This window comes from Pezoporus occidentalis, unplaced genomic scaffold, assembly GCF_034315485.1.
Source record: "Pezoporus occidentalis ecotype Australia unplaced genomic scaffold, CSIRO_AGI_Poc_V1 ctg17, whole genome shotgun sequence".
Lineage (NCBI taxonomy): Eukaryota > Metazoa > Chordata > Aves > Psittaciformes > Psittacidae > Pezoporus > Pezoporus occidentalis.
Genome location: NW_026913531.1, coordinates 2,653,825 through 3,807,257, shown reverse-complemented (window position 1 = coordinate 3,807,257; position 1,153,433 = coordinate 2,653,825). Strand labels below are relative to the sequence as shown.

At 39.0% G+C, this 1,153,433-nt stretch overlaps 5 protein-coding genes and 5 long non-coding RNA genes across 11 annotated transcripts; 4 read left to right on the top strand and 6 right to left on the bottom strand.

Moving 5' to 3' along the window:
- Nucleotides 1-256,736: 256,736 nt before the first annotated feature.
- Nucleotides 256,737-959,612, bottom strand: TRHDE (thyrotropin releasing hormone degrading enzyme). 2 transcript variants are annotated; one of them, XR_009963855.1, is made up of 20 exons: nucleotides 958,673-959,612; nucleotides 952,849-953,122; nucleotides 921,749-921,875; nucleotides 875,399-875,553; nucleotides 870,277-870,390; nucleotides 855,877-856,014; nucleotides 838,153-838,218; nucleotides 820,462-820,527; nucleotides 818,432-818,619; nucleotides 798,406-798,494; nucleotides 789,242-789,375; nucleotides 789,088-789,143; nucleotides 770,733-770,880; nucleotides 768,395-768,492; nucleotides 767,784-767,891; nucleotides 754,343-754,510; nucleotides 753,646-753,786; nucleotides 748,731-748,812; nucleotides 745,570-746,874; nucleotides 256,737-256,752 (listed from the first exon to the last, which is right to left on the bottom strand). XR_009963855.1 is itself a non-coding variant. In XM_062613752.1 (19 exons), exons 1-19 carry the CDS (start codon nucleotides 959,491-959,493, stop codon nucleotides 746,731-746,733), a joined length of 3,117 nt encoding a protein of 1,038 aa, XP_062469736.1. In that variant the 5' UTR covers nucleotides 959,494-959,612; the 3' UTR covers nucleotides 745,338-746,730. The 2 variants fall into 2 exon arrangements, 1 of the variants encoding a protein (XP_062469736.1); XM_062613752.1 differs by lacking the exon at nucleotides 256,737-256,752 and having other exon boundaries at nucleotides 745,338-746,874.
- On the top strand, nucleotides 272,472-292,135 carry LOC134161098 (uncharacterized). Its single transcript, XR_009963827.1, has 4 exons — nucleotides 272,472-272,629; nucleotides 284,255-284,355; nucleotides 284,549-284,674; nucleotides 291,976-292,135. It is a non-coding gene; the product is annotated as an uncharacterized LOC134161098 (long non-coding RNA).
- LOC134161082 (insertion element IS476 uncharacterized 39.2 kDa protein-like) lies at nucleotides 318,229-331,059 on the top strand. Its single transcript, XM_062613624.1, has 3 exons — nucleotides 318,229-318,388; nucleotides 318,577-319,263; nucleotides 330,955-331,059. Exons 2-3 carry the CDS (start codon nucleotides 318,673-318,675, stop codon nucleotides 331,057-331,059), a joined length of 696 nt encoding a protein of 231 aa, XP_062469608.1. The 5' UTR covers nucleotides 318,229-318,388; nucleotides 318,577-318,672.
- LOC134161096 (uncharacterized) lies at nucleotides 623,338-626,065 on the top strand. Its single transcript, XR_009963826.1, has 2 exons — nucleotides 623,338-623,431; nucleotides 625,918-626,065. It is a non-coding gene; the product is annotated as an uncharacterized LOC134161096 (long non-coding RNA).
- On the bottom strand, nucleotides 632,942-637,110 carry LOC134161095 (uncharacterized). Its single transcript, XR_009963825.1, has 2 exons — nucleotides 636,930-637,110; nucleotides 632,942-633,053 (listed from the first exon to the last, which is right to left on the bottom strand). It is a non-coding gene; the product is annotated as an uncharacterized LOC134161095 (long non-coding RNA).
- A 55,725-nt stretch (nucleotides 959,613-1,015,337) lies between the features above and the next one.
- LOC134161169 (uncharacterized) lies at nucleotides 1,015,338-1,016,689 on the bottom strand. The gene is made up of 3 exons (XR_009963854.1): nucleotides 1,016,573-1,016,689; nucleotides 1,016,037-1,016,105; nucleotides 1,015,338-1,015,689 (listed from the first exon to the last, which is right to left on the bottom strand). It is a non-coding gene; the product is annotated as an uncharacterized LOC134161169 (long non-coding RNA).
- A 13,104-nt stretch (nucleotides 1,016,690-1,029,793) lies between these two features.
- TPH2 (tryptophan hydroxylase 2) lies at nucleotides 1,029,794-1,082,834 on the bottom strand. Its single transcript, XM_062613751.1, has 11 exons — nucleotides 1,082,377-1,082,834; nucleotides 1,078,588-1,078,740; nucleotides 1,077,227-1,077,410; nucleotides 1,077,018-1,077,118; nucleotides 1,074,688-1,074,755; nucleotides 1,069,246-1,069,442; nucleotides 1,067,356-1,067,491; nucleotides 1,061,761-1,061,887; nucleotides 1,039,516-1,039,611; nucleotides 1,032,022-1,032,155; nucleotides 1,029,794-1,031,931 (listed from the first exon to the last, which is right to left on the bottom strand). The coding sequence occupies exons 1-11, from the start codon at nucleotides 1,082,479-1,082,481 to the stop codon at nucleotides 1,031,757-1,031,759; spliced, it is 1,476 nt and encodes a 491-aa protein (XP_062469735.1). The 5' UTR covers nucleotides 1,082,482-1,082,834; the 3' UTR covers nucleotides 1,029,794-1,031,756.
- Nucleotides 1,082,835-1,091,106: 8,272 nt separating this feature from the next.
- Nucleotides 1,091,107-1,123,665, bottom strand: TBC1D15 (TBC1 domain family member 15). The gene is made up of 17 exons (XM_062613753.1): nucleotides 1,123,641-1,123,665; nucleotides 1,114,734-1,114,832; nucleotides 1,114,406-1,114,480; nucleotides 1,113,540-1,113,678; nucleotides 1,111,766-1,111,976; nucleotides 1,107,359-1,107,461; nucleotides 1,106,164-1,106,361; nucleotides 1,104,543-1,104,671; nucleotides 1,103,347-1,103,450; nucleotides 1,102,943-1,103,037; nucleotides 1,101,472-1,101,588; nucleotides 1,098,660-1,098,760; nucleotides 1,097,302-1,097,401; nucleotides 1,096,828-1,096,925; nucleotides 1,093,809-1,093,925; nucleotides 1,093,160-1,093,246; nucleotides 1,091,107-1,092,470 (listed from the first exon to the last, which is right to left on the bottom strand). Exons 2-17 carry the CDS (start codon nucleotides 1,114,761-1,114,763, stop codon nucleotides 1,092,264-1,092,266), a joined length of 1,911 nt encoding a protein of 636 aa, XP_062469737.1. The 5' UTR covers nucleotides 1,114,764-1,114,832; nucleotides 1,123,641-1,123,665; the 3' UTR covers nucleotides 1,091,107-1,092,263.
- Nucleotides 1,123,666-1,134,836: 11,171 nt separating this feature from the next.
- On the bottom strand, nucleotides 1,134,837-1,148,225 carry RAB21 (RAB21, member RAS oncogene family). Its single transcript, XM_062613749.1, has 7 exons — nucleotides 1,147,911-1,148,225; nucleotides 1,140,678-1,140,737; nucleotides 1,140,386-1,140,493; nucleotides 1,138,835-1,138,898; nucleotides 1,137,957-1,138,011; nucleotides 1,137,430-1,137,518; nucleotides 1,134,837-1,136,534 (listed from the first exon to the last, which is right to left on the bottom strand). Exons 1-7 carry the CDS (start codon nucleotides 1,148,055-1,148,057, stop codon nucleotides 1,136,395-1,136,397), a joined length of 663 nt encoding a protein of 220 aa, XP_062469733.1. The 5' UTR covers nucleotides 1,148,058-1,148,225; the 3' UTR covers nucleotides 1,134,837-1,136,394.
- Nucleotides 1,148,226-1,148,492: 267 nt separating this feature from the next.
- Nucleotides 1,148,493-1,150,708, top strand: LOC134161166 (uncharacterized). The gene is made up of 2 exons (XR_009963853.1): nucleotides 1,148,493-1,148,571; nucleotides 1,150,261-1,150,708. It is a non-coding gene; the product is annotated as an uncharacterized LOC134161166 (long non-coding RNA).
- Nucleotides 1,150,709-1,153,433: the final 2,725 nt, after the last annotated feature.

The following is a 1,153,433-nucleotide window of genomic DNA, read 5'->3' as shown; positions in this document are numbered from 1 at the left end:
AGGTTTTGGTAGGACTCCTTCAGATAATGAAGGCCCAAGTGCAATCATTTCTCTACAGATTTTGAACTGCTTTCTTGTTTTTATTGTTTTGGTTTTATACAATCAAACTATTTACTTAGTATTTTCAATAACTTATTCAATATTGGCACTGACACATATTTTGAATTTATTAAGCAATGAAATCTGAACTCTTTTGTTATCCACTTGTGGGAAACCAGCTCAAATGAGAGTTTTTAAAACAAAAGCATTTACTATGGTATCATTTAAGAAGTTGTGACCTTGTACATATTTCTATATTTCATTTTTTGAGTAATTTTTTCTGTTCCCCCTCAAAATATAACAATTTAGAATGGCAGGTGATGGACAATTCTTCTTTTCTTCTTAATAAAAGAAAAAAAAAACAAAACACCCAAAGAAATTACTATTGTTAGCAAAAACCTCAGCAGATTTCACCAATTTCTTTTCAGGATGTTATGAATTAGAGGGAATTTTTTCTCAGTCAGCTTTAGCTGTCTCAAATTCCATTACGGCACAGGATATAACATTGGCAGAGCTCCAAAGGCCCCTTCTGGATAGAAAACAACAGCTATTTTCCACATGATGTGACTGTTGCAAAACTGATAGAATGAGTAAAGAAGCAAGTGGGAAGGATGTAAACACTCTTGTCTTGATGGAGGCTTTGGCCTTCAATTGATTTAGTGAAAAAGCTGCCTCCATGTCTACTTAATTTTAAAGTTTGTTATAGTAATGTTCCTCTGTGAGGAATACCCAAGTCCACTAGATGTTCCTCCAGCAAGATCTATCCATAATACAGACTGTGGTTCTGAAAGAAACTCGGACCTTTCTCTTCCCAAGTGGTTCCTGTGTTGGCTCTGCCCCCTGGCATCCTTCACATCTTTCTCTGCCTCCCAGTGCTTGTACAGCCTAGGGATGGATGGACTTCTGAATCTCATTACAAAAGTTTTGTGTCTATCTCCATGGGAAAAGAAGAGAAAACAAAAATAAAAGGGAAAAGACAAAATAAAAGAGAACACAGTGTATCTTCTTCCATCCTCTGCAAGAACTTTCTCTCCCCAAATGACAATTCTTCCTGCAGTCATGTTGTGTTTAGATATATTCAGATAAAAAGAAGAGGAGAATAATGAACAACTTGGCAACCTAACCAGACAGAGCTTCATCTTAGTAAAATGGATGGAAAATCACTCAACTTTTATAAGGAGTAGGAGAGGAAAGAGGGAGCAAAAGGGAATGAAGCTAGCAAATCAATGTCTCCAAACTGTAAGTGCCTAGCAGTGGTTCTTGACTAAATCTTGTTTTGCTGATCTGATTCAATTATTACAAGTAAAGTCCTCCCAGGGCTGCACACATGAATTAAAATCCTGGTTTTCTTTTACAAATGTAAGTGCTGTTGTCCAGCTAACCAACCTCTTCTAAAAGTCTTGAAACACATTAACTGCTCACTGGTCTGATGCCAGGTTTGTTCATTCTGGGTCTAGCACATGGTTGGTAGAAGCTTACCTGACTCAATGTCCTGCCATTTGGGAGCTCTTCAGGTCACAGCAGTGAGTGTTAGAACCTGCAAGAGAAGCTCAGCAAAGCTTCAGTCCTAGCCACTTGTACATGACGGGGCACAAATACTTATTGAATTAAGTAACTATTTCTACCTTTCTTACTGAATTAATTATTTCTACCTTTCTTTCTGAATGGCCAGATTAGCACTCGTGCTCAAATTAGAGGAATGACTAGTATAAAAGCATGCTGTACAGAAAGAAATTCTCATCTTGGAAGTCAAAATTTAAGAGATGTCCATCACTTTAGCTTATAGGAATTTGTCCTTATTTCTTTGTCATCTCTTTAATGGTTATTTCTTACCTCTAGAGATTAGACTTTCAACATATATACTGTATATCACAGTGCTGTCATTAATGTATATTATTATGCTGCCATGTAAGAGCAGGTGATTTATCTGTTCTATCTGGACTGAAAGACTATACATAGCAGGATTTAAATTCTTTTGTAACATACTAAAGATGGATATTCAGCAGCCTGAACAGTATTTCTTGTCTAATATTCATGTGATGTTCATAAGTAAAAACTACAATGATTTATTAAGTTTATAAGACAAACAGAAGAAACAGTACATGTAATCAATTTAGTCTTCTTATCATGGTCATTTGTTATATTTGTTGTTTAGCTCACAACAGCACCCTGGCTAGAAAAATGCCCAGTTGCTCTTGAAGATGGACAGACATCTTGCAAGATGTAGATGTTCCTGTCTAGAGGTTCAGATGCCAGTCAGAATAAAATGCAATAGGAAGAGTGTGAAGCTTTGCAACATGCACCTTTTTAGATATAAGAGAGTTTGAAATCCAACTTTAAATTCATTACTGCTCAACTTGCCTCATGGGATTGAGTCACGATTCATCATAACTTTTCCACTCACAATCAACAAAACAGAGGTTTCATAGCTGAGGAAACAGCATTTTGGCACCTCTATCCATGAATCATGATCCATGCTTTAATTATAGGATTCTTTCTGCTTTTTGATTTTATATTCCATCTGTTATATTCCATTTATTCCATTCACTGAAGGACAAGCTGATATTTCCTGTGACACTGAAAATCTCAAGGAATTTGTTTTTCCCAAAGAAGATGTATTATAACAACAGTTTGTTGGAAGATTGGTTGTGGTTGTTGTACTAAAAGATTCATGCTTAGAAAAGAGTCCTATTTTAAATGTTTAAATGTCCTTTATCAAGGTCCCTTTACATCCAAAAATCTCCTTGCTGCTCAAGCTGATAAAATGTGATCATAGAGATGCTAGCCTGTATATACTTCTTTTATCTGGGATATGATCCGTGCAACTGTGCCCTTTCTCCCATTTGACTTCTAAAGCTGATTGAAAGAACTTCTTGAAATAGCTTATCAGGCCAAAGCTGTGCAGAAATAAACAGTGTAGCTTGCATAAAAACTTTTCCTTTCAACTTTTTTTGCATTCCTGTTTGTGTATAGAAGAACAAGCAGAAGACTGAGGAAATAAGCCATTGCTGTGTCATTTTTTAAATAAAAGGCCACGTAATCATGACTAATATGACATCACTTTGATGATGTATGGTCTTGTAAGTCCCTGAACTCCTCCTTTGAGACATGAAGTCTATCCAAATAAATAAATAAAAGGCTCGTTGAGGTACATGAGAAGAGCACAGGTGAAATAAATATATCAGATTCCCTTTGTAGGCTTTAGGACACTGTACAGGCTTTAAAATCTTCATTAATTAAGAGATAATTTTTACTCATAGACAGATTTTCTTTCAGTGACCAGTGACTACTTTTGGCATTTTGGAGCTGAGTAATTTACAGGCTAAGATGAAATAGGACCTTGGTTTCATTTTGGAGGTGGTCTTCAGTTTCTTCAGATATTATACTCCAAACTGTAATTCTCGGGGGGAAAAAAAAAAAAGAGTTGCTCTTTTACAAATGGTAGATGAAATGTTAATATTTTCTTTTTCTTTTTTTTTTTTTTTTAGATTTGCATATATGTCTGACACTATCTGACAGCCTGAAAGCTGGTTTATCTGGAAAAGTGTCCTGGGTTCAGCAGCAGCAGCAGTCATTTTTAATCTTTCTTAGTAGCTGGTGCAGTGCTGTGTTTTTGACTTTCAGCCCAGGAACAGCACTGGTAACACCGATGTTTTTAGTTGTTGCTCAGTAATGCTTACTGTGACCAAGGATTTTCTGAGTCTCATGCTCTGCCAGGGAGGAGGGGAAGCCAGGAGGAAGCAGAGACAGGACACCTGACCCAAACTAGCCAAAGAGGTATTCCATACCACAGCACGTCATACCTAGTATATAAACTGGGACAGGTACCCCCCTGTAACTAGCCCCCAGAAGGGCTAGATCACTGCTCAGGTCAGGCTGGGTGTCAGTCAACAGGTGGTTAACGGTTGTATTCTCTTCCCTTGTTATTTCACTTATCGTTATTATTGGTGGTAGCAGTAGTGGTTTTGTGTTATACCTTAGTTACTGGACTGTTGTTTTCTCAACCCATGGGAGTTACATTCTTCAGATTCTCCTCCCCATCCCTCTGGGAGCAGCAAGAGGAAGAAGGGGAGGAGTGAGTGAGCGGCTGTGTGGTTCTGAGTTACCGGCTGGGCTTAAGCCATGACAAAGAGGAGTCTGATTAAAGCTGAAAAGAATCTATTACATGCATGAACATAAACCCCGTCTAACTTAAGCATAATACTGACCAAAAGACTCAGGAGTTTCAGAAGATAAAGCCTGGTCTCTGTTCTTATCCACTGATGGTCTGATAAGTATATATCTCATATGACTGGGTATGGGGCTTTCATTCTGCCCAGCTCAGGGGAATGTCAAATCCACAAGGCAGGAAACAGTCTCCCTCTTACAAGCCCACACCCACCTCTCAAAATGTTGTTCAAAGTTTTCACCTTTGGTTGAGCTCAGAATCTGATGAGCATTCACTGCAAGATAACTACACAAAAAATATTGTTGAGGAAGGAATCAAATGGGACATAGTGTCGTGATGGTATTGGGAGGTCAAACTTTCCTTCTCTTGTGGAGACTGCACCTGTTAAAAAGCAGGTGAACATCTATTGAATCAGTTCCATTGTTCTGTGAGATTTCCATGGTGGGAGGGATGGGCCCCAAATTTCTTGCAGGAATGGGATGATTGGTGTTTATGACCCTCAGCTTCATTGACTATGAAGAATCAGTTTAAAACAAATTCAATGGACAAAACACAAAACTAAATTAGATAAATAGTTCAGTTTTTAGAAGCAGGAGTAGTTTATATGACCTAAGAAATTTGAGCAGAAATGTTAAGAGCTGGTGTTTAATTATGGCTGACAAGATCTTAATTATTCAATCAAATAAGGTTTTATTACCAATGCATCTATCTTTAGAACACCGTGACAGAAGGAGAAGTTTTTCAAAGATGCTTGTATAAAAATGGAGGCTGACAAGTTCCAAATATGATAATGCAAGAAGCTTGATGTAATCTGTCGCCTTTTTTTTCTAACTACAAAAGGATATTTTCATGAAGCAGTTGGTCTTTAGCAAAACCTTTTCTTGTATCAACTTAAATAACTTTGGCTTCGCTTTTCTTGTTAAGAGTAGTGTTGGAACAAATTAGGTATGATACTGTGTGAAATTGCAGATGGTGCTGATATACGTTTTGCAGTGGCTAATTTGAAACGTGTTCCCCCTGTACAGTGGTTTCCTCAATTATGCTCCCAAAATACATAGATTAGAATTGAGAAATTAGGAAATATTTTGGACATCCACAAACTGGCAGTTTTGTAAAATAAATGATCAGCCCACCTATTACCTTGGATCTCAAAACCAAAATGAGGCTGATGTTATATCAAGCTCTGCTGTAAATCCCGAACTTGACATTAAAGAAGCTCAAAGTAATTTACAGATTGAAAGTGCACGGCTGTGAAAACACAGTGACTTCAGTGGAGGTGCTCCAAGTTGCATTGCTGCAGAAGAGAAGGTTGCTGCTTTTTTATCAGATGGGAGAGAGTTATTTAGATATCAAAAATGTTGATTAGGTATCATGAACATTAACTATCTTTTGGAAACATCTAGGGGAAAGAAGGGAAGCAAATTACTCTTACTTCCTGAAAAATTAAAAAAAGAGGCAGAAGAATATAGCTTGTGAAAGTACAGAAAGAACTAGATTACAGAGAAAATTATAAGCTCTATAAATTTCTTGCATAATTAAACAACTAGATTTTACCACTTGCACTGGATTTTGTACAAAATTTTGATCTTTTTTTTACATAAAATTTTGTCATCCAAAACTGAGCAGTTTCTTCAGTGCTATCAATTTATGACAAATTGTTCTCTTAGTTACACTCTAGCTGTGGGAAGGTGTTTGAGTCTGACAGGGATTTCTTCTATCTATGGAACATATACAAGTCACTGCTGGACCAAAAAGATAACATCTTTATGTCACATGCAAAAAATAAAATAAAATGCAAGAACTGGCACTGCCACATTAAGGTTTTAATTTTTTCAGCAAGGTTTTAATTTTCTTTTCTTCATATGCATGCATCTTTTTCCTAAGGGTAGTCTGACAATCATCACTGACAGAAGGAGCTGGTGAGCCCTTGTTTTACTCTTCTGCTACTAGTTGAGACTGAAAGGTACAGTTTACAGTTTTGTAAGGAATCCCATTGTTTCTTTTCTTTGGAAATGGAAATTAAACAAAAAATTCATAAACTGTGAAAAAAACATTAAAGACTATTGAAATGACTGAATTACCACAAACTGCTTGAACAAGCATTATCTTGATTTGTGACACAGTGGCATAGCATGAAAGATAAATTCGAAATTAAGGTCTATGACATCTACATAATGTTCTAGTAAACTTGACCTAAAGTGTTATCAAAAAAATAAACACAATTGCTATAAAACAGAAAACTCTTCTTGATAATCATAAGGGGTCCTGGAGACATAGCTGTCTTTGAGGTGGTAGGGAAGTGCAGTCAGACAAGTCTATATCCTCTGACCTCCTAAGTAGCAATGTGGGTGGATGATGCACATGTGGGATGATGCACAGCCACAGGCCTTAGTGTATCTGCTTTCAACACTACAGAGCCCTACAGAAAGGATTTTCCTGTTATGGGATATAACAAGGTATAAGTTTCATAAATCAATACTTTTCCATAAGGTTGTTACAGATATGTCAGATAGATTTCTAAAGCCTACTCAATAGTTAGCTTTTTTCATCCTGCCATGTGGAGGGTTTTCTATTCTGTGCAGTCTGTCACAGACTGGTAGTCAGGTATAAATAATATTGACTTTTCTAGTAACAGCCACAGACTTTGTATTAACCCTGCAGGTGCTCAGGACTGAGGCTTACTTCATCAGACTTTTCCTGAACTTGCCATGACTTGCCTTGAGCTTTTATTTTTTACCTAAATCCCCAATTTTCTAATAACCAGGTGACTCTTTCTGGTTTGTTTTACGTAGCCTTGTACAATTATGTAGTATAGCCATTATTCTTGATATAGAATTACGGACAAATCATTATACTGTGCAGAATGAAGTACAGAGTTCAGCTTAATGCTGTGGAGTACAGCCACAGGGCAGTAACCAGCTCTGTTGTTGCTCACCATGCATGTAACCAAGCAAGCATGCACAGCTCATCCCAGTTATGGATAGAGTTTAACCTGAAATTTAAAAATTGCTCCTGGCCACAATGAATTGGTCACCCGTGCTTGGATAAAAGAATAATAAAAAAGAAGTATCGTAACAATTAATAAAAATGCCCTCAGACTGAACTCTTTTTTTTCACCAGCTGACAGAAAGGGAAAGCGCTTCTGAGACCTTGTGTTTATTCTGCCCCTGGTGAGCTGACAAAACTGCAGGTATGTTTTCAATGTTTATTGCAATATCAGTACATCAGCAAAGTGTTTTCTAAGTAATGGAGGAAACTGAAGACCTTGGGAAGTATTAAATGCAACTACAGAGAGGTACTTAGATATTGGATTTAAAATATAAATGTAGTAATATTTTAAGTATAAAATAAATGTGCAGAAAAGACTTACTTTGAAGAGTGAAACAAGATGTAACTTCCAGGCCCTGTTTTGTTCACAAAACAAAATATATAAGTATGATGGTTTTCAGCCTAAATTCACTTTGAGCCTATTATATAGAATCATTTTGCAACTCAAAGGCAAATGACAGAAAACTTGCATGACTGTTTATATTTCATGTAATAACAGCCTTAACATTTCAGTCTTTTCACTTACATCTAATATTGGCCCTGCAGTAATTGAAATTGCTCGGACACAGTTCTGCACAGAAAATTGTGAACTGTGGATAAATGATCTACCAAGCATTTTGGAACTATATTTAAAATAAAGTTATTAGTCAAGTGACTACAGTATGAATCTCACTGTGTGTTAGGCTGGAGAATACTTACTTGATCGTGTTTGCTTCTCTGTTCTATCACACAAACATTTCTCATTTCATGATTCAGTGGTCTGATGCACCACAAAAGCCCCTTTGGAGATGTTGCAGTTGATCATTTCCATCTGCCTACCATACATGGGTGAACTCCACAGCTGCTATTTCCTAAAATCTGTATGGTATTTTGGATAAATACAATACCAGCTTAATAATACTACAGGAAATTTCTGCTATTTTATTCCTGTTTGTTCTGTCCTGTTTGTAGGAGTTCTGACACTTTTCAGCCCTACTGGGAATCAAGTAACTAATTCTTCTTCTTTAAAAGTTTTTACTTCTTTTCTGGTTAGTAACTTTTGCTTTGAGGGTTTCGTCAAAGACTGCACAATTGAAGGCACTGGGAGGAATGAAGAATTTAGGACCTTACATAATGACCAAAGTAGTAGGTGATTTGCATCATGTGACACGTCAGTGATGTCCATTATATAGTATTTAGTAGTCCTGGCATCCTCACCAGATTCAAGACCAGTGACAGCATATTATTTTAACATGGAGATCCTCTCTTTTCACCCATGCCTTTATAAATTGCAGATTCTACCACCATGAATCAAACCCTAGAAGTCTCACAGACATTTTTTTAGAGAGCAAAACTGTCCCTTTGCAGTTAGAATGACTTTTATTTCTTAGAAAAAAAAGAACAAATGCCATGTTACATTTTGTAATATAGCATTTCAGACTCTTGTGGGACATCCAGCAATAACATCAGAAATTACTTGCATTGAAGGCACTGACCTCTATGGGCTAAAACCCTGTCAAATTCCATGTCTGAACCACTTCAGAGGAGTCCTCTTCAGAGCACTGGTAAGCCTGCCTGTCATGTGGATCCTGTGCTCGTGGTGTTGCAGCCATGACTGGCATTTCAGCTCTCTGTGACATGTAGGATGGCTCCTGGGTCCAGGGCAGGTAGATTCCCCAGGGTCCTTCCTTGATAAGTGAGATGTTGCACCAGGTCTGGGAGCTGCTGCTGCGAGCTAGTAAAGAAGAGGGAGGTCAGGGGTGACTCAAGCCTGACCCTGTCCTCTGCCAGGGCAGAGGGGCAGCTCTGCAGAAACCTGGCCTTATCTCCCTCTCCCCTCAGTGAGTCCTCACTACACACTTTTAAAGATGAGCATGGGTTATACTATTCTGGGGGTATTTTTAATTGAAAAAAACATAATAATGTTAGTAGCATTTCTCTCCTTGCAGTAGGCTAATTCTTACCATCTCCATCTGTGATGTAAGAGAATAGGTGTCATTTCTATGAATCACAGATTTCTACCTGCTCTGATAAAACACCTGGCTCCCCAGGGACGCTCCCCATGGTGCCTGCTGTTTTGTGCACAAAAGCATGAAAATCCTGGAAAGAGTTTACGTATGAGCACAATTATGCAGTTAGAGCACTCCCTGGGGACAAGCAAACACCCAGGCTCTTGATGTTCTTCCATGGTCTATTTATGCATTTCACATGTACCGGTCTTAAGCTGCAGTGTGTAAACCATCCTTGGAGGACACATCACACCTGAGGCCTCCTCCAGCCCAGGGGAATACCCTAAAAAATGAGCACAGGAGACATGGTCCCTTTTGTACTCTGTTTAACAGTGGCACAGAATCTGTTAAACTTTGCACTTGTGGTTACATGGAGTGGAGGGTTAGGGTACTTTCCTGGAACGCAGGGGATGTGAATTTGAAAATTCTCAGGGAAAGGAGGAAAATGAACCTGGCTTTCTCTAATTATGACAGAGCTGGCTGTTACCAGCCCGGATTATGAGCAGCAGGGTGATAGTGACCTTTGCTAATAATTTGGAGGCAGGTTCAAAAATTCCCTTTGCAGAAAACATGCATTTATATTTCCAGAGTAGAGTGCTTCCAGGTAACAGTAGTCACTGTCAACCAGATGATAAAAGCATCCTTACTGGGGTCACACTGATGACTGGCAAAACACCCTTGTAAGTCAGATAATACAGATACATATTAAAGTGATAAGTGCAGAATGAAGAGAAAAGCTTTCCTGTCTGCTTAAAGACAATATTGCTATACATAGATGTGTGCCTTTTGAGAAAATAGCACTTGAAATATACCTTTTCAAATACCTTGAAAATGGATAAGGAGAGGTGCAATTTTAGTGACAGTACTCTGAAGAACGAGTAGGTTCCTTGCAAGAAAAGTAATGGATGCTGTTGCTGCTAAAAAGGAAAGGATGTTTGAGAATACTGAAGTTCCTAGAAGAGAAATCCATTCAGAACCACCAAATTCAGAAAAAAAAAAAAACAGGCTGACAATATTTGGAGGCTGAAAGAATGATAGGAGGAAGCAGGGTATATGCTCATCTTGTTCTTTTACTCTTCTGCAAACATGTCTTTATTGCTACTGATCAAGAAGTGCATTGTTTGAGCCAGTCTGGACAGTAAGAATCACAGACCCTGCTGAGAATTTTGGTTGTACTGGCTGATCATTAAAAATCACAAACATCTCCAGCAACACAGGTTCTAACAAATCTAGGAATAGTTATCCTAGTGGCTAAAGAAAGAACAGCTTGATATGATCTAGATCAGACAGAGCACTCTGGGCTTGTGTGATTTTTAAATAACCTGAGGATATGTTAGCATTCTTCAAAGGCAATAAAGGGTTCACTGTGAGAATAACTTACATTTGTTGTAATTTTCTCTTTAACTTCTTCATCTTTCTCCAATTTTACTAGAGGTTATTCTTTCTGTATATTATATTTTACCTGTGGACATGTCTTCAACTTTGGATGAATTATTTAAAAACTGTGTGTACGTGCATACCAGGGACTTAAGATTTGTGTCTTAAAGATTTCTATAGACAAAGTAGGGGCTGAAGAGGTCAAATTTGTGTAATTTTGAAGGTGGTGGTAGTTATTTATGTGAAGTAAGCAAAATGTCAATGGACCATCCAATACTTCCTTCCAATTTCAAGGGGAAACCTGTTCCAGCCCTATTAGATAAAATGTAATTACTTATTTGTTTCCTCTTTAGAGCTCTGGTTTAGTGCCAGACCTCTTAGAAAAGGTGCTTTCTGGAAAGGCTAAATTTAAACTGATAAATCAATATTAGGCTTGTACACTTGCCAGGGCAGGAGCTGTCTTTACATTCACTTTCACGCCACCCGGTGCAATCCTGTCAGAAGCTGTTAGACTGCAGAAACGTATTCATCATCTTTCTGCATTTTTTTTTGCTTAGTGTTTTACAAAAATGAGAAACAGCTTCAGAACACCAGTGCTCAGAGTGCTAGGACGCTATGAACACATGGTTATTTTTTTTTTAATCCTGATAATTTTTTTCATATTGACACAGTGCAGTAGAGTATTAGCAGGCCCCAAAAACCCACCCTAACCCATCTATTCCCACTTCAAAGGGCAATGGAAAACTTAGTTTAGAAAAATTCATTCAATCCTCTTCTCTTTCCAAACACACAAGCCTAAAAATGAGGCAAACTCAGAGCTTGATCTGAGGTGCTCTGGCTCTGGGCCAGGGCTTTTATGAAGTTGTTTTATTGAGGAATAGAAAGAGAGGGAAGTATGACAGCACTTGGTGTTAAAATGTTCCAAATGAATATGTTGCATGGCAGAGCAAGAATATTGTTCTTGTATAGTTGTTATTGCTGACAATAAGTGGGAGAAAAGAAAATCTCAGCTGTTTACTTTTATGACTGGCTTACTTATCCAAAACCTCACCTGTCTCACATGGAATTATAGATGACTGCTAAATAAGCAATATGTATGCATTGCATCTGAATAAACTATTGTTGTTAGAAGAAGGCGGCATACTGAACATCCCAGAGGCATAACAATGGCTCTTTGAGCTTCCATCCTCAAATTGGAGTGGTAAATACATCAAATACATCTGGAGATATACTGTGTTGATGAAAACATCACTGGCATATGTACGTTATATATTACACTTTACTGAGAGTCAGTGACTTTCTAAAACCGCTAAACCCATCAGGAAATAAATGGCAACAGAGAAAGACAGACAAAACAAGGTAAAATAGGACACAGCAAGAAATGAACCATTTTGTTGGTGGAACAAATTGATGCTTTACAGGAGATGCCCTCACAGAAGGTGTGACCAATTCCTGCTGAGCTGTCTAATAGCATCACTGTGCACCCTGCAGATGGTTGTAGGCCAAAGGCTAGAACAGAAAAAGACACAACATTCACAAAGAAAGCAGACAGATTTAAGAGGTAGGATAAAGTCACCTAGGTTATTCCTAGGAAGTCCACAGCACTTTGCATTTCATGACAAAACAGAAATTAGCACCTCTGTGTTCTTTTGAAACATTCTTCTGCTTTGATAGTACCTATGAGCCATAATGCAAAATACCCTGCCTAATGCAAACCAAGCGAGGTGTAACAATTTTCATCTACTAGTAGGGTGTTTTTTTCAGCATGATTATCAGAAATCTGTCACAAAACATGTATTTTTTTTAATGTTTTCTTTTATGTAAGCATTGGATTAGGTTCAGGAGACAACTTGAAGTCTCCCTTAGTCAGCCTCAGATCAGCAGGAACAATTGTCCAGGTGGAAGAATGTGGTCAACTTCACTCAGATCTCTAATATGTGGCCAGGATTAAGTCTTGCTCAGAAAGCATAACCATCACTATAAAGTGCAAAAATCAATGTAAAATCGTGCCCATTCCTGATATGCCTAGATGATCTGTTCAAAATAATATTTCCTCTTGTTTAGACATGGTGACTAGGACACACAAGGGGCAGAAATAAACAGAATCTGGTCTGACATGACATTTGCATTGAATGAATTAAAGTAGTTATAATAATTTTGATCAAAGTAAAAATGACATGTAATCTTGCTTCTGTAGCCAGTTTAAGCCAGGATAAACTGATTACAATTAACACTCCCTGCTTAAAGTATCTTCAATATTTTACAATTCCAGTTTGGCTCATTAAAGCTAGAGTGTATATTCATGTTTTAGGCCATGGGAATCAGTATGAATTCATCTGGCTTCAGCTTCTAGCCTTTTCTTTTTTACATTTTACATTTGCTTCAAGGTTGCTGAGAAAAAAATGTTCAATACAAATAATCCTCAAGGGTCCTTATTAGAAACACATCTGTTCAATGATGGTGAAAACTGTTTATGATTACTCTGACACCAATTAGTTAACCAGTCTTGAATCCTTTGAAAGCATGCAATGTTGATTTTTTTGTCTTTCATTTCAGTAAAAATACCATACAGAACAAAGCCAAAACGTTTCTGGACAGCATTAAGACGACACTGACTGCATTAAATTAATGACAAGCCTTAAGTTAAGCCTTAGATTCTCAGAAAAAAAAAACAAAACAAAAACAACAACAATCCCATATTAAAAGATCTCTTTTTTCCTTAAATCAAAGCAAATTTGGTTTGTTCCTTTCTTTAATTCTATATTAACAGATTGCTAGGTCAGCTCTTCATTGTTTGTCTGGGCTTATCCCAACATGATTAAACTATAAATACTTTTAAAAATGTTAACAGCATCATTTTTTTTGCAGTAAAAATTTTCTTGTTATCCAAGAGTATTAAAACTCAGTATTGATGCTGACACATCTCCCCAGCTTATTCTTACAAGACTCGCAAACAGAAGTTGTTCAAGCAGGTTTAATTTTAACAAGTTTAACACTGACTTCTGGGTTTTGTCCTTTGTTGTTGCTGTTGGGGACTACATCACACAACAATTATTTCCGTTATCTGCAGATCAAGAACGTGGTGAGTACAGTCTCTCTGTATCATGGACCTCTGTCGTGGTTTAAGCCTGGCCAATAACTCAGAAAAATGCAGCTGCTCACTCACTCCCCCCCTTCTTCCTCCCCCTGCTTCTGGAGGGATGGGGAGGAGAATCGAAATAATGTAACTCCCACGGGCTGAGATAAGAGCAGCCCAGTAACTAAGGTATAACACAAACCACTGCTGCTACCACCAATAATAATAATGATAAGTGAAATAACAAGGGAAGGGAATACAACTGCTCACCACCCACCGACTGGTACCCAGCCCGACCCGAGCAGTGATCCAGTCCTTCTGGGTAATTCCCCTGGTTTATATACTGGGCATGACGTGCTGTGGTATGCAATATACCTTTTTGGCTAGTTTGGGTCAGGTGTCCTGTCTTTGCTTCCTCCTGGCTTCACTTCCTCCCTGGCAGAGCATGAGACTCAGAAAGTCCTTGGTCAGAATAAACACTACTGAGCAACAACTAAAATTATCAGCATTATCAGCGCTGTTCCCAGGCTAACAGTCAAAAACACAGCACTGCACCAGCTACTAAGAGAAGAAAAATGACTGTTACTGCTGAACCCAGGACAGTATCCACCCCCTTATTCCACACCATTCACGTCATGCTCAGATCCCACATTTTTCAATATACCATCGCTCTTGTCTCATACATATATACATATATAAATATATACATACACACACACACACACACAGAGATCATTCCTTAGTGCATGGACCAATCCCCATAAAACTGCTGAGTTCATCCAGTCCATGATGTCAGGCTCCATCTCTTGTAACAGTTTCAGAGCAGGAGAAACCATGTGCAGTGTTGGATCATTGCCTGCTGATGACGCCGTGGAACTCGTCTGGTCACTGCTGAGCTGATCTGGTTTCATCAAAGTTCATTCTCTGTTGGGATGATGGTGGGAGGGAAGTCAAGGCTGGTCACTGGTGACCTGAAGACATCTAGTTGGTGGGCTATAAAAGTGCTACACAGCAGGCAACAGCATACAATTGAGTTCATTGGCTGTTTTCCCCTAAAATCAAATCCCTTCGAGGTACACATCAGACTTCCCCATCTTCCTGCATTCCCCATCAAGTATATCTGGGTCCCTGAGCAAAAGCAATCCCATGAGTGGGTTTGCCTTTACCTGAAGCAGGAATAACCCAGGCTGTCTTCCCCAGCAAATTCTTCATGTGCACTACAAGAATTTTATTCCCTTCTACAGTATGTAAAAGTTCTGACTGGGCTGGACCAGCCCTATTGGCAGATCCTAATGCTTGAAAGTCACAGCACCCATTGCTTTCAGTGTAGTTTTTAAAAGTCCATTGTACCATTCGATTTTCCCAGAGGCTGGTGCATGGTAGGGGATGTGATATACCCACTCAATGCCATGCTGTTTGGCCCAAATATCTATAAGGTTATTCTGGAAATGAGTCCCATTGTCTGACTCAGTTCTTTCTGGGGTGCCGTGTCACCACAAAATCTGTTTCTCAAGGCCCAGGATAGTGTTCCGGGCAGTGGCGTGGGGCACAGTGTATGTTTCCAGCCATCCGGTGGTTGCTTCCACCATGGTAAGCACATGGCACTTGCCTTGGCGGGTTGGTGGCAGTGTGATATCCTCTCCCCTTGTTATTTCCCTTATCATTATTATTATTGGTGGTAGCAGCAGTGATTTGTGTTATACCTTAGTTACTGGGCTGTTCTTATCTCAACTCGTGGGAGTTACATTATTTTGATTCTCCTCCCCATCCCTCCAGAAGCAGGGGGATGAAGAAGGGGGGGAGTGAGCGAGCAGCTGCATTTATCTGAGTTATCGGCTGGGCTTAAACCATGACAACCTCCTATCATCTATTTCCAACAGCTGGCCGCAAATGGCGTTAGGGTTTCTTTTGCCCCTTGCTCCTAGACAACTTGTTTCTCCACACTCTGTAGGCTTTGACCTGCTTTTTGTTTCTTGTATCTTCTTTTTCTGATTCCATATAATTTCAATTAATTATCCTTACCATCCAAGGCATTCCTTAACTTTTCATAATTTTACTCACCTGCTAGATGAGGCTGAACTATTAAATACTGTAGCATTCTCTTTGTATGAGATTTTGTAAATTTATTCTGCATTTTTAAGCTCGTTTCAATTATCGTTCGTTTTCTTATTAGAATTATTTTGCCCAACTGACTTAGCTTATGATTACTTTTAGTTTGGTGAAACCAAGTCCTCTGAAGCACAAAATATTCCTGCTGAAGGTTCATTCTGCTTGAAGATGACAAGTTTAATAAAATCATGATCATTTATCTCAGAAGGATAGTTTTGTTCTGTGATCAAGTCCTCTTTAGCTAGTGGGATGGGATATAACATAGGACTCCATACGTTAGATCAGAAATTTGTCAAAAAGATTTTTAGATGTATCAAGGGCATTTTAGATTTTGGCACTGGCAGAAAAAGACCTTCAGCCTCTCCTGTTTTTATCTTATATTCTATATGGTAATCCAGTTTCTTTTCAATATTTTATGGCAGGTAGAACTGATAAAATGTTTTTGACTGGAAAAGCCTGGTTGGAAAATTTTGATTGAATAAGTTTTTAAAAGCAGATCAATGAAAAATACTTGAATGTTGTTTTCATAAGATTAAAAGAGCTTCTTTTGCTCTGTTTGGTCTCTAGCTTTTAGAAACACATGCAAAAGGAAAACAGTTTGACTTCTAAACCGGAGGATATTAATAACATTTACTATAAATACTATATTCTTATGGCTGAAGGAACATAACTAAGCGCTCTTCTCGCTAAGAGAGAGCAGACCAGACCAATCCTCCTGCTGCTCCTATACATGTTGTTTGCTTCCCCAGGACACCATGTAGGTGGGAAAATCTGGAGTACGCAAAGCTGAAGTAGCAAAGGGCCTCATCCAAGTATTTGGATCCTCATATAGACCAGATTTGTTGAAGTGGGGTTGGATGAGACAGTCAAGGGCCCTGAGCAAAACTTCCTGTCTTTTCCCACCTGTTAGTACCTTGTGGTGCCACATAAGCCGTACTTCACATGTGGAGGCACATATGCTCTACTGCATATATGGCAGCTCCGGTGCCACTGGGTCCTGCAAGACTATTGCCCGTTATACAAATCATAATGATATTTACCTTGATTTATGTATTTACCCTGGGTTTATGATTACTTTGCTATGAATAAATAATGGACATTCATAGGGCAATTTTTTAAAAAAATAAAATGGCATGATTTTAAATAGCAATAAGCAAATAACAAAACATCATAGAATCATAGAATATGATAAAATATGAATTCTTTAAAGAAAAAAATAGGAGATACGGCTTTCAGTAAAAGACTGATGAGCATGTGAAGGAAAAGATAAAGTATGAAAAACTGTCAGAGGGCTTTATGTTACCCTCCAGCCAAGCATGCTTTTCCAGAGCAATTCAAACCAATGGTGTCTTGCAGCACTGTCAGTTCTACACACTGACAAATTCACTGAGCTAAAAGAGCAGAGTGGGAAGCCACCTGTGAGAAAGAACAGAGAAAACAGGCATCTCATCCTGCTGGAGCATGAACAAGAGCAATGCTACTTCAAAATTTCCAAGTCCTTCCTATGGCAAGAAGCAAGCAGCTATTATTAGCAGCATTTGATATACTGCAAATTGCCATGTTGTTGATGTGTTAATCGATGGTAATAATATAGTTCCCCAGCTATAGAGGTTACCTGGAGTGAGAGGGGCGTATTAGCAGTTTTCCTTTATAAATTACTTGGTAATTTCTCGTGGTTATGTATATACAGCAGCGGTCTGTGTTCTCAAGTATTTTATTGTCAGGTTATGCCTGAAAACAGACTGAATTTCAAACAAAGCTGATTGATAGTAAGAGTGCAAATGTTTGTAATTTCTGGAAGGCATTTCACAGTGACAAAGAAAAAAATATATTTCCATCATAACATACAGGTTTTAGCCTCATGGAATTTAACTGAAGTTTTGGCAATCTAAGGAGAGTTGTCACAGTTAGTAAAGACAGAATATATCACTGAATGATTTAATTCCCTGAAAGGGAATGGAAGGATATTATTTTTGTACATATAAATTCAGTAACATGCTCACCTCAGAAAATACAACTGCTTTCTATACAAGATGAGATTTATTAGTGCAGTGACATAAGACACTTAGGAGATATTAATTACCAAACCCAGAAGGAACTCGTTACAATAAATTAACAATGTAAACCTAGCTCCATGCCAAGGTCATGCATTGTTGGTCCTTTTAAACAGACCAGTTATATATTCTTCATAGTTTCATAAAATTATGTCAGTGACATCATCTCTCTGACAGACATATTGAAATAACAAAAGCAGACACATTTTTGGAAAAGCTTCCTGTTACTGGGTCATGGAAAGTTGCCAATTATGATACTTTCCAGGCAAAAAAAAAACCAACCCCAAACGTGGGGAAAGATGACGCAAAGTCTTGCCATCCTTGCTTTTTTTAATATGATTCTGTTCCTGATAATTAATTCACTCCTTTGCTATTCCTCTTGCTACTGTTATGTGGCTGCTTCAGCAAAGAAACATTAAGCGCTCTGATTGTTTCCCAGTATATTTAGAGGCAACAACAAAATGAGAAAAAAAAAGTGAGGAAAAAAAAAAAAGAGATATGCCTATTTATACACAGTTTAATTTGGATTCATCATAGGGGCTAGTTTGTTTTAATTCACAAATTGAAGCAGAGCCATTTAGGTTCATGGCGGCAATCTGTAAGGAAAGAGAAATACCATAAGCTCTAGTCCAAGAGCAGATTCCTGCAAATATTTAGTCTTATTATTTAGGTTACCAAAGCTATTCAAAATAAGTATGAATTAGCTGTGTAGACCACAGGTTTGATTAAATCAGTATTCGCATTTTATATACAGTTGTCATTCTAGTGATTTCAATATTCAACTTTTAATTTCATATTTCAGATGCATTTATAAACCAAATATTTATAGTAATACTTCCCTGTCTCCCACTAGATGTTGCTTCCCCATTTTGTATTATTGTTAGAATAACCACATGAATTAAACACTTGTATATTGTCTTTGTATGATATCATAACTCAAATTTAAATCAACTTGGATTATTATTGTAAATTAAATATATGAATATTTCACATTTCAGTTACTTAAAATGGGATTTATGTAAACCAGCAGTTCATAAAGTACCTTTTATTTCTTTTTTTGACATTATTTCAAAGTAATTTTAAATGTTAAAAAACCCTTATGTACCTATACAAACTGAAGGACTCCAGCTTTTTTAACAAAATGATACTGTCTGTAAAATGAAGATTATGCAGTCCAACTTCAATATTTAATAAGCCCTAAAACAACAGTATGGAAGCAAGACTTTAATTTAATTTTCAGGGAAAATGGATAAGAATCTGAAAAAGCAGCTGACCATGGCTTTCAAAACTAAAAGCCCAAGAAGAATAGAAGGATGGCTTGCAGAAAAACTGTGTGTCAAAATCATCCAAGAAGCCCTCATTAGATCATTATTTTCTACAACTGGGATCCTCCTCAAGGTTCAGCCTTTGCCTTCAGTTCCCCCCTATATTGGTAGGAAGTGAACTGTGGTCTAGTATGTGAGACAATATCTACAGGTGATATCTTAGAAATAACATTTATAGAATCATGGAATCATAGAATAGTTAGGGTTGGAAAGGACCTTAAGATCATCAAGTTCCAACCCCCTGACATGGGCAGGGACACTTCACACTAAACCATGTCCCCCAAGGCTCTGTCCAGCCTGGCCTTGAACACCACCAGGAATGGAGCATTCACAACTTCCCTGGGCAACCCATTCCAGTGCCTCACCACCCTCACAGTAAAGAACTCCCTCCTTATATCCAATCTAAACTTCCCCTCTTTAAGTTTTAACCCATTACCCCTTGTCCTATCACTACAGTCCCTAATGAAGAGTCCCTCCCCAGCATCCCTATAGGCCCCCTTCAGATACTGGAAGGCTGCTATGAGGTCTCCACACAGCCTTCTCTTCTCCAGGCTTCAACCCCAACTTTCTCAGCCTGTCTTCATATGGGAGGTGCTCCAGTCCCCTGGTCACCCTTGTGACCCTTCTCTGGACTTGTTCCAACAGTTCCATGTCCTTTTTATATCGAGGACACCAGAACTGTACACAATACTCCAAACAATCAGAAGCATTTCTGTCCTCACCTTACATTACTGCTGATCTTGGTTGGTACTCTGAATTAAGAAAGAAACGACTGACTGCACTGTAGATAACTGTCATGACAACACCACCACAGTGTGACAAAGAAGGTGGTCTTAATGAACAAACTCTCACAGTGCCTCTGGGGAGCAGTTCAGCAGTAAAGCTCCTGTATTAATATTTCAGGGACTGATATGTAAATGAACTGCTGCACTGAAATTTTAGTTCTGATGTCCTTCATGAGGCATCTGCCTTTTTCACACAAGGAAACCAGCACAATGTTTCTTGAGGGTGGCAAATACTTCTTGGAAAGAATATTTGAGCAAAGGACCGCAGAAGCCATTTGTTTACAGTAAGAACTTTGTGCTTTTATTGCTTCTGTTGTCTTTTGAAGAAGCAGCAAACTGGAAAAACACAGACTTAAATGACTCAGGCCTCTCACTAGTTTTTAGTCAGCTCTACCATCCAAATGATTGCCAAACAAGTTGCCAAGCACCTTCATTCATTTGTGCTGATGGTGAAAGAAGGATGCTGTTGTTTTGGTAGAGCGTGTGAATTAGAAATGTAGTGTTACACCTGTTTTATGCTTAAAAACAAACAGCACAGCTTTGGCATTCTCAGCTTTGAAAATCATCAGTGACCTTCTCCTCAAGGCTGGATTCCCTTCAGGGTGCAAAATACCATGTAGTGTGCGTTCATATTTTGTCAACAAATGGTTTATTTTTTACTTAACAGTGTTACCAGATGCAACAGTTTTCCACTGGAAACAGTAAGTTATTTACAGTGCTATCAGGGAATATAGAATTCATCCATGTATAGAACTTGCATGATCCTCCTGCAAGTTACATAAAATTGTAACTAATGCATTTGCTGAGGCCTTTTGGGAAGGTGGAAATAGTGAAAGGTTCAAACTGATACTCATAAGGTCACCAGCAGGAAGATGGTCAAAACTCTGGAAAGGTTTTATCTCTCTTCCAGTGGATCCCCTGTGTTATGCTTGCTTTTTTTCTACATCACATGGTCATCTTAAAGCATCAGCAAGACAAAGACCCATCTGGCCTCTTCCTGCTTTGCCACATGCTGATGAGCGGAAGACGTAGGATGCTTTTGTACCAAGGTACCCTGATACCTACCACAGCATTCATTCTGGCTGCAGCATGTAATGCTCTTCAAGGTGTTTGAACTTGTGGTATGAATGGGTGATTTCAAAGCATTGCATCTTTTGGAAATCTGGCTTCCTGTAGCAGTATCCATTGTCCTGTTTGTTGCAACAGCCTGAATGTGTGCCAGAACACATTTCCATAGTTTAGCACTAGCAGCTTGTTGGTCAGGGTGTTTCAGGTCATTGCTTGGATTTCTAAGCTTATCTACAACAGACCAGCAAGATACAGATGAAGAAGTTATCACAAAGGAGAGTGCAGTAACTAACTCAATCAGATAGATTCAGCTCTACAGAGTATAAATAAATAAATAGATAACACATATGGGTGCTTTGCAATACTAGATTCTTTATCTTTTGTAAATGATATGTATTTACTAGGTAGTGAATTTTCCCATTCCTGGGTTTGGAAATGTTTAGTCAACCAATCAATCAATAGATAAATGCTTAATAAGTTAGGGAGTCAGGTTGAGAAAGGGATGTATATTGTCTTTCTGACAGTAGTTCAGCCTAGAAGATGCTGAGACTTTCAGCTCCTGAAGTCCAAAGCCTGGGCTGCTTTGCCTCATGTGGATGCAGGTCACATAATGTACAGTGTGCACCCAAAGCACTAAATATTTATAATCTCTCTGCCAAAAGTACTTCATAAATTACATATCTAAAGTTCTGTCTCTTTCTGAACAGCAGCCCCTACCCACATATCTGTGTGCACAGGAATATATACTTGCTAAAGACAACAAAGGGAATCCTGTATTTTTACTAAGAGAAACTGGAGAGAGATTCCAGGTGCCTCTGAAGGGCACTAGTCTCTTATCAATCCAATATCAATAAGCAATTAGCTAAAGGTAAAACTTCCAATACACCTTACCTGTCCCTTCTGTAGGTGGTCTGGAATTCAGGTGACCAATTATTCCAGGTCATCTTTTTTCTACAAAGTGCTGGCCGAAAAACGACAAATATGTACTGAATCCAAACGTGCTGACTGTAAGAGAAACCCGGAGGCAGACTGTGACTTATGACTCAATCTCTTCCCAATTTGATGATGGGACCATTCAGCTGCATAATTCCTCATATGTGTAATTCATAAAAATGTCACAGTTTTTGTTTTAAAATACTATTGTGAAGATTTCTGCTTTCCAACACAGTGATGTAGATAGATATAAATGATGTCAGGTAGCGTGTTGACTGATATACACAATGGTAGACATTCATTTCAATGAGATCACTATTAATCATGAAAGAAGGGAAGAATAGTGCCTACAAAAGGGAATAGTAAACAGAAAAAGAAAGTATTTTATGTGAATGTGTATTTGTGACAGAGAACACAGAGAAATAAAATGTTTGAGAAACATATTTAATTCTCTAAACCTTTATTAAAAGTTGATTTACACATTTGAAAGGGCTCCAAACATATATAGCACAGCCAGACATGCCAAGTGTTTCTGATTTTTGAGTCAAGTTGATAAATTGTTAACAGCTAAATTGTAACAGCTAAATCTTATGCAAAATACACGTTATGGGATTGGATTTGTTAAAAAAACAAATTGGATTTGATGATGTTAAATATGGTTCTTGGGGGACAGAAGTTTTGTTAATGAAATGGAAAAAAATCTGACATAAAAAGTAAAATATTTTTGATAGCCTATTAAAAGGATTACCTGGATACTGTATCTGTTCATGCATCTGTTTTCTGCAGCTAACAAAATCAAAGTATTCACTGGAGAATTATAGTCAATATTTGCACTCAAAATATTTGAGTTAGCAATTTTAGCTCTTGTATTCTCTAAGAATTCCCAGGTACTTTTGCATAGATACTCAAATCCACTATTTACAAAAACTTTCTTTCTCTAAGAAATCTGTGAATACAATATGAACAAAAATGATTTTTCTCAGATACAGCATGATGATCTACTTTGATGATCTAATTAGGGTTATAATTACATTGGATGTCTTCAGGACAGGAATGATATGAAGTGCACTTATAGTGCAATGTATCCATCACACTTCTGATAAAAATAAAAAGCAATTAATTAATTACAATGGCAGCTGATGAAGATGCACAGATCTTAAGGTCCTTTCCAACCCTAACTATTCTATGATTCTATGATTCTATGTCAGTCTAGCCTTCATCACTGCATTTTTGGAAGGACTAGTTTTCCTATGAGAATGAGACCTACCCAGTTGTTTTAGTTTTGTAGCTGAATCTTGAGTGCCTTTCAACCTCACAGATTTCAAGCAAGGAGAGCACTTGTTTGATTTGTGATGGATTCAGTCAGCATTGCTTATTCATTCTGAGCTACAGCTTCACATTTTTCAGCAGCCCATGGTGTGTTGGTTACAAAGCACCTTTGCCTTGCCTTACACAAAACGAAGCTTGTCCTTTGCTCCAGGTATCTGGTGCTTTCTTAAAGGCTTGTGTAAATGATAAATGAGCACCCTTCAGACTGGACAGGGTTCACCACCAGGTCTGCTGTCTCTACTTAGACATCAGGAAAGTCATGAGTCCAGCCCAAATGGAGGTGATCCTCACTAAGCCATGAATGGGAATAGGCTGACACATCTTACCCTCTTCCAACCTGCCTGTATAAAACTATGTCAGGAACAGATGGAAGCAAAACTTGCTCCTGCATCCACCAACCTTTTACCTACACCGGAACTTGCAGAGCTGCTGCAGGCAACCCAAGGAGAGCCTTGGGAGCCCAAGGCTCGTACAGATATGTCTAGTGCTATATAAACACCCCGTTAAACTCTTGGGTGCTTGGGGATGTTTCTCTTCCAGATGAGGTCCTGGAGTTCCCCAACTGGGACTTGTTTCCAGACTTGCTGCCTGTTTGAAAAAAAACAGCTGATCTTGAGAAAAGCCTCAAAGGGACAATTTAGGAACGCCCACTGGAGCCATTAGAAAGCTCTGGGAAAATCTGAAACTGTGAGACAGCAGGAGTAGACTCTATCCATCCTCTGAAACAAATCAGGAATTCAACACAATTTGCTTTAATGTTAGTGATTACAGTGATCTTTTAATAAAGAAAATATATGTGGAATAACACAGCTCTTTTCTGAAGCATTTCAGTGGTCTTCTGCACTTGGTACAATCCCAGGAAAACCCTCTTTTCAATTTGTCTAGTAGATGAAACCATTAATCAAATTACTCATACCTTTTTAAACAGGAAACAAAATGCCACAGGTTTCCTGCTGCATTCAGGCTGCATATGATGAAAGGCAAGATCAAAAATGTTTTTCTGGTAGAGCTCTCCAAAACCCTGTCTTCTTCATTAAGCAAATTCTGCAATGTTTCATGTATGTGCACTTTGATTAGGAAAATTACTGTACAAAGGAGCAGCAACCTAAAAAAAACACCAACCTGTATTATTACTGTATATGTTCTTTGTGGCAAGAATCCATAAAAAGTTATTGATTTTCAATTATCACTTCTTTGTTGATCTTTGAGAAAACAAGTAAGCTGTATAAATAATCTGGTGGGTTAATTTGATTTTAACATAGGCAGGTAGCAGGATTTGCCATTTTTGTGCTACCAGTCTTGTAGTGAAAACAGAATGCATTAGAAAAATGCTATGAGACAGGGATGTTCCATTTGGGTTTTTTTTTTGCTCTATCTTACAAGTGACATCCCTCCTTTTGTGGAAGAAGCTGGAATGGGATAGATAGTGATTTTGAATATGATGTGACACTACTTGAACTGACAAGTGATTATCTAGTCCTCTCTTCTGTTTTTCTGTTAGGGGATATATCTTAGATTCGAGCACTGAAGTTAAGGTGAAGATCTCTTTGATGTAGTTTTCTCTTAGTGCCCCATTAGGGCCATACTGTTTGTCATAAAGTAGGTTTGGCATCTTCATTTTCATGAGCTGTTAAATTACATAGAAAGGAAAACTGTAAGCTAGAAAGGTTGCTTTACCTAGGGAGTTAAAAGAGACCTTCTGAGAACATGTGTCTCAGCCCACAACTGGAGTCTGTGATTCCCTTTATCTGAACACTCACTGGAACTAAAAGTGTTCAGTTCTACCTTGTGATGTGGACTACTTTCTATATTTAGTGAGGGAAAAACGCTTACTATCCGTTCTAGATGAATATGGATGAATGTGGATCCTTCCACCACCAGGACAAATCCAGCCACCCCATTCAGAGCTGGACAAATGGACAAAGTATTGGCAGAAAATAGGGGGATTGTCAGGTACTAGCAAGACTCAGCAGGTAACGTCATCTGGTCCTTTGATGAAACGGCAAAAACTTTTCCAAAAAAGGCAATAGTCATTGGTATATATGAAGCTCATCTTCAAAAATTTGTCTCAGAGCATTTTTCCTGGAAAACAAGACTGGAAAAGCTGTGGACATTTGTTGTTGTTGTTGTTGTTTCTTCTTCTGTTGTTTCAGAGTGGGAGAAGGTCAAAATTGTGTTCAAAATTAAGGTGTTTACTACTACTTTGATACATACACCCAGTTGCCATTGCCAATTAAACTTTCTTTAATGGTTACTCATCTTCTATGCCTCTCATCTCCCACATCTGCACTCTCGTAAGGGGGAGGTCTTTGTAGAGGACTTTGTCTCCTCTTTCAGACCCATTTTTATGACTACAGCACTATAGGAACACATTTATCAGCGTTCAAACATGCTTTTAAACCCACACTGCTGATGTACCTCATATTTGTAAAAATTCACAAGGTTTGGATAAACTCCCAGGCTGACTTAATTGGGCCTGAATTATATATCAAGAATTATAATATATATAAAGAATTATTATATCTATAAAGAATTAATAGCTGCAACTAGTTTCCAGAACCTGGAACAGAGTCAGCTTCTCCATCACATGAGGTTTCCAAGTTTTTTTTAAGGAGAGCAGTGAGCACAAATGCCATTTCTGGGCATGTTACCTCTCCAGAGAGAGACCGAATTTTACTGTGCACTAACTTAATTCCCTGACAGGGTATATGTAGAGCTTCAGTTATCATCAGATCAAACAGAATTCTCACTGCAAAATCTGTCCTCCACTATTGTCTGTCTGCTATCTGCATAAGGTTAGGAAGCCCATGTAGCCCATTTTACAGATGCAGGATGGAAGCAAACATATATTAAGGTTAATCCTGCAATACTGTGTCATGCACAGCTAGCTCTGAACAAGTTAATCAGTGCACAGGAGCAAGCAGAACTGCACAAATGCAATACTATGCTAGTCATGATGAAAAGTTGAAATGTCCTTTTATTTTGCCTGGGTCTATATTGCTGCTCTGCCTTGACCAGTTATGTACTTTACAGGCAATATCCTCAAAAATACTTTGTTACAGCTCAGCGGTTCAGTGATATGTCACCTTTCAGTGTTCATAACCTTAGGCTAGGTATTCAGGGTCTTATTGTCAGAGCTGCATTTCAAACTGCCCAACTGTTTACACAGGCAGTTTTTAAAACCCATGTTGAGCTTCAGGGTATATGACAAGACAACTTGGGATTGTTAATGATTTTATTTAGGAATATCACACCACAAGCTATTTTGAAAAAAGGATTGTACCCTAACCTTCCGTCTTCTCACAGAAGCCTTCTCACAGGCAATTACTGTGACTGCAGGAGAAATATCTTCTTCTAGCTAGAATTCACCATAGCCACCAACCATGTTCAGGAGTTATAGCTAGACTCATGTAAGGATGTGAGATGTTACTGATGCTGGGGCATTTTCATCCACTGTCAATGATTAGCTTGCTGGAGACTACATATGAAAGCACCTACTTATGAAAGCTCTTACTATGAAAGTAGAGTTCACTTGGGAAAGGGAGTTTTTAGATATTCCGGTTGAAGATGGAGATTTTCAGGGTATAGCGTATGATCCTAAAGTCATGTGGTGAATGCCTAAAGCTGAATAGACAAGCAGAGAAAGGAAGTTCCAGAGAACTTTTTTTTTTCCTTGCATGCCATTATTGTGCTAGAACTGTATTACAGATCCTGGCTCAGCTGCCTGATGTGCTATACATGCATACAATGAGACAGTCCCAGATTCACACTTCTTATGATCAAATCTACAAGACGGACATAGACCAAGAGTATAGTTAAGCAGTAGTATAAACTGGAGTGTTTTAAACCGTGGTTTAAACCCAGTCAGGTAATTCGTTCGCTCACTTCCCCCCCTTTTCTTGCCCTCCCCCTGCTCTCGGAGGGACGGAGAGGAGAATCGAAAAGAATGCAACTCCCACAGGTTGAGATAAGAACAGTTTAGTAACTAAGGTATAACACAAATCACTATTGCTACCACCAGTGATAATAATGATAAAGGAAATAACAAGGGAAGAGAATACAACACATCACCACCAGCCGACCGATAACTTGCCCCCCCAGCCCGACCAAGCTCTGACCGATACCTCCTCCAACCCTCCAGTCTCCCAGCCCTTCCGGCTAACTCCCAGTTGCATCCTGGGCATGACGTGCTGTGGTATGGAATACCTCTTTGGTCAGTTTGGGTCAGGTGTCCTGTCTCTGCTTCCTCCCGGCTTCCCCTCCTCCCTGGCAGAGCATGAGGCTCACAAAGTCCTTGGCCAAACCAAAACATTCTTGTTATCAGCTCTGTTCCCGAGCTGAAAGTCAAAACACTGCACTACACCAGCTACCAAGAAGGGGAAAAATGACTGCTACTGCTGAACCCAGGACACTGATAATGTCAGAAAATCAAGATCCTTTTTTACTACAGAGAGATCTTGGAGTGAAATAAGAGAAAATTCTGGAGCAAAAGCATAGATACAGCAGCTGTTGCTTCTTTTTCTTCTGGTCTTTTTTTTTTTTCCTGCTGCTATGGTCACTAAGACATCACATATCACAGCACTTTTAGGCCTATTGCTGCCACAAAGCTGAGAAAATGAGAGGTACCATAACAGGACAACGAGTTTCTCAAGTCTGAGCAACTCTCCAAGGACAATGTAGTGTTGTAAAATTGCAGAGCACCTGATATCTGATATGTGTTTCACGGTCCTAGCTCTACATGGACTTCCTGCATGATCGTGGCCAAGTCACTTTTCTTTTTTCTTCCAGGCCTCTCTTCCTCTTTTTAAGGTAACACCTTCAAAACAAATTTTTTTTTTTTTCAAAATGGAGTGTTTCTTACTGGTTGCTCTATGGGAGTCTAGTATTAGCTGAGTCATCTACCAAACTGTAATACAAATTTCAATTACTGATGCCTTCCTCAGGGGGGAAATATGTCTAGAAATGTTCCAGCCTTTCTATTGACTACCTGCAAATGACAGTATAAATCAGCAGTGGGATAGTAGCCAACAAATAGCTTATAAAGTAATTGTTGACTTTCAGGAAACTTCTGATCTGAACTTGAGAAACTTGGTCTTTCCATTTTCCATAAACTTGTATGAAAAGATCTCCAGAAAAAAGAGAAGTTAATTAAGCCCTTTATATAAGATGCCAAAACCCTCAGCCAAACTGAAGGTGGGATATTGCTCTGAATGAGGTATTTAGCTAAAAACATTGTGATGCAGTGCTTATGGTTCAGATTGACTGCAATGAACTAAGAAACTGTGAATTTATTATTACCTTTACGTTGTTTTTTGGCTAGTAGTACTCACAGAACAAGTCTGTTACTGCTATTAGGACACTCTTTAAAAAGTCAGACATGGTGATCAATGTGAGATTAAAGTCATGGATAATGTCCTCACTATCAGGTTGAATCCTAGATCCATCAAGACCCTCTTGATGTCACCTCTTGATGTCCAAACAGTGCAAAGTAGGTGAGCCCAGGGAGAGGGCTCTTACATCCCTTCTTTCTACCTAAATCCTGAACATCTGGGGCGTTCCCACGGTGACGGTGACCACTCCCTACTGCTTGCCTTGAAAAAGCCTCAGAGAGGGCAGCCGCTGCCCACCGGGTGCAGGGAGGAACAAGCAGGTCTTGTTGCTGGTGTCCCAGACTGCGGACCAATATGGTTGTCTCCAGAAAGAGAGCTTGCAGTAAGGTGACTGCAGCAACTCAGACGGAGACCCCGTCCCAAACCGTGGCTGTTCAGGTCTCTGGGTGCAGGGAGTGCCAGAGCCTGATGCTGCCGGGGGAGGGAGGACAGCATTCCACCTGCGTGAGGTGTGAGCAGGTAGAAGATCTGCTTAGCCTGGTAGCAAGACTTAAGGAGGAGGTCGAGACGCTGAGGACCATCAGGGAGTGTGAAAGGGAGATCGACTGGTGGAGTAACTCCCTGGCGTGCCGGTCGGAACGGTTCCAGGGAGATACCCCCCAAAAGGGGAAGGACCCCCTGCCCTCTCAGGCAGAGGGGGATGGCCCGAGACAGCCCCTGCCCTGTAGCTGTAGCGCAGAGGTAGGGGACCAAAAAGACGACGAGGGTTGGAAGCGAGTTCCGGTTCGACGTCGGGGGAAACCCTCCCCCCTTCCTGCCCTGCTTCCCCAGGTGTCCCTCCGTAATAGGTTCGAGGCCCTGGATCTTGAAGGAGAGGTAAGTGAGAATGAGGGGCAAGGCCAGCCCACATGGCCACGTAGGAAAAGGGGGTCGACTTTGCACCTCAGGACTGCCTCTGTTAAGAAAGAAAGAAGGGTCATTGTAGTAGGGGATTCCCTTCTGAGAGGAACAGAGGGCCCGATATGCAGAGTTGACCCTCATCATAGGGAAGTGTGTAGTCTGCCTGGAGCCCGGATCAGGGATTTCACCAGGGCGCTCCCCAGCCTGGTGCACCCGACAGACTACTACCCGCTGCTGGTCTTCCAGACAGGTGGGGAGGAAGCTGCTTCCCGCAGTCTGAGGGGGATGAAGAAAGACTACAGGGCCTTGGGGAGGATGGTGAAAGAGTCTGGGGCTCAAGTGATCTTCTCTGCACTCCTTCCATCTTCCACTGATGATGTGGGAAGGAATGGGAAGATTCAGTTCATGAACGATTGGCTACGAGACTGGTGCTACAGGCAGGGCTTTGGATTCTTTGATAATGGCTGGTTTTATAGGGCACCAGTCTGGACAATGTCAAGTGAGAAAGGTTTGTCTCACAGAGGCAAAAGGATGCTGGGGCACGAATTAGCAGGGCTCATTTGGAGAGCTTTAAACTAGATTCGAAGGGGGATGGGGTTGTTGCTGGGCTTGCCCCAGTGGGGCAGCACTCCAGAATTAATGAAGACTGGGAGGCCTCCTATAATCCTAGGGTGAAGTCGGTGTGCTCAGCTCGCTCCCTGAAATGTCTGTACACCAATGCGCGCAGCATGGGAAATAAGCAGGAGGAGTTGGAAACCTGTGTTAAGTCAGGAGACTATGATCTGGTGGCAATTACAGAGACTTGGTGGGACAGCTCACATGACTGGAATATAGTCATGGAGGGCTATGTCCTTTTCAGGAAAGACAGGCCAGCCAGGAGGGGTGGTGGGGTCGCTCTTTATGTGCGGGAGGAACTACAATGCACCGAGTTCTGTCTGGGGACAGATGATGAGCGAGTTGAGAGTCTGTGGGTGAGAATTAAGGGGCAGGCTGGCAGGGGGGATACTGTTGTAGGTGTCTGTTACAGACCACCAGATCAGGGTGAGGAAGTTGACGAGGCCTTCTACAGGCAGCTGAGAGAGGCCTCACAGTCACAGGCCGTGGTCGTCATGGGGGATTTTAACTTCCCTGATGTTTGCTGGAAGGACCACTCGGCAACCCAGCCGCAGTCCAGGAGGTTCCTCCAGTGTGTGGATGATAACTTCCTCCTGCAAATGGTGGATGAGCCGACCAGGAGAGGAGCGCTGCTGGATCTCATCCTCACTAACAAGGAGGGTCTGGTTGAAGCAGTAAGGGTAGAGGGCTGCCTTGGTTGCAGCGACCACGAGATGGTGAAGTTCAGGATCTTGTGTGGTAGGACTAGTAGAATACCAAGTAGAATTGCAACCCTGGACTTTAGCAGGGCAAATTTTGGCCTTTTCAAGCAATTGCTAGGGGAAATCCCGTGGGCAAGGCTGCTTGAAGGTAAAGGGGCCCAAGATAGTTGGTTGACATTCAAGGACTGCTTTTTCCGAGCTCAAGATCGGAGCATCCCGACACGTAGGAAGTCAAGGAAGAGGGCCAAGAGACCTGTGTGGCTAAATAGGGAATTGCTGGGTATGCTCAAGTGGAAGAGGAGAGTTTACAGGTCATGGAAGGAGGGGCTGGCCACTTGGGAGGAATATAAGGCTGCTGCTAGGGGATGTAGGAAGGCAGCTAGGAGGACTAAGGCTTCCTTAGAATTAAACCTGGCAAGAAGGGTCAAGGACAGCAAAAAGAGCTTTTTCAAGTACATGGCAGACAAAACTAACACCAGAGGCAATGTAGGCCCACTGATGAACGGGATGGGTGCCCTGGTGACAGAAGATACAGAGATGGCAGAGTTACTGAATGCCTTCTTTGTCTCTGTCTACTCTGCCGCAGGCAGTCCTGAAGAGCCCTGTACCCCTGAGACCTTAGATGAAGTCAGGTCGACGGAGCGACTTGCCTTAGTCGATGAGGAATGGGTTAGAGACCAGTTGAGCAATCTGGACATCCATAAATCCATGGGTCCAGATGGGATGCACCCGCGGGTGCTGAGGGAACTGGCGGAAGTCATTGCTAGACCACTCGCCATCATCTTTACCAAGTCCTGGGAAACGGGAGAGGTGCCTGAGGACTGGAGGAAGGCAAATGTCACTCCGGTCTTCAAAAAGGGCAAGAAGGAGGACCCGGGTAACTATAGACCGGTCAGCCTCACCTCCATCCCTGGGAAAGTGATGGAACACCTTGTCCTTGGTGCCATCTTAAAGTATATCAAGGATAAGAGGGTTATGAGGGGCAGTCAACATGGCTTCACCAGGGGGAAATCATGTTTGACCAATCTCTTAGCCTTCTATGAGGAAATAACACGGTGGATGGATGATGGCAGAGCGGTGGATGTGGTCTACCTTGACTTCAGCAAAGCCTTTGACACAGTCTCCCACAGCATCCTCACAGCTAAATTGAGGAAGTGTGGACTGGATGATCAGGTAGTGAGGTGGACTGCGAACTGGCTGAAGGAGAGAAGCCAGAGAGTTGTAGTCTATGGGGCTGAGTCTAGTTGGAGGCCTGTAACTAGTGGAGTGCCTCAAGGGTCAGTACTGGGACCAGTATTATTTAATATATTCATCAACGATTTAGATGAGGGAATTGAGTGTACTATCAGCAAGTTTGCTGATGACACTAAGCTGGGAGGAGTGGCTGACACGCCAGAAGGCTGTGCTGCCATCCAGCGAGACCTGGACAGGCTGGAGAGTTGGGCAGGGAATAACGGGATGAAATATAACAAGGGAAAGTGTAGAGTCCTGCATCTGGGCAGGAACAACCCCAGGTTCCAGTATAGGTTGGGGAACGACCTGCTAGAGAGCAGTGTAGGGGAGAGGGACCTGGGGGTCCTAGTGGACGACAGGATGACCATGAGCCAACACTGTGCTCTTGTGGCTAAGAAGGCCAATGGCATCCTGGGATGCATTAGAAGGGCGGTGGTTAGTAGGTCGAGAGAGGTCCTCCTTCCCCTCTACTCTGCCCTGGTGAGACCCCATCTGGAATATTGTGTCCAGTTCTGGGCCCCTCAGTTCAAGAAGGACAGGGAGCTGCTGGAGAGAGTCCAGCGCAGGGCAACCAAGATGATTAAGGGAGTGGAGCATCTCCCTTATGAGGAAAGACTGAGGGAGCTGGGTCTTTATAGTTTAGAGAAGAGGAGACTGAGGGGTGACCTTATAAGTGTCTATAAATATATAAAGGGGGAGTGTCACGAGGATGGAGCCAGGCTCTACTCAGTGGCAAACAATGATAGGACAAGGAGTAACGGGTGCAAACTGGAACACAAGAGGTTCCACTTAAACTTGAGAAGGAACTTCTTCTCAGTGAGGGTGACGGAACACTGGAACAGGCTGCCCAGGGAGGTTGTGGAGTCTCCTTCCCTGGAGACATTCAAAGCCCGCCTGGACACATTCCTGTGTAACGTTATCTAGGTGTTCCTGCTCTGGCAGGGGGATTGGACTAGATGATCTTTTGAGGTCCCTTCCAATCTCCAGCATACTGTGATACTGTGATACTGTGATCTGGGATAGGAGGCTTTTGATCCCTTTGCCCTTCCTCCTCATGACTCACTCACCTCTTTGATTATTCTTTTTGCTTCCTAGAAAGAGAGGATACTCAATGCACCCTCGCCCTCTGTAACACCTCTATACGCTTGTAAGTGAGGTAGATGGGAAGTGCCCTGCTCTGCTTGCGCATTTTTGCCAGGTCTCAGAGTAACTGATAAAGCAAGTGGTTGACTGCTCCTCCAGTGCAGCAATTGCAAAATCAGGTCAGGAACAGAGCTGAGACGTTCCTAACTCTGCAGCGTTCTCATTCTCTTCTGGGTTTCCTTACTGTATGAAAAAGAAAAAGAACAAAAATGTATGTGATCACATGAGCTACCACTACCTCTATTTAAGTTAAAAAAGTTATCATCTCTAATATGGCATAAAAGACTGAAAAGTAGTGGATTATTTCTTTAAATCTCTCTGCTGCTAAAGAGAAAGCAAAGAGAGCTAGTATTGTTACTATGGAAGCCTAATTTAATATAAAAAATATTGAGAGTTGTAGGACTAGTTTTCTTTCTCTTATCATTTTCCTTTGAAATCCCACAGGATTATCAAAATTTCCCCAGGAAGAGCTCCCCTGAGAAAGCATAGCTTTTCTATGCTACCAGAATGATGAACAAAAAAAGGCAGCCTAGAAAGAGAAATGCTGTTCATCTCATAAAGGAACATAGCACAGGCACTCAATTTGGTGTTATTGTGTTGTGCTGAGGTGTGAGATGTCTTTATCAGAGGTTATTGGGGTAGAGTTCTTTGACTGTACAAGGCTGGGATTAATAAGGAACAGCAGGGAGGTGACATTTTACCTCTGTGTGATGCTGCTGAGATCAATAGCAGAACACCACATTCGCTCTGGGTGGTCACCAGTCTAACAACATGTTGAGAAACTGGAAAGCACACATAAAATAGCTGCAAACTAACTAAAAGCACAGTAAAAAAAAAGAATTTTTTTTTTTCCCCTGTCCTGACAGGTTTAAAGTGTTCAGCCTGCTTAATTTAAATTAAAAAAAAAAAGAATAACTTCATCCTAATGGAAGTACTTATGCTGCATCACAAAGAGCTTTTCAGTCCATTAGTGAAACACACAGTAAGACTCTGTGGCTAAAATTATTTGTAACTAGAAAAGCCCAAATAGGAAGCAAGGCATGCTTTTTAATAATGACAAGGCATCTTCAAGGAAGATGCTGGGTTTACCATTTTTAGTGTTTTCTGACCAATACAGGATTTTGTCCCATAAGTATGAGGTAGCTTAGGTTACTTACCATCAGCCCCTTCCTGTGGTTATCTCAGGCTCTAAGCACTCACCCCACAGAAACTGGAATCTCTAAAGGACTGCCCCTTGCACACAGCAGAGGCATAACAAGCACGTCTTTGACTTTTTGCCAATCACAACACACTGGGACATTGCATCCCCAGGGCAGCTTAAGCATACTTCTCACAGGGAACCATCAGTTTAAAAATAGAGATCTAGTAAGGACCACATGTTGTAAGTGCATATCGGACAACTTTCACCTCGGAGTCCACAACATAGGACTTCTTGGTCTGTATTAATGCAGTAGTTCAGCACACTTTGTAGTCAGTTCTCCACATTATCAAAGGTCTATTCAGCTGGAGGCAGTGTTTTTATAGCTTCTTAGTGTTCTCCCTGGATTGAATCTTCTCTAGACCCTTTTCATCCAAAGACAGGGGGAGACTTTGGAGCTACCAAGTTACAGCCCGTCCAGGCTCAACAGAAGTGTGCTAAAATGCTGCCACCTCGTGCTGATTTGGCAGTAGACCTAGGCTTAGCACTCCGCTAAAACTTTCCCCAGGGTGCGAAGCTGTGCTCTGACGCAGGTCTGTGTGGAGGCAGGCCAGAGGACCCTGGGGCACTGATACCCCCTCCTCCCCTCCGCCCCACCTCCCGACCACACAGATCTCCTGGCTGAAGAAACAGAGAGGGACAGAAACCGCCCTCAATTTCAGCTCCCAGCCTGAGCGCACAGGCAGCTGGAAAGGAAGAAACTCTGATATGAACCAGAAGACTTCTATGTAGAGAAATGCAACTCATTCCTGTAACTCTCCCTTTTGTTACATTAATACCAAAATTAATGAACAAATTTCTTCATGTTGGTAGGAACCTTCCAAAGATGCAGAATAGTTCACACATTCAGCTTGACTCACTGCCTGTCCTTTTTAAAAGGGGCAAAAAGTAATTCCTGAGGAAGTGCCTAAAATTCAAGAGGGGAACCAAAGTTTCCCAGAGAAAAGATTATTTACCTTGCCTTATTCTTTACATTTAGCACTCTCCACTAGCACACTTATCCTTCCCTATTCCATTTACCTGCTTTAATTTGTTTGTTTGTTGCAAAACACCCTTCTAACACCCTCTGTAAACCATGCTTCACCCTGCTATAAGATGCATTTAATTCATGCAGAGCCCATAAGTCAATTCGTCCCAGCATTCTCTTTAATGATACTTTATTAACCAGTATCAGCTGCTGTTTCTCCCCCTGTGTAGCATTCCACTTTGCCACTCTCCTTATTTAAGCTGAAAATTGAGAAATTCCAAATAAACTGGAGAGATTTTATAGTGTCTGATCAGTAGATCAGACATTAATTAGCATTTGAAAGTTATGTATGTGAAATGTGAATTATCATGTCATGATGAGCTGAACACTATTTCATCATAGAATCATAGAATAATTAGGGTTGGAAAGGACCTTAAGATAATCTAGTTCCAACCCCCCTGCCGTGGGCAGGGACACCTTACTCTAAATCATATCACCCAAGGCCTTGTCCAACCTGGTCTTGAATACTGCCAGGGATGGAGCATTCACAACCTCCCTGGGCAACCTATTCCAGTGCCTCACTGCCCTAACGGGAAAGAATTTCCTCCTTATATCCAATCTAAACTTCCCCTGTTTAAGTTTTAACCCGTTACCTCTTGTCCTATCACTATAGTCCCTACTGAAGAGTCCCTCCCCAGCATCCTTATAGGCTCCCTTCAGATACTGGAAGGCTGCTATGAGGTCTCCACTCAGCCTTCTCTTCTCCAGGCTGAACAGCCCCAACTTCCTCATACTGTTAATCTAAAATTTACAAAGCTTATTTCCTTTGACCCAATAGGGAACTCAATCATCAGAGGACTGTTATGGTCTACCACTTTGTAAAATAACATTTCAGGCAAAAAAATATCAGTTGTTACTGTCACTGCTCTGGCTGTTGCTCCTTGACACTGGCACTGTTTTGGATGTCAAAGCTGGTTGAAAGGTTGAGGGTGTTTCAGCTATCTGCTTGCAAATTCTTTCTCCATGTCTAAATAATGGGAGACCTGAACTGCAGAGGGATGTCATCAATCAGATCATATTCCCCCCCCCCTCCCCCCCCTTATTTCTTGCTCAACAGAAGTCTAATTAATTGAGCAAAGCACGCATAAAGAAACAGGCAAGCACAGATATCTCCTGATTTGAGTAAAGGTCAGCGACTGACATTAGTATTTTTCTTCCTGTTTCATATAGTGCTAATCAACTGAAACACGAGTTAATTCCAGACAATTTTGCCAACATTAGTGAAATGACTGCATTAGTCATTGCTCTCTTTTTTGTGATGCTGATTTTGCCAGGATGCAAGCAAATTGCAACACTAGTGATCAGTCCAGATAATCTTCTTTGGATACTAAGACTACACTTGTGCATGAATAAGGGTGCTAGTCTGTGTCTGAGAGAGATTCAGACAGCAAGAGAACTGTATTGCCTGGTCTTTATGGCTTAGAATACCAGGCTGTTGTTCATAGCTGGGACCAACAGGGCTTATTTGGCATCTCCAGTTTTTTGCCATCTCCAGCACTTTTGCCAGTGGTACTATGGGAATGGAGAGGACCACAGGGAGGAGAAAAAAGCAGGGTCCTTCTCATTACAAGGAGAAGCAGGGGGAGAGAAGAAAGCTTCATTATATTTTCAGTCTCTTTTCCTCTTTGCACTTAAGAAGGATATGCTTTACCTGCTCTATGTCTCTGTTCCCCAGCTCTTTAGAGGAAGTCATGAACAGAAGAAAGCTATGCCAAGAGCCTGCAGTGTTGTATTTGTCTGCTTCCTCCACCTGATTTCGAGAGAAGGGCAATCATTAAGCTGCTCTTGTTGCTCTTTTCTGCTTCATGCCATTTGCTTCTGCAGCTTCCCCATCCATGCTCAACTTGCAGCTGCCACTTAAAAAGCTGGACTTTCCCAGTCTAATTCCTTCAGGTGTATAGTGAACTCCCAAGCACTGGCGTCTGTTTCCTTCCCTTTATTCTTCAGGCATCCTTCTCACCATTTCACTGTGAGCCTTCTGGCTCCTTTTGTTTTCTATACACCCTGGTTTCTGAAGTGATCAGTAATGGATCTCTCACATAGCCACTCACATGTAGGAGTGGGATAGGCATCTGCCCTGCCATTCACACACCTTTTCAGACATAACAATTTTCAAGTACCCTAGAGGTATGAACTTGACTGAAAGACAATGGCAGCTAAAAAGCTGGGTCTCCTGGATTTAAAGCCTTTAAGGTTTTATACTTTTCCCTCTGTCTAGACAGTCTCAACGAGCAGACTTCAATCGTACTTAATAAAAAGAGGGAGGACTCTGAAACAGCACAAGTAGTGAAAGTACTAACAACTCTGGAACATCTGACACTGGCCCCTTTGCTCAAAAGGTGGAAGTGAGCCAGCAGTCAATCTAACACTAACAATGATTTACTTATTTCCACCAATATGCCTGGAGGTGTCCATAAGTGTATGTGCAGGTGGACTATTTATGCCTCTCAGGGTGTGAGGTGAAGATCTTTGCCCTGGGGTTTTGGTCAAACACTCAGAACATTTCTCAGGTTGTCAGTTGCCTGTATATCATAGCTGTGATGCTGCAGGGAGAAAAATTAGATACACCAGGTAGAACACAAACAAAGACATTGCCTGATTCTTCATACTCTCTGGGTTTACCTAGTGCAAGTGTTACATGATTCATAAGGTTTTTTTCACACACTAAAGGGAAATCCCGGGCTATGGAGAGGAAGTCAAAGAGCAGAAAAGACAAAACCTACTTTAATTTCCAGTTATAGGTAGCTCTGGGTTCTAAATTATGATATTGGTAAAAGAAATAACTAGTGGGGGTGAGGAGATGGATTGCAATTTTGTATGGGTACCAACCGCATTTGGTGCACTCTCATTTTGTTTAACACTTCTGGTAATTTGTAGATTAAAAAAAATCTAATTTAATTTAATCTTATTTTTCATATTTAACACATATGCTTACCACACCTGTGTCAAGATAAGATAATGTCAGGAAAGAGGGAATCAGCTGAGGAACTTTTCTTTAATAAGGCTGTTGAGGCTACTTAACCTATTTAATTGCATTGCTCAGTTCTGGCTAGTCAATTCTGTCCCACTATCTTGTTTCTTACTCTAAATAGTGAAGAAACTTGCAAAGTTATTTCTAACAACAATGCAATACAATCAAATGAAAAATACCTTTAGGATTTAATAATGAAATTTTGAAAATTTCAAGTTTTACTGAGAGCTGTGCTAGGAGGATGCATTTGCCATTTTGGAAATCTGCTCTTGCTGGTGAGGGCTATGAGGTTTAAAATAAAACCACCCTACAGCCTGTCTTCATGGAAAGCTTTCAGACAAAATATCGATTCTCTCTTGAACATTACAGCTGTATTGACTTCTGTTATTACTGTTTCTCTTTCTAATTTTTCATTGGGCTGTAACATCTTTGATTAAGTCAGTTTTCTTTCATGTGTCTGCAGTACTTATAACTCAAGAAATGTTGTAATCGCTTCTACTCTCTCTCTTTTCCCTTCTCCCTCATTTATATTTTTTTGGGGAGGTAATTGCTGTGGTAATTCTTCTTTCTACAAAAATATATTTTTCTCTTTTTTCAAATGCTAAATTTATAAATTATGAAAGATTAGTGAATTTCAGTACTAAGAACTGTACAAATCCTGTACTGTCTGGTTCACTGCTAATGCATTGGAGCTGTGTTACATATAAGCCACTGATTTTTAATGGAGGGAGAGAGTTGCTGTCTTTAATCAAAAGAATAAAACCCACAGCATTTGGAGGGGGAGGGCAAGAAGCTTCAATGGGGGAGGTCATCAAAGATGTTGAAAGGAAGCACCTGACAAGCATATCTCTTATTTCAGAGGCTTCACTTGCCTTTCACAGAGAGTTCATATGACTGACTGAAACTGTGTTAGATCCCAAGTGACCATCCTTCAGCCTTGCCTGGAAACAAAAACAGCATTGTTTCTTGTGCAGATGTATTCAGCAAGACTCTGCTGGTAAATGTGCTCAGCAGGACGTGCTCAGGAGGATGGGGAAGGTAGTTTCCTGAGGTGTTCATGTCTTCAGACTGGCTGTCACTTCACTATTTTCAAGATTCATCAAAATGAAGGCTCTTCTATAAGTGACCCTCGTGGCACCAGCACATGGAGAGGTGCTGGATGCCTCACTGGAAATGGGACTCCAAAATACAGTGATAGAGCTCATGCTCTTACATCCCTACTCTTCATTTCTCAGGTAGTGTCTTGAGAAAACTGAGCGCTATGTTGAAAGGAATGCCTAATTACAGCAATAACATTCTGCTTGTGCCCAACAGACATGTTGGTTTCTTTCTGAGTGCCCCAGTGTCAGAAATGGGCAGTTATGAAAGCCACCTATAAGAGAAAGGAAAACTTGCACTCTGTTTTTTTTTGTTTGGGTCTTTTTCTGTAGATTTTTTTTCTTTTTTTTTTCTTTCATGATTCTACAGATAACTGCCATTTTAGCTGTCTTTTGCAGAATCTGCAGATTTCCATTTACATGAGAAATACAACCTGTTATTAATGGCCTAGCCCTATTCTGGGACATGTCAGCTACCCTACGCTCATATCAAGGGTTCCTCTGAGGAAAGCTGGAGCCAAACCTACTGATATCAGCAAGTGGCTGACTTAATTTACTTTGAAAGAAGCATGCAAATGCCTAAAAAGACAATAAAAGATGAGAATCTCGTCTCTTATCTCCTAACTATGGCATTATTTTGATACTGTATCACCTCCTTCATTAAAAGTACTCTAATCTGAAATTTTGCAGTCTCTTATTAGTCAACAGAAGTTATCAGTACCAGAATTTTGTCTGGATATCTATATGAAGATTGTCATGGTAAATTTTATTTTATGGTTTTTATACTGTAAAGGGGCTCAAACAGAGCTTTTGATATGAAACCAAGACAGAGAATTTGTTTGTAGATCTTTAAGAAATGGTCTCATTTTCCGTGGTAAATGTAACAACTTTTTTGTCATGTTCTCCATTGCAACTGGAATAATGGAGATCAAAGACTCAATCTCTTTATAAATTCATCGCATAATATGAGATGAATCTATGTATCTTTATAGATTCATCTCAGCCCTCTTTACTATCCAACCCAAAATTAAAAGTGCATGAGGTATTTAGTGGTATATATAGAAGTATATGAATTTGTAACCTGTGGAGGGCAAGAATTTTAAAATTTGGCAGTTATATGTGTACTATAATATTTTTCCTTGTCTGTTGGTGAGGGATATTGGACAGGATATAAACCCCATGATTACACTGCTCACTGATCTGATCTGTGCCTTTTAAATGAAGGCTGAACCTGTGATTCTCACTCATTTAAACTAAGTCCTATGTCATCAGCCACACTTACTAGCATTCGTAAATGGATATTATGCTTCAAAACAGTCCTTTGAGACTATAGGAGCAACGAATAATGTGTATGTATACTCATCTGAACCCCCTCCACCCCACATATACTTGTACACACATATATATGCATATGTGTATAAATCAACTTTACTGCTGTGAAGACATAGCAGTGAAGATTAAGAACATTTGTGAAAATAATGGATTTGCTGCAACACTGGTGTTCGACCTCTGTCTCCAACCATGGGGCAATGACCAAGCCCCTACGTGTAGCGACTGCTGTGGAGATGATACTGTAAAGGAGAGAGAGACAGAACACAGTCCAGCACAGTAGAGCTGTCTGGTGTTCAGCCAATTGGAGCAGAAGCATCTTGGAGAGGCGACTTCTCTGCAAAAGGCTGTGCATAGATATAAAATGTAATAGATAACACAGACTCAAACACATTTAAAATATGCCTTCATTTTATCTGTCATCCTGAACTTTTTCTTATCGATTGACTTATCCTTGTCTACTACCTTGCACACTTTTTCTTCCTACCTTCATCAGATACTTTCAGCCTCTGAGTTGCAGTGGTTTCACCTATTAGGAATTCCTGTTGTTCATGTACCCATATCTGCTTCCTGTATTTTAGGTTCTCTCTCAAGCATTTTATACAGTGCTTTTACATCATGGGTCTTGCCCTTTCATTCCTTTTTTTCAAAAATATTTGGTTTTGAATACTGTCAATATTGCTGTTATATACGCATGCAATATGTGAAGGTACAGTCTTACTGAAGTTGATGTGTTGAGGAGTGAATAATAATGAATTCTGAAATCATAGTGGTTTTTTTCCTATTATAGCCTTGCATGTGCCTGAAGATTATTATTATAGATATCACATACAAATAGCTCAAAAGCATTTAAATCAAACAATATATGTGCTGCTGAATGTTGAGGATGTAGCAGGCACTTGTCTTGGAAAACTTACAAGTGCTGCTTATGCAAAGCACCCAGAAGAGAGGCATAAGAGTTGCAACAGCTTCACCATCAGCTCCTTCAATGAAAGGAGAGCATCACTCTGTCTCCGTGACCTTGTCTCTGCAGCTGCACTACACAAATCTGTTTTTTGATGCTTCAGTCTTCTTAATCATTGGAATTGTTCTCCCTACTGTGTATGTGCATTTGGAGTGCAGACAAGACTTTACAGAATCATTACTGATGTGGGGACATTGAACACAAAGGAGACAAACCTGAATGCCAGAATGAATTTGATATATCCAGTCACACATGATCTATCTCCTTTTCTCAAAATTATTAGAGAATGCAATTAACACTCTCAAGCAGCTGAGAATTAAATTTAACTTGCTTTAAAATTGCTAGAGGACTGCATATTCAGCAGCTTGTATGATATTTACTGTCCAGGTTGTAGTTCATACTTCTCAGGCAGAACATGACATGAAATTCTCTGGGACTCCAGTGTGTTGTCTCACTTTGGAAAGCATGTAGTACCCAACCAGTTTTAAAATAAAAAATAGGTTTGTATAACTAGTTAGAATATTTTGTGAATGTTACTTTTCTTTGTGACTGCTGGTATACTGGGGGAAAATAAATTTTGGGAAAAAGGTTTTTTTTTACAAGAATTTCTTCAGATCCAGGGTGGAATTCCTGCTCCAGCATGTAAAAGCTACTTTGTTATGAGATACATCATTAATTCTGATTTATGAAAATTCCTCAGTATTTCATAGAGATTCAAACCAGTAGAATATGGATTTTGACCTGGGGCTGCCTACATTCCAATAATAAGTCAATTAACACTTGTACGGGGTTATCACAAGCTATCTTTCCAATATGAAATTTCATTCTGTTGGGAAGCCAGAAAAAAAATAAAATCCTTCACTTTCGCATTAAATAAAGGTCTTCTTTTATTTCACTGTCTAGTTCTGAGCAGAGCAACTTATTTTGTCAGAAGCCTTCAGTGCAGAGACATAATGATGTTGAGTGGTCTTTACGCAGAGCTACTGAAAAAGTGGAACTCTTCACCAGGAAGGAGTAAAGGGAAAAAATGAAATGAAAAACCCCAAGGAAATAGTGACTGCCATTTTGGCAGTGCAAGCATAGGATGGGCAACCACTATAAGCATTAAAGTCTTCCTATTTTCACCACCACCAGCAGATTTTCTGCTTTTGTGAGTAGGTCATGTTGCTGCCATTTTTTGTGAATGAAGTGTTAGCTCCAGCATTGTTCCCTGCAGATCTGAAGCTCTGGAAGATCTCCAGTGAGATGTCAAATGAGTAGTCTGCACAATGAAGACTTCATGTCTTAGCCTACCTCTAAGTGCGCTGAAACAGCCCATTCTAGAGAAGTCCCTATAAGCGCTGTAAGTGTTCCAGGGGCTGGTCATTGACATTCAATTCATGGCAATGTCAATGAGCACTAAACTTGTGCATGTCATGTTCTTTTCCTACCAAAAGTTCTGACTTGACTCTTCCCTAGCCACTGCTGTAGTTTAATATTTTTAATATTAAATGAAAAATAACAGCCAACGGGTAAAAGCAGATGTTCCATGTTTGCCTGTGTACAAGTCACTGTTCATTCATAAATCACTAGCAAATCCAGAGGACTGCACAAGTTAGATTTTAAAATGAGAAGTTGTTCTTAAAAGCAAAGAACCACATATTTGAAGGGGCAGAATGACTGCATTTTGAAAATCAGCATTTCTAATGGGACCTGTAACATGTGGCCCAAAATACAGGCATCCAAAATCATGAGTGCTGGTCAAGTCAATAGCATTCTGCTCAGAGCTTAGATTCTTTAAAAATCACACTTCCTGTTGGACCTTGAGCAATGCTGTCTGTATGTGACAACAGATAAGGGTGCATAACTTTGACACAGCAGTACAGATTAAATATTTGAGTAGCAGTCAAACCAATTAAAAATCAAAATAGAATAGCAAAGTTTAACTTTTAGTAAAACTTATGTTGTCTGGGTAAAAGATATATAGAAAGAAATAGTATAGACATTATTAAAACATCTGAGATACAGAAACTACCATGAAGCAGAAGTCTCACAGGTAGAGGGCAGAAATGGGTTATCAGAACTCTATAGAAGCAGTGTTGATACTGGCAGTTGAGCTAGGGAGAAATCTCACCTCACTCTGCATTACTTCAGAAAGTACTGAGTGATTTATACCTCAACTGCCTTATTCATTTGGCATGTTTACGGACAAGTCAAAACCAGACTGACCTTAAAACTAAAATATCCAGATTGGGAAGGAACGAATCATACTACATCACAGATTTGTAGCAGCTCTCGTTTTGATGGATTACAAAACCACCTTTCAGATTATGGGTGCATTAGTCACTTCAGCTGGCCTTATCTTTTATGTCCACAGTGTGACACAAAGCAAGAACAGAGTGATCTGCTCAGCATTCAGAAATGCAAATGAGACCACAGTGGCTGAATTAGTTTGTTCTCATAGCTGTGAAGTGTGACGTGGGATTGATAATTAACATATGTGATTAGGCCATCAGCAACAGCTCTGCATATGCTCCAGTAGCGACTAGAAAAATGAGAAAATGCTCACTAGCACAGTGAACAAAGATGCTGCACCGTTTTTTGTAATGTAAAGCATTCATATTTGGATCTATCTACACTGTAATGAAGCTGGATCTGCCCTATAGGGTTGTGATCCTGAAAACATTGTAAAGTTGGTTGTGTTTCTATAAGTCGGTGAAGTAGGAGTAAATAGGGGACAAAAAGTATGACAAGTCTGCAAGTCTAAATTAGGTTGCTATATATTATGGTTCATATCAGCCATTCTTAAGAAATGAGGTCTGAGTCAGGAACAGGAGCTTCACTAAAAGCAACCTTCTCAAAAGGAAATGAGAGGAATTCAGCAAGATGAATGACCAGTCCTTTTGACTACATTTTGTAATTTTAGTGAAAAATGAAAGAAGGACTAAAAAGAAATAAAAGATTACAAGTGAAGGAAGAACAGTTCTCTGAAATATAGTTTTCTGACAGGTATCCTCATACTTCCATAAATGTGAAAGATAACCCAAACTCATCATTTATATATAAAGGACAAATGATACAGAGCTTCAGTGTGTTTTATCCTTTCAGTTGACTCATTCTTGCAATGAACTCTGTTCCTCACAGTCCAGTTGTGATTAACATGGAAGAAACTAAAGCATGCTAGACAGAGACATATACAAGAAAATCTCAGCTGAAATCAGTGTATATCATCTGAGTACAACGACTACCTGCTAGTGTCCTCTTCTAAGGATCCCCATTAAAACGCTAGAGCCTTTTTGTTCTCTTTTGAATGTCAGCCAAAATTTTCATTTTGTATCATTTTTACAAATATTTTAAAGCTATTCTTTCCTGTGTTTTAGACAAAGAAAATTACACAGTTGTGAAGGCATTAAACCCTGAGACACAATCCCCTTTTGCCAAATTCTCTCTTACCCTGCTCGTTGCATTTGTTCATTCTCAGGACCCAGCTCTGTTGGTTTTCAGCACAAGCTCTTTTACATGCTCTCTCAGGTCAGCATCCTGCAACTCTGTACAGAATACAGTGTTTTTACAATATTTCTGTGCATAGCAATGCACAGAGAAAGGACTGCATTAACCCCAGCAAAGTTGCATGCTAACACAGACAGCTTTTCCTACCAGAATCCCCCCTATTCACAATGAATCTTGTCCTGAACAAGGCTGTAACAGATACTTTAAATTGTGCACTCTCAGTAGCTTGCGCAGGTTCTTCTTCTCTCATCAGGTCCTAAAGAACCAGTCCTTGATTGCTCTCAGAACTGTATTTTCAGAACTGCCTCTCCATATACCAATAATTTGTGTCTTGTCTGTGTGTACATTCTTGAATACATGCGTGGGAGGATGATGGGGTGCATGTACTCAAAACAAGGAGACAAGTGGCAATCTAAAGCAATCTGTGGTCAATGCAGCTGTGAGTGAGAACCTGGTTGTTTAAAGGCAGCAAGAGATGACATGTTCAAGGTTAGACTGGTTTGGGCTTTGACCAACCTGATCTGTCCTGACCCAATTTGTTCTCTGAAGAGCAGCTAAGGACTTTGGATTTGTCTAGTTTAAAGAAGGCTGAGGGTTGACCTCACTGCTCTCTACAGCTTCCTGAGAAGGGGAAACGAAGATGGAGGGAGGAGCTCATCTGTTCTGCCCACTATGAGTGCTAGGCAGCATGGGAATAGTTCAAAGCTGTGCCAGGGAAGGTTCAGGAAGTACTTTTTTTACCAAGAGAGTAGTCAAACGCTGGAACAGGCTTCCAATAGAGATGTTCAATGCTCTAAGCCTGTCAGTGTTTAAGAGACATTTCAACAATGCCCTAATTACATGCTTTAACTTGGTCAGTCAGACTTGGTTAGACAGACTAGATTGTAGGTCCCAGCTGAAATATTCTGTTTCCATTCCATTCCATTCTGTCTTGTTCTATTTATTCCCTCACCATGGTGGGGGGCTTGGGCTAGATGATCTCTAAAGGTCCCTTCTGACCCAAACAGAACATCTTTTCATATTGTCGGCTGTCCTGGGTTCAGGACATATAGGTGCTGCTGTGCCTGTATCTCATGTCTGCTTGAGGGACCATCAAGGCTAGGAAAATCTTTGGCACTGAGCAGAAGCATCTGTCACTTAGAAGCTTTTCTTCGAGAGAGAGGATCTTCATGAAACAGAGGCATCTCAGCTGTGCAGAATGAAATTAAAAAAGAGAAATGCATTTTAAACATGGCACATTTTGTTATGATCATATGAAAGATCAGCCTTCTTTGCACATTGCCCCTGCTTCTCCTTCCACGGTGCTGTATAAGGGCAGTTCCAGCAAGGAGGACAGCATGTTACAAACCATTGTGTATAAAGGAGATGCAGCTTCTAGAGGTTTCACAGGAAAAGCCCTGCTTAGCCAAGGAAGTTTTCTGCCTATCAGCAAATGCTTTCATTCAACCAAAATAATTCTCTTTTTCATCAACCAGTCCATAGAAAGGACTAACAGGGAGATATCTACCATCTGGAATCAGGTATCAGGGAAATATATCTATACTATTTGGTGTAAGAGTAGATTTTTAGAGAAAAACAGTTGGTGCTGATTATCTGACACCTACTCCCATCCCCAGCATTATTTGTTTTATTCTAGATTAGTTCTAGTCTAGGCCTCTGGTCTAAACGTCCATTTAAAGCTGGAATGTACTGCATGAACTCCTGAAGATTTTCTTCCTGTTTGGAATTTTTGCAAAAGCAATCCAGTACATGTACTTCAAATATTTCTCAGTCATGAGAACAAAAGCAGAGTAAGTGGAGCTACTGGGATAGTTACTTCAGAAGTGTACTTCTGCTTGCAACTAAAATACCTGTGTGGATAAGCTACAGACATTGTATAGAAAGATGCACGTGTATGAAATCTACCAAAAGTAGAGAGCTGTGCAAAGTCACTGAGCCTACTGACAGAAAATATTGCACTGAGACGTGTGTCTTAAACCTCAGAATAATTGCAATGTCTTAGCTTGGTGTTAAGAAAGGAATTTCCCACCGTTTGGAATCACAGTGCGTTATCCGAGAGGTATGCTCTCAAATACCTAGTGAACTTTTTTAACCTTATAGAACAGAATATACAGTTAGCAATATTTCTTTTTCATGTTAATTAAAGACCTATCTACAATTATTGTATCACAAGAACAATTACAAAAGAAAGCAAGAGGAAAGTCAGTTGTATGGGCAAGGAGCTACAGGATGGAGAAGGCATGTTGTTATCTTACTTAGCCCATTTGTGTCAAGGCTCTGAGGGCACTGCCAGGCACAGCTAGCCCTGATGACCTATTAGAAGACACGAGTTTGTTTTCTTGATTATTTGTGCTTTCTACTAATTTATAAATTGTAGAAAAGGTGGTGAAACATGTGCTCCACCATAAATTATAAATTCTAAACCAGAAGTTTATACCTTCTTACGGATCTGAATACACAGACTCTTTCTGGTACTCATCTGCTGTTGCTGGCCTGCTGCGAAGCATTGAGGGCATTCTGTACTCCTAGCACTTGCTCAATCATGTTAAAAGCCCATTTGCAAATTACCTCTCTCACTCTGACACTATTACCATTAGCTCTTCAAATCAGGTTGTGATACTCAAATTTCAAGGAAGGTCCCAGTTGTAGGAGAAGGACCTGTTCCCACTGTTTTTTGCAGCAGCTTCTGAGCTAAGGGAGTTTCCCTGGGAGATCTAGAAGACACTTGCATACCGTTTTAGAACATGTCCTGAGAAAATCTAGGCCTTTTTGCAAAGTGCATTAATTGCTGCATCTTCTTATTTGCTTATTTCTCTTTTGGCACTTTTTGCACCTGGGGGTTCTTTAGATGGCATTTTCTCCCTCACTGGCAAAACACGTAGTCTTCATCTCATTTTATGCACAATGAATAGACAGACCTTCATGAAATGAACATTGCTACCTACTTTACACATAGCATAGATATTTGCATATGTGCAGTTCCAAGTTTAGGCCTTCTTAAGAGGCCTGAGATAATGGGAAGTGCCAACATTTTTTAACCAGCTACTTTTACACTTAATGCATTTCATAAATGATGAGAAGGAGGACAAATTCTGCTCTGCTCTTCCAGAAGCTGGAAAAATCGAAACTGACATTGCAACAGAACCAAACGGAAACTTGAGATAATTTGTTAGCCTTAATGAACACAACAACAATTTCTGTGTCTATATACAAACTCATAAAGCCCGTGGGCTGGGTGAGACTTGGAAGAACTGTGTTCTAATCCTGGTAGCTCCTTGTGTTTACCATGGAAACATGGCTTTCATCTTTCTTCCCATTTGGTGTATGTATTTTGTCAGAATACAGCTTTAGCTGTCTAACAGCAAGAGCATATTGGAGCTGGCTCAGAACCTTTAAGTTCTACAGCACTACAGCAAAATAAAGAAAGGTAAAAGCAACAGCTATAGAATCTGCATTTGTAAAGTGAAAACCTGGGTTTCATCTTTTCCTTCTTTTTATCAACATGTATTAGTTACTACTTTCATGCAAAATCATGAAGCGGCAAACGAAATTCGGGATAAAATCTGCACTTGGGATTTGGCAGTAGTTTAGTGTAGAACATAATTTGCAGATTGAAGTTGAACTTCATTTCAGAATGAACATGTCTTAGAGAAAATCTTGAATATTGTTCAGGTGTATTTTATCCCATAGCCTGTCTTAAACTCCATGGTTTAAGTCATTATTCTGCTGTCTTTAAAACGGCATGGGTTTTTCAGTCAAGTGAATGAAGACCTGTCCCCTGGCAATAGAGAACACTGCACTGATTAATTAACCATGATGTTTGTCCAGACCAAATGTGATTAAATGATTAGGAAACTTGTGGGCTGTGTGCTATATTAGTCAGTTACCTTTTCTCTAAAATGATGGTATTCATTTCTACACAGGATGCTTGTTGCATCCTTCATTATTAACTTTTTCTTGGGTATCCTTTGAGTTCCTTTGTACAATTTAACAATAATGTCATCATAGGTAATATTTTACTTAAGCTGTTTATGGAGGCTGCTTCAGTGTCTTTGTAGTCAGAAACATAACAATCAAAAGCAGACTCACTAATGCTCACAGTTTTTTCCTTCCTATTATAAACTTGGTTTCAGTCTTCACAGCTTTTGGCTCTATGGGTTAGTTGCCAAATCCCTATCAACACACCTCACAATAAGAAGAAAACAAATGGCAAAAAAGCATCACTGAAACTGATTGCATGTAATTGAGAAATGGGATCTGATGATGATAACTAAACAATACTGGAACATTTTACAGCTGATGACTTCAGGGAAGCAGGAAAAACCTAAGGAAAGACCTTTGATCCTCCTACGTTGCAAATACTTATCTAAGGGACATGAGTTAGGTACCAGTCCTACAGTCCCTTAGTAGTCAGTCAGCGCAGGGAGACCACCAGCATCCCTGGTAACTGGATCAGTGCCCTGAGATATGAATAGCTTCTCTGGGTCATCCAACGCACACTGTGGTGTGGTCAGTACTACCAGAGGCAGCTTGTTTTCTGGAGTGTGAGAATTGGAAGATAATGAAAATGACCTACAAAAATATCAAAAAGGAACACCTGAGGCTTTGAGAAAGAAGGTGGTGGGTCTTGGTCTGTTAGGTAGTCTGTCGACAGGCTGCTGAAAAACTCCACTTTTCTTGATCTGACAAGATTTTTGCTTTAACCTTAGGCTCAAAATGTTAATTCAACAACTTAATGTTCTCTGAAGCTTCAAGGGTATCCTGATTTGGACAAAATGCTGAGGATAACCCAATTCACTAAGTGAATAATTCTATGCCTGCAATCGCCAGAAATAATCACCCAAGGGATTTCATATTTTCTCATTTTACAGACTGAGCAAGTTATTCTCTTCCTAGACTGTAGAATAAAACAAAGCATAGTTTACAGGGGAAGCTTTATAGTATTTACTGGGTTTACTATCTTCCTTAGAAGAAGATATTTCAACATATATTAAGTCATGATTATTCTGATACTAGTAAGATGAATAAAGAAAGCAAGGAGGAAGTGAAAATAAAATCACTTGCTTTCAAATGTGAAAGAAGAAAAATACTACAAAACCAAGCTTAGTCCCTAAAAGTGCTAAGAAAGAATTAAAAGCAAGAATGAAGCTTCTGCTCTTTCACATTATTTTTCTTATGTTCCAGAGTTTCTTTGGAATGTACATAGCAGAAAAAAACCTGCTCCATACTCAGTGGAAATGTCATGAGCTTTTCAGTCTTTCAGAAGTTCAAAACTGAAAAAAATGAGGTTAACTTAGCAATTTCACCCTCAAATTTGACTTTTGCTCATATAAAACCCACCAAAAACAACCCCCCACAAACTGCTAAGTAATTCAATACTTCTCAATTTCTGGTCTTGCCAAACACTATTGAAATTGCAGAGTAACTTCAGGTCAGAAATTGAGATTGTGTTTTTGCAATTAAGAGCTGTTTTCCTGTGTTATGTTGTGACCAGCTCATTGTTCTCTCTCTCTGTCCTACTTGTGAATGTTAGAGTTTGCTTGTCTCTTCTCTAAACAAAATATTTCAAAAGAGGGAAAGAGACTACAGAATGCTTTTAATGACCTCATGTTAACAGAACTGTTGACATTTAATAATCACCAATCATTGGTACTGTTCTCTTTCCGTTTTGATAATATTTTTTATTTATATGAATCTCCGTCTTCTGCTCTACTTGGAAGAGCCTTATATGATTTCCACAAAAATAGAGCTGATCACCACCACCACCACCACCACCACCACCACCCAACCCCAACAGGAAAGCTTTACTTAGTATAAATACTGTTGATAGCACAGTAGGACCATGGTTTAGATAAAATTAAATCACAAAGGATAGAAAGATTAATGAAGTTTAAAAATCAAACAAATAAATGAAAGCTGATATTTTATGTGTTGATCTACTTCAAATTCTCAGAATCAAAGAAGAGCAGAGTATGCTTGAGGAAAGAAAAATTAGTTCTGGATAAAACTTCCACAAAAATCTTTGAAATTCTAAAAATAAAACAAAGTATCCAAACTGTTTTCAGACTAAATTCACCTGTAAACATGCATGTTAAAGGCTAGACTCAGACATCCCTCCTCACTTTTCCCTCACCCACAATAGATACCATTCACAATGTGCAAGGGGTGATAGAATTAGTTCTTTTAGTGGCATCAATTCTTCAAGGAAAAAGTGCTCTAAAATCATGCTGGTATTACATACGTCTGTTTTAACACCCTCATTTGTTCATGAGAAAATAGTAAATAAAGAAAATCAGATTTATTAAGACATAGTTCAAACATTCAGATAACTCTTTTAACACTGCAAAGTTGACAAAGGGTTTCCTAAGCTTTCAGATGGAGATATCTGAGCATGCTTGCAATATTGTTCTTCTGGAAAGTCAAAAAAGTCAGTCAGGAATGACTTCAGGATCATATAATTATAGAATCATAGAATCATTAGGGTTGGAAAGGACCTTAAGATCATCTAGTTCCAACCCCCCTGCCGTGGGCAGGGACACCTTACATTAAATCATATCACCCAAGGCCTCGTCCAGCCTGGCCTTGAACGCTGCCAGGGATGGAGCATTCACAACCTCCCTGGGCAACCCATTCCAGTGCCTCACCACCCTTACAGGAAAGAATTTCCTCCTTATATCCAACCTAAACTTGCCCTGTTTAAGTTTTAACCCGTTACCCCTTGTCCTATCACTACAGTCACTAATGAAGAGTCCCTCCCCAGCATCCTTATAAGCCCCCTTCAGATACTGGAAGGCTGCTATGAGGTCTCCACGCAGCCTTCTCTTCTCCAGGCTGAACAGCCCCAACTTCCTCAGCCTGTCTTTATACGGGAGGTGCTCCAGTTCCCTGATCATCCTCGTGGCCCTTCTCTGGACTTGTTCCAACAGTTCCATGTCCTTTTTGTGTTGAGGACACCAGAACTGCACACAATATCAGTGAAGGCAAAAGAAGAGCTGGACTGGCTTTTTGGAGGATTACTGTGTGTTTTGCCTGCACAGGGAGAACTAAAGACAAGTACTGAGCAAGGTTTAGTTTGCCTCTTAGAGCCAAAGATCAAAAGCTACTCAACCAGGGCAACTTCTGTTAAAGAAAGAAAGAGCATAATGGAGAGGACTTAACCAGTCTCAGTAATGGCAAGCACTTGCCCTTCATTAGATGTGACACTATGTCTATTTCCATTTGATACGTCAGGTAAGCATAATTAAATGCAGCCTGAAAGAATGCCAGTGATTGATTTGAGGCACTGTTGAGTAAGCTGCTTATTTTTAGTTTGTTTTTTTCTGTTTTTTTTGTGTTTGTTTTTTTTTTTTTTTTTGTGTGTGTACAACAAATCAATGCTACTTTGGGTGTCTTTAAAGCTAATAACAAAAATATGGAAGCTATATATAGATATTTGGACTGTCTGATGATTTAGACAATATTTTGATATTACTTTAATTCCAAATTAGAAATGCTGAGATCTGGTGGTTGTCCAGCTTTGGGCATTCTTGAATAGTGCCTGCAGTACAATGCTGTAGGGTGTTGCTCCTCCACTGAAGAGCATCACTCCTTTGGGGGTCTGGGTCATTCCAGGAAAAGAGCCTGGGAACATCATACTATGTAGAAGGGGAGGCTAAATGCTCCAGAGAGAGCTATGGCGTAGGGAACAAGGTGGAATAAATGATTTAGTGTGAGATTCAGTCTTGGAATAGGCTAACAGACAACTTGTAATAGGCTAACAGACAGCTGAATGACAGGAGGACAAACAAGGCTATTTAGAAACCAGTCCTGCCATAGCTCAGATGGCCTGTAATGCTGAGGCACACTAGCTGCTCTGTGTTAAGTCTTTCCTACCCCTTTCCTACCCCTTCCTACCCCCCACTACCTTTGTAGTGGGGATTGAAGGGCCTTATATGTTTTTTGAGCACAGCACTATGTAGCAAACAGCACCCACTAGAAACACTCCCCCTAGTGCACCAAAACATAAAAATTTAGTAAAGAAGAACAAAAGACATTTGTACATCACAGTGGAGTTTATTTCCAGTTACAGGGGATCTATCTCATAATGGAAAACTACAGTAAGAATATATAAATGCCATAAGTGTTGAAAAAATAGTTAAAGGGCAAAGTCTGAGGTGTCAAAACCAACCTCAGTTATTCCTTGGAATGTTTCAGGGTATCTTAACTTCACATTCTTAGTGGTTAGGAAGAATCTTAGCAAACTGTAGCAGCATGTTCTGTTACTAAGTACTTGTACCTTTATCTTTGTCAGGCAAAGGTATAAAGGTGCAATCACCTGTGCTTAATGCAGTACACAAGTCTTTGATTACAAGGATCTTGTACTCTTTCTCAGATAACAGAACAGATGTGTAACAGAATGACCCTATTATTGTTAATGAGGACTGAATAAATCTAATCTAAAGTATGGTGCACTGAAATACTTATGGGGAAATTATGCTTAGCCAGATGAGAAGACAGAAATATTTTGGAAGCTTCTATTTTTATTATTTCTCTCAATAAGCAAGTGGTTTCTCTAATAGAGTACATTTTAACCAAATGAGGTTAAAATCAGCCTGCCTCAGTAGCTGTCCAAATATAGGAACAGAGCAAAGTATCTCATTGTTATGGTCTACTATGACTAGAAATAATGTGGAATGTTGACTAGGGATTTTGCATCTTAATCTGCTGAATGTATGGACAGAAGCACAAAGTGGTATGAGCTTGTGAGTGGCAGCAAATAGCAGTCTGTGTTCAAGTTTCTTTACATAACAAAACCATGAAACTTAAGATCTTAAGAATTCTAGAAGACATGTCAGGTTGAAACTTTAAAACAAAGAAATTTTTTTTTTTCAGACTTTAAAATTTCTGTGTTAATTTGCCCCATCTGGCTGTGTCATTCAGGTAGAAATATCTCTGTAAACACTCTATTTGCCTGCTGATCATATTTGAGAATGTCTCTAAACAAGTAAAATGCTTTAGTGTTATGCTTTTTTAAAGCCTGGTATCTCATAGCATGTATTCTTTGCATAATCTTTGCACCGATGTCTTTGGATAAATAGACATAATGACCCAGTTAGAGATCTCATGCAAAATTATTATTGCTGAGAGTCTGTGATTCAGTCACTTTTTTCTGGACGAGGAAAGTTAATGACGGTTTGTGTTCTTTAGGTTGCTTCTAGTTTTATATTTTTGGTTATGGTACCAGGAAATGTACTTGGCCACTGCTATTTTTACAAGTTTACTGCTATCTTCACCTCTCACGTATTCATAGCTTTGCCCTTTAGTCTCTGTATGACAATTTATGTCATATCTCACAGCTCAGTGAAATGCAGCTGTGTGCTATGCTTTTCTTTATAACATGATGATACATCGTCCAACCCCAGTACAGTAAAGGACAGGTACAACTGTGATCCTTGGTGGGAGAGGGCATCCTATAACATTTCCAGTTTTTTTGTCTCTTATCTGTCACTGAGTTGTACCAAGAGACTTGGGTTATGTCTGCCGATCTGAAACCTGCTTATATTTATTGTGAAAAAGATCAACCTTTCTGAGATGAGAGCTCAATCCCCCTTTTATCCACAAATGTAGGAAGTCATGTCCATTTTTTCAGGCCTAAGAAGATTTCAGGCTCTTACCGTGAGATGGAACAGTTTCATCTGGGTGGGTGGAAAATACTTCATGTTTTTGTAGCCTTTCTATCAGTGATTAGGACACTGACAAAGGAGATTACAGTCCTGCCAAACCAGGAATGAGATTGCCCTGGGGCATACCACATGTATGTACTAACTACTTGGTGGTTATGGAAAAAAGACAGCCTCGGCAGAGCACATGTATATGAGTCCAGAAGAACATTTCAGACTGTGAGTCTTAAGAATTATCTCCAAATGTTGCAGAAAACATAGGACTTTGATGTTTACTTCATCTTTTATCTGGTTTAAGAAATTCCCTAATCAGCTTTTGGACAATTCCGTGTTCTACTCCAAAGTACCTATTTCTACACATGCATAGAGTCCTGTTTTTGCCTGGCAAAATCTTGGGGCAGATTCTCCTGGAAAGCATGCTAAGGCACATGAAAAACAACAAGGTGCTTGGTGACAGCCAGCACGGCTTCACTAAGGGGAAATCCTGACAGACCAATTTGGTGGCCTTCTATGATGGGGCTACAGAACTGATGGACAGGGGTAGAGCAGTTGATGTCATCTACCTGGACCTGGGCAAAGCGTTCAACACTGTCCCACATGACATCCTTGTCTCTAAATTGGAGAGACATCAATTTGATGGATGGACCACTCGGTGGATAAAGAACTGGATGGATGGCTGCATGCAAAGAGTTGTGGTCAATGGCTCAATGTCCAGCTGGAGACCAGTAACGAGTGGTGTCCCTCAGGGATTGGTGCTGGAACCGGTCTTGTTCAACGTCTTTGTCGGTGACATGGACAGTGGGATTGAGTGCGCCCTCATCAAGTTTGCCGATGACACCAAGCTGTGTGGTTCGGTTGATACGCTGGAGGGAAGGAATGCCATCCAGAGGGACCTTGACACGCTTGTGAGGTGGGCTGATGCCAACCTCATGAAGTTTAACCATGCCAAGTGCAAGGTCCTACACCTGGGTCAGAGCAATCCCAGGCACAGCTACAGGTTGGGCAGAGAAGAGATTCAGAGCAGCCCTGCGGAGGACTTGGGGGTGTTGGTTGATGAGAAAATGGACATGAGCTGGCTTAAGTGTGCGCTCACAGCCCAGAAAGCCAACCGTATCCTGGGCTGCAGCAAAAGGAGTGTGACCAACAGGTCGAAGGAGGTGATCCTGCCCCTCTACTCTGCTCTTGTGAGACCTCACTTGGAGTATTGTGTGCAGTTCTGGTGTCCTCAACATAAAAAGGACATGGAACTGTTGGAACAACTCCAGAGGAGGGCCATGAGGATGATCAGGGGACTGGAGCACCTCCCATATGAAGACAGGCTGAGAAAGTTGGGTCTGTTCAGCCTGGAGAAGAGAAGGCTGCGTGGAGACCTCATAGCAGCCTTCCAGTATCTGAAGGGGGCCTATAAGGATGCTGGGGAGGGACTCTTCATTAGTGACTGTAGTGACAGGACAAGGGGTAACGAGTTCAAACTTGAACAAGGGAAGTTTAGGTTGGATATAAGAAGGAAGTTCTTTCCTGTAAGGGTGGTGAGGCACTGGAATAGGTTGCCAAGGGAGGTTGTGAATGCTTCATCCCTGGCAGTGTTCAAGGCCAGGTTGGACAGAGCCTTGAGTGACATGGTTTAGTGTGAGGTGTCCCTGCCCATGGCAGGGGGTTTGGAACTTGATGATCTTAAGGTCCTTTCCAGCCCTAACTCTTCTATGATTCTATGATTCCTTTGTGCTCAGCTAGTGGAGTGGATTTGTATCTATGCCTTGTCTATGAATAGATGAAAATAGAAATGAAATAGAAATAAAATAATAGAACTAAAATTAAATAATCAGACTCTTAAGAACCCATTTGGTAGCCTCAAGCTATTTATCAAAATCACAAACGCAGCTTATGGCACAAACCACGAGTCTTTCACGTTACAAGTTCATTTTCCTCTCAGTGGTGCAGATGGCTTTGTGTTGTGTGAAAAACCTAGGGTCCCACTAGACTGCACTTGCCATGAAAAAAATGGTGACAAAGGAGAAGTTTATTTAAGATGAACATGAAAGATGGAGGGAGGAAAGCAGACCTTTAAAGTGTTACTAAACTGGTCCTTCATGTGCCCTAGTAGATATGCAACACTCACTGGTCACACACTAGTTGTGAAATCATTCCTGGCGATGGCAGACACAGTACAGGAAGAACAAGGTCTAACTTTGTGAAATACCTGAAATAAATTTTTCAGCCACAGGAAACAAGTTAATGTGAGAGAAATGGAGGCATTAGGCTATATGCTACAATCATACAGATAAATATTTCTTCAGAAGGCCAATATGAGCTGAAGTCAAATACAGATGAGAGATTAAGAATTACCTTTTTGTAGAAATGATATGGAGAAAAAGACTGATCTTTCAGTATACACTATACTGATAAAGGCATATAATGTAAAGTGTTTTCCTAATTTTATTTTGGGTTGTAACAACACAGAGGTCTTAATTTTAAAAATTCCTGTTATTTGATGACGCTAAAGCAGTTTCTTACTTTCTCATTTACAGGGTTCATTGCATAAGAGTTCTACATATATTGTAGCTCTTACTTGAAAAATGCAGCTGGAAATATGTGCTGGGTTCAGCAGAAGCAGTCATTTTTCTCCTTCTTAGCAGCTGGTGCAGTGCTGTGTTTTTGACTTTCAGCATGGGAACAACACTGATAACTCCGATGCTTTTAGTTGCTGCTCAGTAATGTTTAGTCTGGCCAAGGACTTTCTGAGTCTCATGCTCTGCCAGGGAGGAGAGGAAGCTGGGAGGAAGAGGAGACAGGACAGCTGACCCAAACTGACCAAAGAGGTATTCCATACCACAGCATGTCATGTATATAAACCGGGGCAGTTACCCAGAAGGGCTGGATCACTGCCCGGGTCAGGTTGGGTACCGGTTGGCAGGTGGTGAGTTGTATTTTCTTCCCTTGTTATTTCTCTTACTATTGGCGGTAGCAGTAGTGGTTTGTGTTACCTTAGTTACTGGACTGTTGTTATCTTAACCTGTGGGACTTACATTCTTTCAATTATTCTCCCCATCCTTTCGGGAGCAGGGAGAACAAAGAGGGGGCAGTGAGCGAGCGGCTGCATGGCTGAGTTGCTGGCTGCACTTAAACCATGACAAAATAGTAAAACAAATATTAACCTCTGTACTTGGCAAAAGTTCTTTTCTGGAGTTCCCTAGTGAGAAATAAGAACTCTCATGGGAATCATGTTAATTTTTGGTAGAATTGTAGGACTACATGGAATAAGTAGCATGATTGTACTTACTTTGTGCTCTCGTGATCAGGGCATACAAATTTGGGGTTCTCAAAAATATTGCAAGCATCAGCCTAGCAGCTTTAGCAATACTAAGATACTAAGATGTGAATTCTGATGGCTCTCAGATTTCCCTTGTTGCCTCCTGGGAGCTGCTGAAAGAATGAAACTAGCTAATAGAATCATAGAATCTTTTAGGCTGGAAAAGACCTTTAACATCATCATGTCCAGCTGTTAACCTAGCACTGCCAAGTCCACTACTAAACCATGTTCAGCATCACAAGTGCATGGTAGAGTAAGTCATAAGATCCAGCTCTCTTCCATCTTGCCTTATTTCATTTCCAACATGATGGAGCAGTCTCTACTCTGGCTTCTCTTTTTGACCTGCATTTCTTGCTAGAGACTATTGCATGTAGAGCGATGAAAACATAGTTTTCTTTATTGATATACCATTCTAGTCCAGGTCTAAATTGGGTAGGGTTAAATAACAGGGGTTTTATCTTTCAGTTTTATCTACTATCACTATAAAGTAGTTTTTATGGGGCATATGTATTTTATAGCTACTTCAGCAGAAGGTGATAACAAAAGAGATTCGACAGCATTTAAAGAATTTTTTTTGCTGATGTCAGCTATAAATAGCAATTAAACTAACTGATGGCAAGCATTAGTGTTATGACAGCATCACAAATAAGAAGCAGCTTGGTGCTGAGAAAAGCCATACCATTATCTGCTGGTATGAACAGAATTTACCTCAAAAAGACAGTAGTTGAGAGCTATTCAGAGCATCAGGACGACTGATCAGTCTCCATAGCATTTATTTTCCCTCCCTCTACAGTAAATAATTATTTAAAAGATCTTGAGTCATAGAAACATATTGTAGAACAGCGTATGCAAAAGTTCACCTAGCTGAGGACACTCTGGTGAGGTGTTCTTCAACTTAAATTGGTGAGGTCTGTAGACATTGAATCTCAACTTAATTATGGACCAAAGAAACAATAGTTTCTCTCTTCTGTGGTCAAAAGATTTTAAACAGTTTTGAAGAATTTCATATTAATTAGAAAACGCAGCTGATAAGTTAGTGAGACAAGAGTGAATACATCTTTCTTTGCTTTTAAGAGGGTAATATTCTTTTTAAACACTCCTCTTAGTCAAAATAGGATATCAATATTTGTTTAGCTGATGTGCAGAGGAAAAGAAATCAGATTGAATTTTGCTAATCTAGCAGTGCAAAAGCTGTAAAATCTGTTTTACTAAGAAATCTGGTCAAACTTACAATGTGCACTTTCAACAATATGCTTTTGTGTCTTTTAATTGGTGGACTGGCCAGTTACAAGGTGCAATACAGTACTGACATTGAGACTGGTAGTGTCACTCAACTTTCAGGCTTTAAATAAAAACTGCTGCCAAGAAAGACATTCTAAAAAGAGTCAGATGGAATGTTTGTACTTCTCTTGAATTAGACAAAGGTGTATAAATAAAAATTCCCAAGACAAAAGTTCATTTCATCTCTTACCAATGCATTGGCTTTTGAAAGAAGAAACTGATTTTTATTAAGCAGCCACGTGCTAAACCTCACATATTTTTCATAGCTTTTAAAACTAAAGCTTAAACTAACATATTGGCTTTGAAATAAATACTGATTTAGCTTGAGTGAAACTTGGAGCTGTGGTAAAGAGATGCTATAAAACAGTCTGTATAACCTGACCTCTGTATAAGTCTGTTTTAGCCAATGTCATAGAGGCCAAGCAGATGAGGCTTGTCAGAGTTTTGCCACAGTCCTGTGGAGGAAATGATGATGAAATACTGTTCACGCACGTATTATTGCTGTTCCTGACTCAGGCAGGATAAACCATAGGTATGCAGAGAGCGTTTACTTAATCCTCAGCTTCAGTGTCAGGAAAATGGAATAGGTTCACTTACTCTTTCTTTGGTCAGTATTAACTATGAAAAGTGAAGAAGAAAGAGATGCCTCTTCATTCACCATACAACTGTAATTTGGGCAGTCAAAGAAACAAAGAATACAGCAGCCTGACATCTGATTAGGCTCTTCTGTGATTAGGAAGGAGACACTGGAGAGAACAGCAGGAGTCTCATAGCTGAAAGAAGAGAAGAAAGGAGCCTCTTTTATTCATCTTCCATTCAGGATCAATTAAGCATATTTTGAACCCTTGAAAGATCTTTTGTTAAGTTGTGCTGCATTTCTGAGACTTCAGATAAAATGTCAGTTGTTATTGTTAAAATGGCTGAAGGGACAGTAAAGAACAGCACAGCCAACTGCTCTTCGGGAATCACTGCTGTGGTGGTTATTTTAGGATCATCTCACAGACTATGTCTGTGCTGCTGAGCTGGGTATATTACAGTACCTCTCTGGTACAATAAGACTGGCCATGCTGTTGGGATAAAAGCTCAGTTGGGTACAGTAATACAGCTGGAGTAAAAACCAGTTGAGTAACTGAAGGCGTAAAATTCAGCCCTAAAAAGGGGTGAGGGTAAAGACTGCTAGCAGAAACCAAATAGGGGTTTCATTCAGTGCCTGACTGAATCATTTAACTTCAGCTGAATGTGACATAAAGAGAGTAGAAAAGAGTTGAAAAGCATCTGAAGAATTAATGAAATTTGCAATGGCCAGTCTGAAATCTTTGGCTTGTTATGCATTTGTATAACCAAAAACACTGTGATCTGACTTTTCCTCATGCTCTCAGCTTTCTAATTAAATAGACCCCATATGTCTGGGGTAATCGGGGTGGAGAAGAGGGAAAGAAATAATGATGAATGTGATCAAGAGAATCATGCTTTTAGAGTTGCTTGCAATCTCTCTGATGTTCTGTAATATGCTACTTCCCATACAAGTATACAAAGGCAAAACCCCAGCTAAATCAGATGTAGTCCAGCAACTATGCTCAAGAACCTGTTCTCTGTAGTTTCCCATGTACACACTCTTCTAAGTGAAGTCTTGTGACTTAGATCAAGCAGAAATTAGTAGCAGAGGCACAGTCACTCTAACTGTTGTTTAAAAATAGGTTGTGGACTACTCTTACTGAGCCTGCTTGTGGAATTAATGCAGTCTGGATACAGGGCTTGGTTGTCCTAGAGATCTTCTTCACCTGGCCAATGGTTGGGACCTTTGAGCATTTCCTGTCTCCTAAGCCTCTGTGTATTCTCCAGCCAAGTTCTGGTTGTGGCTGGAGAAGATCCCAAACCATAAAATTTTCCTCCTTTCCTTTCTCCTATGTCAGGGAAACTGGGCCCATGAGCCTGAAAGGTATCATGGTACATTTCTTACCTGGATTACCAGGAAGTTCAATTTTTTGGGTATGTGTGTGGGATTCATTCCAAAATAACGAGCTTTTTAGTAATCAGTTTTCTTAGCATGATTTTCTTGGCCTGCTATGTACAAGGTAAGCCTCTAAATTCCATTTAAAAACATTTTCATATTAATTTGGTTAATATTAAAAAAAGTCAATATCCAACCAGGGTGCACCTTCCACTTCCTGTCAATAAAATTTGTTGCTGCTTCTTCTTTGAAATCAGTGACTATATAAACTTGGAAACACTGTGCCGCAAGAGAGGGAGAGAAATATAAGCCAGCCTTTGGTAGTGCTTTCTTTATTATTCACTGTTACTAGTATCTGCTGCACCCCTTTTTCATTCTGCTAAAGGTAGGACGTTGCTGAGGGGCAAAATACAGCAGGTTCATCTTGCAAATGGAGGCCTTTAACTAATTATGTATGCAAATAATTTATGAAAGAGTGTTTCTGCCAGCAAAATTCCGTCTGGAATGAATCTCTGGAGAGGAATCCAGAGAACAGATTCAGTAGATACACCTTTTATTTTCCTTCTTCACTATGCTGTACTCCTGCAGAGATATTTTCATAAAGAGGTTGTTATTTTCTCTATTTATTGCTTTGTGTTAACCATAAGCTGCTAATGTCATGCTGGTCATGTCATCCCAGTCAAGTTTCTGGTTTTCCCCCTATCTTATCCAGTTAATGTTGTTACCTGTGCTACTACTACAAGTGGAGTCAAGAAACTCCTTTTGCAAAGGTAATTTATTCAGTACTTTTCTTGCCCGTCTTCTTTTCCTAATGTTTCTTCCTTGGTCACTTGAAGACATCTTATCTCTCTGAGCAGCTGGCGTCGGTGAGAAGGTTCTTCAGTTCTTCATGGAGTCATGACAAAAATAGCTTGCATGTAACCAGCCTCTAGGCTATTTTAGGATAAGGAAACTTCAGTAGGTCTGCAGAAGTAGAAAGAATCTTCAGATACTTGATGTCATAAAATACTGATGTGGCATATAATCAAAAAGCCATAGAGTTCCTATGCTCACATATACAGAATGACAGGTGAAAAAATGGCAGCAAGAACTAGTTTTTCATTGCAGTTCTCAAATTTCCACGCAACCTTTGCTTCAAGAATTTAAAATTATAATTTAGATCTGTTGTACCATGAAGGAGAAAGGATTCTTCAAAAGGATTAACATTCATAATTAGGGCTCTTCTGATATCCAAGTACCATGCAAAGGCACATGTCAGTTAGAGAGATGAAAGAATACTTTATTATTCATCAAGATTGACTTTTAAACTGAATTCACTGCCTTTTGTGGGGGAAGAAATAGAAAGTATTTTTGTCAAACACTTTATTTTTTTATCAGCTTTGGAAGTATCTTTTCATTACAGGATGAAACAATCAAACCAGGTATGTTAAAAATCACCTGTCATGTAGTCAAGTTATACTAAGATCAAAGACAGTCAAGTTTAATCTAAAATGCATGGGCGTTTTGTTTTAAATTAACAATTACCTGCTGCAGAAATCTCAGAACTTCTAATGAATGACAAAAAAAAAGCCACAACAAGACAAGTACCCCAAATGCCACCCATGTATAAGAACATTCTGTTGACCTCATGGAGAAAGGTGTGTTTCAAGAAACTTTCAAGTATGGTTTATTTTCAGAGTTGCCTGAAAAGCAAGGAATAGCATCATGTGAAAATACAAATTTCAAAGATTACAGTTTAAAAAGTGATAAATACCTTTGTGAATATGCACTTAAGAAAATATTTATATTAGAAAAGTTTGCTTTAAGATGTTAAGGAAACTAACATTTTAGGAAGATTTGAAGAAAAAAAATGTATTATTTATCCATTATTAATGAAGATAAATTAAACAGCCATTCATCAAGTTCCGGTAGGACAGAAACTATGCAGACAACAACTGACGCTTCATCAAGAAACATTTGCCCAGCCTTGGACTGTAGGATATATTTTCTTACAATAAAGACCCTAGGGCCCCAATTTGCTTAATGTTTGTAAGAAATTGCTTGTGGCAAGGATTAAATCAAACACAAATCCTTGAGGTTAGGCATATAGTTAAACACTTTGCTTATGAAGGGCCAGAGACACTATTCACACTGGTAATAATAATTGAAGAAGTATTGATTAAAGCATCTAGCAGACACATTAAAGAATTTATATTTTGTTGCACTCCCCTGCCATGAAAAACATAATTGGAGTTTACTCATAGGGCTTATGCACTTTACAGACAGGTGAAAATCACTAATGGAGAAGCTGATACCAGGCAGTGTCCTCCACCTCCAACCAATGTGCATGCCCCTTTCCTCCCTGTGCAGGACATACTGATCATGCATGATCAATAACTTGGGGTGAAGGAGCTCATGAGAAGGTAGCTGTAGCTCAGGTGGGATTGGGGATGGACTGGAAGAAGGCTGTGGTCGTAGGTGAGCACTGTGGGGAGGGAAAGTAGAGGGATGCGATGCAGTTGGGAGCAGGGGTGCTGTGATAGCAGTGCAGGTGAGCAGCTGAAGGGCAGCAGCCCTTTTCAGGGCTTTCCAAATTTATGGTCCCCTCCATGTGCCAGTTGGGTACTTCTCTCTTGTCCTCCTCATCCCAGCCTTGTTCCCTGACCCTGTCTCTCTCTCCAGCCTGGGAAGGGGATATGCATATTCCCACTTGGTTTTGGCTGCCTGTGAAATAAGGTATCAGCACCATTGCTGTTTGAAGATGGGACACTGTTCCACATACCAGAGCTTAATTTTGCTTATTGCAAGAAACGTGGTTAAAGCAGATGCTAGTAAGCCTCTACCTATGGTAGTCAGGTAGTGCAAGCTGGAAAATATTCTATATTAAGCATAGTCATAGAGCTGAGCTGCCATGACCATTGTGACTGTTTTTTCTTCATCATGCTGTAGCCAGTGAAATGATAGAAACACAGTATGAAAGAATCCTTGGGAATGTGACTCTTTTGCCTGTCATATCAAGTTTCTGACCAGGCTGAGTGTGACATTTACCTTGCACACACTACGCGTATCATGTTCACTGTCTCTTGTCACCTGCAGACCAACAGCTGGGTGTCTGAATATGGTGGATCATCTGAGAAAGCCCTTAGCCCTTCTGTTCCATTCCTTTTCCAAAGGAAATGGAATGGAAATTTTTCATAGACTGGGTCTGTAAAGGCCAGTGGCCAGAAACTGAATTCATACAAATCAATCTCCTGTGCCAGGTCAGTTTGGAGAGCAGTATGATGGCTTGCAGCTGAAAACTCAAATAATTTCTCAGATTGCTGTATTGATTTGTAAAGCCAAGCACCACATGGAACCTGATCATATAACTGAATTATTATCCCCCAGAAATACAAGTAAAATATAGACATGTATGAAGGGACATTCTAATTTAATCAGCTTTCTTTTATAAAAAAATAGGCCAAATTTTATTTATTTATTTTTTTAACAATGTAATTGTCAGGGCTTTTTGTTTTTAGATACCTTATATCTCCTACTTGGCTCAGAACAGCAAACAAAAGGCAGTAGGATGTGCATATTTAAGACAAGAACTGAGAAAATAGGTTCCCCCCAAAGAATTTAAAATTAGTTACAAGCCAAAGAAACTTAGAACCCCTCTATAAGAGCATAAAAATGCAATAATTTTTAGTTGCCTGCTCCTCTGAGAATATCATTAGTTATCTTTCGCCATTTCAACTTTTTTAAAATTGCATTTTGTTTTTATTTGTAATAAAAATTTTAAAGTTTGAATTGCTTCTTTTTCATCCAATTAACTTTATGTAGTCTTGATATTGTCATTTCCTTCACCCCACTTGGCTTGTGGTTCTTACTCTAATACAGAAATGAAACAACATAAGTGATATTTTCATTTTATTTTCCTAGTTCAGAGAAAATGTCTTGTGGTTTTGACTAAATGTTGTAAACAGCATGTCGTAAAATACAGTTGTGATGACTCACAGTCCAATTTAACTTGCTCTGTAGTCACCTAAGACATTTTCCTGTTTGCTAAATTTATGTTCCTGAATGTGCCCAAGACTTGTTTTATCAAGGCTCACTGAAGCAATCCCCATTTAAAGCCTAAAGCACTTTGTCTCCACGCCACAGAATTTTTCATTGCACATGTTGTCCACAGGCAGAGCCTGTTTGTACTTTCAGCACTGTGTTGATTGCCTTTATCCTGGCCAACAGACTAGGAGAAAAGCCAGTATTTATACACTCAGTGCTCTGCCATGAAGACCTATCTCTTTAATATTTTGTGGCTGTCTAAAATATTTTGGTAGCCTTTTTCTGTCCACAGAAAAGGTTGTTATGCTTTGTGGAGCAAAAAGCCTGATTCCTATGAAGGATTTTCAGTGTGAATGCAATGGCAATAAGTCCAGATTTGCAGTGGAATTAATTTCCTGGCAGCTCCTATTGTTCCCAGAACTCTTAATAGCCAGATCAATCATTATTTGTATTGTTAACTCCTTCTTAGACAAGAAGCTTGTTCTTGGTCTGGAACTGAGGTTTGGTGCCACGCTACCATGGCAAACTTCACATTCAGCAGGCAGACAGAAGTGCTTTCCTTAGCATGCGGTAGGCCCTTTGGTGGAGTCTGGGCCAATACATTTGTCAATACAGTTGTATTTCCTCTTAATTTAGTGCATGCTGTCAACATCCAAAGCAATCAGTATGCTTTGTTATTGGTGAAGACACAGGTGTCAATTATGAAAGTAACTGTTATTGATAAATACATCAATGAGGATCTGGTTTATGTAGCAGCTGGTGCTGTGAAGTGGAATCTGGTCTACTTAGAAATGGATGCTTTCAAGAAGTAACATTTTAAAGCTGTTATAGAAAAATATGTTAGAATTTCTCAAACATTTTAACAGGCAAGGTGATGTTTTCCTTTCTTGTCCCTTTAACAACATGTCCTTGCATATCCAAATTTCACTAGCAGAGTACTTAAGGAGTTTAAAGTGTTGTGTTGAATTCAATATGTTGTCAGATAAAAGTGCAAAGAATAGAAAAAAGATATTTTAAATAACTGGGAGGGAGGGGTGTGGAATGTAGAAAGATCATTAATTATTTCAGAAGGTTATAGGATTAAAACAATGTGGTTTTTTTAAACAGGTTAGAGGTACTTGCGACATAAGTCACAGACGCCAGATGGCTCCACCTCATTAGAAATCAGACTATCCCAGTCTAGCAAGAGGTAAGGTGGACCTGAGGGAAGGGACTGATCAAACACCTACCTTGGAAACAGAGTGGAATGGACTTATAAAACTGATTTAGTAAGTTTGCACTTTGTTTGATATACTTCAAATCAGAGCAGGGGGGATATAAAAAATTATGCTTTGAAATTAAGTGAAGAATGTAATTTGATGGCTGAACAAGATTAGAAACTCAATAAGGGAGCAGTCTGAAACTACAAGAAACATGCAAATTCCTGGTTTAAGAGCCAGGCTGGACCTACTTGACCTATTAATACTCCTTGATAGATAAAGGTTCTCCCAAATTAATATTTCATTATTAGTATTATTAATTAAGCTTTTATGGATCTGAAAACACCTTCTGAATGTGAAGTACTCCTGTGCAATTCTGTTGACTCCCAAGGAAAACAATGCATAATATGAAAATCAATGAAATATAAAAAATTATTTTGATTATAAGGATGCTGGGGAGGGACTCTTCATTAAGGACTGTAGTGATACAACAGGTAATGGGTTAAAACTTAAACAGGGGAAGTTTAGAGTAGTTATAAGGAAGAAGTTCTTTATTGTGAGGGTGGTGAGGCACTGGAGTGGATTGCCCAAGGAAGTTGTGAATGCTCCATCCCTGGCAGTGTTCAAGGCCAGGCTGGACAGAGCCTTGGGAGACATGGTTTACTGTGAGGTGTCTCTGCCCGTTGCAGGGGGGCTGGAACTAGATGATCTTAAGGTCCTTTCCAACCCTAACTATTCTATGCTGCAACAAAAGATAAGCTTTTTCTATATGTTCTGATGTTAGGGACTGAACCAAACGTTTGCCTATGTACCTTATATCTATTCTGTTTGTTTCTTCTCATAGTGTAAACAAAGTACAGAAGAGCAGCCTTTACAGCCCATTTTGTTATCATTGTGATATATTCAGTGGCTTCTTAACACACAGATATTGAAAACCTAAGGAACTACATCAAGGCATTAGATTTGATATAAGGGCTTTCCAATATTCATGAAAGGAATGAACAGTTCCAAGGAAACATTGTATCTACAAATACGAGGATGCCTCTTGGCTGAATGAATGAGTAGAATGTTGGAAGACGTGTGGAAGAACAGATTAAATACAAATTGAGTGCCAATGTTTCACAAGTGGGGAAATTCTAGATGATGAGTTCATACCTTCTGATTTATAAGTACTAAACACCTGCAGAAGAACTATACTATACATCTTATTGAAAATTTCCTCATCCAAAGATGAGTAATTATTTCTTTGGAGCGGTGAGTGGGAGAGAAAATGTTGTTAGAGCAGGGAGATAGTATCCAAGCTAAAGGAAAAAGCAACTACAGAAATCAACTGGACCATCAAATTGAGTGATTTTGTTTTCGCTTACTTGGGTCATCTGGCAGTCCTCCCAAAATCCCCCTGCTCACCATCACCCAGGGAGCTTACTTATAAACCTGCATTTCCTGTCTTGAGGAGAGCTGCTAAGATCTCAAATTAAGTGCCTGAATGAGTTTGTTGTGCTGAAAGTCCTTTTTACTCAGACAATAAATACAAACCCAAAAAGATTGATGTAGAAAAGTGACCTCTTATAACTGTTTCCGTGTATACATATATGAATGAGATGCTGTGGTATTTCACCCTCAATTAGGACTAGTAATAAAACTAGAATGAATGCTATTGCATTCAGAGATATTCCACTGGAAATTGCATGTACCTGAGTTAACTCTAGCAATGAGTTGGCAGTTGCGTGTACTAATTAATGAGAAATGTTGGTTATTTTAATAATGTCTGTTACTTTTTCATGAGCTGCCACATTTGTGCAGGGATTGCCTCTGCTCCCACCTTGGCCCTGCATGAGCATCCCCATTCTTGCTGCCTTGGCAATTTCTTTGCTATTCCCAGTGGCTGGGTTTCTTTTGCTCTTGCAGTGCTTTGTGAGTGAGTTGGATTTACTATGTATCATACTGTACTAGGCAGCTTGTTAACTTAATATCTACAGCAACTTTTCTATTACTAGGGTAATTTCTACTACCATCTGGGACTGGGCTAGTTTTATCGATTGGTAGAAAAATAATCTAGTATTTTTAAAACAAACAAAAAAATTGTCTCAGAATTATATAATGCCTTTTTCGTTGTTTTTGTTTTGTTTTGTTTTTTTCCTTCTGAACACTGTCATATGGTTAGAGTCGGGAAATTAATTATATTTTCTTTTAATACTAACATACCTATATAATGACAAAATTCCCCTGCAGACTATTTGGAAATATCACAGCTTTCCTTGAATTCCCCTTCATAAATACATTTGAAAACGCTCTAACATGTAAGGTGGAAAGAGCAGGCAAAGTAGATTTATATTCTTTAATACTGATGTCAGAAACTGAAATAATAAATGATCAGAATTTTGATAGACACATTACGAGAAAAGATCTGCCAAGCAACCTTCCTGCATATGCAACTATCTTGAGCTTAAGAGAATTCATGGCTGCCCGTGACAAGAGAAGCAATCACTCTATGTTTCAATAGTTCAGATTCAGATCCAGTATTCTTTAAGTTGGCTTTTAAAGCTGGCATTTTTGTTTGAGACCTGAAGGGCATGTGTTACTCCAAATTCCTCCTAAACACCCCACTGCAACAGCAGTACCCATTCATTGTTTAAGTATTATTGCAACAGTCTTCATAAATCTGCTGAAAACTCTAGCCAGATTCCTATTAACCTCAGTGATCTTTGCATTTTTTAGGGAGAAATTTCAACTTCAAATTTTTACATTGAAAATAAATAATAAATATACAGTTGGCTCTCATAAAGATGGGTAGCTGGTTATAGACTTATGTGTGCTCTAGAATTCAGTGGTTGGGAGGGAAAACAGTGGACTTCTGTTTTTCCTAACACAGAAAGGAAATCTGAAAAGATGACTAAAAAGTAATTATATTGGTGTCTAGCACAATATTTATGTAAATTACACTCCCCAGAAGAATGTGTGAACAGGGAGATGCTGTAGAGGGTAGCTCCGTTGGACTGCTTATTACAGAATAAATGATAACAAAAAAAAGTAATACAGCTCAATGATACAGGTCATTGACTTAGACTTCTCTGCTGGGAATGATTAAAGTGGCATTTAGCTTTACTGGTCTACTCTCCAGGGTGCTGAAAAAGATCATAACTATAGAAATCTGCTTAGCTGCTCACAGAAAGAATGACATCATGGAAACGTAAAAAAGTTTCTGACTCCCAGCAGCAGGAATAACAGCAGCTTTTTGGATTTCAGGAAATAATGAGTAGCACAATGGAAGATAAAACAAACAAGTTCATCAGGCCATCTCTGATTTGTATTGCATTGAGATACACCAATGAAACAAGGCACTAGAGTCTTCTTATGCATGAGTGAGGAAGCAAAACTGCTGCTACTCAAAATATGAAAAGTAACATAAAAGTAACATAAGACATAATAAAGGAAATGTTAGAGGTGTCTCTATAGATTACTCAACTGTAGCAGGAAGCATTATTGCCAGTAGATATATAAGCAGTGTATGCTATATTTAATTGAACATTGTTTCTACCACTGCAGGTAAAAATGCAGTATAATTATCAATAATTCTGAATAGGCTGTATCTCTTCAGGCAAGGGAAGACATCACTCAGCTGCTGTATGAAATAATTTCCAGTAACAAGATTCTGTGGGACTAGGAACTAAATTAAACTCCAGGCCTGATCAAATTTTTGTACAGGCAGATCTTGGATTAAGAATCACACTACTTTTTTTTTGTATTTTTTATTTTTTTTTTATTTATTTCATGTTACCAATCTAAAGTAGGAAAATTCGATGAAGGATATCCTTTTAGGATATTCAATAATTTTATTTTTCTCTGTTGTGCCTGGGGGCACAAAACCCCCCGTTTTTCTTAAAGTCTGAATTTGTTAAGGAATACAGCTAACTTCTGTTTTGCGACAGAGCTATATTTTCACAGAAGCACTAGGTGAAATTCTGTGGGTCTTATAAACATGTATACCTACACATCCCAAATGTCCTTAAGAAATCAGTCACAATTTTTATAGCTGGGGAGAATACTTTAAAAACCACTGAAGGCAGACTTTTTCACAGGAGACATCCAAAGGCTGTCTTATCCCTTTCCTGTGGGATCAGAAAATTGAATGGTGTTGCTTTAAAGAAATATGAAAAATCAATTTGTGTTTTAAGTTAAAACCCCAACTAATTATTCCTTTTAATAATACATTATGATATTTTTTCCAAGAAGTATATATTGCTTTACAATTTCAGTAATGGTAGAAGGCAAAAATAGTAGCCAGCTGGCAAGTAACCTCACCAAGGCACGGTAATTGTTGAATGTAAGGAGATAAGCAATAAGCATGAGTTAAATTTAGACAGTATGAGTTATATACTGTGGGGCAGGAATTAAAGTTTCTTGTACATAAAGATTTTTGCTGTCATTGCAACTTTAGCTGAGAAAATGCAAATTCTTCTACATTTGAATAGTATCAAATTAGAGGGACGATATTTATACATAGGTTTCTTCAGTATTGATCTTTGTAATTCTGCAGTGGGCTAACTTTTAAAACCAAAAGTAAGCCTCCTCAGTGCAAGAAATATTTTTTAGACATTTTGAAGCAATCAGTACCATAGGATGAGATGAGTTAAAACCCATGCATCTTCAGAGGAGTCCTGTTTCTGCACAGGACTACCTATTTATTATAGTCACTAGTGAAAATTCAACACTGCAGGGATCTTCTAGTTCATCTTTCTAGTACAGAGGTTCAGTCTGAAACAGAAAAAATCAGTGATCTTGCTGCCTATGTGGTAGAGCTGATATTTCATAAGAAAACTCTGAAGGCCTTTTAAAGTTTTTATAATCTAGACTCCCTTAAATGATCTGGACAGTCCTGTCAAAATGCTAAGAAAATAACACTTAAGTGGAGTAGAGTTACATTAAAGAAACATTTTTGTTATGAAATACTGCTTTTATTATGCAAAATTTTGTGCAATGATAATTTGTATAAAATGCAACTGTCTTCTTCAGAAGTGCTGTGTTTATTTGCACTCAGAAAGTGTGGTAATTTATAACTTAACAATGTGGCTAAGATTGTCTCAGTTCTTGTGTTCAGAGGTGTAAGGCTACAATTCATCTGTTTGTAGGCAGGAAAACAGTCATAGGTACTGGCTGCTTTGTTTGAGTACAGTCTTAGAGCTATCTCTACTCTGCTCTCTGAAGTGGAGATGCTCTTCCCAGGGATAACGAATGCAATTCAACCAGATGGAAAATGTGAACCAACAGAAATTACCTTTTCCACATACATATGCATGGGAAATTAAGACTTTTTCCTTAATGGGTAGGTGGAAAGAACAAGAGAAACCTTTGTTAAGGGTGGACAAAGTGACTTCGGGGAGAGGTAAAAATGAAGGATGGGAATGAAGCCTACTAAGTGTGTGTTTTTATGAGACAGATCAAGAACTGTTGCCTTTCCGCTGCTTGACCCAGCCTCTTCCAGCTTAACTTCATTCAGAAGTGTGGTGTACTGTTGCTGTAAGTTCAATCCATAAATCTTCAGGGTAACATACAAGTAGTTCCAGAATTCACTGCTGTCAGCCCCAGCAGGTGTGCAGGGCAGTTGTAGTCTGTGAAACAAAATGAGCTACCACTACATTACCTTCAGTTGTAGTGGAGGGATAGTAGTTTACCTTCTAGCAAATTGATAGCCCCTGAGATGACAGCGAAATAAGTCCACAGCAAAAGTGCATAGCACTTCATTGCTGTTGGGCTGATTCAAAGAGCTGTTATGTTGCACTAAGAACAGTGCTGAATTCTAATGACTGCTGTATAATAAAGGCATGTTTTGATTAGGTCTGTTGCATACTTTTCATCCAATATATTTGGTCTAATAAAAGAGGTTATTGGTCTAAATAAAATAAATAATTTGGAGCAAACTTTCCTTGAACCCTGTGGACCCTGTATGCATTTCCTCTCTCTCATAGAAAGGATGAAGTACATCAGAAGGAGGTCAAGCCTGCTTGAAAACTAACAGTATCCATGCACTTGTTCACCTACTTTGTAATTTAGTTATTTTGCAGCTGGGATGTTGTAAAACATGCATAGTGAATTACCACATCTTAGCTGATTGGGATGTAAATCTAGCTTTTTATTCATATGGTATGCTGCTGGTGCAAAATTTGCAGCTAGAACAGCTACAGAAAAGCATTATTTGTGAAAATTCATAGATGTAGTGTTATGACTGGGTTTCAACCAGATTCTGCTGGTGTAACTTTACATGACTTTTCATACATCCATCCACCTGAGTTCTTAGCTTCCTATCTGCCAGGTTTTCTTGAAGCACCAGTTCACCAGTTTCCTCAGCTCCACCACTTTACATTACATATCCTCATCTGTTTTCCTAGGTTGAAATGAAGACAACTTTTAATTAGTGTTCAAATAAAATTTCTTTCATAATCTAACCACACAACTGAAAACACAATACTTAATTTAATAGAAAATCTACCTAATTTGTACCTGATTGTCAAAATATGACACACAAAAGAATGCAGAAAAGAAGAATGACAAAATGAACTTCTTAGAGGGTAGATTTAAAATGTTATTTCATGCCATTTTTATTCCATAAATTTCTTATCTGGAAAAGGATTGTGCATCTGCTTAATTTTAAGTAAAGCTATTGGTGTTCTTGGCATTAAGTGTAAGCAGAAGACTTTGTGAGGTATTTTAGACTATAGTTTAGGGCTCTTCAAAGTATCTATAGGAAGCTGCAGGATATTTTTAGTATCTGTGAACCTTTTATGGATAAGAATGCACTACCTAATACAGCTTAACTGAATTTTAATATGTGTAACTGAATAACACCGTCTTTAAAAATTCATTAAAACAGCAAGAAACCTGAATAGTAATTATAATTTGACATCAGTACTGTCTCTGCATCCTTATGAAGTGCTTTATTCCCTACTTCTCTGTACTTTCTGCCAAGCAGGGAGAACTTATGCTCTCTGAGCAGCAGAAACATTAGTTTCTGGTTTGACAGACAGCCTCTCTGGTGTTTATTACAAACATACTTCATTGAGGAGGGAATAATAAATTCAAGTCAGGGAAATTATGGGTTGATCTCCAATCTCTAATTCCATATTAGTAAAGCATAACATCAACATATAAAAGTCTTCAGGCATTTTTCTACCACTGTATATAATACAACCTCCCCTCTAAAAGACAGTCACAGCAAAGAAATACAGAAATTCACCAGAGCACGCAAATGGTTCAAGAAAATACTTATAGAATGGAAAAACTGTGCACAGATTCTTCTGCATCTGTGTTTACAGTAAAGTGCTGTAAATAAATGCAGGATACACCAGTTCAAATATGCCCGTTTGGCAGCATATAGACCACTGATTTTAAATCACGTTTACCTAACATTGCAAGTTGGCAGTCACTGCTGAGTTGTCACAGTACGAGGACAATTAAAGAAATCTTTAGATCTGATTTTCAATCAGGTCAAAAGTTAAAATAGAGAGGGGGCAACTTTATTAAGCCATTTTTTTTCAAAAAGTGAGATAGAAGATGCTGAATTAATCAATCTGTAGACTTTGAAAATCTCTGGGTGCAAAGATCAGAAAATCCTGTTTCTGAAGGGGAATAAACAACCCCTCTGATGTCAGTGCAAAGAATTTGCTTTCTTCCAAACTTAGAATGTCATGACAGCCTTTTGAGAACCAAGTGCATAAAGTTTGTCTATGCCAAAAGGCAGCATATGTAGCTCTGCCTCAGTACTTTGTGCCTACTGTCATGTTACTTTTGGCTGCTCCGGGGCTTAGAAAGCCTGGTGAGCATTGATTCTTGATCTCTGAGTTGGTTGTGCCCTGCTCCAGCTCCCTGGCAGGTGCAACAGGTTTTGGCCACCTCCTTGGGTTCATTTTGCTACCTGCACAGAGCACCATGCCAAAGTAGGTGTTAGCTGCTGCATGTTTAAAGCTACCTTGGATACATCTTCATTAAGTGGTGGCCACAGTGACTGGAATTCATTCTTGACCAGACTTTGATGCCTGCACCTGAGCTAACTGCTTGGCCCTGCCTAAGCAATTGATCTCCATTATAGTCAGTGGAGAAAAATGTGCAGTTTCAGATCACAATTTATCTTATGCTAAAGCAGGCATTGGAGATAGGTGAGATGAATCACATGCTGTGAGTTCCTCTCTCAGTCTGTCAATTAAACCAGTGTAGGTGTGAGAGTCGACCCTGAAGATTTTTTGAGGCAGGTGAGATGAATATTCTCTCAGGCTGCAGAATGAATGTGCTTGGAATGGAAGAGTACCTCTTGAAATGTGTGAGTGGATAGGCCTCCTACTGTTTCCAGGACCAGGGAAGGACCCTGTCATGCTTGTACTAAGGAAGTTAGTTTTTCTCAGTGAGAATAGCACAAGGTTGTCTGTTAGAGTGTCTAACCTGCAGTGCATGAAATGCACTGACACTGAGAACTGAGGAAACATCACTAAAGATACAGAGCAGTTCAAGTCACAATAACTATCTTGTACTCCTCCAATCTCACTAATCAACATGTAAGTGTTAAACAGTTATCTATAGTCTGGTATAGGCTGAACAGAAAGAAAAAAGAATGGTTATGTTGAAGAAAAGAGAACCTTTGTGTTTAACTTTGCTATGTAACTTTTTACACATTTTTTTATGCTTTCTTAGACCTGTACAGGTTAAATATAAATCACTTCTTTCTCACTGCTTCTCCTGGCTGTCAAGACATTGTCCTGTTATGTATTTATAGACAATCACATGAATGTACTGCTCTGATTTTAACTACTCAATCCACATGTCAACCAGGCAAGAATTATCCCCATTTGCAAAGGAAGCTGAGGCAACATGAATAATAGGCAAATTTGTGCACAATATCTGTTTTATTTTTGACAACTCCAATAAAAGTAGATGCTGTCTAATGTAAAATTCCAGACAGCACAATGTTATAATAATCCTTATTTGTATTAAACTGGCTTCTTTTTTACAAAGATGCTTAGTTATTTAAAGCAAAAAGTCTTAAATTTCAGTGGAAATATTTTCATGTAAAAATACAAAGTAGAAAGTTAAATTCCAGATCTCAACAAATGAGAAATGCACTATCCAGGTCATATTTCCAGCTGTAAAAAAAAACATAAAACTGAATGAAGACTCTCCTAAAAAAATAGTTATTCTGTTCTTACTTGCTCAGGAAGAAGTTTGAATTAGAGTTATTCCTAGTGACTTCAATGAGCCTTGTCAAATGGTGTATTTTGGAGATGTTATGCCCCATGTTTTCTTTCCAGGCAAAAATACACAGGAAGATAAGTAAGAAACTGGGGACTTGAATCAAGCATGATCTGAGATTAGGGCAGCTCTCAATGCTTAACCCTTTCGAGGGGAAAGACAATAACATGAGCATTATTTTTTGTTACTAAAAAAACATATCCTTTCAACATTTCTTTATAGTGGTAAATATTTCTGGCCCTTTAAGTCTGCTAGGTATCTTTGAATTTCAGCTTGCTCTAATGTATGCAAAAGCTTCGCTTTAATAAATTTCCAGCAGTGCAATTCCTGCCAAAACCTGCCAGACTGCTCCTCAGCTCAATAGCATGTTTTCTTTGTGTAAAAGCAGGAGGACTGCTGTTTCCTGTGGCTGAGGAAGGCATCCCTGCCATGATCCCAAGAGCCTTTATTCCTGTAACTCCACATCCAAAACCATGTGTCTGTGACGCTGCACTTGGTAAAGCAGTGTGTCTGTCTCACTGATATTTTAATATCCTAATTTGCCTCAAAGGAATAATCCTGCCCTTTCTTTAAAGAAACCTCATTTTCCTGTCCCTCTCTCTTCCCACCAGTGACCATTTTCCCAGCAGTCAGCCATTCCAGGGACCTGTAGCATTTATTATAACTACATGGATTTCCATGTGTTTGAAATTAAATTGTCCCGGAGGATTGTTTAAAGAACAGCTGAACATTATGGTTTGCATTGAATAGACCAGTTTCTGTTCCTCTCATACTTTTCCAGCCTCCTCTCTCTATATAGCTTGTTGCAGTTAAAAGATAATAGAATGAAACTGTCTTTACCTGGTTGGTTTTGAGCTGCTTGCTTCAAATAGACCAAGCACAGAACAGTAATGAAAGACACGAGTTGAGTTTTTGTTGCTATTTTCATAAAATTTACAGTGATATAGAAAATTGTCTGCAAATTTCTGTTTCTCAGAATCAGTAATTCTCTCAAGGTTTTATACAAAAGTGATAAAATACCTTGTTACACAAGAATAAAAAAATGACTGGTGGTTCTCAAAAAAAGCCCATTTTCATTTGACTTTTACTTGTGTTTAAGTCAAAGGAAATTATTTTAAGTTATGCCATGTTTTTCATATATATTTAGAGTGATTTATCTTAAAATGCTTTGAGAATTTTTGAGAAATTCTGTGTTCAGACGCTTGCTATCACACCTCTAAATTTTAATCTGCATCTCTGTTAGTAACCATATGTACTCTTTGCTAGAGTAACAGAAACAAACACCAAGTGGTCTCTCTTTTAGCAGCGGAACCTTTGGTGACCTGCATTCAACATCAGCATCTAAGTCCCAGAGACTTCGTGGAGGAGATTTTAAAAAACTTTAGACTAACTCTTATCCATTTACATTGAAAACATGGCATATGTCATAGGAACACAGCTCTGCAAATGTGTTTCAAAAATTGATTTTTTTCCTTTTAGTTTTCTTCAGCTGTAAAACTGAATATCTCCATTACCACATGGCTAGTTCTGCAAAGACAGCCACAAAGATTTCTTAAAAATAACATAAAAGAGCTTGCTATATACTAAACCAATCAAAATATTCAGTCTCTTTCATCTTGCTAGTTTGCTGGACAAAAGTGATTGATGAGTCTCATTGAGAAACTAAGAAAATCACATCCACAGCAGTTTAAGGGAGCCATTTGAGATTTTTACACTTCTATGAGATAATAGTTTTTAAATACAGATACTTCAAAAAAATTATAAAAGGAGTAATTGGTTCAGAATAGAACCTTATTCTCTTACATCTTGATTCAGTGTAATGGTTTAGGAAAATTCCAGCACTTTTCATAAGAAAAGTGGGAAACATCTTTGTATATAAAATAAAATAACAAATTGGTCAAGGTTTTGGAATTGCAGTGAGCTGTAGTGGAGGGTCAATGAGCAGAGGGCAGCAAGGACATGTTTAATGTTAATGAGTTTACCCTAGCTTTTTGCAATCTTTATCCTTTCACATCTCTATAAAGACCAGAAAGCCCCCGAATAAAACCATATATTTCCTAGTAAAATTATTTCACTGAGAATTACTTCAAAAAGCCCAAGTTATAATGTCATGTTGAAAATAGGAATTGAAATCTTTTTTAAAGGAGTGTGTTGATTTTTCACTATATTGAATTAATAACTTCTAGGCTCTTTTGAAAATATTGAAGACTGTCTTGGGTTTTGTTGACTTCATGTATTCACAGTGAGCAGCCCTAATGTTGTAACCCAAAATCATTCAAATCTCATTTGACTGCCTGACTGAAATAATTTAGATGGATAGATGCTTCAGATCTTTCCTGAAGGGACTATTGTGGGTTACATCCAGGACTGAACCAGAGGTGATATTACATCCACATGAAGGATTGTCCCTGAAAGCTAGGCTGAAAGTCACTAAGAGCAATCATGAGAACAAACACAGAGGAAAATATTTTTTTCTGTAGCTTTCTCTGATAGGGCTGAACATATACCTTCTGTAATATTGCTGTGCTCTTAAGAGAAAAATTGCCTTTCTATTAACAGCAAAATCATGTTTTTCATTTTTTGAAGGGGATTTTGAGAATCAAAGTAATTTGGTCTAACAGTAGAAGATTTTAAATGACACAGTGAAAATTTAGTACCTGCTGCAATACCTGGGAAAAAGAAGCCGCACGTTTGTGTGTCTGGCAGTCTCCTTTGGAGAGAAGCTACAGCATATATCTATAATGAGGGAAATAAAAGTGTGAAATACCACATTCAGAGGATATGAAAGAAATAGCTTGATAAATGACTTCTGGTGTTCAGCATTTTGCTGAGAGTCATAGCCTATGGCTGCCTATAAGAAAAATGTCATTTAAAACATCAACCAGTTCAAGAGGTGAGCCCTGAATACCAGTATACTTGCTTGAATGGCTGTATTGCCATGTCAAAGAGGTAAAGGAATTAGGTGGCTCCTTTGAATGTTAAGATTTTTCTGAGAAAAAAAAAATATGGGAGCGTAATTGCATGATAAAATTACTGCCTTGAACAAATTTGGATGAACTCTGCTTCCTCAGAGTAGAAGCTGGTGAGAAAGCTTTTAGAAATATTAGACTAGAATTTTGCTGCTGTTGATAGCATGTTATTTCTGAACACTATCAAATTCCAAACTAAGACATATCTTACACTGTGGGACAGAGCAAGGTTGCTAGGCACCCCTGAAATTTATTTTATCACTGTGCACATCACAGGATCATCTGGGTGTGTCATTTTCAAAGGAAACAGCAAATTAACAAACTCCAGATCTGTCAGAGAGACTAAAATCCCAATGCTTCTTCATCCTTGTTTATTTGAAGAGAGAGTGAATTTTAGTTGACATTGAAGGTGATACAGCGCTGAGCATTTGCTTTCTGAGTGAATTACATCCTGGAATGAAAAAAACACTCTCCCCCTCATAAATATAGTCTTAAAATGAAATTTCAAAAATAGCAATAAGAGTGCAAGATGGAGAAACCCTGCTAGGTAAGGAAGCACAAACGTGCTGTAAGGGGAACTTTGAGTCATCCCTAACACTAGTTACTCACAGTGTGATGGAACAAATGCAGTTCAGGAGTGGCTCTGGCAGCGGTGATATCTCTGGCAGGCAGGCATTCTCCTCTTCAGCTCTGAGCAACTGGTTTTGCACCCGGGGCAGCTATCATGGGTTTTGTCTGGGGTGGATTTCAGCATAAAATTTTCTAGTATTTCCATATTATTTTCTAGTAATTTTTTCATTGTGTGTATGCGCACGTGTGTGTATCTACCAAAGAACTCAAAAGAGGCTTGAAATAATGGAACTGAACAAAATGAGACAAGTATAGGTTGCCCAGGTAACATATTTATTTGTTACATATAGGAAAACAGGAAAAAGAGAAGTTTCCAGAGAAGTGTCCTTCTCATGAAGGACTATTTTTTACGCTTTCAGTGAGGCATTTGGGAGCTTCAGTGCTTGTAGCACATACCTAGTGTGGAATAGTGCAAAGAGCAGAGCCTTAAGTACAGACTACAGCTTGAAGTGTTCAAGCTTGCCACCCCCTTTGTTGCAGTATTTCCATGGCAACTGGGTGATATAAAAAGATTCTCGTTAAATATATTGCTTGTGCTGTTTTCTTGCTCTATATTTTTCTTTTTAGTTATCAATTACTATAAAAAATAGCAATGATATTTTATTTATTTACACTTATGCAAATGGCCTTGTATTTATTTTGTTATTATTAGTGGCATCAATTTTGACTGCTCACATTACCAGAGAAGATAGGTAAATGATGAGTGACTGTGGTGAAACGTACACTCTGCTAATGAAAAAAAAAAAAAGCCAAGGTAAATATGTATGTCAGTAAGTATCAGGCACAGATGTTTTTCTTCACAGAGATTTCCTTTTCATCCCCAATCCACCATTTGCTGTTAGCTGTCCTATATGATCCTAGGTTAGCTTCTATCCAGATACAGCAAGACAAATCAGATGTGGCAGGGAGTTTCCCTTCAGTGCTCTGCATTACATGTGAGAGCCTGGTTGCTTCCAGCAAACAGTGACAGTGTAAGCCAGAAACGACATGTCAACCGCCTTTCAAGGAGTGCCATTGTTGTGCTCTCTATCTGATAGTGAAAGAGCTTCACTGGTGTGCCAAGGGTTAGCTAATGAACCACCACTGCTTAGCCATGGGGCATCCAAATATGCTCAACCGTCAGACACCACCATGTGGCGAATGAAAACTATTTAACAAGTTAAAAAGACTTGATTGCAGCTGGAGTGCCATTCTGTAATGGGCGGCAGACAAACCCACCACAGGCATGAGACACGACTCTTCTCTCATGCAAATCGTTAGTGCTGAGCCTGACTCAACTAAGCTGATATACAGAGATTAGTTATAGGGCCCATCACCTGCCTTTCTGCTTCATGTCCTTGAATCTGGGGTGCTGGTGACAAATTTTTTTCCTGCTTTGTATACAAAGGAGATGACATACATAAGTCAACGAGTCAGGCTCCACTGTCCGGCTGGGAATGATCATACTACTAACAACAACAAAATAAGATCACACACCTGTCAGTTCAAAGGCAAAATCTGGGTCCCTTTAGTACCAACAGTCAAATTGTTTCTGCAGCCAGAAAGAGAAGGTTCAAAGTTTCATAAACTATGAAGGGGAAGGCAACAGCATGAGAAATTCAGGCAGCACTGTTCTATTGTGACTAGGTATCCTGGCCCTTCATTTGTTTGAGCAAATAATTGGGAATTTATCAACTCTGTGCCAAAAAAGAATATGAATTCCACTGGAAGAAACTCTGTGTGTATAAATTATCATGATTTTTAAAAATTCATGTAGAAGTGGAAAAAATAATGAAAAATTAGACAAACTTGCATGAAATATGACTCCTAAAAGGATGAAAAAGGACCCTTCAATTTCATACCCCACAATGTATTAATTAATAATGCAGCAAATAGTTACAAACTATGTCCTGAAGATTTGATAATAAGATGATGAGAAGGTCCCAAAAATCTTTCCAGAGATTTCTTCAGCTTTGAGTAGGGCCTAGATATTTAGAGAACATGGCAGCAAAGCTCAAAGGAAAAACTTCTGGTAATGCCTTATTATTCATTATTCTTTTTGATTGAGTCCTGTGCCATCCATTCTTCTGCAAGAGCATAACACCATAATGCAGATAGGTGATAAATCATCTATTACAAGTAATTAAGAATTGAAGTTGCAATTAACATTTGTGAATAATCTCCAGACTCAGAAATTGAACAAGTTTTGTCAATCTATTGGATAAAGAAAAAGGGACAATGCTCTTCAGAAAAAACAGCATTAAAATAAGTACTGGTTTGTGAATGATTCAAGAAAAGTAGCTCAAGAAAATTCTTCCCATCCTTCAGTCATGCTTGACATTTGTAGGAGAAATTATGTTTGACCAAGATGTTGGACCTATACCTTTGTTTTGGTTTAGACATTTTGATTGCATGTATTCCCTTACTTTTTAAAATGCTAGAAAGCTACTATTCATTTTTGCCTCCAGGGCTCTTCAGGAATGATGTTTGCTTTTTCAGGGGCCTCTTGAGACTCTATCCCATACCTTGAGCAGAGTACTTTTCTAGTAGGTTTGAATGGAAATGAGCTGTGCTACTTTCACAATGCTCAAACCTGAAGTTCTTAGTATGTCATCATATCAAGTCTAGCTCTTCAGTAGCTGTCATGTGTGGTGAAATGTTTAGCTTTTTCTCAATGTGCAACTGGGTTCTGTCAGACAACTCACTTTGTTCAACCACTGAAGCACTCTGTTCACTTACATACAGAAATGTAAGTGAATATAAACAGAAAATGAGTGTTCATGATCACTGTAGTAATAAAAAGTATGTTGTAAAATTTGTCAAGATTACTTTACCGTATGTGCCTGATCCAGTAATATACTTCAGAACAAAATCCAGTAGTGCCCACGCCAAGTGATCAGTATGGGCTTAAAGTTAACCAGGCAAATGCTGATATAAATGCAGATAAAATCTAAAAAATATACCAAATAAAAGTCTCAATAGACATGAATGACGTAAGAGTCAGTGTCTATTAGCAGAAATAAAATCTTGCAGACAACTGACTTAATTAAAAATATTAATAAGTTTATTAGTGTGATCAAATTTATTTTTACTCTTGTTGCCTTAATTTAAAGGATAATAAACCCACAACTATATTGTTGGAAAGTAAAATACATAAATTAATGTCCTGCAATGAATGCCAGCAATGGACAATGATAGCGGTAAGAGATCTGAAAACTTAGAATCATAGAATCATAGAATACAATCATTATATAGTTAGGGTTGGAAAGGACCTTAAGATCATCTAGTTCCAACCCCCCTGCCATGGGCAGGGACACCTCACACTAAACCATATCACTCAAGGCTTCTTCCAACCTGGCCTTGAACACTGCCAGGGATGGAGCATTCACAACCTCCTTGGGCAACCCATTCCAGTGCCTCACCACCCTAACAGGAAAGAATTTCCTCCTTATATCCAATCTAAACTTCCCCTGTTTAAGTTTTAACCCGTTACCCCTTGTCCTATCACTGCAGTCCCCAATACAGAGTCCCTCCCCAGCATCCTTATAGGCCTCCTTCAGATAAAACTTGGGGTAACCCTTCCTCTAACAAAGGAGCTGTGTGCACAGTCTTGCCTCCACCATGTCCTACAGATTTTTCAAAAATATAAAGTGAGCCTTTACTTACTCTTTTCGTTCTACTCTCATGCTTGGCTTCCTACTGTGCTAGGGTCCTAAAAGGCTTAGAGATTTCATTCGAGCAGAACTAGTGAGGAATGTGGTCTTAGGGATAAACTAGGACCCTGCTGTGGCAGTTTCTAGCTTCTCTGAAGTTGAGACTTTCTATAGCATACCATCACTCCAGACTCTCTTCATGTATAAAGAAGGTATTGCAGCCCCATACCACCTCTGGGTAACAGAAGGAAGTCCTTCAGGATGATTCCCTTGCTGTCCTCTGCTGCTGGAACAGCAAAAGTCAGCCAAAGCTGATGACATGTACCTTTAAGTGTACTGCTAGTTTTGGTGTCAGTGGTATTCACCTGACCAGACTTTCACACAACAGATTTTTGCTTTGTGAATCTCTAAAGCACATAGAATCTTAGGAGCAGTACTAACCAAATTACCAGAAAATGACTGATAAGAGTGATTTTTACTGTAAATGGCTGATATAACATGTGTTTCATGAGTAATTTATCCTATTTTCTGGTAATCAGAAAAATCTAGGACAATTACTGTCTTCAAACATTAGTGTTTCTAAACACAATTATGCACTACACGACTATAGTGAATTTTCAACAGAGATTGATTGAGCAAGACTGAAGACTTCACATCCATGGAGTAAATTCCATGCCAGTATGATCTTTACTTCCTCAAATTGACTGTATGGTGAAAGACGTACAGTAAGGAATACAAGTCTTCTAAATAGGAACTCAGCATTTTTTAATCAAGCATGTGCAACAATAATATCCTGCAGAGAAGTGATGTTGGGTCCTCCACTGTGTCAAGGGAGATGAGAGAGTTTTTTCCAGCTGTTAGCAGGGCCTACAACAACACATTGATGCGTAACTGGGAATTCTCTCAGCTTAAGCTTTCAATATTAGTCCACGAATAAGACAGAGAGAGATGCTTTTCCTGAGTGATTCATGCTGCCTGAAGACAAATAGCCGTTGGATGTGCTTCTATTCCTCGGCTACATATGAAACCTTAAATGATAAACATAGGTCAGCTACTTTACTTTTAGGCGCCTAACTACACTTCTGTGCAACCAGGATCATAGCAATCATTCTGAGATGGCTCTTTCAGACTTACATCACTCTCTGACTAAGATTGGAACTGGTTTATTTATTCAATTATTTAATACTACTATAATTCAGCAGCAAAGACCATATATTTGTAAGTAAAGATTAAGAGCATGGTATTTGTGCCTTTTCATTTAAAGTATTGCCAAAACTTCAGTTAATGAAATAGTAGCTCAGCAACATTTGTTGTATTTCAGCTCCTATAAAAGAAACATGTGCAGTGCAACAGGTCTATTAAAAAGTGCCAAATGCAGTAATTATTGTATTGTTACCATAATCTACCCCCATTTAAAATACCCAAGGCATTTTAAAGACTATTTAGGTCAAGCAAATAAAAAATAGGAGTTGACCTCTATGAAAAATTTGGTTGCATTATTTAATAACATGTTTTTCAAGCACTAAAATTAATTATTGAATGAAACTGTCTTGTCTTTTCCCTCAGTTATAGTTTACACGTATTCATTAAGAGCCATTTATCTCGCTCAGCAACTGACCATCTGGAGTGGCTTCACTGCAAAAGTAATTCTTCACCATTGTTATTTAAACAATCTCAGTAATTAAAAGTGGCCCTCAATGGTCACACAGTATTAGTGGCACGTGGACTATCAAATGGTCTCCTGCATCAAGTGGTTTATATCAGTCCTTCCTCAGGGAGTCTGAGGTTTATGTAATTTAAAATTTATCCTAAGGAAAATCAGAGCTGGCTTAACTTCCCCTATCCCTCTTCTTATTGGTAAAACAAATAGAATGATGTGTGTGTCAAACAGCATCATGCCTGGCACAGGACAAAGGAGCGACCAGCTCAGCTGCTAGCTAAAGCTTTAACTTGTGCTCATTTGGGACTCTTTGAAGCAAGGTGCATTCTAGGAAAGCTGGCTTTAGCAGGACAGGAGGTACAGAGTCAGGAGTGACCAGCCTTGGAAGAAAAAAGGCATAGAAGAGCCTCTGTACAAGCCGGGACTTGAGTCAGAAATACTGAGACCAAGAGAGGCCTACAGAAGCAGAAGAAGGAGGGGGTGGATAGGGATCACTTTCTCACTGGCAGTATGGGAATGATGCAGGATCAGGTGAGCTAGCAGGGAGCAAGTCCCTTTTGGGACTACTCATGCTAGCAGTTAAAAAGAGATCTCTAACTGAACTCCAGTATGGGTAACTTTTGACTAGTTTTATGTTCTTTATTCTAACTTTCCCTTTGCAGGTTTACCAGCAAATCCAAGCAGAATCAGAATCAGTCCCTCTAGGTGCTGAGATGGATATTAGTACTCCCCATGGAGTAGGGGTAAGTTTGTTCTAGAGGCTCATGCAAAGGAATTGCTGCTAGAGAGCAAAATCTAAAGGAAAAGCTTTAGAATCCCACCTTTTTGTCAGATATTTTGCTGACATTACAACTCCTGTGTTGAATTTATTTATATCCCCTTTTTCTTGGAAAATAAATAGAATAATGTATGATACCTTGGTTAGTAATTTATGATGTACATGGATACTTACGTTGTAAGCAGGACTCAGTGCTCAGTACACAAGGTGTCTGAATTTGAATGTATCTTAGTGTCTCAAAGTATGCAGCTAGCAGTTCAGACAGGGACAGGATCCATTTATTGTGGTAAAAGTGGTATTTATTCAGTTTTTCTCCAGTTTTTCATGCTCCCATTTGATCTCGGAAGCACCTTGGGTTAGGTTTCTGATGTGTAAGGTATGTTTAACCACTTCTGCAATATGTCTTGCACTGAGCTAAGGAGACTGTGGGAATTCTGTTCTGTTCACTCTCTGAATTTTTGCAACTCTGAATAAAATGAACCTCTGTCTGACATGACAGTTTACAAACTGCCTCATGCCAGGGGCTCTGAAAAGGCCCAATCCTCCTTTCTTTTCAGCCAGACAAGAGCAATAAACACAAGTTGACACCAACACAATGCACATTTTCAAATATTTACAACTTTATTTTTAACTTAGACATGCTGTGTTCAATTAATGCAAGCTTTAAGGTAGATCCTTCTGTTCCTAAAACAACAGGGAGGACAAGCCTTTGTGCATTATGGAGTGTTTGCACTGTCATTGTGGTTGTTCAAAAAAGGTGCAGAGCTAATTATTACACCTGGGGGATGAGGGGGGCATGATTTTAAAAGTTCTGGTCGTACACAGGAACGTCAGAAACTATTGTCTGGTTTTTGGTTATTCTGTTTTGTTTTTCTCAAGCATGAGGTCTGATGGTTGTACTCTGTATTTCAAAACCTAATCCTTGCATACCTTTGAAGGACTGGAATTAATCTGACATCTTCAAGGCAAACTTGAATGGATTTAGCACTTGAAAATAGTTTATAGTCTCAAAATTCTTCTCTGTAAAAGTTATTATTCTTATGCTTATGTTTATTCTTGATATCTGTTGTGTTACTGTGAATTCAAATGACAAGTAAACATATCGTGTGTTTTATATGCCTCCAAAGAATGTCTCTGCCTCGTGCTAGTAGGTCTGTCATATAACCAGAAACCTCTTTCACCTTTCAAACACTCCTCTTTCTTCCTTGTTTATGTCTCCAGCAGACCACGTCTCCCTGCCCTCTCTGAAGCTAGCTAAAACCCAGCTGCATCCCTAAACTGCTCTGCAGAGTGGGGACACAAACCTGGCACAGCACTGCTGCAGCAGCGTTAAGAAGGTGCCACCTTCTGATTGCTTAAAGATGTGCATCTCACACTGCTAGTTTCTAAAGTTCCATGAACAGAACCACCGTCCAAATGCTGTTTTTTGCTCACCTGTAAAAATTCACAGGTCATTCAGTGACAGGAGCATCAAGATTTGGAGAGTGAGGAAACCTCTTTTCTATAGATGCAAGCCTGTTCAGAAATAACAAACTAACACACTTTGAGTTCTGCTTTAAAGATTCTTCAGCACTTATAAGATACTCAAATTTCAGGAATATTTCCAAAGTCCTCTGTTGATTTATAGCTTTGATATTTTTGCTGAATTATCTTAAATTTGTGATTATTGAGTTTTTTAGTGTACGTTTCTTTTCTGACTTGTTTTCATGATTTTTATGTTTTCTATGATTTTATGAAACAAGAGTAGCTGAACAATAATCTGTAGAACCATGCTATACCAAAGGTGTTAAGATTTTGTTTTCTTTGTGGTCAGGATGAAGGTGAAGGAAGGGTTCTTGCTCACTATCATCACTGTTTGTCAAGTAGAAGCTACTACATTCTATTGCTCCTGTAGGAAAGGTTGTTTCATGTGAATTCAGCTTCTATATCAAGGCCCACATGGGCAAACTAATAAGAATGGGGAAACTTTTGCATCAGAATCTGTAAACACGGCCAAATCTTTAAAACAAGCCATGCCTGACTTATTTGTAGCAAATTATATGGTGCGTTTGAGCTATTGATATGTGTTAGAATTAGATAAATTTTCAGATGCATGGTGCTTACCTGAAAGTGCCAATATAGGATGCCAGGAATAGGCATCTGGATGAAAAATTACAAGTCACTACAAAAAACCACTACAGAACTCTAAATACATCCAATGTTTCAAGTCTGGTTTTGAGAGTGGCGGTTTCCATGCCTCATTCCTTCTGAAGGCTGTCTTTAAAAATATCCTGTCAGAAAACTGATTTTTTTCTGTCCTTCTTCTGTTAGGAAAGAAGATGGTTGCAGCTACATATATCTCTTGAGGGCTGATCCCCTATGGGGTCTGTGAAAAGGGGCAAGCTGTGTGATTGGGAAGGTATTTGTGATAACCCAGCTTCATCACCAGCAGAGGAAAGCTGTTCAGCTCAGCAGCACCAGGCATTTTTCAATGCTTTTTTGCACTCAGCAAGAAAATGTCATTCCTTGCCATTCCCAGAGCTTCTCCTCCTCTTGGTTTTCCAGTTTTGGTTTTGTAGTTTGGTGCTCTTGGCCATGAGAAGACGTGGAGGGGGAGATGGTTCATGAAGGCTGATAAGCCTGACAACATGCTCTGCTTTCATTTACTGTTTCCAGACATCTGCAGAATCATATTTTTACTCAAGGTTATGGTTTATGGTATATGTGTGCATTTCAGTATCTCTTTATTTGAGCTGATGGGCTCTCCTACAGAATGCAGTGCCACAGGCTAATGCTTGTCCAAAGTGACATTTCTTTTGGTTTTTCAGTTTAACCTTTAGACTCCTTATGAGCATGCCAGTCAGTCATGGACCACAGACACCCTCTCTGCTTATAGTTCTCTGCCTCATTGTCTGGTGTGCAAAGATACTGCTCTTTGAGAAGCCTGAAAGCACTGGAGCGTGTACACGCTCCAGTCTTTCGCTACAGGCAGCATGTGACATATTTTAAAATACTGTAGAAATGTCCTGCTGTTCTTCTGTAAGCACATAAACCCCTCACAACAGGGAAAGCGATGTGGCCCTTGGACCTATCTTCATACCAAAGATATTGCCTGTGGAAATCTTATTCTTTCACTCAATTGGTTGGCTCCCAAGTTTTTCCAGGTAAAATAATCATATGTGAAGATTTTATTTCTAAAAGAAGGGAGTTGTGCATAACACCATACAGTGTCCTCTAACAGGGCTTCTAGCAAAAGTCCTCCTGTCATTTTCTACTTTCAGACAAATTCTCTCTCGGTTGCAGCTATAGTAATGAATTACCTTTGTATAAAAAAATGTACAGAGTGCTGAATCCCTTTCAGTCTAGCTTTTTAGGGAAGCCTGTGTGCCAAAGAATGTGCAGGACATGCTGGGAATTGCTGTCTACCAAACCAGAGCATGCAGTGGTTATCAGTTTCTGTAAAAACTAACTTTTCAGCCAATAAAAATGAAAATAATTTTACTTTTAGGAAAGCTTTCTTTAGTAGTGAGTCTATTTAATGTTTCAGTGGTATTGGTGTGTCCAGTTCTGGGACATCAAGCAGCTGGAAAGGGTCCAGCAAAGGGCCAAAAAGATCGTTAAGCACTTTGAAGAAAGGCTGAAAGAGACGAGACAGATTGTTCACCCTGGACAAGAGAAAGCTCAGGGCATCTTATCCATGTGTGTGAATATCTGACGGGAAGGTACAAAGAAGATGGAGCCAGGTTCTCTTCAGTGGTGCCCAGTGAAAAGACAAGAGGCAGTGGGTACAGACTGAAACACAGGAGGTTCCCTCTGAACACCAGGGAACACTTTCCTACTGTGATCATGACAAAGCACTGGCACAGGTTGCCCAGAGAGGTTGTGGAGTTTCCATCCTTGGAGATACTCAAAAACCATATGGAAATGGCCCTGGGCAGCTGGCTTTTGGTGACCTTACTTGAGCAGGTGTGTTAGACCAGATGCCTTCTGAAGTCACTTCCAACCTCAACCATTCTGTGATTCTGTGATCAATGAGACAATGTCTTGCATTTCAAAATATATGCTGTAAATCCTGTTTTTTGTTGTTGTTGTCATTATTCAGCTTTTGCAGCTTGCCTGCATCAAAGGGGTGGCTGAAATCAATTTGAGATGTGTGAAGGGAATATTTATTCAGACAGGATATTTCATTGAAATGTATAAAGAAATATCATTATAGATTACAAGAATCACTGTTTCTGGAAAAAAAAAATAAAAAAGCTCTACCATCAATTTATATAATCTTTACTGTTTTAAGAGAGATGTCCAAATGATTGGTGCCTGCTTTTAACGTGCAAATTGCTGGAGCAGATCTACGCCCATAAGAGGACACCAGTTATTGAAACAGACCTGAATCAACTGAAAGAAACAGATGGGTTTTCCTTGTGAAAAAAAGGGAAGGTTCTGATTGTTTAATATGTTTCAGAATAGCAAATTTTTGTCATGATCATTTTACTCTAAAAAGGGAAATATGTCATGACCTCCAGAACTAGTGTACTTGTATTTAAGCAAACTCTGAAAGGTATAAAGTTCCAGACATGGAATAGAATGAACACAGCATGTTAAAAAGAGTTAAGCATTCATTAATATTGACATTTACAGTCTACCCTTGAACATCAATCATTTTTTACCTTGCCCATGTAACCTGATTATATTACTCCTCCTTTTTTTCACATGCCTTTTAACGGTTCAGGTTTGGCCCAGGAGCTTGCTTGCAAGTTCCTACTAAGTATCAAGACAATATTAAACTTTTTTGGGGTAAACTTGATGCTACTTTGTTCTTTATTGCAATCAAATCAATCTATCTCAATAGTTCAGAATCCTGTTTTTTTATGGAATTTTTAAAGAGGCCAAACTTGTGAGGAGCATTTGAACCTTCATGTAGAGTAATACCTAATTACTACAGACATTACTACAGACTACGGTATTTGTGACCGATTTGCAATTATGTTTAGCAACAAAGCAAAAGCATGAAACTGCTCAGTATTCACATGATTAATGAATTGCTCTATCTCCTAGGGATCTAGGTATTATCAGAGCACCTCCTTCCTTCCAGTCTAGTACATTAGCAAATGACTAAACCATACATATACTTTGGCAATTCTCCTGATGTTTGACTGAAAGCTTCTAAGTTACACAAAGAAGGTCTTTCTCTTCAGAGCTTACTCTCTGCATTTTCTGCAAAAGTCTTGACTTAATCACCTTTCAACTGCACTTCAAATCTTCATATTTTTTTAAAATTTTTTCAATCTTTTCTACATTTAAACACCTGTACACATGATTTTAACTAGAATCTTAGAATCACTATTTAGTATTTTATTAATAAGAAATAAGCTTTTTTTTTTTCATACTGACAAAGTTAGAATATGAATAATTAGTCTCTGCTTTAGGTCACTAAGCACCTTGGCACATTGTTCATGAAGCAGATCATAATCATCTCTGAAAAATGATCATTAAGTCACCGGTTAACAAAATATTATATTTTTAAGGTTTCGCTGTGAACCTGCATTCATTTCTAAAGATGTCTTTGACAGTACACACGTTTGGTGCTCAGCAAACTGTGAAAATTACAGTGTTGAAAATCCATGGCAGAGTAGATATAGGCTCTGCCTGAAACTTTTGAATGCCAGGAGGTCCTTTTTATATCTATATCACTGCAGAACCAGGTTGGAACATTTGGACCATGTCTAAAATGGTTAGATGCTGTATAAGCAGGTGACAGTGGGACAATTCTTCAGCATGATTGCAAATCACACAGAATTTCCTCCATTTATCACTTCTTTACTATGATTTCTAACAGGAATTGATCAAGATGAACTTTATTTTATCATAGGATGGTATTTTTCATAATCTCTGCCTTCACTACTTATTGCTAGGTGCCAGTGTTGGATATTTTATTGAGTTACCGTACTGTTTCAGAGTAGTTTCTAAACTTTTAAAGTAATTCTTATAACATGCTCATGCAGTGACTATTGATCAAGTCAGTGTCTTTGAAAGAATTACCTTCCCACTGGTTTAAGAAGGTATCTCCTGCTCTGCCAGCTGCAAAGTGGTACCTGGCTGTCCTGTCATGTCCATTGTGATGAAGCGTGACACAAGTCAGCTGTAACTACAGTGCTCATAGCTGGGTAAGATTCAGGCTGAGAGCTGTAAATTCTATATAGCTGTTGCTTTTGTTGTTGACAGCCACATGTGCTAGCCTGAATTTACCATCCATGACTGGTGTTTGCTTAAAAGCATTGCTGTGAAACATTTCAGCTTACTTAGGAAAAAACCCACACATTTATTTCACTCCCAAGCTCAGACAAGAAGTGAGACTTCAGTTTTTCCTGAATCCACACTGCAATTTACCCCCAGGAAAACATATTCTGATTCCGTGACTGTGGGTTTCATGGGACACCATGCAGATGAGATCAGAAGACTTCATTGATTCTGACTGGTTTTTGCTTGTTCCAGAGCTGTCTGTGCTGAGACTATGGAGTAGCAACCGGTTTTGCTTCCCAGCCTTTCTCCTTCCTAACACATCCGTGGGCTCCAGGTGGCAGCACAGGCACCGTTTGCAGAGCAGGAAGGAAGGTTTTGGCAGGAAAAAGTCTGATGAAAATGATTTGTCTTTTCTGTTCCTGGGTGAAACTTGTGATGAAAACACAGCTGAAATTTGAGATTTAAATCGTTTTCAGATTTTCCTTCATGAATATTATCCTCAGAATCATATGTGGCAGTTTTCATTTCTCAAAAGCATGTTTTCTCACTAAAGAGCTATAGTTACTGAACTAAAGTGAAATAAGCCTTATGATAAAGCTATTGTGAAAAAGTTTCCACATGAGTCAGAAAATGTTGAAGCATATCCTTATTTTTTTCAGCAAGCTCTAGTAATTTTACTGCTAAGTATAGGACTTTGGCTTTTTGCAGAAACACTGACTGGCAAGGGATCCTGAAATCCTTCCATCTGCAGTTCCAGGCATATATTTCATTCCAACAAGAGAAGTATTGGTCCTGTATCCTCTTAAACCAGCCCAAACTAATGAGTCATGAAGACCAAAGAGCACTGAACATTAGCGGTGGGAACACAACACCAAGCAAACCCGTGAATCATGTTCAGATTGTTGGGGTTAGGAAAGAGAATGACCAAAGGAAACAACAGGAAGGAAGTAATATAAAGTATATATATGGCAATGTAAAGTAATATAAAACTGCTGGGCATTACTGCCCTTTAAATGCAAGGAAACACCTGTATGATTACAGGCTTTAACAAAGTTTTTGACGCACTGAGAAAGGCACCCTGCGTTTCAGATGCTTATATGTATTGGTTTGTACACTGTATGGTCTCCCTCCTGAACATAATTCTGCTTTTTACATCTTATTGACTCCCTTTCAAACACTCTGCAGGAGTCTGTACTCCTCCCTGAGGCAAAATTTGCTCTGAGGATCTTCTCTCATCCCCTTGCTATTACCACTAGCTGGGTCAGACACAGAAATGCATGTTTTCCCAAGTGTATCTGTTTTTTCTCTGTTCTTTCTCTTTGGATGGATATAAAATCTGGATGACAGATTAATTATTGAAAAGCAATGTCACCTCTCTCTTGTTTCTGTTAGCATCAGAAGAGACACATTTCATCCAGTTTTCAACATACGGAAAATAAAACACATAACGTAAAAACCCAAGAAGACTTTTATGTCTGCTTAGAACAGGCAAGGAACTCTGTTCTTTTTTCAGTTAGAGAGATGAGCAGGAAAAGAGCATCAGCTGAGGGGCAACAACAATAGAAGAATTTTAGTCACTAGAACACAGAAAAAATGCCGTATGTCCTTAGTAAAGACTGTAAAAGCAGTCTAAAAACAGTGAAGATATTAAACTAACAATAGACTTCCCTATTGAGAACTCTACTTCCAGCTCCTAATTCCAGGTGTTATGATACCACAGAATATCTTTTTCTATGAAATAAATAATCAAGGTGTGAAATCCTTATAATTTCAAGTTTTTCTAGGGGGAAAGTGGTATTATGTCAGCCTGCATGAGACTGAGCACAAGTAGTTTGAGTTATTTTTCTGGAAAGACAAATTTGCAGATAAATAGTCTTTGAATCAGGTTCATTAAATGGATCTGTGCTCTATTCATTCATTAAATAAATTAATGTGCTCTGTTTCACATGTTGGACTTTTGCCTGCCTCTGTTTGCGGTAGTCCATTCTGAGGGCTGCTCTCTGGGCTAACCTTATGAAGTGTTAAGGGTTGTTTTCTGCTTCCAGCCCCAGGAAGATCTATATGGGTTGCTTCCAACTCTTGCAACTCTCTCAGGAGAACTTGCAATCTTGGATGCTCTCTCTCTCTCTGGATTAGTACTCAAATAAAGACCAGATAATAGACTCTAATGATTTGCTTTACCATCAGACTTCATTATATCAAAACTCCTTTTGACTTTAGCAACTGAATTCCTTGAACCAAAGGTGAAAGGCTAAGCTTTGTATCTTAGTTCTGAAACTCTTCATTAGGTAACTTCATGGATCTGCAGATGAACTAATTTGTCTTGCTAGCAGTGCAGAACAAATAATAAAAATTTGCCTTCTTGTGCATGCATACTCCCAGAGCCTCTCTAAGCTTACTTTCAGTAAAGAGCCCCCACAATGCAAAAATCAAACCATCTATTGAAACTAGGTCTCTCTCTACCTCTTTCATTTGGGTCCCAAGCATATTGCAGCAGAGCTATATTGCTGTACCAGTTTGGTTTGGATTCTAATAGAACCCCATACATCATTTGAGTGATACACACAAGTTGAGGGCTTTTTTCAATGTCGTAATGACAGAATGAAGGAAAAAAATCAGTGAAATGGAAATGCTCAGTCCCGTTAAAGAAATGAGAAACACAGCTTAATTTTCTGCATTTGTACAAAACTAGTCATTTGTCTTACCCACATCAGTAATTTTGCACGGGTTACAAGCAGAGATTTCAGATTATTATCAGCAAAACAGTCTTTCTCTTTTTAGATCATAATAAAGTCAGAGAAAACAAAAAATAAAACTCTAATTTAAAAGCTTTTATATTGTCTGTCTTTGCATTCCAGAGCCCTGGGGAGCTCTTCCATGTGCTTCAGCAAAGGCAGAGTCAGTAGTGGTTTAGGATTGAGGATTGCTGGGAGCAGCAGATGACAGTTCTAAGGGAGAAGCTTGGCCCTGCAGCCTGCACAAGCACCTTTCACTGTCCTTGTTCCTACACCCTTGCTCTCCCCCAGACAGGCCAACAGCCACAGCACACCGGCGATGCACTCGCTTCTCAAGGACCACCAAGCAGTGGGCGCTAATAAGGTGACAGCTAAAATGTCAGAAAAGGATTGACAGTGTAGATAAAAGAGCTCTTTTGATCAATCTCCTAAAGGGAAAGGAAAATAAAAGATTGAGGTTGCACTTGGATAGCGATAATTGCAGAGCTAGTAAAAATATTACTAGGATTTCTGTCCTTTTGAAGTAGTAATTTCACAGAGCGTACAGAAGAGCAAATGGCGTACACATAAGTTTCATAAGCCATGTTGGTTAGCAATAGCAGGGACTCAGTGACCTAGCATGGTCTAATACTTTTGTCTTCCTAATGTGGTCACGAGCGAAATCTACCCAGTTTCCTTACCTAGTGAAGACAGATTATTGGATATATCCTCTGAGCTGTAATCTGTATCCCACAAATGGCCAACTGCTTTGCAAAATTTCCTAGGAGAGTTCTGAGATACTGAATAGTCATTGACCAGGAGAAAAATCAGTTAACTTTTCAAAAGCTAAATGTATGACACAGAGAGGTAAGTTAGTGCCTTGCTAAGGAAACATAACTCTCCTGAGGATCAGTATCTGTGTACTTGCTTTTGGCTTGAGGCAAACATCTGGGAAAGCACATTTTCTTACAGCTCAGGTTCAAGACTATTTTTTGAGACCACCTTCAAGGTGGTGGCAGCTCCTTGGGGATCATGGGGACTCAGGCCTGAGGTGGCCAGAGCAGGACCCCCACCCCAAAGGCATTTGGGTAATGGGATAGGCCCCAGCAGGTGAGGTCCTGCCATGGCCACCCCTTCCAGAAACTGTTCCTATAAATTACACTTTCAGCAAATCTTCATACCATCCCATATGGCAGAAGTTAGTTAGCAGCATGGTTTCCATTTTGGTATTTCTTTGAATTTGTGGAATGTGTTTAAGCTTCACTCTTGTTTTTTTTCCAGTAGGTTTAACCTGTATTTTTCACCAAGTCACCAGGAGAATTATTTCTTAAACATGAAAACATTATGACCTAAATTAAAGCTATTCATTTTCAAGTGTTAAGAAGGAAGACGGTGGTTTATGCCAGTGGAAAGACCAAAGAGAAAATAAGCAGTTGATCTTTTTATGTTATTATCCTGGGTTCAGCAGTAGCAGTCATTTTTCCCCTTCTTGGTAGGTGGTGCAGTGCAGTGTTTTGATTTTCGGCCTGGGAACAGAGCTGATAACAATGATGTTTTGGTTTGGCCAAGGACTTTGTGAGCCTCATGCTCTGCCAGGGAGGAGGGGAAGCCGGGAGGAAGCAGAGACAGGACACCTGACCCAAGCTAGCCAAAGAGGTATTCCATACCACAGCACGTCATGCCCGGGATGTAACTGGGAGTGAGGCGGAAGGGCTGGGAGACTGCAGGGTTGGAGGAGGTATCGATCAGAGCTTGGTCGGGCTGGGGGGGGCGAGTTATCGGTCGGCTGGTGGTGAGATGTTGTATTCTCTTCCCTTGTTATTTCCTTTATCATTGTTATTATTGGTGGTAGCAGTAGTGATCTGTGTTATACCTTAGTTACTAAACTGTTCTTATCTCAACAAATATCAAATCTTCTCCTCACCCGGTCTTTTCAGTTTTTCTCTTCATTAATTAATTTAAAATCTGCTTTACAAAGTGACATTCTTTTGGTTTCACATTCCTTTTGGGTTTTTTGTTTTGTTTTGGTTTTTTTTTCAACTCTTCTTTATACATAATTCTTCTCAAAAAATTCACTCCTGGAACACAATTGCTTTGGTAATGCAGTAAAGCCAGCAGTCTTCAGCCCTTCAAAGTGTGAAATGTCTGTCTTCTGTTCTCTGCATAAACAAGTATGAAAAAGGTAAAGGCATCCCCTTACAAAAATTTAAATTTTGCCAGTTTCTCTTGTGTGTAAAGTTGCTTCTCTTGAAAAAATAGCTCAAGTTACTGAAACTTTTATATGGAAGATTATTACCCTCCCCAACCTTGTGTGTCTAATAAAATTATAGAGAATTTTGTAATTTACACTTCTATTGCAATTATGTTAGAAAAATGGAGGGAAACTGACATCTGCCCCATATTTGAGAAGACCCTGAGGAATAAATTTGCATCCATGCAGGTGCAGGAGCAGGATCCATATGTTGAAAACTGTAAAGTCTACTTTCTTCTTGCTCCTGGAGCTCAACAGGCTCTCAGTGTGTATCAGCTCACACAACAGTCTGTGTCAGCTTCTGTAGTCAGTCTCTGCTTACTCTCATGCAAAGCACAGGCTGGAGAACCTCCTTTGTGAAGTCAGTATTTCTTTGTTGCCATAGTAAATGTTGCAGACGTATTCCTTCCTAACTGTAGATGTCAAAAGATGGAGAGGCCAGGTATCCCTATGTTCACTGATTTAGTACTATTCTGTTGAAAAATAAGCCTTTTATTTCTACTCAAAATTGTCTAGCTTAAGCTTCCAACCACTTTTCCTGCCATCTTAATGAATATCAGTTTTTCTTGTACCTGTAGGCAATACAAAAGGCACTTCTTAAATGCCTCTTGGGCCTACATTTTTTGTATTTTGATGTATAGTAGAGCATGCTTTCCAGATGTCAAATCCTTCTTTGAATTTTTTTCCAAATGTCAGTGCCAGAATATACAGAAAATTTCAGAGAATATAGAGAAAAAATACATAATGAACCCATTAGTGTCATCCACAGAGAAAAAGTTATCTGAACCTACTTGATATTTGTTATATTTTTGCATCCAAAGCCTTTATTTGCAGAATCAAACTGGGGTAAGATTCTTCATCAGGGATGGTAGTGATAGCACAAGGGGTAATTGGTTTAAACAGAGAAATTTCAGGTTAAATATAAGGAAGAAGTTCTTTACTGTGAGTGTGGTGAGGCACTGGAACAGGCTGTCTGAGGAAGCTGTGAATGCTTCATCCCTGCAGTGTTCAAGGCCAGACGGGACAGAGTCTTGGGCGATGTGGTCTAGTGTGAGACGTCCCTGCCCATGTCGGGGAGGTTGGAACTGGATTACCTTAAGATCCTTTCCACCCCAAACCATTCAATGATTCTGTGACTCCAGAGTCTCATTTATGGTCCTTCACTAGAGGGCAGAGTCCAGAATCTAAACTGTGTAAATCTATTCTTCTGTTCTGAGATGTTCAGTTTTACCTATTTGTTTTGCTTTTATTTTTTTTTTTAACCTTGGGTTCAATACCTAAGATTAGCTTGTTCTCACCATTATTTCTATCTTAGCTTGACCTATATCAGCCACTCTCAGTTTCTGAGTAGCCTCTGTTCTTTATGAAGCTCTGTGTAGCATCTTAGCCTTTATACACTTTATCTTCATCTCTACATTCAATGTCAGTAATGGTAATATAAATTATTATGAACTAAAAGCAAAACATTTTACTATACAATGCTTAAAGTATACCTATTTCTAAAAATTAATATAACAGGATAACAACATTTTTCCCTCTGTTCTCTTCAAGATCTATTTTATGACAGAATTTGATATTCAACATTTATATTCAGTGACAGCAAAATTTCCCTTAACATTACTGGCAAAATAGAGTAAAATTTGGACATGGATGCAAATTAATGCCCCAATTTTTCCTCCTACCCTTTATCAGTAGAGTAAATACATAAATCTTGGCCACTTGATACTCACTGCTCTAGTTCTGTTGTTGCTGGGGCGGTGCACTGCAAATGCTATAACTTCAGGGAGACTGCCAGAAGCAGATTATGAATGTTAGACTGAATCAGACTTCTAATTATAATAGCTTTTAAGGTTTTCATAGCACTGCATTAGTCTCTGTGAGTCTTGTAGGTGAAATATTGTGACATTAACTGGCAGCTCTGTTCACACTGAAAGTTATTTATCGCAGCAGTAAATTTTAAAGAAATTACATGATTACATATAACTGAAAAATTATCATACCTCTGTGGTTCTATCTGGTTACATCCTGTGCCTTGAAGTCTCCCAGGTGTGTGATTATCTAATAACCATCAATTGTTTGCCTTTTTGTTTCAGCACATATGTCAAATTGCAAAGGGAATGGTAATGATAAGAATTTACGCTTAGAGGGGGAGTTGCATGTGTATGTATTTGAACTCTTCCTTATATTTATTGAAATAGATAAGATTTAGGATTGCAATATACATTTGCTTTCAGAGATTCTGTTGCTTCAGATGATTTAAAGAGCACAGAATTCATTTTTGACGGTCTGATTTTGGCAGCAGTACCTTCAGTTCCTACTGATTCCAGATAATTGCTAAGCATAGATTTCTTTTTTGTGCCCCAGTGTGGATTTATATAAGTCAATATTACAGAACCATGTCTTAAAAAATTAGCTGAAAGCCTGTAAATCAAAGTCATAGAAAGAAGTAAAATCTGTTTTGATGTCTCACATGGTGGAAATTCTGCTCCCTTGGAATAAATTAAATTCAGCAAATCATCCTGTAATGCGAATTTCACCAGGACACATGTTCTAGCAAATTCTGGCCATAATTTGTACAAGAAAATAAAACCCACTTAAAATGAAACACAAAATACCCAGCCTTATACATAAGTCCCAATGTACTTCAGCCATGGGTAAGAATAGATCTTTGTCAAAAAGGCTGCAGGTCAGAGCAACCCAGCCTTGTTTTTCCAATGTATCATTCCTCCTGTGCACTACAGAAAAAAGAGTGATCATATAAATGTGGAATGGAATAAATAAATACCTGCAAGAACCTTCTTTACATATTGCCACAGGTGGTAGTTGGGGATTGCAGAGTTGTAGAGCAGTAGGAAAGAAGTAAAAAGGGTTATGCCTAAGCCCACTGGATGCCTCCACAGGGAAAAGGGTCCATAACCCTAGAGTGCCATACAGTTTCTTTTTGGTGCTAGCCATGCTTTGAGTCTTTCTGTAATGCTTTTCTGACAAGAAAGTGAATGACAAGTATTTCAAAATGGACATGAAAAACTCAGGGATATTTTTAAAATCTTAATATGTTTGCCTCTTTAGGATATTTGTAAAATGGGGAAAGAATACCAACCTGTCATTTCACAAAATATGAAAATAATTATTCTGTGTAGCATTCACATAATATAATGAAAAGTGCCACAGAAAAAAAAAACACAAGAAAATTAATATGTGTGTCCTCGGAGAATGACATGAATGGAGTGAATTAAAACAAAACTCGGGACTGCTCACTGAAAACTGACTGTAAAACCAAATGTTGAATGAGTGCTCATTAACTGAGTATCTTTCATTGTATGCTGTAAATGAAGCAGAATTCCCAGGAAAACATAAAAGTAAGATACCCCCAGCAGGCTCTTCACTCTGTCTGTGTCCTCAGGGCTGTGAAACAGAGACTGAGTTGGCAGGAGACACAGCAAGACAAAGAAAAGGTCTATAGAGATACATCTCTGAATCTTTGCCTTGCAGCATTGTTCTCTGTACATACTCAATGTGACTGAATTTGCACAGATAATTTTTTCCATCTAATAGTTATTAAGTTCTTGACTTTGTATCTTCAGTAATGCTGTGTATGTGTGCACACACCATAGTGTTATAGTGTAAATATCTCCAATGAACCAAGCAACAGTTCATAACCAAAAGTTCATAACAAATTTAATCAAGATATCTTCATTAAATTGCAAATTTGTGTAATCTCCTCTTTCAAAAAAAGGATGTTGGGTTCTTTAGTGCGCAAACTATTATAACTTCTGGGCCCCAACCTTCCATTATGAGAATATCAACTGGTTTATTACAATATTACTTCACATTTTGAGAATTAAATGCACTCAGTGCTGAAAGCCCATTTTATTATTTGATATACCAGTCCCAAAAGGAATTAAAGAAGTAAGACAGCCATGAATATACAATGCAATGCAAAATAAAAGGGGGCATCCTTCTCAGATTAATCAAGAACACATTCTTGAACCATGTTGGAAATTCAATTCAGATATGAGACTTTCAAGTAACACCTCCCCCCAGAAATGCCACGTTTTTATACATATTTTTATTAGTATTATTTGAAGTAGTTGAAAACAATCAAGAATTCGTTGGTCACCACCACAGCTAACTTACTTTTGATACCCTTATCATCTCAGTTTAATTAACCTTTCCTTCTCTTCTCCATGATCCTTTACCCTCTATCCTTAAATTAGACTGTGAACACTTTGGTACAGAGAAGTTACTATGTGTTTATTTTATGCTGCTTTTCAAGACCCATACTGAGACAGTAATTTCTAACCAAATGAATTAAACAAAATAAGCAAAAACTTCCTGGGAAAATCAGTTGTGAAGCTGATGTTCAATACTTCCTGTGTGAGAAGGTATAGGAGATAGATAAATATGCTGTCTACAGTGAAGTGAGGATTAGGGGGAAAGAACAAATTTTCTGGTTCTGCAGTGTTCTTTCTGACCTGTCTGAGAGCAGAGGCAGGCTTTGATTCACTCGTGAATTCTTTTTTTTTTCTCTTGATCTTTGGTTTTGGCCTAATCATAAAAATATTTAATTTTACCACCCTGCCCTCAAAAAAAGACTGTAATTAGCTGTTTTTCATTTTGTATTGTCAGGGCAAACTGTTACCTCACTATGTGTTATGTGAGGGCATTTTTATTTTTAATTTAATTTAATTTAATTTAATTTAATTTTATTTAATTTAATTTAATTTAATTTTTAATTGTTCAACAAAAAACACAAAAGATTTCATTAACTGCTCTTTTTTTTTCTTTTTTTTTTTTTTTTTGAGAGGGAATAAAAAAATTGCCAAGTGTTACCAGTTTACAGTAGATCAAAGCAACTTCATGCAAAAAGAGTATATCTTGTCTGTTATTGTAAAATCATAAAGTTTCCTGGTGTGAGTCATCTGTGCATTTATGAGACCTCACATAAATGGGAATAGGTGAATTATTGTACTTCCTCCCATTAAGTATTCCTTATATACTTATATATACCTTACATTGCATTTTAATTATTCTTAATTACTGGTATTTGGGATGAGCAATTGAAATGAAAGAGAATTTCTGCATTAAAGATAACCTGAGGGCATATTAATAAACAATATCTAAAAAAAACCAACAGAATCTGAGTATGAATATAGAAAGCATGGGGACATTCAGGAAACATGGAAGTTGAACTGAAGTATGGATATCAAAACCATTGAGTAGCTAAGAAATACAAGTATACATTTAAGAACATTCATAGTAACTCTCATTGCCTTTTTGATGAAGCCAGCTTCTAAATTTGATTCTGCTATATTAATTTTCAAAATGTTACCTTAGCTTACACATATACTAATAAAATTACCTGTACAAGAGTAGAGAGCTTAGTCACAGCATGGGATGATGCATGGAGCTCTTCTTCTAGCACAGTCCCTGGCACAGTTTGGCCTGGACTAACTGCTGCTCTCCAAGATAATACATGAGCACCAGTCAGTTTGCGACATTTGGAGACTAAAATAGGGTTTAGAAGTGGCTACCCTATTTTGAGCAATAAGGGAACCTTGGTGTATGGGTGTGTAGACACAGCCCAGTAATATTCCTTCCGCTCAGTTGTCCAACACAGCAGTGGGGTGCCTGGCGTGGCAAGGCAGTTTTAGCGGTCTTGTGCTTCTAGTGTTAGGTTGAATTCCTGCTTTTTGAGAAAAGTGGGTGGAAGAGATGCCCAGGTTTACCGATAACCCTGGAGCCTGAGAGATCTGCAGAGGTAGTGCCAACGGAAGCTGGCTTTGAGGCTGGCAGTCCCCATAATTGTGTAGCCTCCAATATTAATTCCTACTTATAAACTAGCCCTATAAACAATATTTTGCAAACCCCTGGTTTGCATGTTCTCCTAATCTAGGAGACAGAGGCAAATGTAGCTCTTTCACAAAGGTGTCTAAATAACGCCTTTGCCTGATCAAAATGCTGTTACCAGAATAATCTGTGTGGTGAAGATGCATATTTTGTCCATGTGTCCTGGGTTCAGCAGTAGCAGTCTTTTTTCTCCTTCTTAGCAGCTGGTGCAGTGCTGTGGTTTTGACTTTCAGCCTGGGAACAGAGCTGATAACACCGATATTTTTAGTTACTGCTCAAATGTTTAGTCTGACCAAGGACTTTGTGAGTCTCATGCTCTGCCAGGGAGGAGGGGAAGCCGGGAGGAAGCAGAGACAGGACACCTGACCCAAACTGACCAAAGAGGTATTCCATACCACAGCACGTCATGCCCAGGATGTAAAACTGGGGGCAGTGACCTGGAAGGGTGAGATCACTGCTGGGTGGGGGTGAGGCACTCGGTCGGGTGGGGTGGCACAAGTGGGGTGGTAAGGTGTTGTATTCTCTTCCCTTGTTATTTCCCTTATCATTATTATTATTGGTGGTAGCAGCAGTGGTTTATGTTATACCTTAGTTACTAAACTGTTCTTATCTCAACCCGTGGGAGTTACATTCTTTTGATTCTCCTCCCCATCCCTCCAGTAGTGGGGGGAGAAAGGGGGGGGGGAGTGAGTGAATGAGCTGCATGGCTGGGTTTAAGCCACGACACCATGGTAAGTATAACTTGTCCTTTATCCGGCACTCCTTTCCTTGGGATCACAAAAACCACGCATCGATTACTGCATATTTATGACATTAAGAATGTATAGATGGTCCTGGTTCGGCAGCAGGGAGTGCTGTGTTTCCAATGTAAGCAGGATGAAATATTGTATTTCATGCAAAAAAAGGGTGAGCGATTTACTGGGATTATTTCCCCTCATCCTTGTGTTGCATACAATTGGGATTCTCTGGTTTCTTTCTTTTTCAGAGCTACCATGTTCTTTGGATTTCACGGCATGAGTGTGGCTGTCTGCTAGATAACTCATGTCTTTCAGTTCAACATAAGCCAAAGAAGAAAGCAAACATAATTTTTAATCCCTTGATATTTTGTTATCTCAATTATGGCTGTTTTGCCTGCTACCATATTGCTCTGTTTGAATGTGCCATATGTCAGTCATAATAGGCAATGCAAATCCAAGCAGGAAACATTGCTTTGAGCTGACATAATAATAATAATAATAATTCTGAAATACTGCTTCTAGCCAGCTTAGAAAGCTGTGCCTATTACATAGCTCAACTTCCTCATAAAGAACATGGAGAGAATAGCGACACAGAAGAATATAATATTGGCTCAAATAGTCTTTGTCAGGGAACCCCACAGTTAAAAGGAATTAACTGACAGGAGATAGATCATCTAATCCAGAACTCATAATGGGCCATAAAGCACCCCCCACTGCCCCCCAACAAATATCTGTTTTGCCATGAACGACTAAAAATGATTATAAAGCACCACAGAAGGAGAAGAGGAAAGATGAAGTTCATTGTCCACATTAGAGTTGACAGCTCAGCCCTAAAATAGTGAGAGATTCAATCTTAGCTTCATTAAATATTTTTTTCCTTATGTGCCCAGAAGGAATCCATTACTGGCCCTCAAAACTGCATTTAAAAATCAAGTAAGCTGGTTCCTGGGGAACTGCAAGTTAGCTACTTTTTCCTATTAGGTGCTTCTTTTCCGGTACAGCCTCCAGTAACTATGAAATACATAAGGTCCTCTAGTCTCATTACAGGATGGACCTGAGGCAAATACTGGAAGAGGAAAGTTAAAAAATCCAACCAAAATCCATCAGCTGGATAGATTTTCTCCTGTTTCGCCTAGCTGTTCTTGGTTTTGCTTTTAGCAGTAGAATCAGGGTCAAGCAGTAATTGTTAATGACATTGGTGTTTTAGAAAATCATTTGAACATAAATCTTTCTGCAAACTTACGTTTTAAAACTTGGATCACAGCTTAAGTTTGCTTCATATTACTACACTTTGAGCAAAACAGATGCACAGTTGGCTGAGAAAATTGAGTAAAGATTAAGTGAAGCATACTGTAATGCTGCCCCAGGCCTGTGCCTACTAGCAGGAATTAGGTGAAAGCTATAGAAATCTGCCTATGCCCTGTGCAAATGTACCTTTTCCTGGCCCACAGTTTGGGTCCCCCCTATAAAACCCTAACTTCAGAGACGAAAAGGCATGATGCAACAGCTGTTAAGTATATGAAATGTGATAGATGAGCCTTAGCAAATGTTAACTTAGGAGTTCTTAACCCCAGGAAAATGTAAGATCATTCAGCTGTGCTTTGTGCTCTGAACTGGCTGAAATTACAGTGTATTTCAAGAAGCAGTTGCATGTGGGCAATTCCTCTATTACATGGTTAAATCATGGCCATTTATTTGTGCACAGATCATTTGAATTATAGATTTTGAGCCTGCCTACGTGAAAACCAGCATAAATCAGGTAAAATTTCTTGACATTGCATGTGCATTCAGTTTTTCTAAGAGATTAGAGTATCTAAATGGTGATATGCATGATCTAGAGTATTTTTTTAATGAAAAGGTGACTTTACATAGTATAATAGCTGTAACTCTTTCTGAGTTACTTTATTCAGGCATCTTTATCCATGTGCGAAGAGACTATGCAAGCAGAATATATACTGCTTAAAACCAATGATTATTAACTAAAATGCTCAGTTGAGAACTGGAGTTAGCAAGCAACTAAATGCATTATGCTTATCAAAGAGTCTTGCTGCAAGGCAGCCATCCATCAGGAGAGAAAAGTTTAAACTTCCTTGTCTCCTTGAGCTGGTTTTCAATGTTCCTAACTTACCATAAACTTCCCAAGTCTCTGTTTTACTTCAGTATTTTATACTTTGCCATTTTGGTGGCTATTACTACCCACCATCTGAACAACCCAGCCTCTGTAATTTTTCGTTTTTTATCCTGCAAGGCTCTGCTCTGGACTATTTAACAGCTTCCTTATCATCCAGCAGTTTCCTCAGCATGAAACCTCAATATGAGCTAAAAAAAACAGTGTCTTGAGCTGTGGAGAAGGAAGGGATTTGTAGAGGGTGCATCTCATGGGGCTAAGTGAGATTTAGAGAACACTAAAATTATTCTATAAAAGAAAAAAGCTCTTTATCTCCCTTCCCTGGAAGATGAGGCCCGGACTGGGTGTCAGCTGTGTTGGCAATTAAAGCTGCTACTTGACATGGAAACAAATTACCGTTCACCACTGCTTCATGGCATCTGGGTGCAGACTCTTATCCCAGTGCATGGTTGCAGTAAGCTAAGGTTGGTTGTGCCTCTAGAAAAGTCTTCCTGACAACACATAATGTCACATATCATTTGCCCCTTCCCCCCTCCCCCCCCCCCCAAGAAATGGACGCTTCAATATGTTTAGGGTAAAAAGGGTAAACTGTAAAATAGTAACTATAAAAAAGTAATTATTTCCTGAAAAAAAAAGAAAATCAATATAGAAAAGTTTCATGTTCTGTTTTGCTATCTTATTGACTGATACATTAATATGCTTTTCCATGTTAACCATAAAATCACAGGTAGTTCTTTATACTAAATGCCCTGTAGCAGGTTTTTAATTATACTACAGTAGCTCAGAAGCAGTACCTCAGATGTAGTCATATGGTTTACTGGTGTAATTATCTACTGAACTGCCTAAAAACTGATGCACTTTTCAGGGCTTTTTTGTCCTTAAAAAGCGGTAGTATGTCAAAAAGCAGTTCCTAATGTATATATTCAGAAAAGAACAAATCTGACTTTTTTTTTCTTAATGTAATTTTCTCTGTAAAACAAAGTCTGTAGTATTTGCAGTTGTTAATCTACGCAGTTCTGCCTCAGCTTTTTATTTTAGTTGAGTGATAAATCAGACTGCATGTTTTAGTACCAGAAGACCTAAGTCTTTAGGTAAAGTGAATCAAAATTCTGCACAGGCATAATGTAAGATGTGTGGTCACAGCAACATCTTTCCAATCCCTTCACCCAACATCAGCTACTTATCAGAATAGACTACATGTTACTTCAATCAACTTAATGCCAGAAACTGTAGTAAATTTGCTCCTAGCCATTTTCTGTCCCTTTCACGCTTCTGGACCACCTGTGATGCTGTTCACTGATGTTTTGAGCAATTTCTTCTAGAAATTACCTTCTTACTAAGGTTTCTAGTACAAAGCTAGTCCACTTTCAAGCTCAGACCACTGAGAGTCAAACGTGTTTATAGACAGCAAAATTAGTGAAGCTTGGTTTGTCAGTATGTGGAGATGAGTATGTACTCCTTAGAGTTTTGTAACAGCTGAACTCCCAGCAAAATTAACAGAGGCTCTCTCCTCTTCATGTACATATCTTTCCTCTTCATATAGCTTTTCTTTTGCTTACGGATGCTTTCACTATATGCATTTTCCCTTATGCAAGAGGGAAAATTTAGACTTTAATAACTAATTATAATGTTTAAACTACTAAGAAAATGAGAATGAGTCCCGGCTCTCTTGATAGTGAAGTTCAAAACTTTTTGCCTGCTAGGGATCAAGTGCCTATCACATAGGCGAGTTTACCTTTCAGGTATTTTGTCGTGACTAGTAAATCCATTAAGATGGATTAAGCTGTTTTCAGCACCCTCACTCTTAGCTCCTTAGAGGCTGCTTATGATCTATATCTTTCCAGCAGGTTTACCTTCGACCACACCACAGCTAATTCTCATTCTTGCCACTTCACAATTAGTGAGCACTAAAGGAATCGAATAATCTGTACAGTGCTAATGCAGCTGTTGACAAGGAATTGAAGATTAGGAGCAGAGTTACTCTTCTTGTCTATAAGAACAAGAATACTTTGATGAGTATTGAGGCAATGATTTTATGAGCAGCTGAGCTGACATAATGACCTCCATAATGATGTGGTCCTCCTGCAGTCTTGTTCTTCCTGCTGAGAAGGGTTCTACCATTTGTTTAAATATTTCTGTTTAAATAAAGACAACTTTAGATACAATTAAATTTTGGACATACACATGTTTGTCCAAACTCTCCTAGCTCCCTGGCATCACACATCTTGTGTGACCAAATAATTTGAGATGCCTGCCTCATGTCTAAGAGTGGTCAGCATGTGCAAAAATAATCAATGACGTGTTACAGACCAACAGGCAAAAAAAAAAAAAACAAACAAAGAAACCAAGCCTTTGTTTCTCAGGGAACTAGGTTGAGATTCTTGACCTTGGAAGTCGTTTCAAGTTGTAATTCTTCTGGTGTCTGGATTACAGAATACACACCTCCTGTCCTAGTGGATTGTTCCCTATGTGTGTTGCAACCTACTGCATTCCTTGGCTGTCAGTAAAACCACTGTAACTGCATACTCCAAATTGATCACTTAGAAGGTTTGTTCCTTGTTTTTTCTGCACATAGATCACTTAACCGCTCTGTTTCAGCAGAACTCTACAAACAGTAGCATTGGCATACTTTCAGGAGCAAATAAATAACTGAGAAGAATGACTGGAGAAAATGACTGTACACTATTTCATCCTGGGTTTTGCTCAAAAGCTCTTTCAAAAATCAATCCAGAATAAAATTTAAAATAGAATGTCTCTTTTTGTCTGTGCTTCTTAAAGAACGTGTGATTACTAGCCAAATAAAACTAGCCAAAGAAGTACAGGGAGAGAAAGGAGCTCAGAAGCGTATAAAGATCCTTAATTGTCATGTTGGTTCTGTTTTTCTGCAGATGGCGCACCCTTTCTGCTTTCAGTTTAATGCTATGCCTATAGTACGGATCCATGCTTTTAATTAACTTCTGTCCAGTAAATAGGTATTCAGACACGGTTTAGCATTGCAATTAGAAGTCTAAGGTTAGGTTTGAGCCCTACTGTGCTAATTAAAATACTTTTGAGATCTGTTGTTCATACATTAAAATGTCAAGTGATTGGCAACCCATAAGTGAAAAATTGATCCAATTATCAAGCTAGCCAAAATGTGCTGCTTTATTTTTTATTTTTTTTTTTCCTAAGAGTTAAGATTTATTATGGCCATTAGAAATACAGATGTTTATATGTCTGTGTCTTGGAATTCATTTAACTTTGCTGTTCCTTAATGCTATTCTGTTTGTTATATGACAGAATTACCAATGGCTCCTTCAGTGGAAGAAACTGATGAACTTCTTTCAATTGAAATTTTAATCTGGAAACACATGACCAACATTTCCCACATTAAGGGGATGGGAGGCATCAGCAACCTACAACAGTTCTGCTGGAACTGAGAAAATCTTACTGAGTGGTCCAAATATATAAAGATCCACCATAGGGTTTAAGTGCATCTACAGATCAGACCATTGGCACTTTTCAGAACTTATTCCAGCTTCACTTAAGCCTTCATGGACATGCATGGCCAGAATTGTACACAGCTTGAGATATTTCATATGAAGGCTCATCAGTACCCTATTGAATTGAAATTACACTCTCTCTCACTACTGGAAATGCCTCATCAGGAGCATAATTGGACCACATTTGCCTTTTTAATGACTGCAATACCCTGGTGACTCACAGTTGTCCTCTGTGATTAGGATACACAGGTCTTTCTCTTCCTTATTCTTTCTAGTTGATGGATTTTCAGTTGAGTTTATAGCAGAATTTTATGTTATCAGTTCCCAGGAGCTTGACTAGGCATTTTATACTATTGAATTTTGTACTATTGAATGTCATCAAAAATGAATTCCATCTGGTTTTATTTGCTTGCTTTTTATGTTCACTCTCAATAAGCACTGAGCAAACAACTGAATCTGCCTCACTGCTTTCAAATTGAGACTTTCAAAGAGTACTTTTGCATTCCCACTTGCTAATATACATATATATGTCTGCTAACAGAGCTTGTTTGCTCAGCTAATCAAAGAATGACAATAGCACAGTCTGTATCTTTGACCCAGTCGTTAGCCAAGATGCTTCCAAGTTAGTAAGTTAGGGAGAAGATGCTGAGATGTACTGTGAGCTACAGCCTGGCTGTAACAGTCAATAATAAAGTTCTTATTGTTTTCAGTAAAATTGAATGTGAGCTCTTTTGAATTTCGTTATTTGTCCTTTTATTTTCAGGATCCACAAAAATGTGAACATTTTTGCTGTGTATCAGTCATCTAGGATTATCTGCTGTCCTATATAGCAGACATTGTTCTGGATTATCTGTATGGGTTTATACAGCAAATTGCCAGTACTTTTTGTTGTTTCATTGACTCAGCGTTTAGAAGCAGTTCATGCTTTAGAGAGCAATGTTGTACCTCAATATTTATTTCTAATGCTTCTTTACAAAAGAATAAGAATTTGACCAGAAAGTATGTGAATACAACCAATTGTATGTTCACTGTAAGGTTATTTTTGTACTATTCAAAAATTTTTGTGCAAGTATATCCTTGTTCTCTGTGGGACAACATCATTTTGTGGAGTGTCAGTTGTGCAGGTATGGAAATTGGAAACAAGATCTTGTTTATTTAGGCACTCAGTGACTTTTCTTCTGCTTTATTTTGCCTTTTTTTCTCCTCTTCTTTTTTTATTTCCTATAGAAAGCATACCTATCTGGCCCTAATTGGGAATTGATGCTCTGAAGCTTTGCTGGGGTGAAGAGTAAGCTGAAACAAAAGAGATGATGGTAGAAGTGCAGGAGAGAAATTTGAATAAGTAAGCAGGAAATGTTGCATTTAGAAGTAGATTGAAGATGGTATGTGTCTAAAGAAAGAGATTAGGATGGTACGGTGAGGATAGAAAGCTGGAGAGATAGTCTGTTTGATTGGGTAAAAACAATGAATTTGGACAAGAAACTGTTGAAGTAGGAGGTGGATACATACGCAGCAGACATTGAATCATAGAATCATAGAATAGTCAAGGTTGGAAAAGACCTTAAGATCATCAAGTTCCAACCCCCCTGACATGGACAGGGACACCTCACACTAAACCATGTCACCCAATGCTCTGTCCAACCCGGCCCTGAACACCTCCCAGGATGGAGCAAATTGCAATGGGGTATGTCTTTGCCCTTGACAGAAATTCATTGTAACTGAAAGTAGTTTTCTGTATTTTTCTAACTGATCTTCCAGTTCAGTTGAGACACCTAACCCAGAAATCGAACCTAGACTAGCATAGTCATTAAAGCCTATGTTTACAGAGCTGGGTGGATTCACAGAAACTCCTGGGGAGCCACATTTTGCACTGACTCATCTCTGTGAACAGAACAGGAATCAAATGCCTGTTCAGTTTTCCTCTCCTGCTGAGTCAGATGTAGAAAGCAAAATATTCTCCATAGTGGAAATCCCTTCTTTTTTTCCTTTGTCCAGTTCTAGTTTCATAGTCAACACAGTCCAAGGAGTTGAGTTTCATCCTTCTTTTTTCAAGAAATTATCCTTTTTGTAATAGCAAGTGAATCTTTGACACCAAAATTTTCACTAAGTTCGAAGAGTATTCAGGTTTTGGTGAAGTGGTTTTGTTTGATGTTGTGATTTTATGTTGTTTTTTTTTCCCATTATTTTTTTCTACCTTTGAGTTCTAGATTCTGATTTCTGATGGTATTATTCAAAGCTGCAACTGAATTAGTGAAGTTGCCTTTTAAGCTACAGACAATATTATACACTATTAAATACTATAAAAAGTATGCCTGATAGTTATAGGAGAAGAAAAGAAGGGAAAACAGATACTCTTAGTATCCCTAGTATCACAGAGGCCTAAAATCAAGAGACAATTCTGGGTTTCATAGGGGCTAGTTATAAGTCCCTGAAATAGATGTCTATGAAGTAGCTGCTGAGTTGCTCTTTCCTTTGACTATGAAAAGAGTTGAAGGAAACTCCAAGGAAACAAACAAACAAACAAAAAAAAACCCCAAAATCGCCCCCCCCCCCCTCCCCCAGTCTTTTAATTTGTACAGGAAAAGTAGGTGCTTAAAAATTATTAAGAATCCCAGGTAAAAAAATGACTGACACAGAAAAGGGCATACTCGACTTCTTACTTAGTAATGAATGAGATTGTTACTTAGTAATGAATGAACAAGAAAGATAACCTAAATTATTCTTAGTTTGGAATCCATTTATTTATCTTGGTAATGTAGAATGGAGATTCTACAAACATTCTAGCTTTCACCTTACAAAAAATTAGTTTCCTTTGATAAAGTCTTCATCTCTTCTTTTTAAATGAAGAGAGACACCTCTTCATTTTCCTTTCCTTCTTTCTTTTCAGTTAAATTAAAACTTTGAAACCATTGTGAGATGAAGACCAATCATGTTTAAAATGATATTCGACAGCATCAGGCTCCAATATCAGCTTATTTAGAAAACAAACCAACAATGTCATCGTCTCCCCCTCCCCCCCGCCAACCCAAACCCTATTAGGAATAAGTAAAAAAGTTTCTCATTTGTGCAACAGACCAAACTCCAATAGTAGCAAAATATTTCCAGTTTCTGATTTTTGCTCTTGAAGTTATTCTTCTTTTTGACAAATGATGTAAGGCCAAAGATTGAGAATCCCTTGAGTGCACAAAAAGCTTTTCATTTCAACTTTTTTTGAACTGTTTGGGGATAGGATGTATTTCTTGCTGTGTGCTATTTTTAATATGCTCCTTGCACAATACAGAGCTGATCCCAAGTGCCAGGTGTCACATTTATTTTGCGACTCCTGCAATGTTCTAGTTCCTTCTGGTTTGGAGTGATTTGATTAAAAGCAAACAAACAAACCCCTAAACAAACTCCTATTTTCTCTTTGTCTACTTTTTTTTTTCACTTTTACAGGTATTATTGCTGAAAAAAAAGTTTACTGTTAAGATTGACTGCTAGAGGATGCAAACTATTTAAACTATTTACAAGTGAGAAACTTTGAATAGCACATGCATTTGACCCTTGTGAAATATCTGCAGAGAAGCGAAAGCTCAAGAGGCAAAACTTTATTCTTGATCAGATGAGTTTTTTACCCCTGCTTTATTTTCTAGATCATACTCTTGATTATAGAAAAGTATATTTAATGGTTGTCCAGCCCCCTTTAACTACTATATGTCTTCGTCTACTCTATGGCACCTAACTCAGGTAATTTGGCATCTTTAAGTACACCAGTTTTAAGTGACCACCAGGGTCCAATGCTGCCTTAAGCAGTGTGTGGTAATCTCTGCATGGACATATGAGAAAGGATAAGTTTCAAGTGCAAGATGCTGAATGTCACAGGAACTCAAACCCAAGTTAAATCTGGGGACTGCAGTTCTTTTAGTAAGTATAAGTGAATCAGGTAAGTATAAAAGTATCTTGGGGTCTTAATTTAAATGAAACTAATTGAAACATATTAAATGGTAATTCTAGTTTCCTTTGCTATGTTTTATGTTGTTTAAGTTATGTGCAGAATGTTGAAATCAATTACTATTAGGTGATTCATCTATAAAAACATGCATTGGGATACTTCAAAATTCTACTCAAATTCTACAAAACTCTACTCAATTCTATGAAATTCTACTTCAGAATTCTACTCAAAATTTAACTTATGTTAAATTTTATCCTCCTTGTAGTAAGTAAAAGCCTATATTCTGTTTTCCTCACATAGATGAATTGCCTACAGTTATTGCTAAGTTGTGGGTAAAACATTTAATCTGCACTTATACACTATAAAAAGTAGAAATACTTTTAATGGCTGGACTTTCTACCATACTGTGGCCCAAAGCCTATGGGTTGTCTGCTCTATGATGACCACGTAGAACCTCTGTTTTTGTGTACACAGCTCGTCAGACACAAAGGTTGTCTCTGAGAAAGAACAGTGAAGACATATAAACCCTGAGAAAGGAGAGCCCTGGAAGAGATGATTTAAATATTGTTGTGGCCACTTCAACCTTCTGGTGACCATTGAGATCCCACATTCATTATGAATTCAAGCTGAAATTTGTTTCCAGAAATCTCTTCTATCAGGTAAAAGCCATTGGAAAAAAAGGGTAAATCTTCTACCTTCTGCTTTAAATTACCACTTTTCTATTTTTTAGGAGAAATCTGGTGTACACATATGTGTGCATGTGACAGTGAGGGATAATGTAATTTATAGTTTTATGAAAGTTTCTAAAGTATTACTACTTTTTTGATCCTTTTACCTTAAAAAGAACTGTGTTCCAAATCTTATTTTTGTGTTGTGTGTGTTTCTTGAAAGGAGCTGTTCTGTTGATAGCAATGAGCAGGGAATCTAAGACACAGTAATGAGTAACAAATGTGAAATTTAAGGAACAAGAAAGTTGAAATGCCAGTTCTGAAGATGCATTTCTTTAAACCAAAATCAGGGTTTTCCTTGTTTGAACTGTAACACTTATATTAGAATACTGCAGCACTTAGCTTAAGTGTACATAGCACCTGTGAGCACTTACCACTTTCTCCATGTAGATTGACATACTTTATTACTAGAATATTCTTTGTAGTGTCACTTCTGTGTAATTAATAATTTAAGCCTATTCATGTTCTAGCTCAGTCTTAATTTCATCTCAAAATACAAGGAACAGACAGACATACAAGGAATGGTAAAAGGAAACTCACTGCAAACTCACAATCCATGTGGCTTGGTTTCCAATAAATCTTCCCTTCTTACACATGCAAAGTGACTCTAGAAGATTCATTTTTAAGAATTTAAGTCCTGGAAATGATCTGGGTTTTGCCTTGAGGAAACATATTGGTCTTAGGGCCTGTACCTGAAGATTAAATCTTGCAAGCTGCTGGTTTGGTTTTGACTTGGTGGCTGTAATTTGTCTTTCTTCAACACCTGTTAGTCTGTTGGCATTTATATCTTGCTGAACCTAAGAAAGTTTCAAGTTTTGCAAACTCCTATGAACCTGACACCTATTATCTGGGAATAAGCAAACAGGGGAAGAGCAAAGCAGCATAAATTATCCAACTAAACAAAACCCAGTGAATGTGATCAGGAGATCTAGATTCAAAGCACAAAGCTCATATTTCCTTGTCTGAAAACTGTATATTTCCATTGGCAACACAATGACGTTCAGTGGCTCATCATCAGTAGGTATCTGTCTCCTCCTTGTGGGAATTTGTGTTTTTCTGTTCAATTTGTCTACAGTCCCTATAATTGCAAATTTATCTATTATGAATTTAACCTTTTTTCTAAGTCTGTCATCTACAGGTACAGATAACCTGATGTTTGCTATTCATTTTTTATTAAGTATTTTAATATTTATGTTCAATAGCTGTTAGTTGCCAAGTAACTCAGAGTTTTATTATAAAATAGCACAATAATCAACATGTTTTCAGCTGTCAGTCACAGGGAAAGTATGATGTTTTACAAACTAAAAAAAAAAAAAAAAGGATAATTTACAATTCCACCTTGCCATTTAAGCACGTTTTATGAATTTCAGCATTAGAAACAGTATTATGCGATATATGCTTCACAAGCATAATGGCCAACCTCTACAGGAACTTCTTTAATTGCTGATAGGCAGGGTTGAGGAAAGACACAGCATGAAATTCAGGGGGAAGATTCAAAGGCTAAATCTTATATTATTTAATAGCAATTTAATGGATAATGCTTGTGATACTTTAGAAGTACACTACAGTGTCTTAAAAAGTTCTTCCAAAAAAGAAGAAATTGTCTCTCTAGATGCTGGGTGTTTCTCCAGAATATAAAATTGTTTAGTACTGGTTGCTGGCACCGTTAACAATATTTATTACAGCCTTTTTCATGATGATTGACACCAATAAGCTGGCACCTGCACAAATAAACAGATACAAGGAGAGCATGATGTGTTAAAATCGGAAATTGTCATGCTGCGGATTGCTGTCTAGGATTATTGAGTGGGATTTTGATCTCTAGAAACATTAAAACTATCTTTAGGTCTCCTAATTTGGCATTATTCTGCATTTTTATGAGCTCAAATGGTTGCACCAATAGGCAAGCTAGTATAAGAACTCCTGAGCAGATACAGCAAAGTGTTTCTTGCAAAGAGAGAAACACCTTTCATAAGTTAGTGAATAACTAACTACGTGGAATAGCAAGCCATCCCTTGGTGAATAGTCAAAGTCAAATTTAACACATTATTTCTCAGAAGTTCCTTTCTTTATGATATTTAAGGCTATAGCTGTAGTCTTTCCAAAGAAGCTGACTGAAAGACTAGAAACCCTGGTTGTCCTTCAATTTTGTGTAACACAAACTACACACGATGGTTTTCACTTTAAAAAGCTTAATTACTGACATTTTATCAGCTTTAAAAACATCTTCAAAATTAGTTTGCCAATTTATTTCAGAGACAGTTTCTCAGCAGTTTCTTTTCATAACAGAAAGACACAATGACCTTTCTGCTTAACTGTTTGGGACAAAGTCAATTTGTGCTCCATCTCCTGCAAGTGTAATTGAATGATCACTAGTCTGAGCTCTAAGTTACATAATTGTAATTAATTATATGACAATTGACCTGCAGTTCTGTTTCTCAGTCCTCCCTCATGTCCTTTTCAAACTGGAACCAACTTAACAGACAAATGATACCCTGCATATTTAAATTCAAAGTCTAAAACATCAATTTCAACAATAGTAAAGATCACACAGCAACTTTCAAATATCATCTTCTTTCTACCATTTTTAAGGTATATTGTTTCTTTGCTGAAGCTGCATTAACACCAACTATAGCCTGCTGCTGGAAATCAGAAGCAGCCTATCCTGACAGGACAGCGTGAAGAGAAAGCATAAGTGATACTCAAGTAGAAAGCTGATGTGGGAAATTCTGACTGATGCCTGAACGTGACTGATAAACAGATGAAAGGCAAGAGGAACAATGTCAGCTGAAGCTTAAAATAGCCTGGAGAAAATGAGAGAACAGTAGGATCTGTTGGGGATGGGTCAATGCTTTGATAGCATTTCTAAATCAATGTCACAGACTTCTGATGGCAGTACAACAAAGGACTTAAGAAGTCACAGAAGTCAAATTTCCTGTTAAGCCAACTTAAGAATTTCCTTATTATTAATCAAGGCCCATTTTTAATCAAAGGATAGGTTGCTATGGACTAACTCCTGTATTTTTCCAGCTTTGACATCTGGTATTACAGCCTTTTTTAAATACGATGCATACTCACTGCCAATTTAGATCCACTGTTTTCTCTACACTATTGAACTATTGTAAATCCTTTGCATGGATACTTTTTCTGTAGCTCACATAGCAGTTCTCAGATGCGGTGGAAACTCCATATCTTGTGAAGCTTCACAGAAACAGAAATACGCAGAATTTCAAAACAAAATAGTCTGCATTTTTATATTTTCTTCAGACATCAAAGACTAGCTATTAGTGTTTGAAAACTGATGAATAATCATATGGATAACTTATGATTTCATGACTAACAACACCTCAAAGGGTAGCACTAAAATTTCCATTGTAGTGCTTCTAATAAAAAGAGACTACCTTTTAAATTAAAGCACAGGACATTCTGATTTCATAAAAAAAAAAACCAAACCAAAAACCAAAAAACAAAAAAAAAACACATGCCACATATTGGTAGGAATCTTCCTTCTTAGGCTATTGTGGCTTTATTGAGTCTTGCTCCAGATTTATACAGTGATAAAAAAGAACCAGCCAAGAATTTTCATGTTTCTGATAACCACCTCAGTTTCTTATATATGAAAGTCTAAAAGTATGAAGGCTTTGATATGACCTTGAGGACATATATTCCTTCCTTTCACACAAAACTTATGCTGTGTGACAAACAGGAACAAGCACAAGCACAGACACAAGCCAGAATGCTATTTATAATGTAAGAAAACATTATTATCTCCTTTCTAAGGAATTAGTCTGTAACTGAAATACGGAGCTGAATCCTCACAGGGAGCATGGACAGGGCAGCACCTGCACATTGTGCCCCATGGTGAGCAGCACTGGCTTGGTGGCAGTAGACATCAGTGTCCTCTTTCACCTCTTTTGTGATGCCTTGCTGCTCAGAGGCTCCCTAGAGAAAACAGTCTCTGCTCAATATGCAAGTACACTAAATATATTTCTCCTCTACTGAAGTACGTGGGTCACTTTTTTTGCATGCTTCAACCTGTCATACCCTGGGTAACTCCAGAATGCACCCTCCCTGAGAGATTCTCCTTCCCCAGCCCAAATTTTCTGCCCAGTCCCAGCCAAGTGGCAGTCACATCTCCCTAAACATTAATGCTTTTTTTGCCTTCCCCTTATCCCAAGTGTCAGAGGTGCATGTTCACTTTTGCATCTTTTTTGGGCTCTCCTTCATTTCTAAATCAGTGAGGGTGGCTACAAAGAAGTAGTTTTGGTCTAAGCATGAGGGACTACAAGAGCTTTTGAGACTCTAAGGGTAACCTCCAAACTCTTACCATAGCCTTATCTATCTGTCCTCCTGCAGTGATGAGCCTTATACCATGTAGAGTTTATAGATAGGTAGGATTTCATTTAGGAAGGATTTACTATGAAGGAAAACCTGAATTCCTCACAAACAGGGGTGTTGTGGATGCAGAAGAGACAGGTAAAGAAATGGCGAAGGCATGACTATTCTGATTCATTCATTGGGAGTAATGACGATGTCAGAAAAGTTTAGGGGCAGGGTACGATACTCTGATCAAACTGATGAGAAGCTTTAAAACCACAGCTCTACAGACAAAAGTACCCCAGCATGCAAGGGCATATCTTGCTCCCCCAAGTTCAAAGAGAAGCCTGTCAAGGAAATCTCTGGACTGTAGACCATGCTTATATTAATTTATATCAAATATAGGCATATTTCTCCAACAGCAAGATTAGGAAAAGCCAAACAGTTCAATAATCTAAAAATTTAGTAGATGTATCTGAATAACATAAGAATGAAACAAATGTTTGGAGTTCCTAAACACAGTATGCTAGATGGCTGCATGCTAGGTTCTTTGCAGGCTATTAACAGCTTCACAAAAAAAAGCCTTGGGCCATTATGGTGCCTGAGGGATTAGATTTGGAAGAAAACCCCAGAAATTTGACTTTGCTGGGATAGGTTTGCATCAGTGTTCAACACAGAATAGAATACAATGTAATTTGGCAGAAGCACAGCACTGTGCATTTTATTTCAGGACATTACATTATAGTCTGTGGCAATTTAAAATTAAAAGCTATGTATTTTTGGAGGGGACTTAAAAGCTAATGCTGAGAACTTGGGATTCAGTCAAAAATATTTTGGGACAGTGTTTTATGCTTTCATGGTTAATCTTGAGTGCATTTATGTTCATATTCAGCTCATTCTTTTTCATGTACATAGTGTCTCTTGATCAGCAAGACTAGGCCTATATAATTTTTGAGAACTCCAATGATAGAAATAAATATTTATCTTGCTGTTTCTTATTATGTGTTCCAACAGCTATAAAATATGGTATTGAACTGCAGCATTACAGATAATAGTACAAAATGAGATCTCTGGAATGGTTAAATCTAGCTTTCTAAATCTGTCCTTTCAGATAAAAAGCTTTATGTCTACTGTAACTAGCCTGAGGCATATTTTATTTTTAGAAAACCTAGTTTAATACCATGTAAAGCTCTAATATTTCTTTCCAATCACAGTATCTTTAATTTTAAATTATTTTAAATGCCTTCTTTTAGTGTTGAAAAATCTTTATATTCAGATTGATTCAAATGGCTTTAAAGCATTCAAGGAATATATCCTTACATTTGATGCAACAACACACTCTGTGGAAAAGTGACTCACAACTTTCACGTTAATCATCTTTGTATCTTCCTTAGAAATTATTTACCTAAAATTTAACTGATTTTTCCTTGTCCAAACCAATGAAAAAAAAATTGCATCTAAATTTTGTGCCTCACCTGAACAGGTTATTTATGTCTTCTATTTGAAGATCTGGCTATTCAGTTCCCTTCCTATTTAAATGGTATCTGGTATTAAATAATTCCTGCATGTTGATGTGGCATGGATAAAGTCTTGCAGGTGGAGACAAGCAGTGTTTTGAAAGTACATGAACACATCTGTGGTGCTGTGACTTCTTTAACATCTTTGATGTAATTTAAGAAATGCTATAGAGTCACTAACAGGATGTGGATTGCATATAGGATGCTCAGACTGATGGGGACCCAATTTGGTCAGGTAAAGGCCAGTCTTAGTAACAGGTCAGGCACAATCATAAGTAAGCTTGGATATTATGCAGTCTTTCAGTAGTGTGCATTGAAAGCATGGCTCTAGGTACTTACCTAAGTATACAGAGTCTGGAAGGTAGCTGAAATTGTTTGGTTCAGAATAGCATCTAAAAATTAGTATGTGAGAAGTTTATTGATTATAGTTGTCTTTGATTAAAATTAGGTAAAACACTACTGAAATATGAATTATTTGTGTTGTAAATGTAGAGACAATATAGAACTAGCTCTGTAATGAAGAAAGTTCCTAATGAAAGTTATACCTTTAGCGATGACATTTCAAATTTTACAAAGTTCCCAACCTACTGATTCTAGTCCAGAGAAATTCATTTTATTCCCTATCTCATCAGAAGTTACAGATACATGTTCTGTAACTTCTTATACCCTTATACTGCGCACACATAAACAGGACACTGGCAGAATTTGGGAGAAGCTGCATGGGGTTAGATTATCTACCTACTTCAGTACCCACTCTCTGACAAGCATCCAAGGGTGGGCACAAGGTGAAGAGTAGAAAAACAAGGAGAGAGAATATGATACTTTTTCAAGCACCCTCCCTGCATCTATGACTCAGGGAGACCTTCAAGGAGGCTTTTTGCCTCAAACTGATGAAATTTGTTTTAGAACATGTATATTCTGCAAATCTTTGGATGAAACTTGATTCTGATTTTTCTTTCCTTACTTTGAAGTCTGAGTTTCTTCTCTTTTTATGGAATTGTTAACAATTATTTTTTAGTTAGTTTTTTATTTAAAAAAGGAACACAATCTTTCAATGTCATTGCTTCACTACCCTGGCCCTCCTGACTGAAATGCACTGAACCTAACAACTGCAATGAACTAATATGGATTGTGGTAGGACACATTTTCAGGAGGGTCAATAGGACTCTTCCTCTGTCAGTATGCTTCAGCAACTGAGGGAATGGGAAAAAGGAGGATTAAAATATTTCACTGACAACTTAGTGTGGTTAATATATATTCCTTCTTTCCTTTAGTGTTTATTTTTCTGGATTTCCCTTCTGTGCATGCACATCATAAATATGTTATTTGATGTGTTATATATCTGCAAGGTAGGACAGTGGGCTGTACACACTCACTTGAATGTGTGCTGAATGAACTATCAGCTCTGTCAAACTAGGTCTCTGCCTGGGTAAGTCTATGCTCCTCAGGATCAGTTAGCCAGCATGGAGTATTTGCTGCTTACACGCCTCTGTGTTTTGTTTTTTTCATACATGCAGACATCTAACAAATGAGAGAGACTGATCAGTACTTTAAAACAGGCTGCAATGTATATTCTGTTTCATTTCATTTACTTGCTCCCAGAAGGAAATTTACACAAGGCAAAATAAAAGTCTCTCATTCTACAGTTCAATTATCTAGTCAAAATTGTGCTTTTACTCTCAACAGAAAAGAAAGACTCTGGTGCTTAGGAAAACGACTATAAGAACTTCTTCTCCTACCTAAGCCACACAGAAGGGTTTTCAGGTGACAACTGAAGTACTCACACATCATGTATCACCTAACTCAAAGCTCAGTAGACATATTTTGATTTATATCAGCTGATCTTAGGTTAGACATCTGACCTGAACCTGTGCTTCCAGAGAGTTTGAACATTTCAAGCTTGAACAACTTTTAATAGCATCAACCCTGTGACCTAGAAATAAAAATATACTTTGAAAGAAAGTGAGAGCAAGCATAAAAATGAATAAATCTTACATCTGTAGGGAGCCTCCTGTGGCATTTGTCTCTTCTGGGATACAAGAAGAAAAGTCCCATGAAAAGCTCTGGTGACTGCCGTCATTTGAGTAAGTGCACAGAATTTTCTGAAGAATCAAGGACTTCAGAAAAATAATGATGGAAACGGAAAAGATTAGGAACATGACGTTTTGCAGAACTGGTCCCACATTAAGGGTAGTGAAAGCTGTTTGGCTATTTAGGATGCAACCATATGACTGCAAACTGCATTCCAAGTTAAAATGGGGAAGTTCTAGTGAGGATTTGTGATGGCAAAATTGCTATTAAAATGTTGGTGTTTACATGTTTCCATCTGTCTTTATTTCATTAAACACATGGCTGGGCATAAAACAAACTTCTGATTCTTTTGTTCTCTTCTTTTGTTTAATATATCAGAGTGCATTTCCCTCTTACCTAGAGTTTGTACATTAGGCCTTTGAAATAGGAAAAGCTGTTTCAATAAATCAAAGTTTCTCTTAACTTAGCTGGGCAGCTGGCATCCCTGTTTATGGCTTTAGAGGGAATTTGAAAACATCTGTGTCTGACAAATTTCCATAAATGCACAGCAGCTCCTGCAGCAGGAATAGTTCAAAGGTGCAGATAGCTGGTAATAAATAATTAATGAGCACCAAAGTAATATCTTTCTTTTATTGCTAGAGCTGGAGTGAGCACACAGTGCAAGCCATAAACCAAACATTACTTTAGAGTTGGTCTTTTCCATTCAGCTGGCTTTCTCTACTGATTACCAGCCAGAACAGCTCAGAATGCAGAAGAAATGTTCCCCAACTTGCACCTCCTAGTGACATCTGTAACCATTACTCACCTGAATAGTTTTCCCACTTAAGGGGAATGCTTGGGTGCTCAAGGGGTCTTTCTACGTGCGAGATCTGCAGTGTGTGTGAAACTATTCTGCCTCTTCTTATTTCAGAGTATAGACAGCTCAAAAGTCAGATTTCCCTTTGCTTCTGTCTTTTTCATTTCATTGTTTACATAGTTCATGTTATGAGGATAGAAGAGGAACTTTCATTGGTTTTTGGTAATGACTAAGACTGCAGGAAAGTCTTGACCACATGGCTCCCTGAATTCCTCCAGCTGGCAAATCTACAGGTGGCAGAAAATCACTGAGCACAGTCTGGCAGTATGTGCTGTCAGGTGCCTATGCACATTGGCCCAAACAAGAAGGGTTAGATTCTGTTAGCATATTGTTTAATGAAAATTAAGTATTCAGGTTTTTCCCTCAAAAATAAATATTTTTCTAATTTCACTGCAAGGACTTTGGACTGGAAAGGTTGTCTTTCCTCCAGTGGAAGTCACAGTGCTGTGGGGAGCCCTTTGCATTATGATTTTTCAAGTGTTTTTTCTTAAATGAGAATGTGTCACCAACCTTAAGATTTATTGTTTTGCCAGTCTATTATTCCTGCTGATTTTAGCAAAAGCTACTCACAGAGTAATGTACTGTGGTCCCACACATCTGCAGGGAAAATCCCTACTTCCCTCTAAGATCTCTTCGTCTCCTCAATAAGCAGGTTTTACGTCTGTGCTCCAGCCTGAGCACAAGCTCCTATTTGTCCCCTGCAGAATCTGCCTTGCTCAGACATAGCCTCAGCTGTCAATGAGATCTTTCAAGAATCTGTTTTGAAGGAATACTTTTTTCCCCATTGAATACCCGAACATATTCACATCTGTTTTGTTTCATTCTGACTTCTCAATAGTGTCCATATCAGCTCTGAAGGACTTAGGAAGTAGTAATAAAATGGTATGCTCTAGTGAGATGATGAATGTTGTTAAAAACTATTAATAGGGTTTAATGCATTCATATTTATGAGTACATATGTTATGGGCCTTGACTTTTCAGGAAGGACACGTAAGTTACCCTGAAGAACCTTTTATGTTCCACAGGCATTAATTTGAAATGTACTTTCTCTGGGACATTTGCTGATACTCTTTAGAGCAGTTCCCCTCAAATTACCAGGTGGGGATGGAGCCCATAAAACAAACAGCTCAAATTGTGCAGTCTGCTTTCTGATAACACAGGAACATTGGGAACATCTGTAGACTATTTTCATTTGAAGGTCACATGAAAAACATTAGTGGTTTCTGGTTTTGCTAATATGAAGTCCAAGTTCAATCCCCAGCTGTAATGGTGGTTAGCGTGTGTGCCTCAAGTTTCTGCTCCTTTGTATCTGGAACGAAACCTAGCACAGGGGAGCTGCGCTAACTGATGGCTGGGACAGGCTAGCTTTTGTGAATAGCCTAGCACACCAACGAAAGGCAATTAGCACAAGTGGCAGGATGACTGCTCAGAAAAAATCTGTCTGATTGAAGCAGAATCAGAGATAAGAGAGGGCATGGATGGTTGGGTTCCTTACCTTTGAAGTGAACACAGATAGTTGAATCCCTAATGGAGTAAGATATCAGGGAAAATATCTTCATTTGAACAGTTCATATACTGACTTTACATTTACTTATTTGTTCAAGCATAATACAGGTGTCAGGTGCTCAGACTTTTTAAAGTGCCAGGGAAATCAGTCGAACTTTTCGACATAGGTGTGGTAACAATATCAAGATTAGACCCCTGTATTTACATGAATTTGCCTGTGATAAAGGAAGCCATAAAAATCAAACAAGAATTTCACGCAAATTTCTTGCAGTTGTTACTCAGTTACTTACTGGTGTTCTGAGTAAACAGCGGTGCTTAAAAGAGTTCCAGACTGTAAATACATCAATATAAACTAAAAATAAAACACAGCCCTTTAGTCTTGCTGGACAATGGCTATATTAGTCCACTAAAGAAACTCTGAGTTCACCCAGATGAACCCAATTATGAGCAATTGTCTTGCTGATCTTACTGATGGGACCTGATTGTTTAGCTATTATAAAATGTTTCAACATCCTCTACCGTTTTGGCCTGAAGACAAGAAGAAATTATACTGTGACATGTATCATAGCTGGGGAATACCTGAGAAGGCTGAACTCTTAATAGGTAAGTACACCTTCTGTGTTTCTACTCGAGATGTGTCATTCCCACAGTGGCATCACAGTAGACAGACAGGGAACGCAGAATGGGGACAGAGGGTTCTCAAATGAAAAGAGCTCCATATGACCTGCGCAGAAGTGCTGTCTCTCTAGGTAACAAAACTGCATTCATCAAAGATTAGGATATTTTCTGCCGTGTGTCGTTAATTGACCATGGTGCAACATCTCTTTACGTCACAGAAGTTCCCTGACTGCTCTGCCTGTGACAGTGGAAACTACTCTGTGTGAAATATCAAAACACTTCAGGTGTTAGAGGAGCCTTTCATGTGTGACAAACATAGAGCATTCTCACTCTGATTCAGTGAGCATGATGGCAGTGGCTTTACTAAATAAAGAAAGAAGAAAGAAGTTTGACTCAAGTGTAACTATAGATACAGGAAGCCTTGGAACTTACCCAAAGTTCCCTAGAGTTGCTGGGAGTCTTTCACTTGGCTTTAATGAACACTGAATCAAGTTCCCTATCTTCTGATGTGCTTGCATCTTGCTCCAAATTTCCTTGCCATGAAAGCATTCTAGTCAGCACATCAGCATGTTCACATACTCACTTCCAAATAAAAAACATTAAGCAAATGCTGAAACTCTTGTTTATCATCAAATGTTTGAAATGCTGTACCATTAATCTCTGTAACTCTCAGCTAGCAACCACCACAAATTTTGATGCCACCATGGTACGATATAGGATGCAAACCTATTTTAATATTCATAGTGGATCAGTTCTTTCAGCTGACATTAGTGCTCCGTTCAGATCCCAAGGTATCAAAAAATTACAAATAAAGAGGAAGCTGTAAATCAGGTGACCCTTATGAGTTTTTATTTTCCATGTATTCTGTTGATATGGAGCTTATTCAGGATATGAAGCACTTTTCAAATTTAGGTATCAACAGGTAGTCACTTAATATTCTGATTTCCAAGTAAAGGGACTCTGGTTGTGAAACACGAAAATATATTTTTCAGGCACTGAGGATTTTTTAGTTATGTTCATAACTCCTGAAAAAAAGTTTTGTATGCAATTTTTATATGAAAGCAGCTCCACATCTTCACTTAGGGCTCTAGGAAGCACTAGTCATTGGTTCTGAACTTGTACTCCTTCAGGTTCAGAAATATTCTTATTTGAGCACATAACAGGAAGCAAAGCCCAGCTCTGAAGGACTTGGCTTCCAGTCACCTCAACAATCAATAGATAGGAAGCATGGCTTCTGTAATTCATGTTTTGTGCTATAACCAGCTCAGAACCTGGGGTAGATGTTCCAGCAGCTGGCCCAGCTTTAAACTGCTAAATTCTCAAGACGAAACATTTTTTTGAGTTTAATCCTCTGTTTAAAAACTCAGCCATTATCAATATTTTGTTCTATGGGGTAGATACAGAATTTACTTATTTATTTAGATACAGTTTGTTCTGTAGAGTTGTTTCAGATACTCTTCTGCTTAAGTGGTTATATAACCCTTGGGAATTTTTTCTGCTTTCCCATTATAGGCTTTCTGTTAGCCTTTGGCCAGCAGGATTTATAATCTCACCAGTACTGACACTCTACATGGTGTCAAGTGACTACATAAGCATTAAAAATAAAATCACAAGGTCTCCAGAGTTTTGTATCATTTTCTAAGTGGAAATTAACAGAAGTATATGTATCACTGGATATGCAACAGGATTTGGAAACTGACACTTTCCTGATTGCTATGAAAGCTGACAACGCTAATCAAGGACTTGTCAGTAATCATTAAGAAGCAATGTGATGTGATGTCATGCAGTTTAATCCCTAAATTTATTTCCTGCTTATCTTCTTCATGACTAGGAGAAAGTTTGATAATTGTTTATCTCCCCTCCTACCTCCTTTTACCCACCTCCTTTTTCTTCTCTTCTGAATGCAATCAGAAGTTTATAATAATGCAATTAGCTGAAGCACCATGAAATAGCAAGTGAGGTAGTTACCCTACGGCAAACACTAACAACTTTTATCAGGCACTTTTACATCATTAGCAATACTTACAGCATGTTTTCAATTTCTCAGAGAATGGAGGATGTGAGCTTGAATGAATGACCATATTGTCAGGAGATGTTATACCAGTGGTGATTATGGGTCATAGCTCCAAGCTCTGGGTCATAAACAAAATCTGGGCATATAAGCAAGGATACAAATATTCATCAGTACAGGTAATTCTTTCATGTAATACTAGTTACAGATGAGTAACCTGCTTAGCAAACACAATTCGCAGAAGCAAAAAACATTTAGACTCTGAGAAGGACATCACTAATTCTAGGAGCTGCCAAATCTAACAGCTCACTAGAAGTGAGGTTGCTGCAGGTCCATGTCCACAAGCTCAGCCAATAATGAGGCTGAGCAAGTGTTTCCAGTAGGCATGCGTGCATGTACATATGCTCATGGTCAACCACACAGAAAAAAGCACACTCACACAAACACAGCACTGACACCCTTGTCCTGTTCACCCCTCTCTGGCTGACTGGGAGGAAGTCCTGTTAGCGGGAAATATATATATTTAATTTACTTGGTTTTATTTCTCTTTCTCTCTCTCTTTCTCTCTCTGTCTCATATATATATATATATATATATATATATATATATGCTACACAACATGCACTCTGGTCTCTCTAGTTGCTGGCACCACGGCCTGTATGACCTATGATCTGATTTCCAGCCACTGACACTTAGACCTCCAGACTCACACATGCAGTCAGAACAGGGAGTCTCCATACCCACAAAAATAATTAATTATTTTTAATTACAAGAAAGATAAAAAAGATTAAAGGTTTTTTTTGTTTTTTTTTTGTTTTGTGTTTTTTTTTTTTAAGTCAGAGAATTACTATTTAGTTTGATTAGCTAACAAAATGAAGCTGTGGTCCATATCTTCAGAAAAGTGCTTAGGAATGTTCCACAGTATCTGTATGCTTTTCCAGATGTTCAGCCTAAAGCTAGGAAGTAATGCTGTCTAGAAACAGCATCCTTATGAGCTGCTGTATAATACTCATCCAGGCAGATTAAGGGTAACTTTTTATTTCTGATAGAGCATGGCCATCAGGAGCCATGATTGTCACTACATCAGAACACCGCACAATGCAAAACCAAGCCTCTCAGCTGTCTTAAACTTCTGTATTATTTTTCAGCACTTGTGGTAAATGAAATATTTTCTCGTGGAATTTTTAATAACTAGTCTGTGTCAGCATCAAAAGTGTGCTATCACGGAGGTGAGGAAAAATCATTTACAACCAGTCTGCAGTTAAAACCTTGATGCATAATTGTTCACAGTGAATAGGATTTGCTCTTGCAAGCCTTTTTATGAAGCACGTGTCTAGATATTATCTGTACCAAGGAGCACCACATAATAAGATGCTGTCACTTTTTTTCTATTAAAGTGGTTGTGAACATATAAATAAAAGTTAGAAAATATGGTATGTGTTTTGCTGGGTGACTAACCTATGCACAGTTCAGGAATGAGGCTGTTGAGGTGAAGCATATGACTCTATAAAAAAGGCAGTGTGGCGGATGATTTTTTGAGAAGCAGCCACTAGCATACTAGTGGCAAATGAGTGGGGTCTCATATTTTCTCTTACCATATTTGCTATTTAGTTTCTGACACACTACCAGTTTCACTGAAGCAATTGTAAGATTAAAAGAATATTCATCAGCAAGAACAGTTATAGGAGCTCTGCTTCATAGAATCAGAGTATAATGAAACATGGTGGAAAAGACTGTTCTAGGTCATCTAGGCCAAAAAGCTTCTCAAGGTAGGGCTGCTGTTCAGAACCTTCTTCAATCAAGTCTTGAAGCCCCACAAGGGTGGAGACTCTCCAGACCTTCTGAGCAAGCTGTTCCACAGTTTTGTCACTGTCATGGTGATAAATTTTCTTTATATGTGTCTGAGATTTCCCTTGGGTCAGCTTGTGTCTGCTGCCTCTTGTACTCTCACTGCAAATCCCAAGAAGAATATGCCTTTGTCTTCCCTATAGTCTCTCATTAGGTATCTGAAGACAACCCTAACATTTCTTCCTTTGCCTTTTCTTCCTAAAGCCGAACAAGTCCCAAAATGTCCAAAATCTCATTTTGAGTTCAACAGTGCAATAGGGCTTGTACACACTTGGTCCTTAAATCTGCTGCTCGCTTCCTATGAAAGACAAGCTTGGACTTGAGATCAAAACCAAAACCAGTAATACTTGGGGTCTGTAAGAAGCCAGTGCTGTGCAGAAGTCACTGGGCAGCAATGCAAGTTGCAGTAGTATTTTCAGAAAAGAGCATTAGCTCCTCTGAAAAGTTGCTTGCTGTCTGAGTGTGACATAAAGTTCCTAACGATGCTTCTTCCATGAGTGGCTTTCTGCAGACACACACAGAAAGTTGCCAGTGCTACTTTGTTTTGGAGAGATTGGATAGGATCCAAAGGTCATCCAAATGCTCAGTGCAGAGTAAGAAAATGAGTAAATGAATGTTAAGCAGAAGATGCATCACAAGGCAGTAAGTGATAATGGGTACTACAGGTACAAAGCTTCAAGTTGCCAGGAATAGCATTATACTAAGCCAGATACTGAATTCCAAACTGAATTTGATATTGAGGAATGTATTTATTGGGGGGGGGGGGATGTGAACAGCATACATTTCATGATCTGAGCCTACTCTCATAAAAAGATTTCTGAATCTGGACACAGAGGAGTAGGGGACTGCTCAGACATCTACCTCGTTACATTAAGAACTTCCTGATGAAGCTTTCTTCATGGTTCATCCTGAAACTTACATAGTCCAGTGCTATCCATAGTCATTTTACTGGTTTACTTGAAGAAGTGCAGGTATTCAAATTATATGCTGCACATCAAGAAAAAAACCCACCATGCCATATATATATATCATATTCTCAACCATAGCAGTTTGCTCCAAATCCCCAAAAAATTCACAATAAGCAGTGGCATTTTGAGATTTATGAAGCTAAATTTAGCTGCCACTGATGTGGAAAGAAAAAAGCTATAAATAATTCTTCTATGACAGACTGCCCAATGAAATGCAGAAAGTAACAAACAACACTGTTTGCAAGTCAATGTTAAGGAATTTAACATTGAAATTTTTATAGTAAATAACCTATAATTTGCAACTGTTACATGCCTAAAAGGACTTTTTCACTGGACAAATATTAAATATTGCATTACACGTTTAATGGCATCTTTTTTTTGTAACTTCTGTATTGAGGTAATAATACAACACATGGGCTGCTTCTCTGAGTTCTGTTTGGATATATCTCTTAACTTCTAAACAGTCATCCTATTCCTCCTGAGTTCTGTTCTTTTCATCCATGCATGTGGAAAACTCATTCTTTATTTTTGTTTCTCCATTTAGTTTAAAATTCTGGAGGATTTCTTATTAACTCTGCAGTTACGTTTATACAGATATAAACATATCTCTATCATATAGACATGTCTGTATCATGGACAAAGAAGCACAACATCTCCTTGAACTTGATGATCTTAATAGACTTTAAAACAGAGATCTTATATATATTATAAATTAAACATATTTCATAACATATACACTGAATCTTTGAGGTGTCCTGGATTTGTAAACTGTATTACATAACATAAGGTAAAAGTAGAAACAAGAAAATGCATTCAAGTTAAGGAATTACAAGTCATCCAAGCAAAATAGACCTTAATTCTTTTTGTTCAACATTGAGTAAAATCCATGATGATCACTAACCAATTTATCACATTCCTTGGTCACTTTAACTTATATTCAAATCTTTCCAACCCTTATTCTGAAGTAAAAAGCCATTAGGACTGAGTTTGTCATTCTTAGGAAGGAAAAAACTTTTATTGTTTTATCATAAAGTAATCACACTTTATCATGTGTATGCATAGGTGAATTTAGAAAGAATTTAGTATGAACTTAAATAAACTTAAGGTGGATTTTTTTCCTTTGTGCTTATGTCATGTACCTTGAATACTGTAATGTGTCTTCCAGTTTCCCAAAGCCAATAAGTACAGCTGTATAATTTGTGTTTATCAACAATAAGGAACATTCAAAGCAGTCTTGAAGAAAAGGAAATAACAGATGTTGCTTTCTAAAACCTATCGGCTTCTTTTGAGAACTGCTGTCAGAAACTAGGTTGATCAGGAAAAGATTCATAACCAGCAATAAATACTGCAAGTAGGAGAATGTGATGGGAATGATGCCAAGTGCTCCCTGGCTTCAGGTTTTTCATAGAAAAAATATATATTGAATTTTAATAAATTGTTAAGTCCATATTAAATATGGATAAATTTTCTATTTTTCTTATTCACAGTTAAACAGAAAAGACATGCCTCCTCACCAGATTAAAAGTCAAATATAGTTGCAAATTCAAAGTATGAAATACATTAGGAGTTCATAAAGCCACATTTTCAAAAAGAGGATTTTAAGATGTTAATTATGCTCTCTTCCCTAGGAGCAGGTGATTTGGATTCCACAGACCTGAGATGCAGATGGAAGGGTCTGGGACCCTGCTACAAAGTAAAGACAGTGGCATTGGATAAGCTACCACAAAAGGTATTATTGATAGAGAGCACTTCCAGTCTTGGTAAGCTCGAGTATGATGTTGCCTTTCTTTTAGCACATGAGGCGATGAAATGTGGAAAGTCAGTCTGAGTAAGGTAAAAGCAGACGTAGCCAGGCAGTCACACCTGGGAAAACACAGTGACAGAAAGGCATTATGAAAGGGAAGCATGTCTGATTAATGAGGAGAGAGGCAAAGAAAAGAAAAAACAAACAGCTGACGACTGAAATAGAAATCAGATAAAACAGTTCCCAGAGAGAGTTCAAAGTACACTGAAAATTGTGGTGAATGGCAAAATTACTTTGTGAAAAAGAAGCCCATTGCTAATTCGTCCTTCCCCCTAGGAGAACTGTCAGGAAAAGGAGTCTTTTAACAAAAAGCAGTAAGAACAGTCTCACTTGGATAGCTGGGATGCACTGTAGGTTAAAGTAATATGATTTACAAAACTCAAAGGGATAATATTGACTTACAAAGCAGCAGGCTAAAGGTCACTTAATTAAATTAATAGGCCACCCAGGATTCAGAGGGAATTGGGAAACACAAATGGAAACCTGAAGGATCCTCTTACCAATAGTGATTAAAATAAGTGAAAAACAGATTTTTTTTTGCCCTGGGAAAAAAAAAGAAAAGCAAACCCCTAAAACTTTGTCATTTTAATAGTTTTCCCCTTTTGATAAAATGCATGGTACCCCTCCTATTTGTGTGACACATTATGCCTCAAATGTTTTTTTCCCATATTAGCCATTGCTGGATAAGTGCTTCATCAAAATTCAATAGATGCCTCAGGAGTGCACTTATGAAAGCAACCCCATGGTGGGCCTCACATACTCTGCTTTAGTTCACATCACAAAACTGTCATGAAGCACGTTAACTGCATTTCTTTTGGGTGAAAGTAAGCTGGAAAATACATCCCAAGTGCTCATCTGATAAGCTCCAGCTGCTAACAGGCACCCAGGCTGTGGCACTGGACTAGAGCTGGTCTGCAGTGAAACCCTTTGAAATGGCTTTGGCATGGGCATCAGCCCTCAGCGTCAAGTGTTGTGCTGCACAAGTCTGCTCCCACTGGGCTTCTGTATTTGCTAACATAGATATACCCTTAGTGTGCACAAAGGCAGGCACATATAGTGGATAAATGTTAGCATTTGAAATTTTATATCATGGGCACTGAAAGCAAATTAAAGATCTTTGTTGAGCTATAGAAGGCAAAAAAAATCAAATTAAGGCTATTTGGAGCTGCTGACTTTAGACATCTCATTGTTTGATTGAAAATAAGTCATGTAGAGTGACTGAGAGACAGATGAGTAACTGAACCTGCATAAAATATGTCTTGTGAACATTTTTAAACCTGATATGTGAGTAGATTATTACCTGATCTTTAATATCAGTATATTTCCTACTGTATTTTCTTAAGCTTACTGCTGCCATAATACTTATCCAGATGTTTTTAAAAGGGATTGGCTGGCATCAAGGCAATAGTCAGGCGAAACAAAGGAAGGAAGAATGGTATATGTTCATGTTAAAGGTTTGATGGCTGCTCTGTCCACATGCTTTTACTTGCACTAGATTTTTCCTTCACACAAATATTGAAAACTGTCAAGGCTTATTCTGACAGACAGCAGCTTTTTCATTCTTTAAGCACCAAAGCAATCCTTGCACCGGTTATTGTCTCTCTTGTGAGAAGCACTCAAAGCAAACTCGTGCCTGGGTGAACAGGATAATGAACTACCTTTCTAGCATTTTATATGTATTTGATTAATATCTCCAGTCAAGAAACACTCATTGCTGTTATAAAGAAGTGCTCAGTGTTTGTCAGTCTTATCTTTGGACATGTGTCAGATGAAAGTTCGGAAAAGACAACAAAATTTGAAATATCAGTATCCCTGTTTTGTTGGGGAGACCCTGGCTTCCAATTTCAGGAAGGCAATGTTCTTCATGAATCAAACCAATGGACCATGGTTAGTCAAAGCTTCTGGTGCATATTCATATCTTTGTCTGGCCTTGCATAAGCCTGCTGTGGTATAAAAGTTTTCTAAAGGCCAGAGAAATGATGGTATAAGAGCTCCATGATATCCTCTTCACACAAGCACAGGGTCTATAACAAAGAAACAGGGCAAGGACCATGAAAACAATATACTGCAATGATCTCCGCATTGGATACTACAATCTGTGCTTTGTGGACTTCAGTACTCCTGTGCTTCAGGGAGCATATATGCACATTAATAACCGAGCTTGGATCAAAGGTACTTCTGTAGTGACTTTCTTGATTATTCCTATTTACTGGGCTTTGGTTCACATCTAGAGTTTGTAGCCAAAACAGAGACTATAGATTTGCAAATTAAAAGAAAACTTTTAATCAGGATATAATACATATTAGCTTTCCTTGACTTCATACAGAAGTGTACTAAGGTAGCATAGTAAAGAACAGAATGCAAATATTTTGTGACACAATGATGGCACAACCAGACACAAGGTGTAGGTGTTTTACTTAAGAACGTGAGTAATGTGATCACCACTGGAGTAAAACATGAAGCTGATGTGTGGGTATTTCTGTACCTTTACCTATATCTTTATCTATAACTATATATCATCTATCTGCCTATGCCTATATCTATGTCAGCCCCTGTATGTAAATGAAAAATGCATATTTGGTATGAAAATAATGTTTTTCCATTTACATATAGGTGAAATACATCCTCAGCGTCACCTATTTCACAATAGAGCGCTGCTCTTACTAATGCAAACACAATACTAATGGACTTACTCTTTTCTCCAGTAGAGTGATGTAGACACCATGTAGAACATCCTGTTTCACATAACTACCTTTTTTTCAGTATGTTTTTCATAATCAAAGTTCAGGTATTCCCTCTTTAGGAGCTGTTCCTAGAAAAAAGCAAAGAAAGAAGAAATAAAGTTGGAGAAGTGCCTAACTGATCGCACTGGGAGCTGTAGACTAAAACAAGAATTTTAGAAGTTAATGTGAATTTTATTGGGAATTTTTCATCAAAGGCACTTGAGCGCCAGGAAGGTGAATTTGACTTCATTGTTAGAATTAGCTACGTTATGAAAGCCAATTGCAAATAACCTTTCAAAGTTGCTTGCCAAGAATTCTGTCTGCTGTAATGAAAAACCTGGACAGAGATATATTGAAAACACAAACAGGTTTATGCCTAGATAAATTTCCTCAGGGAGAAAATTAAGGAAGTAAAGGTCTTCTAGCAGGAAAATCAATTATTCATAGTGGTACCACCAATGAGGAGGTCTAGTTAAATGCAGATAGCACAGCAGGATGAGGGTGAATGAGAGTTACTGAAATCTGTGGAAATTTAAGTGTTTAGGCTGACGTTCATGATGGGATGTTGGTATGATTGGCAAGTGGGATTTACAGTGCTGAATTTCTCCCTTGTCTTCTTAATGCTTTTCATGGGAAAGAGGCTGGTTGTTAGGAAAGGCATTTGGATTACCTAATACATTGACTCCTGGGATCCTTCAGTTCACCATTAAGACATGCCAGAAATTAGGATGTGTTTTACAAGTCTGCATGAACTCAGGTTTCTTTTGCTGACTTACAGTTAAGTATCTTGTAAAATCTTATGGATTCAGAGTATGAAGTCACTTCCTGTACTGAGGTATCTGTTTGCTTTTCCTGAATTGTTTCTGGAATTTGTTAGAAGGTAGATTTCAAATGAAATATTTTTTTTCTTATTTCTTTAAAGAAGTTTTACTTATTTTTTAATTATATGTATAATAAAAGTAATTCTAATACAAGGTGTCTTTTCTTTAAAAATTTCCAAGCAGCAATTCTGTTTTCATCAGTTTAATAAAGAGGTTGCTTCAACATTCTTAAAAAAAAAAAAAAGTTCCTCAATTAATAGAAATATTTTATGTTTAACTTGACTTTCATACGTTTGTAATCAATTATTTTTAAATTTAATTTTCTGAGGATTTTGAGGGCTTCAAGTACAGTTGGTGCCCAGTTGGTCTCTTGGTTATCCAGAGCCTGGGACAACCTGTCTGCTTGTCTGCTGTTGAGACACTGTTGCTCAGAACTTGCATAGCTTTCTGCTGCCTCTACAAAACAGTCAATTTTTGCTGACCCACTGAACCCTATATCAGCTCTCCGGTCCATCCCTGGGAGGAGCTGTGAAATGAGCAGTAACTAAAATACAGCCACTTGGCTGTGGCTTAAGGTTCAGTAAAGCATTTGTCATGCTTAAAAAATGAATCTGTTTTCATATGGATATATTTAGAAATTTGTGTGCATGGATGCATGTAGCATGTGTGTATAAAACTGTATTTACAAGAAGGAGGAGAAGGTCTTAGAGTCTTAAACAGTCTCAGTCTCAGTCTCATACTATTGTATACTTTACAGAATTTCTGGAATTCTAGTAACTTCATCCATGATTCACCATAACAACCACTTATTAGAGATTGGGTGTAAAGTAAAATTCCTAACTGCTAATGTTGAGAAGTGCCATCCTAAAAAAATAGAAAACAAAATCTGATATAGTCATAAATAAACAGAGTTTCTTAAAGCTATGTTCCTGAAGGGACAAGATTAAGGCCCAAGGATAATATTCATCATGGCTGGTGCTGGTGGGAGAAAATGGATGTTTCCTAAGAGTATACTTAATTGACCCAATAGTTCATTTTACAAAATCAGTAAACAAAAAGTCAGTAAATGAAATTATATATGTGTGATCTACTACCCTCCAAATAGCCAACCAAAAATAACCCCTACCATTAATGGAAGGCAAAATTATCATAATAAATTGTATTAATTTTGCCTACTTATTTGCACTTTCATACTTATCTGTCATGGAAAACATTCTATTCTGTGCATACAACTTCTGTCACCCATAAAGAAAATACTGTGGTAGAATCAACAATATTCTCTCAGAATTCCTGTTACAAACACCTATCTCCCAGAGGAACCCAATGTGTGTATAAGAGATATTAGTTACAGGGGAAGATGCATCTGCAGAAAGATACCAGCTCTCCAGTGTAACTTCAGAATGACAATTTTGTCACTGAGAAGTTAAATGCCAAGAAATGAATCATGATTAATTTGACCAAGCATCATGTCATAGAAGTCATCACTTCTGTGGTGTTAGACCCCACACGATCAGGGCTTGAAAATAGTTGAGGCTATTATTGTTTGGCCCCCAAATCTTTTTGTTGTGTGTATAAGTTATTTAGAGAATTTTTGTAGCACTACGGAATGCTTTTCATGACAGATGTTTAGTGCAATGAATTTAAAAATTACAATTTTCAGATGAATCTGGTTACATGATGTACTATTTTTTGAAGGATGAATGTTTCTACTTTAAACAATGATTATTTTTATTATTTAAATCTTTCTGAAAGGCAGTGACGTCAGTTACTCTTACTGAATGTGGTCAGTGCCATTTATTTTTCCTGGCTTTTCTTGCAGTTTAGAGCTCAGGCTGCATGTTTTATGCAGCTCAGCACTGACAACTAGACACGGCAATCTTTAACAAAAAAAAAAACCAAACAACCCTCAACATTCAGCAAAGAAAGCTGGAAGCCATTTTTTGTTTCTTTTTTGGTTATAAAAAGCCATTCGGAGATCTCTTTGCCCTGTGCTCCTTCACTGCAATGTAGAGTTTGAGTGCAGTAAGTTCCACACACTGAGTTCCCACATTTTTCTCTAGTGCTCTGGTTACTAATAAATTCTCCCTGACTTAGAATCATAGAATCATAGAAAAGTTAGGGTTGAAAAGGACCTTAAGATCATCAAGTTCCACCCCCCCTGCCATGGGCAGGGACACCTCACACTAAATGACTTTAGTGTCAAAATGGAAAATGGATGACCCTGGGAATTACAGACCAGTCAGTCTCACCTCTGTGCCCGGCAAAATCTTGGAGCAGATTCTCCTGGAAGGCATGCTAAGGCACATGAAAATCAACAAGATGCTTGGTGACAGCCAGCATGGCTTCACTAAGGGGAAATCCTGACAGACCAATTTGGTGGCCTTCTATGATGGGGCTACAGAACTGATGGACAGGGGTAGAGCAGTTGATGTCATCTACCTGGACCTGGGCAAAGCGTTCAACACTGTCCCACATAACATCCTTGTCTCTAAATTGGAGAGACATCAATTTGATGGATGGACCACTCGGTGGATAAAGAACTGGCTGGATGGCCACACACAAAGAGTTGTGGTCAATGGCTCAATGTCCAGCTGGAGACCAGTAACGAGTGGTGTCCCTCAGGGGTTGGTGCTGGAACACCTTCGTTGCTGACATGGACAGTGGGATTGAGTGCGCCCTCAGCAAGTTTGCCGATGACACCAAGTTGTGTTTTTCAGTTGGTACACTGGAGGGAAGGAATGTCATCCAGAGGGACCTTGACACGCTTGTGAGGTGGGCTGATGCCAACCTCATGAAGTTTAACCATGCCAAGTGCAAGGTCCTACACCTGGGTGGGAGCAATCCCAGGCACAGCTACAGGTTGGGCAGAGAAGAGATACAGAGCAGCCCTGTGGAGAAGGACTTGGGGGTGTTGGTTGATGAGAAAATGAACATGAGCTGACTTCAGTGTGCGCTTGCAGCCCAGAAAGCCAACTGTATCCTGGGCTGCAGCAAAAGGAGCGTGACCAGCAGGTCAAAGGAGGTGATCCTGCCCCTCTACTCTGCTCTCGTGAGACCTCACTTGGAGTATTGTGTGCAGTTCTGGTGTCCTCAACATAAAAAGGACATGGAACTGTTGGAACAACTCCAGAGGAGGGCCACGAGGATGATCAGGGGACTGGAGCACCTCCTGTATGAAGACAGGCTGAGGAAGTTAGGGCTGTTCAGCCTGGAGAAGAGAAGGCTGCGTGGAGACCTCATAGCAGCCTTCCAGTATCTGAAGGGGGCCTATAGGGATGCTGGAGAAGGACTCTTCATTAGAGACTGTAGTGATAGCACAAGAGGTAACGGGTTAAAACTTAAAGAGGGGAAGTTTAGGTTGGATACAAGAAGGAAATTCTTTCCTGTTAGGATGGTGAGGCACTGGAATGGGTTGCCCAGGGAGGCTGTGAATGCTCCATCCCTGGCAGTGTTCAAGACCAGGTTGGACAGAGCCTTGAGTGATATGATTTAGCGTGAGGTGTTCCTGCCAATGTTAGGGGGGTTGGAACTAGATGATCTTAAGGTCCTTTCCAACCCTAACTATTCTATGATTCTATGATTCTATATCATCTTCTCTGTTCTCAGCATAACTCTCCATATGTCTGTGTATATATATATATATATATATATATATATGTATACACACATACAATCTCCCATATCCTAAGAAACACCCCTATGTATTTATATAGGTTTGTGCAGACGTGTTCTTTGGTTTCTTACAGCCCAAGTGTCACTCTTTGGTAGATGAAAATATGGCATTTGTACAAAGGCCTTAAAGGCTCCCATCCCTGTGTGCACTAACCAGTGAGTGCATTTTCCATTATGCTTCAGGCCAAATGTGGATCCCTGACTCATGATTATAACTTTTGTTAATTCAGATAAGTAAAAAAAAAAAAATAAAAAAAAAATGTAGAGAGCTTATGACTCCATGGAGGCAGCAGCAGAAGTAGACAAAGTCAGTAGGAAATGGGTGAAGTACTCTAAGTCAAGAAAGTGGTTCTGTGCCATCAAATTTATAACACAAATACCTGCTGTAACCACAAGCCCTTCTTTTAGTCTGCTGTGAGTTAGTGAGCCCAAGCTTGTTCAACTATTGGCAATGACCATTATCACTTAGCTTTTTGTCTGTATGCACACTAACATTATTTATTAAGAGGCAGAAAAATAAGATCTAAAGGTAAATCACCATGAATTGTTAATTCTGGTAATCAAAGACTTCAGCTCTATCTCCCTGTCCCTGAAACTCAGCCTGGTGGTATGTCTTTCAATTAAATTGAAATACTGAAGTGTTCTTCAGGTATTAGTGGCTGTGTAAATCTTAATCCTGTTCACTTTCCCCATAAATTTCTGAAAGTTAAGATCAGAATGATCTTCAGGTTAACAGAAGGATAATTGACAGCTGGTATAATTAAAACCAATTAAAGAAGATCATTATCCAGTCTCAAAAAAAAAAAAAAGAAATCAAGGAATAGTGGAATCCTCAAAAAAGTATAAAGCACTGTATCTTGTTCTATCTTTTAAAAAATACATATAAATGTAAGTACGATTATTTATATACATAAATATATATATGTATGCGTATACAGTTTGCCCATAAAGTAGAGCATTTGTTACTCATGAAGTAAGGATAGAGAAACAAGATCACTAAAAGCTGCTGTGCATACAAATGATAGTACCCCATTGATCAGATGGACAGGTAGAAGTGACTAGAGATCTTAAAGCTAATCATCCAAGATATACCCTAAGGCAGTTATGTCAGCTCTCTGCTTAGCTGATGAAGAGAGATGAGTACCTCCAAAAGACAATTCATCTTTCTTGCTTGTTTCAGGATGAGATGAATCACCTCCAGGAAGTATCCAAGAGACCTCCACCAGCTACACAGAGAGCTCTGATGACTAAGTTAGGTGGCTAAAGCTAGGTGTGATGAACGGCTTTCTCTCAAGGGGTTGCTGACTTTGATGTCCATTTAATTGTACCTCACATAGAAACTGTTCTAACAAGTCACATATTATAAAGACAACTCCCAGAGGTCACTATTCATCTGGTTTGCAGCTAGACTTGGAACAGCACAGAACCAATTGGCATATGAATTGTGACCTCTTCAAATGATAGAAGCAAGTGACTCCTAAAAGAACATTAGTAAAGGAATCAAATGTGACTATAATGTACTAGAAGAACAATCCAACACACTTGCTTTGCTCTTACTAAGGTTTATTGAGTGCTCATGTAACCGAGTTAGCTTTATATTTGCATTTTTATTAGAGAAGATGACATTGAAAGCAAACTTCTGTGTAACCCACAAGTGCTCCATTGAATTATTTTCTTTTTACATCTATTGTGTGCAACTTATTTAACACCAGACAGGAACTTGGCAACATTTCTCTCTCAGTATGGGAGAAAGTTTTGAGCAGTGTAGTATTTATATGTAGGTACTGAATGCGTTATTGAGAAACTGGGGAGGCTTTCTCATATACAAGCTCACTTCCATTTTCCTGGTCTCTTTTTTTCCCATTGATGGCCCCACAGGGTGGCATTTTGCAAGCACTAAAGATCTTACACTAAATACACCATTTTTAAGATGTTAAACAGATTATATAATGCATTCACCCATGAGTATTTTGGTGGTATCTGTGTGTTAGATGAGCTATTTCTGATTCTACTCATCTCTATTTATAAGGTATCTCCAACAGTTCTCATCTGATTCATTTGTACTCAGTGAATCGGTATGTGGAAGCAGCAATATATCCTTCCTCTACTTCCAAAAGTTTGCAGTATGATAGATGAAAGAAGAAAGGACAAACAAGCACATCAAAAGCAATGTTCTTGTATAAAAGTCCACATTTGAAAAGAAAAAGCGGTACAGCAGTTCTGGTCCAACTCCTGTGACCCAGCTTGTCCCACCACCCTTTGGATAAAGACCCCTGTGAAGCCAGCTGGGCTGGCTCTGCTGTTCAGGTTACAGAGTCCAGCCCTCTGATCCAGACAGTCCTTGACTAAATATCGTGAATGCAGCTGCTGGTCCATTCATGCATGTCATGCGATGCCTTTTCACAGACCCGTGTCTCCTTTCCAGGATGGCTTCATCCTGTGGGCTCCTCTTCAAGGGATTTTCAAAGAAGGGAAAGTGATTAAAACAGGATTTTGGAGAAAGTTCCGGGTGCAGTGACAGCTGCTAGGCCAGCTGCAGCTCCTGCCCTAACCTTCTCTCCATCTGTAGTGTGCCTATTTTTAGAAGGCCATCCTTTTCTTCCCCTTCAATCATAGAAAGATGCCATTATACAATTCAACTTAAATACACAACCTTAGCTCACAGGGTAGATCTACAAGGTGTAGATAGTATAGATCCTGTATTCTTATAGTCGGTCGTAGGCACGTTTCTTTGCTGATGGTCCCAAAAGACTTCCAGATCCACATAAAAGCTTGTTGCCTGCTGTACTCCTGTACCCCTCTTACTGTAAGGCACTCTGAGAGCACTGCGCTTCCATGAGTAACAAGCACGAGCCACAGCACGATCTCTCCCTTCACAAATACCTGCACCACACAACATACCTTATTCTTGCCTAATGCATGCTTGCAGACAGAAACCTCACAACCTGCTTCCCTATCATGCACAATTCTCAAACACACACAGTCCTTCCCAGGCACCCAGTGCTGGCATTAATGTGTCATGGAGCACTTCTAAGCTGTTGCATCCAAAATCTCTTTTCCATATTGGTAATCTTGGAAGGGGATCCTGGAACAACAAAAAATGGCTGAAGTTTTCCAACCTCTTGAGGTCCCCTGCTCAAGCAAGGTCAAGCTAGAGCGAGTTGCCCAGGACTGAGCCTAGTCTGGTTTCAAGTATCTCCAAGGATGGACTCCACAACATGTCTGGGTAACCTGTGCTAGTATTTGACCACTCTCACAGTGAAAAAGTGTTTTCTTGTGCTCAGATGGCATAGATCACTCAGACAATGTGATTCAGGGGTAAGCAAGAGCTAGGAAAGAGCTGGAGCCAAAATTTTTAGTTTTATAGGGTTTTGCTGTCTCCAATGCAGGTATTTATACCATTCATATTCACACTAGCCAACCTTTAGAGTCAATGGAATGAAACAGGCAGAAAAATTATTTATGAGACCTCTGATTATGCCCCAGAAATGGCTATTTCTTTCTACAAGCTTGAAGCTTGGGGGGAAGTTTGAGGGACTTAAAGGAACTTGAAACAGTTCTGATGTAGCCACTTCTTTATATTTTCTGATAGCTAGAGATCAAAGGAAACTTACCCAAGTTTTTTTCAATAAATATTGTTTAATAAATAGGCATCTTCCATTTGGATCAAGCTCTGAAATTTTTATGCACCAAAATAAGTCTTATTTTCAGATAGAAAAGCACTTAGGCCTTGCTCTTTACAGTCAAAACCATTTTATTTCAAAACAGCAGGTAAAGGATTTTCTGTATAATTTGTGGAAAAACTACAATTCTACCCTGCTTTGTAGCAAAGACCTTTTATTTGGGTATTCCCATGAAAGAGTGTGAAGAAAATATGTATTAGGTTTTCTAGCAAATTACAGAAAATACTAAATTTGCTAATTAATCTTACAGTTTCACCAGGAACAATGAAAATGGAAATGCATTCTTGTCTGTGTATTTCTATACTTAATGATACTTGCTTCTTTTTCTGATTGCTCATCAAAGAATGAATTTGCAATTTTCATTATTCTGAAATGGGTGCTCTCTATTGTATGAATTAGCGATGTTTGACAAGGATTTTTTTTTTTTTATGAGAACTGCAGGAGAAGGAAGGATGTGTGAGTCAGAGAAGTCAGAATAAAATCAAGTCTAATTTTGGCAGATGAAGAGAAACTTGAGAACCACTTCACCTTTAAGCTGTGCACAAATGATAGATGCACTGCGTGATGAATGCATTTAGGATAATCTAATATTTATAAAGATTCAGGAATTAAGAGTCATTTACTGTTCACACATTTCAAGTATAAAATATTGATACACAGAGTTTTCATTAAGACTGTCCTTACATGATTCAGGCTTTCAAACATTCAATACTTCTGAATAGTTTCATGTCATCTATGCTGTAAAGGCAATACTAATTCTTTTTCCTGCTGAAGAGTGAATAGAATTATATCTTCACATCTGCAGCCATCAATAGCCCCTTGGCAATAAGTTCTGCAGTGAAAGATCTGCTAATTCTGGCCAACATGAGCTCTGGCATGTGATCCAAGACCCAGGCAGGCCAAAGAGCTTCCTGCAGAGCTAATGGGGTTTGCCATGCACTTCTGCAGAACAACCTCAAACAAGCTGTTCTGTTAGCATAGAAAATAGCAACACTTATGTCCCAGCATCTTCCTGACTTCTAGATGAGTTCTCTATGTCTAATGGGATACAAAGTCCAATTAAGGCTTTCTTACTCTTTGAGACTTGTGTTAGTGTTCTCATTAGCTGACACTTTATAGAGAGCTGGATTGGTAATTTCTCCCTTAGCTTGCCAAATATACCCATATCCTGCTTTCAGGAAACTCGTGGCGATGCAATTTCTCAGTCATCTCTTTTGCTGTCAGAAATCAGGAAGTGCCCAGAAAGATGGGAGAGAGGCTGGGTGTAATTTTTTTATTGAGATGGAATTATTTTTTATGGGATGAAAACTGGGTACTGATTTATGTTTGCATATAGATTGCACACATATGTAGATACACATAAGCATGTATTTTACATAAAATGCATGTGGCTCAGAAGCCACACTCTTTTAGGCTGTCAAACTAAAACTGCATGCTGGGGAGGGGTTCAGTCTGAACTAAACATAAGGGCTTGTCTGAAATTCTCTGTCTCTCAGCACAGGCACCTGAACCAGGGTTACTGCTACGTGCTTGAACCCAACCCCAATCAAAGTTGTATGTACACCCAATTTTCTGAGAAACCTAAGCAGAATTTCTCACATGGTGTAGCAGAGAAACCTGTCTTTTCATACCAATAGCCTAAGGCTTGAGGTCTGGGTCAGTCTCTCACAGATGGAGGTCAAATCTGTCACTTTCCTTCTGCGGGTAGCTGAGAAATGACAAAGAGCAAGCTGCATTTACGTGGGCAGACTGGGCAGAAGAGGGGGCTGGCATCACCATTCCTGCTGTGGTGATGAGGTTGCTCAGGAGAGGAAACCTTTCTGGTACTGGGAAGGATGCTGACAGACCACAGCAGAGCTCTTCAACCACGCGGAAGACCTGGTTTCTTTCTCATGGAAATATCTGCTTCAAAGGGAGCTGATGTATCAGTAACTCTCCAATGCCATTTAATTTTCACATATAAAAAGAGAAGAACTTTTTGTTAGAAAAACATTTTTATTGTATGGGTCAAAAAGAACTTGAGGTCAGAGGGTTAATTCTGACATGATTCCAGGGGCCTAATCCTATTTTATTAGCCCCAAAGTCAGCAGGAGTTCTTTGCACAAAAGCCTCGAGGACATCGATAAATCATCTCCAATTGCATTGTCTTCATTTGTATGCATACTTTGCTTTGTGCTTGCAGGCACAGCTTTCTTGAAGAATGGTTTGGTGGTTTCTGTATCAGGGGAGGAGAAGCAGGATGGATGAGATGAAGGAGATTGAAAGTACTTCTCATCCCTTCCACACAGAAGAGCTAAAATACAAACACTTGCAGGTATCTGACGTTCCTCAGGAGAAAAAATAAATAAATAAATTAATTAATGGGTTGCCCACCTGTTAAAAACAATGACAGAATTTTTCATACTGCTGACCTAATCCTCTATACCCTCTTTCCCAACAATCTTATTAATTAATTAATGTGTATTACTTAGGGTAGGTTATACCTTTAATGTGGTGTCAGTGAAAAGAGGGTTTTCTGTCTATATTGTGTCCATGCCTCCACATTTACACAAGTTCTACTTGTTTACAAAAACATCCCTTCTTTTCTGTGCAAGTACTGACTTTGTTTTGTAAGAAGTACATGTAGAATAAGGAGATATCTATATCTCATCCCAAAATCTTAGGAAAAACTCTGAAAAGGGAACTTTTCCCTCAAAGAGACTTTCTAGGAAAACTAATGAGAATTTAAACAGCTTTTCTGTAAATTAAATTTTCAAGGTCTGATTGTTCTTGCATGCTGAGGTAAGTAGCTCTCTGCTGACTATATGTGGATCTGAGGGAGCATTTAGGGTGCAGAAAGGAATGCCTAAATCTCATTGAATTCATAGGGTCTATGCCCCCTAAACTGCATTCTGGTGATGAACAGATCTCTAAATCATAATATTAATCCTGTGTTATTTAATGTATTATGAAATTAAGACCAGAAAATCCTCCTGTGTAATTCTGTGGAAAAATACCCTATGTCATAGGAGGTGACTCTCTGGACAGATTGAGTTTTAGCTCTCCAGCTTTGTAGCACAAGATTGCTCAATTACATGCATCATCATGCTAACTTTCACAAAAAGCAAGGCACAGCAAAAAATGTGCTACAGTTTCATTTTAATATTTTGCCATGTTAATTTCAATATATAAGACTAATTTATGATCATTTTACCACTCAGGGGCCATCTGTTTTTAATTTAATCCTAGAAATTAAGCACAAAAGCTAAATTAGACACAGTTGGTAAAGTAATTCTTGGTTAATTGTTAAGCAGACATGGAGGCATGTAAATGAGAAACTTTCAGTGTAACAGCTATCTAAGCTTTGAAAGCCAAGGTTATATCCTAACTAAATGCAATTTCTTCTTACAATAGTCTCATGACATGTAGAAAGAAACTGGGGTTTGATCTACAACAGGCTTATAATCTGAAGAGAGATGTTTTCATATAACTTTAGTTAAAAATTATAAACTTTATTGGAAAATAATTTCAATTAGAATTCTAAGGTGTCTCATCTCTTCAATTTTAAAATTGGAAGACTATAATGTAAATCAATTTGATATTAATTTACTTACTGGATAAATCTGAATTTCTATATCAACATTACCTGGGACTGTCTGACTAACAAGGGGAGAATTTTCCAGGAAAAACTAAAATCCTGAAGTATTATTTTTCTTCTAGTGTAAGCAAGTCATATTGACCCTTTCTCTTCTCCTACTAGAATATTGTTTTCAAGGACTTTATGACCAATAGAAATAACTTCCATTAATAGAAATCATGGAATGGTAGTTTTGTGGGGAGCACTAGAGATGAACAAATAATATGCAACTAAATTAAGTGGAAAAAATCACATTATCCATACATAAACTTAAATATGGCAGTAAATGAAAAAAAAACCCAACAAACTGTAGCCTGAAGAATAACTACTTCTGTATCAGTATTAGTGAATTTAAATACAATATTTCAATGAGAATATTTCAATAGAATATTTCAAAATCAATCTTAAAAATTCTTTTTAATAAAGTATTAATTTACTTAGTTGCTTGACATTTTACTACATGGATGTTTCTGAAGCAACTAAGAAAAGCAATGTTTTGCTTTTAGCAAAGGAGCAACTCTACTATTTTGATGACTTTTACAAAGTTTTCCTGAAATCATCAGCTATTTTTTGATTTATTATAAAGCTGTTTCAATGGACAAGTATTGTGGGAAAAGCTCGTGAAGTAAATGCAGTAGCTTTCAAAATGCAGAATTGCCTGCAAACCATAGAACAGTTTTTCACCCTTCTTAGAATTATTTTTTCAAGGTGAAAAATTAACTTTTGTGCTCCTCTACTCTCCCAGGAAACAGAAACGTAGCATGCAGTTAAAGTGAGGCATACATAAATGTTTACGTTACCTAAAGTTCATCCAGATTTATTACTGTATTTCAGAAATGATCCTGAAAAAGCAACAGTGGATGAAAATCTTCACTGAAGCTATTATGCATCTACAAATAATATCCACCAGATGGCACAAGGAAACAAATTTCAGTTCAGGCTCAGCATAAACCAGTGAGTGGTATTAACACGCCGGCATGGGGTAGGGAGAAACCGCAGGAAAACTCTAGGTATAGGATGCTCAGAGTTCGTAGGTATAGGTAGCTAATCTCTTCTCAATAAGATGCTGAAGGCAGATATTATAAGCTGTTTTTTCATGAGCAAAAGGAGAAGAAAATCGTCAGAAACTTATTCATTTTGGGGTGGTTTTCAGATAGCCTTTCAGGTAGTGTGTATTTGGTAAATGTGTGTACCCTGACCCACACTCGATGGAAAGAAAGGTTACATTTAACTGAGAGAAATTAAATCCATCATATGCTAAAATATTAACACTGGATGTCACAGAAAAATGTAAAATACATATGAGAATTCTTTTGACAGGTCTTTCATTCTTTCCTCTCACTTCAAGAATGAAGCCAACTAACCTTTGCCCTTAAATACTTGAACCCCTCACAACTTACGAGATCCCAATCTACCCATGGAATCTCAACATCATGGGATTTATTTGTCTGTTTTGATAGCTCAGAGATATTTGAGCAAAATTTCTTTTTATGCAAAGAAATTAGGATATTCTCTGGCTCTACCTATATCAGAATAATTATAGTTCATTTATTCATTCATTCATTCTCATTGGGCTTATATTTCTCCACCGAAGTAAAACCCTTTATGTTAAGTAAATCCTTTATGCTTGTGGCTTGTGTAAATCCTACAGATGTCCTTACCTGGTAATAAGGACATAAATAGAATAATTTTGTATACATCTCAGCCTCCAGCAGTGAAAATCAGATTTTTTTTACTTCACTTACATAACAGGCTCCTGCTGGCATGTGGAGGGAGGGGAAAGGGATTGGGAACATCAGTAAATTACAAGGAGAATTATTTAATGCAAATTAAAAGTGGATGCACACACGTACACAGTACCGTACACAGCTTGTTCTGAAGAGTTTCCTGGGATTGCTTATTAGTCTTCAAATGTCACCACACATGCTGTTTTCATGGATGTGTCAAACTATCAGCTGGATGTGGCTGGAGCAGCAGTTGCAACTTCAAATGTATTGTTCCCCTCTGATCACCCTAATTATACAAGCAAAAGGGTCAGGCAGCAGTAACTTCATTTGCACTTTAGTCCCCATGTGGTGCCATCTCCCCCATGCAAAGAGAGCCGGTGTCCAGCTGTGTCAGGGGATCACAATCCGGCTCCCTGGTGCCAGCCAGACATAAAAGGCACTTCAGCTGCCAGCTGGGCTTATTTAAACCCAGCGCTTTTTTCCAAGCTTAACAACGTGAAGTTCAAAACAGCTTTTTATGAACTCTTTTGGGTCCTGCTATTCTTTGACCAAAGCATGGTAGGTAGTACTGCGAGCCTTCCCTGAACCATGAGCAGTTCTCAAACCCTCCATGGAGTGGTCTGTACCTTTTTCACACCCTATTGCCCTTCCTGGTATCAGTGAAAATCTACAGGGCTATTTGTAGACCTAAGGCACCACCCTTCAAATACAAGGTAGTGTGACCTAGACTTCAATCAGTTAAAATCTCTGGTCCACTGTGTCTTTTTGGAAAATGGATATAATGCACCCTTCCCTTAGGAGGCTGATGGGGAAATGAGCAATTGTTCTTTTAGTTGAAAGCTGGAATTACAAACATACATGGTTTTGAGGTACAAAATGTTCTTGTCAGAAACAATCAAGCATAAATCTGAATTTTCCGAGATTTTTGTCTTCCCTAGTTGCATAGCACAGACTATTTCACTTCACTCCATCTGGCAGCTGAAAAACAAACAGTTAAGATCACTCATTTGTTGGATACCAGCTGAGTATTGTAATTAGTCTTACTTGGCACTCAGACATGCTGCATGCATTTTTTCAGTTCTGGTTTAGTAAAGAGAATTTGCTTGGTAATTTTCAACTCTGTTAATCACAGAGAATATGCACGCACACATGCATCTATACATATGTTTATGTATTTCTATATACTTGAAGTTAACTAACTTGGGTATCATTCATAAGGTTCCTGTTTCAGAAATCCTAACTTTTGGTAGAAATTCTGATGCAAATATTGCCACTTGTTTTGTAGAGTAATTGAGATCAGAGCAGAAATATTTCCCAGGTTTCATTGTATAAAGCAGTTTGCACATTAATGCATTGTGCAGGTAAGTCAGTATAGGAATTCATCTCTCTAACAAGTTTCTGTCATCTTTCTGGTGGCACAGAGTGGGTTTGAAATCTTCAAATCTTCAGAGACCAACTGGTTTCCTTTAACATGGGGGATCATCTTTATTGAGCAATTTGGAACTTCCATTTCTAACCTGTATTGTTCTGGCTGCCCTACTGGAGGAAATAGCTGAGCAATTGAAAGGGTTGTGTCCCTGATGTATTCTGAAATGCTGCGCCCTATAGTGGTCCCAGTGTGTCCTGAGGATACATGGTATATGGTACAGAAAAATGACCAGAGACTACCATTGCTCCAAAAATCCCAAATGCAGAAGGGGATGTATTACTTCATTGCTTTGAAGTGATGAAAAAACCCCCATCAACTGATAAAGTGAACAGTAAGTAACCCTTTTACTTATTTTAGTATTCATGCATTTATATGTTCCAAGATTTCTTGTGCTTCAGTGGAGACAGACTAACATACACCAGTATGTGTATAATAAGAGTGGTAAAATTATGCCCAGCATTACATGAAAAATTATTGTCTACATTTTTCCAGGCATTTGAGAGCTCTTAAAGGCCAAGTCTGAATTACAGTTCAGGTATTTTATAATGGTGTGAGAAAATGGAGCAGTGACTTCACCATTTTGAGGACAGCATGAGCTGATACAATTCCTGTCATCTGCTGACAGTGAATCGCTTAGCAATTCTAAAACTGTGCAATCCCCAAAATATGTTAAGGACATTAACTGCATGCAGGAGGATGAATCTTTTCTTAACAATATGAAGCATCAAGCACAATTTAGAGATGGGGCTTAAAATTATCCTGCATAAACCTTAATTTATCTGTCCTCCCATTTACTAACAGATGGTCCAGAGTTCCCATTTCTTATTCATGAGCTTCTTCACCTCAGTCCTACACCATTTCCTCAACTCAGGGACTTTGTTTCTGATGATTAGCAGTATACTGTAGATAACAACACATTCATGGTTGGGGGAAATAATTACTGTGAGGAAGAAAAGGAGCATTTGGGTGGCAAGCCCTTTGGAACTCTATGCTAACTAACAAAAGTTTTCAGTTATCTGGCTATAGACCACAGAATGCGTTTCTAGAAAGGACTGTACAATTTGCATTAATGTTATATGCTTAAGGGACCTATTGCCATTCTGGACTGCATCTAACTGAAAGCATAAAATATCTCTAATGTCCTTTATGTATCATCGAAGTATGAAGAGATAAAGTTTCTGCATAGGTTTTTACCTATGCAGAGCTGCAAAATATTTTAGCTGAAAAATAAATGTTATTCTGAACAGCAAGTAGTTTCAGCTCTAGCTCATAAACCTGAAATATTTTCAATGGCTGTGTAGTAACAGGCTTTAGTCAGAGCTCTGCAGTTCTGAAGGAAGCATCATTTATAATTAGAGTCTTTACTCTTCCCTGACATTATTAAAATGCAGCTTCTTTTTGCATGTCTCTGAGTGACTTTTCAGGTAGAGATTAAAGATCTCTCAGCTTAATTTCTTCCTTTCCTGGGGAACGCCTAGAACGCGGAGTACTCAGGAGTTCTGTATTTTTTTTTCCTAGCTCTGCTACTGTCCTTCTTCGTGACCTTGGCAAAGGACTGTAAAGAACCAGAAGAAATGCCAGATGACCTTCTTTATGAAGTGTTTTGAGGTCAGTGAAAAGTTCCACACATTGCTGTCACTGGAACAGATTTAAAAGGCTAAACATTTGGTAAATGAGACTGCAGATTTTGCAACCACAGTTGCAAATAAGGACTCATCACTGACCTGGGTGGGGTCCTGTGGGACTTTGAAGGAAACTTGAAGTCCTCACAGACAAAACCAGCAGCTGGCACAAATGCTAAGAAGACAGGCAAGTGATGAAAATGACAGGGCTCCTTTGCAAGATCATCTCTAGAGCAAGAAGACTTGGTGCAAAGAAAGAAGTGTGATTTAATTTGGCCAAGTACCAACACATACCCCTCAAAGCACAGGCGGGAACTAGCTCATCTTAACAAGCAGGGGAGCACTGTTTTCAAACTGGCAACTTAGACTGATCGCACTGGGTAGGCAGCTCAGGATAGGGGTAGGGCCGTTACATCTAACCTCCTGCTCCCATCATTTCTCATCTCCCACAAGCAGAAATACACACAAGTAGGCCAAGGCAGCTTCACGTTTTCCCTATCCTTAAGATGATTTTATAATATGTCCTTCTTTTTCTGTTATGTAAGTATTTCTTGGGGGTGGGTGGGGGTGGGGTTGTGTATATTACCTCAAGCCAAATAAGTATTTGCACAATCTGTTAGGGGACAAGGAAGGAAAGAGAAAAAAATAAAAAGAAGAAGAAAAAAGAAGCTTGTCTGAATATATTTATTACTCTCCTACAGTTTTCAGAGTATGATAGCACAAAGGTGATTTAAAAGGACACTTCTCAAATTACCCTGAGAGGATTCTGTTAGCAGCAACCAACCAAAGTGAGGAGAAAAAAACAGATACTTGGTGATGTCTGCCTGATGATATTCTGCTTCTACTAGCATGTGAAAGGAAAGGTGGAAGGAATTAACCTAGAAGAGGAGGAATGACAGCAGATGAGAAATGAAACAAAGCTACAAGTACTCAGGATTAGCTAGCAGCATACATTAGCTGAGAATTAAAAAAGGGATGTTGGCATTTCAGAAAGATTGTCAATACAAAAGCTGAAGGTTTATCACACATCTCTTTAGCGACTGGGGTTCAAAGTGTGGGAGTAAATGCCAAGGCAGCTTACAGCTTAATAAGAGAAATGAATGGCCAGGATTGTAATTTCCAACAGGAAGCCTCAGAAACATACATGTATGTAAAATCCTGTCTCTATGTATATTGAGATACTTGTTTAAGATTCAGTATCTCTGTAAAGCTAGAGTTGAGAAATAGGCTTAAGAAGCTGTGCCCTATTCTATTAAACTGTGACAATGAAAAGATTTTGTCTATAACACTAAGTAAAACAGCCCAGAAAAGAAACATTTGCCCAGAAGAGGATGTGGAGTGTCACAACACGCACTTACTTGGTTAAACTCTTCTTTTTTTCCTGCAGAGAAAAACATTAAAAAAATTAAAGAAAAGGTGGTCTCAAAAGGCGGCCTCATTTATTCTGACTATTGGGAACCACATCTGGACTGTCTTAGCCCTGAACCCTATAAATCTCAGCTTGATCAAAAGGTGCCATGGAACGTGCTAGCAGCTAACTAGAATGGATAATTATAGACAAATACTCAAGTTTGCATCCCAGAACTGTTTAATTTATTAGTATCCATTCATTTGTATATTAGTAGATATCTAAAAGACTTGACAAAAGAGGAGGAGACCTAGTTTTGGGAAATACTTGGTCTGCAGGGTTTGAGTTGTGTGTGAGCTGTGTCTGAGCTTTGATGGTGTATACAAAGCAGTGCAAAATATGTAAGTACAAAGGCAAAAGGAAACCAGGGAGAAAAAGAGTTAAACCCTCTGACTAGAGCACTCAGCTGGAAGGTAGCTGCCTCTCCTTAAGCTCTGTTAATGCTTTTTAGTTTAGACATTTTCTGGTTAAAAGCATTGCAAAAATGAGGGTTTCAGGACCTCAGATTCTCCCATTGCTCCAGCAACACTTGTATTCATTCTTTCATGTTTACCTTTATTTCCTAAGATAAGAGGAGCCTGCTTCTGAAGGTGCATTGCATTTTACGTCTCACCATATTCTGTCACTCCTTTTACTTTCCCTTTCAGAAAGTATAGCAAGAGTACGTAGTTATGGTACAGAGCATCTTCAGAAATAAATACGCAACCATAAGGAATACAGACCTTACATTTTAATATCTGGAAAAAAGGAGTTGTTTTTGCAAGATCTTCCATAGATATATTCTGGATAACAATGTATGTGATTTCCCATAACAGCCATTTCTTTATTTAGCACTCAGTCCAAATCTCACTGTTTTTCATAGAAATATCTTAATTGAGTTCCGTTGACTTTGGTTTCAAATGAAAGGAATTCACTTGGGCTCACTGAAAATGGCAAAAATTTCTGCTCTCATACTCTGCATTTTGGAGATGGGCTTTCTTGGGTTTTGTTTCTAGTGACCTTAGGTCAGCCACATCTGCTCATGCATTTAAATTAAAGTTTAAGATCTCTCTCTGATCAAATGTTGTTTTCATAAATTACATAAGCTTCCCTCTTCTGGAAACATTTGATTAATATAGTTAGTTCTTTTTTATCTGTCACTGATATTTTTATCTGTTTTATTCTAGTCTTTTAAGATGTGCTATGCATAAAACCAGCTTTATAAATAAAGATTGATTACTCAATGTATTTCATGAAATAAGGCATGGTCTTTTCAAAAAAAGCTACAAAAATATAAAATACATATATATTTATACATTAATGGTAGTCTCACATATCTGTCAGCTGTTTGGATGTAGTAGATCAAGTAACTCATTCTTTTATAGTGCCTTGTACATAGAAGATGAACTTTGGATTCACCAGAAGTCTGTAGGAAAGTATTTAGTTTTAAAATATTTATTTTCTTCCTAAAAAGAAGAAGGATTAAGTGTTAAGGAAAAATTCTGAGTTCAAGGTATTTGGTGTGGGTTTTTCTTTTTCAATTCTTTTGTGTTTCTGTTTTAATTACTCCTGTTGTTGCTGTTACTAATCAGCTTGTTTTGCATCATACTAAACAGCACAGCTGGAGAATTTTCTCACTGATTGAAAGTATCATGTCAGCAGAGAGAGTGGGCACCAGTGGGACTGCAGTGGAAATGAGTACAAAGAGATTTCAATGATGTTACATGAAAGTGACAATTTTTTCTGCATCTGGGGATGCTTGAGGAAGGAAAGAAAGAGAAACCCAGTGTGGGAGGATTAGAGAAGGAAAGATGCCTCTGGAAAATAAGAGCAAGAAAGGGATGATTTTTATTTACACCTGGATGGTCAGTTTAGCAAATACAGCTCAATGGCTGTGGCAGCATCATGCCCTATCTTAAAGGTGGAAAACTTCCATCATGACCAGAAAAAAAAACCAAAAAGGAGAAATACAGGAATGGATGACAAAGCACTCATTTGAATTTATCTCTGTTACAAGCTATTATAAAACCAATATCAGAATTAAAGTTCCTGCTGTTCTAGAAATAGCACCTGCATTTCACAGGCAATAGATTGTACTGAGACAATAGGCCTGCCTAGAACAGGGAGTGACTCAGTCTTAAGGGAACAGCACAGCATGCGCAGAAAAAGGGAATAGAAAGAAGAGGCAGTATTTAACTAATCTTTTAGACCCTTTGTGCAGCTTTTTGTACAACTCTTTTTCTGTATTTCTACAGTATCAAATAGTTAGTGTTGCCTGATAACACCAACTCCTGCCAGAGTCCCTCTTGATAGAAGCGTATGGATTGCTGTACAAAGTGAATTTTGGTGCATCTCTTGACTCTTGGTCATAAGGAAAAGAGCTAAAAAACTGACATAAAGCAAAACAGAGGTGAAATTTAGGCTAGTTTTCTGTAGTTTCTTTTGTACCGAAAGCATCAGTAGGTCTGCCTACAATTCACATCTGTTGGCATTTCCTATTTCAGGGTGGGTTTTTTTTTATTTTATTTTAACCTTGCCAGATTTAGACTGTGAAGGCTGAACTCTTCTTACCAGCTGCTGGGGCCAGAATGTTTCCTTTTGTTTATAAAATCTTAATATTAGCTCTTTTTCAGCTTATGAAAATGAAAAGAAGGGAAGGAGGGGTAGGGGGAGGAAAAAGTAGGATACAATGCACTGGTGGCTTAAGAGGCTAGCTTCAGGCAAAGGAAGGGGTAAAACAACTCTTCCTTATTCTCAGGGGATCTGCCTAAACAGGGGAAGGTTGGGTCGCGACACTGGGGAGAAATTAGAAAGAAAACCTCAAATAAAAAGAAGTTGGGGTTTGCAATGAGGATCCCTGAAGACCAGATTTGAAGTGGTATTGCAAACAGATGTGGATTGATATGAACATCTTAGACACCCAGTTTGGGACAACCTGAATAGAAAGGATCAGAGCAAGGGAACATGTAAGACAAATCAGGTGAAAAAGCTAAATCAAGGACTGGCTTGATCCTGCAGGAGATGGGGCAGCAGGAATAAGGAAAAACTTTTCCCACGAAAACATACTTGCTTTCTAATGCATAAAAGAAGTCAACTAATATTTGTGAGTTATGACCTGAGCTATGAGACTTAAGTTATAAGTAAGATACATAGTTGAATTATAGTGGTGGAACTAGTGGAGCTGGGTATCAGGGCTGTGCCTAGTGCACACCCAGCAACCTGAAACTATTAATTTTCTGTATGGTCCCCAGATCATCTCTGTATATCTGACACAATGGACTGGAATGAGGAAATTGGCTACCCTGATACCAGGTGATTGACTGAACTAGTAGCCACCTTCACAATGAAGCATTTGACTGTCACATGAGCTCTCCATCTGGGAATTTTGGATGATGCTGAATATTTTCCCCAGACTACTCTTGCTGTACCTAAATGCAACCGATGGGCATGACTTGTGTGCTGATGACTTTCTTAGGTTGAGACTCCCCAAGGCAGCTCTTGATGCAAAATTGACAGAAGTTCAATTAAAGCACGAATAAGTTAATTAAAGATGGTCAGGAGAAATTGTGCCTGCAGATACACTGATGGTCACATAGGGTGGAGATGTTTGGTATGTAGTTCAAGACAGTCGATAGTAAAGGTCATAAATTTATGTGAGCAGACATGTAGGGTGTAAAATTAATCAGAAGAGCTCTTCAATGTCTCATCCAACAAAGCTGAAGATGCCAGGTGCTTTTTGTCATTCAGGCAGCAACTGAGTCTACTCTTTAAGAGATTTGGTCCCCCAAGTTTTCAAAACCCTATGGGAAAATCCCAATAATAGTATTTTTGTCTTACAAACACTAAGTCTATGATTGTGAAAGAGAATCACTGTAATGATGAATATTCTAGAAATGTAAGAAAATGGATTTTCTTTGCATAAACTCCAAAGTTTATTTGTGTACCATAAATGAGGACAAATGAGACAGAGTATAAATTCTCATTTGGTAAGCTCTGTTCATCTTGTGAATTGACTAAGGCAGAGGGTCTGTGGGAAATACTAACAGCTGCATCATAGCATGTATACATGAGAGACCAAATTAAAGCTGCACAAACAATGCTAATGCTGACAGTCTTAAGTATTTGGCACATCTTTAATGTTCTTTTAATGTGCTTCTGTGTGTGTAAAAAAGCACTGGGGTTTGGATGCCGCATCAAAAAGTTTTTGCTAAAAAGAGATTATGATGTACAAGACAACACTGAGATAGAAGACAGACAAAGAGGGAAACAAAAAATTTACACAATTTATACACCAGTGTATAGTATGTTTCTCTCACTTTCTACTACCAACCATTTGTTCTGATAGAAAGTGTGACACAGTAAAATCAGTAAACCCCCTAAAATCAATAAAATGCTTCGCATTTCTATATTGGCTCAGGTAGTGATGTTTGATATGCTTGTATCCATGTATGATATGGTACATCACAGCACATGTTCCCATAGCAGAGGGATCTTGGGTGATGGAAAGGGAGACTTCTAGTCTGTGTGTACTTGCTGCTCTCTGAATGGGGCAGAAAGGGGAAGATGCTCTCCTTTTTGGGATCAGTGAGCTATGTAAGATGCAGAGTACAGCAAAGGAAAGGCAGCAAATGAGATGCAGTAGGCAACATGGAAAAGAAGCAAACAAACAAATCAGCAAGCTTGGAGAATGATGCACTGCAGAGCCTGAAGGTATGCTGAGCAAGCAGAGCCAATGAATGCCCAGGCCTTAGCTGGGATAAAGTGACTTTTGCAGGACTCAAATGGGACCGTGCACAACAAATCACAGTAAAAGACCTGTTCAACAGGAATGCAGTGAGCAGAGGGGAATATATCTTTCACCCTCGTTTGACATTTTGTGAGTTTTCAATGTAATGAAGAGATCTAATTGGACCCTCTTCAAATCCCTGGCCAGCTTGTCCTCTTGTTAGAAGCAATGACAAATAAATGAATGCTATTGAGGAAACCCATCAACTTCTGTATCAATCTTCACAATACAATTATTTTTTTTTAATATCTTTGGTAATTCACCCCTTTTCCTTTTTTTTTGGAGAGCGTTATTTAACCATACAGCTTCACTAGTGAAGAAAATTATTTGCTGGACTTGTAAGTCACAGGCTTATTTGCCAGGAAGAAAAAAAAACTAAAAACTGCAGAGGGAAGATTATGTATATGAGTGCTGAAAGAAAGAACAAACATATCAGTCTTGCAGTTATTAAACAAATAATGTAACACCCCAGCAATGTAGGATGTTAAGCGCCAAGTTCCTCTGTCAGTCCAAATGCTCTCCAGACTTCGGATGTACAGTTTTGGCCTAGTCAAAAGGTTGCCTTTTTATCTTCCCACTTGAAATCACGGAAAACATGAAGAAAACAAAGGAAATACAAAAAATGGGACTTAAGACTAAAACACTTCATCAAATAAATAACGTGTCAGACCTTAGTGTCCACTGACTGTGGAGAATGTTAACAGCGTTAGCTAGACTAACATGACTTCCACCAGCAGGCAGATTTCTTACAAATATGATCTTTCAGCTCTTTCATTAACCTCACACTCCTACACATGAAATTGAAGCTTAAAGGTCATGTTTAATGTGTTCAGTGTTTTCAGATCATTCTAATTCCAAAGAAGCTTATTCTTACAGAATAAGTCTGTTTACTAAATTTCAGCCTTGAATCTTTTATACTTTAAGTATATTTTTATTAGAATATTTCATTTCTGTTGTAAAGTATGTGCATTTTCTTTTTTACTGGCATGATTTCCTATAAGCTTATTGTTTTTTTTCAGTCAATAATGTGTTTTTTTAATAGATAAAAGAAACATTTTAAGAAAAAATCCATCAGAGCTAATAACATTGACTTTTTCTGTAACTAATACAGAGATAGTTTTAACACATGCATGCAAAATTTAAATATATTATTGTTGGTATTTTCTTGTTTACATAATCTAACCACTGTTTTCTTCTGCTGTTTCAAATCCTCTCAATGATTTCCAAATGGATGCCTCCCTGATTTTTAGTATTCTAACACTAGAGACTTCAAATATATTTTAGTGCCAAATTCTCATTCAAATGAATGAAAGTGATTTCTCCAAACAATAGGAGATACCAAATAAATATCTAGGAATCCAATTCAAGGAATTCCTGATTTTCAGTTCTGTATTGATTTCCTTGAAAAAAAGGGTCTGCATTATTTGTGTGAATTACTTCTAGAACTTTGTGCTTCAGTTTTTTCTCAGTGAATCTTTGTTGCTTACTTTTTACTTGTCTTTTTAGGCAGCCTTAATCACAGGTTTCAGCCTCCTATTGCTTATCTGTACAGGTAAAGGACCAAAATGCTAGTGAGTGTCAGAAATAGGACTTACTTTCTGCTTTGGAATGATTATATCTTGTTTAAATTAAGGTGCTTTTATTTTTTTTTAATAATGGATAATCTTCATCTTTCTGGCTTTAAATTTTCCATGGTAAGTGTGTGCATCAGCATACATTTATTTACTCACAATCTTTGTAGCAGGAATGCAGAACAATTTAATAAACCCACAGATTTCAAGTAGATGAGCTACAATTAACTCAGCTTACTGCTTTATAAGATCTTTTGGGAAGCTGACTGAAGGAGAGAAAGTAGTTAAAATAACCTGGAAGCCTTCTACAGTCATATTGACAAGGGCGCAAATTCTTTCTGATTATGGAAGAAATACAGAAAAAAAAAAAGATAATAATTTGGCTGAAGTCAATGATTTAAAAACACCATCTAGGAAGTGGAAACTTTATTGGACATTAAGGATGAGCACAAAAGCATATAAAGGCACACTTATAAAAAGCAGCTAATAGAACGATTCACCTAGAAGGGACACAAACTGCAAAAAAGAAATGGTGTAGAAGGATATTGACACCAAGAGGAAAACCAGACCAGAAAAAATTCTCTCCTACTTATTAAAGGAGAATAGCTATAAATAGATGATGTTAAGAAGGCTGAACTGTTTAATGACTTTTTAGCAGGCAATCAAGTGATTATCCTACCAATCCACTGACAAAGGGAAACGTCTGAGTATGGGACAAATAGTGACCCAATGGAGAGCCTTGAAGATGGTTAGGGAGCTGGAGTAAAGGATATCTGAATGAGAATTGGTTGTGCTTAACATGGAGAAGAAAATGTAAGAGGGAATCTAACTGTAGGCTTATAGAGAAGATGGAGCCAGATTCTCCCCAGGAGGCATAGGGAGAGGATAAACCCTCATGAGAATAAATGCAAGAAATTGTAATTGGACATAAGGAAAAATAATTCAGTGTAAGATGTTGCCCAGAATGGTTGAGTAATCTCTATCTTTGGATATTATAAACAACTGTAATGAGAAGGTCATGAGCATTCTGATCTGAGTTCTGCTCCCTTGTCCCCTAGGTCTAGGTACTAGATCTCTGGTGATCCCCTCCCTCTATAGTTCTGTGGTTTTATGTCCATAAGTCGGGTTTTTTGGACAAGTTAAATTTGATGACCTTTTTTTAAAGACTTTTTAATGTTCCAAGATCTGCTGAAATTTTAAACATACTGGTGGTATGATTAGCAATAGACCAGATCCTAGGAGCCCTAGAGATAAAGTATATGATTTTCTGAAAATTAGAGTCTAAAAGTCTTATTATTGTACCTTGTTTCAGTGATAACCTTAATCATTTGCAGTTCTTAGTATCTGAGTATATTTTAGCTTCAATTATATTGTTACTTTGTCAACCTTTAAAATGTACCTTCTGAAGTCACAGTATTATTTGTTTATTGCTATTACTGGGGCATAGAGTATATCATCATGTATAGTTTGAAGAGTGCTGTCTGTTGTGGTGCTCCATGATCCTTCTGAATTGAGTGGCCATGAACAGATTCCAGCAACAGGATGTGCTACCCTGGAGTACTTTGGAGAAGAAACAAAATGAGTCCTTTTTTGTATTTCCAGCAAATCTGCACTTCCTCAGCAAGCACTGGGACACTTTGTTTTGTAGGTTTGACTACATCCAATAGTGTAACTTTTGCTTCTCTCCTACAGGGACCCAAAATGTGATTAACTGATACAGATTTTTTAGCCTTCCAAGGACCTTCAGATGAGAATCAAAGTCAGGTCCCCAGTTAGTTATGTAAATAGTATTGCTGGAGTTTGTGTCTCTAATGTACCTGAAAGTAACCACTGAAGGAATGAATCCAAGTGAATATAACTTAGGAAATACACAAAACCAATCCACCCACTGCTCAGACAGAAAGGGTACTGCCTTAGCAATACTTCAGAATCCTGCTACCCAGGAGGGACTCATTTTAATATAAGGTTGTCATACAAGTCATGCAAGCATTTTTTTTTACTCTGCGATTCACTTCAGTGCTGAGGAGTCTGATTCACCTGTTCAAGACAACAGAAAGATTTGCAATGACTTCAAAAGGAATTAGAATAAACACCAGCTTGAGATAGCCAGGGGATGGCTTTTCCATTCAAATTTTAGCTGTGCACCTGTAAAGCAAGTGAATGATGCTCTACCTGCAAGTGACTATGTGACCAAGGCTGGGAACCATGGGAAAAACATGAAAGTGTTTATTGTGGCCATGAAATTCCATACCTTCATATATGACCATTTCAAGCTCCCTTCAATTTGAAATGCATTTGTATGATTCTTTCAAGTGACCTTTTTAAAGCTGTGGGGGTTATGTTTGCTTGGTTTTGATTTGATGGATGTATGATGATTGTAAACACAAGATTACTAAAGGTACACAGAAACTGGGATAATATCAGCAGTGTAAATCTATTTCTTTCTGGGGCTTTCTTCTATTCAGAGATGCCTTTGGTGAATCTAAACAGTTTTGTGCTAGGACATTGACTGATTATGAGAGCCCTTCCTGTCATGGTGGCTGCTGCTCAGGTCTGGAGGAAAGCTGCAGGTCATTAGTTCTAGGAGCTGGTACACATGAAATAGTGTAAATAACAGATCCAAATGAAGCAATTTAATTTGAATGGAGCCCACAGCTGTATCTCTTTTGATTTCAGTTTTACTGACTTCATGCTTCTTTCTTTCCTGCTGTTATTATCCACTACTTTACATGTGTATATAAACCAGTCCGGACACCACATTTGTATGGATTGCGTAGCATTTCACAGCAATTACATTTCTTTTCTTCGGTGATTGAGTAGAGCACTTTCACGAAAAACTTCTCTAGCATGAAAAAAGAGACACTTCTACAGGATGAATCATCATATTCTAAACAGCTTTCTGTAGTAACCACAGGTTAAGTACAGCACAGGTAGGCTGTGACCTACTCCAAATCTGCTGCTAGGTTGCTATTTAACTAGGGGTTAGTGCAAGGCAAGACTGTGCCCCAGCCATGATGGAGCTGCTCTGAACAGACTTCAAATGAAATTTGATATAATTGATCTCTCTGAAAATGTGGCTTTGTGTAGGGAAACCACACTTTAACAAATGAGATGAAGTATTACGAATATTGCCCTAAGAAAGAAAGGTCTTCATTGCATCCCTGTAGGCCAGAAGTGTGAGGAGGAGGAGTACAGAAAAATGAAAGACTGGTTTTAGGTTTTACAAACCCAGGAGATTCAGCCTTCACCATCTGGTCCGGACCCTGAGAAAGGGAAGATGGCAATGTTAAACCCGTTGACTAGTGTCCCAGGGTCTGTATTAAAATGAGGGCTTTTTATGTACCCTTGGTCCTGTTGGAAGTTGGGTTTAGAACTTCAGTACTCAGGTATTCAGAAAGTTTCTAATTCCTTCCTAAAAGTATTAATAATCAATGCAGTTGTAGTTGTTCTTAAGAAAACTTTATCTTCCTGCTCTTCTTCCTTTACTCCTCTAGACTAGATGCAGGTATAAATCAAGTTATTTCTCAGCCTTTATACTGCTGGATTTGAGTAGAAGCCAAAGATTTTTGGCTTTGTGTGCTTTTGTATGGCGCACTCTGCTTATACTTTTCTGAACAACTTTCACTTTGAATTCATATTCTTTGAACATTCTATGACTATCAGGGTTCAAACTTTCCATGAGATTTTGGATCAGGCCTCCCATCTCCTGCTTGAATGACATCTTTTTTGTTTAGTTGTTTTTTTTTCCTGTTATCAGAATACTCTGATAATTCAGTCAAGGAGTCCTTGACTTTTTTTGCTGGTACTTAACACTGAGGATAACTAGGCATCTAATGATCAAATCAAAGCACTTTCTATCCCTATCTACAGTTTACTATTTTATAGATTACCTGCACTGTGGAACTATTGTGCCTGATGCTGAATTTATTAAGTGCTAGGTAATGAGTAGTTCAGATTTTGGGTTGAGTTCCAGCTAGTTGTGCTGAAGATTGCCACATACATAGTTTTACTCAACGCAAATTATGAACTAGCAGTTTACCTTCTGCACAAAAGAAAAAAACTATCTTTAAGCCAGAATAAATTTTGTTTGTCGCTTTCACTCTAAATCACAACATCCTTTTATAAAGCATTAACTAAATCTTTATAACCTAGTAATTTGAACAATTATGCATCCCAAGGGCAAGATACAGCTATTTGAATTTACTTTGTGCTTGAAAGGACAGGTTCTCTGATGCTGAGAACAGTGAAAATGTTGTTGTTCAGAATGTAATGAGATTAAGTCCACAGGTCTAAGCTTCATTGTCCCATTTCTCCAGTCATTCACATTAGTGACAGACAAGAGCAAAATGTGAATCTACAGCAGTGGTAGTGTGCTTTTCCTTTCATTTTGCACTTCAGTTACAGGTGCATTGCAAGGTAGAATGGTTGCTGTACTCACCATATACATCTGCATGTATGCGTTTGTGCTCATACCCATATGTATATCAATTTAAAGTTTATATGAGACAAGTGGGGTTCTATGCAGATGATGAGGTAAGAGATTTCCCCATTTTATTTCACCTTCAAATGAAGTACACTGTTCCCAAGGCTTGTCTCTTGAGCCTTGTCACCTCTACTAGGTGATGTTTGCCCTGGTTACTTTCTGCTAAATCCAGTTTTTTATGACCCTGCATTGTATGTTGTTTCCTTCCATTTCTAGAAAGTGGCTCAGCTAAAGTGCTTTACTTATTCATAGCCTTCACTTAAATAAGTAACCTTCTGTTTCTCTTTGTGCAGCAGTAACAATCGATCATTTTCCTTTTAAAATAGGGCTTGTTTCTTGGTATTTCTTGTCAAATCCGCTGAAAACCTTTTCTAGCACAAAGAGTCTTCGGTTGCAAAATGTCCTGCCTGGCATCATTAATAAGGGTAACCAAGCTGAAGATTATTTTTCCTTTTTTGTAGAAACCTTTCAAAATGCAGAAACTTAGAGAAGGAAAAGTGAGGTCAGAGAAAAGCAGTGTAAAGTCCTCTGGAAAACTGGAAGTTAATAGGTCAGATTATTGAGTTTTGTTACAACTCTTGCTCGCTAAGGTGTTTTTATGTGGCCCTTCAGTCCACCTTTTTCACATGGCCTCCTGCACAGTCAGACTGGGAAATGGACATGAATTCCCTTTTGCTGGAGCTCTTTTAGGTTCAAACCATAGACCTTTTTCCTCTCATGAATAAACAAAATATATTCCACATTAACATTGTTCTGGCAGGATAGCAAGATGATGGTCACCAACTCTTTCCCTCCCGGCAGCAGCTGGATGGGGACAGGCTTCAGTGTGTTGGAGCTGGACCTCTTGTGCAGGAGTAAGTAACTCCCAGGAACTACAACTGAAATGAAGGAGAAAACACATACGTAGCATTTGCCAGAGTGCATCCTTAGAGGTGTTATAATAAGAAAGTGAAATTACCCACTTGGCATAGCAGCAGTCATAATTAAATATGTCTTAACAGGCAGTGAAGAAATAAAATGAGGTGGCAAAGAAACTCAGAATTGGTGACATCACACTTCAAAAGAAAGCCTGCCTAATGGTTAAAAATATGTTAGAAATGGTACAGAATTTAATGACTTTCAAAACACTGGAGAGTGATTAATTGGCTGGGTGGTAAGCCACCAGTTTGAATGAGCACATAAACCATGTTAGCGGCATGTTTGTCAAGTACTCTTTTCAGCCTTTTGCACTTCATTTTTATATCTAGAGATGCAGGACTACTAGATAACCATTGACAAAATGCCATCTGGAAAGGGGCAGAAACAAAACTGAACAACTCTTCACCCTCCAGCTCACTTTGTTAGCGTCGAGACAAACACATAACCACTGGGATGGTTATATGAGGTGCTTTATTGAGGTGCCGGGAACCAGGGATACGCACCCAAATCTGGTTCCGATTCCCATCACATCGCACTCGCAATTTATACGCTAAAATTTCGTAACTAATACATATTCAACACAGATTACATCATTGACTAATACATATGCATCAAAGATTGCTACATCAATCTATTATCAGCCGCTTCTGCTCTTGCGCAGCCCCCTCTGGTGGTCGCCCTGATGAAGTAAGAAGTCTTCCTCAGGTTGTCCTCTTCACCTTTTCTCTACTTGGCTAGGTCCCAATCGTCTTTGGATGTTAGCATTCTCTTATCTTCACCAGGATGCTTCTGGTATGCCCTTTTTGGCTATCTTAAACTTAGGTTCTGCTTGGGTAGAGTTTTACAATACATACACCCATACTCCCCTCACCATATACAGTTATGTTAGCTCTTGCTACCGAGACTACCATTGTATCATTTAGTTACAGAGTAACTATGATGCAAAATGGCAAAGTTACAACGTCTTCTAATATACAAAGCCTCACTATTGATTTATAAATTTCTCAAATATAATCATTTTACTATTTTATATGATTATTTTATTGTAAAAACTTCACCCTCTCTAACAACTCTGCAGGGAAAGCTTTTGCCTCAGGGTTTGCAGAAGGCCTGAGTTTTCTCCTCTTGGTGCAGAGGTCAGCAGAACACTCCTGTCCCTTTCTGACTTGGCTTTTGCCTCCTCTCTGATGGGGTATCAGCCTGGCCTTGCACACAGCAGGAAGGGCTGGAGAAGGAGCTGGAAAATGGCATCTGTTTCTGAACAGGGAAATTCCCTTATTGCCTCTGTGAAATTATGGAGAGATGCTGAATAGAGGAAGAGGCTAAATAATCAGTCCTTATAGGTGAGCACTGCGAGCCCAGAAGATGTGGGTAGACAGTTGTTTGTGCAGGGGATAAATACTTACATGGAAAAGATCTATGGAGAAGGAGACTAAAAACCCAAATCTTATCCCCTGAGCTTCTCAAATTTGACAATAGAGTGTTACTTAGTGACAATTTTAATTTTTGGAAGGAAACAAATATTTCATACAATATGTACTCTCTAGCAAGGGATTAGATGTCAGGATATTTGTGTATTCCTAAATGTGTTAATAATTTACACAATTTCAGAAGTCTTAACAAACTTGGTCTCTTTATTTCTCTGTTGTGTCCTGGAAAATGAATATAACAACTCTTCCCTTAGATAATCTATCAGTTCCTGGTCAGGCAAATCCATTTCTGGAAGCAGAGGGAAACTACTTAATTAAGGACTGTCAGCTTTTGGCCATAAGATGCTAGTATAAGCAACCCATGTGTATTAAAAAATGTTCTGAATGAGCCAAGCAAAAGCATTTAGCTTTGTAATCCTAAATAGTATGATTTCCCAGATGGAATTTTCCTAATTGAGCTTGTGATTTCCATTCATACTATCCAGGTCCCTGCTTCCCAGCTGGGATGACTGAATGCAGTTCAGGGAAAATATTAAATCATTTGAAAGATGGACAAAAGTAAATTAAGTATTTTTAACCCAAATATGGCAGTAGCCAGAGTTGTTTGTACTTCAAGCTTTATATAAGCCATATTTTGCATGTTGGATCTCTCAGGGTGGTAGCTATGCAGCAGAAAGATAGGCTAGAGACAAATGGTCAAAAAAAGCACAGAGAGCATCTGGCTTTCTGCCAGACACAGGCTAAAAACTCCAGTTAACACTTTATTCTCTCAAAACGAATGCACATGCCAGTTTGCTATATTTGTGGATAGTTATCCATTATTCATAGTCTTCTGATGGAGAGATGCTAACTGGAGGTAAGGCCAAGAGGCATGCCTCAGATCCAGATCTGGGTTCAGATTCCAGCCTGCTCCCAGACTGGCTTGGGTATCATGGAATTGTGAGAAACTCCAGCCTTTCAGCACTAATTTGTCATGTGATGTTCACAAAACAAAACAAAAAAAAATCTGGTCTCATGCAAATGTTGCCAGTAACAGAAACTAGTAGAAGTGAAATGTGAGACCTAACACATTGATGTGCAATTCCTTCCTAGTCAAATGCTTTTCAGTTTGTTTGAAGTGTTTGCAGCTGTTAAATGCAAAATTTTACAAGAGTGGAACGTGAACTTAATGTAGCAGGAGTAATTTGAAGGCTGGGAAAAGAAGTAATGAAAGTCTTTCGATGGTTCGTTAGGAGGTATTGCATGGGAGGATAACTTCTGATTAAAAGAGAATGGGTTTTGTTTTCTTGTTTACTGAAGGTTCAATAATGTTCAAAACTAGATCCAGCTGCAGGACTGTTTGGATTTTGTGTCATGAAACTGTGACTACTAGGATGCCTCTTTCTCTCTTGCACTACCCTACATAATCTGCACTTGAACACTTTTTAGGTCACCTAACTGAATGGTTATGAAACCTATAAAGGAGGTCAACAGGCTTTCTATTCTTTATTTGAAATGCTTGCCATTTCCATTTAAAGTTGGATGAAGCAGTATTGCATACAGATCGATGAGTATCTAGCTATGTCTAGGGAACTGAGTGGAAATATCCTTGCTAAAAATTTCAGCTGCAGACATGCTCATTTTTGTTATCATTTGGTCTCTTCAAACATAAATTTACTGCATTTATAATTTCTTTATAAAAAAATTGATCCACAATAAACAGAGTTGTCAATGTTTCAAATATTTTTTCCTGGACTAGGTAAAAATAAGACTATTTCCACAAATAAACATGACATACTTATTTCCTATGATTCATAACTCAACTAACTCAGCCCTATGAATTTTGACAACTATCTGGTCTTCACAGACAAATCTGCAAGTTTCTACAGTTTCTAAATCAGCTGCACACGTGATATCATGAAGTAAGCAGATACCAGTGACTTAATTAGAAAATTTCAAAGTCACTGCAGCTTTATCTAAAGATCAGATGAATGGGAAATTAAGTCCTATCCCATATAAAAATATGATGAAGACAGCAATGCCAAAATCACAAGAACCTTCGCCAAAGAAATTTAATTATTTTTCTGGCATTGTATATCACAGAGAAATCCATAGATAACTGGCATCATGTGACAGAGGAGTCTTTTAAAACCAGATTGGTTCTCTTCTTGAATTCTAATAATTATAACTGGATTGATACAACATTTTAAACATTGTGTAATTGGGTATTTTTCTTGTTTGTAAAAATGACATGTCTATGACTTACGAGGTACATATATTCATTTAATATATCTCATTTCCTGCTTGAAATATCAATCTTTCAGAGAACAGAATGAGTAAAATAATCATTCCTTCAATATAAATAATGGATTACAAATGTGGGACAGAATTGGAACCACTGTTTCACTCAAACTATTTAACAAAAGGTTGTAAATTATACTGTAGAAAAATGAGGGGGGGGGAATGTAAACAATATGTTAAACAAAAAGTAACTGAATATAATTTCTATGGAACAACTTTAGCATCTCTTCATAAAATGTTAATGTGGCTACAATTCTACTGATCAGATGCAAGATCTAGAGAAGTCAAACCACAAAGCTCATCCTTTAATATTTGCCTTTTATGATAGCTGATTCTTTCCGATTCATGTCTTCTTGACAATAAATAAATCTCTGTTTAGTAAAGCTGGTAACTGTTTGAAAGCTTCCATTGCCAACCAAGTATAACACAATGCAACGTGCCTAAGCATAAAAGTATCAGAAATATAAAAATGTCAGAAACATCATATCACACTAATGATACAGTTTAAAGGGCACTTACAATAGATTATTTAATGCCATATTTTCCACAATATTGAAATATACAGTGATGTACGAAGCACTTTTTAAGACTCCAATTTTTAGAAAAACAACTATTACATTGCTTTCAACCTACTTGTAAGTCTCAGTGGATGAAATGTCCTCTTGCAGGGTTATGTTATACTACAAGTTCAGTGATGTGAATAGTCCTTGGAAAATAGGAAGTTCAAGCATGATCTCAGACCAGTTATGATTCTGTCATGAGAGTGCTACACATCTATCTGCTTAAGCTTATGGATTCTCCATATCATGCTGGAATACAAGTTTAATTATCTACTTTAATGTAAATGGAGCATGAAGTTTTTGGAAAGATTGGTAGTTGCACCACACAGGACGTAACAGTTTTCCATTTATTTTTGTCATCTATCGTATGTTCAGTAATTTTTTCTGCCAGAGGAGGAGAGAGGTTGCAGATGTAGTGCATAACCATCCGCACAGGATAAGCAAATACTGAGGGCTGGGAATTTATAGGGCTTATCTTCTTGCCCATATTTGTCCTGTCCTGACTGAAACTTTTTCATTACAGGTTCAGGTTATCACTGTCTCAGACAGTTTTAGTAGTAAATGAAATACATTCACACATCTGAATGAAATTTTTGTTGTAGTAAATTTACTGTCCGTTTTTTTTCACAGCGCCCATATTACATGAACACTCTCTTTAGACAAGTGTTAAAGAAGAACATTTCTTTCTGTCAGCACCTGTGTTTGACCCTGTCCTGACACTGAACCTCAGTGGCCTTTGTGGTGGCCGCTTTTGTAGGCATGCTGATTTTCAGCTGCCTGCTAACAATATCCAAGGTCTCACAGGCTGGAGAAGTTTTCTCAGACTCCAGGCTGCATGCTGGAGCTTGGCAATAGTCGAACTATCCCACTGCATTCTGCTCAGGCTCATGAGCTCCCACAGGCATCTTGCTGTGAATCTGAAACAAAATATAGCCTTTGAATTGCCACTTGGAGTGTCCCAATACACATTTTAACTCTTCCAAATGCAATGTCATTCAACTAGGAGCAAAAAGTGCTTATGGTAACAAGAGGGGGGTTACATTTAGAAAGCTGTGACTCAAAAGAAATTAGGCATGATGGTAGGAAAATAGCTGACTCTGAAATGACACTTAGAATGCTAAAACAATTCTTAAGGGGTATCAGGAAAAACAAGGAAGCATTGTCATTTCTGATAATAGCGTTAGAGATACCATTATCAGAATACTGTGTTTAAGACTGTTTTCATTCTTTAAAAGAAAAGAACTACAAGACTTTTTGAATGTTGTAAACCAGCTTGTTCTGACAATGTGTTTCTTGTTTATCCAAGAAAAATTAAAATATTATAAAAAATATATCTGTGCAAGGAAGAGATTTTAATTGCCAGCAGTAAGAAAAGAAAATGCAATCAAAAGGTCATTAAAGTCCTTTGTATTCAGAATAGACAGAAAAGCACAAAAAGCTATGGTTAAATCTAAAGGGATTTTAGTTCTTTTTTAAAAAATCAACATCCACACCTAATAAAGATGCTTAAGGCACACAGTTTAAGAACCAATTGATAGAGTTATGTAACTGGTGCTAACTAAATATTCATAAGTACTGCATAAAGGATGTGTGGTTCAATAGCAGGAAATCCCCAGAGGGCTGCAGAAAATCCAAAGAAAACTCCGTGTGCTTCTCTCACAATGGCCACCCTTGTTATATTGATCTCCATGAGGCTGCACCTTTAATTTGCCTTCAGCAGAAAGAACTGGAGTATATGATCCAGTTCTGGGCCCCTCATTGCAAGAAGGACAGGGGATTGCTTGAAAGAGTCCAGCACAGAGCCACAAAAAATGATTAAGGGAGTGGAACATCTCCCTTATGAGGAGAGGCTGAGGGAGCTGGGTCTCTTTTGCTTAGAGGAGACTGAGGGGTGACCTCATCAATGTTTACAAACATGTAAAGGGTGAGTATTAGGATGATGGAGCTAGGTTTTTTCAGTGACGTCCAGTGATAGGACAAGGGGCAATGGGTGTAAACTGGAGCATAAGAGGTTCCATGTGAACATCAGGAAAAATTTCTTTACTGTGAGAGTGACAGAGCACTGGAACGGGTTGCCCGGGGGGTTGTGGAGTCTCCTACGTTGGAGTTATTCAAGGCCCACCTGGGCAAGTTCCTGTGTGCTGTACTCTAGGTTACCCTGCTCTTGCAGGGGGCTTGGACTAGATGATCTTTTGAGGTCCCTTCCAACCCTTGGGATTCTGTGATTCTGTGATTAGCTTTGCTCTTTTCTCTTCTAAGAGGATGAACGGCCATCAATTTCTTCCTGACAGCAACACAGATTTACCATTTTACTAAGTTTTTTTCCATGGAAATGAAATGCTAGTTAGACTATGCACTTCAATATCCCACAATTGATGGAGATAAGGATGATCTGTCAGGATACATAAACATTGACATGCAATGCAATAGCCTAAAGACAAAATCAAGGCTGTGGTCAGAACCTTGCTTGAAACCACCAATTAAATGAAAAAAAACCCTGAATATTGGAAGCATCATATGCATTTATGTGAACCTGCTTACTGCTTTACTTGCCCTCAGTTAAAGAAATAATAAAAACACAAAAATATAGATCAAAGGGATTTACTTGGTTGGGATATCAACCTAATCACTGACAAAGAATATAGATTAAGACTTGAAGAGGGTTAGATGGAGGGGGTGTTGAATAGATGATGGGGTCACCAACACAAGCATCTGTTCCTGTTTTGCTTATATATTAAGGCATCAGATTCATGAAGCCTGTCATATACAGATTTATTCTAGGAAGTATTCCAAAGCATATGCTGGATTTTTTCACATTAAGGCTATAGTAAGCAAAACTCAGTTTTTATACAAAGCTTGAGCTAGCTGACTTTTCAAAGCAAACAGCAGGTTATCTAATACCTCTGAAGGATACTCAGTTCACTACTTCAGTATCTGTAATATAGGTATCATTCAGTGATTTGGGCTGCCATGATGCTGTCAGTGTCTGAAATACTATCTGCATATATAACACATAAAGAAAACAAGCTAAACAATTCTAGTCTTTTTAGATGCATTGCTGCAAGGGTTCTAAACAAAAAGCCCAGCAGTTTTATTTTTAATTGTGCTCAGCAAAATCTAAAAATATGTCTTAGAACACTGTCAAATAAATTTCCTTACAACAGAAAATATTAAATGGTATGTTGGCTAATAAGGCAATTACGTGAAATCAACCAAAGTGAAAAGAAATAGTTGCTTCATTGTTAGAAAACTTCTAAAACATCTGTTTTCAGAAATGACAAAAAGAATTGTGGTGTGACAGTTAGTTGGATGGGATATGCCAGGGGCAGAGCTAGAGCTTCTATCAGTGACAAATACTGTTGATCTGGAATGAGCATCTAATAAGATCTGATAGCAGAGCTTCAGATCTCTTTCTGTGTAGAGAAAGGGGAATAATGAAAAACATTTTCTGGCAAAATTAATTGAACATCCTTTCCAACCTTTACAGTCAAATTTCACTTTAAGTTTGATATTTCTGAGTCGATTCTAAACTTTATCTAATTATAGACTGGTTTATGGAGAGAAAGTAAGATAGCAAGCACTAGCAACTATGGAAATTGTAAATACTGGAAAAAATACAAAAAATGCATGTTGGCAAATCCCTCTGTATTATTTGGTATAAACCAGTCTGGCTTGCCTAGCATATAAACGTATATTTTGGGGCTTATAAGCCTGTCCAGCAGACAGTGTTTGCAGGTTGCATGGATGTCCTTGGAACACTGTCTCATGGCTCAATGCTTCTTGCTCTGAGCAAACCTGGTTTGTAAGGACAACCGTAATTTAGTGCCAAATAGTATATGGTTTTGCATATCAGGGTAGGACAGCTAAAATAAATAGTGCTTTACATTGTAAGTAATGGTGCTGAAGTCAACGCAGTTTCTATGGAGTAAGTTACTACTTAGAGTAAATAAGAATTTTGGGTTTGTCATAATAAAACAACCAACTTTGATGAATAATAACAGGAATTCAAAATGCTTGACCTGAAGTCTAGACAAACTGAACATTTGTGTTCAACTTGGAAATTATCAAAGAAGATCTGTCTTTAATAATTTGAATACTATTGATACTGACATGCTAAAACAGCGACTTAGAGCTTTTACCTTCTGAGAAACCCTGTGCTACAGAATCATAAATAAGATCCTGTATTTTTACAAAGAATATTACCCAGCTAAGGGGTATGACATCTCACAATGCACAGATACAAACCAGTCCAATTAATAATCAGGTGACCAAGGTCAAAGGTCCCTGAAATGGGGACGAAGTAGCACTGCTAAATTTGAGACATTTATCAAACTGTCTCACAAAAGTATTGTTAATCTAAATGTGTCTGGTTTAAAGCACTGGTAATTTATTTGGCTGTTTCATCACTTGTGAAGTTTGTGCCATTAGTATTTAATCATCTTAGATTCATAACCATCCTTCCTTCCTGAAATATACCTCAAGGACAATAAAGTCCTGCAGTTTTGTCTTTGTGCTTCCTTTTCACCTTAGTCTTGATTTGTGAAGAAACATTCTACATGCTACATTCTGGAAGGCTGTAACTTTTGGCATTCTGAGGACACTTTTACTCAGAAAGTCAGAACATTTTTTTAGTTGCACGGGTTTAATTTTCCTGCACAGTTTGAAGATCCAATCCTTCTTTCCCCTGAGCTCCCAGAAGACTATCTGCAGAATGGGGAAGGTAGAGTCAGCCCCTTTTTTGCAAGATGCTCCAGCTATGTCAACCCATGTAAATATGTTCATTTTCAGAATATTCATACCTTTTTAACCACTCCCTATAGGAAAGCCCCATTTTTTAGGAAAAAAAAAAGTAAATCCAGAGGGAAACCTAGGAAAATAAAAATGCATTTGGGAATATATTGTCATGATACTGGGACAACAAAAGAAAAAAGATTGTGCAGAGAAAAGCAATTTCCATATGTAAATCATGTCAGAAATAGGAGATATATCACACCAGTATCAAAACTCTTGAACATGTCCCAGGAGGTTAAAATGAACTTTAGTTATGGGAACTTTACTTTGAATTAAGTGACACTAAATTGGTTCTTGTTTCACTTACAGTTCTCCGTAACAGAGAAGACTGAAGATATTTTCTTCCTGGACCTCTACAGAAAATGAGGAGTTAAGTCAGAAACCTCAGTGTTACTAAAAGCAACTTACTGATTTTGTGTTAGCTTTACACCACTGTAAGACCTACTCTTAAGAATAAACTGGAAAGACTCCTAATGCAGATTTTAGGATAATCTCAGATAGCATACTTTTAAAGAAACTTTTTTTATTTTTTTTCGCTAAAATGTTCCAGATAGTAGGAGAAGGGTGAAGAGCCTATCTGAAGTTGAGAGCAAGAACTGAAGAAATGTAAAACACTATTTACCAGAAAGGGTTAGGCAACATAGTGGTGTTACCAGGTGTCAGATATGACCCTATCTGATGCTTTAAATGATTCCTGTAAGTGTTCTTCATCTGTGCAGTCATTTAACTCCTAATTCAAGGAGAAATCTCAAGCTCCACAAGTTCCAGAATACTGACGTAGAAAATTAGCCTGATCATCTTTTAGCTATACTTTTCAGCAGAACAGGTAGACTGTGTTTTACAATATGTTAATGAAAATGAAAATACATATATTTTCATCAGTGGAGGGGTCAAGAACATCTCAAAAGAAGTAAGAAGTCTCTCCTACCTTTAGGAAGCTAGATTACTTCAGCACAAAAAAGAAAAAATATAAAACATAAATAACTTTCTTGATACTACATATTGCCATGGTGCAAATAGTTAAAATCTTACTTGTTTAGATAACTCTGCTGAAAACAAAATGACAACTATATCTCCTAACATATTAACACAGGCCAATAATCAGTTATGAATGTCATGTTTTACTTCAGCCTACACTTTAGGGGATGTTAACATCCAGATTTATGAAGGTATTTAAAAACGTCTGTGGTGAAAAACTAAAAATGCACAGCTACCCAATTTTTATTGAAGAAAATCACCAAAAGAGCTACCAAAGAGCTCAGACAATGTCACAGCTAATGCTCTTTCACCATTAGATATGTTATTACTTGTTTTCCACTTTGTTTTGAGTGAATTTTCCTTGTTTGGAAAGAAAAAATACTGGCACTTCTGTCTGGATTCGCTGTTTTTAATGACATCTATGTATTGCTCTGTACACAGTTAGCTTACACATATTGCATGTTTCCATTTGATGTAGTCAGAGCTTCTTCTGAGACCTGGCCCAAAGGCAAAAACTGTCTGACACATCCTGACATGGCTAAGCACAAAACATAACCATTTTGGTTTCCGTATGCAGTCAACAACAGCAGCAAAAGTTTCTCTAAAAGGCAATTTAGTCTCAGAAGCTGCAATTGATTCTTTTAGAAGAGGCATTCTCACTGTTGACTAAATAGGGAGTCTAGAGTGGCTAGAATTTGTATAGGTACTTAAGGATCTTGTATTATTTACTTCATGCATTGCTAGGGAGGTAGCCACCTGTTTTAAGTGCTTTTTTTGTTTGAATATACAGAAGGATATGTTAAACTGTTTTCTTGCACTGTGTTCGAGGTGCAAGCAAGCATCTGATTCTTAGTCTCTTGTCAGCTTGAAATGCTAAGTTTTGGGACAGAAAATTCAAGATGTGTGATCTAAAATGTAAATAAATCCCCCTACCTCAGAATTTGTATACATCTGGATGTGTAGTTGAAGAGTATTTGAGAAGACAGATTAGATTACTCTTAGTCACTTGTTCAACATGATCATTTTGTTGGATAAAGTAACTCTCATTCATTCTACAATGTTTCTGAAATTAAACAGCACATAAACTGATGCATAAGAGTCTCAGTGAAATTCACAACTGGTTATTGGCCTGCATATGCTTTTCTGAAGTAATTTAGCTTTCTAAATGTAGGTGAGACTTTTGGCTTCTTTCAAGATGTTCTTGACCCCACCCCCCACTGATGAAAATATATGGATTTTCATTTCCACTGACATATTTACTCTGTGTTATATCAGCATTACCTTTGGCCCCAAATCCTTTGAAGCAAGCATCTGTCTCTTTTTAAAAAGGTTTCTTAAATGGTAGTATGTTTAGAGTTATAGGGGAATCTTAGATTTCTGTTAGTCAGAATATCTTCTATTGTCAAGGCTCTGTACTACAAGAAGATGGTAAAGTCCAGGGGTTACAGAACACCCATGTTCTTTCTATAGTTAAACTATGCAGCTCTTGTCTGACTTTGAATAAAGTGCTTTACATATTTCTACATTACAGATGTTTATACTGCTCTTATAACCATAGTTTTAGAACAGCTGCCAGTAAGACACTAAAGAAGTAATTATACATCTGTTTCATGTCCTTTGAGGAAAGAGAAGTATGTTAGTGGAGTGTTTGCTTTGCAATTTTTATATCCATATTTCTATAGGTTTATATTAGAAGGGATAAAGTCAAAGAAGTGCCTTGTGCTTATAGCAAAGTTGTGAAGTTTGCCCCTGAAAGTACATTTCCAAGCTTTGGACTCTCACTGAGAAAGTTGCTTATTTTGTGACTTCATCGCCATTACTGTAGAAAGTTTAGTTGTACTAAGGAAGGTCATTACACATGATGGTCTCTTTCAGAGCCTGAGGTAATAGTGGGATATTTGATGCTTTAAAGATGGGGATTAGGAGCTTGCATTTGATTCATAATTGCATGATAACCCAGTGTGTGAAGGGAAAAATTTGTGCATGTTCATAGTTCTTTCAGATTTGTTCCAATTTGCCATAGTATGGGGACATCTATTGGGCCACATGGGAAATCTGATTCATATCACAGAATCACAGAATTGTTAGGGTTGGAAGAGACCTCTGGAGATCACCTAGTCCTACCCCCATGCCTCTTACTATTAAAATAACTGTTTTGTTTTAAAATGTCATTGATTTTCAGTGCATGGATCAGCTGTTCTTCTTCGCCAGACAATGCCAACCCACCACCTGTGGACTGTATGCCTTCTAATGAAGATCTGTCTTCTCTACTTACAGGAGTTTACTACTGTATCAGAGCAAACTCAGGATGCACCCATGACTAAGTAGAATGGGATTTTTCTCCATCATTTGCCTTTTGCCATTTGCCTTTACCTTTTAGCTGATGGAAACTGATATTTGAGGAATTATTTGCTAGAAACTTCTGTTGAAGCTCAGTTTTCTAGAAATCTGTATAGATTTCAATAATATAGGCACAGATTTCTGGTCATGCAGCTGTGTCAGAAACAGCTCTGCCTCAAGTAAAAATCCAAAAGCAGGACCAGAGCTCTTTTCACCTTCTTGAACTTTAATTCTCTTGATATGCGTACATGTGTGGAACTGTAGCTCTTTCCAAAATAATATATTCTACAGAAGTTCCTAAGATAACGCTGGAGGACTTCTGTTCCCATATTTCCCCATTAATGACAGGATACTCCACATGGCACCTCAAAGCACAAGCTACAGCTTGGTTTCCCAGAGAGGAACCACTTGGCTTTGACTGTCTATGTAGATCAGGGCATTGCAACCCTGCACAGTGGAAAGTGCTGCATCTTGAAAGAACCAAGACTACACATGGAGGCACCCATAGATGCTACAGAGGCACCTTTAGGTAAGGCAGAAGGGCTTCATATTGTCTTCTACCACTTTGAATTTCAGGGTTCATTCTTAATTACACTGCTCCGGCAGGGGGATTGGTCTAGATGATCTTTTGAGGTCCCTTCCAATCTCTAGCATACTGTGATACTGTGTGATATACTGATCTAGTCCTGCTGGGAAATGTCACTGAATACAGTTTATCTTTTACCAGACTGGGAAAGTCTAGAAACACAACATGATAACAGTCCTTTTGGGTGCCAAGCTGAGAGAGATTAGGGAAAGGACTTCCACAATGGACAAGTACGTATCTGTATTCACAGCCAAGGAACTTTATGCCACCCAGTTGGAGGGCTTCAGTACATTTTGGCACAATGTTTAGAATGGTTGTCATTACCCTCTCACCCAACAGCAGTATTTTATGGTTATGACCATATCAAATGCAATGGAGAGGCTGAGAACAAATGTTTTGTTGAAGGGGAAGCTATCTGTTGGTGCTACTATATCAGTTTCAGTTCTGCAGTCTGGATTGAATGCAATTCAGTAGGCTTTTAGGTTGTTTCTCTGCAAATTTTTCAGAAGGTTTTCCAAGGGCAAAACCCACCTAGAATTGTTGTACTTGTCTAGAATAACTTGACAATAGGTATAAATCAGTGCGATGACACAAGAAAACAAAAGTTCTTTCCCATCCATCTTTTTTATTTTTCCTGTTGGGTTGTCAGTTCTCTAGAGAAGTTTGTCACATAACTGCACAGTAATTAACACAAATATATTCTTGTTTCAGGTGGGCTCCACCGCTGCTGTTATTTTCCTTCCCCGAGTGTCAGATGTTGCTGACGTAAAAAAATCTGGCATTTGACAGATTAGAGAATTCTGTTAATAGGCTTTATGTTGCTACTTCCCTTAACTTGCCTTTTCTCTGACAACATTTGGATGTCATGTGAATTCAATTCCATTGCAAGAGATTCATATATCTAAATTAAACTATTGTGTCACCTACATGACATGGCTCAGGTCCAGAAAATCCAAAGGGACAGGGAGAACAATTTCAAACTGTGTGTGAAAATTGGTAAAAAAAAAAAAGAAAGAAAGAAAAGCAACTGAATTTTATCACTAGTTATGTCCTGTTGAAGACTGCTAGTGTTAAAGAACAGTGAAAGTCAGACAGGCAAGACAGAAGTTTGTACCCCATGCTAGCTGTTAAATGGACACTGGCTTCAAAAGAAGTCTGAGATAGAAAGCCCATTCAGCCATGTGGATAGTGTAGGCTCAGTCCTGCTCAGAGTTATGAGGTGTAGTGACCGCCTGACCCAAGTGGCCGCAAGGTACCCTAAGGGACAGGTTGCAGCCAGAGGACAGCCCTGCAGCAGGAGGTTGGTCTGGCTAGACCCAAACATCAGGAAGAAGCTCCCGAGTTCCCAGAGGACCAGGGAAAGCCATCATGAAAGTCCCCAGCTTCCTGCTAACTGATGCCTTGTGTGAAGCTCTGAAGGGGCAAAGTTGATTAACAGTCTTGCCTAAGCCACCGGCTTTTCTGCTTATAAATTGCAGAGAAAACAGTAATTTTGAAATTCCAGTGACCTGTCTGTGCATGAGTGAAAGCTAGATTGAACTGTAGTGAACTCACTCCTACCACTTTTGTAAATCTCTCTTTAACAAACATTATGACAGCCACTGCAACTGTCTGTGTTGCTTCACACACCACCACTTTTCTCATTAACCAAAAAGACAGATGTGGGGGTCACTGTCACGCTTTTTCTTTTATTGGAGATGGCTGCAGTCAGATTTTTCATGCTGCTGGCACTTTGTTGTTGTTTGTAACGCTGCTTTTGACAATAGCTGAGGCAGTAGACTGAGGCTATAATTGTGCTTTTTGGCAGCACAAGCATCTTTGAACTTGTAGAGACACTTTCTTTTCTCTTATGGTTGTAATTATTTGCTGTGGTCTTTTCATACTGTTTTCAACCCCCTAGTATCAAGTTAAAATGTTTTTGCTGAGTTTTTCTCTTGCCATCTTTACTTTTCTTCTATATTTGAGATCACAATAATTCTCCCAGGCCTTTCACTATTTCTTCCATTTCAACCTATGTCTTTGGAGATACCATCAGCTGTGATAATCATTGGTTTATGTTATTTTAAATTATGCCACCATAGATACCTATTCAGACACGAGATTGTTTTTTATAAGCATTTGAGCTCATCCATTTTTCAGGAGGAAAAGATAGGGTTTGATGCTGATATGTACGTATTATGCTTCTCTTCCATACAAAATAAAATAAATTGGGGTATCTTTTGTTAGACCAGTTTCTTATATTAGATCTAATTTAGCCCTACCTCCAGATTCTTTGTGGTACGCTACTCCAGCTGATGGCACGCCATCAGAAAAGAAGAAAAAAAAAAGAACCCCTCCCCACAAAACTAAAGCAGCCCAAACACCTGTATTCTGTAGCCCTTTTAAGCTCCTCTGCACAGCAAGCACTAAGAGGTATTTCTGCCTTTATACACCATAAGGTGGCCTCATAGCTACTAGCTTTTATAAGTGGGATGGTCAAAAGGAGGGGACAGGTTATAAAAATTAATCAACAAAAAAATTGTGTTCTTTTCTAATTTTTTCCTTCAGTTGCCCCATGTCCCTTCTGCCTTCCTTCTCGAAATCCACTGGATATGTTACCTGGGACTGATGTCCTCTGCTTCTATCCTAGATCCCTCCCTAGTCCCACAGCTTTCTCCTGTGCCATCTAGAAATATTTAATCAGTAGTTTGTAAAGACTCCTGTCTAAAAGTACCTTAAAATCACAATTCAAGTCCTTTCTGACTCTGACTGCTCAGTATCCTCTAAATGCTGTGACCTTTTCTTATAGACCCTTAACTCCCAAATATAGGTAGCTGCTGAAGCATTGAAATCTGGAAGGTGCTGTGAGAACAAGGAAGAGGTATGGAAGGAACAACCGAAACAAAAACATATGAAAGATTTTCCATTCTCTATGGCCAGGACAATGCACATGGGTTTATATTCATGAAAAAGAAAAAAGAAAAAAGGTCTGCCTCTTCACGTAGAAAGCGTCTTGCTGGAAAACATGACTCCTTGCTAGCTCATGAGGAAGGAGATGGCAAGCAGACTGAAGGATGCTGTAACAGCCACGCACAAATCACCCAGGAGAGCTGAGTAAGTTGTATCTGAGTGCCCCAGCAGAGACACTGGATTTTTATCTCTGCGGCAGCCCTCATTCTGGGCAACTGATAGATTATGCAGAAGTAAATGAAGAGTATAAAGTTAAAGGACGTGATGAGAGTTATGAAGTCCCCAAGCAGGAGGCTAGTCTAAATGCCACAGTAAAATCATCCTCCATGCACATGGGGACAAGAGCAAGTCCAAAAGAAAAGCAGAAAAAGAAAAGCAGACTCTTTGAAGACCTTTTTGTATGAAGGGGGGGAAATCACTTGACACTGGCTTGTCTCCTGTTCTTGCTGCCACAACTGAGACTCTTCTTTCACACTAATCTGGGCTGTTCTCAGCGTAAGAGGGGTGGATTAAAGCCTCATTTATATCCATCTAAATAAATATGACCGTAATTTTTACCAGCTTCTGTTGGTCAGCCTCTCTCCCTCTACACTTTTTTCTTTCCATGAGTAATTTAATTTGCTGAAATACATCAACATACTTCTCAAGTGTAGTCCTCCACAGTTAGCACAGCCATTTCACATAGATTTAACCCAGAAGGTTTAGCCTAACATTTTCTTCATGCTCGCCAGACATTGCAAGCTGCAAAACCACCATGGATGTGCAGTGTTTTTTAAACCGATTGATGTCACAAGAGAAAAGCAGAAGTGAGGAGTTAGGCTAAGTACAGCACACTTTCCTACCTTGGGATGTGATGTAGTTGTCTACCTGATTTCATGAATTGCTGATAAGCTATAGTTTGGGATGGGGTTATAGGGAGGGGTTACGGTTCTCAAAAGAGCTTTACCAGAAGGCACATGCTGTAGCTTCAGTCTTCAAGCACTGCTTGAGGAGGAAATCTTCTGGTAAGAAGGAATTTAACAAAGGCCAGACATCAGAAGCACTAGCTATGTAACACAACATACCAGAATCACTCAGAACAATCACTCAGAAACAAGAAAACTGAGAAATCTATGTAATGCCAACATCAACACAGGAATCACAGTAGAGGCATGAGATGATTCTCTCCACAAGCACTACAGGAGAGCAAAATAAAATCAACGAATGCCAGCAGATAACATGAACAGCACTGCAACATCACTTGATGCATCAAGGTTGATTTTCAAAGTTTGTCATATTGCAGAAAAGTACATTATAGGCTGCAAGTGTTTACTTTCAAGTGCAGAGTAAGGCCAGTGAAAGTTGCTTCTGTAAGTGTCACAGAGGCATTTAGGATTGCTAGCCTGGCAACCAAAACTATCTTCAACACATGCAAATCAGGAAAGAACCTGTACAAAATATACAATGCATCTAAAAATGCAAATTTTTGTTTCTAGAAGCACTGAGGCACTGGCAATTAGGTTAAAAAAAAATAGTAAAAAACAAGATTTAGCATTGAGACTTTTTCAAATTGTTTCAAAGGGCTCATTCAGATATGTTATGTTCAGCTATGTTCAGATACTGTTTATGCATACAGGACAAATTGTTCTTATTTTGCAGCTTGTACATAATGATTTTATGTACAAATGACAACAACGAGATAAATTATGAAAGTCAAAAGTGATGAGTAAAAAAACAGATGACATGGAGGGGGAATTTATCAGCATAATTGTATAGCCTTTTGGTTTTATTTGGCTTGCGTAGCACCTTGTCTCTTTTTTATCATCAAAAGCCTGTAGGACCACAAGGTGGCAGTAAAAAATTACTTATTGCATCATTTTTGACACCCAGTTATGTAAGCAATAAATACACCTATTGTCCCAGTGTTGAGCTTATGTAAATATCAAACCTATCTCACCTGTTATGAAAATGACATGTATGGTCAAATTCTAACATTTGTGTAAAAAAAGCGTTAATGTTAGTCAAACAACTAATCTTAACTCAGGGATTGTGAATTTTAATTTGCAATGTATGCAGAGTTGTTCATAGTATAAAATTTTACGTAGTTAGAATAATCAGCCATTCTTTTTCCATATGTCAATCAAAATCCTTGAAATGAGACAGAATAATTAGAATATTATGCCCATTTAATTTAGCCTATGTACAGAAAAATTGAAATTAAAATGAGAATGGATTGTGATGAATCTGCCTGTTTCTACCCAATACAGTAGAACTACGTGCCAAAGCAGTTTCCTGCTGAGCCAGTCAGTGGTACAATCTGCCTCTTCAGGAAAAAGAGTGAATAAAGAAGCACGAAATCTTGTTTCTGTCAGAGGCAGTTGGGATTCATTCAATATATTTGATATAAGAATCAGCTCCTAGAATGTTATTGGATATAAATGATTGCCCAAGCAGAAGGACATGGTCAGGGTCACATTGGAGGGTTTTTTTTTGCTGAGATCAGCCAGAATTTCCTCTTGTACATTCTTTGTTGAGTGCACAAGTGTCAACTCATCCATCATTTTGTTTTTCCTATGCCTAGTCACCTCTGTTAGTCAAACACTGTGGGGAAGGATTTGACTTTTCCAGATCCTTGTCTTCACTGTTAATTTAAAGTGTAGCTACCATCCCCTCTAAGGGCTGAGTAGGGTAAAGAATCACACTTTCAGCCAGAGATGTGCTTGGTAGCATGCACAAATAGACACTTGTCAGCCTCATATCACGAGAACATAACACTAGTTTCTCATGCACTGGTTATAATTTCCATAACCTAGGCTATATCATTTGTTAAATATTACCTCTGGGTTTGCTGAGTAGATGTTTCCACATCACACTACTACAAAATGATGTGCCTTTTCTGAGGATATCATAGAATACTAAGAAGTTGTTCCACATTCCCATCTTTGTGTTTGTCAGATAAATTAATCTACATTTAAAAAGATCTTTAAATGCATAGCAACACTAAAACTTATCTTCAGCTGAAATCACCATCTACAGTAAATCTTCTTATTTATAGAGAGCTATAAAAGCTGTATTTCCCAGAATGCTTTAATAGACAGGAGAGGTCTAACCCCCATCCTGCTGCCATTGGCATGGAGATTTGTGCTCCTTTCCTGGCACTTAGATCAGCTCTGAGAAGTGCAGACAGCTTTGAGTGGTACTGAAGAGCTGTTCCAAACCTGCTGATCTGAGCCTGACAGGCTGCAAAATTAGAGTCAGGTACTTGGCTGCCCTCCCCACAGGGCAGCTGCTAATGAACTACAGTTCTTTGCAAGGACCCATACAGCTGGTTCATCAGTAGCTGCTAATAAACTTTTTTCAGGCTTGCTAAGACTGCCAATGGCATAGACCCTTAGGACCTCCTACAGGGTGTGGAGATGGGCATCAGGCCCAGGACAAAGCTGGCTTTGTGGACTTGAAAGCTGGAGACAGAGCTGCTGCTGATGTTGCCAGATCCACATCACAAGGATGGATCATGAAGACAACCAGTGTACCAGCTTTTCTAAGGAGTGTCTCTGCTTTGATCTAGAGGAATAACAGAGCTATTTTTTAAAATTAGGGATGACAGAACAGCCCATGGCAAAGCAAAGCAAAATAAATAAACCTGAACAGAAGAAAAGCTATTCAAAGTGTGCAAATGTAGTGCATTTTAGCCACTGTCTTGCTCAGAAGAGAAGTAAAAATGGTATGCAGAAAAGGCTAGGTGGTAGCAAGAGGAGGTGTAAAGAGAAGGTACGAATTTTCTCCAATGAACTGCATCTGAATTTTTTTCAAAGAGAATCCTTAAACCTACAAGGCCTTAAGCAGATGTATTTCCCTGTGTGTTTGAATCATAGGCAGCTAGAGATTTAGATTTGCATGTCATAAAGCTGCTTTCCTCTCATAATGGCATACCACAGAACAAGGAATTGGGCTCATCTCCAAAAAGGTTCAACACCTGGAGCTGGGTTGCTAACCAGGACAACCCATGAGGTCAATCCATACCAGGGCTGTTTTCTGACATGGCAGAAGAGTACAGGGACCTTCAGAGTACAGCCACTCTGTCCCAGACTCAGTCCTCATAGCAAGCAGGGCTCATGGAGGGAAGCAGAGCTGTGGCAGACTGAAGGGGTGAAGGAAGAGAACAAAACCTGATGGAACAACTGGTACTTGAAGCCCCTGAGGTTTTATTACAACCAGGTAGTCTGTGGCAGGGCTACTAGAGCAGAACTGGAGGCTGCAAGATCAATTGCACAAGTGCAGATCTCACCTTTAAACTGGCTTTTGAGTACCCTTTCCTCAACTTGCAGACTCGGGGGGACAGAGGCTGGTGGCTCTCACTTCCATGTGCTCACTTGTGACAGCATGGATCCATGCTCATCTGAAGTATGGTCTGCAGGTGATCTGTACTGCATACAGTGTACTGGAAAATCTGCTACCATACTTCCATATGTGATCATCACAGCAGATTTTGTCAAAGCAGCCCCATGAATCCCAGATTACCACAGACACCTTTGAATCATGCAGACACCTGCTGAAACAAATAAACAGGATTTGGATTCTGTTATAAAAATAAGAACTTCTCCTTCTAGTGAGATGTGCTGAAATAAGTAGCTTTTTATCTTAATAGTCAGGAGCTTTTCTGTGTAATATTTATGAAAAGATGTGTTTTAGGCTATTCTGTACTCCCAGATGAGAGGTGCTTGAAAGAAATTAAAAAGTAATTATGTGTGTTGCAACAGGCAGAAAATGTGACTTAACCCTAGAGTGGTCCTTTTTCCCTGCATGAATAATAATACATTTGAATAGGAAGAAACTTCAAGATGGAAGGCAAATTTAAAGTTAAATGAAAGATATTGGCAATTTATATATGCTCTATAAAAGTAAGTAAAATTTGCAGTGCTAATATCTTCTCAAATGCTAGTAGTATTTTTATATATATATTTCCAGTTGTTTCAAAATGCTTCTCATCCCCTGCAGTGTTAATTAGATTCTTCCACATGAAGATATTTAACTTCTATTTGGCCCAGATTTGTCTCCCTTATAGTTCTGTGAAGAATCAGAGGACATCAGTAGGTGTTTGTTGTGGTTTAACCCCAGTAAGTAGCTCAGCCACACACAGCCTTTTGTTTGCCCCCCTCCAGTGAAATACAGAAAAGAATCACAAGAGTAAAACTGAAGAAACTAATGGGAAAGCAAAAGCAAAGCAAAATAAGGAATTCATTCATTGCTTCTCATCGGCACGCAGGTGTTCAGCCATTTTCAGGACAGCAGGACTCCAACACCTGTAATTATTACTTGGGAAGGCAGACATCGTAACTCCAAATGTCACACCTTACTCCTCCTTTCCACCACCTTTTATTGCTAAGGACATTATATGGCATGGGATATGCCTTTGTCAGTTGGGGTCAGCTGTCCCAGCTGTGTCCCAGCCTGTTTGCTGGTGTTGTAGTCTAAGGAGCAGAAAAGGCAAGCAACGATCAGCAACAACAAAAACAGGGATGTGTTATCAACACTGTTTTGTTCTTACAACCAAAAAATATCCTATACAAGCTGCTATGGGGAAAATTAACTCTGTCCCAGCCAAAACCAGTGCAATGTAGTCAAGGGAGATAGCAACGTTATCGATATTTATTCCTATCACAGCTTCAGACAGCCACAAACAAAACTAACTAGTGCCACAAGTTAGGAATAACTATAACTGTGACACATCGTAGTCTTTTTCAAAAGTATGACTTTCAATATACATGTCTTTCATGTTTGCTTACATGCAGTCCTGTGGCTCTCTGGGTTTCTCTGACTGCAAGACAGTCTGGTTCTGGTAGCTTCAGGAAAAATCTGAGAATACCAAAACCCAGCATGGATGTGGGCACTTTAGCTCATGACAGCTGGTGGGTACATTCTGCCCAGCTGGTCTGCAGAGGCTCAGGGTCTCCCCATGAGTTCTTCCCATGTGCTGCATGCAGCAGCTTCTGAAAGAGTAATGCCACTCAATGCCCATTGCAGAAGTGGAGCAGGGTGTACATTTTCTGTCCTGAGTTTTGACTGAAATCAATCAAGTTTCAGGGCAGAAAAACAACACTAAACAGACTGAGATGATGAAAGAACTGAAGCCCTTTCTATTATGAACTGTTCGTCCAGACATAGCCTGAAAATGCATCAGACTATGCTAGGACTGTGTTATCCATTTCTGTCAGAGCAAGAGTACTATTTACTGGGAAGTTCATTTGGAGACCAGGCTAATTATTGGACAAACTTTGAGAAGAAAGACAATGTCATTTATTGAAACAAAACACTGGCTAGGTAACTAATTGCAGAATTCAAAATGAAGAAAAAAGAGAAAAGAAGAAGGAAAAAAAATAATGAGAGAAAAGGAAAAGAAGAAAAAGGAGGGGAAGAAAAAGGAGGGGAAGAAAAAATATAATGAAGTGCCTGTCAGTTCTGACCTGAGATGATAGCTTTGTTCTTCAGCTTCCCCTCAGGATCTTTTCTGAGGCATCGCTCAAATATTTGGTTTAAGAGAGCTTCTAGCAAGAACTTCTCTGTCACAGTGTTACCATTGAGAATTGGTAGTTTCTTGTGATTAAAATTCTTGTTTATACTACTGCTCAATAAATAACCAGGGGTACAGATGCATAACTGCCAGTACCCCAGTGCTCTCTGATCTTGATATTAAGTTTGGAGAGAGCACTGCATCCCAGTATCAAGTGATTACATTTCTGCCCTCCTATCTCAATCAGGAAAGGTACACTGTCAGCTACATGTGCCAATAGCAATGCAAAGAAAACAGTCAATTTTTCTTTTGTGATCAGGCAGCCTGGTTCTTACTGATGATAGTCTCTAATGCAAAGGCACAGAGGGTATTTCTTTCATTAGATTCTATACTTCCATCATGTTTGCTAAACTAGCCTATTCTTTGCAATTCAGACAATTCCTTTTGCCTGTTACAGAGTTTCAGTAAACACATATTTTGCAACACAAGTAATATCTAGCCACCTTATTAATGCCACGTTAATCAGCTTGCGCACTGAACTCACATGTAGAACTAAATGGACTGAAGAGTGGGAGGACTTAGATTTTATACTATGGGGTTTTTTTTGGGGGGTACTTAACCTTCATATACTAACCTCTTTAAAAGAAATTAAGCAGTCAGCAAGTGCTCCAAAACCACAACAAATACATGATGGAAGGAATCTCCATTAAGTGGAATTACAGTAGGTTTTTTTGAATGCACTGGTTTAGGCATTACAAGAGAATTGGAACTACCACTGTTCATGTGTGCCCTTTCCCTCTGGTGTCACTTGTGTGTTGTGTTTTTATACGAAAAATAAATTCAAGAGTATAACCTAGTTAGGAAAGCTGGTGCACTTTGAGTGAGTTCACAGTCTGTCTATGGGGAATCTAGGATCTAGTAATCCTTTGCAGGCCAGTTTATACATCAGACAACCAGCTTTTTTGGTTGGTCTTTGGATTAGGGTGAGGGTCTCCCCCTTAGCAAAGATGTAAGCCTGTAAAGATGAACACATGAGGGCTCTGAAGTCATCTATGCTAACCCAAAGTAACATGTGATTAATTCTACATGACACTTTATTTGTAATTACACATTTTTATCAGTTAAGTTAGGACCTTAGCTCTTTCGAGAAAACTATAAATTAGGGATTTGAGAATGAGATCAGTTTAGGATATTAATTCACTACAGCACTTCAGAATATATCTATTATACTTTGACTCAGCTGTAACCCTCTAAAGTCAGCAAGATGAGTTCATCTACAATATGATCTTACATTAGAAATTTCATGCCTGGAAATCAGTGGTGATGAGATTTCAGTGGAGGTACTGTAGATGTAGCATATGAAACTTGTGGAAATTGAGGTTTCTGAACCTCTTAAATGGTATTAAAGCTTCCTAAAAACTTTTATGTATTTCAGTTTCTGTATGCCTATCATTTAAACACATATTTGATAATGATGTTTTTCTTTAAGAAAAACATTATAGTGTAACAATAAAAATTATAGTACTTTCTGGTGTTTGGTCTCCTGGAATGGAAAAGTGTTTGACCCGAACTGAGCTAACACATGTTCGACTGCCTATATAAATTAGGGTCACAACTGAATTCAGACTATCTGGTTCAGAATATTTTCCAGATATGTCTTAAAAAACCCTTCAAGAATGGATACGCTTCAGACTGCTCCACTGTATTGCTCCCTCGGCAATCTGTTCCACTGTTTTACTTGTGTGGATTTTTTTGTCCTTATATCCTGTTGGAGCCTGGTACAGTTACAGTTTACAAATAATGTGTCTTGTTTTGTCACTGTACACCTCAGTAAAGAGCCTGGCTCCACCTTCTCACAAATCTCCTATCAGGTGCCAGGCCGCTGTGAACAGGTCATCTTATAGCCATCACTTCTGCAGGGTGAGAAAGCCTCTGTCCCTCAGAGTCTTCTCATAGGGCAGGTGCTCCAGCCCTGAACGCTTTGGTGACCCTCTTCAGATATTGCCAATGGCTGTTGTCAGCACTGCTTCAAATATGAATTAAAAAATTCATGCGCTTTCGGAGATCTGCATTTCAGGTAATTGTCATACTGAGAAAAGGAATAAAATTGTGAAGATGCTTTTCCCCATTAGTGAAGGATATGGTTCACTCACTTCATAGAGAAGCAGTTCAGATGGCCACCAGGCCCAAGTTCATTTCATGTTTCTACCTCAGATATACTGGGTCTTACTTTGCCTGAGTATTACTTCAGTAGGTTGCTAATTTGAGCCATCAGAAGCAATATCCTGACTGCTATACGAACAGAGATAATCTAACCACAATTATTTACATACATAATGAATAAGAAAGTAACCTTATACTGGATCAGAACTTAGGTCCATGCCACCCAAAATCCTCTCTTCACCAATGTCCCCAAGCAAATACTTAGGAAAGAGTTCAAGAATGGTAACAGAACATGAGAAATCCTTAAATCTTTCCACATACTTGCTCTGCTTCCAGCAGTTCATGATTAAGGGTCTTACTGTGATAGAAGTAAGCTTCAAATCCTGATGTTTATTTTTTAAGTGGCTTCCAAAACACCTTCTGGTGACAAGTTCTGCTATTTAGTTATGCCATGTGAAGAACACTTTCCTCCTGTTGCTCTAAGTCTCCTGTTTCTTGATTTGACTGGATATTCATTAGCGTTGTGAGAAAAAGTGTGTAAATGCTCCTGTCCATCGTCTCCATGTCATTAATGATCTGATAGTCTTTTCATGTGTCTTCTGTTATTCTTCCTTAGTACTCTTTCTTTTAAACCAAATTATCAAATTACTTGAGCTCCTCTCAGATGAAAGCCATCCTATAGGATGTATCACACTTTTTACCCTCTTCTGTGCAGTTCTTTGTTTCAGTTATAGCTCTCATAGATTTTTTTTTTTTTTATATACTTTGTCTGGAGCTATGCTCAGCTGTCACTGAAAGCCTTTAATTTAACTACAGTGACACTTCATGTGGCAAGCTATCGAACTACAGTTTAGCAGGTATCTGTCAAAAGTGGGACACTGTCGTGGTTTAAACCCAGTCAGGTAATTCGTTTGCTCACTTCCCCCCCTTTCTTGCCCTCCCCCTGCTCTCGGAGGGACGGAGAGGAGAATCGAAAAGAATGCAACTCCCACAGGTTGAGATAAGAACAGTTTAGTAACTAAGGTATAACACAAATCACTACTGCTACCACCAATGATAATAATGATAAAGGAAATAACAAGGGAAGAGAATACAACACCTCAGCACCAGCCGACCGATAACTTGCCCCCCCTCAGCCCGACCAAGCTCCGACCGATACCTCCTCCAACCCTGCAGTCTCCCAGCCCTTCCGGCTCACTCCCAGTTACCTCCTGGGCATGACGTGCTGTGGTATGGAATACCTCTTTGGTCAGTTTGGGTCAGGTGTCCTGTCTCTGCTTCCTCCTGGCCTCCCCTCCTCCCTGGCAGAGCATGAGGCTCACAAAGTCCTTGGCCAAACCTAAACATCACTATCAGCTCTGTTCCCAAGCTGAAAGTCAAAACACTGCACTGCACCAGCTACCAAGAAGGGGAAAAATGAGTGCTACTGCTGAACCCAGGACATTATCCACCCCTTATTCCATACCATTCACGTCATGCTCAGATCCCACATTTTCAATATACCATCACTCTTATCTAAGTGCATGGACCAGTAGCTATAAAGCTGCTGAATCCATCTGGTCCATGATGTCAGGCTCCATCTCTTGTAACAGTCTTCCAGAGCAGGAGAGACTGTGTGCAGTGTTCACACTCGTGAATAACCTGGGCAATAGTGTCCATTGCTAAGTCCACCCCTCGATCATGAGTCCATCTCTATGTTGCATCTCTGCTCTGATGGCCTGAAGTGCCATGGGCCCACCAGGCTTAAAATAATTCACTGTCCCCTTCAGCAGTTTCTGCAGCTTGTTGCTGGGGACTCCATACAGCTGCCTTCCATCTCCAATGCTTCCAAAGCACTGGAGGGGCCCAGTGGACTAGATACTTGCCCATACTGTCCCACACACCCTGCCACTCATGACTGTCCAGCTTTGGGGAAAATCTCTTGGTCACCCTATATCGTTGTCTAACCCCAGACAAGGCCCAAACCTGACTCTGCTTAACTTTTGAGATCAGACAAAATGGTTGTGGGTAGAACACAGTCTGTGTGTGTGCCAACATGCTGATCCCCACCACAATCAGCAGGCATGTCCCAAGGATACCCAAAGGCCATTCAAAACCTTCAGAACTCTCAGTTGATGCTGCTGTACTTGTCACTGGGGCTGGTGCAGCTGCTGTACTTGTCACTGGGGCTGGTGTAGCTGCTGTACTTGTCACTGGGGCTGGTGTAGCTGCTGTGCTTGCCGGCTCTCCCACCGCCAGCTTCTCTTTTCCTGAGTCCAGCTCTTCCTCCTCCGCCTTGCTGGGAAATGCTGCGTGGTCTCCTGCATCCTCCTGGGGCTCGGCGGGCGGCTTCCGGGGAATGCTCTCGGCCGTCGCGGGGCTGGGCTCGGCCGCGGGGCTCGGCTCCGCCGCGGGGCTCGGCTCGGCCGCGGGGCTCGGCTCCTCCGCCGCCTTCTCCCGCTGCTCGGCAGCCGCCTCCTTCCGCTCCTCGACCGCCCCGACCTCCTCCACCGGCAGCCGTCCCCTCGCGGCCTCCGGCCCCGCTCCCGCCGCCGCTTGGTCCCCGGGGCCGCTCTCCCGGGCCGGTTCGGCTGCCGCCGGCTCCCGGGGCCGCTCCCCCTCTGCTCCCCGCAGCCTCACGAAGATGGAGAGTAGGGTGAGGGCCAGGGCGGTGAAGAGCAGCCGGACGGCCAGGTACAAGTCCACGGCCACGTCCGTCCCGCCCTGCTGCTGGAGCCCACCCGTATTACAAGCCATTGCCATAAAGCACAGTGAGACAAGAGCCTTAGCCCAGGCCCCATACTTGATAAACACTAACACAGCAAATACCGGCTCTACGTAAGTTACAACATTCTGAAGCTGTGAGATCAAGCGAAACAACTCTGAGAGCCAATAAATCAGCATTGTGACGAGTGACTATTAACCCAGTCAAATTTGTCGTTATCTCAACCCTTCGTGCCCCACGTTGGGCGCCAAAAAGAACTGTCGTGGTTTAAACCCAGTCAGGTAATTCGTTTGCTCACTTCCCCCCCTTTCTTGCCCTCCCCCTGCTCTCGGAGGGACGGAGAGGAGAATCGAAAAGAATGCAACTCCCACAGGTTGAGATAAGAACAGTTTAGTAACTAAGGTATAACACAAATCACTACTGCTACCACCAATGATAATAATGATAAAGGAAATAACAAGGGAAGAGAATACAACACCTCAGCACCAGCCGACCGATAACTTGCCCCCCCTCAGCCCGACCAAGCTCCGACCGATACCTCCTCCAACCCTGCAGTCTCCCAGCCCTTCCGGCTCACTCCCAGTTACCTCCTGGGCATGACGTGCTGTGGTATGGAATACCTCTTTGGTCAGTTTGGGTCAGGTGTCCTGTCTCTGCTTCCTCCTGGCCTCCCCTCCTCCCTGGCAGAGCATGAGGCTCACAAAGTCCTTGGCCAAACCTAAACATCACTATCAGCTCTGTTCCCAAGCTGAAAGTCAAAACACTGCACTGCACCAGCTACCAAGAAGGGGAAAAATGAGTGCTACTGCTGAACCCAGGACAGACACGTACTAACTGCCTTCTGAGACTATCTCAAAATTAACCATCATGAAAAGGTTGCCGTCCAAACAGTGAAATGGAAGCACAGTTCCACGTGCCTCAATGGCAGTATCCAAAGTATGTGGCACATTAATATTTTACTAGTATGGTCATAGTGTGCTGTCAGAAGGAGCTCCTAGGTCATCCTCTAGCACTATGCAACATCTTGCAAATCCTTCACTCGGATAGGAAAGGAATAAACTGGGAGCATATCATTCTCCTGAGACTTCCAGCGAGTTACTCAGCTACTCAGCAGACTCAGCTACTATGCGGAAGATCTCTGATGGGTATGTGTTTGTCATGATTACCCATTATCAACCTGGAAGCAGCTTGCTATGTACCAATACTTCAGCAGAAACTGGATTGAACTCTTTGTTATTAACTGTAGTAAACAGCGCACAGTTAGCAGCCTCCATTGTATTTCACAAGTCTGGCAAATAATATGCTTCCATTCAGCTTGTAAAGTGCTATCTATCTAACTTACTTAAAAACAAACAAAAAAAAATACATCTTATCCATTTCCATGATGTAGCGAAACTGAAAATATTTTCATCCAAGTGAATAAAATATCAATTTTTAAGATAAAAATATGAACATTTTGCAAATTAAGTGTGCATGATCTTGAAAAAAATGTGTACCTTAAAATAGATCCAGTAGAAAAATGTACCAGTCTACTAATGGTACAATATAAATTATCCCACACAAGAAAGAGGATGATAATTTATAGTAAGTGATAATGACATTGTGCTAAAACCTGAAATCCAAGTTTGGGTTCCTGCACGTGTCATTTATGATCTCAGTGTTGCCAGATTGAGAAGATAAGTTTAGTGTGAGAGAAATCCAGTGAACAAACAGTTGTGCTAGGGTCTCTTGGAGGGTGTGATTTATTTTTGAGACTATTACCTGTGATGATTCACAGTGTGAGAAGGTCTGCAGAAGACCAGGGCCAGAGTAGTACTACATTTGAAGATGATGGAGAATTGGCTCCCTAAAAATGTCTTTCCTGACTACTTCCATCCAGCTTCTCTGAGGGCAGAACACTTCTTCGACCTGCCAGTCGCATAAGTTATAGCATGTGCACTCTTCTGGCTAAGGCATTCAACCATGACTTGATTGTACTGAAGCTTTAAATTCTTCCTATTATTTTTCTGTTCTTCTATAAAAGGGATAAGTCAGGAAGTTCTCAGAAAGCTGACCTATTTTTCTCCTCTTAGGGGCTTGCAGTTAAAGTGACATGCAGGTTATGACATCTGTGTTGAGAGGACTGACATGGATGATTTATTCATGTTTTGGAACAGAATGAACTTCATAATACCATAAAATTCCCAGAGGTAAAAATTAAAAACATAACAGCAAAGCATGGTAACTTAAAGTTAATGTTAGATTAAACCAAGCCCAGGGATTTTGAAGTTATTTTTCTTTGATACAGTGGCAGCTACAGAAGCAGGAAGATGTTATTCTCCTGCCAGAGTGTGGATGAGAATAGCAGTAGATCCCAAGACACCTGCAGATGTTTTAAACCTGTGTATGACGGTAGCAGACTCTCAAACCATCCATCTTTCAAATATATAAATAATCAGCAGAGTGTAACACTGCAACCAAGATTCCTGAAATAATGATTTCTCCACAGGTAAGAGTACCTCAAGATGAATGGCTGACCAATAACTGAAAAAAAAAAAAAACAGATCACATGCTCATGAAAAATATTTGAATGCTTGAAGGCCAAGGAGAGAGAGAAGTACATTGAAAGGAAACGGCTGGCAGGGATGTGCAAAGAAATATGAATCAAAGCCAGTAGCCCAAACATACACAGTACAGTTTCCTCAGCTATGGTCTGGACAGCTAGTTCTACATGGCTGTAAAATAAAGGAAGACTTGCTTTGGGACACAGAAAATAAACAGTTCAGTTAATGAGGAAATATGATGTTGTGTGAGGAGTAGCTTCTTGAGCAGAGACACTAATAACTCAGCTCTCCAGAGACATCATCTTGGTAAGTTTTATTCTTTGAATTCTCATCCTGTGCAGGTGGTGACATGAATACTTTCAGATAGGGTAACTGGAGACTGCTGGTCAAGGCCTTTCAGGACACGGCAGGTCTGTATGCATTGGTTCTGCTGGCCAAGGTGGACTGAAGGCTTCCACCTTCCCTGGTCAGAAGTCACCATGATCTGGCAGGTACTCACAAGCGGAAGACACATTTGGCCTGAAAGTCACTCTTAGAGCTATCAGCACAAAGTAGTAAGATGCTTTGCTCTTTTGCTGAGTCATATGAGGAGTAGCTGCCTGAAGGGGCTCCCAATCACATGGAGGTCTTTGTCTTTTGGACCTAACCATGAAATCTGAGTATATACCTTAATCTCAGGAGATGACTCACGATTACAATGATTTCACATCCTTATCTCATACCAATAACATTTTTTTCTGAGACTAATAGTTAAAGCAGTCAGAGATTTTAAGCTGTCTCCATTAAATGACATTTTTTCTTGTTGTTGTCATTACTGCAAAAGAACAAACTAGAATTGCACAAATATGTTAATAAAAATTTCTAACTCAGTTTTACATTAGTTAGAGGGCCAACTGTGAAGTTTTTCCGAACAAAAAACCTCCAAAAAATTGTACTTTTGGGGCCAAATAAAGAACAAGAAAAGGAATTTAAAGAGGTGAGATTAGTTCATAGGATAATCCCTTTGAGGAAAAAATGTGATTAAATTTACTACAAATGACAAAATAGATCCACATGGAGAATTTATATAAATGTAGCTCTTTTTCCACTGGGCATCAAAGAGTTATTGCCAAGGGAAGAGGAGAGGAAACCGAAAGAATTAAAATTCAAAGTCATCAATGTTTATCTCTACTATTACACACCAAGCTGCTAAATGAATTTTTTTTAAAAAAGTCTTTTGTGGTGTTTCATAGGAAACTGACATTTATGTAGTGAATCCTGCCTTAATGCTGGGGCAGTTAATAGCAAATAGCATAATTACAGAAAGCAAAATCACTAATGTGTTTAATTCAGGAAAGACAAATTCCTGTTGATGATGGCTGCTCAGATGCATTTTATTTACATTGAAGAAAACATCTGTCCCTACTGATATTACAAGTTGTTAGCTACTGATTAACTATAACCTTCTGCTAGCAAAAAGCACATTCAGGATTCTGCTTAGAAGAATAATATCTATTATGTCTTTACTTTCATGATTTTTCCATCTTTTTCACTAATAAAGAGATTGCCATCGATAGTGAACTCCTGCTTTATCAAACTGCTTAACAGACTACACTATTACATACTTTCTCTGTATGTAGCTGATCTTTTTATCTTTCTGACTCACGGGACTCATTTCCTCCCAGATTTTCTCTCTGATATGGAAATGTGGCAGTGTTTCACTTAAAATTTAATTTGAAGGGAGACAAAATCTGAAATTAATGCCTCCAGATTTGTTATGTAATTAAGGCCAAAGGCAACTTAGATTTTACTTATAGATAATGCAACATTATCTTGTTTATTGCAAAGTGGTACCTAGACAAACAGTTTGGGATAGCAGAGGAAAGATTCAGTTCTCCTAGCATAAGGTGTCTTGTGATGAGCTGCCCTTAGGTATCCGGTGTGGTTTTTAGTTGCCAATACACGACTGGGAAGGTCTCCCAAAAGAGATCTCTCCATCAATGCAACTCTTTGTAATATCCCACTTAAATTCTAGTAGTTGCACATCGGCAGCCGGAAGCCCTTGCTAACGCACCTAAACATTGGTAGCTATGTCTGGGTGCTTACACATGAGCAAGCTCCCACTGCAGCCTGCACATCTGAGTGAGCCTCAGCTGCTGACTGCTGGGTGTCATTTCAGGATGATCTGACCAGCTAGGTTTGTGTTATGTAGAGGACTTTTGTGAGATCATATGAAATTAGCAATGTCAAGTAGCAGCACATCACCTATTTTAAACATGTGCAAATATTTTTTAAGCTTTTTGTCTTTCACAGAGCTTCATTCCCTTGTTCTGTATGTGCCTGTCTTCATCTGCTCTGCTTAACTTTTCTGAGACTGACTTACACGGTGCTAATGATCATACATAAAGTAAATAACCTTTCAGGAATGAAATAACTTTAATTATAAAATGCTTTCCTGCAAAAAAAGAAAAGGAAACTTTTCTTGGTTTTGCACAGCCAATTTTTGTTTTATAAGACCAAGTTTTCAGCTGGTTCACAGCAAAGACTCTAGGGACATTGTAACACTTATTCATAAGTATTTAATACCTAGTTTGCCTATTTCAAAGTAAATTATCCTTGGAGTGTACTCTGAAAATCCTCTGAGATTTCCAATCCCATAATGATCAGGTAGAGAAATAGTGTAATTCAGCTTAAAACCTTCATTCCTCACATAATCTTTTTTTCTTTTTATTTAGTTTTCAATAAGCAAAAATATAATTCGTGGCTCTTTACATAATTATTCTGTATGCAAACTTATTTTGTATTGTACCTTGCTACTAAACCCTTTACTGATAATGTGGGTCTCATAACTTCTTCCCAAACCAATCCATCTTTTCTCCTTGCCCATTTGCTACTTAGATGCAAAGCCAGTCACAAAGAAGTCTTTGGAGTCTCATTTGGCTTCAGCTTTATTTTCATATCAACCAAAGCATTCATATAGGGTAGTGTACCCCATGAGGCCTGAAGGGTAGTTGAGATCTATGACTGTAGGCCAAGGCTGTCCTGTGAGAGCATCTTTAGTCTTAGTAAAAGTGAAATGCTTGCTAACATAGCTGTTTATCGCTTTGCTTTTGAAATGAAGCTTTTTTTTTTTTCTTTGTATTTCTTAGGGTTGCAAGCTAATGTTTAGGCCAGGGACTAGGTCCCTGAGGCTTAATTGAACAAGATGCTTACTGAAAAACTGCCATATGTGAGAAGTTGCTGCATGTGCTGGATACCTGTGTGAGAAGCTGAGAGAAGTTAGTGCAATGAGCACTGGCTGGATTTCACAGGTTTCCAATGGGAGTTACATGCGTTAGCCAGACTTGACAGATACCTGGAGGGAAGCAAAATCTTCCAAGGCCAAGCAGTATCTGGATAACTGAAACAGCAATGAGTTGCAGGGCTGAGATTATCCAGGTAACTAGCATGAGAAATACTTCATGTGCGCATAGAAGTAGCAAAACTGAAACCAGTGGGGAAAGCATAACTGGGGCTCCATCTCACAGTCAAAGCTATGACATGAATAACAAGTAGCAACAGGAGAGTTTTGATAATGTGTAGTTCTGATTTTGTAGTAGTGGACCTCAGAAACTTCTGTGTTAAGATTGCTTGCTCTCCAGCAAGCTTATGGTGAGGGGGCTTGTGACATTGGACAGATCTAACAAGAGATCCCTCTGTCTTTTTCTCTGCAAAGACAGTGTGGTTCTGCTCCCAGGCTCCATCCTCAACCGTATTAGAAATCTGAGCATTAAATCACCTTCTTATGGGGTGAAAGGGTGGACCATGATAACAAAGAGAGTGAAGTTGAACACTGAAGGCTAGCACAGGAGTCTGTAGGTAAGGTTAAACTCTTTTGGCAGGTAAAGAGGTGTTTTAGAAAAAGTACATACAGATTCTTGGTGCATTCAGCTCCCCTTACAACCTGTAACAGGGACCAGTAAATGCGGTAGCAGTGTGAAAAGGGATAACCTCTGCTTGTGGTCACTCTCAGCTGTGCTGAAAGAAATTATAAAATGAACAAAATGTAGAGTAGCACATACAATCAGAAGCTAACAACTGTAAACTCTTTCTACAGAAAGACTGTAAGGGGAGCTTACTAATGGACAGGAATCTTAAATACTATAGAAACTTAACAATAGCAGAATACTGGTATTTGGATTTTGAAAAAAAAAAATAGGAAAAAAAGAAATAGTCACTGAATTCTTCTGCTCTGTTTTCAAATTGTGGATGGGGAGGAAGAAAATTTAATATTACTTCATAGTGATGTAGTATTTCCTACTCCAATATTGACTAAAAATAGTGTGAACTGAGGTTGCTGTATTTGGGTACTTTTGTGTATGAAAATAAGGAATTCTATTATTCCTATTCCATTAATATAAATTAATCAATTAATAGAATGAAACAGTAGACATGTTTTAGATGCCTGAAAGAATATAGGACCAATATTTATTGGGGAAAAAAAAAAAGTCAGAAGTGAAAAAAGTAGCTTATGCTGTGAGTACTAATGTGTGGCAGATAATCAAAGATGTGTTTCTGTGTCCAAAATTTTACTTCTGCTCTCAGGCAGAAGTCTGTTACCTGGCCACTACAACTGGTACAGGCTAGTTGTAAGTTTTTATGTTACCTAGACTAAATAAAAGTGGCATGTCCCAGCTCCTCCATTTAAAAAGGGGACATGAAATAATAGAATCATCCAGTTAAGGGCTAGTCACACATTGTGCTTATTAACACATAATTCAGACTGGAGAAAACCCAGGAGCTTAGGATGCTGCAAAGAAGAAGTGGTGCGCAGTAGGGTATATGAAAAAATAATGGTCTTGGAGTGAAGGGGACCTAGAAAAGAGACGGTGAATATCCTGGAAGTAGGAAAAGATCCTAAGATGGGATACCTACATGAAAACAAATTCTGGGGGATACCCAGGGAACTTGGCCAGTAACCCCTGCCAGTGGTAAGTGTAAGCAGCAGCACAGCGGGAACTGTCTTGATTTTCTGCCTGACCTTCACAGACCAGCAGCCATCTCCCTTTTGGGAAAGGAAGTTAATCCCTGGCAAAATGCTGTGGGATCAAATGAGTGCAATGCATGTGCAAGATAATCAAGTAGGTCAAAAACTCCGATCTCAGAAGTTCTTAAATTAACTGCGGTACCCAGATCCACTACGGGTTGTAATTTATTCTCTCCTGCCTGTGACAATGACCCAAGCTGTTATATGTCTGTTTCCATGATAACTTCCCCAGGAAAAAGTCTAAAATGACTGGTAGAAGATTCGACTCCTTAAACTATCATAGGACCATAATATAATAAATTTCCATTAAAACAGTTTATGGAAAATAGATTTTGTCAAACTAATTTGATATCTATTGATGAAAGTATTAGTATCAATGTAATATAATCTTTTATTGGTTTTGACTTAGTGCTGCCTGGCATTTCAATTAAAAAAAATAGTGATACAGTCAACATGACATACTTGCAATGTATTAACAGCTGCCTGACAGAGAGGTCTCCAAACGTCATTGGCAATGAAGACTTATCATCACATGGTGGGTTTCTAGTGGAGCTCTGCAGAAATCAGCTCTTGCTTTTGCCCTGTGCTGTTTAACAATTTTTTCACGTGTATTTTGGAAGAAAAGCTTTTAAAATCTTAGTTTCAGTAAGTGGATGACAGAACAGTTGCAAGAGTGATAAATAATAAAAAATACAGGTATCCTGCATCCTTTGAAAGAGGAATACATGAAAACGTCATGAAAGGATAATAATATACCGATAAGATGGTTAGGGTGCTGCAATGGGCACAAATACATCTTGTGCTCCTTTTTTAATTGGTGGACAGAAACAGACATTTCTAGATTGTGACTCATCCTAGACTAAAAATAAAGTAAGTGAACAGTATGGATGTTTTCCTTCCTTAATCATAAAGGGAGACAAAATCAATTAACTGGGATGTAGATGCTTCTTCTGTAAAGATTTACAGTTGTGTGTAACAAATCTGGTTCAGATAGGTTGGACAAGACCTCTAAAATCATCAAGTCCAAATACCCCAGGACTGCCAAGTCCACTGCTAAACCATATCACAGGGCATCATCTGCATGGTTTTTGAACACTTCCAGGGATGGTGATTCCACCACTTCCCTGAGCAGCCTCTTCCAATACCTGAGCACCCTCTCTGAGAAGAAATTTTTCCTAATGTCCAGTCTAAACCTCCCCTGGTGCAGCTTTAGGCTGTTACATTTTGTCCTATTGCTTTTTACTTGGGAGAAAAGACTGACACCAACTTCACTACAACCTCCTTTCAGGTAGCTGTAGAGAGTGATAAAGTTCCCTCTGAGCCATCTTTTCTCCAGACTAAACACCCCCAGTTCCTTCAGTTGCTCCCCATCACACTTGTGCTCCAGACCCTTCACCAGCTTCGCTGCCCTTCTCTAGACCCGCCCCAGCACCAAAATGTCTTTCTTGTAGTGAGGGGCCCAGAACTGAGCACAGGATTTAAGGTGCAGCCTCACCACTGATGATCATACAGGATATGAACGCTGCCCTAGTCCTGCTGGCCACGCTATTGCTGATACAGGCCAGGATGCCATTGGCCTTCTTGGCTGCCTGGGCACAAGCTGACTCATGTTCAGCTATCAGTCAGCACTCTCAAGTCCTTTTCTACTGAACAGCTTTCCAGGCACTTTTCCCCAACATTGCATGGGGTTGTTATGGCAATCCCAGGCACAGCTACAGGGTGGGCAGAGAAGAGATTCAAAGCAGCCCTGTGGAGAAGGACTTGGGGGTGTTGGTCGATGACAAAATGAACATGAGCCGGCTGCAGTGTGCACTCGCAGCCCAGAAAGCCAACCGTATCCTGGGCTGCATCAAAAGGAGCGTGACCAGCAGGTTGAAGGGGGTGATCCTGCCCTTCTACTCTGCTCTTGTGAGACCTCACTTGGAGTATTGTGTGCAGTTCTGGTGTCCTCAACATAAAAAGGACATGGAACTGTTGGAACAAGTCCAGAGAAGGGCCACGAGGATGATCAGGGGACTGGAGTACCTCCTGTATGAAGACAGGCTGAGAAAGTTGGGGCTGTTCAGCCTGGAGAAGAGAAGGCTGCGTGGAGACCTCATAGCAGCCTTCCAGTATCTGAAGGGAGCCTATAGGGATGCTGGGGAGGGACTCTTCATTGGGGACTGTAGTGATAGGACAAGGGGTAATGGGTTAAAACTTAAACAGGGGAGGTTTAGATTGCATATAAGGAAGAAATTCTTTCCTGTTAGGGTGGTGAGGCACTGGAATGGGTTGCCCAGGGAAGCTGTGAATGCTCCATCCCTGGCAGTGTTCAAGGCCAGGTTGGATGGAGTCTTGGGTGATATGGTTTAGTGTGAGGTGTCCCTGCCTATGGCAGGGGGGTTGGAACTTGATGATCTTAAGGTCCTTTCCAACCCTAACTAGTCTATGATTCTAAGTGCAGGACCTGGCACTTTGCCTTGTTGAACCTCATGCCATTGGCCACAGCCCATCGATCCAGCCTGTCCAGATCCCTCTGCAGAGCCTTCCTATCCTCCAGCCCAACTTGGTGTCACCTGCAAACTTGCTGGGGGTGCACTCAATCCCCTCATCCAGATCATCAGAGGAGATATTAAATAACACTGGCCCTAACACCGAGCCCTGAGAGACATCACTAGTGATTGGTCACCAACCAGATGTGACACCATTTACCACCACTCTTTGGGCTCTGCCATCCAGACAGTTTCCAACCCAGTGAAGAATCCTCCTATCCAGGCCATGAGCAGCCAATTTCTCCAGGAGGATGCTGTGGGAGACAGGGTTAAAGGATTTACTAAAGTCCAAATAGACAGTGTCCACAGCCTTTCCTTCATCTGCTGGGTGGATCGCCTTGTTGTAGAAAGAGATCAGGTTGATCAAGCAGGACTTGCCTTCATGAACCTGCACTGACTGGGCCTGATCCCCCTGTTTTTCCACATGTGTTTTGTGATCTCACTTGGGATCATCTGCTCCATGGCCTTCCCTGGCACCGAGGTCAGGCTGACAGGCCTGTAGTTTCCGGGGTCATCCTTCCTGCCCTTTTGTACAGAGGCGTCATGTTGCCCAACCTCCAGTCTTCTGGGACCTGCCCACTAGACCAGGACTGCTGATAAACGATGGAGAACGGCTTAGCAAGCTCCTCTGCCAGCTTCTTCAGCACTCTTGGCTGAAACCCACTCGGCCCCAAGGACTTGTGTACGTCTAAGTGGAGCAAGAGGTTGCTAACCATTTCTTCCAGAATTATGAGGACTTTGATAAGCTCCTCATCTCTGCCATCCAACTCAGGGAACTGAGTACCCTGAGGATGGCAGGTGTGACTATTAAAGACTGAGGCAAAGGCAGCATTAAGCACTTCAGCTTTTTCCTCATTCTCAGTCACTAGGTTTCCCCTAATATCCAGTAGGGGATGGAGGTTCTCCATCCTAGTTATTCTCTTATCCATTAATGAAAAGAAAAGCAATTCCAGAGGTCAGGTAGCACTGAAGGAACATGTAGTTTCCGCTCTGTGTTTATACTTGCTGTTTTCATCAAATATTTCAGGTGCAGCTCTGCAAAGCAATAAACACATAGGAGGAAAACAACCTGAAGTATATGAGAATCCGAAAATAACACTGGCAAAATAATAGTGAAAGGAGGAGAAGAAAATGCCATTAAAACAAATGTAGTGGTATTTCTCTTACATTTTTATCCAACCTTTTTTTATTTTATTTGAAATGGGAAGTTTATGTACCTGGAATTTAAAGACACATTGTTTCTTGGGATACATGACAAGGAACATTGCAGCAATTGTAAGCAGGTCAATGTAGTCGCTTTGCCCATACAGGGCATTCAAGGTAGCACTGCTCCAAAGAAAGTATATATGGAGGTTTGCTCCATTGTAAAGCAATGCACAGGAAAGCAATGACCCTGGGATACCAGGTGCCCACCAAACTGCTCTATAACTCGCCTTACTCAACAAGATAGCAGGGGGGAAATGCAATTGAAAGTTTGTGGGTAGAGGTAAAGTTGGGGAGATTCCTCACCAGTTATCATCACTGGCAAAACAGAATCAACTTGGGAAAAATGAATTTAATTTATTGACAATCAGAGTAGCATAACAAGAAATAAGAACACAGCTAAAAAATCCCTCCCTTTCCCCCCATTTCTGCCTCCACAGGCTGCAGCTTCCTTCAGGTCACACCCATCTGCTCCAGCATGGGATACTCCATGACCTGCAGTATGGACTTCCAGAAAGAGCTGTCATCCCAGCTGGGAGAGACAGGGCAGCTCTTGCTGAGTTGCAAGTATGGACCACAGCTGTGCTTGACTCTAGACTCACTTTTAATCAGCAGACACAAGGTTGTCTCCAGTTTACAGTATACAACAGGACAGAGAAGTTTGGGTTCATGTCACCTAGTAGTTATCTACATGCCCTTATGCACTGCATCTGTCTTAAAGGCAAAGTTGTACCCCTCATGTTAGGTAGAAAAACTGAGGGGGGCACTAAAATGACCAGAAAATCCAGTGGGATCTGGAAGCAGCTTGGGAGTTGGTGTCCTCACATGTCTGCATGGTGGTGTGAGGCTGCGCATCATGAATTTGCCTCACAGGAGCAAACAGTGCATGTGGGTAGGGCATGGACCAGGGATCACACATTACCTGAAATTACTCCCAGAGAATAACCATAGCCTGAGTAGAAGGAAAACCTTGAAAGAGAAAGGCTTCTGAAAAATAAAACCACCAAAACAAAGCAAAATACCCCCCCCCAAAAAAAAAAAAACACAAAACCCAAACCAAACAAAAAAAAACAAAACCAAAACCAAACAAACAAAACCCCTACCCCCCAAAAAAAAACCAAACAAACAAAAAAGAAACCCAGAGGTTTTCATAGCATAGAATTGCGAGATATTTTGATAAATTTTTTTTTTTTTTGGGTCTTCATGCCGAAGGTCAAGAGATTTCATAACCTAAGATGCTCTTTTCCTCTGACCAGCTCCTTTGTACTTATTTATTTTTAACCTTTTCTCTCTTTATAAAGAAGCATCACTAATGCATTTATAAACTCTAGTTGTGAGGTCTCTGCAGGAATCAATGTACCTAATTCAATTTTCCTAGGCAATCTTTGGATTGCTGTTAATGGAAGCTTCTGCAGGTAAAGAAATGATGATGCTGGAGGTATTTTAAAAAGGGAACTCTTTGGCCTAGCATTTCGATTAGATGTTTTACTGAGGCAGATGTTTTTCTCCAATACCCAGAAAATGAAGTTATTGCCTTTAGCTAACAATAATTGTACAAAAATGTATCTGCAAGTGAATGAATATTTACAGTGATGTCAATTTAACTGGAACAGTCTTTTTTCTCTAAGGCAATTAAAATATCTCATCTTACTCTAGGTCATCTCTTTGTCCCAGTATATGAATAATTACTCCAGACAGTTTCTTAAGAAAGCAAAAGAGAAAAGAAGAATGTTATTAAACAACTGCCAAAAATTTAGCAATGTAGCCAACTCTTCACACTTTCTAAAGGATTAAAAGGTCAAACCTGATTTAGTAGCACATTGCTTCATTTCATAAGGGTTTATATTGATTCATTTAGGGATAGGACAGAAATAGGCCACAACAATTACTGGTATCAAAAGTAAAGTGCACTCCTAAGGGTGGAGGGCCAGATGATATAAATTGTAAAGGCCAGTTAACACTTCTGTGTCTGAGTTTTCCCACACATCACAGCTAAACATTATGGGTAGGGGATCTTCATATCAGAAGAAATTTCAAGAATGTTTTGAAGGAAGAATCAAGGTATTTTACTAGGAATATAGAATACCTTTTATTTTTAAGCTACTTTGTAGATCTCCAGTTTCTCTTCAATTCTGTAAATCTGTGGTACCTCCATCGCTAAAGTTATAAGTGACACTCTCAGATGGGGGACAAAGAGCCCTGTGAGATTCTTGCTGTTATACTGGTTCTCTTGTAATGTTCAATGACGTATTCCTCTAGGAACTGTTTTGCGTCCAGACTGAGCATGTTATCCCCTTGTACCTTTTGCTTTAGGAGGGAAGATCTGTCCATTTTATTCTCTTGGTAAAAACTTAAACAAATCAAATGTACAGTTTTCCAAAGTATAGAATACTGACTTGACTTATTTTATTCCATAAATATTGTTTCTTTATCTAAAGTAAAAGTCTCGTTATAGTTTTATAACACTTAGATTTAGGTTATTTGCTCTTTTTGTTACCATTGTTACAGCTATTGTGAGCTGATTCAAATTACTAATGAAACATTTTCCCCATAAAACACTGAGATAAAATTTATTTATTTATTTATTTATTTATTGTGGGAGAGAATCAGTCTTGAAACAATTCCTCTACTGGGAACACAGAAGTTGAACAAGTCTTTTACATTTTCTGGCCTGAGTTTAATGCTTGATTTTAGATCAATGTTAATATTAGTATCTTCTTAAGTGAACATCATGATACTGTAGGAAGTAAGCAGAGTGCATTGTGGGAGAAATAAACTGGTTGACAAAGGGACTGGGGGCATGGCTTAGCTAAAACCTCACTCTCCATATGACATACTTGAAGCTCAGGAGAGGAAGCAGATTTCAACCTGCCTAAAGATGGTGTAGTAAGAGTTGGTAATAAAACCATCTATTTTTGAAAAATATCATAAGTGCATGCCTAGCTACTATTATGCAAATTTTAGAGTATTTTTTAAATCATATTTACTTTTTGCCTTTTTTTTTCAGGAAATAAAGGAGTCTTTATCTTCTGAAGAGAGCGAATTTTTTCATTTTCAATATTTATATTATTCAGTTAAATACTGGGCCATGTCTGGATGTGTAACAAAGGATTATCTCTTCCCCAAGGATCTCACAGGCAGGTTTGTGGAGATAAGCCTGATAATAAGAAATGATGAGGTGGGTCTCTATTCTAATGAAAAAGTTTACCTCTTCTTTGTATACATGGATAGAATAAGTAAAAAGAAGTAAAAATAACTGTATTTATTTCCTAGAATTTATAAAATTGCTACTTGTTTTGTATTCAGGACAATAATGTAAATTACATGATTTGTTCAATGCGGTAACAAGAATCAGTACTCTTTTTGTGAGAGGCCAATTAAACTGAATGGTTTCATTTGCCTTTAGCAATGGCTGTAATGAACAATAATGGAGTGGTCTGAGTTTCCTGTAGTTGGCATTTGGATTTTTTTCAGTTCACTTTGTGACAAATGGTTTTGCTTGAAAAGCTTGCCTTGTTTGGTTTGATTTGTGCCCAGACTGAGTACCTTAGGAAGTGAAGATACTTATCTATGTGGTTCACATGCTAATTAAATTGACTTTACCAAAGCATACAAATGTCTCCCATTATTTTCTTTTCTCTTACCTGTGTCAGTAGGTATCTATAATAAATCAGAAAATCTATATTCAACAGGCAGATAGTATTCAAGAAGTGCAAAAAATGCATCCATTTTGAAGGGGTTTTTTGCTTTTTTCAGATACTAGATTGCAAAGACAGAAAAGTATCAGCAAACAAAAGCTTTCCCATGCCAATTTCTTTATTTTGTACATCATGAAAAGATGAGATAAACTGATGGGTTGCTTATTCATAAACTGAAAAGGTAGATTTATATGACAGTTTAAATGAGGTCTGGCAAAATCCACCTTTAATCTCAGGTTTGTACTTTGTAAGAGCATTTTGACTAATCAAACAGGTGGCTGTATAATGAATAATTCATGGATATGTTGCCTGTGAAGAAGCAGGCTGCAAATACCTGCAGAGGGACTCTAATGGCACCATAATTAGCAGCTGACATTTGCTGGTTGATGATGTCACCATTGCTTTAATGTGTAATTGTAACATAACCTGCTGCGGCATGTGCTGTAACACTTCCTCTTGCTGGTGGCATGCTTTTACCCACACAAAGGAGAGGGGGCAGCCATTCCATCCGTACTTCCCAGCCCCAGCCCATAACAGCTGGTTGCACCTCTGTTTGCCTCTAAACACCCTGCATCACCTTGCATCCCCTGTTTTTACTTTTGCTCACTGTGATCTTCCTCCTCACCTTGTGCTATCATCATGGAAGGAATCTGCATTGTTGTTGTTCCCACACAGGATAAGTATGGGGTCCAAACTGAAGATCAATTCTCTGCTAGGCACAGTCCCTCCCCAAATATCCCATGAGTGAGTGGACCACACGGTGCTTCAGAGACAAGTTTCCTGCACAGTACAGAGATGACAGGGCATAAAGGAGGCTGTCAGGACCCCTTGTTCTTCAAGGGACATCTTTGTGGACCTGTGGTTCTCTGATTCCAGCAGCTGTGGCACATACCAAAGCTAATCAGGATTTTTTTTAATTGCTGTTTACTTTAAGATGTAAAACTTTACCAGTGAAACCCTAGCTGTTAGCAGAAAGGTATTGGTAGCCTAGCAGAATGAGGAGGAAATCTCTCACAAGGGTTGGGAATGAAAAAAGGGAAGTAAGATTGGGAGAACATGCATCCTCTAACAAGGTAGCACTCATCAGAGATATAGCAGGTCCAGATCAAGTAGCTGCAGAAAATGCAGTTGAGATTAGGACAAATACCATATTTTTCAGGGGATTCGATAATATGGACCATTTTTCATTAAAAAAAAAAAAAAACAAAAAACCCCACAAAAATAAAAAAAAAAACACAACAAACAAAAAAAACCAAAAAAACACAAACCAAAACTAAATTAAAACTAAAGAAACAAACAAAAAAAAAAGCTCCAAACAAACAAAAAGAAACCCCAAACCAAACCAACCAACCTACCCCCTCAAAAGAAAAAAACAACCATCCAAACAAACAAACAAAAAACCCCAAACCCAACAACAGAACCCCAGGGGAAAATATTTTTTGTCTTCATGCTGAGCATGTGATACAGAAAAAGTGCTCCTGTCCCCTTCCAAAAGACCTCATGTGAGACCACCACACTATGGACTAAACAACTCTGTCCATTGCCTCTTGTCCTTATTGCAGTGCATTCCCATCATCCCAGTGATGTCCTGGGAGGATGCTGGCCAGCATTTCTGTACTGTCAGGCAGCTGTAATAGATTTGGTCACTGTGAAAGTCCTTATTTCCACTAGCACTAGTAAACTAGTACGGTGCTGGTCTACAGGATCCAAAAGGCATCCTGCTCTGTCTTTATTCAGACCATTCCAAGGAATGTCACATTGGGGGTTGTATATATCTGTTTTGTATGACTGGAATGAATATTCAGAGATACCCTTGCTTCTGTAGAAAGCCACACTTAAGGAGGAGCACAGCAACTATACATTGTAAAAACGATCCCTCTCAGGTTGTTAAGAAATCTCACTGGGATACCTCTTGGTGAAGAAAGCCTGTAGGATGGGAAGAACCTCATGATTTCTCACAGAACATGAGTTTGCAGATGTATGCCTATAGGTACATCCATGTGCATGCTAAGGGACTTAAGGTTTTTTCTAATCACTGTGATGGGAAATGATTGCTTACTCCTTCCTGCTGTGTGTCTGCCCATTAATGAATCTGGTTAATGAGCCCAAAATACGCTCAACCACAATATCTTTGGGACGCAATGCAAAAGTAATTGGTCAAAAATTTGACAGCTGTAATTTTTTTTGCTATTATTTTTAATGACTCACATTGCTAACTTTACTTGTAACTGACATGGTTGAACACAATATTAGCTCTCCAGCTTTAACAGAGTCATGGTAATTTGTGAACCAGCAATTTCCTTTCCTTGAATCTCAGAGGTCTTTATTCAGCAGTGAATTGCTCATTTGTGCTGTAGCAATTTTATTCAAGGTATTGTCCTGGTCATTATGTGCTCAATGATGTCTTCCATAGGTGTTTAGGTTTATATTAGTGCTGGTTAGTCTATGATACGTGTTAATTTGGAGGCATAAATATTGGCCAGGGTTCTGTATTTTAACTGAATAGCACTCTGGGACTGAACTCAACTTCTTTCGATCACAAAGTGAGAAAGCTATCCACAGAGCCATAATAACACATGGGCAAATGGCAGTTTGATAAAGCAGCCTGAATAATATCTCTGTGTTTGGTATATCTGTTTTTTATAGACTAAAACTCATGTGTGTATTTATGCTTGGAAAGGAATATTAGCTGCAAAGAGAGAAGAAAGGAAACCTGTTCCTTTGCCAATCCTTCTAGTATTTCTAGAGATTCACATTTTCAGTAATTACAAGCAAGGGAATCAGCTTATAGCAGGTCATTGAAGGGGTGGGAGGCTTGAAAGGGTAGGAAACTTGCCTTCTGTATCAACAGCTCTTTTGTGTTGGGCAGTGGAACACCCTGCCTGGAGTTTCCATGTCAGTCGGTACTTGCGGATAGGAAGACAACAAACCCATTTTAGACCTGGATGAAAGGGTAAAATTTGTGTCTCACAGAAACTCAAAGGTTGCAGAACAGAGTGCAACTTTAATTTGCATGGAGCAGTGCTGAAGCGCTATCAACAGTCCCTTTGTCCTGTGTGTGGAAGTGTCATGCCTGGTAACATGGGACAGTAGCTTGCTATAGGGACTAGCTACCTTAGTCCTACACACAGTGCTATCCCTGGCTAATGATGACTAGCAACATAATTTTTGCTACTCATTTACATTTACTTTCTTTCTGTGATTTAGAAGCTTTTCAGGAATTTTTTGAGAAGTTTTAGTTTATGGTTTATATCATCATGTCAAAAGATCATGAGGAAGAGGTGGTGGGACAAGGAAATACTCCCTGGCTGGTGAAGAGTAACCTGCATTTCCACAGAGGCTGGGGCATCCAGAGACTGGTGCAGGAGCTGCCAAGATGGAAATCAAACTTCTTTCAAAAACAGCAATGCTGCTACGGGGTTGGAAAGTCTGCAACACGACTATTTAATTAGAACAATCCCTGTAAGTGGTCACAGAACTAGGTATTACCACAAACTGGAGGAGCTGATGTCTTGGATGAAGAGCGGTTTCCTTTAGTTTTGTTTGCTGGCTGAAGCTCAGCAAATGCCTGCGTGTAGCACAGGAGCACAATTCTGTGAAGTGCTGTAGGAGACCTGAGTGCAGGTATGGGGCAGACCTCTTTTCTGTGCTGAGGTGGTTCAATAGGTGAAGCTACAGGCAGCTCTTCTGCTTGCACAAGTCACTGGGCTGCAAAATCAGAGAGAATCTGCACAAATGAATACATGCTTGCTTCTGACTCTTGTACCCATCTTGGGGCAGCTGCATATTACAATTCCATAGACTAAATGGTATCTAAGTCCAAGAGTTAATAATAAGGCAAGTCAAGAGTTTGCATATATTTTTATTGCAGTAGTAACTGATTCTAACAGTTTAAGAAAAGCAAGAACAATGTAAAAACAGCAAACCAAAACAAAAAATAGATTCTCAAGAAAGATAATGAATTTTATTTTATGCCGGATGCTGTAGCTATCAAAAATGAATACTGAATTTGGGAGAAATTTATTTTATATTGACAGAAAACATGGCTTCTCAAAACAGCTAATGCTTTTCCTGTTATAAGAAAATACTAAGATCTAATCTTTCTACTTAAAGATGCATTCTTAATAATAATAGTTATTAATATTAACATTTTATTTAATGTAGTAAAATGTTAAAATGCTTTCCTACCTGTATGAAAAAAAAATGTACAGCAGAAGACAGGCAAAGTTACTTTTCTAGATTCAGGAAAACCCTCAAATTATCAAACCTAAATGACCTTTGTCTTTGTGGAAATTTGATGATATTGTGAAAAAAGTACGACTAATCTAAAGACTATCATAAAGATAGGATTTCCAATATAAATCCAATATATTTTTTCCAACTCCTTTAACCTTTTTCTCCTTCCTCTTCCCTTTTGGACTATCATTTTCCTGAAGAAGTAATTACCAGAGGGAAAAAACCTGTTTTCTCCTACATTTCAAGTTCATGTTATCACAGAGGTCTGGAGTGTTAATTACAGAACTCAATTATCTCAAGTTAATATTCTATTAATCACATAGGCAAGAAATGGAGTTGTCAAGTTAAGGGGAGTTAGGTTTCAAAAAGCAAAATGTGGGTTGGCAAGGGTGATAGGGTGGATACAGAGAGTAATCTGTGTTAGCATATTGCTAACTCTTCATACGGATTCAAACAACTTTAAATATTGAGTTGTTTTAATATTTAATTCTACATCTTGGATTAATGTATTTTTATACCCATTTAGTGATTTCCTTATCGTTTGGAAGAGGGAGAGCTAATCCTGTGTATTTCTTTTTTTAGAGAAATATTGTTTTAACTGTTAAACACTACTGTCTTAGTCAAAACATTAGATATTTCTGTGAAATTAGAATGTTTACTAGTACCTAAGTAGTCTGGTTGTTGCTTTTTGCTTGTCAAAAGTGTCTCACATCTTTTAGTTATATTTGGATGTACATTTAAAGCAGTGTGACAAACTAGTTGTTTGCTAGTGCCATTGCTTCACATTTTTCTCTAATTTTTTTCTAACTAAAAGAAGTAATTAAGCATGTGTTTTTTCTATCTCTCCTGAATACACTGAAAAATCTATACCAACATAAATGACTTTGCAAATAATATTTAATTAAGATATTGTTTGACTATATATTCCAAATCTATTGGAAACCTTTCTCTGTATTAAGCAATGATGAGACTTAAGAAATCTTTTTTTTTTTTTCTTTTAAGGAAACAGAACCACCAGGGAAAATGAAATATTATTATCCTGGACCTACAGCTTGCAATTTAGGCTGCAAATGTGGCTTGGGGCCATGTGAATAGATGCCATTATGGGATTGAAGGTCATAGTTTCTGGAAGAAGATTCTGACAAGATAAGGGAAGATGCACATGGCAATATTTTATCTTGTCAAGCTTTGAACTGCTGATGAAACAAAATGTGCTATTTTCAACAAAAATACCTAATTGATCTAGGAGCTTTTTTCTCTGAAGTTAATGTAATTTTATTTCAGGGAATGTTGATGGAAGTGCAGTTGTCTGATCTATACAGCATTTTTATAAGTTTTATATTTAAATGCTTTGGAAATTCATCTCCAAGGTTCTGAAGCCACAAACTTCAGAAAGCATTAACCCAAAAAGCTCCCCTTCCTTAATTCCACAAGAAAAATGTTATTAGTAATTATTATTAAAAATCCATAAAGTGACTGAAACAGGGTTATTGCTTTAACATTTTTAACAGCAGTATTCTTTCAAAAAAACCCCATATTTACTAAGTGTTCTAGAGATAGATCCAGGTTGCTTATTTTTTTTTTAACATCCAGAAAATTGATCTGATCCCTGAAATTTATCTGTGGTTTTGTCGTGGTTTAAACCCAGTCAGGTAACTTGTTCACTCACTCCCAGTGAGTGGTGCCGAGCTGACAACAATCGAGGTCCGTGTCCCCCCCCCACCCCGGGGTTCTCCCCTTCCCCACTCCCGGAGGAATGGGGAGGAGGATCGAAAAAAGTGCAACTCCCACGGGTTGAGACAAGAACAGTCCAGCAACCAATGTACAACACAAATCACCACTGCTACCACCAACGACAACAATGATAAGGGAAAATAACAAGGGAAGAGAATACGATACCACCGGCCAAGAAAGCGAGTTCCACCCGGATGCCCGTGTCCTTCCGGGTAACTCCCAGTTACCCCTCACCCTGGGCATGACGTGCTGTGGTATGGAATACCTCCCTGGCCAGCCCGGGTCAGGCGCCCCGTCTCTGCTTCCTCCCAGCCTCCCCTCCTCCCTGGCAGAGCATGAGCCTCACAAAGTCCTTGGTCAGGGTAAACATCACATAGCAACAACTGAAAACATCAACTTCACCAACACTGTTCTCAGGCTGGAAGTCAAAACACAGCACTGCACCAGCTACCACAAAGGAAAAAAAAAAAAAAAAAATGACTGCTACTGCTGAACCCAGGACAGGTTTTTACCTTTTGTACTTGTCTGAATTTCTTTCTGACAATGATGGAGTCATCTATCTATTTTTATAGTAGTTTATATGCTATATAGTGCTTTTAAAATGGATGCATAAAAATTCAAAGAAGCATATAATATTTTCTGTCAGAAATCACAACGTCTAATCCTCCTGTTGACTGAAGTTTGAAGTTATATTCTTGAGGTGGTGTAAATCAAAATAATTATTTGTATTAAGGCTCTTGCCCTAATTCATTTAATTTGTTCATGCAGATTTTCTGCTAACAGTTTTCCTGGGAGATAGCTACTTTTCTTCTATTTCCATATACCTGGGGATTTCAAGTCCTACCTTTCCCAGTCTTTTTAGAAAAATCAGCACAAGCAATTTGTTATAGAAGGTGTGACATGCATCTTGTATGAGGGAGGCTTTTGCTTTCTTATAGAAATGGAGCTTGATGGTGAACAAAATGTATTTGCAATTACCTTGCAAGTTGCTGAAATTCATTAATCTGCTAAAATGTAGCATTTTGCAGGATAGCTCAAAATATTTTCGAAGAAGCAACATAGTATCTTAGCACCAGGCTCTGATTTTAAGAAGTCAGACCAAAGTCTCTACAATCTAGTTTCAGCCTTCATAAATGAGTCTGTTTTTGTCAGGGCTAAAATATGTATTGACTTCAGCAGGACCAGTTATTCTTCTTCTGTCCTTTCTATCAACACATCAATAACCTGTTAATGTTAGACAGGTGATTTGAATAGGCAGTCATGTCAGGGGTAGAGCTGTGGATGTTATTATTAACTGGGAATACAATGGCATTCCACATTACTTTAAAATCTTTAAACTGCCTAACAATCTTTGAAAGAGGGCACAGATTTTAAAGCTTCACCTCAGCCATACTGCAAAACAAAGGGCAAATTGTAAAGCCAACAAAGCTCCACTGAAAAAAACATGTCAAAAGTAAATATCATTTCTTCTAGAATCATATGATCACTCCCTCTCTTCTGGGTAGCCACTCAGCTTGTCCATCAGCAAAGGGGATTTAAATTGGAGAAAAAGTCCCTTATTTTTTAAAAGTTTCCCCTGAACTCGTTTCCCTTTTGCATTCCAAGTATACTCATGTTCCACTCAAATACACTCCTCACACCTATTGCGCACTGTTTCCTATGTACTCATTTCTCACTTCAGTGCTGTCAGGAGGCAATGCTAATTTACTTCTATTTCTTTGTAATTATTCCTCCCTGATTGATATTGCTTATTATCAAAATGTTCAGAATGACTTCTTTCCTCGTTTCAGCTGAGAGACACAATCAGATACAATTGATAGGAGAAATTAGCTCTCTTCTTGATTGGCAAAATATTGCAATTCTGAAATATAAATTTTGCTTTCCAATTAGAATTCATTCCACAAGAGATAAAAAAGTATATTTCTGGATGTATTCAGCTCACAATAGTATTACACACCAAGTTAACTGAGAGTGCTTTAATGAGTGAGAAATAAAGACAGTAAGGTCATCTAATTCAGTACAGACAGTATAGATCAGACAGACATAATATCATCACTGAACAGCTTTGCAGAGCTGTTAGGAGATTTGTGGAAGGTATGAAAAGGAAAATCCCACGGGAATCACTGCCATGTTGTTGGGTCTTACTAAAAGCAAACAGTAGCAAATTGGCCAAATGCAAAACGTGTTCAAGTCAGTGGAAGTATTTCCATTCAGTCCAGATCTTGTGTAAATCTTGAGGGTTATTTTGTACATTTTCATTCTTACCCAGCAATTTATTAAGGAACACAAAGAATTTTGGTTTTCCTCACTAATTTCTGAGGCTACTTATTCAAACTTTCAGATGTTAATATTCCCTCTCCTGAGATAGTGTCCTATGTCATCATTAGTCAGAAATGAATGGCTATGTCATTGGCACTGTCTAAAGAGAAAAAAGCTCTATTTCCATCTAAGTGGTCACTGAACAGAAATGGATTTCCAAAAAAATATAGGAGAATAGAATCATAACAGTAAAACATACTAGCTTTGGTTACCTGCGCTTACCTTACTTTCAATTTGCTTTGAAACAGTAACTACTTTTCTATAAAACACATATTATAAAAGCACACAGTAGCTCTGAATGTAATAGCAGTGTAATTTTGCAAGAGGGTAGACGTAGCATCAGGAATTGAGATGCAACTGGAAGAATGCTGGGAGAGGCATCTAGCAGTGATCAATATGGGTAAGAGACCTGATCTGTCTTATGTTTCTAGTTGCAGCTTATAATCAGGACAAACAATGCAGAAAAATCTTGCTTTTTTTTTCCCTCCAGAAAGAAAGACTGCCTTGTAAAGTCTGCCAGCATGAGATATGTCGAATCTGGGCAGAACCACTGCATCTCTGTGGGATATAGCACAAGAAGGATTTTGGTCAGCCAGGAGTTAAGCACTATGCAGCAGTCAGCACTATGGAGCCTGGTACCCACACCTCCTCCTGAGGATCACTTTTGTATTGGTAAGTGGTACAGCTAACTCCTACTTTCTTCCCTTTCCTGGACACGTCTCTGAATATGACAAGTACCTAAATTCACTTGGGAAACACGGTTTAGAGTAACTACCAGTACTTATTTGGGTGCTGTTGTCACTTCCAATCCACCCTAGTAGAGTTAAAACATTAATCTAAAAATGTGGGACGCCAAAGTTCAACTCTCTTCTCTGCTGGAGAAAATTTAAATCTAAAACTCACCTTTTGTGTTTTGTCCCCGTTCCCCCGCCCCCCCCCGAAGCATCTCATATATACTAGGTTATATGGCCTACTGGTAGGGAAACCTCCATCCTTCCTGTTGGAACACTGCTACAGAGCAGAAAATCGCAGTTAAAAAAAAACCGGATAAATGGCTTTAATATTTTTTTTCCAATGTATGTTTTGAGATCTGAGCAGTAGAGAGGTATTCCTATGAGTGCTGCTGTATTGGGAATTTTATCATATGCAGGTAGACGTTCCTGGCCAGAAGGGTCAATAATAAGAATCTATTTAACTCCCTCTCTAAAACAAGCTGTACAAATACCCCAGTGATTCCCGCATTAAGACTGCTGTCTTAGATAAAGCTAGAAAAACCCCTTTTGGAAAACTGAATATCTGTGTTCTGACTATTGGTATCTGTGAGCTGAACTTTTTGCACTGGTTCTTCAGGTATCTAACTTTCCACCTCCAGAAAACATGGGCATGAAAATTTACCATTGCATCAACAGCAAACAGCACAGCAAAGCACAGCCCTGTGTGAGCACAGGAATGTCTGTATTTTCTGGGAATTGAGCAGATATTTTTATTTAAAAAATGATTTCTAGCACAGCTTCATTACCCCAGACCTAAGTAAATGTGGATATTAAAGTCACGATCTTTAATCGTGTATATCAATGTACAGAAAAGCTGTTGTCAGGCAGCTGGGAACATTAATAGTGATGGAAAACATTTTGGCTGGATTTTCCTAAGGCCTCTACTAGAAAATATATATAAAATATTATTACTTTGCTATTGTTAAATCAACATATTCCAGCTAAGGTTGTATTTGTCTCTGTTATGCCAAGGAATATATTTAAAAATAATAAAAAAATACCAAGTCTGTCTTTATGTGCCTCTTAAAAAATTGAGCTCAGCTGAGAGAGTCACAAAAGATTCAGGTTTTCCTGCCTTGAGGTGAAAGAGCTGAGAAAGTAAGCTCACTTGGCTTCTCTAACTGTTGTGAAACTCCTTCTCAGAACGGGATTTAAAAAAACCATAATTCTCAGTAAAAATGGTCTTTTGGATTCACATCTAGTGCTCCTGCAGTTTGAAAAATCATCTCTGTTGATTGTGCTCAAAGGGAATATTAATGCAACTTGCATCATCATGCACAGTTTCTTGTTTACTTTATTATCTTCCAAGAATCTTTTATCTGAGAACAAATATAACGTGTGTTTGCCATCACTGAATAAGACATACAGCTACAAAAGTAGAGAGGTACATGAGAGAAGGAAGACTAGCTTTCAAATGGAGATGAGTGAAAAATCTTTCAGATTGAAAGAGGAAAAAAAGAAATAGCTTTTGGGACACAGTCTGGGAGTCCAGCAGACTGTTACTAGGAAAGATATTCAATCAAGTTAAAATACTTTACTTATGATTAGCATACCTTTTTATAACCAACTATGGTTGCTGTTGTATCTGGTTAAGCGAAAGGTAAGATCTTAAAATTGGGGTTTAGAAGCAATGAACTTCTTGTGTTTTGTAGGACCACTACATTGATTGCACTAGACTGTGCCTCACTTGGCCAGCCCAATATGAAGAAAGCTGAGTTATACTAGCAAGTGCTAGGAAGCTTATTGGTCTTGCTAAAAGCTGTCAGCCTTTATAATTCAAAGTATAGTTTGGCTGATTTCTGGAAGCTTGGAGACTTTTGCACTCCTGAGTTTCAGTGGGACAATAGACCGAGAAAACCCCATCCATCTCAGGTGCCCTGTAGTGACTGCTGCAGTGCTCCCCAGATGTTTCCACCATCTCATCTACACCAGGGCTCTGACTGAAAGCTCCTGCAGCTGCCTGGCTTACCTGTGTTTTCTCTGTGCAAACATGAGCGAGTCTTAGGAATGCTTGGATCTCATCATGGAGTGGTGGTGTTAGGTGCCACCCTCTCTATTTAGCCATAACCTGAGAAATCCATACAAATCTGAGATATTTGAGATAAGGAAAAGAGTGTTCAGCTTCATGCATGGATAAACCTCCCCAGTTGTTTTCTGGTCAGTTTGCTTCCAGTTCCCAGCTTATATTTTCTTCTTTAATTCCCTCACTGAATATCTATGCATTTGAGCCTAGTATCTGATGTGTATGCCAGGGAGAGCTCTGCTGCACCACAGACACCATAAATAAGTATCACACATCAGAGGTAAAGCTGGTGCAGCTCATAATGTTAGCACTAAGTGCAAATGTCCTCACCCTTTATCTTAATTAGTGTTGCTTTTGATTAGAAATAAGCTATCTACTTTGGAATAAAAGAACTGAGCCACACCTCTTCCCCAGATTTGAATTATCCCTACAATTAAGTGCTCAGTATCTGTCTTGACACTTACAGAACCTTTATCACCATCATTTCTGAGTGGCTGGCAGTGAACTGCAGCATTCATTCACCCACCCATTCCATAAATTTTTCATTCCAGATACTAAAGATGTCTCCTGTGATGTATTTCAGGACAGCATTTTATGTGCTTTACAAAAGACTGACAAATTTCTCTTATGGCCTATGGTTGTCCTTTATACTCATTCTTGCGTCTTTTAAGAAGTTTTAGAAATTGATAATTTTGTGATACTGGGTTTTAAGCAACTTCTTTACATCTCCTTTTTCTATCCTCACTTCATACCTTTAGTACAGATACTGCTTGAATTTAGTGTAGAAATGTCACAGCTACTGGAGGAAAAAGAAAGGAAGATATATTTGGAAACAAGTTTTTCTATTTTATGAATGTAATGCAACATACAGTATATATTTGGGGTTTTTTGTATGTCTGTGCATGCGTAATATATTGAGACACTAGCTGGACTATTTGTTTTTGAACATTTAATCCAAAAGAGCCTTTACTTTAAATCTGCATTTCACTATCTGCTCCGGGTCTGATATTAGCATGTTGACTGTAACCTGAAGGTTTTTGGCCTGGCCTTTAATATTGCATATCCTATCTGTTTCATGGTGCTGTTTTTGGAGCACCTCAGCAATATCTTTTAAATAAGTTCTTTATGCAACAACAGTTTCACAAAATGCAGCTGCTTTTAGAGTAGGAAAAGATTGTAATGGTCTGGGGTAACTGTCTTGTTAGACTGAGATAATGAGCTTTTGAGGCCCTCAAGGACCTTTCTAGTGAGTTTAGCAACTGCAAGCACTTCACCCTAGGAATTAAGGTTTGTCTGTGCTTCCTGATATTGAGAACCAGGATGCTGAAACTGTCTCACATCATACAGTTACAGAGGAGATAGAGGCAATGATGCAGACTGTAGGATTTTATTCAAACCTCTAAGCAGCTGGAAAATAGTAGGGTGCTGTGAATTCACAAAGTGGATTACCTGAATCTTAATCAACTCTTTCTAATGGACACGCAACAAGGAAAAACTCAGGTCGTCTATACAACAACCTCGTTGAAAACATTATAAGCAAATCCTGAAAGCCATTTCAGGGGTTCAGATACTTTCAAGCAGCCAAAGCAGTGATCACAGGGCCACTGCTATGGGATTGTACATAGTACATCCCAATCTGTTTGACTTCATTTTACAGCTTTATGTTTCTAGATGGCCCAATGAGTTAGAAAACCTTAGGAAATGTTTTTTGCCTGTAGAGAACTGTCAGTAAAGTGACACAAATAAACCATGTTTACACATGCCCCCATCATAATCCAAAAGAAGAATGCTTTCTGAGGTCAGAAAGCACCCTTTATGGTTATTAACATCTTCTGAACAACTGAAGGCAAAAAGATTGGCTGTAAAAATATGGTACGAATGTATGTTACTTTCACAGTTCCAGGCAATCCACCTTGCCTTTGGTCTGACATGGCAGACTGAGTTTTGTTTGTTGCAAGTTTCATGAATGTATGAGGGTTTTTTACCTACAGAGATTAGTGTGCCTATACAGAAGCGTGTGTGTGAATTGTGAAAATGATTCTGTACAGTAATTCCCTTGTTATGATACACAATGTACAATAAAACACACAGTAAAGACCATATCATGTTTTTCTTTGAAAGTAACAAAGAGATATATGAAAAAAGTAAAACTGCATGCTTACAGCTGCTTTTTATGCTTCTCAAAATTATCTTTACTTCTCAAGAAAAGTAGGGTTTTTTTTACTGTGTTAATCACAGGTTTCTTTGTAAGGTCCGTATGAATTACAATATTAGTGAGTTAAAATTGTCTTTTAACAATGTGACATTTATTTGTATGAGACCAGGCCAGCCTGATGTTATAGAGAATCTGAGAGAGATTTGGGGCTCTTTAAGCTTGCAGTAATTTTCTTTTTGTAGAATGAGCAAAACCTAAGTGGAGAAAGTTGCAAAGCAACACAAGTATAACAGTTTCAAAACACTTTGAATTTGGCAAGTAAGAACAGACAAAACAGCAAAGTGTGCCAAAAAAAAAAGTGTTCAGAACAAGCTGAGTGCGCAAAGCATTTTCTTTACTGCAGCTGTTCCACTTACTTCTGGGACAAGAGGGCAAAGCAAGTCCAAATCGATCTAACAGAAAATCTTCCGGTTCAGTAAAAGCTTCAGTGAGAAGGAGCCTGTGTAGTCAAAAGCTGTTGTATTATACTGTACTGTACTGTTCACAATTGAAAACTATCCAGTACAGATATGGACCTGGCAGCCTCATCCTGAAACCCTCTGCCAACAAGATGTCTTTGGAAGGCCAAAACAAATGAGAAACTAAATTCTTCACAGCTTGCCGTGATAAGAGGTTCTTGGGAATTGCTGAGTGTTAGATTGTTGCCCTAAACTCCTCAATTTCATGCTCTCTGTATTGCATATTTGTTCCAGCTGACTCCCTACCTTGGACTCCACTGTATCCTGCTGGGTTAAATGTGATGGACAGTCTATATGAAAACCAATCAGTTATTTTGACAGGAGACTCAGAGAAGGTCAAGGCCCCCTCTTTTCAAAAACCTGTCTGGTGAGCCTTCAGCTGTCACAGATTAAATATCTCTGAGGCTCTTCTTCTGACTGGGCTATGTTTTCGTTTTGTCACAAACACTCAGGAATCCAGCTAGAGATGCCATTCCAGTGCATTCATCATGATATTTATTTCATTGTCATTGTCCAAATTTAGAAGAGGAAAATTATAACTCAAGTACACCAACTGTGTGGTATGCTGCAGTACCTAACCTATGAAGAAAGACAATTCAATTTGATGTTCATGTGAAGTACTCTTGATGGTAAAGCTCTGCTGGCACATAAATGTGCTATTATGAAACAATGCTTCTGGAACTTATGTAATATATGTCTATCATATAGGGATTGTGGTGGGAATCAGTCTTACAGGACACTTAACATATTCTCATTCATTTAAAAACATATGTTTAATATGCAAAGAGATTTACTTACTTTATTTAAGGTATATATTTTTCACTTTCTCCAAAATGTAAAGAAAAAATTTGCTTAGAGGCCATAATAACACATTCCAATCTCACAGGCACAGGAACAATTTTTCAAGCTTCATTAGTTCTAAAAGTTTCATGTTTCAAACACACATGTTCTGATCTAGGTGCTTAATATAAAAAAGTTATTTAATAACATTTAATTACAACTACCCTTATTTCTTGAGGTTTCCAATTCATCATTTCACTGTCCAGGAAGAGGCACAACCCACATTACACTTGAAGAGAAAGAGATGGAGAAGTAATTTTCAGTGCTGTATTCTACAGATTTTAACAACTGGTATATCCAGTACCTTTGATGGATTTTAGTATTTCCAGGTTTCTGCAAAACCATTAATTCAGTCTTGTGACCAAAGTTTACATTAGGAAGCACAGGAAGATCTAGTTTTGCAGTTTTCTAGCATTTTGGGTGGTGGAGAGTTTCCAGATGGTTCAAACGCTTACAGCTGTCGAATTATTTTCATTTTTTATATATCCATGTAAAATGTGGAAAAATTGACCAAAGTTACTTCTGATGACTTGGTCTATCTTATGCCAGAGAAAATTGAACAAAAGCTGCTTAAAAGTCTGTTGTGGTTTAAGCCCATCAGGTAACTCAGAACCACGCAGCCTCTCACTCACTCACCCCGTTTCCTCCCCTCTGCTCCCGGAGGGATGGGGAGGAGAATCGAAAGAATGTAACTCCCACAGGTTGAGATAAGAACAGCCCAGTAACTAAGATATAACACAAACCACTGCTGCTACCACCAATAATAACAATGATAAGGGAAATAACAAGGGAAGAGAATATAAAACTAAAAGGGGAAAGGAAAAGAAAACAATAAACAGAAGTAATGCACAATACAATTGCTCACCATCCGCCAACCGATACCCAGCCCTACGTGAGCAGCGAGCTGAGCCTTCCAGGTAAATCCCCTATACTTGGTGTGACGTGCTGTGGCAAGGAATACCTCTTTGGCTAGTTTGGGTCTGCTGTCCTGTCTCTGCTCCTTCCGGGCTTCCTGTGTCTTTCCTCACTGGCAGAGCTTGAGACTGAAAGTCTTTGATGAGAGCAAACATTACTTAGCAACAACTAAAATCATCAGTGTATTATCAGCACTTTTCCCAGACTGAAATCGAAAACACAGCACTGCACCAGCTACTAAGAAGGAGAAAAATAACTGCTACTGCTGAACCCAGGAGAAAGTCAGATTTCAATAGCAGGACAGAACAAACCTACTGTCATTGTACTAAAATGGTGCATATATTTTGCTAGAGTTCTGCTGATCTTTTTCTTTCGAAGGATGTGTGCTGGCGGCTATGCATGATCATTTGAAATAGTCAGAGTTGGTATGTGAAGAATGATATATTTATTAACTGTTCTGTTGAACACCCTGAGAAATGCTCAGTCAGTATGGTTTGTCACTACAGCTACTAACTGGGAATGAACCTAATTTTGTAGCTCATAAATTCAACATTCTTAATACAATATTAATCGCGCTCATTGTATCAGGTCAGTATTGAGCCACATAGGCAACCATTCTTTATCAAGAATTTCAAACAATGAAACTAGGAAAATGACCTAATCGTAATACCCTAATTTCATTTTGCCTTATTGAAACATTTATCATTCAAGGAACTTCCAGACATTTCTAATTTACTGAAACCATTAAATAATGACAAAGGTAATGTAACAGCAGCATATACAGGAAGAATGATAATAGGTATCAACCCACTGGTTTAATTAGGAAAATTGTATCTAACTTACAGCTTTGTTGTAGGGCTGATTGATTGAATTTTGCCTAGCTAATACCTGTATAAAACAGGACACAGTGTATGCATGCTTATGGTAGTGTTTCATGGCAGACACATGAATCAGGATCTGAGAGCAGCTAAAATATATTTGGTCACCTGAAGAGCACTTGAGTGTCTTTCAGAATACTGTGGCTCTAAAATATTTTGTGGGAACAGCATTAGGTGATGATTGCTGGCCAGATGATAAACCCATACAGATGGAAGGTAAGGAAAAACTATACTAGATCCAATGTCCCTGATCAGAGTCAGGTTTAGACTGAGTTACCTAAATACAGGCCTCTGGTACCACCCAAAACATCCTTAGCTTGGCCTCCAGCTGCTTTCCCTGAAAGGCCTGGACCACCTGTAGGTGCCTGGTCATATGTGCCAGCCTTGTGAGTGTGCTTCAGAAGCCCTGGAGCACCTTGGGTGGTGCAGGTACTTATGCATGTAACTGAGCCCCGAAGACCACTCAGTCCTGCAGTCTCTTTTTATCAGGACATTTGTATCAGTTCTAACTTTTAAATTCTTCTGTGTGCCATTCATTAGGTGTTTGTGTTTGTTATTCAGAACCTCAGAGAAAAACAAAGCCCAACTTTTTATTCTCTTCTGTGCCTAAAGCCTTTAATCTTTGGTCAGCAAGTTGGGTTTTTTTTTTCTCTTATATGTAAAATGGCTCACCAATGGTAATATACTGTTTCAGAAGAGCATGCACCTTTGTGTTCTGCAGTAACATATTCTTTTTCAAATTAATTTATATTGTACCCTCTGCTTCTTAAGCCAATGGAAATGAGACCTTTGGTTTTGATTTAGTGAAATACAGAGAAATGAAAGAAAAACAGTCGTCAGGACATTTCTGACCTGTTTTCCTATTCCTCAGAAAGAGGAGAAGCTGTGTGATTTCAAGTCTAACTTCTGCACACACACAAAAATCCTCTGAGGGAAGATGAAACCTGCTTTGAATAAGCACCTGAATTGAAACTCAGAACTTTGCTGAGGCTTCTCCATCACTAATCCTAATAGAATTAACAAGCAACCTTGCTGGCTTTGAGTTATCCACATACAGAGAACAGTATTACATTTATCACGTTAAATAATGCTTGGGCTGCTTGCAAACAATTAACAAAGTTAAGACGAGTATCCATTTACAATCTGTTGGGGTTTTTTATTTTTTAATATTTTTTATGGTGCTTCTTAATAGATGATGTCTTCCCTCAGTTATTCATATGCAATTCCTTTTGAAGGCAAAAGGAATTCTTTGAATATCTTGGAACAAAATTGATTCCTAAGTTTCCTTTATGTTTTAATGTCTTTTTTTTTACAACAGTATTAATTGTATGAAAACTATTGGAAGCACTATGTTGATTACAACCTGATTTTTTCTATTTATTGGTTAAATAGCCATTCATGTATTTAGGTGGTGCTTCTGATAACTCTTCTTGGCTTGAGAGACCTGATATTTGCTAGACTGCTAACATGTGAAGAGACGGCTGAAAACCAGAATTTTTCTCAGAGGGGAAATTCTGTCATTTCTGAACTTATTTTCATTCTCAACTGGAACAAAGATAACAGTAGAACTGTATGAGGAAAGAAAACTTTAAAAAAGTTCATAAAGAAATATGTATGTACAATTTCATTTCAGTCAGATAAAACTAGTTCCAGTGATGTGGAATTCTGCAATAAATAATCTATATATGTGTATGTGTACTGTGATATAATGCTTATATTAGACTGCATATTCTTGAAATGAAATTAAACAAGAAACTATTATGAAGCATTATTACTTAATTAGAGGAAAATTATTCTTGCTTTACTGAAGGAATCTCAGAAAGCTGAAGTAATTATACCATCATTTCCTTGTGGAAAATATTTTCACCTTCATGAAATGGAAGTAATGAAAAACTCTTATTTAGTTTCTGACTTGCTCAAACACAGAGGAGAGGCACACCCCTTAGATCATGATGCTTGTAGGTTTCTTTTACTATGAGATGTATTTCATTCTATCTATCAAAAGCTAGCTTTTTTTGTTTCAATTTCTTTCTTTGACAAAGTTTGTGTGTGAGCAGACAGTAACTAATATTGTGGTAATTTTTAAGTTTTTGTTCTGCATTGCAATTAAAGAAAAGCCGCCTTCAATCCTTTTAGAACTCATTATTGTGTTAAATAGACCATCTCTGTTAGAATATTTGGCCTTTTAGAAGGATGTGTGGCTTGGTGGTCTGATATGGTCTGGGGTCTGTGGTTAGGCATTACTATCTCTAATACTATAAAGCAAAGAAAGTTTTTTTCTCAGAGACAGGGAAATATACAGGGAAAATGAAGCATGGCAAAAATCAAGCTAAGTTAGATATTTAAATGATATCGAACAAATAACAAAATAAAGGAAGAGAGATGACATGGAAGAACAGCATGAATTGATGAATAGGGATTAAAATGCAGCTATGGTTTGAAGATAAATACGTACTCTACTATAGTTTCTGGTTGTTGAGCATGTGGAGGACTGATGGGAATGAATTTGTGGAAATGCAAATGGCTGAACAATCAAAATGGATACAAAATGCAAGGGGCTTTAATGCTCAGTATGTCAATAATTTAAAAAATAAATGGCACATGAAAATACAGGCATGATAACTGCACCCAGTCTGTCAGATCAGGGGTGTTATCATTTAGCCTGAAAATAAACCAAAGAATAATGTTTCGGAAAATGCGGAGGAGCATGAAAGCCATAGACATATTTAATGTAGAAATCAAGAAAAGTTTTCTCTTCATTAAATTTTGGGATGCTCTTTAAATTGGCAGGGAATTTGCTTTAAAATGAGTTTACTAAGAAGTTCCTCTGACACAGCTGACTATGGCAGAGGAATAATCCCCTTGACCTAGGCAGTCTGTACCAATTCTACTACACACACTCACTTGTTTCTTTTCCTGACAGATTTCCACCATCCTGCAATTGTTTATTTTTTTCTGTTGCCATTCCTACACTAGTTTTCATGCAAACATGTCCTCTTTAAGTATAAACTCTTCCGTTAAGCAATTAGAGTCCCATAGTGTTTCCTGGTATGTCATTCCAAATCTTGCATAATTTCCACTGTATGACTTTGAAGTTTTTCTATAGACAATCTTCTGAAATTCAAATATAACCCAGCTTACGCCTTTTAATGCCTCATACATTTAGAATTCTTTGAATTTTGTTTCCTGTGGTCGGTATTATCAGCATGTTCAAGCAAACATATTTAACACCAAATAGCAACTTGTAAATTTAGATCCCATACTGCTCTTAGATGGATGCAATTCTTGCCATGAAAGCACTGTGATGTTACTAGTGCAATGTTTCAAATCTGTCCATGGGGAAGGGGAGTTCACTTCACTTAACTTTTTATAGTCAGTGAGAGAAAACTGTGGTTTTAGAGTGTGTTTCATCTCATATCTTTTAAGCATGGATTTTACTGTGGACAGGTACCTTAGGTTTCCTGTTCTGGTGTAAAGTGACAATACAGGGAACCCCAGGTGACCAGCACAGAAGAAGGTGTTTCCCTTTTGATCCAGTCAACCCTACCACAATTATTTGTCTGTATCCCAACAGAGTATGTTCTGTTTTCCTATGAACTTCAAAAGTTTTGAAAAAGCAGTGGTAAGCCATCTGCTCAGCTGGCCAATGCACTACAAGTGTAACTTGATAAGAGCTGTGATATATCTGTCCCTGCTGCCTATGACTCACTGCGTGCTCAGGAAAAGCAGGGGCAGGTTTAAAACATTCTTCATCTGGTCTATTTATAGATATCTGGCTTGGCATGGGATGAAAGCTGCCCTAAACTATAGAAAGAACCTGTAGTAGTTAGATCAGAAACAGAGGGCTTAAGCTGCAGATCTAAATCCCACCTCACTGCTTATTAGACTCAGGCTTTGCTAGAGTTGAGTGGCAGCAGAACATATGTTTCAAAGAATAATATGTTAGGTATGAGCCTGTATCTTTTTGTATGCCTAGTCTTCACAGGGGTAGAAACTGGAGGAACTTCAGGTTGAAATAGGGAATTAGAGTGATAAGCTCTAATAATTGTAAAAAAATGCTGCAAATCTTCAGACACCCCTTACAACCCTAACAATTCTGTGATTCTGTAGGGGAAAAGTTAAAAGGGTACTTTGTGTTGCTTCTTGTTACTACTGTGCTACAGCCAGCTTGAAAGTCAAAGGCTGCATATTTCAGCTGGCTACATATTTTTATGAGCTGAATCTTACCTTCATGGTCACATGCTTTTTGTGCTTTGACCTCTGAAAAACATAGCACTTGGAGAAGGTGGATGACCAAACTTCTCTGGAGAGAATTGCTGAAACAGCTTCAAGATATTGTCTTATCATTGTAAGGTAAAATAGCTTAATAACCTGTATTGGACTTTGAATGTTTTCAGTTATTTTTATTCTGTTCGCCAGATAAATATTAGGCAGGTAATATTCTAAGTTTCCTTTGTCTGGTACAACGAAGCACATATTTCACTTTCCCATGGCAACAAAATGGGTTATCCCTCAGGGAACAATGATTCCTGAAGAATGTTCATTTTTTTTCTTATTCTTGTTCCTTGAAGGTTATACTTTCAAACTATGTAACACTGTTTTCACTAGGGAGCCTTATGGAAAGTCTGTCTTGCCATTATGTTGAATTAACTTAATCTCTAGCCACCTTATTTAATCCCTTTTTTCACTTTGCCTGCTCCTGTTTCCTCTCCTCATTGGGCCATAATGCTTCTTGGTAGAAGCAGGGTTGAATCTTTCTTATCATTTCATCTAAATGTTCTCTGCTGGATGTCCCAAATGTCATTTTATTTCAAGAAATATTCTATGAGTACCTTTGGTTTTGTTGAAGAAATTGGGAGTTTGTTATATATGTTTATATAAAAAGGTGAGCAAGAGTTTATAATGGAATTTGTTCAAGACAGCACTAGCAGAACTAAGCACAACTCAGTCTATAGTTTGCTTAACCTGAACATTTTCTAATAGAGTAATATCAATATCAGATGTGCTAATGAATGTTCATTTGTAGGCAGGAAGATATGCTATGGTACAGCAGGTACAGCCATCTTCCTCTTCATAAGCATCTTCCTCTTTTTTGTGTATCCCGAAGCCTACGTAAGCTCTCTCTCCATTAATTTTTGCCCTTAATGGAACATAATTCTTGCTTTACTGTTGGACCGCTTTGCTAATGCAGCTATTCTGTTCATTTGCTTTCTTCTAGTTTTTGAGATTTCACCAGCTTTCTGCTCTCCTGATCCTCCATGCCAGGCTCCTTTTCCATCTTCTTGGGAAGATGGGACAATCTGACAATGATATTTCTTAAATGTGCTTCAATTTCTGTGTGTTTGGACAGAAGGGGTAAAGTAACTAATTATGAAGGAAGCTTCTTCAGCTGAACAAAGGACTTATTTAAGTATACGTTAAAATCTGACTAATTTCATTAGTAACGAATAAGCATATTCATATGCACTTTACTGAATAAATATAATACTAAAAGCTAGGTGCAAACTGAAGCACACCATGAAGTGGGAAGGAAGAGAAAGGAAATGGCACCTTATTTGCTTACATTTTATGGTTCTCCCCCATGATGCTGCTGCTACCCACTAAGGGGAGTGACAACAGCAGCAGCTGCCTTCAGAACTATGAGAAGAGATAATAAATACAGTTTGACAAGCCAATAGTCTAAAGGTAACCAGAATCAGACCTGATCTGTCCCTGTTAAATGAGATCATTTAATGAGGTTGCTTTCGAGATGAGTTTTTGACCATCACAGCTCCAATGGGTGATGGCAATTTGGAAAAATCCAATACAATTTTCAAACATCAGGATGTTTTTTAAATCATGATGTGCTGCAAAAAATCTTAACACTTTAGAGTCTAAAGCTGGTAATCTGGCATCCAAGTGATACTGCTGATGCCTGGAAACAAACTGGAGATCTTGATTTATAATGTCCAAGTGTGGAAACTGGCTGGCAGGTTAATATTGTTTGTCAGGATGAGGTAATGAAAATGGCTCTCTTGGGTAGTAGTCAGTTCAGATTACCACAGACACCAGCTGGATACTCACTGCCTATCGACAGAGGAAATGTGCATCACTTGCTTTCTTCAGGCATGCTTGCTAGCTTTTAAAATGATATTTTGGTGATTATAACAAAGAAACCAGGCTTACAACCACCTCAAAAGGTTACTGCTAATAATTTCTAGATTAAATGTTTTTGCTAAAGGTAAAACTCAGAAAAGCCTGCCATGTTTTTAGAGGGCTTGGTACTGGGTTTGCTTCTGCTGCATGTTCTCACATGAGGAAGCGAGGGATGTGTGACAACTCGGAACATCTACAGAGGGCACAGTGGTTTGCAGCACAACAGCTAACACTGAAGATATATCCGGGATTGAAGCACTGATGCTACCATGCTCAGCTTGGTGAGATGGGTTAAGGCCTCCACAGACCCTTCCTCATAAATCTGGGGGGGATTATAACAAAATGCTTGAATTGGACAATAAATGCAGCCACATCTCAGGAGGATTTTTGCCCTACCTCTCAGGCACAGTAAACAGAGGATTTCTAGCACCAACAACTGGAGAATTAGCTCCTGCATGACAAAACTGGGATCTTGTCCCTGCAACTGCCACCCTTTTTGACAGAAGGCAGAATAGAGGGGCTAGGGAGAACTGTCCCTCTGACACAGAGATGGCAGGCATGACGGGAAGGAGATGTTGATGTTGCCACTTGTTCAAAGTCACCCTGTGTCCTGGGTTCAGCAGTAGCAGTCATTTTTCCCCTTCTTAGTAGCTGGTGCAATGCTGTGCTTTTGACTTTCAGCCTGGGGAACAGCGTTGATAACACCAATGTTTTTAGTTGTTGCTCAGTAATGTTTACTCTGACCAAGGACTTTCTGAGTTTCATGCTCTGCCAGGGAGGAGGGGAAGCCAGGAGGAAGCAGAGACAGGACACCTGACCCAAACTAGCCAAAGAGGTATTCCATACCACAGCATGTCATGCCCACTGTATAAACTGGGGGCAGTTACCTGGGAGCTCTAGATTGCTGCTCAGTCAGGCTGGGTATCGGCCGGTGGGTTGTGAGCGATTGTATTCTCTTCCCTTGTTATTTCCCTTATCATTACTATTATTGGTGGTAGCAGCAGTGGTTCATGTTATACCTTAGTTACTAAACTGTTCTTATCTCAACCCGTGGGAGTTACATTCTTTTGATTCTCCTCCCCATCCCTCCAGGAGTGGGAGGAGGAAGGGGAGGGAGTGAACAAACAGCTGAGTGGTTCATGTTGCCAGCTGGGCTTAAACCATGACACCCTGCCAGACCCTTGGTCCAGCTGAATGACTCTACCAGAGAGCAGCTGTCTGCACCACCTGAACTGTTGCTTTCTGTCTGCACCTTTGTGAAGAGGACCTGATGACACTAGTGCAAAAACATGGCAAGAAGGTCAAAGTTCACAGACAACATTTATCTAAGTAATTTTGTCAGAGAGTTGTAAGCTGTAAAAGCACTCAAGGAAAGCTTTAGTTTATGAAAATCAAGTGTAAATGGAATTTAGCACTAGAAACAAACTCAGTTGTTGCTGGCTTTTGAATGTGGTGAAGACATTTGACACCTCACAGAGAGCTCTGTCCTGCAACAACGTTCAGTGTCTTTCTGTGTAGGGATGCATGCACAATACAATTCAAAGGAAAGAGCCCACTTCAATATCTCTGCCACTTTTACACAGAGATTTCCAGGTTTAAAATGAGACCATTTTAACATATATTTCTACTCAAAAATATTGTTTTTAATTCAAAAGATTTCATTTCAAAAGACTGTGTTTTTTTTTTTTATTTACAGAATGAAACATTGAAACAAAACAATTAAAATAGCTAAACAAAATATTTCATTAAGTCAATCCAAGGTCTTTGTTCATTAACAGTAAACTGTAACTTTTAGGACAGTGTAGTTTTGTGACAATATGGGCAAACCCCTAAAAAATAGAGTTGAGGAAAACCATTTAAAACTATCTGTACAGTTACAGGTAGCGGAAATGAGACAAATTAGATACAGTTACATATCCTCTGGCAAAAAAAAAAAGAGACTGATTATAAACTTTTATTTGAATGGAAGGAAAAAATTCATCTTCAAATTAAAATTGTCATGCAGGCAAGAAAAAGAATAATGCAACAAATGGCTCTTGCTAGCATGACCTAAACGAAGGAAATGGAAAATAAGAGCCCTTCAAAGAAAAGAACAAACTGGTCTTCTACATTTGCAAAAATATTCAAGAACAGAAGTATCTATTAACTGGCTGATGAAACAAAATCTTTTTTCTATTTTCTTCCATAAATTATATCAATAATATCTAGAGAATTAGTCTGTTTTCCCCTTCTTTTGTTTGTCTACATGAAAATGAACAAATAAAATAAATACATTTGAATAATTAATTAAAACTCAGTGAAGAAAATGAAATCTTTTTCATTTTTTTTTTTCTTAATACCTTCTGTCTTCTGTATTCTACACATTTGTTTTGTAGAGTCCTATTCCACTGTGGATAGAAAAAAGCCCTGTATGAATAGCACAACCAGCAGTGAGAGAAGGTTATTAAACCAGTAAATGAAGAAAGAGCACAAAGAATAAGGACACCTTGCAAACAGAATTCCCTGCCTCTAGAGAGGAAATGCAGCAGGGTTGTTTGGCTTAGGGGATATGCATATTGTAGAGCACATGCTCAAACATAAAAGGCAAGTGGCTTTAGTAATGAAAACTCCAACATAAAGAAAGTAAGAGGATCAAATGTCACATGTACCCCCTAAGGAGCTTTCAAAGATGCTGGAGCTGCAACATGTGTAGCTGTCTTTGAACTAGTCATTTCAGGTTTGTATCCTTCAAGACGTAATAACTCCAAATAATAGTTCCATTGTGACTGTTTCATTAGTTTCTAATAAAATGGTAGGAGGAGATGCTGGCAGAAGGAAGAATGACTGGCCAATGAAGCTAGGTGTAAAGTAACCAGACAAACATGGTTATTGAGGCTTTTACTTAAGAGGTACGCAGGCAGCCTTTTGCTCTTTCTTTAAACTGAAATGATAATAGAGAAAAGCTGGAAGGTAAAAAAAAAAATAAAACCATATAAAAATTATATTGTCTCTCCTATCACCACAGAAATCTGTAGTGACAGATGAGGCTATGTAAGCGAAAGAAAGAGAAATAGTGAACATTTTATCCTTTTCTGTTTCTAATTGCTGTGAACTGTTTTTCCTGCTTAGAAAAAAAATTCAAAGAATCTAGGATTTTGGCTAAACAAATGTTTTCATGACTTGCATTTGCTTTCTGCAAAACAGACTACTGATACAGACACACTGGTGTGAAAATTTTGGAGACCTGCACATTGGGGTTTCAGTTCCTTCTGTCACGAAATTGCCATGATGAAGTCTTCAGAAACAGTTCCCTGCAGACAGGATGGGAGTAGTACTCAAGCTAAGTATCTCATTCCTTTTATTTTTCTTTCAGAGATAACATTGTGGTTAGTCTTTTTGCAATACCCACAGAGAGAAAGTACTTAAAAATCGAATCAGACAACTGGGTACTTTTTATTTCTCAAAATAGGAGGTATGAGATTTTACAAGCGTATTAACAGAATACTACTGTGAAGAAAAGCAACCTGAAGCCATGAATGTGCCAGTTACAGCATTCAATAGAAATATTTACTTACCCTTAAAGAAATGCCTGGACGATAAAGACATTCTTCCTTGAAAGTTTCCCCATGGCTGGTCACAAGAAACATGGATGTACATTATTCCAAGAGGAGTTCATACAATCCTAAAGCACAAAAGGACCCTACTTTGATTTCTATGTCTTTTTCTGACCCTCTGGGAAGTGAAAGTGGTGCCAAAAGTCATCTCAGATGATCACGACAAAAGAGACTTCATCTTAGGAAAGAATGGGAGACTCCAGCTTAACGTAAGAAACAGTGAGGTGGAAATCTGTTTGGAGACTGAGATAGTCAGTAGATAATTTTAGCATAAAAGCTAATGTTAACAATCGTTTCTTATTTTTTGATGGTTGTTCCAATACTTGAATGCTATATGTTTAAGCAAGCTATTAATTCTATTGCCCTTAAATCTTCTTTTGCCATATTGCCGCATAACCACGCAGAGAATGGGATGTTCCTAGTAGTGAGGATCTGTCCAGCTGCCCAGCTGAGACAGTCTAAAAGAGCACAGCTCCCTACCATGCTGCTCTGGGTTATTCACAGTATCCTGGTGGATGCATGGGCTGGTTTGCAATGGTGTAGACAAGCCTCCAGAAGGACACTGTTGCCACAGGTGCTGCCACAGGGGGAAAAGATCTCTGTCACCCCTACTGCTGTGATAATTAGTGACCCTAGTGCATCTCTCCTCAGATCTACCTTACAGTTTACAATATTCCATGTTTCCTCCTTTCTTTTGTAGAAATATTCTCTAAGCTAAAGTATTCTTCTTTCTCATTTATATGTGCCCGATCAGTTTTTCCCAAGTTCTTTATATCTTTTCTTGATTTTATGCTTTGAACGAGAGTAGGTGGAAGATATGCACGTCTTTATAATGCTGGATTCTAATCCAACATGTAGGAATATTCAGTATTTTTGAAGTTGGATACACTTCAGTTATGACCATCCCATTTGTAGCATGTTATTGCAAATGCATTCAAGGAGTTTACAGTAATGAGAATATTTTCATTTTTGGAGGCCAGTTCAAAGAAAGTAACATATGTCTCACTGGTAACAGGGAGAAGTAAAAAACACTCTGAGAGTCTGGGAAAGAAGCAGAGTAAAAAAAACAAACAGCAGTTTATGGTTAGGAAATTTAACTGAATATGGTGCCAATAACGCTGCAAAATAATAAATTGTTGCAGTTTTGGGGGAAGGCTGCAAGTGCCTATGCATTATGAGGAGAAAACTGTGAAGTTCCTTAAAGACTTTTTTGGTTCTGAAAAAAAACCCGCCATGCATTTATCTGTGCTAACTTCTGGAACAGTAACTAGATACAGTACTTTAAGGTAAGTTGGGTCAGATTTTTCTGCCATTACTAACGTTCTGTCTAAGTCTGACTTTAAACAGCCTTTGGGCATTTAAGAAGTGATATTTTCTGGCTAAAAAATCAATTCTCATCAAGACCTCCTTGGCTTATGTACTAGAATCTGTACTTTGAGGCTCAGAGGAATTATTGAGAATTTAAACAGGGGAACAGGGAAAAAGGGACACGAGAAGAATCTCAGAAGTCCAGTGGGGAAATAGCTTCTTTTCCCCATCCACTAAACATTACTGGACTCTGAGAAAAATAATTAAGCCAAAGGAGACCTGAGAGAAAGCTTATGGCTAAGCAAGATAAGGTTCTGTCCATTGAGAGCCAATTTAGGTGAATCTTCAGGCTGAATCTTTGTGACATTTTGTTTACTGAATGCTGCTCTCCAATTGTCTGATAGGAAAGTAAAACAAAATCCGTCTACTGCTGATGCTATGAGAAGGATTGGTACATCTGGCTCTTTCTAGGCAGTATCACAAGAGGAAAGTGAAGAATCAGCAGATGTCAGAGTTGAAATGGCACAACTGATCTTACACCTTATCAGGTGCCAGGTTCAAGAACAGACCTGGACCGCATTTCCAGGAATTTCTTATCACTAGACCAAGCTCTTCCTTTACCATGAGACCAGATTACAGAAGCTTTTCAAATAGAAGGATATACAAAGAAAGCAGAATTGGAGGAGGTGCTGAAGTTTGCTGTCTCCTGTGTGATGAGGATTCAAAGGCTTCATGGCCAATATCAATTTCCATTTAAAAAAGATTAAAAAATTCTTGAACTCACTTCAATTTCATGTATCACAATCACCAGTGGAAGAAAATGTCACTGGTCTAATTCTTCATTCAGGCAGAGTGAACATTAAAATGTAAGAGGGATGTTAGATATCATATATGATAATTCAGATATAACTATGTTCATATATTTTCGTATAGATAAAATTACTTTGCCTGCACTTCCACTTTAAGAAATTACGGTGGACATTGTTCCTATGGTTACTTGGAGGTAGAATTTAGAGACAGCTGATTTCTATAAAAGGAGCGAAAAAAAATCACTGCAACTGGAATTGTCTGCTGTGTTAAAAGTCACTTTGCACTACAATTTTTATTGGTTAAGAGAATGCTGAAGATTTTACGTCTAACCAGCTACAGTGTGACTAATTAAATATTTTAGATGAGTAACACAGTGTAATTAATTTTGTCAGCTTTTATCATTTTGCCCCTCCTCCCCCCAAAGGTTTGAGATTTAGAATGTCAAAAAACATCAAGATTTTAGAACTGCAAAGGACAGAGCGATCTTAAATGTGGTCAGAAGAGAATAGCTAAAAATAAAATTCACTATGTGTTGCTCTCTGTGGTACTAGCTGATCCAGATCAGAGAGAGGTGCATTTGGAAATATTGGCCTATCATAAAACACATTCACTGATCACATGTTTATAATAATCCATGCTACTTTTTTTCTTTTATTTCCCTTTTTGCCTTTCCATATATGAGCTAAAAGGAAATCTGGAATAATTTATATAGGGAAAGGAGTTGTTCTTCTTTTGGAAACTTAAACTAATCTTCAATGCAGTTCTAGTGGTTGAAACAAGGACAGGTTAAAATGTTGTTTTACCTGGCTGAAAGTAAAATGTTTTGTCAGGCTGATATAACCTGTTTCAGTGAGCCAGGTCAGAAATAGACTTGATCATGTTTTCAAATTTTTCAGCTCTCATTCACTGTGTCAAAAATCACTCAAATAAAAATGAAAATATTTTGTTTATTTGACTAAAATCTGTTACTCTGCCCTCATGGCAGTTCTGTTTCAAGGAAGTTTACACTGATAAAATGTAAGCTTTGTTATGTATTTCGGGTAAAAGTACCCCCAGAGTCAAGTTGGAGCAAATGCTATCTTTTATGTACTTTCTGCAGGGTCATAGATAAAAACATCTCTATGATCACAAAGTCTGGTTCTTATTACGTGATATAAATCACAAAGAATATTACCTATTTATTTCTGCATCATATCTATAACTTCTGTTGGACCTGCAATTTATATTTTAGAAACATCTTCAGTTATGATTTGGAAGAAAACCCACTGGATAGATTAAAAAAATGTATCTTTTTATATTCAGATTTGGTTTTCATATCACTGTTCTTTTTTCTGCAGGTTTTCCATCCTATTTTCCACTCTGCTCTCTTTTTCAACCCCATTGGATTATTTTCTTATTCTCTATTTGCTTGCCTAGCAGGGGAAAACAACAACGAAGCGAAGCAAAGCAAAGCAAATCACTCCTCAAATGGACTGAAAAGCCAAAATGTTAACACTTAAGACAAAATGTCAAAACTGTAATATTTGAATAGGTTTCAAAACTAGACAAAAGTTACTTTGGTTACTCTTATAGCTCTGAATGACTGATGATCTCAAAATTCATTTACTGTCCCAGTGACAGACTGGTAATTAGCTGAACACATTGCTCATTCCCGAATGTCCAAGTCTGACTGTTCTGAGGGAGTGAGGTGACTTCATTTTGCTTTATCTAGGGCTACACAACTGCTTTCCTCATACTGAAACATTATTTCTGGTTCATCTATGGATTTACACTGTCATTCAAAGCAGTCACCTGGGTGACATTTACTGTCAATATTGACCATAGACACCCTGTAAAATGTTTAAAATATGGTGGCCCAAATCTTACCTCTAACTCACACGTTCTCATAAAATGTGAGTGTCAGAGCACAGCAGCACTCATCAGTACAACAAAGCTCACTCCCCAGGCTCTGACAAGGAAACAAAAATCTTCGCAGAACCCACATGGCAACAAATTTATGCAAATGCACTAATTATGGCTCAAGAATTCAAGAAAAATTCACTTGAACTCTCTTACAAATTTCCTGGGTCTTTTCTTTTGGTCTGAAGGAGCTGTAGTTCTTTGTCTTTCAGAAAAATGTCTTGGGGTATGTCTGTCAGCAAAATATTGTCTATTAAAGAACAGGCAGGATCAACTTTACTGTGGAGAAGACTGAAGTTATTACTGGGAAACATTCTGCTACCTTCCTTATATTTCCTTTGGACTATTCAAAAGGAAATTTCTACTGAAGACCAGTTGCAAGAACCACAGGTTACTAAAAAACAGATTCTGTCACCAGTACTTGCCTTAACTGATTCTCCCTTCTTATAGAACATTAATAGGTTAACTCCATAAGTGGTGTAAACTGAAATAGTTCCATTATTTTCAGCAAAACATATAGGTGTATAACAATTGCAGATATGTCCCAGAAAGGAAACTTGACGAGTAAAATATTAGAGAAAATTTTGAAGGAAACAGGAAAGGAATTCATTAAGATTTAAAATGTACCTTATGTATGTCACTTATTCTACAGTAGTAAGAAATCTCACACTTCCCATAGCCTTTCACTAAGTACGATACTTTGGAAGGTAAAGGAAGAACAGATCTGTCATAACTGAATGTTTGGTACTCAGCAGAGTGGAACAGTGGGAGGACTACCAAACATCCTTACAAATCCTACCAGTGAAGAGTGGCAGGAACATGTCATCATTCAAAATCACCTGTCTACAAGCACACATCCTGCATAAAAATTACTTCAAAAAGGAACCTTGAAGGGACCAGAAAATGTTCATCTGCGTAAATGAAAGCTCAACCTGAGTTTAGTAAGGTTTCTAGGTAAAGGCTGGCAGCTTTTTTTGTTGGATAATGTGGATCCTGGGTGTGAATTTTTCTCAGAAAAGGCAAACTGCTCTCTACCACTTACTTCCACAAGAACGATGCTTTGTAAAGTTGTTTTACTGGTTTTTACACACATTCTGATGACCACAAAGGGAGAAAAAAGCAAACCCCAAACTCTGGCAGTGCTGAAAATGCTCCAAAGCCAAGACTACTTATTGTACTTCTTCACCCGCTACCCATTAATATTTAATCTGCACATGGATAAAATGTCAGCTGAGCTGTCCAGAAACATCTGGATGTTATGATACCTAACAAATCTAATAGGCACAGCTAATGAACCCAAAGATGGGGAATGCATTATGTGGTTGCAGGTACAGCCTTCACCCAATGAATATAAATGGGCTTTCGTTGATCTTTTGTCCTACTAAAATGTAATCCAGTTTACTGAACTGGTGAATTGCATTAAACATTTTGACATTATTTCCTTATAAATCTAAAATGGTGTCCTTGTTCTGTTCTTTGTCTGTACATACCACTAACCAAAAAGAAAGGACAAAATCCCACAGCAAAGGGGGATTCCAGACCACTGATGAATGTTGATTTAAATGGGAAGTGTTTTTTAAAGCTCAAAGAGAACACCACATATTTGCAGAATAGGGCTAGGAGAAAGGTGGAGGGATGCATTATAAAGGACATCTTTCATACTTAGAAGGACATGCCTTATAGGCTTGGAGCACAAGTAAATGAAGATTTGTAAGTAGAACTCAGGAAAGGCTTATATGTCTGAAGGATTGCCTACTTTTCACTAGTATAGTAGTTTATCATATATTTACAAGCCTCTCTTCACAAACTGAAGTCAGCATGGCTACGACAACATGAGATAAACATTTTTTTTTTTTGTTAACAGTGGTTATTTTACAGTCTATTTTAAAACACCTTAAAATAATTAATAAGCTGGCAGTTATGAACATGGCAAAAGAAATATACCAAAATTGGGGTTTCATATCTACCCTGGTGTCTGCTGTTTCTGTGCAAGTGACTGAAAGGGTTGAAAACGCAGCTGTACCTAACATAAGCTTATTCTCACACATTCTACTTTCTTCTTTATTCAGCTCATAAAGGACCCTATTTTGTTAAGTGCAGGATTAACTGTACTTGTGGTGTCATTATTGTTTACCGCACATATGCTGACATAAATACAGAATAAATGCTTTGACTATCTGGTTTTATAATAGCCATAGACAATATCTAGATTTTTTTTTTCTATTCTTTTTTAATTCAGAGCTTATAAATTTAAAAATTTTGACATAAAACCTTTCCAATGATGATAAGCATTTAGAACATTTCAGAGGCAGATTTTATTCCACCTACTGGTTTTACTCTCATACTGACCTGTGTCTCCCTTTCATTTTAAAAAGACACACATATTTCCAGATGACAGCAGCAAAATAGCCAAGGCAAAGGCACATTACAGAATTCTTGTCTAGCATATCCGAAGCAGACACATGCATCCCCAGGAATCAGACAGCAAGAGGAGGAAAGGTCCTCACAGCTCCTCTGAAAGAATAAGGAGGAGGCTCATCCCAAACACCTGAATCCACCTAAGTCCTTTCACCTGTAAACTTATTTCCATCAGTCTTCTGTGTATTTTCTTTTCCACAGTCATTCCTTCTGCAGCTTTGCAGGATATACAGATAGTTGAATACCAAGGGTAATGTTTCTATTATTTCTTCATTCTACCATTCAGACCCTGTTTATGTGAGCCTCACAAATATTGTCAGGCTGTGGTTAAGAGCAATGTATAGACAAAAGATTTAGTGAGGAAATGGTAGACAAGAAATGAATCCATAACCTTGACTAGGCTTATCCAAAAGACAGTTCTCAGGGATGAATGGAAAATATGGGTTTGCTTCCAATACCAAAATGCTGACATTTTTTTATAGAAAAAACTTTTGCCTCTACTGCATTTTCTTGTCCAAGATTTTTTTTTTTTCCCTTAAAAATAAGGTTAGGAAAAACATAAAACTACATATTTGTTTGGTTTGGGGGTTTTCAGTTTTAGAAAAAAAGCATCATTTGTTCTAAACCCCAGATCCTTACAAAACAGAGCTTTGACGTAAAAAGCCCAAACCACCTGATTCTACCATTATTGCAGTTTTCCATCCAAATGTTAGTATGCATTGTAAAAATAATTTATTACACTCTCACCCCTATAAATACCAAACAGATTTTTCCTAATGTGCAGACAGGATCACAGAAGGATGAACACAAATTTGGTAATTTGTATTATATTTGATAATTTGTTTTATAATTATTTAAAGTTTCAGGATATCTTAAGGACTATGAAAAAACAGTTGTGCAAGTTACTGTACAGAGGCAGAAGAGATAGATCCATGCATCAAAGAGGGGACACAAACAAAGGTCACAGGAGGGGAGTGAGCAAGCAAATTGCTGCGGCAACAAAAGCAGCATAGCTCAGAGGAGAAGCAGAAATTGCTGCCTGCTTTTCAGATAACCTGAGAAGAGGAATATGTAATTCAAAGAGAAGTAAATATCCTCATAACCTGTTTTTGAAAACAGAAACATAATTTATCTACTATTTTTATGAATCATCTGTTTTGAAATCAATTAGACTTTGGGTATTGTGATGGATATTGATGGTTCTGATATTACCATGTCTGCTATATAGGTAAGAAAATAAGGGTTTATAAAAAATAATAATAATAATAAAAAAGAATGGATAAGGTACGAAAGGAAATCACATAAAAAATCTTTAATATCTCTCCAAATACTAGAATCATTAAATGAACAACCCTTTGTTTAAGATTAGTTGTGAAAATTTAATATGATAAGAAAACAAAGTCTCTTGGATTAAATAAATGCTGCACTTGTAAAAGTTTTCACAAAAGCTAAGAACAAGAAATGAAAAAATTGTTTAAAAATTACTGATGAGCTTTTGTCTGTGTACAAATGGGTCAATGCACTTATTCTACACCTGCTTTTTTCTAAATTTGCATATGTAATATAAAGATAAGATTAAATAGTTTAAATTATTTTCCTCAAATCTTTGTGGGTGTTAAAAATTGTCAGGTATTTTTAGTGAAAAGGAAGATAGTAGATATTTACTATGCCTGTCTTTGTAGCAATGTACTAGAAAGACAAAGGAAATAAGCTTGGGTCCAGTGTTTAATATTGAATAATGTGGTAGATGGGAATATCTTTGCCCTCTGAAAATGTAGGAATCACAAATATGTCTCTGTTAGAGATGGCTTTGGAGCCAAAAAGAGATGACAGCAGAAGCAGCCATCTTCTGTCAGCATCATCCTTCGTGTATTCAAGAGGTCCCCAAATGAAGATCACATCTCGATAGCGGCTACCATGGCTCAAAAGGAAAAACAATAAATTCACATTCCAATATGTATTACAAAAACTGGTGATGGGAGACGAGAAAGCTAACACGTATGGGCTCAGCTCTGTGCTGCCTTTATTAGATGAGCATTTCCCCTTTTTGGCACTGTAAATCATAACCAAGGGAGGCTTTTTCACCTGTCAGGATAATTCAAGTGAGAGAAAAGTTGCTCTCTTTATTTCACAGAACAGCAGAAGCTCGAATGAGTGGGATGTGACAGGAAAATCACGCCTTTTTGGCGCAAGTTGTGTTTTTTTTTAAGAACCAACCTTCACAAGTATTATTAAGAATAAGAATATTAAATTACCACAGAGCAACGCTTTTAAAAACCTTTCTAAAATAATAGCTAGCATCTATACTTATGTCTGGATATTTTTTTTCTTCCTTTTCAGAATGATCTGTACAATATTGCAAATAGTACATATTTATTTTCTCTGCAGCTTTTTGCTAGTTGAAAATTAACTTTTGGATATCTCAAAGATGCAATGTCATCTTCAGATGTTTAAATTACAGTAATTACAGCACCTTCTCACGGCTTGTTACTGTTTGGTCTTTTTTTCTCCCTTTATTTCTGTGTTGTTTACTTGGCACAGAATTTGCTCATAACACTAAAACCTACACCTTAAACATGGTAAAATGCATCACTTTTTCAGCCTTTCCCTGCTTGCCAATTGCCATTTGGGATGCAACGCTCTTGTTAATTTCTGCTGCGCAACATATGGATAATTTCTTTCTATTTCCATTGCATTTGCTGTTGTAATAACTACTGAAAGTTCTGCCAGATAGTGTTGCCACTTGTCTTCTTTGCATGCCTAATATGACATGGTTGTTCTCTGCAGCATAGCTAATAAGCTCTTACATCAGATTTTAAACATATAAATTCACTCACAATATTTCAAGGGTTAATAGCATCACTTGAAAAGTTCTGTAGGTGCTAATTACAGCTGGCTTTTGTTTTTCAATAGTTCTTGCTTAAATACATTTATATACAATTCCCACTATGGTCATACCCTGCACAATCAACCAAATGCTGGAGGCTAGCCCAGATACACTGGAATCTCAAATAGTTCACATGCGATAGTCCTTCTGACCACCATCATTGGAGGTGAAGGTCAGGGTTGCTGCTGGAAGGGTTTTGGGTGAACAGGTTTTAGCGGGGAGGTACAAGCAACAAGGTGACTTCTGGGAGCATGTGGAAGCTGCAGGTGAAACACAACTGGCCTAACCTGGTCTACAGTTTATGTGGGCCCAGTTAATAATGAACCAGCCAAGAAGGATACGCTGAACAACATATTGGCTGGAAAATCAAACACAGTACACCAAAGTCCAAAGCTAGTTGCAGATGCCTATCTGCATAGTCTTTGTAAGCAGCCTGTGCTATTTCCAGCTGCTTCTGAGGAAACAAATGTATATGCTGCAACTGTTGAAGGGAGGCTTCATGTGAAAATCACTGGACAGCCACCCCAGCATAAATAGGTGGTCATGGGGCTGGCAAGCATACTGCATGTAAAAAGGGGTCTGCTACTTGGAAGAGCAGATGCTACTGTTACAGACAATGGTAGCAGGCAAACTGAGTTATCTTGATGGCAGTTAAGGTAACAGGCTCCAAGATCTGGTTTGCCTGTTTGGTTTGGCTATTAGATTGTGGTGATACAGGTTATAAAGACTACTTTGCACCCCCAGCAGGCCCAAAGGCTGACTCCAGGACTGGGAAGTGAGCTAGGTCCCTTATTCTATCCCCATGCAGCCCATGGTAGCCTATGGCAGTGAAATGCATGCTGCAAAAACAAGTGTGTATTTTTGAGGGGTTGAGGGCAACCTCTTTAGTGGGACAAAAATAGCCTCCTTGGTAAACGTCTTCACCACCATAAGCACTGCTACACATCCCTGACATGCAGGCATGTCCACAATGAAATTCATTGAAATAATTTGCCATGGCTGCTCAGGAGCTGGTTAGGGTTAGGATAAACGCTGCAGCCTTTGTGTCAGGGTCAAAATGAGAGGAAAATACACGCCATTTACAAGCTCTTGCAAGCAGTAGCTGGAAGATGTTGATGGGTGATAGATGGAAGAGGCAGAGGTCAGCTGCCAGCCAGTTTTATTAGCTCTCCTGAAAACTCACCGAGTGCATTCATAAACATAATATTTATAAAATATTTATGTCTCCTTTGCACAGATAGCTTGTAACCCTGGCAGGAACACCCTCTGCCCCAACCCTCCAAACCTCACTCTCCATGACTTTCAAAAGATGTCTCAGTAAATGAGCAAGACATTTGGACAAGAATATCCTCCCAAAAAGCATTGATGAGAAGCATAGACAATGCCAAGAAGAAAGAGCTACATCAAAGCTAGGAGAGCCTCTGCAGAAAGACTCTGTCAGATGCAACCAAGAAGAATGTTCTATGGAAATGGGACAAAAAAATCTCGCTGCATGTTATAATGCTAATTGCTGTGCTTCTCCCCACGGGAAGCTTGGCTAGGGCGGCTCTTGGGGAGAGCACTATAAAACATGGACTTTGCAAAATGGACTCCGTTCACAGATAAGACCCATGCCAGCTGGCTATAATCCTCAGCTAAGCATTCATATGTTTTAACAACTAATATGAAATTAGTCTGAGTAATTTATCCAGAAGTATCATGTATATCTTTTTTTCCAACTTAGTCTCTATGCTTATGGAGACCACCCACCTCCTTTAGAGAGAGGTTGTTTTTTAAAATTCTTTTTTTCTAACATTCATGATTTTGCCTCACTTTTTTCAGAGCTAGAACTTTTTTTATTTTAAACTTCTTTTTTTTTTTTCTATCTCCATTACAATTTGTCCAGCTCCACTTGTACAGCAGCAATTTCATGGACCAAAGCCTTCCACTGGGGTAACAGAATATATGTAACAATTTATATTGAGTTTCCATCATGTTGTACCAGTTGCCACATATGAATGAATTTAGGTTTGTAACATTCCTGTGAGGTAGGGACACATTGATTTTCCTTTATTATAGATTGGGAAACAAAGACTTTAAGCAACAAAGCTTCAGTCAATCAAAGAGCCAAGAGCAGATCCCAGCTTTCACAAAACTGGACTTCTGTTAGCTATTGCAAGGCTATTTTTCTACCTACAAGATGGTGTTATTTTTCAGATGAAAAAATACAAGGGACAATAACATTAATATCAGATGGCCAGATGTATGCATGGACATACATTTAAGGTGGTTTCTATAATCTCTGTGTTTTGGAGAGTGCAATATTGCTGACAGACTTGATATGCAATCATTTTGCAGGAGGTTGAGTGGAAATTTTGAAATGTTTACCACTGGACTCTGTTAACTAATTTTTTTGTGGTATTAAGTATCTCAACCATCATCTTTTCAATGTGGCAATTACTTCTGACTTTTCCATTCCGTTCTTTTTTTTTTTTCCCCTGGAAAGGAAGCCTTGTAACCCTGAGCTACAGTTAAAACACTGCTGAGTTCCTCACATCTCAAAGAACTAAAGAATGACAAATTGTTTCTAATAGTAGCCCTATTAGCCCTTTTTTTGGCTGTGAAAAGGCTAGTTGTACCTGCAGTGAACTGTATAGCTCAAGTCAATTTTAAAGGAATTTTAATAAAATGCTTGAAAGTTAATTTCAGTCATTGAGATCCTGAAGTTCCAAAGTCATTGTATTTTTTCACTTAATAGGCCCCTTTGTGATTACTTCTTGACAATTCCCCCTGCAAACATTTTCTAGGAAGTATTACAAGCTATAAGTGAAAAGTCAGAAGTATTTATGTTAATTTTTGTAAATCCTTGGGTTTTATTCTCTTATGTAGCTTTCCTCTTAAGTGTTAATTTCATCCAACCTGAAAATCAGCAGCTGAAAACAATATAATTTAGTAGTACGTTTACACATGCCCTTATATAGGTCAAGAGTTTTCTGAAATGCTGCACAGATATTGACTACATTTAAACAGCTAGATTCAAACAAATCCTTGATATTAAAATGTTGTATGCAGAATGCTACAAAACCAAATTGGATTCAGTCTAATCTCTGCATACATGCCTGTACTGAACTTCTACATGAAAATACAGTTTTATAATAAAACAGGGAAATAGAGACAAAAGTGAGAACAACAGTTTGCATTTACCCACTAAGGAATTCATGATCCTTGTAGCAATAAGTTCAGTGCTTTGACTACAAGCAGTTCCACCACTGGGACCAGCATGATGGGAAAAGCAGAGGAAAACACAAAGGAGAAAATAAGAGGCTGAGAGAAATCAGTCAAATATACCCTGTTTCCCATTTATTTAAATAAGTAAACTACAGAACAGCGGATTTCTTTTATTAGTTTCAATTATCAGTGTAGCAGCAAGAGACAGGCAAAATGAAAGCTGCAGAATGTTCGAAATGCAGATGTGCAATTAAATACACCTGTTTTGTATGAGTTTTTTTCCCAGAATTAAATAAATCCACACTAGAAATCTGTGGGCCAAAGTGCTGTGGTCAAACTGTCACTCAAACAGGACTAGAGTCCTGGATCATGACGGTTATAGGTTGTCATCATAACATTATAATAAGTATGGACCCCCGCAGCATATAGATCAGCTTCAGGTGTGGACAGAGCTACCCACCCACAGCCTAAAACACAGATGAACTAGTGGCAATCTGGTCTTTTATTTAGAAGATAATACAGCAACAGGTCTACAAGGTATGAAGAGCTCCTGCTATGCTACCAGAGTCAAACTGATTTAATGGTATAAAATAAAGCCACTTCTCAGATTTGCCCTGAAAAAAGGTCCTGCACAATAAGGCTTCTCTTTACAATACATCACACTAGTATGGGTGTAGTTGGTGAGCCTATTGGGAAATTAATGAGAAAATGGGTCACTGAGCTAAGTATTCGCTATAAGCAGATACTCATTAACAAGATAGTATTTCACACTATCCAACGTTTTATCATCATAAAACACTACTATGAACAACTGCATTATAAGAACATCATTAAGCCAGCAAAACCAATCTCTCCAAAGACACAAAATGCCAGAACTAAATCGACTTTTGCAACCTTAGTATAACCTCATCTTCACTACCTCTGCTTATATTACTCTTCAGCTGCATTATCAGGATCATGATCCGTGTTTTGGTCTCCATCAGAATTCTCCCCTCTTCAGAGAAGGGTTAACACTTTACTCTTAACTCGATGTTCTCTTTTCTTCTGTCTTAGCATCCAGGATTTTTTTTGGGGTGCCTGAGTCAAGCCCACTCCTGACTCAGAATTCTTCTTTTCAGTTTGGCTGGGTTATGGTGCTCACCAATGTGCTATCTGCAGTCACTGACACCACTTTGCATAACTGTCAGCTGTTGACGGGAATGATCAGAGCTGGCTCAGGCTCCCTGGGAGCTTAGACCAAATTATCTGTCTCACAATGCTGTTGCACAACCCTTGCTTTAAGGATCAGTGGCAATTCTTGAGAGGCAATGCCAAGCAATCTAATTTCCTGTCAACAGTGGCATCTTCTCCCTTTTTCTGCCTCCCTGCTTATCAGAAATGGTTCTCCTCAGCAGATATCTTGCCTCCTTCAGTGAGGTGTGAAAAGGCAGCTCTAAAGTTAAAGGCAGAAACAGAGCCCATGCACCAGCTCACAGCAGTGCTGTTTCACTCCCCTTCAACTTTCCTAGGAAATGTGCCACCTCATCCTCACTCTCCCATGCTCTCCAAACAGCATATCCCTCCCTCTCTGTTTGAGGTCAACCTTTCACTTCCTCTATTGAAACAAGGAGGCACAGAAGTACAAAATGTAATCAGTTCTAAGTAATGTTAAGTTTGATGGCTTTGTAATGGAAAATAACTGCGGTGCTTGAAGGTAGTTGACATAGTTCCAGGCCCTCAGGACCTCAGTACAAAAGGTGTGAGAAAAGCAGAATAGAAGGACAGGACCTGGGGATGGGGAGTATCTGGGACTAGCAGATGTCGAGGATGAGAGCAGTTAAACGAACTGATAAGTAGAAGGCCGGGATGATTGCTATGTCTGTAATGTTAATTAAGCTTGTTGGGAAAAGTAAACGACCCTTAAAGACCACCACATTTCTGTATGCATGCCGGAAACTTTTTGGAAAATGATGTAATATGCTCAGTGCCCATATAAGGATGACGTGTATAGCAATTCGGGGACACACTTTAGGAGGAGCTATCCCCCGTGTCTCCCGCCGCCGCAATAAAGAATACCTGCTGTTGGAGAGTTTGTTCCTGGAGTTTTCTCCGAATCACTATGCATTCAGGTCTTCTCCATTCAAAACAGGGTTGGCTGCAAGTGTTTACATGCTTCACAGCTAGGGTAGCAGCTTACTGAAAAAGAATCCATAAAGTTCAAAATGCAAGAGAAGAGAAAAGGAAGGGCAAAATGAATGAATTTGTAAGGGAGATGATTTACTGACCACTACACAGGCACTGCTGAGTATCCCTTCCTGTTGATACGCAGATTGACAGCTCATTAAAGTTGTAAAGTAGGTATGCTTTTATTCAGTATGCACACCCAGGGTCGTTTTTTCCTCTACATTTATTCTCTTAAGGTACACATATGCATTAGATTACTCGATACGCCTATACATATTTAGTATCTATCCCCACTTCATATCATAATGAGCTAGAAGGACCTTTGCGCCTGCGCAATGCCCCCTTCTGGTCATGGCCAGGGGTCTCAAGATGAAGTAAATGAGGCTTCCTCCTGTGAGTAGGGGTCTTCAAGATGAAGTAAATGAGTCTTCCTTTTCTTAAACTTTTCATCTTTTAGTTTTCACGTATGGCCTTAGGGTTTGGTCGGTGTCCCAGCCATAAACCATCTGCTTCTCCCCCTTATCAGGAGTCTGCTTTTCCTTATCTATAGCTGCTTATCAGTAGAATCAGGCGTCTGCTTTTCTTTATCAATAGAAGCAGGTGTCTGCTTTTCCTTATCGACAGTTAGTGCCTTTGTTTTATTTAGTAGGCATGATAGGTACAGACAATACTTTTGTTTAAGTAAGCAAATTCCTCTAACCCCCTTGTACATTGGTTAACCCTGTATCAGTGTCATTTCTGTGTTGTGCTTGAAGGGGACTTGGAGGGGAACAGAGTCCTTTAGAAAACCTTGACCTGGAAGGGGACACTGTGATCCCATTGCCAGATCCCCAGTGCTGCCTCCTATACCAGCTATGGGCAAAGCAGTTAAGCTCTTCCTCTGTTACCGTTTAATTTCTCCCACCATTCTGCTCCAGGTAACAACTAGTAACTTCTGCCTCTATGATTGCGAGCCCAAAGGGGCTGGGAGAGATGGCATAGAATGAGACACATGGAATATGAGACACATGGAAGCAGTGGCTACCTGTGCAATACTGGAATCCGGAACCTACTCTTCGTGACATAGACGCTTTCACATAAAACTAAAGATTTAACACAGTTCTCCATGACACCCTTTGCCTACTAAAGATTGACCTTTCTCTTCTGTGACTTGTTTCTTCCACTTCTTATTAACTTCTACAACAGTTGAGCAGGGAACTGTGATGATCAAGGGACCCTTTTAGTGTTTGTCTCAAAACAACTCGAAAAATGGAAGGAACTGACAGCTCATTATCACTTGAGCAAACAGCCCAGGGGCAAAACAGGAGATCCTGCCCACCAAGGTGAGGGATGCTTTCCCCTGTTGTCTGCCCTGAGGCCGCGAAGATCAGCTGCTCAGAGACAGCGACTTGACACTGGGGCGCCTGTCAGAGCACAACGTGAACTGTATCTGGGGGCTCTCCAGATACCCTGCGAATGAATATCACATTTGGGAGGGTTCTAAGAGAGCCTGACCCTATAAAAAGGAATCCATCCTGCAGCCATTTGGCCTGCATCCTTTCACCCGTGTTCTCACTGACTACAAGGACTATAGCTGAAAATACAGGACTGCAACTCCTCATATGATTTACCCAGTTGCTAATCTTACCTGCAGGAACATGCACTGAACATCGACACAAAACCTGGAATATTTTATGTGCCTCAAAGAAGGCTTTTTCTAGGAAGAGAACTCGAAAAACATTCACAGAATTCTATAGGAAATACTCAGTTTTATCAAAACTTCAAATTAAGGTGCAAGAGTGATTCTAGCATGGCACAGTATTGGCTCTAGAATTCTGGAGAAGTTGAGTATAATTACTTGTTAATCTTCACCATATGTACTGTGAAATGGACATAAGGACCCTTAGGTCTCTGAAGGCTTAACTGATTTTTTTCCATTGATTTCATTAGAGCTGGGTTTTCAATCAGAAGGTATCAAAGTCAGTTGATTTTTTTTTATTTTCCTTTGCCCAAATTTGATTAACTAAAGTTTAATATAACACAAATATCTGTTGTATGGTATAAAATGGATATTGCCATTTCCATTTCTTAATTTGGAAACTGTATGGTCTTCCCCTTATGAATTGGCATTTTGTGGAGGAATAAAATCTGTTTCATCTTGGCCCTAAGCAACACATTCATGCTGAGAAAACCTAATAGATTTAAGTTTCACTAAACTCCAGAGTTAAAAAAAACGAAGTAGAAAAGTAGAAAAAGGTTTCTGAATCTCTCTTTATAAAGTATGTATGTTTTTCAGGTGATAGATTAGAATTGACAGTCTTACAGGGTAAGAGTTTGTCACCCAGATTCTTTTCAGAAATGTGTATGAGTGAGTGATGTGAAATACACTCTGTGAGAGGAATTGAAGACTTCTCCTTTCCATTTGGGACTAATCTTTCAGTCTGGAAAAATAGTTTTCGAAAATGGAAAAGGATAGGTTTTCAGATTTAGGTTTATTTATAAAAAAGCTTTTAACATGTAATGCTGTAGGTTTACAGCATTCTAAAGACACTGGCAGAAGCTGGCAGTGCTGTAAGTTTTGAGGAGATGTCTGAGTCACTTCAAAAAACCTTGTGCATTTGTATTAAATATCTTAAAACACTGACTGCTGTGTAAAAATATCCCCACGTTTGTTTTGTTTTTTTTTTCCTTCATTGCTTTCAACAGAAAGTTTTGCATTTGCAATTACCACCATGTGGTGTGTAAAACATTAATGTATTCCACTGTCTACTCCTTAAATTATCAAGTTATCCCTGTTACATTCACAATAGTATTGGGCTTTTGTGCGAGATGTATGAAACATAAAACTGAAAACATCTTTCTAGTCAAATGAAGAGCTATGCTTGCAGTAGTCTAGCACTATCAAGTGGCAGTAGATAATCTGCTGCCACTTTGCCCTATCTTCAGCAGGACAAATTATGTATTGTAATTTGTCTTTTAGTGTTCGCATGCACTTAAAATGTTAATCTGCCAGAGAGATAGCACAACTTACTTGAGAATGAAGCAAATTTCTGAATGGGCTTTCAAGTCACAATGCATTTGACTGTAAATAAAATGAAATAGGAACTGTTAGCCATTACTCATGGGGAGATAACTCCTAGTTTCATGTGCACATGCTGGGTGAATGACATTCATCTCCTACAAGAGTATGTGGCTTGTGGATTTCTTAAATTTTTAAGTTCTCAGTCTAGAAAGCACCAATTCATCACCTAACCAGACCCCTGCTCTGTCGCTAGGCATGGAATTTCATCCAGTTACCCCAATGCTGAGCTCAGTAGTTTAGATTTATGCTGGATTGCAAATAGAGTTTCTATAACCGCATCCCTTCTTGACCCACTAAAAGAGAAGCTGTCCTTTCCCATGGGTGGTTTCATCCAGTGATTCATCATTTCCACTGCTAAAAGCATATGCATTTCTAAATTCTTAGTTATGTTTCTATGATGTATTGCTCCCTCTTTTCCCTGATGCAAGTCTAATTATTTCTAAATTCTTGTAGTGTAAATACAGAACATTTGATCAATTTTGATATCTCATACAGGTTGCTAAATCCTAGTCTTACCCTATTCAATAGGATTTATGAACCTAAACTTAGTTCACAGTGTCCTATTCAACACAATGCACATATTAATAAGAAGTCTGCCAGAAAATTATCTTCTTAACTATTGACAAAGAAAGACGTTTACCCTTATTTTGTTTGTCCTTATCTGAGTTCAGTATTAAAATAGAGTGCCATCTCAGCCATATGAAACAAAACAAAACACTGGCTTACAAGAAGAACAAAATTTTGAATTCTAAACTTTAAACTCCCATTCTGAGCACCAGAATTTGCAAAAATATAAATGTATCCTGAACTATAATTGAGGCACTGTTATCAACCTCCAGCCTAAGCATTTCTTCTAATCTTTCCTCTTTCACAAAGCTCAGATCCTGAAATATACAAATCCCACTGGCATGACAGTGGTCCATCCTCTGTCATGGGAGCTTGTGATTCAGTCAAAACTTGTTATTTTAGATAATGAGTACATTTGACTTCTTTTTGGGAAAATAAAAAAAAAAAAAACCAAACCAAAACCACAAAAGCAGATACAGAAGTGTTTTACTGAGTTTAATTTTTTCCATGCATTTGGGAAAAAAAATGTGTTCTTCTAAGCTAACCCTTGCAGTTATGCGGTCAACAGGGAGCTTTCTTGCTGTAGCACATGATTTAACACTTTTTCAGCTATTCCAGGTATCCAAATGCAAAATCCAGCATTCAGAGACATCATGTGGAGTTTTGACATTTCCAGGGCACCCATGGTCTGAGATCTGGTGAATGGATAATAATGAGACATAAAGATAGTATTCTTAATCCTGACAGATATAAACTAGTGCAGATATTTCTTATTTCATATAAGAGAAAACAGTATTCATACTGATCCACCGAAGAGATTAAAACTTTGTTAATAGAAGCAGCGTTTCCTAGGAATTATTAAAATCCTTTATTTTCGCTTTCACTAAGAAAGTGGAAAAATTGAATTTTCACAACATGTTCAACTTGAAGAAGTCTTTAACATCTTCTGAAATTTCAGACTGCTGGGTTGAGCAAAACAGGGATAGCCTTTACTGTTTCAGAATTTCAAAACCATGTAGGTCAATGCCTAACAGTAATGAAATTGCTTTTCTAAAATACAGGAGTGGGTTGCAGCTCCCGGTGGTCCATGCCATCCCTCTTTGTGAACTTAAAAGCATACTATGTACAATGGCTCTTCAAATATTTCATATAGGACATCGTACACTGCAAAAAGCTGTCGTACGAAGGACCTATCAACACAAAATCCTACAATCTTTATAAAATGTTATAATACATTTTGGCCTTGTACTTTACACTACTGGATTATTTATGTATTGGTTGTCTTAGCAGTCACAGCAGGATTTTATCTTCATTTAAAGGGGAGGACAACACCAAAACATTTTAATCTGCATTTTTTATCTTTTGTTCAGCATTTAGCTGGACAGTCTCCTGTAACAACACTCACAATTACCACAGCAATTTTGGGATAATGCCCTATAAAGAATAACAAGAAAACCAGCTGTGAACTGGAAATCTGTTAAAATATGTAGACAAGTATATGATATCCTGTAATGTTTGGTGATTGAATGGGCATCCTTTCTGGCCATATTTATGAGGTTTGAAAGCACACCACCCCAAAAATTGGTCTCACTAGAAAGAGAGCTAGAGCTAGCATGTGTGTGAACAGCGGTGTTCAAAAAAGCTGTTTACCCCTTTCACTGCTGTGTTGAGGAAACTTTTCTGGGAAGTAAAAACTGTAGTAGCTATTTCTGTGCAAAAGCTGGAACCAGTTATCTTGTTGATAGCTATGATAACCATTGGTGAATTCATTCAAAGTTTAACAGAAAATCTTTCCTTCAGTCCAGCTGCTGTAGGTGAAAGGAAATATTACAGAGTAAGATCTATTTTACTGTCTTCCACTCATCCAACTATTAGTAAGCTTGTTCTTACGTCCACAGAAGCAGTCTGAGATGAAATGAGGGAATAATAATACAAAATTACAAACCGAAGTCTACGTTCTGCTGCAAAACATAAGGGTTACATTAAAGGGAAGTCATAATTAGTATTCAGTACCATCAGTGTGTAAGAAATAGATGGAGATTTATATTAAGTGGTGAGATTAACTGGTGCAAACCAAACCATGTGCCAAACCCAAAGCCTTTTAGACTTTCTGGATTCTGTATAACCACGTCTGGCTTATCATTGATTTTGGGTCATTCCTTATGCAAAGCCTTCTTTGGCACAAAATTTCTCCAGTCCTAAAACCTTGAGTGTGCAATATATAACTTCTAATGATAACAATTTTAGGTCCTGACTGCATTGTGTTAACTGCTGTATGAACACCGAGAAAAATGACTTCTCTTCAGAGAAGTTCCTTCAAATTATTTTATAACAAGTTACAATAAAACAACGTGCAAATACTAGAGGGTGGAGGGGCTGAGAGACTGAAGGAAGCAACAATAAAAACCTGCACACATACTGGTCAATTGTCTGCACTATTTCAAATTTCTGCATAAGCTTATGTGTTTTTAAAATTATAAATATATGTACAGCATTTTCAGTATCCTTCTAACAATGTATTGTCAAGGGTAATTGATTTACAATAAGAAATACAGAGGTGACACAGACACTGATCAGAATCTCATGCGTAGTGTATCCGTTTCATTTTGATTTCTCCTTTTGTACGTAACAGTGCTTTTATAACACAAAGTGTTATTTATGATTTTCTGTTTGAAATATATATATGGAATGAAAGCAAACTCAAAATAAAAATCCTTTAAAGGAATAACTCTAGACAAAAAACCTGAAATATTCTGTTATTTTTACCTGACATGCTCATAATACAATTTATCATAAACAAGGCAACCAAAGAAATTCAGTTCCAGGGTTGGCTGTCTTTAAATCTTTTAGTTTCCCAGATGGCAGATCTCTCTGTCTTTCTTTCTCTGTATAAATAATATGTTGTGAATTAAAATATGAAAAAAGAAGATACCTAAATGAAGAATTTGACTGTATCACCAAGTATTAAAATCTATTGATGTCATGAAGAATATAAATTAATGAATCTACCCCATAATGTTTCTTTGCTATTATTGTTAATGATTGCATTACACTGGCACCCACGGGGTGATTGGTACTTCCCAAGCATATGGGACAAATATCCTGTCAGGAGAAGTGACAGATAAAAAATGGGACAAAAAATTTGATACACTGGCAAGATATTAAGCATGAAGTTTAGAAGAAATACTCTTAACTTCTGAGGAGCTTTTTCTCATTCCCTTGGGCTTAACACCCTTTCTTACAATTAAATACCCACCTGCTGTAATCAATTGTTATGTCTGAGTTCCTGTCTTAATCTCACCTACAAACTAAACTTTCTCAACTAGAAAAAATACTGGGGAGGATCCACAGTTTGCAGAATTCAATAGTTTTATAGCCATGATGAAATAAAAAAGGGATATTATCTGGTGAAGGGGTACTATGATTCACCCAGTCAGGAACACTAGAAAAGCAAAGCTTCTTCGTAAAAACTAGGATACCCATCTGATACACACCAGGTAACTGATAAAAAAGGGAAAGTAAACTCTGCAGATAACAGTTTGGAAAAATGTATTTAAGGAGTCATGTCAGTGGTATGTCCTCGAACTGAAGCAGATGTTCTGGGCCATTCAGTACTTTAATTGGCAACATTGGATAGTGGAGTAGAGAACTCAGCTTTTAAAAGTTGCAAATCATTCCATGTTGGAATGGAATAATTTCCAGTGTGGAAATCATGATGGAAGGACATTGAAGACAGGACTTTAGAAGGACTGGGTTAGAAGTCAAAATAATTTTGGCAAATTGGAGAAGTGGCCTGGGAAAATAGATGCAATTCAATCAAGATAAATATGAAGTTTTATACTAGGTAGGAACAATCATATGTGTAGAAAATGGGGAGCATCTGTCTAGGATCTGGGAGGTGTAGTAGACAACAGAGTGAACACACCTAAAAATATTTCAAAAAGCTCCCACAAAACTAAAAATAACAAAGCAAAATAGAACCAACTTATGAATATCACACTAGTATGTACAAATATCTATACAGTAAGATTTGGAATAAATCGCTTATTTGGATCTGATACAAAAGCAGTGGGAGAAGATCCAGCTGGAGAAAAACAACAGCAAGAATGATCAGAGGACTAAATAGCATGCTTTCTAAAGAAAATCTGAATGAGCTGAGTTTTCTAGTTTAAAGAAGTTATGACAGCAGATTTTAAATACATGGAGAGTTAATTTCAAAGATTCTGATGATAAACTGTCTTGTCATATTTATTTTAGCTAGAATAAGAAGCAATAGGTTTAATTTGCAAAATGATTAGGAATTAGGAAATGCATTATAGCAGGCAGAGTGGTTACTAGTAAAATGCTGTCTGGAGAAGTTTGTGGTTTTTTTTTGTCATGGTGTTTGGGTTTTTATTTTCTTGTTTATTTTTTTCTCTCTGAAAGATGGCTAGAAGAAATCAAATGACCTTTTAAAGTCTAGCAATAGGTAGGCTGCTCTTTTCTTTCTGCAGTGTAGATGATCTCCCAATCTCTTTTCCAATCCTATTTTCTATTATTCTATCTTCAGTCCATCTAATCATATATCCTATATTTCTGTATCATGATTGGTTGTAAAATGTATTGATGGCAACTGCTGTTTTCCAGGTTGTGAAATTAAGATATTCCAGTGGGGCCAGAAGAGCAGAACCAGAGAACAGCTCTGGCTTCTGCCCTGGTGGTAGCTGGAGAACAAAGGGAAAGTGCAGAGAGAAAAACTGATCAGAAAAGTGTCAACAAATCTGCAGATGGATTTGATAGGAAGAAAACCTGAACAGTTATGAGTCCTAACTCTCTATTTTCTTGTGAGTAGATAAAAGGCACACAAGTTAATACATATATATATGTGTGTGTGTTTATATATCTTTAGTAGATAGAAAATGTGTGTGGCAGGAGGATGGCATACATGTACATTTGTTAAGACTTAGATATTTCTCTGTCAGGGGAAGACACGATTCCCCATTTGTTGTCTTCTTACATGAACAGTTTGCTGGAAATCTACTGAATAAAAATCGCAACTCTTGCCCTATCGGATTAGTCTATTCCAGTCTTTACTCTCAAGTTCCAGGGAGAAGCTTTTGCTATTAAGGCTGCCACTGGTAGGAATTTTCTGCTAAGAAGGGTTTTTTTTTCACTGAAAAATGAAATTCCAGAAAAAAAACCCAAACCCCATCTGAAATGACTTAGTGTAAAATCTGAGTGACCATAAATTTACTGCTGGTCCAGGATTAGTGGTTTGGGGCTTTTTTGAGGCAGAGAAAGACAGAGACAGGAAGGACAACAGACATGATATCGGTAATTTATGATGCTTCTGTGACAGATCACTGAATTTTGAGTTCTTGTTTTCTGTTCTTTCACAGTTCTGCCCTGACTGCATCCCATAGCATGCTCTGATGCTGATCTTTCTTGTTCTGCCCTATTCAGGGGATAGTGGAAAAACCTTGCCTTTTGTATGTGCAATGGACCATTGATCTGAGAAAACCCTTGAGCCTGGTTTACTAAGTGACACTTGGTATCTATTTTCCCCAAAATTTCAGGACATCACACTATCAAGAAAACCCAAACAACCCAAAGCAACAAAAAGCCACAAAAAAATAACAGCCTACAAAAAGAAAATAAATGAGCTTTTTGTTTTACTTGTATTTATCATCTTCTCACATTTTGTGTGTCTCTTAGGCTTTCTCTTCTTTTCTTTAAATTTTAGTTTAATGATGTATCTTGTGTTTAATTAAACTTATTCAAATATCTTTACTGAAGCCCCAAACAAACAGAGGACCACTCCTGTTCTAACTTTAGTACATCGGAGCAGTCATATTGACTTCACTGGTAAAGGATCAAATTTCTTAAGGCTCCAGAGCACCAGAGTTACACTTTGATCCATTTTGTGCTAATAATACTTAATTTTCTTTAGCAAATGTAAGCTAACACATGTAGATAGTGGTAAGATGTCATCTGAAACTGAGTTCTCATATGTAGAAAAGATGATAAAAAATATTGCATTGGTTGCATTGTAGTTATAAGACTGAAAGGATACAAAAAAGTGCAGACTATTTATATGACAGAAACACCACATGCATATTTCTACTTCACTGCATTAACCAACCTGAAAAAAAATCACATTTTTCTAGTCTGTTCATAAACTGAGAAAAGAAGGCTGAAAGACTGGGGGAAAAGGTAGGTAATACGTATCTAAACATCTCATCATGGGACTAACTTTTCATTGTCATGTTTTTACCATCTTTTTTAGAGATAAAAAGCATTCTAGTGTATTTAGTGAATTTAGCAGTGGAAGTATATGAGGATACTTGAAAGCACAAACCAGAGACAGATTTAAACAGGTTTGATTGGTATGACTCACTGAGGCCCTGCATTCAAAGGGACCTGCTGGGATTACCACTTGTGTTATTTACTGAGATAGTGGAGGTTATGGCTCTAAGCATGGCCAATATGTACCCCAGACATGAAAATCTGGAAAGTAATTGTCTACACTGAATCTAGTCACCCCAGACTCTTATGAACATTAGAACTTTCTTTCTCTAATAAGCATTTAATGCTAAGAAAGATGAAAAAGATAGGTCAGAGGTGTTTCTGGAGTTGTTCCTCTTCCTTAACTATAAAGTAACTTTCAGATGCCTACATGAGATAAGGCAATACTGAGAGCTAAAGTGACTGGAAACTAGCTCCATCTCGCATCGCTTTCCCTGCTTGCCCCAGGACAAGGCAAGGAAGCTGTGCACAGCTATGCCATCTTCTGCTCTTCTCCTGCCCTTCTTTCCTCTGCTTTTCCTTCCCTGGCAACCTCTGCACCTGGCCACATCAGTTGGATAGCAAACATTTTTATACCAAGTATAAGATATACATTTTGGCGCCAGCCTTCTGCTCTTTCACTATGGAGCCTGCATTCACAGTACTATATTTCGGTGTCTTTTCTGCTCTGTGACCAGCAGTGCCAGTAGAAATCACAGGCAGATTTAGGGGCTGCAGAGCAGTAAAAAGGCTGCAGAACTGCACAGCACTGGGGAGTGTACCTTTGATGGGGACTGGTGCTTGGAAAGCTTTCTACTAATATGCACGTTAGTACCCAGTGAGCTTTGGGCTGCTATTGGTGTGTCTGTGGCAGATGCACAGGCACAGGCATGGCTGGTCTGACATGCATGTTCACACTGAGAGAATGTTCAGCCTGGAGGTGTTCAGGCCTTCCTGCAACTGCTGCTGCTTTGTCTTTTTTAAAAATAAGAACATACTTGGTTGCATTAAATACTAAAAGCATAAATAAACAGTAAAAGCTTACAGCCATATCATTTTGTAGAGCAAAGTCACTTTTCAAGAACATACTTTGGGAAAAGTTGATGGCTGATTTACTAGATAATTAGGACAGTATTAGGCAAGGTACCTCCTGACTCCAAGAAACCCCACAACAACAAAGCCCCAAGATTTCCTTCATAAAGTAAATATTTTCAGTGTCACAAGTCATCTATGTGCTGAACAATTCCAATAAATCTATTTCAGACTTGTGTTTCTGACACAACAAATTTCATTGGTCCCTTTTTTTCTCAGCTCTTCCTCTCTGTTTCTTGGACAGGAAACACATAGCAGATAATATTAATCTGACCTTCTTCTTGTCCTGGTACATAAAGTTTTTGTTCTCTTTTCGTTATCGTTCTTCATATACAACCACAATAAGTGTCAGGAACTGACAAGAGTAAAACAACCTGTTCTCTTCTATCTCTTGTGTACATTGGCCAACAGAAGAAAAGATGTCTTACAGTAAGATATTTTGCAGTCAGATATTTTTATACAATTTTTTGTGTATCAATAAGTGATGCTGCTGCTCACTTCCAGAGTGAAATCAAAGACAAAGCAAGGAACATGCTTCTGAAGTGCAGAAATGAAGCAGTGCTGTCTCAACGCCATACAACAAGTCACATGCATCCTATCCATTTCGGACAGGTCTTCCAGAGCTGTCAACCACCCATCTCTCCTCAAAAGCTTAATCTTATTAGAACACAATGTTCCTCACACTTCAAAGACTAAAGTACCGTTTTTATTTAAAATAAGAGGATTTTGTAAATGTCATGTTGTATTTTACTTCAGCAAAACTGTACTTCTCCTCTCCCTCCCCTTAAAACAAAACAAGCCTTATTTTTTTATATTTGTTGCTTAAATACCTTCTTTTATAAGGTAAGAGAATTTGCTTTTCTATCATAAGCTTATTCTACCATACTTTTAATATAAGAGTACGTGTAACAGTTTATATAGAGTTAATGAGTTATGAATAACTCTTTCAATAAATCTTTAATCAGTTGTTAAAAATCCCAGCAGGCTGTTAGGTTACCTATCACTTCAGTTTATAACCTTGAAGTGGTGGTCTTATAGATGCCTGTAGCAAGTATTGTGCATGCTCGTATTTATCAATCAATTACATATTAACACTTTGTTATGACTGCGCAGTTGTTCAGAAGTGCTACCTGATATTTTACTGTTCCACTCTCTATCTGTTGAGTTCCTGGATTAAGTGAAGCAGGTCGAGTACCAGAGGTTGCCTCCTGTCCCCAGAGAGCCCACATTCTTGGTATCATCTCTCAGCAGCCTTAGGATTTGTGCCAAAGTTTTTCTTCAAGTGAGAATTTTTTGTATGATGACTGGGACATAGAAGGGCTCTGAGTAGGGGCAGGGAATGATAGTTCACATTTTAGGATTCTAGGGTTTTACTGACAGCCTATTGACATTTCTCAGATATTCTCCCAGTGCAACTTTGTTTTCCACTTCCCACCACTCACTTTATTCAGGGAGTCTAAAAATAAAACAGAAAGTTACTTAGAGTCCTTCTTGTACAATGTTTGTGAATGTCAGGCTATAAAACCAACTAGTTGAAGGGAATAGTAAACTCCTCAGGGCACAATGTCCATGTAGCCACTGGAAAGGCTTCCTGGAATAAGCCCTTACACCCACACCTCCCTTCTGCTTTAGCAGTTTAGTGGTGTTGCATTGGCTATTTTAAACATAATGAAAAAACCTGTCAAATTTAGGAAAAGTGAAGATCAGAAATGAATCCAAAAGCAAACTTTTCCAGTTTGAGCTGATAAAGTAGGTTCCCTTGTATTTTCCACAGATAAAGCTGTGGATACTAAGCCATTTACACAATGCAAAACAACAGTTTCCATTTCTCTGTAACAGACAGGCTGATGTGCAGACATACAGAATTCCTAAGCTTAAACATAGACCTTTTTTCAAAGGCCCTTCTCCTCATCCAACCTTCCAGGGCTCCACTTTGCTATGTAACCTGTGCCTGGGAAGTGCTTCTGACATATTAGAGTCCTCATTATGGAATAGAGGCTCAGCTGGGTGGGGAGCTTAATGACTAGGTGAGAAGTTGGAATAGAAGAGAAGGAAGAGGGGCAAAAGAGATTGAACAAGTTGCCTGCAGGAACAATGGGAATAAAGGGAATAATCGGGATGAAGGGCCATTGATCCTGGACTATCCACTATATGAAACTTATCAGGGAGGTCAAGTACTTCAGCAGTATGGAGACACCCCAAATCAAAAGCAGAGTTTTTTTTCAAAGCAAGGATCAGTTGAAAAAAAAACAACAGTGGAGGAAAGACTTCCTTGCTTAAAGATGCTGTTGAAAATCTGTGTATATGGAGATTTGAAAGATGTATCTGGGTTTATTTTAAGAAGATATTTGGGGCTTTATTTGTTTTCTTTTTTTTTTTTTCTTTCCTGTAAAACAAAGCTTTTTGTTTTGTCTTAAGGTAGCTACCTTAACTTTGATAGTGTAACTTGAGAAAGGGTTCTTTGGCTGTCAAACTACCTTTCTGAAACATACCCAAGTCACATGCACCCTTTTGTAGCATAGAACAACTAGAAGGCAAAACTAGCCAGCCTTGGAAGTCCCCAGATCTAGCAGTCTGGAACCAGAAGATCTGCCAATGCAGTAGCTCGATCACCTGTGGGTGTCTGTGCTCATGTCTAAAGCCAGGAGCTGAGAGCAATCCCCTCCTGAACTGAGGGAATTTGAAAGCACATGGGGTCCTGCAGTTGACCCCATTCACAGCCAAACAGCATTCAGCCAGGAGATGAAACATGACTGTCCTAACTGAGCTTATTTCGTTCACGTCATACTGATGAAATACAGACTACCTAGAGGTAAGGTGTTCAAGGCCAGGCTGGACAGAGCCTTGGGTGACATGGTTTACTGTGAGGTGTCCCTGCCCATGGCAGGAGGGTTGGAACTTGATGATCTTAAGGTCCTTTCCAACCCTAATTATTCTATAATTCTTGGATTCTAAATGAAGCTTGACTCCAGGTCTTTGTTTTTAATTTTCCACTCTCTTTTCTGTACATATATTTGCAACAAATGTGGATTATGTAAAACAGTACTAATAAAGTTATATTGATAAATTCATTCAGTAGTTCATGATGAAATTGTTAACCTTTTGCAATTAATTTGTTAAACATGTCATAAAACATTGTCATGTTTAAGCAGTTTTAATTTGTGCACAAAATATTCAGGGATGTAACAAGTTCCCAAATTGACATAAACTGAGAAACAGATTAGTATATCAATGGAATACATGAATTCTAATATGAGTTAAAATTAAATGTAAATGAGCTAAAAACTGTTAATAAGGCATTCAGAGACACTAGGAAGGAAAACTATGCCAAAGAAATCTTGATCCAGTAACAGTCTTTCAGATTTGTAGTCCAGCACTTTGTAACTAATTATAGAAGACTAAAGAAAATAGAACTGCTACTTTCTGTAAATGAGAACACAGTAGATGAGATAATGTCATATAGAAAGGTCATTATGATTCAATCACAGAATCATAGAATCATAGAATAGTTAGGGTTGGAAAGGACCTTAAGATCATCAAGTTCCAACCCCCCTGCCATGGGCATCTCACACTAAACAATGCCCATATATTTTGGGGTTATGACATTTGTTCTGGAAACATAGACACAGACACAGTTTCATTATCCTCAGATTATGTCTCACATTCACCTCTAATATCACCTAGCTGACATCTGACACAACTTTGATTTCATATTCTTTATGTCACTTCTGCCTATAAGTTTATCAGCAATCATGCTCAAAAGACTAACAGAATTTTCAGTGATTCCTCTGCCAAAACTCTTGTTCATGATCCAATTTAATTTCCGCTTCATTGCTATAGATCCCAATCTACTTGTAGCTACTCAGAAGACAACATATACTACTCCATCCCTACATAGAAATAAGAGTGTTTCTCGTCCAACTTCTTTAATTTCATGTATGCTTTTGGAAGTAATTTTCATGTTACATCTATTATTGTGAGATAGCAAGTCTGTGAAGCTCAATCTGCTTCAGCAGAACAGTCTGTTAAAAGCCCCTCTCTAGCCAGCTCCCTCCCTGTTGCTGCTCCAGGGTTGTCTGGGAGATCTGCTGCTGATGTTTTACATGGCATGCATCATTCCCTGTTCTTTCAGGCTTGACAACGAAGTGCATGCTTTCTCCAGGTTATTTCCCTTACCTTTACTTCTTTATTCTCCTTCTTTACCACTGGAAAAGAAAAAGTTATTTTGGTGCCATGTTACTGTGCGCATGAAGGCATGGACAGGCTTTTGTGGTGGCTGAGAAGGGTGTTACTCAAAACAGATACGGCTGATGGAAGAAATGGATTCAAGGGCAAGAGAGAAAAGGACAAGGCCCAGCTTGTAAACACACAGAAAATAACTGCAATATTTTTCCCCCATCTTTAAAACAAAAAAAAAATTCTGGCTTCAGAACTTTGGATGTCAGGATAAAGCAGCATCTGTGTATGTTGCTACCCACCATCTCTCTATGGCACAGTATTTTTGCACAGTTTGGCAAATGATGACTCAGATGACTGAGCTTGTACCTCATTTAAGGATCATACATGTAGAGATATTTTACAGTCACTTGGAGACTACTTATTAACTGATAGCAGAAAAGTTTGGAATCTACTTTTTAAAAAATCTAGTTGCAAGGTATTCAGAAGAGGATTCTCTCCTCTGTCTAGTCTCCACTTACACCTGCTATGGGCAAAATGAGGAACTTACACATTCTCTACAAAGTCTCATACCTTAGATCTTCTTCTCCTTTATACTTGGAAGAGTCACAGGCTTTTATTCATCTCTTTTTCTATTTCAGAATCTTTCTCCTCACCTACATTAATCATTTAGATTCTCCATAGTATTTTTTCTCAGTTTCTTGCTGTGTTCTAATGTTTAAATTTGGCACATTATGGCTAAATATTTGCTAATTTGGGTTTATTTTTGTTCCTTTTGCAGAAGAATTTTAAATATTTTCTGTCTCTTATTGTTGTGGTTTAACTCTGGTAGGCAGCTCAGCCCCACACAAACTGTTGCTTGCTCCCCTCCAGCAGGATGGAGAGGAAAATCAAAAGAGTAAAAGTGAGAAAACTCGTGGGTTAAGAATAATACAGTTTAGTAGGTAAAGCAAAAGCTGTGCATGCAAACAAAGCAAAACAAGCAATTCATTTATTACTTCTCATCAGCAGGCAGGTGTTCAGACATTTCCAGGACAGCAAGACTATATCACACCTAATGGTTACTTGAGAAGATAAACACCATAACTCCAAATGTCCCACTTCCTCCTTCTTTCCCCCATATTTTATTGCTGAGCATGATGTCATATGTTGTGCAATATCCTTTCAGTCAGCTGGGGTCAGATCTCCTAGCTGTGTCCCCTCCCAGCTTCTCGTGCACCCCCAACCTGCTCTGGTGGGGCAGTCTGGGAAACAGAAAAGGCCTTGACCCTATGCAAGCACCATTCAACAAAAGCTAAAACAGCCCTGTTGTTATCAACACTGGGTTTGGTCACAAATCCACTAAATAGGCCCATACAAACCACCAGGAAGGTAATCCAGCCAAAACCAGTACGCTGATGCAACCTGCTTTGAAGTCTTACAGGTACTACCGAAAAAGCCATTTGGCTACTGCTGAGAAGGCAACATGTCTCACCTATGAACATCGCAGAAGATGATGGACAGAGAAACACAGCTCCTCTGTCCTCTGAGCCATTACTGATCCATCAACCCTGGAGGGACTGCGCTGCACCCTGTTCTGACTTCGAGGCATAAGTTTTGAGGAATGTAGGATGCAGTGATGGAGTTTGCTATGGTAAAAAAAGAGGGTAAAAGCCAAGGTTCCTGCTTACTTGATTGGGACTTCAAACTTTTTACGTTACTGGTGGTGTGGATGAATGAAGTAAAGAATAATTTCTATGTAGAGAAGTACTTCAGAACTCAAGCTTTTCTGGGAAGGGTGGTTCTCAGATTCAATTTGATCTGATTCGATTTGATCTGATTTGTTTTCATTCCATTATGTAAAATATCTGAGCATCTGGAAACATGCACTTCATTTGTCAAATAAAACTGGGCTCGCTCACTGTGACAGGATTACTTTGAGTGATGCAGTTTATACGACCACAGTAGAAATACTGGTTTCAGATTGCAGAAGCTGAGGCAAAACTAGAAACAGGGAAAAGTATTACTTGAAAAACAATGAACTGGTTGTAAATCCTTAGGACAATAGCATTGGACAAACTGAATTGACGACCTGGAAAATAGGTTCAAATTAAGAAACATTAGGCTATAAGAATATTGGAGGCACAGCAACAAAAGAAAAAATATTTTATGATGCATCATAAAAATGAGAAGACTGAGTCATTTTGAACTCTCTAGATGGTGCAGCAGTATGCTGTAATCGTGAGCAACCTAATTATGTAATGGCTTGCCAATGCTTCCTAAATGTGTGTCTGTTGGAACAAGGCATCATGTTTCTAAACTGCCACATAAATTTGAGTCTAATTTTCAGGGTTCAATACTTTTATTGAGATTGCAGTTTTTCTCTCTCAATGTCAGAAATGTATGAAAGCATTTATGGTAATTAAAAGAGGAACGAAAATATATGACCATAGAAGGGGCATTGCTGTATCCTGCCAACCTGGGAGTCTATGATGGCAGACTAATAGATGCTGAATTCTTCTATGTCACATACAAATGTCATTGCATTTCTGGAAAAGGTACAGTGTAGGAAACCAAGTGGAAGAGCCCTGCTATATACTACATAGTAAACCACCCCAAAATTGGCTCACCTTTGTTATGTTGACATTGCTCCAATTTTACAGTAACCCCATCAAAGGACGTCTTGTTCTGGCCCACTGGGGTCTTGCCCAGTCCAGCAGTTGTGCACGCCTTGCTAGTGCTCTCATACTTTGACAACTTACTGTGCACTATTCTACACAATACTTTGAGCTTTCTCCTGGTGTTGGTTTGTTCTGTATTTTTTTCTTTATTACTTTTGTCATCTTTCATCATCATGTGAGGTGGTAATGGCTGGCAGCTCTGGAGCATAATAACTGTCATTCCAACTCTTCCATAGAAAATAACAGCTGGACTTTTCTAAGGGTGTAATGCTGGGTGCTTTGATTTAAAGATTTACATTTGTCAATATTGGAAGCTTCCTTGCTTTTCTCTATGGATGAATTCATACCAACAAAATGTTTTGAAGTTGAAAACTGAATAATTGCTAATATATGAAATACTGTCCCATGGACAAATCTTCTGCATTTCTCTGTATTTGATGTGATACAAGGTTTAGACAAAGGAATTTTTAGTAGAGTTTCTGTGATGTTCTGGACAATTAAAATACACTTTTCAAAATATTAGCAGAGGTAGTTATGGTCTGTGACTGTTTTCTTACATTCTAAAAGTGAAAGTTTACATCAGAGAATAAATTGACACCTCATGGTCTAGTTATGTTAAAAAGGCTATGTGGAAAAACATGGAAAAGCTAGTACTGTTTTCTACATTTTTCTGATATATATGATTCATTAGAAGAATAGGATACTATACTCCTTAGAAAAATAAGCAAATCGTGTCATTTGTGCAAAAAGCGTTGATGGTGAAATAGTATACAGCTGCAGTAATTGTAGCTGTCGATGCAAGCGTGCAATAAAAAACAACCACTGATATGACAAAGCTTGCTTTTCGTATCCAGGCTTATATCATATAAAAGATGTAGAGGAAAGTATGGAAGCCAAACTGAGGCAGAGTACCGACGTAAAAAGAAAGCTGGCTGTATTAAACTTGTTGCTGGATATAGTATTCTGCACAAATCAGGCCCATTTGGTAGGTTCCCAATGCTTATCCTGATAGACAGCTTCACTCTGAAACTCCTGCAATGAGGATTAGTGATTTTCTTCACAGAGGCAATTAACGAATACCAGAATGTATACCCTGCCGCTGATACCGCAGTTTGGGGAGATGTTGCTGAAGCAGTCCTCAGAAAGGCTGAACAGCTGGAGTTTGACTCTAACTGTTCTTTAGAAGGATGTTTCTTTCCCAATTCTAAGCAATACTGGCGTTACCCTGCACACAGAGTAAAATCAGTGCTTCAGTACAAATTAAATACAGGAAATAATTATATGAATGCATGATGTGAAAAAGAAAAAAACTAAGAAAAGTGCTGGTTTTAAACTTGACTTAGTCAAGAAAAAAAAAAGCCTTTTTTATTTTTTTAGTTCTTTTTATTATTTTTTTTTAGAACAGAAGGGGAATGTGATTCTTCTGCAGAGATGCAGAGATGTAATACAGCCTGGCAACACCAGATTATTCTGGTAGCCTATTTACAGGGAATACATATTCAACCTTTCTGCTAAAGAGTGACCTGTTCCATGGAAAAAGCAGTTCAAAGAGGCCTGGGAGAGGAGAATGTGGTAGAAAGATGAAGTCTGGCATGTGGCAAAGTGGTAGAAAAGGAAAGAAAGAAATCTGAATGGTTACTCATCCTTTCTATGTTGAACCTCAAAGAAGTCCGCAACCTGAACACAGCAGCAGGGTGATGCTAATGAGAAAGTGCAGGGGACCACAAAAATACATTAGAAGTCAGACAGGTCCTGTGTAAAGCTCAGAGAATAGTGTTCTACTGTTCTGCTATTAAAAATCTCTTCCAGGAGCTGGGCTCCCTCATGGGCTGAGCTGTGGCTGACTAAGTTTCTCAATAGAGAAATTCTCCAGTAATCCCAACCTACCTTCTGACACAAAGAAAAGAGCGGTCTTGCTCTCCTTAAATGGGGCTCTGAAAGCCTCCAAAGGATCTCCCATCTACAGAAGTAGCAGACTGCCTACAGGGGCTCTGCTTATAATGTCAAATCCTCCCTCCTTCCTTGACTTGTGGTCTTTGAAGCTTTCCTCCTCTCTGTCTTCTCCAATATTTAATACACCTTAAATCCCTCTGCAAGCATAATGTAAAAGATCTGAATCCTTTTTGCCTTCCTGCCTCTTTCATGCTCACTGCCAGAGTTGTTCCCATGGTCAAGGTGTTCTCTTTCATCAGTAATTCCTCTTCTTCTGTTACAGACCTGAGCAGAAGAGCAGTAGTCCCCACTGCTGAGCAGCCCCACAGCCACAGCCTAGAGCTTATGGTCACTAGCAAGCTTTCACCCCATCACAGCAGATGCTAATGTGCTGTTGGTATGGTGCTGGAAAGGCAGGTTAGGATCAGAGGTATTATAAAGCTAGAGAAAGACCTAGCAGCATTCAGACCACTGCCCACTTGCTTCTGATCCAGGCCAGGATGAAGCTCAGCCTTCCAAAATAAACAACATGGGGAAAACGTTCAGGGACTAGTCATAGGTACTAATGTGAAAAAACTGCTGACAAAAGCAAGCAAAAATAACATGAGAGAAAAGAGAGAAAGAATCTGACTGGTCACAGACTGAATATATTACCAAAGCTATAGGCACCCATCAGTGTCCACAGGGTGTGCAAACTAGATGCCACAATCTGGCTAAGAAGGGAGGCCAGTGGGGCCCATAGTTTAAAGCTAGTTTTAGTATATCCTTGCCACCATGTTTGTTATATGGGCCTATTGTTAAAGTCTTTTGACATGAAGCTAGTCAAATGCACTGCATTGTATGCAGCAGATCTTGTGGATGCAACTAAATGATACTGAAGTCTATTTCTAGGGTGGTATACACCCTAAAAAAATGGTTTTTCATCAAGGTGTAGAGGATCTATTTTTCTCATACTTTCAGAGGGTTCCTAAGTAATGGAGAATGATCAGCAATTAAAAGAAATGTTTCATCTATACCTAAATTTGAATTCTAAATACACTGAGCTTATTAAGTTTTGATACACTGCTTAAAAAAATAAAAGTAAAGCAGTGTATGATTCAGATACCTTCATGGCAGAAAAATGTTCATATTTAAATAAATATTTTGTGGTTTACTTCTACAATTTTGCATGAAGAAAAGCCTTAAGGAAATAAATTTCAGAAATTTTTAGTAAAATTACTTTGAAAAGGAGCCTTGTTAGGCAGGCTGAGACTTGGTATCTGTGTCTACCTATGTTACTATTCAGTAGCAGATAATCAAATTATCAATCTCTTGTTTATGGCTAATAAAATTGATGAATTTTCGTCTTCATCTTTGCAGACATATTAAGGCTGACAGAAATATGCAGTTCCAGCAAGTTTTAACTGTGAGATGTCAGTAGACTCACAAATTCTGGATTTAGGCTATTAAAGATAGACATTCTTAAAAAAAAAAAATAAAAATAGACCCTTCCATTAAATCAAATAGTTTTCATTATTACTATAGCAATTTAGCTGAAGAAAGAGATAAGCATCTGCTGTTATTCAAAACCCTGTTCTTTAGAGCTCCTAAGCCCTGTATTTTCAGTGGGGAAACAATTGCAATGCCTCATCCTAGAACTAAGGGTTTTTATTTCTTGTATGGGATAGAAATAAATATTTTGCAGCTGCCAGATACATTATATATATATATATATATATACTGCAGCTGAGCTTTGATACAATGTCAGGTTGAAATGCAGCATGTACCATCCCTTCCTGTGTTTTCCTTTGGAAAGCATCCTGGTGCATGTGCTGAAAGATGACCACTGTCCCTTAGCATGTCCCCTGGTTGTCCATCTCTGGAGCTTCTGGAGGAAACTACCCTGACAGGAATTCGAGTGCTGTAAGCAGTCTGACTGGTTGTGATATGCGAGTGTAAGGAGAACAAGGGCAGGATATTGATCTGAGCATATCAAGCCCCATTTACCCTTAATCTGCACTGGTTACTTGTTCTTGCTAGAATTTATAACATATACTCCTACCACACACTGATCTTAGACCTGTGCTTTATTTTGACAAATCACAAACACGAGACTCAAAATGCTGTCACTGATGCTTAGTGGATTTTGTGCCTATGGTAATGTGAATGGAAAATCAGTGCATTGTATTTTACCCAGATTTCCCGCAGCAAACAGAATCCCATTACACTCCCTTCAATGAACATCGTTTTTTAGATTCTTGAACAGACAGGTCCTTTATTTCAAGTTTTCTCCCTGTAAGCAATGTGATACAACTCATCTGTGTTAAGCAAAATATACTTTGCTTAGCCTAAGCCTTTGTGTTTATTATCTAGTCCTTTCACCACCTGATATCTCTCTCTCTGCGGTTAAATCTGTCTATCTTTAGAAATGATTCCTTAACAAAAACAAGTCTAAACCTATTTCTGCAGGGTGTTTATTTGCAGTGACCGATGACCTGATGACTTACTGTATCTAATACTAATATTAGGCGTTATTCTGAAACTGAACTTCTAAAAACTGGAAGACCTCACTGTAGAAACAACACAGTTGCATTTTTCCTCACAGATTCTGCCAGTGGCGACCTTTGTCAGTCTTCATTCCTGTGTTTTCCCTCTCTACCATCTCTTTCTAGCTGAAACTTGCATCAAGCTGAAAGGTCCTATGCTTGAAAGGATTTGTGGAGATGCCTTAAACTACAGAAATAGACTAGAAATATGGGTGAGAGCCACCCATTCCTGCAGATGCAGAAAGCATCCTGCTTCTCTGCTATAGCAAGGGAATAGATGTATCCACCTCTTATCAGAAGGTGTCACTGTTGCCTCTGGCCTTCCCTGTGCAGCAGTGCCGTAGAAACGAAAGCCCCTGGGTCACTCATGAAGTTTACTTCTGCCCTACTAAAACGTCTTTCAACACCTGCACATATGGCTGCAATATTTAGTAAAATATTTCTGGATACCAGTTGGTCTCCGGGAGATGTATTAACATCACTGTTTCTGAATAGCAGAACAAGGTGGGGGTGTTGATGGTGGGGGTGAGAAGGCTGGATTTAACAGTGCTGAATATGATTTTTATACTACTGACTTTTAAGCTGCCAGGGCAAAAAAAAAAAAATATTTTAAGTCTAGTTCAGCTATCTTTTATCTGTCAAATAGCTAACCATACACACATGCAATCAGTTATGACTGCCCCAAAAGACTGTGAAAGTGTGCCAAAATATACTAGAACCCAAAATCTCTGCTCCTTATGTTCTCATTAAATCCTTCTGACATTGCTACCTGCAGCTCAGGGAAAGGGAAGGAAAGAGATAAAAGAAGATTGTTCCAAAACATACAAAGTATACAAAATACAGGGCAACCAAATCCAGCTGCCTTCTCAGATGAGTGGTGCAAAGGGATCTCTGAGGAGGTGAAGTACTGTACCTCTACTGGGTGAAATGGAAAGGTCTGGGACCTCTTTACTCTTCACTGAAGCCTCCCAGCAATAAAGCAGTCCTGCTATCAGCTGTTTTCATACCCTTCTTCTTGTTGGAAACATTACATCTATGTCTACTATACTTCCTGAAGCCCACCCTCCCCACACACCATTTAAATAATTTTTAAAAATTATATGTTAACAAGGCTAAAGGCATAAAGATTTTGGATGGACTTCATGTTTACATCAACCTTAAAGTAGCAAAATTTGCTATATTTGACTGGGATTTTTAATGATTATATAAGATATTAAAATAAGTCCTTGCATTCACTTATGCTCAATAATACTTCTGCACTGAATTAATTGTTTAAGGAAACAAATGAAGCAGAAGGAGCTTGTTATATAGAAATTTTGACTTTGCATAGTTTCTTTTCCAAATCTTCATCAGACTGTTTCTAAAACCTAAGAGAATTTTCAGTGAATTGCATGTTAAACATTGGGATTTTCTTATCATGGTTTGCATGTTTTCAATTAAAAGCTTTATTCACTGAAGTAATTGGCAAAATCCCCATCAGCTTCAACGCCTCTAAAGTGAAGCCCAAATGTTTCTACTATGACAGATTGAGAAAGGTATTTTGACATTTTTGACCTCCTCAGTTAAATAGCCACAGAAGTGTCCTGAACCCGACAAGTACCAAAACCAATACAATATAGTTTTAGGCAGATGACAGTAAATTTTTGTTTTATGCTCCCTTTCTCAAAGCAACTAGCATCTGGTGCACCAAAGACTTCATTAATTATATTTAGCCAACAGCATTACGCAACGCATATACTGAGGCACAGAAATTTTTCCTTCATTCTTTCAATAATCACTTTTTGCCTTGGAGCAAAATATATTATTATATTTAAATTTTGTTTGTGTAACAAAATTAATATATATACATAAAATCATTCAGCACACCTAAAACTAGAAGTCAGAAAATTGGACTCTATCCTCCTGTAAGACTGGATCCCAAAAGATGACTCTGGACAAAGACCCAGGTTTTTCCTCGGTTTTGTTCCAGTCCTGCGAGGGGAACTCTGCTCTCTCTGTTCAATGATAAGAAGTGATACCTAAGTAACCTGGATGTTAGTAGAGATGATCCTCCCCAGACACCTGACAGGCAGTTCGCTTAGAAAACAGCATTTGAACTAATTTTGTTTGCATACTGTTGTGCTAAACTGGAAGAACTTTAATGAAAGGGGCTCTTTGCAGGAGGTAGATTTCAGAGATACCAGGAGAACAAGAGGAGACTGATTATGTTCATATCACATCTACATAATCTTGGATTTCACATACGAAGTTGTCCCTAAGCTTCCTGTGTGTTGTCATAATGCACGTTGTCCATACTGCCTTGCTAATGACTGCAGCTCTCACTGCCACAATAAGCTCCAAGCAAAGCAGCTAATGATTTTTCAGCAACAGTGATAAAAATGGATTTTGCTGTTTCATGGGACCAGCTTGCCACTAATGTCATTAGGGGGCCTTGGAGGGAAGTTGCTGGTGGGGGAGAGAGAAAGGAATAATGTCTTCTGTTTCAGGGAAAAGGTAAAAGGTTCACTGTCTCTGGTCCAAGGTATATTTTTGATGTGGTACAGTGAGGGTAAATTGTTGTGTGACCCCCTCTGTAGCATCCCTTCCCTCACCATGGTTCAGCCCAGGTCTGGTATGTCCCAGATGCATATCTTTGGCTGAGGCTGCTGAAGAAATTGTGCAGTTGTGTCAAACAGCTGTGAAATGGTCTGTAGAGCAGAGCCACTTGAGATAAGAAAGGAAAATTGAAGAGAAAGGACTGTTGAGACAGGGGTAGGTTGCAGCTCAAGGATTCAAGAGGCAAATCAAGAACATGAAAAGCAGAAACCATTACTGGGGGTTGGATATATGGCAAGTCAGCCACACTGAGGATCAACACCAGAAAGCAGCAAGGACCAAGCCTTCCCCTCTTGAAAGAGTTCTGGCTGTCCTCCAGAGACATTATGATGGGCACACTAATGCTTCGTACAAGTAGTAGCTCCTCCTACTGAGTACAGAGCTCGTAAACAGTAAACCCATAAATAATTACTTGATACCTTTAAGTCGTATATACCGCACTTACTAAGTCTGCACATTGCTCAAGGTGCCAAGAGGGCTCCAAGGAGTGAGAGTTACAAGAGAAACCTTTTAGTTGCAGCTGCCTGCATGCCATGTACCCCATCATTCCTCCTGGCATCATCAGCAGGCAGCTCAGCTTTCCAGGGGGCAGCTGTGGGCAAAGCAGACAGGACAGAGTGTTGCTATCATCAGCTGCCTGCTTCATTTGACAGCATCTAGCTCTGACTATGCCTTGCATGACTCTTGCTTTCAAGCTGGCTGGTCTGAATGCTGCTGATAATGAGGAGGCTGGCTATCAGGCTATCAGGGTTCCTTTGCATCTGCCACCAGTGCTGTCCACTAGGCAATACCAGCATCATTACACTACAGCAAATGTTGCTCAAGTGCAAATTAATACATACCCCCTGCTCCATGCCCAGGACTCTATCTTGATTGATTAGATTAGATTAGATTAAATTGATAACACTTGGTGCTGAAAAACTGCAAGGATCCCTGAGCAAGCAAACAGGAGTAATAAAGGTTATGCACTGCTCAAGTAACTTGCTGAGGTACAGCTGATCTAAGGACGATGAACTGCAGGCTAAAAGAACCAACAACCCCTCTAATCTCTACCTAGGTACTAAACCTGTTGTCCTATTCTTGCTGTGTTATGTTGTCTTTCTGTCTCAAATATCTCAGGTACATGTTTAGCATAACTATTCTTGGTCAATAGCCTTAAAAGACTTGTGTTATTTATATGAATAAGGTTGTCATCTTGTTGTGATCCTAATCATCACATATAACTCTAAACAGTCTATTTTTTACCTAACATCTGTGTGAAGGGCTGCTTCCTACACTACCTGCATGTTAACTGGCTAGAGTTAACCGTACCAGGGATGCTATTCTTACATAATTACCAACCTCAGCAGCTGGTAGTTCAAGGAATAATGTTGGTTCATTAGTTATGAATTACAACAGATATTCACAAATCATTGAAATCAAGGTATGATTCTCCTACACTAAATGACTAGTAACTTGCATGTCCAGTTTGGTGGCCTTTGCTATTTTCCTGTCAAAATGCTGAAATAGATCTATATAAAAGGAATAATTGCTTACTACTGCTTAAGGAGCACATTAATCGACTGACAGTAGACTTATTTTCACACATTCCTTTTATTTTAACTCTACTGGACTACAACAGCAAAGGACAAGTAGGACTATACCCTTGTCTAGAAATTCAGGTGCCTGCTGTGTTTGGAATTGACTATGTCTCTGCAAATTTAACCAATTTAACTCAGAACAGGTATCACTAGGAAAGATGAATACAACACATTTGTGCAAGGAAACATTTCCTCTCCACTCACAGCCTTGAGCTTTGTATCAGAAAATACCCCACAGAAATATTATAAGTACGAAACCAAAACACCGCAATCAAACCACTAACTAGGGAAAGCAGTGAAAAGTAAATACTTGAAGAAAGCTAAAATGCTGCTGTGGTTTTTTGTTTGTTTTGTTTTGTTTTTTTCTTCTTAGAATAACCTAAATACTGTTCATTACTGCAATGGAAAAATACTTCAGAGAAAAACATCAAGTCATGACTTCCTCCCCTGGGTTCCCACACTCTCACTGCTGGGCAGATCTATAATTGCACTTTATTGAATGTGTGGTCAGGCTAATCAGGAACAAAAGAGTCCTGAGTGAGACTTTGCCCTTTGCAAAATAGTCTACAAATTATTTTAGTGCGGCTTTCTAATATATTGGGGAAGGGGAAAATCAAAGATAATTTTGTTTTAATATGCATTAACTACCAGCCCAAATACTTAAGGGAGGAAATGTCCTCTTTTCTGAAAAGGCATTTCTACTTAATCAGCAATGAGAAGCCAAAAGAAAAGGTAAGAGAAAAGATAAGGAAGAAAGGAAAATGGAAAAGAAAGAGAACTTGTGCTCTGATATTGTCCCTGATGCTCTGAGCTTCCCAGTGTTCCAAGGTGGCTAACTAATGCTGTCAGTAATGGTGATACTGAGGAATTCAGGGAGGCCCATTGCAGTCAAATATTCTGGGTGTCACACAAAACAAAGAGAGATAATATCAGAATTCGAGAGGGTATGTAGTAAAGAGGAGTATAGTTATACAAAAAAGAGCTACCAAAACCAACTCAAAATAGAGTGCAAGTGGAAAAAGGATGCTGAGAAGGAAGCAAAACCCAGACAATTATACAGGAAAAGTTTTCACAACCCCTGTCTCTCAAATGCTTCCCTCAGTAGTTTCAGAAGCTGAAATTTTAAGCTGTAAAAGATGAAACATTTTAGCCATCTATAATTAGTTAAAAAAAAATAATTGTTCAAATGGAACAGGAAGATTTGCTAATATTTTTTAATGACTGACCTTCTGTGTTCTTTCCAAGGAAAGGTGTGGTACCCTGCTCATAACACCTGGTTGTAAAGGTAGGAGATTGGTAGCTGTGAAGTTTACATATAATTTTTCAGTTCACTAATTTTGTCAAATACAGTGCTGTGGAAATCCAAAGTGTTGTTATAAATGGAGACACAGACACAGAGGAACATTTCTGAATGTATGGTCTGTACATAGGCCATCTCCTCCCCAGTGATTGTAGTCACAGTCCCAGACCTTTGGTTTTGGAAAAAAATTCTTACTGCTTGACAGAGTGAGGATTAAGGAATTTCAGTAGGTTGTTTAGACAGCTGTTTTCTCAGACTTTAAAATTTGTGGGTATATTCCACCCAACAGTTACATAACCTATGTCATTACATTTATTACAGATTGATATATAACCTGTTTAATTTTCTTTGTAGCCACATGGCAAAGCTTTTTTTCTATACTTCATTATCTTTCCAAAGAACACCCCCTCTTTCCATAGGTTCATGGACAAACATCTTTACAGAGGTTGGTTCATTAGAATTTTAATTATTTTCTAATTATATGATATTTCCTCTATTTTTTTTTCCCCTAACTGATGAGTTTCATATTTCCTCTTGACCTGACATGAAATCCACTATAATTATTTATATAATGGTAAATTGCCTTAAAGTTATTTACCAAGTTACATTACAAGAGAATATGTGTGTGTGACATACTCAAAGGGCTAATCTTAGTTGTAAGAGTGCATTACAGATAACTATTTCAAGTACTATTGAAGAAGTGTGTTTTTGCTCTGGGCAACATTTTACAATTGTAAATAGGCTGCATGTTTTCAGATGTACACTCACACTCAGCATGTCTGCAGGGGAGGATAATCTGTTTGCATACACAATCACAACAGTTCCATCTGCCAGAGAGCATGTGCATGCACACGTTTGAACAATGAACTTTGAACCTTAAAGGTAGTAAAATATACCATATAAATTCAAGCTTATGATGCAGTCAGATACTGTGCCTTTCAAAAATAAGGGCTGTCATTTCAACATGTTCTTTTTCATTTACCATGTCACTGGAGGGTTTTTGTATCTGTGGAACTGTGCACATTGCAAGTACATCTTATTTAAATCTGAAAAAAAAATTGCTATACCTTCCTTGTTGCTTTGTATTTTTTCTATTGTTTTGTCCCCATGAATGTAAAAATATATGCTACTTTTCCACGAATTCTACTTAGAGTCTGTGGCCTGAATCATTTTAAACTGGAATTACACAACCTGATGTGTGTTGTCTGAGCAGGTCCCCAGTTCCTGCTGTTGTTTATGAAACATATTTCTATTGGAATTCAGTAATTTGCCTGAGACCAGAATTTCTGTCAGATGAACATTTTTTTTCTGGGATAAAACTTGAAAAGTAGTCTGATTTTGCAGTCTTTAAGGATTTGAATTAATTATTTTGAAACTCAGCATTGTGTCAATCCCAGATGAATATTGCTCCTGCAGAAAGAAAAAGAAATCATCATGAATTGTGTGCTACTCTGGAAGGCTGTCAACTCCCATTCAATATCAGCCATGACTCAGGTGACCTTAGATTAGCCTGGTGTTACCCTACAGCTAAATGAGTTAGTAGCTATTAAAGCTGAAACACCCTACCTTGCATTATAAAAGAATATTTAGTGTTTATTCAGCTGTGGACAGCTTCTAAAACTAGTGTACAAAACTGTTAAACCTATAATGATCTTCCAACTTCTGAAAAGATCCTTCTTTTGTCTGATTACTTCTGGCAGTGGTAAAAACAAAGCATTTATTTAATTATAACATTTAAATTAAAGATTCCAATGACTCTACTATGTCTTTCAAATTGATTTTCATTCAGCAATGCAGGCAGTGCTTAAAACATCATTAATAGGGAGTTTACAAGTGTAAAGGAACATGCATTGAGGGTAGAAATTTCGGTTTGGGTGTATACTGTTTTCTCAGTTTTCAGTATGCATTTGTGCCTTATGTCCTCCATAACTACTTCTTCCTTTCAACCTGCATAGGCCCTGCAGTAAGAAGCAATGTGCAAAGCACTAAATGGATGGTATGGAAGAAATGCACAGACCAAGTAATGAAGGAAGGTTAATGTTCTGGTATCCCCCTCTTAGGATAAATCACTGAAACTGCCTTCTTCTTGGAATGAATAATGGGTAGCAGCAAATGTATGTTAAACAGAGGTGGTGCTGGAGTTAAACTATTGGAATTTGAGCATCTGTCCAAGGTCACATGAAGGGTTAGTATCTTTTGCATCTTGTCTCTGATGGTGGCCAACAGCAGGTGCCTGGGAGCAGTATGAAGCAGCACAAGCATACGGGAGGGATATTCTTCCTGAACAGTGGAAATCTAAATGAAACAGTCAGTTTTCAGCAACCTTTGTCTGTGGGATATTCTCACAGCATGGTACCAATGCTGTCTCAGAAAAGAAGATATTCTCAAGGCACACAGATTCAACTCAGGCACCTCTTCTCATCAGTGAGATGATCTTCTGGATCTCCTGCTTTTAACAGAGCTGACAAGACACTCTTACCCACTGTATGATGGGAATCCACTCTGTACTACAGTTCCTTAGCAGTTCCTCCACAGAAATCAAGTACCTGAAAGCTGACCACTTACCAGCAGCCACTGTGTAAAAGCGTAGATTCAATGTATTTGTACTTAGCTACTAAGTCTGGAGGCAAATGAAATCAATAAACCATGGTTCCCTAATGTTCTCTAAATACTTTGCTAGGAAAGGTCAAAATCTTGAGCAGTTGCATACCCTACTTGCACTGGATCTCTACTGAGATCTGAAAATGGGGTTGAAATCCCATTTATTTTTACCTCTAGAAGTTGCTTCATTAAGGAAGCCTAGAATACGCTTTTCAGGTCTAGCATCATGCAGTAGCTGTCTTAAAACCACAAGTCCAGCTTTAAGACCACTGACTGTGAATATAGTAAATTCAGGCTCAGCTCTGAAAATATTTTGACCTGCATCGCCTGCCTCCCAGATAAATGCTTTGGACATAACTTCTCTGACTCCTTCCAGCAAAAGCTATTCTGTTTTGTAGGGGTTCATAAAATACTTATCGTGCCAGGCAGAAGGCATGACCATAGCATTTTATGGTTAGGATGCCCACTGGGGAGAAAGCAAGCATAGCTTTGAAGGCTCCTGATGTCACAGGGTATTGACTGCAGGTATGACTGCTGAAAACAGAGAATGCCCACCCAGGCCTTTGCTGCCACTCAGTATTTATACTAAGTGATTTGACTGCTCTGCTTAGCTTTTTTCTTTAATGTTTTCCTGACAGCATTTAATTTTCTCTTGCTAGCTTCATCTGGACATCTATGCCACTGTCCAAGATTCTGATGTGTTATCCACTCCCTTCTGATTCAGCTGAAGCTAGGCTGCAGCTAAGGGTGCCTACATTCTCCATATTTGTCTTTCCCACAAATAACAAAAGGATTTAACACTTTCTACTGCATTAACACTTGGTTGACCTTCAGCTCTCTCAGATATGTATTAGCTATAAGGTTATAGGTAAACAAATTCAGCTTGCTTTTGCTGCTGTAAATTTTCTGTTTCTGCGCAGCTGTTTGAGTTTGCAATGCAGATATACCTCCTGTCTCTAATGATATTTTTTCATAAGATAGTACTAGGAAAATACTCTGATGTGTCTTCTGAGGTGGAGAATTGAAAGACCTTCTTTTATAATCCTTCATGTTAACTAACCCTTTACTTACCCTTTGTCAGGTTTTCTGTCCTTGTAAAAATAATTGATCAATGATACATTTCTGCAATCAAAGTTTGAATAGAAGGGTTGTGTTTTACCACTTTTTCTTGTTACTGTGCTTCTAAACATTAATACTAACCAGCTTTTCCACGTTGTACTGCTTTGTTTTACAATTCCTCAGTCCTACAGAGTTTTGTGGAGCTCAGGTCCTTAACATTTATACAATAAGTCTGAAGACAGCAGAATATAGCTTTTCATAGGATTGGTTTTAGAGCTGTCGTTAGTCTGCAAGGGAAAAGAGAAAATTATTATTATAGGACAAGAGGTAATGGCCTCAAGCTGCGACAGTGGATGTTTAGATTGCATATTATGAAAAATTTCTTGACAGAGAGGGTGATCAGGCATTGGAACAGGCTGCCCAAGGCAGTGGTGGAATCACCGTCCCTGGAAGTGTTCAAAAACTGTGTAGATGAGGCTGTCAGTGATATGGTTTAGTAGTGGTCATAGCAGTCCCAGGATAATGCTTAGGCTTGATGATCTTAAAGGTCTTTTCCAGCCTGGCTGATCCTATGATTAGCCAAGAAAACTCTCTAACCTAAAAAAAAGAAGTGGAAAATGCTCTCGAAGGTCCTTCTTTGTGACATATGGATTGCACAGGGCACTTCAGCCCTGAATCTATTCTTTCTTTATGTTTTGCACTGTTCCTTTCTTCTGTCCTTCACAATCATGTTTCAAATGACCTTCACTTCTCCAGAGCATGGTGTTACTGTTGGGTTTCCTGATAGTTTTTTATTTTTAATGAACAGGAGAAGTCTTACATTCTCCAGACTGTACTACTAGACAATTATGCTGGTTTCATTAGGACAGTGATGTCAGGTGCTTTCAGCACCTCTATTGTAAGTTTGTTGCCTCTTCTTTGGTTTTTTCAACTTCTGATTTCTACCTGTACTGCAAACGCCGAAGTTCATCCAGTGCAAATGCAAAACTGTTTGAGTTTACATGTCATCATGTGATGTTGAAATGGGACCTCGTGAAGACTCTGTGAACTCTTCTGTCTCATAGTTTGTTGTGTGTCTGTTGTTAGTTTTCCATTTTTTGTTCTGAAATTTCCCTGTGGAATTTTGGGCATTTTGGGAAATGATATGTAGACATCTACAGTCTAGATATCTTCATCTGAGCTAGTCGCTTTGGACTCTTCTTTTAGTTAACGAAGAGAAACTGGAGCTTTTAAGCCACCACTAATCTGATTTACTTTAGAGAACTTGTAGAAGATGTGGTGAGCTGCGCTTTAGAAGTGCTTATTCTCTGTATTGCCTAGAGGGCAAGCTAGATGAATTAGATTAGTTTAATCCCGGTATTTATTACTTTTCCCGCTTCCTACCATAAAAGCAACAATTCCCACCAAACCTTGAAGAAACCTATGATTATTTTTTCTTGCAGGGCTTTTCTGCTATTTCATGCACTTTCTTTCTCCTCCTTCCAATATTTTACTGGAATTAGCATTTAAGAATATGTCCTCCCTGGGTTCTTCTCTATTTCCTTGAGGCATGACATTTCTTCATCAGTTCTGCAGTTTTTGCTTCCTTTCTGCTGAAATCCAGTTGTGGTTGCTGTAACTTCAAATACATTGCCTCAAAGTGCCGGTATTTTTTTCTTCACTTCCAATCCTTGTTCATATTTCTATGCCTTTCTGACTGCCTAATGTGTTCCTCAGTTCAAAATAGAATTTCCTAGAGGACAGTTCTGGTTTTAGATTTGCACTGTTCATTTTCTTTTCCAGATTCTCTTTAATCCCCAAATTTATATGCGTTTTGGCATGGAAGGGCTGTGACAGCTGCTGTTTATTGCCTCCCTATGTGATCTTGAGTCTTAGGCAGAGGATCTGAATTTCATGTTCATGCAAATGTCATTTGTCCTTTTTTTTTTTTTTTTTACTATGACATCTGAAGAGTTCTGTGTTTTATTGTGTTGGAATGAGAACAAGAAAAGAAAACATTATTTGACCAACAATATCCAAGTCCCAGTTGTGTTTCCATGTTGTTATATGTTTCTTTGTCAGGACACTGTTGTGTCATGCACCTGTGTGACACCCGTCACTAAGAGTAAGTGGCTGCTATTCAGCTAATTTCTCTCTGAATGCAAATTATTTTATTTCAGGGATTTCAGGTTTATATTTGTGTCCTGGGTTCAGCAGTAGCAGTCATTTTTCTCCTTCTTGGTAGCTGGTGCAGTGCAGTGTTTTGACTTTCGGCCTGGGAACAGAGCTGATAACAATGATGTTTTGGTTTGGCCAAGGACTCTGTGAGCCTCATGCTCTGCCAGGGAGGAGGGGAAGCTGGGAGGAAGCAGAGACAGGATACCTGACCCAAGCTAGCCAAAGAGGTATTCCATACCACAGCACATCATGCCCAGGAGGTAACTGGGAGTTACCCGGAAGGGCTGGGACTGTGGGGTTGGAGGAGGTATGGGTTGGTGCTTGGTCGGGCTGGGGGAGCGAGTTATCAGTCAGCTGGTGGTGAGATGTTGTATTCTCTTCCCTTGTTATTTCCTTTATCATTGTTATTATTGGTGGTAGCAGTAGTGATTTGTGTTATACCTTAGTTACTAAACTGTTCTTGTCTCAACCCGTGGGAGTTGCATTCTTTTTGATTCTCCTCTCTGTTCCTCCGGGAGTAGGAGGAGGGAAAGAAGGGGGGGAGTGAGTGAACGAGTTACCTGACTGGGTTTAAACCACGACAATTTGTCTCTGTTTTGTCATGATCTATGACCTTTTTGCCAGGGCTGAGTTGCTTTTTCTAAGACATTAATTTCAGAGTTGGCAGCCATGAAGTAGATGAATAGGACAGGGCTGTGAGGAGTGTGAGGGTTTTACCCCACATCTGCAGAAGGGACGGGATATGGCTGTGATTTCTTGTGCCAGGAAAGCTGAAGAGGCAATGGAGGAGCTGCCTGGCAGGCTGATCATGGGAAGAGAGTAAATTTCAATTAGAAAAAAAGGACACAGTGATGGGAAACAGATCACTTGGCCATAGCAGTAACACTTTTGATACCAGAAACTTGTTTAATCACAGTCAGACTGTGGTTTGATCACAGTCCTGATCCTTTTTTTTTTAAATACTATTTCCACAAGTCAATAACAAACTTGGATTATTTTTCTTTTCCTGGTGCTGAAATTAAGCTCCAGATCCCTGGCTCCCAGAGACCAGCTTTCACCAGCAGCTTTCATGTGGTATGAAGAACCATAAAAATCTCTTATTAGTCATGCTAGTTGGACAACCAACCTTGACCAGTTCTGGAATGAGCTATATCATGGCTATACTTTACAGCAGAGCTCTCAGGCATGTGAGAAATGAAAGTTCAAGTTACTCCAAACAGATGAGAAATCAAACTTGCATAGACAAAGCCCTTTGTGAGGAGAGAATTACTGAGCTATCAGGTTCAGATCCTTTGAGAAAAAAGTACATGAATAGGTGACAAACTTTAGTAAAGAATTCTTAATTTAAGCCTAAGCAATGATAAAAATAGGCCAGAATTACAAAATTTAGTTTCTTATTCTGACACCCAAGTTCTGCCAGCAATATTGCAAGCAGCTTCTCCTAGGTGCTGCATGGACTTAAGCTGCTGGGTCATGCATGGCCATTATAGTGATATGGGCAGGAATGCAATGATCCCAGGAAAGGTGTAGGTGATTCAACTAGGAATTCCCAGGAGATCCCTTTTAGCAAGGCACATCCTTTTTTTAGCTCTGGAGAACAGAGGAAGAGTCATCACTCACGTAAGAATCTGGCTTATAAATGTCTGTTTTATCCCTTTTGGCAGAGTCTTCGTATGTTTGTAAGTGGACTCTCTTTAAAGCAGGTGGCCTCTGCAAAGGGCAATTGAGAGTTTATTCCTTGGGAAGAACATATATATTTCAAGTGAAGGCAGTGGCACTGATATTTCTTCTAATTCGCCTATCTGATAATGGTCACTCGTGGAAGGCATCTCTGTTCCCTGTTCCCATTTGCAGTTTGAAGAGGCTTATTGCTCAGGCTTATGACAGTGACAGCTTTTGAGGAAAAAAAAAAAGGGGGAGGGGAGAAAGAGGTGAAAAATTAGAACATTTGTAGTGAAAATTTTCACAAAAATGTGTTTCTTACATCAATTTCCTTTTTATTTTCAAATTTTATGGACAATTCTGACATCAACAGCTAAGTCATTCTTTGTGTAGACCTGCTTACCTTCTGTCTTGCTTCTTTTTTCATTGAAATAAATCTTACACTGAATCATTTGAAAGGATAAAGTTTAACATTTTTTGACAAATTGGGTACTTAAGGCTCCTTACTCTAGCAGATGAAAGTAGTGGAGCATTGTATCTTTTGGGCTGGTAGACAAAAAATTCTTTATATTAAAACAAATATATAAGTAAAATAGCTGCCTCTTTGCAATAACACTTCTCAAAGGATGAGTGGTACACATGAACAATATAAATTTCAGACACAGTCTTCAAAACAATTGCCTCTTGACAAGCTGAATTTGGGCATGTTACAAGCTGGAGATTGACAGAAGGTGGGGGTAACAAGACACAGACACTTAGAACCCTTAAGTATAAAGAAGAATTGCATCGCACTGAAATTCTCAGAAAGCTGAAAAGATTAGACACGTAAGGCTGCTTTCTACCTAATGTTGAAAGAAAACTTCAGAAGCAGAAACTGCCTAGTTCCTACCTGTGCTTTAACCTTTTGAAATATGGAGGGCATCACCCAACATTTGCAGTTTCTTTGTTATTCTTTCCTTTTCAATTATATTGAATTTTCATAATGCTTCACAGTGACATTTCTTAAGCTTCAGCTTTCTTATAACTATTTCATTATTCCAGAAAAAAGAAACCCAAAACACTGATACAGTAGAAAGCTACTAGCAAGGCCTTATACCACCAGCTCTGAGCTCAAGAATATGTTCAGTGGAAAAACACAGCATTTGGCTGTAGAAACACAAACCAGGTGGCTATAGGTCAGTTCACATTTTTGTCATCCCAAATTACCTTAACAAGTAATTCCACAGTGCTTAGTTTCTCAGCACGTTTCATCTATAATGTCACCAACTGGACTTTGAGCACCAAGTAGTTCAGCTTCAGGTTATTGCCGTCAGCTAGAGCCACCTGGCCAGATTTTAAGCAGTTTACAATTCCTGTTTAAATAGTAAGTAAGTCTACTCAGAAATGAAGCACAAGCTCTTTCTTCTTCCACACAGGCACTGTTGTCTTCTTCTGTAGATCCAAGTACATCACTGGAATAAAATAAAAAAAAGAACAATAATCAAATGTGTTATGCAAGTAAATTGAGAAACACGCCCCTGAATATTATCATTCTTCAGAAGGAATCATAAGGCTATGTGTCTAGAGTGCTAAAGGAAATCGTTAATATGTTTGGATGCTGCAACTGAATGTCAGAAATAACAATATTAAAGCCATACTCCTACTGCTCTCTCTTATTACCTTCCCACCTCCCCTTCCCTACTGAGAATTGGGATTAGTCCAAAAAGTAAAATTATAACAAAGATGATAAGTATTCCTCTGATTATTGGGAAAATGCATGCAGTTTAACCTCTGCCAACAATGCCACCTCTTTTCAACTTGTTTTACTCCAAGTTGAATCACTAAAGGCTGCTTTCATCTATTAAAGTTTAGAACAAAGAACACTCTTCATGACTATTAACCTCAACTCCTCTTAGATTTTGCTCGTTTTCCTAAGCAGAGCACCTGTGCAGTAAAGCAGCCCATCAGCTCTATGCAGTAAAAAGTATATTGTAGTATGTAATGTATTTTGGCTTGCTACTGTGGCATATCTCAGTGTCTTCAAGAACAAGTGGGAGCAGTTGGGTGTAGATCATTAACAGCTATCTAGTCATAGGGTGTCTAATTACCAGTGCGCACGTAATGGAAACCAATGACCTAAAGCAAAGAAGTCTTACTCAACATCCTGATCCTTCTTGCTCACCCTCTCACTTAGTGGTTTGCTACCAACCCTTCATCAGTAGTTCAGGGAAAAGGGGGGATTTAGCCTTGCTTTGCCCACAGCCCAGAATGTTTTCTTGGATTTTATGGAGGGCAAGCTGTTTCTCAGTTGAATTACAAAAGTATCTATCTTCTGACCTGATTCTACAGAAATATTCCACTTTTCCCTTTGGACCTAAAAATAAAGTAGTCAATTCAATCTTTCAGGTCTTCTGTGCATATTTGCTCCCTTCCTGTTTATCAGAAAAAAGGAAAGGAAAATCCTGCAAACATACTGCAAGAAGATGGAGAGGAAAACTGCAGGCTTGGTGAGAGAGCCTGGCAGTGTTAATGTTCTTATTCTAACACAAAACTTCTTAGGGGTTGCTAATGACATGTTAACCTACCACTGATCAGCTAATTTTCTTTATCTTCTCCCACCTTTCCTTCCCTGGCACATAATCCCTTGTTCCATTACTATTTTAATTTTTATTTTCTCTTTGTTCTTTTATCTGTCTTAAGTTTCTCAGGGTATTTATTTGTTTGCTTTTAAGATTATGAGGTCCTGGAGCCCAAGTAAGAATTTTCTTTGTGTGCAAAACATTCAGCACTGCTGGCAAATGTGAACAGTAACAGTGATAAGAGCTGGTAAGAATGCTTTGAACTGATCACTTCATGTAAGGAAAAACTTTTTGCTCAAAACAAAAGAATGCTCTATTAACTTGCTTTTAATGGCTTTGCCCATAGACATGTTTGTGAGGTGTGAGATAAAGTCTCCAGTAACAGACTGAGTCAGAAACCTTGTCTTTCCTATCTCAAAATGGGCATTTCAACACAGTTCCATTTTGTGGGGTTTTTTTTTAGAGTTTGCAAGTAATGTTCTTCCCAGACTTAAAAAAAAACACAAACAAAAAACTACAAAGTTTTCACAAAATTTACATTTTCCTGTTAGATCTGAATAATATTTTTAAGTAACCAAATGACTGGTTTTGACTGGTGTGTAATTCTGACCTGATTAGTCTTTTTGTCTGGCTTTTCAACTATTGTCTGATGTTCTGCTCATAATCTACTTTTCAGACCATGTGTTTTCTAAGAACCTTGATAAGACCTCTTTGACTAGTTCTTTTAAATGATTCACATTTTCCTTCACATTGGCTTTGCACTGTTCTCGAACAGGTAAGAAGCCTTTTGATTTCTTGGTTGAAATCCCGAGTCCTTTGAACTTAATATCATGCCTGTGCTCAGTTTCAGTACAGCCACAGCTTTACCCTTTATTATTTCTCTTCCTCCTCTTAGAAAAGTGCTGATCATTCCTACTTATTTACCTGTGGCTATTTACTGCCTGATGAAAGCTCTTTCCAGAGCCAAAGTAGAGGCCATTTTACACAATCACACATACCAGGAATACTCAGTTTACTGTGACAACATTAAATCATCCTTTCCTCTGTAGTGTATAAAGCATATATTGCTGAAGACCTGAAAGTGTAGGGACAATGTGCATTACATAAAGAGTACACCACAATTCAATCCCAGTCTGAACAAAACCTTAACTGTGTATTTATCCTAATAGTCTAGTTTTCTTCTCTGACTTTGAGAGAAGAGAGCTCATTTAGGAGATTTCCTTATTCACTGGAATCCAGTGTATTTACATGCATAAAACATTGGGAGTCACATAACCCTTCATTCCCCCACAAAGTCCAGGCTTGACACAGGTTTTGCCTGCTAATTTTTACCTTTTAGGAAAGCAAGCTAATTGAAAGCCTTGCTGTGCATTCCTGTACAGCTTGTTAGAGGCATTCCTCTTTGCCTATTCTTGTCCCTTTACTATGGTTCACATCCCTTTCTTCTGCATCAGCACAACCACAGGGTCATTATGCTAGAAACTGGGTTAAGAATATAATCCACGTTACCATAAAAATTTGAGAAGGGAACAGGTAGCAGAATTGTTTTAAATCTAGATAATTTTACTATCCTGAGCTTAGAGCGCATCGCCATTAACGGTTGCACAAATGCAGTTGAGGATGTTTGTTTGCTAGATTGTGTATTGGCAGGATCAGAGGGAGAAACTCCTGCAACAGCTCCATCACCAAGCAAAAGGACCATGGGAATCTAATAAGGTTTTTAAAATAAAAATACCAAATAATCTCAGGCATGAAAAATTCATGAGATCTAGCAAAATTGTTATTTTTGTTTTGGTTTCCGTCAACCATAATATAATGCTGTTTCTGGTTTCCTTCCCTACAGTACTATTACAAGTTTTAATTTACAAAATGTTTGCAATACACTTTGGGATGCCAAGATAGAAGGCAAAGCGTGTGCTGTTATAAAGAATTCTAAAGGTGTAAATTCTTTCAAAATAATGCATACAAACTTCCATGAAGCTGTTTAATACAGCACTTAACAGAGTTTCATTCTTTATGCCTGCATGTGAGCTACGTAGCTTATTATGACATCATTTATTTCATCTGCACATGCATTGTTCTACTCTTTACATAAAATGCACATTTTCTTAAAATAAACCTGACCTGTCACTGACTCACTGTTAAAACCAGAAAATTTGAAAATATGTTGATATATTCAGCTCTATGGAAATAAACAAACAAATAAGCAGGAAGAAAAGGTTGTGTGATTTGAATACTTTGATCAGTTTGAGAGAGCTGTTCATTTGTAGGGCATTGTTATATAGCCCTTGCATTGCCCTCTGGCCAGCAGTCAGAGCAAACAGATTCTTCTAACTTCTGCTTCACTGCATCTGCTCCAAGTTCCACCATGCACAGAAAATTAGTACTCTTGAAATAATATAAAAAAGTGTAAAAAAGTGGAACAGGTGTTCAGGTCAATAGTTTCATTTTAAATATGGATGCAGAAAATTTCCTCCTTCCTCCTTTCCAGATAATAAAACTTAACCAGTGCTTCACAAGACTGTTAGACTTTCTCTGAGTAATATTTTGATCCTTAAATGAACATATAGATATCTGTTTCGCTGTGTCCAATTTTTCAAAACATATTGGGAGGGATTTTTTGAAAGCTATAAAAATATATATGACTAAAAAAAACATGTTATTTAAACATGAACAGCAAAACTATTTTAATTAGCTATGACTCAATAGAAGTAAACCTGTACAGACTTGGATATTAAAAATAGACCTACCATATGATCATGTTATGCTTAATGTTTAACGAGGATACAAACTCAGATTAAGATCAAGCCTGCTTTGTTTAGATGCCTAGTTTAAAACCTGTTTTAACAAAACTTGCATCCATGGATAACCAGTGTGAGATCTTCTTAATCTCCCATGTTGGTCACCCTGTTTCCTGCACAGACTCCCTTGTAGACCTGAGATAGAAATTTCTACTTTGGGGACCTCCTTGTCTACTTTACCTATTTTGGGAGCAGTGCTTCTTAGAGAGATCAAGGACATTTAAATCAGAAACCTGTCTTCCACCAAGATCTCACAGGTTGAACAGGAAATTGATGATCCAGTCTATGCAGCCTTTTCTGAAGACAGCCATTAAATGAAGAGAAGACTGATGCTGCATTTTCAATACTAGCCTCAAGAATTAGAGCTCTTGCCTAAAATTGTGAATCCCAGATATCAGGACATCCCCTCAGAGCAGTGAGCAAGCATTGGTCATTACCCAGAAGGCAGCTCTAGTCTCCAGCATGACTGCATGGTCTCTCCCCAGCTCTCCTTGTCATAGACAAAATGGGACTGTGTATAACATGATCATTATGAGGCCAGTCAAGCAACAGGTACAAATGAACCTTGTTTCGGAACAAAGGAAAACTAAGGCTCCTGGCACTTTACCATTTTTGTTTTGTAGTCAGTTGTGTGCTAAGACAAAATTTATTTCCATGCCAGGGTGCTTTTACTCCCTTTCAGATCAACAGCCATTCATCTTAAACCGAGGAAAGTTTTAACTTCAGGAAGGGTGAAGCTGTGGGTGTGATGTAGGTCAGTTTAAACCTGGATCATAGCAGTTTTTAGTGGGTGATAAGAAACTGCATGGCTAATGCAAGCTCCTGAGGCTCAGATTCACCAAAAGACCTTTGAGATGAATAGGCAAATGTCCAACAAATGCAGGTGGTGGAGGTTACAGGGCTGGAAAACAGGCATCCTTGATTGCCCTCAGGGTCTTGCCCATTTTAAGGCTTCTAAATCCTACTTTCGTTCTACTGTAAAACAATCCAGGGACTAAAATATCCAAGAAGCAGGTCACAAGAAGTAATGCACTACTGGGTAGAAATCCCACAGTTGATTTGGGCTGACCAAGTCAAGCCAAGCTACTTCTTCCCAAAGCCAATACAGTTGGGTTACCTTGGTTCATTATCCCTGTTGAAGAATCACTTTGTACAACAGTACCACTTTAGTTGTAGACTTTGGTTGGATGGAGTTAGGGCAAAGCATCTTTATACCACTTCGCACTGGATGTGTGGGTGAAATAAAATCCTGACTCAAAGGAAAAGTAATTTTTGATCTTCACAGTGAATCACTGATTTTAACAATGACAGCTGCTGCATGCACCCTGTCAACCTGAAGTTACACAGCAAAATCACTGTAACTTTCAATATTGCAGCCCAAATTCTGGCTACAGCAGACCTGGTTTACAGGGTAGGAAATTTGGCCCCATGTCCTCTGTGAAAAGACTGAATTTTGTCCTTGTGAAGCTGTTGGCAAAACTCCTAAAGCAAGGTCCAGTAAGTACAGAGCTGCACCACTTACTGCTGGGCTGCTCTGCTACCCAGATTGATTACCTGAAACCAGAATCCAAATAAGGGGAAAGGACACCAGAATGCTGGTGCAGGAGAACTAATAGAAAATAAGGAGCAAAAAGAAAAAAGGAGCATTAAATCCTCAGTCTTAAAGGTAATTGTCTGCTTGTCTCTAGACTGGAAAGAAGCGCAGTACATGTAAAACTCGCTTCTCTCAAATAAGAAGCTTTATATTTTTGAGACTGGTTTTGTGACTAAGCAACCAATTAGCAAGATTCAAGTTTAAATCCCTGTTTTACTTAATTTGGGAAAGGTCCTGAAACACTTGCCTCCCTGTTTTATATAAGTGCCTCAACCATTATATTAGGGATATTCACACTTCTAAGTAAATAATATTTACATGCAACAACTGCTAAATATTTAAATAAAAGAAAGAGATGTTGAAATCAGAATAATCCAGGACACAGATATATCTGGATTTTATCTTTTGTTTCAAACTAACCCTAGTAACAAGTAAATGCTTACATTAAACTATTCAGGTATACAGTTTGTAGGAGTATACACATCACAGAACAACCAGGACTTCTGTGTTTCCTATAAGGCTTGGTGTGGTTGTGCTGCTTTGAAAACTGCTCTGAATATGACTCCACCAGTGCCATAATCAAAAGAATAATAAATTTCATAATCTAACTGGGTTTTACATTACAACTGAGTACTGCTAGAGCTTGTGCATTATATGATAAGCTAGGTGGCAGAAAGAGAGTTGTCATTAGGACAGGGTCAACGTTTAAATATCAAAGTGTTTTAGGCCAGGATTATGTAGTAGCTGACAATGTATGCAACTAGTTTTATTTATTAATTTTGTTAACTCAACTATATTTGGTCCTTATTGGAGGAAATCTAAGAGACACAAATTTCTTAACACAATCTGATTCTGTTCTTCCAATAAAGCTCAAGGTTATGCCAAAATTTACAGCTGTGGCTGTTCTCTTCTGCCAGTTCCCATTACAGTTTTATCATCAGCCTTGTCTTTTTTCTTACCGTGTTATCCTTTGATGATAGCCTTTGTCTTCTCATATTAATTTCTTTTTGCTGCTAATTACACACACAGTTCTTTTCAGCCTGCCAAAATAATCTGTGGAATTGAAAGGAAGCACCAGGCTCATTGGCATTATGGAAATTATGGCCTCAGACAACTGCATCCCATCTGTAAACTTACTTGAAAACTACCCTTTCCCCTGTCCCAGACCTGAACGCTTACTAAGTGTTACAGATCCCCTTCTTCTGACATTCAGCTGCTTTCTGCTTCTGAACCTATATTTATTCCTGGGCAGATTGTAACTGTCCTTTTCTGTTGACTCTTAAATATGGATGACTTCACACTTTATCATTCTGATTTATTCACTACCAAAGCAAGCTCAACATAGTTAAAAAAAATGAGTTTCTTATTTTCCACATGCATATTCATTAGCAGGTGGAAAGGATCATACACAATCACAGTGCTTACTGAGGCAATTTGCCTGCATCTGCCCACTGTTTAATGTTTTAGGTCACCTGTCCTTTAGAATTATTTCTGTCACTGCTGTAACACAGAACACTCTGCTTCCCCGGATACCATCCATACAAGTGATGAAAGAGTGGCTCCTCCAGAGCAAGGAAGAGGCCCAAAGGAAGGAAATTATTTTCAAAAAAAAAAAAAAAAGAAGTATTTAAATCTATGCTAGAGATCAGAGGAGAAGTTGGGGCAAAAGATTGACAGTGACACTGCCATGCCTGATCCACTCCATATTTGGAACACTGGAGGCAGTTCTGCCATCTGTATTTTCAGGTGGGAATATGCAGTAGGAATAAAGCACATTAGGGAAAAATATCTGTGGTGCCGGAGAGCTGAAAGTGTGTTGTAGGTAAGAATGATAACAAATTGCTTGGGCAGATGGAGTGAGCTTTTCCCAGAGAGGAAAGGAGAGAAGGAGCAATTTTACTCTTTAAAACAAAACAGGACCTTTGATGTCAAATTGTTTAGGGCATTAGTTTAATGTTTGACTTTTCTAAAGCCAGGCACTTCCAGCTCTTCACAAGGAGGCTTTAAAGACTGCTTTCTGTTGCACAAATGTGGTGCCTCTAATACCTTCTTTCTGTGTATTTTGTTGGACTTAAAAGTCCACTGGTTTTAGTGGAACGACATTGCCACAGAAGTGGAATAACCCAGGACTTGATGGTGTTAGGAAAGCTATTCATCATACACGTTGTACCATGTCAACTTCAGTGTGTGCTATTTTGGTACCTTCATGCTGAACAGTAGTTATAGCACACCTTTTCTCTAATTGTCTTCATGACTTCCACCTAAGTGAGAATCTATCATTTACAATAAGAGTAAGCACTAAAAATACAGTCACAGAAAAAAAAAAAACCAGACCCTTTGCTCTTCACTGATTCAGAAATGATTTCCTGTGTTCCTTGTAATGGGGTAAAATGTACTTTCTTAGTTGTAATGGGAACAAATTTAGTAGACTATTTACAGCACACCTGTTAACTTACTGTGCCAAGAAAGCTTTTGAAGAAAGAAATTTTTTCAAAGATCCTAATTTTAGTTCACTGGTGTTTCTTTCTAAATTTCTTCTGTACAGTGCAGATTTTCTTCATAATCACATTTCTAATAGGTTTTGACATGGGCAAGGTGATGTCACCACATTTTTGATTGGACTTCCAAATTTAATAGTTGTTAGCCCACCACATTTCCTGCTTCAGGGAGCAATTATATTTAATGGAGCAGTAATCCTGACATTCTCAAATCGGACTGCAAATCAGTTTCTTGTAATTGGATTAGCAGCAGAGTCTGAGGTGGAAGATCCTCTGACAACTTACATATTTATACCTAAACTTCTTCACTATGATTTACAATCTGATTATTTATATTTACACAGTTGGCTTGAGTCTTCCTAACGGGATGTCACCCCGATTTCACTGTTTACTGTTTATACTAGCCCAATTTTTGTTACTTGTCTCTGCATGGTTAAGATGGGTAGAGGGATTCTCAAGAATAACTACTGGACCTGACAGACTTCAAAAACTAGTTCATAACTCTTTAAAGATTTTTTTTTTTTCCTTCAGAACACAAAGGAACTGTCTCTGGCTAAGCAATCCCTTATAATGCTGCTTTATAGGACTTTTCCAAACTTTCTTAGTTTTTGTTTTCTTACTGGTGGCAAAGGTTTCTGATAAAATCCTTCTGCAGATCTGCAGGCAACTGCTTTCCTCTTCTGAAAGTCTTCAAGGGTTCCTTCCATCCTAAAGCACTAAATGCCTGCCATCAGCCAACTTTTGGAGATGACTTTCTTCATGTTTATATCAGATATTGTATACCCAAGCAGATCCTATAGAACAAACTCTACCTCACTGGTATCATAGAATAGTTAGGGTTGGAAAGGACCTTAAGATCACCTCACACTAAACCATATCACTCAAGGCTTCGACCAAGCTGGCCTTGAACAATGCCGGGGTGGAGCATTCACAACCTCCCTGAGCAACCCATTCCAGTGCCTCACCACCCTCACAGTAAAGAACTTCTTCCTTATATCCAACCTAAACTTCCCCTGTTTAAGTTTGAACTCATTACCCCTTGTCCTTTCACTACAGTCCCTAATGAAGAGTTGCTTCCCAGCATCCTTATAGCCCCCCTTCTGATACTGGAAGGCTGCTATGAGGTCTCCACACAGCCTTCTCTTCTCCAGGCTGAACAGCCCCAACTTTCTCAGCCTGTCTTCATATGGGAGGTGCTCCAGTCCCCTGATCATCCTCGTGGCCTCCTCTGGACTTGTTCCAACAGTTCCATGTCCTTTCTATGTTGAGGACACCAGAACTGCACACAATACTCCAGGTGAGGTCTCACAAGAGCAGAGGAGAGGGGCCGGATCACCTTCTTCGACCTGCTGGTCTTGCTCCTTTTGATGCAGCCCAGGATACGGTTGGCTTTCTGGGCTGCGAGCACACACTGAAGCCGGCTCATGTTCATTTTCTCATCGTCCAACACCCCCAAGTCCTTCTCCACAAGGCTGTTCTGAATCTCTTCTTTTCCCAACCTGTAGCTGTGCTTGAGACTGTTCCGACCCAGGTCTAGATGTATACACCATGGTAGCTATCTAACTGACTATGTTATTCCTACAAATGACATTTTGAATTCCTGTAGATTTCAGAAAATTGTTTCATCTTCATAGAAGTTTCTATTTGGCACTGACCTATTTCAAACAAAAGTCTCTCCTCACCTTCAGGGGAAAGAGCTACTGCAAACCCAATAAGAAGGCATATCCTGAGATCTACTAAAGAGTGAAAAGTTCTTAGCTTGAATAATTTTTGTTTTCTACTGACAAATGGGCCTTTGCAGAGGTTTATTACAAAACTGACTTATTTGCAATAGATTCATTAGAATATTAACCACTTGACCTATTTTATACAGCCACTACTCAAGCTGGCAACAGGTTGACCTGAAAACACCTGTGAGAATTACCAATGGAGCTAGGGCACAGGTTTATGGTAAGTGACCTGGGACTTTGCAAAACACTTTAGAATATTAGTTAATGCATTATGCTTATTGTTTTACTAAAAACTGGGGTCAGCAGAGGCCAGTGACATTTTGCGTGACTGCAGTAGCTGTAAAGGATAAACCATGAAAGACAGTGTTACAGCTTTTTCTAATATGCAGCAGGTCTTGACTAGAACTGTTTGAACAAGTTCCCAGTACTGATGAAACCAGACAAGAGGTAAATATTCCCCCAAGGGAGCAAAAATCAGTAATTTCAGGTTTGCTTGCTACATGTATTTTGGCAAAGGGCAAAAGTCTGACTCTGGACTGAAATGCGTTTATGTTGGAGCTGTATATATGCAGAGAAAGAGAATTTCTGTCTCAAGAATCTAGCCTTGCAGGCTAGATTGCAGACTGTTACAGTGACCAGAATTTCCTAGCTGAATTATTTTGTTACAGCAGAAAATTTGCCTCTCTTGCACAGTTCTGTGTATGACTATTAGAGCTAGTGACTTACTATTACATAGGTTGGTTTTGTCTGAACTCCTGCTCTCCTTTCAGTATTTCATTTCTTTGAATGCCTTGTTGATCACCATTTATTCAATCTAAGATTTAAAATACCTTTGAGACAGTTATTTTAGAGATTGAGTTATGTTTTGCTTTCATTCTATAGAACTTTATAAAATATGTAGAGTAAGAACAGGCACTGTTGTTTTAAAACACTGATGCCAAAAGAGATGACATTGCTGTGTTAGTACAGCTTCTCCCAAGCTAATAATGGCCAGCTGCTATCACTTCTCCTAGAGAGACATTTTACTGAGTGTCCTACAAGATGCAGGTCTAGTATATCAAAAGCCCATCAGTGGGTTCACCTGCTACCAGCGAGGAGGCAGAGTGAGTTTGGTCATGGAAGGCAGTGGGTCCAGGACTTTAGGAGGGGTTGGGTTCCTGTGTGTCACTCAGGTGAGGTAGGTGCAGTTCTCTCAATTAATTAGTGTCAATAACCTGTGATTTGGATACTAAACCTATGCTAACTCTGCTGCTGGGTGTCCAAGAATATGCCATCCACTGCTCCTATGATATGGGAGGGTGTGTAAATACAGAAGAAATTAATACTATGTGAAAAGGAGAGAACTGGGTTTCATATCTGCTTCATGCCTTGCTGGAAAGAGTTCAACTCACTACTAACTCACCTGCCTTAGAGTCTGTGCAGTTGAACAAGTATCAAAGAGAAAATTCTCATGACAAGGCCAGGTAGGCTGACATCAATATGAATTGTTTCAGGACAAAGTCTTCACAGACAAGATTATTTAAATCCATCTACCTTGTAGTCATATATAGAGTGACCACAATTACAGTTCACTACTGACTGGTAAAGACAGGAATGATTCCATGAGTGTGTTTCAGCTCCAGCACATCTAATAGTGATCACGACACTAAAGTTTGCTTACTATTTTTGTCAACAACAGTTTTTTTCCTGGCACTTTATCCGAAGATAAGATCGTTAAGCAAACAGCACCTTTTATCCCTAATAAATTGCATAATACTGTCTCAGTGTGTTTTTAAAAGGAGTCTGTTACTTCTTTGTTAGTATCTGGTGCAATGTTGCTTCATCTCATAGCTCACACTTTCCCCATTAAGAGCAGCGTGTCAGGCTTTCATAGTGTTTTTTAATCACAGATTTGCCACTCTCAAAGAAAAGAAAATAGCCTGTTGGGGATGAATAGAATGGTTATCTGCTTTGACATGAATTTCATGCTTTAAGTATATTTATAAAAATATATAAAACAAACACAGAAGTTAACATGATATTCTGGCTTTTTACTTGTTTTCTAGCATTTTCCTGAAGAGGAGACTCTTTTTCTCCTGCCTTTTCTTTATCTTCACCTGAAAATCAGCTTTTACAAATGCAATTCTGCATATTTTAATGCCTGATGTAATCAAGGAAATGCATAGAAGTCGTAATTGAACTCGCTCAGTTAAGTCTCCATGTACAGAACTGCCGTCTAGATCCCAAGTGCTGTCACAGCATAAGTGCTGCATCAGTGACAGTTTTCTCATTTGATCTGCTCACAATGGGTGATTGTACTTCTGTCCTGGTGGGCTTACTAAAAACTTTGTGAAAGCCTCCTCCTACCATATGTTGACAGATAAGAGAATATGCTGTAATCCCCGTTCTTTGTAGAAGTAGCTGCTTGCCACTTTGACGGGGAATGAAATCCAGGATCCCAAAACCACTTTATGATTGTTTAGCTGGTCACTGCTCTGGATCCATTTCCTGAACTATCAGTATTTTGTCCCTATCATTTTCAGCACTCATCTACCAAAACTGCTGTGTTGTTAATAAAGCAAAGAAGTTCTTAGGGGAGTAAAAAAATGTTTTTGCTATCTATTCTTTATGACTTGACAGCAATCCTCTCAGAAGCCTTAAGTAGTTAGGCTGCCTTTCAATTCAAGATATTGTGTGTAGAAAAGACTCAATGAGCTACATCCAAAACATGATTATTGGCCTAAACTGTGAACTAACTCTCTAAATCCCAAACAGTAATCCCGAATATGAGCGTGCAGTGTCCAGAATGCCCTGGGGGAATTTACATTCCTTATGCACCTTTTCCCAATATGTGATTTCCCAGGTACACCTTTATCTTATCAGGTCAGAAAGAGCAGCACTAAATTAAATCAGGTTTCATTTTCCAGTCATCATAGGGCACAGTTTTGTTGTGGGGTCAAGTCTTATAGAGGTTATCAGCATAGCAGTGCAAATCTATGATCTTTACAAAATGAAGTGGGAGGTGTCTCTTCAAAAGAGGAAAAGAAAGCAGTTTGAGGAAATGCTTAATACAACAACAGAGTGACTGTAAGACTGTTTAATTCTGTCACCTGCTGAAGGGATTCAGACCCAGCACTTTGTTGATTCTTCTCAAAGCTGTCTTAACCACAAGAATGGAGGTTAACCTCTGGTGCATGGTCAGTGTACAGCTCTGCAGCTGTGGCAGTGCTTTGGGGTGAAGGAGGAGGGAGAGGAGGAGGAATACTGGTTGTCACACTGTGAAGAAACACAGGAATAACCTTTCTCTTGCTGATCAGGATACACTTGAAGGACAAGCAGGCTAGTTTTCTAGCACAGGAATGCATTATTTTTTCTAATTATATAATGAAAACAAAAATTCGAATACTGGGATACTCAGTCCTTGTGTGTAAATGGGCAGAATATTTCCTCCTACTGCTGGGTCCCAGAAGGAAAGACAGGTTTCTCCTCCATTTGTGAAAGAAGTTTTGAAAGGAGCTGGAAGCCTTTTCTCAGAGGAGGGTTTAAAGCTACAAATAAAGGTGAGAGTGTGGTGCCTCTAAACTGTTATGAGAGTCCGTAACTAGGCCATACGCTTGGTGCTTCTTATTAAAAAAGTTTAATCATTGCCTCATATTTAGTTTTCTCTTTCTTAAACATATAAGGTGGTTTCTTTTTTTGTTGTTTTTTTTGTTTTTTTGTTTTTTTTTGAGCTTCTTACAGGTGGCTGGATGTACCTAGTATTAAATTATACTAAGTAATACCTAAGTATGAAAATGAAACCCAAGATGCCAAAATGGTTCCACTTTGGAGCCAGGCTCTTTCCAGCTGGAGACACTAATTCTCATCATCACAGTGTCTAAACTCCTTATTCAACTCGGCTTTATTTCAGTTGTTATGTGGTCTGACTCATAGATCCATCACTTCAACTGGTTCTGTACTGAAATTTCAGATTGACAATGACATAACTGAGACAACATATTCAGTCTCAAAATAGCATATGTGTGGGGAAAATACTGTTTGAGAAGGCTATTTTTATATTAAAACCTTTTTTTCTCTCTCTTTTAAACAACAAAAAGATCACATAAAAAGATAAATTTTCATGTTTCATTGTAACAGTCATATCTGATTTAATTTTACAGTTTTGTTTTACCTTTCTTTTTCATCAAAAAATAATGCAAGTTTGGAGGAAAAAAAAGAAAAAGGTGGGGGAAAGAGAGAAGTGGTCATCCAAGCATTTCCTTGCCAACTATTTCTTCCATACCTGGAACTTTAGTTCCAAAAATCTTTAAATATGATTTCTGCAGACTAAATATTCAACTGATTGATAGGTTGCTTAGAATTCTTTTAATCTTCTGCCATGGTATCTTTCGTGTGCTCATAATGTCAGCAAGTCAGATAAAAGAAGTCAGACTGTATCTTAGCTGTAATATTTGCTAGAAAAAGAAAGACCCAGCCTTACAGAACCAGTTGCATTAAAATGCATTCCATTACCATTCGTCTGATGAAAAAAAAATCACCTAAGCAGTCTCACTTTAGGAACAGAAGTCCTTCCTGTCAAACCTTCATATCTGCAAACTCCTGTCACTGGCAGGTAAAGCCAATTATGTTTCTGCTCAGGTCTAGTTCTTCTGCTTTCTCAAGGAACAAAGGAAGAATTCAAGTGCCTGCCTACATAACAATGATCACAAGGGATCATTAGGGTCACTCACCTATGGGGGTACTTCTAAACTTAACTTCCAGCACAAATAGGAAAATGCATAATGGATGTAAATCTCTGTAAGACAGATGATCTTGGACAGAGGGCAGACTCAACTGCAGTCTGTATTTAGATGGTATTTAAGAGGATCAGACCCCTGCCAGACTCCTGAAGAAAACTACACATTTGGTCTAGTATGTTTGAAAAGCTCTTATCTGTTATTAGACCCTGAGATTAGAAATGATATGCATTACACAGCAAAGGAATAAGAATCTGCAGCAAGAAGCAATTTACAATAAATAGGTAGTAGCTATTATGTATCACATTTGATGCTCCAAAAGAGAAATGAAGTATGATCCAGAAGGTGATAAGTGAACAAACACAATTGATTCGGAGGAAGAGGAGGAGGGAGATGGGTTGGAACATTGCTATTGACTTTGTTGTGTTACACCAGGGAATGGAGGCTGAATGAAATATGTTTAGCTTGAATCTGAACTGCCAGTCTCAATCCTTTGATTAAAAATAAAAACTATTGCATCATGACATGCAGCACTCTCAATCTACTATTCCTGATGAAAAAAAGCATTTTATGTAGCTGCATTGCATTTCATTTAAGATATAATAGATTATGTCTAGTTTTGGGCTATATAAATGGGCCTGGTAAAATACTGGTTACAGAAGAGTTGATATCTGGTATTACAGAGAAGGAAATAAAAGATGGGGGAAAAATATTCTTACAAACATCTAGATTATCTAACATGAGATAAGAAACTCGCTAATGACCAAGTGTTATTTCTGGGATCTGGTATTATTTGTAATTTGTAAATCCTATAATTTCTTACTAAGCATCAGCCACGAAAGTCTTTGTTTTTTACAGTGAAGTACCACAGCAGCACAGAAAGAAGATTGCTTTCTCAATTTAAAGGTGTAAATCTAATTAATTGATGTAAAACTGTATTTTTAAGAAAATTCATTTTCTCAAATGACTAAGGGTTACAGAATTGTTTCCAGGATGATTTATTTCTATCATGTAGATAATACATTCAAATTTGTTAGATTTTTACTGAAGAGGCTATAAATTAACACCTCAGGGTTATGATATTTAATTAGATGCGCATCAATATTAATAACCAGCTGTGACTGTCATCTACACTTTATCTGGTTTAATACCATACACTGTATTGCACTGAAAAATGTATGTATACAGTTGAAAAGGTAGGAAGGAAAGGAATGGGACTTGGAAGAAACCACACTGGAAACATCATCTAATTGCTAATTAGCCTCCCCAAATATCCAGTATCTTAAATGGTTAATGTGCTTTTAGCAATAGAAAGGAATGAGTCACGCTGGCATATGCAGTTGTGCTTAACAATAAAATTAATCTTTCAGTTTAAGGAGGAAATTGTTTATTGCACATTTCCTCCTTTCTTCCCTGATTGAAATGGAGCATGCTGAATGTCATTTGAACCACATTTTATTCTTACTTGGTGTTGTAGCCTGATCTAACATTTTGGTAATATATTTAAACTCCATGTAAAGGTTCAGTTATTCCAGGTGGCTGGAGATTTACCTATCATCATTTTCACTAGGCACTGAGAGCAAATCTTAGTTGGCCATATACTAAACTTCTCAGAACAGAGCCATTTGCTGTTATATTTGCAGGAAAGGCACTGGAGGAAAGTAATTTGTGAACACAGAAGCAAGACCTGGTTGAACAACCAAAAGATTCAACGTCATTAAGGTGGCCACAAACATTTCTTCTGGATGAAACTTCTTAGCCCTACAAAAAGTCAGCACTGCACTGTTGAAGCCCTTGTAGTGACACCATGGTTTGCTTGAGCTTCCCAGAAGAACTGCTGAAAGAGTCCCCACGCTGACACGTAACAAATATGGAAAACAGCAGAGTCAGAAGAAGGGTCAGCAGAATTATATTTATGGAGACACAGGGACCCAAGGACTTGGTGTGGATGGGTAGCAGCTGCTGTTCCAGCACAGGCTGCCAGCTCCAATCCCAGGCATGACGCTAACTCCTGCAGCCTGACAGACTCTTCTTCCACTCCTGAGACACAAATTTGCCATCATCTGCTGGCAAATTGCGGATTTAACAAAGTGACGTGTACTCTTTCGGAAAGAGGGGGATAAAGAGCTATAACCAAAAGAGGTGCCCAAAGAGAGGTGCGAGGTACTTAGGTGCCAACCCTACAAGTACAGAAGCTTTATAGGCTCCATACTTTTTGCTCAAATGCTCTTTGACCACTTTCAGCTGTTTTAGCATACCTGGTGAAGTTCTACAGCTGTCACAGGGCAGCAGTTTGGCACTGATTTCCTGCCAAAACCTGAAAGGCATCTGCAAACTAGTTGTTCCTTCGCCTAAGTGGTATGTGGACTTGGTATTATATGTTGCCCCAAGCATAAGTGCACATCTTCAAGAGACTTGACTTTTCCTATAACAGGTATAATTTTGTGGGGTTTTTGTTTTTTTAGTTTTTAGTTTTTAGTTTGGTTGGTTTCATTGTTTAGGTTTTTCTTTCTGGTGGCGGGCAGGGCAGCGCTTTAACACAACCACAGAAGAGGCAAGTATTGCTTATATTGCACAGTAGTTATGGTTCTTGTAGTAAAAGTACTTAAACTTATTTTTCCTTTCATAACAGTGAACTCCAGAACAGTAAATATGGTTTATTCAAAGCAGAATAGACATTCTAGTGCCTCTAAAAAAGAGTTGGAGAACAGCTGAAGAATGAGGAAGCCTCTAAAGATCCTCTAGTCCACCCCCTGCTTAGAGCAGGGTTACCTACAACAGGTTTCTCAGGGTTGTGTCCAGTCAAGTTTTAAGTATCTCCTAGGATGGAGACTTTATAACCTCTCTGGGCAACTGTGCCAGTGCATTGCTACCCTGACAGTTAAAAACCATGTTTTCTTACGTTCAGAAGGAGCCTCCTGTGTTTCAGTTTGTGCTGATTACCTCCTGTCCTGTCACTGGGCGCCACTGAAAAGAGCCTGTCTCTGTCTTCCTTACTTACTACCATTAGGTATTTGTACACATTGGTGAGATCCCTTGAGCTTTCTCTTTTCCAGGCCAAAGTCTCCCAGCTACCTCAGCCTTTCCTCATATTAGATGCTCCATGCCTTAATCATCTTTGCGGTTCTTCACTGGACCTGCTTGACTATGTCTCTCTTATACTGAGGAACCCAGAAATAGACTCAGCACTCCAGATATGTCTTATCAGGGCTGATAGAAGAGAAGGATCACCTCCCTTCACCCTCTGGTGACACTTCCTGGTATAGCCAAGGTTGCTGTTGGCCTTAAGTTGCTGTGGAAATGTATTTCTGTCTTGTCCATCAGGACTCAGCTCTTTTCTCACAAAGCTGGTTTCTGGTCAGTCACCCTGCAGCATACATTGGTGCATGAGCTTATTCCTGTCCAGGTACAGGGCTTTGTGTTTTCCATTGATGAAACTTCATGAAGTTCCTTCTGGCTGTATCTCGAGCCCATTAAGGTCCCTCTGAATGGCAGAACAGCCATCTGTCCTATCAGCCACTCCCCTCCCAGTTTTGTATCATCTGCAAACCTGCTGGGGGTGTATTTTGTCACATCATCCAGGCTCCTGATAAAGATGTTAAAATGTACTTATCACAATATTGGGTACATCTCCAGTGACGAGCTTCAAGCTGGACTCTGTGCTGTTGATCACAGCCTTCTTCCACTTCACTGTCCATTTATTTAGTCTGTACTTTGTCTCAATTTATTTATGAGGATGCTAAAGGAGACAATGTCCAATGTTGAAATCATTGCTGAATTGAAGATAAACAGTATCCCTTACTCTCCCTTCATTCACTAGCTAATAATTTCATCACAGAAGGCTATTAGGTTTTTCAAGCATGATTTCCCCTTGTAAATCCATGCTGTCTACTCTCAATTGCCTTCTTGCTCTTAATATCTTTGGAGATGGTTTCCAGGAGGATTTGCTCCATTACCTTCCCAGGGATCAAAGTGAGGCTGAAAAACCTCACCTTAAAGGTTGAACCAAAATAGCAACTGAGGAAATTCTGGTATGCAGCATATAGAACACTTGTTGAGATGGTTCCTGGGTAATAAAGCTGCTGCCTTGCCCTTTCACCTAAGCCAGCAGAAGAATCACGGCGCAGGACTGAGTGCCTCTGAGGGGGCCTACTGAGGGTCACATTTGTCAGGTACAAGACTGGCTGCCTTTCTAGTCTCTGACAGATAGAGAACTTAGCTTTGACAGACCCACTGAAGTGCTACTAATAATTCAGCAACTGGGATTTAATAGGGCTTGTGAGTCTGATGATACTTCTTTGGTGTTGGGGCTTCAGTTTTAATAGTTTCCTCTCTCAGTTTCTCAGGGAAATGGTGAGAAAAAACTTTCCTTCTTGCTTCAAAGAACAAGAGAGTGAAGGCACTGCTACTATAAGTATTGTAGAGAGGGCAGATTGTGTGTTTCCAGTATTTGATGCGACATAAGCCCTCCACACGTTCTAGCATGGCAGTCAGTGCTGGGAGTGCTGGTGTCAAATGCAGGGTATAGAGTTCACTGCTGGGGTATAGCCTATAATCAATGTGAGTTAGGTGTTTGAGCCCTGGAAAATCCTACTGTTGGTCCGTTTATGGCAGAACCACCAATTAGGTGATAGCATGTTTAAACAACTGTGGGAAAAGATACAAATTGTCTAATACTGGGAGCATCAAGCACCTCAGTGCACTGGTGAAACACTGGGGAAGAAAAGTAGAAAAATATTGGAGGAGAACAAATGCCTATCATCTTTGTGGTTAGTTTGCTACGCACTGAGTGTATTTATATGTAATACTCATATCACCAAAAGTAACCACTGCTTTGTAGTGCCATGCTGTGAAACATGCCCTACAGCAAGTGACTCCCCTGAAAATGATGTTACAGCATCAGTGTATCAATTGCTTTATTGCTCCACAGTGTCATTTTCAGCAGCTTGTGCTTCTGGGAGCAAAGCAAGGCACCACTTTCTTGCCAAGAGTGTTCTTGTAAAAATCTACCAGTATAGTTATAGGCTGGCAAACAATTTCCATTCTCAGGTGGATAATAGCCACTTTGCTTCTTCAGATCTTTTATTCTCTACCCTACAAGTACTTTCAGTGCTCTCTGCAAGCAAATAGATCTTCTCTGTATTTAAAAGCATGGGTGACTGGCTAATAATGTTGAAGTGTACAACATGCTTGAATCAACAAACAAGGGTAGATCTACTGCTTCTTGAGGGAGGAGTAACATATGTTTACTGTCTGGCTATAGTCACAGTTGATTAAATCATTTGCTGATGCAGAATAGATAGCACTAAAGACCCTTAGGGTTGTTTTTGCTTAATCATGCAGGGTACAATATCATCTATTGCATTAAACTATGAGATGTCTGAAATCCTTAAAGTATGCTTTCTGCCCCTCATTTTGTGCATAGAATCACCATAGAAGTCATCCATTGCCTTCAAGTAAAGAAGATAAAACAAAAGCAAAACAACAAACCAACCCCTGTCCCCTGCAAATTTGAGCCTGGCTTTCATAAGGAAAATCTGTCCTTTTAAAATTCAACTTTATATATTTTACTTATCTTAGGTATCCAAGAATTAAAGTATTTTTACATTAAATATTTCCATTTTACCCAACAAGCGGTTTAAAAGTAAAGCAAGAAAATGCTTTTGCAGAACATTTATTTTTGCTGCACACTTTATACTACTGTCAGTTAACTCAAAGTCATTCTTATAGGTCTTACTGAAAGGCTATAAAGAGCATTAAACCTTGAGAACTTACACATCCCAAGGCTGTTCCCTCAAAGATTTGCAATTAAACTAACTCGTATCTCATTTAACCAGGTAGGTGACAAAAGCACAGGTCATGCAATTCTGTACTAATGTGCATTCCCAGAACTGACTGAGAACATGGTGGTTGTATCCCAGGGACAGAGTTAGTGAGACATGAAAGAGAAAACGAGCTTGATGGATTTATCTGGAAAGTGTTCATAAAGGTATTGATAGTTCATAAAGGACTGAAAAAGTCAACATGCCACTGAAACAAAGGCAAATGAAACAGCTGATGCCAAAATCTATTGGAGAAAGGTTTACTCTTATAACAAAATGTGAAAAAGAAACCCAAGTCACACATTCTTGGCTGACTGAGGGACCAAACTAAAGCACCAGGTGGGTCCAATGATAAATGGACTTATTTAAATGTGACTTATCTCCTCAGTAATGTATCTCTCTAATTCAGGCATAATTTGCTGCATTTCACCTTCAGCTCATCCTGAAACTCCAGCACAGGAGAAAGGTTTCCAGGTCCTGTGGGACCTGCTTGATTGTTCACATGGGACAAGCTCTGGCTAGAAGGACAGGAGGATGTCAGTGTGGCAGAGCTGGTGGCTAGTATCTGACATGGGTTGACCAGATCCTCACTAAGACATCCTGCAACTTGCTCCCAGATGTTGAGTACTCAGGCTGTCAGGTAGACATCTCATCGCATATTGCCCAGCCAATCTGCCTGATGATGGTGAACCACCATGGAGAGTTGAGGTAGCCAAATGCTTCCCAGTAACATACTTGCCCTGGTCCACTCCTGAGGACCAGCACACTCCTGGGCACTCATTCACCATTCAGCAAGCAATGGCTGCTCCTGGATGACCAATAAAATTTCCAGGGATCTTGGAAGCTATTTGCACCTCAGAGGGGGTGACATCAGCAGATGGCATATCTTGCTCAGCAGAAACAGAACATTTTTTCCCCTCTCTCTGAGACCTGATGGTCCCCTCAGGAGCAAGTTACTGCTCCAAAGTGGGTGCCCATTCTTGATGCAGGGTATCAGAGACTGCTATCTCACATCTTCAGTTACGCTCATTACTCTTGCCCTGATTCTGGAGGATTATGAGCTTTTGGGCTCCGTCATCCGAATTGGTTACTTTAAAAAATGGATGTCAAGTCCTTAGCAATAGAAACACTTCAGTGCTCCCTAGGAAAGGATCAAGTGAGGTGAAAAGGATGAGACAGCAGGAATTGATAGAAATGTGGGGAATGAGAAGAGTGTGAAAAGTAACCCCGTGCACTGGTTTCCAGGTTGTTGTGCCTCTTTTTACAATGAGCGCAAATAGCTCCAGCCGTTTTTCTGGTAGCGGATGCAAACAGCACATCTGGAAGTCTGTTCCAGATTAAAACACATAAAGTTTTGTTGTGAACTAGTTTTCCAAGATCCCATTATAGTGTATTGGGTTTGCATGACAAGAATTTGATAGAGGGGGTGTTTACTGGGAGTGGCTCTGTGAGAAGTTGCTGGAAGTTTCCCCCATGTCCAACAGAGCCAATGCCAGCCTGCTACAAGACAGAGACACTGCGGGCCAAGGCCAAGCCCATCAGAGGTGGTGGTAGAGCCTCTGGGATAACATATTTAAGAAAGCAAAATAGTTGCTGCACAATGGCAACTGCAGCTGGGAGAGAAGAGTGAAAGTATGTGACAGCAAAGCTCTGCTGACACTCAGACCAGTGCAGAAGGAGGGAAGGACATGCTCCAGACACCAGAGCAGAGATGCCCCAGCAGCCTGTGGTGCAGCCCATGATAAGGTACCTGTGCCCGTGCAGCCCATGGGGGTCCACAATGGAGCAGGCCGATATTTGAAGGAGGATGTGACCCCATGGGAAGCCCACTCTGGAACAGGTTCTTGGCAGGACCTGTGGCCCTGTGGAAAGAGAAGCCCACACTGGAGCAGGTTTGCTATAGGATTGGTGACCTCACATGGGACCCAGGCTGGAGCAGTCTGTGCCTGAATGGTTGCACCGCGTGGAATGGACACACGCTGGAGCAGTGTGTGAAGAACTGCAGCCTGTGGGAAGGACTCACATTGGAGAAGTTCATGGAAGACTGTCTCCTATTGGAGGGACCTCACACTGGAGCAGGGGAAGAGTGTGGAGTCCTTCCCTGAGGAAGAAGGAGCAGCAGACACAACATTTGATGAACTGACTGCAACCCTCCTTCCCCATCCCACTGCATTGCTCAGAGGGAGGAGATGATAGAGAACTCGGGAGTAAAGTTGAGCCAGTGAGGAAGGGAAGGATGTGGAGAAGGAGATTTTAAGATTTATGTTTATTTCTCATTATCCTAGTCAGATTGGATTGGGAATAAATTAAACTAACTTTCCCAAGTCGAGTCTGTTCCACCCATAACAGTAACTCGTGAGTGATCTCTCCTTGTCCTTATCTCAGCCCATGAAGCTTTTGTTGTATTTTGTCTCCCCTGTCCAGTTGGGGAAGGGAGTGATAGAATGACTTTGGTGGACATGTGGTGTCCATCCATGGTCAATCTACTTCATCATTATAGCAGCGTAGATCTAGCCAATATAGTCTGTGAAGGCTAGGGAGCAGTTTGCTGTCCAGTATCTCAGGCTGAGATGGATCTGTCTAGGTGTGATGGACTGTATTGACTAGACGACCTTTGCCTATAGTGGGTGCCTCAGGAGCTCACTCACAGGTAGGTACTGATGTACACTTTAACATAAGTGTCTTTGGGGGTGGAATTTCTTTCCATGTCTCATATTCAGAGAGCTGGACTGGAGGGGCAGTGGCCCACAGTAGCAGTCAGAGTTTGTGTAACAAAGAAATGGGGAAAGTTTGCAAAATGACTGTGGTGGTAAACTGTCCACTCTGTGATGAGTTGTTCAGCATGTCATTCTGCATCCAGTATGCAAACACACATACACACATGCATATATCCACACATGAATAAATAGTCGCTGGGGAGCCTTATGTATTTTCCTATTGAAAGAATGTGATCTGTGCAGCTAATAACTTATGAACTATCCAACCCACTTTTGAGAAGTGGTCTACAGCATATAGCAAGAGCTGAGTCCACAGTGAATATTTATGACTGAGATTATAACCCAGTGAAAGTTGATGTTTGTAATACAAACACTGTTACATGTTTCAACTGTGTCTTTGCCAAGCGACGCCTGGGAGGCTAATCTGATTCCCATTTAAAGAAGTGGAAAGCTTCCCACAGACTTCAGTGGGTTTTAGGATCAGACTTGCAATGCCTGTGCATTAAACATCCATTTATCTCTCTGTTGCTCTGAATCAGTCGAAAGTCTACAATACCAAATTGGTTTTAACTGTGAGACCTGGGGGAGCAAAGTACTTTCAGCATAGCATGCAGGGAGTGATATGAACAGCTTCCATTAACACAAGGGGGCAAATAGTGTGTAATTCTGTATATGTTACAAAAACTTTTCCTCATAAAATGTACTGCATTACACATAAAAATTGCTCCTGCTATTTTCAGTTTCCTAGATATTTATTGGACATTTCTACCATCAGCCATTTCTTTGTGCAGAATGGTCTATCTGTTTTGGGGAATAGTATATTGACACATAAATTTTGTCCAAAATATGCAAGAACCGTATTTTAAACATGGGGCCTATTTAAGTGATAGACCATAGATTTAAATCTTCGACTTTGTGAAAGGAAAACAAATTGTACTTTTTCCTTTTCATTCTATAATACAAGAGTTTAATTGTTTCAGCAGAACCGATAGGCAAGTAAAGGCAACACATTTTACATAGGTCTTTCCAGAATGAACAAAAGATATCTAAATAGAATTTCAAATGGAAAATTGTGCACATAAATTTACAAGCTTTCCCTTTTGATATAAAATCTTTTGTCAGGTTTTTTTTTTTAACATTCCCTGAGATGTTGTGTTTTTCTTTTCAGTACAACAAAATACTAAAGGCTTGTGCAAGAAGGGTGAATAGGAGTTTTGTCAAAATTATTTATGAATATTTTTTTTTCTAGTATGTTGTGTAGAGTACCCCATTTCTGATCATAAGTAATTCCAGATTTCTGTTATTACTTTTGGTACACCACAGAAAACCATGTGGCTAATAGCCTATTGGTTACTTACAAAAAAGCAGCATATAAACTGTTAAAATGGAAGTATCTGGTGCATTTGGAGGCTAATGTATTTAAAATGCTCTCAGCAGAACTCTATGATGAACAGGGTTGATATATTGTGATCCTGTTTTTCTGCATGGCATCCACTAACAAGTAACAGCTCAGCAAGCAGATCTGAACTCTTTCAGACTAAGTAATATCAGCCAGGCCATTCATGTTCATCATTTCTGTCAAGGGGAAGAGGATACTTCATTATCTGAGAACTTTTTAATGGTCACTTCCGACATGCCTTCTGTGCCTGGGCAGCATTTATCCTTACTCATATTCAGCTTCAAGCTGACAGACATTCACAGAGAGAGGCTTCTGTGATTATCTTTTCTCTATAATAGCCACTGTAGGTTTCCATTTGGGTTGGGGTTTGGATTTTTTTGTATTCCTAAACATCATATTATCTTTTTATAAGAAATAAATCTTCATTTTTGAGCACAACTCTGCATAACTTCTCTGTCTGCACTAACAGGTATTTTTTGCACGTTCCAATTGAACAATTTTTCATGAAATAGATCATCAAAAGAAAGAGTTCTGCTAAGCTTTCTTTATTCTTGGACTTTCTCTCCAACAAAGTAAATAGAAAATACTATTTATGGTACGGCCTTATTGAGTGAGAAGCAAGTAGCAGATTTTTGCACGTCACTTTCTGAAATGAGTAATCTCTAACAAGCACTACACTGAAAAATGCTCCCCTAAACATGATTAGATTCCTGATATGTTCAGTTTGCTCCAGAAATTAATTATGAAAGTTGATCTCATCAGCTGTAAGTTGTTTTATCTGCACCTCCCACACTGTTGCTCTGGGCTCCATGGTCTGCATTGCTTCATGGGGCTGAGGATTCCCTCTCTACAGGTAGATATTAGTACAGTCTCCTCTTATGTAGCTCCGCTGATAACTTTGAACACCAATGCAGTAAGTGATCACAGAGCTGGCACTGGTATTTGGTAATTATAAGGGATAGAAACTCCGATAATTGAAGGATTAAGCTGAGCTGGCCAATACTTAACCAGGGGTTAAGATAAAATGCACCCTTCATGCAGCTTGTTTTCCAGCTGCATGAGCACAAAATTCCTTGCATCTGTTTCTGAAGCTCCAGTTCCTGTCAGTACTGGATTTTGTGATAGTCTTACTTTATTCCGGTATTGTTTTTCTCTTATACGGTCTGAGATATTACAAACCTCTTTTTCAGTATGCTGACTTGAAACCACTGGGAAAATTCTTCATGTAGTGGTATCACACTCTGTGGCTGCCAAATGTAACCTCTTCCATAAATTGTATGCCTTTAAGAGGCATATTCTATGATTCTATGATTCTATAAGAGGTATGTTTAGTGACTGAGGAAAATTGTTTCTGTCCTGAGTTAGAAAGAGAGTGTGTAAGATGTTAAGCATGATGCTTGTGACCTGGGACTTTCCCACCAGCAAGGTGCAAATACAGTAGAAAATTAAAATAATAACTTAAAAGAAAGAAAGAAAAAAGGCACATTGATGTGCAGTACTCTTCCAGAAACAAGATGATGCATGAACAATACTCCAACTGCTGCGCTTCTTGGATGGGACCCAACTTCTGCACTAACCAGAGGGAACCAGTTTTGTTTGCCAAGCTATATACTCCCATATAAAGGGTAGAGTTAACAGGCCCCGGTGGAGGACCCAGTGTTGGAGCAACAGCCCTGGGAAGCAACAGACACGGAAGCTCATTGCTCCCCAAAGCACCAGCCTCCACTTCTGAGCTATCGCTGTTGCCACACTTCAGGGAGAACACAAAGGAAACTGTGACTATTGAACTCAGACATTTTCATCAGAGCTAAGCAAATGTGCAGCAGAAGGATATACCCAGTTAAAAGAGATCTGCATCTGCGCAGGGAGCTTGAGAACAATCTGCGTTCTATGTGCGACATATGAATGTGGTTAGGAACTGTCCCCTTAATTGCCCTAAACCTTTCCACATGCAAACAATGAAAGAAAAGTTGCCTGTGAATTACTGTGCCTTGCAACCTCCATTTCATTCCTCAGGACAGTCCATTGCTGGTTTTCAGTTTCCACTTCATCAGTCCCTACCAGGACATTTTCATCTCTGATGCTTCCAGAAAACCCCTTATCCTGCCTACATGCAGGGTCAGCCAACGAGAAAACATACGAAATATTTCTGAAGCACTTTGAATGGTATCTTCTTTGGGATTGCATCTGTAATATATGATCCTCCCTGTTACAATTTGCTTCACAATTATGTTATTTTTAATTTAGTCTCAAACAAGCCCAGAGAAATTTTTTCTTGTCTGTTATTCACCACAGTCTACTGGATGCCACCTCAATAAAATGCCTAAATACTTGTAGTGGTTAAAGTGCTCATTCTGTTCAGGGTCTTGAGCTCTGTCACATTAGCTGAACGCTTGAGCATATGTTCACATCCTCTTGAATCACACCGTTATTTAAATAACATCTGTAATTTCACAAAGTCTTTTCTACTACCTTTAAAAATCACTCAGATTTAAAAAACTGACATAGGGGTCAGGTTTATTCCTAGCACGACTCCTCTCTAATCATTGAAACTACCCCAGAGATGAATTTGGGTCAAGGTCTTTTCTTCACACCATTTTCTTTAATAGTTCTATTACTTCTGTATATGCATAGTATTAGAAATATCTCAGAATTAATCGCTTCTGAAATAACCACAGTTCTTTCACAGAAGAGATGTCCTGGAACCCTGCATTTACCAAGACATTATGTATAGCTAACTAGCCATTTCTTCTAGTTGTCTGACCAATTAATCAAGTAAATCACTCATTGCTGTGCTTTTGTGAAACTCATAAAAGATAATGCACAGAAAAATGGACAAGATATTAAATTTCATTTAGCTTCTAGTTTATTGCCTATTTAATAAGAGAATGTAAATAAGAAACCAGACTCAGAGCTATCATATTTCTTGTAATTTAGGCAGCTGCAAGTTGCTTATGAGCTTTCAATTCTCTACTGTGTCTTACGCAGACATTTTACGAAGTGATGTGAACCAAACAAGCATTACGAAGATCAGCCAAAGTAAATCTACACTATCAGAAATTTGAAACAGTCAGAATGCCCTGAGCACAAAGAACAGGTTATTTATTTCCTTTACATGAAGGAAATTAGTAGGCACAGACACACTTTACAGATTTGCTTACAATACATGTAGTACTTGCTAAGTATAATCTTGAGCAAGTCATATTGAACAACGAAATCAACACAGCTCAAGTACTGGAGTTAAACCCCTGAGCTTGGAAATTGAATAGACTCATAGACCACTTAAGTAACTTAGCTAGGAAGAAATGTTGTTAAAACCCAAGACCAGTTAATATTCACTTTGAGCTTCACCACCAGTTATAATGAAGCAGTTATAAGTATTTAGATTAGGTACTCACAACAGGAGTGATGCTGGGATGGGCTGAAGCACAGAGGCTTTCTCCTGCAAGGTTCAGTGGGGGCTGGCAATCAGCTTTGGTCTGCTGTTTCCCTTTCTGCCCTTGTTTCAGTGTTCTATTTGACTTTCAATCACCCTCTAAGGTCCCTGCCTTTATTAAGACTGACTAAACATCTTTAGTGAATCTGCTCCTTATAGAGCTACTTCTTGTAAATACCTGTTAATTATTCAGGGATTTTGAAACCTTTTGGCTAGCCGATGAATTAGAAAATCTACTTGCTAAAGCAGTCTAGATAATATTTTTTTTATTTCAAAACAAAACCAAAAAGCAGTAGTCTTGAAAAAAATATTTTTTTAACAAAGAACAGAGTTTGTACACGTGCAGGCTGAGTATCTTCCCATGTAGTCTTTGCTAGGTAATAGGTTATTTGAAACTACAGACAAAAATGTATAGTACTATTATCTTTTGCAAATAAAAATGCTTATTTCCATTGATATTGTGATAAGAATACACTAAACACCAGTGTTTAGAAGGGACGCAAGTCCATATAGCATTTTATTTTCTAAGACAAGATGGATTTTTTAGTGTTGACAAAAATATGGCAACATCTCCGCAGAACTATAAGCAAGTCCTTTGGGTTCTTGGCCACTAAACAGAGAAGATTCAGAATTCTCAAGCATTTCAGAAACCATATACTCTAATTTTTCCATCTCACGAAAACTGCACATGAATTTACACTAGATGTGGGCATGTCAAGCAGAAGAGAGCTTGAAAAGTTTATCTTTCTGTGGTGAAATTTGAAGCTTTGTGTTAAAGTTTATTAAAAGATGCCTGCTTCCAACATACACTTGTCTATGGTTTTGGTAAGTTTAAGCATAACCAAAACAAATTCAAAACCTGGGAGCGCGAATGTGAGGTCAACTAAACAGCATTTAATTATGAGTCTTCAAATTTAAAAAAGTTTGTAGTTACTCTTCTTTTGGGATCTAAATGAAACTTTGCTTTTTAATTGGTTATTTTGTTTGTTTTCTGTGATTCAACTAATTTAAGTAAAGGATGAACCTAAATTTGTATTGATTCAGTTTTGTGATTATATGTTTTACACAGGAAAGTGAAAGTATTCCTTCTTGAACTTCTTGTAATATGCCCAGAGAAAAAAAGTTTTATTCACAGTAATATTAGAAATGAGATATCTCTTGTTCCTTACTGAAAGGGTCTGCAGGTGGGAGTAGACTAAAATAAAATTCAAGATAAAAATGATCTCAGAAGAAACCTGGTGGATGACGGTTCAGATTCTCAAATATTTGACGTGATGTGTCATAGTGTGACAGATTGACCTTGGCTGGACAACACATGCCCACCAAAACCACTTTATCACTCCCCTCCTGACCTGTGTTCAGCAGCAGCAGTCATTTTTCTCCTTCTTAGTAGCTGGTGCAGTGCTGTGTTTTTGACTTTCAGCCTGGGAACAGCACTGATAACACCGATGTTTTTAGTTGTTGCTCAGTAATGCTTACTCTGACCAAGGACTTTCTGAGTCTCATGCTCTGCCAGGGAGGAGGGGAAGCCAGGAGGAAGCAAAGACAGAACACGTGACCCAAACTAGCCAAAGAGGTACTCTATACCACAGCATGTTATGCCCACTATATAAACTGGGGACAGTTACGTGGAAGAGGTGGATCACTGCTCAGGTTGGGCTGGGTATCGGTCGACTGGTGGTGAGTGGTTGTATTCTATTCCCTTGTTATTTCCCTTATCATTATTATTATTATTATTATTATTGGTGGTAGCAGCAGTGATTTGTGTTATACCTTAGTTACTGGACTGTTCTTATCTCAACCCGTGGGAGTTACATTCGTTCGATTCTCCTTCCCATCCCTCTGGGAGCTGGGGGAGGAAGGGGAGGGTGGGGAATGAGTGATGGTCTGCATGGTTCGGGGTTGCCAGTTGGGCTTAAACCATGACAGTTCTTTTTGGTGAGCAACATGGGGCACGAAGGGTTGAGATAACGACAGATCTGACCAGTGTGTGTCTAATTGTATTTGTGATAAGCATTAATTGTTTTGGATTAATAGTCACTCATCACAATGCTGATATATTGGCTCTCAAAGTTTTTGTTCCTGATCTCACAGTTTCAGTGTATCGTATCTTACAGCCAGTATTTGCTGTGTTAGTGTTTATTGGCTGGGGGCCTTGGGCTAAGGTTCTTGTTTCATTGTACTTTATGGTAATGACTTGTAATACAATAGACTCATTGATCATGAAACTGATCTGGCTTGTGTTCCCAGTGTGGTCACCACCGCTATACTTTGGGAGGTATATAATACAAGTGTTTAGCAATTACACATCTTTTTTCCCCTCCTTGGATGGTCAACCTGTGAAGGAGACATTCCCTTACCTTCCCAGCCACCCCACCAGACCATTTATAGCATCATTTGAGAGTTCTGAAGGTTTTGAAGGGCCTTTGGGTACCCTTGAGACCTGTCTGCTGATTGTGATGGGGATCACCATGGTGGCATGCATACGGAGTATGTTTTATCCACGACCATTTCATCTGATCTTGAAAGTTAAGCAGAGTTGTGTTTGGGTCCTGTCTAGGGTTAGACAACGATATAGGAGGACTAAGATATTTTCCCCGAGGCTGGACAGTCATGAGTGGCAGGGTGTGTGGGACAGTATGGGCAAGTATCTAGTCCACTGGGCCCCTCCAGTGCTTTGGAAGCATCAGAGATGGAAGGCAACTGTATGGAGTCCCCAGCAACAAGCTGCAGAATTGCAGAATTGCTGAGGTGAGTAGCTTGAGAGAGGACGCCTTCAACACCGGAGCGGGGGGGGGGGGGGGGGGGGAGATCCGTCCAGGAGCCCCAACTCAGAGCGACAAGGGCCACCGAGGGAGCCTCAAGTCCTCGACAGGACCTGCCCGGAGCCGGCAGCTCATCTGACGAGAGCGAGCAGCTGACACACGGGGGACGGAGCCTGAAGCAGCAGCACCAGCCCTGACTGGTTAAAAACCTGCCCCAGGGAGCGCGGTGAGGCAGTTTGCGCAGCAGTTCGAGCGGGATGGCGAGCACTCGTCGTATGATCAGGGCCCCGTCTGGGGGCTCTGCTCTGGCTGCCCCGGTGGTGGCAGCGTAGGCACCCAGACAGAGCCGACGAGAGGGGAGGCTGCAGTGCAGAGCTGGGAGTGCAGAGAGTGCCTGCACTGGTCTGGTGAGGGGAGGGTGCACAACGGGCAGGGCTGCACTCGGTGTTCCCTGGTGGAGGTGCTCCTGCAGCAGGGGCTGAGCTGCGGGATGCTGTCAATAGACTGCGAGATGTCAGGGAAGCTCAGAGGAAGCAGGAATGCTTGCACCTGGCCCAAACTGTGCAGGGGCCTCGAGCTTCCCCTCTAGCTCATGAAGGAACGAAGGAGGCCGTTAACCCTGCAAGCTGGGAATCAGTGACAAAAAAAAAACAACAAAAAAAAGAAGGAAAAGGACAACCAAAAGCAAGGGGCTTCCCCCTAAATCCCCTGTCCCCACACAGAACCGCTTTGCTGTCCTGCAGGGGACTAATGAGGAAGCGCACTGGAGCCAGAAGCAGCCGGCTGGTGCACTGCTAAAGAAGATCTCTACTGGTGCCGCTAGGAAAAAGCGGCGGGTCGTAGTAGTAGGGGACTCTACTTTGAAAGGGACAGAAGCACTCGTCTGCCGGCCAGACCCCGTCTCAAGGGAGGTGTGTTGCCTACCGGGGGCACGGATCAGGGATGCAGCAGAGAGGCTGCCTGCTCCAGGAAGTCCCACGGACTATTACCCACTCCTGGTGATAGATGTGGGTGCTAGGAACACAGATAGTAGTAGCCTGGGGAACATAAAGAAGGACTACAGAGCCCTGGGAGAGGTAGTTAGAGGCTCTGGAGCTCAGGTGGTCTTTTCATCAATTCTCCAGGGTACAGGGGAGGACCTAAAAAAAGGTGGGAGGATTAGCCAGGTTAATAAATGGTTAAAAGGGTGGTGTCATAGCCAGGGGTTTGGGTGTCTTGAACACGGGACCCAAGTTTGTAGGCCAGGTCTACTGGGGGCGGGTGGAGCTGATAGGGGAAGAGCAGTTTTGGTAGGAGGCTTGCCAGACTGGTCAAGGAAGCTTTAAACTAGATGGGAGGAGGGGCATCATTCCATCCCAACACATCCAGTCGATTGGCAGCACCTATAATAAATGCTCAGAGCAATGTAGAGATATCCCAGCTGCTCCAGCCAATGAGCCGGCTTCAGTTGAAGCTCAGATGCCTCTATACAAATGCCCATAGCATGGGGAACAAACGAGGAATTAGAGACGTATGCACGTCTACGGGGGTATGATATAATAGGCATCACAGAAACATGGTGGGATGGCTCCTATGATTGGAGTGTTGGAATGGAAGGATACAGGCTTTTTAGAAAAGACAGGCACTGCAGGTGGGTAGGGGGAGTTGTCCTTTATGTTAGGGATAGGCTGGAGAGTATGGAACTGTCTGGGGACAGGTGAGCAGTCCACAGAGAGTTTGTGGGTCAGGGTTAAAGGGAAAACAGTGATGGGAGACATTACTGTGGGGATCTGTTACAGACCGCCTGATCAAGGAGAACCTGCGGATGATGCACTCTACAGACAGATAAGAGAAGCCTCACACTCACAGGCCCTTGTTCTCATGGGTGACTTCAACCACCCTGACATCTGTTGGAGGGATGGTACGGCCCGGCACAAGCAATCCAGGAGGTTCCTCGATTGTGTGGAAGACAACTTCCTTTTGCAAGTAATAAAGGAGCCGACAAAGAGAGGTGCCGTGCTTGACCTTGTGCTCACCACCAGGGAAGGGCTCGTTGGAAATGTGATGCTCCAGGGGAGCCTTGGATGCAGCGATCACGAGATGGTCGAATTTGAGATCCTCAGGACAGTGAGAAGAGCGTGCAGCAAGCTCACTGCCCTGGACTTCAGAAGAGCAGACTTTGGCCTCTTCAGGAACCTGCTTAGTAAGGTTTCGTGGGATATAGCCCTAGAGGGCAGGGGGGCCCAAGACTCTTGGTTGATATTCAAGGATCACCTGCTACAAGCTCAGGAGTGTTGCATCCCAACTAGAAGGAAGTGCAGCAGGAGGGTCAGGAGACCTCCTTGGATGGATAAGGAGCTCCTGAGGAAAATTCAAATGAAAAAAGGGGCTTATAAAATGTGAAAGCAAGGACAGGCAGCCTGGGAAGAGTACAGGGATGCTGTCCAGGAAGCTAGCAACCAGGTTAGGAAAGCTAAGGCCCAGTTAGAATTAAACTTGGCTAGGGATGTTAAGGATAACAGGAAGGGATTCTACAGGTACATAGCAAATAAAAAACAGACTAGGGACAACGTAGGCCCCCTCAGGAAGCTCTCAGGAGAACTGGCTACCCTGGATTTGGAGAAGGCTGGGGTTCTGAATGACTTCTTTGCCTCGGTCTTCACTGGCAAAGGCTCTGACCAAACCACCCAAGTCTTGGAAGGCAGACACAGGGACCGTGAGAATGAAGACCTTGCACCCACTGTAGGAGAGGATCTGGTTGGAGACCATCTTAAAAATCTGCAGGTGCACAAGTCCATGGGACCTGATGAAATCCATCCGTTGGTCCTGAAGGAGCTGGCAAATGAAGTTGCTAAACTGCTGGCCATCATATTTGAGAAATCATGGCAGTCAGGTGAAGTTCCCGATGAGTGGAAAAAGGGAAATATAACCCCCATTTTCAAGAAGGGGAAAATGGATGACCCCGGGAATTACAGACCAGTCAGTCTCACCTCTGTGCCTGGCAAAATCTTGGAGCAGTTTCTCCTGGAAGGCATGCTAAGGCACATGAAAAACAACAAGGTGCTTGGTGACAGCCAGCATGGCTTCACTAAGGGGAAGTCCTGCCTGACCAATTTGGTGGCCTTCTATGATGTGGCTATGGAACTGATGGACAGGGGTAGAGCAGTTTCTGTCATCTACCTGGACTTGTGTAAAGTGCTTGACACTGTCCCAGCCAACATCCTTGTCTCTAAATTGGAGACACATCAATTTGATAGGTGGATCACTCAGTGGATAAAGAACTGACTGGATGGCCACACACAAAGAGTTGTGGTCAATGGCTCAATGTCCAGCTGGAGACCAGTAACGAGTGGTGTCCCTCAGAGATCAGTTTTGGGACCAGTCATGTTTAACATCTTTGTTGCTGACATGGACAGTGGGATTGAGTGTGCCCTCAGCAAGTTTGCTGATGACACCAAGCTGTGTGGTTCGGTTGATACGCTGGAGGGAAGGAATGCCATCCAGGGGGACCTTGACACGCTTGTGAGGTGGGCTGATGCCAACCTCATGCCAAGTGCAAGGTCCTACACCTGGGTCACAGCAATCCCAAGCACAGCTACAGGTTGGGCAGAGAAGAGATTCAGAGCAGCCCTGCATAGAAGGACTGGGGGGTGTTGGTCGATGAGAAAATGAACATGAGCTGGCAGTGTGCGCTCACAGCCCAGAAAGCCAACCGTATCCTGGGCTGCATCAAAAGGAGCATGACCAGCATGTCAAAGGAGGTGATCCTGCCCCTCTACTCTGCTCTTGTGAGACCTCACCTAGAGTATTGTGTGCAATTCTGGTGTCCTCAACATAGAAAGGACATGGAACTGTTGGAACAAGTCCAGAGGAGGGCCATGAGGATTATCAGGGGACTAGAGCACCTCCCGTAGGAAGATAGGCTGAGAAAGTTGGGGCTGTTCAGCCTGGAGAAGAGAAGGCTGCGTGGAGACCTCATAGCAGCCTTTCAGTATCTGCCTGGGGCCTATAAGGATACTGGGGAGGGACACTTCATTAGGGACTGTAGTGACATTACAAGGGGTAATGGATTAAAACTTAAACAGGGGAAGTTTAGATTGGATATAAGGAGGAAATTCTTTCCTGTTAGGGTGATGAGGCACTGGAATGGGTTGCCCAGGGAGATTGTGAATGCTCCATCCCTGGCAGTGTTCAAGACCAGGTTGAATGAGGCCTTGGGTGATATGGTTTAGTGTGAGGTGTCCCTGCTCATGGCAGGGAGGTTGGAAGTAGATGATCTTAAGGTTTTTCCAACCCTAACTGTTCTATGATTCTATGATTCTAAACTGCTGAATGAGAGGGTGAATTGAGTCAGTTTGCTGAGGTGAAAGCCATCCAGCTGGTCTTGGACATTGCTGAACAAGAAAAGTGGCCAGTACTTTATCTCTATACTGACTCATGGATGGTGGCAAATGCCCTGTGGGGGTGGTTGCAGCAATGGAAGCAGAGCAACTGACAACACAGAGGTAAACCCATCGGGGCTGCTGCACTGTGGCAAATATCACTGTGTGGGTGCAGAACATGGTGGTGAAGGTACGCCATGTAGATGCCCATGTACCCAAGAGTCGGGCCACTGAGGAACAGCAGAGCAACCAAGTGGATAAAGCTGCTAAGATTGAAGTGACTCAGATGGACTTAGATTGGCAACATAAAGGTGAACTATTTTGGCTCGGTGGGTCCATGACACTTCAGGCCATCAGGGCAGAGATGCAACATATAGATGGGCTCGTGATCGAGGGGGGACTTAACAATGGACACTATTGCCCAGGTTATTCATGAGTGTGAAACATATGCTGCAATTAAGCAAGCTAAACGGTTAAAGCCTCTTTGGTATGGAGGACGATGGTTGAAGTATAAATATGGGGAGGCCTGGCAGATTGACTATATCACACTGCCACCAACCCGCCAAGGCAAGCGCCATGTGCTTACCATGGTGGAAGCAACCACCGGGTGGCTGGAAACATACACTGTGCCCCATGCCACTGCCTGGAACACTATCCTGGGCCTTGAGAAACAGATTTTGTGGCGACACGGCACCCCAGAGAGAATTGAGTCAGACAATGGGACTCATTTTTGCAACAACCTTATAGACATTTGGGCCAAAGAGCATGGCATTGAGTGGGTATATCACATCCCCTACCATGCACCAGCCTCTGGGAAAATTGAACGGTACAATGGGCTGTTAAAAACTACACTGAAAGCAATGGGTGGGGGAACTTTCAAGCATTGGGATACACACTTACCAAAGGCCACCTGGTTGGTCAACACCAGAGGATCTCTCAACAGGGCTGGTCCAGCCCAGTCAGAACTTTTATATACTGTAGAAGGGAATAAAGTTCTTGTAGTGCACATGAAGAATTTGCTGGGGAAGATGTCATGCCCCGTGTATAAAATGGGGACAGTTACCCGGAAGGGATGGATCACTGCTCTGGTCGGGCTGGGTATCGGTCAGTGGGTGGTGAGTGGTTGTATTCTCTCCCCTTGTTATTTCCCTTATCATTGCTATTATTGGTGGTAGCAGCAGTGGTTTGTGTTACACCTTAGTTACTGGACTGTTCTTATTTCAACCCATGGGAGTTACATTCTTTCAATTCTCCTCCCCATCCCTCTGGGAGCGGGGTGGAGGAAGGCGGGGGGGAGCGATCATCTGCGTGGTTCTGGGTGTCCGGCTGAGCTTAAACCACGGCAGTTCTTTCCTCAACTGGACAGGGGAGAGAAAACATGAAAAAGCTTCTTGGGCTGAGATAATGACAGGGAGAGATCACTTACCAGTTACTGTCACAGGCAAAACAGACTCGAGTCGTGGAAGTTAGTTTCATTTATTACCAATCAAGTCTGATTAGCATAACAGGAAATGAAACCAAATCTTAAAAGCTTCTCCGCATCACTCCCTTCCTCATCGGCTCAACTTCTTTCCTGATTTAGCTATCTCCTCCTCCCAAGCAGCACAGAGGAATGGGTGTTGCAGTCAGTTCATCAAATGTTGTGTCTGCTGCTCTTTCTTCCTCAGGGAAGGACTCCTCACACTCTTCCCCTTCTCCAGTGTGGGTTCCCTGCAATAGGAAGCTGTCCTCCATGAACTTCTCCAGTGTGAGTCTTTCCCACAGGCTGCAGTTCTTCCCACACTGCTCCAGCATGGGTCCCTTCCATGGTGCAGCCCTTCAGGCACAGACTGCTCCAGCCTGGGAACCCTGTGAGGTCACCAATCCTGTAGCAAACCTGCTCCAGTGTGGGCTCCTCTCTCCACAGGGCCACAGGCCCTGTCAAGAGCCTGTTCCAGCACAGGCTTCCCGTGGGGTCACATCCTCCTTCAGGCATCCCCCCGCTCTGGTGTGGGGTCCTGCATGGGCTGTAGGGGGTGATCTGCTCCACCATGGACCTCCATGGGCTGCAGGGGCACAGCTGTCTCACCATGGGCTGCACCACAGGCTGCAGGGGAATCTCTGCTTTGGTGCCTGGAGCACCTCCTCCCTTCCTTCTGCACTGACCTGGGTGCCTGCAGAGCTGTTGCTCTCACATAGTCTCATTTTTCTCTCCTGTCTGCAGTTGCAATTGTGCAGCAATTTTTTTCCCCGTCTTAAATACTTTACCCCGGAGGTGCTGCAAACAATCTCTGATGGGCTCAGACTTGGCCAGCAACACGTCTCTCTTGGAGCTGCCTGACGTTGGCTCTGCCGGACATGGCGGAACATCTTCTCACAGAAAACACTCCTGTTGCCCCCCATTACCAAATCCTTGCCATGCAAACCTAATACACATAGATACTGTGGTATAAATAAGAATAGCAAAAATGTATAAACTGGATGTTGTAGAAATTTTACTCTGAAGTTTTTCCAGTGAAGAAGATGATAGTCGTATGCAAATCAATATTCACCTTAAGAAGATATCACTTCTAATTATACTCAGGGGAAATATTGATGTAGAGGATCCCTAATCTAAAAAAACCCAACTAACAAGCTAAACAATAAAAATCATGAAAGTAGGGAGGAAATGTTCAGATTTTCTGTCTGAAACTTCTTGTCATGAGGAAAATAATTTATTTTATCAGCAGTTCCACTATGAAAATTAATACTGTGTTACAGCAGTAGCATTTTGTGTTGCTTAAAGCTCTAAGTTGGTGAGGCAGCAGCTTCAAAGATTTTAAAATCTAGAGAGAGTTGTAGTAAAGGATTAGAAGGAAGGTCATTGACTCCAGAGAGAAAATAGCGAACAGCATCTATTTTCAGAAGCATTGTGCATTAGGATAAAACAGAGAATAGAATGTTACTTTACATTTTTCACTCCATATGCTGGAATCTTTATTTCAGCATACGCTGACATCTTTATTTCGACATACTATCTAAAGAATTTTAGATGTCAAATACAGTAGTATTTGGTGCTCACCCCTGATGGTGGCAGTTCAACTGGAAATAAAACATATCTGTGAAATACCTGATCTTTGGTCAGAGAAGCAAAGAAAGACAGATTTTGCTAGCTCCTAACATAACAGAAAGAAGCAATCTTTGAATAAAATATGTTGATACTGAACTGATAGAAAATGTCACCTGGGGCATCTTGTGGAAATAACATACACATGTACCGAAAAAAGATAAAAAAGAGATTAAAGAAGGAACAAAAATTTTGTGATGATGAGAGCAATAGGTGAGGGTGATGAGAAGAATTTGTGCCCATTAGTGACCTTGGACAAAAAATCTCAGAGGTTGCTTTCTAATATAATATAATATCGTAAACTAAATCAAGTACAGAAATAAGTTCTCAGAATTATCTTCTCAGTGTTGTAGCTAGGAAAACTCTAGGTTCCACAAGTAGAAAAACTTAAAGAAATTCTAGCAGGAGCAAATTCAACTTGTGCTCTTTCTAACTTCCTTTGTAACGTCAACCTGTAATATGGCTTTGCCATTGCTAGTAACATGCAATAAGCTCTGTACAGAGTTTGCCAGTCTTTAGGACAAAGGCTGTCAGGTCCACTCTGCCTGAGCTTTTCTTGACCTGCCTGTGCTTTGTTTTACTTGGTTTAGCTCTAACAACATTTTTCTCTAATTCACCAGGTATCTAAGGTGAATTTGTTTTAGTTCTGTGTGTCTTTATACAGTATCACCTCTAGCATCAAGAAGTAGTGTGGACATAGCAGAAACTTTGGTAAAACAGCAGAAGCTTTGAGAAACAATGTCACCGTATGGGTTTGGCATAGAGGAGTGTAGGCATGGGATGGTAAGAAATAGGGTACAGGCTTGACACAGGATACCATATACTCATAAATAACTCACCAAAGCTCAGTTGAAAAAATGTATACCTGGAGCTGAACAAAATTGATTTTACAGATAACAAAGAAAAAAAGAGAAAGAGCATCTAATACATAACTGTTACCACATATAGTAAATTTGGATGCAACATGCAGCTGTAGATCAATGAAGAACAAGAGAGAAAAAACATGGTGTTAAATATATAAAAATCACACATAGTGAATCCTAGAGTGAGGGGAAAGAAGAAACTGTCAACAACATATGCCTCCTCATAAAAACATCAGAGGTTGACGTATCACCATAGCGCCACTATTTTATTTAACTACATTATTACTATTACTGAGTTTTTTTTCTGTATACAAGTATTCTTATTACATGCTATTATCTCTGTAACAACTATTTATAGATTAATAACAATTACTGAATTAGATTTAAATTATACTAACAACCGACTCTTGTCTTTATATACAATGTTTTTTTTTCTGCCTAACACCTTCAACATAAGATATTAAGAGAAGCTATATTACTTCTGATGCATAAGTTCATCTAGCCCAACTGCCTTTCTCTAACTTTAGCCAAACAGGGGAAGTGGTGAGTTCTCTTAAGGATGCTCTGTTCAGTATTAAAAGTAACTACAAGATTTGCTTATTGGGAAGGATCCTGACCTTAATGGAATCACTTTCAAAGCTTTCTGAGTTTACTCTTGACTTAAGAGTGCAAACAGTAGGCCAAAACTCTCAAACTTGGCTGCCTGAAACTAGGTAATAACAGTGATAAGGTACTGTGACCAGTATGCACAAGACAAAGCAACCCATCTCTTGACATGTTCTTCAGGCACATGTAGTAACTCTCTCATGCACTTCTCTGATAATTCATCCTTTTGTTTCTACTGCCCCCATCTCCCTAATTCTTCTGTATAGTTCTTTCTATTTCCTATGCATATATAGCCCAAAAAATTCTCTGTCCACCACTGATCATCTACCAACCCTGTACCATTTCAAACATTTCTAAACACAAAGTCAATTAAAAAACTCATCCTCTATTTCTGTTAGGTTTGAAAGATGCTATTGCAATTTCATGTTTTATTCTACTGGCAGAACTCCAACCTACAGGATTATCGCTCAGTCCTGCCTCACTTTCAGGCTCCGACTGTAGAACAGAATCTGTTTACCCCTCTATCATCTCCCTTTTCTCAAATCTGTAGGCTTTCTGGCTTTGCTTTGCTTCCCCTATGATCCTACGTCATAATTAATTTCTGCATCTGGATATAGTCTTTCCAGAAACTGTCAGGACTACCTCTTCCATTATTCTAGCTGCTGCTTCTTCAGTTCTTTTCTCTCCATCTTCAGGTGCTCCTTCTTCAGATAACATCTTTAGAATTGCTGATGCTCTTCAGGTGATCATAAAACCTTTTGTCAGGCTGCATTTCATAGATGCTTTTTCACTCTGACAGCTTATCCTATGCTCAGACAAACTCTCCTTGTAAACAAGCTGTGTCTTGCTATGACAATGTAGAAAAACTATCTTGATATAAAAATATGTGTTAGGAAAACATTAGTTCATTTGCTTGACTAAAGATCCAGTCTGTTTTTCCCTCAAGCTGGTAAAAACAGGGGCAGGGTTATATTCAGGCAAAGCAGTGCTCTCCCTTTATAAAGTGTGACCGCTGGTGCCTTGTTCTAAAAATCCCATGGGGAGATTAGCATCAAGATTTTGTTAAGGTGACATTTCTGTCCTTTTCCAGTAATACTTTCCTTCTTTTCCTCAACCCAACACCAAACATAAATTTCACAGCCCAACCCACATTGTTTACTGGCCCAGGTATTTGCTTCTGTTATCAAAAATAGCATTCACTGTAAAAGGTTTACACAGCTTTTTGAAGTTCTACTTTTCCTCTGAAATATGCACATGCTTTCTTCATCCTTTCTCTCCTCATCAAGATGGTTTTCATCCTTTCCTGGGGTATCCTCCACAGAAATCTCAAAATTGCCAGCTCTATATATGAGATGGTGGGAAGTCCTTTCCCTTTAAATGTGTACATACATACCTGTGTCTACAGATGCGCACACATAGAAGTTTTCATGTTTTTTGTTTCTATAGCAATAATCAAGAGGCATTATTGTGAAGTGACCACTGCATTTTTCTGTTTAGGGAAAGTGAATCTTTGAGATGCTGCAGTAATGAAAAGAGCACCTTTGAACAGGAGCGACGGTATACTGTCCTTGGAATAACAATATAAAAATAAAATAAAAGATCTTCTCAAATGCACTACCTTTCAAATGACCCTGGCTGGCCTTCTTATCTGAATAAATAACCCTAAATTACTGTGGATTACAGATTCACAACTAAAAGACTAGTTGTTCAAGAGACACCTTAAAATTCAAAAAAAAAGTAAACCTTCCACCTCTTTGGAAAGCCCAGAGGCTTTATGAGTTGCTCAAAGAAGACAACAAAAAGGAATGCCAACAGGTCATGTGAGCAAGCAGGATTATCTTCTGTGATGTGCTCTTTAAACTGTGACTATGTTTAACTCCTCACAAGCAGGTGTGATGTTTGACGCTTCTTTTCACACAAAGCCTGGCCCTGGGTCACCCATAAACATGCTACTAATAAATTTCAGCAGGTTCTACAGAAAAGCATTGTAAAGGGAAAAACGAGGGCTGAATTATGCAGCTGGTAAAGCTGACACATTTTGGAATGGAAATGGCAGTATTTGCAAATGGCTTTTTTTTTTCTGCCTCTCCCTGCTCTGCAAACTGACATCCCAATAAGGATTTAAAAGCTTAAGCCAAAGAAAAAGTGTTGACCTTCAAGTTAATGCTATTAAAAATGTAATTTCATTCAAATTAATGGAATTGAAAAGAATCTCTGCATAAAGTGCAACACTATCTTAATTAACAGTTCATTAAGGTGCAGAAGCAGAAGGTCAGAAGCATTAATGGATTTGTAGGAAAAGATTGACCAGAAGTCACAAATCCTTAAAATACTAAATGGTTTTAAAACTCTGATTTTACACAAAAGTCAGACACTTTATGTGCCAATCTACTTCAGCAAACAACTGAAATCCAGCCCCTTCAAACCATGTCAAAAAACCTAAATACAAACCATGATCTAGTCTATCCTTTTTGATCTGCAATGCTAACCATTACCCCTCCTTTTTTTTTCACCATTTTATCAGGTTTCAATGGTGCAGCCAGCACCATTGAAATATTATACCAAGGGTGTAATATTATCATTAAAAGAATTTGGGCTAAGCATATTCTGCCAAAAAAAAATTCTTACCTGGTCAAACTGAGGTTTTGAGAAAATATGTAATTTATTGTTTTGGGGGGTTGGGTTTTTGTTGTTTTTTTGGGGGGGGCTTTTTTTCTTTCAAGAAAACAAGGGAAATTGGAATAGCAGGAAGGCAAACATATTCTCTTACGCTTTTGTGCAAAATAATATTTACTTGGGGGAAAAAAGTAAAAAGGTCTGCTTATGTAGGTTTTGTAATTTTTCCCCCTGAAAACTGCTTTTTTTTGTTTTCTTTCCTTTTTCTTTTTTTTTTTTGACAGATTTTACTTTTTAATCCTATCTTAATTAAAATTCTTATAGTTTAAACCCAGATTTCAATCTTCTCAATTCAATTTCAATCTCCTCTATTGTATTTCCTCCTATTTCTCTTTCATTCTGCTATTGCCATATTAAATTAGTTTTGAGCCAAACAGCTGTACCTTAGTAAAAATCTGCCTTCCTGAAGGGAATGATGATTTGATTAGACTACAAGAAAAGCCAGAGTAGCTACTTCCTCTTCTGATTGTCTGTTCCAATGATTGATTACTAAGTGTGTAAATTTATGCTTATTTTTGAATTTGGACCTGTCTGGCTTTGGTTTCTAGCCATTCATACTTATTGTATTGTTGTCCATTGTAGTATTTTCAGTCCACAAGAATATTTAGGTGCTTAAACCTATCACTATATCTTTATGATAAAGTAGATTCCATTCTTTTAGATGGCCACTCAGGGGATTTTTGTCTAGTCTTCAAAGCTTCCTAACATATTAAAAAATTAAGGATGTCACTCATGTTGCCATGGCTGGTGTTGCTGAGCTGCATCTGAAGCTTACTAGCTTATGGAACTTACTCCATGTATTAGAACTGTGGAATTGTTATAGTTACAAACATCCTTTTCCACACATTTTAGTCATCTTTGTATCACCACAAGGCTGAAAACAGTTGAGATCTAGAACTTGTCATTGCTACGTATGTCAGATATTTCCTCGCCTGTCTCAGGCTTTCAGAATTGTGAGCAGCATTTACTACCTAGATTTCTGAATAAAAGCCCTAACGAGAGAGGGTTTTGTTATATAAAACAATTGTTTTCTGTCCATTTTCAGCTTTGAAGACAAGCAAATAGTATAATTTCCTGTTATGCATTTTTAATAGCTCAATTCAGAATACTCCAAAATCTGTTATGCTGCAACTTGTGCAAAATCTCCTTTAAAACAAGCATACCAGAGCTGTACACAGTGTTTCATTAAATTTGTATGTAAGTCAAGTCATTTCAATGCACTCATTTATTAAAGATCTAAAGATTGTATTAGCCTGGTTTTGTCACAAAAATACAATGAGCACCTATGTTGAATTATTTGTCCATGAAGACATGTAAAATCTATACAGATTTATTGGTGCAGATTATGTTTTTTTCTGTGTACAAGCTGCATCAGCATTTGTCTGTATTTACTTTGGGTTTTTTTCTGGTAGCTCCCAGTCTACAAAGCGAAGGAGGACCTTGGTATCCATGGAAAGGGAGAACCTCTCTGCACAATCATATTCTCTATAAAGTCAAAAGATAGAAGAAACTGTCCTCGGAAATCACTTCTCTGCTTCCCATTATTCCTTTTTTGGAAGGATTCATCCTGACCCATAGCTTTGGTTTGAATTTTGTGAGTCAATTCTAGGCTTTCAGTGTTTTCAGCAACATTGAACCAAGAACATAAACTAGAAAAGTGTTTAGTCCCATGCTTTGTCTTTTCTAAGACAAAAGGGAAGCTAACAGCAGGATCAGGACTCCAAATTGCCAGCAATTTGGTTTCTATTCTGCTCTGGCAGCAGCTGCAAATATGTGCTTTTTCATGTTGAGGGTTTGTGACCAAGCTACAATTGAATCCTAGATTGTTAGCAAAAATATCTATTTGTAAATGCACACATTCAGTACTGTCAATTTGCCAATAGGTGTTTTAGATTTCTGCTTGGAATTTCATGTGTATTACAGGAATAGTACATTCATAGGAAATAAAAGCACTATTGGTACATAGAGCTGTAACGATTCTACTGAAAAAAAAGAAGTGTTTGAGAGCCATGGCTGAGAAAGGTGTTGAAGAGCAGAATCACTAAAAGTTACTGAAAAAGCTTCAAGCTCTGTGAATACCTATGGTGGTACTTTTTCCTTAGAATTGAGAATGTGGAGCAGCATCTTTAGACCTCAAAGACCTGCAATGCAAACCCATTTCACTATTCAGCTCTGCAGAAAATAAGGGTGTATTTTACTCTGCAAACAATCTGTGATGAGTATACTCCTCATTTAATACCTCTTGTCAGCATCCAAAATGACAGTCAGTCAAAGGGATCTATAGGGCAGAGGGGAAGTGAGTGCAGGAGACAGAATATCCAACTAATTTATTATTCCAAGTATGTCAGACAGTCTCAAAATATTTAGCATTAAATCTGGTTTTGATAGCATGTTATTTTTTAAAGGAAATTTTCCAGGGAATTAAAATGCCTATTTGCTTCCTGCTAAGAGAAGATACTGATTTACTTAGGCTTTCCTTAATTTAAATATAATCTCCCTTTTTCTCCTTCATCTGTTCCATGTGGGATTTATTAGACTTCAGGAGTGAATGGTATTACCTAAACAACTGATGCATTCGACAGAATAGGCTCCTGGTGCCTCATGTCCCAGGCTTAAAGAAGCTATTAAACCTTCATGTACACTAGACAACCAGTAAATTAAGCTTTGACCAAAATCAAGTTCTCTGAAACTGTGGTACAAATATTAAACACTAATTATTTAGATATTTGTAGTTAATTCTGTTAAGTCAAGCTTCATTGCGACTACAAATCACATAGCTAATATATTTAATAAATAGGCTTTTTTTTTTTTTTGTATTACTTAATATCCTCTAGAGTATTTAACTGCATATGGAATTAGACGTAGGACAGCAATGGCCTAGTTGTGCCTTAAGACATCCTTTCAAAAAACACCAGTACCCATAACAGGGGACAAATTTTCAAACAGAGCTGTGATCTGATGTGATAAATTGTAGCAACAAATAACAGCAAAAAAAAAGGGCACTGGACAGCAGAAGGCAACAAGCTAAGAGGAAAAAGAGGAAAAAAACCATCAGAGTCACACAGAAGATTTTACAGAATAATCAGCACAGTATTTAATGAAAGCACTCTGAAAAAGGCTCAGTGGAGAGAAAAAAAAACAAACATATTTAAGGGGCACCTCATCTGTTTTAGACTTGGGTAAAATGAATGATATACATTAAGTGCTTATTTTTCTCCACTGATTACAAAAGGGAGCGACACCTACATTGTACACATATGCATTTTGTTAGATGAATTCCACTCTTTCTGTCTTTTACAAGGAAAGGAAAAACAACAACCTCCCCACCCCTCTTGTTTCATTGATGAACATGTATGAGGCACTATATTGTTAAAGAACTAGTCTTTTAGCAGAAGCAAACATGACATTAGCTTGCCATGTAAATCAAGCTTAGGTAAAAAGGGTGGCTTACTGCACTTACATTAGTATATTGAAGAGCAAACATGAGCACGTACCACACTGTAAAGCAAACACCTTGCTTTAAGTGAATTACAGAAAACCAGTGTTACATGTGAAGACATATTTGAAAGTGGGCGGTGGGCTTCTCTGGCCATGTTTTTTTTTTTTCTTCTATAAAGAATTACACAAGACTTTTTGGTCCCATAGCCATCTGGTACAGGCGGAAAGAACATCCTTTTCCTTTATTAGCATGGCATCCCGGGTCATTGTCAGTATTACCCAGCCTCCTGAGTGCTTCTCTGCTGAAAATAGCAAATTATTATAGTCCTCTTTTCAGTCTTCTGCTTTACTGTTTAACTGCTGATGCAGATCAAATTTCTGTATATTCTGTGTTCTGGACCATATTGTTCAAAAACCTATTCAGCCTGCTCTGGGTTTTGCAGTCCAGCTCAGAAGGCAAGTGTTCTGAGTTTCCTAGGTATTCCTGGTCTGGCTATGGTTTCACATTTGGGAGAACTTAGTGGCTCTTGTTACATACTGGAGAGTAGCTTGGAGCCATTTGCACTTGCTCGCAAGGCTGTATCACCAGAACAGAATTCACAGCTATATTATTTTCAAAATCCAAGTGTAGTCCTTGCATGGGTTCAAACCATGAGAGAAGAATCATGGAAAGAGATGTCATTCTAGGTCATTTGCTTAAAAGCACTTCTGGATTTTGAAAGTTCTTAAAGCTCAGATTTCTGAAGAGTATTCTGGGGAAGTAGCAGTACATGGTTGCTCTATCCTTACAGTTTGTAGGACTCTGAGAGTCCTAGATGCCTAGACCCCAGGCAATCCAGGGTAGCTCAGAGGGTTTCACAAGCTGAAAGTCTCCCATTCTCCCACTGATGACCTCTACTGGGATGGTACAAAGGCAGATTAGGACTGTATGTGTTGACCCTCTGCTGTGTAAAAGGAATATCTCCATGTTGTGCTTAAAAGGAATATCTCAGGGAGATGTTCTGGGTCCTGCGTTATTCATATAAGAGGCATGGCAAGAGAGTACCAGAATTTGGCTTGCTATTTTTAAACTGGCTATAAATAAAAGCTAAATTCTGTCATTTTGATTGTAAACTGGTAACTATGGACCTGTACTACAAAAACGCAGCCAGACTTTAAAAAAGCTATGTTTCTATCAATTTCAAGTCATGCTGCCAAGTCACAGTATTTCATGAAGTGTTCTGAGTTAATTAAATGTGATGGGAAAGAAAGATTTTTTTCTCTGATAATGTCGTTCTCTCTTTCAGCCAACCGAACTCTGAATGTTTGACCATGTTATTCAACCTCCTACAACCTGTCACTCAGCTTGAAAGAAATGCCTTTTTTTCCCCAACAATCATTCAAGATTTCTGGACATATGGTGTCTCCTTCTGTAATTTAATTTGATCTCGATAAAAGTCAAAACATTAAAGCTTTCTTTTTTTTCCTCCCCATTAAAATATAGCCCCAAAGAAATGTATTTTTTGTTGGAATGATACAGCAGTATCATCAGGTTATCGAAGTCTTAAATACTTGAGACAAAATGGTGTCAGGTAGAGCTTGTTAGAAGATTTTCAGCTTACTCTTCTGTTTAAAAAAAGCTTGAGTGTTTTGTTTTTTTTTCCCTTTACTAGAGTACGTTTCATTTCAGTGGCTTTGCAAATGTGTTCCTTTTAGGACTGGATTTTTTTCCCCTCATAAATGAGGCTAGAACATAATGTTGTCTTTAGCTTGAGAACAAAGTCTGCAGTTGATATCTTCTTCCTGATGCAAGGGATTGTGATTTGACCTAGATTATACAAATATACTGGATTTCATTTCCAACTACAAATATTCTTCATGAACCAGCTGTGAAAGTCCTTATGTAGATGATTTCAAAATTACTAACTTTTAAAACAAAAGCATACATTGCTGGCATGTCTTGGCGATACTATAAACACAAATACTGTGGGTTCACAATGTCATACTAGTTCTCATTTATGCCTTTACTTTTCTTGTTGCAGCATCAACTTAAAGCATCAGGTAGCACTAGTGTGACAGAAGAATTCATGGCTTTTGAAGGATTTGTTAGTTTAAATTACACCCCAATGTGGGATTTGTCTGGATGATTGATTTCACATTTCAACTTGCAGTATAAGAAAAAAGAACACCCAAAGACAATGTTCTGACTGTCCTCAATTAATCTTAAAATCCTTCAATGGGGTTGACCTAAATTACAAAGTCACTTGCTTGCTATGTGGTTGTGATATCCCATGGCTATAACAATGCAATTGTTAATCTCCAAAGTGAAGTTTATGTACAGAAAGCCATGATTTTAGAACTTGCTTCCATGATAGATCAGAATGACCTCAAACTTCACCATTACTGTTAAATGTTAAATACATTTTTTATCCTGACTTTATAGTAATAATATCTTAAAAAACATTCTATAAATCACTTGCTGAAAATAAAGGATGTAGGAAAAGCTGCAGAGATTTTCCTGTATGTGTTTAATATGCAAAGTATGATATGATAATATGATATGATAAGATTTGGAATTTTAATGGCTGATAGTGGATTATGTAATTATACTAAATGAAGTGAATATTTTGATGGAAAAGTAGGACAGAGTCGCTGAGGAATGCTGTAGTGTCCCTCAGTTCTATGGGGGAGCTAAGGAGAAGACCTGGAGAATCCACACATTGCTTTAATCATTCTACCTGGCATCTGTTCTTAGTGTTAAGTTGTTTCATAGAAAATATGAGTTGTTTCATAGGAAACATGTATTTATGTAGACAGAGTTCCTTGTAAAAGCATACTGCCTGCACGTTCTGAACCATCTGTGTTTCGGGCTTAGTACCTATTGCAGAGAAAAAGAAAAAGAATTGTAGGCTATCATAATCACATAGCAAGGAAGTGACTTTGTAAGTTAGGTCAACCCCATTGAAGGATTTGAAAATTAACTGAGGACAGTCAGAAAAATAAACAAATAAACATGACATTTTATTGTTTTTTTTGATAAAAGATGTACATGGACTTTGTAGTGTGCTACCATCAAACAGTATAAATTGTTACAAGATGGTCTGGTTTGTTTTACAAAGATATCGTTCCAAATAGGTGTCTGTGTCTTCAACAGGTTCCATTTGTCATACTGCATTTGCATGTTCATTAAAAGTGCTTTGTACTGCTATTCTGAAACTTTTCCATGTTAGCACTGGTCAGTATGAAAGAGTTGCTTAGCATCACAAAAAGTCTTGGCTTAACGGTGCTGGAAAACAGCTCTCTGTCTTCCTGAAGCCAAAGGACAGACCCTACAAAAGCCAATTCTTTCCCTGAAATGAGGCCAGGAATATTACAAAAAAGTTTTTTTCAGGGTGAAATATTATAAGAGGTGTCTTGATCTGGTATCTTAAAAATTCAGCCTTGGGAAGATAGATGGGAAATCTCAGGTGGAGGGCTGAATGAGGCCAGCAGGCAGGGGCTTTGCAGCACTGTGTGAAAGCCAGCTGTGGCTGCTGTGGTGCCAGAACAGCAGCATATGCAGCTTGCCAAAGAGGAAGACATTGCTTCTTAGAGAAGACTTCTCCAGCTTGGCACCTGTGGTGTGTGCTGTCTGTTCAGAAGGAAAAAAAGGAACATTGTTTTATGATGGCTTGGATTTTTTGTGTGACTCATTCTTTCAGATCCATCGGGGGAATTCCTTGTGTAAGGGTCAGGGAGCCAGCTGATGCTCTGTTAGTCAGATGGAGAATAGCTCCTGAGAAGGACTGTCGATGAAACTTGGCTGCATCTCAAAACCTGTGGGAAAAGCAGATTCAGCCAGCAGGAAAAGAAAGGATTGAGAATTGTGGAGGATTTAAGGGAGCAGTGGCTCAATTGTCATGTAATGCTGAATTGGTAGAATAAAACTTGATTTTCATCATATTTTACAATGAACTGATTGTATGGAATCTATCAGTGCAACAATAAGTAATGCCTTCACTATGATTATAGCATGTCTTGTATAAGTGACTAAAAGAGAAGCTAAAATTGCTGTGGCATAGGGATTTATATTACAATAGACATTTTTGCATAATGCTATGGTGATGCTTCAGTTTTCCCTGACATCCACATCTTTAGAGCATCCTGTCAAAGGGCTCTGAATTAATACTGCCAGTAGAGGAGGATAGCATTGACAAGATGGGAGTAAAAGAGACACAAAAATAGACAAGCCCTTAGATCCTGAAAGGAGGTAAAAGGAAAATGGTGAAACAGCTTAGTGCCATTAAAATGTAGGATTTCGTATGTACAAGAGATATGTAGAAAGGACAAAGATGAGATGTGAAGTTTACATTTTCAGTGTCAGAGTACTCACAGACACGCCTCCTCTCAGGAATGCATTTGCTTTGCTTGTTACTGTTTGTTTTCAAACCAGCAAGGCATTTAAACATTCAAAATTCATGAGTTTAAAGACAAACCTTATCTGAAGAGTTTCCAGTAGAGATTTCTGCTCTGCTCCATCTAGATGGAAGGGCAGCCTGGGATACCAAAATTTGGGAATGTTTATCACATTGCCTGAACTATAGGTAAATTCCCCACTATTGAGTAATTAGTGCTATAGCACAAATTTAGATGCAATTAAGGAGATGGGAAATGTGTCAGGATTATTAGTGAAGCATCTTCCATTACAGGCATGCTTGCAGCTAGTGAGGATGGCTGCCAAGCTAAAAATATCAATGATGTCTGAATGAAAATAAGTTTGATTACACTCTTTATTCACCCTTTCCATGCAAAAAGAATGTGACAGTTCTGGGTGAACACTCTAATGTCTGAGCCCTGGTTTGAGAAAAGACAGGAAAAGAGAGAAGGGAGAGGAAGGACACGGTAGGGCAGAGCAGAGCAGGGCAAGAAAAGGCAAAGAAAGAGGAAAGGAAAGGCTTGTTCTTATAGTACAGTGATAAGAGCAATCTTGTGGGATGGTGAATCATTATATTTGTCTCCATATTCATTATAAGAAGATTTTAACATTCCCTTCTTTGATTGGTAGTTACATCCAGCAGAAAAGTGCTGTATGTGTTTAAGGAAGTGTTTCAGGTGCCTACGTCTAGGTGTCTTGACCCATATCAGATATTTGAGAGAGACCCCCCGATATCTGTAGAGGTGTATAATAGATACAAAGTAGGAATCGGGGGGGGGGGCACCATTTTCTAATATGGAAACTGGTACTGGAATAGATCCTGTGGTGTCCTGTCTTTGGAAAGCATGTACCAACCTGCAGCTGCAGTGTTGCTTGCAAAAAGTACCTTTAAAGATGGAGACTTTGCAGTTTTAAAATTATTAAACATTTATTGATCTAGAAAGTAAGAATCAGAGAATCTTCCAGACTGGTGATTAGGGGACCCACCTGAGAGGCAAGATTGCTGGGTTTCAGGCATTGATGGGTGCAGATTTATGAGTAAAGGGGCAGTAAAAGGAGGGGCAAGGCAAGCAACACAGTGTCTGCTATCCTCAGGAAAGAGGAAATATGAGCTCCTGGTGTGCTGGAGGATGGTCATAGATGTGGTGTAACAGCTGCTGTCCCCTTTCCAAATCAGGAATAGCCAAAAAATTGAACTTGCATTTACTGACAGCTAAAAACCCTGCCAAACTACAACAAACTGCAGCAAACTGCAACTTAGTTTTCACAAAAATACAGCACTTCATCTACTAATGAATCCTTTTAAATTTCTGTCTTTGGAGGTTAAAAACAAGAAAGCAAAGAAAGAAAAGAGTAAAAGGCATGCAGCTATGGAAAACAGAAAATACTGAGGTATATGAAACCTACTAGAGATGTTGGTTTTTTTTTAAGGATAAAAGTGTATCTTATTATTTCTTTTTTTAACCCCCTTTTGTCTGGTCTTGGAAGTGAGGTAATCATATATAGCTTTTTGGTCAGCCATAGAACTAAGCAACAGAACACAGACCTTGTTTTCAGCTTCTGCAGATGAACAGACATTTCTCAGATCTCTTTCTTTGACTTTGTACTGGAATGAGAAGTACATGGGTACAACAAATCCAAGCTACAGTCATATAGCTAGCAGCGGTCACTTGAGCATAGCTCATCAACTACTTCAAAGCCTCATACCATGCCTTTCCTCCCGAAAGTCAGCTATTGACAATAGTAATAGCTGGCAGGAACTGACTGTTCAGAATCACTGGCACCTCACCAAGAAATGGAAAGCCTTTTTAGAGTGGATTTGGATGTATTGTAAATGAAGCAGAATATATCATGCTTTAAAGTCAAGGACGACTGTCAGTTCTGCAGAGGGGCTAGATGAGTCAAGAAGGACTTACAAAATCACTCGAAATTGTAAACATTCACAGCTAATAAGAAAAGAGGCCCAGCAGCAATGAAATGTGCGATTAGCCAGACAGCAATTATCCTAGTAATAATACGGTATATGTTTCTTCCTTACTGCTCTTGTGTGGATTACAAATGGATTCTAAAGCAGAGCTGGATAAGCCTGGGAATATTGTACTTATACTCAGTTTAGCAGCCAGCAGGAAATTCTACAGAGACTTCAAGTCTCACTGAGGCCTTTGCTCAGCCTTATAGACAAGAAACAATAGCAACTAAACATTAAAAGCTTAAGATGGAAGAAATAAAACCTGAAAAAAATCATGCTGGGTTTTCCCTGTTGAGCTCACTTATTTAGTGGACCAGATCCTACATTTCTGTGACCGTACCTATATGATCTAACAGCTTGCTTCTCTTCTACAGTCTTTTACTGTATCTATATAATGACTCAAAAAGATGAAAGCTGAGGGCTCATCTCCACTGACAGATTGTTCCCCAGAAAAAAAAAAATTCAATGGAAAATAAGAAAAAAAGATGTAATTCTATAATTCCGTTTTGTGTGTGTGTGTGACCTTCACCTAAAATCTTTTATCCAGCATAGTCTACAGTCACCTTTTCCTTTGTTTTGTCCCCGAAGTGCTCTAATGGTTGCTGCAATCCAGGCACCACATCAATTTATTTTTGTCGTGTCTGTCTTTACTGGAAAAGAAGCATTTCCCTTCTCATTTAGCTTTTTCTGTTGCCAAAGAACAACTTATCTCCCCTCCAAGCTGGAAAAGAAGCGGTAATTCTATTGACCAACTTCAGAAAATCAGAAAAGACACTTCTAAAAAATGTATAAATGTAAAAGTATTTGGTTTGGTGAACTCCCAGTATCAACCAGTCAAAAAGTTTTGATCTAAAAAGTCATCATCTTGCACTGCAAAGTGCACTATTTTTTTCTGAAGAAAATGATGATCAGTATTTCTCAGTATTATTTTTTTTTTTATCTCCTTTTCTTTTCTTTTTTTCTTTTTTTTTTTTCTGCCTGTGAGCTTTGGTGTTCAAAGTCATTTTGAGAGGGTTTGCATATGGCTGCAAATATTTTGATAATTTTCTGGTCTCATACTTGGTAGAAATCACAGCATCTAAATCTCTAATCAATGAAAAGTGCTGAAAATACATACCAAAATGTGCAAAAGTCAACAGATGCAGAATACAGATGGAAAGCAACTGGCATACTGCCTAACACCTTGTACCTATAATTGAGAAGCTATTTTGTCTTTATTTCATTGTTTTCCTCTTAACAAGATTGTTCTTCCAGATTTGTAAATCACGTATAACCAAATGAGCAGCAAGGTCACTTGCAGGTGAGTGCTCAGCTGTTTCGCTGGGGCTGAGAGTGGGGAACTGGTGCCTGCCTTAAGGCCATGCAGTGGCTGTTTGCAGGGTCAGGATAGCCCATGAGGGCTCAGGCACTGCGGTAGCTGCTGTGTCATAGAATCAACTAGGTTGGAAAAGACTCCTAAGATCATCAAGTCCAACCATTAGCCAGGCACTGCCAAGTTCACCATTAACCCATGCCACTGAGGGTCTTATCTACGTTTCTGAACACTTCCAGGGATGGTGATTCTGCCACTGCCCTGTGCAGCCTGTTCCAACACCTGATCACCCTTTTGGTGAAGAAATTTTTCCTAATATCCAATCTAAGCCTTCTCTGGCTCAGCTTTAGGTTGTGACCTCTTACCTTATTGCTTGTTACCTGGGAGAAGAGATGGATCACCACCTCACTACAACTTCATTTCAGGTAGCTGTAGACAGTGATAAGGTCCCACCTGAACCTTCTTTTCTAAAGACTAAACACCCCCAGTTCCCTCAGCTGTTCCTCATAAGACTTGTGCTCCAGGACCTTCACTAGTTCTGTTGCCCTTCTCTGCACCTGCTACAGCATCTCAGTGTCTTTCTTGTAGTGAGGGGCCCGGAACTGAACACAGGATTCTTCCCTCACTTCATTTCACTGCTTAGCACATCAGCAAAACCTACCACAATTCTCAGGTTTGCATTAATACACCAGCCTATGAGTGGTTGTCACAGAGGACTATTGGTTGTTATAGTGAAAGAGATTACCACCCCTGGAGCTGAACCCAAGAGACATTTCTCTCTTCCCTTACTTAAATACATGTGATTAATACTTTTCAGCCCTTCAGAGAGTTTGAACCTTGCTATTCAAACTCAGACTAAAACTTGGTTAATTTGTCAGTATTTATTAAATGCACTAGGAGGTATCTGGTTGGAAAGCTTAATAGCAATAAGGGGCTGAATGAGGGTTCTGAGTTTCTTCCCTGATGACATAATAATAACCTGCTCTCACTTGTGCAGCCTTTCTTAGAAATGTTATATACCAATGAGAGTCAGATTGTCCTAACTACTGCATCCTACCTAGCATGAGACCTAGCTCTGGGCTTTAACAGTGGCTATCAAAAATGTTTCCCTTTTGCTCTCAAAATACTGCTACTAATAATATTCCTAACTTAAAAATCAGCTTTGGTGTCATTCATTCCCTCGTTAAAGGAACACTCTGCATTTGGGAAGTTAAAGCTGTGGGAGAAGAAACAATTCACAAAGGTACAGATGCTGAAAAAAAGAATAAAAATGAGGCACACACCAAAGGATGTTCAGAATGACATACCCCTGTCACCCACATGAGTGTTTGGAACCCAGATTTATATAATCTGCAGCCAGATCTCTCCAGTCTTGGCTGTCTTCTTTCCTTTCAAATGGATGTTTAGTGAACTATTAAATATAGAATGATTGCAGGTGTTCTCTGACTGCTTCTATGTTCCATTCCATCCGGATAGACAGTCTCATAAGTTCCAAAATTTGTTTTTCTGTTACTCAAAAGCAGCATTTCTAGACCAAAAAAAAAAAAAAAAATCTAATTGCCAGTGCCAGTTATAACAAAAGTGTCCCTATTACTGCCTAAAACCAGAATGGGGAAGAGGCTCTTAAACAATTGAATTATATTGACACAAGAAGCCACAGAAAGCAGCAACTAATTAGCTTAGTGGTATTGCTGTAATGTATTACAGTGCTTTCCCATAATTTAGACATCTTTGGGTATTTAAAATATACCTAGACATTTGCTGGTTTGTTTCTTCTAGATATGAAGTCAATAGGATGACCACTGACTTACTGAAAACAGCATTTTACCAATGCTGATGCTTTTGAAAATCTCATCTTTAAAGCATTGTGGAAGTAATTGAGTAAGCATGTTGACATGGACTGGGGAAAGGAAACCAAACTGCTTTTTAACACCACCTAATGGTCTGTAATGGACTAGATTTAATTAGAATCTCTAAGGAATTGCTGACCAGAACAAAAGAGACTATTCGGCTTTTAAGAAAATAGGTATTTACAGAAAAATAAATGTAAAAAAATCAAACCCAAAATAATATCTTTAACTCTTCAGCAGATACCTCTGGGTACTTAAGAAACCCTAAACACCTCCAAGAAAATGTTTGTTGCACAATGTCACCATTCTGCCAACATCCCGTACCAAATATGTATGAAACTTATGATTTACAGACAAAAGGACACTGCTGTCTATAGTTTCAGGTAGTAAAGCTGTTATGATCTGCAGCTGCAACACCAAAACACTTGGAAATATGGTCATAATGCATACTTCTGCTTGGTGGTTGAAATTGTAGCATCCTTGACAGATTTCAGAAAGTCAGGATATTCATTTTTGTTGAGGGAAACTAAGGGTTTTCTGGTAGTGCAAATATTTCTATGGTTTGTACCAAAGCTAAATGAGACCCCAAAAATCACATTTCCTTCCTTTTCTCACCAGAACTATAGTATCTGAATTTTTAATTAATTTCTTCATTTGTTTGGATGGTTCTGTACAATGATTAGAGACAATAAATGTTTTATTTAAGCTGTTTCAATTTTCTCTAAAATCATTGTTAACTTTAGGACAAGATGATATACAAAATCCAAAATTTTTTTCTGAAAATGTTATGCTATGCCATTTACCAGATCAAGCACTTCCAGTTCTCATCAGCCTTATAATGAAATATTCTGGGGTTAGGGCAAATTGTATCTATTCTATTATGGATATGTCATTTTACTTAAAATTGTTTTTTCAACCAGTATCTAAAATATGGCGAGCCTACCAGACTTGGCTTAAAAATAAAAACTCTCCATTTTATCATTTTACCTTTCCCAATGTATAAAATAAATATGGTTTCTGTTGTTGAAAAGTAGTCCTATTTAATTAAATTAGCAAATAACCAGAACAACAAGATGCACATTAACTGTTTTTCCCCTGCATTTAAAGACCACTGACCTTCCAGCTGCTCAGCCTTACATGTTTCTGCAATTCTGTGATTGCCAAGCTTTAAGTCAAAGTTATACAATGTGTAGCCTCTTCCATCTCATGTCTTGTTCCAGCATGCCCTCAGTTTACATTTCTTCTTTCAATTTACTGAGAATATTGCACTTTTTTCCACTTTTGGAAGTGTCCTGGGTTCAGCAGTAGCAGTCATTTTTCTCCTTCTTAGTAGCTGGTGAAGTTCTGTGGTTTTCACTCTCAGCCTGGGAGCAGCGCTGATAACACCGATGTTTTTAGCTGTTGCTCAGTAATGTTTACTCTGACCAAGGACTTTCTGAGTCTCATGCTCTGCCAGGGAGGAGGGGAAGCTGGGAAGAAGGAGAGACAGGACACGTGACCCAAACTAGCCAAAGAGGTATTCCATACCACAGCACGTCATGTCCAGTATATAAAGTGGGAGAAGTTACCCAGAAGGGTTAGATCACTGCTTGGGTCAGGCTGGGTCCCGGTCGGCAGGTGGTGAGTGGTTGTATTCTCTCCCCTTGTTATTTCCCTTATCATTATTATTGGTGGTAGCAGTAGTGGTTTGTGTTATACCTTAGTTACTGGACTGTTATCTCAACCTGTGGGAGTTACATTCTTTCGATACTCCTCCTCATCCCTCAGGGAGCTGAGGGAGGAAGGGGAGGGCGTGGAATGAGCGATGGTCTGCATGGTTCTGGGTTGCCGGCTGCACTTAAACCATAACAGGAAGTGAAATAAAGGAAATGAAGATTCAGTAAGAAGCTAGAGCTACAGCTCACTACAATAGCTAGCTGGTCTTTATTGATTGTTCATTTCTTTATTTCTCCACTGTGGTTTATTTTATTTCCTATTGTAAATAAATGACAAACTGAATGAAAGAAAGTGTTAAAATAGCAGTAGAGAAAGAGAAAGCCAAAGAAAATTGAGTCAATCCAACTGGAATACAAGATATAATCTTTAAGTTTTTATATTTCATGAAGTTATAAGGCAAGAAGGTGAGTACATTAATTCTCTCTCAAACTCCCTATTGTAATGAAACAGCAAATATATTTGACTTTTGTACCTTCAGTGTGGCTGTTGCCAATAGAATAATTTTTCACTAGGATCTACAAAGCCTGTCTGTCATAGGCTACCCATACTGCAAAATTCTGACACAGTCCATCACTGTGCATGTCTTTGTTGCTTATTGGAGATGGATGGATTATTCTTGCCTGGATGTGAGCTGTCTTTGAGCAGATTCTAAGTGGGATTTTGGTGCACAGGATGGCCTTCAGACTCCTGCCCTGGTCACTTTGAAAAAGCCATGGTAATACACAATTTCTACTGAATGAAATGCTTTCACATTATCTGTGCCTGAGCACTTCTATTAAAAGCTCACATTCTTCCTGTACAGTTAAAGTTGCTTATTGGCTAATCTCATCAAAAAAATCTGTAAATATTTGTACAAAGTTTTGCTTGCCATGTAGGCTAGATTTTTTTTTTTTTTTAGTGCTTTAAGATGTCGTATTATTCATGAACCTATGATGCGTAAGTGTTCCTTCTGCACACCACCAACATAACACATTTTACTTACATCGTATACATCCCACCTTTTGTTTAGAGTTTAACTATGTCTTCATTTAGTTGTTATGGAAATAGTTGTGCTACTGGCATATTACTGACTCTACCAAAACACAGAATTCAATTTATTTGTCTAATGTTTTGAAATGCAGCAAGCTTACTAATTATTATCCTTTTCTTCCATCTGTAAAGCCAGTCTCATTGAAGTGCTCTTTATGTTCTCACCTCCATTGCAGTGAGACCAAATAAAAGCAAAATCAAAAAATGCTTGATGTCATTCACTAAAAAAAATTATATGATGTCATTCTGACAAGACATTTAATATCCCTCCTTATTAATCTTCTTCCACCTCTGAAATATTTCATTACTGTATTTTTTCATCATATGGATTTTTTTAATCAAATAAGGGACAATACTTGGTAATTTCGTGGCCTTGTTCTTACTAACAAGGAGGGGATGGTGTGGAATGTGAAGTTCAAGGGCAGCCTTGGCTGCAGTGACACCAACATGGTGGAGTTTGAGATCCTTAGGGTGGTGAGGAGGGCATGCAACAAGCTCATTACCTTGGACTTCAGGAGAGAAAACTTTGGCCTCTTGAAGGACTTGCTTGCTTGGTGAAATACTATGGGATAAAGCCCTGGAGGGAAGAGTGGCTCAAGAAAGCTAGTCAATATTAAAGGATCACCTCGTCCAAGCTCGGGAATGATGCATCCCAACAAAGTCAGGCAGAAATGCCAGGAGGCCTGCATGATGAACAAGGAGGTCTTGGACAAACACTAACACAAAAAAAAGAAGCCTACAGAAGGTGAAAGCACAGACAGGTCCCCTGGGAGAAATACATAGAAATTGTCCAAGCAGCCAGGGATCAGATCAGGAAAGCTAAAGCCCTGATAGAATTAAAGCTAGTCAGGGACATCAAGGGCAACAAGAAAAACTTCTATAGGTACCTTGGTGATAAAAGGAAGACTAGGGAAAAAGTGCCCCCCATCCAGAAGGAAACTGGAGACCTGCTTACCTGGGACTTGGAGAAGGCTAAGGTAGCAACAATCTTTGTGCCTTCACCTTCACCAGCAAGTGCTCCAGCCACACTGCCCAGATCACAGAATACAAATGCAGGGACTGGGAGAATGAAGAACCACCCCCTGTAGAAGATCAGGTTTGAGACCATCAGAGGAACCTGAAGGTGCACAAGTCCATAGGACCTCATAGGATGCATCCATTGGTCCTGAAGGACCTGGCAAATGAAATTACTAAGCCACTATCCATCATATTTAAGAAGTTGTGGCAGTCTGGTTAAGTTCCCAGTGACTGGAAAATGGGAAACACAACCCACATTTTTATAAACAGAAAAAAGGAAGACCCAGGGAACTACAGGCCACTCACTTTCATCTTGGTGCCCAGCAAGGTCATGGAGTAGATCCTCCTGAAACTATCCTAAGGCATGTAGAAAAAGCGTTAATTTATGACAGCCAACATGGCTTTAGTAGGGGAAAATTGTGTCTGACAAATTTGGTGGCCTTCTATGACAGGATTAGAGAACTGGTGGATAAAGGAAGAGCAAATTATAATCTACCTGTATTTTGCAAAGAGTTTGACTCTATCCTGCATGACATCATTGTCTTTAAATTGAAGAGACATGGATGGACCACTCGGATAAGGAATTGGCTGGATGGTTTCACTCAAAGAGTTACAGTCAATGGCTTGATGTTCAAGTGGAGACTAGTAATGACTAGTGGTCCTCAGGGGTTGGTTGGTATTGGGACCAGCACTGTTTGTTTAACATCTTTGTTGGTGTCATGGACAGTGGGATTATGTGCACCCTCAGCAAGCTTGCCCACAACACCAGCCTGTGTGGTGTGGTTGACACACTAGAGTGAAGGGATGCCATCCAGAGTGACCTTGTCAAGCTTGAGAGGTGGGCCTATGCCAGCCTCAGGAAGTTCAACAAGGCCAAGTGCAAAATTCTGCACCTGGATCAGAGCAATCTGAGACACAAATAGAGGCTGGATTGAGAGAATCCCTGAGGAGAACTTCATGGTGTTGGTCAGTGAGAAGCTAAACATGACCTAGAAGTGAGCACCTACAGCCCAGAAAGCCAACTGTATCCTGGGCTGCACCAAAATAAGCGTGACCAGCAGATCAAGGGAGGTGATTCTCCACCTCTGCTCTGCTCTCATGTGACCCCCACCTGGAGTACTGCATCCAGCTACAGGGCCCCCAACATGACAAATATGAACCTGCTCAAACGAGTCCAGAGGAGGTAATCAGAGCACCTCCCCCATGAAGACAGGCTGACACTTGGGGTTGTTCAGCCTGGAGAAGAGAAGGCTCCAGGGAGACTTTAGAGCAGCCTTCCAGTGCCTAAAGGGGGCTTACAAGAAACCTAGAAGGGGGTTTTTACAAGGGCATGGACTGATAAGACAAAAAGGAATGGCTTTAAACTGAAAGAAGGTAGATTTAGATGAGGTATCAGGAAGAAGGTATTTGCTGTGATGCTTGTGAGACACTAGAATAGGCTGCCCAGAGAAGCTGTGGATGCCCCATCTTTGGAAGTGTTCAAGGCAAGGTTGAATGGGGCTTTGATCAACCTCGTCTAGTGTAAGGTGTCCCTGCTGATGGCAGGGATTTGGAACGAGGTCATCTTTAACAGCCTTTCCAACCTAAAACATTCTATGATTTCTCCCGTGGCCTAGAATGAAGGCAGCATTTTCATCTCTCATTCTAATGTAAAATGTGTAATGTAACTCATGGAATCAATAAAAATATTCAATACATGAACCAAAAATCAATTCGTCGCAGATAAGAGAGCAAATCCCCAAAAGTTGTATTGTAATAGCACCAATGGTATTTATTGAGTTAATACATTGGAAAATGCATTCTATTGAGAGCAAGGCATTTAAAATGGACTTACATATTGATCCAAAAGAATAAATCTCATTCTAAACTGTTCTGGCCTTCATTTTGAATTTCTTGCTCTGTATTCCATAACTTGTCAAAGAGACAAGCCCAGCAGTGTTCATTCCCTGCCCAACCTGTTAATAAGTTTACCCTTAAAATTTATTATGATGGCTATGACCTTTGAAAGATTGCACCCTAACACCTTCTATATCTATCATTCTACAATCCCAACAAATAAACCTGCAAGCCTACAGAATGAGCAAAATTCCCTTCTAGTAAATGTTTCCTGAAGCTCTAAAACCTGAGCTTTTCTACCTTGAATTTTTAGCCAGTATTTAAGGATAGAAGGAACAGTCAAGTAATCTAGCTTGAGCTCCATCAAAAACATTATATTTTACCCGAGTGAAGCTACAGTACCATGTACTTTTCATAGACTACAAAATTCTTTTTGGATGAGGCCTCTAGTTATATTTTTTCTCTACATTTATGCTGGATTAGAAATCTAAAATACTGTGACAGACCTGCCTCCTTTGGCAACTCCCAAACCAGTAATTCTGATGCATCTCACATAAGAGTTTCTGATGTATCTCACATAACACTTCAAAAAGACCTTGGATGACTGCAGGAAGTCTATATAATTGATAGTTCCATTGCAGGATAGAGATGGTAATGGAGAACAGGTGAGCATAATGAATGAATCCCTGGCTGCAGAACAAAGTAGAAACAAAAGCAAACTCTATGTCAGTCTGACCCAGAGAAATTCCTTTTCTGGATCATAGTCTGCATTCTCATCTGAGTATTTGACACAGCTGATATTAAATATTATCTCCTACGGTACAAGTCTTCATAGCACAGTAGTCCTACTGCTGTGACTGTGTGCCTTGAAGATGGTAGAATGAAACAAAGCAGAAAATATTTACCTAGCTTTATATTCTCAGGAAAAAAAACATCTTCCCACATAGGAGTATCTATCTGAAGCCCTGAAAAGGATTGTGGAAGAGGTATAAGCTTACTAAGGGAATGCAGTTCCTTCAAGGTCTTATAAAAAAAATGTGTGGTACATGCTCCACAGACTCTATGTTTGAAAGGAGCAGGTTTGTCTTCCATTTTGACAGAGATCACTGGATTTATCCAAGATTTGACTAAATAACATTTTTAAATGGATTATTGTTGGCTTCGTACTTCAGATTGTGGTAAATCTCACTGTCCTAACAGATTATGCTGTGCTTGCATGAGAGACATGCCTCAAAACTAAGAAATATCAACATGACAGGGTATTTTTTAAATTTTGACTTTCAGTGACAGGAACTCCTAAATCCTAGGCTGTGAGTGTAGAAGTTCTGTATCTGCTAATTTTCAATTCTTCCTCATATACAACCCTATCAAATTTACCTCTTTGTTTGGCAAATGAAATCCCCTATCATGCTTTCTGAGTTGCATGGTAGCTGCTTTATATCTTCTGTCCCTGTTTGAAGCTGTATCACCGTATTTTACCTGATGTATGTAAAAGCAGCTCGTGGTCCTGTTACAGTTTTGGTCTTACCAAAACATTCCAGAACTTTTTTGGTAGAATCATCTGGCTGTTTACCCCAGCAAGATGTGTCTTCACATATTATTAACCCAGAGAAAAGCTTAACATTGATCCGTGGATTCTGTATAATATGGGTTTGATCAGATGGCTTCTGTCCTTCTCAGTTCTACTTCATCTTCCCCCTTTACATAAATTAAAAGGTATTATTAACCTTTCTTGCCATAGAAATGTGCAAAGTGATCCTGCTGAGGTGTCTAAGATCTTCTATGAATTCTTGCTTTACAGGAAAGACTCATTCTCTTGCACTAACCCATGTTCTTCATTTCCTAGTACATTCTCTTGGAGGTTGCTGGATTAAAATGACATTAAAATTACTCGATTTAACTTGTGACTCAAGACTGTTTGAAAAATAAGAATATTATTTCTATTTACCAGCACACCAGCTCCTGGATTAGTCTGGAAATGTACCAAAACATATTGCATGTTTGTCAAAGAGATCACAAGTAAACGTTTTTAACATCCTTGGGGTAAGGCCTGTTTCCTGGGTATGTTTGTATTATGGTTTCCAATAGCCATCAATCTCAAAGGCTGTCCAGTCGCTGATTATTTAGAAAAAAAAACAGGATAAGTGGAATCCCTGGCAACTCTGAACAATAGGCATGGCAAGACCACATCAAAGCCATGGCCTTCAGATGCCTACACTGCACAGTTTATTAGGAAGGCGACAGGAACATGGACACAGTGCTGAACAGTTATTTCTTTCATTTACTTGAAAAAAAAGTAGTTCTCAAAACATTTAGGTTTTCTCACTTCCAAGCATGTTGTGGTTGTTTGCTCAGCTGCTTGCTCACCCTCCTTTTCCTCAACCCCTCGCCCCCCCTCAGCAGGATGGGGAGGAGAATAAAAAGAATGTTAAACCTGCAGGTTGAGATAAGAAAAGTTTAATAACTAAAATAAAGTACAGTACAATACTACTACTACTACTAAAGGAAATAACAAGGGAAGAGAATATAAAACCAAAAGAGAAAGGAAAAAAAATGGAATAAAAACCAGTGATACACAATGCAATTGCTCACCACCCAGTGACCTGCGTCCACCCCAACATGAGCAGCAATTGGTCCCTTCCGTGTAACTCCTCCCAGTTTATATACTGGGCATGATGTGCTGTGGATGGAATATCCCTTGTCTAGTTTGGGGCAGGTGTCCTCTCTTTGCTTCCTTCTGGCTTCTTGTGCCCCTCCTCACTGGCAGAGCGTGAAAGACTAAAAAGTCCTTGGTTATGTTGCTATTTAGCCACAATTAAAACGCTGATGTGTTATCAGCACTGTTCTCAGACTAAATCCAAAACACAGCACTGTGCCAGCTGGTAGGAAGAAAATTAACTCTATCTATCTCAGCCGAAACCAGGACAAAACAATAACAACCTTTGTCTTAATATTTCTATGGAGCCTCATTAGAACTTCCCTCAGATAAAACCAGATCACTGCACTGAGGCATACAATTAGCCTAGACAGAGACCTAACAAATGAATATTTCTGTTTATGTAAAACATTATCTCCCACTGAAATTTTACCTTTTTAGCCTTTGCAAAGTAAAGGACCTTTTGTACTGTCAGAAAGCTGGCTTACATGCCTATGTAGGCTCTTATCTACCAGTCTGTTGCTGACTTTGCAATAGCCTGTGGGTAGCTGTAAGATCTGTTTAACATTTATGATTCATCTTTAGACTTTCTTAGCACCAAGTTAGCAACAACCAGCATTTCAGTGAATAATATACTTGATTCAGTTTTATTCAGTCACTGTGGTGTAAATGCCTGATAAAATACCATCTCTCCTTGCTAGTGTTTGACATTTTAGTTTTACTAGGGTTCACCCCACAAGAAGAAAATGATTCAAAGACTGAATTTCTGAGTACAGAGATCTTCTCGAAAGGAACCACCTATCTGGCAATGACAAAACTGCCCATTATCTACACCACAGATTCACTTGAGGAGGAAAAAGAATATTCACATCTTAAATTGCACTGTCATCTATGTTATGTAGTGTAATGGTTATTCTGATTTATTACTTCTGCCACTGGCCTATCACTACAGCAATATGTTCCAAGAATAAATGAATAAAAGAAGGCTGAAAGTTTCAAAGAAGCTCAGCTTCCAAATGGGAAGGTCTGAAATCCAGAGCAGGGCATTCCGACTTTTTTCAGATTGCCAATGAAGCTTCAGACAATTTTACAAATTTCATGGGGTTTTGTAGCTATAAGTAGATATTAAACTGATTTTCCTTGTTTCCTTTTATTGGAGTTGGTCTAGAGTTGGACTGGTTGGTCAGACGACACTTTGAAACATCCTGATGTAGAGCAGATCAGCCTGTCATCTGTAATGGGAACCTTTGTATTCTACGTATCATAGTACACACACTTACATAGAGCAGTGAAACAAATTCCCTAAAAAGACAAGTTCTTGGCAAACAGATTATAGGAAAGACAAATGAGGAATCATAAATATTAAGCAGATATTACACTTTCTGCCTACATTTTCTGTGCAGGTAGTTAGCCTAGTTATACTGTTTGTTTGAAACCAGTGATGCCTCCATATTGTATGGATCTGGCATATCTTACTCAGGACTTTAACTTTTCAAGAAGTCATGACCCGAATATGTCCCTACTTTCCATTACTGATCATTCAGAGGGCATCTGCTCCTCTCATACTATACAGACTGAAGAAATGCAGATACAGTATATCAATATGCTAAAGCCACACATCTGAGTCCTAAAATGAGATTATCTTTTTCAGCATTTATCGTGGATATATTTGCTTGTAGACCAAGTTTCATCCTAAGTCTTAATATTGAGGGTGTCCTGAAAATGGATAAACATCCCCCTCTTTAATTAACTGAATAAATCTCTATTTATTTTAAAATACATTGTAGCTGTAGATGCCAATATTCTCTACAGATGGCTAATTTTTTTGTTAACGTAATAAATCCCTTGTATAGAATGATTTGAAGTGGTCATGAATCCTATGAGTTAATGATATCTCCTGTGAAAATAATTTTATGTCTGTGCATTCTGATTACCTTTCACTTTTATTCTTGTTTCATGCATTAAAAGAAAAGTTGAGTGTAATCTCATTTTAGTATTTTTCCTCCTTCTGTTCTTGTAGAGACACATTTACTGTAGCGTTTCTATCCCTTGTGATTTTAAAATGATACTTGTGATATTTCCTTCCTTATTGTTAACTTTCATGGGTTATAATATCATGTGGAAAACTTCCAAGTTTCTACACTGTGGCTGTGGAAAAAACTTTGTAAATAGGACCTAGATGTACTCTAAACAAGCACAATGCCTCTCTCTCCTGTAATCACCTCAGTAAATTGTATGGGTTTTAATTCAATCTTATGGCATTACTTCCTGGGAATGGAGAACGGTGCCTCTGTCTATACTGGACAAACCTGATCTCTTCATGCATGCGGTGTATAGGAATTTCTTGTGTTTCTACCCTCTTTGTTACCACTCTGAACACATTCTATTTCTGCCATAACCATTGCTTAGCCAATGTTCTGAGAAAATGCCTAATGTAAAGATAGCATCTCACTGCCAATTTATCTTTGAGTTGTATCACTGTAATATATAAATATATTATTGATGTCTTGATCATTTTATATTTCACTGAGACACTGGCTGAAGATTTTATGAAAATGCATATAGTCTCTATTATAACAAGTAGCAAAAAATATTTGATGTATTCCACTGTGGAAGAGAATTAATGAACAGAGTTGGAGAAGAGTAAATGCGTAACTCTGCTGGAAGGAACTGTTTGTGCTAATCATGTTCCCTCATATAATCAACAACAAACCTTGGCATGTCAGTGAAAAGGACAAAAAAGAGGGGATAGACAAAGCAGCACATGCTACATGAAACCCTGGACCAAATCCTGTATAAAGTAATAGGAATATCTGTGTATGAATGCTACCAGGTTTGTCCATTAAGTTCATCTGTTACACGTACAAAATAACTCAGCACCTTAAATTTGCCTGGACATTCTTCCAAAGCAAGAGGAAACTCTGGATATATTTAACTTGGGGCGTGTAAAATGAGAGAAGTAACAGTTCTTAGGAGAGCTGTTCTGCCTTCTGACCACTTTATGCATGATCTCATAGAGCACCATCAGTGTGTATCCGGCCGCTTAGATGAAACATGGGGGAATGCTTCAGGTTTAGCTTTGATTACTTTCATAGAAGCTTTGCAAGTGAGTTTACTCTGCAGTATTAAAGGAGATGCACTGCTATAAAGTGAAATTTTTGAAAAGTCTTTTGCTCGCCAAGTCACATAGATTATTCTACAGGACAATATATTAGATATATGCTAATGAACTTCTGATAAACATCCAGTTCAACAGTTTCCAAATGTGGCTTAGTCATAGTTTAGATGTACTGGAGCTTGCTATGAAGAGTTTCAAAAAAATTTATGATGCTCCATAAAATCTCACTCATGGCTTCATGTTGATAACAGGAAGAGATTCTATAGGTATATTACAAATAAAAGACAGACTAGGGAGAACATGGGCCCTCTCCAGAAGCTATCAGGAGAGCTGGCTACCCTGGATTTGGAGAAGGCTGAGGTTCTTAATGACTTCTTTGCCTCGGTCTTCACTGGCAAATGCTCCAACCACACCACCCAGGTCTTGGAAGGCAGATGCAAGGACTGTGAGAATGAAGACCATAGGCCCATTGTAGGAGAGGACCTGACTCGAGACCATCTTAAGAACCTGAACCTGCACAAGTCCAGGGGACCTGATGAGATCCATCCATGGGTCCTGAAGGAGCTGGCAAATGAAGTTGCTAAGGCACTGTAAATCACATTTGGAAAATCATGGCAGTCAGGTGACGTTCCCAATGACAGGGAAAAGGGAAATATAACCCCCATTTTCAAGAAGGGGAAAATGGATGACCTGGGGAATTACAGACCAGTCAGTCTCACATCTGTGCCTGGTAAAATCTTGGAGCAGATTCTCCTGGAAGGCATGCTAAGGCACATGAAAAACAACAAGGTGCTTGGTGACAGCCAGCACAGCTTCACTAAGGGGAAGTCCTGCCTGACCAATTTGGTGGCCTTCTGTGATGGGATTACAGTACCGATGGACAGGGATAGAACAATTGATATCATCTATCTGCACTTGTGCAAAGCATTTGACACTGTCCCACACGACATCCTTGTCTCTAAATTGGAGAGACATCAATTTGATGGATGGACCACTCAGTGGATTAAGATCTGGCTGGATGGCCGCACACAAAGAGTTGTGGTCAATGGCTCAATGTCCAGCTGGAGACCAGTAACGAGTGGTGTCCCTCAGGGAACAGTTTTGGGCCTGGTCTTGTTCAACATCTTTGTTGGTGACATGGACAGTGGGATTGAGTGCGCCCTCAGCAAGTTTGTCGATGACACCAAGCTGTGTGGGTCGGTTGATACGCTGGAGGGAAGTGTCGTGGTTTAAACCCAGTCAGGTAATTCGTTCGCTCACTTCCCCCCCTTTTCTTGCCCTCCCCCTGCTCTCGGAGGGACGGAGAGGAAAATCGAAAAGAATGCAACTCCCACAGGTTGAGATAAGAACAGTTTAGTAACTAAGGTATAACACAGATCACTACTGCTACCACCAATGATAATAATGATACAGGAAATAACAAGGGAAGAGAATACATCATCTCACCACCAGCCGACCGATAACTCGCCCCCCCCAGCCCGACCAAGCTCTGACCGATACCTCCTCCAACCCTGCAGTCTCCCAGCCCTTCCGGCTAACTCCCAGTTACATCCTGGGCATGACGTGCTGTGGTATGGAATACCTCTTTGCTCAGTTTGGGTCAGGTGTCCTGTCTCTGCTTCCTCCTGGCTCCCCCTCCTCCCTGGCAGAGCATGAGGCTCACAAAGTCCTTGGCCAAACCAAAACATTATTGTTATCAGCTCTGTTCCTGAGCTGAAAGTCAAAACACTGCACTGCACCAGCTACCAAGAAGGAGAAACATGACTGCTACTGCTGAACCCAGGACAGGAAGGAATGCCATCCAGAGGGACCTTGACAAGCTTGTGAGGTGGGCTGATGCCAACCTCATGAAGTTTAACCATGCCAAGTGCAAGGTCCTACACCTGGGTCAGAGCAATCCCAAGCACAGCTACAGGTTGGGCAGAGAAGAGATTCAGAGCAGCCCTGTGGAGAAGGAGTGGGGGGTGTTGGACGATGAGAAAATGAACATGAGCCGGCTTCAGTGTACGCTTGCAGCCCAGAAAGCCAACCGTATCCTGGGCTGCATCAAAAGGAGCGTGACCAGCAGGTCAGAGGGGGTGATCCTGCCCCTCTACTCTGCTCTTGTGAGACCTCACCTGGAGTATTTTGTGCAATTCTGGTGTCCTCAACATAAAAAGGACATGGAACTGTTGGAACAAGTCCAGAGGAGGGCCACGAGGATGATCAGGGGACTGGAGCACCTCCCGTATGAAGTCAGGCTGAGAAAGTTGGGGCTGTTCAGCCTGGAGAAGAGAAGGCTGCGTAGAGACCTCATAGCAGCCTTCCAGTATCTGAAGGGGGCCTATAGGGATGCTGGGGAGGGACTCTTCATTAGAGACTGTAGGAACAGGACAAGGGGTAACGGGTTAAAACTTAAACAGGGGAAGTTTAGAGTGGATGTAAGGAGGAAATTCTTTCCTGTAAGGGTGGTGAGGCATTGGAATGGGTTGCCCAGGGACGTTGTGAATGCTCCATCCCTGGCGGTGTTCAAGACCAGATTGCACAGAGCCTTGGGTGACATGGTTTAGTGTGAGGTGTCCCTGCCTATGGCAGGGGGTTTGGAACTTGATGATCTTAAGGTCCTTTCCAACCCTAACTATTCTATGATTCTATGATAGATTCACAGCCAATGAAACCTTTAAGTTCACGTGCCCATGTTTATGGACCATTAAAACTAGGATTGTTTTCCAGTTCTTTAGAACAGAGTTTGCATCTACACACACAAAAAAAAATATTGCCTATGTCTTTTTTTTGAAGCTGCCAATTTTTAAACTGTTTCCATGAAGCATCATTATTCTTCAAGTTTCTTAACACTGTGCTATACTATGTGAAACACCTTGTACGTATTAGGTAAGATCATAGACAGAAAGCTACTGAATGGTTAAATATATGACCTAAATTGAAATTCAAAATTAGCTATCAAGATTACAAGGGGGTCACATATTTATAAACTGTTGATTGGTCAGATGAAAACAAGGAAAAGGTACTTGGAAATTTTGCAAATCTAATTTGGACCTGATTTGCCAAGGCCAGTTATTCAACAAGTGTGTTGACAGGTCTAATGACAGGAAAAGTAGAGAGACAGATAAAAACATTACTGCTGAAAAATAAGGACAGCATAGCTCATAGCGTATTATGTCTTCTGCTGTATAATTTTGTTCGTACTATCTTTTGATGTAATGTTTTGTATACAACAAACCCCACAACATTTTACACTTGATTAAGAACTTCAAGACTCTAGTGGCTTTAAAAATGCAAAATGGATATCACTCTCCTCTTCCTTTTCTTTTACTCAGTAAAGGCAAAAGTTTATGCAGGTTCCAAAAATGACTCAACAGGTCAATGGAACAAAACCCCATCAATAACAACTTACTGCAAAGACACCATCTATTGTTGGGGAATTCTCTAGAATATGAACTGGTGGAAGCCAAGAGACTATTCTTGATATTTATCACTACCTGTAAGAGTTTTCTTCATGCACCCTTTCTTCAGCTATTGTCAAATCACTGAACCTTTGGATTTTCTGACGTACATAATTTTAATTGGATTGTCAATCTATAGGTTGATTTCAAGCAAAGCACTTGGTCATCAATTCAACTTCACGCACAAAGATATTCTCTTTATTTTGCTGGGACTGGTCAAGTATTTGGATACTTGCTTAATTCTTGTATTGCTACACAAGTGGCAGCTCTCACAATAAAGGCATTTTAGAAAACTAATGCTTTTACTAAAACATGTTGTTGAGGGGGCAAACTTACATGAAAAATAAACTCATCATATTAATGAAATGGCATTTTGCATGCTTTACTTAACTAAAATAATTAACAGATAATATTTGTGTAATTACTTAGATTTCAGATTGCAGCTGGCATCTTTTAAATATTACATAACATCATTTAGTGTAAAATATGGTAAATTATATAGCAAAATGCTTTGAAATCTAAGCCAATCTGCTTAATGTTTATATAATTATCTGTCAAATATCATGTGCTGTATGAATTTCAACATTTTCCCATACGATATAAATCTGTTGATGGCATGCGACAAATTAACATACGGGTTACAATTATAAATATAGATTTATGTTTTAAAATATAGATTTTACTAATCTATAATTAGTAAAAATTTATACATGTTTACATAGCCTTTGCATAGCAACAATTTGGCTTATGTTTTTTTTAAATTTGGTTTACCGTGCATATGGGTACTGAGTTATTAACTAATACAGTATTATCAGGTATTGCTTATGTCTCTTGAATGTGTAATATTAATCTGCACTGTTCAATTTGCACTACATATTCACTGTGGAACTCAAACTCCTCTGAATGCTGTAAACAAATTTTTGGTTCATGTTACTGCTCTATAACTATTCAGTACGAAAGGTCAGCAGCTGAAAGACAAATATATTTGTTAGAACAGGATTGAGATCTCTTTGTTGTCATTTAAAGGGTCACAATATTGTTGAATTTAGAAGACCATTTCAAGCACCATTTTGTTTATTTGAACCTTTTCTTTACCAATCATATGGCATGTGCTTATTGATTGCTAATTATTATACTTTAAGGATGACATGGAAAAACATGCCTTCTACTAATACTGCATGTTCTGCTGCATTTTTCTTTAAGTCTCTAATTGCTGTGCTAAAGGCCAGTTCCTCCGCTAACAGAATGGAATGAGTTATACTCTCAGGATTTGTGACTTTCACATGAAGTTATTGGTAATGATGTATTAATTCTATAACAGCACTGACTTTCTTCTGTGATATTTAAAAAAAAAAAAGACTGCTAAATTTATCTGAATATTGATTCAAGAAAGTTACTGTGGTTCAAAATGTTACTTAATGGCTTGCATTATAGGATCCTTTCAGCTAGGGAGGAGGAATCTGGCGTAACCTTATGTAGCATTAATGTCTCCCACCTGATTTAGCAAATCATCTAAGCATTTGTGTAACTTTCCTTTTGTGATTAGCCCTCTTGCATTATTTAAAGTAAAGCATGAAGTAACATATAATCATTGAGAATAAACAGGTTTAAACATGTCCTAAAGTTGTGATGCAAGTTACACATTAATCAATTTGTGTGGTCAATGAGTACATTGAGTTCATTCAAAACCTTTGCTTTCTACACACATTTTAGCAAACAGCTGTTTCTGGAGTATAAATTAAAAAGGTTGTCCAAGTAATTTGGAGAGGAGTGTTCAAATTCCATAGGAATGTTTTGGAGGTTTTTTAACATTCTTCTGCAATATTCACCTGTCTTTTCTCCAGTCCTTCTACAGTAATAATACAGATCGTATAAGCATTGCGGTTTGAATCAGCATCAAAGACTCACAAAGGCAGCATCTAGCTCTGGTGGGAGGAGGTTATTTCATCATAGTACTGCTATTTTAAGGACTGCAGAATTGACAATGAACAGAGAGCCTTATAATCAGATGTTCTTATTAGATTGTTCATCATGGAATAAATATATTGGTTGGAAAATCACAAATCTCTATTTGTTTCAGTAGACTTGAAATCATTACAGTTATCAGACTGATAGTTGTTTATGCATTTCTTCAAGCCTGTTGAAGGTATCCAGGCAGAATACCATGAAATTGCATATTCTCCTTAATGAAATTTGAAGCCCTTTCACATGTGATGTAAATACTAATAAAAGTAAATAACTTTATTAATTTGTTATTGATGGGGCTTTTTTTTTTCAATTTATCTGAGCAGGAAAGCTAGCCAAGCGTGGAAGAAAGGGAGCATATAGGTGTGGAAAAATTTGGGGACATCTGAATAAAGTGGTGACAGTGCTATTAATAAAATTCAGGGGTGTTAAATTAAAATGGGCTGTTTGCCAATTACAATGAAAGGTAAAATTGTCTAAAAGCCAGTACTAATTAGTGAAAGGTGAGGAAGAGGAGGACTACAAAATACTTTGAGATCCAGTGTAGAATGTACTGGTTTATCTTTTTTTGGGAAACAGTCTGGGCCAGATTTTGCTTTCTGCCCTCCAGAGCTATCTGTATATTATATTAAATGTTAGAAACAGAAGTTTAGGGTTCTAATTTTTCTGATTTAGGGTAAAGATTTGATCTTAGAATCTCCTACAAGTTAGATGATATACCTACAGGTATTCCTATTATATGAAGTAATTCTTTCATTCCTTCATCCAATAACTAAATGAAATTGCATCATTTCATGAAATTAATGCTACTGTATTTTCATTCAGTTTGTTATTTCGCAAATAAATAACATCAATCATCCTAGAGATATGTTGCCATATCTTAGAATGCCAAATGTGTCCTTAGCCATTCTCTGTTCTTAGCCACATCTTTTGTCCCCTGGAAAATAAGGACTGAGTTGAGCAGATTACCTTTTGTTTTCAAAGGTCTGCATTTTGCTTGTAAATGTTCTTGCCTCCACTTGCCTTAAATTAACTAATCATAAAATCACCTAAGCCCTATGTTTGTTTGAGTATTGGCACAAGGGTGATATTCTTAACTATTCATGTCCATAGCTCAAATCATCAAATTTTATAAGAAAGGAAGGAAAAAGTGATCGTATCTATTCTTTTTTCTTAAACAACACCCCTTTATTTCTCTTTCTCTCTTATTTTCTTTTTTATTTTTCCTTTTCTTTTTTTTTTTTTTTTTTAGGGGACCAGAATTTGGCTTTACTTCTGACATTTGTTTAAACTGAGATTCAACAAAATCACAACTTTATTTAAATATGTCTTTAAGACTCTCTTATATAGAGGAGACTATTTAAACAGAGCCTAGTACTGAAATGAAGTTTATAACTCAAGTATCTGATATTAAAATACATCAATTTAAGATGGATAGAACTAGTTAAGAAAAGTTGAGATATCCTTATTTTGGATCTAATGTCAGGTCAGTCACTTTGATTACTCTGCACATAATCTTCTTTGACATTTCTTGAATGGTGTCATTATTAGAAGTACTCTGCAGCTGTCAACATATGCTTCGGAGAATATGCCACAATGCAAATTGGTTGCAGGTTTAATACTGGCTGCAGCTGCTGTATTTTACTTAGCAGTAAAAAACAGAATCTCTCCTGTTTCTGGAATAGTTGCATTTAAAATACACAGAAGTAGAGACTGTCAGATCTCCATCAATATTTCCTCAACACTTTGGAGAGTAAGTTTCTGAGGTTTGTTTTCAAAACCATTTATAGTTTCTGTTCTAAACTCAAAATGTTTGTAAACCCACAGTGTTCAGCCAAACCTCCCCTAATAAACCTCTTGTTTTTTGTTTTTGTTTTTTTTTTAAATAGGCATATCTTCTTATCTGAGTATCACGTAGGTTTACTAACTGAAAAAGAGATGGCCAACATAATTTGTTACCCACAGAATTTGCAATAGCTTCTCCTCTCTGTAAATAACCACGGAACAATGTACACTCAGTCTCAATGAAAAACTGTATCAAGGTCCCTGATGCCCACTGAAAATCCCTTTCTTTTTAGTTAAGAGATGCTAAATATGCAGTAAGCAGGTTTTCAGATGTTAACTTGCTGTTTGTTCATAACAAGATATTGATAAAGAGACAAGCTGTGTCATCTGAAGACCTACAAAAAATGTCAAGGATGAGATGGAACTTGTCATCTTTGTCCTCCAACTTATTCTGTGTACAACTTCTAACTTGCAGTTCCTTCTCTGTGTTTAGATCTCACTTCAGCCAAACCAGAAAGATTGACAGAGTGCTTCTGAATATGGGTAGAGAATCTTACATATGGGTAAATATAAGGATTGTGCTAAAACAACAAAATCATTATATATATAAATGAAGTGGCAGAAAACATCTTTCTCCTAATTTATTTCTAAAGCCTTGGTAAATGATACATGAAACTCTACAGGAGGTAGTCACCTTGTGGGTACTCCCATGGAAAAATATCTGCTGTGCAAAAACAAATAAATAAATATCTGTGCAAAATGCTAACAGAAATTTAATATTTTCTTCCTCTCTGTATTCATGCAAACTTATGACTTATTGGAAATATTAATCCGGAGAGCTCAGAGACAGATATTTTTTTATATTTTGGGTTTTTTTTATAAATGAAGTCCCTTCATAATTTAGCTGATTACAGTTTTAAAATGAAAATGTTTGATTTATTGTAAACAGTGTACTGAAAAATGTAAAGACTGATTTGTTTGAGAGTTGAGATTCATTCCAGAATTTTTCTGGAGGAAATTTTTCTGAAGGAGATTTTTTTCAGCTGTCTTTTTAAGTGCAAGATTGAAGTCTCTCAACATGTTCTCATGCTTGAGAGATTCTCATTAGAAGAAGTCATAGCAGCTGAATACAAGGTAGCAGATTTTGGAATTTATATGTTTCAGCATGAGCATTTTTCCCTAGCTCTTTTTTGTCAAAAGCTGAGTCTGATGTGGAAACTATCAAACACCCTACTTCTTGTATGCATGAAAAAACGGGCTCACTTTTTTCTCCACGATAATACGCACTATTAAAATTCCTTAGCCAACACCCCACTACTTGTAATAACCACAATATCCTCCTGTATTTAGAATGTCAAATGACACTTTAAATGACAAATGCTGAGCTCCTAATATCTCCAGCTCTATCAATGTATGAAGCATATTATTCCTTCTGCAGCAAGACACTGTGGGAATTGCATTAATGAAGTCCTGGCGAGATAAATCAGTTTTACTTCCCACTACTGTGCCATACCTCTGGCAACTCAGATTAAGCCTTTGAGAAGATATCTTCCTTCCTTCTCCAGTGTTGACTGATTCCCATCTCTGCAAAAGTGCCTCTGTGTAGTAAGCAGAGAAAGGGAAATTGTAGGTTATGGCTGCAGCATCTGAGATAAAGGATGCCAATGGCAGCATAGCCATGAGCTACCTTTTCATTGAATGAATGTGGATTCTTGGTGTTTGTCCTTGTCCTGGGTTCAGCAGTAGCAGTCATGTTTCTCCTTCTTGGTAGCTGGTGCAGTGCAGTTTTGACTTTCGGCCTGGGAACAGAGCTGATAGCAATGTTTTGGTTTGGCCAAGGACTTTGTGAGCCTCATGCTCTGCCAGGGAGGAGGGGAAGCCAGGAGGAAGCAGAGACAGGACACCTGACCCAAGCTAGCCAAAGAGGTATTCCATACCACAGCACGTCATGCCCAGGATGCAACTGGGAGTTAGCCGGAAGGCCTGGGAGACTGGAGGGTTGGAGGAGGTATTCGGTCGGAGCTTGGTCGGGCTTGGGGGGCGAGTTATCGGTCGGCTGGTGCTGAGGTGTTGTATCTCTTCCCTTGTTATTTCCTTTATCATTGTTATCACTGGTGGTAGCAGTAGTGATTTGTGTTATACCTTAGTTACTAAACTGTTCTTACCTCAACCCGTGGGAGTTGCATTCTTTTCGATTCTCCTCTCTGTCCCTCCAGGAGTAGGGGGAGGGAAAGAAGGGGGGGGTGGGGGGGTGAGTGAATGAGTTACCTGACTGGGTTTAAACCACAACAGTCCTGAAGATGGGGAGCTGTCTCTCCACAAAGCCTGTAGTATGCATGAGAAAGCAAGCCCTACCATTTCCTCTTTTTCTACTGTTTTAAATCCACCCCTATGTGGTAGGATTTCATTAGAAATTCTGAGATTGACAAAAAAAGCTTTTTAGTAAGAGTAACCACCAAAGCATATGCTGACAAATACACTGGGATGAGTCAGGATACAGAGACAGAATGAGGGGGACAATGGATATGTAGCATCTGGGTCACCAGCAGAATGAAAAGGAGAACCTGCATCTCCTGGGAATAAATGAAATTATAATGTCCTGAATATGAAGGCATATCTCAGCAAAGATGGAAAGGAAAAGACCCAGAAGTCATGAAGAAAACACTGAGCTTGATACTGAGAAAGTATTTAAAAGAAAGAAGAAATTAAGCATAGAATCTCTTTATTAGGAGAAGGAAAATGTTGATCTTTATAAGCAACACAGTGAAGTGAAAGGGCTTTAAAACATTTGTGTAGCATGTCTGATGAAACCTAGTCTGAGATCCTGGTATAATAATAATGATGAGAAAATGGAAGGAAGTTAGAGAGAAATGTGTCCAGATTAATTCAAATCCTTCACTTTGCAAGTTGCAGTTCTTATTGAACTGAAAGGAGTAAAGACTAGAGGATTTGACTCACTCTGAGGACATCAGTTGCATGTTACTCTGCCCCCATAGTCCAGAAACACACAGGTGGGTAGAGAGGCATTAGCAGGATTTGTACTATGAGCAGTCACTAATGGAAGTTTTATACAGAAATTACTTAACTTGTGAGCGTGAGCTGCCTACCCTGAATGCCAAAATAATATGAGCTGAGCGTAAGCTATCTTACCTCAGTAAACTGAGTCTGAACTACACCGAAACTGCACCTGAATGTCAGTGCTCAAGAGATGTTAGCACAAAAAAATAATTTAAAATCTAAGGCCCTGAGGCCACTAGTAAACAGCTGAAGCCCAATTTGTTGTCCTTTCTCATCTTCCATCAGTTATACTCTTTTCATTAATTAAAAAGAAAACAAATGTCTCCTATCTATGGTGATGCTGTGTTTCATGAGTTGTTGAATCTTGGAATTACTATAGCATCTTCAGTCCCGAGCACAAGTCCTCAATCCTAATTATTGCAGAAAGGGTAAACACCAGGGAAATAGTATTCTGTGATTCCTAAGCTCCAGTGTGCTCAGTTTTTTATTCAGCTTGGAAACCTACACTGTGGCACAGGTGGGTTGATATGTTAATCTCTGCAGCTTTCAATTGTATAACCAAAGAAAGAATTTAATAACTGAAATACACCCACCTCTCCCAATACAGAATAGGACAGACCTAATTCTACGCTCTTCATATAGACAAAACTTCTGTGGTTATTATCAGAGGTGCACATAAGGTTGTAATGTCATTAGTTGTGCTAGCTCTGGAGACTTTTCACAAGTGGCATGTTATTTGAAGTCTTACAGAAAACATTATTGTGTTCAACACGTGTGTATTTCTTCTCACCTTGTCTCAGTGATCCTTTCTTAAGGCACAATGAACTGAAAGGTACACAGCCTTTCTTTTCAAGTCGAGTTCTAATAAAGAGGGCATCACATTTTATATTCATTGGTGCTCCTTTCTGACAGGCAAAGATTTTTTTTGTCCCTATTATTCCCATAGCACTCACCTTACTGCTTTGTTTGTTAGGTTTAAATTCCCAGCCAATTTACAGATTCTTAGCCCTTCTCCTTCCCCGATGTCTTCTTCACTGATGCATTTCTAAAAAGATACCATATCTCCTCTCAGCCTTCAGACCAAAGATGACTGCCTTTCAGTTGCTCTGTGTAAGAAAGACTCATTATTCCTCTTTTATCTTATCACAGACCTTCTTGACTCTCAAGAACAGCTTTACATTATATGAGTGATTAGGAACACATACAACATTCCAGCTGTGTTTTCTATAGTAGAAGTAACTTTTTCCTACCTCCTGCCCCTAGCCACCTGGCTCTTCACTACTCCTAAACCTTCCTCTGACTGAACTCCTTTACCTTGGCTGGTAAAAGCCAAGGAAAATAAAAGCATAAAATATGGTTGGCTGATAACAAATGACTTGGACATATATACATGTCTTGCATCTCCCAGCTTGGAGTCGCAGTCCTACATTCCTCCCCTACAGTGGCAGCTGCGGGAGGGAAGGTCTGCCTCCATTGATGTGTGGAGCCAGGGAAAGAGGAGGCAGCAGCCTGTTAATAACTGGGACTTGTCCAAACTTGCTTCAGGGCCCACAGAGCTACTCCTCGTCTGCCAGAAGCCTCTTGCCCTGCTCTCACCGCATTGGCTGGGGGATGAATTCATAATGTCAGAGTCTCACTTGTTTCCCACTCCCTCAGTCCAATGGGAGCACTAGTTTCTGCATGATCTCCCTGCTGCATGTTTGATATGATTAACTTTGTCTCCAACCAAGTGCCAGATACACACGCTGTGATCAGTGAGACAGCTTCTCAGTCTGCCCAGAGGCCTCTGTTCAAACTGTTCTATTCAGTGCAAAGTGCCAGCTCTTCTCCAGGAGCCCCTGCAAGGAACATTGTGTCTGAGGAGGCCACAGCTGGAGAGTGACACACATTCCCACACCAGCACAGCAGTGTCCTCTCCTGTCTCTTTGAACACCTTCAGGATTACATTTGACTTAAATAGTCAGAAAGTATCTCTTCAGGCCTAGGTCTTCCACAGGTATAAACCAGCATAGCCCTGCTGACTGTGGAGGAGCTATGCTAAGCTGCTGGAAACAGATCCGGTCCTGGAATTGTACTTGCAGAGATTTGGATTTGGGCAAAGCCCCAAAGGCAGACCTGCCACCAGCTAGCAGAATTTCTGCTCTACATTTATGACACTAAGTCAGAAATCTTAATGTGGCAATTTAACTGAGGGGGGCCTGAATACATAATCCTTTCTAGGAGATGGGCAACATATCAACTGCCAAGTAAGTGTCCCTAGTGGACAGCTAAAATTTTATCACTCTGTTTCCTTCGCACCACTTTTTTTCCAATGCTTAAGAAACAAATTGCAACCAACAGTCTGCATTTTTCACTTCAATTACCCATCTTCGGCTCCTCTTTTGACAGTGCAGATTCAATCAGATTTCTGTATTTAAAGTGACAATTTAGCTACAGCACAAAACACGTGACACTGACTTTGACACATAATTCCCCTTTCACTACTGGAACCCTGCATTCAGTACTCAGTTTAGGATGTAAGATTTGCTGTTTCATTTGAGTCTCCCCTACTTGATTACCTGCATCACAGAACCTGTGGCATGTGCCAGTGTCATTTCTGTTTTAAAGGTGCAGTGACCAGCTTCCTTCCCCCTAGACAATTCTCATGAGTCACTTCCCCAGCACATTTGTCATTACAAATACTCAAGTTCAGCAGAAATCAAATCCTCAGCTGATGCAAAATCAGTGTCCTTTCATGAAATGCAATTAACTATTCTGATTTATGCCACAAAGCATAAAACTGCCAACAAGGGATTTGTATCAGTTATGGCCTCTAGGCTTCTCAGATGCTAAGGCCTGGAAATAACAATCAGTTCGAACACAAAGCTTGTAATTGACTATCCTTTCCACTAAACTCAGGGCTCATTTACAAAAGGTCCCTATTTCTGTGAGCATGGCTGTGAACACTCAATGCAAGATAGCAGCACATTTTCCCATTTGTCTTATAGCAGAAGAGATCTGTGTTTAAACAGATTAAACACATCAAACTAAGAACAAAAATGTATACAGGTACAGTTCATTTTGTATGTATTTTGCTTCAAATTCACACCTTGCTGAATTCCCACATGACTGTCCTGTCTATGAAGTCTTGAGTCCATTCATGGTCACTGCCAATGCCTGCAAAGGTACCAAGACTCGACTAGCCCATTCAAAAGCGGTACAAAAGCAAATTTAAAGCTTCACCCTTCCTAATTCCTCAGATGTTGTGCAAAAGCATGGACCTTTTCTAGGCTTAACTCAAGTTTTGACTTCCAGGTTGATTTAAACTTGATGTCAGAGCAGAAGCAGAGCGTTTATTAAAGAAGTCAGCATTATGTCTTTTTTCCATGTACAAGCTCTGAACAGTTCCTGGGATACTGAATCACTAAGTGAAATGCTAATGCTATGGCACCATCCATATCATAGCTTGCATGAATGGAGCTTACAGGAAGTTTTAGGTTATGTGGGAAATGAGTTACTGAACCACTTCAATAGTCCCTTGCTGGTTAACTAACATGGAGTGATGAAGGAAAGAAGCTTTTTCTTCTTGCTCACTGTAGTTCCTGAATTACTTATTGTCTAACTTTCAGTCTGCAAAAAACCACATTTTATTATGCCTTTGGTATACTAAATAGAAAATACTGTGAATGTTATGGTAGTTACATATAAGTGGGTTTCTATATAAGATTTGAGGCATTTATTTTCTGAAGTTTTTTTATTGTTTGTTACAGCTGAGTGCTGAGTCTCTTTTAATCTCTACTTACAAAGCAATCCCTCTATCTTCATGATTATTATCCATTGCTCTTCTCTCAACTCCATCCAGTTTGTCTACATTTTTCAGGAAATGAGGTGCCTAAAGCTTTCAGTGCAATATTCCAGGTTTAGTCTCACTACATAGATAGAGTCTATTATCTCCCTGCTCCATGAGAGCCATAAATATATCTACTTTATGCAGCTCAAGGTTGAAATGGTCCTTAGCTGCCATGTTACTTTGCAAATATATCTGATAAATAAGATTAAAAAAAAAAAGTTTTAGGAGGGAAAAAAAAAAAATCCCCACAATAAAAAGCACCAGGTGCTTACACAACTGGCAAGTAATAATTACCATTCTGACATTAAAAGAAGGTTATCAGCCTTATATACTTTCACAACAAACATCCTGGTATAAGCTGATTTAACTAAATTAGATTTTTCCTAGTGTTAGTGACCTGTGATTTAACTTCTCTGCAAATGATCTAAAACTCTTCATAAAACTTAGAATCACTGATAATTCTTAATTAATCAGAAGTAAAAAATACAGCTTAATAATTACTAAAAATCGCTGATTCCTGTAAATTAGTGCATGCAGCATATGTGAATGAATATTCCTGAGAACACTGAGCCAGATAACATCACATATGAGGACACTGATTGTGCAAACAAAGCTGTCCCAAAGTTATTTAAGTCTTTTATCATATCACAAAATTAAGGGATTAAAAGAACAAGCTAAAAAATAATAATAATAAAAAAAAAGTATTCTGATATTGCCACTAATTGGCACAGGATCCAAACCCCTCAGCTGGAATTTGAGACTCCTGTTTTAGCTGCTGTCCTGAAGAGTCTACGTTCTGGAAGTGAAGTCCTGCCTTGACCCACCCATGGGCTAAGTGGGGCTATAGAGGATCAAGATTCTCTTTGTGCAGTTTTATGTTTATATTACAGCCAAATGGTTCATAATTGAAAACGTTATTCCAGTAACTGAATTTAAATACCAAATGTTGATGCAAATATGCCTAGCTTTACATTCCTCGCCCTGCAAGGGGCAAACTGTTAAAGCTAGTGTTTAATTTACCCATAGGAGCAGCACAAGAGTTAAATCCTTTACCCTCTCTGGAGGTAGAACAGCCCACATAAAACTAACACTTTGTCACATTCTCCACTGGGTTCCTAGGGAACAGCAGGGAATGTCAGACGTTTTTGTCCACAGGTACAAGGTTATCCTGTTAGGGAGCTGCCTCTTTGGCTAAAACTATTCCAACTCTCCTTCCACAAGAAATGCCTGGCAATGTGAGGCCCTGCCTGCTCACCCACAGAATGCATGAGCTTCTGGACTCACCACAGCCTCAGGCATCTCCATCCATCTGTATGCTCTGACCTCCTATTCCCCATTTCTTAAGCCAAAACACTGTCCCTCAACACAGCCAGGAACGTCAGCATGGCAGTGAGCTGAAGGGAGCTTCCAGGAGTCAGATTTGGGTTCCAGGGTTTGGCATGTGAAATGTGAGTGGGTATTTTCTATCTGATTCACTGCTGGAATTAAAACCAAAAGCACTTCTGGAAAAAGGAGACCAAGATGTAACAACAGCTCTGTATCTTTGGCCCGCACCATTTCCTGGAGAGAATGGAGCTGCTTTGCTCTGCTAGAGTTTAAAAAGCAATAATTTCCCATGCCCACCTCTACCTGCAATGATTATGTAGAAGAAACAGCAATTAAAAAAAACAATGCTGAAGGACCAAAAGGACTTCTCATGCTCAGCACAGGTATCTGGGCCAGGAGCACACTGATTTATATGTTGTATTTCTGCTTTCCGTCACATGGGCTTTATGAGGAACCATAAAAGAGAAGATAGAGTAATTAAGAAAGAAGGCATAAAGGAACTGTGAATGAGTTGTTGCTTCTGCTGCTTGGCATCTCCGCATATTCAACTAGATCATACAGCAATTCACTGGGACTCCTACTCATTACATGCATAACTCTTTAGTTATTCAGAAAGAAGCATTATAGGAAAAAAAAGGAAAGAAAAAGAAAGGACTGGAGAAACCCAGTCAGCAAAGACTAAGACAGAAAAATTTTCCCCATTGTGGCAGTTGGCACAGGAAAAATTAAATAAAGTGAAGAAAATAAAATATTCCTGATAAATAAGCTGTTGAAAATTATTCCCTACTAGACCACAAGAAAGGAAAACAGACTTAGGCTTTTGTGATTCACAAATTATTCCCTGGAATGCTCTGGACCTAATGTGGTGCCTCTCTGCTCCTTATTCAGAGCAAAATTGTACAGATACTATTTTTTCTTTAAAGACTTTTCACTCCTGCAGTGCAGGCAGTGTTGCAAAATATAGGTAAGCCCTAAAATGCAGTGAATTTTAGAAGATAATTCAGATGAGCTCAAAGGGCAGTTTACATGTTCCTGTTAGCACCCACCTACTGTGGAGAAGGGGAAAGGTGAATAAAGGATTATAAGACTGCAGAATAGAACACTTTCTGCTTAGTGTCATGCTTTGTTTTGGAAAACTTCCTGTTGTCTTATCCACAATAAACTATCTCTTAAGGAAGCGACTTAGTGTCTGGTTTTGGGAAGCAGTGCAATTTATTGCCACATTTTGCAGATGACTGGCACTGGTAAGAAGCCACTTTCTTAGAAAAAAACATTCAATATTTTAAGTATATTATGTCCTCAAGCATAAATGCAGAGTTTTATCTAAAATGTTATCATGAACCAGATATGTACATAGGAGGTATTAAGAGTAGTCTGGATTTTATAAGTTGAAACTTCCTATTTTCATTAAGAGCTTCATTTCTTTTACTAGAAAATGGAGCTATTGTGGAAGAAAACTGATTTGTTTGTTTGTTTGAAATTGTGACACTTCTATATATGTGTGTATTTTGTTAAGAAAGTTGTACGGTTTTGCGTGGCAAGGTTTCAGTAGGAGGGGAGCTACAGCAGAAGTTTCTGTGAGAAATTGCTAGATAGCAGCTGATCCAATCCCCTGTGTCTGATAGATCCAAAGCCAGCCAGATCCAAGGCAGATCCAAAACTGTTCGAGGCAGAGCCTATCAGGAAAAAAAATGGCAGAGCAACAGCAGCAGAGAGAGCAGTGAGACTATGTGAGAGCAGCAGCTCTGCAGGCACCCAGGTCAGTGCAGAAGGAGGGGATGAGGTGCTCCAGGCACCAAAGCAGAGATTCCCCTGCAGCCTGTGGTGCAGCCCATGGTGAGACAGCTGTGCCCCTGCAGCCCGTAGAGGTCCGTGGTGGAGCAGATCTCCCCCTGCAGCCCATGCAGGACCCCACACCAGAGCAGGGGGATGCCTGAAGGAGGCTGTGACCCTGTGGGAAGCCCACACTGTAGCAGCCTCCTGGCAGGACCTGTGGCCCCATGGAGAGAGGAGCCCACACTGGAGCAGGTTTGCTACAGGACTGGTGACCTCACAGGGGACCCAGGCTGGAGCAGTCTGTGCCTGAAGGGCTGCACCCATGGAAGGGATCCATGCTGGAGCAGTGTGGGAAGAACTGCAGCCTGTGGGAAAGACTCACACTGGAGAAGTTCATGGAGAAATGTCTTCCATGGAAGGGACTCCATGCTGGAGGGGGGAAAGATTGTGAGGAGTCCTTCCTTGAGGAGCATCAAAGACAACACATGATGAACTGACCACAACCCCTATCCCCATCCCCCTGCCCTGCTTGGGGGGTGGAGGTAGAGAATTTTGGAGTAAATTTAAGCCCAGGAAGAAGGGAATCATGGGGGGGGGGGGAGGTTTTTTTTTAAGATTTGGTTTTATTTTTCATTGTCTTAGTCAGATTTGGCTGATCATAAATTAAACTAATATCCCCAAGTCAAATCTGCCCCTGATGGTAGTTGGTGAGTGATATTAGAATAACACCACATCACATCTCTTGTCATAGGACTTGGCTTGAAAAACTATTTGAAAATAAAGGCCAGAAAACCCCTAACTAAATTAAAAATATTCCTTTTTTTTTTATTTGATGGATATGCAGTCAACTGCAACCTTCATCTGTGGGACAGGACTTTCTGTTTCATTATCAGTTACTTTTCTGTCTTTTAGTGAATCTCACCACTCTTTTTCTGGTTTTCTCTCTCCTGCACAAAATATGCACCTGCTTTCTAGACTGTTGAATTACATATGCAGCTATAGTGATGATAATGGGATGAGATGAATGAGGTGTTTTCATGTTTCCATGCAAGCATTTATAAAAGTGAATTTTAAATTTAACTTGATTCCCTATAGCTTTTAATGGTGGTGGCTGCTAAAGAGTACTTTTAAAAGTGGATAAAGGATTAAAATAAATTATTGTGTCCCTATGGCACCAAGACAGATAGAGTGGGGTCCTGTAGACAGAGTGAGAAAGGAAAATGAAGGAAATTTATTGCTAACTAATTTTATTATGAAATCCTCTTCTTTTACAATTATCTTGTTGGTCTTTTGAAATCCATCCAAGTCTAGAGGCTGTTAAAGTGTGTGATTTACTACATGAAAAGTTATAAAATAAACTCCCACCCATACAGGATTTTTTTTTCAAGAAGAAAAAGAAATTGAATATTCAAGTATAAGAATATTTTACAGGTTATTCTCCATATATAACCCTCTTCTCTGTTTTCAGGGTGCATGTACAAACCTGCCTAACAAGGAAATTAGATATTTGGGTGTTCTCCAAGTCCTTTCTGTCGCTGGAGTGGACTGATGTGAGGCAAAGGAGTATTTTGCTGTTCATAATGTTTTCCTGAATGGTCAACCATGCTGAAATCAGCTAAATACCCATTGTAAGTCAAAGCATCACTTGACTAATATAGTCCACTTACTATATTCCAAAAAACATTTTTATGGCTGACCAAACGCCAAATAACATGAGGGGGTTTTGTGCTTTACCATATATTGCCTTCAATACTTTCTTTTTCTTCCTCCCCACAAAAATATAACATGTTATCAGGATAGGAGAGACACTAAGGCAGAAAATAATGCATCTAATTAAGCTTTTAGAAGGGACTGCATTGATGGGTGTACCAGAATTCTGAATACAGATTACAGACGCTATTCCAGGAAACTATAACTCATGATAATCTCACTGTTTTAGAGCAGTTGTAGAAAGTGCAGAATTTTCTCATATGGCAACTGATTTCTGCAATGTTTTAAAGTTCTTTTCCTTTCTGAGTACCATAGACAGATTGTCTGTAGGAACAGGAAAAAAAAAAAAGGGGCATTAAGGGCAAATTCTGGCCCACTACTCATTTATCTATATCATCTGTAATGGAATAAATGAGTGTGTGTACCTCAGGGCAAAAATAGTTGTAATTGCTAAAAAAAAATACAGCTTATATGTTCCAGATAGGTTCTATTATAAAAGACATACTTGTGTTTCTGAACATACTGCTGATGTTTCTATGTTTGACTGCATCACTTAGAGGACAGAATGGGACTGTTATGAGGATCTGGTAAGAAAATAAAGAATTACTGGTAAGAAAATAGTCAACTAACATTAGTCTGTCGTTCTCTTTTTCACACTGAATATGCATCACAAAATAAGTAAAAAGAACAGATGTTATAATAAGAAAGCATTGACTTTTATGATAACCTTTAACCTCTCCATATGAAAGAAGTTACCTTCAATGTACCTAAAAAAATCAGCCCATGACTCCCTATCAGAGAAGGAGCAACATCTTGCCTGGCTCTGGCTTTAACATATGATAGCATAGTTTTTATTCCAGTGAATTTCTTTATTTACCTAATTTTAGATTTTCCATTAAGAAACAAGAAAATAATCTGTTTCTAGCAGGAATATTAAAAGTTGAGGCATATATCTGAGATATGCATCAAAAACATTTTTTTCTGATCATCTATCCAGTCAATAAACAATTTTCCTGGTCAGTTTCCTCTATAGGAAATATTTCTTCTAGTTTATTTTTTGTCATTGATGTTCTCTTTTTTCATCTTCTAAGCAAAAAGCTTGTTTGCCACAAAGGTAATGATAAGGAAAGAACAGTAACTAGAACAGACCTAGCCAGTTGTGTTTTGAAGATTATTGAAGTGGCTGAGTAGCAGGGTATAACTGGGGTGATGTGCTCATTTGCTAAAGGTATCTGCAGTTTATCTGTGGTTACAGGGTATTTAAGTTGTAGATTCAGATAATAGATAAATAAAAAAGGAAAAAACCAACAAGGAATCACAATTTAAAGCAGCATTGTTCTAGGAAGATTAAAATATTCAACTACTAGGAATTGTATGAGACCAATCAAATCTTTCTCTGCATTTTCTAATAGGAGACAACAATTATTTGGACCCTCGTCTGCAGATAGATAATTTGAGTTATAATGAGCAAGGGTGAAATCCAACCCTATTTCCACTGACTTTAGCAGAGACAAGCTTTCCACCGATCTTCCAAATAATTAAGTACATATAATAACCCCTGGAAGTCTGAGACCTCATGACTTTGCATCTCAAACCAGAAACATCACAGATAGACTGATAGTCAAAACGAGAACCATTTGGGCAAGACAAGAAATGTACATTTCAAATTAGAAAGAGTAGGTGTACTTGTTCTCTCTACCTGAAGTACATCATAATTTTCAGCAGAAATTATCAAAAAGGTCACCAGGTTTGTAAATATAATAATACACCTAAGCTAAGATGCTTGGACAGAGAAAAACCACATTATATATAGTTATAAATCATTTAAGAATATTTAAAGTTAAGATTCTAGACCCAAATGCTTCATTCCTGCAGTGATTTTACCAATGATATATTGACCAATATAAAAATACCCTGCTCTTGCTTACCACCTCTTTGCAATATTTCTAAATGTAGGCCTTGGGTTGGGTTTTTTTCTAAGGTTGGCAAAAAATCGGTTATCTCTGTCAACATTGTAGATTTTGTCATTGTTATATCTCTTTGAATCAGCTCACCAGTGCAATAAAGATGACCTACGTTTTTGTCTTAGGTGTATGCAAATTTGTATCTGGCTGAATTTACAAACTTCAGATGTCTGCACAGAATTGTAATACAACTGCTTTTATTATGCTGTGTAGCATCATATATTTAGGTGCTCAGGCAGACCTGTACAGTAAAGAAGTAAAATGTATTTTCTTGCACAGTAACTGTGCAAAGCTTTCATACAAGTAGAACATTTTGTCCTGATGCATAAAATACCAGTTTCATCTGGGCAGGGATTGTCAGGATGAACAATGACCAGAGGACAATGGTATTCTTAGGGATGATTACTAAGAATTCCAAGCTAAATCTTGTAGTTGGTTCTTTCTATAAATAACAACAATTATTGAAAGAAAATGACTCAAAGGGTGTCATGGAGAACATTTGTACTCCTCCAAACTGCTCTCCAAATGACTGCAATAGTCCAGGTTATTTCCTAAGGAACTGTATTTCAGCCTAGAATGGTTGTAGATGTATAATTTAAAGGTCTAGACAAATTTAAAGATCTAGATCTTAATTTTTTCCCAAACTTTAAGACATCCTAGTGTTCCAAAAAGTAGTAACAATTTTGGCTTCATCTTGCTGAACCACATTATCAATAATTTAATTTGACAAGATAAATTATTTTCATCAAGCATTATGCTTGCTTCTGTGTTGTGTAAATTAGAGTTGTAGGTATCTGTACCAGATATGTTTTAATTTATAGAGATTAATTTGTACTCTCCAGTTATACTACAGATGTCTTAAGGGCAGATGTACATTTCCAAAGTTTTCTTAAGGAGATTTACTCATAGGGCTTTGGGTTAGGGTTAGGGTTTCAGAAATGGTTTGGCTTTTTAAAAGCATCCTTTCTATAAGGATAGTAGTCACAATAAAGAGATGTTGAACTCTCAATACTTAATGTTCTCCTCCAATAAATCACTGAATTCTTCTACAGCATGTCAGTTTTAGCTACCCACAAATCCAAACATTTCTCATATTTACAAAAAAGATAATTATCGTCACGACAAAAGTTAATGTCTGCAAGACATTAATCTTTTCCCCATTCAATTTCTTTAGTGAAAAACACTATTGCTTTTGAAAACAGTTATCTTGCTGGGATTTTTAAGTTAAAGAGAAAACAAGAACCCAGTAAAACAGAAATCCTCTTCTCAATTCTTTCCTCTCCTCTTGCAAAAAAATGAAAGTGAGAATATGATACAGCAGAACAAACAGACTCTCTCTCTACCAATCCTGCTTATAATTCAAAATATGGCAGGATTTTGTCTAGCTGGAATTGTTCATGTAGAGATAAAAATTGCGTTAGTAATTCCAGAATGATTAAAACCAAAAGGTTTCTGGTCTAAGCATTTCAAGCAAAGGAAAAAACAGGGTATAATTTGCAAAACTGAAACCATTTTGCCTTATAATATTTTCAGCATGAATACCATGTAACATACACTTGAGTGAATGGTACTTCTCCAGGTGTCCAAAATTACACTTTTGCTCATAGTCCCCATGATTTTTATTAGTTCACTTATAATGATTATTTTACACCAGCAATTACCACTGTTTACTGCTTCATCTCAGAGAGGTGATGGCAGACCAGGAACAGTGACTGCTGACTTCCAGGTAGAATGTACCCTTTCAAGCCAGCTTTTTTGATAAAGTAGCAAGGGCAGGAAAGGAAATGCCATGCAGAAAATTACAGAAGCAATGTGCAGTACTCAGTAACTCTTGGTTCTAACAACCGCCCTTAACCACTTCATGTTAGCACAATTTGTGCTTTTCAAGTACAAAAACATACTGTGTTACCCAACAGTTAGGTATGCCATAGGACAGCAGTAAAGCAAAGAACTTGAAATCTGTAAGGTGTAGGTGTTATTTGAAACAACAACCAATCCCTCATGTATAATTTACAGGTAATTACTATCAATCAACTACTTAAGGCACTGAAATTTTAAGACATAGTAGCAGTATGAAGAAAAAATGTCTAAATGCAACACAAAATGGCTTTAGGTAGGCCCTGGGATATTGCACTAGCTTGTCAAACTTTCCAAAGTTTTTTTGTTTTTTTTGGATGGAATAGCTTGCGTTAGAAGAAAAAGACTCTGTGAGGCTGCAGAAATCAGTAAGCTCTTGAGAGCTGAGGAGAATAAATATTTGTATGCATGTTGGAATGTGAAGTAAAGGAAATCTCTTGCTTTAATAAAAAAGTGTTTAAATTGGTTTTAAGGCAAAAGCAATTAAAAAAAAAATACCCAAAACCTTTCAGTTAAAATTATTCTTTTGTGTATTCTTCTGCAGCCAAATCATAATAACAACATTAGAGGAAGAAAGATTTTTCTTTTTCCCTTAAGCAATGTTTTAGAGCAATTGCATCCAGAGTCTGTCATGGGGCCCAATCTTGCCATCATTGCTTTGAGACTGCTCTCACTACCATTATAATAGCAGTAAAAACCATTTCATTTTTCCTGAGATGTTTGGTTGGTTGTTTCTTGTGTCACATTTGTGTGTATGTGCACAGTTTTCAGCCAAGGGGACTCAAACATCTACATTTAAAGTCAGTGAGAACTTTGCAAGAGGAAAAAGCAAATTCAGGTAAATTTTTGACAAAAAGACAAGGAATAACTTATTATGCAATAATATTCTCATGGATTTATAGCTTCTTGTTATCCCCTCTGGGCAATTTCACAAACATATTCAAAATAATTTCAACTAGAGCTGCAGATGTACATCACATTCCAGCTGTAGACAAATCCATTTATCTAAGTGTGGGACTGCACACAATATTCCCTCACCATACTGACTGGACATCTTGGACAGATGGCACATTCTTCAGCTCTTTACAAACCAGAATTTGTAAAAGCCCCAAAAGCCTGATGTAACGAAGGCCTGAAAGAGTGAGTGCCAAGGGGACACTGTTAACAGCAGGAAATGTTTTACTATATTTACAGTCTTCTGTAATGCCATATTGTGAAAATTGTCCTGGACATCCAAAATCACACATAAATATGGTGATGAACACCTTGATATCTGAAATGCTTTGTGCTTCTGAATGCCATGTTGCCATACCATATTAAATATGGTATGTTGCCATACCATACTAAATAGCAGAAGAATGATGAAATAGGTCATCAAAATCAGAAAGGATTTCACAATAGCACTGTCATTTCTCTCCTTGATTTTTATTTTTTATTTTTTATGTGTGTTGTAGTCACGACCATATGAACAGGCCATGTAAAGATCAGACAACTGAGAAAACATAGTGTGCATAACAGAGTAAGTTTCCTCTACCTACTTCCAGCCCTCAGCTGTAATCTCTCTCCTGTTTATCCCAGGAAAGCAAAGCATAGCCTTGCTGGTACACAGGGGTGACCATTAGAAACTTCTGAAAACTCTTACAAACACAGAAAGAGAATTAGTTAGTCCCCTTGCAGATCCCCTTGGAGATACAAACACATCAGATACCTCTGCTATCATATAGGTATATCATTTAGTCAAATACTCCTGTCCATATGATTATGAGCTAAAAAAAATAAAAAAATTGCTGCTTGACACTTTTCAAAGTGGCTTTTCAAAATTCTACTCTTTGGAAATATAAGAGTCCTATTCAACTTTTCAGTCAAAGTTAATTCTCAACTAATATGTAAATACTTTAATCACAGTAGCTGTTTTGTTTCCCTGATATTTGCTCTAAATATGAAGAGTCATAAAATTTCTTATATTTAATTTGATCAAACAGGGCTGAATAAACCAACCTCTTTTAATACTTCTTCATAATACATTTATTTCAGTGTTCTGATTCTTTCACTAACCTCTTCTAGAATTTGTTCAAATTACTCTGGTACATGGGAGCACAGTGCTCTAGATGAAGTATCACCAGTGTCACATAGACTGATCTTTCCCACCTCTGATCCTGAAAGTATTTTACCTATTTCATCCTTGAATTTCATTATACCTTTTCACAGCTGTTTCATAGTGATGGTTCATAGCTGTTAAATGATCACACAAAACGGGTAGGTCTCTTTCTACCTCTTATATTTCTAGACAGTTAATTTCTACTTTGGAATAAAAGTGCTTGCCCTGTGAGATTTTTGTGCTTTATGCCATTAATTTTCTAACCCTTCAGTTGGAAAGAACTTTTCAGTCTTGTGCAGCGTTCTGGTTCTGCTTGGCACAGTCAAGAGCTACCGTATCAAAAAGTCACAGGAAAATGTGTTAGTTCATAACCTGAAGTTATATATGAAATAGGGACAATCCCAGAACCAACTTCTGAGAAATAATATTCCTGATAATTGGCCTTTGCCATAACTATGATAGCCACTTTAGCCAGTTTTTCATACAGTTCCTAATTCTTTTATTATTCCAGGTAATTTCCACCTTAATAATTTCATATAGAACAGTATAACAAAAGATTCAGTCAAATTGAGACAGATGAAGACCACTGAATTAATTCCATCTAAGAAATTAGTCATTTTAGAAGAAAAGAACATAAATTAGTCAGACACAATTCACCTTTGATGGTCAATATAGCAATTTATCCAGATTTAACACTTCTCTATTAACCTTGATTATTCTTTGTTTCAAAATGTGTTCTAAGACTCTGAAAATTATTGAAGTCAACCTAATAAACTAGATCTATCCAGAATATGCCTATCTTGTATTCTGTTATTAGAAACATATCTCACGCAAAATTTAGCTACGATTAAGTCAATATCATCACTGTAAAAATCCTGGAGGGATGTCAGACTAAGGTACCACTGTTATAAGTCTTGCACTGAGCTTTGATCATTTCCTTTTAAGTCATATGTTTCTGTGCTGAAGTAAAAATATTTTTCTATGGGAACTGTTCTTATTGTCTGGAAGGCCAGAATTAGAAAAGATTCCCATCAAAGTCTTAGATTCAAAAAAAAAACAACCAAACAAACAAACAAAAAAAAAACAGTGTTTTTATTTTTCCCCCAAAGCAAATTTGACCTTAATAAATTTTTGGGTTTATATAGAGAGGTTCTTCATGGAACAAATAATAGGCACAACAAAAATTAAATTTTTAGCATATCAGTGGTTTGAGGTTTTTTGGGTTGGTACAGTTTTGGTTTGTTGATTGGTTTGGTTTGTTTGTTTGTTTGTTTGTATGGCTTTATTTCTATCTGTGAGTCATGGCACCGCACAAAACCATGATCTACATGACCAAATTACCTCTTTCTAAGCAACTCATTATACCACAGCTGTCTCCTGATCTGGGGTCCTGTTTTGCAGTGAACACATGATATGACTATTTTAAATATGTTCATAATCATTGTGAAATCTTGGATTTACATCTGCTTCACCCTACAAGATAGAACTGCTTCATTTTTGTAAGATGAACACCAGGTTTTTAATCCAGTCTCTCCAAAAGATGTGTTGGTTTCATTTGTTTTGTTTTCTTGGGGGGTATCCTGGGTTCAGCAGTAGCAGTCACTTTTCTCCTTCTTAGTAGCTGGTGCAGTGCTGTGTTTTTGACTTTCAGCCTGGGAACAGCACTGATAACACCGATGTTTTTAGTTGCTACTCAGTAATGTTTACTCTGACCAAGGACTTTCTGAGTCTCATGCTCTGCCAGGGAGGAGGGAAGCCGGGAGGAAGCAGAGACAGGACACCTAACTCAAACTAGCCAAAGAAGTATTCCATACCACAGCACGTCATGCTCACTATATAAACTGGGGCAGTTACCCAGAAGGGTTAGGTCACTGCTCGGGTCAGGCTGGGTATCAGTCGGTGGGTGGTGAGGGTTGTATTCTCTTCCCTTGTTATTTCCCCATCATTATTATTATTGGTGGTAGCAGTAATGGTTTGTGTTATACCTTAGTTACTGGGCTGCTCTTATCTCAACCAGTGGGAGTTACATTCTTTCGATTCTCCTCCCCATCTCTCCAGGAGCAGGAGGGAGTAAGGTGGTGGGGAGTGAGCGAATGGCTGCGCGGTGCTGAATTACCGGCTGGGCTTAAACCACAACAGGGGGTGGTGGTGGTGGTGGTGTGTGTTTGTTTTGGTTTTGGTTTTGTTTTGTTTTTTATTTTCTTTGAAATCTATTTCAGGCATATATTTATAAAAATAGTACTATTTACTTTTCTATTTTGTACTGGAGAAGTATCCAAAGTTTCTTTATTGCCATCAGGAATGAAATGTAATACAGATACAAGTATTACATCACATACTGTAAATTCTAATCTACCTGTGAACACCTTTGTTGTTTATAAGTAAATAACCATCGCCGTGAACCCCACATTTACTGTGTGTCTACCATGAACTCTAGCTGCTTTACAAATTTAGCATTAACATTATTTTGAGGGATCCATAAGTGCATTTAATCAATACTATTTAACAACTTTCCTAAGAAAGAGAACATTGACTGTCTCTCAGTATGAATCTTTCCACTCTATCACTTTTCAGTACAAGAGATGATTTCACAGACTGCAGCTACCTCACTCAGGTGTCACACACAGCTTCTTCCATATGATGCCCCTGTCCACTTTCAGCTGTGGACACTTTCTCTGAAGAAGGCAATAAGGTCTGTTGCCAAAAGACCTGTCATATCGCAGGGGATACTAACTGCATCCTGTTATTCACACAGTGGAATATCAGCTCATGGACCACCATTAATAATAACTTTTAATTCATAGAAATGGAGAAACTATTAATAGGTAAAGATTACTAACAATAAGTAGTCTTCTCGCCTTTTTAGTGCAGGTATCTCACAAGTACATGACGTTTTAGCTATACTCTCCTGAGAGTAGGTGATCATTCAAAGGGTCAAAACTACAAGGACATAAAGCAGTTTTGCATAAAGCAGTTTTGCAAACACAGTTGTAATAAAGAATTCTACACTAATTAAATGTAGATGATTACTGTAATTCTACCCTAATTTGTTAAATTGCTTGCTAACTTCAATAATCTCTTGCCATCAAGAATCTTTTGCAGCAGACATGATTTCAACAGCATACGTTTTCTTGTTGTTGGAAGATATTCAAGAATATATTTTTCAAGCCACAGAGCTATGATACTTTTCAAAAATGTAATCATATCATTTGATATGGCACAGCATAAAATCAATAAAGTAATACAAAATAAGATAAATGAGTTATCTTTCTTGGGAATCTGTTGACTAAACATATGACAAGCTTTGTGCAAAAAGGTGACTAGCTGATGAAAATCTCTCTTGAGCATGAGCAAATTGGATTATCAATTAGCTGTATGTCTTCAAAAATCTCCTTTTCTTCTGGTCCACTCTCATTTGTCAAGTGCCAGTGAAAAATGTCTGTGATATGCAGCAAAGCCATGCTTGCAGACTGCCATTTTCTTCTTGAAAACTAAAGCTTGGTAAGCTTCACTAAACCTGTCTAGTAAATCCCTTGCAGCAAAAACAAAGCATGAAGAATTTCTTAAAATTAATTATTTCAGTGATTTAAGCTAATATTAAAGTCAAACTGAAAAATTGTCAGCCACTCTCAGGTCCCAGGGCAAATCCCCATGCTTAGGCAATAACAAACTGGGACCACAGAACATAATCATAGACCTGGGGCCTATAGGTTTGGGGTTGTTGTGTTGAGTTTTTTTTTGTTGTTGTAATTTTTGTTTTGTTTTGTTGTTGTTTTTGTTTTTGTTTTTCTCTTTCTTTCAGCTTCTGTTAATACCCAGAAGCAACCTATCCTCTTTTCACCTTGTGATGGAATGGGACTGTTCCTTCTTGTTTTACTCAGTCCTTATGTATATACATCAGAAAAGAACATGGTATGTCTCAACAGCAAAAAATATAGTAGTTTTGATATGGACAAAACTTAATTTTGTATGTCTGATTTAACAGAAAATCTTTGTAATAACAATTTTCCTGAATCTGGGCCTTACCATACCGTCTGGGAATTTAGACTGATTTGTTTTTTCCTTAGTGATACTTTTTAGACATAAAAGTACTGAGAAACATAGTGTTTCAGTACCTAATACTAGTCTGCTTTCTTTAAATTTTGTACTGACAGCAAATGTTTCATCAAAATAAGACTACCTCCATATGCAGTATTAGAAAATGATTAATATTGCTATTAACCAAATCCTTTGGCTCCCACACAAAGAACCATTTTAATTCCCCCTATATTTATTGACATGAATTTTCTCTGTTTTTTCTCCAACTTGTTTTTCATAGTGGATTTAATTGCATACCAAGGCTTATAAAGTAAAGGCAGACTACTAGAGAAATAGCCATAAACCTGTTACAATTTCATCGTATTTCAATGACATGCTATTTTTAATATTAACTTCATGGCTTCTTGTGCTTCCTGGTTATTTGCATCTCCAAGACTACAGTTACCTCTTTGTCTTATAAGCAATCAGAATATTGTCTGATCTCAGGTCTGCATATGCTGTTTTATTTTAAGCACAGTTTAGTACCCATAAAATATGTCATCACCAGAAATGTTAATGTTTTGTTTATCCTGAAACTGCAATATCACAGAGGGTAAAGACAAAGGCTTCCTTAGGAGATGTCCAGTGATTGCTTCTCTGCAGTGGTCTGCTTGGACCATATGTAGCAGTATTGAAAAGTTTGCAAATCCAGTTATTTGTTAAGGTGAAAAATTATGTTCTATACTCCTTTTCACAAATCCATCAAATTCTATGAGCTAATGAAATCTTTTACTGCTTTTCCTATTGGAACATTGTTCCACAACCTCAGTGCTATAAAGGTTAGACTATTTCCAGCCTGAATCTATTTTACTTCAGTAGCCAGGTGCTCCTGTGCCAGTATAATGTATTCACTTAAGCAATTTTTCCTCATTCTGCAGTTTAGCCCAGGAAGTTATTCAGAGACAGTGGTTGTATTCTTTCTCAGCCTTTCTTTTTCTCTTCTGAATAAACCAAACTCGTCAAGTCATCTTTTAAGAGACAGGCTTTCCAGTTCTCTTAATAGCCAGTTTCAGTTTTAAGATGAAGACTGAGTACTGTTATTTTCATTTTACTGTTAAAGAAGCACCATTAAATCAAGTTCAGACATGAGACTGAAAGGAGCTGAACCTTCTTCTGGAAGGAGTTTAACCTAAATTTTCTATGTCTCCACTTTTTCAAAAGCGAAAGTACTCTTATTCTCTGGCATTAGTATTAAGACTAAGGGGCTTCACCCCATGTCTGTTTAGGCTCTGGCACTTCAACTGCTGTTTAAAAGCTTTCCATCCATTCCAGTAGTATATTAAAAATCTTTTTGGCAGGAGCTATCTTGAGATCATCTTCCTATCAGTCTGTAAGACTATGCACTTTTACCAGCCTTCAGCTCCTCCTAAGGAAGTCCTGCTTTGGCTGGTCCTCTATCTATCTGTCACAGCTTCTGGAGACCTACCTTAATGCTTTACTAAAGCTTATTTACCCGTAGTAATCAGCACTCCAGCAAAGCTACAGTTGCCCAAGGCACAAAAAAAAAGAAAACTGAGCTTGGTAGGGATTACTCAGAAACCAAACATGGGTCCTTGTAAAGGCTCAAATCCCGGATGATTTTCTAAACATTAGAGGAAACAATCTGAAATACAAATACCTAGCTATATCCATAGATACAACTACCTGTAGATACCTATATGAATCTCAGTACCTCAAAATGGCAGATAAATCTGCATTAGACATAAATTTTCTGACATAGTTATCACTAGCATAGTCTTGTCACTGCTTCAGTTTGGACAGTTTGGACAGGCACATTTCAAAAAAAGAATAGAAACAGCAGAAACACTGAAGACAGTTATAGCATCAGAATTATTTCAAGCGCAGTTTAAACCGTATTTGGTCATGAGTGTATCTGAAAGTGATTTCAACCGTTATTATTATTAGTCACTGTGTGGTGGCAAGGCCAATGTGTCAGCAACCTGGATGGGATGGCAGAACATTTTTCTTTCCCAAGAGACATATGTCAGTATCTCCAAAAGAGGAGAAAAGAGAGAGTGAACTATTTCTCAGACTCTTTTTATTTCATCTATTTCAGACTTTGAAATACAGAAGAAATGAGTCAGTGTTTGGCTTCATGGAACTATCACAAGAAAAACCTTTCACTCTTATCTCAGATAATGTTCAAATTGCAGCCAGACAACAGTAAAATGGAAAATCACCACAAATGAAAAATAATGGTTTGGAAATGAAGATATGAGGGGAAAGCTGTTAAAAATGCAGAGCTTAATTATGCCCAGTCTCTCTCCACATCAACTTATTGTCCATTAAAGTCAAACCTGGGGAGATATCACTGCTCAGGTTAGAAAAAATTCAGAGAAAACGTAAAACATCTTGAGTTTTGGGGATCCTGTTTTGCTACATATTTACGGATAAATTTCCAGATGATGTGACTGGAATAGATTGACAAGGTTTTATTTTCTCTAGAACTACTGTATGTTTTATGTAGGAAGTCTCACTTTGTTTAAGACAGTTATGCATAAATTATTGCTAAAGAGCCATTAAAATTAATAGCTATGAAATACTGAGAATAAGTTTACATTTCTGTGATTAAAAGTTTATTTGTTTCTGATAAGTATCTGAAATGCACCCCTATATTCAGGTCTAGATATGCATCCCAATTAACCTCAAAGTAAGAACAGCATCACCTGATAAACTGTAGGTAAATTATATAAATTGTGAACAGGTGCACAGACTGTCAGAATGGGAACAAAAGAGAGTTACCAAGCACAGGGTAACCCAGTGCCCTGGGAGTAGTGAGGGAATGTGAATATTCAGTCCAAGATGTAAATGTAGTATAATTTGTTTGCCTGTTGCATAAAAAAGGAATTATAAACCATATGAACTCCTTCTTAGCAGGGTGAAATGTTCCTTGACTGTCTTCCCTTGGCATTCACGTATTAACTCTTTGCTGGAATAACCACAGGAGATGGTTTCTATATTATGAATCTGTTCAACTTCTTTCCACCAAACCTGTGGCAGTATATCATAAAGCCGGGTTTATATCTAGGTCTTCTGACAATAGACAGGCACTATTGTCTCTGGGATTACAAAACTGATTATACAAGTGCACTGCTCTTTGCACACATGTGCACAGGTCACTGACAAGAATAGCACAGGTCATCCTGACAGCTTACACTGTGAATAAGAGAATGGCCACTTTCACTTCTTCAGCTCCTTTAGGAGAATTGGAACATTGTACAAAATATTCTATCAGCAGGAAAATTACTAGCCTTTATATTCTTCTTTTCTGCCTCACAAATGCTAGCAAACAGTCATGGAGACAGATAGCCTCTCCTTGTTGTGGAACGTCTCCCACAAGGAGAGGTTGGATGAAGGCAGTGGTCACAGTTACTATTTTGTTTTAGTCTGACATCTATCTGAGACTTTCTCTCAAATAACAAACAAAGCCTAGCCAAGAATACAGTTGTTTTTTGAAAGCAAATAATTTCCCAATATTCTAGCTACATGGATTTAGCATTATCCGTCACAGCCCAGTTTCCAGTGTTCATTATAGTTATGTCAGGATAGATGACAAATAATGAGTAGGATGAATTTTTCCATAGTAACAAATTGGCATCTATGAAGTGGGGTTTTTTTTAGAGGTATGAATTGTTTTTCAGTAGTGGAAAAGATAGATTACTTCTGTGTTCCAAATTCACCTAGTCTTATCCTTTCTCTAAAATTGTAGAATCATAGAAAGTTTTCAATTGGAAGGGACTGCAAAGATCATCCAGTTCCAACCACTCTGCCATGGGCAGGGACACCTACCAGTAGAACAGATGGCTCAAAGCCCTGTCCAACCTGGCCTTGAACACAGCCAGGGATGGGCAGCCACAGCTTCTCTGGGCAACCTGTGCCAGTGCCTCACCACCTTTACAGTAAAGAAGTTCTTCCTAATACCTTATCTAAATCCACCCTTTTTCAGTTTATATGTGAAAATATATTTTATAGTCTTGCAATCAGTGATATAAATTTTTTATGCATTAAAAAATACTAACAGAAATCTATACCAGGTACATAACTTCCATGGGAAATGTCAAATTTTCATTCTAAAGATAAGTATTATCTGCTACATTTTTAATGACCTTCAAATAAAATTTTTTTAACCGCTTCTCATGGGATAGCTACAATAATCGTGTTTGGTTGCCGTTAAACACACTTTATTCCCTATTGAATTCCATTAAAAAAATCTGATTAGTAAAACAAATAAATAAGCTATTATTAAATAAACTTTTTACTACTCTTTTGATAGCAGATAATCAAAATATGTACCCTCTGTATTACAAATACTCTTCTGTTATCTGAGTATGATGATGTATCCCCTAAGGTGTTAATTGCATGACTGTTTTATATAAAGCATTTAAATGTAAATTACAAACATTAGCTTGCTCTTTTTAAATTTTTCCCTGGTAAAATGCAAGCTACACCGGGAATACAATTATGATGGAAATCACTGCTACAGTCCTTTTTTTCTAATATATAGTCTTCTTTGTTTCATATTTCTGAGGACTTATTTTTATGGCACTGCTCCTTATTTTCATATATCCATGATATGGAGTTATCTATTTCATGTTATATGAATTCTATTCATATCTGTCACTTTTTGTTGTATGAAAAGGCTAAAAAATTCATAAATAAGGTAAAAATAATAATAATAATAAAAAAAAGTAGAAAGATTGATTTCATTTTCCCAGGGGGTCTGGCAGGTCTACATTAAATATGAAAACAGTTAAAGGAATGCTGTCTGTCACTAGCATTTGATCTTCCAGAAGGCACTTTCAAAGACAAAACAGGTAAGAGTTCTCTTAGCTATGTTCAGACCATTTTGTATTTAGCAAGCAGGAAACACATTGTCATTTGTTTCTGTCAGATTATTCTACTGGGTGACAAGAACAAATGCTGATGAAGCGCTAAAGAAAATGCACCAAAGATATGTACCTTAGCTTTCATCAGGGAGCACTGGATTGTTTCTGTGAGCTGCAGTAAAGTGGTGCCTGTGCGCAACACAAAGGGCTGTCAAAGTAATCTGTAAAACTGGGAAAATGCAGAGTTTGGCAGTTGCCATATTCTCAGGGAGCTGTGAGTAGTCATTATCAACTTAATTTTCTTAATGTTTCCTTCTTTCTACTTGAGCAAGACCTTGAATCAACAAATGGATTCTAAACGAAAAACTGAGAGGATAATGGAAATATCAATATAAAATCAATATGCCAACATTGCAGGTAAAAAAAAGAAATGTTTACAGGCTAATCCTAAATCCTCAGGATACTATCCTTCAATGATACTACCACTTATTAGGCCTTTATACTCATTACAGGAATCAATCCTCATCCAGCTGAATAAGTTACCTACCATTTCCTTTTTTATACAGGCTTTTCCTTTTACAACCAGTCTCTTGTGGTTTCTTCAACATTCACTACATAAAGGTGGCAAACACAATTTTTACAAAACAAATGACTGTTCAGATTTACACCTTTTCCATCTTACAAATGTAAAATTGATTTTTGTGACCACTCTTTAAGGACTAAAATAAAACTTTTATTCTGCCACACATAGACTTGGAATGCCTTTTTTTTTTTTTCCCCTCAAATTTGAGTTTATAAAATCAATTAGAATATGAATAAGTATTGCAAACTGAAATTGGTTTGCATTCTGAGCAGTGAAGCCTGGAAGAATACAGCAATGTGTCATTTGCCACATGTTTAACAGAAGCTAGACTCCAACAATGCATACATACCCTTTCACCCTATCTGAGATTCAGAACAAACGTTACGCACAAACAAAAGTCCTTCCACAAGATTGCATTCTTCCTAAGCACTATTGTTAAAAACACTGATCTTAACAAGTACTTCTCCCTAAACAGAATGAACCTCAAAATTTCTAAGATTTTTCAGAAAGTGAAGCTGGATAGTGATGCAGTAGTACTGGCAAGTGACTTCATAACCCATGAAGTCATGCACCTGAAGTCTGATTACGTTTATCCTGGTAGCGCAGGTCAGATTTCCTCAGAGGCAAGGGGAAGGCAAGGGAATATGTGACTCATTAGATGCTGTCTTGTAAAGGGACAGAAAAGCGTGCAGAGCCTGTTTCAACTCTCTAAAACCTATGTCTTAGTGTATTCCCATGATGGAAGACAGAGACCTATCCACCTTAACTTCTAAAAAAGCCCAGTCTGCTTATGTTGCTCAATGCTACAAGGGATACATTGGCAGAATGTAATAGATTTCAAAGTAATTTGAACTTTCTCACATGATTTGTATTTACTCAAAGAACAGGAGGACACAATTTTACATAGAATCATAAAATCATAGAATAGTTAGGGTTGGAAAGGACCATGGATAAAATATACCCTAAACTATATTCAAGCAAGACTTTTTCTTACAACTGTGAGTACATGTGTTTGTGAGGTCAAGCAAGTTGAACTTTTATTTAGACATCCACGGATCAGGCCTATTTGTCTTCCACCCTTATTCCATTTTTTTTCTTTTTGTCTTTTCTCATAGAAATCTTTCTTTACAATTTCTATGCAAAGGAAGTGTAGGTGTGAATAATTCTTTCTCCTTGCAGTTTCCCATGTATTAAAGTAGAAGTAGACAAAGTTCTGATTATGGTGTGTAATAATCCTCTGTGTATCTAATGTCTCTACCAAAAATCTTCCTTAGAAACAGATTGGGGTTAAAGAAGCATATTTCATTTGATCAAAAGTAAAATTATCAGTGGTACCATCACAGAATTTATATGTAGTGAGGCAATTTCCTAATGCCTTTCCCTCTGAGGCAACTATTTTCATGCCTCACACCCCAGTGCCTGGCTTCCTGGAATGGGAGATTATTTCATAAAGGATCACTAACGACTGGCAATTTGCAGTAAGGCCATAAAAGTTCAAAAGGCCAAACTTGAATTTGAATAGTAGAAAGTTACATGTATTTGATGCACTGTGAGTACATTAAACTGAAATGTCCAAGTGGAATATCTTTCCTACTCCTTTCCTCTCTCCCAGAAGGGACCCTGAAAGCGAAAAATTATGTTAAAAACTTTATGTTTTCAAAAGAAACTAAGAGAAGCTACCTTTCAAGCCCAGTATCAGGAATGTAATTCTCACATAGAATCTGCTAAGCAACTTCAGACCTGGAAATCATAAAATGTATGGTTCATGCAGAAGACAAAATCAACACTTTCTCTCTTAAAAAACAAACAAACAACAAAACCCCCAACAACAAAACTACACAATATTTTTGTCACTCAGGCATTTAATTGGAATTTTGAAAATAGATTAATTGTAATTGAAAATGTAATAAACTATAGTTTGGATATTTTTCTAGGGAAACCTAAATTAGCATAGTTAATGAAATTACTTTACTTTTTTGCTTTGTCAGTAAACTAAACTCCTTCCACAGCTATTTGAAAAAACAAATAATCTGCTGAAGCAAATGATCTTCTTTTTTCTACCCAGGGATTATAAAAGCTATTAAGGCAAATTTCAGTGAACTACAACAACAGTACTTTAAAATGAACTTTTAACACCTTACAAATGCTATTTTATTGGATAAAATGACATCAGTTTCTCCAAATTCCCGAGAGATTTCAACTGTGGTAAGCTAAAGTTAGTGGTTTTATGAAGTGTGTTATCTTCTGGGTACTGGTTTGGTGAAGATTTTAAAAGCATTATCTGTCACTAAGCTCACAAGTAATACTAAGAATGCCTATGAGCTTATTTTAAGCTGATCTGAAATGTAATAAGGAAAACCAATATAAATCTTGCAACAACTGAAGATTTAGAAACTATTAATCTCAGGAAACACTGGTTTCATCTCTAGTGACAACCAGTATTGCACATATATGGATGAACCAATAGTGTACATATATGCCTCTTCTCCTGAGTAACAAGAGGGAGATAGGACAAGAGGTAACAGCCTCCAGCTGCTCCAGGGGAGGTTTAGATAGGGTATTAGGAACAATTTCTTCACTGAAAGGGTGATCAGGCATTGGAACAGGCTGCCAAGGGAAGTGGTGTAATAATGGACCCTGGAAGCTTTCAAAAACTGTGTAGATGAGGCCCTCAGTGCATTGTTTTAGTGGTGGTCTTGGCAGTCCTGGGGAAATGGTTGGACTTGATGAACTTAAAGGTCTTTTCCAACTGAGTTGATTTTACAATTCTATGATTTTCTTGTAAATTCCAAACTAGCATGAATAAAATAAGCCACTCTGGAATGTGGAAAAAAAGAAGCCTGTAAAGATCAAATCAGAGTTTGCCTCTAATGATACAGTTCTGGGCAATTACATGCGAAAAAGTTCTGATAAGATTCTCTGTTCAATAACTCAGTTTTTCTCAGTTCCTCCAATGTTCAACAAAATCTAACTTCAAAATATCAAACAAGGCATAGAAAGTAAAAGAATCCTTACATTGTCTGGAAGGGACAGAATGCACAGCTAACTAGAACAGTGCTCAGATGGCATTAAATTTTCTAAAAGATTTTCATATGATTTTCAAAAATCCGTAAATCTGTATGCTTAAAAAAATACATTCAAAGACTGGTTTTGGATCAAAGCATTTGTTTCAACAGAATCAAACCATTATGTAACACTCAACTATTTAAATAATTTCGATGTTAATTAAAATGTTTCATTCCTTTAGTGTGAGGATGGGATGAATATTTTGTGTCTATCTCTTTTTTCCTGCTATATGACTTCTTTGAAAAAATTGGCATGGTTCCAGAAAGCATATTCATTTCCACATCAATGAGAAAATGTCATCAAGGATTTTCTGACCAAATCTGAGACACATAATTGAATTTTTTTTTTTTTTTTTTTTAGCGTGAAAATAACATTAATTTCATTGTGGATATCTTTTGTCTATTTCTGTGTCTAATTTAGCAATCAATTTTACTCAAATCTCTCTCCTTTAATACTTTTAATAGAGCTTTTGTTTTTTTCTTAGCTGACCATATTATTTATCCACCTTATTATTCTATATTCATCCTTGCACAGTTTTTTTTCAGGGTAGTCTGAGTGCAGGAAAAAATCAATACTTGTATGAAACATATTATATATATCTTTGATGTATAGAAGAGAAGTCAAAGTATTACCAAATCCCTTTTCTTTTGATAGTTTTACTGATTTGCAGTAAGACAATTCTTGTCAACTTTTTAAATAAATGTACAGAGTTTTATTGGTTAATATATTTGCATTTAAATAATTTGCTAATATAGATGATAAATTAGTATGAAAATTTCTGTTTCTAAACCAAGCCTTATCATGAAATTGGCTATTTTTAGGGTAGATTTGTCAATCAAATGACAAATGGTTGACACAAAAAATATGTGCAGCTATCTAAATTATAATCTAAATATTATTTTATTTAAAACAAACAAACCCTTATTGGATTAGATGCTGTAAATGGTGACTCTATTTCTAATCAAACTAGTGGGAATCCTATTTTAATATTTCCAGCAGAGAACATAATTTTCTAAATTAGTAAGAAACAACAATTTTTTTTTAATGTATTCAGAACAAACAAAAGAAAAGCAAAATTCCGAATGGATTTATCATCAGAAACACAGCTCTGTGACTGAGTAGCTGTGGGGTAGATAGCAACACATTTCTAAATGAATTACCAGGAAACATCACTTCATGTGGTGCTTCAAGTAAGCTTTTCTTAAAAGATAGATCCATTTGCTTTGAATATTTTAAACTTCACAACACTAACGTTTTGACATTGTTGTTGTATCAGAAGATGAAATGTCTGAATGCTTTAATTTAAAGGCAGAGTTTTAGTTTATTTTTTTATTTCAGAATTCAAATTTCTTTTATTAACATAAGCAGTAATATTGCTATTTTACATGAATATTGCAAGGAAGTCTAAAAGTGCCAAAGGTAAAAGGTATCTAGAGATGAGGAATGTATTACTGGTTATGAGGGAACTGCTAATATTTTTACAATGAAAATGTGGGGACCATATCTATTTTCAGACACATATGGCTTGTCTATAAGAAAATATGATTTGCAATGAAACAGACACAAGCTTATTATTGATTCTTATTTATCTACTTTTATGGTTTTTAGTACTGTGAAATCATCTCACTTCCCAAACATTATGACTTTAATATCACAACAGAAATGGAAGGATATGAACCATTATTATTATAAAATTTAATGTATTTGTTTGTGGGAGATTACATCAAAGAACTTTAGGTTTTAATTTGTTAAAAACTTCCTGTGTAATTTTGAAAATCTGCCTATAAATGCTTGGCTCTAAACTTACACAGACAGTGTGTACTGTACAAGTAAAATAAACCGAGATCTTTCTCAGACATCTCACTTAAAAAGACTAAATTCTCTTCATGTTGTGCTTTCATATATTCACAAAATAGCATCTTTTTTTAAAAAAAAAAGGAGCTGAGAATTTACTAAATTTGGAGAAACTATGGGAAGAGAAATTAATAAAGAACATGTGTGTATCCTATCATGTGAATAGAAACCTGGATCCTTTAGTTGGTGATGAGAAGTCTATATTTGTACTCAATCTACAGCCCTTACTCAATAAAGTCTCAAAAGTGGGATCAGGAACCTTTTTTAACTTGTTGAGCTGATTTTACAGAAAATCTGAATCTTGACAATCTCTCTGTGCATGCACACTTACATCTGTTCATCTGTGCCATTCTATACATCTTTTTTGTGCCCCTTTTGATGTATACGAAGAAATTAATAACATGCTTTTTTGATAGACTCTGCAAATTTTATTTAATGCTAAGAGTGCTTTAGAAAAAGTTACCAGAAGAGTGCTGTTAAAATCTAGCTTTGAGGCGCCCAGCTTATGCTCATTCTGATCTCATCAGTTTTCACTCACATGTGACACTTTGCCAGCTTACAGTTCTGGTAATAAGAACTTGTAATAAAAGGTGGCCCAGTGGGAAGATAAAAGCCAAGATGGAAAGAGCTTATTGCTTGAAATTAATTCTACATGGGACTGATGGCTTTTAGCAAGATAAGTAGCTGAGACTGCTCAATGACAGCAAACTCTTCTTTATTTACAGTAAAATCCTATTTATCTGAAGTTCTTGGTGAACAGCTTAAATTCACAGTTAACCAAAAGGACTTGTCACACAGATCTGATCATAGGGATTGCTCTGTATATTCTAAAGTGTGACAGTTAAAGAGTCATCTTTCCTGCACAACTGGTAAAGAAAAGGACATGAATTCTTACAGAGCTCAACCTGGTAGGTCCCAGAAGTTGCTCCTGCCCAAGGCTACAGTCAGCACTCAATACAGTCAATTTTCAAACAGTGAAGTGCGCAGATAAATTCTGGCATAGGTATGCCAACTAATAGCACTACATAACAAACTTATGTACACTAAATGAAAGGATGCTTCTTTCTAATGAAATTGCAAGAAAAACCTTGTACATAGAACATAAATATCCATGCTTCACTACAACAAATCAAGCTCTATTAAGACAGTGCCCTGTAAATCTTTCTATTGCTTTATTTCCTCTCCAAGTAGCCACCTATTGTAAGGGTTTCACCCTACATTTTCCTCTCTGTGACATTTGTGCCTTTGTTTCTGTGATTCATACCAACTTTGCTACCATTTGGGCATCTAAATCGAGTGCTACAATTAAGATTGCATATTTAACATTTCTGTTTGAATATAGTGTGTAAGATTGTTTCTCTAAAGCATCTATATACCTTTCAGTACTGACTCATGTACCAATTCATATACCTGTGAATGTAAAACAAGCATTAGACTGTCCTGTAATGTCTAGGGTTGACTTCAGGCTTATAAACTGAAAGAGTGGTATTTATAAAACAAAATCTGGGTGGAAGAGTTGTCCTCACAAAAATGGTTTTGCCATCTGACAGGACTAAGGAAGATTCTGATTGTTTCAAACATTTTGCAAGGTGATGTATATACCTGCTTTGCACCTTCAGTAGAGTGGTGCTTGCAGGGATGTCTGTAACTGGCTGGTACTTTCAGTGATCTTAACTGTCACAATGGAGGGTATGGAAACATACCCTCCACAGAAAATAACTAAAGGTGATCTGGGACAAGCCATAGCTTCATCAGTCCTTTGGCTTGAGACTAGGCAATTGCGTCTATAAGCATATTTTTACCTTACATGAACACAATATTCCTGATCTTTTTTAAATACTACAAGAAATCAGGCTGCTTTAAACTCTTCTCTCCTGCACTCTGTTGCATTTTTCCTACCTGTGGTGAGTTTACTACAGCCAAAACTTCAAGATACAAGAAGATTAAAACCTGAGAGTGTGATATTCCTGTGAACAACCAGATTAACTGTATATATTGTTCAATGTAGTACTGAAAGCACATTACCCTTAATTTCTTGAAATAATTGAGAATCACTGCAAAAAAGTTAGAAACTGTTCTGAATACACTAATTAACAATGGTCAAGTCAGAGCATGGCCTTGTATAACTTCTGCAAACAATCTGGAACAAATTTCTGCAAAGTGTGAAATGCCTTTTGAAGCACAACTTTAGCAGCTTCACGGTTTCTTCCCTCAAGACTTCTTGGTAAAGAAACCTGGCTTATAAGGAAAGAATAGCATCTGTATTAAGAAAAGAAAAAATGGTATTCAAAATCTGCCTCTAAAACAGAGCTCAAAATCTCCATCACACTTGTCATGGTTTATGAATAGAGAGTTCAATACTAATACATGATAAAACCAACAGGCTTATCATTCTTCCTTGTTCATGGGGCTATGTGGATAAAGCTATTCCAGTCAAGTAACACTGGGACCCAGAGCATTCAGAATCTAAGCTGGGATGTAAGATGTTTCTTTCACACCATTTTGACACTGGGCCGGTACACAACACCAACAGACAAAGGTTCTTTACCCTGAATCCTGAGCACTTGACATTTTAGATGTACAGAAAATGGAAACCAAGTCAGGCTACTAAGAGGACAGAGCAAACATGCAGGGATAGAAATTAGAGAGAAGAAGATGGTAGGAAAATTCAGAGATTCTGAAAATTCATTCCAGTATGTTATGCAAAAAGAAGAGCAGAGGTGCTAGTCTGTTACTCCATGGTTTGGAAAGATGTTGCTATATGCTACTAGACATCTGATAGTATTTACCAACCTTTTTATCTGCCTTTATTGAAAAAATCATCACATGGAAGTAGATTATATTAATCAAGTAGGTAAAAAGCTATTGCAAAAAGTAAAGGTATAATCTCTTCCTTACAGATACATATTTGTATGTATGTATGTTCCTTCCATACCTACATTGTGTAGGTATGGCAGGTAGTAGTGGAATTTAACTTCATCAGGAAGGATTCAAATTAGGAAGCAAAAAAAACTTTGAAAGCCTAGTCCAGGTAATGAAAAACTGGATTAATTTGCCTGGGGAAATTGTGGAGTCTTCATCTTTGGACTTTTTTTAGGACAGCTCAGGCAATCATTTGTCAAGAATAACTCATGATAGGAACGGCATCTGTCACAATCTAACTCTGCCCTGGGGCAGAAAGAAAATCTAGATGATGCTCTTGAGGCTCCCTCAGTTCTTATTTTTCTACGAATTTTATAGTTTACTCTTATTCAAAGAGCTAATAAACAAAATTGTAGCTACTGGCTTTTTGTTACATGCATACCTGCAATCTGCAGAATTCCCAATTGCTTTTGTGATGAATTACATGGCTACTGTAGCTACGTCAATAACTTTTATATCATCTGTGGGACAAATTAGCATTTGTAAACAAACATATTGTCAGACAAATTGAAATTGGTCCTTCCTTTGACTTCAAGATGAGCTCAATTGCATCAAGTAGACTCAGGCAACTAGGCTGGCAGCTGATTTCCCAAGGCTCCCCTTGTATTCAGCACATAGACAGGCACTTTCAGGGAGCAACTGAGAGCATGAGTCTAATTTACGTGCTGTGAAGACTAGCCAAAAACTGAACAGCTTAAGTAAATTAAATTGGAAACAAGTACTTGGACAGTATTAATACTCTCCTTCCACACTTTCATAATGCTTAAATTACCAAGCAAGTGGCTCTTATAAATAACCAATATTTAGAGAGAAGATATGAAAATATATTGTGGAATAAACAGCAAGAAGTTAATCACATTCACAGTTTATAGATTTTGCTGCAATCTTTCCTCCCATTTCTGTGCAATAAATAATATCAGGACAAACTAATTGTTTCCCCTAACAGCTCAATGTGAAAATATCTAAAATAGGCTGGCTATGTAAATATCTAGTTACAAGTAAGAGAAAGAAAACCTGCTCTATTCTATCCCACTCAAACTGGTAATAAAAATAATATAGTGTTAAATAAACATGTTTTATTTATTTAGGGCTTTTTAGAAGTGTTTTATAGGAACAGCATAATTTCTTTTGAATTTTTTTTTGAGTTATATATTCCCACTTTTAAGTTGCAGAACACAGAATAAGGTTTATCTACCCTTCAGCTCCTGGTATGCATCAATTAAAATTATCCTAGGATCAAGAGTTCTTCTGTTTCTATCCATAAGGTTCAATATTCTTTTTCTTATCTAGCAAGTTCTAGCTGATTAACTCTGTGACACTGAGGGAATATTGATGAGTGACAAAATAACATTTTCTTCCGCTATCCACTAAAACAACCGTTTAGAAGACTGTCAGGTAGCCTTCTGCAAAGCGAGAAATTTTGTAAAGAGTAACCATCAGATAGTGGCTGAACAGCTCAAGAAAGAACCCAGGACTGCTTTGTTTGTTTGCTTTTCACAGGATAAGTGTACCATCATTTGATCAATTTTTAAAATGGCTATTTATATTCCATCTCACTATTTCAACTGGATATCACATTTCATTGAAACATTTTTTCAGCACAGCCTCTCTAAGCCATTGGGTAACCAGTCTCTCACTGAACAGTGAAAACTGACGATGTTTAATAGAAAAAGGAAATGTTTGGTATGTACAAATAATGGGAAAACTCATACAGTTCTCAGGGACTACTGCTGGAACTGTGTTATTTAGAACTTCTAAGTACAGCCATGACAGTTTTGACCCATCTAGTTAAAAGGATAGGTGCATATTAATACCATCATTACTGTGTAAATATATCTAAATATCCTTATTATTCTTTCATTAATGCTCCAAATACTCTTTTAAATCAACATTTCATGTGAATGTAGAAAGATGTTAGCTTGTATTATAAAATGCAATAATAAAATTGCCATATTTTTTTTTTTTGTCAAGCAGACTGTGAACTCTTTGTCACCATGGCAAAAGTATCTTCGATAGGACTGCCTTTCCGGATCTCCCTTGTGCTTAGAGTCTTTTCTATAAGCATATAAATACAAAGTACTGTGTATTGAGGGTGCTATTGCACCCTGCTTCTGCTACAAGGGAAGTACTGCTTGTCCCCAAGATCTTTCATAAAAGGATACATTTCTGGACTGCTGACAGAAATGTTCAACACTACCCCTACTAGTGCACTGCAGAGTTATGGAGGTTAACAGCTTCCAGGGCTTAGATAATGCTGCAGGAATTGGTGATGAATAAATAATTCATGTCTACATTTTTAGGATTAAAAGAAAATAAAAACTTGTGTATCTTAACTGTCGTGGTTTAAACCCTAGCCAGACAGCTTGTTCACTCACTCCCAATGAATGGTGCTGGGCTGAGAGCAGTTGAGCCCCTTCTCCCCCCAGGGCTCTCCCCTTCCCCGCTCCCGGAGGAAAGGGGAGGAGGATCGAACGAGTGCAACTCCCACGGGTTGAGACAAGAACAGTCCAGCAACCAATGTACAACACAAATCATCACCGCTACCACCAACGACAACAATGATATGAGAAAATAACAAGGGAAGAGAATACGATGCCACCGGCCAAGAAAAAATTCCCACCCGGATGCCCCTCTCCTTCCGGGTAACTCCCAGTTACCCCCCACCCCGGGCATGACGTGCTGTGGTATGGAATACCTCTTTGGCTAGCCTGGGTCAGGCACCCCGTCTCTGCTTCCTCCCGGCTTCCCCTCCTCCCTGGCAGAGCATGAGCCTCACAAAGTCCTTGGTCAGAGTAAACATAGCTTAGCAACAACCAAAAACATCGGTATCACCAGCACTGTTCCCAGGCTGGAAGTTAAAACACAGCACTGCACCAGCTACCACGAAGGAGAAAAATGACTGCTACTGCTGAACCCAAGACATTGACTCAGTTTCAAGCTCCTGTTAAGTATTTGATTTTTATTGTAAATGTCATTTTTGCCCTTTTTATTTCTTTCTGTATCAGGACTTCTTCCTGAAGCTTGATAGCAGAGTAATTGAAAGTTAATAAACAGATCAGTACAGTGTTTTCATTTTTTCCAGATGTTTTCTTCATTATGCCAGACACATTACTTCCTAAGCAGAAAGCTGCAAAGAGTGCAAATTTTAGAATATCTTAAAAGATACAGGAAGATGCACAGTTCAGAAAACAGTGTGCATCCTTGTTTGGCTGGGAGAAAGCCGTTTCCATGATCTTTATTCTGGCTAGAATAGGATACACTTCAAAGAAGTTGGATACAGGAAACCTTATTATATATGGTTTTTACTGTAGCTGAGACAGCTACTATACTGGCTACTTCTTCCTGATGTCCACAGGTATCCAGCAAATGCTTTTGGTTAGTGCTGCTTATTATTGTATTGCTTCTGCCAGGTGTTTTAATCACAGCAGGCTAGACAGAAGCAATGTTAATAAACACTCTGTAAAATTTCATCGCGTCTGAATTTAGAGTGTGCTTGTTGTTTGTCATGGTTTAAACCCAGTCAGGTAGCTTGTTCACTCACTCCCAGTGAGTGGTGCCAAGCTGACAACAATCTTGGTCTCCCCTGCTCCCGGAGGAACGGGGAGGAGGATTGCAACTTACGGGTTGAGACAAAAACAGTCCAGCAACAAATCACCACCGCTACTATCAGCTTGATAAGGGAAAATAACAAGGGAAGAGAATGCCACCGGCCAAGAGAAACGAGTGTGTCCTTTCGGGTAATCACAGCCCTTCACCCCGGGCATGACGTGCTGTGGTATGGAATACCTCCCCGGCTAGCCCGGGTCAGGCGCCCCGTCTCTGCTTCCTCAATCCCCTCCTCCCTGGCAGAGCATGAGCCTCACAGAGTCCTTGGTCAGGGTAAACATTTCAACAACCGAGAACATCGGCTTCACCAACACTGTTCTCAAACTGGAAGTCAAAACACAGCACTGTACCAGTTAACACAAAGGAAAAACATGACTGCTACTGCGGAACCCAGGACATTGTTTTATAGGGTGTAGATGCAAAACTGTAAATTACTTTTTCCACTGAATAATGGAGAATAGGATTATATAGGAACATTCAAACCTTTAGTAATGAATTGAAGAGCCTAGACTTTATTTGCCACAAAAATTAATAAAAAAAAAGTCACAAATAAGCTTTATTTCCTGACTTTATGTTATGTAACCCATTACCCGTTTGGAAATTGGAAGTTACTATATACTGAAGTAGTTCAGGTGGCATTTGTATATGAATTTAGAAACATTGGATAATTAACCTATCACTACAGAGGTTACTTCAAAATTACTGTCATTATCTCTTTGTGTGGTTGTCATCATGTTTCTAGATACAAATATGTGGGATAGGTGAAATAATTTTTAGCTTTTGAACGAGTTTTTCTCCTTTCAAAATTTGCTTATCCTGCAATGCCCAGCTTCAAGCCAAGTACCTATTTCCTCACATGAAATCTTTAGTCTACATTTAAAATGTATTCCTATTTATTGCGACCTTTCTGTGCAGCCCTGGATTTTTGGTTTAACCACTTAGTGTGAAACCTGCAGCCTTATCATCTCACTTCATTCAAGAATATAGAAGCCATCATTCTGCAGAGCTGGCGGCTTTTCTGCTTCAGAGCTCATGTAATTTAGTTGGGTCCTCTAATAGGGTTATGTTTCATATACGCTGTATACACCCTTTATGCTTGTGTTGCTCCTCAAGGAACTTAGAGATGAATATAAAGTAGTTTATTGCATAAGGAATAGTGGCTGTATTGGCCATTAACCTCAATAACTTGCATAGGCTATAGTGGAACACATAAAACACCCATAGCAGTGAGATCTGAATCAGTACAAGATGTTTATTCAAGCCAAAGTATTGCTTATAGAAAGAAGCCTACAGATACCTGCACTACGCTGCCATCTTCTCCAGCCAAGTAATTTGTATTCTGCCATGTACAGTATTTGGATGTTATGCCTCAGGCAGCTTATTTTCTTGCAATGTTTTCCTTTTCTCCTATGAAAATAGCACTGAAAAAAAGTCATGCAAAATACCTGCTGTGCCATAATTAACTTATAAATGAATTTTTGCCCATTAGTATTGTACTTACAACTTCAAATGCAATTATAATAAAATAACTACTGGGATATACATTATACAGATTATGCAAAAACAATTATCTAAAAATTAAACCCATTTCACATTCATTTTGCATGGAAGAGCACACTCAGCTGTTGTGTTCTTTAAAACTTTTGAACACTGTATTAGATTTTCAGAACAGGAAAAAAGAGATATTTTCATGATCAACTTCCAAGATTTTGATTGAATTCAAATATGAGTTTATATTTTTCTAAAACTTTATGTAAATGCATGCAACTCCAAAATATTTTGGAAAAGTGAATTATCAGCTTAGAGCCCAGTGATAAAAATCCTCTGTGTTGCTAGCTACTCTTTCAAATCTAGAAGAATTGGGCTGTTTATAGATAACACTTTTTTAAAAAATGTTATGTGAAAATAAAATTGTGCATATTATAAATTCAAGTATTTAGAAGTTAAGAACTGTCAGTTTAAGACAGTTACATTCACTCCCTCTGTTTTGTACCCTTGCATGAGAACGTAGCCAACTTTCCTGGCAACACACAATTGCTTTCTGCAGGAACCCTGCTTCCTCTGGTGAGTCAGGTTTATGCTATTGTTTGAGTGTGGTGATGTACAGTTTTTATCTCCGTTATTGAAAGTATCCCCTCATCTACTGTTTCCTCAGTGCTGCCTCAGTCTTGAATTAATTTCCTTGAAAATCTTTACATAATGTTCTGGAAAAAAGGTCTTACACTTCTGTTCCAGAAGGGACTTCGGTCAAGACCTCAGAGCTACCCAGCACTCTTTTTGAATGTCCTAAACCTCATCAGTCTTGACAAAATTAAAATGCTTTGTTCTTAATCCATATATAAATCATGAAGACTCTGGGGAGACCTTCTGCCAGCCTTCTAGTACATAACAGGAGCCTACAGAAATCTGGAGAGAAACTTTTTACAAAGGCATGTAGTGACAAAGGTATGTACGGCTGAAGCTGGGAACAGGGTGCTATAATGGGTCGGTGGGAAACGTCACTCATACATAAGAAGCATCGCAGCAAGGAAAATTCATTATAAATCCCTTTGTGGGTGAAACTGTTCTAAGGATGGAAAAATGGGGATATAAAAACTTGTCCCTGAGGCTTGCAGGATCTACATCCTGGGAAATAAGGAGTTTGAAAGCCAAGGGACTATCGCAACACTGCAGGAGTTTAAATACAGGTTGGATTGGGGTATGTGCCTTAAACCCTGAAGTGGGCACAACATACAGTGGGAGGTCTTTATAGAAGTACCTCATCCGCCTCCAGGAGTGGTGATGTGTTTGTTTCAGTGGCACTTCACAGCTTCATAGGTAAAACAGTAGGGTTAATAGCCTTTTTATCAGTTTTGTTGATCTGTTCTTTTTTCACCATTTTCAGTTTTACATTAGAGCTTCATAACATCCAACTTCTTTTAGATTTAGATCTCAAAATGCAGACAGACCCAGCTGGAATTCTCTGATGAAACTGGTTTTCATGGGAAAAAAATAAGATCAATTATAGAAACTTTAATTTTTCAGAGAAATGTGTTAGTTTCTTCTGATGAAACAACAGAGAAGACAGCTTTCTGATAGAAACCTGCTGATTGCTTGCCTGCTGTCAGGGATCTCAGACTTCCCACCTGTGCCCTTCCCACCACAGCTCTGGATCACAGAACACACAAGCCTTGCCAGAGAGATTGGCAATCAGCCTTGAATGAGTGGAAAGCAGTTTTGGAGCTAAGGGAATATTGTTCCAAACCTACTATCTAAATGGAAGAAGCTGTGAAACATGCAGATGTATCACACTATGTGTGAACGTTTGAAACCCAGTGTGCAGCTCTAAGAACTGAAATATGCTTTGATCCTCTTTAAAAGCCTACATCTGAACTCTTCTTTCTTGTAGGCTTCCTACCATGGAGCAGAATACTTCAGAGCTTCAGGTCCCCATCCCAAGTCACCTGGTTCCCAACTTCCAAGCACTGGCTGTCCAACAGCCTGTATGGACTCCCATAAAAGAAACAACTGCACTACAAATTGTCACTTTCACTATTCCAGGATACAGTACATTTTGGAGACTTTCTGTGAAGGACACTGGCTAGTGCTGGCATTTTTTTTTTATTTATGCTTTTATTTCCTACAAGAAAAATAAAACATGTGGCTTATTTGGAATTATAACTTTTTCTCCCCTCCTCAGAATAACCATTTTTTCAATGAATTTGCTATTTGAATCTTGTTTGGATGATTGTGGGTAAGAAGTGGATATTTGGCCCTGTTTTTTATTCTCCTTTATAAGCAATACTTTTTTCTTCACCACATATCTTTAAGGAGGGAGAAGATGGTACTGTTCAGCTCATTTTATGAATTGGAACCTGGAATAAAGAGAATAGAGGCAGAACTGTAGACTATATTTAAGAGTAAATTTGAATACTTTATATATACAAAGAGGTCTTATTGACCTGATTTGCAAAGCTTGACCTAAAATCTTCTGAGCATCAGACATCAGATTTGGGTGGCCAGAAAGCAAGGAATAACTGGGGAAAATTTCAGTTCGTGTGACCTTCTCACTATTTCTTTGAAAGGCAGAAGTAGCAGTGAATCACCATAACCGTGAAACCATTTTAACCCAATTTGCTAAGAAACATTTGTACCTCTGTCTGTGTATGGGCATTTGCATCTGTCCATTCAGTGAACTTTCTGATCAATTTAAACTAAGACCTGACAGAAAAGTAGAGTTCAGAAGTACTGAGGTATTTATTAACCTACAGTTACAGTTAGCAGCTAATTACAAGTTTTCAAAAAATAGGATAATAGGAAAGGGTATGGAACCTTATGAAGGAAGAGGAAAAACTAAAACATGAGCATATTTAGGTATTCAGTTTTCAGTGTCAGAGCATCTTCATGGGAGAGGAATCTTGACTAGAAGACAGAAGACTATAAGCTTTAATAGTGCTGTTTCTGGGTTTTGTGACCCTGTCTGCTAGACCACCTGTCTCACAAATTTCACAGCAGAAGAGATAGAGGTCCCACAAAAGCTTATTGCAGTGTATGACCTAACCTACTACCTGTTCAGTCTGCACTGTGAATTGAATGATGCCTGGGCTATGGAGAGAAAAAAAGAAAAAAAGTGCTATGCTTATATATTAAAAATATGGGTAACAAAAATGCACACACCAATGGATTCTGTTGATAACTTGGTTACTGCATCTCTCCAAATGTGTGTGCTTTTGTCTGTGTGCGCATGTGTATGCATGCATGTTTTTTTTCCAGAGAGATCAGAGTAACAGACAGGGATAACAGTTACCTCGAGGACCTCCCTAGGAGAAGCTTATAGCACCCACTAAAATCTCAGTCTCATTTTATTCCTTCCTTAAATGCAAAGCACACATATGCCAGCACTAGCCAAGCCTAATACTGCAGCGCACTGGGGCAAGAAGCACACCCTGCCTGTGCTGCAGTCCTCAGTGCAGATCCTCATCAGCTAAAAGGCATTATGGCTTCCATTACTAATTGGAACAATATTGATTTCATGCTTTGATGTTACAGTCTCCTCCCCAGGCATTAGTAGTTATGTTGGAATACTGATATCATCCCTACTGTCACTGATAAAGTCAATGGGAGGTGGAGGGATGAGCTGCTGGCACTACCACACTGTGGTCCCTCACCTATTAGTCAGAGAAGATCTTGAAGGCTCAGGAATGATGATCTCAGTTCCCTTCTATACAAGAGAGTGGATCTCATTAGTTGGACTTCTGACCTCTTACTCCTGTAAGTAAAAGCTTCAAATAATGCCCTGCTCTGCCTCTACAGCCCTCAGGTGGAGCATGTTCGTTTGCTCCTGGACATGCAGTCTTTCTGTCAGTGCAGGCTACAAAGCAAAGGAACATGTTCCCTGTCAAATAAAACTGCAGCGAACTGGCTGGCAGACTAACAACTCCCCTCTGAAGTTATGAAGAAATCATTCTATGGGCTTATAATTTAAGCAAAGGTGAACAATTTTTTTTTAAAGTATGAGAAAAAAGAAACCTCGTTTTTCTCATACTTCAGTTCATGTTCCCAGCTCTCTCTGAAGTACTGCAGGTTCTTACTTAAGGGCTGCAACAACCAAAAATGGTTTAAACATGGCCTTTCACACTGAGAATACATAATAGATGTGCTTTTGCAAATCAATGGAGTTCAACAAAGGTACTGAGTACCAACAGAGGTACTGGATAAATCCTCTATGGTACCAGCTCAGCAAAGTCTTATCAGTGAAAGAAAGCAGGGCTTCATTATGAAAGTTTCGGGTGACTTGGCACAAGGTTTACCCTGATGGTAGACAAAGACTACTTCAAAGGCATGTGGGCACAATCATATAACCCCAGGCGAGCACCTGAAGAATGCAAATTTTGCTTGTATGGCTACATTTAATCTACAGTGTTTATTCTAGAAAGGAAGCTAAGGGTTGTATATGTAACAATATGTTACCTCAAAATATTTGAATAGAAAATCAAGTACTTGGAAAGATGGGAACAACTATACCATCAATACACTACATGGCTGATTCACTGAATGTGTCAACAAAACACAGGACGCAGAAATTTTTGGCCACTGTAACTTCATAACTGGAAAGTCAAAAGATGCATCAGGAGCTAGGGTAGGACAGTTTATGCTGTTGTGTTTGAACTACTTTCAGGATCTTAGGAAAAAACCCAAACAATTTAGCAAGTGTTATACTGTGCTTTACTGCCCAGTGTAAATGCATGCTCAGAGAGTTAGTGAACTAACATAAACATTTAAAGGGCTGTGAGATGGACATAGGTATCTAAAAGCCACCACAAAAGCCATCATCAGAGATGGGAAAGAGGTGAAGATTGACAGCTACAATAGGACAAGTGTAATAAAGTCACAGAAAAAATTAAGTTATCTCTGATTTATGTAGGTTCCTTTGGAAAGTAATTTGCAGTTATGAATAGTAACATATAATGGATTGGTATCACTGCCATATATGACAGATTATCTGTTTGATCCTATTATTAACAATGACCTACAGAAATTGTTTGCACAACTGGATTCTGCTTCACATAAATATATAAATCTAGCCGTGATTCCTAAGAATCTAAGTTGCCATTTACCAATTGAAATGCCATAGTTTAAATATTTAACAAAAGATACTAATCCAATTCACAGAGCTTACCCTTCTGAAATCAGATGAGGCCTGGATTTAAAGATTTCCCATGAAGCATATATGAAAATAATTGTAGTGGCTAGTGGCTTTGCTTTGAAAAGACTTGCCTCAAGCAAACAGGCCTCTGTTATGGGACACAGTCAAAATAGTTCAGTTCATTTCAGCCTAGACAACCTTAAACCTTAAATATCTCTTGCATCAGTTATCTGGGGAATTACTCCACTCTCATGAGACCCCACCTGGAGTACAGCATTTAGCTCTGGATCCCCCAACATAACAAGGACATGGATTTGTTGGAGGAACTCCAGAGGAGGACTGTGAAGATGATCAGAACTCTGGAGCACCTCTCCTGTGAAGACAGGCTGGGAGAATTGGGATTGTTCAGTCTGGAGAAGTGAAGGCTTCAAGGAGACCTTAGGTAGAGCAGCTTCCAGTACCTAAAGGGGACCTACAGGAAAGACAGAAAGGAACTTATTACAAGGGCATATAGTAATAAGAAAGGGGAAATGGCTTTAAACTGGAAGAGGGTAGATTTAGATTAGATACAAGGAAAAAGTTCATTACTGGGGGAATGGTGGGGCACTGGAACAGGTTACTTAGAGAAGTTGTGAATGCTCCATCCCTGGAAGGGTTCAAGGCTAAGACTGAGCTTTGAGCAACCTAATCTAGTGGAAGGTATCCCTGGCCATGGCAGGGGATTGGAATTCAATGATCTTTAACATCCCTTCCAATCCAAATCATTCTATGCTTGATGAAATGAGTTCTTTAAACTTATATACTTACCAACACTTCACTGATGACATTGGTATAGGATCTACACTGTTCAGGGGATCTGTCATGTCTCTTGTGCTGAGGTCATATCATAAATAAGAAATTAGTATCTTTATACCTTGCAAATTGAAACTAAAATATAAGGGGCAACCAACATGTAAAAAGAGAAGGAAGAATGTAATAACAAAAAATCAGCCAGCAAAGTGTCAGCACCACACAACTCAGCCTCAGTTCTGCTCTTCTTCTGAACTGAGATCAGTTCCTTGTTTCAGGATGAAAACTCTAGTGTAAGCTGCACTAGGTTACACAAAGCTTTGCTGTATTCAAGCAATGGCATTGTTAGATCTGGTCCTTATCTTCATGAACTTTCTTCTGCTCGTGGACCTTTTAATTTCTGTGGAATCTCTCACAAGAATAAGTAGCCTCCAGCATAAAGTCTCTACCACCTGGCCTTAAAATTGTGGCCATCTGTAATTTAAACATTTGTAAGAGTTATGCTTGCAAAAACAACAGTAAAACTTCTAGGATGAAACTTACTTTTATGCAACTGATTGCAAAATTATAAGATTTCATACTATAGCTTATTGCAATAATTTTATGGCATCCAATTTACTGGAACTATATTACTTTACAATTTATGTTGTTTGCTAAAATAGTTTTTTATAAAATTGTTAGGTCATATAGAGGCCAGGAGACATTTTATATGTTATGAATATCAAAATTAACAATTAATATTAAACAAAAATGTCTCCAATAGCATAATATGTAACTGGTTTAGTCCATTTATCAGGGAATGACTCTCTGCAAATGAGACTTTCTTTATATAATCATATACATAGCAAATTGTCTTAGAACTATTAGTGTAGTCTTTAGGAACTCTCAAGTGTATTTTTAGCATCAGAGATTCATTGTATGTTGGCATTTGCACAACTGTTGGCTTTAAAATCAAGTAATGTGAATCATCACAGCAACGATTCCTTAGAGAATGCTTATTTCTACCATGATGTATTCTATTTTTCTGTGAAAACTTGGAAATTAAACTGTTCTTGGTAATTGGATTTAAACTCTTGAAAACTTAGGCCTTGTTTGCATTTGTGCAGTTGGAACACACCTGTACCCAGAACATTGCTTTTAATTAAGAAAATCGGCTATTTTCAGTAATTACATGCACAATCATAGCATATGTGAGTTCCTGAATCACATTCATTTTTTACAAATGTTACATCTACATGTTAACTTACTTACACCTTTTTTTTAACTGCTGTAGCAGATAAAATTTCCCATATTCACTATTTCCTAAATTAACCTTCACAGAATTTCTACACTTACTGAGGAGACATATAACATATGTCATATTGATCCCAACAGATTTTAGGGACAAGCTTGTGACACTTAATTCAGAAAAGGCAAATGCAAATACACACCAGCTCAAGATGTGCTTCTGGAAACAAAATACTTCATGATAAATACTTTGGAAAGAGGAGCACAATACATGTGAAGGTGATGTCTCTAAAAGTAGTCAACTACGCCATATTCACATATAGATAAAAAAGAAATTGGATAAGGAATGGTTCCACACTCTTCTCTTACTTTTTTCATTCTTCTTCAGAGAGGAAAATTTCATAAGAATATGAAATATCTTGTTAACTTATTGATACTGTTAGAAAACCAGACAGGTTTTCAGACTCAGAGTTCCATTACCAGATTAGAAATATCTAAATAGATAGGTGGATTCTTAAAATAATAAATATTCTAATTATTGCCACTATTCAATCTGGCTTCTTTTGATTTCATGTCACATGATCGCTGTTGTAGATAAACCGAGCTGGTAACTCAGTACCACACAGATGCTTGCTCCCCCAGCCCCACTTGCCAGGTGGGGTGTGGAGGAGAATCAAAAGAATGTAAAACCCATAGGTTGAGACAAGAACAGTTTAATAACTAAAGTACAATATACTACTACTACTACTGCTGATAATAGGGGAATAACAAGGAAAGAGATATAAAACTAAAAGGAGAAAAGTAAAAGAAATCCCAATGAAAAACAGTGATGCACAATTTCTCACCACCTGCTGACTGATACCCAGCCTGTCCCTGAGCAATGATAGGTCCCTTCCAGGTAACTTCCCCCAGTTTATACAGCTAGCATGATGTGATGTGGTATGGAATACCCCTTTGGCTAGTTTGGGCCAGGTGTCCCATCTCTGCTTCCTCTTGGCTTCTCGTGCTCCTCCTGACTGAAAAGTCCTTGATCAGGGTAAGCATTACTCCACAACAACTAAAACATTGGTGTGTTGTCAAAATTGCTCCCAGCTTAAAGCTGAAACACAGCACTGCACCAGCTACTGGGAAGAAAATTAACGGTTACAGCTGAAACCAGGCCAGTCACCAATAAAAAACCCTTCCTACCAGGCATAATCTTTAGACTGTCATGGCTGTGACAACAGTGCAAACACACAAAAAAGAAAAATTCTTATTTCTTTTATTTCCGGATGGCTTATGCAACTCCAGGAAATAACAATACCAACAAACCAACCTGTAAGTACCTGGTCAGTTTAATTTTGTACTTTAGGTTGTAGAAATGGAATTTAAAATATAATCTTACATCTCGTATTTAATATCTTATTTAAAAAAAAATAGTAATCTCAATATGATAGAAGAAAAACTGCATGTCTTCTTAAGGTGTAGAAAATAATGAATCAATTTCACTGGAATAATTGATTTCAAGATAACAAGACTACTTCATTTATTTCTTCAGATTTTCAAAGGTGTATCAAAAGGCCAAGCATTAAGATGATGCTATACATGCATTTGAAGAGTTCAGATTTTGTGCTATAAACAATAAGCCAAGAATAGGAATGGGATAACATGAAAACACACATTTTTTTAAGTGGCTTCAGAACGATACTGCTCCTTTTTATTTTGAAGATTGTTGTTCCATCAAACCCTAAGTGTAATATATTTTTTCCCTAAACCAATGGAGATTCAGAGTTTGTGTTTGATTAATGCATTGCACAAAAATGCAGGACAGACTATAGAATGAGAAAAAAATCCCAACTGCATTTCAGAGTTGATGAATGAGAAGCTGCCTTGTTGCTGTAAGGACTCCACTCTGGTACACTTAAAAGTATGATACACCACACTTGGCCCATGACAAGTTACAGGATTTATACATAAATAGACTTGAAGACCAGAAGTGACTGATGTGATCATCCTGTCTGACCTTTTATACCCCGTGACAAACATTCTCAGAAATAGGATTAGTGCCAGAACTTGAATCATATTTCATTTCATTTTGAAAACAGTATTGTCATATCCCCTAGGAAGTCTGTTTCACTTGTTAATCGACTTTCCATTTGGAAATTGTGCCTTATTTAATCAGGTCATTGGATCTAGTTATGACTTTGCCTGTCATACTAAAAAACCTCTCTTTTCACATCTTTTCAATGTGCAAGTAGCAGGGTATCAAGTAAGTTCTTGATCTTCCTTATGATATGGTAAAAAGAGGAGTTAATATCGGAATAGCAGGCCAATGTGCTCAACCTAAGATCAAAAAATAAATAGCATAATTCCATAAAAGGCTCATTTCTATGCTATGTAGGAATATTGGTGAGGAATCAAAACTGGCACCAGTGATATGACACCAGCAAAAAATCCAAACACCGCAAGATTTTGGGGAATTGAAAACCACCAAAGAAAGCACATGGAGGATCTTTGTAGAAATTTCTGACCAAAAAATGGGAAAGAAAATAATATTGTAATTGAATACTGTAGGTAAACAGTAGTGTCCAAGGGGATTTTCTTTCATATAATCATAGAAAAGACAGTATTTACGGTTCTGGTGCAAGACAAAACTTTTAGAAAATCCTCTTTCAAAAAACTAAGCGTAGCAAAATTTTCAAAAGTTCAGAAGCACGAATTCAAACGTTTTCTTGCCCAGAACGTGCTTGACTGTTTTGAAAAGTTGTTCATCTCCCTTTCATTCTCATTTTCCCCTTAAAAGACAGAGGGCATAAACTCAATTTAAAATGGAAAATATTTCCTGGAACATGAAGGGTCAACCATATAATCACTGGCATCAAACAGAGTTAGATTGAACCTTTAAACATAGAGTCACTGTGTTAGCATCATAATATAATTTTGAATCCTTCTGCATGAAAGTAATTATCATTATTATTGAATTTTATCCAGTTAGAGCATGTCCTCTAGGGTGTTGCATTAATTGGCTTTTTCTGTAACTGCAACTGTATTTTTATGTGTTATCAGTCATATTAATAAATAAGCGTTATAATTTTAATGGTTCCAGCTGGGACTACTTTAATCAAAGGTCATGTTTTGTACAAAAGGTGTATATTTTAAATGTTGTCAAGTTTAGAATTAAGAAGACAAAATGCAATTAAACTTACTTTTATCTGAACTGCTCCCCCTGAAATTATTCCAGGATGACGATAGTAAAAAGCATAAGCAAATTCAACTTCTAAAGTTAGGTTTCATGTGTTTTGCATTGAAGTCTTGTGAAAGACTATTCTTCCATAAGTAAACATGACATTTTAGACAGAAAGAGAAAATAAATTAGGACAAATTTAAACCTTTTCTATTGAAAAGACCAAAATGAAAGAAGACTAGTGAAGTTTCTTCAGCAAAGACTACACAAGCAAAGCTGATTCCTGAGTTTCTTTTAACTACATGTTTACCTCAAACTAAATTTTAGGTTTCCAGAGAACTCATTCTTTCTTCAAGACATTGACACTTCAGCAGTAGCCATTGTATTTGGAACCTGAGCACTGGAATTTACAATACCAAACAACTTTTATTAACCTATGTGGTTGCCCAGCATAGGATTACATTCATATTCTAATAGCAGTTTAGAAGGTGAAGTCACCAAACTGGGAAAGGAAAGCCAAACCAACTTTCACTGCTTAATTCAAATCCACACAATATTATGATAATTGCAATAAACTGAAATTGTTTTATAATAGGAATTTCTAAAAACCCACCAAGAACAAGCTGAGCTCACAACAGTTTTTAAGGCATTGGCAAGGTTGTATAAAGGGGTTATCCTGCTTTTCAAAACCTTTCTTCATCATTTATGTCAAATGCCTCAAGGTGGGTGGGACACAGAATATTTCTGAAAATATAATCTGGATATGTATGAATAGAGCACTGCCAGAGAGCTGCCAGAGAGGTCACAACTACAACACAATGGCATAGCCTCTACTGGAGATCAGCTTTCTGAATATGAATCCAGTTGTGGGAATGAGTTCTATTGATTCCAGCCAAAAGCTTGTGAATAATATTGTATTCCTGTTTAAAACACTTATTTCTGCAAAACCTACAGTTTGAGAATAAAACATATGAGTTCTCAGATTATGAATGGAAAATAATATCTTCCAACTAAAGTCAAAGCCAAGCTGGGTATGCTGTGGGAACACAGAATCTGCTAAAGTGCAGAGCAAATGAATTTTCCTTCCTATTTATAATTGATGTGTTGAATTTAATTGTCCTGTGCATTTGGATAATCATAGAGCAATCTGTTTCATATTGGTTTGTCTGATACCGATGTGGCTGTAACTTCCACATATAGTTTAATAAAGTTGCTGATTTTCACTCATTTGAGAGCCTCTTGGTGTCACTGTATTTTAAATTTACTGTGATTACTACTCCACTAAAAAGGCATGACTGTGTATAAGTATTTAAAATATGAGACACTGGGATCCAATAATTGGCTGCTACATCTACTGTTTTCTGATTTTAGACACTAAGCTGTATCCCTTATTTACACAAATGTTTGATTTCGACCTCACGAGCCCTATTCTCTGACTAGTAGAGGATACTCTCTCTCTTAAATCCCCTACAAAATCACACAAAAGACAGGAAAACTGGGACTATTCTAGGGTCTTTTCCTTTCTAAAAATGGTATTTCTATATAGTGTCACAAAAAGAGGGTGTAGGGGGTGACAAATCCCTGCACAAAATAGTGAGGAATAGCATAAACTGTTTACTAACAGACACACCACAGACACTAGAGATTAAGTGTTCTCATATGTGCTAGGAAACTCTGAAAAGCCTGTTCTGGAGACTGCTTTTGCCAGTCTACCTCCAAAGAAAAGTCGCAGTAGAACAACAGAAGCCACTAAAGCCATCCATAACATACCTTTGAGAATGCCTGAAGCAGCATATGGTGTGCCTTTTATGCACCCAACCAGGAGCATCACTACATTAAAATAAATGTGATCCCATTAATTGCGATATCTTCCAGTAATGTTGTGTTGGAAACAATGGCCTCAAATAGTCTAATCAACTCATCCTCCCAATGGGAGAAGTGCATGCAATCCACACAGGTACAAATGAAGCTGCATCCTATTAACTAGAGGAGATACGAATGCCTGAAGATATTGGGTTCTGTGCAAAAATAAATCCAAAATACACAATCTTACACTATTTATTTTGCTCTAAGTTTGCCTTATTTTGAAGAAGAAAATATAGCATTAATTAGGGTAGAGTTATTTTGCTTGAGTTCCCATAAAGGGTCCCTTCTTTTCCTGAATCTGAGAGAAGAAAGAATTGTTAGTATGCCAAAACAAAAAGTGGTTCTGGTGACAGGCTGGTGGCATCCTGGTTGCACTGCAAAGAATTTACCTTTGATTTCCACTTATGTGGCCTGCAGTGTGACAACTCCATTGTTTCCTGAAGAAAAATCCATCTGCTCTTTCTTTTGGACCGTAACAAAAAAAAAAACATGTAGTCTTGAATTTGTGTGCTGTAATATCACTATTGTATGGAAATACTTAAGAAGCTTTACACACTGAATGAAATCAAGAAAATGTGTGTCTCTGTCATCAAGTTTAATTTCTCAGAAGTAAACCTGCAAGGCTAAGCATTTTCGGTGACAGTACATAACTGGAAAAACTGAAATGAGAGATAGTTATGCTCAAGCATTAGCAAAAGGTAAGAGTGATGCTAAGTGTAATAAGTTTGAAACACCAGGAACATGCAATTGTTCTGAAATCCCATTATGGAGATCTATTATTATTAGGTTCTGCTGTTGCCTCAGTAAGGGAAAGCATATAAAATACAAGTCAGCAGGGACAAAGGTTGGGCTGAAATCTTAAGACGTCAGTTTTCTAAACAAACTCATAAATCATTTCCTCTGCTTGGGAAGGCAGATGCACCATTTTGAAGAGCCCCAAGAAAGAGGATGTAGAGCACATGTCTTGCTGTTTTAGACTTCACAATCTAACTGGAGAAACTTACTTTGTGCCAATAGGCATTGAGAACAACTCTCTCCACATCTCTGCCAATATGGCAATTTGCATAGCATTACCCATAATGCTTCTCATTGTGCCTTTGCTTTGAAAACAGATTTAATTGAGCCTTGCTGAGCTGCATTAATGTGTCTGTTTAAATTGAGCAAATCTAATTAGCTCGCATGAAAGTTATGCCACCTCTGGTGCAGCAGAGCTAATGCAATTAAAGTCAGCCAGATGTATTGAGTATTGTAAACATGCAGTCTGACTGGTAGAGAATAGTTCAGTATTCATCAGAGACTGGTCAGTTTTGTAAGACAGTAACAACAGCTGCACTTTTTACAGCATACAAGTGTATATTATGCTGTATATATAACTATTTTAAAATGTCAAAGATCTGCATTCTACAACACTACATGTTCTAAGATCAGAACAATCTCATCGACATCTGTGTAAACCCAAGTCCGGTATACTTTTTAAGAGGTCACTACTTGTATATATAGCATTACTACAAAATCAATATTTACTAAGCATTACATAAGGACTATTTATATTGAAAATAATTTATGAAGTCCTTGACTATTTATGTGCCTTTATGAACTGGATTTCTCAAAAAAACTGGATCAGGGCAGTAATTAGAGTAACTGAGAAAAGTCCAAGATGCTCTCTGAAAACAGTCAGAAGATGTTTCATAAGCTAAAAATTGTATTTTATAAGAATGATTAATTATTTTCACTACAGATTCCATGGTTCTGATTCCATGTTCTAGTTAACTGCTATTTATAAACAGGATAGTGATTGAGACGCTCAGATTTCTTATACTGATTTGTTTTTAATACTGATCTTAGTCTTTGGTTCTGTAGATGTCACTTAAAAAAAAGTATTAATATTTCCTGAAGGTCAAATGGTCTCCCACCAATAAGACAATTTGCATAGCATTACCCATAACAATTAAAATCATGTTTTTTGTTTGAAAACTTACTTAGGAGAGGTGCAGAGTTGCATGTATTCTATGCAGCTTCTGCTTCATTGTTTCTGCTTTGCATTCCCTCCCCAGTGTGTCAAAATGACTGAAAAAACCTGACTTTTCCCCTGCTAATCGATAATCTTCTTCTTCCTCATTTATTCAATTAAACTATAATTGCTGTCAACAGTAATCAAGTCTAGTGTTTCAGACTGTGGAAAAGGCGCTCTGTGGGAGATAAGGTAGATTGTGTTTTCTTTATTCTTCTTAGATCTTCAACATACCACTTTTTAACTTTTCAGTTTTCCTGACTGTAAAATGGACATGGCAGTACCTAAATGAATTATTAATTTGGTTTTCCTGTCATCCCCCCAAGAAAGCCTTAGACGCATAAACAGTCTAAAATGAGAGAAAGTGTATAATTGAGTTATTCAGAAATTTAATCACAGAGTAGAAAAATAACTAATCACAAATCATCTCATGGTATGTTTTAAAAATCATCAGGTTTAGAGAATAGGAATAAAAACTATAAAAATATGGCGATATAGTGTGGAGTTTGATTCTTTTAAACTAACAACATTTACACTTGAGGAAGAAATTAATCTTAAATATGTTCAAGAATAATTTTCCTGTATTTACACGCCTCAAGTTCTATAGTTCTTGTCCAGTGGTTTGTAAAGGTGGCAAGGTAGCAAACACCCACTTAAATGCTTCTTTACTGGATTTTTAGATTTCTCTATAGAATCTTCACTATAAAGAAGGAAAGGGTTTGACGAAGGAATGCCTAGAACATCCTTTATTTCTTCGCTATTCTTCCTATCTGGGGTCTCATGTCCCTGAAATAAGTGATAAGAGCTTAGAAGACACCCTAAATGCTTTTTCCAATGATCCACTGGTTTGTTACTCCACGTTGGTGTGCCTTCCTTCAGCACACAACCACTTTAAGGAAGGTCCAGGGTATGTGTACAGTCTTTCCACCATTCCTGTACTGAGGGTGTTTTGTACTTGCTTTGCTCCCACCTCTCTTCTCCCAAGTCAGGTCATGGCAGTGGGCTTGCAGTGGTATCAGGGTAGTAAGAAGGTGTTTCCTTGAGCCAAACTATAGAAGGAGCAATGAGTTACACATAAAACCATAGAATCATAGAATGGTTTGGTTTGGAAAGGAGCTTAAGATCATCAAGTTCCAACCCCACTGCCATGGGCAGGGGCATCTCACGCTAGACTTGATTGCTCAAGGCCTTGTCCAACCTGGCCTTGAACACTACCAGGGATGAAACATTCATAACTTCCTTGTGCAGTCCATTCCAGGATGGATATTTTTCTTTTTGTTTGTGTGCTGGTTGTACTGGAGACCATACAGATTCCTCTGGTATTCTTAATTTATTAAAAATGTCATCTGTTGAACACTAACGGATGTTCATTACCACAAATTATTAACTGGTTTAGCCATCTCTCAAGTCACTAATTTTAAGAAATATCAAAATGCCTGGCATTTCATAGAATCATAGAATCATTTGGATAGGAAGGGACCTTTAAAGGTAGTCTAGTCCAACCTGCCCTGCACTGAGCAGGGGCCTCTTCAACTGGATCACTAGATATAGCAATCATGAAATAGATTTTCTGTCAGTAGAGACAAAAGACTATCTCCAAAAGTGGAAGAGTAAAGATCACAGCATGTGGGGTTTGTTCATCCACCACTCTGGCAGCAATTTGGTGTACTTTTCACTTATGCAGGAGTGCATTTCATGAAATACTAATACCGTTTCTAAGCTGTAGTTTGCACCAGGAACTGAACTTCTACTGGACTGCTGAGCAAGCTGATTCAGTGTCCTGTCACTGATTAGCCTTTCCCTGAAAAACGTCTTTCTTTTGCAGAATCTATATGGTGCTTGTGAAGCACCACTGGGATAAAGGCGATTTTTTTTTTAAAAAAAGGTATGGGTTTGAGGAAAATACCCGTAATCCAGAAAAATTAACATTGTTTTGGTACTTAAAAGCAGAAATGGAAAAATAAGTGCAACGTAAGAAAGAAGCTTTCATCTTTCACAGTAGCTTCCTTATTCTAAAGAAACATCATCTGAAGGAAATTCAAGCTGCAGGAGGAAAAGGAGAAAATGCTACACGAGGAACAGAGTCACTGAACTGAGTGTTAGTTAAATAACAAACCCAATTATCTTTAACTAAGCAGGATGCAGCTCTCAAAAAATGAGAGAAAAGAACAGTTACAACTTGACATCTACTGCTGCTGGTCAGCCCTGCCACAGATCCATTAATATCTTCAGAAAGGCCCGGACTTAGATACATAGGGGTCTTTTTTTTTCATGAGGAAAAAGGTGCATGCTGTACCAGTTAAATAAAACAGGTAGCATGTAGCAAACAAAAGAAATACTGGAAAATTCAAGATCATTAAAAAAATTATGGAAGACTTGTAAATGGCTAAAATATAAAAGTTTCTCTCACTTAACATGTCTTTTCTTTTCAAGAGTTAGTATCCTAGTTATTTGGTAATTAGTAATTGACACATCATATTAGCTAGTCATAACTCCAGGGAATTTACTATCTCCAGCCCTTAAAACATGAAAAGGATTAAGTTTTTGTCCTGATAGTGGGCTCAAAGCTCCAGGGTGTTTTCCTGTGTGGCTGGAGGAGGGAGATGCTCATCTTCCCTGCCATCTCTTCACAGAATCATAGAATGGCTTGGGTTGAAAGGAAACCTTTAGGATCATCTAGTCCCAACCCCCCTGCCATGGGCAGGAACAACTTCCATGAGACCAGGTTGCCCAAAGCCCCATACAACCTGGCCTTGAACATTTCCAGGGATGGGGCATCCACAGCTTCTCTGGGCCACATGTGCCAGGGGCTTACCACACTCACAGTGAATTTTCTTCCTCATGTGTAGTCTAAATCTCCCCTCTTTCAATTATAGCCGTTCTTTATTGTCCCATCACTACAGGCCTTTGAAAGAAAAAAACTCTCCACATTTCTTGTAGCTTCCCTTTAGTACTGTGAGGCTGCTCTAAGGTCTCACTGGAGCCTTCTCTTCTTCAGGCTCAACCACCCCAACTTTCTCACCCTGCCTTAACAGGAGAGGTGTTCAAGCCTCTGATCATCTTCGTGGCTCTCTTCTGGACTTGCTCAAGCAGTTCCATGTCCTTCCTGTGTTAGAGTCAAAGAGATGGATGCAGTACTCCAGTGGAGTCTCATGAGAGCAGAGGGGCAGAATCATAGAATCATAGAATGCTTAGGGGTTGGAAAGGACCTTAAGATCATTCTAGTTCTAATCCCCTTGCCATGAGCAGAGACGCCTCACACTAAACCATGTCACCCAAGGCTCCAACCACCCTGGCCTTGAACACCGCCAGGGATGAACAGTTTACCACTTCTTTGGGCAACCCATTCCTGTGCCTCACCACACTAACAGGAAAGAACTTCTTCCTTATATCTAACCTAAACTTGCCCTGTTCAAGTTCGTACCCATTACACTTTGTCCTATCAGTACAGTCTCTAATGAAGAGTCCTTCCCCAGCATCCTTGTAGGCCCTCTTAAGATAACTTGAAGGCTGCTATCAGGTCTTCACACAGCCTTCTCTTCTCCAGGCTGAACAGCTCCAGCTTTCTCAGCCTGTCTTCATACAGGAGGTGCTCCAGTCCCCTGATCATCCTCATGGACCTCCTCTGGACTTCTTCCAACAGTTCCATGTCCTTTTTATGTTGAGGACACCAGAACTGCACACAATACTCCAAGTGAGGTCTCACGAGAGCAGAGTAGAGGGGCAGGATCACCTCCTTCGACCTGCTGGTCACGCTCCTTTTGATGCAGCCCAGGATACGGTTGGCTTTCTGGGCTGCAGGTGCACACTGAAGCCGGCTCATGTTCATTTTCTCATCGACCAACACCCCCAAGTCCTTCTCCGCAGGGCTGCTCTGAATCTCTTCTCTGCCCAACCTGTAGCTGTGCCTGGGATTGCTCCGACCCAGGTGTAGGACCTTGCACTTGGCATGGTTAAACTTCAGGAGGTTGGCATCAGCCCACCTCACAAGCTTGTCAAGGTCCCTCTGGATGGCATTCCTTCCCTCCAGAGTATCAACCGAACCACACAGCTTGGTGTCATCAGCAAACTTGCTGAGGGCGCATTCAATCCCACTGTCCATGTCAGCGACAAAGATGTTGAACAGGATCAGTCCCAACATCGATCCCTGAGGGACACCACTCGTTACTGGTCTCCAGCTGGACATTGAGCCGTTGACCACAACTCTTTGTGTGCGGCCATCCAGCCAGTTCTTTATCCACCGAGTGGTCCATCCATCAAATTGATGTCTCTCCAATTTAGAGACAAGGATGTCGAGTGGGACAGTGTCGAATGCTTTACACACGTCCAGGTAGATGACATCAACTGCTCTACCCCTGTCCATCAGTTCTGTAGCCCCATCATAGAAGGCCACCAAATTGGTCAGGCAGGATTTCCCCTTAGTGAAGCCATGCTGGCTGTCACCAAGCACCTTGTTGTTTTTCATGTGCCTTAGCATGCCTTCCAGGAGAATCTGCTCCAAGATTTTGCCAGGCACAGAGGTGAGACTGACTGGTCTGTAATTGCCAGGGTCATCCATTTTCCCCTTCTTGAAAATGGGGGTTCTATTTCCCTTTTTCCAGTTGTCAGAAACTTCACCTGACTGCCATGATTTTTCAAATATGATGGACAGTGGCTTATCAACTTCTTCCACCAGCTCCTTTAACCTCCTTGTCATACTTCATTTGATGCAGCCTGATACAGTTGGCTCTCTGGGCTGCAGGCATACATTGCTGGGTCATGTTGAGCTCCTCATGACCAACACCCCCAAGTCCTTCTCTAAAACAGGACTGCTCTAAGTCCAGTCTCAACCCAGTTTGATTTTTGCTTGGGAATCTCTGGCTTCATTCACTAGAGAAAAGCTGATGAATTTTCTTCCCTTTCTGACAGCATTTCTGGAGAGGTAAAATGTGGTGCCTCACTCCACCATCAACCACTGTTTCCTTGGATTGTTTGTTTTAGAAAAACTACAACGTGATCCCATAAAGGGATGGGAAAGAGTACATTTGGTTTAAAAATCTTCGCTGGATGCAGTTTAAAAAGCCAGCATTAACTTTGACATAGAAATTGATAGAATTGAAAGTCTGCTAACAGATAACGCTATCCTTTCACACCACTACTCGTGAAGGGATAAAACCCTAAACCTAAACAACACAAAACCTACTGTTTTATAAAAGTTGTGGGAAGAAGAAAAGTCTGGTGAGACTCTGAAGAACTTGGAATTATGAAAAGAATTATCTTTTTCTAGAAAATGATAGACTAGATATATGCATACATGGAGGACAAATAATTGGGGTCCTTTGTCAATGCTGTTAAACATTTGCCAAAATTCTGACAGTACAGTAAGCATAAAATGCTGTAGCAGTGGTAGGGTTCACACAGAGAAGTGCTTCAGACTGGATTGAGAAGATGTAATCAAAGTGGTTTGGAATTTAGTAATTTTAAAAAATAATCAAGAACCAAGGACCTAAACACATGGCTTACAAAAAAATCACAGAGGAATAGCATTTCTATGTACTTTAAGAGATGAAAGGAAACTTTGGTATAACAATAAAGAATAATGTTGTAAGAGGATTATAGTGGAACACAAAGGTGAAATGAGGCTCTGAATTAAATTCTTGACTGTGAGATAATAAAGGAAGTCTATACTTTAGTACCTAACAGGTTTTTTTCCTTAATTTGCTGGGCTAATTGCATGCTCACCATAATGCTTAGATCTTTTCTTCATCTGCATTTTGCTGTATTTCTAGCATATATACATATGTCCAAACACATGTGTAAGTTTATTAATACAAGCATATATAAAAGGAAACTGAGTTCCAGATTTAGCTTTAGGAAAACACTTGCTGCAATACTTTGTACTGCTTTAAGCTGATAAATAGCCTCAAATACTGTTCCTGCTGGCTAGTGAAGTCACCGGATTAAAATATTTGGTACTCCAGTACAACAGAGATTGCATAAGCAACGAGATGCACTACATGAAACTTTATTAGGAAAAGCAATTGCAGTTAACTAAGAAAGCCCTGTGTCATTAACATATAACGATAAATTTTATCTTCCTCCAACAGCAAAGGAATCCCTCTTGCTTATCCTGCACAGAAACTGATTAAAAATGAAATTGCTCCAGATGTTAAAACTTAACAAAGACCTATCCAATATAAAAAATAATTTAATATCATCATTATTTGCTAATATAACCACAGAGGTCATACTCATTTTACTTATTATAGTTATACAAATTGGTTTTGAGTCATTTTGTTATGCAAATCCAATTAGAAGATTGCTAGCTTATAAATGAAACAGGGCATTGTCATCCTGTCATACTTATTATGAGTAAAGTATAGAAAATAAACTGATTAAGCATTAGTTACCAAAACACACCAGCGTACAGGGTACAAGATCAGACAGCAGAACTTGACACAAACGTAATGATCAGGGCCACAGGACCACAGGTGCACAGGAAAAGCAATGGTACTGATTAGCAGAAACTAGAGGAATAAAGTGACTAAACCACAGGACAAACTGAGGGAATGACATGGATAAAATGCAATAAACTCATCTCTCTTTTATCGGCAGCTAGGTCTTAGTCTTTGAAAATAAAATGAAAAATAGTTTACTGAAATAAATTTTCAAGGCAGCCTTAGGGAAATGTGCACATGCCATTTGAGAAGATTCACTTTTGTAAGGTACATCAGATCCTGGCAACCACATTAGTTGTTAAGAGAACACATTAAATTATTTACACAACACTTTCTCTAGAAAAAAGTGAGAGTGCATACTTAAAGCAGCTAACAGACAACAAAAATAAAATTAGCTTTTCCCAGCAGATGCAAAATTTGGTGTGTACTTTATATCTAGTTCAAAGCAATAATCCAAGTGAGAACAAGGTTGAAGCTCCTGTTACTTCCATTCCAGCAGAGGAGCAATATCACTTAAGTTGCATAAGGCTGCAACTGACTGTAATTCGGTCAGTTGTAAAGCTTATTAGGAATATTTTGACAGAAGCTACTTTAAAAAACAAAACAAAACAAAAACTAATAAAATAAAACAAAATACCCACTGACCAAAATGTAATGGGAAAATGTCACCTATTAGATGTAATCTCTTTGCAAAAGTTTTTTGGTGTTGATATCAAGAAAATAAAATCTTTCAAAACCTAGATTTTTAAAACATGAATTAGTATTAAAAATAATTTAAGAAAGACATTTGGAAAGTGAATGCTGCTTTAAGTGATCCAGAATACATTTACTTTCATCCCTCAAGGTACAGCATCAAGCTTTTATTTCTCTTTGGGAATGGAGGTAAAGAACTTGAAAAATCTATCCCAAGGCAGCTTTTTACAGCCTTTCTGGCTTAGGTGTAACCTCAACTAAGTCAACGTGCCTACCACAGTTTTAAATAAGCTACATCTAGATCTTTGATATTCCTTAAAGGATTTACAGAATTTATTCAGCATCAGTTTAACATTTTTGTGCAAGAAAGCTCTCTCTGTAACCTTTCCCCTCACTTTAGTATTTGTGGTTTTGTTAAAAAAGAACACTCCCATAGAAACTATGAGCACCACAACCAAATGGTGCCGTTTCAGAGCTTTTTCTGCCCTGATGACTCCGGAGCATCACAAGCCACAAATATCTAGAAAAACAGTTGCTCACCAGACTAAACAAATACTTTTCAAAAATACTTCAGCTCTTTAGAATGTGAAAAAACTTTTTTTTTTTTTTTAAACCCAGCTCCATTGCATAAGCTTTTCCTTGCACACAATGTAACTGTTCAGAAGTTTAACACTCCTTAGCCAGCAGATACTTAAAACAGCATTTTCCTCATCTAAGCTTCTATGTATCCCTATCTGCATATTTAACACATGAAACAAAGTCTCTACTCTCATTTTCATAATCCCATTCCAATCAGAGGGACAGCTTGGGGGGTCCCAGGTGCATCCTATAAAATGAACAGGATATAACTATTTTGAATTTCATGGGAAATTTATTCTTTTTTTTTTTGACAAGCTCAGCAAAAATCTGTTTTCCAGTGAGAGACAAGAAAACATTCTCTGTTTTTTCCTATGTTACTAGTAATTCTGGTTTCTCCAGTTATGAAATACTGTTCTTGAATCTGTGTCATTTTTTTTAACAATGCCTTGAAGATAGTTGTAGGTCTCCCCTGCATCTCCCTTAGCTTTATGTGGAACACATAGATGTTTGAAAGCTCTCTTAACAGGGTAATTATTGCTTGGTGCAATTTGCTGTCTAATATAATGCTCTGAGAGACATTAGAAAAAGCAAGAACTCACCGCAGCTGAGACTCAGCAAAACGTGCCTATAAATGACACCAAGTGGATTATCTGTTGTATAAAAGAGAAAATATACAAGTTTCAGGCAAGATTTGTCAAACACTTATATAAAACTAAGTTGTTTTTTTTTTTTTGCTTTACTCTCCATTTTGTGTGTTACTTTCCTGTCGACGCACTCTATTGTAGAAGTATCCTGGCTGTGACAAGATCACTTTTTTTCCCAGTATAACTTTCAGAAGAAAGATTTTAGGAAATCTTTTAATGAGAAAGCTGAGAGTGGCTCTTGCTTCTGAATGTCCCTCAATAACCAGTGCCTGTGCAATAGTAATTTCACTGGCTTTACATAAACCCAAAGGACTGGAGACTTTCAAATGAGGTGTGGGTTTGTGCACGTCAGAGAGTAGATGCTCTCTGTGGGCTATGTAGTGAGTTATGAGAGAAAACTGAAGGGAAAAGATGAGGCAGAAACTTCCATTGGCAGAAAAATCAGCCTCTATCTTAGAGAGTTAAAAGAGGTGAGATCTACCTCAGGGTAGAAGTCAAGACTGCATCCTTTCAAAGATGCATGCACATGCAGTGCTTTTAGAAGCAGTAATGACTACAATTCAGAAACTTCCTCCATAAGTCTTACCTCCTGTTAACCTATTTTGATGCCAGTTTGGGTCAATTAGGGAGTTCAAAACAGCTGCAGTTGGACTCCTGAAGGGATGTATGGGAAGCGGAAGCTCAGTAAGCTGAAGCATGAGATCCAAGGTTTGTGATGACAGCTGAGACTTGTACCCCCAGGAAGAAGTGCAAGGACTGAAACCTAAAATTTGTCTGAGAGGCTCAGAATTTAATATTGATCCTGATACCCAGCTAGCTCATTAGCATGTGTGCTTTGAAGTTGTCTGTACTCCCTCTTTTAGGTAGTACAAAGGTGCCTGAGAGAGCGAAGACATATGTTGGTCCTAAATGGTAAGCCCACCTGGCCCAGCACTAGGGGAGCGGTACTAAGTTTGGTTTGCAAGGCCTAAGTACTGAGGGAATGAGCCCAAGCTTATCAGCAGAGCTTGTTCTCTTGCAAAAGTTTCATAATGCTGAACTGCATCTGGATTTACCTGCTTTATGCCTTAGCGGCTTAGGTTTCTTTGTGCTTCCCAGGATTCCCAACCTTGCAGCGAGGGCTGGGGTAGGAAAGAAGCCATGTTTACAGGTGTCGTGGTTTAAACCCAGTCAGGTAACTCGTTCGCTCACTTCCCCCCCTTTTCTTGCCCTCCCCCTGCTCGCGGAGGGACAGAGGGGAGAATCAAAAAGAATGCAACTCCCACGGGTTGAGATAAGAACAGTTTAGTAACTAAGGTATAACACAAATCACTACTGCTACCACCAATGATAATAATGATAAAGGAAATAACAAGGGAAGAGAATACATCATCTCACCACCAGCCGACCGATAACTCGCCCCCCAGCCCGACCAAGCTCTGACCGATACCTCCTCCAACCCTGCAGTCTCCCAACCCTTCCGGCTAACTCCCCTTTACATCCTGGGCATGACGTGCTGTGGTATGGAATACCTCTTTGGTCAGTTTGGGTCAGGTGTCCTGTCTCTGCTTCCTCCCAGCTTCCCCTCCTCCCTGGCAGAGCATGAGGCTCACAAAGTCCTTGGCCAAACCTAAACATCACTATCAGCTCTGTTCCCAAGCTGAAAGTCAAAACACTGCACTGCACCAGCTACCAAGAAGGGGAAAAATGACTGCTACTGCTGAACCCAGGACATTATCCACCCCTTATTCCATACCATTCACGTCATGCTCAGATCCCACATTTTCAATATACCATCACTCTTATCTCAGTGCACTCTTATCTTAGTGCATGGACCAGTCCCTATAAAGCTGCTGAGTCCATCTGGTCCATGATGTCAGGCTCCGTCTCTTGTAACAGTCTTCCAGAGCAGGAGAGACTGTGTGCAGTGTTCACACTCGTGAATAACCTGGGCAATAGTGTCCATTGCTAAGTCCACCCCTCGATCATGAGTCCATCTCTGTGTTGCATCTCTGCTCTGATGGCCTGAAGTGCCATGGGCCCACCAGGCTTAAAATAATTCACTGTCCCCTTCAGCAGTTTCTGCAACTTGTTGCTGGGGACTCCATACAGCTGCCTTCCATCTCCAATGCTTCCAAAGCACTGGAGGGGCCCAGTGGACTAGATACTTGCCCATACTGTCACACACACCCTGCCACTCATCACTGTCCAGCCTTGGAGAAAACCTCTTGGTCACGCTATATTGTTGTCTAACCCCAGACAAGACCCAAACCTGACTCTGCTTAACTTTTGAGATCAGACAAAATGGTTGTGGGTAGAACACAGTCTGTGTGTGTGTCACCATGCTGAACCCCATCACAATCAGCAGGCAGGTCCCAAGGATACCCAAAGGCCATTCAAAACCTTCAGAACTCTCAGTTGATGCTGCTGTACTTGTCACTGGGGCTGGTGTAGCTGCTGTGCTTGCCGGCTCTCCCACCGCCAGCTTCTCTTTTCCTGAGTCCAGCTCTTCCTCCTCTGCCTTGCTGGGAAATGCTGCGTGGTCTCCTGCATCCTCCTGGGGCTCGGCGGGCGGCTGCCGGGAAACGCTCTCGGCCGTCGCGGGGCTGGGCGCGGCCGCGGGGCTCGGCTCTTCCGCGGGGCTCGGCTCCTCCGCCGCCTTCTCCCGCTGCTCGGCAGCCGCTTCCTTCTGCTCCTCGACCGCCCCGACCTCCTCCACCGGCAGCCGTCCCCTCGCGGCCTCCGGCCCCGCTCCCGCCGCCGCTTGGTCCCCGGGGCCGCTCTCCCGGGCCGCTTCAGCAGCCGCCGGCTCCCGGGGCCGCTCCCCCTCGGCTCCCCGCAGCCTCACGAAGATGGAGAGTAGGGTGAGGGCCAGGACGGTGAAGAGCAGCCGGACGGCCAGGTACAAGTCCACGGCCACGTCCGTCCCGCCCTGCTGCTGGAGCCCGCCCGTATTACAAGCCATTGCCATAAAGCACAGTGAGACAAGAACCTTAGCCCAAGCCCCATACTTGATAAACACTATCACAGCAAATACCGGCTCTACGTAAGTTACAACATTCTGAAGCTGTGAGATCAACAAGAACAACTCTGAGAGCCAATAAATCAGCATTGTGACGAGTGACTATTAATCCAGTCAGATCTGTCGTTATCTCAACCCTTCGTGCCCCACGTTGGGCGCCAAAAAGAACTGTCGTGGTTTAAACCCAGTCAGGTAACTCGTTCGCTCACTTCCCCCCCTTTTCTTGCCCTCCCCCTGCTCGCGGAGGGACAGAGGGGAGAATCAAAAAGAATGCAACTCCCACGGGTTGAGATAAGAACAGTTTAGTAACTAAGGTATAACACAAATCACTACTGCTACCACCAATGATAATAATGATAAAGGAAATAACAAGGGAAGAGAATACATCATCTCACCACCAGCCGACCGATAACTCGCCCCCCCAGCCCGACCAAGCTCTGACCGATACCTCCTCCAACCCTGCAGTCTCCCAACCCTTCCGGCTAACTCCCCTTTACATCCTGGGCATGACGTGCTGTGGTATGGAATACCTCTTTGGTCAGTTTGGGTCAGGTGTCCTGTCTCTGCTTCCTCCCAGCTTCCCCTCCTCCCTGGCAGAGCATGAGGCTCACAAAGTCCTTGGCCAAACCTAAACATCACTATCAGCTCTGTTCCCAAGCTGAAAGTCAAAACACTGCACTGCACCAGCTACCAAGAAGGGGAAAAATGACTGCTACTGCTGAACCCAGGACAACAGGAGTAATATCTGTGGAGATGAGAGGCTGAAAATCATTACGTCTATATGATTCTGGCCTAAGATTCATTAGCTCCAGAAAATTGCTTGACATGTCTCAAACTACATTACGTTACCAAACGGTGGTGCCAGAGTGCTGTGGCCAGGTAAGGGATGATGTACTAGTCAGAGATGTGCCATGTTGCAAGGAGAGCATAGTTATTTATGTGAGCTAATGCACAGAGGTGTGATCACTTTTAAAATCAGTTCAAAATCTTTCTTGCTGCTGAGCTCAATTTTGGAATCTAGTGCATTCATTAAACATAAAAATCTTCAGCCCTCATATCTAGGCACTGTGCTGTAAGTCTTCATCTGAATGACCTCCAGCTCAGAGAAAGGCTACAATTTTACCTTCTACAAATTAATCGTACACAAACACAGGATGATACATGAATCACGTAAAAATCTTTCCATAATGTTTTTAAGGCCTAGGGAGACACCTGTTCAGAGGATTTAAAAAATAACCTGATCTTTTCAACCAGGATTTATTGAATGTAGTTTTTAAAGATGTTGCATTTAACAAACACTACTGAATGGATGCATGTTGCCTGGAATTTTCCAGAGAATTTCTAGTTGCCTATAGGTTTGTGGTTCAGATGTTGAGTCCTGTCCCAAAAGCAGAGAGACAGATGGAGAACTGATCTTCTGAAGACTTCTCCAGAATCCTTGGAGTAAAGCCTACAGGCAGCTTCACAATGATATCTTCAGGAAGTGCATGCTTAACCAGGGAAAATACTGGTGCTCTAAATAGCTAATGTTTATTTGGGTGTAAGAGGTAACCCCAGCAGGGATTTGGCACTCTGATTTACAGAACCTTTATACCATCTCCAAACAAAGTGCTGTTCAACAAAGGCAAATGTCTGGCTTTGTATTTTAGCAGATAATTTAAAGATTATTATTTAAAGATCCTAAAGATGTAGGCCAGCCACATTTAAACCAAGAAAATTTTAAGTCTTGGATATTCTTCAGGTATGCTATAATCCTTCGGACACACTCAAGTCCTGCCCACAGGGATCACAGCAGTAACTATAAATAAAGAATTTGGAAATGCAGATATATTATCCTGTTGGAGAGGGTGAAAAAGAAAAAAAAAAAAGCAAGAATTCTGCTGCAGGTTTAGTGCTGTTGTAGTTGAACCCCACTTACTTCACTTTCCATGGCATGTTAAGGATAAGCAGAATTTTATTCAAAGCCTCCAGCTGAGACACATACGCTCTCTTGTGGACAGCTAACAACGTGGACTGATGAATGCCGGTCAGTTCTATAGACAACCATTTAGCTGGATGAATAATCTAATGTGAGTAAGTACCACATTTGTGTAAACTGTGATCCTCTTTGAAAGAGTTTGATAACAAGGCAACAAAAAGCAGATTTTCTGGCCTGCAGTGTCTGTTCTGCAGCTTGTATAGCTCTCAAACAGCTTCTGTGATGATTCAGCTTTAGGAATCACTTTCAGGCTCGTCAGGAGGTTGTCAGGAGAAACCACCATTATAAAAGGCTAATTTAATGGTTTTCTCTGCTGATAAATGAAACACAGCTAATGAATCAGGCCTGAGTCCTGAGCCATGATTGTTCAAACCATTAGTGTAATTCTAGGCATGAGTGTGAATTGTGTTAACTAGGACTTACCCAGTCCTGGAAAAAACCCAGCCATGATTTGGAGGTTAGTGTAGACCAAGAACCTTTCTCATTACACAGATTAGGTGTATTCATCCTGTGTCAGGGGATAACTTAGCATAACTGCAGAGACGTAGCTCGGACATAACAGTAGACTTCAGTGCCGGAACAGTTCTTGGACCATTTGATATGAGTTTATATACTGCATAAATTAATGAATATAAGAGTAATCTGCAAAATTCCCAAAGATGTGTGTCTTGCTTTCCTGCGCAGAAATAGATCTTGTACTAACACAAAGTTGAGGGTCACTTAGACAAACTTAATTTTCATCAAAGCTATAAAAAGGTTTCCGAAAAAATGTAGAGTCACTGGTCAGAAGCCTCCTTTTCCATAATCCATGTGCTTGCAGCTGTCCCAGGCCTCCAGCAGTATAAACTGCTGGGTCTCCTCCTAGAGCAGAGATCTGGAGATACATTTTTCTTTAATCCCAAAGGAAACAGAAAGTTGTAAAGAGAACCAGATAGCAGTTACAAAAAATCATGCTTCAGCCACACAACGCTGTCTGAGACAGTTAGCTCATTAATTTTTCCTAGGCTGCTTTCTCAAGGAGAAAGATCATAGACTTACACCTTCACAAAGAAAACTGCGATTCTCGTTTGTCACTTTCAGCCTTTCAATGAGTTCCAATAATTTATTTTGACCATGGAAAATCTGAACATTTTTAAGAACAATCAAGTTCCCTTTTCTCTGGCTCAGCCATAATCAACTGATGTCAGATTGCTTCTTTGAATAGAACAGAATATAATTAGCATAAGAATAAACATGCATTTACTACCAGTTAGCAAATTCATGGTGAGCTTTATATTTAGATTTTAAATACAGATCTTATTGTTTCTTATATGTCAAATAAGTCTATGTATTTAAAGAAGAAGCCTATTTCACAGTTATGATAAACTGCTTCACAGCAAGCCACATCAAACTGCTGCAGGATGTCACTTTAGTATTTTTATTAAATAAGATTAGCATACTTGATACTCAGACCCTTATTGAGGTACATTCATATGAATTCAGAAATAAAGTGGTCCCTGCCATGTTTGTTGTTAAATTGAGAGAGGGCAAGCATGGACATTGGAATAGTCCTCTAAGAGTTTCACTTCTTGAAATTTCTCAGATTTCTTTGATATTTCTCCTAGAATGAGAACTTCCTATTTTTCTCCAAGTTTTGACATCTTTACTTAGTGAGAAGCCAAGAATATTGGTGAAATTCCCCAAAATTGTGATGCAGTCCTTTTTCAAATTAGTTGGTTTTATAAATGGTTAAAGGAACAATACTTTGCTGCAAATAGCAAAATCCAAATGAGAATAAAAATGCATTACCTTTAATGTTTTAAATTTTATTTCTACTATTTTTTTTAATACAGGAAGATTTGTAACAGCTTTGCTAGTATGTTCAGGTAAGGTAGCACTTCATTTTTGCAAATCTGGAAACTCTCCATCATTAACCATAAAGTCTAGCATCATTTGAGCATAAGGTTTAATAGTCTGGGTACAGTCTGGGGGTACAGTTGCAGAGAAAATAGTGCTAAATTATTTTCTCTGTTGTGACTTTGGCTCTGTTTTATAGTGGGGTTACTATACCTATTAATCTAAACTAGTATTAAATTAGAGATTTTTCTGCTCTGACTTCTCATCAGTCCTCTGAAGAAGATCCTCAACAGCCAAATGCCCACTGCACAAGGGATAGTTTTTCATTAGATTAAGGTCCAATTGTATGCTAAAAAGCCATGTAATCAAACAAAAAGGTTTTAGTCTTAAGTATCTAACTGAACTATTGTGTGTCAATAATGCTGTTTGACAACCTGCTGGATTTTTGTCAGGTAATTCATGCTTTCTTCTCATTAGCTGTGGCATCTTTTTCAAGTATTGTAAATTACAGAATGTTTTAAAGAAATTGGAATGGTAGAAGAAAACAGTCAAATGCTTAGATATGGAGACTAAACTCATCACCCAAATCTGACCACTTTTAATGTTTTGGGGCATAGCAGTGATAAATGCCAACAGAAATCCAGTGTCATTTTTCTTAAACATGAGAGAGATGAATCATGCAACATGACCTTAATAATGCATATGTGCATGTGAGTGTGTGTATAGGGGAGCCAGATAAAATAATGAAGGCTTTCAAGTATGATGATTTAAAACCAGAACTTTCAATTGTTTCACACAATATGTATTTGGAATGATACACCAACTTGATATTGCTACACCTTCTCTTCATTGATTAGCACCACTCTAATTTTTAAAGTTAGAACTTAAAGCATGTGCCATATGTTTTCTCTGCAGTGTCTTCTTTCTTCTTTCACAACTGTGCACCAGATGGATGAAGGAGCAGAAGTGGACAAGGCATGAAAGTGTATTCATCACACTCAGTCTCCTGTCTCAGTGATCAGTTTATGTATACATAGGCAGATCCCTGACTTAACTTGCTGTATATAACATGACCTTGTCCCACCTATTGTTGCACAAAAACTGAGAGTCTTGTGAATGTGGGTTTCCAGACTACTGGAAACTGGAGAGTTCTTCAGCACTGAAAAGGTACTTATTTCAAAGTTGTTCAATATTTTGATATATGCTACAATGAATTAGTAATATTTAGTATGAACAGTAAGATAGAAAGCTGAATAAAGAATATTAACTCTATCAATCTAACCTGTAATCTGATCAAAATTGATATAAAATATTAATTAAATGGAATTGTCCTTCCATAACCTTATATTGATTATTATTAGTTCTATTACCAAACTTAATTTAATTTGATGTTTTATTTTTTATTGCTTTCAAATGGCAATTTGGTTTAAAATTTGTTCAGACTTTCCAAAGATGTTTCTTTATACCATACATGTACAGAAATCTCTCTTACAAAATGAACATTTTGGGCATGTGGGAAAAGCCATGAGGAAAACCTTTGCTGTTGTTCCTTCTTAGGAAAATTTAATAACAGAAACACCACATACTTAAGAAAATGGCAGGGCCAATTTTTAGACTAATTCAACCCAGCACTTTGTTATATAAATGGAATCAAATGATGAATTAAGCAGATCTGCTTAAACATGTGCTTAAATCATAGAATCATAGAATAGTTAGGGTTGCAAAGGACCTTAAGATCACCTAGTTCCAACCCCCTGCCATGGGCAGGAATACTTCACATTAGACCATGTCACCCAAGACTCCATCCAACCTGGCCATGAACACTCTCAGGGATGGAGCATTCACAACTTCCCTGGGCAACCCATTCCAGTGACTCAGCACCCTCACAGTAAAAAACTTCTTCCTTATATCTTCTACATATATCTTCCTTATATCTAACCTAAACTTCTCCTGTTTAAGTTTTAACCCGTTACCCCTTGTGCTATCACTACAGTCCCTAATGAAGAGTCCCTCTCCAGCATCCTTATAGGCCCCCTTCAGATACTGGAAGGCTGCTATGAGGTCTCCAAGCAGCCTTCTCTTCTCCAGGATGAACAGCCCCAGCTTTCTCAGCCTGTCTTCATACAGAAGGTGCTCAGACCCCCTGATCATCATCGTGACCCTCCTCTGGAGTTGCTCCAACAGCTCCATGTGCTTTTGGAGGACACCAGAACTGCACACAATACTCCAAGTGAGGTCTCATGAGAGCAGAGTAGAGGGGCAGGATCACCTCCTTTGACCTGCAACATAGTTTGGGTTGGAAAGGACCTTAAAGATCATCCAGATCCAACTACCCTGCCATGGACAGGGACACCTTCCACTAGACCAGGTTGATCAAAGCCCCATCCAACCTGGCTTTGAACATTGTCACGGATGGAGCATATACCACTTCTTTGGGCAACCTGTTCCAGTGTCTCCCCACCCTCAAAGTAAAGAACTTATTCCTAATATCTAATCTAAATAAACCCTCTTCCAGTTTAAAGCCATTCCTCTTTGTCCTGTCACTACATGCTCTTGTAAAAAGTTCCTCTCCAGATTTCTTATCGGCTCCCTTTAGGCACTGGAAGGCTGCCTAAAGGTCTAAGGTCTCCCTGGAGCTTTCTCTTCTCCACGCTGAAGAATCCCAACTCCTTCCACCTTCCACTCCTTTCACAGGAGGATTGGTCCATCCAGGATTTTTCCAGCCCAGGTACAGGAACTTGGCCCTTGCACTTAGCCTTGTTGAACTTATGAAGAGAAGGCTGAGTGGAGACCTCATAGCAGCCTTCCAGTATCTGAAGGGGGCCTATAGGGATGCTGGGGAGGGACTCTTCATTAGAGACTGTAGTGATAGGACAAGGGGTAACGGGTTAAAACTTAAACAGGGCAAGTTTAGATTGGATATAAGAAGGAAATTCTTTCCTGTTAGGGTGGTGAGGCACTGGAATAGGGAGGTTGTGAATGCTCCATCCCTGGCAGTGTTCAAGGCCAGGTTGGATGAGGCCTTGGGTGATATGATTTAGCGTAAGGTGTCCCTGCCCATGGCAGGGGGGTTTGGAACTAGATGATCTTAAGGTCCTTTTCAACCCTAACTATTCTATGATTCTGTGATTCTATGATGCTTACACTGTCTACCTCTCAAGCCTTTCAAGGTGCCTCTGGATGGAATTCTTTCCCTCCATCATATCAACCACACTGCACAGCTGTGCTGAATTGGAAATTTAGCTTCCAGCTTCTCAACATTTCCCAGAATTAAATCCCATATTTTCTGTTTAAAAGTACAGGATAAAATATCAGAGTATTTTTACAAGTATGGAAAAAGCTGCTTCTCAAGTCAGTAGGACAAATTCTGATTGCAGATATATCTTGGAGAGCCCATAGTCATTCCTAAGACATCTTATTTTGCACAAGTGAACATAAGAGCCCAGAATAGCCCAGATGAAGCCATGTGTACTTACACAGGAGCAGAAATCATGTTTTCTCTTTGAAATGATGAAAAGCAATGTCAGAAAGTCAGTATATGAGACCAAGAAAATCAAATCAAGTCTTATTATTTCTCAATTATCAGCTAAACAGGATGAAGTTAATCTTTGAGGGAATACTTAATTCTTAATACCCATTAAGATTGAAAGAGAGATTTAATGTTGAGATACTTAAATACGCTGCATTTATACATGCATTTCAGATAATTCTTAAATAAAAATTTTTACTCTAGCTCTTCAGCCATCTGAAGTATAATCTTAAAGTGGTACATTGTAGCTAGCTGAAGAAACATGAAGTACAGAATTGAAATGCTTGAGTGTTTAAGGTTCAACCGTAGAAATTAGCTAAAGCAAACATTTATCCTCTAGATTTTTTTTTTTTTGGTGGAGTAAATAAACACCTCAGTGTCTCTACAACTCTTAACAAAACCATGAAGAAATACTTGCAATTCATTCCTATCATAAATATAACAGTCTCTCCAGCATATCTGCTCTTATTTCCATCTACCCTTGCTATAATTCTTCTCTTCTAATAAAGAAGAAAATCACTTTGGATCTGGTTGATATAAATATTTAGTTTTGAAATGTAAAATTAAAAGTGTTTATAACTTTAAAAGATCAATATTAAGGCTGCTAAAGACCACAGCTGAATTTAAGAGATGTGATCCTTACCTTCTGTGCCACATTGGTGGGGCACATATGAAGTGCTGGGTCCAGTCCTGGGCTCTCCAGTACAAGACAGACATGGACACACTGGAGCAGATCCAATACAAAACCACATATATGATTAAGGGACTGAAGCATCTAATGTAGAAGGACAGACTGTGCAAGGAGGTCCTGTTCAGCCTGAAGAAAAGAAGGCTCAGGGGGATCTTGTCAATGATTAAAAATACCTGATGGGGGGCAGTAAAAGAGATGGGGTTAGACTTTTTTCACTGGTGACCACTGACAGAATAAGAGACAATGGGCACAAACTGAAATGCAGGAAATGCCACTTAATATAAGAAAACAATTTCTCTTTTGTTTGTTTTTTTTTTACTATAATAGATGCCAAGCACAGGGGTTGCCCAGAGAGTTTGTGGAAGCTGCATTCTCTGAAATATTCAAAACCTGACTGGAAATGGACCTCAGCAACTGGCTCTATTTGATCCAGCTTTGGACAGGGGGTTAGACTAGAACATCCCCAGAGGCCTCTGCCAACCCCAGGCATTCTGTGATTCTGTGAAGAAAAAGTTTAATTTTCATTTCTGAGCCCAGATCCTCCATCAAGATGCAGCTGTCTAGCCAGTATCAGGACTGCAGCATACACATTCTCACTCTGCTACAGCCTTCTGCGATTGAACTAACATGCATGAATGGACATGATAAAGGTGAAGAGAATTTTCAAATATAAGAGGAAGGAAAATTATAAAATGGCTAATAATTCCAGTTTCTTTGATTATTTTCTGAGAAAAAGAAAATAACATTTTTATTTTTATCAATTTCTCTACTTCCTAAATTTGTGTCTGTTCCAGAAGGAGATACAACTAACTTCTTTTCCCCATTTTCTTACACATTTTGTTACTCAGAGAGTAAAACCAGCCTTTGTCTTCCTACCAATTCAGCATTCAATAAGGAAAATAATGATATAGAAGTAAGGTTTACTCCTACCACTTTGTTATAGTAATATGTGACAGTGTGGCGCCCACAGTATTCTTTCCAGATGTACTCACAAACATGATTATAAATGTTGTTTTAGGAGTAACTTTTCAAATATGCAAGCAGATGGAGCATCTGCTTCTATTAAGTCTATAAAGAAAGTGGGGTGTTAATAAAGGCTTCATTATTGGCACAGCAAATGTGAGAAAGATTATTGTTGCTTGTAAAAGCAGTAAACGCTGTGAGAGGTGCAGTCTGCATATGGATGGTGAAACCTTTTCAAAGGTCTCTGCCTCTCTCACCATTAGTCTATTAACAGCCTAGCAAAACAGGAGCTCTCTATTAAAGAGACAGGAGCAAAGCAGGGTAAAATGCTGGGAGAAAAGCCACATGGCAGTAATCATGGTGAATAGCTGTAAAATTTCATTAAATTAGATTAACTTTACAGTCACAATAAAACTGGAAATAGTAAAGGGCATGTTCTTTCTGGAGAGAAAAACCTAGTTGTTTCAAGTTTAGAGGGAACCACATAGGCGTTTGAGAGTGTCTGCAAATGTACTATTAAGCCCTGAAGTTCAACTACAATGAACCATGAAAGAGGACCTACATAGAGGTGTAACATAAGGTCTAATCATATTAAAATTACACGAGATCTATGAATCTACGTGTGCATGTGCATGTCCACAGCTGCAGGTCCCAGTAGGGGAAGCTTCAAGTATGTTGGTCTCTATTACTATAGAATATGACATGAATTAGTCTACTAATCCTCTTACACTGTATCTATCTTGCTATTCACTAGGTCACTGTTGCCCTCTCCTTCATTAAATGTAATGACTGCAATGAGAATATTGTCAACATTTCCCTTGTCTCCTTGCAGCCCCATCAACTGCAGTCTCTTGTGTGAACTGATATTTAACGGCAGTGCTTTCTCTCCTTACAAGGAGTTGTGTTCAGCATATTTTTAGAACACCTAATAAAAAATTGTCATCACTCAAAGGCTTAGACATCAAAGTTGGGACAGCAGAGGTTTCTGGATTCCACCCCCAGCCCTGTTGTGCTGTTCAGAAAAATAGCCTGAAATCCTTGCTCTCTAAATATGTAAGACACATGGTCATTTTGTTGTTCATTTGAATATTCACCAAAATGTTCTTATTAATATTAGTTATGATTCGCATAGCAATGACTTATTTTTGAGTGACTCCTCTCCTCAGAACCAAGTCTTTTGTTTACATCTGAAACATGCATACAAAGGGAAGGGAGGTTCTGGTCATGAGGGAAGAACAGTGAGAATTTGCCAGCCAGATTTCTTATTTATTTATTATTCCTATTTCTACATCTAAAAGAATGAATAAACTCATCAAGGTTGTAGCACCATTTAAGTTACTTGTAATTCTGGCAGCATTCCCTGCAGGGCAGTTCTGATTGCTGGTGTCCAATAAAACATCAGAACAGAAAAGTTCACAGTAGAAAATAGATAATTCAGACTTCATCAAAATTTTTACTCCAGAAAATGGCATTTTATTAACTCTGATGCTTCAGATATTCTTTTAAATCTTTGCAATCTTATAGTTTTATCGACATAAATAAATTTTAATCATGTTTTCAATGACATTTTTTTCTTAAACAAGTCGTCTACATTAAAAAGCTTATAGGAGAACACATAAAAAGTGTTCTAAAAAGTTTTCCAAGCAGCTAAAACTACTCCTGAAATGGACAAAAATGGAGTAGAAACCATGGGCCTTTAGTTCAGGGAAGAACAATGGTACATTTCCATAAAACAAATGGAAAGTTCTTCAGCTAGTATGTCATCCCAGTGACAATACTCCAGCACTAATTTTTCTTCCATATCTCCTTCATATGACTCAAAATGAACAGGATTATACTGAATGTATACAGTTAAATGCTTAACTTCCATCTCTCCTATTCCCACCTTTTTTGCTTTTTTTCATTTCCCCTACCAAACAATTTTTTCCCTCCCTCTAAATCAACATCGTGTACAGCCTTCTGTCATCACTCCCATTTCCTATTTACCTCCAAACCCCAAAAGAGTGGAACTCCTGCGTGATTATTTTTTTTAATTATTATTATTGCGTTCCTTCTTCTTTTGGCCTACTGTTTTTCTTCAAATATCAAAATCTCTTCCAATCTTGAATATTTGTATTATAAATTATTTGGGCCAGGAATAATTGTCTTATTCTATGATTATGCTTATAACAAGGTAATTTCATATTGATATAGTCTTTGTACAACACCAGAATAAAATGAGTCAATCAGTGACATTTTATGATAATATTTTAAGCTTTGCTATGCCATAGAAAGGATGCTACATTTTTTGTCCCCCCCTCACTTACGGATTTAGAATCAACATTCCTTTTATAAACAAAAACTGACTACAATTTAGATATTTCCTATCATGTATGGGGACAGCCTTTTTGATTATTCATCTGATAACACCATCTTTCTCTTAACACACTGTTACTATCAACTTTTCTCTTTGCCATAAACAGCATAAAATGAGCATAACAATACATTCAATTGTGCTGGGTTTAATTATTATTAAGCAAAGGATTGTTGACTGATCTCCCTCTCCACCCCTTTTAAGAATGAACAGCTACAGAAAAGGTAATCTTTTCCCAGCAATCAGTTTTATTATTCTTAAACATATTAACAAGGAGAAAGACTCAGTGAAACAAGCTGTGACACTGATTATGGAACAGTAAGTCTTGAAAGACTCCTGAGAGCCATGACCAAATATAAAAATGTGTATGAAGCAAAAATGATGAAAAAACAATAAATATTTTAAGGATGAGGAAGGGAAATACCTTGTGCTCACTCAAGTAAGCCTAATTTGAATGTGAGGACAATGCAATCATGAAGAGAATGACAATCAAACCAGTATCCACGACACCTACAGTTTGCTGATTTTTTCTGTTCTTTTTGCAATAGTATACTCTCAGGTAGATTTCACATAGGAATCCATGTGTTTCAGAGGAAACTGTGGGGAGTATGTCTGGGGGAGCACATACTATATTCTTAAACCTCAGTGGAAAAACAGTGGCACTGGTAAGCCTTTGGACACAGCAAAGGAATCAGTAATAGTTTGAAGAAGATGACACTTCTTTTGGCTTAAGAAAATTCTTCATTAAAAAAAGTGACTTTTTTCTGCCTGTGAATTGGGCGCCTCCTATCACTGTGAATTTGTGGATGAGCAGCATGGTGATAAGGAATCATCAGGCAGGCAGGTGGTCTTGGTGATTTGCAGTGCTATTTTAAAAGTTTATCCACAGATTGTCAGCATGAGTGATGTTCCTTGGAAGAGTAACTGTCTTAGGAAGCATTAGGATCATCAGAAACTCCAAATATTACATAAGACAATTAGAATCTTGTTATAAAGAAGCTCTTCATTGCACTTTTTTTTAATGTGGGTCAGAGAATATGAACATATGTAAAATCTGTGACAACCCCTGGGAGATGCAGCTGTGCAGTGACCCTACTTATTACTAAGGCAAGCCACACAATATAAAGCGATGGTGAAGATGAGAGGGAATAGTATACCTCGTACAGCAAGTCTGTCATCCAGACTTCTTAGAAGACAATAAAGGTGTTGGGCTGCCTCAGCTGACTGAAGCTCCACCTCCTCAATAATGTTCCATGCAGATTTATGTGGGCAGTCATGGGCACTTTGCCAAAGGGAACTTTAGGGAACCCTCGTAAGACACTGGCCAAAAAGATGTTCCTTCTGACTCATTGGGTCTCCTTACTTCCAGCCAGCATAACAACAATAGTAACTAGGGAACATCACAACTGTGAGAATTCGTTGAGCACCTGTTTTTATCTCAGTCATATTGCGTCACTTCTAACTGCGCTGGAAAAGAAGGGACAAGCCACTGAAGTGAAGAATAAGCTCACAAAAGAAGCATTTAGAAAATAAAATGGAAAATTTAAAGCAAAATTTACCATCACAAGTCCACTCATCTGTTTTTGATATCTGGTTGCTGAGCAACATATTCATTCCTAACAATCACTGAGCTTGACTAAACATGGTTTGTCTCTTTGCTGGAGGTGATATAAAGATTTCTCAGCCTGTAATCAAGAGACAGACAAACTTTGGAAAATACATAATGAACCAGCATGCTTCATCTGAATTCAAATTGGTTTCATACTTTCTGACAGCAATTTCTATAACCAAGTCCTAGAGGTTTGGTCAATCTTACTTCTTTGCTTCATGCTTTGCAACTCAATTATGCTGCTATACAAGGAGATAATTATAGCACTTGAAAAGCACTTGGTATTTCCAAAGCTCTATTCAAAAGTTAATTACTAAAAAGTGATATAGCTTGAGCCCTCTGGCTGTATATCCTGGCAGGGTTACACTCAAGGGACAGTTCTGCAGGGTTAGAAGCCCTTACAGTCTGTTGTGAACTGTGACACAGGTTTTCTGAATGAGTCTTGTGAGATAACTTAGGTGAAAATTTTGCTGATCCTAGTCATACTTAGTCTAAACAAATAGCTTACAATTAGTTAATTAGGATTTTATTAGTCCAGCCAACTAACACGGTACTCTGTGAATAGCCTCATGGTCAAAAGAATAAAAACATAATACACAAATTGAAAGAAGAAAACAATTACCTATATTTGGATATTAATATATTTTTTACTTCATATAAGTACTGAACAGAGTAAAAATATATTTTTCAAGACTTTTCAGCCTGAAAGTATTTCCTTAAAACCTTCAAACGTTCACAGAGCTAGTTCTATAATCATTAAATGTGAAAAACTCTTTGCATGGCTATTATAACAAAAACAGAAGACACATGATAATTATGGTACAGATAGAAAAGATTTAATCTTAGTGCATGGTCTGGCCTCTTGGTTAATGTTTGTAAGCATAAGAGTTTTATCTGTTACCTGTAAGTCAAACCAATGAATAATATTCCTTTGCACTCACTACTGGAAAGAAAGTCCAGTATGTGTATATATTCTCATAAATACTTTGATGCATAAACTATCAGAAAAAATCTTTTCGCTTTCCATACATTAAGTGCCTTAGAGTATTTCTAATTTTGACAGAGGAAATTTGCAAAATTGTAGGATCCCTTGTACTCATATTGAAGATTGGGAAAGGCCTCTTTCTGAGAGAGACAGCGTATAGTCACTTATTCCTAAGAAAATAGCAAAGCTCTCTGGTAGGCAGAATATAAAAGTAAAAATTCTAACAGCACTGGCCAGTCTATCATGTATGATAATATTTTTAAGAAATTAAAATATGGGGGGGGGGGTGATAATTTTGAGAATTTTAAAGGCACACTTGATCAGCCTGACATTTTCTTATTTATGCTAAGATACTTTCCAATGCAAGACCCTTTGTTGAATCTTCAGTTGTCCTTCTGGAGATATGATATGTGACTGTTATGTCTCTCTTTCTTTATGATTATTATTTTGCTGTTTGTTATGAAAGAATAACTCAGAACTGGATGATTTTGTATGCCTGGATGAAGTCAGAAGATGGCTTTAGGTGACATCCATTATCAAGATGCACAGGGATAATATAGGTTTCAGACCTTGCACATTATAACTCTGAATATACTTTCACACCTGTAGAAAAGGGTGCGAAGAAAAGACCAGAAAAGAGAAATACTGAAAAACTCGGCTCCTACAAATACTGGGAAGAGACTATCTCTGGAGAAAAGCAAACTGCTTTTGTAGGAAGGCTCTTCCTTCTGATGTGTCCATCTTATCATCCAGTTTGGTGGTTGGTGTCGCCAGCAAAATGACTGATGCTGATTTCAATCCCATCATGTACATTATTTATGAATGTGCTGAACGTTGATCTCCATGATCTGTTAGCTAGCATCCTATCCATTTCACAGACCACTCGTATCTTGCCAGTTTGTCTAGGAGAAGTTTTGTACTTCTAGGGGAAGTTTTACGGTTTTATAAATCTCAGCTTTCTAGCATATTGGATATTAGGCAGTATATAGTGCCAAGGCTAATGGCTGCACTCCTAACTAAAGCAAACGTGAAAAACTAACTGCTATTTGAAGCCATCATTGAGATTCAGTCCTACAGTTTTCCATGAGAGGTGGTATTCTTTTTTAACTCCCTGGAGAATTCTTTCAAATGCAGAAAAGACACACAAATATCTTAGTTTGCCATATGCTTTCATGTTCACTAAAATGAATTTGGGACAAAAACTAGCTAGAAAACACAATTTCTGGTGTGTCTGCACAGTAATAACCCTGCTTGTAATGAACGAAATCTAATCTTTCAATCAGTTTGCACTCTGTGGCTCAGTACGACACATATGGTAAACTGATGTAGCCTCAAATAAATACCAGTAGTATAATAAAAGGGAAAGATCCATAGGAGAAGAGACATATTATAGCATGGTTCTGCCTTACTATTAATTTTAGATACTGAGTCACAGCATTAGGCACTAGTGCAAGTGAATCATGTGACTAGCCAGTCAGAAAAGGCAGATTTGGGAATAATGGCAACTGAATATTAGAGAAGAAGTGCAAATCAAGTGTACATCCAGAGCCAAAGTGAATATAAAGTCATAGCAAAGTTTCTTAAGCAGTAATGTTATTGTTAACTAATGCCTTAGAAAGAGCTGTGCTTGTATAGGTCTCTTCAGTTGCTGGGTGGAAGAAGCATGATCAGTTTGGGATCTTCATTTCTCCCATACTGCACCACAGTTTAGACAAACATATACTACGCAGAGGTAGGTACTGTTGTGTGATGTCATTAGCACAATTGGGATTCTAGTCCCTACACAGCTTATTATTTTCTTATTCTTAGATGCTCAATAAACTATATGCTAGACCACTTCAGAAATACAAGGCTGTATTTGACGATACAGTACTTAAAATACAACCTTTTCCCATGAGAAATGAGTTTATAAAGTTGCTTTGATGATGAATCTCTGTGTCAAACACTTGGACTGTGATTTCTAGCTTTGCACTTCAGAAAAAAAATTGTTGGAACCTTGTTTTGAGATCACTCTTAAGCTTAAAGTGTGCATTAAATTAGGCATGACTTAGAATATGACCTTGGAGTGGTCTTCCTATACAAGAAGTTAGACATATGAGAAGTATAATCAATAATGATCCAGAAAACTTGGAGGTAATTCAAAGCAGTTAATTTAAAAATCCATTGTCTGACAAATTAGTCATAAAAACTTTCTAAAGAAAAAATATTTGGAGAAATTCAAGTGCAGAAAATTCATTGCTCTGGTCTTCTGTGAGTAGAAATAGGTAATATCATGCAGGGTTTATATTTGATTTCTAAATTCCATTACAAGTCCTACATATATAGATGTCCAATGAGAATACTAAATGTAAATGAAAAGCACAATGATGTTCATGGGAAATCTTGGACATAAGAGATGTTCTCCAGACTTACAGCAAATTCTTAATTCCCCCACCCCCAATCCAATCATGATATGATAGCTGTAAAATGCAGCTTAACTTCTCCCAAATGTTATTTTGTGCTCAGACTAAGAAGTCAAAACATAAAGGAATACATAGCCATAATACACCAAATGAAAAACATATGGGATTCTCAGTATATTAAACACACCTAACATTAACTTCCAACTTTTTTTTTTGTCAACCTGTACTTTAAATACAAGATCCCTTGTATTCAGATTCGATTCTGCAACAGGAAAGAATTACATGATAAGTTCTAACAAACACTTTTGGATAACCACAAGTACATATGGGCTACTTTTGAACTGCATATTAAGTCCAATAAACATCTTAATTTAAGCATGTTATTCAGATTTATTGACCTTGTTACAAATTTTAATGTACTGCAAAATTGTGGCAAAGCATAATTGCATGTGGAAGTTGTCCTGAGGGAAATCTGGGAGCTTTTTCTAGGTTAAGGAAGCTGAAAATTTTTACCACAAGAGATGGCTATATCTCTTTTTTTTTCTTTCAAGCAAGCCAGGCTGTTACATAGCAAAGTGGTTTAGCAGTGAAATAGCTAGTGTAATTTAAACTATTGTTCTGTTTTTGTGGGAATATACTATTGAGCGAAAATGCAGCTGTTGAAACTGTTGCAGAACAACTATTTCAATCTAACTCCAGACCTTGAAAAACAATTCTACTGAAGTTTCTGCTTGTCAAGCAATACTGGTCATTCAGATAGAGGAAAACAAACAAAACAAAAAATTTGTTTTCTGGAGTCAGTTCTAACACAAGGAAGAAGGTGATGTACATCCTGCCAGTTGTCGATATGTATATTTTCACCTTCAATTAATCCTCAGAGCGATACAAGTCCATGGCAAACAGTCAGTTAATAAAGTGAATAACCTGGTTTTTGTATAAACATAAAAATAATTAAGTAATGAAAAATGCATTAAAAGGAATTTGAAAGATTTCATTAATAATTTTGCAGCATTTTTCATAACCATTTCCAATTAGTATTTCATCAGTGTAATCAAGAAACCCAGAGGTCTTGAAAATTATCTAATATTCTGCTTTGTGATTTTGTGACTCTTTTAATGAAAGATATGAAAGGTATGTTCTGAAAGTCTCCTGAAAAGGAACTAAATTGGCAATTGGTTTTCAATAGTTCCTTAAAGCCAAGCTGTAAAGTCAACACTATGATTTCTTGTTTGCATGAAAAGGGAAAGGGAAAGAAAAATGAAAATAAAAGAGAAAAGGAAAGGGAAAGAGAAAGGGAAAGGAAAAGAGAAGAGGAAAGGAAAAAAAGAAAGGGAAAGGAAATGAGAAAATGATTAGGAAAAGAAAAAAGGGAAAGGGAAAGGGAAATGGAAATGGAAATGGAAATGGAAAAAAGAAAGAGAAAGGGAAAGGGAAGGAAAAGGAAAGGAAGGGAAGGATTAAAATTTTCATCAGTAAGATAGGCAAGCTCTTAGAGGGAGAAATATTATCTGATGTTATCAGAGCTACAGAAAAGTATGAAAAGTATGGAAGTTTAGGTTTGATATTGGAAGTTTAGGTTGGATATAAGAAGGAAATTCTTTCCTGTTAGTGTGGCGAGGCACTGGAATAGGTTGCTCAGGGAGGTTGTGAATGCTCCATCCCTGGCAGTGTTCAAGGCCAGGTTGGACAAGACCTTGGGTGATATGATTTAGCATTAGGTGTCCCTGCCCATGGCAGGGGGGTTGGAACTGGATGATCTTAAGGTCCCTTCCAACCCTAATGATTCTATGATTCTATGATAAAATTTAGACACATAAAAGAAAATCAGATAATTTGAAAAAGAAAAAGAAAGATTCCCTACATGTTGCCATATATGTGATGATAGCTCAACCTCTTTCTCAGTCCAACAGACAGTGTTAGCACAGTTATCTCTTATTTCACTGAGATACTATTATGAGGAGCTGAGACTTCATGTCAGTGTTAGAGAATATTTCTCTATACATGTTTAACTGCTATGTTCTGTTGAAAAGGTCAGTTTTCCTCTTTCTATGCTGCTCTTGGAATTCATTGAAAAGAAGTGGAACCAGCGTTAACATATGATATGAGCATGGTAATTCTTATCTCACTGCCAGAAATCAAAATCAAATTGATTTTGGAAGCTGTGTTTGACATACGCCGATGTACTTTGATCATTAAAATAAGCATCCTGGCAGTCAAAAGTAGAAGAATTCATCCAGACAAGGGCGATTACTTTTAAGTGATAACAATTAGCATTATTCCATTGTATGAATTGTCAGGTATAAACCACTCCCCAAAACAGAGGAGAAATTTCCCTCTTCGGTCTCAGACACTGGTTTTAGAATAGAACAAATCTCCATCTTAAGGAAAATTCCTTCACCTTGTGTATTGTGTAGAAAGGGACCAGCTGTGACTATACAAGTAATTTTTAAATGGCTAGCATCAGACGGGATAAATCCTACCCAATAATTTACCACTTCCACAGTGAAAATTCTTCCATGTTAAACATTAAATACACTGTATAGTATCCCAAACTCATTTGTATTTCCAGGCTTTATGCTTGATTAAATAAATGACATTGTATTTATTGCAAACCAACTATAAGCCATTATGCTTTGCATCTGGGGACGAATTCTAAAAATCCCATAATTCCTCTCTTCCATACCAGGATCCATCTGTTTCTGGATAGCCACAGTCTTTCTAAAACTCCTAAGCCACCATCTGAGATAAGGTTACCGTATGTCTAGATTTTCCACAACACTTTGTTTTTTCCAGCTGGAAGTTTTACCATGCAGGATTTTGAATACTTCTGTTATTTGTCCAGGAAAACTGGGCATATAGCTGCTCAGTAACAGCTAACTATTTCATTCGGAAAAATCATAGTTTGAAATATGGCAGCCCTAATTAGGGGTAAACCATCTGTCGTTGCTGTAGTGCTTGAATTTGAGCATAGCTAAATATATTTATCTGGACAGCTGCAACTTTGCAGTTGCTGCACTAATCAATAGGTTTTGGCTGCAATTCTTGCAGCAGCAGCAGTTACATTTACATTTTCTTTCCCAGATGCAGCTGTACCAACAAGAGAATGAAAAGAGAGGAACAGCAAGGAAGCAGAGCATCCGGAGGTGATGATTCAGAAAACACTTTCTTTAGGATCTATTCATGTTTTAGTGTGTGAGGCTCAGGAAAAAAGGACTGATCAATGGCTACAGACTTCAAGACGACAATGGGAATAGCAAACTGCACAGCTACACAAGGCTTCTCTGACTTAAAAAGCCAGCTCACTGCTGTGAGAATTCATTGTCTGTTTGCTGGAACGTAACCATTGCCATACTGAGTCTCCTAACTATAGCTTGACACTGACACTTGCTGCCCAGTTTGGCAGACGCAGATCAGCTGTTGATGTTGTTATAGTGGGAATGAATAATCCTATTTAAAATGTTCTGTTGCTGCAAACTGTAAAACTCTAAAACTCAGAAATCTATGGGTGTTTTGGCACATGGGAATGGAGTTATCTAATTGCACTGGCAAAACTGCAGGGACCCATATTTCTATAATTTTTCAGTGCAAGACTTGAATTTACAGCTGGAAACTGTCTTGTCAGAAGAAAACTCTTGGTAATATGCACTGGGAGACTAAATGGCAATGGCATTTCTTTAGGACTACTGATTTGTTTTCCTTTTTCAGAAAGACTACTTTGCTAGCACTGCAACAACACAGATACTGATGATTAAAATTCTACTTTTATTCAGAAAAGTTTGCTAACCTGCCTTCCCTATGGTTTATGAAGTGTGCTAGTGGATTACAGGATAGAATTGCCTAAATATTTGTAAGCTGACAGTAGAATATCCACTTCTGCTCTGATCTTTTTATTTATACCTGCTATATCTGAGATCTCAAAAAGTTACAGAAGTTGTGGAACCTTCTCCATAACCATTTCTTGGTTGTAGCCCAGCTGATCATCCATTTCACCAAACTGAGGGACCTGGGAGACACTGGAGATCCTAGAGACTATAAGAATCCTTTCTTCCCCTCATATTGTCATAAATCCATGCAAAGCCATCTCAGAAAACATGCACTGATCCCTGGACTTTCAGGAAAGAGAGTGAGCTGTTTTGATCTTCTACTCGATGTTCTCTAGTCTGCCTAAATTTATAACCATTTTATCCTTCTGCCCCATTTCAACACTTCATTTTTTTTTTCCTAAAAAAAAAAAAATCATCATCTGCCATAATTATCTGGTTATTCCTTGTTTTTCTGTTGTTCCCAGGAATGGGCTGATGCCTGTCTTCAGGAGAAAAATCAACAAGGACACAACTGTAAACAGTAACATAAAGGAAGTGTTAAAAGAAGACATGCTCATTTAATTGCCTATCCACAGCCCCAGACAGTCCCAGTGTCCAGCTTTCTCTGCTGAATAGATATAAAAATATTTGGTAACTTTTACAGGTCAGTGACCAGTCTCCTCATGAACAGTGTGAGCATTTGGCACACCAAAACTTATTTTTTCAGGGCATTACACAGCTTTAATACTTTAGCACAAGATTCCCCTGACAATGGCAGGGGAGTTGGAACTGCAGGATCTTAAGGTCCTTTCCAACCCTAGCTATTCTATGATTCTATGATTTATTTATATCTGTTCTGAATCTGCTCATTTCACTGATGGCCACTAATTCTTGTACTGTTGGAAAAGATGATACAGAGATTCCTGTTCACACTCTTGGTTTTATAGATTCCTATTACATCTTCCTTAGATGTGAGCATTCTCAAATGTGATTTCGTACACTTTGAACTGAAAAAGGAGTACTTATTCATGATTTATCACCACAGGAAAAGGCATGAGGCACAGGAGAGACCCAGAGATACATACATTTCTCATGTCTGTGCTACTTCACCTGAGGGTCAGAGAACACACCCCAGTCTTGCTTTCCTTATTCTTTAGATGGCTGTTGAGGGCACTGTTCTGTGTTTGGTTTTTAGGATCAAGAAGTTCATCCTTGTCATTTTCAGAACTAGGCTAAAAGGAGCTACAAGTGTTCAAGTAAAGAGTTTTCAGTTAGTCACACTCCCTGCAGTCTGTCATTTGGGATTATCCTGGTGACAGATGCAGTGAAGGGAGGAAAAGAAATAGAAGACAAGAAGTTGTGTTGATTGAATGTGCTTTCCATCTGAGACACATCACTTCTCTCAGGTGCATCTGCTTGTCCACTTATATAGGAAAGCCTACTGCGGCTTACATCCAGCCAATACCATGCATGCAAGGCAGGATGGTGAGGAGAATAGAAAGAATATAAAACCCATGGGTTGAGACAGGAACAGGTTAATAACTGACACATTAAAATATAGTGATAATAGAAAGAATATCAACAATAATGATAATAATAGAAAACAACAAAACAAAGAAATGAAACAAAAATGATGCAGAGTAAAATTGCTCACAACCCACTGACCAATACCCAGCCTGACCCAATCAGTGATTGGTTAAGGTTACAACTGAAACCAGGACAATACCTCACTACAATTTCACTCCTTTTATGGCCTGCTCTTCTTCCTCTAATCTCTGAGAAATTGTGAAGTGTTTTCTCTTCTCTCCTTTTTTTGTCCTGTGCTCCTCTTGTTTCTCAATGCAAATCTTTCTCTCCTGGAACAGCCTTCTGAAGGCTTTACAAAGTTCTCCAAATGTTCCTGACTTGCCTCTGTCTGAGAAGACCTATGCCTGTTAAAAAAGAAAATAAACAGACAACAGTTACTACTGGTTCAGTTTGTGTGAAGGAAAATTATTAGGACATTTTTGCAAGTCTAGGACTATATTTTCAGGGCATCTTTCTCTTATCTTGAGAGACCTAAGTAATGGAGCATCCTTTTCTTCCCTGTCTGCTATGTGATCTGTGCAACAGGGAATTTCCTTCGCATAGGGAGATTATAACGGGGAAGATAGGTGATCACTGTAGAGGATACATTTAATTGCTGCTGTGCTTTATTCCACCTAACATCCAAAAAACCAAATCAGCCTGAAATACCTGGGACAAACATTCCTATTAAGAATGCCTGTGACTTTACATGGCAGAGGTTCAAGTGAAATGGAAGCTGCAATCAGAGCTTTTCTATGCAAAGCCTTTATCACTGGTGTAAACATATGGGTCCAAAGTAATTTCTAGCCTGATGAAGATAATAAATAACTTCAGTTAGATCCTCAAATGCTACAAAAGCTAATGGAGGTAGTCTAATTGCACCTTCTGAGATACATGCTGCTTCAGAAATGATTTTTTTTAATGTTTATAAACCAGAATTCATGTTACTGAAGTGTTATATTTACAAACAGGGGATATAATGCAATTTTGCATTAAATAGCAAGAGAGAGATCTTGCAGAAAACTAAGAAACCAGTATCAGGTTTCTTGCATAAATGGGTACACCACACTGCTTAGAGGTCTAGACACTGTCATACTCAGTTACCGTTTTTCCTAGTTAGAACATGTCAGATTAAGTCTTTTATCATCTCCCAAAATCCAAACAAATATGAACTTGCACATCTACTTCTGTTCCATATGACACAAAATTGAATGCAATTTGCTTTGCTTTTTTTTTTTACATGTCAAAACACTTAATCTTTCTAGAGGTTATAGGTCATCTATGATCCGATGACAAAATGAACAGTGTGCGTGCGCAGCCCAGAAAGCCAACCGTATCCTGGGCTGCATCAAAAGGAGCGTGACCAGCAGGTCGAAGGTCATCCTGCCCTTCTACTCTGCTCTCGTGAGACCTCACTTGGAGTATTGTGTACAGTTCTGGTGTCCTCAACATGAAAAGGACATGGAACTGTTGGAACAAGTCCAGAGGAGGGCCACGAGGATGATCAGGGGGTGGAGCACCTCCCGTATGAAGACAGGCTGAGGAAGTTGGGGCTGTTCAGCCTGGAGAAGAGAAGGCTGCTTGGAGACCTCAGAGCCAACTTCCAGTATCTGAAGGGGGCCTATAAGGAAGTTGGGGAGGGACTCTTCATTAGGGACTGTAGTGATAGCACAAGGGGTTACAGGTTAAAACTTCAATAGGGGAAGTTTAGATTGGATATAAGGAAGAAGTTCTTTACTGTGAGGGTGCTGAGTCACTGGAATGGGCTGCCCAGGGAGGTTGTGAATGCTCCATCCCTGGCAGTGTTCAAGGCCAGGCTGGATGGAGTCTTGGGTGACATGGTCTAATGTGAAGTATTCCTGCCCATAGCAGGGGGGTTGGAACATGATGATCTTAAGGTCCTTTGCAACCCTACCTATCCTATGATTCTATAAAATATATTTTTAAGTCTTTACAATGTGTTTTTTTAGTTATTCAATAAAAATACCTGACAATTATCAATCATTAATTTCTCAAAGGCTCCTTTACCTTTAAATCACTGTAACGATGCTCTCATAAAACATTGCTTGTTTACTATTACATTTTTATATGCTTTGTAGCTGACATGCCATTACATTTACCTCCTATCTTTGCCATCTGGAAAAAGGGAGAACTTATCTTCTTTGTACTGTATGAAAAACAATTGCCAGTGATGTTCTGTATCATAACCAAAGGAGAATTTTTACATCATAACTCGATTGCTGTCTAATTTCATAAGACAAATGTATTTAACAATACATACTACAAGACCTTATATATGCTATTATTATGACATTCTTCTAAATTTCAGAAGTGAGTTCTTCCGTCTGGACAATCACATAACATTTCTAAAGCCTTAATAAATCTCTATTAAACAATAAAATATTTTTAGCACCCAGATATGATGCACAGGGTCAATATATCTGGTTACTATGATATATAGCTATAATTTGAAGAAACAAAAAATTTTTTGGCAAAACAATTCCATTGTGTCCTTTTAAACATGATTAAAAAAAAAAAAAAGGTAATTAGCAATAACAGTCAAATCCCAGTAGATTTAGAACCTTATTTAGCTCATATTAGCATCTGAAATTTTGAATATTTATCTGAATTTAGTCAATCTCCTCATATATAATGAGTAATTATAATAAATCCATTCAGTCAGCTTGGGCAGACTCTTAAACATGCACAGAATCTTCCTAAGAACGGTGGGGCTCCTATGAGGATCAAAGGTCTGACCACATGCATTTTACTGCAGGAAGTGTCTCCTCATGAATTATGCAGGTATCTCTCTAACCAGAAATCCTTGAAAACAAGTTCTTTTGTGGCATTTTGCTCCTTGCCATTCTAATCTCAGAACTGGAACAAAAGTAAAATGTAGACATACAAATGAATAATAGGAGGCAGCAGACATAGCCAAAACTTGTATACATGCAAGAACTAAGATATTTCAGTGTGAATTGAAAGTGTGAAGAATTCCTTGACTCATGACCAGAAAAAAAATGAGTTTCAAAGACCTATGTGAAAAAATGACACTGAAAGGGTATTTTATATTTGCCACTATAACATAAGAGGCAGGGGATCTACATATAAAAGCACAATAAACTACTGATTGAAAATTCCAAAATATCCTTGCCATCCCTCAATCATAATTTATTGTCATAAAAGGAAACAAGTTCCATATCTCTGCATGTTAAGAGTGGTGACAAATATAAACACCTATGTTTGTGTAGAAATTCAAAATTAATCAAATTTTGATGCCTGCAGGGGAGAGAGAATCTATAATCCAGTGCAAACAATGTCAAAGAAATAGGAACAGACATGGATCAAATTTCTGATAAAAATAAATAGCCCCAGGGAAATTCAGATTTTTTTTTATGATGGTTTTACATCTTTACACAATGTAAACACCCACTCTTCATTGGGCATGTATGTGATCTGTGGCAGTAAAAATCTTCCCATCCCTGGTCATTACCTGGTATGGAGATTAAAAAAGAACAGCAAAACAAACATCTGCAAGAAGACTCATTTAAAAGATTAATATAAAATTACTTTATCTTGTCTTGCAACTAGCAACTATTTGGAAGCTCATTAAATTTACAACAGTCACTTCATATGGAAATTACTTCTCGCCCCTGAAGAGACTTAACTGTAGTCACATATTTCATGTCTGCGATTATATGAACTTGCCCCGTTTCAGCAGAGACTGAAATCTGTACATTTATGCAATGACAAGGCCTAAGTATGGAGTTCATAATGCCTTACTTGCCTTTTCTTTATATCTTCCTACAGAGAGGCTGACAATGCATGTATTGCCTTGCTAATTGAGCAGTAGATTAAGTGGACTGGTGTATTTGTTGACTGGATTTCAGCAAATAAGTGGAAGAAGTAATTGCCATCATAAGCACAGCAACAAATCCTCTTTACATTTTAATTTAATGTGTTTGCATAGGATCTTAATCCTTAAAACAGTTACACCCTACTGTAGCTGGCTATAAATGTGAGGCATAAAGTGTCCTTCTAATAGTGTGTCATCAGCATTTGCATTTTCAGCCTGAAAAAAATCATTTTTGAAAGGTTGATGCATTTGAAAATATTATGGTCAATATTTTGCAAGTTGATCAAATACTGTATTTTCTAGGAAGAAAAGTGCAATTCCATTGCTCTTTATGAAAGTGTTTAGACAAGAAAGCCAGAGAATTTTAAATAATTCCTGCAATGAAGGGTAGTCATATATTTAGTAAATAAAACTATCCTCTTGTAAGCAGTTTTAGGAGCCAATACATTCTAATGTTTCTGTGTAGTTTTTGCCTATCAAACCTGTTAGAATAAAACCAAACAAATTCTTGAACATATTTCTTAAGAGTATCATTATCTTATATCACATAATGCTTTCACTGGTGAATAGAATTCTTAATCTAGTGGTTAAAAAGATGTACTAATGTTTTGAGAAATTCACCTATATTTTGAAACAATACGTTGTCCATGTGTCAGGACCTGGAAGGCACTGAGAGAGCTGCATGTTCCCAAGCAGGGCACCCCATTTATGGCCAAGTACCCCAGCCTTGCACCCAGCCCAGGGCCCCTGAGCACAGTGGGTATCCCCAGATGGACCCCTGGCCTACCTCATGGGGCAACCCCATTCCCGTTTCTCCCTGACATCATGTTGCGCAGCTTCCCATTGTAACTGCTTTTGGATGTAAAAATTACTTAGATCTTCTTGCACTACAAAAAGCTAAGCTCTGTCAAATTACCATCTGGCAAGAATGTATGTTCTTCCATAGGAGAAATCCCACCTCTAAGCTACTATATTCATTTTCATGTGAGTTAACTCATCATATAATGGCCGCAGCTGCTCTGACAACTGCTCTAAGCAGCACAGATGAAATCAGGAATAATATTGGTTTGAAGTACAGAATTTGTAGATATAGGTCTAGAAAAAGAAGTGCAAACTCACTTCACATAATAAACAGAAGGTTTAACAGCAAAGCTGAAGAAGAACTGTACATAAAGGAGGTGTGCAAATCACTGCCAAGCAAACACATAGCTTGCTGAATCTGAGTAGACAAAGCGCTAGTGTTCACTGGCCTACAGAGCACCTTTCCAATACAGACTTACCCTCTTTAGGATTGGACAACCCAGTGCCTGGAAAGCCTTATGGTACTTAGAGCTCTGTCTCTTGAGGAACTCTCGCAGATGCTTCTACTATGGAACTGAAACAGGGATGTAAGAGTCCAAAAGAAAAATGCCAGTCTGGACTCATACACAATATTACACAATTTCCTCATATCAGGTAGAACTGACGCTGCAAAATTGCAAATTATGAACTGCAAGAACAAGGACTATCACACTTGATCTTCATGAAGTCCCTAGTCAAGTCCTCCCAAAATGTGGAAGATGTCATAGAATCTTAGAATCATAGAACAGTTAGGGTCAGAAAGGACCTTAAGATCATCTAGTTCCAACCCCCCTGCCTCACACTGAAGGGACAACTTACACTAAACGATGTCACCCAAGGCTTTGTCTGGTCTGGCTTTGAGCACCACCAGGGATGGAGCATTCACAACTTCCCTGGGCAACCCATTCCAGTGTCTAACCGCCCCCACAGTAAAGAACTTCTTCCTTATATCTAACATGAACTTCCTCTGTTTTAGTTTAAACCCATTACCCCTTGTGCTATCACTACAGTCCCTTATGAAAAGTCACTCTCCAGCATACCTGTAGGCCCCTTTCAGATATTAGAAGGCTGCTATGAGGTCTCCACACATCTTTCTCTTCTCCAGACTAAACAGCCCTAGCTTTCTTAGTCTGTCTTCATACAGGAGGTGCTCAAGCCCCCAGTCATCCTCCTGGCCTCCTCTGGAGTTGCTCCAACAGCTCCATGTGCTTCCAATGTTGAGGACACCAGAATTGCACCCAATACTTCAAGTGGAGTCTCATGAGAACAGAGTAGAGGGGCAAGATCTGCTGGTCACGCTTCTTTTGATGCAGCCCAGTATACAGTTGGCTTTCTGGGCTGAAAGTGTACGTTGCCTGCTCATTTTAACCCTCTAATATTAACAGTTTTAATCTCCTTTTCTATTAATACCTTCTGTAGGGAGATGTTATCATTGCTTGGCTTTTTCTTTGCAGATGGCTGCCTTTCCTTGACATGATGGTTCAGTTGTTATTTTGTTTTTGGCTCAGTTTTCTAGCTCCCATATTACTATATGGAAATTGTGTTCAAAAGTGTGACCCTAACTGTTCTAGATAGCTTTTAGCTGCTGAGGAGAAGAGTTTTGTTGTTGTTGCTGCTTTTAAGATCTACTTAAACGTAATTAGAAAAGTGGAATAATTTGTAGACTGTGATTCCCATGCTTCATGAAGAAAAAAGCAGGTTACTCACACTACAGGCAATTTAGGCCTCTGTTTCATTCCTTCTACCTAAAATGAAGAGGGTCAACAGAATCATCAAGATACAAGTTAGTGGCAATACATCATTGTATGCAGTCACTGTACCATGCTTAAAATGTTGGTAAAACATCTTACGTTTGGTTTAAGAAAACAGGGGATCAAGAACATCCCCATACAAGATGCCAAGTATCTGAATGAGACGCGCTGCTGATGTAAATGAGTGTAATTGGCTTCAGTTAGACATTCAGGTAAGACCAGAATGAATCTTTCCCTCCCAAGTAGAATTCATGAAATCATAATGCTACATCACAGATTGAGTTCTAAAATGTATTATTTATATCTTCTAAGCTTGTATGGTTGAGTATCTGATTTTAATTAGCCTGTCTATAACCTGTCTATAACCAATGAGTGGATAGGTATAGTCAGACAAATCTGCCGTTATTTATAAATGACCTACAAACAAAATCTGCCCTACATTTGTGTTATTACAATGGTTTGGTGGTACTTCACTAATACGTGTATTGTCTCAATATCTAGGATGAAACACTTTCTTACCTATTTTAGCTGTCTTGTAAAGTAACCTAAGATATTATTTCTTTCCTCAGGGGGTGCTCCATACAGTGGAAGGATCACATAGTGTCAGTGGATTAAAATACGTATATTTCAACATTACAGTGCTTCTGCCTGCCACAGTCTTGTACGGCTTGCTTGATGCTGACATACTGCACCAGAAATGTAGCCTATCTGGTAAGTAATAGCAAAAGATAGAAACATTTATCATTTGATATAGTAGTTAATATCTACACATACCTAAATAAGCAGCTGCTGTAAGAGGCTATTATAGATTGAAAAAAATACTGACAAGACTATAGAAACTGACATACATATAAAACCAAACAGTAAGATAAGTGAACGGTGGGGAAAAGTACATGCCTGTATAGACAGGTTGATATGAATGTGCATGAACACATTTTCATACATATATACAAATATTGCTTTGAGTAGGAAAATTCAGAATACAGTAGAGGTCTACTCATTTATATATCCTGCAGCTTTTTACTTACACAAGTTGTCAATATTTATATAGAGTGGAATCAGTGATCAGAAAAAGATTGAAGATACAAGCTTACCTTGCCAGTTCTCAACTGCTAAAGATCTTGCACAGAGAAATATCATTTGTTGGATGAACACTTAAAGCAGATAGAACCATTGTTCAATGTGCAATCAAACCAGACCCTTGTAGACTTAATTATGAGTGACAGCTCCAGCCAAAACTTCAGTGCTGGTTCACTTCACTCCTTCATCTGTGTACCCTAAGGGATTAGAATTCTAATATCTCTGTCACTGAGGAAATTACATGATTAAACTAGCTTTTGCAGGAAAATCAATTACTCCCCAAATTTTTAAGTTTATTTTTACATCCCAAAGGCATCGTTGGGACTTCATATTGAAACAACACATCTACAATATTATTAATATTACTTTCATTTTTCATTACCTTAGAAAACTTGCTTCTGCTTTTCTATCCCTACCCTTCCATAACAGCCCCAAAATAAACACCTGTGCATTGTTACTTTACGATTTACTTTAATGTTTCTGATAGGGCTGACATTATACTTGCATTATCAATATGTCTATATGCAGATAAGAATTATTTCTGTTTCAGAAATGTCATATGCACCTGTGTACTGTACCTCTTATTTTATGATTATTCTTTCAGTCACTCTTCCATTTGTGTGCACACATATACCTGTGTGTGTTTAGTTACATATAGGGGGGTTTGTGTATATATATGTGTATATACATATGTATATCTGTAAGAAAACTTCATGTCTTGCCTGGTGAGATTTTCTTATGTAGTTCCAATTTATCCAGTCTAATGAGACAACTTCTAGCAGCAGTCATGTTGACAGTAAAAGTAATAGCTTTACAAAAGCATCAACCTGTTGCTGTACATTGCTATATTGAAAAATGGATGCTCTGGTTTGGAGCACATCTTTTTATTGAGCAACTACACTCCGTGATGGAAGATACGTGTGAGAGAAGGACATTCCTAATCATCAAATGTTCTGATAAAGAGTACCAATTAATCTTTGTCTATTACAAATGAAGATAGGAATTAACTCCTATAAACTAGTGTGAAGACAGAGTTCAAATAAAACTTGACAATATTAAAGTTCTTTGCAACTCTTCTTTCATGCACCTACAAATTACTTTGCATTCATGTCAGCCTATAACTTAAAACTATTTTTGAGATCAGATATGTAACTAATTCTGAGAAAAGCTGAATATATAAATTATCCTGACAGTGACTATTACCTAAACCTCACTGACTAGTGGCATTTAGATTAGTTCATCTTTTCATGTGATTATCTGTAGGGAATTTACCTTAACACAGCCAGCCTTATGGAAAAGCCAGCTGGTTTTGCCCTAGCCATTAGTGCACAAAGATTCAGGAACATCGAGAGCTGGTAGTCTGATCTATAGCAAATCCTATGTGCAGCTTTTTGGCTGACCACACAAGTGGTTAAGAAGCTTTTGGTTCATTGACATTACGGTCTTAGTCTTCATGAACTAGACCAAGGCAGAGTGCTTTTCACTGGCTTTCTTAATGCCACAAACAAAATTCACTCATTTGCTCATTCATGAGCATACTCACAGTGTTTCACAAATCATGGGTGATGATTTAATACTTCATATTTCCAAGCTCCAAGTGAAGTCAGTTAATGAGAAATTTAAAGCCATTACCTTCAAAGAAAAATAAAAAAATAACAAGAAATTCACTCTTTTGCAATATGTATGATAGGCTGTCATGGTTTAAACCCAGTCAGACAGCTTGTTCACTCACTCCCCCCCTTCTTTCCCTCCCCCTACTCCTGGAGGGACAGAGAGGAGAATCGAAAAGAATGTGACTCCCACGGGTTGAGATAAGAACAGTTTAGTAACTAAGGTATAACACAAATCACTACTGCTACCACCAATAATAACAATGATAAAGGAAATAACAAGGGAAGAGAATACAACACCTCAGCACCAGCCACTCGATAACTCGCCCCCCCCCAGCCTGTCCAAGCTCTGACCCATACCTCCTCCAACCCTGCAGTCCCAGCCCTTCCAGGTAACTCCCAGTTACACACTGGGCATGACGTGCTGTGGTATGGAATACCTCTTTGGTCAGTTTGGGTCAGGTGTCCTGTCTCTGCTTCCTCCTGGCTTCCCCTCCTCCCTGGCAGAGCATGAGGCTCACAAAGTCCTTGGCCAAACCAAAACATCCTTGTTATCAGCTCTGTTCCCGAGCTGAAAGTCAAAACACTGCACTGCACCAGCTACCAAGAAGGAGAAAAATGACTGCTACTGCTGAACCCAGGATATTGGCTTTTGAGGATTAGATTATTTGAGTAACAATATTACTACGGGATTAAAAAGACAGACCATCAGATTAAAACATCCATTAAGATTAGATGCAGTACAATCCACAGGTGACATTCATTTCACTTGCATGATATCAGTTATCAAGTTGTATGCAAGAGAAGCCTGGAGGCCTCCAGGTACTTCCTTTTATCCTCCCAACCCTCTGCCTAAACTGCAGCATCTAGAGCTTCCCTAGAGCCATAATCTGCTTGCAAACTATAGAGAATATCAGTGCATTACCCAGACCCATGGGACAAATAGACTTGCATGAACCTGCCTCCCTTATCAATCATTCCACCTGTGCCTCTCCTGGAGTTGCACAGATGATACACTCAAGCAGAAATGGAACATGACACTGAAGGGTTTATCATTCCCTTCCCTGACAGCAGACATTTTTGGCTAATAGAATTATGGGATAATTCATGCCTTTTTTAAGTTTACAAATTCTTTAGGGTGGATTAACAATGCGAAAATGTTGAGCAGGTGGAAAATTTACATTGTCTAAAAAATCTGATTAGTACTATAATTTACATACTATACCAAGGATATTTTTTAAATCCTACATAACATGAACAGGGACACTAGCATCAAACAATTCCCACCAACCTTTCAACTTATGAAAAATATTTTTTTTCACTAATATTTAGTTGAAAATATTTGTTATATTTCAAAAACATCACCAGTCACCAAAAGAACAAACTGACCACAGTTTTTACTTTCACTGACATTACAGAGCACCATTTTTTGATGCAATGCTACAGCTCCATTTAAGTTTTGCTTACAAATCACCACAAAATTCACAGGAGCCTAAAAAGAAAATCCCTGTCATGTAGTAAGCCCTAGTCAATGGTATGTCATCCACTCTGGGTCTCAATTTACTTTAAAAAGGCTTAACAACTGTCAATTTGAAGAAACAGGTTTGGAATAACAATGACCATCTCATCCTGTTTATTGATTTTAGCAGTTTTATTATGTTTTATCCAGTGTGCTAAAATTCAGAGCTTCCCCAGTAGCTTTCAGGTATACTCACAGAAAAACTTTAGCACAAGGGTATGGATTTAGGGTGCATTTTTCCTGGCTATCTATCTATTAACAACAACTACTAGATGGCAGTCGTCTCTCCTTACTAGAAGCATTGTCAACTATGAAGCTATAAAATAAAGATTGCATATAGTCAGTGTTGGCCTAAGAAAGAAAGTTTCTCTTCAGTACAAAACTGGAGGAAGGGGCTGGTCATCTTGGAGTTGACTTAAGTTTCTAACCTGCTTCTCAGTATCACTGAACTCTCAATCTGGAAGAATTCATGACTTACTTACACTGAATTATCATGATGGATTAGTTACTCATTTTTCTGTAGACTATGTATTTGCATTACTTGTTTTATCAAATTTTTCTTTGTGCCACCAGAGATCTCAGGCTTTCTTCTGAGTTCAATGTACATCTTCACCCACCCACTGATGTCTTGTCATTTCTGTAACACCTTATAAAATGAGAGAGTGCAATAGGAATTTCATTATTCCTCTGCCACAAAGACTGAACTGTTCTGGGTAATTTAACAGCAGAGGACAAGGTGTGAAGGGATGTTGGACTGGCAGCTTTGAACACTGACAAAGTCACAGTGACAGAAGGAAAAGTCCTTGGGAATGAGGAACTAAACATAGGGAGAAGCAAAACCAAGTGAACTATAATAATAAAGATTTCAACAGATTCCCAAATCAGGACTGAAGGTGCAAAAAAAAAAAAGGAATAATACAAAAAATCACGTCTGCCAAAAGGGGTTAGCTGCCTTTTTTTATAGCGTTCGTGTGAAATCGACAGTACCATATCAGCTGAATACAGCAGTTATATGTTTGCCATTTAGGATTTATATCATCATGTGTCCTATCTATCAGCTTGGGCTTGAGAGCAACTGCTATGACATAAATCACCACCAAACGTTTGCATAAAAAGTAGGAGGCATTTTTCCTTTTTTTTTCTTTTTTGGGGGAAGGAGAGGGGTGAAGAAGAGAAATGGAATAGGATTAAAATAAGGAAGAAATCAGTCTTTAAAATTTTACTTCATTCTCAGCTTTCAGAACACAGCTCTTTGCAAAGTTTTATGAGCCATCTAACCTTTTGAAACTGGGATGCAACAACTGTGCAACCTCTGTTCTGAAACTGCAAACAACCAGGGAAGAGCATATGCAATTGTTAATGGATCATCTTTTTTGTGGATAGTGTCTATGATATAAGACTAGATAATTATTGCTAAATATTCCAGAACACCAGTGGGGACAGCTGTTGCTGTTGCCATTGCTACCTAAATAGCTGACCATGTAACAGTTTTTCTATGTTCACTCAGGCACTATTTCCTTTTGTTGATGTCAATCTATCATTTGTCGCTGTGCTAAGTGAGTTAGAAATACATGGACAAAACACATAGCTTCAAAGCTAGTAGTTCATCAGAATTTCCACCTGGACTTAATGTTCCTTGGGTCCAATTCACCCAGTGCTGCCTGAAAGTCAGAGAGTGTGAGCTAGTGATTGGTCTTCCTAAGTGGTCAATGAACAGAGACAAGAACCTTCTTCCTATTTATCTTTTTCCACTGACTCTAGAGGAGGATTTAATTTTTAGGTGGCTAAGTTAAGTGGGATGAAGTCCATCCTTTGAAGGTCCATTCATGAAGACCACTGTTTAGAGAGCTGCCTTTATCAGGTACTGAAAGAGCCTGTAAATGGGCAGGGACAAAATGTACCAATAATGACATCTTCCATCTCTTTTGCTTTGTACCTGAGGTGTTGACATATAACTTGTATTCCTGCTCATATTTTTTAACAAAGCAAAACTCTGATTTTAAATTACAAGGAAGAGGAGATATGTCAGGGTGAAATGATCAAAATGTTAATGCATGATGTTGCAAATTATGTGTGCTTCATAAAACCCCAATCATTGTTTGTACTTATTTTATTCTATCAATAAGATCAAAACAAAGCTATAAATACATCATACAATTTAAAGTACACAACTGTGAGAAATTAAAGAAGTGCTAGTAAATATTTCATTACAAATTAAGGGGTTTGTGCCATAACTATTTCTTTCCCTAGACTCATCTAGACTTTCAGCTATGCTCATTTAGACTTCCTCCTTATCCTACCTTTTAACAGTGAAGGTAAAACAGGTTTAGTCTGACAACTATAGCTGTTAATTTTGGGGACTGGGTTAGAACTGAGATCCACCTTGTTCAACAGTGCAGTACCCTTAGTCCAGTAACATGATGGAAAGTTACATGCAAGTGTTTAATAGAGATTTGAATGGATACATTTGAGACAGTTTTGACTAATCTGTTCTTGTACTAATATATTCATTTATATTCGGACAGTAGAGTTGTGTTCTTGAAACTACAATACCGCATTCTGGCATCTTGTAATATTTCCCCCAAGTGTACCTTCTCCTTTTTTTCTCCTTTCTACGCTCCTAACTCTTATTTTCTTGTTTAAGCATAGACATGATTTTAACCTTAAAATGTTTGAGAATTTGGTCGGGAGGAATTACGACAAAAACACCATTCCTGTTTTTCCGTCTTGCTCATTCAATCCTTCTGCTGTTAGTGGGCAGCTGGGACAACAAATGGTGCCCATACAGATGAGTGGTCTCCTAAGCATGCATAGCTAATTTTATGACTTGAGATCTGTAGTTTTTCCTATGGTTTTGGCTTGAATGTCCCTTCAGACTAGAACTACTCTTACTCCAGGACTACATTCAGTTGTGGGAACATGCTCATCACTTTAACCCTGTTATATAGCTATTAATGTCTTCTCCTAAACGGAATTGTAATGTTTCTTTTCTTGAAAAGTGCTATATCAAAGAAGAAAATTGCAATAAATGTCCACAAAGATAGATAGGGTTTTTTTTCTGGACAGCAGTGGCAGGGGGCAGAAAAACTCCTTATGTCAAGTAGAACTAAGATTGCATTCAGCAGCTGGCTTCATAAAGTGTGTATAAAATATGTGGTAAAAACACAGGAAAACCCACAGGATTCCACAAGTACCACCACAGGAGTCCAGCACTGTTTAGTAGAAAGAGGTTGTTTAGACATTGTTTCTACTGCAGGGAGAAGAACAAAGGAAAAGCCAAGAGACAGTCTTCATTTCCTGCACTAGGTCTATTAAATATTAAGCATTTGGATGCAAGAGTTGTAGCAGACAGCAAAAATTCTGTACAGATCTGCTTTTCATCCAGAAATGTTAGGGTTTTTTTAAAGAATTGAGTTATGTAATATTCTGTATTTACTTTTTGATTAAAAGAATAAATTACAGGCCATTTGAGAGACAGTATTAATCTTTCTTATTACTTTGTTCCACTGGAAAAAAAAAAAAAAAGTTAGCTAGGAATCTTTTCAGCAATGTAAATGACTCTTTTGGATAATTTTATGTCACAGATAAGCTGTGAAATTAGTGATTTTTTTCCCCTTAATTATTCCTCCAGTTTGCCAACAGCGATTAATACAGCACCCTAATTATCCATGTCCCAGTAGTTTCATATCAGTAACAGAAGATCCATGGTTTAAAGCAAAAATCTGATGTTGAAATAGTCACAATTTAGCTTTACTAAGAGAAAGTGAAAGGCTTCTTTCTTTGACATGTATGTGGTGGTGGTGAAGTGTTACCTGGATCTGAAAGCTAAAAGTCTGTATTCCAACCATGAAAAAAAAGCTAATATTTTAAAATCTATGATTTTGTTTTTCAGAGATGTTTCTCTCACTAAAGGCATCTAGCTGAAAGTTAAGGCAGACATATAATAAACACAAAGTGGCAAAAAGGATATTTATATAAAATTTAAGAGTCTAACACCAGGAAAATTGAGCCACATTGTGTCAAGCATGAGACATGTTAAATCTCCTTGTCTCCAAGTATTTACTGCTGCCTGTGACCAGCTAAATCCCTTCCTTTGCTAAGCCAAATACCTCAGCCTTCATTTGGGTCTATCTGAAAAGCCTCAGGGTATCTGAGACATTCATACAAGGATAACAGGTATAATACAGAATTTATGTACACCATTTCATAGCAGCAGCTGATAGCTAAGGCAGGGCATTGCACAGCACTTGATACCCCAACTGCTACAGAGAAACAATGCCCAATGGATTTGTAGAATCTTACCACTGTAATCATAAGTAGTGAGACAGCTTCTTTCACAGAAGGAGTCGTGGACTTCAGTTGTCTGTCTAGAAGGAATTTGAACCTATAGTTTCAAACCCCTTGAAAGCTGCCCATCAATCCAGTTACTGAGTAGACTAAATGTGTCATCTATCCTACTGAAGTCTGGATGCTGATGAATCAAGAATATGAGAGTCATGGATTTAGGTGGTTGATTGATTGTTGAGAAAACATGACTCTATCTTAATGAATCAAGGAGTTGCTTGGTAAGAGGTAAACTGATCTGCAAAGTATTTATATATTTCAGGTGAAGTAATCCTGAGATTATTACAAAGCAAATCAGGATTTATCATCACCAAATGACTTTAGTTTAAAAGTCTGGAAAAACTGAAAGTACAGAAGACTGTGTAAAACTTTGAATGCCAACTTCAAATGGGAAAAAAGAAAAAAAAAAAGGGCTAAAAAATCATAGACTATAACTATGTCTTTTAAAGACAATTCTTGTGTCTGTAGGCAAGTTAAGATGACATTTCAATAAAAACAACACAAGGATCACTAAAAGAAGATCTATTGAGCAGCTAGAGGTAAAGAAGGTCAACATCTTTACCTACAGCAGTTATATGGCTTTATCTTACTATGACATTCTACTGGCTTATGTTATTTATTTGTTCCTCTCAGGAGTGGAGTAGAGCAGCATAGATATTGAGGGAGGGTAGAGAAAGGGACAAGGAGTTGAGAATTAATGTTAGATTTTGCCTGGGTTGTAATGCAATATCTTCCATATATATAGAAGTATTACTATAGGAAACAACTGTCTTGTACAAAACCATGTTTGTTTTAGGAAAAAAGAGACATGAAAGCAGAAATTTAGAGCTCCTTAAGGATATCAGCTGTTAATTCCCATGAACTGGTGTTGTGGAAGAATCAGGCACTTTGATTATGAAAGAAGCAGCAAGGTACTTTATTGATATAACAAAATCTAATGGTAAAAGTGACAGTAGTTTAATGCAATTTAATCACAAAGTTCACTTGATTATTTACTGCATAGAAGACAGGGTCAGAGAGAACTGTCATGGAGACCCTCTTATTGAGTCATGAAGTTCTGAGAGGACCCCTTTGCTTTCTAAACTTCTCAGAGGGGAATCTAGGTGCAACTGGATCTACTCTTAGTCCCAGACTTTGGTCATATATATATATATATATGCAGAATCAGTCCTTTATGTGATTTTGTCAAAATTTCAAAGTTTAGCATGCTATTAGTCACTGTCGTGGAGGCCAAAAAAATTGACTGAGGTAGGTTACAAGTCCCGAAGGAAACTTATCCTAATAAAAAAAAAAATCATTTAATACTCTGACAACATTAGTAAATCATAAGTTCTAGATGTCAAGTGGAATAAAATACTACACAACTGACTTGCTTAAGTTTTAAGGGGAATTAACACATTTTACTCACCAATCAAGATGAGGGCTCTCAACCTCAAGGAGTTACCTCAGGCAGCATCCCAACCCAAGAGCATAGTCCTTGACTACAGATCTGCTTCTCCAAGAAGTACTGACTAAACTCTTGCCCTCCAGCAGGACCCCATTTATACTCTGGTCAAATCTGATCTGTGGTCAAAAAAATGGTCTGAGGGCTCTTGGTTTTTGACCAAAGTGTAGGGCTGGCAACATCCAGTTGTGCAACCTTGTTGTAACTAAATTTGGCAGATTTTGTTGTTACCCAGGCCAGACCGAAGCCAAAGGATACCTTTTAGCACTAGCAGATATATTTTTATACTTGTCCAGAGACCGGAGTCAGCAGATACATTTCTCAGCAATTATTGTGGCTCAGTGGTCCTTCCATTAGTGTGGGTACAACTGTCACAGATGGGAATCCAGAGCTTTAGAAAATTACTGCCACTTCATGTGTCTAAAAAATTGGAGGGTATCCAAGGACAAATACTTGGCTGATGCTCCATGGGTCAGATGTGTGTGTGTGTGACAGAAGAAGAGAAGCATTCTCAAGACATAGCAAGATAGCTGATGTTTACAGATGATATGCAGGAAAAAGCCATTGACAAAACAAAAGGAAATTATTCCCAGGGCAATTTCTGATGCAGTCGAGCCACTTTCAGCAACTATGAGGAGTTGCTTTAAAGGAGTCTACCCAGATTTTTCATGTTGGGAGACACTGACAGCTGTTGGCAGCTGCTTTTGGATGTGGTATCTGAAATAAATTGCAGAAGGAGACAGAAGAAAGCATGCCTCATGCAAGAAGGAAGAGGTAATCCTCCAGAAGAGAAGTGTCCAAATATGGTGGAAGAATAAGAACTCTGAAGTTTATACTCACCATGCAGAAAGAATCCCAACTGAGTTACATACACATACACACAGAGTTTCCTTATGGTATGTCTATTTTTTCCTCAAGACCTGAGTATTTTGTAATCATCTCACTCTTTGGTCCAATAAGCAGGCCTGGGCATGAGAACAATAGTGCTCTATTAAGTTATGGCTGGTGTACCCTTGACATGGCTTCAGAATTCACACAGCTGGACGCAGAGCCCTGTCACTAGCAATCATTTTCACATTCTCTATTACTGTTATTATCTGAAAGGAGAATTGTACTCATGGCTGCGCATGATAACTCCTCCAGCAGAAAGCACTGCATTTCAGTGTACTTTACCTTCACTTACGATCACTGATCAGAGAAACTAGAAGAAATTTAAGTTCTTTATGTGCATCTGGAAGTTGTAATAAACCAATGAAGTATCTGATTTCAATGTAAGGAACTCAGGACTGATCTGGGTGCATGGAATCCGTAAGTCGGACATCAGTATAAGCTGCCTGTGAACTCAGTGCATTGCAATACACAACCAAAGTGCTTCATAAAGATCAGGTTACAGGTAAAAAACAATAGGTCTGGGTAAAGAGCCCTGCTGAAAAAATGCTGAACATTTTCAAGACAACCAATGTTTTCAATGAAATCAGGGAAACAATACAAAAGCAGGGTCATATATATAAAGAACTTGCTATTTGGAACTTGATTGTTACAGCTGTATTAGAGGTGCCAGACTCTGTAAAGAAACAGAAGTGTTATGCAATGTTCACTTTGATGCAGAAGGTACAAGAGTTAGTGACTGACTGCAGCAAGCCCACAGGGAACTACTTGAAAAGTGAGCACAAACAGAATACACCCTGCTGCAGTTTTTCTGTGATTGGGTCTCCAATGCATTAAATTTGAATAGCTTCTCTTACACACAGCTCATAGAATGAGGAACGAACTTACTCAAATTCTTTGGAATTACTTTTTCATTTTTCCACTAACTGCTTTAGAAATGTGACATAAAACATACAAAATTTATTTTGCTATTCTATCATTTTATTCCTTTCTGTAATGTAACCTCAAGATTTATTTTAAAAAGGGGTTCAAGTGGATTTGTAAAGTTGTACTATAATTCTATATCAGCTTTGATTTACAGTTGCAATTGGGATTCCATTTAAATAGAGGAAGTAAAAAAAATCAAAGATATGGTCATTCTTTTAGTGATCACTAAAAGAATTATCATCTCTGAGGAAACTGTATTTGTTGTCTTTTGATCTGTCTTCACAATTATGCTTCAAAAACAGATCTGAAGATAACCAATGACTCAAACCCCTTCTCCTCCTAGAGAAACAGATATGTTAAAGTCTAGACAAGTAGTCTGTACAGTGGGTGGGAAACTGTCTGACAGACCACATCCTGAGGGTGGTGAGAGATTGCTCCTATTCAAACTGGTGACCTGTAGCTAGTGAGGTCCCTCAGAGATGCATAGTGGGCCCAACACTGTTTATCATCTAGAAGATGGGATTAAACGTACCCAGATTTTCTGATGATACCAAACTGAGTGGGGAAGTGGACACTTCAGAAGGCAGAGCCAGACTGCAGGAATACCTAAGTAGGCTGGAAAAGTGGGCTAACAAGAACCTCATGAAGCTCAACAAGGCAAGTGTAAGATATTGCACATAGGTAAACACAATCCAAGAGTGCAACACAGGTTGGGATCTACCAGCTGGGATCCCAGATGGGGAGTAGCAATGTGGAAAGGGACCTGGGGGTCCTGGTGGACAGCAAGCTTAATTTGAGTGAACAGTGTGCTGCTGTAGCAAAGAAAACCAACAGGATGCTGGGTTGCATCAACAAGGGCATCAGCAGTGGAGATAAAGAAGTCACTATCCCAATCTACTTAGCGATTGTCAAGCCACACCTGGAATACCATGGGCAGTTTAGTATCGTGGTGGGATTTCTGCCAGAGATATTCCTGAATGCAGGAAGAAATTCAAAAAAAAGCAAATACTGTAGAACAGTCATGATTGGCACATAGCCTGGTAGAATTTACGATAGGAATACTGCTAGGCTGGAGTCAGTGTACCATGGATGCAAACTGAAACACAGCCATGTATTTGCAATCTGTGTCTGACTTTCATGTAGTCACTTCTCTCCATCATTTGTACCAGGAAGCTAAAGCAGTCTACTTGGAGACAATCCCAAGCTAGTACAGAGAAATTGATTTAGAGGCTGTACCAGAGTAAGGAGAATGACAGAAGACACAGTATTGCAGGGAAAATCTTCCATCAGAGCTACAATGAACTACACCATCAGAAGTTAGTATTTACAGTAAAGAAAACTCTTCCAGAAAGTCACTTCTCAATCACCATGTATTGCTAAGTGAAATTAAGAGACAAGACCAATAAGTTAATTATATTGTCGTGGTTTAAACCCAGTCAGGTAATTCGTTCGCTCACTTCCCCCCCCTTTCTTGCCCTCCCCCTGCTCCCGGAGGGACGGAGAGGAGAATCGAAAAAAGAATGCAACTCCCACGGGTTGAGATAAGAACAGTTTAGTAACTAAGGTATAACACAAATCACTACTGCTACCACCAATGATAATAATGATAAAGGAAATAACAAGGGAAGAGAATACATCATCTCACCACCAGCCGACCGATAACTCGCCCCCCCAGCCCGACCAAGCTCTGACCGATACCTCCTCCAACCCCTCAGTCTCCCAGCCCTTCCGGCTAACTCCCAGTTGCATCCTGGGCATGACGTGCTGTGGTATGGAATACCTCTTTGGTCAGTTTGGGTCAGGTGTCCTGTCTCTGCTTCCTCCTGGCTTCCCCTCCTCCCTGGCAGAGCATGAGGCTCACAAAGTCCTTGGCCAAACCAAAACATCGCTTGTTATCAGCTCTGTTCCCGAGCTGAAAGTCAAAACACTGCACTACACCAGCTACCAAGAAGGGGAAAAATGACTTCTACTGCTGAACCCAGGACATTATCCACCCCTTATTCCATACCATTCACGTCATGCTCAGATCCCACATTTTCAATATACCATCACTCTTATCTCAGTGCACTCTTATCTTAGTGCATGGACCAGTCCCTATAAAGCTGCTGAGTCCATCTGGTCCATGATGTCAGGCTCCATCTCTTGTAACAGTCTTCCAGAGCAGGAGAGACTGTGTGCAGTGTTCACACTCGTGAATAACTTGGGCAATAGTGTCCATTGCTAAATCCACCCCTCGATCATGAGTCCATCTCTATGTGGCATCTCTGCTCTGATGGCCTGAAGTGCCATGGGCCCACCAGGCTTAAAATAATTCACTGTCCCCTTAAGCAGTTTCTGCACCTTGTTGCTGGGGACTCCATACAGCTGCCTTCCATCTCCGACGCTTCCAAAGCACTGGAGGGGCCCAGTGGACTAGATACTTGCCCATACTGTCACACACACCCTGCCACTCATGACTGTCCAGCTTTGGGGAAAATCTCTTGGTCCCCCCATATCGTTGTCTAACCCCAGACAAGACCCAAACCTGACTCTGCTTAACCTCTGAGATCAGACAAAATGGTTGTGGGTGGAACACAGTCTGTGTGTGTGCCAACATGCTGATCCCCATCACAATCAGCAGGCAGGTTCCAAGAGTACCCAAAGGCCATTCAAAACCTTCAGAACTCTCAGTTGATGCTGCTGTACTTGTCACTGGGGCTGGTGTAGCTGCTGTGCTTGCCGGCTCTCCCACCGCCACCTTCTCTTTTCCTGAGTCCAGCTCTTCCTCCTCTGCCTTGCTGGGAAATGCTGCGTGGTCTCCTGCATCCTCCTGGGGCTCGGCAGGCGGCTTCCGGGAAATGCCATCGGCCGTCGCGGGGCTGGGCTCGGCCGCGGGGCTGGGCTCCTCCGCGGGGCTCGGCTCTTCCGCGGGGCTCGGCTCCTCCGCCGCCTTCTCCCGCTGCTCGGCAGCCGCCTCTTTCCTCTCCTCGACCGCCCCGACCTCCTCCACCGGCAGCCGTCCCCTCGCGGCCTCCGGCCCCGCTCCCGCCGCCGCTTGGTCCCCGGGGCCGCTCTCCCGGGCCGCTTCAGCAGCCGCCGGCTCCCGGGGCCGCGCCCCCTCGGGTCCCCGCAGCCTCACGAAGATGGAGAGTAGGGTGAGGGCCAGGACGGTGAAGAGCAGCCGGACGGCCAGGTACAAGTCCACGGCCACGTCCGTCCCGCCCTGCTGCTGGAGCCCACCCGTATTACAAGCCATTGCCATAAAGCACAGTGAGACAAGAACCTTAGCCCAGGCCCCATACTTGATAAACACTATCACAGCAAATACCGGCTCTACGTAAGTTACAACATTCTGAAGCTGTGAGATCAAGCGAAACAACTCTGAGAGCCAATAAATCGTCATTGTGGTGAGTGACTATTAATCCAGTCAAATCTGTCGTTATCTCAACCCTTCGTGCCCCACGTTGGGCGCCAAAAAGAACTGTCGTGGTTTAAACCCAGTCAAGTAATTCGTTCGCTCACTTCCCCCCCCTTTCTTGCCCTCCCCCTGCTCCCGGAGGGACGGAGAGGAGAATCGAAAAAAGAATGCAACTCCCACGGGTTGAGATAAGAACAGTTTAGTAACTAAGGTATAACACAAATCACTACTGCTACCACCAATGATAATAATGATAAAGGAAATAACAAGGGAAGAGAATACATCATCTCACCACCAGCCGACCGATAACTCGCCCCCCCAGCCTGACCAAGCTCTGACCGATACCTCCTCCAACCCCTCAGTCTCCCAGCCCTTCCGGCTAACTCCCAGTTGCATCCTGGGCATGACGTGCTGTGGTATGGAATACCTCTTTGGTCAGTTTGGGTCAGGTGTCCTGTCTCTGCTTCCTCCTGGCTTCCCCTCCTCCCTGGCAGAGCATGAGGCTCACAAAGTCCTTGGCCAAACCAAAACATCGCTTGTTATCAGCTCTGTTCCCGAGCTGAAAGTCAAAACACTGCACTACACCAGCTACCAAGAAGGGGAAAAATGACTTCTACTGCTGAACCCAGGACATATATGAATCTCCCACAGTGAAATTTAAGCCAGTGCAAGAGAGGTCTGAGGACATATGGTAAGGAAAAGACTCAATCTTACCTTTTAAAGTCAATTCCCAGCCTATTTACAAAAATAACATTACAGATACTGCCTCCTCATGACTTTTTAAAGAAAGCTAGTAAAACATCTTGATACTTTCCCTAAGCCTGGCCAGGCTTTGGAGGAATCCAATCTAAGCAACTACAAAGCTACCTCAGTATTCAGTATTCCTTAAAATTCAACTTCAGAAATTCCTTTTGCTGAAAGCTGCTACAAAAAATGAATTATCAATAAAGAGTACAGCACTAGCATAATTTTAGCCAGGTATTTCTGTCATTATCTATATTGCCTAGTTGATTTTTATGAACTTTGGACATTCTTGCCTATCTATGCACATCATACTTTTGTTCTCTGAGATAAATCATGTGGGGTTTTATTCAATGTGGCTTTGGTTTGTATCTATACAGTGTCTGGTATTAGTCCATTAAGGGATGTCACAGCCATCAAGATGATGATAAATCTTTTTCACTAGCTATGTTTGGATGTTGATGTAGGAGGTGAGACATTGCTAGACTTAGTTCATCATATATTATGCCAGAGAACAGTTTATTATGTTGCTTAAAATGCAACATGCTACAGATCTCACTAAGAAAACAAAATTTAAAAATCAAATAAATAAAACCCCAACCAAACATAGAACACCTAATAAGTTTTATTCACAACAGAAAATCCACCATCTGGGTATTGATGCTATGATTCTACTGATAATACGTATTATAATCCTCTAAAATGAATTTGTCAGTATGAAACCATGAGTTCTATAGATTTTTTGTGCTAAGCTTTTCCATATTATAGACTATACTTAAATTAAATCCATTAATTATTTCTACTCTTCAGGAGCTAAAACAAGCCCTTGATTTCTTCTCTGTCACTTGTTGATGTTAAAAGTTTTAATGAGCAATGTTCATATGATAAATGTATGCTAGCATTTTCCTTGTATTTATTTGCAAATATACAATGCAAGAAGGCTTCCAGTTTTTAATTCTAGTCTACTTTTTAAAAGTTCTATATTTAAGCCTGTGGAAATACAAAGTTAGCAAAATCTATCTTTTTACACCTGTGTAATCTTAGCTTCCAATTAATGTGTCTTGCATTGTCATATAAGGAGGCATAATTTGATAATGTGGTGGCAGTTACATGCAACTGCATTAGTTAGACCTAACCCAAATCTTCAATGAATTTCTTGCCCTTTTGCCTACCTCCCAAAACAAAGACCATTCTGTCTTTGTAAGGAGTGAACTGAGTCTGAAAAATGTTCACAAATATAAGTTCCCAGATGGCTGGCTGTACTGCTTAAAAGGAGTCAAAACAGTCAAAGCAGTCATTCAATAAAAAGAGATCTTCTTTTTGGACCTACATTTGCATGCATAATTGGGACTCCTGTGCATTTTCATATGCAGTAGAGAATGTTGTCAAAGAGATTTTAATTTATTTTGACAACTTGATCTTATTTGGAAGATAACGAAGACGAAAAACGGTGATGGAGAAAGTTAAACCACACAGAAGGTCAGGGGAAAGAGCCAGGAACTGACACATGTTTCTTTGAAAATCCCAACAAGCATCAGACTGTGAGAGGCATAAGACTGCAAAAAGTTAGAAACTCAGAAACTGATTCACCTTTTTCCCTTTGTCACTTCACCCATTAGACTGATAGCAGCTCATATGTCTGGAGTAACAAGTAGCAACACATGAAGAATTAACAATTGTGATAAAGTCACTTTAGGCAAGATTTAGATCACCTAACTTTAGCGATGTAGAAGCCACTTCTTGAGGCTTCTCACATAGCCAATGGAAGAACTACTTCCTGAGGGTGATTTGTTCTGTCAGTCTTGGACACCCAGATGAAAACAACCTGTGGGTACTTAACACCCTCTGTTAGATGGAGCCTACATAATTACAATATTTTGCCCAAGGTCTTGTATATTAGATTTCTTGATGAGATTAATCCTTATATGTTATCAGTAACAGACACTACGAAAGCAAATAAAAATTTAAATACAAGGCAAAAGTGTGATGCCAAAATAGATTTGATTAAAGATTAAACCTTATTTCATGATTTCCCACTTTTAATTTCTCTTAAGCACAGTAATTTCTATGTCCTAAGGAAACGTCTGGAAGGTTAAAGAACAGGATTATAGCAGGCTTCGAAGCTAAATGAATCATACATGTAAATTTGCCAGATTGGAATTGGGTTTGGGGAGAGTGGCAAGAAAATGTCTTAATAAATGATTGTTTATGGGAAAAGAAAGAATGAGAGTGACACAATGAACTGGTGGTTAAGTTCTTCCTTGTCTTTTCCTCAGTAGAAGGCCTAGAGCTATTTCCTCCACCTGCCACTCCAAGCACAAATGCATGTACTTCTGAAAAAGCTGCAGTAAAGTCATTAGAAAGTGAAATCAAAAGGCTTTTTCCCTAACAGGTTATGAAATCAATAATGCTTTTCAGCAGCATAGGCAAAGAACAGTGCAGAAGTAAGTACAGGATTTTTCTTGCACAACATCCCTCTGTTATCAGCACTGTTTTCAGCACAAATCCAAAACATATCCCATAGCTTTTATAAAACAGATTAACTCTACCACAGTTGAAAACAGCACATCAGTCCTTTTATAAATTCTTGTCCTGGGTTCAGCAGTAGCAGTCATGTTTCTCCTTCTTGGTAGCTGGTGCAGTGCTGTGTTTTGACTTTCGGCCTGGGAACAGAGCTGATAACAATGATGTTTTGATTTGACCAAGGACTTTGTGAGCCTCATGCTCTGCCAGGGAGGAGGGGAAGCCGGGAGGAAGCAGAGACAGGACACCTGACCCAAGCTAGCCAAAGAGGTATTCCATACCACAGCATGTCATGCCCAGGATGTAACTGGGAGTGAGGCGGAAGGGCTGGGAGACTGCAGGGTTGGAGGAGGTATCGGTCAGAGCGTGGACAGGCTGGGGGGCCGAGTTATCAGTTGGTTGGTGGTGAGGTGTTGTATTCTCTTCCCTTGTTATTTCCTTTATCGTTGTTATTATTGGTGGTAGCAGTAGTGATTTGTGTTAGACCTTAGTTACTAAACTGTTCTTATCTCAACCTGTGGGAGTTGCATTCTTTTCGATTCTCCTCTCTGTCCCTCTGGGAGTAGGGGGAGGGAAAGAATGGGGGGTAAGTGAGTGAATGAGTTACCTGACTGGGTTTAAACCATGACAATTCTGAACTGAGTGCTATGGAGACATCAAAATTTAAAAAGATAAACATCCATTTATTTGTGATGCTTATAATATAGCATAGGTGAAGCAGTACTGTGTTCAGTAGAACTTAAATGAATTTGAGACACAATAAATATAAGTTCTTTAGTGAGTTCATTGTAAGCCTCATATTAGAAAAGTTCTCTAAAGTCTAGAAAAATTGCTTTGACTTAGGTTAGCATCCTACCATGTCATAAATATAAAAGAAATCTTTCAACTTAACTGTCTCAGAAATTGCTACTGTTACTATGTTAATGAAATCCCTGTTACAATGCAGAATTATAGTTAAATGAATGGAAAGGTAGTACCATTTAATTAAAGCGGTTTTATTAGTACTTCATTCAAAGCAGAGGACAACAATTTTGCTTGTGACAAGAATCCTTTTAAATGAAAGTAAAATTCCTGAAATTCCAGTAATCATAGCATAGTATAATGAGAGCATAATATCTTTTTTGTTTGTACTATTGAGGATGCAGAGGGGGCAACGAAATGGTTTTGTGTTGATTAATAGTCAGTGGATAGTTGAAAGATTAATTTGCTTTTAAAAAATCCTGCCATAATTCATGCTAAATATTAATGACCTTACATCAAGATTAAAGGTATGATAAAGGAAAAAGTAATATTAGAGCTGATAAGCTATGAGTGATTTGACTTGAATTGTAATTTGTATTTTCAGGAAACAAGGATATAAAAAGCAATAAAATGCATCTTACACATGAAACAGAGGAGCATCCCATTTACAATACCTTTGAAAGAGCTCCCATTTTATTCCCAAGTGGCTAAGTGGTGTATTGTTTCAATGACCTTTTTATGGTCCAAGATTAAAATAGCATTATTAATTATTTCTTTCAAATATCACAGATCTATGGGAGCACTTGATTGCACTGCACAAAGAATCAGCATATTAGTTTCACTGAAAAAATCACTCTTAGTTTGTCCATCTTTTTTTTAACTCTTTTCCGAAGGTTGCAATTCCATCTCGGACTTTGGGACATCAGGGCTGTTTACTATAATTCCAGCATCTTTTCTTAATAGATGTGCTGGATTTTCTTAATCAATGGAAACTCTTCAGAAGAATGCTATACTATGGCTTAACACCTTGACTAACTCATAATAATTCTGAGAAGTTTCTTCATGTTCTACTGGAATTAACAGGTAACAATATGGGAATGCCTATGAAATTTAATAATCCTAACACTGAAGTAAGCCAGAGAAATATTTAGGAAAATGCAGAGAAGTATGCTGCATGATAAGCCATTCATCTACATCTGGAAAAAATGAGACTGGACAAGTCTAAACTAAACGAAATTAAAGAAAAAAAAGAACAACTATTAAATAAGATACAGGCTAGAGATAATTATTTTTGTTATATCAGGCTTTAATCAGTCATAATTGTTTTGGATATTAATCATATGGATCAGCAGGAACATAAAAATAGAATAGAGGTAATTCATTCTTCTGAATTGAGAATGTAATATGTATGTTGTGGGTTTGTATTAATATTATGCAAAGGGTAGGAAATGAAAAATCATTAAGATTAATGTTTAATTCTGAGACTGGAAAGCTTTGATGTAGATCTGTGAAAAGATCCTGGGCTTTTAAATACCACCCAAAAATTTAGCACCCATTTAAAAATAAATTTATGACCAAGTTCTAAAACAATTTTTAAGAAACTTAGAATCATACAATCATAGAAAAGTCAGGGTCAGAAAGGACCTTAAGATCATCAAGCTCCAACCACCCTTCTATGGGCAGGAACACCTCACACTAAACCATGTCACCCAAGGCTCTGTCTAACCTGGCCTTGAACACCACCAGGGATGGAGCATTCACAACTTCCCTGGCCAACCCATTCCAGTGCCTCACCACCCTCACAGTAAGGAACTTCCTCTTTATATCCAATCTAAACTTCCCCTGTTTAAGTTTTAACCCGTTACCCCTTGTCCTATCACTACAGCCTCTAATGAAGAGTTGCTTCCCAGCCTCCCTTCAGATACTGGAAGGCTGCTATGAGGTCTCCACGCAGCCTTCTCTTCTCCAGGCTGAACAGCCCCAACTTCCTCAGCCTGTCTTCATACGGGAGGTGCTCCAGTCCCCTGATCATCCTTGTGGCCCTCCTCTGGACTTGTTCCAACAGTTCCATGTCCTTTTCATGTTGAGGACACCAGAACTGCACACAATGGCATTCCTTCCCTCCAGCGTATCAACCGAACCACACAGCTTGGTGTCATCGGCAAACTTGCTGAGGGCACGCTCAATCCCACTGTCCATGTCAGCGATGAAGATGTTAAACAAGACTGGTCCCAACACCGACCCCTGAGGGACACCATTCATTTCTGGTCTCCAGCTGGACATTGAGCCATTGACGACAAGTGTTTGCGTGTGGCTATCCAGCCAGTTCTTTATTCACCGAGTGGTCCACCTATCAAACTGATGTCTCTCCAATTTAGAGACAAGGATGTCATGCGGGACAGTGTCGAACACTTTGCACAAGTCCAGGTAGATGATGTCAGCTGCTCTACCCCTGTCCGTCAGTTCCATAGGCCCATCATAGAAGGCCACTAAATTGGTCAGGCAGGATTTCCCCTTAGTGAAGCCATGCTGGCTGTCACCAAGCATCTTGTTGTTTTTCATGTGCCTTAGCATGCCTTCCAGGAGAATCTGCTCCAAGATTTTGCCAGGCACAGAGGTGAACTTCTTTTCACTCCATTTGTCTAAAGGATGCAAAGTTAGAACAGGGCAAAAGGGAACTGAATCTTTGCTGTCACTGAATGATTGTTCTTAACTTGATTAGTTTCCTCTTCTTCCAGATATGCTTAGGAAGAGAAAAGAGGATAAAAAGCAAAGGCTGCAAACATCTGCTTTTGGAGAAGTGATTCAAGGCATGTATCCCAAATGAAGTGACTCAATACCTAGTAGCACTGAGAGGCATAGACATCTGTGTGATTTAAGATGTCCTACCAACTTCACATTTCTCATTTGGCTAACTTAAGGGGGTGCTCATTCAATGTGTTGTGGGTTTGGCAAGTTATTCTAACATCCAAAATCTAAATACTTAACCCTTTTCATACATTAGATGTGGAGCCTGGGTACCATTTCCAGGCATGTGGACTCTTTTCTTAAAAATCAAACTCTGAAATAACTAAGTTTTCAGTATAGATTTAATATCAATGGAAAAACACAAGTTACCCGGAAGGACAGGGGCTTGTGGGTCGGACTCGTTTCTTGGCGAGTGGTATTGTATTCTCTTCCCTTGTTACTTTCCCTTATCATTGTTGTCGTTGGTAGTAGCGGTGGTGATTTGTGTTGTACATTGGTTGCTGGACTGTTCTTGTCTCAACCCGTGGGAGTTGCACTCTTTCGATCCTCCTCCCCATCCCTCACGGGAGCGGGGAAGAGGAGAGCCCCAGGGTTGGGGCGGGGCCTCGATTGCTGTCAGCCCAGCACCACTCACTGGGAGTGAGTGGACAAGCTGTCTGGCTAGGGTTTAAACCACGACAAATAAGAAGAAGATCAAGAAGAAAAAGACAATGAAACAATGACATCCACAATGACAACTTCAATGGAATTGAACTGAATTTGCTATCAAGATTGCTGGATGGATCTGTGCAGCTGAAGCTACAAATTTGAGAAGCAATGGAACATTATCTTTCAGACAGAAAAGCTGTTTGCATATTGCCAATTACAAGAATGACATCTTACATAAGAAATGGAGAATATGCTCTAAGTGCTGCATGAAAGGAAAGCCCCAACATCAAGAAACCAGCAGTTTCAGTATAAAAGAGGTAACCTTTCATATGTAAAAGGCCTCATCCTAAAACTTTTCAAATGTGTATATCTCAAAAAAAATATCCCGTAATTATTACTGACCCAAGTAAATGTTAGAGAACTGACTTCTGACATAAGGGCATTTTTCTAAAACCCACTGAAAACCATTTCTGGATATCAAAAGATTCTGAATGAGATCTTTAGTGAACACTGCTCTCTTAACAGTTGTCTAAAAATAGGTAGGGAATAAATGTTAAGAATATAAAGCATACACAATAGAGTACCACTTCTTTGCTTTATACTCTAACTGGCCTGATGTTTCACAATAGCTGTCAATGAAGAGCAAGAATAGAGGTGATTAAACAGAAATGGTTTTGATATAATACTGCAAAGAAAAATCCAATGTTATAACTGGCTATTATCATTTATTTCCCAGAAAAAAAGGATTCCTAACATAAGCAGAAGGCCTCATCACAGCTTCTAAATATTAATAGGCTACTGAAAACAAGAATAGTAAAGACACTCTTGGGTAGAAAGTGACCAGAGAAATCAAGAGCAAATATTATAGCTGCAACTTTTATCAGCTTCTCATATAATTCCTGTTATTTTTGAAGTATGCTTCCACTTCACTTTAACATAACAACCATTTATATTCAGGAATTGTTTATGTATGAATTGACCAATGGGAAAATAAAGTTATAATTATAAAGCATAAAGATATCCATTGAACACTTTACTCACTCTATTACAGATAAGCCTAAATACCTTGCACTGGATATTTCTAACAGTAAAGTATCCCAAATATGCTTACATACATAAATGTGTTCTCCTAATTGAAATATGTTTGTACCATGCTGATAAAGTCCAAGGAAAGATGAACAAATATTTAGCTTTGGGGCCTTTAAATTTCATCACATCACTGTTCATTTGGAAGACAAAGCGTGTAAATTTTGTATTTTTGTACATTTTGCAGCTTTCAAGCTTTGAAAAAGCTTGAAGTATAACAAATGTTTAGAAATCAATTTCTCCAGGACTACAATTTAAACAGCAAGAGATTTTTTAATTCACCTACCAACTTTTGTATAAAAGCCTTTTGCAAGTTGAGATTATCATTATTGATAAAATAATCATTGTAGATATTTTCAAATAAGCAGAATATTTCATCACATGAAAAAGAAGTGCATTCAAAACCATGAAGAAAAAATTCCAAAAGCAATGGAAGCAAACAATATCATAAACATCCCTTAGCAGTCAAAGTAAAGCTTAAGAAAAATTATCCAGAACATTAAGGTGTGATAAAAGGGCCTAAAAGGTGTGGTGAATGATACAGTTATGTATGGAGACAGATAATATATGACATGCATATAGGACTGAGGTAGCTGAGAAAAACTGCTAGATGGTACTAGAATAAGACAAATGTATCAACTTATTTTTGTATCTTAGAAGACAAACACAAGCAACAAACATGAAAGAATCACAAAGGGTATGTGTAGTATCAAGAGGTGCATTATTATTCTAAAAAGATTAATTATATTTAGAATTTCTTTGGAAAAATATGTTTCAGTGACTGCCTCAGTGTGAAATGAGGACCACAATACAGTGCAGACACTCAAGCATCTCACTAACCAAAAGGAAAGCTTGTCTTTCTCACTGCACAAATGCCTGGCTGAACATCTGTAAGAGGGATTTCCAATGTGAAAATTATTCTCTCAGGAGGATATAGCTTCTTTCTAATTTTCAAGACTTGCCACCTAGTGCCCAACTTTGTGAACTTTTTATATCATATTATTCTCTTATTTTCTTTTTTTTTTCCATGAGAAAGCCCTCAGATCACAATAAATATTTTTTGGACAATTGTTTTAACTACACTTTTTGCCCTCGAAGTTTCCACTGACTGAAAGCAATAATCACAACATGATTAAAACCAGTAATGATTCTGAATAATCTGTTTTAGTCATGCCTGAGCAAGAGAAAGCAAGGCAACTCCCTGTGTGAGAATTTTATCCAACTGTGCAGACACAGTCATATGCAGACAGGTTATGTGTAATGTGTGAGGTCCACTCAAGTCCCAGACAGCTAACTCTTTTCCTCTTTTGACTAGTAAAACTAAAGAAGACCAAGTCTTCTGCCACCACAGATGAAAGCCATCCAGCTCAGTGAAAATCTCTTTTTCAAAATGGATAGTAAAGAAGCAGTTGTTGGAATAACTCCACTAGTCTCTGATATCTCCTTATATCTCTTTACCTTTTTGGTACCATTTGAAGACTTTTAATTGCCTTAGAAATACAAAACATTTTGGTGCTCAAATTATACTAGAACATTATGCTCTTTTATTCATAAAGGGGGACAAGATGTATGTACCAGATAACCTCAGAAGGAAGAGAGAAGTTGCTCACTGAATATTCCACAGTTCAACAAAAACACTGCATTTTGGAACTTTGTCTGCCTAAGATTAGGTGAATATCCAAAAAATGGATATGCATAAATGAAATATCTCTACTTTTTTTCCCCTTTGTTTTTGTTGTGGTAAAGAAGGTAGGAGGAGAACAGAGCTCAGAGAACATATGTTGCTTCTTTCTATGTAATGCAGCAGGAAACTTTAATTAAGAAAATCAAAAATTGTTAGCAGTAGTATCTAAAGTTTAGCTGTTCAGATTTTTCATATTATTATGCTACCCCAGGCAAAAAAGTTCCAACTTGTTCTATTCAGGCTGCTGGAAACCCTGTCACACTTGTCCATAAAAAGGGCAATGCGGTCACCCCTGGGCTGAGCCTTCACCAAAGCTCTGTCACTGGGAGCTAAAGCAGCCAGACAGATAAAGTCATGGAGCTTTCAGAAATGTTTTGTAGACTATGCTGACTACAAACCGCTGGCTGCAGATCAGGTAGTTTCTGTCCTACCTCTGAGGTCAACAGTAGGGCTGGTATGGAGGGAGCTGTGGTCCTCTGTGGTCCAGCCCACCACCTCCATGCCTTGCCTTTCTACACTGAGTCTGCCTGAGCTGCTTCAGTGTGCTAACTGCTCCAAAACTGTTCATATTTACAATATTATTATTATATTTTACTTAATTTCAATTATTAAACTGTTTTTATCTGAATCCACAGATTTTACTGTTTTCTGGATTCTCCTCCCCATCCCACCAGGGGTGGAGTGAGCCAGTGGTTGCATCATACTTAATTGCCATCTGGTATTAAACAACCACACCTAGTAAAATGGAGGTGCTGGGAATCATGGCTGATGGTGGGCAGAAGTGAGGGCAGTCCTTGGTTAGACTGCTCTGACTGTTCCCAGAGGACTTTCTGGTTAAGCTTCAGCCCAGTATCAGGCAGTTAGCCATAGCAGGGCTTGAGGATGTAGCTTCACAAACTTTTTTTCAGCAGTACTGCTGTTTAGACACCCTCCTTGTCCTGGCCTTTCCTGCTTCCCCCGCCTTCTTAAGCTGTCACATCAGGTGTGCTGGTACAAGCAGTCTGTTCAGCTTTGCATGCAGCAGACCACAGTTAAACACAGTTAAAAATAGCTCCTAAAGTTCTGGGGTTTTCAGTCTGGTGATATAGGGTAAAGTTATATGAATGCCAGATTTTGACAGTCCTCCCGCTGTCCCAGCCTGCTACTTTTCATTTCCAAGAGATCGCTTAGGTCATCTATTTTACAGTCTAGCTCCAAATAAGTTCTGTTCTGCACAGTTCAGGGGAAGCTGTGAGCTTCAGCAATAGGTCAAGACCCTATAAAATGGAGCAAGGGAGGACTAAAGTGGCTTACACCAGCTTGTGTCAATGGCAGGGCAACACTGAATGCTGCTGTTCATGCTGGCTCATTTCCTACATCAGTTTAAACTAATATAAATAATGGAGAACTTAAGTAGCCAGTATAAGGATCTGCCTTCCGTTCTACCAGTTCTGTTGCACAGAAGTCATCTGTGGTGATGCAGGTATGAATTTAAACACTAAGAATATATTATCCAAAACTTATAAACAAGGTTTTCCTATGCTTGTCTCTCGGATCTTTCAGGCACTTAAAGCTTTAGGTAGAAACTGGGACAGGGCTTTCAGCATCTAAATTTTGGGCATACGCCTTAAAGGACTCCTCAAGGATCATTTAAGTACTTCAGTATCTTTGCTTCTTTGCATCTCATTTAATAGGAAATACACTTTTCTTGACAACACCTATATGTAGGTAAGAAGAAGAAAATAATCATTAGTCCTGCTCAAACACTCTAATGTGACAATAGCATTTTGAAATATATTGTTTCATGGAAGCCCGAGTGTCTTATGGAAACATATTCATTTTGGTGAAAAAATTCAACAAACTGTTGAATTCAACAGAAAAAATTCAACAAACTGTTTTTAGATGGCATTGAAATATTTCATTTTGAGGTGTTCAGGGTACTTTCCCTTGATTTTTGCATTTTGACCTTAATGTTATTATTTGTAATTAATAAAAAATAAATAAAAGCTGAAGTGTTAAACTCAAAAGGAAGTGATACATTGCATCAAAGTGTTTTATTCTTATCAAAGTGAAGCAGGACCATAAAACTTTTTGGCATTTCTGAAATCATATATAGGGAAATTCCATTGATCAGAAAACATCTACTTGTGTTCCCACTTATCTTTTGACTCAGTCAAAGGAAAATGTCAGAATATTGTAGTTTCTTCATGACCACAAATTCTGCCATTATTTTAATATGGCTACTTATGACGCAGACAGCCAGATCCACAGGTAAATAACGCAATGATATGCTAGGTATGGTTTCTGTTAATATATTGTGGATGTGTAGCTGCTTTATTAAAACTGGTGGCAAAGCAGTTTGCCTTCTCAGCATATATTAAAGATTGCTCTTCTGCCTCTTTTTTACATGATTTCCATAATTTGAAGTATCCTTCATTACAGCTTGATGCAAACACCTACACAAAGGTAGAGAATAAGGAGAAGAGGTCAATTAGATAAGGACTTACTAGCTGAAGAAGAGCCGGCTGATGTGAAGGATACTGCAGAAGTTCATAAAATCATGGCTGGCACAGAGAAGGTATTACATTGGAACCTGCTCCTCACAATACAAAAAAAAATGGACAATTAAGATAGAATATTTTTTCACACACATCAAATTTAATTTGGGAGTTCATTACCATTCAATGCTGTAGTAAATCAAGTATAAATTGTTCTAGAAATGATTAGAAATGTCTCTCATGAAAGAAAAGTCTGTCAAGAGCTGTTAAACACACCCGGGCAAATGTAGCCTCTGTCTCAGGTGTAAGTTGATAGCAGGAAACTGAGAACAAATATTTCGGCAAATGTTCTGCACTTAGCTCTTTTTGTAAGCACCTGCCATTAACTTCTTGAATATGATACAGGTTCTTGATTGCTCTCAGTGTGATTCTTCTACTATTCTGTGGGAATAAGGCTCTTTAATATAGAAGAAAAAAAAAAAGATCAGTGCACTATGATCACTGGATAGCCTGCATACAATTCAGAAACTCTCTGACAAATATGAATGGTCGGTGCTACTTCGGAAAATAAAATGCTGTCATCTTCTCTGTGCACCAATGATGAAAGAGGAGTGTCAACTTTTCATGTGAAGAAATGGCTCCCTTCTTTTCGCTTACTTTTCTTAGCTAAATGACTCCTTTATGCATCAAAGCAGTCAGAGACATCTCTTGTGAAAGTATGATGTTAAATGCATCGAGTTATTGGATATTCAGATGGAACACTCCCTTTCAGAAGCCCCATGTACCTGTGTCTATCAAAATTAAATGAACAAAATCTTTCAGCAGAGAATTTTGTTGATAATTATTGAGAAATTAGACGTGCCAAGTTCAGTGGGTAGTTCACTGAAACTGCAAAAAACATTCCTTTTCCTCAGGTTACAGCTGGTACAGTGTGAAGTCAGGAAAAAACCCTCTTGAATGCACCATGCTGTGCTAATTATCATAGTTCTTCTAACACTATTGAAAGTGGTATAATTAGCAGTGCTAGCAAGGGCATTGTCTATGAGGTCAGTTTAACCATGCTGCTTCTGTTATAAATACTACCATACTTCTCTAAAAATTAAACCTCTTGCACTTTCTTCTGCCCCCTGTTCATGATGCTTAATTATGAACAATGGAAATTGTTCAAGATTATTTATCGTGTGTAGGTAAGTATCTTGTCTACACACCCACAGTATATTAACAGAAACCATACCTAGTATATCATTGCATTATTTACATGTGGAGCTGACTGTCTGCATCATATCTAGCCATATAAACTTCTTGCACTATCATCTCCTGCCCCTTCTCCTTTTTAAATCTGCAAATGTGAGCTCTGTAGTGAGTATACATGCTGTTTACTTTTCTGTAAAGCTAAAATTAAAAGTACTTCTGCCTGCTTTCTCTTTCCTCTTTGTACAAGGGACTGAGTCTTAAAGCTACTAACAGGGCATTTTGGTTAGTACAAATGATGGCTACAGGGAATGAGGAAAATGGCCCCATCATTGGAGCTAAATCTTCTTAAAAAGAGTGGAAACTATCTCCTGGGTTGAGAAACCCTGTAACCAAGGCTGTTCAAGAAAATGATACCATCCCTCTGAAACCAGTGAAACTGGCTGCTCTCATTATTTTATTCAGAAGGCTATTCTATAATCTCACTTGTTTTAAGGTACAGAAAAGCCTTCTAATTTTCAACCTAGTTTTATTCAGGTAATAGCCATTTCTTTTTGAAATAAAAAGCAATCGGACCTTCAACAGAGGGCAGAATGGCAGTGTTAACAATTTCACTGAAGTGGCACACTTTATGCAGGGGGTTACTATAAATTCTTGTATGCACAGCTTTTCTGTTTTCTGTCTGTTTTTCTGGGCTGGTTTTTTTTTTTCTTGTTTTGGTCAAAGTTGGGTTGGTTTGGATTTTTCCTTCCTATTATTTTTCTTTTACCATTTATTGGAAAGCCAGGAATAAGCTATTACATTATGACCTTTCTGTATCATTTTCCATTGGGACATTAATGGTAGGTTATTTATCATTTTGCTGGGAAGGAATAGATTTTCTGTCTCTTCTCTTGGGGAAACCTTGCTTTCACTTGTTTCATTGACTAAATGTGCTCATTATTTAGTCTCAAGTGTATGCCTGGGGTATAGCCCCTGTAATGATTAAGTTTTCCTGGCAAATCAACACTATGGCAAATGTTTATGGTACTTAAATATGTCTCACAGTTCATTTATTTCTCTGTCTTCTCTTGATTAACTTCAAGCTTGCTTTTTCTTTTGTTTGTTTGTTTCTATATCCACTGGTGACATTTCAGCTGTAGCTTTCACGATTTCTTGGTATTGTTGTGGTTTTATTATCAGAAGCACACAGGACAGAGAAATCCTTTAATGAATAATTTCCTAAGGGTAATTTTCACATGTTACTTGTCTTTCTATCATGAGCTTTGCAGGTTTTACAATGAAACTAGTTATTTAAAATCTTGCACAGTGAAAAAAAAAAAAAAAGGAAGAAAAATCACAGTCTTCCAATATTCCTATCACATACACATTCACACACAATATGCATAGAGTATTATTCAAGTATTCAGATCCACTTTTCCCAAGTACCTAGCTATTTAATTCCTGTGCAAAACTCCTTTAAAAAGCTGGGCCTCATTTCTTCCCTTGAGACAATGTATATTTTAAGTCATATAAATTATTGGTTTGATTTAATGATGCAATTATTTTTAATAATTTAATGAATAATGTCATTTTATTATCCATCTCACAGCATAGTGTCACGCATTCCAGGTTCCCAGTTTTCCTTCTAGTTAGGGATTAAGTGAGGCCAATAGAGTACTAATTATAAAGATCTCTGCTGGAAATTATTTTATAAAGATAAATCTTGATTTAAACTCACAGCTCTTTTTCTAGTGCTTTCCATCTCAGATTGACATTCAATATTCATCTTTCTAAACTAGAGCCAAAATGACCAGTTTCTCCTTCTGTCAGCACAACTCAGCAAAATAGCCTATAGGCCTCCAGCTCTACAGTGCAAGCTTTCTGTGACGTAAGTATATGGCAATGTATTGACAATAACAGGTCCTGGAAATGAGCTTGCATATGAAACCCGTAATTTTATCTGCGCTATTTAATTTTGAGCTCCCTCTCTCATTTTATTTCAGACCATCATACCAACTTCATTACAGGATGAATCTGCTACAGATGGGAAAGGCCTGAAAGGCTCATGAATACCAGCTCATTCCACTTGGCCTTGAGGCCAGAAATCATTCCCTGGGCCTCTCCTGTTTAACGTTATAGATAGAGCACCAGAGACTGTAGGTGCACACAATACTATTTCAAGGATTTTAAAAGAGTAATGAACAAAGAAACAGTGTTAGAAGGCAAAACAGTAAAACAAACATAAAGAAAATAATTTTTCACTGTTTTTCGATTGAAACTTAAGCTACAGATTCTTCATTGTTTCACAAAATAAGAAAGAGGCTTTGATAAAACAGAAATGGTAAGAGCTGTAATAAGCTACTAAATATTTTTCCACATGAAAAGAATAAAGAGAAACTAATTTGAAAGGGAAAATTTAAAACTAATAAATATACAATAAAAAATTGAATTAATTATTGGAGGATGACACTGATCAATATTTATTGCTACTTGTGATAGAAAGGTAATGATGTGTAGGGAAAAAATCTTGCAAAAAATTTAGTTTTGAGTGTTCAGTGGTTAATTTGTGAAAATTTCAAATTTAGACCAGCATATTCTTGGTTTTTATATTTTCAAAGCACCAGGACTACTTGGAAAGCTGACACTGGGCAAGATCAAATCTGAGATTAAATTTTTTATTGCTGGAACTAGATACTTCCCTAAGAGTATAGGAAGAAAAAGTATTGGACACTTTCAGGTGTAATCTGCCTTTTTGCTAGCAAAGGCTAAGATTTTTCTATTTATTTTTTTAGAAGTGTAAGATTCATTATTTCTTTGCTTTCCTATAAAAAATGCAGCTTTCTCCTAAAAAAAAGCAGTGGAGTCTGACCACTATTGGATTCAGATACAGAGATGAACTCAGTCCCTACCTGAAGGTATAGGGCAGGAAATGAAGTTGTATAACCATGATAGAGCAGCCACACTAGAGAACCAAGATATGCCCCTTCCCAGACCCATAAATTATAAATGATATGTCAGGAATGAATAATGACCATCCTCGTCCTAGATGGCAGTTTCTGTATTTTTGCTTACAGTTAGTAGATAAAAATATTTCAAAGGATTAATACAAGCATGAGGACTACCTGGATCTCCATCAGTTGAAGCTGACCTAAACTGCCACTACCATCATTTGAAGACATCCCACCTCTGTACTAGTCCCTTCTCTGTACTGGTCCTAATAGTTACAGCCATGTGGCAAAGTAAATCAGGGCTTGATCCTGGGAAAATTAAACCAGAGAGGAAAATGTTTATTTTTCTGCCTGGTTAAAATCCATGATCAGTTTGCTTCCCACAAGACTCAAGGCAGAAGTACCGTTTTTGCTGGGAGAGATACCACGTTAACCTGACTGTGAAACTGCAGCTTAAGGAGCAGAAAGTTTCACAAATAACATTTGATCATTGATTCAAGCCATCAAAGACTTGAAATTGGTTGAAATAGTGAAGTGAAAACATCTATATATATATATATATAGACACAGTAAAATGTCTTAACCTCTTATGAGGCATCTGATGTTTTCCTCTGGACAAAAGAAAAAGATAGTTGCCTTATTAAAACAGTATAAATTGTTTGGCATCTCTCAAAAAAATTCTCTTTGGGATATGAGAATAAATCCTAATCGATAAGTAATTCTCCAGACTTCTCTGGTTTCGTGGTAGAGTGAGACATTGTACCTAGCATGAAAAGTAATCTTCATAGAAGCTTCTATACACAGTATGTGCTCTCGTTTGGTAAGCTTAGACAAATTGATGCAACTCTACAGTCAAGAAACCTACTGATCACCTGCAGTTGCACAGCATAGGTAATTCGATTAATTATTTATTCTAGGATATTAAATTTTTGCCAAATAAGTTGCAAATAATTTTAGTGCAAAATTGTTAATACTAGCACTAGGTTATCTTTCTTTTAGAACTCAGCACTTAATTCAGTCAAAATCCAGGTATTCTCCAAAGAGCTAAACATACTGTAGTCATTAATCAGAGAAAAAATCAGTTACTAATGGATAAGTCAACTTCATAAGTTACAGGTAGAATATGCTGATTCATCCTCATCAAAGCTGAAATGTAATATAGGTTTTCTCTAGTACTTTTTTACACTTATGTGCCATTCTAAAAGAAGAAATATACTTAAGCAGTAAGATTTTTTTGAGCATGCTGTCAGTATGTACATTAAAGAAACTCCTTAGTGATTTATGAAGAGGTAGGGAATAGATGGATGTTCTAGCAATCACATGACACTAGCAGTAATTAGGGCAAAGGTTTACAATATAAAACAATTTCAGTAGAAAAGATTTCTTTTTCAGAGTTCTGTCTACAAATTTTTTTAGGGTAAATTTGAATGGCGATGAAAATATTTGAAATCTCTTTTGCCCATTGAAGACACTTATTTCTGAGATGTCTTCATTTTGATAGTTTTTACAATAACCTGTAATTTCCATATTGTTCTCTCCACAGGCCTTGTTATGTACCAATTTTCCTAAAAAGAATTTGCCACCTTCTGCATAAAACACTACTGGAATTGACAATGTAATGAAAAGGGCTTACTGACTTAAGCATATGCCATTGTTTTTCTCTTTAAGTTATGAACAGAGTACATAGCAAAGGGTGAAATCCTTTTCACCAAAGCATGAAATGTATTTAGGAGCTACAAAGCGCTGTTTGAACCTCCTTACTCTTAAAACATGGAGGTAGAATGTAATCTAAAACCCACAAAGTTAGGCATCCCTACAACATATTTTACATTAAACAGCCACTTCACAAAAAGAAAAACAAAACCTGAAGGAAGAATCTTAAATCCAGGATTTCCTCCTTTCGAGGGACTAAGCTAAGCAACAAGCTATAGAGCTTGTCTTCTTTTGAACTTTCCATTTCCTAACTCCACAAGTCTTGTGTTAGCTAACTATGATGAAAGACAGGAAGAAGGTGAAGATTGTGATCTATCCTTCAAATTAATTTTGGAATCAAATGCTCTTAAGGGAGAGATGGGACTTGCATCTTTCACTCCAGGGAGGGTACTGAAACCTGGTGTCCAAGTTCCAAACAAATGGAGAGACCTCAATTTGATGGATGGACCACTTGGTGGATAAAGAACTGGCTGCATGGCCACATGTAAAGAGCAGTGGTCAATGGCTCAATGTCCAGCTGGAGACCAGTAACGAGTGGCGTCCCTCAGGGATCGGTGTTGGGACCGGTCTTGTTCAACATCTTCATCGCTGACATGGACAGTGGGATTGAGTGCGCCCTCAGCAAGTTTGCCGATGACACCAAGCTGTGTGGTTCAGTTGATATTCTGGAGGGAAGGAATGCCATCCAGAGGGACCTTGACACGCTTGTGAGGTGGGCTGATGCCAACCTCATGAAGTTAACCATGCCAAGTGCACGGTCCTACACCTGGGTCAGAGCAATCCCAGGCACAGCTACAGGTTGGGCAGAGAAGAGATTCAGAGCAGCCCTGTGGAGAAGGACTTGGGGGTGCTGGTCGGTGAGAAAATGAACATGAGCCGGCTTCAGTGTGCGCTTGCAGCCCAGAAAGCCAACCATATCCTGGGCTGCAACAAAAGGAGCGTGACCAGCAGGTCGAAGGAGGTGATCCTGCCCCTCTACTCTGCTCTCGTGAGACCTCACCGGGAGTATTGTGTGCAGTTCTGGTGTCCTCAACATAAAAAGAACACGGAACTGTTGGAACAAGTCTAGAGGAGGGCCTCGAGGATGATCAGTGGACTGGAGCACGTCCCATATGAAGACAGGCTGAGGAAGTTGGGGCTGTTCATCCTGGAGAAGAGAAGGCTGCGTGGAGACCTCAGAGCAGCCTTCCAGTATCTGAAGGGGGCCTATAGGGATGCTGGGGAGGGACTCTTCATTAGGGACCGTAGTGATAGGACAAGGGGTAACGGGTTAAAACTTAAACAGGGGAAGTTTAGATTGGCTATAAGGAGGAAATTCTTTCCTGTTAGGGCAGTGAGGCACTGGAATGGGTTGCCCAGGGAAGCTGTGAGTGCTCCATCCTTGGCGGTGTTCAAGGCCAGGTTGGACAAGGCCTTGGGTGATATGGTTTAGTGTGAGGTGTCCCTGCCCATAACAGGGGGGTTGGAACTTGATGATCTTAAGGTCCTTTTCAACCCTAACTATTCTATGATTCTATGAAATGTTCTTTATCATATATAACTAGGTAAAGGTAGCTAGCATTTAGCTACTAGCATATTAAAAATAATCTGCCTATATGACAGCCTGCAGGAAAAAATAATAAATTAGGCCCTGATGCATATAGGTGTAAAGCCTTCAGCTGTCAGATGGAGATTTCTTGCTTATGTTACTGTTTGGGCTAACATGCAATTAAAGGGATGGTGACTGTAAACTATGTTTTTGAAAAGATTATTTTGCCATTATGTGCTAAAATAATGTAGAGATTATTCAAGCCTCATAAGCTTATTATTTTTTTACACAGTTTTAAAAAAAGCCAGGATTACATTGGTCTGAGAAAAGCAACAAAAATTCAACCTTTTAAGAACAGATTTCTTTGGTGTCAGATTTGACTTGATGGAAAGTCGAATACTTCCCTGAAGAATAAGAGGTTATTTTTAAAAAGGTGAAAACCATAGACTACTCATACCTTCATATATATACAATATATTGTAACTGTCTGTTGTTCACAGGAGTGAAGAAAGAAAGAAATATTTTTGTCATACTTGACAAATACATATTTGCTAGTTTGCTTGACAGGCATTAGAGTCCAACAGTGAAATTAAATTCAATGTCGTAGGCTGAACAGTAAGTAACAATGAATGTGGCAAATGGCCTTCTCCAGAAAATGTTTACATATCAAGACCAACCTCTTCCATGTTAATTTATTTAAGGGAGAAGGTAGGAAAATGGATATTACCTTAATTCTGAATTTCCTAGTGCCAGAGTGTTAGGGAGAGGTGGAGGTGGAGGTGAAGGTGAAGGAGTGAGTGGGAGTCTGCCTTTCTTTTGATCTCTCTGAACACCTGTCTCAAGTAAATTCCAAGTTATAAGACAGAAGAGAAATCTCATTAACCAACAGACTGAAAGAAGCAAACTTTTGGCAAAAGGCAGAAGAGAGGACAGAGGGAACATATGATGGAGAAGTTGGTTTTTAAGTTGTTTTCTCTGTGAACGCAGCTTTTTTAGGACATCATTTGATAAACAGATTTACAGCCTACTGGTTAGCACAAAACCTAGTTTGACGAGAATGCCAGTTCTTTTATTCCAGTTTCAGGAAAGCATGCTCTTTTTATTTCCCCTCAGCAAATTAGACACTTCAGAATAGAGAGACACACAGCAGGAAGACCTACACAAGCTGGAAGAGTGGGCTAACAAGAACCTTATGAAGTTCAACAAAGACAAGTGTAAGGTCTTTCACCTGGGTAAACACGATCCAAGACTGCAGGACGGGTGGGATCTACCCAGCTGGGGAGCAGCTGGGGGTTCTAGTAGACAAGCAGCTCAACATGAGTGAAATTCGTGCTGCTGTGGCAAAAAAAACTAATGGGATTCTGGGTTACACCAACAAGGGCATCACCAGTGATTGGTGTATGGAGAATCTGGTGGCATGTGCTCTGAAAGTGGAAGGGGATATGTATGAATTGGCAAACAGCAGGGCAGAGTACTATCACTTGCTAGCAGAGATCTGTAAGATTCAGAAGTAGCTGGAGGAGGAATGAAGAACCAAACTGCAGAAGCAGAACAATACTGTCCTAGGTTCAGCAGTACCAGTCATTTTTCTCCTTCTTAACAGCTGGTGCAGTGCTGTGTTTATGACTTTAGCCTGAGAACAATGCTGGTAACACACCGATGTTTTTAGTTGTTGCTAAGTAATGTTTAGTCTGATTAAGGACTTTCCAATCTCATGCGCTGCCAGTGAGGAGGAGCATGGGAAGCTGGGAGGAAACAGAGACAGGGCGCTTGACCCAAACTAGCAAAAGGGGTATTCCATACCACAACACATCATGCCCAGTGTATAAATTGGGGGGAGTTACCCAGAAGGGCTAGATTGCTGCTCAGGTCAGGCTGGGTGTCAGTTGACAGGTGGTGAGCAATTGTATTCTCTCTCCTTGTTATTTCTCTTATCATTATTATTATCAGTGGTAGTAGTAGTAGTTTTGTATTATACTTTAGTTACTGGAGATAAAATTGTTACCTCATTCTACTCAGTGCTTGTCAGGCCATACCTGGAATACTGTGGTCAGTTGTGGTCCCTGCTATACACAAAAGATGTCAACAGGCTGAAGAGAATCCAGAGAAAGGCCACAAAGAGGATTGAAAGACTGGGAAGCTTGCTGTATAAGGAAAGGCTGAGAGAACTGGGTTTGTTCAGCCTTAAGAAAAGAAGTCTCAAGGGAGACTTTATCACCATTTTCCAGTATTTAAAGTGTGGTTACAAAAGTGGAGACTCCTTTTTTACAAGGATTCTTATGGAAAGGATAAAGGGTAGTGAGTACACACTCAGTTAAATCACAGAGAGATTCAGCTGGACAGAAGAGGAATATTTTTCACAATGAGAATAATCACCCATAGGAATAATCTCCCCAGAGAAGTGGTGGATTCCCCAAATTTGGACACTTTTAAAATGTGTCTGGACAGAGTGCTGGGACATCTTTCTTTTGCAGAGAAAGCTTGGACCAGGTGATCTTTGAGGTGCTTTTCAACCCAGTAGTGTATGTTACTCCATGGTAATAAGCTCATGTAAAATAGCTCTTTAATATTAAAAGTATGTAAAAGAAAATGACAGCTTTCTTTTCTTGATTAATTGTGAATGATGAGATGCACAAAGTAATGTTTAGATGCTGAAATAACCATTACAAAAATAATCTAGGTCTGAAAAAGCAAGTAAAATTATGTAAGTACAATGGTTGGTGTCAACAAGAGAGTCTAAAGAAGGATTTACCTTCTTAGGTATGTTTTTTACTCCATCTGGATGTGTCTAGTGCAGTAGGTAAAACACTCTCCAGAAACTTTAAATTACTTATTAGTAAGATGAACAATTTGTCTTCCAAATCGTTGGTGTATCAAATAACCTACCAAACACTGTATAAAGCTATCACTGAAGGACACAGTAATCCAGAATTTATCCAGTCATGCCAGATGAAATAACAGGCCACTGACTGTGCTGTATGTGGAATCACTGACCAGTGCCTGGGACTGAAAACTAATTTAATTAAGTGCATGAAAATGAGAAATTCCCAGCTGCTGGAATACTCTGTTGAATGTATAGCTATGACAAAGATCTTGCATACTGGCTTTTTCTCAGGTTAACATTAGCTGACATGCCAGATGACAGCAAACCCTCAGAGAGAAGCAAAACTCATTCATCTTAATTGCTGATGGACTACTTCTATTTTTCCAGTCTGTGTTGCAAAAAAGATTTTTTCCTGTGTGCCAAGGGATAGTGAATTTAGAGGACATCTTGACCCCATTGCTTAATAGTGTTTGCCAGCCTGGTAAAAAGGCAACAAGAGTATTTTTGAGGAACTCAATCTTTGTATTTTATACTATTTTGAATGCAGACCCAATAATTATTGGAGGGGAGTAGGTTTCATTTTCTGCCCTTTTCCAGGAAAAAAGGTCTCTAGACTTCCCAGATGGCAACTCATCTTCAGAGTTTAAAATCATATTTCCATCTGCACTTCAATCATCACAGTCCTTTAGAAACATTTAACTTTGGCAGAGAACTTATTTTCAAGACCATTTGCAATGCACGTGTTTTTTAGAATAAATTTCATAATAAATATTTCTGAGAGAGGACAAGTATTAGTGTTGACAATATGCCTCCAGATTTTGCCAGTGTGTATCAGAACTCTTTGAAAATAAAGACAGCCATACATTAGGAAGAATGTACTTCTGGAAACTGATTAACAAATTGTTTCCATACTACACCTTCTAATTTTCCCTTACCAATTGAGCTGTACAATTTGCAAGCCTGTTATATGATGATATTAAAACAATGTCATATTAAGTGGATTATATAACTGTAACATGCACAGCAAATACTCCTGGAAATGATATACTCATAGAATCGTCACTTAAGATCATCAAGTCCAACCATTAACAGTCATGGATTGATGGATTCCAATTGTAGTGTTTGGTTACTGTTCAGGACCAATGACTGTGGATTACTGTCTGGAGTTACCCAATAGCCATCGTTCAGGTAGATGTGCAGACAAGCCTGTCTGGTTGAGAACAGCAGTCCTGAGATGCGTGTGCAAATTGCTCTTCCCAGTGAGCTGCCCTCATTCTGAAGAATAGGATCAGCTAACCTGAACCACTCCTGACATTTGTGTTGCTCCCACTCATGTTGGCAAGGTGTCTAGAACCTAGCTGGGTAATGAACATCTTGGGATATCATAGGTAAGTGAAAGTCTTGAATAGCATAACAAGAATTGAGAAATGTTTTGTGTTAGCCTGGATTTTTAGGAGTGTTTCTTTGCAGAACTATCTTGCTCATAGATGTTACTAATACTTGATCACTTGCTCTCTTTAATTCTTGATATTTGCTGAATTAATCTCTGCTTGGGTCTTGCCTTATACAGATTGTTTCAGAAAAGAAGACATGTTGAAGCTCAAAGAAGGCACCGCTGCTTTTCTCCCCTAGAACAGGAGATCTAGAAGGGGAAAAGGTCACCAAAAGGGAAAAAAATATTTCCTTTTTTTTCTTACTTTTCCAAAAAGCAGAATTCCACATGACAAAGTCCCTTAAAGAAAATCTTTATTTATACAAGCCAGATGGTTACTCACTGCAATCTGTTCTATCAACAACTAAATTAATGGAAGAACTACTCCTGTTTTGTTTTGGTTTGCTTTTCAATAAGTCAAGCGCATTACATTGATGTCGTGTATATTTCTGTTTCATTGAATATCTAGTAAAGAGTTAATAGTTTTGTCACTAACTACATAGATAATGATAATAGTTAACTTATTTCTCCTCAATTATCTTTTCTTCTAAATATTTTCTCTAAGTTTATGCAACTAATTCTCTACTCTCTCATTGTACAAATCTACATGCCTATAATAAAAATGCTTATATATAAGTAAGTAACTTGTGTTTCCTTTTAATGCTAATAGAAACCTCATCACTGAGGTCAAAAGAGAAGTTCATTTGGGGCTGTAGTAGGCATCTAAAATAAATCAGATGAGTCACTGCCTAAAATTTTCTATAAATGGAGTATGTTACCTTGTTCAGCTGTTGAGACCTACTCTCTAAGCATCTGAATTATGACTTTGTATCTTTTGTCTTATGCTGTTTTTTTATTTATGGTATAAGTCCTGAATTTGCCTAAAACGAGTAATTTATACACTTACTGTTTTGTAGCTGTATCGCTGCACTCTAAGTAAGTATCAACACAGATCAAAGTACCAGAGGTTATACTGACAGAGTTTGAAGTTAGTGAGGAAAGAAAAGCAAGTACCCAAAGATGAAGTCTGGGGCTGTTGGAGAACAAAGTATTGAATGTTATTACTCCTGAAAGGTTTTGCTAGGTAATGCAAAAAGAGATCAAGAACAGAATAACTTGTGATTAAAAGTACACAGGTTTATCTGATCTAGCAAACAGGGAAATTCAGCATACAATGACTATCTACAGACACATCAGAAGAAATCAATAAAATGGGCACAAAAGTATTATAAGTTATTTAGGCTGGCAATTAAAAGGTTTCCAACTATCAGAACAGTAAGTATAAAAAATTAACATTCCGACAGGAGTGGGGAGGGCAGAAAAAAAACCCAGTTTTTAATCATGGCTGAGTATAAACCATGAGTGAGCATAATACATGATGCCAGTGATACCAAACCAACCAGACTCAGTGATCGAGGACTTTTTCCCAGCTCTGTGCTCTTAAGACACCTAAGCATCCTGAGCCTGACTCTTTCTTCCCTACCTCCATCTTCCTAGAGCTTCCCTCTTAACTGGTGAGTTACTGAGAAAAACCAAGATACCAGTTACAACGCACACAGTACTTCCAACAAGCAGAATAACAAAGTTGTAAAAGAAAAATCAATTTCTTTGAAACAGAACTTGGATTTGTATTTGTTTTCATAATAGCAACAAGAGAAGAAAAGAAAACAGCATTTAGATTTTTCTCTTTCTTTAATGAGAAACCTTGAGTGATATTTTCTGTATTTCAAGTCAATGGGGAATTCATGAATACCAAATCATTAAAAAAATACTACATCTCATTGTTTGGAACCTGCATTTGCTGCTGTCCTTCTAAATCTAGAGGTCTTCATGCAAAAATAATGAAAAAAAAAAGCCAAAACCAACCAAAGAATAATTAAAAAAACCAACAAAACACAGACACACCAAACCAAAACCAAAACCCATTAATCACTGAAGAGAACAGTTAGACATGATTAGTATGCTGCTTAACGAAATGGTTTGTTTAAGGAAATAGATATGAAAGTCTTTATAATGAATGTGTTTTGAATGTAGAAAAAGGCAGACAAAACAAGAATAGACCAAAACTAAGTTAAACATACCAGTGTTTTTGTACCTGATTTCAGTAGACCCTATAATCCCCTTTTGCCTTTGGCTGGGCTATTTCACTTTTGTTCTGCAACAAAACTGAAGATAACTGACAATATTGGTATCAAATTATTATGTTCTGTTGTGGCTGCTGAAGTAGAAATAGAAAATCTTCATATGAGACTGACATTTTTAATTCTATCACCTTTCAAAAGGCCTTCCTCTTTTTCAGCATTTTTATTTTTTCATGTCAGGGAATTTGTTAAAATAAAAAAAAAAAAGGGAAAGAGAATTCTCCCCTTTGTTTTAGAGTTTCCATAGATATCCTGCAGAAGAAGAACATATTAAGACGGCAAAAATGTGCAAATAGACAAGGCTTAAATAGGAATAGCATGGAAAGCAAATTATACTTTCAATTTAATAAAATTGCCTATACCGAATCCCACTTGTGTGGACCTCATAGCAGTATGTTTCCATGAGAAATTTTCATTTCGGAAACATAAACAATAGTTAGGAAAATTAAATGTTTGGTGGCACAGGACACTTTCTATAAATTACTTTGAAGCCAATGGAGGTGAAAGAAAATCATGTGATATGCATGTAAAAAGAATTTCTCACATATTTCAAAGGATTGGATAATTCACTTTTTATAGTTTGTGCAATTTCTTTGTTCTACATGCAGGTTTGTACTTAACCACTATATGCACTCTTTATCTAGGATAGCAATTAAAAAACCTCTCCTCATCAAATAATTATATCTCTGGAGACAATTATGTATTCCATACTTACATTTTTAGCCTTGAATATAATCTCCTGGTTCATGTGTCTAGGTCTGCACAAACTTCAAGTTCAAATTATTCTGCCCTTGAAAGTGAGAAGCAGGAGAGATATCACCTGAATAAAATGTCCATAATATCTAAGATAAAGTGAGCAAAAGAAAAAGAGTAGTATGAGATGCAAAATTACTGTTCTGTTTCTTAAAAATTTTGTGATGTGAGCCACAAAAGATCTAAAGACATGAGCAGTTATGATACTTCTTTTGTTCAAAGTTGATGTATATGATAGAAATCATTAAAGGGATCAAATGTATCAGAGGACCTACATTTTATTGATTTCAATCCTTTGAATATAATCCACTGCAGCTTAGACTTCTAAAGTGCAGGGTTCAGAGTATTTAAGAATTGTATCCTAACACAGAAACAACTTCCACAATGACTTCTAATGAAGAAAATGTTCTATAGTTTAGATATGTAATTAACTATTGACCGTAGAGCTCATTTGGTACATGGATTGAGCAGATTTTGCTTCGACTTTTTGCAAGATTGAAAGTTAAGGGCAGATAAGCTTCTGAAAGACTGCTGGTGTTATTTTTACAAAAGACTGCTTCTGTTATTTTTACAAAGTGTGATAATACAAAAAAAAAACCCCAAACCAAAACCCAAGACCTCATAGGCAGAACTAAAAAACAGAAATTAGTCAAAACAGAACTGTCAGAAGTGGTGATGGAGCCATAATAACTTTCTCTGACACCAGACCATGCTCCTTATCTTGACAGCTTCTCTTTCAACACCAACTGTTTGGCTCAGCAGTCTACATAGTACTTTCTCTCCTTGCCCCTTACGGTTTATCCCAAACCATTGCAGTAAGCAATACTACCTGGGTAAACATTCCCACAGTGAACTACCTGCTCTGAGGAGCTGGAACAGAGAGCACAAAGAAGATGTAGCAAAAGTGCAAAGACTATGGATAGCCAGAAGAGAGGTGAATATGGGGTTCAAATGTTGTTTGTTTTAATAGCAAAAATGAGTGTATATTTTAACAATAAATTACACCTTGCCTGTTAAAATATATTTTAAAGAGTTTACAAAATGCTATTTTGCTATTTGTAAGCTTTTCCAGGCTTTTAAAATGTTTTTCAAAAAGTCCTTTCAAGGTCCTGTTCAGAGAAATATGGTAACCTCCGGCTAAAATATAATGTTTAACATATATATAGCATAATATGGTGACATATATATTAAAAATTAGTTATAGGAAAGAAAGTGAAGAGTAGGAATAAATATCTAATTCTCCAGAAAGATTTTTTTTTTATCTGAGATGCCTTAGGATTAGTACAATAAAAGTAAGAGAACCAGTCTTGGCATATACACAAGATATATTGACGTACATGAGCTATTCGTGTAGAACCACGAAGGAGTTTTAAATTCTCTTGAGTTCACGTTATAATTGTATTCATGAAATAAGCATTGTTTTTCAGATACTTTTGTGTTATGGATTGATCACTAAAGGTCTGTGTGAGTTTCCTTTAGATTCTTACAAATTCTTTAAGGTTTTCCACTGCATTTCAAGGTCAAGTGTCAGGTTGCCTGTCTGCACAAAACAAGTCATATATCAAATATCTTATATCTCTTTAAAAAATGTCAGCATAGTCAAAATCACTTTATCTTTAAAAACATAATTTAATTATACTGGACATGAGATCTTGGTGGAAACAAGAAATCACAGCAAAGATTTACTTTCTTTTTTTCCCCTCTCTGTTTTGAGACATGACTTTGGCAGTGATAACTTGCAATCTTACAAAAATAATATTACAGCAACCAACCCCCAAGGAGTAATTTGGGGGAGTATCAACAAAAACTGGAAGAGAAAAGCAGTACCTAATTCCTTCTCTTCATCAGTAAAAAAAAAGTATGAATGAATAAATGCTTTACAAGCATCTGTTCCATGATAGTAGCTATCTCTGAGGAGCAATCAATAAGCCAGGACAGAAATCTGTGCATGGAAACAAAGACGGATTTGGGGAAGTTGCCTTAGCTTTCATAGAAAAGACTGACAGAAGTTCTCTAGAACATAAAAGACAGGGACATTCCAAAATTCGTTATATAGCATATAGCTTGTTGTAAGCAAGCTGTCCTTGTCAGATGAGAGTCTGAGATGAGACTACCTGTCAAGTTAAAAGATAATGATCACCTTGCTCAAAGAAAGGTCATGAAACATCCATAAGTTTACATGGAGTAAGTATACACACACAGGAGGCTAGTGTTCAAGGAGAGAAATTGACATTTTTTCCAACATCATAACAGAATTGAAGAAGATATGTGGTAATATTTGAATTCAACTTTCCTGTTAGGATTCTGGCTGACTGAGAAACTACTAATAGAAAAGAAATCAACTTGAACTTCTGAAATATAATTCAGAGTTCATTAACAGCTATGTAGATGGAGACTTGGGTTTGGCCTTACATGCATGTCGTGGTTTAAACCCTGTCATCAAGTTAGCCATGCAGTCTACTCCCCACTCCTGCCCTTTCTCCCCCTCCTCCCCCGCTCCTGGAGGGATGGGGAAGAGAATCAAAAGAATGTAATTCCCATGGGTTGAAATAAGAACAGCCCAGTAACTAAGGTATAACACAAACCACTACTGCTACCAGCAATAATAATAATGATAAGGGAAATAACAAGGGAAGAGGGGAAGAGTGTACGATACCACCTGCCAACTGAGCCCGACCAAGCAATGAGTGCCCTTCCGGGTAACTCCCAGTTACATCCCAGGCATGACGTGCTGTGGTATGGAATACCTCTTTGGTTAGTTTGGGTCAGGTGTCCTGTCTCTGCTTCCTCCTGGCTTCTCCTCCTCCCTGGCAGAGCATGAGGCTCACAAAGTCCTTGGTCAGACTAAACATTTGATCAGTAACTAAAAGCATTGGTGTTACCAGCTCTGTTCCCAGGCCAAAAGTCAAAAACACAGCGCTGCACCAGCTACTAAGAAGGAGAAAAAAATGACTGCTGCTGCTAAACCCAGGACAATGCATAAGCATAATCAAGGTCCTTAATTAATTATAAAAGATGTGTGTATCACTTAAATGAAAAAGGTAAATGAATACTAGAGGATTCATGTAGATTTTACGGAAGACTGGCATAATTTAGAAACACGACAAGGAAATACTTCATAGACAAAAGACAATGGGTGACTATTCCTTCATTCTTTCACCTAGAATGTAAAAATTTACCTAAAGTGTCTGAAACATAGAATCATTTAGGTTGGAAAAGACCTTTAAAATCATGAAGTCTAACCATTAACCTAGCACTGCCAAGTACACCACTAAACCATTTCCCTCAGTGACACATTTACCTCCAGGGATGGTGATTCAACCACTACCCTGAGCAGCCTGTTCCAGTGTTTGACAAGCCTTTCGGGAAGAAATTTTTCCTGATATCAAATCTTACTTATTACTTGGGAGAAGAGACTGACACCCACCTCACTACAACCTCCTTTCAGTAGTTGTACAAAGTGATAAGGTCCCCCACTGAGCCACCTTTTCTCCAGACTAAACACCCCCAGTTCCCTCAGACACTCCCCATCACACTTGTGCTCCAGACCCTTCACCAGCTTCACTGCCCTTCTTTAGACACTCTCCAGCACCTCAATATCTCTCTTGTAATGAGGGGCCCAGAACTGAACACAGGATTTGAGGTGCGACTTCACCAGTGCTGAGTAGAAGGGAATGACCACTGCCCTGGCCCTGCTGGACATGTTATTGCTGATACAGGCCAGGATGCCATTGGCCTTCTTGGCCATCTGGACACACTGCTGGTCCGTATTCAGCTGACTGTTGATCAACACTCCCAGGTCCTTTTCTTCCGTGCAGCATCCTGGCCACTCTTTCCCTCAGGACATGGCACTGAGCCTTGTTGAACCCCATACAATTGGCCTCACTCCAGCCAGCCAGCCAGCCAGCCTGCCTAGATCCCTCTGTAGAGCCTTCCTAACAAGCAAGCAGGTCAACACCCCCCACAATTTGGTGTTGTCTGCAACCTTACTAAGGGTGCACTCAATCCATTTGTCCAGATCATTGATAAAGATATTAAACAGAACTGGCCCCAGTACTAAGCCCTGGAGAGGACCACTTGTGACTATCTGTCAACTCCATTCAGCAGCACTTTTTGGACTCAGCCAATCAGCCAGTTTTTTACCCAGATGTATTGGATTTGAGTTTCCAGGTTTTGGTAGCAGAGGGTTCATAGGGGTGGATTCTGTTGAGAAGCTGATAGAAGCTTCCCATGTGTCTGACAGAACCAATGACAGCTTTCTCTAAGACCTACTGCTGGCTAAAGCTGAGCCAATCAACAATGGTGGTAATGTCTTTGGGATGACGCATTTAAGAAGGGGTGAGGGCAAAACCTTGGCAGCCTCAACTGCAGCCAGAGAAAGGAGTGAGAATGTGTGAGAAAAATAGCTCTGCAGACACCCAGGTCAGTGCAGAAGGAGGGGAGGAGATGCTCCAGGCACAAGAGTGCAAATTCCCCTGCAGCTGGTGATGCAGCCCATGGTGAGGCAGCTGTGCCCCTGCAGCCCATGGAGGTCCATGGCAGAACAGATCTCCACCTGCAGCCCATGGAGGACTCCACACTGGAGCAGGGGGATACCCAAAGGAAGATGCTACCCTGTGGGAAGCCTGTCCTGGAGCAGGCTCCTAACAGGACCTGTGGCCCTGTGCAGAGAGGAGCCCACACTCGAGCAGGTTCACTGCAGGACTTGTAACCTCACAGGGGTTCAGAGCTGGAACTGCACTGGACCTGCACTGGGAAGTGGCTAAGGGAGGGAAGGTCTGTTGGAAGAGTGATGCCCTTGGTGGGGACCCTTGAGGTGGGCAGCACTGCCTCTTGCATCTCGGCAGCCTCCCTGCTCTTTGCCCCAGCACCTCCCTGTGGGGGATTGTCTGTTTCACAGCTTGGCTGTTACCTTTCCAGCTAGGGCAGGAGAGGGGTTTTCTTTCTGGTGTCAGTGCCTGCTGTTTAACCACAGCTGTTAACCAGTGGCAACAGCAATTTGAACAGTGTACAGGAGACTCTAAAGAGATCTCTGCCCACAGCAGGGGGGTTGGAACTAGATGATCTTAAGGTCCTTTCCAACCCTAATGATTCTATGATTCTATGATTATTTGTATCCATTTGCTAATGAAAGCTGAAATAATTACTTATTTGCAGAGGAATAAATAAACTGAAACCCATTGGTATTTCTGACAATACTAGAAACCTCTTTGTCAGAGGGCATCTCAAGATGCTGTGACATCTCTTGAGTACCAGCAGCAGAAAGTGGACTAAAAGAGGGGGTGATGTAGTATAACGCTTCAACATATTAAATATCTGAAGGAGCCCTGCAAAACTTTACAAATTTCCCTACAACAAAGAATGTTTTACTTAACTATATGGTCATTCAATAACTAGTTTTTTTCCTGAATGGTACTGTGGAGTATTTTCTTCTTGTTTTCCTTTGTGGATACAGAAACATGGTGGTTATTATGAAAAATATTAGTTATTAAGTAAGGTTAATATATTTCCTTCATTTAAAGAATAAATCAAAAGTATTTCAGTAGTTGGTTTCAAGAGATTACTGTTTGAACCTAATAATTTTGTCATCTGATGGTATCTGCTGGGGAGTTCAGCTTCTATAGCTAACAGTAACTAGCAGTCTTTGTTTTGAAGATCCATGTGTACTAGAAGATGTGGTCAGAAAAGTTTCTGAAGAATACCTAGATAGGTTGATTATGGCAATATATATGATGTAATGAAATAGCTAACGTTAGTAACTGTTGGTGACCAATATCTGATTACAGAGGACACTGAATGTGCGCTATGCTGGTTTGCTGGTTTTGGTTGGGGTAGTTATATTCTTCATAATAGCTGGTATGGGGTTATGGTTTGGATTCTTACTGAAAACAGTGTTAATAACACAGGGAGGTCTTCTTGACTTAGAGAGTCAAGACCTGTTGTGCTTCTCACACAACCCCACCAACGAGCAGGCTGGGGGTGCACAAGAAGCTGGCAGGGAACACAACTCAGACTGTTGGCTGACCGCAACTGACCAAAGGAATATCCCATCCCATGTGACTTCATGCTCAGCATATAAAGTGGGGCAGGGCAGGGCGGAGGAAGGAAGGAAGGAGATGTTCGGAGAGGTAGCATTTTACTTCCCACATGATTATTACATGAGATAGAGCCCTGCCTTCAGGGAGATAGCTGAACACTTGCCTGACAATGGGAAGTGGCAAATGAATTCTTTGTTTTGCTTTGTTTGCATGCACAGCTTTGGTTTCACTTATTAAGTTGTCTTTACCTCAACCCATAAATATTATCACTTCTACTCTTCTGACTCTCTCCCTCCTCCCACCAAAGGGGGAGTGAGCAAGTGACTGTGTGGAGCTTAGTTGCTGGATGGGGCTAAATCACAACAAATGGGAATTAGTAACTTTGGCAGTCTTCAAGGGATGAAATGCAGTATTTGAGTATGTGGAAGGAGACAAGAATAAGATATTTCTAGAGAGCAAATCATCTCCCAGAGTAGCATATATCCCAGAGAAATACAGTATTTTCTCTCTCCTTCACTGGCCTTGATTTAAGCTTCTTATAAAATTACAGAATTTGAAGATCTATTTTAATAAAAACCCTATTAAACCTTAAATGAATGTTAGCAAAGGATTTTTTTGGTGATTCAAGTATTTCTAAAATTAGACACAGGTATCCAACTGAGTACCATACATTATGAGTCTGTAATAGGAGTATAATTTATTCCATAGCTTGTAAAAGCTTTTACTATAATATGTAACAAAGGATATATTCAAAGTTTGCCAAAAACTTTTATTCTTCCAAGGATATGATGCACTCATCTTTGCACCTTTTCCCTTGTAAATTAATGAAAACATCCAATATTATTTTGACAGCATTCGTTCTGAGAGTAAAATCACTTCCCTTTTTTATGGAAAATGAGAAAAAGATAATCAAAGTGATAAAAGGAACTGTCACATCTTATTTCTTTAAAAATGCAAGGATAATAGCTGCTTGCTATCATATTTGCCAAGGTTCTGACAACCCATGAAGTAGGAGGAAATCAGAGTTTGGCCTAAACTCTGAACCAAACTTCTGGACTGTGGGATCAGTGTGGCCCTAATATGTGTTCTGGCACCTTGTTAAGGAACTTGTATGTGCACGCCAGACTCACTTTCCCATATTATCAAATTTCCTTTTTATGGGAGATATCTGATAACTTTCAGCTTCTATTATAGCAAAAGGTTTTTATTTTTATGAAAGAATTTGTTCCCAGTTCAAATCTGTGATCAGATATTGTCTCAATTGGAGTATGAACATCACATACAGCTGTGAAGTTATAGCTTGAAGACTTGGACTGGACTAACAACTAGGTTTTTACTTTAAGTTAACCTTACACTTTCTTAGTTAGACAAAAATAGTTAGAATCTCTATATCTAAAAATAAGTAAAGTAAAATTGTCATGTCTTTTACAAAATATCTTATTGGATACTGGGAGAAAAACCAACACATGCAGCATTTTAATTAGAATGTTTTGCACAACAGGCATGGAATATTTATTTTAATCTTTTGCATTCAATTACACCTTAAAGAACAATGAGTTCATGCATCTGTACATTAAAATGAATATATGTTTATATATTTATACATATGTTTATATATGTATATAAATATGTTTATATACATATAAAGTTGGGGCTGTTCAGCCTGGAGAAGAGAAAGCTGAGTGGAGACCTCATAGCAGTCTTCCAGTGTTAGTTATGGTAGAACTGTATTCTTCCCAAGATGACTACTCAGCTCTGCTCTGGAAAATAACAATCAACATACTATGGATTATTTTCGAATTACAACAACCTCTACTTACAAGGGTATTCCTATTTCTTTAAAATAGTATATTTCTTTCACTTAGGTTACCCAAAAGGTTGTCCTAGGAGAGTAGTGAGGTTGAGATTCTCACTAGTCTCTTTCTAGTCCATGGGACCTGACGAAATCCATCCACAGGTCCTGAAGGAGCTGGAAAATGAAGTTGCTAAGCCACTGCACATCACATTTGAAAAATCGTGAAGTTCCTGACAACTGGAAAAAGGGGAATATAACCTCCATTTTCAAGAAGGGGAAAATGGATGACCTGGGGAATTACAGACCAGTCAGTCTCACCTCTTTGCCTGGCAAAATCTTGGAGCAGATTCTCCTGGAAGGCATGCTAAGGCACATGAAAAACAACAAGGTGCTTGGTGACATCCAACATGGCTTCACTAAGGGGAAATCCTGCCTCACCAATCTGGTGGCCTTCTATGATGGGGCTACAGAACTGATGGACGGGGTAGAGCAGTTGATGTCATCTACCTGGACTTGTGCAAAGCATTTGACACTGTCCCACATGACATCCTTGTCTCTAAATTGGAGAGACATCAATTTGATGGATGGACCACTTGGTGGATAAAGAACTGGCTGGATGGCCGCACACAAAGAGTTGTGGTCAATGGCTCAGTGTCCAGCTGGAGACCAGCAATGAATAGTGTCCTTCAGGGATCAGTTTTGGGGCTGGTCTTGTTCATCAATTGGGCACTCTCCTCTTGGTCGGGCTCCTTTCGGCAGGTGGCATTGTATTCTCTTCCCTTGTTATTTCTCTTACCATTACTGTTATTGGTGGTAGCAGTAGTGATTTGTGTTATACCTTAGTTACTGGACTGTTCTTATCTCACTCCGTGGGAGTTACGTTCTTTTGATTCTCCTTCCCAGGAGGGAAAGAAAGAAGGGGGGGGGGGGGGTGTGTGGTGGTGGTCTAGATACTGTGTGGCTGACTGGGTTTAAACCACGAGAGGTGTCCCTGCCCATGGCAGGGGGGCTGGAACTTGATCATGCTAAGCTCTTTCCCAACCCTAACTATTCTATGATTCTATGATTCTAGTGAGAGAAAAATGGAGTGAGATCACCAGAGAAAAAAAAAAAATGAAGAGGAAGATGACTGCACATCTGCTGGTTAAGGTGTGTTAATGGTTGGGTGCCTGGGTTCAGGCTCCTTAAGAACCATTTACGCTTTTTACACTGACTTACTATGCTTAGATGATAATTTAGAAATACTTTTGGGCAATGAAGACAAAACACAGGTCTTCCATCTCCCAACCATGTGTCCTACTTTCTGAAAGAAGTAGGGCTTGAGTTTTACATTAAGGGCATGGCAAAGCATCTAAAGCACAACACTGCAGTCAGCTAAGAGCAACTGTTTGCCCCCCTCAATGCAACCTCACACCCTGCAGCTTCCTCAGTTCTCCTGAAGCATACCGTGAATGGTAGGATCACTTCAAAAGGATAGACTTGCCAGTGGGGTGAGCTCTCCAAAGGGGTAAATTTGGGGGCACCCCCAAGTCTGCCAGAACATATAAAGCATATTCCCATTTCAGCTGAATCTGGCAGCAGTCAAGTGAGAGTTTTTTTGAACCACGTTGACTTTTTGCCTTGGCATCTTAAATGCTCTCAAAGAAGCTCAAATTTGCTAAAACTCAGCTTTAGCCCATTTGTGGACTTGGTTCTTAAAGCTGCATCTAGGTACCTAAATATAATGCCCTGTTTTTTAAATAACTGAACAGGTCTGATGGAAATGCTAATTGCATTTCCAGCTAGCTTGTGTACAAGTGTAAAAACAGATTTGAATTTAATAGTTCTCTAAGTAAAGCAATCTGGAAAAGTTGAGTTTCTTTGGACAAAAACATTCATATTAAATGTTTTCTCTGCCAACTTAGTAAATATTCATCCAAGAAAATAGCTTGGAAAAATTAATTGGCCCATGAGGAATTGTCATGTTAAATTTGTATGCTAGATTTAGAACTAGAAACTGTGAAATAGAGAGTTTTCTGTTCCTTTTAAAGGGTAAATTTAATGTAATCAGGAGACAGTAAAGTGCCAGAATTAATAAACCAGTTGTCAAACAAGCAATATTACCTATTTGGACTGGGTTGTTTGTCTTAATCTAAAATTCCTAACAGCAGTTGCCCATTAATAGAACACATACAAGTTAAAGTGAAATGAAACTACTATTCATTAAATATTTACACAAACTTATGCTACTGTAGAAAGTGCGACTGAGTGGACAGTTGATTATTACTGAGCTGCATTAAAAGGAGAGTGACCAGCAGGCTGAAGGAGGTGATCCTGCCCCTCTACTCTGCTCTCGTGAGACCTGACCAGGAGTATTGTGTGCAGTTCTGGTGTCCTCAACATAAGAAGGACATGGAACTGTTGGAACAAGTCCGGAGGAGGGCCACGAGGATGATGAGGGGCTGAAGCACCTCCCGTATGAAGACAGGCTGAGGAAGTAGGGGCTGTTCAGCCTGGAGAAGAGAAGGCTGCGTGGAGACCTCATAGCAGCCTTACAGTATCTGAAGGGGGGCTATAGGGATGCTGGGGAGGGACTCTTCATTAGGGACTGTAGTAACAGGACAAGGGGTAACGGGTTAAAACTTAAACAGGGGAAGTTTAGATTGGATATAAGGAAGAAGCTCCTTACTGTAAGGGTGGTGAGGCACTGGAATAGGTTGCCCAGGGAAACTGTGACTGTTTCATCCCTTCCAGTGTTCAAAGTCAGGTTGGACAGAGCCTTGGGTGACATGGTTTAGTGTGGCAGGAGGGTTGGAACTTGATAATCTTAAGGTCCTTTCCAACCCTAACTAGTCTATGATTCTATGATAAGAAGGCTGAGACACTTTTCTGCACCACAGCTGCAGTGGAAGATGCAGTAGTGCCCACCCCTGCCCTGCATCGCATATCTTAAGCCACTTCCTGATGGCATGGGAAAACACACAAGCTTTGCTTTGTTCACAGATTGAAAGTGGTTCTGGCTCTCCTGTTGCTTAAATGCTTTTCCTGGCCACGGTTTAAAGAGAGTGATTCCTCTCTCAGCTAGAGTCACCCAGAAGAATCAAAAATCAATTCCAGGGTCTCCCTGCAGCCCTGAAAGCAGGGACAACCTCTACTCACTGCTTTTGCTTGGTATTTCCAGCTGGCTACATCCACTGGGCTGTGTATGTGCTAGTTTAAGGTGCTTCTCAGCATGTTGGTTAGCTCTGAATTTCATTTCCAGGCATTTCTCTTTACCTGCAAGTGGTGTCTGCTAGGCATGGTGTGTTCATGCCTCCATCAACATTTGGATTCTACTCTTAAGCAAAAGTAAGGAGAAACACACAAAATATCTAAGAAACTTTAATTCTAAGTTTGGATCTGACTATACCTGTTAATGTGGGAATCTAGTTTTTATCCTCTCCTTTCCCATAACTCATTTGTTTTGATTAATGTTAATGGAACCTTGATCAACTTTAAAACAGAAATTTTTATCTCCAAATTCTAATGGCTGCATCCCTTCAGCCTCTTTGGTAGCACCCAGCTCTTCCACAAGGTTCAAAGTCTATAGACCTACTCTGGTGTCAAAGTAAAACATTTGATAGTGCAATTAGCCTTTCCTTTTTTATTTCACTCATATTGGGGGTTGTGGAAGATTCATTTCACCTACTGTTAGAAAAAAACAGAGGATGGCTTGTCTTTTTACGTACCTTACTTGTGTTTTGTGTTTTGCAGAGTCTTCCTGTGAGTAGAAATGGAAAATGATATGCCTAGGTAGAAAACGAAGCAGAGATGCTAAGAGGTTAGTTTCCAGTTTCTTTTATGTTAAGCTCACTGACTGAAAACTGGCATGATATTTTTACTTCTCTACAAACTAATTAGGGAAATTTCTTGAAGAAACATATTTTAAGCAGCAATCTGCTACTGTACTCTGATGAAAAATTGTAACAAATTAAAATAGTCATTACCTAAGTGATGTGATAAGAAATTATATGATTTCATGAAGTTAGTATTCCTAAAAAGCAGTGAAGAGTGAACAGCAAACAGTTTTTTTACAGCTCTGGAGTTGCTTGCAGACCATAAAGAACTAAATAATTAGATAGCAGATAATAGCAATACTGATACAGAATGTAACAAATATTCTAAACATGCCTAATACAGAAAAGGCAAAATTAACTGAATAAGGTAGTCAATCAGATTTCATTAATTATCTATATTATTCAATTAGTTTCACTATGATTTCTGTATTTTTAATATGCAATATTATAAGTTAATTTTACTGTGGATTTATATGCCATGCTTGTGCTTCCCTTATAGATGTTATGTAAAGCTAGTTTAAGTTCTCACCATGCAAATGAGCAATGGTAGTTAAACTAACCCACTAAAAGCACAAAGGTAATGGTATTTCTACAGCCGTCACTTCAGGAAAGGTTCCTGTGGGCCTAAACATGGAAAATATTCAAAGGATAATAAAGATTTCAGTACTAAGGAATTGTTAATGAGTGCAAAATCTTCCCCTTTAGGTTGTGCAGGCTCAGATTGACTTATTATTTCCTATGACATGTCTCTAGCTAGAAATGTTAATGCTGTGGGCAGCCTCAGCTAAATTACCCTAGATAGGTGTCCACATCTTTAAAGCAGCATTGAAATAGATGATCATTACTAGGGTATGTCTGCCCTCACAGGTGAGTTAGCTGGATATGGGCCAGCTGAAACTTTGGAAAAGCCGTAGCTACATAAGCAACTTCTCTTAGTTTAAAGACTGGTTTTCTGCATGTTCCAAAATTCTGTAATTACTGGTTTGCCCCGAAATTTGGTGGCTTTGATAGGACCAACCACCTTGCAGGTTTCCAGTTCCAAATCTGAGGTCATATAAATACCGTTTCCCTGAGGTACGGTAGTATGACATACCAAGACTGAGACTGAGCAGGCAAACACAAAGCTGGAGATGCCTAGCTAAAGCAGAGCAGCAAGTGATGCTTGTTGTAAAAGGAGGTATGAAACAGAGGGTGATTCAGGTTGTACAGCTAGGTCAATGCTCAACTATTCACCCAACCAGTATTTCCCATACATACATGTATTCACATTTGCAGACAAAGACAGAAAACAAAAGAATTGGTTTAAAGTGCAAATTACGTATAAAACTCTTTAACAGGTGACTGAAAGAGTAGAATCTTTATGGTAGCAAGAGAGAGACATGAAAGTATTTGTGGTTCTAAGAAGAGGAAAAGTGCAATAATGTTTCATCTATCATATATTTCAAGTTGCTATATTCCTTATTAGTCAAGTTTGTAATACATGAATCCCTTTGGTAGCCTGATAACATCAGAAAGAATTTTTTGTTTGGCCACACCACCCCTGATGAAATACATAGCGAAACTAGAATTTAGAACGTATCAGTGGCTGAGAGAATAGAAACATCTCTTTACTACTTCTTTTCTTTTTGTAAAATAAAGAGTAAATTAAAAAAATAGGAACCTAGAAATTCAACGGCAAAAACTTTGTTTACATGAATGTAGAACTGCAGAGTGAAGCAGAGTTCAGACCTCTGACAACTGTGAAATAGTTGCCTTCTTTGATCTGTGCTGTAAAACACCAATAGCACGTATTCATTCCTTTTGTCTTTGAACAGTTTTTAACACTAGTACCTATACCTTTTTCAGTGAAGAGGCCTACTCCACCAGCTGCACACTGAATAAAGGTAAATCTCACAACTTCTTCTGTTCCTTTTACAAACACACAACTATATTTACTACCATGTTTCTAAATATCATGACCACAGTCTCTTCATCCAGAACTGCTGTCAGTCTCCTTGGCAGTCCCTGTTAGCACAGCACTGAAACATGGGAAATCAAAACTCTCAGATCATGTGTAAGTCTTCCCTTTGGTTACCCAGTTTGAGGCCAAGACAGCACTGAGGACAGGAAGCATCAGACCCTTGTTAAGCAGGCACAGTCCATCCTCTTGGCTTTAATTTAAAAGCGTATTTTTTCGAAGCAGCTCCATGGCACCCTTCAGTCAGCCTTATCAATTAACACAGGGAGTAGGACAGTGACTATGTTTTAATCCTTGCAAAGATATCGTAGGGTTTATTTTTTTTATTGCACAGCCATTTCTGTTTTTGAAGAAGTGAATTCCATTATGGAACAACAAAACCTGTAGTAGAATGACTCTAATTGTGCAAAAATTAACTATGATTATTTTTTTAAGCAATAAGTTGACTTATTTTAGCTTTTTTTCCTTCTGTATTTCACTGAGTCTTCACAAAGACTCCACTTTCTTTGCAGAAAAATGTATGGAAAACAATTTTCAGATTAACACCTTTGAGGAATTATTGAAATCAAGCCTCAGCTTTGCATTTAGGAGCCCCTGTGTTACATTGTGCTGACATAAAAGCACCACCTTGGCTGCTGAATGAGTACTTCTGGAGATAAAGGTATGAACTGCAGCAATCTGTGCTGCAGCCATCTGTCCAAATTACAGCACAGCCTTGCTTCCTGCATGTCGGGTGCAAAAGGGGAAATGCAGCTTTATCGGAAAGTGAGCTGGCTTACTAAGTAAAGGAACAGGAACAACCTCACATAGCCATTTTTCGTCAAGCAGCACTGCCAGAATTTCCAAAACCATCAATCTGAAGAATATTATGTTTGACATGTTATTTGTTGAATAAATGTGAGGAAAAAAGAGAGTCTAGACTATTGACTAGATTATTTGTTGTGATTCATTTACTCAGACCTATTACCCAGTGCCTGAAAAGCACCTGTCTTGGTGTTGATGTATGTCTTATGGGTTTGGCATAGGTACCCTTAAGACTTGACCAGCTGAGCTCTTTCCTAAATTAAATTAAAGAGAAATAAACAAGATTAAAGTAAATATCAATAAAGGAGCAGTTCACAAATAACCTAATATGTCAAGTAAAATATAGGAAATGAAGATCCCTGGCAGTGTTCAAGGCCAGGTTAGACAAAGCCTTGGACAACGTAGTCTAGTGTGAGGCACCCCTGCCTATGGGAGGGACATTGGAACTAGATGATCTTAAGGTACTTTCCAACCCTAACCATTCTATGATGGCAGAAAATTAATAGATGTGCTAAAAACAACTTCATAACCTATTACTCAGTGCTGCAAAATTTACTGTCATGCAGTTGCTGTAAATTTGTGACAAAATACAGGAAAGGAAACAAATGGGATACAAACCAGCAAAGTCAGTGCTGAAATGCATGCAATATTGGAAAATGTTTACTACTCACCAGACTGCTGTGATAGGTGTGAAAAATTCTAGTGAATTCCACAGAAGCATATAAGACTGATTTAAAGTCTAGCAGGAAAAAAGTGTATTAAGAGAGAAGATATATCTTTCAAGATAGATATAACAACTTTCAAATTTTTAACCTTAAGAATTTAACTGCAAGGAGTATGATTAAATTTTATTTGCTATAAGGCAAAAATAATAATAAAAATCTTCCAGTGGTTTAAGTGATTGGTTGAGAAAGATATTCTGAAATTCTAAGGTCTCTATGAGGCTTAAATTATGAATATGTGTTTAGTTCATATAAGCACCAATTTATGATAAATTAAAATTCATGTGTTTTTCCTAGGAGTTCCATTTTTTCAGTTAATTAAGAGAAAATAAAAAATTCTCCTTTTGATCTCAGGGAAATCAGGATGCTTTTTCTATATGAACTTGGGGATTGTCTGTCATCCACAAGAAACACCTCTGTGTGCTCCTCATTTCTGGCAGTGCAAAAGTGTTGGCAGTGGCAATTTTCACGGTTAAACTGCAGGCTGTTGTGTCCCCTGCCACACTAACATTGGGACAACAGGCTTTCCTAATGTATTTTGACCTGTCAGTCATCTTCACTAAATGCTAAAGACAACAGTCTGTGTCTGTTGACTGTGCTTAGGGATAGGTTCCACTGCCCTAAATACATGGAAGGTGACGGGTCTGCTCGTTGCTGGGTATTAAATTTGTCAGAAAGTGGTCTGAATGCCTCAGAGGAAGCTCAGGGTGGGATTCAACCCACCTAACCAGGCATCTCCAGTGCAGATATCTGATCACAGGTGACTCATTCATTCTATGCTCATTTTGTAATCAGGGAAAAGAAAAAAGCAGTGATTCATCTGACACCTTTTAGACATCAACTTCCTGCTGAATCAGTCACACTATCCAAGTGCTTATATCTCTTAATTAGTTAGGCAATTCAGGTGACTAGCACTGATCTAGACATGTACAATGAATCTTTAAGTTTCTTGATTCCAGTTGAAAGATTTCTCCTTAGGGCACTCAACAAACATGGATCCTGGCAGAGCTGAGGGAATCAGAAAAAAAAATAAATATATCTTTTTAGGCCAGAATGTCTTCTTTTGCCTAATCAGTAGGTATTCTGTATGGTCCTTTGAGGTACTATATTATGGGACTACATCGTTGTGCATTCATCAGGCTTGTAAGAGTTATGTTCTGGCCCAGCAGTCTCTGACACAGACGGTTCAGGCAGATCCCAGTTCCAGCTTAGATCAGTACTAGAGCCTTAAAATGCTTACTGATGAGCTGGAATGTCTGAATAAAAAATCAGGCTGGATTATTGCAGTGGCACCTGCTAATTTAAAATCTGGGAATCTGTGTGGAAAAGCATAAGCTCATCATATAGTAACACTTCTGCTTTGTGATATTAGCCTTTCCCAAAACCTCCCAGGATAAGAAAGCTGGGGTTGTCCAGACTGGAGAAGGCTGCGTGGAGACCTCATAGCAGCCTTTCAGTATCTGAAGGGGGCCTACAAGGATGCTGGAGAGATACTCTTCTTTAGCGACTGTAGCTGGAGGACAAGGGGTAATAGGTTTAAATTTAAACAGGGGAAGTTCAGGTTAGATATAAAAGGAAGAAATTCTTTACTGTGAGGATGGTGAGGCACTAACAGAGGTTGCCCAAAGTGGTAAATGCTCCATCCCTGGCACTGTTCACTGTTTCACTGTTGGAAAGAGCCTTGGGTGATTTGGTCTAGTGTGAAGCATCCCTGCCTGTGGCCGGGGACTTGGAACTAGAATATCTTTCTAACCCTAACCATTCTATGATTCTATGTGTGTCTTTCTATGCCACTTTATGTGTTTGGAGTATACATATGGATATGCACATATAGCTGAGGGGTTTAATGTAGATTGAACTGGCAGCTGCAGCAGTCAAAATCCAGAGTCTTTCTTGGCTTTCTCACAGATAGGCACACCAGAGAAGAGGTATACTCCCAGCTTCCTAGCCTGCATTGCAATATGAGCTGCTATGTCTTGTCTGATACTGACAAAAAATATGGAGATTCCTTGTGTCTGCATTTCTCTGCCTATAGAATGGTTATAATACGTCAGCCTCATAGCAGTGTTGTTTTATGCTTATAAAATGCTTGAAGATATTTGGAAAGAAGAAAAGTGTAAAAAAAAATATATATTGTTATTGTAGAAACATTATTTTTTTTTTCCTATGTTTTTTTTCTCCTTGGTAAATTATAAGTATCTATACATATAGTTATAACATGTATAAGATTAAAAAAGAACAAAACAAAACAAGTCAGTCAGTTTTGTTAAGATCAGTCAGCTGATCGGAGCTAGCCTAGCTAGAGCCACAACCACCACGCTTCAGCGACCGCGAGGGTCAACGGAGATGAGGAAAATCAGAGGGGATAGCGCAGAAACATCGCGATTCCCCACAGCTCCCGATCCCCGAAGCCACAGCAGCCCTTGCGAGAGAGAGGCTGACGTGGGGGGGGGCGTTCCCACGGTGACGGTGACCACTCCCTGCTGCTTGCCTTGGAAAAGCCTCTGAGAGGGCGACGACGTCGCTGCCCACCGGGCGCAGGGAGGAACAAGCAGGTCGTGTTGCTGGTGTCCCAGACTGCGGACCAATATGGTTGTCTCCAGAAAGAGAGCTTGTAGTAAGGCGACTACAGCAACTCAGACAGAGACCCTGTCCCAAACCGTGGCTGTTCAGGTCTCTGGGTTCAGGGAGTGCCAGAGCCTGCTGCTGCCGGGGGAGGGAGGACAGCATTCCACCTGCGTGAGGTGTGAGCAGGTAGAAGATCTGCTTAGCCTGGTGGCAAGACTTAAGGAGGAGGTTGAGACGCTGAGGACTATCAGGGAGTGTGAAAGGGAGATCGACTGGTGGAGTAACTCCCTGGCGTGCCAGTCGGAACGGTTCCAGGGAGATACCCCCCCAAAAGGGGAAGGACCCCCTGCCTTCTCACACAGAGGGGGATGGCCTGAGACAGCCCCTGCCCTGTAGCTGTTGCGCAGAGGTAGGGGACCAAAAAGACGACGAGGGTTGGAAGCGAGTTCCAGTTTGACGTCGTGGGAAACCCTCCCCCCTTCCTGCCCTGCTTCCCCAGGTGTCCCTCCGTAATAGGTTCGAGGCCCTGGATCTTGAAGGAGAGGTAGGTGAGAATGTGGGGCAAGGCCAGCCCACAAGGCCACATAGGAAAAGGGGGTCGACTTTGCACCTCAAGACTGCCTCTGTTAAGAAAGAAAGAAGGGTCATTGTAGTAGGGGATTCCCTTCTGAGAGGAACAGAGGGCCCGATATGCAGAGTTGACCCTCATCATAGGGAAGTGTGTACTCTGCCTGGAGCCCTGATCAGGGATATCACTAGGGCGCTCCCCAACCTGGTGCACCCGACAGACTACTACCCGCTGCTGGTCTTCCAGACAGGTGGGGAGGAAGCTGCTTCCCGCAGTCTGAGTGGGATGAAGAAAGACTACAGGGCCTTGGGGCGGATGGTGAATGAGTCTGGGGCTCAAGTGATCTTCTCCTCACTCCTTCCATCTTCCACTGATGATGTGGGAAGGAATGGGAAGGTTCAGTTCATAAACAATTGGCTTCGAGACTGGTGCTACAGGCAGGGCTTTGGATTCTTTGATAACAGCTGGTTTTATAGGGCACCATTCTGGACAGTGACAAGTGGGAAAGGTTTGTCTCACAGAGGCAAAAGGATGCTGGGGCACGAATTAGCAGGGCTCATTTGGAGAGCTTTAAACTAGATTTGAAGGGGGATGGGGTTGTAGCTGGGCTTGCCCCAGTGGGGCAGCACTCCAGAATTAATGAAGACTGGGAGGCCTCCTATAATCCTAGGGTGAAATCGGTGTGCTCAGCTCACTCCCTGGAATGCCTGTACACCAATGCGGGCAGCATGGGAAATAAGCAGGAGGAGTTGGAAACCTGAGTTAAGTCAGGAGACTATGATCTGGTGGCAATTACAGAGATGTGGTGGGACAGCTCACATGACTGGATTATAGTCATGGAGGGCTATGTCCTTTTCAGAAAAGACAGACCAGCCAGGAAGGGTGGTGGGGTTGCTCTTTATGTGCGGGAGGAACTACAATGCACCGAGTTCTGTCCAGGGACAGATGACGAGCGAGTTGAGAGTCTGTGGGTGAGAATTAAGGGGCAGGCTGGCAGGGGGGATACTGTTGTAGGTGTCTGTTACAGACCAGCAGATCAGGGTGAGGAAGTTGACGAGGCCTTCTACAGGCAGCTGAGAGCAGCCTCACAGTCACAGGCCGTGGTCGTCGTGGGGGATTTTAACTTCCCTGATGTTTGCTGGACGGACCACTGGGCAACCCAGCCGCAGTCCAGGAGGTTCCTCCAGTGTATGGATGATAACTTCCTCCTGCAAATGGTGGATGAGCCGACCAGGAGAGGAGCGCTGCTGGATCTCATCCTCACTAACAAGGAGGATCTGGTTGAAGCAGTAAGGGTTGAGAGCTGCCTTGGTTGCAGCGACCATGAGATGGTGGAGTTCAGGATCTTGTGTGGTAGGACTAGTAGAATACCAAGTAGAATTGCAACCCTGGACTTTAGCAGGGCAAACTTTGGCCTTTTCAAGCAATTGCTAGGAGAAATCCCATGGGCAAGGCTGCTTGAAGGAAAAGGGGCCCAAGATAGTTGGTTGACATTCAAGGACTGCTTTTTCTGAGCTCAAGATCGGAGCATCCCGACACGTAGGAAGTCAAGGAAGAGGGCCAGGAGACCTGCGTGGCTAAATAGGGAATTGCTGGGTATGCTCAAGTGGAAGAGGAGAGTTTACAGGTCATGGAAGGAGGGGCTGGCCACTTGGGAGGAATATAAGGCTCCTGCTAGAGGATGTAGGAAGGCAGCTAGGAGGACTAAGGCATCCTTAGAATTAAACCTGGTGAGAAGGGTCAAGGACAGCAAAAAGAGCTTTTTCAAATACATGGCAGACAAAACTAACACCAGAGGCAATGTAGGCCCACTGATGAACGGGATGGGTGCCCTGGTGACAGAAGATACAGAGATGGCAGTGTTACTGAATGCCTTCTTTGTCTCTGTCTACTCTGCTGCAGGCAGTCCTGAAGAGCCCTGTACCCCTGAGACCTTAGATGAAGTCAGGTCGACAGAGCGGTTTGCCTTAGTCGATGAGGAATGGGTTAGAGATCAGTTGAGCAATCTGGACATCCATAAATCCATGGGTCCAGATGGGATGCACCCGCGGGTGCTGAGGGAACTGGCGGAAGTCATTGCTAGACCGCTCTCCATCATCTTTACCAAGTCTTGGGAAACGGGAGAGGTGCCTGAGGACTGGAGGAAAGCAAATGTCACTCCAGTCTTCAAACAGGGCAAGAAGGAGGACCCGGGTAACTATAGACCTGTCAGCCTCACCTCCATCCCTGGGAAAGTGATGGAGCACCTTATCCTTGGTGCCATCTTAAGGCATATCAAGGATAAGAGGGTTATGAGGGGCAGTCAACATGGTTTCACCAGGGGGAAATCATGTTTGACCAATCTCTTAGCCTTTTATGAGGAAATAACACGGTGGATGGATGATGGCAGAGCGGTGGATGTGGTCTACCTTGACTTCAGCAAAGCATTTGACACAGTCTCCCACAGCATCCTCACGGCTAAATTGAGGAAGTGTGGTCTGGATGATCAGGTAGTGAGGTGGACTGCGAACTGGCTGAAGGAGAGAAGCCAGAGAGTTGTAGTCTATGGGGCTGAGTCTAGTTGGAGGCCTGTAACTAGTGGAGTGCCTCAAGGGTCAGTACTGGGACCAGTATTATTTAATATATTCATCAACGATTTAGATGAGGGAATTGAGTGTACTATCAGCAAGTTTGCTGATGACACTAAGCTGGGAGGAGTGGCTGACACGCCGGAAGGCTGTGCTGCCATCCAGCGAGACCTGGACAGGCTGGAGAGTTGGGCAGGGAACAGCTTGATGAAATATAACAAGGGAAAGTGTAGAGTCCTGCATCTGGGCAGGAACAACCCCAGGTTCCAGTATAGGTTGGGAAACGACCTGTTAGAGAGCAGTGTAGGGGAGAGGGACCTGGGGGTCCTAGTGGACGACAGGATGACCATGAGCCAACACTGTGCCCTTGTGGCTAAGCAGGCCAATGGCATCCTGGGTTGTATTAGAAGGGGGGTGGTTAGTAGGTCGAGAGAGGTCCTCCTTCCCCTCTACTCTGCCCTGGTGAGACCCCATCTGGAATATTGTGTCCAGTTCTGGGCCCCTCAGTTCAAGAAGGACAGGGAGCTGCTGGAGAGAGTCCAGCGCAGGGCAACCAAGATGATTAAGGGAGTGGAGCATCTCCCTTATGAGGAAAGACTGAGGGAGCTGGGTCTCTATAGTTTGGAGAAGAGGAGACTGAGGGGTGACCTTATTAGTGTATATAAATATATAAAGGGGGAGTGTCACGAGGATGGAGCCAGGCTCTACTCAGTGGCAAACAATGACAGGACAAGGGGTAATGGGTACAAACTGGAACACAAGAGGTTCCACTTAAACTTGAGAAGAAACTTCTTCTCAGTGAGGGTGACGGAACACTGGAACAGGCTGCCCAGAGAGGTTGTGGAGTCTCCTTCCCTGGAGACATTCAAAACCCGCCTGGACACATTCCTATGTAACATTATCTAGGTGTTCCTGCTCCGGCAGAGGCATTGGACTAGATGATCTTTCGAGGTCCCTTCCAATCTCTAGCATACTGTGATACTGTGAAAACAAAGCAAAACAAAACAAAACCAAATACAATAAATTTGCTGCTGTATACCAAATGTTTTGAAATCAGAGAAAGAATATAGAATAACAGCTATAAAATGAACTATCTGGTAGAACAGTTAAGCTCTACAGTCTGCTTAGTCTGAATTCCACATCTGTGTGAATATATTTCAACCTTTTTAATACCAATCAATTGCTGTCTGAGTGTGTATATGTCCTCATAAACTTGCCAGTCTTCCCTCACATGAGGAATGTGTGATACTTACGCTTTAAGATACTCCTTGTAAAAGCTGCACAAGAAGGGGATCAAAAGAAGAAACCTCCACTGATTTGAATGTCACTTTCTTGTCATGGGTTAATCACCCATAAAAATTTACAGTTAAGATTAAAAGATGAAACTTCAGATAGTACCCAAGAAAATGGCCTGTTGGTACCTAAGTATGTGAACTAGCTTATAAATGGGATAATACCAGCTTTAGGAGGGCTGGATTTTCTGGCTTGATAAATTGAGGCTTTTTGTTCTGCATGTTTTTTTTTTTTTCCTCATTTTATCTCCATTTGACACTGTTCAGCAGATTGACATGAGAAATGGAAAACATTTTTGAAGAATATTCTAGAATATCTCATAAATAAGGGGAAGGCAGATGGAACAGATGCAGTTCAGTTATACTGTGAGTCATACCAGTAAAATTTAGGCAAGTCCAATAGGTCTTTGTTGCACAGTGAGAATCTGCAGATTCCCAGGCAATTAAAACCCCAGAACGAGAATTTACAGACCACCTTCTCAGCAACACTGCACAGCAAATGCGCAGTGGTATCTAGAGATGAAAGAGATGAATTATAAATATGGTTTTGTCTTGTTAAGTCTGCGTGGTTAAGAAAGTGCAGTCAGTACAAAGAAACAGAAGGCTGCCTGCCTTGCGTTTGAATCTCTCCGAAAACAGCTTGGATGGGCAGTTGACACACTCCTGCTTTTGTAAGAATTATATATACGGAAATATTTTTTAACATAAGAAAACCTGCTGCATTAAATGCCCAATGTTGAGTTCATCTCAGTCTGGAACAGAGAAACACTTTTTAAAGATATTTTCCTCATTATCTTCTGTACTATGATTTTCTAAGCAAAAGTTACTTCTCCAGTAAACTGAAGATCAGCAGAAACACTAATCATCATTATGTATTAAAAACTATAAGTATAGGAAACCAGGATGATAAAACTTGCTTGGATTAGGTTCTAGCTGCTTACCTAGCTCATTCATATTGGTATACCTTTCACAGATATTTGTAACTAGAACAAAAGGAAAAAAAAAATGAATTAAAATTACTTTCCTGGTAAGAAAGCTGAGAAAGTGACACAACATTCCTACAAACATTCCAGTTAATGTGTCTCTTTATAAAATTATTTTTTTTAAATATTAACAACAGTTGTTCTAATTAGAGTCAGATGAAAACATCACTCTACATCCTAGTTCTTAACTGGAGTAGCTCCTATTTTTAGTATTCTGAGGGGATCAGGAGATCTGAGGAAGGTTGACAGCTGCCTCTGACAGTAGGTCTCCACCGCTGCAGGTAGCATGGATGGGGACTGAGTGTACAGGTGGTCCTAGGAAGCCTTTGAAGCTAACAGTGACTTCTGCAGCTACCTCATTGGCTTGTTTCCTCCTTCAGCCAGGGCTGTGGCATGTGCAGCAATCTGTGTGCCAGTACAGCATGCTGCAGTTGCGTGATACTATTCCAGCATATAAGCCGTATTTCATCTGCTTAAGTGCCATATGCAACTATATAGCCATGAATTGGCTATTTTTGCCTCAGACGCAGAAGTCAACCATAACTAAACGTACACTGCTTCCAAAAGTAAAATTTAGCCCAGTGCAACCTTCAGAAAAAGTACTTGAATGTCTTTGATCCAAGGCTACACAGTATTTTGATATTGTAATGCTGTGAAGCACACCTTCAAAGACAATATAAGAAAATCAGCCCCCAGTTTTCTATCTAGTTATCTTTTACATATGTTCAGTGCCTGAAAAACTACCCTTGCACATGTGTATAGCTGGCAGTGCATTCATTAGACTAGATATTCTTAACTGTGGCATCTTAATCTGATTATTCCAGGTCATATATCCTTTGTATGAACTATAATCAATCTATTTGTCTCTCTGAATAAACTACCACTATCGTTGTCATGATAGTATTTGCCCTGAAAAATAGGACAGCAATTGTGTCTTTTCCAGCAGCTTTCTTGTAGCTTACCCAAGAGGATGGCAAGAGGTACTTGACTGCATTTTTCCCTCCAAAAACATTGACTCTGTTCAATATCTTGAATCTGGAATTTAATAGCAGTAATAAGCATAGCACTTTAGTGTCTGTCTGTAAATATCTTTTATTTTGAGAGGCAAAGTGCTATATGTGACAGAATTACTAGTTATTCACTGAGGGCCATAAGATGTAAGAAAGAAGGTAAAAACTTTTGAGAACATTAGACCTGTTTTCTCACCTTTATCCTGCATTATTAATACCTTATTTTAGCAATATCGATGAATTCTGTCAGTGAATTGGTCATCATTTTTATAATGCAGTGTCGTAGTTAGGGAGTTTTAAAGTGCAGGTAAACTGAGAAAGTTGTTGAACTTTTGAATGTTGAGAACTTTGAATTTGCAGGCCTAATGAGCATTATTCATTTCACTTTATAGTCAGTGAGGAGACATAAGGATATTTAAGGAACAATTAACTTGATCCTAAGCTAAACACCTAAAATAGTCACAGATGAACCATGTTCTAAATGTGCCCACTTCTCTCCATTGCCTGCAGTTGAAAATTTGATGACTAATCCAGGTTTAGTGTCTACTGTGTAGGTGTTCAAGGCTACATAATGCTAATTCATTTGACTTGGCTCCCCATAAAGCAGCATGGTACTAACAGGCATGGATATGCCAGGCTCAGTTTTCAATTAGAACAGGTTACTCACTCTCACTTTAGAAACAGAGTTGCAACTCTATGGGGAGGAAGGATTTTCACTAAACTTCAACATATATAAAAGGCTAATGGGGTTATTTAAGCTACATTTTATTTTCCTTTCCTATATTGGCTACCTTAATTTTACCCATGTGACTCCATGACAAAGTACTAAGATTATTTTCTTTAAGCTTTTTGTTTTGACTGATGAGTTTTCTTTTGAAAGAATATCTACTTGCTGCATCCAAATGGGTAATAACTTAAAGATGTATTTAATTGCTTAGAACTCTTCAAGACTTATCCCTTTCTAGTTTATTGTACTGACAGCTGAGAAAATGTAAGAAATGGAACAATTGCTAATATGCACCCTCTTGGAGGATAAAGGGCTTCAGAGTTAGACCTAGCTTTCAGGGACTGATAAGCCTATCTTTTGTCTTGAGCCCAATCTAAAAATATTGTTCTCCTAACCTATTTTACTTCAAGAAGAAGCAAAATGCTCATCGCTGACACAAGGCTGCATAGAGATACCAATTTATTAATAAAATTACTAATACTGAAATCTTGAGTCTCTTTTCACTGGTGTAGGTTAGTAGACTGTACTCAGGGGAATTACGGTATTGTACCATGGATGCAAGTGAGAATGTTTTAGCGCACAGAATATGCAGGAGAGAAAGAGAGTCATTCAATAGGCCCCACTGACACATATGCCTGAACCAAGACCAAAAGGAAGTGGAGATTGTGTTTTTTATTTTTTTTATTTAAATGAGAAATTATCTGCTTTCATTTGTCTTGATAGTAGATATTCGGTACCAGGCTGCAGTTCAATATATTGCTGCTGGTAGTCTCCCCTGCCCAAGAAAAGTTCAGAATCAAGGCAGGATGGGGCTGCAGGGAGCTAGTTGCATCTCACCGATCTTGTAATAAATTAAGCAGCTGGGGACTACCTCTCATTTATGTCAGAAGTTTTAGACAAATTCCCCTGAATCTTGAAAATTCACTGCTAGACAAGGTTACCACTGAGAAGCAGAAGCTCTACTATTAAAGTCTTAACGGGTCAAAAATTAAAAGGAATTCTACAAGGAAATGCTCTGATATATCCATTTCTGAATGGATATATCCATTTATACTTAGGTTTGTTTCCTCACTAAATGCAGGACAGGATCACTAATTTGCAATCCACATGCTGTGTAGAGGTACTTCTCTCACGACTAGTTACAGGTCCACTAAAAATATGTTACTGTGTCAGATGGAAAGCCTAAATAGATCACCAGGGAGAAAGTGTTACACCAAAAGAGATACTAGAAAGCCATATTCTGCCTATCCCAACTGAGACACAGACTCTATGAAATACAATGGGAACAAAATCAGAATATCTCACAGCAGAGCTGGCTCAAGGTTTGAACTTCTTGAATGCTGTTTGAATGGAGACACACTGGGACATAATGCACACAATGTTTGATGCATCATTAATACTCGTGCGAGCTGTAAGGCTAAAGTCTTCACTTAACTTCCCATCATGAACATCCACATTGAATAATACTGTGAAAGTCAAAAGCTGGGTCAGCAAACACAGCCCTTTGAAGATTTAATGAGCAATTTCAATTTATTTTGAAGGGTATAACAACACATCTGAAGAAGAAAAACTCAGGTAAGTAAAACCTGACACCTGGTCAACTTCTGTCTGACAGGAACTATTTTAACAAATTTCAGTACCACTGCAAGTGATTATTTATACAGTAAAAATTCTTGCTCTGTCAGCCTTTCACAAAACAATTTTATCCTCCTTTGAAAAAGTGCATTCTTCCTAGCATGTGTGTGCAACACCCTGACCTCAGTTCCTATGGTAATGCATGAAGTTCTGTAGATGAAGGAACAAATTTAGAGGTCAACACTACACTGTATATTTTAAAAGAAGATTCTCCAATGAGCAGTGTATGCAATATGAGAGTAGTTACAATCTTTTCAGTCAGCCCAATTCAATTGTATTCACTTCTTCCCTTTTTCCCTTCATGTACACTAAATGGTATGTATATAATATATTGTAATCTATCAGCCTTTTAAGAAAATTTCCATCCAGATATCAAAAGAGAACTTTTTAATGTTTTTATTAATTAACTTTTGACCAAAACTAGAGTATGCTTTTGGAATTTACTGAAGTCATAGTCAAAAGACATCAGGACAAAGGAGAATTTAGTTATTATAGAAAACGTGACTGGCATTATGGACTGTACTAATAGTATTGGTATGAAATCCAGCAGTGCAAGTCCATGCTTTTATGGATCAAATAAAGATTCCTGCTTCAGATGTAAAGGTTTTCAACTGAAAAATTACTAAAACCACTGAAACATTGGGCATGAGCCAGCAATGTGCACTTAAAGCTCAGAAGGCAAATCATATCTTGGTTTCATACAAAGAAGGGTGACCAGCAGTTCAAGGGAGGTGGTTCTCCCTCTCTTCTCTGGTGGGACCCCACGTGGAGTACTGCATCCAGCTCTGGGGTCCTCCATACAGGAAAGACACAGACCTGTTGGAGAGGGCCCAGAGAAGGGCCACAAAAATGATCGGAGGGATGGAGCACTGCTCCTATGAAGAAGGGCTTAGAAAGTGTTGTTTGGTCTGGAGAAGACTCCATGAAGACTTTACTGCAGCCTTGCAGTACCTAAAAGGGGCCTATAAGAAAGATGGGGAGAGACTTTTTATCAGGGCTTCTTCAGATAGGATGAGGGGTAATGGTTTTAAAGTAGGAGAGATTCAGGCTAGACATGAGGAAAACATTTTTCACAATGAGGGTGGTAAAATATTGAAACAGGTTGTCCAGACAGGTGGTGGATGTGCCATCCCTGGAGACACTCAAGGCAAGGCTGGATGTGGTTCTGGAAACCTGATCTAGTTAAAGATGTCACTTCTCATCGTAGAGGGGTGGGATTAGATGACCTTTGAAGGTCACTTCCAACCCAAACTATGCTATGATTCTATGAAAAGGCTGGGATCCGATTCGACCCAAGAAAATGATCAGCTGTGTTATAATGTCGGTTTTCAGGAAAAAAAAACAAAACAAACAAAAAAACCCCAAACCAAACCAACCAACCTACCAACAAAAAAATAAAATAAAATAAAAAAACCAACCAAAACAACCAACCAAATAAAAAACAAACCCAAAAATAAACAAGACATAAATAGGATATGTAACGGACTGTTTTGAGAAACAAATACTGCTTGCCTGCTGAAAAAACATTTTCCTTAAGTAATTTCCTTAATTTTCAACTACCTTCATTAGGAAACAAAAATAAATCAACAGCAGTTTTTCCCCCAAGTAAATGAATGTATATATTTAGTTATCTAATTAGATAGTCAAAAGACTTTTTTAATGATACAGTGACAAAAAATTCATCATAGTACTGTGTAATTAATCACAGAACATTACTTATTGTGTGTCTATTCAATCTGTGTGGATGTTCACACACACTTGTTATGGAGTCGTAGTTGAGCAAAGAGCCCATCAATATAATTGAGATATTCTGGAAAATAAAATAGTTCAGTATAGTACTCCTGGGAGAGTTTCTGTGATATAGAGAGAGCAATCCCGTCATGATGTGCCATTGGCCTTGACTGATAGCAGATTTCTTTTAGCACACTTTTTTGATAACTGAAAAGATTACTTGATAACTCACAAGATTTCATTTTCTTTGGTTTGATGGGGTTTGGAGTTTTCAGCAGAGTTCCATTAACTTATTTTCTCTTGCGTGTTTTTATTGTCTGTATGAAACAGTATTTGGCTTTTCATAAACTTTAAATTTTATTTTACAGTCATATAGCTGGATAAACATGTATTGGTATATGCCAGATTATTTTTTGTAATCTTACTTTCACAAATATCATGCTTAACACCTTAGGTAGGAATTAACTGAAAAAAATTGTACGTTGCCTTTTACCCACTCTTCTATAAATATTATTAATAACAAGTCATTTGATATCTAGCTAAAAATAGTAATTACATTAGGAGTAAGAACAGATAGTATTGATGTCTTTAATGTTGCGACAAAAATGCTTTAGATCAAAATACAGCAGTGGGAAAAATGTAAATACCCTATACATAATTAATGCCAACTACTGAACTACTTTGTACGTGGATATAAATGGAAGACTAAGGCTTGAGTGCCTAGGGTGGACTTTTTGTGTTTGTCGTTCAATTTCTTGATTCAAAATTATTCCTCATCCATTCAACTATAAATAAGCCCAGACATTCCTAAACTTCACTAGTGCCTTAGTTATCAAACCTTCAACATACCTTAGCTGCCAAGAGCTTCATTTTTGTTATGCCTGCACAGCTGTTCCTCATCCATGGTAAGTATGACCAGCCCAGTATCTTCTTCACACCTACACCTGATCCAGGTAGCAAAGGTGTGCTTCAGTTGGTTAAACATTGATGACAAGTAACTAGTGCAATGATGTGTCTCGATAGCTTCTAGCTGTTGCTTTGAAAGATTTTGGGTCTCCAAAAAGTCCTATGACATAACTGTCAACACCCTGTTAGGTGTCTAATGATATTAGACATCTACATTTAGACAACTGATTCACAGGCAATTGATAAACTTAGATCCAGATGAAGAATGCAGACATTTAGAATTGGAGATCTCTATGTGAGCTACATGTATAAGTTCCTATGTTTCAATTTTAAACAATGAGCAATTATGTTGAATTATGTTCAAGATCAAAGGTGCACATCTCCCAGGAGTATGCTGACTGGGTTCCAAAACTGAGTTGTTTTAACACAGATGGCATACCATATGCTATAAAGTAGCTAACACAGAGTGGATTCTCTTCATGTGTCAGCAAGTGGATTGGTGAATAAATCTCTGAACCTCAGTTCAGGACTGGATCTTGAATCAAACCTGTGCCTTTTCTTTTTGCTTTGTAGTACTGAAGACTCTTCTTGAAACTTTGTCTTCTCTCTTTGCCATGCCACCACGCATCAGTCCCCTAGACAACCATGCTCATCAGCTTCAAATGGTGAGCTTTAATTGGAGCCCATTCTCTTCTGAAACCTCTCTCTTATTTCCAGTTTCAGGGAAGAAGTAGGTGAGTCACCTACACATTCTTTGTCATATTGAGAGTACTGACTTTTACCATTGTTCTTCCATAAACTCTCTCTTCTGTAGCCCAAATAGTTCTAGATGGTCTTTCTGACTTGATTACCTGTAGTTCATCCAGTCTTAGAATGCCTTTGCTTCTTCTCACATGGTAGTACTACTTTGTTAGATTCTAATTGTTATTTTTAAATTCATGTATGCTTCTGAATAACCAGAGAAGAATGGTGGTGGAAATCTAATTTACAACATGCACTATTTTTAAGGATAGCCAGGATTATAAATACGAAAGAACAAAAACTGTAATACCTCCTTTTCAGATTAAAAAATTGTTGTAAATCTTGAAAATGGCATAGCATTATAGTGATTATAAGCAAAATGAAAAATGGTGCTAATTTTACCCATCTTCACTCTATAGATTTAAATTGTGAGGCTTTCTCTGTTCTACAGTGAAGAAAGGAGACTATACTTCTACATGATTATTTATTAGTACCTGGTCCAAATTAATTTAACATAATCATAGCATACTAAGAATGAAAATACATCTTTTACAATGAGCCATATACACACACATACACATGCATACAAAACATTAACAGTAAGAGATAATTAATATTTTTAATTGTTAACATAAGAGTTCAAGTACCCTGAAATTTTTTGTTAACTGTAAGCGATCTGACTGTCATGCCATGGTACAATGCAATGTATTATCATCAAATTACTGTCTATTATGTTGAATCATGACAAAACACAGAATGCATTGCAACAAGACAGAGCTTGTCAGTTGATGGGTTGCTTCTTGACATGATCCATCTGTGCATTAAACAAATGCAAACCTGTTAGAAGCAAGACTTCCAAATCTAGCAATATCTGTCACTTGCAGTAGTGGTTGCTTTTAGCTGGCTGTATTTTCTGAATATCAAATATTAGCAGGAAGAGGGGTAGAGAAGACTCCTGTGCATACTGTACAGGAACCACTGTCTTGTCGCAGTACTTCATTTTCCAGTTGTTCCATATTAAGCTATTTATTTGCATGTGTTGAAGTATGGCCCTAGCCTAAGTAATTATTTAAAAATATCCTTTATTTTTAGAATTGAATACTGAATTGAATCAATTGAATATTGATTTAGAATAGAATTGATACTTCCCTTAAGTAATTCTCATATTTTTCTTGCTCCTCATGTGCACTAAAAACACAGAGGCTGCTGGAGGAACACAGCTCTTGGTTTCCAGACAGATGTTTGGGACAAACAACTATCTTGGTTGCAAGTTTCATCATCATCTTTTGTGGATTACAACAAAAAATACAACAGTGTGAGAGTGGTCAATGAGAGACTTTTTTACAGCTTGTAGCTCCTCAGTTGTTTGCATTTCAGCTAAGTGTGAGTGGCAGGGACTTGCAAAGTGACTGGGAAATACAAAACATGGAAAGGTAGATGGGCTTTAACATCTAGCTCAAAACAGGATATCTAATGAATTTTCTGTCTTTATGACTGAGACCATGTGTTGCAGCAGCTCAGACACATAAACTTTCTTCTAATCTTGGGGAAGTGTCATGGTTTGGTATGTTACTCATTGTGACCTTTCAGTGTTTGCTTAGGTTGTTATGTCTCCTCAGCTGCACAAAAAGGACAGAAATTGCATGCTCTGGATTTAGACCTTCATTTACTGATGTCTGTATTTTCTATGCCCTCATTGCTTCATTTTCAAGTTTTCATGGAGGTTATAGAAAGTTTAGGCTAAATAACTGAATTAGCCAGAGCAGAATATGTCCCAGATTACCCTCCAATATCAGAAATGTTCTTTAGCCTTTCATTATAGCTGGTTCAGGGCTGGTTTATGTCTCACTTTACACGGTGTGTGCCAATAACATGATGTAGCCCATCAAGGGGTGAGAGAGTAAGTCATATATTTTATTTCTGAATAAAATTAACTTACATCATCAGCCATCACTGTCAAAGTGAAGTCCAGAAAAGAGAGGAAAACCTGATGCAACTTCCTGAGAAGAAGCAGGAATGTAAAAAGCACTCTTCAGAAAAGAAGACTTTGTTTAGGAATCTGCCTTAAGAATCCCATGGGTTACAGCTCTGGAGAGAAGAGGCGCCTGAGAAAGCTGGTTGATTTTCAAGCATTATAGTGTGGATGAGGCCCTCAGTGACATGGTTTAGTGGTGGACTTGGCAGTCCTGGGGTAATGGTTGGACTTGATGATCTTAAAGGTCTTTTCCAACCTAGCTGATGCTATGCTATGTTATGTACAATTCCACTTGGAAATGTAAGATGAATGGAAGGTTTGAAGGAAGACTTTATTTTTTCAATTTAAAAAGCAGAAAAATCTAGCAATGTTACTTCAGTTTATTTCCAAAAGATGTCTTCGGGAGGGGGAAGGATTTACATGGAAGTACTGAAAAGTGTGTACGTTTAAATATACAAGCATCTGCAAACATAAAATTCCAGTTAATATATTACACAACAGACACTTTTCCCTACAGCTGTATTTGCATGTCAATCAGAATTTCAAAGCTCTGAAAAGAGTTCTGTTTTAAATAGTGTTTCTGAGGGGCTCTTAACTTGCCTCTTTAAAAAAAAAAAATCACTCTGGCGTGAAAGTTGATATATATAAAGTTTGCAACCTGGGAGCCATTTTTTAAATAAAGTAATACACCCTCATTTTTTTTTAATTAAATTGTACAGCCTGTTAACCTATAATCCTAAGTATAGTTATGACATTTTCTCTACATGTATCAAAGGAGTGTTTAATTACACATGGAAAATGTCGAGCTAGTTAAGATAATGCACATTTCTGAATTTAAAAAGACTGAGAAAAAGATTTTAGCCCATCAAGTATTAGAGAAAAATAGTTAACAGACATCCAAGTTAAATATTAAGTCCCAGATCCAAAAAAGAGATTTTTTTTCCAACTAAGCTCTGTCCTAAGTTCACATTCTGATGAGCTGTCTTCTTTCCCACACAGAACATAGAAGACGTGATCAGAAGAAATATCATAAAAAGTATCTCATGGCATTTACTGGAAATTATCTGGTAGAAGAAGAATAAGTTGGGATACTTCAGAGAAAAGGCCAATGGCTCAATGTCCGGCTGGAGACCAGTAACGAGTGGCGTCCCTCAGGGATCGGTGTTGGGACCGGTCTTGTTTAACATCTTCATCGGTGACATGGACAGTGGGATTGAGTGCGCCCTCAGCAAGTTTGCCGATGACACCAAGCTGTGTGGTTCAGTTGATATGCTGGAGGGAAGGAATGCCATCCAGAGGGACCTTGACACGCTTGTGAGGTGGGCTGATGCCAACCTCATGAAGTTTAACCATGCCAAGTGCAAGGTCCTACACCTGGGTCGGAGCAATCCCAGGCACAGCTACAGGTTGGGCAGAGAAGAGATTCAGAGGAGCCCTGTGGAGAAGGACTTGGGGTTGGTTGTTGAGAAAATGAACATGAGCTGGCTTCAGTGTGCGCTCACAGCCCAGAAAGCCAACCGTATCCTGGGCTGCAGGTCGAAGGAGGTGATCCTGCCCCTCTACTCTGCTCTCGTGAGACCTCACCTGAAGTATTGTGTGCAGTTCTGGTGTCCTCAACATGAAAAGGACATGGAACTGTTGGAACAAGTCCAGAGAAGGGCCACGATGATGATCAGGGGACTGGAGCACCTCCCGTATGAAGACAGGCGGAGAAAGTTGGGGCTGTTCAGCCTGGAGAAGCGAAGGCTGCATGGAGACCTCATAGCAGCCTTCCAGTATCTGAAGGCAGCCTATAGGGATGCTGGAGAGGGACTCTTCATTAGGGACTGTAGTGATAGGACAAGGGGTAACGGGTTAAAACTTAAACAGGGGAAGTTTAGATTGGATATAAGGAGGAAGTTCTTTACTGTTATGGTGGTGAGGCACTGGAATGGGTTGCCTAGGGAGGTTGTGAATGCTCCATCCCTGGCAGTGTTCAAGACCAGGTTGGATGAGGCCTTGGGTGATATGGTTTAGCGTAAGGTGTCCCTGCCCATGGCAGGGGGGTTGGAACTTGATGATCTTAAGGTCCTTTCCAACCCTTTCTATGATTCTATGTAGCAGGAACCTTGATTGTGCAACCATTAGAAGACAGTCTAAAGAAAGTATTAATTTCTAATTCTGTGGCTAGGCTGCAGAATGCATTGAACTATTAAATTTCATCAGTGACAAGTCACAGTGGAAAATTCTAAAAGATATTTAAAATTACTTTGCTGAATTAAGAAGCCATCAGCTTCAATTTTTTTTTGTGTGTGACCTATTACTGAATGATTTATTAAAGTACAAAGGATAAAAAGTAGCAAACTCTTAGCCACCCCCTAGCAATGGTTATCACAAATAATTGTGGTTTCCTCCCTGATTCCTGGCAGAGCCCTTACCGTACTTGTTAGAAATAAAGGGCATCTAGAAATTACCCTCAGTTCCCTGCTGTATTTGCTGGGTTCCTTGCTTATTCATGGCTAAATTTAAAGTCTGGACTTGTAGCTATAAGCTGCAACATATAAGCTCATTGATATCAGAGGAAAGAACTAAGAAAGGAGAAAGTAGGTCTGCCTCTGACACTACTGGACTGCTAAGACTATTTATATTGCCACCCTTCGCACTGATGCCCTGAGGAAAACATTGCATTTCAGCACAAGCAGTTTGGAGGAACAATTGCTCCTACCCTGAGGAGTCTGGAGAATAGAACCTTAACACTGTAGTGTCAGTTTCTCAAAATTGTGGCTTATTCCTGTCTGCACCATTTCCATCACATCAAGCCATCCTGCAGGAAGTAAATGTTGTGCCAAATCCCATTTGGTTACAGCAGTGACTTCCCAAAGAGTCTGCAGGTTCAGCTTGACTGCTAGAAGAACTTCAGAGTTCTTCCATCTGAAGCACCATAAGGCTAGATAATCTGCTGGCACACATTATCTTGCAATCTTGTACCTACATAGTAAACCAGAATATCTATTCTTAGGGCTGAATTCCATATTTAGAGATGATTTTTTTCTTCTTTTACTCAATATATCTTTATTTCAAGTTTGGCTTTACTGAAATCCAAACAGCTGTTTACAATTATAAGGCCTCAGACCTGCCAAGACACCACTATGTACTCAGCTCCGTACTGTGAGGGTAGTCCAGAGAAACTACTCACAGTAAGTACACTTTAACTATTGATATTTGTATTGTCATAGAATCTAAGCAGACCTACTCAGGGTATGTAATGGAATCTAACCATAATAAACATTGTTTCAAGCATGCTCTTCCAAACAGACTGATCTCTTCATTCCTTTTCATAAATCTGTGTTATCAGTTTGAGCAGACTTTTGTTCCTCCATTTTTAACTGGTTTTATTTCACATGTTGCTAAACCTGCTTTTGTAGGAAGCCATAGTATTTCTGGGGCTTTTTTTTTCTGGGGTTGCTTTTTTTTTTTTTTTTAAGATTTTTCTGAAATCTACTCCAGACAGTTTTTAGTAGTTAAGAGTTTTAAAGCAATTTTGGTACCTTCATCAGTTCAGTAGCATTTTGAGCCTATGCTGTGCTCAGGCAATTGACTGTCAATACCAGCTGCTACCACAGCAAATGTAATGGAAACAGATTAGAGGAAATGGTTTCCTCCAGATAACCACAGCCACCAAGCTGGTGGTTTCTGGTTTTCAGCTGATTTATTACCTTGTAAGAAATTTATCAGTTATGTTTGTTTACTTGTGTTTGCTTTTAAAATGGGTTTGGGGATTATGAGCTTCTTTTAATTAATTTGCTTAAAGAATTAGAAAATATCTATGAATTGCCTGGTGTCACCTTGTTCTATCACAATATTTATACAAAGGATGTGAAAGGAGATAGATTTAAATCAATTTCCTTTTTCTATATGCCAGAGATTATTCTAGACATATAATATTCTCACTTTTTAATTGCATAAATCTAAGAAAACAAAACTATATTTCAGGTAATTGTAGTTTAAATTTGATTTCTCTAATGAGAGGAAGCTCAGAGAAAAACTGCTGCATCTTCACTATCTGGACTGCAGCAATAACCACATATCTAGTACAATTAAAAGGTAAAGAGAACGGGCTGACAAGATCAGATTACTGGGGACCTTTCAAGTATATGACCTGTTTGCAATTTCAAGGGGCTTTTATATATTTCCTTTTATATGCAGAGATCTGTGTCTTCCTCAGCTGACTCCCTCCATTCTTATTAAAATCTCCAAGAGTTTTTTTTTTTTATTCTGTGACATTTTTGTGACAGTAGAGGTTCCATCCTTGAAAATTATAAGCATATTTTTTGTACGGTTTGTAGCACGTTAGACTTCAAGCTTTCCACTCTCTTGGAAGAGTCCTTTCTGAAATCTGTGTACAAACAATCTCATGAAAACAAACAGAAAAGTGAAGTTTATTTTCAATTCCTTATTTCTCCTTAGAGATCCTGTTGACATCATTGGTCAAGTTCTTTCTTTGAAAACGCTGGCTGGGTAAAGTGAAATATTTCATTCAATAAGAGGCAGTTCTAAAGCAGATAGCATATGATGATGCTTGGATTTTCAGTGGATCTCCGGAGAGGCTGGGAACTGGTACCCCCAGGGGAGTACAGCTCCCAGGACAGAGGTATAGGTGAATTGGCCCACAGCTGGAAACCTGCAAGTTCCAGACAGCTGCTCAGGGAAAAAGCTGTCAGGTTCAACAGAGGTGTATTTGTTTCACCAACCTGTTGCAGACTAGGCAACTTTACCTTGCCTCGATATTTCCAGCAAATTCAGGAACTGAATTTAGAATTCATATTTTTATGGAAACCATGGGGTTTAGAGTAAATTTATCTCTGGAAGTTTCGTGAGACATAGCACCAGCTGGAAAGAAGCCAGTGTTTACTGCAGCTAAAGGAGCTGCAAAAATCACAGTGACAGACAGTTTTCCTCTCTTTTAGAGTAATAAGAAATAGTGACATTTACTCTAATAAAAAAGCAGGAATGTTATCATGGATGTCCTGGGTCTGCTGCTAAAAATCGTAGAATCTGTGGCTTGAGATAAGGATGAACACAACTCCTGTAAATTAAAAAATCAGGAAGATGATTTCCACAAATATTAAACAAAAAATCAGCTTCAACAATCATCTCCTCTCCCCCACTCCATCACTGCTCTGATGAATTATCTCTATCAATGCTAGGATATGCTAACCATGTAATATAAATGTCATTTTCATCCATCTTTTTCCTTCGGCTTTATCTCTTTCTGAAGCAGGCTTGCCATGAACTTTAAATGCGTATTGTTCATGATAGAAAGTGTCCTTTTTCCTTTCTTTATGACATAGTCCTTCTTTTGGACATGAGAATAATGAACATGAGAATAATAATGTGAATGATATTATGTACTGAAAAGCTGCATTTCTTGTGACTAAGTAGTTTTCTTGCTACTAAGATATTTCAGGATTCTTCAAATATTTTTTTCTCTGCAGCAATGTGCTGATAACACCACCACAAACATAATGCTATAGGTTAGTAATAAAAATAATCTAGAAGAAGGGTAGGAAGAAAAAGCTTAAAAAAGTACTAACTGAATGCAATTCTTACATATTAAGGAAGAAATGATAATGCAGTAGAGCCCCACACTGGCTTCAACTGATCTTTTTGGAGCTAAAGCAATTAAAAAGACGTGAAAGGAATATTATAACCATTTAGAGGAACATTTAAGGTAAGAAAATTAGATTTAATTGGCATAGAGTTCTCTTGTCAATGTACTATGGAGAGAACAAAGGACCTCAAGAGAATTGAAAGGCTGCAGAAATGTTCCACCTCTGGCTTTTAAAAATGAGATTTTCAAACAGGAGTAGGACCACATTTTAAATAAATGATCCCTGGATTTTATATCATTCATTAATGATGAAACAAAGAAACTAGTAATACAGGGCACATTTCAATTTTCAGAGAAAAAACTTAGACCAGAAATAATTGTCAATTCAATTGAGTAAAAATTTTTGAAATATTTTGAAAGAATCAGAAGCATAAAATGTCAAACACTGTAAAGAGAAACATTGAACAACATCAGATCATGGATGCCCAGAGTCATAAACTACAATATCTGTTTAGGAGAAGGCTGGTCAAAATCATCCTCATGCAACGAGATGAGTATATATACAAATATATGCAATTGGTCGTCTTTAAAAAGAGATAATACAGCTGATCCTAAATGGATTATTTTCTCAATACTAGATGATTTGCAGCTGGCCTTTCCCTTGGTTCATAAGAAGAAAATTAAAAAGAGATGCTAGAAAGAAAAATTTGTAAATTAAAATTATAATTTAGATGAGAATGATAATCACTGGAATTACATTGTACCTTTGCTGCAAGAACCAATTGAATCAATGCCTTCAGATAAAGTATTCTTTATATACAATTTTGAACTGATAATAAATAACTAATTTGACTTCACTGAAAAAGTTTAGGTCAATTCAATGATCTGTCTAATTCTCATTAAAGGATATTTGTGATGCAAGAGATCTTTTGTCATGTTGGGAAAAAATTACCTTTCACTTTAGTTGACTTCAACCCTTTTCTCATTAGGGTTGTTATGTTATTGGGGAGGATGTCTTCTGTCTGGCAAACTGACCAAATAACAAACAAAAGAAATAAAAAGCAATCTGCAGAAAGCTTACTGTATAGTACAGGGGAGCAACAGGATATGTAAGAATTTAGCTCACCTGATGCTAGGTATCTACTGTTTAAGCTGTCTTAGCCACTCCTTCAATGAACAAACAGAGGCATCTACAGCAAGTGCCTCTCCTTTCATTTCTGATAACAGGAACTCAGGAAATTACTTGCATTTGATAAATTTAAATTAAATTAGTTGAATCCTGGAAGTTTACCTCACTAGTCAGTAAGTCAGAAATTATTCTGTGAAGCCCTAATTATATCATATCAAAATGCATAAGTCTAAATAGGATATTTAAAAACAAATCTAATATTACACTTCAATTTTTGGAATTACAGTTCCCTGATCAATGAATAATTGAAATTTCATACTTTTAATATTTCCTCTCAAGAATTGGAATTAGCAAAATTCCTTTGTGACTGTTGCTCATTCTTTGCAGCTTGTAATTTTTTGTTTAAGGATTTATTTTGCAGTGCATTTCTATCATTTGTTGTATTACTGGTTAAACATGTTTGAAAGCACTTCATGTTAAAAGAGCAGATTTCCATGCTAATAAAAACCATTTCAAGTGGCTATTTATCTTATGCATTCTTTTGCCTTCAGAGTAATCCTGAGTGATGTCACCCAGTGAATTTAGGGCACTTGGAAGGATGTCTGAATGCTTGGAAGTGCGTCTTGAGTACCTTAGAAGTTAGGTGTGTTCAGCTTTCACTTCATAGTGCTAACACCCACAGTATATATCTACAAAAGCAGCAAAACTACATTTTTGAGACATGAATGCACTGAAATTTGACTAGCAAATGCATCATCAAATTTCAAAAGTAGCCATATGTGGGCAATGTATATTTCTATGGGTGATTTGCTATCATGATTGATTGTTTCTCCTTCTCAACAAGCATAGCAGGTGGAAGGTCAGATTCACATCAGTATCTATTGCCACAAAAACAGGGAAGAGGAGACAGTGGATGCAAGTTTTGTGCCAGGCTCGTACAGTGGAAGTTTTGTCCAGACTGAACTAAGGCAGGAAATTCACTATCAAAATCTATTCTTGATTATTCTCAGATTGCACATAATCTCAAGTTTTACTTGGGAATCTTATTTACTTTAGATCTAGAATACTTGAAAATAATGTTTTAATATCTATTTCACCATAACATATAAAGTACAAAAAAAATGAAAAAACCCCACAAAACAAACCACATCAACTGTCATATAGGCTTCTATTTTTTATCTGAACTATTTACAGTGTAGTCTGGAAATATATGTACATTTCTGAAAAAAAAAACCAAAAAAACAGCAGTAAAGTTTTGATACTTTGCAATGCTGAATGAAATAGTTGTTCTGTTAGGACAAGGGCCCATCACATTTATGGGCTTACACAGGCTTATTTTTTAATGAACAGAATAATATGTCACATCATAAGGATACAATTCAGAGTTGCTTAGAAAGCTAATTACAAGAGGTTTCTTACAAGCATCCTTGGCATTCTGGGGTGTTGCTCCATATCTAATGATGCAATAGATTCCCTTATAGACCTGCTCTTGGTTTCCTCATTCTTTCTAGGTTTCCATTAAGAAAGGAAGGTGACCTCTTATGAGACTGATTTGTTTTTAGAGAAAGTGTGCATGAGATAGGTTTGAAATAACTATGCTGACAGGTCACACTTTTTATTAATTTTGGTTTCATACTATTACTCTTGTTGAAAGTTCCTTAATACAGGGATATGAATCCATCCTCCTAAACTTTATCTTTGCTCTAGAAAATCTGTGCTGATTGCTGAACTTAAAATGACAGTTATGATTTATTTGACTGTTAGCTCCGTTCTCTGGAGCTACTTAAGGAAAGCACAGGTTTTAGATAGGAAGCCCTGAATAGTAAGCACAGAAGCTGGTAACCACTCCATCTTAAGGTCTGTGCTGGTAGCAGATATATCTGCTGGCCATAACAGCTATAAGACCTACCATGGGACCTCTGGTGATTAAGAGCTGCTGACAGACCTTTTAAAAAGCCTTGAACCCTGCATTGTATGACTTCTGGGGAGAGGCCAAATGATTAATTGGCCAGGACTTCTGATAAGGTAAATCAGCATAATATCACTGAATTCCGCTGATTTTTGTCAATTTTCAGCTCCCAAGGATCTGACTAAAGTCCAACAGCAAACTAAATTTATAATTCACTGAATTTTCACATTGGTAGAAATATATAGCTTCTAAAAAGGTATGTATTAATAAAGGCAGAGGTAATGTTCCTGGACAGCCCATGTCTTTTTCTCATATAATGCAGAGACATATTCAATTTCCAGATCAGACACTTTCAGACATAGTGGGAGTCTATGCTCTCCACCTTTTCCTGTGACAAACTGTCAGTAGGAAAGCTTACACGACAGAAGCTCAAAAAATGCCAAACTGAACAGAATCTAAGTGACAGATTCAAAATTACACTGGCATTACCTCTTGCTCAAAGCTAAATGAGTACATTTCACTCATATTGTGCAAATACAGGTTGAGAAACCACTTTTTTTCGTACATCAGTTAGTAAGAAATTATTCCCTCTCCTGGAAAATATTCAGTTTTGTGTTTTTCTCACCATCCTGATGCAGCTGTGACCTACAATGAAAACTTAAGTAAAATAGCCTTGTAAACTCCACTGTTTTGATTAGTGTTTATTTAGGATTTTACCAAAACAAGCTGTGAGTGAATACAGTATACCAGTTTAAAACACACAAAAATCCTTACAGATGTTACATGCTTTGACAAATACCATGCTATTCAGAATATCCCAGTTAGACAAGACAGCTGAAACTGTTTCTTTTGGCACTTTAATAGCCATGGGAGCAATGCAGCAGTGATAAAAGGGGCAAATGCAGACCTGTGAAGAGACAGTGGATGTTTGAAAAGCTAATCACTGTGAAGCTGAGAATTGAGGTGAATTTTTAGATGTTTTTTGTCTATTAAGCATAAGACGTAACTATTTTGTTCTTTCTATTTAGATAGTGTCCTTTCAATGAAAGCTTCCTGCAATGTGTTCTGCAACTCCAGGGACACTGAGACAAAATCTTGTTAATATAATGCTACTAATGATTGGAAGGCAGACACAGGGACTGTGAGAATAAAGACCCTAAGGCCACTGTAGGACAGGATCTGGTTCGAGACCATTTTAAGAACCTGAACGTGCACAAGTCCATGGGACCTGATGAAATCCATCCACAGGTCCTGAAGGAGCTGGTGAATGAAGTTGCTAAGCCACTGTCCATCATATTTGAAAAATCATGGCAGTCAGGTGAAGTTCCCGACTACTGGAAAAAGGGAAATATAACCCCCAATTTCAAGAAGGGGAAAATGGATGACCCTGGCAATTACAAACCAGTCAGTCTCACCTCTGTGCCTGGCAAAATCTTGGAGCAGATTCTCCTGGAAGGCATGCTAAGGCACATGAAAAACAACAAGGTGCTTGGTGACAGCCAGCATGGCTTCACTAAGGGGAAATCCTGCCTGACCAATTTGGTGGCCTTCTATGATGGGGCTATGGAACTGATGGACAGGGGTAGAGCAATAGATGTCATCTACTTGTGCAAAGCATTCGACACTGTCCCACACGACATCCTTGTCTCTAAATTGGAGACACATCAATTTGATGGATGGACCACTCGGTGGATAAAGAACTGGCTGGATGGCCACTCACAAAGAGCTGTGGTCAATGGCTCAATGTTCAGCTGGAGACCAATAACGAGTGGTGTCCCTCAGGGATAAGTTTTGGGACCGGTCTTGTTCAACATCTTTATCGCTGACATGGACAGTGGGATTGAGTGTGCCCTCAGCAAGTTTGCCGATGACACCAAGCTGTGTGGTTCGGTTGATATGCTGGAGGGAAGGAATGCCATCCAGAGGGACCTTGACAAGCTTGTAAGGTGGGCTGATGCCAACCTCATGAGGTTTAACCATGCCAAGTGCAAGGTCCTACACCTGCGTCAGAGCAATCCCAGGCACAGCTACAGGTTGGGCAGAGAAGAGATTCAGAGCAGCCCTGTGGAGAAGGACCTGGGGGTGTTGGTTGATGAGAAAATGAACATGAGCCGGCTGTATTGTGTGCTTTCAGCCCAGAAAACCAACAGCATGCTGGGCTGCATTAAAAGGAGCGTGACCAGCAGGTCGAAGGAGATGATCCTGCCCCTCTATTCTGCTCCTGTGAAACTTCACCTGGAGTATTGTGTGCTGTTCTGGTGTCCTCAACATAAAAAGGACATGGAACTGTTGGAACAAGTCCAGAGGAGGCCACGAGGATGATCAGGGGACTGGAGCACCTCCCGTACGAAGACAGGCGGAGAAAGTTGGAGCTGTTCAGCCTGGAGAAGAGAAGACTGCTTGGAGACCTCATAGCAGCCTTCCAGTATCTGAAGGTGGCCTATAGGGATGCTGGGGGTGGGCTCTTCATTAGGGACTGTAGTGATAGGACAAGGGGTAATGGGTTAAAACTTAAAGTTTAGATTGGATATAAGGAAGAAGTTCTTTACTGTAAGGGTGATGAGGCACGGGAATGGGTTGCCCAGGGAAACTGTGAATGTTCCATCCCTGGGGGTGTTCAAGGCCAGGTTGGACAGAGCTTTGGGTGGCATGGTTTAGTGTGACGTGTCCCTGCCCATGGCAGGGGGGTTGGGACTATACAATCTTAAGGTCCTTTCCAACCCTAACTATTCTATGATTCTACGATTTTGTGAGCTGTCCCTCCATTGACAAGTCTTGTTCTAGAATACCCTACATTGACATTTGTAGCTTGCTGGAATAAAGACACCTTAGTGTTAAGATTCCCAAATTTGTCATTTTTGCAAGTATTCTAACCTGCTATCTGCAATCCAGCTTTATTTGTATTCTTCCAACAAGGGTGAACAAAATATTGGACTGGATGCACTGAGATTCTTCAATAATAAAAAAGCCTAGCAGCATTCTTGCTAAAAATGATGAGTAGTATTTTACTTAATTAAATGGTCACAGTTTTTGCAAGTGGAGGAACATAATTCCAAGGGAGCACATACAGAATAAACATCATAGCAGTCTTCCCTCCTGCTGTGTCTTGATTGAAGAACATGAGCAACAAACCCAACAGGACTCTCTATTGGGAGTTTTGTGGTTTAGATTACAGGGACTCTATTTGGGGTTGTACTCCCCATAACAGAACTGTATCAAGTTACCAGCGACTGCAAATGAATACAAAGAGTAACACCTGGGGGACTTGTATTTTTATTTTCTTCCCGATAACTAATCTATTGAAATTAACTTGGATAAAGATGGACTCTGTAGCTAACAAAGAAACAGAGTAGCAAAACTTCATGAGATGTTCGTAGAATCATAGAATAGTTAGGGTCAGAAAGAACTGTAAGATCATCAAGTTTCAACCTGCCTGCTATGGGCAGGGAAACCTCACACTAAACCATGTCACCTTAGGTTCTGTCCAACCTGGCCTTGAACACTGCCAGGGATGGAGCATTCACAACTTCCCTGGGCAACCCATTCCAGTGCCTCACCACCCTCACAGTATAGAACTTCTTCCTTATATCTAGCCTGAACTTCTTCTGTTTTAGTTTGAACCAGTTACCCCTTGTCCTATCACCACAGTCCCTAGTGAAGAGTCCCTCTCCAGCATCCTTTTAGGCCCCTTTCTTGGGACAATAAATAAAAGCTAAGATTACTTTTTATTTCCCCTTGACTACTCTTCTTGAAGGACTGATCTCCCTTTCATATTACTGCCTTTCCCCTGTTCTTGTAATATTCTGTGTCAAAGAGAAATACACTGAATTATATTACAGTATGAACTGGCACATATGATGATACGGTTGATTGGCTTAATTGAGCCTGTATTGAAGTTGCACAGTGAAGAATCCTATTGTCAAATCTGCTGTTGCTCTTCCTCAGTGCCCACCCCCTTCTATGGTAATGGTGCCTGTATGTACAGAAGTAAAATAAGTCATTATTCTCAGCTGTTCAAACCTCTTTATATCCTCCTACTAACTTATGATAGCAAGCTATCTTAAATCAAATCAGTTCCTCTGTTCTTTCCTGATACTTAGCTCATCTTAGTTGTTTGTTAAGCTTTCCATTTAGTTCCCTTTATTTACCAGTATCAGGAAAAATAAGAATAAAATAATAAAATTTTAAATCATAAAAAATTAAAATAAATGTTCATTTATCATACTTCCAAGAAAGTTAACGGAATGTTTTCCATAAGTATTTCAGAATGGCAGTTTTATTATTTCAGAGTATGTATCATTTACTCTCAAGTAGAGTTCCCATAACAGCTGAATAAACAAAATTATCTTTTGGTTTCTAAGAGCAAAGAAAGCATCAAAGTTTATACCATCTTTTTTAATGCACAATATTAAGTTTTCTATTAGGATTAGCAATTTTTTTACTTGTTTTTCCAATAGGATTGGACATCACATATCTGGTGCATCCTAAGAAATTGTAAGACTACTAGCAAACAGAACTACATTACAGGAGGATTTGGAATGCACCACAAGCAGAGTGAGGAGCATTTGTTCTTGTCAAGAATCTGTCTCTTGAAGCAAAATCCAGATGAAACAGACTTTCCCAGCTGTGCTGTGGAAGAGGAGAGTTACTTTTCATATGATCCTCTGTGATGGTTTTGGCTGGGGTAGAGTCAATTTTCTTCATAGTAGCTAGTATGGAGCTGTGTTTTGGATTTGAGCAGAAAAGTGTTTGATAACACAGGGATGTTTTAACCGTTGCTGAGCAATGCTCACACAGAGTCAAGGCTTTTTCTTCTTATACTACCGATCAGCAAGCAGACTGAGGGTGCACAAGAAGCTGAGAGGGGATACAGTTAGGACAGCTGACCCCAACTGACCAAAGGGTTATTCCATCCCATATGATGTCATGTCCAGAATGTAAAGATAGGTGAAGAAGAAGGAAGCGGGGAGGGACATTTGCAGTGATGATGTTTGTCTTCCCAAGTAACTGTCATGCATGATGGAGCCCAGATTTTCTGGAGATGGCTGAACATTGCCTGCTGATGGGAAGTAGTGAATGAATTCCTTGGTTTTCCTTGCTTGCATGCAAGTCTTTTGCTTAACTCATTAAATTGTGTTTATCTCAACCCACAAGTTTTCTCACTTTTACCCTTCTGATTCTCTTCCACCTCCTCTGGGAAAAGGAATTAATATGCAGCTGCAGGGTGCTTAGTTGCAAGTTGGAGTTAAACCACAACAGTTCATTGCTAGCCTCTTTTGTCTACCCTGTGTATTTAGACTTAAAACACTCTAGGTCAGAGAATGGCACTGTATGCCCCTAGAAGCAAAGTGGGACCCCCAGCTGTGGTTGATAGAACATAAATAAGAGCATAGTCAAACATGGCTAATGATCAACTTGGAGCAAAACTGAACACTAACAAAGGTGTGAATATTGCGCAGCTATGGTATGTCAAAGCTGAGGTCTGATTGATTATTATTTTTAAAGCACACGCAGAGCTTGTGAACAGCTTTAACCTTCATGATTTTCTAGTTCTGTTTGAATTGTAATGTCACTAAACAAAGTCAAAATCAAAAGCCAAAAATTCAAAGGGAGATGATGTTCTACATTGATATTCAACACACACAATCCTGCTTTTAACAGGAAAATCAGACAACAGCTGTAAATCTACATTGTACCAAAAGTATGTGTCTGAAACAAATCCGTCTCAGAGCAAACTGAACCTCTTACTGGATCTATTAGAAGGATGATTCAGTTGCCCACAGATAAGCGCTTAGTGTAGTATTAAATTGCTTAGGGCATTCCACCCAGACTCACCTGCCATTCTAAAAGGACATGGGTCTCTTGAAGGATACATGTTTTCTTTGCCAGACCCTTTGGCCATCTTGGATACCTAAGCTGGTCCCATATGTCGGACACCAGAATCTGACACCAAGTTAAATGATTCCTATACTGAAGCCCTAGCTCTTCATTAACTATAATGGAGCTTATACTCTTATGTTGATACATAGACACTCAAAATTACGGCAAATAAAATCCTACCCTAAAATCACTTATCAAAAGAATCAAACCACAGAATTTGGTGCAGCTTTTTGTAGGAAAATCAGGCAGCTAACTCATGTATTTGTGAATTGTATCATTTGTATTAATAAATTCTAAAGTGTCTGTGTGGACTTGTGGGTGGAATATGGTCAAATGTGCCCAACTTAATGAAATGTAGGTGTACATAAAGGTTTCCAGAATGACTTTACAGAGGCTTTTGATTGTATCAGCTGGTGTTGGCTCCATTTAGATTTCCATAAAAAAGCCATAATGCATCTTAAGTTTCCCTAGGCTGTATCACCTGGCCTTCAGCACCAAGTTCACAAAGGCATTGCTGTATTGTGATTGCTGTCATATCCAGACAACTCATGTATCTCAGGGCTTCACAAATGGCAATACCTCCATTTTATTGCAATGGTAGTAAAATAAACCATTATCCTACACGTCACTACCCAAATAAAGACACAAGTCTTCAGTGGTTATGAGGAAATCCTGAGCACTTTTTCTGCATCTAGACATCTAAATTTAGATGCCTTAGTCTGAAATTTCATCCCACCCCTGGTTTCATTCATTGCTCATAAAACTATTTCCATGCAGTTTCTGGGCTGAAACCAAAAAGCCAAAATCCTGGAGGAATACTATGAGTCCAGGTACTATAAGAGATGTTTGATCGTGGTTTCAGGAAGACTGAAACCAGGGAAATAGCTGGAGAAACTGTATCATTGGAAGCTTCTTATGATAATAGCTTTTTTTAAAGTAAATGGACACCTCCAGGTTTTGCTGACATAATCTTCCCCATAAAGCTGTTACAAAAATCCACCTTTCACAAGTTCTAAGTCCTTTCTCAATTAAATGCCCAGCTACAGAAATCAGAAAAAATAACTAGCCTACACCATCATTACATTTGATTTCTGTTTGCCTACACAGCCAGATTACCTGTAATTGTTCTACTTTGTTATGGATACAATTTGATTCACAATTAAATAGCAATCACAGTGGTGTAAGTATTTTAGCTGCAGGTAGGAATGTGAGGATTTCTGCTTCTAAGAGATTTGCTGCTACTGCCAGGTAGACTGCAGCTGATTTTCTAGCCATTGTTCTATTTTTGAACTTATCTGTTCAAAAGCTGATCTAGGAATCCAAGAATGGGCATTCATTGGTCTTTCTGTGGGCTCTCCTGGATTTAAGATCAGCTACCTTTTTGTCTTTGTCTTGGAAGCCTCTTCCAAGCTTCTGCTTTCAAAAATTAAACTGTAACTGGAAATGCTTTATTATATTTAGGTAGATTTAGCTTTATGGGACCAACGTGGTATCTTGTAGAAGAGTTATAGATATGTTCTCTATACTGGCAGCCTCACTTTGCCTGTTAGGACCACAGAAGATAACCGTTGCTACACGTCATAAACTCTTTAGAGAAAGGGGATTCTTAACGATCCTGCATAACTACCAAATTACCTCTTCTTTTTCACTGTTGAATTTAAGGGCATGAGTGATTCACAAGGAAGAAAGTAAAGATAATGACACAAAATTGAAGTCAGACAGAAGAACAATTTCAGTTTCTTTGGACTTTCATACTTAAAAAAATTCTGAGTTCTTTCATTTCCAGGGCGGTGCATTGTGCTGTCTGCCTTAATACAAACCGTATTCAGAAGAGCCTTTCAGTAAACTGTAACTTTTTAAATAGGCAATATTAAGTTCTTAAATAGGTGAAATTACTTTTAGAAATTATAGGAATTTTGCACCTTGGATTGAGCAAGTTCCTTAAAATTATACTGCACATAAAACAAAGACCTATTTCCCATCCAGACTCTGAGTAGCAGGTGTTTTACATATGATATGCAGAATCATTCTATATCATTCTTATTTTCTTATAAATGTATGAAAGATAACAGGTTTTTCATCTATTGGACTGAGCAATAACAAGTTGTACCTTGTTACACCATGATATGAAAATATTTAGTTCCATCCTTTTAAAAAGACTAACAGCTTCCTTTCCAATATTTATTAAGCTAAAGAAAAGAAAAATAAATACTAAGAGATTAAACGAATAATTTTACACACGATTACAGCTTGAAAGGATGAAAGTCTAGCTGCATCACTGATGTGTTCCTTAGCAGATTTTACTGAGTTCTATTAATAAAAGACATCATTTCTTCAATCAGTGGTAAGGATGAATTCTCACACATTTGCATAAGGAAATTTGAAGCTGCTTTGTCTCACAATGAAAAAAGTATATGCAAAAATTTTTCAATACTTTGAAAGGAATGAGTTTATCTGTACTTTGTTATATTGAAGGATTTTGCAAAGTTTTGTCACATTAAAATGAGTCTCAAAATCAAAATGCTTATGAGATGATATAAAGAATTTTAAGGCATTTAAACTAAATAGTAAAAGAAATTTCAAAACATCAAAGCAAGGAGATTTTCTATAATGTGCTGTTGCTTTATCTTCTCTGGTTTTTTTTGTGCAAATATTTTAATCTCATAGTTATGATGCATGATCAATGCTTCCAAACATCATGCATGTTCATTTTAAAACTAGATTTGATGAAAAATATTAGAGCCAGATCTACTATTTGAGCTGCTATTTCACTGCAACTGTATCAGAACACAGCTCATTCCCTTGCAAATGAGTTTTCACTAGATTTCCTAGTAGCTGTGCACTTCAGTTGGCTTTTTAAAATTGTTAGGGATGGATGATCTGGACACAACTATAATAGAAATAGAGAAGAGAAGAGATTTTGAAAGGGAAATGAGTCTTTGCTATCATGTAGAATACTGCATGCAGGAACCATGGATAAAATAGGCTATGAAAGCAGAGGTACATACATATGCACTTCAGCAAGATTGTAACATCAGTAATTAGTATTTCTGACAGAAAATTTTACAGATCCAGAACACCCAGGAATTTTTTGTTGTGCTGCATACAGCTGTACTCCTTGAGGCAAATATTGTCTTAGTGACCGTCCAATATACAAGACAGTTTAAAAACAAATCAAGACAGAAATAAAACAGAATCAATATTCATCTCCCAGCATTCTGCTTAGTAGAATAGCCTTATACTGGTAGGGGAAAACCCTCCATTTCCAGTGTTAGGCAATCGTCCTGTGTCGACTATTCTAATAATAAAAAAGTTTCTGTTTATCCACTTTTTTGTGGACATCGTGGCAAGGGTTAATATTTCAAGATTCAACAATACAGATGTCACTCAAATGTCAAGATACTCGAGACTTCTAGGGCTGCTCCATCAACACTGTAAGATGACAGGACAGGAATTAGCATATCCCAACATTAGGAACTTAAATTATTCAGGAGAATAAACTTCCTCTAAATGGTTGTTGTAAAACAGCAACAGCATCTTGAGCTCTTTCTTTTTTTTTCTTATAGTATTATAGGGAATATCAGACCAAACATCAGATTTAGCAAATTAAGCGCAATGTCTAAAATTCTGCTGAACTGGAGTTGTACTGTCCCCATCTGACATTTTCTGGTTTCTACACTTTTTGCAAGGCTCCCCCAAAAATCATACCTCTGGTCATCCAAGTGTAGGATTTTGAACTTACATTATGTGGCAGTTTCTCATCCCCATAAAAGCTGTTGCTACTTCTTCAAATTTTAAATGTTTCCAGCCACAAGTTTGGATTATGACAAGCCCATATGTAAAATAACAAGATGGCTAGGATTGTATTTTGCAGTTTGCAATAGCGAGAAAAGGAGAGCCGTATCAGGGAATAGATGGTAACAAAGCTCTTTAAGTTCTGTTAGGAGGAGTGCCACAAAGTTTGATTTGAATCATAAATTGTGAGGGTTTCTGCCTATTTGTGAGGTGCAGAGTATATATATTTTGTAAGTGGGAAGTAGAACCTAGCTGAAAATCATTCTCCCCTGCTCTGCCTTAGAATGAAATGGAAATACTTTTTATTCTCTTAAAAAAAACAACCAACCAACCAAACTATAGACTCAGACTGCAGTCAGTCTTTCTACTGTGTTGCAGACATTTCCTAAATGTTAAACTATGAACACTATATCATTGTATCTGTCCAATTTAAATATAGTTCTTTACTCAAAACCACATATTTATTTTACAAGCAAATTAAAGGAACCAAACATAAAAGAATAGGGACATTTATCTGGGAGGTGAAAAAGCCTGTCATGTAGTTGACATCAATCTGCACAAATATTAGGGAAGTCTCATATTCTCTTAAGTTTTCTGGATCAGAAATCTCATCCTAATTTGAGAAAAATCTCAGTGAGAGTTTTGTCAAAGAAGCCGTTTTCCCAAAAATAGTTTCATTATTTGATGACTAGTTCTGGTAATAAAACATAGTAAATATGCTTATAGTACAAAGTAAGAGGCCCTAAGTCAATTGAGGCTTATAAGGGTTTATAAATAAGGAAATATGTTTCAATTTTTTCAAGTAAAGTTTCAGCAAGATATTTAGCTCATTTTGTAAGCCATCTTGACTGTTTATTTGCATAGCATAAAAAAGAACATGACATGAACTTTACACCTGATTCTTAAGTGCTGTGTATTGAAAGGAAAAGCTGATAGAAACCACTATGCAAGATGTTTCTGTAAATAAATAAAACAAAACAGAACAAAAATCAACCAAAAAACAAAATAACTTCAGGAAAGTATTAATGTAATGATTAGCTTCTTTTTAAAAAAGATAAATACTTCAGTTACCATGTTTTTAGTCAGAATTCACTTAGCTTCAGGACTTTTATAACTGTCAAAATATTATTCTCCAGATAAATATCTATCTGTGGACAGTGATCAAGTCTAATCAGCGATTAGTCTTCTCTGGAATAAATAAAATTATTTTGATTACTGAGGCATTCATTGTATAATACATTTCTCACACCTTCCTGAAAGGTCATCTTTACCTCATCATAGGTTTTAAAAATCAGGCACATACTACCAAAAAAGAGCCTGGCTCTCTCTGCTGGATATTCACCTACTTTTACAGCTAAACATGGTTTATATGTCTGTAACTCCTGAAGAGTTCTATAAAAGAAAGAGCTCATCCTCTCTTTCAGACATGATATCACAGTAGAAGTTAATCTTAAGTTAGTTATCTCACTCTGTCTTTAGGTTTTCTTACTACTGCTGATATCTTTAACTTCTTATTGCTTCCGAACTGGAAAGCTATTTCAATCTTGAAATTCAGGAATAAATTGAAAGTAAAAATATATGCAGAATTTTACAGTTCAAAATTTTCCTTTTAATATTCATCAGAAGAAAAACAGAGAGGTAAAAATGCCACTCTTGTATTTCTTTTTGCTGATTTTCTCTTATCTATTGGATTCCATCATATAGAGATCTGACCCTTTAAATTTTTCAATTGGCCAGTGACTGTCTCTTCACGCTATTTTTCAAAAACTGAGGATACATTGCAAGAAATTCCACAAACGACCAAATCTTAAACAAATACAGAGCAATATACTGTCAGTAGATAGATACAAATTGAAATCCATTCTCCTTGTGAGTCTAGCCTATGCATAAGGAGGAGTCTCCTTTCTTCTTGCACACTGTGATGGGCACCCCAGCTGCCCCTTTTCCAAAGGCAACAAAGGTTACTGGGCAGCCATGTATTTCCTTCTAAAACTGTCTAGTAGGTACAGGCTTGGCTACTGCTCCACTTCCAAAAGGAGACACTCCTTGCATCTTCCCACTCCAGCATAACATCCCAGTTGTACAATACTAAAGAAATATTGTCTCAGGGGATGGGATCTAGGTGAGTGTGGACAATATTCTGCCAGTCCATTGATTATGATATTGTGCTAACAAGAGCACATGTATGGACATGATTCCAAGAATAGATGCCTTATTTAAGAGCAAAACATAGCAATTTCTCCTAAAATTACCAAATAAAAAGTAGTCTAGAATACATAGAATGTTTATATTTTGTATTTAACTATTCTATTTACGGAAAAATAATAGAAAAATACTGTAGCTGATTTTATTTTTTTTGAGGGAAAAATGTAGTATAACACAATAAGGTAATTGTACACAATACAAAGGCCCTTTGCTGTACAATAACGTATGCAAACAGTTGTGGTTTGAGTGTTGCACAGGATTTCCGCTTCTTTCTAGTTAGTAACAGGCTCTTTCTGGTATTTTTGTAAATAGTTAAAAATTGAAGGCTTATAGGAGTACAGGAAAAGGATTACAAAATTGAGCATTTTGTCTGAAGGAATAAACAAGTTACCATAAAATACTTTATTCTGCATCTACCATTCTTATTCATGCATTGGCAATACTTAAAACAGGTATTAAATAACAGAAAAGGAATTGGTACTGTATAGCAGTTTATAAATTAACAGCATGGTTATACAGCAACTACATAAGCAAATTTGACAGCAGTTGTGCATTCATGTTCTATCTTGGTCATAAAAGTTCAACACATTCAATATGGCGTCCAAAATGAATGCCCATGATTTTTGTTCATGAATGTAATCCAATTTAACTTCAGCTGAGATGCAAACATCACTTTATGTGCAAACTGGTAAGTCCAGATATGTTGAAAGTTATGTGACTTCCTCTGACATATACCTGGGCAGAAAACTATGAATGTAAATTCAGGAGATATATTTCAGATATATTTCAGGAGAAATATATGAATGTAAATTCAGGAGATATATTTCAGCCTGTGAAAGAGAAAAACACCGGTCAGAGAAAGGGCATTTCTTCTCATTTTTATACGAAGAAAATGTTTCCTTCCTCTGTAGAGCTTTTCTGAGGTCAGGAGTTCCTATTTTTTTCTTTAAAACATATCTTCCCTGTATTTGGAGGTTAAAATCTGATCTCAGCTTCTTAAAATGTCTTGATGTTTTCTCATGGGTAACTAATAAGTTTTATATCTAGGCGTCTAAGGATGCCTTAGAAGAATACGAGCATAAAATTGATAAAAATCAATAATATTCTAGTATTTACTATGAGAAAAATGGGACAAATGCATGCCTCTTACAGGCTCATTGACATTGTAAAAATATGAAGAACTTTTATATTTATGACTTGGTTAATGAACACTTTCAAATATAGTTGAGTGTCTCTTGGTAGAAGCTCTATTACACACTCCTTTGGACAAGTTTGTCTTTATCTGAATTGAAGTGTAACTGGACACTGAAGCATGTTTCATAGTTTGGGTACATCATGTTGAAGGAAGATTTTGGTCCCTAATATTCACTGATGTACAGTACATATAGCATTTACTGTGATGCAACTTTCCCTTATAAAAAGTGAACTGTAGTTGGCACCCATAGGTCATGTTAGAAATGACTGCTGGGTAGGATTATGTGACTCAGATGCCTGTGTCTGAGTCAATTCCTTTGTAATCAGAGGAGGTCAGCTAGTCAATATAGTCAGTGCAGTCTAGAGCACAGTTCACCTCTCTCTACATACACTACGATCACCCATTACTCAGAAAGACCTGAAAGGGGGTTCAAGGGAATAGAGCTTGTTTAGTCTGATGAAGAAGATGCTAAGGATGTAAGACCTTCAAAGGAATCGCAAAGACAGCGGAAACAAACATACCTCAGCAGTGGAAGGCAATATATCAAGGAGCAATCAGCGGCTACAGTTTGAGGAAGCAGCAGTTCATGTAATGTTTAGCTGGAGATACAAGAAGATGGTGGAACAGGCAACTAAACAGGGCAAAACAAACATATCTTTCTGGGGATGAGCAAGGCTGTTAAATGGTGCAAAAATATATATATTAATTCTTCCAAGGAGAAGGGTTTGCTTGCCCTTTTGTAGCAAAGCTTCTCATCCTGAGAGTCAGCCTTGAATGAAAATTTCTGTTTTTCTCTTTTCAAGTGTAACAGGCAGAAAACAATGTGACATCCTGACACTCTGACTTCTTATTCTCTCAAGCATTTACAAGCATTTTAGAGCCATCAGACATTTGTACATCAGCAAAAATAAAGCTGGGTGCTTTCTGTTAGCTTAACTTTCTGATGGGTGATGTTTTGAGCAGTACAAAGGGGTCTAGGTAAATTTTTGATATATATTCCTAACTGTTTTGTTGTAGTGTGAATGCTTTAATCAGAGATATTTCCCTATTGCACCCACAAAAGATTTGCAGGGATCACGTTATATCTGTGGATGAATCAGATACATAATGACTTATGAGAAAATATGTCTAAGAGCACTAAAATAAAAGACATTCACAGTGAGCAGTTAATGAAAATTCATTCTATTATATTTGTTACTGTCTATAAGCAAGCTTAGGCTTATTTTAAAAAATGGAATATTCACAAGAAAAAGTCATTTTATACACACAGATAATATTTAGTTCATAAATTATAGATGAAAAGCTTTCTGAAATGATTCAGTGTCCAAAAATCAAGCTGTGTTTCTAAATTTCATTGAATACAACTCAGATTGTGATGCCTAACAAGAATATGGATGGCCCCTGAATCTGGAGAAAACACAAACTGCTGGAAGTAATTTTTTACTTCTTCTTCTGTGCTGATTCTTGCACAGCTGAGCTGTCATTCAGGGTCTGGTTCCTAATTTAGATTTTCACACATCTTGGTGATTACACTGATAAAGGGAGTACCAGTTGTTGTCTACCACTATCATTTATAGTTCATTTGGACCTATTAGGCCCTGCTGTACACTGGGAATGAAGTCAAGCCACACTACATCAGCCACTGAAGATTGCCTGTGGTTTCACAGGGAGCAGAGAGGGCCTAATTACTTCTGCTTTTCCTTTCAGAGTGTACCTAGTCCGAAAGGTCCCTCCAGCTGCAAGTGCTTTTTGCAACAAAGGGATACCCAAGAGTACTCCCTCAGTAACCCTGAGTATTGAAAGAGCCAGCTGAAGTGCTCACCAAGCCATTTTCAATCATTTATCAGCAGTCCTGACTAACCAGGAAGGTCCCAGTTGACTGGAAGTCAACAAACGTGACACCTTCATCTACAAGAAGGGCCAGACTGAGGATCCCAGAAATTACATGCCTGTCAGTCTGTCTGGGGTGCCAGAGAATGTTACGGAGCACATCACCTTAAGTGCCATCATATAGCACATATAGAACAGCCAGGTGATCAAGCCCAGTCAGCACTAGTTTATGAAAGGCAGGTCTTGCTTGATTTACCCACAGGTAAATCAAGACCTCACTAAGCAAGTCTCCTTCTATGAGAAGGTGACCCACTTAGTGAGGCTGTGGGTGTTGTCTGCCAAGAGTTTAGTAAAGGCTTTGACACTGTTTCCCACAGCACTCTCCTGGAGAAAATGACTGCTTATGGCTTGGACAGGTGTACTGTTCTCTGGGTAGAAACTGGCTGGATGGCTGAGCCCAAAGAGTGGTAGTGAATGGAGTTAAATCCAGTCAACAGCCAGTCACAAGTGGTGCTCCCCAGGGCTCAGTACTGGGGCCAGTACTGTTTAACATATTTATCAGTGATCTGGACAGGGAGATAGAGTGCACCCTCCATAAGTTTGCAGATGACACCAAATTGGGTGGGAATGTTGACCTATTTGAGGTTAAAAAGTCTCTACAGCAGGATCTGGGCAGGCTGGATAGATGAGCTGAGGCCAATTTTATGGGGTTCAACAAGGCAAGAAGCCGCGTCCTGCACTTAGGTCACAATAACCCCATGCAACAACACAGGCTTGGGGAAGAGAAGCTGGAAAGCTGTCTGGTGGAAAGGGACCTGGGGGTATTGGTCCACAACTGGCTAAATACAAACCATCAGTGCGCCCAGGTGGCCAAGAAGGCCAAGAGTATTCTGGCCTGTATCAGAAATAGCATGGCTAGCAGGACTGGCGCAGTAGTCATATTCACTCAGTATTGGTGAGTTCGCACCTAAAACACTGTGCCCAGTTCTAGGTCTCTCAATACAAGAAAGATGTTGAGGTGCTGGAGCATATTCAGAGAAGGGCAGTGAAGCTGGTGAAGGATCCGGAGCACAAGTCTGATGAGGAACAGCTGAGGGAACTGGAGTTGGTTAGCCTGGAGAAAAGAAAGTTCAAGGGGACCTTATCACCCTCTACAGATACTTGAAAGGAGGTTGTAACAGGGTGGGTGTCAGTCTCTTCTCCCAGGTAACAAGCAATAGGAAGAGACGAAATAGCTTCAAGTTGTGCCAGGGAGGTTTAGATTGGTTATTAGGAAAAATTTCTTCACAAAAAGTGCTGCTAAGCACTGAACAGGCTGCCCAGGGAAGTGGTTGAGTTACCATCCCTGAAGGTATTTAGAAGATGTGTAGATGTGGCATTGAGGGACATGGTTTAGTGGTGGACTTGGCAGTGCTAGGTTAATAGTTGGATTCCATGATCTTAAAGGCCTTTTCCATCCTTAATTATTCAACGATTCTATAATCTGATAATAACACAATAGAGTGAAACACACAGTATATCAAGAAGGGAAATGCTTCTGTACTTAACTGCCTCTAAGTAAGTCATCCTTATTCAAACATTTTTCACATTGCTAAGTAAATATTAGCTGCTACCAATAGCATTCTGACATAAATTCAAAATACCAGGAATGGATGCTACTGTGCATGTAGAAATGATATTTTTGATTATTCTAATGTGTGCATTTATTTTCTTGCTTTCAAATAAGTTAAAGAATAATACAAATTGGAAGATTTCATGCAAAATTCAGTGAAAAAAGAAGACTGTGTAAGAATTTGATATCAGAATTGAAATCAGAGTTGTTACCCTGCCCACAGAGAGCTTGAAAAGCTGCAGATTGTGAGGAACAGCCAATTTAACAGTAAACTGCTATTGTGTGCCCTCCCAAACACACACATTTGCTTTCTCCCAAGACAGCTTAATAGTTTTTGCCTAAATGTCTCTGCATTCAAAAGTACAAGGCTAAGCATAGAAAATATTAGCCAGAAAGAGACTGATTTAACACAATGAACAAGTCCTAGGAGGAAGGTCCTTCTCCAGCTGGTAAAATCATTTCAGTTTGCATTGGCTGCTGTGTAGCAACAGTAATCACATCATTAATGACATTAATTCTAATGCTTATAGTACCAGGTGTAATAAGATCACAGTACTTGCTACCTTGTTATTAGGTACTTTGGTGAAAAGCTCAGACCTCAGGCAATACCTGTTAAAATGTGAAGCATACTATTCATGTACCAGGTAATTAAGGTGCTCTGTCTTTATGAGAGCACCAGGGCATGTTTTACCTAATGCTAATTTTAAAAATCCACCCTCACATACACAGTTTCTTAAGGGCTTCATCCTAAACCCATGAAGAGGAACCAGTAGAAAAGAACATCAGAATCACCTTCTGGATCAGAATTCAGATCCTACTCACCCAGGTTCAATGTTGCAAAGAAAAGTTCAAAGACCTCTAAGTACGCAAATTTAAGATTGATTTGCTGCCACACAAGTCTCCATCTGATCAAAAATAATTAAAGGTGGGCTTCAAGCTTCAAGCATGAGGTTTAACAACACTTCCTCATGATTTCAGTTAGCATTAACAAGGATAATGGGATATTCTTCATATTGACAAATCTGTCAAATGGCATTGGAATCCTATTAATTCCTGCCCTCAGTTACTTCCCCTGGCCATAATTTACACTGCATAAATACATGCTTTATATGCAAAAAAAAAAAAAAAAATTACTGATTTCAAAAGGATAGATCTTTCCTTGAATTTTCTCATTTCCATGGCCCACTATATACTCTCATCACCTAAATCTGTATTTTCATTCCTTATTAATCCCCCTAACTGCTCCCTTCATCTCTGCTTATTGGATTTGTAATTAATTAATCACTAATAGTCTTCATTCCCCTGCTTATGGAGACATTTTGATGAAGTGATAATTCAGCATTGCATGGAGATTATTTTTGGCTGTCAACAACTCCTTCATAAACTATTTAGAATCTCAGTCACCTATTTTGACTGCACAGCACTGAAAGATGCTTCTTGTCTCATTTTCTCTCACAGCACACTGTAACTTTCAAAGGAAGCAATAGATTGGATGTGGTATTCATTATCACCTGATAATTACAGGCTAATTACATTCTTTGAATTATTTGTTTTCTTAAAATGACAGATAGGAAAATATTGATTGCAGTTTTCCTCAGCATGCAGGGACAAGGGGATGAAAAAGTTGTGTTTTTCATCACACAGTCATGGCACATAACAAAAAGAAAAGCTCACTATTGTTACCACTTCCCTAGATGCATCTGACTAACCTTTCCTAATCCTTTCTTAGCTTAATTTTCTAGTTAAGTGGCTCTGAGAATTTAAGCTGGGACATGAAAATCATGGGAATTTCTCAGAGGAAAAATAATATATTTTATGCTGATACTGCATTTTATACAATACTAGAAAATAATAAAAGGAATATTTTCTCTGAAGTGTAAGCATCTGAAAAGCATATAAAACTGTAGTGAGATTTTTGCTCAAAGCTGCAGACTCCCAGAGCAATAGCTCTCTTCAACTTCTTGTTGGAGAAGATTGAGGACCATGGCTTATACTGCACTTTCCCTTCCCACTATCTAATCCTGAAATGTTTGTAACTTTTCCCACTTCAGTGCATACAGGGCATGATGGCATAATGTTTGAAGGCACTTTACCAGGCAGAACCTAGAGACAACCTACCATTTCTTTTAGCCCAAATCTTATAAACTCTGGAGGAACTAGAAGCATATTATGAAGCTATACTCTTATTTAAGGTGCTGATTCCCATTGTACATAGTGCGTGTTACAGAGCTGTCACAAGATGTTCTGCATAAGTGTTTTTTGGTTCAGATCAAGACCGCTCACCAGAGTGGATCAATTCAGCACCACTTTCCACTCTTGTGCTCACATCATGGGCAGGAGCAGAGCATAAATAATAGACCCTTTTTGACCAAAGCTAAGTCAGAAAGATGCATTTCTGTGGCACATGGAATATACTGCAGCTGCCAATAGGCACTCAGATCATGGGCTTAGACTAAAGCTAGCCTGAGGCTAAGTAAATGAAACAAATTCCATGTGAATATCAGGCCCTCAGCCAATAACTATTTTGCCATGCATATTCAGTAACACCACTGTACCCTATCTGCTAATGTGGGCATCCTCTATTTTCTTAGACAACAAGACTCTAGGTGCGTGGCTAGTACTTAAAAAAAAATAGTTTAATAGGGCTTTTCAGAGTTTTAAGTCTTTACTTTCAATTGCTCCCAAAATAAGAAATAATACAAGAAAAGCAACGTTATTTGTTCTGTAGTGTTTACAGGGTTTAAGGTCTATCTCAAAGTGACAATTTAATTCTTATATTGCAGTATTCCCAGCAGAGATATTAATATAAGGTTTCCACCTTAAAAGACAGGCAAAACACAGGTTGCCTTTTCACCAGATTCAAATGGGAAAACATGCATCCAATTACTACCTTCAACAGAGATTCCAGAAACAGCTTTAAGTGCAAAAATAATGTGATTGCAAATTTTCTTGACAATAAATGACTATATGTTTTCTTATTAAGGACAAAAAAAATAAATTGCAGTTAATCCTCCATGTATCTCTCTACCTTTTGTGTGTCTGTGCTTCCACCCTATCTACATTGCAAGCAGGTTATTTCAAAGAAGGATTTAGTGAGTTCAAGGGAACATTAGGGAAACTGATGGGACTGCAGCATAAAAATTCCCCTTATATTTTCTAGACATCTAATATACACACTGAATAAAAGTAGTGAAAACATAGCCTTGCATTAGGAAGTCTTTCAGGTCACTGGAACCCACTGAAAGGAAAAGGAAGAGTGGTTTTCATTTACTCATAGGAGTACAACTGGGCTAATAATAACATTAGGTGATTAGTATGATTAGTAGAATAGTTTGCTATAGACATAAATCAGTATGCACTACTGGATGGCTGCCCAATGTCCAAAGGATTTCATTAGCAAGGGACATCGTTGTTGTCCCACTATTATAGTTCTGCTTTGAACCACAGAGCGTTGAAAGAAGTCTTTTTAGGATCCTGTAAGGGTCATTGCAGATTGATTTCTGTGGCTTCTTTAAACAAAAAAATAGTCTGAGAATTATGACAAATGGAATTTTCCAGGCTAAATACCTCACCGATCTCTCCTTCTTTTGTACATGGTGTCTTTGATCCCTGTCAATGCAGAACCTGAGCATCTGAGACCGAGAAGCAAAATATTATATTCAATATTATCCCTAAAGTAGTAAAGATGGTAGCTCTTTCTTCTTTTTTAATTTCCTTTTTATTCTAAACTATCCTCTCGAAATGACTCATTCATAACTCGACAATCCAGGCCAAGCTGCTAGTTTAATATAGGGTGTTTTCTGACCTTAGCTATAAAATCTATACATTCAAAAAGCCATAAGTAAAGACAGTGAGGGTGACCTGGTTCATTAGTTTTCCTTTTCCTTTTGTAACAGAATTAAATTTCAAAGGAACATCTCTGCTTTATTTTCAGCTAATATTTTCTTGTCAGACAAAATGTCACTTTTTCATTTTATCCCCTGCTCTTCACTTGTAATTATCTGGGCTCTAACTCTTGTGCACCAAATTATGATAATGCAAATACATTCAGCTAGAAAACCCTTAAGAAATCATGGGCATAGCTAGCTATCATTACTGATTAAATGCTACAATCTGTTTCCAAGAATTAATACTTCTACAAATCTTGTCATTTGGTCCTGGTACAACTTTGTAATATTTTAACTGTATTAAATAAAGGAAAAATGAAGACCCTCAAAGGAAAGTGTTAATTGCACATAACTAGCTGGAGCCATGTGGGAACACTTCCTGGATGTCTTAACAGTCCTCTCTAAAAAGTATGTATCTCTTATTTATGCCAAACTATGTCTATTGGATGAAAACCCGATGGAAGTCACTTCTGGTACCAGCTATTATTAATTAATTCCCTATAAAAATATTTTGGTTGCCTATACATATAAAATTATTTGAAATGAAGGAAAAAAAAAACAAAAAAAACCCAAAACCAACCAACCAACCAAACCTCCCCCCCCCCCCCCGAAAAAATACCCTAATTTAATCTTGAAACAAAAGACTTGGAAAGTTGTGCCGTTTTCTAAGTACAGCCCTAAAAAGCAACATTTTCTGTGGAAAATAAAATCACACTAGCTACTCAATGAAGCAGGAGGAGAAAAAAATCAATCCTCACTGCCACCCCTTTAGTTCTTCATTGTTTTTGCCACTGTACGTGAAAGTATGTGGCAATGAGAGTCCTTTACCTTCACAAAATAAAAGGAACTGTCTGAAATTGAGTATCAAAAGAGGAGGTGCTGGAACAAATTGGAAAATTAAATGCTGACTCGTCACTTGGACTGAAGTTCTGAAGAAATTTAAGAATGAAACAGATGAGCTGCTGGCAAGAATATATAATGTGTCATAGTCAATTGCTCTATACAATGCCTGGAATTCAGCCAATGTTTTGCCTACCTTTAATATAGCCACAACAGTGACATTTGCTATTCCCATAACCTAGCTTTAGTTCCATGCTGAAAACTGTGTGAAATTACAATAAAGGATACACTTAAGAAATGTCTTAAGGAGTAAAAATTAGACATACACCACAATGGCTTCCATAAGAAAGAAGAAAGGCTTGTGCTTCACTGCTCTTTTAGAATTTGTGAGTGTGATAACAGCATAGAGGATGAAGGAGAAGCAATTAATATATCTTAGTAAGAAGTTCCAAAACCTTTTGACAGATTTTCTCAAAAGATATTATTATGGAAATCAATCTATAAAGCACTGATAAGGATAAAACTGGCTAAGACAAAACTAAACATTTACAAACAAATGATGGGCTTCCAAGATGAAAATTTTCACTGGTGTGCTGAGACAGCTGAACTGGCTTGCACTTAAATTATAAAGAACTGTAAAATAGCTTTATAATAGTGGCTAAATTTTCAGATCTCCTGAAATATTTAAGGTAGCTTTAAATGAAATTACTGCATTTTTCAACTGTTACACAGAACTTACTTGAATTAGAAGAATGTTTTCTCATCCTCCTTTTTCTCCCTATTTCCACCCTAACTCATCATCTCATATGCATTAGTCAAAGATGTGAGATGCACTGTGTCAAACCTGCCAAGTACTGACACATTTCCATTATTTTTCTTTGTTGTTTGGTACAATGGAATCTGGCATGAGACTAATCCAAACACAAAACCATACAAGAAACCTAGGTCCCAGCAAAAAACTCCTAGAAAACAAGGAAAGGGAGAAGTTTGCTAAGTCAAGCCCTGCCAGATGGCTAAGTGCTCAGGTGCTGTAAAAAATCTCATGCATACTATATATGACAGTTTGGATGGGGCTTTGAGGAACCTGGTCTAGTGGAAGCTGTCCGGGCCCATGATAAAGGGGCTGGTACTAGGTGATCTTTAAAGTCACTTCCAACCCAAACCATTCTATGGTTCTATGATAATGATAAAGTTTGGTTTGTAAGCACTCTGTCTCTTGTCACAGATTTAGAAAGTAACAAGAAGAGCAGAAGTTACTGTAGTATAAATATAATGCAAATCAAGGAAAATATATGCTTCACTTGTAATCTAAAAAAAATGGTTTCTTCCAGTCATTTCCTATATTTATTCACATTTCAGAATATGTTTTTTCCCTTTGACTATTTTGTTGTGAAGCTGAAAGTACTGCATGAGGCACCTTTGGCAAAGGAGCTAAAATTCAAGGGCTAGCACTAGATTTACATTTTTGCTCCTGGAGCTTCATAGTACTGCAACTGTTACAGAAAGAATTCAGTCTCAGATAGTCAGAGCACTGCTGAGAATGCATATGATAAGAACTGTTTTATAATAACTGCTATAATGTGCTTTCCAGACCAAGGAAGCAATTTGTTTTGCTTAGCAGGCATCTGAACTCCAAGATCAGAATCTATCAAACCCCACGTACAATGGAAATAAATTTATGCTTTGGAGTAACTCTGTGAACTGTTTGTATTAAGATTTTTGATTCCCTTATGCCAGTACAAATAGCTTTCTGGCATTCCCTCAAGAAAAAGGATTGGGCCAAAGACATTGACTGTCCTTTGTGATGTACAGTGCAAAATCGGATAAGACTTGATTTATGGGGAGAGTATCCCTTTGCTGTGCCTCTCATACTTTTCTCCTTTAAACGTACCTTTTCCTATTTTAACTGCACTTTATTTTTCCTTACATTTCATAAATGAAAGGTGCAAGTGCTCATATTTCATCACATTTTTTTAGAGGTACCTACAGCCTAGGTCAAAGGTTGTACCCAAACAGTAGATCCAAAAAATAACCTGGGAATCTACCTTCCATTTAGGCATCTAATCCCAATTTATAACTTCAAAACTGCTAATTGAAGTTTTTGCAGCTACAGAAAAGCTGCCAGAATGTTGCAGTTTGTACCAGACTTTTACATATATATTGCATCAGACTTGTCCACAGGGAAAGCATTGAGTACTATGGTCAGTATCACCACCTACTTGCTTTCTCATTTAATTTTTAAGTAGCTGAATCAAGGAAAAATAAATTCAACTGCACTCTGTCAACCTCTCTGAAACCCTGTAACAGAATTCTTGGTATAGTCTCCAGGAGGGTCAGGCATCTGCATTGAAACTCCTACTTAGAACAAGAGTGCAAATTTCTCCCACTTCTTTTCCTCTAATTCCTTGTATTCCTCCTTTGTGTGAGTGTCCTACCTACCTCCAGTAAATAGTTCACATCTGTAAATTTAAAGCAAAGCTCTGAGCTATAAAATTTAAGTCTCACAGTGTCTTCTTCAGCCCTTCACTATTTATACCCCATGTCAATGCTTTTGTCACATTTTCTTTTGATGCCAGTCTGAAGTGTCCTGGTATATAACTCCTGGAGAGCTCCTGGTGTATAACAGGAGAGATACAGAGATGCCTGACTCCAGACCATGGGCTCTATTAAAACCTTCTTGTAGGACACCATGGCATTTTGATGAGAAGCTTATGCCAAATCTGCAAGGCTGTACCTGCTAGCCTTCCTAGCTGGTAAAATCCAGCTGCCTGCTGGACCCCCCAGGGACTGCTTTCTTTCTTGCCCCACATACCTGTAAGCAAAACACAGACTCAAGGTTTACCCCAGGATGCAGCCATGAAGCTCCTAAGTTGAAAGCTTGGCCCTAGAAGCTGTGAGATGCTTACAGGTCCCGTAGTACAGACATAGTCTGCAATACTAAAACTTGTCATACATATGCATCTAACTCCCATCACCCTCTTATTTAAACTTCTTGCTTCTGTACTCTTTGTTTTTTTTTTCTCCTGTAACTTAACAGCAACTTAAAAGACATCCTTTACTTTGCCTGGATTCTATTTAACTCTCACCAATAGAAAATAGTAGCTGGGCTGTCAGAAAAGGTAAACTGGCGAAAATGCTCTGAAGCCAGGAGGAATCTGTCAGTTTTCACCTGAAAAAGAAGCAGCTTTGGTTCTCTAGTCCCTCTGTTACCCATGAGTACACAGGGTAAAGGAATTATGCATTTTGTGCCTAATGGCTCAGTGTTATTTATAATAAGGATTTCCAGGAAGAAAAAGAATCCATCTTCCATAACTCTGGGAAGCTCTGCTCACTGTTGAACTGGGATAGCCCACTTTATTTTCACTCTTGCCTAATTTTATGTATTTTACTAATCCTTCCTAATTTAAATTTACTTCAGGCTAACAGTGGAATTATGCTATTTCAGCTGCATGGTCTTCCGCCTTTCTTTTTTGTTTTTCACTTTTCACATATTTTAAAGAACACATCTCTTAAAGGATAATTCAGATGCTAGAAAAAATTCACAATTAGGGTCTTGGCTCAAATGTGGGTTATTCTCAATAATCTAGTATAAACAGCAAATTAAATGTCACAAATGCAGTAGGATTTCAGATTACACAGACTGCACCTGTGAGTGGTGAAGGCCATGGACTGCTGTCTGCAGAAATAGTGGATAAACCCTTTCCTTTGATAGACAGGGATGCTGATATGAAGCCCTTAATAGATAAAAACTCCCCCTTATTAGTTCTTTTAATATTGCTGTACACACCAGGAACAGTTTGAGGATAAATGTCAGGGATAACAGGTAAGTGAGGTGAGACTAGGTACTTGACTGTAAAGCAGGGACAAATATGTGGATACCTGAAGCATTTGGGGCAGTCCATATACATATACTAAAGAGAGTATAGATCTAAAATACAGACAGACAAAAGAAATGGTGCATTGAAAAATAAGTGGACCTGAGGTGGGATGATGTCCCAACTCTCATGTTTCGCTGACACCCCGTAAATTCTCACTGAAACAATAGACGAAAACAATTGGTGTTTTCCATTCCCTGACAATGAATTCTTCACCCCCAGCTCCGAAGGGATGGCACCATACTGGCAAAGGAGATGTAATTTTCACCAACAGAAGTAAATTGGAAGCTGCAGCTTGCCCCTTATATGCTATATATGATTTACTTACTTAGGTTTTATTAACAAGAATAGCAGTCATTACAGCTTGATAATGTTCACTGCCAAAATCAGAACATCTCACAGCAGTGGAGCTGTGGAAACCCAGATCTACAAACATTTCATCTCTTAAGACTTACTCTACTGTTAATATTTTAACCAGGCTATTTGTCTGAAATTTAGGAAAGGGTTGATTGACTAAGCAATCTAATTACAATAGTATGTGAAGCAACAAAATATGCTTTTCCCTGTGACTTCTAGTTTGCAGATGGCCTTGTACCTTTCAGAAGACAATCCGGAATTGATATTTTTCACAAAGCTCATTTCTATTCCATTCTGTGCCACGCTAACTCCACAGTTTTAATTGGCTTTCCATCTGCAGAATATAGACTTTTCTTCATACCCCGCCAAGCCTGGACTATGAACAACCTCCTTCATTAATGTCAGTTGCCATTCAGGGCTACAGGTGACATTGATTAATTGTCCAATTAGTTTCCTTATAAGGAGGAAAAGATGTGCAAAGCAACAAATGTATCAGGAATGTCTAATGTACAATAGACATGTAGGCAAATAAGAATATAAAGATTTTTGCAAATCAGTAAAAGCAGAGGAGATTTAAGGGGTTTTATTGTCACTTTTTTATACATCATTTAGAAAGTACAAAAAGAAATTACAACAGAACTCTGCAGCCATTTTGAAACAGTTTGTGGAAAGTGTTTTAAGCATTGTTTTTTTTGTGAAAAATCTCACCCCAACAATACAAAATGTATACTTTTAAATTATTCTTGAGTTAAAAGCTGTAATGGAGATGCTTAATTTTGGAGCCTTGTATTTTATTTTATTTTTTCTTTACATTTTGGTCATCTTCATGTCTTTTTAAAGATTGTGGTGCTCCTTTAGTAACACTGCAGGAAATAGAGAATCTGTGATTTTCTCTATTTTGTTGATAATTGTAAACAGGAGGTAGTCCTAGCTCAGAGATTTGTTTGTGTTGAGCTAGATTCTTTTAAACTTTGATGGTAAAAGCAAAGCTATTATCCATGGTAAGAAAATGCCACCCAAGACAAATCTAAAATTCTTCCAATTAAGTCAAGTAATTAGTAATTGGAAAATCTCCAGTGAACTCCTCATACTCAGTCTAAACTGAAAAACGAGCGCAGAAGCTAGTGGTGCTCAAAAAGGTGTAAAGAAACAGAACCGACAGTGCCCACTGACAAGAACATACAGATGTGTTCCTGGCACTATCTGCTATGCAGAGAGCTCTATGCTTCCCCATATGGCATAGCAATAACTGTAGTACCAAATGTTTGCACTGCTAAACACTTGACACACCATGTTTTTAAAGCAACACACTGTGCACACCATCATGGTTCAGCCTTGTGTAACTCATGCAGAACACACTGCTCAGAAGTGAATAATGCAGTAATAACTATGTGCGCACTGTCACATATGAGAGCTTGTTTGGTTCAAACTCCTGGTAGCTTCAGTGAGTAGGGATGTGAAAAAGCTGTGGCAGGACCCCTCCGCCTCACTTCAGCTTAGGGCCATATCAGCAGGAGATTTCACAGTGCTTACACCCACATCACGAAATGTTCAAAAAACACACTGCCACCTGGAATTCAGCTGAGGATTAGCACAGGATGTGCAGATCTGGCTTACCTCCTGAGTCACAAACTAATGTCTAAACAAGTAACCCATCTCACCCCAGAGGCAGTTTCCGTCATAGCAGCTTCCCACGGAAGCATCCTACTTGTACTCCCTTTGAATCACCCTTTTGTGTTCTTAGGTCATTCTAAAGCTGGCAGCAGTGCTGAGCCGGGGCTCGCTCACTCACTTCAACTGCATTAGCTCAAAATCTGCAAGTCATATTTCCACTGTCATTTCGTCTGTGTAGAGCCCGGTCCTAGGCAATGCAAAATGTCTCCCTCCCTCAAACTTCTGGAAGCCAACATGCTCAGCAGTTCCAAGGATATGTTCTAAAAGTTACATCGCCAGCTGTCTAGCTGTTAACTATATACATATAAGTATATATATGTATATACGAAAAAATAAAAGAAGCTACGTTTAAAATCATTACAGTCACTATAACAAATTATTTGGTAGGAAGAGTCTGAAATTGCTTGACTGCACTAAGTTTGTTTTTAAATCAGTAAACTGGCCAGAGAATTAATTGGAGGGGAAATTGTATGTCTTTCAAATGTATTGCCGATTTATGTCAGAGCTATGAATATCATTAGTAGAATGATTTATAGTGTATAGGAAGGTAAAATGGAAAATCAAATCAAGAAAAAATGAGAAAATTCACTGCAATTTGCAGTGCATGTTGTGTTGTTTTATATAGTCTTTTTATTCTCTGATTTAAAACTCAAAAGTATGTTCTAACATGTAATCGAATTACTAGTATGTTTGGTTATTTGATTCCTACATCCTCCCCAAGAACACTTACATGTAATTGTTGTACTGCAAAAGGTTGTTGGAAACATCATCTGATACTCTTCACAAGCACAGAGATAATTGTGTTAGGCTCAAATTAACCATGATGTGATAATATTTGATCAAAAATATAACCATTCGCATTTTAAAAGATTATGCAAAGACAGTAAGTTTTTTTTTGCTAAGATTCATGAGCATTTTAGATTAAATTTCCTATAATCTAAACATTTGTTAGGAACAGTTTTCTTAAAAAATTAGATTGGAATCTTGACTGTAGTCTAAAGAATTTGTTGAGCATCTAAGTTTTCAATAAAATAAAGTATCCAAAAATGGGATCCAAGAATTTTTGCTTGTGTAGTTGGTGATTTGAGAAAATACACCCTTGAGCACATAAAAAATTCTGCCTTTAAATCATCTTATTCTGGGCTGAAGGAAGAGCCCTTTTCAGATTCACATGCTTCAGTCTTCTTCAGTAAGTAGTCTAATCTGCTCTTCCTCATAATGATCTGGGTAGATCTTGCTCTTTTCCCTTAAAATGTGAATGCTGAAAAGGGGATGGACACGATGGATGAGTAGTGGTTAGGATGCCTTTAACATGTCTTCATGCAGTATCTTATAAATGTAAAGCATAGTAAAGAAATATAGCAAGGTGACAGATTAACTACCTGAATTTTAAGTTAAAACACTGCATAAAACAAAAGCAATTGTTTAAAGTTCAAACCAGAGCTTCTTGGACATACAAAGCCTTTTAGGGTATAGTAGTATTATTGATCAGCATTTATTCCATGGTCATTCACATCAACAAAAACCCCTTTAAATACTAAAATGTGAAGTCTGAGAAGCCAAGCAGGTTATATTTGTATACATACATATGTATACTAATACATATGCATACTAATACATATGCACATATCAAAAAGCACAGACGGATGCACATGTAAAACAATGTATTTTGGAAGTAAATGGAAAACTGGTGACACATACCGATAAGAAAAGTATAGAAAGTGATTTTCTGTGAGGAAATGTCCCTGTTTTAAAAGAACTTTTATTAAGTAAGTGTTGTGGTTTAAACCCTAGCCAGACAGCTTGTTCACTCACTCCCAGTGAGTGGTGCCGGGCTGACAGCAATCGAGGGCGCCCCCTCACCCGGGGGCTCTCCCCTTCCCTGCTCCCAGAGGAAAGGGGAGGAGGATCGAACGAGTGCAACTTCCACAGGTTGAGACAAGAACAGTCCAGCAACCGATGTACAACACAAATCACCACTGCTACCACCAACGACAACAATGATAAGAGAAAATAAAAAGGGAAGAGAATACGATACCACCGGCCAAGAAACGAGTCCCACCCGGAAGCCCGTGTCCTTCCGGGTAACTCCCAGTTACCCCCCACCCCGGGCATGACGTGCTGTGGTATGGAATACCTCTTTGGCTAGCCTGGGTCAGGCGCCCCATCTCTGCTTCCTCCCGGCTTCCCCTCCTCCCTGGCAGAGCATGAGCCTCACAAAGTCCTTGGTCAGGGTAAACATCACTTAGCAACAACCAAAAACATCGGTATCACCAGCACTGTTCCCAGGCTGGAAGTCAAAACACAGCGCTGCACCAGCTACCATGAGGGAGAAACATGACTGCTACTGCTGAACCCAGGACAGTAACTTTTAGGGAAACCACAGAAGAGTTTATCTGGTTTAACTAGTACATTTTAGAGTTCTACTCTGCACAGTCAAGCTAAATGGAAGAACAATTCACTTGTCAAGTGAAGTGGCCTTGAGTACCCTTTCTGAACTTTATATATACTATGTTTTGATCCTAAACATAAGGGAAAAATACTGACTATAGGGTTCTAGAACCCAAGGGAAACTTTCTAAGTATTACAAGAACTTAAGTTCATGAATGGGAAATTCCTCTCTGTACCCGGGGAGGAATAACCCCAGCCACCAGCACAAGCTGGGGGCTGACCAGCTAGAAAGGATCTGGGCATTCTAATGGAAAACAAGTTTACCATGAGCCAGCAACATGTCCTTGTAGCAGGAAAGCAAACAGCCTCCTGGGCTGCAATGGGAAGAGAATTCCCAAGCAAGTTGAGGGAGGTGATCTTTCCCCTTTATGCAGCACTGGTGAGCCCATACCTGAAGTACTGTGTCCACTTCTGGGCTGCTTACTACAAAAGAGACATGAAGAGAGTCCAGCAAAAGGCCACTAAGTTGTTTAAGGGACTGGAATATCTCTCCTGTGAGGAACGGCTGAGAGATCTGGGACTGTTCAGCCTGAAGTGGAGAAGGCTTAGTGGAATCTTTCTGATGTGTGTAAATACTTGATGAGAAGGACTTAACAGGACAGAGCTAAACTCTTTTTGGTGGAATTCAGTGACAAGAGAAAATGGGCACAAATTGAAATGGGAAAATTCAGTTAAACATAGAAAAATACTTTATTTTACTGTAAGGGCTGTCAGCACTGGAGTAATTGTGTTATCATCATTCAAGACCCAAATGGAGATGGTACTGAGCAACCTGCTGTGGGTGACCTTCATTTGAGCAGGGCACTTGGGAGTGGATGATTTTCACAGGCACTTTCCAGCCTCAGCTATTTGGTGAATCTGTGAGTCTATGAAGTGAACAAAAATCTAATGATCAAGGTCTCTAAATGAAGCAGACACAGGAATACCAAACTCCTCTAGATGAAAGTTAAAGCTAAATGAAGTCAGACCAAAACTGAAGCATGTTCCCATTTCTATTGTAATGAGAAGATGGTCTGTGTTATACATGCAGTCAGAGGAAGCTGGACAAGCTGTTTCTGATGGGCTTCTACTCAGCATGGGGACCAAACACAGCAGTTCAATCAATAAAAGATAGCCCTCTGCTTTTCCTCCCCCCTGCCATGAATCCACAGAGGAAATTCAGTGAGTGTAATTAAAAGATGTAGATTAAAAATAGCATTTATGGTTCATTAAAAATCACTTATGTTGACATCTAAGCCTGAATGTGGCCAAATATCCTCTGAATTCCAAGCTGTTTAAAATTTGTTTTGTTCTCAATTTCCTTATCTGTAATGTTTTAATGACATGGGGTAAGAACAGAAAAAGAAATATGAGCATCATCTGTCTACTACTTCCCCTCCAAGTCTTGGTAGATCTTATTTTCATGGCATGAGTGAGAGAATAGCAGTTGTCAGAGTTGCCTGCTCCACACATGCTGTACAACCAAAATACACCATTGTAGTACTTCTTTTTTCCCCAGCATTTTTTTAGCAGCTGGGGTATTTCTACACTATGCTGCTGCAGTAACACTGAAATTCTCTCTGGTTTTAGAGTTCTTCAGAGAACTATATGAACTGGAGGTGGTTAGTTACTTTTCTATTTGTTGGCTGACATTTTTCTTGTACTTATTCCTTGTGGTAATGCGGTTGATTAAATACACGGTCTGAGCCTCAAATGCTATAAATCAGTGCTGCTAAAGTGATCTAGCTCAGAATTTCTGGCCAGAACACCAGAAGTCCTAAAGTCATACTTTTCTTTGACATATTACACCAATGTAGCCACTGAAATCAGTGAAGTTACCTCGTATTTATAGCGTTGTAACACCAGAATTTGCTCTGTTATTTATAAAACCTGTTTTGGATTGATGGATCCCATACATGATGAAACGTTAGTTTTCCTTCTGGGGAAAAAAAAAAAAAAAAGAAGACAAAGAATATTTGTGCATAACACCTGCAGCTGAATGCAATATACTGGCTGTTAAAAAAGCTTTTCAATTGGTCATCAATTTTACTACTAACAAATAAAAAATGGAGCAAAAATATTGCAGGGATATATTTTTATAAATGTAATATCTATTTTTTAAAAACATAAGGATGATAATGTGTTTCACACCGTGCTTTTTTTCAGTGGGTTAATGACCTTCTTGAATTATCAACTTCAGCTTTGCTACCAGCCTTTAAGTACACCAAGTCATTAATGACTCAGAACTGGCGTGTTAATAGAATATTCACACTTTTCAAATAACCCAAACAGACACTAAACAAAAGTAGATAGTCCTTTAATAGAAAACTAACAAGGAGTTTGAGCGGGGTGTTTTGCATTTCTAGCTTGGCCATGGTCAAGTTCCAATCAAAAAATTAGTCAGGAATCATTCCCCATGGACCCCTATACCCCAGCCTATACCAGGCAGTGAGACCTAGGGGCATCTCACTGCCTTGCAGGAGAGGGTGTTCATGGCATCATACAATTTTTATACAGCATCACAGACTTTACATTGATATGTACATATAGATTTACATATAGATATAATATAGAATGGGTTTATATTTATTAATATTTCACTATTACATATTATATATATTCACTATTAGTGAATTCACTATATAATTCACGATTATATATATTATAGATTATATTATATCTATGTCACTATTATATATTATATATATTAATATATCACTATCAATATATAGTATGTTTATATATAATATATTGTTAATGGGAAAGAAGGAAGGGAGGGAGGGAGGGAGGGAGGGAGGGAGGGAGGGAGGGAGGGAGGGAGGGAGGAAGGAAGGAAGGAAGGAAGGAAGGAAGGAAGGAAGGAAGGAAGGAAGGAAGGAAGGAAGGAAGGAAGGAAGGAAGGAAGGAAGGAAGGAAGGAAGGAAGAAGGAAGAAGGAAGGAAGAAGGAAGGAAGGAAGAAGGAAGGAAGGAAGGAAGGAAGAGGAAGGAAGGAAGGAAGGAGGGAAGGAAGGAGGGAAGGAAGGAGGGAAGGAAGGAGGGAAGGAGGGAAGGAAGGAAGGAAGGAAGGAAGGAAGGAAGGAAGGAAGGAAGGAAGGAAGGAAGGAAGGAAGGAAGGAAGGAAGGAAGGAAGGAAGGAAGGAAGGAAGGAAGGAAGGAAGGAAGGAAGGAAGGAGGGAAGGAAGGAAGGGAGATAGGGACGGAAGGACGGAAGGAAGGACGGAAGGAAGGAAAGGAAGGAAGGAAGAAGGAAGGAAGGAAGGAAGGAAGGAAGGAAGGAAGGAAGGAAGGAAGGAAGGAAGGAAGGAAGGAAGGAAGGAAGGAAGGAAGGAAGGAAGGAAGGAAGGAAGGAAGGAAGGAAGGAAGGAAGGAAGGAAGGAAGGAAGGAAGGAAGGAAGGAAGGAAGGAAGGAAGGAAGGGAATCACAGAGCTATGGTGAGGATTTTGAAAGAAACTTCACTGTAACTGCTGGTATTTATTCTGATTTCTGTGAACTAAGCATTCAGCTAGGAAATGGTAGCAGACTCAGAATCAATATTTCTGTAAATACAAAATTGTGTGACATATTATTTCTGAGTAAGATAGATGAGATATTTGTTGAGAGATAGCATTTAAAATTGAGGACCAGAAGTGATTATTTTTTTTAATTGAAAAAATGCTATGAAGCTTGTTGCAACCAAATGGTATACCAGGATTAACTGATCCTAATAATCAAGAGGTAATTGCATAGAAGATAAGTGGTATATAAAAATACAATTTTAATTGTGGTCTGTTCTCCTTGAGTTAGTTAATAGTAAATGAAGTTTTGATACATTCACTTTTTACACAATATTCCAAATTTTCTCTCACTGGGAGATGGGGCCTGGTGCCTATTATCTAAATCTTCTCATTACTTTCCAAAACACACAACTGATGAACAAAAATTTTTATGCTGTTTGGTCAGAATGGGATGATAGTATTTAAAAATATACCCTATGGCCTGGTTTAAACCCAGACAGACAGCTCGTTCACTCACTCCCCCACCTTTTCCCTTTTTCCTCCCTCTTTTTTTCCTCCCACCCCCCACCCCCCCCCCCCCCACCTTGCTCCCGGAGGGATGGGGAGGAGAATCAAAAGAATGCAACTCCCACAGGTTGAGACAAGAACAGTTCAGCAACCAATGTACAACACAAATCACCACCGCTACCACCAACGACAACAATGATAAGGGAAAATAACAAGGGAAGAGAATACAATACCACCGGCCAAAAAAAATGAGTCCGACCCAGAAGACACCGTGCCTTTCTGGGTAACTCCCAGTTACCCCCCACCCCGGGCATGACGTGCTGTGGTATGGAATACCTGTTTGGCTAGCCTGGGTCAGGCGCCCCGTCTCTGCTTCCTCCCGGCTTCCCCTCCTCCCTGACAGAGCATGAAGCTCACAAAGTCCTTGGTCAGAGTAAACATCACTTAGCAACAACCGAAAACATCGGTATTATCAGCACTGTTCCCAGGCTGGAAGTCAAAAACACAGCGCTGCACCAGATACCAAGGAGAAAAATGACTGCTACTGCTAAACCCAGGACACCCTAAAAAAAACTTTTAGTATGAGCTGCCATCATCTCCTCTGTACATTTTCCTATCAAGCCTCCAATTAAGGTTTTTTCATTTTTTTTTCTTTTGAGTTCTGCACGTTCCCTCATGTTCTCTGTAGGTCAGGCTTTGCAATAACACCATCACCCTGGGACAAGACAGAAGAACATTGGCAGAAGAGAAACTTATTCCATGTTTAGTCACCTCCAGTTCTGAGATGTGCTGACACTCTTCTAAGATTAGCATGTGCATCTGCTAAATCCATAGGGAGTGGACATATCACCTTGCATCATGGGTTACCTTTGTCCTGCTGTGAACTCTGCATGAACTCTGACACTTATATAAATGTTGCTAAAATATTAACAGTATATTATATGTACACATATTGATATATTGATACTGAAATATTAATATATGAATATTATATATTATCGTATATCCACTTCAATCTAAAGTCTGTGATGCTGTAAGTGAGCAGACAAGAAAATAAATATACTGGCCCAGGAATATTGAAAGAGAAGAAACAACCATCAGAGGAAAAGAAACACATTAGCTCTGTTAAAAGGACTCACAAGCCTGTTGAAAATAGCCACATAAACATCAAGAGGACATTAGATTTTTCATCCTATTCAATCAATATCTTACAATTACGAGGTTTAGTCTAACTAGCTAGGCTGCCTAGCATTTGGCTATGATTTATTTTGCTTATATTTGGTTACTTTGATTTTCTCTCCATTTTCCATTACTTATGTCAAATAAACTCTGTTTTATTTAATCTAACTGTAATTGGTGCCTGTTTAATGAAGAACGTCCATCGGTAGGAGGTTGCTGGGAGACGAGAGCTGCTCTGGGACTGTGGGAGAGTCTGGATGTGGATAGTGGATGCCAGGGGATGGCAACTGGCTGTGCCAACAGGGAGCTGCCACAGGCGGGTGGGGGGAAGAAGGGAAAACCCCAGAGATAAGGGAAGAAACCAGACCCAGACTCACAGATTTCTTTGTCCATAAACAGATGTGCTGAAAAATTCAGACCTCAGAGGAGCTAAGTTCATCACCAGGATTGAGTTTGGTCCCAGATGTAAGCAGATCCTGGCACAAAACACAAAGAAATAACTTTCCCATCACATTAGAGGGGAAGAAAAGGAAAAAAAAAAACAAAACAAAAGGAAACTAAATTTACTCAATGGCTTTGAGTATTTTATCAGATATTAAAAGTTTCCATGATTCACATACTGCTGCTACTTTTCAGGGCTGCTGAAAATATTACTAAGATAAATCAGTGTGACTGTTAAGTGGAAAGGAAGCATAAACCTTGATTATAAGCATTAAGCCCCAAATTTTCATGGAACAAGGGTTTTGAAAGTGTTTTGCCTAAGCACTGATTTTGTAGTGTAATTCTTTTTCTCTCACTTTGCTGCTCTGTTCTTTAGTGTCTGTGCTATCACCACGACTTTCGTAGCAGAGCCTTGCAGAAACAGGAGCCCTTATTCCAGATTAAGGCTTCGGTGTGCTTCAGTGAGTAAATGAGGTCCTGACCATATTAATTGCATTCACTGGGAAGCTCAACATGCTACCCATGTCTTTGTAATTATTCAGTATGCTGAGTGTTATCGTAGCAGCCATGTGGATCCATTATCATTTTACTCCTCTAAATGCTGCTGATTTAACCATTAGCATAGCTGCAACTCATGCTCCCAAGGAATAAGAGAAATAATAGAGTTTAATTCCTCATCTCTTTTTCAATTTTTCATGCTCCCTATTGATAGGCTGTTTCTCTCATAAACATTTACTAGCTTGTGCATGAGTCTCCATGGCTAATTCTTACTCTTTGTACGTTACTTGTATAAAAAGATAAAACCCCATATAGAAGAAAAGATAGTCAAATTACCTTGCAAATATTATTTGTCGGCAAAAAGATCTCTGCTATTTGGACATATTTGCAAAGTAATATTAATGCTTTGTGCTTTGTAAAGATTGTACAGAAAAGCAAAGAAACAAGCCCAAACAAAGGAGAAAAAATGGGGAAAATAGGGTTAGACAGAGGTATTAATGCTATGGATAGACAGCTTACTGGTTCTTCATTTTTTTTTACTCCTTGTTCATGATGCCTGATTCGTCTCTGACACACATTATATGGCTGACAGCCTCAATGACTGGCATTTCCAGTCAGGAGACTAATGAATAGCAGAAATGAATAATCCTTTACATGTATGGTCATCCTTATTAGGATTGCTGGTAGAAGTACCAAAAAGAAGACATACCAGAAATATTCAAGCAAACACAAAAACCCCTACCCATCTAAATATTCAGGGAAAGGGAATAACAGCGGAACATGAAAACTGAAGTGACTGATGTGCTCACAAACACTGCTTTGCAGTTTTTATGAGACTGTATTCAAATCCATTCACTTTACTTGGCATAACCATGTAGCTACATTTTGAATGAGGTGAGTTTTATGCTTGAATCTTTTGCATCAAACAATGCTTCAATTAATCTTATTAGTTACTGTAAGAACTAATTTGAAATTATTCTCACGCAGCCATAGTATTATTGAAACACCCAAGATAGAAATCCGAAAACATTGTCTACGCAGGTTTGCTAGGAAGTCCTTTTTGTCACTCACTGTTCAGATACAGCTACAAATGTAATGAGAACAAAGAATTGCTGAGGGGCAGCCTTTCCATTTAATTAAAGATTTTGCAGTGTGAGGACCAAAATTTCTGCTGATTTAAACAGCTGTAAATCATTGGTTTGGCTTTGGTGATTACTGTCAAACTTGTCCACCTCCAGCAGGTAAGATACAAACATAAACAAAAATTAAAAAAGAAAATTAAAAAAAAAAAAAACAAAACACTGTTACATAGAACTGCTGGCAGAATTGAAACTGAAATTCTAGTTTTGAACCAGGATATCTTGTGAGGCTATATATAATGCCTATACATACAGAAAGAGAGTATGTATATATATATTACAAAGCATCTTCCATTTGTATGTACATTTATCTTATTTTGTTGAAGTTATCTTTTATTCTCAAGGTAATGAGAAAAATTCTTCCTAAAAATAGCAGTTATTGTAAAAATGAAAATCAAGATAGCTCACTGCTACTTTTAAAAGAAGTAAATTAATTAAAAAGAAATATCATTCTTGGCTAAGAACTATTTTTGAGAAATGCTGAAAATGAAACCTCAATAGGGCATTCATTCCTTTTGTCTCTTCTATGACTTTTTCTTCTGGTCTACCTTATTTTATATATATTACTTTGCTGAACCTCAATTGGGATATTTGCAATATAGATCTGTTTCTGATAGCACTATGAGGACAAAAGTCCAAATTTTAATTAAAGTTCAACCAAGCCTCCGGCCTAAAACACATGATAGTTAAAATCATTGCTGGTTTTATTTTCTCTTTGAGAAGCATACTGAGTTTTAAGGATACTGGTCATTTCATGTTCAACCAGAATCTTCACAGCCTGTTATCCCGCAAGGCAAATTACATTTTCTTAAACTGAGGCTGAAAATTCTGGAGTTGAATGTGGCAAGGGACATGAAGGGCTTCTACTGGTCTACCAGCAGCAACAGAAAGATGAGGGGAAATATGGGCTTGCTGCTAAATGGAGCTGGGGACCTGTGACAAGGAACATATGCCTGATGGGGGCAGGGAGCAAAGAAGACAGCAGCAGGCTGTTTCTAGTGGTGCCCAGTGACAGAGCAGGAGGCAATGGACACAAACTAAAACACAGGAAATTTCATCTAACAGAATGTTTCAAGTCTGAGGGTGGTTAAGTACTTGAACTGGTTTCCCAAAAAGGCTGTGAAGTCCCCTTCCTTGGAGATACTCAAACACAGGCTGGAAACAGTCCTGAGCAACTTGCTCTAGCTGATCCTGCTTTGAGCAGGACATCAGACTGAATGGTCTCCAGCCTCAGTTGCATGATTCTGTAAGGTGGCTTTCTCTCTGTTCAGCTATTAGAATTAGTCATTGGAGCAGAGAGCAAAACCACTTTGGTTTGTTGAATCCCACCTTTAGAGACTGTCTTTCTCCTTGGGCAGAACTGGACTCTGTCAACATGGGTGAAAGCAGAGCTACAGCCCCATTGCAAAATAAACCATTCCTAGCTGTTTATATGTCAAAGGGAGCATAAGCTAATTGAACTGAAGCTGGTTGAAGCTGCTAGGCAGTCAGTGGTGTTCCTCTAGTGAGAAATACTGCAGCTGAGTTGGGATCATGGCTGGTAGGATGAGCTCAAAGAGGCAAGAAGGTTGACTCTACCTTTGTGTAACATCTCAAAACAAAGCTATAATCTATTCTATAAAAAATAATCCTGCTTTTAGAGAGAGACAAGCTACATGATCTAACAGGAATTTTCCATCTTCAGCTCTTTGATTCTTGGATAAATAATGTATTATCAGTCTTGGACAGATAGAGAATAGTCAAGGATAGTCAGGCAAAAAAAAAAATACAAGTAATTTTTCTAAATGCTTTCTTTAAACTGAATTAAAATAAAACAAACAAATATAATAAAATATCTTTTTGAGTGAAGCTTATATGACACATTCGCCTCAGGCTGTAAATGTGATAGTGGCTAAATTACCTTCTTTCTCATTTAAGTGGTACAGAAGTAAGAACAGGAACTATTATTCAGTACAAAAGTAGAAGAAGAAGTGATTTTAATATGCTTCAGCACACTTTATGCCCGATTTCTATAGATGTGCAAGTGGTCTTGAACTGATGAGAAAGAACATGACTGCTACATTAATCATTTGGAGACATACACTAATTTATAAATGCTTCTCTTCCCTTCAGGTTTCTGACAAGTTTGAGTTTTTCAAATAGAATGGTAAGTGGAAATAAAGCTACAGGGAATGTTTTTATTAAATTAATTTTAAAAGAAATATTTCCACACCCACAGCTTTTCTTTTACATTCCCTCTGTCTATTTTTCATACATTTTTAAAAGTGTACTTTAAAAGGTATTTATCATCCCGGTAGTTAAGCTTTTTTCCTTTCAACGCCCTCTTGTCTGTCAGTAAAATTTACTGTCTTGGTGATACTTTCTGCAGTTGAATTACAGAGATCATTCAGTTTCTTTCCCTGACATCAACTCAGAAATGAGGAAATAAGATTAAAGGTTGCTTTTCTTTTTTCTTTTTTTTTTTTTTTTTCCATTCTATTCTCTTTTTTGTCCAGGTAAATGTGAAGTTAAAAAAGCGATCTGTTCCTAATATCAGTTCTACAGGTTGACACAGTGAGGCAAATGCTTTTTTGTTCATCTATACACTGCTTTAACTGGTATAAATATAAGGGAAGTGTTGAAGAGTTTTAGACCAAAATAGATGTGATGAGCTCATACCCTAATTCCCAGGGGAAGAGACTTAAGGTTTACCTAGGAGAGTCTTACAGAATTGAGACAAACAACTTCCTATTCCCAAACTCAATCCCAGGACCATATGGAAGGGGACAGCCACCTCCTGGCTGTGCTGTGCTCTTTGCATGTGCACTGGCTCTTCCCCTTAGCTGGAGCAAGAGCAGCCAAAACACCCTGCCTCTTTCTTCTTATAGGGCTGGCAACAGTTCAGCAGTAGCCAACACCTGAAAGCTAAGAAACAACCTGAAAAAGATGAGAGAGTTTTATTTTGTACTTCCTTCTGTGAAAAAAAAAATTAAATGCAGTGATGTGGAATAGTGAAAAGGCAAATGTGAAAGAAACTTGTGGAAGAAGGGGAGTCATAGGTTAAGAAAGAGAGAAGCTTTTGAGGGAGACAAAGACATGGAGAAAAGGACCTATAGAAAGATGGGGAAAAGAAATATTAAAGTTTCAGTTCTCTTATCCTGAAAGCAAACTCTTCTGTCAAAATGTGTTACATCTTGCTAGGGAAATACGAATCTTCACTGAAGATCTGAAAGAGTCACCCAAACACAGGCGTGTTCAAGCTCCTGGCATCGTTATCAGTCAGGAATCCTCAGTGACAGCTGTGGAACTGGAATGCTGAAAGTAAAGTGGAGTCAAAATACTCAAAGACTAAAGCAGCTTTTAGGCTTATATGAAGTTCTCAATCCAGAGCCTTGACCCTAAATAAATTTTATTGACCTCAGAAGAATAGGCTTTGGTTTATACTTCTGGCCTTCCTATCAATATCTGGAATTAATCAGGAACAGATTTTTGGTCTTTTCCTCCTTTTTCTAATATTCTTTCAAGGCTGTACTGTTTGGATAAAAATAGAAATGCTCTTTTGGGAACACAGCCAAACTCCTCTCTGGAGGGTATGTCAGAGACAAATATGCTTTCAGTGGTTTTCTTTCAGTTTGTGAATGGTGCAGCTTAGATTTTTTTCTGCAGTATCACCAGCACCCTCCCCATGTATATTCAGTTTCATCTCCTAAGCCCCTGCCAACTAATTTTGTTCAGTTTTTTTGTTTTGCTAGATTCGCCTTGTCTTTGGTTCAGCTTTAACAGTTATTTTTCTCCTTCTTAGCAGCTGGTGCATTGCTGTGTTTCAACTTTAGTCTGAGAACAGTGCTGATAATGTACCAGTGTTTTAGTTGTTCATAAGTAATGCTTACCCTGATCAAGGAGTTTTAAGTCTCTCGTGCTCTGCCAGTGAGAAGTCACACAAGAAGAGGGCAGGAAGCAGAGACAGCACACCTGACCTGAACTACCCAAAGGGGGATTCCATGCAAGAGCATGTCATGCCCAGTATGTAAACTTGGGGGAGTCACCCTTCCTGCTCAGATTGGGCTGGGTATCAGTCAGAGGGTGGTGAACAATTGTATTGTGCATCACTTGTGTTTATTGTTTTCTTTTCCCTTTCCTCTTTTAATTTTATATTCTCTCCCCTTGTTATTTCCTTATCATTATTGTAGTAGTAGTAGTGTTGTATTATACCTTAGTTCCTGGACTGTTCTTATCTCAACCTGTGGGATTTACATTCTTTCAATTCTCCCTGTGCAGAGTGTGTGGGGAGGGAAAGGGTGAAGAACAGGGAGAGCGATCAGGCATCTGAGTGGTTCTGAGTTACTGGCTGGGCTTAAACAGTGACAGTCCTTAGTGAAAAAAAAAAAAAAAAGAAAAAAAGGCAGGCAGGCTTGGTGGGCCCGTCTGGCTCAGTCAATAGAGCATGAGACTCTTAACCTCAGGGGGGAGAATATAAAACTGAAAAGGCAAGGGCAACTATCCCCAGTTTATATACTGGGCATGAGGTGCTGTGGTGTGGAATACCCCTTTGGCTAGTTTGGGTCAGGTGTCCTGGCTCTGTTTCCTCCTGGCTTCTTGCTCCCCTCCTCACTGGCAGAGCATGAGAAACTGAGAAGTCCTTGATCATAGTAATTGCTACTTAACAACAACTAAAACACTGGTGTGTTATCAGCATTGTTCTCAGGCTGAAGCTGAAAACACAGCACTGCACCGGCTGCTAAGGAGAAAAATAGCTATTACAGCTGAACCCAGGACACTCCCTAAAAAAAAAAATAAAATAAAATAAAATATTTAATTTAATTTAATCATTCAACCTGAACTGAAACCAAACATAAGTAACAGAATTTCTAGTTCATCCGCAGAAGCAGCAAACAACCCAAACAAAACAAAACAAAAAAAAAAAACACAAAAAAAAACAACCAAACAAAAAGCCCCCAATAACCCACAACTAAGAAAATTAAACATTTTCCCAGCTCTACCTTTAAGCATTACCTCAAAAATGCTATCACATTGTGTTGTTGCTCTGAACAAGACTATACTGTGCTCTAATTCTGAACATTACCATATGGTCTCAGCAACTGCTTTGATTCCTGAGCACGGTGTACTGCGAATTCCCCACTGGACTGGTGGTATGATTTCCCACCTAGGAATGTCATTCAGTGATTTCAAAGCCTTGCTATGTACAATATCATTAACAGGAGGAATGGCATGAATCAACACCATTACAATGAACTTTGTGAGCTGATCTCCAGAGGGGCTTGTTTCATAGACGCCGAATTTCCAGCAAACCACACACTGCATCCCTAACACACATCAAGCAATGTAAAGAGAAAAATAATAAAGAAATGTTTGCATATTTTAAGTTTAGTAGAACTACATTAAAAGTACATTGAATAGAGCTATTCATTCTATAAAACAGTGATAAATGGCATCAGGATTTCTCATTTCCATTCATTTTTATGGAAGATATTAGCAATTTTCCTATTGCATGGTGTTTTCAATATTAAGTCAAAGAACCCTGATTGACTCATTATTTTAGGGAAAGCCGGCATTCGTCTCTGTGATTGCAGTAACACTGAGAGGTGTCAAAGGTGTATGAACATAATACCAACATTTACTCATGTCCAGCTCAAACGTTCATTGTATGACTGCAGTTTCTTTCATCTTGTAGCTCTTGAAATTACAAATGTGAAAACCTCAAGTCAGTGAAATAAGAAGGAACAATACCTGTGAAAATAAGTTTATTTAGCTGTCTTTTTGCTGCAGATACTGTAAATAGAAAAAGACATAGTCTAAGTGCTATATGAGTCTCAGCTACAGGAAGAAGAAAATTACCAAAGCACTTTTTTTGGTAAGAGGAGGGCTTTCTTGGGTGATTTTTGTAGCATGTAAGGACCTGGAAGAGAAGTGTTAGCAATCAGTTTTGCCAAGACTATTAGTGATATTGGTTATGGAGCACACTGGCAGTGCTCAAGAATTTGTAATGTTTGGTACATTTAAGCATTCCACATTTCTTCAGTCATTTATGTGATAAGCACGTTATAATGCAATTTCTTTGACTAATTTTTTCTCTTTTATTTTTATTTTTATTTAAATTTAGTATTTGTGTGACATCTCAGATGCAGCAGCGATTTAATACAGAAATGCCTCCATACAGAACCCTGACACAGCCAGACTATTTTCCAGCTCGGGAGAGGTACAGAGGGTATCACCCTAAAGGACAGATTGGTTTTATTTTCTCTCCCCCCTCCCTTTAAATCCATAGTCACCCGCATACTAGGATAATTGGGTGAGGATTCCCATGACAACTACAGCTTCACAGGCAGTCATGGCAACATGTGACTGACTGCAGTCCCAGGACTAGTTGCATGTATGCTTGAAATCATGCACTACAATAAGTCATTGATGGTCTTCGCTCTTACCAAGAAATGCTGGCACATTTCTATAATTTGTAATTTATTTTCAATATACTCTACCTTCCTTCAGTGCTTGAATTTGCTTTGCAGACAGGTTAATATTTAGGTGGCTTGGGTTTTATTCTTTTTTCACTCACACCCATTTGAAAATGGCCTCTGTTACTTTCACTTTTTTTTTTTAAATTACAATTCCTTTTTAACTCACTTTATAGTGTTATCATTTTGCAGAAATAATTTCTCTGATTCATGTAGTTGCTATTCCCTTTGTTTCCTCATACTTAATATTCTATGTGCAGATATTATCAGTGGTACAATCTGTGCCAGTCAAGCACTACAGTGAGGACATACATAGATGTCTGTCATTTAAACTGAATATCTATCAATATAAAATGACAACTGATGACGAACACAAATTAAGCAGATGATACCCAAAAAAGTGAAGACAAACTTGAGTCAAGACTAGCTGTGTTCTCAAATTATTTTAAGGATGAAAGATAAGGTGTGAAATAGGGAAAAAAATTTTGCATGTGCATGTATGTAAATTTATGCTCATTTTATACATACTTATATATGTGTGTATATATTTATATATGAGATATTTAAAAGAGAGAGGGCAATGTTCCTGGATTCCAAAGAAATGTTTATATTTTGCATAGACTAAATGTAATAAAAGTACCTCCTAAGTCTGGATGGTTTAGACTTTGCTGCTGAAATGCTGTTAGGCTTAAAACCAGCAGTTTTAACACAGGGAATGGATTTCATGCTGTGTTCTGGTACATCAGGGAGAGCTACCTATAGCTATTACTGGCTGAAAGGAAGATAAAGATTCCTATTTTCTAAACAGGAATCCCTGCCCCTGGTGAAGTAGGATTCCCAGCTTCACTTGAAAAGAAAGTGCCAAATTCTGGCAGATATGGGGAGAGATGATTTCAGTGGAAACTGCCAAATCTGGGGGAGGAAGGATTGGAATTTGACCCCATCTTATTTGAAAGGTTTGATTTTAAAGTGACTGATGAAGACAAATTTATAATTCAGCAATTCCTTTATCAACACCCCATAGCCTGCTTTTAAGGCTATGCTTTCTCCTTTAGCAGTCTTATGCTGAGACTGTGATTAGCTTTGCGTTACCTATCTGTCCTTAAGATTTGGTTTGCTTCTTAGTCCAGTACAATCTGACTTTTTCAAATGCCAAAGGTTCAAAACTTCCAAAGGTTGATGATAATTTGCTGAATTCCTTTCTACGTATCAAACAAAGTTCCTTGGAGTCAGCTGTGTCAAATATTATTCCTTCCTTTTATAGAAGAATCACTTGAAAGGAGGAAAGTTCTTGACAGGAATCTTGTGGAGGAAGGAAAATTTTATCAGAAAATAAAAACAAAGCTGGCAACGTAAGGGGAGATGATTTAATCACATATGCAGTTGCTATGATAAGAAAGTCAAGTCAATACCGTGGCAGGCACCACCAGAAAAAACTTGGGATGTCATCTATAATATTAAATATTTGGATTATATTTAACAGAAAGGCAGAACACCTTCAAAGAGGTGCAAAAATGTTTTTCAGGTGGTAAAGCCCATAGCATTAAAATCCAGAAAGGAAAACACTGCGCTATTTACTTCTTAGCATGTCTTCTGGGACATGTCAGTTCCCAGTTCTTGCAGAAAACCAGGAGCTTTGATTTTCCAGAGCAACAGATTTCCTTAAATCTGTGAGGATTTGAAAGGATCCAGAAAATAAGTTATTTCACTAGCAACATGGATAGCTACGTGTCTCTTTTTTTTGGCTTCCTCCCAGACCTTTCTGGTGAAAGGTCTTCACCTTTCTGGTGAAATCACTATAAGCAGAATTTGAAGGGATCCAGATATTGGCCAGTTCTCAGCTCATCTACAGGAACAGCCCTGGACTGGGAGAACAGGGAAGAGCCACAGGCAGAACAATCAGGAAAAGGCTTAGTTAAATCATTTCCAGGAAGTCAATCTTTTGGGGCCTATCACCATTTCATGTTATTTAAAGCAGAGCTGCCTTATTCAAAAGTCTTAACTGTAATGGCAAATGAAAATAGCAGTAGAAGAATCAATGCAAACCCTACTCTCTATATTCCATATAAAAGTATCTTTTATTAGTTTGGGGAGTATGGAAGGAAGCAGTCTTTACCCTGTAAGTAATTATTGTCACAGTTCTTGTTTACTATTTTCATTTCTCAACTTTTTATTCAAACCCATTTTATAGCCCTATAAAGTTTGATAAAATTGTATTTGGTGCTTTATCTAAATATTGATCAGCATGTTTATGCGGAAATTACTGTGCCTTCAGCTTGAACTGCAAGAAGTAATAAATTAAACATTAAAAAATATCCTTCACTTACTGAAAATCTCATTTTATTTTGTAATCTATAATCCATAACTTTTCTACAATTAATTTACCTAAATGTGCCAAATATTTTTATCTAGAGTGTTACTAGAGCTCTATTCAAGTTATACATTTTTTAGTGAACAAGCGAAATAGCAATAGCTATTACTATACATTAGTCTGATTGGAAAGAGGTGAGGAGAGCTATGCCTATTTACATGAAATTCAAGCCTGATATAACTCAGAGAAAATGGATTTGACATTTTTAGTCTAGTAACTAATGTCAGGACCCACTTCATTTTGTCAAAGCCTTATTCCTGTTAGTCTTCATCCCACGGCTTTGTTCTTAAATACTTGTTCATGTCCATGGTTCATTGAGAAAACATCTCATAAGCAAAAAGGAATTTGAGTACTGTTGATCTGCGCTTGTTTTCTTTCTGCCTTCACGGTGAAGGATGGGTGAGAAATGGTATTCAGAATCACAGAAACACAGTATTGCATCAGTATTTTTCACTGAGCTCATGTGGCTTAAAAATACATTGTTTTATTTTGCTACAATTTGCCTGTATCTAAACAAGCTTCTGTTAGGATTTAAGTGATGTGTTTGACTCTTCAATAAAACCAAATAAATTTCACAAATATTTTCTTCAGTTAAGCACTGGTTTTCAACCTTGGCTTTATTAGAAGCTTCAAAGAAGAAATGTGGGAATTACCCATCTGCAATATCCCTGCTGCATTTTCAGTCCCTGGAGAATTCAGTGTCTAAGCTGGAGTAACCATTTTCTCATTACCTTTGTAGATCCTTTAATTCTGAACTTTTAGTGTAAATGTACACCACTGGTAAGGTCACTGCTTTATTAAATAGTTCAGTGATGCGATTTAAGCTTTCACACAATCCAGGGCTAATTGCGTGAAGAACATGGCATGTCCTCTGCACATAAATTGGGATGCTTAAATATCTGTGCTATTGACTGCTTAAAGCAATAAACTGGTACTATCTATAATCAGCATGAAGGGTGGACAAAAAGAAGCCTTCTGAAAGATTTTTACTCCAAGTTTGTTTAAGCATAAAGATAAAAATCTGCTTAGGGAGGCTGATGCAAACTATTTTACTAACCTGACTATAAATTGTTTAAATTTAGAATTTGATTACTCTTCTAGGTATTTTCTTTCACATATAAAAATAATATCAATTGGCTCATTTGCACTTTACAAAGCTTCATCTGTTCTACTAATAGATGTTATAAATAATTTAGGGCAAAACTGGGTATATAGACTTGTGTGTTTTCCCCTTGGGAAAGAATAAACGGTTTTTCTTACCTCCCTCTTTCCTCACTGCAGATATTGTTATATTATGCAACAAATATTTCACTCAAAATCAGAAAGAAATCAAACCCAGCAATTTTAAATAGCAGATAGACATATGATTTGTGTTTCCATTCATGGATTGGACAAGCAATTTAGGTTATCTAACATCTTCGAAGCCCTCACAGCCTTGTTACCCACTTTTGCAGACTCATAAAGCTAAAAGGGACCACAAAAGATCTTCTGGACTGACCTCCTACATATCAGCAGCTGTTGTATTTCAGTAGAGTCCAGCAATGCATGACCTGTGCTGGGTAACGCAGACAATTCTGAGCAGCATTCATCTTCGGATACCAAGAGACAGCAGCTCGTTTCTTCACCACTTGGTCACCCTAACTGTTAAAAATTAATATCTTATTCCTAATATTATTTTTTTATCTGCTAGCCATAATTTCTTGTCTCTGTTTTTCTTTACTAAAGAACCCTTTGTATATTCTTCCCCTGAAGGGACCATAGTTATGTTGTCTCAGTAATTTTCTTAGTTAACTAAGCACAGTTCTCTCAGGCATTTGTGAACCATTTTCCAGCATTCTCCCATACAGCTCCAATTTTTCAGCAAACTCAAAAAAGTATTTTCCTGTGGAGATTTAATTTAGTGAGCCAAGCTCTGGGAATCAAACCAAAAGGTGGTCCTCGGTCCCACAGACTTTGAGTCCTAGCACAAGCAGAGAGAGGGATACAAAGGCGGAGGAGAAGTACAAGAACCCAGTGGGATGCTGGAGCAAACATGATAAGCAGTTATCTCAGCACACCCAAAGATTAACTTTTGACAAGTTTTTTGTATACATCATGGCAAAGGAGAGCTTTAATGAGGGATTTGAAGGTGGATAATGATGTAGCTTCACAGATGTTTACAGGGAGCTTCACCCAAGCATAAATAATTAGCACTGATAATACTGACTCTCTTCAGTGGGTGTGGAGGTTTTAAAGGGGGTTTGAATGAGCTCACTTGGGTACCCTAGGCAGCAGACAGACAACAGCGTGACATACTGCTGCAAACATACCCAGCTTCTCTACACAGCTAATTAGCCCAAGCTGCAGTATCACATTACGCTGTTGTCAGTGTTCACAGCGTTATTCAGAGGTAGCAAAGCTATCTCTGCATGGCAGTATGCTGGTGCTGTGCAGATACTCCCTGACATGCCTGTAGAGGTTATGGATAGTGAAATACAGTAGGATTTTTTTATTTACTTTCTTCTGCATCTGGAAGTTTCTTGATAATACATTGCCTTTTCTGAGTCATATTTAAGAATGGGGAATAGCATATTGATTTTGTCATGCCAGTGAAGAAATGTGAACCTGTCAATGTCTATGGTCACTCCATCCAGCAAGCTGATGCTCCATTTCTCTGCCATGTGCTGAAATACTTTTATTGGAGGGACAAGAAAAAAATTATGTTGGACAATTAATCAACGCTCGGTCTGGCTGTAACAGTTCAACATATGTAATAAAATTGCTTTTTCTTTTCACCCAGAATTGTTCCCTTCCAGTCTGAAACGAAACCAATTTAGCACAAGCTCTGGGCAGCTGGAGTCACAATCAGTTCAATCCAGTATTAAAATCTTAAGCAAATATGATTTTAAACTACCCTGTGAGAATTTCCTTACTAAGAAAATGTTCTGCATTTTGGATTGGTCTGGATTTAGTCTATGTCTTTATGTCGAGATATTGTGGCTCAACACTCAGCCAATTATGAACTATATTGAAATTCAGCCACCAAACAGCACAGAAGTTCAGAAAAATTCACATGAAGCCCTGGGTCCCTTGTTACAGCTTGGATACTTCCCTGACTTTTACAGAAAAATATGATATTTCAAAAATTACTGCTGTCCTTGCTGTGAGTGAATAGCTTTTTTGAGCTGTTTTGCTATCTTTGCAGACAAGAAGAAATCTTAGGTTTTGTCCCTAGAGGTTTACTCTTTGTATTCATGTTATTTTCAAACCTGAGCTCAGAGCCTCCTGAGAGCTCCTCAGTCTTGCTACTTGGATGAAGGATGAAGGACTGGGCCTGTGTCCACAGTAGGAAGAGAAGAGGCAGGAGGAAGGCCCCTGTTATGGCTGGTGTACTGCTCTGGTGCCATGGAGGGGCAAAAGGAGAAGCAGGAGCAAAACGTATTGTTTCTAGAATACCCTCCCTTTCTTGCAACTATTCCAAACAGCACAGTACCTCTTCAAGTGGCAGTATCTGCTATATGTACAATTTCTAGCAGTCCATCAGAAACAGTCAAGAAATTGACTGTTGATACACCTCAGAAGGCTGTCAGTCCTGGGCGACTCACTGGTTTGCTTATACCTTCAGATAGCTCTGCATATATTTGCATGGCATGAAAATGCTGTCTTTTATCTATGCTACCGAATCTTTTATCAGAGTCAAATCTGAATTTAGGGAGGCTAGGAGGAAATACCAGCAGCCTTAATGTGAAAGACACACTTTAAAGACTTGAAGTGTGGGTTTGATTTATTGGAAATTCAGGACTGAATGGTCAGTAGAGATTTTCCAAGGTAGATATTCCTCACATTTACAGTAGAATTTGTCTCTTGGATTGAAATCCAATGTCTTTCTGCTCAAAGAGATCACCTTTGCCATTTGGTCTGATAGTGGATATTTTTAGCTCCCGGATCTCATTAACCTACATGGCTTTTGTGAGATAGTGGATTAAAACCAACAGAGGCAGCAAAAGGCAGTCACGTGCAGCTTTTTGAGGACTGCTTTTTCCGTGCTCAAGATCGGAGCATCCCGACACGTAGGAAGTCAAGGAAGAGGGCCAAGAGACCTGCGTGGCTAAATAGGAAATTGCTGGGTATGCTCAAGTGGAAGAGGAGAGTTTACAGGTCATGGAAGGAGGGGCTGGCCACTTGGGAGGAATATAAGGCTCCTGCTAGAGGATGTAGGAAGGCAGCTAGGAGGACTAAGGCATCCTTAGAATTAAACCTGGTGAGAAGGGTCAAGGACAGCAAAAAGAGCTTTTTCAAATACATGGCAGACAAAACTAACACCAGAGGCAATGTAGGCCCACTGATGAACGGGATGGGTGCCCTGGTGACAGAAGATACAGAGATGGCAGAGTTACTGAATGCCTTCTTTGTCTCTGTCTACTCTGCTGCAGGCAGTCCTGAAGAGCCCTGTACCCCGGAGACCTTAGATGAAGTCAGGTCGACGGAGCGGTTTGCCTTAGTCAATGAGGAATGGGTTAGAGATCAGTTGAGCAATCTGGACATCCATAAATCCATGGGTCCAGATGGGATGCACCCGCGGGTGCTGAGGGAACGGCGGAAGTCATTGCTAGACCACTCGCCATCATCTTTACCAAGTCTTGGGAAACGGGAGAGGTGCCTGAGGACTGGAGGAAGGCAAATGTCACTCCGGTCTTCAAAAAGGGCAAGAAGGAGGACCCGGGTAACTATAGACCGGTCAGCCTCACCTCCATCCCTGGGAAAATGATGGACCACCTTGTCCTTGGTGCCATCTTAAGGCATATCAAGGAGAAGAGGGTTATGAGGGGCAGTCAATATGGCTTCACCAAGGGGAAATCATGTTTGACCAATCTCTTAGCCTTTTATGAGGAAATAACACGGTGGATGGATGATGGCAGAGCGGTGGATGTGGTCTACCTTGACTTCAGCAAAGCATTTGACACAGTCTCCCACAGCATCCTCACAGCTAAATTGAGGAAGTGTGGACTGGATGATCAGGTAGTGAGGTGGACTGCGAACTGGCTGAAGGAGAGAAGCCAGAGAGTTGTAGTCTATGGGGCTGAGTCTAGTTGGAGGCCTGTAACTAGTGGAGTGCCTCAAGGGTCAGTACTGGGACCAGTATTATTTAATATATTCATCAACGATTTAGATGAGGGAATTGAGTGTACTATCAGCAAGTTTGCTGATGACGCTAAGCTGGGAGGAGTGGCTGACACGCCAGAAGGCTGTGCTGCCATCCAGCGAGACCTGGACAGGCTGCAGAGTTGGGCAGGGAGTAACTTGATGAAATATAACACGGGAAAGTGTAGAGTCCTGCATCTGGGCAGGAACAACCCCAGGTTCCAGTATAGGTTGGGGAATGACCTGTTAGCAGTGTAGGGGAGAGGGACCTGGGGGTCCTAGTGGACGACAGGATGACCATAAGCCAACACTGTACCCTTGTGGCTAAGAAGGCCAATGGCATCCTGGGGTGTATTAGAAGGGAGGTGGTTAGTAGGTCGAGAGAGGTCCTCCTTCCCCTCTACTCTGCCCTGGTGAGACCCCATCTGGAATATTGTGTCCAGTTCTGGGCCCCTCAGTTCAAGAAGGACAGGGAGCTGCTGGAGAGAGTCCAGCGCAGGGCAAACCAAGATGATTAAGGGAGTGGAGCATCTCCCTTATGAGGAAAGACTGAGGGAGCTGGGTCTCTATAGTTTGGAGAAGAGGAGACTGAGGGGTGACCTTATTAGTGTCTATAAATATATAAAGGGGGAGTGTCACGAGGATGGAGCCAGGCTCTACTCAGTGGCAAACAATGATAGGACAAGGGGTAATGGGTACAAACTGGAACACAAGAGGTTCCACTTAAACTTGAGAAGAAACTTCTCAGTGAGGGTGACAGAACACTGGAACAGGCTGCCCAGGGAGGTTGTGGAGTCTCCTTCCCTGGAGACATTCAAAACCCGCCTGGACACATTCCTGTGTAACATTATCTAGGTGTTCCTGCTCCGGGAGGGGGATTGGACTAGATGATCTTTTGAGGTCCCTTCCAATCTCTAGCATACTGTGATACTGTGTGAAGAAAGTAGCACAAGCTAGTGAACTATTTCAGTCATAATACAGTCTAAAGCCGGACAGAGCCTTTGAGCATGAGTAAAAAGAAAATAAGTGATTTTACTCATCTTAACTTTTTTAGCCGTGAGGATTAGATGCTTACTTTTTTACTAAATCCTCTCTCTGACTCAGAAATAAACCACTGTAACCACATTATTTTGTCTATCTTCTGAGATGCAGAGGCTGATGAGAGATAAGGTAAGCAATATGACTGGCCAATACATGGTCTTGATTTGCATAAAATAATTAGAGTAAGATATTAAAATATAAAGAATACTACTCATTAATAAGAATGATATAATAATGGTCTGTCTCTCTGCTTGACTGTGACACTAATCCAATCGTAGATTGATTTCAAGGAGAAAATAAACAGCTATCTTTACCATATCTTAGGTCATCAGCTCCTTCTAACATATCTTTCCCTGGGGAGAATTCTCTTAGCTGATATTGCCTAATTATATTTCACAATCTTGCCTTTTAGCAGATTGTCATCTATTTAAATAAAGATCTACTACCTTTTTAAATGAAGGGTCATTGTTCTATACCTGCGGATAGAAGGAAACAGTAGAGAAAAAGCTCTGAACTTCCTCCAGCTAATTAATAAACCTAAAGGAAGTGTTTAGGGTACAGCTTTTCCCAGACCATCTAACCTCAGCCCCACTGTCACAGAACTCTCTTTCTTTTCAGTGTAAATACTGCTGATTAAGGAAACAAAAACTTGTCTACTGATCCACTGAATATTTTCCAGATCCTTCCCCTCTGTCCCTTCATCCATCATTTTTTGAAGTGACAAAACTACTCACCATCTCATCCATTACATACAGTACCTACCAATGGAAAATTCCCACAAATCAGATTGAACTTGAAGAACATGGGCATTAATGAGCAGAAAATATAGAAATAACTCTAAAATTGAGAGCTGAGCTAGGGAATTGTAGCTCCCTAGTTTTAAACAGCTCAGAAGGCTGTTTTCTTTTACTTACTTCTTGAAAATATTTTACACTGGCTGTACTTTGTTTTCCAGCTGTCAGAGTTAGAAACAAATCTAGTTTATCTCTGGCATTTTTGTACTTTTCTTTGAAAATACTTCATATTAGACATTTTTAAGTCTAGAGTATGTTCTTTTTTGAACATTCAGACTGAATTTACGAAGCTGAAGGAAAATATTGCAATGCATCTTGTCCATGCAAATTTAACTGACTGCAAACATATAAACTGTAATAAGTTTTAAAAAAATCTTTGTCTAAATTAAATTCACTTTTGTCAAAAGTGTATTTGAAAGTGAAAGGGAAAAGCCTTTTACTTTGGCATTTTAACTTGTGGTGTTGTTTTCAATCAACTGTGACTTTCCCTGAAGGAAAAGTCCCAGTTTATACTGCATATAATACTTCAAGCTTCAGAACCTCTGATATTAGCATGAGTTGAAAAGTCAAATAGGTAGGAATTGTTTCCTTTTTTGGGAATTAACTTGCAAGAATTTTGTCTCTTTTTGCCACATCGAGAAGAGGGAGTCTTTTTCCTCTATTTTCCTTAAGGAAAAAAAAAAAAAAGCAAAAAACCTTGAAAATCTAGTAAGGAGGAAGCCAGCAGCAAGAGGGAAGAAGGCAGAAGAGAGCGTGAAAACTGCAATGAAGCCTTGTTTACTACGCTTATCAGTGCAGGCAATAAAACTGCTTTTCCTATGCTCAGTCCTCTAGGTTTCATGGACATCTTGGTTGAGGTCCAAACCAGACAAACTAGAGGAAATGCAAGAAACCACAGAGAAACCCAACAGTAGAGAATTTCCACTTCCCTGCAGAGGATAACTAGCTAGTTAACCTGATGATGACAGGACTGGAGACTTTGTATACAGGCACGCTCACATTTCTTCTCATTTGAAGAGTGAAAGAATCTATTAATTTTGTTGATTCTTCCACACAATGCTTAAAATTGTTGCCTACAGGAAGGTCCCTACTTCCTTAGATAAATTTAATTTTAAATGCGCTATGTCTTCACAGGAGAAAAATTACATAGCCTAATAAAGTTCTCTCTATTCAGTTCTCATATTCTTCTTTCTGTATTTGCAAGTCAATATGTGTATATTTTGTTGTTTATATGGACTCTCTGATATTTAATGTTCTTTCCAGTTACATTTCAACACTTTCAAAAAACAAATTCTTGAGAAAAAAAACAGTTTGCAAACATAAAGGAAAAGTTCAACTGAAATTTTCAAAGACCATTTTCTACGCTTCTTGCCTGTTATATAATTTTCTAATTTGTTTTTTTTAAACATCCATATTATTTTTTAGTTTGTACCCTGGCACTTCAGTGGCTACTTAAATGTATGATGTAATTGTTGAATAAATTGTCTAACAGCATATAATACCACTCTAGATCCTACATAAACATCTGTAGCTAAAAATTACAATGTAATTACATACAAATATATGTTTAGTTACCTGGCAATTATAGCGCAGTTGTTACACTGTTTTTTGCAAAAAAATGATGTATGGAAGAATGTTTTGGTACTTTCAGCACCATGAAACTGGCTATCATCTGTGAATTCTTTTTGTTTGGAAGTTTTGAATTCAAAAAGATGTTAACTGTTTAACCTACATTTGTCTTTATGTTTTCAAAAATTGTTTCCTACATCTACATTGAGTCTGTAGATTAGGCTGAATTTAAGCGTATAGTTAAGAAAAATCTTACCTCCAAAGTACTCAGGAAAAAAGTGTTTATTTGGGGTTATTTTCTTCAAACCAAATTCATCCAGTCAACAACAAATATTTGTGCAATATGGAAATATTGGTACCTGATCAATATAAGCAACAGCTTTTTACTGTAAAAGGCTGCAGAAATATACTTCCTCATACCTTTCCCTTTATGTTCATACCTTTGTCTACTAATGCTGCTGTGTATATCATGCATGTCTTCCATCATCATCATGTCTTGATATTAGCCAGTAAAATATTCATCTGTAGCGAAAGGTGAAAATGATTCTGCAGTCTCCCTAGCTAAACTCCAGATTTCTCTCTTATCATGATGCTGGGACCAAGATAATGGTGCTGATCTTATCAGCATTTTTCTAAGCCTCAGAAGACAAAAGTCCGAAAATCCTCAGACAAGGAGGGGATTGAAACAAAGTCTCTCTGGAGCTGGGTGGTTTTTGCCAGTAGATTTAACAGTGTAGGATTAAAGGGAAGCAGCTTTACTACCTCCTGGAGATTAGACATTAAAAGAATACACTGAGTCTGTGTTATCAGCTCCCACCAATTAACTGTAACTGCATCAGTCGTTTACCTGATTTGGCCAGTAAACAGTAGATAATTTTAGAAGGTTGGGAGAAAACTGTAAAAATTAACTCAGGTTATTAAATCAGATCCACATGCTGAAGAAATCTTTGGTGTTTCTGGGACACTTAATAATTTGACCAAAATCCATTAAGTAGAATTTATGAAGTTAGAAACTCATCAGAGTATAATCTTTGAGTTAGGGTTCTCTCCTTTCACCGTCTATAATTACAACATGGTATCAGGAGTAAAGGTTGAAAAAGAGTGACTTGAGAAATAGTGGAATAAAAGAGGAATAATTGGACAACGTGGGGCATGAATTTAAAAATCTAAAGAGGCTGAAACTCTCCAGGAGTACAGCAGATGACTGAAAAGATTCAAGTAAGATAATTGTATCTGTGTGAAGCCAGGGGGAAACCCTGAAAAGAAAAATGCAATAATGCAGGTTTTTTCATTTTAATATTCCAGAGTATGAGATTAATTTAAGAATCAACTGTTAAATGAGAAAGAGCAAGCTAGTTAATATATTATGCTACTGAATTTTACCAAGCATTGTAATCCAAGAAGTGGATTCATGTAGTACATATTTTAGAGTATTAAGACAAACAGACTGTTCTAAAAGCTTTAACAAATCCTTAACCTGCGAATAGCCTGTAACAGGTATCAGAAACCTGCCAAAACGTGTAAGAAATGCACAACTAAGGAAAAAAAAAAACAACAAAAACAAGCCCCCCCCCCAAAAAAAATAAACTCAAAACCCACAAAAAACAAACAAACGAACAAAAAAAAAAAAAAACAAAACCCACCAAAACATTATATTTACATCTTGGATTAGATGGCAATGCCAGGCTGCATAACAAACAGATTCGAATACAATGTCAGAGGGGAAAATTTTTTTTTGCAAGTATATCTGATACCATAAAAATTACCAGAAAACATCAGAAAATTGAGAACATGACAATATAAAACCTAATCAGATTAAGAGGACATGAAGCACAGTGAAAGAAAGTACAGACCTTACAGGTGCTCAGCCTCTCAGCAGAACTATTCTATTCAAGCGAATCCAAACATTGGCATAAAAGGACTGAAGCTACCTACGAAAAAGAGATTTTAAAAAAGAAGAAGAATTTGTGAAAATAATGCATGTTTCAACAACACCCTTTGGCTATTCTGAAAATTGGAGAAGTCCTCATTCCATATACATCCATTGCTCACAGAGAAGTTAATGTGATATCTGAAAATACAGTTAAAGCATAGTCTTATTTACAGGTGTGAATAAGAAATGTTCAGATAAGTCACAAGAGGAATCCTTTTTTATTGAGGGAAAATAAAAACAAAACAAAAGCTTGAAAACATAGAGTGTAAATTGTTGCAGGAGATGAAGAACATATTGCAGGGCTGAAAGAGTATCAGACCCTAAACCTCACTGAGAGGGGTTATAATGCAGAGGAAGGAGGCTGAGAAGATGGAAAGTAAAAATGTCAAAGGAAAAGTAGGACTAAGTGAAACTACAGAACAGCAAAGGTGTCATAGCAGAATTTAGGGGTAAGGTAGCTAGAAGGACAAAGCCACAGCACTCTGTCCCATAAATTACATATATTTACCCACCAGGATGAGTATAGCAGGTGGGTAGTTCTCAACACACACACTCGTGCACATGCCATACAGATACATCCCCACCAGCCAGAGCCTCAAGTTCAGCTTGAGCATCGCGGCAGCCTTGAACTCCTTACAACTGGAAAAAGTGCCTAAGCCGTAGCTGGTGTCCTGGCTTTCACACAGTGCTTCCACTTTGGGCTCTGCCTTCTGGGGTATGCTGGGGTCCTGGGGAAGTCTTCCTGTCAAGTAGCTTTACCTCTTTGTTGCTTCCTATTTTAAATGGTCAGACTTTCTAAGCACTTTGATGCTTCATGCTTTCAGGTAAGCTTCAGTACATCACACAAAGGAAAAAACATATTCTTAGCAAACTGGGGAGTTATAGACATACAATTCTAACATAATACTGACACATTTAAAAAATGGTGTTCACATCAGAGTGAGACTCAAAAATGTTATATGTGCCGCATAGGAGAACACGGAAACTTTGAAAATGGTCCGCAGTTCACGTAGACATTTTTCTATGTGCTGGAAAATACTTATTGATTTTGGATTAGGATTCCCACTTAGCAGAAGGATAAAGAATAAAAAACACAACCATTTCAAATTTGACTTCATGTACAAATCAATACTTGCAAGAGATGACACGTGAGCCGTGGTAATAACACATAAGAAACAGGTTTTAACACTTTGCAAAGTTTTTTATTTTAAGTATACTTTTTAGGTCCAAGACAAACTCAGTTAAATGGAAAAACAAGCAGACAATTTACTTGAAGGACTCTTTGAAGCCTGGTCTAGTAATTCAGATCTGTACTTGGTCCTGGTAGATTATAGGACGGTACTTCTTCAATGTAAATTCTCAATGGCCTGAAAAGGAAAGAAAAAAATTAGACCAGTGCTATTCAAAGTAGGAGTATGGTGAATTCCTTTTAAGCATAATGAAAACAACAAATAGAAATGTCCAGTAGGTTGTGTATCAAGACAGAGCCATCTGCCAATGTGCATTCACAGCACCTAAAATGTGGACTTTTTTTCCATGTAGCTGCCCCTTTTTTTTAAATTGGTTGGACACTAGTGCCTGATGCAAGAGCAAAATAAGAAGAACAGAGCTAAGGTGAAGAAATTCAGGCAGAAAAGTAGCAGGCAGATGAGGTGTTACCTAGGGAAAGGCTAAGCAGAGCAATACATGCACCAAGCACAGCTCTGTGCAGACTTAAATATATAGAGCACCTCAGAGATCTCAAAGATGAAAGATGCCAACTCAAAGACTGGCTAGAAATAAAGCTACCTATTATATTATATATTATCTATATACTGTGTATATACTGTATGTGTCTACTTCTTTCCTCTGGAAGGGGGATTTGTGAGAGTTTTTGTCTCTGAAGAAGCTCTGAGCACTTTGATTTGAAGAAGTCCTGCATACTGGAAGGCTGGGATACCAGGCTGTCTCCCTGACTCACAAATGACACTCTCACATGTTAGTTTCTTCATCAAAACAAGTTTAGACTCACTGACTTCAGCTATCACTCCCTGAGAACCTCTTTCTGACTGCATCATCTTGTGTGAAGGCCTGATGGGTCATGTGGCCTTGTACAGAACTTCTGATCTGTGCCTTCCCTTAGCAGACCAGAATTAAGAAATCAAATTAATACATCTGAAAAGACAGCAGAATTGCTTTTCATTTTCAACTTGAATTCCTGTCTCTTAATAAGGTTTATATGGAAATTATGTTTGTAGTAGTAAAACATCATAAAAATGCAATAACTAGGGTTTTTTTTTCTGGTTGTATACATTGTAGTAGTTTTTAACAATTCATATAAAATCAAACACATTAAAAATCAAGTATAATTATTTTATTGTAAATGCAACAAAAGAATTCAAGAGACTGAAAGTATAGGCAGACAATACATGGAGCAGAAATGCAGATCCCTAATGGTCAGGCTGCATCAAAATGAAACTGGAAGGATGTACCACAAGTATAAAACCCTACCAGCACCCATGGTCCCCAGGAATTCTGTCTTCACAGCACAATACCTCCTGCAGATGAAGATAGGCAGAGAAAAGGTGACATGAATGGACAAAAGGGGGAGAAAGGCTGCCATAAGAGCAAATGTGAAACTTTTACTTGCTCGGTTGCTCTGGGTGGAGTTCTGCATTTCTACCTCTGAGCAATTTGATGCTGAAACATAGCCTGAAAAGTTTCATTTTCTCCTTCCAAATCTGTGGACCTTCAACCAGAAACGGTAACTACGGTACTTAAGTTGACCCCAGAGAAGCTAACCTTCCCTAAGATATATAGAGGGTGCAGAAAAGACTGTTGCTTCTAAAGCTAAAAGCTAAGCACAGAGTAAGCTGTTCATCATGTCTTTAGCTACCAAATTATTTCTGAATAGAACTGAACTCAGAGTTGAAGTGGTCAAGGTTTGGGAAACTCCAAATAGCTTAAATTACCTGCTGACAAGCTTAGTTTTATTTAAAGTGCAAGCAAGGGTTCTGTACAACACAGGAGATATACAGGACCTTCAGTTTTCATACAGTGTCGTTTCCTGAAAGAAAGGACCATTCAAACATCCATACGCAAAGTGGTATTTTTTTTTAATCTTTTAAGAAGTTCCATTGTTAGGCCTCAAATTGTTCAGAAATGTTTTTTTCTTTAAGCAATTTCTAATGGCTGTCACTATGATTTAGAGTCTTCTACAGAATCTCTCACATAAGGTATGCCTGCCTAAATTACTTTGGACCTAATTTTAGATAAACTGCTATAGCAAGCGTTGAATAAATGCATGAGTAAGCAAAGAAAAGCAAAACAGATATTTAACATTTGTGACTGGTGTTATCTTTCCAGAGTATTTGAATAGAAGTAGTTTAGGTTTGTTAATTAGGTTCCACACAAAAAATTCATGTTCAAAGACATTACATTGTATTCATCATCTCCCTAAAAGGCTTGTCATTGCCCTACCACTGGCTAAAAAAACAACCTAATGCAGATCAATGGCAGATACATTTCTCTATAAGACACTTTCTTATCCCTTGACACAATAATGGTAAGTATGAGAAGAACTCTCAGGATAAACATGCATTGAAGTCAAGATCATTTTGCTTGGTGTAGGGGGAAGCACTCAAATAAAAAAGATGCTATGTTAGACATTGATATGTATTAAAATCGTATCTGCGAGGTATTCTGTGCTGGTCTTTTTTGTAATAAAAGTTGGAGGAGATTGCTCCATGACAACTGTCTTTTTCAGTCTGTTTGGTTAACTTTAAAAAAGCCTATAATAAAATGTTCTGGTATTAAATCTTTTAATTTGAGGAAGGAGACAAAAAAACAAGCAAGTGCACAGAAATATTGAACTCTGAGGTCTTTGCACACTCACAGGTTCCCTGAACTGTCACCCCGAGTTAAGGGATCAAGTATTCAGCCTAAGTCTCCTATGGCATATAAAAAGTATCTTCCTAGACCAAGCACGTATACCACAGTTGGTAATTATAAAGGACTCTTTGCTTTAGTTACAGGGTCACAGATACATATTATTCCCCTTATTTTCATTGTCAGTTTAATTTCACCCTTTGTTTTATCCAGTCAGAACCAATAAGAATCACATCATTTGCACTGGAAATCACACAGCATCCAACTTTATCTAACTTTCACCAAACACTGAAATTGTTTTTTAGAGCTATCATTCTGCTTGGCCAAATCCCTTTGAAATCAATGGGATTTTCAGGGCAGAGTGACTGGCAGATGGGGTCCCTAATCAATAGGGAGGGCAAATTTTGAATACAGATTAAAGGTACAAACGTCACAGGTCACAAGATAAACAACGTTCAACACTCTACATCAGTCATTTTTTTTTCACATATCAAATGTACCTAAAAAAAAACATCTTCTAAAAAAAATCAACAGCTGCATTTACTGTTGGAGCTGCATCTCTTGTTTGGTTGAACTGAACTGCACTTCAGCTGACATTGTGCAAATATAGATGGGTTGCAAGAGTGACACAAACCTCACCTTCTAACTCCTTGTCATGAGCTGGTTTCTGATTGTTATCAATTTAAGCCTCTGAAAGCTGCTGTGATGCTGGTTGCCAGAGGCAGCACAGCTTCAAATGGCAACTCTGGAGCAGCAAGGCTGGGAGATGTGCCTGGGGCCTTTCAGCCTATTTACAGTGCGAGCTGTGGATAAGGAGGGAAATGGCACAGCAGAGGAGAAGTAAGCTCTACACTGAGAGAAGACTGCTTTCAAAGAATCATAGAATCACAGAATTATAGAATGGTCTGGGTTAGAAGGGACCTTAGAGCTCAACCAGTTCCAACCCCCTGCATGGGCAGGGACACCTTCCACTAGACCAGGTTGCTCAAAGTCCCATCCAACCTGGCCTTGAACACTGACAGGGATGGGGCAGCCACAGCTCCTCTTGGCAACTTGTGTCAGGTCCTCACCACCCTCATTGTGAAGATTTCTTCCTAATAGCTAATTGAAATATAGCCTCTTTCATTTTAAAGCCCCTTGTCCTATCACGACATACGCTTGTAAAATGTCCCTTTCCGGATTTCTTGTAGGCTCCCTTTATGTACTGGGAGGCTGCTCTAAGGTCTCCCTGGAGCCTTCTCTTCTCCAGGGTGAACAAGCCCAGCTCTCTCAGACTGTCTTCATAAAAGAGGTGCTCCAGCCCTCTCATTTCTTCATGGCCCTCCGGTTCCACTGGACCGGGAACGGACATCACACCAATGGGTCAGTGATGTGCAGCTGGTTTTTTTTTGCAAGTAGGAAGATGATAATTTTGCAAACAGCAACCTGTTTACTTTGATCTTTTTATTAATAAAACATTGAGAATAATGAGGAATATCACCTCTCACACATCATCATAGGTGTTTACTGTGGACAAGAAAGCATACCTCCTGTGTATGTTAAGTCTTTACAGTATTTCCCAAGGGTATATTGGGTTGTACAAATGTTCAGCCACACAAAACCTCTAGTTACAGGACTCATTGACTTATGAATTCCAGCCTGCTGTGGCCATTTTTAACAAGGTCCAGGGAGCCAGCACTATCAACCTCTGGACCAAGTCTCCCTGTCAGACTAATACAAGCTCCTGACAGAGTAATCAAAGTATTCTTTCACTTCCTGTAAATAATTGCCATGATCCCATCAGGTAAACAAGTGATGTGCACCCATAACATTGTAGCCTTCAGAGGTATAGATAGAGGCTAAGTGCCCCAGCCGTCCAGCCAAGCACTGGGAATTTCTGAGAACATCTCAATCCCAGACTGTAGCTGGTGGGGAGCTGAGCCAGCTGGGGCTTTCACCTTGAATAACCTTTGGAGTAAGCTATAAGAGTACCACAATCAGCTGGCACATACTTATTATGGAGTTGTTGCATGATATGTATATACAAGGATTGAATACGGAACAGACAAGAAGGATGAAAAAGAAGTGCTATGGCAAGGCTTGTGGATAAGAGGCATCCTTAAAGAGCACTCCTGGAAGCAGGCATGACTTGTGTTTTCCAAAAGCATGCTGGCAGACTGCAGGTGCTGAAGGGATTCCTATGCCTGGTAGTGGTGGGACCTCAGGGAACAGTGTAGAACAGCACGGTATCCATGGCCAATCCCACCTGCTAGGAGCTGTGCTCCAACAGATCAAGGCACTTAATGATCAGTGTTCTGGTGCCACAGAATATTTCACTCTCTGTGTAGCCATAGGGAATATACCATAATGAGTACTCAAGACTTAATCTGACAAACTGATCATATCCCCCTCAGGTGACTGGGGTTTGATTCATCACTCTCTGATTCTCTACCTTTGTAACAGAGCAGTTTTAATTTAAAACAATTTAATTCTACATGGAGAACCAGTGCAATACAGAAATAAATCAAGTTCCCTGTATTTATATAAAGACCAATATCCTCAGCCGATGAAAACTGGAGTAATTCTGCTGAAGTTAGTGGAGTTGTACTGTTTTACACTAGCTCAAGCTCTGCTTTAATATTTTAGAAATAATGGTCTAAAGCGTCAGATAAAGTGTGCCAGAACAGCTCCATCAAATTTGTACACTGACTGAGGATCTGACTTTTTATTGAAATGAGTATTCAAGAATTTCACTTTGCTTTATTTAAAACATTGATAAACAATAACCAGGTTGTTGACTGGTAAGCACAGTAGTTCAGATGCTGTGTGCTAGGTATATGTTTGTAGCCAACAACACAGCAGAAGTATTTCAGAGCAGTGACAGAACGGGTAGTAAGGGAACAAATCTGCCCTATAGCAATCCTTCATGCGTCTCGCTTTGTCAAATTTCAGACTGAATGTTGCATATGTATTTTGCCCTCTGGAGCATAAGATCCCATTTTGGGTTTTGGGGGGAGTTGTGTTTGTTTCGTTGTATTGGTTTTGGTTTTTTTTTAGCTTTGATAAGTATTTCTTATGGATCAGGTGCCTAATAAAGGAGAAGGAAAAAGAAATGTGCAAATATTAAACTGAAGGTTCAGTGATATTCATAAGCTCTTGGCATTTTTTGAGGCGTCTTGATTAGGTTAGTTTCTGAGCAGGAGACACTTTATGTCATAGGCAGATATAACACATACACTTTTTCAGACTCTACAGGTGAGCTGCATTTGCAGAGCTGGAAAAACTAAGTATCAACTATCCAGCCCATTTTTCTCCCTCTGTACTCCTTAAATCTCTATGTGTTATGATGACTGCTATTACTGAATTAGTCCACAGTCTTTAGCAATGTATTAGACACTTGACAGAAATTCTAGCCATGTTCAGAAATAGCATACAATCTCAGGCATATTATCTGCAGATTCTCATGCGTGGGGTAAATTCTAATGAGTGAGTTCAGGGTTTTTTAACTCAATGGGTTTACTTATGTGAGCAATTAACTCATAAATTAATGGTCTTTGCAATGGTAAATTTTGGATTTAATCTCAAAAGCAAAATGCTGATGTCTTAAAGTCAAATAAAGAATTGGGGACACTAATTTTGGTGATACTATTACCACAATGGCAGCAGATGGGCAGGTCTAGGTGACAGAAATGCTAAATAAAAGAAATGAAGATGACAATGAGAAGGTAAATTCAGTTGTTCAGCTGAGATATATGATTGCTATGATGATCCAGTTAAATGTTCCGTTATAGTTTTTCTTCTTAAGGAAATACACATTGCAGAAAATAATAGCAGAACATAAAGAAGTTGGAAGAGGTCATAGTAAGGGCTTTTTTGCGTCCACCATATAATACAAGGATGTCTAGAACAGCTCTAGTCAGTGAAAAGTCAATGCAGGGAAGCAATTCTAAGGATAAGAATGCTAAAATGGCTTAATCATGAGTAATTACAGCAATAACCTTGCTTATGTATGTGAAGGAAATCTGAGTCACTCTACCAGCTTCAGTGACACTGTACTGATTAACTAACAAAGGACTTCCTGGGTCAAAACCATTTAATTTTTCTCATGATTTTGTGGAATACATTTGAATGTTTGTTTTCATACCTAAAATCGTCAATGTGTTTGAAACCAGATTTGACAGAACAGAACTGGAAGATGGTTTTGGAAGAATTTGTAACACAGATGACACTTTGATCCCATACAATCTGAGAAGCTTAGAAATCTCTTCTTGTACCTTTTTTTGTTCTCAGGAGAATAAATAGACAAAGCATTAAAATCTCTGAAACTGCTGAATGTCTGCCCTATCTCTCAGAGTTTGACTCAACTTGGCATATCTATACTTCATGTTTGAGTGCAAGCTGATAGAATTTTATCCATATTGTATGTGTGTAACACAAAATTATGGTTGCTGCCTGTTGCATTCCAATTTACCCAGATTCAGTGAGACACAATTTATGGCCACCTTAACTGCTCTAAAGTACTGATGGGAAGGTACATTGTACAGAAAATATTTTGTCTCCCATCACAGAGATACAGTCCACCATAAGCCATATCAAATACCTTATGCTTAATGCTTTGACATACAGGTGGATTTTGGTACCAGCTTGGAATCCCTCAGCTAATCAAGCCATACTAGCAACAAAAGGTGGCTATAGTAGGTTCTGCTGCATACTACAGAGCGTTTCAGCAGTGAGAAAAGAAATATTCAAATATGTATGTTGTGGTTTAAGCCCCATCAGCAACCCAGAACCATGCAGACGATCACTCACTCCCCCCCCCCCGCCTCTCTCCCCCCGCTCCCAGGGGGATGGGGAGGAGAATCAAAAGAATGTAACTCCCATGGGTTGAGATAAGAACAGCCCAGTAACTAAGGTATAACACAAACCACTGCTGCTACCACCAATAATAATAATGATAAGGGAAATAACAAGGGAAGAGAATACAGCTGCTCACAACCCACCGACCGATGCCCAGCCCGACCGAGCAGTGATCTAGCACTTCTGGGTAATTGCCACCAGTTTATATACTGAACATGACTTGCTGTGGTATGGAATACCTCTTTGGCTAGTTTGGGTCAGGTGTCCTGCCTCTGCTTCCTCCTGGCTTCTCCTCCTCCCTGGCAGAGCATGAGGCTCACAAAGTCCTTGGTCAGAGTAAACATTACTGAGCAACAACAAAAACATCAGTGTTATCAGTGTTGCTCCCATGCTGAAAGTCAAAAACACAGCACTGCACCAGCTACTAAGAAGGAGAAAAATGACTGCTACTGCTGAACCCAGGGCAAGGTAAAAAGAGAGCTAGAAACAACATACAAAGTTGCTGTGATACACACTGTTTTTCAAGTACTCAATTCCCAGCCCTTTTTTTTTTTTCCTTTTAACAGTGCTGCATCTGTATTTTTCTTTCTATTCACTCTCTAGGTCATGTTACCTTAGTTTTAATTTCATTGTTTCTCTCTGGTCTTTGCAGCTCTCCCCAAAAGATTGTAAATCTAAAGAAGGCCATGCTGAACTCTTCTAATCTCTAAACCCACAGGACACTATGTGCATTTTTCAATTACAAATACACTGAGATAGCCTCCAGTACTGAGTCCAGTCGCACTCTAACTACTTTTTCCAACAGGAATTTGTTGTTAAGAACAGGAATACGCTCCTAAATACTTTTTGGAAGCATGTTGTTGACACTGACATATCATCAGCCTGGAGACCTTACCTTTTCTAAACATCAACAGAAGGCTTGAGCCTGAAAGAACATGCTTCTCCCTGGTTAAATTGTTGGGACAAATGGTCCTGCAAGCCACACCTTAGCACGACTGTACCATGCTTTCTGTGCTGCAGGCAGGCTATTGGTGGGGAAAAAAACACTCCTCTCCCTTCCCTTCCCATCCCCAAAAAACACTAAAGTTCTGATGAAGTGAAACAGGAAAATAGAAGTTAAAAAAAAAAAACACCTCAATCAATATACCAAAATGAAACAGTAAATTATTCCCTTTGTTCTCAGTTCTGTGGGTGCAGGTGTATCTATTAGAAGATAATCCCCAACTGTTCCCTTCTTTGACAGGCTGATATGTGAGTGGATCTAGTCTGTAGAGAATGAAAATGTCACACATACCTGTAGGTTTTTTCCTATATAGCTGAGTTTGATGTGATTTGATGGCTCACAGAGCTGGTTTAGAATTATCATAGTCATGTTCAATACCTGACACCCCAAGGCCATGCTTATGGCCAAAAAGCACAATGTATTCTGTATACTCTCTCTTTTACTACTGCCTGTCACCATTAAAATAGTAGGAAAAAAATATATTTGAAAAAATTTAAGAAAGTTTATTTGCTTAAAGTTTTGATGGGGTATTTATTAAGTATCAAACAAAAGAACCCTAACAGAATTATCACTTTATTTTGTAAGAAAGAAAAAGGAGATTTCTTATTATGGTCAGCTTAAATGGCTGGTTTATATTGATATGCATGGGCATGTCATTTTTTGTTCTTAATGAGCATGACCTACAGTTTACTTCAAGTTCAGAAAGTATTATTCCTAGGACAAAAAAAGAAATAGCCGCTTCTTTTCGCAGTTCTAGTTTACCACATGTAAGATATGTCTCACATACATGACTAGTAGAAAAATATATCCTTTACCCTAACAAACCCTGGCTTTGTGTGTAATTATAACTGTGCAGATTTTGAATCTTATTCATATCATGCCTCTAGCATAAACCAGAGCTCCAGTCCTGCAAACATATGCCCATGCCTCACTTTACATAACCTCACATATGCCTAAATTTACACAGCTAATCTGTGCCACTGAGCACAATTTTTCTGAGAGAAAATAAATGTATTCATCAGTATTTTGGGGACCACTGATTCCCAAGAATTAGTCCAAGAATGAATTCAACAACGAATGCAAGATATCTAAAAAGTAGAACAGTATTTTTAGAAAAGCATGCCTGAGCTATTGTGCAAAAGCCAGGCTCACAGAATCTTATCTCACAAAGCACTGCTGACAAAGATTATCCGACAACATTAGGTGGAGGAGTCTGAAGGGATGAAGTGCTGTGATTACAAAAAGAAGAGGGGAGAAGGAAAAAGATGGGACAAATCAGATGTGTTTTTTTGGCAAATGGTTTGGAAGCAAGCCATCCTTTTCTTACTGTCACAGCTGGAATAAATGTGAGATGCTCTCATCTGTAACGGTGTTTTCAAGTCTGTGAAAAAACATTTCCCCACACAGTTGCCAAAATTATTCCTTAGGAAGGAAATTGAGGAAACAGCAATAACACAATTATAACTGTTCATTCAGCAGTGACAAATAACAACTATCTAATTGCCATCACAGAGTTAGAACAGAGCAGAGGCTTTTAAACAAAGAGGGCAGCACCATCACCAGTGAATGCTGGCCTTGCAAGTCTACTTGCCATTCTCCACTCCTCCCTAGGGCCATAGCCAGATGATTTATTTATGCACAGCTTGGTTGCACAACTGGAGGTGCTGTGCTGTGAAAAATTACCGAAAAGCATTTGTGGGTTTAAGTTATGGACATCTCCTCTAAGGTACCTTAGACGTAGTTAACTTCATGTGAGCAGATTTTCAGAGCTATAGAGAGCTTCTGCTGAGTGTTTGGGGGAGTCAGGTGTTTTGACCCTATTTCTGCCTTTAAAATTTTTGTGTGTTTGGGGCAAAATAATTATCTTCTGCCAAGACAGTGTACCCAGAGTGACACATTCTTTCTCAAAGCTTATTGCCTCCTCTTAGGTAAGGAGTAGCCAAAAGCTTTTAACATCCAAAGTTTTTTTAGGGATTAGTAGGAAGCAAATCTGTAGCTCTGAGACAAATCTATCCATACAATAAAAGTCATTGATCCTGAATATTCTTTCAGAGCTGAAGCATAAATGATTTCTTACCAAAAAAAAAAAAAAATCTACCTTTTTACCTTTTTCAGCCATCTGTACTGTTGTGGTCATTGTTTTCATGAACCAGCTATCCCACATAATAGAAGGCAAAGAAATGTGCTGAATGTGTCTCATCATTCTAAACAGTAAAACATTTTTGGAGATGAGTTCACGTCTAACAACCTCCAGTTATTAAAGGGTTTAGAGCCTCCTCATCATCCCTGTTTTATTTTCTGTCCAAGGTGAGCAGTGATCGTAAGTAGTCTTCAAGCAATTCTTTTAAAAAGTTTGAAATTCCCTCTGGGAAAAAAAAAAAAATCATCGTGCACATAGAGTGACTTTGATTTGAATATTTAATTATGAATTTAGTGTTTCAGGTAAAGGCGTTCATCTCTAAAAGGCTTGGGTTCCATTCATTTTGACATTACTCACTTTCCCCTACACATTCTCTTAAATCATGCAGTTTCACACTTAACAATGAAAATTGTACTGCACAGCACATTAAGTTGCTTATTTTCTATTAGGTGGTATTGCTTCTCTTTCAGCTGTGAAATGTTACACCCTGTTTCCTCACACAGATGGAGTAGATGCCACTAGGAGGAAAATATTGACTCTTATTTCTGCAAATATGTTTCAAAATATTGTGCCTTTGACAAACATAAAGCTGAAGTAAAATAATATTTCTGATAAAGATACAGACTCAATGCCATAAATGTTTATTAAATGAGAAGTTTTTCTCTTAGACTTGTGCATAATATGCACCATAAAATAGTTCCAAAACTGGACCTTTAAGTTACGCATCTGGAAAGATTGCACTGTTCTACCATCAAGGTGCATAAGGGGCAGACCAGGCAAACATATAGGTTGTTTACTAAACTCCTGAAAAGCCATTGACAATGCAGTAGGAAACTACTCTACTATTGGATGTGTTGTGACTATTGTACGGCTAAGTAAAAATTCCATAGCCCACAGTTTAACACATTTCCTGGAAAATATATCAGATGGGGCTAAATTAATTCAGTCCTTAGTTTTTGAATGTGTCAGTCAAAACTCCCAGGTGAAATCATCCTTTTGGATATTTTTTCAATTCCTGGCTGATTCTACAGTACTACAATTGGATGTAACAATAGCAAAATTTGGTCTTGCCAGACATCCAATGTGTATTTGACATGTCCAAAAGATCTGGAGAGATCTAAATGGGTTTGATACGACAATACTCATCAATCATCAGTTTTAAAATAGTGCCATACTAATCACCCCCCCTGATTCTGACAATTTCTTTTAACCTACTGATTTATGTTGTGGATACTGCTGAAGTTATTTCAAGTACTTTAAAAAGATTGGTGCTAAATGCAAAAGATGATTACTAAGAATTCTGACTTAATGACAGCCTGCTTTCATAGTAGAAACAAAACAAGGTGTGTATGGGTGGTTCTGTCTTACAATTGTTTATACTGGCAATTTTTCAATATATATTTATATGGAGCAATAAAAATGAAAATTGACTTGCTGCAGTGTTCTTGATTAAAGAGACAGTGATTATCATGAAATAAAAGTAACCTGAAATTGAAATGACCCTTTCAATAGACTGTGACTCTTCAGATAAAGACAGTTTAGTTTGCATCACTGCTTTTCCCACTAAATCTCGGTATTTTATTGCTAGACTACATAATGAGACTTCTTTTGAGTAAAGCAATGCCCAAAATTGCTTGTTTGTGATTAGAAATCAAGACGCTTTTTCACAATTTCTTTTCTCAGTATAGAACTGACCACAGAATGAAAATTCAATTTCACAACAAATTTTGAGGTTTTCAACATACGTTTTCCTTCCTAAGGAAAATCAATTCTGCAAACCTTTTTAGAAAAAATAGTTATTCAAACTGTGACCTCAGCTCAGTGCTCAAAAGTTATTTCTTCATCTGTAACTCTTTACTTTGAACTGACACAGAAATTTCACAAAAACTTCAGATAAAACCCCATTCTAAATCCATTCTAAATAACTGTCTGACCATAAAACCTCATATCACTTTTCTTTTTCCCATCTTCCTCCTTTATTCTGTCCCCAAGACAAAGTTCAAACATCCTACTAAAGAATAGAGCTGGTTAGAATTTTGTGATGAAGTGCTTCATTTCAGTAAATAGGACACAACCAGACTCTTTGACATTGGTGCCCAGTAACAGGACAAGAGGCAATAGACACAAACTGAAATACAGGAAATTCCATTTAAAGATGAGGAGAAACTCCTTCACTCATATGGTGGTTACCCAGAGATTTTATTAAGTCTCTATTCTTGGAGATATTTAAACACTGACCAAACACCATCCTGAGCAGCCTGCTCTAAACTACTTGTCTTTTAGCAGAGGAGTTGGACCAGATGACCTCTAGAGCTCCCATACAGCCTCATTCATTGCTGTATTCCACGAAAATGAACCAGGTTGTGTGTCAATTGCAAAATCAAGTGCATTACTGTGTGAATGTTTCCTAACAAAAGTAAAGGCCGTAAAAAAACAAGCCCTCTTTCTTTTAGTATGTTACTTTCATCTGTTTTTCCTGCTGATCTTCAGAATTGTGCTCTTTGTTGGAGATTCCGTTTATGAGTGTGACCTCTTGTGAATCAAAAGCATGTACTTTTTTCTAGGTGACAGGTTGTTGCTTCTAACTGCAATATCAGCAGAGAAATATTTAGAAAGGAGCCAAGGGGCCGGGAGCTAGACCTTTTTGCTTATCTCACTCCTAGGCAATCAGTGCACCCTGGAACTGTCATCTGAAGGCAATCCACCGGCTTTACAAAGTGCATGCAGCCTCAGAATTGTTTCCTCAGAGGATGCTGCATCTAGCAAACAGATTAGAATGAAGCTTATTCACCTGTGGGCCATTATAACAGCAGTGGCAACTTGGTAGGGTGAGACACATACAGCCAATTTAATCTTCAACTAACAGGCAAAAATCTACTTGGCATGGGAGAGAAATTAAAAAAAAGAAACAAAGGCCAACAGCTAAGGATTAAAGAAGAAGCATTTCATAGGAAAAGCTTTTCTTTCTCTGTCTCTAAGAAAAGGACCTCTTTTTATTCCAGGTGAGGTTTTGGGACAGTTGGTTTTGGTTTTGTTTTTTTTTTCCCTCAAGTGTGTTTGGTTTTTTTTTGACCCACTGTGCTTGTTAAATTGATTCCCAGAAATGGCTGAAGAGCATGAACACTCCTTTATTTGCAGGTGCATGAAGGTTCCCTCTAGGTTAGCTAGATGGAAAAGGCAGTGGCCTGTACAATAAGCAGACATCCACAGAAATACTTCATGATCCTCTAGGGGAGAAGAAAAGCTTCAGGCTTTTTCAGCCTAGTAGAAGACTACAGAGGTAGATAGATTCAAGTCTCAGTAGCTCTGAGTATCTCTGTGCTAAATATTATGTAGAAAGGAATAAGTTCTGAGAAATGTCAGGAAGGGGGTGGGGGGGAAGGAAATATTAAAATAATTTGGAGAACTGCTATGAATTCATATTTGTCCTGGGTTGCAATCATATGGCTAGTGATGATGACACTTTGCTACAGTTGGGTGAAGAAATCTTGACCTGCGTCTAACAGTTCTATGACTATCATAACAGTACAGGTATGCTGCCAAACCTTCCTCTTCAGATGTTAACCCCTCCAATTCCTCTGGTGGAAAGTCTTCAAGTACTGTTTCACAGCTATTTCTGGGTAACATGATTTATGTATAATGTAACACAGGCCATTTTCCCTCACGGGTTAACCAAATTAGCATATTCTATCCCACATTAAACAGAACATGAACATCACCTATGGCACGTGATCTACTTTGGCACATTGCTTTGGCACATTTTTGCAAAGGAAGTACCTATTACCCATCTATATCCTCTCATCCTTCCAACTGAGCTGGAAGTTTCAATTTTTTTTGCATTCCCTGGCTGTTCTCAGACACAAGTGTTACAAAGTATAAGGTGCATAATTGCATTGTTTTGCTGGTATTTCTTGCCTCATACTGAGAGGCTGAACGTAGCTACAGTAGGAGAGCCAGTGAGAGCTTGATACTGAGTAAACTTGTCCTAACATGAAAGGGAATCATGGAAAGCATGCTTTGAAGTTAAATCACTCCCTCGCAGACTGATGCATGGAAACTTCTAATGAGAAGGGAAAGGTTACAGGTAACATTTCTGTTTAAGAGGCTTCTCATTGTTTCCATGCACTCTGGACATTACCATTCAAAAGTCTTTATTTTTCTATGTCACTTTTCACTGAAGAAGACTGAATAAAAGGTCTCATGATGCATCTCAGTACTACTTCCATAAAAAGGGATCACTCTTGGGTGACATTAGACACTTTCATTTCCACTCCCTCTCTATCTGGTTTCTAATGAACAAAATATTCTTCCTCAAGACTCTGTGGCATGTTTTAGGACACAAATTTCAAGGCTTCTTGATGCATGACATCCCAGTTGCTTTGGCCTGGGCTATCCCATGATCCCACCTATGCCATTACTTCTGCTATCTCACTGTAATGTTGTTTTATTCTTCATTGGCTTTGCCTAATACCATGTATTGTTTTCAAAGCACTTCCAATATTTCATGTTGAAGAAAAACTGTTATAGGCACCGTGCATATCCCTGGGTTTCTCTTCTGTATCACATTTGTTACAGTCTAGGATGCAGGCTGTTTTGGAAATGTTATGGGAAGCATTTCATTTACCTGCTTTTAAATTCAGTTGTGTTATGCAGATCGTATCCATAAACTCTCACTGGATATGTTGCTGATATAATCCTGTGGCAACCTGTTTCTATTATGTCTCTTTATGCTTCTGAGTCCTGTGTATACTAATAACTAACTTCTGAGTGAAACTTTTAACAGTATAGGAGCCTCCTATGAATCAGACTAAATATCTATGTAATTATGTTCCTCAAAACCTATTGTTTTATATCAAAAATACAATTTAGTTGTGCCTGATATTAATTCAGAAAATACACAGCTTTTTTTTTTGACTAATAGATACAAATTACCTATCATTCTAAACCCAATATTAATACTAATATTGGTATCACACTACTGAGATGAACTTCCCTCTCATGAAGTGTTATCATTGCAGACATCTGGCAAATTGGTTTTTAACTTCTAACACAGTTGATGTGCCTTTTATTATTACAATATTCTGTTTCAACAAGAGAGTGCCTGTTTCCCAGTGATGAACCATTCTAAGGATTTTATGTAGAAATACAGCTAATGAAAAATAACGACAAGGGACTTCTGAACTCAGTTTTTATTCCCCATTCCAGCATTCCTCATTACAATATCACAGAATTATGTCTTATGAAGATGACACACAGGTACAGTTCAGTCTCTGTTTCAGGCTGCCTGCCATAAATAGGAAAAATTGTCGTAGTATCAGAAGAGTGTCCTACAATGCTTAGATTGTCCAGCAAATAGAAGCATTAGAATATTTTATTCTTCCTATTACATTTGGCATATGCATTACCTGCATATTTCCCAGTTACTGTTCTCTCTCAAAATAATCATCCAAATGAGGAAATGAGAGCCCTAACTTAGCTTAAATTTTGAAATCAGACTAATACTACTTCTAGGCTTAAGAATATGCATAAAATACCAGAAGTACAACTGAAACCTCTTATTATCACTGTCACTCTGTTATATTTCTTTCTTAGCACCAGCATGTGGCAATTATCAAAAAATACAGTGGCATAAAGTAATACAGAAATGTTCATGCTTGATCTGTTCAGCGCTTTATTCATTTCAGTATCCTGTCTTTATTAGCAGTTAATGACAGATGCTTCCAAAGAACGTATGGGGACTCTGTGATCCTGTAAGCTGTTCACCGACACTTTTTTCCCCATAAATTCTCTCATTTAAAGGGTTTGATTATATGCTCAAGTGTGATTGCTTATGTCTCTCTTCTACCCTTCCTTATCTGTCACAACATGGAAAATTATTTGACATTCATAAAGGAGATAGATTTCAACAACATTGTCGCTCTTCAGGCATGGGTAAAAGCCAGATTTTGATCCCTGTTCCCAAGTAAACATTTCCTTTTTACTATGTTAGTATTATTATTATTACTTTTTATTATTATTATTACTTTTTATTATTATTTAGTGTAAAACTATATAGGAAAGAACAAGGTGATGGAACATTTTTATGGCAATATGCCGCAGTCTGACACTTCCGAGTTGCATGTTAGATTACCTAAACTTTTCTGAATATACATAATGAGTTGATAGATTTTAAATGCACAGTTTATTTCCAATAACTATACTGACAATCGCAAAGAAAGTGATTCTCACATTAATCAGTTTCTGTATGGAAATGTTTTTATTCTAGTATGCAGAAAGAGGCACCAATCGCTATTTGCTCCACCTGTAACATGATTTTTTTCCAGCAGGTGGGTGATAATTAGCCTTTTTATTTATTTCAGGCAATTTAACTGATTCTAAAGTATGGTTCAGTGATCTCCTCTGTCTTGGATGGCATCCACATGGTTTCAAGATAGAGACACATTCACCACTTTCCAGTCCCACAGGATGGTAGTTGGTGTTAATGAGCTTTTTAAACAATTTCCTGATTAGGTCAGTATTTAGTCTGTTGTGGTTTTTAGTTGGGTTTGTTGTTTTGTTATTGTTTTTGGTTTTTTTTAAACCCAAAAAAGCATTCAGTGTTGGGAATTTACAACTTAATTTATCAATTTGTTCCAGCATGTCTCACTAGAGAGCTTGCAGGACTCTAAACACAGAGAGGAGGAAAAACACAGCTCTGCATGATGATAAAGTCCGGCACATTGCTGAATGGGCTTGTAAATGCAATAAAAGCTGAAATAAAGTACTTCTGGAAATTATGCAGTTTTGTCTGTGCTTTAGGAAGCACGCAATACATTCCAAGAACAGTGTAAATAGCATACTGTTCTGCACTGAAATAATCAGCAGTCTGATGGGGGTCCTGGAAAAAAAATATGGTGGGAGAGTTATGAATTAAAAAGAAGAAAAATCTAGTGAAGAATAGTGAAAAATCAGAGTTCATTTTCTCTTGCAGTAGACTACCGATAAAATCCCAATTTGGGCGGTTTGGAAGGGATTAGATTTTGAGTGGGAGCCCTCATATCATAAATATAATATCTTAGAACACAGTTTAACTGCATATGCAATTTTATTCAATACATGGCCTTTGAGAAAACTTGTTTATTGTGGAAGGATAAGTATAGGTTGCTTATTTTTATGTTACTAGTGGACAAACCAACCTCTATGTTAAACTCAGTTTTAATAGTAACTTGTGTTATTTTACTCTATCATCAGTAACCTGAAACCTGTGCTGAAAAACGTTAACAAACTAATTATTTTATTTTCTTTACCTTGTCAAATTAATTGACAGAATCCTATTTTGGATAACACAGGAATTAAAGTTTAGTTGATACAGGACAACATTAGCATAAAGGCAGTTTTCTATGCTTGTTGTGACAGAACAAAACTAACAAAATGAGTACTAAACGTCATATATTATTCTTTTAATACTATCATCCTATTCTGCCAACTAGCAAGTCCATTTACACTCAATTTTAAATCACACGTAAGCTGAAGCAAATACCCTGAAGTCAAACCCATAACAGCTATATGCAATGAATTCTATTAAGCTATATCATGTTTCTCTGAGGATAAATATCACCACACCATGAATCTTTTACTAAATAGACATTTCAAAATTGCCAGGAAGGAGTCAACATTCTGAATCCGTCAGGACCACATTAGGAATTGTGATACAGTTCATTACTTGTGAGATGTTACACAGCATTAGAGACTTCCATAGGCTTAATTTGACATGAAACCATCAAACTATGTAAAATAAATTATAAGAAAACAAACTTCAAATATATTTACCTTCCAAACAGATCTGAATTTTGCACACATATTTTCTTCCTGTGCATGCAAAGGTGGAATATGAAGACAGATGGATATTTTAATATGAAAAAAAAAGAAATATCAACTCTAATTTTTCTTAGTCACTTAACTCACAATTAAATGTGAGGAAAAGAAACACTAAAGCATTTTAGTATAGCAGTTACTGCTACTGAAGAATGCCAGTGCTCTTGAATATGTTTTCTACGCCAATCTTATACTAAAACTGCACAAATTATGTGCTACAATTTATTTGGAGAATTTTGTCTTTGTTGTCCATAAATTGTTGGTAAGAATTCAGAATATTTCAGTCTTTATATAACTATATTTTAGTCTTTGAATTTCTTGTGAGCTAAATTTGTGTTTGAAGAATTTTGTTCACTGAAGCCTACGTTCAAGGTTTATTTTCTATAACTCTAAAGTATTAAAGCATTAGCTACTGCTTGAGTCTGTTCAGAATGACATTAGAGATTTTTTTCAGTTCAAAAAGTCTCTCTTTTTTTTTTTTTTTTCCTCCAGTTTCAAAAAAGGATCATCATGGGTGTCATCTTCAGTACTTACTGAAAGACCAAAAGGTACATATGGGACATATAGACACAGTAATGTTAAAAATACACAGTGAGACAACACTTTGTAGCCTGTGAAGAGAAGTATAAAGGATAAGAAAGGAAGCTAGAAACCTCCCTAATCTTTCTAGTTAGAAGCAGATATCACCTCTGCTTATTCAGGTGAGTAAGTGGTACTATTGATTTCCAGAGGAAGGGATACAAAGATGAGAAGTAACCTGCTGTACTTAAGAGCTGAAAACAGATCATGATATTTTAGGGCATGTACATAACTCATTACCTGTAAAATCTTAAAAATTCTTTAATTACTCAGTCTTTGTCCTTGTCCATTGTACCCCTTTTTGTTCCGTTTCCAATTCTGCAAAAACTTAGAAAACTGTGTTGAATGTTAAAACTTAACAAGAGTGTCAATCACCTCAGTGGCTTTCTGATCCAGAGAATTTATTCCAGAATTCCAGAAGGGGAATATATTTTTGATCTTCACAAGCCTGAGAGTACAAATTTATATGGTTTGAGACAGGAGCTTCGTTTATGCCTCAGTCCGAGTATTGTTGTAACTGACCAAAATGCAATAACTAACATTGTATGGTACCATTTAAAAATATAACTAGTCAGATCAAGCGTTAGAGATCTGTTCTTGAGGCGCTGCAGATTAAAAATCCCCAAAACAGTCTTTTCCTGATGAGATTGTGCCATGGGACTGATGATTGTGTTTTTTGTCTGTAATGTACAGAAGGGCAGGGAAGGGCCAGTTTAGGGGGTCAGCAAGGTACAGAGCTGTCTGCAACAGAGCTCAGGTTATTTGCTTCTGTTGATATCTATTGCAAATCTCCCTTGGCTTCCAGCAGTCTGGGATTTCACTTCCTGAGTTGATAGGAACAGAATGAAAACAAAGTACCCTGCCAGAATCACCCCACTCCTATCTGCACATCTGACTTGCCATAGTCTAGAAAGGAATTAAAGGATAATTTTTCTTTCAGATAAAGTCTCTGAGAGCTACACATCATTTTGAGGTGGAATTGTTTGCACTTGATTTCTAACTTCTCTTTTTGGTGTCATTTGAAGGACAACAGACTCCTGAAGGTAGTCTTCCTATGTTTATTAATTCCTCCTTTTTCTCCTCTACAAGGGAGTACTCTTTTTTGACCTGCTTAGGGAAAACAATATTTATTGCTGTTTCTCATTTAGTGTGTCAATGGGTGTACAGTTCTTAATGGAAAAGCAACTTTCCCCCTCTTCACCTTCTACCAGCATTAGTCCTTATTAAGCTTCTTTGTGTGTACATGCCTGGTTTTCAGAAGAGGAATGCACCATTTGCTGAAGGAAGAGAGGATCTGCCTGCTTTCTGGTCAACAGATAACTAACCTACTTTGTAATAGCTAATAACTCATCAGAGAGCTGATGGACAACAGGATTAGCTGTGTAAATGGCCTAAAGAAAGGATATGGGAGCCAGGTATAAAGACAGGTGTCAAGTTCCATGCTTAGGCAGAAAAATCAACCCTGCAAATGCAACTTTGCAAAACAAATGAAGTAGCTGTTCTGCAGAAAGGTATCTGGTTACTCTGTGAAAATTAGTATCACCAACACTGAGTCATTACCAAAAGGGTAAAAGCCAATCTCAGGCATACAGAAAAGAGTATACAGATGATGCAGAAAGTAAACTTTCTGTTTGTTCAGCACTGACAAGACCGCAGCTGAAATCTTATGTCCAGTTTTGGGCACCACTCTTCCTGAGAGGCTTGCACCAGTTTGAGAGGAGGTCCAAGGCAGATCAAGAACAAGTGGTGGCCAAAAAATGCAACTTCTAAGGAAAGTTTGAAGAATATTTTATGTTTATTCTGAAAGAGAAAAGAAGGGTTTGTATAATGACATTCATCACATTTGTGAGAAGCTGTGGAAACTAAGGAGTTCTACTCTCCATATCTGTGAGAAAAGAACAAGAAGTAATTGGTGACAAGAGAGATTTAGGTTAGCTTAAAGTAAAAGGTTTTCTACTCAGAAGATGGATTCGCCAAAGAATCAATCCTGTGAAATTCCCATTGCTGGCAGGTTTCAAGTGTTCATGTTAGACGGGCATCTGTCCAGAATGAAAGAGCAAGTACAAATAGTTTGGAAAAAGCTCTCATATTCTGTTCCAGATTTACTTCGTAAAAGTATTGGTTTTTTTTCACTGTTTTCATTGTATTTTATTACAATTCTGCAAATCTTGAATAAAGAGTATTAGTGAAAAAGGCACGGGCTGAAACCATAGTCCAGCAAAACAGATTTAACAAAGCGTTTGTACTTCACAAAGCAAAATGCTTAGGTTCTAAAGAGACCTAAGTTTGACAAAAGTAGGTCAAAATCAAAATCAAGTAGTGATGATAGCGCAGCTGATGGATTGGAAAACAAACATGAATAGCAATTCTCTTTATGTCAGATAAGCAATGACTCAATTATGTCCTTATTACTATCCTTGAATAAATTATTAGTGAAAAATAGAGCCAGAGGCAATAATAGGGATTAGCATGGAGAAGTGCAATGCAATAGTAATTAGGATTCTAGTTTACTATTTTGTGTTGCATCTGCTGTATGACATCCAAAATGCAGTCACCTAGAAAGTATTTCACTCTACATCATATTTACAAAATCATTCTCCCTACAAACAAAAGGTTTTACAACTAGTATTGGGAAGATAATGTCATCTTTATGTTGCATTAAAAAAAAAATAATCTTTAAAACCTATCTACTTACCTGCTTTTTAAATAGAACCTTGAAAGGGATCACCTTTCATTTTTTAAACCAATTTTTGCAAGCAAATTATCTAAATATAATAATAAAGATCTTCACTAATAATAATGACAGTTTGCAAGCTGAGAGACATTTTGCATTCTTAGTTGTGACACAAGCACATTGCAGAACCCCAGACATTTTATATAGCTCTTGCAAATATATTTATCACAAACGTAAAATCTCTAGAGCCACTTATTTCATTTAATTTTAGCTTGCAAAGTGGAGTTTGAAATACCAGATTTGAAGTCTTTGTGCATTAAGGGAATGAACAGTCTCTCAGTTTGAAACACCATTGTCAGTTCCCTCACTAAAACCATGAATTTAAAGTTTGAAAAACTGGAAACAACTGAAGATTTGAGCTTCACAGCTAAGCCTCATCAAATATTGACAGCCACTGCATAAAATATATAGGTTATTCTGCAGTAGATAGTACATATTCCCATTGACTATGTGTTGTGGAACTAATTTGAAAGTAAATCACATGGGCTACAATAATAAAACCAAATAAAATATTGATTCAGATTTGTTTCTAAAAGTTCAAGCTTGGAATTCTCTTGTCATACTTTTTACTGCAAAGAATTCCATAGATCTCAGGGTTAACATGCATCATCATCTACCATATTACTAATAGAATGGTAATATGCTCTTACTTTTAATTTTCATAGTAATAATTGTAAATTGCATATAATTTACATAATAACTGGTATAATAATTTATATCAGCGGATAAATATGCATACTTTTTGGTTTAGTAATGATAGGTACCGTGAAGCATTAGATATTGATAAATATTTCATTTTATTTAATATTTGATTTGGTATCCTAAGGTATGAGGTCTAAAAAGGACAGACAGTTGTAGATATGTACATATACAGACAGTGTTAACTTGGGACTGCTTCTGAGTTTTGTATTCACAATATTCATCTTGGAAAGAGAGCATTCCTTCAGGTGATATTTTAACTTTTTATCAGGAGAAAAAATGTCTTAACTGTGCCCATTGCTCCCATGTAATGTTCAATACTTTTAAGCTATTAATGGACTACTGCATAAAAAAAAAGTACCATCAAAGAGGGTATGGCCAGTGAGCTGGGAAGCAGGACTGTTGTTTACACTGGTCTGCCTGTGCAAAAGCTCCTGGACAGAAGCAAGGAGCTTGAGTACAAAGAACTGCCCCAGCGAGTGTGGGAGATGCCTTGGGAGCCTTCTGGCATCAGGAACAAACACCCACCAAGGCAAAGAGGAAACTTCTGGATCTTGGAAAGAGCAGTGAAGGTTTATTTCAGTCCAGAAAGTTATCAATAGTTTTCAGATAGGAAAGCATGAGAAAAGGACCAGCACACACAGAACATAGTGTCTGTGGAAGACAAGTTTTTAAGCAGTTTATTTAATGTGTCACTTAACATATCTGATTTTTCTCTGTTCATAGCATTATTTTTTCTGGGTTATTAATTGTACTTTAGCAAAAGAGAGTGTTAGAACTCTTTCTGGTGGCTCTTGGCAACACATATCAATAAAATCAGCAGGTCTCCAGATAAGGGCTCTGTGCCAACAGCTGTTTCAGCCACAGCTCAGCTTTCCTGGGCACCCTCATTGCCTCAGCAAAACAAAAACCTGTCCATCTCTCCTGTGTTCAAATGGAAGAGTGCCAGTCCTGCACATTAAAAGTCATGCTGTAGGTCCCCAGACTAACAGAATACTTCAAGCATCATGTAGTTTAAAAGAAAAAAATATCTCTCATTCTCTGCCTCCAGCCTGTAGTCCCATCAGGTACATATGTGCTACATTTTTGGTTTATATTTAGTTTTTTCTGTGTTCCTTGGAAAATTTCATACTTTATTTAATTTTTTTTTTTTTTATTTAAGGGCTGTCATAGCTATCTTGATTTTTGTTTGTTTCTTTTTTTTATTTTAGCAGCTACATCTCTAAGAAATTTCAACTTAAAATCAAATTGTGTTATCATCCCTGACTAATTCTAATTCTACCTGCTCAGGATTCAGAACTCCCATTTAAAAAAAAAAATCTTATTCCATGTGCAAAATCACCACAGGACTTTTCAAAGGCTGTTTTTACTCAGTGTGTATTTTAAAGACCAGTTCTATTCAGAACAGTAAAAAACAACACATCTTTTCCCTTTGTGCATACAACGTCACTCCTGTTCCCTTCAATGAAGAAAATGAGTGTCTAACTCCTTTTATTCCTACTGGCCCTGAAAAACTAATCCCTCTGAAGCAGCTGACATGTGACTTGTTATTACCTGGACAATCACAAATTATTTGCTGAGTTCTCAGAGAGACCAAGCAGTCATGTGAACACAGTTTTATTAATACGAAGAAATAATTGTAACAAAAGATAAAATCCTTTTTGTGTGCTTTTTTTTTTTTTTTAATAGGAAAAAGGCAATGTTATCTGACTTGACTTTTGAGATCCAATTGGGTTTGAAGGACTCCGAGCTGAAAAAAGTCTTAGTTTTATGCCATTTAAAACAAGCACTTTCAATTTGGAACCAATTCAAAGATAATAAATGAGAAACATTATGATGATATTTCTACAGAATGGCTTTTCCAGATTGAAACTATGTTTTGAAGTCAAATTTGTCAAAACATCTCAAGAAAGTCTGTACAGCAGAAACTGAGGTGAGCCACATCCTTCCATTAAGCCATCATTAGAGTCTCAATCTCTTCCCTGCTCAGAGAGGGACAGATTACTCAGGTTCAGCACAGCGCTCCCTACCTAAGACATCTCTGGGCTGAGTTTTTCTTGGCTTACTGCTCAGAAATACAAACAGCAAAGTGATAAAAGCAGTTTCATTCATGCTGTTCCTCTGGCTATGGAAACACTGACGGAAAGAACTCTATTCTCTCATGTAGATGATATTATTAAGTGTACAAGAAAGCCCTTGATTATGAAACAGTTTCTCTTGTTGCTTTGCTGTTTCCTAACAAGCTGTTATAAGTTCTGTTCTAATTGAAATAGTAGGCTAAAATGAAGAAAAAAAGCCAAAACAACTAAGAAACAAACTTTGCATCTATGATTTGACAACATATTTCCCATTGTGACCATAAAAAAGTGCTATATTGAGTTAGATGCAAATTAAAGCTTATTGACAATTCACAGCTTTGATCAACAACTATTTAAACAGCTAAGAGCAATTTTTAACCTTCAAAACATATACATTTGTAGAGATAGCCAGCAAAGGTTAGAAATAATAATTGTTCATTTGAATAAGCAGCAGACTTCTAATGTGATTTCTGATTTACTAAAATCCAGAGGTGTTCTCTTTGGTTTTATGAGGATATAACTGAAATCAACCAAATAATGAAGTGCTTAATACATTTCAAGCTTCCTTTTCACTCCTGAGACAAAGTTAAAACAAGTGCCATTTATACTTCAGTTTTCCTACTTCTAGAACTACTGAGAAAAAGGTGTGGAAGCCTTTCTTAATATTAGGATCAATATGACTTCTGGATGGAAGCACACAACAAACTTGTAGTTTTCATAGAGAAATATGCAAGAAAACAGCTATTTGAGGAAGATTTCGTAAGTATGTACTGCACTTCACTGTATAAGTTGATTTCTTTAAAAGCATTTTCTGTGTAATACTAGAAACAATAAATGCTATAAATTATTATAAATCAGATTGCTTATTATGGATCACCTCCTTTTTGCCCTTTGTAAGGAGAAAAGTAGCAGCCTAAAGAGAAGGCAGAGCACAACATAGCCCAACACTTAGAATTACAAGAGAGTTGTATGTCAGTCTTCATAATCTCTTAAGAAAGGAGAAATGAAGTACAGACAACAAGTGATTAATTCTACTTATGGATTCCAGGTTCAGGTAGGGATGTACGCCTGGAAGCCTACAGCTTAAGTGAAAGCAGGAGAAGACCACCCTCACACTCCACTTATGAGAAATAGTGGATCTGAGGATACAAACCAGAGCACACTGGGCTGCCCACCACCTTCAAGGGGCATCCAGATATGCATGCAGCATGCCCTTGGGGGTCCTTATTCTCTTCTGCTGACTGGAAAGAGAAAAGTCAGTGTACAGTGGGAGGAAGAAAAACTTCAGTCCTCGAGCTGTACTTAATCTGTTATACATCAGCTATAAGCAGAGCACTTACTGTGGTTTGTTCCCCTTCTGTCACAATGACTGCCTCCTGAATAGCTTCCAGCATGCTACTGACATGACTGCCCTCATCCACCACGGTGTCCTGGGCCTGCAAGACCCTGCACAAAGGATGCTCTGGCAGTGCCTGTCACTGAATTCAAAAGTCTGGAAAACAGAAGGGTCAGAAGTCTGGTCTAAAGGGTCATCATCAGACCACTGCTTTAGAGACATCTAATCACTTATTCCCAAATCCTACCCCATAACTTTCTTTCCCATCTTGCCTTCCCCCAAAGGAACAAGAGTTGTACAAATTTGCATTTATACACAAATCTAAACTTTGGACAGTTGCTACAATTTCCTTTAATAATATTATTTGCACGTAACACTCAGCACTGGATAAGAAAACTGGATGAAAAAAGTGTAAAAGACTTTCCAGTGCTGGTCACAGGACAGATTTCTGTAGGCAAATGTTCATGGCTTACGTTCAGGTTTCTTGCACCAGAGATTTAGAAAGGGACAGGAGCAAAGTGAAATATTCTTATTAAATATTCTCACAGCTCTGTGGGAAAATGAATGACAGTACTGACTATTTATTTTGCATATATTTAATGTTTTTACTTACTGAAATCTTGGCTGTTTCATGCATTTCAGTGAAAGCAGAGAAGGGTTAGAATCTCCCATTAAATGATATGAAGGTCCTACAAGTTCTAGCTAGAAGATGGAAGCATTGGTATTTTTAATTTTAAGAAAGTTTCTTATCTGCTTGAATCAGACTATTCTTGCTGCCAGCTGTATGTAGCAGGTAAGCTATATTACTTCTTGTTCTGAAGGCAGGTATTTCCAGCTTACTATACTCTACTTTGGACCTCTGTTCTTGCAAAACAATTTACAAATTTTAATATTGTCTCACCTCATTCCACACTTGTCTTTGAAATTATCACACTGTGAAGCTCACACAATCAGCTGCAAGATACTGTATAAATACTGAAATTTAAATACAAGGCACATTTTACATTGTAATGTATCTAGTTGGATATGTTGGAAAGGAACAAAATGTGAAGACTTGGATATTAACTGAATCTGAATATAACAACATGACACCTCACTAATATAGTATGTCATTGTATAGCAAAATGTCATACCAGTACCCTTCTGTTTTCTGTGATAATAGAAATCATTGCACCTCTTATATTATTTAAGACTATACCAAAGTTAAAACTGGGGAAAATGCAGTAGGAAGGAAATTGCCTGCATGTGTTGATAACACATGGGTCTGCTATATTTGTCATATTTTAACTCCTTTACAAAAGAATTCAATCATGTATCCAAAGTAAACTAATGGTTGGTATAACAGCATGGATTTCAAATTCAGACTAGAACTGTAATAGACACACAGTAAAGTGAGAGAAAAAAAAAACAAAACAAAACAAGTGAACTATAGAATTACATTAATAAATGGATCCAAATAAAAATATGTTATTACTGGGTTTTGAATGCATGTTAAAGATAAACTATGTGAGAATAAAGACAGCAAAACCATGACTGGTTACCCTATCTCTGTTGTATTTACTACTGCATATGCTGAAGGTTGTGTTTGTGAATGTAACTTCAGGTATGCAGCCATTGCTGTCTGCATCTTTTTGGCTGTAGTTCCACAGCAAATCAAGCTGTGATCCTGCCAAAACTGGACAAGTAACACCAAGTGCTTCAGGAGGGTCATAATTTGCTGATCTTTAGAAGGGACCAAATGGATTGCTTTAAGCAAGTTTGCTACCTTTGTATTTCAAGCAGGTATTTCTTGAGGAGGGAAAATGAGAGATAGCAACAAGGTTCTGGACTTTACTTTCAGAACTTGTTATCCAAGAGAAATTTCATACAGGAGATATGTCATTGCAGGGAGATTTTCACCCCCGGCAAACTGGGGCTGTGGGAATTGCATGCTCCATCTGCCTTTGGCACAATCAAGCTGTAGGTCTCTTTCTGTCTAGGAGAGTAGCCCACCCACCTGACCATTATGCAAAAGTAGGTGGCACCAGCAAATACCATACTCTTTGCAAATGCCAGGAGGCTGCGCTAACCTGACTCAACCCGACTTGGAGCTGGGCTTCAGTGGGAGAATCTGGGTCATTCTCTGCACTTTAGAAATGACCATCTAATATTAGCTGCAAGGAAAATTTTCAGCAGAAGAAGTGAAGTTCTGTTGAATACAGGCATTACAGGGCTAGGCATTTTTTGATACAGTATCTGTCTGAGACATGGGAGGATTTTAAGCAGTCTGGTTCCCAATACTTCTGAACTTTCACTCTGAAATAACAACACTCTAAAGTATTGGGTATCCTAACAAATACCATATACTTAGAATGTGCATTTCGTAAACAGGACTTTTTATCTCCTTAAATCCTTTTAAAGTGTATACATGGATATGCATTTTTTAAAGCACAAAACCACAGTACCTCCTTCCTCTGTGCTTTGTGATGAAATACATAGGTAAATTACAGCAACAGGACGGTGATCTGTACACTAGCAGCAGTTCTCAGGCTCATCGTTGCCAGATTACTTATTCCATAAACTGGTTCCCATTTTTCACAGACAAGCATGTTAAGATTATTTCAGTAATTCTTATGGCCTTGTATAATAATGGCACTAGGTCCATGTGATAGTAACCTCTTTCTGTGGGGATGTCTTCACCCAGTATTGTCACCAGAAAATGTGTGTGAGGTTCAGTTACTGGAGCTGGCTTTTTCTTAAGGATAAGGGAAAAAAAATAAAAATTAAAGAAGATACTGCACATGAAATGAGTGACATTTTAAGAAAGGGCATGTATTCTAACTCATACCTTTGCCTACAAGAAAACTCCACCTATCTGCTTAGCTGTTCCATACTAAGTCTTCACATGTAATACTTTCTTACAAACAATTACACAAGTTTTGATGCCTAAGAAAAAAATAGATGTATGCATTATCTTCTCATTCACACATCAAAATAAACGTTTAACTCTAAAAGGAGACATCTGTGGAAATTAATATTCACTTAACAAAGTAATCCTTGTTTCTCTTTAGTGTTTTGAAACTTGTCTCTGTAGAAATGCAAAACTCCTTTAAAAAATTGCAGAACTTCATTAGAAAGATGAATAATATCAAATAAAGATTGTAGGCTACACTGTATACTTATGGTCATGTAAGTTTACTGAAAGTAAAACGCTAAATGTACTGCTTCTATGAGATACAGTTGTATCGTTCCTTTCTTTCAATAGAGTTGGGGGGGGGGGGGAAGCAAAAAACTCTACCACCCAATAAGTGCAAAAAGCAAAAAGCACTTGATAAAAACAAGTAGTTCCATAAGCATTATGTCAGCCTGGGGCTGTTGCTGGCACCTGCCAATTCAGCTAATAGATTCACACCAAAGCCTTTTATTCAGGAAGGTTACTAATCTGAGCCTCGCTCATCCTTCTTCAGGAACTTATTTTCAGAAACTTCTTGGAAATTGCTCTGTATTTCACTATCAAATGTATTTGGAATCAGTGAAGATGCTGAAAAAAAAATTGGGCAGGAAGTTTCCATAAAGGCACACAGGACCCTTTCTTACAAATGATTTATGTCCTTTAAAAGTCAGCAAAAAAATCAGAGGTGATCCGTTGTGTAAACTTCTGATTTTCTCAGCTCCCTATATTAAATCTTACTTTTTGATCAGTTTAATAATTTTTACTGCACTCTGACTTCAAAATTCTTCCTTTAGAAAAGGGCCCAGAAAATTTATGAAAAATAAAGATATGCTGAGTTCAGTTTTCTCATACAGCAGAGGAATTATTAGTCTTCGTAATATAAATTACAAACCAGACTGAGTGTTTAATTAAAAAAAAATTGCAAATGGAAAAGCACTTATATTGCTCTACTCCAGAGATCTTTTGATACAGTTTAAATGAGAAAGAAAATTCAAAATCTTTGACCTGCCTTCACCAAAGGTTTCGCTTTTATTACAGCTTTGTTATGCTCTCTGAGTTTGTTTGGCTGTAACAGCAACACACAGAACACATATTAACCACATGGAAACTTTCATCTTTTTGATGAACTAAACATATTGTCTTTGTTTCTCTTTCTCGCATCATTGACAACAGGCTTTTGTGTCCAACTGTGATAATGTCCCGTGTTCAGAGCATTCATATCTCTGTATGACTCTAACAACAGGCAATTGACATCTTGATGGCTTTCTTGTCCTCCATAAGGGGATAAACAAACACATGCATATGCAGCCCATGTTTAAATGGACAGAAAAACTTGCTCTGACTAGCAGGGCTTTTGTACACCTGTTATATTTAATACATATGTCAGGCACCATCTGTTAAAAAGACTCTTTTTCCCCTCTTTGTGCTTTAAACAAGACACAAAAATAAAGTGCTAAGAAGCTCAAACATTGCAGAGGTAAAGAAATGGGTGTTGATGGCTATCCATCAAAGCCTGGGGTTTCAACATAAAAACCACATTAGAGCAGAATGAGAACTAAATCAATGGATTGTTCTGTTTCCTTGCTGCTTGCATTATTCGCACAATGCCAGAATAAAATCACATTACTTTATTTGTGGTGACCTAATACTGCTGTGACAAAGAACTAATTGCTTTAAAATTTTGTGATCAAATATTCAGTCAGGAGTTGCTGTTGAAATTAACATTTGTTTTAAAGAAGTCTCTGTCCTCATATCTTTTTGATGTCTTGATTGATACACAATCACCCCTTATTAACAGGCAATTTTGTGAGCTATTGCTTCTGTTTAAAATACTCCTTTTATGTTTGTCCACCTGCCTTGATAATTAGATAACATAAAAAACATTAAAAAAAGGACAATTGCTAAATGTAATTCTTTTGGAATTTCTTCATGAAGTGTGACTTGTGTCTGCAAATGTATCTATTGCATATAAACCCCTTTTTAGCTATTTTGTTTCTTAGTTTGAATAAATTAAAATGAGTCATACCTTCTTGGTGTTTTTCTGAAAAGCACTGTATTGTGACTAGGGAATATTTTAAGAGGTTTTCCTTCCTTGCCAGGTGATCAGTGGATGCAGCCATAGGAATTTACTCTGATTTTCTATAGCCACTTGACTGTGTAACATTTCCTTTACGTCAGGCTTGGAATCTGGAAATTGCTTGGGTGGCAGATCATGACTGACTTTCTTTTTGTGAGATAGGGAGATTTCCAATTCCCACCCAATACCAGTGCAACAGCTGTCATGACAACATTAGTCTTCCCTAAGACCCGTTCATCATTCATTTTGTTTATGTTATAGGCAGGAGATTGCCTGAAGGAAGCCTAAGTGCAAGAAATGTGAGCTGCTTTAAATCAATGTTTTTTCTATATACATACCAAGACACATCAAAATGAAGATTATTTCTGAACCCTAATATCATTATTAAATAAGGTTCTGACTTACTCTGCTAATATATGAAACTATAAAAAGTAATGTGAGACCTAATTGATTTAGTAAAGTATATGGTTTTGTTCTAAAATATTCTTTTCTGCACTTAAACCTGGGCAGAAATGGAGCAGTTATTCTGCTTAATTTGTTTTGTCTTTATCTGTGATGTACCAAGTTGTGTGACTGTGCCAGCTGATATGCAGAAAAGTGGGAATACACTCCACACTTTAACTGCGGAGAGTGAGGATCTGGCTGACTGCTGGTATTACAACAATAACAGTGAGCTGAAACCTACACAGGGGTATTCCCAATCCGACTAACTACAGGAAAATATTTAAACTATGGGAAATTGTAAATATACGACAGCGTTTTGGAATTAGATGATCTTTAAGGTCCATTCCAACCCAAACCATTCTGTGATTCTATGCATGAATAAAGCTACCATGCTTTGTGGATGCAGCTTGTATTAGGTAGAGAATTGACTCAAATAGCATGTGTAGGGCTTAACTGTTCTAATAGTTGGAGGCAGATAAATGAAACCTTTCAAAAATCAGGACTGTCACTTTTGGCTCCTAAGTCTGCATACGTGTAGATCCACCTTGACTCCTAATAGAGATCTTCTTACTTCCAGCTTCCATGGAACTTTCTGAGCCACTATGGATGGTAGGTATCTCTTCTGGATTATGTGCTTTGTTATCCTGATTCAGAACTCTGTTGTGATTTTACTAGAGGTGGACAACTACTAAGACTCCACAGAAGTCCTCAGAGCTACCAAAGATACTGAGCAGAATGAATGTCAGTAATGAAGGAGGCTGCCTCTCTGAAAATATGCTTGTAATAAGAGAACATCTGGAGGAAGTGGTTTACCTGTATTCTGAGCATAGCCATACTACATGTTTCAAGCCAAATTGCTGGACCAAAGCCCTGCTTCGCAGTAATTCAGAATAAGGCCATTTGACATTTTCTGTTAACATAGAGCCGCTCTGCTGCCAAGAAAGTAAAGTTCATGGCACCAAACAGAGCTAGCAATAAACAACCTAACTGCAGTATAATGATTAGAGTAATGTCCTACTTTTCTGGGCTCTGTTCCCATGACTTTCTGTACCTTTATTTCTTCAAAAAATGTCAGAGAGTGTTGTGCTAGTGCTGTATGAAAATGGCCGTTCAAGACAAAGAAATAAAGAACCTTCAGCTCAGTCCTGGGCAAGCAGTTAGACTACAAGGTCAGTTTGAAAAGGACAAAAGCTCGGTGATGCCAAAGGGTATGGGGTTTTGTCTGGCTTTTGTTTAAGATCAAAAGCTATGCATAATCTCTTAAAAGCAGGTATGTGTGAGGCCTGGGTGCTGAAAAAAAGTAGGTGTCTAGCATTATGCATCACAGATAAATGAGAGAGCTAGTTTCCTGCTTTGGATGCACTATGTGACTTGTGGAAGTTATCTCTTGTGCCTTTCCAATTACATTTATTTTAGGCTGGATGTTCCCACTACTAGATGCTTAAATCTAGATATATGTGCACCTTATAGGCCCATTAAAACTAACCCAAGAATACTTGCACATCTCTTTAGGTTGGGCAAAGAAGAGATTCAGAACAGCCCTGTGGAGAAGGACTTGGGGGTGTTGGTTGATGAGAAAATGAACATGAGCCAGCTTCAGTGTGCGCTTGCAGCCCAGAAAGCCAACCGTATCCTGGGCTGCATCAAAAGGAGCGTGACCAGCAGGTCAAAGGAGGTGATCCTGTCCCTCTACTCTGCTCTCGTGAGACCTCACCTGGAGTATTGTGTGCAGTTCTGGTGTCCTCAACATAAAAAGGACATGGAACTGTTGGAACAAGTCCAGAGAAGGGCCATGAAGATGATCAGGGGACTGGAGCACCTCCTGTATGAAGACAGGCTGAGGAAGTTGGGGCTGTTCAGCCTGGAGAAGAGAAGGCTACGTGGAGACCTCATAGCAGCCTTCCAGTATCTAAAGGGAGGCTGGGAAGCAACTCTTCATTAGAGACTGTAGTGACAGGACAAGGGGTAATGGGTTTAAACTTAAACAGGGGAAGTTTAGATTGGATGTGAGGAGGAAATTCTTTCCTGTTATGGTGGTGAAGCACTGGAATGGGTTGCCCAGGGAGGTTGTGAACGCTCCATCCCTGGCAGTGTTCAAGACCAGGTTGGATGAGGCCCTGGGTGATATGGTTTAGTGTGAGGTGTCCTTACCCATAGCAAGGGGGTTGGAACTTGATGATCTTAAGGTCCTTTCCAACCCTAACTATTCTATGATTCTATTATTCTATGATAACTAAACAAGAACAAGAAACCGGTCTTTTTTACAAGGTCTGTTAAATGCTACCGTGATTTTCTGTGTAAATGAACTTTGAGTGATATAGACACTGCTTCTCAGCCAGCTTTGAAAAGATGTGTGAGTGGCTAAAAAAATTGTTCTCCCTTTATTCTTAGCCAAACAGAGCCTTCCAATCTTTCATGGCAAGCTCTGCAATTATAAGCTCTGTTTTAGAAACACTTAGTGCTTTCCCTGGAAAAATGTCTTCTACTTTTCTTCAGTTCATGGAACAAAGAAGTAGCACTCACCTCTCTGTTATCTCTACTAAATTCTATACTTCCAAACCTGTACAACTTCTGTAAAGTAATAAGCATGAGACAGGAGTATATGCATATTGACAACTACCTAAACTTTCAGGATAGAAAGTGACAATGCCGACAAAGAGAACAAATTCATAAAAGAAACACCAACAGTCTGCACAACAAAATAAGCCAGTGTGATGCTAAATAATAAAACTCAGCTCTGCTATTCACAAGCAGATTCCAGCAGAGTATGTTTAACTATTTAAACGATGTTACTTGCTTGACACACAATATTTTTTTAATTGAATAATGTTAAATGTGTTATTTTCCAACAGTATTCATTTTAATCAGGTGAAGTTCAGAGGAATATTTCTCTGCTATCAGAAGGCTTAAGTTCTAGGGATAATGAAATTGAGTTTGTATTAGAATGAGAATCATTCTTAGTAGGAAGAATTTATCAAACTCCTTGCTTTGCTTCCAGCTACAGGATTCCAACTTTGTCAAGTCTCTGAAACTTCTGATGCTCATGCTTCTTTTCTTCCTCACTTCTTTTGTACCAGTTATTTGGGATTTTAGTTCTAAGAATTTTAGAGGTTGAAACTCATTCATTTGAGAACCTAGATAGATCCTCTTGCAGATCATTCTGGACCCTGAGTGTTTTCTTGTGGAAATGTAGTCTTAAAAATAGTTTGTATTTTATATATATTGACAACACCAAGCTGTGTTCAAAACAGTGAACTTGTATTCTAAAGTTATTACTTAATCTTAATTATATTCAAATTAGTTTTAAAAAGGAAAAGAGAAGTTTTCAGGTTTGCAAAGTGAATAAAGGTAGCAGTATTTAATTTTAGACTAGTTCCTGTCTACACATTCGCTGCACATTGAGCATAGACACATTAAACACCTGTGACAAGCTAAATATGGCTTTAGATGAGCTAAAGCCTAAACATATCAGGAGTCTTAGAATAGGAAACATGTTGCTCTGACTGAGCCATAGAGTGTCTGGGAGCCTCTCCCCACCTGTCTTCCCTGTTCTTCTACATGTAAAATAGATTTTTTTATGCTGGTTCGTAATTTATGTACCATATTGCTCAAGACTTGACTCTGGATCACCATCTTTTGACCTATTTTTTCCCAGCGAAAAAAGAGGTTCCAAGAATGCATGGATTTTCAAGCAATTTTAGGTTGGAGCAGGAGAAGCTTGAACCAAAGGTCCAGTGGAAGAATGGTGGGGTCAGAGAAGACGCAGAGGAGGAACAGTTGAATAATAAATGAAGTCCGTCTTTGCTGTTGTTCATGACACATTCATTACAGAACAAATGTGTTTCTTCCTGATTAATTCTGTTTCTATAAAAGGGACCATTCTGTGCCAGCTTTTCATTCAGTATATTTTTTTCTGCTACTCCTGTCTACTTCTACACCACTATATGCAAACCAAACTTAATTTCAAAAAAATGTAGGAAACCACTTTCCCAATAAATGTGAATGATTCATTTACTGCTATTTGTACACAATTACAAATTATTAAGACAGATAATGTGTTCGGTTTTAATGATTTGGGTTTTACAAGCATAACACACTGGCACCATCACTGAGTATTTCAGAGGCATCCTGGTTACTGGAGTTCCTAGAACATCTTGCAAAGACTTAGGCAATCAGTCTGGTAGACAGTGTCTCTCCATGGCTAACATTACAAATGTACATATCCTGTCTGTCTATATGTTGCAAGCTTCTACACCAGCACATATATTGAGACAGAAGCTTGAGCCACCCTCAGTAAGGATGCAGAACTTTTCTTTCAGGTGGAAGTCCCACTCCTCAGTCAGCCTTTTGTCAGTTGTCCTTCTATGAGCTCACTATTCCACTGTAGTCATTAGTTTGTCCCAGTTAATAGGCACTGAATGAGATCAATGATACCAGGATAATAAAAAGCATGGAACAAGCATGTTTGGGTTTTTTGGTGGGTTTTGTTTGGTTAGTTGGGTTTTGTGTGTGTGTGTGTGTGTGTGTGGTTTTGTGTTTGTTTGTTTTGGTTTTGTTTGTGGGGGTTTTGTTTTGGTTTGATTTTGTGTGTGTGTGTGGAAAAGGTCTTCATGGAGATAAGATTTTCTGATGGCACTATAGCCTGGGTGAAACTGAAAGTCACCATTAATCATTATTCTTTGAAACTTTCTGGACCCTCCCCTTTATAAACCTGTAAAAGCCAGTACCCATATAAATTAAGCAGGCACTCTACGTTTTTAATAGCAAGTAATCTGTCTGTGTGTGTGGACAAATGTGTGTGCAGACAAAAAGTCAACCGTAAATCACAGAACACAAATAAAGGGTTCTGGTTAACACATGATGAAATAGCTACTATTCAGGAAAAAAAAAAAAAAAGAAGAAAAAAAACAAGCAGAGAAAGTAGGCCTACCTTTCTCTCAGTACACTATTGTCAGTAGCCTCTCCTTCAGAGTATTACCTTTAGAGTATTACCTTTTAAAGCTACTGTACAGTTTTGGGTAGAAGACAATGCATGCCTTTAAGTATGTGTCCATGGGCAGGTCATGTGTTTCTTCCCTGTGAATACGGATGTTAAGTTGCAGTTCATGTGGCACTGTGCTTCTTGAGCTAGCTTTTTATTTTCTTCGCAGTGTTTATTTTGTTTGCTGCCTGCTTTGGGATTTATTTGCATTTTCTTAATAATGTGCCTGGATATCCTGCATTGTTGATTTTCTTATAAATAATTTTTCAGCTAAACTCCCTGGTGTATGAATACTTGTGCAATAGATAGAGATAGCAACTTCAAAGCAGAGATTTTAATTGTAAATGAATACATAAAATTTATTATCTCAAGGGGTTACTGATACAGTACTTTAATGCTGTGCTCCCTTTATCTCACCACCTAAGATCAGAATCATTCTTTGGAAGTGCCTATCTCCATTGTAAATAAAGTTTGCCTAGGGCAAGTAGCATACAAATGTAAGCATTTCAGTGGCATGTCTAACATTAAATGGACTGAATCCAGGATCCAGGCCTAAAAATTTGTCTGACAAATAAGAATAATATATTGTCTTCAAATGTGAGTTATTTTATCTTCACATCATCCTCTACCTCTTGCCTGTGTAAACCATGTGTCAGCTACTAAAGGGCTAATACGTTAGTTCACAAAGTTATGATCAATCTTGGCTTTTGTCCTCCCTTATGGTGAATGAAATTCATACTAGGAGGTTTGAATGATTATCAATATTCACTAGCAGGAATAACTTAGAAAATTGGTTAATTCTTTTCATGGCTGCTGACCATGTCCTGTTAACTCTGTAAATAGATATGGGAAATAGACATAACGTTATCAGATTTAAAGAAAGATTTCATCAGTGTCTTTGCTAACTTTATACATTCAAATTAGCTCAACCATCAGCTTTGATTGTCCAGAAAAAAATTAAAATAACAATGTAGATGTATTCTACAATGGATTTACTAAGCATTCATTCCAATGTATAGCCCCGATTCTCAACCTTAATGCAAGAAATAGATGACAGCCCAGGTCATCCAGGATATTTATCCCTTTAAGATTGATGAAATAAATAAAATATAAGGTATGCTGGGAAATTAATTCACTGTATAAGTGCTTCTGCAGCTCCTATTGATGCAGAGGACCAGTATCTAATCATTATTCCATCTAAAAAAATCAATAACTTAACTTACTAATATATTTATTAGAACAACTGCAACATTATAGTGTAATGAATGAAATCTGTATAAAACATACCTAGGAAAGTCTGCAACCAAGAGAGAAGATTTTGTTCCTCCAGATAAAATGAAAAATTCCCCATTAGCAAGTGGAAAGTTATGGTTAAACCTGACAAGTATTTAAAGGAGTCCTTGATTAGCCTTTAGATTTGAGCTCTAAACCAGCCTGAAGAATATGTATCATCTCACTTACTACAACAAGCAATGTCATTGTCTTTTGAGATTATGTCACCAAAAGTCTACAATGAAATCATGGAGAATCCTAAATAATGATGGCCCAGATTTGCCCATATTAAAATAAATACTGATAATTCTACAGGTTTATAAAAAAACCTGAGACCATTGCAGAGTACCTTTGAGGTTGGCAAGTATGAAGACACATTCGTACTTTGAGAGTTCTAAATTTGTCATTTCCTCTGATGAAAGTAAGACCAAATTCTAATGCATAAAGCTTTTCTGAGCTACACACAAAATAGCTGCTTTAACAAAGAGACCAGGCTTATCATGCTACAATAATACATCTTACAAAAGCTTTAAAGAGAAATGCCCACATCAAAATTGACATTTCTTCATCACCATAATCCCTAAGTAACAGAGTATTATGGAAAAGAATCTTCAGGACTGTTTTGCAGAGCCTTAATTGTATACATCTACTTTTAACAAAATATTTTCCTTATTTTTAACTCTCAGCATTTATTATTTCTTTTCTTCTGATATTACTCTAACCAGGAGAAGTAGCTAATAATGGCAAACTCTGAAAAGAAAAGCATTAATTCATACCTTCTTATAAATAACCCAGAATTAGTAGCCTGCATGTAGGTGACCAAATGAGCAGCAGGTTGCTCTGGATATTGTTAGTACAAATCTTGGGCACAGTTCATATCTTTATATGGTGTATAGACACACAGTCTATGGGGTCAGATGAGATCCACTCAAGGGTACTGAGGGAGCTGACAGAACTGCTCACGGAGCCGCTTTAAATTATTTATCAAGCAGTTCTGGCTACCTTTGGAGGTTCTGATTGACTGGAAGTTAGCAAATGTGATGCACATCTACAGGAAGAGCTGAAAGGAGAATTCAGGGAACTACAGCGTCCTGGTTTGTATCAGAAATAGTGTGGTCAGCGGGACTAGGGAAGTGGTTGCCCACTTGTACTCAGCATTGGTGAGGCTATGCATTATGTACTGTGTTAGTCCTGGGCCACTCACTACAAGAAAGACTTGAGTTGGTGGAACGTGTCTGAAGAAGGGCAGCAAAGCTGGTGAAGGGTCTGGAGCACAAGGCTAATGAGAAGCAGCTGAGGGAACTGGATTGTTTAACCTGGAGAAAAGGAGGCTCAGGGGAGACCTTAGTGCTTTCTACAGGTACCTGGGAAATGAGGTTGTAGCAAGGTGAATGTCAGTTTCTTCTCACAGGTAACAAGTGATAGGACAAGAGGAATTACTCTCAACTTGCACCAGGGGAGGTTTAGATTGAATATCAGGAAAACTTTCTTCCCTGAAAAGGTTGTCAAGCACTGGAACAGGCTGCCCAGGGGACTGGTTGAGTCACCATACTTGGGGATATTTAAAAGATGTGTTGACGTGGCACTGATGGATATGGTTGTGGATTTGGCAGTGTTATATTAACAGTTGGACTTCATGATCTTACAGGTCTTTTCCAACCTAAATGATTCTAAAATGTTCATAAAATGATACCAAATCAGTACACTGCATTATGCCCGAAGCAGGTTTACCAGGAAAACAAGGGAAGTGTTTGACCTTCTGGCAGTGTCTAATGTGACACTTCCTCTGAGTAACATGATAAGGAAAGAAGACATCACTGGACAGCACTTGCAAGATCACAGCTGTAGCCAGGTATCTGCGTATTTGCATTTGTCTTGCGTAATCATTATCTAATGGTGCACAGCAAGAGAGAATCTGGTCCCCTATCTGAGAGTTCAACTGCTGTCATTCCTGGGAGAAGAGTTTACTCCAGACTTCTATCAGAGTTTAGCGAAAAAAGCTGTACTGTAACATTGGTTGATTAAAGAAAATTCAAACCAGTGATATGTGCACCGCTGTAAACATTTAATGGAGGCTGTGAAACAGAATCAGACCTGCTAGAGACTTTTGGGGGTATTCTTTGCCATGCTAATAAACAATTCTTTTGTCCAGTGTTTGAGTAGATAAGAAACACCAAAGGGAATCCCTAGCCAAAGTCTGTGCATTGCTATCCTGGCACTAGTAAGAGCAGCTACTTGCTGTTTCTTGTTTGATTTGGCTAAGTATGCATAGCAACACTGTAATGATTCCATACGTTAAAAATACAATCAATCACATGCAAGACCAAACTCTGCAAATTTAGTGTCCTGAAAAACAATGAAATTGTGCATGACAGCACTTGCTTGGGTTACTGCTAGACAGCAATATTGCTGGAATTCATTTCGTTCATCACAAATTAGTGTACAGTTTTCAAGAAAGTACGCCTAAAGAGGATAAGCTACTCTCTGAAAATCTAAGTCCTGATTAGTTTTATCCTTTAGTTACTGAGGCAGAAGGTGGAAAAACATATACCTGCATCTATTATAGCTCCTGGCTTACTAGGAGGTATCTTTGCAGACTTCGCTGTAAAAACAAGGCTTATTGAAATAGCTAGTGTATATTAACACAAAGTCCCGTCTCTTTTCTTAAATGTCATGAGTTCATTAAAGGAGAAAAAACTAGTAGAGTGGTTTGAAAGCAGCTTTTGGATCCTGATATAATCCTGCCACTGAAACAAAGTGTTTCTTATGCCTTGGATGCACAGCTTAATCTCTCTAGCTCACATTTTTCACACATTTTTGACAATGAGAACAATCAGCCATTGGACTAATCTCCCCAGGAAAGTGTTAGCTTCTCCAGCATTGGATACTTTCAAGATTTACCTGGGCAGGGTCCTGGGCCATCTTGTCTAGACTGTGTTTTTCCCAAGAAAGGTTGCACCAGGTGATCCTTGAGGTAGTTTCCAACCTGTTATTCTATGATTCTATGATTTTTATTTATGAAATTAGGATAACAATATTTAATTGTTTTCCTTACTGGGGATAATATAAGGATTCAATATTGAATGTTGAATTAGAGTATTTTGATTATGTAGAATTCTATGTAACTGCATTTAGTATTAATACCTTTAAAAAACAGCAAAAAAGTTAATAATATTTATATATTGTCTTCCACTACTTCAAATAAATAGAAAAGCATTATGGATTGGAAACATGTACAATATAATTTCACAACCAAAGTGAAAGCTAGCAATAAAGCACCATAAATCATGAGAAGTAAGCAAATATGCTAAATGGAATTTAATTAGCTTTGACATATTTTACCCGTACATATTATCCTTGACAAGACAAGCTGATTGTATAAACACAGTAACTTGAGTCTGTGACTTGAGATTTGATGTCTAGTTCCAAACAATGCATTGCCTTTTGGAAAAATCAGCTAAAACTGATTTCAGGCTTAAGCCAAAAATCTTTAGATTGAAACAGACATTTTTTGAAGTGGGTTTGTAAAACCACTCAGCAATGTCAAATCTCTTTCAACTACATCTGTTATAAAACTCCTAATAGATTCAACAGTGGCAAAATTATTGAATAACATGAAACACATTTGAAAAAGTTGCTCTATCATATTGCTGTATGAGAGGTTTCTTTTTTTATAATTTATGTTTTAGTATCACAAAATTTAATATAGTTAATTTCTTCTAGGTCTCTGTGTTGTTAATGATCTCCTGTAACTTGCTCTCTAATGCTGAAGAAAACCAAAATATACACTGCAATAGTGTGTGCTTCTAATGGAAGCTAGTGCAAGCCTATTTAAGGCTTTAAAGAAAGTCATCTCTACATTGAATGATGTCTCTAAAGGAACAGGAAGCTGTTAAAGAAATTGAAGCACAGGGGTCATCTGATCGTATCAATTGAACAAGAAGAACGTGTTGTACACGATCAAAAGACTTTGAACTGCTTTCCTGTGCACAAAAGACTAGTACAGGGCACATTACGGCAGATTAACCTGAAGTTAGCAATGGCATGGATAACTGTAACAGCATGCTTCAGAAAGGAAAACATCACCCTGAACACCAATTTACCACAGCCACCTGAAGATCAGAGCTGATGGATCCAGAAAACCTCTGAGCTGTCAAGACACCCAACGCAATTGCATCTCCCTACAATCTCCCTATAAAATCATATTAACCACTGCCTCCATGCATTCCTCCAGTACAATCCAGGACTCCCTATAATAAAAAAATAAAAATTACTGCATATTTACAGAGAGGCAAAAACAGATAGCTGACATTCAGCATGCTATCTCAGCTGAGAAAAAATATATCTCTGCTTTAGAGACAGGAATACATAAAACTGTGCATTATAACCCTGGAGGTTATATCACAACCATAGAAAAGTCTCAGGCTTTCTTCCTAGTGTATTTTTTATTTATACATAGGCATACATGTACACACTCACAAAAGTATTTGGCAGCTGTTTTGAACAGATGGAGTCCTGTGGATCTCCAGGGGAAGAGCCTGTGGAAACTTAGACAAAATACATATTAACATCCTTAAAATACTCTATGAAAGAAATAAACTACTGAAGAGAACTCTTACCCACATGTCCAAACTGAGCCATAGCTCCCAAATAAGCCACCAACACCTTTGGGTCAGATAAAGAACGGGGTGATCATTTAACATGTGGTCAGCTGCATAACCGAAATCGTGACTGAAGATTCCAGGCAACAACCACATCACAAACCCCATATTCTGGAAACTGAAGGCATCAAGATTATATTTTAAACCAAATTTTGCAAACAGAATTTTTAAAACTTTCCACAATGGAAGAGATTTTTAGATAGAATGGGAAATGAAATTCACATACACTCTTTCTCTTTTTTTTTTTTTTTTTTACTCATCCAGGAGAGAAAAAATTATCCAGTACCTTTGAGACAGATTGATCCTCAGGCAAAACAAAATCACACTAGGAAGCTGACTTTTACTATTCACTTAATTCTCTCTATTCAGTCTCAAAAATTCTATCTCAGAGATTATTTTGTTTTGCAACTATATCTCTGTGAATCCAAAATAAAGTGGCTTTAGAGTTCAAGGAAGCCTCCAACATGGATTATAATGTCTGCAGAGAAGCAGACATTTGCATAACAAAGTATCTATCTTGCTATAATCCTAGTTAAGAATGATTTTTTTTTTTCTTGGAAGATGGCTCACAAAGTTATTCTGTCAAAATGTAATCAAGAGCTGGATTCCTTTTTTCAAGTTTAGTAACTGCACGCAGATTTCAGAGGAATTTCTTAAATGAGCAAAAAAGCAGCGGCAGCGTGGAAAGACAATCCAACTTAGAGATATAGATCATAGCTTCTAGAAAAGTAACTTATGGTAAACTAAGCATCTTCAAGCTGTCGGTAAATGTACCTTAGAGGATTCTGAAGGATTCTAACAGGTTTTAATGATTAGGTACCCTAAGTAAGGAATAAAAATTTGTCCCTTTTGTCATTTTAAAAGTGCTATTTATGCAAACCTACTAGTCTACTTTATATAAACTCCTCCTCCAGATTTCTCTGAAAAAAAACTGCATTAGGTACGTAAGTCAGGAATAATTCTGTTTTGTTGTGTTTTACTCAGCTTCCTCCACTCTTCAAGTTTGTTTCTAGTAATCAAATATTTGATTCTATGGCTCATTTCCACCACTTAATTGTTTTCTGATTAGTCTTTAAACATTTAAAACTTGATTCAGTTGCTTGCCAGGAAATCTATAGTGCCACCTAAGACACTTGAGGATATCCATGGTCTCCACATAGGAATGACAAATATAACACAGGGCTTACATGAGGAGACCCCTTCCCTCTGAGGCCCCAGATGAGGGTTGAGCAGGATGCTACTATACCTTATACAATACTATACATATACTTGTGGGCAACAGATTAAAAGATTCAAGTGCAGAGTGCATATCAGATGTGCCCACCTCCTTTCATATTCTTTGCTCTGGGCCCTGGGATGGAGATATGTGTTTAATTTCTCTGTCTGCCTAACAAAAGTTCTTTCATGACCTTGAAAGAATATCCTCAAGGATTCAGGAGAGGCAAACAGTATTTTTTTCTTGTCTTGTATGGCCACATCCCCAGAATTATTTAGGTGTGAACTCTCCATGTATATTTCAGTGGGAAGACAAGTGTTCTATGAGAAATTAAGCATCCTAAGTCAGTACTTAGTGCAACTCTGATGCTTATGCAAAGAGCTGCATATGAGCACTAACAGTCCTGTCAATTTACATTGCATGTTTACGTCACACCATATGGCATGATGGTCATGAAAGCAAAAAGGCCTTCTCAGCTCACCTTTCTACTCTTTCCTCTCTCAGAAATCCATCTTTTTGGATCTAGGTCAGTTTATTTATGTGGTGCTTGCAATCTTGACCCAAGACACAAAGAAAGAAACATAAAGGAAAGTTTCTATATTTCTTACACAAAGAAAATATAAATCATAATAAAAAGACTAAATTCTAGCCATAAATTCTTAGGTTTATGAAATGAAGACGCAATAAGCTTATGAGCCTAGCAGAAAGCAAAATGAATGCAGACTTCATAGAATCACAGAATAATAGTTTGGTACCCTCATCTAGTTCCAACCCCCCTGCCATGGGAACAGACACCTTCCACTAGAACAGGTTGCTCAGTAGCTTGTCCAGCCTGACATAGAACACTGCCAGGGATGGGGCAGTCACAGCTTCTCTGGGCAACTTGTGCCAGTGCCTCACCACCCTCCCAGTAAAAAACTTCCTCCTAATATCTAATCTAAATCTATCTTCTTTCAGCTTAAAGCCATTCTCCCTTGTCCTGTCCCTACATACCCTTGTAAAATCTTCTTTTCCAGATTTCTTTTAGGCCCCTTTCGGGTACTAGGAGGCTGCTCAGAAGTCTCCCCAGAGTCTTCTCTTCTCCAGACTGAACAACCCTGCTGAAGCATTTCAGCCTTTTTTCATAGAAGAGGTGTTTCAACCCTCTGATCATCTTCACGGGCCTCCTTGAGACTCACTCAAACAGGTTCACATCCTTCTCACATTGGGGCACCAGAGCTGGATGCAGTACTACATGTGGGGTTTCATGAGAGCAGAGTAGGGGGGTAGAATCAATTCCTTCAACCTGCTGGTCACAGTCCCTGTGATGCAGCCCAGAATATGGTTGTCTCTCTGAGCTGCAAGTGCACATTTCTGGGTCATGTTGAGATTCTCATCAACCACCTGACTTCTTCTCAAAGCACTCTTTCTGCCTATTAGTAGAGAGCAACACCGTTTTTATATGTAGGATACAGCCAGTTAAGTGGCTGTAGGGAGCGTTGCTTATTCCTGCCAGGGCAGCAAACGTCTACGCTTTGGCCAAGCTGGCCCTCCTTTACTCTAGTCCAATCTAGCTGCTTAGCTTCTTGCCTGAGGTAAGTAGTATTTGTTACTCCCTGGAGTGCCTACTCTGCTCTACAGCTCATGAGAGTGAACCCATATGACTAGTATAGTATATACACTTAACTTTCAAGTGTCTAATGAAAAGATGCTTTTTTTAACCCCCATGTCACCTCCTTGAACCCTGTGACTTTCTGTCTAGGTTTGCACCATACAGGTGCTGTGCCTCAGACAGCAATCTAGCCAGCGCTTTTGTCTTCCCAGCCTTCCAGTGTCGAATGGGAAAGTATTAAAGAATGCATTTGTAATATATTTAAAACTGATTTCAAAAACCAATTCAGTTAGCTATCGCTCTTCTAACAAGGCACAAACACAAGCAAGGAAATGAATAGATGCCATTGCAAGCTGTCCACTTCTGCCTTAGAAATTAATACATATATCTCATCAAGTGTAATGAAATGCATGTTTCATTATAATACAGTGACCTTACCACTGACCCACAGAAAGGTAGGTATTATTAGATGGGTTTTTTTGTTATCTTGATTTTAGCAGCAGAATATTTTCTTTAAAGGAAAGTTCTTACATGGACAACACTAGCAGCTCATTATCTATTGACAGTAAAGTGTTACAGTAAGATACTTTCAGTACATTAAGAAGCTGTGTATATCCTCAAGCAAGGGCAGAAGGATGGTTCTAGTTCACCCAAGATTTATGGATGGATTCTGCCTACTGGCTTTAATTGTCTCACATAGATGTTACAATCAATACTTGAAATGCCCTTGCCTGGTCCTATCAAGATGACTCTGATTACCTAAATTACCTGCCTATTGTGCCTATACTCAGACTATAGTTTACAGAAATAAATTTAAAGAATAGGAAGACTTGCAGAGTGAATCAGAGTGGGATCATCTCTTTTGCCTTGTAATCAGACTCTTCCCAGCCAAGCCCTTTGTGCAGCTGCCCCTGCAGGTCTGCCAAAGAGATGAGCCTTGACTGACCTTGGTTGCTCTGTGTGCAAGGATTCCTGGCCGCAGGCAGGTCACCAAAATCCTCCTCCGATAGGGCACCTGGGAGGCTCACCTTAAGGTCTCTCCTCCTCGACCTTCGGGAGAAAAGTTGGAAACAGGTTCATTAACTTTGAAATGTTACAACCTGGGCAAGTGATAATTGGAGTAGTGCAAGGTCTAGCTCAGTACATTTATGTAAGACCTGAAAGACATTTCTGAAAGTCCTCCATGTCAGCATTGGTAAGCACTCAGATGCTTACAGGACTCAAACAGGTATTTTGATAAACAGTCTGTGATTATATTTGGTTGTTTTCTTAAGGTCTATGCTCTATTTACTACACAGCTACTGGTAAACATATAATATTATACATATGTATTTCACTTTGGTTTACAGTTTAAGTGTTGTTTTGCAATAAACTGTCTCTGCTCTTGGTGAGAATAATACAAGAGCACTGAAGCTGGTAGAAATACCTGCAGCTTAACTAAATTTGGGAACATTGTGTCTGTTTACGTGCACAGAAAACCAGGTCAGACTTGTTTGCTCATTCTTTAGCAGCACCAATCTTAGACTATTGCTAACTATTCTTTTATTTGCTCTTAGTTGTTTGGGATTTCAAAATGTATGACAGCTGCCAGCCTTACTGGTTTGCCTAGTAACAGTGAGGAGACTTTAAATACTGGGTTTATTTATGTATCTGGAAGTTTCCTTTTGTTTATTATTTTATTTAGATAAACAAAATGAAACTTGACATACATCTTTGCTTCTTTTCTTTATTCTTTTACTTAGATAGATAAAATAAAAGTTGACGTACATTTTTGTTTATTGGTGGTATAAATATTACAGATGTTCTGGCAGCACTTGAAGTTGCCATAATGATATGAAAGCCCTCTAGTCCTAGCTGCTGTGTAAAGATACTAAAATATACCGCCTACTGCCAGAAGAACCCTAAGACCTAAAGAAAAAAGCAGGATCAGGAAATGTTAGGCAGAGATCAGAGGTGTTTCACGTTGGTTAGACAGTGTTACCTCATTTCAACAGTATGTTTCCTATCTGTGTAGGACAGAGTATAATCGAAGTGTCTTGGTCTTTACACTCCTATTTGCATTCTAATTTTCATTTTCATGCAAAGTTATCTGTAGTGGAATGTGGTATGAGGGGTGGAAAAATATGGGTGTCAGTTACTAATACTTTTGCTTGCACTCAAGTAGGAAAGTACTAGGGGAGTGAGAGAGGAAGGGGGAAGGAAAAGAGAAGGGAGGGTTTGTGAGGAGAAGAAGGCCAAGAAGAACAAGGGGTCACTTAGCTGAGGTAATGCTTGGCGAGCAGCAGCACATGGTTTCACAGCAGCGTGAAAACAAAAGGCACCTGGAGGTACCAAAACCATTGTTAACACTGTGCAGTGTGTCAGCCTGTGTTGGGTTATTCCTGGCTGGATGCCAGGTGCCCACCAAAGTCATTCTATCACTCCCCTCTTCAACTGGACAGGGGGGAAAAAAGATAATGAAAGGTTCATGGGTTGAGGACAGGGAGAGATCACTCATTGGTTACTATGATTGGCAAAAAAGACTAGAATTGGAAAAATTAGTATAATTTATTACCAATCAAAACACAGTAGGGTAATGAGAATCTTAAAACACCTTTGCCCACTCCTGCCTTATTCTCCAGCTTAACATCACTCCTGATTTCTCTACCTCCTCCTCCCAAGTGGTCCCTGCTATGGGAAACAGTCCTCCATGGACTTCTCCAATGTGAGTCTTTCCGATGGGCTGCAGCTCTTCACACACTGCTCCAGCGTGTCCTCCTTCCATGGGGTGCAGCCCTTCAGGAACAGTCTGCTTGTGACCCCCAAGGGGTCACAAGTCCTGCAGCAAACCTGCTCCAGTGTGGGTTCCTCTCTCCATGGGGCCACAGGTCCTGCCAAGAGCCTGCTTCAGGACAGGCTTCCCACATGGTCACATCCTCCTTCAGGCATCCCCCTGCTCCAGTGCAGGTCCTCCATGGGCTGCAGAGGTACAGCTGCCTCACCATGGGCTGCAGGGGAATCTCTGCTTTTGTGTCTGCAGCACCTCTTCCCCTTCTTCCAAGACATGGGTACCTCTTGGAGTAGGCTGGCATGGGCTCTGTCAGACAAGGGGGAGGCTTCTAGTACCTTCTCTCAGAAGACACCCCTGTAGCTCCCATTACTACTAAAACCTTGCAACACAAACTCTGTATGCAACCCCATTGTCCACCACCAGCTTATGTCTTTGTCTCTCCTGTGTTGGTAAGACTTATTCTGTATCTCTTCTCTGACTCTTACCTGGACTTCAGTTTTAGCTAACTTTGTATCTGGACTGTTTATTATATGTTTATTTTTAATACGCCTCTGTATTGAAAATCTCTTCTTACACTGCTTCTGTTCCCCCTTTACCATCATCATTTCAACACCATTTCTTCATGCTTCTCATCCAATTTGTGACAGCATTTGCTTTTGTTGTTTCTTCATTTCTAAACTGTAATAACTAAACCCTGATTCTGATCTCATGTCCTCATGTAGAAACCCCAAACAGGAAGGTTTTAGTTAATCTGTTTTTTATCTTTCTACTAATCTGAGAGTTACCACTGTCAAAAAAAATTGGAATTTATTCCCGTAAATTAAAAAAATATGACAAAATCTCCATAATTCAATAAAATGACAGTTTTGCTGGTTCAGCAAAGTCCTTACACCATGCCTAACATTTAGCCTGAGCATAAATCTCATTAAAATCAAGCACGTGCTTACAGTCCTTAAATAAGCTCTCCTGGCAATAGACATCTGTAACTAGTTGGAAACATTTAACCATCCATAACTATCTTTCTGCACGGAGCTCCTGCTTCTATTGCTGCATTATCAATCTTCATTCGTGTCTCTTCGCCTGGACAGCAATTGCTTTGGTTCTTGAAAGTCTAACTCACTCAAATTTATTCCTATCCCTTTTCCTTCCTTCTTTCTGTGTGTGTAGAAATCTTTTTGTTCTTTCAGCAAGCTTCACTGAAAAGCAAACCAAACACACATCCTCTGTGTATCACAGTGACTTTGAGCCTTCTTTCCTCCATCTTTTGTAACTTTTTACCCTAGAAATTCTACATGCCCCCTGTGGGAAATATGGATAGTGCATGATTTTCAGCTTTTTACTTTCAGGTTATTCAGCAAGATATTCTGTGGACCCCATTAATGGCTTCAACCTCCACAGTACAAGATTTCAAATTGTGACAGGCTTTTGAAAAGACTTGTCTGTAATAGTATTTTTACCTCCTTTTTTTTCCTGGATTGCTTCTGTTGTAATCAGCAATCTTTTCAGACATCTTAAACCCCCTCCAGTAATATTTTCTCTTCACTAGGATTTTTCTATAAGGCTTCAAGCTTTGCTTTGTTTCCAGATTTTTTTTTTTTTAAATCTCTCTAGACATCTCAATAAACTGTATTCCATACCTAGAGCCTCCAAAGGGGATTACTAACAAGAGTAACTCAGATTGCTTTAGTCTCTATGAATTCTCTTAAATCTGTTTACACTAAAGCTAATTGAATCCTTCCCTCCTTTCCCACCATTATCCACAGCTGAACTTATGTTGATGGCACATTTGAACTTCAGGGCAGACGTTCTTAACCAGATGATGTGTTTTGCTGAGTTTTGCAAGCTGATTGACTAGTTAGATTTTATGGCAAACAGCAATCAGGGTGCAGAAGGTGGAGCCAGAGATTGGCTCTGCAGCCAGCAATTCAGCACCATTGATCTGATTGCAAGGCAGCAGAAAATTTCCCTTCTTTGACTTTTAGGAGCTTCCACATTGGTCCTTTATGCACACATGGTGAGACAATACGATGAAAGTGCATGATGTTTGTATTAATGCAGGGCAATAACACTATTCACTCAAATGTTTAAGAGAAAAGGAAGCATGCAGTCCTAACATGGGACTCTGTTTAGGAAATCTCTTTTAAATCACTTAGGTTCAGATACTTGGAAGTACTTTGCATTCTAATTTTCAATTAAAATCAGTGAAATCTCTCCATGAAATGAACTATTCTATGATCCTATGAATGGCTGTTACATATGTAAATACCATTTTAATTCTGGACCTTTGAATTTTGGTGGCCTTTTTATTGGCCTCCGAAGAGGTCAGGGAAACTAATGAAAAAACTAACATCAACCATTTTCAGTCAGGGCTGAAATGGACAACCTCTGATTTCCTGGTTGCATGGTGTTAAAAAGAAGATAATCCCTTTCATCTAAATATAGCTCTCTGCCCAGCATCTTCATATGTAAAATTCAGAAGCTTAACTACACCACTGGTATCAGTGAGATGCTTTTCCCAAGCCACTTTCAGAAAAAGCCATCAGAAATTGTTGCTAAATGTCATTTTCAGTATCAGTATTGCAGCTTCTGTCCACTGCAGATTAAAAGTCTCTTTCAAGCACTTCTTTGAATTAAGTAAACCACAGTAGCACTCTAGCTACCCCATAATCTCTACTGGAACACTTTTCTGGCATATTTAGACTACAAACATATTTCTATCAGCACCAGAGAAGTCAGGAGACTGTGAAACCTCTTTGCTACAACAAGGCTCCAGAGGAGAATTAAAGCTTTTAATTTTTAGCAACCTCTTTATGGAGTACAGTATTATGGTGGCAGTGATATTTTCCTTTTAGGGCTCAGCAAATCCAAGTTGGTAATAAAACTAACTTTTATTCTTTGTATTAAATGTTTGCTATTACTCAGTTTTATTTAAAAATCTCTTCTCCATGGTATATGTTGTTCAAAGTGTCTGAGGTAATAATTATTATAATTAATACAGTATTACAGTTTATATATTAATGATGAATTATTGATAATTAGCTATATATATTAAATATTAGAAACCAGGAAGTTTCTAAGCTGAATTTAGTACATTTCATTGGCTAATATCTATTGGGGATGTTTCATTTACAACTGTGTAAAACAATATATATTGCCTCCTTAGTACCTTTATTGCATAGAGTTTGGTATTGCGAATGCTATATTTAAAGTCCAAAGTAGGCACTACCGTGAGGACATTCACATGAACACATAATATCAAGTGTTATAGCCAGGATTCATGCCCCCAGCTTCAGGCAGTCACTGTTTCCATTCTATAATGTAAACGTAGAGAGAGAAGCAACTCATGAAAGATTCATGCCGCTGGCAGCTTAAGTCACCCTTTGCAGGTGACTAACTTGCATCATGGGGCAGTTTTATACAGATATTTAATCATTTAAGCTCATAACCTAACAGGCATTTAAACCCCTACTTTCTGTTGCCATAAATTTAACAAGGGCACCTTGGTTAGTCTGCCAGTGCCTAGCAAGACTTTCAAATGCAGATAGATACCTAGGGTAGGATTCAGCACATCTAACTTCAGGTATCTCCAGTGTAGGGTTCTATAGCTGAGCTGAACATACAGTCTCTGATTACCAAAAATAGATATTAATAACAAACTCAGTAAGGGCTACAGTGAGATTCCTACATTTGATGTAGATGTTTTCTTTAAGTGAGGTGCAAGCACCTACAGCAGCGACACTGAAATTCAGCAGAGCTGAACTCATACTCTTGGTGTGAATCAAAGTTCACGTAGAATTTACCTTCCACTTAGCCAATACTCTGCTAAACACCTGAACTGGTCCTTACAACCCAGCTATATTTCCACTTTTGATGGAAGCTGGGTCAGACCCTGACAATAGTTCACGCTAAGTAGTTATAAGTGTCAATCACTCTTTGGTTATGCCCAAAGAAAGCCTGGTCATATAAGCACGCAGAGAGGCAATGTCTGAGGCAAAATTAAACTGTGTTTGCTTCTCAGCCTGCCTTCTCAAATACAAGTCTTAGTAAAGTAAAGCCTGATTTGATCTTATTCCTGCTTCTAGACAGCAGTGACTTTATGGCTACCCAGCAGCATTCTCATTAATGCAGGGCAGAGTTTCTGTGTATTACTTGTCTTCTGCATCAATTTTTCATTTGCAGGTTATTCACAGAACTCTTTACCTGTGCCCTTGAAGAGTCATCTTCTTCAAATGACTGAACTGATTGCATTACACAAAGTACACCAGTAAAATATTTTTAGGCAGTGAAACAACATTTTACTGTTTTTAAACCATTCTTGATATTCATACTGCCAGATCCATCACTGGGTAGAAATGCAGCATGCTAGCAGCATGTTTATGCACTGGTTATCGCTCTGAAAAATTCTGCGTTCTGAAACATTGTGGGATTGTCTAATTGCGGACAAAATTAGGCTAGAAATAAAGTGCCTGCTTTTTACCAGAAGTGAACTAACTAATGCCTGTACTAGGTATATTATATGTTCTCTGTCATTCAAAGTCTTTATAATAAAAAGTCTTTATAAAAAAAAAAAGATGTGAAGTGCCTTGATCAGAAGCTGTAGTCTTGATGTATTTATTACTTGGTGAAATTATGTCTTGCATTTCAAGAACTCAGAATTTCTGGCCACTGTGATCCTTTCTGTCCTGAACATCTGAAGCTCCTTCTCATTTTGACCTTGAACCAAAGTCCAATGAATTTAGAGAGAAACTTTCCTTTGGTTTCAGATGACACCTCCCTGCAAACTGGCTATAATGGGCAAACTCACTTTTCAGGACTTCTTATGGCTGGGACAGAAAAGTAGGGTTTCTTTTACTCTCAGAAATTTGATTTATTTAGTGGAACAGAGGCCTTCTTTATGAATAGGCAGGAATTTTACAGAGCCTTCAGGTTTGCTGCCTGTTTCGCTGAGTAATGAAGTACTATGCAGGCTGTTCATTGAAAAATGAACAAAAGTTAAAATTAGCATCACAGCAAGAAAATTCATTTCCAGATATTGAGTGTTGTACCCTTAAAATTAAATGAGTATTGTATATAATCATGTATGAGGACCAATTTCCTGTCATCTTGAGCCCAGAAGTCATCTTACCCAAGATAGGAAGACTGGCTTAGAAAAGCAAGGAGGAATTGCCCTTTAAATTACTTTGGGCTTATCCTGGGGAGGAAATGGAGAATGTAGTTAATGATGATTGGTTTGCATTATGTTACTCATTAATAAATAACACTTTCTCATGCTCTGAAGCCCACCTTGCTGAAAAAAGCATGTAATCTATTTACATCTAATTTATATTGTTGAATCATTTCAGTCGACTATGTATGGCATTCCTCAAATTTTAGTTATCATGTGACTTCCCAAAAGTTCTCAAGTTGGTACATCCAAGGTTAATGAGACACTGGCTTTCTAGTGGGAAGCTACATAAGAATATGTATTTAACTATTATGAATTACTACAGGAACTAAGATAATCTGACTTTTTTATCAACATAAGTTAATTGAATGGTGTCTGGTTTACCCCAGTGTAAGGTGCCCAAACTGGACATTTTTAATGGACATTGTTCTGCTAATGACAGCACATCAGACCACAGGCAGAAAGGGCCAAAACTTCAAACAACAGTCTTGTGTTTTGGGAAGCACCATCTACACATATATTTTTGTATTTGGACCTGACTTAAGAGTGAAAGACAACAAACACAATTGTACAGGTTTATGTGTGAACAGCAGTTGCCCAAACAAATGGACATGTTCAAATATAGCCTTGCAAATGCCAAGAAAACACGTGTGGTTTCACTAGATACCCTTCTGAGTTCCCATGAGTAGCCTTCAGTTTTCTCTGAATACAAATGACCAGTTTCAGCTTGCACACATACTGTGGCAACACTCTCATTAATTTTAATGACATTAGCTTCTGAGTAAGATGCTATTCCATGAGTGTAAAGGTAACTATACCTGGTTCAAAGACATTGCTGCAAGCTGCTCCACTGTATCACTCCAGATTAGATTTTCTACTTTGTATGACCTGGACTTGTATTTTCATTTGGTTTGGGATTTTTTCTTTTTTGTTTTGGTTGGGTTTTTTTATTTCTTTTATTTTATAAACTTTTCACATGCAATAACATCAGAGGAAACATTTTTACTTTCTCTGGAGATTAAAAGGAATTGGATTTCTAGTTTTCCCATCATTTCTCATTGGAACAGAGAAAATGTTCATATTTTACTGATAGTGTTAGGACAGACAATATTTGGGGCATGTAATGTTTTAATTTCATCTCATTTGGCTTGCTCTTGCTCCTGCTGTTATTCATGACAATGTCACTCTTTGTCTCAGCAAAAGCCAGGTCTGGCCCAATCTCTGAGAAGATTCCAAAGTGCATGGAGAACACAAAGATATGTTGATAAAAATAAAACATTAATTTGTTGTGAGATTTGGGGAATTTTTAATTGACATCTGATGAGACTTTATTTCCAAAGATTAAACAGCTTTGTGTTTTCCAGGAGGAATATCTTGAAAGTACACATCAAAGCTAATGTAATTTCAGTGTTCTACTAGCATTATTCTTTAACTGCTAAGATCTAAAGCATGGGTAGTTGACTGCAATGGGGTGATCCCATAAAGTTCTCTGTGACATCACACTTTATATCACAGGCAATGGTTACCTGACAGCAGGCATTGCCTGTACAATTCTAATAATTGACCAAGATTTAATCCTCATCCATAAAACCCCACCAGCTGATAAATCCTACATGCGAGTTGTGAAGGCCAAACTATTTTCAGCCTGAGGAGTTATGCAAAACTGTGCACCTAAAGACAGGGAGCCGATAGTGTTACAATCCAGAAACTTGAAGGAATTGTCCTGGGTTCAGCAGTAGCAGTCATGTTTCTCCTTCTTGGTAGCTGGTGCAGTGCAGTGTTTTGACTTTCAACTCGGGAACAGAGCTGATAACGGTGATGTTTTGGTTTGGCCAAAGACTTTGTGAGGCTCATGCTCTGACAGGGAGGAGGGGAAGCCGGGATGAAGCAGAGACAGGACACCTGACCCAAACTGACCAAAGAGGTATTCCATACCACAGCACGTCATGCCCAGGAGGTAACTGGGAGTTACCCGGAAGGGCTGGGAGACTGCAGGGTTGGAGGAGGTATCGGTTGGTGCTTGGTCGGGCTGGGGGGTGGTGAGTTATCAGTTGGCTGGTGGTGAGGTGTTGTATTCTCTTTCCTTGTTATTTCCTTTATCATTGTTATTATTGGTGGTAGCAGTAGTGATTTGTGTTATACCTTAGTTACTAAACTGTTCTTATCTCAACCCGTGGGAGTTGCATTCTTTTCTATTCTCCTCTCTGCCCCCCCCCGGGAGTAGGGGGAGGGAAAGAAGGGGGGGCAGTGAGTGAACGAGTTACCTGACTGGGTTTAAACCACGACAGGAATACAGAAATTTAAATAAAACCGAGTTAGATGATACCTAAAAAGCTACATTTCACTCACTTTGATATCATAAAATATACTCCTATCCTTATATCTGTTGTCTAATTATTACATGGTTTTGATACTTGGGTATCCTTTCCTTACTGTCTGCATGGAATGTTCTCACTTTCCTTACACTTAACCCACACATTTATTTCTTCTGTTACTAGTTTCAAACCAGCTCTAGTTCTGGTCTCCAAGTAGTACGATAATAGTATGAGTAAAATGAATGTAGTCAAGATACAAGCATGTCTCCCATATCACCCACAAGCATATTTTATATGCCACTGTACAGATTTGTCACTCCAAGCCATTCCACTCTGAACATAACTATAACACCAGTTAAATTCAATTCCAAAAGTCACAACAATCTGGAATTATTTGTCTTTATTCACAAAACACTGAGCAATTATGGCAATATTATCATGACTGTATAATAGAGAATTCATTTGCAGTGAATTATAAGGGTCCTAAATAATTTGTTTTTTAACAGTCCTCTTACCTGTGACTTTTTGACTGCATTCAAGGCTGCCAGTGCATTGCCTTGGCAGACAGGCGTACCAAGAATTACAATAATCCAATCTGAGGAGGTCATGAGAACACGAATCTAATGAATCTAGGCTAATAATTACAGCTCATTTAATTACCTCTGAGGTAAAGCAGGAGCTGTAATTTTTTTTATAATTGATGTTGCTGACATCTTTGCACCTTTTAAATGTATTAGTTGTAAAATCTGCCATGTTAATGTTGAAGTTGATAAAAATGTCACAAAGTAAAGCAAAGATAATAGAACAGGAGAGTCTTTAAATGTCAAATAAGAAGAAAGGTATTGACAGATAGATACTTTACTGTTTTTATGTTGCACATGAGCTCTGCAATAAATGTACAACATGTGTGATGAAGTGAATCAGGAGCTCCCGGCTGAAATATTGTCAAGGTTTTGTTTGGTCAAATTTTCTCAATGCAGTTCTTACTTTTTATATTTGCCTTAGGCCATTATCATGAAAGCAGATGCATTAGGCTAGACACTTGTTGAAGGAGTCCATGTTATTATACAGACATCCATGCTAAAATATTGGATATCTTCAGGCCCTGAACCTGGTAAACTTGCAATTACATGGCAACTATATTCGGGTAAATTGCCTTATTGAAGTTTTGTATCTGACACACTAAGAATTTGGAAAATAGTTACTTTAACAATTAAAATATCTGGTTCAATAATGTTCTTTTTTCATACAGAACGATGATTATTCTTTCTCCATGGACTGAGCCTGCACCTCTACAACCAATGAGAGCTTTACAATCAATGAGATTTTTAACTTCACCAGGAATAGGAACAGGTCCTTGGTGCCTAATGGACCTCAAAATTAACACAACTTCCTTATATTTTTGCTTTTGCTCCAGCACTCTCATGCCAGCACAGGTTTCAAAGAGTTTTTTTCCAGCCCCGTGCTGGACCTTCAATGGCAGAGGACAAACCAAACTAAAGGTAAGTCCCACATAGATAGGAGTTTGTTCTGCATCCTTGGTTAGTTGGGTTTTGAAAGTCATGTTTGCCTTTGTCAATAATTTAGTATCCTTTCCTTCCTCACATCTTAGGCAATACCTTTATGGCCAGGGATATGACCCATGAATCCAAAGGACACTATGGGACTGTCCTGCAGAGCAAAGCTGTCAGCACAGTGGGGCCTCTGACAGTGGGCTGAGCACAGAGATGTTTTTTCTCCCAGCACATGGCATTGAGGTTACTAAGAAGCTGCATCTCAGAGAGTACCAACCATACTTACACCATAGCCCACATCTTCTCCCCATAATAAGGCTGTCCCCAGCCTTAAATGTATTAGTTGTAAATTAGAAGGTGGTATCCTTCACAAGGGAAGAAAGGGAGGTTTGTGGGAAAGACAGAAGATCAAGGTCTAACACAGATACCCTGCTAAAGTTATATATGTCTATTCATCTGCAGAGCAAGAGTAATAATTAATTTAGGTTTAAAATTCTTTGAAATTATTTCTTCTTGCATTAGTTTACCACATAGTGATACTACATTTTTTGATGCCTAACCTAACTATACCAGTCATGAACCATTATAAAAACAACATATTACGAATATTTATTATTTGTGGCATCATTTGGCAGATAGCTGAAGTGAAACATCCTTTTAAACAAAACACAAAAGTACGCACACATGCTATCCTTATATCCATTGTACAAATATAATTGATTTATGCATACATAAGAGAAAAAAACAAATTTTCTCCCTATGCTCCAACTTGCAGCTGATACTCCTTCAGGCTTTTGTTATTTCACACAAGATTTAGCTGCAAAACCTCCTCTATCTCAACAAAAGAAGAAGAACATTGATTCAGAAACGTAGTATTGACATGTAGCAGTGAAAACAGGGCAAATAGAGGTCTGATGTTACATAAAAAAAAACCACCACAAAACCAAAACAAAACAACAAAACATGTCTGGAAACCACAACAGTTCAAGAGGGAAGAAGTAATAAACTGTTTTCCTTACGCTTCTTTGATCTTGGATTATACTGTTGACAGCAACCAGTTGTAAGAAAGGAAAAAGAAGGTCATACCTAAGGGACACAACATAAAAAGTGAGAGGATTATCCACTTTCACCCCTTTTAGCAGACTGTTGTTATGCAGCGGTTTTAAAAACTCTGTGATGATAATAATAGAAAGAAACCATACAGACTCCTCCCTTTAATAATCTCATACAACTGATCTAAGAAGTGACATTTAAAGTGTTATTTAGATACTGCCAGCTAGCTGATGCAACCTAACACTTCAAAATAGTAATTTTAATGTACTGATGCACTAGAGCTGCTGTAACTTCAGTTATGGAGACATGATTTTGAAAAAGCAGAAGACTCAATGGTCCCATAAGATCTTGAACCAAAGCAGCAGTAAGTCTGTAGCTCCTACATGATATCATGATTACATTTGTTCGTCTTTAGAGTTTGCCATGTACCAGCTGTCTAAATTCCTTGGAACAAATCTTCTATTTGCTACTAATTTAAGACTTTACGAGGGCCTACAAAACGAACACAGAAACAAAGTTCCTCTATGTGAATGATCTCTCCCCAGGTATTTGAACACTCCAGCCCATTCAAATATCTTCAAAGTGCACTGATAGACAGACAAGGGAATTTTTATTACTCTGAACAACAGGAACATCATCATAACATTTCTCAGAACAGGAAGAAATTCAAATAAGAGCAAATCAAGAAAGAAGATGACTAGAGAGAGAAAAGAAAATAATACAGAAGCAGAAGATTTTAGTAACAAGATGTCTCTCAAGCCCAGTCCCATCTACCATCTACACTCTTCACCTGGAGGCACAAACTTATGTTCTCCAGTGCATACCTAGTGGAAAAATTAATGAAGCTCATATAACTCCAAATCCAGCTTCTCTAGCCAGAAAGGCTGGAGCTAAGCACCTTCCGGGCCTGTCCCCCAGCAAAGAACTCATTTATGATTCCTCCTGATTTTTCAGGTGACTTTTATCTCAACTAGTAGTAGACACCAGCTGAGATAACCCCTGTAGTTCACAGAAAGAAAGAGGTGCTTTAGAGACAAGAGTTATCTGATCTGATTTATATGACTAATTTAAGATGAAATTAATTGTATGCTGAAAGCATGATGTTCTGTACATTGGCTTTAGAGGGAAAACTTTAGAAGAGCTGCAAGCTTTGGTGTTGGCATCTGCACAGTGTATATCTACGTTTGGTCAAAGGAATTCATTCAGGGTATATACCTGAACTCAAAGCACAGCTTGGCTTCTAGGCATCTATGGATAGAGAAAATTCATGGTTCAGTGCATTTAACATGCTCCCTCAGTCTGCTCCTCAGTTAAGTTTCCATGTCCCATGATGCCAAAAGTAGCCAAGGAGCAGAAATTGACCATGGCTGCAGTTAATTGCCTAAATATCTAGCTAAGAAATATATGAGCTATCAAGTAATGGAAGTATAAAACTTATGTGCAAAATGCCATGCTGATTACTATTCTTACAAGCAGTAGGAGAATGGGTGTTTCATGCCTAGCAATTGAGCTACTGAGGTGGGTAAAGGATGCAAACAAGGAGGTCAGGAATAGACAAAGATTTGGAGACAGGCACCAAATGGGGAGAAATGCACCCATATCTTGCCAGCTGCCACCATGGTACCAACTGTTGCTCTGAAATGCAAGAAATTTAGCCCCTGCCTTGCACTTCACCAGCATTGGGAACTGTGAAAGACGTTCATAACACTTTTGTCAACAACTTTTCTATATGTAATTTCCACAGCTATTCCATAGGCTCATATATTCCTAAGCTAGGTACCTAAACCAGACAGATCATCTCAGTCCATTTTCCTTCAACTGTTACAAAGAGAGACAGAAACTGTACCTCAGATTTTAGGTTTCATTTTTTATGTATATAAAGAGGAGTGTGATGAAGACCAATGAATTTGAATCCTGTTTTCTTTTTCAGTAGCAAAATAAACTCTTCCTTATGTTAGCTTAAAAATTTTAAATGATTAATTTTGTTCAAAGGGAAAACTGTTGCAAGCGGTGGTACATATTCATTCTACCTTTACTCCTGTATCTGCCTGTCTACAAATGCTTGGAGATAAGCATGTGCCTGTTTTCCCCAAGAGGAATGCTTTCCTGAACCATAGCCTTAACAATTACACAGTAAAGAGACCTCATATGAGGAACATTTTGTATTTCATTGAAAATAAGCTGCCACTGGAATGGAAGAGACAGTTACCCAGCCATACACAGCACCATTATCCAATAGTTCATGGTTGAAGGTGCATAACTTCTTGCTCAGATTAAGTTCTCAGAGGAAATTTGAAGTAAAGAAAATATACTTTTCTGATACAGAATTTAACAGCTGTCTTTGCTTACTATTTTGATTTGCCTTTCTTTCTCTCTTAAAGCAAATAAAATGTGTTGAAAATCTCCATATTAGTGTCACAGAAATGTATTTTTCTTGGCATCCCATATCCTGTTTCCTTCTTTCCCAAGTTTGCTGTTCTCAGCTTTCCAAGTACTGCCAATCCCCCAGCTGCGTCTGATAATTCTCATCTGAACAACGACAAAAGAAAAAAAAGAAAAACCCTCTGCAAAAATAATACGCTCGTTTTCATGCCAAATTTAAAAGAAAAATAAGTATGTGAACAGCTGGACTACAGTAAATGATTTTTTACTAGTTTAAGTGAATTTTATATGCAATCTTCTCTAAGTGTTTCCTCCACACCTGCAACAGCCCCTTTTTCCTCCATCTTCTATTCCATTCTGACCGAGGATGATAATAACATGAAATCCTGAATCACCAGTTAATCTGGAAAAAAACCCTGTGCTGCAAGAAACACAGTTAACTCTATTTTTTGATTTGGTGCCTTTCTCCTTTTCCTTTCTCTATGATAATAAATCAAGGCTCTAGTGAATCTTTATATCAGAATAATGAAGAATTTTGCTGTGGGGAAAGGGTTTATTTTTAAAAAGTACTACAAAAACCGCACACCTTTTAGTGTAAATTGGGTTATTTTCATTTATTTATTGGAACTCAGGAAGTTCTTTCCTATATAAGAGTTGGCGGCAAGGAGGGGAGATGTCTGATTAGTGGAAGTGTATCCATAAAGAAACATTTCTCAAATGGTTCACCTCCCTAAAAACCACCCATACATGAATCACATTATTGCAGAATTTGCATAACCATGCATATTTTGGTTATTCTCATTGAGAACTATGAAATACATTATAGATATTTGTACAGCCCCTGTTGTATTATAACACAGAACATACCATTTTTCTCCCCCAGTAAACCTAGAAATAAACATTGACCTTGCTATGGCACCCTTCATTTAAATATCTTAAAATATGAAAATGGGATTAAGTGCATTTTAGAATTATGAGAAATGATAGTAGGCCTTTAAAGGAAAAATTACTCTAAATTCTGATACTGAGATAACAATGTATTATGAAAACCAGATTATTAGATTATTTTTAAAAATAAAAAAAAAACAAACTTTATTCACCTAAAAAGCCTTGACAGAATCAATTTCCACAAATCATGGGTACTATGTGCTTCTGGAAATAATAAATTTTGGTATTCAATAAAAATAAAGCTGATACAACCTATGCTTTTTCTTTTCTTTTTTCTTCTACACATTCTGTCACAATATTACTTGATGAGTATTGTTACTTCTGTTGACTGTTAAATTTCTCTGTGAGATTGGCATATCAACTCCCCTAATTGAACAATTTGTCAAGAGTGTTTGCCTTTTAGAATGAATATTCTAAAGGACAGACAAAAACAGAGTCAGTAAAAACTACTTACCTTGTAGGACACAAATAATACTAGTTTTCAACAAATAAACTGGAACCAATGGAGGTGTACTTACCTTCAAATGTAATTTGACTGACTGACATTTCAGACTTCATTATTCACATGTCAGGAAGAGAATAAGTGAGTTTTATAGATTTCATGTTAATTTACTCTGGCAGCTAATTTACTCTGGCAGCATTGCCTTCTGGAGCATTATAGTAAAGTTTGTACTGAAAGACAATGAAATCTCTTGCCCTCTACCCCCTTCCGTCTAACGCTCAGACACTTCAGTTTCTTCCATACTTTTCCAGTGATTTCATAAGATGGGAATCTATCGCAGTACAGTAGATATAAGAGTGCAAGTACATGTCTATATTACATACATAGAAATTTTTCCACATTTGCAGACCTGACAACATTGGTAGGAAAATTCACAGGAAAAGTACCTTATTAAATTTCTTGGTTGTATCTGTTGGACTTTAACTTTATGTGGGCTCTGCATGACCAGCACCTTGGGCTACAAAATTCTGCAAATAGGTAAAAAATTTAACTTGCTTGCCCACAGAGTGTGACTGTGACACCATAAGTCTCTTGCCAAAAGTGGAAGTGCTCACAAATATGTTTAACAGACCAGATATCCTTTGTTTTTTGTTTAGTCCTTAGTAGTTATTCTTTCTATTGTTTGCAGCTTTCTTTGTACTGAACAGAAACACATTCAGCTGGTTTGCATATAAAAGAGAATGGAGGTGCGAAAACCATACAAGTTTTCTTTTGTCCAATGTAAGGGCAGAAGGTAGCGGGTGGCAGGAGTCCCATTTGTTTTAACGGGGCTGGAGTGCAGCTGACCCAAAAAGAGCTCATGTTGCTTCAGCTTGCCAGCAAGGTCTGCCTAAACATGGTTTGGGTGCTGCTGAAAACCTGGAGAGAGGCACACCACTTGGTTCTGTTCACTTCTTTGTTTAACCTGGGTGTTTTCCAGAGCAGGTTTTGTGGTTTCATTGGTTTGTATATTGATTTTGTTTGCTTGCTTGCCATTTATTTTTTTTTTAAAGTTAATCTTTGGAAAAAGAGAAATTTGTTTTTTTGAAAATGTAAGAGGGACTTGAAGAGAAAAGAGTGTTTGGGAGATAAGAGATCACCTTTTTGTGAAGACCCTTTTCCTTTCTTTTCAACACTGAAGTTTTGCCCCATCCTTAGGTATCCACAGGGCAGTCTCCAGCACAGTTTCCTCCCACCACTTTCTGTAAATTGTTCTGAACCATGAATGGTTTCAGAGGAAAAGGACTGGTTTGGAAAACACTTGAATCTTTTAAAATTGAAAATATACCAGATTTGATCAAATATATGAAAATGTCAATAACGTCATTGCTGTTTTGCCATTAGGATGAAAGCAAGGCACAGCTGTTATTTTCCAAAACATGAGAAATCTTAAAATTTAAATTTAATCTTACCTTGACTTTAGTATTTCATTTGAATTATCCTTGCAGAACCATCAGGTTCCAGCCTTATTCACTACCAGCTGAATCAATTACCTTTCCTGATAAAACAATTTTCCAATGTTTCAGGTTTTAAAATACTTGATTTCACCAAGGCAACAGCCCCTGACTTCATAGCAAGAACCTTTTTTTAAATTACTATACACCCCATTCACCTTCTCTATAAAGAAATGCAATTTAGTGAGAGTAAGTTTGTTAAATTGGAGCAATAGGTGCATCAGACATTGGTAGGATTCTTTAAATGCTGTGTTATGAATCAGAGCAAATGTATGCATGCTGGAGAATTGTCCTTAACTCAGAGATAATAGAAGCATGCAACACAGTGATGTTTATATAGAAAATTATAAATTGCTTTTTGCAAAAGTGTTCCTCATCCAGTGGGGGAAAAAAATCTATCCTTAATCAAAATATTCTAAGGAGAATAGGCAAACTTTTGTTTATTTTTTTAAAGCTTCTTCTATCTGATATCTCTCCCCCCTCTGAACTGGAGGTTAAAGATCATTGATGAGACTGAGAAGTAACAATAAAAATATTTGAGGGAGTTTGCGCAGCCAAGCAGTGTAACAAGATGCCCGGAGTTGCTGTGCAGTCTTTATCCATGGTTATTTTTCAAGACCTAAATGGAGAAAGCCTGAGGAACATGGTCTGGCCTCGTAGCTAACCTTACTTTGAGTAAGAGATCACACAGACTACAGACTTCGTCAGGTCCCTTCTAGCCTGAATTATCCTCTAATCTTATGATGATATTGCCTCTATTTTTCAAAGACAAGGTTCATTTTTCTACGGCATTAATGGCTTTCTGAAGAAGATGACAGCCCTCACTAAAAAGGTGCTTTCAGAAAGTTCTCTGGTGTTCACACTCTCACACATGCTTAAAATTGAAGATAATTCTTGCTTTGCATTGTATGCTATAATTACACATAGAGGCTCAAGTTGCACAACTACTGCAGCTGACAGAGGAGGACCTATGCAATTAGTGTCCAAACATAGAAAGCATAAATGAGATATCTATGCTCACCCCCATATCCTAGCTGGGGGGAGGACACCTCACCAAAGTGAAACACTGATAATGCTCATGTCCTCTGTTCCCCTGCCCCTTACTTAGCAGGTCTTTTGAGCAGGGCAAAGACTGCTCTGCTTTGCTGCACATCCAGTGAGTTCCCTTTCACTTCTCCCTGGCTGAGATTGCTCTGGAAACATGAATCAAAGTGACACCACATACAGCTGATAGAAAAGTATTGACAGATCATTTTTCAATTCTGGCTATTTCCTCAGGTTTTATAGAGGCAGACAAAAATTAGCAAAATAATTGTTCAGGACAGGCCCCAACCTGGGAATTGGAAGCCATTAAAACAAGGAAAGCCTTTGATATTTTTTGCCAATTGGAAAAAATTCTCTGTATCTGTCTAAGATAGCACCTCTGCAGTTGGCAATGAAACAGTGCCAGTTTGCACCATCTGAAGTGCTGGCTTTGACGGTGTTTTGTCAATGGCTTTCTCTCGATGTCAAACCTTGCATCAGCAACAGCAGCACTGAGAAAACAGCTATGTCTCTATTTCTTTTGCCAACCAGAGGATGCAATGTCAGATGCAACACCTGTATAATCTCCAGTCTGGAAAGATTTTTGCTCTCTGTCTTTCTGAAATACTACATTTTACCATAACTTTCTGTTTTCTCTATTTGTTATATGTGCATTATGATTTTAGCTAGAAAGTTTATGGGACAGCAAAGATGTGGCTCAAGTCCAGCTAATGACACACATTTTCTGAATCTCTCAATGTCTGGATATGAGATCTGTGTTTACACAATCAGGAATACTTTCTTCATTAAAAATATATTTCTCTGATGCTGGCTTTTCTTTACCAGGAGGCAGGTGTTACTTAGCTATTGATTTGATCTGAGCACCTACTGTCAAAATTATAATCTCAAAACCTGCATACTGCTGCTGCCTAGATGTGTCTGAAGCCCTGCAGGAGCTTAAATTTCTGAATAACACTTCCCCAGGGACCTAATTTCTGCTTCAGAAGGGTTGAGTGTAAAGAGAAGAGAGCTATTAGCAGTCTCCAATTTGATAAGGCTCAATTTCACTGGGCAGCTTCAGATTTTGGGGAGCTATTTCATGCCCAAAACGTTTGTTTCCAAAAATTAATATTCTCAGAACTTCCACTCATGATGATTAAAGAAGATCATAGAATCATTAGGGTTGGAAAGGACCTTAAGATCATCTAGTTCAACCCCCCCTGCTGTGGGCAGGGACACCTAACGCTAAACCATATCACCCAAGGCCTCATCCAACCTGGCCTTGAACACTGCCAGGGATGGAGCATTCACAGCTTCCCTGGGCAACCCATTCCAGTGCCTCACCACCCTTACAGTAAAGAATTTCTTCCTTATATCCAATCTAAACTTCCCCTGTTTAAGTTTGAACCCATTACCCCTTGTCCTGTCACTACAGTCCCTAATGAAGAGTCTCTCTCCAGCATCCCTGTAGGCCCCCTTCAGATACTGGAAGGCTGCTATGAGGTCTCCATGCAGCCTTCTCTTCTCCAGGCTGAACAGCCCCAACTTCCTCAACCTGTCTTCATACAGGAGGTGCTCCAGTCCCCTGATCATCCTCGTGGCCTCCTCTGGACTTGTTCCAACAGTTCCATGTCCTTTTTATGTTGAGGACACCAGAGCTGCACACAATACTCCAGGTGAGGTCGCACAAGAGCAGAGTAGAGGGGCAGGATCACTTCCTTAGACCTGCTGGTCACACTACTTTTAATGCAGCCCAGGATATGGTTGGCTTTCTGGGCTGCAAGCGCACACTGCAGCCGGCTCATGTTCATTTTCTCATCGACCAACACCCCCAAGTCCTTCTCCACAGGGCTGCTCTGAATCTCTTCTCTGCCCAACCTGTAGCTGTGCCTGGGATTGCTCTGACCCAGGTGTAGGACCTTGCACTTGCCATGGTTAAACTTCATGAGGTTGGCATCAGCCCACCTCACAAGCATGTCAAGGTCCCTCTGGATGGCATTCCTTCCCTCCAGCCTATCAACTGAACCACACAACTTGGTGTCATCGGCAAACTTGCTGAGGGCACACTCAATCCCACTGTCCATGTCAGCAACAAAGATGTTGAACAAGAATGATCCCTGAGGGACACCACTCGTTACTGGTCTCCAGCTGGACATTGAGCCATTGACCACAGCTCTTTGCATGTGGCCATCCAGCCAGTTCTTTATCCACCGAGTGGTCCATCCATCAAATTGATGTGTCTCCAATTTAGAGACAAGGATGTCGTGTGGGACAGTGTCGAACGCTTTACACAAGTCCAGCTAGATGACATCAACTGCTCTACCCCGGTCCATCAGTTCTGTAGCCCCATCATAGAAGGCCACCAGATTGGTCAGGCAGGATTCCCCTTAGTGAAGCCATGCTGGCTGTCACCAAGCACCTTGTTTTTCATGTGCCTTAGCATGCCTTCCAGGAAAATCTGCTCCAAGATTTTGTCAGGCACAGAGGTGAGACTGACTGGTCTGTAATTCCCCGGGTCATCCATTTTCCCCTTCTTGAAAATGGGGGTTATATTTCCCTTTTTCCAGTCATTGGGAACTTCACCTGACTGCCACGATTTCTCAAATATGATGGGCAGTGGCTTCTCAACTTCATTCACCAGCTCCTTCAGGACCCGTGGATGGATCTCATCAGGTCCCATGGACTTGTGCACGTTCAGATTTTTAAGATGGTCTCCAACCAGATCCTCTCCTACAGTGGGTGCAAGGTCTTCATTCTCACAGTCCCTGCATCTGCCTTCCAAGACTTGGGTGGCTTGGTCAGAGCCTTTCGCAGTGAAGACTGAGGCAAAGAAGTCATTCAGAACCCCAGCCTTCTCCAAATCCAGGGTAGCCAGTTCTCCCGAGAGCTTCCTGAGTCTTCTCAGGAAGAAGTCCCTAGTCTGTTTTTTATTTGCTATGTACCTGTAGAATCCCTTCCTGTTATCCTTAACATCCCTAGCCAAGTTTAATTCTAACTGGACCTTAGCTTTCCTAACCTGGTCCCTAGCTTCTTGAACAATATCCCTGTACTCTTCCCATGCCACCTGTCCTTGCTTCCACTTTTTATAAGCCTCTTTTTTCAATTGAATTTTCCTCAGGAGCTCCTTATCCATCCAAGGAGGTCTCCTGGCCCTCCTGCTGCACTTCCTTCTAGTTGGGATGCAACACTCCTGAGCTTGTAGCAGGTGATCCTTGAATATCAACCAAGAGTCTTGGGCCCCCCTGCCCTCTAGGGATGTATGCCATGGAACCTTCCGAAGCAGGTTCCTAAAGAGGCCAAAGTCTGCTCTTTTGAAGACCAGGGCAGTGAGCTTGCTGCACGCTCTTCTCACTGCCCTGAGGATCTCAAATTCGACCATCTCATGATCGCTGCATCCAAGGCTGCCCTGGAGCATCACATTTCCAACCAGCCCTTCCCTGTTGGTGAGCACGAGGTCAAGCATGGCACCTCTCCTTGTCGGCTCCTCTATTACTTGCAGAAGGAAGTTGTCTTCTACACAATTGAGGAACCTCCTGCATTGCTTGTGCCAGGCCGTACGTCCTTCCAACAGATGTCAGGGTGGTTGAAGTCACCCATGAGAACAAGGGCCTGCGAGCGTGAGGCTTTTCCTATCTGTCTATGGAGTGCTTCATCTGCAGGTTCTCCTTGATCAGGCGGTCTGTAACAGATGCCCACAGTAATGTCCCCCATAGCTATATTCCCTTTAACCCTGACCCACAAACTCTCTGTGGACTGCTCACCTGTCCCCAGACAGTTCCATACTCTCCAGCCTATCCCTAACATAAAGGGCAACTCCCCCTCCCTGCTTGCCAGGCCTGTCCTTCCTAAAGAGCTTGTAACCTTCCATTTCGACATTCCAGTCATAGGAGCCATCCCACCATGTTTCTGTGATGCCTATTATATCATACCCCTGTAGATGTGCCCACATCTCTAATTCCTCTTGTTTGTTCCCCATGCTATGGGCATTTGTATAGAGGCATCTGAGCCGAGCTCCAACTGAAGCCAGCTCATTGGCTGGAGCAGCTGGGATATCTCTACATTGCTCCAGGCATTTATTATAGGTGCTGGCAACTGACTGGGTGTGTTGGAATGGAATGATGCTCCCCTCCCCCAACACATCTAGTTTAGATAATTAAATGGAAGAAGTAATTCCAGTTTTGTTTGGGTTGAAGCTTAATTTTCTTTCTTCTCTCAGAGCAGCTTACTCTGCACACAGCCATGACACCTGTAAAGCTCACAGTCTACCAACCCACATGCATGAAAGGTCAGCATCTGGGCAGATTTACTAATACGTGGACAAAATTCCAGCCCAGACAAGCTGCTTGTAACTCCAAGGTGGTTTTTCCATCATATCAGCTAAACTGAGCAAAATAAAGTCTGGGCACTTTGTTCATTGCTGTGTCCACCTCCAGCCTGCACCTAGCCTATAATGGTACACAGCGATCTATCCACTGAAAAGTGACATATGCTCTTAACTCATGGATACTTACTCATTTTGGATAGAAACACATACGTTGAAAATGTGGTACATCCACAAGCCCAACTGTCCACTAGAAGTGCAAATCAGCTATGCTGGTTTGCACAAAAACACTATTCTTCCTTTTGTTGCTAGGCCTCAGCTGTTAACAAACAGAAAAATTAATCTAAAATTTTAATGTTAGCACTCAGCTCACTACCAAGAGAGTCGTTCAACTTGGACATTTACAATTTCATTTCAAATATGGGTATTTGATTTGCTTTATTTTAGACTGCTTTGACTCACTTCATCTGTGTGCCAGCAGCAGTCACAAGGAGCTTTGAAAGCCACAGTGATATAAGGAAATATAAATGGGATTTACACCTAGAGTGTTTGTTTACACCATTTTTCTACACAATAATATGTAGCATTTGGAAGTGTTTGTTTCGTGTTAATCTCACAGCAGTATGGTAAGAGGGTGCATCTATCTACCTTAGCACTTTTGTTCAAAACAGGGAGAGACTTGTAAAGCAGAACTCCTGAGAATCAACCCCTTACTCTGCCAAGTTCAGATGGCTGAACGGTCTCGGAGTATACGACCTGTCTGCTGCTAAACTGGAACGTACACTCCAGGAGATACCTAAGAGTTAATGGCTTTCCATTTCATGGGATCAGACTAAGGTTAGACCTAAGTGCTACCCAATTCTTTCCTTCCTACCTCCTTAAACATACATAATGTAGATGTCATGTCCTCAGCATCAAATTGCTTTACAGATACATAGATCTAGTCTATGGGTCTATGTTACTTACTGAAAAAGACACAGCCTCAGCCAATTTGCCTTTAGCATCTGGTAAATGGGAAGATGAGCAAACAAAATAGCAACAAAGTCACCAAAATGCTGTAAAATAGATTGGAAAAGAGAGAAAATATCATCTCCAAAGTACCATTTACTATGAGCTGTTTTTTTTCCCTCTGCGCCAACAGTGGTTTTGCAATGAAGGCATATGCCTTTTTCAGACAATTATTTGGGGCATTATAAAAAAGCATTATTATTGTTGTTGCTGTTAATAATAATTATTGTTTGGGTGATTGTTAAACTCTTTGAACTGTCTGCCGAGCCTGCTTACTGGGGAGGGAAAGAAAACATAAAAGCATCCTGAAGGTTCTGTTTCTTTGAACTGATCTCTGGAGCTTTGATTTTTGGCGAGCATACCTGCCATCAGAACTTACTGAAAAATGAGCTCTCATTCTGTGCAAAAGATGCTCTTAATCCATGAAGATACTTTACTGTATTAATGACCCAGAACAACAGACGGCAAGGAAATTAGATGGTCTCACCATGTTTAATAATACTAAGGTTTATTGGACATGAAAACTGATGTCACTTTGGGATTGTGAAATTTTATGTTATTTTTAGTATATATGGGGAAAAAATGCATACAATTTATGCTTTAATATTGCCAGAAACATGTGACACATATGCACAACATGTTGGTGTAGGGCTTTTCTGAAATGGCGAACACTGATAAATAGTGTTTTCACCAGTAACTGGCCGTCAAGTCCATCCAGCATAGAACGGGCTGTAACTATGCTTGCAGGTTCACTGAGACTTTTATCAAGGGGGGCAATATACAACAGCCTACCAGAAAAGACTCTAGGAGCTCTCTCGAAGTGTTTGAGAATGAGTTAACTAGTACGGGTCAAAACCAGTCTGGGAACAGAAAATATATAGTCACACTGGAACGCCTAGAAACTGTCCCAGACAGTGTTTAATACACTAGTATAGTCATAATCTAAGAGGATGGCTGCCTCTTTGATTAAGTGAAATATTGTCTACAATCCTCCAGATTTTACTATATATAAAAACCAAATGGAAAGATGTATATAGAGGTGCAGCAGAATTTACTGGAGTGCTCAAGTCCCATACTTGAAAGATGTTAAACAAGCTCCATAGTGGTAATTTGCAAGCATAATTTAAGCCTGGTAGGAGCTGGAGGGCTCAATACCTTGTAGTCCTAGACCTTATTTCCTGAGCCAGTTGTCAACATACTTTTGAAGATCCTTTCTGAAACGCCTAGTTCACAGAGCATGGAAGGACAGATACTACACGTCTATATGTATGTAGGTCACAATAAGTATTTAAAAACTTGGCCCTAAATAACACATTAAAGCAAGTCCGGAAGAGGTCCGTGAAGATGATCAGAGGGCTGGAGCACCTATCCTATGAAAACGGGCTGAAAGAGATGGAGTTGTTCAACCTGGAGAAGAGAAGGCTTTGGAAAGTACTAGCAGCCTTCCTATGTCTAAAGGGAGCCTGCAGAAAATCTGGAGAGGGACTTATTACAAGGACATGTAGTGACAGGACAACAGGTAATGGCTTTAAACTGGAAGAGGGCATTCCACATGGGCAGGAGGTTTGAACTAGTTGGTCTTTAAGGTCCCTTCCAACACAAACCATTCTGTGGCTCTATGACATATACCAAAGAACTTAATGAGACAGCTTGTTGAGAGGGCTTGGTGACACCAAGCCCTGAAAAGTGCTTCATCCCACATCCAGATAGAGTCACAATTTCTGAAATGTCTTCTACATTCATTGAAAGGGTGGAGTTAGTTGGGTTTTGATGAGAAAGCAATTTTCTAGGCAACTCACAATGTTGCATTCTGGGAGGAGGTTTGTAATTTATGCCAGTGTTTTCTAATCTTTAGTTTTCTGTTGTTTTTTTTCACACATTATAGGAATCCAAAAAAAAAAACCAAAACACAGATAATAAACACTTGACTAAAAGCAGTGTATATTTGCCCCTACTCACCCACCATATTTACATAGGAAGAAATTAATTTTTTAAACTTTATTTACTGCGAGGTGAATTTTTTAAAACTCATGATGAACATGAGATATTTTTCAGTGAACATAACCCTAAACAGATTAACTTTTAAGTATTGAACCAGGGGTTTGGTCGTGCGAAAGTGCTTCATGCTGGTTACTACTGCAAGGAAGATCCAACACTAATGCAATTATTTTACGATATCCCTGCACTACTCACCACTGGTCTCACAGTTTCCACTCTCTAGTTCCCTAGATTTCTGAGCTTACAGGTAAGGGCATATGTCACAGCATGGTGCTGAATTTTCTCATCTAGTGTGGGGAACACTGGGGGCATCCATGGGGAGACTGTGTGAACCCACCCACGCTGATGTAGCCAGCTGACTGAGCCAAAGCAGCTGTCCTAAGTCTGGGTGTTACACAGGCCAGACAACACTGACACTTCCAGCTGGGATCTTGACAGCACACACTTCATCCCATGTTGAATCTTCCTGTGCATGGGTGTAAGTGAGAGAGGTAAAAGTAGTACTGAAGCTTTGCTGTAATTTATATCTGAAGCCTGCATGGTCTGGGACCAGGCAATTATAAATTAAGTAAAGGAAATGTAAATATTGGACCTTTGAAGAAGGAACAGTAGGACTGAAATGAAAAAACCTCTCCACAGGTTTGGGGTGTGATGAAGTTTGTGGGAAAGTAAGGCCCATATGTTTGTACATATCCCAAGTCCTCCCTCAGTTTTAATTGTAATGGAGCAAGGCTGACTCATGTTAATTTATTTCTTGTTCTGGAAATGTAACATTTTCAACATGGGCTGCAAGGCAAATAGAGACATGGTTTAGTGGTGGACTTTGCAGTATTAAGTTTACCGTTGGGCTCAATGATCTGAAAGGTCTTTTTTACCCTAAATGATTTTATAATTTCTCACAAAACTGGTAGTTGCATAAGGAACAGGCCAAGCCATGTGCCTGGAGGCCAAGCAAACAAAATCTAGTAGCTATATATATGGAATTTAACAGAGGGCTTCACTCTACTGATCTGTTTTGAAGCTGAGAATTGTCCTGAATACTTTTAGAAGAAACAATCTTAAAGTCTGTGCCAGCTTCCACAAAAAAAAAAAAAGGAAAATATGCATCAGCAAAAACAAACACAAAAAACACTGCAACACTTGATCAGCCTTCTCTTCAGCCATTGACAGGTACAAAAAGCTTCAGGAAGAGAAGAGACAGCCTTAGCTGATGCAGCCTTTTCTGAAAAGCTGCTGCCGTGGCTGTTTCAGATGCCAGGGCTGTGGCTGTGGTTGCTGGTGACAGTGAAGGTGACTGAGGAGGGGCTAAAAATATGAATTCTCAGGGGAACACACAAAGTACTTGCACTACGTGCCTGTCACTATGGCAAGCAAACATCAGTACTAATTGATCCAAACATTCATGCTGGAAGTGAATGAGATCAAAAGCTGTACAGGGTGAAGGCAAAGCATCCAGTCAAAGCCTGCCAAAAATAGCTGAACCTTTGTTTTGGGGTAAAATATAGTTTTGCATTAGGGGCAAGAATTATGATGGAAGTGGAAATAGGGTTGAGGAAATAGGGAGAATGTGTGGAAGGACAGCTGTGGACATGGCTCCTTACCAACTAAACTGCAGAAACGTCCTGCAGGGACAAAGATTTGCCAACCAGGTTGCATATGCAGGGGAGATCCATACAGCAATTCCCCTCTCTTAGGAAGGTGGGAGTTTCACTTTCCTAGGGGAAAAGGCACACTGTTCCTGCAGGAACTCCATGGATGGAGGTATTTATGCAGGCAGACAATACAAAACAGGAGGACCAGATCTGAAAATGCATTTCCAGATGAGATGTGCTGGATGTTAGCTGCCTTATAGAGGAACCACTACCATGTAATAGTTTAACGTACATTTGCCCTCCTACTCTCATAAAAAACAAGCCTGGAGTTCTTTTCCCAAGACAGGATCAATTCCCAACAAATGTTTAAGTCCTTTTTAAAACAATAGACAGATAATTTCATTTACCTGCACATTATTTCACTACTTGAGCAGATCAGACCTTTTCTAATATCTAATATGAAGATCCTAGATAGGTAGAGTTTAAAGGCACTATTTTTCATCCAAACACCCACGAACAGGAAACAGAGTTTCAAACAGGTTTAAATTAAATGGATTATTCTGTTCTTATTTGAAGGAGTCTTTTTCATATTTGGAATATCTTCCCTTCTGACATGAATGGTATGGAATACCTCTTTGGTCAGTTTGGGTCAGGTGTCCTGTCTCTGCTTCCTCCCGGCTTCCCCTCCTCCCTGGCAGAGCATGAGGCTCACAAAGTCCTTGGCCAAACCAAAACATCACTTGTTATCAGCTCTGTTCCCGAGCTGAAAGTCAAAACACTGCACTGCACCAGCTACCAAGAAGGGGAAAAATGACTGCTACTGCTGAACCCAGGACATTATCCACCCCTTATTCCATACCATTCACGTCATGCTCAGATCCCACATTTTCAATATACTCTTATCTTAGTGCATGGACCAGTCCCTATAAAGCTGCTGAGTCCATCTGGTCCATGACGTCAGGCTCCATCTCTTGTAACAGTCTTCCAGAGCAGGAGAGACTGTGTGCAGTGTTCACACTCGTGAATAACCTGGGCAATAGTGTCCATTGCTAAGTCCACCCCTCGATCATGAGGCCATCTCTGTTTTGCATCTCTGCTCTGATGGCCTGAAGTGCCATGGGCCCACCAGGCTTAAAATAATTCACTGTCCCCTTAAGCAGTTTCTGCAGCTTGTTGCTGGGGACTCCATACAGCTGCCTTCCATCTCCGATGCTTCCAAAGCACTGGAGGGGCCCAGTGGACTAGATACTTGCCCATAGTGTCCCACACACCCTGCCACTCATGACTCTCCAGCCTTGGGGAAAACCTCTTGGTCCCCCAGCATTGTCGTCTAACCCCAGACAAGACCCAAACCTGACTCTGCTTAACTTTTGAGATCAGACAAAATGGTTGTGGGTAGAACACAGCCTGTGTGTGTGCCAGCATGCTGATCCCCATCACAATCAGCAGGCAGGTTCCAAGGATACCCAAAGGCCATTCAAAACCTTCAGAACTCTCAGTTGATGCTGCTGTGCTTGTCACTGGGGCTGGTGTAGCTGCTGTACTGGTCACTGGGGCTGGTGTAACTGCTGTACTTGGCTCTCCCACCGCCAGCTTCTCTTTTCCTGAGTCCAGCTCTTCCTCCTCTGCCTTGCTGGGAAATGCTGCGTGGTCTCCTGCATCCTCCTGGGGCTCGGCGGGCGGCTTCCGGGGGATGCTCTCGGCCGTCGCGGGGCTGGGCTCGGCCGCGGGGCTGGGCTCGGCCACGGGGCTCGGCTCCTCCGCCGCCTTCTCCCGCTGCTCTGCAGCCGCTTCCTTCCTCTCCTCGACCGCCCCGACCTCCTCCACCGGCAGCCGTCCGTCCCCTCGCGGCCTTCGGCCCCGCTCCCGCCGCCGCTTGGTCCCCGGGGCCGCTCTCCCGGGCCGGTTCAGCAGCCGCCGGCTCCCGGGGCCGCTCCCCCTTGGCTCCCCGCAGCCTCACGAAGATGGAGAGTAGGGTGAGGGCCAGGGCGGTGAAGAGCAGCCGGACGGCCACGTACAAGTCCAAGGCCACGTCCGTCCCGCCCTGCTGCTGGAGCCCGCCCGTATTACAAGTCATGGCCATAAAGCACAGTGAGACAAGAACCTTAGCCCAGGCCCCATACTTGATAAACACTATCACAGCAAATACCGGCTCTACGTAAGTTACAACATTCTGAAGCTGTGAGATCAAGAGAAACAACTCTGAGAGCCAATAAATCAGCATTGTGACGAGTGACTATTAATCCGGTCAGATCTGTCGTTATCTCAACCCTTCGTGCCCCACGTTGGGCGCCAAAAAGAACTGTCGTGGTTTAAACCCAGTCAGGTAATTCGTTCGCTCACTTCCCCCCCCCTTTCTTGCCCTCCCCCTGCTCTCGGAGGGACGGAGAGGAGAATCGAAAAGAATGCAACTCCCACGGGTTGAGATAAGAACAGTTTAGTAACTAAGGTATAACACAAATCACTACTGCTACCACCAACGACAACGATGATAAAGGAAATAACAAGGGAAGAGAATACATCATCTCACCACCAGCCGACCGATAACTCGCCCCCCCAGCCCGACCAAGCTCTGACCGATACCTCCTCCAACCCTGCAGACCCCGGCCCTTCCGGCTAACTCCCAGTTACATCCTGGGCATGACGTGCTGTGGTATGGAATACCTCTTTGGTCAGTTTGGGTCAGGTGTCCTGTCTCTGCTTCCTCCCAGCTTCCCCTCCTCCCTGGCAGAGCATGAGGCTCACAAAGTCCTTGGCCAAACCAAAACATCACTTGTTATCAGCTCTGTTCCCGAGCTGAAAGTCAAAACACTGCACTGCACCAGCTACCAAGAAGGGGAAAAATGACTGCTACTGCTGAACCCAGGACACATGGCTTGCCACTCTGATGACAGTGAAAGTCAAGACAAAACAACTTTCATATATTGAGACATATACTTGAGAAAAAAGAGAAAGTGCAAGGACTGTATATATCATCAGGAAGAATACATATGGTATCTAAATGGACGATTATCTTCTGCTCTGTCTTCCTGGACTTGTTGAAGGCTCATCCTCAAGGTAGTAGAAGAGCAGGGACAATTCACCAAGTCCAACAGAAGGACTGTATAGAAAATTGCGGAGACTTGCTTGCAGTAAGGTAAGAATGCTATAAGCATTGTGTTAACCACAAGTCACCCAGAAGTGACATAGACCTCCAGCTTCACTAACAGATTGGTGTTCAGACTGCTGAAGAGTACAGATGTCGAAGAACTGCAGCCACCAAAACAGCACCATTGAAAACAGAGACCCTTAGGAATAAAAAAATGTCTAAATTTGTATGTAAGTGCTGCCTCAATACAGAGTTAGCATTTGCTTAGACAAACCTATTTCAGTGTAAGCTCTTACCTTGTGGCAATGAAGGCTGAAGAAGATGACTTTCTGATGGAGCAGTGAATAAAACAATTCACTTAAAATTTTTAGATTCAGTCAGATTTCAAGTTAGCTGACCTACAGCCTTGGGAAATTCATCACAACATCCAATACTCCTCAGGAGCTTCCAAGACAAGGAAAAGGTTTTTTTTGAGTCAGTTCACTAAAACCTGTTTTAGAAATTGGTTATGTTTCCATCACAGAAACTTCTTTTGGGTAAGGTCAGAGGAAAAAGAAGAGAGAAACAATACTCCAAAAAGTGATGCAAAAGTGAGAATTAGCTGTCAAAGTAATTCATGGAAGATGAATTAGCATTTAATAAATTCCATTGATAAATCCTTCAGGCATATCATTAAAGATGAGACAGAGTTCTTTGCATATCATTAATGGTGGACAAAATTTCAAATCAGGGACTGGCTTCATCAAAGGCATAACAGGTAGGTAGATTTCCATATAATGAATGCATTACTATTCATTAAACTCTGCAAGTAGAAAAATAATGAGTAGTGGAAATGCTCATTATCAGATACTGATATTTATAGAACACTACCACATTGTGAGGAAAAAATATAGTCCAAATCAATATTTATGAAAGACTGTTTTCCTGTAAATGGAGAAAAACTTCATTTTTTTATCATTAGTTCTTTGTTTAATTATCCATTTCTGCACTTTAATCAACACAAATGCACTGCGTTTGTTAACAACCATGTAACAGAAGTGCTCTACTCATTATTCCTTTGAGGAATTTACTCCCTTGTTGGAGTGAACTGCAATAACTGCAGTTCCCAGTACAGCACATATACATTCTGTCCCGTATTTACTATTTAGTTTGGTGTTCATGAAAATGTTTTTAGTCTATCAAAAACAAGCAGCTGGGACATTAATAAAGGGTGCTTGGAGAGAAATATTGTCAGGCAGAAAAAAGGCTTTGATGAGATCAGGCTTGAAATTTTTACTATTCTTTTCCTAGAAAAAATGTGATTGAAAGTGACCTTTAGGTATCTGTTATCATCCAAAATGAAAACAAGATTATTCAATTAATACTTTACATAGTACAAAAATGTTGGGCCATATCATGGGATTTAAATGCTTATATTCAATACACACAAATTTAATATTCATGCAACTAAATCCTGTGGGAGCAGAGTAAAACACAAACCATGGTATATAATGAGATTCCCTATCTGAAAAATGTGGTTATGGCTAAACCCCTTCTCTTTTACAAGAAATCTAATATTTGATTTAGGTTAATGATGCCTCTCCTCAAATTAATCTTGTGTCTTTAATTATTCAAATTTCAGCATTACTGAAACCATTCTAATTATTCCCATTGCTCAATGGTATTAGCAAAAATTATGCTTAAATTTAAAATCGCTTTAATGGAGGCCATATTATTCTCATGCTCATTTGACTGCTTAAGATTTCACCTCTGAGACAAAAAAGGTTGACTGCAGCCAACATCTCCTTTATTAAAATTATCATCTTTGCATTTTGCCAGTAACTTAATAAGAAGTGAAGTAGACCACATATTAGATTCTGCCCCCACCTTTGAACTAGCAAATCCCACCCCTCATATTATCTCCTCATTTATGCTTTTTAAAGTTTCATGATACTAATATTCTTTTATGATCAGTTTACCAGCTGGCAAGGCTTTATTTACTTTTTCTGGTGAATTGTCATTGAGAAATGCATATTGCTGTTTATTTCAAGCAAATAAAATAACGTGGGACTGCAATATTGAATGATAGTTTATCCACTGTTGTTTCAAGATGTCAGATATACGGTGCAAATATAGGTTCTAAATGCAGTAGAAGGAGAATCAGAAAAAGAAAAAAATATATGCTTTATACTTAATATATACAGTTTTATAATCTGAAGAATGTTTGAATTTTAAGATGTGGAACCTCCTTTTAGTGTGTTTCATTTTATTTAGTATTTTTGTCTCATTTGAGGACATACTGCTGTTTTCAGAAGTCAGGTTCTGTTCTGATTTCCTTTGTATTTTGGAAGTTACAGCTAACAACTCTCAGTACTGAGTCATCTAAAAATTGATTCAGATCACAGTCAGACTGAACACCTCCTTATGCAGGAGAAATCAGTCAGCACTGTGGCATTAATCTGGCACTCCAAAATGGACATCCATAACCCTAGGATTTATTTGCTGGGATGAAGATGGACCTGAGTGTTTATAGGTGAAATGTTTACCAGGACAGTAAGAAAACAAGCAGTTTCCTCATGAAAGTGAAAGGTAAAATGGAATATCCTCTTGACCATGGCTTCCATTCTAGGGGATAGATTCAAAAACCAGGCAGGTTTACTGTGGCCAGTCTAGACTTGACAGGACAGGTAATACAGTTTATACATCGTCTATCTTTCTGAGTACGTGATATGCTGTTATGTACCATTTTAAATGCAAGTGAGCATGCCTGGTACCTCAGGGCACAAGTTATAACATCATATTGGGAAGAAGGTGAACTAATGTCTATCTCTGCCTGCAAAGCAGGAACTGGAAAAGGATTATGTCTGTTGGATGACCATTACCCAGTCCCAGATTCCTTCTCATTTTCTCTCTTTCCCATTTAGCCACTGACAATTGGACAACATCCATATGCTTAACTCACATTTTGAGATGGGTTAGTGAATCCATTTCAACACCCCTAATCATGTGCCCTGTTAATATCAAGCTGAATAGAAGGAACATGGAACATTAGTCTTAGAAGGCAGATGCAGGGACTGTGAGAACGAAGACCCTAGGCCCACTGCAAGAGAGGATCTGGTTCGAGACCGTCTTAAGAACCGGAACGTATGCAAATCCGTGGGACCTGATGAAATCCAACCGCGGGTCCTGAAGGAGCTGGTGAATGAAGTTGCTAAGCCACTGCCCATCATATTTGAAAAATCATGGCAGTCAGGTGACGTTCCCGATGACTGGAAAAAGGGAAATATAACCCCCATTTTCAAGAAGGGGAAAATGGATGACCCGGGGAATTACAGACCAGTCAGTCTCACCTCTGTGCCTGACAAAATCTTGGAGCAGATTCTCCTGGAAGGCATGCTAAGGCACATGAAAAACAACAAGGTGCTTGGTGGCAGCCAGCATGGCTTCACTAAGGGGAAATCCTGCCTGACCAATCTGGTGGCCTTCTATGATGGGGTTACAGAACTGATGGACAGGGGTAGAGCAGTTGATGTCATCTAGCTGGACTTGTGCAAAGCGTTCGACACTGTCCCACACGACATCCTTGTCTCTAAATTGGAGACACATCAATTTGATGGATGGACCACTCGGTGGATAAAGAACTGGCTGGATGGCCGCACACAAAGAGTTGTGGTCAATGGCTCAATGTCCAGCTGGAGACCAGTAACGAGTGGTGTCCCTCGGGGATCGGTGTTGGGACCGGTCTTGTTCAACGTCTTTGTCGGTGACACGGACAGTGAGATTGAGTGTGCCCTCAGCAAGTTTGCCAATGACACCAAGCTGTCTGGTTCGGTTGATAGGCTGGAGGGAAGGAATGCCATCCAGAGGGACCTTGACAGGCTTGTGTGGTGGGCTGATGCCAACCTCATGAAGTTTAACCATGGCAAGTGCAAGGTCCTACACCTGGGTAGGAGCAATCCCAGGCACAGCTACAGGTTGGGCAGAGAAGAGATTCAGAGCAGCCCTGCGGAGAAGGACTTGGGGGTGTTGGTCGATGAGAAAATGAACATGAGCCGGCTGCAGTGTGCGCTTGCAGCCCAGAAAGCCAACCATATCCTGGGCTGCATCAAAAGGAGTGTGACCAGCAGGTCAAAGGAGATGATCCTGCCCCTCTACTCTGCTCTCGTGAAACCTCACTTGGAGTATTGTGTGGAGTTCTGGTTTTCTCAACATAAAAAGGGCATGGAACTGTTGGAACAAGTCCAGAGAAGGGCCACGAGGATGATCAGGGGACTGGAGCACCTCCTGTATGAAGACAGGCTGAGGAAGTTGGAGCTGTTCAGCCTGGAGAAGAGAAGGCTGCGTGGAGACCTCATAGCAGCCTTCCAGTATCTGAAGGGGGCCTATAGGGATGCTGGGGAGGGACTCTTCATTAGGGACTGTACTGATAGGACAAGGGGCAATGGGTTCAAACTTAAACAGGGGAAATTTAGATTGGGTATAAGGAAGAAATTCTTTACTGTAAGGGTGGTGAGGCACTGGAATGGGTTGCCCAGGGAAGCTGTGAATGCTCCATCCTTGGCTGTGTTCAAGGCGAGGTTGGGCAGAGCCTTGGGTGGCATGGTTTCATGTGAGGTGTCCTTGCCCATGGCAGGGAGGTTGGAAGTTGAGGATTTTAAGGTCCTTTCCAACCCTATCTATTCTATGATTCTATGAAGTTTTCCTTCCTCTGGGTTCACTCCCCGGAGAAAAGCCCTAGTGGGAGTGTCAGTTGGCATCATTATGACTGAGTTTTCAGTAATTGTGTCATTATGTGTATTTCCACAGTATCTGGTATTCTGAAAAAGAATTAGAAACACATCAGGGTACAACAAAAGGAACAATACTGTCATCTACTTGCCTCACCATAGCCTCTTTCTTAAATAAATTAAATCCTTTCTTAAATAGATCAAATCAAGATAATAACTTTCTTGGGGAGCATTGACTAGAATAATCAGATTTCTCAGGGGAAGAAACTGATAATTAAACATATCAGTGATGGACCTCTATCTGACATTCATAGATGCTAATTCTGAAGCTGAAATCCATTGGAATCGTAAGAATTCAGCAGGTTTCTCAGCTACATCAATCTATTTTTTAAAAATATTTCCTTTTTCTGGAGCTTTACAGAAAAGCTCTTTTGTTTTGCATTGTTTGTTTGCTTGTTTTTTTGAAGATAAAACTTACCTTGTTGACAATAAAAAAGTTGTCAGTTCTGAATTCATTTATTAATCGCACATTCAGCATTGCCTGGCATTTGAGAGCTTAGAAAACATGCAGTGCTGATGTGAATGAAGAACGGGTAGTACTCAGAACTCATCTGGGATTGTCAAAAAGCACCCCTATCCTCAGCACAGTTGAAATAGCAATGCTGCTGTCATAAGGCTGGTCATATCATCTGACAGTTGGTCCCAAAATGTTTGGAAGAACCCAAAAGATCAGATATGAGCCCTTTCCTGGATTATTATCACCTTAGAGTTGGCTACAACTTGCTTATTGATCCCTTGATCTCTAACAATATGGTAACATCTGATCTGATGAACATATAAAACTACCTTTTATATAGTTCTTAAATGTGGAATATTAATTTGATAGATTATATTAACAGCCATTCCTGCCTTGTTGATGCATATATATGGCCTTCTAAAAGAATTATTTATCCTTTAAACTCTAATAGATCTTGCATGCTTATGAACTCTTTCAAATATACACTATTGACCTGTATGTCTGCACTTTGTAAATGTGAATTATTCTTAGGAAATCTTTAAAGCATTAATTATTGACTACTAAATGCATCACTGAAGAACCTGTGGAGATCTCAGCCTGTTCTGTCAGGACAGCTGTCTTGAATGCTCACTTAGAGACTCTCATTTAGGTCTCATGTTTCAGTTTTTCATTAGAAATCTCAAGTAAAGAACAACTGTCTACTTGAGATTTGTGTTCTCCCAGTGTTTTAATGCACTGTCACATACAAGTGCTTGGTGGAGCTCAGCACACTAAAAATAACTCAGACAGGACCACAGAGAATCACACACTACAAGCTTCTCCTTTCTACACTAGTGACTGATTTGAATCACAAGTCAAAACAGAAAGTACAATGGGCCTAATAACAGTTGGAAATGATATGACTGTTACCTACACACATGGGCTAACAGCAAGCATTCAAAACTACAGTCATGTTCCCCTGTCAGGGAGGCTTAGACAGGGCTTTCCTTTAGGGTCCCACATGGACTTTACTGTGTGGACTGCCCTGGTTGCTTATTTCCATAGCTGGCTCGGCTGGGCCAGAACTTGCAAAGCCATTTACACAAAGTATAGGTTTTGGTGCAGAAGGTTAAAAAAGGAGACTTCTCTAAAAAGTATATTTAAGAAAATTACTATTATTCTACAGATTGGAAACATTATTCCTTCTGTTTCTTGTGCTTTCAGGATTTTTGGGTCCAAATTCTCTTCAAGTGTATATTACTGGAGAACAGTAATTTCAACAACAGCGTGCAAGCCAATTCTTTACAAATTACTTCTTATGTATCCAAATTCAATGCCAGTTTCAAAAAGACTCAGTACTTCACAAAACCCTGTGAACATTAGGTTCCATTTGAATTTTCTTGTCACTATGGATTTTTAGTAGAAAAGAAAACACAAAACCTTTCCTGAAATTCACATGGTTTGAAAAAATTTTGACTCTGAAAGCTTTTTGTTTAAGGAAAAATCAAAGTAAAACCTTTCAATAATGTCTACATTTGTTAAATGAAACTTTCCACTTTTTGCTTCTAGATTACTTTTGGGAAATTAAAGTCCCTTGTTGGAGTGAACTGCAGTAACTGCAGTTCCCACTGTAGCACATATACATTCTGACATGTGTTTACTCTTTACTTTGGTGTTCATGAAAATGCTTTTTAGTTGGTCAAACAAAAGCAGCTGGGACATTATGTAAAAGAACGTACTTGATCATTTAACCACTTCAATGCTGCTGAGCATATGGTGTCCACAGGGTAGGACACATTATCAGCTTCTTCCCTCTGTACCAGACAAATTGTTCTGAATCAACAAAGAGTTGGGGCTGGTACTTAAAGAAATGCTACTGCATCTCCCACAGCAGCCCTGAAGCTGTGACAGAGCGGAATAAAGATCCAGTGAAAATGCCCTGTGCCATACTCATTATTGCTGTTATAAAATTAAAATGCTGGGTAGGGGAATAAGTATAGTAGGGCACAGCTACAGTGCTGTAAATGGGGAATAACACCATTAAAAGCAACACAGTTTCACTACACTAAAATCAGAATCACCATTGTTGATTTGCTTGGGTGATATTATATTTTTGTAATCTGGTATACGTGCCTGGCTGTCACAGTCATGGGTCCTTTTGTTCTGGGATGTGTGCACGGAATAAAAGCTGTTCTTTGCCACAGAGAGTTTACATAGTTTTAACAATGCTTTGCTGAACTTCTCTAAATAATTAATCCACTGTAATCTACGTGAGCTATTCCAGTTTACCTGAATTATTTTACAGCACTCTACCTAGCTGATAATCATCATTACCTTTTAGAGTAAAATGCAACCAGCAGTAAGTTTGCTTCATGGAGCTTTGAATAGCTGGAATGTTAAAGAGCCTATTAAAGAACAAATTGACAACAGAAAATTGTATTTGCCACTACAGCTTATCTTAGGAAAAAAATAAAAATAAAAAGAAACCCACTATAAAATAACAATGCGTAAAAAGGAAGATTTACTTTCCTAATGCCTGAGCTTAGGGGGGAAAAAAGGGTGTATAATTTAGCTTCTCGTGTTTCTACTGGAATATTTAGAACTGAAGTTAGCACAGGAGATGACAAGCTAAATTCTGATCCCAGCTGACATCATTTTAGATCTCAGCATCTCAACTGAACTCAGTGTAATCACTCTGGCTTTGCACAGGTAACAACTGGGTCATAATCTGGCCCCAGTATACATATGTTTCCTACATATCATTTTAGAAAACTTATAAGAGTTTTTTTAGAGTACAGATAAAACCACGGGGTACCTCTCTTTCATATGTCAAAGTCCAAATTGTTTCTGGGCTTAGAATTTGTCTGACATAAATTCAGCCTCAGAGCCAATGTCTATAGCCATGTTTTGAAATTTGTAAATGACAGGGAAGTTAAGGGTAGATAGTGTTCTTGCCATTACAAGCAAGGAAAAGGGAAACTTCAGGAATGATTTTGGAATGGTTGCTATGGAATGATTTTAATAATTTTTCAAAAGGACACTGTTTCAAACTCATTACTTTTTAAATTCCACCATTTTTTTGCATCCTAATATCAAAGGCATTTTTGTAAACAAAAAATCATGCTCAGTTCTGGTTTTACTATATTTGAGCCTTGGTAGAATTATTAGCAATTTTAGGGTCAGCTTTGCCATAACAATTTTATGTTTAGACAGCTAGAGGTAAAGTTTCTGTTATTTGCTATGGTGCAGCCATGGATCTTAGCTCCTTTGATTTCAGCTAGCAGTCAAACTCATAATTGTAAGTGCTTTGCTGTGACTGTACGTTTTGTAGCATTATACAGAGCTTCAGCCCAGGCAGGGAACTGTATGAATAAGTCAGAAGGGAAGAAAAGATGCTTGCATTCCTCCACGCTCTACCTATGCAGGGATCTGTAAGGTTATCATCTCTGCATCTGTGCACTGGGTCATGATGAAGATGAGCTCATCACTCCTCTCATTACGTGCCTCAAATGAATGCTGCACTCTGCCCTGGAGATGTTGAAGGTTCTGTTATGCAACAAACTTCTTCAAAGCTTCTGGTTACATCAGGAGCCTCTGCAACCAAGCAGGCTCTCTAGGCTGTATTCCTACTACAAGCTATTCTTGATCTGTCACAATAAAGCCATCCGTTTTTTCCGTGTGGGGATTTCAAACATCCTTAAAACTGTTCTTTCTTTCGGGGTTTTTACCTCTCTGGGGAGATGTTATAAAGTCAATTATTCAATTTATTTTATTTCAAGAGGATCATTTTTACCTCCTCAGAATTGCATTAGTTTTGAGGTAAACAGCTGCTGCTGAGAGATGCACACTTTGACTCTCTGACCTGGTGTTTACATACTGGAGAAACTGTTAGAGGCTATATAGCCTCAGTCTACCCTAGTGATCTTATCCTACAGTATTTCAGACAGTTATTGTTAAAATTTACAAAATTGCAGTTACTGCAAAGGAATTGAAAGAGTTAGTAGACTGGAAAAAAGAGGGTAGCTATCTCAAACAAAAAGAGAAGGAGAAATATTGTGTGATTTCCTTTTGCCAGTTTGTTTTCTGTTTGTGGTTTGTTTTGTTTCATTTTTTCTTTCTAATTTTTCTAATGAACTTACACCAGCTGTCTGAATACTACAGAGGCTCAAAGAAAGTTGCAATTTCCCTAGTATATACTAACCTGATACTGTGTTTTAAATCTAGTCAGTGTGGGAAATTGTAATTGAAATCACCATAAATTAATTGCTCTGTTTTCAGGCAGTACAGAGAAAAATTATCACTGGATGTAAGCAGATGCAGAACACATGAATAAAGGTGCAAGTATATGTGCTGAGTGACCCCTATCTTTCTCTTTTGTCAGGAGGATTATTCATTAGCCAAGAAAATTTATGTTCTTAAATCAGTATTTGTGGCTATATTGTGCTTCCCCAGCCATCTTAGACAAAGATCCTGGTGCCATAGATACTTACATATATGTTTACATTTACTTAGAGGAATGCTTCTGAGTATCTTTAATGGGGGCCTTTCAGGAATACACTTTTTCTGCAGAAATGTATACAGCAGTGTATCAGATCTTGCCAGATTGGACTCACATTTATAATCAGTAATTTGGTGACTTTGATTTACTAAAGCAGGGAAGGCAAGTTCAACCCTTCTTGCCTTACCTAGAAAAGCCCTGATTACCAAGAAAAAGATGCTTACATAGGGAAATGAGAACATGGGGAAATGGGATGATGTTTCCACTGTTGTCTTCCGTATGACACACAAAAGAACTTGCGTTCTGAAAAAAGCATTCATGGAGAGTTGTGTTTTGTTTTTTTTGCTGTTCTGACCCATCATGCATGCTTCAGCCTCTGAGCTTGCCATCTGCAGAGAATTCCCTCTCCACCCACCTGGAAGAAGGTTGTGTTTCATTTTTACAGTGATTTCCTCCTATAAAAACTAGTAGAAATGTAAGATTAATTCAGACACAGAAGTAATTATAAGGCTGACAAAGAACTGCTAAGACTGACCTCCTCAAACCAGCAATTGCTTACTTTGTGTGCAAACACACTTATTAAAGTATTATGCTAAGTATCCACATTTTACTGATTATCATGATAGATTACATTACAAATGGTTAGCCTAAAGTACCCACCACAGACACAAAGACTGGATTAGTTAATCGTATTGTTGGACTTGTACAAATTAATCTCCTGCCATGGTTTTATTTCAAAGTGTAAGGCTAAACTGCCTCATCAAAACTTCAATTTTCCTAAGCACAACAATTAGCTGTGAAACATGGAGGAGAATTGTATCTCTCCTTTTTCTTTAGTCTTTCTTTTTTCTGAATAAACGCAACAAAAGTTAAATACTACCTTAATTCAGAATAAATGCGTAGATTTTAATGAGAAATATACAGTATGTGAAAAGTGAAAGCTTTAACCAGACGAGATCTGATATAGGGCATTCCATGTCAAACGGAAATTTTTAGAAATAGGTGGCTTAGTGCATTTAAATAAGGGAGAAGTTGATGAAGAAATGAAATGAGAGAAAAAGAGAAATATTTAAAAAAACCTTTTAGCCATGACTTTACTGTTATAATGTAATCTCACAGCATCCTACCAAGGGTGGATGGACCCACTGTCATTTTGTTGTTAGCATTCTTTGCTGGAATGGGATACATTGGTCTTTCAGATGAGGAGGACTACAGGGACTACTCATTCCACCACTCTCACAAACTATTCCCAAAGCTAGGGGTGTGTCAGTGCTGCATGGACATGTATTAGGTTGTTGGGCAGGACATTTGAAGAATATGCTTGTTTTAGGTCCTCCTCAGCTGGTTCTTCCATGTTGCACTGTTTGGGATGTGCAGGAGGAAAGCAGGTCCAGGTGAGCTGGAGGTGGACTCACTCACGGCAGCCAAAGTGACACAGTTCCCTCCTGGGGCTTTTTCATACAAGATGAGGCCTCAAACTCCAAATGTGGAAAAAGCTGAAGTACAAAAAGACCTCACAATCAATTAAATTATCTTGGTTCAAAAGTAGAGTGCATTTTATTAGGCTATGCACAAACTACATATTTATATTCAGCTGGGCAATGAATAGTAAATGGTGTTTTCTTAGCTTGCAGTAATCTCTCTGCCTGCTGTTGTGTGGTTTTTCCTATGAAATGTTAACAATTAATACTGAGTATTTCTTTCATTTTGCTGGCACCTCTGAATCTGTGAAAGAAACAAAACAAGAGCCATGAATACAGTAAACAAAACAGGAACACATGCTGTTTGTGGTTTTTCATTAGCACTCTGATCACTTATTAGGATTTAACACAACTGATGATCTCAGGTTGCATTCCTTAAGACAGTGACTTTTATGCTACAGTCTGCAAGCACTTTTCTGGTAACTTTTCTTAAAACAGACGCTGTACAAATGCAGTGGGGAAAGCTTTTTGTCTCTATCATTTTAGTCTAAACTGTTTCCTCCATATTATATATCCCTTTTCCTTCTGCCTTCCTTTTACAGCTACTACTTTCAAGAATAATAGCCTTTAGACCTCGAGGGGAGCTTGTTTATTTATTTGGGGTTGGGATTTTTTAACCTATTTCTAATAGATCATAATACCTATCCTGGACCAAAATAAACGATACATGGCAATTGGGAGGTGTCATTCAGCAATTCACAGGTGTAAGTCAGCAATTAAAGCACACTAGTTTTAAAACAGAGTAAAATATATGAGAGATAGGCACATAAAAGGCAGGGGAAGGCTTTCTTGTTTGTTTGAGAAAGAGTTACCAAACAAAGCAGTAGAATTGCAGAAAATAAAATATGCTTGATGCAAGTTTCTTCTGAGGACCATAGCAGAAGAAATTGCTGTACAGATATTTTTAGAGTTGGTTTTGGAGTTTTATTTGTTAATGCCACTTGTATTTCATTTCCTGCTAATTAAAAATTGTATCAAATATTAAATTTATATTAGTAGCACAGAACAATATTAAAAAGTAACTGAATTTCATCTAGGAAATAAATTAGAACTTCTAGTCTGGATCATATCACAGCTTCCAAAATTTGCTTTGTATAGATTAGAGAATGTATTGGTTTTGGCTGCGGTTTTAGAACAGGTGGAGTGTTTTGGTTTCGTTGGGTTTTTTCTTTTCTTCAGAAAGGCTGATTTTGCATTTAAATGGAAAAACACTTCAAACTACCAAACATTTCAGTTCAAGCTGCACTGTCTTCTGAAAAGCATTTCATGCCTTATATTTTGAAAAACTCTCTTTGAAAGGTTTATTTACAGGTACTGTACCTAAAGCCAGCCAGCAACAGAGGCAGTACAAAAAGGGATGGAATCCTGAGGAAAGGCACATTCTCAGTCTGTTTGCCTGCTTAATATGCTCAGCTGCGATGAACTTGTTCTGCACACAGACTAACCTGGGTAAGTATAAGACAGGTTCATTCTGAAACCAGAAGGCCCACTTTAGCAGAGTGCTCTGCTCAAACTAATGTGTTCCATCATGGATCTGTGGCTTCAGCAGAAAATGACAGCTAAATCTGTAAGCATCTTGTGGTAGATGACTGATATTACTGAAATCCAGTAATGTATCAGAAAAATGAAATTGGAACAATTAATATTGCTGTTCAACCTTCAGCCCTTCATCAGTTGGGTATGTTAGCTTTAAAAATGCTTAACAAAGGAAAAGATATGGGCAACAGTGAATCATTAGCCCTGCTCTGCTCGATACGGGCTTAGAAGATAGAAGTATCTTTGACTGTATCTTAATAAAGCAAAAGCAAAAACATTTTCAATCTTTCCAAACCTATTAAGGATGCATGTTGGTACTTATATAATTTGTATTATTTAGCTTTAACACTACAGTAGCACCTGCTGGCATTAAAGGTCATTAAAGGATCCCAAACTGCTATGCACTGTAACAAATACACGATAGAAGATGGTCCTTTCCTTGAGTGGCGGTATAAGTAGTCTTAACAAAAGAGTATAAGGAGAAAAGAGACATTGATGGTACTTGTCCAGGCTCACATGAGTTAGGATGTCTATGGAGGAATCAAAAGACTCTCAGGTCCAAGCTGTTGATGCTGTACCTTTTTAAAATTCTTCAAATACTATTTTGTACATTTTTTATAACCTTCTAGTTTGACTCAAGCTTTAAAGCATAGCAAGTAAGAGGGTTAAAGCTGACAGTCTCACTGCACACATGGCTCCATCAACTCCTACTGTTTCCATGGACACGCTAATTAACTCCTTGACTTCTTCTTGATGGTGTCTTATTAGAAGGTTATTTCAGAGGAAACTGGAAAGGTGAAAAGGGAGGAAAGTTGGTACTAGATAAGTACAGATTCTGTGAAATCCAGTAAAATCAGACTGATTTTATATGCAGTATTTATGCCCCCAGGAAATAGATAGCCTTTCTTTTATCTGTTCTAAGTATTTTCATCATTTACCTTTCATTCTTATTTTACTCTGCCAAATTATTTAATATGAGTGCTTGAGCTTTCAATTAGCTGCATAAAATAAAATATTATATTGTCATCTCATTTTTAATCTCTTTTGATTCTGTAAATTGCAAAGGCAAAAGAAGTAGTACCTAAAGTCAGCTCCTGGCAATGGCTACAGCCTTTTATGGCCCATGTTCACAGCTATACCCAGTCTCTGATTTCTACACTGTCATCATTTGCAGCATCAAAGGGACAGTTAGCTTGCTTCTGCTCTGTTTAAAAAATCAAAGCAAGTTCATTAAATTATATATACATGTACTTGACAGTTTGTTTTAGATGTCTTGCTTTAATACCCTGTGGAAAGTAGCTTGCTTTGCTTTAATTAGCACTTAACATGTTCCAAAAAATGAAAAGGATATGTTTTTATAAAGTTATTTTTTGCATCTCAGACTGAAATGTTGTCTCATTCCTCAAATGGTGAAAAAAGTGAACCCTTCACATCACTTTGCAAAACAAATAAAATCTCACTAACACCTATTTCATTCATCTAGAACAAGAGACAATTTATGAGACCTTGGATCAATAGCCTTCCAGGACACACAACTCATTACTCTGAAAAACCTTTGGGAGTAAAGGGAAAGTGGAAGTAACTGAAGGGTCTCTGTGGTCAAAAATAAATGAAGATACATCTGCTGAAAAGAAAACGTTAGGAGCTCCTTCTGAGCCTTTACTATGATCATACTAAAAAATCTCAGTCTCAGACAAAACAAACTGCAGCTTTGACTGCCTCATTTCATGTGAATATAGGCTTTGAAATGAAAACATGACTTAAGATGTAATGTTCAAATACAGGGTTTTTTGCAAAAATCAGAAAGTACAGAGCAGTAGCGCAGCCTTGCACCATAGGGGAACCCATATCCAGTATCAATTGCTTCACTTTATCCCTTTCAAGGAAGCATCAAGTGGCATATGAAGAACTGTGTGACCATGTCCTCATTAAGCAGCAAAGACCAGTGGGTGACACCCGACTTGCATGCTACTAGTCAGGCCACTTTATGTATACGTGGTATAAGCAGAAATTATCCCTCTACTTCACGGGATCCTTTAGAATATCACCCATTTTTATTCTGCCCTGCCTTCCCCTCAGCTGTATCCACAGGTGGAGTGAGCTGTTTGCTCTTCTTGAACACTTCAGGATAAAAAACTGTGTTTGTATTTCTTTGTGAGTTGTAAGCAAGTCTGCCATCAGCCAGGGGAACAGGGAGACAGAAAATAAATTTCCAGGGGTGTCCTCTGGCTGTAAATGTTGGCACTAAGAGACTTACACTAGGTCTCTGAAGTCCTGAAATAGCACACTAAGCACTGAGAAGTATAACTTCTCCTCTGCCTTACATCTGATTCAACACAATTTTAGTGCAGTGAACTCCCCTGCCATTTAGGGCTGCAGGGTTGAGAATCCATAGCAGTGAGGATCCTTTCCCAAGCAGCTTAGGCCTCAGCTTTGCTGGGAATCTCAGCTACTGAGACAGGCAGGACTAGACGGTGAAATGAAAGAGGCCAAGTCAACGAGCAGGCACAAATTCACATCGAGCTTCAGTCCACTCCTTCCTCACAAACACTCAAGGTTTGGGTATGTGTATAGAGCTCTAGTTAAAATAACAATGGTTTAATGGGATAGAGTTTGCAGGAAAATGAAATATGTTTTAATAGGCTGGTTATGTGTACTCTAGGGACCTTGGATAATTAGGATTTCCTAAGAAAGCAAAGCAGCAAGATAATTGCATGATTCCTAATGCGCATTGGCCAAGAAGAACTAACCTTGACTATTTTTAATACTCTTTCAGCCAGAGCTGGAAACAATTTCTCAGTGCAGTTTCAAACCGAAACCAAGTCTATTTATATTGACTGTGAATATTTGTCAACACAAATGTTAGACCCGGGAAAAAACTATTTCATCTCTTACAAATCTCAAGCACAGATGATAAACATTAAAATCTGAAACAAAAATTATTTTGAAAAAATCACATTTAAGAAGTTTTGGATTTCAGTAAATCAGGTTGTTTAACAATTTACACTATAACTTTTTATTATTGGAACTCATTAGTAGTAAATAAGTAGAACTCATAAGTAGTAAGAATACTGTCACTCAATAGTGTTTTCAAATAACAGTGAAAACAGTTCCTTAAAAAAGAACTTTCTGCAGTTCCTCTACCTACAGCTGCAGTCATAGTTGTTGCACATGATCAATATTGACCAGTTAAGCAAAAGATTTATTGCATGATGAATTAACAGCCTTACCACAGTAACAGTATTTTGCCTAGTCCTGAAATGCCTGAATTAATTCATGCCCTTTGGGAAACAACATTTTTTAAATTTACTGTACCTGTTGCTTACAGATCAATAAACATTTCAGTGAAGTATATGATTGCTGATTGTGACTGATATAACTTTAACCACTGTGATAAATATGAAATATAGTCACAATAAGAATAATGAAAATGTAATGAAAGGCAGACAGACTTGTAATAAAGGAAGGATAGTAAATGCCAGAAGTGTATGCTTATTAGAGTCAGAAATAGTGTCATAAAAAAGAGACAAAGTTAAATGCTTTAGCATTACTGTAATTTCAATTCAGAAAATGAAATTGCTAACAGCAGCTACTGCTGGAGGGTAGAAGATGGTTAATTAATTTAAGCTAGCTAACAGTGATTTCAGAAGTTCACCTGGAGTCCAGACTTGTTCCCACTGAAGCCAGTGACAGCAAGATGAGGTTCCTGTAGTCAGTGTGATGCTTGCTCAAGTTCTAATCAAGCAAATTATTAAAGCCATAGAAAATTTTAGCCATCTCCAAAACCTGTTTTTTTTCTCATAGCTTGCCTGAGCATGCAGGAACTTTTTGCATTACTGAATGGTTAAGTATGACTACATAAAAAAAAAAAATCGTCAAAACTATATTGTTATTGGAAGTAGGATTTTTGACTAATAGAATTTCCTCAAATAGCTTTGTTTCCATGGAAATGCATTACTTTTAACAAAATAAAAGGTTCTAAAAGCAGAAAAGCTCTCTCAGACATCCGTTCATGACCCTGTTGTCCAGCCAGCCACAATTCTCATTCGGCACAATGCAGTTCACCAGCAAGACAAACTGTGGTACCTGTAGCAAATAAAGCAGAGCCCAGCACTGGGGGTCATGAGAGGAGTGGGCACCTGAGCCACTGCATCAGTGCCTCCCAGGAGATGGTGTGGTGGGTTTCACAGACAAATCATCTTTTCAGGACTTAGGCATTAGACTTAGTGCTGTTTTGGGGAGGGGAGAAGTTGTTTTGGGTGGGTTTTGTTTGGTTGATTTGGGATTTTTGCCAAAGCATTGATATTTTCTACGGAGACACATTGATCAAGGAAAATAAATACAATTTTCTAATAACTGTAGCTGTGGTTTTTAATTAAAAATGTAGCTATAATTTTCTGGTCCCTTTTTTCTCATCTAACAGCACAGTGCTGGGGAGGATGCTTATCCACTGATTTGGGGTCCACACTACCTCAGGGACTCAGCAAGAAATCCCTCTATGTTTAATGAAGAATATTATTCAAAAAGTTGTTACTATCAATCTTATGCTGGAATACAGTTCACAGTCATTGCTCTGAATGTTAGAATATTTAGGCTCTTTTCACTTCCAACTTACCTTTCGTTAAACCCTTTTGTTCCTCATTTTAAACAGCTTTTCCTTTCCTGCTCCTTGCTTTCATCCTGAAGCAGTAACAGTAACATCCTCTGCTTAGTGGTTTAAACACCCAAGATCTTTTAGTCTTCCTAGCAAAGGGTTTTCTACTCCTCTGATCATCCCAATAGCTCTTCTATCTGTTACAGACTGAATTTATTCTTCGTACATATTTCTCAGGTAGAACAATGCTCAAACAAGTATATGTTGCTAATTCATAGTCATCCTGAGGTCCACTGCATTCCTTTGCACATTCCCTTCTAAGCTTTCTTTCCAACTCACACACTTTCTGCTTACTGCACGCATTTTCTTCTTCCCCCTTTAGCAAAAAATAAAAAACAAAAACAAAAACCCCAAACAAGCCCAAACCCGTACTGTTTTCATATCTGTGTACCATTTAATTTGTGTTAAACCATATCTCACAAAGCTTTTCATATGACACATCTCTTGTCTGTATGAAAGATGCCTCTGAACTTCACACCATCAACAGATTTCATTGGCACATTGACACTTCTGATGGTAAGACATTTCTGGAAAAAATTAAAACTCAATTCCACAAAGAACTTTTGAATTACTGAACTGATGACTTCCTACAAATGTGACAGTTTTTCTGTCATGAAACTTGTTCTCATCCTCTTCTAGCCAGTCCATTTAAAACATTACAGTTCTCCTAGTAATTCCCATCTTCACCCTTTTAAGTAATAATTTTCCATGTGCCTGAAAACTGTTGATGAGGGAGTCACGGACAATGAAGAGATGATCAATGTGATCAAGCGATTGCCAAATTTATTACAAAGCCTTAACTCCTTATATACTATTTCTTACATGCACTTACAGTGATTTGGCATATTATGATTGGATACATGTCTTGAAGACCCTTAGTGACTAACATATAATTGGTTAAGCACAGGTGTGAGAACTTGACCTCGAAAGCTTGCCAACAGTCCGCAGTTCTCATTAACTCAGTGAATTCCAGCTGCTTCTTATCTTGCTTGCTTAAGCTTCTTCAGGCCTCTCATGGCCTTGCTGTATCTTTCAGGATTATTCAGAGTTTATGTACTAATTATGCATTCTCCCGTGAGAACACTGTCTCCACAAAAAACACCTGGCATATCCTTTATTTGGTAAGCCTGAGTGTCATTTTTCCATTTACCACTCTGTTTACAGTCCCTCCCACTCTTCCCATTTCCTAAATATGGCTGCATGCATTTGTTACTGCCTAGTTGTATACTCTACCTGTCTTTACTGAACTGGTTGGCTAAAAATGTCTGAAAGCAAATCTATGAATTAATTCAATTGTATTACCAGATAATTTGTTGACTATTCTTTAGGAATAAAATTAACCTTTCTTTCCTTTTTCTGTTGTGTGCTTTGGGGGGACCAGAGTAAATCCATTAGTACCTCTATCTTCAAGGCTTTTCTTTCTCCTATGGCTCAGCCTTTATTTATTATTCATTACTTCTTGGCTAAAGAGAGATAGTTAAAACATCATACTAGACTAATAAAACAAAACTACTTTAGCTAATATTGAGTGGCTTACAAATTCAGGTAGGAAAAAAAATGAAAATCCAGTGCCACTTTCATTAGGTCTACCAGTTTGAGATTGCAGTGCCTAAAACTAATCCTTGCTTAGTGGCATACCCTCAATGCTGGAGATGACATTCTTCATCTCTTTTCATGAAATGTCTAGTTTAGAATAGGATAAACAGATGTTTCGACCAGTAACTTAATGGTGGTGTTTAGTTATTTCTATTTTAGAGAAACATTTTCAATCCTGATGGATTCAAGAGGTCCCAGGGGCCCTGAACAGCTCTCATCTTTGCTTCCTCAGACACATAGCGCTCCCGCTTATGCTGAGCATCTGAACTCCACAAGTCTCACCTCCCTGATTATCAGAGCAGGACTAACAGAAGTAGAAATGTTTTATAAATTCTGACAATTTTAATTGCATGGTTGTTGGTCCTTCTGCTGGGAAATACATATTGTTCACTTTCTGAAAAGCAAACCTGAAATCTATGCTGCACCTATCTCTGCAATTGAAAAGCTGGAAGGCTTTTGGTTGAATATATTTTCCCTAAGATGTGAACAAGTTTTCTCATCTGGAAGAGTCTCCTTTTGTAGGTCGGTCTCTACTTCTAAAAATATGAGTGCTTTTTACTTTGTGGTAACCTTTTTTTTTATCACTCTCATGAACAGATCAAGTGGATCAAAGATGATCTCTGAAAAGAACATCTCTCAAGAATAGTAGGTTTAAGATCTGCTTGGAGAACTCGTTCAAAATCCTCCATCCAAAAGCTCCAGGGTAATCTTCTGACAAATTCTGTCATAAATAGATAATTCTGATTTGTTTTGGAGTCATTAGCTTTGGGGTGGAGTGGGCATTTTCTGCGTCATGGGTACACTAAATCCTGTTTCTCTATCAGTAGTATCTCTACCTGACACTATATTCTGCAAGTAGTTACCTCCCAGCGACTTTTTTTCTTGATTTCTCTGGTAAGAATGTTTTCCTCTTATATCATAGGGCAGTTTATCAATGGATATATAATATTCCTAGGGCCACCTGGAAAGTAAAATAGATACTTTCTTATTTTATATATTTTGCTTTCCATAACACTTTAGTAATCTAGCTTCTTCACTTTATTTATAGGTTGTTACATATTCCTAAAATTTTAATATTTATGAATACATATAAGTGCATTTTCACCAGTAAAATAAGCAAATTAATAAAATGTTTATAAATTAAGAGGACAAAGGAGTTTCCTTATCAGTGCTCTTCTGGTTTTACTTCTAAAATAGTAAGTGGGCAATTTGAGGGGGGAAATTCTGCTCTCAGCTAGAAGTTTGAAATCCTCTTTCAAATTAATAAGAGTTCCTCACACATAGATTAGACTGGAATTCTGGCCGCACAATTTCAAAATCTAGCAATATGTCTCTTGTAAAAAATTATACATATATTATAAATATACAGAGTGATATAGCTATTCCACCATGGATAGCTGCTCATATATCACAGAGAAAGACTGCATTTTTATAACAGTCTGACTGAATACAGTGTATGTGATTATAAGAGTGTAAGTATCATAGAATCATAGAATAATTAGGGTAGGAAAGGACCTTAAGATCATCTAGTTCCAACCCCCCTGCCATGGGCAGGGACACCTCACACTAAATCATATCACCCAAGGCCTCATCCAACCTGGTCTTGAACACTGCCAGGGATGGAGCATTTACAACGTCCCTGAGCAACCCATCAAAGTTTAACAGGAAAAAGTCATAGCCTTAACTCAACACTTCTACTGATAAAAGCCTGTGCTTAAGCTAGGGTTGCAATCATGAATTTTAAGCCAATTTTTCAAAAGTGGATAAGATCAGTGCTGAACATCTTACACAACTAATTCAGAGTAAGCTCTTGGAAATTTAGGTCATCATATGATGATCTGAATAATTATTGTTTCTATCAGCAAAGGTAAGGGATTTGGGCTAATAAATTTTGTGGTTGTAGAAATGCATTTTTTACCGTTTAATTTTATTTGTTATGAAGTATTTTTAAAAATGACATAAAAAGATGGATAGACCTGGCAATACCATTGAAAGATCCTATACCCAGCAGATGAGAGTTACACCACATGACCACATACTTTTTTTTATCTCTGCGTCAGCTACCCCATGTTAACAAACAGAAGAGCAATCTATTCCCAACTCAGTGGAAATGTGATGAGCTTATACATACACCAAGCGTAAAAGCATTCATTTCACTGAAGGCAGTTCCACATAAATGCATTAATTAGCATTCCTATAGAGTGTCCCATCTCCAAAATCAAGTGATGATATGTATAAAAATGAGGAAAGGATTTAGCAGTACTTTATTCCTCTTTGCAAAAATGACTGCCAAAAATGGTTTCAGTACTGAATATTACTACTGCAGTAGATCAGCAGGGTTATGAAATATCTTAGTCCTGCAGTTTTTTCTGGTTTTGAGGGGAAGTATATTGCATTTCTAAAAGTCAATTAATTCGTTACAGAAAGAAAGTTTAGAAGGAAAAGTTTAAGTGAGTCTACAACTAACCCCTTAAATTTGCATAGAGTAAAGGTGGAAGGAAACTTCTTTTGAAATTGCTTCAAAGAAAAATAGGTCAGTATTATTTCAAAAAGCCTGAGGTCACATTGATTTTAGATAGCTCCACTTTGGTCATACTTGAAAAGGGCAAATAAATATTTAAGGAAAAATATTTCAGATGCACTTTACAGAGTGCTTCTACTTGAGCCAAATAGGGAAAAGAAAAATAAAAATCCCCCAATACCAAAATCGAGAAGGCAGCCACCATCCCTGGCATGTTCGGAGAGACAGATGATCCCCAAGGATGAATGCTCTTAACTGTGTCTGAAGTTCAGGAATATTATTTGCTTATCTGAGCTTCCATTCTTTTCACTTTGGCACCACAGATTGTTGGTTTGAATGCTTTTATTGTTCAAGCTATCAGGTATGAAATGAAGTCCCTAGTCATTTAGTACTTCACAAGTCAAAACCACTGTGATCAAGAGAATGTACAGCTTTAAAAATTGAAATCACCACAGAATAAGCTAAGGTCAAAGATGTACTTTCAGTGTTATTGAAAAATGCTAATATATAAACAAAATGGAAATTAAAAGAATATGCTGCACCCATACAGTCCAATTAGCCACTGATGACAATGTTTTCACAATTTCCACATGATATTCCCCACAAATTACTATTAAATCTCTTCAAATCTTATTATATTTATGGATGCTACAGAGTCTATATGAACTACCAGGAGATTTTTGCAGTAAAACTTAAAAGACATCAAGAATAATGCACATGCTAACTAGGAAATAAGATTGTCACAATGGTAGAAATTAACTCTCTTTAAGTTGCAGAAGATATGTGTCGCGGTTTAAACCCTAGCCAGACAGCTTGTTCGCTCACTCCCAGTGAGTGGTGCCGGGCTGACAGCAATCGAGGGCCCCCCCCACCCGGGGCTCTCCCCTTCCCTGCTCCCGGAGGAAAGGGGAGGAGGATCGAACGAGGGCAACTCCCACGGGTTGAGACAAGAACAGTCCAGCAACCAATGTACAACACAAATCACCACCGCTACCACCAACGACAACAATGATAAGGGAAAATAACAAGGGAAGAGAATACGATACCACCGGCCAAGAAACGAGTCCCACACAGAAGCCCGTGTCCTTCCAGGTAACTCCCAGTTACCCCCCACCCCGGGCATGACGTGCTGTGGTATGGAATACCTCTTTGGCTAGCCTGGGTCAGGTGCCCCATCTCTGCTTCCTCACGGCTTCCCCTCCTCCCTGGCAGAGCATGAGCCTCACAAAGTCCTTGGTCAGGGTAAACATCACTTAGCAACAACCGAAAACATCGGTATCACCAGCACTGTTCCCAGGCTGGAAGTCAAAACACAGCACTGCACCAGCTACCACGAAGGAGAAAAATGACTGCTACTGCTGAACCCAGGACAATATGTTAATGCATTTTGTTGAAGAATATCTCAATATACAGAAACACAGTAGAGATTCTAACAGAGTGGCCATTAAACAGAATTAAGCATGTAAAAAACACAGAGCATGAAAAATACTTACCATCCATATTGATTGAGCATATCCCTGGGAAGGTAGCCAGAAACCATATAAAACAGCAGTACTCAGAGAAATAAAATATATATAAATATAACCTTGTGAAATTAGAAGCAGTATATCACTTCCCAGCATTTGACAGTTCATAGCATGTACATTGCAAGAGTACAGCTCTCCTATGTAAAAGGTCAATAGAAACTATATTACAAATTAATTTACAAGAATAAATTACAGAACCCAAAATGAGGTCTGCATGAAGCTGGCTTAGAAGGCAGTGATACCTTCATATTCTGGCAGAGTTTCTGTCCTTATCAACATTTTGAAATGGTTAAGTTCCCAGTAAATTCTGGAAGCTGTTCTCATCCTTCCACCAGGGAGTAAATCAGACTGATTCTTCAAACCAGGCTAGAAATTCTTCATTAAATTATCACCCTTGTGAAGCTTGGCAGTGGACACAATGACACAGAGTAAAGAACTAACTATAAAGTTCTCATCAGAAGTTGTTTGTTTATATTTAGAAACTTCTTGCAAATTATTGTGCTAATTCTAGCATTAGAACTGGAACTTGCATTTCCTGAATCAGGTTTAAACTTCTCTACTGGACTTTTTAAAACTAAAATGACTGTAGATAAAGACAACCAGGAGTCAGACTGCCCCCTGCAGAAAAACCTGGCAGACACTGGAAACACGTTTTAGGATTGTGGGCAGATGCATCTAACTCCTTGGTAAAACATCAAATATAATATTCAGCTGCAAAATGGTGTTGTAACCTCATACGACATCACATTTTTGAGCAAGATCTCTGGTCATCTGGGCGTCAGCTTCCGTAATACACTTGTCTCTTCTTGTCTATATAGAAAACAGACAGATGAGCCTCTACTTACATTTCGTTTGTTTGCTTGTTTGATGAAATGATCAAACTGTATAAAGAAGGGAAACATTGTCATGTGAAATGTTTAATTTTGTCAGAAAACACTATTTTCTATCTAAAGAGCAAACAATCCTCCAACATATCAGCTTCCAGGCAAATTTCTGTATTGTAGCTGACCTGATTTCAGCTGGATTTAGATATTCCAGAGTAAAACATTTATTAAACATCGTGGGGAAAAAAGGATTGATGTTCTATCCATTTGTTATGGCCAAATTATGCAGCCCAGAAAGCCAACCGTGTCCTGGGCTGCATCAAAAGAATTGCAACCAGCAGGTTGAAGGAGGTGATCCTGCCCCTCTGCTCTGCTCTCATGAGATTTCACCTGGAGTATTGTGTGCAGTGCTGGTGTCCTCAACATAAAAAAGGACATGGAACTGTTGGAACAAGTCCAGAGGAGGGCCATGAGGATGATCAGGGGACTGGAGCATCTCCCGTATGAAGAAAGGCTGAGGAAGTCGGGGCTGTTCAGCCTGGAGATGAGAAGGCTGCATGGAGACCTCATAGCAGCCTTCCACTATATGAAAAGGGACCTATAAGGATGCTGGGAAGGAACTCTTCATTAGGGACTGTAGTGATAGACAAGGGGTAATGGGTTCTGACTTAAATAGGGGAAGTTTAGACTGGATATAAGGAAGTTCTTTACTGTAAGGGTGGTGAGACACTGGAATGGGTTGCCCAGGGAAGCTGTAAATACTCCATCCCTGGCAGTGTTCAAGGCCAGGTTGCACACAGCCTTGGGTGACATGGTTTAGTGTGAGGTATCCCTGCCCATGGCAGGGGAGTTGGAACTAGATGATCTTAAGATCCTTTCCAACCCTAACTTTTCTATGATTCTATGAAACAGAAGTAACTAATGTGTTACGTGACATCCACATAATATTCTGCAGTTTGGGTTTTTTTTCTTTTGTCAGCAGAAATATAGGGAACGCTTTCAAAAGTCATGTACAGAGCAGGCTAGATAAAATACTGATTTCCTTTGTTGTTGTTGATAACCAATACACTGTTTCAAATATGAAACAAACTATATAAAAAATGAAATTAAAAGAAAATGAGAACATATGAAGAGTGAAATTTGAGGTACAATGCAGATACTGCAGCAGAAGGATTGAAAGAAAATACAATTTTGCAATTACATGCCATTACATATGCCTGTATATATTAAATTATAAATTTGCTATTTTCTTACTATTATAAATCAGACAGGATTTATTTATTAATTTTAACTATACAGTTACACGTCTTCAGTCACACATAGATTTTATGTTTCTTTTGTACTGCTCTCTGTGTGATTGATAGGTTTTCCATATGAAATACTTTATTGGTCATGAACCAAATAGAAAATATCAATGCCTTCTCAATATATTCATTCTGCCTTGTAATTGGTATTTGCAAGTTAGTGATTATTCTCTTACAGTCCCCAAAAATATAATAGAAAACATTAGATGTTTCGAAATTTGTATGCACTGCTCCTTAAAATTGTATTCTTCTGTAGTGTAGAATTTAGCAGCCTGAGCTGTGTGGTTGATGGTTCATATTACTTTCCCTTACATTTTTATATCATCTCTTGTTTTTCAGCCACAAAAAACTTTGATTTTTTTCCCATGCAGTCATGGTTTAGGCCCAGCCAGTAACTCAGAACCACACACCTGTTTGCTCATTCCCCGCCTTCTTCCTCCCCCTGCTCCTGTAGGGACAGGGAGGAGAATTGAAAGGATGTAACTCCCATGGGTTGAGATAAGAACAGTCCAGTAACTAAGGTATAACGCAAATCACTGCTGCTACCACCAATAATAGTAATGGTAAGGGAAATAACAAGGGAAGAGAATACAACCACTCACTACCAGCTGATTGGTACCCAGCCCAACCCAAACAGCAATCCTGGCCTTCCAGGTAACTGCCCCCACTTTATATAGTGGGCATGACATGTTGTGGTATGGAATACCTCTTTGGTCAGTTTGGGTCAGGTGTCCTGCCTCTGCTTCCTCCCAGCTTCCCCTCCTCCCTGGCAGAGCACGAGGCTCACAAAGTCCTTGGTCAAAGTAAACATTACTTAGGAAGAATTAAAAAAACATCAGTGTTATCAACGCTGTTCCCAGGCTGAGGGTCAAAAACACAGCACTGCACAAGCCACCAAGACTGAAAAAAATAACTGTTACTGCTGAACCCAGGACACATGATTAAACAAATATTAACTTGTCAGCTTGTACCTATTTTTCACCAAGATTTGCTACTGCATTTGATTTTAAAGAAGAGCTTTGATGGTTAATATGTGTGTCTCCTGGAAAATGAATATGACAAACACACAGTAGTGTATTCCAACAGTGAATAATGAAAAGCTAATAAAGGTGTTAAATAAGAAGCATGTTTAAAATGTGGTTTATTTACTGTTGAAAGATCACGCTCTTTTCCCTTCTGTTATATACAGACGCCCGTAGTCTACAGCAAAACTTGGTCATAATGTATTCAGATGTAAAATGATGAAACTATAGGTTTCATCGCGTGAAGACAATATTGAAATCCTAATGAGTACTAAAGTTTTCTTTGGGTGGTGCAGCAATAACAAAGTCTCTTCGTGACTTATTTTGTGTTTGAACAGAGAAGGTAAAAGATTCTGATTCTTAAATGAACATGACTATAAGGACAAGGAATAGTCCCTAGAACTTCAGCTGTAAGTACATAGCCTTTCCTTCTCTCCTCCTTTGTCAGAAGGACACCAGTTCTGAAGGATATTTTAACTGAACCTTTGGAACCCTTCTATTGGGGTGCTGCTGTCCACCCATCTTTGCCTACATCACTGTGTTCTTTTGTATAGGAAAAATTTCTGATTACTGTGCCTAACAGAGAACCTCAAGAGCGCATTTTGTAACTCAGTGAAGGTCGCGTAAGCCAGCGTTTAGCAGAATTTATGTCATCCCATTTCTTACTGGCTCACAAAGCAGTGCTCTTCAGCTTGTCAGAAACTGCACTGGATTCATTGCAGGATTCTAGCTCTAAGTATTCACCTCTATCAGTATTTTTTAAAAGGTATCTGTCAAGCTACCTTTTTATCCAACTATTTTTTCATCAAGAAAAAAATAGTTAAAAGGTTACATACTGATCTGTGCTTTGCACCATAACACAGAAGTTAGAGCATCCACTGACATGCAGAGGAATCTGGGCTAAGTTCCCTTCGTAGCCTTATGGAACATAAATCTGCATCACTGGACCATCAGATATTCTGTTTAAGGTACCACCAGAAGTTGATCCATTTTGCATGGTGAACAAAACGATTTATTTGGTCAAAGGGGAATACAGAAAGAGAATCTTAAAGACATCTTCAAACTCCATCCAAATTACAGAACTGAATTCATGCGGAGAACTCCATCACCTTTTCTGATGGCTTATTAGGATCTTCCTGTGGGTTATTGTTAGGCCTCCTTCCCTTGGCCTTTTCTAGGAATCGTCCTAGAAACAACAGTTTAGAAAACTGTGTTGAAAGACTCAGCAGCCACTGGTGCTGTTCCGTGTCCTCAATCTGTACCCGGGGAAAGGATGGCTCATGGACCTTGGCAGCAGGTTTGAACTTTGTCCCAGGTGCACTCCTCTGACACCCTGGACTAAGCTGCCTCAAATTCATTCTGGGCTGCCCCGCCCTCAGACCTGCTCTGTCGGTAAAGGTCCCGCACATGCTGGTACAACACCACAGCTCAGGATTTCTTTGCCATTTGATATGTTAAAGAAAACATATTAGTAAAACTAGCAATTACTTCTGTCAACTTGTCTTGTATTTTACAGCTATGAGCTTCAATGAAATGTTATTAATAATGAATACCACAGACAAAATAAAAGAAATAATATTAATACATATTTATACTCCATAGCTTTGAATAATTTCAGATACACTTATTATCATAACAAAGCTATGGAATTCTTTAAAACTCTGATAAAAATGGAAGAAAGTGAGTACAGTGTAAGAACTTCAGATTGAGGTCATGTTTTTCAGATCAGCCAAAAGAGATGTCACCAGTAACCAGAATATATTTCAGTGGCTCCACCAATATAAACTGCTCAGGTTAGAAAATGCATCTTTTTAAGAAGTACTGCAACTTAACTATACCACTCAGAGTAAGGATCCAAAGTACCTCCAGCTGCAGAGTAGCAGATTGATGCAAAACAGTTTTGTAAATTAAAGTTGAATAAATGGCACACTGCGCTCTACAGACTTGCAATAAAAGCCCAGTTGAGCAAGCTTTGGACTAGGGACAAATCTTAGTAGAAATCTATTGGCAGTAATCTGGTAGGTGGCTAAAATTTAAAACCTGTAGAAGATGCAGTGAAAATACAGAGGCAATGGGATCTCAGAGCTGACAGGGATATGCAGGTCAAGCATTGGTCTGTTTAATTTAATAGCAGTGTCCCTAGGGTAGACCTTTAGGGGGTCTGATGTCCATGAGAAAAGTTGAATCAGATCTCTACGATGATCAGATTTCTGTCTTTCAGACTTTCTTCTCCCAAAGATAGCACCGTGTAAAGTGCACTATCTCCCTTTACATTTGCTGGTTATTGGCTTAAGCTGTGCCTTAGAACAAAAGGCAGAATCAATGCCTGTGAACTTTCTCTCTATGAAGGTTATATGTGTAAAAAAGCATGTAGGGATTTTACTTTTAAATGAGTGGAAGCCTTAAAAACTAGCTCAGAGTAGAAGCCAGCCACAAACTCTTCCAGCCTCACATAGTCTTAAACACCAGACAAACCCCACCGTACCTGAAGTACGACAACATGTCAATTTAGTTTGAGACAGCTTGTCAATGATTTCTTGCACTCCTGACACATCTGAGACTTTTAAAGGATCAATACAATACTCCTGACCAGTTCTGATACAATTTTCAAACTTGTCGAGCTTCCTCAGGAGCAAAGCTCACAGAATCATTGAATGGTTTTGGGTTGGAAGCAACCTTGAAGATCATCCAGTTCCAACCCCCCTGCCGTGGGCAGGGACATCTTCTGCTAGACTGGGTTGACTGAAGGCTGTTGTAAGGTCTCCCCTTGAGCCTTCTTTTCTCCAGGCTGAACAAGCTCAAGTCTCTCTCACTTGCCAATTCGATAAGACCATAGCCCAAGGAAGAAAACAAGGAAGTCTTCAGAGGTTCATCTGTAATTATCATGCAAAAATTGAATTTGCCTAGATTAACAAGTACCAACGATCATTCCTTGTTTTGGCAGTGTTTAAGCATGTTCAAAAAATTTGATGTTTGTAACTTGAAAGTTTTCAGAAATGTATCTATCTCTCAAGAAATATTAATCGAGTATATGTATAATTTAAGTGAAACCTTCAAAGCTTCTGTATCTGCAGAAATCACTGCAGAACAGGAGTATTTATGAGATATTTGAATTACTATTACAGTGCAAATGGACAAAATGAAAACAAGAGGAAAAGGTCAAGTAGAAGAAAGGAACAGGATGGATAAGAGAAGAGATAAACTATACTATCATGATGAAGGGCAGATTTTTAATTATGATTATTGTATACTGTTATATATATATCATGTATTACAACAATATATTAAGCAATGCATCAATATAGTACTGTGATAATTTGCACCCCTGAATATCCTGACATGTAAGGATGATTTACTATGGTATTTTTACCATTACTTTACTCCCCAAATCACCACTCGGTACGTTTGTTGTAGCTTGGCAAGATCCTGGTCTTCACGTTGTTTGAAACAAGGATTGTTCTTATTCTCTTCACCTGTTTGGCATCTAAATAGCATCGCTAGAAACCACATCAGTACAGGTAACTCTTTTGAGTTGACTAATTAGAGATGTGGTTAATAAGGTTATGTGCAGTGCAGAGCTGTAAATATCCTGTGCGTTGATAATCTTATCTGTTGCTCAAAGGTAGCTGACAAAGTAAAAAGAAGAGTCCCAAGTTAACAGAATTCAGATCTAAAGGTCAAAATTCTAGGTAATTGCCTAGAATTACATCAAAGAGCAGAAACTAGAGCTGAGCAAACAATAGAGAAAATACAACAGTCTATTTAAACTTAATTCAAGCTAACTCATACTGAACTTTTTGCATAAGAGAAAATCTCTGCTGTCAAAAAGATCATAAAAAAAAACAAAAATTAGAGTGGTATGAAATGAAGGGAAATGGTGTAAAGGAAACCCATTTTCATTCCTACGACCACTGGAACGCAGATGTCTAGTAACCAATAATTACCTAGAAATAACTGATGGGTTGAATATGTGTTCTGAATATGCAGCACAATGAATCAGCCAAGGAAAGAATATTATTTATTTTTTTTCCCCAAAGCTGAGATAGACTGCATAGTCCAATGAATTGAGCTACATTTTCTTTGTATTGCACTTACAGAAATTTCTTCACAGAGAAATGTATGAGCTTTAATAACAAATATTGTTGCAACTACTGTTGCAACAGCTTGTACAAGTTAGCAAAAAGCCTTGTTGTTTCTTTCTAAAAACAGCATCCTTACTTTTTTTCTTTTCTAGCTTTCATTGTATGGTAATATCTCAAATTGCTGCCAACTCTTCTTTACAAAGCAAGACACTTTTTCACTTCCTGCTGTACCGTGGGACAGAAGCATTCCCAAACCCAGCTCTGTAGGCATTGTATGACCATGGGGGGAAAAAAGAGATCTGTACCTGACTGCTTCATGAGATCATCAGATACATGGAGATACTGAAATGCTCCCCTGTTCCTTTTTACACCATTTATATGGAAAGAAGCACCACAGAAGAAATATTAGCAACCAGCTGAGGTGATCTGTGCACTGCAGAGATTTTTATGATTTCAACAGTTTTCTGTTTCACATCACAATTACAGTGCCCATTCTTGCCACAAGACATTGTGATTTATGGACCTCAGGATACCTGAAACACCACATTCACTTAGGATGGGGAAAAAATATAAACTGAGACACTGGGAATAGGAATATGCACTTAGAATAAGAATATAAACTCTGCTTTCATACATCATAGTTGAGTCTGTTACTATCAGCCCATGCAAAAAGGGTTTGCCTAGCATGGAAGTCTCAGCCACAGAAGAGAAATCATTTTTACCAAAAGTGTGAATAAAAGCAGTCCCTGCTACTAGGAGCTTAGGTTTCTATGGGCAGTATATTTAATCCTCAGCCAGCTCTAGTGCACCAATAGTCATTCTGTGCTGGTACAATAACTTGCTGAAGATTATTAAAGCAGTGAGCCAGGGCTTATACAGTTCTGTGTGAAAGGAAAACAAAAAATGCTTTTGCCAGTATAGTTTATTTTATTGGAAGAAATTACATAAATTATAGCACAACACTTCTCTTTCCTGGCACAGGCTGCTTCTGCAGAATAAACATTTACCACTAGAACTGCACTAGCTTAGCTAATTCAACAAACCTGTTGTAGTATGTAAGATGTTTCTGGTGCAAAAATGACCTTCAAATGCTTAACCTGAAATACATTTCTAACTTAATTACAATTCAGTCTCTATGAAGGATGATAATATCCTCACAATATGCTGAAAAGAAAGCAGTCTTTGTTGCGAAATATCCCTAGAACATGAAGTCAAGAATGGGTGAATAAAGTGAGCAATCCAGAAGAAATGTTTCATTCATGTTAAAGTTACTGTTGCTGCCTGCTACAGCATTGTTGGCATTTGTACGTAATTTGGCCTTCAGGCACTTTAAATTAGAACGTGGAAGAAAAAAAAAAGAAAGAAAAGTCTTACAAAAGGCAACAGAGAACATAATTTAGAAGAAAATATCAATTAATATTTTCCTATTCTTCACTCTCCATCTTGAAGTTTCACTCTTTAGTCTGCCTTCAGATTGTAAGAAATCAGGTTTTCCCTTGGTTTTCTTTGTTTCCTTTCAGAAAGAAATATTTCAAGGTCTAATGGAGATGAATAATGGAAATACAGAGTCTCAGGTATATTCATAACCAAATCGGTCAACTTCACTTTATTGGAAAACATGATATGAGTGTCATGCAGATCATTAAGAAGTCTCTGGTTGTCCTGGGTTTAGCAGTAGCAGTCAATTTTTCTCCTTCTTGGTAGCTGGTGCAGTGCTGTGTTTAGACTTTCAGTCTGGGAACAGGGCTGATAATACCAATGATTTAGTTGTTGCTAAGTGATGTTTACCCTGACCAAGGACTTTGTGAGGCTCATGCTCTGCCAGGGAGGAGGGGAAGCCGTGAGGAAGCAGACATGGGGCGCCTGACCCAGGCTAGCCAGGGAGGTATTCCATACCACAGCACGTCATGCCCGGGGTGGGGGGTAACTGGGAGTTACCCGGAAGGACATGGGGTCTTCTGGGTCGGACTCGTTTCTTGGCCGGTGGTATTGTATTCTCTTCCCTTGTTATATTCTCTTATCATTGTTGTCGTTGGTGGTAGCGGTGGTGATTTGTGTTGTACATTGGTTGCTGGACTGTTCTTGTCTCAACCCGTGGGAGTTGCACTCTTTTGATTCTCCTCCCCATCCCTCTGGAAGCGGGGAAGGGGGGGGGGGGGGGAGGGGGAGGGGAAGGAAAGAAAGAGGGAGGAAAAGGTGGGGAGTGAGTGAACAAGCTGGCTGGCTGGGTTTAAACCACAACACTGGTATACGACCATTCATATTTTTCAGGTTTTCATGGAAATGTTTTCAAACATGAAATGAAAGCAGAGAGTTGTTTATTGCTGCTTATTGATCCTTTTGTATTTATATCTTCTGTTTAAAAACTATCAGCCAGGAAGTGAGTAAAAACAAAGCTAACTGGACTCAGATGACTAACCACATGCCGTGAGTAGCAAAGAGTCAAAATGAACTGTGCCACTTCTGAGAAAGCAGCCTGTGCCAACAGTGAGTGGTTAAGAATTATGATCCATGAGAACATGTCGTAATCTCAGAATCATGCTGAGGGTCAGTGTGTTCCCAAAGTCCAAGACAAAGTAGTCAGGCTTAGTACAGAATGCTCCTTGGCTGAATATTTGTAAACACTTCAGGCCAGATCTCATCTGCTTCAATCAAGGCTTGATTACTGAAACCTGTTTCCATAAGGCCCTGCAGAAGGACTAGAACTCCTTAAGCCTTCAAAACATCCATCATTGCCCATCTATGCCCAGAAATACCTTTGCTGGATTTTGTGATTCAAAATCTATTAAATTTTTTTGGCATTTAAATGCTTTTCAAAAAAACACAAGTCACTAACTATGGCCTGAATCAGCTTCTAGGTGGTATAACTTTTGCTGGCTTCCCACTGTCAGAAGATGTGTGAGACTACCTTGGGTGTGGTAAATATAGGGTCACAACAGCAGCAGTCCTTTTCCTTCCACTGGGTGACACACTAGCCCTTGCTTCCCAGAAATACTTTTAAAAGAGGAAATAATTTCATCCTGTGAGATAAATTATCACTTGTACTGGTTTATACTATAGTGTCAGAAAGTGTCCTTCAAGTGTGAGTCCATTCAAAGAAAGGAAACCATAAATGAGATCAATGCATACTAATTGTGTGTGAATAAATAAATCAGATGGCTCTAAAATAAATCTTCTCTTTAAAAATGCACTTACATTCTTTCAATTACATAAATTCTAGCCAAGGATCAAATTAAAAAAAATGTTCATGAAAGTGCTGTCTTAAATCAGAACCATAAAAATCAATGTCAGCAGAAATAACTTAGAAAAGACACATGATGCTGCACTTAAGTCCAGTGGTATCAGCACTGGCATCAGACTTTTTAGACTGCCTCACATCCTTGTGTAAAAAACCCCATGATTTACAACTACGTAAACACGCTCTTCTGAGCAAAGAAGAGTGCTCTCTTCTCAGTTTGTCAGATACTGTTCAGATGTAAATAAAAAAGAGTTTGCTAAAGCAACAACAATGCAGATTTACCTTAGTTGAGAGCAGGGTTCACAATATATATTTTTTTTTTTATCTAAAGAAAGATAGGACTAAGTAATAAAAATAACACTATTGAAATTTTCAATGTTTTAAAGAAACCAGTAGCTTCTCACGCAAGAAATTGACAATTTCTATTTAAAGTTTTTTTCTTTCTACTCTGACAGAGGTCAGAGATCAGCTACAAGAAGGCTGAGAATGTTTCTTTTTGCAATTCCAAGTCTTTATGCCCTGAGCTGCTGCACTTCAAAAGCTTTACAGAGGAGATCCCCACCAGCTTACACTGATATTCTCAAGCACTAAAGAGACAGTGAATGCTTTACAGCAGGGGGAGACCTCACTTCCTTTACATCATGTAACTACATCTGGACTTCTCTACAGAATGTAAAACAAATCCCAGAATGACAAGTGAGACCCAGAGTCACAAGAAGATAAGCCTTCTACCATCCCTAGGTTTTCCATCAGAAAAAACAAATTTTCCAGTTCGTACAGAAATTTAAAATACATTTTCTAATAATTTATTTTCCAGGGTGTTTTAGGTTTGGTTTGGTTTTCTTCTACAAAGAATCAGTGGTTTGAATGGACATTGTCACTCATCAACAAGAGGCAAAAAGACAAATCTAAAATAAGTTTGAAATCTGATGTGCTGCGATAAAAAAAACCTACAATAAGCAGAAGAACTGATGAGGAAAGCTACAGAGTTAATCCCCAGACGTAGATAAAGATATTATAAACAGCTATAAAATGCACAGGTTAACAAGACGTGCACTATATTGTAATGAGTGCATCCTTCTGAGGCATTATGAAGAACGTGTCCAAAGATGTGCTGCAGGATTTCCAGGACTCAGAAAATTATTTGTGAAAAAAACCCTAATATACAACAGGGTCATGCAGCAGCTGGGAGGCATTGACACATCACTGTCATATAATGAGCTTCCAACATGTTGTGACACCTTTAAAGCTCAGATTTTTCATCTTTTCCTTTATTACAATAAGAGGGTTGGGTTGTTGTTTTATAAAGTGGGGAGCAGAGCACTTATTCCATTTTTCTAAGTGCAATTTTTTTAAACTGTCTTAAATTATTACATTTTGTCCATTTTAAACAATTTATAACAAACAGTGCTCTATGAGGCATTAGGCGCTTGAAACCTCTAGTGGCTACTGAAACCAGCAATTGTAACTTATTTATTGGAGCTGTGGTTATGCTGGAAGCCTTAACAATTCTGCAAAAGCTAGTAAATATTCCCTTTTTTGTGTGAGTCCCAAACATATTTTATTCCTGGTCAAAGCTGAATATAAACCTACAAAACAAGGGAAGGCTGATATTAGAATAGCGCATGCATGTCTGGTGTTCTCTATAAAGGATATTAAAAGATGTAGAAAATGCTTAGAAAAGAGCTATATGGCTGATCTCAGGTCTGGAATAAGAACACCTTGTGCTGACAGATTTAGAGCATACAATTTGTTGAGTCTGCCAAAAGAAACCAGAGCTGGCACATGGTCATAGCATGGAAATGCCTTGACAGGAATAAAATCGGTTCCAAACACCTCTATATCTGCAGAAAAACACACACAGGAACAACATTTGGGGGCTGAATCTGAACAAAAATAAACATTTAGAAATTCAACATGCATTTTCTTCATTTATTCCAAAAGGTAGAATTGTGTTGTGTCTGTCTTGTCTATCTGTCTCTACCTGCTGCTGCTTAAGCCTCTTGATGAACTGTAACCATGTTTCTCACAGTAGATTTATTATCTTAGAAGTACTGCTTTAGAAATTACTAAATCTGCAAGATGCCAAAAAAATAAGCAACTGGAGTAGAAAGACTCTGTGGATTCCCCCAAAAAGGGAATGACACACACTCAGCTCCTATTAGGCACCAAAGTATACCTCCTGGAAGAGCTGTTATCCACACTCCAACTGTAAGAAAAGTTTCCATTATAACTAACATACTACTAGACACTGGAGGATTTGAATTAAAGGCATACAGCTATAGGAACACAAGATGTTTCTACTGCTTGTAGAACTAGCATGATGAATAAACTCCAGAGCGAAATAAGAAGGGAAGAAATGCACCACTTTCATTTCCAGTAAGGTCATGTCAGGTTAGGGTTTTTTTATGCACACATGGTAGGAGTTTTTTCTGTACAGTCTCACATCTACACAAAAGAGAATATCATAGGGTAGAGGAATAGAACAAAGAAACACCACAATTGCAGGGCCATTGTCATTAAAAAAGGTGTAAGCTGTGCTTCTCTGAAAGGGGTCAGAAAAAAACAGGACAATCTGCTACTGTCCATTTCAGTGAGAAAAGACACAGTTTGAAAGCTATGACTGCTCTGTTAGTCATGCACACCACAAGACTGTAGTTAAGTGGTATCTCATGTATTACCTTCAGTTTTTCCTAAATGCAGTGTATTCACACTGAGTGTGATCCACCTGGAAACAGGCAGAATCCGAACAGCAAATGGGTGGCAAAGGCGGCTCACTGTACTCTTGTGCTCATGTTTTAACTACAGAGTCACAAAGGAACAAAAAGCTACTTCATATAACCAACAGGTCAATGACAAGGGCACCTACCTGGAAGGTAAAGGACATATCTGTTCACCTAATTTAGAGCAAGAATCTGCATCTGGCTTTTTGCATCCCAACCAACTGTCCTAGCCTGTAAGTTTCAAAGGCAGTTTCAACCTTTTCCTCCCTCAGGCCAAAACTGTGTTTAACTACTTCATGCAACTGCAATAGTGTAACCCGAGGAAACTGCAAAGGAGAACTTGTCTTTGGAAGTGAGAGAGTTGGTCTCAGCTTCCAGACAAGTCTCCTGCTACTCAGCTGAATACTCCAGCTACTGGCTTAAATAAGATCCTGCAGTCTCTCATCTCTGTTGTTTATGCAAGGTCTGATACAGCTCTGAAGATGGCTACCAAATAAAGTCTTACAGATGGTGAAGACAAGGAATGTCCAATTTCAGGATCTTGCCAGGATTTGCAGATGTGGGTCTGACTGTGTGACTATGTGCAAGATGCTGTCAGAGACAGTATTTCACGTTTCAAGTTAACTGACAGCGAGACAAGGGTTTTCAGTAGTACAGTGGTGCCTTAATCTCATATAAGGGCCAAGAAGCCTATAGAGTTTGTCAAAGTTATGAATCATATGGCTTCTCCTGACTTTGCACATCTTGAGTCATTCTCCAGTTCTGAACTGCATCACCTGAAATTTCGTGTCAAACTAGTTCTTCCTTGGAATAACTCCACTGTTTCTGAGACACAGCTTTCCAAGAAGCAATCTCCTGATCTATGCAGACACTCTGTATTCACAGCTGTAAAAATTTTGACTCAGTATTCAGCTACACTGAAATACATCCCACTTGAATAAACCGAATTTACTATGTAATCCAAATTGCCCTGGGGGAGGCATTTAATCCTCATCATTATCTGTCTATAAAGTGCCTCATCCATGCATTGTACAACTCTGATGATAGATATATTTTAAGATCATTGAAGATAATACTGAACAGCATCCAGACTCATGTAAATACCCCTTGAAAATCCTCTGGTCCATGATTTCCTTTGACAGTTGTTTTTTTGGGATTTGCTAGTTAGTGAAGTCTTAATCTATTTAATATGTCCTTGACTGACAATTTTAAGTGACCATTTTTAATCAGAATATCATGCTGTGCCAAGTTAAAGGCCTTATAAAGTTCTGTTAGAATTGAGAAATTACTTACCTCTATCAACCAAACTTACCACTTTCTCTGAATGAACTCAGCATCCTCATATTCCTAGATTTTATAGAGGTCTTTTACTCATTGTTATTAGGATGTTAAAAATCTGTTTCTTGGCTAAGGTGAATTGATCCAAAATGTCTTAAGGGGCCAATAGTCTTCCAAACACTCATTTATAGCAATAGCAAAGAGGATTCATAGCTGCTAACCTGCAAGACCAATGTTTTCTTTGCAGCCAACTTTGTTTATATTTCAACATGGTTCCCTTACAGTTTAAAAGGTCACTCACTGACTAATACCTAGGGAACATTGCCTTTGTAAGACTGTGCAATACTGGAGTAGAAGAAAACCCCCGTGCTGCTACGAAAAAAATTGACATTTTAAAGCTTAAAGTGTTTTCTGATTTGAAGTAGAAACTATTTATCTTTGTGACTTGTAGTTTTCCCTTGCCAACAGTATTTTGGGGGAGGGACTCTTCATTAGGGACTGTAGTGACAGGACAAGGGGTAACGGGTTTAAACTTAAACAGGGGAAGTTTAGATTGGATATAAGGAGGAAATTCTTTCCTGTTAGGGTGGTGAGGCACTGGAATGGGTTGCCCAAGGAGGTTGTGAATGCTCCATCCGTGGCAGTGTTCAAAACCAGGTGGGATGAAGCCTTGGGTGAGATGGTTTAGTGTGAGATGTCCCTGCCCATGTCAGGGGGGTTGGAACTAGATGATCTTAAGGTCCTTTCCAACCCTAATTATTCTATGATTCTATGACTCTATAATTTCTTTACTATCACTTTCATATAAATTACCTCCAGTGACAAAAATGAAGTAACATTAAATTTATGTCAGAAGGGAGATAGCTTTGGCATTGAAATGGAAGCCAATGGAGAATTTGTTTTTGTATGTTTTCATGGGAGCATTTTCTCAAGAGGCATTCATGAACTGATATTGAAAGCTATTTCTGGATTTGGGTAACATCCAGCGAAGAAACAGAAACCAGAAAAAGCTCACTGTTATTTACTATTCTTGGAGTATGGTAGTATTTGAAAACCACTGTTAACAAAAGCTGCTAAATGTCAGTATTCCCATCAATGTGTCTTTTCCTCTTTCACACAGACATTGTCAGCTATCTCTGCAGCTGCTCCTGTCTCCAGGGTTCCTCAAAGGGCAAAGCCAAGCTAGGTAGGGAAATGACAGGCCTGGAGTCACAAAGCTGCTCCTACACGATTGACATGGAACTTTTCCAGTGATCCAACTTGTGCTGTCCATTCCAGTTACGACCAAAAGCAGACTTTGATCCTGCAAATGGCCTGAAGGTTTCTGGAGACCAGGCTGCTCACAAGTAACTGCCCCAGGAAGTTCCCCTCTTCTTGCAGGGTCATATGAATAAAGTAATAAAGAATACTTGGCATATGAGAAAATGCCATAAACTATCAATAGAATTCACTGTCTTTGCAGGCAATAGCAAAAAGTTTAAGACAATGAAGAATCAGGGTAATTAACACTTGTTATTGTCCACTTAGACAAGACTTCTACCCAGATGATTCACACTGTGGGGCTAAAACTGTAACAGATTTTTTCTTTTTCAGTCTGATGATGTTCATTACCACCATTGACCCAAAAGTTTAATAGACTTTTGCACATTTTTCAAAATAACATTTTTGTTAATACTCATTATTTTTAAAATTTTCATAGAAAGAGATGAGATTTTGCAAAGCTGACAACTTTTTCCCTTTCCTCTGTATGTGAAAGCATTCTCAGATATTTTCCTGTAAGTAAATTTTCTATTAACCTAAGAAGTCACATTAAAATGCTTTATAGACAAGTCTTGCTTGGTCAGTTATATTGCAGCAAGCTGTCCTTCCTGTGTGATTAAAAAATAAACACTAAGCCACCTTAGTCCTAAGATATGAAACTATGTATTAATGACTCGTGTTTGGAACCTGACCTTATAAAAGCCTGGTTGATTTTGTTGTTGCAAATAAGTATAAATAATTCAAGAAAGTGTTTTTCTAAGCAGGTTATTACCTATAAAGATGTAGCTCTTAAGACAGCCTTTAGTATAAAATATGTATTACTGCCACATATATTATTAACAGGTACCCAAAATTGTTAGCATTGTACCTTATTACCAGAAAAAATAATTAGTGAGAATTTTTATATGTAATTCTGTATCAGAAGTGAGAAAGTAGACTGATTTTTTCTTAAATGTATCTGATTTCCCTTCATGGGAATTTAAACAAACATCAGTATAAGGGCTTCATGATGTTTTATCTCATTGTTATAAGTTTAGAGATAGCAGGAGAAAGTAAGATCTTGTCTCACAGAAAGGAAAAATGAAAAACATCTCTCACTGGAAAGGAAAATAAGCATATTTGCCATTGAGAGGACAATCTGCTATTTCATTCCTTTAGTGCAATTCATATTACGATGGTCACAATGTCAGGTTTAATTAGACCAGAGGGTGGTGTAAATGCCGAAAGACAAAGTTACTGTACATCTGTTCTAATTTATCTCATGGATGTTTCTTCAGTGAGTAAGTGAAGAATGTGGCTGGAGCCATCTGTGACCCAGTTAGAGAGAGCAGGATGGCTTGTTGCCTTGCGGGTGCCAGGACAGGGGTTGTGACAAGAAGGTCAAAGGATGGTCTGAAGAGTGCTTGAGAATTTTCACTTGTATATAAACCTCTGACTGGAGAGAGGTAGGAGAGACTCTCAGGTGACCCAGGTGACCTTGAAAGAGAAACTAGAAGCTGGATTTTCTCAGGCAATCCTCTCTAAGATAATCTACAGCCTGTTAGCAAAGCACCAGACATACTGATAAATGTCTGTTAACTGATTGAAAAATAGTGCCAGGAAGAAAGCCAGTCAGAATCCCTATGGGAAGAGGAAAAAGTGCCCTCTTACATCATCCTTAAACAGGATTTAAGACACCCAATAGGAAAGAAGGAAAGATGACAGATGACTCTTTTTAAAGGTTCAATAAAAGTTTTATACTGACCTGCACTTTCAAAGTAAATTTTAGAAAAATGAGGATGGGTGGTTTACAACATGATGTAATGAGCAGTGAGCAAAGGCTGTGTTTGATCAGCTATCTATGAAGCCAAAAAAACAGAGCAGATGAGATGGCAGAAATACCACATATGGTTTTCAAATGTTGGGTCATACAGAACTTGGGGAACAATGGTTAAGAAAATAGTAAAATCACTGTAAACCTGAATATATTTCTCACACGCAGCTGCTTTATGGGTTCCAAAATTCAATTAAATTCTGCCAGTAAGAATCTGTGGTTTTGTTTGGTAATGATTAATAAAAATACTGACAGTCAACACAAAAGAGGATTGGAAAGCAATAAGTTGGGAAAAAATTGAAATAATAAACTACCTGAGAGCTGAGAAAGTGATATGTTAACAACCAACTGGAGATGAGCTTGTAATAGGCAATAACGGTCATCAGAAAGGCAGTGCAATTTTCTGTTGAATAAGCTAAGGGATCACTTCCTGGGATTTTAGCTCTCCTCCATGTGCTAGGAAATAATTTAAAGAAGTGTAATTAGCAGTCATGCTCTGTAAGGGTTAGCTGAAGAGAAAAAAATGGTACAGGGATGGAAATATATTAACCAACAGTGCTATAAGACCAATAGGAGACAGCAAGGTACTCACTTTTGTAAAAAAATTAAAAAAGGAGAGGAAGACTTTTAATAAGGTATCCACATGATTGGGCATAACTATGAAGGAAAAGGATTCACGTATGAATATGAATAAGGATGGGGAAGAGAAGAAATTATATAAAGCAGCAGGAAACTTGAGGATGAACGTTGTGAGAAAGTGTCCCAGAAGTGGAGCCTATGAAAGTGAAGAACAGCCTCTTCAGGAACTGCTGAACCATATGTCTATAAAAAGCTCCAAAGAAAGAATTAAAAAGACAGTCCGATGGAGCTAACAAGGTTTCATTATAGGTAGCTAAGCTAAATAATGCATACCTAGAGGTTATTTCCACCACTAATATGCTATAGCACTTCACTTAATTGAATTAATTAAAAGCTGGAAAAGCTTTCATTCACAAGCACATTGAAACAGACTTAACATTGTTTTAGGAAGGTTTTGCTTAACTATTTGCAGTACTACTGAGCAAAAGGGTTACTGAAAGATTCTACTCAAAGGAAAAATTGGGAATAATCTCTTGGATGTCTTCACAGGCTCAGAAGTTCAAAATAATGCTGACTTTTTTTTTCATGAAGTTCCCCAATTTGCTTGAACCCCAGCAGTTCTGAATTACTATGTTATTGTTTTCTTCCTGATGTCTGCTATACATCAATAGTTATAATGGAGAGAGATTGATAGAAAGCTGAGATTTAGTAGCAACTCAGCAATTAAATTGCATAACTAGTCTTTCTTCTACTGTTCCCTGGTGGATACAATCCTGTTCATTAATCTGCATGTTGATTATAGCCCCTCTGTGATATTGATCTGTGTTTCACAGTCCTGTGATTGCAAGAACATGTAGTTGCCACAGGCAGCTACAGTACTGTATACAATTCAAATTAATGTTGAAATATTTAAAGCCAGAAAAAGAAAAAAAAAAAACAGTCATCCTTAAACTGGTTTGAGCTTATGCATTTTTGCTATGGCAATGGTTTTGTTGTTGTGGTTTTCTTTTTTTCCTCCAGTTGCTGTTAATACAAAATTAAATAAATTCAAACAAAAGAAAAAAAAAAAAAGGAAGAAAATAACTTAGAAGCTGTTTGACTCAGCTGTATATTCTGTAATTGTTGAACCAATTTTAGATCTTTACCATAACTTCTCCCCTTTGTTTAGATACATTTGTGTGGACAATGTTAAGGAAGCCTATTATTTGTCATTTATTCTTTAAGACATAGTGAATGCATTTCTCCTCCTCTTGCATCCCAGTTCCATATTCTGAATCCTATTTTTATTTGGATTTGCTCTAATGTAAGAATGTTTTAGTTTATTTTTTGTTCATTTAAAGAATGAATATTCAGGTGGAATAGTCCATCTGTAGGTCTATCCATGTTTGGGTGATTACCCTGTTAGCTGTCTCCTCCATGCATCTATACCACCAGATACAAGATGGTAGCCCCAGGCTAGAGGAGGCTATCACATGCCACCTGGAAGCAAATCCAAAGAGTGACGTAGGGGCTAGTCTGATGCCCAAGGAGGTTGTGAATGCTCCATCCATGGCAGTGTTCAAGGCCAGGTTGGACAGAGCCTTGGGTGACATGGTTTAGTGGGAGGTGTCCCTGCCAATGGCAGGGGGGGTGGAACTAGATGATCTTAAGGTCCTTTCCAACCCTAACTATTCTATGATTCTATGATATCACTATACAGAGAGACCAATAAGATTCAATAGAAAATTTGCAGGAAAGAGAAAGTCATCTTAATACCAAAGCTGCCTGGAAAAAGCATGTGATGTAACAGCATGTAACAGCAAAAGGAAAGCAGAGCCGGTATAGTCAGTGTGTGCACCTCAGGAGCCCGACCCTGTCCCTTTGAGAGATGGCCTACTATGTCAGTGACTTTCCTCTGGTGCAGCAAACACTCCTGTACTATTTTTCTTCCAGATTTCTCCTGTGTGAAAAGGGAGTCACTGAAAAGAAGAAAGAAATGTTGCTGAAAAGAGAACAGAAGGAAGAAAAATGACTGGAGAGAAGAAAGGGACTGATGGGGAAAGAGAAGCATGAAATGAACAGCAGCAGCAAAGCACATAAAAACAAAGAAGGGAAAGTAACATTAACCAGATGATGGAAAGTTTTTCTTCAATATCCATCTTTAAGAATGAAGAGCAAAACAGATGTACTGCAAAATCAGTTTGATTATCTGTAGGACAGCTATCCATAATAAGATACTAGCCCAGTCCTGAAACATTCATGCATTTACATCCAGGTGACTTTTCTCTCATTTTAAACATTTTTTTTCCTACTCTGAATCAAGAAGAACCTGAGAAATCTTTTTTATTGTTATATTATCGTTATTATTATTGCAAATTGCTAATAATACTAGTACAGCAAATAAGCACTAAGCTACAATGTAGATGTGAAAAAATTGATTCTGAGTTGCTGGTTTTACTGTGTTTGTGCAGAAATTTGTACAAGGCTGTCATATGTTTCTGTGAGTGCTCTATGAGTGTAGTGCACATACTGATGAGATCCTTATGTGAGCTTCTTTCAGGGTGGCTATCTCCAAAGATTATTCAATATCTTCCTTGATGCTATTGCATTTTATATGGATTAAAATGATTTAAAATATGCACTGGGTCAAGAACTATGTGAAAGCTCTGCCTCACTTGCAATGAAGCTAATAGCTGAGGTGTTTTAAGACCATCTTAATCACTGCTTAACTCAACACTTCACTGGGGATTACAAATCAGGCTTGATTAAAGTGAACCCGTACCTTGGCCACTGGAGTTCATAGCTTGACATCTTAATACCAGCAACCATTGCAGAGAGACAGAGCAGGCAACTGTGGACAGCAGCTTCTTAAACTACCAGAGCTGGATCCATCACAAATTTTCTGCCTGGGTGTTAACTCTCTACTCAGTGGTAATGATACCCACCTGAGAAGGGACAATCTCAAGTCACATCACTTCCAGAATTAAGCAGAACAGATACTGTCACTGCCTTGCTCAGAGAAGTGTCCTATGTTTGACAGTATCCAGTTCTGGTTTTCACCAGCACTTCCTGTGTATCACTGTAATTTTTTCCAAAAGAGCAGCTTGTCAAAACAGATCAAAATCCATGGTGTGTTTACACTCTAGTGAAGCAGTGTGACTTTTTTTCTGCTTTCTGCCCAGCTCCTGAAGCATACAGACACCTTAAGTGCAACAACAGACAGCTCTAAATGAGCTGGAGATTTTAGCTGACAATATTTTTGTTATCAAATGTCTGGCTGTACTTATTTTTCATTTGCTGACTGTTTGATTCATTGCCAGCAGTTCTCTGCCAGTGGAAACATCCACCCCAGTGGATGGCTGAAACAGCACTATGGCTTTAAACTCTGGCCAGATTTCACAAAGCTTAGCTGGCAGGAGCTGCCTGGAAAATGCACAGGGTCTGTCCATCTCCTTGGAGCAATGAGGGCTGTGGCTGGGACCACTGCAGTGTCTGGACCCTGAAAGGGTTCTTTGGTGTCAGGAACTGCGGGAGCATCCGACCACCACTAATGAGCTTCTTAAATATACACCCAGTTTCTGCTCACTCCCACTAATTGTGTTTTTCTGTATTTCTAGATATGGTTATTTCCATGCCTGAGTTACCTGTTTCTATTCTGCATTTGATTTAGTCAGTTCTTGCCTCCTGACAATTTTCCTTTGGTTTATTTCACATCTTCATGACATTTTCCTCAGAGATCTTTATTACTGACATTTTATATTCAGGTGTTCTAATTTGTTGGCCTAATATTTGTTGCATGACTCTTCACTTGTTTTTTTTTTATTTTTTATTTTTGTTGCTATTGCCTCAATTTTTTTGCTGTTATTGCTGTTTCCATCGGTTTGACCTTATTCTTTGGACTGCTGCTCTCAGCCTCTGGAACAACACTCTAGAGCTTCACTCAACACTCCTGGCTTTGATCCTAAATTACCTCTTTCATGTGAGACTCATTCAAATGTAATTTGGAATTCAGATTTCCTGAGCTTGATATTGCAAGCACCAGAGTAGTTCTTGAGGAAAGAAAGGCCACTCAAATTTGATTAAAGCCAAAAGGGTTGGACAAGCACGTTGCAAGGTGCGTGTTCCTGCAGAGCTGTCCCTGCTCTCCCAGGGAGCAGAAGTGCCTTGCTATCTTATTGCCACTGGAAAACCTCCGACTCCTGCTTCCAGTGGTAACCTGCAGGGCAAGGCACCATGCGGAGTTTAGGATCGTTGGCAGAGTCCAGTCTTCTGTACAAAAGAACGTGCCATGTTTTACCTCGGCTGTTTCCTTGCTGCTGACAGATACTGCTTCTACTTCTCTACATTTAATTTTAGCCATGTTCTGTGTTTTGTATTTGCTCGTACAGCCTCTCCATGATGATGCACTTTATCTATCCTTTTGTTTATTATTTTAAATCTTTTTCAAAAAGTCCAGCCAGCCTTGGACCCGGAAGGTTGATTCACCATCTGTTCAAAGTGGAAAACATCAGGGTAAATAAAATTTGGGTAAGGAGGCTCAGAGTAAACAGGCCAAATCTTTGTAAAATGTTGGAGGTGGCAACGCATCTTAATCATCCAGTTTTCTCTGCATTGAATACAGCCATTTGTTTCTAAATTTTGCCAGTCCTTAAGTTTGAAATACATTCTTTCAGCATAGACTACAGCAGGCATGAGATAAAACTTGGAGACCCAAGGAAGGATAAAGGAGAGTTAACAAGCGAAGACATGGGCTTTACATAAAAGCTAGTGTTACATATTTTTCCACATGAAAACACAAAGAATGGGCACTGAGATGACCCAGATATCTTTTTTACAAATAGGTGCCTTAGGGCTAGTGGATTTTAACTCAGATGTGTGCTGCACATATTTGTCTATCTCAGAAAATCTGATGCTTTTGAAACTAGACCTTGATTTGGTCGCTAAAGAAACCAAATCTTGATGTATCCAGAACTGCTTTCCCTTGTTTACATTTGAAGGGGTGTTTCAGCCCCAGGATTTAGACAATTAAGTTTATCCCTTAATTATTACAAATGACCAGGCATCTATCTTCCAGTTTCTAACAGATTGAAAATCATGCAATTTACTTGAGAATTTTAAAAAAGAAATCAATATGTTCCCTTGATAAACATACTGTCTATCCATCCTCACACTAGGGAAGCTAGTCAGGGGAAGTTAATTGCCTAGACCCGGCAGTGCAGAGAACAGCATTAATAAATGGGGTGTACTGGCTTGTATAAAGGACAGATGTGAGTTTTCTGCTCCACTGTCCTATGAATTAATTCTCTCTCTTTTCCACTTTTTCTTAATTTATATATCACAGTGACCACTGAAGATCTGTATTTACAGTCATTTTGACAAAGTGTTCCTGGAGCCAGATCCTGACCACAACTTTCAATGTCTGGCCATCTCTTTCTTCTTCAGTCCTCATCCTCAGGTCAGATCAGCCTGGAAAAATGCTCAAATCTTAGGCTTCAGTCTAATATGAAGACAGAAATAGCTGTGCAGCAAGAATGGGAGAGGTTTGCAAGCTGACCCATCTCACCTTCCATCACCTACAGGCACTTTCTCTCCCCTCTGTATTATTAGTTGCCTCTGGGGACTAAATTTATGAACTCTGTTGCAACCCTTATCAAAAAAGCTTGTTGCAGAGGAAAAGGAAGGATTCAGAAAACAGTCAAAATGGGGTTTGGCAAGTCAGGTGGTGCTTCAGGCAAGAGCAAATGCTGGCAAAAAGACTGCATTACTGTCATCTGTGCACTAGTCAAACACAGAGCTGTTCAGGGGTTCTGGGTTTCCACTTGGCTACGGAAGGGCAGGATGGCACTCATGGCTCTGGCTCCCTGGTTTCTGCTCACTAGAGCTTGTGCTGTTGTTTATGTGGTTGAAGGGCTGAGTCAATTGATCTAGTCCGGGGGAATGAGAGAGTTGGCATGCCTAACAGAAATGAAAGGCTACTGTGGTTGGAAGGAAAAGAGTCAGCAATGGCATGGGCAGAGACAACCCCAGCTTTCTAAAAACCTCTTCAGATTCCTCTCATCCTTGTAAACGCACCACAGGCCAAGAAAGATGCATGTAATTGTGGTCAGAAAAGGTGTTAAGTCACAGAATAATAGCTGGTGGGAATTTCCCACATAGATGCTGTTAGCCAAAGGACAACATGGAAAAGGGCAAACACAGAAGAGGGCAGACATGGAAGAAGGTAAACATCGTCAAACTGATGAGGGGAGGAAGGGGAAGGAGGTGCTTACAAACACCTACCCAAGAAGTTGCTGTGCAATAACTATGTAATGTGCAGTGTTTTTATGCCCAAAGCCAAAGTCATTATCAGGTCTGTTACCATTTCAGGGTTCAAACTTCTTTTAGAACTTTACTATGATTTTAAAAAGCAGGCTTATGAAATATTACCCTTTCTTGTCTTGTGTCACTCATCTATGCTTCCCAGCTTCCACAGAAAAGTAGTCAGACACAATTTATAAATCTGCTGTTCCAGTAAAATGTGGTTTTGAAAGAAAAAGAATTTGTTTGAAATTATAAGGACCTCTCAGTCTGATGTGCAGAATATTTGTGCAGGCTTTGGAGTTATGTAAGCACAAATCACATACCATGAGAGTCATGTATATATATATATATATATGCACATTTCATAGTATTTTACAGCATTTTTAAACATCTCCTCTTAAAGTTTCCAGACAATGGGGACAAAATGTACCATTCTGCCGATAATTTCACATTGATTTATTACTTCTACTGTTCCAATCTTCTCTTCCTCACCCTTGCCATGGTAAGTCTGAGTGGTCCTGCTGTATATCTGCAGGCCACATAAGGTGTACAGGATATGGGATTCATGCTACAGCACTCTTCTAAATACGTTCAGGATCTAGTCTAAAGTCCAGCAAAATCGGTGGGACTCTTGGCAGTGCATTTAGTGGTGTCTGATCAGGTGATCAGGCAATATGTACAACAACTCTTTAAAAAGCATATTTGCAGAGAAATTGATGAAGAGATTCCTAATACTGTTTCAGGACTTGGCTGTGAAAATGCAAAAAAAAAAAAATCTCTTTGATCACACTTCTTCATTTTGTTTAAAAAAGTCAAATGATAAGCCAGAAACAAGCAGGGTATCTAAATTCCTTTTTAATAAGATTTTTTTTAATGCCTACCTAAAGGTATACTGAATCCATGCACTAGAATACCATCTCAAGCATAATATTTTCATTAGATGTTAAAGTCTGTGTCAAAAACATGTGTAAAGCCTTCAAAAATTACATTGTACTTTCCCTTTAGGTCTATCTTGTCTAGTGCAACATGTATTTTTCATTAAAATTAAACCTAGCCCTTCTTTCACTGCCTCATCACTTCCTCTTTGCTGCTACTGCTGTAGCACCACTCATGCTAAGATTTTCTGATGTAAGAGGGCTTAAGCTCACATCTCCTGAGGGTATCAAATTAAAGAGCTGTGGTCATAATTCCTTATTCTACAGTGAAAATATGATCATATCTCAAAAAGCTTCCTTCTTATCCTCTTATTAATACATAAAGAAATACATTCTCACACTAATAAAATTACAAATAATGGCTAATCTATATTGCTTTCTTTTCCTTTCACATATCCTTTAGGAAAGCTACTCTCTTATTCTAAATATGTGTATATCCAGAGATATTTTTTTCAATTTCTAGTGAGATAGAGTTCACCTTTTGCATAAACATGCTATTTACAGTGTTTGTCCTCTTTGGAAATTATATTAGTTTTGAACTCTTCAGCTGATTAGCCCTAATACATTCTAGAATACTTGCTTGACGTACACACATGCACACACTTATATACAAGGAGAGAGACCTTAGCTTTGCTATATATTGGTAGAAAAGGAGTAAATATTGACATTCTAGTAATTCCCAAAGTCTCCAGTGAGGACTGACAAGCTGTTGTAACTTGCACTTTACACAGAAAAGAAAATTTAATTGCATCATATAGAAAAGAAACAACAGAGTTATCCCACATCCCTAGGCAATATGTGCACTATAATTGGGCAAATGCATCAGTGGGCTCTTTCATGTTCAATGGTGCAATTACATCCCATATTCTCAGAATGCAAACAATTATAGTACATATAATCTACAGCATTGTACTAAAAAAAAAAAAAAAAAAAGACTAAAAAAGTACCTCTTGCCAAAACCTGCAGGATATTGTCTGTAGTATGGCACTCTTTTCTAAAATAAGTGGTTGGAGTCTTTATAAAATGGATTTGCATAATTCTAATGCAATAGAAAATACCTTAGCTTCTTGCTGTGCGCTTGTCCCATTTTTCTTACTGTGATGATATTGTTTGCCATTACAGTTATAACTTTCTGTTTTACTTCTGAACCATCCCTTTCAATTTTTATCATAATTATCAGCTTTTTTGGTTTTTGTTTTTTTTTTTGATTGCTAAGAAATACAGAGATGTTTTAGGCAGCCTTTAGTGTGGATGAGCCTAAGCTGTCAGACAATTTAGCTCCCCAGCTCCTTTCCAGGCTCTCCTTTCCTGATCATATACAAACTGTATCTATATGCCTTAGGTCACTCTTCAGCTCTCTTTTGAAGTGAAGCAGCTTGGGAACAGAACAGTCTACACTTTATAAGCACAACCAGCCAGCTTTGGCTACTTCAGCCTCCAAAAACTAACAAAAAAATACCTCGCACCCCTCAGACAGTCCTGTATCTCCCTGCCATGCCCTAGGGTGTGTAGCTCACACTAACAGTATCATGACAGAAAATGAGAGCAGCCTGTAGTCTATAACACAGCCTTCACATTATTATTTCTTTGTGCCTTTTTTTCAATTCATTTTCTTTGAACTGAAGAAAATGAACAAAGAGAGCAAGCAATTATTTCCTAGGTCCATAAGCATACTACCTAGAGTCTAGAGAAGACATGAAGCCAGTCTACAGAACAATGTGAATGAATATAAAAATATGTTTTGATTTGCAGCCAGGCATCATTCCCCAGAGCAGATGCCTTTAAGTGGTGTGGACATAGACTAAACTTTGGAAGATGCCTCTACTACATCAGCCAAGACATTGAGGTTTCTCTGAAGCCAGGCTGAACTGTCAACTGAGTTATCTCCCACAAAGGCTTCCTAAAACAGCGACAGAGGATGTCTGCTGTAAAAAAAGATGTCGATTTTCTGCAAGGCTCTTAACAGAAGTTTCAGAAATTGAGTCGTTGCCCTCAGAGGTAACATCTGTGGGGAAAAAAGAAAGGGCAGTCATGGAAATATCACTTGGGAACTTGACGTCATTTGTTTCCTCCTAAATCTTTTGCTGAGAAAGCTCTGAAGGAGCTCAGGGCCTCATCTTATCTATGCCCTCATCCAGAGAAGTACCAGTCATGGAGATGATTGCTCCTGGTGGTGAGCAAGACCATCTTCTAGCCCAGAGAAAAGGAAGGATCAAATCCAGGTGACATCTGGAGGTAATTTTTGTGTGTGTATATTACTGTTTCTGGAAGACTTAGGAGCTACACAAAAATAAAAATGAACACTACTTACATTACTATTTGAAATGACCAGCAGTTATCTATATCCATATTAGTATCTATCTATATCATCTATATCTATATCAATACCTATATCTATATCTATTTCTATATATCTCAACATTATAATGAGATAAATAGCACCATTTTCTCTCCATTAACTATTAAAATACCAGATGACTAATTCAAATATACTTCTTTTGTTGTCCCTGTTTGCAACTCTAAGTGCCCTAAGCAACTTCATAATGCAGTCATAACAAGAAAACAAATTTAAGACCTCAAAGTTTGATATTAAAGTTCCTCTTTAGATAGCATTAAAATTAGTTTTAAGGTTTTCAGATCATTATGGTGTTTAGGGTTTTTTATGTGATTGTTTACCATTAATACATTTAAGTCCTCGTATTGAAAAATAAATTCAATTTGTGTTATTCGTGTTTTAGTGTGTATGAGTAAGATCAGCGAAAGAATGGTTTTATACTCTAATATATTAGCTAATATTTTTATGTCTTTTAGGGCTTTATTTTTTCAAAGTATTTTTACATAAAAAGAGCTTACAATTAGAACCTTGAAATTATACTTTTGTGTCATAAGACAAGGATTGAGAATATGCACTTGAAGAGAATTTTCCATCATTCCCCCAAACATTATTGCATATTGCTCAACATCAGGGATTCTTACTGGAAAGCTGGAATTTGATTTCTTCTGGAGGAACCTGTGTCAGAAGATGCACTCCAGCAGCTAACAGGCATTTAGTCCATAGGGGCAGACGTGAACTACTCTGAAATAAAATTCCTGGTGTTAGGTCCAGTTTCTCTATATAGAGCTGTTGCTCGTAACACACAGCCCCCACTGTCCTGGGTTTAGCAGTAGCAGTCAATTTTTCTCCTTCTTGGTCGATGGTGCAGTGCTGTGTTTTGACTTTCAGTCTGGGAACAGAGCTGATAATACCAATGATTTAGTTGTTGCTAAGTGATGTTTACCGTGACCAAGGACTTTGTGAGGCTCATGCTCTGCCAGGGAGGAGGGGAAGCCAGGAGGAAGCAGAGACGGGGCACCTGACCCAGGCTAGCCAAAGAGGTATTCCATACCGCAGCACGTCATGTCCGGAGTGGGGGGTAACTGGGAGTTACCCGGAAAGACAGGGGCTTGTGGGTCAGACTTGTTTCTTGGCCGGTGGTATTGTATTCTCTTCCCTTGTTATATTCTCTTATCATTGTTGTCGTTGGTGGTAGCGGTGGTGATTTGTGTTGTACATTGGTTGCTGGACTGTTCTTGTCTCAACCCGTGGGAGTTGCACTCGTTCGATCCTCCTCCCCATTCCTCACGGGAGCTGGGAAGGGGAGAGCCCCGGGGGGGGGGGCTTGATTGCTCTCAGCCTGGTATCACTCACTGGGAGTGAGTGAACAAGCTGTCTGGCTAGGGTTTAAACCACGACAGTTCTTTTGGCACCCAACATTGGGCCCGAGGGGTTGAGATAATGACAGATCTGTCCGGATTAATAGTCATTTGTCACAATGCTGATTTATTGGCTCTCAAGGTTGTTCCTCTTGATCTCACAGTTTCAGTGTATCGCATCTTACTTCCATCCGGTATTTGCTGTATTAGTGTTTTTCAAGTGTGGGGCTTGGGCTAAGGTTTTTGTCTCATTGTACTTTATGGTAATGACTTGTAATACAATAGAATCATTGATTATGAAACTGATCTGGCTTATGTTCCCAGTGTGGTCACCACCTTTATACTTTGGAGGTATATTATAGAAGTGCTTAGCAATTACACATCTTTTTTCTCCTTCTCAGGTGCTCAACCTGTGAAGGAGACATCCTTTTACCCTCCCAGTCCTCCCCCCAGGCCATTTACATTTGAGAGTTTTGAAGTTTTTGAATGGCCTTTTAATGCTGTTGAGACTTGTTTGCTGATCGTGGTGGGAATCACCATGCTAGCACGCATACAGAGTGTGTTTTGCCCACGACTGATTTCAAGAGTTAAGCAGAGTCAGGTTTGGGTCTTGTCTGGGGTCAAACGACAGTGTAGGAGGACCAAGAGATTTTTCCTGAGGTTGGACAGTCATGAGTGGCAGGGTGTATGGGATAGTATGGCCAAGTATCTAGGTCAGTGGGCCCCTCCAGTACTTTGGAATTTCACCACCAAACAACTGCAAAATCCAGAAGAATTAGTAAAACACTTAAATGAGGTGTGTGGTCATTCTGACCATACCAGAGATGGACAAATCATGGCAACGTGCTGGGGCTTGGCCTATGCTTACAGGGCCTTGTTCAACACTATCCAGCACCTTCAAAAGGAAAAGAATGTCGGCGGATCTGAGGGCAAAGCAACAGTCAGCACAGCTACTCCAGCTCCAGGCACAGCAGCTTCACCACCCCCAGCGACAAGTACAGTCGCTACTCAAACTTTGGCTGCAATGAACAGCGCAGCTACCCCAGTGGCAAGTACAGCAGCTGCTCAAACTTCGACTGCAACAGACAGCGCGGTTACCCCAGCTCCAAGCACAGCAGCTGCACCACCCCCAGCAACAAGTACAGTTGCTACTCAAACCACAGTGATAATTACTGCAGCCAAACCAGAGGACCAATTCGTACCAATATCGGTTGCCCCCTGTACACAAGAGAACAAGCAAAAAAGAGGCAAGAAGGGTGAAGCGAGATGAAGAACCAATGAATTCACCACCCGGTCCAGAATCTGATCAGGAGTCATCATCATATGTCAAAGAAGAAGAAGAAGAGGTAAATTCTCGACCTTGGACCTCAACTGAGCTACGGAATATGCGAAAAGATTTTACTCATCAACCAGGGGAGCACATCATCACCTGGTTACTCCGATGCTGGGACAATGGGGCCGATGGTCATGAACTAGAAGGTACAGAAACCAAGCAGCTGGGATCACTTGCTAGAGAAGGGGGGATTGACAAAGCAATTGCAAGAGAGAAAAAGTCCCTCAGCCTTTGGAGGAGGCTCTTGGCAGCTGTGAAAGAAAGGTTTCCATACAAGGACGATGTTACGAGTCGTTCGGCCAAGTGGACTACTATAGACAAAGGCATCCAGTCTCTGAGGGAATTGGCCATTGTAGAGATGCTCTATCACATCAAGCCGAATAACGGGGATACACCCATAGATCCAGATGAAGTTGAATGTACACGACCCATGTGGCGAAATCTTACACGGAATGCACCGTCATCATATGCCCATTCATTGGCAACAGTGACCTGGAATGACATAGTGCCACTAACAGTGGATGAAATGGTTCATAAACTCCGAGAGTTCAAAGACAATCTCACCCCTTCCATCATCTCAGCTGTGGAAAAACTGTCCCAGGACCTCAGACAATTGAGGGACGATCTATCTGATTTATCCAGCTCCTCACGTGTACCAACACACGTCTCAGCTATTAACAAAAGGCGTTCTATTGTTCAAGAGAGGAGATACAGGAGGTATACGCCACGGGGTACCCTAAGGTTTTACCTGCGGGATCACAGAGAAGACATGACAAAGTGGGATGGAAAACCTACTTCAGCTTTGGAGGAACGGGTGAGTGAACTGAAGAGGGGAGCAAGGGCCTAAGACTGATCATCCCATGAGAGCTACGGCTTCAGTCTCTGGTGAGCAGTTTCCCAGATGGAATGGAAGAGCTGATTTTACTCCAGCTCCTGTGATAGCGAAGAATAATCCCTTTCACCATGACTTAAGTGTCCAACGCTTTGATGACCATTAGAGGGGCCCTGCCTCCAGCCAGGTGGAGGTAGAGGACAATCAGATTTATTGGACTGTGTGGATCAGATGGCCTGGCACATCAGTCCCACAGAAGTATAAGGCTCTAGTAGATACCGGTTCACAGTGTACCCTGATGCCATCAAGCTGTCAAGGGGTGGAACCCATCTATATTTCTGGAGTGACAGGAGGATCCCAAGAGTTGACTGTGCTGGAGGCTGAAATCAGCCTGACTGGGAGGGAATGGCAAAAGCACCCTATTGTGACTGGTCCAGAGGCTCCATGCATCCTCGGCATAGAATGCCTCAAGAGAGGGTACTTCAAAGACCCAAAAGGGTACCGGTGGGCTTTTGGTATTGCTGCTTTGGAGACTGAGGAAATTGAGCAGTTGTCCACCTTGCCTGGTCTCTCAGAGGATCCTCCTGCTGTGGGGTTGCTGAAAGTTGAAGAACAAGTGCCAATTGCGACCACAACAGTGCACCGGTGGCAATATCGCACCAACCGAGACTCCCTGCTTCCCATCCATCAGCTGATCCGTAGACTGAAGAGTCAGAGGGTGATCAGCAGGACCCGCTCGCCCTTTAATAGCCCCATACGGCCAGTGCGAAAGTCTAATGGAGAATGGAGACTAACAGTAGACTATCGTGGCCTGAATGAAGTCACACCACCATTGAGTGCTGCCGTACCGGACATGCTAGAACTTCAGTATGAACTAGAGTCAAAGGCAGCCAAGTGGTATGCCACGATTGATATTGCCAATGCATTTTTCTCAATTCCTTCAGCAGCAGAGTGCAGGCCACAGTTTGCTTTTCTTGGAGGGGTGTCCAGTTCACTTGGAACCGACTGCCCCAGGGGTGGAAACACAGCCCTACCATTTGCCATGGACTGATCCAGACTGCACTGGAACAGGGGCAAGCTCCTGCAAGCACCTGCAATACACTGATGACATTATTGTGTGGGGCGATACAGCAGAAGTCTTTGAGAAAGGGAGGAAAATAATCCAAATCCTGCTGAAAGCTGGTTTTGCCATAAAACGGAGTAAGGTCAAGGGACCTGCACAGGAGATTCAATTTTTGGGAATAAAATGGCAAGATGGACGTAGACAGATCCCCACAGATGTGATCAACAAGATAACAGCAATGTCTCCACCAACTAATAAGAAAGAAACGCAAGCTTTCTTGGGTGCTGTGGGGTTCTGGAGAATGCACATCCCAAATTACAGTTCGATTGTAAGCCCTCTCTATCATGTGACACACAAGAAGAATGATTTTAAATGGGGCCCTGAGCAGCAACAAGCCTTTGAGCAAATTAAACGCGAGATAGTTCATGCAGTAGCCCTTGGACCAGTCCGGACTGGGCCAGATGTAAAAAATGTGCTGTACACTGCAGCTGGGGAGAACGGTCCTACCTGGAGCCTCTGGCAGAAAGCTCCAGGGGAGACTCGAGGTCGACCCCTCGGCTTTTGGAGTCGGGGATACAAAGGATCTGAGGCCAGCTATACCCCAACTGAGAAAGAGATACTGGCAGCCTGTTGAAGGGGTTTGAGCTTTGGAAGTGATTGGCACTGAAGCACAGCTCCTCCTGGCACCCCGGTTGCCCGTGCTGGGCTGGATGTTCAAAGGCAGGGTCTCCTCTACACATCATGCAACTGATGCTACGTGGAGTAAGTGGACTCCACTAATTACACAATGAACTCGAATAGGAAATCTCAGTCTCCCAGGCATTCTAGAAGTCATCATGGACTGGCCAGAGGGCAAAGATTTCGGAATGTCACCAGAGGAGGAGGTGGTGCGCGCTGAAGAGGCCCCACCATATAATAAACTGTCAGAAAGTGAAAAGCAGTATGCCTTGTTTACTGATGGCTCTTGCTGTATTGTGGGAAAGCATCGGAGGTGGAAGGCAGCTGTATGGAGTCCTGGACAACAAGTTGCAGAAACTGCTGAAGGAGAGGGTGAATCGAGTCAGTTTGCCGAGGTGAAAGCCATCCAGCTGGCCCTGGACATTGCTGAACAAGAAAAGAGGCCAGTACTGATGATTTAAGGGAGTGATCATCAACTTACTGATGATTAAGGGAGTGGAGCATCTCCCTTATGAGGAAAGACTGAGGGAGCTGGGTCTCTATAGTTTGGAGAAGAGGAGACTGAGGGGTGACCTTATAAGTGTCTATAAATATATAAAGGGGGAGTGTCACGAGGATGGAGCCAGGCTCTACTCAGTGGCAAACAATGATAGGACAAGGGGTAATGGGTACAAACTGGAACACAAGAGGTTCCACTTAAACTTGAGAAGAAACTTCTTCTCAGTGAGGGTGACGGAACACTGGAACAGGCTGCCCAGGGAGGTTGTGGAGTCTCCTTCCCTGGAGATATTCAAAACCCGCCTGGACACATTCCTGTGTAACATTATCTAGGTGTTCCTGCTCCGGCAGGGGGATTGGACTAAATGATCTTTTGGGGTCCCTTCCAATCTCTAGCATACTGTGATACTGTGATACTTTGTCTCTATACTGACTCATGGATGGTGGCAAATGCCCTGTGGGGGTGGTTGAAGCAATGGAAGCAGAGCAACTGGCAACGCAGAGGTAAACCCATCTGGGCCGCTGTACTGTGGAAAGATATTGCTGCCAGGGTGCAGAACCTGGTGGTGAAGGTACGTCATGTAGATGCCCATGTACCCAAGAGTCGGGCCACTGAGGAACACCAGAACAACCAACAAGTGGATAAAGCGGCTAAGATTGAAGTGACTCAGTTGGACTTAGATTGGCAACATAAAGGTGAACTATTTTGGCCCGGTGGGTCCATGACACTTCAGGCCATCAGGACAGAGATGTAACATATAGATGGGCCCGTGATCGAGGGGGGACTTAACAATGGACACTATTGTCCAGGTTATTAATGAGTGTGAAACATGTGCTGCAATTAAACAAGCCAAGCGGTTAAAGCCTCTTTGGTATGGAGGACGATGGTTGAAGTATAAATATGGGGAGGCCTGGCAGATTGACTATATCACACTGCCGCCAACCCGCCAAGGCAAGCGCCATGTGATTACCATGGTGGAAGCAACCACCGGGTGGCTGGAAACATACGCTGTGCCCCATGCCACTGCCCGGAACACTATCCTGGGCCTTGAGAAACAGATTTTGTGGCGACACGGCACCCCAGAGAGAACCGAGTCAGACAATGGGACTCATTTCCGGAATAACCTTATAGATATTTGGGCCAAAGAGCATGGCATTGAGTGGGTATATCACATCCCCTACCATGCACCAGCCTCTGGGAAAATCGAACGGTACAATGGGCTGTTAAAAACTACACTGAGAGCAATGGGTGGGGGAACTTTCAAGCATTGGGATACACACTTACCAAAGGCCACCTGGTTGGTCAACACCAGAGGATCTCTCAACAGGGCTGGCCCAGCCCAGTCAGAACTTTTACATATTGTAGAGGGGGACAAAGTTCCCGTGGTGCATATGAAGAATTTGCTGGGGAAGACAGTCTGGGTAATTCCTGCTTCAGGTAAAGGCAAACCCACTCGTGGGATTGCTTTTGCTCAGGGACCTGGATATACTTGGTGGGTAATGCGGGAAGATGGGGAAGTCCAATGTGTACCTCAAGGGGATTTGATTTTAGGGGCAAGCAGCTAATGAACTTAATTGTATGCCCACATGAGGTTCATGCTCTGCCAGGGAGGAGGGGAAGCCGGGAGGAAGCAGAGACGGGGCACCTGACCCAGGCTAGCCAAAGAGGTATTCCATACCACAACATGTCATGCCCGGGGTGGGGAGTAACTGGGAATTACCCGGAAGGACAGGGGCTTGTGGGTCAGACTCATTTCTTGGCCGGTGGTATTGTATTCTCTTCCCTTGTTATATTCTCTTATCATTGTTGTCGTTGGTAGTAGCGGTGGTGATTTGTGTTGTATATTGGTTGCTGGACTGTTCTTGTCTCAACCCATGGGAGCTCTCGTTCGATCCTCCTCCCCATCCCTCCCAGGAGCTGGGAAGGGGAGAGCCCAGGGGTTGGGGGGGGCCTCGATTGCTCTCAGCCTGGTATCACTCACTGGGAGTGAGTGAACAAGCTGTCTGGCTAGGGTTTAAACCACAGCACCCACACACAACTTGCTAATACAGTCTTAATTAAAGATTCACTGTGTCACATTTTATTACTATACTCTTCCTGTGATGTAATTCTGAAACATATAATTCTTCTCCTTTGTGTATGTGTATGCATTTAACAACTCTTGGCAATTCATGAAGAGATGGCACTGCAGTTTTGCTTTACTGTCATGCAATTTTCTACAGTGCAGAAGGGACAAAACATGCTGACAACAATCCTTTTCTGAGCCAAGATGCCAGAATTCAACCTGCACTTTCCTTTGGTTCAAGTGCTTTTTACCACTTGTATGCCAAAATAACTCATTTCATTAGGAAAATAGGATTATAAATAATTGCAATGTATGCACAATTCTATCAGAACTTCTGAAACACCCTGTATCCTCTCCTTCTATTATCCTATCGACAGTGGGTTATGCTACCACTACTGCTGCCTGTGTTTGTGTTCTCTCTATTAGGACTCATATCACTCAAAACACAGTACACTGCAGCACAAATTCTGTCACTCCTTAAAGTACTGGATCCCTAAAATCTAATTCTGTCAGCTCACATCCTTTTCTCTCCTGTGGTATCTATTGTTTATGCAGATGAAAAAATGTGTAGTGCTGTATTTCGACAATATGTAGGTACATTTATCCTCCAAGTGCCTTCCTTTGGAACTTCAGGCTGTAATTTATCTCACTTCCTTTCTTCTGCACCATGCGACAGAGAATGTAAAATTTGATTTTGAGTTTCAGCAAGTACCATTTTGTTGCAGACAAGCTTGACAAAGGCTGTGTTACTGCTTCTAGCTTAATTAGACTATTAAAATGATTCATGTGCAGTATTTCAATCACTCATTATTTTGCCTTGCTATTTTCTTCAACTGATTAAACCTCTGGTAATCAAAAATCTTGCATTTTAGGCCTACCACTTATTTTGAATAGACTTCATTGTTAGGACATTTCATAAATATCGATTGAGCAAGCTGTCCAAAATTCACCAAGTTTAATGCATAAAAATGCACTTAGATGATAGTAGCTTTGTATAACTCTGCTCCCAAAGAATAAATAGAAATTTGCAAATCTCATGGGAAAAGAATTAGGAAAATGCCTACAGAATTTTTTTTATAATCACGATCGTTTTGCCCAACAGAATGCAAGCAGAGAGCAATCCCTATGAAAACTGTTCTCTTAGGGTCCCAGAGTAATATGGTCAAAGAAAGAGTACAGGATCCTGTGGATAAGGCTCCACCAGATGTACCCTTGGAGAACCTGCAATGTAGAATAAAATTGTGCCCATAGGCTCTGTGAAATCAACTTGTTTAATTATACTAAAAATAGGAAGTAAGAGTGTCATGCTGAAGTGTTGCAAGGCTCAAGATTTGCTTTCATAAAAGTCCTTCTCTAGGGAAGAATATAATTAAAACCTGAGTTTTTTTTTGCAGAAAGTATGGAGATCTGAAGAAAACGGGAAGGAAAAGGGAAGTTTGAAGGAAAGTCATTAGTCTCAATCAAAATTATTTGAAAGAAAATGACAGTCTTCCTTTGCTAAATGTGCCTGCTTACAACGTAGGAAAAAAAAAAACTATATTAACTTATATTAACTGTCATGGGTTCAGCAGTAGCAGTCATTTTTCCCCTTCTTGGTAGCTGGTGCAGTGCAATGTTTTGACTTTCAGCTCGGGAACAGAGCTGATAACAAGCGATGTTTTGGTTTGGCCAAGGACTTTGTGAGCCTCATGCTCTGCCAAGGAGAAAGTCATGACCCAAACTAGGTATTCCATACCACAGCACGTCATGCCCAGGAGGTATTATGCAGGGTTGGAGGAGGTAGAAAATGATGATGTATTCCTTTTGCTTATTATCATTGGTGGTAAATGTGTGTTATACCTGCTTACAACATAGGAAAAAAAAAACTATATTAACTTTTACTTTTCCATTATTGCTTAAAAGACAATTGTTGTGCATGTTGCTCATGATTAAATATTTTAAAATATTATTCTTGCAGGCACAAGATAATGTTCTTTTTCTAAATTGGTTCTGTCTGGTAATGCCAGTCACTGGGAACATTTTAATGACTGCAGTCACAGTATCACCATTATCTATAAGGGCAATAACTCAATGATGGCATATACTGTTCTTTGGAAAGTTAGGATTTGATCCTATGACCTTCACCAGGTATTTGTGGGCTTAGGCTATAAATACCCAATAGGTTCAGTTCATCTTCCAAAAGGAAAATGTCGCCCAGGGGTTTTTTGCATTTCACAAAAGGCAAGTGAATGTCCTCAAAGATTAGCCCTGAAAAGAATGTATCTTTGAATTTGCTCTGAAGCAAGAAGTGGCATCCATTGAAATGATGCATTTGCATGTCAGGCCCTAAGGAGAGTAATTTCTGGTCACAAGCCTTCCCCAGAGGCTCTGGAGCAAGAAAGATTAATTAAGAACTTGAAAATGACCATAGGATGAAGTTAGACTATATTAGACTAGAAATATGAGCTAGAGAATGTAAACATCATGTGAGAACTGCCTGTGAGCAGCATCTGATGTTTCTCTGTTCAGAGACAGCATGCAGAAAAGTATCAGGTTATTTGTCCTGTTGTGAAAGCCACATAGTTAGCTTAAAGCTATCTATAATAACACTTGTGTGGCTACATTGTAAGTATACACTTTGATAGGAAGCCAGAAAGAGTTCTTAAATGAAGGAATTATCATAATTTCAATAGTGCTTTGAAGTGTTTCTCTGATCAGGCAGCCCTGCTCTTCCCATGATATCACTAACCACTGAAATTGTTGCAGCTTTGTCAAGGCACTATGGCTTGAAGCAGAGCACCAGAAGTCTGGAAGAGGTGTTTTGCCATTTGATTTCTTTATCGCCATCTTTCTTAAGGGAAAATATGGAAATATTTGGTAGAGATCTCCTCAGATTACACTGGTCTCTTCCTAAGGCTGCTGTAGGGACCAAATAAACCCTAGAATCAGCAATGCCAAAAATTGGGTGAGCAAGAGAGAAAACTGTCAAAAAAATACTCTCTGCGCTCCTCCTAGCCAAGGCTCACCAGTCATTGGCATTGCCTGAAGGTGGGAGCTGCTGAGAGGTGAGAGATGGCAGAGGCCTCAGGGAAGGCAGACCTAAAGCAATCACTTTTCAATTTTGGCTGCAGTCACAGCCTGGTAGTCCTGTGCCTCTCTGAGGACACCAGGCAGGAGCTACCCCGCAGTGCACCCCACCTGTGAAATGAAACCCCCTTTTCCAGCACTCTGCCAGCAGATGTGAATTGCAGCAGCAGTGCCTTGGATGCTTTGACTCATCCAGAGACATTGCTCAGGATCCTCACTATCTGTGTAAAGTACGATGAAAATCCCTCACATTAAAAGGCATCCAGCAAGGTCGACCGTCCAAGTTAATTAAACAGTGCTGCAGTCAGCAGAGCTACACATACATCTTGTATGTTCCCGTCTTGCTAGAGTTACATTCTCCAAGGCCAGAGCCTCTGCCAGTGATCAAGCATCTAAATTCATTTCATTTTCTCCAGCGATTCCTACTGCCCATTTTCAGAAAATACATTACTCCCAGTTCAAGCTCTGGTTTGAGTGTTATAGATCACAGCTCTTTTACTACGATATTTTGGAACACTGAGGCTAAATACTGAATTATTATAAATATAAGGATGGAGAATGTAATACAAACACAGGCAGGATCTTGTAGACTTCACTCACCATATACCTCTCAGTCCAATCTCCATCAAGAATAAGAAATCTCCAGGGGAGCAGCTATTCATCTATCCATCAGTTTTCACATCTTCTTTTAGCTTTCAAGTTAGAAACAGCAGTATTAGCATCAACTGATAAAGACATCATGACGGTGATGGATGGAGTTGCAGAAACATATGCTGGGGATATGACTGATTTCAGAGATTTACATAAATTAAGTGAAGAGGTTGTATTCAGTCTGGTGGAGCCGGTGTCTTGATCTCCCTCACCAAAGGAATCTCGCTAAGCTGTGCAGTCATTTATCAGATGATATGGTAATTAAAGTAGTGTCAGCAAGGCATCTTGCCAATCTCCACTGAATATACATTTCATAAATTTTTCAGAGGCGTTATTATTGTAGCCAGGATTGTGCATGAAGGCTGCACAAAGCTGATAGGCAGAAACATATCTTTTATCCAACCTACTGATAGATTTGGAGAAAATCCCTAACATTTCAGGCACAAAAGACCTTCTTTAGTTTGGAACCAGAATGACCCGCGGACTGCTGCTTAACATAAATGTGTTAATCTGTGAGGCTGGGTCAACAGAGCAGTTTGTACCTGAGGAAATGAAAGGAGTACCAGCAGTTCAGCTGCCTTTGAACAGTGTAGCTGACAAGCTGATTACAGAGGGGCAGTAGAAAGGCAGCTACCTCTAGTCAGGCTGTGAGCTGGGCTTGGGGGACCACAGTACTTGCATTGTGTTGACAGATGTACCTTGAAAGTCTGGGGATCCCACAAAATGCTCCAAAGACAAGCTGTGTCCCTGTTGCATTGAAAGCATTCCTTTTTACATGAACATAAAGAGGTTGGGGAGGTGCAAACCTTCTGTTTCAGGGTCAATATTAGTAACAGCTGGATAAACTGCATCAGTGACAGCTTTGCTAACACACAAGGAAATCTGTTAGCAGACATGAGCAGGAAGCAAACATTAAGTGTCAAATAGCAAGTCACCAACTTCCTGCCCATTATAGCATGTAAAAACAAGACAACTTCTACCAAAGGCTCTCTGAACTTTTTCCCATCTTTCAATACTTAGACCTCCCAATATCCCTTGGGGAGAAAGTATTATTATGCAAAGGCTAAATGACTTGCATTCTGCTAGGATAAATGATTTGCCTAAAGACACAGAGCAAATCAGTGGCTTTGATTTATAGCTCTGATCTGGCCTGACTGCAAGGTAAGACTTTCCTGGATTTGCATAGAGCTCCACTGAAGTCTCCAGTCCCCACTGGAGAAAGAGCCAGTGCAGGGTCAGAATCCAGCAGTCCTGAGTCTTAGTACTCAATTTGGTTTTTCTTGCCCAAGGTACTGCTTGCAGAGTAATGCCTGCAATGTCTTTGCATTAGGTATCTGACAGGAAAAAAAAATATAATAAGAATACTGTAATGTGATAATGTATGTTTATATGCATTGCCACTCTTCTTAAAATTGTGTTTGAGCAATCTAGCTCTAATATTTCTTGTTTCTATAGAACTCTTTGCTAGCTAATTTTGTAAGTGTGTCTGATCGGGCTCATTTAATTCATCATTTTCATTTGACTCATTAATCTCTGCCTCTCCTTTGAAAGATAATCTGCATTTAATGGCTGTGTTATGTAATATGCAGCAAGCCAAGAATATCTTGCACACTTTCAGAGGGCAGTACTGTAATGTGTTGTTAGATTTATCTATGCATCAAAATCTCATTTTTAAGATTCCCAAAGTGCTTTCAATTACCAGTGGGGTGTGTATCTGAGCACTGTTATAATTTGTTTCTGGGAGAATCTGAGTTCTAGAAATCAGAGTCATATAAGAATTTTTCAAGGTACAGCTGCAATCACACAAAAAAACTAAAGACAGGAATAAATTAAAATTATATGCTTTATATTTTCTTATCAATAATTATTCACTCCAAAGCCATCCCTTCTGACAATCACTGTGCTAAGATTTGTCATGAAAGGATTACAGGCCCTGGTAGGGAGGCAGTAAGCCCAAACCCTCCCTTTCCTCATGCTCGCAGCTCCCAGTAAGGATAGCAAGGTCTTTGCAACTCTGCTATCGGCCAGTAGGTACAATCCATTTCCCGTGGCAGATGTCCATCTACACACCTCTTAGCTAGTGAGCGGATATGTTCTTCAAACATCTTTTAAAGACATAAACTGACAGCAGCTGGAGAAATTTAGGATGTGACAGAGCAGTAAATCTGCCCCACTGTTAGTTTTGATTCACATTTTGTAATGTTTTCCAGGTTGTGGCATCAATGGAAACACTGAGAGAGTACTTGCAGACAGTTCACCAGGGTCTGGTGTTCCTGTTCTTAATTTCATCCCATTACTGGAGGATTCAACCTGTCCATTCTAGGAAATTCAGGATAGCTAAGCTACAGCACCTCTTCCTTCCCCTTCATATTGCTTCTAGAGGCACATACTACCATAGCTCATATAAGCATCAAAATATTAAACACACAAATGATCCAAATAATTTAACATGACACAGCAAACACTCTGCTTATAGTTATTTGGACTCCTCTTGTCTCCAGATATAATCACAGAAACTTCTTCTTAACTGCATTTAGGTTAGTCACTGAATGTCTTAGTCACTGGTCTTTAATTTCAGATTTTCTTAATTATCTTATATCTATTCAGTGTATATATAAATACATAGACACTTTTTTATTTTCATAATCTCTTTGCAAAGGACTTAATTTTATTAACAATTTGAGACATCTAATTAGAGCAATCAAATACCATTGTCCTAAACCCCAGGTTATTTCTCATCTTTAATTCTTTCCTATTAAATTCTTTCTGAGAATGAAAAACCTTATCCAATTGCAGTCAAACCAAAATTGGTAGACAAAGATTAAAACTACTTGCTGAGTTACATGCATTACAGTGTGATCCCATAATGGTACTAGCTCATTTTGCTACTATAACTCATTGCAAACCTGTACCTGCTTTGCTCTGCTAACTCCTCTAGACTATTTTGCACTGGTACTATTGAGGTTTCTCCATTCTACTGAGTAACTGGGTTTTTGAATAGTTTTTCCCAGGAGAATTAGCCTGCATTTAGAGGTGAATCTTATTTCCTGCCCAATATTAAATTCTTTAGGTAGGGTCTCGTAAATTTTCCCCATCCTTATTGTTGTTAACAAGTCCCTCACACTGTAAATTTCATTGAAAGGCTGCTTTTTCCTCTCTTTCTGAGAAATTATTAATGAGCATATTAAAACCCAGGCAATGATTAGATACCTCACCCAAGTAGTACAGATTGCCATGGTTCTTCAGACAACTTCAGCCCATATGAACATACTTGTTCCCTGGCCAATTTTAATTAATTTTAAAAGCTTCTGTCAAATGTTATATAAAAACCTGAATAAATGATAGCTACTGCTCTGAATTCATCCAATAACTTAGCTATTCTATCAAAAAAGCAGTCATCAAGTTTGTCTTGCCAGACCTGTACTTGGTAAATTCACATTACTTAATGCTGTTGCTTTCATTATCCTCCAGAAGTCCAGACATGCCTTTTTTTCCCAACACTACTTTCTTTGGCATCCTAACAATCAAAGTTAGACTTATTAAAGGACAACACTCTAGCTGAGTACAAATAATCATCATGTGTTGATCACCTTCAATTTTCTGAAGCCCAGCAGTAGGTAGTTATTTTAATCTATTCCTCCATTTCTATTCTGCCATTTGCCTACTATGTTTCTACCAACAGTTTGAAATGTGTGTAGGGGCTGTGAAGCCTACAGCCACTTCCTGCTTGGTCAAAGGGACTAGTTCATCTTTATATATAATTTCCAGACCATTGACTTGGTACTGTAGTGTTCCATACTTCTCTCTTAATAGTGGTATGTTAATCCATTTCAGTCTAATGCTTTTATTCAAGGCCATGACCACTTCTGTTATTTTATTTTTATATTTCTAAAACCTACTTTTTTTTTTTTTGCTACACACATGAATTGACTTATTGCCAGTTGAAATCACAGTAAAGAAAATCATTGCACCACCTTATGTTTCCCACTACATAGTGCTAGATACTGCTTCTGTTTTTATGATGTAAGACATTACAGTTTGAAAAGATCCAGACAATACAATAGATTTTCTATATCACACACTTTCCCTATCATAACATCAAAGATTCAGGAAGAATTTATATTATTCATGAATAAAACCAGAGCCTTGCTCAGATAATCCATCTGTTCTCCGCCCTTGGAGTACTTCAGGAGCTACTTTAGTTTCAGGTAAAAGCACTACTCCAGGTCTGTTCCTGATTAATGTCATCAGAAAACAGTCAAACCCTAAATACTAACGAAGTGAACAAAAGCTGATACCTCTCATGTGGTGGGGGGAAAAAGAAATCTGGCTTTAAATCAGAATATAAGAAAGAAACAACTTTGCAGCTATTTCCTGCTATCAGAAGACTGTCATCTGTCAGTAGAGTGTCTATCCTCAAAAATATTTTGACTAGGTTATATTGCTTCCCACTAACAAAAGTGACAGAAGCCTGTGAAAAAAAGGAAAAAAAACAAACAAAATTATCCCACCCTAGCAAGACTCCCTTAGTTTGATGGTTACTTTTTACATTCAGTTTCTGACCAATTCTCTGAGTTGGGCTTCAATTACTAGTTTAATTTACATTAAATGTAGTCAGTTTTTCCAAGAAGTTCATCATTCACTTCAGGGTATGCTTTTAAAATTTGCTATGTACATTATCCTACTACTGAAATTCATTATATTCACCTTTTCTATCCACCTCACTGCATTAATTGCATATTTTGTGATGTGATTTATTTTCTCCATGTTGACTGAAGTATCCTTGATAACTAGGTCAGATGCAGACATCTAATAAACATCTAAACTTGGCAAGTCTGACACACACTGTAGGGATGAGGCTCTTTGGAAGAATTGCATTACACTCCTTTGTCTCAGCTGTTCAAATCTCTCTAGCACTGCTAAAATAGGACTGGATAGCACATTAATTGAATCATTACTACCAGGAAACATGGAAGTCCCGATCCCGCTGTGCTTTAGAACAGTGGATACAGTTTTTCTGTCACCCACTCTGATACAAATTAGAAGTTGCTAGCACAATGTAGTGAAAGTAAGTATACTTACCTATTAGGAAGACAAACTTGATCTTGCCCAGCTGGAAGTAAGTCAACTCTGTTTATCTGAGTTTATCCACTTGTCTATACATGCTTGCACTTAGCTTGCAGAATTATGTAGAGTCAATTCTCATTATGTATTTCCCTTAATCCTTTGGTGTTAGCAAATCTGATTATTTACTTCAGTTTTTCAAATGTAGTGCACTTAGAATTTTGTACCTTTATGCCCTGTCAGGTTTGTATGTGGTTAGCCAAAGCTGCAATTTAACATATGTAGGAAAGAATACATAGAATTCTGTCCTTTTATAGCCTAAACAAATCACTTAGACACATAAAATGTGTATCACCATTTTATACACTATTACAATTGCTGAACACAAGTGAAATGCTTTTAAAATTATAATTGCAATTGCACACTTAATTTTAAACCTATGATGACCTTCATTTTCCTATTTACTGTATGTGTAATTTTGAGCACTTAGCCTCCATAAAAATTCCATGCAGCTCTCTCAATTAAATATTTGCCCATGTTAATTTAGTGTCACACTGTACGCACCAAAATAGTAAAATGCAAACCCTATACATGTCTTCAAAATTTTGGTATAGGGAAGGGCAAGGTCAAAGAAGGATGAATTATGTAAAGACAGATGCAGAGACAGTTTTTATGAACCATGATCCTCATATTTCATCCTCAGTTTTTTATTCATACTACTGTTTTCCCCAGGCTTAAGTTTCAGTTTCTGAAAAATACCCTCAGTGATAAGGAGATTTAAACAGAACAAAGAAATTCCTGAGTCAACCATTTATCTGCTACTGAATTCTGTGAACTAATCTCAGTTCAAGCAAGAGCTCCCCTAAGCAGTTCATATATTTTAATATGGTACAAGCACTCTGTATACATTGTGCAGCTTATGGCTTACACTGTTTTAAAACTAAAGGGAAAAATTTGCATTTGGATAGCACATGGCATGAAATCCTAACTAAGCCTCTCAGCCCACTGTCTCAGACCAGTCACAACAAGGCACTAAAGAAGTCTTCATCTTTTACTTCTTCCCAAACCCACACCATTTAGTGGTAACCATCACACAGTATTTCTCTTAAGCAGAAATAACTTATCATTGTTGGTAACTACAGGAGAAACATTTTAAAATGCATGTTTTTCATTAATCTAATGATATTGGCCAGTGAAGGCTTTTTAATATGAAGCCTTGGGCTCTCTCCTACCACACTGGTTCCACTGGAGATTCTTGTAACTGCTTGGCATTATACTGGATGTGTTGATGTGAAATAATCCTATGTACATATTTTTTCAGTCTTTTAATTCAGCATTCAGTCCAAAGTGCCTTCTCTGTAAGCTTTTCTAAGACCCACAGTCCCAATTCTTTCTTGTGTCTTGGCTTTTTATTCATTTGCTCCAGATTCTTTGGAGTTGGGGTTTTCATCTGCTCATCCTTCATAGACACACGGATCTTCAGAAAGCAGTCGAGAAAGACCCTCTTCACCCTCCCCAGAGTGCCTCTGCTTTCCAAGCTGACATATTCTCCTTTGGAGTAACTTACCTGCTTTGGGGTAGAAAGGGACAGAAATGCTCCAGTTTCCACTTATACATATGGAAATACATGCTGATTTTGTGATAAGAATTCTATTATGACACACTTACTCTAACCTCCACAGAAATGTATTTCAAATGTGTCAATCAGCTAAGCAACTGAGTGGGATGAGAAAAAAATGGGTTACATCCATGATTGTAGAGTAGAAACAATACACACTTTTGGTATTAACTATAAATAGTTAATGGATCTGAAAGTGCATCTCTGAAAATAATACCATTTATTTAAATCATATTTGTGAGCTATTTCATCTTTTTAAGGGATGAATTCACATTTCTGCTTGTGCTTATTGCAACCTTTTGACAGCTTTATTGTTGAAAATCTTGAGGTACATCTCATAATTGTACCAGGAACATGCATTTATCACTGGCAACGGTTCTGTGCCACATGAAATGAATTACTGTAATAAACATGTCATGTAATAGCATCTTATTATCCTCCCCCTCTTTCTCCTCTTTCTTTTTCTTAACCTTCTGCAATGAGCAAGTCAAAAATGATGGCAAGTATAACAGACAAAAGTGAATCCTGAGTAAGTTCAAGAAGCAAAAAGATGCTTGCTGAAAGTAATACTGCAGCAGTGCAATGAGTAATTAATATTGTGTTCAATACACTGCAAGATAAAAATACTATACTAGGGCTTAAGCTCTAGTGCTCCTGCTTAGACCCTAGCAGTTTAGTAGATAGATAGTGAGGAACTTTGGTGGATTAGGATCAGGATGACTACCACTATGGAAGGTCAAGGCCACTTAGATCTTTCTGCCCTGGTTTCTTCATTGCAGAGCCCTGATTACTGCTAACAGTCAAGGTGATATGAAGGAAAAAACATACAAAATATATCCAGGCTCTACCTGATCTTCCTACAGTTGCTGTGGCCTGAAAAGAAGAGCAGTAGGACTGTAACAGAAAGGAAGGAGGTGACACACAGGAAGTGTACCTGAGAATCTAATCTTACCATGGCCTTGATGCTGCAGTTCTCACTCAGCCTTGCACAAATAGTCCAGCTTCTAATGGGCTGACAAATTGGCACAGACATAGACAGTATGGGCTAGATCCAGTACAGAGGAGTTTGTGCAGCTTGACATCAGCTCCATGATGCAAACAACAGCCACTAGTAGGGTGCCTTCTTTTAACCATTCAGCAATTTCTGTTTACTTTAATCAGATTTTGGCCGCACTAGATATAGCTGCTAACTCAAAGACCGACTTTCAGCATAATGAGGCTCTAATTTCCCAAGCACACCCTCATTATTTCACATCATTTCAGCCTTACCTTCATTACATTTTTCTGACTGCTATCTCTGTGCTCATTTTCCCATCCCATCCATAACACAGCCTTGGCCATCAAAATACTTTTTTCTCAGTACTGTTTCTCTAACATGTGGTGCATGTGCTTGATTCTTAGAACAGCCAGGATTATCACCAGCTCCTTGAACCATTTCCCTCTGCTCCCAAGGCCCTGGTCCTTGCAGCATGCAGGAGTCAGAGTGACTCTGACAGCAGTGGGACTCTGCGTGGTGGCTTCTATGCTGAAGGTGCAGCTTAAAGGAAGCTAGATAATTTTTCACTAGGAATAAGAGGAAGCAGGGAAGAAGTCAGCAAAAGCTGATTTTCTAAGATAGCATATACTTCTAAGTCAATTTACAAACCAAAGGCTCTAAGTTCTTTCCCTCCTACTCCCTCCAGCTCAGCTGCGGAGCTTTCAAAGCAAATGTGCGCCTTTAAAGTTCTGCTCTTACTGAGGACACTGAGCTGAGAGCAAATAAACAGCTCTTCATTTGGTCTTGTATGAAAATGTTTGACTTGAAAGCAGTTCAGCCACTGCCTGAAGTGCTGCTGATTGCAGTGGCCACACTGGGTAAGAAACAAGCGTGTTCTTTCTGATGTTTGATTAGGAGATGTGATGCCACTGGGATTTCAGAGGGAAGTGCCATTTCTCCCTCCTCATGCTCCCAGGGCTCCTTCCAAGGTGGCCATGTACTTCATCTCAGCTATTTCAACACTCCTGGAGAGGTATGTGTAGTGCAAAAGATGGACAAGGCCCCTTTAGGGGCAGTACATGCTAGCTTTTCATAGTTCATCCTACATACCAGTATCCGCTCTTCATGTGAAAGCTCTGTACTGGCCCCCAGATCACTGCCTCAGGCCTTCAGAACTTCAGTCCTGAACTCAGGAAATAGAGGTATAAGAGGTATGTCTCCATACCTCTGACATATTGGATGGTCAAAACTTTAGCATAATGCAGTGAAGTGCTTAATGGTAGGATGCTATAAACATATTCGTTTAGGCCCCAGTTCTGCTTACCTGTGCTCAAAGCATCAATACTGCCTGTTGTGCTTTGCAGAATCAGGACCTTAAAAAATCCCTTTGGCTTTTCAGCAGACTAAGATGTGCAGTACAGAAGAAACCATCTTTATTGTTAAAGAAAAAAGACATTCTGGCATTGAAAGGTATATTTTGAAAAATACAGGGTTGGCTTTTACTCCCAGTGATGTCAATGTCAAAGCTCCAATTGACTTCAGTGGGAACATGACTGTATCCAATGGGTAAATAATTGCACATATTTCACATCTCATTGTTACTGAAAACTGTTCTTCAAAGAAGGAAAATAATAGCCTGAATTCAAGGACTCTATTAAAAAGTCATTTAAACTGCATTCCAGTTGAAATCACTTCTGCCAATGAAAAGATCTTTTTGCTTATTCAAAATTTACATAATTAGAGAAGCACAAAAGACAGACTTTGCTCTCTATTCCAGTCTCAGTCCTGTTAGTCTTGGAGTGCCTAAGAGTACTTCCAAGCCCAAATTCAGTATTTACTGTGGAACTCTGCTTTGTACTAGTCCCAGCACCTGAACGTGTTTTGAAAAAAACCCTCCATCAAAAAATACTTTTCTTCCATGGTTTTAATTGTGAAACCTCAGTGTATCTATTCAGCATTATTAAACTGTTATCTCAACTGAAATGGGAGCATAATCAAAAGGCTGGGTATTATCTATCTTAGCCATGTCTCCACGTCAGAAAATTAAGACAGTGATGAATTACACATTACGATACAAAATTTTATTATCAGAGACAAAATTCAAATTTGTTCTGCTTAAAATACAGAAGATAAAATTTCTTATAAAAAAAAAATCCATTTACTCAGTCTTTAGAATGGAATAAATACTTTATGTTGAAAGCATCATGGTCCCATATTTATGGAGTCATTTTTAAAGGCATATCATAGAAAAACACTGTTCTGGTAAACTGTAACAGGAATTCATATATCTTATTTGGCTAATGGTTTAAATTGCTGATTACTTCTATATTCATTAATTAACATTGTTAGAATAATTCTGCTTTTATTCTGAAATCTAGGATGCTTCAAACAATGAATGAAAAATCTTATTAAATTTGGCATTTTTAGATACTGAGAATTAGTTAGTATCTTCCCGCTATTTGCAAAATATATGCTTTTCTATAAAAAAAGAAAAGAGGGAAGAGCATTTGGTTCTCTGTAAAGTTAAATTGTGATTTTAAACTCAGCAAAAAACACATCCCCATATCCCTCACTTGAAACCTGTGCAGAAACAGGTTTCAGCCTAAACAACTTTCCAGAAAGACTCAGCCCATTTGCATGATTTGATACATTAATTTGCAGAGTGTGATTTATCCCACAGAAATCAGTGGGACTGCCTATCTGCCAATCACGTGTTGAGTTATGGCCAACACAGCCTTACAATCTGCCTATGTCCAACTGCTTTGCTGAGTTGAAACTTTTGAATAGGATCTATAAATAAAAATAACCAATGAAAGCTTTGTCAGAGCAAAATGTCCAGAACTAGAAGATACACATGCATGTGTATATAGTACATAGAGAACTGTGACATTATGCAATGATCCTTTAAATTTTCCCTTTAAATGAAAATGGCATTCGGATCTTCCAAACACTACTTTGTGTGATACCATTGGTAAACTGTATCTAAACTGAGCCAGCTCCACCTCTTGACAAGCTGAATTCCAAAGAGCACATATTTGAGAAGTGATGGAAAAATATGTCTAATTACAGTATTCAGAATTAATTTAAGGCCAAGACAGAATTAATAGAGGGACTCATTCATTATAACCAGCATTAATAGCTGCAGGACTTCTTTCTTCGTAAGGTGTCAAAAGATCTTATATGTCAAGTCTCTTGGGAAAATAATGCAATTTATTATCGAGCCTTTATTTTCAATAGCATGATCCATTTGTGCCATTGATGTTTGTGTAGTGGAATAGATGATTAGTTTTCAGGGTCCTAGTATATGTTTATCTTCTGCAAAAATAGAGCAACTGAACACCTTTCAGTAAAACATCAGACAGAGAGCTACAATCTCTGGTTTTATGTCTATATGTCTCACTCACACCAAAGCCTATTGTCCCTCAAACATAAAACAACATAGCAAAATTACATTTACACATATAATAAAGCTGTCTTTGTACAGGGTAGTTATACATTAATTACAATGATGTTTCTATTAGAAACTGTCAGAATTTTTTTCACAGAGCATCTAAGTCCAGGGAAGTCCATCTCTGATGAAATCTACTGTTCACAAGAAAAAGAGAGGGTAGCAACCACACTCTTCACAGTAAAGTATTCCGCAGTTCTCCAAACATGTTATAAAGCTCTATCACATTGGAACAGGTCACAAAATATTACTCTAACAAAAAACAAATGGAAAAAAAAAAACATTTGTTATCCAATACATGCTACTGAAACCTAGATACAAATACGTAAAACAGCCTGTACAATAGCCCAGCTGTTCTGGGGGCTGTTCTGAAAGCAATGGGTTAGATCCTCAGCTGCAAGTCACATCAGTCACTTCAATGGATCTACCTCACCGGAGGATCTGCAGTGTCGTCAGTTTGGCTACAGGTTATTACATATTGATTATTATTAAATATTTCTGTAATTAATAAATTACAGAAATGAACATATTAAGTGGACCAAAATGTATGGCAGAGAACTGAGACTGCATCTTGGCTCTTGGCCTTATCTGCTTTACCGAGGCTATCCTTGATCAGGCAAACCCAAGTGATGCTATCCAGGAAACATTGGTACACTGTGGCTAAAGCCTCCTGGCTTGCTACTGCCTGATGCAACACAGTCCTCTTTGCTCACTTCTGTGTTCTCTACTAACACCACTTTTACATCCTTAGGAAATGGTGCATGTAAAATAAGCAAGGCAATTAGAAATACTGTTTGGCAACGTCACACTTAATTCACTAGTTACAAATCAGCCAAATAGAAAGTCATTTTTTCTGAGAAAGGACATTTGGTCTGACTCACACCACTTGCTTATGTTGGTGATCCTCCTTGACACAGCTCAATGGAACCAGTTCCATACATCTTTTACAGAATCTGACTTCAATTGTATTAACATGTTGGGATACTCTGAGGTCAATCTACTCTCCACTGTCAGCATGGACACAACATGGAACAAATTTTAACCAGATTCTTCAAAATATATGTGATTTTAAAATTCTACTCCAACTAGGGCACGTAGCTTTACTTTGGTGAAAAATCTTCACACACAGCAATCCCTTTCTCCCTTTCCCTCTCATTAAAAACTAAATTATTCATGTCAGCATGGACTTCCTGCCCATGGCAGGGGGTTGGAACTAGATGATTTAAGGCCCTTTCCAACTCTAACCATTCCCTGATTGTATGATTTTTGCTCAAGTCAGAGCAGTTTCAGTGGGTTTCAGTATTAGTTTTAAGACAGACAGAAGCTTCCAGAGTCATATGAGAAACACAGTGGCCAATTATTTTACAGTTTTATATACAAAGAGGGAACTGTCACTAGTGCCATACAGGTTTGCATGGGCATCTGATTTTTTTGATGGTATTAGTACAGTAACTACTGTTAATACTATTATTACCACAAACAGTTTGCACTGACATCCTTCTAAACCATTTGTTAGGAAAATGTCCAAGAAATTCATGGCACATTTTCAATATTAACAAAAATATTCTAAAGGAAAAGATATTCTGTGTTCTTATGCATACCTGAAAAACTAAATATTTGACTGTTTGAAATTACTTCTGAAGAAGGGACATTACACATGTCTCTTACAAATATTTTAGTCAACTTCTTCCCATTAGAGTGACCAGAGCTCAGGGATGTAGGTGTTTCTGAGCAACGCACACTCACTAGCAGGACCTTTGTTTCCTGCTATCACAAGGCAATGACACTAATCTCTGAACCATAACCTATAACCAGCAAAGGGACCTTCTGTTCCTCCTATCTATCTGAGAGAAATATGGATGGAGCCTCTGCACTTCAGTGGTTCTCAACTGCCTTCCTGACCTGGGTGGGATAGTGACAGCAGTGGATGATCCAGCCAGCAGTTTTTGGATTGCCCATCCAAAACTGGGCAAACAGCCTCTATTCAGGCTGCTTAGAAGCAGGATGGTCCTTTTATTCCTTCTTGCTGATTCTGACACTGTGGCTATAAACCCTGCTTAAGACAGGCAGCCTAATACGGGGAATACTCATGACAGGAGTGGTAAGTTGATTATATATACCAACAGTTTTCAAAGCCACATCCTTTTCCCTCAAACAGAAAGTTGCACATTTGACTCAAAGTTTGTTTTCATTTACATCATTCATGATCATATGGAAAACCAAAGCCTTATTATGCAGGTATCTGAACAAAGGCACCCTCAACAGCAAATATTGGCTTCAATTTATTCTATCCATATAATGAGGCTTACTGACATTTTACGGGAAAATTAGCTCTACGGAGGATTTTTCACATTAATATATATATAATTTTCAACCACGACAATCTTTTATTCTTTACTACTAAGGATTTAATTGCATGGTTCAGGATCTTTGTTGTGAAAGCACCCTTCTGCATCAGTGGAGATATTTCTTTTGACACTCTAAAGCTCAGTGAAATATCCACAACAGCCCAAGAGCTACATAAAATTCATCTTCAGTTTCCAACATAGTATTGGAATTCTTGCTATATTAACTGAAAAGATCATCAAAGGTCACAAATTTGGATGTACCTGAGGACACATGAAGTTCTTTTCATCAAAATCAATGTCCAGATACTCCCAGTAATAGCAGAAGTGACATTTCATTTCAGAAAAATGTTTTTACATTGTTCTGCCCTAGTCACAATTAATACCTAATATCATTTTAATAGCTATTAGCAGTGGATACATGAATAATTCCACCAGCTACAAAGTAATAGACTGAGATTTTTGAAGTGGAAAATGTTATAAAACTACAATAGGTATTTTTTGCAACAGCTATATTGTTATGCTGGCATAAAAACATAACTATTCATATATCTTCCTGTATGATTTAGTAAGCTGTATCAATTAACTGCAATGGACCCTGAGTCATACAAAGGCTGATTGGAGACACAGATCTCATCAAATCTCTACAAAATGGCACACCGGCCCTGGGTGAGGTCACATTCGCACTGGATCCACATTTTGCATCATCTCTTCTCATTATAAAGGACAAAATTAAACCCCAGATTTGAAAATACTGACAAGTTTGGGCTATTGGCTTCCTAATCACAATCCAAGTTACAAAAATGGGGTCCATTTTTATATAAGGATAAAGGAAGAAAAAGACTGGTAAAGGAGAAAGAAAATCAATGAAATAAATAGATTTTTCTAAGCAGACTGTATTAGAGTTTTCCATGAGGTATCAACTATTCTTTAACACACAGCTGTGTGGAACTTCTTATTAAAAATAGCTTCTAAAGACATATAAATAAATGGAGGGGTTGCGGGGGAGGAGTTGAATATTGTAAAAAACAGCTATAATTTCATTGGATTTAATCCATTTAAATTTAATCCTGATTCACTGTGAAACAGCAAAACACAAAATATAAAAAATAAAAGACTAGGAAATTATAATGGAAAGGCCAGCGTAACCTTCACTGTAGCAGTAATAGTGTTCTAAATAATTCTGAAACATTATTAGAACAATTATAAGCAGTACATCAATAGGTATGTATAATAGATACATTTAGGGCTTGATATCTGTGCTAGACCAGTTGCTCAAGGCCACTAAAACATTAATTTACATCCAACACCAGCTAAATGTGCAAGAACTTCAATTCAAATGAGCAACAGTGGAATCTTCTGTGCTCTGTGCAGAATATATAGGCTGAAATAAACTTTTGACTTTGGAACATACTGTTGGCCTGCCCTTTATCAATGGAAAGACCAGAAACTTTTATGCACATCCTGGAGGTATGTGGTTTAATCTGTGGTGCTAAAAAAGAAAAGTCATCAAAGACAATCTTGAATAAAATTGCGAAGTGACAGATCATTACGCACACTCTTCTCTGAAATCCTCAAAGCAATTCACATTTGAGGGCTTGGTTTTCTGCACACTCTTTGGATATCACAGTTTTGGCCTTCATTACGGGGTAAAGGTTATATTAAATAATATCTGGCTTACTTTTTTATTATATCAAATCTGCATGTGATATTGTCCAGTAGAAATTAAAAATGTGACGCTACATACTGGCATTGAGGTTGAGTTTGGTCAACCACATAAAATAATACTTTGCACTTTTAAATGTATTTCATTAGAGGATATTCAAGTGCTTTGCTAACATTAGTCAAGCCTCACAACACCCCTGTGAGGTAGGTAAAATACATAGGAGGAGAAGGATTTCACTTGACTTGGACATGATAATGTCTCTGGGCATTAGGTTCACTAGCGTTGCAACATAGCACAAAGGTTTAGGGTTTACTATAAGGCAAAGAATTAACAGTACAAGAGCACAGGATTCCCTCTTCTTTTGGTTACATGTGGTCAAGCTAACATGCAGTGCTACATAGCACCAAACATTGGAGCACATGGCCACACAAGGATTTCATGCACTCAATCCACAAACAGTACCCTCTGCTTGGTAAAAGACACAAAATGACAGGCTGAAGATAGGTACAACTTAGCTATGGGATGTGTTTACCAGTTCTTGAAGAGCAGGGTGCCATGGGAATGATAGCCCAGAAAACAATACTGCCTGCACACAACTCTGATAATATCTGAAGATGCTTGGATTTGGTTCCTTTTGCACTAATGTTTGAATTCACAATTTACTGGGAACAAGAAACTCCAAGTGTAAATCATATTGGTAAGTTCTATAACTCGTGAAGGAAACAACCAGATAAAATGGCTTCCCTCTACTCCAGCTGGCCATGCTTCCAATGTACAGGGCCATGGTGTGGTCACATGGGGTGGGGTGGGATAAAGAAACATTATTATACATCTACATTCACCCGCTGAAGCTGCTGCAGTCTGACTCCTGACTGTGGACAGTGTAGACGAGAGAGGATTTGTTGCCCATCAGTTTTATCCTCAACACTTAGCACCAATGGTGCAGGTAGTTGTACTACCTGTGTAGTACACAGATGATCAATGTGTCACTGATCTTTCAGATTAAGGATTGAGAAAAAGGAAACAAACATCATTCATCTACAGCAGTCTATGTAAAACACAAGAAAACAGAAAGAAAACAGTGTTTGTGGTATTAGCCCATATGAATAAACACCCCCTACATGCACACACACACTTTCTTTCTCCATATTCCACTTTTCTAAATTAGCATGAATGCCATATCCCATATTTTCAAAAGTATTGCCCACATAGAGAATCTGACCTATCATAATAAATCGATACAGAGGCTGGTCTACCACATGCAAGACAACCTTGAGTAATGTCTTTGCATGCAAGATATTTTCCCTTTTTGTTAATTTCCATATGAATCTTAAGTTTATCTATAATACTTGTGCACAGTCACCTGCATAACTTAGTACTGGACAGGTTGGGTGACCCATTGAAAATATCACTGCCTTCTAAAATAGTTGAGAAGAGGTGGTTCATGTATTCTGTGAAATCAATCTGAAGTTACCCTCCAACACTGCATACGTTCACAGCTAGAACTACACTGTTCCACTGATCAGCAGTGAATAAATGCATATAATTATAATGTATGGATGATGTCCTTCTTGTTTTCTCTCTCCCCCTGCCTCCATGCCCTTTTATCTTTCTCCTCTCTGTATATATTCTCCTTATTTAAATATGGGTATATGAAGACTGCAGATACAATTGGTGGCATCTTTGTAACTAAGAGACAAACTGAGTGGTAGACTAATTGGCAGCTAGCCGAAAAGTTGACTTTACATCTCATACTGCCCCAAGTTGGAAGCCTTCTACATTTCCTTTTTCTTGTTTTCCTTTTGATCACTGGTTTTCATTTTGTTCACTGCAACACTGATTGTCGTAGATAGTCTTTGTGCTTTGTATAATGCCCATCTTTGATGTAACTGGAACTCACATACAAAATGTGGCTGTTTTACATAGGCATGCTAGAATACAGGCAGGGACGGTACAAGCATGCACAAAATAGTCATTGAAGGGGTTTTTGTTTGTTTTTCTTCAACATTTACATGCACCACTTAATATCATGTTTGGTTTTGTACACTGAGGACTGGATTTCACAAGCATTCATGATCTCCTCTTCTGAAAAGCTTCTTGACAATTTCACAAAAGCCCAGTGTAAAAAAAAAAAAACAAACAAAAACAAATCCCACAATTAGAAAACAAAGGAAAAAAAAAACCTTATTCCTGCAATCTGATCTTGTCTTCATGATTTTAATGTTGAACACTTCTAAAATGTTTCCTCTTGCAGAGCTTCTTGTTAAATGCTTGGCTGGAAAGACAGATTAATGCGTCAAGGATTTTCTTAGCCACTGGAATAGTTCTTCTTTGTAAAGCTTTTTCCACCGCACATTGGCTTCCACTGTTTCCACGGCACGAGAGAAAGAGACAGCAGCTCCTCCTTCGTAACTCTTTATAAAGTTCTTTAGCTGGAAATACAAGTTAACAGGTTAAATCTGCAGGAACTAAAGAAAGTAAATATTTCCACTGCACACAAACAAGTCAGGCATTTAGGACAAAGCTCCACCATCACTGTTGAAGTAAATGCAGTATCATGTAGAAAGACTTAATAGGAAATATAATAAGGCAGCAGACTGTCAATTAGATGTGATGCAATTGCTTCACATCCACTGGAAGATATTGACATGTCAGTGAAGATCACATTAATATCATTCCCTCCTTCTCTCCTGCAGCCCAGCTGCTCCAGACTTTTATTTCTACATAAGAAACCAAACTGGGAGCGCTGGAAATGTTTCTAATTCAAGTTTCTATGCAAGTTTCTTTAACAGAAGGCATCCCTGATGCCCTTTGGTTTTATTAAGCTTCACAACAAATTTATTTCGATTTGAAGAACCCTTTTGATGATATAATACAGCTCAGTTGTTTAGAAAAGGAATGGATGGTTACAGCGTGCGGAGAATGGCAAAATAGCAAGTGGGCACTCATTTGATGATCTTTGAATGCCTGAAACAGATTCCTTCCCTTATGAGAAAACTTTGATCTTTTTTCAGCAGACTGAAAAGACTCCTGCTCTGTTCTTGTGTATCTGCAAATTATAGAACTATCACCTGGATTATTACCACTAATAGCACTGGTGTGCTTTGAATTACTGTTCTTTTAAAGTGAGAATCTGCACAGTAGGTTCTGGTTATGACTTGTATAAAATTAGGGGGGGTTAGAAACACTTATTTGTAACTAGTTAACTTTTATTTCCTGGTGACACCAAATTCAACTTGTTTATTTAAATCTAACTTCCAACAACATCTCTTTGTGCATGGGCTCAAAACTGATAAAGCTAATCCTTCCACTGTCTCATTCCCATCACCATTAAAAGCGTGGGAGGGACCTGGAGGTTCGAATTTACCTGATCTCTGTACTTTTTATCCTGAAATTTTTATAACATCAGTTTCTTTTAGCTAAAGTATAAACAGGCAGCCTACCAATACTATCATGGAGGTGGAAACAAAGAGTACAGAAGGCTTCCTGGTACAGGGGAGATACTCAGATCTGGCCAACACTGTCCTTCCCACCTGCATAGCTTTGAGGAAACTAGCTGTGGCTCATCCTTAAGTTTCTGAGGCCACTAGACTTGAGTGCAGGCAAAGGGTGGGACAAAAAATATAGTGCAATTAGATTTCTGTTAATGGTGATTATGCTGCATAAGAATAATTTGATCCATTTGAGGTAACATTGAGCAGCTGCTAAGCAGAGTGTAACACGACCACACAACTACCTCAGTCAAGGCAGGTGTTAGGCTAAAATGAGAAACCTTTGCAGTCTAAATAAGAAGTACTTAGCATTTATAACAAATTATTTTGGTGTCATTTGCACAGAATATTGGCTTAACAGTTTTTCTCATATGGAAATATTGCAGACATAAGAAAAACAGAATAGGCACTGGCAGTTTCTGCTTTCAACACTGGCGTTTTCTAGGACAGTCCTCTGCAGCTGTCCCAGTTCAGCAGTAGCAGTCATTTTTCATTAGCGTAAGATAATCTGAATAGGAAGATCTCATTTTTAGTTTCTCAACCAATAGTCAAGAGGAAAAACCCAAACCTACATATCCAGCCATGCACAGAGAAGTGCCTGCGCCTCCTGACACCACCTACACACTCAGATGCCTTTTCAATATGCTCCTCATCCTCATGCTGCCCAGCCGTAGCACGGGTCTGCAAATCCAGCTGAGCAACCAGAGTTTCCAGACAACCGAGACATTATAGCTCCTGCTCTGGTTCATGCTTACAACAAATACAGCCTCATGTGCTGAAAGCAATTTAAAAATTACCTCTCTTAGTTCTTCTTCAGTATTGAGGAATTCTGTGACCCCACTGACAAGCTTTGAATTCATAAATAATGCTTCTCCATACCTGTAAGGGCAAAAAGAAGATGCACAGAGTTAGTGCAAGTGCCCTGCCACCTGAAAATTAGAAAATTGTCTTCTGTAAGCAAGGGAGAAGATATGGGACTGATTCTGGGGATGCCAGGGAATACTACTGGAATTGGTCACTGGTATTACAGTGTTTCATGCTAAAAACCTGGACTGAGACTAGGCTGAGCTATTTGTACTTAACTTTTACTCAGATGCTACTAAGCAGAATTGGCTTAACCACAGTCACAAATGACAGCTTCAGAGGAGAGGACCAAACCACACCATCACCTCATGCTTAATGAAAAAGCTTTCCATGTAATGATGCTCAGGAGCTCAAAATGCAGCAGCCAAAGAGGGAGCAGAGCAGCAACTGTGGAGAATTATTTTGAGAAGCCTTTCTAGAAGTACCATTAAAACAGACTTTTTGAAGTGCTGCAGCCTTCTCCGCACTTTGTATTTATTCACCTCATCTACGTTATAAATATCATCTCGATAAGTGAACTGGATCAAATTTTCTTTTTCCAGTACCTGATAATTAAAATAAATAATACTGACAGAGAACAAAACTGCTAAAACAATCCCCTGCACCATGGTGTAGCATCTTCAAAGAACCAACATGGAATTAAAATTTGAAAGCTTGGTCAAGGAATATTTAAAGTGTAGGATATTCTGCAACAATCAGAAAACTGCAGGTAGTTGCTCTGAAACTGGCCATTTAAATCCTGATGTTCCACTCACTTTTCTACAGGTTTTTTCCAATCCCTTCAGATGAAGCATCTACATTACTTGTAAGATTAACAAGACTTCTGAATTTTTACATTTCATGTTGGAATAGTTTGGGTTTTTTTTTGTTTTGTTTGGTTTTGTTTTCCAAAGTCAATATAATTCCATTGGAAACTGAAAGCAAGTCTTTTATTCAAATTAGATATCATTCAGCATAGCAAAAGACACTTGACAAATAGTTATTCTTATCTATGTAGCTGTACATACATCCAAAGCAATATCTAGCTAATCTGAACATGACTGGTTTTAAGATAGGGAATTCAGCTCACCTGTCAGACATGTGCAAGTGATACCAATAGACTTCACTGCAATTAAGTTTTTATTGGGGAACAATTCACTTCATAACCTACTTTTACAAAACAATTTAGAGGAGGAATTCAAAATTCAAAGTGAAATGAACTAGCACCGTCACAGGTTTTGTACTGCTTCTATTAATCATAAATTAATTACCCTTAAATGCTTAGGTACTGTAAGCCAGAGTCCTTTCAAAAGGGAGAAGGAAAGAGAAAGGGAGAGGGATAGCCCCAGGGAGGGGAACAGAAAGAGGGAGAGTTAAGAGAACTGTGTTTTCTTTGAGAAGATTCTGTTTTAGGGAAAATGTACACTGTGTTGGTTGCTACCTTGAGCTTGTGTGAGGGGAAACAGTTACAGGTATTACAATCTTACTTCCTGACAACTAATAACTAAATTATTCATGGCTATTTTAGCAAGTGCATCTCTTTTTCCAAAAATTCAGTCATACTGACATATACAGACACTGAGAGGCAAACACTTCCTATGGGAAGTATGGATTGAACGTACCATTGAAGGATGGTCTTTTAAGCATGACTAGACTTTCTAACAAAGCCCTTTATTATTACAGTCTCAGCTTAGCCTCACAATTGACTGCTTGGAAAACTGGAAGCTCCTCTTGATGAAGACTTTTGACAACGTTACCAATCCACTTTACAGAAGTGACCTCAGAAAAACAGCTGCAGGGATTTTACTTTCAGTCTCTACTGTAGTCACAGGGCAAATAAGAAGTAGCAGAATTCCTTCCACTGAAAATGATACCTTAATGAATACTGATGCTGATTACTACCCACTACATGTGCTTGGTAAAAAGCCAGCCACTAACAGCAATTTCTAAACAAGCTTTAATGAAAAAATTCTAGAAAAGCCGCCTTCAAAGCTACTATTTTGCAGGTGTGAAACATAAGAATAAATAGAAAAACTATCTGGTCTTGCAAGTATGTCTTCCCATTGTTTACATGGAAGAAAACAGACCTGCTGAACCAGGACCTTACGTGCCTGAGCTCCTTGGAAACATCCTGGAGTCACAGGCTCTCCACTTGTTCCTTTACTTCTGGGAATCTGAACCTCCAACACCTCATGTTCATACAGGGTTTTCACTTGTTCTAACTCAATGTGAGAGGCAGCATAGCCCATTTACTTTGGGCAGATGTAAATGGCTTCACAAATATTGTCAGATTCCCAAATGCTGACAAATGATTAAGCATTTGAGAATAAAGGGATAACAACATTTTGTTGTAATTGTAACTCTTTTACGTCGTGTTTTAAAGACAGAAGAAATAGTGTTATAATTTAATCACCCTCAGCTATTTCACATTACTACCTCAAACTTCAACATCTTTTATAATAAATTCAACAGAAAATACCATTGAGATATCACATTATTAAATTAATGTTTTGTAAAATACATTAATTTAAAACAAAACTAAATAATAAATTATAGAAGAAAGATGCCTTAGGACAGATTATACTTGAAAGAGGGTAGATTTAGAGTGAACATTAGGAAGAAATTCTTTACAGTGAGGGTGGTGAGCACTGGCACAGGTTGCCCAGAGAAGTTATGGCTGCCGCATCCCTGGCAGTGTTCAAGGCCAGGTTGGACAGGGCTTGGAGCAACCTGGTCTAATGGAAGGTGTCCCTGCCCACGGCAGGGGCATTGGAACTAGGTGATCTTTAAGGTCCCTTCCAACCAAAACCATTCTGTGACATGATATGATTCCATGATAAAAATGTAGTAGCAAGCTTAAATCAGAAGCCTAATTTTGCATTCTATCATGTCACTCTTTCACTGAACATTAAGCAGCAAGGTGTTAGACTAATTTCACCCTCTCAAAGTCTCAAAAAGTTTTCATATATAATTACAAAATAAAGTTATTTTCAAAATATATCACATATGTACAATGTGCATAAACTGTTTCATTCCACTGAATTGAATTTTTTGGTGATTGATATAAACTCAACAGGATGTCCCTTTCAGAAAAATCCAAATGCTACAGTCCTTTTGGTGGTTATGAATTTTGCTTGGAGATCAAACTGAGTGTAGGTAACATGAAGTCAGGGTTGAACAAAAAGACAGACTCTCTGTTATTTTCCCAATAATAGGTTTTTGATGAGGCTTTTCTGATTGTTAGGAACTCAGATAACACAGTGATGCATTCCAAACAAGTGAGATAAATTAAATTAAAATTTTAGGTGAAGTTAAGCTATTTAAAATTAAATCACAAAAAAAAATGACATGTGGCATAGTTTTCTAAATCTTGTCCATTTGTCTACACTGCTTAATCTTGACCACATCTAAAATCACAGGTGTTGGCTAGGTTGTCAGATGAATGTACTTGCTAAGAAAAGACATGTGTTTGTAGATTTTGACAGATTTATGTCTAAGCTCAGCATAAATCCTTGGAGGAACCTGAAAAATTATTTTCTATTCAGTGCATAAATAACTGCACTGGGTTGCATAATAGCAATGGGTCTGCCATCCACTTTCTGTGTGAAAGTCTAGTGCCTGGAATAATCATATGAGGAGAAGATTCTTAATTTTTAAACTTTCCAGCACTCTTAAAGCTTTTTGGAAATTGATTCAATAGTATACTCCTACAATATAAACTTCCAAAACCAATTCCAGCTCAAACCTATTTTGCCAGCTGAACTTCTAAAATCCCACTATATAATAAAGTATTATCCAAAAGAGCATGAATGACTTATTGCATCTTTAGGCAAGTTGCACAGTCTCTGAGTTACCTTGACTACTCTTCAGATGCTGTGAAACCTATAGTAAGTTTGTACCTATACATCCGTCACTAGAATTTGGCCACTTAAGTACAGCATCTTAAACATACAATTTTAAATATTCTGTGATACACTAGATGTCTCCTCACAAGCACATAATTAAACAAATATCCAATACTTTTTCTGCCAACACCATGGGAGTTGCCTGGCATAGGTTCCTGGCGTTCTTGGACACCTGCCTTTAAGAATTTGAACCTCATCCAAGTTGTGGTCCCTTCTAATCTGTCAGTATCAGATCAGGTGCTGTGAAATCTTTCAGACCCTCAGTCCTTAAAGAACTAAAGAAGGGACCACGACAGTCATTCGCTGAATTAATATCAAAATCTTCATCAAAAAGGATTTTAAAATGTTGACTTGCGCTTCTGAGTAGGGAGCATGTCGCACTTGTTCAAAGAGAAAGGGAAGCAGTTATAAGGAACAACCATGTCTCCTTCCTGCTCATCTATTTTAATTCAAATTGTTGCTCCTCTGTTACTTGAAACTCTCCTGAAACACAGAGTGGAAGGGAAGGGGATGATACTATATTTGAACCCTTTTGAAAACTGACATGTTTCAAAAAGTATTTGGCCTTTTTTTCCCACAGTTGAAATAATGCACTTGCAAAGATTTTTTTCCTATCAAACTCAAAATCAGCAAAATTCCTCTGGGATCTGCTGCTTTTCTTCCATAAAAGTAGAACTGCAGCACTTGATATATAGATAGAATTCATTATTGTAAGTGCAGACACAATACAGTAATAGATATATATACAGATTTGCTAAGAGATATCTATATGGATGTGTTCAACAATCCATTAATAAATGCATTTATGACCCATATGTATGTATTTCATACTTAGATATATCTCTATGGATTAAAAGACAATGGACTAGACTCAGGGACTTACAGGAACACATACATATAAAATACTTACATGAATGACATCAAAATAAGAAAATTCAAATAAATTTAGTCTTTTTATCTTTACCTTGCATTTAATATTTTCCATTTTTCTCTGAAAAACTTCCAAGCAAGATCCCTTCCATGTGGATTTCGAGCTACGTGGATTATTACATCAATTGCATCCTGATCCAGGACAACTTCTGAGTTGAGAGACAAATTCAAAAGCCTAGTGGGAGAAACAAGGGAAAAAAAACCTGTTTAATTTCACCAACACATAGTCTAAAACCAGTCCATCAGAAAACTCTCAAAAAAAAACCCACAAAATCATTACTAAATGCCTTCTTTAAGTACCCAAGTGAGCTCAGTGGTTTATTTCTATGATTTCAAAGACCAGACACATTTGCAAATCAGAAAAATATTGATGTAAAAGGATTTCAGAAAAAGCTGAGTGGAATTTTATATGTGTATTTTTTATGAAACTGGTAAGATCAGACTGGTCAAAACATTCAAATAAAGGATATGCTAACCAAAAAACCAAAACAAAACAGCAATTATAATAGGATTTCAAGTATTTTCAATGAACATAGGAATATCTGGAAGCAAAAAGACGTAATATGTGTCAATTTTCATATGTATTAATGCACAAACATAAGGCAGTTTAAACAGACAATAACCCTGTGCTTGAAAAGTAAAGTTCTTTCATTTAGACCAACGCTCAAGTGATGATCCATAAATGTTGACATGATTATTAGCAATAGGTGAAATATATATAACATTTGTACCTATTGAGCAAGTTCCTGTCATCGCTGCATGTTAAGGCTTCTAATAATATTTTCTTCTCAGACACTGCTGTAGTAGAATGAAATTTCATCCAGATGAACTCCCATACATCTTCATCCATCAGTGAAACTCCTGTACAGTAGACAATGTCTCTCACATTGAGTGGGATTCTAAAAAAAAACAACACCAAAACTAGTAACAGCATTGTGGTAATAAACATCTTCTAGATATTAAAAACATAGACTCTTAAAATGTTTTGGGTTGAAAAGGATCATAAGACCGTCTAGTTCTGACCATTCCAACACCTCCCAGTAGATCAGGTTGCCCAAGGCTCCATCCAAACTGACCTTGAACAATTCCAGGGATAAGGAGCCACAATTTTCTGGGCAACCTGTTCCAGTGCCTCACCACCACAGTAAAGAATTTATCCCTTAAATCTCCCCTTAAAATCTCTCTCCCTAAATCTCTCCTCTATCTAAGGAGGATCACTACATTCATGAAACGCCAATGTTAGGGTGCAACAGTAATCTTCTTCTCTTTTGAAAATTACATTTACATCTCTGCTGTCACCAGAATCTCCCAGCTCATCCTAATGGACTTTCTAATGGGTAACACATGCTTGCCATTCTTTTTATAACACTGTCACATTGTCAAGAGACTATAAATTATAGTCATCTGGTTCATCAGCACATAACGTGCCACATAACCTGCAGGACAGGTAACATAAGCTCTCCGAATTAGCACGGGATCTTATCACTTTGTTCCTGGGCTCTAAGCCAAATCTCTTCTTCTTGTCCCTAGTACTGTTTTTAGAACAGGAGCTGACCAGATAGAAACTCCTCCTTGCTTGTGCTGTAGAGTGTTCCATCTCCATATAGTAAAATACAAGTAAGGAAGGATGTGATGAGAAAATGCTACTTTAAAATGGTGTTTCCAAGAGTGAAGAAAATAGGAGGATCTATTAATTTTTTCAGCACTTTAATACCAGTACAAAACCAGCTATGCCATAGGATGGTTGTGAACTGTAATTATTGGTCAAGTAATATAAACTCAGACTACAGTTAAATGAAAGCTTCTTGAAACCGAATTCAGATCTAGTATAAGATGTGCATATGTACCATTTTCTTCTAAAATCAATGTGAGAACATGCCCATTCTAAGCAATGCTAAGCAATCAGCATTGCTACAACTATGACCACACAGCTCAAGCAATCCCTACATGTCACCGACACACAGGTATGATCTCCAAACTAAGCACAGTTCCTCCCTCTTGATGCTTCCCCTTACCTTCTTAGTTTTTTTCCTCTCAGTGTTTAGATGACCTAAAATGCTTGGCACTGCAAAAATTAGTAATTCTCAGATTTACTCAGGATCAAAGTGTTTTGGCTTATGAATGGTCTGTGCAACTGCTTCTGTGGTCCCTATAGGACTGCTATGCCAAGAGCAAGGAAACCACAAAATCAGTAGAGCTGACCAGATCCATCAAAAGAAACAGTGTTTAAACATACACTGGCACTGAAGAAAAGCAGTTATCACTTTCACCAGCCTTTCCATACTACTGAGATTTGATTCCCAAAAACTGAGTTAACATTAGTAAAATGTGAGTTTGGGTGACATTTACAGAATTATTCATGTGTGCTAGGTGCTGAATTTCCATTTCACTGTAATGGAATTTGTACTTCTTACTTGAAAGCTTACCATTAAGCTCTTGTTGCAATATTTCAAACATTAATGAATATCAACAGTTTACTTTTCCTCCATTTAACCTTTCTTTCAAAAAGTGCATGCAAAGGAAACTGCATATAATTAAGTCTGTTACAGAAAATTAAGACTACATATTTAAACACAAGAAATCAAGACATACTAAAATTAATGGAGCAGATATTTAGCTGCTGCCTTTGTGTTAGCTTACATTAACTCAGAATGAGGCTTAAAGTTTTTTAAATAACTGCAACTCTCTCAAAACTTCAGTCATTAATTACAATTACATAAATATGCAGTGTATATACATGTACACTGCATAGAAGCTGAAAGTGATATTCATTATCATAGTGCCTTGATTTTGTGATACACTGGCTTATTTGTCCTTAAAGCACAACTTCCTTTATGTCCTTTATTTGCTTTTAACTTGGGATATAATACACTGACAGCAGCCATAAGAGCATATGCTAAATCAAAAGGACTAAGGGATGCTATCCTGACGGTCAGACCAAACAACCCATTGCCCCAAATGTGTCTTATCATATGTACAATATCTGAATATGAAGGGCAACTGAACTCAGTCAAGCCCTATTTCAATGAAGGAAGGACTTTGTATCTTGACACCTGAACACTAAATCAGTTTTTTACAAGCACACATAGTTCCTTCTGAGTTTTGCTGGCAGAAATATTATCTTTGGTTGTCCTGGGTTCAGCAGTAGCAGTCAATTTTTCTCCTTCCTGGTAGCTGATGCAGTGCTGTGTTTTGACTTCCAGCCTGGGAACAGTGCTGGTGATACCGATGTTTTCAGCTGTTGCTAAGTGATGTTTACCCTGACCAAGGACTTTGTGAGGCTCATGCTCTGCTAGGGAGGAGGGGAAGCCGTGAGGAAGCAGAGACGGGGCACCTGACCCAGGCTAGCCAAAGAGGTATTCCATACCACAGCACATCATGCCCGGGGTGGGGGGTAACTGGGAGTTACCCGGAAGGACACGGGGTCTTCTGGGTCAGACTCGTTTTTTGGCAGGTGGCATCTTATTCTCTTCCCTTGTTATTTTCTCTTATCATTGTTGTCGCTGGTGGTAGCGGTGGTGATTTGTGTTGTACATTGGTTGCTGGACTGTTCTTGTCTCAAACCATGGGAGTTGCCTCCGTTCGATCCTCCTCCCCATCCCTCCAGGAGCGGGGAAGGGGAGAGCCCCCGGAGCGGGGGGGGGAGGCCTCGATTGCTTCCAGCCCAGCACCACTCACTGGGAGTGAGTGAACAAGCTGTCTGGCTAGGTTTAAACCACAACATTGGTTTACTGCAAGAATGGTGATCCAGCCAATAGATACTTTAGGGAACTATAAGTCACCTGGAAAAGGTAATTATGTTTTTTGGTCGATTGTCCCATTACTTCAGATGGAAGGACTGCCACTTTGTGTTTGGCTAGTAGAGTCAGCAGCAGAGGTACCTAGAAGAGGATGTCTAACCCCAGAAAGGTCATCATTCCTCACTTGTGAGGTTTACAGTCTTGGAAATTTACAGTAAAACATCTCAATTCAACAAGCTTTCCCAGCCCATTCTCACCTTTTTATGTTCTAAGTGCAAACGGTAGTGATTTTAGCAGTAGTGCAGTCACTAAGCACAGGATCATTTGAATGCTCTGGGAAGGAAGGAGGAGTTAAGACATATGATAGCACTGAGCCCATTCCCATAGGTAATAATATACTTGCAGTGTCAACAGATCTACTCAATGTCATTCAACCAATTGCTCCAGGGAAGGTCTCTATCTATCAGCTAAGTCATTAGGACAATGTGAAAAAAAATCATCTACAAACTAAGACATCAAAACAACACTGATGAAAAAGACGTATATTCAGAAACTACAAAACTTACAGCTGCGAAAAGCTACAAATTACTCCTGTGAGAGGCCTATAATCAGGACTGTAAAGAGCAGGGTTCTTCTTGTGGAAATGAAAATTCTTTATGAAAATGCAAATACCTCAAAAGTAACTTCTTTTTTAACTACTGCCTCAACAGAGAGCTCTCTAATTGAATTTTCTCCATTTATGGGGATTTTTTTGCTTTCCCTTTTCTCCAATGATTACGGGCCAGTATTTCATTGTTATCTAAACATGTGAAATCTCCCCAGTCTACAGATTTTTTAATTTTATAGCTTCATGGAAAATGTTTTTCTAAAACTGCAGTTCCAAGGCAGTACATCAACATGTCAAATGTTTGTCCCATGTATTAACTGAATCAAGTGAATAAAATTACCACTGTTTTAGTATGTCTTAGGTAGTAAGCCATAACACCTAATAACACTGCAGAACGTATCCCCTTGTTATATTAAGCTTCATCTGGGCTTTCTAGGCTGCTCTCATTTTTAAAGAGCTAATATGATTGATGGATACTTCAGAAGAATAAAAATAAAGATTAACTTTTGAAAGCGTAACTTTAAATGGCTTTTATTTGAATACTGATCCAATTTATTTAACTTTATTTTTCTTGCTTAAGAGATATGACGGTAAGAATGAAATATGTAGCTAGCAGAGCTCATGTTTAAAAATTAAACACTTTGGGAAAAAGTTAAAAATTAAACAGTCAGAAAAAATTAATTAAAATCGTGCTGTGCCTTTACGGAGATTTTTTTTTCAAGAGTGAATAATAAAGCTCTACAATGAGCTAAGAATAATCTTCTAAGATATAATTAATTGCTACATACTTGCTCCTATTTAAAGTATGTTCTAACAATTGAAGATACAGTTATAAAATTGGACCATAATTATTTATCTTCTGGGCAAATTGTGTTCTAATTTTTTAAAACATGATTGCACACAGTTTAGACAGTTCTTTGATTAAGTAACAAATTTCAATACCATTCAGGCTACTATTTGACAAAGAAAATTAATCAGAAACATTTTTCTTTATTTTTGTAACTATTTAACATTTAACTTCAGCCTATTTCTTGATGAGTATATTTATAGTCTTGTTTAACAGGTTACAAGACTCAGATAAGTAGTAACAATGAAGTATTGGTACTTTGTTAGCAAATATGTAACAGATTCTGTTATAAGGAACAGCATCACACAAAGTTTATTTTCTTAAGACATCAGTCCCAAAGCTTATACCCCCATTTTCTTTTCCAAATTCCAGAAGCCATGCTGCTGGCACCAGTGTGCACACAGAGGAAAAGAGGATCTTCTGCCATAGCACCCAGTCTGAAGAGAAAAGGCAGAATTTCCCTTTGAAAATCAAGGCACAGAACTATGATGGGCTTGACATACAGGTGCCTGTCACACACTGAGTTCAAGGGATGCTGATGGAGGATGTGGCTTTTCAGGGTGTCAGGCTATGCACAGGTGCCATGTCCTGATCCTGTGCTTCTAAGCTTCAGGTATCGCATGCGTCTGACAGAGGCAGGCAGAGAACACCTCAATCCTCAAGTGATGGCTACTGCTAATGCTCTGAGTCATATGCCTTGTTTTGCCCTTTCTGCACTGTTTTTGCAACAAAAATACAGTCCTTTCTGGTCAACTGTTTTAAAAAGTTGTGGAGAGATCATTCCTGAATGAGAAAATTGGAGATTAATTTATCTGATTTAAGGACTGCAGATTAATTGCTGCTAATCCATAATCACTAGATATAGGGTAATTTTATTGTGATTTTACACAGAAGTCAGCTACCTAAACCTGCTGCCCATAAAGCCCAGTTTCATCTTTCACAAGACAAAATCCTGCCTCTTTTCAGACATACTCCCCAGATGGTCTTTCAGAGCACTAACTCCTTGATTAACTCATGCATTCAACAGTGTTTTCTACCTTCTTAAACAGTTTTATTGACTTGAGTGCAAGATTCTACTCAAATGTTGTAACAACCTATTAATTAGTTAATTCACTTCAGCAACATTGGCTGGCATTCGCTGGCAAAGCTCCAGTAACATTTCAAAATGCATGAAAAGCGATGCCTGAATTTTTTCAGTAATTAAAACTTCTAGGGATCGATAACATAGAAGGGATCCATTTGATTGTTTTATATTTATCAGACATTCATGTGTGAAAAAAATTAGAATAACTCATTTTCTCATGTTTGCTGCTAATGATTTCCAAAAATAGCTGGTGGGCATCAAACCCATGTAAAAAGCTATTGCCTTTTCCAAGCAACTGAAAAAAAATGATTAACTTCTTGGCCACATTCCCGCAAATATTATGTCAGTGGTTAAACTTAAGTACATGTATAAGTGGTTTCAAGACTGTAGCACTACTGTGCACAGGTAAAACAAAGCAACAAGATTATGTATCTTGAGTCATTGGAGAAAGAAATAAAGGAGGAAAAAGAAAAAATGCTTTGTTTGGAAAAACATTTGATTTTCTATCACCTAAGCCAGACTTCATTGAAATGATCTCAATTAATGACTGGTAATTTATTTACCACTCCCTCAGATCTATGGATAGTTTAGTTTCTGGATGTGTTACAGTATCCTTTACACTCCTGCAGTGCAATTTATTTTTCTGGTGGCATTTCCATAGAGTAATTAAAGGTCCATCCAAGTAAGTATGCTGCCAATTTAGGCAGGTGGATGGACCTGAATCCATTGTTTCTTGCAGAGGAAATACAAATTCTGCACAAACAAGTATGAAGATTTAGTACTCTCAAGATAGGCTTGCTGTTTATCACTGTCTTTGTCCAAATTATGTGATAAAATTCATCTTACTTCATTACTTGCACCTTTCTTAAGACTGATAAAGAATTAACTAGTGTTCCTAACAGTCACAGCTATGTGACAAAGTCTTTGAAATGTCAATCAGAAGTCACTGGAAAAGCCTATATCCACAGTAATGCTCTTAAAAAGAGTAAATGAGGTAACTGAGTACTGGAATGCAATAATCCAATATCCTGAACCCAAAGTGGCTTATCTGTAGTGCAAAACAGCACACAGATGTGTTCTGACTTGAAACCACAGACTGAACAGGAAAATTCACTGCATATTCCCTTTGAAGAGATCTCTGGTCCAACCTCAGCACCCCAAGACTTCTCAGAACAATCTGGATGATTAGAGACCAGAACATATTCAAAATATCTGGATTTGCATTAATGATCATCTGGCAGTCTGTACTCCTCCTCATTTACAGACAGACAAATGAAAACTTCATTAACTCATGGGCCACAGGATGGATGCTGACTTCTGTCTAATTCAGTGCAGCAGGTTGAATCCCACTGCAAATATTATCTACTCATCTTAGCACTGTTTTCCTTGAAAAAAGAGAAATAACAGCAAAAAAAGAAACCCCATGTTTTCCTATCTGTTGTGTTAGAACATGTAGACTGAATGTAGACCCACAACTGTAAAAAAAAAAAAAAAAAGAAAGAAAAAAAAATTAGAAGTATTGAACATTAGCTCTACTTATCAAATAGCATAGTGAGCTTAGATCTGTTGATCAAAGGTTAGCAGATGTTATCAACCATAAGGTCAGCATAACAACTGCAAGGACAAGAGACACCAAATTTGCAGACACCAGAATGCAACCCTCTCTCTACACATTTGATGTACTAGAATATTGGATTTTTATTTTTTCAATTGATGATATCTGCAAGGCAGTATTCCAAGTAAACAAAACTTATCAGAGTGCTTGTGAAAGAAGAATAACAGTAAAAATAGTAAAACTGCATCAAACTAAAAATCATCCCAAAGTGATATGAAACCCAGATCAATCAAATGCATTTACTGTGCGTTTCTCTTCTAAGTAGCAAGTAATGCGGCCAGAGGTAAGGGCCTCAAGCTGTTCCAAGGGAGGTTTAGATTGGATATTAGGAAAAATTTCTTCACCAAAGGATAGCTAGGCATCAGGAAAAGCTTCCCTGAGAAGTGGTGGCATCACCATCCCTGGAAGTGCTCAAAAACCATGTAGATGAGGCTCTCTAACTTAGTAAACGTAGTTAGAGGTTTAGTGGTGGACTTGGCAGTCCTGGGGTAATGGTTGGACTTGATGATCTTAAAGGTCTTTTCCAAATCAAGCTGATTCTATGATTCAAAGTTTTCAAGGGGTATTTAGGCAATTATTTAATTAGTTTCCATTTAAAAGCAACCAATAAATAGTAATGGCTACATTTCAGAAGAAGAAAAAAATAAGAGCAAGCTGAAGTGACTATGGGGCTTCCAAATGATCCAGTTAACATCTTAAAGAAACATCAGCACATAAATGCATCTGATGCAATATTATCATCTCCCACTGCTCACTGCTGAAAAAGAATAGCATCACCACAACACTCCTTTTTCTGCTGAAGGCAAAATCAGCTGTCTCAGATCAAAGCAGTTCTTTCACATGTTCTCGTGTTCCCACCATCCTCTCTAACTTTGCCTGAAGCAAGCATATATCCACAGTCCACTTTGCCAGCACAAATGTGTATGTGGCAACCTGTAGCTGATGGATGGTAACAGTAGCTGGAAGAAAATTATGCCTGCACTCAGAGAGAGGTTTGCAAAGACATGCTTATGTTACCCATTGTTATGACATCTCCTGTCAGGAGTTTCCAGATTGCAGCTCTCCACATATTCTTTCTCAGCCTCTGAAATACATGCTTACTCAGTGTATCCAAGGCAGAAAGTATGAAAATGCTAATCCTCTCAGAAACATGTTTTTCTTTCAGAATAGATATGCATTGAAGGTTAAAGGGGTTAACAAGGCTGATTCTCAAGCTCAGGCAGGCATTGTATGACAATTTTGTTAATTTTTTAGGCTGAACCACAATGCTGTTACATCTAAGGAGTGTGAATAATGTATTTCTTCACACATGAAAGAGCTTCACAGGGATGAGCTCAGTTAAATGAAGGTAGAAGCAAACATCTTAATTTTCAGCCAACAGTAGCTTCCCTTGTACAGCATTCCGCTGTTGACTGAATCCCAGTAACCTTACATTCTCAAACTACATGGGAAATTTCAACATGCTTATATGTTTTCTACTAGGTGTGCATTCTTCTGAACATTATCATAGAAGTTTCAAGGATTTCCATTGCTCCAACACAGGAATAGCATACATCTCAACAGAGTAAAAATGTTCGCATTCATATCAACTAACAAGTCATAAGTGAATGCAGATTACCAAGCAAAACGTTCTGGAGCCATCAACCATTTTAAAAGAAGAAAATTACTTAAATTCAGTTATTAAAAAAACCATAATACATGCATTGAAGTCTAATCTCATGTTTTCAGCTGAAAGAAGTAATCACTTCCGTTTTAACAACTGAAAGGATTAAAATATGATGTCAATACTCAGACCAGTCCAACCAGATGTCTCCTTTATGGCCTCTTCTATGCGTGCTATGTTTGGTTTGCTCCTTGTAAAGCCAAACATCTAGAGTTATTTAGCTATAACTTTTCAGAATTATGTTGCCTGTTTTAGCATTATGTTTTGCCCTGCAAAAGAGGTAGCGAGCAGTACCACCTAAAGCCCTTCGCATGCAAAAAGTAATCATGATATTTTAGGCACTCAAGCCTCCCTCCCTGATATGAGTGCTCTCACCTTCAGGTTGGAGAACTGTATTATTTCTCCTGATAAGGAAGGAAATTCCAGTGGCTGAACTTCAACTAGAGGAGGAAAGTATGTTGCAGTGCCTTAATACTGTCCTGAACACCTCACAGATTAGTCATCAGGGTGGTATTCTACATATGGCAGATGCAGGGCTGAGGTACTAAACTGAAGTTCTACCACAGCCTCAGAATTACTGCTCAAAAGAAGGTTGAGGAACAGCTTCTCCACCAGCTGTATTTGAAAAGAAAAGGAGCAGACCTTTTCCTGCTTTAGTGACACTTTTGAAAGGCATCTTTTGCAAGGATCCCTATGATCACCATTTACATATTCATTTGATATAGGTATCTTTCTGCCTGTAGTGCTAGACACTAAGAGGGCCCACTCTCGCTTCACACAGTTTCTTGGTAAGAGGCACTTCACTCAGCATGGCAGTTACCACCAACTCATTAAGAAGTTCCCAAATCCCCTTGTGAGAAGTATAACTCCAAGCATTTGATTCTGCCCTGTGAGCCAGGCATCTGAAAAATGAAGCACTGCAACACCAAAGTCACTTGAGAAATTAACACTTTCGAGCCTCTCAGATGACCTGCATTTCATGTGTGAAGGCTAACGCTGCACATCACATGTATAGGTTTTCTTTTTAATAATTCCATAAGAAAATCTGAAGTCCTACATTTTAAAATCTAATGGCTTTTTACAAATACTGCTGGAAACACAAACAGGACCTCTGACTTTGTGCTATAAATGACCATTATTTTACTAGAACGGTGGCAAATTATTTTCACAGTAAAGAACATGTAATTACAAAGTACAAACAGTAACTGATTATTATGATTATTTCAATCCCCTACCGAGAAAAGTAGATGGTAATTAATTTCCGGACCTACCAGATTAAATATAATTACTAAAAAGCACAGCAACTGTAGGCATATGCTGGTAAAACAGTTAGATATCACTGTATTTGTTTATTACCCAACACTTTATCCATAATTAAATGCTACAAGTAAAACAGGAAGAACATTTCAAAATAACTTCTAAAAAGCCACAGATTAAAAATGTGGCTAAAAAGTTATGAATTTTAGCATTCCTACAGTATTATTACTTGCACATTCTCTCTAATGCTTATTCAAACTTTAACTGCAGTAACTGCCAGGGAATCAAAACCTTCTTTGCATGATTTAATGTCTGTGCATTTATGTGATGTTCAATACCACATATTAATTTAATACTACCCTAAGTTTGTATTGATTAGAATCTTGGGACAGAAGCCTATTTCCATAGCCTCTACTGCTTTGAAGAAATTGTGTTCCTCTTATCATGCACTGCTTGTGAATTAACTCATACGAAACACACCATCTTCCAGAGTAAGGTTTTTGTGACAGGATGGGTGGAAAGGTTGAAAATTATCCTTTATTTTTACTCTTGTAGTCAAACTCAAATTATACTTGTATATAAAAAATATCTCTGGGCTTTCTGGAGCCCTGTTTTCTTGCTCTGCTATGGAAAACACCAAGACTAGGCTTTCTGCAAAGCATGAGACAATGTCTGTGTTCTGTTTCAGAAGAGGAAAAGACATCTATCTACAAGAACTTATAGAGCAGTTTTCAGCAGATACAACCTTATTCATTGCTGATAAGGAGTGGAACAGGCAAGGATATATATAGTTTCTGTACCTGTCACCAGCTTTCCTCACCAGTTGTCAGAGAAGTTTGGAAAAAGATGGGCAGCATGAGTTTCCCTTTCTTTTTAAAAAAGCAAGCTTTGAGGGATTCCTACAGATTCTGAGGTGGCTGCAGCAAATTCATAGATAGCTGTTAAAGGCATCAATCTGAGCAAAACACTTGACTGATGAGAAAGAATACAAAATGGCACCTGTTGGATGTGCTCTCTGCATGTATCTTGTACTTATCTGCTTGCCTTTTGCACTTAAAATAGCTATTGTCTCTGAAGTGCTAAAAGAGGCAGAAGCATGACTCAAACACCATGTTAATTGAATCCTGATTACAGAGTCACCATAATTTTCCTGGTGGAAAAGCAGGTAAAACAGCCCCTGCTTTATTTTCAGGTTTTGGTCTGAGTTGGTTTGAACTGAGCAAAGGTGATACGAGGCACCTCTGATGCAGCAGGGATCTGAACGTTCTTGAGAGAATATTGACAAACCCCTACAAATGTTGTTACTGCAAAAAATAAGCTGATTTTATGCCTACCAAGCTGCTACTACTAGTAGCATTTGCAATATTGTTTGAATTTAAGTAGATAGAAAATGAGTCAGCTCATACGTTAGCTACATTCAGTTTGTCAGACTGCTCTGAGAATAGCAACTGGTAAATTCTGGGGTGGGCAGTTGAATAAATAATCTTAATAAATAAATAAAAACACATCTTCACCTTCTTTGTAAGTTGTACCCCTATTTATCGGCTGCCTGTCAATCTGTATTCTATAATTACATTATTTACTGCAGCTAGTTTTCAAAACTGTACAGTTCCTTTGGAGAAACGTACTGCTTTAACTTCGCACCTGTTCTCTTCTTCTGCCCTGCTGTGATGCTTTTATCATAATATTCGTCATATGCTGGCAACCACAATCTTGTGCTCCCAAGAATAGCCTCATAGAAAGGCTAAGATGAATCTTCAGATGGCTCCTTAAATTTATTCCTCTCTTGTTATTGTTAGTAAAGCAATAAGCTTTATTTTTTTCCCCCCTGTGATGCTTCCTTCTTCAATCCTGTTTGCAAGGATGAAGACACAGAGTAGGAGAAAGCTTTGCAGGATGTCAGCTTTTTAACACTGAATAATCTACTGCTGTGCATGCTAATAGATGGTGCTAGGTTTGATTAACTAATTTTGCAAATGAATATCTAAGTAAATTACTTTTGCATATTGTTTGCAATGATTCTTTCTCTTTTATCTCCTCATTGAATAGTTTCATAGTGATTGTTGCTGATGATTATGAGTTCATATAAAACCCCAGGGTATATATTTCATAATAAATACAACTGGTATCATCTTACGCAAGAAAACCCTCCTGCTCACACATATCTTTAAAGGTGCATATTCATAGTTTCAAGATAATTTTTTCAGAAGTTTCAAATTCAGATCGAAATGCAACTTCCGTTCATGGCAAGTTCATGGCTGGTTTTAAAAGACACTCAGGTACTTATGTAACTGGGTATGCCCATAAAGGATTTTCAAACATTCCAAAGACAGACAGACACACTTTAATTGCAAACAATTAAATTGGCCTAACATGTCTTCAAAAAATCCTACATGTTTTTAGAGCTAATACAAGATTCGGACTAAAATTGTAAGACTTTTTCTCTTCTCTTTCTCTTTGTTACATCAAAGTAAAATATTTTCCTTCAAACCACAGTATCATGTCATGTACTTATGCAAATACTTCTACACCCACATTCCACATATCAGAAAATCCATCATTCTTTCTCAAGAAGTCATAACCAATAGGGCTTAACCTACACCCTTATTGTCCATAGATCACTACTCACTTAAATATTTGTATTTTCAGTAATTTAACATTTCTTAGATGCTTGCCTTTAAAATATAAACTTTATATGCCATCCATGGCCCACATCCCCTTGCCTCAGCTGAATAAACCTGTGTCTGAATAGACAAACTTAGGTATTTGCTGTCAAACCACTACACTGCTGCTAATGCTCAACATATCAGTTGTCATATTATCCTGTCTCTGAAAACTTACATTAGCTTTTCCATGTGTTCCTGAATCACGTTGATTTCCAAGTCTTCACCCTTAAATACTTCGTATCATTTCCCTCAAATACATCATTTTGTTTCTTTTCTTTCTTCTCAATTGTTCTTCCTCTAACTTCTCTCAGTTCCTTTATCACTTGTCCCCTTCTGCTCTTTTGCCCTGACACAGGCTCCATGGTTGTCTGCCAATACGCTGTTCATTCATTTTTTTTCCTTTAAACCCCTCCTTAAAACTCATCTTCTTGCCTTCTAGCATATAATCATCTGACAGCAATTTAACAGGAGTGGGCAGAGGCTACATGGGTGCCCCACTCACATATGCAAATTCAAATAATTCATTCTGAAGCCCCACAGACATTTTTAAATAGCAGCCAGCGACCTCTGCTTCCTTCCATACCACTCTGCAGAACAGGGCACTGCAGATGGGAGCAGGCAGGAAAGGAAGCACGCCAGCTGTATTGCCTCTGAGTAGGAGAAACAGGACATACACATTTCAGTTCCACTTACCGGTTCCTATTGCTAGAAATCCAATCCGAGATTAAAGTTGCAGCCTGCTGGTGACAGTGTTTGTTACCGAAGCTACAGGCCAACATGATGACTTCTCGACGCAACTCTCTGTCCAAATTAAAGAAAGCCACAAGGCTGCATTAATGAATGTGTTTGTTTACAAAAAGTAATTTTTGTAACAATGGCAGCAACTGATAGTTGGGCAACATATCAGAGATAATCCAGCTACACAAATTTTAGCGTCGATTTAATGCCTACAGCCGCTGCAACAACTAAAGAAAGGTTGTGAACCAAAACCAATCCCCATTTACACTTATGCATTCTTTCTGACCTCCGTGGTCACAAATCCAAGTCCTTAAATATCCAGTTCAGCCAGATATTAAATTAAGGCTTAGGAAATCATGTTCTCCAAACTAAAGAAAGAGGAATTCATCTCACAGCATGTTGCTGCTCTCCCTCTAACCCAGAAAGGAAAAACAGAAGGACAATAGAGCTAAGAAAGTATGACATGCTGAAGATGATACCAAAATTTAAGAAAGCGCATTATTACTACATCTCACAAAAATATATAAAAAAAAAAAACCACAATAAAAAGAGAAATATAACAGTACTCATGTTGGTATGATGCTTGAACAAGCGATTTGTTTAAATTATTCGTTGGCCATCCGAGCTTGAGATACATTGATGCAACTTGTCTTAATATATACTCCTGAGGGAAGAAAGAAAAACATATTTGATGATAATTTTATTCCTTATTTGAAATTGAGGTACTACTGACTATTGAGGTTTTGGTTGGTTTTCTTTTTTTTGTCAACCTCAATGTCTGATTTTCCAAAGATTTTCATTTGCATTTAGCAAAGCAATGTCTGCCTGTAATCCTTTCATTGCTATAGTGAGAAGTAATCTGTAGAACAGCTATTTGATTAGATGCCTAGTATAAGACAATTTATTGTTACAAACCTCATCAATTTAAAAGTTTATTACATGCTATTTTGAACTCACAATACACAACTGAAAATTTGCAAGAGTGTCAATAGCTTAATTTCTACTCTATAGCCAATCTCAACTACAATGCGCATGTACACTTTTTAAAGAATATTGGTTCAATAGCCATAGCAAAAACACTGCAGAACTACATTCAATTAGCTTCAGAATACAGAACAATGTGGCTGCAAAGTAGCTTTGTACATTTAATGACACTATGCCTTAAGTTAAGGGTTTTGGTATGCTTAAAGAACAAAAAAAAAAAAAAATGCCCAAGATTTGTTTTAGTTACTTTTAGTTTTTACACAGGAGACATATTTACATATTCTGAGAAGTTCTGAAGAAAAAAGTTATTGTATTCAGTTTGCTGACTGGAAAAAGATATCTGAGATATGAAGACCCACGTAGGACAGCATATATTTTATTACTGTAGGTGCATGTGCATGTATATATGATGTCAACACAAAAGTAAATTCATAGTGCAGCTTTCTCTACTAGATACGTTATTCTGTGACTAATAAGACTTTTTATTTCCTCTGCTATCACCTTTGCTTGCAAAGCTCTCATCAGTAGTGATAAAACACAACACAGCCATGAATTTTACTGGTTTTATTTATTAAAACTGTGTTTTCTTTAGACAGCCATGTTTAAAAGTGATACAGCAATGGCAGGCTCGTAAGAATTTTTCTGTACAGCTAACAACAGACTAAACATGCAAATTATTTCAACATCATTTTATATTAAGGCTCTGGTTTGCATGTAGGCTTACACTGGAGGTTCATAAAGAATTTCAATGTGTCTTTATTAATCTGTAGTATTTGTCCTATAAAATTTCTTTTCCATGTCAGCAGGTAGCTCTATGTATGTGTGTGTATGTATATATATACTTGTATGTACTTCTATATGCATATACATACATGCAGCCACCTCTTGCTTCCTGTTGTTTGAGCATGTGTGTCTGTGCGTACACAGACTCACAAGCAAACCCATGTTTAAGCAAAAAGCACCTTTAAGCATTTCAGGCTTTAGGGAGTTTCTCCATTTGAAGGCTTTACAAAATTACATAAAATTACAGTATGTTGGCCTTTGAAAATACATAGCTTACATAAAATTCCTAATGAATTAAAAGCCCAAGAGTTCATTAAGTGTCACTGGCTGCAATCAAGTCCTGTGAACTTCATAAAACATGCTTCAGTGTAGTTTCAGGTAAAATGTTAAAATGTTTGTCATGTCTATCTTAATTATGTACTGCTAGCTGTTACTGGTCCCTTCGGACCCAATTATGAATGGGCTTTTGATTCAATGGAGATCTAATCCTTGTTAATTAAGGTAACTGCATTGAATTCACCACGGCTTTTTGGATGAAATAATGACTACAAATCTTCACTTCAGTTGCATGCATCCTGTTCAGTTGTGTTTGCGTTTAGTTTCCTTGCTGAGCTTGGGCATCAACCTAAATATCGCTGTGGGTCTCCTCAAAAGAGAAAATCTGGAAACAGATTACTTTGGCTCTTTTAAGTGAAATACTTTTCTTGACATAATATTTTATAGGATAGATAATTGCCTTTCCTTCTGCTAATCATATATGCCTCAAACAACAGTTATCACTATTCAAATGCAAATGAACCAAAGCTTGACAACTGCTATGTTTAAATAAAGAATAATTAAGAAGAAAGCTAATATCCCTAGGTCATTTACAGTATATGACTGGGAATAGCTTAACTCCTGGCAATGAAAGGAGGTGGAGTAAGAGAAAGAAAAAGGATAGAAGGAAGGAAGGACAAGAAGGATGGATGGAACAAATGAAGGACAGAAGGAAGGAAGGATGGATGGAAGGACTGATGGAAGTACAGACAGAAGGAACGAACAAGGACGGAAGGACTGATGGAAAGAAGGAAGTAAGGATGGAAGGAAGGAAGCAAGGATGGACAGAAGGACAGATGGAAGGAAGGTTGTATCTCTTACATTGAAGATGTTGTAATTTTCTGCTCGGTCCAGCAATTTATCTAGAGGATAAAGAGCTCGGCTGGCAGCATGCCAAGGCAGAAAATCCTTCTCCTCTGAAAAGTATCTTATAATCTCCAAAGGGATGTTCTGAGGCAAATAACCAGCTCTGCACAATAAAAGATATTAGTGTTAAATTGATTTTGCAGAAGATACCCAATGAGGCAAAAATTACTTTTTTCTTTTTTTTTTTTTCCAAAAGAAAAGGCAGAAAAACATTACAAACTTATTACGCTAAAATGACATAAAAGACAACCTTACAAAAAACAGCAACTCACAGTCACTCCCAACATGCGCAAGCATACTTATGGATGAAGGAAGGCATGAACGCACATGAAAGAAAACTAGACAAGCTATCCCTACTTTATATGGAATCCTGTGGCTATGAAAGGCATGAACAATGAAGTAACTTACTTTAAGCAAAAAGCAAAAGGAAGATGTCTACTGATTTGTAGGATACAAAGATGCCTGTATAATATCAACAACCCGAAACATTTTGCTTCAGAGAACATTTCTACTGGCCATAGGCAATTGGGAAGAACTAGTGGCAAGGAAGCATCTTCAGTTTCAGTTATCCTCCCGTCTTTTTTCTCTCCTTTAGAGATACCTTAAGCCACTTTGAAATGACTTATCCAGTGACATCACTTTGACTAAGGATGTTTCAGCACTTTCTACATTAATTATGTTTTTTTCAGGTGTTTATAAATCAATCAGAATTTTGTCCCACTTTTTTACAGTCATAAAAGACCAAAGAGAAGGTTACTCCATTTTACAGGGCTTTCTTATTTCTGAAGCAGCAGAGTATCATGCGGATGAGTTCTAGGTCTTAATAGTTTGTAAAGATGTGTAACCAAAATTACAGAGCTAGAAGCAAGCAGGATTGACTGCAGTTAAAAAAATTGGAGATAACATTAGCAAAGAGGTAAACTAGCTTGAAGTTGCATATGTACAATTAGTTCCTAATGGGATTTGTGATTATTGTTACTGATAATTTGATTGACATGAGAAAGCGTGGAATATGGAACAAGAGGAATAGCTCTAGGTAACATGCTGCTTAAGGAATAAACAGAAGGATGTTTATTATAGCTGCACTAATGGACATTTAGGAATATGCTTCCAAAATTAAATCTCTCAATGCTAAGTGCAAACAGGAAATCATCACTGCAAACCAAACAGATTATTTCTTTTTAAGCTTAACTTCCCAATAAAGACATGCAAGAAGTGACTCAGAGAGATGTATCTCTTATTCCTGAGCTCTTGGCTTTCCTAATCATTTTCAAAATCATGATACTTAGCTGATGATACTCATCCTGTTCACAACAGGAAGTGTTACTCTCATCAGTCACGGCTTCTAAGTTCCTCAGCCCATTCAATTATGCCTTCCTCTCCTCCTGTCCCCCACTTTTACTGTTGTTTCCTTAATGGTCTATTCCTTCTCACAGAAACAGATTGTGGGAATGTTTGAATCAGTCCCAAGAGCAGGGACAGGGATAAGGAGAGGTCCTTGTGAATGACATTATTATATAAATGGCAACAAATTCATCACTTCAGATCAGGGAAAGTGGTTACGGGTGCTACGATCAATGATAAACTCTGTCAGCACATGTTTTTAATACTTTTCAAGTACAGCTTCTAGGTTGGACTTCTGAGGGAACTTGAGCAGAGACATATCTAAAATCCTCTTACAGTGGCAGTTAAGATAGGAGCACTTCCCCAGAGAAAACAGAAGTGTTTCAGCAACTTTGCCACTGCAGGTTGTTCTTTATATTCTACACTATTTTGTTGTATGGATGCCTACAGAAAACCATGACCATCCTATTCTTTCACCCTCAGCCACTAAGCCATGTTTATGAACTTCTTATTCCAAATACACTGCACTACCAGAGTATTTGCCATTTTATTGTTTCTGTCATTCTGTCCATTCTGTCAAGATGAGTACATTCATTGGTTTACATTTTTGTGTAAAATGTGGTCTATATGACATCAAATATTAAATTTATACCACAGCTTAAAAAGCTGTATTTTCATTCACAAAAAAAAAGGAAAGATTTTGGTAAGGTTGCTAATTTTTGGCATTCATATTTTGGAAAATAGGATATAAGGAGAAGCTCTGACCCTAAACCATAAAAGAGATAAACCAGAAAGTGTAAAATGGATTTAAAAGTCCTAGAATCTAGATCACAGGTCTAGGACCTGTGTGACTTGTCCTAGGAGTCACCATGACTATCACAACAATCGGGTTAGCAGAAGACAGAAAATAGCCAAAGCACCATGACTGTGGTGATCTACGCACTAGTATCCTGCATCTTCACAAAGCACAGTGTTTGGTTTCTTAAGATTTGTATTTTACTACAATCATATCCTTTAACTTTACATTAGAAGCTTGACCAGCACTAAGAGTAATTTCAAGACTTCTCTTTCCTAGGGGATACTGCATCCAGCAAGATGTACTGTCTCTTGAACAGCAGCAAACTCTCTCATCAGCCAAAGTGTGCTGGCACACTTCTAGGATTGTCCATCAGGAGAACCTTTCAAAGATGGTTACACAGGATCTGGCCAGAAAATCAAAGGAGGAAGGTATGGTCAAAGACTCACAAGTGTCACAGGACTTGTGACAAACACACACCTCCAGCTGGCTGAGAACTGCTAAATGAAATCACTTGTGTCATTTATGGAGCAGGAAAGGACCAAGATGAGAAAAGAAGACAGAACACAGAATGAGTCTGTTCTGAGTATCTCTCTGAGCAATGGCAGAAAACCACAGACCCACAGAAATGTTCAACAGAACAGAAATGTTTAACAGTTACTACTACAAAAATAATAAAAGTCACGGTAGCAACCTTCCCATCAAAGGAAAAAAAGTAAAACAATTTCTCTGTCTGGAAATATTTACTCAAAGGCACTACAGAGTATAACATTAGTTAAGTATATACTGTACACACGCAGCTTGATTTATCACTCTCCCAACAATGTCACTGGAAGGTCAGTGGCAGAAATCCATATTTTTCTTGTGTCTTTTTAGCCATCAATCATATTTCTATCCTTAAAGTCCAGCAAAATTACTATCAGATATTGCCTGCCAAAGTCCAAATACACAAGAGCCAGGGCTGAGACAAGGTTCTATTCCAGCTTACCCATCTCGAGGAAAATTGAAGTATTTTCTGTCACTCAGGCAATAACTGATTATAGGCTATACTGAAACCAGATAACAAACACAAACACTGCAGAAATACTGTGATGTCCAGTCTTATGTCTGGTCTGAAAAAGGTTTCTCCAGCTATGTCTCCAGTACCCACCTGAGAAACTCAGCAAGCACGTACCTACAATTGAAAAAAATCTGCAAAGGAGTCTGGGATAGCCTTGGCGAATATTTTAACAGATAAAATAGTCAAATCAAGTGGTGTCAATTCATAAACAGTGGACAGATGCATATTGATGTTCAGGCTAAGTACTTCTCAAGTGCAGGTTAAGAAGTTTACAAAACTTCACCAACAGCATCTGGATTGAAAACGCTGGAAGCTAACTTAAGAACACATCTAGTCCCTCTCCTACCCGAAGCAGATTCATAACAATGGCACTCCTAGCAAAAAAAAATGTCCAGTTTTGTTTATATAGGCCTCTAGCTTTGGATATAAAATGAGCACTAGAATTTCAATACTCCTCTTCCTAGAGGCATAATATTAAGAACATTGTAACTCTGGTCTTTGGCCGTGTAAATATTCACAGAAGAGTACCAACAGGTCAATTTAATGCCCTAAATGAAAGGTTGTTTACATAGCTTCAAGTATAAACTACAAAAAAGCAGGAACCATGTATACTGTATTCTAGATTATTTACATCACTGGTCACACAGAAATAAGCCCAGATTTAAAAAGAGCCTCTACAAGCCATCTCTAAGCCAGCATTCATCATACTGAGACATGACTACAAAAGCAAAATTTAACCAAAAACATCACATTGGAAACACTTCAGTATTTTATCACTTTTTATATAATTGTCCTTACCCACCAATTTATCAGCGTGTCAATGATTCCACAGCCACCATTTCACATGAGAACTTTAGCATGTGCTAAAAACAAGGCAACACATGAGATGCGTCTTATCTGTGCTCCTAATTTCAAAGCTGACTGCTGAACTGAACTGGAGAACAGGAGAACAGGAACATAGACTAGCAAAAAGATCTTTTTAGCTATTAGACAGATTACTTCTAGACAAACATCCTGGTGCAGCAGGTATTTATGTCATAGAATCACAGAATCATAAAATAGTTAAGGTTGGAAAAGACCTAAAGATCATCTAATTCCAACCCCCTTAACACAGGCAGGGATACCTCACATGTTGCCCTAGGCTCTGTCCAACCTGACCTTGAACACTGCCATTAATGAAGTATTTACCACTTTGGGCAACATATGCCAGTGCCTCACCACCCTCACAGTAAGGAACTTCCTCCTTGTATCTAACCTGAACTTCCCCTGTTTAAGTTTAACTCATTACCCCTTGTCCTATCACTACAGTCCCTGATGAAGAGTCTCTGGCATCTTTGTAGGCCCCCTTCAGATATTGGAAGGCTGCTATGAGGTCTCCACGCAGCCTTCTCTTCTCCAGGCTGAACAGCCCCAACTTCCTCAGCCTGTCTTCATACAGGAGGTGCTCCAGTCCCCTGATCATCCTCATGGCCCTCCTCTGGACTTGTTCCAACAGTTTCATGTCCTTTTCATGTTGACACCAGAACTGCACACAATACTTCAGGTGAGGTCTCATGAGAGCAGAGTAAAGGGGCAGGATCACCTCCTTCGACCTGCTGGTCACGCTCCTTTTGATGCAGCCCAGGATACGGTTGGCTTTCTGGGCTGCAAGTGCACACTGAAGCCAGCTCATGTTCATTTTCTCATCAACCAACACCCCCAAGTCCTTCTCCGCAGGGCTGCTCTGAATCTCTTCTCTGCCCAACCTGTAGCTGTGCCTGGGATTGCTCCGACCCAGGGGTAGGACCTTGAACTTGGCATGGCTAAACTTCAGGAGGTTGGCATCAGCCCACCTCACAAGCGTGTCGAGGTCCCTCTGGATGCCATTCCTTCCCTCCAGCGTATCAACCGAACCACACAGCTTGGTGTCATCGGCAAACTTGCTGAGGGCACACTCAATCCCACTGTCCATGTCAGTGACAAAGATGTTGAACAAGACCGGTCCCAACACCCATCCCTGAGGGACACCACTCATTACTGGTCTCCAGCTGGACATTGAGCCAGACCACAACTCTTTGCACGTGGCCATCCAGACAATTCTTTGTCCACTGAGTGGTCCATCCATCAAATTGATGTCTCTCCAATTTAGAGACAAGGATGTCATGAAGGACAGTGTTGAATGCTTTACACAAGTCCAGGCAGATGATGTCAAGTGCTTTGCACCTTGTTGTTTTTCATGTGCCTTAGCATGCTTTCCAGGAGAATCTGCTCCAAGATTTTGCCTGGCACAGAGGTGAGAGTGACTGGTCTGTAGTTCCCCAGGTCTTTCATTTTCCTCTTCTGGATAGTGGAGGTTATATTTCCCTTGTGCAGCCATCAGGAACTTCACCTGCCATGATTTTTCAAACGTGATGGACAGTGGCTTAGCAACTTCATTCACCAGTTCCTTCAGGACCCACAGATGGACTTGTCCACATTCAGGTTCTTAAGATGATCTTGAGCCTGATTCTCTCCTACAGTGGGCCTAAGGTCTTCATTCTCCCAGTCCCTTCATTTGTCTTCCAAGACTTGGGTGGTGTAGTCAGAGCACTTCCTGGTGAAGACTGAGGCAAAGAAGTCACTGAGAACCTCAGTCTTCTCAAATCGAGGGAAGCCAGTTCTCCCATTTTCTTCCAGAGAGGGCCCACATTATCCCTAGTCTGGCTTTTGTTTACCATATACTTACAGAAGCCCTTCATGTTATCCTTGAGATCTCTGGCCAGACTCAACTCTAACTGGGCCTTAGCTTTCCTGACCTGATCCCTAGCTTCCCAGATAATGTCCCTGTATTCCTCCCAGTCCACTTGCCCTCACTTCCACCTTCTATAAGCTTCCTTTTTCCTTTTGTCTAAAGAGGCTGACAATGAACTCTGGTGAAAAGTGATATCCCATTTTTACAACAAGGGCAGAGGTGGAAAAAGACCTTTCAAAAGCGGCTTATAACATTATATAATATCATAGGCACCAACCCTCAGCAAGGTGCTATTCTGCTTACACTGAAGAAATTGCTACGATGGCCATGGCTACAGAGAAAAGAAGCAATGAAAAGAAAAAGAAAGTACTGAACGTGATAATGAAATACTCCTCACAAAGTATTCCCACTAAAAATCTCATGTCAATCAAAAATGATCTTTACATTAAATGAGCTTTTAATGACTCAGATAAAAGCAGGAGATCTAGATTATATTATGAAACAGCGTGCATTCAGCTGCATTCTGACCTTGATTTGTTCTTTACACTGAGCGCTGAACTTATGGACAGATCCCAGCACATTCATTTTCCCCTTAGGGACAAAGTACCAAATGGTAGTGTAATTGCCAAGGGAAAATTATTACTCTGTTCTGAATTATTTCTATCATAAATCCAGCACCAGTCAAACAGACTCTGTCACAAAACCGACAGGGCTGCCGTACAGTGATGAGAGTCCCACATACAAGGGCACCATAAATCCCCTAGTCCCACCACCCAACAAAGTCATTAGAAGTCATGTGTTTAAATCAAAATTAGAAAATCCAAGCTGGCAGCAAACTGGTTTGCAATGTTGAAACAATGAAAATGAGGTGATTTACTTGCTGCTGGTTTAAAACTCACTCTCATCGTCTGTTTCTTATGAAATATGTGAAACCTGACTAGCTTTTTTGTCTGGATAATTTTGAAGGGGGAAAATGCAGCTCTTCAGAACACAGATGTATGACTCAGATCAGCTTCAGTTTTGTTTCTGTGCATGTGCAATATATGAATAACTAGACTTTAATCATTAACCCATAAAGGGACAGTTTAAAATAAGTTCAGATACTTATTCATTGATTCTTTACTGTGTGAGTGGTGAGGCACTGGAATAGCTTGCCCAAGGAAGTCGTGAATGCTCCATCCCTGGCAGTGTTCAAGACCAGGTTGGGCAGAGCCTTGGGTGGCATGGTTTAGTGTGAGGTGTCCCTGTCCATAGCAGGGGGGGTGGAACTTGATAATGTTAAGGTCCTTTCCAAACCTAACTATTCTATGATTCATTCTTTTCCTTTAAAATCAAGTATGTGGATTAGATTAATTCACAGAGAAAGCTGGTGCCAACGAACATTCACATTTAATTCTATTTTGCATTTTCTAACCCTATTCATTTTTCCTGGACCTACCAAGGACTGGTGACCCCACTGATATATTCAGGATATTCTTTCCCATAGTGCTTAAACAGCAGTTTTTTAACAGCTGAGTAAAAATGGGTATGTCGAAACCTCACACATAAAAAAAGCTTTGAGCAAGACAACCCATGCAACAGGGAAACTAACTCTTGTAGTCATAAATTTCACCTTCCACTCCTGCAGGACTGGGAAGTCAAGATTAAAAATTTATGATGACTCACATTTATGTTCATTAAGGGAAGGTAGGAAAAGAAAGTTTTTCCACAGAAAACTACCAAGTAACCTGTAAAAAGAGGCCCTGTAATCTCCAGCATCAAAGAATGATCTGCATCACTTTCCACTCCCAGGGTCGAGCTGACTTAGGAGCAGGTAAGGACTCTGCTTTTCTAAAAGATCCAGACTGACTTGATGGAGGCATTATGATTTGTTCCAGCTCCAGACTTCCACATAAACAGGACAGGAATGCACGTGTGCTCTTTGATAAATTCAACAGCAAAATGTAGCTTACACACTCATTGTAAGCACTGAATTTAACCAGCATCCAGTCTCTCTAACATCAAAGGATTCAGAGAGTATAACAGTTTTAGGTGCAGCCTGCCTATTATTATGTTTTCTTACATGCAAAATATTTGAGGACTCTTCAAGTGACATTCAACTGCACATAAGAGCATTTGAAGCATCCTACAAAGTACAGTTCAAATTTAATGTAATTATCAGAGCATCACATAGCTTAAATTATCTTGCACAGTTTTAGAGTTGCCACATAAGCAAAGACTAATATTTGAATTAATCACCTTTGTTGAAAACATAAAAAACCCCAAACTTAAAACCTTCTGTGTTTGTAAAAATGCAACAAAAATTCCACAAAACTGGAGTTCAGTATCTCTCTTTTCCTCTTTTCCCCCATATAAAAAAAAAATAAAATAAAAGGAATTAAAAAATAGTAATGTAAGATGAAAAGAAATGATCTTACTGCTGAAAATTAAGACTGCAGTAAGTTAGGTATGCCATGTTTTTCATCATCATGAAACCCTGATTTTTGAGATATCATTCATGCACTTAAATTAACTAAAGAAATTTGAAAGTATTTCCAGAGCTAAGAGACGTCAATTTCAGATGACTCAATTATTAAAAGTATTATTTATTTTATTTCTTGATTACCTTGTTGGAAAGGGTACAATGAAACAGCCCTTCTATTCACTAAGTTGTCAAACAAGCAATGATATCTATGAGAGCATGTTTGTGCAAATTCAAAAGTGAGTTAGTTTATTATTATTATAGAATCATGGAATGGTTTGGGTTGGAAGGAACCTTAAATCATTTAGTTCCACTTCTGCCACAAGCAGGGACACCTTCCACTAAACCAGGTTGCCCAAAGCCTCTCCCAGCCTGGCCTTCGAATACTTCCAGGGATGGGGCAGCCAAAGCTGCTCTGGGCAACCTGTTCCTGTGACTCACCTCCCTCCCACTAAAGAACTTCTTCCTAATACCTAATCTAAATCTACCCTCTTCCAGTTTAAAGCGACTACCCCTTGTCCTATCACTACAAGCGCTTGTACTAAGTCCCTCTCCAGATTTTTTATAGGCCCCCTTTAGGTACTAGAAGGCTGCTCTAAGGTCTCCCTGGAGCTTTCTCTTCTCCAGGCTGAACAAGCCCAGCTCTTCATCCTGTCTTCATAGGAGAGTGCTCCAGCCCTCTGATCAACTCTGTGGCCCTCCTCTGGACTCACTCCCAACAGCTCCACGTCCTTGTTATGTTGCGGGCCTCAGAGCTGGACACAGTACTACATGTGGTGTCTCACAAGAGCAGAGAGGCAGAATCACCTCCTTAGACCTGCTGGTAGAGCTCCTTTTGAGGCAGTCCAGCATATGGACTTCTTTCCGGTCTGCAAGTGCACATTGCTGAGTCACGTTGAGCTTCTCAGCATCAACACCAAAACACCCCAATGTTTTGCTCCTCGGGACTGCTCTCAATCCATTCTCCACCCAGCCTGTATTTGTGCTTGGGATTGCCCTGACCCAGGTGCAGGGCACAATACTTTTTCATCTCTCTCTTTTTTCCTGTTCTAATGTTTATAATTTGCATATCAGTTAGCCAAGTGAAATATGTGTTTTAAAGCTAGAAACTTCATATGGAAAGCACAGAAAGCTGCTCTTGAAAATACAAAGACAAGCTGAATTTTGTTTACCAGAATAGCTATGGAATTGGGTATTATTTCTGTAAAAGCAATTCCCTATAAACATATTTATAATAAAAGATTCTCTGAAATTCTCATACACTCTCGCCTATTTTCTTATCTCCATTTTACAGGAAGTGTATAACAAAAACAGCATTCCAAGTTTCTTTAGTCCCTGCGCAGACCCTCAGCCTAACACAGTCCTTCCTGCCATTACTTGTTTGACTTCTGCGTAAAGGAAAACACACTTCTAGGTAAATAGGGAGGAGCTAAACTAACACAGCATTATCAAGTGAAACTGTTTTATAAAGTCACCAACTGAAGACCAAAAACCTCCGAAGTATAATCTGTACTTTGAATTCAAACATTCACCCTGGCACTATGTTCTGGCAAGCAGGTGGAGCATACACTCACAAAGACTGGAGCTTCTCTAGACAACAATCTTGGCCAACAGCAATCAGATGAGCCCAAAAAGTAAGATCATTTCTGAGACGCAACTGTGCAGCCAGGTGAAAACAGTAGGCAAAGCAGTCAGTAGCCTGAAGTGGCAAATGTTTTTGTTAATGCTGATGAGGCATCAGCATTGTCCTTTCTAGCTAGAAAAGTTAGTTCTTGATTTTTATTCATATATACTTGTTGATATTGGGAAAAGAAAGGGTGTCTAGAGCAGTACCTCCAGCCTCTCAGGGTGGCTTGCTGCTCCTACCTTGACCAAGGAAGCCATAGAGTCCTTTGCTCCCCATTCTAGTCCTGTCAGACCCTCAGAAGGAAAAATAATGTGTTTCTGGGATAAGGTGCAAAAAAAAGTGTTTATTGTGAAAGGGCAGGTGAGAGAGGTGGAGAAAAGGGCCGACAAGGCAGCTGTGGGGAAGAAAAAGGGGCATATAATGCAAGGAAGGTACAGGGAACAGGTGTATGTTAGGTAGGAGAAGATAGGGTCCCCACAGAATGGCATAAGTTGTGATGCTGGACAAAGACTTCTCCCTGCCCCACCAACACACAGATTTTTGAAGCCATATTTGCACCTCTCATCCTCCTTTCCAATACTCAAGGTTGCTAAGAAGCCTTCAGCAAGCTCCACTCATGCCACTCTCTTCCTCTTGTTTAACCTCAAACTCTAAGTTAAGCGTTCTCTCGAAGTGCAGTCTGGGCCTGGTTTAAATAATGTTCCCACAACAAATTTCACAGACTGTTCTCCTCCCCTGTCATTACACAGCACTCCCTGGCATCTGCACTGCAACACGGATACATCCATACCAAGCTGACTTCAGAGACCAGCTTGAACCATAACAGACCAAGACCATGAAGTGAAAAGACAATGTGCTAACTACCATTAGCTAGAAATAATTCTTTCACTCCCTTGAAAACAGAGTCATGTTTTTCTGACAGTTTATTCTGGTTCATCCAAGAACAAATTTAGTGTAGTATACAGGAAAAAAAATAACAAAAACACAAGTACTGCTATAATAATTGAGAAGTACCAAAAATAATTGAAGCGTAGGCAAATTTTGTGGGGATGTACATTAACAATATCATCCACTTCTACAGGATAGATGTATACTAGACCAAGACCTACCCCTCCACTAAACACTCTGCAGAGAACTCAGGTCTATCATTTCTCTTTTGTATGTGCTGAAGTTTTCTCCTACTTCTTCTCTGGCTCTGAGCAGGATGTCAGTCCATGATGCTCTCGCAGCACCAGCACTTCCCTGGAATGTGCTGTGCAATTTGCTTTATTGCTCTTTACTACACAGCAGAATTAGATGCACATATAATACATACTGTGAAAGCAGAACTGATTTTTGTGTGCTTACCCTTAAGAATCGCTTTGATTCTTCCTGTACAAACCTATGCGAATGTTAGCTGAAATGTGTATCTCCACATAAAGCAGGTATCAAGGCTTTGAGACATCACAGAACATATGGACTGTCACGCAGCATATGGAATGAATGATGGCTACATTAAAATATTTGTAGCTTTCTATTTTCTCTAAAAAAGTGCAGCTGCTCTGCCCCATTGATCAAGCATTTATGCCAAAGGAAATGAAACAACTCTTACGGAAGCCGTATCTGAACCAATTGCTGGTGAATCATCACCAAAATTTGCTTGACAGTGAAAGAGTTACTATGGCATCTGCTGAAATAATTTACATGAGGCCTCATGTATTAAAATAGTAAGTCTATACCACTATTAACCAAGCATGATACAAACTATTGATGTAATACTCACTCCCTTGGGTGGTACTCAGAAGCACTAATTAAGGGAGCTGCTGACATATCTGTTGTTTGCCTCTGTGTTGAACTATCAAATGTGACCAGAAGTAATAATGAAGGCTGGAGTTAAAATGCAGTTTATTCATTTAAATGGACCCTACATGATTGTTTATGAATACCGGCAGCAAAACAAGGTCAACAACCCTGGATGTGGCTGTTAAAATTTTGAAGTACATTAATTGGGCTAGATGAGAACTTCTACCTTTGTCACCTATTTACTATCCAGCCCCAGAATTTTAAATGGTCTTCATTGACTTTTTCTGACATTACACTGAAGAGGACTTTCAGTAATACAAACAAGTGTAACATGGAACCAATTAGCCCAGATATGCTGAAAGTTTTCAAATGCTACAGTAAATGAAATCTTAATCTCTGGAGAAGAAAAACAACAATGAAGATCACTTCAACTCCACAGTTTAGTTTTGTTAAGTTTCCAACAGCAACTTCAAAGAACAGTCTTCCAATTTAGCAATAATAACTCTGGATTTTATATGGAAGCTTATAAAGCAGAGGCTTAGTTTCAAGATTAAGTTTCCAGAAATAAGATCGGCTAATGATTTTGGGGGGTGGCACTGCCTCAGGTAGCTGAATGGATAAGATGATGGCAGTACTCCACACCCAGAAATTAATTTAAGGAATAAGGAGAGGGTGGGCTTTGATTTGTTGGGTTCTTTTGTTGTTGTTGTTTTCTTGGGGTTAAAAAAAATAAATAAATAAAATAAAACAAGAGTCCTAAAGATACGATGTTCCAGATCCCAAAGGCTATACATGGTTAACTGGAATTTACATTTAAAGTGAATTTCTCTTTTGAAGTTGGTGAGAAGGTGATCTGGAGTAAGCATCAGCTTAGTTCAGTATTTTACTTCTGAAATCAACCTTGGAGTCAAATGCACCAGCTGCTAAGGATGCTGTCAAGGGAGAGGATCTGGATGTATATATTGAAATGTAGGTTGGCACTGCCTTTTCCTTTACCTTCAGATTTTGCTTTTCTAGAGTCAGCAGAACTCACATCTTGAAAGGAAGCGAGCCAAGAAGAACTGATTAACGGCTTGAAAACAGTCATCATAACTCATCATACATCTGCACCAGGTTCCTGATACTGGCCTAGTGAATGAAATTCTGAGAGAGACAAACTCTCAGGATGTCCATCTGCAGCAGAGAAGTCACTTAGTTCACAGATAATTCTGAGGGTAGATAATTCTGAGGGTATATTTTTTTGTCATTGCTCATTTCTGACATAGTTCCATGTATTTGTGAAGTCTAAAGGAGCAGGCTTTTCTGGCCTAAAAAAAAAACCCTTCATCTGAAGATTCTACAGCTCACTCCCCCTCTAAACTGTGAAAGGAAATGGATAGATCTCCAACATTGCCATCCATCCCTGAAGAAGAAGAAGAACAATTATTTAACAACACTGCTTCACACTTTCTCATGAATCCAGTTAAGAAAAAGCTTCTGATAAACATCAAAGAAATGCTGCTAAGAAATATACAGAAACTACTGTCAAGTTTTATCTTTGGCCTTTGTTAATGTGTAACCTGTGTAGTCTTGTACTGTGTAGTCAGTGTAGTCTTGACATGCACTGTGCTGTCACTAGGCCTCTATGTTCCCTTTCCCACCTGAAAGGGAGCCATCAGCAATATCTGAATATCCAGGAGCTTCAAAACTATCCCTTCAACCACAGCACAGAAGACAAGGGATTAATGTATAGAAATAGTTTGTCAGCATCAAAATAAAAAACAGGTTTCTGGAGCTACTGGCATGCAAACCAAGAACCTGCCACCTTAACATGGTGAGCTGACTATGGTGCAGGCAGTATCAAAGAAGAATGAAACACACATAGGGTTTCAAGAGACAGAACTGATGGATTCTCCCAGAACTGGAAAGAACAGTAAATATTTTAGATGACAGTAAAATAGGTATCCATAGTCACATCTGATTCAACAGTGGATAATGATGAACACAAACCAGACCGACTGATTTTACATAATATTGAATTAAGTTAACCAATTTAATGAGGGGAAATGAATATTAAGATTTAGGGCCCAGCAAGGAAGAACTAGGAATGATACAACACTAGTTATATTAGGAGGGTAATTTTTCTTAAGCTATGTGGTTAAATGGCTTTGAGAGGTTAGGTGCATGCTTCTCTCCATTAATTGTCAGTGCACTGCAAGGTGACAAACTCAGATTTATGACTCTACCTTTGGGATACCTAAGTAAATATCCCACCTAACCTACTCACTAACTGACCCCTTATAGTAAGGAAAGAGAAAGACAGGATAAGATGACAACATTACTCACACTCTCAAGAAACAGCAGGATCTTTGTTACTTCCTGTGGCACTAGTTATTGGAGCTACCTGAACTGCCCTCTGCTCTAAGCTCAGAATAGAACCACAGTTTTATTTGTCTCTCTTGCTTTCTCAGTCAACATATATAATTTACTACAGTCAATGTATTTTCAAATTATATTGAGGTTTCACACAAAAACCCCAAAAGATAAAGGATCTTCAAGAAGAAGGAGAGAGTACCAAGGTGCTCAAGAATTTGGAGCATGTATTTCCATAAGCTATGTTACTGCCAAGGATACAGCTCTCCAGATCCTCAGGGTGTGTGTGTGTATACTGCAGCTGAGAACAGAATTATGCTTAAAAATCTAAAAAACAAACAACCTTGCAAGAATTCAAACACAGTGGGCAAGCTTTAGCTTTCTTTTGTCATTATTATTTGATTCAACTCTGCTTGATTAGTTTTAGGAACCAAAATACACCAAGAAGGAAGAAGAAGGACTATATTTCCATATAAAATGGGCAAAACTTTATGAAATTAAAGTTATAGAGCTCAAAATATTCCTCGGAGGAATCAATTCACTTACATTGTTTATTTTTGAGAGATCATTATGCTGGACAGTAAAAGGATAATAAACATTTTGGAGGAATGAAATCAAACACACCTTAAAAAAAAAATAATGTGCTCCAAAATCATTTATCTGAGCAATGTTTTCATCTTTCTCCAGATCTAAATATAACTAAATTTTATTAAATATAACACCTGTACTTTTTCCACAAACAAAATCAGTTAGCAGTAAAACTACACAGAAACATCATATTAGGACATACCATATTAGGACAGTGGAAAAACTGAGTGCCACTTCTTATGTGGAACGGGCATTACCTGTACCAAGTCTGTTGCTCAACAAGTAGGGAGTACTTCAAAAGTTACTAAGGACAAGGTACATTGAAGAAATACAGTCTCTTCAGTACCGTAAAAAGAACTGTTTATGTTACAAATTCTTTTGAAAAGGACCAGCATGAATTTGAATTGTTATGTTTTCATTTTCACATTATTTTATCACTGAAAAGAATAGCTAGGGATTAAAATAAAAGTATGTATTCCACAGTTCTCGCTCTCAAAATGTGTATGTTTACATTTGTAGACAAGAAGATAACACGTCAGTGCAAGTAGGGACCACAACTGAGGACTGAATTACCCTCAAAACCAGCCAGTTTTCTCAGAAGTCAGGTCTAAACTACCAATTACTACCTCTATGCCTGGTCAATAAGGTTACTCACCTTTCCTCATGTCACTGTCAGAGACAAGCATACGTATTTAATCTCCCCATCACGTGTCATTATATGGGCAGGGAAAAACATGTGCTGTACATTGGAGATGAGACTGAATCAGCACTGCACCTACAAGGAAGGTAACATCCAAACCATGGTACTGCTCCAAAAGAAAGCGAAATGACTTTCTACACTGCGCCTTGCAGTTAAGAGGGGGAAGCTAAGCTGTTTTTAGGCTGATGATGGCATTTTGAACATCAACTTTTTGACGAAATTGAAAGGATCCATGTGATTTTTACAGCCCTCGGAGCTTCTATTAGGAACACTGATGTGTCCAGTCAGAGCACCTGACAAAGCAGGGGCACCTGAACCACCCTGCAGCATCAACATGCTCCATCAATTGTCCTAGCAAGAGCTTTTCCATCTGCTTTTACGCTCCTAGAAGTTCAGGTGCTCTGCCATCACAGCCTGACCCCAACACAGTCCTCTTCTAACAGTCTTTTAATGTCTCTCTAGTCCTACTTATGATAGAGGAACAGAGCATGGACTAGGACTATTCCTGATCTTTGTTTGTCTGGGAGAGGGGAAATAAAAAAACAAACTCTTTTTAAATAGGTACCATATAGTAAGCTAGCCAGCATCACTATAATTGTTTGGGGCTTTTTTAATAGTAAAAATGATAGATGAATAAAGTAAAAGAAAATCAACAAAAAGCATACCCTACCAGGCAAGCTTAGCCAGTTCTACATATTTTATTGCTGCTCTTGAAATACAGGGCATGAAACTACTGTTCGTAAACATGCAGATCTTTTCTCCACTGAGACTGGCTTGTAAGGCACATAGTCAAGGTAATACTACTGACTGCAGTCTGTGCAGACATTTTAAAGAAGTGGGAATCCAGCTACTTAGCTCTGTTGGAAGAATATTACTCACAAAGAATATCTATGCACATGTGTATACACTGTTACTATACAGCTCAACTACTTTTTTCTATGGTGCATGAGTAGCAAATGCAGCTGCAATCTGCTGTAGCTCATCATTAACAAAAGAAAGTCAAGTTTTTTAGAACCTTAAATCTTGTGAAATACTTCATAGCACTCTGGTGTAGTTACCTCTGAAAAAGCAGCAGGATCCAGTGTCACCATAAAGGTGCTTTGGAAAGCAAGTGGGGAATGCTTTGGGTCAGGTCGGATGGGGCTTTAGATAACCCGCTCTAGCGAAAGGAGTCCCTGCCCATGGCAGTAGGGTTGGAACTGCATGAGCTTTAAGGTACCTTCCAACCCAAACCATTCTATACTTCTATGATTCTAATGCATTGCTGGTCTAACCTGTGGGTGGTTTTTAGGTGGACAAAACTTGGCCAGACAATTCAAGATTGGGCCTTTAATCAAGATCTTGCCTTTGTGCTTCACAAATAAGACATCCTAGAACACTGGCTCAGTACTGACTCAGAAGAAAAACACACCTAAAATTTCAACTTGAGAAACAGCTTTTTTTAGTGTCTAGATTTTCAGAGAAGTCTAGCCACATCAGTCTCTGTTCAGTGCATGGGAAGTGCCACACTGATTCTGTGTAACTGCACACTGCTTCTCTGAGGTGCCAAAATCAAATTTGGAACAGCCTATTACATTACTGAACAATTAGTAGTTATTCTAATAGTCTAGATATTTTGAAATACTTTGCAATGTGCTAGTGCCCAAAAAGTACACAAATCACGGTCTGCTGACATCTTAAGTGATGACCTATTTCTAGTCCTTTATTGCTGCCAATGGGAAAATGCCACATGGCAAGACTGCAGGACAATGCAAAAAGCAAATGGATACTCCTTCTCTCCTCATGATGCCTCCTTCCCTACTACATCTCTGGACTGTTAAGTAAGGGCTAATGAATAGTTTATGCCATATATTCAACCTAGCACTGGCAGCAGGAACAAAGTGGTAGGGCACACAACTGTGTTTTACTGCAGTGATGCTGGAACATCACTGACCCATAATTTCTGTGTGAAACTGTACCTGAATCTCAAACATCTCTGGTGACCATTTGTAGTGAAATGTACCTCAACACTGCTGATTCTTGAAAGCCCCTGCTCAAATATGGCTATAAATACACTAGGAAACAGAAAAGGCAGTAATACAAGGAATTCTCTTCATGCTGCCTTTGACATCACAGTGTTTTACTGATACAATGTTCCCAGATACCAAAAATCAAAAAGTTTTAAATATTCCACTACTTTCCTCTCATTTTACACTTTCACTGCTAACATGTCAGATGTCCTGATTTCAGAATGGGGAAAATTTCATTGCCTCAATTAATAAAGAAGGCATTACCTAACCAGCACTGTGTTATCATTAACTCTGACCATAGTAAAACACAAATGTTGTATAAATTCCAGAAACGCCCAATGGAATTCTGATTTACCATTCTGCATGAAAAGTCTCATGCAGAAAAAGAAAAAAAAGACACTGGAAAAATGATATAACGGTACAAATCAGGGTGAAAAAAATTACTGAAGCTTAAAGGTGCCTTCCATCACAAATTAAATACACCAGCAGGGTCACATAAAGAAAAAGAGAGGAGAGGCAGGGCAGTAGGGAGAAACAGCAGAAAAAAACCTCACTCATTAGAGAAAGAGGAAAGAGATTATTTATCTCAAAAGTGTTAAATTGAACTTGCTGCAAAATTGATCATACCTCTCCAGACTCGGAAATACCCTACAGCAATTATTGATCAAGAGCAGTGAATGAGCTACAGAGCATGTTTATGTGCCATACAAAAAAAAAAAAAAAAAAAAAAAGAAAAAGAAACCAAAAAATCAAGAGGGAAAAAGAACTAAAGTGTGTTTAAAACATATTTAACTTCAAAGCACACTCAAGTGCTGCGCTAATGATCACATGAGTTATTGCAGCAATGTGTTTGAGGATAGATTATCTTCAGAAAAACATACCTGGCTAGATTGAATGCATCATCGATCAAGCCTGCTCGATTACTGACAGAGATAACCTGTGAGGGGCAAGCACAAAAATCGAACCATTTAGGGTGATGAAACAGTGAAAGTTCACCTATAAAAACAGATTTTAGGGATAAGAAGGGGAACTTACCTCATGGTTCCTTGTTAGCTGATTAATTATCAGCCTCCAATTCCTAATATCGTAATTAACTCTAAAGTAGCCAGTCTGGTTGATGTTCCCCAGCAACCAACTTGCCTCTTCCAAAGCAGGAATTCTGTGGTGTTCTGGAAACAAAGAACAAGATGGGAAGGAAAGTTGGTTTTAAATTTCTTTGTTAAAGTCTCTCTTTCTGTAAATATCCACGAAGGCAGCAAAATTAATTTAAAGACTAACAAAAGCATTATGTTGGATTACTAATTTAATTTATCTGGTTTGATGTAGAGACACCAGCTGACATTCCTATGGGGGCCTTTCAACCACACAAAACTCTCAGGGTGTTTTTTTACTGGCAAATAGTATTTATATGAAAGGTGCCTATTTGAAGTCTGGTACCCTGTTTCTGAACATGCTAAAATAGCTTTCTACAACCATAACTCCAGTAATTCAATGGATGTGCTATACAGAGAAAACTAAACCTGTGATTAAAAAATAAATAAATTCTTAAGTGTTTCTTCATGTACTTTATACTGGATTTCAAATTAAAGTATTTCCAGCTGTACAGCTTCTAGCTACTAACCAGTGAGATGCTCCCCTTTAGAGCTAGACCAATTAACCTTATATCAACTATCCTGTTCTTCCTCTTTTGTCTCTTTTTTAAGTGATCACTTTAGGGCTGAAAGTCTAAATTTATTTTAGTATTTGTACAGCCAGGCAGTCCACAACTATTTGAAGGTCTAGGGATTTCAACAACAAAAAGGCTCAGAACTCACAACACACAATTTTTTCACTATGGAAAGCATCATCATGGATGCCTCAGGCTTCATTGTCTCTGGAAGGAGCCTTCAATCTAATAAATTATTCTGACAAAATCTATCATGAACCAGAGCTCATTTAAAATTCAGTAACAATTTTCTACTATAAGTAGTTTGTACATGGTTGACAAAAGAAACAGTATTATCCATTTTTAAAAATAAAAAAAAAGATGAAAACATTTCTTTTAAAAGTAATTCCATCAGGAATTGTTTGGTGTGCATGAATTCTGTGAAAGTAACTAATGGGAAAAAAGTTAACAATACAGCCTTCACAATTCATACATAGTATCTAGTACCTAGACTTACTGAAGAAAATTATTTCAGCCTTTCTTATATAAAATTAATTTCTGAGGAAATAATAGATGACTAGGACTGCAGATAAAAGTTGTTATGACTAAAGACCTCTAGCAAAACCACAAACAATTGTATTTTAAGGTGCAAAAAGTAAGAACAGCAAGAACCCAATCCTAAAAACAATTATATTTTAAATTTAAATTAATAGATTTGCATCATGCACATGAATTCAAATAAAAAGCTGAAGGATTAAAAAAGAAAATAATCTCCTCACTTACATAGTTGTGACATCATTAAATTCTCTTAAAAATACACTTCTTAGAAATATTAATCCCAGAATAATTCGATTCTTGACTATTCAATTGTTATTGCTATTTTAGTGTTTGTCTAACTGACTCACACCAGTTCAATTCAATTATCCTATATAATGACTGAGAAAAAGAAATACAGACCCCTGGTTTTAGTTAAAATATTGACTACATCCGTATAGTTATCTGTGATAAAGTGCCAAGCAAACACATTCTTTAGGAGCCAATGCATCCTGTAGAAATGAGACTGAGTAAACCAGAATTAAGTCCTGTAACTCCGTGAGCTTCCCAGGCATTCATACTGTCAAAGCACTTAAGATACTTTTGCCACACAATCAATTTGGAATAAGGTTTTAACACCGGGTGTCCTTCCTGCCACAGAGGTCTGTTAAACACTGGGCTATATAACTCAGTTTTGAGCACACTCTCTTAGACTGCCATACTGAAATTGCTCCTCTGTTTAAATCCTTTTTTCACTGGATCTGAAGTCAGAATCACACAGTTTCTCCAGCCTACTTATAATGGACTTGAAAACTTGTTTCTGTGTAAATCACTGAACCTTATAAAAGAAAAACATTACTGTAGAAATACTGTAAAAGACTGTAACAATTTACAGCACAGTGATAATGGCACTTTCTTAGAACCAATTTGTATCAAATACCTGTCATAAAACAGGGAGAGAAGGAATCTGAATCTGGATCTACACAATCCTATTTAATTTACATTTAATTAGGTGAATACAATCTCTCACCCCTAAATCTCAGCTATCTCAGTTCCTTACTGTCCTGGGTTCAGCAGTAGCAGTCATTTTTCTCCTTCTTAGTAGCTGGTGCAGTGCTGTGTTTTTGACTTTCAGCCTGAGAACAATGCTGATAACACTGATGTTTTTAGTTGTTGCTCAGTAATGTTTACTCTGACCAAGGACTTTCTGAGTCTCATGCTCTCCCAGGGAGGAGGGGAAGTTGAGATGAAGCAGAGACAGGACACCTGACCCAAACTGACCAAAGAGGTATTCCATACCACAGCACGTCGTGTCCACTATATAAACTGGGGGCAGTTACCCAGAAGGGCTGGGTCACTGCTGGGATCGGGCTGGGTATTGGTCGGCAGGTGGTGAGTGGTTGTATTCTCTTCCCTTGTTATTTCCCTTATCATTATTATTACTGGTGGTAGCAGCAGTGATTTGTGTTATACCTTAGTTACTGGACTGTTCTTACCTCAACCCATGGGGGTTACATTCTTTTGATTCTCCTCCCCATCCCTCTGGGAGTGGGGGGAGGAAAGGTGGGGGAGTGAGCAAGCGGCTGCATGGTTCTGGGTTGCCGGCGGGGCTTAAAACCATGACACTTACCAACCCAGTGGGTGACTTAAAAGCAACAGCATAAATATCCATTTCTATATCTAGGAGAGACTGCTGAGGGAAATGACAACTTGTAGAGTTTCTCTGGCTCTTGACGGGCATACTGCCATGTGGGGACACGAGCAGGCTGCTTATGTCTGGTAGAAACTTCTACCACTTTAATGTAGTACTGCTTTCCACCCGTGCTTTTCTGTTGCAAACTAACCTTAAATGCCACCATCCCTGAAAGCAGCTACTTGTAACTGGTTAATCCCTGTACCTCTATGATACCTAAAAGCGTATCAAATGGGCTATGAGCTCACATTAATCAATAGCTGTATAAATAAATACATGAAATGGAAATTTTCAAAATTGGATGTTATCAATTTTTTGAGTATTTTTATTAAATTTTGATCTCTGAAATGATGAAATACTGAATGATACCTGCCAGTCAAATATGACAAGTTCAAAATAACCTATTTCACAAGTAATGGCTGTGCAACATCTCCAACATATACCACTTTAATGGAGAAAAGTATCTTTTCAAATCTTGATGGTATTATTGCTTTTGTGGTCAGTTGAAATACAGCCATACCCCCTTACTATTATTTTTCAATAAGACTACTCATGTCGATCTTCTCCTGAAATACACGACCTGAATCTTTCATGCCTTTCCAGCTCATATAAGGAGGTGGTTATTTTAAGGGACTGCCTGATGCATGTGCCTTACATAGCTCTATATAATTTACTGGAATTTGATGTTTGAGTCTGTGGAGTATCACACCCTTGTGTAAAAGGAATTCTTTCTTTTGGTGATTACAGCACTGAAAATTTCTATACACCTGGGCAATTTCTCCACTTACCATAAACACATTTATTAATTTCCCGTTAAAAGTATTACAGTTACGGAAAATGTAGTCATTCCCTGTTAAACCCTACATTAAACCAATCATGACTTTCTAAACAACAACAAAGATTTCATTCGGGAAGAAATCTGTCTTCGAAGGCTTTAGTTTGCGTCTTAAAATTCAATCTACAATAGATATACAATTGTACTTCAGATTAAAGGGATTTTTTTTTTACTTTTCTTCCATCAGAAAGAGTTTTCCATGGTCATGTTTTGTCTGGCTGCCTCAGAAAAGAACATAGCTCTGAAACTTCTAGTTTTGCCATATACATATAGGAGACATTTAAGAGGAAATGGTTAATTTTATGACATTTATTTTGAACTAAGAAAATCAGTTAGGGTCTGATTCTAATTTTCCCTGCTCTGGAAGTGTGAGACAGCCCTCCAGCTGGTGTTAAAAACAGGTGGCTTGAAGTTCTGAGCACTCCCAACTCTCCAGCAACTTCAACTCCATCAAAACCAGCAGGAAAGATTGAAGCCTGCTCCTCTTCATGGCAACATGAGCACCCTGTGAGGCAGGTCTGGGTGAAGGGCATCCCTCTGCAAGACACTACTCCAATGCTGACAGAAGCGTGGGCTAAACACAGTCCTACTACAGTTTCAAGTGTTAGACTCTCAGCTGTTATTTTATCTTTTCATTTTATACAACCCTTAGCATACTAGGAAATTGGTTTATGCTGGTAGACTTCTTACTGGGACAACTGGCTCCATTTTCCTGCAAAAACAATTGCGCAAGAGTAGCACAATTTCATGCCAAGAACAGCAAGTGAAAATCTTCTGATGAAAAAAATATGTTCCATGAGGAATTTCATTACAGTATTTTGTGAAAGAATACCGGCTTTAACTAAGATCTGCAAATCTTACTGCAAGAGCTTTTCATACAGGGGGAAGACAAACCAGGAGAAAAAGTTTGACTCGTACAATCAACTAGATTGGAAAAGACCTTCAAGATCATCAAGTCCACCAAGCTTTTTCTATCTCACTTGCCACATCTCCATGTTGGAAAAAAAATGCTTTGGTGTAGTGAATAACACAATAAATGGAGAACACCAGTAAATACGTCTCACATACTTTTTGCTCAGACTACCTTTCCCCCCATTAACATTCGTATATGATGGAACTGCTGATGTCTATGGCGATACAAAATGTAAGGAGCAGTCTTCTCTTAGGATCGTTGCTCAGCTGTTGGGATAATGGGAATGATTCTGCCTTACTCTGTCAAAATCAGATTGCACATTTTGTATCCCTGGTCCTCACTGTAGCTGGCTAAAGTTATAAAGCAGGACCTATATATTTATTTTACTTACTCCTGCTTTTGAAAGCCAAAAGAGTGGAGTCTGGAAGCAACACAGGTCAAGCTCAGCAGCTTTGTCTGAAAAAAGAAAAGAAAGGGTATTTTTCTAATCCTGCACTAATTCTCTGTTCCCCAGTGGGCAGCCAGCAAACCCCAGCTCAGAAGCAGCTGTCTCCTACAAAGCACTTTGTGGAGAAGAACCACTGTCAAGGGGCTTACAGCTGAAGTACAGATTTTCTAGCAGGAGGTGGGGTAATACAGTAAGTTGGGACTTGCTGTTTGAAAGGCAATTGCCCTGTTGAACTTTCTTTCCTCCACCTCAAGGCAATCCTGCGGAGACACTAAGAGTCTGAATGAGAGCAACTTTACCAGAGGCAGGAAGGTCTATCAGAGGAATATTCCCAGGGGCACAAGAAGACAGTCAAGATACAGGAGGTGGGAATGGAAACGGCAGGGAAGCAAACTGAAAAGCTGCATCAGTCTGTTCAGCAGCACTTGCTGAATTGCATGGACATATTTCCCACATGGAGCTTGAATGCCAGAACAGTCACGCCCAGGGAATGGCAAGCATGCCTATGTCCAAAGCCTTGCTCACCTGTGTTGATGTGGATGCTAGCTAAACTTCCTCACTTGAGGTTAAAGTCCGTCTCTTGGATTTGCAGAAATGTGACAGGTGAGCCTATGCTTACACACTCAGTACACCTTCCGCAGTAATTGCCAACATCTTCCCTCAAGTCCTGCTAAGCGGTTGTCTTGTGGGGATGGGCTGAATTCAAACCTGGTCCTTGACTTTTTACCCGCTATTGATTTTGGGCTGACCCCAAAACACTGTGGACATTGTGTTCATATATCACTACAGAGACCACAAAAGAAGCAACTTATCTAGGAGAAACAGAAACAAGCCATGGACTACGACAGAGCAGAAGTTTTGTTAACACTGATGATTTCCAGTGCTAGTGAAATCATTTATCCTTCAGCAGACCTGCAAGACTGTAGCACGAAGAACATTGCAGCCATCTTACTGTGATGTCTCTGACATCAGCACAGATAGGAAGACTAATCATGAGATGTCTCCTTCATCACTGGTTTAATTTTCAGAGGTTTAATAGATGTCACCCACCTGAAGCAGAATGGTCTCATTCATGGATACAGGGAGTGAACAGGGAAAAAGGTGGTGGTGACGTATCTGTGCAACACTGTGACAGGAAACGAGACAGCTCCATTTCACATGCCCTGAAAAACTGAGCCAGTAGAAGGGTCATCTGATGGCCAGTGTATGAACTGGTAAGTGGGAAAATGGTTACATGAATGCTACGGCTCACTGGACAAGGAGAAGAGGGACTCGCAGAAGCACTTGGAAGATGAAAACCTTCCAGCACTATGACTACATACTTTCCCCAAACAGGTGTGCAGAGCTACACTGAATATGAAACATCTTGGAGATAATGCACTTTGTCAGACAGTAGCCAAGGCCTGGCACTGTCCTCTTGACAGGATTTGTTGCAAAGGACAATGAATTAAACCTCATGCATAGTTGTAATTTCCAGCATCCCTTCACCTTGGTGGTGTAAAGAGTGGATAGAATAAGCTTTGTTGACAGCAATTGGGATGATCTGCAATCATCTGAGCTAACCCTGCTCAGCATATTGAACAATCAGTGAGTTGCTTGTCTCACTATCTCTAGTATGCAGCCAGCCACAGCCAACACAAGTAGAGAGCAGCAATCCAAGTATCCCATTTGATTGGCTCTTACAAGACTGAACAACAGCCTCTTACCCCTTGTTCATGAAAATTCCAACTGGCATTCTACAGTACTTTGATGAGGTCACAGACACAGTAGCAAAGAGGATGCAAAAATCAGTAATTCTCTCTCTTGTCCTTCTGGATGTACATGGACGAAGAGACTTTTCCATCAGCAAATCGCTATACCTGGTGAACTCTAGTGCAAAGCAGGGGGTGTACTCCCCTAGGAATTTGTTATTTAAACTACTACAAAAAGAAGAATATTTCTTCAATAAATGTAGCTATTTCAAAGCTGCTGTGGTTTCATTTCTCTCAGATAACACACAGATAAGGATAATTTTATTGAAAAAAATAAGTGGTATGTCAAGGTATCATAATAGTAGTCATTAACTTGGATCCTCTTCATTACTGGCAGCTCAAATGAGTTATGTGACTGGAACTACATGACAGACAACAGACAGCTGTACATCATCTCCTATCCACTCTTCAGGTTACACTGGAAGCTTCTTTAGTACAGCAGTTTAGTCAACAAGAAGGAAATGCCAGGTCCTTCCTAAAGAGGGCATGGAAACCACCCTCATGAACAGCATTTTCTCCAAATTCGATTTGTGTATCCGCATTCAATTGCACTCACATAAGAACAATGTGACCACTCCTACTTTGATAAATATCCTCTGGAGTAGTTTGTTTCACCTCCAGCTTGCAGAGATTCCCACACTATTCACTGGGACAACAGTGAAACTGTGTCCTCTGCACAACAGAATGTCTTCAGGATTCTTCACATCCACAAGAACCAGTCTTGGAAGTCATCCTTTCCAGTCTCAGAATCCCTCCCACATCCCCATAAAACAAACATACCAGCTGCAGAAAATCACCAGGACTATCACAAAATCATCTATACCAGCCCCAACACATAACTACATACAGTGAATCACACACTGAGTACATCCAGGGATGTTCTTACTGAGTTTTTATGTTGAGGAATTCTCCAGCTGAGCTAAACAATAAGTAAAAGCAAGAGGACATCCTTGCTATAGTCATAAGTTTACAGTCCCATTTTCAATGAGGCACAGCAAATGAATGAGTGAGTAAGTAATGAGGAAGGACAAGGATAATGACAATAGGTCACAATGGCATTGATTCGCTACACAGGAAATTGATGACTCAAAAGGTTCCTCTTTCATTTCTATATAGCAGCCACCCCAAAATCATTGCTCAGACTGGCCATCATTAATTTGTTGACTTCTTGAAAGCATTCCAATAGGAGCAGTAGATCTTAAAGGAGTGGGTAGTGGTTTTATGGACTTGTTCCTCCACAGCACTCTGCAAGTAAAAGGCAATGAGGATGCAACTGTGCAGATAATCATGACACACTGAATGTTCAAGGCGGGAGCACAGGAAAGGAGGCATGCATGTGCAACCTAATGAGATAAGATGAAATGAGATGATCAACTCTCTCTGAAGTCAGTGAGAATATTTCTATTAACTTCAATGAGTGTTCAATCAAGACCTATAGGACAAAAGTAGAGCAGGTCATTACGGCAGATTGTGAAAGTGCACAGGTTTTGAACTATTCTGCAGGTGTTAATATTAAAAAGTATGGCCAACATGGTATATGTCTGCAAAGTGAGGCAGCATTTGCAAAGCCCATGTGTCAAAGGGATGCATAGATCCTTCTTTTCCCTTCCCTATAATCATTTTATTCAAATTTCCACATTCCTTTCCTCACTCTCTTCAATTCTAGTCCAAAATTGTCAGCTGATGTAGCATGAACTCCCAAAGAAATAGATAAATATTTCACAAAATACCTATAACAGGATTCCTTTTTTAGGTGAAAAAAAAACCACTGGTATCTATACCTAGCTGTCCTCAGGACAATAACTATTATGAGATGTAGGAACTGAGGAGGAAGAAAATAAGTAGTAATGCACTTTCGAGGTCCAGCATCTGGTTATCTAATAGAGAGAAGAAATACTTTGATAGATGAATAAGGAATTTTTTTAATGACAGCAAACATTTCTTAGCCCTGGTTTCAACTATGGATTAGCACTAAAAATGCTACAATTCTAAATACTTTGCATTTACTAGGTCATACTCATCAGATGCTTTGCTATAAAAATATTACATTTAACTTTCACCAATCTATAAAGTGAATTGCATTCATCAATGATTTGATATGTGCTGCTAAATACAAAATACTTAGCACTTAGGTACACATTTCTATGTAAATGCTTTTCATTATACTCTCTAACTTCTGTGATAATTATAAATCCTTGTTACTCATCCTTCATTCCTCCTCCCTCCCTTCCCAAGTCTCCTTTTTTTGTAATTCGTTTCAAGTAGCTAAAACTGGGTGCAGAGAAACTAAACAATTATCTAGGATCAATTCCAAAGAAACAGTTGAGGAAAACACAAGTATGCTTTATGAGATTCCACTGGGAGGAAAGTTTATTTTTACCTGATTTGTTAGACACCCATATAATTGCCTCTGATGAGATGTGGCTCGTATTTCCTACTGCAATTGTTAATGGAATCTGCCACAAGTAGCTGCAAGACAAAGGAGGGGGAATCTAAGAACAAAAATACTGTACTGATTGTTCTCACAGCAATCAGGGATCATGTCAAAGAAATCAAAACACAATTTCAGTAGCAGTGTTAAGATGTGGATTCTATCAAGTTACTTTGATTTTGAAATGCATTTGCTATTAGCAATAAAACAATGAAAAAGTCATTCATCTTAAAAAAAAACTAAATTATATTTTACATTTTTCACACACTATCATCATAATAGGACTCTTTTGCAAGACTTTCCTAATTTAACAAAGTGATTCACAAAGGAGGAAATAATGATTTCCCATAGACAGAACACTTTTTTATATTTATTTAGAAAAAGAGAATACCCAGGTAAAATATGCCTTGATTTATAGGAACCCCAAAGTTTAGAAATAACATACTCTTCTAGTAACTTCTTAGAAAGCTATGATGGGCTTTCATAGCTCCTGGTTTATAAAAACAAAACAAATGGGATGGCACTCCACTTCTTTGCACCATATATTATCACTTATGTGTATCAAGCTGGACAAAACATTCCATGTGGATTTGGAGATACGCTGGTATAATCAGACCCCAACTTCCTCACAGGGTATCACAAATTATTTGCCATTTATAATTTATAGGTTATAATTTACTTAAGACTCTTATCTCAAGAAACAGGAATTGACTGTATGAAGTCAATCTTTCGGGGGAGAGATGGAAGGGATGAATTTCTGTGACTTCATCATCACCTTTAGTCCTGAGCTCTCAGAAGTATCATTTCACCAACCAGTGAAAGAGCACCATTTTCCTCACACGCCTGCCATGTGATTTTGTACACCAGTCATGGGGAAGTACCCAGTAATGGTACCAGTGGTACCTTTGTCTAGGGAGTCTGCGCATTCAAGCAATGCAGCATGGCAAAAGAACAGCCCCAGCTTAGGTAACGCCTTACACTACCAATTTGATACCAAATAAGTATATCATTTCAGATTGATCATGTTAAGATAATGCAAGGATGAGTGTCGGCAAGTTCTTGATGTCGACATCAACTTCTCTCCCACTAATACACAAAACCAAAATGAGCCTATGGTACTAAAAAGATAAGTTTGCTCCTTTCTGCTTACCCAGAAGCCTTCTCCACTGAACTACATACACCACTCAAATGTGCCACAATTGCAGTGCTGCCTTGCAAGGCCTCGCTTCGGGGTGTGAGGGGTAGGGTTAAAAAAAACCCTGTCCTGCCAACCCTGCTACCACACTTGGCTCCTGGCTCCCCACCCATTTGCAAAGAGCCCCCCGTACACAAAGAAGTTTGCAGCACTTGGAACAGCACTGTGTGTGTCAGTAAACACTTATCTATACAGCAGTGATTCAGTAGAGAGGGGGAGATACTTGGAAAACGACACAGCTGAAAGAGCTACGAGTGACACTGAAGGAAAATATGACATTTATTGCCATATGGAGAAAATAAAAAGGTCCCATGTGATTTTGGGTTCTCTGAATGTTGTAATTATGACACACTGGGAAAATTACTAAATCTGCTCATGTTCTGAAGACAAACTCCACATGAGCACATGGTCTGACAGACATTTTTGGATAATTAAGCTATGGCATTTGAAAATGCTACTGCCTTTATCAGTCTGCCGACTCCTTGTGCTGGACATTTCCACCCCTCCAGAACACAGCTAGCAGAAGAGGAAGTCTAGTAGTGCATTAGCTTCTCCAGTTTTCAGTGTGTCATTGGAAAACTTTGCTTCATTGTTGGCTCAACTAATATTCTGGAGTATGAACTGGAGTAACGAGGTGAAAACGTGCTGTGTGTGTCCTGCAGTAACTTCTGGGTTTGACAGGCAAGGGCACTGAGGAGATGCTGCAAAAGGATGTACCAGACTGCATCCTAGTAAACACACTTACTAGACAACTAGCAGTGTTTTAGAGCCTGTTAAAAAAAACTTTTAGGAGATAGAATCCTCTTTAAAAATACATTCAGTTCTAAAGAATTCTCCAGAATGAAAAAGATGCTGGCAAACTGTTATGAAGAAAAATTAGGCTAAATTAAGAGTAAGGATTGTATGTTATTTGAAAGATTAGGAACTTTGGCATTTGAAAAAAAATAAAACCTGCATTTGCATGGTATTTTTATGACTCTTGGGATAACTCATACTGAAAAAGTTAAACTGAAAAATAAAAGATATGGAGAGCTGCCCATGTACCTGTGATTTAAAAATATATATACACATACACCAGTATTTGTGTATGAACATACACATGGACACCTGTTATTTTGGGAAAGAACTTCATAGGAAGATAATCTGTAGATTCAATATCTATCCAGCAAAGTATTTTATATTACCTCGTATTATTTTATATTAGCTCTAACTAGGTAAATCCTATTGAAATGAGGACAGATCCCACTCTGAAAGGTGATGTAGCTGTGGAACAGAAGCCACACCAGCTACTCATCCTCAGAAAACGTGTGGATTTACACGTGGAAGATCAGTACTGGTAGATTTAATTTTCATCTCCCCAGGGTGAGAGATCTCCTGATGCTCTTGGCACTCTCCAGAACCACCAATATGACCCTCTTGGTTATTGATTTGCCAAGTGATTTAACAGGTGAGTCACAGATTTCCTTTTAATAGACATCTCCAGAATCCCTTTTTTCCTAATTTACTGCTGCTTTCTCTGTATAGTTATATGTTTTCTCTTTCCAGTCCTCTTCATTCTTGGTGAAACTTCTGCCAGTGTTGCAGAAGAATCTGTGGCTAACTTTTAACTGTGTGTGAGGGGGACGAATCTGGCTGACCTTTCACGAATTTTTTTAAGATGAATTTTCCTACAAACCATCTCTGAGTGAGCTGTATGGACTGTGTTCTCCACAGGAAGAAGCAAGCTCTTTTTACACTTTTCTATCACACTCTTCTATTTTACAGAGAAATGGTGAAAAAAGGGACTCAGTTGCCTGTTTTCCTCTTGCTCTGTCTAGGAGTAGTGCAGATCCTTTATTTATTCTTTATACATTAGGAGCACCACTAGTGTGTATGCATTTGAGCAGGGAAAAATGTATCCTGTTCCAGCTGCCTCCTGTGACAAACCAGTTCCAGTGAAAATAATAACCTAGACTTGAGGACCCAGTGACTAGGGCAACAGAACTTGACACAATCCATTTAGTTCTCCTGCCCTCATGAACACGTCTGCAAGAATTGAATGCCTGTTTATGTAGAACACTCAGCCCCTGGGTGAAATGGAGCTATGGAATGGCGTGTTTAATCTGCTTGAGATGCTGCTGAGCTTCAGAGGGATCCACACATGTCTCTCTGGATACAAATATGATCACCTCAAAAGGGAGCTAAAGGCAGACCAATTAATTGCAGGGAAACAAAGGGCTATTTCAGGACTTTAAGAAACAAACTCTAAGGATAATGAGGAGAGATATATAAAATTGGAACAGACATGGTAAATATGACCTGTGCTGAAAATAATATTGTTTAGCCATTAAAGTCTTGAAGAGAGGTAGGAAAGGGGGATGTTGTTTAAGGTAGTATAAAGAAGCATTTTATCATTGATGTATAAGTGAGAAACCATTAATGGGAAATAGTTAAATTTGGATAATATGCATAAGTAAACCTAATGTATTGGTGAGTTTTTGTTGTTGCTTTTTTTTTGGTAGCACCACCTCAATGCATAATACCAAAGTGTGTTAGCATCTCCATTCATTTTAAAGAATAGTCAAAGGGACTTGTTCAATGAAGTAATAACAATCTTGCATCTGCCAAGGTACATGCAATGTTAGCAGCTAGCTAATTATGTTCTACTTGGATTATATAGTTTTTTTTTGTGTTGAGCACTACGTATTGATTATGTAGCCCGTATTAGTATACTTTCTCACAGAAAGCGATAGTATTTGTGATGAGTACTTGTTTATGCCTTGACTTCCAACAGATAAGAATTGAGATCCCTTCCTGAGTGAATTCTGAGGTCATAAAGTATTAAGTAAACATGATGCCTCACCCTTCTGCCTCTGATGGAAAGTAATGTTGTAGTAATATTGAATTTTCAGTGGCAAAATAAATTGGCTTCTGTGTAAAGAGCTATGAAAAGCCAGAAAAGGGTAGAAGTTTTATTCCCTCTGCTGAAAAAAAACAAAGATGTATGGTCATTAAAAAAGAAAAGTCAAGGCTCCTGGAGCTTCAGATTTTGCACAACTTTTCAACTATTTTTTCATATTATTGAAAGTTTTTGCTGAGATGTAAACCCATATGTTTTCAAGATTCATCTTCCCAGTAACCATGATGCACCAAGCTTCCACCCACTGCCAGCAGTGAATACAATGCTCTTCCAGTACATTTCTCCTTTCTTCCCTGCATTCAAAGCTAAACATAGAAGTTAATCTATTCCTAGTTCATTACTCACAGAACAATGGAGGTATCTGCTCAATACTCAGAAGCTTATTATCCTTGGTTGCATTATAAATAGTATACAAATAATGTGATTGCTTCATATAAAGTCACAGAACAGCTGTACCTAAAACACCACAGCAGAATTTAGCTTACCTCCTTTTTGTATAGGAGAGGAAGTGAACAATCACATCTCTCTATATCCTTCTTCTTTTACAGATCTCTGGGTTAAAGATTACTAATATATCCTGCTGTTCTTTATACAGAAACTATACTTCACCCTTCATACTGCCCATCTCTGTATTTTTTCTATATCTGTTATACTCTTTTCCAATCCAGAAAGCCAGGCTTGGAGTCAGTGCATTTAAGGCATGTCTGCCACAGATTAAGCACATCACAGTTCTTTTCTCTTCTACTCTCTTGATACTTTTTCTAATGTTACTTTCCTGCTAATCCCTACTGTTTCATTTACTTGCTTATGTCTGAACACTGAGCTGATGCTTACAGAAAACTACCTACCACAGCTCAATGATGTCTTCCCTGACAGAACAGTTTCTTCAGAACCCACCACTAGGCATCTAAGATAGGACTGTTTTCCCCACGTTTATCACCTCATTAACAGCACTGAACTTCATTGGTCATTTTATCACTGCATCAACTGAGGAATACTTCTGTAATCTTGGTAATTAACATTTGTTTCTACTCTTCTAACTCCCTCACAAGCCTCACATTACCAGAAAACTCTGTCACCTCACTCTTCCATGCCCTTTATCACATGACTGAATAGGAAAAACTTGAGCACAGGCTGCTCAAGAATTTAATGGGCTATCCCCCTCTAATGAGAACTCCAACAGTTAATTTCTCACTTTTTGTGTATTTAACTGAGATCTTATTCAAGTACAGATTATTTTCTTTACGAATCTTTAATGAAGAAGCTGGACCTCCAAAAATACATAAAGAACAGTTAAAATGACAAGAGGCTGGATACATATAGATACGGAAGATGTCTATTAATAGTCTGATTATATACTTAGCTAGGAAATCAAAGGACCATGACAAGGTAGGAGAACAGAACAACATACAGACTTTAGATAAATAATACTATTTTTTTCAGTACATCTAATGACAGGAGAATAAGGGGAAACATTAAAATACTATGTAGAAAAGCAATTTAAGTGATCTGCCTCTTAGCATAACATAATAATATAATTAATATAATAAAATTTTAAAGTGTAGTGGCAATCATGAACTTAAATCATAGAGAGATTTAGGTGGGAAGAGACCTTAGAAGATACAGCCCTCTGCTCAAATGTGCTAACAGCACAGAACAGTTTCATTGTAGGTAGAACATGAGACAGAGGAGGATACACAGGCCATATGGCATCACGCAAAGCCAATCAAGTCAAATGTGGCAAATGATTTGTTTTTTTCCCTAATGCCTCCCACTGCAAAGTATCTACAGAGCTACTTTCAGAAAAGCTGAACAGCAGAAGCTGTGTATACCTTCAAACAGCTTACTAAGCTGAGAAATGAAATTGTGAGTTGTTAAAATTATCCCAGAATGGAAAAAACAGAAATTGTATACCCATCGGCTGGTAATGGTGAAATCTCAAGCATCAGTCTTCTGTGACTCAGTTTCCTAGGCTAAATTCAGTTGTGCAAGGTGGTGTCCAATGAGCTGCTGTAGGGTACCTGAAGTATCTGCCATGGGCTCCTGCCCATACAGTGGCAGCACAAGGTCAAGTAAGCTATATGAGGGTGCCTCTATGGCACCAGTAACCTGTGCAAGCAACTAAATGGGCTCTCCATCTACTCGATGTTGACAACATTCTCTTCCACAATTAAACAATTTCCTGAGGAAACTTTTTCATTTCTAACTGAAAAAGGGAATTCTTTCAAACCAAGCTTCTTGCAAGAAAGAGAAGGCTCTGGCACAGATTTTCAAGTGCAGTGTTTAAAACAGGCATTTAAAACAGTACTGTTTTACATAAAAACTTCCAGTTTGCTGATTCAAAATGAATTTCAGCTGGGAATACAAGTTAATTGAAAGAAGAAGCTAAAATGAGTGAAACTGAAATGTAAGGTACTGAAATCGCAGAATTTAAATGAACTAAACCAATTTTCCCGAAAAATTCTGCTTTGATTTTTGTCCTGATTCAGTACAGGAAAATGTTTTGATATGTTGAAAATTTCTGTGGGATGGGAATCCATTTCCTGCTCATCTGCAACACTTACTAATCGTTGTAAAGTATTCTGAGAACATAACAATCTAAGGCTTCATATCATTGAAAGATATGATTAACACTACTTAATGCAGAGATAAAGTGAGACATAAAATAATTTAAAAGCAAGAAGGATTAAAAAAAAAAAAAGGCAAGGGTAAAACTGACTGTTTAAGACACCTGCCTCCTTGTTTTAACCACCAGAATTTAATATCCAAAATGCCAACTCTGTCTATTCAGTTGAAGATAAAAGGCTGGTACATTCAGAGCTTTTGAAGCTGAGAAACAGGGATCAAGGACTCTTTGGCATTAGTTTCTCATTCTCAGCTCTCCAGAAGGAGAATGCTGAAATTTCATGTACACAGAGACATATGCTCGGGTGAGCAGCACTGAGTCTGAGGAGGAGACACCTTCCTGGTGTGGCCCTTGCAAACAGTGATGATTCCTTGATTAGGTTACGATGCTGACAGAGGCATTTCTTACCAAGGGACTACCGTCCTCATGAATTCATGTTATTGGGATTTCACAGACAAAAGAACACAAAAGCGAAGTAGTGAGAAAATGTGACCTTTTGGAAAGCAAGTAAGCTTTACAGAACAAAATGAAAACGAAGAATTAAAGATTTGTATTTTTACTTCAGTTGCATACTTGGCTGATCTGCAGAGACATATACAAATACTGGCTGGTAAAAGAAGCATTTAGCTGCATGGCTACTAGAGTTTCTGGCTTATAACCTTAAAGCTTATTAGAAAATAAAGGGCACAGAAAGTTGATAGCATGAGCTAAAGGATAACACGCTAAAGGATAGTGTGAGGTTTGGAGTTTGGACATTAAATCAGTATAGCAGTTCTCCTTGCCAAAACAACTGCAGTTTCCGTTAGCAAAGTGTACTGGTTTTGGCTGGGTTAATTTTCTTCATAGTAGCTGGTATGGGGCTGTGTTTTGGATTTGTGTGGGAAACAGTGTTGATAACAGAGGGATGCTTTACCAGTTATTGCTGAGCAGTGCTCACACAGAGTCAAGACCTTTTCTGCTCCTCACATTACCCATGAGCAGGCTGGGGGTGCACAAGAAGTTGTGAGGGGACATACCCAGGAAAGCTGACCCCAACTGAACAAAGGGATATTCCATACCATATGGCATCATGCTCAGTATATACAACTGGGGGAAGGAGGAGGAAGTGGGATATGTTTGGAGAGATGGGATTTATCTTTGCAAGTAACTGTTAGTCATGATGGAACCCTGCTTTCCTGGAGATGGCTGAACACCTGCTTGCTGATGGGAAGTGGTGAATGAATTCCTTGTTTTGCTTTGCTTGTGTGCACAGCTTTTGCTTTACTTATAAAACTGTCTTTACTCATGAGTTTTCTCAGTCTTACTCTCCTGATTCTCTCCTCCCTCCCACCAGACGGGTGGGTGAGTAAGCGGCTTTGTGGTGCTTAGTTCCTGGCTAGGGTTAAACTACAACGCAACAAGAAGGCCTTTGTTTTCAGTGAATTTTGAATATTAACATAGTGTAAAGTTTAAAGGTAACTTAACAGAAAACCTGAAAGTGTATTCAACTAATCTATGAAATTACAAGCCTTGTTGCTGTGATACCTGGAAACATTTATTCCTAGGCTGAGAGCACCAATAGACATAAGGTGATCAGTGGGACATAAGGTGATCAGTGGGAAACAAGTGAAAGCTATTGAACAGCACAACAGCTTTAGAGCTCCTTACTACAGAAAGAGATTATACACAAACTGTAACTCAGCAGTACCAGGGAAAATTTTGTAAGCCACACTTCCTAAAGAGATTGTGTTGGAAAAATAACTTACAAGCATCACAGAAATTTTCCCAGGTTATACATATAGTATACATATAGTATCTCATTCAGAAAAGAATATTTCAGATTCCATGGGAAGCTCATGTGACTATCACAGGAAATAACATAGTTTTATTAAGTGTGATTCTACAGTGTTATTTCTGTTTAATGGATAAGGAGTTGATGATATATTCATGTTGTGAATATCATTCTCACAAGACTGAAGAGCACAGAGATTTCATTAGATTTAATACATGCCAGTAAAGTGATTGTAGGCTGCACCCAGAGGCATAACACAGCAGAAGATGTTATTCCCGCTCTCACAAGTATCACACCTCCTACATTGAGCCAGGGTGTCAAGGGATTCCTTGTACCCTGTCAGCATGGAGGATGGCAGACAGGAAAGGAAGATTTCACAAACTCTGCAGCAAAGATAAATACAAAATGAAAAATTGATAAAGGAGAACAATTTGAAGGAACTGAGATCAACTGAGTACAGCTCGGAGGCATTTACTGATTGTCTCCATATGCCCAGTGTGATCTTAATTCTTGTTCTCAGAGTGAGAACAAGTTTAGTGCAAGAAGGAAGAAGTTTAGTGGAAGCAACGAGAAACAGGTGATAATCACTGGTGAACGTATGTGCAAGTGGGATGAAAAAAGTAAACAGCAGACTTTTTAATCAAGTGAGAAGTTGGAATTAGCCAACTTGAATTCGAAAAGGACAGCACTTGGGTTTTATTTGCTGGAATAAGCTTGCTGGTGCCTGAATTGGACAGGACTTCCACAAATCCTGCAGACAGACAATTTCTGACTACAACACGTTATGCCATAAGGAAATGAAGAGAGCAGGAGAAGTGTACCACACCATATTACTTGTGGGATGCATATCAAGTGCTTGCTGGCTTGAGCAAAATGAAGAAAGGAAATGGTATTAAGGTTGGGATTCTGGGGTTTTAGGGGTTCTGCCCTCACCCAAATCTAACAGACTGGTCAATGAAAAAAAGGAAGCTAAGGGGAAAAAGGGGATAAAGAAGTTAATAACAGTGATAACACGACTGACAAAGACTGAAAGCAAAAGACTGTGGAAGTATTTACTCCCTGATCATTCTGGACTATGCTGGGCAGAGGCATTTCCAGTCCCTTTACAAACAAAAGGTAAGAATTTGGACTTTTGGTGGACTGTGAATTAAAGACAGTGCTCCAGCATAGTCCTTAGGAAGCTCTATCTGACTATTTTTTTAGTCCAAGACTCCAGAGATAACTGAATTAGAATGTCATGTAATACACATATGGAATTGCTTAAACAGATAACTGCAACTGAGACACGAGTCAGAAATTAATGGTCTTCATGTTCATGTCTTCTATATCGAACAGGGTCAAAACCTAACAGAGCTTTTTGTATCAGTTTCTTCTTTCTCACTAATGCCTTACCTATGGAAGAATTCAAGTTTTCAGTCAGAGCAACTGATCAACCAAAACCGCCCAGAGGGGTCAGCTCTAATAGGTACTGCCAGGCAGAGAATGGCTTGACCACCTGTTAGATCTTAATAGGCTCCACGGCAGATCTGTTGGTTTTTGAGGAGTACTGCAAGTTTCTAATAGAAGTGAACTTAATAGATGCTTCACAGATGAAATCAATCTGTAGAGCAGTCTTGCTTTTTAACTACTAATACTTATCTACTTTGAGGTTTTCAAAGCCGCTGATTGGACATGTAGTTATACCTAAAAATACCTAATATGTATTTCAGAGGGAAGAAAAACCTGGGGATTTGGAAGGTATTTGGAATTGCGGGCCTATTATAATTTTGAATACAAACCATGCTTAGCTGAATACATGAAGAAAACTATTGATAATATTTATAGTTTGCAGAAATACTTAGAATTGCATGAGAGGGTGACTAGGAAGTTTATATTCTACTCGTGACAGATGCTAGCACTTCTGAGATGACTTGCTTCTGATAGTAAGCCTCTTTTTTGCAGTTCTGCCTCATACAGCTGCTAATTTTTCAGATTTGTCTATTATGTATGCTTTCATTCAGAAACTCACATTTAAAAAAAAGCAATCATATTGGTATATTCTAAAATAATTGTTGATAGTCCTTCTAAGAGTATTTCTAGAATAGATCACGGGTTGTTTGGGTTTTTTCTGTATAAGTGTCTAAATACAAAGATATGGAGGGGAAAACATTTTCAGCGCCAATAGAGGATTGCTGAAATATATTTTAGAGGCATGTATTTTAGTACAGTCTTTGACACTGGAATTCATCTGTAACCAGAACAGTGATTAACATGTTTAACAGCAATGTACTTCATGGTTTTCCTTTACTCTGTCACAATTCTAATTCTTCATGGATTTTACAAGAATATTTGGAATAATTTTCAGCAATAAATAAGTCCTAGAGCTGAAATAGGGAAAAAAAAATTACATTCTCCAGGAGTCTTATGTCAAACACAATGCAAATGCAATGAAATCACAAAATTCCAGAGATAAGGTTTCAGTGTGTAACAGCAGCACTAGCATGAAAAAAACCCATGTGTGGCTCTGCACTGTGAGACTTCCTTAAGCTGACAGCATGCATATTCCATGAGAAAACAGATGTGTGCCTTTGGCCATCCTATATGAACCCCACTCTCTTTCAGTCTGATTGCTTTTTTAAGGGTGGACACAAGATAATTTAAAAGGGTTAACTTGAATTAAATTACCCAATTTGTAAAGAAAAAAAAATTGCATTATCTGATAATCATAAAATATTATCTGACTATAATTATCTGATTATAATTATCAGATTACTAAACCTTCTGCAAAGTTCTGTGTAGTTTTAGCTGAACATTTCATACCAAAATGAGTTCTAAATCAGGCTGCTATAAATATTATGGGGCTCTCCAAAACTGACTCATTTCAGTGTCAGTGCTAGCAGAGTACCTTACTAAATTTAGAAAAATAGTGTAGGCAAAGAACAAATACTACAAATTCTTCGTCAGTACATGCTTTCTCCTCTCTGCCTAACATCACCTTTTCACACTAAACCACAAAATGCTTCATTTTCAAAAGTGACAAGCAATTTTGGGTGCTGAGTCGGAGATGGATAGAAAGATGATGGTTTTCAGCAGTGTTAAGTCTATTCTAACAGTGCCTCTTTACCCTTCAAAAAAGGCTCTTACCTCTCTGGCATCCTCTGCTCAGTTTCACAACAGTACAAAACGTCCTTACAGAATAGCACAGGTGGAGTTGATCATGCAAACCCCACCTCTGTGCTGTCCTTTACCCATGAGCGTAGGCGCTTGACTACAGAGTGCAGATCTGAGATTTCACCATCAGAGCGGAAGGATGCCTTATGGGCTGAAGAGGTAGGCCTACTAGTAGGAATGAATAGCATCTTAGCTATGCCTACCATCCTCCAACTTGTTCTCAGAGACTTACTGCCAAGCATTTCTCAGTATATTCCAATGTTCAGTTCTAATTTTTACTACTGCAAATTTAAGAGAGATGAAAATATAATTCCTACTATAGTTTCTCTTTCCTCAGTAAACTTCCCTAAAAGTCCTCCACCAATGTATCTCCTCGATAAAATCTGAGATTCTACTACTGAGCATGAAGGCTCACAGAGAGATAAAGCAAAAACATCCATTATTGGCAACTTAAGAAAGCAAAAAAAAAAAAAAGAAGTGATAAAAAAGGAAGCATGTTAGTAGTTTCATCTTCTGGTCTACAATGAGCAATCTACATCTGTTTTTTACAAAGCCAACAAAATATTACATTGATCCACCTTCCTCCCTTCCATTATACTTGTCTCTGCCAAATGTTGCTTGTGCTTTCCACAATCTGCTCTTTACTTCACTAAAATCCCTGTCTTAACCACTTTCTCCATTCCCCTGTTTTTCCGTATTTGCCTATTCCAGCTACACAACTTTAACGCTCTCAACTACAGCTCCTGTCTGCATCCTGCCACACTGCATTCCCTTTCCCTCTTCCTGCATGTTAGGTAGCTCCCCACCAGCACTAGCACTGCTGCCATGATTCTTTCTATTCTTCAACCCCCACCTCACTCTGAATTAAAACAGTGCTGCCCTCTAGTACATGCTCCTTTGCTTACCATTAAATTGATTTAATTAATGTGAGTTAATTAACTCGTTTGGGTATCTAGCAAGTTCCTAGACTTAGTACTAGCAAATATAAGGAAAGTAACACAGTCTACAGTGGTAATAAAATACAGCAGCAGCTTCTCCCTGTCAGCCTAACTTCTGTCACAATACAAGTGCTGCCACTGCACAGGAAGCAATGAGACATTGTTACCTATGGATGGGTTTAAACCACCACACCTATTCTGTCTGCTTTAGCATTCTACAGTTCTAACACCGAAAGCTGCCCGTATCCCATGCACCAGATTTTATTCACAAATAGAAGCTATGAAATGGTTTTGGAAATAAAGTGCTAAATTCCAATTGCCATTTCTGAGCTCATTGCTAGCAGCAAAACCTTGCTTAAGAGACATCAGCATAGATATGTGCAGTAACAAATTTTAAGAGCATTCCCTATTCTGATTTAATAATAATGCAACGATCAGACAGCCTCTAAAATAAATCCTACTGCAGCAAGCAATGTGCAGTGCAAGTATTGGGCTGGCAAACACCAGCACCCCAGATCAAAGGCGCTTCCCCCGCTTGTGCCTGGGTCGACAGGCTTCCTCCAGGTCACTCACAGAAGCAGCCCTTCTTGCCAGCTTGTTTGAAGGATCAACACCCTGCACTGTCCTCTCTCAGGCTGCTGGGGTTAAGGACTGTCCCTAGACACATTTAAGGACAAAATCTATTGGTGTCATAGAGCTGTCCTCTACTAACAACCTGTGTACACACGAAGAGAAGGAGCTCGCTGCACTTTTTCACTCTTCTGCAAGAACAAATATTTTAAGTCCATGCCTGACCAGCAAAAAAAAAACTAGTTAAATCAATATCCAGCTGTGTTCACACACAGTTCTGTGCTCCACTAAGGATTCTTGGCTTTTTAATCTCATTCCTTGATAATTCCATTTTCTCTGTGCCTAATACACTGGTATCTTCCTCTCCTGGAGCCCATTCCCTTCATCGTTATTATAGCTGATATAGAGGCACTCAGGTCAGTCAAGATGAACCAGAATACCACATCTGCTCCCTAGGCAGCAACACAAAAGTTGTTTCTAGTAGAAATGCTGATATAAGCTCAATGTTTCAGGTATAGTAAAGATGAAAGGCATAACAAGAAAACACTCAAAGGACATGAGAAAATAGAAGATTAGAGGCTATTTCCCAGAGACAGGGAAGTAAATGAGCACTTCTTCTTCTATTTACACTTTGTTAGCCCTTTTTCCTCAGCTTATTGAACAATATTTGTCCATATTATGTTCCTTTTTATTACATAATTAATACTACATATGCTACATTATTCCTCAATTGCTCTAAGAAGATCTTAAAGATACTTAAGAGCATTCGCTTTGTGCTCCTAACATTTTGTGTTGTGTTTAACCAGCCCCTCAGCTGACAAGCAGAGTATGTTCCCCACCACTGCCCAAGTGATAATGCCATACAAGTAAGGATACACATGGCAATACTAAAACACAGCAATGCTTTTACTATTCAAATAATTATCAGGAAAGGGACAAGCAAAACCCTTTTTCCACAGAGCTTGAATAAATGAGCTTTGTGTAGGACATTCAGAGACTTAAAGGGAAATAAATTCTGCAGTTAATCATTCATCTTGGAGTGGAGTGACTGCTGGGTAGCTCTGCTGCCCATTGTAAAGCCTTTCAGTTGTTGTAATTACTACATGGTGTTAGACCCATGGGTCTGTACAGCTCTGGTTTTGCTGGTCATGTCCCTGGTTTGCACCATTAGACTGAAGTTTTCCTAGTCCAGCCGCACAAAGAAAGCACAGAGGATCACCAAATTACAGCATGTATGAATACCCTGTCCATATCCTGGTTTGTACCTCTTCCTTTTTTCTCTTTCCTCACAGCTAGCTGTGTTCAATGCTTAGCAAGACATTTCCCTTTAGGAGATTATAATAAATAAGCAAAGATTAGTTATGGACACTGCATGCATGATAAGAACACTATACAAGTGAGTACTACCTCAACAACACGAACTTAATTATTTTGATAATATTGGAAAGGTTATTTTTCCACTTTTGAAGAGACAAGCTCTGCATATTTTTTAAAGGCAAAACTTAAACCTATAACCACAAAGCTTTGGTCTGCTCTTCAATACAGTATATAAAAGGTTTATGGATTTCATCAGAACTGATTAGTTTATTGTCTAGACCACAGATTATTTTTCATAAGATTTCTTGTCATATCTGTGAGCCATTCCTGTAATGATGGATGAGACTAGTGCCTTAAAATCATCATTTTCTCTGTCAGCAGGGAAACTCACTGAACCCTGTCAGATGGAATATCACCTCCTCTCCTGCAGCCTCACAATGTAAGGGCATAATCTGCTCTCACAGGGGTATACGGGAGTCCAGGATTGAAACTACACATAACTAAAGCATTGCTATTCAGGGGAAGAATATGAATTACACAGTAATTACAGGAGTTTTAAAATTTTGCTTGGATAAACTGAAATTGCTACTGAAACATTGTATGAGCCACAGTCTTCAACATTAAAATCAAAGCCCATGATTTTGGCCCTTCTGAGAAATGGCGTTCCTAGAAACAGTGCCTGTCAATGTTAGTTTTATTCTCTCATAAAATGAGAACTATGTATCATGTGAAGCACAAGTGTCAAGTAAAATCTGTATTCAGTTTGCAAAGAAGTGAAATTGTGTACCCTCTACAATTTCAGGCCAATTGTTAGAGCTTGGCATGCTGTACAGTTGATTCTATGCAAACAAATCGCAGTTTATACATGCATGGCCCTTGAAACACATTTTATTCTGCAGTTTTAGAGAAAATGAGTCTGACTGTACATAAGGTGGGAAAATCAACTATATGTAATCATTCCCTTCTGCAGCAGAATTAAAGACACAATCTAATGGACTACACAGGATTAGGAGTAAACCACTGCCAAAGGTATCAACAGTTTTCATTTTTACCACTTATCACATAGAAATATCTGCTTACTGCTTCTATATCCCTCTATATGCTTTCAGAGAGAAACCACTGAATGGTTCACATTTCATTTTTAACAGTTAATTGCTACATAAATATGTAGCATAAAGCACAGACATAGAATTGTTCTGAAATATTCACTTGCCTCTTTATTTACATTTCTTATACAGCAGATACATCTGAAAGACTTACCCTGAAATGACTCTAAAGTAAAGCAAAGTTAAATTTCCCCAGAGACAGTCTGAAGCAGAAGTTTAAACTTCTCATCACTTTGAAGGCAATAGAACTGACGTTTATTGCTGTGCCATGCCAAACTACAGCCCCACCTCTGGATAACTAAAGACTATATGGCAGATGGATGCTTTAAGAACCTTCCCCAGAGCCTGCCAGTGCATATTGTGTTGTCTGTTTAGATGATAAACTACCTGGAAAGGCCTGGACCTGTACATTTTTCTGTGTTTTGTGCAGCTTTACTCTTCATGGGGTTTAAAATGATCATCACGATTAATCCATAGATAAACTACCCTAAGGAAGCCAATGTTGCTTGCCCTGCAAGAGCATGGCCTTAAATGTGGCATAAATACCATTTCCTCCCCGTTATTTACAGTGCCTATTATGGCTCCCCAGGGAGCCATGCATCCAAGGCCTAATTCATGGGTCTCACAGGGGAGATGAGCACCAACTTTACTGGACTGTGAATTAGGCCACTGATAGGTTACACTCCCAAAGCCTACAGGCTGAGATTATATATGTGTATATATATACCTCTGTGCCTCCCACAACATCTACCCATGCTATCAGGCCTTACTGAATGTCAGTAAACCCTTGCCAACTTCCTGACCTACCTGCAGAATCAGTCAGAATACTGCATTAGTGTTGAATGTCCATCAACCCACTGTTTCCATTTCAGTTATCACCCTCCTTTGTGAACTTGTAGGAAAACTGTCCCCTTCGGAGTATGTCATAAAAACTTCAATTCTTGCAATGTTAAAAAACGAGGCAATGTATCATGAGTTATCAAATGACTTCACATTACTGTGATTTTTCCCTATCTACTGCTTTCACCATAATTGAAGTAATAGTGACTTTTCCAATTAAAAAAAAAAAATAATAATAAAAAACCAGAAATGCCAAAAAATTATATATACATATATATATATATATGTAAACACCAGGAAAAAAAAAAATCTAAGTCATTGCTTGCAGAAAGATTAAATTTATTTTCAGTATTTCAATCTTCTTCTACTTAATTTGGTGGTATGAAAGGACATTTACTGTCACAGAGCCATAGTGCATACCAGGCCACAAGCAACTGCAGGCATTGCACCAACAAATTGTATGGTCATTGTTATAACACTCTATTCACTAATTTATAACTAAACCATAGGACTTAAATATAAATTCACGGATGACTTTTGAAAGGTGAATGGCACAGATAAGTTTCACCCTTTGCTAAATATATACAGTTCCTGTTCTTTGGTATTTATAATTATGTAACATGACTTTCAAATACCTTCAACTGTGAAGCGGCAAATTAGCTCCATCATCTAACTGGCTGAAGTAAACACCCCATCTGTAAAGCCTTCCTTGGACAAGGGGCTTCCTTCCCATTTGTGGTTAACAGGACATGAAAGCACAGACTAAAACAAAGGGGGAAGAGAACAGGAAAGAGACTTGCCAAAGGAGATATATATAATATGTATCTATATGTTGTAATATTATATATATCCTTTCTATATTATTATTATTATTATATGTATATTATATGTATCTCCTGTACTGCTTGTTGGAACAGTAAATTCCTGGCAGGGCTCAAGCTGGTATCTTTTGCTGTGTTTTTCTATAGCATTAAATCTGTCTTCCAATGTTTAAAAATCATAATTGTGACAAAATCTCTAAACAAATGAAAGTCAGTATAACTTGCCCTGCTGGTGTAGAAAACACTACCCTTCCACATATCACAACATACAGTTTGAATTCTGAATTAATGACAAGTGAAAATAAAGTCTAATTCTCATCTATACTGGGTTTGTGTGGAAAGGTTTCAGGGGGAGCTACAGAGCTGGTTTCTGTGAGAAGCTGCCAGAAGCTCCGTTCATGTCCAGCTGAACTAATGTCTGCTGGCTCCAAGACAGACCACTGGGCAAGGCAGAGCCCATCAGTGATGGTGGTAACACCTCTGGGATAACATATTTAAGAAGGGGAGAAACCCAAACCTGCATAACTGCAGCTGGAGAGAGCAATGAGAATGTGTGAATACAAAAGCTCTGCAGACACCCAGATCAGTGCAGAATGAGGGCAGGAGATGCTCCAGGGACCAGAGCAGAGATTCCCCTGCAGCCCGTGGTGCAGCCCATGGCGAGGCAGCTGCGCCTCTGTAGCCCATAGAGGTCCATGGTGGAGCAGATTTCACCTGAAGCCCAGGGAGGGCCCCAGGCCAAAGCGGGGGGTTGCCCAAAGGAGGCTGTGACCCTGTGGGAAGCCCACACTGTAGCAGGCTCCTGGCAGGACCTGTGGCCCCATGGAGAGAGGAGCCCACACTGGGGCAGGTTTGCTACAGGACTGGTGGCCTCACAGGGGACCCAGGCTGGAGCAGTCTGTGCCTGAAGGGCTGCACCCATGGAAGGGATCCATGCTGGAGCAGTGTGGGAAGAACTGCAGCCTGTGGGAAGGACTCACATTGGAGAAGTTCATGGAGAACTGTCTCCTATTGGAGGAACCCCACACTGGAGCAGGGGAAGAGTGTGAGGAGTCTTCCCCTGAGGGGGAAGGATCAGCAAAGACAACGCGATGAACTGACTGCAATCCCACTTCCCCACCCTGTGCCACCTGGGGGAAGGAGGTAGAGAAAATTGGAAGTGACGTGAAGCCTGGGAAGAAGGAAGGGGTTTGAAAAGGTGTTTTAAGATTTCTTTTTATTTTCTCATTACCCTACTCTGATTTGATTGGTAATAAATCAAATTAATGTTTGCCCAAGTCAAATCTGTTCTGCTTGTGACAGTAACTGGGTGAGTGATCTCTCCCTGTCCTTATCTCAACCCACCAGCCATTCATTATATTTTCTCTACCCTGTCCAACTGAGTAGGGGAGTGATAGAACGACTTTGGTGGGCACCTGGTGTCCAGTCAGTCAACTTGTCATATCACCCCTGATATTCCACCTTACAAAATATTTACATACCTAGTAGTCTTTACTCATGAATTACAGCAGCAGTATTACAATCAATACTGCCTACCCAGCAAATCTATTTAAGAAAGTCTCTAAAGTAATTAAAGGGATTAACATCTCTGTTTTAATCTATCAAAAAACTAATAATCTCTGTTTTTCTGAGTAACCACTCTCATGTGACTCTGTGAGTCACAAAATCTTCAAACAGTTCACATTCAATTGTTTTATCTCTTTTCACAAAGGAATTCATTTCAGGCCAGAATGTAAACGGATGCTTAGTACCCTGCTAGCATGTTCCAATAGAGCCAGAAAAACAACTATTTACTCTGTGACATGTTTGAGTTCCGTAACATTTATGTTCTGAAAAAGGATAATGAATTCTAAACATTTCCCAATAAATGTAACTATATTCTTAGGCCTTCCTCAACAGGAATATTCTATGATCTCCACATATGTCAATCAAATTTTGTATTAAATTTTACCTTTAGATGATTTAAATCTACTGGACAGACACAGAGTACTCAATGGTGACAGTGTGCCCTCTTTCCTGCTGAGCATGAATAGGTGAACACAGAAACTTCTAAGGCTATCTTGTAATTCTCTAGCATTACTCCTATATTCTTGGCCTTAAAATATGATGCTAAAACTGCTTTAAACAGTAAGATGAGGATAGCATCAGGCAGGAAAAAGGTCAGGGGCAGAGATGCCTAAGTGCCTGCTGATTTCAGCCAATATAATGGTCCCCACAGGACCAGTTCAGCTGGCTTCAAAAATGGAACAGCTGGAATCCCCTGCCTTGTTCAGAGGTCCAGTTCAGCTCTTGACTGCTTCCGTAGTCAAGTGAGGTACGTGTCTGACACATGGATACATCTGCATACTTAATCTATAAACACGGAGAGGTCCACTCCAAAGAATTACTTAAAAAGAAGTATCAGACCTTCCAACCACATTCCAAATTACATCATGGACAAAATCAAAAGAATAGGAGAGGAAACAGATGTGTGATGTAAGATGTACGACAGTCACAGAGGAAACTGTCAGGATGAAAATGGGCACATTAGAAGCTCATCTTGTTCTATTAATCTAATGATCTTTTTTCAGTTCTTCTAACTAGCCTCATCTTTACTGCATTTCAAATGGAAGGGTCACCACATGCTACTGATACCAAGCAAAGCTCAGAGGTGTCTAAAAAGCCGTCTTCATAAAAGTACATGCATGAAGCACTTAAACAACCCCAACCTCTTGAAAGATATTAATTGAGGAATGTAAGTACCTGCTGTCTCCAAGGGCAGGATCCTTGGGTTTAGCATCAATATCATAAACAAAACGCTCTTGAGAGATCACTATGACATTGTCTGTAGTTTCATTTCCCAAGATAGTGATGACAGGATAACCCATCTGTAGTGTCCACTGATCCATTACTTGTTGGATATTTACAGATTTTCCAACTCTTTTCAAAGCCTACAAGAAAAAAGAAAAGTTTCAATATGTTGAAGCAGTAACATCATCCAACATATAAAATTCTTTCTTTTTTTTTTTTGTCCCAGAGACCATAATTAGTTTTTTAAATGAACATCACATACACACACATTTACACCCAGTACGCATACACTCTACATGATTTAACCAAGTCTCTGTCCATCTTAAGAGTAAGCGTTGAGCAATCTTGCCAGACAGGAGGAGAACAGTCAGGAAGTCATGTTTCCCACATCATTCAGGCTGTAACAGAAGAAACAACCTGCCTTGCACAGTTTTAACAAGAGCCACAGAAATACTGGGTGGCTGTCTCCAAAGGATATTCTAGACCAACCAGAGTTAAAAAAGACTCAGTGTTAGTTGATGCAGGGTGCCTACAATGATGCATATTCAAAGGGCCTGATTTTTTAAAGAACAGAGCTTCTGTTCTGAGAATCAAATGACTAGTTACTTGAAAATATTGTCCCTCATGCCCAAAGTGAGGCTATGAATACCAAGGTAACCCCAGCTGTTTCATAAACTGCACCTGTCACAACACATTGAGGATTAATATGTTCATATTTGATACCATATGTCAATAAAAATGCTGGTTTATAAGTAGATTTTCATCTGAAACAAAAAGAGAAACTATGGCATCATGGGAGATGAGACTGGGTATGAGGAGATTGACAGCTATCATTTATTCTTCAGTGACGGAAATATCCCTAACTGCCAAACAGTCCTAGATTACAGACTGAGCAACCTCTCATGAACACATGAACCCAGCAAGAAGTCTTTGGAACTGAAGCTGCAATTGCAGTGCATTAGGAACAAAGCAGCTGGCAACAAACGTGCTTACAGATGAGGCAAACAGAATTACTGGCCTTAACAATGGACTTAAGCATACAGTATAGCTGTAGTGGTTATACATAATACAGTCTCAGCTGTGGTTTCTGCTGTTTTTTCAATATTATGCTCATCCCTCTGACGTTCCATCACCCAGAGCTATCCTAAAGGCTTTAACAGAAGAAGACACCAGGTGAGAAGCAAGAAATATTTTTGCAGTGGCACTGAACTTCAAATTAAGACATAGATTTAAGAGCATGACTGTTTGTTTTATGTCTCAACTCTCATTAGGCGTCAATACAGACTCAGTTCAGTTGCCCACACATAGGTGGTTAATGTCATTTGACCTGCTGCTCCAAAAGAGTATACAAATTTCTCCACAGATCTTGTGACAAATCAATTAGATCCACCCAAATGTAAGAAAGAATTTTAGGCATGCTTGGCTCACTTTATGAAAATTAAACTCTGCCCTAATAGATCTGTAGACCTTTGGGCATAGCAACCAAAGGGAGCACGGACATAACAACTGTAAGTCTCTACAGCATGCCAAATGTTACAATAAGTAGTTATCTGTTTACACCAGACTTCAAAGCTTTAACAGTTTTGTCATTCACACAAATCATTACTCCACACAAAATCACAAACATGCCTGATATAAATGCCAGTGCTCAGCACTTTAATGTGTTTTCCAGCTTATGAGCCTCAGCATGCTGCTACTGAAGTCAATGATAGCAGATTCCATGAAGTATCTTTTACTGAACACCAGTGCCATAGCACAAGCAAGGAAATATATTTTAACATAACAAAGAATAGAAATGCTGCAAAAAACATATTTTATTGTTGCCACTAGGTTAACTCAAATGGTATTTCTTTGCATCAATTTTTATATTTGCTTTGGGGTCTGAAGATTTCAATATGCGCTATTCACTCCTAACCTCACCAACAAAAATATCACGGTAAATTCTTGCTTCTCCCTCAGTGCAATAGATTAAAGCTTTTTACCTTTGACAGTGTGTTCCAGAGATCATTTCTGGCTGCATTGCCATACTTGTGAATGGTTAAATAGTCCTATGGAAATAAAATAAAAATACGAATCAGTATTACTATACACAAGGCAAACAACTAGAGCTGTGAATCACTGTTATTAGAAGTTAAAGCACATCAATGTTTGCATTTGTCAAAAATCTAGAAATATACATTATGTTCATCCTAAGAGAGTAAATAAACAGTTTCTTAACCTAGTTTACAATGCAAAGACTGTTACTAAAAATTTCATTTATGGCATTCAATGCTCTTTCTTTTCTGCATAAGCCACTCTATAAGCTAAATATTTTGAATATACATTTAAATTACTTGTCTAACCTCAGAAGGGTTTCCTAGGTAATTCTCAGCAATAAAAGGGGAAGCTGCCAAATCACAGTTGCAGTTCCTATTTTAGCAGGTCATTCTGCATCTAGTGTCGAAAATTTGCTCACTCGGGTGACAAATATATTTGCTACAAAATATTTAACTAAGCAGTAGCCTAACTGAACTACAAACTTTTATGCAGGCAGATCCAGATGCTTCCATGTCAAAATACATCTTTCTGACAACGGGGGTTGTAACAGGTTATCACAAAGGGTCTCCACAACAGGGAGTGGTGGAAGAGGGGTGACAGGTACCCAACTCTGTGCTTGTGCATATGTGTGTTTTCATGACATATGTGACTCAGAGACTGAAGAGGTTATAAACTGAATACTTATTCAGCTGCAGTTACTATGACTGAGGGTCCATTCTTCTCCCTTAGCAGCCAGAAAGTTGATCCCTGGTAAGCTATCATCATATTAAATTAACTTCCAAAATTAATAGTTTAATCATATGACCAGGTTGGGTCTGGGCCTATCAGGCACAAAAGGCTTCCAGTTTTTGTAGAGACAACACTGTTAGTTTCCCACCATTCTGTGTCCCTAGAGAGCAGCTCATTCAATTACAGAAATGAAATTCAGCAATGATTATTTGAATAACATACATTTCAAGCATTTTGATTGGAAGAATTAAGTGAAAAAACACATCAGAGGTTGTAAATCAATGGGATCTCCTGCATTTGAATTTCTACCATCTCCACTTTATACAATGGCTGGAGACAAACCCTAATTTACAGCACAGTGATAAAACTGGGACAAATCTGCTGACTCTGTTATCTCTGCTTTGTGTGAAGTAAGATACTTTGGGAATAATTAGTATTTGGAAAGCAAATTTTCTGATACACAAATTGTAGCACCTGTGACAGATTTAGCTTTTGTCAGCCAACTCATAGTACAAGAAGCAGCAACTCCCATTTAATCACAGGCTAGGAAGGCTAAATGAGAACACTGACTCTGTAAATGCAGTGCAGAGTCTTAACAATGTCATGAGACTAACTTGGAAAAAAAGACAATATTATACAGGCTGCACCTACAGCACACTGTGCTTCCATTTTATCTAAAAATACGGAATCATTTAAGGCACAGTGAAATATTCAATAGCTTTCAAAGCTGAAGAAGTTGAATTGCAAATTAAAAAGCTAAAATAGGAATAAACAAAAGTGGGACAAGGTAAATAAATAACAACAAATACACTTGTACATTCTAAGTAGCACTAGAAAATGCTACACGAATTGGTCCTTCTGAGAGCTACTTTCAGAATTGTAACACAGCAAAATAAAATGAGTGGAACACTTGAGCATTTGCTCCATCCAGGCAATAATCCTGTTTACCAATCTACCATTAGACATCAAATTTTACTGATTTTATTTTTACATTTTGTGTTCAGAAGGACTGCAAAGAGATGAAATGCTTCTGTCCTTTTGTTTTTTTTTTTTCTCAAGACACAGACTGGGAAATTTAGATGTGGTTCACTGCTCAGTTAAACAATTTATTACCCTCCAATCTACATATGTATTACACAAAGGAAAACAAAAAGAATCATTTTATCATTTACCATTATCATTTACCACAAAATAAGAAAACACAATAACATGCTCAACAGATGAGCACAGTCCTGGTACCATACAACTTGATTGTCCACTTTTTCATCATTCATGAAAGTTGCATATACACAGCATCAAACTAGGAGTGTTATTAAACACATACTACACAAAAAGCAGTCCTAAGTGAGAGTTTGCATCAAAATATGTTTCTAATAGTAAATCTAAAGGGCAATCCAAAATCTGAGTGCACTTTCTACAAGAGCTAAAGGTTACTGAACCAGGTCCCATTAAACTTCCTCATATATCAGTATCCTGTTTTCAATAACCAGTAGCAGATACCTAGAAAGAGTATAAAATAGGACAAGCCTACAGCGAAACTTCCCCAGCATGCTCTCCCATTATCCAGCACTTCATGGCATGAGGAATCCTGACGAGATTAGTATCTTTGTATTTAATAGTTACCTTCCATGCGTTTGGCCAGTTGCTTTCTGAACCTATATAATAAATGCTTAGCATTTGCACACCTTTCAAAAAAAGCATTTCCCACTTCAGTGATCTGTGGGTGAAGATACCTGCTTCAAACTCTGCTCATCTGCTGATTTCATCTGCTGTTCCCTAATTCTGGCATTAAAAGACACAGTGCATTACTGTTCCCTACTTCAGTCTCCCCAGTCCATTCATGCTTCTACAGATCTGTATCGTCTATGTCTTCATATGAGAGCTTGTGTTTATACTGAGAACATCACCAGACCCAATGACCCTATCACTCCCAGATATGCTGCAAAGTTACATTTTCTTACCAACATCCAAGCTTCAAAGCTAGCTAGGGTTACCATGACCCAGCCTTAACTTTCTTTACCAAATTATCAGCCCCTCTTGACGTACCTTTCATGGACAGGCATTCAGCTTAAAAAGGAAAAGGCTTGTACATACCAGCATCAAATACGTCACATGAAGTATTCAAACAGAAGCCAAACATCTACAACGTACCCTGCTTGTCTGTTCTAAGGATGGAACAAGCAGGAACAAAATCCATTTCTCCTCCTGGGGACCCATAACTAAGTCTTAAATAGCTTGCAAAGGGGCAGAAGACATGTTCTTATTCACTGTAATTCTCCAGGGAAGGAGAATTAGGCACCCCTTTGCCTTTACATCGGATAGAAAAGAACCAAAGCAAACAGAAGAGATGCAAGACACAGAACGAAAAAAGGAGGATGGCACTGAAAACACAGTGTCCTGAATCTAAGCTGCACTGAGCACAGCTCCAAAGGAGGTAAAGTGACTTAAAGCCACTTTCTCATAAACACAGATACCCAGAATCATTTGGCTTCAGGGCTGCTTCCCATCATAAACTCGAAATTCTATCACCTACAAAAGCTTTTCCAACAGCTGGAGCATGCTGGAGCATGAAGATATGCTTCAGACATTTTTCTTTCAGCTATAACCCTACAGTATGTGTGAGGAGAAAATATGGCAGGAAAACCTCTTTAACAACCCAAGACTCAGGACAGCTTTTCTGTCTACAACTCTTCCTTTGTTCTTCACTGTAATGCCACCTTTAAATTTTTTCTTTGTCATGGAGAAAGTAGAAAGAGAGTTCACAGACCCTGGTACAGTGTCACTCATAATCAGACACACACACAAAAGTGATCATTTCAGTTTACATTTTCAGCAATTCTCTTGTAATAATATTCTTAACATCTTGGCATTAAAAAATGAAGCCACTCTTTGGCAAAAGGAATAACAGAGTATGATCTCTTCCACTCTATAAATAACAATAATAAAAAAATCAATGTGTTTTTCTGACATGTGTTTTAGTAATTTTTAACATAAAATAGATTTTTTTTTTTAAAGCCAGAATCTGTCATTGCCATGAAAGCAAAGTCCAATTACTGCACAACAAAAAACTAAGATCTTGAAAAAAACCCAACAGATTTAGACTATAATATAAAGTTTTGTCAAATAGCAATCTTAACCACCCCTAAAAAATTAAAAGGCTTAATGCTTTTCATATTATTACTTGAATACTGAAGCAGATAGCTTGAACTATCTATAGTAGAAATAGCAGAAATACAGTGGAAGTGCTAAAGGCTTTTGAAAGATGTTTTTAGTAATGCTTTATTGATTAAGCTTGCAGGCCTTTTTATTGTACTAGATTTTTTTAAGAGATTATTTAGAAGGAAAAAGTCTTTTATCCCTTTGCAGTCTTAGTTCTCTCAGTACTGCTAGAGACCGAGCCTCTTGGTTTCAAAAAAATGAACTATCCCCACCATCCAAACATGATAACGCTCACAACTAATAAAAGGTAGTGACTGATAAATGCACAGAGGTTAAACAAGGGGAAATAAGTCTCCAAACATGTATTTTATTTTCAGGAGAGACTTCAGATCTATAACCAGGAACCGAAACATCAATTCTAAGACCAAACTCCTTCCTCAGTTCATCTGTATGAAGTTGATTACTTGGCAGAAGGAACAGCTCACGACTTATACGAGTGGTGCTGAGATCTGAACCAGTTAATCTGAGTAACTTTTTCTCCTAAAGATAACTGAGAAATCCCACTACATAAGATGAGTGAGGAAAAAGTAGTAAAATATGGCATCAAATTCCTGTGAATACATTGCTCTGAACGCCCTCATTTCTGAGCGATAAGGAAACAGCAGCCTTGCCCTACCTCTCTCATTTGTATTTCACTTCTATTCCTGGTGCACATCCTTGTCCCTTCAGCCTACACTATGTTCTTGTCGAACAGTTTTATACAAGACTGTTGCAACTCATCAAAGATTTAAACCTACTAATAAAAACATTTAGTTCAGGTGGAAATCAGACTCTAAGGCTCTGGCTATCAAATCCAGCATGCTTGTTTTCCCAGAAATTTGTATACTTAATCTTAAGCAAGCAGGCACCAGCCACCAGACGCACTGACTACAACATGCCACCTTTTTTCCCCCTTTCCTTTACACTGCTAACATCAAAGCTTCCACCACATATTATCTTGACGCTACCTAACATTCAAATGAAAAAATCTTGGGTGAGGGTCAGAGGTAAGAAGGCACTGCATCGGTGAGTGACAACCGAGATGCAGTGAGAACACTGATAAAGCATTACCAGCAAGCTACAAAGAAGTGAAGATTCCCCTAAGTGAGTGAAACTACTGAATAGAAAAGCTAAAATAGTCAACTAGGTTTGCAGTATTTGTCAGCTGTAAAACAGGCCAACCCTTGAGAAAGAAAGAGCCTTCAGGAAGTGATCATCCTCTTGGCCAGGCAGTCAGAGAAGCAGTAGAGTACAAAACAGGAGTAGGTAAATTCACCTTAGCGATCATGGTAAACATTGTATAAGGCAAATTAGATGGAGGTTAACTCTATTTGCATCAGAATCAATTTGTACCACTAAGTCAAGCTGCAGAGCTACCTCCAAATTGAAAGAACAGCTGTGATCAGACCACTTATCAAAGCAGTACTGCTAAGCCAGCTAAGGAAAAACTTGGGAACAGATTTTTTCCATGTGAGGTAAGCCAAGCAACTTCTTCACCTTCTGCATCAGTTTTACTAAAAGTGCCCAAAACTGCTTCCAGCCAGCCTTGTCAGAAACTGCCAACCTAGACAATACTCTAAAGTCATTACACATACTCGAACTTTCATGAGTGAGTTCTACCAGAGGATCAAAAATGTTGATATCCTTCCTTCCCTTAATCTACTATTGCATTAAAATGTGCTCCTCCAACAAAAAATTAAGTCGGTCTCTGGTCAACAAGCCAATAATTAAGCTAACAAAGCATTTCAACCTACAATAACAAAAACCAGCATCAAAATTATGTTGAAACAGCAAACACATAAGGAGTGTAAGACCATGCCTGCAGCAGAGATAATCCCCATCTAGTCCTAAAATTACCACATCTGTTTTATATACAGACACAGCATCAAATGCATTCCTGTATCTCCCTTTAGCTAATCATTTTGGTGGTACAGCCAAAGTACCTTCCACAATCTCTGCGCCTCTTTGTCCCCATTCGCCTGTTTCTGAGGCTACCTGGCAAACCAGATCTCTGAAGTGACCTGTATGGGATGCAAATCTCTCATTCTGCACCAAGGACACCCTGCCTTCCTTGATCAAGTTACCAAAAAGGACCTCAAAGTCTTCCACTGGTACAAATGAAGTGGTGCTGGGTGGCAATGCATGGATGGGAAGAAGCAGCTGGAGGCAGCATTGAGGAAAACAGAAGGGTGATTTCCTAGGCCAAAGTCCTGTCCAAGTATGCCGCAAGTATTATGAAAGATACCAGACAGAAACACAGTGGTGATGTCAGAATACAGTTAAGAGAAAGATGACCCACGTATTACATTTAAGGTAAACAGTTTATTTTGTAGACCATTTCTCTAAAAGTGATACCCAAATGTTCTTTTCAACTAATGGTTGAGGGTATCATTCCTCCACAATAGGCTAAGTAGACTAGTTAACTTCATTAAACTTTACGTATGGACACTGTCATTAAAAAATGAAGTAGACTAAACTCAGTGACTTCAAGTCACAATGAAAATGCTAGCATGAATTAAGTAAATGAAATAAGAGTTAACTTCAGTTTTAAAATTCCCACATGGGGCTATAATAAGGTTTAACTAATCCAATTACAATTCACACCATCAGCTACTTTGAACTTTGGTGTGTCCCTGTATAAACACAGCTTAAATCTTGTTTACTTGGCATTAAAAATAAAATTCTGAACTAGAATTTTACATCACTTCGAACAATCAGAGAATATAGCTACTAAGGATAATATTTTTTTTTTTCTCTCCATATTTCTAACAATTCTACACAGGAGCTACCTGTTGAATCCCTTCCAGATAGACATTTATTGGCTTCCATATTTTAAGTGATTAGTAATTCTATCTGCCTCTTCATTCTTTGAAAGTGGTGACCCTGTAAGATGTTCAGGCCTGGCAAACAGGACTGTGGGCTTTTTAATTTATTTAATCTTCTCCAAATCTTTTCTGTCTTTTTCTTTAAATAATAACCCATAAGAATTATTTTATCTGCTCCACGTACAATCACAATTTCTCATCTCTAATTTATCCAGCCTGTATTTTAACCATTAGCTGCAATAAGCAATTAAAAATTCTTGAGAGCAAGTAACACTTTTAATGTTCCAAATAATTCTACTGTGGTACCACAGGAAAGCAGTATCTAAAATTTTCACTGTCAGAAACATCTTATCTAAATTCTAGATTCAAAATCCCAAATAGGTAATAAGAAGTTACAAAAAAGCCTGAGTGGTGTGCAACATATTTCAGAAGCACCATGCAAGTACTCACTTCAGCTGTGTTTCGCCTTTTCTTTGGGCTGCTGTCTCAGTCAATGCCTAAAATCCTAGGGAAGGAGATCAGTGGAATCCCACCAACGTATACCAGATGAAATTCCAGCCTTTTATTTTCAAAAGGTATACTTAGATTTTTTTACACGCAACAGAAATACAATGCTCACAATCAGGAGCAACTAGAAAATATCCACTGTCATCATGTCATATCTGCAATTAAATCATTACATGCAAACAGCAAGCTATAACTACTAATCAAGAAGAGTGACACTGGAACCATACATGGAAATAAATCTAAATTTTCTCTAGAGCCAATGGCACTGAATAAGCCACACAATTACAGTATTTTACTTTGTCCTTTTTCCTTTGCAATTCATAATAGTCCCATATGCTCAATAATCAGATCAGCAGAACCAACATTTCTGGCATTATATGGGTTAATGGGATTGTTAGCATTGATTTCAGTGGGAGAAGAATTAGGACAATGTTGAGTATGTCATCCATGGTGTTGGAAGTGTACCATTCATTTAGAGGATGTAGATAGGACCTGTGTCCTGTCCCAAACAAAACAACATCCAGTGTACAATCCAGGATGCTGAGACATAAGAGAAACCAGTAGGAGAAAGGAAGAGGCAAGAGCTGTCACTAAGTCAATGGGTCTGCTTTCTTTGCTTTACCTGCTTCTTGTTGATAAAAGAGCAGTACTGCAAAAATAAAAATAACCCAACTGAAATCAATATGGCCCTGTCATTTTCATTCCAACACGAGAAAAGAATGAAACCTCAAACCACCATAAAAAACACAATTTTTGCAATTAAAACATCTTCTGCATTGCAACTCAATGAATCCAATGTGAATGAGGCATCTAAGATTCAAAATTTGTACTCAGACAAATTTCCAGCTACTTTAAAATATATTCTGTTTTGCTGGGAATCCTTATTAAAAGATCAGAATTATTAAATGGAGAGGTTTATTTCCCTTGTAAAGTTCACCTTCACCTACTAGGCATTAGCATGAAGAGGACAGAAGTTCCATTTTGAAACACAACAGCAGTTGCAGTGTGGTGGCAAAACAGTTTGCACGCAAAGTCTAAGGGAAACAGTGGGATTGCAAAGTTATTGCCTAGTAGAGTCTGAAGGTATCTGCTGTGCAGTGAGACACCTGCTAGTATATTAAGCTTAGCTTTAAAGAAAAATGTATTTGACATATTACTTGGTAGTGGTAGTGAACTACTGAGCTAAGAACAAATCTTACAGAAATAAAGCACTCTTTGAACTGCATATATTTGACTGAATTTGTACATTAATTTTAGTTCTGCCTTGTGTGGTTCTATAATACTTTTGAACCTAAACCCAGATATTGCTCAATATATTTTTAATGCACACAAAAAATGATGGAATGTTTTCTATAGATATTTGGATGGCACCTGCTAATTGTGACAGGTTGGCTGCTCATTCCTCTGCATTAATTTTAACTATGCCCAGGGATTGCTAACTAGGCAAAAAATCTCTGCTGTACTTTTTTGTAATACTTTTTTTTCTGTAGAAGCCTCAGAATTGGAAAGAAATTAATGTTACTTACTATGGAAAAGGTCACCATAAACCACTTGAGAAAACTTATTTTAAGTATGATTGCATGTCACCGTGTCTAGTCCATAATGACCTGCAACATTCCTACAGTAACAATGAATAACAGATATGAAAGTAGTCACAGTGGAGCTTCAACTTCACCTACAAGTTATTTATTGCTCATATCAATTGAGAAGATTTTTCTCATGGCGTAAAAGACAACACAGTCACTAAAGCTGTATTTAATTTTGCAAAATGAAGGCAACTTAAAAACTATTAGCATTTACATCTGGCTATACGCTATTGTGTCTACCTAGCTACAGTAAGTGAACTATAAATGTATGTAGAGAAAGGGAAAGCAATAGTCAGAGGATGAGGGAGGAGGAGTAGGAGAAAGAGAAGAAGAATAAAGTTTTGATGACAGCCTTCTTCATCCAGTAGGGACTCAGCTTTTTCCCAATGTCCTCTCTTGGCCTGAACAGAAGTAGATTTATTTTATTTCTGACATGTATTAAGTGTTAAGTAGAAGTTCAATCTTGCAGTCTTTGTGTTGGAAATATCCCCACTGACTTCTAAAGAGCTAATGGAAATTTTGATTGCACAAGGATGGTAGAATTGCACACAAAATGTGTACTTCCAGTGCTCTGTAAAGTCCATTGTGCTAGCTCATAGCAACAGAGGCACAGTTGTCACCGAGATCAGGAAAACAGTATAATTTTATTCCAAAAGAAAACATTTTCTTAAGTAGATAATCAGCCCACTGACGCTATCTGAGAATTCATACCGATCATTCTTCCTTTTAATAATTTCTAGAATAAAGGAGAAAATAGTCATAACTGAATTTCACATGCAACTAAATAAGAAGCTCACTGAAAGTGAATATGTACGCAATATCTGTAATGTGACTGACGTAGCACTGTAACATTGTAACGTTATGTAACATCGTCATAAATGGCATCCTGCTCTGAGGAATCAAACTTAACAAGTGAAGTAAATCATGTGTTTTTCTTGCTAATTGTTTTTGGTTTTGTAAGAAGCTTTAGCAGCAAAGCAATAAAACAACACTTGATCCTAGCTGAAGGACAGCATGACTTCCTCCTAGTTGAGGCAATGCTGACTCTGAAACGTGGGCACCAGGGACATCACCAGCTATCCAGGTTCAGCAGCACCTACCATCATCAATCCTTGTAACTCTCCCTGCTGGGACCCCCTATGTGGCAAAAATGTAACTGTTAGAGCTGAAATCCTTATCTTCAAAAAGTCAATCTCAGACTGAATTCCTACCAAAAATGTCAGTCAAAACCAGACAGAAAACATGAAAAAATACTATATTTTACCTTTTCACTCTTTGAAAACCTTTGCTGTCCCCACACAATTGAAGCACAGGTCTAAAGGTCAGAAGGAAAGTGATCTTGTTTCAGGAACATGCTTTTTCCTAGTTCTGGTCAGCTTTAGATGACTTAGCAGCTAGAGAGTCTCTGCCTCCCTGTACCAAGGGCTCACAGCTGCTCAAGCTTTGAGGGAGGTTAGAGCCCTGAAGCAGGAAGCAAAGTGCCTGTGCCTCCCTTCTCTTGGCAATTCCAAACAACTGGGGAAAAAGCCTGTCTGATCCAAACATTCCAGAGACAAAAAAACCAAGCAGAAGGGAGGGAAAGGAGTTAGTATAACCAAATAGGAATATTCTGCTAATACAACACTTCAGGAAAAAGCTCTCTCTGCACAGCACCTATGTCAAATTGGGCAAAACCCCCCAGTGGTTATGACAGGTGGTGGCTGTAAGTGCGGGTGAATTACATTCAGCCCTGTGGTCTGACATGTAGCAGAGCTAGACTCTTGTGACTGAACCTGATTTGAAGTGTGTTCTGAATATCTGAAATAGTTTATAATCCTAAATACTTTGACAGAACATTTTCTTGGGTTTCAAAACAGATAACGAAATTTCATGGATCTTTTCATTTTAATCACACTGGTCTAATTTCCACCCAAATATGCACCATTCTCACTGATTTATTTAAAGCAACACTAAGCATATGATCAACATTTTCTGGAGGCCTACCTTGGTGCCACTGGAAGCTGAGCTGCAGCCACACTGAGCACTCAGAGCTGATGGTGAAGCCAGGGGAAGCTGTGCTTTGAACACATAAACTTCTATGAGCCATAAGTGCTAAGACACATAGTAGGGAAATGTGCTGCACTAAGCATCTCCTACTGCATGCTCCATAGTTGTGTAAATTTTAACTTAAATTTCTGTGGACCTAGATCTCCATTTATAAAATGAGGCTAGCACCAACCCTTCCCTCCCTACAAGGTTCATGTCTTCCATTCCTGACCGTTGCTGATGCACTTTGATACCATACTGGGTGGCATTTAAGAAAATTCTATGTAGCAGTTAGGAACTGGGTCTACAAAGGAACTGAAAAGTATACAAAACTGTTTAACAGAAGGACAACTCAGTTAGCGGTGTCCACTTTGTGAACTGAATCAGACACTGTCCTATATAGAAAACATTGGTAAATACATAACTGAAAATCCTGGTTAAGGGGCATACAAAAAAAAGGAAAAGAATGCAAAGATAAAATTAATTTTAGCATTTCTCAACAACTGTACATTTCAATTACGTATCTTCAAAGAGCTCTTCTTTAAACAGCAGCATTTTGCTATACACATAGTATACTCAAATCCTGTTAGATCTACAGGGAAGTCTTCCATTTTTGATAGTGATATCCGACGCTGGCCCTTACTATGCTGTACATCTTTAACACTTTCAAATGAAAAAAATATTGTGACACTGCAACTTACAGAAGTTTAGAAGTTTATTATATAAAATTTTACTGACCTACTTCAGTCATAGTGGAAAAAGCTACAGAAAAAGTCCATAAAACTAAATGCGTTCTAAAAATGTGAATCTAAAATCCAGGGTGATTTAAATTAGAAGCATGAGAAATGCTGAGGGGCCAGAAAAGGTTAAAGATACTATCAATCTCATAGGACATGCAGTGTAGAAAACAGTGATGTCAGCTCCTGTGAGATTTCCTGTGACTTCCTATGTCCTGCTTTTAACAGGCTCAAGTTATCTTGTTGACAACTGTCAGTACAAAAGACAGTTTAAAAAAAAATCAAGGGATCAGTAGCTACTAACTTAAGGACAGGTCATAGCCAGTACGCCCATGGTGGTACTTTGATGCTCACCAAGGTCATACACTCTGTGTTCTAAACCAGAGGAGATGGGTACAGAATTAACTGAAAAGTACTTTCCCCAACATCTACTAAATGCTCGAGCTGTAATACCAGAGGTACTCCAGCCGTAATGATGCTCCTGACTGGTGGTAAAATTTACATCTTTTCACTGAGCAAAGGAAGACTTCAGGTAGTTCCATGTGCACTGTTTATCCGGGGAGAGCATCACAGCTCACTGCTTCACTGAGCCTGATCCTAAGGTACCTGGGGCTTTTTGGGGGGTTGTTTTTGTTTTGTTTGTTTGTTTTGGGGGGGGGGAGGTTACTGGTTTTATAGGGTTTTTTGTTGTTGTTTTTATAGAAAACTCTATGAAGAAGTCTCTAATGACGTCTCATTTTAAATACCATAGAGCTAACTGCTAAACAAACTGATAAGACAGCAAAATACATGGAACATAGTTCTTGTACTACTAGATTCTTGGACAGAAGTGACAAACAATATGGAAAATGGCACATTAGAGCTCTATTTTACACCCAGAAAGTTTCTGATGGGGTTTCATATTGACTGCCACAATTCAAATAGAACACAGGCATGCACTGAGGTGTCTGAAAAGCGGGAAATACTAAGCAGTGTGGATGAAAGAAAGTCTAACTAGCCAGCTCTATGATAGTAAAAAGTGATTGAAATCTGAACCTTGCTGTATTTAACAGCCAGCACATCACATTTCCCCAGGCGTCTCCTCTGAAAGGTTGACCAATTTGTTTCAATATAGTGGCCACTCAACAGCACCAAAAAAGACAGCGATATCCAAAGCACTATGGAAATTCTTCCTCCAAATGTACAATGTGAAGCCTAAAGTACAAAAGCAGTTAATTTATCTCACAAGCAGAGATTCCTACAGTAACTAATTCAAACTGCTGATGATGCACTAAATCAGAGTGAGTGATGAACACATACATAGCAGCAAGTGAAGTTCAAAAGGATACAGATCTATGTGATCAATGAGCTGCCACATGGCAAATGAAATGCAACGTTGACAAACGTACAGTAACAAGAGATGAAGCTCCAAAATAATCAAACCAAATATAAGAAAAGTTTAATAAACCAGTGCAGAAATGTCTCATTACAGAGCTAGAGGTGACTCTTTACACACATCTAAGTACCAGACCTTCAAATCACTGATTTTCCTTTCCATATTTAATATGAAAAATACCCACTGTTAGCTTGAAGAAGTGCCTTGCCATAAAGCAGTAAAACCCTCCAGGAAATGTAATACAGTGACACCAGTCATGTAAGCAACAATCTATTTCAAGCACACAGATTAGGAACAACAGCCTACAGATGAATATCTCACACGCATCTGGTATTATATTGCATATTACTGCCCTGAGTGATGACTTAACAACAAGGCCAACTTACACCTTCTTCCTCTACTAGTCTATGCAGGTCAGAAACACAATCAGAGCAAGTGGTGATGACCTAGCCTCTTCAAACTGCAATTGCTGTACTAGCTGATTAATGGCTTTTTGACTGAAAAGCAACACCAGTTTGTAAGAGTACTGGCATTCAGTGATGTTCACCTCCCAGATTTCCCTGGAGCATAAGAAACTTTGCACATCATGAAAGATATCAGGACTTTTAAAAAGAAAGAGATCACCTACTGTGATAAGGAAGGGTTTTTATTAGACATTTTCTACAAAAATAATAGCTGTGACTTTCTCATATGCAAAGTATTACCAGCTGTGGCTATTACTGTCATTATTCAATTATTCGTTACAGCTACTATAAATACGTTCTCTTTTAGTTTTGTCTGTGAAGTGCTATGTGAAAACAATGATAAAGTTCTCTCTTTGTTACTATATTTTCTATTTGAAAATTGTCATATGTCCTTGAAGGGCTTCCAGAAAATCATACCTTCACTAGGTAGTCTCTTGGCTGCAGTTTTATTGTGGAACTTCCACACTTTAATAACATGGTCTTTCATGGTATTATTTGCCATGATCGAAAGAGGCCTGTTATTCTTGACTGACATGAATCACTCCAAAGCCATCTACACTTTAAAACTGACCACCTCTACTAGCTCCTTGCAGACTCCTCAACAGAATGGTTTGATGAACTGTGCACCTTTGTACCTTTGCTTCAGCTTGTATTCCTTGTTAAATAATATCTAACAAAGAGGCCTACTCTCCTTCATCAACATTTTCCTTCTTTTTAATAAAATTGCTTGTTTTCTTTGACATATAAGAAGATTTCTTGATCTGCTTTTCAAATAAGTCCACCTGCCAGGTGATAGCATGTAATTAGATTAAGAAAAAAATGGTAAAGAATGAAAAAGGTGGCTATCCCATTTACTTCTTGCTCTAAATCTTACCTTTTCAACACCTTAACCTACAGGTCAGTATATTTGTTGTAGCTTCTCTCATATAAAAGCTCTAATTCTGTAGCTCTTAATTAGATGATGAATCATACCTTGATTCTGATGAAACCACAAACACTGGACACACAAACACAAATAAAGGGCTATTCATTTTGGTTTATGCTAGTATAATAAGACTACAAGAATACTCTTTTTCATCATCGATGAAACACTTAAGGACATCCCTAATACACTAAAAAGAACTGGAATAAGATTAATACTGGAAATGCAACACAGCAGAGAGGAAACAGTCTAGAAACAAAAAAGGAGGGCTAAGGAGAATCTCCATCCTTTATTGGATGCAGGGAGAAACATAATGACAAATGATGAGGAAAAGGCTGAGGTACTTAATGCCTTTTTGCCTCAGACTTTAATAGTAAGACCAATTTTTCTCAGGGTACCCTGAGCTGAAAGACAGGGATGGGGAGCAGAACAAAGCCCCCATAATCCTAGTGAAAATGGTCAACAACCTGCTACACCACTTAGATACACACAAGTCTGTGGGGCTAGATGGGATGCACCCAAGGGTACTGAGTGAGCTGGCAGAAGTGTTCACCAAGCCACTTTCAATCATTTATCAGCAGTCCTGGCTAACCAGGAAGGTCCCAGCTGACTGGAAGTTAACAAATGTGACACCCATTTACAAGTAAGACAGAGGACACAGGGAACTACAGACTCTTTAAAACTACCTGAAAGAAGGGTGCAATGAAGTGGGGGTCAATCTTTTCTCCCAAGTGATAAGTGACAGGACAAGTGAAAATGGCCTCAAGTTATGCCAGGGGAAGTTTAGGTTGGATATTAGAAAAAATGTCGTCCCCTAAAGGGTTGTCAAGCACTGGAACAGGCTGTTCAAGGAAGTGGTCAAGTCGCCATCCCTGTGGGTACTTTAAAGATGTGTAGATGAAGCATTGAGGGACATGGTTTAGAGGTAGACTTAGAAGTGCTAGGTTAATGGTTGGACTCTATGATTTTAAAGGCCTTTTTGAACCTAAAGGAGTCTATGATTCTATTAACTGTTGTGTTCTATGTACTGGAGGCTAATGAAAAATAAAGCAAACAAGATAAAGCAAAGGTCCTTAAGAACTCAGTTACTCAGCAAGTCACCAGAATAACCCAGGAGAAATGAACCATCAAGTGCACTTTCAGAGTATGTGTTATTTGACGAGATTTATAAGTAGTAGTAATACTTGATTTTGCAGCTATCCTTCAGAAAGGACATTCAGCTGAACACTAGAATTTCATGATAAAACTGGATTCAAGACACCATAATGCTAAATCCCAAGTGATGGTATCAAGGCTAAAGGGCTAAGAAGCCTAAACCAATGCATGATAGAAAGGGTAAATTATAGTCCTTCAGTTCCCCTTACCATCAGTAAAGTTAGGCTCCTAACTCCATAATGCAGGAGCACTATCCTGGATCCATAAGCCACAAAGAATTAAATGACTGACAGACATTTCCAATTGTATAATTTGTAGCTTATTTACTTTATTTTTTGTTTTGTTCAACTTGGAGACATTCATATGGAAAATCTCTGTCTGGATTTCAGTTTTTATAAAACTTATCTTCCTTCTGAACTGATGCAAGACCTCCATTAGTCAGATTTTCACAGTTAGATTTTTCATAGACTTCCATTAGTAAACAGAAGAGTTTCTACTTAGAGGAGACCTGGTGAAAAGCAGAAATAATAGGAAACCACTAAAATGAAAAAAACAAAGCTCCATTACAACTTTACAGTAATTATGATTATTTCATCCCTTGCATAGGCTTATTCTTTGATCTGAACTTTTTTAGCAATTTATTTCAAGACTCCTTCCACACTGTTATTTCTCAGGCAAATATAGAAGCAAATAGGAAAATGGGTTTGAGATTTACACATTAAAACTTCCCCTTTCTAAAACTCTGAGTGAAATGCTTTTTTGGGGAAAAAGTGCTACTGAATTTCCACATTAATGGATCTTTGCAGGCAAAAGTTTCTTGCTGGAATATGGAGTTTGCTGGACTAAGGACAGAAGTATTATTGGCTTAAATGAGATGAGGGTTATGATATATGTTGACATTTACAAAATTTCATGAAGGAAACTTTTGATCTCAAGATTTCTTATCTGGATAAGAAGATTAACTAACTTATTCACTTATGTTTTGACCTGGTGTTACAACTAAGAAAATGATCCAACTGGGTCCTGTGAATAAGTTATGCTGCAAACTCTGAATGTCCTGTAAACTCTCCTGTATTTTCCCAGAAGTTTTCCTTTCATTGACTACTGCATGGAACACATCTCTCTGACATAACCAATGCATTTATTTAACTTTTGTTTTATATTTTATCTTCCAATTTATTTTGGTTAGAAGTAGAATTACTCCGTTAAAAAATGACCTGATCTTAGACATAGTTTATTTAAATTTCAGAATGAAAAGCTTACTAAGAACAGATAAGATTGATTGCTCTTTCCATCTTAGCATAATTGTATTTCAGGTGAACATCAATTTACTTTAAAGGACACTTCTAAGTAGCAGGCTGCATCATACATAATTCATCAATCACAGCTGCCTGTAACTTGATTTACTCAAGCAGATTTCAATGGAACAGAGGGAGTTGCATTGTTTTTTATCCTTTGGATTGTTTGTTTTTAAATAGTTTACGAAACATTCATTTGTGCTGAATTATTGCTTCGTAATCAGCATGTTGAATTTCTTTCTTTTCATACAGAAATGCTACCTCTTTAAACTTTTTTTAAAAGGCAGAGTGAGTTTTCAAAGCACCGTTAAGGCAGAGAGCACTCCATGCTTATCCAAGGCAAAAATAAAGCTCAAGGATTTTGCTATGGGGGAAGGGAAAGCAAAACTATTTATCTGAAAGGCATTCATTTTAGGGTTGTATATTTTCTAGCTGGCTTGACATCATGTTAGATATTATTTGTTAGACCAGCACGCACATGTAATTGAAGAGAAGTAGCTCTTTCCTCAGCTAGCCCTTCATGCAGGTGTTACATGGATAAAATGGCTTTCACATGGCAGTTTACAGAAAACCATGTGCCACTTAAAGCGCCATTACTCGATACACCCAGAAATATAGCTGAAACTAGGAGCACTGAAATGCATGTTATATACTTAGCATCTTCCATCTTCAGGAACATGTTGGTGCCTCAGATGGTCCTGAAGTAAAGAAATATTTCCAAAAATAGATGTAAATAGAGTTTTAAAAGAAAAAAGGAAGAGCTAGAAACTGCTAGAAATGCACACCTACACAAAGACAGAAATGCCTTTACTTACTTGTAAGCCCATTTGAAACACAGAGTGACCCATAAAGTTAGCCAACATTCGAATTAGAGCTGCACCCTGTGAGAAATAATAGAAGGAAAAAAAAAAAGTTACTGTTTTTGCATGTCAATATTACACAACAATAACAATCTGAAATAGGCATTTCCATCCAACATTATCATCTTGGAAAACTGTCATTAATATGATCTTTATTTGTGCTGGAATGACAGACAGAGAAGAAAATGCAAATACTTACAAGAAAAAGTGAGCAAGTAGACTGATCTTGTTAATATCCTGACCCATATACTGAAAAAGGCACAGGTCATAAGACATACTCTCCGCTGCCAGAGCACGGATGTGTCAGCTCCACAGCTGATTGCCCCCAGCCCTTCTGTGCACTCAGCAGTACTGCACGGTTTCAAATGAGGGCAGAAAATAATGTCCATGCTGAATTCTACTACAGTGATTACTCATAATATTTTTACTTTCATTATGCTCTTGCAAATCAAGACTTAGTGATACTACTTTCCTTTGTAAAAGCCTTCAAGATCTAATGATTGGGAAGTGGATCGTTTTTGTAAGAAGATGTAGATATACCTATTTGACTTATTAATAGTCAGCTTATCTCCCAGAATCCATGCAAAGAGGTTAAATACTTGTCTAACAACTTGTCTTTACCTACCTATGCCAGTATTTATCCCTTATCCCCTTCAGGCAAAGCTGAGAGATCTAAAAGATTTCTTTTGTTTTACAGGTGATTCTGATTCCCACTACTTACATCAAGAAATGAAAAGGTATGCACTAGAGTAACTTTTTTTAAGGCACCCCCTTTGTGTTTTCTCATTCCGTCTCAGAATCACAATTGCTGTCTGTTTTTCTCTTGCACAAGTGCTCTGCTTCAAGTAGAAATATCTTTGCAGATCTGATTTGATGATTTAGCTAGAACATCCCACTTTGCAATCCAATTTCCAGACAACTTCCCTTCCAATCCCATTAATCAAGTGTTATACTTAGCACTGATCACTGCACAAGAGGGAGGGCCCTTTTGATTTAAAGTCATTAAATCAAAGGCCATAAGAAAACATGATGCTAGAACTCAACAGCCTCATCTATAGATGTAAGTTAAGCAATTAGGCAAATAATCAGAAAATAAATAAACAAATAAATTAACATTTCACAGACTGAAACCCTCACATGTTCTAAAGCCAAAAGGGCTATTGCAACAATGTAATCGGACTTCCTGCATTAATAAAGGTCAAACAGTAATTTAGGCAGAAAAAAATCTATTGCTTTCTCTTTACACAATAGCATCTATTTTAGGAAGATTCAAGAACAGGAAAATTTTTCACAGCACTACATAACTTGTCACAACTAATATCTACTCACAGTGAAAATGTTCCCATTTTTACTAATTTGAATTTGTCTGGCTTCAGCTTTCAAAACAGAATTTTATGCCTTTCCCTCCTCCCTTAAAGTTCAGAGCAGTTTTGAAATTTAACCACTGTTCAATTTTTAGACCATTTTACACATGTTCCACTCCTTTTTTGTACAGTGATTATTTCTGAAGTACTGAAGGGATTACGTGTAATAACCAACATTTGAAATAATGACATAAGCCAAAAAGATTCATAAATTACTAGTAAATTGTAAGAAAACACCACAAGTTCTTAACATAGGCAGTAGCAAGTAATACAGAGTTAGCAAAGAAACTGAAGCAACAATAAAAGAAATAAACCAGAAAAAAGTCATTGATTGAGGAAATATCTGTGGTTGCTTATAAGAAGTGAACAGTAAATAAACCAAAAGATTGCGTTTGCATTATTAACATTATATTATGTTTTTATGGTGGTACATAAGGTATGGCGGTACCAGGAGACCAATCATGCCTGGAACTCACAGCAGCATAGAAAATAATCACTACCAAAGTACATTATTACCTGAACAGACAAGACCATAGGTAAGAAAGCATTATTACTGTGCTTTTACTGGAGGAAGTAAAGTACTGAGATGCTTAAATAGATAAACAGGAGATAATCCTGTCTAAGAAGATAAACGGATTATTAAAACATCAATTAAATGGATAAATTCTATTTATCCTCCAAGTAACTTGGGCAGGACAACCCAAAACATCTGTAGCAGAACAAAAAATATATAAAATATAAAAGGGATCAGCTTAAATCCTTAACAACAAAAAATTTTTCCACTCATCACACAACCCTTTTCCTGCTCACTTTTTAGTATTCCAGGGTCCCCTTGTTTTTTTCTCACAGTTTAGATTTCACATAGTAGCAATGGACATATATTTGTATAGGCACCTTAACTCTACTGATTTCTTTGAGAAGTAAGCAGGATATACCTTCATACGATCTTGCCCATAGAGTCTTTTTCTATCCAGAGACCAAGAACATTAGATACATGTAAAAAAACTCCTCATATATATATATGCACATATATATATTCCTCTCACTGGTGACATTTAACCACTCATTGGGTGGAACTATGGCTCGCCTTTACACAGCAACCAAATAAAAAAGCAAGCAAAGACTGAATAGGGGATCCAAGGCACAAACTGGACAAATCTTTCAGGATTGATCCCTTTTCACAGCTGCTTTAGAAGTACTTTCTACCAATTAATGACCTTCAGGAAACTCAGAAGTCCCACTTACAGCTTGCAGAACAATATGCTTGTCCCAGTTCTGCCATCTTCTCCACACCTTCTTGATTTATTTGAGGAAGGGATTCTAAAGATAAAGGGGAAACCAGAAAGAAGAAAAAACTGCTGGGGGGAGAAGGGAGGAGAAACAGGAGCAAATGCAGCCCTTGGTGTGGAGGGAGAAGAGATGAGAGGAAAAAAAGGAAGAAACCACTCATTTCACCTTTCTTGAACTTTGAAAGCAGGAAAAACAGTAAGAAGAGGAAAAACAATCAATACACTCCCAGCTCTGGGAAGGAATGGGAAAGGCAGCAAACACTGGGCATTCTGATTGGAGATAAAGGGAAATAGGTTTGCAAGCAGCAAGATAAAATGCAAGAGGTATGCACAGTAACTGGCAAAAGGAGAGCGGCTTACTACAAAAGAAAGTACCAAATGGAATTTTCTTTAACAGGAAAAATAAAAAGATTTACATATGAACCCCCAAAAATATTACTACTGTGTAGAACACAGTACTGTGATATAGCCACACAGAAGGGGATACATCTGACTTAATGCAGTTATCTGTAGCATCTGTGGCTACAATTACTTCAGTTGCTTAGACTTCCTTTACAGTCAATGGCCAGCACCAGTCACTTCTGAGAGCACTGAATCTCATCTTAAAGTAGACCTCGAAATAGATCAGGAGAACCGTAGCCTAAAATCACCCATCTCTTGTAATTCATTCTAAAAGCAGCCTTGGGTGACTAGCTTATACGTACATATCTGGACTGCAGACATCTAAAGTGAGGTGAGAAGAATTCAATGCATTGCCCAAAAAGGACAGACAAAGATTGATTCTCAACTCTGCTACAGAAGTTCTGTACTAGTAAGTAGTTCCCAAGAATTTCTGAATCGTGGAGTCAGAAAACTGGTTTGACACCATTCTTTTTATATGTCAACATACATCATAGCTTGGTTTACTCTACATGTCACATGCCAAGCAAACAGCAAAGCAAAGTACTTGAAATAATGAACTGATAAAGCAATTGCAGTGAAGGAGACAATATAAAAATCAGTAAGCCAGCATAGAGAATTATACAGAAACTAGGAGGCAAGGAGCCGTGTATAAAAAGATAGAAATGAGCTGGGAACTCTTTCAGCATTAATTTTTTAAGGACCAAAAATTATGTCGGGATTCTAAAAATTGTTCTTGAGAGAAAAATGTCACCAACACAAAACAGAAACCATAAACTACAAATGACTCTTGCAAAGGTGAAATAATCTAGTGCCCTGTAAATGCACTGGATTCAGGGACAGAAAAGAGACCATAAAAGATTGACCTATCATAACTCTTCTGTCCTCCTTCACACTTAAAACTTGTCATTTTTTCCTAGAACATGAAATTCTTTTTCCTTTTTATTTCTGTGTTTGTGGGTTTTGTTGATTTTAGCTGTAGGATTGAAATTCATCTGACTGAGCAGATGCCTTCATTGCATCTATCTGGTGCTTACTCAGTTGTATACAGCTGAGCCAGCTGCCTAGACTCCTTTTAAAGGCACTGGAGAGAGAAGTGAGCATTTCAGCTCATCCTGATTCATCTCATCCAAAGACATGCATCTAAAACAGAACACATGAATTTCAGCCTAAAAGTGCCTATCTTCACTGATGATGCAGGAAGGTTAAAGGACCAGTCAATTGCACCAGTCAATACAGTGAATATCCCAAGTGAGGTGACATGAATCCCCATGAAGATATTTTATCCTGCAACTTACAGAGCAACCTTAGAAAATGGGAAAACACAAACAGTGCAAAAACACCTCCCTGAGTTTGAAGAGTCTGAGACAGCATTGTGCAGACTCCCCTATCCATTTATACCATGTAACGCCAAATACTAGTAATAATAATATACACAAACCTCAATATATCTCCACCGAATGTCTACCTTCCCATCCTTGCTTATCAATGAAAGCTGTTTATTTTGATTTAGTTCATAATGATCACTTCTGTGACATAAAATATAAAATCAGGAAGTACCCTGATAGGAAAAACACCACCATGCTATTTAAGGTGTAAATGAGGAGTGAGGTGCTTAGGAGAGGAGCATTGGACAATCAGCAAAAAATATGTAAGTGAATTTCTAAAAGAAATATAATAATTTAGAAGGTCCATTTTCCACAAAACCTCCACCCATCCATTTTTCTGCCTCCTCTCTCATTTAAAAACAAAACAATAAAAAAAATAAAAAACACCCCCACCAACACTGGATACAGGTGATTTATTAACATTCTTTTATTGTGCAGCAGTTAGAGCAGTCAAAATCAGGCTTCATTAATATGTAATAGTACTGTTTGGTTTTCAAATACAATAGGACACAGATAGGAGGCCTAGAGTTATTTTTCTGCATGCTGGTATCCCTGCTATTTAAGATTATGGTTCCTTTCTCTTTAGCTAAAGGAAATGTGAGTTACTTAATCCTTTACTTCAATTACACTATATTTCATTCACATTATAATTACAGCTATTATTATCAATAATAACTTCTTATAATCACCTTCATCTTCATTGATTAAAACAAGGCTCAGACCACAACAGGCACTCACAAAGTTACCATTCTTTCACAAAGAGCTCCCGATTTAAAATGAGAATCAATATACAAAAGTTGATGGCTACTAATATATACCTGATACATACCAGTATTCTTTTTGTTTAATGTATCAGTCACATTGCCCACACATTAAACATTCCCTCCTTAAACTATTTACCCTGAGCTACAGGCAAGGTGCCTTGTCAAAGACTTTTTTTAAATCCTGTGTGTACTGACTCCCTGCAAGAACTCCAGCTGGTTAGTGAGTCAGAATCTCCCTTTGCAGCATGCACGTCCAGGCAAGACCAACATATTTATCCATGTGCTCAGTTATGTTACTCTTTATTTGCCATAGAGATTCCCACCTTGATGGAGAAGGACGTCAAACTCATCAGCCTATAGCTCCCAGGCCTTTCTGCACATTACCCCAGCAATTGTCAGGCACAGTAGTCATTTGTGAGGAAGGTCTACATCCCACTGCCAGAAGTTCTGCAGCTCTATACACGGTCACCTTCAAAAGGTGCAGGTGGATGCCACTCAGATCTGCAGACTTCCTAACTACTAATTTAGCTCTTTTAGTTGGTGTTTTCCATATACTTATCTCCAACTGATCATTCCTGCAAGCTATCTGCTACAAAGAATAACATGAGCAAGGTAAACAACCCATTCTTCAACAGGAAAGTCTGATACAAATAATTCATTGCACTTCTCTGACATATCCTTAAGAATATCAGTCTCCCTTTTACACTTTGGCAATGACATGGCCCCTTACTTATGATCAAGTAAGCCAGAGCCATACTTGCCATATACACACACCCAAGTCAGGCACGAACTACCGTAGCAGAAACATTTACGATCACACAAAAACTGCCAAATTTTGGCTAATATGTTTTGAGTAATGGTTGAAATGTATCTTTTCTTCTTGAAACATGCTGAAGAAAGATTTTTTTTTAAACTGCAAGTGTAATAAAAGCAGCATACAGGTTGGGTTTTTTCTTAAAAATACTGGAACATAATTTTACAGTACTCTGTCAAATAAAAACCTAAGGGTATCAACAATCAAATGGGATCTTAAGTAATTTAGTATAATTTCATTTTGGCCCAAAGTTTCTGAATTAATACATTATTCTTTATTTCTCAAAATCTTAGATAATTCTGTGATTTTAAGTTCATTTCAAATATTAGAAGAGCATATTACCAAGCACTCATACAAAGAATGCACATTTACGCATTATGCCACTAGCCAAAAAATAATATCCAAGTCACGTTTTCCAACACAATCATTCTTTGTTGGTACTAAGCAACCACAGCTGGATGCCCCATGAAATTTAGCTTATTGGGAAAAACACAGCATGAATTAAAATGAAAGAACAATGTACATCAAATATGTAGAAAAAATGTGACATTTAAAAAAGAACTCTTACATAAAATTCTAAAACTAAAATGAAATCTGTTGAATGCTGGAGAAATGTAATATAAAAAATGTTTTGACTAAGTCACATCTGCAGAATTTGCTCAAATGTAGATACAGAATAGTCTATAGATACGTAAATGAATTATCTAAAAACTTGGTCAACTGAGATGCTGTGTTACACTACACAGTACACGAGTAGCGCACTGAATTAAGTGTACTGTTACCCTCCACACGTTAAAGAAGAGGAACAAGAAATGGAGGAAATCTGGCTGTAATGTCTGTTGAGCGACTGGAATGACGTTAAGCAAAACGAAGGACATCCTTCAGTTCTCTTGCAAGAATAACTGAAAAATGGACACTTTCAAATCCAGGGGTTGCATTTAAACTGTGCTTCCTTAAGCAAACTTATTGACCATACACTTGTTTTTTTCCTAAAAAGAAGTCCAACCATTCCTCAAGTTCCCACGCAGAAGATCATGCTGAGATGTATTTTACCTTCCCACCTTTGTCATCTGAACTGTCTTTCCTGATATGCAGCCTTATTCTGATAATTGCGGAACAAGAGTGCCCTGTTCATACCATCAGTTATAACAGTACTGTGGCAGGCTCCTGAGAAACCTCTGCTAAAGTCCTTCTATTGAGTTGTAAGAGCAGAGATAACTGCAAAGACTTCTCTGGAATTCTTCCACTGCCTCTATGCAGAATATTTCATCTCTGGGAACTGCAGAAGTACTCACTGAGAAATTATTTTCAGGGAATTAATTAGACTGTATCATGAGTCACCAGCACTATATCCCCCTCTCATTTTCAGAAATTGAGCACCATAATATACCAGCTTAGCTATTTCCTGTATTCTCCAATGGCACCTCCAAACACTACAAGAAAAATGAAGCTTAATTCATGTGAATTTGATGAGTGTGAATGTTTCCTTATTTGATTAGGTTAACAGAACTCATTTGTTTAAATGAGTAAACATGTGCCTATGATTTCTTCCCTGTGGCATAAATGTAAAATGTTCAGATGAATTCCTAGAGGCTTTCCCTTTGGAAAACCCACATAAAAGCTGTAAGAAGAAGTAAGGAAGGAGATAGGTATATGCAGACTATGCAGCACAGTAGTACAAAATGTGACAATATGTGACTTACCCTTAAGCACGCAAGCAACCAAACTTAAATACTAGAGCTTATACACATAAAATCAACTATGTACTTGGCTGAATTTGGATCTCAGTGGTTTCCCTGAACTTGATAATAAATTGTTAAAAACTAAGGGACTGCATTCATTAAAATGAGCTCAAAGTAAGTATTCCTACTTGATTTTAACAGTACAGACTATTAAAAAAAAATAAACATCAGTCTTTTAATTCGTCTTCCTTACTTTCTAAGTAATACAGAATTTCCAGTTGATATTTGCTTATCGAGCAGTGCACACTCACAGGTTAACCCATTGCTAATACTCAGCAATAAAACTGGGATATATTTTAATAAACAAATTAAACTTACACTATTTTTAAAACTTTACTTACAGTGTAGAGGAGCTAGTATTTTTAAAATCAGCATCTATGCCTATAAACCTGTAATGTACTGTGCTAAATCATCAAAGATGTGTAAAGGCACCTTATGTTGTTCTTATAGATTGTAAGGCCATTTATCTGATGGCAAAACACCACTGAAAAAGCAAGGAGAGATTTTCACTGGGAAATCATAATCATTTTCTATTCTGACAAACACAGCTGTTCTAGGACGGGATAATACCAAAATGGTCAGATGGTAAAATGAGCTTTGGCAAATTATTTGTCTTAGCCAGAAATTCTGTTGTAAATTTTAGGACTATGACACAAAGAATAAAATCTGGGGGTAAATGACCATAACTAATCATGTTCTTCAGGTGGATATTGTCATATTATTTTCCTTGAATAATAAAACGTTATCAGTTGCCTAGACGAAATGCTATTAGAACACCATTAACAACAGGAGTATTATTTAGCCTCAACACAAAAATCTTTTTTACATGTTTTGACAGCACTAACAAGGACAAAAGTATGTAATACTTTTTCCATAACTCTTTGTATGAGGAAATCTTCAAAGATGGACATACACAAGAACTTGATGACATTATTTACACAGAGAGGCCATCATCAAGTACTGAATCATAGAATCATACAAGGGTTGGAAAGGACCAACAGGGGTTGGAAAGGACCTTAAGATCATCTAGTTCCAACCCCCCTGACATGGGCAAGGACACCTCACACTAGACCATGCCTCCCAAGGCTCTGTCCAACCTGGCCTTGAACACTGCCAGGGTTGGAGCATTCAGCATTTCTTTTGGCAACCTGTTCCAGTGTCTCACTACCCTCACAGTTATAAATTAGTACATCCTAAAATCCATTATATTAAGAATCTCTTCTAAGAATAAAACTGGCTCCACAAATCTGTGTTTTCCATTAGGAGCGATGGACAAAGATCTTCCCTTTTATGATGAGAACTTACAGAAGTGTTTACACAGTCACAGTTACTTCACCATTTTACCAACCAGCTCCACATGCAATCCAAAAGCAAATTAAGTAAAATAGAACTCAGAATTTGTGAAGATTCTCCACTGATGACTACCTTGGTGATCAGTATGACTGATAGCTACCTGTTAATCCAGCCACTGTGCTCTCTAAAGATATGGTATAGCACTAGGGGCTTTTTTAACTAGAATATTATGCCATAATAAATCAAAGATTTTAAAAGCCTATGTCTCAACACAATTTATCTTTACCAACCACATATTCAATCTCATTAAAGAATGAAGTCAGGTCTGTTTGACCAACTTTGTTTCCACAAAAGCTTAATATTAATATTACTTTTTTTTTTGGTTCACTAAATACAACATAAGAATCTCAATCCATTTTCCCAAGTCTGATTTGCAGGTAACTATAATTAAAAATGCCATTCTACTTTCTCTCTTTTATTTCCTCTTTTCAGCTTCAGAAATTATCCACTGCTTAAACATACCTTTATAAAACAACAACACAACAGGATGCAGAGGTTATTCCAGAGAGTTCCCTCTTGAATAGTAGTCCTGCAGGATCATATTTTGATACAAATATTGATCATGTTTTTATGTCAATTTTTTTCTTTTTACTCGATTTCATTATCTCCAGTTTATTTTCTACTTCTAATTCTTGCAACTTGTTCCAACTTACTTCTTTAACATGTAAAATTCTTGTTCTTGTTTTACTGATTTGAACTGGGCTGTGTGCCAGCAAATGCCTTGCCTTCACTTGGGCATTGTTTGGTTTTGGACTCCTTCAGGGAAAAAAAACAGCCTGTAAAGGCTTACAAAGGTACTTTCTGCTTTGCCCTTTGCTAAAAAATATCATTAAAAAGTAAAACCAGAGAAGCAGAAAGGTGAGTGCACTTCAGGAACTCTGGTGCTGGTATTCCTGTGTACATCCACCTTTATCAAAACTTTATTTTAAGTCATGGAAACACCTAAGACACAGATGCACTGTTCTATTCTTGCTGCTCCCTGTTGGGGAAAGAAGCATGCAAAATGATGGCAGAGGAGAGTGTCTTCAGTCACCTTTGCAACTTCTGCTTTGGTTTTGCTAGAGTCCTTGGGACCTCCCATTTGCCACTGCCTTTCAACAGGGAACAGGCAGAAGACAGTCCTGTACTGCAACAGGTTGCACCTTCCCAGTTACTCTACCCTCACTGCGCAATCTAGTCTAACAAGCTTTTCCTTAAAATAAAATTAACATTTGTACTCCATTTTTATTATTTCCAACCAAACCCACATACAGTTCTTCACACTGTGGGGAATGCTCCTGAGGTACATTAGGTGTGTAGCTCTTTATATATTACACATAATGGTTTCTATGTTTCTTCTTCAGAAAATACTATCTTGAGTCAGGATGGTGCTTCAGATGCCTTAAGATTTTTTGCTAAGGAAAATTCAAATGAAAAAAGAGCCTTATAAAATGTGGAAGCAAGGACAGGCGGCCTGGGAAGAATAGAGGGATGTTGTCCGGGAAGCTAGGGACCAGGTTAGGAAAGCTAAGGCCCAGTTAGAATTAAACTTGGCTAGGGATGTTAAGGATAACAGGAAGGGATTCTACAGGTACATAGCAAATAAAAAACAGACTAGGGAGAATGTAGGCCCCCTCAGGAAGCTCTCAGGAGAACTGGCTACACAGGATTTGGAGAAGGCTGAGGTTCTGAATGACTTCTTTGCCTCAGTCTTCACTGGCAAAGGCTCTGACCACACCACCCAAGTGTTGGAAGGCAGATGCAGGGACTGTGAGAATGAAGACCTTGCGCCCACTGTAGGAGAGGATCTGGTTCGAGACCATCTTAAGAACCTGAACCTGCACAAGTCCATGGGACCTGATGAGATCCATCCACGGGTCCTGAAGGAGCTGGTGAATGAAGTTGCTAAGCCGCTGTCCATCATATTTGAGAAATCATGGCAGTCAGGTGACGTTCCTGACAACTGGAAAAAGGGAAATATAACCCCCATTTTCAAGAAGGGGAAAATGGATGACCCGGGGAATTACAGACCAGTCAGTCTCACCTCTGTGCCTGGCAAAATCTTGGAGCAGATTCTCCTGGAAGGCACGCTAAGGCACACGAAAAACAAGGTGCTTGGTGGCAGCCAGCATGGCTTCACTAAGGGGAAATCCTGCCGGACCAATTTGGTGGCCTTCTATGGTGGGGCTACAGAACTGATGGACAGGGGTAGAGCAGTTGATGGCATCTACCTGGACTTGTGTAAAGCGTTCGACACTGTCCCACATGACATCCTTGTCTCTAAATTGGAGAGATCATTTTGATGGATGGACCACTCGGTGGATAAAGAACTGGCTGGATGGCCACTCACAAAGAACTGTGGTCAATGGCTAAACTTCGAGCTGGAGACCAGTAACAAATGATGTTCCTCAGGGATCGGTGTTGGGACCGGTCTTGTTTAACATCTTCATCGCTGACATGGACAGTGGGATTGAGTGCGCCCTCAGCAAGTTTGCCGATGACACCAAGCTGTGTGGTTCGGTTGATACGCTGGAGGGAAGGAATGCCATCCAGAGGGACCTTGACATGCTTGTGAGGTGGGCTGATGCCAACCTCATGAAGTTTAACCATGGCAAGTGCAAGGTCCTGCACCTGGGTAGGAGCAATCCCAGGCACAGCTACAGGTTGGGCAGAGAAGAGATTCAGAGCAGCCCTGTGGAGAAGGACTTGGGGTTGGTTGATGAGAAAATGAACATGAGCTGGCTTCAGTGTGCGCTTGAACCCCAGAAAGCCAACCGTATCCTGGGCTGCATCAAAAGGAGCTTGACCAGCAGGTCGAAGGAGGTGATCCTGTCCCTCTACTCTGCTCTCGTGAGACCTCACCTGGAGTATTGTGCGCAGTTCTGGTGTCCTCAACATAAAAAGGACATGGAACTGTTGGAACAAGTCCAGAGGAGGGCCACGAGGATGATCAGGGGACTGGAGCACCTCCCGTATGAAGACAGGCTGAGGAAGTTGGGGCTGTTCAGCCTGGAGAAGAGAAGGCTGCGTGGAGACCTCATAGCAGCCTTCCAGTATCTGAAGGGGGCCTATAGGGATGCTGGGGAGGGACTCTTCATTAGGACTATAGTGATGGGACAAGGGGTAACGGGTTCAAACTTAAACAGGGAAAGTTTAGATTGGATATAAGGAGGAAATTCTTTTCTGTTAGGGTGGTGAGGCACTGGAATGGGTTGCCCAGGGAAGTTGTGAATGCTCCATCCCTGGCAGTGTTCAAGGCCAGGTTGGATGAAGCCTTGGGTGATACGGTTTAGTGTGAGGTGTCCCTGCCCATGTCAGGGGGGTTGGAACTTGATGATCTCTAAGGTCCTTTCCAACCCTAACTACTCTATGATTCTATGATTCTATATGCTACACATAATGGTTTCTATGTTTCTTCTTCAGAAAATACTATCTTGAATCAGGATGGTACTTCAGATGCCTTAAGATTTTAAATATCTTGAAGCACCTGCCTAATTTTACATAATAGCACCCACTGGAAAGAGTGGGAAAGCCTGCATACTTTCCCATACAAGTCAGGAACTCTTGGGGCTGCTCTGAACTTGTACCTAAAGGTTTCACTAACTCTGACTTTCAACATCTTTCATATTGGAAGCAGTAGTGACTTATGATCTTTTTATCTAAATAAAAAGCAATTATTTTTACTACAAGATACTTCCCCTGTTACAATGCATCACAAACAAATGGCTCCTGAAAGCACCTTCTGCAATCTGGGCACTGACTTGCTGCACTTGCAAGTCATGGAACAGAAACCAGCATCGCAAAATGCTCACCCAGGATTTGATGGCATTCACGGGCAACATCACAGCTAAATTAGTCAGGGAAAACAGAGCTCTCCCTTTACACTGTGGTACGGGTGTTGATTGTAAAGCTACCTGCATTGTATTGTAAGACTTTTAAGTAGCTGGATACCATCTTATGTTATTGATTTAGTTAACTGAATAATTAAAAATAAAACCTATTTTACTACGGTTTACTATTTACAGGTATTTATCTAGAATTTCTTTCATTATTAATGAGCTGCTCTCACTTTTCCTATGGTCACTTCATAGAAGCACACTGTGACAAATTAATTGCACTCACAAACTGAGTGGCTTTCACTCTGATACTAATCTTGGTTTTACTGGGAAGAATACATGCCTTGGGGTTTTTGTTTTATTCTGTTATTACAGTGCCAATATCCTTCCCAATGTGTGAAGAACAGAAGTAAAAAGAACCAGGTTCTTAGAGAGACTTTCCAGTGAGTGCAGTTATCCTTCCTGTTCTTCCATAGTCTTGCAGAACATATTATGCTGTAAATTTTCAGAGAATTACACTCAAAAGGGTAAGCAAGCCACTGCTTTCAATTTCTTGTGTTCTCCTTTGCCAGAACTGTTACTGCAACATACAGGGAAGCTGAGCATTTCCTTTGTGCAAATTTTTAGTTGAACAGATTTCCTAACACAGAACATTGCCTTTGAGGGGACGCAGGAAGCATGGTCTCTCATTATTGTTATTAGAAATATATTTTCCTTCCATCACTTAACACAGAAAGCAGGGAAAAGCATTTTCAAAGAAGTGGCATATAGTTAAGAAGGAAAAAGAAATTGCACATACATGTTTAGGAAATAATGAATTGCCTGCATTAAAAAGCCAGGGCCAGTAACTGATCTCACTACTGAGGTTAATTTTGCTTCAGGGAAGAAAAGAAGGGATATTCTAAACTATTCCAGTCATCCTCTTCCTTGTTTTGATTATTGTTTGTCACTTGCCAAGACATATTCTACTGGGGGTACTTTTATAGTTACACTCCATCATGCTGGTCTTGCTTGCTGTGATTGCTGCCAGAATCTTCAACCAGCATGCTTCAAAGCATGCAGCAGGCTGCCTGAAATGACTTCAGATATTATCTGGCTCTCTACAGTGTCCTTGGTGCCCTTTCATCCCTTCTCTTACCTGGCTGTGACTGCTCATCTAGGGCCATGACTCCTTTAGTTCTGTCTGGGATCTCTCTCTCTCTCATGCTGTTCTGGATCTGGCTGCCCCCTTTGAGATGCAGCTGTCTTGTTTCTCCATTTTATTAATGCCAGTTGTTCCTCACTGATTGTTCCTTCTCAAGTTATTCTTGCTGTACTCTCTCCTCCTCTGTCGATGCAGCTCTTGAGGACTATGACTCCTGCTGTCAGTTATTTCTGGTGTGGAAAGGCTGTCATGCTTTTTGCTTTAACAATTCTCAGATCCACTCTTGTATTCAGCTGGCTATATTTCCTACTGCACTTGGGATATAACCACTTTTCCCATCATCATGGGAGGACACTCTCTCACTTTCAGCTGCAATAGGAAGACCTACCCCCTCTGATGTAAATTGAGAGACTTGAATCCTCTACCACTACTGTTTATTAACAAACTATCACAACTTCTTATTTTTCTCTATATATTTGTGACCCTAGTGAAGGATGACACATTCCTATCTAAAGAATGTCTACCTAGTATGATGCTTTTGAAAGAGGCAAACATTACCCTCAACAGCTTACATGGAAAAACTGTGTGCTGCTGGCTGTAGTATCTGTTTCACTCTGCTTGTGGGACTACCTGAATGCCATTCTTCAGAGGCTTATGTCAAGAGATTTCTCAACATGTGCAACCACCGAGGACAAGAAAGTGGAAATGAAAAATATATTCAGCTCCAAGATATTTAAATAGCATAGTTTCAATGATCATCTCTGAAGTGTATAGAAAAAGGCATATCTTGAAAATGACAGCTGAGTGCCTAGCAGAGATGGGCACTTTAATGGTGTCTAATTGATTTATGCCACAGTGATGACAGTAAAGACAATGAAATGACAATGACATTCTATGACTGTCATTTCACTGAATAAAAATTAGATGGGAGAAAGTTTCATGATTTCAATATCGTGTAGAGAACCGTGAAGAGAGAAAAGAGATCACAACGACAATCCAAGGTCCCAGGGAGCACAGGATGGACATATAAAAAAAGAAAAAGAAAAGAAAAGAGAATGAAATAAAACCTTACCAAAATGTAGGGAAAAGATACTGCACATAGTCCTAGACTGTTCAAAAACAAGCTGTTTTTTTAAGACAGTGGAAAAGTCATCAATGATGGTCCTGATCCAAAGTTTATACTAAAGTCAACAGAAAAATATCCTGAGAACTTAATACTTGACAGCAATTTACAAAATCAGTCAGTAAACAAAAAGCCATCCCAGAAACACTGGCAACAACATCCCTCTAGCAGGGCTCATTGTGTAAGGAGGACTTTGAGGCACATGCCTGACCAGGTAAAAGCCTTCAGTATAATTTTACAGTTTGGATTTTATTGAAATACCATTTAAAACAGTATTTATACTTGCAGCCACTGGAGAACTAGGATAGGCAAATGTTCTAGCTATCTAACAAATAAGCTTATTTCCCTAGCTGATTTTAAGTGCATGCCATGCATGCATGCCTACAAGGCTACATAGGAATGAAACAATGTAAGATCTACAATGTGTTAAATCTGCTCTAATCTATGCTCAGTAGACAACAGTGTCAGGTGTCTGGAGGAAGATACAAAAACAGTGAAAAGAGCAGTTATGAAGTCAGTTGGGAAAGTTTCTTCCTATTAGACACTGCTTGTATCTAAAACAGAAGGATGAATGGTTACAGAAAATAGCAGACAGGCAAATTATCAGACAGGAAGTCTCCATGGGTGAAAGACTGGGTCTTTTAATCTCCTCACCTATGAAGGTGTGTTTAGTAAATTCTTCCATTGCCATTCCTCAAGGTGGAATCTCCTATCTAGACTCAAAATTTACAGAATCAGGCCCTGCTATGAGCACATTCAAGTGTCACCTAGGCTTCGGGAGAGTTGGCTATCAGAGAAGCTGAATGGAGATCCTGCCATATCCATTGGCCACAGCCACTGTTACAATGAAAAAGGAACCTTTAAATGGAAGGATACAGGGTTAAGATTGTACTTTAATCTGCACCAAAAACAGAGATCCTAATACCCTGCATAAAAAAGCTATCACTAATACTATAGCTAATACTATAGCTAAAATAGCTAGTGCCCTATTTGTCATTTCAATGTAAATGAAAATTCCTTATGTTTGAAAAGTATTCATAATTTAAAAAATGTAAAGTATCAGTTTACTGTGTGATATTACTATTATCATATTAGTAAAAACATAATTAGCTTTAAATATTGAGATACTGATGTGAGATAAGCCTATAAACATACTAAGCTGAACTGAGGTTCAGCTACCACCAGCAAACATATGACCGAAACATTTAAACAATGAGAATACTTCAGTATGCTAAAAGCTGCCGGCTATTACAGCTTAATTGACCAAGATTAATGTTTACAAAGCCAGCTAAGGGATTTTTGAAAATGTTACTTGGGCTTTTGAGCAATTCCAGCATTTTAAAATATTTCCCTAAGTATTCTGTGTTTGCATATTACATCCTACACCTATTACATGGACACACACACACACTCTCATTTGCCCATCCTTAAAGGCAAATGAGATCCTTTCATGGAAAAGCATCAAGTTCAAGTTATTGCTGACTGGGAATAACTGATGATTATAAGAGAGGATACACATCTTTTTTTAGCCCAGAATGAGCATTGGATAAACTGGAGGCTCAGTAGGCAAGTCAGTGTTGTGCTGCTGCTGTCTTGTTACATATGTGTATGTCAGTATGATGTTAGGCAGCTAATAGTGCAGAAGAAAAGATTATCAAATGCAAAGGTGATAGTCAAAAGACTCCTGTAACTGAATCATCAGCAGAGATGTCCAGTGCAGCCTTCACAGCAGAAGGTTGCAGAGAGCAGCTTCTGCATCACACTCCAAACGTTGGTCACGATATTAAGGCATAGTATTACATATAGCATGTAGCAGAGAACAACCATGTGTTAAGAGTGAAATCACCAGCTTTTGGGCCATATACTAACAACCCAAAGACATAAAAATGGAGAAGGTGAAAGTGTGCAGCCCTCTCACTCCTACCCAGAAGCTGTTCAGTCCCAAAGTTGGCCAAAAGGCCTTCTGTTCATTGAAGCACAATTTGAAACTGCCTGAGTTTAATACCTTAAATTCCTTTACCACACCAGAAGGCAGTTCCTCCACTCTCACTGCTCCACAATGACTTCAGACTTTTCACTGACTGACAGAAGAATTCTCATGCATAGAAAAAACAGAAAAAACTTTACATTTAACTTCAGCACTGGATCCTTTTCCTAGAGAGTTTCAAAAGGACAAAGACTACACATCGTTCTGATTTTTAAAGCATCTAACACAATTCAGACACCACTACAAAACGAATAGTAATAAAAAACCCCAAATCTATTATTTATAACATTCAGTAGCACTGGATATGTTGAATTTAATTGGAAAAAATCACTGTTGTATATTACAAATAGATTCCACACAAATTAAAGTTTCCCAACTAGTAGCCACTGTAGTGTATGGGGTTTTTGAACTGGTATTTGTTCTACAGACAGAACATGATCTTCTAATAACTACTGACATAACTGTACACAGAGAAACATAAGTTTAATTAGCCTTACCTTTTTATAGGCAATCCAGTCAAACACCCTGTCAATATCTGTGGCTTGCTGCACCTCCTGGGATACTGGATGTGAACTGGCCAAACCATCCAGCAACATCACTTCATGTAGGACATCTGTCAGAAATCTCTGTTTTTCCTGAAATACAGCATATGTAGTAGTATCACAGGCCAATACACATTTACAACAATACAGAAATTATGCACAGTTATCAGAGGCAGTTGACTAATGTGACAGTTGGCTAAAATCACACCTAGTTGGAATGTAAATCACCATGACCTCCTACAATCTTGAAGATGGAACAGACTCTGACTTAAAAACTTTTGTTGCAATAAAACTTCACTGAAATCAAATTAAAGACTATTAAATGAACCAAAGCATATCTGTAGGTGCAGACTGCAATTCTGATTATGACTATTAATTCACAGTTATGAAGGGTGGTGAGAGAGGTGAAATTGTGTAGTCTTCAATCACAAAAATACATGGATGCAACAAGTTGTCGAGATGATTGCCTATGAAAACTTGCAGGTATGCAGGTTTGAGGGTATGAAAACTTCTGACAGAAATAGGTAAATACAATTACTACTGCTTCATTTAGTGAAGTTTCAGTCACTTGGCTCTTTGTGCTAAGTTCACACAGCAGGTCAGCATGGGACAGGACAATGAACAGAGCCCGAAACAGTGTTACAGGTGCCTACATTGTCTTTCATAATTCTGGTACAGAAATCCTTTCTCCTCAAGAGCTTGCGTGCTCTAAAAACTTTGTAACTTCCACCTGAAGGAAAACATTATTATCTCTCTTTACAACTGGGACAATAGCTGCATGTAGAAGTTAAATGACATAGTCAAAGTCACAGCTACATCAGAGTCAGGTGCAAACCCAAACAACATCCAACATACTAATTTGTTTCTATACCTTCCATAAACACAGATTGCAGAGGTATGCCAAGACTGCTGCATATTTACTCTGGCAGCAACATTAATTAAATGTGCATGTACAGCCTATGAACTATGCTGCACTCAATTTTACAGTGCAACTAGATGGGACTTCTGCAGCTGAGAAATTACATGCCTTAATACTCCCTCATACTGAATTCATACAGATGTCTCTAATCCAAAATACTGTTTCAGGAAAGAAGAGCTTCATTTACTTGTTTTGGTTGAGTCAGAAATAAATGTGAAGAGTGAATTAAAAATTATGGAAGGTTTCAATGCGGTTTTTTACCCTGAAATGACGTATCTTGAACTGTATCTAAATTACCTGAACCCAAATGTTCCTCAATCATTGTCAACCTCATGCCATAACATAAAGGAACTCTAGAGAATGCTGCATTTTTTTAAAAAGCCACCTTGATGTCCTCAGATAAAATAACCACACAATTACATAATAAATTCTATGTTTAATTTCTTGGGTGTCAAGGTTTTGGTATCAATGTATTAATTTAAATTATATTTATAAGACAGCTGAAAAACTCTTCCAGTGCTGATCCATCTGGAAATAAACCTTTATGTTAAAATTCATCAGAGCACAAGAAATGTACCTTGAGCTGATTGTATATTCAGGCGATTAAAAACACAGGATGCAGAAAAGCCAATTACCCACCACACTCCTAGTGTTCTCAGCTGGCTGCATGAAGTAAGGTTTGTGAAGGGAGAAGTAATGTCTTGTTTGTATTATTGTTCATTTACAGATTTTCTCAGGCATATACAGCTAGCAACTGCCCTTTTTTATGGGGGGAAAAAAGGTGTAGGGAAACAATTATTATGACAGTCCTACTCAGGGTAAAACTGCTCAGGTGTAAAGGACTGTTCATACAGGTGTGAACACACAGAGTTATGGATCTGTGTCCAAATTCAAGTTTGAATATCACAATTCACAAACACTTGTGGGACTGGATTGTTAGTTCGGAATTAATTCATTAAAAGGATCATTTTTAACCACAAATTAATATTTTAAATACAGAACCTGGAATCAAGAAAATCAGCACATATGAAACATAAAGCAAAGACAGAAGAAGAATACAAAAAAAAATAAAAAGGACAGGCTACATTTGGGTTTTCTGTTTGTTTCTTTGGTTATCTCCTGAAAAGGAACATTTTAGATTCATGATTATTCATTCAAGTTACCATAGCTGAAAAGTCTTCCTTAAAATTTATGTCACACCATTACACTGGGATACAACTGGAATAGCTAGTATACCTCCAAACATGTAAACCTGCATTTTAGTGGGAATTAATAGGTCTTTTAATCTATAGAGATACATTTATTGAAATAAAAGGATTAAAAAAAAAAAAACACACCAAAACCAAAAACAACCAAAAACAAACCACCACCACCACCCCACCCCCCCCCCCAAAAAAAAAAAAAACAAACAAAACAGCAAACAAAACATTCCCAGTTTTTTCCTTTAGGATGAACCCCCTGAGAGCAGATTTCAAAAGGAGACTTAAATATAGGTCGGGTTGGACAGGGCCTTGAGCAACCTGGTCTATTGGAAGGTGTCCCTGCCCATGGCAGGGGACTGGAACTGGATGAACTTAAGGTCCTTTCCAACCCTAACTATTCTATGATACACACAAGGACCTGCAGCTTGAAGAGACAACAAGAAACAGAAATGCAGAAAGAAACTAAAACTTATTATGTTGAGAAAATACCACCATAATTATGTTGAAGAAACACTAAGCTATTAAAGTCCTAACAACGCATTAAGGGGGAAAGGCCAACACGTGACCAACTTGCTTATACTGATGGAGGAGGGTCTTTCTAGTCTCTTGTTAGCTTGCTCTACACAGTACAGTGGAATTGATCTAACATGATACTTACAGGACTAAAGAAACATGTAGCACAGAAATTGTAAAAAAAAATCAGTCTTGGGATGCATTTAATGAGGGCACCGAGCTGCCAACAAGGTAGGTGACAGGTTTGCAGCTAGATATGAAACAATGACCATCCTCTGAAGGAGTATGACTGCAAGAAAAAAGCCAAAGACTGATCCACCTGAAAGGAAAAGATAGCTTCAGATGAGTCTGAGGCTTTGCTTGGAAGGACAATGCTGTGCAGTGCTAACATAGGGCCAGGGCTCTGAACAGAAGCTGATGTGACAATAGCAGAAACCTAGCCTGAAATAAGCACAGAAGTGCTTCCACTCAAATGTGTGCCTTTCTCTAAAGGCAGTCAGGAAGCCCCTATGCTCTTTATCTTCCTACTGCCCGCTTGGAGTTCCATCTCTTCATCTCCTCTCCTCAAACTCTCCTTGAACTGTGGATAGGTGAAGTCTGGGGGACCAGACCCACGTTGAGAAGAAAAGACATGCCAGTTATTTCTTATTGCTTTCCCTTTTAGAATCATAGAATAATTAGGGTTGGAAAGAATCTTAAGATCATCTAGTTCAACCCCCTTGCCACGTGCAGGGACACCTCACACTAAACCATGTCACTCAAGGCTCTGTCCAACCTGGCCTTGAACACCACCAGGGATGGAGAATTGACAGCTTCCCTGGGCAACCCATTCCAGTGCCTCACCACCCTTACAGTGAGGCACCCTTCCTCCTTACATCCAATCTAAACTTCCCCTGTTTAAGTTTTAACCCCTTGTCCATGGACTTGTGCATGTTCAGATTTTTAAGATGGTCTCCAACCAGATCCTCTCCTACAGTGGGCGCAAGGTCTTCATTCTCACAGTCCCTGCATCTGCCTTCCAAGACATGGGTGGTTTGGTCAGAGCCTTTGCCAGTGAAGACCAAGGCAAAGAAGTCATTCAGAACCCCAGCCTTCTCCAAATCCTGTGTAGCCAGTTCTCCCGAGAGCTTCCTGAGGGGGCCTACATTCTCCCTAGTCTGATTTTTATTTGCTATGTACCTGTAGAATCCCTTCCTGTTATCCTTAACATCCCTAGCCAAGTTTAATTCTAACTGGGCCTTAGCTTTCCTAACCTGGTCCCTAGCTTCCCAGACAACATCCCTGTACTCTTCCCATGCCACCTGTCCTTTCTTCCACATTTTATAAGCCCCTTTTTTCATTTGAATTTTCCTCAGGAGCTCTTTATCCATCCAAGGAGGTCTCCTGACCCTCCTGCTGCACTTCCTTCTAGTTGGGATGCAACACTCCTGAGCTTGCAGCAGGTGATGCTTGAATATCAACCAACAGTCTTGGGCCCCCCTGCCCTCTAGGGATGTATCCCATGGAACCTTACTAAGCAGGTACCTGAAGAGGCCAAAGTCTGCTCTTTTGAATTCCAGGGCAGTGAGCTTGCTGCACGCTCTTCTCGCTGTCCTGGGGATCTCAAATTCAAGCATCTCATGACCGCTGCAACCAAGGCTGCCCTGGAGCATCACATTTCCAACAAGCCCTTCCCTGTTGGTGAGCACGAGGTCAAGCATGGCACCTCTCCTTGTCGGCTCCTCTATTACTTGCAGAAGGAAGTTGTCTTCCACACAATCGAGGAACCTCCTGGATTGCTTGTGCTGGGCCGTACCGCCCTTCCAACAGATGTCAGGGTGGTTGAAGTCACCCATGAGAACAAGGGCCTGCGAGCGTGAGGCTTTTCCTATCTGTCTATGGAGTGCTTCAGCCACAGGTTCTCCTTGATCAGGCGGTCTGTAACAGATGCCCACAGTAATGTCTCCCATCACTGTTCTCCCTTTAACCTCTGTTGACTGCTCACCTGTCCCCAGAGTTCCATATTCTCCAGACTATCCCTAACATAAAGGGCAACTCTCCCTCTCCATCTGCCAGACCTGTCTTTTCTAGAGACTGTAACCTTCCATCCCAACACTCCAGTCATAGGAGCCATCCCACCATGTTTCTGTGATAATCTTTCTTATTCTTGAGAATGCTTTCAGGTGCAGGGACTGAAATGCTGTTATCAGACAACCATGCCTTTCAAACATTTACATTATCAAAGATCTGTGGTTACTAGATTCAAGTATTTGTCTCTCTATAGGAAAGACTTCTTTTAATCCTTGCAATAAGACCTACTCTATTTGGTACAAGGTTGTCCTGAAAGACTTATCCCTTGTCTGTGCTGTCAGCTCCTTAGACAGCATTTAATCATTGTGAAAATCCAAATTTCACTGCTTCAGGTAAGAGAAGCACAAATACTATGGGTCAGAAAAAGTTCCACTTACAGCAATTTTTCTACATTATGGAAATAACCTAGAGATTTTTAAATGTGATGTATATTGCAAATCATTCCATAGCAAAAAGAAACAGAAGTAAGGAACTGGCTACCCACAAAAAAGCTTTCTGGTTCTGGTTTATTTTCACTTTGTTCTAGGGAGGAAGGTTTATGGAAAGGTGCATTCATCTCCAATAGGATGCCCACTGTTTAACAATTCTACCTCTAAATGTAAAGAAAGGAATCCTGAAATAACATTTTTTGGCAGAAAAGTCTGTACCTTCAGGTGCCATTAAAAATGTATTGTGCATAACAGGATAACAATGACGTAACAGAAAGGGACTGCTGCTGGTGACTCTACAATATCATATTGAGGCACAGTGTAAGAGTTCAAGTTAGCATGACAATAACGTATACACAGTCACATAAACATAATTTCTAAAAATTAATATGAAATACCAGGGAAAAGAATTAAAATGGAGAAAAAAAAATGAAAACATCCAACAGTGGAATAAAAAAGAATAGAACAATGAAAGCCAAAACTGATAATTAGTAGGCAGAAGAGATCAAAGGCCTCAATATTAAAGGCATCATCTTTGTTCTGGGAAAGCTATTCAAACAGCTTACAGACTGAGGAATCTACATGAATAAAGCTTAATATTAGTGTGCGAATGAATCTGCAAATGATTTTTCTGACAAATTTGCCAGAAATATCTTCTCCAAAATATAGAGCTTTACTATCATGAATACAGAGATAAGTGATCTCTCATGCCTGACAAAACAAGCATTTGCAAGATGTAGTACCTGGGTTTATAGGGAAACTGCACTCTAGGGGAAAAAAAACAGGGCCAAATTTTGAAAGCAATCAAAGAACACCAGAATCTACACTACCGGTTCAGTTCTATTACAACATATTTCAGGGTGAAGCTTAACAAACTACAAAGGAATACCATCTATGAGGAAACCTAAAGTTCAATACAATACCTTAAGGGTACAAAAGATCCACTGAGGGACAAAAGCAAGTTCTGTCTACATGCTAATAAAATCTAAGTTGTCACAGCACAGGAAGTCTCCTGAGTACTTGCAAATGAAAGCAGCATTTCTTTCTCTTTCTTCCCAACAGTATTTCTTTTTTTTTTGTAAGTAGCTTGAGCAGCTTACAGATTACCTTTCTTTTTTTCTTTTTTTTTTTCGAATTTATATCTCTGTATGTGTGCTTCATTATGTGTGCAGCTTGTTGAAGGAGGCCTGCACCATAACAGAATCATAGAATATTCTACATTATCAGCTGTATGTCATGGTTCTGTGTCTACCTTCATAAACCTCTTTTCTGTATTTTCAAAGTCCTTGCAAAATTTCTGTTGCTGTGTATGAGAAATTTTCTCACTGATGATTTTTGTTGTTATAAAGCAATGTGGGTGTTCTAGGAATTCATAGCCAAGGAACACCAAAAGCTTTGAGTATCAGGAAAGAGAATTGGATATGTATTTTTTTTTAATAAAGTGCCAAATCAGATATTCCTGACAACTTGCTTAAGAGGCCAAGCAGCTTAGATTTTGAGTTTTTAAGCAATTACACCAGCTACTTCAACTGCTGTTTCTTCTCACCACTCTGCTTTCCAGGTGTACCTTTAATTTGGTTATACACCACTAAGCCAAATGTAGGCCTACAAAACAGGAGGATGCAGTAGAGAAAAGGGAGTGTTAGAAAAGGAAACAACACATACTGACCACCAGCACTTCACAAAAAAAGGCCAGTTTCACTCTCCATGATCATATTTTGTCACTTTGTGTGTAGTTGCCTTTACAGAAATAAAGTCATTAAAAAAACAGATGAACACAGATCCATTGTCTCCTCACGCATTTGTCTCCAAAGCATTTTAAAACATTAGGCAAAGTATGAAGTCTACCCTCTACTTCAAAATCCACAGGGGGACTCTGTAGAGGAAATTCATCTCAATTCAAGTAACAGTAAATAATATTCAAATGAAAGCAGCTTTGAGATGTGGTTAGTATACCGAGTCAACTTCCAGCAACAACTGCCAGAAGTCACCCTCAATGAGAATAATTTTGGGGTGCTCTCACATTTGCTGGATGGGTTTTGCATGCCTAGACTCTGTTTCAGCCTTAAAGTGATGAGTTTCAATGACCTAAGTCCTGAAGGAACCAAAGATACTTTGCAGGCAAACCAAAAATTGCTTGGGCTCCAAGTAACTGCACACTACCATGATTTTAAAATAAACAGTGGCAGCACATTCAGGACAGCTGAAAATGTGAGAAGCAGACACCTTCAGTAAGAATGCCCTCAAATACACAGCTACAGCTTTGCTGTTGAACATCCTATACCAACTACACTTCCTGACGAAGTGTGTGTTCTTGTTTCAGTAGCACTACCCTGCATTGAGTCCTTGCCTTGAGGCTAAACTTGCCATCAAGTTTTCTTCTCTTTTTTACCGAAGACAAAGTGGTTACTAATTTACAATCATTTGAAATTCAGCCAGTTTACTGAAGTTTCTTTCTGAAACAAAAGCTTCATCTAAACCCCAAACTCAGGAGGTTTGAACTCACATGACCCAAAAGCTCTCATCATAGTGTCATATTAACTGTTCTATGAAGATGAGCAGATAATGACATGAAGAATGAAGGGACGCTGACACTCTCCAAACTTGAACTGACTCTCTTGAATAAATGTTTCACCTAAATATTGATATTCTTTTATGTCTGAGCTCTAAGTGTTAAGAGTTTACTTAAAGAATTCCATTATTAAATGGATATTAAAATACATTACCAGAGCATAAAAAAAGAAAGCGTTAAGGAAGACCATGCGGAAATGGAGATTTATTTTCCTAGTTATAAGATAAATGTATTATAAGCATTTCTAAACCGGTGTACTTTAAAAGGACTAGTAATTGGCAACCAGATCTTGCAGCTTACCTTTACATTTTATTTTTTTCCTGCCAAAGTCAATTATACATGAGATTCTAGTCAATTTTACATTGAAAGCTTTCCCCACAGTTGAGTTAAAACAGAAAATCATACAAGGACTGACTTCACTGAGCAGTTACTGGGGCAAAAAACACTCCATGTGGTATTAATTAAAGGCTTACTTTATTCCAGCATGGGGAGCTTTTAACCAAAAAAGAAGAGATGAAAGTAGTTTTAAAAAATGAGAGGCTGAATCTCTCTCAATGCTGAGCCAGCGTGATATTTATGTTGGGTTAGAAGGATCAAGCAGGCTTCAGCTCAGGTCTGAAATGCCAAAATAATAATGAAATAAATCAAAAAAAGCCCAGGTCTTAAGGCTACTTCAAAACTTATAATAATATTCTGTGTTTTCTATGAGTCAAACAATGCCTAAAAAAACTTTACACCTTCAGACAATCACTTTAGGAGGCAATCTGAGTATAAGCACATTAAAGATACATACGTATCTAACAGCTGTACTTTTATTATTACAGTATCACAGTATCACAGTATGCTGGAGATTGGAAGGGACCTCAAAAGATCATCTAGTCCAATCCCCCTGCCAGAGCAGGAACACCTAGATAACGTTACACAGGAATATGTCCAGGCGGGCTTTGAATGTCTCCAGGGAAGGAGACTCCACAACCTCCCTGGGCAGCCTGTTCCAGTGTTCCGTCACCCTCACTGAGAAGAAGTTCCTTCTCAAGTTTAAGTGGAACCTCTTGTGTTCCAGTTTGCACCCGTTAGATGAGTAGAGCCTGGCTCCATCCTCGTGACACTCCCCCTTTATATATTTATAGACACTTATAAGGTCACCCCTCAGTCTCCTCTTCTCTAAACTATAAAGACCCAGCTCCCTCAGTCTTTCCTCATAAGGGAGATGTCCACTCCCTTAATCATCTTGGTTGCCCTTTCTCTCCAGCAGCTTATTCCAGATGGGGTGAGTCAATGAGAAAGATAGGCAATTAAGGTAATTTATCAAGAGTTTGGACAGTATATTGCATGATGTTCGAAGTACTTAATGTACAGAAGTTCAGTTAAATGGTTTTCCTTTAAAATTTTAGGCATAGGCAATTTCTTGCAGCATGTATTTTTAAAACAGAAACTATGTGCAATCTCATCATAATTTTCAGCTGCCTGTAGTACCTGCACGATCTCCTAGACTTTGGAACCTAACAGTGTGAAGGAAGCATGGTTTGCTTTAAGAAAGATGAAAGATGCTTTTCCATGTAGACACAAAGTTTTACTCCAAATACTTTAATCACAATTGTATAATACTAAGAAAATGTCTGGCAATTATAAAAGTAGTAAGCTGAAAAATATAAAAGTAGTAAGCACACAAGAAAATTGGAGATCTTATCCTAGAGCTCCAATGGATAGGGAAGGCAAAGGATTCAAAGCTATCACTGGTGTACTACACCTTGGTTCAGCCAATAAAGTTGTCAGCAAAGCTAACTATTATATAATAAAAAAAAAAGTGAGAAGGCAGCTGGGATCTGTGAAATGTTTTCTCAGCATCAAGCCAGCTACTGACCACTAAAGTATTTGACGCTTGTTTGATAGATGAAAGGGAAAATTACATGCTCATAATTCCTGCTGTCATAGTCCTCAAAACCTACCCCAATTCCAGAGACATTCAAGGACAAACATGATGGTTTCTTCTACCACAATATACGGAGGCAAAAGGTCAGTCAACAAATTCCTGGATCTGTCAGCCTCAGTTGAATTCCTTCCTTTACAAAGCCACCTGTAAAGGACTTCAGGATAATGAAAGAAACAGAGAGCAAGATGGAATATGTAGTTACAAACGGGCCTCTGAAACAGGAAAGTGAGCAGGGTAGATGAGAAAAGACAGGGCTGTGAAGTAGAAAGTACCAGCACGTAGTTTTCTGCTCTAACGTTCTCTTTTCTCTGCTCCTAAAACTAGCAGAGGCAGCTTCCACAGACATGAGACTATGTTGTGTTACTTGTAAGATCTTACAGCTCAAGAACTCACATCCAGCTGCTGTTGCTTTTTGAGGGCATGGAAAGACAACCAAAAACTTACATGGTAAGCTTCTAATACAGAAACCTCATCTCTTTCTAAGTCATAAAATAGCAACAGCCAGGGAATTCACATGCAGGTAACTAGTCTGAATACACATGATCAAGCAAAATTCTCTGATCTATGGGGGGAACAGTTTGCAGAGACAGTTTTCTTCCTAAAACTATCCTGACAACACAGAAACAACTGTTGAAACTCCAAAGACCTTGAAGAATGAGATTTAAGAATAAGAATTTGAGACACTTCAGAATAAAAATTTCAAAAAAAATCAGTCTGGGGGATAGGCAAGGCAAGAGGCTGGAATGGAAAGAATCGTGAATTAATTTCCATGGCAAACGTCTAATGACTGTACAGTAGGGATATATTTCCTATAAAATCAAAGGGAGCTTCACTTTCAAAAGGTAAGAAGTAACATGCATGGATTTATTTTCTAGCTGAGGGCAGGAAATAAGAATTTCTAGCTTTGATCTTGTCTTGGTTTCAGATGGGACAGAGTTGATTTTTTTCCCACTTGATGGTACAGTGCTGTCGTTTGGCTTTGGTATGAGAATATTGTTGATAACGCACCCATGTTTTTTTAGTTGTTGCTCAGTAGTGCTTTCCCTAAGACAAGGACTTCTCAGTTTTCCATGCTCTGCCAGTGAAGAGGGGCACAAGCTGCAGGGAGAGAGCACAGCCAGGACGGCTGACCCAAACTGGCAAAAGAAGCATTCCATACCGCAGCATGTCATGCTCATATATTCCTCCTCTCTTTTTTTCCCTATTACTATTTCTATTATTATTATATTTTACTTCATTTCCATTATTAAACTGGTCTTATTTCAACCAATGTGTTTTACCTTCTTCCAAGTCTCCTCCCAAACAGACCCAAGAGCAGGGAATGAGGGTAGGAGTAAGCAAGTGGCTGTGTGGTATTAAGTTGCCAAGTGGAGTTAAACCATGACAGATCCGAAGTAATTTAAACTGTAAAAAAGATAGTAAGACCTCTGGTGGAACCCTGTAGGATCTCAAAACAGAAAGCTCACCTTCCTGTTTTAAAACCCACGAAACTTTGTCCCCTTCCTCAAGGACAGTTCTGATGTACCTTACATTATACTGCAACAGATAAAAGACACCTCCGTCAGAATGACCCTGCATTTGGTCCTTCACCAAAAATTTTAATAGGGGGATCCAGGGCATAATGATGGCAAGGGTTTAATAAGGACTGTATTTCCTTTTGTATTAAGATTATGCAAGTCTGATGAAGTATGTAAACACCTTCTGGACAAAACAAGAAATTCTAGACCTGCTGGAAGGCTCAATAAAATGTTACATTCCACAGCAGTTTGGCCAATATTATTATACATCCATCTTTCCTGGAGTAAAAAAAAAAGCCTATGAAATAATTTAAGAGAACCTGATAAAAAACAAGAATCTCAGAAGAGGAAGAAATGTTTAATCAAGCTAAACAATGTAGAGAAGAAAGAAAAGCCAGAAAAACAGGTTTCTGACAAAATCATTGTGCTCTGCTTTGTGCAGAACTCAGTGCTCTTGGTTTAAGTTATAATGGTGTGAACATGCCTAATGGATAGCTCTTCAAGAGTCTCAGTTCAGCCATACCAAGCCTGTGAATGCTATATAAGATGGACACTGAAAAAAATGCTCAGCTCTGCTAAAAGAAAAGCATCATCAGCTAAATAGTAGCTAAAATTTAAGGGGTTTATAGAGCCTTAATGGTGAAAATTTATCTGCCTGCAGCCTATAGGCATCCAGCAAGTTAGGTAGGAAGCTGTGGGTAGATCTATTTGATTCAGATGCATCCATATTGCCCAAGCTACATTTCCAGATAAAAGTCCTTTTTCTGAAACTGACTACCAGTCTTCTATTTCTAAAGTTATCCAAAATAAAATGTGACAAAAAAAGCCTTAAAAAGGTGACAATGATCTGAATTTGACATTTTAGTCCATGGGCTTCTCAAGGAAACTTTCAAGGGTAACATTTCAGAACTACAAGAGAAAGAAGTTAACTGCCTAACTTTCTCAATTCTTTAGAAAGAGGATTTGGCATATTACTCTGTTTTCCTTATGCAGAGAGCTGTGGTATCATACAACATAGCATCTTTTATTTTTATTACACAGGTAAGAATTACCACTGACAAAACACCATCTCAAATGTTGGAATACTGTTTAACCATCATGACAGAATATAAGGTTTGTAGGTCTTGTTTTGCAACTGACTTACAAAGCTCATATTATACCCTTCATTTTTTGGGGAGGGGGGTGAAGTTGTTTGGAGGAGTTTCTCTTTTTATAAATGCTTTTTATTTTTTCAGGCTTACAAATGTCAGTATAATCTAAACAACAAATGTGCTTTATACCAGCAACAAAATTATACAGCAAGCCAAATTTCTGTAACTGCAACTTTTACTTCCTCTTCCTACAATCTCTGTATGGCAGAAACATCACAGTACTGATTCCTTCTCTAGCGTGCAAAAGGATGCAGCATGTTTAAATGTTTAACTAATCAAGTGTTCCATCTTGCCACCAATTTTGTAATTATTTAAATATGTCAGTATAGCTATTTGTATATCAAAGGCCAATGATATCCAAAAACTTATGAAAAGTTTATGTCTACCTTGTTTTTAATTTAAGGAAAAAATTGACAGATTAATACTTTTTCAGGCACAGCAATATTAGTGTAGTTAATTTATGCAGCACACATCTGATTTCCCAATTTAACTGTCATACCTTGTTTAACCCATTTGTTTTGCCTGTATTCTGCTAAGACATGGGGATTTCATGTGATGGGCATGTCATTTACATAACAGTGAACATTATATTAATTCCACAGAAATCTCCAAATGACTTCTAAAGCAAAGTTATTCTGGATTTGTTAAACTGATTATGTGAAGAACAAATGACTGATGATTTGAAGATAAAATTTAGTGTATAAACGTTGTCATCTATGACATTTCACTATGCTAAAATCATAAAGGCCTGCCAGATTTCATTGCATTCATAATTAGAATCATTACATTGTAATTCAGGATGTGTTTTTCATAGAGATGAAAAGAATGAGTTTTAATACTGCCAAAGCCAGATAAACCCAACAAGCCTACCTATGCAAGACAGATGTCAGTTCAGATATTTATTTTCCTTTTCATAATGCAATTATAAACAATATTGACACCTGAAAGAAAAAATTATAATACTACAAAGAATTCAAACTTCACAAGAAGCACACCTAAAGCAAGAGTACCTGTACACAACTGTTTTTAAAAATTAGCTTTAACTTATAATTCTAGCATCTTCATTTCATGGCACACAAAAGTTAATAGGACAAGAATACTCAATAAATCAACCAGAAATGGGAAAAAAACATTTCAGAAGTTAGTATGCAAGAGTTTAATCGAAACAGTCAATCTGTATTTATAACAAATATTTTGCCACATAATTAAATGTGCAAACAGAAAACGTCAGCAAACAGAAAAAATTCTCCAAAGTACAATAAAATCTAGATAGCAACCTTCAACATGGTCTCACACAAAATTTCCTTGTCCTGAGGTCTTTTATATCTTATTTTTCTTACAAGCATATTTCTAGACTACAGTGGTTGATATAATTTAGGACCTGACTAGGTAAGATGTAACTGAAGGACTCCAAAAGAATGCCTCAGCATCGCTTTACCAGTTTGCCCTCAGAAAGCTCCAGTATTTGCACACCAGTTGACAAAGCATGCACAGCTGTGTACAGCTGAAAATCATACCAAAACCTAGATTCTCAATTTATTTACCCCATGTTAATTTAGTATGCACTGTTAGATGGCCAAATATTGCAGGAAGATAAAAAGAGTAAACTTAAGGAGAGGAGAACAGTATACTGTACAAAAAAAATATGTTCAGTTTTCAGTATGTTTTAGCCAAACATTTATTTCAAATTTTTCATGGATCAAATTTTATCATGTTCACAGATGAAATTCAATATTTTCAATATTTTATAAAACAGTCCATGTTAAATCATGACTGCTTTAATCCAAAATGTTTCTGAGCAAAGAGACAGTAGTTAAATGTTGGGTTATGATAGACATGACCTTATGTCTTTTGTAATAAATTGCAGATTACATTTCTGAAATGCTGTCAAATTATTTCACACCTAGTGATTTTCCTTCATTGGACATCTGATACTTGCATGCATCATCTGGTATTTTTCAGCAGTCTCCATTTATAATAAAAGCAGGAGTATAATAGCAGAGCAACTTCTCTGTAGAGTCTCTAAATTAATAAGATAAAACTGATTTACCATGTTCCACCCTGGGTAGAGGTAGTCTGTCCCAACAAATTCAAAGTAGTGAGCAAATCCTTCTTTCAACCACACATCCTCCCACCAAACTGGAGTCACAAGGTCACCAAACCACTGCAAACAAAATACAAATAAATAACCTTTAGGAAACCACATTTGCATATACCCTTAACTCACAACACATTCTATTAAATGTATCTGTTTAATAAAAACAGTAATAGAGATCACCCACTGAAACTCATTAACTGTTTTTTCATATACTGATGAATTAAGCCTTTACAGGATGCATAAATTACTGGAGTAAAACATTAGAAAAGAACAAGCAGGGGAAAAGAATCATTGAGGAGAGTACTCACAGATCTACTAGTAGAAACTCACCTAGGTTTAAGGATCTTACATATACAGAGGACAGAAAAAGGCTTCTGACTCAAGTAATTGGATTCATTACCTGGAAATTTCACTATGTATAGAGCAAATCTTAAAAAACTGGGAACACAATCTCCATACCCCAGATCTAAATTTTAGCATTAGCTTCTCCATGACGTCTGCCCTCTTACATTTCCCAAACTAATGATGCTCCATCTGTTGGTCAGTTTCCTAAGGAAAACAGTTTTATACAACCATGCCATCTCCCTGTGGGTAGGACTCACACGCATAAAAGCAAGTAGTTGATGCTACATAAATGAGGGCACCCAAGATACCCACACAGGCCTAGGAAATTTCATACAGGACTTGCAGGAGATCTGCAGCCTTCCCAAACAGGAACCAGAGGCAGACAATATCTAAAACAGGCCACCTATGTGTATGCAAGGGAACCCTACCCGAGCTGACTGCCTTTCCCATTATCCCATGTCACTCTTGAATTTCCCTACTGACTTCCATCTAATTTCAAAAGAATGACAGAGATCGCAAGGATAATTAAACTCCTACAACAGTAAATGAAGATCAGGCAGCTGAAAAGAGGAGAAGGACCTAAACTGGGGCAAGGCAAGAACATGGACATTAGATACTCTGCTCAGTAGCCACAAACCTGCCATGGCACAGGACACATGAGTGTCAAGATGGACTTTAGATAGAGCTAGGTTGATCAGTGGGAGAGGAATGAGGATAAGAATTCAAAGGAAATCAGGCAATCACAAATTATCAATTTTTCTGCTGACGGATGGCCCTATTAGATTACTCTAATGGCTCTGTGTAACCTGGGTCATCGTAACACCAGTGGTAAGAGCAGAAACACATATATTGTTATGAAAACATATTTCATCTTCTTTATAGCATCCTTCTGCCAAGCAAATACCAAAATTTTATTTCAGTAAAATTGTCTGCCAGTTTTTAATTAACAAGATTAAAAATTAGATTAATTCATAATCAACAGAGATAATTTTGAGTTTTCATGGAGTTGGTAAGCTCTGAAAATAATGGAAAAGAAGAAGCAAATAAGTATTCCAGAGGGAGAGACTCATGTCAGAGGACAGGAGCTGCTGCTGACACTATAATGAGAGTGAGGAACAAATAAAAGCGGAGTTGGCCAGTAAGAGGTTTGCTTTCGTGATGGCTGGCTTATAGGCTTTGTCTGGGACCTGAATGAAAGGTCTCGCTCCTGTGCATGTCTTTGTGGAGTGAGAATAGGGCCAAGAAAGGATCAATGCTGCAATGAGGATTCATAGTAAAGGAAACGCGTGGGCTCCAAAGAACAGACTACAGAAACTGAGATTACCAGATTGCCACACAATATGCAGTAAATAGGATTTGAATGGCAAAATGAAGTGAAGCATGACAACGAATGTCACTGACAAGTTAAGAATTTAGGGAGAAGAGATGAAGTTGACAAAAGTAATATACATTAAGTGAAACTAGCTTAATGGACACTCTGTGAGCATTATCCAGTTGAGGACTAGATAATATATTAATAAATTAACCCTCTACAGGACCAATACAGATAGATAAACTATAAATGACTATCATACAGATAATGAACACAATTTGAAATGTTAGAGTAGCATACCACCAGAGAACTATGACAGTTATATTTATACAATAACAGGTTGATTAAATGATTTCTAATGACAGACTGAACACCACAGCAGAGTTTATTTCTTGAATTACAAGAGGACTGCTGAACAAATATGAAACCAGCAATAGTCATTGTATGATGTGAGTATTCAGAGAGAGATTTAAGAAAATAAGGTTGTGAAGTTCATAATACATCTTCCAGCAACTCAAAAGAATTAATAACTTTAAGTACCGTGTCACAAAAGAGAATTTCTTATAGTCTTCTATGAGTTTTCTGGGTATATTTATTAATGAGACAATTAAAAGTATTAATTTAATTATTCACCAAAAGGAAGAAGTGTTTTACAGGCATTATAACAGCATGTGATACCAATATGAAAACATAGGGAATTTGCTTAACTAGTCTTGAACAGTATCAAAGTTAGTTATGAATGTCACACAGAGCAGTCCCAGACTCTGCAATTAATGAAGCCAAAATTTCCAGTAGAAAGGTGCTATTATCTTTCTAGATGTTATATATCTGAAGGGAAAACACTGAGTAAAACACACTTCATTTATTTAAGTAATTGTTTATTTATTTATTGGTATAGTTGGCTATAGACACTATTTGCCCGGAATGCAGATCGTTACTTCTTTTATTTTAGAAAAGAAAAATGAATTTAAATGTATCAATTAGACAAATTTTGCATCTCCCTCAGGTATTATGCTTAGCTTGACTTGCAGAAGGCATTTATTTTACAGACACACTGAAAGAACACTCCTTCCTATATGCTTTCTCTACAAGTTATTAAAATAACACAGATTTAGAAATTTTTAATTTTCCTTCTGCTTTCATGCCTCTTTAACTCAATCTGTCACACCAACTTTTGTTCTCAGGTAGGAAAACTATCACAAAAAATCATGGTGCATAAATTCAAATGTTTGTTTTTTCAAAGGCTGTAGGTGGGACTGATCCATGCTATGCAAATAAAACTGATTACTACCTTAATGGAATTATTTTAATAAACTATGGCAACTATTTCAAGCTATCAACTTAAGCTACTAGAAACATGTGTGCTTTGACCAATATCTCACTTGTGTGTTGGGGCTTGGAGGAGAAGCTTTTATGCCAAAACACTCCTCCTTCTGATTATTAGTTTTTTTAATTAAATACATAAACTGTTCTAAAAGAACACTCAGAATGAAAGATCAAGGACTAGCAACCTACAAAATGACTAAACTAATGCTACTCATGTAATTTTAATGTATCCCTCCTAAAACATGTACCTAAAATAAATATCTGGTCAAGTATGACAAAGTCACCTGTGAAGAAATCAGGCATAAAATTCTTTCTTGCATGCTTTTTAACTGTATTTTGACAACCACAGAATTTCTTTGTACTTCTGCAAAGCTGTCTCTCATTTTCTATCTGTCCTGAACACTGTGTCAGGCATTAATACTCAGCAAGTTTGGGAATTCGGATTTTAAACAGTCATACCTAAAAGTAACAATCACAATTCTTAATATTCACCTGGTATCAAAACAGAAACAACAGCAACATGAATGGAGGAAGATACTTTCAACTAAGCAAACAGCACTGGAAGTAATATCAACACAGACACTAAGTAAACATTCTCACTTGCAATTTTAAGGTCACTTAAAAGCACTCTGTGACCACATTGCTACCCTAAAATAAATTCAGATATAGTTTTTACCCATTTTATGATCCTCTGATATTCCCAGAACAATTTAAATAGGTGTTGGTTGCCATGAAGATCAAATAAATGAACAACTTACTGATGTAAAAATTGCTTCCATAAATTACTTTGGAAAGAGAGTAAATTATTAAAGTGGTGCAAAGAATAACTGGAAATAATGAAATGACTTCACAAAAAGGAAGACTTAAGCTGAAAAAAGTTACTGATCATCAGATTTAATCAAAAGGTTTTAAGAGAAGCAGCATAACCCTGTAATCAGGAGCAATGAACCCAGCACTACAAAATACACCTCACAGAAGAATCCAATACCAACAGGAGCTGAGATCTGATGACCTAATATGTGTTTTCCACACCTCATTCCTAAGGCACTATAATTTTTCTAGCTGAACAGTGTGCTACTCTATTGTACTGAACAATAAAGAGCATATAACAAAGTCAGATGATCCTACTGAGAACAAACCAGCAATAACCTTCAATAAAAATCTCATGTTGTAGTTGAGGACTTCATATTCATCAACAGATTTTATGTGAAACATGAATATGAACAAAACATTATTATTTCCAGGTTCAACTACCAGAACTCCATTACAAAGGCTCCTTTTTATATGGTACTTTTTATTTGCAGAAAGTGTTAAGAATTTGCATTGCCTTTTAAAGAATACTCTGTAAAGTCACAGATGTAAGCCATGCTGATTACACAGTAGGATTTCATTCATTTTAACCTGAAGGCTATGATTATGCCTCTTATGAGTGCAACAAAGGGTTTCCTGTCCCTGTAGCAAATTTCTTCAATAACATTTGCATTTAACTCAATACTACTAAACACTCATAATGTGTTTAGATTGAGATAAGAAGACGGAAGAAATGTAAAATAAATTGTAATATATGTTTATTACAAAGTTTTCTTATTGATACAAAAGTTTCTGTACACACAAAGACTCAATTATCCATCATTAGTGAACAGAGGGTCAATACCAAATTGAGAAAAAAAAAAAAAGAAAAAGAACATGGAAGCATGTGTATATGTGACGAAAGAAGATGATTTCAGTCAAAATCTTTTCTGACATGAACATGAAACTCAACATGAATCTGCTACAATTCTGCAATAAATCATTGTCTGCAGTTATCAGCACGTTCAGTCTCCACACCAATACCACAAACTCACCCCGCCATACAGAATATAATCACACAGAAAACAGGGAAGTTGTTCATTACTGCTAATTTTCTCTTCTATCCCCATTGTGAGTTCCCAGTTTCCGCTCTCTAGTGATATGTCTTATGGATCTCCATATTATTCGGACTCCAGTTACAATAAAAGTTGCAACTGTCCATGTGAACAACACAAATTCATTTTCAGTTTTGAAAAGGAATGCATGGTTTCTCACATTAATATCAAATATCCAATTTAATACCTGATGACACAGCTCATGTACAATGACCATGGTGACGTCCAGTAGGTATGATATAGAAGAAATGCTTGGATCTAGAAGTATCCTCTGCTCCACAAAAACACTCAGTCCCCAGTTCTCCATAGCAGCATATGGATGCTTAGGCACAGCTAACAGATCTACAAATAAAAAAAATATATGTTAAATCCTGGCGGGAACTACTATGCTGAAGTATTGTAAGGCCATAAATGATCACTAAAAGCATTTTAAATAACATACATGTAAAAAACCTAACCTTGATTTCAGCCCTCAAGTAATGTTATTTAGGAAATATTAATAAAATATTCACTTTTTATCTTATGCCACTATCCGCTCACACATGTTTACCCTGTTACTGCTGTAACACAGTACTTAGTCTTTCTAATTGAAGTTTTCCATACAGAATCCAGCTTATTTACAATACCTTGTTAATTTACTTCTGCATTTCCTACTGCTCCTCATCTTTACTATATCACATCTGTAGCAATACAGACTTACTACAAGCATTCTTTATCTTTTCATTAAGGTGACTCCTTTATGAACACCTAACACATCAAACTTCATGTAAGGACTGAAATTAAGGGGAACACTGAAGAAATAGTGTTTCTTAACCAGAAAGATGGTGAACTGTTTAGAATTGCCATCAGGTAAAAAAAAACACCATACCACACCAAAACAGTGAGAAATGTCTCTCATTGGCATGAGACTGAACAATACCATATTACGATGTCTATCCATGTGCTAGAAAAATCTTACTGCAGAAAAGTGAGAGAGAACTAAAATTGACTCTAAGTCTGGAAATAAATCTAAAATTACAGTAAAATGACATAGGGAATAAACCAATGCACAATGCTGCTTCATGGCAAAAATATCTGAAAGAGCCCAGAAACAACCTGTATGTCTACAAGAAGCCCAGTGCAACCTGTGCACAAATTAGCCAGAATTTTGGAAGCCACGCTGTCACATCAGCATGGTGCTCCCTCCAGTCAAACTAATTAGTCAGGCTTTATAATTAATTAGCCTGGCTGCCACACTCCTCTCATTTGGCTGTACTACCTCTGCTTCCAAAGCTATTTAATTCACAGTTAACATAAGTTATATCTAGGTGGTACTTCACTGGGTGGGATGAAAGGCCTCTGGGTTGACTTCCCAACCTCAAGAAGAAAAACTCTGACCAGCATATTCTAAATGATACTCTAAATTATATCACAGCATTTAGTTTGTCTTTTTTGGCTTGCTGACATTGAGTGGTGGAATTGGCTTGGAAAGCAACCTGACAGCTGGAGCTCTACTTCAGGATTCATAAGAAGTTGCCACTGAAGTATCAGGAATGGAAAACCTGGACATATTCCAGCACTCCTAAAAAGGGCCTGCTGCAAGAAGCATAAAAATACCAGCCTTCTAGTGGAAGTACAGAGAGAGGATAGCAGCTACTTTCAAACACAAGTAAACTGAAAATATCCAAATTGCAGAGACATGCTACAAATGGTAAAGAATAAATATTTTATATCAAGGCAGATGCCAGAACAAGAACCTAATTAAAGAAATAAAGCAAAAATCCAAAACATATTGTTCAAGACTAAACATGCCAGTAAATTCAGAATTACATGCTTTCCTTTTCTTCTCCAGCTGAAGCTCAAAATATACTATTTTTTTTAAATAACAGCAATTTGTTATAAATGACATGCAAAAATAAAAACTCCTGTCTGCTATACAAAGAAGGGATAAGGATGGAAAAAAGGGACACAAAGGCTACTGGGAGACATCACTGAAGTTAATGGGAAATCTTCATTTACATTAAACAGGGATCTCTCCTATTTTCAACTCTCTAAAAAAAGCCATAACTTCTCCCAAAGTGATTACACTTTCATCCAAAAGGCATCTTCAGAAGAAGAATACAGAGAATTTCTGCTCTTCTTTACAATGATTAAGTTTTCAGCAATTCCCCTCAAATAAGCAAAGTGACACTGAAATGTAACCAGCACGAAAGTAAAACCAGTTCCCAATGCTTTTATTTCTTTTCTGTCCTTTGTGCTCATTTGTAGTTTCTGGTCTTTCTAACCAGTCATAATGGACAGATTTTGTGTCAGCCAGTAATAAACTGGAATAACTCTGTGGAACTGGGAAACTAGGGTGAGGTCTCACACTAAACACCTTTACAAGCTAATTATAGACTGGTATTGGCCTGTTGGTTTAGACTTTATAGCATTGATATATCAATAAAACCTGCCAATCTGATGGACAGCTAACTGCCCTGCAGGTAGACAACCACAGTGGGATATTCTAAATCACTTTCACCCAATACATCTCCATTGCTTTGCAAGCCTGGAAATTCCTCTCATGTATCAGCTAATGCTTAAAGGGCTTTTCCAAACAGACAAAACAAAATGTAATAGATAACCCTGTTGGTTTCCTGAATGCTAATCCTTGCAAGTGACATGCTGAATGAATTAGGAGGTGTACTAAAATATATGCACACACTCCTACCTTTTTCTAGTGCAGGGTCTGGTGCACTCCATTTCAGTGCCAAAGAAGAGACTTCATCTCCGGTGACTGACAGAATGGACTCTAAACATACTCACAATCGCAAAATGAGAAATCTTTTGCTTCTCGTTGCCCACATCTACACTCCAAATGTCCAAGTCTTGGTGTTCATTTTTCATTTAGAATTTAAATTCTTCAGTGGTTGGTCTTGATTGCTCCACAAATTTCTACTACCTTTAAATAAAATTCCAAACATGCCTGGTTTTGTGGTAAAAGACACAATAATCTATATCTTTCTCTGGGGAGCCATAAACATTTGATTTCAGAGGAGCACTGAACATTTTTGATGTTCAAGTCTCAGCATGAGAATTTGTATTTCACACCATTAGAGCACTGAGGAAGGTACCCTGTGCTCCTGGAGGTGACATCTGTTAAGGCTTTAGTGTAATTTTTAAGGAGCAAGGTATAAAAGGAGGGGTGATGATGCACATTTTGATAGACAAATCATTCACACATATTACTGCTCAAAAGTGTTCAGCACTAACTGCGAAATGTGAGTTGCTGAATATATAACAGCTTGTGTGCATGCTGCATCCAGTTACTCGGCACACTATTTAATTAAATTCTTTGTAAAGCACTTGTGAATGTTTGATTATGTGGATATTGCTGGGGAAATAGAAATGCGTGTTATTGCTTGCAGAGAATAATATCCTCATATATCATAAAACTGTTACTTGAGATTTCCTGATACAGCAGTGCAGAGAGTCCTGTGTAGTGCCAGAATAATAGAGGATTTCCACCTCTTGGCCTTCACAGAGACTAAATTCATGACCAAGAAGTAAAAACTATACAGCTAAAATAAATCACCAGAAAAGCCATCAGGACAAAAACATGTTGGAACTTCACACTAGCATTCTATACTGGCACAATTATTCAAATATAAGGATAGCATTTGGAAGTTTTTAAATCTATCTCTGCATGAATCTCATGAAAAACATTTCAAGCTACAAAAAACATACAAAGCTCAAGAGCTTCATTTCCAAACACTTAATTACGACATCATAACTATGTAAGCTTACATCAGAATATTACCTGACATTATTAGCAAGTATCATCATAGTGCAAAACAGAAATTAGCAATTTAACACTTAAGTTGGTCACAAAGCACGTCATCATTTGATGCTCTTTTAAGTTAGTTAGTTACACTTAGTATCTTTGCAATTTGAACAAATGATACTGTTTTTAATTTTCTACTACTCAGTTACAGTATTTTCTAGGCACCCTTAAAACCCATTGTTTTAAATCCCCCAATCCACACAAATGGGAACAACACTCTTGCCTTAGATGACAGCAGAGTTAAAACTGAATAGGATTAAATGCAAAACAAGATTTAATTCTCTAATGCAGGGTACCCTGAATTTCAGGTCCTTCCCCCTCCTTTATCATCCTATTTTTCTACAAACATCAAAGCATCTCTTTCTACCACTGCGATTCCACTACGTTTAACCACTTCAGTCTGATGTCTGATGGGGATATTGGTGCAACAGACACACATCGTTACTATACATTTAAATATGAGTGTGTGCATAAACACAGACTTCTACCCCTATGAACATGTTTACTATTACATGCTGCAATTTTATTCGTTTTAACTGCTGGTTGAAATGTGACCAAGGGCTAGATCCTGAAGAACATATGTCAGTATTAAATTTCTAATACTCAAGGTGGAAGATAAAAAGCACCTACTAGGGAAAAGGAAAAAAAAGAATAACTAACTGTGTGAACAATTTTTGCAAATTTTCTGTGTAGTGCATGATAAGTCTCCCAAATAAATCTGAGAGCCCTGAAATACTGCATCTGATAAGAAAACATACAGCGAGAAACAAGAAATTTCTGTCAAGCATCTTTACACATATATTTTCCTTAATAAAACCAGGAGGCACACAGAGATAAAACTGTTCACTCCTTGAACTCCATGTTTTCCTCTTACAATTTCTGGTTTTATTACAAAAATGACACTATAAAATTATTTGAATTTACTTATGTGCCTCTCAACAATGTTATTTTAATTCATTTCTTCAGAGAGGCTTTCTTCAAGATTTTAGGTGTAGATTTCTTGCTACCAAGTATGCTATTTTTCAGACAATAATTTCTACAAATTAAGAGAAAGTATGACCTAATATCAGTTTAGTTTAGTTTATTCCTGACAAATGAAAAAAAAAAAAAAAGGTTTTGCCCTTTCCTAATGCTGCATAATGCAATCAATAGCTTTAGTAAATCTCTCTAAATGTCTTGTGCGATTTCCTAAATGAATGTTGCGGTACAAAGAAAAAGAATTATTTACTAAAAGGTTTTATATTTCTGCCACACAGATTCATTAATCAAAGCCATTTCTTTTACTACAAATAAGTAGATGCTTTCCTGTAACACAATAGCGTTTAAAGATTTACGCAGATTTTAACAAGCCAGCTACAGAAAGAGACAGCTCTGGTTAAAAACCATTAAGTCAAACAGCAGTTACTGTAAGAAATAGCCAAAATTTCTACTGACATACAACCACTGAATACAGAACTTATAAGAAATGTCTACAATGGCTACTGAAAAACTTTCTTTTCTGCACTGTTTTTCTTAGTATACAACAGAGAAGTTTTTGCCAGAAAACCAAGTTTTCCATGTATATATTTTCATCCCCTTAAAAAGTTATTTGGGGGAGGGATGGAACACAACACACACGAAAAAACAAATATCCCAGACAGGGACATTCTGCAGCCACAAGGAAGGTCTCCAACTGACTGCAACAACAGAGAGAAACATAACTGATAGATATGAATGCTCAACTTGAGACACTACGAGACACTGGATTTTCAGAAAATACTAAGCGCATGTTTCCAGAAGACTAAATCATTTCAGTCTCTCATTTCTGGCAGTGAGGAGCTAGGTACCTTAAATTAGCTTTTAACTATTACTCTTATTTAAACTACAACTTAATTGTATTTTTCTTTCTTCTCTCACTACTTGCAAAGTATTGAAACACACAAAAGTTGCAAACAACCAGGATGACAGCCCCAAAGGAAATCTTTGACTAACACTTCTTTTTACCTAAATACTTACTCTGGCACCCATCACTTTTTACCTCTGGGACTACACCACCAATACCCTTCTGTAAACATGACACTTACCAACCCGTATGGACATTAGCCTGCAGAGTTAATGCAAAGGTCTAGAAGTGTTTGCCATTATTTCAGTCAAATCAAATGGCTTGTTGCAGACCCTGAGGAGAAATCACTGACACACAGCAGTTTATTGCTGGGGTTTTTATTGCTTCTTATTGCTGTACAAAGTATTACTTAACATTAACTGACATAAACAGTGCATGGATTTCCAGAGTGTTTGATACAAATAGCAGATACTGAATGCAATGTGAATACTAAAGGATCCAAGGGGGGGGGGGGGGGGAATGGGGGAGAGAAAGCTGTGGAGGCTAAACGGGGAGAATAAGCAGTAATGTGGAAAGAAAAACTTTGCTATTTTTCCAAGCAACTGAGCCTTGACACTGGATGATGGCTGTTTACTCTTTAAGAAAATAAAATAGAATCCTGTTGATATTATTTGACATGCATATTAAGAAATTGCTTTCCGTTTTCATAACCCAAATCTATAGATCATTGCTTTGTTATTTCAAAGTATATCAAATAAATCAATGTTAAGATGAAAAATTAATGCAATCGTCCATTGAGGGTTAATTATGTATCATCTTGGTTGTATTGATCTCTACATGAACAATGCCTTTCTTTTAAATAATACCTGGACAGATCATTATTAAATGCTGCACAGCAATAAACAAGGAGGAAAAAAATCTTTGACAAAGTTTTCTTATAAACCTTTTTCCAAGCTTTCAGCCTAACATGGGTATTCTAAACTCTTAGACATACATTAGAACACAGATTACATGGAACAAACTGAGACACTGACTGAAATCAGCTCAGGTTTTGTTATTCCAAGTTACAAGGCTAGTACTGCAACTTGCAGTGTTACATCCCTTACAGTATATACACAACAGATGAACAGAAAAAATATATTCCTACTCTCAACACCGAAAGATCTAGAGAGAGCAAAAAACAATAAAGACTTTTGTTGCCTTCATAAATACTGTTTCTAACGCAAATACTAAGAGCATTGACATGATGGAAAATTGCCAACAGCCATTTTCCTACCACCACAATTAATAGAGCATGAGGATTCTACAGCTGAAAACAACATGCCACTGATTACTGAGCACTTCCAGTATAAATACTGCTGCAAAGAAAATGATTGAGTGCCACTGCTGTATTCCTTCCCTTCACTGCAAAACCGAGGGGCAGGTACAGAGAAAACTCCAGAAATGCGTATTACTTGAGAGTTATAAAAATGAGGCAAAATAAATCTTTTCATCCAGCATACATAAAACTGATATACATTACAGTAATAAAGACATGAATGTTCCCATTATTACAAACTCTATATGCCCAGATTTACCTCTTTTATGTTTGCTTTAAAGTGAGATCATATTCACAGGTGATGGGCACAGTTTAGTACTGAAAGTAGAAACATGAATTTTGGGAATAGAGGCAGCTATATCACATTACCAGTATCTCAAAAATATGTATCCCAATATTCCATCTGGAGATAAAACTATAATATAGCTAATCATATACATCACATCTGAAGGCAATATTTTTGTGGGGACTGCATGCATTTATCTTTTCTCCTCCAGAGTAAGATGAAGAAATGCAAATGTACTGTCCTGGATAGCTTCTGAGTCATTGTTTTTAGGTCTTACTGTTTAACATAAGCACTAACACTTACCTGATGTTCTTATGCAAATAATTTAGGTAATATTAGATCAGGATAAAGTTTCACTATGTTAATAGTAAAAAGAGTAATCTATTAATCAGTTTATTTAATATACCAAGAATCAATAACCTTCTGTGACATATCACAAAAACTCCATCATCCTTAATTCTGGAGAAACACATTCTGTTCTCTTGCATGCCCACATTCCTCCCCACTCATGCCTGAGGATGCAACCATTTCAACTATGTCTTCCCACAGAATCCACATTCACCCTTACAAAAGGCTCCCAGAAACATCCTGATGGACCAGGGACCAAAATGTGAAAGTCAAAGCTGAACTTCTGGGTGCATTTAGATATCCTGGAGAGACTTAACTAAGTGAATTTACACCTTCATTTTATTTTGTGTCAGCATGGGCACAGGCTGCCGGCAATGTGCTCTGCAGTTACCTATCACAGGTGAAAAATCATAGCTAAAAAGCAAGGGTCCAATATTGTGACAGAAGAAATATCATCCTTTCCTACACAAGCACTCCAGATTTCCCACAGTAAAATGAAGCACCAGGACTTGAGCTGTTAAGAAGCTTCACTTTCCTGGTGCAGGAAGGCTTAGCAATATGCTCCACTCAGCCCACATCCTGCTATGCAGAGGCAGGCAGTAATATGTCACTGAATAAACAGGGTGGTTTTTCAACACATTGGGCCCAAAGTTATTCCTGAACCCAACATGGTTATCAGCAGGGAAAAAATAAAAGGAATTAAAGAAACAAACAGGATGGAAAAGTAGAGTAGCTGAAATCTCCATCAGAGCTGAAAAATATCTGAGCTTGGAAAACGACACGAAGAAACCAAAATGGTGCTTCATTCTACACCTGGAAGCAGTATGCACCAGTGAAGAGAAAGACAATAATTAGAAAGTAGCCTTATTTCTGACAGTTATAGTTTCAGATGCACGTGAAGTGTTTAATAGTTTTAATTAACTCAGAGGGTAGAACCCAAACATGAAAATGTGCTACAAAAACGGAAGAATATTGCAAACTACATAAAAATAAAAACTCCAGGAAGATTTTATTTTTTTTTATCTGAAGTCGCAACATATAAGCACCATACTAAAAAGAGGTTGGTAACTGATACAAACTGAGTGGTACTACTGAAGTTTGGCAAACAAGAGCTGAGAACAGAAAACGTTTTGACAGACCTGGGACAAGTACTTCAATAACAGACTACTGGGACTTTCAGGAAGAAGTTAAAAGCAGAGTCTGACAAACAACAGGAGTCATCCAGTTCAGAACAAAGTTTATAGAGATCAATCAGATCTCTGACACAGTGAGTAAGATTGAAAATCCAATATTCCAACAGTAAAGAAACCCAGGACAGAAAATCATGCAGAGCTCAGAGAACATGCGGAGCTGCACATACAGTGATGGCCTGGACAAGTCCTCTTCAGTGTGAAGGAAGAAATACAGGAAAGGTAATGGATTAAATCTCCTCCCTCCACCAATGGCGTGACTATATTGACATAGAATCATAGAATAATTAGGGTTGGAAAGGACCTTAAGATCATCAAGTTCCAACCCCCCCTGCCATGGGCAGGGACACCTCCCACTAAACCATGTCACCCAAGGCTCTGTCCAACCTGGCCTTGAACACTGCCAGGGATGGAGCATTCACAACCTCCCTGGGCAACCAATTCCAGTGCCTCACCACCCTTACAGGACAGAATTTCCTCCTTATATCCAGTCTAAACTTCCCCTGCTTAAGTTTTAACCCATTACCCCTTGTCCTATCACTACAGTCCCTAATGAAGAGTCCCTCCCCAGCATCCCTACAGGCCTCCTTCAGATACTGGAAGGCTGCTGTGAGGTCTCCACGCAGCCTTCTCTTCTCCAGGATGAACAGCCCCAACTTTCTCAGCCTGTCTTCATATGGGAGGTGCTCCAGTCCCCTGATCATCCTCGTGGCCCTTCTCTGGACTTGTTCCAACAGTTCCATGTCCTTTTTATGTTGAGGACATCAGAACTGCACACAATACTCCAGGTGAGGTCTCACAAGAGCAGAGTAGAGGGGCAGAGAATGATACAGCCACACCGACTCCAAATAGTATTTCCTGTGTACCTTTCTGATGCCCTACCGTATGGTATTGCTATGCATTTGTATAAGAAATGCCTTGTTAGTTCCCTTAAATCACATTGCTCCATCCCTGGCAGTGTTCAAGTCCAGGTTGGACAAAGCCCTGGGTGAGATGGTTTCGTGTGAGGTGCCCCTGCCCATGGCAGGGGGGCTGGAACTAGGTGATCTTAAGGTCCTTTCCAACCCTAACTATTCTATGATTCTATTCTATGATTCTATTTAAGCCAAATTAAGGTTTAAAATCAGTAACAAATTTTATCAGTAACTTTCAAAACAGATAATGCTGTAACAAATGCTTAAGAAAGTTACTACCAAATAGGCAAAATCTATGCTTCATGTATTTACACTGATCCATACTTTCATCCATATTGAGCTGGTGCTGACAAGCAGGCAATCATGGCTCAAAAAACTTTCTGTTTCATATTTTCCCTATCCCTGAAAACTAACTCAGAAGTTTTGGTCTGAGAATTCATCTGTAAGAGATGAACTTCTCACAGAGCCATTTCAGGTACACTCCTCCCCTCCCTCATAGATCTTCACACCTCTGCACATCCCTTTGTTAAACCACAACGGCTTTTACCAATATCACCTTCGAAATGTTCCAGGGATCTAAACAGACTTAATCTTTCATCCTGACTCATTCTGTTCCCCCATTTTTGAGACACAGTCTGTCCATTTTTCTTACTAGTGTTTGTTCACTTCCTGAGATACAGAAATATCTGTCTGTTAGACTAAAAGTTATCTTCCATACTAAACTGGCTGGTAAGCAGCTTCTTACTTCAACAAATTCAATGAGAGAATAAAAACATTTCCTCGTCCCTTTGGTAATTCATTTGAATTTTTCAGTGTGTGATGTGACTTCCACTGAAGTTGACATTCTGTATCAATCTTTACCTGCATTATACAAAGATCTAAATAGAATAAAATGTATGCAGTACATTACTGACTGCTAAGTGAGACCAGTAATACTCACACACTAGTAATGAACCATTTTGGGATAGCAGTGGGCTTGCAGTGAGTGATCCCCATTGCAGCCACACTGCTCTCAAAGTCAGAGAGCAGAGTAAGACAACTGCAGGATATAAGAAGTCAGTCAACAGAAAAAAAGTACATCTTCCCTTCCTTTTGGACAAGGAAGAACCAATATAAAATTGGAACTTTTTTTTATTGCCTAAGAGGGTAGATATTTTGAGGGACCACTGATGTCAAATATTTCTATGCTAAATGAATATGCAAAATTCTGGCAGATGCAATTTGAAAAGGTTACGCGTTCATCTTGCGATGGCACAGACAGAGTACATCAAGTTTTACATGATAACATTTCACATAGGTAAAAACAGGAAGAGAGAGTGGCAAGAAGCTTTGGGCAACTTTGGAAAGATTTAAAAAAAATGCCAAGTTAAAATAAATACACCAAAAAGAAGGGCATACAACGCAAGTGATGTACTGGAAATATGAACTGTTAATGTGCAAAGATACACAGGCAAACCACGAGGGCATCACCATGTCAAACCAACAGAAAAGTTACTGAGATTCCTGGGAATAACAGATTAGGTGACTAAATCTGTGCCATATGAAGGGATTTCTCATCAGCGACGACTGTAAGCACTATGGAGAAATCCCATTTACAGACATCAGAAAAGTCCATGAAAAGGCAACAACTGAAAGAGTTGGATAAAGAGATGTCACTGTAATTCCAGAGCCAATTCAGAAAGAGTACTACAGGAAATATAAGACTAAATTCTTTAACACATTTAATGTGGTATTAGTGCAGTGCTATAGGAGAATCACGGAATGACTGAGGTAGAAAGGGATCTCTGGAGGCCATCTTGTCCAACACCCCTGCTCAAGCAGGGCCACCCAGAGCTGGTTGCTCAGGACTATGTCCAGCTGACTTTTTAATGTCTCCAACGATGGAGACTCCACAATCTCTCTGCAACCTGTGCCACTCCTTGATCACGCCCACTGAAAAAATTGTGTTTCCTAATGTTCAGGAAGAGCCTCCTGTGTTTCAGTTTGTGCCCATTGCCTCTTGTTCTGTTACTGGGCACCACTGAAAAGAGCCTGGTGCCATCTTCCTTGCACATTTCCTTCAGGTATTTATACATATTGATGAGATCTTCTCTGAGCTGTGTTGCCCAGGCTAAATGGTCCCAGCTCTCCTACCCTCTCCATATAGCAGACATGCTCCAGTCCCTCAGTCATCCTCGTGGCCCTTCACTGGAGTTTCCCCAGAATGCCCATGTCTCTCTTGTACTGCAAAGCCCAGAACTGGACACAGGACTCCAGATGTGGCCTCACCAGTGCTGAGCAGAGGAGAAGGATCACTTCCCTTGACCTGCTAGCAACCCTCCTAGCAGTCCAGGACACCATTTACCTTCTTTGCTGTGAGGGCACAGTGCTGGCTCATGGTCAACTTCATGTCCACGATCTGCTTTCTGACAAGTTGCTTTCCAGTTAGTCAGCCCCCAGCATATACCGGTGCATGGGGTTGTTTTTCCCTAGGTGCAGGACTTGGCACCTCCCTTTGTTAGACTTCATGAGGTTCTTGTAGCCCATTCCCCAGCTTGCTGAGGTCCCTCTGGATGGCAGCACAACACCCCAGTGTATCACCCACTCCTCCCAGTTTTGCATCATCTGCAAATATACTGAGGGTACACCCTGACCCACCATCCAGATCATTAATGAAGATGTTGAACAGGACTGGACCTCGCACTGACCCTTGAAGTACACTGCTAGTGACTGGCCTCCAACTCGACTTCATACCGCTAATCATCGCCATCTGAGCTCAGCTATTCAGCCAGTTTTCATTCCACCTTAATATCTGCTCATCTAGCTTGTTCTTCATTAGCTTCTCTATGAGGATCTTATAGGAGACAGGGTCAAGGACATCACTGAAGTCCAGGTAGAAAATATCCACTGCTCTCCCCTCATATACCAAGCCAGTTATTTTATCATAGAAGGTCATCAGGTTGGTCAGGCATGACTTCCCCTTGCTGAATCATGCTGACTGCTCCCAGTCACCTTCTTGTCCTTCATGCGTGTGGAAATGTAGTTTCCTAGGCCCTCCTTCTTGACCTCTTGAAAATGGGGGTGACATTTGCTTTCCTCAAGTCCTGGGGTACCTCTTGCAATCACCCTAGCCTTTCAAAGATAATCAGAAGTGGCCTCACAATGACATCAGCCAGCTCCCTCAGCATTCATGGGTGCATATTGTTAGGGTCTATATGGTTAAAATCAGACAGCATTGTCATGGGCTCTAAACAAAAATTTGGAAGCCAATATTCAAGCAGAGAAGGGATTTCCATAATATAAGACAGATAACCTGTTTCAATGAGATTCAGAAGACACAACTGAGAATTTTTTATGTGTTTACAAATGTCTGAATCTTAGTTCAAATCTCTGTAGTTTCAGCAAATCAGACAAGTGGATGAACTGACAGGCAGGGAACAAAACCCAGAGCTAGATACAGTCTATGCCAATAACAAAAAGGTTATTATCAGAGAAAACATGGCCTGTGACTGCCAGAGAACTGAAACCTTTCAGGAAGTAATCAATGTTTTTAGACTAGAATAGCCAAGGCAGCATATTGCTGTCACTCCAGACAAGTATTTACTGAGGATAAAAAAAGCGCACTTTCTACAGCTCCCTAAAAGAATGAAGAAATAAGGAAAGTAATTAGGCAATCAAAAAAACCTAAGCAATCACTCTTGAGACACCACAATGGATTAACCTTATCCACACAGGCAGAATACCAGTATTTTATGGCAAACTCATAAATTTGAGCAGATCAGAGGTTATTTACACACTTTTCCTAAGTTTGGCTTGTGAGCATGGTTAAACATTTTGGTGAATTTATGTCATCTGAATGTCCCTGTTACGTAATCATTATGCTTTAGCTGAAGAATTAAAACCAGACAGTGGGAATTTTAACTGTAAGTGGTTCTACTTCCCAGGCAAGATTTTTACAGGTAGGACTCAGTCTAAATTCATGTTCTGGCCAGAAGAGGAAGTTCTCGACATATCCCTGCAGACAGGCCTTCCTCAATTTTATGTGATGCGCAAAACAATATCTCTACATTTAAACTTACAGGCAAGGTGCTGCTTACAAGGCATTTTTCAATTAATAAATGCTGGAGGCTATGTGCTCCCAGCTGATGGCTATGGTAGCACCAAGGTCCCTCTTCTTTACTCTTTACTGTTTTCCAACCTAATTTGCCTAGGGCTTACACCTGATCCACTAGAACTCCACCTATGCCAGAAACTTCAATGCAAGCTGTCACTGTAGTCTATGAGCATGGTCATCCCTCTCATGACCTCTCTCTTCTAGCACAGTCCCCCAAACCACCATTCCCATTTGGGGAACTGACTCTGGGCACTTGAAGACAGCATTGGCCAGTTCTTGACAAAGAAATAGGATTGAAGGGAGGTCAAGCCAGGCAGGATAATAAAGATGTATAAGGCTATTATAATGAATAAAGCAATAGCGTCAACATCTAATAATCTATAATGTAGAATTACCTACACTTATAGTTGTAACACAGCCATTCTGTTGATGCATCGCATATCGCTGCTACCTGTAAGGTTATGAATTAAATAAATTTCTTCAGTCAGTGTTCCCTTTTTAATTTAAGTAGTAAATATAACCCACTCATGTTTAGTTATTCAACATAAATTGGGAAAAAGAGAGTCAGCTTTTCTGTTTTTTCAACTCTGTGTTGAACAAGTCATGGAACTAAACTAAACAAAATAAATCAACATAAACAAAACTTCATTCTTCCAATAGCACAGGAAGCTGTAACTACCCAAAACTGATACAACACTTCAACAGTCTTTTTTTATGGGGTTTAGCAAATTGCCTTCCCAAATTTAGTAGCCTGTTACTAAGACTTCAGCAGAAAAGTAAAGTGTTTGAATATTACCTCAAATTTAAATCAGCACAAAAGAACACAAACCAGTCAGGTCTCCAAAAATCCACTACTACTTACAATCTGGGGTCAAAAGAGGATATTTTATGCTTAAAATCTGACTTAAACTTTGAAAAATCTGATTTCAATTACATCTTAAATAATAGAATTTTGTAACATATTTCTTGTAAAATATCTTCTTGTTAGTATGCATGTTTCATTAGAATGCTACTCTGTAGTAAACACAAAACTCTTGTCACATCCAAATGATATAATATTTTCTGTAATCAACAACCATAAGAACTGCAGAAAAACAAAGAGGCTATTCCTACTTCTTCTCCGGATAACTTGTACTCCACAGATTTCAGGGTGATGACCAAAGAAGTAAGAAGGTAGCTTGGAACACCAGAAAAGCACTAGCTTGAGCTAAAAAAAAGACTGGATTATTTCTGAAGACGCAAAGATTCAGTGCTGATGCAACTGAAAGATCCTTCCTCAGTGCACCAAGAAATGCAGTGGGAAAACCTGAAAAGTATTGCCAGAAGCTTGAGAGACACAGTTGAAATAGATGAGGAACACAGACAAACTGAGAAACAAGTCAAAGAAATGAAAAATTTGTCTGAGACAGCCAGTAAGGGTGGGCCTAAAAGCTGAGGGACTGTGTTGCCAAAGGGACTATGAATACAGACAGGAGCATTATTGAAGGAAGAGCTTTACGTGGTGAAGTTGATTTTGACTTCACCCAAATTAAAATACTTTGTGTATATAATTTTGCAAACTATATACACAAAATGCAGTGACAAAGAGATTTCAAAGACCACATGAGCCTCAAAGATGTTGAAGGGGAAAAAAAAAGCAGTTAAATAAGGTGAACTAGCAAAAGAATCCACAGAAAAGAAATTTTGAGTAAACTGAATGTAAAGCAGACAGAAATTTAACATGACCAATTGCACCTACCAGGTAACAGAAGATGAGAACATTCCTGACCAGTCCTTTTATTGGCAAAGAGACCAAAATAGATGTAGTACATTCTTCTCCTAAAAGAGCACTACTTGTCCAAATACAATCTTCTCTGTGCCCCATGTTATACCACGGCATTACAAAGTCATGAAGATAAATGTCTGCTCCTAGTGCTACTAGCCCAACAAACACACAAACTTTTCCAGTTATACAGAAATCAGAATAGTTTCTCTGAGTAGAATTCCATTCCCTGCATCACAAATTTAAAGTTATATTAAACCTATATTAAAGAACCAAAGTGAGGTTCACAAGCCTCATCTAAACTTGATAACCTATGAATAATTCATGTTAAAATAATATTTTCATTTTTTATGATGACTTCTGTCTTTTAGAATCATAATTTTTCCATACCATCTTGCCTCATTATTATTTACAGAAAAATAACTTCTGATCATTCCACTTAAAAGAAAAAGAACCCAATTAAAGATTTTGCTGCATCAGGAATGCTTGATGAAGACCATGAAAGAGCACACAGGCTTTTTTTCTTGGAAAATGTAAGAATAACATGCACAAAGTACTGCAAAGCCTATTAGAAGCAAGAGAATAACCTGCCAGATCTTCAGTATAATGAAAGGCACTAATAAAAAACTTTGGGATCAGCATCTAACAGTCTTTGAATGTAGAAAGTCTTTTTGGTTTGGCTCCTATCAATACAGTTCAGACTACATAGATAATTCAATGTGCACCATGGAAGTGTTCTTAAAAATCTTGATAATACCATGTAGAGGACCATCACAGTCCTGTGGTGAACTTAGTAAGGCAGCATCCCAACTCATTGAATCATCTGCCCTGAAAGTAAGCATGATTCACTCTCAAGTCTATGAATCAAGTTTTCCTTTACACTGAAGACATCACCTTCTTCCTCTAAAAGTCAAACTATATATTCAGTCTGACTGAAACTCATGTGATTCCAGGTCCTTTTTCAGTGCTGGAACAATGTGCAACAGTGCTGGTTCAAATGTAAATCAGATTCAAAAGGACTAAGGACTTGCTTAAAGCAAATTATTAAGTACGTGGAAGATCAAAGCCCAGCACTTCACTGACATATGAGAATGCAAATGAGAGATATATGATGAAGAAAAACAAAAGAGAACTGGGGTATTCTTTCTTGGTGCAAGCATTAAAAATCAACTGATTTACCTTTAACAATGGCAATTATATCAGCAGAGGAACCCTCTTCTTATCTCAAGGCTTTACTTGATGAAAGACACATTATAATATTTCCGTAAGAGGACAGTTTGTTCTGTTTTTTCATGCTATCATTTTGATACTCCTTAAGACGATATTTTACACATAGAGACAATTTAGTCCTCTCTCATTTAGCAAACACTGATTTTTTATTTCTTTTTCCCCCGTCTGCATTTCAAATAGAGCTTAAACAAGCAAGGCTGGTTTTAATACCTTCAAAGGTGCTGAAACTCCTCTGGCTATCTGGAATAAAAATCCAAAGTTATGTCTAGTTCTTTATGGATATTCCAACCGCAATTTCTTCTTCAAAGCTTCAATAGCTGTTTGAAAGAAGTACAATGCATCCTTCTTCAAAGATGACATGAAAGGTACTGCACTTTGCATTACCATACATGATCTCACTACATTCCTAGCTGTTTGCTCTGCCTGGGAGTTCAGCTTGGTGTCAGCTTGCAGGTCTTACAGTGATGACCAGATAGTCATCCACAGAGACAAATTACTACAGACTTCAAAAATACCAGCTACCCTGCCAGCGACAAAAAATGAAACACGTATTTCTCAAAAGACACTTTCGTCTCTTGCGACAGCTATATCCTAGGCAGGGGCTGCTATTTCATTTACAAGTAAATATTCAGCATTGCAGTGAAAACACAAATATCAGTGAATAGAGTAATGTGCTTGACAGAGGGTTGAAGAACAATACTATAACCTGCCCTTTCAAACTTCAGCACCTGAAATAACTAATGTAAAACTTTAGAAGCATCAGACAAAAAAACTAATAATCTCAACCATTACTTTAAGATCTAGAAGAGCACATTTGTCCATTTGGTATTTAATGTGCTCGATACTCACTGTTTTTCACAGACATTCTCTCATAATTTCATATTAATTGTGTAACAAATGTACAGGTTAGCTTAATTTGAAAACAAATGTCCAATCACAATGAACTAATTGTATGTAATCTATAATACACAGAAATGCATGGATTATAGAAATCGCAACTAATGAAGAAAGGCAAGGAACCTTCATGATAATAAAAGTTATCATGAAATTTCACTACTTAGTCTATGCAACAGAAGGCCCTCTCACTGTGACAAAGGCTGTCATTCCTAGAGACACTGCTTGAAGTGTTTTTTCAGAGTCATAGGAATGTCTTGACTCGTATCATGATTCAATCTGATCACAATAGTACTGCTGAAATAACACTTAAGGGACCACATCTCCAGGCACATGAACCCCTGTAATGATGTTCCCACTTGGCCTGAAGAAAATCCAAACTTCTCCAGACATTCTGGCCTTCCCATAATTGTCATTGTCAATTACAGTGTATCTATTCCATGCTCATGTCATTTGCTAACTCCTCTCCTCTTCTAGTACTTTAATGCTGCTTCACACTTGATCAAAACCCTTTATTCCCTTTTTGGCTATATCAGATTACTGCCTTTCACATCCCTTGGTGTATCTGCAATTTACTGTGTTTGGATGCTCAAAGGGACTAAACAGAAAACTGAAGAGAGCACCAAACCTTGTGTGACTCCACAAGAAAGAAATTTTGTCATCAATCCTTGAAATTATTGTGGGTGCATATAATTACAGACACAAAGAATTTGCCCATGTAACAGCTTTATCAGCCTTTCTTATACAACAATTGCAATTGTCATGCCAGGAACTTTCCCTTAGATCACACTGGCACAGGTCAGTAGTATTTTTTCTGAGCTAGCCTATTCAGTGAGCTATGATCAGCTTACCAGGCTCCTATGGAAAACACATTTCCAGGTACAATGAAGATTTAGACCTCTCTGTCTTCCCTGCTTTCTTTGCAACAAGCAATTGGGAAGTATGCTGTGTTTTCTTCTGAACTGAAGGACTATTATGTAGTCATCTGTAATAGGTGACCAGATTCATTTCTTCAACTGGTTTCTTGCAGGTCTGATAATTTTCTATCCCTCCCTCTTCCTCCAGCACAGGATATCAGAAAACCACAGACATACCTGTGATCAGATTTGAGGTTGAAGGTTACATACCAATGTTGACAATACGACTATGATTACCTGCCACATTCTAGGAATGATCTTTTGAGGACATCTTTTTTTTCAGTGGGCTACTGAATTTGCAGGAGTTTTTATGTTATCTTGGCTGAAGTGGGATCACTGATCTTTATTCTTCCTTGCAATACAGTGTGCCTAGAAGAGCTGTACTTTTGCAGTGTGCTTTTTCTTGACTCTGTATGTAAAGGTTCTCTATAGGTATGTAAACAAAGCTAGTGTTGATGAAACAAAAGAGTGCTCAGGAAAAACACCAACGTAGTACATCCTAGAAGCGGCATTCTCCTACAGGGTTCCAAGCTACATCTATCTTCTATTGGCAGCAAAGCCACCTGACGCAGCGCTGTGGCTGCCAGCCCACATAGGAAATATGTTAGAGGTGATTGAATGGCTCACCCAAATATGCTGAACTGGCAGGCATTGCCACGTCATTGTAATTCTGCATCAATAAATCAACAGTTAAAAGGCATATAATACAAGATGACTTGAAGTGGGTGTCATTAATTATGTTCTATGTTTTGCTTAGTAACCACTGAAACACAGTCTTCAACAAAACTAATCCTAATTACAGTTTGACAAGTTTCCCAAATTATGCTTATGATTTATTTTAGCATGACAGTTTTGGAAACTACAAGAGCTGTTCATTTCCTTTTTGTTTCACAAGTATACCAAGCAGAGGTACAGTCAGAGATAAACACATAAAAAGTGCCATTTGAACCTCCAGGAACTAGCAAAGACATTGTTAAAAGACACTAGCATATCCTGAAAGTATTAAAAATTAAGTTTTCAGTAACTACAGTACTAGTTTCAGAAACTGATAGAAAGGTGACAACTTCCTTCTGATCTCTTATTGGAGCAAATCAATCAAAAATTCTCTTCTGTATTTCACTAGAGACTTTGTAAAAAAGTATTTTCTTTTACCTGTTTTAAACCAATCTCCTACCACTTTCAATGAGCATCACATACAGCAATGTCCCTTGCAGGGTTCGATGAATTATAGTTCTGCATGAATTCATTTACAGTTTTTCCCTCTTCCCTTTAACAAACTCTCTGTGAAGAACCCCCTCAATAACATACTTTGCACTCTCGAAGTCAGATCAGTTTTGGATAAATATAGGGGAAACTAGAAAGAAGGGAGAAGGAGAGTTAGAATTTAAAATTGAAAAGTATTTGTAACTCTCAGAATAATTCATATCTGAAATACTTCAATGTTGTGAAATATACTGTTCTGTGTTGCTAGCCTCCTCGTGGAATCAAGAGAATATAAAACGATGTTACTGGCTTTGTCTAGTTTATAAAAAAATGGTCAGGATGAAATGTTATAACAAAAAAAAAATCAGTCTTCACTGCTGAAAGTTACACCTAAATTTACAGAGCTGCGTTTATGTAACATATAGATTTATAAACTTTAAATAGCTAGCATACCAACTAGCTTTCTGAACTCCTATAAGCAGGACAGAAACCTTCATTTCTGCAAAAACAGCACTCAGAATGAAACAAAACCTTCAAATTCATGTGTTACAAGAAGTATTCATAATCACACTTCAAAATCATGAGCATGCAGCTAATGAAGGAAGCATCACATCTCCATATTCTCTGGTCACCCATACCTGGCTCTGCTCCTGAGAAAGGCAGAACCCGTGAACTGGCTTACACCTGGCTGTTGTTCTGCTCTCAGCTTTGGTGGAAAATGGGTTAAACCCTAAAAAACAATAAATATTCTTTCTATCTTTGAAGTGCACACACACTAGCCTTTTCTATACATTTGTGCCTTTATCAGATATTAGTTCTAGCATGGCATATGCTGGAAAAAATTATATAGCACCAACTACACACCTTTACGCCCAAAACTGATTCCTGAATGGTACCAGCCTCAAAGAATATTAATGCTCTCACTGTCTTACGAGGAGATTGAAGGAAACTTGCAGCACCCCGCTTCTTTTCTCAGCAACCCACTCATACCTGTGCAAAGGCTCTGAGTGTCACTGGCTCTGTTTGCATTGATCTTCGGCTACTAATTGGGACATTGCGGATAATGCCAGTTATAGGGGCCTCGGACTCTGGCAGCATTTGCTGAGAAGCCTCTGCTTGATCTCATTCCCAGCACAAGGAGGCTGGCACACCTCAGGATCCAGAGCAAAGCAACAGATGGGAAGGAGGGGAGAAGAAAAAGAATCAAAGCTGTTTCACTCTGTTTGCTCAGAGATTGCCAGAACAGGTACTGACAGCAAGTAGCGATAGGGACCTGAGGATAGCTTAAGTCCTAATTTCTCAGCAGGTGCAAAGCGTGGAGATAGCATTTTACAACAAACCACTATGAAATCCTCCATTTTTTCCTCTCTCCCTTCCTTTCTTCTTTCTTTTTTCTTAAACGGTTTCATCCCCTAGCAAACAAAATTGCCAGCAGCTTTCAACTTTGAACAACCCAGTGGCAATTCTTGAGTACTTTGTCAACAATGTTGATCTGTAAGCCAAAGAAAAAAGACTTCCATTTATAGTTTAGGGGAGAGAGTAGGGGGAAGTTGTTTTCTCTGCAAAACAGGCCTAGGAAATGTAAACTGATGCAACCAAGTCCCTAGAGCCCGCAAGAACCTAAGACTTCTGCTTCTGTTCCAGTACTGGGGATATTTCTTTATCTTGCTGGGTCCTTAATTGATAGGGTACTCCGGGACCTCATTTTTAAGGACCATTACAAGCAATAGGGAGATTATTGATGTTAGCTAGTTATTTTTAAAGTACATTTTAATCAAGTTAAAGTGAAAAAAACATACTCATTTTCTAAATCCAAACAGTTGAAAAAAAAAAAATAAATAAAATGATGAAGAGAAGAAAGAAGCAGACACACATCTACTTTGCACTTCAAACAGCTTGAGAAGTTTCTCCCACACTGCACGGTTTATTTAGTAAGCCAGTACTGGCTGAGGACTGTGATTTTCACATGTGCCATATTTCTTCAGGTAGCCTTCATCCTCCCCCAGAAAAGAGTCCAAATGATAAAATGCATTCTTTCTCCTATAACCCATACCTATCATTCAATTATTCACATTTCAGTTTCTTCTCTCACTTCCCCAGTTTCTGCCTGAAAACCTTTTCTTTGTATACTTCAAGCCACGCAGGAAGCAATCTATTATCTCCACCCACCTTCTTGCCATGTCCTGCTTTGGAAGAGCTAATGTGTGAGGTGACACCCAAACAGTAGCTGCCTGAACTGACAATGAGTGAACTCTCAACAAGTTATTTCCTATGAGGCTTAAGCCTTCTTCCACTGGATCCTGAACCATTCCATAGTCATAGCCTGACACTGACTGAAACACATTAATCTCTCTTATTTTATAGAGATACACAAAGGATGTGCGTGACCTATGCAAAAGGCAACACCAACTTTTTAGTGAGAGCAGCTACGGTGGTAACAAGTCCCTGAAATGATAACAAGTTTGGGATGAACTGATCTTAATCCTTTCTTTAAGGGAGGACAGATAAACTGACTTTCCACCCAGAATTAAAAAATGTAATCCCTCGTCCCCTCCAGTAACCATGTAACTCTTGCATCTTACTTTACCCAAACGTTTTGGTGAGCAGCACCCTCAGCACAAGCTTCTCCTTTTTTTCACTTGCTAGCCTCTTTTTCCCTTCTGCCCTTCCATCCCTGTCAATCAGTAGTAGCATTATGTGCTGAAGCAAAAGGGTTTACATGTCTTACAAAGTCTCAGATATAATCTACTGTAAATGAATGCTTTTATTCATCCAACTCTCTTCTTTTTCACAATACCTGAGAGGTTCTGGCCTCAATGAAAACTGGAAGCACCAGGTTTTACAAATGAATCTGCCTCCCCAGCTACAGTGTGGATTTTTTAAGACTCAGTTCTGGGAAAGAACTGCCTGTAGTAAAGCTTGACATGACCCCTATCAATACATGAAGAAGAAACTGAGAGGATTTGGGAAAGATGTGGAACTGATGGAGTCTAAAAAGGAGAAATAATATAGTACCTAGAGAATATACGCTTAAATCAGTATTCTAGCATCCCACAAAATAGAAACAGCATGACTGATACAGTTACTGTTACTTCTGGACCTGAGTTGCAACATTAAATTTAAGTGCCAAAAATAGGACATCTGGATTTTTTGTCTTCAAGGTTCTTAAGTAACTACTGGTCCTAGGAGGAAATAGGTTACCACGTTATTATGCCTAGATTGTCAGACTTTCCCTTGATCAGCAAGAGCCCTTTTTCTCTGACTTCTGCTTCTTCTTTCTGCTCCAGGCCTAAGGTATGGCACTAATTCAAAATGTTTTACTTCAAAACAATGAACTACCACATAAGGTCTAGGTTCAGTCTTTCCTATTTGCACATTTTCTTTCCTGCCCACTCCTTAGAGACCAATGACTTGAAGTAGTAAGAAGCTATGTGTTCATAGCCACCTCACTCATTCCTTTACCAAGTCTGGATGCATTTACTGTGAAATTAAAACCAAAACTCTATATATAATGTTTTATATGGTATGCTTTAAAATCAATGTTTTAATTTTCTTCCAAAAGCAGTGTAAAATTCAAGGCCACAATGAACTCTGAACAACTAGATATGAGGAATCCTACTGGTTACTGCAACTAGAATTCAGACTTCACAAGATCCACTTTTGTAAAAAAATTATGAATCCACAACATTTTCTGGTAGGAATATGAGAAGCAGAAGACTCTAGGGCTATTTAAGTCGGAGTTTAATGAGTTGCTGATACACCTTCCAAACACAAAAATAGGACAGAGTGCAATGACACAGAAGGTCCCTTTCCAGGCTGCACCCTCAGATGTGTGATGCATTCTCTCAGTCTGGCCCTAACAAACTCTTCTTTTTCTCCTGTTCAGGGTGGTCCCACAGCAAACCAATTTTTACCATTGTTAAGATAAGTCTATTTATTTATCGCAAGTGTACAAGTTATTTTTCTGGGGCTGTAGCCCAACAGCATTTTAGAAGAAATCTCAATTTTGGGAAATTAAAAGACCTAGTGGCACTCAGGGATATATAATTTTCTGTCTGCTCATGCTTGTTTCTTGCTCACTTACTTGAAGGATGACAATACCACATGTGTGCCAAGAAGAGTTAACTGAAGACACTCTTAGCCCTTTCAGACACTTGACACCAAAAAGACCATTCTGCATATTTCATTTAACATACAGTACAAAAAGTAACAGCTTTGATTCTCAAGAGTCTGATTCATAAATCAACCAGCATACATAAACCACATGTATGCTGTGGAAGCACACATAGAAAGCAAGACAGAAATATTATTTAAAAATGTTTCCATCACTTGGCATGTCCCACAATTAACATAGAGAAAATAACACTGCAAAATTAAGTTCCTTTCCCTCAAAGCTGAGAGAAAATTGTTGCCTGTTTGGCACACAACAATTTGACAGTGGCACTCACTAAGGAAAAGGTCTGTCCTGCAGGCAGATTTCTATATAAGTACTCCATAGCCCACACAGAAACCCTTAAGCCACTTCTCCAGTCCAGAAGGGAATTCAAATTCGTGGCTACCATCTACAAACTTAAATCTGGAGTCAGATTTGCAGTGAACTGTGATTCAGTGAAGTCTGAAGAGGCTTTTTGCAGGTTCCACATGGTCTCCCTGCATTCCACAATTCTGCCTTCAACAATATTTAGAAGCAAAATCATAGAATCATAGAATCACAGAATAGTTAGGGTTGGAAAGGACCTTAAGATCATCAAGTTCCAACCCCCCTGCCATGGGCAGGGACACCTCACACTAAACCATCTCACCCAAGGCTTCGTCCAGCCTGGTCTTGAACACTGTCAGGGATGGAGCATTCACAGCCTCCCTGGGCAACCTATTCCAGTGCCTCACCACACTAAGAGTAGCCCAACAGGCACCTCAATTTTGAAATGCCCAGCAGCCCACCTAAAGGACAAAGGCACAGTAGACCTACTTCACATGCACAACTTGACCAGTTTAAGAAGCCCACCTACCAGAGCTTCCTACCAGAGGGTGAATCCGCTCTCACAGAAGGACATATGAAGCTATTGCCCAGAGACTCTGCTGTCTTGAGAATCTTATTCCCTGATCTGACACAGAAAGAAACAATCAGTAATTATATATAAACAGCTTCTTTCTAGAAAGAAAGCAGCAAAGGTCAGCAAACATTCTTTGGCCCCAAGCCCAGCATTAAAAGATAGATTAGAGCTTGTGAAGAAATTCTGAATTTATAAAATTACTTGATGGATACAGAGCGTAGCTTTTTCCACAGTTGCAAGAAATTGGCTTGCTGCTTCTGCCAGCTCAAAGCTTTGAATCGATGTCTGTGGAAATCATTTCAGGTTTTTCCCATTGACTCCACTGGGCACGGAATCACACTTCAAACAGCCTGTATAGCTAAAGCTCTAATTATCTTGCTGTACCTGAAGATTACCCCTTGGGCTTTTCTCTGCGATTATTTCCTCCAGATGCTTTCATTCTATCCTAGAAATCATTTAACAAAATAATGTAAATTCTCCAGAACACAACAGAAAAGACCATTTGCTTTCTCAGACAGTGAGAAGTCAATGGCAAGCGACTCTCTTTTTACATAATTTACTTGGAATATAATATTTTTCCCGTCAGTGTACAGAGGACTATACCAGCTTTTCAAGGGACTATAGCCTATCCTTCCCAATAACACTTTTCACTGCTAATCTTTTCAACATGAACTTGAAGAAAGATTTCCCAGGAAGAGAGAAAAAACATAAAGGAAGAACATTTTTCAGCTGATTAACAACTTTCTAGCAACAATAACGAACTGACCCTTTACTTCTCCAGCTACCTTAACATTGTCCCAGACACACTGAAAACTAATGACTCCTTTCAGGCTCATTTGCAAAGGGAAACAGAATTTTCAAATACTTACTCTTTTCCATAGAAATGGCAAGTGTGCATAGAAGAACATTTGAAAGCTAATAAAAAGTCCATTTGTTGGCAGAAAGAAAAAGAAATCACAGGAAAAATCTGATTCTTAGAAAAGGGGCTGACAAAGAACAACACAGTGTTTATAAATCTGGTGTGGGGGAAGAAGGAACAAGCAGTAATGGGCAGAACTGCTTTATAAGCCAGTTTTCTCCTGAAGCCAATGTACAATATAATCACACCCAAAGAAAATGTCTGAGAGGACCCAACAGGGAAGCTTTCCTGGACTCACAGACTCAAAAAGAGACCATGGATTGAAAAACATAACTGAAAAGTTCTGAGACTAGAAAGCAAACTGATTTTTTTATTTAACTTGAATCTACATTTAAGTAACCTCAGATTTGGCTTCCTTTGGTAATTTCAAGGAAACCCAAATGGTGATGGCACAGCTTACTGTTATGTTACTCTAGCTACTAATATTTGTATTTCCAGGATGAGAAATTCCTGATGGAGAGAGCATTGTACAGAGCCATGCTGCATTGAAGTGTTGTCCAAAAGACCCAGAGATTCCTCAGGCAGGTGTTAGCTGAGAAGGTGACCCCAACCAGTTGCACCATGCACCAACAAGAATATTACTACTCCTGGATCCCTAACAGTATGACACACCAATTAGCAGATCATCTTTTTATGAACGGCACATGAACCTTTAAAATAATTTAAAGTTTACTTGCCGTGACGTGCAAACCAGGAGTCAGCTAACAATTTGAGAAGAAAAGATTACTTAGGGCTGAAAATCCATATCAAAAATTCCATTGAACACAGGTGAAAGTAAACTCTGGAGCACCTCCCATTAACAGAAATATTCTACAAAATTCTTCTTCCAAAAACTACTGAAGGAAATTTGAGAAATAGTTCATTCTGCAATCAGGTATCAGAAAAAAGCTGTTTGAAAATCTCTCGGAAATACTGATCATATTTTTACAACAAAAGCATACTAAAGCCGATTACAAACCATTACTACATTTTTTTCCATTCTTACGAATTATAAACTTCAACACATCAAAGCCAAAAAAGGTAAGCACACCAGTTTGCTCAAATTTGAAGTCCCTTGCAAGTAAATAAATGTGTTGCCTCTATTTCAACTTCTTCATTTATATTTTATTACATGAATTTTAAACATTTCTCCTGTAAGCACACTGATATTGACATCTGTTATCTACCAAACATTCTGTACGTTTAATATCACTGCAGGTTGAAATCACCTGTTGGCATCTCCCAGCTATGTATTTACAAGTTCAGGGCAATGAGGTACTTAAACACGTTAGGTTTGAGTAAAAATAATCATGTACTTAAACTCAAAGACATGACTTGTTGAAATAGCCTCTGAACTGGAATCTCCATTGGCAAATTATTCATTTGAATGTCTACAGTTTACAATGCTTTCTTTTCCATTATGTTCTCTCTGAAAAAAACAGCTATTTTCTATGTCCATTGAGGGTATGCCAGTTAACAGGCCTAAAAAAAAAAAAAAAACCAAAACCCACTGAATACATTTTAAAACTTCGTTTCTTCCAACAATGTCTACTGCTATTTGAAAAACAAAAATTCTTATTTTTAACCATAAGATACAAGAATATATTTCCACTTGTTACTCAACAGGAATGTTTTTGATGTATTTAGATACCACTCTACACTCTAACGTTACCCATTCCAGAAAATCACTTTAGCAACGCTGTTAATCATTTTATAAATCAAATTTGCAAGCTGTAAAAACTTATAAAACCTACAACCTCATAGTCATCATATTTCATAAAGTCAAATATTTCTGGTTACAAAGATATTCTCCAGCCTTACCCATTGCCATATGAAAATATATATGGGACATAATTTATTCTGACATTTTTAGTGCAATATAAGATTTTCATTTCATATTCTGTACTATATATATCCAACAGACAACATGCAGCATAAATTCTATGCATCCAACAACACAAATTCATTGGAAAAAAAAAGAAAAATACAAGAGTATAAATTATATTCCATGTGATACATACAATTTAGGTTGGGTAACAGTGAGTGATGACAGATTTTACAGCACTTCAATGCTGACTTAATCACTTCACTTATTGTTTTGAAGCGATTTTGCATTAGTGGGGGGTCAGATGTTGAAGATTTTATATACAAACACAAATTACACTACACTAGAATTTCATTAAATATAAGCATCCATATTTATACCTCCCAAAATGTACAACTATTTTAAAGGCATGATGTGGTGAAGGATTTCTTTGGCTTTATTTCATCCTATTGCGAAAAAAGAATTGAATTTGTTGGAAGCAGAACATCACCAACTGAATTAAAAGACCATTTTACCAACAAGACAGCCTCCACACAAATTCTGATTGTGCCTAGCCCAGCTTGATTTATGATAGCTGATGGGATTACAGCCTAGTTGACACAACCCACAATACACAAATGTGCTATTAGTAACCGTGGTACATTAATCAATGGTGACAAGTGTAAAAAAAAAGCTAAAGTACTCTGATCTCAATACGTTATGGTTTTGCTCAGTTTTAGCATACAGTAATGGGAAATTTAAGCACAAAGCCATGTGCACTTATCATACACTATACCTTAATTGTACATTCATCAATGCAACTGTTCAAAACTCTTGTTTTAAAAAGCTGTGTCTACGTAAACACAGAATATGAATGCTCCCCAATCTCATTTTCTAGAATAGTGTAATATTTTTGCTTTAGATGGCAAATAAAAGAAAAATTTAACTAAATTAACTTTTCTTAATTACATCAAAATTTAAAAGAATCATAAACGAAGTGAATAAAGTCTAATCTAATTGAATAAAATCTCTTAACTGAAAACTCTCTAAATCAGATTTATGATAATTCCAAGGTTTAAATGGGACATTAACTTCTTAAGATCAAGCAGACAGAACTCTATCTTCATGCCAGAAATCATCTTTTTAAAGTGTATATTTTTATGCAGTCCCATCTAAAACATAAATCAAGTATGCAGGAAGACAGGCAACCAGCTGGTAGTCCACAGGTAAAGTCAGGCAGTTCATATTGATTCTCAAATCTGCAACTCATCCCAGTTCCTGATAGCTCTCCAGCCACGTGCTGAATTTCTAGTCTAACTGCACCTGGGATTCCCAATCTCACTGCTCATCACAATGCATAAAAACATGAAGGGAAGATGTCAAGCAAAGATTGCTGTAATAGAAAAGAGCTGCACATTCAGGTTTAAAGATGGAGAGCTGAGTTCAATGTCAAAACAGCTTCAGTGGACGTAAAAATAAAGTTGAGAGCAGACCAGTTAAACAAGGGCTTATTTATATGATGCTGAGTTCTACAACTATACTGCCTTCACAATCATGTTGGCAGGGATGCAGCATTTAACACAGAAACATAGAGGAGGTAGCATTATCCACAAAGTCAACTGTTCCATCTATCTGGCAAGCCAAACACTCAAGATAAAATCCAAAGCAGTCCGTAATCCCAAATCTTGTAAGGTGGAACTTCGGGTGAGATAAATAAAGGAAGAAAAAAAGAAAATCCTTTTTCCTCTCTATTTTAACTGCTAAAGAAAACAAATTTAAAAAATACAAATATTTGTATGCTGCTAAAATCCATCAAAACTTTATTACATTTTGAGTGAGTCTCAGATGACAGTTTTAAACAATCAAGTACAGGATTCAGATTCAGCTTCCAGTTAACAGAGTCTGCAAACCATAGAAAGAAGTATGTTACATTCCTTAGTCCTGGCTGGGAGAACTCCTTGCCTAAATGCATCCTTGAATTTTCTAAGCCAAGTGACCTTGGAGACAGAAAAGCCAACCTACCAGCAGCAAAATTCAGGAGTTTATACACATGTATAAACCAGTATTTTTTTCTTTTTTTTTTTTTTTTTTTTACAACGCATCTTTCCTATCTGCTGGTTGGTCATTTGCTCAATTATCCTGCACCTCCTGTTGCTCTTGATCCCTTTGTTTTGGCCTTGTGCCATCAATTCTCCTTGATGCTTTTTATAAATCCTTTCTTTCAGTATAATACACCAGAGAAAAGTATCATGTACAAATGAGAAAACAGCTTGATTACCATCCTGAAATGGCACACTCAGGAAGACCAGAAAAGGATGACAAAGGCAATTAGTCCTATAATTATGACACTGATCAACAAGTCTGTTTAGTCAATCCTCCCCAGGAGAGCAAAGAGAAGAAAATATAAAGATTTAATTTTGAAGTAAAATTCAATGATCGGCATAAAGAAAAATGTAAGCTGAAGTTCTAATATTTATTTATTATAAAACCTAATGCATGCATCTGTCTTTTGATATTCACTACCTCTGCTAGGGACAGAAGGAAAGAATCCTTACAGGTGCAACTCTGCAATATAGATAATATCAAAACCACAACCAATTCACACTGAAAGAAATGCAGCACATTGTTCATCTGAGATTGTATCCCCTGTAAACAGCTCAGTGAAAGGATGAAGAAGACGCCCTTTCTTTATTGGGGTACTCCACACACACCTCTAGAAAGGCATCAGTCATGGGACAAGAAGGAAATTAATCCCACAATGCATCATCTCCATCAGAGCAGGAGACAAGGAGCCACTGACAAAAACTTAGAAACTTGCTTATGGAGGGAACACCACCACATTAAAACTCACCACCTTTTTCTGGCACATACTTTTCACTAGCATGCTCAGTTTAAGCTAGATGGTAAAGTATTAGGGCAGAGAAAAGACATCTTATTGAAAAGACCTGCCCACATGTGCATGTCTATCTATATCCAGTGTTATAAAGGCCTACATTAGAGATGAGGTTTTAGCAATTTGAAGACAAGATGACGATAGATGAAGACATAAAAAAAGCTTTTTAATATACCCATGTGAGCAGTTCTGTATTTAATGCCATGAACCAATGCCAGTATTATCATGAATTTCCCATCTTCATGCAAAGGAAGAGTAACACTGTACCACCTGGACTTCTTCATAATCCTTAGGTCAAAAAGCCTGGACCTTAGATGTGCAGTGAAGGCAAATTCCTAGCTAGGAGTATTAAAATATGCTTCAGTGAAGCTCACCAGTCTTACAGATCAAAGAATATGCTGTTACAATATTGGTTCTGCATGGAGTTACCTTCCAAAATATAAAATAGCTTGCTTCTCAAGTCAGAAGTTTCGCTATAAAGACATTTCTATTTTCTCTTGTCCTATTACCACTCTATAAGAGCCCTCTTCCTAAATATGAATATTGAAGTGAAACAATTTTACAGCTTCTGTGTCTGTCAACTTTTACTTATAGGCAACTTGAGTAATGGAAACGAGCCGCTGGTGGTAGAGTATGAGAGTTCTTTCAAAGTGAGTTCACCCTGTCACCTTTGTTTTGCTAACAGACAGCAACCAGGGGCTTTCTGATGCCAAGATCCCTGATTCTGATAACACAGATACAACGCACATTAGACTCTTTACATAGGAATCTTCAGAGTTACTTTGGAATTAGACTTAACTTTACTTTGTTGTAACTAGACTCATTGACTCACAGAATGGTTTGGGTTGGAAGCAACCTTAAAAATCATCTAGTTCCAAGCCCCCTTCCACACCTTCCACTAGACTGGGTTGCTCAAAGCCCCATCCAACCTGACCTTATCTTGTCGGGGTTATAGCTTCATGAATACTCGCAACAGAGAGCTGTCTTAAGAAGATCTGGATTTCACCCATAGCCCAGCCACCAGACCCTATCTCCACATTACAGTTCACTGCTTTTCAGCAGTGCAGCTAAACTTTGGGACCACCCCGAAAAACAGATCTCTGGAAAGAGGTGGTTAAAAACAACCTCCCAAAAATCAAAAGGAAAGAGATGATTCTATGACTTTACACCACGTAAATTAATGTCTTATGAAACCACATGTAGGACAGAATCTGCTTGCCTCATCTTTCTTTGGTCTGATGAGAGAGTACTGCAGTGAGGATCTGTAAGTGGAGGGTGCAGCTAGAAAAAGGTCATGAGACTTGTGAAATAAGGGATGTCTAGCTCATAAGAAGTAAACAAGACCCACCTTCCCTATGAGACCCTCAAATAAGGGTCTGAAAGCAGGCAACTGCCCCAGTTCTCTAACTATGCACAGATCCAAACTCATCTCATGCTTGGAAGAGAGACTCCTTGCTCCCAGACTCAGTATCCTGTGCTGCAACCACTTCTCGGTTCCATGATCAGACTTGGCCCTATTACACAGGACAGTAGAAAGATGGGAACGATGGTCTGTGAGAGACTCCATAAAAGTCTGTGGCACCTGCTGACTGGAATTTTATCTACAGATAACTATTTTTACAACCTTAACTAATAAGCTTAGAGTTGTATGCACATAAAATACAGCCAGGATAATACATACACATATTTGCATGTGTCTATGCGCATGTACATATAGTTGGAAAGATAGATTTATGTCAATGAGCATTCACAAAGATATGTAAAGTTTTGAAAGGCTAGAACAATATGTAGGAAGATTTGCCTTTATTGTTTAAAATTGCTTTATATTCACCTGCACTATTTTAGTTTTCCACTTCAGTATTGCAACATTAAATTATCCCTCAGCTCAGTCCTTAGATTTGACCATTTTATACTCCATATCCACAAATATCAGAGTTGCCACAGCAGTGGCATTTTGATTACAAAGAGCAAGCTTTTTTGTTTGAAGAAATAGTCTGCTAAAGATAAAATACAGTGAATTCTTCTGGGGCTGGACTTTCATCCAGCTGTCCCCAAATGCAATATAAGCATTACAGAAAGCTGTCTGTTCATTGTTACTCTGAATGACTTCTAGTGGTTCTTGAATACCCTTTGGTGTCATCTGACAACATTCTTATCTTTGAAAGATTTTATTAAGAGCTACATTATATCATTCCGTTATCAATCACAGCTTGTACAATTCAGATCCTTTTAATCACTTGGAAACTGTTTCAAATGGTTTCTACAGAAATACCTGGAGAGATGGCATGCCGCATAGAACTGCATTTCTAATGCATCTGTTTGCTACTGAATAACAGCCATGCTTCGTCATAAATTCAATTGTCTACCATTATCTTAGGACAGAACCAAAACTTAAAGCATTTCAAGAACACAGAGAAAGGATGCCTAGGAAATCATTTTACATTAGTGGTAAAAAGACGTATAATGCATTTTTCTACATATCTAAGCTACGGCTGACATTCCTGTGAAACTTTATGTATTTCCACACATGAGAATTAGCACCCTAAGAAGAACAACTGTCAGACCAATTTTGAAGCAGGAAATATTGAAGTCACTTGTATGTCCCTCACATGAAATTGAATCAATACTTAATTATGAAAGAATGCAAGCTCCAACTGACTTCTGTTCCAATATATATTCAAATTTTTTCTGACAAGTGAGCATTTTATATAGGTCTGATCAGCAAAACATCTACCTGTCTTCACTCTCAGCATTCTTTTCTCTAAATAGGAGAATAGAACTGTGGTGCTTCTCCATTTGCAAAACACATTATGTGTAAACAGCCAGTAGTGATTATAAAATGTTTAGGTATTATAATAACTGTCTTATATGGAAATGTCTCATATAATTTCATTTTAGGAATTCAGCCACTGTTTTGTTCTGTTACTCTTTTAGGGTCGCATCATAAACGTAGCCATGTGTAGTTAAAGTTCTGTCAAAATACCTGGGCTTTTACACCATAACTTTAAAAGGAAATCTATCTGTAGTTAATGTCCTAGTGTTGGTAACAGACCAAACTCCCTCCCAAATAAAATACATATGGAACAATCTTGCCATGATCAGCTTCAGTGACAGGTCCCCTATCACTGCAAAACTGAGGGATGTTACAAAGCCACAAACTCAGGAGCTATTGTAAACCAATTTCTGAAGGTTTATCTAAGCCACCCAAGACAGCAACAGCTGCAGAAACTTAGGACAAGGGTCTCCAGAATACATTTCTAAGTTCTTTTCATCCTTGTGCATTGTTCCCTTTGCCTCTCCTTCCCACCCACCCTGATTAAAGCGCTCAGTAATGGACAGCAGCAGAACTACACTCAGCCATGCCAAAGCTGAACATGCCAAAGCTGAGCATGCAAGGAGACAAAGTGACTTGACTTCTCTAGGCTAAAAAAGTGCCTGGGTTTAATTTCAGTGAGGAGTAGCATATGACAAGGAACATATTTTTGAGTTGAACAGTGGGAGTTGGTTTACCTTAATACACTTTCGGAAGTGTGCTATCACTATGACAAATATATATCTTCATGAGCACAGCTATGTTAGAAGTGTTACCGATAAGAATCAGAAAGAGCGAAGGAAAAAGCAGTCTTCACAGAACTGATCCTGAATCTGGAAATGCTACATTCAAAATACACAAGCAGATGGCATTTAAATAAATTAGAAGCAAAGAAAAGGAGAATTCATACACAGCAAGGGAGAACACGGAAAGCAAATTTAGCACTATCTAACAGAATTCTCCACAGCATTTTTATTGATTCTTTTAATGGCCCTATACTACTTTAAGAAGACTGACAGTACTGGGGAGGGGTGGGGAAGCATGAAGAGTGACAAGTCACTTCTTTTAATGAAAGTTGTTCAGCTATCTTAGTATTTTCATCTTTATACTGAAAATCGTTTTCCTTAATGCAAGAATGAAGTTGCTTCAGGCATGGTGCTGCAAACATAGCATAATTCATTGTGTTAGGATATCTTTTCAACTAAAATATCCTTAGCAAAAGCAATAAAGGGTGAATACATACATCCCTTTGAATTTCAGGAGCTTACAGAAACTAGCTAGTACAGGTAGAAGGTTTAAAACTAAGCCAGAAGAATCAAGGCAGCAGCGATGGGTTCATTCAGCTCTGTAGTTATATATTTCTTCACATATTTTGTATGAACAGAAATCCCTGGCCTATTTAAGTTCCACTTTAATGTGCTATAATCTTTTTCAAGACACTGTCATAATCTCTTGAAAGATACTCCTCATGTTCTTTGATGATATATGAAAACGTACCTTCTTTACTTCCGTATCTATGGGGGTTTTTTACAGTACAGAAGTAAGATGGGAAAACCCATTTTATACAGCTAAATACAGACTTTTAACTATTTCTAACATTTAGGACATTATCAGTAATTGGTTATTAATTATCAGTAAGTGGTTACTTTTTTGTAACTCTCACTGCATCAGTAATGCACAACTATTATATTTTAGATTTTTTACGAAATAAGAAGATTAATTGTACAGATATTTATTGAGGGAGGAGGAGGCGGGAGAGGATGTACTTCCCTTATCTTCTTCTTTCTGGGACAAAATATCCACACAAAAGACTGTTCTTGGTAGGAACAACTACAGAGTTGCCCTGACCTTGGTGTTAAAGTAAGCATGAATAAGGTCAACATTTATATATGTCTGTGTGTGTATTTCAGGATAAATGTAAGAAAATAAAAGCAAATGCAAGTCAGTTTAAGTGAGTCAGTGGATAAAATGCTTTCTCATCAGTTTTGCCTAGCAAAACTTCTCTTTCTCAAAGTTATGTATTTGGTGCCCTCAAATCAGCATCCAATAGAAAACAAACTTTGTCACAATACCATCTGGAGAGCATAACAAACTACCCCGAAGAAGCACAATCTTTCTAAAGCTGAAAACATGGAAAGTTAACAGGAACACTTCTCCAGTGATGCGGGGGGGGGCAGGGGGGGGCAGGGAGGGAGGAGAGGGAGGGGGAAACAAAACCTTGCTTTCCATTCTCATTTCAGTTTAGCAATGATACCAATATGAAAAACAATTAAAATCATACATTCTTAAAAGTTCAAATCAGCATTAAAATGATAGCAGTGTCTCGGTCTTGTCTTTTAGTCTTTCTGCATGGAAGTTGTCATTCCAGCCATTCAGAGAAAGTCACAGAAGTTACAGATTAGCTTTGAAAGTAAAGCCAAGTATAAAAAAATAAAAAGCCTGAGTGAATTATTCTGGTATTTGATGTGGACAGTACTCCAATCTGCCACTTCTTTCCCCTCCTCCCCCATCAGCCCAATACCTTGATATTACCAAGCTTCACTCTTCAAACAGGAAAGCCTCTGCTTTACATGTAAGACAGAAAAATCAGAAGTCACCACAGTATCCTTGTGTTTTTCCCACACCTTAAACTGTAGGGTTAAATGGAAACAGGAAATTTAGTGAACTGAATTTAAATTATCTTTATTTAAAATTTGTTATATGATTATGAATATGAACCAGACATAACCAAAATTACAGAAAGCCAAGTAAGTCCTTAGTAAACGTCCACGTTTACTCAAATGGCATTGTTATGAGCATGTTACTGTTATTCTGTTAGCTGTGTCTGTGAATATGCAGCCATCTTGAAGGTGCTGTTTACACATTACTCGCTGTAGAAGACTGCATAGGTGGTCTGTATGTTTTGGTAGGTCAACAACAGTCATTTCCCTTTTCTATCAAAAGACAATATACTTGATCAGATTGTATAACACTTCTGTACTCTTTCAGATGTAAATAGTATCAGGTTTTTACCTCATTTTTGAGATAAGAGGCCATTACTTCCGTTTTGGCACTCTAGTTAATTGCTATAGACCAATCACATTACCTACTTTAATTCAAACTAAACACTATAGATACAGGTTTTAAAATGAAATATTTTCTAGTTTAGCACATCCTTCCAGAAGCCAATGTTCCTACACACTGTCCAAGGATTCACACACACCCCTCTCCATGAGCACCATCTAAATCTGTCACAGTATCCTCAGTGATATAATTTCTCTTCCTTCCAAACCTTCCTATATTTATTTTTCCGCCATGCAGCTCTGATGTACATATGCTAACCTTCATAGTGCCATACCATGCACAGAAAGTAATTCTCCCAGTATTCTAATGACAATGCTCCTATCCCTCAATAAAAAACACAGTTCCCAAAGGGGGCAAGGCCAAAGCTTTTTCTCTACATATGCTTCTTCAAGACAAAGCTACATTTGCTGGTGTAAAAGGTTTCAGCTGCTGGTCAAAGTCTCTGATAAACCCTCTCAAATGGCATATCTAACAGGTTATTAAACATCTTCAGTAGACTCTCTTAAAAAATATAATTCAAAAACCAGACATGGTCAAGACGACTCTGGTTCCAACAATACTATTTTGCAGCAGAAATCAGTACTACCCTTCAAATATCGATATTCATAAGTGAACATTTCTGGTCAGGAACAGTATGATTATGCTAACACAAAGACTAGCAACCCTGGAGAAGACAATCAAGGATGAGAGCTCTGCCCAGGCTGAGTGAAAGAAGCTATAATGAAAACTGCTTTAGCCACGGCTATATAAAAACTATTTTGGATTCATACACTTTTAGGTATTTAACCATCTTGTACCAGGTGAAAGTTCACACAGTCTCCTAGCGATTTCCGTAATTTCTGTGGAGTTTCTGTGCCTGGCAAAGATCTTACCCAATTTTATAAATCCTATAGAAAGATTCACCTCATCTTTTAGCCATCTAAAAATCAGGGATTAAATTTAAACTAGCCAGATGAGTTTCCTCTCTCTGTTGCCAGCAGAGACACCTCTACTGATACCTCTGCCAAGAATTATTTCTCCTAACTTGTGATAAAATACATCAATTTCTGAAGAATGTATCTCACAAGGTAAATAACTTTGAGTAGACATATTGCTAAAAATCAGTGCAGCCCCTTCTACATTGGTACTATCTGCTCAAATGAAGAGCAGTTTAGAAAAAATTCCATTTACATTATTCATTTAAAAGCCAAGATAATTTAGCTTAATAGCCGTTAGGATGATGTTGGATTTGGTCAACTTCCTTCTCCTTTGGGCTGACTGAACTGCTACTCGCAATAGTGCTACTATCTGAAGACTTGCATTATTTGGGAGATTTGGATTCTATTCATGCTACAATTAAAAGTGGAGGGAAATCACTACATAACGAAAAGAAATCGCTTCACCCAGAAGAGGATAATTTCCACCAGGGCCTATTCATCTTTATTCTGCATAAAGACGCTTTATTCCTGTATGAAACATCTCCTGTCTCCTGCAAACAATATTATACTTGTGGCACCAAGTCAACAGAAGGAGATCAGGTTTGCCTTAAAAAACTTCCAAAACCAGTTACAATACTCATAATGAGTTGTGCAATATTAATGACTGGAATTAACTAGCTTACCATTTAAAACAGTTTAGAGCAACACAGAAAGAGCAATTCCTAGGACAACATTATTTTTTCATAGAATCATAAATAGTTCAGGTTGGAAAGGACCTTAAGATCATCAAGTTCCAACCCCCCTGCCATGGGCAGGAACACCTCACACCATGTCACCCAAGGCTCTGTCCAACCTGGCCTTGAACACTGCCAGAGATGGAGCATTCACAACCTCCCTGGGCAACCCATTCCAGTGCCTCACCACCCTCACAGTAAAGAACCTCAATGTGACACCAGGCTTAGCAGCAGGTCTGCTTCTCAGGGTCCCTGGCCAGCTGTGTCAGGGGCCTGAACCAAAATTCCCTTCTGGACTACACCAGTGGGTTTCTTTCCCGTGGCAACCAGGGCAGTTAGGGAGAACAGGCTGTTCTGAGCTCAGGTTTCACCAAGACACAAGTTTGACGTGTGGCTGGAGCAATCAGGCTCAGAAGCTTGGAAGAACTCCAGGTTCTTCAGATTGTTCAAGGCAGCACAGTCTTCCTGACGGCCCAGATGTAGCACATACAGGATGAAATATGCATTTCTGTTGTGTTTATAAAGTTGAGAACCTTTAAACCTTGTTAACAAAACCAACAAAGACTGGTTGCTCTCTATCAGCCTTCTGCCTCTGGGTAGCCTTAACTAGCAGTTAATTTGTGCACTGGGCTCGCTCAAATGTCCTATGAACTTAAAACAGAGCACCATTGTCAGCATTTAAGGCTACACTCCAACCATGCATTCTATGGGCAATCCCAAGCACAAATGCAGGCTGGCCAGAGACTGGATTAAGAGCAGCCATGAGGAAAAGGTCTTGGGGGTGCTGGTTAACAAGAATCACAGAATCATAGAATGGTTATGGTTAGAAATTACATTAAGATCACAGAATCATAGAATACTGAGGGCTGGAAAGGACCTTACAAATATCTAGCTACAACTCTGCTGCCATGGGCAGGGACACCACACACTAGACCATATCGTAGAATAGTTAGGGTTGGAAAGGACCTTAAGATCATCAAGTTCCAGCTCCCCTGCCATGGGCAGGGACATCTCACACTAAACCATGTCACCCAAGGTTCTGTCCAACCCGGCCTTGAACACTGCCAGGGATGGAGCATTCACAACCTCCCTGGGCAACCCATTCCAGTGCCTCACCACCCTAACAGGAAAGAATTTCCTCATTATATCCAATCTAAACTTCCCCTGTTTAAGTTTAAACCCGTTACCCCTTGTCCTATCACTACAGTCCCTAATGAAGAGTCCCTCCCCAGCATCCCTATAGGTCCCCTTCAGATACTGGAAGGCTGCTATGAGGTCTTGATGCAGCCTCCTCTACTCCAGGCTGAACAGCCCCAGCTTTCTCAGCCTATCTTCATATGGGAGGTGCTCCAGTCCCCTGATCATCCTCGTGGCCCTCCTCTGGACTTGTTCCAACAGTTCCATGTCCTTTTTATGTTGAGGACACCAGAATTGCACACAATACTCCAGGTGAGGTCTCACAAGAGCAGAGTTGAGGGGCAGGATCACTTCCTTAGACCTGCTGGTCAAGCTCCTTTTGATGCAGCCCAGGATACGGTTGGCTTTCTGGGCTGCAAGCGCACACTGAAGCCGGCTCATGTTCTTTTTCTCACCGACCAGCACCCCCAAGTCTTTCTCCACAGGGCTGCTCTGAATCTCTTCTCTGCCCAACCTGTAGCTGTGCCTGGGATTGCTCCGACCCAGGTGTAGGACCTTGCACTTGGCATGGTTAAACTTCATGAGGTTGGCATCAGCCCACCTCACAAGTGTGTCAAGGTCCCTCTGGATGGCATTCCTTCCCTCCAGCGTATCAACTGAACCACACAGCTTGGTGTCATCAGCAAACTTGCTGAGGGCGCACTCAATCCCACTGTCTGTGTCAGCGACAAAGATGTTGAACAAGACCAGTCCCAACACCGATCCTTGTGGGACACCTCTTGCTACTGGTCTCCAGCCGGACATTGAGCCATTGACCACAACTCTTTGCATGCAGCCAGCCAGCCAGTTCTTTATCCACCGGGTGGTCCATCCATCAAATTGATGTCTCTCCAATTTAGAGACAAGGATGTTGTGTGGGACAGTGTTGAACACTTTGCACAAGTCCAGGTAGATGATGTCAGCTGCTCTGCTCCTGTCTATCAGTTCTGTTGCCCCATCATAGAAGGCCACCAAATTGGTGTTCTTCTTAACAGTGTGGACTGATTTCCTACACAGTTTGTTTCAGTTTAGTAACTCACAGTTCCTTTTCATATTTCAAAGCATTGTTCTAAGAAAAAAACACTGCTTTTTCCTATGGCTGGAGCTGGAATTTTTCCCCCTGGAGCCCTGACCAGTTGCTGTTTTGAAGTACCCACAGCTCAGAAGTTTAAAAAGGGAAAAAAGAAACAAAAAAAAAAAACCAAAACAACAAAAAAAAAAAAACAACAACAAAAAAAACAGTCTCAAAACAAAGGCTTCAAAGGTCAGGGTAAAAGTGACATAGTTCATTCCGTGCAGGAATGCTCTCTATCAACAAATAGTCCCCTGTGCAGAGGCATTATGCTCGTTTCAAGTAGCTGGCCAAAGAAAGCAGTAGGTTTCTGTTCTGATGCCCAAACATGGGTGACAGCCCCAGTTGAGATTCTCAGAATTATTAAAAACATGTGGAACTGTCACGTATGGACCAGCCTTAGCCCAACAGGATCTCATTCAGAGGCCAGCAGGAGCAGCAGCTAAGGCTTTTCATGATACACAACAGCATTTAAACAGTACCAGGTAATTGTGTTTAGGAGCATGAATCAAGTCCTTAGCACCTCCTCTCCCACTCTTCCTCGTTCCAGAAGTCATATATCCCAGTCCCAGAGCATCTCCCTTCCTACACTCCTTTTTCTCGATTCAGAAGACCATACAACTAAAAACTCCTTCAGACTTTACAGAGTTGAATGTTCCTTTCCTTCTCTTCTGCAGGGTTGTAATGGATTCTCTCTCAGTGGAAGAGACTGGACATCTTTCAGAAAGACCGTGTACACTTCAGACAGATGCTACAGCTACGTAGTGTTCATCAGAACACTACAAAATTCTGCAAGCCTTTCCATTCTGGAGGTCAGATGAGGTTGGCATTTCTGAAATTTTCAGGTTGGGGACCTCTTAATCAAGAGGCAACCAAGCTGACAGCCATTTTCAACTACTGTAATAACAAGACCAGAAAAGTAGTAATTATTGAAGGAAGAGGTCACCTTGGTAGGGAGAAAGACAAAGTATGAGGGCAGGAATTGTGAAACTTACAGCAGAAGTAAAGCAAAGAATGCAGCCAACAACATGGAGGTTCATCCTAGAAGGAGGAGCAGAGACAGGAGGAAGGACATTGAAGGAGAAGCAATAAAGCAATAGCAGTAAAACGAATGCTGATGAAGATGATGGAGGATCAAGCAGGGCAGAAGTCACTATTGCAATGAACAGGTTAAGAACACGTCAAAGAGTCAAGCTAATAGTAAAGCAATTAAATCAAAATTAACAGTTCACCACCAGTACTCACAGCAAATCACATGACCATCCTTACAACAGCATCCAAACATTTTTATTCTGGGCCTTCAATGGCTCACACAGCAACAGGCAGCAGCAGCATCTCTCACCAAAATATTCACTGTCAACAATCAGGGAACAGAGCAGAGGTACACGAGTTTCCTTTGAAAATCACAGCAGTTCCCTGTTGAACTTTCACTTTAAATGGCTGATCCATTTTTCACATTACAAGAGAGTTTAAATTCTTCTGTGACTTTAAAGCCTGAAACCCGTTCTCCAGAAATACTCAAAGAGCAAATGTTAATGGTCCAACCTTGTCTTTTTTGTGCAGCATGTTCACTAAATCCCTTCAAAAATCATCTTCTGAGCCTTTGCATTCATAACTTTAAAGTGGTTTTGCTGCATAATGAAAACTGGACCATACAATTTTTGCATGAACCAGGTAATTAGTACCCTGAACATACCTGGAATAAAAAAAAAAGCCCTACATAAAATATATCAGATGTAACTCCATCAAGATATATTTAACACTATAGTGCTCACACAAATTGCAGTATTTATAAATTAAATATTGACTCATATCCACTGACCTCAAGACAAAACAAGAAGCAGATTTATTTTCACCCAGCCTTTCTGCAACATACACTACGTCCCAAAGTGGATTCTCCAGCTCTTCATATTTCCACCTTTCAGGACACTTTCAGTGGGGAACTGAAAGCCTTCCAAGAAGCCCAAATTCTTTCCAAGCTTATTCACAGCTTTTCATCACTAAACATCTCCTTCCCAGGTCTGCATATGGTTAAAGTTTAATGGTACAGATGACAAATTAATCTCAGGGGTTAATAAAACATTTTTTCTCTTACCTGTGCAGCTCCAGTGGAAGACTGCCCATATAAGACTCAAACTATCTCCAGGAAGATCTCTCCACTGAGGAATAAGGAACCTAAGGCAATCAGCACTAATTTAGATATGCCAGTTAAGTGCAAAAGTTGAATGAATCCAAGTGAAGTGCCTTTGAGTTAGGCACTGTGTGTCTAACCCTTGAGACAACCAAGTTCATTTACACAATCCACAGTGGTTATGCTGATTATGTGGATGTGTATATACAGTACTCAGTATAAAACAAATTTAGTTGTAAAAACAGTTTTACAAGAAGCAATAAACACACCCTGCTAACGCCGTGATACTGCAATGCTGTTAAGGGGAAGAAACAAGGCCCAAAATTCTTCACACAAGTGGCTTATTTATGCATCACACATGAAGTTTTGTCAGTCTTTCATAACTGGAGCCCTATAAAGTTTCTTATTCCAGTAGCTGAAGTAGTCTGGAAATGAGGCTTTGTGGCGCTTTAGTAGAAACACTTGAGAAACTGGAAGATTGTAAACATATGGATAACTCTGCCAGCTCAGACAAAAAGACTGCCTAGCTCAGTATTAACCTATCCAACAACAGGCCCAAGCAGATGTTCAGGAAAGAGGAAGACCAGGGAAGTATGACTAGCACTCTTGAGTAATTCCCAGCTTCTGTTTTCACACCATACCATTTCTTTCCACAGAGCCCTTCTCCATGTACTTGTCCATGCCTCTCTTTGGACCTCTAGAATCTTTTTGCATCTACAACCTCTTTTAACACAGAACTTCACAAATCACCACCTGCTGCAGTAACTAATCTTTTTCTTTTCTCTGTACCTGTCTCCTGCTAACCTCACTGGGCTGCCTTGGAGTCTTGGTTGTAAAACGCAGTCAGATCCTCCACCCCAAATTATTCACAACTTCAGAGTCACAACTGTCCATGTGTAGAGAGTACCTCCTTAGCTAATCATTCCCTAAAGGGAGATTATTTCAGATCCTCATAAAGAAAAGCTCAATGCATACAAAGGATTCTTTTGTGTGTGTTGCAAAATGGATTAAAAATAAATATGTGATACAAATACAGAAATATATTTTATATTCAACAGCCAAAGAAACACAATTAAAAAACCTACTGCGTATCTTTTAAGAATTAAATAAATCCCAATGCTTTATCCACGCCTCATTTTAACTAGTGTTTATAATGATATAGTCTTGGAAAGAATCTGGGGGGGGGGGTTAAGACCCTATTTTTCAGAAATGAAATTCATACAAAAATTATTACTTTAAAAACCTACACAGGCATGTTCTAATTCAGAGTACAATTAGGAAAAAAACATCTCTACAAGCTTAGTAGAACTTTTAACTGTGGAAACTGGTTATTCTAATGAGAAAAATCCCCAATTCCCATTCATTACCAGAATTCACATCAACTGGCAAACAAATCTCCTGTTCCAGTGCATTCAGAAGTCAGTACAGGCCATATAAGACCTACAAAATTTTAGTCATGGGGTGACAAAAAAGTTCCTCCAGCTCTTCCATGGCTCCCAATAGTAACAAAGGCTGCCAAGAAGTCAGAGAAGCCCACAGCTGGCAGCAGCAACCATAGACATCTGACTGCATGTAAGTACAGTAAAAAAGCCTAGGCAAAACCAGTCAAGTAGTCAAGAGCATCAAGAGAAAGTGGTTCCTACAGAGAACAATAGATGAGTCATTACAAACTTAGATGAAGAGCACCAGTTTCAAATTCCAAGGATCCTTGGAAAGGGGCCTCAATGACATAAGAAGTGAACAAATGAACACAGGTCCCTCTGATATAGCAATACATCCAAAAAGCCTAACTGTCCTCAGATATTCCTACCATATAGAGTTCAAATGGAAGACCACACATGACGGAAGTGCTTCATCAAAGGTTGCAGGTCCCTACACACACCCCAGAATACAGCACTAACAACGTATTGCTCAGGTAGCTGATAGTAACTATGCAGCACCTGCATAGTAAACTGATCAGTAATTCAATAACAGAATTACTCTGGAAAATATAAATTGTGTTTTCAATCAAATTGCATTTGTTTAAGTTCACTCTTATTAGAGCTGGACAATACATGAAACAAGACTTTTCATTTTTTAAAACATCTCCTTTTGAAATGGAACATTTTCTACAATCTGAAGCTGCCATTAAAAAGCTTTTTAAACTGCATTCTTCAATTTTCACTCCAACCTGAAGATACTTCACATTTCATTTATAAATCAAATGAAAAATTCCTAAAATGTCCCACAGAATCATTCTGACTTTTCTTAAAACCTAAATGAAGTATGCAATCCTTTGCAGCAGTGACAGCAGCGTATCAAGTGACAGTCACAAGCCTTCAGAGAGCACAGTTGCGTTCTCAGTATCAACACATCCTCCCGATACACACGCCTTCCCCTGCTGTAGCTAATGCTGTTTTGTCTCCTCCTTTAGAAAAGTCTTCAATACTAGTGCAAAATCACTGTCATAAAAAGACTGCAGTGTTTTCATGTTTAGTCCTTTTATTCACCCATAAGACTGTGGTCCCTAACCTTCCATTTTCCAGCAAAAAAAAAGTAATAATACAGAACTCCTTCGGGTTAAAGACACTAGAACACACTTAAATGTAGCAATCTTAATGTCTGCCTGAGCTGGGAACAAATACACTTAAGTTCATACGCAATATTTTCAAAAATATTTACATCACTGAGAGCTTTGAATTTTTCCTTGTTATACTTACATCAAATGAATTTAACCTTTCCATCGTATATACAAAACCTCACAAACTGTTTTCTACAGTATCACTACAGAAGAGCTAAAGTTTTACAGCAGTATTTCATTTTAGCTCAACAACTGTGCTACAAATACTTGATGAAAATACACGATTTTACTTGAGACTATTCCACTTGTTCTGCTACAAGGAGATCTAAACTGCAACATACTAATTTCCAATATTTTTAAAAGATATAATGATAACACAGTTTGCAATTGTGAAAGATAATTCTGAAGCAGATAAAGTCCCTACTGCCTGCTGCTACCTGGCATCCTCAGTAAACTACCTGAGGATGATGCTCATCCTTCATATTCAACAGAAAGGTTTTGATTATTTTTTTTCTTCTAAATTTTTGGCATCTTTAAGTCTCTAACTTCCTTTATGAAATCATCATTACATAGCTGAAGCCAGTCATGGAAGGATACATAGAAAGCCTGATGCACATGCCATGTTTCACCCACCTGCATATTTCCCTAGCAGAACACTGCCTGTAAACCATCATTCAAAGACAACAAGAAACAAATGCCACAACATACTTATAAAAAATTCATGCGACGCCCTGATCTAGCAGTATCAATTACTGTGTCTATCTCCTACACTGCTAGTTGTAAGACTAATAAAGCTACTCGGCAGGCAAGGGATTTAATGAAATAGACCCCGAGTTCTTGGGAGGATCACCTGTGGTTCCAACTCTAGCACTTCTGATCAAATACAAGCTCTCTTCCTGCTGCTGAGCAATAGGATTTTCTGGATCTTGATCAAACATGTTCCAAAGGAGGGAGGGTGTAATAATACAGTATAAAGTATTCAAGCGTGTAGGAGAGCAATCGATTGTGGTGACAGAGAAGATGAGAAGAAACTATTTAAAAAATAATAGAAATTGACAGCTTTTACATTCTGGTCACTTGAGCAGCAAAACAAGTTCACAGCGATTTTTTTCAATAAGCAATGATAGAAGTCAGCATATGCATTAATCAGAATTAAAAGACCCCATAAGCCAGCATAAAACAAAAAATACAGCCTTGCACTGTTACAGGTTTCCAGTTTCCACAAATATTTTCAATTCTGCTCCATTATCAAAGGCTGAGACACCAAGATATAAATACTACAGAACAAACGTTTCCTAATAGCTATCTAATGAAAGTACAGACCAAAATAAACTGCATTAAACAAACAAACAAAAAAAACAACCCACTTATCAGTGACAGCTCTCAAGCTCTCTTCCCACTGCCTAACACATTTAAGTACTGTCCGTTTCCTGCTCCTTTCAGTTCAAGGCTGCAGACAGGACAATTTGGCATCCCTTCCTCTGCAAGGAAGGGATGAAAAGTTCCAGACTTATTGATCCTTCTAAATTAACCCAAACATTCCTTACCTCAAAAGCTAGTACATTCCGGTCTTAAATTCCATTTAAAAAAGCTGACTTAATCTCCCACCTATGGGTGAACTACATGTTCTAATTGAAATCTTACCTAATTTTGGCAGGGAATATGGCACTTTAAAATAATCTTCATAAAATTCAATGAGTCTCCTTGTAATATTTAGAGCATAGTCCCCTGATCCTCTCCGGATTGCATCAGGCCTTGCATATAACCGCACCTGTTAAAAAACAAAGCAAAAAACTGATCATTTCAGCATCTAAATTTTTAAGCTCTTCTACCTACAGAGTTGAACTATTCTAAGGTTCTTGTGAGGCGGCAGGATTATTCTCTTAAAGCCAAATGAAATTGATGTACATTTGTCGAAGCACGTAGCTGAGAAACCGAACTTCCACAATTAAGGTTATAAAGTTGAGAAGTCACAGTCTCCTACTTGTTTGTGTTGCCAAATAAAAGACTTAACACTCCTTGCATCAAAATAAATATTCAAAGAAAACACTTACATGTGTTTGCTAGAGATATGACGGGAGAGTGGATTAGTTATAATGGTTCTCTGCCTACACCGAATGTAGGCAGGATGCGGTGGCTCAGTAGGGGAGAAGTTCACGGTTTGTTAAAGGCATATTATATCAAGCCCTGAAAGTACTAGTAGACTGTGGAGAGAAAAAAAAAATCATTCTCTTTTCTTTTCTCTGGCAGTGACAAGGTTACCCTTGATGAGCTATGGAAGACTGCAAAAACAACCATTTATAAGCTCATTCATGTACACAAACAATTAACATTCCTGCAACCTCCATGACTGCTTCAGGCCTCTGTTTTCAGAAAGCAGTAAATTAAAGCTGTTTATACAACCCACAGACTGCTGTGTTCAGTATAAAACAGCTCACACGTCTGACTACACGGAGCACCCAAGTGAACAGAACTCACCTTCATAATTCAGCACCCAAGTGTGACCTTGATTAAGGAGGCAGCAGAAAGCACTGCCAGGTTATTCACTATTCCCTCTCCTTACAGTCCTTGATGCTTTCATAGGGCAAGGATGACATAAAGCTGAGAACTGTCAACCAAGAAAGGAATAGAAAGGAAAGCCACTTTTTTTATGAGCCCTCCTGATACGCTGTCTGATGAAAGCAGTGTGTGCTTTGTCTCTAGTGGCTGTGGCAGAAGGTCTCTCCCTGCAGTACATAATGACCCAATACAAAAGAGACTCTACTAAATGTCAGTCCTAATAATAATATCTGACTTGCTAATACTTTCTGTGGTAGGATTAAATCCCAGCCACGATCCTGAGGAAAGCAGCAGGGCAGAAATCAGAAAATATCAATGCAAACATGAAGGAGAAATAACAGTTTTGAAATATTTCTAAATGCTCTATTCTGGACCAAGAAAAGTCAATGGGATTTTCAGCTTCAGTGGAAGCATTACCAAGTATTGCTTTACTGCTCTTTTCCTGAACCAGTTCAGTTATCCGAGTGGAAACCAGATATCAAATCTCAGCATACTGTACCAGTCAATTCTGTTTTAACGCACTTTGTTTTCAGTATGCAGACACATTATTCTGCTTTGTTACTATGTCCATCTTTATATTTTTATCTTTGTGTTATATTAGACTCAGTGCATAATCAACCACACAGTTATCATCTGTAATGTAAAAAAGATAACAGTGTAACCTAATGAGACATGTAATAAAGCAGACTTCTCATAATCACCACCTGAAAGCATATAAACCATTGTCTGAATATCTTCAAGTCACTAACTTTGTTTATTGCTTCCTCCCAAAGTAAACAGTGACACGTACATTAAATGTTCCCTTACCTGCTAAACTAAATATGTATTTTTAACAAGGTAGATATTAACCACAGAGATCCTAATTCAAACGTTTCAAAACCTTTAGTTTATGAAAGTATGGTAAGAATCACAATTAGATTTGTGATGAACACTGTTTTGTATCATTAAACCTTTATACACAATTTTGCATAATTGCTTTACTGGCACAGTTGACTGTATCAGCAAATTAGGAAAAACAAGTCAGCCAACCAAGTATGCAAAAAATCATTCAATTTGACAGTGGCCAAATGTGTCCATAATAAGAAATAGGACAACAGAAGGGAAGAAAAAAAACAGGCACATATAAGAGAAAACAAAGGGTTCAACTTGCTGCATTACAACGTGTGTCTTCTGGCAAATGCAGAAAGGAATTTAATGGTGTCTGAGATGGAGCTCAGGCACCAAAGCTCAAAAACCGCATTGCTGCAAAGTTTTATTTGCCACCTGCCTAAGGCTGAATATAGTTTTATCTTGCCTGTAAAGTTTCCCTGGGTGCCTTTCTGCCTGCCCAGAACAGCTCCAGAATGCCAGGGCTCCATGGAGTACATCAAGGTCACCCCTGAGCTGGAACACAGTTTAGAAATTACCCATGCCTTTGCCCAGGTCTCTCAAGGGTTTTGAGGCAACTGGCATTGCCGAAGCATGCCAGCCATGCTCAAATGCTGAATCTGCTTCTGTCTGGAGCCAAATAACTACTGAATATGCAGTATATGGAGGCACCTTCACAGACCTACCACTGGTCTCAGAAAATTCCCTCTTAGATAGCAGAGGGCTACCGCAGGGGACAGTCAGTGACACCCTGCTACCTGGCTGGCTGTTTTGGATGACACCTTCTCAGGTGTCATTCACGGTATAAGGAGCTTGGTCCAGTGTTAAGTTGAAAGACTGGCACCTATCTAAGCTTGAAATTGAAGCCCTTAACTTTCACACACCAATGCCTTTTAATGTCTATGGGCTCATCTTGACCATGTCTTACCTCCAAATCCATAAAATGGGAACTATATTATTTCCTTAGCTTATACAAAGATTCTGACTGTTAAGTAATAAAGACTGTAAAGTTTTCAGATGCTGCTCCAAAGAGGATCTTAAGTAAATAAAACAGAATTAAGATTAAGACATAAGAGTTGTTTAGCATTTTCTTCTGTTCGTTTATTGCTCTCATTTCAAAAGGCAGATAGGCTTTGTAGCTTATAACAATGTTGTACTGAACAATAATGCATAATTGCTATATGCTTTCCCACGGGTTGTTTGCTTGCTATACTAAGAATTTGATTTTGTATTAATTTAAGTAAGGGGTCAGATCTCAACAAAAATAAAAGCAGTATGTGTTATCCTACAAACGATAAATAGGTTTCTAGCTTAGGTGGGTAATTCATCACTCACTGCAGCGGCACCTACTGCCCTGCAATGTTAGAGGAGCTCTTTTTCCACAATCTTTGCAAGAATAGGTTAATCTATTATTTTCATGTAAGAAAGTGGAGAACAAAGAGAGGCTGAGACTAATTCTGGGTATCTGTCTTGACATCTCTCAATGTTAAGTATACTTAAGAGCTTTATTGCACACACTTAAAGCACTGCTCACATTGGATCTTACTGCAGTGGTGAACATTTTGTACAGCTTTGAGTCTGGTCACAGGTGCCTTAGTTTGAGTATTAAGAAAATTAGTAGCACACGACTGATGATTAAATGAGACTGTCAGTTTATCCAATTTGCTCAGGACTTCATAGCAACTCTGGTGGCAGAGGCAAGGAGGAAATTCAAATATGGCATTCAGCCTCATGGTCACCTGAAAGCCTGCACCAAGCACCTTCCACATTTGGGAATTAATAAGGTAGGGGCTGTTCAGACAGTAGGCATATCCACAGCATACTGGTGTTGACCTGATTCAGCATAGGTCCCTGTGCATCTAAATGACAAAGATACCAGAAAAAATGCTATGAGGCCAGATTAGTAATGACACTGTCATAGCAACTATGTGACAAAATTTCACAGTCAACCTAAATTATGGTTTTTTTTTCTTAATTCCTTTGCACCCACATTTGCAACGTTCTGACTAATAAGACAAAAAAAAAAAAAAATCCAAATCTCTCATTTCTCTCTCAAATGGAACGAGACTGATGGTCTCCTTCCTACCACAAGTCTGAGTAACTAGGTTTGTACCTGAGGCCCTACAACCCCGAGCTCCCTTTCAACGTTTGTAAGATGATGTTTTCCTATCAACCATCATGACAGGACAAGAGGTAATGGATTCAAACTTAAACAGGGGAGACTGAGGTTGGATATAAGGAGGAAATTCTTTACTGTGAGACTGCCCAAAGAAGTGGTAAATGTCCATTCCTGGCAGTGTTCAAGGCCAGGCTGGACAAGGCTTTGAGCAACCTGGTCTAGTGGAAGGTATCCCTGACCATAGCAGGGGGGTGGAATTAGATGACCTTAAGGTCCTTTCCAACCCAAACTAGTCTATGATTCTGATTCTTTGATTCTATACCTCACAGCTGCTGATAGAGGAGGCCAGACACACTTTGCTAGAAACCATTTTCACTTTTGTTTACAAGAAGCAAGAAGTTATTAAAGATCCTAAATAACACTGCTGCAATGTACATTTTCTCATTCTTTTCTAAAGTGAGAAAAAATATGAGTGGCTTCCCTTTGACTTCTTTCCAGAAGCCCTGGGCTGTTTTCATTAGAACTTTAAATCAAGATAATACAATAGCCACACTCAGATACCAACACAGAAAAATCATGCTGAAGGATCAATTTAAAAATATTAGTAACCTAACTCAAGTAGTTCTTAGAATGACTGTAGCACTATTATCAGGTAAAATACTAAAACATTTCTGAAAGTTGTAGGGTAAATTCCGTGTCTTTATCTGTTGTAAGTGACCAATAGTTTACTTCTTTATAGTTAGTGAAAAGCATTTGCTACACAAAAAGTGTACTTTCACAAGGAATTTGCACAAATTACAGCATCTTTTGTAGTCTGTCAATATTTCAGTATTTGTTACATAAAATAAGTAAAAGCAATTTAAAAATATTTGTAAAACCAGGTCACCAGAACAGATGAATGTAATAGTAAATGAAGAGCTGCTTCCCGTACTGAGTGACAGTTGTGATATACACTGAGAAATGCGCAACAGATTTAGAACAAATCACATTTAAAGTCAGGTTATTAACTGCTGTGCCTGAGAAAATTTTCTTGTCTACAGCAGGTAAAAATTATCCATCAAAAAGAAAGCACTTAAAAAGGGAAAAAAGAGGTTTTCTTGTCTTATTACTTCAGAGTGTTTCAAAAAAATGTGAATTAGTAACTATATACAAGGTACAATGGGTGAATACTGACAAGTACAGACTGTAAATAACAATGAACATCTTAATTTCTGGTGAATAGTATGTTCACTGAAAATGTTTCACTGTACCAAAGACTAGTGATAATTTCAGCACATAATAAACAGAGGAATGGGTTCAGAAGTTGAACTGTTCTGACATATTGAAAAAATTATTCTTGTTTGTTTGTTTGTTTGTTTCGTTTGGGCTTTTTCCCATTAAAATTGAAAGGGGGAGGGGGAAGATATGAAGGATGAAGAATGGTAAGGAAAAACCTGCAGTCATGTTTTTACATTCTGTAAAATATTTCAGGTCAAACTGAAGGCTTTGATCAGTTCTGCTTTGCAGGTAGGAGGAATACGGAATATATTCATCATTTTTACCATGGAAATAAAAAGTAAAAATCCATTATTTACACATGTCTTATTCCAAAAAGACTGTTGTCCAACCTTTTTCTTCTGCAGGAATTCACCAAAGATGAAGACCAGAGAGAACCACAGTATGTTCTCCCTCTGGCACTAGAGGAAGACACGAATCACCTTTGCTGGAAGTGCCACAAGCCTGCTATCCTGCTTCCCCAGGGAACTGAAGAGGCTGACAGCCTGGCAGAAATCAGGATGTTGCAGTAAGAGGCTTGCAAGCCTGAAGGGTGCCATACACCAAAGCCCACCTGTTACTTTAGAATTTAAATAAGCACTTTTACATTTGAAGCCTGCTCTTGAAGACATTATTCTCTATGCCACCTTCTATTTTATGTGCGCACTCCCTTTGAAACCTTTGTTCTTAGAGTGGTGTCATTTTTGTAGGGGAACATCACCTTGCTTGATATCAAGACATATTTTTATTCTTTTATTTATTGTAACAGTAAAGTTTATTGATCATGAGAGTCCTATGTAATAGTCTGCATTCATTCTGCAAGAAAATTGAGTTCTTTAAATGTTTAGCCATCTTTTCCATGTTTTAAGACCACGCCAATTGCCATCACTACCTTCCATGATGCCCTGGGGGGAATCACAGCTCACTGGATGAGAAATACTGCCTCAAAGGAATAAAGTGCACCTCTGCTTTAGCAAGGCAAGGCTTGCGAGAGCAGATGGCTTACTGGGCTCTAACCGCCTGACACAACATCCTCTGACTTCAATTGAATGACTCCTGTTAACTACAGAAGCTTTGAATTATGCTTTCAGAAGAGACATGACCAATTCAGCCCCTGCACTAGGGACACTTTTGCCAAGGCAACCTTCACTAACAGGATCTGCCATGTCCACAGTCCATGTTTTTAGATCACTAATGTAGTCTCTGTTAGGCGGTGCACAGGAAAAAAAGGGGAAAAAAAATAGTCCTTTAAATGGCAATACTCTCATCATGATCACTGATAGTTCCAATCATCAGAAGCAGGATCACTGACTGAATTTTACATTTATATTTCATGTGCTGTAAGGAAAACAGCTCTCTGCATCTTGAAAACATCCTGATGCAGAGTTCACACAGCAGTAACCACTGCTATATCTCCAGCACAGCATCAGGTACAAGAAGTCCAGCTTTTTTGCTGACAAGGGGAGAAAATGCATCTATAATCCAAGCCCTTGGTTCACACCATCTGATACTGTAGACAGTGACTACACAAACGTGACTACACAAAACCACCTGCAAAGGTGACCCCATTCATGGACAGCTTTTGCCCAGCCCTGAATGCTGTCACATCACGCATGCCTGTGGGACCACAAGAGAGCTGAAACTCTTTCTTCTTTATTTTGGCACTATTACAGGATCTTCCCAAGCAAATGGAGCTAGTGTTCCAAGGACAGCATCTAAGTATCTTGCTACTGCCTAGATTTCCTCTACCCTTTTTTCTGTCTTTAGACCATTTTGCTATACATACTTAGGTTTAAACAGACTGGAAGCAAATGGGGGTATGGAAATTGAGAAAAGTCTGATGCCAACTTTAAATCTTGTTGTTTTCCTAGGCAAGTATGGATTAGGTAACCTTGTATCAACACAGGAATCCACTTCCCAATTAAGGATAGTTTTCCCTCCCACCTACATCAAGAAGAATTAAAAGTAACTTTGTCAATGCTTTAAAGCAGCTCAGAATGTTTTTCCATTACAAAACAGATGTTTCTGCACATCAACTGGTGTTACCAGTGCCACCCTGGGAATAATGCTTGTTCTTTAATCCCTTCCCCAGAGCCAGCAGACTCCACATGCAGCACTGTTCTCGGGAGGCCCCTCCAAACTAGCTCCAGTCCTCTGTGTGATTATACCCACAGGCACAGCCCAGCGCTGGTACATCTGGGATCTCAAACTCATTATGATTTAAAAACCTCAGTTCAGAAAGCACTTATGCATATGGTTAATTTTAAATATGTGTTTAACCTCAAACATGTGTTTACATGTTTCAGAAGGTCCTAACATTTCAACAGATCAGCCACTTAGAAATTTTATTAAAGGGGAGAAAAGTCTTAGGCTCTTTATTTCAAGATCTGTGATACTTCTGCAGCAAGTGACACTCTCAGCTGAAAAACACATGCATTGCCTCTCTACTTAAAAGCTTCAAATTACTTGATAATCTGAGATCTCTTTTATGGTTATTTTGCTCACTGACTATTTTAGGCACAGGTATTGCTTTTATTATTGTTACAGAGATAAATATATTTTCACATTACACATTTAATATAGCAGGCAAACGTTGGGACACATCAGTTTTGGCTGTGACCTCCCTGGGTCACTTCTGAAAACAAGGCACTGCATTGCAATGAAATTTTAAATGTGATAAATTCAAAAGACATAATGCTTCAGTACATATGCAAACAAGCTACACACCAAGTTCCATTAAGCATGTGTATGCGTTGTTTCATGTGTGGATAACTCCCCAGGTTTCATGCGTTCAAACACAATAAATTTTACAACATTGATGAGTGAAGGAAAGAGAGAGGTAGCTGTACAGAAATATCAATTCTGTTGTAGTGAACATAGTTAAACTTGATAATGGAAAGAAATGACAGAGAAATGCCTTGTTTCAATCTCCTATTCATTATTCATCATGGACAATACCCAAAAGAGACTGTATGGTAATGAAATACGCTTGTTGAATACCAAAGGGACAGCTCATCTTTATGAGGAGACGACTTTTCTCCAAACTAAGCAGTCACACCCAGCACTGCACTGAGCCTCTTCTGGATATAATTATAATAAAAACTCTTCTAATAAATTTAGGAATTTTTTTTCTAAAGCTAGCTGGAAACACTGAGAGTTCAATGACCTGATACATGCTGAGGAAACACTGTTTTGATGGAGATTGGGTGTTACTTTTTAAAAAAGTAAACAAACACCATCTTTGCATCCTCCTTCAAGACAGCTTTAACTGGTTTAATAAACCACTTAAAAGGACAAGTTGACACTAAATATAAGTTTTATATGCAAGACATGGTCACGGAAGGAGTTGCACTGGTAGAGCAGTATCTCAGGAAACTAAATGTAAGCACAGGGGTGCCTGAATATTGTGGCAGGACAAGCTGAAAGAGGCTTCTGACAGACATAGCAGATGCTCCTGAATAAAAACTTGTAGCATGACCCTGAAGGAGAAAGAGATGAAAGAAACTTAAGGAGTTCCAGCTGGCAGTGAGGAAATGATGAATATTAAGCAAAAAGATTGCCATTATTTTCAGAGTTTGGGGTGGGAGAGGGGGAGTAGAAATAATTTTGCACATCTTCCCTCTAAATAAACATGACCATGTGGGAAAAGTCTCTAGCTGCCTCCTCAATTTCTCATCTGAATAAAAACAAATGCAAGTGTTCGTTGACTGCTCCATCCAAAGGTGCAACAATATATTCCACCACAGGCAAAACTGTCATGCAGACATGCCTTAATTTCTAACTTGAGAAGAGATCATAAAATACTTTGGAAAGTTAATGAGCTGCACTCACATATAAATCCAACCAATGTTCTTCTGGCATTAAATAAAATACTGGCTATGTCACTGACCACAGTACCATTAAGATTAATTTTGAGCACTCAGAATCTGTCATCTTGTTGAAATGGCTCAGGGACAGAAAGTGAACATGTTAACAAGTAATATATAGCAAATGTAATTATGGACACCATTTCATAGCCATTTCAGCCAGCTAAGACAGCCACAATCCAACCAGCACAGACTCAGTCATTCAGCTTTGACTCTTCAATTACATTAGCACTAGAGTTCACCTCATCTCACAGCAGGATGTCACCCAGGTGAATCGGCAAACTATGACAACCAGGTGGGTAGTGTCCAGGCAGCCCAACTTCCTCACCTGGGCTGCCTGGACACCCATCAGGTTGGTGCTGGTACCAGCATGAGAAAGCATTTATGGAAGGAAGATAGGACCACGACAGACTGGATACAGATAAGTTCAAGTTATTACAGAACTTCAGCATAGGAGGAAGAACTATGTTATCGAGGGGAATTCAGTGTCTAAATTGTTGAGATACCCAGTGGTTAAAGCCCACTGGAGTTCTTTGTGGTAGGTGAAAAAAACAGCATAGCTTTAAGAAACAAAGCACATAGATTTAACATTATTTACCTATTACACATAAAAACTCTGACTCCAGGAAAAATCTGCTGTAGATGTACCCTAAGTGTTAACACCAGTTTCTATTCCCTTTGGTTGGGCTGGGATTGGATTGACATTTAAAAGAATTATCCTATTCAGAGTATTTTTCATTGGCTATTTTACAGTCAAAGCATTCACATTGCACATCATTCATAAATAATATTTCACCTATTCTTGGATAATAAACTTCTGTACTTCTGTAACTCTGTTTTAAGAAAGTGCTAACAAGTGACCTATAATATTCAGCATCCCTATGGCATGACTGATTTTACTCAGCTAGACTGCTGTCACATGCACACAGCTGTTACCTAAGAGTGATCCAATTTGAAATTATAACCTGTAACCATTATAACTGCTGATTTATATTTTGGCATTGTCTAGGGGCTGTCAATATGACAACAAGGGTCCCCTGTGCTCAGCCGGCTACAGAAATAGGAGCAAGAGTTGACTTATTGTCAGGTCTTTCTGTCAAAGAAAAACAAAATACAGGGGAAATGAAGGATGTGGAAATATGGGCTTAATGTCAATGAGAAAACCTGAAAAAGAGCTGGAAATAAAGCCTGAATTTCCTCACTGCCCCAAACTGATAAATCATCTTTTCATTACAAATCATCAAATTACTATTCCTAAAACACATCTTCTGGAAAACAGCACCTTTTCCATTACAAATTTTCAATAAATACGTCCTGTTTTCAAGCTCCTTAGTAGCAATACATTTTTCAAAAACTAGACCTAAACTATATCCCAAACTGTAGACCTGTATTCCTGAAACTGTTCAACTTCAGAAGACATTCTGAAAACTGAAGTATCCCATGTTCGCTCATGTATAAGAGCAACCATCTCATTCCAATAAATGGGATGGTTCCTCTTGGTCCAGCCACTTTTGTCAGTGGCTAACATGCTGAGACTATTTAGCTTTGTTTAAAGGGAAAGGCTATTTACTATTCACTTAAAAGTAATTACTTTGAGAGATTTCAACAAAGTGATCCTCTACAAAATAGCTAGCAAGTAAAGTGATGTACTTGTTCAGAGTGCAACAAAACAACTGGGAGGAGACAGAGACAGACTGTACATGACAATCCAACAAAGGTGATTGTGAGGACGTTATTACTTTTCCTGTTTCACATAAATTCAGCATAACCATAGTGGAAAGCATAGTCTGGTAGACACACATTTAACCTTATCCATCATATATTGGCAGTATCAAATACTTGATCAGTATTAGAAAAAAAAAGCTTGGTTGTAAATAAAGAGAACTGATGACAAAATACAGTCACAAGAAAAGCAAACCAGGAAGCACTGCTTATCTGTGAGCTCAGATGGATTTACTCAATGCATAGATGATCATAGCAGTGATTAGCAAAAGGAACACAGGAAAGTATCATCTTGTAAGCAACATGTAAACTTAATAGAAAAACTGAAAGGTAAGCAGATTAGTAGTGTAAGATGCTAAGTTGTAAATACTCTTTAAAACTTGCTGGCACTAAGGAAACTCAGCACTCCGTAGACAAGTCTGCATACTTTTTGAAAAACTGTACCTAGCCTTTAGGAGGGAGAAAAACATGCACATGGGAAATTTTGTGCTCTGACTGGTATAAAATCCATAACAAAACCAAAAAACAGGTTAAATCAATAAGAACAGCAACCATATTAACAGTAAGAGTTCCTTCAGGCTAAAAACTTGTTGGAGCAAAGAAACAAACAATTTGGCCAGTAAAAGCAAAATCCATAAACCATGAAACAGGGAAACAAGAAATCAAACTTTTTGTATAGATTCACACTAAAATCCACTTAAAAAAACCCTCATTAAAAGCTTTGTTTCCAACCCTCAACTGGCATTTTAAATACTTTTAAAAACCCACCAAATCCACAGAACAATAAAAAAATAAAACAAAAAAGCTAAATGTGCTAATAGTATCCAAATAGTTTTGCACAACTACCCTCTGATAAAAACATGGGCAGCATGAGCCCTTCAGCCAGAGAAGATAAATTAGTGAAGAAGCAGTTGTCTATCAATAGCATCTCCAAGACATGGCTCCAAGGAATCCCTCTTCTGAGCACACCGATCTCAGTGTAAAATATGATAATTAGAAAAAAAAAAACAACAAACAAACAAAAAAATCCAAAGGCAAATTACAATTATAAATAGAGAAAGCAAAATAGAAGGGCTGAATCAATTAGAACATTATTCCTACCTCAGGACTCCCATCTGAGAAAGATCAAGGCTACAACCAGGGATCAAAGTGATTAACCACCTAACCAGCAGCCAGCAGAGACACAGATGAGAAGTGGCAGATCATATATACGTGAACAATGCCAACCTGGCAAACAGAGGCTTTTTTGCACCTTAAGACAGAAGAAGCTGCAAAATTCAAGTACACTGACATGTACAAATTTAGACAAATGTGATAAACAGACTGAGGTATGCTGGTTTTAACACACATTAATATAACAAAATGTGAATCATTTAAGTTGAAATAAAATACTATAAAATGTTTAACATGCAGGGTTATTAATCAAATCCCTTCCGATATATAAGATGCTCAGATGTTTATGATTATGAAAATCTATTTTTGCACAATTATAATTCAAACTACATTCCTCATCTTTAAAATTCCACTACTCAGGACATATTTCCTATTAGGAAGATGCGAATTAATCAGCAACATCTTCTGCATGCCTATGGAAAAGGCAAATTTGCTAACACCTTCTGATTAGCCACAGCTCAAACACTGCATCTGGTTTACAGCTGGACTGTCCTGGTTTCAGGTGGAATAGAGTTAATTTTCTTCCTAGTATCTGGTACAGTGCTGTGTTATGGATTTAGTCTGAGAATAATGTTGATAATACATCAATGTTTTAATTGTTGCTAAGATGCTATTTTTATTTCAATTATTAAATTGTTCTGATCTTAATCCACGTTTTTTTTTTTTACCTGTTTTTCTGATTCTCCTCCCCATCACACTGGGGCAAGAGGGAGAAATGGAGGGGAGAGGGGCAAGCATCTGCATGGTTCTTATTTGCCAGCTGGGCTTAAATCACAACAGGTCAGCTAACTAGCCAGCTAAACACCTGAGATTAAACTAGGTCTGTATGACTATCACAAGGGTTTCACAAAATAAAAGAATTTGGTAAGAGCTGACTTCTTCATTCATGTCAATGTGCTGGTCAGCATTAGATTAAAATAGTTGATTTAAAACAGGATTGTGTCTAAGAAGAAACAGGATTAAAACCTGTTTTCTTACAAAACGTTTTGTCTTTATAAAAAAGTCGAGGCAATTCCTCGCCCAAGAAGCTAACTAGCACAAAGCAACAACGGGCTCCAACGGATTATGGTAAGATGGAAAGAAGAGAAGTATCTCTGAAACCTGGCTTCCAAACTTTTAGATGCTGCAAGCATGATGGCCATACTGAAGGCAAAGGGGAACTCCAGCTAAAGGTTTACATCTTAAATAGCCTACCAATTAGAGAAACAGGAAGACAATAACATTTTTTGCCACAATCATTTCTTCTGTTTCTAGCACAATGAACCGACTGCACAGATATATGTTCCTTTGCTGACAGTGGAGCAGACTGCATTGTTTGAACAGTCCTTCCTTCTTTTTTCCTAGCTGATGAAAATTTTCCCCTGCTTAGCTTCCAGCTGACATTCATGTCAATATAACAGCTTCATTAGTCAGTCTTTTTTACACTTTCTTAGAGTCTAAGATAGCATTCTGTCTCATGAGGCACATCCCGACTGCAGAGAGCAAGGTAAACCTTTAAAATGGCAGGCTTTATTAGCTCTCACAGTACCTGTATTCACAGCATAAACTGTGTCTATGACCAGAGGACTTGCAGAGTAACAAACATTAAGAACAATTACTGGGGGCAATATCAACAATGTATGGGCAGTAAGAGCATTTGTGCAGTGACATGAACAAATGCAAAACCTTTAGGAAGCTTTCATGGGATATAAGCACTGGAAAGAATTAAGCAGGGACTTTGTAAGGAAGCTTTCTTTAGCGTATCGGAACAGAACCTCAAGTATCCTTCTTCCCCAAGTTTCTGGTGCTTGACTATCTTTGGCTGGACAATGGAAGAGGACAAATGGTCTGATCCTGTTTGTGTACATTTTGTATACTCTAATTATACAACAAAATATCCATGAGGAGTGGGATCCCTGTGCTTCAAATTTTGATTTCTGTAAGAGGCAAACTGTCACTAATGACATGGGGATGAAGGAAGGCTATTAAACGCAGAAGGGGACTGAATGAGCTAGGCTGAGAAAGTATAAACTAGTAACAAGCTGAAACCCTTCAGCCTATGAAGGAAACTGCTACCAGAAGCTTCTAAGAGAAACATTTGTATAAATATCACTGACTAATACTCTGCTGCCAGTTTTGCCTAAAGCTCTCAAGTAGCTTGTTGCTACCACCTCTAAAATATCTACTACACTTTCCCCATGAGGGTCTTCCAAGCTGCCATTTCCTATTAAGCAGAGCAAAGGCGGGGAAAAAAGATGAAGGAACAAGAAAGAAATCCCAGGGAGAAGCGTAGCTGCTGGATCACATCCTCACAGTGCTGATTGACTCCTTAAACGAAAGCCCAAAATGTTCCCTGGTTCAAGGACCAATCAGTCCCATCATCAGCACCCCAAAGGATTAAGCCTATGAGAGACAGCGAGCCTCTGTACTCCAGTCAGCTGCTGTACTTCAGGGACTCTTAAACACTTCTCAGCCAGCTGCTATTCCGAAGTGCCTCTGTGCATTACAAAGACAAATACAGAAAGGCCTTGTGACTTTTACAGCTGCATTTGATCATTGCCCAGCTTGTTCATAAAATAAAAATAAAAAAAAAAATTTAGTCACAAATTATGTTAAAAAAATATCAGAGTACTTCCCCTCTGTTCTTCTTTCTAAAAAAAATTAAAGGGTCTCATTACTTGAAAAAAAAACCACAAACTAACCACAAGATCAGTGCAAGCATGTAGACAGTGAGCTCAGTTTCAGGAAACAGCAAGCTTCTAGAGGAGAGGGCACATGAAGACATGAGCAACACTCCTCAGCAGCATGGACCATGCTTGTGAGGAGGAGAGAGCGAGCTCCCCTGGGCAGCAGAGCATGGTGCAGAGGAGCTAGCAGGCACACTGACACTGCTGCGTGTTACAGTCCAGCATTGCTCAGAGACACGTGTATGGCAGAGGCAGAGCCGTGTCTGAGCTAATAAGCCTTGACTTGAAGCACAGTAAATGACCTGGGACACGATGCTCTGCTGACATTGCTCTATCCCACTCGCCATTCCAGAGGCAGCTAAATCAGCACCCATTAAGGGATCACCATGCTGTACTTGCTCTGTACTCCACTGAGGATTACTCATTTCTCCCTAAAAAAGAACAGATGTGCTTCATTCATTTTACGCCAACGCAGGAATAGGGTCAAATATGAGCTGTGCAGTAGCTGTAAATCAGCTGAACAGCCATCATTCTCCACATTCCTCTCTACCATTTTCTGTATTGGGACACCATACCAGGGACCTCTAAGTAGCAAAGCTTGCATCCATCCGTCTTCTCTGACCCAAGTTTCACTGACACACTTGCACACTTCACTGATGCACTTGCACACTCTGCAAAACACACCCACATAAGATCCTGACAAATAACTCTTCTTTGAATGCTGATTTTTACTTTGTCATTACTGCTGAGATGGCTAAGGATTTTTCAGACTTTTGAGCAATAGGTGTTCTGAAAGCTCTAGGGTAGTAATGAATCAAAAAAAAAGGCAGTTTAATATGTGGTGGCCTTTGAGCCCATAAAAACTGATACATCTTCATCACATACTAGAAAGAGCTGGTACTTTGGAACAAACTCCAAATCCTATGTGACCAAGGGCTCAGGAATTATGGAAGTAGACCAAGTTACTAGCTCACTCACATAAGTAAGTCACTAAGCACAGCAAGGGAAAGATCTAATAGCATTTTGCTTCCTTTTGGTCCTGCAGCTTAAAAAGAAAACTGAGCCAAGAAAGCAAATACATGATTGAGGGTTTGTCTACACTGAATGCTGCAATGTTTGAAGAGCTGATCTGCAATTCATTTACTCCCACATTATACAGCATGATCACAACTATACAGTTTCTTTTAAATTAGTGATATCTCTACACCTGACTTTAGCATCTGTTACCTATCCCTGCTAGCTCATACATCAGTAGCTTTCTTACTGTACACTGTATTGTAAGCTGTACACTGGACTGCATTCACATGGATGTAATACAAGGACTTAAAATCTACAACAATCAACACAAATATTTAGAGAGTACAGAAATGGATGGAACAACATAGCCCTGTGAACAACTCTCTCATTTAACTCCCATAAGGAGAGAGTTAGCAGCAACCTGAGTTCATTCTGTGGACACAAAAACAAGGTTCCTAACAGGTTTCTACATTGTAATCTAAACTGGAAAATAAAAAGAGCTCTGGTTCAGAAGTTTCCTGTACATTTGTGGATTCTGGGATTTAGTAAAATGAAGAAGCTGAAGAGAAACAACCTAGAAAATGAGTGTATTTTCGGCTGTACAAAGTGTTTGGAGGCCATTTGCAGTCATCTATGAGCCATAATAAACAGCACATTATACTGGTATGAAATGCTATCCAGAACACTGAATTTTAACTGTGAGGGAAGGGATTTCATTACTGCTATTATTATGATTATTATATTATTATACTGCAAATAGGTACTGTGGAGGCACAGCATCCATGATTACAGTCTGTGACTCCACAGTCAGCTATTTGAAAAGAAGATTCCAGCTTGCAAACAGTTTGCAGATGTTCAAGACTACATTCATTAAAAATACATTGTCAGATCCAATCAGGAACAAAATGCAAGTTTGCACAAGTCTTTCAAAGTTGCTGTGGATTCCTTTTCGTGTTTTGCTTTCAGTATAGGCAGATTCTAAAATGAATTATGTTTCCATTGTGCATTTCCCATAAACAGTGCAGCATTATGCCAATGCATAATAATTTGAGTCATTAATATTATTTGAAAGTAACACAGAAAAGGTACTTTTATTATTACTTTTTGATAAAATGAAATTGGTAAGTTTGATAAAATTGTTTTTTATACTACTTTCAATTACAGTATAACTTGGTCATGTAAACACTACCACTATAGTCTATAACTCCCTCTGGTAACTCTGCTTTCACTACCCAGGGTGAAAAGCTGCCTTTTCATGGCTGCCTGCGTGCCAAGGCCCAGCTATGGTATTGCCTAGATGTGTAATTGCTGATTAAGAGCTGTGAGGAAGTCTGGAGGCAGACAAAAACATGAAGTTAAGAAATTTGAGACATCAGCATTGCTAGCTCAGGGATTCAAGAAAAAAATGCCAACACAAAGGTATAAAACCACAGAGAGAGATTAGCTGACCCCAGTAGGAATCATCACCTCCAGTCATCACCATTATCAGAGTCATCAAAGCTGGTGGCAAATGGCAGCTGAGCAACACTGAGAGTCTACTGAAAGGAACCACGCTGGACAATCCTCCTCAATCCTCCTTCCCAGCCAATGCCTGTCAGGACAGCAAAGATTGTGAGCAATGGTGGGCACACTAACACTGAGCCTAGCAGCTCACTCCTACAAATCTTCTGTGTGTTATGAAATAAATAATTGTTCTAAACTTTTAAGGTGAGTGTATCCTGCTTGCAGAATCTTTTTATACCCAGCCCAAACAAGCCAAAGAGGGGTTGTAACAGGCCATACCATGACAACAAAATTCCATTACTGGCAAAGCCAATAACCAAACACACTAAACATATAAGTCATGCTCATTCTTATGACTTTACAGAATCAGGACATCTACTTCCCCTGCAATCAACTAATAACAAAGTCATTTATCTTTATATGAATACACGAATAAAATACAAAAGGCATGCATTTTACCTAAAATACTGTCTGGGGTTAGCCATATTGGGCAACAGTGCATTGCCAAGCACTGATTTGATTTTCATTGCACTGACGGCAAAGTCATTTATCTTTTTTCAGCTCCCAGTCTCCTTTTATCTTTTTCTTATGCTTCTGTATTTTTTCTCTATTCTGCAGTGTTGCTGAATGCTGATGAGCAGAAAATGGTACAAAACCACAGACAGACTCAGGTTTAAAAAAGTTCAGGTATGGAAGGCCCAGCTTTTTTCCATTTGGTGAGTCCAAAGAAGCTGTATATTGGGCATTGTCCAGCTATATAAAGATCAATTAAATACCTCAGTAACTGTTCTTCTCTAGAATACACAGACTTTCAAACAGTGACATGATATTTCTTTCATGGTTCTAATATGATCTCCATTAAGAAGAGACATTATCTTCATGTCACTGCACTTGGAAGTTTTAATGAAAAATAAAATGACCAATGCAAAAAACAGTTTTCCACATGAGACATATGAGAACCACATTTGTTGCTTTTTTTTTTCTTTACATTCAATTTGTTACATTTGTAGACTACCAACAGCGCATAAAATTCAGGAAAAATGGAAATATAAAGAAGAAAAAAAATCTTCCCAGTGTTGTAGTACTTACCTTTTAAGTGTGTTAGCATCTCACCAGGGATGTGCAAAGCACTGACTTTTTCAATTTACCAGCTGAACTTGCCATTCTTACTTTGTTAGTACTGAATCAAAATTGCCTTAGCCCTGTTTTCCACCAAAACAAAACCAACGTATTTAATGCCATGACAGACAATACATTCCTCTTGAAACATAGCAGAATTTCCTAAGATTTGTTCAAGAAACAAAGGTAACAATTACAGACAAAACACTACAGCTTATGATTAGTAATGCTTCACAAAGCAGACATCTCAGATGTCTTTCAGGTCCTAAAAGTTCCTATGATATACATGTCTGCGTACGTATCTGTACCTCTGCTGTAAGTCAAGAAGGAGGTCTATTCAACAGCTAACAGAACATGAGTGATTCAGAATATACTATAACAGATACACCTACATCAGGTCAGCTGACTGACCAAACTACACTGAAAGTATTGAAGATGTTGGTCAACTTTAACTTCAGCATAGGAATTGCAATTGCTAATGTTACTAGACTTCTCATACTGTGAAAAGTTCTGTGACCAGAACCATAATTACCTATGATTTCTAGCAACAGCCTTTATATTCTCCGTTCACCTCTTTAGGTGTATTTATTATCACATTGAAAGAATCTTTTTCAGCAATACTTTTCAGTAAAGTTCCATCAAAATTTCCTGTCACAAAAGAGAACATGCAACTGCCAGTTTCTTGTTAGTCATGCTCAGTTCTGCCACACCAGCAGAGACAAGCAATAATGAATGTGTCCAGAACTGACATGGACAATATGTGGACAATTTTATTTTTCTTGTCAAGCAGAAAAGTGTACAATCTGTACAGAATTATTCAGAATAGTCATATGTACAAAATGACGCAGGTGAATCTCATGAGACTGAGTGGCTAGTTGGTAAAACAGCAGACGACATTCAACATCGGTAAGTGCAAAGGAACATAAATAGGAAAAAATAATCATAACTATATGTACATGGCAATTGAGTCTAAATTAGCTATAGCTCAGGGAAGAATTCTTGGAGTTACTGTGAACAGTTCTCTGGAAACAGCTCAGTGCTCAGCAGATATTCAATAAGCAAATACAATGTTGCAACTGATTAAGGAAAGAACCAAAACCAAAACAAACTCAAGCACATTAATTTTGAGCACTGAGGGCAGCTGCGGCATCACCCCTCTCTTGCTCAGTGTTTCACACAGACAGTGTAGAACTTAAAAGGCACAGAGAACAGTGATAAGAATGAGATGGGAAGCGAATCCCATACAAGGAGAGATTAAGTACTTTTGAGTTCTGAAAAAAGACAGCTAAGCCACCTATAAAATCAGGACTGGTACACAAGAAGTGAATGAAGAACAACCAGTCACTGACTGTCACAACAGAAGAAGAGGGCAGCCAATCAAACTGTGGAAAAAAAAGTATTTAAGTAAACTAGACACGTAAGTAAAATACAAATCCTGTTGCCACCAATTGTCACAAGAGTAAAGTACAACAGCTTCCAACATGGATAATGTACATTCACAGAGAGCAGGTCCTTTAGTGGCTATTAAACCAGTGGCGTATGTGTAACTCCTGGTCAGGGTCACTGATAGCTGGAATCTTAAGAGTAATACTCCACTGGTTGTCATCTCTAAACTGGTCTCCATACAGGACACAGTAAAATATTTTCTGCTGTGGCTGTTCTTACAATATGCATTTTGGGGGTTTGGTTTGTTGGGTTTTTTTTGCAAGACTGAAAAAAGAATATTTCAATGTAATTTAACATACAACTTGAAGGCTAGGTCTGGCTGTGGGTCCCCTGCATAGTACCTCTTCCTAGTGGGTTTATTTTCTCCAACTACAGTGACCAACACAGCTGACTCTGGGAAATAGCTGATAATGAGTTCTTTGTAATCAGGAAGGTGAATTACAGATAGAGAAATGGTAAAATCATCTCACCCCTCTGAAGGGTCTCACTTGTAATTCACACATACCAAGCACCTAGCATTATCTTCACCTGAGTAATAATGACAGCAGCTTGGATGTGACAGAGTGACACCTCTGCAAGTCAGAGTGTGGCAAAATACTTTTACAGACAATTTTATATTGTTCATACTCCACAGTTACAATGGAATATCACTAAAAAAGATAGTCATATATTTCCTCCTTTTCCCATTAGATCCATGGACTACCCACACGCTGGGCAAGATGGTTCGGTCAACGGGTTATTAGTTTTTTTCATTAGCTTCCCTTTGGATTACTGCAGTGAACAGGCTCACTGTTTAGCCACAGATCACTAGATTTGGCAGAAATGATACAGCATAAGTGTGCAAGCAAGGGCAGGAGGAACAACTCTGTCCAGTAGCAGCTACACTGTGTTACATTCAACGCTAAACTGCAACCTATGGTTAAGCAACATCATTTGAATTTGGTCTGCTGAATGAAAAACACAGAAGTCTCTGGACCTGAAAAGACAGCCACTGTGAAGTGACCAGATTCCACAAAGCAGCCACTGAAGGAGAAAGGAAAGGATATGAAATTCTGTGGTTAAGGGTTGGTAGGCAGAGGGGAGCTTGTCCAAGTTCAGGTGACAGAGCTCAATAAATATGGAAAAGCACTTCAACTGGTAAATGTTTATCAGAATTGTTACAGTAGTTCAACTTCATGAAAACACACCAGCATCAGTAAATCTCCTCTGCATTTGAGAGGAAGCACTTTTCTAGAGCAGATAAGATTCTGCAGGGAAATAAGTTTTGCTCTTGTCTGGATTTCCTCATGTAGGTACTACAAGGTATCATTGTACTGGCGACTTCAATAAGGAAACAGACTGTATAATTAAATGTATTTAAATACTTTAAATGCTGTTCAAGCACATGTGTATATACAAAACAGTACTCAGGATACTTCTTAGCCATCAACCCCTGAATAACGGAACTATGAAACCAGGCAACTCTACATTACCAGCTGCACTATGATTCACTGATCCTTTTTATCCTCACAATACTTCTTGGTAGTATAATCATTCCTAGTCATGTGTGATTCATCAAAGTATTTTGTAGTCAAGACAAATGTTATAATATGGCCTATTGTAACCATGCAAATTACAAACCTTCATTTCCATACCTAAATTATGCTTTTGCTGAACTTTTTCTGCTGCTCAAGCAGCTCTCACAAGCTAGTTAGGCATTTCAAAATTGTTTCATAGCATGGAGTCCCAAGCTTTCTAAGAGGTGGCCTTCTTCATCCCTTTTCTACCTTTCTCAATCCTCATCATGCTTTCCACATCACTGGTTAGAAAAGGTGTATCTCCTCTGCATGCCTCATGTGTTTCCTGTTGCCAGGAAGTAATGCAACTCGAATTGGCAGACAAATTATACAATACTTTCAATGGCAACTCTGAATGACTGTTCCATTGAGGGTCATCACAAGCCAAGTGATACTGAGACACAGAGAAAAGTTTCAAACTTCTTTTTTCTACACCAACATATCATACTCCCAGTGAATTCATCTTTCTCCTGTCTTGGGGCCTATTAACTTTAATACACTTATTGCTATCCCTGTCCACAATAGATGCAATACTTTTAAGTAAAAACTTAATAGACTCTACTCCAGTTCTTAATCCTCTGCATCTTAAAACCTTTTTTAAGGAATTGATCATCAGGGTCAATGGGTGACTTTAATGTAATTTTTAGAACTGCTCATATTAACTGCCTGAATTTCCAGTTCAGAACAAATGGGTTTGGCTCAAGTATAAACATTAAACAGCTCCAAGGAAAGTAAAGCCTAACATGGTAGATGTTTTTTAAACCAAACACAAAAAAGAAACAACTCTTCTTGTGGGTAAAACAATAGATCACAATAAATCATACTAAGAATCACAGTTCCATGGAGAATCCTAACTAAACCTCAAAGTGATGCTATGCGCTCCTTCAAATGAAACAATGGGAATAGAGAAAAAAACACATTTCTTTCCCAATAGGAACTAGAATAGCAAGTTTTTAAATACATGCACAAAGGCAAACATACACTTTATATGCATCATAGATGCATACTTTCAGTGCAAGTAGATAGACCAATATTTGCATGAGATGACAGGAGGCTTCCAAATACATGCAGAATGCTACTACTATCTTTTCCAGTACTTATCACAGAAAGCTGATATAGTAAAACTATTGCGGACTGAAATATATCAGACATTCCTTGTGATTGCTCTGTTCACTTACTCTAGAACTGCATATTTAATGCATTTAAAACATATGGAGTTGCTAAGGAATAAAACCCAAAGGTTAATGAAGAGAAGAAAACCAAGTTTGGTTATCACTCCCCGTCTGAATCCACCTGAATCCAGTTAGCAGAACTTCAGTAAAATGAGAATTAATCCTTTAATCTGGGGGTGGGGGAAGAGGGAGGGAAGCTTATGCCTCCTCTGATGCAGTGGTAGCCAAAAATGTAAGTATTTATTTTATGAATGCATATGCATTCATCCATGTGACTTTAAATGAAGCAGTACACTGCATCACTCATTCACATTCCCACATACAGATCTGGGTTTCTATCTGAATTACTCAGGTCCAACAAAAACCTAGCAAACTCTCTCACTAGGTATAAAACAGCCTCCCTTTTTTCTCATGGCATTTAAAGGGTAACAATGAACTTACTCCAAAACAATATTATCAGATTTTAAACATAAAGGAACACTTCTCAGTAAAACAAAACACAGCATGATGAACTGTTGTTCAACCATGGACTGTGATTTAATTAGCCAGAGGCCTGGAGAACTACAAGAAATACATACGTGGTATGTGAATGATTCAGTAGGTATACTTCTTTCTTTGAAATTAATCCACAGGAATCCACTTCCCTGCTTCCTCCTCTACCTTTTATTCCCTTCTTTTATCTCCTACACCTTTTATTCTCTTCTTCTTTTATCTTTATTAACTAAGGTACTGCTTACTGTCCTGAGGATACGAACTCTTAATTGAGGTTCCAAGCTGCTGTGACTACTAAACTATCCACTGCACCAGGGAAAGGAATGGTGAGGGGGAAGGAAGTGTGGGTACCCCCAGAGGGGCCACCAGTGAATGCTAATAAACATCTTTTGCTTCTTCTCCCCTCCTCCACTGCAGTAATTTCAAATAAAGTATCAGTCTTCTCACTCTGTCCCACACTGCCACACAGCTCCAGAGCATGCTGTGAAACAAAACACACTGCTAAATATTTTTCAGGATAATCCACTGTGGGATAACTTTCTTTTAATACACTTCAGGTCATTTACCCTTCAAAGAGAAACATAATCTGCTTTCAAATTATGCTGTTCCAAATAAGAAGATAACAGGCTCAGTTCTCATCTCTGGCTGCTCTTGCTATGTCTCAACAGCATGCAGCAGCCAGAAAGCTGTCAGACAGGAGCAGTGCAGGATCTCCTAGGGTTATCATTCAGTGGAAAGAAGCCAACGCAGATGGTTCTCTGCCACCTGTACCCACCTCACTGCACGAGAGGGGTGCCAGGGGGATGAGGCTACATGCCGGGCTCCAGTAGTTGGGCAGTCGCAGCAACCACTATGAGATGGAATAAACTTGTTTGTTCATAGAATACTTTGTAGCTATAGTCTTTAAAAATTAATAAACTAGAAGTCATTTTCAATATGCAAACCTGAAACAGAATAGGTAATCGAATTCTAATATGATGAATCTGGAAAACTAATGATTTCTTTGGACTACTAATGTATCATATTAGTTTCTCACTTAAACCACAGTAGTGTCCTGGTTTATGCTGGGATAGAGTTTATTTTCTCCTTAGTAGCTGGTACACTTCTGTGGTTTTGATTTAGTATGAGAGTAGGGTTGATAATACACTGATGTTTTAGTTGTTGCTAAGTAATGCTTACCCTAAGTCAAGGACTTTTCACTCTCTCATGCTCTGCCACTGAGGAGGGGCACAAGAAGCCAGGAGGGAGCAGAGACAGGACACCTGACCCAAACTAGCCATAATCCATACCACAGCACATCATGCTCAAGATATAAACTGGGGGAAGTTGGATTACAGCCACCGATTGCTGCTCGGGGACGGGCTGGGCATTGGTCAGCAGGTGGTCAGCAGTTGTATTGTGCATCATTTGTCTTTCTTGGGGCTTATTCCTCTCTCTCTTTTTCCTACTATTATTATTGTATTTTACTTTATCTCAATTATTAAACTCTCTCATCTCAATCTATGGGGTTTACATTTTGCCAATTCTCCTCCCCATCCCACAGGGGAGGGAAGTAACCAATCGGCTGCATGGTGCTTATTTGCCAGCTGGCATTAAACCACAAGCAGTAAGCACTAAACTGAGTAAAAGGTACTCGTAAAACCAGCCTTTCTGTTGTTACTACAGAAAAAAATGTCATACAGGCCAAAGAAAGCACAAACACACCTATACATGTTCAGATGTGTGTGTGCTTTTCCAGCTCAATAATCTCCCAACACATCCTTTGTAACATGAGTTTTATTTTCAACTGTTTGATGAAAGCTATTCTGGGGAGGGCAAGAGTGAGACATTTGTAATGAAGACCAAAAATGAATGGGTGTCATCACTATCAGAGCAGCATTCCAGGACATATAAAGATTAAACATTACAAGCTTGCATCACACTAGGCTTCAGAAATATGCCTGGTGCTTCTTGAATTAGCTGCTATCTGTTTATCAGATACACATGTGGCCTCCCAGTGGCAAGTGATGGGCTAACAAAAGTTACTTTTCAGGTTTAGGTGGGCTTATGAAATAAAGGTCAACTCTGGAGCTGGACTAAATTCAGGCTACAGAGAAAGAAAACCTAATTTTGAGAACTAATTCTACTTTTGATAGCTAAATCATTCTTCTGTAACAAGTTTGCTCACCCAGAAAGAATTATCTGGTGTGTAACTGATCCAATACTGATTAATAAATAATAACCAACGGAGAAACTTTGCTGGCAGTTAATAACTAGCAGCTGAAGAGAGGTCCTAAGGAAGAGCCTCAGGCCTTTAACCCACATAGTCATCAACTGGCAGAAAATTCCTGGTGTTGAGGTCATTACTGTTATTACACAAAAATATGACTACATTTTTCACATTTAGTTAAAAAAAGTCTAAGCCCTACAGGCTGAACTGCACAATAACTGCAGAGATATTTTAGAGAGAACTGATGTTTTGGTTTTTTCTAGCAACTAACAATGATGGAACCCACTGGGGAAAAAGTTAATCCGAATAGTTGCTCAACCTGATTTTATTTTTAGACTACTAATGAAAAGCCAGCTCTTCAATTTCCTCAGACTGATCATCACTGCAGATGAGGGAATGCCCAGCCCAGCTCTCAAGCGTCTCATAGATTGCTAGAAGCACACTACCTCCAGATATCTTGTCTTAAAGATGAGTATAAAACCATGGTCCCATGGTGCTGGGTCTAAACTAGCATGAGTCTTTGGACATGCATTGATTCTGACCCAAATCTACTTATGTGATTCTGTTCACTAACCCTTTCTGGGCAAAAACTGTTTTTCATTTGTGCAGAATCAAGTGAATATTACTGCACAGATCCCATTTCTGAGACCACTCTATCTTTTTGTGTGATGCTGAGCCAAACTGAGTGAGCCTCCCAAACACATGCCTAAAGGAATTCAGTGCTAGGATGTTCATGCAGGCTCTCTGCAAGGCAGAGCACACTACGGAAACAGTAATTCTCATATTTTCTTCTAACCAGATTATTACAGCTCCTCCTTATTGTCCAAGATAAGACTTAACTGTAAAGTATTGAATCAAGATCTTAAACCAGGAGCTTGTGATCCCTAATTACATCTTAGATGAAGTAATAAGAAAACGACAGCAGTGCAATAAAGGTTGGCCTTATTGCGGTATGACTCTTCTCATAAAATCTTTGTTAGCCTCAAGATCTTTTTCTGTATCAACGACAAATTACTTGGCACTGATGACTCCACAGTAATGTTTAATATAACTGAAACCAAGACATACCCAGTTGTAGAGGTCTCTTCAAAATGTAACACACAAGGATTCAGCCAGACAGTGGAGGTCCTAGCTTGGAGCTGACTAAGCTGTGGTCAGGTCTACATACTGCCAGTCCTGCAACACATGCTGCAATCACTTTGGAAGAGGAGCAGGAGTAGCAAAAGTGAAACCACACAAAATTCTTGTTTCAGCACTGCCTTCCGCTGTCATTCCTCTTCCCACTCACCACCACCCAGCCAGATAGCCACCTCCTTTCACTGCTGCTCACTCCCATCTGCTCTGATGCTGCCTGCACTTGCTCTTCCAACCCCTGCACCCACAATTCCTCCTGACTCCACTCCTTTCCATGCACTTTTTTTTTTCTTTTTAGCAGATACTCCCCCTGACAAGAGCCAAACACTTTAAACCCGTCAGTTGGCATTTTATTTCCATACCTATCTCCACACCCTGTCCACAGCAAAAGAGAAGAATGGTAGAAGATTAATATCCCTGAAACATCTCTTTCCAGCAATATGTTCATCTACAGCAATATATTGTGCTTTGTCCCTAGGCACTCACTCCTTGTACTAACTGAAAAGAATAAATCAGCAGGGGAAAAAAAGGAATTACAATAACTTACGAGACAGAGAAAAGGCATACAAGATATAGTCAGTTCCCATGTCCACTAGACAAAGGAACAAAAAACATGGTTTAGACAACAGAAGTACAGCTAAACATGAGGAACAATAAAAAATAAATACAGATGGGAAAAATAAAGTAATAAAGTAGGAAAAGGCCTGGTGGACTGAAAGCACAGATAAACAATGAAGAAAAGAGACACAGAGGTGATGAGACCAACATTACAATCCAATGAGCAATATTTTGCTTTTAAAAAGTACTGACAACATACATAAGAGGTATGATTAGGAAACGCAGCATATGAGTACAAGCAAGGAAGTACATGAAGGTAAGTGGTGTTTTCTGGATTATTGACTGTGCAAAGATGACAGTACACAGATCCCATGATTTTCACCAACTATAGCTGACAACTGCTAGAGCCATACAAAGATCAGCTAGGCTGCTCACAAGGACATCTCTCCTCCCCCAACACACCATTACCTCAGGCAACACCATGGCAGAACTGCACTGCTCCCAGTCCACAGCAGCAGAGGTGACTACGTACACCACAGTCCTTTCCACAGATATCAAGCCCCTCCCCAAAGGCAAAGGCAGTGATTTCCTGTAATCCCAGATGAATCTGAACAACATATTATATATCTGTAATGCATACAAAATCAACTCCACCTTTAAATTACCTGCTTTGGAAGGAATTCTGATCAGACCCATATGGACTTAAGAGTTATGCTAATGATTCATATCCACTGAGCTGTGGTCCTAGAAAAGCACTGCTTGTCTTAATTCCCCTTTCCAAATTAATTTCAGTGTATGAAATACAGAACATCTTCCTGTCTGCAAGAATTATATAGGATATATCAAAATTACTATTTTGATTGGCTACCTAAGCTTTCCAAAAGCCAGCTTCTATTTATAACTTGATTTGTATTTGAATCTCACATTTTGGTTAAAATTAATCTTGAGGTCAATGTCATTCTTTGAGATAAACTGAACAGCTAACACTTAACCATTTCTGAAGAACAAATCTGGTTTTGACCTCACTGTTTGTTCTGTTCTTCAGGGAGTTTATCTACCCTTGACCATAGCACTGTAGTAAGACTGGCCAACTGGAAGAGAAGTGAGATTTTAATCATTAGCACACTGCCAAAATCTGAAAGTATAGACCCTTGACCCCAAAATGTTTTGTGAACCAAAACCAGGTTCATGAAAGTACTAAAATAAAAGTCTATGCAAGCTGGTCTTTTAGGTGTCTACTACATGTCTAGAAAATAAATACCACATAGGTTGCATTGACTGAAGAAAGATTCCCCAGTTCAAGAAATGGCCTATCAAAATGCTTCAATATGGATGTTTGGTTAATTTTCCTGAGCATTCATTCATTTTAGAAGCAAACTTACTTTTATCATTGCCATGGATATAGGAACAACTAGATTTCAGGGAAAAAGTGGCTTTAGAGGAAACCAAGAAGTTTAAGATTGCAAGTGTCAGGACTCACATAATTTCAAATTCACCCAGAAGTGTCCATGAACTCCTGGTATTGCAATACAAAAGACTCAAAAAGATGGATTACCTCAGCAATTCATCTGAATGAACACAGCTCTGAACCGAAGTGTTTGCCTTAAAAGATACTCTTTCAACAAAACTGAACAATGATTAAAGATGATCAGATCACAAACAGACTGAACAACAGCAAGATATGCTAATGAATAACTCAGTGTAAGCTATTTTGGTATTTTGGGGCATTAATATACCTCTGTGATAGGGACAAAAACCAAGAGCTAAATCTCTAGACTAACCAAACCATTCTATGGGAGAAGAGACTATCTCAATCTATATAGGTCTATAGTCTTTGTGAAGATTACCTGCTAATTTGCTTAATTGTTGGCAAAATTCTGTGTAGCGATAATGTCAAGCTGGAGGAGTATACATGTGTATGTCCTATGTATGCTGAACCAATGATTCAAGTATAACTATCAGATTCTAGTAGCCACAAAATTCCTAACAAATTAACATTTGGATTTTCTCTTCAGATTCCTTTTAAATCTGAACTCTTGAGAACAGTTTTGCCAAACATGGGAACATCAGAAAGTTATTATTTACTCTCTATATGACATGACTGTGCCTCTGTCTTCAGGGTATCAAACATACCCAAGCAACAAAAACCTGCAGGATATGAGTTCTGAATAACACTGAGAAAATGAGTTAAAGAGGAAGTAGGTTGTATCTTTCAAATTGACAGTCCTGAAGTCCACCTCCTATGTTTCACATATTTTCTTACAGTGACTGTTGGAAGCTGAACTGCTTGCAATGGTTCCTAGATGAGTCTAGGACATTCTGCAGTTAGATAATAGGCTAGTATTGTGTAGGACAAACTTGCTAGCATTACACAAGTATTAAACCACAAGTAACATGAGACCTACCTAATAGAGTATACACCCAAAACTTCCATCTTATTACAGTTAAAGGAGAACCTCAAATAATCAGTGTTTTCAAAAGCTGAAAAATACCTGGCCAGTCTTAAAACTAATTCCTTCAATGACTCCTACCTGGATAGAAGTCTGTTTCAGTACTGGTTGCTAGGAAGTAAGAAATGGCTTGATTTCTCACCCTGTTCTACTAGGCCAGTGAACATTCCTCTTTACCAGGGAGTGTATTCATAGGACAAGAGACAACAGTTTTAAACTGAAAAAGTGTAGATTTAGATTAGATATTAGGAAGAAGTGCTTTGCTATGAGGATGGTGAGGCAATGGCACAGGTTGCCCAGAGAAGCTGTGGCTGCCCCATCCCTGGCCACGTTCAAGGCCAGGTTGGAAGGGGCTTTGAGCAACCTGGTCTGGTGGAAGGTATCCCTGCCCATGGCAAACCAGAAACTTAAGTCTTTCAGCCATCACAGGTAACCAGTAGGATCACAAGCACAGCCTCAGCACTTCCCACATCCTTACATTAGTAGATCAAAGCACCTCACAAAACCACTTCCTAGCCATCCTCCCTCCTCTTTCATGGAGCCAGAGAGCAGTGTCATAGTCTGCTGGCCATGGTGTGAATGGAGAGGAGCGAAAGGCCACCAGTGTCCTACCCAGCTGTTCAGTGACAAAAACAAGACATTTTCTGATCGCTTCAGTATGGAACAAATGAGGGATGCCAATGCAGAGGGCTGTCGTGCATCCACCTTCCATCAGTGCAGCCTTGAGTCCATACTAGGGCCATGGCATTACTCCAAAAACCTTCCCAAATTTTCATTTATTTTTTCAGTTCAGTTTTCAGCCAGATCATACAGCTGTACAAAGCTGAAAGTTGGCACAAGGAAGACAAGAAATACCTTTTGCTCAGAGAACATGGAATCAGCTCCCTCCACAGCAGCTCAATGCTTAGGCTACCTACAAGTGGTTATGGAGATGTTTCCTGACCTGATGGAAGGGAGGTTTGCAGTCCTTCCTCATGCCCCAAGACTACAGCACAAAGTCACGGAACATTTGCAGAAGTACAAAGTAAACACTCCCTTTGCTAAAGTACACAGCTTAAACTGCTGCCTAGCCCTCTGGTTCCAGAACTAGCTCTGTTTTGTCAGTCACAATAACTAAGAAGGAGGGTTTCTCTCTATGTTCAACTGAAAAATCAAGATGACAGCACTGTGAAAGATTCTATTAAGCTGACAGCATTCCTCATGTATGTTTTGGCTTGTATACAGTTCTGAGTTTGATACTTGTAAATGAAACCAGACTGACACAAATAAAGGACTTTCTCTCTTTTTATTCCATGGCATAACTTCTGGAACCATGCCATATTTGGAAAAAACAGCTCCAGAAAGTTAGTGCTTCCATCCATCTGGACTCCACAGGAAGCTGACAGGTTGTAGAGTCCTGCTCCTGAGCAGGAGATCTAAGATAGAAATTACTTTATCAGCTTCCCGAGCTAACACACAGCACACTAAGGGACATGTCAATACTGAAGGAAGGGACTGGAAACCCTGCCAGTATTACTGCTTTCTTTCAATAAGTAGTCTCATGAACACTGGTACTGAAAAGGCTGCAGGAAAAATAAGAGAAAAATTCCCAAGTAAATTAAAGTGAAGTGAAATGGCATATTTAGAAGCTTAACATTTCATCAGACAACCACACTTACTAAGCTAATCAGTTATAAAAAGCATTAGACAAACAAAAAATATTAGAAACACCTTCAAAAGGATGCCAAACAATACACACTATCATTAAAATTTTGGGAATGTTAATCAAGAAAATGCTTTTAAGAACTTCATGTTATGATCCCTTACAAAAAGTGAGGGGTTTCAAAATGACATGTATTTGATACAATATTAAAAATACTTACAACTACTCCACTCTTGGTGACAGTTTCCCGGTACGTAAAATTGCACACTGCCCAAGCCAGGTAATACGTGGACATGAGAGGGGTCTGTGAAAAGTGATCTGTAACCCATCCATCTTCTTCAAAAACAGAAGTTTCAACTGGCATGTTGGACAAAGATAAGTAAGTTGCTTGATGCCTGATGCTGATCTTGAAAGTGGCCTTGTAGATAGGCTCGTCAAAGCAAGGAAAGGCTTTTCTGGCATGAGTAGGAGAAAACTGTGTAACACCAAGAAACCTAGAAAAGAAGCAAACAACAGAGAGATTACTAACTGTGCACAACACTTGATTCATGGACATAGCAAATAAGACACTGCTTGACTACTGTGGAAAAAAAAAACACAAACTGTACAAACTATACAGTGCTTGAACACTGCTTTATCACTTTCTTACTCCCCATACTGCAAACACAATTGATGCAAAGTAATGGTCTACAAATTTGCAGACACCACACTGACATTAAATAAATAAATAAACCCTCACCTTGCATTAAACCAGGTTCTAGCAGTTTTGCTCATCGATATGTGAAAAAAATGTTAGCCAGTATCGGTGATATGATGTAAGGCAAGCACAGTCCTCAGTTCAAACCAGGATTTAACAGCCTCTGGGGAGTTCCCTCTGCCCTGAGACACTGACACTTCACCATTCTTTGGGCACGAGAACTTAGGGTCACATAATACACTCAGGGGGGTTACTGTTTTCCACTGGTGATTACGTATGTACAGGCTGTATGTAGGGGCATCCCTAATGAGACACAGTACCATACAGCACTGCTGTTAATGGGGAAGTCCAAATAACCATTCTGTGAGCTTTACACATTTACAGATATATGCAAGTGATTAAACAAGCACTGAGTTTTAAAAGAAATGCATGTAGAGTTCTACACATGCATTTTTTCTCTCATGTATTTTATAGAGACCAAATCAATGTTCTCAGTTAATGGGTCAAATTAGGAAAGGACCTCTGAAGAAGGAAAATGCATTTATTTTACCACTGTAAAGAATGGGAAGGCTTTAGTTTGACAATAAAATCTCTAACTGTTTTCCATAGAACAAAAGAGATTTTAATCCAGACAGAGAATAGGAAGCATTCTGGGTAGACACTTATATTTACACATTTGGAGAAAACCCATGTGCAATAATCTTTTTTGCAGAAACAAGAAGCCACACTTAAAAGGCTGAATTATGGGGTTCAATAAGAATATTTTCTAGAGGCATGCAGGATAAAAAAATGACTATGAGCCAAGTACATAACTGTAAAGGGAGCACATATGTAGGCTTTTTGTGTAGTATTGATTCATCTCTCACTTTCCAATGTTCCATCAGTGGAAATAACCATGCAATTTTAGATACCAGGTAAACATTTATCAGGATTGTAGAGGTTGACTAATTATCTGTTATTCCTCCGAGGCAAGAGGATGAGTGGATAGATTTAATATAATGAAGACGGTGGCACCTATTATTAATCAGTCTATAAGCACTACTGTGCAATATGATACTCTCTAATGCCAAGGTAGAAAAAAAACATAGGTAGCCCATAAGAAAAATAAAGTATCTAATTAACTTTTCCTAAAACTTTTCAGGGTTTATACATATTTTGGAGCCTCATCTTATAAAAATAGTGAAGAGAGAAACTTCTTGAAATGTTACACTTCTATCTTGCTACAGTGTATCCACACCTGACAGAACTAGATATATGTTTTCCAGTGAAATTATCACCTCTTTCAATAAGGCTAACATGTAAAACTTTTCCACCACTGAAACAGCTACCATTGGTCTTTTCTCTAAGTAAAAAGCCTTATTTGGCTAGTAATTACTGAAGGAATTCATCATACTGCATTTTTCTTGTCTCGTTATAAAGCACAGATTACTAAAATCCTCATTCTGCATCAGGTTGCTTAATGTAAGGCAAAAGTTGGTGTCAGGTATTCCAATGTTAATCCAACAGAATTCCACATTATCAGTGGATTTTTCAGCTGTGCAACTTAGCCAAAACAGCCAATTAAATGAAACAAAGCAACTTAATTTGTATGAAACTATTTCAAGTGGACCTGATTCTGCATTCTAGGCACACTCTAAACAGCCATAGACATCAACAGAAGCTTCAAGTGAGGATGGAAAACTGTACTGCCCTTTTATTAATAAAGTAAGTATTATGAACTTTCCTTTGCAACTAACAATTTTAATGAGCTCCAACACGCATGTAAATACATACTTAGGGAATATGTTATGTATTCTGACACTCTCCAAATAAGGAAGCTTTTTTTTCACCCCACTTCTTGGAGATTTTCTCAGAAGTCTTTTAATATTTGTTACATGTTAGGCCATTGAAACAATCCCTTCACCAGGCTGATAAAAGCTGGTAAACTCTGCATCTTCTGTATTCTCCCAGATAGACAGCTATAGCCACATACACATAACTGGGCAAACACTGGGTTGTCAATATTTCATACTAAAAATACATTAGCTACCAATAACGGTGATATTTATAACATGTGCATTACTATCAAACATTGATTCGCTTGTTGCGCCATAAAACAAAACAAAGAAAAAGTTAGAAACTGCTTCCCAAAGACTGTGTTTAAAAAAAAACCCCAACCACTGTCTATGTTTATCTATTTTTCTGCGTTAGGAGGAAAAAACAAGCAAAACTTCTATAGCATGCCAAAAGTGAAGAGCAGGGTGAGCATTTCATTCACCTCTCCACACACCTCTCTGGGCACTGACATTCTGATCTCCAGTTCCCAAAAGTTTCACCACAAAAAGTTGTACTTCTGAGAATGACAGCCTTTCAGCCTGTCTTCTCAGTATACCCACAGCAGTAATTTGCAGGTCTTTTAATTCCATCTCATCTATTAACGGAAGACATGTGTTTCCTCAACAACCTATCTGTTTTGACATCTTAGTTGTTAGAAGAATATGTCTGTTTGGTTTGTCTGTGTGATGTAAAAACTTTTTCTTTTCATTTATGCCAAAGTTTGATGTTCATTTAAATAATGTGTGAATATTCTTATGGTGCTCTACAGTAGCTCTGTATTAAATGTCTGTTGATTACTGCCAGTAAATTCTGGCGCATAATGCAAAGTAAATTTGTAGCATATCACTTGCATTTTACATTTTAGTGAAAGTAGCAAAGATTTCAGTAAGAAAATAAACACTTTTCTGCAGCTATCAACATTTCAGGCTGATTTATGACTTTCAGCAGTGAAGACCATGGAAAATGAAGCAACTTTAGGAAAAAGAAAAAAATCAAGCGAAGGTATTACTAAGTTTGTGAAGCCTCACAGTTAGCCAGAGTTATTGACTCCTTATGTATAACAAAAGTGATAAATGATGGTTTAGACCCTTTTATAGCAACCACTACTCCAATGAGGTTACTGTATTTTAATCGAATATAAACATGTCAAAAAGCTAAAGCCTTGCTTGAACATTAGGGTCTCCCAGAGCAGGAGAGAAGCCTGCCTATTACAGTAGAAGCCGCTCATGTTTAAGAACTACAAATGGTTATATGTATTCCCTTAAAAATGGGTTATTAATCAAAATGCAAATTGCTACACTGCAAGAGCACAGTCTGAACAAAGAAGTTCCTGGTTTAGAATGTGTATTATTTCCTTTATACTATAGTGAGTTGTTAAGCCTGTGACAGTTGAAAATGAAAACCAGTACTTGAATCAAACACCTGAAACTATAACCAAGCATTGATTATAGTTTTAAAACATTTTACTGAAAGAAATATAAGTGAGCTGGTGTAAAGAAAAAAAAAATCCCTCTGATCCCTGTACAATGTTACCTTACACAAGGTAAGGTTCTTCCCAATATCACCGTATTCAAGTGTATCACAAGGCAACTTGTATGTGAAAAGTTATACAAAAAGTACTGGGAAAAACATTTTAACATTATCACCTTCCATCCTGTGTCTTGAACTATCCTGATGATTCAAAAAGTTAACAGGCTTTTGCTGTTGTTTCTTAAATCATAACTGGGGCACTGGTATTGAACTGTAATATAGTAACTTTGGAAAAATGTCACTGCCACATCTATTTGACAGTTCAATTATTCCTATGCAAAGTCTAAATACACAAGAATAATAACTGCTTAAATAATTTCTTGGGTTTGTAAAGTGAATTATATCTCCTGCTGTTAACCGTATTTTATTCTCTGCTTTGCCCATTTTCCGTACAGGTCTGTAAGAACTCCTGACTACCCCAGTCATCTACCCCTCCGCGATAAAAGGATTTTTATCCACATCTTTTCCTACAACCATGTTTTTTTGAATTTCCATTTTATTTCAACGTGATGACAAATCACACAAACTTCATTTTAATCCTGCTTGCAGTTGGCTGTTTAAAATTGTCAGTAATCACAGTAATGAAAATATGTTTTAATGCAAGGGCTGTTGATTTAATTGAGTTGATGAGCGCTCTTTTTCTCTCTTACTATTTTTGCCCAGTTCTTTCAAGTATAAAAGATTTGCTTCAATTCACAGTATGAAACAGTAAGATTCAGAAGAGAAAACCTGTCACAGCACAGATGTTTCAAGAAAGGGCAGCTTAAAAAGAAACTAACTCTAAAATTATACCGAGAAGCCCATCCGGTATTTGTTTTCCATTGCAAAGACTGGCTATGGTTAGAACAGAAATTAAAAAGACTGTAACTGCCTAAAAGGGAGCCTCCGCAGTGACCCTGCCTACTGTAACAAGGGCCTCGACAGGGACCCAGTGGCTAGAGTCACGAGAGTAAACATAGCTGACGACAGAATCTTGCTCTGCATGAAAACAGTGGAAAGTGACCAGGTTTGCCCTGTCGCGGGGCGTAGATCCGCAGCGACTGCGCTGCAGCAGGTGCCGTGCAAGTGCTCCCCTGATGTGAAATCACAGCCCAACACCTCTTCTTCAAATAATGAAATAGACAAAACAGCGGAGACGTTCCGCTCCCCCACACGCTGCTACCTGTAGCCCGGCACTGCTCTGTCACATGAGGACACACGGCAGCCGGACACAGCGTCTATTCAGCAGACCCTGCGCCTCCGCTCCGGGGTTGCCCTGCCAGGGTCAGTGCTTTACTCCTACCACCCCGGGAAGTTTACCCGCTACCACCGTCCATTTCCAAGCCGCGCCGCGGCAGCTCTCGAACCGCCGGTAACCACCGCAGCCATCCCCGCCCGAGGCGGGCGCGCAGACGGAGAGCTCAGCTCTCACCTGGCGGCGGCCGCGGCTCACACCGGAGCGGCACGGCGCGGCCGCCCGCACGGCCAGCCCCAGCCCGAAGCCGGCGAGGGAGCTCCGCTGAGGCCCGGCCTGCCCGCGCCCACTCCCACATAGCCCCTGAGCGTCGGCAACCGCCTCTGACTGCCCTTCCGACACCGGCCTGTGGAGCGGAGCGGGGAAGGGCTGTCGGCCCCCGAGCGCCTCCGCAGCTCCGCCCCCAGCGTCAGCCCTCAAGCGGCGGCTGGACAGCAGAGGGGACCCCCGGCGAGTCAGGCGGCGGCTGGTGGCGAGGGTTGGCCTGCAGTCAGCTGCCGGCCTGGCTTCCCACTGCCGTGGCGGCCGTCCCCCCCCACCCCAAAGCCCCCTCTGCCCGCAGCCGGCCGAGCCCTGCGCCCCTCAGCATGGTCGGCGAGCCGCCGGTGCCGGGCGGAGCGGAGCCCGCGGCCTCCCCCGCCTGGCGGAGCCGCGGCCCGCCAGGTCCTAGCGCCGCCCCGCACGAAGTTCGGCGCGGGCTGCCGCGGAGGGGCGGGGGCCGCCAACTTCAGCCCGAGTTGAGGTGAAGCAGCGCTGCCGCTTCGCTACCTTCTCTCGCCGTGGAGGACGTAGGAGCTGCGGAAGAAGCCCAGCAACTCGTTCTCGATGAGGGCGTTGTAGATGATCTTGAGGTTGTAACTTTTCTGCACCTCCAGGCTGCGGTTGAGGACGACGACAAAGACCTGGGTCTGGGGGTAGAAGAAGGAACGGTCCACCCGCACACCGCCGGCCAGCTTGTCCTCGGCAACGCGGACCGCCTCGATGTGCATGCGATGCGCGTGCAGCACGATGTACCGGCTGGCGTTGAGCACCTCCAGCTGCACGTTCACCTCCCCGCTGAAGGTGAAGTTCTCCATGAAGGCGCTCAGCATCAGGTTGTAGTGCAGCGGCCGCAGGTGCCGTGGGAGCCGCGGCCGGGTCCAGGGCGGCAGCTCCCGCCGCCGCTGCCACTCCTCCTCCTCCTCTTCCTCCACCACTTCCCCACCCCGCGCTTCCTTCTCCTCCTCCTCCTGCTCCGGCCGGCCAGGGGGTTGCCCTGCGCCGGGCGGCTGCCGGGCCGCCCCCGGGAGGCTCCCGTTGCCGCTGGCCCGCGGCGGGCCGTCGGCAGCGGCGCTGCACTCCTCGAAGCGGACGCTGAGTAGCACGGCGATCATGGTCACCGCCAGCAGCGCCAGGATGGAGACGGCGAAGCCCAGCACCAGGCGCTTATGCACGGCGATGTGCCGCTCCGTAGTGCGGGGTCTCGGCCCCGCCGCCTCAGCCCAAGAGCCCGGCGGCAGCCCACGGCTGCCGTTCCGCAGGGCGGCTTCCTCCTCTATCATCATGGGGGTGACGGGCGGGCGCTTCTCCCGCTTCTCCTCCAGGTCCATCACGGCAGGGCCGCCCCCGTCTCCCACGGGACCTCCGCCACCCGAGGGGGCCCCGAAAGCATGGGAGGCTCCGAGGCAGGGGGCCCTCGGCCCGGGCTGGGGAACGTGCCGCTACGCTGCCTCTTACTTCCCGGAGAGCAGCATGGCCTGCCTACCGGCAGCCCCGCCGGAGAACGGCCCCAGGGCGGGGGAGACGGGACGGGATCGGGAGGGAGCCGCCGGCGGGCGCTCCCCGCTGTCCGGCCGCTGGGGCCGCTCCGCGCTGGCAACTTGTGTGGCTTCTGCGGGGCACTTCAGCACATGCCGCCGAGCGCACCCCGGCGCCCAGGGGGAGGGCTCTGCCGCCCCGGCCCCCCCTCTAGCGCCGCCGCCCGCAGGGAGCTCTCCTCCCCCAGCGCCCCGAGACGCTGGGGCCGGGGTAGGGCTCCGCGCTCGGCCCCGGCAGCGCCCGAGCCATGCGCGCCCCGCGCCGCCGAGCAGGTCCTGCTGTCCCCGCGGGTCTCGCCCGGCTCCGGAGAGGAGGCACCGGAGAGCGGCGCTGAGCCGGGCCCGTCCTCCTCCTTCTGGCGGGGCTGGCTCCGGAGTGTCGCTTCCCGCTGCTCCTCTCTTATTTAGTCTTTCCTATCTCCTGCAGGTACAGAGCAGTCTCCCGGTTGGCTCGGGCAGTGGCGGCTATATATAAGCACCGGGGAGATGCAAGGGAAGTGATGGGATGGGAAGGGGGGAGAGGCGGGCAAGCCCCGCCGCCCCTCGGCTTCAGCGGCTGCTCCGGCTGCCGGCGGTGACGGTGGCGCCCCGGGGGAGCGGGGGCGGGAGGCGGGGGCGAGGGAGGCTCCGCTCCGGTGTGTCACACGCGGTTGCTCCGGGTGAGGTCGCTGAGCGGCGGCGGGAGTCCCGGCTGGGGCGGGCAAAGGGCGAGAGCCGGGGACCGGGCGGGTGACCGGGGCCGGAGCCTTAGAGCGCAGGAACCCCCGGTTCCTGGGTACGCGAGCGTGTTCTCCACGTAAATATTGAACGCTGGTACAGTGTCATATTAACATAGACTTTATAATAAAGAACCGCCGATTGCGCGTTTGGACGACAATAGCGCTGTCATACTAACGTGGGGATGGAGCCGAAGAAAGGGTAAATACTCCTACTTAAATCGGTAGGATTAATATGCCGAGAAAAAATAAACATTTTAGAGTGTTGGCTGAAACTCTCAGTAGTGGCCCGGACGTTGCTCCGCGACCCCAGTGCAGCCTTCTCACTCCTCCTCTCCCTCCTGCCCACGCTGGACCCCGCTTCTCAGTTGGAGAGATTTAAGGACGTGTTAAATGCTGCCTGAGGTAATACACCAACACGTGGCTTGAGTAGTCGTAGGAGCGAACCCCGGTCTGGGAAGCTGGGTTACGGAGTGAGCCCACTTCTTCCACCTGCCCCCAAACTTTTGCACACAAAGACTGCAGAAACACAGAATTAACATACACAGCGAGTATCTAGATCAGTATCTGAAAGCAGCCCTGTTCCCCTTCTTTTGCTTGCATACTTCAAAAACTATCTCTGTTCATTTTCTTCTTTGAAGCTCTTTAGCTCCAATCTTGTAAGCAGTTACAGATGTGTTTATCCATGGCATTCAGTCCCATGGAATCTACAGGAATATATGCTGTACATCAAGATAAATGCGTACATAACAATTTGCAGAATAACGGCCTTATTTTCTACAGTGAAGAAAAAAGAAAAAAAAATTCAACTCAAGTCCTACGCTTCTTTTATAAGCAAAGCTAATCTGCAGTTTCATGAAATGTGATATATTAGCTGGTTTACTTCCCAAAGAAATGTCTGATCTCTCTTCTTCCTGAATCTGCGACATCTTCTAGAAATGTTATCTGACTTTGCATGCTGTTGCAGAATACGAATGATCATCTACTGACACGCTAACCAGTTTAAGTGTAGGGAACACCAGTTTATAAGGAATTTACCAGTTTCCTTGTATAGTCTTTATGCTTACTTATAGGTATCCTGTATAAGGATTATATATAGGTCTGCTCTCTCTGGAAGGAACTGAGTCTTTGCTTTTATCTTGCAGCCCAGTCTAACAAAGGCTTGTAGCCTTAACTGTGCTTAATTATGAGTATGGTGATACACTTGCTAATTGTGTTTGTACATCGTAGGAGAACTAAGATTTTGCTCCATGACTAGCATTCCCACATATTTGCTGCTGTGTTATGTGGCTGCCCACCTGTTATAACAGGCCAAAGAACAGAAATATTTTATTACTTGAAAATAGCCTTCATTATTTGTTGACTGAAATTTGAGGCAGAAAGGTAGAAAACTGTTGCTGTGTGAGTTGGAAAAAAAAAAAAGGAAACACACTGACACAGTAGAATAACATCCAAGGCTACAGGTTTAAAATGTCAGTTTCTATATGTTTCATTAAACCTTTTAAAAGTGGGCACAAAAGAAGTGCCTGAGTGCTTTTAAGATTTTGTATGCATGCTGTCAATATATGGGCATTAGTAAAATAGGCAGTGTCTCTCTCTATCACTTTCTGCACTGGTTTTTAACTCATGTCTGTACCCATCAGCAGCACAGGGAGGTATTCAGGCAAAGAACAGAAGTAACCTGCAATACAGTGGAACGCTTTGGGTTTCATTTATAATTATTTTTATTTTTTTAATCACATTTTTAATTAAATGCAATTGAATAGTTAGAAGTTCCACAGGTTAAGGTTTTTGTGAAGCCTTCTCAGAAAAGTGGTGCCAGGCAGTTGGGCTATCTGGCTCCCTTTTAAAGAGAGAGGTGACAGCACAGGAGCATTGTGCTAGCCTTCTTGATATACAAATAACAAACACATAACTCTCCAGGCTGAGATCTTCCAAAACCAGCTGAGGAAGTCAGTCACACAACTCATCTTTGACAATATTAGTCTATAAATTGAAAGGCCAGTATCAAAGAGGATATGTAAAAGATTTAAGGCTTATGCTAGTAAGAAGCCACGAGGCTAATTCCTTTCAAGCCAAGTTGAAATAGCACCATTGAAATACTGGAGGAAGGCATGAGTGACGGGAGCCAAGGCTGTTTATATTCACCTCCAACTTTGGTCCCATTACTCAAAGAAAGCATTGAGAGGTTTGCAGCCCCCCTCCACCCCTCCTTGGTCTTCTTGTCAGTCTGGAGACTTATGATAAGAAGGTGCTCCTAGGTACTGTGCTAAGTAGCTCATGTGCCTCGACTCATCCATCATTCTAAAACTGCACATTACTAGATTAACCTCTTCTTCATATTAGTAATGATGGGTTTCTAAAATGTAGCTTAACCAGATACAGGTCAAGGGAGGTATTAATTTCTTAATTTGTTCTCAAATGCTACACTCTGCAAGTAGTTCTATGTACAGAATGCTATATATAACCATTTGGATGAGAAATTTCAAAGGCATGAGACTCCAAAGAAACAATTTGTGTACATCTGGGAAAAAATCTTGGCTTTTTTTTCATTTGTCCACAGTTACAAGAGTGGACATGTATTTCATGGGTATTGCCTCTGAAGCTTGCAGCTCCTTTGGTCTTTCTGCAAAGGTTGTTGGAAAATGCACCAGATCATGGATTATCTTTTCAACAAGATCGTGGTAATGAGTCCCAGTTGTTCAAAACTTCCCCCAGGCCATCAACATCTTGTATGCAATCTTATTTTATGATCTTATAGGGTAGGATTTCAGTTACTCATACAAAATACCGGAGCATGTCTCACCTTAACTGCATTGCTATGGAGATAGCCCTCCCTAGACAAGTATCAGAAAAAACATGGATAACCTTCAGGCAGCATAGTTTCCAATTCTATACTGGGTTATACTGTGGCCAGCACAGAGCTGATGAGAGACCCCCATAAAGCTGTGGTTTATGTTACGTTAAGATTGCACACAAACACTTTTCAGTATTCACACTGGTGGTTTACAGTCTTGGAAGAAAAGCTCTATAAATGAGCAACCTTATTGTATATCATGCAGCTGGGTACAGTTCATCCAAACTGGGGGCAGGCACATTGCAGCTTTCCAAGTCCTAACTTTTTCTCATTTTTAATCTGAGTGATTCATCCTGCATTCATCTGAGTATATCAAAGGTTTACAGACAGACTTTATCATACTGACCCCACTCACACAAGAAAACCCCACACAGTAAAGGGCTCAGAAAATGTCCTTCTATGCCAAGCCCAGAAACATATTTATACAGGTCAGAAATACAGGCAAGAAAGACCACATCACCTCACATCAGTCAGTGCTCCACTGACCCTTCCAGCCTCAGTCAGGTATTTCCGTGATCATAGTCAGGTTCACCTTGCATAGTTCAAAGTCAAGGATACACATGGCTCTTAATCCCTTCTGTTTAAGTGCTCAAATCACCTACACTTCATAGCCTACTAACGTGTTGGTCAAAGAACATCAAAAAGGTACTCAAAGTACTATGAACTCACAGATCCAGCTTTCAGGTGGCTGTTACTTAAAAGATCAAGTGGGAGATAACTGTTTCCAAGCCACAGGTTGCCAGAGTAGCAGAGGAAATTAGCAGACTATAGTCTGTTGGCTTTGCAAGGTTTGCACAAAGAAGTGCCACTCCTAACAGGGGACCATTGTGTCCTTTTGAGGCTTGCAAGTGGGCCATGGGGAACAGACTGGGACAGCAGTCTTACCTTTAGTGGTTTTGGGGTTGGTTTTGTTTTGGTTTTGTTTTTTGTCCAGAAGACATTTTCAATAACATGTCAGGTTGAACATATGGCATTGGGGAATACACCTGCTGCTTAGTTAAAAAATTGCTGCAAAGAAAAATGCTAAGGGAAAGACTTTCTAATTAAAAGCCGAAACAGCCAAAACACTGGATTGTAAAACAAGCTGACACATGGTGATTTGTGCTGGCTTAAACATACCAAAAAAAGGAACTTTCCTTCCATCATTCTCCTCTGCTTCTTCAGCCTTGCATCACCTGTATAAATGGCCTTACTACTTGAGTCCAGTGGCATTAAGCATCATTTATGTTTAGTTTATAATTAGAGATGGCCAGATGACTACATATGGCTGCAGCTTGGACAAATTTTATTTTTGCTTTTACAAAGGAACAGACACAAGAGGAAAGGCCATGCTGCCACTCTATGCTCTGGGTAAAGTCCTATCTAATAAGAAGCTGGAATTTTGCCACAGGCTCCCCAGTAATCTGGATCCTTCTCCTTCTCTCTCCTTTCTCTCTTATCATCACCTCTTGCTTTCTGGTCACCTTTCAAGTTGGAAGGAACATCTGAGGAGGCATCTATGGCATGTCGCCTATGTACCACCAGGACCCTGTGTACCACCATTCACCCTGTACTTTGAAATCGTACCATTGCCATCCTTTGCTGTGGAATTGTCTTCCTTTTTATTTCAATCCTTTTAAAAATACTGAGTATTATGCTACTAAATCAACACTTTTTTTACTCAAAAGCCAACATTTTCTATCTCAAGTTTTAGGATAAAAATATCTGCTTTCATATGAGAATTAAATATTTTATGTTTCCAAATTAGGTAGCTGAGATGTACTGTTTTCCCCAGATCTTCTATTTTCATATTGATCCACGTCTACTCAGAAACTGATTTTTCTTTTTCTTCCTTTCATTTCTTTTTCCTCATTTCAGCAGCAATTTAAGAAGGAAAACAAGTGTCTTCATTCTCCACTAGCAAGTTTTAGTTAAAGTATGTTTCAGTTGCTTTACAATGTATTTTTTTCTCAGTGTTTTTAAACACAGCTTCTTGAAGGTGTTTTTTCCCAAGCGTGAGCCATTTCACTTCCACAGGTTCAATAATGCCATGTTGTTATTAGTGGGATGCATAGCATAGATATAATGCTGTTTGTTTCTTTCAGTGAATAATTACACTTAAAACTGGCTAATTGAAATCAATTAGTAGTAAGAAGTTAGTCTCAGGGGGAGAAGAAGAATTTGTGGGAGCTCCAGATTGTGTTGCATACCAACATTTCCACACCTAGATTGTGCCTTTTTACTGAAAAATACAAGGAACATGGTAGTGGGCAGGGCAGGGGGTTGTTATCATTAAAATTTGTATTAAACCACATTTTTAAAAAATCTCCATCCATTTTAACCCTACAATATGTGTTCAGACTTCTGGTACTGGATGTCACTGCAGGCAGAGTTTAATGTGTTTTGTAAAGCAGTATAAGCATCCTTCACTCTTCTGTTTCTTTTAACAAGGAAAAAAATATAGCTGTTCCATCAAGAGTCTCCCAATTCAGCTAAATTAGACAGTCACTCCTTATGCAAGAGCACTTGTCATGCTCTACTATCACCTGACTCAGGCTTATTTTTGTGTCCAGTAGACACTATGTGAGTACATGAATGTATTTAGTGAGCTCCACCACAACGACTTGTACCCTTCTGTGGACTCTGAGTAATTCTAAGGATATATGCACTGATCTTCACCTTCCCAATCAAAATACCTTAGGCATCTCCAACTAACCAAATGTCCTGGATAAGGAAGAAGGTCAGTGTGTGTTTTTATAACTGACTCCAACAAAGCACTTTGGTACATGATGAAACATGGCTTTTTCTGGGCTAGCCTTTAAAATGGAGCAGATGTCAAAGGGGAGTCCTAAATGGGGTGCAGGGTGGAATAAACTATGAAAGGGAAGAGGAGTTCAGCTGAATGGGCAGGATCATTTGCCTCAGTGCTCATCCTCACCAAAATCTGCCTGGGTTTGCTTTTACTGGGATCCTGAGGAATAGACACTTTTATTTCCTCACACACTGAATAATGCGAACCAATCAGACAGGGTCTTTGATTGTAGAATACCAGTTATTGATTAAAAAAAGGAATTCTGAATGCATCAGCAGCACTTTAACCAATGTTTAAAATACATGAAAATATCCTCCCTAGTAATTCTAGATTCCAGTCATTCAAGCTACGTGTGGGTCACTCTTGATTTCCAGGGTGGTTGCAATTTCATTTAGCATCAAAATACATTACCAATTCATCTGATCATTTCATGGCTCCAAGAGCACACTACCAGGTATTGTGTAATGCTGCTCACCTCCATAAGAGTATTTTAGAATCATTTTAAGGATTATTTTTTTCTTTTCTTAATGCCTTGGTACTAGTTTAAGTTTGTCTCTGCAAGTAAACTCCTGCACCTTATCGCCCTTAACAGTACTGATCCCATGGGTACACATCTCAGAAGAAATAAAAATATTACAGTTATTCTGGTTATAAACGTCTAGAAATTATTCTGATGCAATTTATTTCATTATGTTATAAGCTTCAGGCCAGCAGTCTACATAACAGTCATGGCTGCTGCTTTCTTGTTAGAAAGCTGTTGATCTGACCACTCACTTGTAAGTTGGTTCTTAAAAGGAGTTTCATGATTAAGATGGTTTGGGTGAGAATTCATACTCATCTAAGTGGTAAGATTTAACCCTTGTTCATATAAAACTCATTATCACAGAAACATATTATTTCATACGATTTGTTTACACAATAAAACCAGAGTAATCGATAGAAAAGGCATAAAAATTAAGCAGTCAAAACATTCTAGTGGAAAACTCATTCAGTAAATAATTCCTTGTGTCATTTCTCTTACCAGCATGACTAATAACTGACAAGATTTCAGCTTTTAGTTCATTTCAATTCCTTATTCCTTAGAGAAGAAAATTAATTAACTACATTTTGATCACAATTATCCTCCTTGATATTCTGGCACTGTGATAAGTAGATGACCTAAGTCTTGTTCATTGTCTTTAAAACTTAACTTTTGATGTGGGATGGGGGCAATGAACCATCTTTGCTGCTATATAGCTTTAAGGCTTTTCACAAAATAAAATTTAACTGACAATAAAGGAAGCGTGCTTCTAATTAAAATAATATTGATTCAGCATATGGTATTTCGCCCTTGGTTTTCACTTATTAGCCAAGTTGTCACTTTTCTCTTTAGTGCCACCTTGTGGGTCAGCCAGTTATAGAAGCACGCAAATCTGGCTGCCCTAAAAATGGTCGGTGTCTGGCGTTCAGAGCATCATGGGGAGGGGGGGTTTGTGGTCTGGGGGTTTTAGGGAGTCTTTTTTTAAGAGAAAAAAAAAAGGCAAAAATGTACAGAGAAAATATTTGCTATACATTTATAAAAGTTATGCAAGACGACAGAACAATCTCTCTGGGGTTGAAAGTAATGGGATCTACAGAAAAAAAATCAATGCTCATTTACAGGATAATCATCAAACTTACCTTGGAAAATGTAAGTGGCAAGCTCTGACTTATGTGATTTTTGCCACAAGGAAAATGACTGTATCTTAGTGCCATTAGTTTTGCAACAGCTTTCCATGAGAAGTAAAGCTAGATAATTGTAAATTCCCATTAATCCCACTTTCAGAAAAGATGCATGATCAGAATCAACATCATACCTTACTTGCTTGCAAAATTCAGGGTGGATTTGCACAAAGCAGCTTCAGATTCTGCTGATGATGAAGCACAAGCATTCAAAAACGTATATAAAAAATTAAGTGTCAGGGGACATATGTACTGCAATAGACACTCAGATCGAGACTCGGCTGGAGTGTAGTCACAGTACATGTTCTCTAATACAGTGCTAATAACTCAGCTGTCCCCTAACCTCAGATAACTGCACAAACACATCCTCATACATTACTGGGAGGAACTTTGGACAGTGGAATTATGTTCCGTTTGTCTTCTTGAAAGGAGCAGAGAAAATGTTTCCAATGCTTCGAATTTTTAAAGAGCACTTTTTGTTATTTGTCTTAATACCTACAACTTTGGAAGCTGGGACAAAGAAATTTTTATACATTATAAACCCCCAAAAAAAACTTCTTCATTTTATTCTGTATACACATTAAAAGCAACAAATTATTCTAAGATTACAAATTCTGGTTTTTAGCTAGGCAGCATCTTTGCATTCTCTCTTACTAAATACAGACCTACAAAGTCATCCCTGAAAATCTCTTAAACTTAATCAGATAGTCCTATATCAGGTTATCTTGCTGGTAAGGAGCGGGGTAATTTCTAATGGTAACTCTTGGGTTTTACTGAAATTAGATTTCATCCTCAAGATATATGATCAGAACGAGTGACAGAGAATATTGATAGTGGAAAATGCCATTTCCCATGCTCAGATATAGCAATTATTTAGATGGAAAGAGACTAAGGAGCTGCAAAGAAGCACATGCCACAGCAGGCATTGAAGTTCAGTGAAATTTCCCAAGGATGAAATGCCCAGTATATTCCCCTGCATATATGCCCTAACACCAAGTAGGTAAGCAACTCTGAGTCTCAGTTGAGCTCAAGCAAACAGAATAAAGTAGGAAAGATGGTCCAACAGACATCTCACTAGCCCAGACTGCACAAACTCAGCAGCTGACTTCCCAGTACAGCCACAGCCTTCTTCCATAACCCCTGTATTCCTGTACCCCTTTGTTAGCTTTATCCCTCCAAACAATGGAGAAGCTTTTGAGGGAAAGAGCTGGTAATGACTGTATGGGGTTTGGATGCTTCACCCCATGGAGATACTGATGTAGCAATGGCTGGCATAACCGATCACAATCACATTCAAAAACTTGTGAGCTGGAGAGCCACCCACTGGAAAACGCTGATGGGCAAATGCTTCTCTACTGAGAAGACAGGAGGGGGGAAAAGTAGTTGCAATAAGGTTGAGTGAAGAACGACACACAGCAAGTGAGAAAGCTTTCACCCTGTGCTTACATCTCAGCCTCCTTGAAAACTGCACTTACTGGACTGAGGAATGGCCACACTTAAAAACAGGCTTTGAATATTGGTTTGGGTTTTGAATATTGGTTTGTTTTTTGAATATTGGTTTGTTTAGGTTGTTCTGGGGGTTTGTTTCTTTCTTTTTTTTTTTTTTTTTTTTTTACAGTCTTGAAATCCTGAAATGCTGCAAAAGCATCTCATGAAATGTAAGTGGGGAGAGTTTGTGTAATGGCATAAAAGAAATGCTCTAAAGAAGGAAGAAAAAATGGGATACGCAGGACTGCAACTATTGCTCATGCGAATGTCCTTATGTTTTTTGGAGGGAAGTAGGTTCCATTTTCCATGAGAGGTTTGTAGCCTCTGCTGCATCAGAAACGACACCATATGCACCACAAGCTATGCTTCTACCAGGCCTAACAGACACATCAAGTGTAATGCCCCTCAGCCCCAGATGGTTAACAGCCTGACCATCTCACCAGCAGCTATGCTCCCAACTAGCCAGGTCCCACAAGTCAAAGTGTAAGGATGTCCAGAGCTCAGTCTTGAAGGGTTGTGACCATCTTGCCTGCCCTGCTTCTCAGACAGACATTTACTCATGGACCTCCCTTCCTGAAGAAGCTGCTCAATTTACTTTTGCAATGTTATGTACGTAAATAATTTCACATGCTTTTATTTGAAATGCAAGTTTTCCAGATCCCAGGAAATTCCTATTTTAACATTCCATGCACATGCAGATGGCAAACTTAGTTTTCCTAGACCTCAAGACAGAAAAGACTAGCAGTGTCACCCTGCTTTAGTAAACACCAGAGCCTTGCTTTTGCAGTATTTTTAGTTACACTGACTGGTAAGTATCTGTATATCTATATAGCATAGCGTCACCTGGAAAAGCTGTGATCCAGAGGGGCTGAAGGGATTTAGAGGCTTTAAGCACCATGCTGTTCAGGCTGCTCCAACACATTTTTCAGCAAGATCACCTGTGTGAGACCAAGTGCCACACAGGTGCCATGCAGTGCTAACATTAGGGAACTAGGGGTAGCCCCAGGGTCTCTGCACAGCACTGAGCTGTACTGCACAGCTGAATCCCACCAGGGCAGCAGAAGCCTGTTGCACGTGCTTGCAATGAAGTCAAGCACTTCCGCGCTTTACCACCCTATACAACAATAAGGGAGCCAACCACCACAGATAATGAAGAGCTCAAAGTCACACCGTATAGATGAAAGGGATTGGAAACACAGTTACGAGCCCCTATCCTAACTTCAGAGACTCTAGGACAGCCCATTCAGGTGGGAGCTTAAATGTCCAGAGATGCTTTTCCTGACAGCTCTAGAAAAAGCAATAACAGATCATCCCTTCCTATCTCTTCCCTTGCAGCTTCCTCACTCTCTGTTCTGCAGTTTTCCTCTCCATATTGCTTTTTCCACCACTCCTGTCAGCCTGTATCTCTGAAGCGCCTCCAAGGTAGCCTGCAGCCTCGCCACTGGCTGCCCCATAATGCCCAGGTAGCCGTTTCTTACAGCAGCTGCTTCGGATCCACAGCTTGATCGCAGCTAGGGGAGGTAATTAAGCCATTCATTAACCCTTCCCTGAGCTGTGGGCTGATGCAGTGTACTCACTTCATCTCAGTATCTGAAGGCAGGAGTAGCATCTGGTCTGCATATGGACCAGCACTCAGCACTCACTCAGGTCCCAGTGGGCTTTCTAGACACATCTTTATGAGCAGCAGAAGGAAGGTTGAACCTGGGAGAATTTTTGGAAGGAGGGCTCTTTTCATGAGTACCCCTTTGTCCTCCCCTCTTGCCCAAAGCTAATGCTTTTTGCTTCAACCACTTCATCCTGCTTTAACTCCCCTGTCAATCGCTAGACCCTTCACCTCAGTTTTAGTCTCCATTCCTCAGACTCCTCATTGCAACATCGATCTCCTAGAACACCTCAGTGCCAAAAATCATGACATGACATTTACAAATGCGATTTTTATATGAGATTCCCAATAAGATCTCAGATCCCACAGTGAGAGCTTAACGGTCTTTGTACAGCTAAAATACAGCAAAGCAAATCTTTTTCGTGTAGTTTTGATTCTGAAATGCATCACAGCAGAGGACAGTTTAAATATAAGCAGAAAACACTGCTCAGTTGTAAAGTCTCTCAGAATTAACCTTCTCAAGAAATATTTTTAAGGCTGACAAATCATGTGCAAGGTCTTTTCCCAAAGGAGAATTTTTCTTGGATTCATTTAGTAGTTGAAGGTTGTGTCATATGTCACTGGAAAGGTAATTTTTCCTAGTTTATGAAAAATGCCATGAATTTGACTTTGCTGTCACAGGGGAATAATGATATCTATACAGGTAATAAACTGGCACACAGAGATTGTTGTTCATAGCTTTGCAAGAAGTACATAATTTTATACAGGATGATAGGAAGTAACAGGGTAAATTAATATCAGATATGCAATTTATTTATATAGTGTCTACCTGCCTTGGGTTTCCAGCATTCTTAATATTCTTTTAAATATTAATAGTTAAAGCATAACAAACACAAGATGATTTTAGAAGAGCTAATGTACAGCTCTGTAAATTCAGTAAGCGATGGCTATTAATGTTCTCTTTTGTCTTCCAGACAGAAAATCAAAGCTATTTAAATTAAAGGATGCGTATAAAATCAATGTATGTTGATAAGGTGTGCACATTAACAATAATGTTTGCAAACATTCTTTGTAACTTGTGTATATAATCTTCTCTTTCTGGATAGATGGTCACGTTAGCTGGCATCATCAAGAGCTCCTGAAATTAATTTTTTCCTTGGTTTTCTTTAAATTATTAGGTTTTAAGTCTGTATATCAGAAGTCTGGGGTAGGCTATAGGAGCGCAGGTGTTACAGTGCACAAACTGCATGTGCATTCAGATGAGTGGGGTATATCCATACCGCCTGTTTGGCCCAGGAAGCTTCCTGATTCATCGTGCTGAGCCTGGATGTGGATGTGGGCAGGCCTTGCAGCTGGGACCGGCCAGCCTTGGCCCCACTTCCAGGCAGTGACAACTGCCAGCTCCTGCCTCCCAGCTGAGACCCCCCCACCTGCCCAAGGGCTGCTTCCCAACACAGTGCCCCAGGGGTTGACCACAACCACATGGTTGGGGTATAGAACGGCAAGCCAGGCCCCACAGCTTTGCTGGAGGCAGCTGGTTGCCATTCATGTAGCATGCGAGTCCCATGGAAAAAAAAAAAAACAAACTGGAGATCTTGTTTACCAAGCTGGTTTGAGTCCAGGCTGAGGGGAACCAACTGTTAGGTTGCTGGCTGGGTGGAAAATAGGCAAGTGAGAGCGCAAACAAAGGCTGAAACTATGATCAAATGTGCAAAGTAGGCTGAGCTTTGGTTTAGGAAGTGATTATTGAAATCCTATGTGAGGTACTGAACGCACATCTGTGGCTTATGACAGACACAGTGGAGGTTTAACAATATCTAAAGAACCAAGAATAAACTGGTGGTTATTATTATTATTATCATCATCATCATTAATTATTACTATTATTATTATTATCGACTCATCATGTCCACATTTGCTCCCATGTTGTCTAATTAAAACCAGTTAGGGAATTAGCCACATGACCGCTATTCATTTCACATGGGGTGGTCTAGCTAAACCTTGTAGCTGGTTCCATAAGCCTCAGCCTCGACATTCAGCATGTTTAGCTGTGGTCTATCCAGGGGAAAATTTCCCCACACACCAACTTGCAATTAGTTCAGACGTCTGAGACTTCCAACTCAGAATATTCGTTGCGAGGCCCCCTGCTATCAAAAGTATACTGGAAGGGCTGAAAATAGTGTGCGATGGCCTTTTGTCCACTGGTAAGTCATTGAATCAGAAGGAATCTAAAATATCTTGGGAAACCACCTTGACAGAATCAAAACAGAGGACATACAAGGCATTGTTGCTCAAGAAAAGGAGCTTTGTTGGCTGTGGGGAATTCCACTGCAGGATGTAATTACCAGGGGTGTACACAGAAAAACACCGGGACTGCAGTGGCTCTCCAGAGCAGGAACATCCCAGCAAGTTCTGGGGAAAGCTCCAGTCCAAACACATAGCAGCTAAATACAACAGATATAATCTTTATAATTAATATATTAATATAATTTCCATGAAGAACCTGTTTTTTTTTCAGTTTTTGCATGGGCTGGAACCCCTTTTACTGCAAAGGAAACATTTCCCAAATAAAAACTATCAGAATGGATCTCCTGAAAAGCTTTTTTCATACGAATAATTCCACCTTAGAAAAAACATAAAAGATCTGTGGTCATATCTTGGCAACCATTACTGGCAATATCTGAAACGCACTACATATTTTTCACTGAGATATGCAGGAACAAAGGTCTGTGTTCCAATATCATCACTAAAGCTTAAGAATTTTACATCTAGGATAACCAGGAATGCTCCATTGTCTCCTAGACTTGAGCCCAGACACACCAGCAAAATACCGGATCTCACTTTCAAAGGGACCGTTTGACAGGAAAGTTGAATCAGGTTTTCTCTCCTTGGCAAGGTGCCTAATGAGGTACAGAAAAAAAGGGATACACCTGTTTAGAAGCCAGCTGAGCCAAAAGGCTTTTTACAGAAATAGAAGGGGATGCTCAGTAACAATGAGAACCTGAATCGTTATTGTCAGGAGCTTGCCTGGGTGTCAGGAGCAGGGGCACAGTGGAATACACATCTAAGGAATACCACAGGCTGCAGTTTATTTTATTGTTTTCTTCTTGTACTACCTCCCCAAACTGAATATAACAATCATAATCAAAAGAGTATTTTACCCAGTTCCAAATATTGAAAATAATTTCTTGTAAATAGCTTATTGCTTAATAAAAAATAGTCAAGGAAATTCTGTAAAATATCTTCCCAGGCAGAATATGCTCAAAACAATGAAAACAAAGCATCCTTCTGGACAGATTCTGTGACAATAATCCTGAAGGCCACCATTTCCAACTGATGTAAGACTTGTCACTTACACAGTAACCACTATATTATGTTTCAAATTTGCCCATTATGTGTTAATATGCATTCCTACAGCAGATGAAAAGTTCAAAATCAATCTGAGCTTTGCCAGTGGCTCTAAAATGAGCAGTCATGCACAGAACTTCATATAATGACATTTAAAGTTAAGCACAGGTGCACCCATCTCATATATACTTTAAATCTTTTATTTAAAAGGAATTGAGCAGAAGTATGAACTATTTCATACATTTTCCCAAGATCGCTGCAGGAAAAAGCAGAATGTTTAAAGTGAAAACACACTTTCCACAAACCAGGAAAGGATTTACATTGCGTGACACCATGAAGGTCCCTATGGATGAATCAGAATTCTTGCAATGATAATTGTATTTACCATTGAGTTACAATTTGTGTGCTTCTTACTTGGGGTAGAAAGTATAGCTATAGTAGAATAGAAAGGAGAATAGACTGTGTCAGATTTAATATATATAAAGGTTTTAATATAAAATGGCTCCAGTCTTGGTTACGACTTCTTGGAGCTACTGTATGCATGTATGTAAGTTAATAATACTAAGGAAAAAGAAAGCAAACCAGTAGAACTATTCACTTTTCATGAAATTAAGAATTTCCTCTTCTGTGCCTTTGTATTTGGTCCTTCATACACTTTTTCTGAATAGCTGAGTGGATTATCCATTTCCATTAATTTTGTAATTTTATCTGTCAAGCATACTCTCCAATTTCCTTATCTTTTTAATAAGACTGCATGAAAATACAGCTCACTGGAAATTGCTTCTTGAGGATGCTATAATAGATGCTTGTCAGGTATACTATATGAAAAAGGCTTTGTTTATTTGTCCATGTAAACCGACACAATTAGGATACTATGAATTAGAATACAATTTGTGTCCTGTGTCTCCTGAGGTCCTCTGAAAGAGCTGAACACTGTGTTACTCTACTTTCCCCTAAACACGGCATCTGTCTTTTTTTCTCTGAAACAGTTATATTCTTACTATCGAAAAACATTTTACAGGACAAGCATTTTCCCCTCAAAAAGTTTAAACCTTACTAGCCTTTGGTAATGGTCTTTTCTAAAGGGTAATTAATGTGTGATTATCAACCACTCCAAGGAAACTGGACAGTGTTTTTAATGTGTAACTAGTTTGCGTAAAATACCCTCCATCTTTGTGAGCAGGTTTCTCATCAATGTGTGTGTCATTAGCTGTCAGCACCCCAGATGTGTCAGCTGCCCATCAGTTATCCTCTGGCACAGGCTATCTGAAGCCCTTAAGATGGACAACTTCTCAACTGAGCTGGTTTTGAAAGCCAGAATAGTGATTATGCACTTCTTACAGATTTCAGTAGTAACAAGGCACAAAGTTCTAGAAACTGGGCTGAACCACCTTTGCGTGGTGGAAGGGACAAGTGACACCAATTAAGTCTTTCTGCATAGCTAGTTACACAGTATCACAGTATGCCAGAGATTGGAAGGGACCTCAAAAGATCATCTAGTCCAATCCCCCTGCCGGAGCAGGGACACCTAGATAATGTTACACAGGAATGTGTCCAGGCGGGTTTTGAATGTCTCCAGGGAAGGAGACTCCACAACCTCCCTGGGCAGCCTGTTCCAGTGTTCCGTCACCCTCACTGAGAAGAAGTTTCTTCTCAAGTTTAAGTGGAACCTCTTGTGTTCCAGTTTGTACCCATTACCCCTTGTCCTATCATTGTTTGTCACTGAGTAGAGCCTGGCTCCATCCTTGTGACACTCCCCCTTTATATATTTATAGACACTTATAAGGTCACCCCTCAGTCTCCTCTTCTCCAAACTATAGAGACCCAGCTCCCTCAGTCTTTCCTCATAAGGGAGATGCTCCACTCCCTTAATCATCTTTGTTGCCCTGCACTGGACTCTCTCCAGCAGCTCCCTGTCCTTCTTGAACTGAGGGGCCCAGAACTGGACACAATATTCCAGATGCGGTCTCACCAGGGCAGAGTAGAGGGGAAGGAGGACCTCTCTCGACCTACTAACCACCCACCTTCTAATACACCCCAGGATGCCATTGGCCTTCTTAGGCCACAAGGGCACAGTGTTGGCTCATGGTCATCCTGTCGTCCACTAGGACCCCCAGGTCCCTCTCCCCTACACTGCTCTCTAACAGGTCATTTCCCAACCTATACTGGAACCTGGGGTTGTTCCTGCCCAGATGCAGGACTCTACACTTTCCCGTGTTATATTTCATCAAGTTACTCCCTGCCCAACTCTCCAGCCTGTCCAGGTCTCGCTGGATGGCAGCACAGCCTTCTGGCGTGTCAGCCACTCCTCCCAGCTTAGTGTCATCAGCAAACTTGCTGATAGTACACTCAATTCCCTCATCTAATTCGTTGATGAATATATTAAATAATACTGGTCCCAGTACTGACCCTTGAGGCACTCCACTAGATACAGGCCTTGGTTGGTCCAAAACTTTGCACATTGGACTTCTGTAAACTGATAGTTGTCATGTTGCCCCGGAAATTAGTTTTTTAGGCTCGGTCTGACTGTAGGAAGGCAAGCATGAATAATGCAGCTGAACCCATCAAACTACACAAGTAGTTCACGGGGTCTGGTGCTTAGTCTGGTCGGTGAGGAGTGAAGATCAAAACTGCCCTCAGCAAGACTGACTCCCAGGTCAGATATTTGGAAAAGGGATTAAGTCCCATGGAGCACAACCCTGCTCGTTCGTCTGGGCTAACAAAGCTTCAAGTGCCTCTGAATACACTGACAAAGTATGGGGACTTACTCTTTATCTGGCTTTTGTGACTCCAACCCCCTGAGCTAGAAGAAAATTGATAGTAAGTTTCTTTTACTTTTCAGAAAAAAAGTACGTAATTATGCAGACATCCCTGAAAAATAGTACTTCAGTGTTATAAACTATTTCAGAAATCTGAGGTTTTGAGCCAGTTCCAATATTGGACTTCTACAACACCCACACCCACCTACCCCCTTTGCTTGATACAGTGGCTGAAAAGCAGAGTAGGAAGATAGAAACAACTACTATTTACTTTGCTTAATCTTAACTGATTTTTTTTCTTCTGTATTCTCTCAAATGACTCTTTCATGATTCTGGGGTATGAGAAGCCACTTTTACAACTTTATCTCACTACTTCATTCTCTTCCCCCCCTTCCCCCTTTGTAACATATATTACACAAGTAATGTGCATTATGGAATATTAGGCAGTTCTCTGCTTCTTTGTTAGATTAAAAAATTATATACTTTTTCAATTTGTTTTCAATGCCAGTTAGAAAATGGCAGCAATATTTGATTTTTACTGTATAAAGTGAATGAAAATTGTTCATCAGCTGATTTATTTATTTCTATTCTTTCCGCACAGTGCTGTGTTACTTGTAAAATACTAGTCTGCTTTAGCTTGGAAGAGCTATACTTGGCTATATAGAGCTATACAGAAAGTCCTTTGATTTGAAATTTAAAAAAAATACAAATAAATAATGGTAATGTCTGGGGAGAATAAACGTTTACAAAAGGCTTAAATCTACACATTCTTATTCCTTACAGATCTCTGAGATTGTGGATGCAGAGAGGGGCTTCCAACAGAGAGGTTGCTCAATTTTCTTCAGTTGTACAGATGTACATATTTATTCAAATACGTACAGGTGATGAAAAGGAGCTAAACTGTTTCGTTTATATTTAAGAATTGTGTTGGAATTTTCTCTGTAATTTCCTCAATTTCAATCAAAATTATGTGAAAGTCATGAAAGGAAAAATGTATGAAATATAGAAAACAACTTTTAATAGAGAAGAGGATCTGAGGAAGCTGCGGAGGGATATTACGATTACTTGTCAAAAACTGCTCTTGCACAGACAGTTATATTTCTTCTTTCCATATGGCAGGACCAAAGTTTACTTCTATTCAACAGCTCTTTCAGAAGAGGCATTGATTCCAACTCTACTATAGTCAAAACTACAGGTTTGCAGATACACTCCCACTGTCAACCTAGCAATGTTGTCATCCCTGTGCTCACGGGACTCTGGCCTGGATACCCGAAAGGGAATTTAGGTGCAGCCTACATGCTTAAACCCAAAACTGTGATGCAGATAGCTTAACTGAAGCAGTTTTTTCCTAAAGATTCCTATCCATATCTCCCAAAATAAATTATAACACAATACTCTCTCCATGCATATGGAGATATGGCTTTCAATACCTCCAAAAGAGAGAAAGGTTAACCCTGTCTTTCGCGCATCTTGGCTGAAGGCTCTACCCACTGGACTGTAAAATGCAGAGGAGTCCTTATGGTTTTAAGAAAAATAATGACTGAAAGAGCCTTGTGAAGTAACACAAACGCCATTTGGACTCCCATGCCCCCCACAATTCCTTACTAACTAACTCCACATTCTGACCTATTTCTCAATAAGGTCTTTTGTAGATTCTAATATCCTTTTTATATTAGATTAGCCTGAGCATCTACCCAGAGCATTCATGTTCCTAGATATTTGCAAAGAGGGAACTATTAACTGTTATATATGAGTTTCATGGCAATTTGAATTCATATATTACCTTTTTCCTTACCTGTTTTCTACTTATCATTTAGAAGTTGCACATGCATTTATGTCAATTCCTTAGCATTTACATGAATTAAAAGCTAGTGAAAAGTGCTGATCCCTGTTCATTAGCAAAGTTTTCATTAGTCTTCCCCTCACCCAGGTGACAATGTGGTGCAGCTTAATAATGTAAAGAGAACTCTGTGGTCAGTACTGAATGTAAAGAATAGTCTGAACAACAAATTCCTGCTCAGATATCTCAAACATTTACTTTCAGGCTTAAATGGAAATTATAGCTAAACAGAATCATTCTCAAATGTGTAAATAAAGCACAGGGGTTACTCTGTAAATGAGATCATGGCAATACTCTTTCAGTGATGATATAACTGTCCTTCACACAATGTGATGACATATAAAAAGATATTTTATTAGAAGCAAGGTATGATCAGGAAAACATACCTGTCACCGAAGCATCATGTGTCACTGTTTAAAGTACAATTTCTAGCCTAAAAAGTAACTTTTTAGAGCTTCTACCAAAAAGTCTCTACATTCACATCTCACATGTTGATAACTGTCTGCTCAAATCTGCTGAAGTCCCAAAGAAAAGTTATATTCTGCTAATGGGCAATCCTGCAAAATGGATCTCAGAGCGGAAAGCTGGTTCCATGTGTCTGACTTTATGCATCATCAGCAACAAGTGTACCTCAGCCTGAACTTAAGTGGTTTCCCTGCTGGCAAAGCACAAACCAGAGAGAACTTGGCTCACGCTTTTGTTGTCATGCAAAAGACCTGGCTGCGAGGAGAAAACAAACTCCACAGGTTTCAGTTTCCTCTGCTGTCATTTTCTTCAGCCAACAAATTGATTTAAACCAAGTGCGGATCTGAGCTAAACAAGAGCCCCAACAGTCCGATTCTCATAAATGTTTAAGGACACTTTGTACTACTCTGTCAGCTTAAAAGGGCCTTGTAGACTTAGTAAACTAGTTTTGCATTCGCTATAATGCTTCTGATATTACTTATATGGAGTAAAGCAGCATTCATATAAATAAGAGTGAAGGCCTAAAATGCAGTCTTTCAGAATTTCTCGAGAGAAAGTAAAAGTAATTAACAATGTTCCCATCCCACAAAATAATCCCACAGCTACAAAATTACTTTAGCGCTTACGATGAGAAGTGCTATCATAGTTGTAGCAGTAATTATTAACTCAAAGATAGAATACAGTATAATAGCATAAAGAGTCATTAATATATGTGTCTGGTGCAAAGTTGGCTTCCCCCTGCTCCAGCATGGTTTCCTCCATGGGCTGCAGGTGGAGATCTGCTCCACCACGGACCTCCATGGGCTGCAGAGGCACAGCCTGCCTCACCATGGACTGCACCACAGGCTGCAGGGGAAGCTCTGCTCCATCAGCTTCTCACAGAAGAAGCTACCAAAATCTTGCCACACAAAACAAATCCACTGTCAGTCAGGACATATGTTGTAGAAACTGTGCTAGCAAAAACCCCTTTTCAGCACCACAGGCTTGATTCATGTTTCTTCAGAGACTGGTGTGAAATGGGGCTTACAAGGAGCAGGATACATGAGGAGCACAAACTTGGCTCATATCCTTTCAGGTCTCCTTTACCTTCCTCAGAGTAAGAAGGACTTTGGAGAGTATGTACAATAGCTGCCAATGCTGCTCCTCCTCCATAGCCTCTGAAGACATTATAGAGAGGAAGGTAGCCCCTCTGGTGTCATTCACTCCCAAACTGGTGCCTGCTCTGACCTGTCTCCTTGGAGAAGCTCATTTTGTCCATGGGCCTCAGTCAGTTTGACAACGACCACCGCAAGTCCCCTGTAATGTGCATAAATCCCAGAGAACAGAATGGAGACAACAGAGAATCAAATTGGAGATCCAAATTCCTGTCATGTTCCCAGCCCAAATTAACCATAGCGGCCACTGCACAGATGCAATAATTGAAGAATAGGCTGCATAAAGGTGTGTGATTTTTATATTTGCCATTTTAAAAGCCAGTGATAGTCACACAGCGAGGAAAATGTTGCATTTTATGAATCATCAGCCCTCTTTATGAGATACATTGGACTGTATATCACCGTGTTGCAAAGGAAAGCATCTCAGTAAGATTAATTAGCTGATGTTTGTGAAACACTTTGGATCTGGGAAGCACCATATAAATGTGAGCTATTATTATTGTTATTTATTATTAGGAAGATGCAAATCTTCTCTAGATGTTGACTAAAGCCTTGCAATTTTTATGGTCACAACTTTGTCAGAAGTGTTTTTATCTTTCTAGCAGCAATGCTCTCCCAGAGATGTTGATCCTTAAATCAGCAGCTGTTATACCTCAAGCAAGTTATGAATTTTCCTTGATTTACAGCAGTTGAGGTGTTTTCTTATTTTTTTTTTTAGGGATGGGTGAGAGAAGCGTGTGCTTTTGGAAACACGTAACATAAGACCAAGAGTTCCTCAGAAGCAAACCACATTCATTCTTAGTGAGGTTGTTGAATCCACTTTCAGGCACTCAATGAATGACCTGGTTTTCATTGCACAGAGGAGGTACTGATTCCCACTGAACACACCAGGAGGTCATCTGGGAGCACATTCCCTTAACAACACCCCTTATTTGCTTGTCTAGGTCTGGCTGCAGGATGTTCTGTTTAGACACCAGCTAAGTTGTTTTTGTTTGATTTTGTCTGTTTGTAGCTAACAGCTTATTTTAAATCCTGGTCGATCATACAGTGAGAGCTGTGCAAATACCGAAGGACCATGAGTTATTAAATGGGGTCCCCTAAGGGAACAGGGAGTTTCCTCCCAGTTTACCTAGAGGCCATTAAGAATTCCAAGGGAAACCCTAAGGGGAGTTGTCAGCAGCATTTTTACACCCTCTTTTAAACTGGTGCAGACAGCCGCACATGTGCAAGCCAAGGACAGATAAATTACCTTGGGCTCAAATACAGACAGGATTAGGACCCTCCTTTCAAAATTCACTTCAGGGTTTCAGCAAGAGCATTGACTGGAAACTGAGGCCACTTGTGAAAAAAACATCTGGAAGAAGCAGAGGATTAAACCTGTAGTATTCATCCATTAAGCTCACTTGGAGAGGACTTCCAGAGAGCCCCGACTCTCCTGTAGCCAATGGAGCGTTGCACATTTTCCACATGCATGCGTACAGCCTGCACTTTGGTCAGGAAAGTTTGAAAACACTGGCTTTTTGCACACCTGCAGTGTGGCATTATTTTCAAGGGAAGAAGGTGTATATCACACATGTTCTTTTCTACCCTGGCTGGTTTTCTGCATAACAAACATTTCTGGCCACCAGTTCACTTTAAGGACATCAGTGTACAACTCATCCAGGCTATTGCTGTAACAGGTTTGATCCCTGAGAGGGCCACATCTGTTCTGAATGGCAACCAATTCCACCATCTTCAATGAAATATGTATTTCTTTCTTTCAGGACACCCAGTGTCGGGAGCATGTGTACAACTGTCCCTTCCTCTGGCTGCCTTCACACACATGGGTCCACCAGGAGGTCCGGATCCCACTAATGGAATCCTCTGACCTGTGATCACCTCAATCCTGACCCTTAACTCCATGAACCCTAGTAAATACCCTGCCCACAACTGGGCAAGTTACACTTACCTACTTACATATTGTCAGGTTATTGCAACATTTGTTTTGGGCCAAACCTTGCCAATTTCTTCATATGGATGACTCCAACTCAACGGACAGTGAAGTGCAAGTTATAGGGTAAGGCAGAAGAGAAAAACTTGCTGGTTTTAAAATAAACCCTTAGGACTATGTGGAGCAACCAGCCTTTCCCCATGAGAGAAAAGAAAAGGGTAACAAGAGATACAGGAGTCTCCTGTGGATCATACTTGCTTCTCCTACCACACAATACAAACTCCTCATCTGCAGAGATCTCCTTTACAGGTTTTAGAATTTGGCCTATAAATAGCACTTCAAAGCATACATACAATAAATGGGAACTTCAAAACTGTGCTTCCTTATTTGTTTCCATACTGTAGCACTGGTATTTCAAGAAAGATTTTTTTTTATTATTTTTCCAAAAATAGGCATCTTTTAATTAAATCCTTCAGTAAATAATGATATTTGTATTTCAGGATTGTCAAATATTTCATTAAAAATCAGCCTAAAATAAATACTTACATTAGAAATGTTTGGGGTTTTGCTTTGTGGGCTTTTTTTTCCTGAGCTCCAGTTCGCATCTACAGCCATACCAAAAGACACTAATATTTCTCTCTGACACATACTTGGCTGAGAGAGTAATATTTTGCTCTCAGTGTCTCCCCCTAAACATTGTGACAAAGTTATGTTGATGTTGCACAGAAATTTTATGTTCAAACCCAAATTTAAAAACTGCTTATACATGCATATCTTTATGATTCACTAGATTGTGCTTTGAAAGCCCCCGTATCTCAGTTAGTATTCTGTTGAATCTACAGCTACCTTAAATTTGTAGACATTGCTGTCTTTGCACGAGAATCACCCATTAAATTGGGATGATTGGAGAACAATTTCTGGGCTTTACAGAGATTAACCAGACTTTACTTCCTACTATTGAAAATGTTTCTGTGACATACTGCGCATTGGCAACGGAGCAACAGATTTACAGGCACAAGAAATTGCCATGTCCCCTCAAATGTTCATTGGATTTTAACAAGTAGATGAGCCCTCAGAAAGCTGCTGGGTACTGCTGCATTGGACCAGTTCCTGTAAGCACCAGGAAGGAGTGTTAACCAAGCAATCTGTGTATACTCAGCTGTGGAAGATCCAAGGGAATGGAGCCACTCCAACATATCTTAAGGGACAGAGTGTGCAGTTCCCATCCTGCAAACCCAGCCATGCAGGATGGGGGAAGAAGCGGGGAAGAAGCAGAGAAGAACTGAGCCACTGTTTCATTTCCTCTCCATCCTCCTTACCCCATCCAACCTCATGGCAGTTTAAGGAATGGGAATGAGCCTGGTAGAATCAAAACCTCACTTTTGAAGCTGAACTCATCTTACATAATCAGATATTCTGTATTTGACAATGCAGTCATGCAGTGACTGGAAAAAAGGTTTGCTGTGCAGGTGGATGGGCATGCACAGCTAATTTATCTGTGAAGACAGTCTGCTTCGCTGAATCCAGCCTTGTCAAAGGTGCATTGAATCAGCCCTTGTACCATCAGTGCACATTCCTTCTTTCTGCTTGGTGCACACTTTGTACCTCTCAGTATGGACATTCAGGTGGAAGAATATAAGGAAGTATTCTTCCATGATAATATTTTTTAAACCTGTTTTTAAACTACTCTAAAAATATCTGTGCTGAACATAAACAGCATCTGCATGTGATGTGTCACAGGCTCAACATTTTATAGGTATCGGCTGTGCTGCAGAGAAGTCTTACACTGAAGAAATCAGGTCTTTTCTCCAAGAGGTTGTGTGACTCCCAACTGAAGCTCTGGCACAAATCAGAATGACCTCAATTTACATAATTCTCTGTAACTGGTTGTTTCCCATTAATCCTGGGCATGTAATTGAATGTCTTGCATTCACAAACATGGGCCCCAGCAACCTGCTTAGATCACAGATGCCTAAGTAATCCTTCTCTTCCTGGGGATCCCTGTTCTCCAGCACCAATACCTGATTTGAGAACCCAGGAACAGAAGAAGGAAGGAAGAGCAAGGAAGAGTCCTTGTGCTTCCCCTCTTTTTCCAGGGATTGGCAGCATGTGGTGTACAAGGAGTGGCTGAGACCTGTATTTATGTAATGTTAAGAGATTGCTTAAGAAGAGATGAATCTCGCCGTCTTCAGCTACCTAATACAAGTGTACAGACAAGGCAGAGACAGAATCTTCCCAAAGACAGGATGAGAGAAAAGGGGACAAGTTGCAACAAAGGGAATTCCAATTAGAAATTAGGAGGGGAAAAAAATCACTCTGAGGACAGTCAAACACTGGACCAGGTTAACTAAAGACAATATAGCACCTTTGTCAACAGAGATGCTCGACATTTGACTGGAAAAGATCCTCAGCAATCTGATTTCAGTGGACCTTCTTCAAGCCAGGGCTTGGACAAGATGACCTCTGAAGTCCCTTCCTCACTCTGTCATTCTGCAGTTCCAGAATTAGCAGTGATTTAGCTGCAGCAAACAGAGGTTTCTTACTTCCTTCCCTATTTCAGTTCAGAAGTGAACCTAACCACCCTATTGCACTCTGACCTCCAAGGGCACTGAGTAAGGGTGGATCTTACATATACTGGGAAGCTTTAATGATTCATGCAAATGTCAAGCCTCAGAGCTGAGTTCTCAGCAGGTTTAATGTCTGATGGGGATGCGCCTCAGCAAGCACCCCGAGGTTATGCTGATAAAGGTTTGTATGCATTTGTTCTATAGCTAGCTATCTATCAAAAGACTTATGTGGTAATTTAGTGCTTTATGGCAAGTGGCTGATAGTAAATGAAGCAATCAAAACCTGCCAAATATTCTGCTAGGCAGTAATGGAGAAGAGTTGCCAGGGTCTTGTGTGTCATTATCTCCCCCACTGATCCTCTGGGGATTCTTTCTACCATTTCTGTCTCCATAGCACAAACATTGTCCTCTTCCTGCTATTCACTCTGCTAGGTAGTACTGCATTGTCACAGCACTTGACTATAACAAAATTAGAAAGGCAACCTTGTTCCTGTGAATGTCATGGTGCTAGTACAGCCTCCTTCTGCAAGACAACTGACCTTACTTCCTATTCCTGTGATCTTAAAGCCAGCAAAATATGCAGAGACAAGTCTTTGTTCCTTTTCAGTAAGATACTGCCAAAACAAAAGACCAAGCATTTGTTTGTCATGGGAAATGAACCTATCCATGATGAAATAAATAGCAATTTATTCAATAAGTTATACATATTAATGGGAAACCTCAAAAGATATGCAAGTGGTCCTTGTAGGGAAGCAAAAATCTAGAAATCCCATTGTATTTGGATAATTCAAATCAATCAGCATCAATTGAAAAACATATGCAAACATCCCAGAAGTAAATTGATCCTTCTCCACTAAAATCTGATCACAAGAGCAATGAATATCGCTGGGCAACTAAATATTGAATGCTGAGTACATTTTGTACTAATTGTAGTATTTTACTATGTCATCAAGTGAAGGAAAACTGTCAGTGTTCTCAATAACTGCATGTACAGTAAAAGCCTGAGAGATTGTTGCCATGAGTATTATCTGTCAAGCAAATATCAACGTCTCAGTTATTGTTTTCTTCCAGCAAATAGAAAATCAACCCACAGAGAGTGATGGTGGAAAAGCTCTGACACCTTTATCACTCTGTAACTGCCTGGGGATTATTTAGCCAAATACACAGATGGTATGAATCAACATAGCTCCATTGATTACTTCATCTTCAGAATTAACCTTCTTTAGACTGTGTGAAGACCTGGCCCATGGAAATCACCAGTAGGTGTTCCAGTCATACACCAGCCCAGGGGTGTCCACTGCAGTCTTAGTGTTCCAACCTTTCTCAGGTTTAGCCAAGTCTGTGCCAGCACCGACAGAGAATCTTAGCATCCGTGTGGAAAAAAGTAAACAAAATGATAAAACAATTCAACTGTTTGGGATTTTTAAACAAAAAAATATAATCCCTTAATTTCTAAACCACATCTCCAGATTTTCCGGACATGGCACAGTCCTACTACTGCATTTGGTTCAGTTAAGATTCAAAGACAAAAATATAATGCAGCTTTCTCATTTTCTGGAAAAAGACAACATGCACTTTGAATCACTTCATTCTTCAGGATTTTTTTCCTGACACTCTGCCTCAGTTTTCTTCTTCAGAATTTGTCTTGTCTAAGCAGCTGGGAACAGTATTTCAGATTTCAGGCACTTGATATTGCCTGTTTTGGGGGATTCTGGTTCAGAAGTTGATTGCTGCCTATTTATTGGAACAAATGGATGAAGAAAGGAACTGTATTCCAATAAAAAAAAAAGAAAAAAGAGAGCACCCCAAGTTCTGCAGATCTAAAATGCATCATCCCTACACACATACTACTTAATCCTCACTTGTGAAGTTTGCAGCAGCTGGTAGCACCGATGCAGCTTTAAATTCTATCCATTTTCAGAGTATTTTTGGCTTTATTTCATGGGCAATATCTCCTTTCACAAAGCCTTCAATTCTGATCAAGTCGTGTTTATGAAAAGATGACCCCTAAAATCAGGATCCACATTTTGCAGTAAATTCATCTGTCTTTTGCGTACATAGATTACTTTAGAATAAGCCAGCCTTAGCAGGGTGACTCCTACTGAAATACGTAGGAGTATATGTAAAGCACTGAGAGGGCTTTATGAACTGGTGAATCTGTTGCCCACACATTGGATAAATTTGCAAGATGGCTTTGAAATAGGCTGTCTGTGTAATTATCTGTCTGTTAAAGAAGCACCTTGTCTATTTCAGTGTTTTTCTGCCATGTTATAATTAATGAATTTTTGTGCTCATTAATTTTTTCTGTATTCATTAAAATGATACAAGCAAGTCATTTGGGCCAAATACTTAATAAAGGGTTTTGACAGGGAGTATATTCTTTAATTTTCTTACTACTGAATAATTACAGAAAAAATCAAATAAGAGCTTGTTTACATAAAAAAAATAGAATAGATATTTCACCTTAAATTCATGTACTTCCTTAATCCTAAATAACTCTCAAAAAAGCCTAATTGAGGGAGTGAGAAGAACAATGAAGTTTTAACTTTGTAAATATTCAGGACCTAAAGTAACTGCCTCCATTTGTTTTGCTGTATTTTAATGAATTGCTGTTACAAGTAGGGGGTTTTCTAGGCATATGTTCCCACCATGCGCAGGTCCATCCTATCAACATCTTGTCAGCCCTATTCTAACATGCTGGGTATATGTATATATGTGTGAGAGCATACACAGCACCTCCTGTCACGCCAGACACCTAACGTTCACTTTATGTAGCTGACCGCTGGCAGATATGGGGCTCCATACTGTGATAACTAATGAATTTCTCTTGGTTATGTGGCTGTGGGCTCTGCTGCTACAGATGCAGATTTTACACTACACTTACCATACACAACTTGATGAAAGACTCTGTCTCCATATTTCAAGGTATCTCAAGGATTTACTGGAACACCTTCCTCCTTTTAATGTATTTATGTATTTAAATTTCAGTTCTGAATGATTCAAGAGCAACCTTTCAATTTAATTGTATCTTTTCAGTTGTTTCCCACTATATTTCCAGGCCTGCCTGAGGTCAAGTTTCAATAATGAGCCAACAGGAGCCTTATGAAATTCAACAAGGACAAATGCAATGCTGTGACCCCAGGGGGAAGAAACCCTTGCAACAAGGCAGGCTGGGGAGCAGGTCTATTGGGGGACCCTGGGAGTGAGCTGAGAGTGGGCCAGCAGTTATCCCACCAGCCATGAAGGCCAACAGTGCCCTGGGCTGTGTCAGCAGGAGCAGAGCCAGCAGAATCAAGGAAAGTGATTATTCCCTGTAAGCAGCAGCTGTTAGACCACATCTAGAGCAGTGCATCCAGTTTGGGGCTCCCCTGTATGGGAAAGGCACTGATAAACTGGAGTGAGTCCAGGGAAAGAACATCACAATAGTCAAGGATGGATGGAGCACGTGCTCTGTGAGGCCAGGCTGAGGGACTGTGGCTTGTTTAGGTGGAGAAGAAATGCCTTTGGGAAGACCATACAGAAGCCCCCAGTACCTACAAGGAGCTTATCAAGGAGATGGAGCAAGTCTTTTCCCAGCGGAGGTGGAGGCTGAGAGACAACAGACATAAAGTGAATCTGCAGAGGTTCAGACTGGACAGAAGAAATGCTTCCCCATAAGCACAGCCAAGCAGTGGAGCCAAGTTGCTCAGAAGGGATGTGCAGTCTCTGCCCCTGGATGTTTTGAATCCCACACTGTGGGTACAGCCTGGGGCAACCTCGTCTGACCTTGTAGTTGACTCTGCTGTGAGCATGGGGTTGGACCAGAGGCCTCTTGATGCCCCTTCCAGCCTGACTTACCCCATAAACATGTATGTGTCAGAGAGGAGTTAAACTATGCAATATATTCCCTTTGCAATCTGGGCAAGATGAAATGTCACTGATGTCCATCTGTCCCTCAAGACAAGTATTGTTGTTTCAAATCCTGCAGGCATGTCATAAGGCTTACCTAAGTAAATCTTGAAAATGAGCTGGAAAAAATATCTTCCTTTTTTGATTCTGAAAGTTATAAAACATGAGCTCAAGATGAAATAATGCTTCACTAAAAGCAGCATAATTTACAGCAGCATTCAGTCAGATAGTTTAGGAGGAAATAAAGCTCTAGTATTAGGTTATGCTAAATATAAAGAGCCAAGCTAAGTCTGGGTGTAACTCTTCAGGGTTTTGATTAAATTACTTGAAATCTGAATGAAATGTGAAAATACTTTTGAGTTTTCCTTCCACATACCTAATGCACTGCTGGCGTGGAAAAGGATTAGAAATTGAAGGGCATATAGAGAATTGTTTTAGAGGAAGAGTTTGGCTGTGGAGGAACCTCACAGCATTTCATGAATGCTTTCACTTAGTGATCTGTCTATAACTAAATGTCTACTCCAAACACAGAGGACATTGAATTAGGTATAAATGACTTATGTGGCTGCCTTGGATATTTAGACCGTAAATTTCGGGTACATAACTTAGCACAACAAAGTCAGTGCTTGTTGATTAGATTTCTGAAGAATTATTACCAGACAAAATTTAATTATTAGTTGCTGGAATTATTGTCATTCTGCAATACCACTATTAATTCTTATATGCTGATCTTTAGCTGTCTCTTACCAGCATCTACCAAGAACACTGAATTGCAACACCTCCATTATTGAGAAGATATGGAATCAGAGCTATGTAATTGTAGTATAAAATCAGCTCATTACTCTCCCAGCAAAGTAATCATTCAGTATAAGATATTGGAAGCAGAGATCCTTTCCTGTTAGCTACTATTAGCATTCTCACTACTCAGCAAAAATATTAGAACAAATATAAAAGTACCTTAGCCTGAAGTGAGAAAAAACAATATGTAACAAAACCCAATCTTCTCAGATTCTGGACACGTCAAAACTAGTTAACTGCTCAGCAGTCCCAGCCCAAAGTGCTAATGGGATAAATCTAAAACCTCTTTGTCAATTAATTAACTTATCCTTGCTTCTCAAATTAAAAAATCAAATAAAGATAAACATGCAATTTTCTTTCTTTCCATGCTTCAATTCCCCAAAGTGCTGCAAGCGTGTTTTCTGCAAATAGCCTCAAATGATTCAAAAGGTACAGTAGATAAACGCAGACAGAAAGAAACCTTTGAAATACTGCTCTCTATTTGTTTAAAAGAAGAAAATGGAAGTGTTGAAGTGCAGAGGTGTACAAGAGTAGGTGAATAAGACTCTGTCCCTGACAACTGTGACTGCAAAATTCCCACCGAAGTTATTTCTGCACAGAGAAGCAGCCAAGTACAGAGGGCACCCGCCAACACCTGCTTAATAAAATGCCAAATGGTGCTTCTACTGAAATTCACTTCTAACATAAAGACAAAAAGCCACTTGTTATGATCCTCCAAATCCTTATCATCTTAGCACCTCCTCACCCAGAAGGAACTTGAGTCCACACCTGCTGCAAAAGCCAAACCAAGAGTTTTGCGGGAAGGCTGACAAAGAAATAGTGAAACTGCGCCACTCAAACAGAAGAGTAAGTGTTGCCATGAATGGATGTTCTGCTGCTCCTTCCCGCAGGGGTGTGCCTTGTAGCCCTGGGAAGAACAGCAGAGCATGGCAGCCTCAGAGGTCTTCATGATGCTTAGGACCTTCAGCACAGAGTCAAAGCCAGTAGTGTGACTCCTGCTCCTAGAATATTTTGTGGTTTTTTACAAAATCTCTCATTAATTCCAAATTTCAAGGAAAGAGAAAGCTGCCAATCCCATTCTTTGGTCAAATAAGTGTCGCAGTCTATCAAAGAGACAAATTCAGGCTGAGAATGGTGGTGTCTTTCTACCACCTTGAGTTCAGCACTGGAACTCCAGAATGGAGCTTTAAGTGGGTTCCTCTTGAGTATCTCTGAACTGGTTCCTATGAATCTGGCACATGAGAGTTTGAACAGTGTGATATTTATTTTTTTTTTCCTTTTTGAGGAGCCAGAAAGGAAGATCAAGAGGGACAGGGAGTTCAAGAAGGACAGGGAGCTGCTGGAGAGAGTCCAGCGCAGGGCAACTAAGATGATTAAGGGAGTGGAGCATCTCCCTTATGAGGAAAGACTGAGGGAGCTGGGTCTCTATAGTTTAGAGAAGAGGAGACTGAGGGGTGACCTTATAAGTGTATATAAATATATAAAGGGGGAGTGTCACAAGGATGGAGCCAGGCTCTACTCAGTGGCAAACAATGATAGGACAAGGGGTAATGGGTACAAACTGGAACACAAGAGGTTCCACTTAAACTTGAGAAGAAACTTCTTCTCAGTGAGGGTGACAGAACACTGGAACAGGCTGCCCAGGGAGGTTGTGGAGTCTCCTTCCCTGGAGACATTCAAAACCCGCCTGGACACATTCCTGTGTAACATTATCTAGGTGTTCCTGCTCCGGCAGGGGGATTGGACTAGATGATCTTTTGGGGTCCCTTCCAGTCTCTAGCATACTGTGATACTGTGAAAAGGCCCTTTGGGGAAAAGGTGTTTGCTTATGAATTAATAGATAAGCAAACAGAAAGGGTTAAAACGTGAAAATTGAGCTGAAGAAAATGAATTCTTAATCTACCTAATTTTGACAAGATGTTGATAGGTGGTGTAGATTTTTTTCTCTTCATGGAGCCCATTTGCTATTTCTTCTGCACATCAGAAGCCTCCATCAACCAGTGGTTGTTCTTGAGGTAGCTCCTTGTCTCAGGGAGATACCCTGTTGCCATTTAAGCCATCTTCTCTAAGTTACAGAGGGCAAATCTGAAGCTGAAACACTTTATTTTTCAGTGTAAGATAAAGATATAACTAATTCACATCAGCAGTCACTATATGGAACAGAAATTATTTCAGATTCCTTTAGGAATTCTCTAAGGCTAAGCCTATCAGCCCAGTAAGGTATCCTTATCCTAAATAAGGTATACTTATCCTAAAGTAACCCTAGCTTAACACATATGAGCTACCCTAGGATGTCATGTGATTTAGGTAACTTGAGTTCACTTACTGAATCAGGTTGGCATAAAACACTAATGCTTCTCTTGCCTCCCTCTGACATGTGCTACTGTAAACTGTAGGTACTCTGTCTCATAACTGGGCACAGAATTGAAACAGTACTTGTGGTTTTCAAAGAAATAGCATTAAAAATTACATGAATAGGTTTACCTGTTCCTGCACTTAAAAAGGTGACATAAAATTATACGATTTATACATAGTGTAAAATTATACATTCATTACACATTTGTAGAAGAGATCATGTTCTCCAGTTATTCAATTATAAGCCCCATCAGAAGACCTGCTACCCCTGTGAACTGATTCCCTCAAGTTATCCATGGAGATAGTATGGCTGAAGTAACTCCTAGGGCCCCACTGTTTTGGCAGATCCCTTAGACTACAGTCTTGCTGCCATTTTTATTTTGGTAGCAATTGATAGCAACTAGGCACCAAGACCTCACTGTACAGATGCCCACAAAAGAAGCTGTTCTGATGGGCACACGCTGGGTGTGCCAGCAGCTTGGCTGTGGCTTCTGCAAGCACAGCATGCCTGAGGAGCTCAGCTGACATCTAAAAGGTGAATGGTGCTGACCCCTGGGAGATCGCTGCCTCCTCAAACAGCCTGGATGTCAGACAGGCCACTGGAGAAAAGGTTAGTTAAGCAGAGATATGGTTTTTTGCAGGTCTGGGTGACCCTCACTTATCACCATACTTCAACACCTGTTTCTACACAAATCATTCTTTGACTGTAGCCTGTGACTGCCTAAAAATGTGATCTGTAAGATATTCTTGATGTTATTAATAATGTCGTTGGATTCTTTTGTACCCACTTATACCCAGTTACCAGTCCCTGGGTACTACCATGTTGCTAGAAACCTGGAAGACATGCACGCTATTGTTCTCCATCTGTGATGTTTTTATACTATGTTTACCTCAGTATCAGCATAATACCTGAAATAATACTGAGAAAAACAAGGAAGAATCACAGTACACCTTCTCACTCTCTGTGCATTAAAATATCAGAACAATATCCCTGAAAAGGCAAACTGCCACTGACAGGTCCCTCACTGTGCATTGGAGGTAGCAACCTTCAATCCCTTTGAACGGCCTCTTCTACCGTGACAACTCAATCTGGCCCAAGACCCGATCCTGTCCCCTTTCTTGGGATATAGAATTGTTTCGCCAGCCCTGCTGCCCTCTTTCACCATGGCCCCACGTTCCTCATGTGGCCAGAAGGAAGTACCTTCACCATGTAACTAAAACACCAAGGCTGGCTGGCAGCTGCGTGCTGCACTCTATTGCCAGGACTGTGTGGTGTTCTCTCATCTGGATGGAAACGCAACACGTACATAAGGAGAGTACACAGGTGACGATCAGGGACTTTCTTGGCACACGGGGAGATGACCACCAATCCGTCTACATGATGGAAACACATCCTGGCCTGTGACGACAAGGGGCTGGAGCAATCCCCCAGAAAAACTTACCCAACCTGCTCCAGCTGAAAGATTCCTGCCAGTAATGCGTATCCTCATGAATTTTTTTACTGTGTTATCAGCTGCTTCCAAGCCGCCACTTACCATGTACCCAGTGTATGTTCATCGGTTGGATCCTGCAGTCAAAAGCACATTTCTACCTTAAAATCCTTGTTTAGCCACATGGGAATCACTCACATGCTCAGTTTCTTAAGTGGATGAGATCAGGTTATTCACAGAATGGCATGACCAAGGCCTCCAGAAATAGATGTCCAAGTCACCCTTTCCAGCCTTCTTTCTCCATCCATTTCTCCACAGAAGGGAGGTCAAATATTTGCACTGTAAGTGGATAGGCACCTCTTCTCTTTCCATCGATGGATGTAGCACTTAAGCAGAATTCAACACAGACCATGTTCTTCATGTCATTCCCTTAACAAGCACAGGCTATTTAATGGAGGAGTTTAAAGGAACAAGTAACTGAAGTGAATTTATTAAAGCCAAGGCACAGAAATTTCAATTAATGATGGTTGGCATCACACAAATTGCTCCTTTTCTGAAATACATGGCAAAAAGTGTTTTCAAAAGAGTTATTTGACAGTTTCATTTATACATTTCTATAATTATAGCCCCCAGACTTATCTCTCAACCTCCTTTATTTCCATTCACAAAAAAAATAGAAAGAAAAATAAAAGAAAGAAATTAAAATAAAAGGTTGTAGAGCTTTTATTTTCTACAGGGGAATAGAGTTTATATCTCAGAGTTTATTTTGACAGAAGAAGAATCAGGGCAAGCCTAGTAAACAGTACAAAAGAGCCTCAGGTTTTGTCCATATAAGGAGATGAGGTTCCACTTGCTAAAAAGTGACAATTATACAGCGCATAAATGTATTAACTCTGGATACGCCATCCAGATGCAACTTCTCGTACATTTACTTGTCAGATACAAGGAGGTGCCTGCTTCTTCTTGCACAGGAAAATCTTGAAATGTTCATTTTTAACAAAAGAAAATAATCTTGCTTCCAAAGCAGGTGAGCTGTGGTAGCCTAAAGTAATCTGCAAAGCAGAAAATTCTTTGGTATTAAGTCTTTTGTTATTCCATGCATATGCCCAGTTTACAATATGTACTAACTGCATAAATATTTATTATAGTTTTATAATTGCACTTTTGCTCTATGGTTCATTGACATGGGGCTTAAAAGCTTTTTCAGTTTTGCATTTAATAGAATGTACACCAAAGTACAATCCTCAGACGAAATAATGCCGAATGAACTGAGATGTACACACACTTCTGTCTGGCTCTCCATGCACTACATAAAATTGCCAAAGTGTATTCACAAGACAGAAAGAGAGCATCTCAGAAGTGCTACTGTCTCACGTCCTCTAACAGCACTGCAGATTTGTTTCAAATTGAAATCTTCCTCCCTTGATACTTCTTCAAGAACTGTAAATATAAGCAAACAAGTTTAGTAAGGATAAATGTCGCCTTCCAAATTCCAATTATATCTGTCCTTAGTTACAGCAATTTTAACCCTCCCCCAAAAAAACACCAGCCCACAAGTCATTGGAAGTATTTAGACACATCATTTTTAAAACTTAGAAATACAGACCTGGAGTAAAGCCAGTCACTTGAATTGTGGTGATGTCCATTCCAAATACATCTTCTGTTGTGATCATTGCTGACTTGTCGTCAAGATCTGTTGGCCTTCTCCAGTTTCTTTACTGCTGAAAAATAATTTTATTTTTCAGTATTTATCCTGTTCCTTTTATAAGGTGTCTGCTTTTGTTCACACTATTATTTAACTCATTCTTCTAAATAAATCTGTAGGAACCTTAGCCTCAAAACTGCAATGCCAATTTTATCTCCTTTATCACCCTTTCAGCTGGAGTACATGCTTTCAGACTCGGTGAGTCAAATTCCCAAGTTTCTTGAGGCACATTGAACCTTAAGTTCTTAATGAATCTCTTCACCAGCAAGTGAAAAAAGGACTTTAATGCAATCCTCTCTGATATGTATTCAGAAAGTAGTGACTGTGTGCACTCAGCTCAGAACTGAAAAGGGGACCTGATGCACATTAAGCAGTTTCCAATCTTTATATGTATGAGTCCGACAGTTCATGATTAATGGCTAGTTGCAAAAAGGCCTCTGCAAGATGAAAGTGAGGAGGGAGGTGTCCAGGCATCTAGCTGCCACTGCAGTAGCAGGAATGCCTACCTTCACATGCAAGTTATAAATCGCTAAACGGTTAAGTCCCCAAAACACTTGGTGAACAGGAAAAAGAATGAGGAAATGCAAGCGGGCACTGTGGCAGAGGATTGGTGTAGATTGGGACTCCTGGAACATGGAGTTGTGGATGTTTAAAACAAGATGTTTAAATACAACAGGCTTAAGGCAAACCTGTTCATGGAAATTGGTGTTTGACAAATACAGAGAATGTATCTTCAGCCTCTGCCTTGATTTTCTTTTAAATTAATGGAATACATTAAGCAAAAAAGCACAAGAAGTAGTCTTAGGGGCAAAATACATACACTGCATCCAGAATGCTCTTAAAAATTAAATAAAATATACACAAAACCCAAAATCAAAGAAAAGCACAGCAACAAAACCTCTCAACTCATTTCAAAAACCTCATCAACCATGGTATCTGTTTCTGTGCAAATATGTCTGCTCCTCCTCAGAGGGGTCCCGTGTCAGTGAAGGAGCCATTCTCTTTGACAAGCCAGCTTTATTCTTGATAACAGTGTACAAATGAATGTAACTTCCTCAACCTTCCTGAAACATTTTTATACACAGATTAGCATTTAGACATTGGGTAGACAGTGGAAATGAATGATTCCTCTGCAGAGAGGGGCTGCAGGAAGTAATACTTTTTTTGCTCCACAGCATGAAATCCATTGATTTCACTGGAGGGACCCGGGCACAAAGCAGCAACCAGTCCAAAGCACATAACTGTTACTTATTCATTAAACAAAATCCATCCGGGATGTTGCCCACTACCCAGACAAATCTCCAGCTATTTCTGAAGGGCAAATGAAGATACTCTGGATATTATAAGGTAAGGTCTCCTGAGACAGAAGAAAAGTGCAAGGTGGGGTGTGACAGTGGAGCTGCAGAAGGAAATTCCTGGGTTTCATGGGCTCCCTATCTTCACACAATGCAGAAACTGTTACCCCCTCTTATGGGCACACAGATGGAGAATAAAGAGTGGACCAAATATCACATCAAAGAACACCATTAAAAAGGCAGGTACAGATTTTTATCTTCCCTCAAAAAACTTTTAAATGCAGACGACAACTGTGACTATCCAGGAGAACATTAAATCAGGCTACAGCCATTAGTACAGCATAGATAGACGCCGAGAAAGTCAGGGTAAACAAAAAATACAGATAGAAACTAGGCAGCAGGAGTTCAGGTGTCATCAGATACAAAGAAAAGGAGCTCAGACACGATGTTCCAAAGGGAGCACAGCTCCTGCAGTGCTTTAGCCCTGAGTGCAGAGCAGCACACAGCAGTTGGATCACCTTCTCTGTGGCTATAGCCAACAATATTTGTAAGAGTTTGTTGTACTAATTTCCAGCAGGTACACCTGGACTTTATCAGCTTATATATTAAAAAAAAAATAAATAAATAAAAAAAGCCATTTTTTACTTTATCTATAACTAACATTTTGATTTGCAGCTTTGTTTTGATCTTGGGATTTCTTGCAGTATTAACTTTTCATGCTTCCTCAAATATAGATTCAGTTCTACAACTGAATAAACATACAAGGAGTGCAGCTTGTGGTTTGGTGATAGTATTGTCACAAAACTACTTTTAAAGAAAACAGGGAATCATTGAAATAATCTTTTCCCTTTGGAACCAGTTATTCTTTCAGCTCTGCTCAGCCCAGCAAAGAAAGCTTTTTTATTTAACATGAATAAAGTACATGCAAACAGCACGAGCGGTCCCTGCTAACTATGGTTTTCACTGACACATGATTGCAGAGGGCATTTTCATCCCTTTCTTCTTTGCTTAGTGTTCTTTAGCAGTCTTATGCAAGACTAGCATCAACTTTACTTCAGTAATACTACATTAGGAAGTAAATGAGAGTCCTGCTCAGTGGTAGAAAATTGATGTGCAATACCATCTGACATGTTTATATCAACGTTTAATTATTTAATCAATTTAATAAGAGAATATTTAAACCAGCATTAAAAAAAAAATCACTGGGCATAACCAACTCAGTCTATAAATCAGACACTTTGGTTTTCTATTTTCATTCTTCAATTACATTCTGCGAACTAATCGGCAACACTTGATTGGAATATAGGATGTAGACAGACCATAACAGGTGGAGCAATCAGCTCTTCACGAGAAAATTAATTTGTACAGCTGCTATTACTCTCTCATACACACACATTCAGATTTGCACACACAGCCAAGCAAGCAGCCCTGAGAATTGCTAATTGTGATTACAGCCAAATGTCATAAAACACATTTCATTATATTCAAGGGAATGATAGCCGTGTTCATTCTCTTATCTTTTTATTTTCTTTGGCATTATCTTTGTCATCTTCAGCTTGCTTGGTTTTCTACTTGATTTGTGAACAAAATAATTGTCTTGTATCCCAGTATTCATACTGGGTTTATCTAAACTTAATTAAAACCACTCTGTTAATTTCTGAATTGAATATAAAGTATGCCAAAGTGTCCAGAGATGGTTCTCATGAGACACAATGAGACACTCCAGTGTGAATAGTAATAATAAAATGTTTATAAGAATATTCCATCAAGACTAAATTTCTCCCATCATGTACCCTCATTTCAACCAGCTAAAATTCCTACTTTAAAAAAAGCAAGCAATTCTGGCTGTGGAAAACTCCATTAGGCATTAAGAGTGCCTCTTGAGTGGGATGTTTTCTTTCTTAGGCCCACAGGTTCTTCTTTGTGTGATGCATAGCCCCTCCGGTAGGAGCTGGAGATGGTGGCTTGCCCTTGGCCTGTACCTCCTCCAGCAAACATCAAAGCCTGGCAGATGCTGACCTGTAAACAGGGTTTGGGAGGGTTAAGGCAGCTCAGAAGAAATCCTCTCCCAAGGCAAACCATAATTGAACCTCTTTTTCAGACAGCTGTTAAAATCAGCATACGAAAAAGAGTACTACAATACAAGATATCCTGTGCTGTATTCGCTGCTCCCGGGGACCCACACCTCTTAATGAGCTGAATTGGGAGTTGAAGGATTGTCTGGATTACTTAAATGTTAAGGATGACTTCAGGAGCAGAGTGTTTAGTTAAAGCACCTTGAGTGCCTGCTGCTGGCTGGCTACTCAGAAGTTCGGCATGAGGAGCTGCCAAACAGCCATTCAGCATGGAATTAGATGTAAACGCTTAAATCTCTATCCTGAATAAAAAATAGATTTCTCCTTTGTGCAGCATTGCAATGCTGGAGCCAGGTTGCAGCAGAACTCCCAAGATCCTGAGAGGAAAGAACAAAGTGTACCACTGCAGCACAGACGAAAGGACTGAAAGCCACTCATGGTATCTAACTCCCACCATCTCTCATGCTCCTGGCGTCCCTTCTCAGCTCATCCACACTGCACATCTCCCACCCATGCAGGGGCTCTCTGACAGGAGGGCTCAGTGGGAATTCCAGACACCTGGAAGGACAAAATCCTCTGCATCCTGCATTTGAATAATGTCTGGTCCCCTACAACACCCAAATACATCTTGTCTTCAATTTATCATCTCTGTACAAGAAATGAGGGAGGATTTACCTCATAATCAGCTGACTGGAGAACAAAAAGCCATGTCAGACATCAGGTTTGCATTTTGTGTTCCAGCATAGTTTGAATTGGAAGACATCCGATTACCCAGACACTCTGGGGCTGCCTTTATTTGGGTTTACTTTTCATTCATCCTACCTGCCATTAAGAAAAATAAAATGGGGGGATACTCTAATGTTCTGTGGGTAGAAGGGAAACAGGAATAAACCAGAAGGTGACCAGCACTCCTCTGGCACAATAGGAGGAGCAGGAAATCTGTCTCAGCAGAGCTGGTGAAAAAAAAAAACACAACAGCTTCTTTCCATAGATATGTGTCTATCCAAGTTCCCAGCAGGGTAGGGATGTGTCACCAGGGAAGCTGTGTAAAGGGGTGCATTTTCCACTCAACTCTGAGAGCTATACTAGCAGGTAGCAGTAGGCCACGTTCAGTCACATATTTGTTATTGTTGTAGCTCAGCAAGATGTTCTGTTTCCTTCTCTCATGAGCCTCTCATTTTGGCTGATGTTACTGACATTTCCAAAGCAGTCAGAGCCTGGCTGGTAGTCAGCTCCAGTTCCAAGAAATACCTGTGTTGCTGAGAACCGTCTCCCAGAAGGCACTTCCAGAGGGCCTTCTCAGCATCATATATCACTCTCCCATCATTTGGTGGCCAATAGCTCATTGTCCTCCAAGACCGCCCATATGCCCACTGCCAGGGGAAAAAGAAACGGCAGAAGTCTTTGGTAATAATACCATCCAGAACATACCCATCCCCATAGCTATGTTTTAATACATGCAGGTTATTTGTTAAGAAGTAATCGGTTTTTATAACCACATTTATAACGAATGTTGGAGCACCTACAGCAGAGAATCGAGGCGGCCTTTTTTCGTTTTATGAGTGCGCAAATGCAAAGGAATACATCTGGAACCCTAGTTTACAGCAGCTGCAATAAAGGCCTTTTGTTTTCACTTTCAACTAAGCTCAAAAGGGGATGCAGCACAGCCAATCTAACTTACTAAAATAACTTTTGAACTTAATCAATAACAAACAGAATGACTGCAACTGATAAGTCATCCAGAGCCAGGAATGCAGAGTGAAGTCTGACATGGTATCTATGCCTCACACCATTAAGTTTTTGTCACAGCTTTGAGGGTTAGACACAGAGCACTGGTCTTAGCTTAAAAATAGGAAACATGTCTCATCCTTCACGTTGTTTCAGTTTAGCCTTTATATTTAATTGTAGATTACCCTTCTTATGCAGAGAGCTTATTACAGTTTTCATTTTCTCTTGTTTACATTTTCATATCAATTTTTTCCACCAATCTGCAATTTAGAGGATGCTCAATGACACTAATGTTAATGGCATATATTACACTTCTGTTCCACAACAGTGCATGTCTTTTAAAAACATGAAGTGCCCATTTTGCAGATGCTCCGACAGACTCATACTCTTATCCCTGCCTCCACTCTGCAGTTATAGAGAACCTTGACTTACCCAAAAGGGACATCAAGAGACCGAAAATATCTAAATTAATTCCATCCAAGGTCTTCTCTCACAGTCTCACCGCTCACAGGGAGGGTGATTATTCACAGTCCTGTCAATGCTAACAAACAGCATCCAAAGAGCTAAACAGAGTCCAAAGAGCTAAACAAATGTGGAAGAGCACAAGAGGAATTGTTCCCTAACTTATCACTGGGGAACTGTCCACTGCCAGGACTTCACTGGAGATCACAGGGCGATAGCAAAGAGGATAAGATCCAGGCTGCACATCTGTCTTCGTAGCTTAACATTCAAGCAAGGCCAGGTGGGGAGGGCTGCAGTGTTTTCAAGCATAAGGAGGTTCTGGTCTTCCTTACGCAACCTGAGTTGAGTGTTTTTCCTAAACAAGCCTGTGAAAACACACAGCTGGCAATCCCGCTGTGTTTTATACACCAACGTGAGGGTTTCTGTCAGGCACTCACAAAGCTTTCTGAGAATTTGTAGAAGTCATTTCAGAACAGATTCTCATTTCAAGGGATTCTTTTTTAAACCTCTGTATGAGGTCAATACAAAGGGTCTACCTGGTGCTTGCTACAGACAATACTGTGGACAAACGTTTATCTGTCATGCTAGCAGTAATGGGAGAGCTGTTGCTGTTCTTACTGCTGAGCAGCAAGATTGGGTCTGCTCACACTGAGCAAGTGTTCAGAACCTGTTCCAAGGAAAATGGATACTCACTTTTATTACTCTTTTCCAGCAGGAGAGGTTATAACTGTTGGTCAAACTTTTGTTCCTTCACAGAAACCTTGGTGTCCACATAGGTGTGTGTAAAAGGGACTGTGAGGGAGATGTTGGGGGCTGCTGTGGGGAGGAATGTGCCAATATCTTCATAAAACTGTTTTTCATTAAAAACTTAAACTCCTAAACATTGACATATTTTGTATCCAAAGCACTAAAAGTCTGTTCCTCTGTCTATGCCTTCCATAGTATCTTTCTTTTTTGTCTTATCTTTTTAATATAGATTACGTAGATCCTTTCCCTTCTTTTCCCTTATTCTGATGCTCATGACCACAAGAGACAGATTCATCCCTGATGAGAGAGGATCATGAGGAGATACGATTCAGTTTTGCTCCCACTGAATCTTGGAAACAATTTGCCTTATTGTTATTAGCGCATTTCACTGCTAATACCGGGTACTTTGGCTAATAGTAGCTACTTACTCTCTCAGAAACAGCTTTTTTTTTCCCCCTCCTGTGAGGAAAACTAGCAGACTATGTTAGTGGTTCAGACCATGATACATAACACTGTGGGGACAGAGATGCAGCATGCACGGATGGACAAAATGTTCTACAAAGACTTAGTCTCACCCCTCATGAATGAAAATATGAGATCCCAGTTGTGCTAGCACTGACCAGCTCAAGCAGGAGAAATGCTAATTACTGGTTTACTGGTTCAGTTGAAGATTTGTACTTCAGTTGAAGCATGAATGCACATCCACAGAGGGCATGACTCTGTTTCTCAGTTTTTCTAGCTATGTGCAGCTGTGGAGCATCAAACTACTGATTTTGCTGTACCTTTGCACTAAACTGCACTGTTTCACCCAGAATGTTCCTCCCTTTTATTTATTTCTTAACTAGTTTTGAGCTCGATAAAGCCTATCAGAGGCAATAATTAAGACAGTCTTGTTTTAACTCTATTCCAGATAGAGGTAACTAAAGGGATTTTAGTTCTTTTGACGTGTAATCTAATTCCTCACACTACCACAGTTGAAAAAGTGTTTCCTGCCCCATATTTTTTCAATCTTCTTTTTTTTTTTCTTGTAATACTAATAAAAGCAAAGAAGAAAAATCATGAGAAGGTGGTATAGTTTGGTCCACCCCCCACAGGAAGATATAAACACTTGATTCCGTCCTGCTGACAGGGCTATTTTAGACTTTAATTACGTGAGTTGTCCTTGCTCATTAGCCATGTACTACTGAAGTGCAACAAAAATAAGTGATTCATTGCTAACACATGGCATTTCACGAGCAGTCATTAATTAGTAAAATAACATTTGGACATAAATTGGTGAAAAGCATCAGTAAATGGAACTTTAATCAGGGTCTTCCTTAACCCTCCTCTTCTCATGCGCCCCTGTGGGGTTCAGAGGCTGAGCCCCTGCGGAAGCAGAACACTTCCCCACAGAACAGAGCACTCACCACCAGCATCACCAGTGGTATAAACTATCACTGCTCCAGCTGCAGCTCTGCTGATTTACACCAACCAGGGTCAGAACCTGCTTGAGTGGGGAAAGCTCACCCAAGCAGGAAACAGAGTGTTTTCTTCTTGAAATCAAGAGAAAAGAGAATTTGCTCCTATGCTGACACTCTGCAAAAGGCCTTTGCATCAGTGAAGCTTGCAGGCTGGGGGGAGAGGTTCACCGGCTTACTTTGCTGCATGCAGCCCTTTGCTCCTCCCACATCCATCTGAAGGCTAGCGAACATTTTCCTTCCACAACACCTGCTGTATTTGCAATTTTGACATAAAGTGCATTGAGTTCAGCAGGTGAGAAAAAGCAGAAGGCTTCATAATCTACCACTCTAGATTCTACAGATATCAGTGCTTAAAAAAAATGGGAAAAAAAATTAAGGTATTAAAGCAAGATCATGAGAAGAGGGTTATGGACTTCAGTTTGATAAATTTCATTGCCATAAGAATAAATGGAATTAATGATTTGTCAATTCTGCCATAAGGCTAGGACAAATCTGTGGTCTATTTTCCAGTCCCTAGAAATGGAAAATCAAACTTTTACAACAACAGAGCTCTGTGTTCCCCTCTCAGATGGTAAATGAGGCATTTATCCACATGACAGATTACAAAACTGGAGCATGTCATTTACTTGAAAGCACTACTCTTTAAAGGGTTTCAGAGCACTTTAAGTTCATGTGGTGATTTCTGTGAATTGCTGTAGTGCAGGTACCTTTCTTAGGAGTTGTATTTACAAGAGATATTTGAAAGTTGTGCTGGTTTCAGCATAGGCTGATTATGTATTCAGGATATATTTGCAGATGCCTATGGCTGCTGGCTATTAGACCAGGAGAGTATAAAAATCAAATTCTCTTCCAAAAGTTACCATTATTTTTCTCAGCTGGAGCATCAATTTAACATTTTAGGGGAACTGCTTTCTTTTCAAAGTGATGCTGTGAAGAGAAATTTCCACTGGTAGGTGACTGAGAGCAATTTATTCATCCTGTCATAGCTATGCTAAGTTCTACCACAGATAAAGAGTTATTAGACAGAGATGCAGGCAACCCCCTTCCTGGAATGGTCCTACACTCTCTGCAGGAACATAACTGAAATACTCTACTAAGTTTACTTGTGAAGATATTTTAGAGACAATTTATCACATTATAGAAAATCTCAGGGAGATTTTTGAGACGTGTCTTGAGGAGCAGGCATTCCTTTAGAAGAAACTACAGGTTCCATACAACAATAAAACCAGTGGAGAGCTCTTAATTTGAATAGGAACTTCTGGTGATTCCTACCCTGAGCCTACCTGTATATGCTACAGTATTATTCTGGGCTCACAGGGGAGAGCAGAAAGTATTTGCAGATGCCACTGCGTTCCAAGTACTCAAGGAAAGAAAACTTCCGGTTGTTATTTGAGAATTCACACTTGCAATGTTAGAGCTGTGAATGTAAGATGAGGGCTCTGAAGCAGGGGTAGTTAAAAAGGAGCTGTGTAATAAGCACAGGTTTCTACAAAGACAGGCCTGGGTGCGCTTCAGAGGAGAACGCCCAGTCCAGTCTGACAAGGAGGACCAGGCAAGGTCAGAAGTGGTGAAGTCTAGCTCCATTAGCTGTATCGAGATCCATAGCAAAGTTTAGCATTCACAGTGAGATGTGGCCCAGCCTGGGGGCTCAGAGGATCAATAAGCAAACACAGAACCCTCTACCCTCAGGCAACCAGTTAAATTCGTGTTCCAAATATTGCCATCAGTTAACTCAAGCCCTTCATTTGCCTTCTGAGTGAGAGTGAGGGTGTTTTGAATTCAGCCTCACAGACAGCTGCAATGTCATGGCTGCAGAACCTGGATGGCAATTGTAAGACCGAGGCACAATTTAACAAACACAAAGACACTTCACCTTCTGAGGTGGATAATGAAGAATAAAGGTGAAGTTTATACAGCCAGGCATGGATTCAAATTGGGTTTCCTCACACTGTTATCCATCTTTCCTAAACTGTGTTGCAGTACAATTCCTCTTTTAACGATCAAGATAACAAACAGGCTTCTGTTGCTAACTCTCTAGTACCTGCTAAAAAGCCAAAGCTAGATAGGAAACACTGGTAAGGAGCTACACAAGATTTCCATTTAAAACAAACTGACTGAAGAGTGAGATTTAATTACTACGCGTGCTTCAGTGGTTCATCAAATGGTTGCTATTTACTTTCATGCAAGAAAAAAAAAAATCTTCATGTGTATTATCAACTTTAAAAACTAAATAGCATGCAAGAGAAAGATATTTTTTGCTCCAACATGATGATCAATTCTGTGAAAAGCTGGAGAATGTTATCATTGAAGTTCCACATTAATTAGAAAGTGTACTGCCCTTTGATATAGCCTGGGACACATTTAAGACATTAAAATGGACTAGTAATGCTACCAGGTCACTAGTTATTTAGAGAAAATAATAAAAAATAATGGATTTAGTAGACATCAGAAAACATCAGTTCCAAATTTGCACTAAAATTTTAGCTAACAGCTAAGTTTAAACCTCTGTGTTTTCTGAGAAGGGCACAGAGCAGCCTCTGCAAATTGCTAAGAAATACACTATACATGGAGTAAAATTTTGTGCACATACTTTACAAAGTCTGCTAGTTTATGAATCACACAATCATATCATAGAACCACAGAATGGTTTGGGTTGGAGAGGACCTTTAGGATCATCCAGTTCCAACCCCCTGCCGTGGGCAGAGACACCTTCCACTAGAGCAGGTTGCTCCAAGTCCCGTCCAGCCTGGCCTTGAACACTGTCATGGATGGGGCAGCCACAGCTTCTCTGGCCAACCTGTTCCAATGTCTCACCACCCTCAGTGCAAAGAACTTCTTCCTAATATTCAATCTAAATCTCCCCTCTTTCAGGTTAAAGCCATTCCCCCTTGTCCTGTCACTACAAACACTTGTAAAATGTCATAGAATAGAATGCAGATTTCCCTCTACAGATTTATTGTTGACTCCTTTTAGGTATTGAAAGGCTCCTCTAAGGTCTCCCTGGCGTTCGGTCTCCGCTTAGATATCCATCATTTAAAATCATCCTTAGAATAGCTCTAAGAATACTTATAGCATTCAGACAGACAAATCAATTCTAGACCTTTCAGAGGTGACAACTGACTTAATTGCTTCTAGTTTGTATGGGCTTCTACTCCATGCTGCTAAATTATATTTGTGTTCTGGTTTATGTATTTCTGTGTCACAAGAACCAGAAGACATGTTATGAAATAAAACATAAATTCAACCTGTAATGGAGGCTATGCATATATCACAGTTCAAAACATATTCTTCAATGAGTATGTAAGAGTGTTGCTGTAAGGTCATGCAGCTCTCTATTTGAGACTCAGATGAGATACCATGTGGGAGCCAAGTCTTACACCTGTTTGCTGCAGAATTGCTTCTCCTGTTTTTGAGGAACAGAAGGCAGGACACATGACTGTTAAGTGTGCTCCAGTGCTCTAATTGTCCTATGAAAATCCTTAATGGTTTCCATAAGTGGATCGGATTATTGTTTTGTAAACCAGCCTCCAAACACACACATGCTAAACCACGAACATTTTCATATTCTGCCCTGGCAAAGACATGTCTCACACTTAATAATCTACCAGAAAAAAATTCAGTGAATTTCTGTTCCTATTGCAAACACCACATGTAACCTTAAGGAACTCATTTATTCCATTTGAGCTTCAGTTCTCTGTGAGACTGAACAGCACATCCCCCACTAATACCTGGAGACTACAGTCACTTAAGTGCTGTGTATATTATGAATATAAACAAGAAACAGGGAATGGGGAGATTTCACTACGAGTTTGTATGTGGTTTCAGTTAACACTGAATCATCCATTGCTCTAAAAAAGTGCCATATTTTAATAAAACCTGTTAGAAATGTGAGGTTTAGGTAAAGTAGGATATGCAGAAATTATCAGCTTGGTTTGGTTTTCTTCTTTTATGCCAAAATGTGTGATGTTAGTTTCAATGCATCAGTATCTTATCAAATACTGTAAGTTTTAAATCTGTGCATTGGAGCATTTTTCTTTCTTGACTACCCAGTGACAGTATTGCTACACTAAAGGTGAGATAGTATAACTGAGCTGCAGCAGCACTTAGCTAGGGTTTAGTGGTGCTTCTAGAAAGAGTCCTGAATGCTGCCTCAATTTAGACTGCTTTTCACTTTGGGTTTGTGGTTTTATCAAGAAATGTACTTGGGCAGCCTTAATTCTCAGGTAAAACTGTGTGCACTGCTTGCCTGCCTGCAGCAGCTAGGTCATAGATGAGGTTACAGGTGACCCAGCTCTCCATTCACAGTTCTGCTAAGGCATCAGCGCACAGAGGGACTGCTTCTCAGAAGATCAAATTAAACTAAAAGAAAAGCTGCCCATACCTGAACATGGGACTTATCTAAGTACATAAGCCATTGCAGCCACACTCCTGAAGTTAGTCAATAATAAATACAAAAAGGCAGGTAGACTGTATGTCTGTAAGAGCCACAAACAGCTTTAAAAGACAACTGCTTCATAAAACTTCAAAAGCTGCCACACGCCTGCTGAAAAACTGGGCCAAATTCCTTGTATTCCTTGCCAAAATGTCCCCTCACTACCCCACAGAGAATGAAATGATGTATTGGCTTTGCACTCGCCATGTCTTGAACACAGTGAGCTCTGCAGTTACTCAGCCCAAATTCAAGCCAGAAGCCACAGCAGGCAGAGGAGACTGAAAATGAAACAGGATGAAATTACAACACAGGCAAAAATTGTGCCAAGAGTTCTGCTTCTGAAACGTTCCTTTCCCCTATGTCTGAGCTAAGGATGGTGAGTTTCAAAAGGAAAAGCGCAGCTACTTTGAAATCAAATCAAAGCAAACCCCAAAGAAAGGAAATATGAGACCAGCACTGATACATAATAGATATATCTAGTTTATTTCTCTGATGGAAAGCTGTATTCCCTGAATGCATAAAGTATTTTTTAACTCTGTTGCAGACAACTGATTTGTATTATACAGAGACCTCATGGGTATATATGTATTGTTTCTCATCTTTATTTTTGATGTTTCTATCCTTATTTTTATCTGTGATATAGGAACTAATGTTCTGAAAAGCCAGATTTGCCACTAAGGGTCTATATATTTACTGGCCATATCTTACGAAATCAGTGTATATTCCCCCACTCTCATATTTAAAGGTGATTGAGTATGTGCTGTTAGTCATTGGTCCATTTTGATTTCTTCTTGTTTGCCTATTTTTATGGCATTGTTTTATTAAAAGAAAAAAAAATAGTAAATCATCAGTTACCATTTACATATACGTAAGTATAGCTGCAAATATGTCTTCCTTTCCCTTCTGGTTTCAGTTTTTATCTTCATGCAACATCTGTACATTCTAAATTCAAGATACAACATGACCTTTATTTTCTTAGTCTGCTGTGACCTCTGGGATAGAACCAAAAGCCTTTTTTTCTCATGAAAGTAAATTCAGATGTTAATTGAGCTGGATACAGCAATTTCTCAACTCATGTAAGTGAAGTGAAAACACACAGCTCTCAGTCAGGCTCATTTTATGAGTGTACAGAAGAAAAAAAAATACGAAGAAAAAATTACACATCATCTACTGCTACAACCAGAACTGCACTCAAGCAAATGAGCACAATTAACAGATTGGATCCCAGGTTTAGGAAATGTCCAGATCCAGATCCACCAGACATGACAGCCTATCTGGAAGCTCTCCCCACTGCCTCACAAAAAAACTGACAGATTCTTATCAGAATTGTTACAAAATTTTCTGGCTAATCCCCAAAAACTTCTAAACAGATGTTGAAGTCCCTACTTTAATTCATTCTGAATTCAACAACTGAGGACATAATGAAAATAGATCAGGTGGGTCTTTTAAAGTATAAATCATAAAATGGTTTATGTCAAAAGTGCTGTTTTCCCAGTGCTGAGAAAGTAGGAAAATACAGTAGTGGATAAATAGGCTGCATGGGAAGAAGATACAAAACATTGCAGCCAGATCCCCATAGATGTTAAAAATGAAGGGCATCAAATTTAAAGGAAAGGCAGCAGAAAATACATCTTAGAGGATGGCACAGTCCAGAGACCATTTCATTAGGTTTTTTTAATTATCCACATTTCCTTTTGCCAAAGTTTCTGACTAAAAAAAAAAAACCAAAATAATTTTCAAAACCATTATTAAAACATTTCAGCTCCTGAAAACTGCTTTTCCAGCCTTTTTTTTTATTATTTTATTAGATCATAAATATGTCAATACAATTTCATTAAAGGCATAATGAAAGACATTACCGGCAACAGTGGCAAATGGGTTCATTTGACAATTTGCAAAACAAGAACTGTCAGTATTCCCCTAGCTTCTCCTGATGATGCTTCAGGCTTTGGACTGTTTCCCCAGGGGAAGAAGCAGATAAAATGAGTAAATGGCTTCCCCCCAGCAATAAGAGAAGTCTATTAAACAGCTTTGTGGCTGTGTGCTTTCTAGGAACAGGCATTTAGCACAGGAGAAGGCAAAGACTTCTTTTGAAATAAACCAAAGTAGAATTCAGGCCAAAAAAAAAGGGGGTTGGTTCTCCCCCAGTGCTGCCCTTCCAGGGGGAAGGAAGCCCAGCAGCATATTTGTGGAGGCACAAAAAGCCTGTGGGCAGGGTCTCCCCAACAACAGAGACCAGGGGGGCTGGTGGGAGATGGGAGACACAAAAGCCACCACAGTGTCTCCCCAGGCAGGAGAGGTGGTCTCCACCATGGAGACAGAGCCTCTGGGAGCTGGGCCAGCACTGCTGGGCACTGGCAAGGCTCCCTTGGGGTTAGCCCAGCTTCTCTTACTCTCTCCCTCAGGACCCTCTGCCAGCCATTAGCAGAGACAGGATATTTGGCACCCTTCATTTCTTACAACACCGTGGCTTGCTAAGGCAGACTGTTTTTTCTGCTTCTGAATCCAGAAACCACAGGGCTCAACACAAGCAGCGCAGAATTGCTACACAACATATTTGAAATCCTCTCTACCTAATCTGTTGCATTTCAGGGGTCTTGCTTTGATCAAAACACTCTTTAGTTCTTGACAAACTACCTCGTTTTCTAAATATACTCCTTCGCCCCACTTCCACTATGTCCTGAGGGGGAACAAGCCTAGGATATTAAACCACATGGACTGAAGCTACAGTATGGATATACTTTTTTACAACCAACAGAAGGAAATAACAGGAAAAGAGAGGAAGACACATTAATTCACAGTTCCCTTAGGGGAAATAGCTCCAGCCCCAGCCTCCATATGTACCATTACTTCAAGGGTTATCTTCATTGAAGAGCATTCCCAGTGTAAACAAGAAAGTCTGTATTTCTTCAATATTGAAAAAAAAAAAAAAATCTTGGCTTTGGTTTAGTTGAATACTTCCTTTTTAAACTAAAGAAAATCAAGCAAAGAAACACCAACCAAACAAAAAACATCTTCTTTATGCTAAACATTTTAATCTATCAATCACCAAGTTTTTGAAACTTGCCACATCATTAAACACCACTAAAAGCCACACAGAACAAAAACATTATCACTAGAGATACATCGCTTGAGCACAGGCTCATGAAGGAAGATGTTTTTACAGCATTTCCTGAAAAATCCACATAATTGGATAGCCTCTACAGTGGAGCTGCCTCTTCCCTGCTGGGTCTGAACATACCTCTTTTGGCAAGGAATTACTTAGCGCCTAGCAGCAGGACTAGCAGTGGTCTCTCTCTCTCTCTGTCATGACCAAGTTGGACACGGCACTTGTGTTGACACATCTTGGGTTCAAACTCCTGCAGACTGCAGGCAGTCTTTATGTTTGAAATCATTCACAGAAAGTACAGTTTGGAACGATTTAGGGGTTTCTTTGTGGAAGTATTCTACTACCACTTAACATGAAATATATAGGAACTGCCTCAGTGCTGGTCAGTTCATTAAAGAATCAACTGTTCTTTCTCCATGTCCACTTTTAGGACCTATTTTTGAGAGCTTTTCTGGTCACATGCAGGCTGGATATTAAATGAAACTGGAGAGCCTATCTGAAGCACCAGCAAGAGGGAATGTGAGAGCTAAAAGTGTGGGAAATCTTGAGAGGAGCTTGAACATGCTGTCAAAACAAGGATTAGTCAAAAAATACCATCCTCTGCAGCCCAAAATGTGCCTGTCAATGCACCAATGCTTAATCCAAGGCAGCCCTCCAAGATCAGTTGTCCTGACTGCTGGCACACCTGCCCCATGCTGGAGATGCTGGAAGCTGTGTGGTCCCTCAGCTGGAGCCGGTCTGCTGGTGATCCCTCCCAGAGTCCTGTTTGGTAGCAAGCGCCAGCAGCGGCATAGGCAAATTGGCACCACTGCCCATTCATGCTGGAGGTGGCAGTAAAAGTGACAAGAACATCCGTCTCACTCTGCTGAAATGCCCTGTCCTGGGAGTTTGTCACTCAGCACAGATTTCAGAATCAGAAAAATGTTTCTAGCTCAGATAACACTGATGTAGAAAACAAACCCAGAAAGAGAAGGATGGGGAGGTTATTATATATCATGGAAGCTCCTCTTTTTGGCTAGCTCTTCTAAAGGGTGAAAAACAACTCCACAGTACCTGGGGTTTGACAACATGCCCTCTGCTTGGCCCTGAAGCTCCCATGCCATCTTTCAGTTCCTCCTCTAAGGACCCAAGAGTTTTCCAGTATGTCATAAAATCACTCTTGGCTCTTCCAAATTAGTTTGGACACAACTGATTTCAATTAAACAAGGCTTCCAGTAATGTATTTCAAACACTTTTGCTCGAATATGTAATGAGTAAAAATGGCTAAGAGGAGCGACAGTGACCTACTTGGGGAATTTCTCCTGCAAGGGAAATAAATAGAAGGTTGTTAGATACTTTTGCACTGCATAATCAGTTTGCACTGTTAGTATCCCCAGACAGTGGTATGTGTGTAAGAGGGTGCTGCAGTTGGGATCATTACTCCTCACCAGCAATGGCTGCAGCAGCATCTTTCTGACACCACTTTCCCACAAGAAACCCAGAGGAAAGAACAGTGATAGATCATAAAACTGCTGTGAGCATGAAGTTACTGCCCCTTCCAGAGAGCCTGACCTCCACAAGCAAAGCCTCTCTCTCCAGCCCCTGAAGGCACAGTTAACAAACTTCAAGTCCCTGTCTTTGCAGTGAGAGTGCTTTCCTGGAAATGGGGACCTGGATCCTACCCCAACTCTAATAGCTATCCACAGATTTTACATGAAACAACCATTGGGTAAAACACAGAAACATCCAGTGAGCAGAAGGATGTGGTGCTGCCGGCAGTGAATCCCCAGCAGTCCTTCCTCCACCCCACACATCCCCCCTCCTGACCTGCAGAAAAACAGACATCTTCCTGCTGCACGTTTCTTATTTTGGTACCAGTTCTGAGCCACCTCCTCCTCCCTGGGCTTCTCTCCTGCACCCTCCCTAGGAGGGCGTCTTTGGCTAGCAAACCCCCTTGTGCTGGGCTCCTCCAGGAACAGAAGGACGCTTTCATGAGGAACATGTGCATCATGAATCTGCAGGAAAAATATCCATATGCTGTAGCACAACCCGAGATTTCAAAACAGAAGCTCTTCCTGCATCAGAGTTGAAGCAAAGCTTTGAAGGCTTTTTTGCGGTGCAAGATCTGCCACTAACTGGGAGGTGCAGAATGGGTAGGAACTGGGTCCAAGTCTTTCACCAACAAGCAGAAAAAAAAAAAAAACCTCCACAAAAATATATATCTATATATCTATGATGTCATTTACCTACATTTGAAAACTGCCCTCATTTCTTGGCACTTGAACCACATCTGTCTTCATAACAGCGACTTTCCGTCTTCCACTTCAATACATTTAATTCTTTAGTGTTCTGGTATCAGCAAGGACATTAAAACTATTACAAAACATGTCAGTAAAACATATGTCCATTACATAAATTTATATGAATGCAGTGGGACTAAAAGCTGTGCCATTATGTTAATACTATTGAAAACACATATCTATATGTATAGATGTGCGTGTGTTAGTAGCTATATTGATACAGTAAGTGTATGTGTGAAATCCAGCCCACTGCTGTCAGTAGCAAAACTCCCTGTGGATCCAAAATTATACAGAACTTCATCTTATAAGCAGATTTACAGGTATTCTAGTTGAGATGTTGAAGACCACCAGGAGAATTTGGCATCCAAATTCCATATGCAACTTCAAAAGTCTATGCTTTGAAAATCTGGGTGTATAGTCAATTACATTGGTTGGCAAACACAACTGTAGGTTGCTGCCAAATTATTGTTTAGCTACAAATAATTGTACGTGCACACTCCTATGAACTTTATTTATGAACATGTTTTTCCAAAAGCACAACTTTGGGTGCAGATGCACACCTCCCATCCTGACAATTCAGTCCTTACCTTGTACCTGCTATTTAGCCCTTAAAATCCCACACACAGCAAACAAACAAAAAAGAATTAAAAAGGTTCTCCCCAGACTTCCCCTGGAGCAATATCCAAAATACACTGTTTGGTTTATCCCTGATGAAATCTTGAAATCAAACAAGCAAACCCCTTAAATGAGCTTCCCAGGTCTGAGCAGATACAGCTTAATTTGCCACAGTCCTTTGTGAAGCTGCTGTTCCAGGGAAAGCAGCAGGTCTTGATCTTGGCCTCTAACAGATGGCCCCAACAATATGACAGTAATAGCATCTGACATGTGTTGTTTCAATGATCTCTCTATCTTTCGGAGAAGTATGCAAGCGTTACATACCGTGTGCTGCTTCAGATTGTTATTTTTGGCATGCTTCTGCTGGCATATGTTATGATGAACCATTCACAACATCTTACATTTCCATCATAAAATAAAGAGGAAATAAGAGAGTAGGTCCGTAAGACTATCATTCAACCCTGTTCCCAAGGTAATATTTCCTTTGCATAAGGGTCAGCTCCAAAGAAACCAAAACCCAAACTGCATATTGAGGGATTAGCTGTATTCCAGAAACTAGAGTCCTGGGGATGGTACAGAGACAGGTTGATGGAAATATTTATGGCCTGGCTCTCAGTGTGTTTCAGTGACACATAATCAGTTTTCTACAGTGTGCATCAAACAGTGGCAAACTACAGTCTGAGTGGCACCTGGTAATTAGGGGGCTATGAGGAGGGGAACGGAGGTAAGTCAGAAAGCACTGAGTGTCCCATCAAAGCGGAGTTTACCTGATAATTACAGGGGTAATGAACATTTCCCCTTCCAAGCCCAGAGGATTTTCTTAAGGAACTTGTGATTTTACTCATTGCCAGGTTTAACAAAACAGGATTTCAGGCAGTGAAATGCTGTCAAGTGCAAGTAGCAAAATCTAGCTAAAGCAGAAACATCAATGATTTTCACTGAGTGCAAGTCATTGACATGTCTTAGCATCATAAACCACTCCTGATTGCTTTACTTCACAAATGAGCTGCTGCCAAATAGAGGACAGAGGGCCACAGGGAAACCCATCTCAGCTGCTTTCCTCAATTTGCAGTTACACCCCAGACCATTTTTCCTCCTTAAAAGCTTATCTAGCTCCTCATAAAATTATTTGTTATTGCTATGTGGGCTGTTTATTCAGTCGATGGAGGACAGGCTCCAACAGCCCTCACTCCTTACCCCTCACCCCTCCAGGCCCTTCCCTCTCCTTGACTTCAGTCAGTGCTGCCTTTTCCTCTGGCTTGGCTCAGCCTCACTCAGCTCCCACAGCCCCATTTCTCCCCCACAGTCCTGTGCCTTTTTTAAGCCACCTCTTCTCCAAAGAAGCAGGGACTCCTTTTAGTGCCTCTGAAGGGGCTTTTAAGCACAGAGGTGTGAAAAAGCTACAACACAGAGACAGAGGTGAAAAAAAAAACCACGAGGTTTGGTTGTTCAAGTTTAAAAGAAGAAAGCCAAACATTTTGCAGCATAGCCTTGAATTTTTCTCTGCAGGAAGAGGAAAGCTGCATGCATCTGTAACAAAGGTGCCAAAACTTGTGCAAAGCTGCATCATTTGCACCAGAAGCATTAGAGATGTTTCAGGAGTCATAGCCCTCAAAAGTGACTACATCTCTCCCATTCTGGCTATAGGCCATGAGAGGGGCTTAGAAAAAAATGGAGACTAAGAACGGAGAATCCCAGCCAAATGACATGGAGAAGAATGTCTGACTGCAGTGTGCTGAAAACCTGCTGGGAAAAGGCAAGGGGGAAAGCAGGGAAGAGGCCACTGTGATGGAGACAAGGGCAAATGCAGACTGGAGCTCTTTGGATACAGGACAGACAGGGGAAGACATGAGTCTCCATGAAGCCGCTGGGGTGTCAATACCAATGCCAGCATCTCCAATTAACAGCACTCAGGCTATTTAAACATACTCACTTGCACTGGTATCCATGATGGCTCAGACTACTACAGCAGAAAGAGTGGGACAAGGAAGAAGGATGAGAGGCAACCAGCCTGCTCTGCAGGAGGGACAATCTCTGGGGAAAGACTTCTGTCTTTGGCATCAGTGCAACAGAAGTGGCTGCCCTCAGGGGTTGGGCGTTGTGATGGGTGAGACAAACAAAGCTCCAGCTCCCATTTCTTCTGCAGTCACCAGAGGGGCTCGTCACCCATATGCAGAAGACATCTGATGCCTTCTTCCTTTCTGTATCATTGTTCTTCTTTCCTGTGCTTTTATTTCCCTGCACATCTCAGCATGCCCCTTCCAAACCTCCAGATAAAACACTCAGCAATAAAGCAAGTGGCACTGACATTGAGTGAAACCAAGGAGTGCGAAGCTGGCACTTCACTGAGATGAATGAAGTGGAAAGGTTCATGCTTTTTGGTTAAGGCTGCCTGCAGACAGACAGAAAACATTAGGTTAATTAGGCTGGGACTTTTTTTTTTGGCAAACAGTTAGAAATTCACTAGTTTTAACAGATTTGGTACTCCGTGATGCACTCACACCAGTCTTTTTAACTCAACTCGCTTAGACACAAGGGAGTTATTTTACATGAAATTATAGAGCAAAACTGACATTTCTCCCTAAACTAAAGGAACATTTCCAAACAGCTCCAATCCACGCTCATCTTTACAGTTCAGTACTCACTTAAGAGCTGTTCTAGTTTGGGTAATATCTTTGCAGAAAATGGTACAGTCAGACTCCATATTTACAATTTTTCCAGACTTGCACATCTACTCACCTTGTTAAAAGTTAAAAGGAATTCATTGCTTTTTCCCAGACTACTTGTCCTCCAAATTCAGCCTGGAACCTAAAATTCAAAAAAAAAAAAAAGCAAAAAAAAAAAGCTATTGTAGCTGGTTTTTCACTATCTATCTCAGACATCATCAGTAATAAGCACATAAAATGCAATATCATGAGTTTTAACCATCTTAGCCATTGCTGTGGTGTCCCAAGGGTATGTGGGAAGACTACAGCCAGCCTGTAGATCCTATCTGTACAGGTTCAAGGGGGCACTTGTAGTCCCACCATCACTGTGCCTGTCTGCTGCCACTTGCCTGTTAGCACAGGTAGTGCCATGGAGCCTGCCATATTGACAGCCACCCTCTTTTCCCCTGAAATAAAGGGTTATCACTTTCTCCTTTGGTCACAAAGGAGGCAAAAAAACCAATATCTCCATTAAATAACATAGAGACTTCACTTCTCTTTTTTTAATCAGGGTAAGATAGCTCTTGTGCTAACTCAAATTCCCACTGTACCTCTGAGAGGAATACTCACTCTAAGTAGTGGTAGTTAAGCTAAGGAGAAAGTAAAATCCAAATAACTTTGTCCTAACACTGGGCTTCATCTTGCTCCCTCCAGTTCTTGACGCACAGAGCCTGAGTTCTTAGCAGATGGACCATGCATCAGCAGCTGCAATGTCCAGCCTAGAGAAGAGGTGCTTGACTCTCTTCTTTCAGGCAGAAAACCTTTTATAGCTTTGGTCAGCTCTGCTTCCAGAAGGCCACTGAATTTTGGAGGACGGGAGAAAGGAGTTTCCCTGCCTGAGTTTTAAAAGGAGCAGACAACACTCTCCTGATTTTGTGAAATTAGTCTTCCTAGTCCCAATCAACTGCTCATGACTTCCAGGAGACTTGCTCAGGGAAACGCCTGATTGGAAATCACAGCCAGACTTAGGCAGCTGCTGAGTGATGACAGTGGCAACTCTGGGTCTTTCCAGAGATTTAAGAACAGGGAAATGCCAGAGTTAATCCTTATGGCACTTAAAGAATTCATATATCTTTAGTAAGCAGGAAAAGAGGTTGTGTTTTCCATGTTTTTTGACTTAGATGTCTACACTTTGCCTAAACAATACTTTCATGCCCTCTTTTTTGGCACTGATGCCTAAATTCAGGAAAAGACCTGCTGAAGACATTGGGTTATTTTCCTACTAACTGGGTACCCCTTTAATTAACTCCTATATAAATAGAAAATTGACAGCCTGATGTCATGCCTGATGTTGATGCTGGTGATATTAAGGTTGATTTTAAGTGGCTCTCCATTCTGTAATGAGGCTGGTACTCTATTCAGTTCCTGGTGAAAGCTAGAGAGCAGGAAAGATTAGGCTGGTGGAAGATGAAAATGTTACTGGGAAAAGCACTCAAGGAACATTATAAACAACCTTTGGATAGAAGGAGCCTTACTTCGGTTTGCAGCCGAAAGGCCCAGTTAGATGCTCAACCAGCACCTGGCAATCATGTAGCTGCATTAGCTGGCATGGGGTCTCTCAACTCCAGCTGGTCAGGAGCTTGCAAAATGACTGTCCATTACATTTATTATCTCCTGATTATTCTATTTACAACACATGCTCTCCCCAGGGGGCCCCCTGGACAAGCTGCTGCAGAATCACTGTATGCAGCAGTTGTACTGTGGAGGCTCCTACTGTAAGCACTTGCCTTCAGCACTCAAGAATCTGTACTGGCAAGCTGTTAGTTTTCACCTATAATTACCCAAATGGTTTGGGATCTCCCTGTCTGTGAGACACTTCTCTCCTCAGGTAATCAGACTGTCACACTGGCACTCAGAGGATATGCTCAAGCTGTTGCCTTGCCAGTTTAAGAAAGAGCAGGACCTGCTTGCAACGATTTTGCTGAAGAGGGCTCCAAGCTTTGAGGTATTTTCCCTTAGCTTTAACAGAAAGGTAAAATTCCATGGAATCTCTTGACTTTTACAAGTACCTCATAAAATCTAACAAAGCTTCTGCAGTGATGATAGCAGTGGTAAAGAGGAGGCATGAAATCAGTATTTGTGAGTTGGACACATCACTGCTTATCTGCATTTCACTACTCAGCACTTAATCTGTAAATAAAAAGGACATCACTGGATTATGGATCCAAATCAGAAAAAAATAAAGGACTGTATCTTTTCTGAGAACTTTAAGGAGAGTGGGGGAGGAAGAGAACACAGGTTCCTGACAGAAATACATCAAATCAATGGCAAGACTTGCACTGTGGCAAAAAGATTTTGCACTTCTGAGCAGGACAGAAGAGCCCTCCACATTTTCATTAACAAATGAACTCGTCACCTACTATTTCCAAACAATTCACCCACAGCATTCAGATCAACCACCCAAATTATCAACACTGTGAGAACAAAAAAATGCAGCTCAAGCTTAATTTCTTTCACTTTTTTTTCCTTTGTAAAGCACCACACATCTCAGCCTGATTTTCATTTTGCCTACAACTCTCTACCTGATTTACATTCACATGCCAATATGCCTGCCATCAAATTTGCTCACACCATTTCCTTGTAGACCCCAAGAGCTGAGCACAGAAAGTTAATGTTGGTAGTTTAATGCCTTGAGACGGAGAATTAAAAGCTGTTCTCCTGGCATCAAATTAACCCCAGCTTTTTTGAATATAAAGTATATAGCAAGGGGCGACTCCCTTGGTCTTTATCAAATGGGTGAAATATGCCCACATGCACAGAGACTGAGAGTAACATGAATTTACATAAAGCAATATGGACCTGTGTGGAAGAGCGGGTTGTATGAGGGAATACAAGGACCAACGCACACTGCCCACGCGCAATCATTATTCTGTAGGAATGGTCACATTTTTTCCATGTGATGGATGAACAGCAGATTGTGTTTTGATACTGATTTTGGAACAGACCATTGAAATTAGCTAGTGGGGTCAAAGAGAATGGGGATATGAACTTACTGACTCCAGATAACAATACCCTCAGTTTCTACCTCATCCATAAAGCTATATTCTTGGTGTATGTCCTACTTCATCACCTCCAGAAGTCCAGGAGAATGAGGTTCCATCTGTGGTTTTCATAGAATCACAGAATAGTTAGGGTTGGAAAGGACCTTAAGATTATCTAGTTCCAACCCCCCTGCCATGGGCAGGGATACCTCACACGAAACCATACCACTCAAGGCTCTGTCTAACCTGGCCTTGAACACTGCAGGGATGGAGCATTCACAACCTCCCTGGACTACCCATTCCAGTGCCTCACCACCCTTACAGTCACGAACTTCTTCCTTATATCCAATCTAAACTTCCGCTGTTTAAGTTTGAACCCATTACCCCTTGTCCCATCACTATAGTCCTAATGAAGAGTCCCTCCCCAGCATCTCTATAGGCCCCCTTCAGATATGGAAGGCTGCTATGAGGTCTCCACGCAGCCTTCTCTTCTCCAGGCTGAACAGCCCCAACTTCCTGGAAGCTCCCCTGTGCCACTGCCCTGTGTGGCCTCCCCACACCCCAGCACGGCCTTTCTTCCTCCTTCTCCCTCCAGGCTCATGTGTCTGCCAGCTAATAAAGTAGGGCTGTCACCTTGACAGGGTCAGGAGTGCTGGAGACACCCTGTGCTGGAGTACGAGGGCATTCACATGAGGAGGGGGGAGAGAAGAAGGAAGTCCTGGTGCCTCCCTGCGCTGTGGCACCTACCACAGGTGTAAAACCTGGCCTCTCCTTCCCCTGCTGCCTGACCAGAGCAGACAGGGAGCAAGAATTAAACGCCACCCATCCTTTGCATGGGTACGGCTGTAGCTGATGGTTGCACAATACCAAAACACAGCCTGTGGCTCTGCCTCCTCACACTCCCGCACACACGTCAGCCCGGAGCTGTCACTCAGGCAAATATTTTCCTGGCCTTGCCCCAAGCCGGTGACTGACTTCCAAGGACTCCCACTAGGAGAGCCCCCTGGGTGCAGCCCACGGATGTGAGCAGCCCCTTGTCATCAGCAGTTCCCTGGGGTTAATTACCCCTTTTAACACAGCAGCTGTAGATTCTTCAGGGTTGTATAAACAATGCCTGTCTCCTTATCTATTGAAGCTCCAATCTGGCCCCTCATCAACATACTTTCTGGGCTGTAATTATAACATTATTAATGGTTATCCATCCTCTGCGAAGGAAAGTAATCTTGACTACACCAGTTAATCAATACTTGGACAAATGAACTAAGCTTTTCCTTGGGCCAGGACAAGTAATTGTAATTATGAGATGTGATCAGCTGGTGAAGTACAGCTACTAACATGTATCAGCCAAGTGAAGCTTAAGTATCTACCAAAAGACTGGTTTCACAGAGGCAGTATTTCTTTAAGTGTAGTTAAGCACTTGTCAGGAATCATTAGCTTTAGCTAATCAGTTATCATCCTAAGGAATGACAAGTGAGAGTCTAGTGGACTGACTGTCGAGGTCCCTTGTTGGCACCATTGTCCATCTGTCCATGTGAGCACTGAGCAGAAGGCACAGCATTCACAGTGAGGTCGCAGGGCATCAAAGGAAAAGGCATCAGAAGGCAGGGTGGATACGGACCAAAGAAAACAGTAATTTGCTACAAGTCTTGAACACTTTGAGGCATCTGGTAGTCAGTATGGGTTAGTTACGTTATGCTTGCTCTGTTTTCTGCAGAAGAACCGCATGTGCAACTTTGCAGAACCCTGGGCAGCAATTACAGCATAGGAGACCATGGAAAAATCTGCTCAGAAAATAATCTGGCCTCTTTTCAATTTACATGTAGATACATACACACACTGAAAAACTGTATTGCCTAGCTGAGGAGCCACACACTAGATTAATGAGGGTAAATAGTAATTTAAACACAGAAGGGAAGGAGGGCAATAAAATACCAGTTTGCTTGTTTGCTTTAGTGTTCTAATAAGACTAGAATAAGTAGTTTTTGTTTAGGGCTTTACAGATCCCAGTACTGGGAAATGCCCAACAGTGAAAGATGTGTGCAGGCTGCAAACACTCAGGCAAATGTGTGAATGTAGATGTACTGTCTGTCATCTTAGCACAAAACGTTGTACAGGGATCTGCAAGAAATAAAGGTCCTTTTTACAGCAGCAAAGATGAAGCCATCATCTGAAAGGGAAACACAAGTCATCTTTCACCATGCTGTAGCACTTCAGGCAACTGAAAGTAAGGTTAAAGATGGAATCAAAGGGCACAGATGCTGTCTATAACAACTTCTGGGGTGAGACTGCCAGAGAGGCTGGCCAGGAGAGCAGTCACTCTCTTGAACTCGGTGATGCTGGAAATTGAAGTTTTTTGTTTGCGCTACTTGTTTACCAGCAAAAGGAAAACCAGTTTATGGTTTCTTTCCCTTATGCTATGCCCAGTAGAAAGCAGAAACTCGGGAATTCAAGGGAATCCAGAGAAATCTCCTGTAGCTCCTTAGTAACAGCAATGGCTTTGTGCAAATTTTGCTCAGACCTCCTAAGACAGCCTTAGGAGCCACTGTGATCTATACTAGCTCAAAGAGTCACCTAACTGCCAATGACCATCACAGCAAGGAGACATATTCCTCCTGCTCCTCGAGATGTGTGATTTATTCCAGAGCTAATCAAAATGGCAGATTTCACTTAAGCTCAGACCCCTGACAAGGTTTGCCTGGAACTTAATAAGGTCAGAAAGATCCAGGGTGAGAGCTGCCCAGCTGAATGGAGACACCTAGTAATACTACATCTGCAGTAGTTACCCAAGGCTAATTTCACAGAGAAAAGCTCTCACAGGCTACATTTCATTTCACCCGTAAGTAAACTCCTCATAGAAGAAATTTGCCCCATATTCACTCCTGCAATCTGAAGGGAATGAATGCTGCATTTCTGTGTTTTACAAGGAGTGGAATAATTGTACCACTGCAAATTCCCAACCACAAAGCCAGTACTCCTGGTTTGTCCAGTTTGCCAACAGCTAGGCCCAGTGTACTGCTCCAAGAAAGGGCAGCAGTAAAATCACCCTGAGACTCAGCAGACATTTAAATGGGCACCTCTGTCCCAGTGCCATTGAGGGACGTAGCACTGGAACTGACAATTCTCCTCCTGTGCCAGGACAGAGGTACTAATGGCTTAGCATTTGTAAGAAACCAACAAAAAATGGCGCCTTTTTTCTCTTAATATGCTAAGATTAGGTAGTTCTTCTGCTACTGATAATCTTAAATCTCTCTCCCCTAGCAAGGTCATGTTCTGTTTTTGTCCATCTTCTATCCCTTTTCCATTATATCTATAGAGCTATAGATATATCTATAATGCTCCCCCCTTGAGTCTCCAGGAAAAATGTGCAAAATGGGTGCTATGAAATTCATGCTCTTCAGCTGCTCTGAGGCCACTGACAGGTGCCATTCCCATCAAGGTAGGTTCTCTCTGCTGCCTGCCCTATCTCCTCAGCAAGTGCCTAGATTTCAGCACCCACACCGACTGCTGCTGCCACCACCAATTTAAGTGGCTTTCAGACTAAAAGCATTTTTAATAGCAACTTTATACTTACGGTGAGCATATAGAGTAAGGTAGACACAGATTCTCCCATGAAGTGACAGTCTCATCACTATCTAGCAGCAACAGGTAACTGCTGGGTTTTTTACATTTTAGCTATGTAATTTGAAGTAAGACTCCCAAATCCTCAGCTGTGCAGATCATTATATTTATTAATAGCTTTTATCTTTATAGCCATTGCTTTCTTCCACCTAACCCACTGACTCTCACTGGATTTTAAGAGCTCTACTGAATGCATAGTTTGGGACAGAAATTGCCCTTTTACAGTATATTTGTCCAGAATCTCTTTCCAAATAGCCCTGATAAGCACTAATGTATCATAAATAGTCAATATTAACAAGTGACTAATTACACTCTTCTGGAAGGCTGTTCCATTCCAACACTGACCCCATGAGCAAGAAACGTATGCGGTCAGGGCTGGCTCACAATCATTTCCAGACTAAAAACTGAACCTCCTTATAGTCCAAGTGATTTCTGCTCTCAGTAAAACTGGGGTTAAAGGCAGAAAAATGTCATCCTGTCTTGTAAAGCAGCTTAGCACATTTACTAAATGCCTCTGGGAGATGCATCCCTTTTTCACCAGAGCTTTATGTGGCCAATTCAGCTGTAACAGTTCTGGCTACTTTACTATCGACAATTTGACAAGTGGACTCAAACAGGAAACATTTTGTGATTTCCTTTCACAAACCTGGATGGGGAAAACATTAAATAGAAATTGAAAACCAAGTTCCATTGGCATTTTTCTTTCAGACCTATTTTCCCAGGGAATTTAACTTCATTTTCAGAGGAGTGTTCCAACAGACTGCTGGAAAGATAACATTTGCTTCATTTCCCTTCCCTCCAGCCTTAAACAACCAGGATTTATACAGTTATTTTTATTATCTTCAGATACCACAGCCTTGCTGTTTATAAAATGTAAGAGGTAGACAGATAATTGTACTATTTCACTAGTAAACAGGGAGCTGAATATGAAGCTGAGCTCAGAATTGGAAACCCTGTCAGAGTGTTGGCGAATCATTGTATGAAACAAATTGTTCACTTTCTGTTCAGTCCATTAGCTACAAGGATGGAAAGAATTGCTCTCACAACGCATAATGCTGCAATTTCCTATATTCACTTAGCACTTCCCCTTTCCCTTCTGCAAATCAGAGGCATTACTTTTGAGATTTAATTCGCTCCCTCTAACCACGTTCATTCCCAACTCTGACAAACCAAGCTATTGCTCGGTGAAAATGCAACAGCTTTTACACAGCGTTCACAAATACAGTGCTCTTCCTCTCCTTTGGAAATAAGGTAATGGCAGGAAAACACAGGTAATTATATAGAAGCCCCTCCGCCTATCCAGCTTCAAACAGCCTCCATTTCAATTCTCCTGAGCTTTTTGAGAGATGGTGTATCAAAACTGAATTCACATGCATCCCATGCTATTAGTATGCCAGACTTTGCGTTGACATTGTGATGAGAAAATCAATACTTGCCCACAGGTACCACACAGTTGCTCATGCTCATTCCTTGTGTTTGTAAGCTTGGGGGAGCCTTTGACATTTTTAATAGTCCCCCAAGTGTTAAGGGTTCCTAAGCAAGCTGCTTAATGCAATTCTGCCTCTGAAGTAGGGCAAGGAAAAGTGCATTGGTACAACTGAGAGCTCTGACTCTCCTGGAGGGCTTCACTCCAGCAATGAGGCTGGGCTTAGCATCTCAGGCAGAACTATGTGCTACCAACTGTATTCATCCTCAGACCTGCAGTAGGCTGCCCACCTCTGCATGGCAATGGCCTGGGTGTGCACAGCAGTGGGAACCCACAGATTCACTGAAGATCTACTCACCTCAGAGAAGAGATGGGACACTGTGCAGCTGTGAATGACCTGCACAGCTTCTGCAGGATGACTGCAATGGGAGGGAGACCTGGAAAGGATGACTGTGTCGTCTATCATAGCATCATGAAATGGGCTGGACTGGAAAGGACCTTAAGATCATCTAGCTAAAATCTCCCTGTCACGGGCAGGGACATCTCCCACTGTGCCTGGTACTTTACAGGGATGGTGCTGGTGGCCATTCATTGTGTTGGGTCTTATTCAAGCCAAACTGAGGTATGAGAAGAAAAAGATCTGAAAGGAGAGCTATGAAACAACATTCTTGGCACTTTCCAACCTCTCTTTGCTAACTTCCCTGCACATATGACAGCACACACTAATTGATCCTGCTACACAGACACCCACACACATAGCCTGAGGGGTTGCTCTATAAAAGCAACCCACAGAAGATGAAAAGTGGTCATTTGAGGCCACAGGAGAAACAAGGAGTGGGAGCTCTGCTTTGAGACTCAAGTGGCTTCCTAACTTCTGCTCTTGTCAATGAGCATGGGCCAAGTGTCTTTCCTTGGATGCATGACCAACACTAGGAGGAAGGAATGAGATCTTGGAAAAGATCAGATCTTGTTGCCTCTGCATCTTCTGTGCGCTGCATTTTTAGTCTGGAGATAACATTGCCAAAGAGGCTTTTAAAAAATGCCAGCAAATGAAATAAGGAACAGACCTCGTATGCTTGACTTATGGCTCTAGCTCCTGCTCCAGCAGACACAGATCTATCTCAGAATACAGTGACTGAATTGAGACCTTAAGGTAAAATGTAGCATTTCAGTCCAGCAACTATGAAATCTTGTTTGAGCTACTTATAATTGAACTGACTAGCACTGGCTCTGAAATGCCTCTTGGAACGTGCTGGTTTTGGAGCAGTTGAGATTTTCACTCCCCGGTTCCTGTGCAAGACACTTGCTTTTTCACTTTACCTGCACGTAATCTGTCAGGGCTAATCATTAAAAGGGAATTCAACCAAAAGCAAATTGATCCTCCTGACAAATTCTGTTAGAGTGGCAATTCCACTGTGTGCATGACCTTTTTTAACTTACCATTTTAATATCATTTAACTTACCATTTACCATTAACTGGTTGTACTCACATCTGTGAGGCTAGCAATTCACTACAAGGAGGGATGGTGAGGGAGGGTAGCATTTTAGGTGTACCCATCAAGCCACGGAAAATGACACCATCACACCTTCAGCATTACTCTACTTTCATGTAAAGCACCAAGACTGGGAAGGGAGCTTAGTGGCAACCGAAAGAAAAGCTCAAGGCAGAAAGTGGGAAGAGCACCAACCTTTCCATAATTAACATATCTCTTTATAATTATTATGGAAAAATAAAACAGCAACATGTTTCAAAAGGAATTTTGCAAAAGAAACAGAAAACAGAACTGGTTTATTAGGAAATAAAAGCAATTTTTTTTTTGTGCCATGCTGGTGCCAAATCACCCATTTTGTCTCGTGTGAAGAAGCAGGACTGTTTGGCTCTAGAGTGCTTAATTGTTGCTTTGTTATCAGAACTGTATTCATGCTGAAGCTAACGCAGAAGGCAGTGATGTAGGTGTATTTGGGTTATGTTTCAGGCCATGTGCCAGTTTAACACAGACTGAAACCTACCTCTTGCTGCTTTGCAAACAACTCTTTTACTCCAAAGGTGGAGCGTGGCAACAGCAGCTTCTTCCCCATTATTTTTCCTGGACTTCTGAAATTTCTGAGTACATTAAAAGATGTCCACCTGAATTTCCATCAGCCACTTGCACTTTGAAGTACGTGACTATGTAACCCATTTTACACTTATTCCACCTGAATAGTCCACCCCAGGCCAAATCCCAAGAAGATGCCAGCACGCATTTTTAGTCTTGTCTTGCCATCTCAGTTGTCAGCAAAGAAATATGAATTCTTACTCTAAGGTGTTGGAGGGCCTTTTTAAACTAAATGTAGTTGTTTTGAATAGACATCAACAAATTGTGGTTATTTTCATGTTTACTTGTGGTTTACTCTAGGATGAGTTACAAAATGAAACAACAGAGGTTTCATGGAGCATTTCAACTGGGCTGGACATTATTTAGCCTCAAGATCAGTTAAGTTACAGAAAATTGCCAGTAAAGATGCCAAGGACATCTCTGCAGTCCTCACTATGTCAACTAGGGGGACTCATTACTAATAAATATTCACCAGTATAACCAGAATCTCTCTTAACTCTGTGTCTCAAATATACTTTGAAGCCCAGAAAAGGAATCTGTCACTGTTGTCCTACTCTTCACAGAGAAGGCAAGAATTTATCTGTGAAACATCTCCAGAGCTGGAGTGATTGATACCACAGAGCACAGTACCAGAATTACCCCCCTTTGAAAATCATTTGGAAATATGGTAATGGCTCCCCCTGAGATAAAAGGGAAGCTGCCATATTTCTAAAAATGCATAGTCTGTCCTGTTGAAACAAGAAGTTTCCAGGTTGGGGTGGAAAGCTGATTTCCTGAATGGAAGAGCATTGCACTAATCCTTACCCGACCCTCAATGTGACACCGGGCTTAGCAGCAGGTCTGGTTCTCAGGGTCCCTGGCTAGCTGTGTCAGGGGCCTGAACCAAAACTCCCTTCTCCATGGTCTCCACGCAGCCTTCTCTTCTCCAGGCTGAACAGCCCCAACTTTCTCAGCCTGTCTTCATACGGGAGGTGCTCCAGTCCCCTGATCATCCTCGTGGCCCTTCTCTGGACTTGTTCCAACAGTTCCATGTCCTTTTTATGTTGAGGACACCAGAACTGCACACAATACTCCAGGTGAGGTCTCACAAGAGCAGAGGAGAGGGGCAGGATCACCTCCTTCGACCTGTTGGTCACACTCCAGAAGTTTTGAAGAAGCAGCTCAACATGATGCAGCAGTGTGCGCTCGCAGCCCAGAAAGCCAACTTTCTCCTGAGCTGCATCAAAAGGAGCGTGACCAGCAGGTCGAGGGAGCTGATCCTCCCCCTCTACTCTGCTCTTGTGAGACCCCACCTGCACTACTGCCTCCAGCTCTGGGGCCCCCAAAATGAGAAGGACGTGGACATGGACCTGCTTGTGTGCGTCCAGAAGAGGGCCATGAATATGATCAGAGCCTAGAGTACCTCCGCTACGAAGACAGGCTGAGTTGGATTTGTCCAGCCTGGAAAAGGGAAGGCCCAGGGGAGACCTTGGAGCAGCTTCCAGTACAAGGAATCTGGAAAGGGACATTTTACAAGGGCATGTAGGGATCGAACAAGGGGGAATGGCTTTAAAGAGGGTGGATTTAAATTAGATATTAGGAAGAAGTTCTTCTTTCCCATGAGGGTGGTGAGGCACCGGCACAGGTTGCCCAGAGAAGCTGTGGCTGCCCCGTCCCTGGCAGTGTTCAAGGTCAGGTAGGATGGGGCTTTGGGCAACCTGCTCTAGTGGAAGGTGTCCCTGCCTGTGGCACGGGGGGTGGAACTGGATAACTTTTAAGGTCCCTTCCAACCCAAACCATTCTGCGGTTCTATTAATTCCCTAAGGGAAGATGGAAAGATGAAGAACCACTCTTTAGTGTTGGTCAATGCCTGAAAGAAGAGGGAGAAGTGCAGGTAAACTACCAATGCCCCGCCATGGTGCCTGCTGACCATTGCTGCTCTTGTGAGCTGGCTGGAGTCTTTTCATAAGGAAGCTGAAGACTTTTCCAAGCAGTTGCTCTAAGGGACTTCAAGTTGTCTATAGCCCCTCCCCTGGTCTCAAGATGGGACTGACTGTGCTAATATCATTCCTAAGAGATAGCAGCCTAACCTGTTCTTCCTAGACAATCTATCCCCCATGTTTCACTATTACACAGCTTAATGCTCCTCTTCTGCAGTTTAAGTCCATTAACCCTTGAGGCTGGAGAATAGTTTGTCCCTTTCATTTTGCAGCTATTTTGATGTGTTTGAAAAAGGTTATCATGTCTCCCCTCAGTCTCCTCTGCTCCAAACTAAGCAATCCCAGCTTCCCAGCTCATCACACAGAAGCTAGGCTGCTGCTTGTGGGTGATAGCTTTCAGTAACTGCTGACTGGGCTGGATTTGTACCAGCAGCCTGTAGGTGAAACCCTTCAGCAGCTTTAGCTCTCTGAGCTAGGCTGTCCTTTACAAAGATAGGAAACTTTCTTCTGTAATCCATTACAGTGCAGCCATAAATATTCCTTATAGTGCAGTGAATTTCTGGAATTCTCTTCATTACATTACAATATAATAACAAAAAAATAAAAAAAAAAAAGGAAAAGACCTTACTTTGTGACAGTGTCCTGAACGGCTAAACATAAAACAGGATTCTAAACAGGCCTCAAAAAGTAGAGAGGGAAAACACAATATATTGTGTTAACACCTTTCCCACTCCATCCCCTCTACCAAACAAATGAAATGAAATGCATGAACCATGTCTTGGTTTGCAAATGAAAGTTGGTATTTCTATTTGCTGCCATGTCTCAGAGTGTTGTTTTTCATTTTAGACTTTCCATGGTAGTAAACACTGCAATGCTTTACATTCATTAAGCTTGGGCCCATTTACTCTGTGCAGGCAAAGCAAGTGCATATATCTTAGACCCATAAAGCATCAGTTCAGAATTACACAGGAAATAAATGAGCCTAAGCCAGAAGTCCAATTTCCAGAGTCCAGCTCACTACAGCTAAACAAGCACCTTAGATAAATATGGCCTATTTTAAATGAAACATTAGTATAATCTGATAACTGTCAATAATTCTCTCATTATGCCTAAATGAGCTTGTCATCGTAGGAGATTGCTGCATGGCTGATCTTAATTTGCTAATAAAAACCACAGAGATGAATTTCAGCTAAGCTGAAACTATTTGATTCATAAAAGTGCAATAGTGCACTTTTTAAAGCATTCCTTCCTAGGCCTGGCTCCTGCCTGGCTGAAGCCCAAAGCCTGTTTGCTCCACAGCCTGTGGGAAGGCAGCTTTACTATGCAAAAACAATGAGAAATTGTCTAAGCCACTATTATTCCTTAGTCCATTATATTTAATTTATTTTTAATCATGTTGTATAATAGAAATAAAATCATTGGATTAAGCATATATCTAGCAGCAAGAGCCCATTATCCTTTGACAATGTTCTGTTTCATTGACATTATATCTTCATTGTAGACAGTTTCCTTGCCATCATTAGTCCTAAAATGACTATTGGATTTCAAGGGTTTCTCCCTAATCCATAATAAGATTTACTTAGTAACAGCACAAAACAAAACAAAGATATGCTTCTGTTGTTTTACTGCTATGGAATTCTTATTTTAAGCTGTTCAGAAAAGTCAAGAATAAATCCAGATATTATAAATGTTTCAAGTTTTCCTGCATTATTCTGATTAAAGGGAAAGCCGCAGTAACTCTGCAAGCTAGGAACTTTGTTACTCATTGCAGCTTTATTTTACTTAAGCAAGCAACAATACTTAGTTCTTGAACAGAGTAAGATCTACTATTCCTTGTACAATGATTTTTTCAGACCACTTAAAGCAAATCTCAACACAGTCCATTTTCTCCAGGAAGGGCTAAAAGGGGTTTATCAGATTCCATGGGAAAAAAAAAAAAAAAAGGACAAACATCCATGCCAAGGTTGCCAGCAATTCCTCTGTGATAAGTGGTAGCTAACAGAGTCAGCACTAACGTCAGGAAGTTAAAAACTGCTCCGGCATGCTGATCCCCATGGGATAATTCAACAGCTCTTCATCTGTACCAACGGCAGTCACAGTTAAATCTAAAACTAGATTTTTCCACACCCTATTAACAGCAGCGTTGGAATGTAGCAGGGATCATATGGAGAAAAGAGCATTTTCTGTTATCTCATAGTTATCTTTGAGGAGGTGGCAGATTTCCCAATGAAAAATTATCTTATAGATCTGCCTCTTATTTAAGGATATGCTGGTACTATCAAGTGGTGCTCTTTTTATGCTGAAATTGCTAGCAACAATTAAGAGTATCTATCTGCATGACTCTTTCAGCTGTGAGAGCAGCTTCAATAAATACCTATTTTCCATGCATGTAAGCTATAACACTTTCACCTATACTGACATGATCTGCATAAGCCATGTGGTTTCCACTAAGAAGGGTTTATACAATAGAGCCAGCTCTCCATTATCTTGGCTAATAGGGGAAGAGAATAACCCAGATAAAGGAAAGACATGCATAATTATTGCTTCCAGATAAGAGCCAGCTCAAATATTTCTGCACTATGCTCCCCAGACAGAGCTTGTACTTCTGTCAGAGCTTGCTAACTTAGACTTTATTAATTCAGGCATTACCTGCATCCATCTGGTACAAACTAGGCAGCTTGGGTGTCTCCATGATTTAATCACCCCACAAGTAATCTACTAACTGATAATTGTCTTGGCTGTAATTAAATAACAACTTCCATATTCACCCTTTTATATGTGCTGATACTGATACAGCATAGACCCATTCATGCATGGCCATGTCAAGGTTGACTGTGGCATAATGAGGAAAGGCAAATTATGCATGAAATGCAAGAGAAGTATGTTCAAAAGACAAGGGAATGCAGAGGGCACACAATGATGTAGAAGTGCTTTATATACACATCTAACAACCCAGAATTAACACAAGCACTTCTCTTACTCCCATATGGCCCTTGTAGAGGAAGTATGCTCAGGACTCTCATCAGTAACACAGGAAGGAACTAGAACTACCTTGCTACACCAATTGTCAGAGGTTTTCCATTTTTTTATTATGTTGCAATTATTCAGCCACGTTGAACATTTGTCAGGTGTGAGAGCTCATAATCTGTAACCTCCATGGACCTTTTAGTACTGATACATAGCCTTCCTGATCTCAGCGCTGGTATATAAATTGTATTGTTCAGTCACAAGAGACACTCAGTTCTGTTACAGATATATGGGCAAAACATTGTCTTCACACTACAGAAGGAAATACAGATTCTCTTATAAAGAAAATTAAAACGTTGCAAATATTTCTTTCTGGATTCCTATGGGAGGAAAAGGATTATAAAGAAAAAGACTTAATGAATTCAGCAACTGTTTCTTATACACTGAAGTGAAACATCTTATGGAAACAAAACCATTGCCGGGTAAGTTTTTAATGGTGTACTTCTACATGACATTGTATTGAGGAATTGATGACTATATTTTGCCACATTCCATGTTGCATTTACAAATTAGCATTGCCTTGGTTTGTCTGCACATTACAATCAGACAGAGCTACACAATGATGCAAGCCATAGGCCAAGCTGCAAAGGGAAAATTGATAGGTTTGAGAAGTTAGCCGTATCATGTGATGTTACAAGACTGGCTACAGAAAAAAGCAACTAACAGCAAATTACAGTGCCACAAATATCAAATCCCCAAATATCTGTTCATTTTGCTTAAAGCATCACATACAGTGTTCAGATCACTGCGGAGGTCCTGAACAACATTTTCTATACTCCTGGTATCCTTCAGAATCTCAATGCTTTGTGTATATGGATTGAAATACACAGAGAAGGGACGATTGATTGATTTGGCAAAGTCCCTGGAAGAAAAAACAAAATTAACATATCTGGGGTTTTTTGACTGCTAAAGAAGAGAAAACTAGATTTTTGAGTCAAGGGAAATATTTTACCTCATCTTTTCTTTGGCTTCTTCAAAACTTTCTGAAACAAAGTAAGCTTCCTGGAAGGTAGTGATAAGGCATTCTTGCAAACAGGTTGTCTTTGGATCAAATGTTTTCACATTGGCCTTGTCAGAGAGAGCATGCTGCAAAATACACAAGAGGATCTTTTAAACTGCATTTCAATACTGCTGTGCATCTATACAGCTGTTCATATATATAGCTTTTATATCACTGTGCTGTGTGTTTCCCTTTAGTTAATAGCCTCTCATTTTACATACACAGTGGTTTTTCAGTTTGAGCAGAATAAATCATTTGTTACTTAAAAAAGCTCTTTTTACAAGAGTAATTTTTCCCCAAAAATGATTATTAAAATAATACAGAGGAGATTAGAAATTCACCTGCCATGTAGGCATTCAAACATAAATCCTCAGCTGGAAACAGGAAAGTCATCAAATAATCATACCTAAAAATTTATCTGTACAACTACAAATATGTATACGCCCAAAATGTCACTTAACTGGCAGAACTGATGATCACCTTGGTGGGTGAACTGAGTCTGACCAAACCATTCATATAATCTGTGCTTTACATTTCCAGGCCGAAATCATATACTATTTTCCTAACAGTGAGTTTAAGAAACTATGTATCTGAAAACCAATTAAATAATGCCCACTTATATTGCATGCTGACGAAATGCACTACATTCTGCCACATACTGCTGAGCAATAATGCTCTATATAGTAAAGAAAAAAAAATAACTAAATAAAAAGGCACAAATAAGTACAGAGCAGACTATGGGCAGATGATGCATCAAATGCTGCTACCCAGAGAAGAAATTTCCAGTTAGCCTTTCTTTTTATGTGACAGGCACAAACCACTAGAAAGGATGCAGAAGTTCCAAAACTGAGAATCAGGTACTGAGATGTTTTCCAACACAATCTTTTTCTAGCCCCCCTTTCTATTTGAATAATTGTATTAGCTTTTGGATCTACCCTAATTTTTAGAGCACATGTATTTTCATTCTCAGTGCTCTGTATAGAAGTATAAGCTAAGGAAAGAAAGCATATTTAGGTCAACTTTCAACCTTTTTCAGTCTTCTAATATATACCCATAGTGAAGATGTACATGAAAACCATGGAGAAATGACAGGGAGGGAGCAGATCCCTGACGTTCAAAGGTGACTCTTATTTCTTTACTTTTTTTTCCTTCATGGACACTCTTTATAGCAGAGTAAGGTATTAATATTAAGGTATTCACCACACCTTTTATCCAAGCTTTTGCTTAAGCTCATTTCTAAATCCCTGTGAAAGGCTCTGAAAATATCACACTAGCTCTCAACCTGCAGTCTCCAAATAACAGGACATAAAACTGGAACAAGAACCTCTTCCTCCCACCTCTTCTATCTCCAAAAATAAATACATGAAAAATTAATGTATGAAAACTTAAAATGTCAGGGAATTTACTTTCTTTAGTACATGTATCTTTTCCTTCTCACAAGGTTTGCTGTTTCTAGCCAGCCATCAGTTAAACAGGTTTCAAAAAATAAAGTAAAAAATGGCCTGTCTTGAATAGCATCCTCTTCTAAATGCATTGCAGAAACAGGCTCACCATAGGCCACTTTCTATATCTGTCGTCACTTTCTCCTTTCAGAGCCATGATGTGGTTGAGTGGCTGTAAATTTAGGCATTTACCTCCTTCTACCAAAATGAATGTGTTTTTATTGACTGGGAATTAAAATGACCTGGGACGCTAACTATAGCTAAAAACAACTCCTCTAAAGGTGCCTTCATACTTCCAGGTGAGACTTGATGCCTCAGATGTCTAAAACACAGTTTTAAAACTGGGTGACGCGCTGTGCAGGGGATCGAGAGTGATATGGGTCACATTTTCTTAGGAACCAAATCAGTAGGTGACCACTTCTGGCTCATGGTTTCTTTCCTATACTGTGACAGCTTCAACAGAAAGGGTGACAGTGTTGTCATTCCCTCTTCTCCTTCATTCACTAATGGCCTCTGCTGGGCTAGTCCTACTCCTTGGGATATAAGACATCAGAGGCGAGAAAGGATTCAGCCTGTGGCTCCTACATCATGAACAACTGCTCTGGTCACTTAGCACCGATTTTATAAAAAGGGAGAATTTAAAGAGAAGAAAAAGCTAATTCTTTATCACAGTGGATGTGCTCTGAGAAAGCCCTTCTGGTTATTCTCTTCAGATCTTGTATATGAAACGCCTCCTACTTTCTGGATCCCAGTTCAGTTTACGCATGGCAGAGGTGCTGCTTCACAAAGCAACTCTGCAGAGACTGGGATGTGCAGAAACCAGGAAACATACAACCTGGAAGCAGAGGGTAAAGGACTCAGGCATGCCTTCAAAGTTAGGTGACAACCGATAAGTTGTTTTTAGGGATGCAGTTTAGGAATGAAGTGCCTACATTCTGATGAATTCACACCCAAGATACCTATCTATCTCCATTCTTGGATACGGTCTTCTGGCTCTTGCATCAAGCAGGCATTGGCATGCCTACTAAAGCAACGGGAAACATCTCTGTGACTCTAGATGTTTTCAAAGCCTGCAGCCTAGTGCCTCTGATGTCTACTATTGACTTGACATGCTGACACCAGCGACGGCAGAGCTCAGAAACTGAACTGAACCTGCACACAAACCTTCAGATAGAACATAAACTGCCTGGTGTGAACTAGGGTGGTCAGGACACTGTTTCAAAGCCAAACTAGAGGTCTGGCACTTTCAACATTATGATGCACAGAATCTCAACGAAAAACTACCTGGTGAGTCTAAAAGCTTCCAAGCTATATTTTTTAATGCATGCTATTCACTTATGTTCTGGTTGGACATTCAGTTCTTTGTTGAACTCAAATAAGCAAGTATCCAATACAGATTTCTCCATTGGAGACCTCTTCAGTTATCCAAAAAAATGTCAACGTTAACAATCATAAGGAAAACAACATTTGGTCAGAGCATTTTACCATCTTGTGCATTTGTTATAACTGTCTCTAAGGGCCCATTCATACAAACTGTACTGCTTGTGCTAATACGGCCATTGGTGATTCTCATTCAGTTCAAGCAACAAGTGTTTGGAGTGAAAATTCCAAATGAATCATCCCTGATTCCCAGGAAAAGCAGCACTATCAGACAACCAGACAGTTTAAGAATCAGACGACTGCCATATTGGAAATAAGCACAGCACTAAAGAAATGCCTCAATGACCTGCTAGATCAAAGGTTGAGACCGATTGAGGTACCTAACCACAGGTCTCTAGGGCCCAGGATGTTTGATGCATCTGTATAGGGATGGAAGATACAGCACAAGTCCTAAAGAAGACTTATGCATTTCCGAAGTGGCAGCTGGAGAGAGCTGGTCAGATATACTGGGGCATCTCAGAAGGCACCAGGCATTTACACTGAGCCGAGAACCATTAATCACTTCCTAAGTGAACACTACCATTGACACACAAAGGAAGAGCTTGGTCTTGCAATTTCTCCTCTGAGTACAAAGAATTGAGTGTAATAATATAACTTGGAGTTTTCCAGTTTCACCAACACCCTCCCCCATCACCCCCCCCCCCCCCCAAAAAAAAAAAAAACACCAAAAAAAAAAATCTTCAGCTGGCAAGGAGAAAACTTCAGATGAGTTATAAATACAGCACTGTCTGCGAAGTAGAGGAGGGCAGAATAAGGACACAGATGAGAAGCTGTCTGTGTGCCAGTACTGGTTTTACTACCTTATTATTTCAAGGCGGGAACAGAGTATTGGGAAACCTGCTCTTAAAGGTTTTTCTGATTATCTACGACACAGGTTGCAAATCTGACAGTGTCCTGATTTTACCAGATTTTTTTCTTTTTTTCATTGGTATAATTTTCTATATTGTTTAGACAAATAAGGGAAAGACTCTCTATTTAAAAAGGCCACTAAAATGAGCACCTGGGATCCATCAGCTGTTTTCTCCATCATCTTCATCCTCTTCAGAAAACAGAGTCAAAGCTTTTATTTGAATCATTTTGGTTATAAAGGCTAATGCTGGCTCTCCTTAACATAAATTATCATTAAAACAAAATATGACATCGTACATGGACATCATATTTGACTTTAAAAATCTATACAGAAAGATCTGAAGTCTACCTCTCTGGTAAATATAGAAGCATATAACAGGGATATATGACTTGATCTACAGCCAACTAAAGTTAATAGGAGACTCCTTTAATGAAAGAATTCAAGAGAGCATCATACAAAGCAAATGGATTAAAGTTTCCAAAGACATTTGTACTGCTTTTTAGAAATAGTTTTAATAATTGAAATGTACATTATTTCTGCCTTATCTCTAAGCCCCAAATATATACTGTGTAATAGCATTAGCTAGAGTTAACCTGACTATATTAGGCAGAACATTTTATAACTACTTACTGTACTATTTGTTTCCCCCCGGGCTTCACTTCTAATCTTCTCTTTCTCCTTATTTTGTTGTGCTTTTAAAAGTTTTTTGCCTCATGCTTCCATAACATGCACATCAGGAGCTGCATTTTTCAGTTTCTGAAATTTGAAGTCTCAGTATTGAGTGAGGAAAAAGACTTGAAGAAAATCCTATATTGATAGGCTGGTGCCCACATTTCTCTAGCTTCTATAGTTCTTTGTTGCTGAAGTTGTTTACCAGATTTGCAGACCGGAGACATGTAATATAGAAACCGGGATGACTGAACAAGCCATTCATTCATCTGAAAGGCCCAAATACTGTAGGCCACTCCCAGCCTTCAAATAATGCAAGTCATTTATATCTAGAAATTTCTAAAAATTATCCATAAAATTAGGCACTGTTTTGCGTCCTTTAAATAATATTGTTGCACTGAAAAGAGAGCTGATAGGGTGGGCAGCTGGAGAACAGCTTTTCTTCTTGCTGACAAAACCATGTTATTATCAAATGCCTGTAAAATCAAGGCAGCAAAACTCAACACTGACACAAAATCTACCTTCCTAGTGGCAAGGATAAATAAGTATTTGAACTTCTTCAGAGATTGGACAACAGGCTCACAATCACTGTTGTCTAAGAATGGCAGTATTTATTTCTGAAAGGGCTTCTTCACTCCAACTCCTGTGAGAAGCATGGGATCTGCATACGAGGGTCAGACTTCATAACCATGCAATCTCAGTTTTCTATTCATCCCCACTCACCACAGAAATATCCAGTATTGTTATCATTTTGAGAGCAGTTCCTGCCATCCATGAGGATTTTAGTTAGAATCAGGATATTGATATTATCAGGATCTCAACCAAAGTCTGTTATATTAGCATTATCTTTCAGACACCTTCAGGTTAAAGAAGACATTTTCCCTCCCAATATGTGTGAGGAGGTGGAAGTAAGGGAGTTTGCTTTCCCAGGAAACATCAGAAACTTGTACGGCTTGATGCAAGACTGTGCACCAATCCCATGGGCAGCCAGATATTTTCCTTCCTAAGCATTTGCCTGATGTATCTTGTTAAGAAGAGCACATTCACTGCCAGGTTTCTGGTGTAGAAACAGCTTTCCCTATGGTCATATTAGCAGAAAACTTAGTAGTGTTTTACATTTTTTTCCTTACCTTTTACCTTATTTTCTACCATGAAGCACAGCCCCAGACGTTTTTCACCTCACCATTTTCTTCATGGAGACTGGCTATTTGTGGTATGGTGCTGTTCTGTGCCTGCAGCACACAAGTCCTTAGTTTCTCAATAACTGAAATGTCCAACTTAAGTCCCTATGCTCAGTATATGCAAGATCTGGAGAAATTTAATAGCTTACGATACACAAGAGGTCAAACCAGATGATCGAATAGTCCCTTCTGATTTCCCATGTATGAAATATATATGTAGTATAATAGAAAAGTATATAATATTATTGATTTATGGTAAAATTATTATGATATATGGCCATACCTTTGAAGCAGATCAATATAGTCCATTAGTGGGCACATTATTTAATTTTTACCGTTGCTTTTCAAAAGGATTATTCTTTGCATTTATACTATGAGATTACTGGTGAGTGAAGAACACAGATTTGGGATCACAAATGTGAGGTAACAAAATATGCGGACTTGACAAGAATAATGTGTTTGTTTATGACATTGATGGTAAAAGATTTATTTCATTCTTGACTATTCATCTCCTCACTTTTTTGCCCTTAGATTTTGTAAATGATGTGACGGGTACTTTCAGGGTCATTACCTAATGACTGTAACTGTTAGTTTAAATAAAGACCTGATTCTCTGCAGACTCCTGCACGGAGTTTGGGGCTTAGCACTGAATGTTGTAGGGCCAGAAGAAGTGGGACATATTCATCTCTCTGCATCTAACCATCTTTGCACTGTGAGTATAAAATATTACTAGGCTAATACAGAGCACTGTGGCTGAAGTATGCAATAAACTTAGAGCAGCTGTAATGCAACCAAAGAAAAATACTGGAGAAGGCAATTTTCTTCAACCTTTTTTCTACTAATGAAAGAATAGCAATCTGACTAATGAGCTTCACCATGAATATTCTCAGTTACAGGTGAAACGAACATGAAAGAAGAGACTGAGATCCTTCTATTAAACTGCTAGGTAGTTCACCAAAAAAGCCAGCGCAGGAGGGTGGGGAGAAGTTAAACATAAATAAACAGCAGATATATTGCAAAACAGTTTGTAAATACTATTATACATATACTGTATACATATACTATTCTGTACATGCTTTCTAAAACCAAATCTTTACCTGAAAAGCCACCAAGAGTTCATTTAGGTGCCAGAAGACGGAACTACTCCCTCTCCCTCCCTCCCATCTTCCCAAGAGAGAGATGTATTATGCCCCAAAATACTAGACTTGTGACAAAATACTTTTTGCTTGTTCTCTATGTTTTCTAGGCATAAAAAGAGGCAACAAATGATCCACTACAACTACTCACATCATGCAAGGTTAAACACTTTCACATTTATAAGAATAGGGCTCTAGGTATTGTCACACTGGCATGTACTTCAAATCTAGCATGAATTCATATGCATTCCTTAACTTTAAATATGATTAAACTACTGAATCAGGACCCTAATAAATGTTGTTCTTTTAATATCAATAATGAATCAATTGAAATACGCTGGATTACTTACACCAGAACCACATATGATTTCAAAACATTTTTTGTATGTTGTAAAATTATATGCTTCTTTTCTAAACAAAGTTTTCAGAGCACAAGAAACACTCACCTTTAAAACCTACAAGCCTCCTTTTACAAGAAATGCAAATTCAAACAGAAACTAGCTCTGTAGTTTGTAGTTGCTTTGGTACTTTGGGCCTTACAAATCCATTTCATGCTTCAAGTGCCAGCTGATATTTCAAACAAAGCTTTTAGGTCAATATCACACTTTAAAAGTAAGCTTTTTATCCTGACAACTTTAGCTGCTATTTGGAAGTCAAAATATTTACGTCCAACTATTATTTTGTTAAGAATAAAAAAAAAAAGTTGATTCTGCTTTAAGGACACATACCTTTAATTCGCCAATAGAAGACAGAAGTCCTGCCCCATAAGCACGTAGCTGTCCTTCTTGCTTGCAAAGGCCAAATTCAATTGTAAAAAAATAGCACTGCAAAACATAAAGATACATATAGTGCAGCTGCAAACAGGCACTTCAGCAATGACAATTGGTACCATATTCGCTTGATTGCCCCACTTCTTCAGAATTTCATGTCTTTCACATAAATTCAGATAAAGTATGTTGTTACTGCTAAGTACTTTAAATGTCATGGTCTGCACTAGCAGAGCTTTGCACAAAAATGTGTGATTCTGCTTTTTTTCTGAACCCAATCAGTTCACAGGAATGGCCAGTTAGGAACAGACAAGCAAGATCATTTAGGTCTCAAAAGCACTGATAGTAATCTGCAGAGATTTTTGAAACCTCCTGAAATAAATGAGGTGACTTAAAATAAAATCCTGCGAGGTAGCTGGTCTGCCTATCTAGAAGCCTCTGAATATCTCTGAGATCTAGTTCAGAGCACACAGCTTTAAGCTCGAGCTGATGCCACTTTAAAGTGCGTCACATATTGAAGTACTTTCTTGAGTTAGAATTAACTTACTTACATGTATGTGTTTAAGAGCCTTCTTGAGCCGAGGCCATAGGCTTCACTTGATTTTACACTGTCATAAATGAAGAACTAATATGCCACTTGGCTTCTTGAATTACAGAAAGAAAATTACAGTCAGTTGAATAAGTTCACTTGACCAATCCATTACAATTGTTCTTTAGGTCTACATTCAATCAGGTAACATATCTGATAACGAACTGATGAGGAACTATGAAAGAGAGGCGCTAAACTGGCATAACAGTACTGTAACTAACTTTGCTGTATCCACCCAACAAAGTTAAATGCTAGGAAGACCATTAGAAGCACAGATAGCTCACTGACCACTAAATGCAAAAGAAGACAGTCACTTCTGCTCCTATGGTACCATGTTTTAGTTTGGTTTTGCTATGACACATCAAGATTACTTTTTGATGTTAGATCAAACAGTTGAGATTAAGCTAGTAACTATTTCTACATATGAAGGTTTTAGGAAGTTGATTTCTAACTTGAACAAAAACATTACATATATTGCATGTATACACACATATCTATATACATGTGTGCTTATTACATTACCTGACAATTTCAGGTTTTGTGCAAAAGGACATAACTCCACTGAACCAAACAGATTTACAAGTCTTTGCAGGAAATACGAATTTAGGATAAGAACCCAGTATTTGGCACTACGTCTTTAGATTTTCTGAATTACTTGAGAATGGATCCTAACATGATTACTTATTTTTCATCCATTTCCCTCTTAAACCCCCACTCTTCCAGGTTGAGCATCATACTAAACGCAAAAGAGCAGAAATTAACAGCTTTTTTAAGTTCAACAAATGTTTAGAAATTGACAAATGATTCATTTCTCTGCCTCATAAAAGTTCCTGTAGAGCTAGTGATTCATGCAGCATGGCACTATATAGATGGGTGTGATAAAAAAGAATAAAAATATGAGCCCTGTGTCTAATCCACAGCTGCTAAGTCAGCTGGCAAGAAGAAAAGGTTGTGGTGACTTCAAATGCCTTGAGTCAGATTCCACCACAGCAAAGGCACAGATATCCACTAGGGGAGGTGAAAGCACAACTCTGACCAGAAAAAAAATGCCAATTAAAAAAAAAAAAAAAAAAAAAAAAAAAAAAATCAAAGCTCCACCACTGGCCTTGTTTTTGACTCAGATAAAGGCAAACTGTCATAAAATATTTTATTAAGATGTAATGAGCTGGTGTCGTCATTTAAAAGAAGGCCAAGACAATTGGTTTCTAAAAAAGACACCTCAGGGACAAATAGCCAGGTGCACAAAATGTCAAAGGCATCACTAGGAATGATGAGTGAAGCTGAGAGACCTACTGCCAAAAAGAGTACAAAGTTAGCTTCCCTGCCTGAATATTTTGCCAGGAAAACCTTCAGGAGGCTACCTACAGTCCTACTTCTGTACATGCCGGCACTGTCAGCAATGGACCACTCAGCTTTACACTTTAAATCCCACTAACACCTTCGAATTTTCCATTAACTCTCTTAAAACAACACACCAGGTAGTGGTTCTTATGCTCTGAACATGAACACCCTGACAGATACACAGCAGGACTGGGATGCTGATAAAACACAGTGGTGATCACAGTCACTTCCATTCTTAAAACCAGCTGCAGCTAAAAAGGGCATGGTCTGGTATTTGTCTGTTATAGATCTGTAAGAGCAGCCATGACTTTGTTCCTCAATGTGGGACACTTTTACTGTAGACCTTTCTCAGGCTGAGAAGGACCAAACCAATGTCAGGCTGCCCACAGGAGAATTCCCACTTAGCAATCCGTAGGAACAGTGGAGGGAGGGAAGAGAAATGATCTCCACTCTCCTGAGGAGGTGCACTGCTGGGGAATGAAGGGGCAGAAGGCAGAGAGCTAACACTGGCAAAGGTGAGAGCAGTCCTTGCTGCCATGGAGTAGGGTGTGCTTAAGACAGAGGGAGACCTCAATGGCAGTTCCTCCTTGATAGACACATAGCACACAAAGAGAGCTTTATTTTACTTAAGTTCAAAAATTATTACAATTGTTACTATTATAAGAAAATATACTATTATTATATTTATGAGCCAACACTCGCTGATGACAGCCTATCTTCAGCACTGATAAAACTTACAGTCTCAGGATAACTAACTCAAATAAAATGCATGGAAAATGACCAGATGATAAAATACATCTCCCTACTACTAACTTCTGGTATTAAGCTACAGCATTAAGAAAAGCCCTTCAGATGAAAAGCTGATTTTTTGATAAATTTGCCATATGCAACAACTACAATTTCTGTATTTAAGGGACCTCTGCTTAGCTAAGAAAACGCGATAGCTCACCCAATACTGCCATCTTCAGATCATTAGTCAGCAACACACGATTCCCCCCTGCCTCTACTCACAGGCTCACTCAGTGCCTTACAAGACTCCGCAGGCTTTGGCAAGCTGTACTCTCAAGTCTACAAACACGGAGGCACCTGATGAGGTTGAATGTTAACTATACAGAGACACGTTTTATAAGACCAGACCCAGAAATACCCACTTAATCACTCTCTTTGTACGGTGAACCACACTGACTGTGGTAATCTGTATTTTATATGAGATAACTATAACTGACACTGGAGTGGGGACGATAGGACAAAGAAATGGCTGTTGAGAATAATAAATTTGTTAAAGCCTCACCGGAAGGCAAATAGCTTATTATTGTTGTTATATGTGATTACTTGCTGAATGCAAGCACATGCTGAATGCAAGCAAAATGGGGCACACAGACTCTGATTTCAAATCTTAGTCATGTTTCTGGTATACTCCCCAACCTGCAGCCCCAGGCACATGGCCCTTCAACAATATCCTGTTGTCCCCCCCCTACTCCCAGCTCCACCTCATCTTTAGAATGAAGTGTGGCTTTGCTATCTACAGGTTGGCTTTTGAAGTAGGATGTTGTAAAAATTCTGTAGTTCTTAAAAAGCCTTCACCTAAAATGTACCTCCATTACCCAAACCAGCGAAGTAAGATGAAGAATCAAAGAGCCAAATAAAGGATTGAAAAGAATTTTTAAGACAAGAGACTCTCCCCAGCCCTGAGGAGAAGGACTTGGGCGTGCTGATTGATGAGAAGCTCAACATGATGCAGCAGTGTGCACCTGCAGCCCAGAAAGCCAACCATATCCTGGGCTGCATCAAAAGAAGTGTGACCAGCAGGTCAAAGAAGGTGATCCTGCCCCTCTACTCTGCCCTCGTAAGACCCCACCTGCAGCACTACATCCAGCTCTGGGGTCCACAACAAGGATGTGGACCTGCTCAAGCAAGTCCTGAGGAGGACCATAAAGATGATCAGAGGCTGAAGCACCTCTGCAGTGAAGACAGGCTGAGAGACTCGGGGTTGTTCAGCCTGGAGAAGAGAAGGCTCTGAGGAGACTTTAGAGCAGCCTTCCAGTTCCTAAAGGGCGCCTACAAGAAATCTGGAGAGGAGCTTTTTACAAGGGCATGTAGTGATAGGACAAAGGAGAATGGCTTTAAACTGAAAGAGCATAGATTTAGATTAGATATTCAGAAGCTCTTTACTGGGAGGGAGGTGAATCACTGGAAGAGGTTGCCCAGAGAAGTTGTGACTGCCCCATCCCTAGCAGTGTTCAAGGCCAGGTTGCATGGGGCTTTGAGCAACCTGGTCTAGTGGAAGGTGTGCCTGCCCATAGCAGCAGGGGTGGAACTACAAGGTCTTAAGGTCCCTTCCAACTGAAACCATTCTGTGATTCTATGAGACATCATCCTAATGACCAAGACTGCCAGGAGCATAAGACAGTAACCAAAATGATTTTAATTTATTTCTCTTATTTAATGAAAGTATACAAAAGATACTTTACTGTCAAGTGCATGAAACACTGTCTACACAGGTCCAAAAATTATTAAATGGATCAACGGAAGAAAATCCTATTAAGGGCTATTAATTACTAATAGAGCAGATCTCTTCCTTCAGACTGCCTGAAGCAAAAGTCATTAGCAACTGAAGCAGCATACCAGGAAAATATTTCTACCATATGGCTTTCAGTCTACACTGTCCTCCAGATGTCTGCAGTTTGCAAGTATCAGAGACAAGATACTGGGGCACCTGGTCTCGTCCCATATATGTGTGATAGTAAGAGTCAGACAGTTGTCCTACTATCTACCTGGAAAGCCCTGGCTAAGTCCAAGGCTGGTCTCCAAGGGAGATACAATCTCTGCTCTTCAGGTACTGTCCTGCATTATAAACTAGACTACCAAAAAAGAAAAAAAAAAGTGACTAAGAATAATAATAAATTATTCAAGGCTGTTTAGACATTTTCAAAGGCAGGAGAAGAGGACTGATAAGTTGAACTCTCTTCATCTTACTGGTTTCTAAGCCTTTGAAAATCACTCCTCACATCACACCATTCTGTAATTGGGAATCTCCCTCCTGGGACATATGCAAACAGTTTGTGCAGGGTTTTGGGTGCTAAGGTCATAAAGTCAGTAGTTCAAAATCTGCTAGCATAAAAGGGCCTTGCAAGCCATTCCACTTTGCTTAGTTTTCTTATGGTATAGCATAGAGACCATTATCTGTGCTCACTTGGCAAGTTTCAGCATCCTGTGTAACTTGAGATTTTATCTGTTCTCTAAAAGTACTTTTTAAAGATGTTGTCAGCATGAGTCCTGAGAACACCAACCATGTCAAGACCTGATTCACTTGCACTCCCTGTCAGGAGAGGAAAGGCAGCGAGATTGAGTAACTGCATGACTGCAACCTTAGCATATGGATAGGATATGCTTCACCACTACAGGAACCAGTAATGGGATGGTGCTACAGCCCCAAACTGACACACAGTAGCACAATCACTTTACGTATATGTATGAAATTAGTTGCTATGAACACAACTATTGATGCGTGTAAATAATTGCAAGTCCAGTGGCAAATAAATACACTTCAGAAAACATCTCTACATTCATTCTATTGTATTTAAGATTTTTAATGAACCATTCTTGATTCAGATATGTGTTATGTCATAAAGCCATAATGGTTTGGGTTGGAAGCGACTTTAAGGATCATCTAGTTCTAACTCCTCTGTCATGGGGAGGGACACCTTCCACCAGACCAGGTTGTTCAAAGCCCCATCCAGCCTGGCCTTGAACACTGCCAGGGATGCGACAGCTACAGCTTCTCTGGGCAACCTGTGCCAGGGCCTCACCACTCTCCCATATGGTTGGCCCTCTAGGCTGCAAGTGCACACTGCTGGGTCATGTTGAGCTTCTTGTCAACCAACACCCCAAATCTTTCTTCTCAGGGCTGCTCTCAATCCCGTCTCTGGCCAGCTTGTATTTGTGCTTCACAAATATGTTCACAACATGCAAAGTATGTTCACAATATGCAAGAATAATTCCTTTTTCTTTAGGAGGCCTCTAAAATTATTTACCTAGAGATTAAATCTCACATATAGTTGTAATTAATTATCTTCTAAAACATAGTTATGTACAACTGAAGGACCTCTAAAAATCCCATTTTTAGAAACCAATCCTAAGAATTAATGGTGTTTTCTTCCCCTCTGTAAAAGTTGTTCAAATTGCAAGCAAATGTTGATTCAGAGATACTGTTGACTCCTTGTTTGTGCTTGCTTTCTTCATAGCTGTTGCAAATAAACTTGTCAATAGTTGCTTATTTTTCAATCTTATCTTAAACACATCAATAGTCACTGAAAAAACCACCTGGCATTTCACATTAGAATTACTCAAAATACACAGCCTGCTGAGTAGTATCAAGAATCTCCACTACAAGAAACAGATAGATATAACACAGGTAACCCAGGCAACTAGCCAGCACAGCCAACGTTAAAAGTCCAGACATCAAGCAATGCAGGCTATTTGACAGCTATTCATGTGGGAACATTATTGAGTAGAAAAGCAGGGAGATTTCTGAACAAATAAATCTCATGATGAGCTTGTGAATAGATCAAAAGCAGAAAAGAAGTAAAATTCAATGGCTAAGCCTCATTATAGATGATTCGCCTACCTCCAACAAAGGCAGTGACCCTACTCACAGCCAACAGCGCTTCCAAATAAGAAAACAAAGTTTAATTATTCTGAGTTATCTTCCTGAAGTATTTTGTTTAGCGTGCCACTTTGAAATGTATTTAGGCTCACTGAAATGAGGCTTCCTTTGGGGATTTCAAAGTGTATATATTTAATAATATTCTCCTTTTCTCCTCATCTGACTGCTTTGCATTCAGACCTTTCACTAAGGATGAATACTTGGAACAATCTCTTTATAAACAGAAATTTGAGTAGATGTGGTGCCGCTTATTAGAGCACTCAGGGATAGATGCAGACCAGCCCTCACAGTTCTGTTGACAGCCATAGCACACAGTATCGCTACATACAAGTTCCTCTAATGCAGAGGCTTGGCATATGGAAAGAGGGCACACACTACAACAAGCACAGCGGGGCTTAACCCCTTGTGAATAGTTTGAAATGAAACATTTCTTTTTTTCAGGAATTTCTGCAGAAAAACTCGTAATGGCAACCAAAATAGAATTATCATCATGAGTTTGTAAGGAAACAGAAAATATACCTCAAGCAACAAAATGCTACAGTGATATTGGTAAGGAATAAAGCTGTACCTCCAAAACTGGTGAGCTCAGCCAAGACAAGAAAATGTGTATGGCAGTCGCCCACCTTGCAGGTGCAATATACCTTCTGGAATAAGATATGGAGGGCATCCTTACTAACATTTTTCTGTCACTCAAGAGAATGCATCTTTCTATTGCTCATTCTCACATGAAGGAGGCCCTCTTGCTACTCTGAAGAGCAGGCAGGGAAAATGGAGGATGAAGCACTTCTGGGATCTTTCTGCTGCTGCCACTCCACTTAGCTCTCACAGAGTTAGAGCCAATGGATACCCTGCTCCATGTCTGAACTGCTCCTAAATAATCTGAATTCCAGCTTGCTCTGCACAAAGACAATGTCTGTCCACCCCTCAGATGAAAACCTTGGAGGCCTTTGGAGACACAGAATCAAGAACCTCTACAGTTAAGCAGGAACTCTTTCTGTGTAAAAACGCTGGTGTTTCCTGGCCAGGCAACAATTCCCTTCCACCAAAGCTAGGAGCCAAAGAGATGATACAAAAATATCAATCCCACAAAAGCACACTTGCCTCAACTTGCTCAACACTGTCAAAGACCTCCTAGCTTTTTAAAACATAATGAACTAGTAGTGCTGAAGCTTAACACACAGCTAAGGAGATGCGACCATCAAACCTATGAACTGCTGCTTAAATCACTTGTTGAACATAAGGCATTGAAGCCCTAATGCTTCACCCTTACTATTTCCCCTTCCCTGTCATTTGACTCTTACCTTGAACAACTTCTAAGACCTGGGGTTTTAAGGTTTATTAATTTCATATGGAGTTATTAAGAACAAATGATGTGCAATAATGAGCCATTCCCTTTCCACATTATTTTACAACATGTAACATCAATTCATGTTCAGAGCTCCCTACAGTAGCTGAAGTATTTGCTCATTTCTTTTCAAGCTGTTGCTTCAAATTTCAGCAATTCTAAGACAGCTAACATAAGAGGCACAGTTAGGTCTTTCAACATGTTAGCTGGGACTCCAAGAGATGGGGTCCTCTGAAAGTCAAACTAAAAAGAAACAAAAAAGGAAAAGAAAGAAAAGCAGAGTAAACACATGTCACTGCTGTCCAGCCACACTCTCCAGTCTGTGCTGCCTTATGTGACACTCTCGACCCACCATGATGCTTCACAATTCACAGTCTGCAAGCAGGGACTGTCTTTTCAGGATCTGCCGTTCCTGTTTTCCACATCTTTGTCCTGCTACTCTTTCAAATGAGAACTTTACATTAAGAAAACATCAAAGGAAGTACCACCCTGATTTTATACACTACATAGGCAAGGGCTGGCATCCTGGAAGTGCTCCCTCAGCCTTTTGGCTTATGCTACAGCTTGAAGAGTATGATTTCTGTAGCAGAGGGCTAAGGACTTGAACACTGACAGGTTGGCATAGAATCATAGAATCATAGAATAGTTAGGGCTGGAAAGGACCTTAAGATCATCTAGTTCCAGCCCCCCTGCTGTGGGCAGGGACACCTTACATTAAATCATATCACCCAAAGCCTCATCCAACCTGGTCTTGAACACTGCCAGGGATGGAGCATTCACAGCCTCCCTGGGCAACCCATTCCAGTGCCTCACCACCCTAACAGGAAAGAATTTCCTTCTTCTATCCAATCTAAACTTCCCCTGTTTAAGTTTTAACCCATTACCCCTTGTCCTATCACTACAGTCTCTAATGAAGAGTCCCTCTCCAACATCCCTATAGGCCCCCTTCAGATACTGAAAGGCTGCTATGAGGTCTCCACGCAGCCTTCTCTTGTCCAGGCTGAACAGCCCCAGCTTCCTCAGCCTGTTGGGCATGACCCAAGCGAGAGCAGAATTTGGAACCAATACACATAAAAGATATCATTTAGCTTTCCTTCACCTGAGAACACTCCCACTTTCTAGGTAGTCATTGACTCTAAGACTGTTGCCCCAGTTGTGAACTGCATTGCTTAGAAGAATACCCAGAGAGCAGACAAGAACAACCTCAGACACTTTTCTTCCTCTGGCATCCAGAGCCAGCATCTCTACAAAAAGCCTAAGCCAGCCCTCAGGACCCGTTTCCCACAGTTAACTATAGATCTCAGCACTGGTTCAACATAGTTTCCTCCTCTCTAAAGAGATCAACCTCACAGCAAGCAAACTTGGAGGGAGACTCAGAAGAGAAGATATAAAGTTACAACACTCCCTGAAATACCACTTTAGGCTAGGGAGGCAGGGCCTGCCCTTTTGAACATGCTGCAATGCTCTAAGAAAATGGCATAAGAGGAAAACTGGCACTGGAGTCTCTTCCACTTATCCTGGGAGAAGCTTTTGATAGACTGGTAAGGTAAATTCACAGATTAAAAAGAACCAAAGGCGCAACAATATCACAGTACAGGCAATCCTCATTCTATAAGCAGAGAGTTTACAGAAACACTGCCCAGTCCACTGTCAGAATTAATTACTGCGGGCTGCAAGGCCTCTTTAATAACTATCCTTGCCAGCCTGGAGACAGGCCCCAGTGTTTTCCCTAACAGGCATTCCCCTAAGTAAGGCAGCAGGTGCATATGGCACTTCTCACAATGCAATTCCCTGGAGCAGGCTATGTCCCCCTGTAATTGTCAAGCCAATTACTGCATATGGCAATTGCACTGCAAGGAGTGGTGCAGAAGAGCCACTGAGCCTCCCATGACATTTTAGCTGATGAGGGACATGAGGTTCTTGTGTCCATGATCAGCAGCAAAAGTCCTAATGTATCTGCTGATGGAGGAAGTCACATCTTCAGAAAGTGGAGCAGCCTCCTGGGGCTTGAAGGATCTCAGAACTTTTGCAAGACCTGAAATTCGGGGGTAGAAACACATTGAAGAGACAGGGACAACTGGAACTGAAGTTACAAAATTCTTCTTTCAAGGAAAAAATGAACTATTTCTTTACAGTCATATCCATTTCAAATTTATTTTTGAGGAGCAAAAAGGGTAGCTCATTCCAAAAATAACAGCATCCACACTAATTTTCTAAACATTTAAGACAGAAAATTAACTACTTGCATCTATGTACTGGATATTGATTTAATAGATAAAACTTGCTTTCAAACATCACAGTTTCCAACAGCAACACTGCATTTAAACTCAATGTTTGTTTAATCACACAAGTGCAAAGGGAGTCCCCTTTATGGCTCTTAATGCATTTGCTTAGCCTGCTTTGCACAACCCCCCCCAAAAAAGGTAGTAGGCATCGACACAAAAGTGTAAGTTCTATTCCTGTCAAGCTGACAGGCAGATCAAAGAAGAAAAGTAGCTCTGGGAATTTTAAGTATCTATTAATTTTGATACTAAAAATATATCCAAATTGAAGATGTTTTCATGGCCCCAAACAGAATCCCTTTCAAGTAGCTGAGTATCTCCTTGTAGCTCTCCAATTTTCAGCAGTGAGGGCACGTAAAATGAATCTATAGTAACCACAGAGTAATCAACTGAGTCACCACTGAGTTACCTGGCAGAAGCCTGTAACCACAAAGCAAATCACATGAACTGGTATTCAGCAAGTTAGAAAAAAGTTATACTGAGCAAGTACTTGTGAGCAGAGATCACAGCTCTTCACTGAACCAAGTCCAAGACTGTGGTCTAGAAGTAAAGACATGAAGACATGAAATGGTCACTAGTGATCTTGAACTGATATGTAAGATCTCTGTACTCATACAGGTCCTAAATTCATTGCAGATATGTAATATGTATCTGCTTATAATCTAATAGGTTTATTCAATATTAAAATTATCTTATAATGGTGTTTACATTCTAGAAGTTTAAAATGTATTGTCAAATATATATTTAGACATTTTCTATAGTCAAACTCTGTAACAATTACAGTCTACTGATTCGAAGGAGGGAGAAAAACCGCTAGAAAAAGAGTAAAGTGTTTTATGGGGGGAAAAAAAGATAATCTGGGAATACCCACTCTTTCCATCATGTCTTGAAAAAGCTCTGAATTCAAACTGTTTTACCCAGCACTATTAGTAGACACCATCTTTATCAATGACACTATGATGATCTATAGAAAGTTCTTACAACTTACAGAAAATATAAAGCATACCGATGCTAAATGAAACAAGGTTATCTTGCCAAAACTAATGCTTTGTCTGATGCAAAAGCAAAATCCCAAAGTAAGCGTGAATCTAAGAAACAGATTAAGGGAGTGGGGGACTTGTTCAAAGTGTGTCTGAAATGGCACTGTCACCTTGATGTTGTCCCCACCTCACACTGCAACAACTTCAGTCACAGCTAAAATCAAACAAAAACAATCAAAATTAATGGACACAAAGCCCCTCTTTGGCTTCAACAGTGCTCTCGGGCCGAGCACTCGCTTTCCTTTCTAAATTGTCAACAAATAAAAAGAACTTTTATACAATAACATCAGAAGGACTCCCAGCTCTAAGAAGTAGCTAAAAAAATTTATTGCATGCTGTACCACATGAGCTTGGTTTGGACAGAGGAAGAGACAAAACTGCAAAGTCATGTGTCCTCTGGAGTCAATTCTTCCTCTGAAGAAACCCATATTCCAAAATAACAAGTTTTGCCAAGTAAATTATTAACATTAATTTTACAGCAATTCTACTGACCTTTTGGATGCTGTATACATGGAAATTAAGGTAGTATTTTGCCCACAGACCTAAACTCATTGGAAGCAATGGCAAACCTCCCCTTGGTCATGTTTAGCATCAGGCTTGGACCTATAAATAGATAATTCAGCTATACTTACAAAATCATTATGGTAGATCACACCAAAAATATCACTATTAAAAATTTATGGGACCATATTCCATCTAGCACTTTGATGCAATTTGACAGAAAGATGACAACAAGCACAAGAACCACTTCCAAAGCTGCAGCATTAAGTAATTAAGCCCTAGGCATATATATAGCTCTTAATGGATACCAAGCATATTTTGTCTTATTTCCATACTTTTATCTGTGCATACAAAGAAAATACCCAGGAACACGCTGGATCAGAGAATTAAACTGAACACATGTGGTACACACAGTCCCTAAACCAGTATTTAAAACAATGCAGTTTAGTGCATAGTTGTGAATATTTAGTATCTTTTCAGCTTTGTACAGACATGAATTTTAAGACTCCTTCAGTAAGATGGTATTTGGCTTAGGCATAGTAGCTACATGTATGAATGTCCCTTCTGTAAGCAAAATTATTTACTGAAACATTCCACACAATAAAAAGGTAAGTGCATGATTCAAGGACTTTCTTCATTACACATAATTGCTTTGGATTCTGCCTGAAAGCAGAATCTCCTGGCTTTCTTCTCCTGATGGGCCCACAGACCCCCAAAGGGAGGGCTAGGTGTGCAGGGATGCAGCCATGGTTGTACTGTGTAGTGTGGCACATCCCTGAGCAAGGGGAACCTAGAGCTGGCCCACCCTAACAGCACTGCAGGTTCCAGCCAGATAACTGGGCATCTGCATTCAGGAAGCTGCCCCTACCTGCAGCCACCAAAGCTGGTTTTGCACAGCATTCTTCAGCTGCTCTGGCTCCACGTAAAGCATGGATAAAGCCAACTCCTTCAGCTGTGCACACACAGCACAGACATTCCCTCAGTCCTAAGACCTAGACATGGCTGAAATGAGTTGCCACATGCTGAATTCCTTCACTTCCCCATATACCTGTGTGATGCTGATGAAGGACCTCCACAACTTGCGCAAATGACTCAAATAATTACCACTCTGTGTTACAGAATCATACAGAAGTAGGTAAACAAACACAATAAAAAAAGGAGCAAATTATAAAATTTACTTTGTTAGTTTGTTTCAACACCTATATATTCCTCTGAGAATACTTCTTAACATAGTATGGGATGTTCTATGGTACATAAAGCTTTAGCATCATGAGAGCTCCGCAGTTCTGGACTGTACAAGAATGCATTTTAGCAGTGAGTTTCACATATATGTGCTATGACCAAAGAAAACTAAGTGTAGTAGTGTTAGTATGAATGGTATCTACATAGAGCCTAGGATTATCTCTATCCTTCAATATATCAGTAAAAGCACTGGAGCACTCAGGAACAGCACTAGCAATATATTCCAAACTTCTCCTTAACTTCCCCCCACCCCCATTTTCTTTATTTAAACCTTTATTCCTATTACTTTTGTAGTTGTTACCCAATATGCTTGTGCTATTGTTGCTCACTGGTGTCATGGTTTAGCCCAGCCGGCAACCCAGAGCCACGCAGCTGCTTGCTCACTTCCCCCCTTTTCCTCCCCTGGCTCCCAGAGGGATGGGGAAGAGAATCAAAAGAATGTAACTCCCACGGGCTAAGAGCAGCCCAGTAACTAAGGTATAACAGAAACCACTACTGCTACCACCAATAATAATAATGATAGGGAAATAACAAGGGAAGAGAATACAACCGCTCTGACACAAGCAGTGACCCAGCCCTTCTGAGTAACTGCCCTCAGTTTATACACTGGGCATGACGTGCTGTGGTATGGAATACCTCTTTGGTCAGTTTGGGTCAGCTGTCCTGTCTCTGCTTCCTCCCGGCTTCCCCTCCTCCCTGGCAGAGCATGAGACTCAGAAAGTCTTTGGTCAGACTAAACATTACTGAGCAGCAACTAAAAACATTGATGTTATCAGCATTGTTCTCCGGCTGAGAGTCAAAAACACAGCAATGTACCAGCTATTAAGGAGAAAAATGACTGCTACTGCTGAACTCAGGACAACTGGAAGCTTATGCTGGGTCCTTTCTTTTGTCTCTGTTACATATGTTCTATAAGAGACACTTTACACCTTTTTGCTAATACATTTCCTACCTTAGGTCAAAAGAGAAAACAAATATGCAAAAAACCCTATCAAAATAGTGCTGTGTGGAGACCTCATAGCAGCCTTCCAATATCAGAAGGGGGCCTACAAGGATGCCAGAGAGGGACCCTTCATCAGGGACTGGAGTGACAGGACAAGGAGTTATGGATTCAGACTTAAAAAGGGGAGATTTTGGTTAGGTATAAGGAAGAAGTTCTTTACTGTGAGTGTGGTGAGGCACTGGAACAGGCTGCCCAAAGAAGTGGTAAATGCCCCATCCCTAGCAGTGTCCAAGGCCAGGTTGCACAGAGCCTTGAGCAACCTGGTCTAGTGGGAAGTGTCCCTGCCCATGGCAGGGGGGTTGGAACTGGATGATCTTAAGGTCCTTTCCAATACTAACTATTCTATGATTCTAAAATTCATAGACTCCTTCCACCCACTTCTCAACCTATTTCAACAGGATCCAATACCAAAATGGCTGATGCTTGCCATTTGTGTACACTCTTGAACTCCACAAATCCTTCCTGAGCTTTTTTTTGATGCTCATTTTCATTACTGTTGTAGCAGAGCAAATGTTCAGAGTGTGATCTACCGAACTACCAGCAAAGATTACTATTGCAGAATCTGCAATTTCTTAATGAAAATGAAGTTGCTCCTGAAAATAAACCAACATAATTAGCAAGGCAGTGCTGTGTGAAATTTGCACCATTCTCTTGTTAACCTATATGTCAAAATGTATTACTGTGTGTATGTAAATTTGCATTTGCAGTTCAGTAACCTCACAGATTATGATCTAACCACTTCTGGAAACATAATGCTACAAGAAATAAAAGCAAATCTAGTGCCTGGCTCTAATTTGTTATTTTATTAGAGGCTTTTTCTTCAGTGATTCTAACTGCTTAGGGCTTGATCTTCATAAATTGCATCCTGTCTAAAAGGAGCCATATTATTTCTACAGTGAAATTTCTAATTCCTTCTCTCCTCTCAATTAAGTCAAATTAGTTCTCTCTTGCATCTAGCTTCCTCATTTCAGGGTTGGGCCCAAGCATACAAACATACAAGCATGTTACAGAGCAGCACTATTTCTAGTTACTTATGAGTGCAAAATTTTGTCTTTTAGGGAGATCCTGAGATCCTCTCAAGAAGCAGGTCACTGACTTGATCAACTGGGCACCCTCATGGGGCATCACCGTCTTAACCTTGAGTAACACAGTACAAAGCACAAGACGTTTCATTTTCAGACCTAACACATCCTGTGTTGACCTATGTAGCCCAGAAATGAGTTAAAGCAGAATGTTTAAAAATGTTTTGCAAACCAGTATTTTATATCACCCTCTACAAAGAAAGAAAAAAAAAAAACCACCACAATTCCAACATCAGCAGTCCAGCTCCCCACCTTCAATGCAGTTGCTGACACACAATTTGTCCACCAAATTACTTCACTTACACCATCACAGAATTTGCAGCAGCAGAATCACCCCTTTGTACTTCTGCTGATCAGAAACTGCAGGGACTCATATCCTTGAATAACAGTGCTGACTGATGAGGATGGATCCACTGAATCCTACTTCACCCCTGCATGCAGCCCAGCCCATTTCTCCCATCTCTAAGCAGCAAATAGTGTTAGATCTACACCACCAGATCCACTCCTCCTGCCATGCAAAAGGCTCCCATTTCTATAGCAAGTACATCCAAAACTGGTTGAACTCCACAATGCTGCTCTTAACCAACTTGGATTAGGGTTCAAGATGCTCGTTTACCCCACTCCCCTGCCTGATGACTGAGACACTCCCTCACATTTTTTTCCAGTTCTAGCTGGAAAGGGTTCAGGGAAGGAGTAACATGCTCAAAGTTACAAAGCATCTTCCACATCATAAATAACTAAACAAATGATTCAAACTAGAAAAGGAGACAACTAAGGGAGAAAATTAAACAGTTCTGTAAAGTCGTAACGGTGTAGGGAAAGCATGCAGGGACTATTAAATCATTCTCTCTTCCAATACAAAAAAGCTATCAGGAATCAGGTAAAACCACAGAAATAGGTAGTTCACCAGACATTGAATAGTTGAGCCACAGAGCTCTTTGTCAAAGTTACTAAAATAGGTAGTAAAAATGCACGTGTCTTCAAAGATAACAGCTGTCTCTGGACAGAAATCCAGTCAGGATAATTAAATATGTAGAAACCACATTTGGCTCAAGAGCTCCCTAAGTTTTTGACTGGTCAGAAATTTGTGAAACATTTAAAAATAACCATATATCCTCATCCTGTTCTTGCATCCCTCCTAAGCAGATATTTATGACTGCATGTGGCCTGACCAGCACAGCAATTCTGGCAGATCCAGACTTCACTCCAAAGCCAGAACAAAGGCCTCAACAAACTGTCACAATTCCTGAAAAAAAACATTGAGCATTTGCTCTCGTTTCAGCAACAGAACTCTTCAAATTCTCCTTGTAGTAACTTCTCTGGAATGCCAGCTTATTTTTATGTAGTACAGAGCCTTCTGGGTTTGAGCTACAAAGCTAGTGAGGTTTTGTTGCTGCTGAGGTTTTGTTCTTGTGCCATGAATTGCTGACATGATGACTGTGAAAATGCTCTGCAGGGAAACACTGCAGTATTCTAAAATATTAAATATTGATCCCTGGAATCTGTGAGGTTTTTTTGCCTTTAGTCTTGCTCTGTGATATACATACCATCTTTTCTGCTCACCTCTTTGATTATGCATACTGTAGGAAGGACTTGACATCAGTGGTTCAGCTACTTCATCAGAAAGTATTGCTGAAACCCTTTAAAAATGGAGATCATTACCTGTCATTAATTCCTTTAGAACATTACATAGAGCAAACCCACAAATTAGGGAATGCTTTTAGAGCAGCAGTCAGTGTGCCCAGCAACATCTCACCAATCAAAGGAAAGTAAGCCATCAGTAAATTATGCTTCTCTCCTGATTCAAACAGGCCTGTATGACTTTGTACTGAATAAGAAAGCCACAAGGTTTCATCAGCAAGAAACTCCATTATGTCACCACTGGACTTAAGGTACTCACTGTGCTCACTCGCACATTCATCACACAATTTTGGCATGCGATTGAGATACAGTAAAAAGACTGAGCAGATTTGAATGTTAAACTTCAGCATGCTCAGTGACTGCCATAGCTCTTGGGTTATAATACCAGGTTTCAGCTGGCCACTATATAATTATTTTCATATGGCAGAATAACTTCAGCAGGGGAGCTGATCACAGACTTACAACAGTGGTTAGTTCACTGCCTATCACTATAAACAAGAAACATGCAAGCAATCTTGGTTTTTCAGAGGCACAGTGGGAATGTTCAAAATCTCAAATATTTTCATAGTTTTCGTCTCGGCTTCATTTGTTCATTCATGGGGGGAGACAGCAATCCAGTTCACAAGCTGTACTTATGGCCTAGCACTATCAAATAGCCCTTCTGGGAAATCTAACCTGTTGTTTGTGAAGATGAGAGACTGCAACAGTCTGTTCTGCCTAGTGAGACTACAAATGCTGCATCTAGCCTAAGTTACTAAATACAACTCAGTCTTTATCTGCAATGCTCCTATTTCTTCCATTCTGGCTTTCCTCTCAGCAAACACAATGTGTAATTGTCCTGAATTATGTGCCAGTTGTTCAGCGTGGGAGAAGAACTAGAATGAAGCCAACAAGACCAGATAACATAGATCCTGAGGGAAGACAGGCAAGTAAACTCACGGGAATTACTGCTGGCTTCTCCCAGGGAGGCAGCTCTAAACATTGTTTTTATCCCAGCATATATCTTTAAAATATTTTGCTTGGATACTTACACAGATCAATTAAAGTCAGCTTTAGAAATAAAGCACTGGCCTCAGTCATCACCTGGGCAAGGTAAAACATTTAGATTCCTAACAGGATTGAAATGCATTTACAAGATCTTCTACAATTCCTTCTAATTCAGAAGCAATTCTCTATTGTAGTTTTCCACATAAAGGACAGCAAAACCAGGAGAAATTTCTTGATTTCTACTGTCCCATGCTATTAAAATACCAGAACAAATATTATCGAGAAAGATGAAACAATGACAATTTTACAGTTCTAGAGAACTGAAGGTTTCAACGTAGCTTCCATTAAGAAACAATTTGGAAAAAAACTTAGTGCAACTAATTAGGCCCTAATTACCAAATTCCTAGTGGAAAGACTTGGTGATAAACTGCATACAAAGACACTCCGCTAACTTCTTTTCTGAATCACCACCAGTTAATGTGCCCCACTGAATTTCATAGACACAAACACATCCTATGCATACCACATTCCAAACCTGGACTGTACTGAAACAACTCATCGGGAGCTGGGAGTCATTTCATTGCAGCTTTACAAAGACAGCTGCTTTGGCTCCCAAGTCCGCGGATTACAAGGTAATACTGAAGTGTAAACCAAGATGTATTTTTTGTACAATTTTCCTGACAAAACCTTATGTTACATGCTGTTAAATATGTTGGAAATGATATATTACATAAATTAGTTGAAACACCGCATGTCAAGTCCTCTGTACAGCTTATGGTTTGATACATAAGCAGAAAAGACAGCCTTTGTTTCTTTTTGTACTATGTCAGAGAAGAAAGACCAGTCATGCTTGAAAAATCAACTCGAAAGTGGTTTTAGAAAGTCACACAGAGTACCACAAGACATTAGTGATGATGATAATTAGCACTAAGACATGCATGGCTAATACTGTATTTCTTTAACTAGTAACCCTATCATACCATACTACAAACAAAAGCACGGGTTGTGCAAATATTTTGTTTTGTTTCAGTAACATACCTCTCAGTCACTTGTTTTTGTGCTTTCTCTCTTTCTTACTCTTCTAAAACATTGTAAAGGAAATGGCATCTCTCTAAAAAACACTGCAAAGCTAGTTTTTTGGCTCTTTCAATACTCCCCTCACATGACAAGAATGATTAAGTAAGTTTTAAAAGGAGCAAAACCAATTTCTTTCTCCTTGTCCCCATCTGACTACCAGACTCAAAACAACAGGATGAGGGGAGCTTGCATCCTTTCTAGTCAACCATCTTGCCCTGCAGCCATGCTTCTCCCTCTAGCTAGCCAACATCAGTCCCTGCAATGCTCTCCCTTTTAAACCCTGCCTTCAGCACAGATGTGATTAATTGCAATTTACTGAACACTCCTAGTCTGCCCAGGGACCAGCCTCCAGCTTGCTCTACATCCACTGTATCAGTTCTACAGGGACAAAACCAGCACGTTTCCTTTGCACCTCAGTACTAATGGGGCATAAAGAGCAGATCTATAAAAGCTGATACTCTGTGACTCTTGAAAGCAGAATGGAGCAAAAGATAACAAAATCACCTGTAATAATTCTTCCCTTTCTGGTCCAAATTCCTAAGAGGTATTTTCCTCTCTTCCTAAAGCGACTGTCCTCCATGTAATGGCTCAGCTGTTAATGTCACTGTCTTTTGAAACAGGTCATGCTAATGGCAAGCTTGCTTTGCACATACTGCTTCGAGCTCATTAATATGCATGTTCTCTCTCTGTTCATTTGTTTCTCTATTTACTTTGAAGTTGCCTCACTGGAACCTGCACTGCTTTTCTGTGTTCAGATCTTGGCTGGCATTTCTCAGCTTGCTACGTCTCTGTTTTTTATCTAGGACGCAAATGGGACCAAATGTTGCAAAAGTCAGTTAACAGCAGCTCAGGTGACATTTGGTGCCCAGCTGAATGAATTTCTTGGCCTCCTCACCCTCACTGCTGAGAGATGTTCTTTCTACTTGCTCTCAAATTGACTGTTTACACTGCAAATTTTAGGGCAAGTAACATCTCTGTATTTGTCAAGCACCTGCCCCAGGAGAGTACAGGCCCACATTGTGCTTCTATGAAAAATAACACCACCTGGGTTACCTTAATTCTCTAAATGTCTATTCCACCTGAAAGAGCTATTTCCAGCATGGGAGAAGGAATCAACTTTGACTCAGATATCAAATTCTCAGTGTGATAAGGGAAAGTGATTCAGCTGTCTTCTTTTTGCCTTTGTGATTCAGGAGCAGCTTATTATTCAGATGACAGCATTGTAACTGGGAACAGAGTCAGTCATAACTCGGAACTTCTGTGACAGGGAGGAGCAAAAGTATTTCTATTTTATTCAGAGGTCACTATATTAATATCTCTCCACACAGAGACCAGTCCCAACATTGTCTTCTGCAACAGGCCCATGTCATCCAAGGTTATTTTGGGGTAAAAGACTTGGAGATACTGTTTTCCTCAAAGTACCTCCAGGGACAGCCGTTAGCTAGTTTCTCTTGAGGCTGCAGGTTGTGACAAGGTAGATCTGCTTCCTACTAAGTCCCTTCCTAGCAAATCTGCAGACACACAACCTTCATGATTCCTCCATACAAACAACAGTTTATTCTCAGTCAACATCCATTAGAAAACCAAGGAACACACCCTGAAGCATATGAGGGGAACTGGCCATGACCAAGACACTGAGCCTGTCTAACTAAGGAGTGAGCATGGTTGCTTAAACAAATTTACTAGCCTTTTTCTAGAGGGCTGCAGGATTAAAATCAAACAAATGGGTACAAATGCCTTTTTCAGCAGATGGGACTCTAAGCCACTGCTAAGCCGGTGCATCAAAACCATTACAGTTTGAATCCACCTTCAAACTGTGTCCAAGTTACCTCCAACCCTTTAAATCCCCACAGCATTTCTTGCACAGAAACGCACTAGTATGCTAGGCAAGTTTTTAAGCAGCCAATTCTTCTACTGGATCTCACAAAATTTTTCATGACACAAAAATATTTCAATATGGATCTGTTTTTTAATACAATATAGTTCACTAAATTATTTGCAGCATCAGTTTTAACAGGATCCACAAAAGGAAGCATACATAAATTAAAAGAACTGAACTGAGCCAGTGGTATAGACCAGGATCACTAACCTACGTCATCATGCAAAGGGCTGCATATGAGTGATTTGGAAATGGCAATACAACAGGGCTGACAGGTAGGCAGGAGCTGAGAGTCCCGGCAACTTGACAGGGCACTTCAGTGCAACCTGAGGGTGCTTAACACACAGGCCATCTAACATCTAACATCTTTAACACACCACGTCTTCCAGTTCACACTGTTTACTGGCATGTGCCTCATTTGATGCAATACAGAATCCATCTCACAGCCACTAGCTGAGGCACTTGACCTCAGTCTAGATCTACTGCTGCACAGCCTTGGGTTAGTAACTATATATTCTCCAACAGGAGCAATAGCAAGGATGCAACGTTATCTCAAAATCCATCATACACTACAATACACTGAACAACTGCAAATCAGAACAGTGAGTAGAAATAGCAGTGGTAAGAGCCAAAGTGACCACCTGTGGAGGAGCTAACAGTGTAGAGATGAGAGCACACACCAAAATGTAGTTTTATTTTCAAAATTACCTTGCTTACTTGTTTTCAGCATCTTTAGGTAGCCAAACAGCTCAATGTGCAAGTGGAGATAAGTGGCATTCTTCGGAAGCCAGTGTTGGAACCAGTGCTGTTTAAAATCTTTGTTGCTGACACAGACAGCAGGATTGAGTGCATTCTCAGCAAGACTACTGATGACACCAAGTTGTGTGGTGCAGTCAACATGCTGGAGTGGGGGGATGCCATCCAGAGGGACCCGGACAGGCTCAAGAGGTGGGCCAGTGCAAACCTCGTAAGTTCAACCTAAAGGGGGCCTACAAGAAATCTGGGAAGGAACATTTTAAAAGGGCTTGTAGGGACAGGACAAGGAGTAATGGCTTTAAACTGAAAGAAGGTATATTTAGATAGGTATTTGGAAGAAGTTCTTCGCTGTGAGGGTGGTGAGACACTGAAAGAGGCTGTCCAGAGAAGCTGTGGCTGACCCATCCCTGGCAGCATTCAAGGCCAAGTTGGATGGGGCTTTGAGCAGCCTGGTCTAATGGCAAGGAGGTTGGAACTGGAAGATCTTTAAGGTCCCTTCCCTAAACCATTCTGTAATTTCATGAAAATCCATCTCATTCAGCCCTGAAAATTGGTGGTTATTTCATGTAAAACATAAAACTGACAACCTGAAGACTAGTGCGTTTAGCTTTGCTCTTATTAAAATCAATGGAAAAATACCTAAAACTCTGTGACTGTCACATCATAGTCATCTGCAACCTGAAAATGCAGTCAAGCTCTAATGAGATAATGCACATCACTTAATCAACCAAAGAGGACAGATGAGAGAGCATGCCATAAAAAGATTTTGACTCACAGTGGCTAATTTCTGAACATCTTCATCAGATGCTCCCAGTGAAGCAAGTCCTATCTCTTGTGAAAACTGTGCAAACTTGGGATCAGCAAGTAGAGGCACGTGTCCCAAGAGTTCATGGCATGTATCCCTGAAGGCATGAAAAGTAAAAGAGATCATTACAGAAATTAAGGCCATAATCATTCCATAATTAATTAAACGTAAGCCATTTTATATGACCTCTACTTTAAAAGTCTTACCATGAAGCACTTTTTTTACAGTGTAATTGTTCTTCCCTGTGCATGGTTCCATAGAAATATTCATGTTTGCTTCTATTAAATAGATTATACATCATTTAACCCCACCTGTTCTGTGACTTCCCCATCATTTCTAGATTGAATGGAAGGGCCTAATCACTGCTGTCTTCCAGGCTTAGTACCATAAAGACTGAACTGCCCAAAGGAAAGCCAGATGTCTCACAAGTACGGTTTTCAGCATTTCTTTCCATGTGCATCAAGTTCAAATCCAACACATTTCCTCTTCCTCTTCCCCATTCCTCTTTTTGCATGTGGGTACAACTTTACAACCAAATATTTTGCCACTTCCCACTATAAATTCAGGGTAATATTTACAGCGGTTTCTGTGTGCTTGATTTCTTGTTTAGTCCTGAGTTCCTTCTACAATTACTGGGTACTTTTGTAACTTGGTCCACTTTTCACCAAGCAGGTTTCAGAAAAAGCAGAGAAGCCAAATCATTTCAGAAAGAACTGCTGTCCACACCTGTAAGTGCATTTTAGCCATGACAAAGTGCAGATATAAGTGTACAAAAAACTGCCAACCAGCCTAATGGAAGTGCACATGCATCATCTATAAAAGCTCTCAAACAATTCTGAAAGTTTTGGTGCATTTGTGCTAAGAAAATAATGGACCTGGTAGTAAAGTTCACTTTAAAAATCAGATCTGACATTTCCTTTGCTTTTGCCTCTTCAAAGACATTTCTTTTTTATCTTTTTTTCTTTTTCTTAAGCTGTAAACAAATGCTTTAAAGGCAGGGAAAAAACATCAAGTTTTCTGCTTTCTATCCAAAATCATCCAATTTGTCTTTTATAAACTATTTTTGTTTGGAAAGACAGAGAACCTGACACTTCAGATAAATCATGAACAGAAAAACAACACTGTATTATTTAAAGTCTCCTTACTCATTATTCTTCACCAAGAAGGCTGCAGCAACTGTGTCTAGGTAGATAGTAGTAGTTAGTTTCTCAATGCATGCAAATGAAGATTAGCATTTTTGGCATTCCTAGGTTGCTTCACCAAAAGCTTCTCAAATAGAGTTTCAGTACTGAAGGGAGACAGAGAAGCTTCTCTTCTCAGCCCAGACGGCCTCACTGACAGACGCTTAGCAACATTTGCTCATGTTACATTCACGCCTTTTGGTGAGACAAGCACCATTCTGAAGTTGTACATGACAAGTTTAAGCCAATTTCATATACAGATAATTCATTCACTGGTACAGAGAAATTACCAAGTTTCATTTCTCTTCCTTCCTAGACACAGATATTTCCCAAAGAAGCAAGGGAGGTGAATAGATAATCTTGCTCCTGATAAAACAAAAAGTACTTTTGGCATGATAAAACAAACATGATCCATGAACACTGACTACAGATTCAGTTGTAGCAATATGGGCTGAGTGCTCAAATTTGCTGTGTGCCAGTATTTTTAGTCAGCACCCATAAAACATGTTTGATATGTACAGGCGGGCAGGAATGGTATCAGACATCATACTTACATAAGGAAAATTGTTTGCATTTGTTTTCTACTGCCTGATAAAGCTTGTCCTGAAAGTAATCTTTCTTCCCTTGTTTCTACACCATTGCATGTCCTTTCAGAGCCCTGGAAATTCCCAATTTCTCCAAAAGCAGCTGGTAAGAAGGCTTTTCTTTTATGATCTCCACATCCCTTTGGTGATGCTCTGAGTCTTGCGAGATGATCAAAGTAGCCTACCACAAGACCCATAGGTTAGATAATACTCCTTTTCTCACTGGAGCTCAGACTTGAAAAATTGACTGCCTCTGCATGGTATCTGTCTCTTTGTTCAGGAGATGGTTTGCATCGCTTGAACGATAATCATCAACAGTTAATAACCTTTCTTAAATTCCTCCAGTTACAGACATAACAATTTCTTCTGTCATCTCCTGCAAGCTTTAGCTTGCTAACAATGCAAAGGACAGCAGTAAAAATGAGTCTGTAGTCTGATAGATATACCCAGAGAATTCCCAGAACCAAACAATTCACTGGAGGAACCTGACTCCTCCAACCATCACCTTCCAACACAGAAATGGGCCACAAAGCCCATTCTCTGGAAGTCCAGTGCTCAAACTCCAATTCTCATTTCTCATCTTCACTGATGAAATCAACATTGATTCCTGAGTATTTCACCTATGCTGCACTGCATCAGACCACATGTATTTAACTTCGTATCAGTAGTTCAAATAACAAGAGCAAAGATATACTGGAACTGGCTTCAAATTCCTGGCTTCGGGTAAGGCTTCTACAGCAGCATCACTACTATTGGTACCTGCATGAGTGTCTACATCTCTGTTTTCCTGTGCTAAAGCCACAACTCCCAGAAACAAATAAGCAAAGACATGTTATTCCTTGTTCTGAACTGGGACACAGGCTCTTTGTGTCACTTCTACCCTTGCAAACAAAATGAGAACAGACAAAGCCTAGCCCCTTTAACTTGTCTCTCCTGACAAGGGGAGGAGGATGAGGAGGCAGAAGTTATTTGTCTCATGCCTTTAGCCTGCAGATTCTTCCATTAAAACTATGCAAAACAGTATTTTTAATATGCAGTTATAAAGAGGGGAGCTTGAAACAAAAATCATATGAACAAAAAAAAAAAGACCAACAATAAAAAAAAAAACAACAAAGCAAAATCTTCTAGGCAGAACCATCAACTACCATTCAGTATTGTCATTGGAGTCTCTTAGATGTCCCTGCCAGCCTGGCCCTTTATAGATAGCCTAAACAATATAATTCTTCATTTAACTACCAAAGCTTGATTCTTTTGTTTTGTTTTGTTCAGAAAATAATTAAGTTCCTTTAATTTATTCACACACATTGCTCGGAGAAAATAAGATTTTTGTAATGCACTTTTCACAGCAAAAGATTTTTCTTGGAGTAAATTAGTTAGCAGAGCAGAGGAAATCTATATAGCTCTGTGAATGTAGTAGAAACATAATGAAACTCAGAAAGAAATGTTCTAAAATGCATATAGTAGTGATACAGATCAAACCAAATGAACTCTCTAATTTGTATCTAGCTCTATAGCCTGGGTGTTAAATCTGATGGAAAGCCCACTGAAGTCAAAGGGAGTCTTTTTACCAGATTTATGTCATTGAAATGCAACATTCACCAAGCCAGGAACCTGCAGCAAATCTCGTTATGGCCCCGTATATCAACCAGCAGATCTCAGGGCATTGCAGCTACTGCAGAGACAAAGAGCTGTCCCCTCTCAAGTCAATTTAGTTTTGCCATTGATTTTTAAAAAAAAAAAATAGGATTTCACTCTGTATTTCTGATAACACTTACTATATGCTCTAACTATACATATAAAAAGAAAAACACATTTAAAAAGGTATTTTCAGAATTTTTCTATGGAGTTCCTAATAGTCAGTACACACTATTGAATTTATGTGAAGAAACAGGTCTGCAAAACGAGAGTAACAGCATTAGAAAATGACAGCTTCATTCCTCTGTCAGTTTAAATTTAAAGCTGCTAAGACTATAACCTGGATTTTTAAGTTCAGCCCAAAAACTGAACTATTATTACTACACAGTGACTTTGCAGGCACCACGACCAGAAAGGTTACAAAAAAAGCAGCTGCCATTACTATTAAGGATCAGCTGTAACACACTGCATAATTGTGAATGTAAGCAGCACCCTCCTGAAAAGTACAGGGGTCTCAAATATACAAATCAATGAACGAGAGAACATCAAGAAAAGCACAGACACACTTAATTGATTCCTGGAAGATGTTCCTTCCTTTGTTCCTGTTGGAGTTATGTACCTAAATCCCCTATCAATAGATTAAAATGATCTTCCAGTTTGCATTAAGTTAATAAATGTCATCCTTCTTTTACTGAATATTGGCAGGTGCTGTGATCTGAGACACTGGCTTCCCACAGGAGAGGAAATCATGGGTGCAAAATCTGGTACTTCCAAATTTCTTTTTTTAATATCTAGAAATATTTTCAGATAGATCAGAAGAGGTCCAGCATCATATATGAAAACCCTTCTTTTACACTGCAGCAATTTGCCCACAGATTTAAGAGATTAAAATTATAATTACAAAGTATAAATTATAATTACAGAGGTTACAGAAACGAATTAATTTCTTCAGGGATTTCCACCTCTTTCCCAAAAGGAAAACACACACACACAAAACTAACCTCACAGCACTTCAGCAAATACTTTGCCCAGTTCACATGCTGAGGAAAAAAGTAGATAAGTGTATAACAGCACCACCTGGTGACTCCTGCCAGAATAATGTTAGAGCATTTTTAGTTCCAGCTTAATATGCGGTTTCATTAATCCTTTCATATCCAAAAATATCACTCCATGGTTTTGGCAGTCTATTCATGAAATCAAAATTAGGCATGCATCCAAATGTTTGCAAGGCTGGAGCTGAATATATATGTATGAATCCTTTGTGTAAATTTGGGCAAAAAAAAAAAAATACACTCAAGTAGTCCAGGCTGACTAAACAACAGCTACAATTTCATGCTAACCACCTGACGACTGACTCACTGCGAAAATGTCATTCCTTGTGGTTAAAAGATCAGCGTATGACTTTGGTAAAACTACTTCCATGTTATCTGACTGACATGTATTGTTCTGTTATTACTGTACAGAGCACACCATATATAAAACACGACAAGAACTACAATCGCTTTGATCTTTTTTCCCCCTACTTTTCAACAAGAGACCAAATGCTGAAATATTTCATCCAAACTCACAATATTCTGTTTTAGAAAAGCTGCAACGCTGTCCCATGAAAGCCTCTTATTTCTAACATGTCCCCTATAACAGGCTTTATAGCTAATATCCTCCCTGGCTGAGAGACTAATGCCTCATGACTGCTTGTGTTGTGTTACTGGAGATAAATGAAGGTCAGCTGTGGAGTCTGACCCAAAGAAAGATAAATGGGGACGTAAGAAAACCAAATTGTAATTCTGAAAACATTTTTTTTCAGTTGATTCAGGGTTTTCTTTCCCCAACTTCTTTCCTTAGCTGTCCACCAGAGAATAAAATTTTAGATACTTGTTCAAAATGCTTAGTTCAAAACTCTATTTTTCACTGAAATATAATCCAGATAGAATATTTTTACCCACCATATAAACAACCCAGTCATTTAAGAGCCTTGCAAAAAGTCCAAAAGAAGCCCCTGAATAAAATTCTGGCTCACCAATGTAAAGGGTTTTGTCATCCATGGTGTAAGTAGATTTTTACACTTGAAGGAAGGTTCCTGTTTTCAGTCTTGACAAATTCAGTTAGGTCGTTTAAGAATCTAGTGAGCATATTTTCTCAAAACTAAAGCAAATGTAGCAACTTACGGTTCCGGTGTGTAGAGAGGATCCGAGCCATGTCGTATGTACTGAGTACAGTGAAAAACTCTATATGCTAAGCCAGCTAAAAAATCTCGGGGAGACAAGTATCCAGCAACTGGTCTCACTGTGAAGCCAGACCTTTCTGAAGTGAAGGAGACAATAAAATACCACATTTTATATATATGTATATCATTGTATCAGTTTCTGAGGACAGGTAGTGATATGTTGTCAATTATTGTACCAGAAGCATGACATGGAGAATCATGGCTGAAGATCACCACACATAATTTTCACCTATTATATAGGAGAACTACCTTGCATTGATAGTGTACGTTTAATGAAAACAGTTTGAGGTATTTCAAAGTGGGTCTGAATACATTCATCTAGAAAAGATGGTAGGGTACCGTAAGTGTTCTCAAATCATAGATTTTTATGTCTGGTACCAAATGGGAGAGAAATTTTGAAAACAGAAGATGTCTTCTGTAACATATATTAAAAACTAACAGAACAGAGCAGGATTCAATGAAATCTGTTCTTATTTTTACAGATAAATTATGGTTTGTGACAGTAAAATACTGGCTTTCTCAGTTGAGATCCTCATTTAAATATTTAACGAAGTGTTTCTTTGTCAGATTGGTCCCAGTGGGAAATAATTTCACTCAGTGACTTTGAAAAGCACAATTCTCTCCCAAATTCATTCTTTATTCTTTCCAAGTGTTTACAGGAGGATGTTCCAGTTTTTTAATAGACACTACTATTGCTGTATTTAGCCTGAAAACCTCCTTCTGAAGGAGTGTGAGGGTTTGAGTTTCTAGTTAGGGAGAAAGAAACCATACACTTTAGCATCATTCCTTAGAGACCGTAATACAATACATGAGACACCCAGAAGGACATAGCCAAATTCTAAGAGTGATGAGTCAGTTATTACCAAATGCAGGTGTTCACAAACAGAAATTATGGATGAAGAAAGGAAGCCTTTCATTGCAAATTCTGTATTTCTCTTAGCTAAAGATTTTCAACACATATCTGGGGCAAAATGCATTGCTAATTCCTCTCATAACATTTAACAACACATAATATTTTTTTCCAAACACCCATCTTTACAGTATTTTACTTCTGGAGCTCCTGAAGCTCCTGAGCAAGAGGATTAAGGAACAAGCATGTGTATCTGAAAGATCCTTGAGGAGAAATTAAAACCTTAAATTAACTCTTTAGTGGCTTTTCCTCTCCTGCTAAGAATAGCAGGTTCATGTCTGCCACTTCTTCCATATGGGATAAATCTCCATTACAGATGAAAAATAAGAGTATTTTCAAACTTAAATATGTAATATACTGGTCACTTTAAAAATAACATTAAAGAGAGGTACCAGATCACCTATGCAGTCACATTGATTTTTTTCAATATATGACTTTAGGTACTGAGCACTCAGGAAGCCTCCTGTCCTCCAAACCTGCTCTCCTCTTTAAATTCAATTATCTTGTCATTTTATTCCCTCTTTTACCTGCCTGGATATTTAGGGGGATGCCCACTTGCAGTTATCAGAACTCCCACCCTGTGGTACAATCAGAAAAGCAGAGCTAACTCTGCTCTTTCTTTTCATTGTAGTGAGTGACTTTTCTCTCTGTGAAGAGAGGAACGTCAAGTAATAACATTACATGATACATCTTCAGCTTTTTAACTCAAATTCCTAGTTGCAAATACACAGACACAACTGTTTTGACTCAACAAACTTTCTGCCATGGAGAATGTCAAAACCAGAATGATACTTCTGGCCAAACTAAAGTCCACTGACAATGCAGAGAGTCTTTTCACGCCATGTGCTTTGTATCTAACAAAAAAAAGAGTATTTTCACGGAACTCTATTTACATATTGACAAACCCAATATGGAACTTACCCTTAAGAAAAACAGAAACATCTTGCAGCTGAGGCACGTTATCCTCTCTGTATCCACAGTACTTAGTCAGCAGGGGAAAGTTTTTCAAATACTCATGACAAGCATGGGTAGGATAGAGTTTACTGAGTTCCCTAAATACCACCCCCCATGTTTTAATTTCTTCAGCTGTGTACTCCACTCTGGGAATGGGCTGACCACTGTAAAAAACAAAATAATGCAGAATACATCTGAATACAACCAGATTCTGGACAGACTGAGGATGCAAAATTTCTGTAAAAATTATTATTTAAATAAATAAAGGAAGACACAAACTTTTAAAACTATTAAAAACTATTTTGAAATTACAGCTAGATGCTTTTATCTTAGACTTTCTTATTTATGTTACATTGTACATATTGCATTCATTTCTTAAGAATCGTATTTCTTACTAAGCAATGAAACTATTAATCTTCATATATATCATAGTAGAAAGATGGATTTCTTATATGCCATGTTCCTATACCAGAGTAATATTTCTCCGTTTATTGTCACTGATGCCTTAGCAAGTGGTTAGCTGAAGATCCTTATTTAGTCTAATTTGTAGATTCAGTAAGACCATCAGCAGACTGCACTTACTATGCATTCTTTAAAATACTTACTATTCACATGGCATCATTACTTAGCATTTTACAAAGTGAAGATCAGGCAGTTATATGGATGTTTAGAAATGTGTGGATCCAGCTGAAATACATATATTTATTGTTTAGATGGTTGCTTACATATGCAGATATGTTTGGAACCCCAAATTCATGCAGGATGACACCATGAGGAAGCTCACCTCAGAGCCAACAGCCTATCCTAGGTGTAACTAAGCCTCTAAATACATCTCTCCTTTAATTACTTTTTCCTTTCTTCTGCACCATTCCCCTGCCTCCTCGCCCTTCCATAGATGTACAGAAAAGCCTTCCAGAGTACCTGTAAGCCTGCCTCTGATATCCAGGATTTGCCTTGAGTGGTTATAGCTAATTCAAAACTGATAGTGTGAAGGGTACGAAGGGATCCTTCCAATTTACACTACCTTGTATTTAGCTGCAAGGAATTTCCCATGCCATGGTCATGGGCCATCATCTCACATTATCAGGTCTATCTCCCTAGAATACACTTTATAATCTTTCTCTGGATTTAAAATTCATGTTATATCATGAATACAATCTGCCTTCTCTGCAAGTATCTTCTTTTCCTGCACTGTAATGTACTACACATTGGCAAAGGGATTCAGAGGATCCTCCTCCTCCCCATCAGTCCCTATCTCCCACTCCCCTGTACAGGGCTGGCGACATGGATGCTCCCAGACCAGTGCTGCAGCTTCTCCAGTACCACGGACAGTAGCTGAACGGGTGTACTGGGCATGGGGAATCCTGCCATAGCGGAACTGCAGTGCTGCGCTTCTGCTGGGGGTGAACTTTCCATCTTGGTTGTTGCCCAGTTCATAGTGTTGCCTATCTCCATTGTACAAGGTAACAAGGAACGAGCCCTCATGTCATATGGTGATTGCTGCTATGCAGTCCCTACGTGCACAAGAGAGGCTCATCTGCCCCAGGCTTACTGTGGCTGCTCTCTCATCTTTATTGAAAACTTCCCATTTAATCCCCTTGCCTTTCGCTGTATCAAAGAATTTCGATCCACAGCAGTTATCTGTCAGTCAAAGGCTACTTTGTATGAGGTACTCATTCTTGTTAAGGACTCACTGAACATACAATACACCCGCTAGTTCCCCTTCAGCCACTCTTTTGCAGACATGACAGGAATTGCAACACATTCAGTGAAGCATTTCTCATCAGCTGAAGCTGTACTGGGTCTGCGCCCACTCTGCAGCAGGAGTGAGTCCTTCAGGTCTAGTATCTGTCTTCACCTTTACACTTTATCAGCCTTAAGCTGCCTGCCAGCTCACGGAAAACATAACAGCTATTCTAAATTGTACCATACATGACAGATACAAGCAGGTTACTGCTCCATCCACCTGAGGTTGCCAGAATACTGTTCAGTAGCCTTGTCACTTTTTTTCATACCTGACCTCTACTGTGGATGCTGCCAGTACAGGTCAGCGCTGGCCCAGCAAAGAGGAAGAAGTGTGTGCACCAGGTGAAAAACTCAGGTTTTTATTTAGCCTGCCACTAGAGAGGTATAACACAACCAAGGATCTGAAGCTTGGTCCCTGCTCACTAAAAGGTTTATAACTTAGTTATTGTTTCAATTAATTCACTAGTACTGAAGTAAGGTTCACTGAACATTAATTCCTTAATAGGATTTATGCCTAGGAGAGCTGATCTTATTTCTAGCTGATCATGGCATTGCTTTCTTTATCTAAAGGATCAAGGCAGCCAGACTTGAGGGAAGACCTATACCTTTCTCACTCAGCTCTGCAAAGCTCATTGTTCTTGCCCTCTTATTTCAGCAAGCAAGACCCACCTTGCACTCAAACATTTCAGTAAATCACATAAATGGCCAGCCTGCATAGCCAGTTTTCTTGTGGCTGAGTAAGATGACTCCACAAGCCAAGCCATCCTGAATTTTTATTTCCCCTTATTAAAACAGGGTCTTTCCATTTTGCCACGGTCATGAGCTATCAACTCATATTATGAATTCCCTCTTAAACGTAGTATTTTTCCTCCAGATTTAATTTTCTCAACACTTTTTCAATCCCTAATCAGTCTCAAAGGATTAATTAGCAACATCAACACATTTTCACTATCTTTAGGGTAGAAGCTAAGTGAAGGAAGGAGGAAATTTTTTTTGGCCCATTTATTTCATACAGCTGATCTTTACTGCTGTGTTCTATTAATGTGTCTTTCCCTTTATCACCCAGCACCAGCAAATAGCTGCTTCTCCAAGTTCCCTTCTTAGTGTTTCTCCCTCTCTCTCCACTACAGAGGCCTCTTTTATGTTCAAACAAAGCAGAGCATCTACCACTATATAACTGTAGCAATTCATAAAGGAAATGCTGATCGGGGATTTTCAATTCAACAATTTATTTACAGAGCCAACTCCTTGTAGCCAATTTTTTTCATCCAAAGCTATTATTTTTTTCAGGAAACAAATGTTTTGGTTTTGTTTTTTTAAAAAATACTTTTTTTTTTTTTCCTGGCAAAGGAAAAGTAGAAATGAATCAAGCCTCAGCAAGTGATTAGGGAGGTCACTCACCTGGAAGACACTAAGAGTTTCAAGACAATGCTCTGAATTTATCCCTAAGGGAAGCAGTCCTTACAACAGAGCTTTTCTTTTCATATAAGTAAATAGTTATTAGTGATAAGACTGTTCCAGCGTAGTGTCAAAAATCTCAGCTCCTCAGCATGGGGAGCAGAAACAGCTTAGCTGTAGCAGCATGGAATCCTCCCCGAGCTGATTTGCCCTTCCCTCAGCGTGGCTTAGGCTGAGCTGCAGGATGCTGAGGCTACATGTCTCCCTGGGCTGTCTCTACAGGCATACTTAGAGACAGTATAGCCCAGCAGACATGGCACATGCCTGGGGTTACGATAACCACAGCGTGAGACCTGTGGAGTATGAATGAGCTTTTGCCATTTCTAAGTAACTGCTTTAAGCACTGGCTTCCCAGTGATTTTGTAGTCCCTGGGTAAAAATACTTGAAGCATTTTGTTTTCCCTCTGCTTGTAATAACTGGAGAGTTTGAAATCTTTTCAAGGTTTGAAAAGATCAATAGGGTGAAGGAGCACTTCTGAGAAGTTTTGCTGTAGTACAAGATCTGACCCGCAAATAACATCTGGTTTGTGTTGTTTGGTTTCTGTAATGTGCCTGCAGAAATGGTTCTTGAGCCTTCAATACCTACAGAAAGAAAAGGTTTTTCCTTTCCCTTATCTGTTTTTCTGGGGGTATGCAGGATTACTATATGTGAGTTTTGTGAAAAGATTTTTCTCACTGGTTTCAGAGTGAAAAAAAAAAACCCGCCTCTTTGTAGCAGAAGACCAACCACTGCTAGCGAGCCAGCTGCATGATCTTACCAGCACTTAACCAGCTGAGAGGGAGAAGGAAAGAAGGTATATCCAGCAACTTAGCAGCTGTGAAGTGCGTGGCACTACTGTTACCATCATGGGTGAATGGAGAACTGTCCAACTTATGAAAGAGCTCTAGGAACACACACAGTCTGCCCTCACGCACAGGTACCTGCTTGCCATTTCTTACTGCAAGAAATGCTAGGCAAGAAGCTAAACCTACCACAAGCATCAGACTAGAAAAAAAAGAAGATAATAAATCAATCAACAGAAGAAGATAATAAATCAATCAACAGACAAAAAAACTGTCTCAGTTTATATCTGAAAGCTGTAAAACTTAGGACTTACCTGGTCAGCCTAGGAAGCTTCTCTACCAACCAGCACCCTGCTCCTAGCATGCAGCAGCTCAGTATGCTGGATGACTATCATGAGCCCCCAGCTAAATAAATGCCACCATGAGTGGAAAAAAGGAGAACCAGAACTGGCACTTACCAATTTATTATATTGGTAATAGCTTAACAACAGGAATGGGACAGAAATAAAGGAGAAATACAATCAGGATTACATGTCACAAAGCAGAGCCAATCCTCCTGTCCCCCCAGCTTTCTGCAACCCATATACTAGCCCTATATGAAAAACAAAAAAACGGAAATGAAAAACCTTCACCCCTTTTTTTGCTTCCTGACAGAATGCGCCTTCTATGAAAGGAGAAAAAAAAAAAAAAAATGTGTTATATTCTTTAAATAGGTACAAATCCCAAAGGAGAACAATTAAAACCTGAAGAAGTGTGGTAAAATGGAAAAGAATATGAAACTAATATGTTCGTTCCCTTGAGAATGAGAGCTTAGGCCTGTTGCAAATGAAAGCTAGAATAGGATTAGAATTAGTTGAATACTTCTGTGACAAGAAAATTGCAACACAGTAGGTGGTTGTAGGTAGCACAGAAAGTTTTCTGATTTCCACTCATGGTAACAACACCACTTCCACTATAGAGAAATTCACTGACTGAATTTTGAGAAATTTAGAGCTGTGTTAGCAAAAACAATTAATGGCATTTTGCAGCGTCCAGGATACTAAGCACATGAAAAGAAAACACTAATTTCATTTACAGTGAGCTTGTCCAATTACAAAGGGATTACAGACATGTACAACTCAGCAGTGCATCAGTCTGTCATTAAGACATACAAGTATTTGTAAATGAGTTTCTTCAGTTTTAGCAGCTATGAATAAAATGCTGAAGAGATAGTGCTTACCTTTCAAATGCTTTACTTGTCTGTATCTGTACCAAAAACATAATGGGATTTCAAGCATCAGGTTTGCCATTTATAGCCTATACTAAACTAGTCAAAGTTTAAAGGATGACTTTGTCTACTGTTAAACTTCCATCCTACAGAACGAAGTAAAGCATGAATCCTAAACAGTCAGCAGCACAGGGAAGAATTATGCCAGTACTTACTATTTATAGCTCATGGCAACATCCACAAAGTACTTTCTTCTCTGTCGATAGACATTGTCTTTAAATCCCTTAAGCAAGGAAGAAGAGAGTAATTCACAATAAGGACAGAAAACTGGTTGTAAGAATTACAAAATAAATCATTAAAGTGTTTATTTAGTACTAAATTATACTGTATTTTGATTAACACTAGCTACACTACTGCAAGAAAAGATAAGGATTCCTCCACTTTTTTCCCTACCAAAGTCCCACGGGAGTTTTTTTTGAGTTCCTCCTTGTCTGATCAATAACTTCTGACAAAAGTGCTGACTTACTCAGTTGAAGATCATTCAAGAGCTGAAAACATGGTACACGGGATTTAAAAGTCTGTCGCGTGTAGTGAAACTGAGACTAAAACCGTTAGCCAATACGGAGTGGGTTAGGGCTCTGATGCTGAAGTGGTGCTGTACTGGTTCTGTAACAGGGTAATTCTCTTTGGTCCTCTGGCACCCATGCACCACCACAAAGGCAGACACCAGAAGTGGCCTTTGAAAGACTCATCACAGATTTCACAGGGCTTTTTTCCCCCCATCTCTAACACCTAGCATTCCACATAGGCTAACAAATGGTGTGTAAATTATGTTTATAGGAGTTCCCCCAAGTGTAAAATATATATTCATATAATGCAAATGTCTTTTTTCATTGTCTGTAAAACTGAAGGCAGATTTTCAGCAGAGCACTCAAGTATTTAATGAAGGCACCAGCTCAGAACATAAAAGAGTATCAAATGGCCCGTCACAGCCATTGACTCAAGGCTGGAATGAGCTGCCACTACAGCTTCTGTTTGAACCAGATTACTGTTCATGGTTGAAGGTAATCAACAGGCTTTTCCATTCTGAGAAAATGTGAGGTAAATCCTAGTTTATCATCAAGAAGTATATGGCAGAAACCAGAATCTAGGAACACACTCCCCAAATGTGGGCCCACAGTGGGGGGAAGGGCTCACACATGGTAGAGATGGCTGGGAACCAAACAAGGTGATGACAATTATCATGGTTGATAGGCAGGCAGGTGACATTGGAGACAAGGAAGTGGGGCTGCCAGGGGACATCATCATGATGTCCTTTTGCTTGTGTACACAGGTGTGAGGGTCTGTGCCTGAGCTCTCACCATGGCATGGGTGCTGTAGAAGCTGTGGAGCAGACAGGACAGAAGGCAGCAGCCTGAGTGCCATTTCTACACTGAAGTAGAACCCCAGACCCAGGGCCACTAGGAGTACCTGCTCTTCCTTAGCCAAGGCAGTCACCAGAGAGGTGTCCGCACAAGCCCTGTAGTACCATGGTATACAGATGCATCACCAGAAAGTCCCCTACACCAAACTGGTCTTTCTGCAGTCACAAATGCAGAAACACATTTTTCACTATCTTGGACAATACCAGCAAAAATGTGTGTGACAAAACCCAAAGGAGATTATCACCTACAGGTAGAGTTTAATCTGATTCTACTACAAGACATTCTTATAGTCAGATATCTTATTTCATTACCTACTTCCTTTCAAATGGAATTTTCCTACAATACCAGTTTAATCCAGCCTATTTTAGGAATGAATATAACTAGCTATCACCAGCATCTTTCAGCCAAATTGTCCAAAGGTAGAAACTTAGATCTGTAACACATGAAAATGTACCATAAATCCTTGCAATAATCTGCCATCTAAAGACTCAGAGGTTAAGCATTTATGGACATCAGTCATATGAAATAAAACAATAACAAATCTATTTTTCTGCCTCTTGCATTGAGCATTTGGGTGCACATACGGCTTGCGTGAAATGCAGGCTTGTCTCCTGTCATCAAAGTCCGAAAACAACGTGAGGCACTTTCTCATCTGATGCATTCATGCAGAAACAGGAACATCTTGTTCTATTTTGTTTTGTAATTACTTCTTGAGTGCCCAAGGAAGTACTCCTTCATAATTGTTTCTTCTCTGACACCTAGGTCAATATCAATTCTTACCTAAGAGCTACGTGTGGCAGAGCCAAAGGTCATATTGATCTAAACTCTTCAAAGTTTGAAACTGTTCTATCAACTAGTTCATTAAAAAAAATACAAATAAATGAAAGCAGAACAAAAGGGGACATAGTTGTTGAACAGTGAAGTTTTCTAGAAGATCTCTTTTTTGAGTGCCCTACTACAGAAAAATTAATTCACTGAAACTACTGAAGAGAACTAAATCCCCACCTTCTGAAAATCACATGTTCAAAACAGCACTCAGAATCAGCAGTTAACAGGCTCTTTATTTGATCGGCAAATAACCTGAACAGATCATCTACAAGACAATTTTACATTACACTTACAGGGTGATCTGCATCCAGCTCAGATCCATACATCAAAACTCTTTGTGAGCATTTGTCTAATTCAGATATCTTCCTGGGGAACCAGGGTACACAGTCAAGATCTGCAGAAGACAGAATGGGAGTTGAATGTACTGGCATATAAGACTATGCAGATACTTGTGCAAAACGTTTGTCAGTGTCTAAATCAAGTGATACAAAAGCAGCCTTGCCTTCTTCATCAGTCCAGATGTTTTCTGGTGGATTGAGAGAGACAATATTCGTTTGAAACTTGAGCAACTGGATTAGTTCATTAAATTCTTTCTTACTGCAGTCACAGTCCACAAAAATTTCCACCTCCGAGTTCCTTCTCTTCGATTTTCGTGATTCAATATGAACCATACTTATATGTTTCTCCTGTGGAAAGATGAAATAACAGATGAAATACAGACATACCAGCTAGAAGGCATATTCCTCATTAAAGCTTTTCCTAATTATTAAAATGTGTTTGCATTGAAAGTACTTACTTTGTATTTACGCAATTAGTGACACAATACTGATAACAGAAGAATTTATAGACTGAAAGTAAAAATAAAACTTATTCTTAATGAAGAAAGTTAACTAATGATTTCATTTCATCTATCAAAATAACCTCTTGTAGAAGAAAGTATAGGATTATAACTTGCATAGAATCACAGAATGGTTTGAGTTGGAAAGGACCTTAAGATCATCTAGTTCTAATCCCCCTGCTATAGGCAGGGACACCTCACACTAGACCATGCTGCCCAAGGTCCTGTCCAACCTGGCCTTGAACACTGCCAGGGGTGGAGCATTTTATGCTTAAATTTTATACTTACATTTGCTATAAACACGAAATTCTAATGCAATTTTATTAGGCAATGTACATAATAATAATGTTAATTTAACTAGATTCGAGTGTGCTCACTTTCTCTTCACTGCACTGCACAGACTTAACAACCTAACACTTTTATCACACTGCTTTGCCTCCACTGTCCTTAGACACACCCCAAAGCCCTCTTCAATCATTAGTAAGTCAAGCAGACTACGTGCAGTACCAGCAGACTGACCAAAAACTGTATATTGCATGGGGATCCATATGGGAACCAATACTTCACCATTTACATTCTAGTTAGACACATGAAACCCTGACCCTGCAAGCACTTAAAGGTGCATTTAACTTAATGACTGAACACTGTCTTGCAGCAAGACTGCCACCACCACTTGACTGTATATAATTTAGATTCTGAACTTCTCTCTGAAAATGCCTCCTTTCATTGTGGCCTGCACAGACAACTTCAAATCTAATTTACATTGTTGAGAATCACACACCAGAAATCTAAAGCAAATGGCACAAACATCAGTATTGCTCTTAAACCACATTCCAGAAAACCCTTCACAAGCCCAAAATGCTTTGCTGAATGGTCCATTAAATTTTAAGTTACTTTTATTCAATCCTGCAAAGTGTAACTGCACTCTATTCCTTCTGCCATGGTCCATTAGATTTATACCAACAAATAACCTGACCTCAATAGCCTTCCTCAGTCTGGTCAGCGTAATGATTTGCAAGCTTTACCTGGAAGAGTCGGAGAGCTTTCACCAATCCACCAACTTCATTCTTCAAGGAAAACACTACGGCTGTCTTTCCACCTTCAGAAACAGATTCACCTTTGCCATTTCCCTTAATCCCTTTCTTTTCTTCATTCTTCCCAGAACTTGATCTGTTTAGCTACAAATGGATAAAGAAACAGCATCATCTCAGATGCAAACAGGCATTTCCCAAATTTAAGTCTTTTTACTCAAAGAGAAAATTTTATTAGAAAGTAGCTAAATGGAATTCATCCAGATTTAATTTAAATGGCAATGCATTTACCTGTAAATTGGTAATTTACATTACCAGAATCACATATCAAAGGCAGCTATCAGAGATGATCATGTAAGAGGCCAGTCCACAAAAAAAAAAGCTTAAGGAAAAGCATAGGAATGCTTGGGATACAAATATTATTATATTATTAGGGCAATGCTATCATTAATAATAAATATAAAGCAAATGGAGATTATTTAAATTACTGCAAAGCCTGCAGTGATGCTATTTCACTATTCTAACCTGAATATTGCTGCGAAATTGCACTGCAAAATTTCAGTGATCCTATTTCAGTCAATACAATTTACACTGGTCTGTATGTTTGTATTAATCATCACATTTAAAACACAAGCTTTATGTTATCTGTTTTAGTACAGTTAATGGTCTCATGTAATGCCATTTTTCCTGGAAAACCAAAACCTCTGTTGATTATACAAACAAGGACAGAAACATGCATAGACTGTATCACAGAATCATAGAACACCACGTTGGAAGGGACCTCAAGGATGTTTTGGTCCAACACTTCTTGGCAAAAGCACAGTCCTGACAACATATTCCAGCACCCTGTCCAGGTGAGTCTTTAGAAGTGTCCAGTGTGGGGAACCCACCACTTCCCTGAGGAGATTATTCAATGGCTGGTTGTTCTCATTGTAAAAAACTGTACCTCCCATTGAAGATGAGCTGGACCAGGAACTCAAAAACATAGAGAAAATGACACCATCCTTGGCCACTTCTACATTCTTCTCACAATTTGGAGGTCAAAGACTGCTTTAAGCCAAATTTAAGTCAGCATTTTCAAAAAAATGTAATTTTCTCATCTTAAATATCTTGTTGAGATGCCAATAGTACAGCATTTATAGAGAATTGTTATAATATCAACCATGATTTTCAAAAAACAGCCCGAGTTTTCCAGTAGCCAGGTTGTGCCTCCTGGAGAAATCAAATCTCCAGTGAGACACTAACTGCTTTTTTATCATCCATAATAGAGTCACTAAAGATACATGAAGATAGAAGTTAAGAATCATGTACAACTATTGCATGTGAATGAAACTGTCCTTCAGTAAAGCAGCTTTCAGAAAATAATCCAAATATGAAGTTTTAAACAGGTCTCATAACATTTGATGGAAGCCAAGTTAAATCTCTGTTCTTATTTTCTCCTTAGAGGTAGGCTATCCACTTGTGAAAATCTGTGGACCCATGTCAATGGACTTTAGCAAAGAGTCTCCCTGTACTTCTAGATTTCACAAGTTTTTATCACAGTATCACAGTATCACAGTATGCTAGAGATTGGAAGGGACCTCGAAAGATTATCTAGTCCAATCCCCCTGCCGGAGCAGGAACATCTAGATAATGTTACACAGGAATGTGTCCAGGCGAGTTTTGAATGTCTCTAGGGAAGGAGACTCCACAACCTCCCTGGGCAGCCTGTTCCAGTGTTCCATCACCCTCACTGAGAAGAAGTTTCTTCTCAACTTTAAGTACAAGTATCAAGTGCTTTGTGACCCAGGAAAAAAATTAGTGAGTTTCAGCGTGATTCCTTTTCAAAATGGATTATATAAAGTGATTTTCTTAAAAATGGGTGTTGCTGGCAGTGACAAGGTATTTCAATCACATATGCCTTAAGGCATCCATAATGCTTCATGTCAGATGGTTCACTTTTTTACCTGATGCTAGTCCACTCTGAAATATCTCCCCCTACTGAACAGAGCTCACAGCTATCCAGTCAGCTCGCACTGGATCTTCTGAGATTTATTTTCTTTTAAGGTACAAGAATGCACTGACTTAAAAAAAAGAGCTAGTTAAAATGCATAATCTTACAACAACCCACTCTTTAAATGGCACAGGTTAACCAGCCACTCTTAAACTAGTTACTGGACATGCCAAAAAGTCTCTGTGGTCTTTTCTCACCATCTATTAAACTTCATGAAAACCATCTGGAAAAATATTTATGTTTTTAGAATGATATATGAAAGGTTTCAAACATGTTTATTTCTTAGTAATTGAGCTTACAGGATTCTGCTCAGTAGGAGGTTTCCTCAGGGACAGCTTAAGGGATGGCCACTTTTGTTTTAACTTCAATATTTGGGATTTGGCTGAGTCCATCAAGCACCCAACCTCCACATGAAGTGACGAAGATTCTACCTTTATAGCATACATGATTTTTCACTGCGTGCTGCTTCCTAGAAGTTCTGTACTGAGGATCATGTAGTCAACTGAGTGTCTGAGAATCTCAACACCATCGACTCCTCTGGGAAACAAGAGCACTTGGCACCTTCCAAGATTGTCACAGGTTCCGTAATGCTTTCAAGCAAACGTTACCCAAAGTGATGGCTAAAAACCCCTTTCAAGCATATAAAAACTAGAAACCTATTTGTTATGAACACAGTAGAGAAGGCTGAACTCAAAACCTTATCAGCCATGCTCATTAGTACACTTCATAACTAAATAGAGGCTAACAAATCAAATTCCATAATGAAAATTAATTACCTGGAGCAAGCACAAGTACTCAGGAATAAGTCATCTATAGCAGAACTCAGTGAAGTAACTCAAATTTAAAGAGGGTAAAACAAATCTATCCTATTTAATTCAGTATTTCTAAGTGAAGCAAAGCATATTCAAATCGGGATATTTCACATTTTACTATGAAGATGACCAGCCAGTTCACAGCTGGTACAAACTGGTGCATTCTGTTGGTTCTTCTCAAGTGATCTGGACTTTCATGTGTTGCAAAACTGTACAGGAGGCAAAAACTTCATAATCCTGAACATCTCACATATTCAAAGCAGATGACATTATTAGCACCAACTAACATTCTTTACTCCTATTAAAGTACACCTATTCAAATACATTTACCAGTGAGTATACAGAAGTTTACCCCACGGCTGAGATCACCTGTCGCACTGCTATCATCACCTCACAGACAGAGAACTGCTTCTCCCCCCTGACAGGGTTTCCAACAGGGAAGATGCACATCCCCTGCACAGTGCTCACACAGGTCCTTGTGTCCCTGCGAGTTGGCAGAAGCTGGGAAACCCCAAATCCAGCTGCTCTGCAACGAAAGTGCCACAGGCACCGAGGCAGTGTGATCTGCACAGTGCCAAGAATGCTTTATGTATTGTGTGTCTGAGTGTCTTGGAAGGGCAGATTCTGCTGGTGTGTACAGTCGTGAGAACTAATCAAAGCCTTTCAAATTCAAGCACTTAAAGCTACCTGAACTGCATCCTAGTGCTTTTATATTATTCCTATAGCAAGCCGGTTCATTTCTGCTGGAAAGTTTGTACGTCTAACAAAACTTTTACAGTTATTTAACGACACTTTTAAGGCAGCATGGACCGATTTATACTGCAAAGTCGGCTTTACCGGCCCTTGCAACCGCGGGAGAATTGTTCCCTTCCCCTGAAAGTTACAAGGAAGGGGTCGGCTTCCTGGGACCGGCCCCGACCCGACCCGACCCGCGGCTCCCGCTCCCGGCCTGCCGCCGCTCCCAACCCCGCCACTCACGGTGAATCCTCCGACGGCGGGGCGCTCCTCCGGCAGGGCTGAGTCCAGCGAGAAGCCCCTCCGCGCCCAGTACTTGCTGGAGAACATCATCATGGCGGGCTGCATGGGGCCGGGCGGCGGAGGGGGGGTCAGCGCCGCGCTCTGCACGCCTCACCCGCCGCGGCCCCTTTTATACGCCCCGGCGGAGGCTGATGGCAACGCGATTAGGGGACACCCGTCAACGGGTGACGAGCGCCGCCGCCAGCGACGCCCACGGGCCCCGCTTACCTCAGCCGGGGCGGGGAGCGGCCCAGCCCCGCCGCTCCCCTGCAGCAGGGGCACCCGTGGGCTGCCGTCGCCTTCGAGCCGCTTAAGACCCAACCCGAGAAGCCGAACCAGCCTGCCCACTACTGCGGCCGGGCAGGGGAGGGCGTGCAGCCCAGGGCGCTGCCCAGGGGTCTGAGGAGCCACGGCCTCAGCGGTGCGGGGACAGGGCCCGGAGGGGACGAGGTGACAGAGTGCCTAGGGTAGAGGCCGATTTTGCGCACGGAAGAGCTGTGTGTACACTGTAAGAGATTCTTCGATGTAAACCTTCACATCTCTCCCTTTTGTATAGTACTGCTTTGAAAAACAGGCTGGTTCAGAGAAGAGGAATTAAGGGACAAAAATGACATCCTGCAGTGAAAACCTTAACATACCTGATGTACTTAAGGGTGATAAGCAACATGCAAAGCCTACTTCAACTGAGAGAGAATGCTTAACTGGAGAATGCTTTTCCATCAAGGCAGCACTGGCTGTGGTTTGGCTGTGTAAGGGCCAGACTGCAATCCTGAGAACCTCTACTAACCACAACATCAGTAAAGCAGTTAAACACCTATGGGGGTAAAACAGCCCCATACGGATTTTGGAGATCTATATTTATATGACAACTTCATTTGCCTCTGAAATACATCTCAGGGTAAAGTTTCTTGGGTTTGGACATGGTGTTTGGTTTGGGGGTGTTTGTATGCTTCCATGTTTGATTTGGGGATCTTTTGTTTGTTTTTAAGAATTTGTTTACTGCTTAAGGCTACTATTAGCTCAGAAATTTTGAGTGCGCAGAAGGCATCTGCTGAAACAGTAACGACTGCAGTGTTAAGGTACATTCTTAGTCTCTCAAATCTACTTACAAAATTGACTTAAGATTTTTCTCTTACACTACCATTCTGAGGTCAAACGCTCATTTTGTCACCCACCGTTGCACTTGTTCTCCCCTATAATTTTCCTTCCCACTTCTTCCATTTTCCAAAACTTCCTCATGAGCTACTTGAATAAATACCTGACATCCATGGAGTATCATGGAATCTTCCCATTCGTCACAACTAACAAAAATCAGCAAAAGTTTCCAGTCCAAACCGGTCATTGTCAGTTAGATGATCCCTTTCTTAAAATGGCTGGTCATGTGTTATGTTCAGGACCAGGACAGAGCTACTCCTGAGCTGCCTCAGAATTCAGAGGGAAGCCTGAAACACACCCTTTTAGCTTCACTTTTCCAGCGTTTCGCAGGTGTAAAATGTAATAAGGCTCCTTTTCTTCTGCTTGACAACAAGTTTGTAGTAATATTTGGTTCCTCTACCTGCTCCTGTAATGCAGACCAATCATTTTTATTACACTAAACTACAAAGTTTTACTTTTTCCCAGTCGGAGGAAAGCATGTCTTCATGTATTAGCCCAGTCTCATATCCTGAGGTTGCAAGAGACATTCTCAGTCATGTTTATTATTATTTTTAATGATGGGAAAGCAGGTATGGACTTTTATATTCCTACCTGCTCTGCCTGAGATACACAGACACAGTTCCTGCAGTTGAACAATTTATGAGAGTGAGATTACTTTGTGCTCTCCAACTGCTCCAAAGATGAAACCAAGCCCTACTTTCTCCTACCATCATGACAGAGCATGATTTCCTCTACTGTTAGATGCTAGCCCTGCAGCTGGGACATCAGACAAATCAATGACCCTGCTACCCAGTAGCCTTGCTATCTATCACAGCTCTGTGTGGTAACTAGAGCATGGCAAAGGTTTTCTGCTCATAACCTCTTCAGGATGACTCATGAATGCAAAAACAAAGGTACCCTGTGTCACCAGGTACTACACCACAGGTGGGGAAGACTCAAGTGGTTGAACTGTTTTAACTATTCTGTCTGCCTGTTAATCCCATGGAGGGATTGCTTCTCCCTTGAATTGAAAATTCATTGAAGCAGATATTCAAAAATCTCTATTTTCATAACTCTCTTTTTGCTGAAGAACAAAGCAAAAACTGAAAAGAGGACTTCAATAAATTCAGTTATTACAGCCCCCAAGGGGAGGAAACCGAGAGCAAAAAGACAATTCTTTCCTTGTTTCAGGGAAAAAAGTTTCATCAGGAAACTGCTTCACTGTAGAGGAAGTATAGTCTCCTACTGCCCTGTCACTAGTATTATCATAAGTTGGTCATTACCTTCAATTCAAAAAGAAGCTTACAGGAAATAAAAACTAGTACCAGGCTACTAAATACAGGAAGCGTAACACATAGACAAAGGCTACAGTGCAAAATTCAAAGTAATTAGTATAGGACATTCAAAGCGATTTTTTTTTATAAATAGAGCAGCAGCCATCAGAATTGAAGTATTAGTCCACTACCAAACACAAGGAAAGGACAAAAGAAACTTTAAGTGATCTAAGTATGTAATGCTCTTTGCTTTTAACATCATTCTTTGCTGAAAGAATCAACTGTGACCATAGTTCTATCATAATTAGTAGGAAGGGCAGAGAGGTAAGGTTTTAGCTTTGAACAAGATGAAACAATGTTGGAGAATATTTCAGATAAATTTGGGATATTTGGGATAGCAAATGACTTGGCACAGACACTACGCTTACAGAGTAAGCTTGTTAGATCTCTGCCATCAATAACTATTTCAAGAACTCAGGGATTGGACAAGCATCAAAAGACTGGGGAAAGACCAAAATCATGTCCATTTTCAAGAAGATAGTGGGGAGGATGAAGGGCTGAAGAATTATAGACCAGTCTAATTTCATTTGTTGGAGAAAACAGAAGTACCAAAATTGTTTGTAAAGACCTCGAAGATAACAGATGATTAAACAGTCAAGATGGATTTGCTGAGAATAAATTGAGCCAAGCAAATCTCATTTCCTTTTATGACAGTTCTGTGGACCAAGGGAAAACAATACACGTCATTCATCTTGATGGTAGTGAAGCATTTGGCATGGTCTGTCATAACATTCTCACAAGACAGATAAGGAACCAGGTCCAGATAGAACTAATAGATTGGGCAAAAGGGTGGCTTCACTGCTAAATGAAAGGGTACAGAGAACAGCCATAAGTACCTACCCTCATCTCCTGTACTATTTAATAATAGCCTAAGTGACTGTGTCGAGACCACCTGTAAATTCCCAGATTACACCTACCTCAGGGATGCTGTAACAGTTACAAGATTTAAACAGATCTTGGCAGGGGAAAGGCTACTTGTAGATGACTAGCTGCACATTTACAAGAGAAGGCAGAGTCAGAAGTTACAGAAAATCCCCAGCTACATGCTATCATTCAAACTGCCCTGAAGGTCCACAAACACCTGAAAAGTGCTTGCCTAATAGACTGCAGGATCTATGAAGTTATCCTCCAAATGGATACTTTCATATCCTTCAATGGATGGACATAATGGCAGAAGACAGTCATACCTTTCAGCAGGAGATAGTTGAGCCTGTTCTGTTATTGACAAGCTTTTAAAAGTGCCTTCCAATATTGTAAACCTGTGATTTTAACTAACTTGCTGTATGTATATATTCAGGTATATACTTCATAGTGAAAAATGTGTGGTACGATTGATCTGGCTAAAAGAACTGGTTAAGCCTGCAATTTGTTAGGTCCTTCATGTGATTCACCATACACTACGCAAATTAATCATACCAGCATAAAAGAGGTAGTGCCACTGGACAGAGAACAAGGAACCAGGACTGCCGCTTCTGGTAGCAGTAGCTGCACTGCTTTGTTGCTTGAGGAATTATCAAGTCTCTGAACCCAAATATCTGTACTTTAAGGACTTTCTTGGTTTCTTCCATCGGTTACTTTAACGATATAACCAGAAGAGTATGTGAAAGCTCTCGAACAGCCAAGCCCAAATGTGGCATGCATCCACATAACCTAAAGGACATCTGGACCAATTCATACACCAAAAAGTGTTTTGGAAATTTTGGTGTTTCATCTTATTCAGTTATGACAAACAACAGAATAGCTGAATGCAAGTTGCTTAGATGCAATACATGTTGCATCAGGTCTAGATGGGCACTTAAGAAGTGTCCTCTTCAGCAGGACGGATTCACTTTTTTTTCTAACATGATCTCAGATACCATGAAGAATGTGTCATCACACCAAACTGAGTTAGTCTGGGATGGAGTTAACTTTCCTTGTATCAGCCCTTATGGTGCTGTACTTTGGGTCTGTGCCTAAAACAGCATTGATAACACTCCACCGTGTTTCAACTGTTGCTGAGCAGTGCTTGCACACTATTAACATGCTCTCACTTCTTCCCCAAGAGGTTGAGAGCAGACACAGCAAGGACAGCTGACCCAAACTGACCAAAGGAACATATCACATAACATTGTGCTCAGCAATAAAAGCTCAGGGAGAGGAGGAAGCCAGCACATTCATGGTCATGGCACGCATCTTTCCAAGGAACCTGTGCTGAAGCCTTGTTTTCCAGAAGTGCTCGGACATCTGCCTGCTGATGGGGCAGTAATGAATGAAATCCTCTTTGTGCTTTGCTTGTGGGAGCAGAATTTGCCTTCCTTGTTAAACTGTCATTGCCTCAATCCATGAGCCATCCTGCCTTCTTTCTACTCTCTCCCCATCCTGCAGGGAGTGGGTGAGGGGCTGGGCGGGTGCTTGCTGCTGATCTGGGTCAACCACACCACATGGGGAAAACAAGTGACCACCATTTGCTGAACTGCTAGACTGGGCAGAAGTTTAAGCTCTGAACAACAGGGCTCTGCAGTTAGTTGGTTAATAACAAGATATGTATATAGAAACAGCCTGAGAACTAATGTTAACATAGGGTACATGTAACCTGTATAATCCAAATATATACTATAATTGAATTTCTTCAAATGTAACCCATCTAGAAGACTTCATATACTTGAATTACATGGACAGTTTGAAATATGTATTTAATTTTGAAATTAATTTTGGATGAGGCAAAAAGTGACAGCCTACAATATATTTTTTGTTTGCAGTTCATCAGAAAATTAGTTTGTGCCAGAATATAGTGATTTAAAATGAAAAAAATTGCACCTATTCTCTAAAAAAAAAAAAAGTTTAAAATCCCCACTTGAATGAAAAAAATCAAATTCAAGCTTAATTTATACAAGGCCTGAACTGCAATAACATCACTTACTTGAATAGCAGACATTTTCAAGTCCCACTAAACATGAAGCACAACTCATCTTTTAACACCATAAAAAGTGCGTTTGAAAGCATCTTTAAATCAAATATAATAGCAAGCTTATATGAAATGTCTGTTAAGTGCTCAGTTAGGTATCTGCATCTCATCACCTTATCATGCTCATATACAGTCATGTCAACGCAGAGCTAGATATAGTATGTAATTGCACACACAGAACCAAGGGTTAGGATTTCCTGCTTTAATCCCAGCCACCATACAGCAGATCATGGAAATTCTCTCCTAAGAGCAGCCTTTCACAGAGACAGAGATGGCACCAGCAAATGACTGGAAATGTTCAGAAAAGTCAACAGGTTTGAAAAATATGTGTTAAAGTATTTAGCCACCCACAGACAAAACCATGTTAACAGCCAGTTTTCTACAGCCCATGGACCAAACTCCAGCTTTAAGTTGCATCTGTACAAGAACACTGACTATATCTTGAGCCTGAGGAATGTATCTCCAAAACAAATCATTACCCCCATTTGTAATATGAATAAATACATAGATGCACTTCTAACATTTAACTGACCTCTTCAGCACTGTTATTTGTGGTGTCTGACATGGAACAATCTAACTAGAAGAGATATTTTTTACCTATGGAATTTCAGTCCCAAACTTGGTAAGACTTCATTTGCATCACACTAGGATGCATGAATCATGCTAGCAATACAAAACTTATTCACTGTCCAAATTCTGAATGCCAAATCGTTTATAATAAAACCTTTTTTCATGTTAGGCAAGAATCCTGTAACAGAGAATTGTTTAGAAAAGTGAGGAGAAAGTGCCTCACATTTTGAATTAAAATATATCAAAAAATGGAACCTAAGAGAATACTTTTTTTTTGCTTCCTGAAAAGTCGCAACAAGAGAGCTTTGATTCAGTGCTAATGAGTGCATTTGAAAGTAGTGAGGAATAAGTGAGGCTACAGAATTTCACAGTGTAATATGTAAGAAAAAACAAGAAAGAATAATTGAAGAGGCACCAAAAGCATCTTAAATTTTTCCACTATAAAACTCAAGGTTTTAAGAACTGGGCTTGTGGAACTTTAACACCTTAATTTTAATTAACCTACAGATTAAAATTAAGCCCAATTCCTAATACAAGCAACACAGTATTTCCACATCCAGTTCTTAAAGCAATCAGAACCTGTTATAACATACATGTAGTTTCCATGATTACTCACAACAATGAACACAAACCTCCACACTTCACGTACGTTTGAAGGCCACTGGCTATAACATTCACTAGGTGCAGGCATGGTCATCACAGAGGAACAGGACAGGCATGTATTTCCTAAATGTAGTCAATACAACTGATGTGTCAAGTGATGGCTATGGCTATGGGCAACTTCATATCATCCTTTCATGTTTTAACCTCCTAGTATCAAAAACATTCTATAAATATTCATTGGTCCAAGCCTCCAAGAAGCTTCAGCCAACATTCCTTTTTTTGTAAACTATCCTCTTAGAATCACAGAATAATTAGGGTTGGAAAGGACCTACCGCCATGAGCAGGGACACTTCACACTAAACCATGCCACCCAAGGCTCTGTCCAGCCTGGCCTTGAACACCATCAGGGATGGAGCATTCACAGCTTCCTTGGGCAACCCATTCCAGTGCCCTCCAACAGAAGAAAAAGACCCCAACACTGTACTTTTGAAACAAATTTAATTGCCCACACAGGCAAACTAAGAAAAAGCTCTCTCAAGAAGACCTACATAAACATAATTTTTACCTTGGAACAGATAACACTGGTATACTGCTAGGATTGAAAAGTATAAAGCTTTAAAATACTCCAAAAGATAATTATCTTCCAGTAAAGCATTAAAAAGAAAATGGGTTTGCTGGAACTAAGCAAGTACTGCCTCTTTTATAGCCTGACAACTATAACCAAAAATACATTCAGCTAGTTCATATTTCTTAATTCTAAGCCATCTAAATGATTCACATACAAAACAAAATTGTGCATCCAGAACCTCCAACCCTTGGCATTTCTTCAGCCATCATGATCCTGATTCAGACCTCTTAGTGTCTGTTGCCTCATCAGCTTAGGCTAAATTCATACCCAAGAATCAGGAGTAGTTCAGTGGAGGATGAGGCTCTTCGTGATTGCAGCTCTTTGCAAGGTTGGCAGGAAGGAAACTACAGATAACATATGCTGCAAGGGGGATTTGATCTTATTGTTGGGAGGCAGAGCAAGCATACCTACTCCAAGCCTTCCACAGCAGCTGTTCACTGTTAATTCAGGAGCAAACATCTCATCCTTGAAATTCATGTGCTTAATACAAAGAGGAAAAGATCAAGAATCATACCCAAAATGGAAAGGCAAACTTTAAGGGGTGCTAGTATTTCTAGGAAGCCATAGCTGTTCATTCTAAGAAATTACAGAAATCCACTTAAACATGCTTTTCTTAAACATCTGAATATTCATGTTCAGTCAGTTATGGTTTTCTTCAACATCTTAATATGTTGCATATAACAAGATATTTTTGTGGCTGCATATCCTGAATAACCAAGAACCATGCACAGTTAACTGACAGACTCGCCCATTGCATTTCTGTTTCAGACATTTCCCCCCCTTACAGTTTCAACTTAATATAATTTGACAAAACCACTCTGCAAGTACACTTCAAAGCCAACTAGGTGCTCCAAAAATACTGAAACTAACTTGCTTAGTGTATCTGAACCAAAGTGTTGATTATATAAGTTCCAATGCTTTTATGCACAATGCTCAACAGCCAACAAAGGCACGATGCTTCACAGTAATTTCCTGGACAGGAAATGAAAGGCTACAGATACACTGAGCTGTCAGTCCTTGACTTCCACCACATCAGACATTTCTTATTAACTGATGAGAGATAGCACATTGACGATATTAAAAAAAAAAAAAAAAATCTATACCAATTCAGCTATCCAGTGTTTGTTCACAACTTGTGACAGAAGTTTAATCAGGTCTCAAATTACTGTAACAACTTGATTTATCTATTAAAGCCTTTTTGTATTACTTGTATTTGCTTTAGATGGCACAAATAACATTTGTAGAAGTAAAACTGCTCCAGAAGAGCTCCACCATATCCCACATATCAGTTGCCCAAAGATGAAAGGCATGTTCCACTCTGCAATAAAAAGATACTCCCACTGCTCTTCATTACTCACAAAATAAATATATCAATGGACTAACCGTTGTTAGTTATCCCCTCTGTCTCATGTTCTTATATCAACAATCAGACAACTAGATTTTTTTTCTCTAAATAGGATTTAATTAAAAACACTAAATCAGCTTTGATTTTTATTTTATATATGTACAATAGTTACCAAATATCAAATACACTGAATCAGTTATGTTAAATTTCACATAACGTCAAAGGACATCAGCATGGCATGGAATAAACTCACACTGCCTTTTGCATGTACAAAAAAAAAAATTTGCATTCATGTTAATTGCAATTACTTGTTTGGTTTGTGGTTTGTTTTTTCAGTTATCTGCTTATTAATTCTCCAAATAATCTTGCCATAAAAACAGGGCAAGTAGTTAATTGATCAGTTAATATATTAGCAAAGATAAACATTAGTAAAGTTTGAAAGAAATCAATTGCAAAATTATCTCAAGTGTAGGACTGAATGTATTCACATTAAAGTTACCTTCAGTTAGAAAAGTTCTGAAAAAGAGCACAAGTTGGAGCTTTGCATTAATTTGGTCAAACTGATTCATATGAATGAACAGTCAAGTTTATTCAGATATTGAAAATATGATTATCCTCTTTAGTATTCACAAACATTTATGTATATAGTGTCTGTATGTGTGTAAATATATATATGCATATATAAAGGGAAGATATGTTAATGTAAAAATATACTGTTCAACCACTCCCAGTTACACAAAATTCAGTTTTTGGACATTCAACTGTATAAGTATAAATGTCCACTTCAAATCTACATTCAACCAGCAACAAATACTTTGAAGTATTTTTGTAAACATTTGAGATAGGGAAACCCCATTCATTTACAAAACGATCCTTCTTTAACACATCAGCATCTCTTCAGCTTGAAAATTTTGTACAGCAGCTTCAGCTCCTATTGTGAATCTGCTCCAAAGAGCTCACACTTAAATAGGTAAGTGTGAAAGCTCAGCAAATGCAGAATTTGCAAATTCATGCTTAATCACCATCCATTTCCAGTTCACCAGCAAAAAGAAAAATGCACTTGGCTACAAAAATATTAAGGAATGTTATTGGAAACAAAAGGCTATTTTGGTAGAAGAAACTACAAAAATAGTTAAGTTGAGTCATGTTGTAAAGCTTTAATGAGAGAGCATTACAGTACAGATTTTCCTTCTGAAAAGCTTAATCAACACCAAACTTAAATATCCATCTCTCAAGTGCTTAAAAAAAACGTGCTCAGTAAAAGTCTTTCTTCAATGTAACCAACTGTGATTACGCAGGTGTCAGGCTCTGCGTCTCAGACATCTGTTGAGTGCTGTCTCTCGTACCATTGGCAGCAATTACTGGTCTTGAGATACTCTGATATAATGACGTTGGACAAGTCAACATGGCTCCGCTTTCATCATCTCCATTATCTGAATCGGGTGTTGCAGAACTGCTTTCCATCCCCAGGATCTCACCAACTGCTTGCGGCAATTCCTAAAAAGCAGGAAAAAAACCCAAGTAGTACTAAAAATTGCTGTAATCAAATAAATAAATAAATAAAGACATTTACAATGAGGTGTCATCCCCCCAAAGCCCATGCCCCAGCCGTAGTAAGTAATCATTCATCTGAATTTAGCTGTAATGAAACCATCTCTCTCAGCATTAGTTCCATTAAAGTTACCATTTCCTGTATCTGGCTTTTCAAAAAAACAGCAAAAGGGTCTGGCTCAGGAATCAATTCCTTATGAACCATATATTCTTCATTATAAAATTAGACATCTAAACAACTATTACACTTCATCTTACTGAAATTAGTTTTATTGAGTGAACTATTAGCTTCTGCCTAATAAGCCTGGTATGCTTTCAGTGCAATGCACCTTTCACCTCATTTTTTCTTGAGCACACTGAAGATCAAATTACTTGTACTGAGGTTAACTAGTAGGAGTTACAAAATCACGACCAAAAGGCACGATCCTACTCTTCCCCAGTGAACGATGTTACTCTGTAAAATTAATCCTTTTTGCTTACAGACTTCTAGATTATAAGCGCTATAAAGATACAGCACATTCTTGAGCATACCCAGTCATTAGCTATTTTGCAAGTCACACATGCATACTTACAGCTAAGTACATATTTTTACTGTCTATAAATGCTCACAGTAGATACATTCAAAATAGCTTTACCTTGCAATTCATCATCTGCATAGAAATTGCTTCTGCCTTGCAGAGTATATATTCCACATCAATTTTCATAGACAGTTCATTGATATGCTAAAAATATATTCACAAATAATAGTAAAAATGTGATAAATGGTAAATATGTGTTATTGTAAAATACATTAATACTGTACTGCACTGCAAGTAAGTATCAACTTATAAGCTTGCCCCTTAAGCTATAAAATGCTAAATAAGCTCCATTTGCTCTGACAAATGGGTACTAAAAGATGCAGTATGCAGCAGCTGGCTGACACCAAGACCTGCAAGAGGAATCTATAGTACTTCTAAATGTGAAAAACTATCTGGCCCTCCTAGGTACGCCCAGCTCACATTTTCAAAGAGTTAACAAATAAGATTCTGGAAGAAAAGGCAAAAATTAAGATAAAGCATATTAAGCAGTCTAAGAGGGAGATCTGTTAATGATCTTATTCCTAAATACACACATCAAATATACCATTTTGAATGCATAGACATTCAGTTTGCATTTAACCCTTTTGAAGATATATCCATCTACATCAAATCTTCACTTTTTCTTCACACCAGCAGGAAGTAAGAACATACTGCATTAACTCCAGAAAGTTAATCGATATTCAAACAATGCATAAGAATTCGGTACCTTTAATATTTCATTAAAGCCATAGTGTTTGTCCATTATTTGCTGTTTTTCAGATTCTAAGATAGCACAACAAAGGAGAAGATGAAAATTCTGGCAAGGCAGTTCCGTCCACATGACCTGTTAAAATATGAAAACCACTTCTGAAATGCTTATGCTTTCTCTCCAGAAAGTAGTTCTTGGAAAATAAGCCCTCAAGCCAAGTGGGCTTAACTAACAATAACCTATTTTTGAAGGCAACTAAGTATATACCATTACTTGAAATTTTTCTTTTGGCCAATCAGTGACCAAAATTAGCCTGAGTCACCAAATGCTTTTCTGGTTCTTCAAGACCTCTGTGTCTACCAGATTGTCCACTATAATGCTGTTAAGCCGCCTGAGCTGGCGGTCTTGTGAATGGGTGTGTTCTGCCTCAGTTCATGTGAAATCCTCCTACTTAAAATTACCAACTACACAGAAGTCTTTAAAACTAAGAAATTATTTGCATGGCTTAATATATCTGCATTACATGTGAATTGGTAGAACTACATCATGCTCAGCAATCCCTATAGAAGGGATGGTTATAAAAAAAGTTGAAGTTATTCCCAATCCCTCTCTACAAAAGCCCAAACATACGTACTTGCAGCAGGTGTTGGGGGTAGGTGGGTGTTACCTTCTGACTTACTGCAGACACATTAGCTTTTGGTCCCACAGAGGCCAAAAAAAAGGTGTTGCATATAGCATTGCAAATAACTGCAAACACAGTGCGTCTCAACTTACCCACACAGGGTGGAATGCCACCTCTCTAGCATGTGCACTGCTGCACCATAAAACAATGATTTAACCACCTACATTTTCTACCACAATCTGATTACAGCTCTTGCTCAGTAAGCGGACATGGCTTGGATTTAGCCTCTACTCCAGCTGATGTGGACTAGTATCTCACATCTCTAATGTGCATGTCTAATAACCAGTCTAAAGAACAATCTTCTTCATTCCTTTTTTTGAGATGAAACACTGGAAGACATGCAGCTAATGGGAACAGGCAAAAAGTATCCACTGCTACCCTAGTAGCTCAGGCAACTCCAAGGACAGAAATGGAGATCCAAAAGAACACCCCTGAAATTCATAGATTAAAGCAAAAATGCTCCAGAAGTCCTAGAATTTGGGAATGGCATCTCACATGGTACCTCCTCTTCTCCACATTCCACCCTCTGCGAGTGAATACATCACGGGGTAACACTGCTTTCAAATGGGTTCCCTTAATTCATGTGCTATTACAAAAAAGCACACGAACTTTGCTCAGACTGAAATACCCTAAAAAGCTGTTAATTTCTCTGTGCTGGTTACAAAGGCGAAATGCTCCCCTATGCCTACAGCTTGCCTGTGGAAATCCCACACATACACCCACTGATACCACTGAAGTGGCATAGTTACGAAGAGAAAACTTGTTTCCTATTCATAACTGAAGCTGGACTTCCAACTGTGACAAAGGTGACACTAGCTTTCACATAAAAACATGAACACCATTCCTTAATTAGCTTGTTTTAAAAAAAAAAAAAGTTAGCCCCTCTCTTCCGTATCTCCTAGCAAAGAAACAGAATACTTGTAAACACACATTATGACATACTAGAAAGAACCTACAAGACTATGATGTATCAATAGGTTTCCTTCACCTTCCTAAGACAGAAAAAAATACTTGAGAGCTAGAAATAGAGTGTGTTTCTGTATGCAGATGTATACACACATTAAAACAGAGGCAATAAAAACATGCTAGCCTGCGACTATATAAATAAAAATACCACTGTCAATTTAAAAAGAAAAATTAGTCTTTAAAAACATACTAAGATGACATAGCACACTGAGGAGGGGAAGTGAGATTGGTGATACCTTATCTCCAAAAAAATCATTACCATTTATACCTTGGAATAAAAGAATTCTTTTGATTTTGTACATTTTGGTTCCCTTATTTATGAATGTTATTAATAAACTTTTTAGTCCTCTTCAGTTAGAATACCACCTCATTACTCTGTGATAGTAAATTCCACCAAAGGATAATAAAAAGCTAAAAAAGATTTACTTTAGACAGTTTTAAATACTGGTCCTCCTTTTTATGCGAGTACTTTTTCATTAGTGGAAAAAGTGAATAAAAGCATCAACATTATTTTCCATTACACCAGAAACAACATTATTTTTCATTATAGTACGAACTTTATGTATCTCCGTCCCGTTCTTTTCATTACCCTTCTGTTCCCCAACACAACTCAATGGGACGTTATGTCCTAGAAAATACTCCTTCCATTCATCTGAACATTTATTCTCTTGTTTGGGAGTTTTCAGTGCATACTGTGCTCTTGTTAAATGCATCTTAGACAGTAAACCGGTACTGTTGACATACTTCTCAATTTTCCTGGAATAAAGAACTAAAGAATGTTCAACAAAAATACCAGTTCACCTGAATTACTCCATCTGATTCCAAGATTACCTAAATCAAAAAAAAAGAACTCATTAACCTGGAACTATCAGAACTTCTACATTTGGATGCTTTAAATCATGTTATTTGGCATCTTGAGGCCTCACAATTAAGATTAACTGGAACTTCTGACATCATCCTCTTTATGGTTTTGGCTAACATAGAAACTTCCCTGCAAGTGCTTCATTACACTTAATCTATAAAGCACTACCAATATCAAAGAACTAACCAGACACACACACTGCTTCTTCTAGCATAAGCTGTTCTGCAGTCAAAGGTAATCGATACTCTCCACATACTACTTCCACTTCAGACCCTCATCTGAAGGACCCTGTCCAAACCTTCTGAAAAAGCCAGTTTATCTCCACCAGCTCTTAGGAGTATTTTTCATTGAGTTCCCAGGTTGCTGTTTTGGCTAAAAACATGTAACATACGCTAGTTTGTCCTCAGCTCATTGCATGGAATCAGCTTAATATCTATCAGAGTATTAATCACTTTGCAGAATGATCCATGCTTTTTGGTCTGAAGTCCAAAGACTGCTGGAGTTTGTGCAATGAAACATCATCTTACCTCCCAGAGTCGGAGAATATCTTGAAAGCTAAATTCCCTTTTAAATCTGATAAGAAGCCATCGGAAGCAAAAATATAGGTAGCCCGAGTCTTGAGATTCTAGGAATAAAAGTGTTACATTTCATAAACAACAAATTTGGTTAAGACAACAGGGGGAAAAAGCAAACAAACCAACCAACCCAGAACAAAACACACTTTACAGGTACAGAATCATACCACTGATTTTTAAGACAGTAGTCCTGTTTCAGAATCAAACATATTTGCCAGAGGAGGGCATATATTTAACATCCACAACAAAGGGACCATGTTTTTCAATAGGCACGAAGCAATTACTGAAATCTTTTAGGCGTTCTTAATGTTTAAGTCCTGTATTCATATATTACGATTGGAATTATGTTTAAAGACTGGCAAGGACATCAATGCATACAGAATGCAGTAAATTGTTTCAGTTAGTGTGCATGAATAATACACCTACCTAAATAACTGCAAAATCCACTGTCTAGTAAACGCAGCAAAGTACTCAGCTGAATTAGTTGTGTCTTCATCCCCTGCATCTGTTCTTCAAAATTCTGATGCTGCATGGAATGAAACATTAGCACTGTCATTTTTGTCAATGACAACTTTGATATTTACAGCTGTTCTTAATTTTAAAAAAGTTCTGTTATTGTAAAAATGGTTCTCACCCTTCAGGTATATAACATGGATATTTAACTGTACTTCTACCTCGTGAAATGTCTGCCTTTTGCTGAAAGGTTTAACTAATGCAGTGAATTATGTTTCTTTGATAACGCATTTGTATGTAATAAGTGATGATTTTATATTAGCCTATGCTCTGTATCTCCAAGCAGCACCACTGCACTCAAACCAAAAGACAATCTTTTTTGTATTCTCCTATCAGTCACATACTTTTTTGCCACATGAACAATTTGCAAAAGCTTCAGTTTGTAGAAAACCTAAATTGCATTTTGTCACGGTTTTAGCCCAGCCAGTAACGCAGAACCACACAGCCACTTGCTCCACCCCTCCCGCTCCCAGAGGAATGGGGAAGAGAACCGAAAGAATGTAACTCCCACTGGTTGAGACAAGAACAGCCCAGTAACTAAGGTATAACACAAACCACTGCTGCTACCACCAATAATAATAATGATAAGGGAAATTACAGGGGAAGAGAACACAATCGTTCACCAGCCGCCGACCAATACCCAGCCTGACACAAGCAGTGACCCAGCCCTTCTGAGTAACTGCCCTCAGTTTATATACTGGGCATGACGTGCTGTGGTACGGAATACCTCTTTGGCTAGTTTGGGTCAGGTGTCCTGTCTCTGCTTCCTCTCAGCTTCCCCTCCCCCCGGCAGAGCATGAGACTCAGAAAGTCCTTGGTCAGACTAAACATTACTGAGCAGCAACTAAAAACATTGATGTTATCAGCATTGTTCTCAGGCTGAAAGCCAGACACACAGCACTGCATCAGCTACTAAGGAGAAAAATGACTGCTACTGCTGAACCCAGGGCACATTTAACCTATGCCAAAAAGCAGATGTGACAGGGAACCCTTATCCTGAACAAAGTCCTGCAAGAGGACACAATTAATACAAATTCATCTGTGATGTCTCCAAGTTACTTTGGAACTTCCAAGGAGCTGAATTTGTCTGCATTACACAGTAATAGTATCACAAACCCACCATAAGGAATGTCAGTCAAGGAAAACATAACTTCAAACATGACTGCTTTAAAAGAATTGAAAAAACCCACTGAAATGCATGAAATAAAATTAATTCCAAATGCTGTCTGTAGCTTATACGTTTGATGGACTAAAAAAAAGCCTTTTTTTACCATTTGATCCATGTATGATACAAAGCACCAGAAGGCATCTACTTCATTCTCCATAACATACAAGACAGGTGACAGCAAGTCACTCATCCCCTGAACATAACCTTGAAGGAGAAAAAGGGGAAAAAAAAAGGCAAATAAGCATTTAGTTAAATTCAGCAGTTTATCAGTAATTTTTCAAGGTGTTGAATGACTGAAACCAATGTTAGCATTCCAAGTTTGTTCAGATACTACAGTGTTCCCACTCAACCACCAGTAAAGACATTTTTGTATTAATAACCACCAACATCCAGCAGACCTAACAAGATTTAGCAGCTGATTCTGCCAACCTACAGAGAATATAAAACATGTAAACACAGGTTTAGAGTTGTTCAAAATATACACAGATGTTCAAAACATACAAACTGAGCTAACATCAAAATAGAATTTTAATTTAAAAAGTACTCATTTAGAGCTCAGGAGCATATATTGATATTTTCAAGAAGATTAAATATATACCTTGCACCATCACAAATACAGACTTGTATTTATTCTCCTTTCTATCTGAATTGGTCACTTTCCTCTAGACATTTACAATCTATTAATGTCTTCCCACTTTCCCCCGCCCTCAACTGAAGATTTTCTTTTCAAAGAGAAGAAGAGATGTTGAGTTTCAATCCCACAAAAAACATGCGGTACAATAGCTTTTATGTAGAATTCTGCACTTAGCATTTCTTTTTTCTGGCACTGAATATGCTTGAAGGATTCCAGTATTTAGGGAAGTCGGACTGTTCAGCTAGGATGGTATTTTAAATAAACAAAGCCCAAGACCATCTACGTAATCAAGCAGCTATCAACAAAAAAAAGACTACTACCTATCAAACTGGAGAAAGGGATTAATTGCTTGTGAGAAGTATGAAACATATCCCGACCTGATTCAAGGAAGTGCCTTAAGGTTTCTGTGCCTATAAATGGTAAATCAAGTTCATATGCCGTAAAACACTCATGTGCCTTAGAAGAAAAGCTTACATTGAACTGGAGAGTAAAATACCAATACATCAGTGTTACAAATAGCTAGAAAATTTTAGTTGTACACAAAACAGTTTAAAAATCTTATAGCTTTTAAATATTTTTTCCAGCTCCATTGTTTGTAATTAACAGCCCAATTAAGAAGAGTAGGGGGACAATGGGCTTTAGAGCTTATTTTTCCCCAACTCTTGCAACTACCGTACCACTGACACTCAAGTCAGCTCATCTACTGCCCTATGGCTGCACACCTCCTTAAGGGAGGACATGATTTATGTCTGTGTCTGTCATCGGTGGTTGGTTCAGCACAACATTTCTCAGTTGGCTGATTCCATTTCTTAATGACGTAATTATAAATGAATAACTGACAAGAGGGTTAGACTCGACTGTGAGACCGTGGAGCAGGTAGGAGGAGAAAAATACAACAAGGAATAGAAAACAATTAAAAGGTCGAAAGAAAAGAAAATGTTTTATTCCCCAAACATAGCCAATTAAAAACAAATGTAGAGAAAATTTTGTCCAAAACAGTTTAAAAGCCTCTTAAAGAATAAAATCAGTTTTATTAATACAGACTCAAGGAATTCATTCAGAAAAATGCAGTATTAACAGCTGTTCTGTCCCCTTCCCTATTTGGCAGTTTGTGGCATTACTCAAATCCCTCTACAGCTGCTGTTGAAGGATTAAATGCAGCATTGTACGAATGTTTGAGTAGCTTAGAAGCCTGGACCAGATACAATGTCAAATGTACTATATTTCCATTATTCTTGCTTGTTTATAAAACAGAATACTTATCCACTGCATACATGCATGCCATCTAAACAATGTTTTTAATAGTGGGTGTTGCATGTTCTTTAATTTCACTTATATGTCACTGTGTGTTAATGCAGGTTGACTCGTGGAACAGAGCTACATGCTTAAATAGTCTAAATCAGTTTTCCCTTTCTTTTCCATGCCAAAGATCTAGTTCCTCTACAGACTTGACAGAAAGGACAAAAGCTGACAAGTACTATGCCTCTGCAGAAAGTTTACTAGCAATCAAACATTTGTTCCAACTTTGTGCCAGATTTTGAAGGCAAAAAGTGAGCTTTTAGAACCCCACACTATTTTGAGACAGAATACACACACAAAAAAGTACACAACAGCCAAATGTCATGGCGGGAGTAGAGGGGAGAACCAACAAGAAATATCTTTTCCATCCCCAACCAACACATCTCATATATGCTGTGATTAAAGCAAAGCCTTATATGCTCTTCCTTCTGCAACAGATGTGTATGCTAAAGCGTAATTTGACAGAATGTTTAGTATAGTCCTCAAGAACCATCTTCTGAAGTATTGTAAACATCTATGTTTACAAACAGCTGTTTCAGTATGCTAAGCTTTAATTACAGCAGTGGCAGCTAGTTTATCATTTTTATTGATGTATCAGTTGTAAAAATGGATGTAACACTCAAGCTCCAGAGACCCAAATCCATATAAAACTCTAAAAAGCAAACCCGCTTCAATACTAAAATACAAATAACAACAGAAAAACCCACAACAACCAACAGGACTATGGGGAAGACAAACTGTCACTTAATTCCCAATCCCACCTCAGCTGATGAATTCAGATGCCCGTGATAAGCATCTGATAAAAGGAAGAAACAGGATGAGAAACTGAATAAAGTTATCTACATTATTAAATTATACATCTTGACAGTTACAAAAAGCATTGCAATCAAAACAAGTTGAACTGTGTTAACAGGCCTTAACATAATCAAAGCTGCATTTTGGAAACTAAAAAGGCTTTTACATTCAGAGGAACACAACTTACCTAAGTCAAAGTCATACATGCAATAGGTCATCAAAATATCATGAAGTAAAATCAATCCTGGATTATCTTCACCTTCATAGAATTTATTTGTCCGATCTGTTCTGTTTACATCTTTTTCTAAGGAAACAGTCCAGATTTAAAAACATTTTCAAAGCCAGCATTAAATGAGTTTAGAATGATTTTTAAGCTGCTGCTTTTTTCCTCAAACAATGCTGCAAAGCTTTGAAGTGTTTAAGACAACTGCATAACTGAATGGTATTTCAAAATAAAGAATATTTTAAAAGAAAGAAAATCCTTCCTGGCTGCAATAAAATGATTTGCTTATAAATAGATTTTAAAGCTTTTTGCCCCTTTTTATTTGTTAATACTTTTTATGGAATACTTCCTGATTATAATTCAGTTAAAATGTTTTACACCTACATGGATTAAGAACAATTTTATGTGAGTTAGCTATGCAATGCCATTTATGAATACCTATGTAACGCCGCATAAGCCATAGTAGGAAGTTAACACATGATCAGCTCAGAGACACTGTGATAGTTCACAACAGCATGTTTATAAATTCTTCTAAGCTCATACAATTCATAGTGAGCTGAAATTGCTTGTTCCATCAGGCAGTTCTCATGCCTCAATAATAGCAAGCACACAGCATACTCCTGAATAATAAAAATTCAGGATTTGATGTACTGAAATAAGCCAAATTTTGAATGTGCTTTAATAAAAGTAGTAATTTGTAGTTTTGGATCTATTTCACAATGTAAGCCTGATACTGTCATTTACATTTCAAACATTTAAAAAGGAACCGAACTGCTTCAACAGAAACAAAACTGTTAATATACACAGTCTTTAAGATTGATCTACTAAGATTAGACTCAACCCTTTCAGCTTGCCTACTGAATAACTGGCTGAAAAAAGTTTAGTTCACAACTCAGAATAACACAAAAACAATCTTACCCTGTTTCCTGAAACAACTATTTAGCAATCCTAAACATGGTTTCCAAATCTCACTACCATAAAGATCTGAGGATACAAACTGCTAACAGTCAGCAGAACTTGATGAAGTCTTTAGAAGTAGGTATAAACCCCCCACAAGTCAGAATGCACATATACAAATCCCTATAATAAATTTTAAAATATGGACAAATGCATTTTCACATTCTTACACTGTCATTATTCTAATGTCATTCCAAGTAAAACTACACAGGAAGTAACATGAAATAAAGATCCTTTTGTTACTAAGTGAAAAAAAGTTAAAAAATCCAGCCATTCTGTAACACTGACATGTAAAGCTCTGAATTACTCTGGCTGAGAAAGTTTTAATATTGAGTACATAAAGTTCAGATACCTCTAGGACAGCTTTGAGTGCCTCCTCATACAGGTTACTCAAAAGCATACATTTTTTCAAGTTTATACTGAATTGTAAGAGTGTGCACATTTGTACAGTTAGGTCCATTTCTAAATCTAAATCTACCTATAAGACTCCGGTAATCTCTCAATCTTGAATTTCGTTTTTCCTGTTCCTCACTGACAGATTTCCACTGCAGTTTCATCCTGAAATATTCATCCCTGAAGAAGAAAGGATAATTTTGAGACCAAAACATGCTCAATTACTATACTTCTTTTTTATTTAAGCATTCATTCGTTGCATTTGTTCTTTGGCATAAATGGGATACCACCACCATTTACACAGTATTTTTACTTTAATGTAACAGTAATTTTTAAGAAAGTCTCCGCATCTCTCTGCATTCCACAGCCTTTAGCAGCTGTCTTTTAAGTTTCCAAAACCCCTTCCACTTCACTGCATGCCTCAAATACAAAAGAAGCTTTGAAATACTTTTTTTTTTAATTAAAAAGAAACAACTGCGCTGTACTCACGTTTTCCTTTTTTGCAGATTTGCTCTCTCTTCTTTAGTGCTATTCCAAGGAAAATACCCCAAAAGAAATTTCCACGCCTCTTTTCTTAAAGTATGGCAGAGACCCTAGGGATAAAATGGATATGAAACATTCCTGAAGTGATACAATACTTCTTAAAGCAGCAACTTAAAAAGACAATTTTTATAATTAAGCTTCCCTTTCACATTGCAGCCAGATCTTAGCTGCTATCTAGGTACCATACTTGCAGGAAACAGCAGAAAGAGAATATGATTAGCAAAAAACTGCAGAAGCACTGGATTCTTAGAAGATAAAAAAAAAAAACTTTTTACAAAAGACTTTTCTTCCTACACTTTTGCTTCACTTCTAGAAATAAAAACCTTGCAGGCATCAGAGACTTCAAGAAACAAAAAAAACAAAACCACCTTTAAAATTTATGAATTTAAACATCACACTGCTTAACTGATCTTGAAGGCTAGACTTCCCTTCATTTTTTTTTATTTGCTCAAACATTTTTATCTAACAAGACAGCCAACACACAGATGAATCTTCCAAGCAATCAATACCAGTGTCTACTCAAGGATGCTTATTTGTCAGAAATGTTTCCAAGTAATGCTCGGCATCTGTAGATGATGAAAACGTACTAGCTGAATTACATCCCACTCATCCAAAGAGTTTCTTTCAACTCCTGCAGTTTGGTCATGAGAATGATACACTTTTGCTTTCACACTCCCCAGTTTACCAGTCCAAGGCCACCTTAATTCCTCATTGTAACTAAAGCTTTCAGATTTCCAACACCAAGACTAAGTTCACATTCATATTACAAAACCCCTCAGTTCAATTAAAAAAAAAAAAAAAAACCGAACAAAAACTGATTTCCTAACACTGAAGCACTGGTGTCTTCCTAAAAAGCACTTTGATTTCTCTTTTTTAGCACTTAGGCTTTTGTGTTTCCAACTCAGTCACTTTAGCCAGCCACACAGATCTCTCTCCTTGTAGAGCACTTTGTATGGTTGCAAGACTGCTGAGGTATTTCATCAGATCATTCTTTATGAAGTCTCTCCCACAATACTGAGGCTCAAATTCCTGCATGAAGCATTACAAGTGTAATGAAAACAGTATAACCGTAGTTTGTGAAGGAAAGAAAAAGGGGCTGGAATCAAGCCACAGGTGTTGCTGAGTTTAGAAAAACAAGTTACCCCTTTGAATATCGATTGCTTTATGTAGTCGACATTTAAAATTCTTCCTTCAGCATCTATATTCTTAGCCCATTCTTCAGCCGACACAGGCTCTCTTCTACTAACTTCAGGCTGTTTTCCTAGATCAATCTGAAACATATGCAAACACAATGTATGAATCCAACTGAAGTGCTTCACTAGTTTTAAACAATTGCACAAAGAGTACTAAGCTCGTCAGTTTCTTACACCGAGTGCAACTACATTTTCACATGCGCACACCTCAGCTGGCAGCTCCAAGGATCTATGATTGTGTCCACATTAGCAAGTAGTGTGGACCAGTATAAGCAGATCTTTAAAGCAAGATACTCCATGCTGAAGGCCTGGGTATACATACTAGTATTTCAGATTTTGGAAGAGAATGTGTGTGTTTTAAATAACCTCTACCCCCACAGACACCTCCGAGCTAGCTTCCCATGGACTAAAAGCCATTATGCAACTAGGTACATGCAACACAACAAAACAAGGACAATAGGAAGCTTCACTTCAAATGCACATTCCTGATACACACTAGCGCATCATAAGAGAGCAGAAAACCAGCTTGGGCTTACACAGACTGCAGTGTGACTGAAAGATCAATTTAGGTACACTGCCCTTAAAAAATAAAAATAAACCCAAGACTGTATGTGCTTTCAGAACTCCTAACACCCACTAAAGTTTCACAGTTTGGGGTTACTCTCAGTTCCCAAATTGCATGTTTAAACACAGCAAATTCATCGTAATTCCTTTCTATCTAAAAAGTATTTTGATAAAGGCAACCATCAAGTCAATTTGTGGTTTAAGTCTTTAGAATTCTAACGCATTTACCAGATTAGGGTTAATATTATTTTCAGTATGTAGCAGTCATTACACTTTTTCTCATTAATAAACTAAGTGCTAAGCAGCAAGTTCTTAGAATCACATAGTTCATACAGCTACTGCTAAGTTAGTAACACTATTCTGAACTCAAGAAAAAAAATAACATTCAATCCAGTTTAACGCTCTAAAAACATGTAAGCTGCTTATATAGTAATCACAAGCATTTAGAAAAATCTTTTCCACCTGTCTGTAAAAGACACTAATAGAAGCCTAAAGTGATTCATAATGCCATTACAAGCTCATCCTAGCTTTGGTTCAAGTCGCACATAAATCTGTATGTTCACACAACCTAGACATTAATCATCCAATTAAATACTTTGTTTTAATCTTTTTAGTCCTCTTAAAGCACACTGAAATGTTAAAATGATTAGCCAAGAAAGTTGGTTATTAACATCCATATCCCAATTTTACTTAACATAGCTCTAGCTGACCACAGAGGAAACACTAAACATGAAATGGGTAATTTTTCAAGGTAGTGACTCTGTGTAACAATAATCCCCATTTCAGCAATGACAAGCTTTCAAAGCAAAGCTCATATTTGCAGGCATAAAAATGACATTCTAGATGTAGCTGACAATGATCTTTTCTTGTGAACAAATGGTAGGGCAGCATACGCCACAATAACCAAGCATAAACACTGTAATTCGCCAAGCTTCAACTCTTATTCCTTTAAAGGTGTGCATAAAAAGAATCAATGCATCTGTTTCATATGCATTTACACACTCACTCGTGTAATGACTTCAAACCCTGGTTCTTCCTGCTGATTTATCTTCAGCCCTGGAATAGCATCATTGAGAAAGTCTGCCATTTCTGATGGTGGTCGCCGTTGAGTTGAAGGGTCGCTTGAACGGAAACTGTCAAAAATATAGTTTGTGACTTTGGAAAACCTTCCCATTGTTACTGTGTATGGATCTTTCTTCAATTTCTGTGTTATAACAAGGAAAACAAGTAAAATACAAAAAATCTCAGATTATTTGGAATTCTTGTACTCAAAGCAAAACAACAGGACAAATACTGTACATCTCAAAGTTATTGAAGTTTCATGTATCAGAGGTTTCATATAGTACATTCATTACATGATTAAAAAAAATGTTATCTTGAGTATTAAGATAATACTGTTGGTTGATTTGAAAAATTGCGTATCAGAGTGCTCAGTATGCATGATCTACATATAAAAGTGGATCAGATTTACTGTTTACTTTCCAGTGATTAATGCCACAAAACATTATCTTTATGCCTAGCTTCTCTACCTTCACAGAGAAAGCAGCTCGAATCATCACGTACTCTGCTAGGAATCTCACACAAAAAAATTCATTTGACAACTAAGTCCAGAAACTAACGCAGTTCATTCAGGAATATTTTCTTTAATTAAATAAATCACTTAGTTGAAACTCTGGCCTCATTCAAGTCATTGGAATTTTTGCTGCTGACTTTCCTAAGTCCAAAAACCCCACTAAATGATGAGCAGTTTCAGCATTAAAAAAAAAAAAAACAACCCAAAACCTCTTTTCCGCAATATTGTGTTCTTTGCTGCTCTATTTCCAACATCACTTCAAAACTGTCAAAAAATATCAAGGAAAAAAATACATAATCAAGAAAAATTTTTAAAATTCTAATTAACATTTTGGTAACTCCTAAAATTGTTCCTTATTCCCTGTTATAAAAATATCTGAATCCAAATGTATGGAATAGCAGGTAACATCAACTTGAATAGCTTTGAAATAATACCACAGGGAGATTAAGAATTTCTTAGAACACATAAAACAACTAATAAGCAAGTTTACTTTCTACAGCAAGCATTCATTTTAGGACACAGTCAATGCTTCTACAATGGCAACAGTTCAGGCAGTGTCTGTGTGACACTGTAGGTGGCTTTTTTTAAGACATTTCTTCAGAATAAAAAATTCAGAGATAATACATACTTGTAATAAGCCATATGATGGTTCATCAAAGAGATTTTCAAAAGACTGAGATAGAGACTTGTTCTGAGAATTCACAAGAAGAACCCGTTTATCCTGGGGAGATCTGCAATAAAAATAAAAACGTTTCTATAAGCACCACTAGTTTTTCCTGAAAACATTTTTAAAACACTTTTTTTGAAGTCACATTTCAGGTGTACAATGAAAGCAGGTTTGATGCAAGATCACTCTTAGTTCTTGGCACAAGTTCACAAGCTAAAACACTACAAACAGGACTTCCATTTTTCAAAAGATTAGTCGTAATATTAATGCTCAACTGTACTCTTTCATACTGTGAAAAATCATGATGCTTTTGAGAAATATTTGAGAAATTACTCTGGAAGATAAACTTTGTCACCCACATGTAAATAATTTTTTTCAACTACAGTTTTCTGTATTTGACAACAGGCAAAAAAAAGAGGTGACAGAGGAAAGGAAATTTAGTGAGACAGTCAGCCTCAACATAATATATGCCAAAATTCATTTAATGTAACAGAAGAATTGAAAAAAGCTCACATCACCACATACACTTCAGGAATTCTTTTTACCAGTTACTAAGTCTTACATTAGCATGCCCTGTAAAACATTACATAAATGAATACAAATTGCTTTTCAATGTATGAAAGCATATCAATGAATTTTTAACCAACCACATTAAAACAGCTACGGTTAGAATAATTCTAAGATTCATACTGACAGGAGCTAAAAAAACACCACAGCCATTGTATTGTGAAACAGAACCATCCCAGTACAGTCTGCAAATGTATTTCTGTGTAGAATCCAAAAGCTAAATGAACAGTATCCAAATCTGGCCTAACTCAAGGTCTTTGTACACTCCTGTTCTTCAGTGTAACATTTTCTTCTCTGACAGGCTTGCACAGGCAGATGAAAACAGTAACAACAAAGGCAGCGGAACCACACTGCTACTAGTATTTAATCTGTTCTTTTGCTCTCACCCCCTCAACCCAACATTCCAGCTTTCCTCCTCCTCCGGCATAGACTATAGAATCACAGAATGGTTGGGCTTGTAAAGAACTTTAACATCATCTAGTTCCAACTCCCCTGCCAACCCCATCAATTCATTAACCAGCTCCCGAACTCCCAATTTACAGCTCAGTATGTGACAGAAGAGAGAACAGCTCAGAAGCCAGGCTGACATTCAGGCCTCAGAGTTGGTAGCTAGGCAAGCCAAAACACTTTGCCATCTGATGCTAACCCATTGCACAGGCTTACTTTTATTGCTCTCTCCCAAAGTTCAAATCCACTATTTCTCATCTTTGAAAGAAAAATTACTTTTATTTTTCTTAGTACCTGCACCATCTACCATGTTATTAAAGTCAAAGATAAGAACTTTAATAAGCCTTATCTCTCTCCCATTCCAACAGGACAGGACACTGTTAACACGGACGGATATGAAATGCAACAAGCGATCTCATTTTGAGACAGCCAGACACCAGAGTCATAGTTCTGAGGCAGGAACAGTTAATGAAGCACAACTGACTTTTGCTAAAAAGCAGGACAAGGGCAAAGGCTGAGTCATGTATTATGTTTTCCTTAACTAAAAGAACAAAAGAAACAAAGAACTTTGTACCATTATCTCCATTTTAATTAAACGTTCTCTCTGGACAGCCAGTTGGGTATCAACAGCTACTTGGGTTATTTGGGTATCTTCAAAGCAGCAAATCATAAATATTTAGTTCAAGTTTAGCAACTTCCCACACACTGATTTCAGCAACAATGTTTCATTTTATAAGGAAAAAAAAACTTTTGAGGTGATAGGAACAGAGGAAAAAAGTACCTGTGACAAAAAGCTGTTTTAGAGAAAAGCTGAACTTTCTGCCTTAACACCAATATCCCATGTATTATAAACTAGAGGCTGGGATAAGAAGTAATTTTGCTGCCAAGGATTTGCTTCTGGCATCCAGAAAAGAGGTTTTGAGCTTAGATATATCATTTACTAAAGCATAAATAAACATTAGGAAACAACAGAAATGTATAGCCACTGGAGTAGGCCATTTCCACAACTTACATTTGTTCTTTTCTCTTTCTTAAAAGAACATAATCATCATAATTCATGATTAGACCACAGAAAAGAATTTGGTACCAGAAGCAGACCTTAACTGCAAGAGAGAAAGCTAAGAAAACTAAAACTGGAAGTTCCTGCTCAGCTAAATGCTTAACTTCATTCAAATTTCATTTCCATAGCTGCCTCAGTTTTTTGAAGTTTCCAAAGTATCTGCTGTTGTGTTCATCAATACTTAGAACTGTGTTGAGTTGGCAATATTAAGCAGCTCAGCATATCCTAGATGCCTGAACATCACCTGAAGATCCCCTGTGTTACCTTAGCAAGAAACTTCATCTGGTAAGGATTCCTGGACCTCCCCAGGGTACCACTGCTGGGTCAGACCACGCAAACTCTACACCACTGCCTTCTTTCAAAAACAGACACAAGGACATGACTGCCTCTCTTCATCCAGTTCCTTCCCCACCGGACAGCTACTAGTTTACACTGTCCAAAGAGAAACGTCCACCTGGCAAGAGGCTACAAAGGACAAGGACTAGAAATTCACTGGGTCAAATAAAGGAAGAATGGTGACCACCCACTCACTCACCGCAGACTATCTGAAAGAGACAGTATTTGAAACAGGAACCAAAATCAGTTACCTATTTCATTTTCATTCAGTGACTCACCAATAAGCATTAATTTTGCATAGTAATGTGCAATGTAATTATTTACAGCACATGACTCAATAAAGCTGGAAATAATGCCTGTTGGAAACACAAACTGTTCAACATTATGTGCAGTAACTAACTGACCAACACTTAACTGAACCTAGATGTCTGGCTTCATAAAATGGTTTAAAGGTATTCCAGTAAGTTAGATTCCAGTGGTTTTAAAAACTTTCGACCCTAAAGTCAAAAAAAAACAAAAAACTTCCTGGTTATGGAAAGACAAACTCCAGTAACAGCAGTATGGTGTAAATATTTTACGCTTTTGAGGAAAAAAAAAAAAGAAATATAAGCTTAGTCTAGGTGTCTCAACACTAAATACATGGAACTCCAACAAAATTAATTCAAGAATGACTACAGATTGGTAGTTCGGTACTACATTCTGGTTATCAATTTTTTCTGTTGCTTATTGCTTTTTATGTGTATGTCTGTGTACATACAGACACATGCACACACCTCTTCAAATACTGGCAACTAAAAAACCCAGCAGCATGAACTCGTTAGCTTTAAATTGCTTTTGATAAAGCTTCCAATGGACTAACTGGAAAGAAGGTGTAAGTTTCTAGTCGACAGTTAATCACAAGAACAAAGTTTTGATTAAGTTAATGCAAACCAGTTTGCTACACTGTCAAATGCTCTCAGTAAGCCTACTTAAAGCTTGGTCCTGTCCATTAAATACCTATTATGGAATTAGTTAAAAATTTGAAATATATAGGCAACAGATTACATGAGGGTATAAAGCTTTCATCAACTCGCCATACAACAGGGGTTTTTCCTAGTGTTTCCCCACAACCATTTCACTATCCACCTTACAGTCTGTCATCAGAATATTATAAGTGCTAACAAAACACTTCTGAAAGCAGATTATCTGTTACACTGATCTTACACCTGCTATAGGTGTACCTATTACACCTTACTGTTTCCTCATGCTCTACCTACTCTTATTTACCCTGCTGCCTTCTTATATTATTCTTATGCCTACATGGTGAGAGCAGAACACTTTATTTCATTCTGCATTCACGCTTGCCAATCACAGAGTATTTTTTCTAAGTGAAAAACTTGGAGGTGACACAATATATACAACAAAAGCCAAGTATTTAATACCATGATAAGGTCTAACTATGTTTACATTCATATGACTGAAAAATAAAGATCAACTGTGAAACATTCCCCATGGCAAGAAGTTACAGGGAACAGAATCCTGAGGGAAAACATTTATATACACATTGATTTAGTTGGCAGTGCTGTAACTTACCTCACACATCTGTGTGAAATATCTGTATTCACATCAAGTGGAAGATCACAAACTTCAACACAAATTATCCAATTTAATACACGTGGCTCAGGAAGAAGGATTTAAATTTACGAAGTGCTCATAAGAAGCTTCTGCACCCGCCAGAGGGAGCTACTGAGGAATTATGGAATTGGTACCACTTCAACAGATTCTAAATTATTTCATAAATTGATCCAACAATTTTAAAACTTCAGCCTGCATTCCACATGCATATGTTTGAGTCACCTTGAAAACTGATTCTACTAATAAAAAAGGGTATTTAAAAGACATCATGAAGCATTAATCTGAAATTCATTAAACCAATGATCTGTATTTTAAATCAGAATTAAGAGTTGCCTAATACTTACTGATTCAGGACAACGTGCTTTTCAAGGCATTTAATCAATAGCTTGCTATCGCCATGATGAAAGTGAAGAGCTGGTAGTTTCACGTCATCTTTCAGACAGAACACCACATAAGACCATCCCATGCCTTCTTTGTTTTGTTTGATTGACTTCAGATCTGTCAAACTGAACACGAATGACCACTTGCTTTCGCCATTTGCATGAGCTGTAGTATCTTGAAAACAAAATGACCACATAATTTTGACTTCCAGCGTTAGCAATTACAAATGCATTGTATCTGTCACTGTTCCTAAAAAACAAGCACAAAACCCAGCATTCATTCTGATGATGAAATGTGTGCCATAACTACTGTAACTGCTATTTCTGGATTCCCCTCTGTGCCTCCTCACCTTTTAACAGACTCCAAAAATAAGGGGCAAGTAGATCAGACTGCTCCCCTAAAGCTGTGCCTACAGTTTATAAAAGGATCCAGCAGTTAACACACAACTGCTGTATCAAATTCCAGCAGAAAGATGAATCCCACCAGCACCTCCACCAGGTAGTACTGCTTCATCAAACTAAACATGGTATACATTACAATACTGTGTGCTACATATTGGACACAGTACAGGTGATATGTGGTAAGACAGCTACCAAAGCAAGGGAGAAGGAACTGAAAATCTCACTACCCACTCCTCTGTCATACTGTGCAAGCATACATACACTCCATGAGAGACTGTACATATTCAAAAAGAAGGGATTACATTTTACTTTACCAGAGGACACAAAACTGCCAGCATGCCTGCAGGGAACCTGACCCTCCGCCCCCCCCCCCACCCCCGGCCTGCCCCCATCAAATTACAGCAACTGGAAATGAGAAGCAGCAAAGAGCATAATCCAAGTCGGTAGTGATCACTGACACTCACTTTGGATGAAGATGTACTCTAACACCTGAAGATGAAAAATCAATACAAACCAGTGGCATAATAAACCATCTTATGCCTGACATAGATGCTGATTTTAGCTTTATATTGTGCTCGCACTAAAAGCTCCTCTCAAACACAGGAGCATTTCAGGAGCAAGGACTGTGCTTTACCTAAAACCATCAATAAACTAAAGTCCAAACCCTGCACTCACACATGACATAGATGACATTTAAAACCATCACAGCTATGGTGAGACAAGCACAATGTTCTCCAGTTGCAGACTGAGAAATAGTACAGTGAAAAGAGAGAGAATCAGAGGGGAAAAAAGATTATTTGAGAATCACTGCCCTTTCCCCAAACATGTCTACTGAGACACTGTAACAAAAATGATGTAGCCATAATATTATTTTGCTGAAGTAAAAAAGACCATATAAAAAAGACCCACGTACCACATGATTGTACATTCCATCTCCCCCTGCGGTTGCAGCATGGAAAGGCATTTGAGTAGTAAACCACTTACGTTTTCATTTTCCTTTCTAACATGACATCTAGATCATACCATTTATTTGAAAGAATGCGAGAGCCCAACGCAGGTAAAACTGCTACATCATCTAATGACTGTCACAGCAAGAAGTTAGCTCTAACATTTATTTTCAATACAATTCTCCACCAATTTAAACAAAAAGGAATTAGAGGCAGATGGCAGATATTCCACAGTGATTTTTTTTTCACCCAAAGATTAACTTCATACTGCAAACAACAGACAGCTTTTCACTTCCTAATAAAATTAATTTTATATCTAAAAAGCAATTATTCACCTAAAGTTACCATAAAGTAAAAACAAAACCAAACCCCACTTATATCTTAAGTACCTCCATTTGAATGAGGTTTCTTTTTAAAAGAAACTGTGGTGACCATGTCCCATTCTGCTTCATAACTACTTGGCCGGTCAGCTCCTCGGGAACATTTTTCTTTAGGAGTTTGAGTCCACTCAACAACAGAACTGGAATCCTGAGGAGGGGGAGAGAAAAAAAAAGAAAAAAAAAAGGCATGAAAATTGAGCTAGTTTCTCAGCTTTAACAAGAACAAGCATCTCCATTTTCACAAATTAAAAGAATCTGTGGTATTAATATCCTAAGAAACACGATACAGTCAATACAAGAAATTTGGACTTCTGACTAAGAGAAAAAATTTACATAATAAATTCAACATGGTACTGAAATATCCTAGCCTCTCCTGCAGATTTTACCAACACAACAAACCTTTTATTTAAATGTAAAACTGACATCTTTCTTCCTTAGTTGCATCCTCTTAATATTGCTGAAATACCACACATCACTGCATCTTAGAACCCACATACACTTCAATTTTTATTTTGCATTAGAACAGTACCTCTCTGTTTTCAGTCTAATTATGAAGAGCAAATCAACATAGTAGATGTGGGGGACTGGTGACTGTGATACACACATTCATTTGGTCTTTACTATTCATACAGATAGTTCCCTTCTATTTTGTATGTGAATCAAGTAGAACATAAATACAGTCACCTACACATGTACAGCAATAACCTGAACTGGGCTGTAGTCCACAAATGATTCCTACACATAGCTATTAATACCAGTGATAATCACATTAATAGATTTTTGCTTCCAGTTACAAGATCACCTATGCATAAGTTAATACAAAATAAAATCTCTGGAGAAACAGAATGAAGAACATCGATAACTAACAAACATACCTTTCCAGCACAGAGGATATTAGAAGTATCCAAAGTATCATCCAGTGGTCTCCAGTCTACTATTACTTCATTTTCCTACAATACAAACCATCATAAAAAAATTCAATACTCACAACAAAGCTGCCTGTGTGTCAGATCACGGTACAAGTGACGTATATAAATACACATAAAAATTATGAAAATTAAATTTTCATAAAAAATTAAACATTACATGGTGTTTGTTCATTTATGAAATCTTATACTTAAAAAGATACCCAAGATTTCCCAAACACATTGTGTGCTTCACCAACAAACAGGTGAAGCTTCCATAAATGTATTATTCAAGTACCTTTTCTATGACTCGTAGTACTCCTGACATTAAGTTGTCTTGGTCATCATTTTTTCTGCAGGATGAATGAATGAAAACTCCTTCTTGCTCATACACAACCTATAACAAAGCGAGCAATGAAAAAAAAAAACCCAAGTATTTTAATTTATCATCTTCACTCACCTACATAAGTTGAGCACCTCTACCTTGTTAGAGGATGTGCTACCTTTCCTTTCTTCCCACCCCCAAGATCTGAGTCTTTCACTTGAATCAAGAAAAAGTAGAAAATGGAACTCATTAAACTTGCTCTCTAAGCAACAATTGGACTATTATTACTTCACCACGAAATCACAAAAAATACATTCGGTACCTGGTATTTTTTAAAGCAGCAGGCAGAGGTTCATACGGAAATACTACACAGCTTGTAAAACATTAAAAGGCCTTCTTACATAGTCTGCCATTCCCCCACTTGCCATTAAGCATGTTGAAATGATAACCATAATTTAAATTAAAAATGGAAAGTCTGGTGTACAAAAGATGAGCTCCACAGAAATAAAAAATTGCAGCCTTAGATTAAATAATGGCCCGATCCTACATTCTTTGCCTACATGAATGGCAAAGGTTCCATTCCAAAGGCAGAATATGTGACTGTCAGCTAAAAGAGGCTTGTAGGAGTACATGCTGCCCACATAACTTCTGTATCTAAGCATTTACAAAACTCTTCACAGTATTCTTAAAAAAAAAAAGGAAAAAAAAAAGAAAAATCAGAGATTTCTTGTCTATCAAAATTCAGCAGGCTTCAAAGCTATATGCTATACATACTATTAAAAGCTCTATAAACAATGTAAACGGGGTCTGTTTTTAACAACTCTAAAAGAAGTATGAAAAGTCCCTAATATACCAAGCTTAGATTTTGTAGAAGTTAAATGCATCAAATAGTAACAGTAATTTTTTTATAACCACGTTAATTTTCAAGCCAAGCTGCAAGCACCTCCTCAAGAATTACATATTTTTTAAGGCAAAACCTAATAATACTTGACTAATCAGAGACAGATATTATACTTCTTTAGTACTAACATACCAGTATCTCCTTCTGAACTTACTTGTTCGTCCGCTTTTTTAAATTCTCACATTTGCAGTCAGGCCACTAAACTAAAAGTTTAGGTATGTAAGCTTAACTAGCCAGACAAGAATACAGAGCTTAAAAATACCAATAAAAGCCAGTTAACTCATCCTTCCAGTTGTACATTTACTACTTCTATTTCTCTTCACTTTACACAATTCTGAACTGTTCTGTTTAATCACAAAAATACCACTTCAAAGAAACCTCTAGAGGTCACTTAGCGTAATCTCCCTCTTGAAGGATTATTAACATCAAGTTACCTTTCAAATACTGGAAACCTTCTTTCCTCTTCTCCATTACAGGTTTTTGATCTTTTCTATCAAAAAAATATTGTCTCTCTATTTCTACCAAATACTTGTGATTATGTTCAGTCCCTGTTTAAACAGGGCAACTCTGGAATTTATGCAAATTTTCCCTTCTGGCTATTTGGACCTAATTTATTACCACAACTAGTCAGAAGTATCAACAAAAGTGATCAATCATACATATCTGTATCAGAGTTACACTGACAGAAGTGGATTTCTGCCAACAATGTTTGTAAATATCAAAGAGTATGCCTTCTCAGTCTAGAAGGTATGCAGTCTAGTAACTGGTTTTATTATTTTCCATCCATTAATTTCTCAGGATAAACATTTCCTTTCGAGGAAACAAAAACATGTTCCCAACACTACAGCTGTCATGCAAATGAAAAATTCTACACTGCTCTTCATAGCAGGTCCCTGCCCCGTGCTCCACTAACACAGGAGAGAAAACCAAAGAAGCAAGAACATGCTTAGAAATTTGGAAGGTATCCGTAGAACAGAGGCCTTCTCACAGTGCAGGTGATTGAGCTGTTACTCAAGAGAAAAAATTCTCCAAGCTTGAAAGGCCAGAAGGCCAAGCTGTTGGGATTTATTCTTAACCAGTAACAGGTGCAAGCTTGTATTTACTTTTTCCAACTGTTATGAAGCATTTCATACAACTGAGCTTTAGAAGTGCCTTTTTTTTTTTTGTATCACTGAAGAAAAACGTTAAGTCACACATAGATGGGAGTCTCCAAGATGCAATAATGGAACTAATTTGAAGAAAAACATAGCATTAATCTGACAAAGTATTACCTAGGAATTGCTTTAAGAGCTATTCCCACTGCAAAACATTTTGGAAGTTAGCATTTTTGAATTACCAAAAATATTGAGCTGCTCTGTTCAGCATTACTTTGTAAGATAAATCCACAACTGAATTTGAGACTATGATTTTATAGTGGTAGTACCTGAAGATTAGCTACACTGGGCAGCTGTATTTCACACTGTTCTTAAGCTGAAGAATCAAAAATGCACCTTACAGTAAAATGTAGTTTGTGATAGATTTTTGTTTTCTGGTATTAAAGCACTGACCAAGCTATTGGTCAATTTAAAGAGGGGAAAGTAATGTTAAATTACATATACAAGTACTAAGGAAAGTATCAAATTGAAAGACAATACACTAACAGCTAGATTTGAATAAAGAAACATCCATCAGAAGACAACAGCTGTAACACTGTATAGCTCAAGCCCACACACCATGTGGCCCACAAAGGTATTTTCGCTCAGTGCCTCAGCAGCCCAACAAACCAGGCAACAGCAGCATACGCTGCCACTTGCCTGAACAGTAGGTTACTGCAGAACATGCAAGATGAGCGTCTTGAAATAAGATGTGGGAAAACAGACAGCAAATGTTGGAGGACAACAGAAGCATCATTAGAATACTAATGACTTGTGTAGGGTGTGCACGCAAAATATATGTAGTGAGATCCTGGCACATATGAAGACAGTACAAGGAGCTAGATATGAGCAGGGCAGGATAATGAAACCTTTGCTCCCTTATTAGCAGTTAAACTAACTACAACCCCCCCTAAACCTGACTAAAACCAGCATCACCATTACCTGTCAACACCCCCTGCACAGGGAAGCAACCCGGTCTTCTTCAAACATCAATTAACTTTCTGCCTTCAGAGACAGAGGTCTGTAATCTAGAAAGGCCTCACTATCCACTGTGTGAATCAATTCAAGGGTTTTAAAGAACATTATCTGTTCAGTTAGTCAATTCTGCTCCTTGTATTATGAAGCAGCAAAACACACTACTGGCTCACCTTGGTTTTGTACTATTCATTATTTCACGTATTTCATCATGGTTTCTCTTCCAAAGGTGAGAAGTAGGTAGAGTCAAGCTCAATCTTCCATTTTCTTTTCCTATGATTAGAGACATCACCCTTCCTCTAAGTCTACACAACATCAGTAAGTCCATCATGAAGAAAAAACAAGTTAATGTTAATAAGGCCAGATAAGTTGACAACTAGGTAAGTTGACATGTGCCTAGGATTTTAATCAAAACCCAAAGGTATTCCTCACCCCAAATGCCTTTCCACCCTTCCACCCAGTAAGAAACCTGTGCTCTGCACAACGTACCAGTCATGGAAACGGAACTCTAGGGAAGAAAAGCAGCATATGTTGCTTGGACACTGAGACCAAAAAGGCTGTAAAGCCATGAGAACCCTAACTACAGATTTAAACAAAGGTTGATTTGTTTTCTTCTATTTCTATTTGCAAACATCTGTTGAACTCTCCAGAGATTAATGTTCCTCAGGTTTAGCTGTTATCACATACATGAAAGCCAGACCCTACTGGTCCCACAGCAAAAACACAAATGAAAAAAAAACCAGCAGTTTTTGTTAAAAGCACACATCAACACAACCAAAGGAAAAGGAGATGTAACGTGACAGAAGCTAAACAATTTCAAAGTTATTTGATTTAAAATTTTAATTGTCTTGCAGCTGTACATGTATCAGAATTACCCAAAGGTTTTCAGACCTCTCACGAGCTTAAAGCTAGTTCTAATGCAAAAAAAGTTTCCAGATTTATTCATCTATGGTATCCTTAAGTTCCTCAAATGCCACAAATCAGAAGCATCACTACCTTATCACTGGAAAAGCACTCAGTTGGCAACTTTTTTCTATGAAGAAATTATGGAGGAATTAGGAACAAAAAAGTTTGTATGACTTAAGCATTCCTCTTTAATAAATTTGAAATTTTAAGTTTTCATTTTTTCAGATATGTTCCTGAGCAGTTTATGTTCATATGTCTTTCTTGCTTCTCAAGCAAGTCCATGCTTGCAATATGCAAACATAAATTAAACCACATTTTTCCAGCTCTCTAAATTAGACCTATTGCCTATTTGATCCAGAATCCTACCAAAAGCTAAAAATTGATGCAAGAGCTTCAAATGCTGCTAAGCCACCTTGACCTCGGTTTTTTCCACAGGTGCAACAGAAGTCAAAGGGAAAGTCACAGCTCATTCTAGTCAGACATTAACAGCACTGTGCCACACGAGACTGCAGCTATTCCATCTCATACACTGGCAGAGGGTCTGTAAAATCAGGGAAGTACAGCACAAAATTCAGGAAAGCTGCATGAAGCAACAGCTGTCTACTCACCAACCATAAAAAAAAAAGAAACAGAGGGAAGCGGGAGGATGTAGGCTTAATTTACATGTCACGGCATATGCTAGGTTAAGTTCTGAAAAACTGATCAAGTATTTATATTCTATGTCCAGGAGAAATTAACTTTAAGACCCACTGTTGTTCCACTAATGCTTTCTGAGAAATAAACTGTATCATTCTTAATACTGTAAGGACACCGCACGGACAATTCATATCTCCAGCTCATTGTACTGCTTACAATGAGCAGTCAACAGGCAATGTTTGCAGCTCTTTGTTGCCAAGGACATAGGCAAGCAGAAGGCTTTCAGCACAGTACATCAACAATTACAATATATGCCAGAAGACAAGCAAAGTTTGGGGATTAAATGCTTGTTTTGACAAGCCCTGTGCTACCAGCCAGTGAAAGACAATACTGCACACAAAGACGATAAGATGTAGGCAACAAAAAAGGAGAGCTAGGATCTGGAGCTACCATAGAACAGCCCCAGGGTCCTGCCCTCCTTACCCATGTGTCTCCCACCCTGCCTGTGCTGGGCACCTAAGTACAAGCTGATATCACGTCCACTGACTGCTCATATATTATGCTCTTGCTCTTGCAAGTATCATAGTTTAGATCTGTGCTTTAAGTTAGAAGAAATACAACTCAATTTAAACAATTTGCATTATGTTGCTTTAACTTCCACCTCCATCACTGGAATAGTTTTGGAATAGCTAAGGTTTCCCCAGAGCTTATTCACATATCTAGTGCTGAACTGTCACTGGGCATGTCAAAGTATCTAATACATCAATAACCTGCTTTCAAGGAGCAGATACGGGCACATTTGAGTGCTCTGCAAAGCATGAAGTGAGTATTACCTGACCAATGTGACTTTTTCTGCTCCACAGAAGATATGCTACAACTTCTGGGGAAAATACTACAAATATTGTTCACACTGTGAAAAATACGAGAAAGCTCACACCAGGAAGCACATATGATAAGAAACATTTCCTAATTAACAACAGTAAGTTTTCAAGTTCTACCTGAGGTGCATTGACAAATGAACCCCAAAGTATTACTGCTACTTCTGCAATAGGGGGATACCACTGAAAATGCAAGTCTATTCAGGGTACCAAGAGTACGGGTTTGAGGTGATAATGCAATATTTCTACTGTGAAGACTTCTGCAAGAGAAATCTTTAATGAACAGAAACAGAAAGAATATACAGAAATTTCAGTTATCAGTAAACTGTTTTACATTCCAGCATAATGAAGCTTTAACTTAATTCAGAAAACACAAAGACAGGTATAGGTTTTTGTTCATGGAGAAAACCTGTGAAATAGAATATATTCAGAAAGGATTATTATTCTGTATATAGTAAATTATAAAGGCTGAAAAACAAGTCCTTAATAAAATGGCATAGCAATGCATAGTATACGAGTCTGTGGCGCCAAATTTTATTGTAAGGTGCAGCAAGACACTGCCTAGCACCACAGAATACATATATCTCTAAAATAATCTGCTGTATCTATGCCAACAGACTACCTGAAGGATGCAAAGCTACTTTTAACAGATCATATTTGAAATCTCTTTGCTGGTCCTGGCTATAAAAATAAAACCAAACCACTCAACAGCATACACACAAGCATACAACACAACTCACCCCCCCAACACCACAATATTTGCAACATTATTGTTTAGTAATAGCTACACTGCTACTCAAACACTTCTGGGTGCTGAAATCTCCAAACACCTGAGCTTGTTCAGCCATCTAAAGCTCTGAAGCTTTAACTTCAAGAACAAGGACACAGGCAAGTGAAAAATAACTTCTCTGACAGCCCATGTGTCAATTGGTAATTTGAGAAAGATCTGACAGACCATGTGCCAAAGGCACTCTGAACTCCAAGAGCATAAAAAAAAAACCAGTACTGTCTTTAGACCAGCTGTAATAATAGGCTATACACCAACAGACTAAGACAGAAGTTTGCACTTCTCCTCATGCACAACTTCAATCTCATTTTCTAACACAATTTTGTATTATAAGGGTGAGTCCAGAGTCAGTTCTCTGAATTAAGGACACTGCCATTTGCTAAGCAACAGAAAGAGAAAATAAACCTGTTTTCATGCATAAAGCCAAAAGCACTGAAAATAAATGACCTTACTGTCAAGTCACTTGCAGAAAAAAATGACAACTCTAAGAAAGGGCAAAAAATTGAAGCTCAGACTGTTCTACTGCAGATGGGCATTAGTAAGGAATGAGTCATAACTCCAAAACTCAACAGCATTAACTTAAGTTTTTTGGAACCAAGCTAAGCATATAGAGAAAAAACACTGAAAAGGAACCTTCCAAGATACAAAACAGTAAGAAAAACCAAACAAAACAAAAATTCTAGTAAAGCAGCAAACACAGTTATGTGAGGTAACCGAATTTATAATTCATATGGAGCAGAAACCACAGACAACATGAAATAGCAGAGTTGTGAATCCCTTGATATTGGCAATGTCTGGGAAATTAAAAAGAAGTGACAGAGAAGGGGAAGGCCATCAGGGTAAAAAAAGTAATAGAAACCACTTTACATGGTTTGCCGAAGCAAGATTGCATAAAAGCTAAGACACTGCAGGCTATCACTGCTGTCTAATACATTGCCATGGGAATTTCTGTAGTATTTTGCAGAAAAGAACATACACATTAAAACAGATTACTTTCAGGTGTAAGATCAGCCAAATGAGATTAAAGCACCCCATAAACCAATGCCTGCCACTCTTTCAGAAAACTATCACCTGAAACACCTCCCTGCACAACACGGCACAGTCAGAAAGAAAAGTGTTATTAATTTAGGACACCCATAGCTTGGAAACACACAGAGTTGCAAAATGCCTTAAGTGAGAATGCCAGGTCTGTAGCAATTTACACTGTGTTTATTTCACCTGCACTGAAGTTTCACTAATTTGTGAGCACTTCTAAAATCCTGCTGCCATCCAAAGGAACGATTTGTGATCCAATGTGCTCCCTAGACCAACAAAAAACCAATCCAGCCAAAAATAGGCATACAAAGGTTTATGTATTATTTCAGCTTGCTAAATCAAATCACTGAGAGATCAAATGAGAACAGCACTCAAGGGAGCAGAAGTGCAACACACAGGTGGGGAGGAGGATGGAACTGCTCCTACTGAGAGCAGTGAAACTTCAAACCAGCCCAGCCACTACATGAAGCTTGAGAAAACACAACTTTCTTTTTTTTTTTCTGTACCAAAAGACACATAGCAAAGAATGCTACTGAATTAGAAGTTATGTTAACAAATTGCATTTATATTGTGGACGTGGAATAATTGAAACGGAGTTTTGCAATATCTTAGAGATTTAGCTTCAGGCAAACAGCCTTTTTTTTTTTAAAGGAACAATGAGTACATACCAAATTCACAAACAACTAATCCACAGTAGGTTTAGCCTCTGATATAAGCTATCCTAATATAGCCGCTTTCAGGAGAAACCTCCTGAAGAAAATCCTGATAAACTACAGGAGGAAGGGAAGCTGCAAAATGAAAATATTTACCATCATTCAATAAACTGCTGGGCTGAGATTAAAATGGGCAAAACCAGAAAAGTAACTTCTCCCTGTATACATAAAAACTGGGCATGCACAGGTAGAAACAGCTGGGAAAACAGTAAGGCTACCTTTACATTAACTGTACCTAACAGCAGTAAAGAACTTTAAAGTTGTAACAACTCCAGCTGAACAAACTGCCTGCTCCACCAGTTCTGGTTGGAATGGAGATGGCAAACTGGCACAAGCAAGATCTCTACTGAATTTTCCTGCTAGCTAAATGCACTCCTCAGCACCCTCCGAGAAGCACAGACATAGGTAATTACTTATGTTCTCCTATGCCGAAATCAGCACGAGCTGAAATGATCAGTTGCTGCCATATGCTGGACAAGTGAAACTGAAGACTACCACACTCTACTCCTGCCTACACACAGTCAGATGCTACACTGAGATTTTAAATCCTAGATAGAAGATCCACATGCTCGGGAGGCCAGCACTGCAAAGTGACACTTTCAGGAGGTGGACTTACGGAATAAAAATATTCCTACAATAAAACCACACGGACACAACTCGGATCTGCCGGTGGGAGAGCAAGGAGGCAGAGAAAGTTGCCAGTACCTTCTCCTGTGACCTCAAAGCAGGACTGCCACCTGAATCCTTGTCAAGCGTTACTGTTTCATTCAGGAACACTCGGCAAGGATCGGCGGCATGCAAAAATCTTTACATTCCCAAACTACCTTACTGACACGGCTTTATATCCACCCGGGGAGAACACCCGCACACTGACAGCGCGCAGGCCACGAGAAACGCCAGGAACATCTACGAGCACCTCCGGGACACGCGGCCACGTAGACGGGACAAGCCTCGTTCCCCCACCCCGGCCTCAGAGCCTGCTCTGACGAGACTAACCCTCGGCGCCAAGGCTGTCCGACTCCGCCTCAGAGCGGCCTCTTCCTACACCGCGGACGTCCCTCCGCGCAGCCCGGGGGCGAGCTGGGGCAGCAGCAGCTGCGACAGGCCCCAGGCAACGGCCCGAGTCCCACCCGAAGGCCGCGACCCCCTCCAGCAGCCGGCGCACGGCGGCGCAGGGGGTTCACGGCCTGCCGTCACCGCCAGGCCCGCCAGAGGGCGGGACCGCCCGCGTGCGGAGGAGTGAGCCCGGGCCCCGTAAGAAGACCCCGCGTCCCGCAGGTAGGGCAGGCCCTCACCAAGCCACACAGCGGCCCAGCCTCCCCTTCCCGCGGCTCCCGCCAACCAGGACGACCGCAGCCCCGGTGTGAGGGGACCGTGCCGGGGGCGTTGCGGCCCGTTAGCGTCCTGAGCGCTGCCTGGCAGAGGGAAAGGGTGGTGGTATTTGCCTTCCTTGCTCTTTTCCTTCACGGAGCTCCCTGCGAGACTGGCCCCCGCTGGGCACGCCCTTGGCCTAGTGTCCGCTGGTTCTTCTCCGCACAGATTTAACAGGAAAGTGTGGGGGCCACGGGGACAGTGAAGGACAAGGCAACAGCGACAGGCGTACCCAGCCGGGGCTCAGGGAACAGCAGCGCTCCTGCCCGTGCCGGCAGGGCTCCGCCGCGGGGGGAGCAGCAGCCGCCCCGCTGGATCGCGCGTGTGGCGGTGAGGGGAAACAAGGCGAGTTTTTTCTTATCTTTAAGGTTTTTCTGAGCTACCGGATATTGTAATTACAACCTGTTGAATGACTGATGCAAAACACGCGTGGTATTTTCTGTCGTTGTTTTATTGCTCTTCCTGCAGTTGCACGGTTTAAATATGAAGGAAATACCTGCCTGTATGTACCATTAAGCTGCACACAGACCACTTTTTTACCATTAATAAAAACTACACCGCTTTGAAGATGATGGCTTTCGACACATAACACATTCATACTCATCACGGGATAAAGCCAAATCTTAATTATGGTAATCTCATCCATGCTAGCAATTCATCAGCATTCACAGGTGTCCAGATTTATAAAGTCTGGAAGAATTCTCCTGAAGATGTCAAGAGATGTTGGTTGGTCTTTACCTAAAAAACCCTATAATGCACGGTATTATTTTAATTAGCTTTCACTTAACGTCCGCAACATTTGATCCTCCTGAGAGCTATAAATAAAGATGTTTTAAGGCATTTGTCAACATCTTATCATAAAATATTTTTAGCAAATAGTATATCCCCAAATACTGTTCATTTGAAACAGATGAATGAGATGCTCACAGGGAAGTGATTTGCTACTGTGAGGGAGCAAAGGTAATTTGGGTTTGGGTTGTTCGGGTTTTTTTGTGGCTGTCATAAAATAGCATTATAATTTGCTTCTGACTTCTCAAATTAAAAACTCCTTTACCTATATTAACACCCATAATGTATTTTGTACTATGGAAACCCAGGTTTGCAATTCTCAGGGCAAATACTGACTTGCTTCAAAGTTGTGAGAGCCTGTTGTGACTCTCTGGAGGAAACCTGTTTTGTCAAGGTTTCTTTCAAAGCTCCTTTCCCAGAAGAAGCTCAGAACTAAGATTCCCATCAGCTTCATTAGCCTGTATCTGCAACGGACTCCTTGAAGTCTGCTCTCTCCACTAGCATGACTGCCAACTTCTAGTTCTCCAGTCTCTTGGACTTGACCATTAGCATATTGAATCAAAGCCTCCCTCTCTTTGTAACTGTGTCAGTAAGTATATATTTATCGCATGACTCATTGCTTTATTTCTACTACGGCCATTAAGCCTGACCCAAATTAAAATCTTCTTTTATCATCCACAGGTAGCTAACGGAAAATATGGTTTTATCTTCCTCCAGACTCTCTTGGCACCCATCTCTCTCTCTTTAATATCTTTCTGTCTGCGAGGCATACCGCTTGGTTGATGCTTCAGCCTTAGATATCTTTCTGGATTTTCTCACATAGCTAGATCCCTTGCAGACTTTTTCTTGTACAACAGCACCAAAGTGTACCTTTTCCTGTCTGTCCACACAGCTGAACATTTTTTAACTGGTAACATTCTGTTCACTGACAGCAGCTGACACCATTTTGATCTGCTTGGACTCCTGCAGAATGCTTTTGCAGAAGTAATTCGTCTAGCCCATTATCACTTTAACCCTCTCATCTAGCTCCTTCTGTACATCTACCAACTCTCACTGTTCTTTAGGGCCCAACATAAAATGCCCTTCCTTGTTTTGAGGATGATTACCTCCCACGCTTTTTCACTGCCAAAGTCCAGCTTCCACATCAAGTCAACAACGTTAGACTATGCCTATTATTTGTAAAATTTTCATGCAAGTTGTGTGGAAGGTTTTTTCCTCAAGCTGACCTTCCTGGAGCAAAAACTGACTTAGAAGTGCACCAAGTTTTCTTATTATTCTTTTTGTCCTAGATTAGGGAATAAAACTGATATCAAGTAGGTGGTTGATGACCTAAAACCCCCAGTGATTGTGGTGACTGCTACACTGTCTCATTGTTTCCTTGTCTATTCCATCTGTCTGCATCCATGTATTGTTTCTTAACTAGTCTTTGATTGTTAGTGGAACTGGACAGGGTCCTTCTTTTTCATATGATCATACAATAATTTAGGTTGGAAAAATCTTTTATACATCATCTGGTCTGCCTCACTACTCAAAGCAGGACAAATTTAGCAGTTGGGTCAGGTTGCTCAGGGTCACTTTTGCTTTGTGACAGACCATATGACCTCTTGGCAGATTCAGGAACACAGCTGCAGAGGCACCCTGCAGTCAGCTGAGAAGCATGATTCTCAGATGAAGGACTGAAAGAGGGATCAAAACCAATGTGTGGGGGTTAGACATGCTCTGTGTGACACTTACACGTCCTGCTCTGAACAAGACAAGTGTTTTTTATTTTATCCACTGAGGATGGTGAAAAACTTTGTTTATTCCTTACAGCATTAATGGCTGCTTCTCAACAAATCTGGCTACTTAAGGGAAAGCCAGTTCAGGATACTGCCATTCAAGTTAACTTCCTTAAGTTAGAGACCAAGCTAAAGAATCTATCACAGCAGGATCTTGTTCCTTTATGAGATTTAATAATACTACGGTAATAGTACTTCTACTAGAAGTTTTTTCTTTCAGTGTTCCCATTATTAAAAACATGCTAATTAAATTAACAGTGTCTCTAGGTTCACTGAATGCTAACCTGTGCGTCTCCATACATTTTCCCTTAAGCTTCCAGCATTCCCATATTCATTTGTACAGCCAGTCAAGAAGAATCAAAACAAGAGTGGGAATTGGAAAAAACGGAGGCTCCACAGCAAGGAACAGCTACTGTACACCCATCATGAGGGGAAAAGGGGCTTAACACAGTGGGTTTATGTATCTGTGCACAAAATCAGAGTTGCTTTGCCAAACATGGAACTGTGACTCAGGATAATGACAAAAGAACTCTTCAGAAGAAAGATGGGAAAAAAGGATCACTTAGCAGGGAACAGGCTAATACAGAGAAACTCAGGAAATTTTTTGAAAGAGTGAGCTGTGAAAACATGCAGGAAATGGTGAATGATTTCTAGACTGATTTCCTTAAACATTTTAATCTAGATAAAGATTATTTAACTTGTTAGGACTGGTTATTGTTGCCAGACGTGTGCTAAGGTTATCAGTGCTTGTACTAGCGAGTTGCAGCTCAAAACCTGAACAGAGACAAAACTAGCTTCTGTTACTCCCTAAGAAAAACAGCAGTTGGGGCTTTGGAAACTAGACTTGGAGAAAACAAGAAGTATAAGAAACATACAATTAAAAAAAAGAAAATTGTTGACCAGCAAATACTGGAACATTCCTGCAGCTCAATGGAGTCTGAATGCTTGTAGAAGCGTCATGGAGTTCTGGATAAGCCATGAGCAAGAAACATGGAAAAACAATGACCTGACTAAAACTATGTTTAAAACATTCCTAATCCTAGAGTTGTGCCTAGCCCTACTCAAACAGTTCAAAAAGAAGAGATTAGAATGAGGAAGAAAAGTTCCTTCAGTCTTCAAACATAGAATTTAAAACATACATGCTGATAGGCCCATCATTTTGTTAACAAAGATTTTTCTTATGCTTAAGTGGGATTTCTTGTATTTCAGTTTGTGTCCATTTAGTCATGCCCTTTCACTGGACACCACTGAAGAGATTAGCTCCACCTTCTTTACCCCCTCTCATAGTGTATTTTTAAATGTCGACAAGATCCTCTGAGCCTTCTCAAGACTGAACAGTCCCAGCTCTGTCAGCCTCTCCTTGTATGTCAGATGGTCCAATCTCCTAATAACCTTTGACAGCCCTTCACAGACCTCACTCCAGGAAGCAAATAGGTCTTTTGTACTAGGGGGCCCAGAATTAGACCCCAGAAGTCTCTCACTAGGGCTGAGGGGAAGGATCACCTCCCTCAGCCTGCTGGCAATGCTCTTCATGATGCAGGCCAGGATAGTGCTAGCAGTCTTTACTGGCTCAACCCCAACTGCTTGTGCACCATGACACTGAGATCGTTCTGTGCAAAGCTGCTTTCCAACCAGTTCATTCCCACTCAGTAGTGCTGTATTACAGCATTTCAGTTTATAGACCTGAATCGTTCACAACACCAAGTTCCATAGGCTGATGTTGTGCTAGGAGGTTCCTCTGCCTTCTCCATAAGCCTGTTAAAAAAAACAATAGGGGAGGCTATAGCTCTTATACTTAAGTCCAACCCTTCACACACTACACAGATGGGAATCTAAGGAGGATGGTGTCTTCAGCTTGATGGCTCACTCCTGATTGGATTTTAAGTACCCAACTACTCTAATAAGGAATCTTCTGCCACATAAAGGTAGTCACAGCACCTGAGCTAGCACCAAGTGCGAAGCCAGAAAGTGTTCCAGGCTTTCCCGTCAGTTCTGTTGCCATCACAGCTGCAAGTATAGCTATTACTGCTATGCCATGCCAAGAGCTGCAGCAGCTGCTATTGTTGTTCACACAGCCATTTCAGCAGTTTCAAGATCCATTCCTGTATTCAGTGTCAGCTGCCTACATGCTCAACTACATTAAAAGCTGGCCCACACAAGATAAGTGCAGATTCTGTCGAGTCCTTCCATCACGGGGTTAATTTGTACGAACAAAACCTGCACAGCAGAGTAACAAACAATGCCAAAAATATCTTTCCCTTTGACCTTTTTTCCCACACCCAGGAAATGGATATATTCCAAACCTTTCGTTGACAGATGCAGTCTCCAATTTTTCCAGGCTACTCCAGCTTGTCACAGGTAACAGGCAGCCAGTAAATAGGGTGCTCTCCTGGACTCTGGGTGCAGCAAGACACCCAGGAGGAAATTACAGACCAGGCTTCTCTTGAGTTCCTCATATCTGAGGAGGTACCAGTCCTCAGTGTGTTACATTATAGACAATAAAGGAGATACCCAAGGATTTAGATGTCACACTCTCTTTCTCCACATGCAAGAGGAAAAGATAAAGTTGTGTCCTACTCCGCAATTAGGAGAGGAGAGAGATTGGGCTGTGGCTACATCCACTCAGGTCAACCAAGTAAGCCTGGGGGGCTAACCAGCAGCTAGCCTCGCTGCTGTTTAGTCATGAGCATGCTCTTCTATGTAATTATACCACTTAAGGTTCCTCAGACCTATGTCTTGATACAGCATGGGGAACAACACAGCTAATCCAAGCAGGCAGCATGTAAATATGATTTAAAACATAGTAGAGGACTTAACCACCTGGAAGAAAGCTGTACTGTGCTATTTGCTCTCAAGGCCAGAGCTCCTTACAAACCCTGGCCAAATTTATTTGCTAGTAAGAACATAATCTCTGTAACCAGTTAGCATCTTGTCTCTACCACAATGCAGAAACTGAGAAATGAAGATACAACAGCCTTAGCCTGTTTCCCTAAGAAAACATTAAAAAGCCTAACCTGTACAAGTGGAGCTTGCAAGTATCATAATTTTCCATGCTTGGCTGCCTTCTGCCATAGTTAGACAAGGACAAGGAAAAAGAAATTAAGTATGCACAGACTGACAGTAAAAGGAAGGAAATCCCATTCCCCAGCAGCATTTATTTGTATTTAGAGTGTGAAGGCATGGAGACGCAACAAGACATGTAGGCAGTACAGTGAATGATGGACTTTCTTCAAGTATTTGCACTGTGTCACGTTTTGTGTATCCATAACCACAGCTGTGAGTTCCTGTTTGTGAACCTGGTATTTTTTTACTCTATGCATATGAAGTATTAAATAGAATTCCAGAACATTAAACAACCCAAAACATACAAGATTCGCCATAACATTATGGTTGGTACAACTGATTACAAGTTTACAATAGCTCTGTTTTCCAAATGGAACAAGAACCCTTTTAAATATAAAACAAGCAGAGCAGATATCAACATGAAATGCTCTGCATTTGTCAATGCAAGGGAAATTCATGACCACACCAGCCTCCACAGAGGCTAACTGGAAGATATCCAAGAGTGATGACTGAACAGAAACTGATCTGTTGTGTGCAATTGGCACAGTATTGCCAGAGCTAGGAACAAATAGTAATAACCCCACCTCTTCTACATATGTATTACAACACCCCCAACCGGCAACATTTCCTGGAAAGAGCAGGAAACTAACAGAACAATTGTTTTAGGATGGAATAGCCAATGCTGTATTTCATCCCAGCTGTTCAAAAAGCAATGCTAAGGATAGGTCTGTGTTTCTAATACAGGACTTCCTTCTCTTCATTTGCCATCTTAATCCACTTCAGAGATGGCTCCATTTCCTATACAAGCTTAAATCCCTAAGTCCCTGGAAAAGACTTGGTGTCCCATGGTGCCAAGCACTGCATTATTCATATACTGAAAGATGGTCGAGATTCCTTGAAGGCTCAAATCAAAGTAAAATTTAGTGTCATTTTAAGCCTCAAGCCAACTTTTCTAACCAGTATGGGCACATCTTATGGTTGAGGATTGTTTTGCAATTGCTTTACGTCAAAAAACAATGGGCGAGTATATTGGCAACGAGAGGCATATTGGTTACTCTATTGCTTCTTGCTGTTTGAAACAGTCACCATAGGACTCTGACTGGAGGGTGTAACTACAGGCAGCACACTTGCTCTTCACTGTTTAATATAGCCCCTTTAATGTGATACTGGACAGCCTTTGGAAAGACTAAATTGATAAAGGAAATACATTTACCCTAAAAAGCTCTTTAGGAATTTAGTTTCTTGACCAAAAAATTAACAAACAAAAATAATACACTGACACAAAACTAGTAGGATATAGATACTGATAAAAGTGCAAGTGAAAGGGCTAATAACAGCCAAATCAGGAATTATGCAAACTCCTTTTTATCTTGCCCTGCTTTTCCTGTTGCTTCCTATTTTCACTTGCAATGCCCATCCAGTTCAAATCCAGAGCATCAGCTGAAAAGCAATTTTCACTGGGAAAGCGTGCTCAAGCACTCATTGTGGAAATGGGACACCAGTACAATACAAACATAATGGGTGAAAAACTCCCAGTCTTGAGCCTTTGGTTCCATGTTTGACTTGGTTTTGCTGCTCCCTTTGCATAGGGGCAGTGTGTCTGGGGCAATCATTGAACTGGCAAATGTGAGGAAGAAACAGTTGCTGTGGAACTACAATCTGGGCTGTATAATAGCAGTTTTGAGAATCAAAGCTGCATTTTGATGGGTCCCTGCTCACAGTACAGCTTCTGGGATATGCACTAGCATAACATAAGGCTACTTTGCTGAGCCTGGTTTGGCATTTTAAAGCCGTCTTGCATCACATCACACTTAGATGGGTTCAGAAATGTGTTACTGTATTTGTAACAAAAAAAAAAAAAAAATCCATGGTCTCACTTCTTACCAAATCTTTTTAAGCCAGGCCACTGTCAACAACCACCAGCATTTTTCAGGCACATTACAGACTGTTCATCAACTTTCAAGTTGTGTGACTTCCTAAACTGAAAGATACATTTTCAGATATGACAGTAACAAGAATTACCACCTCCCTTTTCTTGTATTGATTTTCAGTATGCATTTTGCCCATTTTCTATTGATCCATTTACATGCATTTTTCACTTTTAATATTAAGCATTGATAGAACAGCAGTCAGGCTAAAGAAGGTCATTTCTCCAGTTGAATGATCATTTGGAATTATCACAGAATTATCTTCATGTAAATGTACTAGTGCATAAGATATCTAACATGTCATTAAGAACTCTAGAACTGTAAGAACTGTAGCAATGCACTAGAAAAGTTAAGGTTTGTGAAGCCTCTGATACTTTTTTCCCCTCCAAATTTTTTTATCCACAAATGCCAAATAGAATATTCCTACAACATCTGACAACATCAAGGTACCTGATGTTAAAAATCCCATGTCGTTTTCAGTACTGGCTTTTGCCCTGCTAACATTTTCTCTACATTCAAAGAAAGGATTCTATTTGATTAAGCCTCATAAACTATATGAGCTTATCAGATGAAAAAAAAAATCCAGGAAAACAATCATTGTAATGCTTGTATGATCAAATAGCACTGACGGCACTTAAATCTTTAGGTATCAAGTGCTTTCCTCTTCTCTTTCCACTAAGGAAAGCCTGATTAGGCAGTTCAAGTTTCCTGTTCTGAAAATGAGAAACTATTTGTTCTCTTACATCAAGTCCCAGATTTTTTGGCCTTTCAGAATGGAGTGATAGTTAAACTTAAAGGGTCTGCAATTTAACAGTTTCAACAGCTCAAAAGAGGTCTGTTACATTAATTTGGATCTCTCACAGCATATCAACTACTTGGCAACAGACAAAAAAGTAGTTCTTACTCTCTCCAACCCTCTTGACTTCAGTTTCTTCTAAGTCACTTCCAATATCTGTTCTGTTCAATACAGTGGGCAATGACAGCTCCAGAAAATGCAAGCAGGAAGATTAACAGTCATTATTTGACAGAAAAAGCCCAAATTCAGTAGACTGGTACATCACCGAGATGTACAGTTTTGTCCTAAACAGAAGGAAAGCCCTGGTGTTGAGCAGAATCCCTCAAAGAGTAGCATGAGCAACAGTGCCCAGCACAGTTAAAAGCAAACTAGTTTTGGGGCTGTCTGTGTCAAGCTTGTGCAGCAACTAGAGCCAAAGATCTTGGTCTTCATCTGCAGCTCCTTGACGCAACTGTAGTAAAGGTTACGCTCATGTAAGATCATTTCCTGATATGTCAAGGAAAAAAAAAAAGCTGAACTTTTATGCAAACTAAGATTAAGTCAGTTAATTGTAAATAGCTCATAAATTAGCATATTCGAATAAGTTTTAAGTAGGTTAGTATTGTGTCTGAAAGCCTGTTCTGAGTTAGTTGTATCTTGTTAGTGAAGCAACACCTTCAGTTTTTCCTACTAGCCTGTCTCTCTAGTTCTTTTTCCTTCCACAAGAAAGTGTAGAGAAATAACAGACTGCTGGCTCCACCTTATTCCCATACTCCATCACTCAGATCACTTACTGCTTGTGGGGATTCCTAACCTCCATCTGTCCTCAAGCAGGGCTCCTATTCCTCTTAGCTTCTTTAAACTGTTCTTTCCTGACATCATCCAACATTTTCAGAAAACTCCATCTGAGCTCCAGCCACCTTCCATGACCTCATACCTTTTTCCAAAGCTTTCTTCATCTGGCTTGGACTCTGAAGTAGAAACTAAATTGCTACATTCTTCAAGAGCTGTAGGAGGTGTGGCTGGTTTTATCTATCCCACAACAGAGGTACTTTCAAAAGACAGATGCAGTTATTCTCTTGCACTCTTATTAGAAGAAAACTAGCTTGTTTCTAGCAATGGAAGTTAGCAACAAATTTTCCTTAAGACATACAAGCCATACGATCTAGACAGCCATACAATCTAGACAGTTCCCAGCAAATGAGAGACTGTCAAAACTCAAGCCTCACAGCAGTAATACCAGGTTACTTGAGTAAGAACCGCCTCAAATACAGCAAACCAAGCTATCTGTACCTTCCTATATATTTAATGTAAAGAACACTCTAGATATCTTCAGTGAAGATTATTTTTTCTGTAACTGTCTTTTTTATCTAACAATGACTACCTGAAGTCTTGTGTTACTCAGTTTAATCAATCCATGTTTTTGAGTCTTGGAAACCAAACTCCCCGTCTTCATGAAGTCGTATTTCTTCTGTGAGCTAATATAATGATACCCTGCGAAGCACAGGTTTTAAGTTCCATAAATAAAGGAAGGTTACTAGGGAGTGTTTTTCATGCTGTAAGTAACTTATGAGAATTTATTTAAAAAATATTTTGCTAATACAAATGAAATCGTACAAAATCGTAAGCTTTCTTATCCCCACTTAAATATTCAGCAGTAATAGTTCTAGTTTTGTAACAGACTTAAGAGTTAGTATCAACATGGCTTTTGTTAGTTTTGTAATAGACAAAAGTCACAAAGAATGCCCCTACCACAGAATACACCGAAGGAAACTCTAGCTGCAGGACAAAATATATTCTACACATTGCTTCTACTCCAAAGCGGTCAAACGTAACATTCTCTTGGGTAAATACCTAATATTGCTTTCCAGACCAGAACTGCATCTGTCCACTTCAATGAAGTAGAAAAAGCTCTGCTCTGGTGCACATAAGCCCTTCTGACTCATCCACTTATCAAGTCTAGTTGAGGTTGGGTTGCTTGTTTTGTTGTTTGGGTTTTTTTTCCCTTCCATCACTGGAAAAAAGAAATATTTTAATCAGAAAATCTGGAACTCTTATTATGAGGAGATTCCAGTTGTGCGCATCAAGTCTTACCAATTTCAGTCCTCCTGTCAGTGTCTGTATTGACTTGAAGGTACCGGTTTTTGATGAAACTGACCTGGTTTTCAGTTTTGGCAAGGCTCACGGATAAGTTAGATACAAGAATGTTAACAGGGTTGCTACGTATGCACACATGAATTTTAGATTCACACCAAAGCTCTGTGCAGTCAAACTATCTTCACTAGTGTGAACATATCGCCTTTGTCCATCATGCACACAATCATGCCAAAGAGCACAACAATGGTGGCTTAATAGAAAGTATCTACACCACAGTTTAGGCAGAAAGTGAAAAAATGCACCAGGACAGGTCTGTATCAAAGCCATCTATTATTTCAGAGAAAATAATTAAAAAAAAAAAAAATCAGGTTGAAGACAGCACACTTCTCTTACACAAACTGATGAGTTACTACTACTCCTTTTGTGCATCAGAACATACCCACAACATTCAATGCATTCATATGCAATACTAATTCTACCCTTCAGAGAAAGGAAGGCCAAGGAATATTCTACTTTGTCACAGACATCACCTTTACTGTTTTTCCAAGCATGACAACTTAAGTAAAAAAGTCAAGAGCACAAAACATTTTGAAGTTCCAGCTACTACTATCTGTGTCCCTTGTGAAAGTACTTTGTACACCTTTTCTGAAAACCCTCCACCCAAAACTTAAGTGGGCTTCAAAACACTTTACAAGAGAAACAGCAAGTCAGGAGTAAGTTCAGTTCCATCTAGTATGCCCAGAGTTACATCTTGCAAGTTTCATATCTTCCATTTAATCACTCCAAATCAGAAGCAGTCCTAGTTAATGCCAATTCTTTAGTTCACTCAAGTCCTGCAATATAGGGTGTGTGGGGGAAATATGCTCATTAATAATTTATAATGCTGTGTTGGAGACAAATGCATTAGTGAAGCTTAAGTGTTTCCCATGCATCTGGTTTACTGGCTACCAGATGATGAGGGCTACAGCTGCTTTGACTTTGGGTGATATTCTGAGAGGCCAAAGTAACTGCAGAGGCAAGATATATGCATGCACCAAGTGTTTTAGCTGGGAGTCAAACACCTCAATGATAAACAGCAGTCTATGGAAGCATTCTCTTCCCACTAAGGTGATACTCTAAATACTGCTGCTTGCCAGAAAAGGCTTAAAAAAAAAAAATACTGTAGCTATGAATGTACCAAAAAAAGCTGGTTTTTTTTCAGGTATGGGGATAGAATGAACAATTCAACAATACACATGAATAGCTTGCATCTTTCACTGACTTATTCACTTCACAACTACTGACAAGACTGATGTACATATTTCCGCACCTGCAATTGTAAAAGCAGATAAAATATTTAATATGTAATTTACAATGTATTTTACCAGCTTGGCATACAGAATGAACAGAATATATCAAAGTAGTTGACAATTATAGGCTTGTGGAGGCCCTGCAAAAATATTACTTCAGATATCTGCTAATTTAAAAAAAATCAGTTTGCATTTTAGAAGTGATACAGTTCAATCTACCACAAAATACAAAGAGCTGCAAAACGTATACCATTCCAACAACAATGTATATAAGTTATTAAATAATGATCTGATTTAAAAGAATATAAATGAAGCCTTTAAGTAGGTCTTTTCTACATGCATATTATTCCTCATTAACGAAAAATATGTAAAAAGGCCATTGGTAATTGCTTTGTTAACCACTGTAGAAAATGCCAATTCTCTGGTCACAGATGCCACTAGTTTAGCACTTAAGGTCTTTGCAGTGTTACATGTGATTACTTTTAAATACTGTTAATTCTATTACTCCATTGGTAAAGAACACGTGACTTGGAATATGGCAGTCTTCATATTGAGAGGGCAGTGAAGCACAGTTTTATAATTATCCAGAAGAACAGCACCCTCCACTGCTCTGTACTTGTGGCTCATCATCAATGATCTGTACACCTCGCCTTGCTATTCCTGACTGGCTGGAGCCATTGCCTCTTGCTCTTTCATCCACTTGAGCAGTTTCTATCATTCCTGTAAAGGAAGAAATGTATTAGATGATATTCCACTGCATTTTGATCCGAGACTTTGAGATCTTAATCCATTTGAGGTGCATGCACAAAGTTAGCAAGAGCAGTTCTATTTATTATCTGGAAGTAAGTACTTCTTAAAGTGATACTCTGGTACCACATGGCATAGCTGAAAGAACATACTTAAATCTTTTTCCTAAAGCACCAAACATCAGCAGCTCATGTTGACTAGGGACACTTTAGATGCTCAGATGCTCTAGAACAAACAACTTCAAAAGCCAGATTTACCCACCCATATCAAAAACTTCCTGTTAAGAAAGAAAACAAGAAACCCAACCCACATAGCACCCCACCCCACAAGACAAACCCTCAACCTACTCCTCAGACATTCAGGTGAAGTTTTGCTTAAACTCTTGTATCATAAGACAACAATCAATATGACAACTTCCTTGTATTACAACACTACCCTACACTGTGATTTTTAAAATTTGCTTAGACTGCTGTGTAAAATTTGGATCACCACAACTTCCAAGTTTATGATTTGTAATTGACATCACCTGAGAAAATCCTTGAAAGAGACTGAAGCAGAAGGTTTGAAGGAGGCAATAGTGAGACCCATCACATGAGGTTTGATTTGAGGTTACTATTTACACAAGTGAAACAGCAGTTAGTGCTCCAACAAATGACAAAGACATTTTTGGAGTAGAGCATGAAGTTGCAATATTGTAAGCACCCCATACATCAAGCTCCCAGAGCAGTTACAGTACACAAGTGGCTTGAAGTAGACTCAGATGAAGTAAGTTCTTAGGAATAGTTTACATTACATTATGGTTTTAAGCATTACAAAGCCTTAGCATTTTGTGAAAGAGCTCCTTACCAGCAAGCTAGGTAATACCTACTTTTACAAAGGTCAAGGAACAGTTCTTCAATTCCTTTGTTCTGTTTAGCTGAAGTATGATAATGTTTTGCTCCAACAGATTCAGCATACCTGTGGGAACAGAAACAGAACTCGATCATACTAAAAGGACTAAAACTTTCTAAGCTATTTTGCATGAAGCAAGGAGATGATCACAAAAGGTTTTATTCCAAGTTCAGAGTTAATCTACATGTGCTGCACAAAGGGAATTCTGTAGTTAAAACTGCTGTGACTGATGAAAAACACCAGATTAAATAAAGAAAAAATTCATGTTTAGAAATGAAACTAAACTAAAAAAAACCTAAAAGCATTGACTTTAACCATGTACAACTCTCAAACGATGCTTTGGTCAGTAAGGACATTCCAGGACTCTGATACAAACAGAACATTTAACACAGCAGCCAGCTAAGCACTGCTGGTTTATATTGCCAGTTATTGACACCATCACAAGTGTATTACTCCAGCATAATTCTGCAATGACTGTTTCTGTGAGTAATTGGCATGACTTACGTTTCTGCTTCTTGCACTGAAACGTGTCTCTCTTTTTCCAAGTCTATTTTGTTACCTGTTGGAAACAATTCAATCTTCAAGTCTTTGTACTCCAAAATTACCCAAAAAGAAGTAATCAGGTAATCACTGTACCCCATCATTTTCTTACAAGCTATCCCAGTAAAGATCTTACACAGGTCTCAATTTGGAACACAATGATATGATTTAAAAATCTGCTTTCACTAAAGCATTTACAGGCAATGAAAAGGAAGTTCTACTTCTGTAGAGATCAAGATAGCTAAGTAACTCCATATAAACCACCAATTCAGCCTTCTGCTTTTCTTTCATAATTTATTAGCAGCTTATCCATGCTACAGAGCTAGTTTTTGTAGGATATCCTTACATCTATCTTCCTGAAAGTATTTTAATTACTAAATATGATTTTAAATCTAAATCCAGTATTTCTGTTGTGTTCTGTTTGAGCTGAAATACCCAAGTTTTAAGACTTGCTCCACTCCCCAAGCACTTGATTATGAAAGACAAGCATCCAGCCTATGCCACTGAAAACAGTAGAAAACATGACATTTGAGTACCTACAAAAACGATCATACACATTTGAGGTTTGTGTTTCTCTCTGTTGGACTGCAGTCTTCAGGTGTCTGTACCATGCACTTCTGACATGACGTATCATTAAATAGCTATTTTTTTTTAAATTAACTCTTCAATTCCTCAAGGTGACCTACAGAAACTTGTAGCTCCAACTGAACATTAAGTATCAAATTAACATAAACTTCACCACTTCACATGTACAAGCTGTCAAAGCAATGTTTGCAAAATGCTATTAATTAAAAGAAACATTTTTGATTCAGTCATTAGACTCGTGTTAAAAAAAGACTTACCTACTATACATAAACAGATTTCATTTCCCAACATTTTTCTTAATTCCTTAACCCAATTTTTTACCTGCAAAAAGAACAAAAGTTCATTCTCACTTGATATACTTACTACTAGCTTAGCTATTGTGGAACTGACTGATTTCCTTCATTAATCATTTACTCTAATCTGGAAACAAATGTGTTTAGAGCAACACAGATGGACAAAATATTCTTTATATAGCTATGCATGGCTCTTGTTCAGCAGCTGAAATTAAGAGCAAATGACATAAATAAAACAGTTCAATTACTCCAGAAATATAACTCACCACACTTGTGTTAGACCCACTCCAAAGAACAAGTTCACTGCAATGGTCACTTTAGGTCAGGCATGAGATGTTTTATCAACAGGCACTTACTGACAGATCACAAATGGTACTTTAAAGGCAGAGGTACCCGAACTGAGTAGCTCGGGCTACATTATAACAGATGTTTGTTTCCCAAGAGAACAGATGGGACAAGAGTGTCAGGTGATGCTATGTTAGCTGTTATCAATTCTGTTATCATGCTTTGAGGTTGTCTGATCAGTGCACTGACTTAGGGACTGTTATTTTTAGGGAATTAAATCATGACAAGAGGTGATCAAGAACCTAAAAATAGTTAGGATATACACAATACAGAGGTATGCAATAACTTCTGCCAATTAACCTTCCCTCTTTTTTTTCCAAGAGCCACAGAATTTTATTAAGTAGGGCTCCACATGAAAAGGAGTACCTTAAAGTAGTACTCAAGTCATTCCAATTCTGCAGATGGAAGGCAAGAGTTTAACTTTTAGCACAAACACTTTACTTGCCCTGCATCACACTATTTGAGTTACTTAAACTGTTGCACAACTATAGCCTTACACTACTTCTATCACTGCTAACCCAAGCCTTGCCCATACAACCACAGTTTCTTACTCCTCTATACTGAAGCCCTACTAGTTTTGACACAAGTTAATCGGAGACGAACTCACTTAGGAAACAGTGTCACCAGTTTTCAGCTGGAACATCTTATAGTGACAGCACAGATTTGACACAAGGGTGGTAAAAACCTCACCTGCTCAGAATGATCAACTAATATTGCTATAATTAGCCATAAAATTTAAGGGTTTGATGAGGATTTGAAGTCCAAATACCTATTACCACTGAAAAAGTAATGTTTCCACGATCATGTATTACAGAGTTCAGATCTGAAAAAGGTCATATCACTCAATATCCTTCAGTAATTTGGTTTATACATTAGAGATCAGTACTGTGTACTACCAGAACAGTTCTGGTGTATGTTTGTAGCCTGTCACATTAGATGGGAGGTAATTCACAACTAATTCTCTGATGGCCTTTGAATAACCTTGCTAGAACTTCACTAGACTGATAAAGTCAGCCTTCAACAGAAGGCTAGTAAGACATATACTTCTACTAAATTCACAAATGTAATATGTATTGCTCTTGCTGATAACAGAAGATTCCCATTTACACACACATACCACAGATTATCTTGCCGTTTACAACTCCCACAGAGGTAAGAACTGTCCAGTACCTTTTGAAAAGAGTCTTCATCTGTTATATCATATACTAGAATGGCACCATTAGAATCCCTGTAGTAGATCGGCCCCAATGCATGAAATCTTTCTTGACCAGCTGTATCCTGCATTTAATACACACTTGTTAGCATTTAAGACAAAGCAAACAATACTTCAAGAAACTCCAAAGACTTTGAAATTTTACTTTTATTAAGAAGTGCCTAACATTTGAGTTCTAATATGTCCAAGTAATTTTTCAGCAAAATAGAATATTTAGCTAGGGGAGGGAAAATAGGAAAGTAAACATACCCATATTGCAAGGTTTACTCTTTTCCCACCAATATTCAGCTTCTTTGTAAGAAAAGATGCCTGGAAAGTAAAACAGATGAGTTAAGTTTTACACACAAATGTCTCATTTGACTTCAGATTAATTTACTAATAAAAACATCTGAATCAATAAGAGACAGATTTCTAGATCAAAATACTCTTTAAGCCAGAAGGCTGAGTCAATACTAAGCCAGTTAGTCATTTTACTACAGTTTGCCAGGAGTCTATTCTAAATAAATTTGGCTTAAGCCAATCATTTACTACATCTTTTTGCTGTTGTTTTGAATGATTTGGGGAGGATAAGAGTTGTGTGTAAAGACTCTGAATTCACAACACTGATAAATCCAAGCTGACCTCAAAGCATTTCACAAGAGTGCACAAACTTTGGGTAGGAACCAGCCTAACTGGATTTTTGATTTGGAGGAATAAGACCAAGTAATTCACTACCATTGAGCTACTAAACCGAAATAAAACAGTTTTTCACTAAAAGTCTCAGAATATTGGCATTCTGCACATTTCCTTGTCTGTATCTTTTCCTTTTGCTGAAGTGAGCCCACAGCTCTCCCCATCTGTTTTGTGGGGCTTTTTTGGGAGCAATGGTGGGGTATGGGTCATGTTTCCCCCCCTCCCCCAACTGTTCATGAAGGCTCAGCAATATGCTTTTCAGCTAACACAAAAGCAAGCTGCAGGATAAGAAAAGCCCCAGAATAAGCATTCAAACTTCTCTAAGAGTTCTACTACACTACCTTCTGAAAATGTTTTACAGGACCAGAGTATATCACAAGGTTTATCCAATTTCAGCAGCCCAAGAGTATATCTGTTCTCCAAGCCTGCATAACCTACATTTTTAAACACCACCTCTGTTACCAAATGTATAATTCAGTGGCTAAAAAGGGGCATAATTTAATACAAGTTTAATAGTCTAGAACAAGGTCTGAAGGAGTCAATGCATTTGGAACCTGCTCTCATTGTTCCGCAAGCTAGCAGTGGCAGGTTATCATCACACAATTCAGTTGCCAAGGGTTTCTGACTTTTGCCTTAAATTATACTCAGTTTTCCTTTCAGCTTCACCTCAACTTGCATTTGGCTACAAACAAGAGCTCAGGGTATTTTACAGTACATTCATCCCAGATGATTTTAGGCTGGAATCTTAACAGTTCAACATGAGCTCTCTCTTATCAGCACTCACCAGACTACTGATGTGCATGTAACAAGTGTCATAGGCCACATCAGCTGCTTGATCCAGCTTACTGCTTAACTACACAAGCAACCAGCACACACATGTACTGATAGCTCAATTTACACCAGCCTAAACTGCTATCAAAGCACCTCTCTGGAGCAAAGCCTGTATTACAGTTAAAGTCATCCAACACTCAGCTGCTAGAGTAGGTTCTGGTCTTCAGCTACTTCCCCAACATCAAGTCTGGTATCTGTATGACCTCAGGTGAGACGATTCACAAAACTTCTCTTTTCAAAGTAAATAGTACGTTCCTCTAAAGCTTTCCATGAAGTCTGATAAACACAACAAAGAGAAGGCAGACTAGAGAAACAAAAAACACTTAAACTTTCCAAAAGGAGACAGCAAAGAACTAATTATAGCCATTGTATTAGACGCAACTAAAGCATTAATGCTACTCCTGCAGTCTACAGTGAGGAGGCGTAAGTCAGCTTCAGAAAAAGCTCTAGACAGCATGTTAAAAGTATTTAACACTCCAGCCAACTCATAACAAATATCTTAACAGCAAAGTTAACAAACAGATCTTACACATCAGGAAAGCTTTAGTTCTTTAATCAGCAACTCTGAGAAGTTTATGGCTTTCAGCTAGCTGTCCTTAAGGTTTATCTTATCAGTGCCTTGTCCTCATATCATAATTTGTTCTACTACACCACAGTTTAAAAGCCAAAAGCTTAGACGTGACTTCAGAAGTTTTGATCCATCAACTCTTGGGCCACATTAAGAGAAGATATGGTTAGACACAATGAATCCAGCTTACCTAACACTGCTGTACTGCACTACTTGATACTCTATTATGAATCTTAAACAAAAAACTCTTTTGAGCATTGTTTGCTTTTGTCACAACACTGACAATCAGACCTGTTCAGTTGATATGAATTTCACATAAGTGACCAAGAATCACATTTCTGAACCAAAAGACAGAAAAATCCTTCACAGGAACAGAGTTTATATTAAAAAAAAAAACAAACCAAAAAACAACCAACCAAAAAAAAAACCACCACACAGAACTCCACATCCATAAAGTTACATCATCATGGCTATAGACATTAGCCCAATTAATATCACAAATATCTTTGGGGATAAGCCTACTTTAATATTTGCTCTGTCAGATAAAGGTAAGTATCACCAGTCCTTTGGGTCATCACAGCTTTTGATAGCAATACTGTCTTTTTAGCACTAAGTATTTCCTTTGCTATATACCCAAGTATTAGAGGACCCATACATTCAAGTAAGGCTTTTTAGTATCTTCTGAACAAAGCAAAAAACAAAAACAAAGACTAGAGCAAGAGTATTTAGCACTGGGCTATTGTACTTGCTGTCTGTGTTAAAACTTGATGAATTTGCACCAATCAAGTTTTAGACTAAAGTCTTAGGCCCTTAACCAAAATAAAGAGTGACAATCCTGTATCAGTTAACCAGATTGCAAGCAAGTTTGTCTAAAAAGTTTGTCAGACAACAGGACTAGAACCCAGTTTGAAGTAATCATGGTTAGTAATGAACAGAAGGCTTTGTGAACATGTTGTGAGAAACAGTCAATACTACATTACAGATTAAATGTTTCATTCTTCTTTACTGTGTTCATATACTTGAACACTGTTAGCAGATTCTGTTACTGAATTAATAGGTACGGGCAAGTTTGTTGTATTTACTATCAGTAAAGTTGGGTTTACAGCCACAGTGACAAACCACCCAATATTTACCTAATACCCCCCCCCCCCCCCTTTCCTTTTGTCTCATAGAAGAGCAAGGCTACTACTACTTCACTTACTATGCCCTCAGAAAGGAAAAAATAATCAGGTGGACTTACAACTCTGGCTGGAAAGTCAGTTCACCTGACTATTCAATCCAAATAAATGAATCAGGCAAACTGATTGAAACCACTAGGGGGGAACCCAAAACAGAAGGAAAAACCTAACTACTGTTTAGGGATAGGTCAGGAGCTCCTTTGGAAAAAAAAAAAAAGCTGCCAAGAGGTCAAAGCCTTTGAAATTCAGACAGTGTAGACAGCATTAGGTAATTATATACAGGATTCAACATTTTTTCTAATCTCCCAAGAATTTACTAAATTGAGTCCCTACAGATTGAAGTCCAAGTTGTGTCTTGACTTACAATCAGTAAGTCATAAACAAAATGCCGTATTATTTTCATTACAATGACAATTCATTTTTGCTAGGCCTTTCAAAACCCCACAAATATGTGAGACCACAGTTAATTCAAAGGTAAGTAAACTCAAACAGCTCTTTAAAGCAAGGTACTAATTTTGGTATTTGGCTCTAGTGTCTTATGACTGGTCTGAAGACTACTTTCGCACTTAAAAGGATAACGAAATTATAAGAGCTAAAACTTCATTGTCTTCATGTGCCTATAGAAAGATTTATTTTGTTTTTTTCTTCTAAGAGCTCAGTTTCAAATGTTTATCAGGCCCTGTTAGGAGTTGATAAAGGGACCTGAGTAGAACATAAGGAAGACCCAGCTGGTAAAAATTCTCTTGAAAGTCACTTTAGTGTATGTCACCTGCCCCTTGACTGCTTCATCTTCAGCAGAGGCAACCAAGGCATACAAACTGCATACAGCACTGAACCTCCTTGCACTGTCATCCCCTTGCTCCCAGCCCCAGCTCTCTTAGACAGCCAATACAGCTTTTCCAGGTTATGCAAGTCCATCGCAGCAATCAGGATCCATATACCATCAGTGGGTCTCTTGGGTTGGATATTTAACAGCGCACCACACATTTTAAAGATTAGCACACAGAAGCTCTATTTATCTTGAATAATTAACAAAGTGTCTACCCAAATTAAAAAAAATGCCAGGAGGTTTATTGGAGCAATTCCAGCATAGTTCACTTGATACTAATTTATAGCTCAGAATTATTTTATCCAGACAAGCACTGATCTCAATATTTCTGTGAATGGGAACCAATTTTAACTGTCCCATCAGATCTGAAAACACATTTTGGATTGCATTAATTACCTGCACCAACCTTTTCTGCATCAGTTTGTTCACATTATTCTAGATAAATGTCAGCTTCTGTGAGTCAGTAGCTACTTTAAATTTAATTTCAATATGCAGGTTATCAGTATCTTGATACGACATGATGCTAACATACACGACTTGATTCTAACATACCTACAGCAACACATCCCAACAGCCTCCTAACCTCAAAGGAAGTTCCAGCTCACCATTTCCCTCTAGCTAGCATTTAGGGAAAGAGGGCACAAAGAAAAGAGAAACAGCTCCCTTTCACTAAAAGCCATCTGTAACCAGCACAGAAAGAAACTCTCCCATTTGGTGAGTTTCACAGGTACACAGGTTAACTTCAAAACAGAATAATACTTAAGTGTTAGAACTCTGATATGAAAGTACAGATATACATTAAAGATTCACACTGACCAATTTAAAGACTTCTTGTGCTCACCTCCATCAATGGGCTCATACTGCAGGAAGCACCAGCCAACATCACTAAATAAGTTTCCAGAAAGCTACACTGTCACCACCCTTTTTGTTGCGGTCATATTGGAACTAAGCACTATGCAATAGTTTCTCTTATTCTAAAAGAGAGAACACTGTATGTGGAGAGCCTCTTGTCTCAATATTTAGTGATCTTTTCATGTGATTCATCACTGTGTCTCCTTTGCTGAATCAGGAGCTAAGTATTTACCTAATTTTGGCTTTACTGGAGCAAAATAATTTGGTACAGAACTCTGAACTGATGCTGTGAAACAAAGCCACCTTATCAGAGTAAGACTTCTATCTTAAGAAAAAGGATGTTTTGCAAAAATATCACTTCATTGTTTAAAAAATAAGATAAGGAGAAACTAGGATATCTGAAAAAAGACTTTTAATTTGCTAGTGAAAGAACTTAGTCCAACGTTTTTCTGGAACTGTAAAATGTAGAAAAACAAGAATAATTAAGGTATTTCACAACTCTGTTATGTAAGGCAAGATTCAACAGCAACTGACACAGTATTTTACAATCAATAAGAAGTATACGTATCTAAGGAGGCAAAGAACAAAAAAAGCAAATGAGCTAAGAAACAGTGCAGTCAGTTAAAAGATACAGGTATCAACGAGAAACCTAATCACAGTGGAGAACCAAAATTTCTGTATCAGGTGCGGGCATGTGCTTCCACTTCTCCACAAGCACAAGCACACACACCCCTCTCCAGAGAGTCAAAACCAAAAGCTTTACAGCCACAGTATCTAGAGATGTTTTCCTGCCAGCACTTTGGAGATTCTTAAAGGTCTGTTTTCCAACATTTGTGACCCAAGTCTGTATTCCAATTTTAGATTTTCCAATACAGATTTAAAGAACATGGTTAACCAAAACAAACAACCCACCCTCCTAAAAAGGCACACAAAAACACCCACAAACTACGGACTTGCATTAACATGACAAACTACTCGGTTCCTTTCTTTTTATATGGAAAAAGAGAATTCAGCTATACCCAATCACTTTTATGGCCTTTAAGCAACTGTTTGCTCAATGCTACACTTCAGCTGTAGTTGTAATTCTTATGGGCTACCAGTCATTTCTATAGCATAGCAAATATCAGTTACCTCTATGGCAATCAGAGCTACAATCAGCTTTCCCTAATGCCACACCACGCCTAATAAACCTATGAACAGATTCATCCAACAATGAAGTATGAACATAGGGTAACAAAGCTTCAAAACATGTTAATTTTTTAGCTCTTTATAGCAAAAATGGGTATGTGTTTATGAAATATTTGCTGTATTGTTTCTAGCACATCTCTAATGTTCCTTTGCTTTTTAAGGGTAAGTTTCACTATTAAATACCCACGAGTTTCCCCAAGTATATACGAATAGCACACAACTACCCCAAGGCTTTCTTTCAGCATTACCTACTATTTATTTTCTTCTTCACAGATCCCTGAAAGTGCTCAAACGCCACTAGTGGCCCACACGATGGCAGGGCTTGTTTCTTTATTTAGAAAAGAAGTAAAATATCAAGAACAATAAACATTATAGTGCTAAAACCACACTTTCATACACATACAACTGCTAAGAAAGATTCTGTGCTACTGTAACTACAAATAAAGAAGTAAAGCAGAGACATCCTGAAAGACTTAAACTTCACACTGTAGGTCGTATGTTAAAACATGTTTTCTGAGACCATGTACAATATAAGCATTTTATTCTCTACCATGGCATACATACCATTCAGCACTAGCAGGTAATGAAAAAAACATTACTTTCAAGCAGACACCCTGCCACATTTTTAGTTCTTTATAAATTAGCAGAGCAAGAAACAAGCCAAATTCGTGCAGCTAATGTGACAAGCAAGCCTTAAGAATCTTTCCTGTTACTAGATCATAAGCCCTAATCTCATAACCCATTTTGTAAAAGCTGGTCTCTTTAAACAGCAGTATTTAGGTAGCCCAAGTATTCAGATCCGAGAACATGAAAAAGACTATAATTAACAGAAATGCAGCACATATGAAGCACTTAGTCATCAGTCCTATACCAATGACAATAACACTACTTTCAAATCATACTTCCCAAGATTCAACTGAAGGCATTCAAGTACATAACTAGAAAGAAAAACCGAGCAGTTAGTATTCAGAACAGAAACACGTCCTTTAAGTATCGAAAGCTTAAGTCTGAGGAGTAAACAGCACCAGGAAATTAGCTTCCAGCAAACTCGGCAGCGGACAGCCACCATTTAAAGCGCAGCAGTGATCACTCCGTCCACCGTTAAGCGGTAAACAAGACGGCAAACACCGAAACACTAGTGCGGGTTTAAGGACCAACCCTTCCCGGGCACTAGGGCGGAAGGGGCAGGCCGGTGAGCGCCGAACACAGAGACGTAGGGGCAGCTGGCACCGGCAAGCAGCCCTAGAAGGCGCGCAGGGCAAGAGGAGAAAAGCAATGAGTTCCTCCCCCCCACCCTGCCTCGCCTCAGCCCGGTGGCTGCGAGCCAGGGCCCCCCACCCGCCCGCCCCCAGCTCGGCCCGCACCTGCAGGGTGGTGATGTGCTTGTCGTTGAACTTGTTCTCGCAGTAGCGCAGCACCAGAGAGGTTTTCCCCACGCAGCCCTCCCCGAGCAGCACCACCTTGAAAGAGAAGGTGCGGCCCCCGGCCGCCGCACCGGCCCCCGCCGCCATCCGCGCCCCGCAGCCGAGTCTAGCCGGGCCGCCGCCGCCTCACATCAACGGTCTACACCGCCGCCCACCGGGACGGGGAACTCGCGACGGAACAGGAGGAGGGCCCGAGGGACGGGAGCTAGACAGGGAGCGATGGAAAGGAACCGCGGAACCCCAGGGAAGGCGGTAGGGGAGGAAAGACACCCAGAGCCACAACGGTACCCCCAACCGACAGCCCCGCTCCCCCTAATGGCGTCTTCTTCCTCCTACGTCAGGCGCCGCCCGGTCACGCGCACCACCCCGTCCGCCAATGGAAGGCGTGGACGCGACGGCGGCGAAAGGCCCCGCCCAAGGGCCTCTGAGGAGAGGGGCGAGGAGCGGGGAGGGGCGGTGCGGTGCGGGGCCTCCAGCAGAGCGAGGCGGAGCCGGGCGGCAGCTCACCTCCTGCTCCGCCGGCCCCGGTGGCCTGCCTGGGATCGGTTGGGTTCAGCGCTGCTGCGTGGGTGCTTGCACGGCGGCGGGAGCAGCGGTGCGAGTAAGTGTACGTGCCTGACGGCAGCTCTGCGGGCGGCGGCCTCCTCGCTGGAGGGGCAGGCCGTCCGGCGCGGACGCGGAGGGTGAATCACCTCCCGACAGCGGCTGGATTTTTCCACTGCGCATAAAGGGCAGCCAGAGATGCGGCTGGGGCGAAAGCAGCTGCTAGCAGCGGCCGGCCTCTGTGGAGGGAGCTGCTCTTCAGGCCCGTCCCAGGAAACGCCCTGAGGGGAACGACTTGAGGAGCGCCGAGAGGGCAACGCCGCAAGCCCGAGCGTGACACACAGCTGTGCCGTGCCATAGAATAATAAGACAGTTTGGGTTGGAAGGGACCTTAAAGCTCATCCAGTTCCAGCCCCCAGCCATGGGCAAGGACACCTTCCCCTAGACCAGGTTGCTCCAAGCCCCATCCAACCTGGCCTTGAACACTGCCAGAGATGGGGCAGCCACAGCTTCTCTGGGCAACCTGTGCCAGCGCCTCAGCACCCTCACAGGGAAGAGCTTCTTGCTAATATCTAATATAAATCCTGTTGGTAGAGATAGAAACCCATGCAAGATTTACAAGTGCACCTGAATTTGCTTTTACATGTCATATTGAGGCTTTCTAATGCAGCCCATATATCTACCAAGCATCTCCCTGTGAGCAGAAGCCAAATCCTCTAAAACCAGATTATAAACATAGCAAGCACAGGTTTTGTTCCAACTTCAGTGTCCCTATTCATATGAACTAAGTTATATGAGTCTCTAAATGTTTGCAGAAAACCTAGCCCATGGTTAAGTGCTGTATGAGATGTAGGAGCAGGTGATGAATAAAGCACAAGAAAAATGTTGAGTTCCATGACTATAAGGGTCTGGTAGTGTTTCATTCATTCAAGAGCTAGTAATTGCCTTGTAAAACTGGACATCATTCCTTAGTTAAAAGCAATCCTCACAAACCAAAGTGCTGCAGCTTAACTTCTCTCTACGGATCATTTAGTGGTAAGAAAAATAATGCTTATGGAAAGGCACCATAGTGCAATTTCCTTTTTATCTTGTCAAAGAGTATTAATGCTTTGTTGTGTGAGAAAGAGTAGAGGAAAGTACATAGAACAAAGATCAAATTTCCTGAAGCAAGAAGCCTCATTACTGGATAGTGTTATGTTCACATACAAAGTGGATTGGTTTTATTTTCTCAAGACATAAATAATACTTCTATTTTATCCAGGTGTAAATAAAGGGACTAGGACAAGGAGGAAAAAAAAACCCAACACAATGCTAACACAGTCGACAGGAGTATCTTCCTTTCAATAAATTCCCGGTTTTGTTAGCACATAGGGGGCTTCAGCAAGTTACTATAAAACTGTCTTGCTGTAAAGCAATGCTTGCTTCTCCCAGTCATGCCTTCTGTGTACAGGCAGTAAAACTGACTGGCATGTTAGTTATTCTTCTTTCAGGCTGAATGGAAGGAGAAGGTAAGATCAGGCTCAGGTTGATTAAGGTTGCCAGAAACAATGGAAATCATTGCTCATGAGGAGGAGGTGCTTGCAGGGCCCAGCAGATTGAGGCTTTCCTGGATAGCTGGTGACAAGTGCATCTGCTGAAACACAGGGCTGTATGGAAGGAAGTCTTGAAGACTGCTAGCGAAACAGTTTCCTGTTCTTGTAGCTTTTTACTGTTTTCAACAAAAGCAGGTTCTGTACATATCTTCCAGAGAGAAAAAAGCTGAAGCTTAGAAAAGGGAACAGGAGAGACACCCTCTGTGAAGTCCGTATGCTGAATGCACCTGTAAACACTGTTTTCCTAACAGAAAGCACAGCAAAGTGTAAGGCACCAACTGAAGCTCAATCCTGCAGGCTGTCTCTCCAGGAACCCTCTGCTGTGCTGCAGTCAGAGGATGCATCTTCCCACTGACAGTTGGCTGCTGTGAATAACTGCTGTATTCTCTCATTTCTGTTTTCTTCTGTCTCACCAGGAGCCTGTGATTACTGTTTTGTTGTACAAGAAGTCCTGTGCCTTCCAAAACTTCAGCTGCCAATACTAAATGATATTAAAAGGCCCATCTGTCTGAGAACAAAAAATTCTGTCAGAGCTACCTGAAGCATCGTATTTCTCTGTAATCTGATACCTATGACTTATTAAAATCTGAAGGTTTAACTATCTGTGGAAGATATCAAGTTACTTTATTTTAATAGTGTTTACTTAGTTTGTGAAGTGTGCATTTTATTTCAGAGTATTTGAGAAGACAATGCCTCTTTCATTTAACTTTGTGTGCTTCCTCTTTTTACATAGCTTCCTAAAAATAGTTTTACAGACCTCCTGTTTTGCTGATGATATCTGCATGAAAAATGCCTTTTGAGGCATATTTTCTATTTCACAAATAAACTACAATACCCTATATGTTATTATACCAAACCAAATTGTGCCATTGTATCCATTGCCATTACTTTTTATCATTCTTGGTCAGAGTCTACTCCACCTTTTTACTTCACAGGCAGCATCATCTCTGAAAGTGAAAATCATACCCTTCTTTCATCTTGCATTACTAAGTGTCCTTATAAAAGTGTGGGATGTTTTAATTTCACTGTAAGCTTAAATGCTTGTAGCTGTATGGAGGAGATACCCTAGTTGGTCGAACCTACAACTTGAACACCTCCTGTGCCATTGGCAACACACAACTAATTTCTGGGATAATTGCAAGTTTCCTTTAAATTATAAAGGTGGCAGTTGTTTTGCAGATAATGTCACTCTTATATTTGCATTTTTTCCCTTGGAATGTAGCTCTGAGCATAATATTGTTTCAGTAAAATGCTCTGAGTTTGTCCAATTTACTTGGAAAAGAAAAATAGAATGAAATTTCAACCAAATAATGTATAGTTGTGTAAGATCAAATGATTCCTTGAAACTGTATAGATGTCCATAAAAGCAAGAAATCAGGAAAATAAAAAAACAAACAAAACCCAATCAAATAAACAAAAAAAACCACCAAAAAACCACCAAAAAAAAAAAAAACCCTGCACAAAAAATAACAACAACAAGAACAAAACCCCAAAACACTTAAAATAAAGTTAGCAATACTGACTCAGTTCTGTCGGAAAAGAGAGATGCTCAGAATGAAATATGTGCATTTGCCCTTCTGATGTGACTGATAAAAACATCTGTCTAGACAGAGAGACAGTGAACACTGTTCTGCCAAATGGTAATCACAGGTAACATCAACATCAATCAAAAATAATGGTATCTAGGGTGAGGTCAGTAGTTTGGGTTGTGTAAATCTATGATAATTCAGTAAGCACATGTGAAGAAAATTCAATGAAGTGCAAAGATGCAGTTTCATCCAAAAATAAAAATGACTTTTCATGTTCTGAAAATGAAGAATAAAGATAAAGAGCAAAGCATGTGAACCTGAAAAGAACAATTAATTCAAGAAGAATCTTGACCCAGAGGGATTTTTCTGAGCATGCTTTACCCACTCACCACTGAGAGCCTCTGTGTATCTGTGGGGATGTTCTTGACAGGTTCAGTAATGTCCTTAGAGGCTTTAATGTGGCATGAAATTTGTTTCTAATTTGTAGAAACAAGTAAAACATAGAATCTGATTTCTAGCTAGGAACCAGTGCCAGCAAGGGACAACTGGTATTTTTTCTTATCAAGGAAAAGGTGGTTATTTTTTAAAACTTCAGTTCTCTGTGTTGAAAAGGAATTGTAAATGACATTGCCCTTGGCATAAGTAGTTTTAAACCCTTTGCCACTTCAGATTATCTTTTTCATGCATTCACAGCAGCACAGATGGCAATGCCAAATACCATCCCCATGCGATCCTGATAGATCCACTCACTGACAAGCAGCATCCTGGACATGTGCTGGGAACAGCAAGCAGCATGCTGCTTCACCATTCATTTCTCCCCTGCTCTTGGCATTTTCCCTTGCAGGAACAACGGCTCTGCTCCAGCTCTAAATACTCTGTTCATTGCTTCTTCTCCTGCTCTCCCCGAAATGAACATCCCTTGAACTCTTTAGCAAAGGAAGAGTGGGGTGAAAGCAAGAGCAAATCTTGATGGCAAGGTGGAGCAATCAGCATCCTTAGAGTAAGCTTAGAGAAAGATGCTGGAGGTCTGAAGGGGGGGAGGGGGGACGAGGAGTGAGGGGAGAGGGGAAGAAAAAAGGAGGGACTCAAGTAGTCAGGTAAATGGTTTATTAATTTATTGCAATTCTGCTATTCCCTGGGAAAAGAAGGAAAGGAGAGGGAATAATGATCTGGGCTAAGAATGAGGAGGAAGTAAAACCCTCTCATTTTCTCCCCCCTCTCTCTTTTACATTCTTGCTCTCCTAGTCATACCTACAGTTTTTCTCCAGGTGCCTCAGTTTCGGCAAATTTGGCCATTATCTTGAATATGATTCACTGATTAGTGTATGTTTTTGAAGCCATCCATCTAAGTCGCTGCAGTTCTTGCTGTATTAATAATTAAGCTGTAATAATAATAATCTATGTGTTCTCTGACAACATTACTCAAAATTATGTGTGGGTGTGTTTTATTTATTATAGGAAATATATATTATGAAATATATATGATCTCCCTGGGGAGATCATTCCAGCGGCTGATTGTTCTCATAGTGAAAACTTTTCCTCTGGTGTCCGGCCAGAATCTCCCCAGGAGTAACTTGGGGCCATTGCCCCTTGTTTTTTCTGTGTGACTCTTTGTGAAAAGGGAGTCTCTGTCTTCTTTGAAGCCACCCTTTAAATACTGGTATCGCATGGAAACTGCGCAGAATCTCAAAGCAATGAAGAGGAAATAAATGGCAGTGTAACTCCTTCCAGCATTAATTCATGATCCCACTCTTCAGCCCTGTGTGGGGGCCCTGAGAGCAGCCCTGCTCTGGGAGGTT

Excerpts from the sequence above, each read along its gene's own strand:
- LOC134161082 (XM_062613624.1), top strand. The coding sequence starts at position 318,673 with ATGGACACTATTGCCCAGGTTATTCATGAGTGTGAAACATATGCTGCA. Across the intron at positions 319,264-330,954 it reads TAGAAGGGAATAAAGTTCTT|CATCAACTTAAAGCATCAGG; the intron begins GTAGTGCACATG and ends TTCTTGTTGCAG.
- TRHDE (XM_062613752.1), bottom strand. The coding sequence starts at position 959,493 with ATGGACCTGGAGGAGAAGCGGGAGAAGCGCCCGCCCGTCACCCCCATG. Across the intron at positions 838,219-855,876 it reads ACTGGATTGCCTATAAAAAG|GGTGCAGCTCTAATTCGAAT; the intron begins GTAAGGCTAATT and ends TATTTCTCACAG. Across the intron at positions 748,813-753,645 it reads TGGAAAATATTAAATGCAAG|GTATGGAGAAGCATTATTTA; the intron begins GTAAAGATAAAA and ends TTGCCCTTACAG.
- TPH2 (XM_062613751.1), bottom strand. The coding sequence starts at position 1,082,481 with ATGCAGCCCGCCATGATGATGTTCTCCAGCAAGTACTGGGCGCGGAGG. Across the intron at positions 1,067,492-1,069,245 it reads TGTTTCTGTTTTTCTTAAGG|AAAGGTCTGGCTTCACAGTG; the intron begins GTAAGTTCCATA and ends CCTTCACTTCAG. Across the intron at positions 1,039,612-1,061,760 it reads ATGTTCAGAAATTAGCCACT|TGCTATTTTTTTACAATTGA; the intron begins GTGAGTCAAAAT and ends TATGTTTTGCAG.
- TBC1D15 (XM_062613753.1), bottom strand. The coding sequence starts at position 1,114,763 with ATGTCAGGAGTACTACGAGTCATAGAAAAG. Across the intron at positions 1,098,761-1,101,471 it reads CATGTATGACTTTGACTTAG|GTTATGTTCAGGGGATGAGT; the intron begins GTAAGTTGTGTT and ends TTCTCCTTCAAG. Across the intron at positions 1,097,402-1,098,659 it reads TATCATACATGGATCAAATG|CATCAGAATTTTGAAGAACA; the intron begins GTAAAAAAAGGC and ends CATTCCATGCAG.
- RAB21 (XM_062613749.1), bottom strand. The coding sequence starts at position 1,148,057 with ATGGCGGCGGGGGCCGGTGCGGCGGCCGGGGGCCGCACCTTCTCTTTC. Across the intron at positions 1,138,899-1,140,385 it reads ATGAAGACTCTTTTCAAAAG|GTAAAAAATTGGGTTAAGGA; the intron begins GTACTGGACAGT and ends TTCTTTTTGCAG. Across the intron at positions 1,136,535-1,137,429 it reads GTTCCTTGACCTTTGTAAAA|GAATGATAGAAACTGCTCAA; the intron begins GTAGGTATTACC and ends CTTCCTTTACAG.